The sequence below is a fragment of the Engystomops pustulosus genome, chromosome 4, assembly GCF_040894005.1.
Source record: "Engystomops pustulosus chromosome 4, aEngPut4.maternal, whole genome shotgun sequence".
Taxonomy (NCBI): domain Eukaryota; kingdom Metazoa; phylum Chordata; class Amphibia; order Anura; family Leptodactylidae; genus Engystomops; species Engystomops pustulosus.
Genome location: NC_092414.1, coordinates 45856624 through 46917655, shown reverse-complemented (window position 1 = coordinate 46917655; position 1061032 = coordinate 45856624). Strand labels below are relative to the sequence as shown.

The window sequence follows — 1061032 nt, the reverse complement described above, 5'->3', positions numbered from 1 at the left end:
TGAAGGATTGGTGGGGTGAAAAACCCACTTCATAATCGCTAGCCATAGTTGTGATGCAATTTTCCCCATGAAAGGGGTATTCCCACGAAGACAAATTTCTTATATGTACTCAGGATAACAAAATAACCCACATATTTGATATTGCCGCGTCCATAACAATCTGTACAATAAATCTGAGACAGCTGATTTCCATTAGAATTAGTCCATAGAATAAAGGCAACATGTTGTTTTTATGGTATGGTGAAAGACCCCCTAAAAAAAAGCTAAAAATATGAAAAAAAAATGATAATATATTTCCTCCACACATTAAAGAGGTAATAAAAAAAAACAGTAGATTGGCACTCACCACGTTTCTTCCTTAATTCATTCCGATTTATTAGTGATACTCACGAGATACATGGCGTGAAAATACATGCAGAGGGAGGGATGAACGCAGGGACTCACACATATACAGGGTACGTTGAACGGGCAAGTCAGACGAAGCACTGCTGCGCGAAACAGCTGTCATGTACCCTGTCACGTGGTGGGCGCGCCTACATGCAGGGATGCCGCGGGTAAATGTTAGATGCAGCACTATGTCATCACCTCCTGACGAAGCATTTGTGCGCGTCGGGGTGTATCCTTTGGCTTTCCCCTGATCTGCCCAGCGTCTGTCCACCATGTTTTCGGGTAAGTGTGCAATGGTAATTTGACACTTTTTCAACACTGGACGGTACCTCCAGTGTTGTGCATGGTTTATCCTCACTATTGCCACTTTTCCCCTATTTATTTGAATCAAATATTTTGACCACGTTACTGTCATTATCAATTACATTATTTGGACTCTGGGCTAAATAGGGGTAGCCATTGGTCTCCTGTTGCCCCTTTTTTTCATCTTGGGCTACTTGTGTCCCCCATACATTGCATTTATATTCTTTTCCCATTTGAGGGTTATATATGTTGAATTGATGTATTTACTTCTAAATAAAGAATATTACTTTTTATACATTAGTGTTTTTTGCCGCTCTGGTTCTTTTGGTATTCAACTTCAGAACAAGCCTACAAAACCTATCTTGTACGTAACCCAGGGACTGCCTGTACACCCTAAGCGCTATATAAATGCCCTGGAATAACCCCACAGATTCCAGCACAAAGGGAATTACCACACTGTCAAGGATTTGATCGGGCTTTTGTAGCCTTCCTTTAGGGCTAGAGTGTCTCAATGTTTTACTGGATTAGCATAATGCTGCATCTATCATCAGGTGAATATCCTGTATAGGTCCTGCAGCAGAGTCTAGAAATATCTACAAGTTTTAGAAATTGGTACCAAAAAGACTGACAGCTGAACTAGAACTATTTGGTTTTTTGTAATATGATTTCTATAATATAAGTATTCAGGTATGATTAAGGGTCTGTGTGATTCGCATGACATCATCATTTTTTGTAGGTGTATGGACAGAGTTTTCTTACAACAGGTTTTTCACAAAGTATCCAGGTTAGATTTTATGCATTACTTTTTTAGGGAAACTATGTAAAGGAAAGCTAAGTAAGGAACAATCAGTAGCTACCACAGAGGAAGGAAGAAACATACTTCTGAAAAGAGATTAATGAGCTACTACCAGTTATATCCTGCAGAGAAATGTTAATAAAGTTGGAAAGTTGTTAGAAAACATTTGGCTCTGGCCTCTTAATGTAACTGGCGGGGTCCTGCACAGCACCTATCTTTACGCTGGGCCCTGCAACGCGTAGAAATAAATGCAGCCGCCAAATTTTCACATGTGAAAATTCGCCGGCCGCAGTGAGGGCACAAACGTGGGCACAGTAACACCCCACGCTGGCCCACTCCTGCTGGGTGCACCTGGGTGCTCCCCCTTCACGCCCTTTCATGCCCCATTGATGTGAAGGTGGAGGATTTTGGAAAATAATCGCAAGTGCTAGCAATAACCTAGTATTATAAAACATAGCGTAGAGGCCCTGATAAATATCCCATTAACATTTACTAAAAACATTTAAAAACATCTGCCGTTTTTCTGTAGAGTGTGTAGGGTGTGCCAGATTCAGGAATTGTGCACGTGCTGCATGAATTTGTCACTCCCTGCACTGCTCTGACGTTGAATAGTGCAACCACGACACAAATGAGTTGTGTCCTTAGTTGTTAGCTAGTAAAAAGCATCATAGACCAGATGGTAAGATTAGCATTTATTTATATATGTTTCAAGCATCACAATTTTTGGGAAACTACAGAATATTAGAATAATGTACTAAAGTCTTAATATTGCAATCAGTATTCCATAACATTTATGGAGCAGGAATGTGAAATATGCCTTCTCAAAATAGTAGCTTTCTAGACTTAAATGAATAAAATAGCAAAATGTTTTTTGTTATGGACACAGGGACGAAGTGCTGCTGGCACAGACACAGAGTCCTAGGACTGCTGGCATGGACACAGGGTCCCAGGCCTGCCGGCACAGACACAAGGTCTCAGGGCTGCCGGCAGGAATAAAGGATCCCAGGGCTGACGGCAGGGACACAGGGTCCCAGGGCTGCCGGCTCGGACACAGGGTCCCAGGGCTGCCGACTCGGACACAGGGTCCCAGGGCTGCCGGCTCGGACACATGGTCCCAGGGCTGTCGGCATATACACAGGGTCGCAGAGCTGCCAGCACGGACACAGGGAGGGTTCAAGATCTGCTGGTAAGAAACTTGGTTCTAGCACAACTAACAGGATTCAGAGTACAAGGTTCCAGATCCGCTGGTAGGAAACACTGTTCCAGCATGATTGCACAGGGTGCAAGATACTGAAGGAAAGCTGGATGTGACTCACAAGCCCGCCAGCAGAGGGCCATGTCATCAAGTCAGACATGTTATGAAACCAATGGAGATACTTTGAACAAGAATTTAAGTTGATACTCTGAAATGAACTCTTATCTGTTAGTTGGGCTGTGGGCTAGTACTTTTGAATTTAGTCGTTTTTATATCCATTGCTGTTATTGCATAATTTGCGCAACTTTGTTAACAGTGTAGTATTGTACATTAAATATCAATAAAGGTAATAAATATTACCGAAGTAAAATAGATAAAAACATACAAGTTCTTATTTTCTGGCATATCTATTGAATATATCTCATGTATAGCACGTAGTCTATGCATTTAGATGAAAAAGTGTATTGCACATTAAAGAGAATGTAGCCAGTGCTGGGAGGTTTTAGAAGAGAAAACGCTTCATGGAGAAATGTGACATGATAGATGAGAAACTAGGCTACTGGGTATATTTCAGAGTGCATTTTTAAGACAGTGTGGTCAGTTAATGCACTTGCCATTGACATGTACATTAATCTCTTAAACTGTCCACTCCATTGGACATTATTGCTTTTCTGAAATATTGCTACCCACACTGAATAAATCTATCACTTACCATTGACCTAGAGTTTAAAATTCACTTGGATACATATAGTGAGACAATTTTAATAATAAAACTCCAACCATCTTTATTTGAAAGCCAAAATATTAAAAACATTTAACATTTGGCTTGTTTTACTGCCACAATGAATTCTGCAATATGTCATTTATAAGATTCTTCTATATATATTTTAACATGTGGAAACTTGAAGGAAGTTGAGGAAGTCATAGGTTTCCAAAATATTTTTTCTTTTATTTCTGTATTTGTAAAGTTCTGATTTTAAAAGCAAATGTTGACAAATTCCCAATAAACTATAAACTATGAGTATGTTGACTCTGGTGTCAATGTCACAGCTGTGAAACTGTAATAATGTGAAACTAGTAATAATACTATTTTATCCAAATCCTTCTGAAATGTGTATATTCGGGAACTGTGTATATTTATAACAAAAAAATTGCATATATTGAACGGTGTTATGCAGATAATACTTTATAATCCACTGTGTTATATTCATACTGTTCAGTTACCATAATCAGGGATGAGCAGACCCGATTAAAAATTATGTTATGTATGTTTTTGTTTTTTTATTTTATCTTGTTGACTATATACATACCACTTTCGTGGAAAGAATACTTATATATAAAAAGGACTATCACCATAAGAGAGTCAAGATGGGACTGCAAGCCTATAAGAAAAATGACCACCCTCCAATATCTTTGGTCTATAGAAAGGACTTGTAGCCTTAAGAAACATCAGAAGAATTATATAACCTGGTGAATAGACTATGTAACCCATTTATATGTACTAATTACTTTTTCCATTATTGTAAACCGCAATTATTTAATAAAAACTTTTAAAACTTAAAAAAAAAAAAAGAAAATTATGTTATGCTCCAGGTTGCGGTACCAGACCCGAAACCTCCTAAGGTTGGTGCTGGTACGGATACGCCGGTGTTATCTCTTTAAATGCTCCCAACAAAGTCACCAGGGGAATTCAAATTAATATAGTGGGGTTTCATTGCTCCCAGTGATGATGGTTTTGCCAGGAGCATTTAAAGAGATAATACCCACAATCATTGCCTGTGTTATTGGGTGGAAGGTGTTAAACCAAACCCGGATGCAAACTGACGGCAATCCACTGTAAACATTGTAATTACTGTTGAGTGACTTTCAATTTTACAATATTTAATGTAACAATCAGTTCTATACCAGCATAATTAATTTGCTTGTAAATTAAACAAAACTGTTTTTCTGTTGATCTCCATAAAAAAATACCAACTAAAAATAAATAAAAAATGCTCTTGAACAAATACAAGTAAAAATTATTACATTTTTATGTAGTAAACTTGTATTCCTAATTATCAAATTTCAGAAACCATTTACAATTTGAAAAAGAATCATATATATATCTTGTACCAAAATCAAACCAGTTTAATACAACTTAGAGTCAAGGAGAAATGTATTCACTTAAAGGAAACATGTATAATGTATAAACATGAAAACATGTATAATAATAATTTATTGTCCCCAAAAGAAAATGTCACAACCAGTTTAAAAGTACAGACAGGACTTAAAGGGGTTATGCCACGAAACAATTGACTGCAAATAGCTGTCAAAGAGGTTAAAATATTTCAAAAACCTATTTGTAATGGTTACCTGGAATTAAAGATGCCTTTCTATGTGTTATTATGATGCTTGTTCAGCCTCTATTCTGCTCCACACAGAAGCAGATGTGGGAGGGGCCTAGCCAGGCACATGCACAGCACTGACCGCGGCAGTTATTGCACAACTCAGTGTTACAGAGCGCTCAGCCTTCAGAGTCTCCTTCCACCTGCTGTGCTCAAATAGTCCCTGCATTTGCTGATCCAATAGAAGTCCAATAGAAATGTGTCATACGCCCCATGTTAAAAGTGCACCAAAAAAAATTGGTGCAGTCTGCCAAAGCAGTGCAGGGGGCACCAGATTCATGAAGAACGTGCGCCAGAAATCCTGAAACTGGCGCCCCCTGCACACTACACAGGACACTGCACATAGTACACATGTCCTATGTATTCTCACAGCATCATGGTCGGTCAGGCTGACATGCATGGCGGAAGTCTAGGTGGGTGCAGGGGAGGCAAACCCCATGTGTATCGTCACTCCAAAGGGCCACTTACCCCTGAGGAAGTCACTTTGAAGTTAGGATACGCATGGAGTTTGCCGTCCCTGCATTTTTCTAGACCTCCGACATATTTACACTTTACTGTCCACCTGACGACCATGATGCTGTGAGAATACATTGTTTTGCTCTTCTTGTATGCATTGATTGTACAAAATTGGGTGCATTAACATGGACCTTTTTAGTTGTTTTTATGACTTTTACTAATAAACTTTTGTATTTTTGTATGTTACTTTGGGGCCGTTAATTGCATCTCTTTCTGTGTATTTTGTAAGGAATTGCAACTAAATCACTAGATAGATAGATAGATAGATAGATAGATATTTATGAGACAGATAGATATGAGATGGATAGAAAGATGACAGGTGATAGATAACAGGACTTGAATAGATAAATAGGTGACAGCCTCTCACATGTTGCTGATCTTTAGCTACTTTCCTGCTGGTCAGCGACAGGGACCCCTTTGCAGGAGAGCAGTGTAGCATGGAGGTACAGTGTATGGAGGGAGAGTACAGGAGGAGGACTGCATCAGGAGAGGTCAGAGATCAGCCTGCTACTTGTGTTATCTCTGCAGCCTCCTGTGTGACCTGACTAATGGTGGAGGGAGGAGAGGGCTGCTACATTGCTTTGATCCATGTTAGGGGAGGACTCCTCTGTGCAGCAGATAGCCATGTCTAGCTGCAGTTACCTTGTATCTGCTGCTGGAAGAAACTGTGGAGCAGTGGAAATCACCTCATTCACTGGTGTAGACGGCTGATATCTCTGCCCCCTGTCTCACTTCCTATTGGCTGCAGTGTATCAGCTGATCTCTGTGTGGAGAGGAGCTGTGAGCCCGTGGAGTGATCTGTAGTGTAGAGCAGCTGTGGGAATCCCTGTGCGCCGACTCGGCCAGATCAGCTGTAGCTCAGGACGGGACACAGCTACCACCAGGGGGCGCCAGCAACCAGGACAAAAGGAGTTATCTCAGTAAGCCTGCATATTTTGTAATAAGTGTAAATGGTGAAAGTCACAATGCATTGGACCCAATTACAGCCATTTGGTATAGTGACACAACCCCTTTAATATACAATACCATATAAAAAAACATTAACAATACAATTAATATGGGAAGTAAAATGCCCATGAAGACATTAAAAGATGTTACACCATGGGACAGTACCCTGTCATCATATCTGTCCTAGAAAAGCAATATTAAAACGTTCAATAACCACATGTTAGCTAGACATCACCCACCACTTGACAATGCCTGAAAAACACCCTATTTCGTGTTTCACAAGTGAATAGTGAGTGGCAAGAAAGATTTTTTGTATCTGTCCATCCGGCATTTAATTTCTTTTAATCTACCACTGAAACTACTTCTCTGCCCTTGTATTTGGTTGTGCAGCGGGTGTGTCTGATCCATCATCAGGCTGGCAAATTTTTTGAGTACGCCAATTATGCCCTCTGCATTTTTGATTATTTTTCTGCATTTATATTGATCCTGAGCAAATAGGCATGGGCCCCATGCATGAACCCCACTGATTCATAGAAGTTGATATATATTCCTTAGGAGAAAAATGTTATGATTCAGGTGTCACCTATCTTTTCATTTCTAAATTTTTCAAGACAATTGAAGATGTATTCAGTGATGCCTATTGAGCAATATAGTTTATCTATTGCACGTGTAACAATGATGGATTTCTTCCGCTATGAGCTTTGCAAAGGCTGAAAAAAATCAAACAGCAATTGGCCATATCCATTTTACACTGAAAACTATATATACATATACATGCATGTGTATATATATAATATATTGTAAGGCAGTGGATGGAAAAGTCATCAATGGCATCTATATTCCAGCTAGGTTTTTCTTGGCAAAGGGATGGTCATTAGTAAAGGGGTGGCCATTGATGATTAACCCAAGTTCTGGGGCAGCTCATTAGCCTGCACCTGGACCAGGACTTTATAAACCTTAGCTGCACCATGGGAGGGGTCACCCTGACCAGAGCTAGAGATGATGCTGTGAGTGAAGCAGCCTGGAGGTAAAGACTGCCATTGCCTTTGTTTTGTTTTATATCATTAGCTAGAGAGGGAAAAAGCTAATGTGTTAGCTAGCGCCCGGACGGGCAGGTCTTTTGTTTTGTATTTTGTTTCTGTTAGATATGAACCTGTACATGTTGGGCCTCTAACCACAACTGACAATAAAAACTGGAAGTCAAATCAGTTTTTGGAACTAAAAGTCTGACTCAGCGTCTCTGTGAACTGTCTTGGCTCTCACCAGTGAGCTGAACCCCTACAATATATTACAAATTGCTGTGTTCCTCCATATTCTAAAGGTAACTTGTTGGTCAAATAAAATAAAGTATACATTATGTTATTATTATACAGGAGGGCCCGGAATACAGCTGTCACAGTTTAACATACAGCCATCTAGGCAGATGTTTAACTGTGACAGCCGCAGCCCAGGCCTTACCCTTTCAGGGAGCTTGATTGTTACACCCCTGGTTGTATAAATGTTATCTTCCAAATATGCAAAATGTTATATTAACAAAAATAAAGCATTTTTACCAATATAATTGGTATATAACATTTTGGTCTGCAGAATCCTGTCACACAAACAGCTTCTCTTGCACTACAGGGGAAGTGGCAGGAGGCAGAGAGCACAATGGATGAAGGCACTTCCTGTCTAGCAGCAGCCTGCAGAGGAAACACCAGCTCTACAAACAAGATAAGCTCATTATCTGAGGAGAGGGGTTACACAGCAGTGCTGACTGTGTATTTCATAGGTGAGGTAGCATAGCTGAGTGTGCCATTGTATCTTGTATGCATCCCATGACTCTGATCTGTCTTATCTCTTTTTATATGTGTCTGGTAGTAGAAGATTGTTCAGTAGATAAATGAAAGTGTAGATAAACCCTGCACCCTTATAATCTAAGCACAATGTCAGCACACAGCATCTCATAGCACAGGGGAATCATGACATGTCTGATCTGCTGTATGTGAGTGATAGGAGCAGAAGCAGCAATAAAACTGACTTAAATTGCAAGATAAGGGGTTACACATCATCTTTTTTGTGTAAACATCAATGGGGTATTAAAATTTGAAAACTTTGTTTCATGGGCAAACCCCTTTAACACATTATTTTGACCAATACCACAGTTATCATTCATACTTTACTTTAGACACTAAGGTCCAAGTGTGGAAATGGTAGTGTACAAAGTGGTTTGATTTTGTGATTTCAGAAATACACATTGCTCACATTGGTATAGAATCATAGCCATGAAGAATACAAAACTGGTAGAATTCTATGGTGTAATGTGCACCAAATTTTAAAATAAACAACAAAATAAGTGGTAGGAAAACAAGCAACGTAAAAATCGATTCTGAGCATTGATCATTTTTAGTCTTTATCTGCATTAATATTCCTGCTTAACATATAAGAAACTATAGACAAAGGCATATAAGACAAGAGCTTTTTACAAATATGTTTAACTATAATAGCCCACATTCATCCATTAAATAAAATATCTGCTATTACATTAAACATTTATTTTTTACGAAGGAACAGATTGCTGCCAGTCAGCTATATTTAAACAACTATGTAATTGAATGTACACTAATTGACTCCAGTTAATGGAGGCCATAAGGTAAGCTATAAAAATGAAGTTAAAAAAAAAAGAAGTTTTTATTTTGAAAAATTAATGATCTGGTGCTTGGTATGAATCACTGATCAATGCTGATCTATCATTAAAGATATCTCTTTTTTATTGTACTAGTTTAACTCATGTTCACAAGGGAAAAAATTCTACAGGGGAATAGGTACATTGTTGACTGCGGTGATGTCAGAATCATGTAACTGATCACATGCTTCTTACATCACCACAGGTCTGATACTGCCATGCTGCGCTGGGACAGGGTAAGAAGAAGAGGTATAGGGGAAGTGTGTGTGTGTGGGAGTGGGGTGTCTGTGTGTGTATAGGTGAGCTGTGTGTGTATCTGGATGGATGATGGAGTGTGTAACTATTGGAAAGTATGAATATAGAAATGCAGGTACTATCACTGCACTATAGTACAATATGAGGGTATAGATGAATTTAGTCACTGGCCCTTTATCATAGCAGTATATTAGTATACACATGCAGGTCTTCAGACTTCCCTGAAAAGGGCAATTATTAAATATCAATATTATCTCTACTAAAATCCTCTCCATAGCTTTGTCCTGACCATATGATCATATAGATGTAATTATTATGGTCACATTGCATTTTGGAATAAATCCAAAGAACACGGACACTGCAATTAAGAATGGATGCAGTTAAAAGTTTGCTGTAAATTCTACTAAAACTACTACTGTAAGGTATCACTGTATGAGTAAAAAAAATATATTGCCCAGCTCTGAATACTATAAACTGCTTGGATTCAAGTCCATAAAATTGAAAAACACTGTAATCGATCAGAAAAAAATAGTCACCATAACCAGATTTTGAAACAACCACTCTGATTAAGTAAAAACATGCTATGGACATACAATACAATTCTATGGTTGCATACAAACATAGTTACAGGACATTTTGATACAATACAGGTTAACATGACCACATTATATATGGGGAAACGATTATGGTATGAAATAAATTAGTCACAATAACAAATTGACAGAAGCAAATCAGGCTAGACCAGGGGTGCTGATAGCTCCACTTTTGCCAAGTACTACACTGGAGCCTTGGTAAAGCATTCCGCCTGACTTGTGGTAAGGCACTGGTTGTCATCACGTCATCCGTGCACCTGAAATGCAACTGGTGCTCTTGGCTGCCGAGTTCTGGTTCTGGTGCACCCAGTTCTGCTGCCCAATATCTTCTCAGGGGTGAAGGGTGGTGGAAGGGTGAGAGTACCAAGTTGGTGCATCAGGGTGGAGTGGGGGGGGGCGACGTTAAAGCTGACGTTGCCGTCTGGATAGTGCCACTACAAACCCCAAATATTCGGAGTAGGTAGGCAATGGAGGACAAAGGTAATTGTGTGATTTTGCTTTTCAGATAACATTATGAAAAAGTAAGATTAGTGAGCAGTTGAATCAGACAAGTTCTTAAAGAAAGAGTCCCTTTGTTCCCTTCTGGTTCTCAAGTAAGACCTGTAGACTCCAATTTATACACCCAGGACAAATAGGTTAAAACGACCAGGTGTTGATCAAGAGGGCGGAGAGACAGACAAAAGAGTCAGGCAGTCAGGGAGCAGCAGGGAAGAAGATTCAGACATACCAATAAACAAAAGATGCTGAGAAAAACTATACTGCTAGAAATGCTGGGACTGAATTAATGCTGAATTAAGTAGACATGTCTACTTCATTCTTTGGCTTGGTGCGATCATGGTGATACCAAATTTGTATAGGTTTTATGTATTATTTATGTATTATTTGTATAATGTTTTCATACATTTACAAAAATGAAAACCTCCTGTACAAAAATTTTTGGGGGGATTTTGCCTTCTTCTGGCGCTAATAACTTTTTCATACTTTAGTGTACAGAGCTGTGGGTAGTGTTATTTTTTGCAACTTTTGACGAAGTTTTCAATGCTACAATTCTACAGAGTGTATGACCTTTTGATCACCTTTTATTGAAATTTTAATAATTTTCAAAATGGCAAAAAAGTGCCATTTTCAACTTCAGGCACTATTTTCCATTGCAGGGTAAAACACAGTGAAAAACGGTTATTATATTTCGATAGATCGGCCATTTTTGGATGCGGCAATACCTAATGTGTTTTTGATTTTTAATGTTTATATTTATATCAGTTCTAGGGAAAGGGGGGTGATTTGAATTTTTAGGTTTAATTATAATTTTTTTTTAACTTAACATACTACAGTATGGCAGTATATGGGGATTTTCCTCCTCATTTATTACAATATGCAAATCAATGACGTCCTGATTCCTGGCTTTGCTGGCCTCCTGGCGTGAAGGTGGTGGATTGGGGAAAATAATCTTAAGTGCTAGCTAGCTGAAGTGGCGCAGAAGCCCTGATACATATCCCCCATAGTATATTTACATCATACACTTAAACATACAGTATATGCACTTTATATTACACATAAATACAGTATAAACACACTTTACACACACATACTGCATATACATATAACATATACACACATACATACAGTATATATTAATACACACATACATACAATATATACACACTACACATCATATACACACAGCATATGCACATATACATATGGTTTATACTGCACACACACATAGAGTAAATACTCATATACATATAGTACATTGAGCATGTATACAAAAATATACAGCATATACACACACATGCAGCACATATACAGCAGATACACATAGTATACACATCTACTGATGTATATAAAACTGAGTTATCTCAAAGCCAGGTGACTCCCCGGCTGAGTCTTCTGCATTGCAGGGGCTCCTATAATTCTCTCCTCATTCTTGGGCCAATCTCCTCCTGGCTGCAGGGGCCACATTCCATCCTAATCTTTCACCTAATCTCTGGCTCCAGCACTAGGTCTTTGAATATTTACATCTTTATTATAACTTAAAGTGCTGTTGACCTCCTCGTTTTGCTGGTGCCACATGACTGGAAGGCAACATATGTGGTGGCGGTCGAGGGGCGAGGCTTTCACTCCTGTTTGTGTGAAGCGAGTGACACTTCTTGGAAAACATACATTTAATAAACTAATAACATTTGAGCTTTATCTCTGCCCTGGCAGAAGGCAGGGGTTGAGGATGGGGAGTGGCGTCGGTGGTCTCACTTGCCGAGCTTTTTCAATTAATTATGCTTTGGCCACTTCTCTGCCAGGCAGTGGCACTGGTGTCCCACGGGCCATTAGATGCTATGGCTATAGTTACCCCTCTGTATATATGTATTAATTTACTCAATGTATTATATGATAATTTATTCAGGAGGAATGTAGTATATATTCTAATACAGTTTTGTGGTAGGGCTGTATATGATTTAGGAACACTGTTATTTAGTTGACTTAATTCTGTAAGTGTGTTTCATTATGTGCGGAGTGCCAAGATGTGGTGCTGGGAGCTAATGACATCTGGTGACAAATACAACAGTATTAATCCATGGCCGAAAGAAGTCACAATGAAGTCCTATTCCTCAAGCCACTAATGTCAGTGTCACTGACTGAGGACTAACTCTTAGCATGTGCAGTGCCCGTCACCGAGGGTCACTAACCCTATGCATTCTGAAAGTAATGTGTTTTTGATCATGTTTTTTTTCTTTAATTTGTAATTTAAGTGGGCCGAATATAGCAAGGGATTGGGTTGTCTGGCTGGGTGGGGGACAGCATTTAAATTTTCACCTAAGGCAGCAAAAAGGCTAGAATTGGCCCTGGCCCTGGTTGCCATAGCAACCAGCTGATGCACACCAGTGATGCAACATGGTATTAGACAAGTATGCAGAATACAGGCGTATGGGTGAATCTTTCCCAATAAAACACCATTTCGACTGTAAAACGAGCTATGAGATATGCGTAAAATCATGTACCTGCAAAAAACAATAAGTAGGACAAACCATGCAACCATTGCAAAAGCACCTGAACAACCACAGAACAACAATAATCACCGCAATAGTTTGGATCCAGGACACTGTGTCTGACAACTTCAACAAACTTCCCCTGATGAAGCCCGCTTGCATGGGCGATACGCGTGGGGCATCTGCTCTCCCTTGACAGGAACATATATTAACGGTAATGTAATTTTACTATATTAACTTTGCTTGTAGTGATAGAGGGGTTGTATTGAATCTTTACCGTTATATACCTCTGTAACCAATCTGTACCCTGCACTGCTCTCTTACTCCAGTGATACCCCAGTCTAGTGTTATTGTAACCACCTCTTTCATTTTGTATGTGTAAACTTGTTTACCATTCCCAACCGGCACAAGGGATACTGTTCGAAGTTTTACCCTATATGGGTTTTTAATTGTTTTTAAGTTTTGCCAGTATACTCGATAAAGATTATTGTTCCTTACAAATCTGCTTTTCTTTTTTCTTATGTGTACAATTCCAATTCAGGTGTGGGAACAACACCTTATAACTTATATCTAGATTACCCCAATTCATCTTCGTTCAAACTCAAAAGGCGGGAAGTACTTTGCATCCAAAAATTTGTGACTTTGCTACCCAATGGTCTACATTAATTTTTTAATTAAAAGAAATAGAAGATTTTAATGTTATACATCTTGCACACCCACAACTTTGTACATCATCAGCACATTTTAATCATAGTGAATTTACCACATTCACTATACACTAACATTAGTAAACTCCAATTAAATATACTGTAGGGGCTATAGCCAATATAAAAAAATAACATATTACCATATATTTATAAGTATAAGCCGAGTTTTTCTGCACAAAAAATGTGCTGAAAAACCCTAACTTGGCTTATATTCAAGTCAAGAAAAAAACTGTGTACTTCCCTTCCGATGCCCCTGTGGCGGGTCCTCTTCAATCAATGGTTTGGTATCTTCTCCGTGACTCCGTGCCGTCCATCGCAGGGATCATACATCAGGCCCTCGCTGAAATAGTACTATATATGCCGTAATCGGCACAAAGTATAATGTTAGCGAGCGGCTGACATCACGACCCCTGGGACAGACAGTGCGGGAACACAGAGAAGATACCGGAGCATCGATCCATTGAAGAGAACCTGCTGGGGGGCGTCTGAAGGTGAGTACACTGTTTGAGTACACAGGGGCTGGCGGGCAATATACTACAGGGGTCTGGCTGGCTATATACTAAAGGGTGATGGCAGGCTATATACTAAAGGGTGATGGCAGGCTATATACTACAGGGGGCTGGCAAGCTATATACTGGGGAGGCTGTTACCAATGCATTTCCCACCCTCAGCTTATACTCGAGTCAATAGGTTTTCCCAGTTTTTTGTGTTAAAACTAGAGATCTTGGCTTATACAGGAGTATGTACAGTAAGTTTATTTATGAAAAAAAAAAGCAAGACACATGCGCTCACATGAACAGCTAATAGGACTGACAACATAACAAGGCACAGCCAATAAAACAACCCACTGCAGGTGCGCCTCTGCCTTGGAGAGAGCGTTTGCCACTGTACATCAGTGGAACATGGTAAGCCGTGTGCCCCGCACAAACACTTTAAGTAAGCCATAATGGTACAGGCGCGATCCAGTGCTGCTCCTGTATCCTGCATACTTGTCTAGTACCCATACATTGGCAATGTATCAATATATAGTGGAAACGTATGAACACATAATCCATATCTGTTCTTTTTAGATATTTATTTTACATGCATATATTTCTTCTTTCTCTCTTGGGATTCCCACACATCAATTTACTTGTATTGGTCACTAATTCGGAAATGTATGATCTGTTTAAACATATTATGTGTTTGAGCTAATATGAATAATTTTTTATGTATATATTTCTTCCATTTTTCTGACGGCTCCCATATATTAATTTACTTTTATTGGTCACTAACTCAAAAACATATGATTTCCTCTTCGATTACCACTGCTTTTCAGTCAGAAAAATTCCTCCTCCAACTAGATCACGGAAAGGACAAAAACCAACTTAATACAAATATATGTACATGTACATCATACAACCAATGTCTATTCTGGGGAATGTATGTGATATGTATTCACCAAACTGACAAGTATTAGTGTCCTGCAAGTATACAGCATGTATAGACACTCCTCACACCTCATGCATCGCCATTAGAGTACGGTGATACACAACAGGTCATTGATATTTTTACTGTGAATTTTCAATATAATGGTGTATCTACACTCATCGGCCACTTTATTAGGTACACCATGCTAGTAACGGGTTGGACCCCCTTTTGCCTTCAGAACTGCCTCAATTCTTTCTGGCATGGATTCAACAAGGTGCTGGAAGCATTCCTCAGAGATTTTGGTCCATATTGACATGATGGCATCACACAGTTGCCGCAGATTTGTCGGCTACACATCCATGATGCGAATCTCCCGTTCCACCACATCCCAAAGATGCTCTATTGGATTGAGATCTGGTGACTGTGGAGGCCATTTGAGTACAGTGAACTCATTGTCATGTTCAAGAAACCAGTCTGAGATGATTCCAGCTTTATGACATGGCGCATTATTCTCCTGAAAGTAGCCATCAGATGTTGGGTACATTGTGGTCATAAAGGGATGGACATGGTCAGCAACAATACTCAGGTAGGCTGTGGATCCATCCTTTATGTTGTTGACGCCAAATTCTGACCCTACCATCCGAATGTCGCAGCAGAAATCGAGACTCATCAGACCAGGCAACATTTTTCCAATCTTCTACTGTCCAATTTCAATGAGCTTCTGCAAATTGTAGCCTCAGTTTCCTGTTCTTAGCTGAAAGGAGTGGCACCTGGTGTGGTCTTCTGCTGCTGTAGCCCATCTGCCTCAAAGTTCAACGTACTGTGCTTTCAGAGATGCTCTTCTGCCTACCTTGGTTGTAACGGGTGGCTATTTGAGTCACTGTTGCCTTTCTACCAGTCTGCCCATTCTCCTCTGACCTCTGGCATCAACAAGGCATTTCCGCCCACAGAACTGCCGCTCACTGGATGGTTTTTTTCTTTTTCGGACCATTCTCTGTAAACCCTAGAGATGGTTGTGCGTGAAAATCCCAGTAGATCAGCAGTTTCTGAAATACTCAGACCAACCCTTCTGGCACCAACAACCATGCCACGTTCAAAGGCACTCAAATCACCTTTTTTCCCCATACTGATGCTCGGTTTGAACTGCAGGAGATTGTCTTGACCATGTCAACATGCCTAAATGCACTGAGTTGCCGCCATGTGATTGGCTGATTAGAAATTAAGTGTTAACGAGCAGTTGGACAGGTGTACCTAATAAAGTGGCCGGTGAGTGTATAAGTGTTTATATATCAGATGTCTCTTCGACATTATTGTGTACTTAGTTCAGTCCTAGACACACCACTACCTTATTTCCATTAATTTTTATCAATTTTTACTTTTTATCAGTTTTTATTGCCATTTTCTGCATTTGTAGAATATTTAGGAACCTGACGAAGGGAGCTGTCCTCCTCTGAAACAAGTAGTTCATTATTGGATACTTTGTGAATAAAGTGAATTTGTGATCAAAGATTGGTTGAGCCTGAAATCAATGAGCACACTGAGGAAGCTCCACTTTTTTCCCTTTAATCCACTGCCATTTTCAATATGATCCTTCCAGGAGGAACTGTTAGGAGCACTGAAGGGCTACATTATCTCTTGACACACTCCGCATAGTTCTGCAAATTAACCTAAGCCTGGTACTGCAAGGTAGTACTTTATGATGCAAATAATAATAAGGTTGGTAATGCTCTATGCCCTATGAGTACCAACAAGCCTTAAAACGGGCAATTTCAGATCTAATCCTGTTCCTAAGAATAGCAGCCTCCTCCTATTTTACTTCCTTGAAAAGGTCAATCATTTGTTTCTACAATCATGTATGACTGACCCTATCTTAATAAGTAGCCTGTCCCTAGATCTGTCTCCTCTCTGTAATGGTGCCTCCCTGCGACTGAATGGGAGTCTCCCACCTCCCTAAGCATTATAATTAGAGATGAGCGAACATACTCGTCCGAGCTTGATGCTCGTTCGAGCATTAGCGTACTCGAAACTGCTCGTTGCTCGGACGAATACTTCGCCCGCTCGAGAAAATGGCAGCTCCCGCCGTTTTGCTTTTTGGCGGCCAGAAACAGAGCCAATCACAAGCCAGGAGACTCTGCACTCCACCCAGCATGACGTGGTACCCTTACACGTCAATAGCAGTGGTTGGCTGGCCAGATCAGGTGACCCTGGGATAGACTAGCCGCTGCCCGCGCTGCTCGGATCATTCTGTGTCTGGATGCCGCTAGGGAGAGAGCTGCTGCTGGTCAGGGAAAGCGTTAGGGTGTTTATTAGAATAGTGTTAGGCAGGAGTGATTCAACAAGAACCCAACAGCCCTTCTTAGGGCTACAATAACGTTATACTTTTTTTTTTTTTTTTTTTGCTTGTGGCTGGGCTTGCTGGCACTAGTAGTGCAGCTAGTACCATATTGTGAGGAATTTGCAGGGGGACTTGCTACCGTTGTGTTTAGCTCTTAGTGACACACATATCCACCTCAAACACCAAAGTGGGAAAATTTATTAGGGGTTTGATTTCAATTAGGCACAGTCTGCCATTTACTTTTTATTTTACGTTTATTTTTTCATAACTCAGCGTCATCTCATCTGGCATAGCAGTGTGCTTTCATACTTGGCTAGAAAATAGCCAAAGGAGAATCCAAACGGCTTACTTACGCCTACAATAGCGTTATATATATTTTATTTCTGGTTGATCTGCTGGTGGCTGTCCTTGCTGCAGTGCATATACTAGCCAATTGTGAGGAATTTGTAGTGAGACTTGCGACCGCTGTGTTTAGCGCTTAGTGACGCACATATCCATCGCAAAGACCGAAGTGGGAAAATTTATTAGGGGTTGGATTTCAATTAGGCACAGTCTGGCAGTTTCTTTTTATTTTACGTTTATTTTTTCATAATTTAGCGTCATCTCATCAGTGTGCTTTCATACTTGGCTAGAAAATAGCCAAAGGAGAATCCAAACGGCTTACTTACGCCTACAATAGCGTTATATATATTTTATTTCTGGTTGATCTGCTGGTGGCTGTCCTTTCTGCAGTGCATCTACTAGCAAATTGTGAGGAATTTGGAGTAAGACTTGCGACCGCTGTGTTTAGCGCTTAGTGACGCACATATCCATCGCAAAGACCGAAGTGGGAAAATTTATTAGGGGTTGGATTTCAATTAGGCACAGTCTGGCAGTTTCTTTTTATTTTACGTTTATTTTTTCATAACTCAGCGTCATCTCATCAGTGTGCTTTCATACTTGGCTAGAAAATAGCCAAAGGAGAATCCAAACGGCTTACTTACGCCTACAATAGCGTTATATATATTTTATTTCTGGTTGATCTGCTGGTGGCTGTCCTTGCTGCAGTGCATATACTAGCCAATTGTGAGGAATTTGTAGTGAGACTTGCGACCGCTGTGTTTAGCGCTTAGTGACGCACATATCCATCGCAAAGACCGAAGTGGGAAAATTTATTAGGGGTTGGATTTCAATTAGGCACAGTCTGGCAGTTTCTTTTTATTTTACGTTTATTTTTTCATAACTCAGCGTCATCTCATCAGTGTGCTTTCATACTTGGCTAGAAAATAGCCAAAGGAGAATCCAAACGGCTTACTTACGCCTACAATAGCGTTATATATATTTTATTTCTGGTTGATCTGCTGGTGGCTGTCCTTGCTGCAGTGCATCTACTAGCAAATTGTGAGGAATTTATTTTTTCATAACTCAGCGTCATCTCATCTGGCATAGCAGTGTGCTTTCATACTTGGCTAGAAAATAGCCAAAGGAGAATCCAAACGGCTTACTTACGCCTACAATAGCGTTATATATATTTTATTTCTGGTTGATCTGCTGGTGGCTGTCCTTGCTGCAGTGCATCTACTAGCCAATTGTGAGGAATTTTGAGTGAGACTTGCGACCGTTGTGTTTAGCGCTTAGTGACGCACATATCCATCGCAAAGACCGAAGTGGGAAAATTTATTAGGGGTTGGATTTCAATTAGGCACAGTCTGGCAGTTTCTTTTTATTTTACGTTTATTTTTTCATAACTCAGCGTCATCTCATCAGTGTGCTTTCATACTTGGCTAGAAAATAGCCAAAGGAGAATCCAAACGGCTTACTTACGCCTACAATAGCGTTATATATATTTTATTTCTGGTTGATCTGCTGGTGGCTGTCCTTGCTGCAGTGCATATACTAGCCAATTGTGAGGAATTTGTAGTGAGACTTGCGACCGCTGTGTTTAGCGCTTAGTGACGCACATATCCATCGCAAAGACCGAAGTGCGAAAATTTATTAGGGGTTGGATTTCAATTAGGCACAGTCTGCCATTTCCTTTTTATTTTACGTTTATTTTTTCATAACTCAGCGTCATCTCATCAGTGTGCTTTCATACTTGGCTAGAAAATAGCCAAAGGAGAATCCAAACGGCTTACTTACGCCTACAATAGCGTTATATATATTTTATTTCTGGTTGATCTGCTGGTGGCTGTCCTTGCTGCAGTGCATATACTAGCCAATTGTGAGGAATTTGTAGTGAGACTTGCGACCGCTGTGTTTAGCGCTTAGTGACGCACATATCCATCGCAAAGACCGAAGTGGGAAAATTTATTAGGGGTTGGATTTCAATTAGGCACAGTCTGGCAGTTTCTTTTTATTTTACGTTTATTTTTTCATAACTCAGCGTCATCTCATCAGTGTGCTTTCATACTTGGCTAGAAAATAGCCAAAAGAGAATCCAAACGGCTTACTTACGCCTACAATAGCGTTATATATATTTTATTTCTGGGTGATCTGCTGGTGGCTGTCCTTGCTGCAGTGCATCTACTAGCAAATTGTGAGGAATTTGGAGTGAGACTTGCGACCGCTGTGTTTAGCGCTTAGTGACGCACATATCCATCGCAAAGGCCGAAGTGGGAAAATTGGATTTCAATTAGGCACAGTCTGCCATTTCCTTTTTATTTTACGTTTATTTTTTCATAACTCAGCGTCATCTCATCTGGCATAGCAGTGTGCTTTCATACTTGGCTAGAAAATAGCCATAGCAATAGGATAGCATTGTTTGGTTTTAAAAACTAAAAAACACAAAAAAAAACTAAAAAACACAAAAAAACACAAAAAAAAGTTAAAAAAATTAAAGTTATAACTTTCATTTTCAAAATGTTTAACCCGAGGGCTAGGGGTAGAGGACGAGGGCGGGGACGTGGGCGTCCAACTTCTGCAGGGGTCAGAGGCCGTGGTCCTGGGTGGGGTGAGACACCACCTGCTGATGAGGGAGCAGGGGAACGCCGCAGAGCTACACTCCCTAGGTTCATGTCTGAAGTTACTAGAGCACTGTTGAGGCCAGAACAGTGCGAACAGGTGATGTCGTGGATTGCCGACAATGCTTCGAGCAATTTGTCCACCAGTCAGTCTTCCACGCAGTCCACCCATGTCACCGAAATCGGCACTCCTCCAGCTCCTGCACCTCAGCCTCCTCCCCCCCAGTCTGCCCCCTCCCATGAAAATTTGGCATTTGAACCGGCATACTCTGAGGAACTTTTTTCTGGACCCTTCCCACAGTCACAAACCACTTGTCCGGTTGCTGCTGAGCAATTTTCCGATGCCCAGGTTTTCCACCAGTCGCAGTCTGTGGGTGATGATGACCTTCTTGACGTAGTGGAAGAAGTGTGTAAAGAGGTGTCCGACGATGAGGAGACACGGTTGTCAGACAGTGGTGAAGTTGTTGTCAGGGCTGGAAGTCCGAGGGGGGAGCAGACTGAGGGATCGGAGGATGATGAGGTGACAGACCCAAGCTGGGTTGAGAGGCCGGGTGAACACAGTGCTTCTGAGACGGAGGAGAGTCCTCGACCAGAACAGGTTGGAAGAGGCAGTGGTGGGGCCAGACGGAGAGGCAGGGCCAGAGCAGGTGCATCAGCGCCAAATGTGTCACGTAGTGAAGCTCCCGTGGCGAGGGCTCCCGCGGCGAGGGCTAGATTTTCAGAAGTCTGGAGGTTCTTTAAGGAAACACCGGATGACCGACGGACTGTGGTGTGCAACCTTTGCCAAACCAGGATCAGCAGGGGTTCCACCACTACTAGCTTAACTACCACCAGTATGCGCAGGCATATGAATGCTAAACACCCCACTCAGTGGCACCAAGCCCGTTCACCTCCGGCCGTGCACACCACTGCTCCTTCCCCTGTGTCAGCTGATAGTCAGCCCCCTGCCCAGGACCCTGGCACAAAAACCCCATCGTCGCCTCCACGATCCTCCACAGCATCCACCAGCGTTCAGCTCTCCATACCCCAGACACTGGAGCGGAAACGGAAATATAGTGCAACCCACCCGCACGCCCAAGCCCTTAATGTCCACATCTCCAGATTGCTTAGCCTGGAGATGCTGCCCTATAGGCTAGTAGAGACCGAGGCCTTTCGCAACCTCATGGCGGCGGCCGCCCCTCGGTATTCGGTCCCCAGCCGCCACTACTTTTCCCGATGTGCCGTCCCAGCCCTGCACCAGCACGTGTCCGACAACATCATCCGAGCCCTGACCAACGCAGTTTCTGACAAGGTCCACCTGACCACGGACACGTGGACGAGTGCTGCCGGGCAGGGCCACTATATATCGCTGACGGCACATTGGGTTAACTTGGTGGAGGCTGGGACCGAGTCTGACCCTGCGGCTGGTCATATACTGCCGACGCAGAGGATTGCGGGGCCTACCTCGGTCCAGGTCTTTCAGGCCTACTATGCCTCCTCCTCCTCCCACCCCTCCTCCACCTCCTCCTCCGAACTACCATCCGTGGGCATGGCGCCATCAGTCGGTAGCTCTAGGCACAGCAGCAGTGCCGTCGCTAAGCGACAGCAGGCGGTGCTCAAACTGCTGAGCCTAGGCGACATAAGGCACACCGCCCAAGAGCTATTACAGGGCATCACGGCGCAGACTGATCTGTGGCTGGCACCGCTGAACCTGAAGCCAGGCATGGTTGTGTGTGACAACGGCCGTAACCTGGTGGCGGTTCTGCAACTCGGCAGACTGACACATGTGCCATGCCTGGCCCATGTGTTAAATCTGATAGTTCAGCGTTTCCTCAAGACATACCCCAATCTGTCTGATTTGCTCACGAAGGTGCGCCGCATCTGTGCGCATTTCAGGAAGTCCAGCACAGATGCTGCCACTCTCAGGGCAGCGCAGCGCCGCCTCCAACTGCCCGCTCACCGACTGTTGTGCGACGTGCCCACGAGGTGGAATTCAACATTAACCATGTTATCCAGAGTTTACCAGCAGCGCAGAGCGATTGTAGACTGCCAGATGTCAACTTCCACCAGAACTGGTAGTCAGGTCAGTCAGCTTCCTCAAGTCTACAATGAGGAGTGGACGTGGATGTCTGATATCTGTCAGGTGCTGAGTAACTTTGAGGAGTCAACACAGATGGTCAGTGGCGATGCCGCCCTCATCAGCCTCACCATCCCGCTGCTTGGCCTGTTGAAAAACTCTCTGATCAGCATGAAGTCGGAAGCTTTGCGCTCGTCACAAGAGACGGGGGAAGAAGATTACCTTGTTGATAGCCAAAGCACCCTTAGGTCTGTTTCTCAGCGCATATCGGAGGAGGTGGAGGCGGAGGAGGATGAGGAGGAAGAGGAGGAGAATGTTGGCGAGACAGAAGAGGGGACCATTGTTGAGTCCTTCACTGTTCAGCGTGTATGGGCAGAAGAAGAGGAGTTGGAGGAGTTGGAGGAGGAGGAAATGGACAGTCAGGCCAGTGAGGGGAGTGAATTCTTACGCGTTGGTACTCTGGCGCATATGGCAGATTTCATGCTAGGCTGCCTATCCCGTGACCCTCGCGTTCAAAGAATTTATTCCAGCACCGATTACTGGGTATTCACTCTCCTGGACCCACGGTACAAGCAAAATCTTTCCACTCTCATCCCTGGAGAGGAAAGGAGTGTGAGAATGCATGAATACCAGCAGGCCCTGGTGCACAAGCTGAAACACTATTTCCCTTCTGACAGCGCTAGCGGCAGAGTGCGTAGTTCTGCGGGACAAGTAGCGAGGGAGAGTAGGCGAGCAGGCAGCTTGTCCAGCACTGGCAAGGGTACGCTTTACAAGGCTTTTGCAAGCTTTATGTCACCCCAGCAAGACACTGTCACCTGTCCCCAGTCTCGGCAGAGTAGGGCTGATCTTTACAGAAAGATGGTGAGGGAGTACGTAGCTGACCATACCATCGTCCTAAATGATCACACAGCTCCCTACAACTACTGGGTTTCAAAGCTGGACATGTGGCACGAACTGGCGCTGTACGCCTTGGAGGTTCTTGCCTGCCCTGCCGCTAGCGTGTTATCCGAGCGGGTTTTCAGTGCAGCTGGTGGCATCATCACCGATAAGCGTACACGCCTGTCGACTGACAGCGCTGACAGGCTGACGCTTATTAAGATGAATAAAGCCTGGATTTCTCATAATTTCCAATCTACTAGCTTCATTCTGTCACTCTGTCATGGCCATGCTGTTGCCCATAATTTTGGCATAATGGTGCGATTAAGCAGCCTCAGAGGCATCCATGCATGCTGCCCCTGCTGTTTCCTGTCCATTTCCGTGGTGTTTCCATCCTTTTCTGAGGTTCCCAGGTCTTTGGCCAAGCTTCCCTGTGCAGAGCCTTGGTCCCCTTGAAAAATGCTCGAGTCTCCCATTGACTTCAATGGGGCTCGTTATTCGAGACGAGCACTCGAGCATCGGGAAAAGTTTGTCTCGAATAACGAGTACCCGAGCATTTTAGTGCTCGCTCATCTCTATTTATAATCTGTTGCCAGCATATTGTAGAGAAATGCAGCATTTTAAACCATTTCCATTAGGTTGTTTTTGAGAAATTCCCATTTTAATTAGTATGCTAATTAGATAGTTGGTGCTGTGTACTTAATACCTTAACCCCTTAACACTCTGCGCCGTAGCTCTACGGCGCAGAGGTATAAGGGATGTGTGAAGAGGGCTCACGGGCTGAGTCCTCTTCATACAAAGGTGGGGGTTTTTGCATAATGCATAAAACCCCCACCGCTAATAACCGCGGTCGGTGCCAGTGGCTCATTGTAATGAATGTGCTGCAAAAATGCCATATATTGCAATACAGAAGTATTGCAGTATATGGTAGCAGCGATCTGACCATCTAGGGTTAATGTACCCTAGATGGTCTAAAAGATAGTGAAAAAAAAAAGTTAAAAAAAAAAAAAAAATTAATAAAATATTAAAAGTTCAAATCACCCTCCTTTCTCTAGAACGGATATAAAACATAATAAACAGTAAAAATCACAAACATATTAGGTATCACCGCGTCCCAAAATGCCCGATCTATCAAAATATAAAAACGGTTACAGGCGGCGGTTACCTCCGAGGCGGGAAATGGCGCCCAAATGTCCGAAATGCGACTTTTACACCTTTTTACATAACATAAAAAATGAAATAAAAAATTATCAGAATGTCGCACAGACCTCAAAATGGTAGCAATGAAAACTTCGCCTCATTTCGCAAAAAATGACCCTTCACACATCTCCGTGCGCCAAAGTATGAAAAAGTTATTAGCGTCAGAAGATGGCAAAAAATTTTTTTTCTTTTTTGTACACATTTGTTTAATTTTTGAAAATGTATTAAAACACAATAAAACCTATATAAATTTGGTATCACCGCGATCGCACCGAACCAAAGAATAAAGTAGGCATGTTATTTGGAGCGAAGAGTGAAAGTCGTAAAAACTGAGCCCACAAGAACGTGACGCACGTGCATTTTTTTTTTCAATTTTTCCACATTTGGAAATTTTTTTCAGCTTCGCAGTACACGGCATGTTAAAATAAATAACATTCTGGGAAAGTAAAATTTGTTACGCACAAAATAAGCCCTCACACAGGTCTGTACACGGAAAAATGAAAAAGTTATGGATTTTTGAAGTTGGAGAGTGAGAAATGAGCCGAAAAACCCTCCGTCCTTAAGGGGTTAATACATGCCTACCTGTCTACAATCCTTTCAGCTAGGTAACCAAGAGATTTATCTTGTTAGAAGCCTGGGATGCCAATGATAGAAGTGGGCAGTGATTTTAGGTAGAAATAGTCATAATCCAGGTTCTGAGGATACACACTTGGTACACCAACTGCTTCATTAACATGCAGATTAAACTGGAAATATCTGAGAAATTGCATAATTAAGATATATGGTGGAAATCACATTGCATTTCTCTACAACTTGCTGCCAGCAGATTATAATGCTTGATGGAGTTGAAGAAACCTTCAGTCATTCACGTATGGTTAGCATACCTGGAACACTCCACTCTACTTCGAAACTGAACCTCTGCTTGGTATTCTTATTTGCTACAATCTCAAGAGAGTAAGCAAGCTTTGGAGCTATCAATTATAATTCTAATAATATTAGTAAAAAAAAAATCACAAAATTTAGTTACCTATACAGGCGGTCCCCTACTTAAGGACACCCGACTTACAGACAACCCATAGTTACAGACGGACCCCTCTGCCCCATGTGACCTCTGGTAAAGCTCTCTGGATGCTTTACTATAGTCCCAGACTGCAATGATCAGCTGTAAGATGTCTGTAATGAAGCTTTATTGATAATTCTTGGTCCAATTACACCAAAAATTTTGAAACTCCAATTGTCACTGGGGCAAAAGAAAAAAAATTGTCTAGAACTTCCATTATAAAATATACAGTTTCGACTTGCATACAAATTCAACTTAAGAACAAACCTCCAGACCCTATCTTGTATGTAACCCGGGGACTGCCTGTATTTGTAAATGTTTGAACACAGCTATCCTACATTATATTTACATAATTGAGAAATTATTGATCAGCAGTTGGTTATACCAAGTCTGTATACAAGGACGATCTGCATTATACATTGTGAATATAAAACAGGCAAATGTAGTCTAATGACTGTGCCCAGTTAAAAGTCAGCCAAGGACAGTCGGCAAATGAAACAGTTAATTATTATGTTAATTAAACTTTTCACAATGGAATAATGGCATCACAAATATACCACTGAACTAAAGCATATTTCACTAACATAACGACAGTGAATAGTTCAGCTAATGAATAGCCATCATAATTTATCTTCTCACCGTACTGAAACAATTAAATGTACCACAGAGAATGATTTGAGATAGCTATTAAGTTTATCATTTTGTACTTACACACTGATTCATTGCTTGTACTGGGGTGTTTATATAGCAAGAAATGAAAGTTGTAGGTTACCACCTAACACGTGCAACTGTTTTAGTAATCGATTGGCAACTTCCCTAGTTTTTTGGCATTTTACTGCAACAAACCTCTGGATTAGTTGAAGAATATGCATAGGCCACCTAAGATATTTTTGTCATTGCACCTCTGTAGCAAAAAGATAAGCACTCTAAATACTAACTTGCGGATAGTACAGAGTTTGTTTACCTTCAGTTTTTAACTAATGCAAAAACTTTGGCATTCAGGAGACAAAAGCATTTTATGAAAAGCCATTTTATATGTGTGAAAAAATTACAGCATTTTGTATTCTATAAGCAAACAGTAAAAAACAAGCAATTCATTTTTGCTAAAGTTATCCATGTCTCAACATTTGAAAAATCACAGCAGATGAAAAGATTATAAAATACAAATATGTATAATGATAATAATTATTGCTGTATAATAATTAAAGATGACACCAAACAAGTACCGCTTGTAAGGTTCTGTGTCTGTGCTTGGGAAAAAGCACCAAGCTGCTAGATTTACTGCTGAATCAGCCAATCAAGCAGCTTGCAGGCGCTTAGTAATCACTGTGTCCTCCGTAAGCAGTGGTCAGGGTCAACATGTGAGGAGGAGGAAATATTACAGGTGGAAATATTAAATAATTGCCCTTTTAAACCATAGTGCAAGGATATTCTATAAGACCAGACAGGAATATTAGCATGAACTACTTCATACAGCACAAATCTTGAAGGTCCTGTCTCTGTATAGTTTCCAGCTCCAGAAAAATCATAAAGGTGCTGCTGTCACTGAATACCCTGATTGTAAAGTTCCTCCTTGTTGTGATAGATTTATGAAATTATATGTTTGATGAAGTGTCACCAGTCCACGTTATACCACTCAAACAGGTACTAATCCAGGACAGACAACCTTGGTTCTTTTTCCCGAGACGAAGCTTTATTGGATTAGGTCCCAGAGACCCCAGACATTGATAATGATGTTAATATATATTGTCCATCAGCCCTCATTCCTTTTTCCGTTCTTTCCCATCAAACTTCCTTATACAGTCTTCTCTTCTTATACCATTTTCTTACCATTCATGTGGAGGATATCTTACTGGTTGAAGCTAAGTTTCAAACCCCAGTTCACACAGCTGCAGTTGGCTAATTAGTATGCAAATGAAATCCCAGTGACCAGACCCAGGCAGCTGCTAATAAAGCAAATAAAATTATGGAATGTATCAAGAGAGGAATAGATTCTAATGGTAAAGACATAGGGGCTCATTTACATAAGGGTCGTACTGCTCACTTTCTTCAGACTGTGGGCCTTTTTCGGGGATTACACGGTTTGCACAGGTGTTTAACCTTTATTGTTGCAGCTGCGCAGGGTCGGTGGAAAACCGACTAACAAGGTACCGGTGACGTCACCCTAGGTACGGTCCGTCTGGTGAGACAAAAGGGTTTTCCACCGACGCGTTGTCGATTTATATTTATAAAAAAATATATATATTTATTGTTAACAATAAATATATATATTTTTTTATAAATTAATAAAAATGTTTTGAGAATGGCACCTTATCTGGGTATAGCGATACAACAGAATTATAAAAAGATGCATTTTAAAACTAAACAGAACGAAACTATTTGTCCAGACCAACCACAAGAACTTGATCAGCTCTCTCCCTAATAATGGCACCGTACCTATAAGATTACCCGCATCAGTGAGATTAGGAATTCAACCCTGAGGCAGAGAGCCGGAGCTCTCGACAACGCGTCGGTGGAAAACCCTTTTGTCTCACCAGAAGGACCGTACCTAGGGTGACGTCACCGGTACCTTGTTAGTCAGATCCAGCGAAGCCACCGGCCGGGGCTCGCGTGCTGATCTGCATTTTGTGGATTACTACTTGGCTTGGAAACGAAGTGAAATACACCTCACGAAAAGATTATTGCTCTACATGAGATTTACGAGACCTATGGGACAAAACCTCACTAAACGGAAGGAATCGAACTTCCCACACAGGAGGGGTGCCACTTACAGGTTAGTGCATCGTGCACACTGATGTTTAAATCATTGTAGATCCGTTAGTGGTATAGCGTTTATCCGAACCTAATAGTCCTAATTTTATAGCCAGCGCAGGTATCCTTGTTTTTTACTTAAGTAGTGTTTGTAGCAGTGGAGAGGCACACTGTCCTTACCAGCGAAGGTTTTTTCCTTTCTCTTTTTTTGCTTATTTAAGCACTTTGTCCAACCCATCTACATCTTTGCGCCAGTGTATATCAAAAATACCCCCCATTTATCCACATTAAACCTCATTTGACAAGTGGATGACCAAACATTCAGTTTGTCCAAGTCACCATTGTGAAAAAAGTTTTGCTTGATGGACTTGCGTCTTTTTACAGCCTTATATACCACAATATTATGAAATGGATGAAATGACATCCCAGCTTTCCCCAAGGAACTCATCCTGAAAGGCACCTGTCAATGAAAGCAGCCTTGGGTGGGATTTTCAAATACAGAAGCCTGAAAACAGACTTACTTCAGAGGGTTCTGACAGTAACACTGCTATTTCGAACAAAACAAATGCAGTGAATATGGACTCAGCAATTTAGCATATATGGATTTAGCAAACACTGGCACTACTATTTAGCAAAAAAAACTATATAAAGTGAATGTGGACTTTTCAACCTAGGGATATACTGTATCAGCAAGGAGGCAACTATTTCTCCAATTGATGATGTTGATGATGATGCAGTATGGTTATTTTTTTTTAAATGGCATTGCCATTTTGAACCTGAAGCCCAAACGTCTTACTGATGCTTCAGGGTAAGAGGTGCAGAACCCACCATAGCCAGTGTTGATCCAAATTTGGGTGTTCTGCTTCACTCAACACTAGTCTAAACATTAACAGTAAAGGCTAAATGCCTCCTTTGTCTGAATTGTAATGAGAACATGTGCATATTTAATGGAATGTCACAGACAGACTGCAGACAAAGAGTTTGTATGAATTCTTTTGTTTTACATTCTATGTTATGAGCTTTCAAGTTTATTCCTCCTTTTTAGGATTTCTAAATACTCTGATAAGCATATTTGTAACTTGAAAGGACATGAGTGGCCACCCACTACAGCTTTACTCGACAGGATTCTATGTCCCAATGTCCTTTTCTTCACATTTTAAAATAATAAGGTCAAATCAGACTTTTACCACATGAAATATCACATAAGAGGTTTTAAGGCCACAGATCAGATGGAGTGCCTGCTTTGCTAAGACTATTTGATGAATGAGTATGGCAACAGCTCTCTGAAGAGACATAGAAGGGTAGAAGTAACTCGATTAACTGTACAATATATGACTTGGAAATATCTGGTGAAAAGACATTCTATTATCAAATAATAGTTGTAAAGATTAGAAGGTTATCAGCTTCAAAATGACCAATTTATGTGTATAATTGTGTTGATAAAACATTAGTACCCTCACATATATGGGGACATAATAGCAAACATCTTAATAAAATATGGTAATTAACAAGGCAACACCTATAAAGGAGTAATTCTATAGGTGATGACAGACCATTTCTCTTTTCTCATACTTTTTGGCTGTTGTTTTGGTCCCTTTTACATTTTGTCATTAGGTAGCTGAGGTAGTACAGCTCATCTATGATGGTGCATCAGTGCAAGCTGTAGTAACATGGTTAGCTGTGTCTATTAGCACAGTATCCAGAGATTGGAACAGATACCAAGAGACAGGCCAGGAGACCTGGAGTGGACCATGGGAGGGCAATTCAGCAGCAGGACTGGTCAATGTTGTGCTTACAGCCCAACATTGAGTTGTCTTTAGGTGCTGTGGAGAATGTTCTGCTGCCTGCAACATCCTCCATCATGACCGGTTTGGCAGTGGGTCATCAATGAGTTGAGGCATTTCTTTGGAGTTATGAAAAGCCTTCCATGTGCAAGCCTGAGGTCCCTGTGTCTGCCATTAGGTACCAGGAGATGCTCAGGTGTAGTGTGCCCTACTTGACAATGCTAGAGCTCATGTGACTGCACTGTGTCATCAGTTCCTGCACAATAAAGGCACTGATGCTATGGATTGGCCTGCCACCTCATGTTTCGTTCCACCCACCAATGTTGGATCAAAGACTGTCCAGGAGTTGAATGATGCTTTAATACTTTTTCTGGGAGATGGAGAACAAGCATGCAGATGTAGGGATGTCATACAAGCATACAGAGGCAAAACACTACTGATCCTCATTTCCATGTCTTAAGACATTTTTACTGAAGTTGGGTCAGTCTGAAACTTGATTTTGAGTATCATTCCAAATCCAGACCTCCATGGGATATTAATTAAGATTTGTATTGATTTGCTGAACCAAAGAAAAAAAGGGAAAGTCAAATTTGACCACAAAATGAACATAAAAAAAGTCCAAAAGAAAATGGCAAGATGCGGTTTTTTTTGTCCTATAGCAAATGTTACAGCTTTTGGAATGTGGTGTGTAACAAATGGATTGTAAAGCTTCCTATGGTGGACAGAATCATCATGGAAGGTATAGTGGCAGTTCAGATCAGATATTATTTTTTGCCTGGTATGATGTGTGGTCCAGCTCTTTTTTTTCTCTCCCGATTGTTTTAACCAGCTCTATGTAGAAGTGGAAAGTCTTTTATGGTCACGCAGCAAACTAATCTCTATAGATGAAATACTAATCATATTTTAGAAGTCATTACATAGAAGATGTTGCATTTATGTAGTGAAATGTTTTTAACATTATCAAAACTGACACAATGTTAAGGCACACATACACCAAACTTCAATTTTATTTGTAGAACATTGAATATGAAATTTCATAAAATAACCTAAACCTTAAAACACATATTTTGTATCTTTTTAACATTTCAACTCAAAATACCAGTATGGAAATAATGGAAATAACTGTGCATTTGAACATGACCAATGATGACTTCCTTGGATTGCATTGATAGCATTCTATGAAATTGTTGTGTAATGCTTTGTTCATTTTGTATGTATTTCTATATTTGAGGGTTATGAATAGAGTTAAAAACTCCTTTTGGACTTCTTCTTTGCAGAGACTAAAAGGCCATCTGGGTAAGGGGTACACATATTTTATAGAAGTTTTCCTTGATAAAAAATGGAGAAATGTATATCTGTTGTGCTACCTTAAAGAGGACCTTTTACCCCCTCACACATGTGGAGATTAGCATACCATTCTGTAGGGATGGCTACACAGATTCAGGGACACTTTGAATTTTCTTTCCAGTCCCCATGGATTCTAATCTTCTCATACTGTCCAATTAGTGGCACACAACATATAAACTCTTTATGCTAACCTAGACTCTGTGTTCATACGTTGTTAACATTCTGGAAATATTCAGTTAACATTGTGTTTACAGCTTGTTCACAAAAGCGCAATGTTATAAATTGTGTTATGAATGTTATTCAAACGCAATGGAAATGCTGTGTAAATGTAAACTCAAACAAAATGTATTTATAAATGCAAACACCATGTAAACACCATGTAAATGTGAACGTAAGCACCACGTAAATGCAGATACAACATAAACTCAAAGCAAACGTGATGCAAATGCAACGCAAACAACCTACTAAAGCCACATTAATGCAACACAGTATAAACCACACTCTACATAAACACCATTTAAATGCAAATGCCACGCAAACACCACATCTACACAAATGCTACGCAGACATAATCGCATATGCGATGCAAGCACCACATAAATCCAAACGCGATTCAGATGCCACATGTTCACAAATGCAACACAAACACCACATAAATGCAACAAATGCAAAGCAAGCACCACGTAAATGAAAATGCTATGCAAATACTATTTAAACTTCAGATACATGTAAATGCAATGCAAAAGCCATGCTAATGCCATAGATGCAAACTTCATGTAACTGGAAGTGTAAGCGCCAGGCAAATGCCATATAACCATGTATGCAAATGTAAGCATGATGCATGCACCACGTAAGCATAAATACAATGCAACGGCATGTAAATGCAAGCGGCAGTTAAACACAACGCAGAAACTGTGTAGATGCAAGTGCCCCCAATACACCTTACAAGTGCCATTTTAATGCAAATGACACATAACCACAAATGCAATGTAAGTGCAAACACCGTGTAAACATCACATTTTATGTTTAAATAACTTTTGCCATAACCTTGTGTTTGAGTTGACACTGTGTTTACATTATGTTATCATATTTACTTTAACATTGCCTTTAGCAGTAAAATTGCATTTGCAATTAGTATACTATTCCCCCAAACCTTAGGCTACATTCAGACGACCGTATGGGGGACATATATAGGGCGGCGTATATATGTCGCATATATGTTCCCTTTAAACTTTATAGCCGGCGCAGGGAGGTACGCGCGCGGCGCTTACCATGCGCGCGGCTCTCCTTCACTTCCTATGTAGCGGTGGCTATACAGTTTAAAAAGTGTTTTAAACCGCGATACCGCGGTTTAAAACACTAACAAAAATAAGCTGGTGTTTTCTTCTGAAACCTGCCACTTCAAGTGGTAGGTTTCCTTTAATCCTTGAAATTGGACCTCATTTTGGAAACCAGTGTATGGAACTTTACAAAGGTTATACCTATCATTTTTGTTATTTTGCATTCAATTTTGATGTAGTTTTATGTGCAATTTCTTAATTAATAAACACTTATTTAACAGTTAACAGTTTAACAGTTGAGACATTTATACAATGCCAAAATCCAAAACTGCTTCAAAAGATCAAAACTGAATGCAGAACTTTTTGATGCAGTTGTGGTGAATATAAAAGAAAGCACACCCGTAGGCCCCTTCCACACTTGCGTTGCAGATCACGTCAAAGTCTGATTAGGGTGCGATCAGGGTTTGGTCAGCGAAAAACTGACATTTTTCATTAGAGTTCAATCAGTTTTCTGTCAGAGTTTGTTCAGTGTCTCAGTTTTTCCACACGCGTTTTCAATGCAATTTCAATACGTTTTTCACGCGCAGATAATGCGCGTGAAATGGACTCAGGGCTGAGCGCTATCTTTTCTATGGCAATTGATGCGTGAAAAACACATTGCACTTGCATTGCACTTGCAAGTGTCTCAGAGTGCAATGCGTTTTTGATGCGTCTCCATAGACTTGTATGGTGCGTTTTTCACACGCGTGACTTGCAAAAGTAGAGCATGCCGAGATTAAAAAGCGCGTTAAAAAAAAAACGTGCGTGTGTGCGTGAAAAAAAATGCAAGTCTGAAAAAGCCCATTGATTACAATGGGTCAGAGTGCAATGAAAGTTCTGCACGTCAAAAGCACGCGCAGAAAATGCACGTGAAAAACGCAAGTGTGAAAGGGGCCTAAGAGTCAGTAATCAATTTTAAGCAGTTTTTGGCTTTCTTATGGATAAACACTGTGGAATTTGAATCTGAATGGCAGGAAAATGCCCTTGAAATTTTTTTACTCAAAAAATAAATGAAAAAACTAAAGTAAAGAGATTGCTTATGGCTGATCTCTCTCCATACATGGCGGTTATCTTCTGCATTAATAAATCATGGAATGGGTGATCTGTTGCCATAGCTGTTATAGACCCAGCTGGAGGCAGGGTCTTACACAGGTGCAGTACGTTGCCAATATACTGCAATACAGTAGTATATGGTATTACAATAGCAATAATCTAGGTGGTCTGAAAAATTAAGAGGTTTTAATAGTTTTAAGATGTGATAATAGTCAAAAAAGTATTTCTAACTCCCAACTGGAAAATACAGTTTTTGCATCTTGAGCCCTCAGTACAGTATAGGTTATTAGTTTGGCTAGGTGAAAGGCAGTCAAAGTAGGTCCAGGAAGAAACTAAATTGCTTATGGAGATTTTGCCTTCGCAGGCAACCTTACAGGTCTATGGGGGCATAAAGGGACCACCTGTCAATAAATCAGTCATAAATTACCCTAACTACCCCAATAAATCAGTTTGCTGATATCCATATCACATTCCTTTTAGGAACCTGAGTTGTTGCATTATCCTGCAAAATTACTTTAATGTGAGATGTAGAATGGCTGTATACAGTCAAGGGGGCAGAGAGTTTAGCACTGAAGTCAAGATATCCTTGCTGTAATTGATGTCCTTGCCACATCAGTAAGCTGCTCTCCTGGATTCTGGTTTATGATACTAATGGCGGCAAAGGGAATGTTCTGAGGTGAGGAGAGCTTTACTCTCTGCCTCCCTGACTTTATCAGCCAGTTTAAATGTCACTTCAAAGTTGAAGGTGGTAATCTGCTTTACAACAATCTGTTAGTGGCTAATAGGTCAATTTCTTCTGACAGATATTTACCTCTCATATTTACCTTTTTTTGCACCTATATTTTTATGTTTTGTATAGCTTGTTTTTTCTGTTACTTGATATTAACCATGTTAACATAATAATTTCTTTATTATTATGGTTGATATCAAGCAGTTATTTTCAATATGTGGTTAAGATAAATTCTCTGTACAGTGTCACTGCATAGGTAAAATACTTGAATTACAGATTAATTGACATCTCTCAGTTTCTTTGTTTGCCTCACACTGTCTATGACTTTATACGTGTTATAAATGGTTTTTAAATATGGCTTTTCATGATTTATAGGAAATAAGAATGCATACTGTTTAATAGTATTGGGTTAAAGAGTGGTGGGTGCAAGATCAGAACAATTTGGTAACCAACTGATAGATAAGATCTTCTATACCACAATTCAATACATTATTTCTAAAAACATCAATAAAAAGCATCAACAGCAAAAGTCCTAAATTTACCCCTACAATGGTCTTTGCAAAGATATCAGAGGAAAAAGTATATTTTCTCAAAAGTTTGTTAATAAGACATTTATAATCAAGCCTTACTCTGCTTGACCTGTTTGTATACTTAACACATACAAAACACATTGAGTGAATGTGCAAGTTTCAAAGACAGATTCCTTCTATGTGGGGGATTAAAGGGCTTATGGAGCCTTTTAAGGAGGCACAAACATTTAACAGCAGTAACAGTTAAAACAAAAAAAGCTAAAAAGTGCAGAAAACCTTAATTAGCAGAACTTTACTCATTCCTCCACATCAGATTTATTGAACTTTGCCACCCTGAGACCACAGTCTCAACTTGGTGTATTGGGCACAGCAGAAATTAAATTTAGCAATTACATCATGACCTTGTTCTCTTAATTTTTGAAGAATGGTTTAAAAGTGGAAACTACCATTATGTCAGAATTGACTGAGCCAGGAAAAACTAGATATGCAGACTTGCAATACAAATATACTGCAAAAATTGAAAATGTTGAGTCAAGTTGAATTTTCAGCTAGTCTAACTTTTATTCTAATTTTATATACTGAAAATAATAAATTGTGATATCAAGTTCTTATGATTCAGTGGAAGTTGGAAGTGTGTGGAAATTCTTATGATTGAACCTGTGAAAAATGATTTAAACAGGGGGGCGTGGCTTGGCTGCCGAGAGACATGGCCGCGTGAATCCAGCGCTCCGCTAATCGGCCTCCCTAATAAGCGACCAGAACAAGCAGCACTCACCCGGTCGGGACGACACCATGCCGCAGTCCACTGGAGCCCCGCAGGGTAGGAAAAGAGGGGCAAAAGAGCAAGTGCCCAAGCACATCGGGCAGTTCTTCCACAGCGGAGGAACTCGGAAGAAAGATGGCGCTGAGGAGTTCCCGCGCGCGGCATCAAGTGGAGCATCCCCGGGACTCTGCCTCTCGCAAACAACCGGTAAGCACCGGAGTTCCCCGAACCCACACAGCCCGTTCGAGGTTCCAGAGAGATGGAGCATGGGCTCCACTAAACGGGCAGGAAAGGAGGCAAGGTCCCCCTCCGGATCAGAAGAGCTGCATAGCAGTGACTCTCCCCCCAGACGCAGCAGCTCTGCATATATTACATCCCCATCCTCCAGCACTTCAGATCCGTCAGGATCTCCCTCTGACAGCCCAGCCAAGCAGAAACCTAAAAAACAGGGCGACCTGGCTTCACAGGAACCGAATTTACCTACTACCCAAAGCAATAAGCAAGTAGAGGACATTGATATGCTGAACACCTTTAATGCTTCAGATGATTACATATCAGGAAATATGCTGAAAGCAATGCTGGTAGCATTCAGATCCTCACTCCAGAAGGACATTGCTGCTATTGCCAAGCCCCTGCAAACCACTATGGATGACCTAGGTGACAGGGTCTCACATGTGGAAAACAAAATGGCGGAATTTGCAAATGGCTACAACGATCTAGCAGACTCACATAACAGCCTTGATGATACGGTTGCAAGAATACAAGCAAAATTAATAGACTCCGAAGATCGGGACAGACGCAACAACATAAAAATAAGGGGAATCCCGGAGTCAATCCTGAACTCGCAACTAAGATTATACGTACGACAACTAGCTGAAACCCTCCTGCCTAACCTAGCGGAGTACGAATATAGTATTGATAGAGCCCATAGGGTTCCGAAACCGAATAACTTGCCAGAAACAGTACCTAGAGATGTCCTTGCTAGGTTCTCCTTTTACCACACAAAAGATCAACTACTATTCCAGTCACGGAAGACGTCTAACTTACCGAGCCCTTATGAATCCATAAAGTTATATGCTGACTTATCAGCGGCGACATTACAGGCCAGAAGGGACTTTACTCCGGTCACCGCTCTATTGAGGGATCATGAAATCTCATACAGATGGGGTTTCCCCACTAAAGTTCTGGTGAAGAGGCAAAATTCGATCGTACCAATCCACTCACTAGAAGAAGGTTTTAATCTTATGGAAACATGGGGAATCCCTCAGGAAGATATTGAAAAAGCCAAGAAAAAATCCCAAGCTACGGTCAGAGTGGACCCAGAGTGGCACAAGAAAAGCAAAGGCTGAGTGCACCACTTCACCACTTCACTACGAGTTGAAAGGGAGACTAGAGGCGGACGGACTGGTAATTCACGTATCCACCTAAATTGGTTTACGGTTAACTGTAATCTTTTTTCCCACCTAAGTACTACAATTTAAAAATAGTACTACTGTTTTGGTTTTACTGTGTAATCAACAAAATGCTGAACACAGTAGGTTGTTTTGTTGTTATTATGACCTGGGGAAGGCTGAACTCTGGTATCAGCCTAAAAGTACAAAAAGCTAGAATTGCATACATAAGCACTCAGATGAAACATAGTCATGAGTATTAAGTTGATGTCTTTAAATGTAAAGGGACTAAACAGTCCTTTTAAAAGGTCAATGATGTGGAGGGAAGTAGAGACCAGCAAGGCTGACATAGCATGCTTCCAAGAGACGCACATACATAGCAAAAACCCACCCAAAATAACTCACCCCCGCTTTCCACATATAGTTGTCTCCTCTTACCACAAAAAGAAAAGGGGAGTGATGATAGCTTTTAAAGATTCGTTGGCTGTTTCTATACACAAAACGGTTATCGACCCAAATAGCCGTTTTATAATCATAGTATGCACTATAAACAACCTAGAATATACAATAGGCAGTGTATATGCTCCAAATCGAAAACAAAAACCCTTCCTTATAAAACTTATGAAAACAATTAAGGAAGTCAAAAAAGGGGCTCTACTTATTAGTGGAGACTTTAACTCCATAGGTAATGTGGATATAGATACCACATCTAAGGCTGCCCACAGACATTTTACTCTTAACCCTTTCCTATGGGATCAAAATTTATATGATGTTTGGCGCATTCATCACACAACCGAAAAAGACTTCACATATTTCTCCCCGCGACATAAAACCTACTCCCGCATAGACCTAGTACTAACGGACAAATTTTTATTAGACAAAATGATATCGTCCTATATAGGGACTCCCCACTGGTCGGACCATGCACCTGTAGAGGTAGTCTTCTCAGACGCTTTCTCATGCAACCCAGACTTTATTTGGAAGGCCAATATGTCCCACCTTGCATCTACACAAAACCACCACATCCTAGAACAGAAATTGAAAGAATTCCTTAAAATTAACGATAATGGGCTGGTTAGCCCTTTCTCATTATGGATAATACACAAATTGTTCGCTAAAGAGGAGATGAAAAGATTAAGCAATAAAATAAAAAGAGAAAGGAATAGAGAGGTAATGTCCACACTACTTCACATTCAATTTCTGGAACGTCAGAATAAATCTGACACATCAAACTCAATAATCATAGCCCTTAATGAAGCCCGAACACATCTTCGCAATTTATTATTAGAAAAATACTCCAAATCACTACAACAAATGAAAATTAAATACTATTCCCATGACCAAAGAGCAGGCAAATTACTGGCAAGACGCATCAAGCAACGAGCTCAAAAAACCAGAATCCCGTATATATATCACCCCTCAACAGGTACAAAAGTTATGTCTCCTAGAGACATTGCTAACGCATTTATGGATTATTACGCCAACTTATATAATCTAGAGAGAGGAGAGTCCCTAACAGCTCCCCCGCTTGAATCCATTACAAAATTTCTGGACAAGATTAACTTACCCAGAGTAACTGAACAGCAATTGCTGGATCTCAACTCTCAAATAACGGAAAAAGAAATAATGGCCACAATTAAAACTATACCTCTCAATAAATCCCCGGGCCCTGACGGGCTACCGGGAGCTTATTACAAAAAGTTCGCATCTATCCTAGCCCCGTATTTACAAAAAACGTTCTCCTTAGCAGCACAGAGAGGAGAGTTTCCTAAACCAATGTTGGAAGCTATTATTGTAACACTCCCTAAACCAGGAAAGACACCTGATAGGCCGGCAAATTTTAGACCCATTTCACTTCTCAATGATGACGTTAAACTTTACGCTAAATTGCTGGCCAACAGATTGAAAAAAGTCCTACCTTCCCTAGTTTCCTCAGATCAAGCAGGATTTACCCCTACTAGACAGACAACAGACAATACTAGAAGAATTATTAACCTTTTACAGCACTGTGAACAAAAAAAAATATCAGCAGCCTTTATTACTGTCGACGCCGAAAAGGCGTTCGACAGAGTCAATTGGGACTATGCATTTGCTGCCATGCGTAGCATGGGACTAGAGGGCCATATTTTTATGGCAATAAAAGCCTTATACTCTAACCCTTCAGCTACAGTCTTTGTTAATGGTGTTCGGTCTAAAGAATTCACTCTTACAAATGGTACCAGGCAGGGATGCCCTTTGTCCCCACTGGTTTTTATTTTATCCATAGAACCCTTAGCTGAAGCAATACGCTCCCATCCATTAATTCAAGGAATAAAGGTTGGAGACTCGACACATACCATTGTATTATTTGCTGACGATATTATATTGTTAGCTGCTGACCCTGAACGCTCCTTGCCTCACATATTTGAAGTAATGTCCCAATACAGTGAGATCTCCTTTTACAAGATTAACAACTCAAAATCGCAAGTCTTACCTATCAATATCCCACATACAACACTGGCCTCACTTCAACAGAAATATAGTTTAGATTGGAGAGAACATAGTGTAACATATTTGGGCATAAACCTAACCTACCCTGCAAGCAAATTATACCAAGAAAACTTTCCTCCACTTATATCTAAAGTGGAGAGGGAGCTGGAGGGGTATTCCAAATACATACTTACATGGTGTGGCCGCATAGCCACATATAAGATGACGATCCTGCCAAAATATTTATACTTACTACGCACTCTTCCAATACCTATTCCAACTACTTTCTTCACTAAAACTAAGACACAATTGAGTAAGTTTATTTGGAACGGCAAGAAACCAAGAGTAGCTTGGAAAACTCTAACTAAATCAAGACTTCACGGGGGGTTAGGCCTCCCAGATTTGAAGGACTATCATTATGCTACAGTCCTTGATCAGTCTTTACACTGGTGGAATGAGTCAGGGGATAAAAAATGGTGTAAAATAGAACAAACTTATCAAAAAAACTGTAGTCTTAAAAATAGAATACTTTCTTTATTGTGGAAATTGAACCCTCCAAGTTCGATTCTGTACACGATCAAGGCGCTAGATGAGGCGTGGAATTTCCTTATCTCCCAACAAAAGGAAACAACAACTATTCCATTACAACAGATCCCTTTACAGCTTTTAAACCTACACCTAGACCACTTGAACACAAATCCCTGGTTTTTTAATGGTATTCATTCTATAGCAGATCTTATGGGGAATGACAAAATAGCCACATTCCGCTTTCTCACTAAAAAGTTTCTATTACCAGAGTCAGAATACTACTCCTATCTAAGAATAAGAAATTTTATACAGAATGTACCCATTGCTCTTCCAGCAGTCAATAAAAAACTTTTGGAAACATTACAAGGTAAAAAAAATACCATTAAAGGTATATCCTTTTTTTATAACATGCTAGGGGGTAAGGCAGACTTTCAGAAACTTCCATACATGACAAAATGGGAACAAGAACTTCACACAACATTCTCAGACAAGCAGTGGTTAAAAGCGATTAACTTAGCCAAAACCAAACTTAGATCTGTGGCCCACCAAGAAGCAATTGTGAAGACACACATGAGGTGGTATTTTACACCTACCCGACTTAATACCATATTTCCATCTGTAGAACCATTCTGTTGGCGCCAATGTGGAGGTAGAGGCTCTTTACTCCATATATTATGGTCCTGCTCCTCCATAAAAAACCTTTGGAATGACTCAGCTAAGTTGATAGCCTCTGTAACAAGATCAACAGTGGAGATTTCCGCACCCCTGGCTATTTTGCTTATAGGATTAGAGGAATTTCCCCCGTCCACTAGAACAATTATAGTACATATATTAATGGCCACAAAATTAATTATTACAAGGCATTGGAAAACTAAGGACAGCCCCACAATAAAGGAGATCATAGAATTAATAAATACATGTTGTCTTTACGAAAAATATATATCGTATCAAGAACAAAAATATCAAAAATACAAAAAAGAATGGGGTCTATGGATAGATGGTCCGTACTTTCAAGAATAACAATTAATCTTTAACAGAAACACTCATTTTGCTGATCCCAGGTCATAGTTCACTAAGTGGTGTTATTTGTTAAGTTTGTTGAATTGTCAATGCTTTGTACGTTAATCTGTTAAAAAATGACAGACCTAGACTGCAATCCGGGTTATCAAGAGAACGGTCCAACCAGAGATATTCTAAGGAATGCAGGTCAGACTATACAAGAAAGTACCATAAAATATTACATGGACTATAAAAATTCTGAACCGAACACAACAAACCCTAAGTCGAAAGGGTATGACGCAGGAATTAATTTACCATGCAAACCTAGACACCTTCAACGTTTATTCCGGAAAGTGTACTCTATTGTATAAGAATGCTAATAATTCTAGATATGTAGAAATGTTTGTATACATTTGACAACTTCTATGCTAACATTCTGTCAATATGTTTGGAAACTTAATAAAAATTAAATTTAAAAAAAAAAAAAAAAATGATTTAAATAAAGAAATCTTAAACATCTTTATATCCTATAACATAATCAGAAACCTGGAGAGGTTGCACTGTTGCCTGCAAAATGTTTGGGGAATGCTGCCAATGTCCTAGATCTCCTTAAAAAGGACATGGAACCCCTATAGAGATGATAAAGGGGACAATGTATGTATGAGGGGTTTGCCTAAGGGTGATTAATGACTGCAATAAATATTATTGGCCCTATTGTAGAGGAATTTCTTTGTACTATACATTGCTGTTTTATAAAAACAATTTCTATTATCTAGGAGAAATGTATTCACAACTGGACAGGTGAATTTCACAAAATTTTGATTGACTTGGAGTTGCATTGTGTTTTCAGGTGTGTCCTTTATTTTTTGAGCTGTGCACATATAGATATCTATCTATATAAGTGTAGCTATAGATTTCTCTTATATTTTTATAAAATATATATTCTGCAGTGGCAAAAAATATATTTCTCTTGCCCCATTCAGCAGGTCATTGGTGAATGAAGTAGGTTTCACAGAGGAGAAGCACTGCTGCGGCACTCTGTAAAAATCTAATTTGAAGACATAAATACACTTGATTTTTGCAATGATTGCCTATAGGGCGTGGGCAATGAACCATGCCATGCCAGTAGAGATGAGCGAACATACTCGTCCGAGCTTGATGCTCGTTCGAGCATTAGCGTACTCGAAACTGCTCGTTGCTCGGACGAATACTTCGCCCGCTCGAGAAAATGGCAGCTCCAGCCGTTTTGCTTTTTCGCGGCCAGAAACAGAGCCAATCACAAGCCAGGAGACTCTGCACTCCACCCAGCATGACGTGGTACCCTTACACGTCGATAGCAGTGGTTGGCTGGCCAGATCAGGTGACCCTGGGATAGACTAGCCGCTGCCCGCGCTGCTCGGATCATTCTGTGTCTGGATGCCGCTAGGGAGAGAGCTGCTGCTGGTCAGGGAAAGCGTTAGGGTGTTCTATTAGAATAGTGTTAGGCAGGAGTGATTCAACAAGAACCCAACAGCCCTTCTTAGGGCTACAATAACGTTATACTTTTTTTTTTTTGTTTGCTTGTGGCTGGGCTTGCTGGCACTAGTAGTGCAGCTAGTACCATATTGTGAGGAATTTGCAGGGGGACTTGCTACCGTTGTGTTTAGCTCTTAGTGACACACATATCCACCTCAAACACCAAAGTGGGAAAATTTATTAGGGGTTTGATTTCAATTAGGCACAGTCTGCCATTTCCTTTTTATTTTACGTTTATTTTTTCATAACTCAGCGTCATCTCATCTGGCATAGCAGTGTGCTTTCATACTTGGCTAGAAAATAGCCAAAGGAGAATCCAAACGGCTTACTTACGCCTACAATAGCGTTATATATATTTTATTTCTGGTTGATCTGCTGGTGGCTGTCCTTGCTGCAGTGCATTTACTAGCCAATTGTCAGGAATTTGGAGTGAGACTTGCGACCGCTGTGTTTAGCGCTTAGTGACGCACATATCCATCGCAAAGACTGAAGTGGGAAAATTTATTAGGGGTTGGATTTCAATTAGGCACAGTCTGGCAGTTTCTTTTTATTTTACGTTTATTTTTTCATAACTCAGCGTCATCTCATCAGTGTGCTTTCATACTTGGCTAGAAAATAGCCAAAGGAGAATCCAAACGGCTTACTTACGCCTACAATAGCGTTATATATATTTTATTTCTGGTTGATCTGCTGGTGGCTGTCCTTGCTGCAGTGCATATACTAGCCAATTGTCAGGAATTTGGAGTGAGACTTGCGACCGCTGTGTTTAGCGCTTAGTGACGCACATATCCATCGCAAAGACTGAAGTGGGAAAATTTATTAGGGGTTGGATTTCAATTAGGCACAGTCTGGCAGTTTCTTTTTATTTTACGTTTATTTTTTCATAACTCAGCGTCATCTCATCAGTGTGCTTTCATACTTGGCTAGAAAATAGCCAAAGGAGAATCCAAACGGCTTACTTACGCCTACAATAGCGTTATATATATTTTATTTCTGGTTGATCTGCTGGTGGCTGTCCTTGCTGCAGTGCATCTACTAGCCAATTGTCAGGAATTTGGAGTGAGACTTGCGACCGTTGTGTTTAGCGCTTAGTGACGCACATATCCATCGCAAAGACTGAAGTGGGAAAATTTATTAGGGGTTGGATTTCAATTAGGCACAGTCTGGCAGTTTCTTTTTATTTTACGTTTATTTTCTCATAACTCAGCGTCATCTCATCAGTGTGCTTTCATACTTGGCTAGAAAATAGCCAAAGGAGAATCCAAACGGCTTACTTACGCCTACAATAGCGTTATATATATATATATTATTTCTGGTTGATCTGCTGGTGGCTGTCCTTGCTGCAGTGCATATACTAGCCAATTGTCAGGAATTTGGAGTGAGACTTGCGACCGCTGTGTTTAGAGCTTAGTGACGCACATATCCATCGCAAAGACCGAAGTGGGAAAATTTATTAGGGGTTGGATTTCAATTAGGCACAGTCTGCCATTTCCTTTTTATTTTACGTTTATTTTTTCATAACTCAGCGTCATCTCATCTGGCATAGCAGTGTGCTTTCATACTTGGCTAGAAAATAGCCATAGCAATAGGATAGCATTGTTTGGTTTTAAAAACTAAAAAAACACAAAAAAAAAACAAAAAAACACAAAAAAAAGTTAAAAAAAAATTAAAGTTATAACTTTCATTTTCAAAATGTTTAACCCGAGGGCTAGGGGTAGAGGACGAGGGCGGGGACGTGGGCGTCCAACTACTGCAGGGGTCAGAGGCCGTGGTCCTGGGCGGGGTGAGACACCACCTGCTGATGAGGGAGCAGGGGAACGCCGCAGAGCTACACTCCCTAGGTTCATGTCTCAAGTTACTGGGACTCGTGGTAGAGCACTGTTGAGGCCAGAACAGTGCGAACAGGTGATGTCGTGGATTGCCGACAATGCTTCGAGCAATTTGTCCACCAGTCTTCCACGCAGTCCACCCATGTCACCGAAATCGGCACTCCTCCTGCACCTCAGCCTCCACCCCCCCAGTCTGCCCCCTCCCAGGAAAATTTGCCATTTGAATTGGCATACTCTGAGGAACTGTTTTCTGGACCCTTCCCACAGTCACAAACCACTTGTCCGGTTGCTGCTGAGCAATTTTCCGATGCCCAGGTTTTCCACCAGTCGCAGTCTGTGGGTGATGATGACCTTCTTGACGTAGTGGAAGAAGTGTGTAAAGAGGTGTCCGACGATGAGGAGACACGGTTGTCAGACAGTGGTGAAGTTGTTGTCAGGGCAGGAAGTCCGAGGGGGGAGCAGACTGAGGGATCGGAGGATGATGAGGTGACAGACCCAAGCTGGGTTGAGAGGCCGGGTGAACACAGTGCTTCTGAGACAGAGGAGAGTCCTCGACCAGAACAGGTTGGAAGAGGCAGTGGTGGGGCCAGACGGAGAGGCAGGGCCAGAGCAGGTGCATCAGCGCCAAATGTGTCACGTAGTGAAGCTCCCGTGGCGAGGGCTCCCACGGCGAGGGCTAGATTTTCAGAAGTCTGGAGGTTCTTTAAGGAAACACCGGATGACCAACGGACTGTGGTGTGCAACCTTTGCCAAACCAGGATCAGCAGGGGTTCCACCACTACTAGCTTAACTACCACCAGTATGCGCAGACATATGAATGCTAAACACCCCACTCAGTGGCACCAAGCCCGTTCACCTCCGGCCGTGCACACCACTGCTCCTTCCCCTGTGTCAGCTGATAGTCAGCCCCCTGCCCAGGACCCTGGCACAAAAACCCCATCGTCGCCTCCACGATCCTCCACAGCATCCACCAGCGTTCAGCTCTCTATACCCCAGACGCTGGAGCGGAAACGTAAATATAGTGCAACCCACCCGCACGCCCAAGCCCTTAATGTCCACATCTCCAGATTGCTTAGCCTGGAGATGCTGCCCTATAGGCTAGTAGAGACCGAGGCCTTTCGCAACCACATGGCGGCGGCCGCCCCTCGGTATTCGGTCCCCAGCCGCCACTACTTTTCCCGATGTGCCGTCCCAGCCCTGCACCAGCACGTGTCAGACAACATCATCCGTGCCCTGACCAACGCCGTTTCTGACAAGGTCCACCTGACCACGGACACGTGGACGAGTGATGCCGGGTAGGGCCACTATATATCGCTGACGGCACATTGGGTTAACTTGGTGGAGGCTGGGACCGAGTCTGACCCTGCGGCTGGTCATATACTGCCGACGCCGAGGATTGCGGGGCCTACCTCGGTCCAGGTGTTTCAGGCCTACTATGCCTCCTCCTCCTCCCACCCCTCCTCCACCTCCTCCTCCGAACTACCATCCGTGGGCATGGCGCCATCAGTCGGTAGCTCTAGGCACAGCAGCAGTGCCGTCGCTAAGCGACAGCAGACGGTGCTCAAACTGCTGAGCCTAGGCGATAAAAGGCACACCGCCCAAGAGCTATTACAGGGCATCACGGCGCAGACTGATCTGTGGCTGGCACCGCTGAACCTGAAGCCAGGCATGGTTGTGTGTGACAACGGCCGTAACCTGGTGGCGGCTCTGCAACTCGGCAGACTGACACATGTGCCATGCCTGGCCCATGTGTTAAATCTGATAGTTCAGCGTTTCCTCAAGACATACCCCAATCTGTCTGATTTGCTCACGAAGGTGCGCCGCATCTGTGCGCATTTCAGGAAGTCCAGCACAGATGCTGCCACTCTCAGGGCAGCGCAGCGCCGCCTCCAACTGCCCGCTCACCGACTGTTGTGCGACGTGCCCACGAGGTGGAATTCAACATTAACCATGTTATCCAGAGTTTACCAGCAGCGCAGAGCGATTGTAGACTGCCAGATGTCAACTTCCACCAGAACTGGTAGTCAGGTCAGTCAGCTTCCTCAAGTCTACAATGAGGAGTGGACGTGGATGTCTGATATCCTTCAGGTGCTGAGTAACTTTGAGGAGTCAACACAGATGGTCAGTGTCGATGCCGCCATCATCAGCCTCACCATCCCGCTGCTTGGCCTGTTGAAAAACTCTCTGATCGGCATGAAGTCGGAAGCTTTGCGCTCGTCACAAGAGACGGGGGAAGAAGATTCCCTTGTTGATAGCCAAAGCACCCTTAGGTCTGTTTCTCAGCGCATATCGGAGGAGGTGGAGGTGGAGGAGGATGAGGAGGAAGAGGAGGAGAATGTTGGTGAGACACAAGAGGGGACCATTGTTGAGTCCTTCACTGTTCAGAGGAGGAAATGGAGGAAATGGACAGTCAGGCCAGTGAGGGGAGTGAATTCTTACGTGTTGGTACTCTGGCGCATATGGCAGATTTCATGCTAGGCTGCCTATCCCGTGACCCTCGCGTTCAAAGAATTTATTCCAGCACCGATTACTGGGTATTCACTCTCCTGGACCCACGGTACAAGCAAAATCTTTCCACTCTCATCCCTGGAGAGGAAAGGAGTGTGAGAATGCATGAATACCAGCAGGCCCTGGTGCACAAGCTGAAACACTATTTCCCTTCTGACAGCGCTAGCGGCAGAGTGCGTAGTTCTGCGGGACAAGTAGCGAGGGAGAGTAGGCGAGCAGGCAGCTTGTCCAGCACTGGCAAGGGTACGCTTTACAATGCTTTTGCCAGCTTTATGTCACCCCAGCAAGACACTGTCACCTGTCCCCAGTCTCGGCAGAGTAGGGCTGATCTTTACAGAAAGATGGTGAGGGAGTACGTAGCTGACCATACCATCGTCCTAAATGATCACACAGCTCCCTACAACTACTGGGTTTCAAAGCTGGACATGTGGCACGAACTGGCGCTGTACGCCTTGGAGGTTCTTGCCTGCCCTGCCGCTAGCGTGTTGTCCGAGCGGGTTTTCAGTGCAGCTGGTGGCATCATCACCGATAAGCGTACACGCCTGTCGACTGACAGCGCTGACAGGCTGACGCTTATTAAGATGAATAAAGCCTGGATTTCTCATAATTTCCAATCTCCACCAGGTGAAGGAAGCTCAACCTGAATAATTTATGCACTCCTCCTCCTCCTCATTTTCCTCCTTCTCCTCCTCTTTGTACACTAAAGCAGAGGAAACTGGCTATTTTTTGACAGGGCCCACTGGCTCTAGCTATAGTACTTTATGCATTTAATTTTTCTGGAGGGCCACCTACCCGCTCCTCTGTTTTAAACAATTTTTGGGAGTGCCACATACAGGCACTCAATCTATTCAATTTTTCTGGAGGGCCACCTACCTGCTCCTCTGGTTTGAAAACTTTTTTGGACTGCCACATACAGGCACTCAATCTATTTCATTTTTCTGCAGGGCCACCTACCTGCTCCTCTGGTTTGAAAACTTTTTTGGACTGCCACATACAGGCACTCAATCTATTTCATTTTTCTGGAGGGCGACCTACCCGCTCCTCTGGTTTGAAAACTTTTTTGGACTGCCACATACAGGCACTCAATCTATTTCATTTTTCTGGAGGGCCACCTACCTGCTCCTCTGGTTTGAAAACTTTTTTGGACTGCCACATACAGGCACTATCCAAATTAAATTGTCTCCATAGCAGCCTCCACACGTTGTCTCCATTGCTACCTCCAAAAGTCGTCCATATAGCTGCCTCCATACATCGTCCCCTTATCAAACGAGGTGTGTCAGGCAGAAATTTGGGTTGTTTTCATGGATTCCACATCAAAGTTGTTAACTTTGTCGCCACCCTGCTGTGTTATCCACAAAATATACTGGCAAACTTTTATCATTTACCGATATTATTTCAGCGCTTCTTGCGCATCTGTTTACATTCCCCTCACCCGCCATATCCCAAACTTATAAGAACGCTACTACACTTGATCTTATACAAAAGGTTCTTAGAAGTGCTGTTTGGGGAGTAGCCTAGAGACAGGGGCTTGGATTGGCGAAAGCTCACCTGGCAGCGGAGCGCCAGCTCCATGCGCATCATGCGCTTCTTGCGCATCTGTTTACATTCCCCTCACCCGCCATATCCCAAACTTATAAGAACGCTACTACACTTGATCTTATACAAAAGGTTCTTAGAAGTGCTGTTTGGGGAGTAGCCTAGAGACAGGGGCTTGGATTGGCGAAAGCTCGCCTGGCAGCGGAGCGCCAGCTCCATGCCAAGATCCAACTAACATAGTTTTAACTGCAGCACCTTTAATCTACTACTAGTTCACTGCCTCCATACATGGTCCCCTTATCAAACGAGCTGTGTCAGGCACAATTTTGGGTTGTTTTCATGGCTTCCATGTTAACTTTGTCGCCACCCTGCTGTGTAATCCACAAAATATACTGGCAAACTTTTATCATGTACCGATATTATTTGAGCGCTTCTTGCTCACCTCCTTTGGTTCCTCTCTGCCACCCATTGGTTTGAAGCCTGAGTCCATTTAGGGTATGTCGCCATGCCACTCTCTAGCCTGCCGCTGCTGCCGCTGCCTCTGCATGCCGTCCCCTATAGTGTCAGGGTCAATTATTGGATGTTTTACATGCTATCCAGCTTCATTCTGTCACTCTGTCATGACCATGCTGTTGCCCATAATTTTGGCATAATGGTGCGATTAAGCAGCCTCAGAGGCATCCATGCATGCTGCCCCTGCTGTTTCCTGTCCATTTCCGTGGTGTTTCCATCCTTTTCTGAGGTTCCCAGGTGTTTGGCCAAGCTTCCCTGTGCAGAGCCTTGGTCCCCTTGAAAAATGGTCGAGTCTCCCATTGACTTCAATGGGGCTCGTTATTCGAGACGAGCACTCGAGCATCGGGAAAAGTTTGTCTCGAATAACGAGTACCCGAGCATTTTAGTGCTCGCTCATCTCTACATGCCAGCTATGGTGTTAGATCTTTTAAAGGGGAGCTGTGATTGGTTGCCATGGGCAACTGGAAATATTCTGACTTTCAGACACTTGATAAATCTGCCCTTTTGTATGCAAAGAAAAAGTTTCTTAATTTCAGACTATTCTGACACCAATAACTTTTTTTATGTGTAAGATGCAATTTTTTGTTGGACAAGCTGATGTTTTCATTTCAATCATTTTTGGGAGTGTACAACCTTTTGTTATATATTTATTTTATCATAGTAAAAAAAGACATCAGTCCATCAAGCCCAACCTAAATTCCTTCCCAACCCCTAATATGGCAGCCAGAATAACTCCCAGGATCAACAAAAACTCCTAACAAACAGTTTTATTGCCATACAATGTGATGATATTGCTCTCCAGAAAGGCTACCAGGCCTCTCCTGAATGTGTTCAAATTATCAGTGTTGAAACCATCTTGTGGCAGAGATTTCCATAGTCACTGCTCGCATAGTAAAGAACCCTTATCTACAGCGATGGTAGAACCACCTCTCCTCTAGTGAAGAGGATGCCCCATTGTCCTGGCCACAGGTCTAGTTATGAAAAGATCTTTGGAGATATCCCTGTACTGACCATTCAGGTATGTACATTGTAATGAGATCTCACCTTAGTTGTCTTTTTTCTAAGATGAATAACCCCAAGTTTAGTAATTTCTTATTATATTTAGTCCCACCCCCCCCATCTTGGTTGCTCTCCCATGCACCCGTTCCAGTTCTACTATGTCCTTTACGTACACTGGTGCCCAAAACTATACACAATATTCAATGTGTTGTCATGTTTATGTTTGCTTAATTTTATTTGTGTTCTAGGGAAAAAGGGGAATACTGTATATGACACCATAGGATACTTAAATCCTAGTGGGTCTTACCTCCTATCCAATCTACTGTATTCCTAAAGTATATTGTAAATTCACTGGATCTGTAACAGTGCCTGCCAAGGGTCCTGCTATGAGAACCATGTAACTTTCATTTATGGTCCTGGGTGTCATAGCAACCGACCAATGCCTACTGATGACTTCAATGGGGGAACTGGCTGGATCCTTGATGGTACCTCTTGAGAGTTCACACTCACAATCTGTGACAGCATCTATCAAGGGGGTCAGCTGCATAATGCAGCTAACACCTGCTGTGCAGGGCTGCTGGCCTTTTTTGTTCAGTTTCCATTCTTTGCTCCATAACTTTTTTTATTTATTCATGTACAGAGCTGTGTGAGGGCTTGTTTTCTACGTAGCAAATTGTCCTTCCTAGTGACGTTATTTAATATTCCATGCTGGAAAACTGGAGAAAAATTCCAAATGTGGTGCAATTGGCAAAAAAACACATTTGCATAATTTTCCTGTGTGCTCTGTTTTTACAAATTTAACTGTACGCTCCAAATGACACTTCAAATTTATTCTTAGGTTAAATAATCACAGCAATACCAAATTTATATAGGTTTAATTATGTGTGAGACAGTGATTGGTAAAGTGGTAGGAGATTGCTATATTTCTCCCAGGTTTCTTGCATCTGTCTTTTAATGGACAGGAAGCTTATATCTCAACCAGGGAAAGCTGACTGAGATGTAAAAAGCCCAGAAAAGCTGGATGCCTTTAGCAAGAAATAGCTTGCTATGGGATTTTGGTAAGTCCTGTATTCAGGCCTGGATTTTTGGAATGACTGGGAGGATGGCAGTGGGGCTGGTCATTCCCTTCCTGTCCAGCACAGTTCTTCCCGGTATTTCACAGTTGTTGGAGCTCAGCTCTGTCGTGAGCTACAAATGTCTACAGGGGGGACCATGTGGAGAGACAGAACCTACCTACCTGTCTGGAGTCTCCTGTAGTGAGGCTTGCGAGCCTGTCTATGGACTGTGATTGTGTAAGGTAAAACCTACAACTTTGTTATTTTTTGTATCAGGTAGCTGGTAGCCAGCCATCGGACTAGTCAGGTATTGTTTTGTTTTAGCCTGAAGAATAAGGCTTTAGGTTTTATTTTGGAATTTTTGCTTACAATAAAGGAAACACGGAAAAGCCTGTTTCAAACTAAAACCTTTGTGTCACTGTCATAGTTTGTATGGTTGAAAAAAGACACATGTCCATCAAGTTCAACCAAGGAAGGGAAGGGATTGGATAAGGAAGGAATTTAGTGGAATAATTCTATATAACATAACCATCAATGTTATTTAGGTGTTAAAAGGCATCTAGACCCTTCTTGAAGCTGTCTGCTGTCCCTGCTGTGACCAGCGTCTGAGGCAGGCTATTCCACAGATTGACAGTTCTCACAGTAAATATGGTGATTAAACCTTATTTTCTCCAGACGGAGACTGTGCCCCCTCGTCTTTTATTTTGATTTAATCTAAAACAATTTACCACCATATTTTTTGTATGGACCATTCATATATTTATATCAAGTGCCCTTGTAGTATCTTCCAGACTAAATAAATCTAGTTGTTATAATCTTTCCTCATAACTGAGACCCTCTTCATTGAACACTCTCCAGCTCCAGGGCATGATTTCTATGGACTGGAGCCCAGAACTGGACAGCATATTCCAGGTGAGGCCGAACCAATGCCGTGTACAGAGGCATTATTACATCCCTATCCCAAGAGTCCATACCACTTTTGATACATGACAAGACCTTGCTGGCTTTAGACTGCATCATTGCCTGATTTCTGCTGCGGCTACTGAGCTATCCCCTCACATATGTTTTAACAGATTTTTTAAAAAATTAAAACCCTTTGTACAAGAATACAAATCTTGATTTTGCCCAATTCTGACTGTAAACTTTTTTTCATACTTTTTTTTCATTTTTTTGCGGGACGAGATGACATTTTCATTGCTACCATTTTGGGGACTGTATGACCTTTTGATAGCTTTTTATTCAAAATTTTATATGATGCAAAATGGCAAGCAAGTGGGTGTTATTTTACGTTCTTCATCAGGAATGACTGTTTTTATATTTTGATAGATTCAGTGTTTTGGGTTGCAGCAGTAAGTAACATTTTACTTTCTTTCCCCCTCAGTACTAGTGAAAGGCATGATTTGAACTTTAACCCCTTAAGGACCAGGCCCTTTTTCGTTTTTGCGTTTTTATTTTTCACTCCTCACCTTCAAAAATCTATAACTTTTTTATTTTTCCGTGTACAGAGCTATGTGATGGCTTATTTTCTGCGTAACAAATTGCACTTCATAGTGATGGTATTAAATATTCCATGCCGTGTACTGGGAAGCCCCAAATGACAGGTCTATTTCATTCATTGGGTCAATACGATCACGAGGATACCAAATTTGGATAGGTTTTATAATGTTTTCATACATTTACAAAAATTAAAACCTCCTGTACAGAAAAAAAATTCTTCATTTTGCCGTGTTCTTGCGCTAATAACTTTTTCATACTTTGGTGTATGGAGCTGTGAGTGGTGTCATTTTCTGCGACTTCTGATGACGTTTTCAATGCTTCTATTTTTAGGACTGTGCGACCTTTTGATCACTTTTTATAGAATTTTCTCTATTTTTCAAAATGGTAAAAAAATGCCATTTGCGACTTCGGGCGCTATTTTCCGCTAGGGGGTTAAACGCAGTGAAAAACGGTTATTATATTTTGATAGATCGGGCATTTTCGGACGCGGCGATACCTAATGTGTTTATGATTTTTACGGTTTATTTATATTTATATCAGTTCTAGGGAAAGGGGGGTGATTTGAATTTTTATGTTTTTTTAATATTGATCCTACAGTATGGCAGTATATGGGGATTTTGCATACCATCTATTACAATGTGCAGATCGCACATTGTAATAGATAGCCTCGATCATGACAGCCTCGGATCTTTGTGTGATCCCAGGCTGTCATGTCAACGGATCGCCGCTCCCCGGTGACGTCACGGGGAGTGACGATCGGAGCCAAGATGGCGGCGCCCACGCGCCGCCGGCTCTTTAATGCCGCCGGCAGCTTTGCCGGTGGCGATCAAAGGGTTAACACCCGCGATTGGTGCAAGCACCGATCGCGGGTGTTAGCGACGTGCGTTTGCTTCATTATGAAGCAAATGCCTGGTGAGTATGAAGAGGGCTCAGCCCGTGAGCCCTCTTCATACTCCCCCATGCGCAGTAAGATGTAAGGGTACGTCTTATTGCGCTATGGGGTTAAGGCTCTTTTTCATTTTTTAAAAAAATTTTCTTTACTGTATTTTTAGGCTATTTTTGTGACGCGGCTGACAGGATGACAGAAATCCCTTGCGCCTCTAATGTTATCCCAGGACGGTTGTATGATGACAACAGATTCCATGTTTGGATTCATTCTATTGCCCATCAAAACCAATAACACTATATTTTAGCATGCCCCTTGGGGAAGCTGACCACATAACATGCATCAGGGTTTCTATGGTGGGGATCTGGCTGTCCCCTGTTCCCTACATATATTGGTACAAGGTATTGATGGACATTATGTTGTCTTCACTTGGAGGATTCATATCATTGTTACTTTATTTATTGTATATCTTGTGTGAGTTGTGTAAAAACTTTACATATGTATTGGATACACATATGTATGTGGATTATTGTTACTATATGCTATGACCTCCATTACTGCTGGTTGTATACATTTCAGGTTTTGATAATCGCATGGTTTTGTATCAATGAAGTATTTTCTACTTTGTGAACAAACATTGAAGCTGTCTTGATGTGTTTATTTGATTAATGCATATATCCTCTATTCCATAGTGCTATCTGTGTAGGTATTAACTATTGATTATTTAGAGTAGTGGAATATTGATATAATCATTTTGGTTACAAGTAATTTGTATAGGTATTAATAATTTCATAACGATCCAACCCTGCAGCCCCATATAAACCCATACCAAGCCCGGTTCTTTCACAAAAACACATCTGATTACTCTAATCCAGCTTGGGTCTGGTTTACCCATAAATCATTTTTTCAGTGATAAAATTTTAATTTGCTCAACTTCTCACATTAGAGAGGCGCCTTTTGAATTCTCACCAACATTATGCATTACGTAGTCCCTAAGGCTCCACAACCTCTATTCCACTGCTAGTTATAATTTTTGGACTATTACATGGAGCTCTATGCTAAGACAACCAATGTTTCTAAATCCTTCATCACATCTTTACTTCCTTTGGCCTCTTTCTGTTTCCATTTCCTTGGAGGAGGCCGTCTAGCAGTTGTAGTTGAGTATGGGGCCTGGCATGTTGACCTGACAGCCATATAAGAAATTCCTATACATCTTATTTTAACCATTTCAGTCCTTCTTCCAGGGGTCTTTTTTAACCCCTTAAGGACGCAGGGTTTTTTGGCTCATTTCTCGCTCTCCAACTTCAAAAATCCATAACTTTTTCATTTTTAAGTGTACAGACTTGTGTGAGGGCTTATTTTGTGCGTAACAAATTTTACTTTCCCGTGATGTTATTTATTTTAACATGCCGTGTACTGGGAAGCTGAAAAAAAAATTCCAAATGTGGAAAAATTGAAAAAAAAACGCACGTACGTCAAGTTCTTGTGGGCTCAGTTTTTACGACTTTCACTCTTCGCTCCAAATAACACGCCTACTTTATTCTTTGGTTCGGTGCGATCGCGGTGATACCAAATTTATATAGGTTTTATTGTGTTTTAATACATTTTCAAAAATTAAGCGAATGTGTACAAAAAAGAAAAAAAAATTTTTGCCATCTTCTGACGCTAATAACTTTTTCATACTTTGGCGCACGGAGATGTGTGAGGGGTCATTTTTTGCGAAATGAGGCGACATTTTCATTGCTACAATTTTGAGGTCTGTGCGACATTTTGATCATTTTTAATTTAATTTTTTATGTTATGTAAAAAGGTGTAAAAGTCGCATTTCGGACATTTGGGCGCCATTTCCCGCCTCGGAGGTCACCGCCGCCCGTAACCGTTTTTATATTTTGATAGATCGGGCATTTTGGGACGTGGCGATACCTAATATGTTTGTGATTTTTACTGTTTATTATGTTTTATATCCGTTCTAGGGAAAGGGGGGTGATTTGAACTTTTAATATTTTATAAATTTTTTTTATTTTTGTAACTTTTTTTTTCTTTTTTTTTCACTATTTTTTAGACTGTCTAGGGTGCATTAACCCTAGATGGTCAGATCGCTCCTACCATGTACTGCAATACTACAGTATTGCAATATATGGCATTTTTGCAGGTCATACATTACAATGAGCCACTGGCTCATTGTAACGAACCTGCATAAGCCATGTAGCCTCGTGTCAAAAGAAGACCCGAGGCTACCATGGTAACCGATCGCCGCCCCCCGATGACATTCGGGGGCGCGGCGATCGGAAAAAAGATGGCGGCTCCCTCGCGCCACCGTCTTTTAAACGCCGCCGGCGACTTTGCCGGCGGCGTTGAGAGGGTTAATAGCCGCGATCTGTGCAAGCACCAACCGCGGTTATTAGCGGTGGGGGTTTTGTGCAAAGTGCAAAAACCCCCACCTCTGTATGAAGAGGACTCAGCCCGTGAGCCCTCTTCATACATCCCTTATACCTCTGCGCCGTAGAGCTACGGCACAGAGCGTTAAGGGGTTAATTTCCAAATAACTGTAAGCTACTGATGGCTATTCTTGCTAAAAGCCTAAATTTAATCTTAGCCTCCTTGGTATACAAAGACCAAGTTGGGTTTATTTAGTCACAGCAGCTATAAGTTATATTAGTTATAAACAACTCAAACTAGATTTTTTTGCAGTTGGATGCGCACACCATCTCTTGGGTTTGCTAAATAACTTGTAGCATAATGCATAGATTACTAAATCATCTATGTATATTTCGATGCCTTCATATCCCACTAGATATGAAGGATCTACAGGCATTCCAGGAAGCTGATTTTTTTACTTCATTTGGGCTGGGAAGAGACAGAAGGGTTTAAGTCCAGGTTTGCAGCCAGATCTTGTTGCAGTGAGCTCAGCAGATTTTTGTGGCACATAACCTTTTAAAAAGCATCAGAAAAGCTAGTGTGGGAGCTTGGTGGCGAGTGTGCATTGATCCAAAGTGTGTGCAGTGTCCTAAGTGGGACTTACGTTTAAGGGACTGAAGTTTGAGGGACTTTAGCAGGTAACTGCTGTATTTTGTGTTACTTTTACTGTGAATTCCTCTTTTCTTCCGTATTTCTCTTGTAATCCCCAATAGAACAATGTCATACAGAAAATTGTCCATTAGGACATCTGTACCCATTTGCCACTAAAACTTAACTTTTATTTGTCATAATTAGAAAATGATGACAAAGTTTGAGAGGGTTATTATGGCAAGCAATATACTCGGGGGCATATAATTCTACCACTATGTCCCACAAAAATGTTTGTTTTGATGATGATCGTGCTCATAGATCAGGGGTCTCAAACTCGCGGCCCGCGGGCCAACTGCGGCCCGCGGGACAATATTTTGCGGCCCCCACCTGGTCGCGCTGCATGGAGAGGGCTCACGGGCTGAGCCCTCTCCATAGCCGGTAAGTCTTTGCTGCATATTGCAGCAAAGGCTTACCGGTAACACCCGCGATCGGTGCTAGCACCGATCGCGGGTGCTTTCACAGCGATGGCTGCCAAAAAAGCTGCCGGCAGCCTCAAAAAGATGGGCGCCGCCATCTTACCTGGGATCACCGCTCCCCGTGACGTCATCGGGGGGCGGAGATCCGTCTCCATGGTAGCCTCAGGTCTTCCGAAGACCCGAGGCTATTTCGTTTTAACCCCTTCATTACAATGTGCTGATAGCACATTGTAATGAATGAGGAGGAAAATCTCCATATACTGCCATACTGTAGTATGGCAGTATATGATAGGATCGATCAGACAACCTAGGGTTAAAGTACCCTAGGGAGTCTGAAAAATAGTATAAATAAAAATAAAAAAAAGTTTAAAAAAAAAAAATAATAATAAAAAAACCTAAAATTTCAAATCACCCCCCTTTCCCTAGAACTGACATAAATATAAATAAACAGTAAAAATCATAAACATATCAGGTATCGACGCGTCCGAAAATGCCCGATCTATCAAAATATGATGACGGTTTTTCAGTGCGTTTAACCCCGTTACGGAAAATAGCGCCCAAATTCGAAAATGGCACTTTTTTGCCATTTTGAAAAATATTAAAAAATCTATAAAAAGTGATCAAAAGGTTGTACAGTCCTAAAAATGATATCATTGAACATATTATTTCACAAAAAATGACAGCACCCACAGCTCCGTACACCAAAGTATGAAAAAGTTATTAGCGCCAGAATTTGGCAAAATAAAAAAAAATATTTTTGTACAGTAGGTTTTAATTTTTGTAAATGTATGAAAACATTATAAAACCTATACAAATTTGGTATCCCCTTAATCGTACCGACCCAAAAAATAAAGTAGACATGTCATTTGGGGCGCTCAGTGAAAGACGTAATATCCAAGCCCACAAGAAAATGGCGCAAATGCATTTTCATTGCATTTGGAATTTTTTTCCCGCTTCCGTGTACATGGCATGGAATATTTAATACCATCACTATGAAGTGCAATTTGTTACGCAGAAAACAATCCATCACACAGCTCTTTACGTGTAAAAATAAAAAAGTTATAGTTTTTTGAAGGTGGGGAGTGAAAAATGGACATGAAAAAACAGGAAAGGGCCCGTAACCGGTTAATCCCCTTCCCTCCGGTACTTGAAGAAGATGAAGTCGCCGCTCTGAACGCACTTGGTGCAGGTCAGAGCGGCGACTTCATCTTCTTCGATGGGAGGGACACGGGGAGGCAAGTACCGGGTGGGGTGGGGGGGGGGGGGAATGGAGTGTCCCTGACTGGGCTCAGTGCGGTAGGAGCTTGGGACCCCTCGGTACACAGGACGCGTTCATAGAGAAAACACGTCTCCCAGCTTGGGGCTTTCCTTGCACTGGGAGACGCCGTGACATTTGAATCTGAATAATGATATTTTGTAAGCGCATTTTGTGTGGAAAACTTGATGCGGCCCAGCCTTACCCAGAATCTACCTCCAACGGCCCCCAGGTAAATTGAGTTTGAGACCCCTGTCATAGATAGTGGTTAGCACTCATATTGGTTGAGGTAACCACAGAATTGAATTGCTGCTCTAGAAGTCAGGTAACCCCGTCTCGTATCACCTCAATACCCTTAATATGCGCACTGCACTAAGTCATCTTGAGCGCACATACACTCTAACTTCCAGACTCAGCGTTCTAAGGGGAGGAGGGAGATAGGGGAAGGGAGGATTCCTTTACGTTTTCCCTATAGTCTGAGCATTCAATCAGGACACACAATCACACCACTAGTTTCCTCATTATTTTGCCATTTTCAAACTGCTGAATCTAAAAACATTCACACAGTAGCCCCCCCCCGACATGTTTCGCCACGTGAAGTGGCGTCCTCAGGGGTACCGGGGCTATAATGCGGCACATCGCGCTGGGTCTAGGCTTGACGGGGGCTGTGTCCACTATCCAATCACTGAGGAGGGGGCTTGGTTCTAACTGCCAATCCTCGTCGAGGCATGGAGCAATGTCATCTTGGTAGTTTACAGGGCTACTGCGCATGTCTGGAGACTTAGTGCGATCATGATCGTAATGGTAGACTCTCTGCGCATGCCCAGGGACTTAGGCACCTCATACAGGGTTGCGATGAAGAATATTGTGGAAGGCTAAGTGCGCATGTCTCCGGACTTTGCCAGTATTTTACATAGTAGGTATCCTACATTATCTGATTAATAGTATGTTATCGATCCCCAATAGTCGCGTGCATTAGGGAGTTTGGCGGTGACAGTTTTAATGATGATGGAGGCTATGTGCGCATTGCCAGTATTTTACATGGTGAGTTTCCTACATTATCTAGTGGAAGATTTGATGTTAATCTCCAATAGTAGCGTACATTAGGGGAGGAATTCAGCAAGGATTGTTCTACTTCACTGGCTTATTAATTTATTAGGGGACTCAGAAATGGATCCAAGATCGAAATTTATGTAAAATATCATTATAAATGCATCGTTATTGTTATGTCCTCATTGCCCCATCTTGATTTAGGGACAGCGATATTAGATCTTATAACATCTATTGCCTCCATATGTCTATTGACAGGAATTATAGATCTCTGAAATAAAAGCGAGTGCCTATATTTTGGTCGGGTCCTGGCATGAATATTTTACTTTCTATCAGTATGCTGATTTAATCCTCTATATCTCAAGTCGTATATGGCAGATAGTGACTTATGTGGTCAGATAATGACTTAAATAGCCAAAGTGGGACACATCAAAGGAAAGCCGCAAAATTAAAACCTTCATTTAGACCTTTGGGGCTTAAGGTCCCCAACGTGTAGATCCATTTAGCTTCTAGCTGTAGGAGTCTATGATCCAGGTCTCCCCGCCTAATGCCCGACCGCAGGCAGTCAATGCCCCAAAACCTTAGTTGTTCGAGATCACCCTTGTGCACAGTTCTCATATGTTTAGACAAGGATGTATCCTTGTTGGTTCTAACTGTGCTCAGATGTGAGGAAATCCTTTTCCTCAACTCCTGCACCGTTTTGCCCACGTATAACTTTGGGCATTGGCATTGTGCCATATAGATGACGCCAGATGTTCTACAATTAATGTAGTGTCTGATTTGGTACGAACGATTATCATCTGAGTCCACGAATTCTCTCCTCCTTGGCATATATTTACAAAATGAGCAAGACCCACATGGGTATGAGCCTGTTAAGCGAGGTGGTAACCATGTAGAGGATGCCCCTCTTTTCTCAGTATAATGGCTATGTACGAGTAGATCTTTAATGTTTTTCCCCCTTCGGTATGTTATTGATGGGTGCGTCGTAATAGCCGCTCGTACATCCTCATCCGCAGTTAATAGGGGCCAGTATTTTTGAAGTACCTCCTGTACCTGTTGAGTGTATCCATGAAAGGTTCCTATACACCTTATAGGTCCATGTTTATCAGGTTTGCCATCAGTTCTCAGGAGGTCTTCACGGTTCGTTGTTTTAGCTCTTTTGTAGGCCCTATGTAAGGTCTTTTTTGGATAGCCTCTCATCAGGAAACGTTTGTAGGGGTCCTGGCATTCTCTTTCAAAGTCTGGCTCAGTCGAGCAATTCCTCCTTGCTCGGAGGTACTGTCCGACTGGGATGCCCCTTTTAAGGGGTATTGGATGCCAGCTTTGCCAGCTAAGTAAATTGTTTGTAGAGGTTTCTTTTCTATGGATTGAAGTTTGTATCCGGTCCTCTTTATCAATTATAATGTTTAGGTCCAAAAAGCAAATGTGTTCCTTGTGAATTTCTGAAGTGAAGTGCATGCCTATTACATTATTGTTAAGGTGAGAAACAAATTTTTCAAAAGTGTCTTGGTCACCATCCCACAGGATCAGGACATCATCGATATACCTTCCCCAGAAGATGATGTGCTTAGTGAATTCTACTAAATCGTCTGAGAATACTATAACGGATTCCCACCACCCTAAGAAAATATTCGCATATGTGGGTGCGCATATGGTCCCCATGGCGGTGCCTCTCACCTGATGGTAGAAGGCACCGCCAAAGAGAAAATAATTATGAGTTAGCAAAAACTGCAACAGTGAAATCAAAAAGGTGTTGTGCTTTCTGTACTGTATAGCTTTAGTGCTCGGAAAAAAATCAACTGCTTTTAGTCCCAAAGAGTGCTGTATGTTGCTATAAAGGGCCTCTGGCCAGGTAACTATTTTTGGGTACCGTTATCTCCTGTAGTCTGGTGATGACATCTTAGGTGTCACGTAGGTAGGAAGGTAAGGAGGTGACAAATGGCCGTAATAACTTGTCAATGTATTCACTTATACCTTGAGTGAGGCAGCCTGTACCCGAGACAATTGGTCTGCCGGGTATGGGTTTCACTTGCTTATGCACCTTTGGCAAGGCGTAAAAAGTTGGTATAGTTGGCTTGTTTCTAAAGAGGTATTTGAATTCATCTTTAGAAATCATATTTTCCTCCAGTGCAGTCATTAATAGATTTGACAATTCATGAACAAACCTGTCAGTGGGATCCCTTTCCAGTACCTTATAAGTATTCTTATCGTCCAATAGGCGCCTAACCATATTAACGTAATCGCCTCTGTCCATTAATACTATATTTCCCCCCTTGTCTGAGGGTTTAAAGACCACCTCCTCCAAGGCAACAAGCTAAATGGATCTACAAAGGCCCCAAAGGTCTAAATGAAGGTTTTAATTTTGCGGCTTTCCTTTGATGTGTCCCACTTTGGCTATTTAAGTCATTATCTGACCACATAAGTCACTATCTGCCATATACGACTTGAGATATAGAGGATTAAATCAGCATACTGATAGAAAGTAAAATATTCATGCCAGGACCCGACCAAAATATAGGCACACGCTTTTATTTCAGAGATCTATAATTCCTGTCAATAGACATATGGAGGCAATAGATGTTATAAGATCTAATATCGCTGTCCCTAAATCAAGATGGGGCAATGAGGACATAACAATAACGATGCATTTATAATGATATTTTACATAAATTTCGATCTTGGATCCATTTCTGAGTCCCCTAATAAATTAATAAGCCAGTGAAGTAGAACAATCCTTGCTGAATTCCTCCCCTAATGTACGCTACTATTGGAGATTAACATCAAATCTTCCACTAGATAATGTAGGAAACTCACCATGTAAAATACTGGCAATGCGCACATAGCCTCCATCATCATTAAAACTGTCACCGCCAAACTCCCTAATGCACGCGACTATTGGGGATCGATAACATACTATTAATCAGATAATGTAGGATACCTACTATGTAAAATACTGGCAAAGTCCGGAGACATGCGCACTTAGCCTTCCACAATATTCTTCATCGCAACCCTGTATGAGGTGCCTAAGTCCCTGGGCATGCGCATGCGCAGAGAGTCTACCATTACGATCATGATCGCACTAAGTCTCCAGACATGCGCAGTAGCCCTGTAAACTACCAAGATGACATCGCTCCATGCCTCGACGAGGATTGGCAGTTAGAACCAAGCCCCCTCCTCAGTGATTGGATAGTGGACACAGCCCCCGTCATGACGTCAGACCAGGAAGTTGATAAAAGCCTAGACCCAGCGCGATGTGCCGCATTATAGCCCCGGTACCCCTGAGGACGCCACTTCACGTGGCGAAACATGTCGGGGGGGCTACTGTGTGAATGATTTTAGAGTCAGTAGTTTGAAAATGGCAAAATAATGAGGAAACTAGTGGTGTGATTGTGTGTCCTGATTGAATGCTCAGACTATAGGGAAAACGTAAAGGAATCCTCCCTTCCCCTATCTCCCTCCTCCCCTTAGAACGCTGAGTCTGGAAGTTAGAGTGTATGTGCGCTCAAGATGACTTAGTGCAGTGCGCATATTAAGGGTATTGAGGTGATACGAGACGGGGTTCCCTGACTTCTAGAGCAGCAATTCAATTCTGTGGTTACCTCAACCAATATGAGTGCTAACCACTATCTATGAGCACGATCATCATCAAAACAAACATTTTTGTGGGACATAGTGGTAGAATTATATGCCCCCGATTATATTGCTTGCCATAATAACCCTCTCAAACTGTCTGAGAAATTTTAAACATTAATTTTGGTTGGTTCATTTTCTAATTATGACAAATAAAAGTTAAGTTTTAGTGGCAAATGGGTACAGATGTCCTAATGGACAATTTTCTGTATGATATTATTTAACCCTTTGAGTACCCAGCCACCCAATGGTCAGTACATATAAACCCTAGTTTCCCTGCAATAGAACAATGGACTCCATAAGTGGCATTGCTACACAGTGTACATCCTGTGCCATGTATGCTTTCCTTGAACAGCCGTTCGAGGGGGAATACTGCTGTGTGGGATGTGTGAAAATTGCTCATCTGGAAGCCCAGATTCTGGATCTAAATGAGCAAGTTTCAAGGCTGCGGGCAATTGACAATATGGAGCGAAGTTTGCTGCTCCTGGAGCACAAACTCTCTGGGGAAGATGGGTGTGGGGAGGGAAGTATGGAGGTGCAGAGTGAGGGGGCAGCTAGTTGGGTAACATGTAGAAGGCGGGGTAGAGGGAAGAGTTGTAGGGAGTCTAGTCCTGATCTGGTGCACCCCAATAAGTTTGCCAGGCTGGTGGATGAGGGGGATATCAGCTCTGGGGTAGCAATGCTGCAGCAAGACGTGGCCTCTAGCAACCAGGGGACTGTCTGCTCCAGTAAGAAGGGTAATGGGAGCAAAGGCAAGGTCAGACAGGTGCTGGTAGTGGGAGATTCGATTATGAGGGGAACAGACAGGGCAATCTGTCACAAAGACTGTGCATACCGAACAGTGTGTTGTTTGCCGGGTGCTCAGGTTCGGCATGTTGCGGATCGGGTTGACAGATTACTGGGAGGGGCTGGTGAGGAACTAATGACAAAGTAAGAGGTAGGTGGAAGGTCCTTAAAAATGATTTCAGGGATTTAGGCCATAAGCTTAGGTCAAGGACCTCAAAGGTAGTTTTCTCCGAAATGCTTCCTGTACCACGTGCCACACCAGAAAGGCAGAGGGAGATCAGGGAGGTAAATAAGTGGCTCAAAAGTTGGTGTAGGAAGGAGAGTTTTGGGTTCATGGAGAACTGGGCTGACTTTTCTGTCGGCTACAGGCTCTACAGTAGAGATGGGCTACACCTCAATGGGGAGGGTGCAGCTGTTTTGGGGAAAAAAATGGCTAGAAGGTTGGAGGAGTGTTTAAAGTAGAGACCTGGGGGGAGGGCAACTACACTTGTGCAAGGCAAATAGACAGTGTAGATAGAGAGCTGGGAAGAGTCATAGTCCATGGGGGAGGAAGGGGGGCTGGAATGAGATTGGGGAATAAGAACAAAATGAATACGGACAGGGCAAACCATATAAAGTGTATGTACACAAATGCCAGAAGCCTCACAAACAAAATAGAGGAACTGGAACTCTTGATGTTGGAGCAGAAATATGATATAGTTGGTATCAGCGAGACATGGCTGGACAGTAGCTATGACTGGGCTGTTACTATAGATGGTTATAGTCTTTTTTAGAAAGGATCCTATAAACAAAAAAGGGGGAGGGGTTTGTTTATAGGTGAATTCTTGCCTCAAGCCTGTCTTGCGAGATGACATCAGTAACGCAAATGCAAATGTGGAGTCCCTATGGGTGGAGATAAGAGGAGGGAAAAAGAATAATAAAATATTACTAGGGGTTTGTTATAAGGCTCCAAATATAATGGAGGCAGCAGAGTAAATGCTGATAAGTGAAAATGGATGCGGCTTCAAAGCATGGTGAAGTACTTATCATGGGGGACTTCAATTACCCAGATATTGACTGGGGGGCAGAAACCTGCAGGTCCTTCAAAGGCAGCAGGTTCTTGTCAACAACAAAAGACAATTACCTGTCGCAACTAGTCCTGGAGCCAACAAGAGGGGGGGCACTGCTGGACCTTATCCTAACTAACAGACCTGATAGGGTATCAAAACTACAGGTTGGGGGGAAGCTGGGTAATAGTGATCATAATATCATTGATTTTGTATTACGCTTTACTAAGAGCGTTAGGGAAGGGGCAACCAACACTCTAAACTTCAGGAGGGCAAATTTTCAGCAACTAAGGGAAGACCTTAAAGGCATAGACTGGGATAATGTTCTCAAAGACAAAAGCCCCCCCAACAATGGGACTTTTTCTCATATATTCTGAAAAAGTCCTGTGAGAAACACATACCTTATGGGAAAAAGCATAAGAGGAACAAGAAAAAGCCAATGTTGCTAACTAGTCTTGTAAGGAAAGCAATAAGTGAGAAAGATAAGGCGTTTAAGGTGCTAAAACGTGAAGGTAGTGATAAGGCATTACAGGATTATAGAGAGAAAAATAAATTCTGTAAAAAGCAGATGAAGGCCGCAAAAATAGACACTGAGAGAAATATTGCCAGGGAGAGCAAAAATAATCCCAAATTATTTTTTCAGTATATAAATGATAAGAAACTAAAAACAGAGAGTGTAGGTCCCTTTAGAAATAACATGGGGGTCATGGAGGAAGGAGATGAGGAAAGGGCCAATCTACTGAATGTCGCCTTCTCAACTGTCTTTACCCAGGAAAATCCCCTGGTGGAAGACACAATGAGGAATAACGTAAATTCTTTTTGAAATGTCAACAGTTTAACCCAGGAAGAGGTAAGGCGCCGCCTCGCAACCACTAAGATAGATAAATCACCGGGGCCAGATGGCATACACCCCCGGGTTCTGCATGAACTATGTACCATGATAGACAGACCGTTATTTTTAATATTTGAAGATTCACTGAGGACTGGTTATGTTACACAGGACTGGCGCATAGCAAATGTGGTACCAATATACAAAAAAGGATCAAAAAGCGATCCTGGAAACTACAGACCCGTGAGTCTAACTTCTGTGGTGGGAAAAATATTTGAGGGGTTTGTTTGAGATGCTATCCTGGAGTATCTCACTGTGCACAACCTTATAACCCAACGTCCGCATGTTTATGAGAGATCGGTCCTGTCAGACTAATCTGATTGGTTTCTTTGAGGAGGTAAGTTCAAGACTGGATCTGGGGGACGCTGTGGATGTTGTATATCTGGACTTTTCAAAGGCATTTGACACCGTGCCACATAAAAGGTTGGTATATAAAATGAGACTGCTGGGAATAGGGGAAAATCTGCATATTTGGGTAAGTAATTGGCTTAGTGATAGAAAACAGAGGGTCGTCATTAATGGCATATTCTCAGATTGGGTTGATGTTACCAGTGGAGTGCCACAGGGGTCAGTATTGGGGCCACTTCTTTTTAATATTTTATTAATGACCTTGTAGTGGGTTTACACAGTCAAGTTTCAATATTTGCAGATGATACTAAGCTGTGTAAAGTAATACATACTGAGGTCGATAGTTTAGCATTACAGAGGGATTTGTGGAAGCTTTTAGTGACCAGAGCCAGGCGGCTGCTGCTAAAACAAATAAAATTATGGGATGTATCAAGAGAGGAATAGATTCTCATGATAAAGACATAGTTTTGCCCTTATACAAATCCCTGGTCAGACCACACATGGAATATTGTGTACAGTTTTGGGCACCAGTGTATAAAAAAGGATATAATAGTGCTGGAACAGGTGCAGAGGAGAGCAACCAGGATTATGAGGGGAATGGGGGGATTAGAATACACTGACAGATTACAAAATTTGGGATTATTCAGTTTAGAAAAAAGACGACTGAGGGGAGACCTCATTACAATGTACAAATACCTGAACAGACAGTACAAGGATCTCTCGAAAGATCTTTTTATACCTAGGCCTGTGACCAGGATAAGGGGGCATCCTCTGCACCTGGAGGAGAGGCGATTTTACCATCAACATATCAGAGATTTTTTACTGTAAGAGCAGTGAGACTATGGAACTCTCTGCCGCAGAAGGTTGTTATGGTGGACTCTATGTACATGTTCAAGAGAGGCCTGTATGCCTTTCTGGAGAGAACAAATATCAAGGGTTAGGGGTATAAAACATTTATTTAATTCTTAAAGGTTGGACTTGATGGACTTTTTTTCAGCCTTATATATATACTATGAAGGCCCAATTGATGTATTTTCATTAAAAACTCAGAGACATGTCTGTATTACAGTTGGCTAAATATTATCAAGCTGCAAAACTTGCCTAGCTGACTATTACTAATGGAGGCTCTCTGGTTCCATTGTGTGTTGAGATAGCGTAGACCCTTATTTGTCCCTCCAGCCTGTTGACTGTATTTAAAAACACAGGTTCTCTGCCCCTCAAGTTATGTCCCTTGGCCCCTTACACTTATTATTCACTGAGATTGTGATGCAGACAGCACAGTAAATTTTCATTAGCTAATACACCATCTAAATTACTACCAATTATCTCCCATAGGGGATTTTAATTGAGTATGTACCCTCTCTTTTGAATGGTGAAGAACAAGGGGGCTAACACAACTATTTCATGTTCTGGTTGGCATCAAGGGGGATAACTGCCTCCAATTTTACTGAAAAATATGACCTTGCCTTATATTAACATTTTTTCACTCCTACATATCTTCAACTTACAATTACATGATGATTCTCTCTCCCTGAAGTGACCTGAATACTCTTTTATATGATACTGATACCCATCATACTACTTATATGATTTCATTGCCTTGCCCTCCCTCAAACCTTGTCTTTTGTCCTCCCCTCTACATCTGTATATCTGTCTTATGTGTTTAATATATTAGTTTCTATATAATCCTCGGCATGGGTTGTTTCGGTGTATTGTGCCTTCTCAAAGTTTTGATCTTTAGTGGACCACTGTTCATGCTTGTTATGTAGGCTCCTGCATATCTATTGCCTGTTCCCTTTGTGAGAGTGATGGTCTAAATGTTAAAATTACACAGTGCAGGCAGTAAATCAATGGATATAATGAAGCAGTAAAGCATTCAACGTGTAGTGATATATTCATTTAGTAGGTCATATCATGAGCTGCAGCAAGCCACCTGATATCCTGCGCTATGACAGGTGCCGGAGTGCAGAAATAGGTTCTTTAACAAAAAACAGGCTGGATTTGCGCTGCTCGTGGATAAAAACATTTTATTTTTTAGCTTGATAAAATGAAGAACTATGCGTTTTGAGACAGAACCGCTCCATTCATTAGGTTCCAAAATAGCTTTATTGTGGAACCTGATCTAAAACTAACATACATTAATCTATGAATATATAAAATAGACATAAAAAAAACATTAAAAATTCATATGTAATTTATTTGACATAAAAAAACCTTTTTCCATTAAGCATAAAAACTTTCCTGGGTTATTTATGGATCAGTCTGTTAGGGGTTCTCTGGCATACAATGCCATGTTGCTATCTCTTTGGTTCATATTTTAATGAAAATGTGTTGAAACTAAAAACATGCAAAAATTATTTTGTATGTAAGTACAATGTAAGAGATGACAAATACACTTTAATTCTTTTTAAAGTATTCAATTTTATTTAATTTTTATCAAGTGGTGCAACAAACAGTTCTCAGAGAGAACAAAATTAGAACAAAAACAAATATAAATTACAGTAGATGTCAATAAACATACAAACTCCGGTTCTATTGAGCCAGGCCAGACTCACTTTAGACAGTGGGCTGCGCAAGTACCTAATCATAAGTGATGCCTTTTGGTTCTCCTACTCCAGCGCAGAAGGAGGACCTGGTCTCCTGATGGGGAAGCGACACATGCAAGATATGATATCACTTACATTATGGGATCTCCTTGCTTCACTCTTGATCCGTTTCTATGGAGTCTGGTCATGTGATCATGCTCCCACGTGACACGGTGTGGTCACGTGATCGTGCGTTCATGTGACATAGTACGGCTTGATATGCCACAGAACTGGTGCGCCATGAAAATAAATCAAACAACAGTTTTCCAAACAGAAGGGTTTGCATTATGTATTTGTTATTGAGTGTTTTTTATACATTTATTCTGATGTTCCCTTTGTCTGACTTTTAAGCTTCTATCCTCACCTTTAATTGTGTTAGTTAAGAAGTTTAACTAGCTTGAAAAGAGTTTTCTCTGTTTAGGACAGATACAGCAGGATCCAAGCTGTTCACCTGCTGCATATTGCAGAATGAATTTGCATGTCTCCTTGTGTTAAGCGCTTGTTTTTCAGGATTAGGATGAGCCTGGGGATCTATTCATGTGAAGAGTAATTATGTCCAGTTGCTAGCACAAAATATGGCATTGATTGTAGACAGAGGGCTACATTTATTAAAGTGTTTGCACCAGTTTTTTGTCTGACTTTGCGCTGAACAGAACGTGCACACTGCTTGTACATGTATTTATAAAGAGTAGTGGGTGCACTGTGTCCGACAAGACAGAAAAAAATGTGCAACTAAAGGGGCTTGTTAGTACCTAGTCGGAATTTGCCCCACATTTATTACTGACATGTGCCACAATTCTGAAGCATGAACAAAATTCACCAAAAAATAAAAAATGGCGCACACTTCCCGAATAGTGCAGGGTGCAGCAGATTAATGAAGACAGACTGGCCCAATGTGATCTGGTGAGGCAGGGGAAAGGGAGGGGCCAAATTTTTGGGATCAGCCCATGTCTTATGATCTCCTTAATCTGCCACTGTTTATATACAATAAGTATAATGAAGAAAACAATTCTGTTTTTTACAAACTTAATTTTAACCTACTGTGTTTGTTAACTAAATGTTTTTCCTTTTACCATCACCTTGAGATTTGTATTCCCTTATGTTAAATGACAAAAAAAAATGTTCATCTTCTCCATTAACACTATCCATAGGTTAAATCTAATCTTTGGGACTGATTTATTTAATCCTTGTATGTGTCATTTATTACACATTATTCTTAGCATTCATTCTCAGTACAAACAGATGGCCAACAAAACCAATTAACCTTTTTTACAGTCGCTTTCAGACTCTTCATTTCTTTGGAGTCTATAGACAAATTAATGGAAAACTACCTAGAGACTACATGCCAGTGTGTGATAAATAGTGAGGCTTGTTGGCACATGTGCAAACTGTTCAAACAACTTGTACCTTGGCATCAGGGTTGTGTTTATCAATCAGCAAATTAAATGATTGGTAGTTTACCTGTTAATGTTTTGCAGTAAATCAAGTTATAAATTGCTATATGTTTTTAAATGGTGTCATTTTTCTATACTCTTTAACTAGTCAATAGATGTTGTCAGATTTGTTGATGGCTTGTAGGAACAGATGACTTATTTATTTAATGCACATTTCTCTGTGTTACTTGATGCAAAATGTCATATACCGTAAATACTGGAGTATAAGGCGAGTTTTTCAGCACAAAAAATGTCCTGATTATGCTCAACTCTAGTATGTGCGCCGCCATCGGCATATACTATGATGTCAGCAAGCTGCTGACGTCACAGCTCGAGCGATGGCACCGCATGGAGAGAGGGAGCCAGAGACGAAACATTGATGGACAAAAAAGGACCTCTCTGGGGGCATCGGAAGGTGAGTAGGGGCTGTATACTGAGTTAGGGGCTATATACTAGGGACAGGGGGGTTGCTGGCTGTCTGCTAGGGACAGGGGGATGCTGGCTGTCTAGTAGGGAGAGGGGGCTGCAGGCTGTATGCTGGGGTTTCGTGCCCATCCACCTGCCCGTGACTCGGTAGTAGAGATCAGAGTTGGGCGAATCAATTTGGTCCGAAGTGGAATTCGGTCCGAATTTCACAGAAAATTTAATTCATCACAAATCCAAAGTTTACAGTGATTCATGGGAACAAAGGTTTTTTTTTCTCCTTTATTACCAAAATGGGCATGAGCACAACGTGTTACATGGGGCAGAGAACTCTGGGAAGGAGAAAGGAACACCCTTGATCAAATGTACAGACCTGTAACCCAATCAGCGACCGGCAGGCTTATGTGATGTCATACAGCCCTATGGGATCTGCATACCCCAAATAGCAGTTCTTTTTGATGCTGAAGTGAACAGAAAGAAATCATTGTAAAATCCACAGTTTCTGTAGTAATTTCTGCTTGTATCCCAGGGTGTCTATTTTGGGGAATCTGTATACCCCAAATACCAGTTCTTTTTTGTTGCTGAAGTGAATAGGAACAATTCTGTGTAAAATCCACATATTTTCTGCAGTGATTTCTTCTACTATTCCATGGTGTCTGTTTTTGTGCTTCTGTATATCCCAAATTTCAAGTTTTTTGGTAGATAAAGTAGATCCGTGTCAAATCAACATTGGTTAATCAACATTTCAGTTGATTAACCAATATGTCACACAGAGAGGTGGCAGGTGGAGCAGGCACAGGTCGCAGCACAGTAAGGGGATGTAATGGCAGGGGTGACTCTGTGAGGCCAGAACTGCCGTTGTCATCTGCCGTAGTGGCAGTGTGTTGATAAACTACCCTAAGGTTGTTGATTGGTTGACTCCGTCATCCACTTCCTCCCAAATGACAACTGACAACACCAGTCCGTGGGTTCGTCAGGTACAACACTAGTTGGCATGGCCCAGGAGGCGCTCACCTGTCCTCATCCATCCTCTATCTTGTTCATTTCCCTCAGCCAGAGATCTACTAGGTGGTCTGAGCTCAGTGCCACTATACAGCGAGGACAAACTCCTTGAGGACAGTTAGCAGCTGCTTGGAAGTTAAGAGGTGGGGCAGACATCCGCTTCTTTGTGCAGTAGGCAGGAAAGTAGAGATGTGGAGAGTGGCATGGGAGGTTATATTGCACTTGCAAGTAGTCAGGCTGTGCATACCGAAACCGTTGAGGAGAATAGCAGTGACAGGGAAACAGAAATCGATGATAATGTAGCCGATCGCACTTGGGAGCTGAGTGAAGCCAGGGAATCATCATTATCAGGAGAAGAGGCTGTCGGCTTGCACATGAGGTAGCGAAGCAGGCAGCAAGTCAATCAACTTAAAGAGTTTTTCTTCCACCCACACTGGAGATGCGGAAAGCACATATAATAACTGCAGCAGAACCACCATTTTTAATAGGCCTATTCTGTCTGCCCTAGTAAGGGGCAATTTTACCCATATAGAGATTTTTAATCTAATTTTTGCAATCATTGGCAGAATATTAAAGGACACCTGTCATCAGGTCTCTGCCACTAGTCTTGTCACCTCTACCTGTTGGAGCAGCACACATGGATTCCATCCCAGCCTTTATCTAGTAATTTCATACATTATTCATTGTAAAATCATCTATTCTTTATCATGTAAATTAGGCTGGTCACATGGTCAGAGGCAGTGATGTCACCCCTGTTCCCCCTCCCCTCTCCTCCCCCTGCTCATGTCTGTGTGTAATGTATAGTAAAACATGGCTAGTGTGTGTGCTGCATCTGCTGACATGCTGCATCCTCCTAATATACATGTGAGAGACACTGACATCAGCTACACATGAATCTGACATGTTCTGCTGTAACATGGCTGCCTGGAGCTGCTGTATCTCTCCTAAACACACACACATGCACACACAGGCTGCAGGGGGCGTGGCCACCAGCACCAGGAAGCACATCATTATACAGCCTCACATCATTACACAGGCTGTCAGTCAAGCACTGGGGGTGTGGCTGTGCCTCCCACTCATGAATAGAGTGGACAGATTGAATATGCTAATGCTTCATTGGACATTTCACAGGTCATTTGCATACAGCTTTAGGACCTCATTGCTTAGGTTTACAGGCATGTAGAGGGACAATGAAGGGATAGAGGCAATGCTCTCTAATGGCAGTTTATGAAAATATATTTAGTTTAGGGGGGTTATTTTGCATGACGGGTTCTCTTTAAGCTCAACATATCGCCTTATATCGGCGGAAATCCGAACCCCCAAATAGTCCATAGATGAATGAGGTTCCAGTACCTGAAGATCACCAATGCCCTCAGCGGGAAATTCATCTATTGGGAGCAACACTGTTTTTTGCCAGTTGATTTCTAATACGGAATAATTACCATATTCTTGTATTATTTGAATTGCCTTTGGGATAGAGTTAACCGAGTCACCTACACACAACAGAACGTCGTCCGCATAGAGCAGTATTTTATCTGAATTTCAGTTACATCCGCACCCGATTATGTCTGGGTTTGATCTTATAAATTTCGCCAGAGGCTCGATAAAAATATTAAACAATAATTGTGATAGGGGGCAACCTTGTCTGTTGCCCCTTTTTAAACTAAATTTATTCGATTTGGAATCATTAAGGATGATCCTGGCCGTCGGGTCCCTATATAACAACTTGACCCACAATATATACACTCACCGGCCACTTTATTAGGTACACCATGCTAGTAACGGTTTGGACCCCCTTTTGCCTTCAGAACTGCCTCAATTCTTTCTGGCATAGATTCAACAAGGTGCTGGAAGCATTCCTCAGAGATTTTGGTCCATATTGCCATGATGGCATCACACAGTTGCCACAGATTTGTCGGCTGCACATCTATGATGCGAATCTCCCGTTCCACCACATCCCAAAGATGCTCTATTGGATTGAGATCTGGTGACTGTGGAGGCCATTTGAGTACAGTGAACTCATTGTCATGTTCAAGAAACCAGTCTGAGATGATTCCAGCTTTATGACATGGCGCATTATCCTGCTGAAAGTAGCCATCAGATGTTGGGTACATTGTGGTCATAAAGGGATGGACATGGTCAGCAACAATACTCAGGTACGCTGTGGCGTTGCAACGATGCTCAATTGGTACCAAGAGTGCCAAGAAAATATTCCCCACACCATGACACCACCACCACCAGCCTGAACTGTTGATACAAGGCAGGATGGATCCATGCTTTCATGTTGTTGACGCCAAATTCTGACCCTACCATCCGAATGGTGCTGCAGAAATCGAGACTCATCAGACCAGGCAACGTTTTTCCAATCTTCTACTGTCCAATTTCGATGAGCTTGTGCAAATTGTAGCCTCAGTTTCCTGTTCTTAGCTGAAAGGAGTGGCACCCGGTGTGGTCTTCTGCTGCTGTAGCCCATCTGCCTCAAAGTTTGACGTACTGTGTGTTCAGAGATGCTCTTCTGCCTATCTTGGTTGTAACGGGTGGCGATTTGAGTCACTGTTGCCTTTCTATCAGCTCGAACCAGTCTGCCCATTCTCCTCTGACCTCTGGCATCAACAAGGCATTTCCGCCCACAGAACTGCCGCTCACTGGATGTTTTTTCTTTTTTGGACCATTCTCTGTAAACCCTAGATGGTTGTGCGTGAAAATCCCAGTAGATCAGCAGTTTCTGAAATACTCAGACCAGCCCTTCTGGCACCAACAACCATGCCACGTTCAAAGGCACTCAAATCACCTTTCTTCCCCATACTGATGCTCGGTTTGAACTGCAGGAGATTGTCTTGACCATGTCTACATGCCTAAATGCACTGAGTTACCACCATGTGATTGGCTGATTAGAAATTAAGTGTTAACGAGTTGGACAGGTGTACCTAATAAAGTGGCCGGTGAGTGTATATATTTTGCCAAAACAAATTTCCTCATGGCGGCCCATAGGAAAGGCCACTCCAACTTGTCAAACGCCTTTGCAGTGTCCAAAGACAGGATGGAGCGGCCCCCCACATTAGCACTCAGCTGTATATTAAGAAACAACCTATCCAGGTTATCACTTATAAGGTGCCCTGGGATAAACCCAGCTTGATCTGGATTAATAAGGTTAATAATGATCCCCTGAACCTTAATGCCAGAGATTTCGCCAGGATCTTCACGTCCATAAGGATATGGGTCTATAGGACTCTCTATCTAGAGGATCTTTGCCCTTTTTTGGTTTAAGCACGATTAATGCCTCCGACATTGACTCAGGGAGATCACTTTTCAAAATACTTGCATTAAAGACCTCAAGTAGTAGGGGAAACAGAATTTTACCGTACCTTCTTTATACCTCAAATGGTAATCCCTCGGACCCTGGGCTCGTATTACCCGAGATGGACTTAAGAGTTGCTGAAATCTCTTCCAAAGTTAACAGCTGATTCAGCAACTGTTTCTGAATCTGTGACAGTTGAGGGGGGGGAATTTTTGACATTTAAACTATAAACTTTTAATTCTGTTGAATGTCGCGGGCTCACCCGTGCCTTCTGTCCCCCGCCAGCGTGCCGCAAGCGCCACTTACGTGCCCCGGCTCCTGGCGCATCTGCCTCAGCTCCGGTTGCTGCTGCTCCGTCCTCCTCGGCTGTGTGCACGCGTCCCCGACACCTAGGGCGCGCGGCAGCTTCTGTAAATTTAAAGGGCCAGTGCGCCGCTAATTGGCGCTGGCCTTTCCCCTTAATCTATTTAACCCTGCCTCTTCCTGTTACCCTTGCTGGATCTTTGTGCCTTGCACCCTAGAGAAAGCTGTATTTGATGCCTTGTGCTGTTATTGAGATTTCCCACTGTGACCCTGGTTCCGTTTCTGACTCCTTTGCCGCCTGCCCTAAACTGTTGCTATGACTCTGACTCCGATCCTGTGCTGCCTGTCCTGACCTTCTGCCTGTCCCCGACTATGAGTTTGCCTGCTGTTTCTGTACCTCGACCTTGGCTGCCACTGCGGACAAGTCACACCTGTGGAACGACCTGGTGGTACCACGCCGCAGCAAGTCCAACCCACTGTGCGGCGGGCTCTGGTGAAAACCGGGTGCCACTTAGACTCCGGTCCCAGGTAGTGGCTTGTGCCATCGTCCGCAGTGGTCCAAAGGATCCACAACCTCTAAACCTGACAGTGACCTCCCAACAACCCCTCAAACTGCAACTGCAAAAGGATCCAAGGGGACCAGACCCTAATAACTGTACCTTCTTTTATGAAGGTGGGGTGGATTGGCTTAAAAGGACACAAGGCAGGGACTTTCCTTTTACAAACAGCAATACACTGCCGCACACGACTAGGTACCTGAGCCCCTTTACAGCTGCCCAACAGGAAAAAATATAGTTCTTTTTGAGCAGAAAGAAAAGCTGTACAGGAAGGTATAAGCACGAAGATTATGCTCTGGACAGTTCATCACACCAGCCAGCATGGACAAGTCAGTGTTTTCATAGACACATACACATAGCAATATGGAGTAGCAAAGCGTTTTTTACATTACAGTTCACAGATCAGTGCAAGCCCTTCACAAATGTGTAGAACAAAAGGTGGGCCAGATCTTGAGCTTACCGCTTTGCTCCAAGCCGCACGGCAGTGCAGAAATGGGGAGCTGTAACTACGGTCAGGGCCAGTACATGTCCTTTACGGTCCACTGGGTGAATGTGCTTCCCACCCAGCCACACAAACAACTTGAACAAGAGACGCCGTTTTCTCCTCCACGTTGTCAAACTGCTGCTTATGCGCCAGTGTCCGCCTCCTCTTCTTCCTTCTCCAATACCGCCTCAGCCTCCACAAGTCTAAGCGCTGCTCCATCATACCACATGTGCAGGGCAGAGCGGTGTCATGCAGTTCTATACCTGGTTTGCTTGGGTGAACGAAGTCACACAGGGGAGGAACTGCTCTGCGTCATGCAAGAAAAAATCAATCTGTGGCTTTCTCCGCGTCAACTGAAAAGTGGAACCATGGTGACAGACAATGGGAGGAACGTGGTGTCCGCACTACACCGAGGAGGGATGGCCCATGCGCCCTGCATGGCACACATGTTCAATCTGGTTGTCAAATGGTTCTTCAAGTCTTCCCTCCCATCTGAAAGATATTCTAAAAATGTCCAGGAAACACTGCATGCACTTCAGCCATTCTTTTAAAGCCGAACACACCCTCCTTGAGTTACAGCAGCAGAACGGCCTCCCACAACATAGTCTGATATGCAATGTTTCCACCTGTTGGAATTCCAGCTTCCATATGTTAGACCGCCTGTATGAACAGAGAAAAGCCATTAATGATATTTTGATGATGCAAGTGGACCGGAGTACTACCCAGGGTAACTTTGATGTCAGCCACTGGCACCTGCCACTGGCACCTGCCGTTTACCTGCCTAGCGTGCATGCACCATAAAATTTACAGACAAAGATAAAATCTGATATTGGATTTTTATCTGCAGCTGTCTGTCTCAGCAGTTAATGTAGTTAACAAAAACCCAATCCTTATGAAAGTTAAAATATTATCATCTTTAAAATAACAAAATGGTTCTAGGTAGATCACCAAGATATTGGCAGATATGGAAGTGTCACAACTAAAAATGACTCATCTCCGTCAAAAAAATTACTCTTCTCCGCTCATTTGCGCATATGTATTTGGCTTTTTTTTTTTTTTACTACATTGGCAAGATTTAACATAAAAGAGAATTCTTAAAGGATCTTAATTGAGTATGCTAGCAGTTTAGTGGTTCAAAAGCTGTTGAGATGTTTCCATTAAGTAGGACATCATCATTTCATTATATATCAGATTTAAAATCTATATGATTATTTATTTTTACTAATATCCCTTGTGATGAATTCCCCAATCTCAAGTGACATCATGCTACAAAGCCTGAAATTTGGCATAAAACGCCATGCCCACCTATGCAAGATGGCACCTATACGCTAAACTTTACTCTCCTAGCCCTGGTGTTCACTTAACTGAATCCTCATTGCCAACACCTACTTTTAAATTGATAATTTATATTATTAAGGTAAATAGGTGCCCACATTACAGATTAATGAATAAGTAATCAATAATGCTTGTACTAAACATATATTTTGGGATGATGTCATATTGAAACATAAGTGAACAGCTGTTGTTACAGCCCCACCTGAGAAAACCATATAGTACATGCCATTAAGATTTATGATATGCTAGTCTGGCTAGTATTTCAGTGTCTGTTTTCCTAAACATTAGATAAAAGTCTAAGGCAATACCTGATCGGCATCACATGCTGTAATTTGTTTATGCTCATTTGTTATTTTTGATGTTCTAGTCCTATGTGACCTAAGAGTTATGCTGCTTCACATTACAGCAACAGTATTTAAATAAATGCACATAACAGATGAAGAACTTGTTTTCTTTTGTGTCAGCCCTGATTTAAATTGACACAATCAGGCTAAGTTCAATGGAAACGCACAGCAGAACAGTATTAGGGTTTTTATTCCACAAATGAATAAAGGTTCCTTCAACAAGTAACTTTATGTGTAATTGCAGATTTTCTACGAAGATAAGCATTTGAAGTGTCAGACTTGAAATGGTCCATTCATAACTCTGGAATTAGGACACCTTTTTAATGCAAAATTTTGTGACATAGATGAAAAAGCATGTTTAATGGAAATACCTTGTAATCTCTCAGAGTAAATGAAATCATATCAAAGGAACTTTGTTGTTTATAGATTGAGAGCTGAATTAAATACCTTCTTTTATAGTAAAAGTATAACATACCTTTTGATAAAAAAAATTATGTTTAGCTATGTAATCACAGTAGTATCCAATCATAGGGGTCAGTCATATACATTGCTGATTCTAGTCTTTTTGTAACCTAGCTCCTGCCCCCCCCCCTCCCCCCCCCACAGCAGCATATTCTTGAACCCCAGGTTAATGAATTTATATATAGACAAGTACAAAATGTATGTTTTTAGAAACATGCATCACAAATGGATGTGATGAACTTTCACACAAACTCCATAATTCTTTATGCAAATGAGGACACCTGGAATGTTCCAGGTGGCATCAGTAACAATGGTTTCAGTCCACTTCCCAATAGAACAAATATATGGTAATCATGAAACCTCCATCTGGAATAAAATTGATAGAATTCTCACCTTGAGACCAGCTGTAATGAAACAGCATAAGTACAAATAAACAGCATAAGTATATATAAAAGGGCAGAAACAGCTTTTACTACTTATACCACTTTAATCAATTTGCGGTTTCCAATATATGTTATCTACAAAAACTTACAGAAAATATGTACTGTAAATATGTACTGTAAATATGTACTGTAAATACATGTAAATACATCTTTCTTACTACTGCACCAGGGTTTAGCATTATGGTAGATATGCATGTTTCTTGTGGGAATTACATTTCTAGTCAGTATTTTTCTATGGTATTTTTCTGTTTATATGTAACAACCTTTATGTTATGCTAAGTAGAGGAACATGAGATGGTAGAGAGGCAGCATTTAGCATCATTGAGGAAGTTAGCACAGTTTATAGATTTTAAAATACTACAATAGTACTTCAATAGTTACTTCTACAATACTTCAATAGTTTATATTTCTGAGCACAATAGGTGTTATTATGTAGCTGCAGATAATCAATGGAGTCTGATGACTGCCTAATTTTATGTAGCAGCAGATCCTGTCACATGGAATATGCAGTCAGGTATCAATATTAATACCAGTAAATAGGTTGTTATAAAGAAGAGGTGTTGCGTCAATTCATATAAAGAAAAACGTTTAGTTTAACAAGAATACAGGACAATCACTTAGTAACATCATTGTACCCTAAAGACCCCAATCTAAAAAATATAATTGTCAGGAGTTCACTGTCCTCTTCAGCAATAACGGAAACATCTCCCTGTAACCAGCCAAGATGTAAAACCTGTCTTGACATAAAGACTACTGACAGAATAAAGATACCTAATTGCAATAAGGATTAAATTATTCCAGGAATCTTCACCTGTACCACACACAATGGCGGCGCGTTCTCTGCGGTGGATTCGGGTCTGGCTGGGATTCATCAAGGTAGTTCCTCCGCCGTCCACCAGGTGGCGATGCTGCGCTGAAAAGCATCCGGTTGCCCTGAAATTCACCGACCCGGACCAAGTGAATGTGAGCGCGTCCCAAGCGACACATTTTCCGTTTTTAAATGCGGCGGTTTTTCCGAATACGTCGGGTTTTCATTCGGCCACGCCCACGCGATTCGGCCACAATCCGATCGCGTGCGCAAAAATCCCTGGGCAATACAGGGAAAATCGGAAATATTTGGGTAACACGTCGGGAAACCTCAAATCAGGCCCTTAGTAAATGACCCCCAATGTGGTCTATCTCATTGCATGTGCCAGATGTCGTACTGGGGGCCTTTATGTTGGGGAAACGTGGCAGCTACTAAGAACAAAGATGAACGCTAATTGTCACACCATAAAAGAAAAGGGTATTAATCTTCCTTGGCCAAAACACTTTTACAGCCAAAGATTTAAACCCCTTAAGGATGCAGCCATTTTTGTAGCTTAAGGCTCAGCCCCATTTTTTTTTCTGACTTGCGTCACTTTATATGGTTAGAACTTTTGAACATTTACTTATCAAAACTGTTCTGAAATTGTTCTCACCTCACATGTTGTACTTCATTTTAGTGGTAAATGTTGGCTGATAAGTTTTGCCATTTTCGAAATTCGAAATCATTGCGTTTTCAGACAGATTTACCGCCAAAATAAGTTGCTGAATAAAATTTTCCATGTGTCTACTTTACATTCATAATTTTTGAAATGTCTGGATCATTTATTATGCCACATGGGTTATAAATCGAATATAGATTTTCCGTATTTTCAGAATTTACTATTTTAGGGATAAATACTGTTTTGTTAAAAATTTTACATATTGAACATAAAAAAACCCCTATATAATCAACCCATTTTCAAATCTGCACCCTCAAACTATCAGAAGCAGCTTTTAGGAGGTTGTTAACCCCTTGAGATCTTCATAGTAATTACATCAAAATGGAGGTGAATTCATCGTGTGTGTTCAATAATTATTTACTTTTATTCTACGGGTTGTTACATATGCAATGGTACTATATATGTTGGGTTTGTATTATGATTTAGACTTTTTTTGTGTTATATGTCTCTTTATATGGTATGGGGATTAGGGGCATTTTTATTGATTTTATTGCTTTATTTTTTATTAAATAACTTTTTTTTTTTACTTTTTTAGTTTTTACCCCATGGGACTAATGTATTACAGGGTATTAGCAGTGTTAACCTATGCACGTGCATAGGCTGACACTGTGCTTTTAAGATCACGTCAGAGACTCCAACTTTCAGGCACTGATGGCAGGCAGCCCTGGGGTCCTGATCAGACCTTGGGGCTGCCAGGGAAATGATCGGCGCCCCTGAAGTCAGCGCAGGGGGGCGGATCATGGGGGAAAGACCTCCTGCGCCATTTAACGGGTTAAACATCCGCAAACGGAGCCCACTCAAACCACGGGTGTTACACTGGGGTGGCGGCTGTTAGTTACAGATGCCAGTTCAGCTCAGATCTCGAGCTGCATCAGCAGCATCAGCTCTGTGTCCGATATACCGGATGCTGAGCGTTAAGTCACTGATCTCAGCGTCTGATATATTGGAAGCAGAGCGCTAAGTGGTTAAAGTACTACTGGTTCAAGTGTATTTAAAAAAAATTCAAATTCATAATAACATTTGACATTTTCAGAGCAGGAATGAATGTGCCATGTGGGTTAATGACTGTTTTGACTGTTAAGGAATATGCTCCTGGGACCTGGTGGGGGTCATCACTGCCTCTTACTTAAGGGACAATAAAACCATCTCATTACCCAAATGCTACAATATTTACTTCTAATAGTGTTTATTTTTCACTCCTTAAAGGGGTATTCACGTCTGATTATTCACATTCAGTTTCATTAATGTACTATACAGGCGGTCCCCTACTTAAGAACACTCGACTTACATACAACCCCTAGTTACAAACGGACCTCTGAATATTGGTAATTTATTGTACTTTAGTCCTAGGCTACAATGATCAGCTGTAACAGTTATCACAGGTGTCTGTAATGAAGCTTTAGTGTTAATATTGATTCTTATGACAACACAACATTTTTAAAATCCAATTGTTGCAGAGACCAAAAAAGTTCTGGCTGGGATTACAATGACAAAATATACAGTTCCGACTTACATACAAACTCAACTTAAAAACAAACCTACAGACCCTGTCTTGTACGTAACCCGGGGACTGCCTGTATATAAACATTTCTTTAATAGATGTTATTAAAAAATGTTCCTGTGTGAAGATAATTTCCCACAAATGTAGTAATATGTTCCCTTAGATACAAGACTGTGTCCTTGGATACGACCACCTTTGCTAGAGGGATTGCACAAAGCATCCAAAGGTTTTTGTATATGAAATATCCAGGAGTTACTGCAGCTCCCACAGCCGTCCTGTGGTAATGATTGGTGAAGAGAGGTGCTCAGGCAGGACTCAATGTCTGGCTACTGCTGCCAAAATGTGAGGTGGTCGTATCCAAGGAAGCTATCTCGTTTCTAAGGGACAATATGGCTACGTTTATGAGAAATTATCTTCACACAGGAACATTTTTTTAACAACATCCAATTGAAGAAATGTTTACACATGGCAAATGAATTAAAATAAATGTGAATGCCCAGATGGGAATACTCCTTTAAGGTAATTTGTCTGTTTCTTATCACTGGTCTCTTCAAACATAGCAGTAGTGTGTCCATTTGTGTATAAATTTGTGTTCTATTCAGATGTTGTCTTATACATGCCTGATGAAAAGACCTAAGTAGACTCGAAAGCTTGCAATTGTCATCATCTTTTTTAGCTAGCCAATACAAGTTTTCATCAAGAAAGGACTCCCAACTTTAATAATAATAATTCTTTATTTATATAGCACCTACAAAGTACGCAGTGCTGCACAGAGCTTGATAAATCGGTCCCTGTCCTCATGGGGCTCACAATCTAATCTGCATATTTATTGCTAACTAATTTACTACCCAAATGTGATTACTTCTATCACTATGCCCCTGAAAATAGCACAGTCACTTACAGTATAGTGTCATAAGGGATAACAACTATGTGACTTAACTATCGCTCACAACTAACCACATTAGTGTTCCTCTGAATTGGTAACTAGCATGTGCATACTCTTCCTTTATCATTTTAATAGGTATAAAATAAATAGATAAATGAATGAATGTAACGGATGTGCCTGCGCCAATTACCTAAAGATTTAAAGGGCCAGCGCATTGATAATTTGGGCTGGCCATTTCCCAGAATTCCATATAAACCAGCCTCGCCCTGCACACTCTGCCGGATCTTCTTGCCTTGTGCCCTAGAGAAAGCCGTTGTGACCCCGGTTCTGTTCCCGACTACACTCCTCTGCTGCCTTAACCTGTTGCTACATCTCCGACTCTGATCCCGTGCTGCCTGTCTTGACCTCCTGCCTGTCCCGGACTACGAATTTGCTCAACGTCTGTGTACCTCGCCTTGGCTGCCACCGTGGACAAGTCTGACTGTAGAACGACCTGGTGGTACCACGCGGATCCCAGTCCCAGATGTCGGCTTACATCATTGCCCGAGGTGGTCCAGTAAGTCCACAACCCCTGGAGCCTGACAATGAATAATGCTGTATTTACAGATTCCATGATGCATGGGCCTGCAAATGGTATTGAAAATGTGATTGTTAGACTTCTGTTAAGAGGGAAAATAAAAATGGATCTAGGAATACCAAGAGCAAGAGGAAGAAATGAGAGATCCATCAAAGATTCAAGATAAAGACCAAATCATCTAATTGGGTTAATTTGATACTTGTGATATTTACACAATAAAGATAATTTTTAACCCCTTATTTTACTATTTTACTCAGTTTTATTGCTGTTTCAGCTCCTATACCTCAGTGATAGTCCATGTAAGATTCCAAATGTTGATGGAGACTCTCGATGCAGGCACATCATGATCCCGATAATGCTATGAGATGCTGTGTGATGACAATGTAGTTAGATTATTAGGGCACAGGTTTATATACACTTTCATTTAGCTTCTGAACATTCTATTAGTGTCTGACACATTTAAAGAGAGAGGAGACAGATTGGAGATGAGATAATGAGATCCATGAGATGCATGCAACATGCATGCTCTGCTGCATCTCAGACACAACATACTGTCAGATCTGCTGTGCCTCCCTCCGGATAAATACTTTAGCTTGTAGGACGTCTCTTTATGAGCTCTTGGAATGCAAGGGTGGAGGCTGGAGTGCAGGGAACAGCTCAGTTCAGAGGCAACCGAAACAATACAAACCAAGACTGATAGAGACAGGTTGCAATTAGATCTGTGAAATGCTGTATTTTTATTAATAACAGTGAATTAGAGAATGTGTTATTTTATCATTTTTTTGTTATCCTTTTGTTATCCATGTGTATATTTAAGAATATTGTCTTGTGGGAATATCCCTTTAAGAGCAAGGTCACTGGAGTAGCCGTGGCTGTGGGCAGGATATCCTCCAATTTGGGTCATAGAATTATCTATTTATGACATATCCTGTATCCACACGATATGTCATAAATAGATAATTCTATGACCCAAATTGGAGGATATCCTGCCCACCATATATAGGTATCAGGGAAGGACTTATGGCAATTGGCTTAGGAAAATTTTAAATGGAGTGGGTTATTTCAAATTTGCACAATCTTAAAAAGGGGAGGTGTCGGGGAAGGACTTATTTTCAGGGTGTAGAATTCTTGAAATATATGACAATTGGCATCTTTTGAAGTATCCAGGCAGCTTTTTATGACATCCTGGAGTTTTTACAGCCTGATAAACTCTGACCTGAACACTGACCCAAAGCACACTTGATCACCCCCCTTCCCCTACATCAGGACTTGGAAACAAAGAACAGTTAAAATATTCCTGGACTCTCCTCCTCACTTTATCCAATCCCAAATCACCCTGTGGACTAATTAATCAATGGGCGGTTCTGAAACCTGAACAAAACAGAGAAGATATAAAACAATATGAGATAAAGGAAATAGTGATAACTTTATGGGGGCTGCTTGACAAGCTGGGTGTTCCATATTTCTCCCACCTCCAGGGAATCAGGAATTTATTAAATTTGTAAGTTTCTAAAGTGTGGTTAGCTGTGTGACTGCTAAAGTGCTGAGTGTGCATGTCTAGTGGTGTAACAAGGTGACTGCTTGAGAAGCAAGAGTTGATGTAGAGTGGTATACTTATTGGTCCCAGTATAAATGCTGGCAGTATAAGTGGTGGATAATAATTGGAGTGCTGGAGCTGTATGAGATGTGATTTATGCTCAATTTGTGTCCTTAGTGAAAGGTGAGCACAAGTTTGAGTGCCAAATTAACCTGTACAGTTGCACCCCAAATCACATGATGACGCAGCGGCATCCTCGCCCTGACAATTGGTTTATTAAAGGTGCGTTTCCATCTTGACTAACAGAATTAGACAATGAAAATTGCTGATGCATTTAAAACCTATTTTTGAGTTCCTCAATTTATATTTGATTTAAAACTTTAGTGTTTAATTGATACTAGAAAGAACTGGTGTCTAACATCAAGTATCTTGATAGAATTTGTCTATTCTTATGTGATGGTAATCTGGCTGATATCTACTAAGCACTTAGTTTATGTAATCTATGCATAATTCAGACATGGTAGTGACTAGGTACCATTTAATCTTCATTTGGTCCTTTGTTTTATCTAGGCTCACTAGGCTTACTAATCACATTTTTGCAGTCTGTTCTGTTTATTACACAGTACCAGTTGCTAGCTTTCACACATATATCAACAACTCAATTACTGATGCCAAAATTAACAAACATATTAAAGCCTCCCAACATAAACTGTTGTCCTCAGGGGTACTAGGGCTTACATATAATATTCCCAGACAGTCATCCAAACTATTATAGTCCACAACTGGTAATATGTTGTGTATATGATATAGTCTGGTTATATACATGCTATGTAGTCAACCTCTCAAAAAAGTTCTCCTAGAAAATATCTGTTTTTTATGCTTTTTATAATGTCACTGCCAGGGCTTGAACTTTCCCAGACTCATAAAGGGCAAAGAAAGTTGAGTGTTGTGCTTAATGACCTCCTTTCTGTATGTTATTACAGGTTGCAGAATGATAGTTAACAAAACCTGTGTTTACCAGCTACTTTATTCTGGATAAAAAAAAATACATCAAGAAAGCTTTCAAATGTGATGTGCAGCCTTTGGGAAATAGTAATGGAACTATTTTTAATATAATAGAAAACAATCAGGCAATTGCTAAAAGGAATGAAAAATTTAGTTTTTTAGGCTAATTTAAGAATCATTCTTAAGAAGAAATTAAAACTTAAAGCATTTTATCTGTTTGACATGTCTACAGGTAATAGATTTTTTAGCACTGCTGAGTAAGAAGAAGGAAAATGTTGTTAAAAATAAGGCAGAGGCAAATAGTTGCTTTACATGATATCAAATGCTTAGCTGTACATAAAGATCATTAGTATAGTTATAAAGTAGAATCTGACATCGTTTGTTACTTTATAATGTTAGCATCACATATATTGAGTATCCTCCTGTTCTTTATTCAGAGGTTTCACAATAATCATTGCTTCTTATCCACCACCATGGCCGGAGTTAGGGAGCCGCAAGCTGGTCATTTGCTCAAAGCCCCCTGTCCTAAATGGGCCACCTGCATGTGGACTTTTGTATTGCTCTTTTAATACCCCTTGATTGAATGTCTGGGTGTAGAGGTTTATCATCGATCTTCTGTCTATATATCTATAGACTGATAAGTGAAATGGATGCGGCTTCAAAGCATGGTGAAGTACTTATCATGGGGGACTTCAATTACCCAGATATTGACTGGGGGGCAGAAACCTGCAGGTCCTTCAAAGGTAGCAGGTTCTTGTCAACAACAAAAGACAATTACCTGTCGCAACTAGACCTGGAGCCAACAAGAGGGGGGGCACTGCTGGACCTTATCCTAACTAACAGACCTGATAGGGTATCAAAACTACAGGTTGGGGGGAACCTGGGGAATAGTGATCATAATATCATTGATTTTGTATTACGCTTTACTAAGAACGTTAGGGAAGGGGCAACCAGCACTCTAATCTTCAGGAGGGCAAACTTTCAGCAACTAAGGGAAGACTTTAAAGGCATAGACTGGAATAATGTTCTCAAAGACAAAAGCCCCCCCCCCCAAAAAAATGGGACTTTTTCTCATATATTCTGAAAAAGTCCTGTGAGAAACACATACCTTATGGGAAAAAGCATAAGAGGAACAAGAAAAAGCCTATGTGGCTAACTAGTCTTGTAAAGAAAGCAATAAGCGAGAAAGATAAGGCGTTTAAGGTGCTAAAACGTGAAGGTAGCGATAAGGCATTACAGGATTATAGAGAGAAAAATAAATGGTGTAAAAAGCAGATAAAGGCCGCAAAAATAGAGACTGAGAGAAATATTGCCAGGGAGAGCTAAAATAATCCCAAATTATTTTTCAAGTATATAAATGATAAGAAACTAAAAACAGAGAGTGTGGGTCCCCTTAGAAATAACATGGGGGTTATGATGGAAGGAGATGAGGAAAGGGCCAATCTACTGAATGTCGCCTTCTCAACTGTCTTTACCCAGGAAAATCCCCTGGTGGAAGACACAATGAGGAATAATGTAAATTCTTTTTGGAATGTCAACAGTTTAACCCAGGAAGAGGTATGGCGCCGCCTCGCAACCACTAAGATAGATAAATCACCGGGGCCAGATGGCATACACCCCCGGGTTCTGCATGAACTATGTACGGTGATAGACAGACCGTTATTTTTAATATTTGAAGATTCACTGAGGACTGGTTATGTTCCACAGGACTGGCACATAGCAAATGTGGTATCAATATACAAAAAAGGATCAAATAGTGATCCTGGAAACTACAGACCCGTGAGTCTAACTGCTGTGGTGGGGAAAATATTTGAGGGGTTTGTTAGAGATGCTATCCTGGAGTATCTCACTGTGCACAACCTTATAACCCAGTGTCAGCATGGGTTTATGAGACATCGGTCCTGTCAGACTAATCTGATTGGTTTCTACGAGGAGGTAAGTTCAAGACTGGATCTGGGGGACGCTGTGGATGTTGTATATCTGGACTTTTAAAAGGCATTTGACACCATGCCACATAAAAGGTTGGTATATAAAATGAGACTGCTGGGAATAGGAGAAAATCTGTGTATTTGGGTAAGTAATTGGCTTAGTGATAGAAAACAGAGGGTGGTCATTAATGGCACATTCTCAGATTGGGTTGACGTTACCAGTGGAGTGCCACAGGGGTCAGTATTGGGGCCACTTCTTTTTAATATTTTATTAATGACCTTGTAGTGGGGTCAAGTCAAGTTTCAAGGTTCAAGTTGAAACAGTCAAGTTTCAATATTTGCAGATGATACTAAGCTGTGTAAAGTAATAAATACTGAGGTCGATAGTTTAGCATTTCAGAGGGATTTGTGGAAGCTTGAGGTGTGGGCAGAGAAATGGTTGATGAGGTTTAATGTAGATAAATGTAAAGTTATGCACTTGGGCCATGGAAACAAAAAGTATAATTATGTTCTAAACGGTCAATTACTTAGTAAAACTGGAGCTGAAAAGGACTTGGGGGTATTGGTGGATGGTAAACTTAATTTTAGTGACCAGAGCCAGGCGGCTGCTGCTAAAGCAAATAAAATTATGGGATGTATCAAGAGAGGAATAGATTCTCATGATAAAGACATAGTTTTGCCCTTATACAAATCCCTGGTCAGACCACACATGGAATATTGTGTACAGTTTTGGGCATCAGTGTATAAAAAGGATATAGTAGAGCTAGAACGGGTGCAGAGGAGAGCAACCAGGATTATTGGGGGAATGGGGGGATTAAAATACACTGACAGATTACAAAATTTGGGATTATTCAGTTTAGAAAAAAGACGACTGAGGGGAGACCTCATTACAATGTACAAATACCTGAATGGACAGAACAAGGATCTCTCCAAAGATCTTTTTATACCTTGGCCTGTGACCAGGACAAGGGGGCATCCTCTACGCCTAGAGGAGAGGCGATTTTACCATCAACATAGACAAAGGTTCTTTACTGTAAGAGCAGTGAGACTATGGAACTCTCTGCCGCAGGAGGTTGTTATGGCGGACTCTATGTACATGTTCAAGAGAGGCGTGGATACTTTTCTGGAGAGAAAAAATATCACGGGTTATGGGGATAAAACATTTATTTAATTCTTAAAGATTGGACTTGATGGACTTGCGTCTTTTTCCAGCCTTATTTACTATGATACTATGATCATCTATCTGTTTAGTTATCTATCTATACGAAGCCGTTAATGTCTATCTATCTATTATCAATCAATCGATCTTCTATCTCTACTACTGTATCTATCTCTCATATCTAGCTACCTATATATAAGCTACTTTATATTTATGCAATTATAAATCTATCATCTATCTACAAATCTATATCATTGCTCATATTTATCTTCTATCATCAATCTAGCTTGTGTCAATAATGTGCAGGGCTAAAGGGAGACTCGTACTGAATATGACTTTTCATAAAATAGTTGTATTTTGGGGCCCCAGTTTTTGTTTTGCTGTGGGCCCCACTTCTGAAACCGACCCTGTCCACCACCCAGTCCCTAAAATTCAGTCCCTGGCTAGAATATATTTCAAAATAAACATTGCTAGATTTCTAACAATACCATACAGGTTTTCCTCTGCTTCAATGTGCTTCCAAATTCACTGCAAGTTGAAAAAAGATTAAAAAAAACAGTACCTCCAAATTCATAATCCAAACTGTGGAGTAGAGACAATGAGGCAGATTCATCAAGATGTCTGAAAGTCAGAATATTTCTAGTTGCCCATGGCAACCAATCAAAGCTCAGCTTTCATTTTACCAGTGCTCATGAATTTTAAAGTTGAGCTGTGATTGGTTGCCATGGGCAACTAGAAATATTCTGACTTTCAGACAGCTTGATAAATCTGCCCCAATATCCTTTTGTTCAGGCATTCTCATCAAAGGATATAAGTCCAGATAAAATGGTGACACAATCAGACTATATGGGCTCGAGCATCAGTAAATAGGTCTAAACCACTGCCCACTGTCATTGATTCAGGGAAACCCCTAGCCATTGTAATAAGATGTGGAGGGGTGGGTCATCCCTATGTCCTTATGGGAGTGGAGACGAGGTATGTCTATGTGGGCAAGATTGATACTGCTGGAAGTGTCTAACCTTGCTTTCCGGATTTTCACTTTTAGGGTACCATTTAGCCTTGGTAATTTTCCACTAGCTTGTGTATGTGTGTAGTGCCTCAGCGCCTGGGGCAATGTACACAATCAGGTTTCATGGTTATGTACTGGGGATTCGTATCCACTAAGCCAAAAAAACACCCTTAGTCTGTGGGTTTTTGGATTTAGTATTATGGTTTTGGGTTTAGTATTATATTTTAGGCGTTGGATCCTCTCTGTGTCTATCTTCATACAGTCACTGTATGATTGTTTGAGCATACAGCCTTTCCAACTCAAAGCTGAAGCCATAGCTCCAGCTCTAAATGAACCTCTGTACTCAATTTCTCTGTACTGTACTGTACTAAAAGGACATGCTACAGGATTTTTGGCTCAAAAACATGGTCAGCAAAAGGGTCCAATGGCTTACTACTCAGATCCTGTAAGCAGAGGAACACCATCATGAGTTAGAGCAGTAACTAACTTTTACTAAATAAAATATCAGAAATTGAGTGTGATTACCCTGTCATTATCTACGCTCCCCATGATTTACATAGCATCTTCAAACAAGTGCAACCAAAACATCTCTCCATGACCAGACAACTAAGATTGCAATGTGCGTTACTCATACCACAAAATGCCACCTTAAAATAATGCTTGGCATTAAATCTAGCTACATTAATTCCCTTTAATAAGCAGATGCAATGTCAAAAGGGAAAAACCTTAACTTAAATTCTTTGTTTGAGACAGTACATTTCTTTGACACACAACATGAGCATGATTGTTTGGCGATCATGGCCAAAGAATCTTCAGCTTTTTCACGTGTATTGGATGTACCCCTCACTAATTTAGACATTGATATTTTTGTAGATGGTAATGGAGCATCAGAGAAGATGGATGGTTCTACCCTGGGTATGCAGTGGTCACACAACATAAAGTAGTAAAAGCAGAACCATTCTTTCCTCAAATTTCCGCACAAGAGGCAGTCCTGAAGACACTTGTTGAAAAGCCAAGAGGGTCAGAAGATAAAAGGTACAACATACACACTATCTCTAGATATGTCTTTGGGGTGGCCCATAATTATGTCTCATTTGGAAAGCTAGGAACTTACTTCCATCGACAGGCACCCCAGTTAAACATGGAGACCTCATTAAAAAACTAATAGAGACAACTTTACTCCCAAAAGAAGTAGCCATATGAAAAAGAACACTGATGAGGCGCAAGGCAATGACAGCTACCTAAGTTTGGGACATGTAAGAATGTCCATGTGTATGTTGTTCTTTTCTCAAGATGGGCAGAAGCTTTCCCTGCCTAAAGCCACAACAAAAGCTGCTGCAAGGAACTTAATGTTATAGGTTTTCTGCAGGTTTGGCCTACCGGAAGTGATCAAATCTGATAAAGAAATGTAATTCACTGTAGAGATAATTTAGAATGGCATGTAGATGTTTGGGGTCACACAGGCATATACCAAATAGGAAGACAAGATTGTCCACTTTTGAAGTTTTATTTTGGTCAGCCCCTACTTTGGTCAGCCTGTGCTTTCCACAATCATTACAGTTTCAATGAGACAGTCATACCAACTATGTCCAGATTATTCACAAGAGGCTCTCATTTGAGAAAGAACCCATTGTCTCCAATCAGGTGATGAGGTAATGGTTAAAAGAAACACCAGAATGTCATTAGAGCCAAAATTCTAATAGTCCATTATTTCAAGTCCAAAAATTCAGAATAGTTCATTACAAGTTCGCTTCACAACAGCCACAGCAGTGAAACTCAGCGAAACCCCCATTAGGATCCACAGCAGCCACTGCAAAGCTCTGATATTTGAGAGAAAAAATGATCCTGTTCCTTTTCCAGGAGAAACCCTCATTAGTTGGATGACCATATCTAGAGCCAACCCCAAATGGGATTTTAACCCATCATACTTATATTGTAATCCTCATGTTATAAATATATATCAGCCTTGCCCTGAGGATGAAGGATGTCATAGGATTCTAAATCCCAGAACAACCCAACAGGGGATTTTCTTGTTAAAAGCTATCAATTAACTGGAAAATAAGACAAGAAAATAACAAGATACCCCAGGAAGCAACATTACTTTATTTAAGTGAATTAGAAGACATAAATTATGAGGAAACGATAGCTATAGAAACAGGATACACAGAAAGGAATGAATGTCTCATTTGGATGAGGTATTTTCAAACTGTCCAATGACCCAAATGACCTAAAATTTATTTTAGCCATGTATACTTCTTTCTAGGAACCCACTGGTAATCTATGTGTTTCCCTTTGAAAAATTGTTCCCACTAGTAACACTGATCAAATACCCCCAAGGCTATCAGCTTGCCCAGGAAATTGTACTTTTATTTAGTGAAAAGGACAGCAGACATGAGACTACAACCAAGATTACCAACAAGTTAGATTAGACAAAGCAAAAATAGGGGGCTATCTTGGGGTGCTAGCAATCTAGTATGGGGGAGTATCAACACCAGGGAGGAAAAAACTGATTCTACTCACACCCATACATGACAAGAATTTATTAGTAATAAAAGGAATATCCGAATTAATCCAAATACAATAACACGTTTCCGCTTAACATTCTTAGTCAGGGTGAGGACAAATAGTGTTCAGGTAGAGACCACTGAGGATATAAAGCTCATACAAATGTGTGGTACATATAAATGTGTGGTTGCCCTATGGGTGCAAAGTTCTCTCACTCCCTTGCCAATCTTTATATGATAACAATATGACTTACTGATAACAATCACTTTCTCATCTGTCAAATGGTACGGAAGGTACCTTGACGACTGCCTACTGATTAGGCAAGACTCTGTCGCCAATATCCCCTCCTTTATAAACTATTTAAATGACATTTTTTGTCACTAACTAGTAATATCTTGACACACAAAATTGAAGGATTTTTATATAGAAAACCTACTGCTGGTAACTACACTCTATGCCACCAGCTGTCATAATAACACACTCAGAAACTTACCCATAGGTGAATACATATGCGCTAAACGTTCTTGCACACATTCAGACCACACACTCACAAACGAATTGATGCCAGATTTGCTAAAAGAGGTTACCATACACCCGTATTATACAGAGCCAAGTCAATTTCATCCAGTAAATCTTGTGAGAATTACCTCTTTGACAATTCTAATACTTATTTGACTTCTAAACTCAATATGTACAAAAATGAGGTCACATTTAGCACCACATACAGCATGGAATATAACAAAATAGCTTCCATCGTAAGCAACTATATACCCATCCTTAAACAAGACAACATCACTGGCTATATCTTAAGTAACGATTGTAAATTTGTAGCTAAAAGAGTTACCACACTGGGTAATAGATTGTCTCCTAATGTTTTCGCTTCAGAGTCTGCCCCTGTTCACACTTGGCTGCAACATGGAGGTAAAAGATGCAGTATGTGCCTTTCTTTACATACATGATGGTACCTCTTTCACATTTTGCTGTAATCGTTCTCACGATCATATTATGAAAAAAGAATTATGGAACATATCAATTGTGCCAATACTGATCCCAATTCATTATCTAATGCTAAAATGTCCAGTGTTTTTAAACATTTCCGTGTTCTGCATTCTTCCTCTTTTTGTTCTAAGCATGTTCAAGGTATAGAGAGAGTTAGTCTTCCCTCTTGGGGTGGAGACAGGAGGAAACTCCTTTTGTCTCAGGAAGGTTAATGGATCATGACCCTAAAAACCAGCTTTTCATCTGGTTGAAATTACAAAACAGATTTATTATATTTATATTAATTCCTTACCAATATATTTTTTCCAACATGCTTTTATGATATGTCCATTTTATGCTTTTATGTCCATATTTTGGTTTTGTAATTGAATATTTAATGCTTTCCTTTCCCCTCCCAGTTACTCTTTTCCTTCCCATTTTCCTTCCATTTTCTTCCTTTGTCATATTCTTTTTTGTATAAACATGTGCTGTATTCATTATATATCAGGTAATGACTAAGGATGGTGTTCCATTCCGAAAGGCAACTATTTTGACATTGTGCACACCTTTGTGTTTTTATCTAAATATGGAATAAAACTTCATTTTTTCATCTCTGAAGCAACACATGTTCATCTCCATGTGATACTTCCCTAATCCACAGTTCACAGGATGAGCTGTATCAAAGTTTTTTTTTTCTTTTTCATTATATAAAGCCCAGCACATACTAAAGGGGTGGGTAGGGCTTATACAGTGCACCAATCTTACTTTTAATTTTACTTTGTCTATTTCTACCACACTGGGTCTCTGTTGGGAGCTGCTTGAACAACTAACTGGATTGGGTTTGATTTTGTATTGTGTCAAATGGTATTCAGGTGGAGTAGTTTCACTTACTCACCTGGACACCAACTAATATCAAAAAAGGCACCGCCCTCCCTTGTTCTATTTTTATTTGTGTTAAAAAGTTGGATTGGCAGTTGTACACTTGTGCAGGTACTAATGTAATTTCAGATAATTTTTTCATAAGAAATACAGAGTGGTAAACCTGCGGTGAACAAGAAGGTCATCACCAAGGGATTTTTTTTACCCCAGTATCAACAAAGACATCATAGGATTTCCAAGAAAGGAACCCCCATAAACTTAAAGTCAGATAAACAAGATGCTGCATTTGAATCAGTTCTCTTCTGGTGGGTTGCAATTAATAAAAAATGTAGATTGGACAAATTTTATTTATTACAGCTAGTAAAGATTTAACCATTAAACAAGGGATGCAATTAGGGGGATTTCAGATCCACTTGGTCCTACATCTATAACGACATGACAAAATAGGATTAAGATTCATTTAGATATGTTACTAGAAAAAAACTAGTGGAGTGTAAAATTTTAGTAGTTATTGTTGCCCTTATATCCCAAATAATAGCGCCTCAGATGGAAGCATCAAAAAAGCGTTAGAGGGTCTCACATTTCTGAGGAACTTGCAGGGAACTCTGGCATCAACAACACATTTACAAGCTGATTGGAGTCCTGAATTTGAAAATGGAGCAGTGTGTTGTCCAGTCTGTTCATCTTAATTGCCGTTAGGATAGCTATACTTGTTATGTGTGGATGTTGCTGTATTCCTTGTATTATAGGGCTTATCCAACAACTAATAGACACATCCATCAATAATAAGATGTATATGGAAATGCACACTAAACTCCACCATGGGGGCTGTGATGATCAAGGGAAAAGAATACTATAATTGGGAATAAGATATGATGTTCTCTCATTTCTCATTTAAGTAATCAAAAAGAGGGTATCTATATGTTTTTAAAGTTTTGATGTTTCAATGTATTTTTAACCATTCATTGTATTTTAAAACATATAGATAACTATCCATTAAACATCAGCAAATAGTTTTGAAGTTACCTAATTAGTAACTTAGAAAAACATGTATAAAAATGAAGGATGTATATAATAAAATTAAGCTTTCTCCCACATTCCTCTGGACTCTGTGGTGCTTCAATCTCAAACTCTCCTGATTTGGTTACCCTCCAATATACTGACTGAGCCCTTGAGGTCAGGCATATCAACCATTGAAGCTGGGAAAATGTGTACATTCACCTAGAAGATGCTTTAGGTAGAATCTAACTTGCCTAGATAGCATTGCCTCATCTCCAACCTATGAACTAAAAACATTTTGGTTTTGGTCTGCTCAACACTATTTAGGAGTAAATGATTCTTAATAACATTTATGTCATTAAGTAAATCCAGAGGATTAGGCTTAATATGGCACTTCTATTCAAGTCATAATGAATAAACCCTTTCTATCTGATCATGCAGTCAAATATCTCTTCCCAATTTCTTGCTAATCTACAGTGGTTCAGTGGTTAGCAGTTATCAGGGTACAGATGGAAGGGGATTCAGAAGTGTTGAAAAATGGTGGTGGTTACACCACTGTTAACACCTGTATTAGAAATACATTTTCTAGTTAGATAGTCATCAAATTGGCAATCTACAATTATATATTTTACATGTGTCAAGTATGAGATGATAATTAAACTGCTTTTGCTTTGCATTTACTTTCTTAAAGGAAACCTAACACCATGGATCTACCTATAAAAGGTAGATCGGGTGGTAGGTGCATCCATTGGACGTGAGGACAGCCCTTTTATGAGCTGATCCTCACGTCCCTGCAATCTTTTTATAACTTTTATTTCCCTAATATCCAGATTTTGTAAAGAGGCTACTGGGGCGTGGAGTAGCCAGAGCTGAGGTTACACAGCCCAGCTGCTCCACGCCCCAGTAGCCTCTTTGATCCTCCTACCAGATATCTGTGGTGCGCAGCTATGAGGAGCTGTGCGCCCTCATCTGTGGTGGTAGGTTTCCTTTAAACCTATCCTGAAATGTAATATGTTTAGTGCATATTTAATCAGCAAAGGGATAGGGGATGTATCTTGGAATAAAAAAAAAAATACAATATTACAATATTTTATATAATTTTTGTGTTTTGTAATTAAAGCAATAAAAAGTCTTAAGAACATGTGTAATAAAATATGATATATTTCAAGAGAACATAACATATTAAAACAGATATTTTAAAGAGTTAATTATTCTAACCTTTCCACAAATAGAATAACCTAATCAAACTGAAGAAACCCCACCTTTTTAAATAAATGAATCACATTTCTTTGTAGTTTTAAAAAAACATAAATTGCCAGATAGTTTTTTTTAACCATTTAATGGTGAGGCCTGAAATTGCCTTAAAATCTACCATCAAAGTGCAGCATGATAACCGGGACACTTACTTATAGATTCAGGCACTGTGACTGTGGTAATCTTCTTATATTTTTATCCATTGCCTCCTTACTTCTAAAATCAACTTTTAAGATTATGCTAATGAAGGGCTCGGAGGGATTTACCAGGGCCCCTCCATATTAGAGCTTCATAAGTTGTTAAATTGTGCAGCACACTTACACCTCCCACTGTGTGCATACTTTGTTGCAGTGTGATTACACCAGGCAGGGAGAAAGTTTTAAGAGAGCATGGGGAGGCAATACAACATTCTGTGAAGTTGGAGCACAGAGGGGCTGTGGTAACCTGTGCCAGAGCCCTTCAGCATAATTTTAAAAGTTGACTTTAGAAGGAAGGAGTTCATTAGAGATGAGCGAGCACTAAAATGCTCGGGTACTCGTTATTCGAGACGAACTTTTCCCGATGCTCGAGTGCTCGTCTCGAATAACGAACCCCATTGAAGTCAATGGGAGACTCGAGCATTTTTCAAGGGGACCAAGGCTCTGCACAGGGAAGCTTGGCCAAACACCTGGGAACCTCAGAAAAGGATGGAAACACCACGGAAATGGACAGGAAACAGCAGGGGCAGCATGCATGGATGCCTCTGAGGCTGCTTAATCGCACCATTATGCCAAAATTATGGGCAACAGCATGGCCATGACAGAGTGACAGAATGAAGCTAGATAGCATCTAAAACATGCAATAATTGACCCTGACACTATAGGGGACGGCATGCAGAGGCAGCGGCAGCAGGCTAGAGAGTGGCATGGCGACATACCCTAAATGGACTCAGGCTTCAAACCAATGGGTGGCAGAGAGGAACCAAAGGAGGTGAGCAAGAAGCGCTCAAATAATATCGGTACATGATAAAAGTTTGCCAGTATATTTTGTGGATTACACAGCAGGGTGGCGACAAAGTTAACATGGAAGCCATGAAAACAACCCAAAATTCTGCCTGACACAGCTCGTTTGATAAGGGGACCATGTATGGAGGCAGTGAACTAGTAGTAGATTAAAGGTGCTGCAGTTAAAACTATGTTAGTTGGATCTTGGCATGGAGTTGGCGCTCCGCTGCCAGGCGAGCTTTCGCCAATCCAAGCCCCTGTCTCTAGGCTACTCCCCAAACAGCACTTCTAAGAACCTTTTGTATAAGATCAAGTGTAGTAGCGTTCTTATAAGTTTAGGATATGCCGGGTGAGGGGAATGTAAACAGATGCGCAAGAAGCGCTGAAATAATATCGGTAAATGATAAAAGTTTGCAAGTATATTTTGTGGATTACACAGCAGGGTGGCGACAAAGTTAACAAGTTTGATGTGGAATGCCCTGTAATAGCTCTTGGGCGGTGTGCCTTTTATTGCCTTGGCTCATCAGTTTGAGCACCGCCTGCTGTCGCTTAGCGACGGCACTGCTGCTGTGCCTAGAGCTACCGACTGATGGCGCCATGCCCACGGATGGTAATTCGGAGGAGGAGGAGGTGGAGGAGGGTTGGGAGGAGGTATAGTAGGCCTTTGAGACCTGGACCGAGGTAGGCCCCGCAATTCTCTGCGTCGGCAGTATATGACCAGCCCCAGGGTCAGACTCGGTCCCAGCCTGCACCAAGTTAAGTATAGTAGCGTTCTTATAAGTTTGGGATATGGCGGGTGAGGGGAATGTAAACAGATGCGCAAGAAGCGGCTGATGCGCATGGAGCTGGCGCTCCGCTGCCAGGCGAGCTTTCGCCAATCCAAGCCCCTGTCTCTAGGCTACTCCCCAAACAGCACTTCTAAGAACCTTTTGTATAAGATCAAGTGTAGTAGCGTTCTTATAAGTTTAGGATATGCCGGGTGAGGGGAATGTAAACAGATGCGCAAGAAGCGCTGAAATAATATTGGTAAATGATAAAAGTTTGCCAGTATATTTTGTGGATAACACAGCAGGGTGGCGACAAAGTTAACAACTTTGATGTGGAATCCATGAAAACAACCCAAATTTCTGCCTGACACACCTCGTTTGATAAAGGGACGATGTATGGAGGCAGCTATATGGACGACTTTTGGAGGTAGCAATGGAGACAACGTGTGGAGGCTGCTATGGAGACAATTTAATTTGGATAGTGCCTGTATGTGGCAGTCCCAAAAATTTTTCAAACCAGAGGAGCAGGTAGGTGGCCCTCCAGTAAAATGGAATAGATTGAGTGCCTGTATGTGGCAGTCCAAAAAAATTTTCAAACCAGAGGAGCAGGTAGGTGGCCCTCCAGAAAAATTGAATAGATTGAGTGCCTGTATGTGGCACTCCCAAAAATTGTTTAAAACAGAGGACCGGGTCGGTGGCCCTCCAGAAAAATTAAATGCATAAAGTACTATAGCTAGAGCCAGTGGGCCCTGTCAAAAAATAGCCAGTTTCCTCTGCTTTACTGTACAAAGAGGAGGAGAAGGAGGAAAATGAGGAGGAGGAGGAGTGGATCAATTATTCAGGTTGAGCTTCCTTCACCTGGTGGAGATTGGAAATTATGAGAAATCCAGGCTTTATTCATCTTAATAAGTGTCAGACTGTCAGCGCTGTCAGTCGACAGGCGTGTACGCTTATCGGTGATGATGCCACCAGCTGCACTGAAAACCTGCTCGGACAAGACGCTAGCGGCAGGGCAGGCAAGAACCTCCAAGGCGTACAGCGCCAGTTCGTGCCACATGTCCAGCTTTGAAACCCAGTAGTTGTAGGGAGCTGTGTGATCATTTAGGACGATGGTATGGTCAGCTACGTACTCCCTCACCATCTTTCTGTAAAGATCAGCCCTACTCTGCCGAGACTGGGGACAGGTGACAGTGTCTTGCTGGGGTGACATAAAGCTGGCAAAAGCCTTGTAAAGCGTACCCTTGCCAGTGCTGGACAAGCTGCCTGCTCGCCTACTCTCACTCGCTACTTGTCCCGCAGAACTACGCACTCTGCCGCTAGCGCTGTCAGAAGGAAAATACTGTTTCAGCTTGTGAACCAGGGCCTGCTGGTATTCATGCATTCTCACACTCCTTTCCTCTGCAGGGATGAGAGTGGAAAGATTTTGCTTGTACCGTGGGTCCAGGAGAGTGAACACCCAGTAATCGGTGCTGGAATAAATTCTTTGAACGCGAGGGTCACGGGATAGGCAGCCTAGCATGAAATCTGCCATATGCGCCAGAGTACCAACACGTAAGAATTCACTCCCCTCACTGGCCTGACTGTCCATTTCCTCCTCCTCCAACTCCTCCAACTCCTCTTCTTCTGCCCATACACGCTGAACAGTGAAGGACTCAACAATGGTCCCCTCTTGTGTCTCGCCAACATTCTCCTCCTCTTCCTCCTCATCCTCCTCCACCTCCACCTCCTCCGATATGCGCTGAGAAACAGACCTAAGGGTGCTTTGGCTATCAACAAGGGAATCTTCTTCCCCCGTCTCTTGTGACGAGCGCAAAGCTTCCGACTTCATGCTGATCAGAGAGTTTTTCAACAGGCCAAGCAGCGGGATGGTGAGGCTGATGATGGCGGCATCGCCACTGACCATCTGTGTTGACTCCTCAAAGTTACTCAGCACCTGACAGATATCAGACATCCACGTCCACTCCTCATTGTAGACTTGAGGAAGCTGACTGACCTGACTACCAGTTCTGGTGGAAGTTGACATCTGGCAGTCTACAATGGCTCGGCGCTGCTGGTAAACTCTGGATAACATGGTCAGTGTTGAATTCCACCTCGTGGGCACGTCGCACAACAGTCGGTGAGCGGGCAGTTGGAGGCGGCGCTGCGCTGCCCTGAGAGTGGCAGCATCTGTGCTGGACTTCCTGAAATGCGCACAGATGCGGCGCACCTTCGTGAGCAAATCTGACAGATTGGGGTATGTCTTGAGGAAACGCTGAACTATCAGATTTAACACATGGGCCAGGCATGGCACATGTGTCAGTCTGCCGAGTTGCAGAGCCGCCACCAGGTTACGGCCGTTGTCACACACAACCATGCCTGGCTTCAGGTTCAGCGGTGCCAGCCACAGATCAGTCTGCGCCGTGATGCCCTGTAATAGCTCTTGGGCGGTGTGCCTTTTATCGCCTAGGCTCAGCAGTTTGAGCACCGCCTGCTGTCGCTTAGCAACGGCACTGCTGCTGTGCCTAGAGCTACCGACTGATGGCGCCGTGCCCACGGATGGTAGTTCGGAGGAGGAGGTGGAGGAGGGGTGGGAGGAGGAGGAGGCATAGTAGGCCTGAAACACCTGGACCGAGGTAGGCCCCGCAATCCTCGGCAGTATATGACCAGCCCCAGGGTCAGACTCGGTCCCAGCCTCCACCAAGTTAACCCAATGTGCCGTCAGCGATATATAGTGGCCCTGCCCGGCAGCACTCATCCACGTGTCCGTGGTCAGGTGGACCTTGTCAGAAACGGCGTTGGTCAGGGCACGGGTGATTGTTGTCTGACACGTGCTGGTGCAGGGCTGGGACGGCACATCGGGAAAAGTAGTGGCGGCTGGGGACCGAATACCGAGGGGCGGCCGCCGCCATGAGGTTGCGAAAGGCCTCGGTCTCTACTAGCCTATAGGGCAGCATCTCCAGGCTAAGCAATCTGGAGATGTGCACATTAAGGGCTTGGGCGTGCGGGTGGGTTGCACTATATTTGCGTTTCCGCTCCAGCGTCTGCGGTATGGAGAGCTGAACGCTGGTGGATGCTGTGGAGGATCGTGGAGGCGACGATGGGGTTTTTGTGGCAGGGTCCTGGGCAGGGGGCTGACTATCAGCTGACACAGGGGAAGGAGCAGTGGTGTGCACGGCCGGAGGTGAACGGGCTTGTTGCCACTGAGTGGGGTGTTTAGCATTCATATGCCTGCGCATACTGGTGGTAGTTAAGCTAGTAGTGGTGGAACCCCTGCTGAGCCTGGTTTGGCAAATGTTGCACACCACAGTCCGTCGGTCATCCGGTGTTTCCTTAAAGAACCTCCAGACTTCTGAAGATCTAGCCCTCGCCGCAAGAGCCCTCGCCACGGGAGCTTCACTAGTTGACACATTTGGCGCTGATGCACCAGCTCTGGCCCTGCCTCTCCGTCTGGCCCCACCACTGCCTCTTCCAACCTGTTCTGGTCGAGGACTCTCCTCCGTCTCAGAAGCACTGTGTTCACCCGGCCTCTCAACCCAGCTTGGGTCTGTCACCTCATCATCCTCCGATCCCTCAGTCTGCTCCCCCCTCGGACTTCCTGCCCTGACAACAACTTCCCCACTGTCTGACAACCGTGTCTCCTCATCGTCGGACACCTCTTTACACACTTCCACTACGTCAAGAAGGTCATCATCACCCACAGACTGTGACTGGTGGAAAACCTGGGCATCGGAAAATTGCTCAGCAGCAACCGGACAAGTGGTTTGTGACTGTGGGAAGGGTCCAGAAAACAGTTCCTCAGAGTATGCCGGTTCAAATGGCAAATTTTCCTGGGAGGGGGCAGACTGGGGGGGAGGAGGCTGAGGTGCAGGAGCTGGAGGAGTGGCGATTTCGGTGACATGGGTGGACTGCGTGGAAGACTGACTGGTGGACAAATTGCTCGAAGCATTGTCAGCAATCCACGACATCACCTGTTCGCACTGTTCTGGCCTCAACAGTGCTCTACCACGAGTCCCAGTAACTTCAGACATGAACCTAGGGAGTGTAGCTCTGCGGCGTTCCCCTGCTCCCTCATAAGCAGGTGGTGTCTCACCCCGGCCAGGACCACGGCCTCTGACCCCTGCAGTAGTTGGACGCCCACGTCCCCGCCCTTGTCCTCTACCCCTAGCCCTCGGGTTAAACATTTTTAAAATGAGAGTTATAGCTTTAATTTTTTTTTAACTTTTTTTTGTGTTTTTTTTTTTTTTGTGTTTTTGAGTTTTTAAAACCAAACAATGCTATCCTATTGCTATGGCTATTTTCTAGCCAAGTATGAAAGCACACTACTATGCCAGATGAGATGACACTGAGTTATTAAACAAAATAAACGTAAAATAAAAAAGGACAAATGGCAGACTGTGCCTAATTGAAATCCAACCCCTACTAAATTTTCCCACTTCGGTCTTTGCAATGGATATGTGCGTCACTAAGCGCAAAACACAGCGGTCGCAAGTCTCACTACAAATTGCTCACAATTGGCTAGTAGATGCACTGCAGCAAGTACAGCCACCAGCAGATCAACCAGAAATCAAATATATAACGCTACTGTAGGCGTAAGCCGTTTGGATTCTCCTATGGCTATTTTCTAGCCAAGTATGAAAGCACACTACTATGCCAGATGAGATGACGCTGAGTTATTAAACAAAATAAACGTAAAATAAAAAAGGACAAATGGCAGACTGTGCCTAATTGAAATCCAACCCCTACTAAATTTTCCCACTTCGGTCTTTGCAATGGATATGTGCGTCACTAAGCGCAAAACACAGCGGTCGCAAGTCTCACTACAAATTGCTCACAATTGGCTAGTAGATGCACTGTAGCAAGTACAGCCACCAGCAGATCAACCAGAAATCAAATATATAACGCTACTGTAGGCGTAAGCCGTTTGGATTCTCCTATGGCTATTTTCTAGCCAAGTATGAAAGCACACTACTATGCCAGATGAGATGACGCTGAGTTATTAAACAAAATAAACGTAAAATAAAAAAGGACAAATGGCAGACTGTGCCTAATTGAAATCCAACCCCTACTAAATTTTCCCACTTCGGTCTTTGCAATGGATATGTGCGTCACTAAGCGCAAAACACAGCGGTCGCAAGTCTCACTACAAATTGCTCACAATTGGCTAGTAGATGCACTGCAGCAAGTACAGCCACCAGCAGATCAACCAGAAATCAAATATATAACGCTACTGTAGGCGTAAGCCGTTTGGATTCTCCTATGGCTATTTTCTAGCCAAGTATGAAAGCACACTACTATGCCAGATGAGATGACACTGAGTTATTAAACAAAATAAACGTAAAATAAAAAAGGAAAAATGGCAGACTGTGCCGAATTGAAATCCAACCCCTACTAAATTTTCCCACTTTGGTGTTTGAGGTGGATATGTGTGCCACTAAGAGCTAAACACAACGGTAGCAAGTCCCCCTGCTAATTCCTCACAAAATGGTACTAGATGCAAATAAAAAAAAAAAAAGTAGAACGTTATTGTAGCCCTAAGAAGGGCTGTTGGGTTCTTGGAGAATCACTCCTGCCTAACAGTAAGCTAATAGAACACCCTAACGCTTTCCCTGACCAGCAGCAGCTCTCTCCCTAGCGGCATCCAGACACAGAATGATCCGAGCAGCGCGGGCAGCGGCTAGTCTATCCCAGGGTCACCTGATCTGGCCAGCCAACCACTGCTATCGACGTGTAAGGGTACCACGTCATGCTGGGTGGAGTGCAGAGTCTCCTGGCTTGTGATTGGCTCTGTTTCTGGCCGCCAAAAAGCAAAACGGCGGGAGCTGCCATTTTCTCGAGCGGGCGAAGTATTCGTCCGAGCAACGAGCAGTTTCGAGTACGCTAATGCTCGAACGAGCATCAAGCTCGGACGAGCATGTTCGCTCATCTCTAGAGTTCATGGATAATGTACTATATATAAAAAGATAGAAGCAGTTACTATGTCTACACACTTATTTAAGTGCAATAGGTAAGCAAAAAAGGGAGGCACTCAAGCTACTTTCACCTATCGCCAATTAAATGTTTATTACAAATAAAATAAACTAACATGATGCGTTTTGGGCTTGTTAACCCTTCTGAAATGTAAACCAAATACAAGAACTATAAAACAATATTTGATGAGTTTTCTTTTATTCTGAGTGTTAAAATTAATTGTTAACACTTGTTTTTAATTTATGCACTGAAATCTACTGTGATAGTATCACTGTTGACTATGTGATAGCATGTGAAAATTTTGATTTCCATCTTAGGGAGTACCTTGATTTTTTTTTACTGTAATTAAGTTATACACTGTAAGGTTTTGTTCATACTACTTTAACTGGTTCGCGCCTGCCCGCCGTGTATTCACGGCGGCGGTCGGGTCCCTCTGCATGGAGAGGGCTCACAGGCTGAGCCCTCTCCATAGCCGGTAAGTCTTTGCTGGTTCTTTATTTTTGGTTTGGTAATATGACATGGAAACGGGTTATTTATCAATGCTCTTCCTGGGCTTTTTGGCATATAAAAAGTCTCAAAAAAGAAATATAGAAAATACAGTACACGTATCTATTAGAGTACACAGGCCGTATTTATTTACCACCACCGCTTTTGTGTGTTTGTTGTTGTGTATTTTAGCGATGTTTTTAAATTGTGTTGTCCTTTTTGGTACCTTGTGGGAATAAAATTTGATTATTGTATTTTTGCTGTTTTATGTATTGTGATTTTTTGATGAATATAGTCCTGATTACTATTTTTGGTATAATATTGTATTATATGAGGCATTTTTATGCATTCTTTTAACATTATATATAACTCTTTTTAGTGCTGCTAATGTTAACAAAATTAAATAAATATATCTGTAGCAATCCATTTTTGACATATTAAATATCTAAGTAGGGTTTTACTCTGGAAGACAATATATTAGTATATAACATAACATAATATATAATATATTTTGCTCTGCAATCTCCGTCAGTACCATAGATGTGAATGGAGCAGAAAGGACATGCACGGCAGTCTGTTCCAATAATCTTGGCCACCGTTGGCCCCCACCGTTCTCGTGATATGTGAGTCTCATCAATGATACCCCTACTGATCAACAAGTTAGACCCTATATTGTGGATCTCTGAAAAATTACATCTTACATAGCTCCATACACAAAGGTATGAAAAAGTTACTAGTGACATTAAAAATGTTGTTTTCTACACAAGGTTTTAATTTGTTTTTAATGCATTAACCTGTATACATTTAGTATCCCAAACCAAAGAATAAAGTAAGGTGTTATGTGGAGTGCACTGTGAAAGTCATAAACACCGAGGCCACAAGAAAAAGAAAATTTGAAATTAAATACCATCACTCTGAAGTGCAATTTGTTACACATAAAAAAATGAGGGGTTAATTTAAAGATCTTTATATTCTTTTGAAAAATGTCTGATTGGTCAAAGTGTTATTTTTGGGATACGTATCTTCTGTTTTATTGTAAACAGAAGAATTTTTTAACAATTCACCAGATATAGTCTGATATTACATTTATTACTACATTGAAAAGTAGGAATCAAATCTGCTCCAAATTCTAAAAGCAAAATCTCCCCAAAACCCAAGTAAATTATGTAAAGAAAGGCTGTTGTGCAATGCCAGATAGCATTATGAAGGATAAAACAGGATTTGTCTTCTTTACAGAAAGGTACAATGAGGCTTCATTTTGTTCAGGAGCATCTGCTATTTTTCCCTATGGAACCCTTGCAAATAGCCAGAGATTGGGAAGGAATATGTATTCTGCCTTATGAAAAGGTTCTTGGCAATCCACAGAACTTTATTGCAAGATCTAGTGACAACTCTGCAAATAAATGTCCATGTTTATAGCAGTTTGCTAAATTTATTGTTTGCAGTATGATGTAGTTCATGGATCAAAATAAGGTTATGTCTGAAATGTAAATTATATGCTGCTCTGCTTCCAAAATATACTTTATAATGTTGTTGTTTCAGAAGTCTATCTGATGTATTTCTGTAAGCAAAACTTATTCTCTTTCAGACAAAGGATTAAATTCCCCAGATAAAGAAAACATTAATATCCTTGAACAAAATATGTTTGTATTTAAAATACTAAGAGGTGTAACCTATAAAAAACAGAAAAGATCCATTTGCAATGCAATGTTACAGAATAAAACTTTCAAAATATTTTATAATAACTTTTAATAATAATATTTTATATCTCTTGATTTATATACTCATCACAGTTGTCTAACTAGGATATGGCCAGCAAGATTGGTGGTATGCTCCAGTGCACACTCTGCCTTATGTATACACTGCTGGAGGATGCTCCAGGAGGATGTTGGAAGATACATAGCTCCAGGATGAATACCGCAGTGACAGATGTGCCCATATTTTTCTACTGGAAGCTCGTGTTAGAGATCTGGAGGAAGATATTGCACGGCTGTGAGCAATCGACAGTCTTGAGAGGCGTATGCTGCTCGCTGAGCAAGCAATAAGCGGGGTAGAAGTGGAGGGTGAAGAGGTAAGCCAGCAGGGCCAGGTGGGTAGCTGGGTTATGGAAATAGAGGGGGTAGAAAGGGGTAAAAGAAAAGAAACTTTGTGGGTTGAAATTCAAAGCCAGAAGAGCTTTGATAAAATAATTTTTGGTGGAATTTATAGACCCTCTAACATCTCTGAGAAAATAGAGAATTACTTATATAAACAGATGGAGCAGGCTGTACAGGAGGGGACCATAGTGATAATGGGAGACTTTAACTTTCCAACTATAAATTGGGGTCAAGACTCTTCTTTATCTGTGAAGGGGACACATTTTTTCAACTTTCTGCAGGATAATTTTATGGTTCAGCTTGTAGAAATTCCCACAAGAGGTGGAATTGATGCATTGTTGGACCTTGTGATTTCTAACAATGCAGAGATTGTCCAAAATCACAGTTTCCGTGAACCCCTTGGGAACAGCGATCATAATATAATTTTTTTCCTCTTAAACTGTAAAAAGCAGAAACAGGTGGTAAAATCGAATAGGAAAATCAAACAGGAATATAGACAAATGGTGATACTAATAAATGGGAGAAATTCATATCTATCCTGGGTCATTATACTTCTAAATTTATTCCAATAGGTAACAAGTATAGATGGGCTAGATTACGCACCGCGTGGCTTACAGCTACAGTTAATAGGGCAATACATAAGAAAAAGAGGGCATTCAAAAAATATAAATCTGACGGCTCACCTGAGGCTTTCAATACTTACAAAAAACTTACTAAAATCTGTGAAAAGGAAATCAAATCAGCCAAAATACAAAATGAAAGACAGGTGGCTAAAAATTGCAAAACAAATCCCAAGAAATTTAAGTATATAATTGCAAAACTAATGGGTCAGAACAGGATGGATCCCTTTATTCTGAAAATAGGGCATTGGTCTGGGCATCTGAGTATCGGACTGGAGACCAAGAGAGGGCAGAGATACTTAATAGGTTTTTTAACTCCGTTTATACGATAGAAGAAAGAACTTCTGACGTGGTGGTGCCAGTGCGGGTCATGCATCCTGTAATATACTAGAATGGCTGAATGTAGACATGATCCAATCTAAGCTCAATAAAATCAATGTGTACAAGGCTCCTAGACCAGATTGGTTACACCCCAGAGTTCTTAAAGAACTCAGTTCTGTTATTGCTGTACCGCTGTCTAAAATCTTCAGGGATTCAGTAATGTCTGGTGTGGTGCCAAGTGACTAGCACAAGGCAAATGTGGTGCCAATATATAAAAAGTATTCTAGAACTTCGCCAGGCAATTACAGTCCTGTAAACTTAACTTCCATTGTGGGGAAAATATTGGAAGGGTTAGTAAAAGACTATATACTGGAGTATGTGACATCATACAATATAATAAGTGACAGCCAGCATGGGTTTACTAAGAATAGAAGTTGTCAAACTAACCTGATCTGCTTCTATGAAGAGGTGAGCAGATGTCTGGATGAAGGAGCTGCTGTGGATATTGTGTTCTTGGACTTTGCAAAGGCATTTGACACTGTCCCTCATATATGCCTGATGGTTAAAATAAGGTCTATTGGTTTGGCAGAAATAATTTGCAATTGGATTGAGAACTGGCTGAAGGATCGTATCCAAAGAGTTGTGGTCAATGATTCCTATTTAGAATGGTCACCAGTTATGAGTGGTGTACCCCAGGGTTCTGTGTTTGGCCCCCTAATATTTAATATATTTATTAATGATATAGAGGTAGGAATTATTATCACTGTGTCTGTATTTGCAAACCAAGTTGTGTAGTGTAATACAGTCTATGGAGTATGTTCATAGGCTGCAGGGTGACTTGGACAAACTGAGTGTTTGGTCATCCACTTGGCAAATGAGGTTCAATTTGGATAAATGTAAGGTTATGCACCTGGGGGCTAATAATCCAAAGGCAAAATATGTCCTTGGGGGGTGTAAATCTGGAAGAATCCCTTGTTGAGATTGACCTGGGGGTACTAGTAGATCATACATTGAATAACAGCATGCAATGTCAATCAGCTGCCTCTAAAGCCAGTAGGATCTTGTCATGTATCAAAAGTGGTATGGACTCTCATGATAGGGATGTAATATTAGCACTGTACAAGGCATTAGTTCGGTCTCACCTGGAATATGCTGTCCAGTTCTGGGCACCAGTCCCTAAAAAGGATGCCCTGGAGCTTTAGAGGGTTCAACGTAGAGCCATAAAAATGATAAGGGGTATGGAGGGTCTTAGTTATGAGGAAAGATTAAAACAACTAGATTTATTTAGTCTGGAAAAGAGACAACTACGAGGGGACATGATTAATTTATATAAATACATGAATGGTCCATACAAAAAATTGGTGGCAAGTTGTGTAATCAAATCAAAAGATGAGGGGGCACTGTCTCCATTTGGAGAAATCAAGGTTTAATCGCCAGGGCTTTTTTACTATGAGAACTGTCAATCTGTGGAATAGCCTGCCTCAGGCGCTGTTCACAGTAGGGACAGCAGAGAGCTTCAAGAAGGGTCACGATGCCTTTTTATACCTAAATGACATTGATGGTTATGTTATATAGAATTGTTTCCCCTAAATCCCTTCCTCATGCACTAAAGGTTATACAGACATAGACAGAAAATGACAATGCCAGATTTTTCCATACACTTTTGGGGTAACATTAAGCTTCATATAAAACTTGTAAGCAGGGAGTATTATGTAAAAAAACAGGGTAAAGAAAGAATGGACAGGGTCTGGAGGACAGACATCTTCCAGGAGACTAAAAATCCAGGCCCTTTTTCTGAAATCTGACACATTCTAATTCATGTTGGTTGAGTTATTTAAGCAATAAGTTTAGTATTTATTTATTAAATAAACAGTGATTTGGATTTAGAAAAAAAAATGTTTTCCAAATTCAAAATTGTCTACTTTTTTGTAAAGTTAGTCATATCACCAAAATAACTTAACATTTCCACATGTCTGCTTTAACTTGGCAATCATTTTTCAAACATCCCTTCCTTTTTTTAGGATATTAGGAGGCTTAGAACTTTAGGTGGGATTTTTCAGATTTTCAATAAAATCATCAAAACCTATTTTTGGAGGGACCAATTTAGATAAAATTTACTTTATAAGGCCTATATGATAACACCCACAAATGACACCATTCTAGAAACTTCAGCCCTCAAAATATTCAAAACAACCTTCGGGGAGTTTGTTAGCCCTATGAGCATTTCATGAGGGTGAAAAATTAATGCAAGTGAAATTACAGAAATGCAATTTTAATTAACTTATTATTTGAACACTTATTTTGGAAAGTACACTCCTTGAGGAATTTAGCAAGGTGTAAAATGTGTATTTTCCGCAACAGCTTTGATTCAATTATGAACCAAAAAGAAAACGGTTAAAGTCCCTTTTACCCCAAATTTTTGTAAGCCAGAAGGGATAAAATATGAAACAACCCCCAAAAATGTGTAAAGTGCCCCACACTTGTATATAAAATGTTTAATGCATATGCATATAAATGATGTTAAAGAACAGGTAGCAATAAGTTACTGCTTGAAATTCCATGTTGGCACTTCATGGTAAATTAGTGGATTTTGGTTGTAGTATGGACATTTGGAGGCGTGGTGCAGAGGCCCTGAAATAATCGCAAATGCTAGCTTATTGCTAGCACTTGCGATTATTTGCCCCGATCTGCCACCTTCGCGCACTTGCTGCTGCTGGCAACTTTTCATATGTAAAAGGTTGCCGGCTGCGATTTTTTTTCTACGCCAGGCCTCTTGATGTATGCCGCTGCGAACATGCAGTGGCAGGGCTATGATACACTGGTGCACGAGCGCCAGCGTATGATAAATATGCCCCATAGTCTCTGAAGGGTTCGCCATCACTGCCTTAGAGAATTTAGCAAGGTGTAATATGTGTATTTGCCCATAAAGGTGTTTGATGCCCTAGTGCAGTGATGGCGAACCTTTTAGACGCCGAGTGCCCAAAGCACTACAAGTTACTACAAGCAGTAACTTATTAATCCTTGTTCTGTCACAGGTTTAAATTGTATAGGCACCTGAGGACACCAATACAGTAGAAGGAAGGAGAAGAAGTTTGGATGATCATTGTAGCCTCCTTCTGGGGTCTTGGGCTGCCTGGGACTGCAAGTGGCCTTGAGTCCTGTCTGGCGAACCCTGCCCTGGGGTGATGGCAAGGGTGCCCACATAGAGGGCACTGAGTGCCACCTCTGGCACCTGTGCCATAGGTTTGCCACCACTGCCCTAGTGGCATAAAACAGAGGAGAACCAAAAAAGTGACCCTAATTTTTGAACACACACCTCTTGGAGAATTTAGTAAGGTTAAATATGTGGTGTAGTGTGATACAAGTGGTAAAGTAAGTACAGGCAGTCCCCGGGTTACATACCCGGGTTGAGTTTGTTTGTAAGTCGGAACTGTATATTTTATCATTGTAATCCCAGCCAGAACTTTTTTGGTCTCTGTGACAATTGGATTTTAAAAATGTTGGGTTGTCATAAGAATCAGGATTAACACTAAAGCTTCAATACAGACACCTGTGATAACTGTTACAGCTGTTTATTGTAGCCTAAGACTAAAGTACAAGAAATTACCAATATCCAGAGGTCCGTTTGTAACTATGGGTCGTATGTAAGTCGAGTGTTCTTAAGTAGGGGACCGCCTGTATTTTGAACATACAGGTGGCTTCCAAATATGATGTGCAATGGATGCCCAAGATGGGTATTGTTATTATTTCTGGAAAATTGGGTGCATATTATGTGATGCCCAGTTTGTGCCACAGTGAAATGTCAGCTCTCTGATTAGGAAGCCATGTTTCCTAAAGTGAGAAACAACAGGGCTTTCCAATGATAACTTGGAATATAAATAAACTAAAATCAACAAAAATGTTGTCACTCTGGAGTTCTCGCAGATCTTGTAGTAGTTTCCTTCCTAATCCCCTTTTTGGAACTCTTTTCTGAGTGCTTCCTTTAGAAGCAGACTTGAGTAATCACTTGGAAAATTCTGTCCTGGGAAAACAGGGGGACATCTAATCCAGAGGTACTGGGGCCCTTTCCTTCTTGTCCAAATATTAGTTCCCTAATATCTGCCTCTTGAAAATGATACAGAAATGATACAGCAGAACTTTCACATTGGAACAGTAGATGAGTTGTACAGCTCAGTTGTCTGTAAGAGGATAACTCCTTTGTGAAAACCATCTGTACAATGTACACTGCCACCGATTTGTTCCAAATCTGCGTTTTCCATGTGGCACTGTATTGCTTCAGCACCTCATCTGACAGGTTAAACCCACCCATGTATTTATTGTAAGCCAGGATGACATCAGCAGTGGTGGTACCTTGTACAGAGGTGAGGGTTCTGGAGTCCTCATGAATTGTGGTCAGAACAAGGAAACTTTTTGCCCTATACTTGACCAACACCATGTTCTGATTGCTGAGTGCCTTGATGCCCCCTTTTCTAAGTGCACACTATAGTACCTCTGGAACTGAGGGATTGGAACAGTGGAACATTGGTATTAATGTTATCCACATACAGGTGGTAACCCTTCTCCAGCAGTGGGTGCGCAGATTGGTCGAAGTTCTCTGGAAGATGACATGATGCCACCAGACATACCCCTTCCACTCATGATTGGGGCTGTCCTAGACAGCAACAATTATCCCTTTATGTTGCTCTCATTAACTCCTGTGATACCCATTGTGACATGGATCGGGGGGCAGCGAAGCCTGTCTGCACCACAAGGCAAAATGGATAGCTATCAGGGACAGTCACCATCTTGCCCTGATCACCTTGTCTACAGAAACTGTGATCAGTATTACTGACGTCATAAGTAAAATTACTTCTGTTGGCTGGTCTGCATTGACCAGCCAATAGAAAAAATAATGAACTGGGGGAGGGAACAAAACCCTTTGGTTTTGATGGATGGCCCTCAGGAACAACTTGCCCTGATTACTTTGTCTGAACCGGCTGCACCATTCTATGATGGCAAGCATCGGGAAAGGGATTACGTTTTTGGGGCTTTTTTTTACAGCATTCACTGAGTCCATTTATGAAAATGATGTATTGTACAGATTGTTAGAGACACAGCAATACCAATGGGTTTTTTTTGTGATTTAGTGGTTTTTGTACTTTATGAGATGCTTATAAGGAATAGTGGTCTTAGGGGGATTTTATTTTTCACTTTATTTTATTATTTAACTTTATTCTTAAAAAACTTTATTGTTTTAAAACTTTTTTTTTATTGATAGGTTGGCTTGAACAAGTGATCTTCAAGCTCATATACAGCTTACAAAGTGCAATACAGATGTATTTCACTGTGTAATGTAATACACTGAACATGCTTCACATGCTCAATGGATTACAAGTCATCCCAGGAGGCAGGGACCGGGCCTCCGAAACTCATTGCGCAACCCCAGGGCACTGGCAGACCACAGGGCTGTCAGAGGAGGATTAGACCCCACCAGGTTGGGGGGGGGGGTTCAATCCACTTTAGAATCTCCTTATATGCTGCAGTCATACTTGACTGTGGCATGTAAGGGGTTAACACCTGCGAAGAATCTTAGGTGTTACAGCAGGGTGTCAGCTACAATTTGCTCTTTATGGTGCTACCTCCGAACATAAACCAACATCTACAGCGTGCCATCTTACTGTGCACAAACCTTTTACGGTGCACAACAGGAAGGGGTGTACAAAGTACCCATACAAAAATATAGCTCAAGCAGCAAAAAAGGTAGATACACCTTGTATGAAATAATTAGACCTGGCAAAAGAACATCTCAAAGTATAGAGCTTTGGGACTCTGACATGACGTTTGAGGGAAAATGGAGCCAAGGATTCCAAATATCTAAGTAAGTCTCTGAATGAGAGCAAACATCTTTTCATATTGACGGTGTGGGCTTAGTATCTAAAGCAGTGTATGTTTGGATGGAGGGAAGGAGATTCCCAAGCCCAGGAGTATTGCTGCCTGAAGAAAATGGCAGGCCAGTTTTCTGTGCATAGCGGGGATCTTTTTGATTTGCAATTTGCAATCTCATGCATGCTCAAGAATTTGTTCCAGTTACTAGTGCGGCTGCACAAGGAACGGGTTTTCGAGTATGTGCAAGATTTCTAAACAGCTGGCCCCACGGAAAATCCGAGTGTGATATTGCCATGATTCCTCATCAAGAATCCCCGGTAAACATTTTTCAGGATTAAATGGACAGGGTTGCCTGTTACAGTAGGGAGTCTACCCCCTGCCAGAAGGAATGTATTATTAGGCACATCCACACCATGGTTTGCATATTCTGCTTGACATCTGAGGCACCCAGGAGTTTGTTTATTTCCCATTCCACACAATTGAACCGAGGTTAGGTAACATTAGTTGAGGAAGAGGACGTGGATCAGCTTAGCCGATGGTGATACATGGAGGCTGGACTCTATGGTTCTAAAATTTTACTAAGATGGCAGTGTATACATCATTATCTCATACTTAAAGCGTACCATACATACCAGTGTACAACACAATTTTTTAATGTTACTGTATTAAATGTGTCACAAACTATGACTTAGCACCAACACTCCCCTTCAAGTGCACTTTTTTTTCTGTACAGTGCAGCCCAGACACAAAACTGGCGCAAATAATTAAATTCCTGTTCAGGCTCCAAAAGACATTGCTTACAGTGCAGTCATAGTGACCATGGCATCTATAGTGCATTGGCGCGATGATCGGGAGCAGCCTGTTAGCAGTGCAGCTGTCAGCCTATGCATAATGCATAGACTGACTATGTAATACATTAGTATTGCAGTATATTATAATGGACAACTGATCAAACCCCACCCTGATACAAAATAAAACCGTGAAAAAAAAAGTGCAATTAATAAATTATTAAAAAAGAATAAAAGTGCCCTGAAGTCCCATCCCATGCAATAATCAAATAAAACAAAAAAAAGGCAAAATTCAACAGAAAAACACAACATATTGGGTATCACTATGTCCGTAACAACCCGTACGGTGACCGCCGTAAAAAAGTGCAAAAATACCACACAAAAACTATCACATGATTACACCCTGACCTAAAAAAAAATGCATACAAAGTGATCAAAAAGTAACATTTACCCAACATGATAGCAAGAAAAAGTACAGCTTGTCCCGCAAAAAATAAGCTCTAAAACAGCTCTATAAACAAAAAAATATAAATGTTAAGCCCATTGTTACATGGCAATGCAAAAACAAGCAAATTTCTCAAAAAATTTGTTCTATATTCTGCAAAACAAGTTAACCAAAAAAAGCTATATAAATTGAGAATTGCCATAATCGTGATGACCCATATAATAAAGATAATGGTCCGATTATTATAATAAAGATAAAGGTAAGATTATGGTATGGTGAACATCTGGGAAAAAAATGCTATATACCATAAACAAGAATGAATGATTTTTTTTAACCACCAAGAAAGAGTTAATAAAATCTGATTATTAGCTATTGAACCCCCCTGGAAATTATGTACCTGAAAAGTAGTATATTTTATATCCTGTAAAATATGAAAATGCAGATATACTCTGGATGGCGCTCCTTCCCTTCTATGCCTGGCCCTGTGCCACCACATATGGGGCATCCTCATACTCAAAAAGAAATTGGGCATCAAACATTGTGGAGTTTTTTGTCATTTAATACTTTGTAGCAGTTTAATTTTTGGCCAAAACTAATGCATTGACTAAAAATAAATTACAGCTTATAAATTACACCTCCATTTTGTTTTAACCCCTGTGAAACGTCCAAAGGGTAAACACACTTCCAAAGGTTGCTTTTTCACACATTGAAGAGTGCAGTTTCTAAAATGGTATAATTTATTGGATTTTCTGACTTTTCTCAAAGTCACTTAAAGCTGAGCAGGTGCCTCTAAATAAGGGTTTTCATGATTTTCATGAAAATGAGAAAAACTGTACCCACGATTCTGAACCTCCTAACAACCTAAAAAAGAGAGAGGATGCAAAATAAGCCTATGCCGATATATAAAGCAGGCATTTGGGAAATGTAAGTTATAAAGTTACTTGGGTGCTATGAAAAGCAGAACATTTTTAACTTTGAACATGAATATTTTTACATATCTTTGCCAAATCTATCTCAACTACACCTCTAATGTAATCTAAAAGTGATACCCTGTAAATCAATGCCTAACTTTCAAGAAGCCTTGTGACAATACATGGCATACTAAACCATAAAGTCTTTCCATAAGTCTCTGTAAAGTCTCTCATCAGTACAGTTTAGGGGGCTGTCAATCTCCATAAGAAGATTAGTTCTGGGGCTACATCGTTACAGTTCACCAATCCAAACCAGTTCCCTAAACTATACTGACAAGAAACAATCATTCTGAAATAACACTCTTAAGAGTTTGGTATCTACATCTTTTGGAATGCCTTACTAGTGTGCCATGCATACTATGTTCCAAGGCTTACGGAATGTCAGTCATTAAAAAAAGGGGCTGCTTTCTATGAGGTAGAATTGGGGGTTTAGTTAAAATTTTTTTCGAGGCTGGAAAACTTTTTTGTATATTTCTTTAGAACAAACCTAAAGAACCTAACTTTTACGTAACACGGGGACTCCCTGTATTTCTGTTGCATATTGATTTATTGTGTGACAACTTCTAATACAGAAATATTATAACTAGAGATGAGCGAACATGCTCGTCCGAGCTTGATGCTCGGTCGAGCATTAGGGTACTCGAAACTGCTCGCTGCTCGGACGAATACTTCGCCGGCTCGAGAAAATGGCAGCTCCCGCCGTTTTGCTTTTTGGCGGCCAGAAACAGAGCCAATCAGAAGCCAGGAGACTCTGCACTCCACCCAGCATGACGTGGTACCCTTACACGTCGATAGCAGTGGTTGGCTGGCCAGATCAGGTGACCCTGGGATAGACTAGCCGCTGCCCGCGCTGCTCGGATCATTCTGTGTCTGGATGCCGCTAGGGAGAGAGCTGCTGCTGGTCAGGGAAAGCGTTAGGGTGTTCTATTAGCTTACTGTTAGGCAGGAGTGATTCTCCAAGAACCCAACAGCCCTTCTTAGGGCTACAATAACGTTATACTTTTTTTTTTTTTATTTGCAGCTAGTACCATATTGTGAGGAATTTGCAGGGGGACTTGCTACCGTTGTGTTTAGCTCTTAGTGACACACATATCCACCTCAAACACCAAAGTGGGAAAATTTATTAGGGGTTTGATTTCAATTAGGCACAGTCTGCCATTTACTTTTTATTTTACGTTTATTTTTTTAATAACTCAGTGTCATCTCATCTTGCATAGTAGTGTGCTTTCATACTTGGCTAGAAAATAGCCATAGGAGAATCCAAACGGCTTACTTACGCCTACAGTAGCGTTATATATATTTGATTTCTGGTTGATCTGCTGGTGGCTGTACTTGCTGCAGTGCATCTACTAGCAAATTGTGAGCAATTTGTAGTGAGACTTGCGACCGCTGTGTTTTGCGCTTAGTGACGCACATATCCATTGCAAAGACCGAAGTGGGAAAATTTATTAGGGGTTGGATTTCAATTAGGCACAGTCTGCCATTTCCTTTTTTATTTTACGTTTATTTTGTTTAATAACTCAGCGTCATCTCATCTGGCATAGTAGTGTGCTTTCATACTTGGCTAGAAAATAGCCATAGGAGAATCCAAATGGCTTACTTACGCCTACAGTAGCGTTATATATATTTGATTTCTGGTTGACCTGCTGGTGGCTGTACTTGCTGCAGTGCATCTACAAGCAAATTGTGAGCAATTTGTAGTGAGACTTGCGACCGCTGTGTTTTGCGCTTAGTGACGCACATATCCATTGCAAAGACCGAAGTGGGAAAATTTATTAGGAGTTGGATTTCAATTAGGCACATTCTGCCATTTCCTTTTTTATTTTACGTTTATTTTGTTTAATAACTCAGCATCATCTCATCTGGCATAGTAGTGTACTTTCATACTTGGCTAGAAAATAGCCATAGGAGAATCCAAACGGCTTACTTACGCCTACAGTAGCGTTATATATATTTGATTTCTGGTTGATCTGCTGGTGGCTGTACTTGCTGCAGTGCATCTACTAGCAAATTGTGAGCAATTTGTAGTGAGACTTGTGACCGCTGTGTTTTGCGCTTAGTGACGCACATATCCATTGCAAAGACCGAAGTGGGAAAATTTATTAGGGGTTGGATTTCAATTAGGCACAGTCTGCCATTTCCTTTTTTATTTTACGTTTATTTTGTTTAATAACTCAGCGTCATCTCATCTGGCATAGTAGTGTGCTTTCATACTTGGCTAGAAAATAGCCATAGCAATAGGATAGCATCGTTTGGTTTTAAAAACTAAAAAAAAACAAAAAACACAAAAAAAGTTAAAAAAAAATTAAAGTTATAACTCTCATTTTCAAAATGTTTAACCCAGGGGCTAGGGGTAGAGGACGAGGGCGGGGACGTGGGCGTCCAACTACTGCAGGGGTCAGAGGCCGTGGTCCTGGGCGGGGTGAGACACCACCTGCTTATGAGGTAACAGGGGAACGCCGCAGAGGTACATTCCCTAGGTTCATGTCTGAAGTTACTGGGACTCGTGGTAGAGCACTGTTGAGGCCAGAACAGTGCGAACAGGTGATGTCGTGGATTGCCGACAATGCTTCGAGCAATTTGTCCACCAGTCAGTCTTCCACGCAGTCCACCCATGTCACCGAAATCGGCACTCCTCCAGCTCCTGCACCTCAGCCTCCTCCCCCCCAGTCTGCCCCCTCCCAGGAAAATTTGCCATTTGAACCGGCATACTCTGAGGAACTGTTTTCTGGACCCTTCCCACACTCACAAACCACTTGTCCGGTTGCTGCTGAGCAATTTTCCGATGCACAGGTTTTCCACCAGTCGCAGTCTGTGGGTGATGATGACCTTCTTGACGTAGTGGAAGAAGTGTCTAAAGAGGTGTCCGACGATGAGGAGACACGGTTGTCAGACAGTGGGGAAGTTGTTGTCAGGGCAGGAAGTCCGAGGGGGGAGCAGACTGAGGGATCGGAGGATGATGAGGTGACAGACCCAAGCTGGGTTGATAGGCCGGGTGAACACAGTGCTTCTGAGACAGAGGAGAGTCCTCGACCAGAACAGGTTGGAAGAGGCAGTGGTGGGGCCAGACGGAGAGGCAGGGCCAGAGCTGGTGCATCAGCGCCAAATGTGTCAACTAGTGAAGCTCCCGTGGCGAGGGCTCTTGCGGCGAGGGCTAGATTTTCAGAAGTCTGGAGGTTCTTTAAGGAAACACCAGATGACCGACGGACTGTGGTGTGCAACATTTGCCAAACCAGGCTCAGCAGGGGTTCCACCACTACTAGCTTAACTACCACCAGTATGCGCAGGCATATGAATGCTAAACACCCCACTCAGTGGCAACAAGCCCGTTCACCTCCGGCCGTGCACACCACTGCTCCTTCCCCTGTGTCAGCTGATAGTCAGCCCCCTGCCCAGGACCCTGCCACAAAAACCCCATCGTCGCCTCCACGATCCTCCACAGCATCCACCAGCGTTCAGCTCTCCATACCCCAGACGCTGGAGCGGAAACGCAAATATAGTGCAACCCACCCGCACGCCCAAGCCCTTAATGTCCACATCTCCAGATTGCTTAGCCTGGAGATGCTGCCCTATAGGCTAGTAGAGACCGAGGCCTTTCGCAACCTCATGGCGGCGGCCGCCCCTCGGTATTCGGTCCCCAGCCGCCACTACTTTTCCCGATGTGCCGTCCCAGCCCTGCACCAGCACGTGTCAGACAACATCATCCGTGCCCTGACCAACGCCGTTTCTGACAAGGTCCACCTGACCACGGACATGTGGACGAGTGCTGCCGGGCAGGGCCACTATATATCGCTGACGGCACATTGGATTAACTTGGTGGAGGCTGGGACCGAGTCTGACCCTGCGGCTGGTCATATACTGCCGACGCCGAGGATTGCGGGGCCTACCTCGGTCCAGGTGTTTCAGGCCTACTATGCCTCCTCCTCCTCCCATCCCTCCTCCACCTCCTCCGAATTACCATCCGTGGGCATGGCGCCATCAGTCGGTAGCTCTAGGCACAGCAGCAGTGCCGTCGCTAAGCGACAGCAGGCGGTGCTCAAACTGCTGAGCCTAGGCGATATAAGGCACACCGCCCAAGAGCTATTACAGGGCATCACGGCGCAGACTGATCTGTGGCTGGCACCGCTGAACCTGAAGCCAGGCATGGTTGTGTGTGACAACGGCCGTAACCTGGTGGCGGCTCTGCAACTCGGCAGACTGACACATGTGCCATGCCTGGCCCATGTGTTAAATCTGATAGTTCAGCGTTTCCTCAAGACATACCCCAATCTGTCTGATTTGCTCACGAAGGTGCGCCGCATCTGTGCGCATTTCAGGAAGTCCAGCACAGATGCTGCCACTCTCAGGGCAGCGCAGCGCCGCCTCCAACTGCCCGCTCACCGACTGTTGTGCGACGTGCCCACGAGGTGGAATTCAACACTGACCATGTTATCCAGAGTTTACCAGCAGCGCCGAGCCATTGTAGACTGCCAGATGTCAACTTCCACCAGAACTGGTAGTCAGGTCAGTCAGCTTCCTCAAGTCTACAATGAGGAGTGGACGTGGATGTCTGATATCTGTCAGGTGCTGAGTAACTTTGAGGAGTCAACACAGATGGTCAGTGGCGATGCCGCCATCATCAGCCTCACCATCCCGCTGCTTGGCCTGTTGAAAAACTCTCTGATCAGCATGAAGTCGGAAGCTTTGCGCTCGTCACAAGAGACGGGGGAAGAAGATTCCCTTGTTGATAGCCAAAGCACCCTTAGGTCTGTTTCTCAGCGCATATCGGAGGAGGTGGAGGTGGAGGAGGATGAGGAGGAAGAGGAGGAGAATGTTGGCGAGACACAAGAGGGGACCATTGTTGAGTCCTTCACTGTTCAGCGTGTATGGGCAGAAGAAGAGGAGTTGGAGGAGGAGGAAATGGACAGTGAGGCCAGTGAGGGGAGTGAATTCTTACGCGTTGGTACTCTGGCGCATATGGCAGATTTCATGCTAGGCTGCCTATCCCGTGACCCTCGCGTTCAAAGAATTTATTCCAGCACCGATTACTGGGTGTTCACTCTCCTGGACCCACGGTACAAGCAAAATCTTTCCACTCTCATCCCTGGAGAGGAAAGGAGTGTGAGAATGCATGAATACCAGCAGGCCCTGGTTCACAAGCTGAAACAGTATTTCCCTTCTGACAGCGCTAGCGGCAGAGTGCGTAGTTCTGCGGGACAAGTAGCGAGGGAGAGTAGGCGAGCAGGCAGCTTGTCCAGCACTGGCAAGGGTACGCTTTACAAGGCTTTTGCCAGCTTTATGTCACCCCAGCAAGACACTGTCACCTGTCCCCAGTCTCGGCAGAGTAGGGCTGATCTTTACAGAAAGATGGTGAGGGAATACGTAGCTGACCATACCATCGTCCTAAATGATCACACAGCTCCCTACAGCTACTGGGTTTCAAAGCTGGACATGTGGCACGAACTGGCGCTGTACGCCTTGGAGGTTCTTGCCTGCCCTGCCGCTAGTGTCTTGTCCGAGCGGGTTTTCAGTGCAGCTGGTGGCATCATCACCGATAAGCGTACACGCCTGTCGACTGATAGCACTGACAGGCTGACGCTTATTAAGATGAATAAAGCCTGGATTTCTCATAATTTCCAATCTCCACCAGGTGAAGGAAGCTCAACCTGAATAATTTATCCACTCCTCCTCCTCCTCATTTTCCTCCTTCTCCTCCTCTTTGTACAGTAAAGCAGAGGAAACTGGCTATTTTTTGACAGGGCCCACTGGCTCTAGCTATAGTACTTTATGCATTTAATTTTTCTGGAGGGCCACCTACCCGGTCCTCTGTTTTAAACAATTTTTGGGAGTGCCACATACAGGCACTCAATCTATTCAATTTTTCTGGAGGGCCACCTACCTGCTCCTCTGGTTTGAAAACTTTTTTGGACTGCCACATACAGGCACTCAATCTATTCCATTTTACTGGAGGGCCACCTACCTGCTCCTCTGGTTTGAAAAGTTTTTTGGACTGCCACATACAGGCACTATCCAAATTAAATTGTCTCCATAGCAGCCTCCACACGTTGTCCCCATTGCTACCTCCAAACGAGGTGTGTCAGGCAGAAATTTGGGTTGTTTTCATGGATTCCACATCAAACTTGTTAACTTTGTCGCCACCCTGCTGTGTTATCCACAAAATATACTGGCAAACTTTTATCATTTACCAATATTATTTCAGCGCTTCTTGCGCATCTGTTTACATTCCCCTCACCCGGCATATCCTAAACTTATAAGAACGCTACTACACTTGATCTTATACAAAAGGTTCTTAGAAGTGCTGTTTGGGGAGTAGCCTAGAGACAGAGGCTTGGATTGGCGAAAGCTCACCTGGCAGCGGAGCGCCAGCTCCATGCGCATCATGCGCTTCTTGCGCATCTGTTTACATTCCCCTCACCCGCCATATCCCAAACTTATAAGAACGCTACTACACTTAACTTGGTGCAGGCTGGGACCGAGTCTGACCCTGGGGCTGGTCATATACTGCCGACGCAGAGAATTGCGGGGCCTACCTCGGTCCAGGTCTCAAAGGTCTAGTATACCTCCTCCTCCTCCCACCCCTCCTCCACCTCCTCCTCCTCCGAATTACCATCCGTGGCCATGGCGCCATCAGTCGGTGGCTCTAGGCACAGCAGCAGTGCCGTCGCTAAGCGACAGCAGGCGGTGCTCAAACTGCTGAGCTTAGGCGATAAAAGGCACACCGCCCAAGAGCTATTACAGGGCATTCCACATCAAACTTGTTAACTTTGTCGCCACCCTGCTGTGTAATCCACAAAATATACTTGCAAACTTTTATCATTTACCGATATTATTTCAGCGCTTCTTGCGCATCTGTTTACATTCCCCTCACCCGCCATATCCTAAACTTATAAGAACGCTACTACACTTGATCTTATACAAAAGGTTCTTAGAAGTGCTGTTTGGGGAGTAGCCTAGAGACAGGGGCTTGGATTGGCGAAAGCTCACCTGGCAGCGGAGCGCCAGCTCCATGCGCATCATGCGCTTCTTGCGCATCTGTTTACATTCCCCTCACCCGCCATATCCCAAACTTATAAGAACGCTACTACACTTGATCTTATACAAAAGGTTCTTAGAAGTGCTGTTTGGGGAGTAGCCTAGAGACAGGGGCTTGGATTGGCGAAAGCTCGCCTGGCAGCGGAGCGCCAGCTCCATGCCAAGATCCAACTAACATAGTTTTAACTGCAGCACCTTTAATCTACTACTAGTTCACTGCCTCCATACATGGTCCCCTTATCAAACGAGCTGTGTCAGGCAGAATTTTGGGTTGTTTTCATGGCTTCCATGTTAACTTTGTCGCCACACTGCTGTGTAATCCACAAAATATACTGGCAAACTTTTATCATGTACCGATATTATTTGAGCGCTTCTTGCTCACCTCCTTTGGTTCCTCTCTGCCACCCATTGATTTGAAGCCTGAGTCCATTTAGGGTATGTCGCCATGACACTCTCTAGCCTGCTGCCGCTGCCTCTGCATGCCGTCCCCTATAGTGTCAGGGTCAATTATTGGATGTTTTAGATGCTATCTAGCTTCATTCTGTCACTCTGTCATGGCCATGCTGTTGCCCATAATTTTGCCATAATGGTGCGATTAAGCAGCCTCAGAGGCATCCATGCATGCTGCCCCTGCTGTTTCCTGTCCATTTCCGTGGTGTTTCCATCCTTTTCTGAGGTTCCCAGGTGTTTGGCCAAGCTTCCCTGTGCAGAGCCTTGGTCCCCTTGAAAAATGCTCGAGTCTCCCATTGACTTCAATGGGGCTCGTTATTCGAGACGAGCACTCGAGCATCGGGAAAAGTTCGTCTCGAATAACGAGTACCCGAGCATTTTAGTGCTCGCTCATCTCTAATGATAACTAACTTATAGGTTATCTGAGGACTGGATTTGGAAATTACTGATATAGACCTTAAATCTAATTTTGTCCCTTTGGTACGGGAAGATAAAATGATTTGCCCTATTTCACAAGGAGAACCTACACAGAGGTTTGAACTGAATCTGTCAGCGTAATTTTAAGACATAAATAGAAAAAGTCTTATTTAGACCAGGGGAAAAGTTTTAAGGAGGATGTGACTTATTTAGGATATATATAAAGTGACAAGTCCCTAGTTACAGATGCATCCCAATTAAAGTTATTTTACTTTACAATAAAAATGTGCAGCAATTCCTTGGATTAGACACTACATGGCAGAGAGCTGACAGCCAAATTTGTTACTGAGAATGTGATTGTCAGTTCCAAAAGAAAGATTAATATTTAGTTTGCTCTGTGCATATTTAGCTCAATTTATTCCATCTCTTGAACATTTTTTTCCTCTACAGTATACAGAATTTTGCTGAGAAATTATCACTATTATCATTTTTTCAAACATATTATACATTTTAATTTAGACAATGATGTCCAAAAAGTCTGACAGATTACTATATCCTTATAGAGTTACTGAAATATAACTTATCATAGCTCACTTTACTACACTTATTCTGTACTCTTCTGAGAGTAAAACAACCATCTCTGCTGTTCCTGTAATCTAAGCCACCTCTGTTTGCAGAGCATTGACAGCTACTCCCATCTTAGACAGATGACTACGGTTCTGTCACCGCTAGTACTTGATCTATATCACAAATATACGAAACCTGTCACCATGAAATTGAAGTCTACATTGCAGGCAGCATGTTACAAAGCAGGTTGGGATGGGCAAATTGATACATAGTTAAGTAGAAAATCGATTTATAATGACTTGTGATTGTATCCTTTTGTATCAATGACTTCTCTAATATAAACAGAGATACACATGGATAAGGGCAGTTCTGCAGAACGTTTATCCACAAACTATGTACATCAATCTGCCTGGATATACAGTACTTCCTGCATATCAGACTGTGACAGTTTTCCATAAAGGGGAATTCCCATCTGGGCATTCACATTTAATTTAATTCATTTGCCATATGTAAACATTTCTTCAATTGGATGTTATAAAAAAAAAATGCTCCTGTGTGAAGATAATTTCTCATAAATGTAGCCATGTTGTCCCTTAGAAACGAGATGTCTTCCTTGGTTACGACCACCACACACTCTGGCAGCAGTGGCCAGACATGCACTATTGAGTCCTGCCTGACCTCCTGGATTCAACATTCATTACTACAGGACGGCTGTGGTTCATGCAGCAACTCCCGGACATTTCATATCCAAAAACTTTTTGTTTCTTTGTGCAATCCCTCCAGCAGAGGTGGCCGTATCCAGGGACACAGTCTTTTTTCTAAGGGAACATATCACTACATTATGATAAATTATCTTAACACAGGTACATTTTTGTTAAATAATTTCTAATTGAAGAAATGTTTATTTATGGCAGATTAATGAAACTAAATTTGAATGCCCAGACAAGAAAAACCCTTAAATTATGCTTTTTTTATGTATCTACCATCAAAATTAAGCATGATAATACAGATCGAGGCACCATAACTGTGGTAATTTTCCATTTCTATTTGTTATCCCTGTCTAAAATCGACTTTAAAAATTATGCTAATGTTACCAAAGCCCCTCCATGCTGCTAATTCACAGGCTGTTACAGAGTACAAGGAGCACTTCCCTTTCCCTCTATGTCCCTTTGCTTCATCTGTTGTAGTGAAATTACCTGAAAGCCAGTAAGGGGTCCAGAATAAAATTACATTACAGAGGAAGGAGGGAAGTTCTGAAATAACAGAAGGGAAGGACGTGACATTGAAACAACCTGTCAATGTGCATCATGGAGAGGCTTTGGAAAAAAAAAACAAAGCCCTTCAGACACATTAAAAGTTAATTTTAGAAGGAAGGAGGCCATAGATAACAAATATATTAACCCCTTAAGGACGCAGGGTATTTTCGCTCATTTCTTGCTCTCTATCTTCAAAAATCTATAACTTTTTCATTTTTCCGTGTACAGAGCTGGGTGAAGGCTTATTTTTGCATAACAAGTTTTACTTTCCTGTGATGTTATTTATTATTCCCTGCCATGTAGTGGGAAGCCGGAAAAAAATTCCAAATTCCAAAATTTGCCATCTTCTGACGCTAATAACTTTTTCATACTTTGGTGTACTTTGTGTGAGGTGTAATTTTTTCCAAAATGAGCCAACGTTTTCATTGTTAACATTTTGAAGACTGTGTGACACTTTGATCACTTTTCATTATATTTTTTATGTCATGTAAAAAAGTGTAGAAGTCATGTTTTGGACATTTGGGCGCCACTTTCCGTCTCGGAGGTCACCGACGGCCGTAACTGTTTTAATATTTGGATAGATCGGGCATTTTGGGATGCGGCGATACCTAATGTGTCTGTGATTTTTACTGTTTATTATGTTTTATATCAGTTCTATGGGAAGGGGGGTGATTTGAACTTTTAATATTTTATTAATTTTTTACATTTTTTTAAATTTCACTATTTTTTAGACAATCTAGGGTACATTGACCTGGTATGGTAGTTCCTACCATATACTGCAATACAACTGTATTTCAGTATGTGGCATTTCTGCTTACTATACATCACAATGAGCCACTGGCTCATTGTAATAAATAGGCAGAAGACCTGAGACTACCATGGCAACCGATCGTTCTCCCCCCCCCCCTCAATGACATTCGGTGGAACGACGACGACTAATGACTTTGCAAGCACCGACCGCGGGGGTTATTGATGGGTCTTTGCTGTGATATGCAGCAAAGCCCATCTCTGTATGAAGAGGGCTCAGCCCAGGGTTGGGGTTTTGTGTATAGCATACTGGCTGTGTTGATATCTGTGTGTCTTTATAGTGGTAGGTGTGTTGCTGTGTGTGCACATAACAGTGCTGGGTTTGTTGCTGCATGTGTATAGCAGTACTGGAAGTGTTAAAATGTTTGTGTGTGTATGTTAAAAGCAGTGCTGAATGTGATGCTGTGTGTCTATAGCAAGGGTTGAGTGGGTAAAAATGGGTATATAACAGTGCTGGGTGTGTTGCTGTATGTGTGTATGTATAGTACTGTGTGTATTTGTGTGAGTGAATGTATATAGCAGACCTGAGTGAATAAATGGATGTAGAAAAGCTGAGTGATTAAATGGATGTAGCAGGGCTAAGTGTATGTGAATCAATAGCTGAAGTAATGTGTGTGCTGTGCTTCTGTGTGACCAACAGAATTCTAAATTGATGTAAAATATATTTTCCTTTTTTGGATTACTAAATCTGAGGTGTATCTTCAGGTAAAGTGTATGTTATAACCTGAAAAATACAGTAACTTATTCCATGATGATTTAATTTATACAATGACTCTATAACGAGGCATACTTACATTCAACCTTTTTTTAGCAAAGAAAAAGTATCATATATGAAGTATTTTTATTTATTAGAACTACTTGTATTTCAATTTTGTGATTTTTCAGAATCATGACCCCTGAAATGCAGAATTGATATTTTAAGGATTGCTGCAGGAATCCCAAAGATAAAAATAATTCATAATAGATAACATTGCATATACTTCTCAGTATCATTACAGAAATGCTAGTGGGTTCAGAGCCAAAATAATTAAACTTGGATAAAGCATGTAAGTGCAAATCACTGCTCACCCAAGGCTTTATTCCTTGACTTTTATATGCTTTGAATCCTTTGTGTGATCAAGAAAGAAAATATTAACACAAGAGGTATTACAGCCTTATTTTTGAGATATTAAGATTAGTTCCTTTTATCTAAATACAATCCTTTATTTTGAAAAGTAAGGCTGTAATTCTTAATACAATTTACACTGTCTGCTTCAAAGAGCACATTTGGATCTAAACACCTTTGGATATTAATATCCAGTTTATTTGTGTGTAATTTGAATATTTGAAACATCAATATTCTCTAACCAGTGGTTCTTGGAATCCGAATGTATGTATTTCCATAGATTACACATTACTGAAAGGATTCTCTGTAACAGTGTACTCATGTATTATATCTGTCACAACATAGTAAAAAGAGCCATTTACTTTTCAACACTTACAGTAATTAACTCCTATTCACACCCTGATGTAGGTTGTTGTAGAAACAAGAATGAGGCCCAAATTATTAACAAGGTCAGAGAAAGAAATAAAAAAAAAAAATCACCCTCATCTTTCAAAAACTAGAACTATTTGTTTCTTGGGTTTCGTAAAATTGTTCAGTCACTATTTTGGGTGACATAGACTTATCAATGAACTTTTATTAACTTTTAATATAGGGAAAATTGAAGGAAAAATTTTAATCCCCTAGGTCAGGGGTCAGGAACCTTTTTGGCTGAGAGAGCCATGAACACCACATATTTTAAAATGTAATTCTGTGAGAGCCATACAATATGCACATTCCTTCAAGTAGATAAGTAGCCACGGCACATGCCCTCCAGTAGATAGGTAGTCACAGCACTTCCCCTTTAGTAAATAGGTAGTCCAAGTACATGGCCCCCAGTAGACAGGTAGCCACAGTACATGTCCCCAGTAGATAGGTAGCCACAGAAAATGCCGCCAGTAGATAGGTAGCCCCAGTAGGTACTCCCAGTAGATAGGTAGCCACATCACATGGCCCCCAGTAACTAGGTAGCCACTGCACATACCCCTCAGTAGATAGGTAGCCCCAGTACACGCCCCAGGTAGATAGGTAGCCACATCACATGACCCCCAATAAATAGGTAGCCACAGCACATGCCCCCCAGTAGATAGGTAGCCCCAGTACATGCCCCACCCGGAAGTTAGGTAGCCCCAGTACATGCCCCACCCGGAAGTTAGGTAGCCCCAGTACATGCCCCCCCAGTAGATAGGTAGCCCCAGTACATGCCCCCCCAGTGTATGTAGCCATAGCACATGCACCCAAATAGACAGCTAGTCCCAGCACATGCCCCCAAGTAGACAGGTAGGCACGGAACATTCCCCCCAGTATATTGGTAATCACTGCACATGTCTCCCACTAGATAGGTAGCCACAGCACATGCTCCCCAGTAATTGGGTAGCCACAGCGCATGCCCCTCAATAGATTGGTAGCCACAGCGCATGTCCCCCAGTAGATAGGTAGCCACAGCGCATGCTCCCCAGTAGATAGGTAGCCACAGCGCATGCTCCCCAGTAGATAGGTAGCCACAGCACATGCTCCCCAGTAGATAGGTAGCCACAGCACATGCTCCCCAAATAGATAGGTAGCCACAGCACATGCTCTAGGTAGATAGGTAGTCATAGCACATGCCTCCCAGTAGATGGGTAGTGCCAGCACATACTTGCCCCCAGTAGATAGGTAGCTCCAGCACATGACCCCAGTAGATAGGTAGTCACAGAAAAAAAAAGGGAATACTCACCTATCTGCTCTCCCTTCAGAGGCCTCTCATCACTCCCATGCTCTTCTCTATGACCCAGATGCCACTGCCATCATTGCTTAGGCAATGGCTCCTGGGTAATAGAGAAGAGTGGATGCTGCTCTACTCTATGACACCTAAGCAATGGTGCGGTGATGGCACCCTGGTCACACAAAGGACGCAGGCAGTGGTAACATCTCTGAAAGGATCCAATGATCATTGCTGTGTGTGTCTTAGATGTACACACTGGCGATCACTATTAATCAATGATCTGTCTGAGAGCCAGATGCGGAAATCAAAAGAGCCACATCTGGCTCCCGAGCCATAGGTTCCCTACCCCTGCCCTAGGTGAAAACATTTCCAGGTACACCAAATTTGTATAATTTTTTAAAAGATTTTTTTAATGTTGGGCTCTTTTATATTGGCATTAGTGCTCTGCTTTAGTTGCGCATCAGTTGCATTTGATTTCCGTATAGTCTTAGTTTTTCTTCTGTTTTGTTTCTGTGATGCATTCGTTTAGTCTCCGTGCCTGCAAAAAAACTAAAAGTTTAACATTGCTTTGAGAACATCAGTTTTTCAGTCTCATCAGTGAAAAAAACAGATGTATAATCCATTTTTTTGCAGACCCGTAAACATCTATTGCTTTCTGTGATCTGCATCAGTAAAAATAAGGACATGATTCATAATTTTTTTTCACAGACAACGGATCTGTAAAAATACAAGCCAATGTGAAAATACCCATAGAAATCAATGGATTTGTGAGGCATCAGTAGAAATCACTGAGCCACAGATGTGAAAAACAAAGCAATTGTGAAAAAGCACTTAGTCTAAGTTTTTTATGTGTACTTTTTATGTGTTTTTTAAATCTAAATTTTTTTCATTCAATTTTCTTGTGATGCTCTGTGGACTAAATATTGTGATAGACACAGAGGCCAGGTTGTAATAGACGTGGCTAGTAAGTATATACTGTGATCTTTGACTACAAAAAGACCATGTGCCCCAAGAATAACATTTTTTATGAAAATGCTGATATTTATAAAAGTAAAAATAAAACCTGATCAAGATGGTAAAAATGGACAACTTCTTACTACTTCTGTGATAGTCCAAAAATATCTTTATTTTTTCAGACTATAATAGGAATGTAAACCTTAATTCCTTAAGATAATTAGCGGATCTTGATAGTCCAGCTGTGTTACAAGTGCAGACATGTAACTAGCTACCATATGACTTCCCTATTTCCCTTTTCCGTACCCTACCTGGAAAAAAATTTAAAAATTTAATAAAAATATTGTGTAACAAAAATGTGCAACTTATTAACCTTTTGAGCACAGCAGAAGGTTAAATAGTAACACAATGTAACACATTTGTATCTTTGGAATAAAAAATTGCAATTCCCAGCCTGAAGAGCAGAAAATATATATTTTTTTATTTAGAATCTGTTGTTGACAAGTTGCCTGCACCATAAAAATATAAGAAACATAGTTAGTCTTGATGATAGTGGTGAATTGTGGTTGCTACATTTTGTATTCATTCATAAAATAAATGGAAATTTGTTCAAAACTTGCCATTTAAAAAATTCTAAGTTTACTGCTTCAAAGATATAGTCATAACATCCAAATTAGTTACGGTTTACAAATCTATATTTTCAGTTGGCATTGTTTTTAAATGTTCATTTTTTTCTGTGACACACGAATGCTTACAAATTAAACACCAGTTTTTAAAATTTGTAAATTTAATTATTTGAGGGACCATTATTTTCCTCTAGGAAACTGTAATACAGAATGCTGAATGACAGCAATGTGCTGTCAGAGCTCCCTCTGACATTTAACCCCTTCCCGACATTTGACGTACTATTACTGCATGGCGGGAGGTGCGTTCCCGCAAAATGCGGTAATATTACGTCATGCTCCTGGTGCCGGCTCCAGAACGGAGCCCGCGCCAGAAGCTGCGGGTGTCAGCTATATATTATAGCCGACACCCGCCTCTAACACCCGCGATCGGAGATTTCTCAGATCGCGGGTGTTAACCCCTGACACGCCGCGGTCGCGCTGACCGCGGCGTGCTAGGGGCATTTGAGAAGAATCGGACCCCCCCGCGGCGCTTACCGGGGGGGTCCGCTGCTCCGATCGCAGCCCCGGGACTGCGCGGTGCCCGGGGCTGCGCGATCCTCTTCTGTGAACCGGGTCCGTGCCTTCTGGCAGGACCCGGCTGTAACACACTGAGCATGCGCAGCATGCTCAGTGTGTTACATTACACAGTGTAATACATCTGTATTACACTGTGTAATGTGAAGAAGAGCTTGAACAAGTGATCAGTGGATCACTTGTTCAAGCTAACCTGTAAAAGTTAATAAAAAATGTTAAAAACACTACATAAAATCATTTTTTAATAAAAAGAATTAATTAAATAAAGTTAAAGTCCCCTAAACACAAATATTCCCTATACACATGCAATAAAGTGAAAAAAACACAAAATCGCCAAAAAACCCCACATATTTGGTATCGCCGCGTCCGTAACAATCCGTACAATAACTCAGAAACATTATTGGACCCGCTGGGTGAACGCCGTAAAAACAAAACCCGTAAAACACGCCAAAATTGTACATTTTTCATAAAATCTCTACACAAAAATGTTCTAAAAAGTGATCAAAAAAAGTTATGTGCGCCAAAATGGTACCACTGAAAAGAACAACTCAACTCGTAAAAAATAAGCCCAAAACTAGCTCTGTCAACCAAAAAATATTAAAGTTACGTCTTCGAAAAGATGGCGATGCAAAAACAAATGAGATTTCCTCTATATTAGTTTTTATCCAGTAAAATTGTAAAAATAAATGAAAAACTGTATAAATGAGGTATCACCATAATCGTAATCACCTATAGAATAAAGATAATATAGTATTTTTAGTGTACGGTGTGCGACCCCCAAAAAATACGAAAAAAAAGTAAACCAAAATTGACAATTTTCTTTTCACCCATACATTCAAGAGTTAATAAAATCTCATCAATAAGCTAATGACCCACGAAAATGAATTATTTGTAAAGTGCATCTCATGTCGCAAAAAATAAGCCCTTATATGTCCAAATTGCCAAAAAAATAAAGATTGTATAGCCAATAAAAAGTGACAATGCATAATCTGCTCTGAATGGCGCAGCTTCCCTTCGATGCCCTGGCGTGTGCCCATACAGCAGGTTACTACCACATATGGGGTATTGTTATACGCGGGAGGGATTGGGTATCAAATTTTGTGGAGCGTTTTGGTATTTTATCCACTGAGAATTTGTAAATTTTTTGAAAAACACATTCATTTAGCCAAAAAAGTTTACTTTCAAAATTGTATCCGATTTTGTTTTAACCCCTGTAAAACAAAGGGTTAATAAACTTCATAAAAGTTGTTTTACGTACGTTGAGGGGTGTAGTTTCTATAATGGGGTAATTTATGGGGTTTTACTTTTATTTAGGTCTCTCAAAGTGATTTGAAACCTGAGCAGGTCCCTCAATAGCAGATTTTGCGTTTTTTATGAAAATGTGAAAAATCGCACCTAACGTTCAAAGCCCCATAACGTCCTACAAAAATAAGAGTATGCATAAAAAACCATGTCCACATAAATTAGACATTTAGTGAATGTTAGTTATTACATTTTTTTGCGGTTATGACTATGTATGGAAAAAGTAGAACATTTTGAAGTTCGAAAATCAAGAATTTTTCCAAATTTTCACCAAACGTTTGATTTGCTCATAAATAAATGCAAAACATAACACCAAAATTTTTCAACTAACATGAAGTACAAAGCGTCACGAGAAAACAATTTTAAAATAACTTGTATATGTTAAAGCGTTCCGAAGTTATAACCATTTATAGTGACACAAGGCAGATTTGAAAAAATGGGCTGTGTCAGGAAGGTGAAAAGTGGCTTCAGCGTTAAGGGGTTAAAGATGGTGGCACCCATATGCATACCTGCTATGTGCTGACATTGGATTCAACCACAACACTTAACAGGTTGACCAACATAGCAGTTACCTGCAAGTATCAGCTATATTATAAAGCTCAACTGTGAGCACTCACCATACCTTTTGACTACGACCAGCTCATTAATATATGTATGCTGGTCATCAAGGGGTTAAGAATTTCACCAGATTTTAAGCAAAATTTAGTTTCTGTGTGGAATTTTCAAATCTTACCAATAATGCATTCAGTAACCTATACATTTTTGTGCTCATGCATATTAGAATTAGGGGCACATCTTAAACTGTTGGCACCTTTGGGTGTAAACTACAATGGTGGGTAGTGAAATAGAAGGAGGGCCTTTGAACTTTGGGATGGCAGATGTTAATGAAATTGTTTGCAGGTTCCCTAACTTATTGGCAAAAACTCTGTAGTCCCAAACCAGTGAAAACATCTACTGACACATAAACCCATTGTGGAAACCATAGTACTAAAAGAAATTATTAATGGACTTGGAGAGCAAAGTATCTTTCAGTTTCTCAAAAATGTAAAAGAATATGTTAAATAGAGACAATGCCCCCCAAAGTTTGTTATACAGTTTCTCTTTCTGTGGTCAGAAACTGCTACAGAAACAGAGAATGGTTGAAATGGGATAAAACACTAATAGGCTATTATTGAAAGGAGTATTTGCTGGAATAGAACCCCTGAGATACCAGAAGAATAGGAACCCAGAAAAATATGACCCCAATATGACAACAAGTGTGTTTTTTTTACCTAAAAATAAATGCAGGTAGGAGTTTTTCTGGATATACTTGGTATACATGTAATGCATGAGGGGATAAGGAGATTGGGGGCTGCATGTGAAGGCAGGTTATACTGAGTGGATAAGGAGCTGGGAGAATGTTTTACAGGGGAGATAAAGAACTTATGGGGGTATTCATTTGAAGGTGTTGAGAGCTGATAGGAATTGTTTGGTAGAGGTGGTAAAATGATGGAATATGGAGCTGTTAGGGGGATTTAGTATTGTGAATATTTTACTGCGTATATTAGTCATTATAGGGGGTTCAAAGCTAATGGGATTGGGGTGTCAAGAGCAGTGTGTGCCAGAGTGTAGTAGAATTGTCGGTGCACAAATGTGTCAAACCGGTCAGTGTGTGAATGTAGCAGGTTATTGCACTAATGTTCAATTAGTGTCAAATATATTTTTCCTATACATACAACCCCAGAGGAATCTTAATAATTCAGGTTTGAGCATACCTCCCCCCTTGTGGTCTGTATATTGCTTGTGTTACTTCCATGTATTTGCTGTACTAGCACATTTAGTTTTTTCCTAGTACATCCTGGTACCCTTAACTAATGTAAATACTCTATAATTACATTATAATTACATTATACATTATATTATTACATTATAATTATTACATAATTATTAATAATATTACATAATTATAATTATTACATTATAATTACATTATAATTATAGTTACAAGTCTGTGTTCGCTGGTTGGGCATGTGCAATATGTTAATACACTATTGTATTTCTAATGATTGTTAAACTTAAGGGGGTACCTGGCCCCTCAGCATCTTCAGAAAATGTTTGCGCTTACATCTCCTAAGTGTTTCAGGGGTCATTTACAGGAAGTCTTGATTAGGCATGTGTTTTTAAAGTGTGTACAGGTGAGGAGGTTCTGGATTTGAGTTAATCAGTTTATTTTTTCTCTCTAATGGTGGTTTACTTGTCCCATCCTAGAAAACATGTTTGCATATTTCCTAGAATCCCCTAGTGGCGCACCAGTGCCAATAAGTCTCCACACACCTGCTAGGTGGCGTTAATTGTCAAACTCTGTGTAAGGAGAACTCCTACTTCGAGACCCTCGTCAAAAGCCTCTCACTAAACTAAAACCGTTCCCTTTACTGTACTGAAGAGACACATCACATTAAAACAATGCTTTCAACCGTTGTAAATCTGGGATAGATGTACTGATTTGGCTTTAGTCCCAATCTAATTGTTTTACTGTATATGCAAATATTCAGAACAAGCATTATTACTACTTTTTAGCTTCCAGTCAGTTAAACCCACTTAACATTTGTTTAGGTATATTTTTCTTGCATCAAACTAATGATGAACACATCCCAGATTAGGTTCGGTTAAGGTCAAACTGTTGTGGTTTATGGAAATGAAGAGTACTGTGACATCTTGAATGATATAATGGGGCAGATTTATCAAGCAGTCTGAAAGTCAGAATATTTCCAGTTGCCCATGGCAACCAATCACAGCTCAGCTTTCATTTCACCAGTGCTCATGAATATTTTAAAGGGGAGCTGTGATTGGTTGCCATGGGCAACTGGAAATATTCTGACTTTCAGACTGCTTGATAAATCTGCCCCAATGTCCTTTGAAGTCACATTGGATACATTGATTAAAATTTCAATCAATTTTAGAAACTTCACCCCTTTAAAAAAATTGTTAAAAGCTATAGTGATCACTAGAGATGAGCGAACATGCTCGTCCGAGCTTGATGCTCGTTCGAGCATTAGCGTACTCGAAACTGCTCGTTGCTCGGACGAATACTTCGCCCGCTCGAGAAAATGGCAGCTCCCGCCGTTTTGCTTTTTGGCGGCCAGAAACAGAGCCAATCACAAGCCAGGAGACTCTGCACTCCACCCAGCATGACGTGGTACCCTTACACGTCGATAGCAGTGGTTGGCTGGCCAGATCAGGTGACCCTGGGATAGACTAGCCGCTGCCCGCGCTGCTCGGATCATTCTGTGTCTGGATGCCGCTAGGGAGAGAGCTGCTGCTGGTCAGGGAAAGCGTTAGGGTGTTCTATTAGCTTACTGTTAGGCAGGAGTGATTCTACAAGAACCCAACAGCCCTTCTTAGGGCTACAATAACGTTCTACTTTTTTTTTTTTTTATTTGCATCTAGTACCATTTTGTGAGGAATTAGCAGGGGGACTTGCTACCGTTGTGTTTAGCTCTTAGTGGCACACATATCCACCTCAAACACCAAAGTGGGAAAATTTAGTAGGGGTTGGATTTCAATTAGGCACAGTCTGCCATTTTTCCTTTTTTATTTTACGTTTATTTTGTTTAATAACTCAGTGTCATCTCATCTGGCATAGTAGTGTGCTTTCATACTTGGCTAGAAAATAGCCATAGGAGAATCCAAACGGCTTACGCCTACAGTAGCGTTATATATTTGATTTCTGGTTGATCTGCTGGTGGCTGTACTTGCTGCAGTGCATCTACTAGCCAATTGTGAGCAATTTGTAGTGAGACTTGCGACCGCTGTGTTTTGCGCTTAGTGACGCACATATCCATTGCAAAGACCGAAGTGGGAAAATTTAGTAGGGGTTGGATTTCAATTAGGCACAGTCTGCCATTTGTCCTTTTTTATTTTACGTTTATTTTGTTTAATAACTCAGCGTCATCTCATCTGGCATAGTAGTGTGCTTTCATACTTGGCTAGAAAATAGCCATAGGAGAATCCAAACGGCTTACGCCTACAGTAGCGTTATATATTTGATTTCTGGTTGATCTGCTGGTGGCTGTACTTGCTGCAGTGCATCTACTAGCCAATTGTGAGCAATTTGTAGTGAGACTTGTGACCGCTGTGTTTTGCGCTTAGTGACGCACATATCCATTGCAAAGACCGAAGTGGGAAAATTTAGTAGGGGTTGGATTTCAATTAGGCACAGTCTGCCATTTGTCCTTTTTTATTTTACGTTTATTTTGTTTAATAACTCAGTGTCATCTCATCTGGCATAGTAGTGTGCTTTCATACTTGGCTAGAAAATAGCCATAGGAGAATCCAAACGGCTTACGCCTACAGTAGCGTTATATATTTGATTTCTGGTTGATCTGCTGGTGGCTGTACTTGCTGCAGTGCATCTACTAGCCAATTGTGAGCAATTTGTAGTGAGACTTGCGACCGCTGTGTTTTGCGCTTAGTGACGCACATATCCATTGCAAAGACCGAAGTGGGAAAATTTAGTAGGGGTTGGATTTCAATTAGGCACAGTCTGCCATTTGTCCTTTTTTATTTTACGTTTATTTTGTTTAATAACTCAGCGTCATCTCATCTGGCATAGTAGTGTGCTTTCATACTTGGCTAGAAAATAGCCATAGGAGAATCCAAACGGCTTACGCCTACAGTAGCGTTATATATTTGATTTCTGGTTGATCTGCTGGTGGCTGTACTTGCTGCAGTGCATCTACTAGCCAATTGTGAGCAATTTGTAGTGAGACTTGCGACCGCTGTGTTTTGCGCTTAGTGACGCACATATCCATTGCAAAGACCGAAGTGGGAAAATTTAGTAGGGGTTGGATTTCAATTAGGCACAGTCTGCCATTTGTCCTTTTTTATTTTACGTTTATTTTGTTTAATAACTCAGTGTCATCTCATCTGGCATAGTAGTGTGCTTTCATACTTGGCTAGAAAATAGCCACAGGAGAATCCAAACGGCTTACGCCTACAGTAGCGTTATATATTTGATTTCTGGTTGATCTGCTGGTGGCTGTACTGGCTGCAGTGCATCTACTAGCCAATTGTGAGCAATTTGTAGTGAGACTTGCGACCGCTGTGTTTTGCGCTTAGTGACGCACATATCCATTGCAAAGACCGAAGTGGGAAAATTTAGTAGGGGTTGGATTTCGATTAGGCACAGTCTGCCATTTGTCCTTTTTTATTTTACGTTTATTTTGTTTAATAACTCAGTGTCATCTCATCTGGCATAGTAGTGTGCTTTCATACTTGGCTAGAAAATAGCCATAGCAATAGGATAGCATCGTTTGGTTTTAAAAACTCAAAAACACCAAAAAAAAAAAAAAACACAAAAAAAGTAAAAAAAAAATTAAAGCTATAACTCTCATTTTAAAAATGTTTAACCCGAGGGCTAGGGGTAGAGGACGAGGGCGCGGACGTGGGCGTCCAACTACTGCAGGGGTCAGAGGCCGTGGTCCTGGCCGGGGTGAGACACCACCTGCTTATGAGGGAGCAGGGGAACGCCGCAGAGCTACACTCCCTAGGTTCATGTCTGAAGTTACTGGGACTCGTGGTAGAGCACTGCTGAGGCCAGAACAGTGCGAACAGGTGATGTCGTGGATTGCTGACAATGCTTCGAGCAATTTGTCCACCAGTCAGTCTTCCACGCAGTCCACCCATGTCACCGAAATCGGCACTCCTCCAGCTCCTGCACCTCAGCCTCCTCCCCCCCAGTCTGCCCCCTCCCAGGAAAATTTGCCATTTGAACCGGCATACTCTGAGGAACTGTTTTCTGGACCCTTCCCACAGTCACAAACCACTTGTCCGGTTGCTGCTGAGCAATTTTCCGATGCCCAGGTTTTCCACCAGTCACAGTCTGTGGGTGATGATGACCTTCTTGACGTAGTGGAAGTGTGTAAAGAGGTGTCCGACGATGAGGAGACACGGTTGTCAGACAGTGGGGAAGTTGTTGTCAGGGCAGGAAGTCCGAGGGGGGAGCAGACTGAGGAATCGGAGGATGATGAGGTGACAGACCCAAGCTGGGTTGAGAGGCCGGGTGAACACAGTGCTTCTGAGACGGAGGAGAGTCCTCGACCAGAACAGGTTGGAAGAGGCAGTGGTGGGGCCAGACGGAGAGGCAGGGCCAGAGCTGGTGCATCAGCGCCAAATGTGTCAACTAGTGAAGCTCCCGTGGCGAGGGCTCTTGCGGCGAGGGCTAGATCTTCAGAAGTCTGGAGGTTCTTTAAGGAAACACCGGATGACCGACGGACTGTGGTGTGCAACATTTGCCAAACCAGGCTCAGCAGGGGTTCCACCACTACTAGCTTAACTACCACCAGTATGCGCAGGCATATGAATGCTAAACACCCCACTCAGTGGCAACAAGCCCGTTCACCTCCGGCCGTGCACACCACTGCTCCTTCCCCTGTGTCAGCTGATAGTCAGCCCCCTGCCCAGGACCCTGCCACAAAAACCCCATCGACGCCTCCACGATCCTCCACAGCATCCACCAGCGTTCAGCTCTCCATACCCCAGACGCTGGAGCGGAAACGCAAATATAGTGCAACCCACCCGCACGCCCAAGCCCTTAATGTGCACATCTCCAGATTGCTTAGCCTGGAGATGCTGCCCTATAGGCTAGTAGAGACCGAGGCCTTTCGCAACCTCATGGCGGCGGCCGCCCCTCGGTATTCGGTCCCCAGCCGCCACTACTTTTCCCGATGTGCCGTCCCAGCCCTGCACCAGCACGTGTCAGACAACATCACCCGTGCCCTGACCAACGCCGTTTCTGACAAGGTCCACCTGACCACGGACACGTGGACGAGTGCTGCCGGGCAGGGCCACTATATATCGCTGACGGCACATTGGGTTAACTTGGTGGAGGCTGGGACCGAGTCTGACCCTGGGGCTGGTCATATACTGCCGACGCCGAGGATTGCGGGGCCTACCTCGGTCCAGGTATTTCAGGCCTACTATGCCTCCTCCTCCTCCCACCCCTCCTCCACCTCCTCCTCCGAACTACCATCCGTGGGCACGGCGCCATCAGTCGGTAGCTCTAGGCACAGCAGCAGTGCCGTTGCTAAGCGACAGCAGGCGGTGCTCAAACTGCTGAGCCTAGGCGATAAAAGGCACACTGCCCAAGAGCTATTACAGGGCATCACGGCGCAGACTGATCTGTGGCTGGCACCGCTGAACCTGAAGCCAGGCATGGTTGTGTGTGACAACGGCCGTAACCTGGTGGCGGCTCTGCAACTCGGCAGACTGACACATGTGCCATGCCTGGCCCATGTGTTAAATCTGATAGTTCAGCGTTTCCTCAAGACATACCCCAATCTGTCAGATTTGCTCACGAAGGTGCGCCGCATCTGTGCGCATTTCAGGAAGTCCAGCACAGATGCTGCCACTCTCAGGGCAGCGCAGCGCCGCCTCCAACTGCCCGCTCACCGACTGTTGTGCGACGTGCCCACGAGGTGGAATTCAACACTGACCATGTTATCCAGAGTTTACCAGCAGCGCCGAGCCATTGTAGACTGCCAGATGTCAACTTCCACCAGAACTGGTAGTCAGGTCAGTCAGCTTCCTCAAGTCTACAATGAGGAGTGGACGTGGATGTCTGATATCTGTCAGGTGCTGAGTAACTTTGAGGAGTCAACACAGATGGTCAGTGGCGATGCCGCCATCATCAGCCTCACCATCCCGCTGCTTGGCCTGTTGAAAAACTCTCTGATCAGCATGAAGTCGGAAGCTTTGCGCTCGTCACAAGAGACGGGGGAAGAAGATTCCCTTGTTGATAGCCAAAGCACCCTTAGGTCTGTTTCTCAGCGCATATCGGAGGAGGTGGAGGTGGAGGAGGATGAGGAGGAAGAGGAGGAGAATGTTGGCGAGACACAAGAGGGGACCATTGTTGAGTCCTTCACTGTTCAGCGTGTATGGGCAGAAGAAGAGGACTTGGAGGAGTTGGAGGAGGAGGAAATGGACAGTGAGGCCAGTGAGGGGAGTGAATTCTTACGCGTTGGTACTCTGGCGCATATGGCAGATTTCATGCTAGGCTGCCTATCCCGTGACCCTCGCGTTCAAAGAATTTATTCCAGCACCGATTACTGGGTGTTCACTCTCCTGGACCCACGGTACAAGCAAAATCTTTCCACTCTCATCCCTGCAGAGGAAAGGAGTGTGAGAATGCATGAATACCAGCAGGCCCTGGTTCACAAGCTGAAACAGTATTTCCCTTCTGACAGCGCTAGCGGCAGAGTGCGTAGTTCTGCGGGACAAGTAGTGAGGGAGAGTAGGCGAGCAGGCAGCTTGTCCAGCACTGGCAAGGGTACGCTTTACAAGGCTTTTGCCAGCTTTATGTCACCCCAGCAAGACACTGTCACCTGTCCCCAGTCTCGGCAGAGTAGGGCTGATCTTTACAGAAAGATGGTGAGGGAGTACGTAGCTGACCATACCATCGTCCTAAATGATCACACAGCTCCCTACAACTACTGGGTTTCAAAGCTGGACATGTGGCACGAACTGGCGCTGTACGCCTTGGAGGTTCTTGCCTGCCCTGCCGCTAGCGTCTTGTCCGAGCGGGTTTTCAGTGCAGCTGGTGGCATCATCACCGATAAGCGTACACGCCTGTCGACTGACAGCGCTGACAGGCTGACGCTTATTAAGATGAATAAAGCCTGGATTTCTCATAATTTCCAATCTCCACCAGGTGAAGGAAGCTCAACCTGAATAATTGATCCACTCCTCCTCCTCCTCATTTTCCTCCTTCTCCTCCTCTTTGTACAGTAAAGCAGAGGAAACTGGCTATTTTTTGACAGGGCCCACTGGCTCTAGCTATAGTACTTTATGCATTTAATTTTTCTGGAGGGCCACCGACCCGGTCCTCTGTTTTAAACAATTTTTGGGAGTGCCACATACAGGCACTCAATCTATTCAATTTTTCTGGAGGGCCACCTACCTGCTCCTCTGGTTTGAAAACTTTTTGGGACTGCCACATACAGGCACTCAATCGATTAAATTTTTCTGGAGGGCCACCTACCTGCTCCTCTGGTTTGAAAACTTTTTGGGACTGCCACATACAGGCACTCAATCTATTCTATTTTTCTGGAGGGCCACCTACCTGCTCCTCTGGTTTGAAAACTTTTTGGGACTGCCACATACAGGCACTCAATCGATTCCATTTTTCTGGAGGGCCACCTACCTGCTCCTCTGGTTTGAAAACTTTTTGGGACTGCCACATACAGGCACTCAATCGATTCAATTTTTCTGGAGGGCCACCTACCTGCTCCTCTGGTTTGAAAACTTTTTGGGACTGCCACATACAGGCACTCAATCGATTCAATTTTTCTGGAGGGCCACCTACCTGCTCCTCTGGTTTGAAAACTTTTTGGGACTGCCACATACAGGCACTCAATCTATTCTATTTTTCTGGAGGGCCACCTACCTGCTCCTCTGGTTTGAAAACTTTTTGGGACTGCCACATACAGGCACTCAATCTATTCTATTTTTCTGGAGGGCCACCTACCTGCTCCTCTGGTTTGAAAAATTTTTGGGACTGCCACATACAGGCACTATCCAAATTAAATTGTCTCCATAGCAGCCTCCACACGTTGTCTCCATTGCTACCTCCAAAAGTCGTCCATATAGCTGCCTCCATACATCGTCCCTTTATCAAACGAGGTGTGTCAGGCAGAAATTTGGGTTGTTTTCATGGATTCCACATCAAAGTTGTTAACTTTGTCGCCACCCTGCTGTGTTATCCACAAAATATACTAATAAACTTTTATCATTTACCAATATTATTTCAGCGCTTCTTGCGCATCTGTTTACATTCCCCTCACCCGCCATATCCCAAACTTATAAGAACGCTACTACACTTGATCTTATACAAAAGGTTCTTAGAAGTGCTGTTTGGGAGTAGCCTAGAGACAGGGGCTTGGATTGGCGAAAGCTCGCCTGGCTGCGGAGCGCCAGCTCCATCCCAAGATCCAACTAACATAGTTTTAACTGCAGCACCTTTAATCTACTACTAGTTCACTGCCTCCATAATAATAATAATAATCTTTATTTATATAGCGCCATCATATTCCGTAGCGCTTTACAAATCATAGGAAACAAATACAAATGTAATGTAACAGAGCACAACATTTGTATGGAACAACAGGAGTGAGGTCCCTGCTCGCCAGAGCTTACGGTTTATGAAGATGATGGGGTAACACGAGGTAAAAGAATATTTAATGGTCAAGCCATTCTTCTTAGGGAATAGAACAAAATATAATAAATGGAATTGCTGTCGCTTGAACCACTCAGCCGTCATCTTATATACCAGGTCCAGGGTGAATGGGACTGTAGAGAAGTCTGGTGCCTGTTGGTTGCTGGATAACAGATGGGAGGACGACACAGGACGGGTTAGTAGAAGAGTTAAAACTTCATGCAGTTAATTAGTGTTATAGGCTTGCCTAAAGAAATGGGTTTTAAGAGCACGTTTGAAACTTTGGAGGTTAGGTATTAGTCTGATAGTCCAGGGCAGAGCATTCCATAGAATTGGTGCAGCTCTAGAGAAGTCTTGGAGACGCGAGTGGGAGGTCCGCACTAGGGTAGAGGTTAATCTAAGATCACTGGCGGATCTAAGAGCACGGGTTGGGCAATAGACTGAGATAAGAGAGGAGAGGTAGGGGGGTGCAGCATTATACAGAGCTTTATGGATGAGGGTTATTATTTTAAACTATTCGAAAGGAGACTGGCAGCCAGTGCAGCTACTGGCATGAACTGTAAGCATACATGGTCCCCTTATCAAACGAGCTGTGTCAGGCAGAATTTTGGGTTGTTTTCATGGCTTCCACAACAAACTTGTTAACTTTGTCGCCACCCTGCTGTGTAATCCACAAAAAATACTGGCAAACTTTTATCATTTACCGATATTATTTCAGCGCTTCTTGCGCATCTGTTTACATTCCCCTCACCCGCCATATCCTAAACTTATAAGAACGCTACTACACTTGATCTTATACAAAAGGTTCTTAGAAGTGCTGTTTGGGGAGTAGCCTAGAGACAGGGGCTTGGATTGGCGAAAGCTCGCCTGGCAGCGGAGCGCCAGCTCCATGCCAAGATCCAACTAACATAGTTTTAACTGCAGCACCTTTAATCTACTACTAGTTCACTGCCTCCATACATGGTCCCCTTATCAAACGAGCTGTGTCAGGCAGAATTTTGGGTTGTTTTCATGACTTCCATGTTAACTTTGTCGCCACCCTGCTGTGTAATCCACAAAATATACTGGCAAACTTTTATCATGTACCGATATTATTTGAGCGCTTCTTGCTCACCTCCTTTGGTTCCTCTCTGCCACCCATTGGTTTGAAGCCTGAGTCCATTTAGGGTATGTCGCCATGACACTCTCTAGCCTGCCGCTGCTGCCTCTGCATGCCGTCCCCTATAGTGTCAGGGTCAATTATTGGATGTTTTAGATGCTATCTAGCTTCATTCTGTCACTCTGTCATGGCCATGCTGTTGCCCATAATTTTGGCATAATGGTGCGATTATGCAGCCTCAGAGGCATCCATGCATGCTGCCCCTGCTGTTTCCTGTCCATTTCCGTGGTGTTTCCATCCTTTTCTGAGGTTCCCAGGTGTTTGGCCAAGCTTCCCTGTGCAGAGCCTTGGTCCCCTTGAAAAATGCTCGAGTCTCCCATTGACTTCAATGGGGTTCGTTATTCGAGACGAGCACTCGAGCATCGGGAAAAGTTCGTCTCGAATAACGAGTACCCGAGCATTTTAGTGCTCGCTCATCTCTAGTGATCACCTTTTCTTCTTTCAAAATAGTAATATGAAAAGGGAATATTTTAATTTTTCCCGAAATGCACAATTTCATGGGTAACCATGGCGAAAATGATTGAGGGTGGATCTTAATTGAAACTTGCTGAAACTATTTGGGCACTGAAATTTTTTAAAACATTGCAATATTTTTTCATTTTCAGCTGTGGATTTATTTCTGGAGAATAAATTAGTACAAAACTTAAAAAGACCAAAATGCTAATTTCCTTCTGATAAACTTTTTTAAGGGTGCAGTTTCCAAAATGAAGTCAAATTTTTTTTCTATGCTGACACTTCAAAGAGTTTGGACATGGCATCCAAAAACTAAACTGATACGTGATCTCCTTACTGAGACTTTGACAGTTTGGCCACCTAACAAGCGTGTGGAGACTTATAGCTGCTCCAAAAGGGGATTCCTGGTAATTTGCCAATTTACTTGTCCCATCCTGGGAAGGGTAAAACATGAAATATCTATCCTCCTGTTTTGGCAATTGCTGACTGGGCATTTTCTCTTCAGTTGAATGGTGCCCTGCTACAAATAATTTCATTTACATTTTAACTAAACCACAAAGAATGTGAAATACAAAGAATATGATCATTCATATGATATAAAGTAATTATTTGCAAATGTTAAAGAATAAAATCATCAGCACAGTTTTAAAGCTGCAATTTAAATGCAATTGGCAAGTTCTGTAAATCACTTGGGATTATATTGTTCTCTATTTAGATAAATCTTTAAATATATGCTTAGCATCACTTTTAATTTCTAGAAAAAAATATGATTGAAAAGTAATTTATTTTGATCCATTTCGATTTTGATGATTTGGCAAGCCCTGTGTAGCACTGCAGAATCTGTGTGTGCTGTATAAATGAAAAAAATATTATTAATTATTAATGTATTTATAAAAATGAGCACTAAACGTAAATCATAATAAAATATTTCCTCATAGGGTCAAAGTTCTTTATAATAGGATTTAACCTTTTGCCTTAATTTACAACTTATATTATTCTGTATAGAACCGTTATGGAAGTATAATTATTAATATCTTAAACATATGTGACCTTTTGTTTACAGAGTTGGAACCAATGTGTCATGAAAAGTAAAGAAAAGCTGTACAAATAGTTTTTATATATTGTTTTTATGCTATTTCCAATATTTTTCGGCTCACTAAATCTACTGCCTATTTAGGTATTTGTACATTGTACTGAGGTCTTCACTTAGAAGTCTTTTTTTAAGTTTGGTTGCATTCCTCTGCACCAGTTCCAGTCCTTAATTGTTGTCCAAAATTGTACACAACATTCTGTATTTGGGGTGAGCAGTGACAAGTATAAGGGCAAAATGATGTTCTTATCATGAGCATCCTTTTGTTACATCTCATAATTTTATTCCCTTTTTATTGAAATTCTACTGTATAAACTCTCTTTAAGGTCATAAATACAAATATTAAACCCCATCTAGCAGTTGTACTGATGGCAATTTCCCCAATACATGGAATACACAGTTAAATAAGGGTTTATGTAAATTGTGAAGATTTATGATACAAAACAAAATTGTAGAAATTGTAGCATGCTGTCATAAAGGCAAATAAAGTGACATACCAGCAGTGATAAAGATCATTATTTAGTGACTTGAGCATCTTAACTCTAGCCCTCTGGCCTCTCAGAAAATCAGATTTTTTTTTCCTGGACAACCACCTCTAATTATTGGGTTTTTTTTTTTTCACATTCTTTTATATTTCCTTTTGTATTTTCGATATTGAGTGTCCCTTGTTATTTGCAAAATTGGTAAACCAATGGCTTTTTACCCCAAATACATAATACCGATATAAAAACATATGATTTTTTTCAATATATATCCTTGTGATAATCATTTTACTTACACATTATTCTGCCTTCCAGCAGTTAAGTACAAATCATCAAAAGAACGATCCAAGCCGTAAACTGTAGCATATGTATTTTTAATGACCAGAGGTTTGCTTTACTTCTCTAAATCTGCAGCTTGCTTGCTTCCAGGCAAAATTACTCTTCTATCAGAAAAAGGTGAATTTTATTTTTCTTTTCACTTGAACTTGACCATCTTATACATAAAATAAGAAATTGTTTTGTGGGCTGTTTTTATATCCTGCCCAAGAATTCATTTAATGGAATTTAGTGTAGGAAAGAGGAGTATTGCATAGCTGGAGAACTGCATATGCGGTTATTCCTACTCAGCTTTGACAGTAATCAGGCTGGGCAGATGTCTCTGACATCTGCAGTTAATGGGTTGCCATACTGTGAAGGGACCAGACCTGTAAATTCTTTATGCTCCAAAGCAAATGTCCTGACCTGTGTGTGCAGAAAAATAAAAAGCTTTATTATCAGATTGCCATTTTACTACTCTATAAACATGCAGGTCCCCAATAAACCCAAACAAATATTCTGTCCACAGCTATTTCATATGTTATAGCTGCACATTCACATTATTGACATAACTTTTCCTGTGACTTTTTATAAACAACGCAAAAACAAAAGGTCTCTTTAGAGCAGGGGTCAGGAACCTTTTTGGCCGAGAGAGCCATGAACGCCACATATTTTAAAATGTTATTCCGTAAGAGCCGTACAATATGCACATGCCTCCCGGTAGATAGGTAGTCTCGGATCTCAGGCACACCCGTGCCCCTCTCCGTGGTGGCACCTCAGTGCTCACTCACCTCTCCACATTCCTGCTCCCGTCTCGGCTGGCCAGCGCGCACACCCGCACTCACAGATTTAAAGGGCCAACACGCTGCTGATTGCTGCTACCCACTTCCTGGGTTCCTATAAAGACTGGCGGCTCCCAGCATTCCCACCCGGATCTTAGTGCTTCATGCCTATGAGGAAGCTTTCCACAGTGTTTCCTTCTCAAGTGTTGACCTCCTGTTGTGACCTCGGACCTGTTCCTGATTCTGCTCCTTTGCTGCCAGCCCTGACCTCTTGCTCCGTCCCTGACCTCGCATTATTACCGCCTGCCTTGACCGTCTGCCTGTTCCTGACTACGAGACTGCCTAGTTATCCTGTACCTCGACCTTGGCTGCCACCGTGGACAAGTTGCGCCTGTGGAACGACCTGGTGGTACCACGCTGCAGCAAGACCATCCTGCTTTGCGGCGGGCTCTGGTGAAGACCGGGTGCCACTTAGATTCCTTTCCAGAATCTACTCCCAGTAGATAGATAGCCACAGCACATGCCCCCAAGTAGATAGGTAGTCACAGCAAAAGAAAAATTGAATATTCACTTACCAGCGCTCCCTGCAGTCAACTCCTCATCGCTCCCACACTCTTCTCTTTGACCAGGCTTATGCGATGGCGCCTGGGTCTTACAAAGGACGTAGGCAGCGGCAACATAGATGCCTGTGTCCAGTGATCAGTCTAAGACACACACAGCAGCCATCACTATTTATTAAATAGCCAACAAAAGAGCCATATCTGGCTCCCGAGCCATAGGTTCCCTACCCCTGCTTTAGAGCATATTTTCCTTTATAGCACATGAATAGCAATGAGGAGCTTTCTTTACACTAACACAATAATTATGCAGAGGTGACCCTTCCAAGTTTTCTTGAACGAAAGACATGCTTACCACGTTTAAGTCATTAACTCTTCATGGTTTACATTTTTTGAAAACTGTAAAAACATTTCCCCCTTAAAGGAAACCTACCACTTGTAGTGGCAGGTTTCCGATGGAAATACCGGGCACCAGCTCAGGGTGAGCTGGTGCCGGAGCTTATTTTAGTTAGTGTTTTAAACCGCGGTATCGCGGTTTAAAACACTTTTTAAACTTTATAGCCGGCGTGGGCAGGTACGCGCTCGGCGCTTACCGTGCACGCGGCTACATAGGAAGTGAATGAGAGCCGCGTGCACGGTAAGCGCCGAGCGCGTACCTGCCCGCGCAGGCTATAACGTTTAAAAAGTGTTTTAAACCGCGATACCGCGGTTTAAAACACTAACTAAAATAAGCTCCGGCACCAGCTCACCCTGAGCTGGTGCCCGGTATTTCCATCGGAAACCTGCCACTTCAAGTGGTAGGTTTCCTTTAAACCACATCTGCACCAAGTGGAGTTTGTGCCCTTCCCAAATGCATCAGAAATAGCCATTCATGGTGTGGGTTATAGGTCTATTCTACACCAGACAGGTTCCAAAGTAGAATTGTCCAGCCAAAGAACCTCTTCACCTACTTAATGTCTACTATCACCCACTTAATGTCAAATATGGAAGCATAAAACTGCTGTTTTGACACACAGATGACCTTTTTTTTTTAAACTGTATCCTAAATGGGGTATATCAAGGTGTATTTTGGTACTTGGAAATTCTGAAATTTTCACTTCAGCAGTATCCACTGTGCACTACTTTTTTGAGAAAATCCTTGGGTGGGTGGTCTGGTTGTATCTAGTTGTAACATTTAAAGGTCTCTGCAACTTCCTTCTAGGGTTAGGGCCATATCTAGGGTGATCCTCTAGGCTTTGTTCACATGTTACATTTACATTGTGTTTATGTAAACGCGAAGTACATATGTGCAATCTAAAAGCAATGTGTGAACACAGCCTTAATTGAGCTAAAAATCTTGGCTTATACACGAATATATATAATAGCCTAGTGGATCCCTTGTGATATTGCAACAATGCACATGATGCTACAAAAGTATAATTAAGAAAAAAAATATGCCGTATATATGACTAAACGTAAAATACAAGTTCCATGTATGTGTTATCCCATTCAGCACTACAAAAAAACACAATATGGATATACATAGTATGTATGTGTGTATATATATATATATATATATATATACACTCACTGGCCACTTTATTAAGTACACCATACTAGTAACGGGTTGGACCCCCTTTTGCCTTCAGAACTGCCTCAATTCTTCGTGGCATAGATTCAACAAGGTGCTGGAAGCATTCCTCAGAGATTTTGGTCCATATTGACATGATGGCATCACACAGTTGCGGCAGATTTGTCGGCTGCACATCCATGATGCGAATCTCCAGTTCCACCACATCCCAAAGATGCTCTATTGGATTGAGATCTGGTGACTGTGGAGGCCATTTGAGTACAGTGAACTCATTGTCATGTTCAAGAAACCAGTCTGAGATGATTCCAGCTTTATGACATGGCGCATTATCCTGCTGAAAGTAGCCATCAGATGTTGGGTACATTGTGGTCATAAAGGGATGGACATGGTCAGCAACAATACTCAGGTAGGCTGTGGCGTTGCAACGATGCTCAATTGGTACCAAGGGGCCCAAAGAGTGCCAAGAAAATATTCCCCACACCATGACACCACCACCACCAGCCTGAACCGTTGATACAAGGCAGGATGGATCCATGCTTTCATGTTGTTGACGCCAAATTCTGACCCTACCATCCGAATGTTGCAACAGAAATCGAGACTCATCAGACCAGGCAATGTTTTTCCAATCTTCTACTGTCCAATTTTGATGAGCTTGTGCAAATTGAAGCCTCAGTTTCCTGTTCTTAGCTGAAAGGAGTGGCACCCGGTGTGGTCTTCTGCTGCTGTAGCCCATCTGCCTCAAAGTTCGACGTACTGTGCGTTCAGAGATGCTCTTCTGCCTACCTTGGTTGTAACGGGTGGCTATTTGAGTCACTGTTGCCTTTCTATCAGCTTGAAACAGTCTTCCTATTCTCCTCTGACCACTGGCATCAACAAGGCATTTCCGCCCACAGAACTGCCGCTCACTGGATGTTTTTTCTTTTTCGGCCCATTCTCTGTAAACCCTAGAGATGGTTGTGTGGGAAAATCCCAGTAGATCAGCAGTTTCTGAAATACTCAGACCAGCCCTTCTGGCACCAACAACCATGCCACGTTCAAAGGCACTCAAATCACCTTTCTTCCCTATACTGATGCTCGGTTTGAACTGCAGGAGATTGTCTTGACCATGTCTACATGCCTAAATGCAATGAGTTGCCGCCATGTGATTGGCTGATTAGAAATTAAGTGTTAACGAGCAGTTGGACAGGTGTACCTAATAAAGTGGCCGGTGAGTGTATATACATATATATATATATATATGTTTTTCTTAATATGGTGCACCCATCTCACACTACATAACCTAATAATAATATGTCAAAATTTAATCCATTCTTTAATTCAGCCCCTCTGGCTGACAGATTTCTAGAGTGAACAGTAAGTAAGTCTCCTGATTAAGCTTTACTTTTGAGATCTCCTTCTCCTAATGGGTACAGTCAATGCACCGCTATCTTTTTGAGGCTGCCGGCAGCTTTGCCGGCAGCCATCGCTGTGACAACACCCGGGTGTTACCGGTAAGTCTTTGCTGCAATATGCAGCAAAGACTTATGGGCTATGGAGAGGGCTCAGCCCATGAGCCCTCTCCATGCAGCGGGACCCAACTGCCACCGTGAATACATGGCAGGCGGTCACGAACCAGTTAAACAAAACGTTCAAAGACCGTGTGAAAAAGATGTGGCATGAATGGATGTCATCTGGATAAGCCTGATTGACAAAAGTTGGAAATCTAATGAGGCCTGACATAGAACTAATAGCAAAGTGGGTTCAAGATGCATGGGAAGATATTCCTGAGGACATGGTGCAAAGTTCCTTCAAGAAATGTGGCATTTGTAATGCTATGGATGGCAGAAAAGACAGGGCATTGTATGAGAATGACAGCAATGATGGTGATGACTTTGAACTCAGTGATGATGACACTGTCTATGCAGATATCCTCACACCAGCTAATCCTGAAGCTCTGTTTGCAGATACAGATGAAGAGGAATCCAGTTTTGAAGGACGTGTTTAGCTTGGTTACGGAGTTATTGTTGATAATTGTTTTTGTTGACTAGCTTTTCCACTTACAGAGCTAGTTTACGTTTTTTCTTTGAAATAAATATTTAAAAACACTTATCCTATGGATGTCTTTAATTTTATTCGTATCTATTTTTGTTTTTGAAATTAACAGTAGCTGCAGCTAGAGATGGGCGAATATTTCAAAAATTCAATTCACTGAAATTTCCGAAAAAATTTGTTTCGACCCGAATCACGGTCGGTGGTGAATCACGTTAAAAGAAAAGGTATTTCCTGGCTGCAGAGAGCCTTTGTGGTGTTGTAGAACGTTGTACCATGCTCAAATATGCATAGGGAGCTTGGTTTGGTCTTCAAACAATCCTGTGTGACACGCACTTGACAGCCGCCGCTCTTAGAATCACTTCTCTCTTCAATTCCATGGGCACGTACAGGGGCCAACTTGACCATATAAGTGAAGCGGGAATGCAGCCTGACAAGGTAACGTCTATGCCAGCTCAAAAGGACTGAGCTGGGGCCAAGATCCCACAATAACATCAAAGAGTGCACACTTATTACTGACATCAGATGATTCCATAGATTGACAGATCCTGTTCTGTTAAATGCTCATACATGTAGAAACCCCCCAAAAGAGTGGAGAGGGTGTTGGCAGTAATTTTGCATTGACATGCAACATCCCCCACCGGGGCCTAGCCTTTTCTTGGGGCCTGGAGGCAGCTAGGACCCAGAATACTGGAGTGGCTGGCGGTTGTGGCCTAGGTACAGTTTGGTATGGGGACTGGAGAGCTGTACTACAGCCTGGCAGGCCTCCACCAGGTGGTGTGTGCATGAAAATGTAGAGGGAGAGGCTGATGTACTGGTTCTCCCTGGGGCACCCTCTTTAATGTCCGTAGTATGAGTCCCTGGGTAATGGCTGGGGTGCCCTTGGTGTAACAGCCGCACTTAGGGAACAGACGGAGGCCACGCTGTGCAAAACAACTCCCAGTTCTTTATTCGAACAACTGCGGGAAACCAGCCAAACGATCTGGTTACTGGTGCCGGATTACTGGAGTGGTCATGGAGAGTGATCCTCAGGAGTAGATTCACCAGCCTGGTAGTAGGTGCAGGCTGGGAGGTAGCTGTGTCCAGATATGGAAGCTGCAGCTTTGTCCTTGGAGTCCTGCTTGTGGCACTAGAGTTGTGTCACACTATATCTCTGGTCATTGACAGACTGTGAGATCTGACAGATGAAATGAAGGGGAAAACCAAATATACTGGCAACGTCATAGAGTGATGGAGGGTGAAAACAGGATTTTGGAAATCACAGGGTGTTCCAGGGAGACAGCGGTCAGTTGGTAGCAGCATGAGTAGGCCACAGAGTGGCAAATAAAACTATTTATATATCCGCCACGGAGCTGTGAAAGTTGTATGAAGAAGGCTCACGGGCATATCGCAGCAAAGACCCATCGCTATCACCCGCGATCGGTGTTTGCACCGATTGCGGGTGTTAACCTTTTCTTTGCCGCCGGCACTTTAAACGTGGTGGCGCATGGGCGATCGGCTGCCATGGTACCCTCGGTTCTTCGTTTGACCCGAGGCTACATGGCTTCTGCATATCCATTACAATGAGCCTTGGCTCATTATAATGTATAGTGTGCAGAAATGCCATATACTGCGATACAGTTGTATTGCAGTATATGGCAGGAACGATCAGACCATCTAGGGTTAATGTACCCTAGAGGGTCTAAGAAATAGTGGGGAAAAAAAAGAAAAAAAAGTTTAAAAAATGTAAAAAAAATAATAAAATATTAAAAGTTCAAATCACCCCCCTTTCCCTAGAACTGATATAAAATATAATAAATAGTAAAAATCACAGAATCTATCAAAATATAAAAACGGTTATTGACGACGGTGACCTCAGGAACGGCAAATAGCGCCCAAATGTCCGAAACGCGACTTTTACACCTTTTAAGATGACATAAAAAATGTAATAAAAAATTATAGAAATGTCAGCTCATTTCGCAAAAAATGACACCTCCCCCATCTCCGTGCACCAAAGTATGAAAAAGTTATTAGCGTCAGAAGATGGAAAAAATTTTTTTTTCTTTTTTGTACACATTCGTTTCAGTCGTAAAAACTGAAAGTCGTAAAAACTGAGCCCACAAGAACATGGCGCACATGCAGTTTTTTTTTTAAATTTTTCCACATTTGGAATTTTTTTACGGCTTCCCAGTACACGGCAGGGAATAATAAATAACATCACGGGAAAGTAAAATTTGTTATGCACAAAATAAGCCCTCACACAGCTCTGTACACGGAAAAATGAAAAAGTTATGGATTTTTGAAGATGGAGAGCGAGAAATTAGCGAAAATACCCTGCGTCCTTAAGGGGTTAAGAGTATACTTGTATAATGTATAATGTCATGTGTTTGAATTCTTTGGACAGTTTGCTTCTAATCTCAATACAGCCAGTAAGCTCTAATATTGTAGGCTATTAAAAATAGTAATGTTCGGATAACTTTTAATCCTTCTTTGGTCTGGTGTCATAGTTTCATAGCCAAAAATATATGTTTACATGCTCCACCAAAACTCCCTGTGTGTCTAGCTTATATTGTCCCATTTCCTGAAGAAGCGTCCCCTTTCCTCAAGCATGCCCCCCGCCCATGCCCCCATTCCTTTAGCTGCACCCCCACCCCCTCCCCCGCCATCTTTCCAAGAATCGTTGCTCCCCGTGATGTAATACGTCGCCATAACAGCCTTGGGTCTTCCGAAGACCCCAGGCTGCCTCGGGAAAGACTGGAGGCTTCCTCAGGTCTTCCAAAGATCCGAGGCTGTCTCGGTTTAACCCCTTCATTACAATGTGCAATCAGCAGGGTCTTGGGGGCGTGTGATAACATCATCAAATGCTACCTGGGGCCTCCACATTGTACAGAGTGGGGCTGACAGAGAGGTCTCGTCTGCCCCACTCAGCATATCATTGTGTCAACACAGGTGCCATAAATATGTGTATGGCAGGACTATACTACTGGTGGGTGATTTGAGGTGGCAATTGGGTTTCACTTGCCCTGCTAATTGACTTAAAATGAGTTTATTGTGAAGATCATACATATGTGTCTTTTTATATAGTGTAAGTAAACTTATCATAGTATATAAGGCTGGAAAAAGAGACAAGTCCATCAAGTCCAACCTTTAAGAATTAAATAAATGTTTTATCCCCATAACCCGTGATATTTTTTCTCTCCAGAAAGGCATCCAGGCCTCTCTTGAACATGTACATAGAGTCCCCCATAACAACCTCCTGCGGCAGAGAGTTCCATAGTCTCACTGCTCGTACAGTAAAGAACCTTTGTCTATGGTGATGGTAAAATCGCCTCTCCTCCAGGCGCAGAGGATGCCCCCTTGTCCAGGTCACAGGCCTAGGTATAAAAAGATCTTTCGAGAGATCCTTGTACTGTCTGTTCAGGTATTTGTACATTGTAATGAGGTCTCCCCTCAGTCGTCTTTTTTCTAAACTGAATAATCCCAAATTTTGTAATCTGTCAGTGTATTCTAATCCCCCCATTCCCCTAATAATCCTGGTTGCTCTCCTCTGCACCCGTTCCAGCTCTACTATATCCTTTTTATACACTGGTGCCCAAAACTGTACACAATATTCCAGGGATTGGTATAAGGGCAAAACTATGTCTTTATCATGAGAATCTATTCCTCTCTTGATACATCCCATAATTTTATTTGCTTTAGCAATGGCTCTGGTCACTAAAATTAAGTTTACCATCCACCAATACCCCCAAGTCCTTTTCAGCTCCAGTTTTGATTTCAACTGTACATGAATAAAAGATGTACCACAACAAATAACCAGCTTTAACTAGCAGGCATAAAAGGAAAAAGTAAAGACTGAAAGTACCAGAATGTAATAATACCTGCTGACAAATAAATTCATCTTTACAATCATCATTTGGAAGCAATTTCCTAATACTTTCATTTTATACATGTCTTAATGACATGGGCAATAGTATGTGAGATGGGATCTGGGGGGTTTGCCAACTAAAGAAAATTCTCAAATTTGAATGCCATGTAGATGTTTACACAATAAAGATAATTTTAAAACCTTACTTTACAATTTTACTCAGTTTTTTTGCTGTTTTAGCTGCTATAACTCAGTGATGGTCAGTGTGCAGGAGGGACTCTCTAAGCAGACACCTGAGGATCCCTCTGTGCGGAAAACGTGGTTAGATTATCAGGGTACAAGGAGTATTTACACTTTAATTTACCTTCTGAACATTCTATTAGTATCTGAAACATAGAAAAAGGTATGAGACAGATAAGAGATGTGATGATGAGATTCATGAGATGCATATTACACACAATGAAATTCCTAGCTCTGCTACATCTCTGCTCTGCCACAGCACACTCTCAGATCTGCCACCCTCCCCCTCCCTCGGATGAAGAACTTATCACCCTGTAGCTTGTAGCTCTCCTCACAATGTAGCCCTCCTTTCGTCGGGTTTCCCGAATATTTCCGTTTGCGACGAAGATCCAGGATTTATACAATTATCCCTTAAAGAAATTAATAAATTTGTCTACACTCTCTCTTGCCATAGCTCTACCAATTTTTTTAAAATTAAAAACTGAAAATGGTAAAAGAGCTTTTACCATTTTCCATTTTTTTTAAACCCCATTTTCCAGCTTTTTGACATCAGAAAATTTACATTTGGAGTCTAAAAATCTATTTGATAATTGCTATCACATGATTTGTGTATTGTATTTCTTTCTCAATTCTTCAGTTACATTCATATTCCACAGTTTTTTTTAAATAAATATTCATTTATTAAGTTATTTTCATTTTCAGCTGCATGCAGTGCTATAATTCTGTTTCTTATATGCTCTAATCTATTTCTCAGCTTCTTTTCATACTAAACACTAAAAAATAAAATATTGCATACACATAATAACCGTGGAGAATAGTACATTCTGTTGTTACATCTATTAAAACAGAAAATTGTGTTGTTTAATCCAACAGCTTTATTGCCATAACAAAGTATGGTTAACATTAGGGTCTTCAAGATTTCAAGAGTAAGTTATCAAACCAACATTCTATATAGTCACTTTCACAAACTTAATACGTTTTTCTGAAACTACACAGGGGCACTAGAAATATATAAATTGCTTAAAATTTGACTTGTCCAAAGCTATACACATATGAAAATCAGGAATGACAATTTCTCTTTATTTGCTGTTTTGGCAAGTGAATGGCACTATGTAGAACACCAATGAACGACATCTTTCTGAAGTTATTATGATACAGAATTAGGCCCCATGCACACGAACATATGGGGGACGTATGTATGGCCGCAAGACGGCAATGGCCACACGGAGCAATACATGTCCTATATTTACCTCTGCTACAGCTCGTATGCCGTGGATCTCTATGGATCTCACCCCTCCTTCTCTCCATAGCACCGAACGTATGCCCGCCTGACCTTACTGTGCATGTGGTCTTACTGTGAGTTCTAGTCTAAACACACCTCTGTTCACTTTGTGGCTCATGCAGGATCATGTGACTCGCTAAATTCCATGTAGAATTGGGTAGCACTGGTCAAATATATATTTTCTTAGGGGCCTGCGCTACAGTATTAAGAGGTGTGTCTAATTTAAAATCTTACATATTTTTATTTATTATTTAGTCAGTACAGAGTCCATGGAAGAGATGTGCATTGCAATAAACTATGAAGAGGTTATTTATCATTAGGCTCATTGTAACAGTTCTATGTCTAATTTTGGAACTCCACTGCCCATCAGATTTGTTAAAGTGGCTTTGGCCCTTTAATAAATGTTTTTATGGTCAATTTTCTGTCTGGGATTTTTGTTTTCAAAAAACTCTGAAGTCATGGAAGTCATGGATCTGGCTTTGCACGGTGTTGCACTAGTAGTATTATGTTTCAGCCAGATTAACGAAGACATGTATATAGTGAGACTTTTTAGCAGTGATACGTCTCAAAAACTCTCAATGGGACTTCTTTGGGTTTTGCCAAAAAAGCAAAGAAAAACCAATGATAAGTAACCCCCTTATGTAATATATATTTAATAAAAATACCTTTATTTAAATGCAGCATGGCAATAAAACTGTACCTGATACCCTCACCGCCTATGAGTCAAATAGGACTATAAACTGTCTAAAGTGCAAAAAATGTATAAATATGATTGTAGTGAATGTGACAAAAACTTCCTGCAAAGTGCTAATATGTCACCCTAATACACTAGATAGTAATATTCTATAAATGGCAGAAAGAGCCACAACAATACTTAAAACATAACTTTAAAGTTACTTGGCAAAAAATAGTTTTAGCACACTGGGGGGAGCCTTTGATAGCAATTCTAACTATAGCTGTATAATGCTGCTGGCTTACTCCTAGGTCAGATACATAATTTTCTATCTTTCATTGCTCTCCGTAAAATGCAATTAGCTTTTCCTAAAGGGGGCGGGCGCTTTTTGCTTCTGACCTCAGCTCTGGGCAGTGAAGCAAGAATTACTCCTGGCACCACATAAGCTCAGCCAATCAGGATACAGAATCCCTGCTACAGCTGGTGCACAGAGAGCTAGTGCACTGCAAGCCAAGGAAGACACAGAGCTGCAGCTCTGCACCATAGTAAGGAATCATTCACACTACCGTCAGGGGAACATATGTACATCCGCAAGCTTGCACGGGCTCGGTATGCTGAGCGGAACAAGGACTCACCATTCCGAGCCATAGCATAGCCATGCTCTATCTTTGGGGGTATCTATGGCCGTGTGGCTACAATTTTCTATAGAGAGGGGTGGGGGCAAGCAGCACTCACCCCCTCCTCCTGTGCACCGAGGTGTGCTGTTCATGCTACGAATAGAAAAGTTAGCCACCACAAAGAAAAAGATGTATTCAAACATTTTCAACTACGCTATAAGTCCACCATAGGAATAAAAGAGATGAACACATGTCAACCTCACAAAAAGATGAGCACAAATATGAGCACACACATACTGTCTGTGACTGTAACATACTACAGGAAGCTGTGAATTGCATTTTTACTATATACTACCTTTGGAAAATATTGCATGAGTAATGAGACCCCTTAAGCTGCATTTACACAAATAATGGCCACTCGCAGGAGAGGAGGGTTGAGCGCTTCTCACCCCTCTCCAAAGAGTAGCGAGCGACCGGTGGCGTCAACATGAGGTCACCGCACAAGGATCTGGGTGCCATAGACATCAATGGGAACTGCTACCCGACCACAAATGGTGTGGTTGGATATTGGTCCCCATTATATTTGTGTAAATGAGCCATTAGCATGTTCTATCTTTTTTGCGGGAACGAAAGCCCAGGTGCCAAAACCATCTCTGGGGCAATCTGCGGCAATCTCCCACAACATATACAAATAACTACATACACATGATAAATAAATCACTGGGTAAGTAAATGTGCCCCTTTCTCTTCACATACTACAGTACTTTGCCTGGAATCTATAGCCTGTTTCTCCCATTGCAGGCTATGGATTCATCTTGACAATCACCATACAGGGCTGAAAAAAGAGAGGCTGTGTAACCAATAAAAACAATGTTTGTTTTCAGCTATTACAGCTATAGTCAAAACTTTACAGTTACACTTTAAAAAATATGATCATACTATGAAAAAAATATATAAATAGATGTGAATGGTTACTGAGTGTAAGACCATAATATTTTTATCTGTAATGTAATTATTCTATTTTCTCCAAGAGTTGAATAGAATAAGAAATGTAGAATTAACCTGTAGGAATGCAAATAGTAAAATTATTTGTTCCGTTTCACAGAAGAAAAAAAATGATTGAATGCTCCACATGAAATTAAAACTATATAATTCCATTGATTTAAATGCAGCAAAGGAATAGTTAGAAGAGGAAAAATACTGATATTCTTTAAGAAAACCCAAATGAATTGATTACTTAGCTGCCGAGTCTTTATGTATTTGAGTTTGAAATACAAATTACACCTGAGATTTGGCTTTTTTGAAATGGAATTCTTGGCTTAGAGAAAATTACAGTCCAATAGATTGCATGAGAAAAGAAAGGTCATCTTTTCATGATATATTCCTTAATGATAAGATAAAATACTTGTGAAAAAAATGTGATTGAAACAGATCAGTTAGAAATCAACATTTAAATATGTTTATATGTAAAATAACCTAAAGCAGTACAATATAGTTTCTAATACTTTAAATATTAAACAGACTTCTATAGTTCTATAGAACACACAAGGTACAGCACAATACTGAGTGGGGCCTAATGGTTTAAGCACTGTTAGGTAGCTGTATCATTAAAGTTACCTAATTTTATTTTCTTCAAAATGCCTCACAATTTGCACTTTTTTACAACATTTTGCAACCTAATCCACTCTTCACTTCAGATAACTTAATCCAGATTTATCATGTGATTTCAAATTTTATGTGCAAATCCACACCAGTTCTCTCCAGTAGGAAAAAGAATGGAACTTGAACTGAAAACCTCACATGACAAATTTATCAACGCTCTGAGCCACTATAAATTTGACATGCAAAAGACAATTACAGGCAGTCCCCGGGTTATGTACAAGATAGGGTCCGTAGATTTGTTCTTAAGTTGAATTTGTATGTAAGTCGAAACTGTATAGTTTATAATTGTAGTTCCAGACAATTTTTTTTTTCCCCAGTGACAATTGGAGCTTCAAAATTTTTTGCTGTAATGGGACCAAGGATTATCAATGACGCTTCATTACAGACACTTTTAAGCTGATTATTGCAGCCTGGGACTATAGTAATGCATTCACAGAGCTTCACCAGAGGTCACAGTGGGCAGAGGGGTCCGTCTTTAACTATGGGTCGTCTGTAAGTTGGGTGTCCTTAAGTAGGTGATCGCCTGTAAATGGTTTCTAAGTCACTCCAGAATGCACTTACTAAGCATTCTATTTTTAAATGTATGTATCTATATTTAGCAAGTTTTTATCTAGTAGTTGGAGAAAGATCTTCAAATTCAAATAGTTAGTTTAACACCTTGGCGCACCAGGACGAACTACTATATCATCCTCGTGCTGCAAGGGTTGTATGGAGAGAGCTCACAAGCTGAGCTCTCTCCATACACAGTGGGTGTCAGCTGTATACTACAGCCAGGGGCGGACTGGCCATTGTACCCACAGGGAATTCTCCCAGTGGGCCGGTTGGATACCTTACATGTTTATGATTTTTACTTTTTACTTTTATATCAGTTATAGGGATTGATTTGAATATTTAGAATATTTAGCTTTTTTTAATATATTTTTTTTTCATACCCCTTGATTGGTCCGAACATACACTGCAATACTACAGTGGCACATTGTAACAGGTCTTGGAAATATAACAGAATATAACTCTGTACTGTATGCACAGTATAAATTATTTATTCATTTAGATTGTAATTATTCTAATGTAGTGGGGATCTGTATGTTTTACAGTAAATTAGAAGTATTTGTATGGAAGGATGTATTGTAGTAGTTTTATTTTGTTTATAGAAGGCAGGATAAACTTCTATTTTCTGATTGTGTTCTTGTAGCATTATTCCTGTACATAGTAGGCAGTATCAATCCACTCTTTCATTACATTGTGCATGTTTGGCCGAGATAAAAGGTATTTACAGCTTACCAGCTAGTGTGTTTGTAGCATTTACTGATCTACAGGTCACATTCTTTGCACATTAGACTCACTTATTAGCAAAAGATGTTCTTGTTTTGCATAAAGGCCATCTTCCAACAATTTTTCTGTGCTAACTCCACCCATGTTGTCTGACCACTCCTACTTGCTATGGCTCCACCCACAGAATGGGGCCACTATAAATTCCTAGTCCGCTCCTGAATACAGCTGACGTTCGCCTGTTACTGCTGTAGTCGGTGCTGACACCATTTTCCACAGTTAACCTGTTAAGTGCTTCGGGTGAACCTGACACGGGTGAACCTAACTTACCATTACATGGGTGCCGCTATCTTGGTCTCATTGAGACTCGTAGGCTTGCCATGTGTAATGATCTGTAATTGCCATCAGAAGACAGGCTATTTTAATAGCCTGTCATCTGCTGGCTATTACAGATCATTATCATTAATAATATTGCTGTATACTGCAATGTAGCAGTCATCAAAAGTCACAAAAAATGACACCACCAACAGCTCCATACACTGAAGTATTTCTGTAGTGATTTCTGCTCCAATCCCAGGGTGTCTATTTTGGTGGATCTGCAGACCCCAAATATCAGTTTATTTTGTTGCTGAAGTGAATAGGAAGAAATCTGTGTAAAATCCACATAGTTTCTGTAGTGATTTCTGCTCCAATCCCAGGGTGTCCATTTTGGGGGATCTGTATACCCCTAATAGCAGGTTTTTTTGTTGCTGAAGTGAAAAGGAAGAAATCTGTCTATAAACCACATAGTTTCTGTAGTGATTTCTGCTCCAATACCAGGGTGTCCGTTTGGGGGGGATCTGTATAACCAAATAACATTGTTTTTTTTTATTGCTGAAGTCAATAGGAAGAAATCTGTGTAAAATACACATAGTTTCTGTAGTGATTTCTGCTCCAATCCCAGGGTGTCCGTTTTGAGTTTGTTTGTAAGTTGAAACTGTATATTTATAATTGTAGATCCAGATAAAAAAAATTTTTGGGACCAAATGGTATCAATAAAGCTTCATTACAGACACTTTACAGCTGCTTATTGCAGTATGCGACTATAGTAAAGCATCCAGAGAGCTTCACCAGAGGTCACAGGGGGCAGAGGGGTTCGTCTTTAACTAGGGGTCGTCTGTAAATCGGGTGTCCTTAAGTACGGGACCGCCTGTATATTTTGTGCTTCCATAATGTATTGTATGTGTATGAATTTTGATATTGTGTTGTATATAGATGAATTCTTTTTAAATATTTCATTTGTTCATTGTTTTACTGTTTTATTAAAAAAAAATAAAATGCAAATGAAAGTCAGTATAATAAAAAATCATCACCCATTAGAGTATACATAAAAAACAAACCTTCTAATAATGGTAAATTCTTTAAAATGTTTTTTAAAAAATGCACAGTTACATTTCAACTGCACAGCAGTGTTTCAAAACATTTTATAGGTTGTAAAGAACGGAAAATGGTCATTTGTTGAATTTGCAGCACTGAGAGGTCACATTTACTGAAATCAAAAGCTATTTTAATCCAAAACATCCTAACAGGCCAAGTTACAGGTTAACATAGGAATAATTCTTTGATGTCACCTTCACAACTCTATCATCCATTGAACTTGTAAGTTTTTGGATTTGAATTATTTAGCATGGTGTCGGAATAGCCTCCCAGAGCTGCTATTTTGAACTGTCTCCCACCCTCATAGATCTTTTGCTTGATGATAGGGTTAGAGAGCCCAGACATACATGAAGACTAATTTTCAAACAGTCTTGTTTACCTATGAGTGTCGTGCTACCCTGGATGGTCCAGATGGTGGCTGTAGCCATGTCCCAACAAGGCTGTGACATCAGCAAGAAGATGGTGTCATTATTTGGGCAGATATCATGGGGAGATAGCTGGTAGGCCCCTATAAGGTTCCTGAAGGTGTGAAAATGACATCAGCAAAGTATTTAGCATTTCTGACTAACCACTTTCATCCATGGTACAAACAGTAGAATTGTGCCTTTTGGATGGAAATCATCTTCATACATGACAATGCTCCATCTCATGCTGCAGAGATACCTCTGTGTCATTGACTATGGGCAAAAAAGGAGAGAATGTCATGGTTTGGCTACCATCAACCTTTGGAGTGTCATAAAGCAAAATATGTATGAGGGCAGAAGGTCAAGGAGGATATTCTGACAAAGAAATCCAAGCAGAAACTCTCCAAAAACTCACAGGTACAATGGATGCAAGAATTTTGAAGGTGATATCAAGAAAACATTCCTATGTTACATGTAACTTGGCCTGTTAGGAGGTTTTGGATTAAATTAGATTTTGATTTCAGAGAATTCAACAAATGACCATTTTTAGGTGTACAGCACAGGCTGGAAGTACCCACATACTGTCAGGTCCATAAGCAGAACTTTTCAAGAAAATTTTGGATACTTTTTCAGCTTTTTATTGAATGATATAATTGATGTTTGCTTTTACTGAACTGTTTTTTGTTTGTAAATGAGAAAAAAATGTATAATCCTCCTTGTGTTTTTACCACTCTATTTGGGGCACCCGCCAACTCTAGATGTCAGCAGGCGTTGTTCCCTAGTCTGCAGCAACGTCTTTAGCCGTTGGCACAGGACCTGGTCTAGGGAGACACTAGGGAGATGGGAGATGCGATGTGGGAGATGTGGTTCGTTACCGTTTCTCCCTTTTCTGCTCCTCACAGCATAGTGCTCCATAGACTCAGCGGTTATGTGACCACCGGGTCTAAAGGGGTTAATCAGAGCTGCTGGGTCTAATTAGAAACAGTCCAGCTCTGATCAGATGTGCCTTAGTTACAGGGGAAAACATGTAAAAGAAAAAAAATTAAGTAACATTTTTAAAAAAGGGGGAAATGTCCCCAGGGGTCTTTTATGACCTCATTGGAGGCATATAAAGTAAAGACATACACACAAAAAAAATTAATAAATATTCATAAAGCTATAATGACATTTCCACCTATAATAAAAAAAATCCCCTGCTGCACTACAAAAAGCATCGCCATAGTCGCCCCATTTGTCCGAGAATATATATATTATATATCAAAACAAAATAGGGAATTAATTAATAATGTTCTTTTAATAAAGCCTTTTTTCCACTTTTAACCCAAAATAATAATAAAAAAGAAAAAAAAAAAATGTTTAAACTTTTATTACCTTTTTAACTAGCTATATGTGTCCTGAAAAAAACACCACAAAAAAGTTATGGCCCTTAAATCGGCGGAAACAAAAATTTGCTAAAAACGCCCGGTCACTAGAACCTTTTCAGGCTGCGTCACTAAGGAGTTAATAACTGCAGAAAAGGGGACTCTGACGCAATGCCTCTCTAAGACTTCATGTCAGTAGAAGATTGCAGTACAATAATACAAGCTGCTTGAAAGTCAGAATATTCCTAGTTGCCCATGGCAACCAATTACAGATCAGCTTTCATTTTACCAGTGCTCATGAATGTTTTAAAGGGCAGCTGTGATTGGTTGCCATGGGCAACTAGGAATATTCTGACTTTCAGACGGCTTGATAAATCTGCCCCATTGTGTATTGTGGGTCCTAGAGCTTGGCTGTGTAATCACAATTCAGCCCCAACACTAATTAGAAATGCTCAAACACTAATTAGAACTGCTCAAATCCAGGGTGTTTAACCCCTTAGACACCATGGTCGAAAATGGACTTTAAGATGTAAATTGACAAATGTTGTCACTGTAAGATACAGATATTGGAGGTCATTTACTAAGGGCCCTATTCGCGGTTTCCCGACGTGTTACTAGAATATTTCCGATTTGCGCCAATTTCCCCTGCATTGCCCCGGGATTTTGGCGCACGGGATCGGATTGTGGCGCATCGGCGCTGGCATGCACGTGACGGAAATCGGGGCGGCGTGGCCGAACGAAAACCCGAACGATTCGGAAAAAAATTGAAAAAAAAATAAAATTGGTCGCAATGCACCACGATGCACCTCGGCGGACTTCGGCGCAGCAGAGCCACCTGGTGGACATCGGGCGCAGGACCTTCATGAATCGCCGGAAGTCCCGAACGCTCGTCAGAGAAGCCGCCGCTGGAACGCCAATGGACCGGGTAAGTAAATGTGCCCCATTGACTCGGACACTCCTACTTTGCTCTCTTAACACATTTTGCTAGACAAACCATGGAATGTGTGTGAAATGCTACACTTAGCCTGTAAAGGGGAAAAACCAGGAGATTCAATGTAAGTAAAGACAGGGCTAAGAGACTCTTGAGCACATGCTACGTGTGTGTTTTTTGTGTCTCTTCCTGACCGGTCACTCTCCCTGCTGCCCCTTCCTGATGCGCACCATAACAGCATGGAGGGGCTGAGCCCTCTCCATACCCTTTAAGTCTTTGCTGCATATATTTATTACATTTTACTTTCTGTTCTCAGTGGCAACTTCTATCAGTTTCAATATATAACCATCTATTTCTTATCAACAATATCCAAAATTCTGTCTAGAGAGAACAAACCATCTTTCTTTTATGATAAGGATAGTGATTCTGCTTTTCTGCAATTTCTTTAACTCTGACATACCATTTACTATTTACTCTCTGACTAGATATCATAAATGAATAGTTTCTCATAACTGTTACAGTTTCTTACATGAAATGGAAAGATAAGCTAAGGATTGAAAGAAAACAATACATGGGTGTCTGACTTTTTTGCTTCAGAGAATGGAGCCGTGTTACCTTACATGTCTTGAAGATAATCCTAACTGAAAAAAAATATACAAAAAATATTACAATCATAGGTTGAAATAAAAAATAACCTATTCTAGGAAGTTTTCAACTAGAAGGGCAATTATGAAGGGGACTCAGGATGAATATAAAAACACTTCCATTATTGTGCAATCAGCAATAAAGCTACTGAAGTGAATCGTCAGAAGGGAAAGGACCATAACAGGTAATGACAGCCAAGACTTAAGGTCAGAGAGGAAAAAGAGGTTACATTTTATGGAATTCTCAGGACACCAGAAAATATGTTCTATTTTGATGTTCACTTCTGACATGGAAATGGAAATTGATCACTGAGCAAACATGAACTAAAATGCCAAACTTGATGCATGATGCTAAAGTTTAATATATTGACCTTTTTTTTTTTTTAACTCAAGTGAACAAAAACTAAAAATCTGAAACTGCAACATTTGTATGCCATTCAATGAAACAAAAATTAAAATTACCATGTTGCACATTGAAATAATATCAAAAGGCCATATTTTAAGAACATCTGTTAACTAATGTAGTGCTATGTAATACAGGGTATAGAACCTTTTGTATGTTAACCAGTTTATTAATTTGTCTATGAGAGTTATACATAATAGAAAAACCCCATAAATTACATAAATTAATTTATTTAAAACAATTTTCAAAAAACTTGTTATCCATTTAGGTCTTTCACAGGGGTTAAAGAAAATCTACCATCACAATCAAATATAATAAACCAGGGGTACTTACAGATTCAGGCACTGTAATAATTTACTAATATATAATAAATTATTTATTTAAATATTTTAATAATTTAATAATTTTGGCGTAGTAGTCTTCTTATATTTGTTATCCATGGTCTACGTCCTTCTTAAATCAACTTTAAATATTATGCCATAAGTCTGAAGGGCTCATGGGGGGGGTCTTACCAGAGCTGCTCCATGCTTTAGCTTCACAGGCTGTGTCTCCTCCCCTGCTCCCTCAGAATCCGCACTACCCCTTTCCTCTGGCTGCTGTAATCACTGGAGCAAAGGAAGATTTTCTGCACCGTGTAAGGAATTGCTTCTGCACAGTGTAACAGGCTGTGAATCTTAAACACAGAGGGCCTCTGTTAAAGCCCCCAGAAGACTTTCAGACTCATTAGCATCATTTTAAAAGTTGATTCTAGAAGGAAGGAGTCCATTAACCCCTTCCCGACATTTGACGTAATAATACTGCATGGCGGGAGGTGCGTTCCCGCAAAATGCAGTATTATTACGTCATGCTTCTGGCGCCGGCTCCTGAACGGAGCCGGCGCCAGAAGCTGCGGGTGTCGGCTATATATTATAGCCGACACCTGCCTCTAACACCCGCGATCGGAGATTTCTCCGATCGCGGGTGTTAACCCCTAACACGCCGCGGTCGCGCTGACCGCGGCGTGTCAGAGGCATTTAAATGCAATTTGAAGGGAATCGGACCCCCCCGCGGCGCTTACCGGGGGGGTCCGCTGCTCCGATCGCAGCCCCGGGACTGCCGGTGCCCGGGGCTGCGAGATCTTGATCCGGAAGCCGGGTCCGTGCCTCCTGGCAGGACCCGGCTGTAAGACACTGGGCATGCGCAGCATGCTCAGTGTCTTACATTACACAGTGCAATACTTCTGTATTGCACTGTGTAACCTGTAAAATAGCTTGAACAAGTGATCAGAAGATCACTTTTTCAAGCTTAGATGTCATTACCTGTAAAAAAAAGTTAAAACAATAAATAAAGGTTTTTAAAAATAAAAATAAATAATAAAAGAAAGTGAAAGTCCCCCCAAACACCACATTTCCCTTTACACAAGTAATAAAGTATAAAATACACTAAATCACAAAAAAACCCCACTTATTTGGTATCGCCGCGTCCGTAACAATCTGTACAATAAATCCTAATCATAATTGGACCCGCTCGGTGAACGTGGTAAAAAAAAAACCCAAAAACTTGCCAAAAATTAAAACTTTTTATCAAATTGCTTTACAAAAAATGTTCTAAAAAGTGATCCGAAAAAGTTACAAGCGCCAAAATGATACCACTGAAAAGAACAACTTATCACGCAAAAAATAAGCTCACAACCAGCTCCGTCAACCAAAAAATACTATAGTTATGCTGCTATAAAGATGGCAATACTAAAACAAATTCAATTTTTTCTATTCTAGTTTTCCTTCAATAAAATTGGACAAATATAAATAAAACTATATAAATGAGGTATCACCGTAATCGTAGTGATCCGTAGAATAAAGATAATATATTATTGTTATGCTACAGCGACCCCCCCCCTCAAAAATGCTAAAAATCCAAAACAAGAATTGATGATTTTATTTTCCTCCACACGAAAAAAGTTAATAAAATTGCTTCAATAAGCTAAACACCCTCTAAAATAAAGTTTTTTTTACAGTGCATCGCGTCTCGCAAAAAATAAGCCCTTATTTGTCTAAATTGCTTAAAAAATAAAGATTGTATAGCCTATTCCCAACGCACGTAGTAATAGAACGGTGCGGCGGGTAGTGACTTGCCAACACGGTTCAGACACAGTGATCGGGGCAAGATGGCAGCTGATCCTAACAGCCATCCATCCTGCCCCATGGACCAGAAGGGTTACGTCCCCCCCACACACCCCCAGTTTATTATCGCTGCTATTGGCTCATCAATTCAGACGAGCCAATAGCAGCGAATTTACTTATGACGTCAGTAATACCGTCAGTAATACCGGTCACCATGTCTATAGACACGGTGATCGGGGCAGGATGGCGGCTGTTCCTGACAGCCACCAATTGTGCCTTGTGGTTCAGAGGGGTTTTGTTGCCCCCCTCTGTCCATGTTTGCCGCTATTGGCTGGTCGATTTGGTCCAGCTAAAAGCAGCAATATTCGTCACAATGGGCATCGCTAGGGTGAATAAGAGCAACACTTGGCGATAATTTCCCTTCTAAAACGAAGATATGGTACAAAAGCGCTGGCCGTGTACATTGTACAGATTATGGTGTACAACTCTTACGTGCTGTTCCAATGTGCAGGTCCTGCCATATCATTTCTCCGTTTTCAAGAGGAAGATATTAGGAAACTAATATTGGGACAAGAAGGACGGGGCCCCAGTACCTCTGGTTTAGATGTTCCTGTGTTTTGCCAGGGCAGCATTTTCACGGTAAATTCTGCTGCTTCTAAAGGTAGGACTCAATAAAGAGTCTGTTCCAAAAGAGGAGTTAGGATGGACACTATATACTAAGGATGGACACTATATACTAAGGATGGACACTATATACTACTAAGAGACCAGCGAAAACTCCAAGTGTGACAAAAGTTTAGATGGTCCCCTGTTCTATTCTACCTCCTTATACGCAACACATTCAAAATTCACGCCCAACCTGTTGTGAATTCAGTAAAATGAATAATTGTAACAACTGGTAGGTCACGTTGCTCCCTATACCCCTCCACATTATTTCATAAGGGGCGCCACATAACGGGCACTGAACGTTCCAGAAATAATTGCAATTTCCATCTTGGACTCCATCGCACATCGTATTTGGAAACCACCTGTATGTTCAAATGCTCATTTCACCACGTGTATTACACTACACCACATATTACACCTTGCTATATTCCCCAAGGGGTGTACATTCAACAATTAGGGTCACTTTTCGGGTTTTCCTCCGCTTTGGTACCACTACGGCTCTCCAAATGTATCCTGACACATGTGAAGGATTTCTTGCAAATTTGGCCTCTAAAAGACAAACACCCCTCTTTTCCTCTACTGTGCGCCCATAAAGCATTTTATATGCACATGTGGGGTACTTCTACACTCGGGAGAAATAGTTTTACACCTTTTTCGGGGTTATTTAATATATTATTCCTTGTGGCTTACATAAATTAGGGGTAAAGTGACATTTATAGGAAAATTTTCACCTTTTTAATGTTTAGGGCCTAATTGGATCATTCACCTGTAGGGGCAAATACATATATTACACATTGCAAAATTCTCTAAGGGGTGTGTGTTCAAAAATTAGGGTCACTTTTTGGATTCTTATCTGTTTTATACCACTAGGGCTCTCCAAATGCATGTCAAACATTTCTGTCAAATTTGGCTTCTAAAAGACAAACCTCCCCCTTTCCTTTTACTGTGCGCCCATACAACATTTTATATACACATGTGGGGTACTTCTACACTCAAGAGAAATAGGTTTACACATTTTGGGGGGTTATTACATTTTTTTTATCCCTTGTGGCTATAAAAAATTAGGAGTAAAATGACCTTTATAAGAAAATGTTCACCTTTGTCCTATTTAAGCCCTAATTAAATCAAACACCTATATGGACAAATACTCATATTACACCTTACTAAATTCTCTAAGGGGTGTGCTTTCCAAAATGTTGTCACTTGTTGGGGTTCCGCTCTGTTTTGGTACCACTACGGCTCTCTAAATGCATCCTGACACATGTAAAGGATGTTTGTCAAATTTGGCTTCTAAAAGGCCAACGCCCCTCTTTCCCTTCTGAGCTTCACTGCGTACCCATACAACATTTTATTTGCATGTGTGGGGCAATTTTATACTCGGGAGAAATGCTAGTACACATTTTTTGGGGTTGTTTCATCTTTAATGCCTTATGGGATACAAAAATTAGCCGTAAAAGTGACTTTTTTGGGAAAATGTCCATCTTTTTCCTTTTAGGGACCTAATTAAAGCAAACACCTGTGGGGGAAAATACACATATTACACCTTGCTAAATTCTCCAAAGGGTGCACTTTCCAAAATGGTGACACTTGTTGGGGTTCCCCTCTGTTTTGGTACCACTAGGGCTCTCCAAATGCATCCTGACACATGTAACGGATGATTGTCAAATCTGGCTTCTAAAAGGCCAAAGCTCCTCCTTCCCTTCTGAGCCCTACTGTGTACCCATACAACACTTTATATGCAAAAGTGGTGCAGTTCTGTGCTTAGGAGAAATAGTTTTACACATTTATGGGAGTTGTTTCATCTTTTATCCCTTGTGGCTTACAAAAATTTGGGGTAAAAGTGACTTTTTTGAGAACATTTTCACCTTTTTTCCCTTTTGGGGCCTAATTGAATCAAACACCTGTTTGGGCAAATACACAAATTACACCTTGCTAAACTCTCCAAGGGGTGTACTTTCCAGAATGGTGTCTCTTGTTGGGGCTTTCCTCTGTTTTGGTACCATTATGGCTCTCCAAATGCATCCTGACACATAAAAACTTTTTCAGCCATATTTGCCCTGCAAAAACGAAACAACGCTCTTTCCATTCCAAGTGCCCCCCTGTGCCCGTACAGAAGGGTACAGTGACAAAATGGGCATTGGCATGCTCAGGAGGAATTGCCTTAAACATGGTAAAATGCATTTTCCTTTTTAACCCATTGTGAAGGTGCAAATTTTAGTGTTCAATGAATCTATTGTAAGATAAAATTACATTTCTGTAATTTCACTTTCATTTATCTTTCACCCTCATGAAACGCTCATAGGGTTAACAAAATTCCCAAAGGTTGTTTTGAATATTTTGAGGGGTGTAGTTTCTAAAATGGTGTCATTTGTGGGGGTTTTCTATCATGTAGGCCTTATAAAGTCACTTCTAACTAAACTGACCCTCCAAAAGTAGGTTTTGATGATTTTCGTGAAAATCAAAAAAATTGCACCTAAAGTTATAAGCCTCCTAACATCCTAAAAAAAAGGAAAAGATTTTTGAAAAATGATGCCAAGTTAAAGCAGACATATGGAAAATGTTAGTTATCAAGTTATTTTAGTGATATGACTAACTTTCCAAAAAGTAGAAAATTTTGAATTTTGAAAACATTGTTTTTTTCAAAATTTTTGGCAAATTTCCATTTATTTCATAAATAAATACCAAACATATTGATTAAATTTCTCGACCAACATGAAGTACAATGTGTCACGAAAAAACAATCTCAAAATCAACTGGATATGTTAAAGTGTTCCAAAGTTATAACCACTTAAATAGACACATGTCAGATTTTAAAAAATGGGCCGTGTCAGGAAGGTGAAAAGTGGCTTCAGCGTTAAGGGGTTAATAAAAAAAAAGAAGATTACCCCAGTCACAGTGCCTTGATTTATGAGTAAATGTCCCTGGTTTTCCATGCTTGATTTTGATGGTAGACTTCTTTTAAAATAAAATAGAGGAGCAATTTAGAAATTGTAATTTTTTTTGGAAAAGGAATTCCTTTTGGCCCCGAAATTACACATTCACAATGGATTTAATGACAGAAAGCACTGTATAGTTGGATACACAGTTTATCCTGAGTATGCCAATATGTGGTGGTAAACTACAGTATTGGAAAGCCAAAGGGAAATTATGGCATCTAGTGTAGATCTGTATTGTCACAGATTATAAAATCTTTTTTTGGCAATGTGGATTTAAGAGTTCTTATTTTTTGCAGGATGAGATGCACTTTATAGCTACTTCATTCTCATTGCTTATTATTTGGATTTTATTAACTCTTTTTAACTCTTTTTGATGGAGGAAAAGGAAATGATCAATTTTTGTTTAGGATTGTTCTATGTTTAGGATTGTTCACATTATATGGGTCACTGAGACCACGGTGATACCATATTTATATAGTTTTTTTTTTATTTGTGCCCAATTTTACTGCATGAAATCTAATTTATTTTAGCATCACCATCATAATTACCTAAAGGCAAATTGTGGATGAATGTTTGACTGGGTCCTCATCAATGTCTATAATTCACAAAAAAGACCTGGAAATGTCCTCACTAAGACCCATTGGTCAAGTACTTGGGAGCAATTTATTGTTTCTCAATAAAACTAATAACTTTTATTTATTCTCTTTAAAAATGATAATGAACAATGACACTAGCAAAAAAGAAGTTAAAAATCTACAGACAGGGACTCATATCTGGCAGAGTAATTGTAGGGATAAGTATTTCTTTGTGGCTTAGGTGTTGTGTGTGTGTGTGTGTGTGTTGTATCACCTTAGAATTTCAGGGATTACTAAGTTTGTTGTATCTCTTGTAGGTAATCAGGAGTTGTTCAATCTGTATTATATTTGTGCATCAGGATTTCGGAATCCGAATGAGATGCAAGATACAACTTATTTCCCCTTATCAGGGTGTTTTTTGCCCCAGTCAGAGGTGGTACGCGGAGTAGCCAGTATCTTTACTTGGGCACATAAGATCTCATGCCTCTCTCACACACACAATCACACAAAATTCTGCCACTAATCTGCAACTAATTGTTTCAAATTCATCATTTGGGAGCCGTTCTGCCACTTGTAGGGGTCCTAGTGATCAGACTCCTAGTTTTCCATATCTTATCCTCAATCTTATAAATCATTTACTTTCACTGGAAAACGTCTTAAATGAAGTTGGGGGCACCCCTAGATCACCCTGACCATGTAATATGCAGGCTCTTTTAGCAGGTTTTAAATTGCTAATAAGTTTATCTTATAGTCTGATAATTACTGCATTTATTAAAGATACAGAAAATGGGATTAATTTACTTGTTTCTATTTTTGATATGATAATAGACTGTAGTTCAGGGCAGCCTATGAAAAATGGTAATAAATTAAAAGCTTTCTTAAAGGGGTTTTCCCATGAAGCAAATTAGACCCTATTCACTTGGCAATCTCCATCAGCTCCATAGAGATGAACGGAGCTTCGCGAACAGATGCTCCGTCTATCTCCGTTGTGTGCCGGGGGTACATCGGAAGCCCATTCTAGTGATCTGTGGTGTCTCATCACTGAGACCCCCACCAATTAGCAAGTTAGGCCCTATCTCTTTGTAATAAAACGTCTTTAAATATTATTAGGGCATCCCCATAGCAAATAATTCTGAAGGCCGATAAATGTTTACAAGTTTCTAAGGCAAGCAGGATATTATCACATTTTTGACTTGCAGCTTAGAAATATAACAATTAACAAATATACATATAAAAAATTTTGGACTATATAACAAAGAAAAATACCAAAATAGAAGTAAATGTCTAAGCTCTCCGGCACAGTTTATTATAGTGGCCTAGATTCTGTTTTTGTTATGTTTTATATTGCACAAAAACTGTTTTTTATTACAATTATTATAATACAAGCTCATGAAATATTTTAACATTATTTTGGACTTTTATCCGGCAAAGCCACTGTCTATATTTTTATCAACAATACAAATTGCTTCAGTTTGCCCTGTAACCTCAAACTCTTTTTAAAAATCACCTTAATCTCTTGGTACAAAACCGTCACTAAGTCACTGAGGTAATTATTTCTACATTAGTGCTCCGTGTCAGAAAATCTCAATAAACAAGGTGAGAGGTTAATTGGAAAGAGAATTGAACAACATTTTGCGAATATGGAAACACTAAAGATGTCTAAAAGGTGCACTGTATTGTGAAATGCATGTCCTTCCTGAGCACTTTAAATAGTACAGTCCACACAGACAAAACTTCTTTTCTTTGCTAATTACACATAAACAGAACAAAGTTAAGACCATTTTGGTATTCCAAAAATCTAGAAAAAGAATATAGAACATTTAATGTATACAGTCATTTACGGGGAAAAGTTCAGGCTCCAATTCTGTTTTCCTGTGCATTAAAATAAAAATCAAAAATTAAACCTTTCTGCTTTTATTACTACGTATATTTTCTATATAAGTCTTCTATGTGCAAGTGTGCATCCAAACTGGAGAGTGACAAACTGAATGGAGGTGGTCTGGTCTGTTTAATAACCATTTTATATTCATGTTACGAGTGTGATGCACTAAGCAATGTTTAGCTTCAAAACCTTGGGCCCTGTTATTCATGTGGATGTTACTTTAAAATATACCAATTTAATATAACACTGTTTAAAGTTTGTACAAAAGGGTATATTATGGCTTAGTGTCTATGGAAATATGGTGAGGGAATATGGTAGGATTGCTACTCTCTGCACCTACTATATGATTTACGGTAATAATTTGGATATAAAAGAAAAGTAAGGAATCAGTAGCACTACTTTGATGTGTTTGTCAAAGTGGAGACAAGACCCAAAATAAGTTTGGTTGAACTTTATGGGGTTTCAATTATCTGCCCCAAATTCTAAAAAGACACTTATAACCCTGATAAATATTTATAACTTCTATTTAGGTGACTTATTAGGTTATTACCTATTTATTTTAGTAATATATCAAATAACTGCAGAAGCTTCTGGGGCGTATACTAGCCTTAGCTCCCAGTGCCTGGCCAGGCTAGTACCAATGCCTCTGCAGTTAATTCACAGATTACTAAAATAAAGGTTTTTTTTAACAAGTTAAATTAGATTCAATGATTATTAAATTGCAGATTAGAGCAGAGACAGGCAGGAGGAATCTACCATCAGATCTTTTTCTAATAGTAGATTCACATAGTAGGTTTCTTTAAAAGCGATACAAAGTATTATTCAATCAACATCTGGCTTACAAGGTAACCTACAAGCTAAGGAAGTCAATGAGTGTCAAAAAGGTGCAGTAGGGCTGTTTCAAAAATGTCGGATGGACACAACCTTCAGCTGCAGAAAACATGAATTTATATACAGCATAATAAGCACTGAATGTATTCACCTACATTATTTGACTGATTACAGAATATTGAAAACCTATAATGATACCCCAATATTTATTCAGGATTCTTCTGATCTCTAAGTTTCCTCTATCAAAGATCATAAGTCATCCCAAACGTCTCATAAATCAAGCCTATCAAAGAAATCTAATGAAAACTGATTGCTTAATACCTTGAAACAGGTAAAAGTGATATAATTAAGGGCCCTGCTTTTTCTATGAATTTACTTCTATGAAACTTTCAGATCAGAAGAATCTTGAATAAACACTGACTTATCCATTTGAAGGGCCCATTACTAAGAGATATAATTCCCAAACACCCCAGAATTACATTAAGTAAGTCTATCACCATAGAACATCATAGACCAAAGTAGTGAAATCAAGGAAACAAATGATGAGTATTCGTGGAGTGTACAAATGCTAACACAAGAAATGCACGCACTGAGAAATTATTAGTGATAAAGCCTGCAATTTCATTTTTAACGGTACAGGAGAATCTGTTAAAGTCAAAGACTTACGTGTTCATAAGAATTCATTGTCTATCTTGTTGATTGTACCTGTGGCCTGCAGTACTGTATATAGGGCACACCATTCAAACACTCAGGACTCAGAATATGAATGAAGACAGGCATAAAGCCAAGCTTGGTTACCCAAAACAAAGCTTGCCAAAACACCTACATCTAGAACATGAAGGGTGTTTTCAATCTATAACTGTTACCCCAATAGAACAGATTTCCTCAAGTGTGTCAATGAAATGCTGCTATGAATAAAAGGGAATTATACAGGATTTTTAAGATGAACAGTTTGAGTCTCTATGGTGTTAATGAAGTTAACAGAAAGTAAGGGCCATGTACACATTCCCAGATATCTGTTTACTATGATGTTTACTAAATCTGCTTTACTGTATCCTTTATTTTTAAATGGAGCTTTGTTTCTTTTGATATCAGCGCATATCCAAACTCCAAAGTCAATTCACAACTTTTATTTAAGAGGCTATTTTCATCCTAAAGCCTCTAAGGAGGCTGTATAGTACCATCCACTGACATATATGGTCTTTGCCCCTGCATTTGCAAAAATTAATTCACTGGCCCACATTTACTAAGGTGCTTGCACCAGTTTTCTCACAGATTTTACACCTTCTTTTCAGTGCAAATTGCTTACACAGGTATTTAAGAGGTGTCTGTGCCCCCCTTTTGTGTTATGGCTGCGTTATTCTTTATGCAACACAAATTTCTGCACCGAAATGGGCATTCTTGCTCAGTCGAACTGTGCACCATATTTATCATGCAAAGTCAGAAATGTGTTGAGCGCCCTATGTTAAAGGTGCACCAAAAAAAAAATGGTGCACTCTGCCAAAACAGTGCAGGGAGCACCAAATTCATGAAGAATGTGCGCCAGAAATCATGAATCTGGTGCACTTTGCACACTACACAGTTAAAATGCATATAGAGCAGTTTATACTGTCTTTAGGTAATTTGGGCCACTGTGCTGAAATGATTTGTGCATGATTTATCAAGTGGCAAATGCTTAAATTTCTATCCAAAACAAAAACACCCTAAAACTATGTAGAAGCGACCACATATTTGGGGTATATAACCCCTTTATACCCCACTGTACAAAAAAAAGGAAACAGTCATAATGCAGTGAGCTTGCCTCAATAATAAGTCTGGGCCATTGTGTTTTAAACAATGTGACGTTAATAATATGTAAATGCAACATGTGAAAGCAGCCTAACTTGCAGTTCACATTGGCCCACTTACTAAGCAATCTGTGCCAGTGTTCTGGCATAGACTGCACATAAATACATGTGCAACGGGCTTCAACAACGTATTTCTGTTTCAGCACTATGCATGTTGTGACACAATACTGTGCACATAAATGGAGCATTTGCACCAAGCACCACTTTATGTCGGAAGTCTAACATAATTGTGCTGCATGCCTGTGCATGTAGCACATGCAACTTAGTGCACTAAAAACTGTGCTCCAGTCTTCATGAATCAGGTGCACTCTGCAAGATAATGAGGCAAGCTTCTTGAGAAGGACCTGGGTGTACTAATAGATCATAAATTAAATAACAGCCTGCAATGTCAATCAGCTGCCTCAAAAGCCAGCAATATTTTGTCTTGTATCAAAAGTGGTATGGACTCTCGGGATAGGGATGATATATTACCACTGTACAAGGCACTGGTTCAGCCTTACTTAGAATATGCTGTCCAGTTCTGGACAGGAGTCCATAAAAGGATGCCCTGGAGCTGGAGAGGGTTTTTACAAGAGCCACAAAAATGATAGAGTATGGAGGGTCTTAGCTATAGGGAAAGATTAAAACAATCAGATTTATTTAATCTGGAAAAGAGACAACTAAGAGGGGACATGATTAATATATGTATATATGTTCCAGATTAAATTAAATCAAATCAAAAGACAGGGGGGCACTGTCTCTGTCTGGATAAAACAAGGTTTAACCACCAGAGGTGACAGGGCTTTTTTACTATGAGAACTGTCAATCTGTGGAATAGCCTGCCTCAGACACTGGACACAGTAGGGACAGCAGAGAGCTTCAAGAAGGGTCTAGATGTCTTTGTACACCTAAGTAACATTCATGGTTATGTTATATAGAATTGTTTCCCCTAAATTCCTTCCTCATCCAATTCCTTCCCTTCCTTGGTTGAACTTGATGGACACGTGTCTTTTTTCAACTGTAAAAACTATGATACTAGCATGTAGTGCAGTTTGTCTCACTATTAAAAATGTGGTCCATTTTGTTTATGTAAACCAAGTGTAAACATAATGTTCAAATTGTGTGTAAACGTTGTCTAATTATCATGTTTATGTAAACACAGTGCAGACATAGGGGCAGATTTACTTACCCGGTCCATTCGCGATCCAGCGGTGCGTTCTCTGTGCTGGATTCGTGTCCGGCCGGGATTTTATAAGGCAGTTCCTCCGACGTCCACCAGGTGGCGCTGCTGCACTGAAGTTCCCCGACACGCACTGGAATACATCGAGCCGGACTGAGTGAAGGTAAGTGCAAGCTCCGCGACAGATTTTTTTTTTAAATGTGGCGGATTTTCCGAATCCGCCGGGTTTTCGTTCGTCCACGCCCCCCGGTTTCCGTCGCGTGCACGCCAGCGCCGATGCGCCACAATCCAATCACGTGCGCCTAAATCCCAGGGCAATTCAGGTGAAATCGGCGCAAATCGGAAATATTCGGGTAACAAGTCGGGAAACCGCGAATCGTGCCCTTAGTAGATGACCCCCATAGTGTTCACATTGGGGCACATTTACTTAACCGGTCACTGGAGTGCACTGAAAGTGCATTGTCAGCCTATAATGCTGCATGCGGCTATTCACTAAGAATGTGCGCCTGAAATCATGAATGTGCGACACAATTTAAATGTTAAATACGGCGCTCTGACCGAATCAGTTGGACCCTCCGACGGAATGCCTCCTTGTTTATGTCGCATGGAATCCAGTGCAGGTCAGCCACAATCCCAACGCACACACTTCTTAAATACCTGTGCAAGCTGTTTTAGCCCTGAAAAAGGTGCAAAGTCCGACAATAGTATGCAGCGCAGCCCTTAGTAAATGAGCCACATTGTGTCCTCATTTACATTAACACTGGTTTACATTAAAATTATGTTAATGCATTGGAAACGAGAGACAAATTGGCAACATCAGAGAGTAGTAAGCGTTTCATAGATCTATGATTAAGAGTCGCAAGGACTCGAAACGCTTAAGATGTGTGGATCTACTACTCTCTGATGTTGCCAATTTGTTCTTTGTTACTTTTTCTTCATAAAACAGACAAAGTTCTTTGAAAAATCTGTTTTATTGAGAATTCATCTCTGTGGACTTGCTGGTTCATTTCAACAAGCTTTTCCACTTAAATTTCTTATGGTTTTATCTAAAATTTGCTTGTCAAGGACAACATAGTGATTACATCATTCTCTGAAGCAGCGTATAACTAGTGTAAGAGGAGAAGCACCGAGCAGGTACAAGAGCGCAAGAGCCTCATTATCATAATTTTATAATAGTTTTTTCAGCAAAACCACTCAGTTCAGGGATTAATCAAGATATGGTACTGCATCAGTGTAGCTACAGCAGTCTCAAGGTATGTTTGGTTCATAATACATAAAAGCAAATGGTAGATTTTCTTTAAGCAAATACACATGATTTCGCTGTTGAAAAATTTGTCAATTTGTTTTTTCTTAAGCTGGTGCCTAGATCTGCTAAAACAATATTAAAATTGTTAATTATTGTTAATTTACCCACTTCCAGAAGGTTATCTGCTATGTTAATATTTTTATAAATGCCTGACATTATGCTCTAGATACATTGCAATGCCTTTAATTCGGACCAATTACCAAACTTTTATGAGAGTTGTGTCAACTGCTAAACTTCCACAACACCATTTAGCAGGTGCTCTATCGCTCTATTTAGGAACCTTTACTGTACGTTACATGCTCCATGTCTTTTCTCTTTTCTCTGAGAGTTCTTTATCTCTGAGTTTAGTGAGACTGGGTATGCAATATTAGTTGTTCGTTCATGTACAGACCTTGTCCACAGTATATTTGAAAGAAATAACTAGTAAATTCTTTAGAGTTATTCAATAAATGTACAGTATGTATTTTTTAAATACAATTTAGTTTTTCTTTGGTTCTAAAATAAATTCAAAGGTACACAGCTTGTAATTTTCTGTATCAACAAAATGAACAATAAAACAATTTTCTGTAGAATGTGGGACAATTCATATCAAATTAAAATGTATTACCTGTCTTTTACCAATTTAGTCTTTTCTTCACTGTAACACCTTTCATATGGAATGGTAATTAGGTAATTAGGGTTTGCATGATCAGCCACACACTTGATTGTCTTTTCTTCTGGGAAACATACCAAAAAAACACTGATAGAATAAAACTTTGTTAAATGCACAAAATTTAATCTTATAAGTAGGATATTATTTCATGCTGTAATGAAAATAATATTCTCTAAGACAATTTTAAATTAATTATTGAGCATTTCCTTTTCTCTACTTACTAAATGGTAAATATGTACTTAATGCTAAAATACTTATAGTGTATTTGGTACACATTTTACTGTTAATAGGGTGATACTATTTTTTTTTATGTTTGTGTAGAATATTGTCCAGATTGATTTAAGTGAATATATCTTAATATGACCATGAATTTTCTTCAAAATAAAATATTTGCTGTTTGTAACTTAAAGTAAAATGATTTTGTATACCTTATACTCATCTGTAAATTGAGTCGATGTGGGGCATTTATCATGCCTTGTATGCCAGTTTACTTGTTCTGTATATGCATCATAGGTTCAGGTAGTGAAATTATCCTTTAGAAATAGAATCCTATAATACATATTATTTTAAAGGTTTGAATGTTTTCAGTGTAACTAACTATTTTTCTTTTTGACATTGCTGTCTTTGCTCCTATTTGTTGGAATGACTTTAAATTAAAAAAAAAATATTATTAAATATTCAAATCACCCCCATTTCCCTAGAACTGATATAAAATATAATAAACAGTAAAAATCACAAACACATTAGGTATCTCCGTGTCCCAAAATGCCCGATCTATCAAAATATAAAAACAGTGACCTCCGAGACGGGAAATTGCGCCCAAATGTCCAAAATCCGACTTTTACACCTTTTTACATGACATAAAAAATGTAATGAAACGTGATCAAAATGTGGCACAGTCCTCAAAATGGTAGCAATGAAAACGTTTTCATAAAAAATGACACATCTTACAGCTCCGTGCACCAAAGTATGAAAAAGTTATTAGCGTCAGAAGATGGAAACATTTTTTTTTCTTTTTCGTACACATTCGTTTAATTTTTGAAAATGTATTAAAACACAATAAAACCTGTATCACCGCGATCGTACCAAACCAAAGAATACAGTACCGGTGTTATTTGGAGCAAAGAGTGAAAGTTGTGAAAGAATCACATGCGTTTTTTTTTTTTTTAGTTTTTCCACTTTTGGAATTTTTTTCCTGCTTCCCAGTACACGGCATTGAATAATAAATAAAATCACGGGAAAGTAACGCACAAAATAAGCCCTCACACAGCTCTGTACATGGAAAAATGAAAAAATTGTGGATTTTTGAATGTGGAGAGTGAGAAATGAGCGAAAAACCCTTGCATCCTTAAGGGGTTAACAATCACAAAAACATATGAAGAAATACAAAACACAATATAAAACCAATTAAAATATGCTACAGCTAGCACAATGCTTCCTGATGGGTGAAGGACTGCAGTCCCAAACCCAGGGCTACCCCAAACACCCGCACGTCCCTCCAGCGGACAAAGCCCTAACCAGTGCCAAAGTAAAAAACAATAACTGAATGTTATGGAGGTGGCAAGAAACTCTGGTACACAATACCTAAATGCAAATGAATGCGGGCAAGAGACCTTGCAATTCAGATGGTTGGTGTTAGAAGGCAGATCGGAGAGGGGAGGAGGGAGGCAGGTGGCGGTATGAACCCCACGCGTTACGTCACGTATAAACCCACAGGGGTGAGCTTCCTCGCTTTTCCTTTTTTGCATTCATACATACAGCCCTCTATAATAACTATATACAGCCCCCCTATAACTACTATAATACGTAACTATAACTCTCTATAATATAACTCCCTATAATCAATAATTATACACCCCCCCATTATAAATATAAACAATCCCCCTTTAATAACTATGCAAATTCCTAGATAAAATACTAAAATTGTACTCACCTTTCATCGTGCCCCTGTCCTCATCTTCCCTCGCAGTGTCAGGGTGGATATCAGATGCAAACAAAGATGCCGGTGCCCTGCTACAGGTGGCAGCGCCGTGACATCACACACTGCGACATCACACTCTGCGCCACCAGTCGCAGGGTGCTGCCATCTTTACTTACATGCGATCGTCTTTGGCAGAGCAGGGAACTTATTGCTCCCTCGCTCTGCCATAGACGAAGGTCAGGCACATTGGCGCAATTTAGTGCGGGGTCTTCTGACCGCCCAAATCACCCTCATTTGGTGGGGGCCCCTCTAAGAACAAAGTGGTGGGGGCCCCTTTAAGGGCAAAGTGGTGGGGGCCATGGGGCGCTTGCCCTGGGAGCCCCCCCATGATCCGCCCCTGTACATAATGCTATCATATTGTACTGTACAGAATACCGTATCATTAGAACTTTGCTTAGTTGTTCACAGAACAGCACAGCCTTCATTTTTTCATATACTAAGTACTATATTTTTAGTGTTTTTTTTCATATTTTTTTTAATATACTATATATATGTTTTTCATATACTATATTTTATTGTTTTTCTTGATTTGCAATCTAATATATAAAGCTAAGTATATGTGTGTGTGTTTGTATGTATGTAATTATTTAAGGAGCCACTGGGGCAGATTTATCAAGCTGTCAGAATATTTCTGGTTGCCCATGGCAACCAATCACAGATCCCCTTTAAAATATTCATGAGCACTGGTAAGGTGATTGGCTGCCATGGGCAACTAGAAATGTTCTGACTTCCAGACAGCTTGATAAATCTGCCCCATTGTCTGCTGCTGCTTTGGCAGTTTGAATCTGAGCTATGATTGGTTGCTTTTTTGCTTGGAAAGCAACGTGAATAAAAGTTTTACAATAGACAGGATTTCACATGGGCTCAACATAAAACAGTACAAAACATAAAATATTGCAGATAGGCATACAAAAAATATAAGGGGTGAGAAGAATGAAGTCCAGATTGTATTATCAGCCATAAGAAACTATAAGTCAATCTTTTCCTGACTTTCTGGGAGACTTCACATGTCCAGATGGGAGGAGGTTTGCATTGATGCATTGAACAAACTAAAATTACATAATGTAGCTGTCACGTCTGCACCTGCTGTCTCCTCTAACCGTGCTGGTAGGATTAGGAGACACTGAATTTATCATCTTTCAGCAGTGTGAACTAGGTCCTATGCTGTTTGACATGATGTCTGCCACTCCCCTCACTGAGTCTGTCTTGCAAGAGTTAACACTGTGATCTGTAATTGATTTCTCATTCCACCTGTGGCAGGGCTGAGTTCCCTATAAGTCTCCAGTGTTGCTTTGACTCCTTGCTGGTCAAACTGCTATCTTGCTGTGTGTCTAGATCTCTTGTATTTCTTCTTTCTGACTTCTGGTTTCTGAATTCTTGGGTATCTCTGGTACAGTGTCATTCAACAACGCAATTAATGGATCTTTGGGTGGGGTAACTCCTGTTATGTTTCGCATAAGGTCCCAGACTGCTGTCCAGGAGGTGGCCCCTATCGGACACCACATATGAAAGAACGTGCCCTCCTGTCCACAGCCTCTCAAGCACATACTATCCGTGTTAAGGCCCATTTGTTTGAGTCTAGTCGGGACCATATACCAGCGCATAAGCACCTTGTAGCTGGCCTCTACTATTGATGTTTAGTTCGAGAGTCTAGACGTGGTGCTGCCAAATTCTTCCACTTGGAAGCTCCACCCCTAGGTCCTCCTCTCAACGCAGCATAGGTAATTTACCTGGGAGTGTTGTGATATGGTAATATAGAAGGGAAGTCTTCCCCTCCACTGTCGGCAAAAGACATATATATTGCAGTAGGGTGAGTGTAGATATGTGGAGCTCTGACCTTTGATTGGTTACTATAGCCAATGAACATAAGACAGCTTATGTATGAGATAATATGGATAGGAATACAGAGATAGGGGAAAATTTATCAGAAATGTCTGAGGTAAAACTGTTCTAGTTGACCATGGAAACCAATCAGAGATCAGCTGTAATTTTATAAACAGCTGTGCAAGAATGAAACTTGAGCTCTGATTGGTTGCCATGGCCATGCCATGAAATAGACTGTCAGAGACAGTCACTGAAATAGACGGTCACAGACAGTGACTGAAAGAGACAGTCACTGAAAGAGAAGGTCAGAGAGAGAATGTCAGAGACTGAGATGGTCAGAGACAGTCACTGAAAGAGAAGGTTAAAGACAGAGAGACACAGGGAGAGTCATAAATAGAGACAATCAGAGAGAGAGAGAGATACATATAAAATATCTTTTGTTAACCCATTGTATTTTGTTATAGCTAAGAGCAGTTATTTCCTATCATGGGCAGCGCTGGGATCTATAGCTAGTTTTTAATATAGCAATACATTATATTTTTTGAATTATTTAGTTCTGGTATTGAAAATTCAAGGTCTTCATATCCAAAGGGGTTACAATTTAATTTTCCTGCCATTATCATACACACATGGCATATCCTAGTTATATGGCAACCAATTAACCCAACAGTATGGTCTTTTACCTGCTAATAAGAAATTAAGGAGACCAGAGCCTGAAGGTATCTCACATGTACATAGGGAGAACCTCCACACAGATGGTGAACTGGTTTCCAATGAGCTCGAGCTGACTTTGTGCTACAAGACAATTATGATCATGATGCCACGCATTACTAGGGATAAAATAATAATAATAATACTTAAGAAACATGTATACAGATAATATGCAGTTTAATTGTAATTGTTACACCTTTATCTGAAGCATTTTAATGCAGGTACATTTACTGTCTGGTGAATGTTTAAACATATAGTAACTACCACTGAATTAAGTACAGGTAGTCCTTGGACCTCCATACCCTCTTTGACCTTTGGTGAAGCACTCTTGATGTTGATAATTTACTAAACTTTATCCCTAGGCTGCAATGTTTCTGCAATGAAACTTTACTGTTAATCCTTGTTCTAATGATAACTTAAAATTTAGAAAATTCTTTTGTGATCGGGACAAAAAATCCTTTGGAGTTTAATAAATATACCTACTCAGACTTACATACAATTTCTTTCATCAGATAACCAGATGGTAGAGGCTTAAACTTACCTCCCCGTCCCGATCCCCAGTAACCTTAGGCTACAAAGTAAGAACAATAATAAGGGCTTCTATGAAACCACAAAATTAACAACACAAACATAAAAATAATGTGTAACACATAAGGGTAGCTAGAAATGCGAAAACATTAGAAGGTAACAGGTTGATGATTTACAAACTAGGAAGGAGAGCTGTGTCATTTTCTATGCTCCAAGGAAGATTGGGCTATAGTGAAAGGAGGTAGGAAAGCTAGGGCACAGAGAGAGTGCCAAAATAAGACAAAGCGTTAGTAAGAGGGGAGTTTAAAATATCCATCGAAACCACATCTTACAGATTTTGAGGTAATTTCTGTTGAACTCAATGCGATTTCCTCAAGTCGGCATAATTGGGAAACTTTATTTGCTCACTGTACAGAGGAAGGAGCATGAGTGGAAAGCCAATTTAGGAGCACCAGGGTCTTTGCGGAGGAAGACCAGGGTCTTTGAGAAGTCTCCAGCTCAGTGAAAAGGATATTCAGGTCCTTCTACCAGGCATAGATAGATAAATTGTGGGTATGTAAAAGTTGGCAAGTTGGGGCAGAGGATGCAAACAGTTATTTAAACCGGGTGAGGTCTCTTAATAAATTGCCCTAGTTGAATTATATCTTTAAAATTTGCTATTAGCTGGCCATGTGTAAGAACATTAAGGTAGAGATGTGGGAGCCAGATTGATAGATGCATTAGGGAAAAGAATAATCCATCAACCAATACGTCTCCCAACACCAATCTATTGAGGTGTATTGAGGGAAGTGATTTTAAACCTAGGTGGTCTTCAAATTTCATGAGTGGAGAGGGATGAGGCAACAATTCAGAGGTTTGTGATAGAGAGTACCAGACATTCAAGGGGGAATAAGAGTTTGGGGGGATTCCTCTTTTGTCAGTCCACAATTCAAAAAAGCTAAATGACATCAGGAAACCTTATAGCCCCAATTGTGCGAAAAGCAATAAATAACAAAAAAAATTACTGGCTCAACCACTTTTGTATACAAGTCCTTGGAATTTGCAATGGATACATTGCTCCGGCACCATCTTCAGTGTTGTCTTCATGAAACCAGGCTCATGGCTTTTCTTTATTGATTGCACAAAATATGGCAAAAAAATTAGCAGTCTTAGAGTTACCACCAGTTCCCATAAATATCACATGCAGCAAACCTACGTGCTTTAAATTCTAATTCTCAAAATACGGAAAAACGTAAATTAGACATATGGGAAATGTTATTCAGCAACTCATTTAGCTGGTAAATCTATCCGCCTGAAAACACAATGATTTCGAATTCCGAAAATGGCAATTTTTTTTTTAAAATTGTTTGTAAATAAGTGCAAAACTTATCAGCCAAAATTTACTACTAAAATGAAGCACAACATGTGCACAACAAACTCAGAATCGTTTTGATAAGTAACAGTGTTCAAAAGTTATAACTATATAAACGACACATGTCACAATACAAAAAATGGGGCTGAGCCTTAAGCTGTAAACTGGCTGCCTCCTTAAGTGGTTAATGAAAGCAGATGTTTGATGCACCATTTCCTGAACTTCTATCTCAGAGATTAACTGGTTTTGACTAATTGTTTGGAGGAAAGGAGGGAGATAGTTACATAATATAATTAAAAATAACAATGGAAAAATATTTTTTTGCCCATAATGCGTGCTATTTTTGCTCTCAAGAAAGACATCCAGGCCTCTCTTTTTTATTATTTATATTATTATTTATTTATTTATCTCTTGAACATGTACAAAGTACCACAGTTTCACTGCTCTTACAGTAAAAAATTTCTGGCTATTTTGATGGTAATATTTCCTCCTGTGTAGGCTTAGAGCAGGGGTAGGGAACCTATGGCTCGGGAGCCAGATGTGGCTCTTTTGATTTCCGCATCTGGCTCTCAGACAGATCATTGATTAATAGTGATCGCCAGTGTGTACATCTAAGACACACACAGCAATGATCATTGGATCCTTTCAGAGATGTTACCACTGCCTGCGTCCTTTGTGTGACCAGGGTGCCATCACCGCACCATTGCTTAGGTGTCATAGAGTAGAGCAGCATCCACTCTTCTCTATTACCCAGGAGCCATTGCCTAAGCAATGATGGCAGTGGCATCTGGGTCATAGAGAAGAGCATGGGAGTGATGAGAGGCCTCTGAAGGGAGAGCAGATAGGTGAGTATTCCCTTTTTTTTTCTGTGACTACCTATCTACTGGGGTCATGTGCTGGAGCTACCTATCTACTGGGGGCAAGTATGTGCTGGCACTACCCATCTACTGGGAGGCATGTGCTATGACTACCTATCTACCTAGAGCATGTGCTGTGGCTACCTATCTATTTGGGGAGCATGTGCTGTGGCTACCTATCTACTGGGGAGCATGTGCTGTGGCTACCTATCTACTGGGGAGCATGCGCTGTGGCTACCTATCTACTGGGGAGCATGCGCTGTGGCTACCTATCTACTGGGGGACATGCGCTGTGGCTACCAATCTATTGAGGGGCATGCGCTGTGGCTACCCAATTACTGGGGAGCATGTGCTGTGGCTACCTATCTAGTGGGAGACATGTGCAGTGATTACCAATATACTGGGGGGAATGTTCCGTGCCTACCTGTCTACTTGGGGGCATGTGCTGGGACTAGCTGTCTATTTGGGTGCATGTGCTATGGCTACATACACTGGGGGGGCATGTACTGGGGCTACCTATCTACTGGGGGGGCATGTACTGGGGCTACCTAACTTCCGGGTGGGGCATGTACTGGGGCTACCTAACTTCCGGGTGGGGCATGTACTGGGGCTACCTATCTACTGGGGGGCATGTGCTGTGGCTACCTATTTATTGGGGGTCATGTGATGTGGCTACCTATCTACCTGGGGCGTGTACTGGGGCTACCTATCTACTGAGGGGTATGTGCAGTGGCTACCTAGTTACTGGGGGCCATGTGATGTGGCTACCTATCTACTGGGAGTACCTACTGGGGCTACCTATCTACTGGCGGCATTTTCTGTGGCTACCTATCTACTGGGGACATGTACTGTGGCTACCTGTCTACTGGGGGCCATGTACTTGGACTACCTATTTACTAAAGGGGAAGTGCTGTGACTACCTATCTACTGGAGGGCATGTGCCGTGGCTACTTATCTACTTGAAGGAATGTGCATATTGTATGGCTCTCACAGAATTACATTTTAAAATATGTGGTGTTCATGGCTCTCTCAGCCAAAAAGGTTCCTGACCCCTGGCTTAGAGGATGCCCCCTTGTCGTGGCCACAGGCCTAGGTATAAAACAACCTTTGGTAAGATCTCTGTACTGCTCATTCAGGTATTTGTACATTGTATTGAGGTCTCCCCTCATGATTTTTTTTTTTTCGAAAGTGAATAAATCCAATTTTAGTAATCTATCATTGTATTGTAGTCTGCCCATTCACCTAATAAACTTGGTTGCTCTCTTCTATACACTAGTGTCCAAAACTGTACACAATATTACATGTGTTGTCGGACCAGTGATTTGTATAAGGACAAAACTATGCCCTTGTTAAGAGAATCTATTCCTCTCTTGATGCCTCCCATAATTTTATTTGCTTTATTAGCAGCTGAAGAAACTCTTTTGTGACCGGAGCTCAAAAACGAAAAAGACGATCCATGCACGTTTCCTCCTTATTTGTGCACCAAACACAAGGGATCACTTTCAGGGATAAGTCACCATTCAGACCAGAAATCGTCAATATTTTCACTCCTGTCCTAGTCTCCTCCACTCACTGCATATAAGAGACATATCCAGACATAGTGTAGACAGTTTCAAACTTTTCAAACTTTTATTTCCAGTTCTACTCACATATGTAGATAAAAAATGCGCATATCACAAATAACTCCACGAGGACGCCAATCCTTGCCCGACCCAGGGTTTCGCCTCTGTGCTTCTTCTGGGGCATGATTAGCGTCCGTCCTCTAGCTTTATTTATACAAAACTGTTTCTCCATAAAATACGTTTTCAATTTCATACATAAATCACATACATTTAAAAAACATACATTTAAAAAACAAGGAACACAGAATACATCTGATTTGAACAAGGTATCTAAATAAGGAAAACACTATAAACATACATACACATGAGGCTAAAAAATCCATGTTTGCTAGTTTCTCCAAACCACCTGGAGGGCAATCTCTGTTTTCAAACTATCCTCCAATCACAGGGAGTGCTGAGCCAAGCCCCTCAACCTGTCATTCAAAGTCACGTGGGTATTACCCAATTAACCCAAAAATGTGCTTCACTCATTACATAGGGAGTTGGAGAAAAACAAAACCTCCTTTTGTTTTCATTGTGTCTGGGAGATGTTGAGCTAGAGATGTTGTATAAACTCTAGCGTATTAATAACAGAAAAACATTTTTTACTTTTATATACATATTTTCTTAATACAAAGATTACTACAAATACATTTTGCACATATTCCTATTTTTACAACCTGTGATCACAGACATCCTTAATGTCTAGTGCTACATTATAAAACTAAATTCCTTTCCGTCTACCCATCATGATATTAAGTGAATATTAAAGTGCATTAGATAAAGTGCTTCATTCATTTCTACCTATATTTTTGTAAAAGTGCTTTTTTATCCCTACCTATATCACTGTTGAAGTGTTAAAGTGCTTCAATGTGGACTAGGTCCCTACCTATATCAGTGTGAACTAGGTCCCTACCTATATCTCTATTCAAATGTTGAAGTGCTTCAGTGTGAACTAGGTCCAATTTATATATCACTGACTCTACTTAGACACATTCAAACGATGTGTCACTCAAAACCCATAGATCTTGATGCATATAGTGAAATCTAGTACTTCTACCATATCCCTATACTCCAATAGATATATTGCTAGGCAGAAATATTTATGTGTCTCTCAAAAAACATTTTAATTCAAAGTCTATATTCATACCTCCTGGTGTTAACGTACCCAGCTTATATATCCACTGACTCTCTCTCTTGCTTAGTACAGTGCTTAAATGTTCCCCCCTACAATGTGGAAATATTCTTTCAATTGCCCAAAATTGTAGTTTCTCCGGATTGGATTGATGAAAGAAATCCAAACCAAATATATAAAGCATAGAAAATGAGTTCTGACCGGAGCTCCTGATTCCCTTGCTTCCGTGTGTCCTTCTCTTCCAATATGTCAAAATGGAGCAGTTCACTCTCCTCCAGCACAATTCCTGAATCCTCCGATAAGAATATACCACTATTCAGACCAACACTCCTGCGTTTTTCTTGTGACCTCCTCCGTATGCAACATATGTTGCGGTAGATCGCTGGAAGAAATTCACCCGCAGATAGCGTAGTACAGTTTACACTAAGGATTTATTTAGATTAAAAACATACTCACAAAAGAGCGATAAAAATGCGCATATAAAACTCCATTATGGGACGCCAGCTGCACGTTCTCGCCCGTGAGAGGTGTGCAGCACATAGCTGTTATTGCTGTATTTTTTGCAAATATATAAAGAAATCAAAACCAAAGGAAAAAGGAAGTCATACGGGTTTCTACCATTGTACCATCCTCCTGACGAAGCATTCGTGCGAAACGCGCGTTGGGGTGTATCCTTTGGCTTTCCCCTGAACTGCCCAGTGTCTGTCCATTATGTTTTCGGGTGAGTGTGCAATAGTTTTTTGACATATCTATTACTAACACTGGACGGTACCTCCAGTGTTGTGTATGGTTTACATATTTCCTACTGCACTACTGCCACTTTCTGCCCAATGCATTTGAGTCTAATACTTTGACCATATTATGTCTATTTTTTACTATACTATTTGGACTCTGGACTAACAGGGGTAGCCACTGGTCTCCTGTGCTGCCCTTTTTCCATCTGGGGCTACTTGTGTCCCCTATATACTGTATTTACAAATTTCTTCTTTTCCCATTTGAGGGTTATATATGTTATATCTATGTACTTTCAATAAAGAATATTACATATTTTTATATATTGAAGTCTTTTGCCGCTCTGGTTCTTTTTTGGCATTTTGAGTATATTGTTGGAGAGGCTGAATATAGGGGTATTCTTTGGTTTTGTGAACATGGATTTTTTAGCCTGATGTGTATGTATGCTTAAAGTGTTTTCCTTATTTAGATACCTTGTTCAAATCAGATGTATTCTGTGTTCCTTGTTTTTTAAATGTATGTTTTTTAAATGTATGTGATTTATGTATGAAATTGAAAACGTATTTTATGGAGAAACAGTTTTGTATAAATAAAGCTAGAGGACGGACGCTTATCATGCCCCAGAAGAAGCACAGAGGCGAAACCATGGGTCGGGCAAGGATTGGCGTCCTCGTGGAGTTATTTGTGATATGCGCATTTTTTATCCACATATGTGAGTAGAACTGGAAATAAAAGTTTGAAAAGTTTGAAACTGTCTACACTATGTCTGGATATGTCTCTTATATGCAGTGAGTGGAGGAGACTAGGACAGGAGTGAAAATATTGACGGTTTCTGGTCTGAATGGTGACTTATCCCTGAAAGTGATCCCTTGTGTTTGGTGCACAAATAAGGAGGAAACGTGCATGGATCGTCTTTTTCGTTTTTGAGCTCCGGTCACAAAAGAGTTTCTTCTACTGGATTATTGAATAGTGGATGTTTGCTGGATCCATCTAGGACCGTTAAGGACAGCTCATAAGAGGGAAGGTGCAGCACCACGCAATTTTTTATTAGCAGCTGCCTTGCTCTAAAATTAATCCCCAAGTCTTTTTCTGCTGAAGTTTTACCAAGTAATTGTAGTTTATAACATTATTCTACTTTTTGTTTCCACGGCCCAAATGAACAACCTTACATTTATCTACACTGGACCTCATCAGCCGTTTCTCCAAACTATGTGTGTGAAAAGTCTAGATACACAACATTTTCAGAACCTGTGTCTAATCTAGTGCTTACCTCCTCATAGTAGCTGACCGATTAGTCTGACAGCTCTGATCCCCCATAAGGTTATGTACAGTGAGATACTCTAGGATAGCATCTCTAACAAATGCCTCAAAAATGTCCTGACAACCGATATTAAAGGATTACTTTTTGATCTTTTTTTGAATATTAGCTCTACACTCGCTATGCATAAATCTTGTGGATACAACCTCTCCTTAATGAATCTTTAAATTAAAAGTAATGGTTTGTCTATCACAGTACATAATTACATAAATTCCATCATTCCCACTAATCCTGATTGTGACCAGGTCACAGGCCTTTTCGGCGTCAGTGAAGAGAGAAGTGTTAATGGAATCTTCTTTGACTGGCAGTACTGGACAAGATGAAGAACTCTTAGTGTATTATCTTTCCCCTAGCTTCAAGGAAAAAATTCAACCCACTACTTTTTTGGGGGGAGAAGTTGTTAAAACTTATTGGCTAGTAGTTTGGCAAGGTTTTTGGACAATGAATTGTATGGGTCCGTAGCTACTACACAGAGATGGGTCTTTCCCTTCTTTAGGTAAAACTACAACACTGGCTACAAGGGCTTGGGGAGCAAAGCAGGAGGTGGAGGAAAAGGAATTAAAAGTTTTCAGCATTTGAGGAAGTAAATTTGACTTTGACTTGTAATAAAAGCCAGGGAGACCGAGCAGGCCAGGGCTTTTACCTGAGGGCGACTCAGATATGGCAGATTTCAGTTCTTATTTGTAAAAGGTTTGGTAAAGAACTCACACTAAGATTTGAACAATGTTGCAAGATTTCCAGGAATGAGCATATATGACTATGTCCCTCCTCAGACATAGTTTCTCCTTTTTTCAAATTATATAAAGCGCAGTAAAATTCTGAGATTATAGCAGCTGTGGCCATATTGTCAGAATAAACCTGTCCTGAGGTTGATTCAACCTTTTGACGCTCCATGACATATCTATACATCATGGAGCTGTAAAGGATGTATGAAGATGTATGAACATAGACATTAGTTATATTTGAAGCTCGTAACAAGATGACTTAAATTAGCCTGCTTGAATCTGCCTGATAGACAGTGACCTGTTAAGTCTCAGACTTGTATTGACCCAGATTCTGATTGGTAATTCTCAAGTAACATACAATATTAGTATAAAACAATTATACCAGATGTGTTCCTGACCTAGATCATGTATAGGTAAAACATAAAAACTGACATGGATTTCCTAGATTAAATAACTCAACATGAATGTCCTTATATTAGAGGGTAGACAACTGCTAAAAATAGTTACCGTATTTTTTGGACTATAAGGCGCACTAAAAATCCTTGGATTTTCTCAGAATTCAAAGGTGCACCTTATAGTCCAGTGCGTCTTATATATGAACCGTACTTAAAGACAACAGCTGCCTTGAACTGTGCACAGGTCTGCCACCTGCTGTTCATTCACCCTTATAATCAGGTGTGCCTTATATTCCCGTGCGCCTTATAGTCCAAAAAAATACTGTACAAGTGAAAAAATCTAAAGATTAATCACATATAGTTGATAAATACATTTAGTGGGGAATACAAAAAATATATTTTGTATAAATTGAGTTACATGAGCTTAACTCCTTATCATTTACATTTTAGTATTTCATTTCAACCTGTACAACATTGATCAAGTATTGAATGAGGTTGTCTAGTTAAGGGACAACAAGTGCTGGTAACAATCAGACTTTGTGGAACATCGGCTAGAGCAGTGATTTTCAACCTGTGTGCCGCGACACATGGTTGAGTGTGCCACGGGGAAAGTTCCCCGAACTATGGTGCCCCCTGTGTAGCACTGCCGCCGCGCCCCCATACTTACCTACAAGCCCCGCGTCGGCGATCCGCCCATCTTCTGTAGCTCCTGCACCGCGCGTCCCATGTCACGTGACTGACGTGACGTCAGGTCGCGTAAGTCACGTGACCAGAGGCGCGCGGTGCAGGAGCTACAGAAGGTGGGCGGATCGCCATTAGGAGTGAAGGTATGCGGAAGAAGACATCAAGGGTAAGTATATAAGGTTATTATTTGTATAGGGAAGGCAGCTAGGGTCTTTTTTTTATTAGTAAAGGGAGGCCTCTAGGGCCTTTTAATTAGTAAAGGGGGGGCCTCTAGGGCCTTTTAATTAGTAAAGGGGGGCCTCTAGGGCCTTTTAATTAGTAAAGGGGGGCCTCTAGGGCCTTTTAATTAGTAAAGGGGGGCCTCTAGGGCCTTTTAATTAGTAAAGGGGGGCCTCTAGGGCCTTTTAATTAGTAAAGGGGGGCCTCTAGGGCCGTTTAATTAGTAAAGGGGGGCCTCTAGGGGTTTTTTATTAGTAAAGGGAGGCCGCTAGGGGCTCTTAATTAGTAAAGGGAGGCCGCTAGAGGTTTTTATTAATAAAGGGAGGCCGCTAGGGGCTCTTAATTAGTAAAGGGAGGCCGCTAGAGGTTTTTATTAATAAAGGGAGGCCGCTAGGGGCTCTTAATTAGTAAAGGGAGGCCGCTAGAGGTTTTTATTAACAAAGGGAGGCCGCTAGGGGCTCTTAATTAGTAAAGGGAGGCCGCTAGAGGATTTTATTAGTAAAGGGAGGCCGCTAGGGTTTTTTTTATTAGTAAAGGGAGGCCGCTAGGGGCTCTTAATTAGTAAAGGGGAGGCCGCTAGGGGCTCTTAATTAGTAAAGGGAGGCCGCTAGAGGTTTTTATTAACAAAGGGAGGCCGCTAGGGGCTCTTAATTAGTAAAGGGAGGCCGCTAGAGGATTTTATTAGTAAAGGGAGGCCGCTAGGGGTTTTTATTAGTAAAGGGAGGCCGTTAGGGGCTCTTAATTAGTAAAGGGAGGCCGCTAGAGGTTTTTATTAATAAAGGGAGGCCGCTAGGGGCTCTTAATTAGTAAAGGGAGGCCGCTAGAGGATTTTATTAGTAAAGGGAGGCCGCTAGGGGTTTTTTATTAGTAAAGGGAGGCCGCTAGGGGCTCTTAATTAGTAAAGGGAGGCCGCTAGAGGATTTTATTAGTAAAGGGAGGCCGCTAGGGGTTTTTTATTAGTAAAGGGAGGCCGCTAGGGGTTTTTTTATTAGTAAAGGGAGGCCTTTTATAAGTGTTTTAGTGTCATTTTGTGCTATTTTGGTTGGTGGTGTGCCCCAGGATTTTCTAAGTATAAAAAGTGTGCCGCGGCTCAAAAAAGGTTGAAAATCACTGAGCTAGAGCACCCCATCCTCCATAAAAAACAAAAACGTCCATGTAAAATCTGCTTGGTTTTGGGGTGCCAGTTAATATTAAATTAACAACAATATTCAATGGATCTTTATAGGGGATTTATTAAGGGTACAATACAGGGGAATACACATAGAGGGTAAACTAACTAAGGGACAAAGAGATGGTGGGGAAGGAAGTGCTCTCCCTCTAAAGATCTGTATACCATCTTATATACATACACACGTATCCCACACACACTTGCCCATCATCCCCCCTTCACCACTGTCTTGGCCAATCCAATGATGATGTAGAGTCAATATATTCTTATCACACAACTTGCAGGACAAGTAACTTGAGTCTTTGTTTCCCACAGGATCTGGTAGAATCTCCAGGGGGCAATGGCATGAAGGTGTAATAGCACAGTCCATTGTTATCACATGCAGCTGTCTCTGCAATCTTTATTAGGGGCAATGTAGGCATTTATGGCTTAGTTCTTCCTCTGTCCACAAAGACCCTTAAACTGTCTCAAGCCACATCATGTCATATTTCCAACATTATGCCCCTTTGGGCCTGAAAGGCCCACACACCATTAGATCATGTTTAGAACAGAAAATAAAATCCATTTCTCCTCCATTATCTTCTTTGGGTGTGGAAATTATCTTTCTTCTTCTGGCTTTTCCTCAAGGCAAAGTAGTTGAAGGTTTTATGGGTAAGGAATAGGGCACCAATGTTCATCACACCATTCACTCACATTCATTCTCATATCCATTTCTTGAATAACATTTTTCCATCTATACCAATTATCCAACAAATATAGATCTCCATATATGCTAATAACTGTCATATTTACAATATACATTAAACTAACACTGTATATAATATACAAAGCAAACTGGAAATCATTATAAAGAAGATATGAAATGACATCATAATAAAATAAACAAAAATCATAATAATAGAAACCAATAACAATAGTAAAGCAACAACTGATTCAAACAGATAGTCTATGGGGTAGTCTAGGGGTTTCCAGATTAAGTTTATAACAAGTTTCGTAAGGGTGAACTATCAGTTTTATCACATTTACCCCATTACCAAATTGAATGTCTATTTTTACAAGGTTTTATATTTACACTCCACAAATATTTTTGCATTACATATCATATGTGTCTTCTGTTGTCCAGAGTTGTATAGATTTACTAAAGGTATACCATTGCACATGAATACATATCATGTAAATAAAATATCCGCAGTCATTATATTAGTGGATTCAGAAAATGTCACTAATCACCCTTTAGAGTAGGTGTCCTTCATCTAATCTTACTTGTGTACAATAAAATATAATATACAATGTAGTCATGTAGCTGAGACATTAATTACTATATGTTTAGGCATCCATGGAGACAGACACATATAGATTAAGAAAAATTAAAAAAAAAAAAAAAAAAAAAAAAAAATGCAAACTGAATGCTGCTTTTAATACCCTATGTTCTTCATTTAGATGCTTTACTGGTATAAAGGAGCGTGCAGTTTGTTTTAGAAAATTTAAATTAAGTTGCCAGTGAGACAAATATATCAAAGAAAACCTTAAATAGAAAAATATATGCAAACATCTACATATCAGAATGTATCTGAGATGTGTCTTGTTTACTGACAATCACATTCATAACTAGGTGTGACTGTACACCAAGCATTACAGATCACCACTAATATTTGTCTCACACCAGGAATAACTTGTCTTCTATTCGGCTGGTAGTGCACGTTATTACTCCGCTACCAGTGCAGGTTTTTAGGCAAAGTAAAAACAACCAAAAATTATCACATTGACATTTATTTCACCTGACGGCACATTATTTAATTTTAAAGGCTTCTCCTTAAAAATACAAAAATTTTGTAAGGTCCTCTGGTAAATGCCTAAATGGAAAAAATAAAGCTAAATATCAAATGATCCTCATCCTCCTTATTTATATATATTTTTTTCTTATAAAAAAAAAATGTAAATATTTATGTGAATTCACTATAGTCTGCCCCTTTGGTACTGCATTACTCTCTAAAACCATGCCCCTTTGGTAACACAAAATGGTACCAAACACCATAAAAAAAAATAATACTTGAATCATGAAAAAACTGCTTCATTAAAAAAATAAATAAATAAATTTAAAAAAAAATTAAAAAAAAAAATCCATCATTCCTAAGCACCAGGTACTTAAAAAAAATGTGTATTGACACGGTGTACATACTACATTTAACAGAACACAAAACAGACAACATAAAACAATGAGAGCTAATTCAGCTTCTACACATCATAGGGTGGGACAACAGGCAGTTTCCAATCCATCTTCTGTCAATGATTAAGTGAGGTCATCTATGGGACAAGATAAACAACAAAGACATAGCACAAAACAAAAAAACAACAAATACATTACACACAGGACCTATACATCACAATGGGATGTTACTTCATGTTTTTAATTGTTTGCAAACAATTAACCCTCATAAATTTTGAGCTCATTACACCACGTGGTTTTATTTGTAAAGACATAAAACTTTATACAAACAATATCTTTCACATACTACTTTTTAATGACCTGTAAACAAAAATGGCAATATTAATAACTTGTTTCTTCAGCCAACCACCTTGTTGCCTAAAAGAAAACGTAATGACAGTTATCACACAAACAATACTCAAAACAGATATGTAAAACACAAGATCAAAGCATGGAGCCTGTAGAAACAAAACAAAGTGTTAGTTTCTTTGTCCTGGAGTCATGTGACAAAAGAAATCCAGTCTACAAGAGAAAGAAAACATAGTTAGAAACCAAGAAATTCATACCATTAACACAATTCCAAATCTATTCATTCACAATGTGTATTGGTATATCCACACATTAATAAGCCATGCTGCTGCTGTACTGTGCCGTGTTTATTAGCAGGGGGAGGGCGATCTGTGACCAGCTCCAGAATAGCCAGAATGGCAGCCCTGCCCATGGATTGTACCCTGGGACATTAGCACCCTCCTTGTGCTCCCTGCCATGAGGGGGAGGCTGTTCTTTCTTATCCCTGTGTATATTGGGAATCTTATTTGCATGTGATGTGTTTTCCTCACATGTCTCTGTGTGGCTACTTCCAGGAGGTGTCATGGCCTCCTCACATGTCTCTGTGATCACTGTGTTCTGGTTGGTCTCAGGCTCAATGGCATCAATTTCTTTATACAATGAATTATAATGTGTCTCATGGTTTGCATTATTTACATTGCAGAAACGTTTAATATGTCCTGGCCTCCCACATCCATAGCAATACCGGAAATGTCTCGTCCTCCTAGCTCTGTGCTCTGTAGACAGATATCCTGATGGTTCATCCCTATTGTTAGACTCCTGACACCAGTCCCTGAGTATATTAATAAAGTTCTCTAGAGATGTGGCATTTCTAAGGGCAACCTTTGTGGTGTAATTCACATTACACTGATTTGCTATTGAATAGAGGAAATCAGAGTCATCCTGAGACATATCCGGGCAGTTGTAAACACTCCTAAATAAGGTCAGGTACTTGTTACAGAAGATAAGGGGGTCATCACCTGTCCTGAACCTATATCTTCTCAGGGTATTCTCACCCCTTATGTCTCTCCCTCCCATGATACGCTGCAATTCCTTCCTTCTTAAGTCCGCACCACTATCATCATCTCCCATGTGTGTAGATGACAATTGTGCGGCCAGAGGCCCAGGAAGCCATGCTTGGAGCAGAGACCAGGCATCCTTATTAGACAAGTTGTATTGCCTCACCACAGCTTCAAATTTATTGGATACAATTATTGGTGATTCATTTGTATCCCATTCTCCAATAACCTGACACAGATGTAGTCTATCCTGGATGGTGAGTGTTGGAGACTTATCTGCAGGTATTGGATTGTGTTCATCACTCCAACCCTCGGGTGTGACAATGCAGACATCTGCTGCTTTATGGCAGGTCTGGTTTTGTACTTGGAGGGACCGGATCTGTTCTCCTTGTTTATACAGTTTGGCCATTGTTTCAGACAACTGACCCTTTAGTGATGTAATTAACACGTCCCTCTGATGTATCTCCCTTTCTAAGGAATGTATATGAGTTTCAGTAGAAACAGAACTCAATCTACACTCATCGAGCTGCTTATCCAAATCTCCATTTCTTAAAGTCAGCTCATCCACCTTTGCTTGTAGATTATCCATCTCACTAGTTGTTTTTGCAGAAATTTCAATCACAGAGTCACTGATTCTGTCTATACTTTCCTTACATTGGAGCCTTTGTATGTACCAATTTACTTCCTTTACCTCAGCCAATTCTTTCATCTTAATGAGCATCATAATTTCATTGCCCAACCTTTCTTTCTTCCCTCTCTTACTGAGCACTTTCCTTTCTAACTTCTCATTATGGGCCTTACATTGCATCATCAGCTCCTTATATTGCTCCTCTAGTGAACCATCTGCACATGAATGGTAGCGAGCAGAGGAATACTTTTTCACAAACTTTTGAACAAGTTCCATCTCTGTTACCACAATACACACTGACAAACACACAAATGACAAACTAAGCAAACACAGTTTGTGTAATTATCTACTATACCAGTGGTGGCGAACCTATGGCACTGGTGCCAGAGGCGGCACTCGGAGCCCTCTGTGTGGGCACCCAGGCCATCACCCCAGCATGAAGTTCACCGGACAGGACTCAAAGAATCTTCCTACAGAATCTTCCTACAATGTTAGGCAAATTTTCCCTCCTCCTTTCAACTGCATTGGTGTCTTTAGAAGGCTGAACGATTTAAAGTTGTCAAAGAACAAGGAGAAATAAATTACTGCTTAAATTGCTTTACTGGCACTTTGCAATAAATAAGTGGCTTTTGGTTGAAGTTTGGGCACTCAGGCTCTAAAAGGTTCGCCATCCCTGTACTATACTAACGTTCCGAAAGGCTACTTTACACACTGCTTAAGCCTTTAGACTCATTCAATCTAGGAAAATGTACAGCTATATCAAGGAACACACTTTTTCCTACAACTTTACCTCTGTACACTAAAACACAACCGCTCACACTTAACGTTAACCTACAATCTCAACAGGCGACTTCCTATACATTCACATAAAACAACCTGGCTTATCAAAGATAATAATGTAATATAAAACTTGTTACTTACCAGGATTTTCTTTGTACCAAAGATCCAAATTCCGTTCATAGATTGAAGTAGCGCAGATAATTTGCCGTGGATTCTCTGTAGAATTTAAATTACAGGTCCAGACTGGGGTGCCAAATGTAAAATCTGCTTGGTTTTGGGGTGCCAGTTAATATTAAATTAACAACAATATTCAATGGATCTTTATAGGGGATTTATTAAGGGTACAATACAGGGGAATACACATAGAGGGTAAACTAACTAAGGGACAAAGAGATGGTGGGGAAGGAAGTGCTCTCCCTCTAAAGATCTGTATACCATCTTATATACATACACACGTATCCCACACACACTTGCCCATCATCCCCCCTTCACCACTGTCTTGGCCAATCCAATGATGATGTAGAGTCAATATATTCTTATCACACAACTTGCAGGACAAGTAACTTGAGTCTTTGTTTCCCACAGGATCTGGTAGAATCTCCAGGGGGCAATGGCATGAAGGTGTAATAGCACAGTCCATTGTTATCACATGCAGCTGTCTCTGCAATCTTTATTAGGGGCAATGTAGGCATTTATGGCTTAGTTCTTCCTCTGTCCACAAAGACCCTTAAACTGTCTCAAGCCACATCATGTCATATTTCCAACAGTCCATCTCTGCATTTAACCCTATTGTTACAAGTGATTCTAATTAATAAATTGTCCTATATTCCGCCTGCAAATTTTGACAATGGATTATGGATTTAAATGTTCTCCTATTTTCTGTTTTAATGGTCTATATCTTTCTTCATACATATGTTTTTTTTACGGGAACAGGTTAATAATAGAGATGAGCGAACACTAAAATGCTCGGGTACTCGTTATTCGAGACGAACTTTTCCCGATGCTCGAGTGCTCGTCTCGAATAACGAACCCCATTGAAGTCAATGGGAGACTCGAGCATTTTTCAAGGGGACCAAGGCTCTGCACAGGGAAGCTTGGCCAAACACCTGGGAACCTCAGAAAAGGATGGAAACACCACGGAAATGGACAGGAAACAGCAGGGGCAGCATGCATGGATGCCTCTGAGGCTGCCTAATCGCACCATTATGCCAAAATTATGGGCAACAGCATGGCCATGACAGAGTGACAGAATGAAGCTAGATAGCATCTAAAACATGCAATAATTGACCCTGACACTATAGGGGACGGCATGCAGAGGCAGCGGCAGCAGGCTAGAGAGTGTCATGGCGACATACCCTAAATGGACTCAGGCTTCAAACCAATGGGTGGCAGAGAGGAACCAAAGGAGGTGAGCAAGAAGTGCTCAAATAATATCGGTACATGATAAAAGTTTGCCAGTATATTTTGTGGATTACACAGCAGGGTGGCGACAAAGTTAACATGGAAGCCATGAAAACAACCCAAAATTCTGCCTGACACAGCTCGTTTGATAAGGGGACCATGTATGGAGGCAGTGAACTAGTAGTAGATTAAAGGTGCTGCAGTTAAAACTATGTTAGTTGGATCTTGGCATGGAGCTGGCGCTCCGCTGCCAGGCGAGCTTTCGCCAATCCAAGCCCCTGTCTCTAGGCTACTCCCCAAACAGCACTTCTAAGAACCTTTTGTATAAGATCAAGTGTAGTAGCGTTCTTATAAGTTTAGGATATGCCGGGTGAGGGGAATGTAAACAGATGCGCAAGAAGCGCATGATGCGCATGGAGCTGGCGCTCCGCTGCCAGGCGAGCTTTCGCAAATCCAAGCCCCTGTCTCTAGGCTACTCCCCAAACAGCACTTTTGTATAAGATCAAGTGTAGTAGCGTTCTTATAAGTTTAGGATATGGCGGGTGAGGGGAATGTAAACAGATGCGCAAGAAGCGCTGAAATAATATCCCTAAATGGTAAAAGTTTGCAAGTATATTTTGTGGATTACACAGCAGGGTGGCGACAAAGTTAACAACTTTGATGTGGAATCCATGAAAACAACCCAAATTTCTGCCTGACACACCTCGTTTGATAAAGGGACGATGTATGGAGGCAGCTATATGGACGACTTTTGGAGGTAGGAATGGAGACAACGTGTGGAGGCTGCTATGGAGACAATTTAATTTGGATAGTGCCTGTATGTGGCAGTCCCAAACATTTTTCAAACCAGAGGAGCAGGTAGGTGGCCCTCCAGTAAAATGGGATAGATTGAGTGCCTGTATGTGGCAGTCCCAAAAATTGTTCAAACCAGAGGAGCAGGTAGGTGGCCCTCCAGTAAAATGGAATAGATTGAGTGCCTGTATGTGGCAGTCCCAAAAATTGTTCAAACCAGAGGAGCAGGTAGGTGGCCCTGCAGTAAAATGGAATAGATTGAGTGCCTGTATGTGGCAGTCCCAAAAATGTTTCAAACCAGAGGAGCAGGTAGGTGGCCCTCCAGTAAAATGGGATAGATTGAGTGCCTGTATGTGGCAGTCCCAAAAATGTTTCAAACCAGAGGAGCAGGTAGGTGGCCCTCCAGTAAAATGGGATAGATTGAGTGCCTGTATGTGGCAGTCCCAAAAATGTTTCAAACCAGAGGAGCAGGTAGGTGGCCCTGCAGTAAAATGGAATAGATTGAGTGCCTGTATGTGGCAGTCCCAAAAATTCTTCAAACCAGAGGAGCAGGTAGGTGGCCCTCCAGTAAAATGGAATAGATTGAGTGCCTGTATGTGGCAGTCCCAAAAATTGTTCAAACCAGAGGACCGGGTAGGTGGCCCTCCAGAAAAATGGAATAGATTGAGTGCCTGTATGTGGCACTCACAAAAATTGTTTCAAACAGAGGACCGGGTAGGTGGCCCTCCAGAAAAATTAAATGCATGAAGTATAGCAAGAGCCAGTGGGCCCTGTCAAAAAATAGCCATTTTCCTCTGCTTTACTGTACAAAGAGGAGGAGAAGGAGGAAAATGAGGAGGAGGAGGAGGAGTGGATCAATTATTCAGGTTGAGCTTCCTTCACCTGGTGGAGATTGGAAATTCTGAGAAATCCAGCCTTTATTCATTTTAATAAGCGTCAGCCTGTCAGCGCTGTCAGTCGACAGGCGTGTACGCTTATCGGTGATGATGCCACCAGCTGCACTGAAAACCCGCTCGGACAAGACGCTAGCGGCAGGGCAGGCAAGAACCTCCAAGGCGTACAGCGCCAGTTCGTGCCACATGTCCAGCTTTGAAACCCAGTAGTTGTAGGGAGCTGTGTGATCATTTAGGACGATGGTATGGTCAGCTACGTACTCCCTCACCATCTTTCTGTAAAGATCAGCCCTACTCTGCCGAGACTGGGGACAGGTGACAGTGTCTTGCTGGGGTGACATAAAGCTGGCAAAAGCCTTGTAAAGCGTACCCTTGCCAGTGCTGGACAAGCTGCCTGCTCGCCTACTCTCCCTCGCTACTTGTCCCGCAGAACTACGCACTCTGCCGCTAGCGCTGTCAGAAGGGAAATACTGTTTCAGCTTGTGCACCAGGGCCTGCTGGTATTCATGCATTCTCACACTCCTTTCCTCTGCAGGGATGAGAGTGGCAAGATTTTGCTTGTACCGTGGGTCCAGGAGAGTGAACACCCAGTAATCGGTGCTGGAATAAATTCTTTGAACGCGAGGGTCACGGGATAGGCAGCCTAGCATGAAATCTGCCATATGCGCCAGAGTACCAACGCGTAAGAATTCACTCCCCTCACTGGCCTGACTGTCCATTTCCTCCTCCTCCAACTCCTCCAACTCCTCTTCTTCTGCCCATACACGCTGAACAGTGAAGGACTCAACAATGGTCCCCTCTTGTGTCTCGCCAACATTCTCCTCCTCTTCCTCCTCATCCTCCTCCACCTCCACCTCCTCCGATATGCGCTGAGAAACAGACCTCAGGGTGCTTTGGCTATCAACAAGGGAATATTCTTCCCCCGTCTCTTGTGACGAGCGCAAAGCTTCCGACTTCATGCTGACCAGAGAGTTTTTCAACAGGCCAAGCAGCGGGATGGTGAGGCTGATGATGGCGGCATCGCCACTGACCATCTGTGTTGACTCCTCAAAGTTACTCAGCACCTGACAGATATCAGACATCCACGTCCACTCCTCATTGTAGACTTGAGGAAGCTGACTGACCTGACTACCAGTTCTGGTGGAAGTTGACATCTGGCAGTCTACAATCGCTCTGCGCTGCTGGTAAACTCTGGATAACATGGTCAGTGTTGAATTCCACCTCGTGGGCACGTCGCACAACAGTCGGTGAGCGGGCAGTTGGAGGCGGCGCTGCGCTGCCCTGAGAGTGGCAGCATCTGGGCTGGACTTCCTGAAATGCGCACAGATGCGGCGCACCTTCGTGAGCAAATCAGACAGATTGGGGTATGTCTTGAGGAAACGCTGAACTATCAGATTTAACACATGGGCCAGGCATGGCACATGTGTCAGTCTGCCGAGTTGCAGAGCCGCCACCAGGTTACGGCCGTTGTCACACACAACCATTCCCGGCTTGAGGTTCAGCGGTGCCAGCCACAGATCAGTCTGCGCCGTGATGCCCTGTAATAGCTCTTGGGCGGTGTGCCTTTTGTCGCCTAGGCTCAGCAGTTTGAGCACCGCCTGCTGTCGCTTAGCGACGGCACTGCTGCTGTGCCTAGAGCTACCGACTGATGGCGCCGTGCCCACGGATGGTAGTTCGGAGGAGGAGGTGGAGGAGGGGTGGGAGGAGGAGGAGGCATAGTAGGCCTGAAACACCTGGACCGAGGTAGGCCCCGCAATCCTCGGCGTCGGCAGTATATGAGCAGCCCCAGGGTCAGTCTCGGTCCCAGCCTCCACCAAGTTAACCCAATGTGCCGTCAGCGATATATAGTGGCCCTGCCCGGCAGCACTCGTCCACGTGTCCGTGGTCAGGTGGACCTTGTCAGAAACGGCGTTGGTCAGGGCACGGATGATGTTGTCTGACACGTGCTGGTGCAGGGCTGGGACGGCACATCGGGAAAAGTAGTGGCGGCTGGGGACCGAATACCGAGGGGCGGCCGCCGCCATGAGGTTGCGAAAGGCCTCGGTCTCTACTAGCCTATAGGGCAGCATCTCCAGGCTAAGCAATCTGGAGATGTGCACATTAAGGGCTTGGGCGTGCGGGTGGGTTGCACTATATTTGCGTTTCCGCTCCAGCGTCTGGGGTATGGAGAGCTGAACGCTGGTGGATGCTGTGGAGGATCGTGGAGGCGACGATGGGGTTTTTGGGCCAGGGTCCTGGGCAGGGGGCTGACTAGCAGCTGACACAGGGGAAGGAGCAGTGGTGTGCACGGCCGGAGGTGAACGGGCTTGTTGCCACTGAGTGGGGTGCTTAGCATTCATATGCCTGCGCATACTGGTGGTAGTTAAGCTAGTAGTGGTGGAACCCCTGCTGAGCCTGGTTTGGCAAATGTTGCACACCACAGTCCGTCGGTCATCCGGTGTTTCCTTAAAGAACCTCCACACTTCTGAAGATCTAGCCCTCGCCGCAAGAGCCCTCACCACGGGAGCTTCACTAGTTGACAGTGGCGCTGATGCACCAGCTCTGGCCCTGCCTCTCCGTCTGGCCCCACCACTGCCTCTTCCAACCTGTTCAGGTCGAGGACTCTCCTCCGTCTCAGAAGCACTGTGTTCACCCGGCCTCTCAACCCAGCTTGGGTCTGTCACCTCATCATCCTCCGATCCCTCAGTCTGCTCCCCCCTCGGACTTCCTGCCCTGACAACAACTTCCCCACTGTCTGACAACCGTGTCTCCTCATCGTCGGACACCTCTTTACACACTTCCACTACGTCAAGAAGGTCATCATCACCCACAGACTGTGACTGGTGGAAAACCTGGGCATCGGAAAATTGCTCAGCAGCAACCGGACAAGTGGTTTGTGACTGTGGGAAGGGTCCAGAAAACAGTTCCTCAGAGTATGCCGGTTCAAATGGCAAATTTTCCTGGGAGGGGGCAGACTGGGGGGGAGGAGGCTGAGGTGCAGGAGCTGGAGGAGTGGGGATTTCGGTGACATGGGTGGACTGCGTGGAAGACTGACTGGTGGTGGACAAATTGCTCGAAGCATTGTCAGCAATCCACGACATCACCTGTTCGCACTGTTCTGGCCTCAACAGTGCTCTACCACGAGTCCCAGTAACTTCAGACATGAACCTAGGGAGTGTAGCTCTGCGGCGTTCCCCTGCTCCCTCATCAGCAGGTGGTGTCTCACCCCGCCCAGGACCACGGCCTCTGACCCCTGCAGTAGTTGGACGCCCACGTCCCCGCCCTCGTCCTCTACCCCTAGCCCTGGGGTTAAACATTTTTAAAATGAGAGTTATAACTTTTTTTTTTTTTTTACTTTTTTTTTTTTTTTTTGTGTGTTTTTTTTGTGTTTTTTGTTTTTTTTTGTGTTTTTTGTTTTTTTTTGAGTTTTTAGAACCAAACAATCCTATCCTATTGCTATGGCTATTTTCTAGCCAAGTATCAAAGGAAGCACACTACTATGCCAGATGAGATGACACTGAGTTATTGCCTAATAGAAATCCAACCCCTACTGAATTTTGCCACTTCAGCCTTTGCTATGGATATGTGCGCCACTAAGCGCAGAACACAGCGGTCGCAAGTCTCACTACAAATTGCTCAGAATTGGCAAGTACATGCACTGCAGAAACTACAGCCACCAGCAGATCAACCAGAAATCAAATATATAGAATGCTACTGTAGGCTTCAAGAAGCTATTTGTATTCTCCTATGGCTATTTTCTAGCCAAGTATCAAAGGAAGCACACTACTATGCCAGATGAGATGACACTGAGTTATTGCCTAATAGAAATCCAACCCCTACTGAATTTTGCCACTTCAGCCTTTGCTATGGATATGTGCGCCACTAAGCGCAGAACACAGCGGTCGCAAGTCTCACTACAAATTGCTCAGAATTGGCAAGTACATGCACTGCAGAAACTACAGCCACCAGCAGATCAACCAGAAATCAAATATATAGAACGCTACTGTAGGCTTCAAGAAGCTATTTGTATTCTCCTATGGCTATTTTCTAGCCAAGTATCAAAGGAAGCACACTACTATGCCAGATGAGATGACACTGAGTTATTGCCTAATAGAAATCCAACCCCTACTGAATTTTGCCACTTCAGCCTTTGCTATGGATATGTGCGCCACTAAGCGCAGAACACAGCGGTCGCAAGTCTCACTACAAATTGCTCAGAATTGGCAAGTACATGCACTGCAGAAACTACAGCCACCAGCAGATCAACCAGAAATCAAATATATAGAATGCTACTGTAGGCTTCAAGAAGCTATTTGTATTCTCCTATGGCTATTTTCTAGCCAAGTATCAAAGGAAGCACACTACTATGCCAGATGAGATGACACTGAGTTATTGCCTAATAGAAATCCAACCCCTACTGAATTTTGCCACTTCAGCCTTTGCTATGGATATGTGCGCCACTAAGCGCAGAACACAGCGGTCGCAAGTCTCACTACAAATTGCTCAGAATTGGCAAGTACATGCACTGCAGAAACTACAGCCACCAGCAGATCAACCAGAAATCAAATATATAGAACGCTACTGTAGGCTTCAAGAAGCTATTTGTATTCTCCTATGGCTATTTTCTAGCCAAGTATCAAAGGAAGCACACTACTATGCCAGATGAGATGACACTGAGTTATTGCCTAATAGAAATCCAACCCCTACTGAATTTTCCCACTTCAGCCTTTGCTATGGATATGTGCGCCACTAAGCGCAGAACACAGCGGTCGCAAGTCTCACTACAAATTGCTCAGAATTGGCAAGTACATGCACTGCAGAAACTACAGCCACCAGCAGATCAACCAGAAATCAAATATATAGAATGCTACTGTAGGCTTCAAGAAGCTATTTGTATTCTCCTATGGCTATTTTCTAGCCAAGTATCAAAGGAAGCACACTACTATGCCAGATGAGATGACACTGAGTTATTGCCTAATAGAAATCCAACCCCTACTGAATTTTGCCACTTCAGCCTTTGCTATGGATATGTGCGCCACTAAGCGCAGAACACAGCGGTCGCAAGTCTCACTACAAATTGCTCAGAATTGGCAAGTACATGCACTGCAGAAACTACAGCCACCAGCAGATCAACCAGAAATCAAATATATAGAACGCTACTGTAGGCTTCAAGAAGCTATTTGTATTCTCCTATGGCTATTTTCTAGCCAAGTATCAAAGGAAGCACACTACTATGCCAGATGAGATGACACTGAGTTATTGCCTAATAGAAATCCAACCCCTACTGAATTTTGCCACTTCAGCCTTTGCTATGGATATGTGCGCCACTAAGCGCAGAACACAGCGGTCGCAAGTCTCACTACAAATTGCTCAGAATTGGCAAGTACATGCACTGCAGAAACTACAGCCACCAGCAGATCAACCAGAAATCAAATATATAGAACGCTACTGTAGGCTTCAAGAAGCTATTTGTATTCTCCTATGGCTATTTTCTAGCCAAGTATCAAAGGAAGCACACTACTATGCCAGATGAGATGACACTGAGTTATTGCCTAATAGAAATCCAACCCCTACTGAATTTTCCCACTTCAGCCTTTGCTATGGATATGTGCGCCACTAAGCGCAGAACACAGCGGTCGCAAGTCTCACTACAAATTGCTCAGAATTGGCAAGTACATGCACTGCAGAAACTACAGCCACCAGCAGATCAACCAGAAATCAAATATATAGAACGCTACTGTAGGCTTCAAGAAGCTATTTGTATTCTCCTATGGCTATTTTCTAGCCAAGTATCAAAGGAAGCACACTACTATGCCAGATGAGATGACACTGAGTTATTGCCTAATAGAAATCCAACCCCTACTGAATTTTCCCACTTCGGTCTTTGCTATGGATATGTGTGCCACTAAGAGCTAAACACAACGGTAGCAAGTCCCCCTGCTAATTCCTCACAAAATGGTAAAAGATGCAAATTAAAATAAAAAAAGTAGAACGTTATTGTAGCCCTAAGAAGGGCTGTTGGGTTCTTTGAGAATCACTCCTGCCTAACAGTAAGCTAATAGAACACCCTAACGCTTTCCCTGACCAGCAGCAGCTCTCTCCCTAGCGGCATCCAGAGACAGAATGATCCGAGCAGCGCGGCCAGCGGCTAGTCTATCCCAGGGTCACCTGATCTGGCCAGCCAACCACTGCTATCGACGTGTAAGGGTACCACGTCATGCTGGGTGGAGTGCAGAGTCTCCTGGCTTGTGATTGGCTCTGTTTCTGGCCGCCAAAAAGCAAAACGGCGGGAGCTGCCATTTTCTCGAGCGGGCAAAGTATTCGTCCGAGCAACGAGCAGTTTCGAGTACCCTAATGCTCGACCGAGCATCAAGCTCGGACGAGCATGTTCGCTCATCTCTAGTTAATAACCTTTATTGTAAGTAAATCATTAATTTTATAAGTAACGTTATTAACCATAGAATGTGTAGTAGCTGCCAACCATCTGTGACATCAAAGGGAGGGACTGAAGTGTGTGAGCTGGGAAAAATATCCTGGAGCAGACGTCCATATGATTTTGAATTCCAGCCCCTGCAGCGTGGGAGCTTGGTGGGGAGCCAGGTAAAATACACTTTAGGATTATCGCGAACCTATACTACTGACAGGCATGACAAAAACTATGCAATTGTTTTGTTATTGGCTTTTGGAACATGTGCATGGTGAAAAATGGTGGTTGTGATGACAGGTTTCCATTAAGTCTCATAAATAGTACTAGTCTGTTTGTATAGCAAAGAAAACTTTTTTTCTTGCCCCCATATATGAGTATGAGTCTCTTTGGCCCAGGAGCAACTCTCTGCCCTCCTTCCCTTTCTCAAGTTACACTTCTACAGCCTCCAGTGACCTATCAATGAATGGTGGCAGAGCCTGAAAATGGAATAAGCATAAGAAGGTTGAAATTGCTAAAAACAAGAGACATTGATAACAAGTTATAGAACAAAATTGACAACAGAAATGTGTTGCAGTTGTGGAAAATATTTTTATAGCTTCCATTCCAATATGTTTATTCCATTTTAATACCAATGACATATTACGGTATAGAATACACTAGTTGGCATTCCCAATTGATAGCTAACATTTCCTTATCTATTACATAGTGGGTGGTTTCAAATGAAATGTACACAAAACCTTTTTACTGAAATTCTATTACACGTGTGTAATTTCAAGTGACCTAAGATATAGATCAGAGACATAAAATAGTATTTATTTGTATTTAGTTGGTGGTTATTATTGTAGTATTTTTAAGTGGATATTCAATTATAGCACCGTTTAAACAAAAAGCAATTAGGATAAATGCAAGAAATCCAAAAGTAACAATAAAAGGAAAGTTAAATGCATGTCCAGGAGTTTTAAAGTGGAACTTCTAATTAATTCAATTTAATCAGCAAATTACCTGAAATTATATCTGACAGTACGTCTGACTCAAAAGAATTCCATTGCTAGTTGTAGATTTTTATTATCTACAAATCAATACCAAAGCTTCACAACACTTGTACCATCAAACAATCAAGGCAGCGATAACACTGTAATCAGTTACATTCACAAAGTGTGCGTTATTGACTCCTAATAGCAGGAGCGTTATCTGAGATTCACAGGGCCCAGTCAATTGAAGAGGGCAGTAGTTGCAATCAATACTTTTCTATCATTCAAAAAGTCCAAGAGAATGCATTGATGTAAAATAATATGTAGGCTCTACATTTCATTGCACTCATAAGAAATCTTTAAATTGGTGCAATAAACTTGCAACAAACATAAGATTATACTCTCTATAGGCTTAAATCATTTTAACTATTTTATTTAATATTTAAATATACATGAACATTTGTTTGACCTTATCTGTGGAAAAGCTTGTCATGCTGCTACTCAGATCCTTCAGAAACACTGTCATTTTGAAACATCCATTTTGCTGCATGTCTATTACCTCTCTGAGTCATGTAGTATTGATTTAATTTCTAGCAAAAGATGAAAATTCATTTATTGCAAAATAACATGGAAAGTGGGTTATACAACATCATTCAATATATAAGTATATTCAAAATATAAGTAGTAGCAAATATTTAATGATACCATATATATAAACAAAAAGGACTGTACTGTTTCAAGGTGGTTGCGTCTCTTCAGTACAGTGTAGGGAAATGGTTTAGCTGAGTGAGAGGTGTTTGACTAGGATGGAAAAGTAAGAGATCTCCTTAAGAAGACTTTGCCAATTAAAGACCTCTCATGGGGATGTGGAAACGTAAAGCCATATTTCCCAGCATCCCCTCGTGGAGCATCAATGGTCAGAAGACTCCACATGCCTACAAGGCAGCCTTAATTGGCAAAATTTCCACAAGGAAAGCTCTTATTTCCCAATCCTAATCAAAAGCCTCTCATTTAGTTTAACCAGTCTCTTTAGTTTAACCATTCCCTTGGTAATGAAGAGATGTGACCATGTGAAAACAGTACTGTCTACGATTGGGAATCTGTATGTGAACTGGTTTGGCTTTAATCCCACATCATGTCATTAGGCTTTCTGAAAGTCATGCTTGATGTTAAGGGTGCTGCCTTATAAGCTAGAAAAAAGAGGTGGTGTTTTCCTTTTTTGTATCCTGGAAATTTATTTGTATATTTACCATAAGACCTGACAGTTAAGAGGGCTTGCTTGAAAACCACCAACCATAAATTATGGATGTAGCTTCCAGCTCCATCCTTAGTGAAGCTACATGGTTACACAGCTCACGCATTAGTGGTTGTGCTGAGAGTCACAATCCCACCATTCAACTACTAGTCATCTGAAAAACCCAGTAATGCTGCAAATACATATATACAAAATATACAAAATTTCTAACTTATGCCTTAAATTAAATCATAATAAAATAAGAAGTTCTACTTACTAAGAAATCATGTTATAGGAAAAAAAAGATTAAAGAGTAGGTGTCACCAGAAATTCATATATATTGAATCAAAGACCCCTTTCACATTGCAGCACTCTTGTCAGTATTAAAGGAGTATTCCAGGAATAAGAATAATTCATATACAAATGGGTACTCAGAATATAAGCTAATATGTAATTAGTTGTTATTTAAAATGTTGCTCGCCTTAGCAGAAAATGCTGGTGAGATAGACTGTGATGGAGAATTAAAATGCTACTGACCCTTTAATCAGTCCGTTAATTTCCTCCGTGCGGTCCTTTGTGGAGCAGACACAGGACAAAAGATGGGCGCTGGTCACATGTCCACATCACACGTCCTGCACCTGCCGGGGCAGGTCATGTCATCACCACTACGTTTGGCTGTAGTCGGTTGGTTGCAGTGCATCCAGTATGGCCAGTGTTTTGGTGATGTGCAGGGATGGGAGTTACACATCATTACTATGGTAACAGAGCAAGAAAACCTGTTACATCATTACTGGCAGCAGAGCATAAGAGGGAGGAGGAGTTACTGAGAACTAAAGGATCATGGAACTTGTAGTTTCCAGTGGGAGCCGTCTTATAACTCCACCTACTTTAGAGAGGCCATAAATTTTGTAAATCATAAAATCAAACTATTTAAAGTGTAACCGACATTCTGAGCAAAAAAAAACTAAAATACATAATTCTGCTCCAGGTGTCCCTGGGAATCATTCCTCAAAGTATTTTGCATCTAGGTCCTCATTTAGTACCTTTTTTGGCCCATAGCAACCATGGTTTCCAGCTCTCAAAAAAACTACAATCTGCAAGATGGAGGGGCGGGGCCTGTCTCCTGTCACCTCATCACAAACCAGAGCTATCTTACATCTATCTACTTAGCCCATATCTATCTATCTATCCATCTATGTATCTATCTATCTCTTATCCATGTATCTTTCTATCTATCTATCCCATATCTATCTATCCATATATAATATCTATATCTATATATATATATCCATCTATGTGCATTACCCTCGCCGATGCAAGGCAGAGTGGTTGTTGCGAATACGTCCCACCATGTAGCTTGCAGCCTGCGTAAGGTCTGATCAGCCCCACAGCATGTCACTACATAACACCTACATAACACAGAGGAGCACTGCAGAGGTAGAGCCTGCCTGGTAAGGCAGGAGTTAATTGTTTTCTGTGATGTAATTCCAGCAACCAATAACAGGTGTTATACTTTGTTTCTGTGAGCTGAGATGTAAGCTGAGATGTGGAGGAGTAGCCACCACCTGACCAGTGGGAGTAACAAAACCCCTGGTCAGGAAACTTCTAGAGTTCAGAAGAAGTAGACCAAGGAGACTGAACAGATTAGATTAGAGACTCAGAGGAGTCAGTGCAGCCAGCACACCAGACCAGAGGAGGTGAGCCCAGCTCCCTGCCTTAGTGTAGTGAGTTAGACAGAGAGAGGAAAGGGATATCACCCTACCTTCAAGGGTGATATCTGAAGCAACCCAGTACAAGCTGAAGCATCCTTCCAGGGCACAGCTATCTCCCAGCCTGCCATTGCATCCAGACTGATGATCCATCCTGTGGCTCCCTCCAACTGCATCTCCAGCATTCTACCATTCTGTTAAGGCATGTTGCTTCTGTTGCTGTCGGTTCCAATAAAGAACTGTAAGTTATCTTTGTTCAATGTCTGCCTCCGTCTGGTCCCTGCTACTATGGCTGTCACCATCACGGGCACCCTATCTACTACACTGGGACTCATACTCCAGACCCCAAAGGGTTGCCCCAGGGAGAACCGCTATAGCAGCCTCTCCCTCATCATTTCTTGCCAACACCACCCTGCTGGGGACCTGCCAGGCTGTAGGACAGCCCTTCGGTTCCCCATACCAAGCACCGTGATACTAGCGTGCCTAGGCCGCAACCGCCAGCCACTCAGGTACTGCGGGCCCCGGCTGACTCCAGGCCCCAAGAAAAGTCTAGGCCCCGGTGGGGGATGTTGCATATGTATCTCTCTATCTATCTAATATGTATCTATCTCATATCTATGTATCTATGTATCTATCTATCATCTATGTATCTATCTGTCTATGTATCTATCTATCATCTATGTATCTATGTATATACTCTCTATCTATGTACCTACCTACCTAAGTAACACTCCAGCACAGCACATGAGGGCACATCACATGATAGGACAGCTTGTAGACTTGGAGATTGTCTCCTGCCACTTCCTTGTGTAAGGTGATGGGGGGCTGCAGTTTCTGTCTGTGTGGATTATTTGTTTATACAGTATACATACACAGGTGTAGGGAAAGCTGAGGAGAGACAAGTGTAGGTGTTTGGTTACTACATTATTCATGGCTTCTCCCTGCACATGACTGAGTGCTGGGGCAGTGACACATGAGGTAAGCAATAGAGATGAGCGAACTTACTCGTCCGAGCTTGATGCTCGGTCGAGCATTAGCGTACTCGAAACTGCTCGTTGCTCGGACGAATACTTCGCCCGCTCGAGAAAATGGCAGCTCCCGCCGTTTTGCTTTTTGGCGGCCAGAAACAGAGCCAATCACAAGCCAGGAGACTCTGCACTCCACCCAGCATGACGTGGTACCCTTACACGTCGATAGCAGTGGTTGGCTGGCCAGATCAGGTGACCCTGGGATAGACTAGCCGCTGCCCGCGCTGCTCGGATCATTCTGTGTCTGGATGCCGCTAGGGAGAGAGCTGCTGCTGGTCAGGGAAAGCGTTAGGGTGTTCTATTAGCTTACAGTTAGGCAGGAGTGATTCTCCAAGAACCCAACAGCCCTTCTTAGGGCTACAATAACGTTATACTTTTTTTTTTTTATTTGCAGCTAGTACCATATTGTGAGGAATTTGCAGGGGGACTTGCTACCGTTGTGTTTAGCTCTTAGTGACACACTTATCCACCTCAAACACCAAAGTGGGAAAATTTATTAGGGGTTTGATTTCAATTAGGCACAGTCTGCCATTTACTTTTTATTTTACGTTTATTTTTTTAATAACTCAGTGTCATCTCATCTTGCATAGTAGTGTGCTTTCATACTTGGCTAGAAAATAGCCATAGGAGAATCCAAACGGCTTACTTACGCCTACAGTAGCGTTATATATATTTGATTTCTGGTTGATCTGCTGGTGGCTGTACTTGCTGCAGTGCATCTACTAGCAAATTGTGAGCAATTTGTAGTGAGACTTGCGACCGCTGTGTTTTGCGCTTAGTGACGCACATATCCATCGCAAAGACCGAAGTGGGAAAATTTATTAGGGGTTGGATTTCAATTAGGCACAGTCTGCCATTTCCTTTTTTATTTTACGTTTATTTTTTTAATAACTCAGCGTCATCTCATCTGGCATAGTAGTGTGCTTTCATACTTGGCTAGAAAATAGCCATAGGAGAATCCAAACGGCTTACTTACGCCTACAGTAGCGTTATATATATTTGATTTCTGGTTGATCTGCTGGTGGCTGTACTTGCTGCAGTGCATCTACTAGCAAATTGTGAGCAATTTGTAGTGAGACTTGCGACCACTGTGTTTTGCGCTTAGTGACGCACATATCCATCGCAAAGACCGAAGTGGGAAAATTTATTAGGGGTTGGATTTCAATTAGGCACAGTCTGCCATTTCCTTTTTTATTTTACGTTTATTTTTTTAATAACTCAGCGTCATCTCATCTGGCATAGCAGTGTGCTTTCATACTTGGCTAGAAAATAGCCATAGCAATAGGATAGCATCGTTTGGTTTTAAAAACTAAAAAACACAAAAAAAAACAAAAAACACAAAAAAAAGTTAAAAAAAACATTTAAGTTATAACTCTCTCATTTTCAAAATGTTTAACCCGAGGGCTAGGGGTAGAGGACGAGGGCGGGGACGTGGGCGTCCAACTACTGCAGGGGTCAGAGGCCGTGGTCCTGGGCGGGGTGAGACACCACCTGCTGATGAGGGAGCAGGGGAACGCCGCAGAGCTACACTCCCTAGGTTCATGTCTGAAGTTACTGGGACTCGTGGTAGAGCACTGTTGAGGCCAGAACAGTGCGAACAGGTGATGTCGTGGATTGCTGACAATGCTTCGAGCAATTTGTCCACCACCAGTCAGTCTTCCACGCAGTCCACCCATGTCACCGAAATCCCCACTCCTCCAGCTCCTGCACCTCAGCCTCCTCCCCCCCAGTCTGCCCCCTCCCAGGAAAATTTGGCATTTGAACCGGCATACTCTGAGGAACTGTTTTCTGGACCCTTCCCACAGTCACAAACCACTTGTCCGGTTGCTGCTGAGCAATTTTCCGATGCCCAGGTTTTCCACCAGTCACAGTCTGTGGGTGATGATGACCTTCTTGACGTAGTGGAAGTGTGTAAAGAGGTGTCCGACGATGAGGAGACACGGTTGTCAGACAGTGGGGAAGTTGTTGTCAGGGCAGGAAGTCCGAGGGGGGAGCAGACTGAGGGATCGGAGGATGATGAGGTGACAGACCCAAGCTGGGTTGAGAGGCCGGGTGAACACAGTGCTTCTGAGACGGAGGAGAGTCCTCGACCTGAACAGGTTGGAAGAGGCAGTGGTGGGGCTAGACGGAGAGGCAGGGCCAGAGCTGGTGCATCAGCGCCACTGTCAACTAGTGAAGCTCCCGTGGTGAGGGCTCTTGCGGCGAGGGCTAGATCTTCAGAAGTGTGGAGGTTCTTTAAGGAAACACCGGATGACCGACGGACTGTGGTGTGCAACATTTGCCAAACCAGGCTCAGCAGGGGTTCCACCACTACTAGCTTAACTACCACCAGTATGCGCAGGCATATGAATGCTAAGCACCCCACTCAGTGGCAACAAGCCCGTTCACCTCCGGCCGTGCACACCACTGCTCCTTCCCCTGTGTCAGCTGCTAGTCAGCCCCCTGCCCAGGACCCTGGCACAAAAACCCCATCGTCGCCTCCACGATCCTCCACAGCATCCACCAGCGTTCAGCTCTCCATACCCCAGACGCTGGAGCGGAAACGCAAATATAGTGCAACCCACCCGCACGCCCAAGCCCTTAATGTGCACATCTCCAGATTGCTTAGCCTGGAGATGCTGCCCTATAGGCTAGTAGAGACCGAGGCCTTTCGCAACCTCATGGCGGCGGCCGCCCCTCGGTATTCGGTCCCCAGCCGCCACTACTTTTCCCGATGTGCCGTCCCAGCCCTGCACCAGCACGTGTCAGACAACATCATCCGTGCCCTGACCAACGCCGTTTCTGACAAGGTCCACCTGACCACGGACACGTGGACGAGTGCTGCCGGGCAGGGCCACTATATATCGCTGACGGCACATTGGGTTAACTTGGTGGAGGCTGGGACCGAGTCTGACCCTGGGGCTGCTCATATACTGCCGACGCCGAGGATTGCGGGGCCTACCTCGGTCCAGGTGTTTCAGGCCTACTATGCCTCCTCCTCCTCCCACCCCTCCTCCACCTCCTCCTCCGAACTACCATCCGTGGGCACGGCGCCATCAGTCGGTAGCTCTAGGCACAGCAGCAGTGCCGTCGCTAAGCGACAGCAGGCGGTGCTCAAACTGCTGAGCCTAGGCGACAAAAGGCACACCGCCCAAGAGCTATTACAGGGCTTCACGGCGCAGACTGATCTGTGGCTGGCACCGCCGAACCTCAAGCCGGGAATGGTTGTGTGTGACAACGGCCGTAACCTGGTGGCGGCTCTGCAACTCGGCAGACTGACACATGTGCCATGCCTGGCCCATGTGTTAAATCTGATAGTGCAGCGTTTCCTCAAGACATACCCCAATCTGTCTGATTTGCTCACGAAGGTGCGCCGCATCTGTGCGCATTTCAGGAAGTCCAGCCCAGATGCTGCCACTCTCAGGGCAGCGCAGCGCCGCCTCCAACTGCCCGCTCACCGACTGTTGTGCGACGTGCCCACGAGGTGGAATTCAACACTGACCATGTTATCCAGAGTTTACCAGCAGCGCAGAGCGATTGTAGACTGCCAGATGTCAACTTCCACCAGAACTGGTAGTCAGGTCAGTCAGCTTCCTCAAGTCTACAATGAGGAGTGGACGTGGATGTCTGATATCTGTCAGGTGCTGAGTAACTTTGAGGAGTCAACACAGATGGTCAGTGGCGATGCCGCCATCATCAGCCTCACCATCCCGCTGCTTGGCCTGTTGAAAAACTCTCTGATCAGCATGAAGTCGGAAGCTTTGCGCTCGTCACAAGAGACGGGGGAAGAAGATTCCCTTGTTGATAGCCAAAGCACCCTTAGGTCTGTTTCTCAGCGCATATCGGAGGAGGTGGAGGTGGAGGAGGATGAGGAGGAGAATGTTGGCGAGACACAAGAGGGGACCATTGTTGAGTCCTTCACTGTTCAGCGTGTATGGGCAGAAGAAGAGGAGTTGGAGGAGTTGGAGGAGGAGGAAATGGACAGTCAGGCCAGTGAGGGGAGTGAATTCTTACGCGTTGGTACTCTGGCGCATATGGCAGATTTCATGCTAGGCTGCCTATCCCGTGACCCTCGCGTTCAAAGAATTTATTCCAGCACCAATTACTGGGTGTTCACTCTCCTGGACCCACGGTACAAGCAAAATCTTCCCACTCTCATCCCTGGAGAGGAAAGGAGTGTGAGAATGCATGAATACCAGCAGGCCCTGGTGCACAAGCTGAAACAGTATTTCCCTTCTGACAGCGCTAGCGGCAGAGTGCGTAGTTCTGCGGGACAAGTAGCGAGGGAGAGTAGGCGAGCAGGCAGCTTGTCCAGCACTGGCAAGGGTACGCTTTACAAGGCTTTTGCCAGCTTTATGTCACCCCAGCAAGACACTGTCACCTGTCCCCAGTCTCGGCAGAGTAGGGCTGATCTTTACAGAAAGATGGTGAGGGAGTACGTAGCTGACCATACCATCGTCCTAAATGATCACACAGCTCCCTACAACTACTGGGTTTCAAAGCTGGACATGTGGCACGAACTGGCGCTGTACGCCTTGGAGGTTCTTGCCTGCCCTGCCGCTAGCGTCTTGTCCGAGCGGGTTTTCAGTGCAGCTGGTGGCATCATCACCGATAAGCGTACACGCCTGTCGACTGACAGCGCTGACAGGCTGACGCTTATTAAAATGAATAAAGGCTGGATTTCTCAGAATTTCCAATCTCCACCAGGTGAAGGAAGCTCAACCTGAATAATTGATCCACTCCTCCTCCTCCTCCTCATTTTCCTCCTTCTCCTCCTCTTTGTACAGTAAAGCAGAGGAAAATGGCTATTTTTTGACAGGGCCCACTGGCTCTTGCTATAGTACTTCATGCATTTAATTTTTCTGGAGGGCCACCTACCCGGTCCTCTGTTTTAAAAAATTTTTGGGACTGCCACATACAGGCACTCAATCTATTCCATTTTAGTGCAGGGCCACCTACCTGCTCCTCTGGTTTGAACAATTTTTGGGACTGCCACATACAGGCACTCAATCTATTCCATTTTACTGGAGGGCCACCTACCTGCTCCTCTGGTTTGAAACATTTTTGGGACTGCCACATACAGGCACTCAATCTATTCCATTTTACTGCAGGGCCACCTACCTGCTCCTCTGGTTTGAACAATTTTTGGGACTGCCACATACAGGCACTCAATCTATTCCATTTTACTGCAGGGCCACCTACCTGCTCCTCTGGTTTGAACAATTTTTGGGACTGCCACATACAGGCACTCAATCTATTCCATTTTACTGGAGGGCCACCTACCTGCTCCTCTGGTTTGAAGAATTTTTGGGACTGCCACATACAGGCACTCAATCTATTCCATTTTACTGGAGGGCCACCTACCTGCTCCTCTGGTTTGAAACATTTTTGGGACTGCCACATACAGGCACTCAATCTATCCCATTTTACTGGAGGGCCACCTACCTGCTCCTCTGGTTTGAAAAATGTTTGGGACTGCCACATACAGGCACTATCCAAATTAAATTGTCTCCATAGCAGCCTCCACACGTTGTCTCCATTGCTACCTCCAAAAGTCGTCCATATAGCTGCCTCCATACATCGTCCCTTTATCAAACGAGGTGTGTCAGGCAGAAATTTGGGTTGTTTTCATGGATTCCACATCAAAGTTGTTAACTTTGTCGCCACCCTGCTGTGTTATCCACAAAATATACTGGCAAACTTTTACCATTTAGGGATATTATTTCAGCGCTTCTTGCGCATCTGTTTACATTCCCCTCACCCGGCATATCCTAAACTTATAAGAACGCTACTACACTTGATCTTATACAAAAGGCTCTTAGAAGTGCTGTTTGGGGAGTAGCCTAGAGACAGGGGCTTGGATTGGCGAAAGCTCGCCTGGCAGCGGAACGCCAGCTCCATGCGCATCATGCGCTTCTTGCGCATCTGTTTACATTCCCCTCACCCGCCATATCCCAAACTTATAAGAACGCTACTACACTTAACTTGGTGCAGGCTGGGACCGAGTCTGACCCTGGGGCTGGTCATATACTGCCGACGCAGAGAATTGCGGGGCCTACCTCGGTCCAGGTCTCAAAGGCCTACTATACCTCCTCCCACCCCTCCTCCACCTCCTCCTCCTCCGAATTACCATCCGTGGGCATGGCGCCATCAGTCGGTAGCTCTAGGCACAGCAGCAGTGCCGTCGCTAAGCGACAGCAGGCGGTGCTGAAACTGCTGAGCTTAGGCGATAAAAGGCACACCGCCCAAGAGCTATTACAGGGCATTCCACATCAAAGTTGTTAACTTTGTCGCCACCCTGCTGTGTAATCCACAAAATATACTTGCAAACTTTTACCATTTAGGGATATTATTTCAGCGCTTCTTGCGCATCTGTTTACATTCCCCTCACCCGCCATATCCTAAACTTATAAGAACGCTACTACACTTGATCTTATACAAAAGGTTCTTAGAAGTGCTGTTTGGGGAGTAGCCTATAGACAGGGGCTTGGATTGGCGAAAGCTCGCCTGGCAGCGGAGCGCCAGCTCCATGCCAAGATCCAACTAACATAGTTTTAACTGCAGCACCTTTAATCTACTACTAGTTCACTGCCTCCATACATGGTCCCCTTATCAAACGAGCTGTGTCAGGCAGAATTTTGGGTTGTTTTCATGGCTTCCATGTTAACTTTGTCGCCACCCTGCTGTGTAATCCACAAAATATACTGGCAAACTTTTATCATGTACCGATATTATTTGAGCGCTTCTTGCTCACCTCCTTTGGTTCCTCTCTGCCACCCATTGGTTTGAAGCCTGAGTCCATTTAGGGTATGTCGCCATGCCACTCTCTAGCCTTCCGCTGCTGCCGCTGCCTCTGCATGCCGTCCCCTATAGTGTCAGGGTCAATTATTGGATGTTTTAGATGCTATCTAGCTTCATTCTGTCACTCTGTCATGGCCATGCTGTTGCCCATAATTTTGGCATAATGGTGCGATTAGGCAGCCTCAGAGGCATCCATGCATGCTGCCCCTGCTGTTTCCTGTCCATTTCCGTGGTGTTTCCATCCTTTTCTGAGGTTCCCAGGTGTTTGGCCAAGCTTCCCTGTGCAGAGCCTTGGTCCCCTTGAAAAATGCTCGAGTCTCCCATTGACTTCAATGGGGTTCGTTATTCGAGACGAGCACTCGAGCATCGGGAAAAGTTCGTCTCGAATAACGAGTACCCGAGCATTTTAGTGTTCGCTCATCTCTAGTAGATACTAATGCAAAGACAGTTATAAAACTTGAGGTTATTCTGTTTTGGGAAAAAAAGCTATTTTACAATAATCTTTTTACACCTAAGGATTGACAGCATCAAAGTATAGATCAAAAATTATATATGCAGTTTTATAAACAAGAAAGCACATATTTCAGCCCTCACAACAAAGGCAGAGTTTGGCAAAGGTAATAACCCTGGAAAGTAGAGTGATCATGCATTTGTGTTTAAAGATTGCATTTCAGGATTGTACCTTTACTATACTATTACTAATAAATAGCCAGCCATCTTATGTCCTCTAGTATATCCTCTAATATGTCCTCTTATATAGCCAGCCTCCATATATAACGAGCCTGACCCTGTATATAGCCAGTGCCAGCCTCTATTTATAGCCAGCACCAGCGCCCATATTTAGCCAACACCAGCCCCCATATATAGTCAGCACCTGTCCCTATATGTAGCCAGCCCCCATATATAGCACACCCCCAGTAGGCATAGCAGGGATAGGACCTGCTCTGAGTTATTCAACAGCCTCCTGATGGATACCATATATATTTTAGTATAAGCCAAGTTTTTCAGTACAAAAAAAGTGCTGAAAACCTCAAACTAAACTTCTGCCCAAGTAAAAAGAATTAAAAAAAGTAAAAATTCACCTTTCTGCTGCTCCCAGAAGTAAGAAAAGGGCCAGGAGGGGCATCAGAGGTGAGTTTTGACTTTATTAGCTGGTCATGAAGGCATGTATGGAGAGAGTTCTATACATGTTGGGTGTCATCTGTATTACACAGCTGACAACTGCAGGTAACTTCCCTGGTCATTGTGATCGGTGCTGAATCGAGCAGTGCACCTAACAGTACTGCAAATGGGCACTGCCATCTTGGAAGGCTGCTCAACACCACCCGTGACATCATCTGAAGGTGCCAAACAGTGACTATGACAGTTAGAAACCATTTAAAGGCTTCCATAGCTGTCATTCGGTGTCCTATATCACAGTATTCCATTATGTAAGTTTAACTGCAGATACCTCAGGTCAATGGCAGCTAAAAACAAAAAAATCTGTGTGCTAATGAAGGGGAGGTTATCCTCTTTAAAATCACAATAGAACTTCTAAGTGTTATTGCTGTTTGAAAAGTGTCTGCTCCAGCCAATCAGATGAAGAAAGAGGAGAAGAAACTGGCTGCATGCAGGCTATATTGACTAGAGGTGATTATTTTAAGTCCCATTGAGAAATTGTATCAAATAATTCTAAAGAAATAAAGTCACAAGATTTTCCCAATGGATTTCAGGGTTTGACATTGTTTGAGTTGTGACAATGATACAGAAGATGATAAAATGATTCTATTTGAATAAATATTGATTCTGTGTTTATGGAAAAATTAAGACAGAAGACGATGATAATTGTAATATTATTTAATTGTATAGCACCAGTAATTCCATTATGTTGTACAATCAAAAAGGGGTTCACATATATTAATACATTAAGAGGGTAACAAATGGAAGTGCAAAAGATAGAGAACTACATTTTGCTAGAAAAAGATGAAGGAGTGGCCTACCCTTGAGGGCTCACAATCTATATCAGGGGAGCGGGGGGTAGATGGAGACACAAGGGGAGGAGCATAGCAGTAGGGTTATTGCATGTTAATCGTGAACAAATGTGTTTTTAGATAACAAGGTTTGGAATGTGGTTTATAGCACGGAGAAGTCCTGAAGGAAGTTGTGAGATAGTTGAGTGAAGCTGAAGGTTTTGTGAAGATCAGAGATTTTGTGTAGGACAGTAATAAGTGATTAGGTCATATATGTGGAAGGAACAGGTTGTGGATAGCTTGGTAAATCATGATTAAAATTTTAAACTGAATTCATTGTTCAATCAGTAACCAGTGGATAGACAGGCAGAAAAAGAGGCAAATGAGAAACATGGAAAGGGATGAATAAGTTTAAGGGGATTTCCACAGGATAGGGCCTAACTTTTTTTTATTGGTGGGGTCCCTAGGAATCTGGAGCAGCCAATCTTGCAAGCACCTGAGATGGTGGAGATAGACAAATGTGACATCTCTGTCAGCACCTTTGAGATGAACGTAACAATTGGCGCCTGTGTGTCTGGCTACTCCCATTGGGTGCAACAGGGGTGCACTGATTCGAGGAGATCCCATCAATGAGACCTCCGCCAATGAGCAAGTTAGGTTCTATCCACAAAATTTTCTATGACCAAAGAACCCCTTTAAGAATGGATTGGAGATGTGTTAGCTGGACTAGCATAAAGAAGAATGTTACAGTAATCCAAGTGGGAGATTGGCATGGACTGCAAATATTTACCATTTTAAAAAGAATATAGGAATTTAATTGAATTGAAAATGTGTCTGCATATTAAAAAATTGCACTGGATTGGGTTCTTACAGTCTTGCTATATAAAAAAAATAGGTGTTGATAGATGTTTTTTTTTTATTTATAAGTATATGTATCACAATAATAGTTATAAGTCCATATTTTCTATCCTATAGTACATAACTCCTAATCCTAAACTTTCACCCTAAAAAATTATATAAAATATTTACTCATTTGTCCTTCTATACAAAGACTTTGTATTTGTTTCATCTTTTTGATTCCTGCTATATAAAAATGATTTTACCATATCAGAAACAAAGGCTTTGTTAACTTTTACAATTTAAATATATGATTTTTTTGGCTTAATCATTGACTGCAGAATTATGTGGAAACATGAGAACATCAATTAATCTGGCAGATAACATTCTTAATAATTATGGGGAAGAGATACCTTGATCAATAATACAAGGAAGGTTACAAGGGAGCTTTAGGAGAATGGGGAGAAGTGGTAGATGAAGACATGTTTGTATAAACAAGATAAGGCTCATCAATAAAAATAACCATATTGATCTGTGGAATTTCAATTATCCTGTTATTGACTGTGATGAGAAATGTGAAAATTACAGAAAGAAGTACCTGTTCAATGAGTTAGCGGTGAAAATGTTGCTTAAACAAAACCGAAAAAAAGATCAAAGGCTATTAACGATAAGAATCTTGCAACAGAAGGCATTTAGATGCCAAAGCCAGAATTGCCCTTGAAGAGGATATGATGACTTTTAAAACAAATTCTTACAACTTCTTTTTAGACTCAATCTATATATTTATTAGCAATTACAAGAGAGTGAAATAAATTATATTTTCACAATGTTCTTTTATTAATCATCTTTGGTAAACCTAGATCAAAGGTCACAAGAATATAAGTAGCTCCAAATAAGGCATTTCAAAAGCATATTTTTACCAAGGACTACAAATTATAGTAGGATATCCAGGAATTTACATTTTTTAGGGTAGAAGGTCAATGTTTAATCAGTGGGTCTGTTAGTGTATTACAAATACACTTCCATACATTCTCGGGGTCATTTACTAAGGGCCGATTCGCGTTTTCCCGACGTGTTACCCGAATATTTCCGATTAGCGCCCATTTTTCCTGAATTGCCCCGGGTTTTTGTCGCACGCGATCGGATTGTGGCGCATCAGTGCTGGCATGCACGCAACGGAAATCGGGGGCGTGGCCGAACGAAAACCTGACGGATTCAGAGAAACCGCCACATTTAAAAAAAAAAAAAGTGTAAAAAAAGTGTCAAAGACACGCACTTACCTTCACCAGGAATAGGATTGTGAACTTCGGCGGACTTCTGCGCAGCAGCGACACCTGGTGGACATCGGAGGAACTACCTTAGTAAATCGCAGGAAGACCCGAATCCACCGCAGAGAACACACCGCTGGATCGCGAATGAACTGGGTAAGTAAATCTGCCCCAATGTTTTGTTTGTTGCAATGCTTATTCTCACTACTGAAGTACCAGGTACAGACATATTTGTAAAAGGTCCTGTAACTACAAGTAAACAAGGAGTATACAAATCAATGTAAGTTCTGTTACTAAATTTGTTTTGTTCTTCCTTTTCCAAAAGAACTGACCTATAATTTCAGAATAGTGCAAAGTTTGGACTGTTTAATTACCATCATTAGCGTGGTGTGGTTTGGCCTCTCACTGTAATGGCAGCGTGAAGCTTGAGCTCCGACCTGAGCTAGTTTACTGAGACTCCCATCTCCTGCCCGTGGCTGGCTATTCCGAAATAGGGGTGCCCACCAAACACCTCACAGGTTATGGGCAGAAAAGTAGCTGTATTGCAGCAGCCGAAACAGTGAATCCAGAACTTTTTCTCCCTGGCTCACTCCCAGCATGTGCCTGAACCCAAGTGTTCCAAGATTCTCTATGCCGGAGCCAAATGCCTCTCACTTCTACCTGGGTGAGTCCCTGAAGAGATACTTTAATTAGCAACCTGACATTCGAGGCCTCGGCCAAGTGGTCAGACACCCCATCTCCCAGATCCCCTAAGATGGCCGCACAGACAAAACAGCCTAAACAGGCAGCTAAGCCTATACTACCTACCTCTCAAGTGTCAAAGCTGTGCACAAAGCCTGGCTCTGCCTTACATCGGTCTCCCTCTGGAAGTCCTGCAAAACAATGCCAGAAGCTACAGGCAGAGAGTGCTCCAGGGGACAGAGTATACGACACAGCCTTAACAATGACAGACGATTCTCCAGATGTTTTAATACAAGGCATTATCTAAGAACATTCTGTAATAGATGTTAGAAGCTCTTGTACCACTAATATGCTTAAAATGGTGGCCCTGTTTAAAACCCCTATCACGGAGGTACAAGAAAAAGTCTCCTACATGGAGCACAAAATGGCAGAATATGTATCAGTATCATTATATGTATATTTAATGATTTGGCGGAAAACTAAAATGTTCCATCTCACCAACTATGGGACTTTGTCAGCCAACTTACTAGAGCCCCAATTCCGTCATTAAAATATTTTGATCTTTTGATCAACAGGGCACATAGGGTACCAAAACCCAAAAATTTACCAGACACCAGGTGTTTTGCATGGCTACACCTTTTACCATGTAAAAAATCATCTGCCGGCATTTTCCAGATAGCATCCACAACTGCCAGACCCATATCCCCAGGGCCGGTTCTTGACAAAGTGGGGCCCTGGGCAAAACTAAAAGTGGGGCCCTCTGCAAAACTAAAAGTGGGGCCCAAATATAAAACTATTTTACCATACTAAAGGGGCCTCTTACTGACTGTGATTGGTCATAAAACAAACTGTAATATGGGAGAATCTTATAGGAGATAGAACTATAAAGTAGATTATATATACAGTAGATAGATATGAGAGATAAATACAGTAGAAGAGAAATATAAGACTGATTGATAATTAGATAAAGAAAAAGTGAGATATATAATGGTCAGATTATATTTTGTCGTGTTATTGGCCAGAGCAATTGACATTTGAAAAATAAAATTTAAATTACAGCAAGAAGACTTAAAGTGAACTGCAGCAAACCACATATTTTATGAAAGCAGACACTTGCCCCATTTTCAAAATTGCATTAAAGAGTTTACAGACATAGACGCCTTCATGCAATTTTGATTCAAACTGAAACATTTTATAAAAAATACTTAAAATTTGACTTTGGTGGCAAAAAATCTGCTCCAAACAGAAAATATTTACCTTCACATTTCCTAAATGTAATACATGGACATGTGTAGAGTTCACAAATGCCTCATATTGATATGTTCACATGAATAAATCATCATAATATCACTAAAACGGAAATAAATAAATATCCTCTTCTAGAAATGTTAAGACAGTCACAACCTGCAAAATATATCAATAAAACAGATTTAAAGTAAAGGCACCTGTAAAACCGACATATTTTTGAAAGAAGATAACCAGGCGATGCATTGGGCAATTAATATTTGAACACCCTCATGTAACTTTGTGACAAACATAAATTATTAAACAAAAAGTGCGGAGATTTATATATACCATAATACACAAAATCAAGAATTTACACTCCCTAAAATGCTAAAATAAAACCTTGACAAATTTGGTTGCTATCCACAAATGTATTTAAAAGTATAAAGCGCCAAAAATAAAAAAGCTCCAATTCTGTCAACATCAAATTTTACCAGAAATCACCATGTATACATGATTAACTTTTCTGTTCAATAAACTTTTATTGAAATTGGTAAATAACAAGGTTCAAAATAACAACGGTGAATCGGGTACTCATCATATCAGCATGTATATCTTAGTGTACATAAGACAAATGTCATACAACCGATGGTACAACTAACATAATATGGATAGCCGCTTCATGGAAAGCAAAGACATTGTATGAGTGCCACCAAAGAGGCCATCCCTCTATGAAGATCTATATTTAAGGGTATTGTAAAAGACCAATTTTGATTAACAAAACTAACAACATTAACAAGCAACAAAAAAAAACCTAAAACGAACATATACCGGGAAAACACATTAGGAACAATGGGAAGGGAGATAGGAAAGGGTCAGGGGTGGGAATACAATAGGGAAGAGGGGGTGTAAGGGGTACGAGGATTCGTCCACTTGATCCTAAATTTTACCTGTGCAGTCTATACTCCCTCTATCCAAGAAGCAAATTCCATTGAGCTGCGGAACTCTATCCAAGGAGACCAAACCTTGGTATACCTATCAAATTGTGAGTCCACCAATCCCTCTATGGCTCTCATTTCCTCCATCCTCATTATATTGTTCAGGGCTTCTGCCCACTGGGCTCTTGATGGGCACACACTCGACTTCCAGAGCCTGGGAATTATCTGGCGAGTAGCAGCAATGCAGTGTCTCAGAAAGCCTTTCTTCACCGTTGAGATAGAACTAGGAATCATAGACAATAACCCAAGCTCTGGAAGTGGCGCAATAGTATCCAACCACAATTTGTTGTACAGGTCACAAACTCCCTTCCACAAGTCCCGGACCCCAGGACAAGACCACCAAATATGCAGCATGGAACCCTGCTCCCGATTACATCTCCAGCAGATTTCAGGTACCGAGGGGAACATCCTGTGTAACTTTACTGGGGTTCGGTACCACCTAGCCATGATTTTAAAATTTGTCTCTTGAATTTGTGATGATACAGAGAGTTTGTGAGTCAAGATAGCCGCTTTATCCCAATCCTCCTCAGAGAAGGTTTTGTTAAGAGCTCTCTCCCATGCTTGTCTATATGGGACAGGCGTTTTCTTAGCCCTTTCCCTCAGCAGCCACCCGTAGACCGTAGAGATCAAGTGTCTAGGCGCATCTTTATTTGTGAAAATCTGTTCTATAAATGTCAGTTCTCGAGTGAGGGATTGTGTAGGGCCTAAAGACTGGATAAAACTACCCAACTGTTTAGTCATAAACCATCTACTACCCCTCATATCTGTGGGGAACCACCCCTCTAGGGACTGCATATCCCGATTGACCAGTGCATGTCTTATTTGCACCACCGTGTTCGGTGGGAATCCAAATAATTCCGGTGTCATGTCTCTCAAGGGGCATCTAGGATCTAAGAATATTGGTGACATAGGGCCAGGTATGGATGTCAATGAGTGGCGTTTCCTCATCAAGTCCCAGGTGCTAAGGAGCGATTTATAAAGGGGTGTGTGGACCGTGGGTGGATAACGTGTTGTGGTAGAAAGCCATAAGGACGCCCCCAAAGATGTTGAGTTCAAGGAGGCTTCTAACTTCACCCATAACTTAGATGGTGAGCTTAGAACTGCGTCTACTATACAGGCTAATATAGAGGCTTCGTAATATAGACCCATGTCAGGCAAACCCGCTCCTCCTAGTTCTTTAGGTCTGGTAAGAATATTGTGTGACATCCGGGGTCTGGAAGAGTCCCATACAAAACCTGATATTAGCTTTTTGAGTCTACTAAAAAAGGAAGAAGCTATGCGTAGGGGGATTGTTTGGAAAAAATAAAGTATTTTTGGCAATATGTCCATTTTAATTACACTAATCCTTCCAAACCAGGAAAGCGGAAGATGCTTCCATGCGAGAAGATCCTTTTCAATTGTGGTCAGAAGAGGTTGGTAATTAATTTGAAAAAGGCTAGACAAGTCCGTTGGGATTTGGATCCCTAGGTACGTAATAGATTTCTCGGCCCAACGAAAAGGAAATTCGCCTCTTATGTCTCCCACCAAGGTGTCAGGCAAGTTTACATTAAGGATTTCGGATTTAGTGAGATTCACCTTGAAATTGGAGAGTTTGGAAAAGATTTTAAACTCTGCCATAACCGTTGGGAGTGTTATACGTGGTTGTGTGATGAATAATAATAGGTCGTCTGCAAAGATAGCCATTTTATGATGGTAACCGCCGAGATTTAGACCTTTAATGGATTCATTGGTTCTAATGGCATTTGCCAGGGATTCCATTACTAAAATGTAAAGCAGTGGCGAGAGGGGGCACCCTTGGCGTGTCCCATTACTTATAGTAAACGGTGAGGTAAGGTCCCCATTAACCCTGACCCTCGCCGTCGGGTGGTGATATAGAGCCATTATACGCGCTAGCATGAGCGGGCCAAGACCTATTTGTTTAAGTGTCTGTTCCATGAAATTCCAGCTGACTCTGTCGAATGCCTTTTCGGCATCAACAGAGAGCAAACACATAGGGATCTTGTGTCGGCGGGCAGCATGCATCAGAGAAACTGTTTTAATCGTATTATCTCTGGCTTCTCTATTTGGGACAAAGCCTACCTGTTCTTTATGTATGAGGCCAGGGATCAATTTTTGCAAATGCTGAGCCAACAACTTGGAAAATATTTTTATGTCTATATTTATAAGGGAAATAGGCCTAAAATTGGCGCAATGTGTGGTGTCCTTCCCCGGCTTTGGGATTACAGAGATATGTGCCATTAAGGATTGTTTAGGGAAGGAGGCTCCTTTTGCTATTGCATTGTAGGAGGCTAAGAGGGGTTCTAATAAATCCGATTTCAGTACTTTATAGAAGCGCGCGGAGAAGCCGTCCGGGCCCGGGCTCTTACCCACTTTCAGTTCCTTGATCACTTGGCAAAGTTCCTCTGATGCAAATTCATCTTCTAGTCCCTGCGCTATCTCTTGTGAAATACGTTTAGGGGCATATTTAGACAGATACGCAGCGATTTCCTCTTTCTTGCTTGGGTCTGTATGTGTTGGTATATTATAGAGGGATTCATAGAACTCCCTGAATTCCTCAAGGATTTCTGAGGGACTATGCAATACGCCCTTAGTGGGAGAGTTTATAGACATAACCCTTGAGGAAAGTAACCTAGGGTGTAGGGCCCTAGATAACCATTTTCCGCATTTATTACCGTACTCAAAAAAGCCAAAACGCAACCGATCTCTTGCGCATAACGTTTTCTGATCCAAAATTTGTAGGATTTGTTGTCTGACAGAGGATAACTCTGCTCTAAGGACATCGGTCTTCTACTGCTTGTTCGCAGATTCAAGGGAAGTTAAGGTAGATAATAGGGTTTTGAGTTTAAAGGCATTTTGTTTCTTAAGCCTGGACCCATGAGACATGAATATTCTACGAAGGTCACATTTTAACCCCTCCCACATAATTGGGGCATTGTTGTGGTCAATTGTATTATCTGTCCTAAATCTCTCTATGGCCTCCCTAATCTCTGTCAAACATAAGGCGTCTTTTAGCAAATGATCATTCAGTCGCCAAGAGAATGTCTTCCCCCTCTGAGGAAAAGGCCTGATCGCACCCAGCACTGGCGCATGGTCGGACCATAGAATAGAATCAATGGAACATGTGGGACCGAGATCAAGAAGGGAATGAGAGACCAGAATAAAGTCAATTCGGCTATATGTGTTGTGAACACTAGAGTAATGACTATAATCCCTTAGTGTTGGATGCAGTATTCTCCAAAGGTCCACTAGATTCAGTTTGGCTATTTCTTGCTTTAGTCTACGGGTAGCTGCAAATGAGATCGAGGACTTACCCTCAGAAGTATCAAGGTCCGGGTCAAGTGGTGTATTCAGATCACCGCCAAGTATGATGGCCGAACCCCCAGCAAAGTCTGCTAGATTCTCCAAGAGACGGATGCCATATGCAATTTGCCCTGTATTTGGGAAATACACGTTAGCCAGGGTGTATACAGAACCTGCTACAGATATCTTAAGAAAGAGGAACCTGCCCTCCTGATCCACCCTTGAGTCCAGGACCTGTGGAGAAAAGGAAGAGTGAAATGCCACCGAGACCCCTTTAGACTTCTGTACTGGATTTGGAGCGTGGAACCAGACATTATAGAACTTATTGCGACATACAGGTATACAGGATGTTTTAAAATGAGTTTCTTGAAACATGACCATTTGGACACGCTGTTTATGAAATTTGTATAGAATTTGTCCCCTCTTCCCTGGGCTGTTCAGGCCCCTAGCGTTGAACGTGGCAAAGGATAGGTTGGACATATTAGAGGAAGATCATTCGTACCAAAGGAGGAAGAAGAAGAAGAGAAAAAAAGAAGGGAGGGGGGGGGAGAGGATTGAGACGAACAAAGACCTGACAAAGACTTACTGGGTAAACAAGGACAGACAGGGGATTCCAAATGATAAACTCCCAACCAAGAAAGAAGAGAAAAAACAAAAAAACAAGCAAGCCGTAAACTAGGTTCCTATTTCCCGAGGGAGCCAGGAAGCCAGCACAGACCATGCAAAATAGTATTCTATACTGAGTGCTGTGCACTAAGCAACACTAATTGTTGCTAACCCTACTTGGGAACTGGGCAAACTTGTGGCGTTTGTGCATTAGCACCCACCCCTAAGAGAAAACATGGCCCACCAGGCCGGATATATGGCAGCAGGCGAAACAGTTCCTATATCGAGCACCAATATTACTCTCTAAGGTACCCCAGCTGGACGTTGCAAGCGGAAGATCCACAATAAAACTAGATTAGTGGTTACTTCAGGGGCAGCCTCTAAGCAAATTGTATCTCAGGGTGAACCCGTAGAGGCAGCGCTTCTGGGTCTCTTGGGATCTCTTTGCTGTTTTGGCGGGACCCTATTCCATTGTTCCCTCGGGGGGGACACGGGTAGAGAGATCGGACTTGGCCAATCCGGCAGTGACACCATTGGTAACTCAAAAGTTCCTAGGAACTTAGGTAGATCTCCTAAGCGTCTGAAGGAGGCACTCTTTCCATTCTTTCTGGCCAGCAATTGAAAGGGGTACCCCCAACGGTAGGGGATATCACGGTCCCGTAAGAGCTGTAAAAGAGGTTTAAGAGCTTTCCTGAGGAACAACGTACGTCTGGCTAGGTCTGGAAGGATCAAAATGGATGAATCACCATGCTGTAGGCCCCCAGAGTCTCGAACACGCTGCAAAATACGTTCTTTTTCCTTGTAAAAATGGACACGGCAAATGACATCACGTGTACGTTTGGGATCTGAAGAGCGTGGACCAAGTGTGCGATGAATCCTATCTATCTCTATCTTCTTGTTGGGAGACATTTGCATCAGGTTACCAAAGAATTTCTGAGCCCAGTTCTCTAGTTGCTCTGGCAGAACCTCCTCTGGGAGGCCACGTATTCTCAGATTGTTCCTCCTATGACGGTTCTCAATGTCGTCAATATGATCCATAATATCGGCTATTTGGGATGTGTGCTGCAGAATAACCTCTTTATGAGAATGAATAATATCACGCAGGCCTTCCTGCTGGTCCTCCAGCTCCAGGACCCTGTGTCCCACATGCTTAATCTCTGATTTAATGTCCTCCATATCTTTCCTATGTGAGGCTTCCATCTTTCCCAAAAGGGCCTGGAGATCTTCTCTTGTGGGTAGCGCCATTATATGGGCCTTCCAGTCCCACTGGTCACTTAAATGTGAAGCAGGCGAGGATGCGCCAGGCCAATGCCCCTCATCGCTTGCAGCAGAGGGTTGTACAGGAGGGTTGGGGCTGTGTGGAGATGCCCAGCATGGAGAGGCTCCCAGTGAAGCAGAATGGGCCCCAGGGCTTACTGAATAAGGCCTTGGCTGATCTTCCCCATATATGTTGGTGTGAGCACCCACCTTTACCCCTGTTGATCTTGGGGAGGGGGGGGCATCTTGCTGTGGCCGGGGGCTATAAGCCTGTAAACTCTCTGGGGAGTCATGAGGCTGACTTCCTCCTGATAATGGTGGGGCCGCCATAACTGCCCACGTGGCGCGTGTGCGCTGAGCTGGAGCAGACACTGATGCCGCCTCCGTTCCCTCGCCTACCTGGGCTGTGGTGGCGTGCAGTGCCTCCTTACACTGCCCGGTCTCGGCTACCCCCGCTCCAACTGCCGCTCGACCAAGTGGAGAGGCTGTAGTGGGCGCCTGATGGGACACCTTCTCTCTCCCCTGTGTCTCCGGGAAGGAAGCGCTGTGTCTCACAGTGCCGGCGGCCATCTTGGGTGATGCTGGCCTCTTGCTGACGGAGCCCGCCGGCTCAAAGAAACTTGCCAGGCTCCCGGTTTCTTTCTTCTGGCGGGATCTCCCGGTACTCCTGCCGCCTTTGCCCACCATCATGGCTGGGGTGGTGAGTGTTAAATGCCTGCCGCCTCGTAGATAGCCGGGTTATGGAGCGGAGCACTCAGCCCGTGCGACTTAACCCGCCATTCGTTAGCCACGCCCCCCCTACATGATTAACTTTTAAATTCATACACATTACCACCTTCATGCAATTTTGCAGCAAACGTCAATAAAATACAAAAATTTCATGAAAATTCAAAATTTCCTCTAAAATATGTACAAATCCAGAATACATACTGGAAAACATACTTTCCCAAAACAGCAAGACGTGAGGAGATCATATATACCCCACATGTGTATATTCACCAAAATATGCAGCATAGGGAACATTAAATCCACAGGGGACACCAAGCTATTTTTGCAGAAAATTGCTTTGAGCTTCACACAGATCTATCATTGTAGGCTCCCTTACAAACCCCCTTGTAAACCCCCCAAAAACTCTAAATCCATAAACCAAGCTAATGGGGTAGCAAAAGTTACTTTTAGATATGCGCTATTGTATTAGCCACGCAATAACAGAACCATCTGCGGTTCATAAGAATTTGAGTAAGAGCGTCATGACATAGGTATAAATAATGAAGGATGGTATGAAAGAAAAACTTTATTCCAGAACATGTTTGTGTTTTTGGTGTTACATATAGCTGTATTGACATGTTCTGGGTTGCAGTGTTAGTATTTAGTGAGCTTTAGCTGAGCTTAAATTCTACTCTCCGGAAAACAAGTCAAGCCGTCTCCTAGTGTCTACAGTTAAAAAAATAGCACCAAAGGCTAGATACCCCATGTTATCCACCAATGTCGGGCTAGAAAAAGTTATTCCCGATCGGTAACACCTTCCAAACATATTACAGCAAACTGTGCAATCTAAAACAAGATACCTCTATCCCACAAACTTTGAAATCTCAAATTGATGAGTTCCTTGACTCATTGGCCCTCACTCACACCAGAACAACAATTTCAAGATCTAAACTCCCTGTTAGATCTCCCTGATATTCATAAAGCTACAAAACAACTTCTCCCGCAAAAATCTCCCCAGCCAGATGGATACTCTAATGAGTATTACCACAAAAATGCCCAACTCCTGGCCCCCTACCTCTTAGCAATATTTAATTGTGCTTCTAATGGAGTTATTAAAGATGATCAGGCAGGTTTTATTTTTGGCAGACAGGCTCCAGATAATACCCGTAGGGTTATCTCTTTAATGTAATACTACAAGAAACACAAAATTCTCTCCACGTTCTTAAAGATTGATGCCCAGAAGGTGTTCGATAGAGTTAATTGGTTGTACGCCTTCTCGGCAATTCAGAAATTCGTTTTTTCAGGAGCCATTTACTCAGCCATATAGGTGGTATACTCCAACCCAAATGCGCAAGTATTCTCGAACGAAGCACATACATTAGCTATCACAAATGGAACCCGTTAAGTTTGCCCCTTATCCCCACTTTTTTATTTAACCTTTCAATTGAACCCCTAACTTAGTCTACTAGATCTAACTCTGACATCAGAGGCATCGAGATAGGACCAGAATCGAGATAGGACCACAAAATAGCACTTTTTGCCAACAATATTATCCTTATGCACACACAGCTGGACTCGTCACTTTGGAGATTTGGAGTAATAGCACACTATAAAGTTTGCGCCGCAAAGTTGTAGATACTTCCAAATTGTATCCCCTTACTGGGACTTGAACAATTAAAATCATTGTATGCCTTAGACTGACAGAATGATCATATCTCCTACCTGGTAGTTCAATTGTCTTTACTCTCCTCAGAACTCTACAAAAACAACTTTCCCCCGCTAACAGAAAACAACCATGAAAGAACTGAAAGAATACTACAAGTTCATGGTAGCATGGTTCAGTAGAGTAGCCCTCTTTAAAATGCTAACTCTCCCCAATCACCTATATCTATTCAAGACCCTTCCCATACCAATTCCCCAATCCTTTTTTACCTAAACAAAAAAAAAACAACTCACAAAATATATATGGCAATCTAGAAAAACAGCGTTCTCTAATATGGTTAAACAAAGAGTACCTAACCTTGAGGATTACTATGCAGCATACTGTATGTTTTTTATCTTACCAGTAAAAAAAAAGTGATTAAGTAGTTTGTGAACTATTCCATCTTTCAGCTGTACAGTAGCATCCAGCTGGACAACTAGCAGTGGAACCCACCAGAACCCTCTGGCAGGGATTGCTGAAGCACCTGCAGCATCTGAGAGATGGTGTGCAGATTTTTTCTCTATCCTCTTTGTTAGTTTCTACTCCGAGTTTGAAAACATCACAAAAAGGTGAAGTGTGGCTGTTTTCTCTGACTTTATAGAATATTTGAGCAGAGGTAATACATTTGTTTTACCTTGCCGGCACTTTTGGGCAGGTGCCAAGAAATGCCCTCCAGCTCTTCTTTACAAACTAACAGTGGTATGAGATAGCTTTTTCATAATTTATAGAAATGTATGGCTTCATATTTTTGCCTGTGTGGATTGCATATATTGTTACTGACATCTGGTGAGTATTGATTTGATTAGAAAGTTGATGGTGTGTTCAATTTAATAGTTATTTTACCCTCTATATATTGTATTTAATAATTTTTATCAAATTCATTTTGGGAAATGTTTTCTGATTTTGTATTTATGGTGCACAACTGGTACATCTATTTGATCCCTGCAATAAATACATTAAAAAGAAAAATGCTGCTTTTTTGCTCTCAAAAAATGGAAAAAAATACTTAAAAATATAATGGCACCGGGAACCCCTAACTCAGTGGTGGCGAACCTATGGCACGGGTGCCAGAGGTGGCACTCAGAGCCCTTCCTGTGGGCACTCTGGCCATCACCAGAGAGGACTCCAGGTATCTTCCTGCAGTCCCAGACAGCCCAGGACTTGCTGTGCACAGAGCTATTTTAAAGTGACGGCGCTACCTGGGACTACTGGAGGAGTGGAAAGGTGTGGGCAGATCTGGATTATCATTGTAGGTCCTTCTCCAGCCCTGACAATTCTTCCTGTTTTATGGGACTCTGGAGGGAAGCTACAACGATCATCCAAATTTCTTCTATTTTCTGCTTTATTGGTGTCTTCAGGGTGCTGATATGAATGAAAGCTGTGACAGAGCATAGAATGAAATTTCTGTGTTGGCACTTTGCGATTAATAAGTGGGTCTTGGTTGTAGTTTGAGCACCCGGTCTCTAAAAGGTTCGCCATCACTGCCCTAACTCATCCCACAAAAATACACTCACCGGCCACTTTATTAGGTACACCATGCTAGTAACGGGTTGGACCCCCTTTTGCCTTCAGAACTGCCTCAATTCTTCATGGCATAGATTCAACAAGGTGCTGGAAGCATTCCTCAGAGATTTTGGTCCATATTGACATGATGGCATCACACAGTTGCCGCAGATTTGTCGGCTGCACATCCATTATGCGAATCTCCCATTCCACCACATCCCAAAGATGCTCTATTGGATTGAGATCTGGTGACTGTGGAGGCCATTTGAGTACAGTGAACTCATTGTCATGTTTAAGAAACCAGTCTGAGATGATTCCAGCTTTATGACATCGCGCATTATCCTGCTGAAAGTAGCTATCAGATGTTGGGTACATTGTGGTCATAAAGGGATGGACATGGTCAGCAACAATACTCAGGTAGGCTGTGGCATTGCAACGATGCTCAATTGGTACCAAGGGGCCCAAAGAGTGCCATGAAAATATTCCCCACATGACACCACCACCACCAGCCTGAACCGTTGATACAAGGCAGGATGGTTCCATGCTTTCATGTTGTTGACGCCAAATTCTGACCCTACCATCCGAATGTCGCAGCAGAAATCGAGACTCATCAGACCAGGCAACGTTTTTCCAATTTTCTACTGTCCAATTTTGATGAGCTTGTGCAAATTGTAGCCTCAGTTTCCTGTTCTTAGATGAAAGGAGTGACACCCAGTGTGGTCTTCTGCTGCTGTAGCCCATCTTCCTCAAAGTTTGACGTACTGTGCGTTCAGAAATGCTTTTCTGCCTACCTCGGTTGTAACGGGTGGCGATTTGAGTCACTGTTGCCTTTCTATCAGCTTGAACCAGTCTGTCCATTCTCCTCTGGCATCAACAAGGCATTTCCGCCCACAGAACTGCCGCTCACTGGATGTTTTTTCTTTTTCGGACCATTCTCTGTAAACCCTAGAGATGGTTGTGCGTGAAAATCCCAGTAGATCAGCAGTTTCTGAAATACTCAGACCAGCCCTTCTGGCACCAACAACCATGCCACGTTCAAAGGCACTCAATTCACCTTTCTTCCCCATACTGATGCTCGGTTTGAACTGCAGGAGATTGTCTTGACCATGTCTACATGCCTAAATGCACTGAGTTGCCGCCATGTAATTGGCTGATTAGAAATTAAGTGTTAACGAGCAGTTGGACAGGTGTACCTGAAAAAGGGGCCGGTGAGTGTAGTTAGGATTGAAAATTGGTCCGGATCAACTTTCTAGCCTGTGGTACAGTAACCAGGCCATGTGTGCCACATACACAAGAGAAAAGTATTGTAATTTTTAAATCACTGTAAACACTTCGCTCTCTACAGTAAAGTTTCTTAATGTAAAAAGAACATCTTATAATAAATTGTTTGGATTTTAAGCTTGTGTGCAGTCTTTTTACACCTGGTATCTAGAGAAACTGCAATCCACATCTAGTGGTCAGATTGTCTCGGCTTTACATTAAAAAGTTTACTAATAAATTAAATTCATATTATGAAAACCAATGTAAACTGGTTGAGGATATTTTAATGAAAAAAATATTTACAGTAGTTTCATTCAGTTAATCTCACACCAACGAAACTTCCATGTTTAATGTAATATTTTACAGAAGTATGGCAAGATTATTGGGCATAAAACTAAGAATTTTATAGATGCTAATTGAAATCAAGAGCTATGATTTTGATAATCTATTTATTTAGATTGAGATTAAAGTATTCCGAATAATTGCAATAAACATTCTGTATCATTTGCACTGGTACTGTACAAAATAAATGACTGGCTTTTATTGCAGAACCATAAGAATACATTCAGGATTCAGGAATACATGTGCTAGCTATGCACGTTCACATATTCTTGGCGGGTTCAGAGAAGCCTCATTCTCATACAGATATGTCACATGTTGTTAAGATGTTAAATCATATCAACGCAAGAGATAAAAAGCTTATATAATGGTCCATCCATTCTTCATGAGGAAATATAACAATGTGTAAGATTTTATTTTTTTTTATAAAGGGAATGTGGGGGCATTTGCATGCTTACTTTGTTTTCAATACCACTAGTGTACGTGAACCAGAGGGGTTCTGATCACTTATACAATATACTGCAATAAAACAATATGGATATCATGACTATATATATCATCAATATACTGCCACCTTCTTAACAAAGGATTTTCCCAGATTTACTACCCCAAGGACATATTTTTGCCTTTGGATTATTGGCCCCCAGTTGCATAACCTTACATTTATCCACATTGAACCTCATTTGCCAAGTGGTAGACCAAATAGCAGTGGGCCAAGCACAGAACCCTGGGGTACACCACTCATAACTGGTGCCCATTCCGAGTAGGAATCATTGACCACAACTCTCTGCATACAATCCTTCAGCCAATTCTCAATCCAATTGCAAATGATTTCTCCCCAACCAATAGATTTTACTCACCAGGCGTCTATGAAGGACAATGTCAAATGCCTTTGCAAAGTCCAAGAACACAATATCGACAGCAGCTCCTACATCCAGGCATCTGCTCACCTCCTCATAGAAGCAGATCAGGTTAGTTTGACAACTTCTATTCTTAGTAAACCCATGCTGGCTGTCACTTATTATACTATTTGATGTCACATACTCCAGTATATAGTCTTTTACTAACCCTTCCAATATTTTCCCCACAATGGAAGTTCTAGAGCCCTTTTTATATATTGGCACCACATTTGCTTTGCGCCAATCACTTGGCACCACACCACACATTACGGAATCCCTGAAAATATTAGACAGCGGTACAGCAATAACAGAACTGAGTTCTTTAAGAAATCTGGGGTGTAACCCATCTGGTCCAGGAGCCTTGTACACATTGATTTTATTGAGCTTAGATTGGATCATGTCTACATTCAGCCAATATATATATAGTATGTTACAGGATGCATTACCCGCACTGGCACAACCCACGTCTTTCTTCTATCGTATAAACGGAGCTAAAAAACCTATTAAGAATCTCCACCTTCTCTTGAAAAGGTTAATGACTGAACTAATCTTTTGGATACTTGGCATTTACAATTATTGGTAGATTTAACAGATATGCCATATCTGTACAGATCTGTAGCATATATCAACCTTCTACAGGTTTTCCTGGTCATTGTCTTTGCACATTTACTTTTACAGCTACAGAAAACAAAAACTTGGAGAAGTTAATTTGTTCACATAGGAGACACAATGGCCCACATTAACTATTAGTGAGCAGTCACGTGCAGTTTGCCTCACTGATGTGTAGAGTGTGCACTGTGTCCGCTGCGACACAATATCGTGCTCCTAAAGGGGCATTTCAGTGCGCATTCGCACCGGCTGCCACATTTATGTCGGCAAGTCCAACAGAATTGTGGCGCACGCCCATTAATCTGTTACGACAGTTTATGTTGGTTTATGAAGGTTTGTGTCAGTATTGTGCAAATTTTTAAAAATACTTTATGAAGAAATTCTGCTTAGTTTGTAAAGAAACAGGCTGCAATGATCCTTATTTCATAGATCCATATTCCATCCTTCATAGTGTGTGTCTATGGAGGCAGACTACCTGTGTGTGGACACAGCTCTAGGCAATTTACTTTCAGCCTGATGTTTGAAATAATGCTAATACACGAAGCACAGCCCGGGAGAGAGCAGAAGGTGTAATAACTCACTACTCAGAGTTGTGTAAACAAAAACAGAGCAGAGGGTAGAGGGAGCCCAGTCTTCAATCTGGTAAACAGACAGCCCTTGAGAAGTAAGGCTGTTGCTAAACGGCACTTTATAGCTGGCTTCTTAACAAACCAAGCATTATTTCTTAACCACTTCCCGCACCTGGTTGTAATAGTAGGTCCCTGCAGGAAGATACTTCCCCCACCGGGACTTGCTATTGTGACCAATTTCTGGCACCGGCTCATAAACAGAGCTAGCACCAGAAGCCGTGGGTGTCAGCTGTGTATCACAGCTGACACCACAATCTAACACCCAAAATTCAAGCCATCGCAGATCGTGTTAATCCCTTAACATTCCGCATTCTTCCCATGTTACTGGGGGATCCAATATTCTTCAGCGCAGCCTCTAGGTCTCTTAAGTGTCCCGGGGCTGCCTGATGCCTGCAGCAGTCAGACCCCTTCTGGGTCTGACTATGGACTCTTTATGCATGTGCCTGCATGCCAGACAGTTTACTCTGCACTACAAAACAATATAGTACAATAGTGACTAAATTGTTACTTGGGGAGTAACCTTGGCAAGTCAGGCTCATAGTAAAGTACTTAGTATATATAGATACATAAGTGGCCCTAGAGTAAGGGCTGTTGCATTCTCTTAGCTTCTTTTAGTAGAAACCATGCAGAAGCAAACTTGGCTTTCTGCTTTTGAAACTCAGCACCCAGCAGCCAAGAAAGGAGTCTCAGGAAACTGTTCTTTGACCCTAAGCTCCAAAGGTAGGCCAATGATCCTGATATTATTATACATCATTTATAAAGAATATCCAGGCACAGGAAGTTTATGTTGAAGTTAATGAACAAAGTTTTATTGCGGTAATCCAAAGTATAAAGTTTCGGCTAAAATAAGCCTTTTTCAAATACGTCTGCTGCTGTAAGATGGAAGTAAGAAAGAAGTCCAGCATTTATGTGTCTTTAGCGCTGCATGGTATTGCACATCTGTGCTTGTGGATGGTGCCATTAAACTTGGATTACAGGATTCAAATTTGTTCATTAACTTCAACTTAAGCTTTGTGTGTCTGCATATTCTTTATATATGTAATGGGATAGGAACCCTTCCAGAAGCACCAACCTGGAGTGCATAACAACAACATTGATATATATTATTATACATCGGGCAGTTTTGGAGGTGGTTGGCCTTCTGGTACCACTGCTGTGACTTAGACTCCAGGTCTAAATGGATATGTTTTTTCCATCCGATTACATTATGTTTTAGTCTGTGTGCTGCACACATTCCAGCAGGTTTTACGGAGATTGTTCTACCCTAGCAAGATTTAAAGAGGGGGCAATTGCACTCAAGGAACGTCTATTCAGGACGCTTGATCAAAAGAGCTTATAATGCCGCACTTCATACGGATAGGGAATTCTTATTGAAAGTAAACACTAAAGAGGCAGACTCCCAAATTAGATTCATTACGACACTACATGATAGATGGGGAGAGATGAATCAGATAATGAATCGACATTGGGGGATCCTCTCATTGGACCCTGACCTAGACCAAATAGTAGGTGACAGAGTCCTAAGCGGGTACAGAAAAGGCTCCTCAATAGGTAATATACTGGTAGAAAGCCATTTCTCTAAGGAGAAGAGGGATATGTTCCATAAGTATGAAGGTTTCTTTCCCTGTGGGCTGTGTACAGCATGTCAGATCCTTGTCAAAATGAAATCCTTTGAGGACATGGATGGACATAAATATAAGATCAAAGAACATATTACATGTTCCACTCCTGCAGTAATTTACGTCTTACAATGCCCATGCGGATTAAGGTATGTGGGAAAAACGATCCGTGAAATGAGGATAAGAATAAGAACATCTTAACTCAATAAAGAACTATGACAGAATGCAGACGGAGGCTCTGAGACAGAATAAACCTTTCCAACCAACACCAACATTTTAAAAAACGCCATAATTGCAATCCCAAGGGTCTTAAGGGGAGGGCTATCACCCATATAAGTTTGGGGATACGGGGAGGAGACTTGGATACCGTGCTTCTCCAAATGGAGAGTCGATGGATCAGGATTGGGGAGCCTTAAACCCAATGGCCTTAATGACAACTTTGGCTTTGGATGCTTTTTATAGGAATCCCATTTCCTCTTCTTTTTGAACAATTTGTTGGTCATTGATTTTCCTAAAATGACTGTGCTGTGTAAATAAAAAATAAAAATTAAGTTTATGTTTTTATGATAGACATAATAAAATTGTTATATGTCACTTAGTTCTTAAAGGGACATAAAATTCTTTGTTTGCTTGATCTTTAATAACCTGCCATATGGTTTCTGTTTCATACAAAAATAGGGACTTTACACCAGTCCACTATGAACTCATGAAATCATGACTGACAATGCTTGTCATCTGATTGTAAACAACTGTTATAGCATTAACCCCTTAAGGACGGAGGGTTTTTCGCCTCATTTCTCGCTCTCCAACTTCAAAAATCCATAACTTTTTCATTTTTCCGTGTACAGACCTGTGTGAGGACTTATTTTGTGCGTAACAAATTTTACTTTCCCGTAATGTTATTTATTTTAACATGCCGTGTACTGCGAAGCTGAAAAAAAATTCCAAATGTGGAAAAATTTACGTCACGTTCTTGTGGGCTCAGTTTTTACGACTTTCACTCTTCGCTCCAAATAACACGCCAACTTTATTCTTTGGTTCGGTGCGATCGCGGTGATACCAAATTTATACAGGTTTTATTGTGTTTTAATACATTTTCAAAAATTAAACGAATGTGTACAAAAAAGAAAAAAAATTTTTTGCCATCTTCTGACGCTAATAACTTTTTCATACTTTGGCGCACGGAGATGTGTGAGGGGTCATTTTTTGCGAAATGAGGCAACGTTTTCATTGCTACCATTTTGAGGTCTGTGCGACATTTTGATCATTTTTTATTTCATTTTTTATGTTATGTAAAAAGGTGTAAAAGTCGCATTTCGGACATTTGGGCGCCATTTCCCGCCTCGGAGGTCACCGCCGGCCGTAACCGTTTTTATATTTTGATAGATCGGGCATTTTGGGACGCGGCGATACCTAATATGTCTGTGATTTTTACTGTTTGTTATGTTTTATATCCGTTCTAGGGAAAGGGGGGTGATTTGAACTTTTAATATTTTATTAATTTTTTTTATTTTTTAAACTTTTTTTTTTCACTATCTTTTAGACCATCTAGGGTACATTAACCCTAGATGGTCAGATCGCTGCTACCATATACTGCAATACTTCTGTATTGCAATATATGGCATTTTTGCAGCACATTCATTACAATGAGCCACTGGCTCATTGTAACGAATATGCAGCTGCCAGATAGCCTCGTGTCAAAAGAAGACACGAGGCTACCATGGCAACTGATCGCCGCCCCCCGATGACGTTCGGGGGCGTGGCGATCGAAAAAAAGATGGCGGCGCCCACGCACCGCCGTCTTTTAAACGCCGCCGGCGACTTTGCCGGCGGCGTTTAGGGGGTTAATAGCCGCGATCGGTGCAAGCACCGACCGCGGTTATTAGCGGTGGGGTTTTGTGCAAAATGCAAAAACCCCCACCTCTGTATGAAGAGGACTCAGCCCGTGAGCCCTCTTCATACATCCCTTATACCTCTGCGCCGTAGAGCTACGGCGCAGAGCGTTAAGGGGTTAATAAACAATTGAGATACTCTTGATACATTGTTTCCCAGTACTGAACCAACAGTTACTCTGATTGGCTTGCTAAGCTGTCACTCAGAGTTTACAACATAAGAAGCGGCCAAGGCCGGCCGCCCCTGCCCTTAGAAGAAGCCGGGGTGACCCGGCGAAACACGTGTTGGGACACTATTTGTTATGATAGCCAGAGTTTAGGGACTAGTAAATAAGAGACAGTTTTTATTCACATTATTTCATATCACTGAAGATTGCTTGCCCCACATTACTCCTGCCCCATCAGCCATTAGAAGCGTATGCCAGCACGCTGCAGGACGCCGATCAATTAATAGCAGAAGTTCTGCGATACAATGCGGAACAATGAGAGCATATAAATTCATCCACATCTGCACAGCATAAGGTGCAGATACTGCCGTGCGCAGCTGCTCGTTACAAGCTGGGAGACTGCAGCTGGGAGCACGGCATCTCTATACTCTTCTTACTACGTATTCAGACTGAGTGGCAGTGTGTAGTTGCAGGGGGAGTAACGGCGCTATTGTATACACATAAGAGCAGTGCCATACTGTGTCTCAGAGGCAGCGATTTTGAACTATATAATGAAACCATGCTGCTGCACAAGTAAATTATTGTACTGCTTGCTAAGGTGTTTTGGTGTATATACAATAGCAGCACCTGATTGTATTTACTACTAAGTGAGGGCAGATGTGCAGTGGCATCTCGCTGCTGCATATACAGTGATAATACTCTGTCTCCCAAATATCCCTTTATATAAAAATATTGTAGGGGGATGTTATATATTTTTAAAGGAATATTAACAGAAAGAAATAGGGGATCCACTTCTGTATAGTTGTCCTGGGCTGGCACCTGACAGTCTTTCTGGCTATCATAAAGTATGGTGATACTAGTGAAGCGAGACTTTTTTTTTGCATATACTTCACAAATAAATATATAAACTATTTTATAAGAATTAATAGTTATTAGAAGTTATATTTTATCGTACACACTCACAACTTTTCCCTTCCCTCATCTCTCTCTTTTCCCTAACAAAATAACTTTACAACTCCTGGGGCAATAGGCCCACATGGTTTTTAACCTTTTCCAGCAATCCACGTGTAACTGTAGTCTAAAGCATATGATTCCTGACTTGGTACAAAGGCCTTCAGTTTAAACTTGTGGAGGTGAGAACATGAGACATATACATTGACAGAGGCCCTAGTGTGAACAGACCTTTGAGGTGCAGTTGTGCAGCAGACCCAATCAGTCCTTCTGCTACTTGTTTAAGTGGTGCAATTAGAACAAAGGACATTTATTATAGGTAGAGACAGGGCCGGATTATAGGCGGGGCTCCCGGGGCTCGAGCCCCAGGGCCCCCACCATCTTGCCCCCCCTAGGGGCCCCCACCAGTTCGCACTTCCCGTGCCCCCCCCTCATGAGCCGAACGCCGCCCTCCGCCTCCGGGCATAGGTGAGCGCCTCCCCGGCCATCCAGCCCCTGCATAAACTGCCCGCCCACCCATCCTGCTGCATGGGGAACCGCCCCCCGCCACTCCGCCCCCCCCCCCCTCCGGCACAGGTGACAAGCAACCCCACTCGCTCCCCGCTCCGCTCAATCCCGGCTTAACACCGCCCCCGGCTCCGCTCACTCGCTCCCCGCTCCGCTCAATCCTGGCTTAACATCGCCTCTGGCTCCCCGCCCCGCTCAATCCTGGCTTAACATCGCCTCCGGCTCCCCGCCCCGCTCGCACCCCGCTCAACACCGCCTTCCCTTCCCCTCGCTCCCCGCTCCGCTCGCTCACCCCCCCCCGCTCCCCCCGCTCACCGCTCCTCTCGCTCACCACCCCCCTGCTCCCCTCGCTCACCACCCCCCGATCCGCTCGCTCACCACCCCCCGCTCCTCTCGCTCACCACCCCCCGCTCCTCTCGCTCACCACCGCCCGCTCCCCGCTCCTCTCGCTCACCACCGCCCGCTCCCCGCTCCTCTCGCTCACCACCCCCCGCTCCCCGCTCCTCTCGCTCACCACCCCCCGCTCTGCTCGCTCACCACCCCCCGCTCCACTCGCTCACCACCCCCCGCTCCACTCGCTCACCACCCCCGTCCCCCGCACGAAACATGCACCCGCCAACCCTCCCCCCTTTCCCGGCCAAATAAGCGACCGACCGACTCCCCCCCCCCTGGCGAACAAGCACTGGCAAGACCCCCCAACCCGCCCGAACAAACATGCACCCGGTCAACCCTAACAGGTAAGTATATACATATGTGTTTTTCTGTGTGTATATATATGTATATACAGTGTATATATGTATATACAGTGTATATGTGTATATATGTATATACAGTGTATATGTGTATATATGTATATACAGTGTATATGTGTATATACAGTGTATATGTGTATATACAGTGTATATGTGTATATGTGTATATACAGTGTATATGTGTATATGTGTATATACAGTGTATATGTGTATATGTGTATATACAGTGTATATGTGTATATATGTATATACAGTGTATATGTGTATATACAGTGTATATGTGTATATATGTATATACAGTGTATATGTGTATATATTTATATACAGTGTATATGTGTATATATGTATATACAGTGTATATGTGTATATATGTATATACAGTGTATATGTGTATATATGTATATACAGTGTATATGTGTATATATGTATATACAGTGTATATGTGTATATATGTATATACAGTGTATATGTGTATATATGTATATACAGTGTATATGTGTATATATGTATATACAGTGTATATGTGTATATATGTATATACAGTGTATATGTGTATATATGTATATACAGTGTATATGTGTATATATGTATATACAGTGTATATGTGTATATATGTATATACAGTGTATATGTGTATATATGTATATACAGTGTATATGTGTATATATGTATATACAGTGTATTTATGCATCTACTGTGTATATACTGTGTATAGATGCATATACTGTGTACTGGGGTGAGGCGGCTGTATGTAGCTGTGTTACTGGGGGCGAGGGGGCTGTATGTAGCTGTGTTACTGGGGTGAGGTGGCTGTATGTAGCTGTGTTACTGGGGACGAGGCGGCTGTATGTAGCTGTGTTACTGGGGATGAGGCGGCTGTATGTAGCTGTGTTACTGGGGTGAGGCGGCTGTATGTAGCTGTGTTACTGGGGATGAGGCAGCTGTATGTAGCTGTGTTACTGGGGTGAGGCGGCTGTATGTAGCTGTGTTACTGGGGTGAGGCGGCTGTATGTAGCTGTGTTACTGGGAATGAGGCAGCTGTATGTAGCTGTGTTACTGGGGTGAGGCGGCTGTATGTAGGTGTGTTACTGGGGACGAGGCAGCTGTATGTAGCTGTGTTACTGGGGTGAGGCGGCTGTATGTAGCTGTGTTACTGGGGGCGAGGCGGCTGTATGTAGCTCTGTTACTGGGGGCGAGGTGGCTGTATGTAGCTGTGTTACTGGGGGCGAGGCGGCTGTATGTAGCGGTGTTACTGCTGGGATAGTGGAAAGGAAGCAGGAGGACGTGTGTGTACGCGTGTGTACGCTACACTTAGTGGGGGCCTCCACCAGATTTTGCGCCCAAGGGCCCCCACCAACCTTAATCCGGCCCTGGGTAGAGATGTTGATGTGAATGTGATTAATGTGATCGCTGCTGGTCACAAGGGTTCTATAAAAGCCGTGGCACTTGGATAGTACTCTGTCTATTTATAATACCACCCACCACGAGAAACTTGTAAAGATGGCCGTGAAAAACGTAGCTCCTGAAATGTGCCACAAGCAGTATGTCCAGGTGGGGCTCGGAAAAGTGCAGCAAAGATTCACAATTCACCAGACCTCTAAAATACAAGGGACACAGCAAGGGACAGACAGTAATGTAGACATAGGCCATGGATCCAGCTCTGTTAGCAGTACAGCCACCACTCTCAAAGGAGACACCCTACAGCCAGGTAGGACAAACAGCAGGAGTCCCAGAACAGTATATCCTGCTTGAAGGGCTAAAGTCCAGGGAAAGCATAGGATTAAAATGTTAAGGGTTGTCTATAAAGCTTAAACTAGGTGTGTCCAGTCACTGTGGACAATGGCCATGCCCCACAACATGCAGTTTTTATGTGTACAAATTGGTATAAAGCCCAAAGGCTATGAAGGTATTGCTTAGTACTTTCTTGCTTTGAGTTTATGTAAAGAAACTATTTCTTAAGTGACTTAAATGCTAATTAAAATTATTGCCACTTCTGCTAATTTTCACTTTGACAAAACTGTGAATTTAGACATCTCAGGATACTTATTTTTGTGAAGTGTGATAACACCAAGTCACAAGAACCATATTTTTATTACCTTTCATAAGGTTTCTTCATCTTCTGTTATGCTATCAATTAATTATGCTAATACATTTAAAATGGTTTACTGTATTACTGCTCATTTAAAATATGTTGCATATTTCAAAAATGATTCTGTTTATTTCACTCTTTATCGTTATCCACTTCAGATACAAATTTCCCACCCTAGTTATTACACCTTTTAGTTTAAAAATATTAAAAACTGTGACATTTCATGACAATGTTTTGTGAATGATATTTAAGCTTTCATAGGGATTCTACACATATTTTTAAAGAAATGGATAATAAAAAAAAGTAATAAAAAAGTTTAGTATAATATGTTACATACAGTAAGGTCACCTGTATACAAACATGAGCTGGTCAGATCCCATGGACATCGCACAGTGCAGCAGACGGAAGGCCTTGTATCTACAGTGTTACATTGTTGGCGCTTATGTTGGGCCATTATATTTTGCTATGATTCAAGGACTCCATCCAGACCATTATACTTAGTCCATGGGCCTTACTAGCCAAATTAATTCAATGGAATTCACTGGAAGTACATTCATGCGCAAAGGGCCTAAACTGCTGGTAATAGTAATAATGAAAAACACAGGGCTTTTAATAATTGTGGCTCATTTTAAGAATATCCGTGCATCAGATATAATTGCCAACAAGGAGCATGTGGAACATTTCAATAGTTTACTGGCAAAAATTATAGTTTTTTTTGGGTTGTAGTCACCCCAATCTGACCCATATATTCCACACCCATTTATTTATAAATAAAAGTGAGCTTTACTCTTTCCCTAAGTATGGTGGCACAAGATGCAATACATGTCAGTTTGCAACTAAAACACAAAGAATCCAAAAAGTTGCTGATTACACATATCAACTGTAAAACATACCATGTTTATAATGACATTTATTATGTTTCATGCAGACTTTTTTATGTAGGTTGCATAATTCCCAAACTGTAAATCTAGAATAGCTGAAAATCTTAAGAGTATGCGAGATGGAAAAAAAAAAATCTTGCGTCATTTTGTCGAAATGCACAACAATACCTGTTCTTACTTTAGTACAGTTGTGCAACTGCAACTCCAAGTAAACCTACATCTGTTACTCCTAGAGATGGGCAAATTTGTTGAAATTCGGTTCAACCCGATTCGCTGAATTTTTCTGAAATATTCGATAGGACCCCATTCGAATCATGACGAATCACGTTAAAAAACAGGTATTTCCTGGCTTCAGAGAGCCTGTAGGGTGTTGTAGAATGCTGTGCCATGCTGAATATGCAAAGGGAGCGTGGTTTGGTCTTCAAACAATGCCGTGTTTTAGTATGACACACACATGACGGTCATAGCTCTTAGAATCGCTTCACTCTTCAATTCCATGGGCACTTACAGAGGCCAACTTCACCAAATAAGTGAAGCAGGAATGCAGTCTGACAAGGTAACATCTGTGCCAGCTCGAAAGAACTGAGCTGAGGGCCAAGATCCCACTATAACATCAAAGAGTGCACTCTTTTTTTACACTGACATCAGATGACCCCATAGATTACGACAGAACCTGTTCACGGATACATGTAGAAATCCCCTAAAGGAGTGGAGAGGGTGTCGGCAGTAATTTTGCAATGACCACTGATCATTTTGCATTTCTTTTCATCCGTCATTGTCTGTTTTCAATCGGTGAATAATCCTTAATCAGTAATAATCAGTATCAGTAATAATAATCAGTATTGCTAAAGCCAAAAACAAACAGGAGTGGATCCAAAACAGAGATGACCAGTAATGGGATATTTGAATGTCCTCTCTGTTCTGTATCCACTCCTGCTTCTGGTTATCAACCCTGAGAATTTTCATTCCTTCTGACAGATAAATTGAAGGGGAAAATCAAACATAGTGGGAACGTCATAGAATGGTGGAGGGGGAAAACAACATTATGGAAATCACAGGGTGTTCCACGAAGACAGCGGTAAGTTGGCAGAAGCATGAATAGGCCACAGAGTGGCACGACAAATTATGGAGGTGGCAGAAGCACGGTAGGCCACAGAAGTTGCTAATTAAAGACTCCAGACTTAAGCTGCTGATGGATCCTCTACTACTCATAACCCCCAACTTCACACAGCAGCTGTGGCAGTAGTATGTGAGTAATCACTGCCAGGAATTCCCCAGTCAGACCTGACAGAGGATGGACAATGGCGCACAAAGGCAGCAGCAACTGTCTTTTCAGTATATCTCTATAGTCTGCAAGTTTTTCCTCCCTCTCGGCAGCTGGAAAAAAATCACCCATTTTTGACCAGTAGCTAGGGTCCAAGAGGGTGGAGAGCCAAAACTCATCCCAATACCAGATGTTGACTATTCGCCTGTCACTAGTTAGGCAAAGCAGCATGCTGCGGGACATCTGCGCAAGTGACTCTGAGAGACTCCTGCACTTTATACTGCCATGGTGCTTCTGGGTCATCTGCCTCGTCTTCTACCTCCTCCGGATGCTCCTGCTCCCCCCTCTTGTCACCTGAGTGGAAAAACCACTGATTTCACCAGACTCTGCTTGTCCTCCAATGTCCTCCTCCTCCTCAGGTACAGCCCCCACCAGACTCATGTGGCCATGAGATGTAGTCGCCACTTCTCCAGAGCCCCAACCAGACAGATTTTGCAGCATGAGTTCCAGGATATGACGTTATTCATCCCACAGTCCTGGCGAATGATAAATAACATGGCCTGTTCAAAGGGCCTGAGCAAACGGCAGGTGTTACGCATGGGCTGCAGTGGCTAACATCAAAGTTACACAGGGGAGTACGCCGGTTTACTTGCATCATCAAAAAATCATGAATGGCTTTTCTCTGTTCATACAGGTGGTCTAACATATGGAGGCTGGAATTCCAACGGGTGGAAACATTGCATATCAGAATAAAAATAATGACAATAATAATAATAATTATAATTCTTTATTTATATAGCGCACACAGATTATGCAGTGCTGCACAATGCATGACAAATTGGTCATTGTTCTCAATGGGGCTCACAATCTAAATAACCTACCAGTATGTTTTGGAGTGTGGGAAGAAACCGAGAGTACCCAGAGGAAACCCACTCAAACTCAGAGAGAACATACAAATTCTTTGCAGATGGTGACCTGGGTGGCCTGAGTCCCCAGGACTCCAGTGCTGCAAGGCAGAAGTGCTACCCACTCAACCACCATTCTGCCCTATCAGACTATGTTGGGGGAGGCCATTCTGCCGCTGCAACTCTAGGAGGGTGTGCTTGGCTTTGTGAGAATGGCTGAAGTGCATGCACAGTTTCCTGGCCATTTTTAGAATGTCTTGCAGATGCAGACTTCAGGAACCTGTTGACAACCAGATTGAACATGTGAGCCATGCAGGGCGCATGGGCCATCCCTCCTTGGTGCAGCGCGGACATCATGTTCCTCCCATTGTCTGTCACCATGGTTCCGATTTTCAGTTGTCGCGGAGAAAGCCACAGATTGAAATCTTCAAACATGACAGAGCAGTTTCCAGGTGTAGAACTGCGTGACACTGCTGTGCCCTGCACATGTGGTATGACGTAGCAGCACTTAGACTTCTGGAGGCTATGGTGGTGGCGAAGGAGGAGGAGGCGGCGGACACTGGCGCATTAGCAGCAGTTTGACAATGTGGATGAGAAAGTGGCATCTCTTGTTCAAGTTGTTGGTGTGGCTGAGCGGGAAGCATATTCACCCAGTGGGCTGAAAAGGACATGTACTGGCCCTGACCGATAAGCTCAAGGACTAGCCCACCTTCTGTTCTACATATTTGTGAAGGGCTGGCACTGCCTTTTTGGAAAAAAAAATTTTGGCTTGGAACTCTCCACCTCGGTTCGGCAAAAGACATTAGATCTCTGAAGGGTGCAGAGTCCAAAACTTTGAACTTTGAACAAAACTACAGTACCAACAACTTGGACTGGAGCATGGTAAGCTTCTGCACCTCAGGATGGCTGGATGCATACAGTTGTCTATTTTTAATCGCCTTGTGCAACGACTGCTGCCGCCATGCGTAGTGAGGAGCAGGAGCATTTGGACTCCCTTTGGCAGAGGTGCTGGAACCTTGATTGGCTGAAATGGCATGTGTGCCACTAGGTGCTGCTGCTGTTGCGGCAGGATGGACTTCCACATCTGTTTCATGTTTCTCCCAGGCCATTGGATGGTGACGCTGCATGTGCTGATGCAGGACCATGGTGCCAACATTAGCTTCCTCAACAAGCTTCACTTTATGCCCACAGATTCTACATATATACATGCTCGGCTCCTCTGGTGTCAGAACAATAAACTACCACACCCCCGAGATGGTGATTTTACTGCCAACACTCTGCTCTGAGTTACTTCTATCGCCGCTGGCTCGCTGCGCCCCTGTGCAACTGCTTACTTGGACCTGCAAAGCGGGGTTTGTGCCATTTGGTTCCGTCTTCGCTGCCACCCTGATGACTCAAGGCCATAGTAGCGACTGGCAGCTGAAACCCTCTTCACCTGACAATGATGATGAATCCCTGGCTTCTCCCGGCTCCCAAGTGCGATTGGCTACATCATCATCAATTTGTGTCTCCACATCTCTACTTTCCCGCCTACTGCACAAAGCAGCAGATGTCTGCCCCACCTCTTCATGGCTAAACAGCTGCTATCTGTCCTCAAGGATTTTGTCCTCGCTTTATAGTGGCGCTGAGCCCATACCACCTAGTAGATTTCTGGCTGAGTTAAATGAACAGGACAGAGGCTGGTTGAGGACAGGTGAGCGCCACTGACCTGCTCTTAGGCCATGCAAACTAAGGGTTGTATCTGATGAACCCACTGTCTCTTGACTGGGGTTGTCAGATGTCATCTGGGAGGAAGTGGATGACCTAGTCAACCAATCGACAACCTTTGGGTTGTTTATCAACACACTGCCGCTAGATGACAACGGCAATCCTGGCCGCACAGAGTTACCCCTGCTGAGACGTCATTTTACTGTGCTGCAACCTGTGCCTGCTCCACCTGCCACCTTTCTATCTTTCTATATTGGTTAATCAACTATGTTGATTTGACAGGGATCTACTTTATCTGACAGAAAAACTTGGTGAAATTTGGGGAATACAGAAGCACAAGAACGAAAAACCCTGGAATAGGAGCAGAAAACATTAAAGAAAATATGTGGATTTTACACAGAATTCTTCCTACTCACGTCAGCAACAAAAAAGAACTGCTATTTAGGATATACAGATCTCCCAAAACAGACACCCTGGGATGGATTGGAGCAGAAATGACTACAGACAGTATGTGGAGTTTACACAGAATTCTCCCTATTCAATTCAGCAACAAAAATGAAATGCTATTTGGGGTATACAGATCCCCAAAACGGACACCCTGGGATTGAAGCAGAAATCACTACAGAAAGTATGTGGATTTTACACAGAATTCTACCTATTCACGTCAGCAACAAAAAAAGAACTGCTATTTGGGATATACAGATCCCCCAAAACAGACACCCTGGGATAGATTGGAGCAGAAATTGCTACAAAAAGTATGTGGAGTTCACACAGAATTCTCCCTATTAAATTCAGCAACAAAAATGAACTGATATTTTGGGTATTCAGATCCCCCAAAACGGACACCCTGGGATTGAAGCAGAAATCACTACAGAAAGTATGTGGATTTTACACAGAATTCTACCTATTCACTTCAGCAACAAAAAATAGAACTGCTATTTGGGGTATACAGATCCCCAAAACTGACACCCTGGGATTGAAGCAGAAATCACTACAGAAAGTATGTGGAATTTACACAGATTTCTTCCTACTCACTTTAGCAACAAAATAGCACTGCTATTTGGGGTATACAGATCCCCCAAAACCGACACCCTTGGATTGGATCAGAAATCTCTACAGAAAGTATGTGAATTTTATATAGAATTCTTCCTATTTACTTCAGCAACAAAAATTAACTGCTATTTGGAGTATACAGATTCTGAAAACGGACACCCTGGGATTGAAGCAGAAATTACTACAGACACTATGTGAAGTTTACACAGAATTCTCCCTATTCAATTCAGCAACAAAAATGAGCTCCTATTTGGGGTATACAGATCCCCAAAACGGACACCCTGGGATTGAAGCAGAAATCACTACAGAAAGTATGTGGATTTTACACAGAATTCTACCTATTCACGTCAGCAACAAAAAAAGAACTGCTATTTGGGATATACAGATCCCCCAAAACAGACACCCTGGGATAGATTGGAGCAGAAATTGCTACAAAAAGTATGTGGAGTTCACACAGAATTCTCCCTATTAAATTCAGCAACAAAAATGAACTGATATTTTGGGTATTCAGATCCCCCAAAACGGACACCCTGGGATTGAAGCAGAAATCACTACAGAAAGTATGTGGATTTTACACAGAATTCTACCTATTCACTTCAGCAACAAAAAATAGAACTGCTATTTGGGGTATACAGATCCCCAAAACTGACACCCTGGGATTGAAGCAGAAATCACTACAGAAAGTATGTGGAATTTACACAGATTTCTTCCTACTCACTTTAGCAACAAAATAGCACTGCTATTTGGGGTATACAGATCCCCCAAAACCGACACCCTTGGATTGGATCAGAAATCTCTACAGAAAGTATGTGAATTTTATATAGAATTCTTCCTATTTACTTCAGCAACAAAAATTAACTGCTATTTGGAGTATACAGATTCTGAAAACGGACACCCTGGGATTGAAGCAGAAATTACTACAGACACTATGTGAAGTTTACACAGAATTCTCCCTATTCAATTCAGCAACAAAAATGAGCTCCTATTTGGGGTATACAGATCCCCCAAAACAGACACCCTGGGATTGAAGCACAAATCACTACAGAAAGTATGTGGATTTCACATAGAATTCTTCCTATTCACTTCAGCAACAAAAAAGAACTGCTATTTGGGATATACAGATCCCCCAAAATGCACACCATGGGATTGAAGCAGAAATCACTACAGAAAGTATGTGGATTTTACACAGAATTCTTCCCATTCACGTCAGCAACAAAATAGAACTGCTATTTGGGGTATACAGATCCCCCCAAAATATGCACCCTGAGATTGAAGCAGAAATTACTAAAGAAAATATGTGGATTTTACACAGAATTCTTCCTTTTCACTTCAACAACAAAACAGAACTGCTATTTGGGGTATACAGATCCCCCAAAACGGACACCCTGGCATTGAAGCAGAAATCACTTCAGAAAGTATGTGCATTTTACACAGAATTCTTCCTATTCACTTTAGTATCAAAATAAAACTGCTATTTGGGTTATACAGATCCCCAAAAATGGACAGCCTGGGATTGAAGCAGAAATCGCTACAGCACAGTACAGTACAAATAGTTAGACGCTGGATATACCACATGCAGTGTGAAATGCCACGATTGGAAATGGCTGCCTGTTTTATAGGGCTGTGTGACATCACATAAGCCTGCTGGTTGCAGGCTTACAGTTCTGCACAAGTGCAAGAGAAAAAAAGTTGACCGCTCACCTCAACATGTCAGTCTCTGTGCTGGCTGCTGCTCAGGGACCACGAGCATGGAGCAAATGGAAGACAGAAGAAACGCATGCCGCACCAGATGAAGATAAAACGTGATTCTTTAATTTCGATTCTTCCAATAAAAATAGTAGTAGCAAATAAACATATAGAACAAAGCTGTAGTTTTGCATCCTAGTTGACCAAAAAAAAGTACCAATAAAAAATGGGCAGTATGGCCTACGCGTTTCGGACGCGTTACACGTCCTTACTCATGGCTGGTTTTTGTAATACTGAGGCATGGATATATATGCTCCCACCATCCACCCACCCCCACGCCCATTTCTGCGTGTATGGGAGGGGAGGAGGGGTCAAATCCTAAAACTGAATGATAAAACCTAAAACAGAACTGCCAGTAACACATTGAGTGTTTACATATTCCAAAAATAAAGATACAAGTATGGAAGGAACATCCCTATTTCCCCAAGTTGATGTATAATACATACCCTACCATGTCTACGATCTCCCGGAAGTGTACAACTCCAACCGGAAGTGTCCCGCAGCGTTGCCATGTCAACCGATGGCATCAACGCAGCGGAGGACACCGTGTTAGAGAGAACTGCGGAAGAGACATCCTGGGAAAAATAAAGACAGAAGAAATGTAGACAGCACAAAATAGGTGAATATAAAGTTGTAAAGTTATTTGGTAATATAAATATCCGCATGTAAAGAGAAACGTCCCCCTAGGAGGACCTGCCTCCGGAAATAAGTAGATTCATTCAATAGTGATACATAAGTTCCCTCCTATAATTCATGCCCATAGGATAGCTGGTATTTAAAACCAGCGTCCAATAAGCTTCACGATCCAGTAATATCTTGTGCCTGTCCCCACCCCGTTTGGGGAGATGGACTTGTTCTATAATGAATGTTTCTAAGGTTGATACCTCCCCTCTATGGCGTTCAATAAAATGTCTTGCTGCCCCCGAAAGGGACTTTCTCTTGTCCATCTGTTGGGGGGCAGTAAGTTTGTGCCAATTCCGGATATCCCGCAGATGCTCAAGAAATCTTAGCTTAAATCTTCTTGTAGTGCATCCTACATACATCTGGTCGCACGCTCTACACCCAATGACATAGACAACGTGATCTGAGTTACAGTTAAGATATTGTGTAATATCATACGTTTGTGTGTTTTCTGAGTTGGAAAATTTCTTTGTCAGTTTTGCAAAATTACAGGTTTTACATGGGAAAGATCCACATTTATAAAACCCTTTGTGATGTAACCATGACGATCGTTGCCAATTCCTAGTGCCGAAGTAGCTAGGAGATATTTTATTACCAATTGTAGGTGATTTTTTTGCTATAATATTAACCCCGTTAGATAAAATTTTTGCTAAGTTCTCATCACTTTGTAAGATGGGTAAATATTTCAAAAAAATATTTTTAATGTCTTGGAATTGGTTAGAAAATTGGAGAGTAAGACAGGGTGTGTCAAGGGTTGTATTTCTATGCTTTCGTTTTTCTTTGCGTTTAAGCATATCAGTACGGTTTTTTCGTGCAATCTTGGCCTCGGCTCGATCAAGCATCCATTTAGGATACTTTCTATGAGCGAGTCTGTCCCTGATGTCAAGGAGCTCTTGTTCATAAATCAATGTGTCACTGCAGTTTCTTCGAGACCTTGTCATTTCCCCAATAGGGACCCCTTTAACCACATGTATTGGGTGTGCACTGTGGGCGTGTAAGATGGTATTGCCCGCAGTTTTCTTACGATGAGTGGAGGTAAAAATTGTCCCTGACTCGTCAACCCTTATCTTTAAATCCAGAAATTCTATGTACGTCTTGTCTGTAGAAAATGTAAATTTAAGATTATATAAGTTGTTATTAATATACTCAACGAAAGCTGGCACGGCAGACACACCTCCGCTCCACACTAATAGCAGGTCGTCTATGTATCTGCCGTACCAGCATATCGCGTCATTAAAGGGATTGTGTATTGTGTAAATGAATTCCTCCTCCCACATGGCCATGACCAAATTGGCCAGCGAGGGGGAGAACTTTGCCCCCATGGAGACTCCTTGTATTTGTAAGTAAAAAATGTCATTGAATGTAAAGAAATTGTGGGTCATAAGATACCAGGTGACATCTTTAAGTAGGAGCTGTAAATTATCCTCATAGCTGCTGTATTTAGTAAGATGCATATCTAATGCCTGCATGGCCACTTGGTGAGGTATGGAGGTATACAGGGAAACCACGTCGCATCCAACCTACATGAAGTCTGGCTGCCACGTGATTCCCTGAAGACCCCTGAGCACATCCCCCGTGTCCTGTAGATACCCAGGTATCCGTTTAACTAGGGGTTGCAAAAATGTGTCCAACCATTGACAAAGTCGCTCATTAAGGGACCCTATTCCCGAAATTATGGGTCTCATCGGTGGGGGATCAATGCCCTTATGGACTTTTGGTAATGCATGCATGATTGGCACAATGGGGTGTGTGTTCTTAAGATATTCTGCCTGTTTATTTGTTAAAACCCCTAATGCCATCCCATCATCTATGATGCGGAACATTTCCTGGGAGAATTTCCTAGTTGGATCTGCCTGTAGGGTACGATAAGCTTTCTCATCGGCTAATAAATTCTCTACTTGTGTTTGATAGAGATCGCGACTCATTACCACAACCGTGCCCCCCCTTATCGGCCATTTTAATGACCCTAGTGTCGTCCTCACTCAAGGTTTTAAGGGCCATCCGTTGTTTGTATGTGAGATTTGAGGGGGCACGAGAGGTGTTAGAGTGGAGATTTCTAAGGTCCCGTTCCATAACTTCTTGGAACCTGTCCATAGCTTCCACCCTTGCCTGTATGGGATAAAAGTCTGGATTAGGGACATCAAAAATACATGATTTGGCAGTGATATTACATTTATCATCATTGTTGTCATTTATATTCGCCAATGTGACTATAGTGAGTTGGTCTGAAAAAATCATATCACTATATTTATTAGTAAATTGTGTCTCTTGTTGGGGGTTGACTTCGAATTGTGCTTCTGTAATACTAGGGCACTCAGAGTCTTTGCGGAAATGTTTTTTCACGGTAAGACCTCTAACAAATCGATTAATGTCCTTCAAAGTATTGAAAAGATCAAAGTTGGAAGCTAAGGAGAAATTAAGACCCATCGATAGTATTTCAATTTGGTCTGCGGTAAGGGGAGAGTCAGATAGATTCAGAACATCCGGTATAGTTGAAGTATTTATTATTTCCGTCGTTGGCTCCTGAGATTCCGTTCCTGGGCTTGGGAGCTTTTTTCTATGTCTCCGGCCTCCTCTCCTCGTTCGTTTTTTGATTGTTGTTTTTTGTTTTTGGATTTTTTGTAATACGTGGAGTTTTTTCTCGGCTGTGATAATTCTGCATCGGATACATCCATTTCCACATTCGAGGTCTCCATTTCTGAGGAACTGAAGTTAACTCTCGGGCTATCTTGGAAACGTCTTCTCTGGGATCGTTTCTTAAGAATAGAGCGGGGTGTGGTCCATTGTCTCTCCCACCTTCCCCATTCGTACACCTGATTTTGTGCATAATCATGCAAGTCTCGTTTGAATTTATTTTTATTTTTCTCCATGATATCCTGTTCCATTGTATCAATTTTAGATTGTAGTTGATTCATGAGAGTTTCCATGTTGGTTATATCGGTTTGTTCTGAGAGGTCTTGTTTATTCCTCTCAATTTCCGCCTTTATTTGTATAAATTTTTCATCCTCGTTGGAGATAATTAGCTTCATAAGATCTCTTGAACATGCCGATAAGATATTATTCCACTCCTCAATGAATTTGTTGGAATAGATATAAGTTTGTATTTTCTTCAGCCTTAAGCTGTGGACAGGTTCCAAGAAGTTATGGAACGGGACCTTAGAAATCTCCACTCTAACACCTCTCGTGCCCCCTCAAATCTCACATACAAACAACGGAGGGCCCTTAAAACCTTGAGTGAGGACGACACTAGGGTCATTAAAATGGCCGATAAGGGGGGCACGGTTGTGGTAATGAGTCGCGATCTCTATCAAACACAAGTAGAGAATTTATTAGCCGATGAGAAAGCTTATCGTACCCTACAGGCAGATCCAACAAGGAAATTCTCCCAGGAAATGTTCCGCATCATAGATGATGGGATGGCATTAGGGGTTTTAACAAATAAACAGGCAGAATATCTTAAGAACACACACCCCATTGTGCCAATCATGCATGCATTACCAAAAGTCCATAAGGGCATTGATCCCCCACCGATGAGACCCATAATTTCGGGAATAGGGTCCCTTAATGAGCGACTTTGTCAATGGTTGGACACATTTTTGCAACCCCTAGTTAAACGGATACCTGGGTATCTACAGGACACGGGGGATGTGCTCAGGGGTCTTCAGGGAATCACGTGGCAGCCAGACTTCATGTAGGTCGGATGCGACGTGGTTTCCCTGTATACCTCCATACCTCACCAAGTGGCCATGCAGGCATTAGATATGCATCTTACTAAATACAGCAGCTATGAGGATAATTTACAGCTCCTACTTAAAGATGTCACCTGGTATCTTATGACCCACAATTTCTTTACATTCAATGACATTTTTTACTTACAAATACAAGGAGTCTCCATGGGGGCAAAGTTCTCCCCCTCGCTGGCCAATTTGGTCATGGCCATGTGGGAGGAGGAATTCATTTACACAATACACAATCCCTTTAATGACGCGATATGCTGGTACGGCAGATACATAGACGACCTGCTATTAGTGTGGAGCGGAGGTGTGTCTGCCGTGCCAGCTTTCGTTGAGTATATTAATAACAACTTATATAATCTTAAATTTACATTTTCTACAGACAAGACGTACATAGAATTTCTGGATTTAAAGATAAGGGTTGACGAGTCAGGGACAATTTCTACCTCCACTCATCGTAAGAAAACTGCGGGCAATACCATCTTACACGCCCACAGTGCACACCCAATACATGTGGTTAAAGGGGTCCCTATTGGGGAAATGACAAGGTCTCGAAGAAACTGCAGTGACACATTGATTTATGAACAAGAGCTCCTTGACATCAGGGACAGACTCGGTCATAGAAAGTATCCTAAATGGATGCTTGCTCGAGCCGAGGCCAAGATTACACGAAAAAACCGTACTGATATGCTTAAACGCAAAGAAAAACGAAAGCATAGAAATACAACCCTTGACACACCCTGTCTTACTCTCCAATTTTCTAACCAATTCCAAGACATTAAAAATATTTTTTTGAAATATTTACCCATCTTACAAAGTGATGAGAACTTAGCAAAAATTTTATCTAACGGGGTTAATATTATAGCAAAAAAATCACCTACAATTGGTAATAAAATATCTCCTAGCTACTTCGGCACTAGGAATTGGCAACGATCGTCATGGTTACATCACAAAGGGTTTTATAAATGTGGATCTTTCCCATGTAAAACCTGTAATTTTGCAAAACTGACAAAGAAATTTTCCAACTCAGAAAACACACAAACGTATTGTGAGACACTGAAGGGGTTAACTGTGGATGGGCGGTATGTTTCCCCTAGGTTTTGCTTCTATGCAAGGCCTTAGTGCTGAGGTGGGTTTGTCCAGCACCTTGGACATAGGTGATGGGTGCAGACTAATGAGCCTGGATAAAGTCACTCAGCAGAGTTGAATGTGTGGTCTCTCTCTGGAAGGAGGCTGGGGAGCACGCAGCCTTGTTCTCTGGGCCTGGAGCAACAAAAGTGTTTTGTTAGCGGTGAGTCAGAGAACCAATGTTTAGTTAGCACCCTGACGGGTAGGATATTATTTTGTTTGGATGCCTGAATGTGAAGGCTGTTTTATTTTACTTTTGCTGCAATAAACGCAGGCGAGACCTGTTTTGGACTGTACCTTGGTGTCACTGTCTTGAACTGCATCACAGCACCCCGTTACCACGGTCTCTACTGGGCCAAATCCCCACATATGGTGCTTCGGATTGCGGGCAGTTCAAAGACACACACTTGAAAGGCTCGCTACATCCTGCAACATTGCATGGCCTGGGTGAAAGCAGCAGGCAAATTGCAGGATAAAGCCAAGATGGAGGACGTTATTAAATACCTGCAAGAGGAGGCCAGAGCTAATCGGCAGCAGCAGCAGGAAGAGTCCCAGGCTAATAGGCAACTGCAGCAAGCCATGCTCCAGCAGCAGGAGGAGAGGTCCCGCCAGCAGCAAGCCATGTTCCAGCAGCAGGAGGAGAGGTCCCGCCAGCAGCAGGAGGAGAGGTCCCACCAGCAGCAAGCCATGTTCCAGCAGCAGGAGGAGAGGTCCCGCCAGCAGCAGGAGGAGAGGTCCCGCCAGCAGCAAGCCATGTTCCAGCAGCAGGAGGAGAGGTCCCGCCAGCAGCAGGAAGAGTCCCGGGCTGATCGGCAGCTGCAGCAAGCCATGCTCCAGCAACAGCGGGAAGAGTCCCGAGCCATGTTCCAGCTGATGATGGAAAAGTTTTCTGGCGTTATGGCAGCACCACAAGCGACGACTTCTGAGGGGTCCCATACTGGTTTGCAAGGGTACCCGGTTGTCCAGCACTCCGTACGGGCTGCAGTGCAGAAGGCTTTACAAAAGATGACGGCGACCGACGATGTGGAGTCGTATCTCACTGTGTTCGAGCGAGTAGCTGAGCGAGAGGAGTTACCAGCCGAGCAGTGGGCAGATGTCCTGGCACCGTTCCTGACAGGCGAGTCGCAGAAGGCTTACTACGACCTGAGTGAAACGGAGGCCCGTGAGTACCCCCAGCTAAAGGCGGAGATTCTGGCTCGTCTTGGGGTCACCGTTCAAGTTCGTTCCAGCCGGGTCCACCAGTGGGCTTATTCAGAAAAACTACCCCCACGCTCCCAAATGCATGACCTGATCCATCTTGTCCGGAAGTGGCTACAACCAGAGGACTGCACCCCAGCACAGATGGTGGAGAGAGTGGTTCTCGACAAATTCACCCGTTCTCTGCCCTCTCGGCTCCAGCGGTGGGTTGGACAGGCCGGTCCCACAAAAGCTGAGGAACTCATGTCCCTAGTAGAGAGATATCGGGCTACGGAGGACTTTCTACTTACCTCTCCCACACGAAGCAGTGCCAGTGACAGGGTCACCAAACCGTCTGGTAAGACTACTACTGCGGAAAAGGGGAGACATGTCAGGTTGGGAGGGGGTTCATTGGGGGGCGTGGATACCCAGAAACCCAGTGAGGCTCGTGACCGAGGTCATAGCCGTATCCAGTGCTGGCGATGCCATGAAATGGGCCATATTGCTGCCAACTGTTCCCTGTCAGTGGAGCCAATGGAATGCAACCAGACCCGGCGAGTGTCACTGTTTGCCCGGCCGGTTCTGGCAGCCGAGTCAGTCACGGATGCAGAACCCCAAGTGTGTATGGTCACAATCGGTGGTCACACGGTGAAAGCCTTGCTAGACTCAGGGAGTCTGGTCACCCTGGTGCGGGGAACTTTGGTTGATCCTGGACTGTACAGTGGGCGGAAAGTGGGAGTGCTATGTATACATGGGGACACTCGCGAATATCCCACTGCCATCATCAACCTACATACACCTTGTGGTACTGTCACCCATGAAGTGGGGGTGGTGGGGACCCTGTTTCATGAGGCTATTATCGGCAGAGACTTACCGGTGTTTTGGGACCTCTGGAGACGAAGAGCCACCTCAGGTGCTGTTGCAGATAATGGACGTCACGTGTGTCCGGCCTTGGCCCCTGAACCCTTTGAGGCCAATGTACCCACACCAGCAGTAGGGGTGACCCCATGTGATGAATTCTCTCCCCTAGAGGTCCTAGCTGGTGAGGTCGAGGGCCACGAGGAAGTGGCCGACATGCCGGACCTTGAGATTTCCCGTGAAAATTTTGGGGCTGCACAGCTACAGGACCCTACCTTGGTTAAAGCACGGGAGAATGTTAAGGTTATAAATGGGGTACTCCAAATACCAGGGGCTGATAAAATATACCCCCGAATGGTGATTATTGGGGAACTGTTGTACAGGGTCGACCAGATACGGGGTGAGGAGGTTGAGCAACTTGTAGTACCCCAATCTCACCGTAGGCTGGTGCTAGAGTTGGCACACAAACATGTGCTGGGAGGGCACTTAGGTGCAGAGAAGACCCGAGAGAGGATCCTGCAGAGATTTTTCTGGCCCGGGGTGTGGGAGGAGGTAAACCGGTATTGTAGCTCCTGCCCTGAGTGTCAACTTACTGCCCCGGTGTCCCACTTCAGGAGTCCTTTGGTCCCACTACCAATCATAGAGGTGCCATTTGAACAGATTGCAATGGATCTGGTTGGCCCCATAGTCAAATCCTCAAGGGGGCACCAATACATCCTGGTTATCCTGGACTACGCTACGCGGTATCCCGAGGCGATTCCATTAAGGAACACCTCCTCCAAAAATATTGCTAGGGAGCTGTTCCAGGTATTCTCACGCACCGGCATCCCCAAGGAAATCTTGACTGACCAGGGTACCCCATTCATGTCTAGGGTTATGAAGGAGATGTGTAAGTTACTGCAGGTTAAACAGCTCCGCACCTCTGTGTATCATCCTCAGATAGATGGCCTGGTCGAGAGGTTTAACAAGACCTTGAAGGGGATGCTAAAGAGGGTGGTCAGCAAAGATGGGAAGGACTGGGATTGTTTGTTGCCCTATTTGATGTTTGCCATACGTGAAGTTCCCCAGTCCTCTACGGGTTTTTCACCCTTTGAGCTGTTATATGGCCGTTCCCCACGTGGGCTGTTGGATGTAGCCAAGGAGACCTGGGAACAGGAGAGGACCCCCCACCGTAGTGTGATAGAACACGTCTCCCTTATGCAGGACCGCATAGCGGCAGTAATGCTCCTTGTAAAGGAGCACATGACAAGGGCACAAGAGGCCCAGTCTAGGGTCTACAATAGGTCAGCCAGACTCAGGACCTTTAACCTAAGTGCTAGTTCTGGTGCCCACCGTTGAGAGCAAGTTCTTGGCAAAATGGCAAGGACCATATGAGGTCATGGAGAAAATGGGGGAGGTAACCTACAAGGTATCTCAACCGGGGAGGAGGAAACCCGAACAGATATACCACGTGAACCTCCTAAAGCCATGGAGGGAAAGAGAGTCCCTGATGGCCGTGGGAGTAGAAAAGGCGTCTGTCCCCAAGAAGGGGACACTGGAGGTAGGTGTACCCGATGCCAAGGTGCCTGAAGTACGGATCTCGGAGTCCCTCTCCAGGGCCCAGATTCAGGAAGCGAAGGAGTTTGTGCTCCGAAATGTGGATGTGTTCTCTAAATTACCGGGACGTACTTCAGTCATCAAGCATGACATCATAACCGAACCCCACATCCGGGTACATCAAAAACCCTACCGGGTCCCTGAAGCGCGCCGGCTTGCCATATCCGAAGAAGTCAGGCAGATGTTAGACCTGGGGGTTATCGAGGAATCTAAAAGTGACTGGTCGAGTCCTATTGTGTTGATTCCCAAACCTGATGGTTCCCTACGGTTCTGCAATGATTTTAGGAAGTTGAACGAGGTGTCCAAATTTGATTCTTATCCCATGCCCAGGGATGACGAGTTGATAGAACGACTTGGACAGGCTAGGTTCTTCTCCACCCTTGACCTGACAAAAGGGTATTGGCAGGTACCCCTTACTGACAGGGCTAAAGAGAAGACCGCTTTTGTTACCCCTGATGGGCTTTTCCAGTACGTGGTACTCCCCTTTGGGCTACATGGGGCTCCCGCCACATTCCAGAGGTTAATGGATCTCGTGCTAAAACCTCACCGGAGTTATGCCTCGGCCTACTTGGATGACATCATAGTCTACAGTAACGATTGGGAGAGTCATCTAGCCAAAGTACAAGCAGTGGTAGACTCCCTGAGGGCAGCAGGGCTGACAGCGAACCCCCAAAAATGTGCACTGGGTCTGGAAGAGGCCCGTTACCTGGGGTACCGTATTGGGCGAGGGGTCATCAAACCCCAAGTAAATAAAGTAGAGGCGATCCAGCAGTGGCCGCGACCTTTGAGCAAGAAGCAAGTGAGGGCCTTCCTGGGCATAGTGGGCTATTATCGCCGATTTATCCCCGATTTTGCTACCATAGCGGCACCCCTGACTGACCTGACCAAGGGTAGCAGGGCGGTGATGGTAAAGTGGAGTGAAGAGGCTGAGGGGGCGTTTCAGCGACTTAAGACGATTTTGTGTGAGGGACCGATACTGATCACCCCTAACTTCACCAAGACCTTTGTTGTGCAGACTGACGCTTCTGACGTGGGCTTAGGGGCTGTCCTGTCCCAAGTAGTGGAGGGTGAGGAACATCCCGTGACATTCCTGAGTCGCAAGCTCACACCTCCTGAGAAGAACTATAGTATAGTTGAGAGGGAGTGCTTGGCGATAAAATGGGCTCTGGAATCCCTGCGGTATTATTTGGTAGGGCGACAGTTTACTCTAGTGACTGATCACTCTCCCCTCACCTGGATGAGTCAGGCCAAAGAGAGGAACGCCAGGGTCACAAGGTGGTTCCTAATGCTCCAGAATTTTAAATTCACAGTGGAACATCGAGCAGGAAAGCTGCATGGCAATGCCGATGCCCTATCCCGTACCCACCGTCTGATGGCCAAAAGTGTTCGTCCCCACAGGGTCAAACAGAGGGGGAGGGTATGTGAGACACTGAAGGGGTTAACTGTGGATGGGCGGTATGTTTCCCCTAGGTTTTGCTTCTATGCAAGGCCTTAGTGCTGAGGTGGGTTTGTCCAGCACCTTGGACACAGGTGATGGGTGCAGACTAATGAGCCTGGATAAAGTCACTCAGCAGAGTTGATTGTGTGGTCTCTCTCTGGAAGGAGGCTGGGGAGCACGCAGCCTTGTTCTCTGGGCCTGGAGCAACAAAAGTGTTTTGTTAGCGGTGAGTCAGAGAACCAATGTTTAGTTAGCACCCTGACGGGTAGGATATTATTTTGTTTGGATGCCTGAATGTGAAGGCTGTTTTATTTTACTTTTGCTGCAATAAACGCAGGCGAGACCTGTTTTGGACTGTACCTTGGTGTCACTGTCTTGAACTGCATCACAGCACCCCGTTACCACGGTCTCTACTGGGCCAAATCCCCACAGTATGATATTACACAATATCTTAACTGTAACTCAGATCACGTTGTCTATGTCATTGGGTGTAGAGCGTGCGACCAGATGTATGTAGGATGCACTACAAGAAGATTTAAGCTAAGATTTCTTGAGCATCTGCGGGATATCCGGAATTGGCACAAACTTACTGCCCCCCAACAGATGGACAAGAAAAAGTCCCTTTCGGGGGCAGCAAGACATTTTATTGAACGCCATAGAGGAGAGGTATCAACCTTAGAAACATTCATTATAGAACAAGTCCATCTCCCCAAACGGGGTGGGGACAGGCACAAGATATTACTGTATCGTGAAGCTTATTTTTTTAAATACCAGCTATCCTATGGGCATGAATTATAGGAGGGAACTTATGTATCACTATTGAATGAATCTACTTATTTCCGGAGGCAGGTCCTCCTAGGGGGACGTTTCTCTTTACATGCGGATATTTATATTACCAAATAACTTTACAACTTTATATTCACCTATTTTGTGCTGTCTACATTTCTTCTGTCTCTATTTTTCCCAGGATGTCTCTTCCGCAGTTCTCTCTAACACGGTGTCCTCCGCTGCGTTGATGCCATCGGTTGACATGGCAACGCTGCGGGACACTTCCGGTTGGAGTTGTACACTTCCGGGAGATCGTAGACATGGTAGGGTATGTATTATACATCAACTTGGGGAAATAGGGATGTTCCTTCCATACTTGTATCTTTATTTTTGGAATATGTAAACACTCAATGTGTTACTGGCAGTTCTGTTTTAGGTTTTATCATTCAGTTTTAGGATTTGACCCCTCCTCCCCTCCCATACACGCAGAAATGGGCGTGGGGGTGGGTGGATGGTGGGAGCATATATATCCATGCCTCAGTATTACAAAAACCAGCCATGAGTAAGGACGTGTAACGCGTCCGAAACGCGTAGGCCATACTGCCCATTTTTTATTGGTACTTTTTTTTGGTCAACTAGGATGCAAAACTACAGCTTTGTTCTATATGTTTATTTGCTACTACTATTTTTATTGGAAGAATCGAAATTAAAGAATCACGTTTTATCTTCATCTGGTGCGGCATGCGTTTCTTCTGTCTTCCATTTACAGTTCTGCACATGTGATCAAGGGTGTTCTTTCTTCTTCCCAGAGTTCTCTGCCCTATGTAGCACATTGTGCTCACACCCATTTTGCTAATAAAGGAGGGAAAAAAACTTTGTTCCCACGAATCACCGTAAACTTCGGATTGGTGACAAATCGAAGTTTCCCTGAAATTGTAACCGAATTCCAATTAGAATTAGAATCAATTCGCCCATCTCTACTCCTAATAATTTATATACTGTCTAACTTGCATGTTCATGCTAGCTACCGTAGTAGAGTGGAGTGGAATAGGGCACTGATCACAACTATGTTACTGCTATTTAAAACTGATACACACACACACAGCCCCCCAACATGTTTTGCTGTATATTCAGCTTCATCGGGAAGAATCCTGATTCTCCTAAATCCTGATCCTGCTAAATGCCGGCGTGCTGCATTTAGCACTGCTTAAATAAGCTTAGAGAGGACCCATCTCATCCAAAACTCTCCAATCAGGTCCAAAGAAACATGGAGGTTTAATATTGATGTCATCAGTGATGTAATTAGCTCCTTGTAGATCTCCTCCTAGGTCTGATGACATCATAAGTCATATGATCAAGTCACATGACTAGGTCTGACAACACCATGAGTCTTATGATCAAGTCATATGACTGATGCATCATTCATTCTCATTGCAAAGCTGTCATAGCAGCGATGGGATGTTATTAAGCATGTGTGATAGGGAAATACAGTTATATTCAACAGATTACTATGTTTCAAAATCGGTATATACACTGAAGGAACATTGAATGCTAATAGGTAATTCACATGTGAAGAATCCACACTTTATTAAAGGCCGGCAGAAATTACTTACAGAGAACTCACTTTGTATCATTGAATATCTATGTGTGTATGAAAAGAGTCATCTCACAAAAGTGATTGTCAGGTTACAGAAAGACATTCAGGACAGACAGACCTTCCAGCAACACCCAGACTTTGCTACAGATGAGTGTTGAATCTCTGACCAATGACATAAAGATCAAGAAACACAATGAATATTTATAAGATAGGCAGGATTTTGAGACGGGGCAGTTATACCCTACAAAGAATCTGTCAGGCACTCCAGGACAGACTAGAAATCTGTATACAGACTATTCGAGAACTGACGAGTCAGCGACATTTAAACAGACAGACTACCAAGGGGACATAAAAGGAAAACCTTTAAAAATCGTAGATCCCCAAAATATAAAAGTACAACCACAAATAAGTCTGTGGATCAGACAGACCTGACAACGGAAAGTAATTCATTAAGCACCAAACACTACTTTCACAGACAATAGAGTCATAAATCTTTCCTCTACACAGATTGATCAGGCAACTTTGAGACTCTTAGAAAGGGGACTATCTTTCACCCCCCACACCAAAGTGTGACAAATTCCTTTGAATAAAGGGCATCAACTTATTTCCCAGAAAATTGGCACTTCGCAAGCGTTATAAGGAGGAGGACACTGGAGGGGAGAGGGCGGCACAAAGGGAGACACAAGCTATAGAGACACTAATATTACTGGAGGAAAACAATGCTTCTGGCCCACAACCAATCAAACTACCCTTGGCAAACTTCAAACCACGGTCCAAACGTACCTCTTCTTTTACCAAATATTCTAACTTGGACACTTTGCACAACTTGTAACTAAAGACATAGAGTCCCTTAAGCTTAATATCAATAGCATTCAATCCAATTTGACTCATGCTGAGAGACTTGCTTTAACATCACTTCAAAATAACCTGATTTTGAAACATTCAGATAAAGGAGTAAACATCGTTATTATGGATGTGCCCAAATACAGTGATATGGTGCTGAGACTTTTTGGTGATAGAAGTACTTATGAGATCCTGTCATGTAATCCTACCACCAACTATTTGTCAGAATTAGAGGTGACCTTAGATAGGGCTACTCAGGAGAACTTAATAAGTGAAGATGTACAAAAGTATATTCTGTAGCAATTCCAAAATCGCTGCCAAAGTACATAAACAAAAAAGAGCTATATCGGGTAGACCAATTGTGTCAGGCTTTAACAATCTGACATGGGCATGCATCACCTATCTAGATTTCCTATTACAACCTTTTGTACAATCTTTACCCTCATACAGTAGGGACAATCTCAAAATTGATGGATCTGACTAAACAAACCAGAATAGCGAGTCTTGACGTTGAGTCCCCAAATAGTAACATCATACACCATGAACAGCTAATGTAGTCCATTTTAAAGTACTTGGATATGGTGTGTTAGATTTTTTTATATCAATCCAACTGATTCAGTTCTAATACTACTTGCCAAGTATACATTCCAGTGGTGAATTAATGCACACTGCCAGCAACCACAGTGCCCACCCCTGCCAGCCATAGTTCTTTCTCACAGCAGCCACAGTCCTCTTACAAGCCACATCCAGCCACAGACCCCTTTAGCAGCTACAAAGCCCCTGAGCAGCTATAAAGCCCCCCAGCAGCCAAAAAGTCCCATCAGCAGGACTTTTTCATGCCCCTGAGGAGCCAAATTTCCCCCCAGATTTCCAACCTTGCAGTTACAGTACCCTTCTAAAGGTCCCCCCACATTACCCTTCCATAATGCTTACCCCAAACAGACACAATGATAGCAGTGCCGCTCTCAGCTACTTTAGTACCCCCTCTAAATTATATATATATTTCCCCCCATGCACAGTGCCTCACAGAACCAACAGTGCTCTCACATGACCCCCCCCAAAAGACAGGACCCTCAATGTGCCCCCACAAACACAGTGACTCCAAAATGCCCCTCAGCAGCTACAGTGCTTTTGGCTTCCTGGTAGCCACAGTGCCACCTTCCTCCAGCCAAAGAGTCTCCCAACATTTAGAGTGCCCTCCATCAGCAATAGAGTCCACAACAACAGCTGCATAGCCAACCTAGCAACCCCATTACTGCCCCAGCCACAGTAACACCCCTAGCAGCCATAGTAACCCTCCAGTGGACAAAGTGCACACAAAGTATCTCCCAAACAGCCACAAAGCCCAGCCAGCAGCAACAGAGCTCCCCAGAAGCTACAGAGGCCTACAAGCAGCCTCAGTGTTCAAAGCAGCCAATGTTCCCCCACAGTGCCCCCTCACAGCAGCAAAGTGCCCTTCCAGCATTCTCGATGCCCAATAGCAGCTACATTTTTTCTCTAGCAGCCACCGTGCACCCTCCAACAAGCACAGTGATCCCCATTAGCCAAAGTGCCCCCTCCAGCAGCCAGAGTGCCCTTAGCAGATGTTCCCCCACTGTGCCCAGTTAATCATTTTCACAGTGTTAAAAGAAGCAATGGGAAAACCACAAACCCTTCCTCTCACTGTGGTTAAGGGTGCTCTCGGTGTTCAGACCCACTTATTTGCATTGTAGATTAAAGTGTCAATGGAAAAACAGAAACTTTTCCTCTCACTGTATCTGTAACCAAAAAATGGAAAAATGTTGTTATGGAAAAGCAGAACTTATTTAGACACTGGCAAAACCAAGTTGCATAGGATGCACACCTTGTTCATCTTAATACATATTAGGATGTCCAAGTTGGAGGCAGAGAGGCAGATCCTCTTGTCCTCCAGCAGTGCTGAAAACATGCTCTGAAAGCTCACTAGCTGCAGGGCAGAAGAGCACCTGCAAGGCATAGAGGGCCAGCTCTGTCCACATGTCAAATTTTTCAATCCAGAAATTGAACATGGAAGACCCACCCTTCAGTAACAGGAGATGTGTTGGTGAGCCTATCCACATTGTGGCCATGGTGGACTACCTTTTCCGTTGGTGAATTATTCCTCTGCTTGCTGCCTCTGAGCTCTAAATGTTGCATGGAAAGTCTGCAAGTAGTGGCTGCACCCAAGTCCCCCATTTTAGTCTCACTATCTAGTATTGGAATGAAGAATGCTTCAAAACTGATCCCTGGTTGAACACTGCAGTAGCAGACCACTGGTCTAGGAACCAACCCTGCAAGCCTTCTGGGGAATGGCCTGGTACCTGTTCCTCCTCTTCTTCCTAGTGTGCCACAATAACATCCTCTGGCATGGCCTGAAGAGCTTTTCTAGCAGGTACTGACCATATTAGTGGCATGTTGGAGGTAGTACAGCACTGAACAAATGACCCTCATGGAGGCCCAACCAGTCATTGATGTACTACTGGTAATTAACCCACTTTGACTAACTTTGACCCACCTGGTCGTTCTGGAGCTGGAATTCCACTATTTTCTGCTGCTGTTGACATAACCTTTCCAACATATGTAAAATGAAATTCCACCTAGTTGGCGCAACACATTGAGGAAGTGAGTGGGCAGGTCAAAGTTACTCTACAGTGCAGATAGATGAGCAGCAGGATTTGAACACCAAAAATGTGAACACATGACATGCACTGTAAGCAGCAGCTTTGGCAGGTCTGTATAGTTTGGCCAGGAACCTAGTAACTGGAGGCAAGGGGTTGTCTGGCAATCCTGAATGCTGGAAGGATGTGAGCCACTGCCCTTCCTACCTCAGTCCAGCTGCCAATACATAAACCCAGTGGGCAGTTAAGGAGATCTAATGTCCCTGCGCATGCTTACTGGTCCACATGTCAGTTGTGAGTTGTAGCTTAGGACTAATAGCATTGCACACTGCCAGGTGAAAAAGCCACCACCATCAGATCTTTAAAATTGTCCATCTCCACCAGCCTGAATAGGAGGATTTAAATGTCCAGCAATTTGGGCGTTGCCGCAGCGTTCAAATGACATGTGTTCTGTCTGCATTCTGTGAGAAAATATTCCACAATGCAGACATCCTGTGGGATGGCCTTTATTTCTTGTGTCCCTGTGTGTAGGCAGTAGCAGTCAACCACATGGATATGGGTTGAGCAATACCGTGGCCTCCTTTGGCATGTTCTGCTAGCTGCCTGTGGTTTCCTAGCCACCACCTCCTTGTCCAAAATAACACCGCCTTTAACCCATATCGGGTTCTACCAACGAGCCCTTACCTCTGCATTACTTCTCTGTCTACACACAGCAGAAAGACACAATTGTTGGCAGTTGTATTTCATAATCATCATAGGTCTCTCCTAACAGTTCATCACCCCCACCCTCATCCTATAATAAAAGTTCTTATGCAACTCTATATCTGTGGCAGGGGCAGGCGGATGGGCCACAGATTTTCAGCTTGGTGAGTCATCGTACAGAATGACAAATTAACCGATGGCTTGTGTCCGAAACAGCCTCTCTTCTATGAAGGGGATGAGGTGGAGGGCTCTGCACTTCGAACTTTGGGTGCGATTTTACGTTACGGGGTTAAACGCAGTGAAAAACCATTATCATAATTTGATACATCAGGCATTTTCAGACGCGGTGATACCTAATGTGTTTATGATTTTTACTGTTTATTTATATTTATATCAGTTCTAGGGAAAGGGGGTCATTTGAATTTTTAGGGTTTTTTATTATAATTTTTTTTTTAACTTTTTTTTATTTTTACTATTTTTCAGACTCCCTAGGGTACTTTAACCCTAGGGTGTCTGTACGATCCTATCATATACTGCCATACTACAGTATGGCAGTATATGTATATTTTACTACTCATACATTACAATGTGCCGATAGCACATTGTAATGAATGGGTTAACCCGAAGTAGCTTTGGGTCTTCGTGAGACCCGAAGCTACCATGGTGATGGATCGCCGCTCCCCGGTGACGTCACGGGGCGCCGCCATCTTTTTGAAGCCGCCGGCACCTTTGCCGGTGGTGATCAGCAGCAAAGACTTAGCGGCTATGGAGAGGTCTCGGCCCGCGAGCCCTCTCCATGCACCCGGACCCGACATGTGACGTACTATTACGTCACATGTCGGTAAGGCATTAAAAGACCTGCAGTACCAGACTATATTGTGACAGCATGTTTATGATCAAGGTGTTACTGGATGTGTACTCTGACAACAGCACTTTTATAATATATGTAGTTTGCAATATTAATGGAAAACAGCACTTTCATAATGTATCTATCAGTGCACAATATTAACAGACAACATCCTTTTTATAATGTACATAGGAGTATGCAATATTAATTGACAATATTTTAAAAATGTGTTTTTTTATTTCTAACGCACAATTGCAGAGGCAGTTTTGATGAATTAATAAATAAAATGGTTTTTTTATTATTTTAGATGTGCTATAGCAACCTTCTTATTTATTGAATAAGAGATATTATATTCCTGTAAACCTGTGTAAAAAGGTCATTTTTTACAAATTTAGTGCATCATTATGTTCCTTGACAGTTTGGTCCTGTAAAATATTTTAAACAGTTTGATAAAGGATATTATTCTTTTCTGTTTTTTGTTCTGGGAATTATTTTCCAGATGTAGGAACCAAACAGAACATGAACAGATGTGCATTGCCTCTGGCATTTTTAATAACAGTCTTTAACTAGCTCATACTTATTTTTTCCATGTCAGTGATGTGAGATAAATCACATAATTAAGATCAGAAAGTTGATAAATAATACAAAATTAGAAAAAAAATGTTCATTAAACAACTTTTTTTTTATAACATAAAATTATATTTATCCTGGAGGAAAGATTTATCTTGCAATCCAAAGTTCACTTGATAAACTGAATTGTTATAATAAAAAAAATGTGTTCTAAAGTTCTTTATTTCTTTATTTTTTTCTAATGGGAAATGTAAAAAAGTCAGTGTCAGTGCACTGTTATGCATGTTAGTACAAGGAAGAAATAAAGTTGGATAGAAAAGCAAAAGAGTTCCTATAGCATGGGCTAGGCAAATTGGTCATCTTCAGCATCTGGACCTTCACATTTGTATTTTATATCAAATAATTAAATTTTCAGTTATGTAATGTTTTTTTTACAGGACAAAAAATATAGCAATTTTTGATTTTTAGTAACATTTCCAGAATAGTTGTGACACACACTGTATATTTATATAATAACATTGAGTACAGATAAAACTGTACACTGGTATTCACACCTTAAATCTAGCTCAGTCTGACACACTCAGTCCAAATCATTTGTATAGTCCGACGGCCCTAAATTGTGTCGTATGTAAGCCAGCGCAGCTGTGCCACAAAAATTGTTGTCTGCGACACTATCTCAGCGCACACACTTATTAAATACCTGTGCAAGCCGTCTTAGAACCCAAAATGGTGCACAGTTGGACAAAACTTTGCGCACGACCCATAGTAAATGGGCCCCACTGTATGATGAGCAAATAAATAAAAAGACAAAAACCTCACCTGTCATGCAGCAAGTCCTCTCTATTCTCTAACCATTAGTTACAAGAGGCAGGATACAAAATAAAGCAAAAGGAAACAACCATTTTCACTATCCAATAAGCATCAGCGCATTTAAACATTCACATATATTTATACAAAGTATTTTTTGTAAAATGAACCTATAAAGATAAGAACAGTATTGGAAATAATGAAATCCACTCTTATTATTCTTGTCATGAAGTCCAGGGAGGGACTGGCAAAATGACAGGTTTAAAGTTTTATTTTGTGGTGTACAAGCTTTATCCTGATTTGAAATACAGGAGCAATCCAATACAAAATAGGTTTCACTTAAAGTCACTGACTTTCGAGAGGATTCACCAAAATATTGCTTATTTGTCCAGGGAAATTAGCGGCTATTCAGGCACTTCTACTGCAGTGGTGGTGAAGGCAATATGTAGCCTGATGGCTACCCTAGCCCCTCTGTGATCTGGCATTACAGGATGTTATGGTGCCTCCCCCGCTCTTCCAGCAATGATAGTGAAGGTCAATTTAAATTATCTTATTTTTCTAATAAGAATCGGCTAAAAATGAACTTTATCTTTTAAATATAAAAACATTAATAATTGTTATAATAAGTAGATTAGGCAAAGAAGAGATAACAAGCATTACTTTATCAATCTGATTTATACAGATACAGTGTTTCTGGCATTTAGCATTTCAGAGGTGGCTATTAACTACAGTCTCACTAAATAATGTATTTCAGATGACAGTTAAGCTTTCTGCATTGTTTGCATAAGCAGCAATAGATAGCTTAACTGTGTCATAAAGCAAATGAATCCTTGGAGAACTGGATGTGTGATGTTTGCCAATAAATCAATGTCGTAACTATATCGTACATAAACAATGTTGAATATAAGATAGTAAGCAACATATAATTTGAAATTACTAAAACATATTTTCCACAATCAAAGCAATTTGAGGCCCTTTGCTTTTGACAATCACTGTGATTGCTATGGGCAAGAAAAGGGTGAATGTAATCAAACTTCATGTTATGAAGTGTTTACACAGATCTCAAATGTATAATAGTAGAAGTAATAGTAGTAATCATAATAGTAGATCATGTAAAATATTTATGTTCTACTATGTGGAACGTGATTTTCAGTACCTTGGATTCTTGCATCTTGTAAGATCTTTTACAAAATTTGTAAATTTAGTTAAGTAAATAAAAAATATAAATTTAAAAAATATTTTACCATTTTAATAATCCTCATAAATAAAAAAAAGTTAGACCTTGGAGTAAACTTGCAGTAGTGAGATAAGGTTCTCCTAATCTGGACTTTTAGCAAGGCTGGACATTTTTTAGTTCACCTACACAGATATGTGATATCACCTTGATGCACTACACTCTAGGAACAAAAGAAAGATCCCTTGAAGTCGCAGTCACACAGTGCATTTTGATTGTGTATTTAGATGCTTTCCTCATGATCACATGTAGAGGTAACAATGTGTTTCCATCACATTTAGCAATTAAAATGCATCATGTGAATCAATGCTGTGATCTTCATACCTTGTGAGGGAGGGGGCTCCTTCCCACATGCTATTGTCACCCCACAATGCAATCATGGGGCGCCGTCTTTACAAAAGGACAGCATGGGAGCCAATTAAGGTCCCCAAGTCTGTCCTCGGCATTTGTGTTTCTTAGTTAGTCTCCCAGCACACCTTAAGAATAGCAGTACACAGATAGGGTCCCAACCCCATGCAAAGCATAGAAACAATAATCAGGCACACAATACAAGTAGAGGCTTGCTCAGCTTGCGATTTATTAGTTCAAAACTTTTAATCAGCTTAAATCATATGACATTACGGTCTTAGGTTGCAACCTTCATTAGATTACTTCTAGTAGGAAAAGGAGGGTGAGTATTGTCTGAATGTAAGGCGGCTGCTGGCCCCCCGTAAGAGCATGGGTCCTCATCGGAAGGCCCCCTTTGAAACTCATAAGCATTGTACTTCTTGCATGTGCTGGATTCTTGGTTCTATATTCTGTCCTTGTCATTTGAAACCCCTGGGCAATCATAGCCATGGATAATTGCTAGGGCCATCATTTTTACAGATTTGTTGGACGCCAACAACCAGCAATATATCCGAAACCCAAACCCGAGTACAAACATTGGTTCCCTTTATCTCTATTTAAGACCTTTGTCAAGGCCAGGTTGGAAAAAATTGGAATTCTGGATTGATCCCAAATGTCTATAGATAAATTAGGAAATGTCTTCCAGACTCTATTAGAAATCTCTTCCTCATGGTTAAATAACTTGTTAGAGAGTCATTTTTACTTCAGGGGGCTGTGATCAGTCTCCAGTGCCTGATGATATATTGTGCCCTGGGATAGGAGTTCTAAATATTGAGAGATAGTCATAAAAATCCTACTTCCATCTCAGCTATAAGTGGAAACCATGCTCTCCCTTGACAGTAGAGTTTATTTGCTTGCACAATCATATTTTCATGAGTGCTTAAAGGATAGGGTTCCTATCAAAGTAAATTGCAAAGTAAACTGCATATTTTGTACACAAGAGAAATATCCTGTTGCCTTACAACACCATGCAGTGTACATATAAGATGTATGAAGCTCATATAACCAATGCAGCCAGACCACTGAGGACCTATAAAGAGCAGTTGAAATGTGCCATGAAATAGTATGAAAAGTCTGCTTGCATATGTGCATCATGCGGATTAGGACAGCCATCTGATGCACATTATCAACCAGACCTGTTTCCATTAGTTGAAGTGTACCTGCAATAAACATATTAGACCTCTCGATTCTTCATAGGTGGGAGAATTCCTAAAATTGTCAGGATATGAAATGGTTATTTTTCCCGTTGTATAAGGAAATGTGCACCTGCGCATAACTCCAGCTCAGCATCTGAATATTGCATGCAGTATTTCTGGCTCTAAGACTTTAATAAATGTAGTAGATGGTTTAACGTTTAAAGGTATAATATATAGTATGATGGAAATTAGTCAATATGACATGCAGATAAAATGTGCATAAAATGAAGATCCAAAGTGACATGGGTTGCTTATTATAAGGCTTATTATAACTGATGGGTGGTATCTAGAGATGAGTGAGCACTAAAATGCTCGAGTTCTTGTTACTCGAGTCGAACTTTTGCTCGAGTGCTCGTTTCGAATAACGAACCCCATTGAAGTCAATAGGAGACTCAAGCATTTTTCAAGGGGATGAAGGCTCTGCACAGGGAAGCTTGGCCAAAAACCTGGAAACCTCAGAAAATGATGGAAACACCACGGAAATGGACAGGAAACAGCAGGGGTAGCATGCATGGATACTCCTGAGGCTGCTTAATCGCATCATTATGCCAAAATTATGGGCAACAGCATGGCGATGACAGAGTGACCGAATGAGGCTAGATAGCATCTAAAACATCCAATAATTAACCCTGACACTTTAGGGGACGGGATGCAGAGGCATCGGCAGCAGCGGCAGGCTACAAAGTGGCATGGCAACATAGCCCAAATGGACTCACGCTTCAAACCAATAAAAAATTTCCTTTTGGCGAGGATAACGTGTAGCACTGTATGTATCAGTATTTTGACTGGTTAAGGTTGCAGAGAGGAACCAAAGGAGGTGAGCAAGAAGTGCTGAAATGATTTCCTATGTGAACAAAAGGTTGACGGTATATTTAGTCGATAACACAGCATGGTGGAGACATAGTGACCAAGCTCCATAACATATCTGGTGAAACACCCGAAAAATTAGCCTGACACAGCTCATTTGATAAGGGGATGATGTGCTGTATTTCCTCTCGCGCTCCAGCGTCTGGGGTATAGACAGTTGAAAGTTGCGCATGGAGACATTGGTGGACGCTGTGGAGGATCGAGGAGGTGAAATGAACAGGAAAAAGTTTTCAAACCAGAGGAGCAGGTAGGTGGTCCTCCAGAAAAAATAGATTGAGTGCCTGTATGTGGCAGTCCAAAAAAGTTTTCAATCCAGAGGAGCGGGTAGGTGGCCCTCCAGAAAAATTTAATACATAGAGTACTGTAGCTAGAGACAGTTGGCCCTGGCAAAAAATATCAAGTTTCCTTTGCTTTAGTTTACAAAGAGGAGGAGAATGAGGAGGAGGTGCTGTGGCGGTGGTCAGACCTACTATTTCACAAGTATTGGCTGCTCATTACACCCTGGTGGGTAATATTATTGGTCATAGCCTCATTGTGTATAAATTGGTGTTTGTAGTTTTGGATGTATTTACATGTACTGTATCATTCGTGACCACCGCCACATCTTTTGTGGTTTTTATGTGTGGGTTTTAACTGTGTGTTTCTTTGATGGCCGATTTAATAAAGTTATATTGGAATTTTGAAGTATTTATGTTCAGTTACTGAGGCATCCTATATACTCCCATTGGTATTGCTTGATCATGACCCACAGACTGGGACCAGTGGAAAACCTGGGCATCGGGAAAGAGCTCAGCAGCAACCGGACAAGTGGTTGGTGACTCTGGGAAGGGTCCAGAAAACAGTTCCTCAGAGTATGCCGGTTCAAATGCCAAATTTTCCTGGGAGGGGGCAGACTGGGGGGAAGGAGGCTGAGGCGGAGGAGCTGGAGGAGTGCTGATATGGGTGGACTGTGTGGAAGACTGACTGGTGGACAAATGGCTAGAAGCATTGTCCGCAATCCACGACATCACCTCTTCGCACTGTTCTGGCCTCAACAGTGCTCTACCACGAGTCCCAGTAACTTGAGACATGAAGCTAGGGAGTGTAGCTCTGTGCCGTTCCCCTGCTCCCTCATCAGCAGGTGGTGTCTCACCCCGCCCAGGACCACGGCCTCTGACCCCTTCAGTAGTTGGACGCAGTTTTTTTGCTTTTTTATATTTTTGTGTATTAGTATTTTTTTATAGAACAAAACGTGCAGAAGAAATCATACATTTTTATATTTGGATATATTGGGTATTGAAAAACCCATTGGGTTTCTTTTATCTGTTTTTTGGCTGATTGCTCATGCAATGGGGTAAATTTATCAAGCTTATATACCAATATACAGACTCTATTTGAAGGAAATCACCAATACTTTCATCAAGAAATTATAAGCTTTATTAAATATTGCAAATAACACATTTTTGATCATTATGACTTAAAAACACATAAAAACAATCCATGATGGACAAAGGGTTCAACACCAGTACCAATATAATAATGTTACAATATAATACACAATAATCCAGGTGGCACTGAATCCAACAGTTTACCACATACTTGATGCCTATTTCAATACTAAGTGTTAATCCTGAAAATTATGCAATGTGTAGTACATGCAATAATGAAGAAAGTGCCTAGTGCAAAATACAAATCCTATAGCAAAATTTCATGAAAGTATTAATTAAATTGCCCAATGCATATTTCAAAGATCAAACAACATATAAGCCCTGTATGACAATGTAGGTACAAGAAACTTAAATATAAATATAAAGTGCCAGGGGCAACTAGAAATATTCTGGCTTTCAGACAGCTTAATAAATCTGCCCCTATATTTTGCAAAACTTCAATACTTGAATGCTACTCTGAGAGGCTCCCAACAGTCATAGTGTTACTTAGACAGTTTACAACCACAATTGCTGCCAGCACCAATTGAGGATTTTAGAGGCGAATGCCAGCACCCAAAAATGTATGCCCAACCTGTGAGGCCTCTCCCTACATTCTTATTTATGATGCACAATAATTTTATATTGATCTTTCTTAGGTCCTCTACACAAAGTTAGAGCTCTAAAATACAGCCCTATTGGCCGTTTGTACAATCTGTGTGTCAACAGTTTTTCTTCTGTTTACTTCTGTGTCTCCACCATTTGTTGCAAAGTAGGGCCATGTGTAGATCATGTGTCATCCAATATTTCTTGTGTAGTTCGTGTGTATCTGTCATTATCAAAGTTTCCACCACTTTTTTTCAATGCTCTTAGTGGTTTTAAAGGCACATAGAGCTCAGACAGCCCAAATATTATGTTATTCTAGTTACTTACTGTGTAACTAGACAACCAACCTGGAAAATGGTCTGCAAATGTAGTGAAGGCAAGTGCAAACAGTATTTTTCACAGCCCCGGGAGGCCAGAGCCATAAACACGGCCAATAATAGGACAAGATCTGAGTTTATTCACATGGATACTAAGAGCAGAACATTGCAGAGGGATCCCCAACTGCTTGCATGAATCCATAACAATATATAGAGCATTTAGACCAGACCTGAGGAAAAACCTCAGTAGTCTGTGATGTCATCCTGCTGCCCGGGCAACATGGCTGGGCAAGAAGAACTGGAGATGCTGCACTGCAATGGAGGAGTGGAGAGGAAAAAGTGTTTGGTTACTCCAAATAACCCATACAATCAAATCCAATCTAAGGTATTGGCGGATATAGTTAGACATAACAAATGTCAAAATTCCTTACAATCCTGACAGATCTGAGACTAATCTGAAATACAAAGAAATGAAGTTGTAACACCCCTGCCAATACACAGGCATGTGGGAAGTTGCATATAGTGTCCTCTCCTGGTCAGGAGCTGTTTGAGAGATTGATCACCTCTCTAGGAAGGTTCTGGGACCTAGACATTGTGTAATTGCAGCTATAGATACTGCCTGGAAAGGCAACAGTAACTTGGTGTAAGTAATTATCCAATGATGTGGCTGTATTGTGAGCTGGAGTGTGATTGGAGAGTTGCTACCACCTGACCAGGGGGAGTATAAAAACCTCTGTTGGGTGGAAGCAAGGGTGAGAGACTACATCTTGGAGTCTGTCTGTCTCAGGTGTTGTCTTACCACATGGCCTCAGTGAACATTTTCAGTGCTGTCTCAACCCTTCATCCCAAGAACTTCCAGATCCTTAGGCCTACTGCCTAACACTTAGGCGAGACTCTAGCCCAGAGCTGCAACTTCCACAACTTGGACACAGCTCCACCTCAGCTATCCAGCTGTGTGCTCTATTCCTGCAGACCACTCTCCATGGCCACCACAGCAACCGAAACCTGCTGTTAACCGTTTTTGGCCGTTATCTGCTGTTCAATAAAGAACTGTAAGTGGATTTGCACAATGTTGCCTCCATCTGATCCCTGGAAGCGACTGTTACTGCCACGGGCTCCCCATCCATTACCCAGGGACTCATCCTAGAGACACTTAGGGGTTCCCCCAGGGAGAGCCAGTACATCAGCCTATCCATCCATATTTCGTGCATACACCACCTGGCGGAGACTGCCAGGCTGTAGGACAGCCCTCAAGTCTACATAGCAAGCTCTTTAACCACAGCGTGCCCAAGGCCGCAATAGCTGGTCTGGTTTTCTGGTCCCCGGCTGCCTCCAGGCCAACAAGAAAAGGCTAGGCCCCGGTGAGGGATGTTGCATAGTGAATAAAGAAAAAAATAGGTACTAGCAAAAGTTGTTTATTGTTTCGTTTCACAGGCACATAAAATACAAGTAATTTAAAAGAATTTCTGAAGCTTTTCAGAACTTTTGCAGCATTGCTAATAATTCAAGCCTACAACCAATTAAATGATTCTAAATATATAGATTTTGCAAATGGACTGCTAAAATCAATGTGCTCAGTCAATAACAGAAATGATGTATGGTACAACTTAAGTAAATATTTTGTCAATATATAATACAAACAAACTCTTTATGTCAAGTGTTTTCAGTGTCTGAAATGGAACACAGAAATACTAAGAATTTAAAGAGAACAGTAAAGTAGGCAGAACAAAAGTGATGAATACTTTTATGTTAAAGCATGTGAAAGAGAAAAATTATTAAAGTCCATTCAGCTCACCTACTCAGCTGTTCCAATAAGCCAGTGCACAGAGGATCTGAGAGGAATCAGCAAAGACAATATGGAAGGTAAAAATATCCAGCACGTAGAAAAAACTAAGAAGAATTGTGGTTAAAAACACTGTTTTATTCATAAGGTTAAAAAGTTATGGCGCCATAGCATGTGAAAGAAAAACTGATGCGTTTCAAATCAACAAAGATTCCTAATCATAGTGTGAATTGTGTGCATGGAAAACCCGGCCTAAATAGTTTGGTTTGTGTTAGTTCCACCCCGGAATCAGCGTGAGACAATCACAGGTGAAAAACCTGGAATTCATTATATATCCATTACAATTACAAACAAGGAAGTATACATCATGATCTGTTGGGAATCTGAATTCACTACGAATATTCAATATATACACACATCAGATCATAGTGGTAGTTTAACAGTTTAGGAGCATGTGCTCCTAATGTTAGGATCCAGTAGGCTTCCATTAGGCTTCTCTTGGTCTTAATTTTTTAGTCCAATCTCCTCCTCTCCTAGGGTTATTAACTCTTTCAAGGGGAATTAATAATAAGGACCTCGTGTCCTTTGAATGCAAATCCCTGAAGTGTCTAGATGCACCTGATCAGTTTATGTCAAAGCATACTTATGGTAAAATATTATATTGCAAAACTAACACGTTCTACTAAACCTTCTATGATTAGCCCAACTATAATCAAAAAATCATGCTCATTGAAAGGCATTACATGCTTAAAACACAACTTACCAACATTTGATCCAGCAAATTATTTTTAAAAGATTTTAATCACTTGATATAGGATGATGCCCTTCCTCTTGTGGCTGCGCTTGGTATTGTATTTGTTGCCTTATAACCTGCTCTTGTATCATTTTTCCTGCTTTGCATTATTAAATATCGCTAGATTATTGCTTGACTATATCGCAGTTTGGTCCAGGTCCTACTTGATATATCATTGTATTTCTATTGTCCATGCATTTGATATTAGCTACGTGGCAGATGTTATTGCGTGGTTTAGTAAACATCTTACCTACCGCACATCTTGTTGGTAGAGTCCTGTACAGACTCTTATTTTAGACGTTTTAATGTCCTTTTTTGTGTATGTACAATCTGTTTTTTGTTTTTAAGTTGCAAGTTGTAGCATCTGGACCCAGGGATGATCTGTCCTGTGTCCTTCCATGGGAGTTAATATTTTTTAAGTAAACTTCTAATGTCTGGTCAAGAAGTTTTCTTCTAAGAAAGAGGAGGTTATATAATAAAAATCTAACCTCATTCTTAAAAAAAAAATTCAGAAATACAATATTGTAAGCATCTGATCTGTCTGGACATTTAATTGTCTAAATTAAATAGTTTTGAAGATCAACATTCTTCCACAGCTAATTTATCATACAATGGATTGCATAATTTAATATAGGGCAGGATAAAGAATTGTTTTTTAAAAACACTTAAATAATAACCCTATGTAAATGCTGTTGACCCCTTAGTTCTACTCTCTAATCCATAATTGAACAAATTCACAAACATGTTACAATGGCTTCTGAATCCTGAATTAAGCATGTTTTCCATAAACATAGGATAAAGGTCACTAACTTTTCAGAAGTAAAATTATATCATGTCAGGCTACTAACAATTATGTGAACTGGCCTCAATCTCTATTCAATGCAATTGTAGATAAACTCCCAAATATGTTGGAATCAGAACAGTTGGTAAGTAAGCAGGTAATCATTTCAATTTATTTGCTTTGTAAAGCACATAAGGTATAAATATTATAAAGAGTTATCTTTATAGGACAAAGGTACATCACACATCTGTCATAATCAATGTTTTCAGCAATGTTAGTTAGTTGCAGGTTAAATAATTTGAATGTTTAGGAAATAGAGAATGTATTTAAAAGAGTTAAAGCAGATACAGGATCTTGAAAGCATAAGGCATGAATTTTCTGTTTCATGCATAACATCATGTGTCACGGAGAGGACTAGTATTCTTGAAAGCTCACCATCAAATATACTCAGTTAGCCTCAAAAAGGTATCACCTGATTTCTTCAGTCTTCTAAGGCTCGTATGGACAGTTCAGAGGTCTGTTGAGACAACATAATTAATCATATGCTACAGGATGCTATGACGGTTGGTACACTGGAAAATCTTCAAAATCAAGCAGGATAAACCAGGGACACTTACTCATAGATAGTAACCATGGTAGTTTTCTTATATTTGTTATTCATGCCCTTTTATCAGTTATCTTAAATTTGTTATCCACATCCATTTTAAAAAATAAAAAAAAAAATCAACTTTTACAATCATGCTAATGATTGATGATCTTCATTTAGTACCTTTTTTGTCCCATAGCAACCATGGATTCCAGCTTTCAAAAAAACTACAATCAGCAAGATGGAGGGGCGGGACTTGCTTCCTGTCACCTCATCACAAGCACATGCTGCTGACCAATGACACAATAGCTATCTATAGATATCTACCATCTATCGATCTAATATCTTTATATCTCCTATCTAACTATGTATATCCTATCTATATCATATCTATCTATCTACATATCTATCTATGTATATTCTATCTATGTATATTGCATCTATATATCTATTATTATTGATGCTCGTTCGAGTATTAAGGTACTCGAAACGGCTCGTTGCTCGGACGAGTATTTCCCCTGCTCGAGATCGAGCATTTAATTAAAAATACACAGTGAAGAACAATGAAGAATAGAATAAAAACAGTGAACACAGTGAACACAGGATCATTTAAGTGAAAAACACAGTGAAGAACACAGTGAAGAATAGATTACAAATGTTCGGCACATCTGCTTACTTGTCGGAAGATATGTGCGGAACGGTGCGAACAAAATACTATGTGAAGAACAATTTATATGTGTGAAGAACACATTGAAGAACACAGCAGAGACATTGGGGGAGCAGCACAGAGACATTGGGGGAGCAGCACCATGGAGACATCGGGGGAGCAGTACCATGGAGACATCAGGGGAACGGGCGGAACAGAGACATCGGGGGGAACGGGCAGAACGGAGATATCGGGGGAGCGGGCAGAACGGAGACATCGGGGGAACGGGCAGAATGGAGACATCGGGGGAACGGGCAGAATGGAGACATCGGGGGAACGGGCAGAACGGAGACATCGGGGGAACGGGCAGAACGGAGACATCGGGCTGGGGCAGCGCAGATACATCGGGGTTGGGGCAGCGCGGATACATCGGGGCTGGGGCAGCGCGGATACATCGGGGGAACGGGCAGAACAGATACATCGGGGGAACGGGCAGAACGGAGACATCGGGGGAACGGGCAGAACGGAGACATCGGGGGAACGGGCAGAACGGAGACATCGGGGGAACGGGCAGAACGGAGACATCGGGGCTGGGGCAGCACGGAGACATCGGGGTTGGGGCACCGCGGATACATCGGGGGAATGGGCAGAGCGGATACATCGGGGGAACGGGCAGAACGGAGACATCGGGGGAACGAGCAGAACGGAGACATCGGGGCTGGGGCAGCACGGAGACATCGGGGCTGGGGCAGCACGGAGACATCGGGGCTGGGGCAGCACGGAGACATCGGGGCTGGGGCAGACGGGAGCCCGACGCCACCCCCACATCTAGCAGGAGGCGCGCCGCCTGAGGCGAGAATCTCAACTCGCCTCATGGCAGGTGCGCCCCTGTATCTATCTATATTCTATATATGTATAACCTTTCTTTTTATCTTTCTACATATGTACCTACCTAAGTAAAACTCCAGCACAGCACATGAGGAGACAGCTTGAGTCTCTCCTTCTATCTCCTGCTGTGGAGTTTGAGGTGCTGGGGGAGGGTGGGGTTGCAGTTTGTGTCTGTGTGGATTATTTGTATATATATATATATATGTGTAGGGAAAGCTGAGGGAGAGATAAGAGTGTAGGTGTTTGGTTATTACATTAGTGAGGGCTGCTGGAGCAGTGAGACATGAGGTAAACAGCTGATTGCAGAGAGAGGAAAGGTGGGCGTGTCTCTCCCTCTGTGAAGGCGGAAGCAACAGCCATATGAGAGATCATTTACATCTAGGGGAAGTCTGCAAAATACAAGAGGAAGGAGCAAGATTTGGGTAAGTAATTCAATTGCAAAATGGCTTAAAATTACCCTTGAGGTCTCATTAGTATTGCTTTAAAAGTTGATTTTAGAAGGAAGTAGGCCATGGATAGCAAATATAAGAAGATTACCATAGTCATGGTGCCTGGATCTATAAGTAAGTGTCCCTGCTTTATCATACTCTGCTTTGATGGTAGATTTCCTTTAAGAGAGCTCAATGCATTTTTGAAGCAAACCTATCACATATTAAATGAACTATATACTTTGGAAGAGATGTTGAAATAGGAATCTATTCTGGAATCATGGATCTGGAATCATGGAAGTATAAAATAAAAATTCACTTTATAAATAGAAGAAAATGGTCAACTTGCAATTTTAGTATAAACATAAAAAAAACTATAACCATGCACTTAGCAAATGATCAACAGTCATCAGCTTTTGATTTTTTTTAAATAAAGGAGGGACAAATGTTTAACCCTTCCCCCTTAGTATTATTTTTATGCGCAGTTAACTGTACATCAGAAACTTAACTTCCATTTATTCATACTCATAGGGTAGTTTCCACGAGTATTGTAAGCTCATAGCAAAATTTTAAGCAAACTGACTGAGATTAAAATTGTTTTATTTTGGTTTTTAAAATTGGACTTTGTGTCTTCTGCACACGCTGACTCTGTATTTTTGCTTACAGATGTGTGATTAATACAGCATAATTATTAAACTGTGATTCTTCAAGCTCCTAATTTAAAAATAAGCTGCGAGCAGGTCTTGAATGACATGTCTGCAACCCATAACAAAAAACAAGGTCAAAATGACCTCACAATGTTAAAGGATTTTCTTTTCTATTTGATTAGTGCATTAATAACACGACAGTTAATTTGTTAGACACAATACATCAGAGGAAATCAATTGCAGCAATGAAACACAGATGTTCAAAGAAGCCTTGAATGCAATGCTTTACATAAAGCAGATTTAATTTCTAATATTTGATACAATGCAGTAGTCTTAAAAGGGATATAAATTGTGCCTATCCATAATCCTTGTATTTATTTTGTTCTTCAGTTTGAGTGCTTAAACCATCTAAATGAACACCCTTCTGTTGCTTTTAAATTACTTTACATACTCGAATATAAGCCAACCCGAGTAAGTCAAGGCCCCTAATTTTACCACCAAAAACTGTGAAAACCTATTGACTTGAGTATAAGCCGAGGGTTGGAAATGCATTGGTCACAGCCCCCCTCCCCCAAGTATACAGCCAACCTGCCCCCTGTAGTTTACAGCCTGCCTGCCCCCTGTAGTATACACTCAGCTCCCTATAGTATACAGTCTGCCCAACCCCAGTAGTATACAGCCAGCCCACCCAGCACTTAAAAAAAATAAACTTATATACTCACCCTTCGGCAGCCCCGATGCTCAGCGCGGCTCCCAAATGTCGTCACGGCTCCTCTTCTGTCTTCCTCATGGTTCTTCTTTCTTTGGTCTTCTGTAACAGCTGGCAAAAACGTGGCCATGCGCTCTGCTGGTCGGCGCATACTATGATGCGGCCGCTGATGACATCATAGCATGCGCCCAACGGCAGATAACATGGCAGTATCTCTGCCGGCTGTTTCATAAGACCGAAGAAAGAAGAGCATCCGCGGGGAAGACAGAAGAGGAGCCATGCCAACATTGGAGAGCCGCGCTTAGTATCAGGGCCGCCGGAGGTAGAGTATATAATATTGACTCGTATATAAGCCGAGGTGAGGTTTTTCAGCACATTTTTTGCTGAAAGCTTATACACGAGTATCTAAATTCTATTTAATTCTAAATTTAACATTTAGCCTTTAGCTTCAACATGCATTTTAATATTCAAAAGAAAAAAATAGTTTATTTTGCTAACAGATTTGATTTTAGGCATGTAACTAACAAAATCCCAAGAACTTTTATAGATGTAATGGGGACACTTAACTCAAATACGACAGAGAAGACAGAACAGTGAGCTCTAAGCACCATCCCCCCCCCCCCAAGTTCCCTGTCTGCTTGCCTTTGCATATCCTAAGCGACACAGGGCAACCAGGAAGACTGTCCCATTTCACCAAAGTGTGGGCACAAAACAGGACAAACAGACAAATAATACAAAAGAATAATCAGCGGTCCAGGTGACAATGGAGATAGCATATAAATCACAAAAGGATTGTTAATAGTCAAGAATCGAAAAACCAGTTCAGGAATAATGAACAATAGCACAGACAATAGAGCTAGAGTAAAAGACTTTTCATTAGAAAGGGACATATCACACACAAGATATTTATGTCAACAAGGAGGAACCCTTCTCCAGGTGAAAAGGGAAGAACTCTGATAGTCAGTAAGAGTAAGTTCACTCCTTCTGGTCTATAACCAAACTGCAGAGAGCCAGGCATGGTAGGCACATTAAGTAGCCCAGCACCATAATGCTAGTCAGACTGCAGCAAAACAAGTGAGAAATAATCAGGTTGTGACAATAGAACTTTTCATTAAATTGGTTATTCTGAATGTGTTTATGTACATATTGTATTATGGGGGACTAATATAGTCATAACTTTTCATTTATTTATTACATAGGTTGAATAGGAACAACTATTAGGGGGGATAACCATGGATCAGAACATTTACAATGACAAAAAATATTTGAGCTTTTTTAATTTTTTACTAAATTGTAAACCTATTTAACACCTTAACCCCTTAATGACCTGGCATGAAATAGCTTTAATCTCAAAACATAGAAATATTGAAACTCCTTAAGTTATACAATATTAGAAATAATTTATTGAGAACAGTACAAAACAAAACAATAATTTATAACTCTAATACAAGACCCTACTCAGAAACTAAAAAAGATAACAAAAATAACATAATTTAGAATCCTGTAACCAAAATACAATGTAATGGCCTGAATCATGTAGTCACAGTGCACAGAAAGTAGTACAATATTAAAATCTCAAAAATATTCATATACAGACACGCAGCACATTACAGATACCGTTACATTACAAAATATATGTGATGAAAATGATGTACAGTATAGCACATGAAGGAAAAAGCCTTTATACACAAACAACAATAAGACTGATGAAAAAATGGTTACAGAATCTGGCTAAAGTTAATAAGGTGTATACTTAATGGATTTCTAAGGCACAGTGCTAGGCATGACTGCTATCGTTGTAAGATGAAAATGTCCAACGGCTCACCTCCATCCAAAATTGTTTACACCAAAAAAATGTAGTTCACTCAGGCACTGAGAATCCTTTGCTTCTAATTCTTTATTTTTTAATAATCTAATTGTTACATGATGAAAAGATATAGCATCACTATAGCCATCCATTATAGCATCACTGTGTATCTCAGTAGGATGCAAGCCTACGTGTTTTGAGTGTAATTAACACTCTTAGTCATGGCATCAACCCGTCTCTTTCAATCCTATTTCAGTCCTACACAATTTTGGTTGCCCCTAGACCTGACCCTGTATCTTATGATTTTTAGGGATGGCAAAGATCTTGTCTGAGGCTTCATAACTTATCTCTCCCTCTGCTCCCTGCAGGTGCCTTACCCTTACAGGACCACCTCTTACATAGAGACACAGTCACTGACGTGCTGCCGGCACATGCACATCACATCGTGAGGAGTTTAAAGCTATAAGCTACTGGCAGATAAGTTCTTTATCCTGGCAGAGGGAGGGATGTATATAGAGCTGACAGTATGTGTGAGTAGCTGAGATGTAGAAGTGCTAAGTGTGCTATGTGCACATCATGAATCTCATCATCTCATCTCTCTTTCTATGTGTCAGATACTAGTACAATATTCATAAATGAAAGTGTATATAAACCTTGTACTCTGATAATCTAACCACATTGTCAGCACACAGAAGTAGAGAAATCATACTTCAATCGGTAAAAGATTTTAAAGCTCACAAAACTGCGCTCATGAACCAACTAAAAATCACCCTCCTTCCCTTCAGTGCCTTGCTATGCGCCTATACAACAAGTGGCATCCACATGTGGGGTGTCTTTGTATTCAGGAGAAAGTGCATAACATATTTTGGATGGTGTTTCTCTTTTTATCTTTTCTGAATGCTTAAATTTTCGGGCTAAATAAATGTATTACTGACAAAATCGTAGTTTTCTAAATTTCACCTTCATCTTGTTTTAATTAATATGAACATTTTAAGGGGTCAACAATCTTCCTGAAAGCGGTTTCTGAAAACTTATCAACTGTAAGTTGCTTGGATCCTCGGCGGCGGCCCCGCTTCTCTCTTCTTTCTTCACTAGCCGGCAGTCGCATCCATGCGATTTGCTGGCGGGCGCACAATATGATGCAGCTTATACTCAAGTATATACGGTAATAACGTTTTTTCACTGCATTTAACCCCCTAATGGAAAATAGCACCCAAAGTTGAAAATGGCACTTTTTGCCATTTTAAAAAGAATTCTATAAAAAGTGATGAAAAGGTCGTGCAGTCCTAATAATTATAACATTGAAAATGCATCAAAAGTCGCAAAAAATGACACCTACGAAAGCTCTGTATAGCAAAGTATAAAAAAGTTATTAGCGCCAGAATATGGCAAAATCCCCCAAAAATTTTTGTACAGGAGGTTTTAATTTAAAGTAGACATGTCATTTGGGGCATACAGTGAAATCCATAAAATCCAAGCCTACAAGAATATGGCGCAAATGCATTTTTTCACCAACTTCACTGCATTTGGAATTTTTTTCCTGCTTCCCAGTATACCGCATGAAATATTAAATACCACCATTTTGAAGTTTAATTTGTTACGCAGAAAATAAGCTATAACACAGCTCTGTAAACTGAAAAATAAATAATTTATAGATTTTTGAAGGTGGGGAGTGGTTAAAGCCTTACTTTTTTATTGCTGTATTAGCTCCTCTAACTCCCTAGGCTGATCAGTGTAAGATTCCAGAATGTGGGCATGAGCGTGTGTCTCTCTAAGCAGACACATTATGATTCATCCAGTAATATGAGCTGAAAATGTGGTTAGATGATCAGGGTACAGGTTTATATACACTTTTATTTATCTTCTGAAGAATATACTAGTATCTGACACATAGAAAGAAAGATGAGACAGATCAGAGATGATGAGATGCATATTACACAATGTCAGCTCTGCTACCTATCTGTTCTGCCTCCACAGAACTTTTCTGCCTGTAGATTGCAGCTTCTCTCTCCTCACACTGTGTTATTTGCTGGCATGAAGTGAGTGAGAGTCTGTGAGCTCCATCCTGGACTGCAGGGATAGAGTGCAGGGAGCAGTGTGAGAGAGATGGAAATCTCATCTGCACATCCATCACACAAAAATCCAAGATGGCTGCCCCAACCATAAGTCAGAAGTTACAGGGTCGTGTCTAGGGGCAAGTGAAATTGTGTACACAAAACTGCGCTCATGAACCACCTAGAAATCACCTTTCTTCCCTTCGATGCCTTGCTCTGCGCCTATACAACAAGTGGCATCCACATGTGAGGTGTCTCTGTATTCAGAGGAAAGTGCATAACACATTTTGGACTGTGTTTCTCTTTTTATTTTTTTCTGAATGCATAAATTTTAGGGCTAAATAAACGTATTACTGACAAAAACTGAGCTTTCTAAATTTCACCTTCATCTTGTTTTAATTAATATGAAAATTTTAAGGGGTTAACAATCTTCCTGAAAGCGGTTTCTGATAGATTGTGGGGTGTAGATTTGAAAATGAAGGGACATATAGAGGGTTTCCCATGTTATATATTTCAAATCTCATTAAAATCAATAATGATCCCCAAAAAAGTCAATTCTAAAATCTCCTTGAAAATACTGAAAACTGATGTTCAATTTTTAAGTCGCTTGACATCAAATTAACATTTTATAAATTCTTCTTAAAACTTTGGAAAACATAAATGAGAAATAATATTTAACTAATTTGGGTGGTAAAACCACATCTGAAAATGAGATAATTTAGATAATGTAATTTTTTTCCAAAAATGTGCAATTTTTTAAATTTTGTTTTAGAAATAAACATAAAACTTAGCTGCCAAAATTAACCATTAATAGGAAGAGCAACATGTGATAAAAAAAAGCAATTTCAAAATGACTTAATAACAGCAAAATAGAGAATGCGTTATTTTGTTATCCATGTCTCTGTGGGACTACCCCTTTAATGTTAAAATGTTCAAAAGTCAAAACCATATAAAGTGATGCATGTCACATTGCAAAAAATGAGGCTGAGCCTTAAGCTATAAACTGGTTCTGTCCTTTAAACTGTTTTTTAGTTTAATTTTTAATACCCTTCACACTGCAAGTGCATAATATCTGCTTAGCCAATGACAAAACAATATCCATTTTCTGGGGAAAGTGGTATTTTTTTTAAACAATATAATAGTATCTTATAGAAAAAACTGTGATTTGAGGATGTTTTCTTATTTTATTTTTAATTTTTAGAACTTTAAACTTTGTTTTAACTATCCCACTTGGACTTACACTTAAAATTCCATGAAGTACTTCTATATAAAAAGTAACTCCACAATAAAATGTTAAAATTGAGAGTTACACAGAACGGTCTCACCCAGTTCCTTATAGATCGGAGATTGAAGAAATTTCCTCAGTAATTCCTCCTGTCACGATGTACACTTCTCTATACTGGATCCTGTGGGAGACCACTCTACACTCTTGTGCACGCAATCATAGTCACCCCGGTTTGCCAAAAACTATACATATTATATATCAAAACGACGGAAAAAAATATTGAATTCATGAATAATGTTCATTTTAAGTGAATTTGATCATTAAAAAAAAATATATACTATAAATCACAAGAAATGTGATATGTAATTTTATAGCAATAAACAAAAACATTAGGATTAGAGATGAGCGAGCACTAAAATGCTCGGGTACTCGTTATTCGAGACGAACTTTTCCCGATGCTCGAGTGCTCGTCTCGAATAACGAGCCCCATTGAAGTCAATGGGAGACTCGAGCATTTTTCAAGGGGACCAAGGATCTGCACAGGGAAGCTTGGCCAAGCACCTGGGAACCTCAGAAAAGGATGGAAACACCACGGAAATGGACAGGAAACAGCAGGGGCAGCATGCATGGATGCCTCTGAGGCTGCTTAATCGCACCATTATGCCAAAACTATGGGCAACAGCATGGCAATGACAGAGTGACCGAATGAGGCTAGATAGCATCTAAAACATCCAATAATTGACCCTGACACTATAGGGGACTATGCAGAGGCAGCGGCAGGCTAGAGAGTGTCTTGGCAACACACCCCAAATGGACTCAGGCTTAAAACAAATGGGTGGCAGAGAGGAACCAAAGGAGGTGAGCAAGAAGCGCTCAAATAATATCGGTAAATGATAAAAGTTTGCCAGTGATAAAAGTTAACAAGTTTGATGAGGAAGCCATGAAAACAACCCAAAATTCTGCCTGACACAGCTCGTTTGATAAGGGGACCATGTATGGAGGCAGTGAACTAGTAGTAGATTAAAGGTGCTGCAGTTAAAACTATGTTAGTTGGATCTTGGGATGGAGTTAGCGCTCCGCTGCCAGGCGAGCTTTCGCCAATCCAAGCCCCTGTCTCTAGGCTACTCCCCAAACAGCACTTCTAAGAACCTTTTGTATAAGATCAAGTGTAGTAGCCTTCTTATAAGTTTGGGTTCTGGCGGGTGAGGGGAATGTAAACAGATGCGCAAGAAGCGCTGAAATAATATTGGTAAATGATAAAAGTTTGCCAGTATATTTTGTGGATTACACAGCAGGGTGGCGACAAAGTTAACATGGAAGCCATGAAAACAATCCAAAATTCTGCCTGACACAGCTCGTTTGATAAGGGGACCATGTATGGAGGCAGCTATATGGACTACTTTTGGAGGCAGCTATGGCGATGACGTGTGGAGGTAGCAATGGAGACAATGTGTGAAGGCAGCTAAAAAGACGACGTGTGGAGGCTGCTATGGAGACAATTTAATTTGGATAGTGCCTGTATGTGGCAGTCCAAAAAAATTTTCAAACCAGAGGAGCAGGTAGCTGGTCCTCCAGAAAAATTACATAGGTTGAGTGCCTGTATGTGGCAGTCCAAAAAAGTTTTCAAACCAAAGGAGCAGGTAGCTGGTCCTCCAGAAAAATTACATAGATTGAGTGCCTGTATGTGGCAGTCCAAAAAAGTTTTCAAACCAGAGGAGCAGGTAGCTGGTCCTCCAGAAAAATTACATAGATTGAGTGCCTGTATGTGGCAGTCCAAAAAAGTTTTCAAAGCAGAGGAGCAGGTAGCTGGTCCTCCAAAAAGATTAAATAAATTGAGTGCCTGTATGTGGCAGTCCAAAAAAGTTTTCAAAGCAGAGGAGCAGGTAGCTGGTCCTCCAGAAAAATTACATAGATTGAGTGCCTGTATGTGGCACTCCCAAAAATTGTTTAAAACAGAGGACAGGGTAGTTGGCCCTCCAGAAAAATTAAATACATAGAGTACTATAGCCAGAGCCAGTTGGCCCTGGCAAAAAAATAGCCAGTTTCCTCTGCTTTAGTGTACAAAGAGGAGGAGAAGGAGGACAATGAGGAGGAGGAGTGCATACATTATTCAGGTTCAGCTTCTTTCACCTGGTGGAGAATGGAAATGCGGAGAAATCCAGGCTTTATTCATCTTGAAAAGCGTCAGCCTGTCAGCGCTGTCAGTCGACAGGCGTGTACGCTTATCGGTGATGATGCCACCAGCTGCACTGAAAACCCGCTCGGACAACACGCTAGCGGCAGGGCAGGCAAGAACCTCCAAGGCGTACAGCGCCAGTTCGTGCCACATGTCCAGCTTTGAAACCCAGTAGTTGTAGGGAGCTGTGTGATCATTTAGGATGATGGTATGGTCAGCTACGTACTCCCTCACCATCTTTCTGTAAAGATCAGCCCTACTCTGCCGAGACTGGGGACAGGTGACAGTGTCTTGCTGGGGTGACATAAAACTGGCAAAGGCCTTGTAAAGCGTACCCCTGCCAGTCCTGGACAAGCTGCCTGCTCGCCTACTCTCCCTCGCTACTTGTCCCGCAGAAGTACGCCCTCTGCCGCTAGCGCTGTCAGAAGGGAAATACTGTTTCAGCTTGTGCACCAGGGCCTGCTGGTATTCATGCATTCTCACACTCCTTTCCTCTCCAGGGATGAGAGTGGAAAGATTTTGCTTGTACCGTGGGTCCAGGAGAGTGAATACCCAGTAATCGGTGCTGGAATAAATTCTTTGAACGCGAAGGTCACGGGATAGGCAGCTTAGCATGAAATCTGCCATATGCGCCAGAGTCCCAACACGCAAGAATTCACTCCCCTCACTGGCCTGACTGTCCATTTCCTCCTCCTCCAACTCCTCCAACTCCTCTTCTTCTGCCCATACACGCTGAACAGTGAAGGACTGAACAATGGTCCCCTCTTCTGTCTCGCCAACATTCTCCTCCTCTTCCTCCTCATCCTCCTCCACCTCCACCTCCTCCGATATGCGCTGAGAAACAGACCTAAGGGTGCTTTGGCTATCAACAAGGGAATCTTCTTCCCCCGTCTCTTGTGACGAGCGCAAAGCTTCCGACTTCATGCTGACCAGAGAGTTTTTCAACAGGCCAAGCAGCGGGATGGTGAGGCTGATGATGGCGGCATCACCACTGACCATCTGTGTTGACTCCTCAAAGTTACTCAGCACCTGACAGATATCAGACATCCACGTCCACTCCTCATTGTAGACTTGAGGAAGCTGACTGACCTGACTACCAGTTCTGGTGGAAGTTGACATCTGGCAGTCTACAATCGCTCTGCACTGCTGGTAAACTCTGGATAACATGGTTAGTGTTGAATTCCACCTCGTGGGCACGTCGCACAACAGTCGGTGAGCGGGCAGTTGGAGGCGGCGCTGCGCTGCCCTGAGAGTGGCAGCACCTGTGCTGGACTTCCTGAAATGCGCACAGATGCGGCGCACCTTCGTGAGCAAATCAGACAGATTGGGGTATGTCTTGAGGAAACGCTGAACTATGAGATTTAACACATGGGCCAGGCATGGCTCATGTGTCAGTCTGCCGAGTTGCAGAGCTGCCACCAGGTTATGGCCGTTGTCACACACAACCATGCCTGGCTTCAGGTTCAGCGGTGCCAGCCACAGATCAGTCTGCGCCGTGATGCCCTGTAATAACTCTTGGGCGGTGTGCCTTTTATCGCCTAGGCTCAGCAGTTTGAGCACCGCCTGCTGTCGCTTAGCGATGGCACTGCTGCTGTGCCTAGAGCTACCGACTGATGGGGCCATGCCCACGGATGGTAATTCAGAGGAGGAGGTGGAGGAGGGGTGGGAGGAGGAGGAGGCATAGTAGGCCTTTGAGACCTGGACCGAGGTAGGCCCCGCAATCCTCGGTGTCGGCAGTATATGCCCAGCCCCAGGGTCAGACTCGGTCCCAGCCTCCACCAAGTTAACCCAATGTGCCGTCAGCGATATATAGTGGCCCTGCCCGGCAGCACTCGTCCACGTGTCCGTGGTCAGGTGGACCTTGTCAGAAACGGCGTTGGTCAGGGCACGGAGGATGTTCTCTGACACGTGCTTGTGCAGGGCTGGGACGGCACATCGGGAAAAGTAGTGGCGGCTGGGGACCGAATACCGAGGGGCGGCCGCCGCCATGAGGTTTCGAAAGGCCTCGGTCTCTACCAGCCTATAGGGCAGCATCTCCAGGCTAAGCAACTTGGAGATGTGGACGTTGAGGGCTTGGGCGTGTGGGTGGGTTGCGCTATACCTCCTTTTGCGCTCCAGCGTCTGGGGTATGGAGAGCTTAAAGCTGGTGGATGCTGTGGAGGATCGTGGAGGCGAAGATGGGGTTTTCGCACGGGAGGTGTTTGGGCCGGAGTCCTGGGCAGGGGGCTGACTAGCAGATGACACAGGGGAAGGAGCAGTGGTGTGCCCGGCCGGAGGTGAACGGGCTTGGTGCCATTGAGTGGGGTGTTTAGCATTCAGATGCCTGCGCATACTGGTGGTAGTTAAGCTAGTAGTGGTGGAACCCCTGCTGATCCTGGTTTGGCAAAGGTTGCACACCACAGTCCGTCGGTCATCCGGTGTTTCTTTAAAGAACCTCTAGACTTCTGAAAATCTAGCCCTCGCCACGGGAGCTTGACTACGGACAACATTTGGCGCTGATGCACCAGCTCTGGCCCTGCCTCTCCATCTGGCCCCACCACTGCCTCTTCCAACCTGTTCTGCTATAGGACTCACCTCCGTCTCAGAAGCACTGTGTTCACCCGGCCTATCAACCCAGCTTGGGTCTGTCACCTCATCATCCTCCGATCCCTCAGTCTGCTCCCCCCTCGGACTTCCTGCCCTGACAACAACTTCACCACTGTCTGACAACCGTGTCTCCTCATCGTCCGACACCTCTTTACACACTTCTTCCACTACGTGAATAATGTCATCATCACCCACAGACTGCGACTGGTGGAAAACCTGGGCATCGGAAAATAGCTCAGCAGCAGCAGGACAAGTGGTTTGTGACTGTGGGAAGGGTCCAGAAAACAGTTCCTCAGAGTATGCCGGTTCAAATGCCAAATTTTGGTGGGAGGGGGCAGACTGGGGGGAAGGAGGCTGAGGTGGAGGAGCTGGAGGAGTGCTGATTTCGGTGACATGGGTGGACTGCGTGGAAGACTGACTGGTGGACAAATGGCTAGAAGCATTGTCCGCAATCCACGACATCACCTCTTCGCACTGTTCTGGCCTCAACAGTGCTCTACCACGAGTCCCAGTAACTTGAGACATGATGAACCTAGGGAGTGTACCTCTGCGGCGTTCCCCTGCTCCCCCATCAGCAGGTGGTGTCTCACCCCGCCCAGGACCACGGCCTCTGACCCCTGCAGTAGTTGGACGCCCACGTCCACGCCCTCGTCCTCTACCCCTAGCCCTCGGGTTAAACATTTTCCAAATTAAAGTGTAAACAGTGTAAACCTACACTGACAGCACACAACTGGATTTTGTGCTTTGCAAGAGGAGTTTGAGCTATAAAATGAAATACAGCTAAAAAAAAAAAAAATCAGCAGACTCTGCCTAATTCTACTCAAACCCACTTCGGTGTTTGAGGTGGATGTGCGTGTCACTAAGAGCTAAACACAACGGTCGCAGGTCTCCCAGCAAATTCCTCACAGTATAGTACTAGCTGCACTACTAGTGCCAGCAAGCCCAGCCACAAGCAAATAAAAAAAAAAAAGTATAACGTTATTGTAGCCCTAAGAAGGGCTGTTGGGTTCTTGTAGAATCACTCCTGCCTAACACTATTCTAATAGAACACCCTAACGCTTTCCCTGACCAGCAGCAGCTCTCTCCCTAGCGGCATCCAGACACAGAATGATCCGAGCAGCGCAGGCAGGGGCTAGTCTATTCCAGGGTCACCTGATCTGGCCAGCCAACCACTGCTATCGACGTGTAAGGGTACCACGTCATGCTGGGTGGAGTGCAGAGTCTCTTGGCTTGTGATTGGCTCTGTTTCTGGCCGCCAAAAAGCAAAACGGCGGGAGATGCCATTTTCTCGAGCGGGCAAAGTATTCGTCTGAGCAACGAGCAGTTTCGAGTACGCTAATGCTCGAACGAGCATCAAGCTCGGACGAGTATGTTCGCTCATCTCTAATTAGGATACATACTCAACGAAATACGTTTCCCTAAATCTTTTCTGTAAATGAATGCCACATTGTAACAGAAATCTATGTGAGTCTATGGCTAGTAAAGATTTGACAGCTGGCACCCCTAGCACCAGAGGTACCTCAGATCATGGGTGTTGATCCCCTACATGCCATTGTCAATGATATGGGGAATGTGGCTGCTCAACTTCCCTGGATGAGACCCCCTGTTTTGCTTACTGGGGGTATCTGATCCTTTGATGTGTACCTCTGGGTTGCCCTATGTCCTGGCATTTAAGATCTTGCTTCTGTCAGGATTTGACTACCCAAGTAATACATTTGTATTGCAGGACATTTGCATTGTACCACACAGTGAAAACCATAAAAACTCCTGGAAAACATGCCAAAATATGACTTTTCATCAAATCCCTTCACAAAAAATGTTCTAACAAGCGATTATAAATATTAATTCACCCTAAAATTATTCATCCATAAAGAAAAATTCTTCTGGCAAAAAATAAGCCCTAACCCAGCTGTGTCAAAAAAAAAAAAAAGATAAAGAAGTTATGCTTCTGAAAAGAAGACAATGCTAATATAAATTTGTTTTCATTCAGTAAAAATGGATAGTAAAAAAACTATGTAAAAATGTAAATCAGGTACCCTCATAATCATAGTGTCCCATAGAATAAAGACATCCCAAAAAAGAACTAATAAAGAAGTTATAAAGTAAAGTGAATATAATCCAAAACAAAACAACCCCTCAAAAGTGCACATTACAAAATAATTTTAAAAAAATGTAAATTGTATTGCCTGCACAATGTGGCAAAGCAGATGTGCTCTGAATGGCGCACCTTCCCTTCAGTACCATGTGGTGTGCCCATACAGCAGTTTACCATTGCATATGGGGCATTGCCATACTCAGGACAGATTGAGTTTTAAACTTTGCAGAGCTATTTTTATATTAAATTCATTGTGAATGTGTATTTTTTGGGCCAAAATATTACAATTTCTAAATTGCAAACCTATTTTTGTTAACATCTTTGAAACGATTAAAGGGTTAAAACAAACTTCTTAAAAGTAATTTTATGCACATTTAGGGGAATTTATTCTATAATGGGGTACTTTAGGATTTTTACTATTATTTAGGACTCTCAAAGTCACTTGAAAGCTGACCAGGTCCCTCAAAGCCTTAGACTTGGCAAATTTCATGAAAATGTGAAAAATCACATTCAAAGATTTATGTTGCATAACATCCTAGACAAAAATGAGGGGACTCATAGAAATCATGGTAACAAAGCAGACAAAGTTGGTAAATCCTGGAAAGCAGATATTAACCCCTTACCGAGATGTGACATAATACTACATCAGATGCAGGGTGCAGGGGTGCATGGAGAGGGCTCACGGGCTGAGCCCTCTCCATAGCCGGTAAGTCTTTGCTGCATATTGCCAGCACCGATCGCAGGTGTTTTCTTGCTGATCGCCGCTGGCGGCTTCAATAAGATGGCGGTGCATGGCCGCCGCCATATTGCCGAGGATCGTCGCTCCCCGTGACATCATCAGGGAGCAGCAATCCGTTGCCATGACAGCCTCGGGTCATCCGAAGACCAGAGGCTGCTTTGTGTTAACCCTTTCATTAAAATGAATACAATCTGGGCGGCACAGTGGCTAGCACTTCTGCTTTGAGTGAGTAGCACTTCTGCTTTGCGCCGGGGACCTGAATCCCACCCTGGTCAACGTTTGTATGTTCTCTCCGTGTTTGCGCAGGCGTCCCCCGGGTCCTCCGGTTTCCTCCCACACTCCAAAAACATACTGTTAGGTTGTTTAGATTGTGAGCCCCATGGGGACAGGGACCAATTTGACATACTTTGTGCAGTGCTGCGTAATCTGTGTGCATTATATAAATAAAGAATTATTATATTACAATATGCTATCAGCACATTTTAATGAATGAGGAGTAAAATCCCCATATACTGCCATACTGTAGAAAGGCAGTATATGGTAGGATCGATCAGAAAACCTAGGGTTAACAAACACTAGGGAGTCTGAAAAATAGTAAAAAACATAAAAATTAAAATCACCCGCCTTTCCCTAGAACTGATATAAATAAACAGTAAAAATAATAAATACATTAGGTATCGACGCGTCCTAAAATGTCCGATCTATCAAAATATGATAACGGTTTTTCACTGCGTTTAACCCCGTAACAGAAAATAGCGCCCATTTTACAAAGTATAAAAAATTCTATAAAAAGTGATCAAAAGGTCGTACAATCCTAAAAATATAATTGAAAACATCTTTAAAAGTCATAAAAAATGACACCACCCACAGTTTTAAATTTTGTATATGTATGAAAACATTATAAAACCTTTACAAAGTTGGTATTTGCGTAACCACCTCATAGAATAAAATACACATGTCATTTGGGGCGTACAGTGAAATCCGTAAAATCCAAGCCCACAAGTATTAATGCACTTTTTCACCAATTTCACTGCATTTGGAATTTTTTTCTCGCTTCCCAGTACATGGCATGGAATATTAAATACCATCACTATGAAGTGCAATTTGTTATGCAGAAAATAAGCCATAACACATCTCTGTACATGGAAAATGAAAAAAAGTTATAGATTTTTGAAGGTGGGGAGTGAAAAATGAAAACGCAAAAACAACAAAGGGCATCGGCGGGAAGGGGTTAAAATTTGAGCCAAATTTCTTTGGACAGTGTTGCACTAGCAGTGCTTATATGTTTACGCCAATATATTGAAGTGGCGGAAATAACCCTATGCAATTTCCTTGAATCAGGACTTTTAGAACTCTTTGTCTAAAATAACTCATTCTAAAAGCGATTTTTTTTTCTGCAGTGCCATTTTACCAAAATACATAGCCAATATCAGTAAAGGATATAGCTGTCAAAGCTGCATTCAGGATCAAGTGACTAAAGACTTTAACACCTAATATCAAACCATTTCAATATATAGCACATTTAGAATGTTTGCTATTAGAGATGAGCGAGCACTAAAATGCTCGGGTGCTCGTTATTCGAGACAAACTTTTCCTGATGCTCGAGTGCTCGTCTCGAATAACGAGCCCCATTGAAGTCAATGGGAGACCCAAGCATTTTTCAAAGGGACCATGGTTCGAGAATAGAATGTGTTATTTAATTGAAAAAGAATGTCTTCTCATAAGTTAGCAGATGTATGCAAACATCTGCAATCTATTCTTCACTGTTCCGCGCGTATATTATCTCCCGACAAGTTAGCAGATGTGAAGAACAGTGAAGAATAGAATAAAACAGTGAACACAGGATCATTTAAGTGAAAAACGCAGTGAAAAACACAGTGAAGAATAGATTGCAGATGTTTGGCACATCTGCTTACTTGTCGGGAGATACGCTGTCCCGGGATCCGCTCCTCTTCTTCCACTGAAGTCTCCCCGAACTCTCTGTCTCTCTGACCTTCCCGATGTCTTTGTGCCGCTGGCCCGATGTCTCAGTGCCTGCCGCGGCCCCGATGTCTCCGTGCGTGCCGCTGCCCCGATGTCTCCGTGCATGCCGCTGCCCCGGTGTCTCCGTGTGTGCCGCTGCCCCGGTGTCTCCGTGTCTGCCGCTGCCCCGGTGTCTCCGTGCCTGCCGCTGCCCCGATGTCTCCGTGCCTGACGCTGCCCCGATGTCTCCGTGCCTGACGCTGCCCCGATGTCTCCGTGCCTGCCGCTTCCCCGGTGTCTCCGTGCTGCCGCTGCCCCGGTGTCTACGTGCTGCTGCTGCCCCGCTGTCTCCGTGCCTGCCGCTGCCCCGATGTCTCCGTGCCTGCCGCTGCCCCGGTGTCTCCCTGCCTGCCGCTGCCCCGGTGTCTCCGTGCCTGCCACTGCCCCGGTGTCTCCGTGCCTGCCGCTGCCCCGGTGTCTCCGTGCCTGACGCTGCCCCGATGTCTCCGTGCCTGCCGCTTCCCCGGTGTCTCCGTGCTGCCACTGCCCCCGGTGTCTACGTGCTGCTGCTGCCCCGCTGTCTCCGTGCTGCCGGTGCCCTGGTGTCTCTGTGCTGCTCCCCGTTGTCTCTGTGCTGCTCCCTGGTGTCTCTGTCCTTCTCACCGTGCTCTTCAATGTGTTCTTCACATACGCGCGGAACGGTGCGAACAAAATAGTATCTCCCGACAAGTAAGCAGATGTGCCGAACATCTGTAATCTATTCTTCACTGTGTTTTTCACTTAAATGATCCTGTGTTCACTGTTTTTATTTTATTCTTCATTGTTCTTCACTGTGTTTTTTTAATTAAATGCTCGATCTCGAGCAGGGGAAATACTCGTTCGAGCAACGAGCCATTTCGAGTACCTTAATACTCGAACGAGCATTTACTATGGAATTTTGTGTTACACCTTTTAAGAAGCACATAGTACAAGTTTCAGAAAACAAAAAATAAAACTTTGTTACTTTTCATAAAAAATTTTTGGGAATAATCGGTATTCTTCCTAATTACTGTACAAAGGGTAATATTTAGTTGTGTCTATATTCTGCTATATTCATTCAGTAATTAAAGATGTGCCAGATTTGATACAAAAGTTTTCTACATCCAGAATGTTTTAAAATGTCATTAACCCAATTTAATCTCAGAGAAAAAAAAAGTCAACTAGTTAATGCCAATACATGGAGACATTTATCTTCCTTGTAGACAAAGCCATAAGTAACAGTATGGAAGGCATTAATCATGTGAAGCAGAAATTTTATAATAACTTGTCTAAACCCCAGAAAAAAGCAATGCAGAGAAATAGAACAAATTATTGTGGAGTCACTGAACTTGGAAGTCATTTTCAACTACATACAACAGGTTAATTCCTAATTAAAAATTATCTAAAATCAATGGTTACAGGTGAGCAAATTATTTTTAGGTTTTTATATTAATCAGGATTTTGGGTTTTTACATATTATTTTGTTCAATATTTAGCTTTTCAAACTTTAGGTAAAACCTTTCAAAAGCTAAAACTCTTTATATATGGTCTATTCTGTTAAATACTATGGTTTTAATATTTAACAAAATTACAGTGATACTCCAAAAATTATAATGTAATGGCATGTAGTTAATTTATGTCACAAGCCATAATTTCCTTGTTTAACCCCTTACCAACGTGTGACATAAGGAGAGGATACACAGGCTCCCATAGTAAAAGATGATGTGTAAAATCCCCATATACTGCCATTGTGTAGTATGGCAGTATATGGTATGATCAATCAGATAGCTTAAGGGTAAAGTACCCTAGGGGGTCTGAAAAATAGTAAAAAAAAGTAAAAGATTGTATAAATAAACAGTATAAACCATAATCAAGTTAGGTATCGCCGCCTCTCAAATTGCCAAATCTATCACGCTGTTTAACAGAAAATAGCAACCAAAGTAAAAAAATTCTATAAAAAGTGATCAAAAGACTGTACAGTTTTTAAAATAAAAGCATTGATAATGTCATCATAAGTCGCAAAAAATGACACCACCCACAGCTCCGTATACAGTATGAAAAAGTTATTAGCACCAGTAGATGGCAAAATGAAGAATTTGTTTGTAGAAAAGGTTTTAATTTTTTTAATTGTATGAAATCATACTGAAACCTATATAAATGTGGTATCTCTGTGATTGCACTGACTCAAAATATAAAGGAGACATGTCATTTGGGGTGCACAGTGAAAGACTTAAAATCCAAGGCCCCAAATGCATTTTTTCATCAGTTTGGATTTTTTTTCCCGCTTCCTATTACATGTCATGGAATATTTAATACTGTCAGTATGAAGTCTTATTTGTTACGCAAAATACAGGCCCTTGCACAGCTCTTCACATGAAAAATTTAAAAAGTTATAGATTTTAAGGTGGGGAGTAAAAAATGAAAATGCAAAAACAAAAGAGGGCCTGGTCGTTAAGGGGTTAACTGCTGAAAACTGAAGTAACAAGGACACCAAACAAAAAAAAAAACTTTAACAAGTTCCTGACAGAACTTCCTATATTGCATTTCAAATTCATCTCTTGAAGAGGTTCATTTGAAAATGCAGAACATGCTTATGAAACTATAAAGAATACTCCCTACTAGGACTAAAAAACTATTTATGGAATATGGCTGTATATTATGAAGTAGACATTTTTTCCTAGATCTTTAACCAAATAAAACAATTGCAAAATAAATATTTTATGTAATAGCAATTTCCTATAAATTGTGAAATTATGGCCAGTTCATATTTCCTCTAAGAGAACATTTCTTTCCACTAATTCTTTAGAAATCAACTTGTGTGTTGATTAAGAACCACTGACCTACTGTATTTTGTTGAATACTTTACAAAAAAGGCACCAAGTGGCTTTACAGGAACATGTAATCATGAATTCAGGGATAAGGGATTTTGGTGGCATCCCGTTTTGTTTTTACTTATATGTATTAAAAAGTTTCAAATATATTTCACAAACAGTCAGAAATCCGCAAACAACAGGGAAAAAAGAGTGGGTTTGATGGGAAGTGTGGGGACATCTGTAACATAGTATTAACTTGCGAGCCACATAATTGTACTCAGCTTTTCTTTTTGTGCAACTAAAGTGGGTAGTCAAGAGTCCTCAATTTCTTATTTTCACCCAAAAATATTTAAATCAGGGGCGCAACTAGGAAAGGCAGGACCCCATAACAGACTTCTGAATAGGGCCGCCCTTCTCCCTTATAAAAGTACATATTTGCTCGCACTCACATGTGTGTTACAATCACACAAATTTATACACTTATATATACTCAAACTTATATACATACAGTATATACACAGCATTGGGCATATTTATCAGGGCCTCTGCGCCACATCAGTCATGCTGAAATAATCGCAAATGCTAGCTTATTGCTAGAACTTTCGATTATTTAGCCTAATCCACGACTTTTATCCCAGTGGGGCATGATGGAGCGTGAATGGGGGCGCGGGCAAACCGGAGTAGGCCCTAGTGGGTTGTTACTGTCCTTGCTGCTTTTGTTGCTTGCCTGACATAGAAATAAATGCTGCGCACGACCCCGACACATTAAAAAAAGGCTTCCGACCTCCTGCCTATCCCCGACTACAATCTTGCCTCACGACTTTGTACTACGCCTTGGCTTCTACCGCGGACAAAGTTGCGCCTGTGGAGCTACCTAGTGGTACCACGCACCAGCAAGTCCAACCTGCTTTGCAGCGGGTTCTGGTGAAAAACGGCTGCTACTTAGACTCCGCTCCCAGGTGTCAGCTTACATCATCTTCCGCGGTGGTCCAGTGGGTCCACTACCCCAGGTGCCTTACAACATCATTATGTCCCATTGTAGCCTGATTTTTTTTGTTGTGACACAGTGAATGAGAAGTTATGAAGGTAAGTGTGTCTTTTACAGTTCAAATGTGCAGATATTATTATCTAAAAAATATCAGTATGATCTAGCATTGAAATTTTAGATTAGCTTGGAAGGGTAGAAGGGGAGAAAATTTGTTGGTCAAAATCTTTTAACCTCTATGTGAACTGTAATGTCTTATCAGATATGGCAAACAATGGACTAGTTGTTACCTCTTCTGGCAGGAATGTTTGGGTTTAATGCACAAATGTATTTTACAAAGTGGGGGTTAAAAGTTATTTTGCCATACTATATTCTGTACTGTACTTACTCCATGCAAACCACTCTCAACAAGCATCCAGATCTTAGGAAGGTGGTTTACTGCTATTCAATGTGGATGACCTGCTAAATAGAGTGCATTTATTTTCTGGCATCTGACATGCAGTATACAGAGAAGGATTAAATCAGGTCTAGTTGCCAAGGTAATAGTAAAATTTTTGTATGGTTTTTACCAGAGTGTGATAGCTGAAAGTCCTTGCAGTTTTGAAGGTTGTCTGTCATTTTATAATATTATGTTTATACATGTTTATAATTTCATTATTGTACCTCCAAATATTTTAGGTAGGTCTTGGACACATTAATCTGGACTGTTGTACTTCATATCAGAATCAAAGAGTGGTTGCACAAAGAAATAATTAGGTTTTTCCTATGAAATGTCTTGGAATTATTTCATGTCCAATAAGCTATCCCGTGGTAATGAATGCTGAGTCCATGTGTTCGGGCAATGCTCAATAGTGTGTGTGAGGTCACTGCTACCAGGATTAAAAGGTGGTCATATCCAAGGACAGTTGTCCTCCATTTCTGAATGACCATATGACTACATTTATGGGAAATTATATTCACTTAGGTACTTATTTTTTAATAGCAATTGAAGAAATGTTTATATATGATAGAAGACTTAAATGAATTGTGAATGTCCAGATGGGAACACTCAGGGAATACAAAGGTTTTGTCATTTTTAATAGCCTGTGCCCGTGTGGTATGGCATATGAGTCCTCCTCATAGGTGGAGTTAATTATCCTTTGTGTTTTGTGTGTGTGAACTCTGGCCCAGATTGCTGCTCTGTTGTGATTGATCGAGTCACACCCAATTCTCTGCAGCCCAGCCCTATCCAGCAAGGGTTACTAGAGTGATGGACGGCTACAGGAGGTGGTGTCCAAGAACTCCTTTATAAATCTGCCCAGTCCCATTACACCGTGCTGGTTCTACTAGCCTCCTTATACCTTTCCCTGTTGCTGATTGTTTTTGCTTTTCTAGTCTGTGTATCTGATCTCTGCTATATTTACTCAACCTTTCTCTAGTGATTTGATTCTGTACCGTTGCTGCCGTCTTGGTTTTGACCCGCTTCTGTTTGACTTTGCTTGTTTGTCTGTATTTGTTACTTGTCCCTCTGTGTCTTGTATCTCCCAGCTTTTCCTGTATGTTTTGTCTTATTGCCTTCATGCCTTACTGTGTCCTAGTGTAAATCCTGGTCTGTCTCTGATTTCCTGTTACCTGTCCACTCCATCCAGCAGCTGCAAGACAAAAAAGGATTTTCCCTGTGATCTTGTAGGTTCTCTAAGTGCAGTGAGGTTCCTGATAGTGGGTTCTCCCTTGTCAGGCAGTTGTATCTGCTGTTTGTAGTGAAACATAAAGAGCCACTAACACAAGCAGTACAGTGTGGAAAGAACCTGTGTATTGTTGTGGAACCAACAAACTGGTGATGTACTGAATCATTTATTTAAGTGCTATTTATATCTATGGATTTGCTGCATTTTGAAGTATAGTTGATTGAAATGTGTGACTGGGGCAGGTAGGAGGTATGAAATGTGTGACTGGGGCAGGCTGGGGGCAGAAAATGTGTGACTGGGGCAGGCAGGTGGCATGAAATGTATGAATAGGGCAGGCAGCGGGCATGAAATGTATGACTCTGGCAGGCAGTGGCCATGAAATGTGTTACTGGGGAAGGCAGCGGGCATGAAATGTGTGAGTGGGGTAGGCAGCGGGCATGAAATGTGTGACTGGGGCAGGTAGAGGGCATGAAATGTGTGACTGGGGCAGGTAGCAGGCATGAAAAGTGTGACTGGGGCAGTTAGCGGCATGAAATGGGTGACTGGGGCAGGTAGCAGCATGAAATGGGTGACTGGGGCAGGCTTGGGACATAAAATGGGTGAGTGGGGCAGGTAGCGGCATGAAATGGGTGGCTGGGGCAGGCAGCGGACGTGACATGTGTGACTTGGGCAGGCAAAGGGCATTAATATTACATCACATTTTGAAATGTGTGCGGTTTTTAAATAGCAACATGTGTTTTGCATTTAACAATTGAAACATATGCTGCTAATTAAAAACTGCATGCATGAGTGTGAGTTACCAAAATAATTGGGTTTTATTAGTAATGCGGGAAACAATAAATAAATGTAGGAACCATATAGTGTCCATAGTATTTTGGGGCACAGTATTAGGGTTAGCAGAAGAATAACATTGCCAGGGGACAATGGGAAACTACAGAACATAAGATGCCTGGGTGGTAAACTCTGCTGGGATGACATGTGACTGGAGGAAGAGACAAAGTGATGGTGGACCTAATGGAGAAGATAAAGAACCAGTACAATCCCAAGACATGTCATCTGAGGTCACTGGATGTAATTTGTACGGATCTCTCCTGTGTTTTCTGTAGCTGTACATGATAAATGCTGATTTTTTTTATGTGAGCTGGTGTGTATATATGTAGGGGTCCGGCCACTACTTAGTATTTGATACATAATAATAATTATTCTTTCATATACATAGCGCCTGCAGATACTGCAGCATTGCACAGAGCTTGAATCAGTCACTGTCCCCATGGCACTCACAATCTAATCAACCTACCAGTATGTTGTGGAGTGTGGGAAGAAACTGGAGGAAACCCACGCAAACACAAAGAGAACATATAAACTCTTTGTAGATGTGGGACTTGAACCCAGGACCACAGCACTGCAAGGCTGTAATGCTAACCACGGAGCTGCCGTGCCGCCCTCCAATGTGCACTGGAGCCCATTCCCTAGATCTTTTATGACCCTAGCAACGCCCCTGCTTGTGCATGTGCTAGATTTTTCAAAAAGTGTGTAGTAGCATAGAGCTAGGACTGTAATAAGGGGTATGTAGAGGAGGAAGGATGTTACCAGCCACAGCGGCTGTGAAAATGTGATCTGAGATTAAAATGATGAAGAGTAAAAGTGTTTTTTTGTGCTCAAGCACAGAAAATGCAGAGAACCAATACAGGTTTGTGTTGACAGGTTCTCTCTAAAGAACAATGTTAGGGAGCTATTATTAAAAATGTTGTTATTGTCTGTCACAGGTGCTCCCGCGACACATGTCTCGGGTCGAGGGTCTCACCTGCGCCTCTCCGTGTGCCCACACGCCTCTGACATCCACTTTCCTATCCTGGCTCCTGCTAATGGGTCCACAGCCATGCACACATCGGCTTCAGGAGATTTAAAGGGCCAGTGCGCCCCACAATCCTATTTAACCCAACCTCTCCCTGCACTCCCTGCCGGATCTTTGTGCTATATGCCTTGGAGAAATCTTGTATTGTTGCCCTGTGCTTGTGTATTGATTTCCCATTGTGACTCCGAATCTGTTCCTGTTTATGCACCTCCCCTGCCAGCCCTGACCTTCAGCTTTGCTTTCGATGTTGATCCCGGGCCACCAGTCTGGACCTCCTGGCTGTCCCCGACCACAAACCTACCTTTTGCTTCTGTACCTCACCTTGGCTGCCAATGCAGACAAAGTTGCAACTGTGGAATGACCTGGTGGTACCACGCCACAGCAAATCCAACCCGCTTTGCGGTGGGCTCTGGTGGAGACTGGGTGCCACTTAGACTCCGGTCTTATGTGTTGGCCTACCTCATCGTCCATGGTGGTCCAGTGGGTCCACTATCCCTGGAGCCTGACAGTAAGATGCGGCCAAGGTTCTGTTTCCTGAATTGGCTGAATTGGCTTACCACCATCATGCCACACAAGGTCAACAGCTTGGAGAGTGACCACCATGCTACAGCAGATGTTGGCTACTCAGCAACAGCTCCAGGTTCCTGCGACTTCTTCCGCTACTCCAGTTTGTCTGCTTGCTGTGGAACCCAGGTTGAGACTTTCCATGCCATCAAAGTATGATGGGGACATAGAGATTATGCCTGCGCAGTTCATTTCAGAACGGTATAAGGTAGCATATATCATCAGCCTCCTCCCATGGAAAGCCAAGATATGGGCTACTCCCCTCTGGGACAGAAAAGACCTGGTTACAGCAGACATCACCTTTCTTCTGTGAGTTCCAGTCACATGCACGGGTGTCTTCAACCAAGACTGCACTGCTGAAACCTACATCAAGGGGACTCATCTCTTGGTGACTATGTGGTTTATTTCCCTACTCTGGCATTGGAGCTATCCTGGAACCATGCAGCCCTGATTGCAACCTTTAAAAAAGAACTCTATGGACAAGTTAAAGATGGTCTCTGAGTGGTCTCATCTCTCTGGTCAGATATCTGGTTTTTGGAATGCTTTGAGGACCAGAGTCTTGAACAACTCCAACATCTGCCTGGCTTGGCACCTGTCTTCCAAAGGCTGCTTCATCCCCCAGCCATGACAGCTCCAGAGGAACCTATGCAGGTGGATAGAGTTCGTCTGTCTTCTCAGGAACATTCCAGTTGAGGTCAGGAGAAACTCTGCCTCTACTGTGCCAGCCCATTACATCTTCTTCAGGCCCTTAAACTCAGTCCTCAGCGTCCAGGAAACGCTTGCACCTCTGGTTTTTGGGAGAAGCGGTATGAATTAAGCTTCTCCACGTCTGTACCTTTCCGTGTTGCTCTGCTATGGAACAGGTGCTCAGTTCCAGATTTCTACCTTTCTGGATCCCGGCTCTGTAGGCAACTTTGTGGATGGCTCTCTTGTCTCCCGGCATCACTTCCCTGCAGTCTGCCTTGAGAAGCTTATAGTCATTTCTTCTGTCAGCGGCCAAATTCTCTCTGATCCGGTCGGTACCACACTAAGCCTTTGTCACAGCAAGTCGGGGCTTTACATGAAGAGAGACTATCGTTCTATGTGCTACCTCGGTCTACGTCTTCTCTCCTGTTAGGTCTACCATGGTTGCAGCTCTATGCACCTGTGCTTAATTGGAAGACAGGGGAGATTCTTTGTTTGGGGATCTGACTGCCAGTCTCGCTGCATGGTGGTTCTCCATCCAGTACCAGTCATGTTCTCTTCTGTGGATCCCAAGCCTCTGGAGGGTCTTCCAGCTTACTTTTAGGACTTTGCAGAGGTATTTTCAAAACAGCAAGGAGGGACTTTACCACCGTACCTACGACTGCCCCATTGATCTGCTGCCAGGTACATCTCCTCCTCGCAGTCAGGTGTACCCACTCTCTGTGCCCGAAACTAAAGCTATGTCAGACTATATCAAGGAGAACCTGCAGAGATGGTTCATACATAAATCCTCCTCTCCGTCTGGTGCAGGTTTCTTTTTTTGTGACCAAGAAGGATGGGTCTCTCCTTCAATGTAGACTATCGAGGTCTTAACAAAGTCACCGTTAAGGACTATTATCCCTTGCCATGGATAACTAAGCTGTTTAACTGTCGTGGAGCCAAGGTCTTCTCCAAACTGGATCTTTGTGGGGCCTACAACCTCATCCGTATCGGCAAGGGAGATGAACGGAAGAGTACCGGTGATGCCATTCAGACTCTAAAGCGCCAGCTGTCTTCCAGGAATTTGTTAATGACATCTTTAGAAACTTGCTGTATACCTGTGTCGTGGTTTATCTTGACAACATTCTGGTGTTCTCTCCGGATCTTAAGTCCCACCAGTCACACGTGCGGCAAGTCATTTAAGAGGCAAACTTGCCAATTTAACCAGTGGAGTCTTCCTTTCCTCGGCTATATTATCTCTGACAGAGGCCTCCAGATGGATCCTGCCAAGCTGTCTGCTGTTTTTCAATGGCCTCGTCCTGTAGGATTTTGTGCAATACAGAGGTTTCTGGGCTTTGCAAATTACTACTGGCAGTTCATCCAGCACTTCTCCTCTCTGGTGTCTCCTATTGTGACGCTCACCAAGAAGGGTGCCAAACCTGGACTCTGGCCTTTGGCAGCAGAAGAGGCCTTCACTGAGCTAAAGTCTGCCTTTGCTTCAGCCCCCTTGTATGGCCTGATACAGAAAAGTCTTTCCATCTGGAAGTGGATGCCTCCTCAGTGGGAGCTAGGGCAGTGCTCACACAGAAAAGGCCCTAAAGCCAAACCATCACTTGCGATTTTTTTATCAAAGACTTTCTCTTCAGCAGAGAGGAATTACTCCATAGGGGACTGAGAACTGCTGGCCATTAAACTTGCCTTAGAAGAGTGGCGTTATCTCCTGGTGGGAGCTTGTTTTCCGGTCTGCATATACACAAATCACAAGAATCTCCTCTGTCTCCAGACTGCTCAGCGACGTTAAGCTCACTAGTCACTCTACTTTACCTGCTTCAATTTCCTTATTCACTTCCGTCCGGCTGAAAAGAACATCAAGGCTGATGCCCTCTCTCATGCCTCAGATGTCATTGGGGAGGAACCAGCTCCTAGGCATGTCATCCCTCTTGAGCGACTGGTTGTGGCCGCTCCAGTGGACCTTTGGCAGCTACCTCCTAGCAAGACCTACGTCCGACCTGCTCTACGGAAGAGGATTCTCGGGACATTGCTTACCTGTGGCTGGCCACCCTGGGGTGCAGCACTCAGTCACCCTCATTTTCTGCTTTTATTGGTAGCCACATCTGGTCAAGGGACTTTGTGGGCTCCTGTACTTCCTGTGCCCAAAATAAGCCATCTTGTCTGAAACCTGCTAGTCTCCTTCAGCTGTTGCCAATACCCAGCTGCCCATGGGCTCATGTGGCTATGGATTTCATCATGGACCTTCCGCCCATCACAGGCAATGCCATCATCTGGGTGGTAACCGACCAATTTTCCAAAATGTCCCATTTTGTTCCTCTGCCAGGTCTGCTGTCTGCTCCATGCTTTGCCAGCCTGCTCTTCCAACACATCTTCTGGTTCCATGGACTTCCCCGACTCATTGTTTCTGATGGGGGGGGGGGTCAGTTTGTGTCCAAATTGTTGCAATCCCTCTGTAACCAGCTTCAAATAAAACTGGACTTTCCTCTGCTTATCACCCACAGTCTAATGGTCAAGTGGAAAGAGTTAACCAGACTCTGGGCTGCTATCTGCATCATTTTGTTTCGGCCCGTCAGGACGACTGGTCCAATCTGGTACCATAGGCAGAGTTTTTTTATGACTCCTTGGATTCAGCATCTACTCCATTTTTCATTAACACCCTCCTCTTCCTCTGCCTGCGTCCTCGGACATCCCTGCTGTTGAGGAGTTTGTACGGGATCTGAAGTCTATCTGGGAGCAGACTCTCTTTTCTTTCTGCTTCTGCCCAAACCGAGCTCCCAGCTGACAAGAAAAGCATGCCTCCTCCTGTCTTCTCTCCAAGTGACGAAGTCTGGTTGTCCTCCAGGTATGTCTGGGTAAAGATCCCTTGCTACAAGCTTGGTCCACGATTCCTGGGTCATTTTGAGGTGCTGAGGTGCATCAATTCTGTGGCCTACAAGTTGCGCCTTCTCCCACCATGCAGATCCTGAACTCCTTCCATGTATCACTACTCATGCCATCCATCCTTAACCGCTTCTTCTACAGTGGGTCCACTACCCCTGGAACCTGACCATGTCACTTATTTTACTATAGGTTAGTAAAGGTGGAACTTTTAGAAACTGAGTGCAAAACTAGAACTAAAACCCATGTAGCTTCCCTAGAGTGTCACCCGAACTAAAAGTATTGCTGGGCCCAGAGGAGTGCCAATGAAAATATAGCCCAGTGAAGACCTCTGTGCTCCTTCTGCAGTCCCAGGCAGCCAAGGAGATGTAGCCCTAAAATGGCGAAGAGCATTTTTTGGGTTGCCTTGGTAACAAGGAGGAGGCATTGAGCCTTTTCTTGTAAGCTGGTGTACAGTGGTTACAGCCTGCGTACCATAGGTTCACCACCACTACTACATGTGATTGTTTATTGAAAAAATATAACAAAAATCACACAGAATTGCGGTAAATAGTGACAATGAAGGAAGGGGGAAGTTAGCTGCTTATGTGCACCAAGAATAGTGCACTTCAAATATTATTCAGTTTAGAATTATCTCTTCCTAACTAAATACAAGGGCACTTTCCACACAGTTCTTTAATCTTTATAGCAGTATAACTCAGAAGGGAAACTTTCTTTAAATGTTCTATTTTCTCACAAACTTAATAATGTATTCTGTGAAATAATTCTAATCTCTTAAGATCAGAATCTTAATTGTTTCACCGATGTTGTTTTACAACAACCTTTCAAGATGCATTTTCGTGACAATGAGGGTACGCTTGTTTCCTTATTCAACAGTTTGCGTGCTTTGAGTAGCAATCTACACTCTTAAGGGCATAAACATTATTTACAAAAGGGCCCGGCAGGACATCAGTATCAAATGAATTCACATTTTAGGCTTTATTGTTTGAGTTGGGATTTTAATTGGTGACATCATGGTTTCTTGAGACACCAAGATTAAATATAAAACACTTGCTTTCAAATGTCATGATTTATTTTGTGAACATGTTCTACATGATAATAGCTCATCTATTTTCTAAAAGCCATTTATTTACTCAACATTAAAAGCAAAAAGCTTTAAGCTCTCATTTAAAATGTTAAATTTCATATCCTTTGAAGTGTTACTTGCTAGACAATACAAAAAAATGTGCTAAGGATTTTAGAAGAAGAGTGAAGAAATCAGGCGATACCTTCTTGAGGCTAACTGAGTAAATTTGATTGTGAGCCATCAATTTGAACCATATTTGAACCATCAAATATACTCAGCCTCAAAAGGTATCGCCTGATTTCTTCACTCTTCTTCTGCTCTCCATGGCTAACACGGTACAAATCTACACAACCAGCAACTAAGGATTTTAGGCATTTAGTACCCAGTTAAAAATATATACTGCATATACTAAATACTTCAATGAAAACCATATAGGTATTCAAAATAATTGATCAACAGTATGAGAACTGCTTCAGATTCTTGTTCTCCCATCCTTCTTTTTCGGCATGCATCCTCCTCCCTGTCCTGTTATCTGGTAGTTGATTTAGTTCCTTAGTTACTTCAAGTTAGAACTATGCTTTTACATTATTTGTCACTCATGTTGTGTACCACTTAAATTTAATGTTATATAAAGAGGAGGGAGAGTTATTCCACATTCCCTATGCTCTATAGAATAGTTGCATTGCATTAATTAGCATTGTTCCATAGAGCCCAACTTATTAAATGGGTTGGCCACTTTATCTCATGTATTTTGTAATGTGTGTGTAAGTGTGGGGGCAAGATATAGGTAATTTACTAACATAACACTATTAAAAGTTCATCACAGTTGTATTGGTATGTGAATTGAAGTTACTTGTCTTTTACTTCATCAGCCAAATATTCCTGTCCCTAAAAAAGCTGCAGATGGAGGGTCATGTGATCACTATCTGTCCATATACAATTACCCTGCCAGGACCTAGATCTGATATTCATGGATCCTACCATTCGATCCTGGCAGAGGGATTGTTCATGTATAGTTAGAGATCACGCTGCTCCCCCCACTGGAAGTTTTTTAATGTGTTTTTTGGTCTTCTTATTAGCTGTGGCACATCTCTGTATGAATTCTGCAGACCACCAGCAGCATATCACCGAAAATTGTCTGAGAGTTTTTTATGTTAAACTTTTATTTGGGCAGTACTTTTTATACATGTACTTTTATACTTTATATCTGCATGTGCACATCAGTAATCAATAACACTTGTTCATTTTTGCTGCTTTTTTATTTCGATGAAAAAAAAAGAGAAGTACAGAAAGTATTCAGATCCCTTTTTCACTCTGTTTCATTGCACCCAATTAGAAAAAGCCAATATGTTATTTTTTGCTCATTTATATACACTCGGAACCCCATTTTGACAGGAAAAAACTGAAATATAGATATTTTTGCTAATTTATTCCACAAGAAAATTGAAATATCACATGGTAATATGTACAGACGGTCCCCTACTTAAGGACACCTGACTTACAGACAACCCATAGTTACAGACAGACCCCTCTGACCTCTGGTGAAGCTCTCTGGATGCTTCAGTATAGTCCCAGGCTGCAAAGATCAGCTGTAAGGTGTCTGTAATGAAGATTTATTAATGATCCTTGGTCCCATTACAGCAACAAATGTTTAAACTCCAATTGTCACTGGGGCCAAAAAATTTTTTGTCTGGATCTACAATTATAAAGTATACAGTTTCGACTTACATACAAATTCAACTTAAGAACAAACCTCCGGACCCTATCTTGTACATAACCCGGGGACTGCCTGTATTCAGAGTTTTCTTCTGATCCTCCTTGAGATGTTTCTACACTATGTTGCATTAAACCAATTGGACTTGATTAGCAAAGGCACAAATATATATAACGCCTCATGGCTCACCGGGGTCAGACTGGGAAAATAAAGTGGCCCTGGAAAAAGTTTTAAAAGTGGCCTCTTAGTGTGGGTTGGTCCAAATTCTCAGAAGGTGGAGTGAACATAAGTGGGCGGGGTAAGAATAAAAACTACACCAGTGTTTGTGGTTGGTTACCTCATGCACGAATGCAGTTTTGATATTTTTTCATATAAATAATTATATTTTTCAGCAGCTGAGGTGTGTATTATGAAGTTCTGCAGCAGCTGAGGTGAGTAGTACAAGGTACTGCAGCAGCCAAAGCATGTTACATGACGATCTGCAGCAGCTGAGATGTGTATTATGAGGTTCTGCAGCAGCTGTGGTGTGTATTATGAGGTTCTGCAGCAGCTGTGGTGTGTATTATGAGGTTCTGCAGCAGCTCAGGTGTGTATTATGATGTTCTGCAGCAGGTGAGGTATGCATTTTGATGTTCTGTAGCAGCTTAGGTGTGTATGTTGAGGTTCTGCAGCAACTGATGTGTGTGGTAAATTGTTTGCAGTGACATAACTGATAGTGTGTCAGTGATATAAGGCATGGTAAACAAGTGCACACCCAGGTAACACTACCATACACAGTCTAATTAACGCTACCATTTTATAAATACAGATTAAACACATGTGATCGGTAACCAGCACCTGGTGTCTTGTACAAATGCAGGACACCAGGTGCTGGTTCTGTAACGCATGTGTTTCCACAGAAAGGCATATGTGATCGACTGTCGCCCTCCCCTGTGAACTTTGATTCCATTTCTAAGAGCACTCAAAGCGCGATATGTGACAGCACCCTAAGGGCCATTCTATCTTTTTTTGTGCAATACTTTTAAAGCATTTTTTTCATGACACATAAGGATAGTCAAAAATGAAAAAAAATGTTAAAGGACCTTTTTTTTTAACTTTTGTAGAGTTTAAAGTTACAAAAACTGGAGAAAAATGTACTATCTAATACATAGTATACATTTTATTTCAGTTTAACTTAACTCAAAATGACCATTGTAAATTAGTTCCCTAGTATGGGACGGTCATTTTGATATACTGTATAATATGTTTAGTCTGTGGTAATGTTTTTTTTTTATAGTGTAGTGTATAGAGGGAATTTTTTTTTTAATTAGGAAATAGTAATGTTTATTTCTAAACATCTGTTAATAATTTGTGTTTATGTTTACTTTATATGTCCTCCAGGGGGTCATAAAAGACCATAAAAGTTCCAACCTTTCGGCTTCTTATAGGTTTTCCACTGTAACTGGGGTATCTATAGAGCCCCAAATACAGAGGAAAATGACCCCCTGCTGGGGCAGATGTCTGGGGCAGAGCTGTACTGGGCCTGATTAGACCCTGCTGCTCTGCTTAACCCTTGCAGACCTAGTGATCATACGACCACTGGGTCTACAGAGCCAGAAGCAGCACTGCCTCTGCTATTCACTGCATAGCGCTACTTTACAGCTATGCAGTGAAAAAAGGAAAAGACAGAAGCCGCATTAAACGCTTCTACCTTCTCCCCAACCAGATTTCTGGAGTACCGGTTCCAAGAAACTGCAGCAATGATGAAAGATTATGTTATAGCAATTCATCTCTGGACACAGCTTGCTTCTTTGGTTAAGATTGAGAGATAGAAAGAGAGAGGGAGATATTGAAAAGATAGATGATAGATGGATAGATAGATAGATAGATGATAGAAGATAGATAGAAAATAGATAGAAGATAGATAGAAAATAGATATGATATAGATAAGAGATAGATAGATGATAGATAATATATAGATGGATATGGATATGAGATAGATAGATGAGATGAGAAAGATAGAGATAATATAAGTAGATAGAGCTACAAGATAGCTAGATATGTGTGCACCTTTTATAGACAGCACGCCCAGTCTTGCAGCTTTATGGTGGCACTCACAGGCAGGAAGCATTTGTCAGCTGCACACTGTGCTCAGCTCTTCTGTTCCCACTGTTTTTGTGTTCCCCTCCCCTCAGCCAGATCCCGACTGGCTAGTGTAAGCAGTCTCTGCTTTACATCTCACACAGCAGAGCAGCATCTCCTCCACAGAGCTGCTGTATGCAGGTCACACATCCCTGGTCACCTGAGCCTTCCTGCTGCCAGAACACAGACCCAAGACTGCTGCTCCACCACCAATCAGCCGGGGCTCGGCACAGGGAGCGGGGCTCTTCTCCTCCTGCCATGCTTCCGGACCCATGTGTGTGATTCGGCCCTGGAGGGGCCCGGCCCACCGGGAGCTTCACCAGGAGATTGTATGGCCAGCAGCCCCTATGCCTCACAGTGCTTGTCAGAGCACATGAGAATCATGAGGTCTAAGGAACTGACTGAGGAGCTGCACAGATCTGACCAAGGTTACAAAAGAATTTATGCAGCATTCAAGATTCCTAAAAAGTTTGGGGCGACCACAACTCTTTCTTGGCCATCTAGCCAAACTAAGCAGACACGGGAGAAGAGCCTTGGTGATCACCCCAAGATAACCATGGCTGAGCTCCAGAGATGCAGAAGGAAAATGGGACAAAGTTCCACAAAGTCAACTATTACTACAGCCCTCTACCAGTTGGGACAATTTATTGCAGAATGTGCCGATGGAAGCTTCTCTTTAGTACAAAACATATGAAAGCCTGCATACAATTTGCAAAAAAGCACATGAAAGACTCCCAGGATATGAGAAATAAGATTCTCTGATCTGATAAGATGAAGTTTAAATTTATGCAGCATGTGTGGAGAAAACTAGGCACTGCTCAGCACCTGCCAAATACAATCCCAACAGTGAAACATAGTGGTGGCAGAATCATGTTATGGGGGTGTTTTTAAGCAGCAGGGACAGAACGACTGGTTGCAATTGTAGGAAAGAAAAATGCGGCCAAGTACAGAGATATCCTGGATGACGACCTGTTCCAGAGAGTGCTGGACCTCAGACTGGGCAAAAGGTTCAACTTACAACAAGACAAAGACCCTAAGCACAGAGCTAAAATAACAAAGCAGTGATATTAAAACAACTCTGTAAGCATTCTTGACTGGCCCAGCCAGAACCCTGACCAAAACCCAATTGAGCGTCTTTGGAGAGACTTGAAAATGGCGTCCACCAACGTTCACCATCCATCCTGAGGATCTGCAAGGAAGAATGGCAGAGGATCCACAAATAGACATGCGAAAAATGTGTTGCATCATTCCCAAGAAGACTCATGACTGTACTAGCTCAAAAGGTGCTTCTACTCAATACTGAGCAAAAGAGCTGATCATGTGATATTTCAGTTTTTCAATTTTAATAAATTAGCAAAAATATCTACATTTCAGTTTTTTTCTCTCACGATGGGTGGCAGATTAGCTACCTTGTATTTTTGTTAATAATATTGGATTAGAGAATGTGTTATTTTTTTTAACCTGAGTATAGTTAAAAATCTTGTCTTTGTGGATATACCCCTTTAAATGCGCTCCAAAAATTCTTATTTTTCTTACTGTATACCTGTTTTTATTTTTCTCATAACTGACATTGTATGAGATGTAAATTTCATTACACGTGTACTTTTTTGGCAGTCACATTAATAAAGATTGTATTTGCTACTTAGTTATAGATTTTTCTTCTCCCTGTAGTAAACATAACTATGAATAAAGGGATAATGAGAAAAGAATACAAATCTTTTAAAATTGCTATGTACATGCCATGTGATGCATAATTTGTGCATGCTTGATTCATTTACTTGCATTGTTCTTTTGTAAATGAGAAAATTGCAAATGGTTCACCAGTTGCTTCTTCTCCCTGGCTTCCTGAATATAAATAATGACAACATCATGAAGTATTTAGCATAATTTTCCTTTTAATAAACTGCCAATTACACTAATTTGCTGTCTAGAAATGGAGGACTGGATGGAAAGTGGTGAGTCGCTTTCAAATATTTGTCAGACTTAATTCAGATGTTGCTGTAAAAAAGTATTAAAATAGAAATGGCCACATTACTTAACACTACTAGGCTCTTGTGTGATATCTTTTCTTTACTGATTTTGAGAGTGATAGGTAAAAGGAAGGTCATGTCATCCTGTATTTGCTACTACACATGACTTGAGGTCTATACTGCATGTAATGATTTGGCAGTTTTCAAAACGATTTCTGACTTGAAAAAAGATGAAATGAGTGCATTTATATCTTGTCTCATGCAGAATACTCTTGGCAGATGGTTTTATAATAACGGTTCTACAGATGGGTCCACTGTTTCCTCACATTGCGTCACAGCATTTCATGTTTTTTACTTTTATTTTTTTAAAGAGGACATTATTTTATCCTTTATTTAAGATACTTGCTGATTTTAGGTATTTATTATTTGTAATATGTTACTTTAAAACCTCACATCAGCAGGCTTTCACACTAGAGGGAACTGACATACAGTAAGTGAAGTACAGAGCATTTTGGTCTGTGGTAGTATACAAAGAAACACATCAAGAACCGACCTTAAAGGGGTATTCCCAAGAAGAAAAGATATTACATATACTCAGGATAACACAATAACACATTCTCTAATTCACTGTTATTAACAAAAATACAGCATTTCACAGATATAATTCCAACCCCTGGATTACAAGACCAGCTCAGACACTTCCTGCCGGCAAGATGTTTGCAGAGACATGCTCTACTAGTTACAGGATAGATAAAGTATCTATCTTAGATGGAGGCATTTTCGCAGAGCTTAGTCTGTATGTGCTATTTGTGAGTCAGCAGAGCAGAGAGTTTCATTGGGGCTCTTTTAGTAAGGGCCCGCAGACTGCACTTTCATTGGGTATTCCAACAATTTCAGATTTGCGGCGCATTTAAACGGGATTTCTGTGGCACGTGTCAGTGTCGGCTTTCATGTGGCACAAATCCAGGTGTGGGGGGGGGGGCGTTCCGGTGGACGATCCGACTGATTCGGACTAAGCGCGGGATTTAACTTTTAAATTGTGTCACAGGTGAACTCCAGCAGACCTGAGTGGGGAGCGACACATGCAGGATATTTGGCCCATGATCTACGTGGATCACGGCACAGTGCATCATCATCGGACAGTCCGGATCGGGGATCGCGACTTGGACTGGTAAATAAATGTGCCCCATTGTGGTTTATATCCATCTCATACAGTACATCTCATCATCTCTAATCTATGATCTGCCTCATTCCTTGTTTTCTATGTGTCTGATACTAGTATAATTTTCAGAAGCTAAATAAAAGTGTAGTTAAACCCTGTATCCTGATAATCTAAGCACATTGCCAGCACACAGCATCTCATGGTCAGGGCCGGTTCTAGACAAAGTAGGGCCCTGGGCAAAACTAAAAAAGGGGCCCCAAAATAAAACTATTTTATGACCAGTCACAGTCAGATAGATAGATAGATGATAGGGAGTTTGATGGTCAGCATTGTGGCTTGCAGCGCTGGTCAACATCTGCAAAGAGTTTGCATGTTCTCTCTGTTGGTGCATGGGTTTCCTCCGGGTCATCCGGTTTCAGTGGCGTAACTACCGCCGTAGCAGCCGTAGTGGTTGCTACGGGGCCTGTGAGGTTCAGGGGCCCGGGGTTGCACACTCCCCGCAGTGCTTTGCCACGGCCTGGGGTAAGTGTTCCGGGGCTGCACTGCCGGTTGCCTGCCGGATCGTGCCCCCGGGCCCCTCCCTCTCTGCATCTACACATCTCTCCGTCCTGGCCCACCCACCTCTTTCCGGGATCGCCTACCTGCTCATCTCCTTGACAAGCCCCAAAGCCACCTCTATGACCCACGCGCTCATCTCCCTGACCTGCCCGCTTATCACCCTGCAGGGCGGCACAGTCGACACTCTGCCCCCCCTCCCCCGCTCGGGACCCCCTCGCTCGCGTCCCCCCCCCTCCCGCCGTCTGAATGCCACTGGATACCTGCCTGAACACCCATACAGCCCCCAAACTTCCTAAAAGGTAAGTATAAACAAATGTTTTTATCTATATGTATATATGTATTTATTTGCTTCCGGATATACTTCCCCCATAGGCTTCTATACGCCGGGGCTCGGTACGGTGAGCACAATGAGTACTCACTGTTTAGAGCAAAAGAGATAGAGCCTGCTCTATCTATGGCCGTAAGAATGGCCATGCGGCTCTATTCTCTATGGAGAGGGGAGGGGTGAGCTGCGCTCACCTCTCCTCCTCTCCAGCGCGCTAGACGATTGCCTGTCATGTATATATATTTTAAGGGGAAGGGGGGCCCCATGCAGAATTCAACCAAGGGGTATTAACCCTTTCACTGCCAGACATTTCTGAATATTTTATCGTGTTATTGACCAGAGCAATTTTTGCAAATATGATTAAATTAAATTGAAATTACCGCAAAAAGAATTAAAGTAAACCCAACAAACCACAGATTTTCTGAAAGCAGACGCTTGCCCCATTTTCAAATTTGCATTAAAGACTTCATAGACATAGGCGCCTTCATGCAATTTTGATTCAAACTGAAACATTTTATAAAAAATACTTAAAATTTGACTTTGATGGCAAAAAATGTGGTCCAAACAGAAAATATTTACCTTCACATCTCCTAAATGTGATAGATGGACATGTGTACAGTTCACAAATGTCCCATATTGATATGTTCACATAAATAAATCAACATAATATCACTAAAACTGTAATAACCAGATATCTGCTTTTCAGCTACTGTACAACCTGCAAAATATAGCAATAAAACAGAATAAAAAGTAAAAGCGCCTAAATAAAACCTATAAAATTTTCAAAGCAGACAACCAGGCGATGCATTTGGCAATTAACATTCACAATTTCCTCTAAAATATGTACAAATCCAGAATACTTATATAAAGAAAATATACTTTCCTAAAACGGTAAGATGTGAGGAGATCATACAGACCCAACATGTGTATATTCACCAAAATATGCAGCAAAGGGAACATTAAATCCACAGGGGACACCAAACTATTTTTGCACAGAAAAGTGTCACACAGATCTATCATTGTATGCTCCTTACACAATGGTAACCCAAATAAATAACTATATATCCATAACCCAAGCTAATGAGATAGCAAAAGTCACTTTCAGATGTGCGCCAATGTATTAGCCGCACAATAACAGAACCCTTTGCGTTTCATAAGAATTTGAGTGAGAGCGTGATAACATAGGTGTAAATAATGGAGGATGGTGTATCACAAAATAAAAGGCGATAAGAGAGAAAGTGTGTTCTTAGATAGTTCTGCATATAGAAGGGTTAAAAACATGAAGATTAGTTGATATTATTCCTTCTCAAAATATAGTAACATATAAAGTGAATATTTCCATTATCTGTGAGAAGCAGCAGCTCCTGTGTGCAAGAAATTCTCCCTGTAGCCTCATGACTAAGAATCTGGAGGGGGGACACTTCAGGGGGCTGTATCTCTGCCTCTGTGACACATAGAACCTCACTTCTTTTTCCTCCTCTTTTATATTAATCTAAATTTGTGCTTCTAAGTGTCAGAAAAACGGAGATATTAACTGTTAAACTGCCGTCAGGAGTAATTTTTCTATATAAAAATGGCACCTGATATTATCACTTTAAACATGAATATCTCTGGATCCATGACACATGGAAACACAATTCAAGATTCATTTGAAAGAAGAGATTCCAGGGCTTTCAGGGGGCCCTGGGAAATTGCCCACTTTGCTTACCCATAGCGCCGTCCCTGCTCACGGTACACAGGGAGTTATAGGGACTAAAATAGCAATAAAACTGAGTAAAATTGTATGGGGGTTAAAAATTCTTTATCATATGTTTATTGTGTAAACATCACTAGGGGAGTAAAACATTTTTCATAGGGAAACCCCATCAAAAAAAGAAAACATAATCGTTATGTCAGCATAACTCCATGCCCCTCCCCATGATGCTTGTGAGAGAAAGAGGAAGGGATCATTTTTGTGGTGGCTGTACAAGGAAAAGGTGCCTGTGTAGGTAGCGGTGCAATTTGCAAAAAAATATTACAATGTATTGCAACAATTTTTTTTAAAAATGAAGAGTGTAAAATAATTTCACTTAAACAATATAACCGACATCACACACATGCTGACCCTCCATATTATTGTGGTCAGCATCTCTAGGCAACATACATCTGGGCATGACTCTTTAGGCAGTCAGACTTTTCAGCCAGACACTAATAGATGTCTGATAGATGTTTCTCAGATTTCTCTTCCTCCTGCTTCTGCGGCTTTTAGTTCCCCATTTTTGGTGGAAGCAGGGGGAAAGGCCTATGTTTGGTAATGTTAATCTCTTTTAGGCTAAATTCACACTGCCGTGAGCCCGCCGCACCGTAGTACGGCGGGCACACGGCAGCGCGGGGAGAGGAGGAGGAGGTGAGCGCAGCTCACCCCCGCCCCTCTCCATAGAAACTAATGGCGCACGGCGCCGTAATACGGGGAAAGATAGGACATGTCCTATCTTTCCCCGGGCTACGGAGCGGTACGGTGCCGCACGTGTGCTGCACCGTACCGCTCCCGTACAGGGCCGTGAGCCCATAGGAGTGTATGGGGGACGTATATCGGCCGTATATACGTCGGCCGTATATACGTCCCCCATACTGTAGTGTGAATGCAGCCTAAGGGTAGTAATCAGAGATGTTTGGATGGACTTGCTCCATTGTTTTGCACTCCACTTCCTCTCCCAGCATACAATAACCCTCAGATGTTATCGCCAGCGCCTCATACTGGTTTATCTTCTGCTATAACTTTACTAGAGGGATGATCATGGTATTCATTTTAGTCACATTTATCCATACTGGTTTCTGTCCTTGGATCGGGTTCTCCTGTAGAGATGGTGGGCAGCTGTCTAGGTACTTTACTGACACCACACTTGCATATTTTATTTATAGAATGAGTAATCTTGTCAGTAAATGCTGGTACTTGTGGTGCAGCCTAGTCGAATGGGACATTATTCTTTGTAGCAGGGGATATGGGCACTTTGTTTTAGTACTTGAAGTGTTTCCTGTAATAGTATCCATTGATACACAAGAAACACATGTGTGTTTGTTGGTGCTATGTTAACATAGGTTTTAAAATCTTGTTAACATATGCATTTTGAAAACGCCATGTTGACAGGATGGTATTTCGACAAATCTCTTCTTTGCCTCATATGTCGTTATCTCCATGGGGTTTGACTAGAGTGCTTAAAAATGCAGGCCACAGCTGTGGGTGGATTGAATGGGGCCTACCAGTGCATGCACACCCCGTGGCACCTGCATGCACCAGAGGAACTTGGAGCAGGCAGAGACAGAACACATCCTCTCCCTGCAGCACCTGTCCCTTAATTCCTGCTTTTCTCATTTTAAAAGACCTGCAGTACCAAACTATCCTAAAACAGTACCTTTATGATCAGGTATTATTGTGCACTATTCACTGAGAAGATCACATTTATGACCCATGTACTACTGGTTGCAATTCACTATGAAGAGCACTTCTATGATCCACGTATTACTGGGTGCTATGTACAGTGAAGAGCCCTACAGTGACTGATGATATATGATGTTTCTGGAGCTGAATACTATACAGAGAATGGACCTGCAAGATCTTGCTGGATGATGTAGTATATTATCTGGTCTTTGTAAGTATTGCTGTATAATTCTCAATAATCAGTAAGACTATCCCTGCACTATATCAGCTTATGAGTGGACTAATGCAAATCTTCTTCCAAAGCATGGCAATTATTTCAGACTTCTGTATATCCCTAATAACAGGAGCCTCTTCTATACACCTAAGTATCCTCAACAGGAAAATTGCTGTTTTTTTCAGAAGTCCCGGACTATCTGTCTGACCTTATGAGCAGTATTTTCTCTAACTGTCTCTTGTGTGTCACATGTCGAGCCCAGACAATCACACGCATCACAGGCATGCATACAGAGGACATGCCTACGGTTGCCAAGGAGCTGTGCAGATTGCCACTTTTTAACAAACAGCAGCACTTATTTGGTCTCCGTGTTCGTTGAAACCAAACCTGCTAAATTTCAGGTTTGATCATCACTGCTTGAACTTTATCAATAGTGCATATTCATGGCCAATACTCAAATTAAATGATGTGTTGCAAAGCAGCACCCCCACTTCATTGGTTAATATGATGCATATCAGCAATGCCACTGCTAATGTAGTATTTATGTAGCATGCCACTCCCAACTGCAGTAGCCCTCATGATTAATTAATTTTTAGGATTATAAATTTATCTTAGACATCATGGGTGACTAAAACTCACAGGGTAGTAAGGGCTATCATTTTGTCAGTAGCTGACTAAAACTGTTACACAAACTGCAAGAAAGCCAATGGCTGCTCTTATAGAAAGGTTTGTTCATGGAAAACGCCAAAAAGATTTGATCGGAAATGGAGCCCAGGGAAGATGGGTAGTGTGGTATGGAAGTGACCCACGTTATTGATTTGTTGCTTAAAACATATTCTATTATTTATTCCCTACCTATTTAGAAAGGTGTATATATAGCAGCTCTGACACCTTTCTATAAGAGCAGCCATTAGCTTTCTTAGAGTTTGTCTAACTGTCTGCATAGTCAAAGAGCAGACATTATATACACCCTGACCTCTGTTGACCACCTAAGCACCTGCAATGGGATAACTGAATAATGAAATAGGATCACTGAGTAATGTAAGAAAAGGATCTTGTGTGATTCATTACATGTTTGTTCTCATCACCAGTTCACTTTTGCTTCATGTCATTTTGCCATACTGTATTTATATTGAGGAAAAGAATCTGTTGCAACATTGTGAATAATAGCTATTAATGCCCAGTTTCTGTCTGGAGCTTAAAGGGAGTTTGCCATCTCCACTGAGTGTTATACAGACATTCCCCCGGTTACGTACAAGATAGGTCACAAAGGTTGAATTTGTATGTAAGTTGAAATTGTATATTTTCTAATTGTAGTTCGAGACAATTTTTTTTTTGTCTCAGTGACAATTGGAGTTTCAAAATTTTTTGCTGTCATGGGAACAAGGATTATCAATAAAGCTTCATTACAGACACCTTACAGCTGATTATTGCAGACTGGGGCTATAGAAACATCCAGAGAGCTTCACCAGAGGTCACAGTGGGCAGAGGGGATCGTCTTTAACTAAGGGTCGTCTGTAAGTTGGGTGTCCTTAAGTAGGGGACCGCCTGTAATCTGCTAGCAGCATGTTGCAGAAAAATGCACTGTGATTTCCAACACACTTTTTTTTATGTCTTACCATTCCATTTCCAAGATATTTCCAGTTTAACCTGTATGTGAATAGGGCAGTTAGTGCATCAATATAATCTCCTCAGAACCCAAGGTTGTACACTCTCTAAGGTGCCGCACTTTATGACTGTCAATAACAGTATTGTTGATAGTTCAGCTTAAACGCTAAAGACACACCCAATCAAAATTGACAAATGTGTCGATTACTTTTTCTATGCAGAAAAACTTGAGAAACTTGAAAAAACTAAATTAACATTAGAAAAGGGAAAAATAAAGTCTTTTTGCAGCACAGTGTAAACAAGCCCCAGTGTGTGTGGTGGTGAGGGGGGGTGCAAAATAAGGCTTCAATGTCCAGGTACAAGACTTACATACAAGACTTTTGTTGGATAAATTAACATTTGGCTATTTAGATATTTAATTTATGATTTAAAAAGAGAATTGACATGTATACTGTAGTGAGGTGGCCTAATTAATTTCCATAAATAGAGTGGATTGAATTAAACAAGTTGGTCCTAAAGATCAAGGATTGCTCTAGTAACTGGGGGTCGTGTAAGACACTTGGAAGAAATGTAATTACTTCTTAATTAACATTTACTCTGTAAGGCTCAATTTTGGGAAAGTTTGAATTTGTCTATTCTAACTAGCTTTCTGTGCAATGTCTTATAAAGAGCATGTATGTATCGAAAGTATAATCTAAACAGACTAAGCTAGAAGCATACATAGGAAGATGTGCAACATCCCCCACTGGGGCCTAGCCTTTTCTTCGGGCCTGGAGACAGCCGGGGCCCACAGTACCTGAGTGGCTGGCGGTTGCGGCCTAGGCACGCTAGTGTCATGGTGCTTGGTATAGGGAACCGGAGGGCTGTGCTACAGCCTGGCAGATCTCCAGCAGGGGGGTGTTGGCAAGAAATGATGAGGGAGAGGCTGCTATAGCGGTTCTCCCTGGGGCAACCCTTTGGGGTCTGGAGTATGAGTCCCTATGTAATGGATAGGGTGCCTGTGATGGTGACAGCCGTAGTAGCAGGGACCAGACGGAGGCAGACGTTGAACAAAAATAACTTACAGTTCTTTATTGGAACCGACAGGAACAGTAGCAACGTGCCTTGACAAATGGTAGAATGCTGGAGATGCAGTTGGAGGGAGCCACAGGAGTAGATCACCAGCCTGGATGCAAGGGCAGGCTGGGAGGATGCTTCAGCTTGTCCTGGGTTGCTTCAGATATCACCCTTGAAGGTAGGATGATACCCCTTTCCTCTCACTAACTAACTCACTACACTCTTCAGGCAGGGAGCTGAGCTCTCCTGCTCTGGTCTGTCTTCCTGTCTAACTAGACTAGACTGCTCTCTAGAACTTTCCTGACCAGGGGTTTTGTTACTCCCACTGGTCAGGTGGTGGTTACTCCTCCAATTGCATCCCAGCTCACAGATACAATACATAAACTGCTGTGATTGGTTAACACATATTACATCACATTTAGACTTAACTCCTGCCTTACCAGGCAGACTCTACCGCTGCAGTGCTCATCTGTGTTATGTAGTGACATGCTGTGGGGCTGATCAGACCCCACACAGGCTGCAAGCTACATGGTGGGACGTATTTGCAACAACCTCTCTGCCTTGCATCGGCAGGGGTGTTGCAGATGAATTCGGGAGCATGTAGAATTGAGAACATACAGTTCAAGATGGCAAAGGATGTGTTGAAGGTCATAAAGTGAATTTATTTATTTTTCCTTTTTTTTAAAAAAAAGAAACCTTATTATAATCTTATCTTGGTGATGTAGAGGTTGTTTCTTATAAATTATTCCAAACTTCCCTTTGAATTTTCTGCCACCTAAAACTAAATTTGAAATCATTTATAATCATATACAAAAATCCGCAATACCATCAGTAATTTTTTTTTTAAGAACCTCTCTTACATCTCAATAAACCTAATATGCCACGCCTACCATTTTTCTTTGAATCCTGGTTTTGATAAACCATACTCCCATTTCTCTGCTGTTTCTCTCGCTTAGGGAATGAACTTGCAGTAACCTGGGAGCAATGGGCTTGCTGGGTGTTGTGGGGTCACGTGGCAGTATGCAGCGCAAGAGTTCCCAAGTACCACACGGACCCCTTTAGTTCTTCCGGAACACCTTTGTGCAGTGTGCAGGGTAAATAACTTCTATCACAAAGTTCAGGTGAACCAGGTGCTTTTTACTGAATGTAGTGCCAGAAAACTATCACAGTCATGTGTAATATAACAGTTGCTTAGCAGTGTATAGCTGATAGATTCACCAGTAAACTTCTTCACTCTCTCTCTCTCTCTTGGGATGGGTAGGCAAGGATTAAGGAAACAGTCTCTTGTGCAGATTAGGAAAATGGAGGCTCCTAGCTCAATGACTTTACTGCAATCCAGGGGACTTCCACAGCTTGGCTTACCGTGGATAATGAGGCGGTCCAGCTCGATTAATGGATCCGTCTTCTTAAGCGTATTGCACTGGGGAACCCATTAAAGGCGACAATGCTCGGCAGAGAAGCCATTCACTCAATGTTATCTTCTCTGACAAATAACTGCAGGAATGTCTTGAAGAAAATGGAGCCGGACTCAAAAGTGCATGTAGTATATTTTGAATCAAAATAGCAAACCTGAGTCTTCGACTCTAGCCACCAGGGCAGCGGCTCAAGGTAGGTTATGGATGGAGAGAGCAAAAGCAGGCCTCTCTCCTGGTTGAGGCCCAGCACACACTACCTGGGTAGGCCCAAGGAAAAACTAACTAAACCCATCTCCTAAAGGGGTGTTGACCTTGCACAGGGTCTCCCCAGTCAAACAGCAGGGAGCCCTGTGGAAACACACTATGTAAGGATTTCACATAGGGACTTTTGGAGGGTTCCAGAATATTCTGGGTGAATCCAAGTGTGAGAGAGGAGGAGAGAAGATCCCCACAGCGACCCATCAGCTCTTACATAACTGTAGCAATCACATTTCAATTACAATGTCAAGTATAGGAAGTATAAAACAATATCAATCTGAAAATAGGTGTTTTTGTGCAAACAACACAGTGCAATACATTACCTATATGGTATAGGCAGGTTATGATTAAGACGGTCTCCGTCGAAACGCGTCAACCTATCAGTCCTCGTGTCATGGCGTTTTAAACAATAAAGAAAACACTTTGTCATCGCACCCTGTGACGTCCTTCTTGAAGTGCCGGTATCCTTGCTTTTTCCCTGGATTTCTACTTGACTATGGACTAGTTCCGAGCACCAGAGGACTTCCACGGAGTGTGGACAACTAGGACGGTCCAATGGTTGGGTGAGCCGGCTTATTTTTCTACTTTCTCTTGAAAGTGTTATGCTTTTTCTGTGACATTACCTATATAGTGCAAATATAACACCTGCCATCAAAGGTACAGGAAAACCCTAAAACATACCAAAGTGGCCCCTCTGGGTCACTGCATATTGTCTGGAGTCTCTTTGGGAAGAGTCTGTGGACCCTCTGGCCCAACGCGAGAGGGGATAGAGCTAGCCGTAACCCGGGACCGGAGTCTTAGTGGCACCTGGTCTTCGCCAGAGCCCACTGCAAAGCGGGATGGTCTTGCTGCATCGGGGATGCCACCAGGTCGTTCCATGGGTGCCACTAGGCCCACAGTGGCAGTCAAGGTAGTATGGCAGAAAATGCAGGAAACAGTCCAAACCTGAGATGACAGCAGGAAACACGGAGGAACACTGGTAATGCTGGCACACAGAGGAACACTGGTAATGCTGGCACAGACTGAAGATTCTGCTGGACAGGAACCCTGGAAGGCACAGCAGGACACAGGAATGGCAGGAACACAGAAAAACTCTGAAAATACAGAAACACTGGGAACACTGGAAAGCTTTCACTTAGCAGGAAATGATGCTGAAGATCTGGTGGGGAGTGAAGGGAAGTGCCGGATTATAAGGGCGAGCCGGATTAAGAAGCTCCAATCAGGTGGACGATGGCCCTTTAAATCTTGAAGAGCGGGAGCGTATGGCCTAGTCGATAAGCAAGAGCACAGCCAGGAGCGTGGATAGGTGAGTCAGGGCCGGTGATCGGGACAGCGGCAGCAGGGACCGCAGTACTGAGAGGGGCATGGGTGTGCCTGCGATCCGCGGAATGGATCGCTTGGACACCCGTGACAATAACTCCATTTTCCTTTCCCATTCCAGAGACGTCGGTATGTCATATGACTTCCAATGGGACAGAATTGCCTTTCTAGCCAACATAAATCCCAACATAAAACAAACAAGGGTCATAAGGAATTGAAACATTGAAAATAGATTGCAATCTTTCAACAACATCCAACCAATATCTAAACAGCTCGGGGCAACTCCACAGCTTGTGGATCGAGTCTGCTCCTAGCAGGCTACATCTTGAACATCTTTCAAACCCATTGCCAATATAAACCAATTGTTTTGGAGTATAATACACATCATACATCAAAGGAACTTTTTTGTCATTCTTCCTCAATAAATCATTAAACATTTTTTCCACCTAATGTATCCCAAGTTTATATTTGTTTCCGAATCTGTATCCAACAGTGTATAGCATCTTCACATAGCACGTTTTATCTCCTGTAGTGTCATTGTTATTAGCAATTTAACCTATATCCTCATAGACCAAAGCAGATGGGTACCCCTTACTTGAAGGGGAGATGGACATAAACAAGATTCAAAGTATTCATAAAATTACAAAACTTTATTGGTGCAAAAAAACAAAGACTGTAAGTATGGATAAAAACCCCGGGCCATTGAAAATGGCTCCGGTATAGCAGTGTAGTAATGTACAATACAAAAATATGATAAATACATAGAAACACAGTGGTGTGGCACAGATGCAAAAGCGGGTAAACAGGGCAGGGGAGACAGATTGTATTTAAATCAATTGAATGGATATAGAGCTAAACGCAAAGGTGTTGCTTTAGTGCTGACTCCACAGGATGGTTCACTGTGAGAGATCCGGGACAACTCCTTAAACAATCAGTAAAGGAATTAGTGCTGGTATATGTGTGTATATGCAAGCTCTTACCAGTAAAGAATGGTGCCAAACTCCGCTGCCGAGTTTAAACCGCGTCCCCGACGCGCGTTTCGGCTCAAGGGGGAGCCTTCGTCTGGGGGGTGGCGTCTAATTGGTACCAGGAGAGTATATAAAGGGAGGCTCAACCAATGACAAAACGGGTAAGTGACCATGTGTCCAAAGAGTAGCATTCGCGCGAGAGCGCGGATCACGTGACGCGGTCTGCGAGAACTCGGGTCACGTGTCCCGCTCTCGCGGGAATTCAGAGATGTGATTAACCCGCAATGTGTATGTCGTGTAGTGCAAAAAGAAGTTTGTTTGTATAAGCATTAGAGCGCATGCGTGTGGAATGCCCCGCGTATAGAGACTTTGGGTTTAAACAACAAAGAAATAGTGTGACAGATGTGGACATATATATGATATGCAAATCGATGAATGGTGAGGGTAACACATATTAAATTAGTGCAGGTATCTTCATATAAAATTAGTTATCTTGAGTAGGACGATAAAAGTGCAATCTGTGTTAATGCAGGAGTTCTGTTGAATACAATGGTTATAATACATAAAGTGCTTATACCACTTAGACTTATAACATATGTATAATGAACTTGTAGACCATATATGATTACAAGAATTGCGTACCGTTGGTATATATATTGCAACAGATGTATTTAAATATTGCATCTAAGGGTGAGACAGAAAGAGTCCGAAGTACTATTCATACCAGTACATTGGATGCTGTGCAGTACCTATTTTCATTATACCATAATGGCTTTTTTAAAAAAAACTCCTTAAAACATTGTGGCAGGACTTAAGTTATTAACGGCGTGGTGTACAGTGAAAGTGAGTGAGATGAGGGGTGCAGGGAAGGGCGTGAAGGAAAACGGGTGAGTGAAGGTGAGGGAAAACAAAGTGAGGAACGAAGGGGAAGTGCATTAAATCACATGTTAACAATAGTATATAGTCCAATATGCCACATTGTTGTCATTATAATAAAAAGTTTTTCTTTTTCCTTTTCCCTTAAAAGCAAAGACAAATGTTAGATTGTTAAAACCTTCTAAAGTCTTTATACTGAAACAATATAAAAATCGTGATATAAGTGGAAATACTATATTCAGAGTCATAGGTTGTGTCCTAAAATATTGGTCCCATTGTTTTCTTGCGTCACTTGACGACATGATCCTGATTATTTCATTGTCGTTGTGTATATCAACACTTGTGAAAAGAGAAAAATTCGCTGTAATGAGAAATTGACAAAAATTAGATATGACAAACAGTTAAAAACAATTTAAAACTCTGGAGTATTAAGACACCAGTTTGTGAAAATACAGGCATAACCACAGCGGGGGGTGGGGTGGGTGGAATATGGTGGGTAGGGGAATCCCCGGATGAATGCTTATTGTAGGAAGGGAGCGAAACTGAGGGTCTCATTGAGGCCATTTGGTTTCAAAGTTTTCAGGGTCCAAATCCATCTGGTTTCGTGTTGAGCCAGAACTTTCTGGATTGGCCCTCCTCTAATGCCAAGGTCTACTTTCTCGATGCCGCGGACCCTAAGAAGACTCGGATCAGATTTATGTTTGTCTTTAAAATGGGCTGCAACTGGTTTGCCCTCGACGTCGGCATCACTGTCAAGTGTAGCCTTGATGTCCCGCATGTGTTCAAAGAGTGACAAAACATTGGTTATAAAACAATCCGATAAGGGGGGCAACGTTGTATTGTGGCCCCGAAATATGTATGAAGCAGAAGCATATCGTCAACTAGGGGATAACCAATGTTACAAACGGTTGACATATAACCCTTTGTCAAAATTCTCCAATGATCTTAACACTCTACTTTTACAGGCTGTCAGAAACAAAGTGATTAATCAGGAACTCCATGAATGTCTCAAAAATTCGGATCCAGTGATTCCAACTTTGTACCTACTACCTAAGGTACACAAACATCCTACGGTACCCCCAGGCCGGCCAATTATTTCGGGGAGAGGAAGTTTAACGGAGAACATAAGCAAATTCGTGGATCACTACCTCAAGGTAATGGTAGAGACACTACCTTCTTATACACGAGACACTATGGATCTCCTGCGCAAGATCGATGGACTCCACATCGACAATGACACCTATTTGGTGACGTGTGATGTGGAGTCCCTCTACACCTGCATAAAACACCAAGACGGCCTCAAGGCGGTACAGTTTTTTCTTTCAATGGAAAATATAACGAAAAATTTTGCCATATTCATTCTACAATTACTTGAATTCATACTTTACCACAACTTTTTTGTTTTCGGGGGGTCCTTCTACCTGCAGCTCCAGGGCACAGCTATGGGGGCGTCGTGTGCACCCTCATACGCTAACCTGTTCCTGGGGCTGTGGGAGAGGGACCTCCTGGATGGTGGTGGGGATGTCTCTATGGACCGGGTCCTATTCTGGGCCCGGTACATAGATGACATCCTGATCATCTGGAAGGGGGATCTAACGGAATTACAACAATTCTTTATAAAGCTAAACAATAATCCATACAATATCAAGTTAACCTATACTGCTGACAAAACCCGTGTCTCATTTCTAGATGTTTCCATCAGAAGAGACATGAATGGATACCTACAAACCAATGTCTTCAGAAAAGAAACGGCTGTTAACTCATTACTACATGCCACCTCATCCCATCCATATCAAACCATCAGAGCTATACCCACGGGTCAATTTCTCCGAATCAGGAGAATTTGTTCCACTGAAGAGGACTTTGAATTGCAAGCACTGGACCTGAAAAACAGATTTCTCCAGAGAGGCTACAGCAAAAGATCTCTGAAGCAAGCTTATAGACGGGCAAAATATACCCCTCGCCAAACACTCCTAACACCCAAGGAGAAAACAAAAGCGCCGGATCTGGTAAGATTTATAACCAATTACAATTCCCAATGGCAGGAAATGCGGGCAATCCTGGCACGGTTTTGGCCAATTCTCACAGGGGATCCAATTATAGGGAAATATGTTACCCCACACCCTACAATAACAGCCCGTAGATCCAAGAATTTACGTGACATTCTTGTTAGAAGCCATCATATTTCAGGGAAGCCAGGTACCATCTTTGGAGCCGATCGTCCAACAGGCAAATGCAAACCCTGTGGAAAATGTATAGCATGCCCCAACATAGAACATGCCTTAACCTTCTCTGACTCATCAGGCACGAAGACTTACAGTATCCAACACAATATTTCCTGCACAACCACGGCGGTAATATATTATGCCACGTGCCCGTGCAATCTGATTTATATTGGATTGACAAGTCGTGCCTTAAAAGTGAGAGTCAGAGAACACATGCGGGACATCAAGGCTACACTTGACAGTGATGCCGACGTCGAGGGCAAACCAGTTGCAGCCCATTTTAAAGACAAACATAAATCTGATCCGAGTCTTCTTAGGGTCCGCGGCATCGAGAAAGTAGACCTTGGCATTAGAGGAGGGCCAATCCAGAAAGTTCTGGCTCAACACGAAACCAGATGGATTTGGACCCTGAAAACTTTGAAACCAAATGGCCTCAATGAGACCCTCAGTTTCGCTCCCTTCCTACAATAAGCATTCATCCGGGGATTCCCCTACCCACCATATTCCACCCACCCCACCCCCCGCTGTGGTTATGCCTGTATTTTCACAAACTGGTGTCTTAATACTCCAGAGTTTTAAATTGTTTTTAACTGTTTGTCATATCTAATTTTTGTCAATTTCTCATTACAGCGAATTTTTCTCTTTTCACAAGTGTTGATATACACAACGACAATGAAATAATCAGGATCATGTCGTCAAGTGACGCAAGAAAACAATGGGACCAATATTTTAGGACACAACCTATGACTCTGAATATAGTATTTCCACTTATATCACGATTTTTATATTGTTTCAGTATAAAGACTTTAGAAGGTTTTAACAATCTAACATTTGTCTTTGCTTTTAAGGGAAAAGGAAAAAGAAAAACTTTTTATTATAATGACAACAATGTGGCATATTGGACTATATACTATTGTTAACATGTGATTTAATGCACTTCCCCTTCGTTCCTCACTTTGTTTTCCCTCACCTTCACTCACCCGTTTTCCTTCACGCCCTTCCCTGCACCCCTCATCTCACTCACTTTCACTGTACACCACGCCGTTAATAACTTAAGTCCTGCCACAATGTTTTAAGGAGTTTTTTTAAAAAAAGCCATTATGGTATAATGAAAATAGGTACTGCACAGCATCCAATGTACTGGTATGAATAGTACTTCGGACTCTTTCTGTCTCACCCTTAGATGCAATATTTAAATACATCTGTTGCAATATATATACCAACGGTACGCAATTCTTGTAATCATATATGGTCTACAAGTTCATTATACATATGTTATAAGTCTAAGTGGTATAAGCACTTTATGTATTATAACCATTGTATTCAACAGAACTCCTGCATTAACACAGATTGCACTTTTATCGTCCTACTCAAGATAACTAATTTTATATGAAGATACCTGCACTAATTTAATATGTGTTACCCTCACCATTCATCGATTTGCATATCATATATATGTCCACATCTGTCACACTATTTCTTTGTTGTTTAAACCCAAAGTCTCTATACGCGGGGCATTCCACACGCATGCGCTCTAATGCTTATACAAACAAACTTCTTTTTGCACTACACGACATACACATTGCGGGTTAATCACATCTCTGAATTCCCGCGAGAGCGGGACACGTGACCCGAGTTCTCGCAGACCGCGTCACGTGATCCGCGCTCTCGCGCGAATGCTACTCTTTGGACACATGGTCACTTACCCGTTTTGTCATTGGTTGAGCCTCCCTTTATATACTCTCCTGGTACCAATTAGACGCCACCCCCCAGACGAAGGCTCCCCCTTGAGCCGAAACGCGCGTCGGGGACGCGGTTTAAACTCGGCAGCGGAGTTTGGCACCATTCTTTACTGGTAAGAGCTTGCATATACACACATATACCAGCACTAATTCCTTTACTGATTGTTTAAGGAGTTGTCCCGGATCTCTCACAGTGAACCATCCTGTGGAGTCAGCACTAAAGCAACACCTTTGCGTTTAGCTCTATATCCATTCAATTGATTTAAATACAATCTGTCTCCCCTGCCCTGTTTACCCGCTTTTGCATCTGTGCCACACCACTGTGTTTCTATGTATTTATCATATTTTTGTATTGTACATTACTACACTGCTATACCGGAGCCATTTTCAATGGCCCGGGGTTTTTATCCATACTTACAGTCTTTGTTTTTTTGCACCAATAAAGTTTTGTAATTTTATGAATACTTTGAATCTTGTTTATGTCCATCTCCCCTTCAAGTAAGGGGTACCCATCTGCATTTATCTAGTTCTGGACTATAACAATCTATGTGCGTTACGAGAGTGGCCCACGCCATAAGGAAACCCCTGAGGCATTATTTACTAACATGTTGTAACACTAATCAGTGGGCCCCTGTCTTCTTCTGTATCCATATTGTTTCCTCATAGACCAAAGCAGATGCTTTATAATGAGGAAATGCAAATTAAGGAATAGGGGCTATGGTGCTGATGCTACTTGTGATGGTGATAGAGCTGATGCTGTACAGTCTTAGTACTGTTTGCATCATACAGAGTTCCTTTATATTCCCAGTCTTATTACTATATGCAATTTTTGCATCATGCAGGATTATCTTACAGTTCCCATCTTAGTACTATTTACATTTACAGCATCATACAAAGTTTTATGAGAAAGAGGGTTGCAGTGAATGCTCAGTGCTAAAAGATGCAAGGGGTGATGATGAGATCCTAGACCCAATATGGATTAAAGGCAGTGATAGTTTGGATTTCCATGAATGGCAATTTTTCACCCAATGCAGGAGACAGGATAGGTGTCATTTGCACGCTGTGCCACCAGAGTGTGAAGCAAGGCCAAAGGGTCAACAATCTGAGCACCTTGTATGCGACGCGGCACCTGTAAAGTAAACATGAGCTACAGGGGATGAGACACCAATAACACCAGGAAAAACCTGATGTTCCCTCTGCTGGTTCGGTTGGCTCAGCCTATACCACTGCCTCTCTGGTGACAAGGCCACCTGTCACCCCACAAAGGAAGGGTGTGATGCTGCCATCACTTACATCACTAGCAGCACCACGGTCACCATTACCAAACCTGTCCACACCATCTGTTCAGTTTTCTATCTCCCAAATAATGCAGAAAAAAAGCCAGTTTGGGCCATGTCATGCACTAGCTCTGGTCCTGGAGAAGAGGATTTACAAATTGCTGGCCATGCTACCATTCAGGTTGGCAGAGATGGACAGCTTTGAAAATCTTCCTTGCCTCCCTGTACCTACAGTTGCCTCCCCCTATGCTTCTTCCTCCTCTCCTGCTTCCTTATTCAATTTAATTTCCTCAAGTAGCAGGCCATACTGAAACTCTTCAATCTGGGAGAAAGAGCACAAATCTCCCGGGTCCTGTGGACTGGGATCCAGGAGTAGACAGCTGAGTAGTTTCTGCTGGAGATTGCTTACAAAGACATGCTGGAGCTAAAGTGCGTGGCATGTGCATTCATTTTCATTGTTCACATCCTGCTGCTGTGCTCAACAGATAACTTTGGCCCACACTTGGTGGAATTCAACTTTGCATATGCTGGGAAGAGTGTGGCAATAGTTCCAGCAGGCAATAGTTCCAGCTCCAGAATGCCCAAAGCATTTGCAGTTGTGACCAACAGCGCTTAACCACAAATAACCGGGCCTCAATGAGGGACATTTGTACCATGCTCTACTTCCAATATGTCACCAGTATGGTAAACACTGATAACGCCATTGCCATTTATTAACATCTTATAAAAGCGCTTATGAGCAGATTGATAAGCAGATTGAACAAATTTCGAGTTTATCTGAATTTCTTGACAATTCGATTTGGGACCCAGACTTTGGGCCAAACCTTGACCAGTATACAAATCCTGTTGAAGTCAAATGGCTGTAAAATACTAAAATACTGGTACTAAGGTCCAGAGAGATAAAAAATGGTAGGAATAACAGGACAGTTGCCCAGTCCTAATAAAAAATATAGTTAAAAAAAATTATGCCACAATGGTTAAAGGCACTCTTGGTGTTCAGACAGTTATTTATACAAAGGATTAAAGAAGCAATGGAAAACTAAACACATTTCCTTTCACTGTGGTCCTTTCATTCTGGGTATTTAAGGCTACATTCACACACATGTATGGGGGACGTATATACGGCCGACATATATATGGCCGATATACGTCCCCCATACACTTCTATGGGCTCACAGCCCTGTACTATCTTTTCCCGTGATACGGCGCAGTGCGCTGTATCTTCCTATTGAGAGGGGCGGGGGTGAGCTGCGCTCATCCCCTGCACCTCTCCGCTGTGCCGATGTGAATGTAGCCTTAAGTTAAAGAATTTGAAGTTCTTCCAAAGTGAAACATTTGAATTTAAAGAATACAGAAGGTCCTAGAATACAGAATTTAAGAAATTCCAAGTCCAACCTTTAAGAATTAAATAAATGTTTTTTCCCCATAACCTGTGATATTTTTTCTCTCCAGAAAGTCATCCACGACCCTCTTGAAAATATACATAGAGTCCACCATAACAACTCAGAGCCATGGTCTTACAGTAAAGAACCTTTGTCTATGTTGATGGTAGAATTACCTCTCCTCTAGGCATAGATGAATCCCCCTTGTTCTGGTCACAGGCCTTTGGAGAGATCCTTGTACCACCCATTCAGGTATTTGAGGTATTTGTACATTGTAATGAGGTCTCCCCTTAGTCATCTTTTTTTCTAAATTGAATAATCCCAAATTTTGTAATCTGTCATTGTATTCTAGTCCGCCCATTCCCTTAATAATCTTGGTTGCTCTCCTCTGCACCCGTTCCAGTTCTACTATGTCCTTTTTATACACTGGCACACAAAACTGTACACAATATTCCATGTGTGGTCTGACCAGTAATTTTATATAAGGGCAGAACTATGTCTTTTTCATGAGAATCAATTACTCTCTTGATACATCCCATAATTTTATTTGCTTTAGCAGCAGTGCCTGGCTCTGGTCATTAAAATTAAGTTTACAATCCACCAAAACCCCCAAGTCCTTTTCAGCTCCAGTAAATTATACATAATTATACTTTTTGTTTCCATGGCCCAAGTACATAACTTTATATTTATCTAGATTAAACCTCATAAACCATTTCTCCTCAAGCTTCCACAAATCCCTCTCTAATGCTACACTATCGGCCTCAATATTAATTACCTTACATAGCTTAGTATCATCTGCAAATATTGAAACTTGACTGTGTAAACCCCCTACAAGGTCATTAATAAAAATATTAAAAAGAAGTGACCCCAAAACTGACCCCTGTGGCACTCCACTGGTAACGTCAACCCAATCTGAGAATGTGCCATTAATGACGACCCTCTGTTTTCTATCACTGAACCAATTACTTATCCAACATTTATGAATGTTTAACTTATTCAGACACTGGCAAAATAAAGTTGCGTGGGATCCATTGTAATGAATGTTAGGATGTCCATGTTTGCTGTAAAGATGCAGATACTCTTGTCAGTGATTACACCAACAGCTGTACACCAACAGCACACTAGCCACAGGACTGGATAGCACCTGCAAGGCATAGAGGGCATGTTCTAGCAACGTGTCTAATTTCCCCACCCAGAAGAAAATGTTCAGAGAGAACCCATCTTTCAGTACCAGGAGACTTGACTTGACTTGATTATCCTCCCTGTGCTGCCACTAACCTCTCAATGTCAAATGCTCCAGTATTGGAATGAAGGATGCTGCGCTATACTAAGTTTCGACACCCGGTGTTCAGCCCTGTTGAGTATCCGCACTATTCGGGTTTTAGTGTACAGGCACTAGAGCAGGGGTCAGGAACCTTTTTGGCTGAGAGAGCCATAAGCGCCACATATTTTAAAATATAATTCTGCGAGAGCCGTATAATGGGGCTTATTTACTGAGGGTCCCGCGGCCGCATTTTTGTCGGGGATCACGCCACCCCCCGCAGAACATTATAATACACACGCCACCCCCCACAGAACATTATAATACACACGCCACCCCCCGCAGAACATTATAAAACACACGCCCCCCCCCGCAGAACAGTATAATACACACGCCCCTCCCGCAGAACAGTATAATACACACGCCCCCCCCCCGCAGAACATTATAATACACACGCCACCCCCCGCAGAACATTATAATACACACGCCACCCCCCGCAGAACATTATTATACACACGCCACCCGCCGCAGAACATAATACACACGCCACCCGCCGCAGAAGATAATACACACGCCACCCCCCGCAGAACATAATACACACGCCACCCCCCGCAGAACATAATACACCCCCCCCACAAAGAACATAATACACACGCCACCCCCCGCAGAACATAATACACACGCCACCCCCCGCAGAACATAATACACACGCCACCCGCCGCAGAACATAATACACACACCACCCGCCGCAGAACGTTATTATACACACGCCACCCCCCGCAGAACATTATTATACACACGCCACCCCCCGCAGAACATTATTATACACACGCCCCCCCCCGCAGAACATTATAATACACACGCCACCCCCCGCAGAACATAATACACACGCCACCCCCCGCAGAACATAATACACACACCACCCGCCGCAGAACATAATACAAACGCCACCCCCCGCAGAACATAATACACACACCACCCGCCGCAGAACATAATACACACACCACCCGCCGCAGAACGTTATTATACACACGCCACCCCCCGCAGAACATTATTATACACACGCCACCCCCTGCAGAACATTATTATACACACGCCACCCCCCGCAGAACATTATACACACGCCACCCCCCGCAGAACATTATTATACACCCGCCTTTCCTCCCCGCAGAACATTATTATACACACGCCACCCCCCGCAGAACATCCCAATACACATTTGTTAAAGTGTTTGCGCCAGTTTTATGTGGCGGCTGCTCTGTGTCCCACAAGACTGCTAGACTGCTGTTACTGCTAAGCCGGACCATGTGCCACATTTATTACTGACGTGCACCACAATTTTGTCTTAGGTCCTAGCTATTTTGTATCTCAGCTGCTGCAGAACCTCACATTAATGTAGAAATGCAGTGGTGGGGAATGATATGAGGGGATGATGCAGAGGGGTCTGTAAGGGACACTTAGGAGCTTCATAGCTGCTCCAGCACACAGGACACTAAGGGGTTAGTGCAGAGTGTGAGGAGACACTGGGGGGGAGGGAGCACTTATCTCTGGCTGATCCCCGGTTGCAGACTCCTTCTCCTCAGGTGCTGGATGTCTCCTCAGTATGCAGCTCTGGTCTCCTCTGTCTGAATCTCCCGCGCTGCTACATCCAGCGCTGGGATTGGCTGCAGGCATACAGTCTCCTCCCCTCCCTCTCTCACACACACACACACGGAGGAGACTGCTGCAGGGAAGGAGACGGAGGTGCCGCCCCTGAATTAACCCCGCGTACCCCTGCGCTGCTCTGCCGAATACATCCAGGGGCATTACTACAGCAGCCAGATAAGGGCCCCTGGTCTTGACAGGCAGCGTAGCAGATGCCACGGCTGTAGTAATGCCCCTGGATAGGAGCCCTGGCTGCGAGCCAGATGCGGCCATCAAAAGAGCCATATCTGGCTCGCGAGCCATAGGTTCCCGACCCCTGCACTAGAGCATACAATGGCTCGTGGGGGTCAGGCTGCCCAGATTTAAGGGAAAGATGTACTCTGAGGAAGGTGTCTCCTCCACCTCCTCTGCATTTCCCCAGCCATGCTCCAGTGACACTAGTGATCTGCTTTCGGTGTCACCAAACTCCTCCTCGTCCTCCTGGTCCAAAAATGTTTGCTGGCTAGAGAGTGCAGTAGTAGATCACTTGCCTACCCTGCAAGCCTTGTGTGGACTGGCCTGGCACCTGTTCCTCCTTTCCTTTGCTGTCTGCCACAATTATATCCTCTGTCATGGCCTGTAAAACTTTTTCAAGAAGGCAAAAGATTGGGATGGTAGATCTAACCTCTGTATCATCGGCATATGGTTGGCATATTGGAAGCAGTGCAGCACCAAGCAAATGTTCCTCATGAGGTCCAATCGTTATTAGTGAAGTGTTGCTGGTCACCACTTTGACTCACACGGGTGCTTTGGAGCTGGAATTCCACAATTGCCTGCTGCTGACACACCTTTTCCAGCATTTTCCAGTTGAAACATCACATATGAGGCAGTGGGTGGGCAGGCCACAGTTCCACTGCAGTGCAGGTTTGCAAGGAGCAGTAGGATGTGAACTCCAAAAATGGAAACACATGACACAATGCTTATGTAGCAGCTCCAGCAGGTCTGTATAGTTGGCCAGGAACGGTTACACCACCAAGTTGAGCACATTCGCATTACATTGGATGTGTGCCAACTTGGCTTGGCCCAAAGCTGCTAAAAGGTCCAGGCCATTGTCGTGCATTAATAATCTAATGCACATATTTCATTTATTTCTTGTAGAAACAATTAATGCACACACATTAAAATGTATACAGTATGTGCAGCAGCACTAAAGGCAGTCTTTCAGTCATTAATGTAGAGATTGATAACTATAAACAAGTTCTTCACTTGTAATTACAGATTTAATTAGCAACAAAACAGCCAGGAATTATTAATAACATTTACTTAGTTTATACTTTTGTTTACACTTTTGTTTATCTAAAACATGAAGATCAATGTCTATGGCCAGACAACCCCTTTAATCGTTACAGTGTGCTTTATTTCCAAAACGGCCATTTCTCTGAAGTATTACCCTTTACTTCTTCTACCACAGAGCACTCATTGGTGTACTCCTCCTTTGTCTGCGCACCGCAGAAAGTCACATCTGTTGGCAGTCTGCTTCATTATCATCACAGGTCTCTTCTAATGGTCCCCCACCCATGCACTTATCCTCCAATAAAAGTTCTTGGGAATCTTCCAATCCTTGGGAATCTTCCAATCTCTCTGTTACTGGGGGCATGGGCAGGTGGATGTGCCATGGAATCCCAGCTAGAAGAGTCATCATACAGCAAGACAGAATGTTCCATGACTTGTGGATGAAACAACTTTGCTACTTTGAAAGGGCTAGGGTGGAAGGCTCTATAATTTCAAATGAAGAAGTGCATAAAGATGAGATACAGCCATGGAAGATGATGTACTATGTGTAATGTAACTGATCAATCCCTCAACTTAGTGTGCTCTATTTCGGTAAATGAAGCACTTCCTTTTATTAACCACATATTACTGCATGCTTTTCATTGAGAAAAGCACTTTTATTATCTACATATTACTGTGCACTATTCACTAACTGATCCACTTATTATTGCATACTGTTCACTGACCGGAGCACTTTTATTATCCACGTATTCATGCACACTAATTACTGAAAGGTGCAACTTTACAATCAAGGTATGACTGATGATCTAGAGCTAAATACTATACAGAAATTGGGCCTTCAAGATCTTGCTGGATAATGTCATAAATGCTTATATTCTTGTTTGGTCTTTCCATGTATTTCTGTATAATCCTCTATAATCAGTAAGAGCACAATATTAGCCTATAAGTAACCTAATGCAAATCTTTAGAGTGCCCTAATAAGGGCAATCATAGCAGCCTCAATACATCCAAAAAGGGCAATGTCTGGTTTTCAGGCTCTATGAGTAGCAACTTTCTCCAAGCTGTCCCTTGTGCTTAATGGCATCTGGACACGTGACTCTGCTCAAATACTGCAGAGCCGCATGTCTAATCCGGCCAATCACAGGCATTTCTACCAAAGAGAGTTAGAGGAAGGGTCCATTTAAATAGGAAATAGACACCACTGCTTATTTTTTTATTAGACATTGCTCTCAATGCAGAAGTCTAAGCTCATGAACAATTGCTAAAATTTCTAACTTTATACAGGAGTTATCGGTCTTGCCCACAAGGCACATTCTTTCAGCTTTCAGATGTGCAAGATTCTAGATAATTATTATACATGAAAAGAAAAGATCAATATCAAGCAAACAATTTAAGCTCCAGCACTGTAAATATGATTTCCATGTCCCAGTGTTTTTTTAAATCCTTTTCAAGTATAGAATAAACCACAGCAGGAAATCAATATAGGTGAGCCAACTAAGTCCCCGGAGGCAAAGGTATATTGTAAGGGAAAGCGTTTATGCAAGATTCTTTTATTGTGTGTAGCACTTGGGTTTCATTGATCATTTTGCGGTTAAAAAGTCTTTATGCTCATAGTTAAACTGTCAAGAGTTTCTCAACACTATGACTGCTATGTATTGTTTTCAGTGCTTTTTTATGAAGTCTCTAAAATGTAGTATATAAATGATATGGTTAAATTAAGCAGTAGGTGATTTGGAAACTGTGAAAGTCTGTATTTATTTCTCCATTTAGATAAAATACACCAACCATATAATCTGTAACCTTTAGTTCAATGAAGAATCCTCTGTACTGAATGCCACAATAAAGAGAACATTGCTTTCTTTAAAACTCCACATGGTATGGATATTATTGCAAGTGAGCCATTCACTCACACATGTTTAATGGGGTTTTCCAGGACACGTACACATTCTCTGTGAAGTACATTCTAGGTCAACTTCTAGTAGGTACACCACCACTGCTGTGGTGTACCCACCTCCAGCTTTACACATTTGCAGTGAACCTAAAAAACATTTTGGATGATTTCAAGAGCCTGCATACATTTACTAGAAGCAAAAATATTTCATGTTATGGGATTAGATTCTTGAGTTGGATGTTGTGATTATGGTAACTGCCAAATTTGGAGTCACAAAAGATTATTTTCTGTTAATATTCTCAATGATAAAGTGTCTAAATTCATTGTCCTGGATGAGGGTTTCTAATATATGCCCCAAGGGGGCATAAAAATAAGAAATATGCAATATTCACCACTTTATTGGCACTCCAATTTCAGTGTGAAGTCATGTCAAGGACACATCAACTTCACCTCTGAGACCACTGAGGATGGGCTGTGAGCTGGAGAGTTGAATTTGATATTTAAATCCTACATTAAAAAAACCTGATGCTGTGTAACCTTTATAAGTGTATTTTATTTCTAAAAGAGACTAACTGGTTTAGTGAAAGTTGAGAATTTTTCTAGAGAAATCTGCATTCTTCTAGACTTCTAAGAGGATGCCTGCCACACCTTCAGGAATCTATACTTCTGCAAAAGCAATCTCCTTCAGGACTTTCTTTTCTCTTCTGGACCTACATCCTAAAACATACACATATAGCCAATCAGCGAGCAGATTGGTGGATGGTGTAACTGCTATTTACTCGCCACTGCTTGGAAAAAGCTTTCAATTGTAGAACTGATTAACATGGACTGTGCTGTGTTCACTAAATAGTTGTCTCACAACAGGGTCCATCCTTGTCTTAGCTAACATTACAGACTGAGTTATCATATCCTGTTATAGGTTTGTGCTGGAATCGCAGGTCATCTGTAACGAAATGAATAGAGCTTAGTTACAATAGTTACAATACCATAGAATAACCATGGTTAGATGGGAAGCTGTTTATACTGTAGATTAAAGCAGCCATGTTATATAATAAAGTTTTTAACATTCAATTGATTTGTAGGTAAAGGAGTTGATTCTCGCAGTTCGAGATCATAACTGACAGTAGCCGTTGCTGAAGGTTGTGGTTGTATCTTTGGGAACATGTGGTGATATTTGTTTATGATGATCTCCTTCAATCTATAGAGGCATCTGGTCTTCCATATATGTTTGAGTTTGTGGTATCCCCAATCACGATCTGTGTCCTTTTAATGATTTTTGTCACTATATTTTTGTCTCTTTCTTTAATAATGCCTTCCAAGCACATGACTGAGAATAATGCTGGTAATAGTGAATGAAATGAAACATGTAAATGTAAATGAAATGTAAATAAAACATGTGAATGTAATGAAACATCTTCAGGATATTTTTGCAGATATTGAAAGATTTGAGTTCTTTGAGGAAGTATATACAAGAGCAGACTTTTTTGCATATGTTTTCAGTGATGGCCATCCATTCAAGTTTGTTGTCAATAATTGTGATATTGAGTGGACAGAGCAACTGTCAATTAAATTTGTTCAATAAATAGCACTCAAGCCCTGGCACGTTTACCCCTAGATAAAGCTGAGCATATAGTTTCATTAGGGCAGAGAAATAGTTAAAATTACAAAGAAAAAGAGCAGGGATAAAGCATTCTGCAAGCAGCTTTCCTACAGAAGATATTGCAGGCACCACAGAAAACTATAACCTACCGTAAAGATTGTCAACACAGTATGAATAACAGTGGACAGAACATAACAATAAATATATACACTAAATACAATTAAAATACATCAAAGGAACACATTTTCCATCTACCAATTTCCCTTGCAAAAATGAAAGGGACAGAACACACATCTAAGACAGAATGGGTTGTAGTGTGCACCTTATTTTTAGGTTGAAAATGCAACCTAAATCCTCTGCCCTATAAGTTTCTGTGATAAGTAACAGCGTAGAGTATGCTTTTTAACTTCCCTAAGTATCTATAAGGACCAAGGGTGCTGACACTGTATAGTCCTTAAGTTCTCATGTCAGGAAGAAGTGTTCGTTATTCCCATGCTTAGAAAACTTCTATCTGGAATACAATGACACATTTTGGACTGTATTGCCAGGACTTTGTTCCTAAGTTGTTGCACAATCACAGCCACTGTCCATCCAAGTAAATGGGCTACTAAAACTCCAATACAACAGAGGAAAACCTAATTTGTATCATATGTGATGCTATCACATCACACGTGATTGGTTTTTCTGAGTGTAGACACAAAGAAGATTGATTTCTGCATCAGTCAGAGAGTAGGAAAGAATTTGGTTATGCAGGGGTCTTTAGTAGTCAGGTTTTTCATCGTTGAATTTTGTTTTGTTCAATCGCCAGGGTCCAACCTCCACATCAAGCACCATATACAGAGCCTCACCAAAAAACATGTATGCGAGTACTATGGGGATGGGGTAAAAAGTAAGGTACCTGTTACATGAAAAATTGACCTGCAACAACCTATACACTGCATGGAACCTTATTAAAAAAAAAGCTCCTGAAAGTCTAATACATCCAAATCTTAAGTTATTTTGTTTAACTTTAACACATAAGCACAATACTTGAATGCAGTGATTATTTTTTTTCTATTATTTAGCAGTTTTAATTAAGACAGCTTACTTTATAGTTCTGACTTCTCCATTAGCTCTATGCATATAGTTTTCTCAGTTATCAAACATTTTATTGTGCAAAAATTAAGAATACAGACTAGAATACAGAAAAAGCAAAACATATTCTCTCTGTCTCTCACTCTCTGCCTGTCTCTCATTTACTTTCTTTTCCTGTTTCTCACTCACTCTCCCTGCCTTTCTCTCTGTATCTTACTCACCCTTCCTGCCTGCCTGTCTGTCTCTTACTCACTCTTCCTGCCTGCCTCTCTGTCACTCACTCTCCCTGCCTGCCTGTCTCTTTGTCTCTCACTCACTCAGCCAGTTTGTCTCTATCTCTCACTCAATTCTCCCTGCTTGTCTCTCACTCCCCCTGCCTGTCTCTCACTCACTCACTCACCCTGCCTTTCTCTGTCTCTCACTCAATTCTCTCTGGCCTGACCAAAAAGACATAAAGTCAAAAATCAATTACATAATTTATACTTTTCTACTCCTCCACCCCTCAAAAAGTTAATGGGGCAGATTTACTTACCCGGCCCATTCGCGATCCAGCAGCGCCTTCTCTGCGGTGGATTCGGGTCCGGCCCGGGGTTCACTAAGGTAGTTCCTCTGCCGTCCACCAGGTGGCGCTGCTGCGCTGAAAAGCATCCGGATGCCCTGAAATTCACCGACCCGGACCAAGTAAAGGTAAGCGCGTCCCAAGCGACACATTTTCGTTTTTTAAATGCAGCGGTTTTTCCGAATACGTCGGGTTATCGTTCAGCCACGCCCCTCGATTTCCATCGCGTGCATGCCGGCGCTGATGCGCCACAATCCGATTGCGTGCGCCAAAATCCCGGGGCAATTCAGGGGAAATCGGCGCAAATCGGAAATGTTCGGGTTACACGTCGGGAAAACGCGAATCGGGCCCTTAGTAAATGACAATGTGTTTTTAACAATAAGGCATAGCAACCCCAAAATGGTATTACTGGAAAATACATCACATCCCACAAAAATGTGTTTTCTCTTTTTATCTTTTGGAAATGTGTACATTTTAGGTCTAAATGAATGTATATACTGACAAAATTAGACCAGTCTAAATTTCATCTCCATCTTGTTTTAATCACTCTGCATTGCTCAAAGCCTTAAAACTCCTCCTAAAAGCAGTTTTTCATAGTTTGAAGGATGTAATTTTGAAAAAGGGGGATTCTAATAATTTTATATTACAAACTTATTTAAAGCACAAATGATCTCACAAATCTCAATGTACAAATTTTGTGAAAAAAAATTATAAACTCTGTTCTATTTGAAAGCTGTCTAACATCATATAAGAATAAAATGACTTCTAAAAAAATGATGAAAACATAAAGTTTAAATATTGAAAATGTTAGTAAATAATTAATTTGGGTGGTTAATCTATCCATCTCATAGACAAATGTCTCAAAAAATTCAACAAATTTTAGTTTAAAAAAAAAATAAATGCAAAGCATATCAATAAAAATTTACTACTAATATAAAGTACAATGTATCACAAAAAACATTCTAAAAATCATTTTGGTAAATTAAAGTGTTCAAAACTTATAACAACATAAAGCGACACATGCCAGATTACAAAAAAAGAGGCAGAGCCTTAACAAACTGGCTGCATCTTAAAAGGGTAAAATGTTATGTGGTAAGTATAGAGAAAGTTTGGGTTCAGATGAGATGGAGACCAAACCAACAACACCCTGATTTAACTAAAAAGACTGGCTATTGGAGAGGAACTGGAGAGGAACTGAATTGAAACTGAAAAACTTGGACTTGAAGGGGTATGCTGATTATTTTGAATGGACAATGTTGCTATCATGCCAGCTTGTGCCACTATAAAATTTAATTTCTGGGGCACATGTATCATAGTTTGGTCTCTCTGAGGTGCATTTTATAGACTTTTAGTGGCTAGTTTTTGCACCTTATGTATGATCCTGTCTTTTTACTTGTGGTGCATGTTTAGTTTTTCCTATCTTGGCAGGCACAAATTTTGGCTTCTTTTTGAGACTTTTTGTTGCAAATCCACATGGACACAAGCCACGTGAGGGGGTTATATACAGGAGTGGACACTACTGTTAATTTGGTATGTAACATGTTGCATTTTTAATGCATTTTGAAACCTATTACAACAGCTGAGGAGAGGTGATTCGCCTTATTTCATTACAGTTAACATTTGAATTTACAAAACGCATAGTAAAAGTGATGTTAACAATGTTTTGCAAATGCAAATGTTAACAGTAATGAAATAAAGCAAATCACCTCCCCTCAGCTGTTGTAATTAGTTTCAAAATTCATTATAAACGCAATTAAACTGCTACATGTGACCTCACCCTTAGAAGTAACCAATTTAAAAAAAAAAATGCAAAAATGTAAACATTTTGACAAAAGAGGTTACTGTACAAAATGTTAAACAGTTAAAGCAAGTGAAATAATTCCAATTTACATGTTAAAATCGGGTCCATGAAAAAAAAAATTCCTTTGCACCTGCCCTGGACCAGGTGCAGAATTGCGCCAAAGTTGGCGCAAAAATGGTGCAAAAACGGCAAAAAGTCGCACGAAACATCTGGAAAACTAAGATACACGAGGCACAGACCAAGGCGTACTTGAAAAAGAACCGAGTTAAAAGTCGCAAAAATGGCAAAAGTCGCTAAAATTAGACAATTTGGCTAGCTGACACTATGATACATGTGCCCCATTATGCTCTATTTGTGGATTTAAGAAAAACATTAGTCGCCCTTACCTCCTGACAGAAAATTTGGAGATCAATTTGGAGTGTGTGTCTATAATCGTACAAACAGGAAAAAACATATTGGGCATTACAATAAATAAATACATACCCATTAAGAGGTAGCTTAGGGGTGTAGTTATTAAAATAGTGTCATACCTCATGACCTACAGTTTCAGTGCAATGTAAATGACCATGCTATGTCTAAAATGGGCGTGGTAGGGATTCACTTCTGACCCCTGTATTATTTCTATACATAAGATGATAGAAAAAATAGCAGCACAGCAGGTGATGGTCTGGGTGCTATCCCAAGGAATAATCCAGAAGTCCTATGTAATATTGCAGAAAGCAGGTAGCTCTCCAATAGATATGGTGAAACAATGGAGCTTTATTCACCCATGACGCTACGTTTTGGCTGATCCATACAGCCTTTATCAAGCAATATATTCAAGTGTTACATTACAAGTTTTTACAGGAAGTGGGAAGAGGTAATTCATTAGCTCATTATCCTACATGATACATGCGAAAGCATAGAATATCAAATACATGGTCATTGTAATTTACAAAGGTCCAAGATTACATGTGAAAAAAGTCCATTTATATCAGTTTAAATACAATATAGTAGGTGCATACATAATCAGGTGCATATAAACATATATATCTGCGTGGATCCCAACGCGTGTAAGCGGTAACTGTGCATATCATTAGGATTTAGGAGAGAGAGCCACAATCAGGCATTTAGACTAATAGCAAGCTGGGTAGCTCCCGCAACCCACTTCTCCTGGGGCGCGTGCCGGCTTCAGAAGTTTTACAGGAGGCCCTTTTCAGGAAATAGATAAAGCCTGGCATCTCCCAGCATTCCCTGCCGGATCTTTGTGCCATTGCCAATGAGAAAGCTGTTCCCTGTGACCCCAGACCTGTTCTTGACCTCGCTCTTCCACTGCCAGCCCTTACCTCTTGCTCTGTCCCTGACCTTGATCCATTGCCACCTGCCTTGACCAACCTGGTTTGTGGCGGGCTCTGGTGAAGACCGGGTGCCACTTAGATTCCGGTCCCAGGCATCGGCTTGTGTCATCATACGCTGTGCTCCAAGGTGTTCACTACCCCAGAAGACAGTAAGATACAGCTATGGACCCTGCCGAGATTCCGCTGCCTGTTTTGCCTGATCTTACCACCATCGTAGTCCAGCAGTCCCAGTAGATTGCTGCGCAAGGAGAACAGCTAGGACAAGTCACCGCCATGTTGCAGCAATTGATGGCAACTCAGCAACAGCATCAAGCTCCTGCGGCTCCTCCTGATACTCTGGTTACCCTGCCTGCCGCTGAACCTAGGCTGACACTTTCTATGCTTACGAAGTATGATGGGGACCCCAAACTGTGCAGGGGCTTTATTACCCAGTGCTCCTTGCACATTGAACTCATGCCGTCTCAGTTTGTCACTGAGCGATCCAAGGTGGCATTCATCATCAGCCTCCTCTCTGGGAAGGCCGTGGCCTGGGCTACCTCTCTTTGGGACAGAGGCGATCCGGTCAAGGCTACTCACACCACATTCCTGGCGGATTACTGGCCTGTGTTTGAAGAACCTGTACAGGCATCCTCAGCTGAGACTGTGCTGCTGAACCTGCACCAAGGAGACTCATCCGTGGGAGAGTATGCAGTTCCGCACCCTGTCCTCCAAACTCTCTGAGAATGATGCGGCCCTGTCTGCGGCCTTTAAATAAGGACTCTCATCTCAAGTTAAGGACGCATTGGCTGCTTGTGACCTGCCGTCTACTCTAAGGTCTCATCACTCTGGCCACTCGGATCGCTGTGCGGATTATGGAGCACCGATCTGGACGGTGCTCTGCATAAGGATAGACTTCTACATACTGCCACACTCTCCCTTGTCTCTCCTGCTCAGCCTTCCCTGGCTGCAGCTCCACGCACCTGTCCTTAACTGGAAGACAGGGAAGATCCTGCATTGGGGACCAGAGTATCTGTCTCGCTGCATGGTGGTGCTCCTTCCCGTACCTGTCTTAGCCTCCTCCCAACTCCCAAGCCTTTGGCAGGACTTCCAACCTGTTATTGGGACATTAGTGTTTTTTACTCCAAGAAGCAAGCAGAGACTTTGCCACCACCCTGTCCCTATGACTGCCCTGTGGATCTTCTGCTGGGTGCCTCTTCTCCCCAGGGACAGGTGTATCTTCTCTCCATTCCCGAGACCGCTTCTATGTCAGAGTATATCCAAGAGAGGGGTTTATACATGAGTCCTCCTCTCCGGCTGGAGCAGGCTTCTTTTTCGTTACTAAGAAGGGTGGGTTGCTCCGACCCTGCATTGACTTAACAAGGTCACGATTAAGAACCGCTATGCGTTGCCGTTGATCACTGAGAACTTTGACCACCTGTGTGGACCTCCATGGAGCCTACAACCTCATCCGGATCCACAAGGGTGACGAGTGGAAGACTGCTTTTAACACTCGTGATGGACATTTTGAGTACTTGGTGATGCCGTTCGGACTGTGTAATGCGCCTGTAATATTTCAAGAATTCATCAATGACATCTTCAGGGATCTGCTCTTTACTTGTGTCGTTGTCTATCTTGACGAAATTCTGATATTCTCCCTGGACATTGAGTCCCAAAAGTCCCACGTATGGCAGGTTTTTGGATGTCTCCAGACCAACTGCCTCTACGCCAAACGTGATAAATGTCAATTTCTTAGAGGAGCCTTACTTTTCTCGGCTATATTATCTCTGACAGAAGCCTCCAGATGAATTCTGCCAAGCTTTCTGCTGTTCTTCTGGGCTTTGCAAACTATTATCGGCATTATAACTTGCATTTCTCCACTCTTGTATCCCCCATCATGGCATTCACCAAGAAGGGCACTAACCCCCACCTGTGGTCTTTGGCGGCTGAAGAAGCCTTCTCTACCATTGCTTCAGCCCCAGTTCTCAGTAGGCCTAATTCAGAAAAGCCTTTCCATTTAGAAGTAGATACATCCTCCGTGAGTGCAGGGGCGGTACTCACCCAGAAAGGGCCTAAAGGCTGAACACTCACTTGCAGCTTTTTCTCTAAGACTTTTTACCGCTGCAGGGAGGAATTACTCCATAGGAGATAGAGAACTTCTGGCCATCAAACTTGCCCTGAAAGAATGGCGATATCTTTTGGAGGGAGCTCTCCATCTGGTCTGCATATATACAGACCATAAATATCTCCTGTATCTCCAGACAGCCCAATGTCTCTACCCTAGGCAAGCCCGTTGGTCTCTCTTCTTCTCATGCTTCAATCTCCTAATCCACTTCTGATCTGCTGAGAAGAATATTAAGGCTGATGCCCTTTCCTGTGCCTCTAATGTCAGAGGAGAGGAACCCGCTCCTCGGCACATAATTTCTCCTGAACAGCTAGTTGTTTCTGCTACAGTGGTTCTACCTCCTGGCAAGACCTATGTCAGACCAGCTCTACGGAAGAAAATTCTGACTTGGGGACATTGGTCACGTGTGGCTGGGCACCTTGAGGTGCAGCACTCTGTCGCCCTCGTGTCCCGATTTTAATGGTAGCCAGATCTGGTCAAGGATATTGGGGACTTTGTGACTTCTTGTGCTTCTTGTGCCCTGAATAGGCCTTCGCGTTTCAAGCCTGCTGGTCTCTTTCTGCTGTTGCGATACCCACCTGCCCGTTTTCTCACGTGGCTATGGACTTGTAAAAAAAAAAAATTGCCATTTACCTGAATTCTGTATATGTATATTGCTGTATTGAAGTATATAGTCATTTTACTGCTGATATTTTATAGCCTGCCAGCGGCACTGCACTATTCAGGAATTGTACACCATCTCTTTTAGGCGCATCTTTAAGATTGTGCAACGTAATTCTGATGAGTGGCTGTAAAAAACGTGTGGCAAACTTCAACTAAGCACTAACATATGTCAGACACAGTGGATCAGACTTCATAAATACATTAACAAGCATCTTAATACATATGTAACCAAATCTGCCTTCTAAATAGAAAATAGCTCTCTTTCCTTTCTCTGCTTGTGTGTATATTCACCAGTTTATCTGCACATTTTAGGTATATTCTTACTTGGGAGAAATTTCCTTAAAAATTGGGATGTTGCTCCATTAACACCTTGCAAAAATGAATACTTTGGGGGTCAATGTGACTTTAAAAAGTAGTTATGGGGTACAGGAACCAGATTTCAAGGTAATATCATCCAGCAGACTAGGGAATATACTTCAATATTTGAACTATAAAAGGGGATGTTTCTATATAAATATTAATTAAGTTATAGTGCAATAATATATTTATAGACATCTATATTTTTGTGAGATGCATGCAGTGATGGACTGGAAGACCTGTGTCTCACTGTATAGCAACAAGCAAATATTACTGCTTTGGGCTAGAGTCCATTTATATCCTTGATCACACTTCAGCAAATGTTGCATGATAGCTCACAATCTTTATCACCATATGGGCCCTATGTGACACCCGCATCTTTCCGCTCCATTATGGGCCAATATGAGCCTGGATGTACAAGTGACAAATAGACTCAAGCAAATTTGGGGAGTTTGTCTTCACTATCTACACTTGCAACCACCATCATGTGTGTTTAAAGCAGTAGTGAGTTGGTTGGGGATGCAGTAGTTATTTTCAACAGGAATTCAATGGCTTACTTCAATATTGATTCAGTTAATTGAATCTGAATGAATCTGACAAGGTCGTGAATATTTCTACCCAATAAAATTGAAAAACCTTTTATTAAAGAAATACACAATTTTTAAATACCTTAGTTATTGCATTGACCAGCGATGGTTATGGTTGTAACAAACATATCTATATGTAGATGTTTACTGGTATATTTTCCTTAAACTCTTCATTAAAAAAAATAAAACTGTGATGTCTACATGTAGTAATTGTTCTTTTAGAGTTTAATAGGTGCTCAGAGACTTTTTTTTACTCCCAATCAAAGCATTCCAGTTTTGATTTATCTTTTGCAGTTGTTTAGTCCATTTTAATTAAAAAGGTTAAGTTAATCAATTGTTTCTTTAATGGCATTGACTTCAAATGTGTTTTAAAAAAGCATCTTTCTTTAGCCAAGCTAATGTTAATGAAAACAAATATATGTTGCTTTTCCCAATGATTCTTCTACAGCTTCACGTCAACGTCAACTGTAGACACAAAACACTAGCAAAAAAACAAAAAAAAGGAAGAGAAAGGAACTCATCAATAATGGATGTCTTTGTTCTAGATGTACATGCTTTATATTGAGCAACAAGAACAATGACCCAACACTGATTTTTGCGAGTATAGAAAAACTCCGTCTAGAAACTTGTTTAGTTGAATAGATAGAAATAAAAGTACTTTCTTTATTTCAAACAATTTGATAGTCATTAAAATATTTAGAAACGTGCTAGTTTCAGTAAAATTTCCTGCAGGTAGATTTTATTAATCAGGTAAAATAATGGACACTCCAATAGAAGTCCTAGCAATAACAATTGTAGTTATGTCATGGTTTACAAGGAAGCAGGAAACTATAAAATGAGAGCAACAGGAAAAATACTAGGAAAACTGTTTCTAACTCTAAGGCTCTACTCTTAGGTCCACCAAACACTCACTATTAAATAAATAGAGACAAAGGGGAACAGACAGGAAAGGGGGGAGTGAGTACAAGAGAACAAACAAACTTCACAGAATCTCTCACCACTGTCAAAAAACAACCTACTAGAAGGTATAGATGTTCCAACAGAACAGAGTCAGGAATAAACTGCAGATACAACAATACTTAGAAAATACAGCATGACAAAACCAGCCTTAAATGGAGCCCAGCGACTCCTTATAGGATAATTCAAATTAATACAGTTGAGACCTAAAAACACCAGCAGGTTATGCAAAAACGCAGGTATAAAACAGGCTACATAACACAGTGTAAGAGATGTACAGAACTGACTACAAAGGAGAAAGGACACCGATTTAAATCCTCACAAGTTAACATGGTCTTTTGGGCAATGTGGGTGCCTGCTATGGCATCCATTATGGAGCATCTGATTTATCTGTTCCGATACTTTAATAGAGCAAAATTAAACAAAATCATGGATGGAAGTGTAAACATAAATATATAGAAACTTTGAGAACATAATTCAATATATTTGTAAACAAATTTGTAAGTTTTTTCTAGATTCTTTAGTTATATTAATGAATTGTAAACGATGTGTACAATGCATTCTATATTTAAATTCTGTGTTAGATATCAGGAAAGTTTGAGCATTTCTAAATAATGTCAAATAAAGTTTAGGAAATTGTTTATTTTTCAAAATAGCTACAATGGGGAAATAATTATTTAATACACTGCATATTTTGCAAGTTTTCCCACCTACAAAGAATGCAGAAGTCAGAAATGTTCTATTGTAGGCATAGTTCAGCTGTGAGAGACAGAATGAAATAAAATCCAGAAAATCAGATTTTATGATTTTTTTTAACAATTAATTTGTAAATTTTTGTTTGAAATAAATATTTGATCTCCTTCTAACCAACAAGAATTTTTTCTCTACTGCTAGACCTGAAATAAATATTTGATAATCTTTCAACCAATAAGAATTCTATGTCTCTTGCTAGACCTGCTATCTTTTCTTTAAGAAGCACCTCCTCAGCACTCATTACCTGCATGAATAGCACTTGTTTGAACTTGTTACCTACATAAAAGACAGGTAACAACCTCTTTATCATGGCCAAGACCAAATAGCGGTCTAAGAATACCAGGAACAAATTTGTGGACCTGCACAAGACTGGGATGGGCTAGAGGACAATAGGAAACCATAGCTTTTTGCGATGAGTAAAATTGGCACAATTATTTGAAAATAGAAAAAATATAAGATGACTGTCATTCTTCCTCAGCCTAGAGCTTGTGTAGTAAGGATAATTCTGAGAAAGGTCAGGAATCAGCCACAACTATTCAGGAGGACATGGTCAATGACCTGAAGTGAGCTGGATTAGTATCACAAAATACTGTAATTAATTAAAATCCTGCAGGGAACAGTCCCCATGCACATACCAGCACATGTCCAGCCTATTTGAAGTTTGCCAATTATTGTCTAGATCAGTGGTGGCGAACCTATGGCACGGGTGCCAGAGGTGGCACTCGGAGCCCTCTATATGGGCACCCTTGCCATCTCCCCATGGCAGGGTTCGCCAGACAGGACTCAGGGCCTCCTGCAGTCCCAGGCAGCCCAGGACCCTAGGAGGAAGCTACAATGATAATCCAAACTTGTTCTCCTTCTTTCTACTGTATTGGTGTCCTCAGGTGCCTATACAATTAAAACCTGTGAAAGAGCAGGGAGTAATAAGTTACTGCATAAATTGTCGCATTGGCACTTTGCGAAAAATACGTGGGTTTTGGTGGTAATTTGGGCACTCGGTGTCTAAAAGGTTTGCCATCACTGGTCTAGATGATATTACCGGAGACATGAGAGAGTGTCATGTGATCAAATTAGACCATAATGGAACTTTTTGGTATCAACGTCAACGACAGACTTTGCATGATAATTCTGAGGCGCTGTCCAACTGAGCACCAGAACGCCCCCTCACTTGTGTTGCATGATGCCAAGTGCAGCTGGACCACAAAATGGTTGCGTGTGACACAATTGCGGTGCAGATACTTATTAAATACCTATGCAAGCTGTTTGCACCTCAACACACATGTGAAGTCCACCTGGCGACAGCCCTTAGCAAATGTGCCCCACTGTGTTTGGAAGAAGAAGGAGGAGTACAATCCAACGAAATAATCTTTATTTATAAAGCACCATTAAATTCCATAGCGCTTTACATATATTGGGGAACATGTACAAATAAAATAAGACATAACAGAGTAATTACAGTCATATGAAACAATAGGAATGAGGGCCCTGCCCGCAAGTGCTTATAGTCTATGAGGATGAGGGGGTAACACAATAGGTATAAGAGCAGGTATAATGTTCCAGACATTTTTTTTTATAAGAGAATGGTATAAAAATTGTTTTATAAATAAAAGTGCTGCTGCTTAATGCAGCCATCACTTGCCATCTTATAAAGAAAGTCCAAAGTCAGTGGGACTGCAGAGAAGCATTTTCCAGATAATAGACACTGTTCCAACTGTGAAGCATGGTGGTGGAAACATACCTTGGGGTTACTTTTCTGTAAAGGGGACAGGATGACTACACTGTATTCAAGGGAGGATCAATGGGGCCACGTATCACATGATTTTGGCCAACAACCACCTCCTCTCAGTAAGAATATTTAGAGATGGGCCATGACTGGGTTTTCCAGCATGACAATAACCAGAAACATACAATCAGGGCACTAATGAGTGGCTCCGTAAGCTAGTGGATTGGCCTAGACCGAATCAAAAATCTTTGGAGGGAGCTAAAACTCAATGTTGCCCAGCGACATCTGGTAAACCTGGAATATCTGTAGAAGATTGGAGTGGAGAAGGGGAAAAGATCCCTGCTGGAGTGTGTGCAAATCTGGACCCCTATAATGAACTTGTTCACCCATAAGGGAAAAAATAGATGAACTCTCATCCACTCTTCAACACTTGAATCATCCCAGTGGATAGGTGCTCTTTATTTTAATATACATTCTGTACCTATTTAACAATATATAGATAATGGTATGGGGAAAGAACATATATCAACAAGTTCTATCTACCTCAAAATACTACACCTAACATAACCAGTACATCTAGTACATCATAACTAGTGACCTGGCTGTTGCTATGGGGACCCCCTTTTTCTAAAATGCCCATGGCAGAAATTCTTACAATAAATGAAAATTGAAGCTTCACAAATTGTTCAGAGACACACCAAACCCACATGGTTATAGCAGAAATTATTTTAGAGAGAAGAACATAGAAGAAGATATTAGATATGTGAAGACATAGACAAGGGATGAGTGCTATAATGAATGTCTATTGTTACTGTCATCTTTATTGATCTTCTGTTATTGTGCCCCAGAGAAAACAACCTATATCACAAAACACAAAACAATATGTATTCAACAAATAGTAAATTAAAAAAAGAATATCAATTGGAACCTCAAAAGGAAAAAAAACAAATTTAAATGAGTATTTCATGTAAACTAAAAAAAAACATTTTAATACTTTGTGGCTCTAAACATGTAAAATATATAGAAACTGCATGATGGCCATGTACTGTAGAACGAGAAAATAAAGTGCTTATCAAAAAAGGAGTGACAGTAAAACTGTAATCCTTTTTTTAACTACAGTATTTATTTATTTATTTATATACAGTATAATTTATATTCATAAAGACACAAAGGAGTAGAAATGTTAGTATGGTTTATTGTTATGGAATCTGAGTAAGGGTTATAATATTATTAGTGCAACATTTTTTAAGAATAAATTTATGATGTTACTAAAATGTATGTTATGTCTGTCTTGTTATGTATGAGTTATATGTCATGTTTATTGTATTTGTTTTGTATATAGTATTTGTTGTCTTAAATTTTATATATATATATGAAAATGAATGCCACACATAAAGCTTCAAATTTAAGAGACAACAAATACTATATACAAAACAAACAGGCTATATCCTACAGGGGGCTGAGCAGGCTATATACTACCCCTGTTTGTTTTGTATATAGTATTTGTTGTCTTAAATTTGAAGCTTTATGTGCGGCATTCATTTTCATATATATATATATATATATATATATATATATATAATTTATGCTGGCTATATACTACAGGGGATGGCAGGCTATATACTGGGAGGCTCTGACCAATCCAACTTACATCTGAGTTCAAAGTTGATTTTCTGGACGATACCACCAACCTGGCCATGAAAGAAACATGTTGTAGAATTTATGTCAGCTTCTTGACAACATACTGGTAGTGGTTTATTAGACCAATTTCTGATGACAGGTTCCCTTTAACCACGAGGCCCGTTTTTGCATTTCCATTTTTTACTTCCCACCTTCAAAAAACTTTTTTATTTTTCCATGTAAAGACCTGTATGACCTGCACTTCAAAGTGATGGTAGTTAATATTCCATGGCATGTACTGGAAAAGTAGGAAAAAAATTGAGTGAAAATGCAGTGATGCTTGGATTTTACCGCTTTCACTGTGTGCCCCAAATTACATATCTACTTTATTTTTTGGGTCAGTGCGATCATGGTGATACCAAATTTGTATAGGTTTTATAGTGTTTTCATTCATTTACAAAAATGAAAACCTCCTGTACAAAAAAAAAATCATTATTTTGCCATATTCTGGCTCTAATATCCTTTTCATACTTCAGTGTACAGAACTGAGGGTGGTGTCATTTTTTGATGACATTTTCAATGCTAATTTTAGAATTAATATACACCCTTTTGATCACTTTTTATTTTTTATGGCAAAAAAAAGGGGTAATTTAGACTTTGGGCGCAATTGATTATGCCTTAACCATCACTAAAAAAAGCAAACACTTTCTCCCCTCTACACCATGCCATGTGCTCATACATCAAATTACCTAAAATTTTTGGATTCCATACCTGGGATAAATAGAATAAAATTCTTGAATTTCTTTTTTCCAATTAACATGTTCGGATATTTGGGGTTTTATTTACTTTTTATATAAGGCATAATCAATCAAAATGTAATTTTCCATTATTGCAACCCTATTATGTAATAGAAATTTTAAGTTGGAATGCTGATTCTACCTCTCGATAAATTTCTCACATGGTACAGTTTGCAGAAAATAGTGTCACTTGTTGGGGTTTTTAATATTCTGGGACCTCAGGGCTCCCCTGACGCATCTTACCACCTAGAACACTATCACAGCTAAATCTGCTTTCCTGAAGCCCAATAGCACTTGTACCCCTGTGCCTACATGGCAGTTTATTAAGTGCGGTGTTGACATACTAATGAGAAAATGTGCTAGAATCTGTGGTTTACAGATGCTTATTCATTACCTTTTGAATGTACACATTTTTAGGCTGAATTAATGTATTTACATTTTTAAGATTTCGTCTCAATTTATGTTTAATCACTGTGAAATACTGGAAGGATTAACAAATGTTCTGGAGGGTAAAATCTATATTTAGAGATGTGTAGTTTATGTAAGATTTGAAAAAATAGGACTGTGTCAAGATGGCATTGACTGCTAATAATGTATAGGCCTATTCCCACACATTCCACATAAAACCTTGTTTTTATTTTCCAGGTAACTTTAGAAACATGCAACTGAGGCCCTAGTGTCATGGGGAGTCCTGAATTGCCTGCAAAAGCACTTCGGCCTTATTTGCAAATTTTTAAAGTGAAGTTTTGGCATGTAAGCAGCTGGAAAAAAAACAAAGCTATGCAAAAAAGCAATGGCCTGTGTGGACATAACCTTATAGTTTGGGGAGGTAAAACATGGTTAAACAAGAAAATAAACAATATTGCTCACCATCTTTTCTCCAGAGCCATTCAGTGCTGCAGTGCCTACAGTCACCCTACAGGGTTATGTGACCGTTATAATGAATCATTGACTCCATATTGAAGCAGCCAATGCATTCAGTACACTAAATAGTGTACAACAGGATAATTTGATGTAAAGAATGTGTATGAGATTGTCGTTGCAATGGCTAACAGCAGTTAACTGTGGGTGTGAGACTGAGACAGACAGACTGACAGACATACAGAGAGAGCAGAGCTGATGACAAAGCTAGAATGTGCAACTAAATATAAATATAGTCTTTAGTGAGGAGGATGAGTCTTGAAGAGTCCAGCTATAGCTGTCATTCAAAGAGCTGTACAATGTCTATTCTTGTCAGAGGTCAATGACCAAAGACAGCCTTCACATGGCAATAATTGTGTTCACATAAACTCATTACAATTTATTAATTTATTTGCATTCACAAGATCTTTGCCATGATTTTAAATCATACATGTTTGATATAAACACCATACAAAGTTTAGTCTTATGTTGCAGTTTTAAACTATAATATTTCTTCAAACCTATATTAGGGCTATCTATTATTATCAAATACCATATATACGGTTTAAGCTGAGTTTTTAAGCACAAAAAATGTGCAGAAAAAACATTACTTGGCTTATACTGTAGCCTTCTGTACTTACCTTTTGGACGCCCCCCGCAGGTCTTCTCTTGTCTTCTGAAGCTCCAGCTCCGGCTACGGAGGGGGGCAGGCACTGGCTATATACAAGGGGTCAGGCACTGGCTATATACTTGGTGTATAGGCACTGGCTATATAAAAGGGGGCAGGCATTGGCAATATACAAGGGGGCAGGAACTAGTTATCTACTAGGAGACTGCAGGCTATATACAGTGGGGCATGTTCTGGCTATATACTAGGGGGCTGCTGGCTATATAGGAGGGGGCAAGGGATAGCTATATACTAGCGGCAGGGGCTGGCTATTTACTAGGGGCAGGGGTTTGCTGTATACTAGGGGGCTGCTGGAAATATATGCTAGGGGCTGCTGGCTATATACTGGGGGGAATGTGCTGGCTGGCTGACTGGGTGCAGACCGTAATCACTGCATTTCCCACCCTAGGCTTATACTCGAGTCAATATGTTTTCCTAGTTCTTTGTGTTAAAATTAGGTACCTTGGCTTATACTCGGGTCGGCTTATACTCGAGTGTATACGATAAGTGCTTATCATGTTATTACTATAGAATAAGAGAATAGTATCCAAACTGGAGTCTAAAACTGTAAAAATAAAAAGAAGATCTCTAAATATGTGGAAACTACTTTGAGGGATTTCAAAATTGCAACATCAAAAATGCTAAATGGAAAGTAAACTTACATAAAGATTTAATTTTCGAAAAAGATTTTATTGGAGAAGAAGTCTAAAATAATGTTCATTTACAATGCCATAAATAATTTTCAGAGAAATCAGATCATAGTTTCAGTGGCTTGCCTTATGGAAAGAAATCTGAATATCTTGATTCATAGTGTGTTAATATCAATATTAATTGGCTGTTAATACGTTTGGCCTTGGAAACCTTTGCAGATTTTACAAGATGCGATATGAATGTTAGACACAGTTCTGTGCTCATGCCTAGCACTGCTAGGTTTAATGTTCTGAGAATGGGCATAGGTATCCCATGACTGTTCTCGGCTCATTTCCCAGGCTGTCAAGCTCAGAAGTAAATGATTATTGCTGTTGTATTTTAGGATTTTATGTATTGTGCTTGCCAGAATTATTTATGTGTTAATAATTTAGTGCACTTTAAGCATTTCTAAAGTGAAACATCCAAGAATAATAAAACATACACACACATTTCAAATTGACAGATAACTATTTTTCATTTTGGTTTTGATTTGAATTTTTCAGCTCAGAAAAAAATATAATTATTATAATTATATTTATTATACAACTATAATTTGTCCCAATTCATGAGGAAGTGTTATGCTGTAGAGGTATCCACCAAATTTTATTAAGGACCTTTAACATAATGCAATTATGACTAATATATGGGCTACACATCGACAAATTGAGTTGGCTGAACTTACAGTTACTCTTGAGAGAGGCTGCCATATAAGAATCTTTACAATGCAGGGGTCAGGTCTGTACACAGGTTTCTCTTTTGTGATATACTGCAGTGTAACTTCCACTTTGCTATTATAGGTTTTTTGTCTTCTGGGTATCCTCATGACATTTGTATTAATGCACCATTTTTTGTACTCATTGAGGACCCCAGGCCTATTTTCAGCTTAGAGATATTTAATAGCCCCCCCAATAATTTGTGGGAGTACATTTGGATTTTCATCATATTCTTGTGTCAGTCTGGTTTTTACTGTGAATCTCTTTCCTTTCATTTTTTGTGTTTTTATATTTATTAGATCAATTAAGTATATTTGGCATGAATCTGTATTAGTTTGGTTTTACTTTATGATGTATACACAGTTCTTCTGGATAAAATGGTATCTTATCATCCAAAAAGCTGCGCTATAGATATAGATTTCTTCTTATGAAAAAAAAATTATACAGTTTAAAAAAAACAGTTGATAGCAAAGCTAAATTCCAAGGAATTACTAGATAGTAATAAACATTATCTAAAAATTCTAAAAGATACATACTCTATTGGCTAACTAGGATCAATATAGTAAACAAGGTTGTTCTGTCAATTCTGTGAATCATGGCAGATGTGCAATCCGTTCGGACAATGCACTTTCGGGAATTGCTCAGGATGGGTAAGTAAATGTGCCCCAATATGTACAAGTCAAAAAGAAAATTTCTATTAACTATGACGATGTCCAACTAGAATACTGCATATACCTCCTTCAAGACCTGAACCTGTCGTTATTGTACACTAAAGGCATCATGGGAATAGTGGAAGAAGGAGTCTTAAAAAACTTTTCAAAGATCCAATCTGACTTTATACTTTATACTTTTTCATTTTTCCATGTAAAGAGCTGTGTGAGGGCTTATTTTGAGCGTAACCAATTTTACTTTTCTGTAATGTTATTTATTATTCCATGCCGTGTACTGGAAAAATGGAAAAAAATTCCAAATGTGGAAAAATTTTAAAAAATAACACACATGCATCACGTTCTTATGGGCTCAGTTTTTACGACTTTCACTGTGTGCTCCAAATAACACCTCTGCCTTATTCTTTGGTTTGGTACGATCCGGTGATAGCAACTTTATACAGGTTTTATTGTGTTTTAATACATTTTTGAAAAATAAATGAATGTGTAAATAAAAGAAAAAAAAATGCAATTTTCTGAGGCTAATAACTTTTTCATACTCCGATGTACGGAGCACTTTTTGCGGAATGAGCCAATGTTTTCATTGCTATCATTTTGAGGTCTGTGCAACATTTTGATCACTTTTTATTCCATTTTTATGTGATGTAAAATGGTGTAAAAGTCGCCTTTTGGACATTTGGGTGCCATTTCCCGTTATGGAGGTCACCGCCGGCAATAACCCTTTTTATATTTTGAAAGATCGGGCATTTTGGGACCCGGCGATACCTGATGTGTTCTTGATTTTTAATATTTATTATGTTTTATATCAGTTCTAGGGAAAGGGGGGTGATTTGAATTTTTCTATATTTTATGAATAATCACATATAGAATGCATATATGCCTATTCACCTCTCAGTATTAATTCATGAGTAAGGATGTTCATACACTTTTTGGGGGATATTTATCACTAGGCCAGGTCCTTGGGACAGTTCTATGTCTGTTTTTGGAGCTCCGCTGCTCAACAGATTCATTAAAGTGGCTTTGGCCCTTAAATAAATGTTTTTATGGTCTACTTTCTGTCTTAATTTTTTTTTCAAAAAGTTCCAAAAAGTCTCAAAATGTATAGTCCCAGCAAATACAGCTGTAGGGGACTGGAGTGACAATGAGACTTTCTATGGGACTTTTTGTAAAAGTCTCAAGTCATGAATCTGTCTTTGAATGGTGTTGCACTAGCAGTAGTTCTGGTTTATGCCAGAGTAATGAAAAGGTGGAAATAATCCTGTGAGACTTTTTAGTAGTAAAAAGTAAAAAGTGAAAAGTAACCTAATTGTGACTTTTGTGAAACTTTGTTACATCAAAAAAGCCCAGGAAAACCAATGATAGATAAACACCCTTTGAGTTGACTGAATTTTTGTCTATTTGTATTCCCTTAATACAATGGGAATTTCGTACAAAAACGTACAAAAAGAAAAGCTTTTGATAAACCTTATATCAGTTCAGCCTCTGCTTAACTTCAGAGAAGTTAAATATGTGGTTTTTACAGCATATAACCATAATTTTCTTTGTGGCCAAGAAAAAGAAGAAAATAAGCTGATGTATAAGCCGTGGCATCAGTAACTGATGAATCTGCACATTCTCCTAGGGGGTTTCATGAAGATTGTGCCCAAAAAAAGTGTAAATAAGGTTACAGAGCTTAATGACAGGAAATAAGCCTTGGGACAAGACCACCATATGTGGACTATTATATATAAATAGCTCTTAAATGTATAGTATAGAACCAATAAAAGTTATATGAATACACAAGTCTGAATATTTTCTCACCTACAAGCAGCATTGTAGATACCTCCTTTTTTCTTTCTTTTTTGCACTTAGCAAATAAATGGACTATGTTACACACCACAGGGAAGCCTCTGAACACTTGCATATTTATACCCCTTATGGGTTCTTCAGTGTTAAGCCCAAATCTGTTTCCTATCATTCATAAAGTTGTAATACAATTGCATCCTATTTGTAGGATGAACAAGGCCTGAGAAGATCTGTAAGATGAGAACTTGTGCATGCAGATTAAAACAATACATTTCATATAATGTGATATTGTGTGGAGAATTAGAGTTCCTAGTAAAAAGAGGCAGATAATGTGATCGAGCTGGAGATACCTGAAATGCACTTCAGATAGCATGTTTTGCAAGGACTCCAACATGGACATTCCGTCCAAGGGGAGATGATACAATTTCTGTAGTCCATTATTTGTCCAAGATTGAAAAACACGTGGGGACTCCAGAGCAGGAGAAAATAGTGGAATATGCAAAAAATGGAGTTGCAGTGAAATGAAATCAATGGGCTGTCTGAGAAAATCCCATGCTCATAGAGAGTTTCTGGTGATAACCATATCACCAGAAACTCACTAGGTGGGAAACACATTCGCGTGAAGAAGTCGACTGACTCTTGGACCCAATTTTTTAATTATAAACAATATTTTTCTGTGGTCTTTTTGGCTTTGGCTGACAGTGACTACAAGTTTATAATTATGGATAGTGGGCCTATATAAGGTTCTGCAGATGCAGAAGTCTTCAGGGCTTCCAGAATGGGTGAACAGCTTTGCTCCAACCAGCTCACCCTGCCAGTGCACCATTTGGCATTGTCGCTCCTGAAGGCTTTGGACTTTCCTATCAAGTGTTGCAACCATTCCCTCGGCATAGTTTGGATGAATGGAGGTGCATTTTTTACTACCGGCTCACCCATGAGAGATGTTAAGTGGAATGTGGCTTTGGGATTCTTAGCAGTAAGTGGTGGGTTCTTCCTAGCTCTATTTAGATGGACCCGGACAATGTTAAGAAGGTAGTGCAAGCCTGCGTTATTCTTCACAACTTCATTTGAATCTAAGATGGTGCCTAAGATGGTGAAGTAGAGGGAACACATCCAACAGTGTCTATTCCCCTGGACAACACTCTCCAAGGATGACCTGAAGCAGCAGGACATGAGCAGTTTCCTCCTACTGTGTTTCTTCAGGGGTTGCAGTTCCCTCGCAGATGGATGCTATTAGTGGACTACGATGCTTTGGACTATAAGATTAGCATTTATATTATTTTCTTATCTATTTTTTTGGGTAGTTTGGTGAAGGGACTTGCAAGAGATGAGGCCCATTGTTGAGGGTTGCAAGCTTAAAACTTCATTGACCCATTCTTGCCGGATTCTGCACAACAAGATTAAAAATGAATCAAAGGAGTTAACCAAGGCCTCATCATTTGATGTTGAAAATGGAAAATAAATTATGTCTTGTGTTTTGTTAAGTGGGGGGGGGGGTGAAGAATGAGGGATTATTGCCATTTACACAACACTGTGTGCTGTTTTTATATATAAAATAAAGATCAGCTAGATTTTCACTACATTTCTCAGAAATTTTAACATAAAAATATAACATTAGCTATTGTTTTTTTGAGAAATGTTTATGTTCATAAATGACAACTATATAACGTAAAAAAACAAAAAAAACGTACAACTCAAAAAACTCAGTGGAAAGGTCCCCTTTAAAGCCTGGCTATGTGAGGGCATGGGAGTATGATGCCCTTCATATCCAGGATGGTATCTGCCAGGCGAAGGAGGGCTGGGGGGAGGGGGTGTTTTTCACCAGCTCGCTCCCAGTGCTTGTCTAGGAACAGAGAAATCTCATTTCTGGGCGGATTATTTTGGTTTTGAAATATTTGCAATACAACAAAAGTAGCTGCTTTGCAGTTTCCTCTGTCCTTTGGTGGGACTTTTTTAAATTCAGGCACCTTGGCCTTCGTAAGCGCCCTATGGCATGTCTTCACGCTGCTGAAGCAATTGTTCCACCACCTCCAGTAATGCCACATTTTCCATCGTCCATGGCTGCTGCTGCTTGCGACGCCTACTGTTTAGTGGTTTTGGCAATGGTGGTGGCGGGGGTTTAGTAGGTGCTTCAGGTTGGATTTATGTTCCTGGATCTTTGGACACTACCAGTTCAGTGAGATGCTCCTTAGCTGTGATCAGCTGTTGGAAGTAAAATTGAAATTAGATATCGACATGCATATGCAAGGGATTCCAATCGACCATGCAGAATTAATATTCTCGGCAGAGGGATATCATTCTGCATGTTGGAAAGAAAACTCCTTTGGACATATAGGACATGTTCAACATTTGGGAAAACTTACCAAAAATACTCTGAGTGCGTCCAAGAACCGCAGATATTGGGGGAAATTTATCATACGCTCGCGCTCGTGACTTAAAAGTTGCTGGTGGCAGTGAGTGCGCCAGCACGCGGACAGTAATGCCCTCCGCTTGGCCAGCTGCGCCCCCCTTCATGCCCCTTCACGCCCCACTGGGCTAAATCGGTTCGTCCCGATTCGCCGAATTTTTCAATATAAAATTAGATTCGACCCGAAGTGAATCATGATGAATCACGTTAAAAATCAGGTATTTCCTGGCTGCAGAGAGCCTGTAGGGTGCTGTAGAATGCTGTGCCATGCTTAAAAACTGCAAAGGTGGCACTAGCAGCAGCAGCATGAGGTCACAGGTATGGAGGTGACGGCAGCAGCACCAGGAGCCCACATAGCCCACAGCAGAGGAGGCCACATTGTGGCGCAATGACAAAGTTTGAAATAAATTTGAAGTTGAAATTTTCCATTTAAATTTGAAGATTTGAAATGCCACATCCATAATACATTACAGTTTTCCAGAAAATACCAGGCCTTTGCCAAAAAAAGAACTGCAAATGGGCTGTGTCAGCAGCAGCAGGAGCCCAAAAAGTGGCACAATGATATAGTGTGGAGGTGGGGTCAGTAGCAGCAGGACCCCACAGAGTGGCACAATTATATAGTGTGGAGGTGGCATCATACAGAAGCACAAGAACTGGCACCCTGGGATTGAAGCAGAAATCAGTACAGAAAGTATGTGGATTTCACAATGATTTCCTCCTATTTACTTTAGCAACAAAAAAGAACTGCTATTTGTGGTATACAGAAGCACAAGAACTGACACCCTGGGTGTCAGTACAGGAAGTATGTGGATTTCATAATTATTTCTTCCTATTCACTTCAGCAACAACAAAAAGAACTGCTATTTGGGGTATACAGATCCCCCAAAATGACACCCTTGGAGCAAAAAGTACAGTAGAAGCAGCTGGATGCTACAGGCAGCACATGCAGTGTGAAGTGCCGAGATTAGAAAATGTCTGCCTCTTTTATAGTCTGTGTGACATCACAGAAGCCTGCCAGTCGCTGATAGGCTTCCAGGTCTGCACATGTGATCGAGGGTGTTCCTTTCTCCTTCCTAGAGTTCTTTTTCCCAAGTAACACATAATCGCGCCCATTTTGGTAAAAAAGGAGGAAAAAAAACTTTGTTCCCATGAATCACTGAAAACTTCGGCTTCGTGACGAATCTAATTTTTCCTGAAATTGCAACCGAAGTTAGAATCATTAAAATCGATTTGCCCATCTCTACTAAATAGTTGCAAGTTCTAGCAAAAGGCTAGCATTTGCAATTATTTCAGGTACTGGTCTCGGGCCAAGACCCATCCTTTTGTTATAATTTACACTGTATAAAAATGGGGCGGGCACATCTATATTGCACAATGCTGTAGGGGGTCACATTTATAATGCACAATGCTGCAGGGGTCACATCTATTATGCACATTGCTGCAGGGGCCACATGCACGTAGCTTGAAGAAACACATGCACTCATGCACTTGTAGAATGCACATGGCAGCAAGGGAAACATCTAATGGACACAGTCACTGGAAAGTGGGTGCTGCACATGGCTTTAAGGAACTTGATAGGGATACAGGCAGCCAATCAAACTCACTAAGTGCATACCTTTGCTTTGCAGTTTTTGCTGCGCTCCATTCATCACCCATCAATTGGGAAGTCACCTCTTCCAACACTTTTGCCTTCTCCCCACAGTCAGGGTAGGTGTCCAGGCGCTTATCCTCCAGAATGTGATCAGCCTGCACCAGTGCGAGAAGACGTTCCATTGACACGAAAGGCATTATGCACAGTCACCTACTACTACTATCCTGTCCACTTCTGCCAAAAATCCTGACAGGAAGGTTCTTCCACTGGTTCTGGTTACCCTGGATTCAGCACGTATATACGGCAGCATACTGTGCACAACAGTATGCAGCAAGTATTTAACCTGTATTTATGGCACAGAAATATGGTAAAAAAGGACATGCTCTATATTTTTATATGGCTAGGAAAAGAACATCAGCAATACAAAAGGTTGGGGGTATTGTCCATTGGAATGATGGCCGTATGTAACCCGAAAAAAAAAACGGTACAGTACGGGTAGCATACGGCCATTTTCATAGGTCTTTGGCAAAATACCTCACATGATCTTTTCCTCGCAAAGAAGGCTGCATAGTATTAACTGTAGATATCTACAGGTAAATATAGCAGTCATCTGTCTTGTCTGGAGAGGGCTCAGCTCGTGAGACTTCCACATTCATCCATAACAGCAACATTGCTTCTGTTTGGGTTATGTTGAAGTGTTCAAAATTTACAGCTTGCCCTGCAATACACAAATCCATAGGTATATGTTAATATGCCTATTGAAAAAAAACAATGAAGCAACCGAAAACATTGTTCAGCTTTCTGCAGTGTAAAATCGAGTATTCTGTGAAGAAAAAAAGTGAACTCTCACAATACAGTAACTTCTACTAGTGGGACCAAGAAACTCTAGTTTTACTAATAGCTTAAAGGGGTTGTTCAGAGGTTGAAAAATATTGCTGCCATCTTCTAAAAGCTCTTCTCTCTATAGAGATGAGGTGCAATACAACCATTAAATAGGTCATCGAACCTGTTTAGTCTGTCTTCTCATATAGAACTTTGAAGCATCTTTATTGAACAATAAGTGATGAACGAGGTGATAAGGGTTTCCTAGTTTATATAAATGGTATATAGATTAGTGCCTGTGTGTCACTCATCTCTTACAAAACAATTTTTGCAGCACTATTGTCAGAACGTGCTATACATTCAAGAGGGGCAGAAGTGGACAGCTGAGACTACAGTATAGCAGACATTTTCTTTTTCACTTAGGCTTATTCAAAGTACAGGCAGCCCCTGGGTTACATACTAGATAGGTTCCGTAGGTTTGTTCTTAAGTTTAATTTGTATGTAAGTCGAAACTGTATATTTTATAATTGTAGATCCAGACTAAAAAATTTTTTGCCCCACCTAACAGCTGATCAGTGCAGTCTAGGACTATACTAAAGCATCCAGAGAGCTTCATCAGAGGACACAGTGGGCAGAAGGGTCCGTCTTTAACTGTGGGTCGTCTGTAAGTCGGGTGTCCTTAAGTAGGGAACCACCTGTACTTAAAAAATTAGTAAAGACATGTGTCAATGTTAAAAAATTTAAAAATGGTCCAAAATGCTGTAGAATATATTTTTAATATCTTGAAGCTCAAACACATTTAAAATGCTACACAATTGTGTGCTTGAGAAAGTTTTTAACCCTTTATTAAGAGTCTAAAACATAGTAGTGGTCTGAACGTATATACAATTTAATTCTATTTAACACACATTTCCTTTATTCCTACTGAGTGAAAAGTTTATCTGTTTACCCATCTATTTATTTACTTATTTTTTTCAGATTGTTTGGGATGGGGGCACATTTGAATAGCTGAAGTAGTTAATGAAACATAATGGGGCAAATTTACTTACCCGGTCCATTCGCGTTCCAGCGGCGGCTTCTCCGCTCTGGATTCGGGTCCGGCCGGGATTTAATAAGGTAGTTCTTCCGCCGTCCACCAGGTGGCGCTGCTGCGCTGAAAGTAAACTCATCGCGCCGGAATGCACCGAGCTGGACCAGGTGAAGGTAAGCGGTCCTTATGCGACACATTTTCGGTTTTTAAATGCGGCGGTTTTTCCGAATACGTCGGGTTTTCGTTCGGCCACGCCCCCCGATTTCCGTCGCGCGCATGCCAGCGCCGATGCGCCACAATCCGATCGCGTGCGCCAAAATCCCGGGGCAATTTAAGTACAAGCGGCGCAAAACGGAAATATTCGGGTAACACGTCGGGAAAACGCGAATCGGGCCCTTAATAAATGACCCCCAATATTTTGAGCTACTGAAGTTATCTTTTTTCTGGGAAAGAATCCAAACATAGTTTTTAAAGCTTCTGTTATTACAATTCTTGCTGTATTGCATTTTTCACCCATTTGAAAGCTTGTCCCTGTAATTTAAAGTAAGAAAATGTAGTTGGTAATTTGCTACGTTTAGAGAAAACCTATGAATCCTTTTGAAAATAACAAGCAAGGCAATAAAAGTATTTTATTCTTTTAAGGGTGCACAGCTGAATGTTATAAATTGATTATTGTGAATATTGTTGGCAAGAAAATTGAAGATTTTAGTTTCACTTGTCTTTGGAGTTTATATTTTCGCCTTAAAGAAGCTTTACTCTGTAAACAAGAAGTCAAATGCCAATCCTAGAAAGAAAATTGTCAATTGACATTGTACAGAAGTATGGCCCTAATTAAACAAATGAAGCTACTACTGTATGATAAATATTATAGAATTCTATTTAATTGTCTTGCATAGATAAAAGACAGATATAGTACAAAAAGAATATTACCCGGCATTTAATGTCCACTAAATAGCTATCCAATAAATGAAGTACAAATTAAAACATTTTATATGAGGTAGGGGGAGGATGAATACAAAAGTATACAAAAGCACAGTTCAAATCATAGCAATCCCCTATCCCATTGATGGCAAAGCTTTTAGATACTGAGTGCCCAAACTACAACAAAACTTCTCTTATTGATCGCGAAGTGCCAACATGGCAGAAGTAACTTATTTCAACCTGCTCTGTCACAGCTTTTGGCATTCTGAGGACACCAATACAATAGAAAGAAGGAGGAGGAATTTGAATATTATTGTAGCTTCCATCCTGCGTCCCTTTACCAGGGAAAATTGCAGGCTCAAGAGTAGGAGCTCCAATGATAATCCAGCTCTATCCACACCTTCTCAGGCCTCCTGTAGTCCCAGGCAGCCAATGATGTGTCACTTTAAAATAGCACTGAGCATGGCATGTCTTTTACTACCAACAGAAGGGCTCCTAGTGCCACCTCTGGCACCCATGCCATAGTTTCTCCACCACTTGCCCTATCCCATTAGGGTCACTCTATGTTCCAATCACATCCATAGAGGACCATTACCTATGGTAGATTGGATAACAGCAAAATCAGGCTGCCCAACACACATTTCAGCCCATCATTCTTCTTGTAGCCCTGGTGGTTGTATCCAATGACAACAATCACTTTTTTAATAGCATAAAATTGAAGTATATATCAATGTATATATATATAACAGGTGAATTAAATTATGTCAATACCCAGACAAGAATACTCTTTTAACTTGAACATCAAGGTGGAAAGTTACCATGGGTAAAATAATATTTAGGATGGACTGGGCTCCTCATAACAACTATATATAACTCATAAAAGTTACCTTGTTTACTTGCCCCACAACAGTTTTATAACAGCTGGGCCATACTGCAAATGACTGCTAGGTGGCTGTACATATGGCCTTTCACTTTATGACAAAATATTGAGAACACCAAAGTCCTGAAAAGCTACTTTCTTCAAATACTTACTCTGGCACAACCAGCCAAAACAAAAAGTAGAACTAAAGTCATTAGCAATCGGGATAACAATAAAACTATCAAAGTTAAATGGAGGTTTTAAAAACAAAAGTAAAACATAAATCTATAATCTATAATAAAAGGCTGTACTAAAAATGTAGAATTCACAATGTTACCAAAGGTTTTATTTTCTCTGCAAGTTTAAAATTAGTGGAAATGAATCATTGTAACATAATTCATCTTATACGGTATGTGTTCCGGAACATATTTGCTGATGGAAGCTAAACAATAGCACTCCAATATCATACTCAGCTCCCATGAGCCTATCTTAGTCTCCACCTGCATTAAGTTATAGCTAACATTGAAACATTTAACAGAACAATGGGCTACAGAACGTATTTATTTGGAATTATGCTTATTATATCATCTGTGGTTATACACAGGACTGTACTGTATTATCACTGTGATATGCTATTAAATTGCAATACCTGCACAAAGCTCTGTCAAGTAAGTTCTGTAGACTACATGGAATTTGTCATTACATTTCCTTAAGAACTTGAGATGCTGAAACAGCATACATAGTACATGAAGTTCACCCTGAGACATATCAATGATTACTTTACTTGTAACTAGAGTACTCCTCATGGGTATACAACATATCTAAACTGACAGACAACTTACATACCATGAATAATGTCTTTTGAAATCATAGATCACATCAGTAACCTAATGAAAGTAACTGAAGAAACTAACAACAGGTTTTTTTGTTGCATATAATATCCAGGTTTAGTTGAGGTTTAAATTAAACCTAAGTAATCAGAAAATATTAAATTATTAGAGGTGATCCACTAAAAAATGTCTGTGATCAGTTAAAAATCCTAAAACCGTTGTACTCATTGGGGGTCATTTATTAATACTTTTTGGGGACATTGCAATTTTTGCAACATTTTTGAAGACATTTCAAACTAACAACACTAACTAACCCCTCTGTGTGAAACAGTGTGACCGAATGTTAAAAAGTGGCAAACAAATTTGTGATTTTTTTGGGGTCTTTTCCCGAAATAGTGTTTTAAACACAGAACCACTGTTGTGTTTTGTTATGTAAAACCATATTTATGATAAAAATCACATAATCACTCCACTACACCCCTGGTGTATACATGGCTCAAATTTTTCCTCTTCTTGCAATTATTTTTAATTTCTCTAAAAAATTGCAGACACTGCTGAGAGATTTATTAAAGGGCCAATGCATCTTTGGCAGATGCTGTTTAAAGTAATTAACTTTTAACTGCATTATCTAGTTTCCTAATGTAATGACCACAAGGGGTTCTATACCAAAAGTGAAAATTAACCCTTTCAAAATTTGAAATCCTCAAGATTTTTTTCTTGTCACTTTTTTAGTCCCAGATCATCACAAATATCCCCTTGTTCAGAGACGGAACTTTCAACAATAAAGGTAATTTGAGCAAAAAAAAAACAGCATGTAGACATCTGGTACGTGATGTTTGCTATGATTTCAGTAGTCCCGTCACCACATGTTGTAGCTACAGTATTAAAGACTTTCATTAAGTTCCTTTGGATACATTAAGACTGAATTACATTTACATAACTTTTATCAAATTAATAATGAAAATAATAATAATATTAATAATAATAAAAATTATAATAATAATATTAGCTGATGTAACCAGTCATATTTCTTAAATGATTTTCTAGAAAAGTCAATAAAAATGTAATTCGTTCTTGACAGTATTAAAAATGCACTGAAATATTTTCATACGTTTAGATCAGGGTTTTGGTTTTGTAGGGTTATACAGTATGTTTTAAAATAATTTTTAGAATGCAATTCTAGTGGCATATCTATTTTACAGGCGGCCATTACAATATGAGTATTTATGTATAAGTGTTTGATCTTTCTATTGGTCTAAAAGTGTTAAACAATCATTATCAGTAGAGATGGGCGAATCGATTCTAATGATTCTAAATTTGTTTAGAATTTCAGGAAAAACTTCAATTCGTCATGAATCCGAGGTTTACAGTGATTCGTATGAACTAATTTCGAATTAAAAAAAAAAAAAAAGAAATACTCCCCCCCCCCCCCCCTTATTAGCAAAATGTCAGTGAGCACAATGTGTTACGTGGGGCAGAGAAATCTGGGAAGAAGAAAGGAACATGGAGGTACTGTTCCTCACTGTATGGGGGTAGTCTTCCTCACTCTATGGGATTAGTGTTCCTCACTATATGGAGGAAGTGTTCCTCACTGTATGGGAATAGTGTTCCTCACTGTATGGCGGTAGTTTTCCTCACTGTATGGCAGTAGTATTCCTTACTGTTTGCGGGTAGTGTTCCTCACTGTATGGCAGTAGATTTCCTCACTGTATGGCGGTAATGTTCCTCACTGTATGGGGGTAGTCTTCCTCACTCTATGGGATTAGTGTTCCTCACTATATGGAGGAAGTGTTCCTCACTGTATGGGAATAGTGTTCCTCACTGTATGGCGGTAGTTTTCCTCACTGTATGGCAGTAAAATTCCTTACTGTATGCGGGTAGTGTTCCTCACTGTATGGCAGTAGATTTCCTCACTGTATGGCGGTAATGTTCTTCACTGTATGGGGGTAGTGTTCCTCACTGTATGGCTGTATTGTACCTCACTGTATGGCGGTAGTGTCCCTCACTGTATGGCAGTATTCTTCAGTGTATGACAGTAGTGTTCCTCACTGTATGGCTGTATTCTTCACAGTAAGGGGGTAGTGCTCCTCACCGTATGGTGATAGTGTTCCTCACCGTATGGGGGTAGTGTTCCTCACTGCATGGCTGTTTACTACACTGTATGGTGTTAGCGTCCCTCATTGTATGGTGGTAGCGTCCCTCACTGTATAATGGTAGTGTCTCTCAATGTATGGCTGTAGTGTTCCTCACTGTATGATGGTAGTGTCCCTCATTCTATGGTGGTAGTATCCCTCACTATATGGTGGTAGTGTCACTCACTGTATAGCTGTAGTTGTTCCTCACTGTATGGGGGTAGTGTTCCTCACTGTATGGGGGTAGTATTCATCACTGTATGGGGGTAGTGTTTCTCACTGTATGGCCGTAGTGTTCCTCACTGTATGGCGGTAGTGATCCTCACTCTAGGTTGGTAGTGTTCCTCACTGTATGGGGGTAGTGTCCCTCACTGTATTGCAGTAGTGTTCCTCACTGTATGGTGGTGGTATCCCTCACTGTATGGTTGCATTCTTCACTGTAAGGAATGGTGTTCCTCACAGTATGGGGGTAGTGTTCCCCTCTGTATTGCAGTAGTATTCCTCACTGTATGTCGGTAGAGTTCTTAACTGTATGGTCGTAGTGTTCCTCACTGTATGGCGGTTGTGTCCCTCACTGTATAGGGGAAGTGTCCCTCACTGTATAGCGGTAGTGTTCCTCAATGAATGGCAGTAGTGTTCCTCACAGTATCTGCATATTCTTCACTGTATGGCGGTACTGTCCCTCACTGTATGGTGGTACTGTCCATCACTGTATGGTGGTAGTGTCCCCCGCTGTATGGCGGTAGTGTTGCTCACGTTATGGAGGTAGTGTCCCTCACTGTATGGCGGTAGTATTCCTCATTGTATGGCAGTAGTGTTCCTCACTGTATGGTTGTATTCTTCACTGGAAGGAATAGAGTTCCTCCCTGTATGGGGGTAGTGTTCCTCACTGTATGGCGGTAGTGTTGCTCACTGTATGGCTGCATTCTTCACTGTTTGGTGGTACTGTTCCTCACTGTATGGTGGTAGTGTTGCTCACTGTATGACAGTAGTGTTCCTCACTGTATGGCTGTATTCTTCACTGTATAGCGATAGTGTTCCTCCCTGTATGGGGCTAGTATTCCTCACTGTATGTCGGTAGCATTCCTCACTGTTTGGCGGTATTGTTTCTCACTGTGTGGCGGTAGTGTCACTCACTGTATGGCGGTAGTGTTCCTCCCTGTATGGGGGTAGTATTCCTCATTGTATGACAGTAGTGTTCCTCACTGTATGGTTGTATTCTTCACTGTAAGGAATAGTGCTCCTCACTGTATGGGGGTAGAATTCCTCACTGTATGGCAGTAGTATTCCTCACTGTATGGCGGTAGTGTTCTTCACTGTATGGCGGTAGTGTTCCTCACTGTATGGCGGTTGTGTCCCTCACTGTATGGGGGTAGTGTTCCTCACTGTATGGGGGTAGTCTTCCTCACTCTATGGGATTAGTGTTCCTCACTATATGGAGGAAGTGTTCCTCACTGTATGGGAATAGTGTTCCTCACTGTATGGCGGTAGTTTTCCTCACTGTATGGCAGTAGTATTCCTTACTGTATGCGGGTAGTGTTCCTCACTGTATGGCAGTAGATTTCCTCACTGTATGGCGGTAATGTTCCTCACTGTATGGGGGTAGTCTTCCTCACTCTATGGGATTAGTGTTCCTCACTACATGGAGGTAGTGTTCCTCACTGTATGGGAATAGTGTTCCTCACTGTATGGCGGTAGTTTTCCTCACTGTATGGCAGTAAAATTCCTTACTGTATGCGGGTAGTGTTCCTCACTGTAAGGCAGTAGATTTCCTCACTGTATGGCGGTAATGTTCCTCACTGTATGGGGGTAGTGTTCCTCACTGTATGGCTGTATTGTACCTCACTGTATGGCAGTATTCTTCAGTGTATGACAGTAGTGTTCCTCACTGTATGGCTGTATTCTTCACTGTATGGGGGTAGTGCTCCGCACCGTATGGTGATAGTGTTCCTCCCCGTATGGGGGTAGTGTTCCTCACTGCATGGCTGTTTACTACACTGTATGGTGTTAGCGTCCCTCATTGTATGGTGGTAGCGTCCCTCACTGTATAATGGTAGTGTCTCTCAATGTATGGCTGTAGTGTTCCTCACTGTATGATGGTAATGTCCCTCATTCTATGGTGGTAGTATCCCTCACTATATGGTGGTAGTGTCACTCACTGTATAGCTGTAGTTGTTCCTCACTGTATGGGGGTAGTGTTCCTCACTGTATGGGGGTAGTGTTCCTCACTGTATGGGGGTAGTATTCATCACTGTATGGGGGTAGTGTTTCTCACTGTATGGCCGTAGTGTTCCTCACTGTATGGCGGTAGTGATCCTCACTCTAGGTTGGTAGTGTTCCTCACTGTATGGGGGTAGTGTCCCTCACTGTATTGCAGTAGTGTTCCTCACTGTATGGTGGTGGTATCCCTCACTGTGTGGCGGTAGTATTCCTCATTGTATGGCAGTAGTCTTCCTCACTGTATGGTTGCATTCTTCACTGTAAGGAATGGTGTTCCTCACAGTATGGGGGTAGTGTTCCTCACTGTATTGCAGTAGTATTCCTCACTGTATGTCGGTAGAGTTCTTTACTGTATGGTGGTAGTGTTCCTCACTGTATGGCGGTTGTGTCCCTCACTGTATAGGGGAAGTGTCCCTCACTGTATAGCGGTAGTGTTCCTCAATGAATGGCAGTAATGTTCCTCACAGTATCTGCGTATTCTTCACTGTATGGCGGTACTGTCCCTCACTGTACGGTGGTACTGTCCTTCACTGTATGGTGGTACTGTCCCTCACTGTATGGTGGTAGTGTCCCCCCGCTGTATGGCGGTAGTGTTGCTCACGTTATGGAGGTAGTGTCCCTCACTGTATGGCGGTAGTATTCCTCATTGTATGGCAATAGTGTTCCTCACTATATGGTTGTATTCTTCACTGGAAGGAATAGAGTTCCTCCCTGTATGGGGGTAGTGTTCCTCACTGTATGGCGGTAGTGTTGCTCACTGTATGGCTGCATTCTTCACTGTTTGGTGGTACTGTTCCTCACTGTATGGTGGTAGTGTTGCTCACTGTATGACAGTAGTGTTCCTCACTGTATGGCTGTATTCTTCACTGTATAGCGATAGTGTTCCTCCCTGTATGGGGCTAGTATTCCTCACTGTATGTCGGTAGCATTCCTCACTGTTTGGCGGTATTGTTTCTCACTGTGTGGCGGTAGTGTCACTCACTGTATGGCGGTAGTGTTCCTCACTGTATGGGGGTAGTATTCCTCATTGTATGACAGTAGTGTTCCTCACTGTATGGTTGTATTCTTCACTGTAAGGAATAGTGCTCCTCACTGTATGGGGGTAGAATTCCTCACTGTATGGCAGTAGTATTCCTCACTATATGGCGGTAGTGTTCTTCACTGTATGGCGGTAGTGTTCCTCACTGTATGGCGGTTGTGTCCCTCACTGTATGGGGGTAGTGTTCCTCACTGTATGGCAGTAGTATTCCTCGCTGTATGGTGGTAGTGTTCCTCACAGTATCTGTGTATTCTTCACTGTATGGCGGTACTGTCCCTCACTGTATGTTGGTAGTTTTCCTTACTGTATAGCGGTAGTGTTCCTCACTGTATGTTGTTAGTGTCCCTCCCTGTATGGCTGTATTCTTCACTGTATGGCAGTTGTGTCTCCCACTGTATGGTGGTAATGTTCCTCACTGTATGGTGGTAGTGTTCCTCACTGTATGGCGATAGTGTTCCTCACTGTATGGCGGTATCTGTGTGTTCTTCACTGTATGGGGGTAGTATTCCTCAATGGATGGAAGTAGTGTTCCTCGCTGTATGGCGATAGTGTTCCTCACTGTATGGCGGTAGTGTCACTCACTGTATGGCTGTATTCTTCACTGTTTGGTGGTACTGTATGGTGGCAGTGTTCCTCACTGTATGGCGGTAGTGTTCCTCCATGTATGGCTGTATTCTTCACTGTATGGCAGTAGTGTTCCTCACTGTTTGGCGGTATTGTTTCTCACTGTGTGGCGGTAGTGTCACTCACTGTATGGCGGTAGTGTTCCTCACTGTATGGGGGTAGTATTCCTCATTGTATGACAGTAGTGTTCCTCACTGTATGGTTGTATTCTTCACTGTAAGGAATAGTGCTCCTCACTGTATGGGGGTAGAATTCCTCACTGTATGGCAGTAGTATTCCTCACTATATGGCGGTAGTGTTCTTCACTGTATGGCGGTAGTGTTCCTCACTGTATGGCGGTTGTGCCCCTCACTGTATGGCGGTAGTGCCCCTCACTGTATGGCGGTAGTGCCCCTCACTGTATGGCGGTAGTGCCCTCACTGTATGGCGGTAGTGTCCCTCACTGTATAGCGATAGTGTTCCTCACTGTATGGGGCTAGTGTTCCTCACTATATGGGGGTAGTGTTCCTCATTGTATGGTGGTAGTGTTCCTCACTGTATGGTTGTATTCTTCACTGTAAGGAATAGTGTTCCTCCCTGTATGGGGGTAGTATTCCTCAATGGATGGAAGTAGTATTCCTCACTGTATGGCGGTAGTGTTCTTTACTGTATGGTGGTTGTGTTCCTCACTGTATGGCAGTTGTGTCCCTCACTGTATAGCGGTAGTGTTCCTCACTGTATGGCGGTAGTGTTCCTCACAGTATCTGTGTTTTCTTCACTGTATGGTGGTAGTGTCCCTCACTGTATGGTGGTAGTGTTCCTCACTGTATGGCGATAGTGTTCTTCACTGTATGGTGGTAGTGTCGCTCACTGTATGGTTGTATTATTCAATGTTTGGTGGTAGTGTTCCTCACTGTATGGTGGTAGTGTTCCTCACTTTATGGGGGTAGTATTCCTCATTGTATGGTGGTAGTGTTCCTCACTGAATGGTTGTATTTTTCACTGTAAGGAATAGTGTTCCTCCCTGTATGGGTGTAGTGTTCCTCAATGTATAGCAGTAGTATTCCTCACTGTATGGCGGTAGTGTTCTTTACTGTATGGTGGTAGTGTTCCTCACTGTATGGCAGTTGTGTCCCTTACTGTATAGCAGCAGTGTTCCTCACTGTAAGGCAGTAGTGTTCCTCACAGTATCTGTGTATTCTTCACTGTATGGTGGTAGTGTTCCTCACTGTATGGCGATAGTGTTCCTCACTGTATGGCGGTAGTATCGCTCACTGTATGGCTTTAGTCTTCACTGTTTGGTGGTAGTGTTCCTCACTGTATGGTGGTAGTGTTCCTAACTGTATGGCGGTAGTGTTCCTCACTGTATGGCTGTATTCTTCACTGTATGGCAGTAGTGTTCCTTACTGTATGTCGGTAGTGCCCCTCACTGTATGTCGGTAGTGTCTCTCACTGTATAGCGATAGTGTTCCTCACTGCATGGGGGTAGTATTCCTCATTGTATGTCAGTATTGTTCCTCACTGTATGGTTGTATTCTACAATGTAAGATAGTGTTCCTCCTTGTATGGGGGTAGTGTTCCTCAGTGTATGGCAGTAGTATTCCTCACTGTATGGCGGTAGTGTTCTTCAATGTATGCCGATAGTGTTCCTCACTGTATGGCAGTCGTATTCCTCGCTGTATGGCGGTAGTGTACCTCACAGTATCTGTGTATTCTTCACTGTATGGCGGTACTGTCCCTCACTTTATGGTGTTAGTGTTCCTTACTGTATGGCGGTAGTGTTCCCCACTGTATGGCATTAGTGTCCCTCACTGTATGGCTGTATTCTTCACTGTATGGCAGTATTGTCTCTCACTGTATGGTGGTAGTGTCCCTCACTGTATGGCTGTATTCTTCCATTTATGGCAGTAGTGTTCCTCACTGTATGGTGGTAGTGTCCCTCACTGTATGGCGGTAGTGTCCCTCACTGTATAGCGATAGTGTTCCTCACTTTATGGGGGTAGTGTCCCTCACTGTATGGGGGTAGTGTCCCTCACTGTATGGACGTAGTGTCCCTCACTGTATGGAGGTAGTATTCCTTACTATATGGCGGTAGTGTCCCTCACTGTATAGCGATAGTTTTCCTCACTGTGTAGGGGTATAGTTCATCACTGTATGTGGATAGTGTTCCTCACTACATGGCAGTAGTGTTCCTCACTACATGGTGGTAGTATTCCTCACTGTATGGTTGTAGTGTTTCTCACTGTATGGCGGTTGTGTTTCTCACTGTGTGGCTGTAGTGTCTCGCACTGTATAGGCGTATTGTTCCTCACTGTATGGGGGTAGTGTTCCTCACTACATGGCGGTAGTGTTCCTCTTTGTAGGGGGGTAGTGTTCTTCACTGTATGGTAGTAGGAATATTATTTTGCCATATTCTGGCGCTAATAACTTTTTTTATACTTTGGTGTACAGAGCTGTCGGTGGTGTAATTTTTGTGAGTTTTGTTGACCTTTTCATTGCTATCATATTAACGACTGTACAACCTTTTGATCACTTTTTATTGAATTTTTTTATATTTTTTAAAATGGCAATAAAAATCCATTTTCGAATTTGGGTGCTATTTTCCGTTACGGGGTTAAACGCAGGGAAAAAAACGTTATAATATTTTGATAGATCTGGAAATTTTAGATGCGGTGATAGCTAATGTGTTTATTATTTTTACTGAATTTTTAGGTTTTTTTTTATTATTATTTCTTTTAACTTTTTTTATTTTTACTATTTTTCAGATTCCCTAGGGTACTTTAACCTTATGTTGTCTGATCTATCCTATCATATACTGCCATACTACAGTATGGCAGGAATGGCGATTTGCCTCCTCATTCATTACAATGTGCTGATCCGAAGACCCGTGGCTGTCATGGCAACAACTGTCTATGTCTAGGTTTCCATGTCGTCAAATGCTTGAGGATTGCTTAGATATAGATGAACCACTTGACAGTTATTAGTAGGCTAGGAATATTAATTAAACCAAACATAAATAAAATTAACAACAAATCTCTAATAATTCTCCTACAGGATGAAAGGATTTAAACCGGAGCAGTGAGACTATGGAACAATGTAAGAGCAGTGAGACTATGGAACTCTCTGCCATAGGAGGTTGTTATGGTGGACTATATGTACATGTTCAAGAGAGGCCTGGGTGACTTTCTGGAGAGCAAAAATATCACGGGTTATAGGAAAAAACATTTGTTTAATTCTTAAAGGGTGGACTCGATGGACCTGTGTCTTTTCCTAGCCTTATATACTATGAAAAACTAAAATGAGATATAGTCAAATTATGACTTTATGGTATATGAGGGCTGGCAGTGCAAATGTCCGTTTCTGCTATAGTTTTTTACAGGGGTTTTAACCAGTGAAAACAACAAAATGTCAGCTGAAGTTTCCAATAGAATTGAGAAAGACAATCAGCTTATAATCTATCCTTTGCATTCTCGGCCTCAAAACTTGACATCAAGTTTTAAGTTTTAAAAAACTTTAGAAATTTTTCTTGGCCTCTTACAGATGCTTTGAGATCAGGCTAAATACCAAGCCTGGGAGTCGAGCATAGACTCCCAGCTCTCATAAGCACTGGTACTGGTGTTAGTTTTGGGAAGAAGACTTTACCTGTGAGCCCTCTCCATATAGACTTTCCTACGTTGTGCTGTAATAGTATGTTGGAAATGGGTTAAATTACTGTATTTATAGTATTTACGAAGATCCCAGAACCACAAAAGCCTGATATGATCTAAAAGATGAGATACTGGTCTTTAAAATGACACTGAATTGTCTCTAGGTGCTATAGAACTGAAGATAAAGGGGTGTCTGAAGAGGTGCTCCTCCTCTAGCCTCTAAAAGTGTCTTATCTCAAGCAAAAATGGTTATTCTCAGTTCATTTGCATATGACTTTGGAGGTTGTAAATCAGTGATAACTCAGTCTGTAATGTTCAGGAATAAAGTTAACATAGTTCCAGTGCTACTATAGTGCTACTTTATGTATGTTTCATACCACACCCAAGGATCAGGGCCAGCACTATGGGTAGACAAATTTTCCCAAGGCCCCATGAAAGAGGAGAATATCTTCTTTCAAAATAATCTAGAATTGTGTTTCTAGGTGCCATGGATCCAGAGATATTCAGGTTTAATATGAGAATTTCAGGTGCGATTTTTTAATATATAAAAATCACTCCCAATGGCATATTTCCATTTTCCTGACACTTCGTTTTCCTGACACTTAGAAACACAAATTTAGATTCATATAAAAGAGGAGACTCTCTTCTTTCATAGGAAAAAAGTGAGGTTCTATGTGTCAGAGATACAGCCCTCTGAAGTGTATCTCCAGATCCTTAGCCATCAGGCTGCAGGGAGAATTTACTGCACACAGGAGCTGCTGCACCTCACAGATAATGGAAATAGTCATGTTTTAACCCTCTCCTATATAGAACTATCTAAGAACACACTTGCTATCTTATTGCCTTTTATTTCGTGATAGTTTTTTTTTTTTTTGCCAAAATTGACTGATCCTCTTCGCCTAATGTTGCTATTATATATTAACAACGCAACCCAAAACATATCTATGAAGTTATATGTAACACTAAAAACACGTGTTCTGGAATAAAGTTTTTATTTCACATAATAATTATAATTAATAATTACTTTATATAGTGCACACAGATCAAGCAGCACTGCACAGAGCTTGTCACATCAGTCCGTGTCCCCAAAGGGGCTCACAATCTATTCAACCTACCAGTAAGTATTTGGAGTAAACAAGGAAACTGGAGGACCCAGAGGAAACCCACACAAACACTGAGAGAACATACAAACTCTTTGCAGATGTTGACAAGCTCTGCAAGGCTGTAGTGCTAACCACTGAGCCACCATGCTGCCCATCAATCTCCCTATCATCTATCTCCTATAACAGTGATGGCTAACCTATGGCACTGGTGCCAGAGGTGGCACTCGGAGCCCTTTCTGTGGGCACTCAGGCCATCACCAGAGATGACACCAGGTATCTTCCTGCAGTCTCAGACAGCCCAGGACTTGCTGTGCACAGAGCTATTTTAAAGTGACAGCTCTACCTGGGACTATTTTCAGCTTTTTTGGTGTCCTCGGGGGGCTGGTATGAATGAAAACTGTGACAGAGAAAGGAGTGTAAATCATAAATGAAATTTTTGTGTTGGCACTTTGCGATAAATAAGCGGGTCTTTGTTGTAGTTTGGGCACTCGGTCACTAAAAGGTTCGCCATCACTGTCCTATAAAATTCTCCCATATTACAGTTTGTTTTACCATACTAAAAGGAGCCTCTTACTGACCGTGGCTGGTCATAAAATAGTTTTAATTTGGTGCCCCACTTTTTGTTTTGCCCAGGGCCCCACTTTGTCTAGAACCGGTCCTGCCAAGGATGCTGGTAGTTTAGTGGGATACAATTGGTCATGTAGTCCCTCTAAATATGGCCTGCAATTTACTTAGAAGCTAAGGAAAAATCAATGTGGTGAAAGTTGAAACAAAATTGTATTACTGTTCCTTTTTTTTATGGGTTTATTTTTTTCTATAAGTGACAGTTAAAACACAATTATATAGATTACCTTTTCTTTACTTTTATTACCAACCCCACTGGGAAAATTTGCTTGCATGCAGCTGATTATTTGTTCAAAAAAGGTTGAGGACCACCACCCTAAATTGTTTGAGCCCTACATGGTCTGAGAGTGTTTTAGCTTTTGCTCCCTCATTGATCAACAATAACCCATACAATAAAAATTGGGGATAAAATTTAAAGGGGCTGGGACAATAATCATAACCCATTATGATTAAAGCAGTTTTCCAAGCTTATTTATTACTAATAACATCCAAAATATTTATTTGGTGGCAGAATAGAGATAGAGAGGTGGGAGCAGTGATAGGGTCAATTTGCTGTCAGAATGCCATTGAGACAATTTTTACCAAAAGTCTCATTTAACAGTACAATTATTGTATTTTACACACAATTATTGTATTTTAAACTGCAGTACTGCTGTTATTTTGGATGTGTCCCTTTAATTTACACTTCAATGGGTTTCCTTTCTATAGACTTTCCATACATTACATATTACATTAATGGTCATCAAAAATGCAACATATGAAATATCAAAGCCATATTATGTAAACAAATTAGGCAAAATGGTAAAATGATAGTGAAAAGTTATAGCTAAATTTGACTTATTGCATTACAATGAATCAGTCTCTGCACTTAAAGAGACTCTGAATAAGTGTTTTGATTATATAAGGCTATGATTCCTCGAAAGATTGCACCCAACGTGTCTATGTCAGATGACCTTTAGCAGAGTCATGCAGTCTCTGAGTGCGCGGCCACCAGCTTAGAACAATGTACTGCACACAAAAAGCATCACATTGGGGCACATTTACTAAGAACAGTGCAAACTGCAGTTTACTTGTGTAGTCTACAGGAGGCGCCAAATTCTGGATTTGTGGTGCCCATTCTACATGAATCTAGCTCCCTCTGCACTGCTCTAACAGAGTGCACCACTTTTTTTTGGTGCATCTCTAACAAGGGGATGCGACACATTTCTGTCGGACTTTGTGCGGTCCAACTGAGCACCAAAACGCCCCCTTCAGTGCAAGAATTTGATTCAGGCACAACCGTGATGCAGATACTTCTTAAATATCTGTGCAGGCAGTTTACACTAGGAAGAACGTGCAAAGTCCAACAGAAAACTGGCGCACGGCCTTTAGTAAATGTGCCTCATTGTCTGGTCACATGTGAAAAGTATTCAGACATGAACTACAGGCAGTCCCCGGGTTACATACAAGATAGGGTCTGTAGGTTTGTTCTTAAGTTGAATTTGTATGTAAGTCTGAACTGTATATTTTATCATTGTAATCCCAGCCAGAACTTTTTTGGTCTCTGTGACAATTGGATTTTAAAAATGTTGGGTTGTCATAAGAATCCAAGGAAAACACGAGACTCCGCAACAGTGCTTGGTAAAAATATTCGTCTTCCACTGAAGAACTCTTTATTTTCGGCAAATCCAATAAAACGTGGCAAGCATAATCCCCGCAAGTGCCTATGAGGTCATAAAAGCCTACATGTTTCTGGTGCACAATGCACCCTTAGTCATGGCTAACTTTCCATTGAATGTGTCGGAATAAGAGCCGCTCCCCTGCCCCACCTCCGTCACATGACTAGGTTGTTGCAGAAGAACGGACCGGACTCCGGCACTAGATACCAGTGTATTAGAGGTACAACATATTACCATAATTAAAGGATATAATGGAATTGTTAAAAACAGAAATTCCAGAAAGAACATGTATATATTTTTCATCTACATGTACACAAATGGGTATTTTTGATAATTATGTATCCAATAATGATGGTTGACATATCCTGATATAAAAGATATTCCGGTCCAGAGTTTGGTATATCGCATCGTAATTGTGCTCCAGTAATACTCATATTATGACTTTAGACATGACAAAGTATCAGCGTTCTCAAGACAATCTAATAATGAAACATAATTTCGTGCTTATGATTTAGACCTTTAGGGAACCTTGTATCGAGGCAAAAAATCCAATAGGCCTCTCTATCCCGTAGGACCCTAGCTCTGTCTCCTCCCCTCACCAGGGGTTTTACCTGTTCGATTACAGCCCCATATAGAGATGCTAGAGGTTGCCAAGTGGTCGCTAGGAAAACAAAAACTATAGGCAACCATGTTTCTTCTAGCCTGTTTAGATCTAAGGAGCATAGTAATCGTACCTGGTTGGCACAGAAGGGTTTTTACAAGTGTGGAATTTTGTGTCACCTACTAAGTACTTTTTCAATTCGGATGGAGATCACAGGTTCATCATTAATAGCTATGTAAGCTGTAATAGCGACCATGTAATATATCTGGTGGGCTGCACCTTATGCCGTAAGATATATGTGGGGTGCACGACTCGTAAATTTAAACAAAGATTCCTAGAACACCTTAGAGATATTAACAACTGGTACAAACTAAAGACGCTGGAACAGAGTGAAAAAAAGAAGAGTTTATCGGGAGTAGCACGACATTTTATTGATGTACATAAAGGCAAGGTAGCATCTCTATATGGGGCTGTAATCGAACAGGTAAAACCCCTGGTGAGGGGAGGAGACAGAGCTAGGGTCCTACGGGATAGAGAGGCCTATTGGATTTTTTGCCTCGATACAAGGTTCCCTAAAGGTCTAAATCATAAGCACGAAATTATGTTTCATTATTAGATTGTCTTGAGAACGCTGATACTTTGTCATGTCTAAAGTCATAATATGAGTATTACTGGAGCACAATTACGATGCGATATACCAAACTCTGGACCGGAATATCTTTTATATCAGGATATGTCAACCATCATTATTGGATACATAATTATCAAAAATACCCATTTGTGTACATGTAGATGAAAAATATATACATGTTCTTTCTGGAATTTCTGTTTTTAACAATTCCATTATATCCTTTAATTATGGTAATATGTTGTACCTCTAATACACTGGTATCTAGTGCCGGAGTCCGGTCCGTTCTTCTGCAACAACCTAGTCATGTGACGGAGGTGGGGCAGGGGAGCGGCTCTTATTCCGACACATTCAATGGAAAGTTAGCCATGACTAAGGGTGCATTGTGCACCAGAAACATGTAGGCTTTTATGACCTCATAGGCACTTGCGGGGATTATGCTTGCCACGTTTTATTGGATTTGCCAAAAATAAAGAGTTCTTCAGTGGAAGACGAATATTTTTACCAAGCACTGTTGCAGAGTCTCGTGTTTTCCTTGGATTTATGTGTAGCACCAACACAGGTGTGGATCTCCAGCACGTGCGCAACCAAAGAGTCACGGTGAGCTGTATTTTTTTCCTTTCTTTGTTGATTCGTTGTCATAAGAACCAGGATTAACACTAAAGCTTCAGTGCAGACGCCTGTAATAACTGTTATAGCTGATTATAGTAGCCTGGGAGTAAAGCACAATAAATTACCAATGTCCAGAGGTCCGTTTGTAACTAGGGGTCGTATGTAAGTCGAGTGTTCTTAAGTAGGGGACCGCCTGTACTTTGCAAAACATGAACTTGCAATTGATCTAGCTTTTCATCTTTTTTTTTTTATTACATGGCGTCTTGTGAACAAGCAATGACAGACAAACTGAAAAAATTACTCTGCTACATATTTTTATATACACTACCCATACATTGTACGGACACAATGATATTCTATACAATAGACAACTTCTACAAGCTGCAGAAAAATCCCATACTACTTGGAATGCTGAGGTTTATGCCTCTCTCTACCATATGTTTTGTACAGAATATTATTGACAGGCGGCATTCTTTTTAGAGCATCATGAACTCATTGTTCCGTAGGGCTAAACTATAATAAAATCAAATAGTATAAAACTCAAGAGATCATTCTTTTTAATATAACTTCTAAAAATATATTTCCATTTTATGGAAATATCTAAAATGTTAACAGTACATAAAAACAGCTAATAAAAAAAACATGACAATAAGTATGAGGTTTTTTTTAGATGCTGTATATTTTATAGCTTAGTCATTACATTCTACCATTTTAAAATTACCTAGAAACTTGTTCTACCATGGAAAGCATTTAAATGAAATATTAAATAAAATCTATTTCTTAGATCTTATGTATTTTTTTACAAAGAAATTAATATTTATGTACGATTGTGATGATTATGATGATTATTATTTTATTATTCAGAATTACCTCTAAGGTGTATTCCTGAGCTCTTTACCACTGAATACAAGGAGGTTATGTGACAGTGAATGTAGCAGAGCTGGAAGTGTACAGAACAGTGAATGCAGATGTCTCCTCCACAGAATAGTGAGGTACAAGATCTCCCTGCTCCCTATGAGTCCCTCCATCCCAGTTTGTGATACTACAGAACTTTCTCTGTCTCTTTCCTCTCCTGATGCTGCTAACTTCCCCCACCTTGTCATCGGTAGTATCAATTCTGTTCAGATAAACTATATTAGTAACCTTAACACAGGCTATAGACTTCATGTAGCTGGGTTACTTATGATTTCTTCCACTTATTACATGTTCCCTGCTCCTCCATGTGATGGAAGCTGACAGGCTGTTACTATATAAATCCTGTATGTACACTGTGCAGTGTTCAGTGGATTTACTTATGGGAAACTATATGTATTTATTGCTAAATTACTTTGAGAGAGAACACAAGGCATCATTTTGCAACATCCCCCACCGGGGCCCATCCTTTTCTTGGAGCCTGGAGGCAGCTGGGGCCCAGAATACCAGGGTGGCTGGCGGTTGCGGCCTAGGCACGCTAGTGTCACGGTGCGTGGTATGGGGACCGGAGGGCTGTCCCACAGCCTAGCAGGGCTCCAGTGGGTGGTGTATGCAAGAAATTAGATGAGGGAGAGGCTGTGGTAATGGTTCTCCCTGGGGCAACCCTTAGAGTCTGTGGTATGTGTCCCTGGTAGGTAAATGGGGCGCCTTTGATGGTGATACAGCCATAGCAGGGACCAGACAGAGGCAATGTTGTGCATAAAAGTAACTTAAAGTTCTTTATTCGAACCAACAGCAGAAACAGGCCAAACAATTCTGTACAAAGGCAGATTACTGGAGTGATCTTGGAGAGGTAAACTCAGGAGTTGGGTCACCAGCCTGGATGCAGGGGCAGGGTGGGATGTAGCTGTGTCCAATGCTGGAAGCTGCTTCTTTAATCCTGGGTATTGTTCAGTAACAGCCCTGAAGGTGGACTGATACCAGGTCTCTCACACTAGGCTAGTAGCACGTGTACTCTCTACACAGAGCTCTGCTTCCTGCTCTCAGGAGTTTCTGGAACTCTCTTCTCTCTCACTCAATCTCTTCACCTCTCTCTCAGTTCACTGAGTTCTCTGTGTTAACTCCTCTCCTGACCAAGAGTTTAGTTAATCCCTGGTCAGATGGTCTCACTCTCCAATCACACTCCAGTTAGAATAGTGGAACATCATTGGATGATAACATTAAACAATATTAACCCTTGCCCACTCAGGCAGTATCTAATGCATCACGGGTGTTCCCGGGATCCCTGTCTCGGATCGCGGGCGCATCCTTGCTCCTCCGTGTGCCCCCGCTGGAGCCCGGCCAGTTCACTCACCTCTCCTGGATCCTGCTCTTCCCCGGACTGCCATGCGCGCGTCCCCACCTCCTAGGGCGCGTGCGTGGCTCCTGCTGAGAATTTAAACGGCCAGCGCACAGCTAATTGGTGCACTGGCTGAACACCTAGGCTGAACACCTTAAGAATCCTGCCTCTTCCTGTGTCGCCTGCCACATCTTTGTGCCTCACTGCCTAAGAGAAAGCTTCCTGGTGATTATTCCTGCGTTCCTGTGTATTCCTGCCGCAGCAAGTCCAACCCGCTTTGCGGCGGGCTCTGGTGAAAACCAGGTGCCACTTAGACTCCGGTCCCAGGTGTCGGCTAGTTCCATCTCCCACTGTGGTCCAGAGGATCCACTGATCCTGACATACCGCTGCACAATTACCTCTGTACATGTATAGTGTCCTGCAGGCTTATTCACAACAACTCCTCTGCCTTGCGTTAGCAGGGGTGTTGCAATTGGGTCTGTGGGCAAGCTAACTGGCCTCAGCCTGAGGGCATAGACTGATAGATATCAGTCTCCGTCCACTTCACCACTAGTGAGAGAGAGTTTTTTCACACTTCCAGAACAGAAAATGCAATAACTTTGGAAAGAAAAGGGTGAGCAACACGACATAGGCATTGTTCTGTTTGTTTTCAAAGGGGGAATAATTTGGTAAGATCATCATAGCTTTAAAGTTAAGCTTTAACGTCTCTTCTCCCAGCTTCCCATTGTAGAGAGATGCAGGCTGTCATTTTACCACCTGTTTGTTACATAGAACATATGCAGAGAAGTCGACAATATTATTGATTTTTATTCTAATAGGAGTTGGATGGTAGGCAGTTTAGCGGTATCTGGGGTACTCAGTCTCATGTAGCCATCCAAACTGCCAATAGTATACTTCAGAAGGTTTGGAAACTGCTGAAGAATTGCCTGGTCCCAGGTAGTCCAGATCTGGATGCAACACTTACTGCAACACATGAAATACCTGGATGCAACTACATACATCTTTACAGACCAGAATAGACAAATGGGTGACTGCCATGTGCGCCAGTGTTCTGTCCTACTTTTCACTTTCTTTCGAGTGCACATTCTTTTTAGTCTAAACTGCTTGAACAGCTATTCAATAAGTGTCTGTGCCACATTTATATTGCATGCCACCCTTTTGTGGCACGGCTGCACTAGGCATCATGCAACACAAATTAGGGGGTGTTCCAGTTCTCAGTCAGACCATGAGCCAGATTCAACAAGAAAAGTCTGACAGAAGTGTGTCACACACCCCATGTTAAAGGCGCCCCACAAAAAAAAAAGGTTGATGCACACTGTCTGTGATGTGTAGAGGGCGCCAGATTCATGAAGAAATTCAAAAGACATATTTTCTCAATATGTGTTTCTAGGACAAATTGCCCTCAATGACATTGCAAACAAAGCCAGGAGACATGCACACATTCTCCAAAACTCCTCATCTTAAGGTAAAGCTGAAAATACAGTGTATAATATATACTCTTATTAGTAAATCAATACCAAGTATTTGTCAGCTTTCCAATTCGCTTGATTTGGAATATATAAATGACCTTCACTTTAACACTTTACTTAGCTGAATTATAGCAGAGAATGATTGACGTTAGATCAGGACATTGTAAGGCATGGACACATGAAAGCTATGAAAGTGCAGGCTCATACTAACGTACAGCACATTTGTAAGTGTCTTAGTCATTAATCTTGGAGAAAAAGAACAAAACCCATTAAATGCACTTTTTCAGATAACCTGAGGGTTGCATGGACTCTGTGAAGGTTTTCAGTTCATAGCTATACAATATTTTCTGTCTTGCACCATGTTCAATGCATTGTAGGATGATATTTGAGCAGGTTATTCTGCAACATGCTCCCTCACATTTATCAGGTCTTTGGGAGGTAATACTTATACACAATGGCACCAAGTGAGGTAATGTATGAATTACATGGCAAGTTTTACCATTAGGAAATCTGACAGGTAGTTAGCTGCAAACATCAATCATGTCTGTAAATGCTAATTCACACTTCTCCACAGAGCACATGCATCAATCCTCAGCAGTCATGCTGCATTTTACACTATGATTGTACTGAAGAACACATTAATCTGGTCAGACATTCCATTTAATGTAAGCCACTTATGGAGCCAATGCCGTCAACCCATACTGAAGCATGGAATCATAATATGCCATGTTAAAACCTCAACTTCTTTTTTCTTTTTCATGCAAAATACATTAGCTTCTAATTGATGTAAATGTTTTGTTACATAAAATAAAATAAATATTAATAGTAAACACTTCACCATGAGTGAAAGGAATGATGTATACTATATATCTATTTATATGCATGTCAGTCCATCCATATACATGCATACACTGTGAAACCTGATTGAGCTAAGTACCTAAAAGTCAGAAGATATTGTATATGCATCATTCTGGTTAATGCAGTCCTGCTCTCATAATCAAGAGTAACTGTATTACCTCACCCTAATCCTACCTAAGACTATACCCCACAAGAGGGGAGGGCCAGCTAAACTCTCTAAGTTCTTCCCTTCCACTCTTAAAATTGCGGCGGCACAACACGGGAGTCAGCTCCTGAATAGAAGCTGACTCTCCCACCTCTTCTGGATCATCGGCTGTCAGTTCACTTCTCCTCTAGTAGTCCAGGCAATATATCTGCTTATGAGCCTGCTCAGTCATTTCACACAAGTCGACAAGTATTGCTCCTAGCATGACATCTGAGGGTTCCAACACTAGACAACATGTTAGATTCTAAGGGAGTCAATCAAACAGGAACAATTGTCAGAATTCCTCACTGACTTCTTTGTGTTCCTTCTACCTACACCCCACAGATGGATTTACTAATTTATATGCTACAAAGGCTGTACCGTGAGCCCTGTCCATTCACCTGCAGCCGACCGGTGAGATACTACTATGTTACATTTTGGTAAGGGGTTAATACATTTTGTACTCACTTGACACAGTGGGGCACATTTACTTGGGTAAGTAAATGTGCCCCACTGTGCCACTGTGTCGGACACTCCGGACCTCGTGAACTCAAGTGGAATCTAAATAGTTTACAATATTAATAATAAAAAAAATTACAGATTGAACATTTTATATCAAGAAATTAAAAAATTGAAAAATACTGAAGGACAAAATTCAATGGTGATGCAAAGGTTAACTGAGTTTTCTTGGAATACTATAGATATAGGCAAGTAGAGATAGGCAAATTTGTCAAAATTCGGTTCGACCCGATTCGCTAAATTTTTAAAAAAATTTGATTTGACGCGAATCATGACAAATAACGTTAAAAAACAGGTATTACCTGGCCGCAGAGAGCCTGCAGGTCGTTGTAGAACGTTGTGCCATACTCAAATATGCATTGGTTTGGTCTTCAAACAATGCTGTAATTTAGCAAGACACACACATGACACCCGCGGCTCTTAGAATCGCTTCACTCTTCAATTCCATGGGTACTTACAGAGGCCAACTTCACCAAATAAGTGAAGCGGGAACGCAGCCTGACAAGGTAAAGTCTGTGCCAGCTCGAAAGGACTGAGCTGAGGGCCAAGATCCCACTATCACATCAAAGAGAGCACTCTTTTTTTTTACACTGACATCAGATGATTCCATAGATTATGACAGAACCTGTTCTGTTAAATGCTGAATACATGTAGAAACCCCCCAAAAGAGTGGAGAGGGTTTCAGCAGTGATTTTGCATTGATATCACTGATCATTTTGGCCTTCTTTTGTCAGTGTCCGCTTTCAATCGGTCAATAACCCATGAACAGTATTGCTAAAGCCAAAAACAAACAGAGTTGATCCAGAACAGAGATGACCAGTAACCAATTTACTATATTTGCATGTCCTCTGTGTTCTGTATCCACTCCTGCTTTTGGCTATCAATCTTGAGGCTTTTTATTCCTTCTGACAAATGATATGAAGGGGAAAACCAAACATAGTGACAATGTCATAGAGTGGTGGAGGGTGAAAACAGCATTATGGAAATCACAGGGCGTTCCAGGGAGACAGCAGACAGTTGGCAGCAGCATGAGTAGGCTGCAGAGTGGCACAATGACAAATTATGGAGATGGCGGAGACATGGTAGGCCACAGAGTAACAGAGTGTGGTGGTGGTAGCAGCAGGAGGTTGGAAAGTGGCACAATCACAGAGTGTGGAGATGGCAGCAACCTGGTAGGACACAGAGGGGCACAATGACAAAGTTTGAAACTAATTTGAAGTTTGAATTTGTTTCAAACTTCAAATTAGTTTCAAAGCTTGAAATGAATTTGAAGTTGAAATTTTCAATTTGAATTTGAAGATGACAGAAGCCACATGCATCCTTCATTACAATTTTCCTGAAAATATCATATCTTTGCCAAAAAAGAACTGCAAAGGAGACACCAGCACAGGCAGCATAAGGTCATAGAGTGGTTGGATGATAAATTCTTTAGCTGGCAGCAACATGGGAGGCCACATTGTGGCACAATGACAGAGTTTGGATGTGGCAGCAACCCGGTAGGCCACAAAGTGGCACAATCACAGTATGGAGGTGGCGGTGACATGGTAAGCTACAGAGTGGCATGATGACAAATTCTTTAGGTGGTAGCAACATGGTAGGCCACAGTGTGGCACAATGACGAAATGAATTTGAAGTTTGAAACAAATTCGAATTTGAATTTGAGAGATTAGAGACGCCACATGCATCATACATTACAACTTTCCTGAAAATATCATGTTTTGCCAAAAAAGAACTGGAAAGGTGGAACCAGCAGCCCCAGCATAAGGTCAGAGAATGGTACAATGAGGTGTGGAGGTGGCGTCAGCAGCAGCAGGAGTGGCACAATGACAGATTGTGGAGGTGGCGGACAATTCCAGTACCTGTTAAAGATGGTGGGAGGCAGATGGAGCAACTGGCAGAAGATGTGTGGCATTAAGCTGGTGGCAGCATCAGATTAGTGGAGGAGCAGGTAGTTAGAATCCAGACTCATTTCTCAACATTTAGGGGAGGAGTCATGGCTGATCTAATCTGATGCAAAAGGCATTGGTGTGTTGAAATCCTGGCTGATCCAAGCCTGATTCATCTTGACAAAGGTCAGTCTCTGACTCCCGGCCTCCATCTTCACTGTATACTGTCACAGGGCTTCTGGGTCATCTGCTTCTCTTCTTCTACCCTCCTCCGGATGCTCCTGCTCCTCCTCTCTTGTCACCTGATTGGAAAAACCACACATTCACCAGACTACTGCTTGAAGTCGCCACTCTCCAGTGCACTGACCAGACAGATTTTGCAGCACGAGTTCCAGGACATGAAGCAGTGGAATCCTGGCAACTGACAAATAACATGGCCTCTTCAAAGAACCTGAGCGAACAACAGGTGTCACGCATGAGCTACCAGTGGCTGACATCAAAGTTACATAGGGGAGTACTCCGGTCCACTTGCATCATCAAAAAATCATTAATGTTTTTTCTTTGTTCATACAGGCGGTCTAACATATGGAGGTTGGAATTCCAACAGGTGTAAATATCGCATATCAGACTATGTTGGGGGAGGCCATTCTGCCGCTGCAACTCGAGGAGGGTTAACTTGGCTTTGTAAGACTGGCTGAAGTGCATGCAGAGTTTCCTGGCCATTTTTCGAATGTCTTGCAGATGGGTGGAAGACTTGAGGACCCTGTTGACAACCAGACTGAACATGTGCACCATGCCAGGGTCATCCCTCCTCGGTGCAGCACGGACACCATGTTCCTCCCATTGTCTGCATTGTCAAACATGGTTCCGATTTGCAGTGGTCATGGAGAAAGCCACAGTTTGAATTCTTTTTGCATGACGCGGAGTAGTTCCTTCCCTGTGTGACTTCGTTCACTCAGGCAAACCAGGCATGTGGTATGATGGAGCAGCACTCATGGAGGCTGAGGTGGTGGTGGAGAAGGAGGAGGAGGCAGACACTGGCGCAGGAGCAGTAGTTTGACAACATGGATGAGAAAGCGGCGTCTCTAGTTCAAGTTGTTGTTATGGCTGGGCGGGAAGCACATTCACCCAGTGGGCCGTAAAGGACATGTACTGGCAAAGGACATGTACCCCACATCCGTGTTGCTGTGCACCTTGGAAGAAACCGATAAGCTCAAGGACTGGCCTACCTTCTGTTCTACATATTTGTGAAGGGCTGGCACTGACTTTTTGGAAAAAAATTTGGGCTTGGAACTCTCCACCTCAGTTCAGCACAAGCCATCAGTTCTCTCAAGGGTGCAGAGTCCACGACTTGGAAAGGGAGGGACTGCAGTACCAACAACTTGGACAGGAGCATGTCAGCTTCTGCACCTCAGGATGCCTGGACGCATACAGTTGTCTCTTTGTAATCACCTCGTGCAACGACTGCTGCAACCATGCGTTGTGAGAAGGAGCATCTGGACCCGGAGATGATGTCAAAGACAAAGAGCTCCCTTCTGCAGAGGTGCTGCAGTCTTGACTGGGTGAAATAGCATGTGTACCACTAGGTGCTGCTTCTGTAGCTGTGGCAGGATGGACCTTCACATCTGTACCACATTTCTCCCAGGCCATTGGATGTTGACATTGCATATGTTGACGCAGGGCCGTCTTGCCAATGTTAGCTCCCTGGCCACACTTTACTTTCTGCCCCCAGATTCTACATATACACACGCTCGGCTCCTCTGGTGTCTTAACAAAAAACTGCCACACCGCCGAGGTGGTGTTTTACTGCCAACACTCTGCATTGAGTGACTACTAACCCCACTGTTTATCAACACACTGCCTCTAGATAACAACGGCAGTTCTGGCCTCACAGAGTCATCCCTGCCCTGCGACCTGTGCCTGCTCCACCTGCCAAACTTGAAATTTGGGGTATACAAAAGCACAAGAATTGACACCCTGGGATACGAGCAGAAATCACTACAGAAAGTATGTGGATTTTACACTGATTTCTTCCTATTCACTTCAGCAACAAAAAAGATCTGCTATTTGGATATACAGATCCCCCAAAATGGACACCCTGGGATTGAAGCAGAATCACTATAGAAAGTATATGGATTTTACACAGATTTCTTCCTATTCACTTCAGCAACAAAAAAGATCTGCTATTTGGGGTAAACAGATCCCCCAAAATAGACACCCTGGGATTGAAGCAGAAATCACTACAGAAAGTATGTGGATTTTACACTGATTTCTTCCTATTCACTTCAGCAACAAAATAGAACTGCCTTTGGGGTATACAGATCCCCCAAAATGGACACCCTGGGATTGAAGCAGAAATCACTACAGAAAGTATGTGGCTTTTACACTGTTTCCTTCCTATTCACTTCAGCAACAAAAAAAGGACTGCTATTTGGGGTATACAGTCCCCCAAAACGGACACCCTTTAAAGGAAACCTACCATTTAGAATGGCAGGGGTAAGCTGTAAGTACCGAGCACCAGCTCAGGGTGAGCTGGTGCCGGTACTTACTTTCGTTAGTGTTATAAACCGCGGTATTGCGGTTTTAACACTTTTTAAACTTTAGAGCAGGAGAGGCTTCAGCGCTGCGTGCGCACGATCGTGCGCGCGCCTACATAGGAAATAGCGGAGATGTTGCGCGCGCACGGTCGCGTGGAGCGCCGAAGCCTCTCCTGCTCTAAAGTTTAAAAAGTGTTAAAACCGCGATACCGCGGTTTATAACACTAACGAAAGTAAGTACCGGCACCAGCTCACCCTGAGCTGGTGCTCGGTACTTACAGCTTACCCCTGCCATTCTAAATGGTAGGTTTCCTTTAAGCAAAAATTACTACAGCATAGTACAGTACAAGCAGCTGGATGCTACAGGTAGTTGATGCAGTGTGAAGTGCCGAGATTGAAAATGGCTGCCTGTTTTTATAGGGCTGTGTGACATCATATAAGCCTGCCAGTCGCTGATAGGCTAACAGGTCTGCACATGTAATCGAGGGTGTTCCTTTCTCCTTCCCAGAGTTCTCTGCCCCATGTAACACGCTGTGCTCGTGCCCATTTTGGTAATAAAGGAGGAAAATTAAAAAACTTTGTTCCCACGAATCACCGTAAACTTCAGATTCTTGGCGAATCAAAGTTTTCCTGAAATTCTAACTTAGTTAGAATCGAATTGCCCATCTCTATTGATAACCTATCTACATATTTGATCAGTAATAACGTATACACACCCCAAATCCCTATTATCAGATTCTCGCAGGCTCCTTTTTACTAAAATGAGAGCTTCCATTTCCTACAGTTGTGTTAAAAATGTATATCTCCCAAAATAGGAACATTTTTATTATGTTTCAAAGTTTCAGCTCCTGAGACCTGGAAGCCGAAACATCATTGTGGCCGCTTGGTAAGCAAGGTACTTATTTGTTTTACATTGAAATCTTGGAGTGCCGCCATTATTTCTTTTATATTTCTGGATGATCTGTGTTCTTTTTTTTCAGGGTTCTGCTTTCCTTGTTTATTTTAGAAAAGCAGGTACTATCCTTGGTCTTTTTTTTATCAAAAAGTTCATTTTTTTTCAGCTGGAGATTGATATTATCTCACAGAAGTGAGTACACCCCTCACATTTCTAGAAATACTTTATTATATCTTTTCAGGGAACATCCCTGCCACCTCTTCCCCCTCTATGTGTGACACTTGCTCACTTGCTCAATCATTCCTCTCTCTTATTCTGCAGTGTCAATAGATAAAAGACATGATCTTGTGTTACATCTCTACATTTCTTAGTCTCTGTATATCAAGAGAAAGAGCAACATCTCCTGGCATTAACCAGACATAGAAGCTATGCAGTGTGAATGGAAAAGGGATAGGAAGCTGAGTAGAGCATGTAAAATACAAACAGGCAGCAGATAATGTGATCAGTGCCAAGTGTGATAGAGAATAAGCTACAATTTGGAAATTATGTATTATGAATGTGCATCTTATTTTATAAAGGGAACCTAGAATCATTTGTGTTTATTGATTTACCTTGCACAATGGTGTCTATTGATCTTTAACCACTTGCTAATTTTTCTTTTCAGTTTACACCCCTTCTTTTAGAATCCATAACTTTTATTTTTCCATTTGCAGAACTGTACAATTGTATTTTGTGTAACAAATTATACTCCCCAGTGTCATTACTTAATATCCCACATAGTGATCAGCTTAAAAGTAATTCAAAAAATGCATTTATGCCATTTTCTTGTTTTCTCTGTTAAGGTCTATTACTATATGCTCCAAATGATAGTCCCTAAAGTTTACTCATTCTCTAGCAAAATATGATAAAATATTCTGCTCATTTTCACATAATTTTGGAGCTGATTTGTTGTCTTAGGTAAATGGACAAGATTATTCATGAGCGGGTTGGTTGAGATCTGTGTTCATGGAGTCACTGAACACAAATCAATGGGGACCTGAATTTTAACACCCAAAAATGGCTGTAAAATTAAAGTTAAAGAAGCAATGGGAAAACCACAAACCCTTCCTCTCACTCGGGTAAAAATCCATTTACTGTAGTATTTTACGAATTTAAATTTTGAATGCAGCTAATGCTTCTCTGTGGTTAGGCAAACAAGATGATCTGCCTTACCACAGCCAACGTAGACATCTTTACTTTTATTAATATGAACCAAGCATTCATCTCATGTGACTTGGCTGTGCCAGAACCTGTGTGAGTGATTAGAGAGTTCAATTAAGTCAAATTGAAATTGTTAAATTTCACGTTAGCTGGATTCAAAATTTAAATTGTCAAATTCTGCATTACCTTGATTCTAAATTGAAATTTTCAAGTTCCACATTGACTCGATTCAAAACTGAGATTGTCAAATTCCACATTCGTTTGATTCAAAATTGAAATGGTCAGGTTCCACATTTGCTGGATTCAAAATTAAAATGGACAAATTCGACATCCAAAATTAAAATGGATTCTCTGCATTATCCTTTCCTCTGTTGCAGTTGCCTTTCAGGGGCAACCATCCTTCTTGGGGGACTTGAATGAGTTTGTGATGTAATAATGCAATATTCTAGAAATCACAGACTTGGCACAACCAACTTCTCTTGCTATTTCTGACAGGGTCACCCTTTTGGCCTTCATCTGGACAACCTGCTTCAGGAAGGTTTCAGTCACTTTGGAAGGGCACACCATTTTGAATACAGGCGGTCCCCTACTTAAGAACACCCGACTTACAGACAACCACTAGTTACAAACGGCCCTCTGGATGTTGATAATTTACTGTACTTTAGCTTTGATAACAGCTATAACTGTTATCAAAGGTGTCTGTGATGAAGCTTTATTATTAATCCTGGTTCTAATAACAAAAGACCAACAGCATTTTGTCTGGGGTTACAATTATGAAATATACAGTTCTGACTTACATACAAATTCAACTTAAGAACAAACCTACAGAACCTATCTTGTACGTAACCCGGGGTCTGTCTGTACTGGAAAGTTAGGCTTCTAGTTAAATAAGGTTTGTCAGTCAAATAATAAAATTAGCACCAGGTGCCAGATTAACACCAATAGATTGCAGTTACCTAAAACATTTTTTAATTTGGATCTTTTACAATTTTTTCATTTTCATTTTCATTCTGTGCTTTAGAATATATACAATTTCTGAAATAAGCCTAAAATAAAGCTATTTTACTCATGTTAAGATATCTTTACATAGGACTACACAATGACCTTAACAAATCTGAGTGTATACATGAGTCTGTGAAGGCTCGATAAAGCACTACAACAACATATTTATAATCACAAAATTCTGCACAGACACCTCCCACGACTAGGAGAACATCATAGACCATGTTTATAAAGGAAATTTTCAACTCCAAAATACTTTTAGTAACTGCCAAACTACAGGAGCCATTGTCTGTTGACTCTTGTGGAAGATAGCCTGGATATTCATCAGGCTGCATATGGCAGCCAATCACAGCTCAGCTATTATCTTGCTACAGGTCATTAATAAGAACTTTGATTGGTTGCTATAGATATTCTTATTATAAAACAGCTTATTTGTGAGTTAATATGATTCTGATTGCATTGCTTAGGCAATGTTAATGTTTCTGCTTTGGTTTGTGAGTCTTATGTTCAAAATATTGTTGCTTACTTAGCATTTATTTAATATACCAGGCAATGCTGGGCACCACAGCTGGTTCTTCACATTTGGACACACCTTTTCATTCAAAGAGTTTTCTGTGTTTTCATGACTATAAAAATTGTAGTTTCACATTGAAGGCATCAAAACAACTAATTAACACACGTGGAATTATATACTTAACAAATAAGTGTGAAACAACTGAAAATATTTCATTTATTCTAGGTTCATTCTAGTAGCCACCTTTTGCTGTGATTACTGCTTTGCACACACTTGTCATTCTCTTGATGAGCTTCAAGAGGTAGAGGTAGAGGTTTTCAAACAGTCTTGTAGGATTTCCCAGAGATGCTTAACTTGTTGGCCCTTTTGCCTTCACTCTGTGGTCCAGCTCACCCAAAACCATCTTGATTGGGTTCAGGTCTGGTGACTGTGGAGGCCAGGTCATCTGGGGTAGCATCCGTCACTCTCTTCCTTGGTCAAATAGCCCTTACACAGAGCTTTGATTTTTTTTGCAACTGCACTTGGCGGTAACGCTACTTAGTTGATTTGCTATGTTTGGATACAGGGGATGCGATTTGTTGTCTGTTATTACGTCGAACTTGTGGATGCATCTCTTTTTCCAAACATCTCCAAACTGACACAGGGGTGTGATGACTATGTTCTGGGCCTTCTTAATGATTTTGGAGATCCTACCCTCATCTCTTTTATTGATGGAGCCAACCCAGAAGGTGACAACAAAGAAGATTACTCTTACATTTTTAGGATCTTGTTGTATATATTGAATGATCTGAGTTTCCTAAGGAAATACCTTCTTGATGCTGCTTCCTTAACAGCAAGGTTACCTGGGAACTCTTTAAATTTTTTCCCAATTTTTCCAACTAACTGGCCAGTAGTAATGATGCCCACTTGTTTTTCTTTACTTGGCTGCTTTTATCTAGCCATAATACAAATTCTAACAGTCTATTCAGTAGGACTATCAGCTGTATATCCACAACTGCACAACACAACTGATTGTCCCAACCCCATTTATAAGGCAAGAAATCCCACCTATTAAAACCTGACAGGGCACAGCTTAGATGTGAAAACTAGAGATGAGCGAGCACTAAAATGCTCGGGTACTCGTTATTCGAGATGAACTTTTCCCGATGCTCGAGTGCTCGTCTCGAATAACGAGCCCCATTGAAGTCAATGGGAGACTCGAGCATTTTTCAAGGGGACCAAGGCTCTGCACAGGGAAGCTTGGCCAAACACCTGGGAACCTCAGAAAAGGATGGGACACCACGGAAATGGACAGGAAATAGCAGGGGCAGCATGCATGGATGCCTCTGAGGCTGCTTAATCGCACCATTATGCCAAAATTATGGGCAACAGCATGGCCATGACAGTGTGACCGAATAAGGGTTCATAGCATCTAAAACATCCAATAATTGACCCTGACACTATAGGGGACGGCATGTAGAGGCAGCGGCAGCAGTGGCAGGCTAGAGAGTGTCATGGCGACATACCCTAAATGGACTCAGGTTTCACCAAAGGAGGTGAGGAAGAAGCGCTGAAATGATTTCCTATGTGAACAAAAGGTTGACTGTATATTTAGTCGATAACACAGCATGGTGGCGACATAGTGACCAAGTTCCATAACGTATCTGGTGAAACACCCGAAAAATGAGCCTGACACAGCTCGTTTGATAAAGGGACGACATGTGGAGGCAGCCATGGAGACGACTTCCATGATTAAGAGCGACAGTATGGGGCATTCATATTGCTTCTATGATTGAAACTTCAGGTCTCCAGCATGGTGACAGATGGGCTGAGTTCCACTATGTATCTGGTGAAACACCTGAAAATTCTGCCTGACACAGCTCGTTTGATAAGGGGATGATGTGCTGCATATCCTCTCGTGCTCCAGCGTCTGGGGTATAGAGAGTTGAAATGAGACATTGGTGGACGCTGTGGAGGATCGTGGAGGCATAATGGACAGGAAACAGCAGGGGCAGCATGCATGGATGCCTCTGAGGCTGCCTAATCTTGGGATGGAGCTGGCGGTCCGCTGCCAGGCGAGCTTTGGCCTGTCCAAGCCCCTGTCTCTCGGCTCCTCCCCACCCAAAATGGGCCTGGGGGCCAGAAGCGTTTACTTTGAAAAATTATAATTTTCAAAGCAGGCCGGGTCGCTTGAATATTTCACCTAGGAATAATGGAATAGCATAGTGGTTCTATTTTTAATTGTTTTTTCAGAAATGGTTCCATGATTAAGAGCGACAGTATGGGGCATCCATATTGCGCTGCTTCAACTTCAGGTCTCCAGCATGGCGGCGACAGATGGGCCGAGTTCCACTATGTATCTGGTGAAACACCTGAAAATTCTGCCTGACACAGCTCGTTTGATAAGGGGACCATGTATGGAGGCAGTGAACTAGTAGTAGATTAAAGGTGCTGCAGTTAAAACTATGTTAGTTGGATCTTGGGATGGAGCTGGCGCTCCGCTGCCAGGCGAGCTTTCGCCAATCCAAGCCCCTGTCTCTCGGCTCCTCCCCAAACAGCACCTCTAAGAACCTTTTGTATAAGATCAAGTGTAGTAGTGTTCTTATAAGTTTGGGTTATGGCGGGTGAGGGGAATGTAAACAGATGCGCAAGAAGCGCTGAAATAATATTGGTAAATGATAAAAGTTTGCCAGTATATTTTGTGGATTACACAGCAGGGTGGCGACAAAGTTGACAAGTTTGATGTGGAAGCCATGAAAACAACACAAAATTCTGCCTGACACAGCTCGTTTGATAAGGAGACCATGTATGGAGGCAGCTATATGGACAACTTTTGGAGGCCGCTATGGCAATGACGTGTGGAGGTAGCAATGGAGACAACGTGTGGAGGCAGCTAAAAAGACGATGTGTGGAGGCTGCTATAAAGACAATTTAATTTGGATAGTGCCTGTATGTGGCAGTCCAAAAACGTTTTCAAACCAGAGGAGCAGGTAGGTGGTCCTCCAGAAAAATTAAATAGATTGAGTGCCTGTATGTGGCACTCCCAAAAATTGTTTAAAACAGAGGACCGGGTAGGTTGGCCCTCCAGAAAAATTAAATACGTAGAGTACTATAGCTATAGCCAGTTGGCCCTGGAAAAAAATAGCCAGTTTCCTCTGCTTTAGTGTACAAAGAGGAGGAGAAGGAGGACAATGAGGAGGAGGAGTGCATACATTATTCAGGTTGAGCTTCTTTCACCTGGTGGAGAATGGAAATCCTGAGAAATCCAGGGTTTATTCATCTTGATAAGCATCAGCCTGTCAGCGCTGTCAGTCGACAGGCGTGTACGCTTATCGGTGATGATGCCACCAGCTGCACTGAAAACCCGCTCGGACAACACGCTAGCAGCAGGGCAGGCAAGAACCTCCAAGGCGTACAGCGTCCAGCTTTGAAACCCAGTAGTTGTAGGGAGCTGTGTGATCATTTAGGACGATGGTATGGTCAGCTACATACTCCCTCCCCATCTTTCTGTAAAGATCAGCCCTACTCTGCCGAGACTGGGGACAGGTGACAGTGTCTTGCTGGGGTGACATAAAACTGGCAAAGGCCTTGTAAAGCGTACCCCTGCCAGTGCTGGACAAGCTGCCTACTTGCCTATTCTCCCTCGCTACTTGTCCCGCAGAAGTACGCCCTCTGCCGCTAGCGCTGTCAGAAGGGAAATACTGTTTCAGCTTGTGCACCAGGGCCTGCTGGTATTCATGCATTCTCACACTCCTTTCCTCTCCAGGGATGAGAGTGGAAAGATTTTGCTTGTAAAGTGGGTCCAGGAGAGTGAATACCCAGTAATCGGTGCTGGAATAAATTCTTTGAACATGAGGGTCACGGGATAGGCAGCCTAGCATGAAATCTGCCATATGCGCCAGAGTACCAACGCGCAAGAATTCACTCCCATCACTGGCCTGACTCTCCATTTCCTCCTCCTCCAACTCTTCTTCTTCTGCCCATACACGCTGAACAGTGAAGGTCTGAACAATGGTCCCCTCTTCTGTCTCGCCAACATTCTCCTCCTCTTCCTCCTCATCCTCCTCCACCTCCTCCGATATGCGCTGAGAAACAGACCTGAGGGTGCTTTGGCTATCAACAAGGGAATCTTCTTCCCCCGTCTCTTGTGACGAGCGCAAAGCTTCCGACTTCATGCTGACCAGAGAGTTTTTCAACAGGCCAAGCAGCGGGATGGTGAGGCTGATGATGGCGGCATCGCCACTGACCATCTGTGTTGACTCCTCAAAGTTACTCAGCACCTGACAGATATCAGACATCCACATCCACTCCTCATTGTAGACTTGAGGAAGCTGACTGACCTGACTACCAGTTCTGGTGGAAGTTGACATCTGGCAGTCTACAATCGCTCTGCGCTGCTGGTAAACTCTGGATAACATGGTTAATGTTGAATTCCACCTCGTGGGCACGTCGCACAACAGTCGGTGAGTGGGCAGTTGGAGGCGGCACTGCGCTGTCCTGAGAGTGGCAGCATCTGTGCTGGACTTCCTGAAATGCGCACAGATGCAGCACACCTTCGTGAGCAAATCAGACAGATTGGGGTATGTCTTGAGGAAACGCTGAGATTTAACACATGGGCCAGGCATGGCACATGTGTCAGTCTGCCGAGTTGCAGAGTCGCCACCAGGTTACGGCCGTTGTCACACACAACCATGCCTGGCTTCAGGTTCAGCAGTGCCAGCCACAGATCAGTCTGCACCGTGATGCCCTGTAATAGCTCTTGGGCGGTGTGCTTTTTATCGCCTAGGCTCAGCAGTTTGAGCACCGCCTGCTGTCGCTTAGTGACGGCACTGCTGCTGTGCCTAGAGCTACCGACTGATGGCGCCATGCCCACGGATGGTAATTCGGAGGAGGAGGTGGAGGAGGGGTGGGAGGAGGAGGAGGCATAGTAGGCCTTTGAGACCTGGACCGAGGTAGGCCCCGCAATCCTCGGCGTCGGCAGTATATGACCAGCCCCAGGGTCAGACTTGGTCCCAGCCTCCACCAAGTTAACCCAATGTGCCGTCAGCGATATATAGTGGCCCTGCCCGGCAGCACTTGTCCACGTGTCCGTGGTCAGGTGGACCTTGTCAGAAATGGCGTTGTTCAGGGCACGGATGATGTTGTCTGACACGTGCTTGTGCAGGGCTGGGACGGCACATCGGGAAAAGTAGTGGCGGCTGGGGACCGAATACCGAGGGGCGGCCGCCGCCATGAGGTTTCGAAAGGCCTCGGTCTCTACCAGCCTATAGGGCAGCATCTCCAGGCTAAGCAGTTTGGAGATGTGGACGTTGAGGGCTTGGGCGTGTGGGTGGGTTGCACTATACTTCCTTTTGCGCTCCAGCGTCTGGGGTATGGAGAGCTGAACACTGGTGGATGCTGTGGAGGATCATGGAGGCGAAGATGGGGTTTTCGCACAGGAGGTGTTTGGGCCGGGGTCCTGGGCAGGGGGCTGACTAGCAGATGACACATGGGAAGGAGCAGTGGTGTGCCCGGCCGGAGGTGAACGGGCTTGGTGCCATTGAGTGGGGTGTTTAGCATTCATATGCCTGCGCATACTGGTGGTAGTTAAGCTAGTAGTGGTGGAACCCCTGCTGATCCTGGTTTGGCACCGGTTGCACACCACAGTCCGTCAGTCATCTGGTGTTTCTTTGAAGAACCTCCAGACTTCTGAAAATCTAGCCCACGCCACGGGAGCTTGACTACGGGAAACATTCGGCGCTGATGCACCAGCTCTGGCCCTGCCTCTCCGTCTGGCCCCACCACTGCCTCTTCCAACCTGTTCTGGTATAGGACTCGCCTCCGTCTCAGAAGCACTGTGTTCACCCGGCCTATCAACCCAGCTTGGGTCTGTCATCTCATCATCCTCCAATCCCTCAGTCTGCTCCCCCCTCGGACTTCCTGCCCTGACAACAACTTCACCACTGTCTGACAACCCTGTCTCCTCATCGTCCGACACCTCTTTACACACTTCTTCCACTACGTCAATAATGTCATCATCACCCACAGACTGCGACCGGTGGAAAACCTGGGCATCGGAAAATAGCTCAGCAGCAACCGGACAAGTGGTTTGTGACTGTGGGAAGGGTCCAGAAAACAGTTCCTCAGAGTATGCTGGTTCAAATGCCAAATTTTGCTGGGAGGGAGCAGACTGGGAGGAAGGAGGCTGAGGTGGAGTAGCTGGAGGAGTGCTGATTTCAGTGACATGGGTGGACTGCGTGGAAGACTGACTGGTGGACAAATGGCTAGAAGCATCGTCCGCAATCCATGACATCACCTTTCCGCACTGTTCTGGCCTCAACAGTGCTCTACCATGAGTCCCAGTAACTTGAGACATGATAAACCTAGGGAGTGTAGCTCTGCGGCGTTCCCTGCTCCCCCATCAGCAGGTGGTGTCTCACCCCGCCCAGGACCATGGCCTCTGACCCCTGCAGTAGTTGGACGCCCACGTCCTCTACCCCTATCCATCGGGTTAAACATTTTCCAAATTAAAGTGTAAACTTTAAATTTTTTTTTTTTGTTTTTTTTTTTTAAACAAAACGATGCTATCCTATTGCTATGACTGGTTTCTAACCTACACTGACAGCACACAACTGGATTTTGTGCTGTGCCTAATGACTTTGAGTTATAAAAAGAAATAAACGTTAAAAAAAAAAAATCATCAGACTGTGCCTAATTCAAATCAGACCCCTAATAAATTGTCCCACTTCGGTGTTTGAGGTGGATATGTGTGTCACTAAGAGCTAAACACAGCGGTCGCAAGTCTTCCTGCAAATTACTCACAATATGGTACTAGCTGCACTACTAGTGGCAGCAAGCCCAGCCACAAGCAAGCCAAAAAAAAGGAAAATATAACGCTATTGTAGGCCTAAATAAGCCGTTGGGGTTCTCCTATGGCTATTTTCTAACAGGGGCTAGTCTATTCCAGGGTCACCTGATCAGGCCAGCCAACCACTGCTATCGACGTGTAAGGGTACCACGTCATGCTGGGTGGAGTGCAGAGTCTCCTGGCTTGTGATTGGCTCTGTTTCTGGCCGCCAAAAATCACAACGGCGGGAGATGCCATTTTCTCGAGCTAGCGAAATACTCGTCCGAGCAACAAGCAGTTTTGAATACGCTAATGCTCGAACGAGCATCAAGCTCGGACGAGTATGTTCGCTCATCTCTAGTGAAAACCTTTTCTAGTGACTACCTCTGGAAGCATATCAAGAGAATGCCAAGAGTGTGCAAAGCAGTAATCAAAGGTGGCTACTTTGAAGAAAGACAGGAAGTATAAATCTCACCCAGCTGAGTTAGATGTAGAAAAGTCCAGGAAAGCTGGACGTCTTTAGCAAGACATAGGCCTGTATTTTTGAATAATCTGCAGGCTGGTTAGAGGGGCTAGTCATTCCTGTCCAGCACAGGTTCTCGTAATAGCTTGCAGGTTGGAGATGAGATCCTCCCTGAGCTACAAAGTTCTGCACTGAGTGTATTAAAGGGGGACCATGGGGAGAGACAGATCCTGTCTAATTCTCTCTGAGGCCTTTGAGCCTGTTTATTGACTGGAATTATTTGTATGAGGTAAAACCTACAACTTTGTTTTTCCTTTTGTTTGAGGTGGCTGGTAGTAAGCCATCTGAGTAGTCAGAGAAAAACTTTGTATAGTTAGTTTTCAGACAAGGTGATGTTATTTTTGAGTTTTATGTTTTATTTGCTTTGATTTTATTACTGCAATAAAAAAACCAAGGCAAAGCCCTGTTTATAAACCAAAACCTCTGTCACTGTATCTGATTGCCTTTTGGACTAGTTTTGGCTGCTGTTTCTGATCTAATCTACACAATATACTGTATATATAATTATCAGGGCAATATATGTAATATATATAATAGGGGAGAACATATAACTTTTATATACAATAAGAATATTAATAACTTTTATTGACACTATCTCTGTTTTTGCTATTCTTTTTTTCTGTCTGCTTCTTTGGTAATTTATCAATCTCACTTTTTCCTTGTGTTATTTGTTTTTTTTTTCAGATCTATTTTTGTGTCGCAGAAATGTCGCACACATGTCTTAAGTCACTTCTTTCCATTTTCTAAGTTTTCCTTAAGTATGGTTTAATCTGGAGTTTTTTGCGCCCAAAAATATTGCAAATTTGAGACAATTTAAAATGATAAATGACCTCTTATATATTAGAATATATGTGAGGGGAATTCTCTCCGCTTGTGTGATGCTGGGAGAGGGAGGTAGTGGGGGCGTGCATAATTACACCAGACATCTTTTCCCCTGCACCGCGCTGCTTTTTATAACTTTCTTTTCTAGGTGATTCCAGCATTTCACACTTAGCAGAGGACAATGCCGAGATAGTAATGAAGAGGAGCTGAGGTGAGTATCCTTTCATTGTTTTTTGTTTCTTTAAATGGTTGATTCCCTTTAATCAAATGAATACTGCATAAAATATTTGTCAACATTTGATATATTAAATAATTAATCAAGGCAGCTACTTTTAAGGAAACTGTCTCTTTAAATCAATGAGCATTAAGTTACATTCCAGAAATGAATGCAGTCAGTATGATACTGTGAAGTGTGTTCACAACCACAGGCATAACAGATGTTAAGCTGTAATACAGTCAAACTAATTTACCCCTTATCGACATTATAGTACTTCGGCTGCTCCATACAAGTTGGCACCTCTCCCATCACGGAATACCCCGACACCACTGGCAGTTGGAGAGGCAGCCGGCGTTTTCCCCTGGACCATGCCGGGCCAGCAATGGGACACTGCCTGGGGAGCTGCAGCATGAGAAGGAGATGGAGGATCTGGCTAGAAGTCCTCTTCGGCGAGGTCAAGGGCTCTTCCGGGTTAGGAATCCAGGTGACTCCAGCAGCCATAGGCCCGCAGGCACCCTCTTGGAGATTAAATTCAATCCATTTTCCTGGCTTTAAATTATGAAGCCATTCTGTAAGATCGGGTCATTTCATGGAGCCGTCAGGGAATGAAGTCTACCCGCCCGTATAATACTCTGCATCCAAATTCGCTGCACTCGTCAAAGGAGTGGACCTGCCCAGTGGTGCGCTTATGCAGGACCCAGGCGCCCAGTGGTGCGTTTATGCAGTACCCAGGCACCTTTTGTGGAGTCCTGCCATGAAGCGCTGGGCCTCTCGTTCACTGCTGCGTTGATCCAGGAGGGCCTCCCGGAGATTTTGTTGGGGCAGGTGGAGATTGTTCAGCCGCATGCGTGGGTACAAGCGGGCGGAAGTCACCACTTGTGAGAGTGGTCAAAGGCATCGATGGGCCCAGAGGCTCTGCAGGTGATGGAGTTGAGGCCACAGCTGAGCTTGAGTCTTCCCTTTGCGGTACTCCAATGGGGGCAGCATCCTGACTCCTCAGAACCAGCATGGTAGCCGGGAGGGGTAGAAGGTACCATCCAGGTCTGATGTAGGTGTTTAGGACGAAGGCACGAGTCAGTCACCAATGCAGCAGGTGCACAGCAGACGGCCTCCGGATTGGTTGCACCACCAGCACGATCACCGTCTCAAAAGCTTCCAGAAACTCAGGGTTGTCCTCGTCCTGATACACAATCTTTGAGGAAGGCACATGGTGCACTGGATCTCCTCTCCTATAGTGAGGCAGGGCTGAAAGTCCTCCTACCAGGGGGTAGAGATTGGGTACGTCCTGCTAGGAGCTGTGGAGTCCTAACACAAACCTCATCAAAGTCAAAGGGGACCCAGATTTTAACACCCAAAATACCTTCAAAATGGGGCCAGTAAGGGCTAGTGGGCTGTCTGAAAAATAAAAAAAATAAATGTAATAATATGTTGCTAATGTCACTCGCTAAAAGATGGTAATGAGAGGATCCAACTATCCAACCATCTGTTTGTGGGGAGAAGGCAACAAGAAATATTAAATAATTGCCGTTTTTCAAGGCAGTTTCGAGTACCATTAAGGCATTGGTCAATTACATTGCAAAGAGTTCCTGAAGTTCCATTGGATTGTCTTCAACCCGCTTCGCATTTTTGTGCAAACCCTCCTCCTCAACCCCATTCAAAACAGCAAGAACATCTCAGCTATAGGTCATGGAGCAGTCACTACTGCTCTATGAAAATTCTCATACCTGGGATTTCCTGGGCCATCCACCAGCCCCAGTTGCAATACTCCCAAAAACTTGAAGATGAGAATGTCGACAGCGGACAGCTTTAAAAATGTTATGATGGTAGTTGTCCCACAATACGTCAGTCCCAGCTGCCACTACTTTTTTGGGCAAGCCATCCCACCCAGCACCAACGGGTTGTAGAGAAAATCTCTACAACCTGTGCACTATGTAATTACTTGACAGGTGCACAACTGATATGTGGACATATAAGCATGGGTAGGGGCTGTACTAATATAGTGGCGGCAGGGCCTGAGGCGAGAATCGCTGTGGTGTTTCTGTTTTCCTCCTCCTCCGTTTTCTCTTCTCCAGCTCCTCAGCCAATCAGCATCAACCAGCACTACCAGTTTCAGTAGAGTCATAGGGAAACACAGCAGGTTATGCTGAAACTAATCTGTCTGGACAAAAGACCAAACACCACCCAAAGAAAGGAAAAACTCCACCCTGAGCTGAGGAGATTTTCCAGTATCTTGAAACTATTGGATATAACAATCAAGACATTTATGCTTGTCTTCATTGACATTGTATTAACCCTTCATGGGACCTCAAAGGTAGCGTACCCTCCACACTGAAGAGGATCATTACAAAACACTTCTCCCTTACTGTATTGTAGATACTGCTCGATTGTTTGGCTGTTTAATAACCAAAAGTGATCCATATGATAAATTGATATACACTCACCAGCCACTTTATTGGGTAAACCTGTCCAACTGCTCGTAAACACTTAATTTCTAAGCAGCCAATCACATGACGGCAACTCAGTGCATTTAGGCATGTAGACAAGGTCAAGACAATCTCCTGCAGTTCAAACCGAGCATCAGTATGGGGAAGAAAGGTGATTTGAGTGCCTTTGAACGTGGCATGGTTGTTGGTGCCAGAAGGGCTGGTCTTAGTATTTCAGAAACTGCTGATCTACTGGGATTTTCACGCACAACCATCTCTAGGGTTTACAGAGAATGGTGCGAAAAAGAAAAAACATCCAGTGAGCGGCAGTTCTGTGGGCGGAAATCCCTTGTTGATGCCAGAGGTCAGAGGAGAATGGGCAGACTGGTTCGAAATGATAGAAAGGCACCAGTGACTCAAATCGCCACCCGTTACAACCAAGGTAGGCAGAAGAGCATCTCTGAATGCACAGTACGTTGAACTTTGAGGCAGATGGGCTACAGCAGCAGAAGACCACACCGGGTGCCACTCCTTTCAGCTAAGAACAGGAAACTGAGGCTATAATTTGCACAAGCTCATCGAAATTGGACAGTAGAAGATTGGAAAAACGTTGCCTGGTCTGATGAGTCTCGATTTCTGCTGCGACATTCGGATGGTAGGGTCAGAATTTGGCGTCAACAACATGAAAGCATGGATCCATCCTGCCTTGTATTAACGGTTCAGGCTGGTGGTGGTGGTGTCATGGTGGGGGGAATATTTTCTTGGCACTCTTTGGGCCCCTTGGTACCAATTGAGCATCGTTGCAACGCCACAGCCTACCTGAGTATTGTTGCTGACCATGTCCCTCCCATTATGACCACAATGTACCCAACATCTGATGGCTACTTTCAGCAGGATAATACACCATGTCATAAAGCTGGAATCATCTCAGACTGGTTTCTTGAACATGACAATGAGTTCACTGTACTCAAATGGCCTCCACAGTCACCAGATCTCAATCCAATAGAGCATCTTTGGGATGTGGTGGAACGGGAGATTTGCATCATGGATGTGCAGCCGACAAATCTGCGGCAACTGTGTGATGCCATCATGTCAATGTGGACCAAAATCTCTGAGGAATGCTTCCAGCACCTTGTTGAATCTATGCCACGAAGAATTGAGGCAGTTCTGAAGGCAAAAGGGGGTCCAACCCGTTACTAGCATGGTGTACCTAATAAAGTGGCCGGTGAGTGTATATTGCATGACTTAATGCATATTATTGGTCAGGAAAGAATAAAATTACGATGAAGATATCACTTAACACTTTTACAATGCATGTAACAGTATGCTCTTTTCTTCTACAACAACACTTTTCTGAAGCACGTAATAGTATGTAATTATGCAACTATGAACTATTCATGTTATAGTGTGCACTCTTTACTGACAGGAGCAACTTTGTAAGTAAGATATGATTAATGATGATGATTTTTCTGGAGCTGAATACTATACATAGTCAGGACTTTCAAGATCTTTCTGTCTGATGCAGTAAATGCTAATAAGTACTTCTGTATTATTCTCTATAATCAGTAATAATATCCCTGCATTGATGTTTTAGAATGCCCTTTTAAGGGCAATTATTTCAGCTTTCCACCTGTCCCTAAGAAGAGCCTTTTCTATACACCTGTCAAGAACAATTGTTGTTTTCATAAGCTCTTGTCTAGCCTACTGACCCTTTGACAAGCAGCAAGCTCTCCCTAGCTGTATCTTGTGTGTAATGGGGTAGCATCCTAGGACTAAGAGTCATGTGAAGGCTTGTAACACGCCAGATAAACATGCTAATTCAATTTGAAAAAGACTTTTAATATTTGAAGAATTAAACTTGGAAACTTTAAACATAGTGCTGAATGATCTTCATTTTTCCTGAAAGTTCTTGTCAATAAATTAAGCCTGGCAAACTATGCATTTTCCCACTGTAGCACTTACATCCGCCCAAAAAGCCACATATTGAGAATTATATTTTTTTACTTACAGTAATATATTTTGATATTAGATTTGGCTTTGACTGATCCAGATATTTTATATTACTTGTATTTCTCATTGGCTTTTGATTTTCTGTGACCTGCCTAGGCAACCTCTTGTAGGCCTTGTCTAGACCTTTGTCATTAGCTTTTTACTTATACATTAATTATTTCTTTGCTGCTCCTTGTAGGTTTAGTGCACACTTTGAAGTATCATTATTATCCTATTATCAGCAATTTAATTTTTAACTTTTAATTTGAATATTTTTATAAAAATAATAAGCATTTATAATTCTCAGAATATATAATAAATCTTCGTTCTTCCTATTTATCTATCATGATTGACTTTATATTATGTAATCACATTATTACATGCTCTTCATAATAACATTCTTTGTTCTAAGTCCCAGTTTGTAACTACTTAGACATGTGTTTTCTCTTGCCTTGTTACATCTTATGTGACAGCTGGTGACCTAACTGGCAATCATTTATCATTGATGGCTTCCTTGTAACGAACGGTAGATCTTTGCATTATTTTACATGATTGGGACATTCAATACCTCTTGGTTACCAACCCACAAACAGCCGGGATGTCTTTGCTAAATTGTGAATACTCTAGGCTCCATACAGACACATACAAGTATTTTTACTGTCATCTGTTCCTGTTTTAATGAAACCAATAGGACAGATGAAGAAAAGGGTATTTTATGTGTGTTTTTATCATGAAAATTAAAAAAGAACAATTTAAGTTATTGAAGTTCATGTACATTTCTCCTTTCCATTCAGCTCCATATTTCAAACAGTGAAGTTTATGGGATAGTTATGTCCGCCAGCATATTACATTATCCTTACCTCCGGCTTCCTGATAAATCCAGCAGGCAACAGCGCTAAATTGTACCGGCGGGACAGTTCTTTTCAAGGTCTTCTTTCATGCCCCTCCATGTCCACTTGGCGTGGATGTGGCATAGGTAGAAATAACACGACCAAGAATTGAGCCTATTTCAAGGCTTTTATGCCAGGTTTCAGGTGTATAAGCCCCCCATATTTAGTTTTCTGAAGATGAGTTGTACCCAGGGGCAGAATGGGAATTTAAAATGGCCCTGGAAAAAAATATAAAAGTGGCCCCATTTTATGGGTGGAGTCAAAACAAGTGGGTGTGGTCAGATAATGTGGGTGGATTTATAACAGACAAATTGTTGGTAGATGGCCTTAATGCAAAACAAGAACATCTTTTGCTAGTAAGTGAATCTAATGTGCAAAGAATGTAACCTGTCGATCAGTAAATGATGCAAACACACGACCCGGTAAGCCTTAAATACCTTTCCCCTGCGCCATACATGTACAATTCAGAGAAAGAATATATTGATACTGCCTCCTATGTACAGGAATAATGCTACAATGACACATTTAGGATAACACATTCAATCCAGCCTTCTGTATACAAAATAAATATATATATATAAAACTACTACAATACTTTCTCCCATATACAAGCCAACTATTATAATACTGCCCCCTATGTACAAGGATATAACTACTGTAATACTGCCCCCTATGTACAAGAATATAACTACTATAATACTGCCCCCTATGTACAGGGATATAACTACTATAATACTGCCCCCTATGTACAAGAATATAACTACTATAATACTGCCCCCCGTGTTCAAGAATATAACTACTATAATACTACCCCTATGTACAAGAATATAATTACTATAATACTGCCCCCTACGTACAAGTATATAACTACTATAATACTGGTCCCTACGTACAAGAATATAACTACTATAATACTGCCCCTATGTACAAGAATATAACTACTATAATACTGCCCCCTATGTACGAGAATATAACTACTATAATACTGCCCCCTATGTACAAGAATATAACTACCATAATACTGCCCCCTATGTACAAGAATATAACTACTATAATACTGCCCCCTATGTACAAGAATATAACTACTATAATACTATCCCCTATGTACAAGAATATAACTACTCTAATACTGCCCCCTATGTACAAGAATATAACTACTATAATCAAGAGGAGTAAAAATCTTGAAAGTTTATTAGTATCAAAAAAGAGTGATTAAAATCGAAAACATAGTGAAAAAATAACAAAACATGATAAAAACATGTTTGTACAAACAGGACTGGGTGACGCGTTTCGGACCTTTACATTTTTAGCGGTCCTTACTCATACCTAGCAAGCTTATAGACTGACCGACATTTAAAGCCCAGATCACATGTGAAAGACCTGCCTCCATATCATGTGACAGGAGGAAATGCCCAGAGGTCATGTGACTAGTGAGTGCAATGAGAGACATGAATAATATGAATGTGTAGGTAAATTACTAGATTGGGATGCGTTAGGGTGACACTGATAGAAAGGAAGTATAGATAAGGAAAAGAGGTAGAAATATAAACGAAAATAGAGATGTGGAGCATGAAGTTTGGCCCCGCCTCCTAAGTTGTGACAGAAGGAAAAACGCCCGTCAGTCATGTGACTGTTTAGGGCTTAAGACTTGGCTATATCTTCTGTTCCTAGGTTAGGAGGGAACGCCCATAAGTAATGTGGCCCTTAAGAAGGGGAGTAACAGTTGCCATGATGATGTAAGCTGTAAACATATAAATGTTTACAATATGTTGTAAAGTTAGAAAAAGTGGAATGAAGAAAAAGAGTTCAAATAGGCAGATGATAAACAGTAAATATATGTGTTTTAGTATACATATATAAGAGTAACAGTTGCCCTGGTGATGTAAACTGTAAACATACAAATGTTTACAATATGTTGTAAACTTAGAAAAAGTGGAATGAGGAAAAAGAGTTCGAATGGGCAGGCAAAAAACAGTAGATATATGTGTTAATATACATATGTAAGAGTAGCAATTGCTATAGTGATGTAAACTATAAACATAGAGATGTTTACTATATGTAGTAAAATTAGAAAAAGTGGAATGAGGAAAAAGAGTTATAATGGGCAGGTAATAAACAGTAGATATATGTGTTAGTATACATATGTAAGAATAACAATTGCTGTAGAGATGTAAACTGTAAACATGGAAATGTTTACAAGATGTTGTTAACTTAGAAAAAGTGGGATGAGGAAAAAGAGTTCAGATGAGCAGGTGATAGACAGTAAATATATGTGTTAGTATACATATGTAAGATCGTTTCTATAGTTTAAGCCCTGTGGATGGCGTGTGCCTAAGGTGAGTATCCATTTTGCTTCTTTGAGATACAACAGTTTGTTTCTATCACCTCCTCTTTTATTGGGAAAAACTCAATCTATTCCTGTCACTCTCATGTATTGTGTGTTCCCTGCATGTAGGTCTCGAAAGTGTTTGGATGCGCCCGTGATGCTCCGGGTGCTGGCTAATGTCTTTGGGTTAGCGCCTGTGATGTGCTCTGAGATGCGATCTTTAAGTTTTCTTGCTGTGCATCCTACATACTGGAGACAGCACTGTGTACATTCAATGACATAGATGACCCAACTGGTTTTGCAGTTTATGTAGCTGTGAATGGAAAAACTTTTTTCACTGCTGTAAGATTTGAAGGTATGTGTTTTGGGCATGAGTTTGCATATGTTACAACTTGTACCGCCACAACAGAAACTGCCTTAATGGGTGAGCCAAGGAGTTTGTAATTCTTTGGATACAAAGACATTGGGTGAAAGTAAATTGCCCAAAGTAACAGCTCTGGTGGGGACAAAGTTTATGCCATTGTCTAAGATGTTTTTAAGAGCGTCGTTATGGTGCAAAATGGGTAGATACTTTTTGATAATAGAAATTATTTGCTCGTATTGATTACTGTAACGAGTACTGAAGTATATTTTTGTTTGGTTATTGGAAGTGTCAGGGGTTTTGTCTTTAAGGTAATGCGATCGCGGTTGTGCATCAGCTATCCTTTGCGCTCTTCTACATAGTGCTCTACTGTATCCTCTTACTTTTAAACAAGCTTCAATCTCTTTGCATGTTTTCTAGTAACTTTGTTGAGAGGAGGAAGCCCTTTTCGCTCGAATATATTCACCTATAGGTAGATTCCTTATAGTGTGTTTAATGTGATTGCTGTCTTCCCTGAGTAATGTGTTGCCTGATGTTGGCTTTCTGTAAAGTTCTGTAGTCACTGTATTAGTGTCTGGGTGCCCGGACAGACGGACATCCAAGAAAGCAATAGTGGATTCCTGAAAATCATAAGTAAATTTCAAATTAAATTCGTTATTGTTGAGGTACGCCACAAAATCGACGACTGTCTCCCGGTGCCCAGACCACACCAGGAGACAGTCGTCGATGTAACGCCCATACCATTGAATATCAGACAAAAACGGATTAGATTCGTGGTATAAGACTCGTTCCTCCCACATGGCGACAAAAAGATTTGCCAGGGAGGGGGAAAAACGGGCCCCAATGGGACACCCCACCTGTTGGAGAAAAAACTGGTTGTCAAAGGTAAAAAAGTTATTGGACAATAAGAAATGTAAAACGGAAACAATGTAGTCCTGCAAAGTCTCAGGATACAGACTGTATTTAGCAAGATGATATGCTATTGCACTGCAAGCTAAGCCATGGGGGATTGAAGTATACAGTGCTGTAACATCACATGATAGCCATGTGTAGTTTTGTGACCAAGTAAATTTGTCCATTGCTGCGAGGAATGCTTTACTGTCTCTGATGTAAGCGGGAAGTTGCTTGACAAGGGGCTGCAGAAGGGTGTCTAACCACGAGCCCAGTCTTTCCAGGAGTGAGTTGTTTCCCGACACGATGGGGCGATATGAATAAGGAAAGCTGCCTTTGTGCGTCTTTGGTACTGCGTAAAAATGAGTACATATCGGATGAGAGGGTAGAAGGAAGTCCATGGTGTTTGTATCGAACAACTGTAGATGCGAACCTTCTTGTAAAAGCTTCGTCAATGTTTGGGTAACAGATGGTGTGGGGTCCTTTGATAGCTTTTTGTATGTGACACCATCGTCCAGTAGTTGTAGAACAGATCTACGATATAATTCTTTATCCAGAACCACTATGGTACCCCCCTTATCCGAGGGTCGTACCATAATGTACGGGTTATCTTTGATTTCTTTGATGGCGAGTTGTTCGCCTCTAGTCAGATTATGATCCATAGATAGTGAGGTTGTCATATGTAGTTGAGTGAGGTCTCTTTCTACTGCCTCTTGGAAGAGATCCATTTCTGGGACTCTTGAGTTGATAGGATAGAAATTTGGATTGCTCCTCTGTACTAGAGTAGATGTATCTACATTTTCTATTGTCTGTCTGGGTTTGGGATTTTGGAGTTCTGAAAGTTGAAAAAGGGTATACAAGTCTAAAAAACGCATCTCAAGATTGTTCCTTGTGTCCCCTATGTTTGGGGGCATTGTAGTTGAAGCGTCCATGATATTCATGGTATCTAGGGGCGCTGTAGTTGGAGCTTCCGTACATGATTGTAGTGGAGTGTGAAAATGTTTTTTGACTGTAAGAGCTCGAACAAATTTGTTTACATCACACATGGTGGTGAATAGATCCATGTTCTTCTTAGATGCATAGCTTAGACCTTTAGATAATAGGGATAGTTGATGTTGAGATAAAACGCATGCAGACAGGTTGATCACACTGTTGCCATATATTAATTTTTCTTGTTGTTTCTTGTTTCTTTTTGTTGGTCTGGCGTGTTGTATATTGACTTTCTCCTTTGGAAGTTTCTCCCTGCTCGCCGTGTTTTTTTGGAGGAATATGTGGAGAGGGAGATACACCGTTTTTTGGCTGGCTTGTAGTGGATCTTTCCGAGTCTGATTGCTCCATATTTAAGTCCGACTCATATTCGGACGATGAGAAGGAGACTTTGCTGGATGAACGTCTCCTCTGATAGCGTTTTCTTAGAATTGAGCGAGGTGTTCTAGATTCCCTCACATAGACTCTGTCTGTTAAGTAATCAACATTATCCCGATTAAACTTGGTTTTCTTCACTTCCATAATTTGTTTCTCTTGTTGGTCTAAGCGGGTTTTAGTCTGTTGTAGGAAGGAATCATAGGAATCAGCAGTGATCTGTTGTTTCAGCTGTGTACTTAGAGTTTCAATATTGGTTTGTATATTTTGAATATTCTTCTGTTCTTGTTCTATAATTAGAGACATCAGCTGGAAAGAGCACTCTGAGAGAGATTCTAAGTAATTAGTCAGAGTGGTGGAATCCCACCATAGTTTAAGTCTTGTCGACATTGCTTTTTCGATTTCCCTTTTTATGCCCCAAGTTTGAGTGTCGGCCTCTGGTGTTGCCTCTGATTGAGAAAAAATGGATTTGGCTTTGTGTAGACGTTGGTCATCATCATAAAGATCAGTAGTTTGTTCACGCTGGGATTGTTCCATAATGTCGGAAAAGAGAGTACGTGCTTGCAAAAAAGGAGTCCAAAGCCTTTTGGATTTTATGTTATTGAAAAAAAAAAAATTTACGTTCAGTTCACACTGTCAGATAAGGCGTATATAACGGGCGACCCAAATGGTAGAAAAAGTATTTGTGTTTATAGGTTGCAACAGGGAGCTATACACAAAGATACCGGAGAAAAATACGATAATGCAAAAGGGTGGGATAGAACAAAAGTGTAAGCTCACCTGTAGAAAATGAGTGGGTCGCTCCGAGTAGATGCTGCTCTGCTCGCCAGGACTAACAAGCGTGGTCTCTACAGCAATTGTTATTCTTACATATGTATACTAACACATATATCTACTGTTTATTACCTGCCCATTATAACTCTTTTTCCTCATTCCACTTTTTCTAATTTTACTACATATAGTAAACATCTCTATGTTTATAGTTTACATCACTATAGCAATTGCTACTCTTACATGTGTATATTAACACATATATCTACTGTTTTTTGCCTGCCCATTTGAACTCTTTTACCTCATTCCACTTTTTCTAAGTTTACAACATATTGTAAACATTTGTATGTTTACAGCTTACATCATCATGGCAACTGTTACTCCCCTTCTTAAGGGCCACATTACTTATGGGCGTTCCCTCCTAACCTAGAAACAGAAGATATAGCCAAGTCTTAAGCCCTAAACAGTCACATGACTGACGGGCGTTTTTCCTTCTGTCTCAACATAGGAAGCGGGGCCAAACTTCATGCTCCACATCTCTATTTTCGTTTATATTTCTACCTCTTTTCCTTATCTATACTTCCTTTCTATCAGTGTCGCCCTAACACATCCCAATCTAGTAATTTACCTACACATTCATATTATTCATGTCTCTCTTTGCACTCACTAGTCACATGACCTCTGGGCGTTTCCTCCTGTCACATGATATGGAGGCAGGTCTTTCACATGTGATCTGGGCTTTAAATGTCGGTCAGTCTATAAGCTTGCTAGGTATGAGCAAGGACCGCTAAAAATGTAAAGGTCCGAAACGCATCACCCAGTCCTGTTTGTACAAACATGTTTTTATCATGTTTTGTTATTTTTTCACTATGTTTTCGATTTTAATCACTCTTTTTTGATACTAATAAACTTTCAAGATTTTTACTCAAGCTGGTGCCAAAGGACGTTTTTCTCCTCTTGTTTATTCTTGCATACCCTACCTGGGACTGGACCAGGCTTGTTAGTCCCGGCGAGCACAGCAGCATCTACTCGGAGCGACCCACTCATTTTCTACAGGTGAGCTTACACTTTTGTTCTATCCCACCCTTTTGCATAACTACTATAATACTGTCCCCTATGTACAAGAATATAACTACTCTAATACTGCCCCCTATGTACAAGAATATATCTACTATAATACTGCCCCCTATGTACAAGAATATAACTACTATAATACGACATATATACACAGAAGCGAACATGAAAAAAAATCTGTATTTATCATATACAGCTACAGAAAACACATGAGATCCATACCTATTGCATCCAGTGACGTCTCCTCTGATTGTACTCGTTCCTCATCTTCTCCATTAGTTCCACCATCACCTTGTCTCTTCCTCCCGGTACACGGCATTCCTGCAGAGTTTACCACAAAGACGTCTTATGTTTTGCACTTTCCCACTGTCCCTTCTTCTGCTACCACCAATACTGTGCCCCAAATACTGTAAAAGAGCCCCCTGAAATATTAGCACCACACAAATAGTGCCCCATAATGTAACATACTGAAATGGTAAGGATAATTTATTTCTTCTTTCTCTCCATTAACCCCCTTAAACCCCACCCCAGTATTGATAGAGCTCCTACTATGACCCAGGCATAAAAATAATGGCCCCAGCCTCTACCCAGACATATAATAAATGCTCCCTGCCTGCCCTAGACATAGAATAATGTGCCCAGCCTGCCCCAGACATATAATAAATGCCCCATGCCTGCCCCAGACATATAATTAATGCCCCCTGCCTGCCCCAGACATATAATTAATGCCCCATCCCTGCCCCAGACATATAATTAATGCCCCCTGCCTGCCCCAGAAATAGAATAATGTGCCCAGCCCGCCCCAGACATATAACTAATGCCCCCTGCCTGCCCCAGACATATAATTAATACCCTCTGCCAGCCCTATATATAGAAAAATACCCCCCACCCCAGACATATAATTAATGCCCCCTGCCAGCCCCAGATATAGAATAATGCCTCCAGCCCACCCCAGACATATAATTAATGCCCCCTGCCAGCCCCAGATATAGAATAATGCCCCCCGCCCCAGACATATAATTAATGCCCCCCCCCCCGCCCCGACATAGAATTAATGCCTTCTGCCTGTCCCAGATATACAATAATCCCCCTCACCCCCACCCCAGGCATATAATTAATGCCCCCTGCCAGCCCTAGATATAGAATAATGCCCTCCCCCACCCCAGACATACAATTTATGCCCACTGCCAGCCCCATATATACAATAATCCCCCCCTCACCCCAGACATATAATTCATGCCTGACATTCCCAGATATAGAATAATGCCCCCCCAGACATATAAATAATCCCCCCCCCCTGTTCTGTAATAATAAAAAAAACAACAACATAATACTCACCTCTTTGGCGCAGGTTTCTTCCGGTCTTCCCTCGGTCTTCCGTAGCTTGGTGTAGAGGCGCGGGATAGTCACGTCACTGCTCCGCGCCTCTTACACCAAGTCGCGGAGCTACATGGAGGGCTGGACAGCTGACGTCTGGTAAGTGTCAGCACTCCTCCACGCTACACAGGTCGCGCAAGACGTCAGTTGCGCGACCTGTGTAGCTGAGTGTATACACAGCCGCAGGAGCAGCGGTGCTGCGCTGTGTCTGTGTACTAATCAATAGTACCTGCATCGTAAGATGCAGGTACTATAGATTATGTTAAAAGTTTTAGGGAGTGCGGACCGGCCCCGAATCAGCTCCGGACCGGCCCAGGACTGACCGGCCCACCGGGAAAATTCCCGGTGGGTACAATGGCCAGTCCGCCCCTGGTTGTACCCAACCCGCTGAAACCGTGAAGAGTCAAGACATGAGCCACAGTCTATATGTACCAATTCTCTGTATGGTGTATATGAGGTAGAATTCTGCAGTGATACATCGCAGTCATAAGCATGGTTTATGATGTAGTCTGCCTTACGGAGCACAATCAGCACCACACTTCAAGAGTCACCATATTACAGTGGGTGTTGTGAATGTTAGAAAAAAATGAAATTAGAAGGCACTTATCGCTGGTGTCAACCTGTTAATTTCAACTAGGGTTCTGCCATCTTAAAGAGATTGTCACTCCCTGTGACGTCATTGGGGTGTGACAATCAATTTCTATGACAGCCTAGAGTCTGTAGGTTTTGTAATCTCTGAAGTTCTGTCACAAATTGCTCATTTTAACACATGTTTAGCAAAAATGCAGTGTATTGTAGGAATGAGCAGATCCCCCAAGTTAAAGTACCTAGGAGGTCTGCAAATACAGGAAAAATAAATAAAAATACAGGTGGTCCCCTAATTAAGGACAACGATTTAGAGACAACCTCTAGTTATAGACGACCCCCTCTGCCCCCTGTGACCTCTGGTGAAGTTCTCTGGAGGCTTTTCTTTAGTCCCAGGCTGCAATGATCAGCTGTAAGGTTTCTGTAATGAGGTTTTATTGATAATCCTTAGTCCCATTACAGCAAACAATTTTGAAAATCCAGTTGTCACTGGAACAAAGAAAAATTTTGTCTGGAACTACAGTTATAAAATATACAATTCCGACTTACATACAAATTCAGCTATGGAACAAACCTAAAGAACCTATCTTGTACCTAACCCAGGTACTGACTGTACCTAAAAGTTGAAATCACATTACTTTCCCTAGAACTGATATAAATAATCAACAAAAGTATCATAAACATGTTAGGTATTGAAAACAGTTATTCGACATTTTCCATTTTTTTGTACAGTCTGCAAAAAAATTACACTTTTCACATCTCTGTATGCATACGTGTGAAAACGTCAGGGAATTTTTTCTTTCCAAAACGTTGATTTCGAGAAAAACCTATATAGATGTGTTATCCTGTGATCGTACCAACCCATATAATAAGGAAGAGGTGTCAATCAGAGTGTACAATGAAAGCCTTAAACACAGCACCCACAAGAAACTGCTGCATAAGCTTTTTCGTCAATTTTACAAATCATGGATATTTTTTTACAGCTTCCTGACTGACACACTATGGAACACTATGGAACACTATGGAACACTATGGTACTGACACACTATGGAACATTTCATATCGCCTCTAGGAAATATAATTTGTTAAAAAGAAAACAAGCCCTCATAAAGCTCCATACAAAAAAAAAAGATATGCATTTTTAAAGGAGGGGAGTAAAAAATGGAGAACCAAACCCCAAAAAGGGCATTGGCGGGAAGTGGTTACTCAATCCCTCTTTTATATTAAAACTCACATGCTTACCTTAAATTAAAAATTCCACCCAAATGTGCATGCAAATGAGATGCAAATTAACTTTTCGTCTGAATTGAGGGACTTTTAGGGGCTGGAGGGAGCACATCACATTATATTATAACCCTTGTAACCCTTCATAAATAAACTGCATTATATAACATATCCAGCTTAAAGAGAACCTCTCACCAGGGACCTCATTTTCACTAAAGACAGGTTGCAGAAGCCCGTCACACCTGCAGTGCAAAAATGCCTCTCTGCTCTTTATAAGCATTTGCATTACAATATAATTGTGTGTTATAACTTACCTTGCACCCTGACAAAATCCTGGTGTAGTCACAAGGGCTGGGCTTTGGTTTGGATGCATTTCAAAAAACAACATATGACTTGTCTGTGTTACTAACTCCTCAGATCTTAGCCCCCACCTTTGTGCTCCTGTACAGCTCCTTCCTCCTGCTTCTTCACAGAGCTCACAGCCTGGTGAGCTGACATCAGTGGGGGGAGGGAGGACACAGTGTGGCACAATGACAAATGTGGAGGTGGTGGCAAAAGCAGAAGGTCAGAGAGAGGCACATTGACAAATTCTGGAGGTGGCAGCAACATGATAGGCCACAGAGTGGCACAATGACAAAGTGTGGAGGTGGCGGTAGAAGCAGGAGGTCAGAAAGTGGCACATTCACAGTGTGTGTGTAGGTAGGCGGCAGAAGTAGCAGCAGCATGAGGCCAAAGTGTGGCACAATGACAAATTCTGGTGGTGGCAGCAACATGGTAGGCCACAGCGTGGCACAATGACAGACATCACATAAGCCTTCTGGTCGCTGATTGGCTTACATGTCCACACATGTGATCGAGGGTGTTCCTTTCTTCTTCCCAGAGTTCTCTGCCCTATGTAACACATTGTGCTTGCAGCCATTTTGCTTATGAAGGGGAAAAAAATTTGTTCCCAAGAATCACTGTGAATTCTTGTTCTCCACTTCGTTAGAATTGATTCGCCCATTTCTAGTGAAGATCCTTTTTAGGTTCACATCAGCTGAGATGGCACTGATTGATTGCCATGATCTGGTATGCCATATGGCATTGGTGGCGAACCTATGGCACGGGTGCCAGAGGTGGCACTTGGAGCCATTTCTGTGGGCACTCAGGCCTTTGGTCCTGTTTGGTGAGCTTTGTCTTGGGGTCAAATTCACCAAATCTTCCTGCAGAGCCAGGCAATTTAAGAGATGTTGCTCTCAGTGCTATTTTAAAACGACACTTCATTGCCTGTTTGGAACTGCGGTAAAAGTGAGAAAGTATTGATAGAACTGCAGTATCTTTGTAGGTCATCCAACTGGACCCTACATTCTTACTGTACAGAGAGACCCTGGTGAGAAGCTACAATGAGAGTCTGAATTTGCCCTCCTTCTTTTAACTGTATGAGTGGCCTCAACGGCAGGTAGCAATAAGTTACTGCTTAAAATGTAATGTTGGCACTTCATGGTAAATAAGTGGATTTTGGTTATAGTTTGGGCATTCGGTTTCTAAAAGGTTCACCATCACTGCCATATGGACTTAAACTTGAGCCCTTGGAGGGTTTAATCAAGGCTCCCAAAGAAAGAATATTGTTTCAGTGCACATGAAATAAACTCTAACCAAATCTGTAAATGCTGGGCTAAGAATGCAGATGTGAACAGCGGCTTAATCATAGGAAATGGTTTTAAGGTAATTTCTTGATACACCTCCTTTATGCTTCCTTTGGAAAAAGAGATATTTGATAGAAGATTAGATTTGCAGAAGCTTTGTTGAATTTAAAAAATAGAATGTTTTGGAATAAAATCTATTCAGTCTGAACCAATGATGTCCCAATTGTCCTGGAAATTGTGATTAGTGGATTAGGGGCTTATGTACCAGTTTTTCCATGGAAAGCTCCTTTTTTGTTTTGGTAATTTTCTATGAATTTATTCATTTACCTTGTATGGCCGCCCCTCCCTAACCTCTGTTATGAATGACAACAGTAACTAGCCTTCATTTTAAAAGATCAGAAAATATTCAGATTTAATTCAGTGCCTGAAAAATGCCCACTTGCCATCAAATCTAGATGTTATTTAGTCCCTGATACTTGATGCTTTGTTCCAGCTTGATGATGTTTATGCTGACATCATAGCTCCACAGAACACAAATGCTTACAGTGCCGGGTCAGTATGACTATAACATTAATATTGTGAATGGAGTAAATTTCATTTTTCAAAATGATGTGTAATTTTTATATGAATCCATGTAGGATGCATTGCATATGCTATGCAGTACCCAATAACATTATATAGGTTGGCTATACAGAGGGGGGCTATGTAAAAACTTTCCCCACATACTGGATACAGGATATAGAAGTGATTTACTTTAATTCCATCTGTGGAACGCATGGTTAATAACTTGACTATGATATAATTCACATATAAAGCTTCACTTTAATGTGAATTAAAATATCTTTACACCTTATTCCTGAGAAATATCTAATGAACCACTGCTTGTTTGGTGACATTATATAGTGGGGGATGGGTGGGTATCACAGTAATCTATCAGCAAGGATTAATGTGCAGTAAGCATCCATTGTCTCCTGTGATCAGGAAGCTCTGCTCGAGTCTTTCCCAGTAACATGTCATCTGCAGCACTGGTCCCCCTGCCCTGCACTCCATGCTGCATCCTTGTACTCATCCTGCATTGAACACACAGGTAGCAGCTATTGGGTGGAATATGCAGATCGCACTGTGACGTGCAGGAGCTCAGATCCTGACAGCAGAAATAGGGCAGGCAACAGCAAGCAGCTCTTAGAGCTCTTCTGCTTTGGATTGTGACTCTCCTAAGATCCTTTCTTCTTGGCACAATCTGCTCCCCATCAGCTGGGAGATACATAAGTACATTTCCCACATCCAGCAGATTTTCCTTCTCTTCCTGGGAGATTTCATTCCAACAAAGTAAATAGTTCTCCTTGCAGTGGTTTTACTCCTGATATTCTCACTGGTTCTCTGTGGCACAGCACAGGTAAGTTCCATCTCAATATCTCCAAATGAAGTGCTACCTTCTCAGCTATTGCTATAGAAAGGTACAGCATGCATGTACAGTATGGGAGAAGGGGGGAATGTGAAAGTCAGCAATTGCAGAGGGTTAGCTTGAACTGGGGAACTAGGGATGCTGTGAAATGCAGGGTAAGGGATATGATCATGAGGATGTGTGCTCTCTGGCTGCCTAGAACAGAGGAGAAATGAATGAGATCTCCAGCTGTCTCTCTCCCTGGACCAGAATCCGCAGCGTCCAGCTGAATCCCTATGTGGATGCTCAGAGCACCGACTTTCTAGTTCAATGCAGGGAGCATGCAATGCTATTGATCCTGGCAGTTTGTATTTTGCAATATGAGATAATAGTCACCTTTCTTCTAAGTTAGGACAGAAAGCCTTTTCTAATTCATTTCAAGTATTGTAGTTCTGGAGATGCTGCAGATCTCTGGATAAGTGCAATGTGGGTTTTCTCACTGGGTTTGCAAATATTGCATTTATTAGGAAGTAAAGGGCTGGAGGACATTCTTCACACATTGGCACGATGGAAATAACATTATCACATGGTTTGTGATGGATACCCTAAGGAATTAAAAGATCTCATTATAGAAGTATGTCATGTGTATGGTATAGGGCTGAGAATATATTGTGTAAAGGGAATATGGTGTAGACTATTTCTTGTATATATAGTATATAGTATGTAATATGCATAGGTAATATTGCTGTCATGTGTATAGTATATAGTATAGTATATAGTAAGTATAAGTGAGTATAAGGTATATCATTTATGTAATGTAATAGTATGAAATGTGAATAGTATAGAGTATATCACACACATATATATATATATATATATATATATATATATATATGAGAAATATACTTTATACTCTTTAATAATATATATAATATACTCTAACTTTAATTTTATATATATATAATATTACAGTTAGAGTGCAAAGTATATTTGTCATTTACTGTATATGGTGCAGTTTGTCACATTTATGCAATAAATGGCGTAGAATATTTAGTTGTAGGTTCAGTTCCTATGTATAAAGTACTATAAGTACTATAGATGGTATGTCAGTGTACATGTTATGTCATCGGTATAAAATAAATAGTATGTCATGTGCTTAGAATATAATCTGTGGTGCTGTATGATGTGTGTGTGTGTGTGAGTATACACATTGCAAGTCTCAGTAAATAGTTGTCTGATTCTGATCTATGATTGAATTCAAAAAGGGACTTGGACATTTCAGGATCAATAATCAGTATTAATTCCACTTTTAGCCACATTGCTAATCTACTTTCAATGTCCACTATAAAGTTATGCAACTTGATACATTTTACAATATTTTTAAATAGTTCAAAGAAGCTATTAATACAACTTCCGTAAAGGATTGCAAAATGTTCCCCAATATTAGGAAAGGTAAATATCCTTTGTTAAATAAATCAGTAATAAATTCAGTAATAGATCCTGCATTAATTGCTTAATCCCTAAAGTTTAAGATCATTTACTCAAAAGCCTTATTCTGCAGTTTAATAAAAGAGACAATGATGGCTGATCAGTTGCATTGATCAGCATTGATCTATCACTGTCTCTTTGATGGCATATACTAACAATGAAGCAGTCCAATAAATAAAGAATTTAACATCCCTCATCAATAACATAGGGAAAAGAGTGGGAATATCATGGAAGTGTGGATTACAGAGCTCAGATGATGTACCTCAGACAGGGAAATTATTACCTGGCGTTAGAAATGGAAATATCTGCTTGTTTTATCGTACCTGCACTTACCTGTTTCATGATGGTGACATCTGCTCGGAATTTGTTGCATCTATATAATTACCCTTTACAAGGATTCTGTAGTCTACTGGCCTATATACACCTTCTTATATGCTATAGTTTTCATTTTACATGGAAAACTGTTAAATACAGTGCTTGGATTCCCTATTTCTAATCACTTACATGTGTAAAAGTAGTTTATTTATGCAGTAACTTAGAACATGTCATTACATCATACAGTAAACAAGGACCCTGGATCCACACACCTCTAATGTTGGAACTGTCTAAGGTGCTGATGGCATCCTTAATCAGCGTGCATTCTAAAAGTGACCTCTAGGTGTCGCCTCAAGTGTGATTCTAGTTTTTTTTTTCACTCCTGTGCTCCTTATGATGCCACAAATAAAACTTTAAAAAAGTTCATCAAAGGCAGATAAAGGACTGAAATAGTTTTCGCTTTTCTTCTGCTGTCACACTTCAAGGGATCAGTGCTCTGTAGTGTTAAATAAGCAGAATCACTTTACAAAGACTAGAAACAGAACAGCAGTATACAGCTGTCAGATAGAAATAAAAAATAAATGGATAACAGCTCTAATTAAAGACGAGAATGACAGGGAGGAATGCAGAGCTTCCATATGTCTTCATGAAAAGCCTCTTACTGCATATTCATGAGACACTAGCAACCTGTGATCCAATGCATTATTTGTGCGCTGCAGCTTTAAAGATATATTCCTTTGTGAACATAAGATATATATATATATATATATATATCCTTTAATAAATCATTGTGGTAGAAAGTCACTGATGGGTAAAATAATCTCAATAATCTGCCTGTGATGGCTATTGAGATTTGTAAAATAATACTTTATATATAGTGTTTGTTTTTTAAGTATGATATTTCCAATTATAGTTCATATTGACCATTGTACTAATAGCTTTGTAGCAGACAATAGTATTTAATGAGACACATCCAACGATGTACACAGCAACGGGTAAAGGTAATTATGCGGAGAAGAATGTAGAAGAAGTAAATTTCAAGGTCACAGTCAGGTATCTTATGTGTAGCTATTTATGCATCTGTCTATTGGACTTTGAATGCTTTGCCACATTGGAACCTTCATATTCCCAAAAGACTTCAAAAGAAATTTACCATTTAAAACAAGCATGATAAACCAGGACACTTACTCATAGATCCAGGCACCATGACTGTGGTCATCTTCTTATATTTGTTATGAATTAAAATCAACTATTAAAATGATGCCAATGAGCCAAATGGGCTCTGGAGGTGTTACCAGGGCCCCTCTGTCCACTAGCTCCACAGGCTGTTATACTGTCTCGCCCGACATTGTTTGAAGAGCATTGTCTAATGTCGTAAGGTTTCACTCTACACTACACTATTCTAGTACTTTATTGTTCTGTAGCATTAATATTGGGCAGTATATGGCATCATTAGGGTTCTTTCTCTGGTCATTTTACTCATTTTCTGTATTTGTAGCAGTTTCTTGGGAATTATTTTTGGTCCCAAGGGTCCCTGTACCATATTCTTCATGCAGTGACCTTTATGTCTATAGTACCATTTATATATTCGGCAGATACGTAACATAAATTCTTGCACATTTTATTCTTTATATTGCTCTGTGCTTCTCAACTGTCCATTGTATCATGTGGATATCTGCACTTCTCATTTTTTTTTTGTAGCATTCAGACTGGACAATGTTATTATTCTTTAATATTTTACAACTTTGCATTTTTTATATAGTGACCTAGCTTTAACATTAAAAATCGCAGTATATTACATAATAAAGTTGTTTTTTTTTACTTTGCATTTGTCATACAAATATCTATTACGGTATATGCTGTAATCTAAAATGATTCGTATACTTTGCAACCTTCTCCATGTGACCTGTGTGTGCATGTCAGCAATGCACTGGTTCTTTTATTTTGCATCTTTGCTTCCTTGATCTCACTGCTTGAAGTAACATTGGAAGGGATGTTAGAACTGAACAATTCCTGGACAAGTGCTATATCACAACATTTCTTATACTTGACATTTTTTATTCTTTGACCTTTGTGCGTGCAGCTTTTACAATAGGAAGGGCAGTACAGCACATCACTATGGTATTTATACTTTACATTTTCAGACAGTGACCTCTGTATTTGTAGCATTTACATTTGGCAGCATATTACATCACAAGAGTTTTTATCTTTTGCATTTTTCATACAGTGCCCTTTTTACTTTTAGCGTTTACATGTATTACTTTAATAAGATTCTTATATTATTAAGGTTCTTATTTATCATACCCCAAAGACTACAGCAATTAAATTGAGCCGTATGTTACGTAAGGTTCTGTGTTGCATAAGGTTTTTGTATTTTTCTTTTTTTTTTTAAAGTGACCTCTGTGTTTGTAGCATTTACATTGAGGAGTGTACTACAACACAACTACTCTTCTCCTTTACATTTCTATACAGTGACCTCTCAGCTTGCAGCATTACATTAGGCAGTGCATTACATCACTATAGTTCTTATCCTTTCCATGTTTCATGCAGTGACTTAACATTTATAAAGATAAAGAAAAAAAGATGATATTTCAATTCAACAGAACAGTATAAATATAAGTATTTTCATTGGGACACACAAACAGGAATATAGTTCTATAGCCTGTCATTAAATATCTTGAAAGTGAATATACATCACAAAAGGTTATAGAGATTATAGTAAAAATGCATTGAAGGTAATTAACTATTTATGTAACAATGCAAAATGCTGAGTCTCTGACCATAATTTGCCCAATTTCCAGTCCATGAAATGCCATTGGTAAATGTGTATTAATTCATACGTGTGAATCAATTGAAAATATTTTTTCATGTAGTAAATTGTTCGAATTTCGGAAGGCTTCAATCATTTGTTTATCATTGTCCTCTTCAGCAAAACAAATTTATACCAGATCGAATAAATGTCCTAACCAAGAAAGATGATGGCTTCAATACCATAGAAATAATGATTATCATTAAGGTTCATCATCAAAGGGCAGATTATTATTGATAATGGCTGCCATTAACCACTGATGCACATCACTCCATATTCATTATCGAATGGTTATCATAGGGATTTGTAATGAGCATTTCCAGAGCCCACATTTGAGGCATTGTATTTCAATAAACCGTAAAGGTGTTTGTATACTTTACATAGGTAGTGACATTTCACTATTCTCATATGAGCATGTCAGTTTAGCTGGGATCAGGAAGCAATTTTTATGCTGGGGCTGTTGTTTTGAACCTACTATACAGTAGGTTTTATTTTAATCAGTTGTAGTCACAACTCAGGGCTACACACAGCCATGAGAAGGGAGGGCACTGTTATAAGGTATGCAAGAAAGAGATGTGAAAGGCGTAAAGATTAATGAGGGTTATCAACTGTGTAAAAAATTATCATATAGAAGGATAATCCATATAAGCACGAGTTATGAATCAAATGTTTACGTCAACAATGTACACATCAATAATTGTGTTGATTCCTTTACAGAGCTTAATACCTGCAAATTTTAAAATTATGCTCTGTAAATTTTCTATTGGGTCATTAGTAAAACTATTAAAAATAAGAAGGCCCAATACTGCTGTGACTCAACACTGGTAACTGTGGCCCAGTTTGAGAATGTGCCATTAATGATGAAACTGCTATGACCCTTTTCATCAGTAAGCTAATAGTCAATATAATTATAACCAATTTCTTATATATTATTGTATGTACTGCATGGAAGTCATTCAGTGGTGTTGGAAAAAATGGGTCATAAATATCAAATTGGCACACACATACAATCATAAATATAGTATAATATTGGGCTGGGGGTACTCTAGTCTTATTCTTTCCAAAATATCTCCTAACAAATTATAGAATCTCTACTATACGTAAATGTCTTTGTGACGTGGTATATCACTTTCCACATGCAGCCCATTTAGTCCAATGTGTATATTGAACCATTCTTATGTGTGACATGAGAATACAAGTATGTACAGTTATCTACAGGAAATCTCATTCATTAAAAAACAACCACCTGCCACATCCCCCGACCCAATACTGCAAAGCACAAGGAAATAAGTTAATCAATTTGTCCGTATATAAATGGTTATCTTTCCACTATTGAACCATGTGTAGATATCCTCATGTCTGAAAAGATAGCCTCTGATATGACTTTAAATAGCTGTTAATAGCAGCATGTGTTTTACGGACTCATTGTATGCTATCTATAATGCTACAGCAATTAAGGCAACAGTAATGGAGATTGTTTCTGACATTGTTCATGGACACTTTTCTCTGTAGTAGAGTGGTGACTATTGTTAGTAAGTCAGTCATTCATAATATGTTCAACATGCTACTCCAATATTCATCAATACATTCATTTTCTCCCTATTAGATTTATATTAAGTGTCTGGAAGAATCCATCATAAAGGCATTCAGTTTGATCCTTCCTTACCTCACCTGTTACAGATGTCTACTTTTTTATTAAAGAAATTGGTATCAACTGGATTTTTATCTGCAGCTTGCATTTCCAAAAATGTCTTCAACTCCCTTAATAACCCCCGTAATAGGATTTTATGGTGGCCATTGAAGGCAGTTCTTCTAATGCACATGGTATCTTATGTGCATCAAATGAAGATTTCAGGATATGGCGTTCCGGGGTCAACTGATGGTGGGCTGTGTTATCACAGTGCAGCAGGGAAACTTATACACGGCAAATGCAAACTCTGATCCCAGGTGTTTAGGCCTCCCTCTGTAACCAATCGCCACCCTGCAGAACTGATCTCTGAGTGCTTTACTTTAGTTCCCAGCCTGCGAGGATCACCAGTAAAGTGTCTGTAATGAAGCTCTATTGATAGTCCTTGTTCCCATGACAGCAAATAATTGAATAATTAATGCAGAAAAGTTTTATTGTAAAGAATTACTGCTTGTATCTTCCTACATCTCTAAATCTGTAGCTCAAACAACCACAAGCCTGGTTTGAAAGATTGTCTTTAACCCCTTACCGTATCTGTACGTCACGCGTCTGCTCCAGGTACATGGAGAGGGCTCTCCATAGCCAGCAAGTGTTTTCTGCATATTATGTTAACCCATCGATGGTGCTCCTCGATGATGCCATGCTCTTTAATGCTGCTGGCAATCTGTTGCTATGATAGCCTCGGGTAACACAATGACCTGAGGCTGTCTCTTTCCACTATGTATTACAATGTGCGATTTGCATATTGTAATACATGAGGTGTAAAATCCCCATATACTGCTATACTGTAGTCAGACAACCTAAGCTTAAAGTACCCTAAGGGGTATGAAAAATAGTAAAAAAAAATGATTAAAAAAACCATAAATTTAAATCCCCCTCTTTCCCTAGAACTGATATATATATCAGTAAAAAAACATGTTAGGTGTCCCAAAATGTTCAATCTGTAAAATTATACTGACATCTTTTCCCGGCGTTTCAACCCGTAACAGAAAATACCACCCAAAATCACTTTTTTGCCATTTTGAAAAATATAACAAATTTAAAAAAAAGTTGCAAGAACTGATCCCACAAACAGCTCCATACAACAAAGTATGAAAAAGTTATTAGCACCAGAACATGGCAAAATTAAGAATTTTTTTTGTACAGGTTTTAATTCTTGTAAATGTATGAAGACCGTACCCACCCAAATAATGACATAGACATGTCATTTGGGGCACTCAGTGAAAGTCATACATTCCAAGCCCACAAAAAAATGGCGCAAAATTTCACTACATTTGGAATTTTTTCAGTTTCCCAGTACACGGCATGGAATATTAAATATTCCCTCACTATGAATTGCAATTTGTTCCTTACGTGGTAAAATAAAAAAGTTTATGGATTTATGAAGGTTGAGAGTGAAAAATGAAAACGTGAAAACCAAAAAGGGCCCGGTTGTTAAGAAGTTAATATGATACAAAAATATGGTCCTAGAAACAGGGTCCCTTTAAGAGGCTATTCAGGTTTTCAGGATTTACCTTTCCTCCTAACTGGACATATTTTGATACAGTACTGCATGTTTCTTAAGATCAACAATTCTAGAATGGTTTACAGATATTAAATAGTATTGTATTAGTAATAGTATAGTAACTATATTCAAAGTTCATGTGTAGGGAGGATGTGTACATGCACATATGCAAGGAAGTTGAAGGAAGTTGGTATTAACTGGAATAAAACCTAGAATTGCAGATAGAGAAAGCCAAAATGATTCCAGGTTTTGACATAAATAAATATACTGTAAATTATGAATTGGGATGGGGAAGTGAAGAGAGATTCTGAGAAGAAAGAGCACACGACAGATATTAGGATTCTCTTCAAACTCCTTGTCTAATTTAGGGGGAGATCAAAGCTTTAAAATATATAAAAAGTTCAGCACTTTGTAAGTGTCCTAGCTGGTAGTTACAGTCGGGTCCTGCCAGCGGAGGATCTTACACCACCCAGTAAGTGGCACAGGGGGGTCTGATCCACTTCAGAAAACCCTTACACGCCGCGGTCAAGGATTTACAGCTGGGTATCAGCTGCAATATCCAGCTGACATCTATTCGTTATGGTGCCGCCTCAGTCCATGAGCTGGCATATACCGTATGCCGAAATAGTACAGCGTGCATCGTTAAGTACCTTCTTGCTGAGACATATTATTAGGGCGGGCGTTGGGAAGGGGTTAAATGTAGCCATCTAGCTTGAATTGAACAGTATTTTGCTGAATAAAATCCTGTCTCTGAACAATTTTAGTAGAATAACTATATAAATAGGATAATATCATTCCTACTGTGAATTCTAGGAACAATACTATTCACAGAGGAGTTGCATATGAAAGTTATGCGCAGCTAAGGTAATACCTGATCTTCTAAGAATTTATAGTCTGAAGTCCTCTCGAATAGTTTTCCTTATACAGGCAGTCCCCGGGTTACGTACAAGATAGGGTCTGTAGGTTTGTTCTTAAGTTGAATTTGTATGTAAGTCGGAACTGTATATTTTATTATTGTAATCCCAGCCAGAACTTTTTTGGTCTCTGTGACAATTGGTTTTTAAAAATGTCGGGTTGTCATAAGAATCTACCAGAAAAAAGCCATTCCAACCAAAAAGTACAAAATATATAATTGAATCTTTATTAGAAATTCACATGGTACACTGATTAAAAACAGAAAGACAAGCTGATCACAAGAAAGGGGGAGGACAAGGACACTACATATAATCAGACAAATATTGCAGGGTGATGGGTAAGGATAGGTGCTGCCCTCCTAAGAATTGATTTTAGGGGGATGACCTATGAGTCCAGGGACAGCGGTGTCTATAAAATATATAACTTCCACAGCATAGTGCTTACACATCAACTGGACATATCTTGGACACATAGATCGAAACATTTATCATCAAAATTACATGATAGTAATATTGCACATACCCATTGTAAGAGATTCTCTGCCGTCTGACACAAATTGCCCCGACGCGCGTTTCGGCGCTAGCCTTCGTCTGGGGGTAATGTGTGGCAAAAATACCCGGGTTTTTAAAAGAAGCAGTAACCAATGGTGAAGAGGCCAAAACGCCTCCATACCTGTCAAAAGATGTCATTTCCGGTCCACGTTATTGAGCGCACTCCATCCGGGAGGGACAGCTCCCCCACCCGCATCCCGCCCAGAACACGTGACCCGCTGCGTGATGGTGACGTCACGGCAGGACACGTGATGCGGGCGCTGGATCAGGTGATCGGGGGCGTCCACCACCGAGCGTGTGCGCTGCCGATCGGAATTTTGACAGGTATGGTGATCACCATACTACTAGAAAAGGATCCAATGTATTTACACAAGGGGGGAGAAAAGGGTAGTGACGCTTTACTTTTGAACATATATGCCTATCCTTCTAATCTTAATATAAATAAATATTTCTTATTTTTACCAATAAATTCAATCGAGGGAAATGCCCAAGTTGTCTTAATTCATACGAAATCCATGACATTTCTTTTAAGAGATATAAAGTGCATGATGTTATCCAAAAGTGCATATACTGCATGATATAAAAATATGAATGTGATAAGGTGCAACAGTGACTATGACACACATGTGTATATATTAAATACACCGAATTTAATGTGAGAAAGTGCAGCCCATTGCTCTGCTACTCAGAGCAATGTGCTACACAGAGGTAAGTGTCAGAGAAGGATATATATTACATCATAATGCATATAATCCATGTTGCTGCAAAAAATTAAGAAGTAGTGACACAAATAAAGCAAAAATGGTGAAATAAAACTTATAAAACAATTTATAAAACAAAGTGTACAGAGGCTTATTTTATATGGTGTCTTAAGGTGATGTGAATGTGAGGAATATCCACCAAAATAGTGGATCTTATAAGAAGTCATGTTTACAGTAAGAGGTGAAAAGAAAAAGGGATATATGTGAGGAATATCCACCAAAATAGTGGATTTTGTAAGAAGTCATGTTTACCGTAAGAAGTAAAAAGAAAGAAGACAAAAAGAGAAAAATATCAAAGTGTATGGGATGACCAACAGGGAGAGGAACGATAAAAATATCTAGGGCATTTTTAGACCCAAAATTGGGTCAAGGAAGTTTCTTCCCCTATCTGATGATCGCTGGTCCATATGTCCTTGTTGGAAATTGAGGGTAGAAAATGGTATAATTAATTTCCTTTGGATCCAAACACTCCTATTTTCATAGTATGGTCTCACAATGAACCTGCTAGTGACGGAAAACAATAACATGAAATTAGTGACATACCATTCAACATAGACGTTTAAAAAGAGTTCTTTATATACAATTTAAAAACCCAGTGTGGACCGGGTCGGGGGTCAGAGGAAGGGTGCATAGCTCAGGGTCTCATTCAGGCCAAATGGACTTAAAGTTTTCAAGGTCCAGATCCATCTGGTTTCACATTGCGCCAGTTTTTGCGCTACCGGGCCACCTCTGATATTATTTTTGACATGATCAATGCCACAAACACGGAGGTGTTTTGGATTACACCCATGTTTCTCTCTAAAGTGTTTTGCTATCGGGAGTCCGTCCGTACAAAAATCAGGGTCCTTTGCTGCTGTGATATCACGTACATGTTCCCGAACTCTTACTTTAAGTTCTCTAGTGGTCAGACCCACATAGATTAAATCGCACGGGCATGAGGCATGGTAAATTACAGTTTTGGTATTGCAGGTGATTGTGTGCGTGATCTTAAATGTGCGAGATCCATTTGAATTTTTGAAAGAATCGGTTTGTATAATATTGGGGCATGCCACACACCGACCACATGGTTTGCACCCCCATTTGGGGCCCTTGGTGTTCAGAAAGGTGTGTCCATTCCTTTTTACATAATGGCTTTTAACTAGCAGATCTTTAAGATTTTTAGATCTACGTGCTGCTATGCCCGGATGTTCTGGGATATATTTCTGCAGGACAGGGTCGGATCTCAAAAGGGGCCAAAACCGTTCCAATACTTCTTTCATTTGTTTCCATTGTGAGTGATAATCAGTAATGAATCTTACCTTGCAGTCCTCCTTCTGTTTCTTTTCTGGGTATAGTAATTCCATTCTTGAAGTCTGTTTAGCTCTGTTGTAGGCTTTCCTTAGCGTTCTCTGGCTGTATCCGCGATCTCTAAATCTGCGTCTCAATTCCTGCGCCTGAAGTTCAAAAGATTCGTCAGTCGAGCAAATTCTCCTCATGCGCAGATATTGTCCAGTGGGAACTGCCGTGATGGTTTGTGGTGGGTGGGATGATGAAGCATGCAGCAAAGCGTTCACTGCCGTTTCCTTTCTATATACATCAGAGTGGAGGTATCCAAATTCGTCCTTTTCTAGAAGAACATCCAAAAAGTCCACTTTATTCATGTCATATTTGTAAGTGAGTTTGATGTTCATCTTATTATCATTTAGTTGGTGAATAAATGCATCCAACTCCTGGGCGGTGCCCCTCCAGATGACCAGGATGTCCCCAAAGACAAATGCATTGTGACGAAGGACGAATTCCAACAAACACAGGATGAGTTCCTTCATACCTCCATCTAAAATTGTGGTGTCAAGAAAGAATTGTACGGCTTTTAGGCCATCAGAGTGTTTTATACTTGTGTACAGCGACTCTACATCTAAAGTTACAAGGATCATATCCTCATCCATATGGATACCTTCAATCCTTTGTAATAAATCTGAAGTGTCTCGGACATAGGAAGGTAGACATTCTACTATGTCTTTTAAGTAGTAGTCAACAAATTTACCAATTTTTTCTGTCAGCCCCCCGTTGCCTGAAATAATTGGGCGTCCGGGTGGGTTGACAGAATTCGTCCTTCGTCACAATGCATTTGTCTTTGGGGACTCCTTCTTCCTACAGCTCCAGGGAACGGCTATGGGGGCGGCTTGCGCCCCCTCGTATGCCAATTTGTTCCTGGGGCTGTGGGAGAGGGATCTCCTCATGGGTGACCGGGATGTCGGAATGGACCGTGTCGTTTTTTGGGCACGGTACATTGACGACATCCTGGTCATCTGGAGGGGCACCGCCCAGGAGTTGGATGCATTTATTCACCAACTAAATGATAATAAGATGAACATCAAACTCACTTACAAATATGACATGAATAAAGTGGACTTTTTGGATGTTCTTCTAGAAAAGGACGAATTTGGATACCTCCACTCTGATGTATATAGAAAGGAAACGGCAGTGAACGCTTTGCTGCATGCTTCATCATCCCATCACGGCAGTTCCCACTGGACAATATCTGCGCATGAGGAGAATTTGCTCGACTGACGAATCTTTTGAACTTCAGGCGCAGGAATTGAGACGCAGATTTAGAGATCGCGGATACAGCCAGAGAACGCTAAGGAAAGCCTACAACAGAGCTAAACAGACTTCAAGAATGGAATTACTATACCCAGAAAAGAAACAGAAGGAGGACTGCAAGGTAAGATTCATTACTGATTATCACTCACAATGGAAACAAATGAAAGAAGTATTGGAACGGTTTTGGCCCCTTTTGAGATCCGACCCTGTCCTGCAGAAATATATCCCAGAACATCCGGGCATAGCAGCACGTAGATCTAAAAATCTTAAAGATCTGCTAGTTAAAAGCCATTATGTAAAAAGGAATGGACACACCTTTCTGAACACCAAGGGCCCCAAATGGGGGTGCAAACCATGTGGTCGGTGTGTGGCATGCCCCAATATTATACAAACCGATTCTTTCAAAAATTCAAATGGATCTCGCACATTTAAGATCACGCACACAATCACCTGCAATACCAAAACTGTAATTTACCATGCCTCATGCCCGTGCGATTTAATCTATGTGGGTCTGACCACTAGAGAACTTAAAGTAAGAGTTCGGGAACATGTACGTGATATCACAGCAGCAAAGGACCCTGATTTTTGTACGGACGGACTCCCGATAGCAAAACACTTTAGAGAGAAACATGGGTGTAATCCAAAACACCTCCGTGTTTGTGGCATTGATCATGTCAAAAATAATATCAGAGGTGGCCCGGTAGCGCAAAAACTGGCGCAATGTGAAACCAGATGGATCTGGACCTTGAAAACTTTAAGTCCATTTGGCCTGAATGAGACCCTGAGCTATGCACCCTTCCTCTGACCCCCGACCCGGTCCACACTGGGTTTTTAAATTGTATATAAAGAACTCTTTTTAAACGTCTATGTTGAATGGTATGTCACTAATTTCATGTTATTGTTTTCCGTCACTAGCAGGTTCATTGTGAGACCATACTATGAAAATAGGAGTGTTTGGATCCAAAGGAAATTAATTATACCATTTTCTACCCTCAATTTCCAACAAGGACATATGGACCAGCGATCATCGGATAGGGGAAGAAACTTCCTTGACCCAATTTTGGGTCTAAAAATGCCCTAGATATTTTTATCGTTCCTCTCCCTGTTGGTCATCCCATACACTTTGATATTTTTCTCTTTTTGTCTTCTTTCTTTTTACTTCTTACGGTAAACATGACTTCTTACAAAATCCACTATTTTGGTGGATATTCCTCACATATATCCCTTTTTCTTTTCACCTCTTACTGTAAACATGACTTCTTATAAGATCCACTATTTTGGTGGATATTCCTCACATTCACATCACCTTAAGACACCATATAAAATAAGCCTCTGTACACTTTGTTTTATAAATTGTTTTATAAGTTTTATTTCACCATTTTTGCTTTATTTGTGTCACTACTTCTTAATTTTTTGCAGCAACATGGATTATATGCATTATGATGTAATATATATCCTTCTCTGACACTTACCTCTGTGTAGCACATTGCTCTGAGTAGCAGAGCAATGGGCTGCACTTTCTCACATTAAATTCGGTGTATTTAATATATACACATGTGTGTCATAGTCACTGTTGCACCTTATCACATTCATATTTTTATATCATGCAGTATATGCACTTTTGGATAACATCATGCACTTTATATCTCTTAAAAGAAATGTCATGGATTTCGTATGAATTAAGACAACTTGGGCATTTCCCTCGATTGAATTTATTGGTAAAAATAAGAAATATTTATTTATATTAAGATTAGAAGGATAGGCATATATGTTCAAAAGTAAAGCGTCACTACCCTTTTCTCCCCCCTTGTGTAAATACATTGGATCCTTTTCTAGTAGTATGGTGATCACCATACCTGTCAAAATTCCGATCGGCAGCGCACACGCTCGGTGGTGGACGCCCCCGATCACCTGATCCAGCGCCCGCATCACGTGTCCTGCCGTGACGTCACCATCACGCAGCGGGTCACGTGTTCTGGGCGGGATGCGGGTGGGGGAGCTGTCCCTCCCGGATGGAGTGCGCTCAATAACGTGGACCGGAAATGACATCTTTTGACAGGTATGGAGGCGTTTTGGCCTCTTCACCATTGGTTACTGCTTCTTTTAAAAACCCGGGTATTTTTGCCACACATTACCCCCAGACGAAGGCTAGCGCCGAAACGCGCGTCGGGGCAATTTGTGTCAGACGGCAGAGAATCTCTTACAATGGGTATGTGCAATATTACTATCATGTAATTTTGATGATAAATGTTTCGATCTATGTGTCCAAGATATGTCCAGTTGATGTGTAAGCACTATGCTGTGGAAGTTATATATTTTATAGACACCGCTGTCCCTGGACTCATAGGTCATCCCCCTAAAATCAATTCTTAGGAGGGCAGCACCTATCCTTACCCATCACCCTGCAATATTTGTCTGATTATATGTAGTGTCCTTGTCCTCCCCCTTTCTTGTGATCAGCTTGTCTTTCTGTTTTTAATCAGTGTACCATGTGAATTTCTAATAAAGATTCAATTATATATTTTGTACTTTTTGGTTGGAATGGCTTTTTTCTGGTAGGTTTTTGCATTCATTCAAGCCAACCACATTTTAATTGAGCTAACACTAGAAGTGGGGACTTCAAATATATACATATTGAAGTTATATGTCATTGCACTAGCCCCCTCTCCCACTTCATATTTATGTATGTAGCTGCGCTATCAGTACTAGTTGTCATAAGAATCAAGATTAACAATAAAGCTTCGTTACAGATACCTTTGATAACTGTTATAGTTGTTTATTGTAGCCTAGGACTAAAGTACAATAAATTACCAATATCCAGTGGTCCGTTTGTAACTAGGGGTCGTATGTAAGTCGAGTGTTCTTAAGTAGGGGACCGCCTGTACATGTCATAAAATGTGCCACAGAACCACCATTGTATGTCCAAGTGCTGGACTTCCTTTAAGTAGAGTTAACTCTCATGCATACTACATAGTAATAGCTAACTATTTATTTTCAAAATTAATGCCTGTACAATTTGGTAAGTGTATTTCTGCAAGTGGTTTTTAGCAGCTGGAACATAAAACTGTATAATCAGGTCTATTTTAGAATATTGGTGGTTCTAGTGTAAATAATACAAAAGTAGGCCCTAGAGTCCTATTGAGAGTGTAAGATTAGTAGACGTATTCTTCTGTGCCCATACATACAAAATAGGAATAGTAGAACTGTGCTGATACATGCAGAATAAGAGTAACCATGTTGTTCTGTGCCCACATATTTAGGAAAGGGGAAGCAATACTTTGTCCATTTATGTAACAAAGAAATACTACTGATATACAGGATAAAAGGAGTAGCACTGTGTTATTCTATTCCTGTTAATAATGGTACACCATTATATACAGGAATAGAATTGTGATGGCATTGATCTGAGCGTGGGGTTCGGGCCCAGATTCAGGTCGGAACCCCAACCCAAATTTCTATGGGTCAGCTCATTACTACTTGTCATATCAGCTATAAAAATGTCAATTGATGCGTATTATATTATTGATAACTATACTTATAGACTATGCTTGAGGAATGTGATAGACACAATTTCTATAAAGATCACATCTTTTTGAATTTTGGGCCATTGGAGTTCTGCCCGCTTTTTACAACTTCTACTTGCTTGAAGTCCCTGCCAGGATCTATGGGGGCACTGCACCCTTTATGCTGTGCAGACTTGGACTTTACTGATATTTATACTTGCATACTAACTATAAAGTACAAAGATATTTTAGCTCTTTTTTTTCAACTTTCTAAGGTTTTTTTCTTGAATAAAGTGTTAAACATCTGTTTGATCAGAAAAAAATATAGTAATATTTTCATAGTTTTTAATAGTGTTCTTGTCAAGAATAGAAGTCAGGGTCATACTGCTGGTTTGATATATTTGTTACTGTTAAAAACTCAAAAACTATCAAAAAGAGATTTGAAAAGAAAAGAATTAAGGGTCACATTTGTTTTCTTCGTATGCTTTGCCTCAGGCTTTAAGTGGTGAAAAAGTCATAGGCCAATAAAGTCCAATAATTAAAGAGCCTATGACTTGGTACCAGTTCCATTTCCTTAGAGCGTGTCTTCAGAACATACTTTAGAATGAACCATCAAGCCTATCAAAATGCACATATAGCTGCGAGGTGTTACAGATGACCTGCAGAAGGGAGGCAGCCTGAGCATGTGGTGCATGATCTGTTTAGTGCTCTTAAAATGATAAGGTCTTATGATTCTATATTTGTTCTCAGCAGATTGCCTGTAATGAAGTCAAGAAGCTTGTGGCTGTTTATGCTGCTGCTCTGGGTCTTTCTGTCGGCCACATGGGGATGGATGGATTCAGATGGGAGCAGAAGGTTAAATTCCGCTACGGGGAGGTTGCAACTGGAGGTAAATCATCTATTGAAATGCACTTCACCCCGGGCTCATATAATGCGCCTTCTTTTATTTTCTGTTAACTGAAGTGCTGTTTTTCTCTCTGTGAAGCAAACTTGACTTTTTGAAAGATATTTGTCAGGCAGACACTTGATTAATTCATGTTGACAGCGGATCATGTTTAGAAAAGAATTTGTGATACTTGACAAAACTGTAGTGACATTTACCTGACAGAGAATAACATTGAGGTTATTTACCAAAAGAGCAAGGAAAAAGAGCAAACTTGAAATAGATTAAACCTTAAATTACATTGCAATATAATGTCAATATTATTTATATTATCATCATCATGTTTTTGTGGTTGATATCACTATTATGTGAAATTACATCAAGTGCAGTCCTCACTGGTGCCATGCAAATTTTTTGAAGACGTTAAGTTGAGTGGGCATAGTTGACGCTTTTTTTCCCACTGGGAAAAACAATTTAAGGGAGCTTTGTCCAACCACAAAGTTGATGTAATAAAAGGGAATACATTTCCAGACAAGACATTGCAGTGAAATACAGTAGTCATCAGGTAAGATGATAGGAATGAGATATCTGCTCTTAAGAGCTTTCAGTCTATGAGGAAGAATGGGTGGCACAGAAGGGCAAAGAAGTCTGCAGAGATTGATATCTAAATAGGGCCTCATACACATTACCCTCTGGGTTGGCTTGCCTAGTTTCAGAATAATATGACTGCTTTTTAACTCCGAGTCATGACTTTACAATGCATAACTAATGAGTATGCACTTAACTGTTTTGTGGATGAAGATTTGTTGTTGCTAAGCTGCTAGGCTGTGATCAGAAACAAAAGAGTTAGCTGTGCACATTACAGCAAGTGTTGCAGTAACAGTTCTCCTTCTGTTTTTTAATGCTTGCATGGAGTATTGGGCTGAAGAACTAGTGGAACTTTCATAACTTTAAAACCTTTAGGGTCCTTGAACAAAGGCAAGTTTAATCTGACATACTTGTCTATACGTGTGACAAAAGTACTGTAACTTGTGGCCTTTATCTTAACACCTTAACAACATGTGACATACTAGTATGCCACAGTGCTGTGAAATATATCTAAAAAGTGTCTCATGGCTTAGCCCTCTTGAAACATGCTGGGTGTTTGTTGCATTATGCAGCAAACACCCACCAGAAATACCAGAAATCACTGCTGGCCTTGAACGCTGATGGTAACCTGTTAAATGTTGTGAGTTCCACTGTCATTTTGGAGGCGTTATCACTTCCTGTGTTGTCATCTGGGACTGCCAATCCTGAGACTGTATGAGACTCCAGTTTTTGTCATTTCTGAAGCTGTATTGCAGTCTATGGTAGGAATGTACATATCCCCAAAGGTTAAAGAACCCTAGGGGAGTCGAAAATACAGTAAAAAAAAAAGTTTTTACAAAAGGTTTACATTTTTTTTAAAATCTATTAAAACCTATATAAAGGGGAGATGTAATTTAGAGTGCACAATGAAAGCCATGAAAACTGTCCCCTCAAGAAACTGGTACAAATGCCACTAGGAAGTACAATTTGCTACACAGAAAACAAGCCCCCATAAAGGACAGAAGCAAACAATAGAAACGCAGAACAGTAACAATTTACAATGTATTTAATGTTACCTGCAATATCAAATTGCATGAAATAAGTAGTCAAATAGTCACCTCAGATATACAGTATTTATATGGATTCTATATTGTTATCTATAATTTATATACACCTTCTATTGAAGGAATTCTTTGATATGTGTATATTTAAATTTACATACGGTAATGTTATTTTCTGTTTTGCAGATTTTATATGCTAAATTCCATATTAAATTATTTTCTATAGAAATTGGGTGATGTATAGGCTGACAATTTCTAATAAATGAGCTGGGAATAAACTACAAGGCTGCAGAAAGGTCATGTCTAATCTTGTTGAACCTGTTAGAATATTAACTGATGTAAAGGCAAAACTGGGATATCTCAGAAATAATCTGTGTATTTGTCTATGTGTGAAGTGAGACACTAAATTATGTGACATACATTTTAATAGCGCCAGAAATGTGAAGTGCCAGCCAATTGCAATATTAGAGTTACAGTTTACCTGTCTGCTTATCTGCTTAGATTGCAGCTTCTGGTAATAGACATGTATAATTCAGTGCAAAGTGAGAGACTTACAATTGCCATAATATGGATGTACTGTAAGAAATGTTGCCGTAAAGGTGCATTGTCATAGACTGATGAGATAATCATCTAACCTTAGATTGAAGTTAGAAAAAAGAACACATTTAATGGAAAAATGTTTTTCAATATATTTCACAACTAATTGTCATACTGTATTTCAAGTACATGACCATTTATACATACAGAATTATATTAAAAATTCTATTTTTGGAAAGGTTATCCAGAGATTTCAATGGTGAAACTTTCAGCTGACCTTTTTTAGTTTTTGGGTTTCTTTTTTATTTTTCTGCATACAGCACTGTATGATGTCTTGTTATCTGTGGGACAAATTGTTCTCCATGCAATTCTACCAAGAAACTGTAAATATTTTCCAAATATGGCACAATTAACAAAAAAATTAAGTTTTACCATTTTCTTAGGAACTTTTTGCATTCATGGCTTTCAATGTGCTCTTCAAATGACACATCTCTTTTATTCTTTGAATTGGTATAATCATGGAAAAATTTTAACATGTAGTACGGGGATTCAACACAGAAAAATTGCTTTATTCTGATTGATTGGACATTTAGGATGTGGAGATACGACATGTTAATAATTGTTATGACTTGCTTTCTGGAGAAAGGGGTATGATTTAAACATTTGTTTTTAAACATATTTTAAAGTTTTTTAACACTTCTTTATTTCTTCAGGGGGCCTGATCCCTGATCCAATAAACTATTACTGCATTACTGTATAGTGGAAATTCATAGGATTTATAAAAGACCCAGCTTCCGTCATAGGGGCACCAATCACATTTGAATGTGGCATTTAAATATTTAACCGGGTGTTAGTTACAGGAGTTTGCTTGAGCGTACACCAGCTTCTATTCAGCCTCTGGCCCCTCTCGATACCCTGTTGACAATGCTATGACATATATTTCATCATGGGCTTTAGGGGGATAAACATGCATAATTACACAAGCATCCACTATTTCATCATTTTGTTATTTTTGCTTATGGTAGAATATACAGAAAAGTAACATTATTTAGCAATTTTGGCTTTGTTCCTGAAAATATACATAAGGCCTCACATGCCATCTGGGTGAAGTATATCAATGAGTATAGTTCTCACAACAATGTTATATCTTATCATCTTACCTAAATTGTACATAGCTCCCTTGGTGATGCTGAGGCACCCCAACGCATGTTTTGCATACCCGCTTCTTCAGGGGGCATAAATTCATTATGGAGCCTAAGTTTATAAAGAGGAAATGAGTCTCACATGATAAGCTGAGTAACACCCTGTTTCTACCCTCCAGACAAAAGCCCCCCCAACCCCATGGACCTCATCACGAGATGAACATTGCCCCATATTCTGGAGTCGGTAACAGGAGTGCCACAACTCTCCTTCTATCACTACCCCACTTCTGTTCCCGAACTCACTCCACTCCTGCTCCATCCTTCAGTAAAGTTGCTGTTTATATGGTTCTTATGCACTGCAACCGTCTGGGAGAAGCTGCAGGGATCAATCACTGTGGAAAAGGCGATGTGTGCTTAAAGGGGTGTTCCCATTTCAGCAAATAAATGTTAATGTTTGAATTAAGGAAAATTGTACAATTTTGCAATATACTTTCTGTGTCAATTCCTCGTTGTTTTCTAGATCTCTGCCGCTGTCATTTTATAGGAAGCTTTATTGTTTACTTCCAGCAGACAGAAATCTGACCATGGTCACACAGGTGCACAGCTCGTTATATCACACAGCTCTGATTACTCTCTATGATACTAACAAGCTGTGCACCTGTGTGATCATGGTCAGATTTCTGTCTACTGGAAGTAAACATAGAAGATTTCTATAGAATGACAGCAAGCAGAGATCTAGAAAACCGTGAGGAATTGATACAGAAAGTATATTGAAAATTGTATAACTTTTCACAATACAAACAATAAGATTAATTTGCCAAAATGGGAACACCCTTTTAAGGTTCTTCTATTTAATCTGACTGCAGAGGGGCTTTATGATAATTCTCAATATCGCATAGGCAGTGGTCTAAGAGCCAGCATTAATATAGATAAGCTGTGCTCAGCAGCTGGTAAACATAGAGTGACATAGGAACATAGGAACATAGAGCTCCAGGCTTTGTGTAGTGGCTAGAAATAGTCAATGCAGCTTTGTAGCTTTTATTCAGATGAATAGTCTTGATCTGTGGTAACCTCTTGTGACCTGGTAACAGAGATATCTATTTCTATGTCATTCTTCTTTAATCAGCAGATGAAAACAGCTGATCTGTGGGGGTGCTGTGTTTTTGTCTCCCACCATTCTGATATGGAAAATCAATGGAATATGTTAAATGAATCTGTTATTAGCACAGATAATCAATTAAACCATCACGATCTTTACTACAGGGAACCAAACATTTTGAGGCAAAATGTGATAAATGCCATTTCTATTCACAGACAGCAAGCAAATGACTTGAAATGTAGAACAGATGAGAACTACTTTCATTTGATAATGTTGGAATGGTAGGGTGCCATTTAACTTTTAGTGTCTATCAGCAGAAATAGCTGAATGGCCCCCAACCAAGTAAAATTTCATCATTATCCTCTTGTTTTATGCTAAGTACCACTTAAAAAGCTATAGCCCAGACAATGCTGATCTTTATTCATGAAAATGATGAAAAAATATAGTAAAAAGATTTATTACGTTTCTTTGGAAAGCTGTATTTTATTGTAACTAATAATTTCTGAAATATGTTTTCTGCCTTAAGAATTTATACATGCACAGCGGAAGTGCTCTAAAATAAGAATCCTGATGGAATTGCTTTGAAAACTGTGGTGAATTTAAAGCTTTTTAAATATATTCAGAATGAGGCAAAAATAAACAATGCATAAATGTTGAGTCAGTAGCTAATGCTAAAATGAAAAATGACTGCTGGTGGCTGAGTCCCTGGCTGTTGGATACAGCATTTTGCCAGCTGTATGTTTGCCCTACATATTACAGCGACTTTTGCTAGTTTTTCATCAGTAATGAAACACAGCTTGATCTTTAAACAGGCCGGTGTAATTGCAAACAAATGTTGTAGTAAACATCCCCCTTAACTGTGTGTTATCAATATTTTTCTCTTCCCGTAGAGAATCCAATGATGAGTCCATTCAGGATAAACTGTACTGACAATAAAAAATAAGGGAATGCTATCTGCAATTATTTCTAAAATATTTAGTCCAAATTACATTAGAGACAACATGAAAGTCTTGCACTATTTCCTCACAAGTCAAGCAGTAGCATGACCCTTGTATCTGAACTTGTAATTGTATCTCTCCAGCCGCTCAGCAGTAATTAATTATTCTGTATAAGTCTTTTTTTATGAGACCAACCAGTCTTTCCCAAGTGACTACTACAGTAATCTGTAAGTGATAAAAAAAACAAGACATTGGGAGAAATGTCAATGTCAGAAAAATATTGTACAAATATTCCCATTAACCACATTTACTATAGGGTGAGGCTCAATGGAAAGGGGTATGGTTGTCATAGAAATATATGGCACATGGGCATCAAAATTTTGTAAGAAATTATTGGGGTACACTAAGACAAATCAATAAATTCTATGTTAATAATTCTATGATAAAACTGTCTGTAGAGGTGACCAATTTTTCAGGTCAAGTTGGTTGACCTAAATGTGTAGTGGGAGATTTATTGGGGCTTTTTATCAGAAGTACTGAAATAGCCGAAATTTCTTGCATAGTGCAAGAAATTGTGATTATTCCGGCAACTAAGCTACCTTTACTGAATGTGGGACTAAAGGGAAGGCAAAGGGGTACAGCCACCAGATCAAACTCAGCACAGAAAGGCTGGTGTATACATCTTAAGGTCTAAGCCAAATGATGTATTCTCTGTGGTGGTGAGGGACTGGGCTTAATCATACGCTGGCCTCCATATGATTAATCTACCCCATAGAGTTTAAACAGTATTAGTCAGTGCACTAAAGATAATGGGGAACATTTACTTACCAGGTCACTCGAGTTGACTGAAAGTGCATTGTTTGTCTGTAATGCAGCGTTCGGCGATTCACTAAGATCCTCTGCCAGAAATCACAAATGTGACACTTACCAGGATTATAGCCCTGCAGCTATATATATTTTTTCCTTTTTCTTCCTTTCTCGTCGATATCTGTGATATTTCTTACCAGTAGGATTTTCATTTAGGCATCGGTTATAATGTTAGTTACACTTTTTTCACTTATTCACTTATGTATATAATAACGCTCTTCGTCGGCTGGAGCTTGGTTCATTTATCTATAATGTCTGATGTACATACTCGTTGGATAACCTTTATATATTTCGCTTTAGACCAAACCATGATTATCGCCGCTTTGTTATTTGTTATCTACTTTTTATTATTTTTCATTTTTTGCTCTACTCTGTATTAGGATACCAAAATATACTAACTCATGTAGATGCTACATTCTAATTTGATGGTGATCCCCCTTTTTTGAGACCCTCGCATTATTCCTGCGCCGTTAGAGATGGTGAAACGCAGATCTTACCTGCTACACTGGCCATTTCCGGCCTTTTGGAACGCATTACCTTCTTTCCGGTTCGGGAGGCATAATCCGGAAGGCGCGTCACCGGATGTGACGTTACGATAGGGCGGAAGTGGGCTGTGCCGCGGCGGAGTGTTCAGGGTACATAAGCATATCACTTGCTCAGTGCTGACATCCCCTGACGAAGCCCGCCGAGTCGGGCGATACGCGTGGGGCATCCCTCTCTCCCCAGATCGCACCTTTATAATTGGTAATGTAACTTTGCACTTTATGTATTTATTTGCTGCTATTGGACCTTGGTATACACTGATTGTATAATATATATTTTTTGATATATATTTTTTGATATTTCCAACTATTTTCCTTGGTCCTAGTTTACATCTGTGTGCACTTTTTACAACTTTTTGCTTATGTATTGTATTCTTTACGGTTTGTATACAGTTTATGCATGAGGTTGCTCTGGGGAGCTTTTGTGATATGCACCCAATCCCTTTGTTTTTGGGTTTTTAAGTATGTTTTAAATGTTATACTAATAAAGTTTATATTGTGTCATCTATACGCATCTCGTTTTTCTCTCACATGATTCTAATATTTTCTAGATGTGTGATGAAACCCTCTTATCTTTGAGTATTGTCACCCCACTATTTCCAAAGAAACGAGAAATCACAAATGTGTCACTTCCTCGCTCAGGTCCGTCAGAGTTCACCATCTTTTTTGTGGTGTATCTTTAACATAGGGCATGCAACACGATTTGAAAGTAAAATGCGGTCCGAATCAGACGGACTGTCCAACGGCATGCCCCATAAAGAGGTGTAAAGCCCTTAGTAAATGTTCTCCAATGTTCTTACACTAATAATCTCACACATTGTATTCCTCACCTCATGAATTATGATCCCAAGGACAGAGGAATAAATTGAAGCCTCAGTGAAAAATTTGTAGTAAGCCCCAGCTATAATGTATCATTTATTGGACAGGTCTCTTTGTATGTGAGAAACCTTTTGGGTCTTTAAAGCTTATAGGCCTTCATGTAACCCTACCCCCTGAACCCCTTTTGTCTGCAGAAACTTAATCTTTTATTGGTGGCCTAAATTTCAATACATTGTCAAAAATAGTCATGGGGAGGTATGGGGTGAAATCATTGTTTCAAATATTTCAGCCACAGTTGGATTTCACATTTTTGATGTGATTTCTGAGTTTGAGTTCATCATAATATACAAGTGATGATTGTGACAACCTTTCCTTATCTATATAAAACCAAGAGATTGAGGAAACTGCAGTACAGGCTGGAGGTTCCCTGCCCTATTAAGCAGAATAACATTGAATGCATATTATAATTAGTTAAAGCATATTTTGAATGATGTCTACATAATATTTTAAGACATGAATTAAAACAGTTGTTAAATGGCATCCACAGCATCTAATACTGCTGCAGTTAGTCGCGTGAACCTTTTGATCTTGAGAGCACTGATATGCTGAGCACAGCTGAGACTCCTGAAACGCTTTGATATAATTACCATCACATGAATAAAGATGTTCTGAGTGTAATACTCTGTATGAAATAATGTAAAAGACATCTGATTACTGTAATTTCTAATGAATGTAGATTACTTACACATTAAAGTTCTATGACACAGTTCCATACCATATCATTTATTCTAGCTGTATCTCCGGTCTTTTTAACCAAACAAAAATTGAAAATAATTTGTAATTAAACCTTGGTGATCAAGAAACATAGACAATTTTTCATAAGGAGATGTGGTCTTATAATCTAATCTAAAGACATTTTATACAAATCATGAAGGGTTTGTTATCATTTAGGAGCTCAATCCACCTTACCACCTGAAAATTTGTATGTATTCCTTACATGAGGTTACATTAAGCTATGAGTAAAAAAAAAAAGAGTTAAAATAATAAAAATTAAGTTTTTAAAAAATATAACCATACAATTTAACCTACTTTTATCTAGCAATTAAAATAAAGCTTTCCCTGTATGGTTGCTATTAAATTTAAAATAATTATACCATAAGGTAAGCACCATTACAAACAAAGAAATAATAATATACTAGATTTTACCACCCAAATAAAATTTTTAATAATCGAGATTGACTTGATAAAAATTACCTGTTTCATAGTTTCATAGTTTCTACGGTTGAAAAAAGACACTTGTCCATCAAGTTCAACCAAGGAAGGGAAGGGATTGGATGAGGAAGGGATTTAGGGGAAACAATTCTATATAACATAACCATCAATGTTTCCAAACTTTGGAAATATAAAAAGCTATTACTTTCAGAATACTGGGATACAAAAATATTTTATTCTTCACATGTTTACACAAAACAAAAACTGTATAAATTAGGTATCTCTGTAATTCTTCTAATTAGGAATAAAGGTTATGTGTCGTTTTTGCTCTAAAATGAATGGCATAACAACAATACATAAATGGGGCAACAAAAATTTTACCACATTTGGAATTTTATTTCCACCATTACAATATATTGTACATAATATTACAGGGAACCATTGTTCTCGTCAAGAACAAGTCTTCATACAGCTCATGCAAAAATGGAAAAATAGCTTTGAAAGTTATGCTTTACAATAAGGTGCAAAAAAACATGAAATCTAATTACCATAAATAAGCAGATACAAAAAGGTATTTTCACTTTAAAAGACTGGTTACCACTACCACAGACATTTTACTTCCACTTTTCGTGTAAATACTTTTACCGTACTTCCTACAAAATAATATATGTAGGACTTTGGGTCTCGCATTGGGGTAGTTGGATATGAGGTGCAATTAGAGGTCAATTAGACTATTGGGCCACAAAATTTAATAGAAGGGCCACACAATTTTTCTTCTTTATTCAGTGCAACAGCCTTAAGACAGGGAGAATAAACAGGACATACACTGCTGGTGAGAGACTGTATACAAGGATAAGAAATTAAACTTGAATTCTGAATCAGACATTAAGCAGATTCACACATTCTGGTTTACAATAGAGGCTATGGGGGGAATTTATCATTACAATTTGTCTTTGACTTGTTTGTCTATGTTCAATTTCATTTTTGTTTTATCTGAATTCATCAAGTGAGTCTTTGTATGTTGTTGTATTTGTTTTTTGTCTAATAATACTGGTTTTTATGCGTTTGTCGCAAAATGTTCTTTTTTTTTTGGCACACATGTCCCTTGATGTCTTGATAAATTTGCTAGTGGTTTTTGTCCTATTTCTATGTCAGAAGGTGACTGGAGTCATTTTGCACCAAAACATGCACCTAAACAAACATTTGCACCAAATCGCAAAAAACTTGTCTACGCAAATAATGAATTTGGCACAAGTAGGTAATGACTTTGTTCTGTCCTATGCTCATTTGGCATAATAGAAAGTCGCAAAACAGCATTTGTAGCATAACTGCGCCAAAAGAATGTCATAAATTGCCCCCAATGATTCAGATGATCCTTCTTTTCAATATTGTTCCTCCACAGGGAACTAAAAGATACAATAAACCTCTTTGACTTCAATTGGGTCTTGCTGCTAAGACCTTAATCCTGTTACACTGAGTACCCACACAGCCCTCTTCTCCAGCCCATTGGGTAAATATAGTGTCACCAGTTAGAGAAAATCAGTTCTATTTGCCTGAAAGGACCTTACAAGCATTTAAATGCCTGTATGGGGATTCTCCACACAATCAGGACCCCTTCACAATGCAGGGGTGCCCATCGTGGAGGGAATCCCCATGCAGGCATCTAAATGTTGCTCTGTCATTGACACATTTAACGGGTTAACATGGGTGTTACACAAGGATGTCACCTGTGAGTTGTAGCTGTTCCCTGATGCCGGTTCAGCTTCAATGATGAGCTGAACTGACATCAGCTTTGTGACATACATGTACTACTACGCGTGTAGTACTTGCACATCAATGATCATCAATTGGTTAAACCTAAATGACCTTATCAAAACTGATATGGCAGACCATTTTACAGGAGGTAAACATATTTATTAATAATTTGTGATTTGCATTTTTAATACATTGAGATTAAAATTAGGCTAAATAAATTCAAAATAAATTGTGTTTTGGATAAAGAATACATGCAAAGGGATGATTATTTATATATGTAGATTGCTTCGTTAAATACTTTATGCACCTGCTCATGGAGATGATTTAGTGTTTGCTTGAAAAACATAGCAGAAGTTGACAAAAACTGATAGGGGTACAATTCATATTGTATTGTAAAATATTAGAGAGGTATTTCCAAAATGAGAACAATGTTTTGTTTTCCAGAACAAAGCATCTGGTAAACGGGTTCAGGTATTTAAAGGAAACCTATCATCAGGAATACACTAGCTGAGGTTAGATTCCTTTCTCTCTTTTAAGCCATACAATGTCTTTATATAATCTTTCCGTCCCCACTAACTAAATAAAAAATTCATTTTTCATTTGTGTAAATAAACTCCAAGGACTACTGAGGCATGAAGTAGCCACAGTGCTCTTTGGGTCAGAGCCCATACATGTTGTGAGACACTGAAGGGGTTAACCGTGGATGGGCGGTATGTTTCCTCTGGGTTTTCCTACTATGCTGAGTGCTGAGTTTGTGGAGGTAGCAGCCTAATCAGGCTGCATAAAGCTGCTGAGTAGTGCTGAGAGCATTGTCTCTCTGAAAGGAGGCTGGAGAGCACTCAGCCCTGACCCCTGTGCCTGGAGCAGCGACATCTTTTATGTTTCAGTGGTGAGTTAGAGAAACTCTGTTTAGTTAGCACCCAGACGGGTAGGATATTGTTTGTTTTGATGCCTGAATGTGAAGGCTGTTTTATTTTGTTCCTGCTGTGGAAATAAATGCAGGCAAGACCTGTTTTGGACTGTACCTTGGTGTCACTGTCTTGGACTGCATCACAAAACCCCGCTACCTCAGACTCTACTGGCCCAAATCTCCCATATAGTGAGATAACTTCCAGCTCACTGCTGGAGCTCCAGAGATTATCTGGAAGATATTGCACAAGCCTGGGCAGGGGCTAAGGGTCAAAGAGCGCTGCTGGGACGTCCCGGAAGGTGAGACTTTAGTGGCTACAGGCAAAGCATGGCATAGCCTTGGCTCCCGGCGCTTGGACCTTCTGACCCATGCCCCAGTAACCTCAATGTACATAAACCAAAGACAAAGTTTTTATTTAGTTAGGGGGAGAAGATTAGATAAAGACAAGAGATAAAGGAATATACTATCAGAATACCTCAGTAAGTATCATAGTATATAAGGCTGGAAAAAGACGCAAGTCCATCAAGTCCAACCTTTAAGAATTAAATAAATGTTTTATCCCCATAACCCGTGATATTTTTGCTCTCCAGAAAGGCATCCAGGCCTCTCTTGAACATGTACATAGAGTCCGCCATAACAACCTCCTGCGGCAGAGAACCTTTGTCTATGTTGATGGTAGAATCACCTCTCCTGTAGGTGCAGAGGATGCCCCTTGTCCTGGTCACAGGCCTAGGTATAAAAAGATCTTTGGAGAGATCCTTGTACTGTCCTTTCAGGTATTTGTACATTGTAATGAGGTCTCCCCTCAGTCATCTTTTTTCTAAACTGAATAATCCCAAATTTTGTAATCTGTCATTGTATTCTAATCCCCCCATTCCCCTAATAATCCTGGTTGCTCTCCTCTGCACCCGTTCCAGCTCTACTATATCCTTTTTATACACTGGTTCCCAAAACTGTACACAATATTCCATGTGTGGTCAGACCAGAGATTTGTATAAGGGCAAAACTATGTCTTTATCATGAGAATCTATTCCTCTCTTGATACATCCCATAATTTTATTTGCTTTGGCAGCAGCTGCCTGGCTCTGGTCACTCAAATTAAGTTTACCATCCACCAATACCCCCAAGTCCTTTTCAGCGCCAGTTTTACCAAGTAATTGACCGTTTAGAACATAATTATACTTTTTGTTTCCATGGCCCAAGTGCATAACTTTACATTTATCTACATTAAATCTCATCAGCCATTTCCCTGCCCACTCCTCAAGCTTCCACAAATCCCTCTGTAATGCTAAACTATCGACCTCAGTATTTATTACTTTACACAGCTTAGTATTATCTGCAAATATTGAAACTTGACTGTGTAAACCCACTATAAGGTCATTAATAAAAATATTAAAAAGAAGTGGCCCCAATACTGACCCCTGTGGCACTCCACTAGTAACCTCAACCCAATCTGAGAATCTGCCATTAATGACGACCCTCTGTTTTCTATCACTAAGCCAGTTACTTACCCAAATACACAGATTTTCTCCTATTCCCAGCAGTCTCATTTTATATAGCAACCTTTTATGTGGCACGGTGTCAAATGCCTTTGAAAAGTCCAGATATATAACATCCACAGCATCCCCCAGATCCAGTTTTGAACTTACCTCCTCGTAGAAACCAATCAGATTAGTCTGACAGGACCGATCTCTCATAAACCCATGCTGACGCTGGGTTATAAGGTTGTGCACAGTGAGATACTCCAGGATAGCATCTCTAACAAACCCCTCAAATATTTTCCCCACCACAGCAGTTAGACTCACGGGTCTGTAGTTTCCAGGATCGCTATTTGATCCTTTTTTGTATATTGGTACCACATTTGCTATGTGCCAGTCCTGTGGAACATAACCAGTCCTCAGTGAATCTTCAAATATTAAAAATAACGGTCTGTCTATCACGGTACATAGTTCATGCAGAACCCGGGGGTGTATGCCATCTGGCCCCGGTGATTTATCTATCTTAGTGCTTGCGAGGCGGCGCCGTACCTCTTCCTGGGTTAAACTGTTGACATTCCAAAAAGAATTTACATTATTCCTCATTGTGTCTTCCACCAGGGGATTTTCCTGGGTAAAGACAGTTGAGAAGGCGAGATTCAGTAGACTGGCCCTATCCTCATCTCCTTCCACCATGACCCCCATGTTATTTCTAAGGGGACCCACACTCTCCTCTCTGTTTTTAGTTTCTTATCATTTATATACTTGAAAAATAATTTGGGATTATTTTTGCTCTCTCTGGCAATTTTTCTCTCAGTCTCTATTTTTGCAGCCTTTATCTGCTTTTTACAGGATTTATTTTTCTCTCTATAATCCAGTAATGACTCATCGCTACCTTCACGTTTTAGAACCTTAAACGCCTTATCTTTCTCGCTTATTGCTTTCCTTACAAGACTAGTTAGCCACATAGGCTTTTTCTTGTTCCTCTTATGCTTTTTCCCATAAGGTACCGTATGTGTTTCTTACAGGACTTTTTCAGAATATATGAGAAAAATTCCCATTTTTGGGGGGGGGGGGCTTTTGTCTTTGAGAACATTATCCCAGTCTATGCCTTTAAGGTTTTCCCTTAGTTGCTGAAAATTTGCCCTCCTGAAGTTTAGAGTGTTGGTTGCCTCTTCCCTAACGTTCTTAGTAAGCCGTAGTACAAAATCAATGATATTATGATCACTATTCCCCAGGTTCCCCCCAACCTGTAGTTTTGATACCCTATCAGGTCTGTTGGTTAGGATAAGGTCCAGCAGTGCCCTCCCTCTTGTTGGCTCCAGGACTATTTGCGACAGGTAATTGTCTTTTGTTGTTGACAAGAACCTGCTACCTTTGAAGGATCTGCATTTTTCTGCCCCCAGTCAATATCTGGGTAATTGAAGTCCCCCATGATAAGTGCTTCACCATGCTTTGAAGCCGCATCCATTTCACTTATCAGCATCTCCTCTGTTGCCTCCATTATATTTGGAGCAAGGATGACCTAGCTTAGCCTAGTCAAATTACACCACTGCCGACACACCATAAATATGAATGTACAAACCACGAGCAAAAACCGGTGTGTCACACGGCAAAGTACAAGAAATAAACAATCTTTATTGGATTACCACATATGAATTACAAGACAAACTCACAATTAAAATCAATTAAAACGTACAAAGTACATACAAAAATGCCACGTTGGTTACACAGGTAAGTATATACCAACCACCCCCCTCACATATTGAATGTAATATTCCTGAGGATAACTAGTAAACACCCGACTGTGTGCCAGCTAGTCCCATCAGTGGACCAAAGAATAAGTCAAATTAAAGTGCATGATATGCAAAGGTAACTGAGTTCTGCATGAGGCCTAAATACATTACGCTGCACATGGAACTGGTAATGTTCCAATAGGTGAGGTTGCTGAGTGAGGTCTCGGAATGAGGTGGGGGGGGGGGAGAGGGCTCCCCACGCGTTTCGTCTCCTGCTAGGAGACTTCCTCAGGGGTAGAAGTGCCCCCTAGAATGCCAAACTCCCTTATATGCCTCCCCCCCCCCCCCACCTCATTCCGAGACCTCACTCAGCAACCTCACCTATTGGAACATTACCAGTTCCATGTGCAGCATAATGTATTTAGGCCTCATTCAGAACTCAGTTACCTTTGCATATCATGCACTTTAATTTGACTTATTCTTTGGTCCACTGATGGGACTAGCTGGCACACAGTCGGGTGTTTACTAGTTATCCTCAGGAATATTACATTCAATATGTGAGGGGGGTGGTTGGTATATACTTACCTGTGTAACCAACGTGGCATTTTTGTATGTACTTTGTACGTTTTAATTGATTTTAATTGTGAGTTTGTCTTGTAATTCATATGTGGTAATCCAATAAAGATTGTTTATTTCTTGTACTTTGCCGTGTGACACACCGGTTTTTGCTCGTGGTTTGTACATTATATTTGGAGCCTCATAACAAACCCCTAGTAATATTTTGTTATTCTTTTTCCCTCCCCTTATCTCCACCCATAGGGACTCCACATTTGCATTTGCGTTACTGATGTCATCTCGCAAGACAGGCTTGAGGCAAGAATTCACCTATAAACAAACCCCTTCCCCTTTTTTATTTATACGATCCTTTCTAAAAAGACTATAACCATCTATAGTAACAGCCCAGTCATAGCTACTGTCCAGCCATGTCTCGCTGATACCCAATATATCATATTTCCGCTCCAACATCAAGAGTTCCAGTTCCTCCATTTTGTTTGTGAGGCTTCTGGCATTTGTGTACATACACTTTATATGGTTTTCCCTGTCCGTATTCATTTTGTTCTTGTTCCCCAATCTCATTCCAGCCCCCCTTCCTCCCCCATGGACTATGACTCTTCCCAGCTCTCTATCTACACTGTCTATTTGCCTTGCACAAGTGTAGTTGCCCTCCCCCCAGGTCTCTAGTTTAAACACTCCTCCAACCTTCAAGCCATTTTTTCCCCCAAAACAGCTGCACCCTCCCCATTGAGGTGCAGCCCATCCCTACTGTAGAGCCTGTAGAAAAGTCAGCCCAGTTCTCCATGAACCCAAAACCCTCCTTCCTACACCAACTTTTGAGCCACTTATTTACCTCCCTGATCTCCCGCTGCCTTTCTGGTGTGGCACGTGGTACAGGCAGTATTTCGGAGAAAACTACCTTTGAGGTCCTTGCCCTGAGCTTATGGCCTAAATCCCTGGAATCATTTTTAAGGACCTTCCACCTACCTGTTACTTTGTCATTAGTGCCAATGTGGACCATGACCGCTGGTTCCTCCCCAGCCCCTCCCAGTAATCTGTCAACCTGATCCGCAACATGCCGAACCCGAGCACCCGGCAAACAACACACTGTTCGGTATGCACGGTCTTTGTGACAGATTGCCCTGTGTGTTCCCCTAATAATCGAATCTCCCACTACCAGCACCTGTCTGACCTTGCCTGTGCTCCCATTACCCTTCTTACTGGAGCAGACAGTCCCCTGGTTGCTAGAGGCCATGTCTTGCTGCAGCATTGCTACCCCAGAGCTGATATCCCCCTCATCCGCCAGCCTGGCAAACTTATTGGGGTGCACCAGATCAGGACTAGACTCCCTACAACTCTTCCCTCTACCCCGCCTTCTACATGTTACCTAACTAGCTGCCCTAATTCTCTGCACCTCCATACTTCCCTCCCCACACCAATCTTCCCCAGAGAGTTTGTGCTCCAGGAGCAGCAAACTTCGCTCCATATTGTCAATTGCCCGCAGCCTTGAAACTTGCTAATTTAGATCCAGAATCTGGGCTTCCAGATGAGCAATTTTCACACATCCCACACAGCAGTATTCCCCCTCAAACGGCTGTTCAAGGAAAGCTTACATGGCACAGGATGTACAATGTGTTGCAATGCCACTTATGGAGTCCATTTATCTAATGGGGATTACAATAGAAATATGCACAGAAAGAAGAATTTACAGTCAAAGTAACACAAAATACAGCAGTTACCTGCTAAAGTCCCTCAAACTTAAGTCCTTAGGACTCTGCACACATTTCGGATCAATGCACACTCGCCACCAAGCTCACACACTCACTTATCTGATGCTGTTTTATAGGTAATGTGCCACAAAGTAGTTAGTAAGAATACATGGGTGGGAGTAGAATTTATTAAATTGTGGCACAAGGTTTGTTACTGACTTTAGTATTGTAATGTAATGTGATTTTTGTCATTGTGTCACTGTGTGGCTCTTTAGCAGTTTTAGTATGGATTGTGAAGTTTTTCAGCAGTGGAATGTATCTTATAAGGTTCTGCAGCAGCTGTTGTGTGTTTCATGAGGCTCTGCAGCAGCTTTGCTGTGTATTATGAAGCTGTTCAGTGGCTGAGGTTTTTATTATGAGATTCTGGAACAGCTGTGGTATGTACCATGAGGTTCTGTACCAGCTTACATGTCTATTAGGAGGTTTTATATCCGTGTTTGGTGTATTATGAGGTTATTCAGCAACCGTGATTCACATATGAGGTTCTGCAGTAGCTGCAGTTTGTATTATGAGATTCTGCAGCAGCTTAGATGTGCATCATTGGGGCAGATTTATCAAGCTGTCTGAAAGTCAGAACATTTCTAGTTGCCCGTGGCAACCAATCACACCTCAGCTTTCATTTTACCACTACCCATAAATATTTTAAAGGCGAGCTGTGATTGGTTGCCATGGACAACTAGAAATATTCTGACTTTCAGACAGCTTGATAAATCTGCCCCATTATGTTCTCCAGCTGCTGATGTGTGTATATTGAGATTATACAGCAGCTGATATGTGTTTCATGATATTATTCAGCAGCTGATGTGTATATTTTGAGATTCTGCAGCTGATGTGTGTATCATGATGTTCTGCAGCAGCTGATGTGTGTATATTAAGATTCAGCAGCAGCTGGTGTGTGTATCATGATGTTCTGCAGCAGCTGGTGTGTATATTGAGATTCAGCAGCAGCTGATGTGTGTAGTATGATGTTCAGCAGCAGCTGATGTGTGTATCATGATGTTCTGCAGCAACTGATATGTGTATTTTGTGATTCTGCAGCAGCTAATGAGTGTATCATGATGTTCTGCAGCAGTGAAGTGTGTATTTTGAGATTCTGCAGCTGACGTGTGTATGATTTTATACAGCAGCTGATATGTGTATTTTGTGATTCTGCAGCAGCTGAAGTGTGTACCATGATTGTGTATTATGAGGTTCTGCAGCAGATGAAGTTTGGTATTATGAGATTCTGCTGAAGCTGTCATGTGTATTATAAGATTCCGCAGCAGCTGTGGTGTGAATTATGAGGTTATGTTGTCAATAAGTTGGGATTTTTATTCAGTATCAGTTAAGGGGCAATATTGTTAACTGGGATCTCTAGAGAAACTTGTTATTTCTGAGGTGCTGTGAGAATGGTCCACACCAGATTGCACACAGGGCCTCCAGCAACCTTGTGGGCACTGATCCATTAAAAAGTATTGCATTTAGTGCAGCCATGTGCCGCCCATTATCTTAATATATGTCAGATAGCCAACTTTCACTGTTGTGGACATGAGCCCTAAACATGCTTTTAGCCTTAATGGGTTGTAGAGATCAATTTTAAACTTGTGCTGTGTACACTGGAGGCAGTCAGCAGTCATCACTAACACATACAGGGGCGTAACTACAATGCTGTCAGGGGGCCTCATCATGTGACCTGACACTAAAGAATGGAGGATGTGCACCATTATATACATATAGTGGTGCACATCGTAGATCATAATATGTATATAACATATATATGATGTATATGTGTGGGCATTTGTGATGTGTATATTATGTATATGTGTGGGCATCTGTGATGTGTATATGCTGTATGTGTATATGGTTTATGGTGTATATAATACTGTCAGTGTGTATATTTGCTGTATGTCTGTCTATGGCAGTGTATGTGTGTATATGTAATGTGCATATGCTCTATTTATGTGCGTATGTGTGTACAAATTTGTGTGTACATGTTAAGAACTGTATGTTTATGTATATAGGTATAGAAAAGCGTGTGCATATATGAGTGTAAAATGCATATTTTTAAGCTAGAAGGGGGGTCCCACTCTAAAGTCTGCCTCTCCTAGTTTTGCCCCAGAATACACAGGAATAAAATGTAAAGTAACATAGCTTTTCATAAATCTTGAGTAGATAGGTGGACAACCTAAGCACAACTTTTCCTAACCCTTGCCTTATCTGGGTGAAGTAGATGTAAGTGTGTTTTTTCTAAACTCTACTGTATAACCTAAGGTAATAATTAGAGTAACTTTTCAAGGCTTTCAGCAGAAATTACATGACATGTGCGTTTAGATTTACAGTCAAAAATAAGTTCCACTGGTGAAAACACAATTACTTTCACTTGTGTGCTATTCTCAAGTGTGGCTTGTAAGGAGCACAGCTTTATCTAGTAGCAGATTACCATTAGATTCAAGAAACAGTTAAAGACAAGTGAAGTGCTGGAAGAGTTTTGATTGATGTGTCTAATTTGTAGTGTCTCCATGGCAATATGTGGCTCCTTTTAAAACTACAATTGCAGTAACATTTGTTCTGTTTTGATGTTCCAGCAAAGACTGCAAAAAGGTCACAGTGGTGCCATTAAATAGAAATGCTCCATTTTCTTGCGACAGTCTTGTAATGTTTTACCTACCGGCTTGAAAACATCAGATGTTTTATTTAATCTCCGTTTTATGTCCATTCTAATCAATGGACTGAATAGCCTAGCTAGGGTATTGTTAATCTCTATAGCCTCAGTCAGTAGACTGTTCTTACATATTCAGTGTTTGTAGATCTGTTTGATGTGGTCCATCGCTTCTGCTAAGTTACTGGCAAGAAGTCTCTGCAAATTTATTTTTACAGTATAATTCAGTATTTTATGTCTTCAATTCAATACATATGTAATTTGTTTGCAATTTTTTTTGCAAAATACATATCTTGTTGATTACAGGATCTTACCTACAGAGTCAATTGACTGAGACAAGTCATTAGAATATATGCATTCAGTCATTAAATGTGATGCATATATTCTTATTCCAGAACAATGGAGCAGATGACATTCTATACTAGTGGAGGAAAGTCATTTTAGACATCACATGTATATTCTAGAAAAGCTTTAGTAATGGCAAATGGTTGGACAATTTATTTACTAACCATCTAGATGTTTATTTATGTAAATTACATTGCTTATTATAAACAATCTCAGTAATATCAACTGACTTGATAGACAGACATTTGTCTTCTTCTGGGAATGTGACTCTATACAGAGAAAACTTCTTTCATGTCAGCAGAACCTCTCAATAATCTTAATGATATCTCTGTACTTTCCGAGGGCAGATATTGGCAGACATGAGAAACCTATCATCCAGCTGGGAATAATCCACTATCAATGATGTCTCCTCTGACATTGAAGTAAATATGTATGCTTGGATAAGATGAATAGGTTTAGGAGAAGGTCAGAAAAATATCTGTCGGAAAACTGTGTGTCTGACCGACATCTATATCGGAGTCAGATGTAACATATTACAAAGTGTAACCACAACCTGTTCTCTCTATAAATATTATGTACACAGTACTGGTAAAGCAAAATCTTTATCTTGTTCTATTATGAGCTTATGTAGGCAAAACAAGCTATCACGTTGACACTGCAAAAATGCTTCTCTAAAGGAAGAAACACTTGAAATTGCCACCAAATGAGGTGTGAATATCACACAACCAAATCCTCTCTTAATAGCAGTCAGCTGGGTCACAAAAAAACATGGTGAAAAGAAAAAGTGCAAATTAACTGAAAACACTCACGAAGACTTGAACATGATGCCTTCAGCTGCTCTTAGGACACTAACATCAAAAATCTACCTTGCAGTAATTTTTCCTGATACAAAGTGTCAAGTGCTCAGGTGACAGTCAACAAGGCAGTGCAGTCTCAATAATAGTAATAATAATCTTTATTTGTATAGCAGCATTTTATTCCGTTGAGCAAGTACAATACTCCAAACAGTTATATGTAACAATAGCAGTGAGGGCCCTGCTCACAAGAGCTTACAGTCTATGAGAATGAGGCGGTGACACAAGCGGTTTAAGAGCTTATATAATGGTCCAGCCATTTTTATAAGGTAACAAAATAAAATAATTTAATGAATAAAATGCTGCTTGAACCAGCAATCAGTCGACCATCTTATATATAAAGTGCAAACTCAATGGGACTGCAGAGAAGCCTGGAGTTTGGAAATATGGTGTTTGCTGGATAACAGACAGGAGGAGGACACATGATGGGCTACTAAAAAGAGAGTCTAAATTTCATGCAGATAGGCTTGCATAAAGTGATGGGTTTTAAGAGAACATTTGAAACTTTGGAGGTTGAGTATTAGTCTGAAAGGCATTCAATTGTTGTAACTCAGGAGAAGTATACGTGCATGAGAGGTTCCAGTTTCAAGATCAAGATCGATCTTATATCACTGGCAGACTGAAATCCACAGGTTGGTGATAGACTGAGAAGATGTGAGAAGAGAGGTAGGGAGGTGCAGCATTATGCAGAGCTTTGTAGATAAAGGTTATTATTTTAAATTGGATGTGGGAGAATGGGAACCAGTGCAGAGACAGACAAAAACTGGAGGCATCTGTGTAGCATTTGGTCAGTAGTGTAGATTTTTACAGTGTTAGCCATGGAGAGCATGTCGCTGTTTAGCTGTGCAAACTTTTCATTTCCATTCTAGCACTTGTTCAGAAAGACAAGCCTGGCTGCAGGATTAAGAATAGATTGGAGAGTCTGACAAGTTTAGGTAAATCTAGAGAAGAAGGCCAGAGCCTTTAAAAACCAGTCATTTCCATTGGGGAAAAGGAAATGAGCTCCCAGTTAGTTATTCTAAAAAAATTGCTAAGACTCTTCTACGACACATGGTGAAGTGGTGCAATGCCCTTCTGGTGGGAGTGAGCCCACCTTCGCAAGAACATTCTGCCACTATAGTGGTCCTACCTAAACCGGGTTAAAAAACAGATTGCTGTGGAAACTTTTGCCCAATATCGCCACTAAATGTAGATGCAAAGATTTGAGCTAAGCTCCTAGCCAGAACAAAAAGCACATACTTGCCCAAGCTAATAAGTAAAGAGCAGACAGGGTTTGTCCCAGGAAGGGAGGGGAACCATAACTCCACGAGAGTCGTTCAGGCAATGTGCACAGCTAAAGAACGTAACATAACATTGGTCCTTCTCGGCACAGATGCTGAGAAGGCATTTGATAGAATTAATTGGAGGTAGCTTTCATCCCAGCAATTATGACCTTGTATGCCAAACCAAATGCCAGAATGAGGATCAACGGCACCCTATCGAGCGTGTTTCAAATACGAAACGGCACTCGCCATGGATGTCTCCTTTCACCTTCCCTCTTTATTCTCACTATGGAAACTTTGCTATAAGCCCTTAGAAAACACCCAGATATCCAGGGATTAACAATAGGAGGACGTACACATCTCAGTGCGGCATTTGATGCTTCTGATAATAATCACAAACCTTGCACAAGCCTTTAAGCACATTATGGCTTTACAAGAGGAATTTGGCAGGTTATCAAATTTCAAAATTTATTATAATAAATCTGAGGCTATGAACGTGTCAGCCCCCCAACATGCATTAGCTGAGTTAAAAAGCTCTACATCTTTTAAATGGCAAACTTACTCTATAACTTACCTAGGGAATCAGGTGACTGCAAACCCAAAGGACTTATTCAAGGAAAACTATACACGAGTCCGCAACAAGGTTAACCCACAGCTAACAACATTAGCGTTACCTTATATTTCATGGATGGGGAGGAAGAATTTATTAAAAACCTTTTATTGTTCCTAAATTCCTATATCTTCTGCAGATGGTACCAATAGCTATACCCACGCTGTTCTTCAAAGTTAAGGAATTGTTTATTTCATTCCTGTGGAACAGGAAGAGGGCAAGATTGTCTTATGATAGACTTAAATACACGGGGGGATGGGCTTTATAAAGCACTTACTATAAAGTAATAAACCTAAAGAGACGGGTCCAAATGCTTAATCCAGCTTTCTCCCACTTGGGTTGTGAAATGGAACTAGCATCTTTTTCGCACAACTCTGTAGCCAAGCTGTGGGTTATAGATACACCATCACCTTGCTATAATCCGCTCACTAATGGGGTGTTACAAGTGCTGCACTCGGTCAAAAGTTCACAAACTCTCCTCAATACTCCCCCACCATCAATGCCATGTAAGTGGTTACCATTGCTTCTCAAGCCAAAAAAAAAAAAACATCATTTGGACCTAACTATTAAGCAGTTTCACAGATTCCACAGTATAAATCTGCTTCATGAATTGAAATGCAGACATTCACACTTATATATTATTTGTAGACAGGCAATCTTATTGTGGAATTTGTGTTCCTGGGTCCAAACAAACTACCTACTGTGAACTGCTATGTGAATTGTTCTTTTTCATGGTTTAAAGATTAGTTACGTTATGTAGTAATATAGCTGTATTGCAATCTTACCTAAATGAACCTCTCCGTACCTATCTAGCCCATCCTCCTCTCCTACCTCTCTTTATCCAGCAGTCACTACCCCCTCACCCAACCCCTCCCCACCTCCTTATGATTGTTCCTTCCCCACTACCTTTCCTTATATGCCCCTTCATAAAGAGAATATATGCATGTTCACGGTTACTGCAAATGTACAGGACTCAAGGATATAGGTTGTATAAGCATCTTGTAGAATATTCATTGTATAAGAAGAGTCTAATGTACGCAATAAGGCATTGCATGATTGTACTTGAGATTGTAATTTTTGGCTATGTGTTAATTTTAATTAAGTTTTTAAGAAATTTTATTTAAACAAAAAAATAATAGATTGAGTTTAGTGAGTGGAAGGTCGATTAGTAGGGAGTTATAGTAATCAAGAGTGAATCAGAGTGACAATTAGCAATTTAGAGATTTCAATTGTTAATAATGGGCAGATTCTGGAGATTAAAGAGATTAAATATGTGGTGCAATGGAGAGTGCAGAGTCCAAAACAACCCCAAGACAGCAGGCTGTCTGTATGACATAACTTCTTTCTTTGTCAATATATGCAAACGAGGCTTAGATTCAACAGATTGAGTTGTATTTTTCAAAGTGCTCTTATTGCGGTTAATTTAACATTATAAACAACATTTACTAACTCTCTATTGGTTACAAAAAGGCATTCTGACACTTTTCTTTTTAATTACAAATGGTGGGCTGTTTACCATGTTACATGGTAATGGTAATCTACCATCAAAATCAAGCATGTCACTTACTGATAGATCCAGGCACTAAGACTGTGGAAATATTTTATTTGTATCCAATGGCCTCCTTCCTTCTAAAAGCAACTTATACCATTATGCTAACAAGTCAGAAGTGTTCTGGGGGGTGTTAAAAGAGTCCCCTACGTGCTATAGCTTCACAGGCTGTTGAACTCTGCAGGAGCACTGCCCCCCTCCCACTGTGTGCTAAAACTCACTGCTGCCATAAGATGCCGCAGAAGGCAGCCTGTGAAGCCAGAGGACAGAGGGACTACATTAACGCGCCCCAGAGTCAATCTAGCTTTTAGGCATAATTTTAAAAACCTTCATAATTTAAAATTTTTCTAAACAGTGCCAGCTCTGTTACAAGTTCTGCTTGAAATTGTATTCTATGTGTTTTAGCAGAGCTGAGCTACAATGCAAGACATAACACAATGATTGAAGTGGTGTTGTTTCTGGAGAAAAGCAGAAATCGTGAAAAAAAAAAAAAATTTCACTGCTTTTATGTTACTGTACTTTAGTAAATAAGAATGTACGAGCCAGTGTTATTCACTTTCCTTCTGTATTATTTACATGAAACTCAGATGTAATTATGCAGACAGGGTCATGTTTATAAATAGTTATTTCGAGGAAAGATGAAAATGACATTGGTTGAATGGTAAATCAAATAGTTCTGATAACGTGTTTGTTGATTCAGGTCACATCAGCTATAATTCACTGAAGATAGGCAGAAGATTGCTTTTATTTGCACAAATCTGCTGTCAAGTGTTTAAACTGTTTAGTATGTGAAATAAGGAATAAGACCCTGAACTGAAAACACGTAATCAGCTTTCTAACACAGAGTGGTGAGAATCTGATAGCATCATGTAATGTTTTATTCTTTTCTGTTGATCCATTTTCATATAGACTGTATAATCCCCCTCCCCCACTAAGGGAATCACTGAATACATACAAACATTTTAATATTATTGTAGCTTCTCCATAGTATGAGTAGGATAGCGGGAAAAGCGCACACTTCACAGCACATGTTCTCAGCAGTAGTTTACTAACAAATGGGAATATTCAATTAACATTTAAAATGGTTAAAACACCACAAGGAGATCACTGGTCCGTGCTATAGTGAAATTATTCTGCTTAATTAAAATGACAGGGGATGGCTGCTAAATGTCAAGCTATCTACTCTGATAGTCAAGCTTGTAATGCTTTCAGACAGAGGCAAAAGATCACTTTAGAAAGGTTTCAGACATCACAAAAACACAAGTATGTTTAAGGGGAAGATGGAGGTTAAGAAAGAAATTATAGCTGTGTGTACGAGCATCGAGTCATTGTTTTACAGTGTGCACAGAAGGCAAAGTGTAAGCAAATAATTCAATTACAGGAAACCATATGTTCTAATAAATAATAATAAACTTAGTTTATTTTATAAAAAATGCAGTGCTGATACATTTTTAGATTTTAAAAATGAAGAGTTTATCTGCACAATGTGATTAAGGTTGGGATTTTATAATTTGCTGTTTTTGCTCTTCTTGCTCTTCATTCAACTTTATGAGCCAAAGTTAACAGTGAATCACATGGGTTAAAAAAAACTCCCACATAAATCCACTTAATAATCGAGCCTCGTGGCTGTATTACATAGTCACGGAAATAGGATAATGCTGTAGAATCAGATACAACAGTGTCCTTGAATGTGCCACAAATCAAACCATCATTTGTTTTCCAAGAAAAAAATCTAAGATAAAAAGAACACCCAAACCTATACATCTAGGAAAAATATATATGCTGCACTCTCCCATCTTACACATAAAAAGTGGGCTGATATATTAAAACCTAAGAGACCAAGTTTTTTCGTTCTTTATCGTTTCCGTGTTTTCACTTCTCTCATTTCACAAGCCGTGAATTTTTTTGTTTTCAAAGCTATATATGGGCTTGTTATATGCTTTACAAATTGTACTTTCGAGTGGTAACATTAGCTAGGTGGTTAAATTAGCAAAAAAAAAAAAAAAACACAGTTGTGCCATATTCAGATGGGCTTTATTTTTAGGGCTTTCAATGTGCGTTTGAAATAACACCTCTCCTTTATTCTATAGATCAGTATGATCACAGATACCAAATTTATATAATTTAGTCATGAAAAAAATACCTGTAAATAACTTTAAAAAAAAATTCAAATCCTTGTATAAAAAAAAAAAATACATTGCGTCACCATATTCTGGCACCCATAGCTTTTTCATACTTCAGTGCACGGAGCTATGTAAGCTGTCATTGTTTGTGATATGGGATGATGTTTTCATTGATACCATTTTGATGGACATTTGATGGACGCGGTAATATCTAACATAAAAGATAAAGGTGTAACGGTACACCGAAACGTCGCTTTTTATGGTATAAAGCTTCACCCCTTTCACCACTACAAGGAGTGCTGCCTCTTCACTGAACCTAACATAAAAGGGTAGTGATTTGAATTTCTTTCATGTTTTTTTAAAACATTTTTTGTTTAATTTTTTTACTATTTACTAGAGATGGGCGAATTTGTTAAAATTCGTTTCGTTCCGATTCGCAGAATTTTTTGAAAAAATTTGATTCGACCCGAATGGAATCAAAACGAATCACGTTAAAAAACAGGCATTTCCTGGCTGCAGAGAGCCTGTAGGGTGTTATAGAATGTTGTGCCATGCTTAAATATGCATAGGGAGCGTGGTTTGGTCTTCAAAAAATGCTGTCTTTTAGTATGACATGCACATGACAGCCACGGCTCTTAGAATCGCTTTACTCTTCACTTCCATGTGCACTTACATAGGCCAACTTCCCCAAATAAGCGAAGCGGGAATGCAGCCTGACAAGGTAACGTCTGTGCCAACTCGAAAGGACTGAGCTGAGGGCCAAGATCCCACTATAACATCAAAGAGTGCACTCTTTTTACACTGACATCAGATGATTCCATAGATTACGACAGAACCTGTTCTGTTAAACGCGGATACATGTGGAAAGCTCCCCAAAAGAGTGCAGAGGATGTCGGCAGTAATTTTGCATTGACGTCACGCATCAGTTTCCTCTTTCAATCGGTCAATATTCCATCAGTATTGCTAAAGCCAAAAACAAACAGGAGTTGATCCAGAATAGAGATGAGCAGCAAATGGGATACTTGCATGTCCTCTGTGTTCTGTATCCACTCCTGCTTTTGGCTATCAATCCTGAAGCTTTTCATCCTTCTGACAGATGAAATGAAGGGGAAAACCAAACATAGTGGCAACGTCATAGAGTGATGGAGGGTGAAAACAGCATTATGGAAATCACAGGGTGTTCCAGGGAGACAGCGGTCAGTTGGCAGCAGCATGAGTAGGCTGTAGAGTGGCACAATGACAAATTATGGAGGTGGCGGAAACATGGTAGGCCACAAAGTGGCACAATGATTTAGTGTGGAGGTGGCATCAGCAGCAGGATCCCAGAGGTGGCAGCAACATGGTGGCAGTAACAAGGAAAGCCACATAGTGGCACAATGATATAGTGTGGAGGTGGCATCAGCAACAGGAGGCCACAAAGTGGCACAATGATTAGAGTGTGGAGGTGGCGACAGAAGAAGCAGCAGCAGTCCACAGGTGTCAGCAACATGGTGGCAGCAACAGGGAAAGCCACACAGTGGCACAATGATATAGTGTGAAGGCGGCATCAGAAGCAGCAAGAGCGGCAGAGTGGCACAATGATATAGTGCGTTGGTGGCATCAGTAGCAGCAGCAGGAGCCCGCAGAGTGGCACAATGATAAAGTGTGAAGGTGGCATCAGTAGCAGCAGCAGCAGGAGGAGCCCACAGAGTGGCACAATGATATAGTGTGTTGGTGGCATCAGAAGCAGCAGGAGCCCGCAGAGTGGCACAATGATATAGTGTGAAGGTGGCATCAGAAGCAGCAAGAGCGGCAGAGTGGCACAATAATATAGTGTTGGTGGCATCAAAAGCAGCAGCAGCAGGAGCCCGCAGAGTGACACAATGATATAGTGTGAAGGCGGCAGCAGCAGCAGGAGGAGCCCACAGAGTGGCACAATGATATAGTGCGTTGGTGGCATCAGTAGCAGCAGCAGGAGCCCGCAGAGTGGCACAATTATAAAGTGTGAAGGTGGCATCAGTAGCAGCAGGAGGAGCCCACAGAGTGGCACAATGATATAGTGTGTTGGGGGCATCAGAAGCAGCAGGAGCCCGCAGATTGGCACAAAGATATAGTGTGAAGGTGGCATCAAAAGCAGCAAGAGCGGCAGATTGGCACAATGATATAGTGTGTTGGTGGCATCAAAAGCAGCAGCAGCAGCAGGAGCCCGCAGAGTGGCACAATCATATAGTGTGAAGTAGGCATCAGAAGCAGCAGGAGCCCGCAGAGTGGCACAATGATATAGTGTGAAGGTGGCATCAGAAGCAGCAGCAGCAGGGGCCCGCGGAGTGGCACAATGCTATAGTGTGAAGTTGGCATCAGAAGCAGCAGGAGCCTGCAGAGAGGCACCATGATATACAATCACCGACCACTTTATTAGGTACACCATGCTAGTAACGGGTTGGACTCCCTTTTGCCTTCAGAACTGCCTCAATTCTTCGTGGCATAGATTCAACAAGGTGCTGGAAGCAGATTTTGGTCCATATTGACATGATGGCATCACACAGTTGCCACAGATTTGTCGGCTGCACATCCATGATGCGAATCTCCCGTTCCACCACATCCCAAAGATGCTCTATTGGATTGAGATCTGGTGACTGTGGAGGCCATTTGAGTACAGTGAACTCATTGTCATGTTCAAGAAACCAGTCAGAGATGATTCCAGCTTTATGACATGGCGCATTATCCTGCTGAAAGTAGCCATCAGATGTTGGGTACATTGTGGTCATAAAGGGATGGACATGGTCAGCAACAATACTCAGGTAGGCTGTGGCGTTGCAATGATGCTCAATTGGTACCAAGGGGCCCAAAGAGTGCCAAGAAAATATTCTCCACACCATGACACCACCACCACCAGCCTGAACCGTTGATACAAGGCAGGATGGATCCATGCTTTCATGTTGTTGACGCCAAATTCTGACCCTACCATCCGAATGTCGCAGCAGAAATCGAGACTCATCAGACCAAGCAACGTTTTTCCAATCTTCTACTGTCCAATTTCGATGAGCTTGTGCAAATTGTAGCCTCAGTTTCCTGTTCTTAGCTGAAAGGAGTGGCAGCAGGTGTGGTCTTCTGCTGCTGTAGCCCATCTGCCTCAAAGTTCGACGTACTGTGCGTTCAGAGATGCTCTTCTGCCTACCTTGGTTGTAACGGGTGGCGATTTGAGTCACTGTTGCCTTTCTATCAGCTCGAACCAGTCTGCCCATTCTCCTCTGACCTCTGGCATCAACAAGGCATTTCCGCCCACAGAACTGCCGCTCACTGGATGTTTTTTCTTTTTCGGACCATTCTCTGTAAACCCTAGAGATGGTTGTGCGTGAAAATCCCAGTAGATCAGCAGTTTCTGAAATACTCAGACCAGCCCTTCTGGCACCAACAACCATGCCACGTTCAAAGGCACTCAAATCACCTGATGCTCGGTTTGAACTGCAGGAGATTGTCTTGACCATGTCTACATGCCTAAATGCACTGAGTTGCCGCCATGTGATTGGCTGCTTAGAAATTAAGTGTTAACGAGCAGTTGGACAGGTGTACCTAATAAAGTGGCCGGTTAGTGTAGTGTGGAGGTGGCGGACAATTCCAGTCCCTGGTAAAGATGGTAGGAGGCAGATGGTGCAACTAGCAACAGATGTGTGACATCAGGCAGGTGGCAGCATCAGAATAGTAGCTAAGGCAGGTAGTTAGAACCCCGACTCATTTCACTGTATAAACTACGTGGATTTGACACGTGAATCTGGCTGTAAACTGAAGCCCCCAAAAGGTATGGCAATGTGCTTTATACAGATAACCCACAACTGCCAGCTCACTACTGCAGATGCATGAATGTCAAACAGATTTCTTCCTATTCGATTTTGTCACTAAATAGAACTGCTATTTGGGGTATATAGAACCCCCTTAGAGAACAGCGAGGGATTGGAGCAAGAATCGCACAGTACAATAGCAGCAGCTGGATGCTACAACATGAAGGGTGACATGCTGAGATAGAAAATGACTGGTTTTTATAGGGCTGTGTGACATCACATAAGCCTGCCGGTCGCTGATTGGCTTACAGGTCTGCAGATGTCATCGGGGGTGTTCCTTTCTCCATCCCAGAGTTCGCTGCCCCATGTAACACGTTGTTCTCGCGCCCATTTAGCAGAAACATGAGGGGAAAAACAACTTTGTTCCCGCGAAACAGCATAAACTTCGGCTTCGTGACGAATCAAATTTTTTCTGAAATTCTAACCGAAGTTAGAATCATTAGAATCGATTAGCCCATCTCTACTATTTACTATTATACTATTTTTACTTGAACCCTAGTGGTCTTATCACTAATGCAACATACTACAATACAATTGTATTGCTGTATACCATGGTAAAAGTGCATTCAACTAGTTTATAGTTGCTATCAAGAATCAAAAAATGGCTTCTTACCATAGAATTCTCCACATTTTTGAGGCATTTCAATTATAACAAATCTGATGAAATTCATGCCAATGTTTTTCTTTTGAGGCCAAGTTCACCGACCTGCAGCCACTTTATCAATTTCCCTCAAGTGTTTATCAGAAACAGCAAAGGGAAACTGATGGCTAAAAGGTCGACATTGGGGACATTTTTGGCATTCTGGTCAACAGTTGTGATGCATGGTGTAACTCTTCAACAATAAATACAGCATTCTGTGTTCTCTTATCTGGCTTTAACATCCGTATGGGCATTTGAAGGTTCTATTGTGTTCCAAAATGGTTTCAATTGTGTCAGGAATTGTGTCTTCCTAAACGTGAGTTTTGTTATCCAAGCTTACCAATTAAACAGAGTGTAATGGGGAGGATAGTGAGCCCTAAATTCCAACCCCCCTAATAGCCCTGTCTGCCTGCCTGCCTCTGCAACCATGAAGACAACCTCTTCAAGAAAAAACTTCATATTTGAAAATGTAACTATTATGAACTATAGGTCCTACCAAATTAGAAATGATATTTTACAGTACTGTACACTAAAAATTTAAAAATGATATTATACGGTATAATAAACATTTGCAAAGGTGGTTTTAAAGCCATGTAGATGTTTTTTTCTTAAGAATTAAATATTATTAGTAATATAGTATTAGTATTAGTATATAAGTTATATATTGTTATGAAAATTTAAACATTTTTACAATAATGACACCATCATAGGATCATCATTATTTGTAAAGAAGAAAATTAAACCGAACCCTCTCTGTGGAACAGAAAATGAAAATCTTTACAAATTAAGAATACCAGGGTAATCTTTCAGTGAGTCTAGTGATTATCTGGGCTTTGATGTAAGAAAATTATTTACAGTAGCAGAGAGCTATTACTAAAAATATATGTATATTTTCATATTATTGAATATAATACAGAAATTTTACCACCACACTGCTTTGTTAATCATTTTGCAGAAAAAAACAACATGCAAATGTAATTTCTAAGGCAGATACAGATGGATATTATACATATTTCAGCAAGGACATGTAATATGTTTTTTTTTAATCATCTGCATGCCTAAACCTCTGAATGATATGCTTTTCAGGTAATAATGCCCTCTCCTACTGTTAATATGCATCATTAAGTATTTAACTAGGATATAACTTCATGCATTTATATTTTTCAACAATGCTACAGTAGGGCTTTTTGCAGGGGGTGTAGAGTTGTATTACAAAAGGCAGTATTTAGTTTTTTTTTTGCCATTTAATGTTTAGTATAAATAACGGGATAAATGTATTCACTTGTTCTAAATGATTACATTTATTCCGATATTTATTTTTAGTTTTATTTTTGTCATCAAGTAAGTCATTTACTGTTGCTTCTTTCATAAACTCTGAGCTGAACTGAAAGAAGCAGGGGCATATCGACCACGGTCACAGGGGGTGCAAGTGCGACCAGGTCCCTGGAAGAGAAGGGCCCGGGCCTTGGCAGTCACATCTGCCTAGCATGCGGCAGTATATATACCAGTGACGGTTGTGGCCCGGCCCTCCTGCAGGGAGTATACTGGTGGGTGGGGGCGGCGGTTGTAGGGTGTTCTGGTTTTGTGGGCCAGCGATCTCGGTTCGGGTGTTGCAGGCCGGAGATGTGGTGGGCGGACCGAAGATGTGGTTCAGAGGTTGGGGGCCGGCGATCGAGGTGGGCGGGTTCGGTGGGCGGGTGTTGTGGGCCGGCGATCACGATGGGTGGGACTGTGGCCGGTAGAAAAATAAAAAAACATGTACCCACCCTTCCAACACTCCCCCGAAGCTCTGCTGATGCAGTACGGCTGGCGGTGACTGCTCCGTTTGTGCCGGCGGGCACACAGACTAAGACGTCAGCAAGCGGCTGACGTCATAGTTTTTGAGCCGCCGGCGTGCACGCAGCTGTCACTGCCGGCCAGACTGACAGCATCAAGTAGCAGAGCTTTGGGGGAGCGCCGGAAAGGTGAGTTCAATGTTTATTATTTTTATATGCTTGGGGGGGCAGGCTGGCTGTATACTGGGAGGAAAGCTGGCTGTATATTGGGGGCCCACTGGCTGTATACTGGGGGGAGGCTGGCTGGATGCATACTGGGGGGCATGCTTGCTGGCTTTATACTCAGGGTGAAGGCTGGTTGGCTGTATACTTAGGGGGCAGGCTGGCTGGCTGTATACTCAGGGGGCAGGTTGGCTGTATACTGTGGCGGCAGGCTGGCCACTGTTACGCCACTGGAAGGAGGGCTTAATTTTGCAAGGAAAGTTGGCATCTTGATTGGCACTACATGAAGGTAGGATGGGCAGTAAAAGAAAATTATGGTGTGGTGTTAGTTACAGTTTTTTAATTTTATTATTTTAACACGATGAAAACATTGCAACATTGCAAGACACTCTTTTTTAGAAACAGTGTCAGGGTTTGTTTTTAAAAAAAAATTAGATGTGGTTCTTATGAGATAAAAACTTTGTTTATTTTCTATTATTATTGTAGTGGCAGAAACCTTTTTAGTAGGACTTTAATGGCTACTGTACTTGTCAAACCTGGAGTTCATTGTTAGCCCTGTCAACAGATACCATTGGAACACTACATTAGTTTCATGGGAGCAATGGGGCAAAAAACACTTAGATGACCATCTACACAGCATCTAAGGGAATGAATTGCTGAAAAGGGGTCCCATGCACCACACATTTTTTGTTTCAAAAACCGCTTTATTTAAAGTATATGCTGATAATTACATTGATTTGGGGGAATTATGACTTTTTATGCCTTATACTTCAAAATACTGGGCACATGACAAGACACCTCATAGGAGAATACATGATCAAGTCTGTGCTGCTCCCTGCCACCTGAAACCATGGAAAGATTACTTTGGCCTAAATGCATTGATCACTCTGTGTGTTTTTATCCATTATTTATAAGCCGATTTTAAAATAAATGGAGTATTGAAGAGTTCCACAACTGAAGTGCTGGGTCATTTCTAGTTTGTGTATACTGCTGCAACCTTTGGGAAGCTATGCATAATCTGCAACACTAAGAGCAGAGGTCGGGTGAGATTCATGAATGTCAAAGCAAAAATGTTGATGCTAGTTAACCTGAAGTTTAAGTCTTAATCATATTGTCATATTCCATAACAATTATGCACATGTAGAATAATAGAAAACAATTTAAGACATTTGATATTTCCAATATTTGTGAATTAATGACCAAGTTTGACTTCATTGGCTCTTATATACAATATATTTAATTGTAAACTAGTGTCATTATCAAAATCTCGCTAAAAACTTAATGTGCTTTTTACTGCAAGAGCAAAGCTTCTCTGAACTTATAAGGGGCCCCAAGAGATTGTAAGCTACATTAAACATTTTGAACCACATCAAAAAGGAGTTTTAGGCAATGTAGAATACTTAGCAAACATGGATTTTAAATGCTTGAAATGAGCAATAAAAGCACAATTCCCTATGTGTCTATAATAGCATTTGGTAAATTCAAGAAAACGACCGATTTCTCTGTATATATTGGATATAATTCTAAAAATTCTTAGCAAATAAAATAAACATAGTCATTTATTTGGGGAAAACAGATGCTCTTAGCAGGGTAAAGATTACTTTTCTTTTAATAAGAATGGGTTATAATGCCAAGGTTTACTTCAAAGTTCAGGAACATTAAATTTTTTTTTTCATAAAGAAATATAAAAGTGATTTAGAAAAGTACTTTTCATCAAATGAAGTTGAAAAAAAGGAAACATCAAAATGAAGATTGTGTCTGGAGAAGAAGACAGTTACTTGATTCTTTCTTATGAGACTCTCTTTGAGGATCTCATTAGAATGAAGAGAGAAATTAACTGACTTCCTGCCCAAACATAAGACAGTTAAGGGATTCTTTATGTCTTGTAAGCCTGTTTACTGCCATATGAACCATGGAAAGATCCCTATTCCTGGCATGCAGGAAGAAATTGTGACTCCCTACCCCCTAACAATACCCACATGTCAAGTTGACATAATGGGATGTGGGGATACCGCAGCACATTTAATATAGCCTGTGATAGGCTGTAACCTTTTGGTATATCCAGCACAATGTGAGCCAATGTTGGGAAGATCAAGTACAATGCATGATGTCCCATCTCTTGATAAATTTCACCCTATTTTCCAAGTTGAAGTTATTGCTGGATGGACACAGTTAAGTTGCTGAAGGAAAAGATGATGCACACATGTTTATTTGTTCAAAATTACTTTTACTGCCATTTACATTACATGCAGGGCATGAGTCAAAAGTCCCTGGTCACAATTTTATTTCAGAAATGAAAGTTACATATTTGAATATTGCAGCAAATACTCGGAGATGGAGCCTTTCTTTTTCTAAATCATGGTCATCTTAAAAGCTACCAAATTGGATCAAAGGCAAGTTTTATTTTGTATGTTTTATGAGCTGTCAATAGAACACAAAGCTAAAGTCACTGGATTCAATCTGTATGAACCATAATAAGAATCTCTGCATATTAGATGTGCTGATAAGTCACCCTATACTTTTCCAAAGGGCCAGAAAATATACACTTTGTAAGAGATTACGTTAAAGCAGTTGTTTGGGTCTTTTATATGGCTGGGGGAGCTTTAAAAATAATAAACATCTTATCTTACCACTTTCCTTGCTCACATTCACTTGCTTCTAGTCATGTACTGGGCTGATAAATTAACAAAATTGCTACTTTTTTTTATACATCACACATCTAACTTTGCTAGGCAAATGGAAAAGACACAAATGTGCCAGTAAAAATCTTAAACAAAATCTTAGGATTAGTCACCCATATGTTCATGCAGTAGAATGAATAAAGAGGAATTATAACAATTTCTGATTATCTAGAATACCACTAAGAATTTAAGAACAATACAATTTGTGCCTCAATTTTTTGCTTTATTGTTAACAAGGAATTCAAATTACTATAGAAGCTACCAAAGGAAAGAAAAGCAGTTTTTGGATCATTTTTTGCCATGGTGTTCCAAATTGTAAACTAGCTGTTTTGTAGCCATTTTTAAGTAAGGGGTGCTTGGAATGCAACTTTTGGATTTATCCAAAAGAATGAACCTTTCTGGATAAAGTGTTTCCCTCCAAGTATTCTAATAGGACCTCTCTCCTGGGAATCTGTGGTCCACCTATGTAACAATTCAAGGCTCACTATCATAAGTTGAGTGGCCAATTTACAAATTTTGGAGTGCTATTCCACCGTGTGTTTGTAACTTCACTTAAATTGTCTTTTTCACATTATCATGCTCCTTCACTCTTAGCCCCTTGGATCCTGAGGGGTTGCCCAGTGATTACCCACTGTTAAATAAGGGACATTTTAATGAGAGTTTTTCTTTCTTTTTATCACAAAAGATAACAATAGTGAGTAGCTAAAGGCACAATTGTTCTAATGCCCCTATTACACACCCTAAATCACAACACTTATGATATGGATAAGAAAAACGATTGACAGCCACTTAAACCAATTATATTTTGTTCACTTTGTGTGTCCTTGGCACATTCCATGTAACCCACAGACTGGGTTTCTGCAGGGAACATGTATTACATTACACCTTACTTAACTCAATATCTCACCATATAAGCACATGTGGGCTGAGACTTTCCTTTGTGTTTGTGCACATGGGTATTTGAACAGGGTACGACTGGATAATACAAGTCCAGTTTTTAAAAGTCTGATCACTCCATGTATTATTTTATGCTGAAGTGCCTTGAGTATTCATCTTTTCACCTTTAGCATTATGTTCTTTGATACGTGAGCCCACATCTACATTTATTATTGACATAGCTGTTCTTCTTCAGTTTTATCTGCTCTCTGAATTTGTGCTTCTCCTATAAGCAGATTTTCATCTCTCTTTTGACCTATTTATTTGATCATTTTATCAGCACGATGACTAGAGCAGTTACTAAATCCCAGAGGAATAGATATGAGTCCACTACTCCTCCCTACAGGTTTAAAACCTGAGATTGTGAGCCAGGAATTTTTTCTTATGATTAAAAAAGATTTGATATTGCCTACCATACCATACTCCAGATAAAATTAATTATGTTGACAAATGTAGTGTCACACCGTGTTCTCTCCCAGTCCCAAGATTCCGACTCTAATTAAATTGCCATACCAGTACAAATAGTAAAGCCTAGAGTACAAAAGAAATTGTAGACATTACACACTGCAAAAGTAGTAAGCTCTTCAGGTCAGTGACCTTGTGCATGTACACTGCTAATGTTGGAGGTGTTAGGCCCCACTGATAGGTTAATAATTATCTTTAGCAAATCACATTGGAACTAGTGAGATTCTCACACCTTTATTGCAGACCTTGCAGTAGACGGGGTGTTGTACAGTGTATGGACCTAACTCTACTATCACTGTTCAGCTCCCATACATATGAATTGAAACCAAGATTCAACAGTGCAGCATAATCGTTATATAATCATGTACCAAGCCTTCTGCTACAGGCTTATTATTATGATTATGTGTTGCTTGAGTGTCGGACCACTACCGATCCCTATGGGTACGTCACTAATTGTCACTAAAATTGGCCTCAAATTGTCACAAAAATTGCCACTAAAATTGGCCTCTTAAAATTGGTGACTACATTGGGCAATTAAAACAGATAATAAAGATTATTTTCACGAAAAGGAGGTCAAGTGTTTAAATACCAGGGATGTCTCACACAAGTAGGCAGAAAGTTTCTGAGACCCAACGATGCCAGGCCACAAGTTGCTTGTTCTTAACTCAATACCCTACCATGGCTAGCAGCATGTCTTTTCACAAATACACCTGGAATGTTATTTGGTAGCAATTGAAAAGATAGCTGCCCGATTGATTATATGCATTTGATGTAGCAAAAGATTCCACAGAGAACAATCAATAAACTCACCAATTGCATGCAAAGATGTGTATGTGCAATTATCTCTTTTTGTGGGGCTTTTATACTGAATCCGTTTTCTATTATTAAAGGAAACCTACCACTTCTGAAGGTAGGTATGAGATGTAAATACCGGGCATCAGCTCAGGGTGAGCCGGTGCCGGAGCTTACCTTAGCTAGTGTTTTAAACCGCTATATCGCAGTTTAAACACATTTTGATTTACAGCCCTGAGGTAGATTCGGCGCTGCGCGCGGCCATGCGCACGGCCGTGCGCGTGTGACGCCTCTGGCACTTCCTATGGAGGCGCAGCGCCGAAGCTACCTCGGGGCTGTAAATCAAAATGTGTTTAAACCATGTTGTTCTAAATCATGAACAGCCCCTTTAACCATTGCTCTATCCCCAGAAGTAAATATAATAATGAATAATATAATATATAATAATATAATATATATTTTTTGGACTTTATAACATATATTAATAATTGGATATTAGATATATATAATAATCCCCAACTTTGCCCTCCGACAAAGGTAACAGAAAATTAACTAATAAGTGCATATGTCCCAGTATGGCACCGTGGTTTCTACTCACCGGGTACTCACGGGTTCACTATCCGTGCGTGTCACCAACTCCGACATCTTCCGATGTGTTGCGTTCCAGCAATCATAATGTCTGACGATCATATCTTAAGTATACCACAATGAAGAACCAACAGGATCATATAAAAATGAACTATGTCACCATGAGTACATATACCTATATCTGTAAGTGTATTCTCTGTAAATGTAATTATAATTATACACTCACCGGCCACTTTATTAGGTACACCTGTCCAACTGCTCGTTAACACTTAATTTCTAATCAGCCAATCACATGGTTCAGATGGTAGGGTCAGAATTTGGCATCAACAGCATGGATCCATCCTGCCTTGTATCAACGGTTCAGGCTGGTGGTGGTGGTGTCATGGTGTGGGGAATATTTTCTTGGCACTCTTTGGGCCCCTTGGTACCAATTGAGCATCGTTGCAACGCCACAGCCTACCTGAGTATTGTTGCTGACCATGTCCATCCCTTTATGACCACAATGTACCCAACATCTGATGGCTACTTTCAGCAGGATAATGCGCCATGTCATAAAGCTGGAATCATCTCAGACTGGTTTCTTGAACATGACAATGAGTTCACTGTACTCAAATGGCCTCCACAGTCACCAGATCTCAATCCAATAGAGCATCTTTGGGATGTGGTGGAACGGGAGATTCGCATCATGGATGTGCAGCCCACAAATCTGCGGTAACTGTGTGATGCCATCATGTCAATATAAACCAAAATCTCTGAGGAATGCTTCCAGCACCTTGTTGAATCTATGCCACGAAGAATTGAGGCAGTTCTGAAGGCAAAAGGGGGTTCAACCCGTTACTAGCATGGTGTACCTAATAAAGTGGCCGGTGAGTGTATTTATAGGTATTGCAATGTTTTGAGGACAAGTAACTATTAGCCTTCTCATTTATTTATTTGTTTTAATGTTTACAATAAAAATGGCAAACCCATTGCTTATATTTTGATTCGGGTCGCGCCGAAGCGGTGTCATCTCAACCCCAGATTGATATCTGTAAAAATAGATCCCATGAGAATATGACACAACTGCGTTTTTGTTCGATTCTAGCACATTTGGAATCTTTTTTCCAGTCTCCCAGTATATGGAACTAAATATTAAATGGTGCCACTAGATAGTACAATTTGTATCACAGATAACAACCCCTAATATAACTCTGTAAATGAAAAATTCAAAATATATTGCATGTGGAAGGAGCGGAGTGAAAAACAGATTTGGAAAAGAACAAAGGAAGATTGGTCTTGAATGGGTTAATGACTGTAATTGTCAATGACACATTGGATAGTCCCACTATGTGAATAAAGACAAATCAGTACATAATCATATATTTTAGGCTATAGCTACTTCAGACATCTGGTTTATGGAATGATTTTTTTATATCTGGAAATGTCTGGATAATATTACATATATATTTAAATGAATGCCCATTAGAGAACAATTATAAAGAAAGGTTAAGGCACAGGTTAAATATGGCCTTTCCTTAAAATAAATTGTTCAGCATACTCTGGCTAATCCATCTCGGTGGTATTAAGGTCAGTTCTCAGTTTGACCTTTGCCTGGAAACATTAAAGTGTTTGTGGAGGAGATCAAAAAATCCATATAAAGATAAATCTATCTGTAAATCTATGGCACTGCACAGATATATTGTACCATGGAGAAAGCTCTCTTCAGTGCCAAATGTAGCAGATGAAAGACAAAAACCCAGTCACTCTACTTTTATTCTCTGACAAGTGCAATATATTCTTTCTGTGTGGTACATTATAATACTGCCCACTACAATAGTTTTCAATACAATTCTTTTAAATAGAGAATTATTTACCGTATATTCCGGCGTATAAGACGACCTGGTGTATAAGACGACCCCCCTACGTTCCTGTTAAAATATAGAGTTTAAGATATATTCGCCGAATAAGACTACCCCTTTTCCAACGCATACAAAAAAAACAGATTTAAAATTAACATGGTCATTTTTTTTATTTAAATTCTTATGACATGAAGGTATATAGCAGGAAAACTGTCGCTCATAAACATAAGGCATACAACAACAACATTACCATCGTTCATTTTACTGTAAATGTTACGATACTGTACCTTAAATTTTTACTTTATTAAATATTCCATGCCATGTACTCAGAAGCGGGAAAAAAATTCCAAATGCAATGAAAATGGTGAAAAAACGCATTTGCGCCATTTTCTTGTGGGCTTGGATATTACGTCTTTCACTGAGCGCCCTACTTTATTCTTTGGGTTGGTACGATTAAGGGGATACCAAATTTGTATAGGTTTTATAATGTTTTCATACATTTACAAAAATGAAAACCTCCTGTACAAAAATTATTTTTTTGATTTTGCCAACTTCTGGCGCTAATAACTTTTTTATACTTTGGTGTACAGAGCAGTGGGTGGTGTCATTTTTTGCGAAATTTGATAATATTTTCAATGATATCATTTTTAGGACTGTACGACTTTTTGATCACTTTTTATAGATTTTTTTATATTTTTCAAAATGGCAAAAAAGTGCCATTTTTGACTTTGGGCGCTATTTTCCGTTACGAGGTTAAACGCATTGAAAAACCGTTATCATATTTTGATAGATCGGGCATTTTTGGACGCGTCGATACCTGATGTGTTTATGATTTTTACTGTTTATTTATATTTATGTCAGTTCTAGGGAAAGGGGGGTGATTTGAAATTTTAGCTTTTTTTATTATAATTTTTATTTTTTTTAACTGACGATGACGTCACTGGGAGCGGCGATCCCAGGTAAGATGGTGGCACCCATGCGCCGCTATCTTTTTGAGGCTGCCGGCAGCTTTCCCGGCTAGCACCGATCGCGGGTGTTACCAGTAAGCCTTTGCTGCAATATGCAGCAAAGACTTACCGGCTATGGAGAGGGCTCAGCCCGTGAGCCCTCTCCATGCAGCGTGACCCGACCGCCGCCGTGAATACACGGTGGGCAGTCACGATTACCGGCGTATAAGACGACCCCTGTCTTATACGCCAGAATATACGGTGTATATATATATATATATATATATACAGGCGGTGCCCGGGTTACATACAAGATAGGGTCTGTAGATTTGTTCTTAAGTTGAATTTGTATGTAAGTCGGAACTGTATATTTTATCATTGTAATCCCAGCCAGAACATTTTTGGTCTCTGTGACAATTGGATTTTAAAAATGTTGGGTTGTCATTAGAATCAGGATTAACAATAAAGCTTAATTACAGATACCTCTAATAACTGTTACAGCTGTTTATTGTAGCCTAGGACTAAAGTATAATAAATTATCAATATCCAGTGGTCCGTTTGTAACTATGGGTCGTATGTAAGTTGAGTGTTCTTATGTAGGGGACCGCCTGTATATATATCTCTTCCATTAACAAAATGGACATAGAATACATTCACAAGCTTGCACCATGGAAACATAAAATAAACCCTTGCTGTAAGGATGTACCTGTATTTCCAATAGGCAGGTAGTTGCTGCATATGGATTTACAGTTACACCCATGTAGACAGACAAACTGTGTTGGTTACTCTCACTGCAGGAGCCTGGCAATGGCACACTTCAATGTGTTTAAGATATACAGATTATTATAAAAGCAACCAAGCCCCAGAATTACCATAACTAACTGCATATAAGGGGCATATCCTAGAAGGCTGCCTGTCAGTCACAATAGATTATAATATATTGATTTACTGAATAAGCAAATGCACTGTAGAAGTGATCTAATGATTATATTCTGAAAAGAGAATTGCTGGGAAGGGGTTTGGTACTGTAAACAGTACATTATAGTTGGTGGTCTGTTATAGATTTTTTATTTGGCCTGAGACGCTTCATGATCTACCTCTATTCTAGACTAACATGTGTGGTCTGATATCATTCACAGAAATCACAATATGATTTTTGGAGGGAGGCAGGGGAGGGATGCTATGCCCTTTACTCTACCACTTGCCAGACTGAAAACCAAACAGGAAAAATGGAGTAGTAGCATGCAGTTGTGAATCCAATTTTCTTTTAATAGTACCTTTCTGGGAATATTGTATAGCCAATAAATTATCGCAAAATGTATTAACCAGAATTAAACCCTTCATTTCTTGGACTTTAAGAAGCACCTTACTGACGCCTATTTTTGATACTTTGTTTTCACAAAAACATCTCCCACACAAACAGCTTTTCTACACTCACATACAGACAGTTCTGTTACATTTCCCACACATAGCTCTGCTACATTAACCACCCCCCACTTATAGTTATTAAACCCCTACATACACCTCTCAGTTTACTCCCCAACTGACCCACCCACACACATATATAGCAGAAGCTCTTGACCTATTTTAATTAATAATTCCCCCATCAGATCTTTATCCCTTCTGTAAAACATGACCCCAGAATAACTGCCCTTCCCTTCTCCTGCAGTCCCTCCAAATCTATATGCACTGCAGCTTCAGAGCACAGTCTTGTCAGAAATGCTTTGTCAGCACTTTACCCAATCTCAGGTACAGCGTTCAGGCAGGTCTGGCAATGCTGGATCCTCCTGATATTGCCACTATAAGACGCAGGCACTTTTTAGTAAGATTAATAGTGTAGGAGAATTGTTTAAAAAGGGACCCTAATAATATATCAGCCCATACGAATTGTTCCACAAAAATAGCCACTAAAATGCCTTGCGCCACATTCACGGACTTTAGACCTTGTTTTTATAATTTTCAGACTAGTTTTTCTAAGGGGAAATGGTCTTCAAAATAAATGGATACTAGTCACCAAATAATATAAAGAGGGTGCTCCACATGGTGATACGGTAAATTTTATTGGTTATTATTTGGCTTTGTCATTTCCAATTGAACTGTGATATGCATCTTTATTGGGTTCGCTTCTGAAAGTGTAATTGCCAAATTTTATTGGCTTATTGTGTAAGGTGGGGATTTTATGTTATTAATTTAGTATTCCTTTGGTAATTTAGTCATATACAGCCCTAGATGATAGGGAATAACAAAAAGAATTTATACATTTATACAAATGTAGCATATCTGTTTTTCTTTTCAATGGATATAATTTAGTTATCATTTGTGATAGATATTACTTTTGGTTTTTACAGTATATAGTCAACATAAAATAAAAGATATATGATGAATTTTAATTTTAAACTCTTCTACAACCCCTTCTAAACTTTTTCCTAAGCCTGATTGGTACTGGAATACATTTGCACAAAAGCTGTGACTGTTTCATATATCCACATATGGATTTTAAAGATATATTGGGCTATAAACAATAAAAATATTCTGGCATGGCTAGACTTTCTGACATGACTTTGCAAGTCGAGTGGAAGAGTTTCAAATTATGGAGCAATTTGCAAATGCCCAAAAAGTCCCAAATATACGGGAAAAAAAAAACATTCTAAGATAAATGACCTTCAATGATAGGAGATAGCTTTACTGTAGGTATGGTAGCGGGTCAATGTGATCATAATTAACCCCTTATCACCGACACTAGTTTTCAGCTCAATGACCAGACTCGATTTTTCAAATCTGACATGTCTCACGATAATTGGTTATAACTTCGGAACGCTTTAACATATCCTGGTGATTTTGAGAATGTTTTCTCGTGACACATTGTACTTCATGTTAGTTATAAAATTTAAGTGATAAGTTTTGCGTTTCGTTCTGAAAAAAAGTGAAAATTTGGCAAAAGTTTGTAAAAATTCTTCATTTTCCAAGTTTGAAATGTTCTGGTTTCCAGACAGGAAGTAAAACTACCCAAAAAGTTTGATAATTAACATTTACAGAATATCTGCTTTATGTTGGGATGATATTTTATGCTTCCGGTCATTTTTCTAGGATGTTATGAGGTGCAGAACTTTAGGTGCGATTTTTCTTATTTTCATGAAAATTGCCATAACTCACATTTTGAGGGACAACTCAGCTTTCAAGTGACTTTGAGAGGCCTAAATAATAGTAAAACCCCATAAATTACCCCACTATAGAAAGTTCACCCCTCAACATATGTAAAACAACTTCTATTAAGTCTATTAACCCTTTAAGTGTTTCACATCGGTTAAAAAATATGGACCTGCGATTTAGAAACTATGGAATTTTTTTGGAAATACATTCATTTAGGCCAAAACTGACATTTTCAGAATAAATTAAATGATGAAACGCACTGCAACGCTTGATGCCCAATTCCTCCCGAGTGTACTGATACCACATATGTGGTGGTAAACTGCTGTACGGGCGCACGGCCGAGCATAGAATGAATGGAGGCGCCATTCACAGCAGATTTGTATTGTCACATTGTACGACCTATAAATTTTTATTTTTTTTGGTAATGCGATCATATGAGGGCTTATTTTTTATGGGATGAGATACAATGTATAAATAATTTATTTTGGGAGTCTAAAGCTTATTCATGAGATTTTATTAACTATTTCAAGGGGGACACAAACAAAATCATAAATTTTTATTTTGGATTGTGAGCATTTCCCCCCCCCCCCCGCTCACCGTAACGTAAAAATAATATTTTATATTTATTCTCTGGTTCACTACGATTGCGGTGATACCTCATTTATATAGTTTTTCTTATTTTGCTCAATTTTCCTGAGCAAAACCAATATTGGAGAAAATCGCATTGTTTTTACTATTGACAACTTTTCAGGGCCATAACTTCTGTATTTTTCTGTTGTCAGATCTGGTTGAGGGCTTATTTTTTGCGAAAACAGTTGTTCTTTTCAGTCGTATCATATTAGGTACCGTAACTTTTTTTGATCACTTTTTAGAAGATTTTTTGTGATGGTGTTTGATGAAAAATTGTATATTATGGGAAGTTTTTCGAGTTTTTTTTTTACGTAGTTCACCGAGCGGGTTCAATATTGATTTAGATTTATTGTACAGATTAATACGGACGCGGTGATACCAAATATGTACGTGTTTTGTGTTTTATATACTTTATTTGCATTTTATGTGTTACTGGGGAGATTATGGGACTTTTATTTTATTTATTTATTTAATTATATTATAAAAAGATTTAATTTTTTTTTTTAAACTTTTTTACATTTTCTACTTCTTGGCTTGAATAAGCGATCATCCGATCGCTTATTCAAGCCTTTACACTGCAATACACTTGTATTGCAGTGTATAGTGAAAGTAACTGAGCATGCTGAGCATGCTCAGTTACTTACAGCCGGGTCCTGCCAGGAAGGCAGGACCCGGTGAGAAGAGGAGCCGACAACCCCGGGTCACTCGTCGGAACCCGGGGCAGCGGCAGGGGGGGTCCGATCCACGGGGGACACACTTGCACGCCGCGGTCATGCTTGACCGCGGCGTGCAAGGGGTTAAACACCTGGGATCGGAGTTTTTCCGATCCCGGGTGTTAGTGCCGGGTCTGGGCTGTGATATCACAGCCCGACACCGGCACCAGCGAGACCCGGTGTCCCGAAAACTTCTTCTGATGCGCCGCCGTAGAAAGGCGTCGCATCAGAAGAAGTACCCTTAATGACCGCCGTAAAAACCCGATAGGGCGGTCATTAAGGGGTTAAGACACTTATAATATTTGTTCATGCATACTACAATATATTAGCTCTTTATAACATTTTATACATACAGAGTAGATATATGCATGAATAGAACCACTTATGCCTTGATTATTGTTAATAATACCACTCTAGACATCTTTGAAAATGTTGTTATATGAAAAAACTCTGTAGGGTTCTAGAGTGATTTTCTTAGCTATGTGTAACGTCCATGCCTGAACATCACTCTATCCGCAGTTGGCGGAATATATGGTGTTTATTTGTGTGTGAACTGTGGCTTATTCTTGTGTTTGGATTAACTGAGCCACACCCTGCTCCTTTCATTTCTGTCCTGCCCAGCAAGGGTTACTAGCTTGATGGACAGTTCCTCCAGTGTGCTAGTGGGGGCATGTCCGGGATCGGCTTTATATACCTGCCTGCTCCCATCTTACCTTGCTGGTTATTTTGAGTCTGACCTGTGTATATCTTGCTTGATCTTGATCGTGACTTGACCTGTTAACCAGCAAACCTGAAGGATACAAGTACAGGTGGGATATCCCGCCTGTACCTGTATCCTTCAGGCTTGCTGGTTAATTTGAGTCTTGTTTTCCCTGTGTTTCTAGTTCAGTTTTACCTGTATCTGTACCTGATCTGTATATTACCCGCTTGATCTTGACCTGACCTGTATATAACCTGTTTGATCTTGACCTGACCTGTGATTATCTGCCTGAAGACCTGTATATATCTGTCCCTGTCTTAGTCCTGTGTTTGTATTCTGTGCACCAGTGTGAACACTGGTCTATTCCTGCATTCCGGTTACCAGTTCAGTCTTGTGTTGGTTTCTGTGCGCCAGTGTGAACACTGGTCTATACCTGTATTTCCGTTACCTGTCCGCTCCACCATCCAGCAGCTGCCAGACGAAGTAAGTGTCCCCTGTCCTGTTGTAGGGTCATTCAGGGACCGTCAGTTAGGTTCCTGATAGTGGGATCGCCCTTATCAGGGCGGTTTATCTGCTTTAGGCAGGGCCTTAGCCCGCAGGGACGTCGCAGGGCGAGTTCACCAACACTTACGTAGTCTGACAGCTAGCGCCAAGTCTGGTTGTGGTTGTCCGTTTGCTGGACGGGTGCTGACACTATGATGGTAACCCTACAATTAATTAACTATGTTCATTTATTTCAGAGTGTTGTACTTTGATGGCACTTGCATCTAATTGACAAGTAATGACACTGGCTGGTAATGAAATTAAATTATTCCACACAGTAGAAAATTACTGTTTAATATATACTTTATTTACAAATTTCTAAAAAAACTGTGTTAATTGCATTCAGGGCTGAACTACCGTATATACTCATGTATAAGCCGAGTTTTTCAGCACAAAAAATGTGCTGAAAAACTTCCCCTTGGCTTATACACGAGTCAATAGCGATAGTCAATGGACTTAAAAAATAATAAACTTATATACTCACCCTCCGGTGGCCCGGATGCACAGCGCTGCTCCCCCGATGTCATCGCGGCTCGTCTTCTGGCTTTCTGGCTCCTCTTCTTGCTTCAGCGCCCGTCTTCTGTCTTCTGTAACATCGTGGCAGCGCCCAACACGATGTTAAAGAAGACAGAAGATGGGCGTGGAAGCCAGAAGAGGACCCGTGCGGACATCGGGGGAGCAGCGCTGCACATCTGGGCCACCGGAGGGTGAGTATATATATTTTTTTTTAAAATTCTGGGCTGGCTGTATACTACTGGGGGCAGGCTGAAGTGGCTGTATACTACTGGGGGCAGGCTGTATACTACTGGGGGCAAGCTGGGCTGGCTGTATACTACTGGGGGCAAGCTGGGCAGGCTGTATACTACTGGAGGCAGGCTGTATACTACTGGAGGCAGGCTGTATACTACTGGAGGCAGGCTGTATACTACTGGGGCATGCTGTATACTGATGGGGGAAAGCTGGGCAGGCTGTAAACTACTGGGGGCAAGCAGGGCAGGCTGTATACTACTGGGGGCAGGCTGTATACTACTGGGGGCAAGCTGGGCAGGCTGTATACTACTGGGGGCAGGCTGTATACTACTGGGGGCAGGCTGTATACTACTGGAGGCAGGCTGTATACTACTGGAGGCAGGCTGTATACTACTGGAGGCAGGCTGTATACTACTGGAGGCAGGCTGTATACTACTGTGGACATGCTGTATACTGATGGGGAAAGCTGGGCAGGCTGTAAACTACTGGGGGCAAGCAGGGCAGGCTGTATACTACTGGGGGCAGGCTGTATACTACTGGGGGCAAGCTGGGGTGGCTGTATACTACTGGGGACAAGCTGGGGTGGCTGTATACTACTGGGGGCAGGCTGGGCTGGCTGTATACTACTGGGGGCAGGCTGGGCTGGCTGTATACTACTGGGGGCAAGCTGGGGTGGCTGTATACTACTGGGGGCAGGCTGTATACTACTGGGGGCAGGCTGGGCAGGCTGTATACCATAGGCTGACATAACATGTCAGTTTTTCAGACACAGAGGATTCCCGTAACAGCTCCTCATCTTGCCCTTCGGATGATGCTTCTGATTATTCAACATCCTCCAATAGAAATTCCTCAAAAAACGAGGGAGGAGGAGGGGGGGCAAGAAACACAAGAAACGAGAAAGAACAGACAAAGGAGAAAATGAAAACCCGACAGGGAGCAGTCAAGAAGAAGAACTAGATTCTTCAGTTGTTAACTTATCCAGTTTCATAATTTCTAATCATCAATTAAGAGTTTTGAACAAAGGACTTAATTTTTCGCCTTCTACAGGTTTTGATTTATATAGAACATTATTGGACGTCAATAAATTTGTTAGAAATCTTACAGTCAATTTACACTTTAGAAACCAAACAGAGCAATTTTCACTTGATGTTCCAGCATCTGATAATGAGGGTTCACCACCTGATCCCATTCCACAAGAATCTTTCTGTACCAATTTTTTGGATCAGATGGGGACTCTCAGTCTCAGAAGCTTGGAGGTGGAGTCTCAAACAGTTGATGATAGACCCTTGAAGGGTTTGCGAACCCTTAATCCTACATTTTATCCTATCATGTCCAGAAGGGACTGTATGGATAAATTCCAGGATTTAGTGGAAAGAGAGTTAACTACCTTGAAGTCACAATGCAATAGTACCCATTCTAGATCGAACATCACACATCTAGAAAGGAAAGCTTTACAGGTTTTAAAAAACAACCCTGACTTAGTAATTAGAAGTGCGGATAAGGGAGGAGCTGTGGTACTACTAAATGCTTCCTTATACAAAAAGATTAACGAGGATATGTTGAATAACCCGCTCACCTACCGCAAGCTTTCTTCAGATCCTACTTCCAGCTGCCAAAAGAATCTAATCAAACTTCTGGAAGAAGGTTCAACTATGGGGGTGTTAGATCAAAAAATGAAAGAGTTTTTGTTTAATCAATATCCAGTTATGCCAGTCTTCCATTCTCTCCCCAAGCTGCACAAAGGGGTATTCCCTCCTCCCTGTCGACCCATTGTCGCGGGTATAGGCAGTCTTGGGGAGCGTCTGGGAGAATGGCTAGACAATTTTTTGCAACCACTCACAACCATCACGCCTACCTTTCTCAGAGATACCAAACACCTACTCCAAATTGTTGAAAAGATGAATTGGAGGGTAGATCTAAACTGGTGTTCGTGCGACGTAGTCGCTCTTTATTCCTCTATTCCCCATGATTTAGCTTTGTTGTACCTTTCCAAACATTTAGAGGAGTTTAGTGCTTATTCCCCACAACTGAAGGAATTTATTATTATGACTACTCAATTTTTGCTCCAAAACAATTTTTTTATGTTTGATTCTGCATTTTATTTGCAAGTGGAGGGGGCCCCAATGGGGGCCAAGTTTTCCCCCTCCCTTGCTAACATTTTCATGATACAGTGGGAAATCAAATACATTTTTGCTGACTCCAATCCGTACAGGTCGTCCATACAATGGTTTGGCCGTTTTATCGACGACCTATTATGGATTTGGTCAGGAACTAGAACTGAATTTGATCGATTTGTAGAGTATCTTAATGTGAATAACATGAATCTACGCTTTACCCATCATTTTGGTGGAGACAGCATCGATTATTTAGATGTGTCTTTACAGGGCAAGGGAAATAATATTATCGTATCCCCATTTCGTAAACCTACAGCCGGGAATAGCTTGTTATTGTCAACTTCATGCCATCCCAGGCATGTCGTGGACAATATTCCCTATGGCGAACTTATTCGCCTACGTCGGAATAGTTCTTCTAACCAAGTCTTTGACACTCAGTTGCCTGAATGGGAGAGAAGATTCAAGGCTAGAAATTACAGACCAGAAATTCTGTCCACAGCACGAAAAAGAATAGAAGGTACAAATAGGGACATGCTTCTAATCAATAAGCCAGGCACTAACAGACAACGCATGTCCGGCCCTAAGCCTGTCACATTTGTCACTACCTATAGTCATCAATTTAATGCAGTGAAAAGAGTCATCATGAAATATTTACCTATTTTGGAGCAAAGCAAGGAACTTAAGGAATGTCTATCAGAGGGGGTGAGGTTCATCTCCAAAAGAGCACCCACCATAGGTTCCATAGTTTCTCCCAGTGACTTCACAAGTAATACCTTAGGGGATGGGGAGAAAAAATACACTTGGTTACATTATCCAGGCAACCATAAATGCGGTCATCAAAAATGCATTACTTGTGAACATCTCATTACCACTAACAGTTTTTGTTCTTCTGTCACTAATAATACATACAAAATCAAGTCATATTTAAATTGCAACACAACTTTTACAATATATTTGATAACTTGTATTGCATGCAATATTCAATATGTGGGGTATACCACCAATTCCCTCAAGACACGCATCAGGAAACATCTGTCTGACATAAAAAATATCAATCTCATCAATATGTCAGCAGCCTCCAGGCATTTTAGAGACACCCATAATGGAAATAGTGAAAGTTTTAAGTGGCAAGGGATTGAAAAAGTTAAGAAACCTAGGAGGGGAGGAGATTTAAAGAAGAAAATCATGAACAGGGAAACATACTGGATGTTTGTGCTTAGAACTACTCAGCCTCAAGGGATGAATCTTAGACAGGATTTGTTGTTGTGCTATTAATGTCATTTTCTTACCATTTGCTCCTTTTGGGATTTGATTAGTCTTTTATAATCTTACATATTGTATGCAATCAGTCCTTCCGGTTCTCCTGTCCAACATACCAGACACATGCTTCCATTATCTTTCACATTCCGCTACAATTTATTTCCTTCCTGACACCTTTTACTGTGTCTGTTTTTATGAGAATTGAGTTCTTATTGTTATACGATACCTTGTTACATTCTGGTGGGCGTGTGATTGTCTGATCGCATGATCTTGTGTCACGTGATCATGACGTCACACGCTAACACCGGAGCGGGTCTTATAAATTTGTCAGTATATGTTTTGTAAGTCAACTAGACCATGACTAAGCCCTGAGAGAGGGCGAAACGCGTTGGTCACTGACCTGGGTAACCATTTGATTGCCAACCATGCCTATGGATTTTAATGCTATTTCTACAATAAAAGAATGAATTTTATCTGAATTTCCCTGGAGCGCGGACATCATTTCTTTTGTTTCTGGACTTTCTGCCTTTGATCCGTGGGGCTTATCAGATGTATCACGCGCTGGGAAACAGTGAAGAAAGGAGGTGAGCAGGAACTTTCTTGTTATATTTGCTTCATAGGCTGGCTATATACTGGGGGGGGGGGGGGGTTTGTGACCAATGCATTTCCCACCCTCGGCTTATACTCAAGTCAATAGGTTTTTCCAGTTTTTGGTGGTAAAATTAGGGGTCTCGGCTTATATTCGGGTCGGCTTATACTCGAGTATATACAGTACTAAAAAGAATTTATACAATTTTTTCCATTTACAAATTTAGTAGACTTAGTCTGGTAGTACTGTTTAAAAATGCTTTAAGTTTAACTGCAAAAAATTAAATATTACCCTATTATGGCTAGAATTAGAATATCAATTGAGAGGCAGAATGAAGATGCCTAAGTGCAGTAATTTGTGGCAAAGGCACTGCCCTCAGTGGACTGTTTCCAGCAATGGGACTCTTGAATTGGAATGGGCAATGGTATCAGTATTACTATTCTAGGCATAGTCTGGGTTCTAAGGATACCAATGTTTATTCCCAGAAAAGATTTTTAGGATAAAAACAGACATACATTCACTTCATCTTCATAAAGGGGAATAACACAGTGATAAAGGACAGAGGATAAATAACAAAAGGTGGCAAGGTAGTGAATGGGGTACAGGCCCTAAACTTTGCAAAGCCTTGCAAACCCTAATGGTCAGTGACTTCTAGTTGACAATCATTATACTCAATGGGTGCACAGTAAAGATGACAAAACATAATGGAGCACATTTACTTACCCGTCCTGCGCGTTGTCCGACCAGAATGCACATCTGCCGCGATTCACTAAGATCGTGCGCCTGATATCGTGCATGTGTCGCTTCCCCGCTCAGGTCCACCGGAGTTCAACTTCTTCTTCCTGGTGCATGTAAGTGCATTATCTTGCGACATAAATGGAATCTTAAATCCTGCGCTCAGTCCAAATCAGTTGGATTGTCCAATGGGCCGCCCCCCGATTTCCGTCGCATGAAAGTCAGCACAGATGCACCACAATCTGATTGCGTTTGACACAATCCCCAGTTAAATACCTGTCACAGGGGCGCAAATCCCGAAAATTTTTAAAATACGACGAAAGTGCAATCCGCGGACCCTTAATAAATAAGCCCCATAGTGTGGACAATCAAGCAAAGTCGGCAAGAACAGAATCAAATCAAATCCTAAATGGCTTCAAGGTACACATTTCAGAGGCAAGAGATACATGTAGCAGTGGTGGGATACACAGAATAGCAAAAGCAAGAGATATGGACAACAAGTGTCAGGGGACTGAACCTCTGAACAAACTAGGTGATATGCAAATAGGTTTACCTAGATGGGTCAAGGAAAACTACAACTCTTTTGCTATCCTATAAGACAGCCCTTTACCATTAAGCATGACTTTCAGAAAGCCTAACTACATATTAGGGTGGCTTTAAAAACCTTTTCACAAAAGCAGTACATGTATCTTTACTGTAAGGCCTGTTTCAGAACTCCATGATGGTAACCTGTATTGATACGGGATACAGTAGTATTTCTATAATATTTGAATTAAGCTTTATCAGTGTGTAATTCTTTTAAGACTATGTCAACTTCAGTTTTTGCTCTACATTTACCATTTGCCCTCTATGATTGTGCAGTGTACTGTAGAGCTGGAAGAAAATGTATATAAATTTGTTATGTCTGAATATCTCCTTACAAATACAAATCTCCTTACATCTTGGGAATGGCACAATCTAAAAATAACAAAAAAGATTTGGATATTTGGATGGTTAAAGCATTAATCATATGGGATAAGTATTATATTTGTATATACTTGGCATTTTTGGGTGTAAGGATACCTAACATGTTAATAATTTTGATTATTAATACATTTTGTTACTTATATTTCAGACCCCAGAAGTACAACTGTATTGCTGTATATTGTAAGCCCTCTCCACAGACCCTTAAAGGCATATTGCCATATATATGTGCCATTGTGTGTACAGGAGTTAAATGTTATATCACCTGTATTAAAATTCATATTTTTTTCTTGCTTGGCCCAGTTTAGCCATGATAAGGTGTGGCAGGGGGTGTGGCTCAACTGTTTCTTTACATATGTTGAATTCATTACTCTAGATCTGCAGCAACAATTGGCATGCAGTGAATTCACACTGACTGTAAGATGAAATAATGACCCTCTAGCAATTATTTTGTGGAGATGGCCTTAAAAATATAGCAAAGCGCCTACAGTACAGTGAATGGACAGGTAGACTTTATGCATTGATATTTTTACCCTTTAGTGTTTTTACCCTTATTGTAATATATTATTTATATACCATACATCATATTATACTATATGCTGCAAAATATGTTTCATACAAACAAATCACATAAATGCGGTCACTACATCAGTCTTGCAATCAGAAACTTTCAGTGAGTGGGGAACTGACCTGAACATGATATATAGAAACCCTATATCTGGATAGGGAGCCAACTCTCATATTGATGTGCTGAAGAAGAACTCAAAGCTCATGCACTTGAACACAATTTAGTATTTCCTAGATAAGACCATTTTTTTCTGAGCATTCTGTATAGGGGCCACAGAGACAAGCAATTGAAATAATTGTAAATAAGAAATTGTGCAAAAATGGTTAGCTTGACAGCAATTTTAGCTTCTTCTTCGGCAAATGACATTGAAGTCTGAAACAAACCCTGAGGGAAAAAAGGCTTTCTACAGAAGACCTTTATCTGACTGTTACAAATTATTTTTTCATCCCCATTATTAAACTGGAAGCAACCATAGCAGAAATAAAAATTAAAATTCCAGTAACTGCTAGTTTTTAGGTTTTACAATTATTTCTACATACATTACCTATTATTATACATATTTTTAACTATATATGCTTATCAGCATTCTGACTCATTCTTTTCTATGGGCTTTCTCAGACATTTGTGAAATAATGTGAGAAATAAATTGTCATATGGACAACAGACTTCCATAAAAGACAATTGGTCCACAAAAAAAATGGATAGCACACAAATATCATCAGTATGATTTTTATCAAAATAACAGTTTCTGTCATTGCGCGTCATTGGTACCCATCATATGATGCACCTGGATCTTAATATGGCAGAAGTGTGAACAGTGTCATTAATATGGGAATCACATACAAAAACAACAGGTAAAAATGTGGCGTCAGATTGAATATGATCGGCAGCAGGGGTGTGCAGGAAAATAACAATTGACTTTTTAGTTTACTTTTATGCAGCAGTGGAATGAGCAGTGGTTTTGTCTTGTGAATGTCTTTGTTTTGATTAGACCTGCAGTAGATCTAATAAATAATTATACACAATGAAGAACCATTCCCTGCCATTTAAATTAACCCACCAAAAATAAATATTCAATTAAAAATTATGATTTTAAAGCATTGTACTTATCACTTAATAAAAATAATAAATAAAAACAGAGCTAAAAAATAGGGGGAAAAGGAGCTCAAGGTATGCACAGTGGAGTCTACAGTGATTGTCTTACCCACTGGTATATGTGCATATATATAACCTGAGGAATAGAGTAGTACACTCCAATAGTCCTCTACTTGTAGGGAACAAAGAGATTTTCTATTCAGAGAAATTCCAAAAAATGCAGACTGTTTCTGATATAATGGTCAGGAATAGTGTTGCTCATGTGCACAGTGTACACTTTTAAATTGTATATCATCTTTTTTCATCCTTTCATGATGAATACTTTACACAATATATCAAAAGTACATGGATGAGAGATAATAATCTGTAATAGAAAGAGATTAACTACTGAACTATTTGGCTTCTTTGAGTGGCAATGACATGGATATTGATAACATGTAGAAGCTGTCTTTAGAAATATAATGTGAATGAAGTATGAATAAAAGTATTGCTCAGAGTTTATAGCGGTAGTATTTGTCAGTTTGTTTCAGAATGTATATATTAATTTAATGAATTAAATCTATATTTCATGATGGTGGTTGGCTATGACTTCCACTTGATTGGTTAAAATGTATGTATTGTGGTGTAAATTATTGTAAAATAACAAGCCTGAACAATTCTAAGCTTTTCTCTGCTTTGCATTGAATAGATACTCGTGAATAGCTGCATTCCTCCCTCTGATTGCAAGAAGAATCACATGTAAATTTAGGAGTTCTTTTTCAGAATATTTTAGAGCAAAATCAGATTAATTTTGTCTCATGGGATATATTAAGAAAGGTCTTTAATGTCATATTTCTATGTATCTAAAAAGTCATCCTTATCTTGAAAATCTACCACTTGCATCAGGCTTTTGGACTCTGACCCGTAAAATTTAAAGGGTTTTGTCAGACATGCATATTTTTAGTGCACACATGTAGTTTTTGTTTTTAACATGTATGCAAATCATGTTAATTTTACGCATGTAAAATTCCCCATACAAGTCTAAAGGGACACATCAAAATTGCATGAACTCTGAGATACATGCAAGTGAAAATCAGAAAACTGATTTGAATGTTCAGTGACCGAACTGACCAAACTTGTACAATGATGTCACATAAGCTGTCACAATCGACGTAAGTATTTTGTTTGTAGAAAGTATTCTGTGGGGGGGGCAAGTAGTCAGAGCTCAGTTCTGATTCTCCTCTACAGCAATTTATAAAATGAAAGCTGACCTCTGATTGGTGCTCTTTAACAATTGAGGCCCAATATCATCATCATTCCTGAAGGTTTTAACATATCAGAAAAATACAGACCCTACCTATGGCACATTGTAATGTGAGATCAGTAAAGTACCCATTTCCCCCCATCTCTGCTTATGCCTCCAGGCCTTTCCACCATTGCACGGAACATGTTTTTGGTATTGTTTCATGAGGCCATGGCTGTAGGCAGACATTTATTGGATTTATACTTTGCTAAATGTGTTGATTAGTTTTGGTGTTCATAACCATCACATACTAGTGATTACTTATTTTTGGTGCTCACGGCAGATTGTAGCTGGGGGAATAGGATCCATTTGTTACACTTGGTAGTTATTTACACCATATGGGTGTATTTTTAGGTGGTTTTTTAATATTTTCCTGTATCTTAAATGTATATTTCGATTTTTCCAATAATCTTGTTTAATTTATTTATTGATAGATAGATAGAGGTCAGCAGCAGGTGCTTGTGATGCGGTGACAGGAGGCAGGTCACGCTCCTCCATCTTGCTGATTGTAGTTTTTTTGGGTCAAACAAGGGACTAAATGAGGACCGAGAGGCAAAATACTTTGAGGAAGATTCCCGGGGACACCTGAAGCAGAATTACACGGTTACATTATAAAGGGGTTTTCCCAAAAAAGAAAATTCTTACATTTATATCCCTTAATGATTTTAACACAATAAAGATCCTTTTAAAACTTTATTTTACAATTTTACTCCTAACACTCTCTATACTACTCAGGGAAAAATCCCAGGCTGTGGGCGGGGACTCTGTAAGCAGACACATTACTGTATTATCCATCTAGTTCTGTGGGGTGACAATGTGGTTAGATTATCAGAGTACAGGTGTAAATACAATTTCATCTGACATTGTACTAACACACTGATGCATAGAGAGAGATGAGACGGATCAGAGATGAGAGATGAATGAGATTAACCCCTAGGGGACACAGCCTATTTTGGCCTTAAGGACGCGGCCCCATTCTTCAAATCTGACCTGTGTCACTATAAGTGGTTATAGTTTTGGAACGCTATGAGATATCCAGGGGATTTTGAGATTGTTTTCTCGTGACACATTGTACTTCAAATTAGTTTAAAAATTTGGATGATATCTTTTGTGTTTAGTTATGAAAAAAAACTAAATTTGGCAAAAATTTGGAAAAATTCTTTATTTTCAACGTTCTAAATTCTCTTCTTTTGATGCAGATAGTCATAGCTCCCAAATAAATTCATAACTTACATTTCCCAAATGTCTGCTTTATGTTGGCATGGTTTTTTAAGATTCCACATATTTTACTAGAATGTTATGAGGCTCAGAATTTAGGTATCATTTTTCAAATTTTTTGTAAAATCACCAAAACCTGTATTTAGATGGACCTGCTCTACTTCTAATTGACACTGAGAGGCCTAAATAATAGTGAGACTCGTAAAATACCCCATTGTGGAAACTACACACCTCAACGTATGGAAAACCACTTTTAAGAAGTTTGTTAACGCTTTACGTGTTTTATAGGGGTTAAAACAAAATGGAGGTGCAGTCTGCAAATTGTAATATTTTTTCACAATACACTCATTTTGGGTGGAAAATTAAACATTTACAATGGATTAAATGAATAAAGGCTCCACAAAGTTTGTTACCCAATTTCTCCCGAGTACACGGATACTCTATATGTGGTGGTAACCTGCTGTATGGGCGCACGGCCGGGCATAGAAGGGAAAGAGGCGCCATCCAGATCAGATTTGCTATGTCACATTATACAGGATATAATTTTTTTCTTTTTTTAATGTGGACCTATAAGGGCTTATTTCTTTTGCCACATGAGATGCACTTTTCTGGTATGTAATTTGGGGGAATCTATAGGCTAATTGGTGAGATTTTATTAACTCTTTGTTGGTGGAGGAAATGAAAATCATCACTTTTCAGGAAGATTTTTATGGGTTTTTTTTTTTTGGCTGTTTACCATACCATAAAAATAGTATATTATTTTTATTCTATGGGTCACCACGATTACAAAAAGACCTCATTTATATAGATTTTTTATTTTTTTCCCATTTTTAGTGCATAAAAAGTAATTTGGCAAAAATGTTGTTACTTTTAGCATCACCGTCTTTCATATGCATAACTTTTTTATTTTTCGCCTCACAAATCTGTTTAAGGGCTTATTTTTTGCGAGAAGGATTTTAGTGGTCTTATTTTAGAGTGCGTAACATTTTTTAAATCCCTTTTTAGAGCATTTTTATAGGGTATTAATTGAAAATGATCTTTTTTCTGGAGCTTTTTTTTGTTTTGTTTTTTACGGGGTTCACTTTGCGGATCTAATAACGATTCTGTTTTATTATGCAGATTATTACGGACGCAGGGATACCAAATATGTGGGGGTTTTGTGTATTTTATTCAATTGTACTGAATAAAAACCAATTTGGAGAAAATCTTGTTCATTTTAGCATCATCATCTTTTCATATGCATAACTTTTTTATTTTTCGGCTGACAAATCTAGTTAGGGGCTTATTTTTTGCGAGAAGAGTTGTTCTTTTTAGTGGGATTATTTTGGAGTGCATAACATTTTTTAAATTACTTTTTAGAGCATTTTTTTATAGGGTATTAATTAAAAATTATCTTTTTTCGGAACGTTTTTGCGTTTTTTTTCTACGGCGTGTACCGTGCGGGTCCAGTAACGATTCTGTTTTATTATACAGATTGTTACGGACGCGGCAATACCAAATATGCGGGGTTTTTTGTGTTTTTTATACTTTATTAAGTGTTTTTATGGGAAAGTGACATTTTAGGGGCTTATATTTTTATGTATTTATTTTTTATTTATTATAATGTGTAGTGTTAACTGTTTTTGCATAATTTTACTTCTACATACTTGAACTTAAACCAGTGATGCTCTGATCTCTGGTTTAAGTCCAATACACTGCTCTACAATACTATTTTATTGTAGAGCAGTGTTAACTGTCTGAGCAAGCTTGCGCATGCTCAGACAGTTTACAGTCAGACCCGGAAGGGGTCTGACTGCCATGGAGACCGGGCAGCTCCGGGGCACATGCCAGTCCTCGGAGCTGCCCAGAAGTGGATCGGATCCCCCGGTAAGCGGCACGGGGGATCCGATCCACAGCGCAAGCACCCTTACACGCCGCGGTCATGTTTGACCGCGGCGTGTAAGGGGTTAACACCCGCGATCGGAGCCGGCTCCGATCGCGGGTGTTAGCGCAGGCTGTCAGCTGTACTAGACAGCTGACAGCCGCTGCTTCTGGTACCGGCTCCGTTCGTGAGCCGGTGCCAGAAGCAGGACGTTATAGAACGTCCCCGTGCGCTAAGCATCTAGCCCCGGGGACGTACTATAACGTCCTGGTGCGCCTAGGGGTTAATCAAAACATTATTCAGACCATCCATGTGTTTAATTCTTATTTTATATATAAATTCGTTCAAAGACATAAAGGCAAAAGTACATCCCCAATCTTCGGCTTGATATGCCGTGTGTAAGTCCACACTAAACATCCATGGCTTCCACTGAGACGCCGAATGCCCGGTGTGTTCGGCGTCTCAGTGGAAGCCATGGATGTTTAGTGTGGACTTACCCATGGACTTTGGCATATCAAGCCGAAGATTGGTGATGTAACACATTTATATATAAAATAAGAATTAAACACTTGGATGGTCTGAATAATGTTTTGATTGCTATGGAATAACTGGGTACTGAGAGCTTTGTGTATCAGACCTGTGTGAACACTAAGCAGAAAAGACGGAGCATGTATATTGTATTTTTGGTCAGATGAATCAGATTACACAAGGTTGACAGACAGAGGCTGCCAGACTTTTACACTGTGAGCCTGCTACATCTCACAGATATGTGCCTGCATTCCCCATCCCCCAGATCACTTATCTCCTTGTAGTCAGCTCAAGATCTCCTGGCAGGAATTAATCAGTGAATGTCTCTGAGCTTCCTGCAGGGGGCATGGCTACAGGCACAGAGCAGAGAGACAGAAATGTAATCTGCACAATCTCACATAGAAATCCAAGATAACGCCTGACCCTAATTTCGAAGTTACTGGGTCGTGTCAAGGGGTAACTGAAATTGTGTACAGCAGGACTGATAGAGACAGGTTGGACTTACATCTGTGAAATGCTGCATTTTTGTTAATAACAATGAATTAGGGAAAGTTTTATTTTGTTATCCTGAGTACATATAAGAAACTTGTCTTCATCAGAATGCCCCTTTAACAGCTTAACACCTTGTATACCTTAAAATAGCAATAGTAATGCTTCAATGAACACTTGGGTGAATACTTGTTTGAATTACTAAACAATCTTGGCCTTAGTTTAGTCACTTCAGTCTTGGGTTGTAACATTGTTTCTAACCTATGCCATTTTGTGGCCAAGACAGATAAATGTTTGGTGATTTGAATATAAAACTAGTAGCACTTCCACCTAGTATGACAATGTTTGAGTGCCTATAATATTACAGATGTTGCTTTTATGGTCGCTTTCTTTCATGGAAGACAAATCTTGCTATAGTACATATTTTGTTTGCGTGTGAAATATATGGTTCACTTCTTACAGTCTGTCATCTCTGTCATTGTTATGCCATTAAAGGAGAAAACATTGATGAGTTAAAGAATAAACTGCAATTTCCTATAGAAAATCTGACAGACAAAATTGATGTCAGGGATCTTACACTAATGATTCCATTCACAGTGATTTGAAGGTAATTTTACCTTATTGATGTTGGAAATTTACCATGTTCCTGGGCTTTGCCTTGTCTTTTTTGTGAAGCTACAATAAAAAATATATTGAAATACAATGTAAGACATTGGTTTTTAAACCAAATTTACCAGGTAGATTAATCCGTGGGTGGTTGTAACATTTTTTAAAAAGTCACTCAAAAGTTGCAAATTCTTCTGCTACCCCTTCTAAACTTTTTCCTACACCTGCTCTGGCGTGGCATTTTTTGCACCAAAGTTGCAACTTTTTTATGCATCCACACCTAGATTCTAAAGAGATAGACACGTACAACACTGAAGAACTCTGTCACAGCGAACATTGTTAGATGAGTGGAAAAGTAGAAAAATTGTCACATATGGGCAAATTCTCCAAAAAAGGTCACAAGTATAAAAACAAAAATATACCATTCTGGGGTGGGGGTGGCATAACCTCCGGGAATGAGATGTCTGACATTTCAAAATTAATCAAAAAGGGACAAAAATTGCAGTGCGCCGAAGAAAGTCTCCAAAAATACTGAAAAAAACAGGAATTAAAATACTATAATGAATAACACCCTGAAACTACCTCATTATGCCCAGGCTACATCAGGATGGAAATTATTCTCCTTATACGAATGGCCATTACAGGACACCTCTACCAGTGTAAGGAGTTCTGAAGATCAGAAAATGCATCACTAAAAAGAGAGAAAATGGTTTCAAACCCATGAATTTGGCACACAAAGCAGGAACAAATGGGAAATAACATGCAGTATATCAGGTACTGGAGATCTCCAGTGATCACCCAAGGGGACATAGACATTTTAACCCCTTACCGACATGTGACGTAGTATTACCTCACATGCCGGGTCCCGATGCATGGAGAGGGCTCACGGGCTGAGCCCTCTCCATTGCCGGTAAGTCTTTGCTGCATGTTGCAGCAAAGACTTACCGGTAACACCCGCGACCGGTGCCAGCACCGATCGCGGGTGTTTTCGGGCTGATTGCCACCGGCAAAGCGATCTGAGGATCGTCTTTCCCCATGACGTCATCGTCTTTCCCCGTGACGTCGATCCGTCGCCAAGGTAGCCTCGGTTCTCACGAAGACCCCAGGATACTTCGTTTTAACTCATTCATTACAATGTGCTATCAGCACATTGTAATGTATGAGGAGTAAAATCCCCATATACTGCTATACAGTAGTATAGCAGTATATGATAGGATCTTACAGACAACCTAGGGTTAATGTACCCTTGGGAGTCTGAAATATAGTAAAAATAAAAATTAAAAAAATATATAATAAAAAAAACTAAAAACTCAAATCACCCCCCTTTCCCTAGAACTGATATAAATATAAATAAACAGTATCAATCATAAACACATTAGGTATCGACGCATCCGAAAATGCCCGATTTATCAAAATATGATAACGGTTTTTGACTGCGTTTAACCCCGTAACAGAAAATGGCACTTTTTTGCCATTAAAAAAAAAAAATTCTATAAAAAGTGATCAAAAGGTCGCACAGTCCTAAAAATGATAACATTGTAAACATCATCAAAATTCGCAAAAAACAACACCACCCACAGCTCCATACACCAAAGTATAAAAAAGTTATTAGCCCCAGAAGATGGCAAAATCCCCCCAAAAAATTCCACGGCATGGAATATTAAATACCACCATTTTGAAGTATAATTTGTTGTGCAGAAAATAAGCCGTCACACAGCTCTGTACATGGAAATAATAAAAAAGTTACAGATTTTTGAAGGTGGGGAGTGAAAAATGAAAACACAAAAATTAACGGCTGCGGCATTAAGGGGTTAAAACAATAATTTTTCCATGTGTTGGATACTCTGACAAAGTTAGACCACATAAGTCTTTTGCTATGCCAGATTCATCATTTTGATAAATTCTAGCACACTTTAAGACTGTTGACTTTGGGCCTCATTAATCAAAACTGTTCTGTTTGCTCAGGGCAACCAATCAGCACTCAGCTTTCACTTTATAATCTACAATAAAAAAATAAAAGCTGATCTTAGATTGGTTTCCAGAATGGAAATGAACAATGGAAACCATAACGCATATCGTTTCTTAGTGTTATTATTAATGTTATTAATAGAGATGAGCGAACATACTCGTCCGAGCTTGATGCTCGTTCGAGCATTAGCGTACTCGAAACTGCTCGTTGCTCGGACGAATACTTCGCCCGCTCGAGAAAATTGCAGCTCCCGCCGTTTTGCTTTTTGGCGGCCAGAAACAGAGCCAATCACAAGCACTCCACCCAGCATGACGTGGTACCCTTACAAGTCGATAGCAGTGGTTGGCTGGCCAGATCAGGTGACCCTGGGATAGACTAGCCGCTGCCCGCGCTGCTCGGATCATTCTGTGTCTGGATGCCGCTAGGGAGAGAGCTGCTGCTGGTCAGGGAAAGCGTTAGGGTGTTCTATTAGCTTACTGTTAGGCAGGAGTGATTCTCCAAGAACCCAACAGCCCTTCTTAGGGCTACAATAACGTTATACTTTTTTTTTTTTTTTATTTGCAGCTAGTACCATATTGTGAGGAATTTGCAGGGGGACTTGCTACCGTTGTGTTTAGCTCTTAGTGACACACTTATCCACCTCAAACACCAAAGTGGGAAAATTTATTAGGGGTTGGATTTCAATTAGGCACAGTCTGCCATTTCCTTTATTTATTTTACGTTTATTTTGTTTAATAACTCAGCGTCATCTCATCTGGCATAGTGGTGTGCTTTCATACTTGGCTAGAAAATAGCCATAGGAGAATCCAAACGGCTTACTTACGCCTACAGTAGCGTTATATATATTTGATTTCTGGTTGATCTGCTGGTGGCTGTACTTGCTGCAGTGCATCTACTAGCAAATTGTGAGCAATTTGTAGTGAGACTTGCGACCGCTGTGTTTTGCGCTTAGTGACGCACATATCCATTGCAAAGACCGAAGTGGGAAAATTTATTAAGGGTTGGATTTCAATTAGGCACAGTCTGCCATTTCCTTTTTTATTTTACGTTTATTTTTTTAATAACTCAGCGTCATCTCATCTGGCATAGTAGTGTGCTTTCATACTTGGCTAGAAAATAGCCATAGGAGAATCCAAACGGCTTACTTACGTCTACAGTAGCGTTATATATATTTGATTTCTGGTTGATCTGCTGGTGGCTGTACTTGCTGCAGTGCATCTACTAGCAAATTGTGAGCAATTTGTAGTGAGACTTGCGACCGCTGTGTTTTGCGCTTAGTGACGCACATATCCATCGCAAAGACCGAAGTGGGAAAATTTATTAGGGGTTGGATTTCAATTAGGCACAGTCTGCCATTTCCTTTTTTATTTTACGTTTATTTTTTTAATAACTCAGCGTCATCTCATCTGGCATAGTAGTGTGCTTTCATACTTGGCTAGAAAATAGCCATAGCAATAGGATAGCATCGTTTGGTTTTAAAAACTAAAAAACACAAAAGAAAAACAAAAAACACAAAAAAAAGGTAAAAAAAAAATTAAAGTTATAACTCTCATTTTCAAAATGTTTAACCCGAGGGCTAGGGGTAGAGGACGAGGGCGGGGACGTGGGCGTCCAACTACTGCAGGGGTCAGAGGCCGTGGTCCTGGGCGGGGTGAGACACCACCTGCTTATGAGGGAGCAGGGGAACGCCGCAGAGCTACACTCCCTAGGTTCATGTCTGAAGTTACTGGGACTCGTGGTAGAGCACTGTTGAGGCCAGAACAGTGCGAACAGGTGATGTCGTGGATTGCCAACAATGCTTCGAGCAATTTGTCCACCAGTCAGTCTTCCACGCAGTCCACCCATGTCACCGAAATCGGCACTCCTCCAGCTCCTGCACCTCAGCCTCCTCCCCCCCAGTCTGCCCCCTCCCAGGAAAATTTGGCCTTTGAACCGGCATACTCTGAGGAACTGTTTTCTGGACCCTTGCCACACTCACAAACCACTTGTCCGGTTGCTGCTGAGCAATTTTCCGATGCCCAGGTTTTCCACCAGTCACAGTCTGTGGGTGATGATGACCTTCTTGACGTAGTGGAAGAAGTGTGTAAAGAGGTGTCCGACGATGAGGAGACACGGTTGTCAGACAGTGGGGAAGTTGTTGTCAGGGCACGAAGTCCGAGGGGGGAGCAGACTGAGGGATTGGAGGATGATGAGGTGACAGACCCAAGCTGGGTTGATAGGCCGGGTGAACACAGTGCTTCTGAGACGGAGGAGAGTCCTCGACCAGAACAGGTTGGAAGAGGCAGTGGTGGGGCCAGACGGAGAGGCAGGGCCAGAGCTGGTGCATCAGCGCCAAATGTGTCAACTAGTGAAGCTCCCGTGGCGAGGGCTCTTGCGGCGAGGGCTAGATTTTCAGAAGTCTGGAGGTTCTTTAAGGAAACACCGGATGACCGACGGACTGTGGTGTGCAACATTTGCCAAACCAGGCTCAGCAGGGGTTCCACCACTACTAGCTTAACTACCACCAGTATGCGCAGGCATATGAATGCTAAACACCCCACTCAGTGGCAACAAGCCCGTTCACCTCCGGCCGTGCACACCACTGCTCCTTCCCCTGTGTCAGCTGATAGTCAGCCCCCTGCCCAGGACCCTGCCACAAAAACCCCATCGTCGCTTCCACGATTCTCCACAGCATCCACCAGCGTTCAGCTCTCCATACCCCAGACGCTGGAGCGGAAACGCAAATATAGTGCAACCCACCCGCACGCCCAAGCCCTTAATGTCCACATCTCCAGATTGCTTAGCCTGGAGATGCTGCCCTATAGGCTAGTAGAGACCGAGGCCTTTCGCAACCTCATGGCGGCGGCCGCCCCTCGTTATTCGGTCCCCAGCCGCCACTACTTTTCCCAATGTGCCGTCCCAGCCCTGCACCAGCACGTGTCAGACAACATCATCCGTGCCCTGACCAACGCCGTTTCTGACAAGGTCCACCTGACCACGGACACGTGGACGAGTGCTGCCGGGCAGGGCCACTATATATCGCTGACGGCACATTGGGTTAACTTGGTGGAGGCTGGGACCGAGTCTGACCCTGCGGCTGGTCATATACTGCCGACGCCGAGGATTGCGGGGCCTACCTCGGTCCAGGTGTTTCAGGCCTACTATGCCTCCTCCTCCTCCCACCCCTCCTCCACCTCCTCCTCCGAACTACCATCCGTGGGCATGGCGCCATCAGTCGGTAGCTCTAGGCACAGCAGCAGTCCGGTCGCTAAGCGACAGCAGGCGGTGCTCAAACTGCTGAGCCTAGGCGATAAAAGGCACACCGCCCAAGAGCTATTACAGGGCATCACGGCGCAGACTGATCTGTGGCTGGCACTGCTGAACCTGAAGCCAGGCATGGTTGTGACAACGGCCGTAACCTGGTGGCGGCTCTGCAACTCGGCAGACTGACACATGTGCCATGCCTGGCCCATGTGTTAAATCTGATAGTTCAGCGTTTCCTCAAGACGTACCCCAATCTGTCTGATTTGCTCACGAAGGTGCGCCGCATCTGTGCGCATTTCAGGAAGTCCAGCACAGATGCTGCCACTCTCAGGGCAGCGCAGCGCCGCCTCCAACTGCCCGCTCACCGACTGTTGTGCGACGTGCCCACGAGGTGGAATTCAACACTGACCATGTTATCCAGAGTTTACCAGCAGCGCCGAGCCATTGTAGACTGCCAGATGTCAACTTCCACCAGAACTGGTAGTCAGGTCAGTCAGCTTCCTCAAGTCTACAATGAGGAGTGGACGTGGATGTCTGATATCTGTCAGGTGCTGAGTAACTTTGAGGAGTCAACACAGATGGTCAGTGGCGATGCCGCCATCATCAGCCTCACCATCCCGCTGCTTGGCCTGTTGAAAAACTCTCTGATCAGCATGAAGTCGGAAGCTTTGCGCTCATCACAAGAGACGGGGGAAGAAGATTCCCTTGTTGATAGCCAAAGCACCCTTAGGTCTGTTTCTCAGCGCAAATCGGAGGAGGTGGAGGAGGATGAGGAGGAAGAGGAGGAGAATGTTGGCGAGACACAAGAGGGGACCATTGTTGAGTCCTTCACTGTTGAGCGTGTATGGGCAGAAGAAGAGGAGTTGGAGGAGGAGGAAATGGACAGTCAGGCCAGTGAGGGGAGTGAATTCTTACGCGTTGGTACTCTGGCGCATATGGCAGATTTCATGCTAGGCTGCCTATCCCGTGACCCTCGCGTTCAAAGAATTTATTCCAGCACCGATTACTGGGTGTTCACTCTCCTGGACCCACGGTACAAGCAAAATCTTTCCACTCTCATCCCTGGAGAGGAAAGGAGTGTGAGAATGCATGAATACCAGCAGGCCCTGGTGCACAAGCTGAAACAGTATTTCCCTTCTGACAGCGCTAGCGGCAGAGTGCGTAGTTCTGCGGGACAAGTAGCGAGGGAGAGTAGGCGAGCAGGCAACAAACAAAAAAAGGGGATAAATGGTAAAAAACAGCTCACCCCAAAGCAGAACTGCAAAACCTCACAGCGACAGTGTGCACGGAGTCCAAGGGTCCGATCCGGTATCAGTCCCGCCAAGAAGGCTATGATCCAAAAACAAGAGAAAGTGGTGGTAGGGCTCCAGCAGAAGAAAAATAGATGCAGTGTATTCCAAATGGCTAAAAGGTATATCAAAAAACATTTATTGGTTCCACGTTAAAAAATTCATGTGCAAAAGGAATGACCATGGATACATTGAAGACATGACACAAAAACAGACGACAGAGCTTGCGGTAACGCGTTTCGGACTATCAGATCCTAGTCCTTACTCATACCTGGCTCAAATGGCCTGAAACAGGGTTTTAAGTATAACCAAATGGTAACCCCGGTCAGGTTTCCGGTGAGGTCATGGGTCCCACCCCCTATGTCAGCTGGACAAGGATAATTACATACAGGGAAAAGGCCAAATGGGGAAATACATGCAAAGAAATATACAAGAAAAAATATGCAAACAATAATCAAGTGCATAAACATAGGTAATTTTAAGTAATTCTAGTAAATTAATAGAAATACATGAGATCCTGTTTAAAATTTAGCCCTTTTGGCGAGCGTGTTTCTAGGTTAAGTATCCAGAAGGCTTCCCTAGAGAACATTGCCTTCTTCCAATCAGCAGGCAGCTTGTCCAGCACTGGCAAGGGTACGCTTTACAAGGCTTTTGCCAGCTTTATGTCACCCCAGCAAGACACTGTCACCTGTCCCCAGTCTCGGCAGAGTAGGGCTGATCTTTACAGAAAGATGGTGAGGGAGTACGTAGCTGACCATACCATCGTCCTAAATGATCACACAGCTCCCTACAACTACTGGGTTTCAAAGCTGGACATGTGGCACGAACTGGCGCTGTACGCCTTGGAGGTTCTTGCCTGCCCTGCCGCTAGCGTCTTGTCCGAGCGGGTTTTCAGTGCAGCTGGTGGCATCATCACCGATAAGCGTACACGCCTGTCGACTGACAGCGCTGACAGGCTGACCCTTATTAAGATGAATAAAGCCTGGATTTCTCATAATTTCCAATCTCCACCAGGTGAAAGAAGCTCAACCTGAATAATTTATCCACTCCTCCTCCTCCTCATTTTCTTCCTTCTCCTCCTCTTTGTACAGTAAAGCAGAGGAAACTGGCTATTTTTTGACAGGGCCCACTGGCTCTAGCTATAGTACTTTATGCATTTAATTTTTCTGGAGGGCCACCGACCCGGTCCTCTGTTTTAAACAATTTTTGGGAGTGCCACATACAGGCACTCAATCTATTCAATTTTTCTGGAGGGCCACCTACCTGCTCCTCTGGTTTGAAAACTTTTTTGGACTGCCACATACAGGCACTCAATCTATTCCATTTTCTGGAGGGCCACCTACCTGCTCCTCTGGTTTGAAAACTTTTTTGGACTGCCACATACAGGCACTCAATCTATTCCATTTTTCTGGAGGGCCACCTACCTGCTCCTCTGGTTTGAAAACTTTTTTGGACTGCCACATACAGGCACTATCCAAATTAAATTGTCTCCATAGCAGCCTCCACACGTTGTCTCCATTGCTACCTCCAAAAGTCGTCCATATAGCTGCCTCCATACATCGTCCCTTTATCAAACGAGGTGTGTCAGGCAGAAATTTGGGTTGTTTTCATGGATTCCACATCAAAGTTGTTAACTTTGTCGCCACCCAGCTGTGTTATCCACAAAATATACTGGCAAACTTTTATCATTTACCAATATTATTTCAGCGCTTCTTGCGCTTCTGTTTACATTCCCCCTCACCCGCCATATCCTAAACTTATAAGAACGCTACTACACTTGATCTTATACAAAAGGTTCTTAGAAGTGCTGTTTGGGGAGTAGCCTAGAGACAGGTGCTTGGATTGGCGAAAGCTCGCCTGGCAGCGGAGCGCCAGCTCCATGCCAAGATCCAACTAACATAGTTTTAACTGCAGCACCTTTAATCTACTACTAGTTCACTGCCTCCATACATGGTCCCCTTATCAAACGAGCTGTGTCAGGCAGAATTTTGGGTTGTTTTCATGGCTTCCATGTTAACTTTGTCGCCACCCTGCTGTGTAATCCACAAAATATACTGGCAAACTTTTATCATGTACCGATATTATTTGAGCGCTTCTTGCTCACCTCCTTTGGTTCCACTCTGCCACCCATTGGTTTGAAGCCTGACTCCATTTAGGGTATGTCGCCATGCCACTCTCTAGCCTGCCGCTGCTGCCGCTGCCTCTGCATGCCGTCCTCTATAGTGTCAGGGTCAATTATTGGATGTTTTAGATGCTATCTAGCTTCATTCTGTCACTCTGTCATGGCAATGCTGTTGCCCATAATTTTGGCATAATGGTGCGATTAAGCAGCCTCAGAGGCATCCATGCATGCTGCCCCTGCTGTTTCCTGTCCATTTCCGTGGTGTTTCCATCCTTTTCTGAGGTTCCCAGGTGTTTGGCCAAGCTTCCCTGTGCAGAGCCTTGGTCCCCTTGAAAAATGCTCGAGTCTCCCATTGACTTCAATGGGGCTCGTTATTCGAGACGAGCACTCGAGCATCGGGAAAAGTTCGTCTCGAATAACGAGTACCCGAGCATTTTAGTGCTCGCTCATCTCTAGTTATTAACAAATGAAATTAACCTATTTAATTATCATAGGGAAATATTATGCAAAACCTATTCAATCTATAAAAATACTGCCATATCTTTCTTATCATTGAGCCCTGTTGTTTCTTCTGTTTCTGTCCTTAAAATCCACCTTGCTTTGCAATGGAGCAACTCCCTATCTCTATCTACTCCTTTTCTCCGGGGGGAACTCTCTCGATACCAGAAAATGTGAAAACATTAGGGATACATGCATGATCAGTGTGTATGCGTTGTCTGAGATGAGGGGAACCTCATGTAGTGGCCTTACCAATATAAAATTGGTTGCAAACAAATACATATACCACATAGTTTGCTCTATAACTAATAAAATGGTAAACGTTCCAGGCTCTATTAACATCTTTGGAACCCAGAGTCCCTCAGGCTTATTTTCATTATTTTAAAAACCTCTTTAGAAAAACTGTGCATAAAAAGCTAAAATAATAGAGGGGGGACCAGAGGGGGGAACACACAAGCATGTAAGTGTGCTAGATTTACAATCCTTTATCCTGGTGGTAGATAAGCAAACATTTACAGATGTCTAGATGGTTTAGGCATGTTTTAGAAGCAAGTAGAAGAGCTATATAACATTAGTAGTATTATTTTGATGGATTTTCAGTTTGTGTAAATGTTATGTTAGTCTTTACCAGAAAAACTGAAAAATCAATTAAAAACTAAAAATAAAACATCTTTATATAACTGCATTACAAGCCATATAAAAGCATGTTATAGACAAATGTTATATGTCTAGGTTAAACTGTTATCTGTCCAATAATACATTTCTTCTAAACAACATCTTTGCCTCCAGCTATACAACAGTCTTTAGTTGTAACGCTCCACGAAGGGCACACTATATTTATGATTTATTCATAATCCATGCTAATATATTAAGCAAGGATCTTGAGAGGAAACCAAACCAGCATCACTCTAGCACCAGATGTTCAGCATTGATAACAGAATTCAATTTTACATGAAAGTTTTAGATTAAAATGATCCACTTATCTAATAGCCCATGTAGAAGACAGTCATAAATTACGTCATGAAAATATGAAAGAAGAAAAATGCACAATGTTGAACATGGCAGCACACGGAGAAAGAACCCATAAAGCCTAGGTGACACACAGTAATTCACCTCAAAGTTAATTTTTATGGAGGTTTCTCATTTTCTTCTGTGCTTTAATATTCATACATCAAATTATGCTTTTACTGCTCTATTAAGTTCCAACAAGTTAGACACATAAAGCCAGACTTCCATATAGGTGTATTTTACAGTCCAGAACATGAACATGGCTCCATCTCCTCATACATATTAGATCTTTGTGTGAGTGAACGCTATGTGTATAAATACATTTACACTCACCGGCCACTTTATTAGGTACATCATGCTAGTAACGGGTTGGACCCCCTTTTGCCTTCAGAACTGCCTCAATTCAACTGCCTCTAGATTCAACAAGGTGCTGGAAGCATTCCTCAGAGATTTTGGTCCATATTGACATGATGGCATCACACAGTTGCCGCAGATTTGTTGGCTGCACATCCATGATGCGAATCTCCCGTTCCACCACACCCCAAAGATGCTCTATTGGATTGAGATCTGGTGACTGTGGAGGCCATTTGAGTACAGTGAACTCATTGTCATGTTCAAGAAACCAGTTTGAGATGATTCCAGCTTTATGACATGGCGCATTATCCTGCTGAAAGTAGCCATCAAATGTTGGGTACATTGTGGTCATAAAGGGATGGACATGGTCAGCAACAATACTCAGGTAGGCTGTGGCGTTGCAACGATGCTCAATTGGTACCAAGGGGCCCAAAGAGTGCCAAGAAAATATTCCCCACACTATGACACCACCACCACCAGCCTGAACCGTTGATACAAGGCAGGATGGATCCATAATTTCATGTTGTTGACGCCAAATTCTGACCCTACCATCCGAATGTCGCAGCAGAAATCGAGACTCATCAGACCAGGCAACATTTTTCCAATCTTCTACTGTCCAATTTCGATGAGCTTGTGCAAATTGTAGCCTCAGTTTCCTGTTCTTAGCTGAAAGGAGTGGCACCCGGTGTGGTCTTCTGCTGCTGTAGCCCATCTGCCTCAAAGTTCGACATACTGTGCGTTCAGAGATGCTCTTTTGCCTACCTTGGTTGTAATGGGTGGTGATTTGAGTCACTGTTGCCTTTCTATCAGCTCGAACCAGTCTGCCCATTCTCCTCTGACCTCTGGCACCAACAAGGCATTTCCGCCCACAGAACTGCCGCTCACTGGATGTTTTTTCTTCTTTGGACCATTCTCTGTAAACCCTAGAGATGGTTGTGCGTGAAAATCCCAGTAGATCAGCAGTTTCTGAAATACTCAGACCAGCCCTTCTGGCACCAACAACCATGCCACGTTCAAAGGCACTCAAGTCACCTTTCTTCCCAATACTGATGCTCGGTTTGAACTGCAGGAGATTGTCTTGACCATGTCTACATGCCTAAATGCACTGAGTTGCCGCCATGTGATTGGCTGATTAGAAATTAAGTGTTAACGAGCAGTTGGACAGGTGTACCTAATAAAGTGGCCGGTGAGTGTATAATTATAATTACATTTACAGAGAATACACTTACAGACATAGGTATATGTACGCATGGTGACATAGTTCATTTTTATATGATCCTGTTGGTTCTTCATTGTGGTATACTTGGGATATGATCGTCAGACATTATGATTGCTGGAACGCAACACACCGGAAGAATGTAAAATGTGTACAATTGTTATAATGTATTATCTGTAATATTAGTTTTCTCCTTTTAGGTGGAACTTAGGTTCCCTTTATAGTGATAGATCTGCTACTTAGTAGTTATCATGTTACTGTTTTTTTATTGTCCATAATTGCATAATATGTTATCATATTCGCTTAAATACTTGTGGCTTTTTCACCCATAGATAATGACTCAGTATCCTCAGGTTCCTTCCAAAGGTCAGTCATCATAATCTGTAAACATCCATTGGCATTTTTTTGACAGGAGACATTGATAAAGCAACAAAATTCCACATCAGTGCTTTTATTGCTATGTTTTAATAGATTTGATATGACACCAATAGCCTTATGTGCTTTCCTTTTGTGCTGTCTACCATAAACTGTTAATTTGCTATGACATCGAAATGTCAATAAGTTGACTAAAGAGCATGTTTACTAGTTTTAGACCCAATAAAAATGCTTTTATTCAAGACTTTTCTGGCTCTTCAGCCTAGGAGAAATTGTATCGCTATATCTGGCTATGGCATCATGTAAGATGCTAAGCATTTTCACTAGGTAACTACAGTTTTAAGTGGCATCAAATTAAATTGCTGTCTCAAAAGACTAGACTGCATTTTGTGATATTGCCTTATTTGTATGTTCTCTCCGTGTTTATGTGGGTTTCCTCTGGGTCCACCAGTTTCCTCCCACACTCCAGAAAATACTGGTAGGTTGATTAGATTGTGAACCCCATTGGGGACAGGGACCGATTTGGCAAACTCTGTGTAGTGCTGCGTAATCTGTGTGTGCTATATAAAGAAAAGAATTATTATTATATTAAAACAACAAGGTATGCATGTAGTCTATTGTAACCAATGATAAAATGAAGGCTTCCTTTTACCATCATTATTTGATTTCCATTATAGAGAAGAATAACAGAAACCCATTTTTGGCTTAGACTCAAAAGCTTCAGCAAATTACAGAATGCTGCTTACTTAGAACAATATTACATTAAACAGGATTAATTATAAAATTCTTAAAGGAAACTCTCAGCAGAAATTGACCTAATAAACCATTGCCAGTAAACCAGTGTGTTAACAAGCAACATAATTCCTGATTGTATAAAGTCACTGTGGCAGAGGGTTTAGCACTATCCAGTCAAGCTCACAATGTCCCATTTGCTGAATTTAATGCCCTGTCTAGGACAGTGGTGGAGAACCTATGGCGTGGGTGCCAAGAGGTGCCACTCAGAGCCCTCTCTGTGGGCACCCAGGCCATCACCAGAGAGGACTCCAGGTATCTTTCTGCAGTGCCAGACAGCCCAGGACTTGCTGTGTACATAGCTATTTTAAAGTGACAGTGCTATCTGGGACTACTGGAGGAGTGGGAAGGTGTGGACAGATCTGGATTTTCATTGTAGGTCCTGCTCCAGCCCTGACAATTCTTCCTGTTTATGGGACCCTGGAGGGAAGCTACAATGATCATCCAAATTTCTTCTATTTTCTGCTTTATTGGTGTCCTCAGGGTGCTGATATGAATGAAAACTGTGACAGAGCAGGGAGTGTAAATCACTAATTACATTTGTGTTGACACTTTGCGATAAATAAGTGGGTCTTGGTTGTAGCTTGGGCAGGTGCAATAACTGAAAACATTGTCCCACATTTATTAAAGTGTTTGCACCAGTTTTCTGACCAACTTTGCATAGAACATGCAAACTGCTTGCACATGTGTTTATAAAGTTTGTGGTGACTCTACTGTGTCTGAAAAGACAGAAACAATGTGCACCTAAAGTGGCATATTAGTGCTTAGTGAGAGTTAGGGCCACATTAATTATTGCAGCATAAACAAACTGCTCCAAACCATACATGTCCATAATTTGAATCGAATTACACTAGAGCCTAATTGAAGTGGGAAAGCTGATGTTCACTGTACCTATGTGGGAAAGCTGATGTTCACTGTACCTATGTTTAATTTGTTGTATATTGCATACAATTCAAATATTATGGATCACAGTCACTAAAAAAGTAGAAAAACGAGCTTGATAAGGAAAAGGGGAGGGGGAGAGAGAGAGAGGGGGGAGACATGTATAGAAGAACAGTACCTTAAAGAGAGGGTAGGGGGTAGGGGGCCTGGGAGAGATTGATGTGCCTCAGTGTGGCTTCCAGCTCTATTCTCACGACCCTCCAACCTCATGGAGGAGCTCTCAGCCGACAGCTCCTCTATGCGATGAAGAAGCATCATTTCCTGTGCCCACTCCATTATAGAGGGAACTGTAGGAGAACGCCAGTGTTGCGGAATCATATATCTCACAGCTATTAGACAAAATATCTACAGGCTCTGTTTTTAGAGCCAATAGAACCTGGAAGGATAGATAGTAATACTATCTCAGGGGAGCTGTCAGCCGGTGCACCTGCAACAGTGTGATAGGCTTTGAAGACCTGATCCCAGAAAGATGAATTCTAGTACAACTTCACCAAATGTTAGGCATGTTGCCCCGGGGCCTTCATAACGCCAACAGGTGTCTGGAACGGATGGATAGAATTTGTGCAACCCATACCTATACCATAGTGATAAGATCTTATAATTCCGCTCCTGGGCAGAGCAGGCAATTAAGACTTTATGTGTGTATGTGATTACCTTACCCCAGTCTACAGGGTGTTGTCAAAGTTTCCATGTCCCGCTCCCATCCCGCTACAAAGGGCAAGGCCAAGGTGTCTGATTCCTGGATCAGTAGGGAGTATATCTGTAATATCACATGTTCAGGGGGAGTAGCAGAACAGAACAAGCCCTCGAATGCCGTGAGGGTCTTCTCGAAGGACGCATCTAGCCCCCTGGTTCTGACAAAGGATTTTAATTGTGAGTGTTCCAGCCAAGAGATATTGGCTGTACATATAGGGCTCATTTATTAATAATTTTGCTGCATCTTGTTTAGTCCATCTGAAATTAATTTACTAATTATTGTAACTGATACTAATCTGCTGGTCTTCAATTTAATTTCAGTATAAACTTTCCGTTCTTCTGTTCAATAACATAAGAGAACAATGGAAAGCAATAGTGTTCAGTAAACTTGCCTGAAGCTGGTATCTTATTTTCAAGTTTAACATACTGTCTCGATTTATAAAAAGCAGAGCTACATTTCTATATGTATATTTATTACAGCCGTATGTAGCCTTAGGTGTTTAATATGTTTATTTTCCAAAATTCTTCAAGCAAACAATAATTCTGTTAGAAACATTTGATTCTTATCAATGTCATTTCATGCTATTTCTCACTGTTCTGTAAGAACATCTCAAAGACCCCTAAGGCTTCTTATATTTTTACCCTTAGGAGGAAAGAAGAAAGAATGATTCAGAATGGTAAACTTAATCCAATCAGATCCATTGGGGATCTGAGTCAATAGTGATGAAAATGTGATTTCACAGTAAGCCACTGGACAGAACACTAGTTAAGGTTACCACTTGTGATTAACATATAAATGTAATAAATTAATTTACACGGAAGAAAAACAAAGCAGTGTGTAGCTTATTGGTTTCAATAAAACCTAAATAAACTCATGTCCTGTCACATTTGCACGTTTCATAAATGTAACTTTTAAAGCCAAAACTAGAAATAGATTAATAACTCCTGTAATGGCAGCAATCTCTGCTCTGTGTTACCTGCCATAATCATTATCCTGTCGCTGTTCCTGATGCCTGCTCTGCTCTTCTTCATTCCTTGGTCACCCCATACCATCCTGCTCCTGGCTGCAAGCTTAAGGGTGCTAAGGCGCAGGTCCTTCTCTGACTTTTCATAGCAAAAATAAAGCAAAAAATATGCGGCACACAACAAAAATTTTCTTTATTGAACTTCAGCCATAGGACAGGGAGATACAAAGCCGGACACTCAGTAAAAGCAATGGACCGTTTCACACACTCCTGCACTTATTCAAGCCGTGCATGAAACACCACAGCGGGGGAATAGTTGAGACACAGGCAAGAAATCATAATCCAGAACCTACTTGGTTGTACGGTTGTTGGTTATACGGTGGCTGAGTGAGTAGCACTTCTGCCTTGCAGCACTGGTGTCCTGGGTTTGGTTCCCACCCAGGTCAACATCTGCAAAGAGTTAGTATGTTCTCTCCGTGTTTGCGTGGGTTTCCTCCGGGTCCTCCGGCTTCCTCACACGCTACAAAACATACTGGTAGGTTGTTTGGCATGCTTTGTGCAGCGCTGCATAATCTGTAGGCACTATATAAATAAATAATTATTTATTTATTTGGTCCTTTATTTGACAAAATGTTTCGCACCTACAAGGGTGCTTTATCAGGTCTAAAACAATGCAAAAGAAAAAAGATAGTAATGATAATGAGGCTTAAATGAGTTATTTTAAAAGAGAAAATTAATGTCATAACAGTGACATAGTTTGTATATAAATAGATGATTAATAAAAAAGGTTCAAATGTTAAAATTCATCTGGCTAAAGTTAATCAATACATAAAAAAAAGTTTCTTAATTGCTAAATTAGTTGATATATAACACCAATGAATCTCAAGGTGAATGAAACTCTTATAAATGAACTCTAGGTGGAGCTATATAGTCTAGAGCAGTGGTGGCGAACCTATGGCACGGGTGCCAGAGGTGGCACTCGGAGCCGTTTCTGTGGGCACCCAAGCTTTCACCCCAACACAGAGTTTGCCAGCTAGGACTCAAGGCTTTCTCCTGTGATCCAATACAGTCCAGGATGTGCCATGCTCAGCGCTATTTGGCTGCCAGGACTACAGGAGGAGCAAGGAGGTGTGGATAGAGATGGATTGTCTTTGGATCTCCTGCTCTAGGTCCCCCGATCCTTTCTCTTGTGAACTCAGGACGCCAATACGATTAAAACCTGTGATCCAGCAGGGTTCAATAAGTTACTGCTTAAATTGTCATGTTGGCACTTTGTGACATGCAAGTAGATTTTGGTCGTAGCTTTGGCACTCTGTCGCCAAAAGGTTCGCCATCACTGGTCTAGAGGTAGAGCTCATGCATATTGGATACGGGTCCAGGAGTTAAGAGCACAAATTCAGGAGTTATAATAAAGATGGGCTTGTCGGGTCCTTAAATCGACAATGGTCTCTTCTCTCAGACTCCAAATTAGTGGAGCATGCGTGCTCATAGTAAGAAAAGACAGACTCAAGTTCTGTTTTAGTCTTAGCTCATGCTCTTAACTCGCCATGCAGAAAAGAGAACTGAACTTTATTTCCTGATACATAACTTTTTATATTCATACAAAGAAGCATGGTTACATACATTAAAATCATTACAATTGGTGATAGCAAAGCATATATGTCTGGCCTCTGACCCCTTCTGATTGGTCCTCAAAACTAGGCCTTGGTTGATATGCCTGGGGAATTTCCAATCATCGTTGTCTACTGGAAAACGATGGTCCGGATGCCAGTGCTATTCTTAAGTAACATCTGCTTTTTGATTATAAAACTTGAGTTTCGCTGACAAAGCTATATATCTGATTAAAACTGGTTTAAGGGAAAAGCTCTGTATTTCATAACAGAGTACAAAAATATAGGGCAAAGGGCACATGTATACAATCATAAAGCATGTAATTATCATAGACATATAATCATTATCTTAACCCTCACAGGCTTAACTAATATGTTGCATCCGTGAGTTGTGGATTATAGCGATGTGTGATGTCCAGACTTATCTATTTATTGGCTGGTAAATGGAAACTAGAAATTGTTCCTGGAGCGCATGTGGGACGCTAGTCAAACGCATATACAGTGCGTGGGCGGATGCGGATTTAGAAAGTACTTGTAATATGTATGAGGGGGCGTGCTCAAGCCTACTGGGGATGGATGAGGTGTTGAATAGATATGTAAACGCAGTATGGCGATGGGAACCCGAGTGGCCCTTTCTTATGCCAACTTATTCATGGGGATCTTTGAATCCCAATTTATTCTATCTGAACATCCCTTTCAGCATTATATATACACATACCGCAGGCATATAGATGACCTGTTCTTCATCTGCAGCCAACCTATTCCTGGATCATCTGAACCAAAATCTTTGGGGAATCACTTTCACTATGGATCATAACCACTCCCAGATCACCTTTTTGGATTTCAAAATTGGAAATACAAAAATGACTGATTATTACTTCTACATTTTTTAAAGATGTAAAAAATTTCTCACCTCAAGAAATGGAAGAAAAATATTCCTTATAGTCAATATAGGAGAATCTGGAAAAACTGCACTGACACATCCATTTTTCAGGTGAGTGAGTGCGGCGCTTGGCAATTTCTGTCAGCTACATAGAGATTAATGGAGCAGAACGGTCATGCGCAGCCATCTGCTCCATTAGTCTGAGGAGCAATGAGGGCTCAGTCAGAACCCTAGTTTTCGCAATCTGTGGGGATCTCAGCACTGGGACCCCAACTGATCAGCAAGTTAGTATCCTAACTTGCCTTCGTGGGAAAACCCCTTTAAGTTTCATTACACAATGTAATGGCAGGACACAAACAAGGACAGTGAGCTCTGACACTGAGACCCCCAATCTGTCCCTACCTACTTTTTGGGTCCCCCCTAAACGGAGGCCAATAACTGGGCGACGTTCCCTCCCTGGTTAATGTGTGAACATGTAACAATACAGACAAATAAACACAATAAGGCGAGGTATACAATCCGAGGCGGCAACAGTAGGTGAATAACAATAACCAAATCACAATCCAAATAGAGTAGTTGAGACTCAGGCAAGAAATCTGAATCCAGAACTAGAGAATGCAAGAGAAGCTAGAAACACATGAAGATAGCAGTTTGACCAGCAAGGTCTGATGGGAGTAGGCACGTATAAATGCAGTTCCCAGACACGCCTCCAGCAGCACACTGGAGGAACTGTCAATCAGGCTAGTAACCCTTGCTGGTCAGGGCTGAAATGCAAGGAGCAGGGTGTGGCTTACTAAATCTAAGCCACAGTTCACACACAAATCAACGTCACCTATTCTGCCAACTGCGGATAGTGCAATGTTTTGGCACAGACGTACAACAATATAATGATAAACACAAACTAATCAAAGCTATCATTAAAAAACACTGGCATATTTTTGAGGAAGTCCTTAAAGAAATAATCCCCAAAACCCCCTAGGTAACCTTCAGAAGGGTGTCCACCCTTAAAAGCATCTCAGCTCCAAGCCAGATCAAACAACATCGGGTCAAAAGAAAGGAAACCTACTCAGAAAATGCAAACAACCGCTCTGCCTAAGTTGTCTAAATATTTGTCATAATACCAACACCTTCCTATCCAACACCACAACAGAACTTTTTTCTGTTAAACATCAGATGGATTGCCCGACGCAATATGTAATATACCTCTTAGAATGTCTCTGTGGACTTCAATATATAGGCAGAACAACACAAGCCCTACATAAATGTATCAACAGACACCAAGCCAATATCAGAAAGTGATTTTCATTTCATTTTTTCTTGAGACATGAGAAAAATGAGAACTTATTAAACAATGATGCCGATTGATCATATAACAGAGGAAGTCCATAACAGATATGAAATATTTTGCAAAAGAGAGGTATTTTGGATATATAGACTCAATATTCTGAGCCCTGCGGGTCTCAATGAAATTATTGAAACTATTATCCTTTAGAACATAAAACTTTCCATCCAACCACCTACTCACATTTTGATCCAGGCTCACAGTTTTTATCCCCACCCTCAAACTCCCTGTGTATTGCAACTCATCCTGCCAAGTTCATAATATATGCACAATTGCCCTATCGAATAGCTTTCCCATTTTATGTGCTTTATGAATTTAACTGTTTATTTATATTTATATCAGTTCTAGGGAAAAGGGGGTGATTTTAATTTTTAGTTTTTTTTATTAAGAGTTTTTTTTCAAACTTTTTCTTATTTTTATTTTTACTATTTTTTTCAGACTCCCTAGGGTACTTTAACCCTAGGTTGTCTGATCAATCCTATCGTTTACTGCCATACTACAGTATGGCAGTACATGGGGATTTTCCTCCTCATTCATGACAATGTGCTGATCGCACATTGTAATGAAATGGTTAAGACGAGACCGCCTCGAGTCTTCGGAAGACCTGAGGCTGTCATGGCGATGGATTGCCATTCCCCGATGACGTCATGGGGAGCGACTATCCTCGCCAACATTTTTTTGAAGCCACTGCCAGCTTTGCCTGCAATCGGCAATATGCAGCAAAGGCTTACCGGCTATGGAGAAGGATCAGCCCGTGAGCCCTCTCCATGCACCTGCACCCGGCATGTGATGTACTATTACGTCACCTGTCGATAAGGGGTTAAGTTTGGGGGGTTTTCAATGAATCTGTTGATTTGTTTTTTGTGACTTTTTTTGTAATGGGCACAAAAGTCGCTGATTCTAATCTCTGTTCATGTTTGCAATCGTCATGCAAAAATTTGAAACTTTTTAAAACATCAACATCCAGTCAATGTGCCCAAGAAGAATTTCAAAAAAAAAAAGGGAAAAAAGAATGTGATAACGTTCTTTCATAGTATTACTCAAACTGATAGTAAACAGATTGTCAACAATACATTTACATCTGTTCCAGTTACTATACACAGGACACATTGTACCAGTATTACTGTAAGGCCCGTTCCACGCTTGCGAGTGTGATGCGATGAATTTGCATCACACTCGCAACGTATGCTGCCGGGAATGCATGGCCCGAGAGCTGCACATCGGGAGTGAACTGACATGTTGAGTTCAGTCCTGGTGTACAGCGTTCGGGCCGTGCGTTCCCAGCAGCACGCGTTGCGAGTGTGATGCGAGTTCATCGCATCACACTCGCAAGTGTGGAACGGCCCTAAGTCAAATCCTTTTGCCACATAAACAAATCAGCTCCACAGTAGCCAATTACTGATAATCATCAGCAATAATTTGTTTGGAAATGCATCTGGTTAAGAGCTTCTCAAACATATTTCTTTGATTCTAGTTGCTAGAATCTAGTTTCTCTTTCACCATACTAATATCTGGAAAGACCTAAAGAAAATGCTAAAATATGCTGAAGAATTCATTGTGATTATCCAACCTTTCTCTAAACTACTAAAACCCCAAACTTTAATTTTATGCAAGACAAACCTGACTCAATCTTCTGAAAAGAAATTGCACTCATTGGGGATACTATACAGTCTTAATATTCATTTTTACCAATTAGTAACAGACGGCCTGCAATAAACCACAGCAACATCTGTGGGCTTAAAAACTGAAAGTTAATTTAATTACATTCCAAGAACATAAGAACAGGAAGGTACTTCTATGCTTGGGAATGACAATTGTACTTTACTGCTAATAGGGAACCATGGGCTCTGCCAGGTTTTGCACCAGTGAAAAATTCATAATTGTATATAACTGAATCACTGAATAATAATTTATTATATTGAGATCACATATTATATTGTTTATGCATATTCTACAGCACATTAGAGATATGATGCTCATGGCTCATTCACACAAGTTGCTTTCTGTTGAGAACGTTATATTTTCTCCCTCTGGTGGGACACATTCCTGCTTTGGTTATGGCTATGCTAAAAAAATATAATAATACATAAATCACTTAGTAACATTTTTTCTATTTCCAGTCTGCTAAAAATCACAATGAATGTTACTATGAAAGTGGTATTGTGGTGGCCATGCTGACATCTGGGTGCAAGTGTATGCCTTCAGAGTTAATTGCCATTTTCCTGGCAATTTTGGAATTTGGGTTTATTTGTGATAGGCAATAACATTAATTCCTTATTCTGTTTCTGCATTAGAAAGTTTGGGGGAGACTTATCTTTTCTCATTGGAGTTATTCAGTCAGTCTAGTTTCTGTTTTGGCTTTTTTCTAATATGTCTTAGTGTTTTTTCCTTGTGCTAATTAGTGCTTGTACTTGTTATCCTAACATGTTTCTCTGGTTTGTTGTCAAGTTCGGCAGCTGAGACTAGGCGTGCTTTTGCACATTTTTTACGACTTTTGTAAAAGTCAATACAACTAACTTAAATCTAAAAGCTGGATTTGTTAGATAAATATTGCAAATCTATCCTAAACCTGTGCAGCAAGTTTTGGTGTAAATAAGGAAATATCGTAGAAAAATGTGCAAGAGTTGTCAAAAACTGATCTTGACAACTGGACTATTGTATTTTGTATGGAGAAAACTTCTAGTTAATAAAGTCTTTTGATAACAATAGCCCCTATACTCTGAAGAAAAGAGAGATAAATGAACAATAATATATTAAAAGTTTTGCACCGATATCTAGAAAGGTAAGATAAAGCCTCCTGGTTCAAAATGTCTTTTACCTCATTGGCTGGCATTCCTGTCTATAAAATGTCTGCAGATGGAGGGGGGGGGGGGTGACATGTGATACTAAATGTCTATAACCAAACTCTCTTCCAGTATCTTGAGCTTGGATTCATGAATACTCTCAAAAGGTCCTGGAAGGGACAGTTAGAAGTAACATGAGCCTCTATGACAGGAATGGAAGCTGAAGAGGAGCAGTGCAGAACTTTTAATAAATGTATATTGCCTTATATCCTGCCCCCTACACTTACAAATTTCAAAATGATGAGGTAAAGTGGCCATTTTTACATATCCTTTCCAACTGGCAACTCTTAAGGTCTGCAGTTTACATAAGCATGTTGGAAGTAAATCAAGTCTCCCCCTATTCTTTTTTTTTTTTTTTTTTTTTTTTTTTGGTGTTTAAGAATTTTATTTGCCCTTCTTACATTCCAACATTTTTTTCTTTTTTTCCATAGTCTCTTTTTTTTTTTTTTTTTCCTTTTTTTTTCTTTTATTGAAAATATTCTAATATACATGTACAATACCATTCCTCAAAAATACATATGTACAAACAAATAAATACCATATAAGTTATACAATATTGCACATAGTACCAAAGTGCAGTCTAAACTTATGAAGCCCATAACACCCCCCCTACCCTCCCACCCCCTCCCCCTCCCACCCTACCAGAAGGATGATGGGGAGACTCGAGACTGACCATCTAGACCAGAACTAAGCAAGAGGAAAAAAAAAAAAAAAAAAAAAGGAAAAGAAAAAAAAAAAAATATATATATATAAAAAGTAAATAAAAAGAATAAAACATAAAAGTAAGATAAAAAAAATAATAATGATAGTAATAATAACAAAAAAACCTGTCTTATATACCCACACACCAGATCTTCTTCCATTTATTTATAAATCCACCTCTTTCTGCGGTAAGTTTCTCGTAGCTTTTACATTTTTGTACCTCTGCCATAAATTCTCCGCAAGACGGGGTTACTGCACTACCCCACTTCCTGGCGATAATCAATCTAGCCAGGAACAGAAGTTTATGGACTATCAGCCTTTTCCTAGACTCATCTCTCCCCAAGTCTATAAGACCTAGGAGCAGAACCCGGGCTGAAAAAGTAAGTCTCAAATTATAAGTACCATTTATAAAGTCCAGTATCTCACTCCAATAGTCCCACAACTTCTGACAACCGAAAGCTACATGAAGAAAGTCCGCATTCTCCAGGGCACACCTTCGGCATCTAGAATCGGCCCTAAGTTTCATTTTAAATAAACCCCTGGGCGTATAATATAACTATTCAGCGCATTCTGTTAAAAAATGGATTGTGCATTGCTAGAAAGTTTGTATATTGTTTGAATATCATGGTGCCTATACTAAGAGATTTTTGAATGGATCAGCAGAGGTATGCCTCAAGTCCAGGAAAATTGAAAAATTACATCTTTAAACTTATTGTGAGTTAATAAAACCATTCTAATGTTGTCTTCACTTACAGTGAACTGATTTACGGGTCCTTTTCCTTAGTTGCAATGAATAGAGGTAACGGCTTCAGTGAAATTCAATTATATTTAATTGTACACAACATTTTATCTTGCACAATTCATAAAAAAATAATTATGGTTTTCTTTTAATTTTGGGAGTCAGCTGCTGCATACAAATTTATAATTAAGTGCTTTTATGGGCACTGAATAATCAGCTCAGTAGATAGACTGTTACAAGAAAGTTTATGTTACATGTTAAACATTCACCAATTTATTGAGTTTGAGGACAATTGTGAATTTTATATGCTGAAACAAAAACCATTTTGCCCGCAGTTTAGGCTACAATGACAGAACCAGATGGACAATTAACCCAGTCTGTTTAGTCTGTGAATTGTTGATTCACGTATACAGCAGTTGATTGTTTTTTGAAGACTAATGCACCCTTTTTATACTCTGAAAATTTTAAACAATTTAAATGGAGCACTGGTAGTTTGCAATAAACATGGAAATGATTGGTGTTTTACAGCACTGATGACTGCCAACTGTTAGTACACGGGTGGATCATGGTGCTTTTAAATTGCATAACAGTTGTTTCATTTATGAATGTGAAATGTCTTTGGAAGAGAACAACCAAGTAACTGAAAATGTAATCAAATTGGGTACAGTTATTTTTAAGAACATAATTCTTGATGCATCTTTTCCTTACCATAATTTTTTTTATGAAGTATTTTTTGTGCACAATAACATAATGACCTTGTAGTGGGTTTGCACAGTCAATTTTCAATATTTGCAGATGATATTAAGCTGTGTAAATTAATTAATACTGAGGTAGAGACTATGGAGTTATAGAGGAATTTGTGGAAGCTGGAGGAATGGACAGAGAAGTGGTTGATGAGTTTTAATGTAGATAAATGTAAAGTTATGCACTTGTGCCATGGAAACAAGCACAATTCTGTTCTAAACTGTCATTTACTTAGTAAAACTGCAGCTGAAAAGGACTTGGGGGTATTGGTGGATGGTAAACTTAATTTTAGTTACCAAAGACAAGCATCTGATGCTAAAGCAAATAAAATTATGGGATGTATTAAGAAAGGAATAGATTCTCACAATAAAAACATATTTGATTACTAAAACATCTTCTCGTACTGTGTTAGTACTGAGACCTTCCAATGGATGAATTTTTCAAATAATCCTTACTTAATTGGTAAAAGTATATTCAGGCCTCATGCAAAGGACCATGTGTTTGCAACCCATTTGGGCTGCTGTACATCAACAGTGAAAGGGAAATGCACAGCTCCTCACAGCATCAACTGAAAACTATTGGGACTGTGAGCTAGCTGCTCATGGCCAAAAATTGCAGTCATGTGCCTCACACTGTTAATTTCTGTGCAGTTCTTTACTGAGGGCCGAATGGCATTTGGGGCACATGGCAGTCAAAATGAGTTATAGACTAGTAACACATGGGAAGCACTGAAATTAAATGTAAGTTGATGTAAAATGATGTAAAAGAACAAAGGAAATACTTCATCATCAAATCAGACCATAAATAAGAACTGTATTTGTTATAAAATACAATAAAAAATACAGGTAAAAATACATGGGTTCAAATTATATTCTTCCATCGATAATACATGCAATTGATGATCAAGACTAAACTTCATGGATTATTGTTGAAGCAGTACTTCATCACACTATAGAAAACTCATATATTCCCAACAGCATCTGGAACTTTAATATATTTACAATTTGGTAATTTAATAGTTCATTTTTGTATAACACTTGAATTTTTCTATTGCATGTAAAACTGATTCCCAGTTTTATCATCCATATGAAATCATCATGCAGGAGTGAATCACCATTACCTTTGGAAAGTAAAAGAAAAAATGGCTGGATAAATTAAGCCACAAATGAATAGCTTTCTCTATTAAATCGTAAAAGATTTTTACTCCTTTTTCCACTTTTATATACAGTAGTATTTTACTTGTCTTCTTCCCTTTGCTAAATGCTTCATAAACCAGTGAGGATGATCCCGCTGAGCAATGAAGTGATGCATACATGTAGAAACACATTTGGAGGGGAAAAAAAAAATAAATGACTTCAATGATTTCATCTGTTGAAATGGAATAAAATAAAATAGATTTTACACTTGACCTTGAGTTTCTTGCTCTTGTTATAAAATAATCTGTCATGTTATCTGGAATAAGTGTGAGTCACATCTGTATGCGTCCCTTAACTTCAATAATACATTGGTAAGAAAAAAAGTAATACCTTCATATAATAATAAAGGAAATCTACTGTCAGGAATTTACTGATTTTATAGATCATGACAGTAGATTCCCCAAATATGTTCCCTAAACATGTTTTATTCATTTTTAAAATGTACCCTGTGTGGTTTTAATTATTCTAATTACCTGTAGATGCTACTCTGGGTGTGGAATAGCCTCTCTGAGTTCTGGAGCTAAGGTTACTCCACTCCCCTGTGCCTCCATGCTGCTTGCGCATGCATCCCTACAGGTATTTAGCATAAAATTTAAACACACTTATGGACGCTTTATGTATTATTAAAAACTGTTTAGGCAAGAGGCATATTTGGGGAATCAACTGTCAAGATGTACTAAGTAAGAAGATTCCTGATGGTAGATTTCCTTTAATCAAACTGATTGTTGGGCTACAAAACAATGATTGCTATTTAATAAATAAAATTTTTACAGCAATTTTTATTTTAAGTTAGTCACAGAAAATTAAAACAATTTTTTTTCAATGCACTGAACTTAAATATATCACTAAAATTGATTTTACAGTTATGTAAATGCGGGATAAGTACTTAGAGGGCATTATAAGAGCCCATTTGGCCTCCGGCTTTACGTCCCCTATAGCACTACTATGATTTCTTCATTCTGTGCTATGCTTGTTTGCTTTGGGCAACATTGAAAATTTTGTTTGAAAAAAATCTTCTTTGTGTTATTATCAATAAAAATAAAATAAGAGCTGTATAATATTTATTGGTAAATAATTCTAGAGCTGGAAATTAGAACAGAATGGGATACTTAACAGATAAAGCATTTTCTCTTCATTTAGAGGAGACCTACAAAGGACATTGCCATGATTTCAGCACATCAGTGGCGTGATAGTATGAAATTAATTACATATTTGAGGTGTGATAGGAAAAGAACAAGGACATGAAGTAAAATGCAAGTTCCTGGCAGTGTGTGCAGTAGAAACAGTAGAAATAGTATACCAGAACATACTTATCATCAAGAGGATGCAATTTCATTATATATACAGTTTATCACTGGACAGATAATTTTACATTCCGTGTACACTGTATTCAAAAAAATTGCATTACATTCTTATCACTAGACTTGAAATTTCTAATATATTACAATGTTGCTTTACTTTATACCAAAGCCACTAAATAATTTATCAAAATTAAGATTTACCAGAGATTTTTGACTGCTTTCTTATATGCAAATTTAACTCCAATGAAGCAATTGTAAATAGACAACGGTAGTTGTTCAAACTTGAAGTCATTTCTCTGGTAAAAGCCTGCTGTAAAAAGGTTTAGGCATTCAAACTAACCACTAACCTATTAAGGGCCGGGACAGATTTATAATGATGACTTTCTATATTCTATGAGACTAAGCAGATGATGAACTCTGAACACTGCATTGAAACTATATGTTCGGAGCCACTGGGATAGGGAAGAGAGCACTTCCAAGGTTGTGTGGGTTTCAGAAAATGACCCCCTATCACATAATGATAACAATATTAATAATTTACATACTATGCTTAATATACAGGCGGTCCCCTACTTAAGAATACTCGACTTACATACGACCCCTAGTTACAAACGGACCTCTGGATTTTGGTAATTTATTGTACATTAGTCCCAGGCTACAATAATCAGCTATAAACAGTTATCATAGGTGTCTGTAATGAAGCTTTATTATTAATATTGATTCTTATGACAACCCAACATTTTTAAAATCCAATTGTCACAGAGACCAAAAAAGTTCTGTCTGGGATTACAATGATAAAGTATACAGTTCCGACTTACATACAAATTCAACTTAAGAACAAACCTACAGACCCTATCTTGTATGTAACCCGGGGACTGCCTGTATACTTAAGCTGCTGAACATGCTATTATACACATCAGCTGCTGCATAACATCATAAAGCAAACTGCTGTAGAACCTCATGATACATACTTCTACTGTACTGTACTGTATTTATGAAAAGGATATGTCATAAACAACCGCTAGGTATAGGTCCCACATCTTGAACATGCAGCTATAATGATAATGAGAATTGGTCTCCTCATTCCGATCTTCTTGAATAAAGCAGGAGTGGGTCAATAAAATCAATCTATTTTCAAAATAGGTGTGAGACCCACCCCATGACACCCTCTGCATGGCTATGTCCTAAATACCTAGACGAAAGATCCCCTTTAACCTAATGGTAGGGATTTAATTTATGAGGAACATGCAACTGGCCACATTGAAAAAGCTCTTCAGGAATTGATTAAGGAACATGAGATAGTATTGAGCATTGAGTGTTGAGTTGATCCCTGAAAGCTAAGATTTGTCATGTTTGTCATGTTTGGGATGTACTGAATGTACTGAAATCATTTTGTGTTTGTGTCTTGGTGTCATATAGCTCAGATCATCTTAGGGCCATAGAGGGTAAATGCCCTGATGAGTCAAAGTTGTCACAAAGTGGAACCACACAATATTAGGAGTCTTAATGACATATTTGTAAGACTTTTTTAAGTCTGTGATAAGGAGCATTACAACAGTATAAAACAGTATATAGTCTTTGCAAACTGAAGGGAATGACCGTAAAAAAAGCTACAGTTCTCTTATATGTTAATATTGTCATCTAACATATTAGCTAAACATTTTTAAAAAATCTATCTTCAATCTTTATATTTAGTATGCATCACTTCACTTTTCCTTGAGCATTACATGTCGGCACTCCAGCAGGGTGCAGATTCTTGTGCGATGAATGACAAACGCTCACAGGGATGTTAAGTCACATTAGGATCGTGCCAGAGGATGTGTCATGGTGTTGCATAGAGTATGTAAAAGAAATTAAAGATATTGAAGCCTTTCTCCAAGTTAAACCTTTTGTGAATTTACTTTTTTAACAACTAAGTGTAATTCAATAATAATGAAAAGAAAACACAGAGACAAAAATTGCATCCCTTGTCATTTTTGTCTTGTCTTTTCCATTTCTAATTCAAAGAAAGTGAGCTAGTACTCTACCAAATACATGGACAAAGCAGTAGAGAGGCATGTATATTACAAATATAACTACTTTAGACCCCAGAATTGAAATAGGTAGCTATATAAATGTCTATTCATTTTTAATGCTTTTCTATATAACAAAGCTTTGACCACTATAACAATTTATTTATAAACCACTACTGAAGCTGTTGCATTAAACGTTAATAATTATTATGATATCTAAGCCATATGGAAAATAGTTTTAAAAATGACTCTGCATATTTTCATTTATTGAATTGTGTTTTCTAAGTAATTGCTGTTGGCTGGAGATGTGTAGGAGGTGGAGATTGAGAACGCTACAGTGCATGGAATGATTTTGCTGACAAGTCATTTTTCACCTTTGCCATATTCTCCAAGCACTCATTTACTCATTATGGTCAGTGAGCTGTAGTAATGTAGTTCCTCCCGATGTCCAATCAACTCTGGATGCAAGAAAAGAATTATGTCTGTGTACAAAGGTTAAATGATCAGATTACTGTCAGTAGTTATCTCAACATATTCTCCACAACATATACACATAAATATACAAAAGAGAAGGTGAGAGTGAAATGTCAGTACATGAGAATGCCATGTCCTACATAATTCTATCATATTAGAATTACTCATAGATCCAGGCATCACAAGGGCAGTTATCTTTGTATATTTGTCATTCATGGCCTGGATCTATGAGTAAGAGCCCCTGGTTTATCATGCTTGATTTTGAATGTATTATACGTTAAAGACTTTGCACAACTTGGTTTTGATGCAACAAAATGTATTGTTTTAGCATTTAGTAGCGACCCTTCCTGTGCACCCTCCATGATGCCAGATCCAACCACAACCCAGAGGGCTGAAACATCCTTTAAACACTGAAACAATAAATTGTGTTGCATCACAATCCAGTTGTGCAAAGTCTTTAACATATAATAAATGGTGGGGCTGGATCCCCAGACTCAAGACTATCAATAGGGTTGCAGACCGCACTCTTACCAAATCGATTTTTTATGGTAGATTTCCTGTTATATCTAGGCACAGCCTTTGTTTCCTTGAATGAAAGAAACAAGCGAACTAGTGTTTACCTAATCTGTTATCATACTATGTATGGGAACCCTTATCCTATATACAGTGGTACTTTTAAAACTAAAAATGGCAATATAAAATGATCTGAAAAGCAGCTATAAGTCACATTGGGAAATAAATAGAAAGGCACAAGAAATTAATTTTCTGTTATAAACATGCTAAAATGTCTTATACTATGGTTATTAAAGGGGTTATCCATTTTCAGCAAATAACTGATATTGCCTTTGTTGACTTTCATTTTATAGGAAACATTGTGGTTTACTTCCTGTGGATTGAAAATGGTCTCTGGTCATGTGATGTCACAGAGATGCATCAATTGTTATATCTTGCAGCTCTAATTACTCTCTGTTACTCTAACTGTGCAACTGTGTGATATCACATGACCATGGGCAGGAAGTAAACATCAAACCTTCCTGTGAAATGACAGGAAGCAGAGATCTAGAAAACTAGGCACACGAAGTATATGGGAAAATTGTATAACTCTTTATACAAACAGTACAGATTAGTTGCAGAAAGTGGAGAACCCTCTAAGGCTATATTCACACTGCCGTTGCCCGCCCGTACCGTACCGTAGCGGGCAACGGCAGTGTACGGGGAGAGGAGGAGGAGGTGAGCGCAGCTCACCCCCGCCCCTCTCCATAGCAACCTATGGCGCACGGCGCCGTATTACGGGGAAAGATAGGACAGGTCCTATCTTTCTCCCGGGTACGGAACGGTACGGTGCCGCACGTGTGCGGCACCGTACCGCTCCCGTAGGGTGCCGTGCGCCCATAGGAGTGTATGGGGGACGTATATCGGCCGTATATACGTCGGCCGTATATACGTCCCCCATACGTTCGTGTGAATGTAGCCTAACAGTTTTGGAGCACAGAGCACAGGCTCTTATTGTATCTTTTTCTGTCTTTAAGCTACTTGATTAGATCTGCTTCAGCCATTGATGTGCAGTAAATTTTATGCTTGTTTCCGTGGTAAAGTACTTTAAATCTGTCTGGTCACTTGCCACCTCTTACTAGGTTCTTGTCATATTTTAGAAAAGTTGGTGGTAATTGGTGGTAAAAACAGGCAAATGAGGAAAATGAGGCCTGTACCAAATTTTCAGCTTAAACTAGATAAAAAAAAAGCTCTAAGATGCCATATGATCTTTTTGGCACTGTGCATGGCCAGGAGGACATTGTGATCTTTATACTTCATTATAATTTTTAAGATAATCTTATTTCACACTAGTCTACCAAATGTGGGTGATAGTAAACTTGGTGTATTTTAATGTATAAGTCGGTTTTAGAAAAATCCACTGTAATATGCTTAGTATGAACAATCATGTGCCCACTCTCGACCTGTTAGCTGCAATTAAATCTACCTTTGTATTTCCATGTTATATACAGTAAAGCAATCTCTTCAATGCACCATGCCTATATTAATTGCATCATACAGGTCTCTCCCTTGCTTTATATGGGTTAGGCTGCTGTGTGGTTGTTGTTCACATATGATTTAACAGCTGCACACTGTCTCTTCTCAGGTAATGCAGCTGGGATACTGCTGTGCTGACATTAGACAGCTGTAATAAGTGCTATACCCATATGATGCAGTTAAGCTTTAGCACTGTCAGCAATGGGCATCTGTGCCTTATGACCACATGCTATATCTATATATCTTTCCCTTTCTGCCTCATTATCATGTTGCGAGAGACAAAGAGAAAAAGAAGGAAGCTAACAACATTTCCCTAATAGTATCCTTGCTTTGTACCGTTACCTTCTGCTGTTGTATGGAGCTGAAGGTCATTTCACATATTGTCCTCAGTGCATGTACATGGAATATAAAGCCCGTGGGTCCTTGTAAAGCACCTTTACACATGGAAGTTCTTCATTATGTGTTTTCAGCATAAAGAGAAATTTTATTACTGCTATTTTTATCCAGTGTGTATGCTTTTATGCTTAGTTTTACTGAAACCCTATAAATTATTTTAAAAACACCACAACTTTACAGGTGATATACATTTACATGCAGCCATTAAACTGCATTGACTATTGTTTAAGACCTGATGCAGCCCATTTAATAAAGCTTATAAATACATGATGACCAACAATGTATGGCAACAGCTCTATTCACAACAACTACAAAATATGTTCCCACTGAGCAGGGGGGTAGATTAAAGCCTTCTTTTAGCTTCAACTCAAGGTAACAAAGATAATGGATTTGTCTGTAGAGATGCCCTTTGACAGAACATGCTTGCAATGCTGGTTCTTGATAGTTGCTTATAATTCATATATATGTAACTTGTAGCTTAGCCACAACTTAAAAAGACAATGTAAATTCCAGTTAGAAAGGCAAATTATCTTGATTGTATATATTCCCTATGAATGGAATGCTATGCTCAAAGTGTTCACAAATCAGCATCACTTATGTAAATGAGCAAGAAGTGCCTCGGGGGCGTCACCAGAGCCCCTCCAGGCTACAGCTTCACAGTCTATTGCACACTCCTCACTGTCTCCTCCTGCCATTTCATCAAAAATATTGAGGCACATCTGCTGAGAACAGGGCAAACTGCACTAAATGCACTAAACTATAGTGCAGGGTGCACCAGATTCAGGATTTCTGGTGCTCATCTATCATTAATCTGGCGCTCCCTGCACTGCCCGACAGGGTGCACCAACATAGGTATTGCATAGGTATTTAAGAAATGCCTGTGGCACAATTGTTTCACGTGCGACCTTTTCCTGGCACAGCTGCACTTGTCTTAGGGGGCGTTTAAGTGCTCAGTTGGACCGTGATTAAACATGCAAATCCTGCCAGAATTGTTTTGCAAGCCCTATGTACAGGTGTACAAAAAAAAAGTTGGTACACTCTGTCGCGGTAGGTCAATGAGCACCAGATTCATGAAAAACGTGCACCAGAAATCCTGAATCTGGCGCACCCTGCACACTACACAGGCAGTCTGCATTTAGTGCAGTTTGCACTGTTCTTAGTAAATGTGCCCCAATGTCGCTCATGAATGGTTGGATCTCTGTTGCTAATTAACAGTCGGTTGACTCTCAAACGACTGTTGATTTACATTAGTTCAAGCTTGATAGACACAATTACTACTTGCTGAAGGCAACTTACACAGTTCCTACAACTTTAACTGTGAGATTTTACAATAAGTTGTCAAAATAATGTGTCAAGGTCTAAAAAGAAAATTATTTTAGCTGCATTAGCAGTTTCATTTAACTGCAGATCAAAAGTTATGAGAGTTTAGCAATAACATTGACAACTACATCAATAGTGGTAGACATAAACTCAGATGAAATCAAATATTCAGTGACCCTGCCAGGGTAAGTCTGTTACATTTGTCAAATTGCCTTGATTTCATGACCTTTGGTAGGTTATGTTTCTATGTAACTTTTATTTTCTTTCGTGTTTGAGTGTTTTCTCCTTCTAAGCTTCCTTTCTTAAATGCATGGATATATGATTTAAATGTGTTACATTTACAATATTAACATTTGGAAAGATTTGTCATATATCTAAATTTACTTTTCTCTTTTAACCCTCCAGGCACATAGGCACTTTCAACTGACAAGGAGACAAGGTAGGCAATGCTATGTACTTTATGCTAAAAACAATATGGTCTTCAAAACACACTGTTTTGTCTTCTAAAAGTGGCTTTAGCATGTATGTCAGCTTTGCAATTGAAAGAAAAGTGAGACATTTCTTGAATGCTATTTTTCTCAATAATTTGACAAAACTCTTTTGACTGTAACTTTTTATCCATAAAAGCTTGTTTTGTAATGATTACTGTTCAAAAAGCTCGTAAATATTGCTAGGATTCCAAGTGCAGACTATAAATCCATTTCTACTGAAAAAGATTTGCTTTATATTAATCCTGCTATGCTTGTGATGTATAGAGTAGTGGTACACAGTATTCCAAGACGTTATTATACATATCTTTGTAGATATGCAGACAGTGCCCAGGTTATGTACAAGATTGGTTCTGTGGGTTTGTAGTTAATTTGAATTTGTATGTTAACCAGTAAAGGTATATTTAGTAAGTATAACCACAGCCAAATTAGTTTTTGACCCCTTACAGTTGATTATTGCGGACTTGAATTCAAGTTCAGTAAATTACCAGACGTCCAAAAATCATCACCACTAGTCACAATGAGCAGAGAGGTTCTTATGTAACCATGAGTGGTCTGTGAGTCAGGTGTTCTTAAAGGAAACCTACCACTTGAAGTGGCAGGTATAAGGGGGAACTACCGAGCACCAGCTCAGGGTGAGCTGGTGCCGGAGCTTAGTTTTGTTAGTGTTTTAAACCGCAGTATCGCGGTTTAAAACACTTTTTAAACTTTATGGCCGAAGCTGCTTCGGCGCAGGGAGGTACGCGCTCGGCGCACCATGCGCGCGACCGTGCACACGGCAACATAGGAAGTGAATGAGACACTAACAAAACTAAACTCCGGCACCAGCTCACCCTGAGCTGGTGCTCGGTAGTTCCCCCTTATACCTGCCACTTCAAGTGGTAGGTTTCCTTTAAGTTGGGGATTGCCTGTATATTGGTTTTTAGAAGTATTTCATGTTTTAATGGTACATTATGAGTATACCTGTGGTTTAAATTGAGTTTAGGGCACCATAGAACCCTAGGTTTAGTTTCTTACAGCAAAGAGACTTTGAGGTAGAAACAGCATTTTGGATGCTAAAAAATATTGGTAACATGGTAATGAAAAGCCATTGTTCGCTTTGCAATTCAGCTACATATTTGTGGACCTCATCTATTGTTTTACAGATCATACAAAGGGTAATTTTCCTTTTGTTGTCCCATTTAATGTTTAAAACATCAAGATAACTGTAATGGTATCAATATTATACTATACCATTTATTACAATTCAACATCTTAACACTTTTTTTTTCTCAACATTTTTTTTCATTAGTTCAAATAATTAAACTTTTTAAAAAGTGACTTATTTGGGCTTTAGATTCCATCAAACACAGCGAATAGAGCCATCTGCCTCCTGTTCCTTTCTTTATTCATTAGCTGCTGAGCTAACAGCTACTAACATCAGCTAACAGCTTACATCAACTGGGATGCCTGGAGTGTGCACCCCCTCAATCAAATATTGAGGACCTAATCAGTGGATATCTCAAAGCTCAATATCCCAAATGAGCTGAATTACTCCTTTTCATGTCGGACAGCACCATGACTTTGTCTGCTTAGAATAACTTTCCAGATATTCTAAATGAAGAAAATATGGTTTCTATGTCTGTGGTACACATTTCACGGAAGGAAAGTGTAAGAGATGATTTTTTTAAGCATGAAGCAACTAATGGTGCCTCAACAAAGAAGTGTTCCATGTGATAACCATGCCATTGAAGAGGTTGATCCTGGCCAAAAAGGATTATCCAGAGTAATAATATCCATCCTAGACAAGAGCAGGAGCATTGCAATATCTCATGCAAACTTCAGAGAATGGAAGGCCTTCTAAGACTTTAACCAAGAAACTGATGTAGACCTTGATCCTCCTGACATTGATATGATCTTAGATTTATTGCATTAGAGATTAGAAAGAGAACTATGTATTAATTCTTAAGGTGTTATGGGTAAACTGATGGGTTTTTTTGCGAATAGAAATGGGTAGGGAAAAGCTACTGCTACTGCCATTTCCAGAAGGATCTGGCTCGTGATTTATACACTTCCTGGTATGTTTAGGGTTAAAAGCCCAGAATTCAGAGAGGTCTCTGTAGACCAGATCTGCTGAGCTGTTACCTGGTCCTCTCCATATACTTTCTTTTAGCACTGTAGGCTGGATCCTCTGCACAGGATCTTTCTTGGTAAATGAGTTTTCTACTCTATTATTCCTCCCCAAGCGTGTTGTCATCCTTTTCTTGTTATTCAGATGGATTATTACCCATACTTACTGGTGTTGTTTCAGGATAAGGCATATAAAAAATAGTATAACTCAGTGAATAAAATAAACTTATAGATCTCTCTGTCTCAGAAACACTGTTGCAGGTGGTGAGGGTTTGCCTGTACCTAGACGCAGACCATCTCTTTCTATTTGTGGTTAATGCCTGACACAAAATTCTGCCTGACACAGCTCGTTTGATAAGGGGACCACAAAATTCTGCCTGACACAGCTCGTTTGATAAGGGGACCATGTATGGAGGCAGTGAACTAGTAGTAGATTAAAGGTGCTGCAGTTAAAACTATGTTAGTTGGATCTTGGCATGGAGCTGGCGCTCTGCTGCCAGGCGAGCTTTCGCCAATCCAAGCCCCTGTCTCTAGGCTACTCCCCAAACAGCACTTCTAAGAACCTTTTGTATAAGATCAAGTGTAGTAGCGTTCTTATAAGTTTAGGATATGGCGGGTGAGGGGAATGTAAACAGATGCGCAAGAAGCGCTGAAATAATATCGGTAAATGATAAAAGTTTGCCAGTATTTTTTGTGGATTACACAGCAGGGTGGCGACAAAGTTAACAAGTTTGTTGTGGAAGCCATGAAAACAACCCAAAATTCTGCCTGACACAGCTCGTTTGATAAGGGGACGATGTATGCTTACAGTTCATGCCAGTAGCTGCACTGGCTGCCAGTCTCCTTTCGAATAGTTTAAAATAATAACCCTCATCCATAAAGCTCTGTATAATGCTGCACCCCCCTACCTCTCCTCTCTTATCTCAGTCTATCGCCCAACCCGTGCTCTTAGATCCGCCAGTGATCTTAGATTAACCTCTACCCTAGTGCGGACCTCCCACTCGCGTCTCCAAGACTTCTCTAGAGCTGCACCAATTCTATGGAATGCTCTGCCCTGGACTATCAGACTAATACCTAACCTCCAAAGTTTCAAACGTGCTCTTAAAACCCATTTCTTTAGGCAAGCCTATAACACTCATTAACTGCATGAAGTTTTAACTCTTCTACTAACCCGTCCTGTGTCGTCCTCCCATCTGTTATCCAGCAACCAACTGGCACCAGACTTCTCTACAGTCCCATTCACCCTGGACCTGGTATATAAGATGACGGCTGAGTGGTTCAAGCAACAGCAATTCCATTTATTATATTTTGTTCTATTCCCTAAGAAGAATGGCTTGACCATTAAATATTCTTTTACCTCGTGTTACCCCATCATCTTCATAAACCGTAAGCTCTGGCGAGCAGGGACCTCACTCCTGTTGTTCCATACAAATGTTGTGCTCTGTTACATTACATTTGTATTTGTTTCCTATGATTTGTAAAGCGCTACGGAATATGATGGCGCTATATAAATAAAGATTATTATTATTATTATGGAGGCAGTGAACTAGTAGTAGATTAAAGGTGCTGCAGTTAAAACTATGTTAGTTGGATCTTGGGATGGAGCTGGCGCTCCGCAGCCAGGCGAGCTTTCGCCAATCCAAGCCCCTGTCTCTAGGCTACTCCCCAAACAGCACTTCTAAGAACCTTTTGTATAAGATCAAGTGTAGTAGCGTTCTTATAAGTTTGGGATATGGCGGATGAGGGGAATGTAAACAGATGCGCAAGAAGCGCTGAAATAATATTGGTAAATGATAAAAGTTTATTAGTATATTTTGTGGATAACACAGCTGGGTGGCGACAAAGTTAACAACTTTGATGTGGAATCCATGAAAACAACCCAAATTTCTGCCTGACACACCTCGTTTGATAAAGGGACGATGTATGGAGGCAGCTATATGGACGACTTTTGGAGGTAGCAATGGAGACAACGTGTGGAGGCTGCTATGGAGACAATTTAATTTGGATAGTGCCTGTATGTGGCAGTCCCAAAAATTTTTCAAACCAGAGGAGCAGGTAGGTGGCCCTCCAGAAAAATTGAATAGATTGAGTGCCTGTATGTGGCACTCCCAAAAATTGTTTAAAACAGAGGACCGGGTCGGTGGCCCTCCAGAAAAATTAAATGCATAAAGTACTATAGCTAGAGCCAGTGGGCCCTGTCAAAAAATAGCCAGTTTCCTCTGCTTTACTGTACAAAGAGGAGGAGAAGGAAGAAAATGAGGAGGAGGAGGAGTGGATAAATTATTCAGGTTGAGCTTCCTTCACCTGGTGGAGATTGGAAATTATGAGAAATCCAGGCTTTATTCATCTTAATAAGCGTCAGCCTGTCAGCGCTGTCAGTCGACAGGCGTGTACGCTTATCGGTGATGATGCCACCAGCTGCACTGAAAACCCGCTCGGACAAGACGCTAGCGGCAGGGCAGGCAAGAACCTCCAAGGCGTACAGCGCCAGTTCGTGCCACATGTCCAGCTTTGAAACCCAGTAGTTGTAGGGAGCTGTGTGATCATTTAGGACGATGGTATGGTCAGCTACGTACTCCCTCACCATCTTTCTGTAAAGATCAGCCCTACTCTGCCGAGACTGGGGACAGGTGACAGTGTCTTGCTGGGGTGACATAAAGCTGGCAAAAGCCTTGTAAAGCGTACCCTTGCCAGTGCTGGACAAGCTGCCTGCTCGCCTACTCTCCCTCGCTACTTGTCCCGCAGAACTACGCACTCTGCCGCTAGCGCTGTCAGAAGGGAAATACTGTTTCAGCTTGTGAACCAGGGCCTGCTGGTATTCATGCATTCTCACACTCCTTTCCTCTGCAGGGATGAGAGTGGAAAGATTTTGCTTGTACCGTGGGTCCAGGAGAGTGAACACCCAGTAATCGGTGCTGGAATAAATTCTTTGAACGCGAGGGTCACGGGATAGGCAGCCTAGCATGAAATCTGCCATATGCGCCAGAGTACCAACGCGTAAGAATTCACTCCCCTCACTGGCCTGACTGTCCATTTCCTCCTCCTCCAACTCCTCCAACTCCTCTTCTTCTGCCCATACACGCTGAACAGTGAAGGACTCAACAATGGTCCCCTCTTGTGTCTCGCCAACATTCTCCTCCTCTTCCTCCTCATCCTCCTCCACCTCCTCCGATATGCGCTGAGAAACAGACCTAAGGGTGCTTTGGCTATCAACAAGGGAATCTTCTTCCCCCGTCTCTTGTGACGAGCGCAAAGCTTCCGACTTCATGCTGATCAGAGAGTTTTTCAACAGGCCAAGCAGCGGGATGGTGAGGCTGATGATGGCGGCATCGCCACTGACCATCTGTGTTGACTCCTCAAAGTTACTCAGCACCTGACAGATATCAGACATCCACGTCCACTCCTCATTGTAGACTTGAGGAAGCTGACTGACCTGACTACGAGTTCTGGTGGAAGTTGACATCTGGCAGTCTACAATGGCTCGGCGCTGCTGGTAAACTCTGGATAACATGGTCAGTGTTGAATTCCACCTCGTGGGCACGTCGCACAACAGTCGGTGAGCGGGCAGTTGGAGGCGGCGCTGCGCTGCCCTGAGAGTGGCAGCATCTTTGCTGGACTTCCTGAAATGCGCACAGATGCGGCGCACCTTCGTGAGCAAATCTGACAGATTGGGGTATGTCTTGAGGAAACGCTGAACTATCAGATTTAACACATGGGCCAGGCATGGCGCATGTGTCAGTCTGCCGAGTTGCAGAGCCGCCACCAGGTTACGGCCGTTGTCACACACAACCATGCCTGGCTTCAGGTTCAGCGGTGCCAGCCACAGATCAGTCTGCGCCGTGATGCCCTGTAATAGCTCTTGGGCGGTGTGCCTTTTATCGCCTAGGCTCAGCAGTTTCAGCACCGCCTGCTGTCGCTTAGCAACGGCACTGCTGCTGTGCCTAGAGCTACCGACTGATGGCGCCGTGCCCACGGATGGTAGTTCGGAGGAGGAGGTGGAGGAGGGGTGGGAGGAGGAGGAGGCATAGTAGGCCTGAAACACCTGGACCGAGGTAGGCCCCGCAATCCTCGGCGTCGGCAGTATATGACCAGCCCCAGGGTCAGACTCGGTCCCAGCCTCCACCAAGTTAACCCAATGTGCCGTCAGCGATATATAGTGGCCCTGCCCGGCAGCACTCATCCACGTGTCCGTGGTCAGGTGGACCTTGTCAGAAACGGCGTTGGTCAGGGCACGGGTGATGTTGTCTGACACGTGCTGGTGCAGGGCTGGGACGGCACATCGGGAAAAGTAGTGGCGGCTGGGGACCGAATACCGAGGGGTGGCCGCCGCCATGAGGTTGCGAAAGGCCTCGGTCTCTACTAGCCTATAGGGCAGCATCTCCAGGCTAAGCAATCTGGAGATGTGCACATTAAGGGCTTGGGCGTGCGGGTGGGTTGCACTATATTTGCGTTTCCGCTCCAGCGTCTGGGGTATGGAGAGCTGAACGCTGGTGGATGCTGTGGAGGATCGTGGAGGCGACGATGGGGTTTTTGTGGCAGGGTCCTGGGCAGGGGGCTGACTATCAGCTGACACAGGGGAAGGAGCAGTGGTGTGCACGGCCGGAGGTGAACGGGCTTGTTGCCACTGAGTGGGGTGTTTAGCATTCATATGCCTGCGCATACTGGTGGTAGTTAAGCTAGTAGTGGTGGAACCCCTGCTGATCCTGGTTTGGCAAATGTGGCACACCACAGTCCGTCGGTCATCCGGTGTTTCCTTAAAGAACCTCCAGACTTCTGAAGATCTAGCCCTCGCCGCAAGAGCCCTCGCCACGGGAGCTTCACTAGTTGACACATTTGGCGCTGATGCACCAGCTCTGGCCCTGCCTCTCCGTCTGGCCCCACCACTGCCTCTTCCAACCTGTTCTGGTCGAGGACTCTCCTCCGTCTCAGAAGCACTGTGTTCACCCGGCCTCTCAACCCAGCTTGGGTCTGTCACCTCATCATCCTCCGATCCCTCAGTCTGCTCCCACCTCGGACTTCCTGCCCTGACAACAACTTCCCCACTGTCTGACAACCGTGTCTCCTCATCGTCGGACACCTCTTTACACACTTCCACTACGTCAAGAAGGTCATCATCACCCACAGACTGTGACTGGTGGAAAACCTGGGCATCGGAAAATTGCTCAGCAGCAACCGGACAAGTGGTTTGTGACTGTGGGAAGGGTCCAGAAAACAGTTCCTCAGAGTATGCCGGTTCAAATGCCAAATTTTCCTGGGAGGGGGCAGACTGGGGGGGAGGAGGCTGAGGTGCAGGAGCTGGAGGAGTGGCGATTTCGGTGACATGGGTGGACTGCGTGGAAGACTGACTGGTGGACAAATTGCTCGAAGCATTGTCAGCAATCCACGACATCACCTGTTCGCACTGTTCTGGCCTCAACAGTGCTCTACCACGAGTCCCAGTAACTTCAGACATGAACCTAGGGAGTGTAGCTCTGCGGCGTTCCCCTGCTCCCTCATAAGCAGGTGGTGTCTCACCCCGGCCAGGACCACGGCCTCTGACCCCTGCAGTAGTTGGACGCCCACGTCCCCGCCCTCGTCCTCTACCCCTAGCCCTCGGGTTAAACATTTTTAAAATGAGAGTTATAGCTTTAATTTTTTTTTAACTTTTTTTTGTGTTTTTTTTTTTTTTTTGTGTTTTTGAGTTTTTAAAACCAAACAATGCTATCCTATTGCTATGGCTATTTTCTAGCCAAGTATGAAAGCACACTACTATGCCAGATGAGATGACACTGAGTTATTAAACAAAATAAACGTAAAATAAAAAAGGACAAATGGCAGACTGTGCCTAATTGAAATCCAACCCCTACTAAATTTTCCCACTTCGGTCTTTGCAATGGATATGTGCGTCACTAAGCGCAAAACACAGCGGTCGCAAGTCTCACTACAAATTGCTCACAATTGGCTAGTAGATGCACTGCAGCAAGTACAGCCACCAGCAGATCAACCAGAAATCAAATATATAACGCTACTGTAGGCGTAAGCCGTTTGGATTCTCCTATGGCTATTTTCTAGCCAAGTATGAAAGCACACTACTATGCCAGATGAGATGACGCTGAGTTATTAAACAAAATAAACGTAAAATAAAAAAGGAAAAATGGCAGACTGTGCCTAATTGAAATCCAACCCCTACTAAATTTTCCCACTTTGGTGTTTGAGGTGGATATGTGTGCCAAGTCCGGTAGCAAGTCCCCCTGCTAATTCCTCACAAAATGGTACTAGATGCAAATAAAAAAAAAAAAAGTAGAACGTTATTGTAGCCCTAAGAAGGGCTGTTGGGTTCTTGGAGAATCACTCCTGCCTAACAGTAAGCTAATAGAACACCCTAACGCTTTCCCTGACCAGCAGCAGCTCTCTCCCTAGCGGCATCCAGACACAGAATGATCCGAGCAGCGCGGGCAGCGGCTAGTCTATCCCAGGGTCACCTGATCTGGCCAGCCAACCACTGCTATCGACGTGTAAGGGTACCACGTCATGCTGGGTGGAGTGCAGAGTCTCCTGGCTTGTGATTGGCTCTGTTTCTGGCCGCCAAAAAGCAAAATGGCGGGAGCTGCCATTTTCTCGAGCGGGCGAAGTATTCGTCCGAGCAACGAGCAGTTTCGAGTACGCTAATGCTCGAACGAGCATCAAGCTCGGACGAGCATGTTCGCTCATCTCTAATAAGGACTTAACCATTCATGAGTGGACAGAAGATGTGGTTGGCTTATGTAGAGAACATATAGTGCTGGGGGATAAATCTGATTTCTTGAAGCTCTACATAATCTAGTAAGCAAAACATATACAAATATTGTTGTCTTTGATACTTTAACTAAGATTCAGCATGCATTGAAAAAAATCAATGAAAGTATGTGTTTGTAAGGGAAATGTAACTTTTTATATATTGATATAGAGGCTGTTGTATTATTTTGGGTCTCTCATGCAATGTACAGTAGCTACAGTAGCTAGAAAATCAGTGCTTGATATGGCTTCTAAAATACTTGATTTCATACTCTACACATAGGGTTTGCTAGTGGTTTGCTTCATATTTGCGAGTGGAGTAGAATACTATTAATAAGAAAAGAGACATATTCTACAGTCTTTCCTACTCTACACTGAGAACTTTTCTTCAAATTCAGACATACTGGGGCACATTTACTTACCCGGTCCAGTCGCGATTCAGTGGCGGGTTCTCCGACGGTGATTCGGGTTCTGCCGGGATTCACTAAGGTCCGTGCGCCGATATTCACAAGGTGTCGCTGCTGCGCCGAGGTCCGCCGAAGTTCACCTGCTTTTTTCTGGTGTATGTGAGTGCTTGATCTTGCGACACAAATGGCTTTTTAAATTCTGTGGTTATTCCGAATCCTTCGGGTTATCCGGTGGCCACGCCCCCCGATTTCTGTCTCGCGAAAGTCGGCGCGATTGCGCCAAAAATCGATCGCGTGCGCCACAATCCAGTGAAATACAGCGCAAAGCGGAAATATTCGGGAAAAACCCGACGGATTCGCGGCTGCGGACCCTTAGTAAATGTGCCCCACTGTGTTTCCAATATGGTTTTCAATTTTGATGAAAACTCTAAAGGCTCTATCATGTAGGGCTATCTTATTAAGTTTTATAGAATAGAAGCAACACTGGATTTATTCAGAACTCATTGAAATCAGACTATTTTGCAGTACAATGAAAGTCTACAAGACGTATTATACTATAAATCACAAAAGTCATGAAGGATGCATTGATATGAGAACAATTTGAAATGAATAACTATCCTAACAACTTATTGCACCACTATCACAAAATATCCTATACCAGTGATGGCGAACCTTTTAGCGACCGAGTGCCCAAACTGCAATCCTAAACCCTCATTATTCGCGAGGTGCCAACCAAAAATTAAAGCAGTAACTTATTGCTCCATGTTCTCCAACAATGTTCCATCATACTGGCCTCCTGAGGACACCAACACAGTAGAAAGGAGGGAAACTTTGCATCATTGTAGCTTCTTTCCAGTGTCATTCTGTACACAGAGAATCATGGGGCCAGCAGGAGGTCCTCCAAAGATAATTAGGGCCTGTCTACACATTCCCCCTCTTACTACATTCCCAAGAAGCCAAGTAATTCACTTTAAAATATCAATGAAAGCAGCATATTTGCATCCAAGTTGCTTGGAACTGCAGGAAAATTCTTTGAGTCCAGTCTGGTGTGCTGGGGAGATGGCCGGGTGTCCACACCTGTGCCATAGGTTCGCCACCACTGTCCTATACCATACACATTTTGTTCTACAAGTCCAAAATATGCAAAACAGAGTCAGAATTTATTAGCCTTTGGTATGGAAAAATAGTTTAATGTGCTTTTTTTGGAGTTCTTCAGTAAACCTATAACACGGAATCAGCATGGCTTTATGAGGATTTGTCATGACAATTTAGTCATTAACTTTAAAAAAAAAGAGGAATGTGAGGCAATCTATTTATATGTACAAATACTTGAATGAATGATATAGAGATCTTTCTAATATTTTTTTAGATCTAGAAGTGCAACAATGACAGGAGAATCATTGTCACCAAGAGGAAAGACCAAGAGGTGTCTGTTATCACACCCCACTGGCGTGAAGGTGGCGGATCGGGGCAAATAATCGTAAAAGCTAGCAATAAGCCTGATAAATATGCCCCAATGTAACCATTGTAATAGACGAGGATTCTTACAATGGATGAGTGGTTCAGGTTCCACCAGGCTCAAACCTGAAAGTTCTGGTCAGTTCTGGTACCCCCAACAGTCATGCCTGCAATAACCTCTATACACCTATCCATCTGGTTCAGCCAACAACATATGCCTACATTTTCAACAGGAACATTGCTTCTTGTTGTAATAAACAAGTGCATCCATTCCCTACCAGCTAAAATTCAGAATTGGGTCAGCCAAGTACACCCTAAAGGTGCTAAACAACTGCAATGGAGTTGTTTAGCAATGGAGGACCTACCAACTAAACAAAGGGAGAGCAGGCACCACCACACTATAAATTAATACCATATCCACGCATCCCAACAAGTAATGCAACAACCAAAAACAGAAAAAGTTGGATGTGTACAAGGGATCACATTAAATAAACAAAATTCATTTATTAGTACAATTACAGACAATAGAAATAACAAGACATCAAGGAGATAAGTCTTGTGCTCGGTGTGCACGCGACTGTACTACGGGAATACAGTTTATTTTATGTAGTCGTCGTCTCATGCATACTTCATACCCCTTGTACGCTTATTGCATTTAGCTTCATTGTCAGGCAAGAGATTCTTGCTCCCATTGACTTCTAAGCATACCGGTGCTTTATGATATAACTTGTGATTATGGTACTTGTAAAGTGCTTTTGCCATAGAAACCTTATTTTTCCACACCTTATTTCTTTCTATTTTCACCGCCGTCCCCGGTGATATATTTTCTTGATTGGAAGCAAACCCAGAAGAAGCAAACCCACATTGTATCATCATCTGTATCACCAACAAATCTTCGAGTAGATAACTCGATCTGATGTGGATCTGATGAAGTTATCGGCATGGGCTTATGCTTTATGTATTGCAGCAGGGAGTTTCACATTGATGAGAACCTGGTCATAAGACGCAAGGTCTAAAATCTAATTGGTGGAAGTACTGTGCAAAGGGGATGAGCTTGGCATAGAGATGGAATCAGAAAAAAGCTTTAGAGAAGAAGAAACAAAAGGAAATGACAGACAGGGAGTCTGACTGGAAAAGCTCCTCAACTTGTGGAAAAAGTTATTTCATCTCCTATCATGGATTTAATAAATCAGGGATATTGACATGAGTTCAAATCCCTCCTCCTCCAGACTATTTTTGTACAGTTCAACTGCTGGCTATGGAACAAGTGATTTCCATTCTCTTGGAAAAGAACTTGCTTGACCAGATTCCACTTATCCAATGTAAGCAACATTTTTTTCTCATTATCAAATCAAACAAGTCATAAGAAATCAATTTCTCCTATACAAAAGATATAAAAAGGAGACTGTGAAAAAGTCCAGCAACTTTTTTTTGGCAACAGTGGATCAGGAGGTTATTATCCAATGCGAATTACTAATAGAAATACAGGGGGACCCTACTTAAGGACACCCAACTTACAGATGACCCCTTGTTAAAGATAGACCCCTCTGCCCACTGTGACCTTTGGTGAAGCTCTCTGAATGCTTTACTATAGACCCAAACTGCAATGATCAGCTGTAAATTGTCTGTAATGAAGGTTTATTGATAATCCTTGATTATCAAGGATTTTCAGCAAATAATTTTGAAACTCCACTTGTCATTGGGGCAAAAACTAATTTTGTCTGGAACTACAGTTTCGACATACAAATTCAACATAAGATCAAACCTATGGAACCTATCTTGTACATAACCCGGGGACTGCCTGTAATATTCTTTTGGTAGCCCTTTATGAAGGAATTGTTTAGCACTTTTTGCCCCCGCAGCTCCAGCAGCCACTATTGGTCCCTAGTGCTTCTCATCCTGTCAAAGTGGAATTGCTGACATCACATTTATTATGCAAATGACTGACTGTTGAGCATATTCCTGGTCTCAGCAGACATGTCTGGATGAATAGTAAGTGACCGTTGAGGTCAGCGTCGCTTGGAAACCTTACAGATGATTCCATACAGGAGAAACTAACTTTAAAAATACATTTGAAGGATTCTGAATTCAACACAAAACTAACTAAAAAATTGTCAATTTGAGCACTGTGTCTTCTAATGAAATTAGCTAGTATGTCAATATCAGCCCTGGGAGATGGACGAGACAAGAAGAGGTAGGAGAAAAAAAAGACTCACAAAGAGATAGCAAATCAGTTGGTTCACATAATCATTGTCAGACATAGAAGATACAGCTATAGGGAGAAATAGTGAGACTAATGATCTCATCTTAGTTGAGTAGCTGTAGCAGGCAGCTATTACACTAGGCACACTATAAAATGTATTGTGTTGCTAGTTTCTCTATTGATGAAATTGAAAATACCAGACACAATGATTTCATCAAAAATGCCACATTGCACTTTTAAGAAAAACACAAATGGGAAAACTTACTATGAAAAAGGACATAGCTTTTTTCTGTCTGTGTCTCCAATTGTATATGTCTCAGAACCACAATCCTGATGCAATCTGAAAGATGCAATTCTTATCTTTAACTAGATTCTGCAAAGATAGGTGCCATAGAACCAAAGATAGGAGCCCCTGAAGTGATACTCATCTGAATTATCTAAACCTGACTTATCTCATCTTTTGTATCACATTACATTTTTGAAGACATTTTTGAGAACATTATTTCTTTCATCCAAAAAAATGGAGTCAAAATGTATCTTTTGTGTTTAATTGAAAGCAGTTTTGATAATAATCAGAATCCACAGCTTTGTGGATTATGGGGCACATATACTTACCCGGTCTCCGGAGCTCACAGTCCAACAATCATGCACTGTGCTATGGTTCACTAAGATCGTGCACCCGATATCCTGGATGTGTCGCTTCCCTGCTCAGGTCCGCCAGAGTTCAACTTCTTCTTCTTGGTACATGTAAGTGCTTGGGCTGGCAACACAATTTTAAAGTTAAATCCCATGCTCAGTCCGAATCAGTCGGATCGTCACAAGGCACGCCCCCTATTTCTGTAGCATGAAAGCCAGCGCAGCTGTTCTACAATCTGATTGCGTGCAACACAATCCCCAGTTAAATACCTGTCCCAGCGGTGCTAAACCCGAAAACCTCTGAAAATCGGATGAAAGTGCTGCCGCGGACCTTAGTAAATAAGCCCTTATATCTGGTTGTACTTAAAGGGGTATTCCGGGAATATGAACGTCTGACACAAAAACCCATGATGATATAAATAAATGAATACAACAATACTCAATGTCATTAGTCACAAAACGGAGCTAAAATAATGTAATTTTATGATTTACAAAATTTATGGCCTCTCTAAAGTAGGTGGAGTTATCACTAAGATGGCCGCCACTGGAAACTACAAGTTCCATGATCCTTTAGTTCTCAGTAACTCCTCCTCCCTCTTTTGCTCTGCTTCCAGTGATGATGTAACAGGTTTTCTTGCTCTGTTACCATAGTGATGATGTGTAACTGCCATCAGTGCACATTACCTCACTGAGATGACGTCTCACAACAACACTGGCCATACTGGATGCACTGCAACCAACCGACTACAGCCAAACGTAGTGGTGATCACATGACCCTGCCCAGGCAGGTACAGGACATGTGATGTGGACATGTGACCAGCGGCCATCTTCTTTTCTGCGACGGACCGCGCGGAGGAAATTAACGGACTGATTAAAGGGCCGGTAGCATTTTAATTCTTCATTACAGTCTATGTCACCAGCATTTTCTGCTAAGGGGAGCAAATTTTTTAATATCAGCTAATTACACATTAGCTTATATTTTGACTGCCCACTTGTATATGAATTATGCTGATTCCTGGAATACCCCTTTAAACACTACTCAAGGATTACAAATATTATGTATTATAACAATTGGCAAACTTCTCTGCACAATAAAAATGCAATTTCTTTTAGTTCTTTAAACTGTTTAGGTATACAGTATAACGGGAGCAAATATAAAATTAAATGGTTTTAATTCCCTAAATGTCTATTGAGCTTTAACACCTTAAGGGAACACTATTCTAACCTTCTCCTCATTGAATATTGAAAGCTATCTGCTACAAATAGTTTTATTCATTTTTTTTTATTCTATAGCTTTGTTTAGAAAGTGTTTTTCCCTGTATGCCAGGAGATGCTTTAAGCTTTAAACAAAAGTACTAAAGTTTAATTCCAGAACAATCTCTGCTTCCCTTTCAATACTATTTTAATTGGTAGCGGCCCGTAATAGCATTTTTATGGTTGTATACAGCTGTATCAAAATCAGCCATTAAAGGAAGTCATTCTGCTTATCATTAATTTTGATTTTCTCGAGCAGATGTTATTTGGTGGCACATAATCCTACTCCATTTGTCTTTTTGAGAGGGAAATTCAATCAATGGGATTAATAAATGCAACATCTTGTTAGTTATTTTAATGACATAGGTATATTTTCAGCACACTGTTGTGTTTTTCTTTTTTCAGTATAATCAAAAATTTATACATTGTGGCTACAGGGGGAGGTGGGGGATCCAGTATGGTTACAGGGTGAGGGGGGGGGGGGATCCAGTATGACTAAAGGGGGAGGGGGGAGATCCAGTATGGCTACAGTGGTAGGGGGAGATCCAGTATGGCTACAGTGGTAGGGGGAGATCCAGTATGCCTACAGGGGAAGGGGAGATCCAGTATGCCTACAGGGGTAGGGGAGATCCAGTGTGGCTACAAGGGGAGGGGGGATCCAGTGTGGCTACAGGGGGAGGGGGGATCCAGGGTGGCTACAGGGGGCGGGGGATCCAATGTGACTACAAGGGGAGGGGGGGTCCAGTGTGGCTACAGGGGGAGGGGGGATCCCGTGTGGCTACAGGAGGAGAGGGGGATCCAGTGTGACTACAGAGGTAGAGGGATCCAGTCTGACTACAGGGGGAGGGGGATCCAGTCTGACTACAGGGGGAGGGGCGCTATATTGTGGCTATGTGGGGTAGGAAAGTGTGGCTACTAGAGCGAGGCCCACAAAGGGGCCCACTAAGGCTCTGTCGCCCAGGGGCCTACTAAAACCCGGAGCCGGCTCTGAGTAGAATCTTAGGGTAACCTTGATGTCAAATACTAAAAATAAAGCCCTTAAAGGGAGTGTGTCACCAGAAAATACATATATTTTGTCAAACATTTTGTTAGAAACTTCTGAGGGAATTTTTAATATTTTTTAAAAATATATGCACATCACTATCTTTTTTGATGCAACAATACTTTATACTGCAATTATCACTGGGGAAAAAGGCTTAATAATAGGGATATCACTTGCTACTTCTGTACAGTATTTTATGCTGCAGTCAAATTATTTACACAAAAAATATAATTAATAGCATTTCAATAGAAAATGCCATACTTGCATTTAGTAGTGACGTTGGATATCCTCCCAACCTCCTATCTGCCCAGAGCATACCTCAATGAGTGAATGAATGAGTTCTACACTAATGGATGCTATAAAGCATGTCACTATGCTGTTCAGGAAAGACAATAGCCCCTATAATTATAGAAAAAATAGTAAAAATATTTTGACAGTATATAAAAACATATGAAATTGCAAAACAAAAATTGATGACGTATACCGTATTTTTTGGACTATAAGATGCACTTTTTTTCCCCAGAAAATGGGGAAAAAACAGTGGTGCGTCTTATAGTCCGGATGTAGCTGCAGGAGGGAAGGAGGGCTGGTAGAGCGCAGCCCTTCAGAGTAAAGCGCAGGGGCTGTAGCAAGTGCCGCTGCGCTCCTCTCCTCCTCTCTTGTATGTGTGCAGCCCGCGGCTCCCATGTAGTGGGGCCGTGTACATCGCTCCCTGAGAATGGGACAGTCGCTGGCAGTGAGATGGCTGGCTGCACAGCGCTGCCCTGAGTCTTGTACAGTCAGCTGTGAGGTGAGTGTCTCTGGCTGGAGCAATGCTCTGTAGAGCTGCTGCAGAGCATTGCTCCACATCGGAGATGCTCAGCTCACAGCATAAACACAAGAGACACAGACCTCTCACAGATCCTTCGGTGTGTGGAGATCACCTGACCCCGTGATGTCACGGAAAGGGGCGTGGCCTCCCGAAAAAGCAGGAAGTAAGTGAGCTTCCATGTGTGACTGCAAGTGGAGAACAGAAACCTCCCAGGAGCAGCGTTATACATGTGTGTGTAGGTGAGAGCCTGACAGGACAGAAGAACATAATGATTGCTTAGTATCAGGGGAGCTCAACTGGAACAAGATATGTATGTTTTGTGCGTCTGCATGGCTGATGTGGCTGAGGCTTATGCTGCATGGGACTGCATGGCTGGTGGGAGACTGAAGTGTATATAGATGTATTACTGGGAGGTTGGCGGCTGTATGCGGATGTATTACTGGGAGGTTGGCGGCTGTATGCGGATGTATTACTGGGGGGTTGGCGGCTTTATGCGGATGTATTACTGGGGGGTTGGCGGCTGTATGCGGATGTATTACTGGGGGGTTGGCGGCTGTATGCGGATGTATTACTGGGGGGTTGGCGGCTGTATACGGATGTATTACTGGGGGGTTGGCGGCTGTATGCGGATATATTACTGGGGGGTTGGCGGCTGTATGCGGATGTATTACTGGGGGGTTGGCGGCTGTATGCGGATGTATTACTGGGGGGTTGGCGGCTGTATGCGGATGTTTTACTGGTCAGAAAGTAGATTGAGGATGTGTATGTATGCTACATTCAGTGGGTTCCTCCACGAGATTTTGTGCCCGGGGGCCCCCAACAACCTTAATCTGGCCCTGGCCCTGCCAGTGAAAGCTATTGGCAGTAAGCGCAGCTCGTGAAAACTTAAGGCAGCATGCAGTGCATGCTGACTGGACTATTCTGCCCCCAACACTGGTTGGCTGAGTTTGCTGCTAGCCAAGCCCTAGCCAATCAGTGTTGGGTCAAAGACACAACACTCCCCTGACCACCAAGTGTTCTGTATAGTGCTGTATCTGACAGAACACTTGTAGTGTCGGCACGGGAGTCATCATTCAGCACCAGGTAACAGTGTCCCATAAAATGTCCCCTAATAAAGTCTCCCCATTAACTCTCCCTGAACACAGTACACTATTAAAACTTCACCATATGTCACACAATGACACCTAATAAAAGTATCCCCTACACAGCCCCCTTAGGCTACATTCACAGCGGGCACACGTCGGTGCCCAGGAGAGGAAGTGGTGAGCGTTTGGCTGCATAGCACGACTCTGTATGATGCCGTTACTTTACTGTTACTTTATTAAATATTTTAGCACACTATTTGGGGAAAAAAATTATTTTTTCTTATTTTTCCTCCTCTAAAACCTAGGTGCGTCTTATGGTCCAGTGCGTCTTATAGTCCGAAAAATACGGTACCTTTTATAATTATAATATAATTTGGAGGAGCAGGTCAACCTTTTCCCACAGACAGCATCCCTATTTTCCGACTTTTGCTCTACTACACAGAGCCCATAGGCAAATGTAGATCTGTTGTAAGATAAAAAAGCAGACTCTTTATTTTTTCTTAAACAACTTCTTAAAGGAGTTAAGTTTCATTCTAAAAATGCTGAGATTCGGTTTCAGAAATATATGTTAAATCCTGAGTGGCAACTACAGTTTGATTTTATTCAGTGCAATAGCTTTATAATCTGTTATAATCTTACTCCCGCTATTTGTTATCCGCATAATGTGCATGATTAACTCTTTGGTGTGGCTTTTTTTCAACCAAGCTAACTGCCACTTACGGAATTAAATGACCATTAAAAGACATTTCCCTGTTTGTTCAAATTCTATTAACTTTCCCTTCATACAGAGGAAGGTGAAGAGATTACCTCAGCACCAGAAATCACAGTAATTAATGCCAGCTCCAAGCTGCTAATTGAAATATGCTTTATCCTATTCATTCCACAGCAGCACTCCATGGAGGGTGCTAATGATTGTGCTAGCTCATGATAATTTGACTTTATAGAACAAAACTTTTTTTTTTTTTTTGGAATCTCCGAAAATATTTTATCAGGCTTTTAAAGTCAATGTTGTATGAATTATAAAAATCCATGAATAAAAATGACTTCTTATTTTATTACTTTGCACTATTTAGTATTAGCTTTCTTTACAATGCATAGTAATTGTGTCCTGCAAATTATGTTTTAATCATTATAATAAGCATGTCCGGTTTTAAAATACTAATTTAACAACATATAATCCATTGTTATGCTCAAGCTGGGCTAAAGAATATATGCCTGAACCTTGTCAAAATGTAACCTAATAGGCTTATGTAGTCATTTTGGCTAATAGTGTGGTTCATATAGGGGCAAATATTATTAAGTTTTAGATCTTTTCAGGCTTTGTTTTTACCAATGCTAGATTTTGCTATTTAATTATGCTATTAACATATCTACCTATATACATTGATCAGCCATAACATAAAAACCACTGACAAGAGAAGTGATTTCAGGGACATATGCAAATAGGATTTTCAGGATGTGTGAGGGAATTATTGCCTCTTGGCTCTTTTCCTAATGTAGGAAAATAGCTAAATCAATATATATATTCCATAAGGAAAAGACTCCCAATTGTGTGGTTACATCTTGTCAGTACAATGTAGAGATCTGGTTTACCAAAATGAGAGGCTGGAGACAAAGTCATGGAAATAGAAAGAGACCTTATGGAAACCTTGACATTTAAAGCTGCCTTAAAGAGAACCTGTCACCAGGAAATATATATTTTAGCTGGTGATAGGTTCCAATAGCATTTGTTAGAATTCTGAATTATTTTAGTAGTTTATAAAGTCTGTTTCACTTTGCCTGGCTCTCTGCCAGCTGTGTGTAGTGAGTCCTCCCTGAAGGAGGGGGAGTTGGGGTCACAGCTGAATCAGCCTGTGTGCCACTGCTCTGTTCTGCTTTCACACTGATCTGGTACATCTTCGACCACAAGACTTCACTAGGTATTACACTGCTCTAGTGGGATTTTTGGACCACTCTTCGTCTAGTCTCTTCCATGGCTCTGTGACTGTTGTTGGCTTTTGTCCATAACTTTAAAACCAATAGAAAACCTCTGTAAAATCTTTGGTGACAGATTGGGAGATTTTCAATGAAAATAAGGAACCATGTGTTGTTGAAGAAGATTCTGATACATATTTGTATTTAATCTGGCATTCCCCAAACCATTACTCTTCTTCACCAGCTTTCACTTACTTCTTTGCATACTTCAGGTTCAGTCTTTCCCTAGTTTGTAAACAAAAAAAATGGTTTGCCTGATGGCCTTGGCATTTAGTAAATTGTGTTTTTCCTCTAAATTCGATATCCAATGTGTATCATGCTGCCTTAGACCATGGAACAGACCTGAAAATTTCGGACAACAGTGTATTGCGACCACAAATATAGTATTACTGTATCCCTTGAGGGGTCTAGTTTTCAGAAAGGGTCCACTCCTTGGAGGTTTTTACTGCCCTACTATCTTAGAAACATAGCAAATGTGACATGGCACCTGAAATCTGTTCCAGCAAAATTTGCCCTCCAAAAGCCAATAGACACAAAAGCCTTTCTGAGCCGTACTGTACACCCATACAGCAGTTTGTGATCAGGCGTGGGATATTACTGCATTATAGATAAACCCTCGATACATTCTCTGAGTGGTGTCGTTTCTAAAATACAATCATATGTGGGGGGTTTACTGCTCTGCTACCTCAGAAACTTTTCAAATGTGTAATGTAACCTAAAGACAACATTATCAAAATCTGCCCTTTAAAAGCTCAATGGTGTTCCTTCTGTTCTGTGCCCTGCTGTGTGCCCCTAAAGTGGGTTACATTCACACGTGGGGCATTTCCATACTTGTGAGAAACTACACCACAAAATCTGAGCTGTGTTTTCTCATTTTATCCTTCGGGATACAGTTTAAGCCTTCTAAAGTTAAAACTGCACAACATAACATATGGCATATTTAAAATAGGGCTATGTCCTAAAGGGGAAAATGGCATATGACATATGGCACATGGTATATTTAAAATAGGGCTATGCCGTAATAGGGAAAATGAGCTGTGTCCTTAAGGGGTGAATGTTATAGCTGATAAGTAGCTAAATAGAATCATAGAACTACATTTCACTGTATGGTCCTTCTATGTGACCCCAAACTACAGAGATAGTTAGGCCTAGGAGTAATACTTCGGGGGAAGAATACCACTGTCGTTTAGTTGGAGCAAAGTTACCAAATAAAGCACTTTTTGTTTCAAATTGTGTTAGTATATGAAATGCTTTATTCATTTACTCCAGAACATTTTTGGAGTTTGGAGTCAATCACAGAGTCCAGAGAAAATTTTTTGTCAGTATTGTCAGCTTAAGGATCAGGTTTTTATCAGATTTATGTAGTTGTTTTTCATTTTTCTTTTCTTGCTTCATACACTTAATACATCTACTTTAGCCTAGTGCAATGCAAAACAAAATCAATTGTCTTTGCTATCTGGAAGAAGATCCCGTGACAAAGGTGTAATGTATTTTCATAAGCTTTAAAATGATAAGCAGTTGTGTTTGCTTTACATAGTAATGTAGAGAATATGTGAAATTGCTTTGCATTTGTATCCAGAACAATGACATTAAACAGAAATATTAATTTGTTTCTGATGTACTTTTTCTCTACTTAGCTAATCCTTCATAATATATTTTAAAATTAGAATAGGAACTGAGAAGTTTTCTCTTTGTTGTTAACAGAAAATACAAGTATCCACTTTATCTTCTCCAAATAACCACTTAAACTATTGGCAAGTGTTTGTATAAATGAATAGGGGTTTATTGTTCAGATTGAATGGATTATATATGAGTGCTTAGTGTAAATCATGCACACAGCCAAATAGAGGAGCTATTTGTGACTAATGATACTAGACTATCTATTCATTTAATAGAAAATCTATTCACAAAATAAACTAAATCTGCTCAGGTTTGTTATTCTGGTAAATTCTTAAATGCTATGTTCATCTGTTCCTAAAGTGACTGCCCTTAACAGCCAAACTACATACTCTTCATATGCAATGATCTATTTACATCAAGTGCCTGCATTATTGAGAAGGTTTTCCATTGAAGCTAAGCCATTAAATTCATAAGTTGATAGAATTAGTGGTGAGAAATAAAACACGGTACATATTGAAGATGGGCTAAAGTCAACAGTGGGGTTCCCCAAATCTCTGCTGGGGACCATATTCTTTCATCTCTTTATAAATGTTGTGTGGAAGAAAAGGAATAAACTTAGAGTTAGAGTTAGAAAGCAAGAGGCTCAGTAACTAAATTGGACAGATTCAAAGACTAGAAATGTTGGGATTATTATTTCATATTCATTATTTCTTTTTTTTGCAGTGTGTTTTTTGCGTGTTTTTTGACCCAACACATGGTGCGACACTAGGCCACTCTTCCATAATATCCTATAACTGCTTTAGTGCAATGATTTTAACAATAAATTAGGACATTTATCTGCAAAGAATGTTACAATAAATTGTTGAACTATAAATAGATATTAAAAGTTGACATTTAATTGAAGGAACAGAATTAAGAGCAAATATAAATATAGCTTTCTTCTTTGGCACTTTTTAAAGTATTTTCCTTTCCGTTACAACCACCCAGAAATTTATGATCAGATTGTTTCTGTTGTATTTGAATAAACCACTTCTATTTACTATCTACAACACAGCATATATCTCAGCACATTTGATAGGAGCAAAATTGAGGCATCTTATCGTTGATATTTTATATAATTCAAGCTGTTTGTATACAGGGAGTATATAGAGAACTGATAACACAAATGGGAAAAGATGAGGTACAAAAAAGCAATAAATGAAAGAAATGATTTCATTTTGAAAACCAATAAGTGATTATAAATGGTACCAACTTTTCTGCAACACATCTGACACTGAGGTTTCAAGTAACAAAGTTTATCATTAAAGAAAAGGAGTGAAGTTTTTAGACTCAAATAGAAAAACAGGCAATTTAAAGAACAATATGGAATACAGTGATATGCTTAAAGTGTACCTTAACCTTTATTCATTTCAGCAATTTAAAAATTGCTCTAGTGTCATTAACAAAGGTAAAGTTTGCGATATAATTAATTTGCCTAAACTGTTTTTTTTGCTCCTTCTTTCTCCTGTAGTGAGCTGTGTTTCTCTAAAACTTTTCAGGTCCAGTAGGTAGTTTATAGAGGGAGGCTAAAAATTAACTCTCTGTTAAGAATTCGGTCATTATAAACATTATCAGGTTCCTTTATCTCTAAGCTGTCAGTAAAGTACAGGACAGAAAATTGATTTCCAAGAAAAAGGTTTACTTTTATGAACTGCACTATTAATTTATATAATTTTGTAAAACTTCTAGCTATGCTTTAACACCTTCATGACTGTCATATGGCTACATACTTTCTACATCTTTGCACATGGCCCATGCAGATAGCACATATATACAGTTGTGACAGTGTCAAACTTTAAACATTCATATCTACTGAACCAGACTATCTTGGAGTCCCATTAAGGAGGAGTATCTCCCCTGCAATAAAATGGATAATATATACAGAAGTATTTACATAAAGGATATAAGTGGCAATTGGAAATTCATTAGATTTCCTTTTCTAGCGGTCGTTTTTTTATTTTTTGTTGCTGCACTATGAGCAACTTATTTCTTATGTGCCAGTGAAGCAAAATAGCTTCTATTTTGATACTCATTCTGTTTTTATTTGTCCCTCAATTTGTAACTTGTGAATCTTCTAGTTTCTCCAACATCAATTTGGTGCAATTGTTGTTGCAAAATGAGAACAACCAAAAGCAAGTCTCCCAAGAGTTATTTCATACAGTTTTAGCCAAGGGCCAATTTATTTAAAGGGAACCTGTCATCAGGAGACCCATTTTTAGCACTCCCCCAGTCCCCACAGAGCATAGTACATACACTACCAAAGTGTTTTTGTATAAAAAATTGGTTTTACAGAAAAAAAGATATGTTATATTGTACCTTTCATTAGCATGTGCTGTGTGACTAGGCAGTTGCCTAATAGGAGGGGCTGGAAAGGAGCCGTTCCCCCCCCCCACCCTTAGGAAACATGTGACCTTTTCAAATATATGAATAACTCCCCACACTCGGGATTGGCTGTAGAGGAGCAGGGGGCGTCGCTAAGCCAAGTGATTTCATATGTTTTGTTGTTGTTATGTTTTGGGTGTTTTCATATATTTGAAAAGGTCACATGGAGTAGCTGTTCCCCAAGGGTGGGGGGGAACTGCTCCTTTCCAGCCCCTCCCATTTGGCAACTGCCTAGTCACACAGCACATGCTAATGAAAGGTACAACATAACATATCTTTTTTTCTGTAAAACCAATTTTTAATACAACACTTTGGCAACATATGTACTATGCTCTGTGGGGATTGGGAGAGTGCTAAAAATGGGTCTCCTGGTGACAGGTTCCCTTTAACTTTTGCAACACAATAAAAATCACAGTCTAATAAACCACATATTTTTTTGTGCCAAAAAACAGACCTTTCAAAACAAATAATAAATATTGGCCACTGATTTTAAAATTCTGGTAGTGTGGAAAGTTAACATTTTAAGTTTCAAGTTCCTGGAATACAGAAAGTCAAAATTTGAAGTTCAAATTCCGGGAATGTGAAATTGAAATATTTGAAGTTGACATCCCCTCCTGGAGATTACAAACGCCACATGCAAATGTTGGTGTGTTGAGCCTTTGCCTGTTTTCTTTGATGGATTATATTCAGTGTACGATTGATAAGACCTCAATGGAGTATGACCACTATTTCATAAGCCAAACCTGTTTTACTAAAAATGAAGAAACCTGCAAGCTGTCCCATTGATTTACTGAAAATCTCTAGCACTGAAATCATCTCTGTAGCTCGGGGATTGTTGTAGACATGGGAAAGCAAGATGCAGGCTGAAGAGCTTTGCCTGTATCTTAAAACCTTTGGATACTGCAACCAAGACATTAATGCTTGTCCTCTTGGGCATAATACCATTATTGGATTTTCAAAATGGAGTTGCTATGAACACTGTTTTTATTGTGCTATTCAAATGACACCTCTAAAGTGTTCCTTGGTATGGTGCAATTATGAGGATAATACATTTATGTAGGTTTTTAATAGATTTTAAAAATGAAAACCTTTTGTACAAAAGTTTATTTCATTTTCCCTATTATGAGAGCTGTATTTTTTTTTCATTATTCTTCATTTTTTATACTACAGTGCAAGGAGCTGTGTAAGGTGTCATTATTTGCTGGATGAGCTGAAGTTTTCATTGATATCATTTTGTTCACTTTGTATGACCTTTTGATCACTTTTAATTGCATTTTTATGTGTTGGATAAAAGATGCTGTCCCTGGAATTTGAGAACTATTTTCTATTACAGGGTTTGCCCAGAATAAACATTTTTATATTTTGACATCAGTTATTTATTTTAATATCAGTTCTAAGAAAGGGGGGGGGGTGATTCAAATTTGTTTTTTTTTGTATTTATACAAAATAATTTATGTATTCATATTAAATAATTTTGTCATTTTTGTTTACAACTATTTTTAGGCTCTTGGTACTATGGTACTTTAACCCTATGTGGTCTGATCCCTCCCACCGGCTAATCATGCCAATTAATTGGCCTTGAAGTCCAGGCTGCCATGGGAATAGACTACAGGGAGCAATTTAATAGCGTTTGATGAATTCACTAAAAGTCACATCAAAATTTTGCTCATCCTTTGCTGGATACTGCCCGAACATATAAGTATTATCTTTATTCCAGTGTTTTGGATGTAAGGCTACAATTCCTATCAAAACCCTTAAATGTCCACACATAAACTTTATTGGATAAGCATCCTGTGGTCGTAATTCAATATCCTGCCGCTTTGAATGGACAATCACTTTGTGACTCAACTCGATATGCATGGGCAATAAAAAAAGATTAGGAAGGTTAATATATATACACATTTTATATACAGTCATGGCCGTAAGTTTTGATATCACTTTTTATCACATACAGAAATACAAGTGCAATCATATTATGAACAAAAGCTTTTATTAACAGTTAGAATGGGTTAATGCTGCAAGTCAATATTTGCAGTGTTGACCCTTCTTATTCAGGACCTCTGCAATTCTCCCTGGTATGCTCTCAACCAACTTCTGGACCAAATCCTGACCCAAAATCTGTTTTGTTCCCTGAGCCATTTAGTTATCACCTTTGCTTTATGGCAAGGTGCTATATCATGCTAGAAAAGGCATTGTTGATTGTTGACTGAGGTGCAATCTTTCTAGCTGTGATACTCTTCCCTGTTAAGCCAGTTTTTTGTAGTGCAATGATGACTGCAAGTGTTTCTTTAGAGATAACCATGGTTAACAGAAGAGAAACAATAATGTCAAGACCCAGCCTCCTTTTAAAGTGTCCAGTGGTATGATTCTTACCTAATCATGACAGATTCATCTCCAGCCCTGTCCTCATCAACACCCACACCTGTGTTAATGGAGCAATCACTGAAATGATGTTAGCTGCTCCTTTTAAGGCAGGCCTGCAATGAAGATGAAATGTGTTTTGGGGGGAAAAGTTCATTTTCTTGGGAAATATTGACTTTGCAATGAATTGCTGTTAAGCTGATCACTCTTTATAACATTCTGGAGTATATGCAAATTGCCATTATAAAACCTGATGCAGTATACTTAGTAAAAATTAACATTTGTATCAATCACAAAACTTTTGGCCATGACTGTACACATTTCATATACACATTTATATATAAATTTATATACAGACAAGCTCCTGGTTATGTACACGATTGGTTCTGTGGGTTTGCTCTTAAGTTGATTATGTATGTAAATTTTATAACTGTAGCCACAACCAAATTTTTTTGGTGTCTGTCACAATTGGATTTAAAAAATTTTGGATTCTCACAAGAACCAAGATTAACAATAAAGCGTCATTGCAGATACCTTTAATAACAAATACATTATTACTGCATGCTTTTTTTGTAAGATAAAACTCTGCTACATGTTATAAGAAATTAGACACTGCTAAATTTGTACATGTGGAAAATAAGGTTCCCATTGTGTCTATTTTAGGATAATATATAGGGTCTTGTGATTAAAAAAAGAAAATCATCTTTGAAAATCAAACTTGGATGAACAAATAATGTATTTAAGAGTCCTGCGTGCTGTTCCTTATATTACTACCGGGCCCTGCCAGGAGAATTAAGGGCTTCTAAATGAAGTTCTAAATTAAGAATGTGAAACAACAGCTTTTTTAATCCACAGATGAAGTTGCACTTTTGAATTGAATCCATCGACACTAGAAATAATGTTTGCAGCAACATTGCTTTGTGCCAGCTGGCTCCATGTAAAGTATAATTGACTCATTTCTTCTTTAACCCTGCTGAATATTGTAAGCAGTCATTCTTAATTTACTTCTCAGCATTGGCAGCTTGCTAATATTTTGCTACTGTATAGGTTTTTATAGTATTGCTATCAACATGAAGTACATACTGTATAAGTGTAGATACTGAGGTCCTTGTGTAAATTACATTTTTTAAACTTAGTTTAAATTATGCTGCTTCATAGGACATGTTTTTTATTTGTATACTGTATATACTATTACCTAATCTGAAGGGGTTTATACTTTTTATATTGTGCAGTCTTATTAGTTCATATTTCTCATATTTTACCAGATATAAAGATCCATCATGGAAAGAGGTCCATCTGACACAGTCACATGAATCACATTAGTGCCATGACTGTTCTATATTCTAGCATGTGGGTTATGACATGTTTAAATTACTTTTCAATTACTGCATCCCCACAATACCTCCACAGCAAAAAAAAAATGCTCAATGCAACACAGCAAAAATAATTGATGAACATCAAATACCAAACTTTTCCTGGTGTGAATATGACCTACCGTATTTTTCGCATTATAAGGTGCACCGGATTATAAGGCGCAACATCAGTAAATGCCCGCTTAAACATCTAGGTTCATATATAAGGAGTACAGGATTATAAGGTGCACCTGATTATAAGGATGAATGACCAGCAGGTGGCAGACCTGTGCACAGTGCAAGGCAGCTGATGTCTGTAAGTATGGTTTATATATAAGGCGCACCGAACTATAAGGCGCACCGGATTTTTTGGTGTGCCTTATAGTCCAAAAAATACAGTGCTAATTACTCAGATTTTAATATGATAAAGACCTGAACTACAGGTATGATTTTATAGCCAGTCTATCAGCTTACAAAGAGTAAATGATCTCCATCTTGATGACAGATACCATTAAAGTTCTTTGTAGATATTGTGGAATTCTTGCCTTGATGTGTCCAAGCTCTTTGAGTGGTAGGAGGGAATACTATGCAGTATTAGACATGTGATGTACATTTGATGTCACTGTCGATTGGTATTATTTAAGAGCTAGATCTAGGTATTTACATAAATGTACAACCATAATTTAAGTATTCTGTTTCAGTTTTTATTTTTTCAATGTTCCAAGGTAATGAATGAGGGCAATTTAGATGATGGTAATACATATTTATTTCCTTTGATTTAAATCTTTACATTTTTAATATTAATATATATATATTTTTTTTTGCTATTTTCTATATCAATTGATGGATGACTTAATTCCAAACGCACTGAATTTTTCTAATGCACCAATACATTGCTAATATAGATTTAGAATTCTGAAGACAAACTAAGCTTCACTTGTGTCCAATTGTAAATAGTCGACTGGCACAATGTTTTGCTTGTTAGAAAAAATCATTTTGTGTTATGGCTTAATAAGCCTGGAACAGTTCTCATGACTGCCTGCAGCACTACAATTTTCAGTTCATGCTAATGGACTTGGAATAGTTTTATATTTTAGTACCTGCGTGACACAATGTTTTCCATCATGTCAAATGAACATCTCATTTTTTCGCAGCCAGTATTGAGTCGGAGCCAGTGTTAACATGTGCATATACAGTGGCAAAGGCTGTCCAATAAGTATGAATTAAATAATATCTTAAGGATAAAAAGTGAGGGGCCTTAACATTGTTTGTTTATGAAAGTTATAAACAGAAAGATACAATGCCAAATTCTTGATGCAGACATCACATGCCAAAATTCTGATGGCCAAAATTCTCTTGGTGGGCCACACCGGCACCTGTATTAATCAATCTGTAGCCACTAGAGATGAGCGAACATGCTCGTCCGAGCTTGATGCTCGGTCGAGCATTAGGGTACTCGAAACTGCTCGTTGCTCGGACGAATACTTTGCCCGCTCGAGAAAATGGCAGCTCCCGCCGTTTTGCTTTTTGGCGGCCAGAAACAGAGCCAATCACAAGCCAGGAGACTCTGCACTCCACCCAGCATGACGTGGTACCCTTACACGTCGATAGCAGTGGTTGGCTGGCCAGATCAGGTGACCCTGGGATAGACTAGCCGCTGGCCGCGCTGCTCGGATCATTCTGTCTCTGGATGCCGCTAGGGAGAGAGCTGCTGCTGGTCAGGGAAAGCGTTAGGGTGTTCTATTAGCTTACTGTTAGGCAGGAGTGATTCTCAAAGAACCCAACAGCCCTTCTTAGGGCTACAATAACGTTCTACTTTTTTTATTTTAATTTGCATCTTTTACCATTTTGTGAGGAATTAGCAGGGGGACTTGCTACCGTTGTGTTTAGCTCTTAGTGGCACACATATCCATAGCAAAGACCGAAGTGGGAAAATTCAGTAGGGGTTGGATTTCTATTAGGCAATAACTCAGTGTCATCTCATCTGGCATAGTAGTGTGCTTCCTTTGATACTTGGCTAGAAAATAGCCATAGGAGAATACAAACAGCTTCTTGAAGCCTACAGTAGCGTTCTATATATTTGATTTCTGGTTGATCTGCTGGTGGCTTTAGTTTCTGCAGTGCATGTACTTGCCAATTCTGAGCAATTTGTAGTGAGACTTGCGACCGCTGTGTTCTGCGCTTAGTGGCGCACATATCCATAGCAAAGGCTGAAGTGGGAAAATTCAGTAGGGGTTGGATTTCTATTAGGCAATAACTCAGTGTCATCTCATCTGGCATAGTAGTGTGCTTCCTTTGATACTTGGCTAGAAAATAGCCATAGGAGAATACAAACAGCTTCTTGAAGCCTACAGTAGCGTTCTATATATTTGATTTCTGGTTGATCTGCTGGTGGCTTTAGTTTCTGCAGTGCATGTACTTGCCAATTCTGAGCAATTTGTAGTGAGACTTGCGACCGCTGTGTTCTGCGCTTAGTGGCGCACATATCCATAGCAAAGGCTGAAGTGGGAAAATTCAGTAGGGGTTGGATTTCTATTAGGCAATAACTCAGTGTCATCTCATCTGGCATAGTAGTGTGCTTCCTTTGATACTTGGCTAGAAAATAGCCATAGGAGAATACAAATAGCTTCTTGAAGCCTACAGTAGCGTTCTATATATTTGATTTCTGGTTGATCTGCTGGTGGCTGTAGTTTCTGCAGTGCATGTACTTGCCAATTCTGAGCAATTTGTAGTGAGACTTGCGACCGCTGTGTTCTGCGCTTAGTGGCGCACATATCCATAGCAAAGGCTGAAGTGGCAAAATTCAGTAGGGGTTGGATTTCTATTAGGCAATAACTCAGTGTCATCTCATCTGGCATAGTAGTGTGCTTCCTTTGATACTTGGCTAGAAAATAGCCATAGGAGAATACAAATAGCTTCTTGAAGCCTACAGTAGCGTTCTATATATTTGATTTCTGGTTGATCTGCTGGTGGCTGTAGTTTCTGCAGTGCATGTACTTGCCAATTCTGAGCAATTTGTAGTGAGACTTGCGACCGCTGTGTTCTGCGCTTAGTGGCGCACATATCCATAGCAAAGGCTGAAGTGGCAAAATTCAGTAGGGGTTGGATTTCTATTAGGCAATAACTCAGTGTCATCTCATCTGGCATAGTAGTGTGCTTCCTTTGATACTTGGCTAGAAAATAGCCATAGGAGAATACAAATAGCTTCTTGAAGCCTACAGTAGCGTTCTATATATTTGATTTCTGGTTGATCTGCTGGTGGCTGTAGTTTCTGCAGTGCATGTACTTGCCAATTCTGAGCAATTTGTAGTGAGACTTGCGACCGCTGTGTTCTGCGCTTAGTGGCGCACATATCCATAGCAAAGGCTGAAGTGGGAAAATTCAGTAGGGGTTGGATTTCTATTAGGCAATAACTCAGTGTCATCTCATCTGGCATAGTAGTGTGCTTCCTTTGATACTTGGCTAGAAAATAGCCATAGCAATAGGATAGGATTGTTTGGTTCTAAAAACTCAAAAAAAAACAAAAAACACAAAAAAAAACAAAAAACACAAAAAAACACACAAAAAAAAAAAAAAAAAGTAAAAAAAAAAAAAAAGTTATAACTCTCATTTTAAAAATGTTTAACCCCAGGGCTAGGGGTAGAGGACGAGGGCGGGGACGTGGGCGTCCAACTACTGCAGGGGTCAGAGGCCGTGGTCCTGGGCGGGGTGAGACACCACCTGCTGATGAGGGAGCAGGGGAACGCCGCAGAGCTACACTCCCTAGGTTCATGTCTGAAGTTACTGGGACTCGTGGTAGAGCACTGTTGAGGCCAGAACAGTGCGAACAGGTGATGTCGTGGATTGCTGACAATGCTTCGAGCAATTTGTCCACCACCAGTCAGTCTTCCACGCAGTCCACCCATGTCACCGAAATCCCCACTCCTCCAGCTCCTGCACCTCAGCCTCCTCCCCCCCAGTCTGCCCCCTCCCAGGAAAATTTGCCATTTGAACCGGCATACTCTGAGGAACTGTTTTCTGGACCCTTCCCACAGTCACAAACCACTTGTCCGGTTGCTGCTGAGCAATTTTCCGATGCCCAGGTTTTCCACCAGTCACAGTCTGTGGGTGATGATGACCTTCTTGACGTAGTGGAAGTGTGTAAAGAGGTGTCCGACGATGAGGAGACACGGTTGTCAGACAGTGGGGAAGTTGTTGTCAGGGCAGGAAGTCCGAGGGGGGAGCAGACTGAGGGATCGGAGGATGATGAGGTGACAGACCCAAGCTGGGTTGAGAGGCCGGGTGAACACAGTGCTTCTGAGACGGAGGAGAGTCCTCGACCTGAACAGGTTGGAAGAGGCAGTGGTGGGGCCAGACGGAGAGGCAGGGCCAGAGCTGGTGCATCAGCGCCACTGTCAACTAGTGAAGCTCCCGTGGTGAGGGCTCTTGCGGCGAGGGCTAGATCTTCAGAAGTGTGGAGGTTCTTTAAGGAAACACCGGATGACCGACGGACTGTGGTGTGCAACATTTGCCAAACCAGGCTCAGCAGGGGTTCCACCACTACTAGCTTAACTACCACCAGTATGCGCAGGCATATGAATGCTAAGCACCCCACTCAGTGGCAACAAGCCCGTTCACCTCCGGCCGTGCACACCACTGCTCCTTCCCCTGTGTCAGCTGCTAGTCAGCCCCCTGCCCAGGACCCTGGCCCAAAAACCCCATCGTCGCCTCCACGATCCTCCACAGCATCCACCAGCGTTCAGCTCTCCATACCCCAGACGCTGGAGCGGAAACGCAAATATAGTGCAACCCACCCGCACGCCCAAGCCCTTAATGTGCACATCTCCAGATTGCTTAGCCTGGAGATGCTGCCCTATAGGCTAGTAGAGACCGAGGCCTTTCGCAACCTCATGGCGGCGGCCGCCCCTCGGTATTCGGTCCCCAGCCGCCACTACTTTTCCCGATGTGCCGTCCCAGCCCTGCACCAGCACGTGTCAGACAACATCATCCGTGCCCTGACCAACGCCGTTTCTGACAAGGTCCACCTGACCACGGACACGTGGACGAGTGCTGCCGGGCAGGGCCACTATATATCGCTGACGGCACATTGGGTTAACTTGGTGGAGGCTGGGACCGAGACTGACCCTGGGGCTGCTCATATACTGCCGACGCCGAGGATTGCGGGGCCTACCTCGGTCCAGGTGTTTCAGGCCTACTATGCCTCCTCCTCCTCCCACCCCTCCTCCACCTCCTCCTCCGAACTACCATCCGTGGGCACGGCGCCATCAGTCGGTAGCTCTAGGCACAGCAGCAGTGCCGTCGCTAAGCGACAGCAGGCGGTGCTCAAACTGCTGAGCCTAGGCGACAAAAGGCACACCGCCCAAGAGCTATTACAGGGCATCACGGCGCAGACTGATCTGTGGCTGGCACCGCTGAACCTCAAGCCGGGAATGGTTGTGTGTGACAACGGCCGTAACCTGGTGGCGGCTCTGCAACTCGGCAGACTGACACATGTGCCATGCCTGGCCCATGTGTTAAATCTGATAGTGCAGCGTTTCCTCAAGACATACCCCAATCTGTCTGATTTGCTCACGAAGGTGCGCCGCATCTGTGCGCATTTCAGGAAGTCCAGCCCAGATGCTGCCACTCTCAGGGCAGCGCAGCGCCGCCTCCAACTGCCCGCTCACCGACTGTTGTGCGACGTGCCCACGAGGTGGAATTCAACACTGACCATGTTATCCAGAGTTTACCAGCAGCGCAGAGCGATTGTAGACTGCCAGATGTCAACTTCCACCAGAACTGGTAGTCAGGTCAGTCAGCTTCCTCAAGTCTACAATGAGGAGTGGACGTGGATGTCTGATATCTGTCAGGTGCTGAGTAACTTTGAGGAGTCAACACAGATGGTCAGTGGCGATGCCGCCATCATCAGCCTCACCATCCCGCTGCTTGGCCTGTTGAAAAACTCTCTGGTCAGCATGAAGTCGGAAGCTTTGCGCTCGTCACAAGAGACGGGGGAAGAATATTCCCTTGTTGATAGCCAAAGCACCCTGAGGTCTGTTTCTCAGCGCATATCGGAGGAGGTGGAGGTGGAGGAGGATGAGGAGGAAGAGGAGGAGAATGTTGGCGAGACACAAGAGGGGACCATTGTTGAGTCCTTCACTGTTCAGCGTGTATGGGCAGAAGAAGAGGAGTTGGAGGAGTTGGAGGAGGAGGAAATGGACAGTCAGGCCAGTGAGGGGAGTGAATTCTTACGCGTTGGTACTCTGGCGCATATGGCAGATTTCATGCTAGGCTGCCTATCCCGTGACCCTCGCGTTCAAAGAATTTATTCCAGCACCGATTACTGGGTGTTCACTCTCCTGGACCCACGGTACAAGCAAAATCTTGCCACTCTCATCCCTGCAGAGGAAAGGAGTGTGAGAATGCATGAATACCAGCAGGCCCTGGTGCACAAGCTGAAACAGTATTTCCCTTCTGACAGCGCTAGCGGCAGAGTGCGTAGTTCTGCGGGACAAGTAGCGAGGGAGAGTAGGCGAGCAGGCAGCTTGTCCAGCACTGGCAAGGGTACGCTTTACAAGGCTTTTGCCAGCTTTATGTCACCCCAGCAAGACACTGTCACCTGTCCCCAGTCTCGGCAGAGTAGGGCTGATCTTTACAGAAAGATGGTGAGGGAGTACGTAGCTGACCATACCATCGTCCTAAATGATCACACAGCTCCCTACAACTACTGGGTTTCAAAGCTGGACATGTGGCACGAACTGGCGCTGTACGCCTTGGAGGTTCTTGCCTGCCCTGCCGCTAGCGTCTTGTCCGAGCGGGTTTTCAGTGCAGCTGGTGGCATCATCACCGATAAGCGTACACGCCTGTCGACTGACAGCGCTGACAGGCTGACGCTTATTAAAATGAATAAAGGCTGGATTTCTCAGAATTTCCAATCTCCACCAGGTGAAGGAAGCTCAACCTGAATAATTGATCCACTCCTCCTCCTCCTCCTCATTTTCCTCCTTCTCCTCCTCTTTGTACAGTAAAGCAGAGGAAAATGGCTATTTTTTGACAGGGCCCACTGGCTCTTGCTATACTTCATGCATTTAATTTTTCTGGAGGGCCACCTACCCGGTCCTCTGTTTGAAACAATTTTTGTGAGTGCCACATACAGGCACTCAATCTATTCCATTTTTCTGGAGGGCCACCTACCCGGTCCTCTGGTTTGAACAATTTTTGGGACTGCCACATACAGGCACTCAATCTATTCCATTTTACTGGAGGGCCACCTACCTGCTCCTCTGGTTTGAAGAATTTTTGGGACTGCCACATACAGGCACTCAATCTATTCCATTTTACTGGAGGGCCACCTACCTGCTCCTCTGGTTTGAAACATTTTTGGGACTGCCACATACAGGCACTCAATCTATTCCATTTTACTGCAGGGCCACCTACCTGCTCCTCTGGTTTGAAGAATTTTTGGGACTGCCACATACAGGCACTCAATCTATTCCATTTTACTGGAGGGCCACCTACCTGCTCCTCTGGTTTGAAACATTTTTGGGACTGCCACATACAGGCACTCAATCTATTCCATTTTACTGCAGGGCCACCTACCTGCTCCTCTGGTTTGAACAATTTTTGGGACTGCCACATACAGGCACTCAATCTATTCCATTTTACTGGAGGGCCACCTACCTGCTCCTCTGGTTTGAACAATTTTTGGGACTGCCACATACAGGCACTCAATCTATCCCATTTTACTGGAGGGCCACCTACCTGCTCCTCTGGTTTGAAAAATGTTTGGGACTGCCACATACAGGCACTATCCAAATTAAATTGTCTCCATAGCAGCCTCCACACGTTGTCTCCATTGCTACCTCCAAAAGTCGTCCATATAGCTGCCTCCATACATCGTCCCTTTATCAAACGAGGTGTGTCAGGCAGAAATTTGGGTTGTTTTCATGGATTCCACATCAAAGTTGTTAACTTTGTCGCCACCCAGCTGTGTTATCCACAAAATATACTTGCAAACTTTTACCATTTAGGGATATTATTTCAGCGCTTCTTGCGCATCTGTTTACATTCCCCTCACCCGCCATATCCTAAACTTATAAGAACGCTACTACACTTGATCTTATACAAAAGTGCTGTTTGGGGAGTAGCCTAGAGACAGGGGCTTGGATTTGCGAAAGCTCGCCTGGCAGCGGAGCGCCAGCTCCATGCGCATCATGCGCTTCTTGCGCATCTGTTTACATTCCCCTCACCCGGCATATCCTAAACTTATAAGAACGCTACTACACTTGATCTTATACAAAAGTGCTGTTTGGGGAGTAGCCTAGAGACAGGGGCTTGGATTTGCGAAAGCTCGCCTGGCAGCGGAGCGCCAGCTCCATGCGCATCATGCGCTTCTTGCGCATCTGTTTACATTCCCCTCACCCGGCATATCCTAAACTTATAAGAACGCTACTACACTTGATCTTATACAAAAGTGCTGTTTGGGGAGTAGCCTAGAGACAGGGGCTTGGATTGGCGAAAGCTCGCCTTGCAGCGGAGCGCCAGCTCCATGCGCATCATGCGCTTCTTGCGTATCTGTTTACATTCCCCTCACCCGGCATATCCTAAACTTATAAGAACGCTACTACACTTGATCTTATACAAAAGTGCTGTTTGGGGAGTAGCCTAGAGACAGGGGCTTGGATTGGCGAAAGCTCGCCTGGCAGCGGAGCGCCAGCTCCATGCCAAGATCCAACTAACATAGTTTTAACTGCAGCACCTTTAATCTACTACTAGTTCACTGCCTCCATACATGGTCCCCTTATCAAACGAGCTGTGTCAGGCAGAATTTTGGGTTGTTTTCATGGCTTCCATGTTAACTTTGTCGCCACCCTGCTGTGTAATCCACAAAATATACTGGCAAACTTTTATCATGTACCGATATTATTTGAGCACTTCTTGCTCACCTCCTTTGGTTCCTCTCTGCCACCCATTGGTTTGAAGCCTGAGTCCATTTAGGGTATGTCGCCATGACACTCTCTAGCCTGCTGCCGCTGCCTCTGCATGCCGTCCCCTATAGTGTCAGGGTCAATTATTGCATGTTTTAGATGCTATCTAGCTTCATTCTGTCACTCTGTCATGGCCATGCTGTTGCCCATAATTTTGGCATAATGGTGCGTTTAAGCAGCCTCAGAGGCATCCATGCATGCTGCCCCTGCTGTTTCCTGTCCATTTCCGTGGTGTTTCCATCCTTTTCTGAGGTTCCCAGGTGTTTGGCCAAGCTTCCCTGTGCAGAGCCTTGGTCCCCTTGAAAAATGCTCGAGTCTCCCATTGACTTCAATGGGGTTCGTTATTCGAGACGAGCACTCGAGCATCGGGAAAAGTTCGTCTCGAATAACGAGTACCCGAGCATTTTAGTGTTCGCTCATCTCTAGTAGCCACCAATACATTAGAGTCAGACAATGCACTTTCTGTGAACTCCAGTGACTGGCTAAGTAAATGTGCCCCATTATGTTCACTATTGGCCCTCTTTTAAAATGATTATGACAAAATAATATTCCAATAGATTACTTATTTATTGCCATATAATCATTATTAATGATTACTTATTGTAATTAAAAATACCAAAGAATTAGGGATAAAATATTGGTTAGATGTTAGTTTTTAACTTACTAATGATAAGACCTATGTAAGTTTTGGCTGAAATAGTCTTTTAAAAGAAAAGCCAACAGCATTTTCTACAATTCACTCTTTCAGTAATTTTGGATCAACTCCTATTAAAATTTTCTTTCTGCAGCAATAATTGGATTGTGGGATTCCAAATGCAAAATGGTTTAAAACTAGGCCCGGAATGATAAACTTCAAACACTGAGAAAATGTGCTTTTACCCAGATGATTTGTTTTATTTCAGCTCAAACATAGTCATATTTGAACAGTTAAATCGAATATTTTGTGTCATGGTTTAGTAGCAAGGATCTTGTTTTTGAACTTGGTGAGGTTTGAAATGAAAGGAATTGTTTAGTATTTAAGCATATTTTTAATTGAATATACAATATATACACATTTTGTACAATAATGTTTTTGAGATCACTAGAAATCTAATTTAAAATACATGTAAATCTACACATTGAGCTAGAACATAAGATAGGTTGTTCAAATATGTTGTTAACAGCTGATCATGTAGGTAGGTAATAGATGTAGGTAATAGAACACTTTGCTTCCAACTCTTAAAAAAATAGCCTCTTTGAGATTTGCCTCAGTGTCTGCTAAATCATTTTAATTGACAACCCCTTTAAGCTCTTCTAACAAATGGAGGTGACTGTACAAATGGGAACTCAGTTATTGCAAATAGACATACAGTAAGTTTAAGGTGTTCTGGAAGATTGTGTCTGGCTTTACTTCACAATGATTCTTAAATCTTGTAAGGTGTGGGTTTCCTCTACACACGTCAATGCTATTGTATTTTTATGGAAATTGTATCGGTAAAAGTTTTACAAAAATTATTGAAACTATATTTTAGGTTAGGTAATTCCAGGTTAAACATATGATTTCAAAATAATTTTGAAAATGTGAATGGTGATTACTAATGTTGATTACATTTATCCCCTCTCCACAGAGCCTTATCAGTCATGGGCAAGTTGGACCTCCTGTGATCCAAAATCTTTTCCCTTTCTTGTGGATAGAGGATGATCATTGTTAATGGGAAATTCCCTTGAACCATTCTGTATGGAACTAACCATGTTAGAAGTTTCAGTTTCAACAAAACAATTTGCTACCATGGATAATTATAATAGTAGAGTATTTAACAAAGCTATGGAAATTGAATTGTGATTTTTGTATTTCTAGTATTTTTGGAAGAATACTAAGCACTACTATTTAATGTTGCCTTTGTATTTGAGGGACATGAACAGGTATTATATATGGGCCTATTGTTGTCTAACAACTATTAAGGTTAGAGTATATTGCTCCACAGGATGGTAGACTTGACACACATGCACTTGTGCATTCTGTAGACTGCAATCCGGGGAACATCTGTAGAATATTGGGGGTTGATTCTACACAGGGCCAGTGATGGCTATTACCATATTATTCCCGTAAGTATGCCTACAATATGGTAAAATCTAGTAAGCAGAAGTTTGAAATTTGCATGTAAGGTGAACACAGGTCGCATTACCAATAAGACCCCTCTACAAATACAAAGTGTACAAATTAGTTATGTTTGCCTCTGTAATGATATATAAAACTTAAAGGGGTATTAACTAACCACTTGGTTGGGTTTTTCATGAACAGCTGTCCTTCACCCTAGCTGTAAACAACTGAGATAGGAATAACTCTTTAAGTGTCCTTTAAGAGTTTTGTCTTGTAATAGTTTGCATCATTAGCATTCCTCCACTGCATATGTTATTATAGTTAAGCTAACAAATCTCTCCACTGGGAAATCAGCAAAAACAGACAACTTCTAAAAGTCGCCTTTGGCGTTGAAAAGGCACATTGTACTGGCTATTTAATGCCCTTGCCATTTTTCAAATGGAAAATGGTTGGGCCTTGGGTATTCTTTCATTATAGCCTTAATACATGCCCCAATGCTTAGTTGTGTAATTTCACAACTTATCTGTTGTAACTATAGAAATAATATGATTCCTGTGCATTTGGCAAATTTCTAAGACTTTCTTTAAGAACCTTCTGAATTTAATTGTACTGTTTTATCTACAAATTGAGCAATGAAATAACCACACTGACAATTTCTCATTAAGGCAGGGGGCTGCGTCAATAGCTTGTACATTCAGGAGTTGGTGTATTTAGCTTGATATTTCTATAGTTATTAGTCTAAATCGCTTCCAAGACAGCAGGTTGTGATATGAATAGATTGCATCATCGGGCTAATGCAAAACTGAGCAAAGTAATACATAAATGGATGCGACCATTACTGTGTGTAATGATGTTTAAATATGGGCTGATGGGAGTAAAAGTGCTGGGAGATGTTTAATTACATGGGAATGGGATGCTGTAAAGACATGCTTTGACTGGAAGAAAAGAAAGATAGGAACTTCCACTGTCTGAACTTTCTTTTTTTTTAAAGAAGAAGTCGTCCTACACATATCTATGTCCGCTGTGATAAATGCCTCAATACCCAGAGGAACAGTGCAGGCCACTGTCAAGGACAATGTAACTTTCATTGTCTCAATCCTTCCATAGTTAATAATGTCAGGCATTTTATTTTCAGTATATAGAACAGAAAGATAAGTTCTTTCATTAACATAAAATTATTCTGAATCAGAAACTGTGTGGGCAGCCGTTGCCAAAGGGGGAAAGGACTTATGTGTTTGCTTTAGTTAAAATATAATCGAGAATGAGGAAAGGTGCATTAAACTGGAATGTCTATGACAACGAAGCACCATAAAAGTGATATATTCTATTGTTTCGCTCAACATTATTTTTTTCTTTCTTATTAATTCTTTTTAGATGTTGTCTTTCACCAAACACATTTGTCTGTGTAACGGCTAGATCAATACTGTACGCTAGAACACGGAGCATTTTCAGAAAACACTGCCACATTTTCATGGAAATAAATGATAACAAATTTTGGTGATAAAGGATGTTTATTAGCCGTGTGCATAGCTTCATACTTATAACCGTTGTCACCACCTGAAAAATGTGTAACAAAAAAAGGAGCTCTATAAATACGAAAAAAAAATGTTAATAAACTTAGTTGTTTAAAAGTATTTGAGACAAATACTTGTTATATATAAATTTGCGGTAAAGTTGTAAAGTCTATATTCCTTAAAGGGGTTTACTGTAAGCAGGAATATTGTACTATTTGGATAGATCCAAGGAAAACACGAAACTCCGCAACAGTGCTGGTTAAAAATATTTGTCTTCCATCGAAAAAGCTCTTTATTTCTGGTTAAATCCAATAAAATTGGCAAGCATAATCCCCGCTAGTGCAAGCAAGGTCACAAAAGCCTACGCGTTTCTGGTGCTCAATGCACCCTTAGTCATGGCTAAACTTCCATTGAGTGTACCGGAATAAGAGCCGCTACTGTTTGGATAGATTCATGTGGGAGCATTTATCATCGTAGATACATAGAAAGGCTAAAAGTAAGAGTGCTGATAGAACACCTCTGTTAGGTACATAAAGGAAATAAAGCTCCCCAGATAAGGTTGTGTTGTTACTCTTATAAGTTTATGTAGGCTTTAAGGTGTGTCAGCAGGGTAATCCTTAGAACTAAGCTGCCACACTGGTCGGGATTACTTGAACAGGATGTAAAAGCACAGGAACTGGTTGCACAAAAATTTGTGTCATTTTGCTGATTTTTGTTCAAAAAAATCACAAATACACGGCAGACCTAAACACTTCATAAGCCAGATGTATCACGCATTCTAAGCCAGTCTAACTCTAAGATGCAGAAGAGCTCCTAACAACTGGCATGCAAAGTGTACTTAACGATAAAGTAGGTTTCTCCTCTCGCTCCTTTCAGAACACTTGCACTGGCTTGGTTGTGTACAGGTAGTTAAGAGGAATACAGAAGCTTTTGGTCAAAAAACATCTGGACATATTTAGCTTAACCTGCTCAAGATGCTCAGCTGTCAGCGCAAGATATAGGAGACTATTGTATTGCATTATACAGACAGGGGCTTGCATGTGTATAAAGTCATGCCTAACATATTCCTGTTTAACCCCTTCCCGACGAGCGCCATACTAGTACGCCGCGCCCCGGGTCCCGGTGCATGGAGAGGGCTCGCGGGCCAAGCCCTCTTCATAGCCGGTAGGTCTTTGCTGCATATTGCAGCAAAGGCTTACCGGTAACACCCGCGATCGGTGCCAGAAGATGGCAAAATCCCCCCAAAAAATTTTGTACAGGAGGTTTTCATTTTTTTAAATGTATGAAAACATTATAAAACCTATACAAATTTGGTATCCACATAATCGTACCGACCCAAAGAATAAAGTAGACATGCCATTTGGGGCGTACAGTGAAAGCTGTAAAATCCAAGCCCACAAGAAAACATCGCAAATGTGTTTTTTCACCATTTTCACTGCATTTGGAATTTTTTTCCCGCTTCCCAGTACACGCCATGGAATATTAAATACCATCACTATGGAGTGCAATTTGTTACACAGAATAAGCCCTCACACAGCTCTTTATATGGAAAAATAAAAAAGTTATAGATTTTTGAAGGTGGTGAGTGAAAAATGGAAGTGAAAAAACTAAAAAAGGCCAATTCGTTAAGGGGTTAAAACAGTTATGAGGTTGGCACTAATATTTTGAGTTAAACAAAAAGGCAGGATGCTCATGGAAATTGACAAAATGTGCACTTTTACTACTCGTGTGCTGGCATATGATAATGTTGCTGCCCCTCCACCACAGCCCAATACATCAAGAGACAGTGCTTATTTCTACACCAGATCCTACCTGCATAGAAATATTCATCAGCCTGCAAATTTTCACCTCTGAAAGTTTGCTCACTGCAAGTTGTATGCATGTTCGTGGAAGGAAAGCCCCGGATCGGCCCACTCTGCCGTTTTATATTTTATAATAATATATCATGCTCACTGATTCCATAGTACTACACAGTGCTTGCCAAATCTGTCCCTGTCCCCAATGGGGCTCACAATCTAACCAACCTACCAGTAGGTTTTGAATTGTGGGAGGAAACTAGAGAACCCGGAGGAAACCCACACAAACATTGAGAGAACATACAGACTCTTTGCAGATGTTGGCCCTGGGACTTAAACCCAGGTCCCCAGCACTGCAAGGCTGCTTTGCTCCATTTCAAGTCCCCCCATACCTGGTATAAAGGGCTAAATAATCACAGATTCTGGAAGTTCGCTAGCATTTGCCACTATTGCAGGGCTTCTATGCCAGTTTCCTGGCATAGAAGCCCTGATATATAGACTCAATGTTATTTGACTTTTACAACTAAATGTGCAACTCTGTAGTGGACACACTAATAAATATATTTTCAAGTGTTACTGTAACATTTAATACACACATTTGTGGCAATTATAAAGCATCAAAAATGTGGCACCGCTGCCTAGATTTTACTGTATATGGGCAATGTATACTTAGAGAAGAAGGTACAGAAGAAGTTGGATTTATATTCCATTTTCCACACGATTTGTATACAAAATAAATAAATAAAAAATTCTATTTTTAACATTCTACACCTATTCAATTATTTCTCAGCAAAGAAATGCATTTAGTTAAGCTTTAGAGGATTATATCCTTTCAAGCTTTGTGAACAGAGAGAAATCAACATGAAGTTCTTTATCAATAAGTAATTGGACATCTCATGTCTCTCGACCTTTTAATACACTAATGAGAGTGATTTTGTGATTTTTGCAACATTTTACTCTTGTAATGGCCTCATTCTCATATTAAATAAGAATACCTTTGAAGTATATAGAAGAAAATGAAGAGTGTGCAGAAGTGACAGGCTTCAAAACACCAGCCTACTTCACAATGAGTGAGCCATGAAGTGCATTGTGGGTATTGTACAAATGTACTTCCTATGGTAATTAGTATAATTAAAACCATCTTAGTGGTTTTAGTTTTGCATTTTATCCATACACCAAATATCCAGTAGTTTCCAGCCACAGTAAAGATCATCAAGAGCGTTATTACATCTTTGAAGCTGAGCCTCATGCGGAATATAGTTTATTGCTGAATGGATGCTACACTGGTGCTGCACCACAGTTAGTAATAGCTATTGCAGCTGTCTGAGTACTGGTACTCTAATGTCTGATGTTACTTGTTCTTGGACTCAATACAACACTGTGCATTTAAAATTAGCATAGTTTTTTAGAATAAGGGTAAAACTATAATTAAGCCTTGTAACTGCTGATGCAATATCTGCAAGCTCTGCATATTTGTGGAAGAAATATAAATTGTTGCTCATATCTTAAACTATTGATTCACATTTTGATTTGAGGACAATGTCCTTGGCAAAATTACATAGAAATATTTATACATATGTTGACCAACATAATTATATTATAATTACAAGTCCATTACCATTTAAGTAAATTGTCTGCTCACCCTATTATTGGGCTTACACCATTCACCCACAAAATCCAATTTCATAAGGTTTGCTAGAGGCAGATTACTTTTATATATACAGAGAGATTGCTTAAACCAATTTCCTGTTATTATGACCTTTGCACAATAAATGGATAATATTGCTGTTACTAAAGTTCTAACAACTGAATTCAGTAATTTGTTTAAATTGAGATCACACTGAACTTTTAATTTATATAACATCTGAATATTCAATGAATGAACTGCTAAATGTTTTAATGTTTATAAAAACGTATAGCATTATAATGGTATAACATTACCAAAAAGCTTGTAAGGTTTTGGAATTAATAAATATAAATGAGTGCAAACTGATAAGTGTCAATATAAGTAGTATAAGGCAGAGAGGTGGATCCATTTGGTAATTCAAGTTCAAGCTGTAAGCATGATAATCTGGGAAAGAGATCAATGTAAGGCATGAATACATCTAAGGTCGCTTTTACACGAAGTTGTGAAAACAGCTTGTGTATCCTGTACCTTACTGTTGTGGTACAGGTTATATATGTTACCATTACTTTCAATGGTAACTCCTGATTAATGCCTAACTCCTGATTAAGATTTTCTGTATACTAGGTGGTACACTTTGCTATTCTTTTGTGTACACAGCTAAATGTCATAAAGATAAGATAAGATAACATTTATTTTCAGCTGAGGAAAATAGTATGTCTTCACCATTAAACACATACAAAAAAACACACATAATAGACATACATGGTAATAAATACATAGCATTCACATGACATTTTGTATAACTATGCCCACCAAGGGTAATATATCATTCTGGACACTGACATGGGATCCGTTAACATTCTCAGTCCCCTACCATGTTAATCTCATGTATGGTCATTAAGTAAAAGTCCTTCTTACAGAGGCTGACAATTAAGGCCACTATGTAGGAGTGTGAAGTCTTAAAACCATGGATGATCCACTAGGGGGATTCTTGGAAAATATGCAAAGTTTTCCAGGATGAGATAAGGAAAACAAGGTCTCTTTTAGCTACCTTGTAAGGCAGCTTCCTTGACATCAAGCATGACCTTCAGGAAGCCAAACCATAGTATCTATTCCAGAAGGAACAGACTCCAAACTGTAGACAGCACTGTTTCAACCTGGTTGGGTCTCTTCAGCACATCATAGGGAACTGGTTTGCCTGAGTGAGGTGCTTTTCACTAGGGTCAGTTCTAGAGATGAGCGAGCACTAAAATGCTCGGGTACTCGTTATTCGAGACGAACTTTTCCCGATGCTCGAGTGCTCGTTTCGAGTAACGAGCCCCATTGAAGTCAATGGGAGACTCGAGCATTTTTCAAGGGGACCAAGGCTCTGCACAGGGAAGCTTGGCCAAACACCTGGGAACCTCAGAAAAGGATGGAAACACCACGGAAATGGACAGGAAACAGCAGGGGCAGCATGCATGGATGCCTCTGAGGCTGCTTAATCGCACCATTATGCCAAAATTATGGGCAACAGCATGGCCATGACAGAGTGACAGAATGAAGCTAGATAGCATGTAAAACATCCAATAATTGACCCTGACACTATAGGGGACGGCATGCAGAGGCAGCGGCAGCAGCGGCAGGCTAGAGAGTGGCATGGCGACATACCCTAAATGGACTCAGGCTTCAAACCAATGGGTGGCAGAGAGGAACCAAAGGAGGTGAGCAAGAAGCGCTCAAATAATATCGGTACATGATAAAAGTTTGCCAGTATATTTTGTGGATTACACAGCAGGGTGGCGACAAAGTTAACATGGAAGCCATGAAAACAACCCAAAATTCTGCCTGACACAGCTCGTTTGATAAGGGGACCATGTATGGAGGCAGTGAACTAGTAGTAGATTAAAGGTGCTGCAGTTAAAACTATGTTAGTTGGATCTTGGAATGGAGCTGGCGCTCCGCTGCCAGGCGAGCTTTCGCCAATCCAAGCCCCTGTCTCTAGGCTACTCCCCAAACAGCACTTCTAAGAACCTTTTGTATAAGATCAAGTGTAGTAGCGTTCTTATAAGTTTGGGATATGGCGGGTGAGGGGAATGTAAACATCTGCGCAAGAAGCGCTGAAATAATATCCGTAAATGAAAAAAGTTTTCCAGTATATTTTGTGGCTTACACAGCACGGTGGCGACAAAGTTAACAAGTTTGATGTGGAATGCCCTGTAATAGCTCTTGGGCGGTGTGCCTTTTATCACCTAGGCTCAGCAGTTTGAGCACCGCCTGCTGTCGCTTAGCGACGGCACTGCTGCTGTGCCTAGAGCTACCGACTGATGGCGCCATGCCCACGGATGGTAATTCGGAGGAGGAGGAGGTGGAGGAGGGGTGGGAGGAGGAGGAGGCATAGTAGGCCTGAAATACCTGGACCGAGGTAGGCCCCGCAATCCTCTGCGTCGGCAGTATATGACCAGCCCCAGGGTCAGACTCGGTCCCAGCCTGCACCAAGTTAAGTGTAGTAGCGTTCTTATAAGTTTGGAATATGGCGGGTGAGGGGAATGTAAACAGATGCGCAAGAAGCGCTAAAATAATATCCGTAAATGGTAAAAGTTTGCCAGTATATTTTGAGGATTACACAGCAGGGTGGCGACAAAGTTAACAAGTTTGTTGTGGAAGCCATGAAAACAACCCAAAATTCTGCCTGACACAGCACGTTTGATAAGGCGGCCATGTATGGAGGCAGTGAACTAGTAGTAGATTAAAGGTGCTGCAGTTAAAACTATGTTAGTTGGTTCTTGGCATGGAGCTGGCGCTCCGCTGCCAGGCGAGCTTTCGCCAATCCAAGCCCCTGTCTCTAGGCTACTCCCCAAACAGCACTTCTAAGAACCTTTTGTATAAGATCAAGTGTAGTAGCGTTCTTATAAGTTTAGGATATGGCGGGTGAGGGGAATGTAAACAGATGCGCAAGAAGCGCTGAAATAATATCCGTAAATGGTAAAAGTTTGCCAGTGTATTTTGTGGATAACACAGCAGGGTGGCGACAAAGTTAACAACTTAGATGTGGAATCCATGAAAACAACCCAAATTTCGGCCTGACACACCTCGTTTGATAAAGGGACGATGTATGGAGGCAGCTATATGGACGACTTTTAGAGGTAGCAATGGAGACAACGTGTGGAGGCTGCTATGGAGACAATTTAATTTGGATAGTGCCTGTATGTGGCAGTCCAAAAAAGTTTTCAAACCAGAGGAGCAGGTAGGTGGCCCTCCATAAAAATGGAATAGATTGAGTGCCTGTATGTGGCAGTCCAAAAAAGTTTTCAAACCAGAGGAGCAGGTAGGTGGCCCTCCATAAAAATGGAATAGATTGAGTGCCTGTATGTGGCACTCCCAAAAATTGTTTAAAACAGAGGACCGGGTCGGTGGCCCTCCATAAAAATTAAATGCATAAAGTACTATAGCTAGAGCCAGTGGGCCCTGTAAAAAAAAATAGCCAGTTTCCTCTGCTTTACTGTACAAAGAGGAGGAGAAGGAGGAAAATGAGGAGGAGGAGGAGTGGATAAATTATTCAGGTTGAGCTTCCTTCACCTGGTGGAGATTGGAAATTATGAGAAATCCAGGCTTTATTCATCTTGATAAGCGTCAGCCTGTCAGCGCTGTCAGTCGACAGGCGTGTACGCTTATCGGTGATGATGCCACCAGCTGCACTGAAAACCCGCTCGGACAAGACGCTAGCGGCAGGGCAGGCAAGAACCTCCAAGGCGTACAGCGCCAGTTCGTGCCACATGTCCAGCTTTGAAACCCAGTAGTTGTAGGGAGCTGTGTGATCATTTAGGACGATGGTACGGTCAGCTACGTACTCCCTCACCATCTTTCTGTAAAGATCAGCCCTACTCTGCCGAGACTGGGGACAGGTGACAGTGTCTTGCTGGGGTGACATAAAGCTGGCAAAAGCCTTGTAAAGCGTACCCTTGCCAGTGCTGGACAAGCTGCCTGCTCGCCTACTCTCCCTCGCTACTTGTCCCGCAGAACTACGCACTCTGCCGCTAGCGCTGTCAGAAGGGAAATACTGTTTCAGCTTGTGCACCAGGGCCTGCTGGTATTCATGCATTCTCACACTCCTTTCCTCTCCAGGGATGAGAGTGGAAAGATTTTGCTTGTACCGTGGGTCCAGGAGAGTGAACACCCAGTAATCGGTGCTGGAATAAATTCTTTGAACGCGAGGGTCACGGGATAGGCAGCCTAGCATGAAATCTGCCATATGCGCCAGAGTACCAACGCGTAAGAATTCACTCCCCTCACTGGCCTGACTGTCCATTTCCTCCTCCTCCAACTCCTCCAACTCCTCTTCTTCTGCCCATACACGCTCAACAGTGAAGGACTCAACAATGGTCCCCTCTTGTCTCGCCAACATTCTCCTCCTCTTCCTCCTCATCCTCCTCCACCTCCTCCGATATGCGCTGAGAAACAGACCTAAGGGTGCTTTGGCTATCAACAAGGGAATCTTCTTCCCCCGTCTCTTGTGAGGAGCGCAAAGCTTCCGACTTCATGCTGACCAGAGAGTTTTTCAACAGGCCAAGCAGCGGGATGGTGAGGCTGATGATGGCGGCATCGCCACTGACCATCTGTGTTGACTCCTCAAAGTTACTCAGCACCTGACAGATATCAGACATCCACGTCCACTCCTCATTGTAGACTTGAGGAAGCTGACTGACCTGACTACCAGTTCTGGCAGTCTACAATCGCTCGGCGCTGCTGGTAAACTCTGGATAACATGGTCAGTGTTGAATTCCACCTCGTGGGCACGTCGCACAACAGTCGTTGAGCGGGCAGTTGGAGGCGGCGCTGCGCTGCCCTGAGAGTGGCAGCATCTGTGCTGGACTTCCTGAAATGCGCACAGATGCGGCGCACCTTCGTGAGCAAATCAGACAGATTGGGGTATGTCTTGAGGAAACGCTGAACTATCAGATTTAACACATGGGCCAGGCATGGCACATGTGTCAGTCTGCCGAGTTGCAGAGCCGCCACCAGGTTACGGCCGTTGTCACACACAACCATGCCTGGCTTCAGGTTCAGCGGTGCCAGCCACAGATCAGTCTGCGCCGTGATGCCCTGTAATAGTTCTTGGGCGGTGTGCCTTTTATCGCCTAGGCTCAGCAGTTTCAGCACCGCCTGCTGTCGCTTAGCGACTGCACTGCTGCTGTGCCTAGAGCTACCGACTGATGGCGCCATGCCCACGGATGGTCGTTCGGAGGAGGAGGTGGAGGAGGGGTGGGAGGAGGAGGAGGCATAGTAGGCCTGAAACACCTGGACCGAGGTAGGCCCCGCAATCCTCGGCGTCGGCAGTATATGACCAGCCGCAGGGTCAGACTCGGTCCCAGCCTCCACCAAGTTAACCCAATGTGCCGTCAGCGATATATAGTGGCCCTGCCCGGCAGCACTCGTCCACGTGTCCGTGGTCAGGTGGACCTTGTCAGAAACGGCGTTGGTCAGGGCACGGATTATGTTGTCTGACACGTGCTGGTGCAGGGCTGGGACGGCACATCGGGAAAAGTAGTGGCGGCTGGGGACCGAATACCGAGGGGCGGCCGCCGCCATGAGGCTGCGAAAGGCCTCGGTCTCTACTAGCCTATAGGGCAGCATCTCCAGGCTTAGCAATCTGGAGATGTGCACATTAAGGGCTTGGGCGTGCGGGTGGGTTGCACTATATTTGCGTTTCCGCTCCAGCGTCTGGGGTATGGAGAGCTGAACGCTGGTGGATGCTGTGGAGGATCGTGGAGGCGACGATGGGGTTTTTGTGGCAGGGTCCTGGGCAGGGGGCTGACTATCAGCTGACACAGGGGAAGGAGCAGTGGTGTGCCCGGCCGGAGGTGAACGCGCTTGTTGCCACTGAGTGGGGTGTTTAGCATTCATATGCCTGCGCATACTGGTGGTAGTTAAGCTAGTAGTGGTGGAACCCCTGCTGATCCTGGTTTGGCAAATGTGGCACACCACAGTCCGTCGGTCATCCGGTGTTTCCTTAAAGAACCTCCAGACTTCTGAAAATCTAGCCCTCGCCGCAGGAGCCCTCGCCACGGGAGCTTCACTAGTTGACACATTTGGCGCTGATGCACCAGCTCTGGCCCTGCCTCTCCGTCTGGCCCCACCACTGCCTCTTCCAACCTGTTCTGGTCGAGGACTCTCCTCCGTCTCAGAAGCACTGTGTTCACCCGGCCTCTCAACCCAGCTTGGGTCTGTCACCTCATCATCCTCCGATCCCTCAGTCTGCTCCCCCCTCGGACTTCCTGCCCTGACAACAACTTCCCCACTGTCTGACAACCGTGTCTCCTCATCGTCGGACACCTCTTTACACACTTCTTCCACTACGTCAAGAAGGTCATCATCACCCACAGACTGCGACTGGTGGAAAACCTGGGCATCGGAAAATTGCTCATCAGCAACCGGACAAGTGGTTTGTGACTGTGGGAAGGGTCCAGAAAACAGTTCCTCAGAGTATGCCGGTTCAAATGCCAAATTTTGCTGGGAGGGGGCAGACTAGGGGGGAGGAGGCTGAGGTGCAGGAGCTGGAGGAGTGCCGATTTCGGTGACATGGGTGGACTGCGTGGAAGACTGACTGGTGGACAAATTGCTCGAAGCATTGTCGGCAATCCACGACATCACCTGTTCGCACTGTTCTGGCCTCAACAGTGCTCTACCACGAGTCCCAGTAACTTGAGACATGAACCTAGGGAGTGTAGCTCTGCGGCGTTCCCCTGCTCCCTCATCAGCAGGTGGTGTCTCACCCCGCCCAGGACCACGGCCTCTGACCCCTGCAGTAGTTGGACGCCCACGTCCCCGCCCTCGTCCTCTACCCCTAGCCCTCGGGTTAAACATTTTGAAAATGAGAGTTATAACTTTAATTTTTTTTTTACCTTTTTTTTGTGTTTTTTAGTTTTTAAAACCAAACGATGCTATCCTATTGCTATGGCTATTTTCTAGCTAAGTATGAAAGCACACTGCTATGCCAGATGAGATGACGCTGAGTTATGAAAAAAATAAACGTAAAATAAAAAAGGAAATGGCAGACTGTGCCTAATTGAAATCCAACCCCGGGCCCTAATAAATTTTCCCACTTCGGTCTTTGCGATGGATATGTGCGTCACTAAGCGCAAAACACAGTGGTCGCAAGTCTCACTCCAAATTGCTCACAATTTGCTAGTAGATGCACTGCAACAACTACAGCCACCAGCAGATCAACCAGAAATCAAATATATATAACGCTACTGTAGGCGTAAGTAAGCCGTTTGGATTCTCCTATGGCTATTTTCTAGCCAAGTATTAAAGCACACTACTATGCCAGATGAGATGACGCTGAGTTATGAAAAAAATAAACGTAAAATAAAAAGAAACTGGCAGACTGTGCCTAATTGAAATCAAACCCCTAATAAATTTTCCCACTTTGGTGTTTGAGGTGGATATGTGTGTCACTAAGAGCTAAACACAACGGTAGCAAGTCCCCCTGCTAATTCCTCACAATATGGTACTACTACCACACTACTAGTGCCAGCAAGCCCAGCCACAAGCAAATAAAAAAAAAAGGATAACGTTATTGTAGCCCTAAGAAGGGCTGTTGGGTTCTTGTAGAATCACTCCTGCCTAACAGTAAGCTAATAGAACACCCTAACGCTTTCCCTGACCAGCAGCAGCTCTCTCCCTAGCGGCATCCAGACAGAGAATGATCCGAGCAGCGCGGGCAGCGGCTAGTCTATCCCAGGGTCACCTGATCTGGCCAGCCAACCACTGCTATCGACGTGTAAGGGTACCACGTCATGCTGGGTGGAGTGCAGAGTCTCCTGGCTTGTGATTGGCTCTGTTTCTGGCCGCCAAAAAGCAAAACGGCGGGAGCTGCCATTTTCTCGAGCGGGCGAAATACTCGTCCGAGCAACGAGCAGTTACGAGTACGCTAATGCTCGAACGAGCATCAAGCTCGGACGAGTATGTTCGCTCATCTCTAGTCAGTTCTACAGACTACAGTCTGTTCCTTCTGGAATAGATATACTGGTTTGGCTTTAATGCTATATCATTAATGCTATTAATGCTATGCTTTGTCATATAGCACATTTGGTCATATTTGGTGTCAAGGGAGGTGTGGTTTTCCTTGTCCCATCCTGGAAAACGTTGCATATTTTCCGAGAATCTCATGTAGAAAGCATATAACTTTCTGATTTTTTCAGTTTAGCACCTGAGCTGGATAAATCGCCCACTAAGCTTACTATGCTGTGCCCATAGAATAGTGTTCATTGGATTGTGTTCACTCCTATAAATACAGGACTATGGTCCATGATCTAGAGATACACATAGTCCTTGTCTTTCTTATCACTTTACAATATTAATTGGCCTCATTTGCAGAAACAAAATATCCCCAAGCATCCACAGCATAGAATAAGTAGCTCATAATCACAATCAAAATTTACCATAATATTCCTGAACGTCTATGTCACAATATTGTGGTCTCATAAAGCAAATAGAAATCCCCAAGAATTGTTTAATTGTATTTTTCTTATCTACATTTCTTATTCCGTAATTTGCTCAATCTTCTTCTTGCATTTTAACTAAAAAAATGTTACAGATTGAAGATATTGTAGTAAATAGTTTAATTAAATTAAAGATTTAAGGTTAAGGCTGTGGAATGAATTCACAAGCAGAGGCAGACACGTCTGCTTCCCATTAGTATACAAGATTAAAATTTCTTTTACTAGGAGCTATAAATATGGTGAGGAAGAAGATAATTGAAAAAACAACATGTATGCATAATGCCCAGCTTAAGTCTGCTCATGCTTAACACATTTAAGGAATGCATTGTTCCATTTACCAATGACCTCTGATATGTTTTCAAGGGCGACCAATCCTTCAGCTTCTTCTTTTTAATATTGTTTAAAAATAAATCTACCTTACTTATATGGTTTGACATCTTTTCTCCTCATGTTAAAGAAAGTGTTTATCATAAGCCTTTTATTGTCCACAACTGTACACGTCATTCTCAACACTACAAATCTGTTTAATAATCTTGTGGTGGGAAGTGAGAGGGCAAATATTTTTTTGCATAGATTTTTATACAATATTTTTGGAAGTACAGTTTAATTTTAGCTGCTTCAAGACTGAACAGGAAGATGGTCATAAAAGGTAATGCATTCAGAGGAATTAGTTTTGAATTTTCATCTCCAGATGTCAGTCCTAAAAACTCTGTTGCTAGAATATTTTATGTAGCAGTATGTAATATTGCAGGATTCTTCTATAATCATGAAGAAGCTGGCAAAAAATATTCCAAATAAATTCTGAAAAATTCTGGAAAACTATATTTTTCTATATTGACACTGCTACATACTTAATTTTACATCTACTTTAAATTGCTTTGTGATGTTATCTGCATTCATCTCTATACTATGGTCGCATTGAAATACTTTAGATTTTTGCTTCCTCCTTGATGTGAGAAGTTAAAAGGACCTCCTATATAGCTAAAGAAAGGAGTTCATCATCGTCATAGACAGTATCACATGTTCCATTGGGGCCAACCAATCACTGCAGCCTGGGAATAAAGTACAGTAAATTCTTTTCATCCAGTGGGCTTTACTAGAGGTCAATGTGGTCAGAGAGCTTCACTAGAGGTCACAAAAGGCGAAAAGATGTAAAAGTGTCCATTTGTATCTGGTAACATTTGTGACATTTGTAAATTGCACATTTTTATGTTGGGGACTGCCTATATTGGGAATAGGAAGTTGATTCAGGGATAATTTGTATCTGAGTCTGATGTACTTATGGCTAATTTTCAGTAGCTTCTATTTTTTTGCTCTTTATCCTTGGGTCTGTATCAGTTCTGTTGAATTGTAGGTTGGACCTGGGTCTTTATTCAAGCTAATCTCTTATAACAATATGAATCATATAAATCTTTTAAATTGCGTATGAGTGTTTCTTTACAAAGTAAGCAGGATTTCTTAGTAAAGTCTATTAGAAAAATATTCACAAGACGAAAATATTAACAACAAGATATGTATTGGTATCAAGCTGAGTGATTGTTAAAACAATGGGGCAATAAATAGGTTGCTGACTCGCTCTTTTGTGTCCTATCCATACTGAGGCAACATTATCTAGAACATCTGATGACTTCAACTTGACACTTCATCTGTTTATGTGACAGTGGTTACTCTTTTCTGTACATTTTCAATGTCTCCAATGTTCCAGGTGTACTGGAGATAACAGATCTGTGCAATGTAATACAAGTAAAGTCTCCAAAGGGTCTCATAAAATGGAGGTTTATTACTGACATGTACGAACTGCTGCTATTTCTCTCCTGATATAACAATATTGTCTTGCCAGGTGATAGAAACAGTTCAGCAGTCACAGTAGAATTTAAGATCGACATATCTAGTTCTGTACAATAGTCAAAATGAGTCCAAATGTAGGATGACATCATTCCTTAATTAAGATCACTAGACAATGTCAATGTTAGTAATTATTTAACAAATTTAAGTAGTATGTGCTAAATACAGTTCTATAACTTTGCAAGGAATTCTGAAAAACACGAAAAAATCACATTGTGATTTCACAATTGGGTATAGCAATATTAGACCTAAAGTTGATTAAAATGATATAAATTGCTTTATTATTCTCCATTAGTATATCACCTTCATATCAGAAGTAAATCTTAACAATTTTCTCATACTTTTTAATTACATCTCAAACATTTCTAACCTCACTCATTGATGCCATGTTATTGGAGATGCTCTCTGCTGGGAGTATTTAGGTAACAGAAAAGGTCCCATCCCTCTAGAATTTCATGTACAACACTGCATGTACAATGCCTAAAGGATATGAGAAAAGAGAATGTCTAAGCACTTCACCCTATTCTGAAATATTGGTGATCATAATCCATTGTTCTAACTGGGTACTTGCAGCGCTGTAAGGCTAAAGAACCTTATTATTGATTTTCAGTGTTGCTTTATTTCTTTGGTAACATGATATTTTTTTCTGTACCGTTTTTCTTTCTTAATTCAAGGCAAATATCCATTGCATCAAAAACCAGAAGTACATCTTACATAATCCTTACAGATCATCTGTTTTTTAGAAAGTGATTTGCTTGCATGAGCATCAGGGGATTATTCTTTGAAATATCCAGTGTGTGTAGAAAAAAATCAGCTTCTAGAAAATCAAATTGTTAAAGAGCTATGTAAGAATCATAGCATAGGGGACCTGCAGCTGTGATATGAGTCTCCAATATAAATAAAGAAGATACTGTGGCTAATGTACATAGAAATTACACAGCAGGCCAAAGACTGCATCACAGGAATATTTCCTAAGTGAGAAATATAATGACAATTTTTCTTACTTACACAAATATATTACTATCCTATTTGACTTGATATAAGTACAGCACATTTTTCACTAGTTTTTTTTGGCATTTTTAATGCTGGCTCATACAAATACATAAAAAAGCTTGCTTGTGACTGCGGTAAAAATAACTATACATGAGGAAATTCATTTTTGGAAGGAAGTAAAAGATGACAGATATATCCCTGAATTACTATCAAAATGTTAAATTATTTTAAAGCTTTCTAATGAGTTCATGTTAATGTTTCTAGAATAAATAAGTACAGATAACAAGGAATTTACTGAGCCTGGGGTTTCATAGAATGAAACTGGAGTCAGATGCAACATATTCATTTAAATTCATTACATCCTATTGCATGTGTCAAGAAATCATATTTAAAGAAAATATCAGCAAATTAAGGAAATTAAAGGGGTTTGCCCATGAAAGAAAATTCTCAAATTTCAATCCCCTAGACACTACTGTGGGCTTCTGCATTCAGATAATTAACTCCAAATATAACTAAATAATTGAGGGGTGCAAATCCTTTGAAGTGCTCCCTTAAAAGGAGTTTAGGTGTAATAGCACTCTATATTGTTATCGGTTATTATGCAGTATAATATCTAATATCACTTACTTCCTTTCTGTACTGTTTACAATATTCTATCTCTTCTGTTTCTAATTGCCCTGTGTTGTACACTACCCACACTCAATGCTGATAACATAAATCTGTATTAACAAACTAAAAGTATATAATGCTAAATACAGTACCCACAAAACCCACAGAATCCCCCCCCCCACAACAATGCATACAAGCATGCACACACAGTGCAGGGGGCACCAAATTAATGAAGACCATGCACCAGTTTTGATTAATCTGGCACATTGTGCACACTCCACATGAAAACTACAAATAGTTTTGATAAATGTAGGTTACTGCATTTTATTTTTCATATTGCAAATTCTAAAATAGCATGGATCACAAAGCTGTGTGTAGCCTTGCATGATTCAGGCCACAGGGTTGATCCATGACTTGAAACCGAACACCAAACCAATTGAAACAAAAATGCCTGCAAAATGGGAATAAAAATGGTCTAGTTAAAGTACCTAAATTAATAATATAACATAAAAATGTAAAGAACAAAGAAATAATTATAATTTTCAAAAATAATTTAAAAAATTGCTGTAATGTCACTTTGATGAAGGACAGTATGGGAAGTGATCAGTGGACCTAACACACTGTTTATGGGAGAAAAGGCAACTAGAATGACATTGAGGGGTAGCTGGAAATTTTGCATAGTTGGCCTTAGTGAAGTGTAAAGTAGTTCTGTTTTTATTCATATGTATGGAAATAGACTCTGCAGTTTAGGATTTAGTGTTCCAGTAAGTGTGCTGCTATTTCTCTATTTTGATGATCATGAAGCAGTAGTCTATTCTTTCCCTCACTGTCCCTCCAGCTGCAGTCTCTCTGGCTATGATGGTGCTGGGACTTGTGACTGTGCTCTTATAACCCAGAGTGACATGTCCCGCCTGGCCAATCACAGTCATGATCATCCTGGCCATGACATTGGCTGCCATGTGGCTGAAAGCTGATTGATTGGCTTCTCAGCAGTCAATAACCGGCTCTCCGTGTTTTCCTACAGGCTTTCTACAATATTTGGATTAATAATAACAACAATAATAATAAATTCCTTTATTTATATAGTGCACACAGATTACGCAGCGCTGCACAGAGCTTGACAGATCTCTAAAACTTCCAGTATAATGGATAGAGAGAAAGTTTTATGATTTATAGTCTTTAAATATTATCTCATTCTCTTAATTTATATGCAAGACAAGGCATTACCACATAAACTATACATCTCTGGTCACAATAATTTTAGCATGGAAGCATGAAAATTGTAAATTGTTTGTCTTGTCATGCTCTAGTTGGTAATTCATATGTTGTTACTTTTGTAAATTCCATATCCTGTAATTACAACTTTATAGTCACCTTCAACCTGCAGAAGAAAACCCAATGCTCTACCAAGCATGATGTACATTATTTGCTTCAGAATGAGTATTCCGATTTAATTATGTATTACCTTAAGGTTGGAATACTGTAAATAACACATATAATACACATATGAGAAAAGAGCACAGGAAACATATAGTGACATCTTCCGTTGCGGGCATGCCACTGTCAAACTGATTTGTACTGTGCGCTTTCTGTGGCTGAGATGTAGTGATTGTCCTGCGGAGTTTAATTCCCCTCCAGAACTTCTTACATATAGGAAACAGAATGAGAAGCAGAAGGGGATTTTGTAGTGCCTGGTGACATCTCCACTGTGTAGGGAATTAGGTTCTGCAAGATCACAACCTTATCACCAGTGATAAATATTATCTTGCTGTTCTGTACTATACTGTGGAAGTTTGTAATGTGATGTACTGATATTTTACATTTCTAAGAAACCAAAGTACATTCCAGCAGAAAAACGTTATTCTACTTACTACAGCTTGTAAAACCTCCATTACCATATAAACAAAACATCTCTGTATCATCCATTATATTTACAATAGGTTCTATTGGCGGCCATGTTTAAACTTCCAATCCACTACTTCTTTTTACCCACTGCGCATGCGCAAGCGGCCATATTGGCCTGCTGCGCGCCTTCACCCCGGCTTCTCCCACCCTAGGTGCCCTGAACGCCGTAACGCGCGTAAGCGCGCCTCAACAGGCCTCAACAGGATCTACTACTGTAAGTTGTAAGTCATATCCCAAATATTTCACCATTTAATATTTTCATATTTTGATTCCATACATTCCTGGCATTATTTACATCAGATAATGGTTAATATGTGACTACTTGTGATTGGTCTATTGTTAGGTTATTTCTTATTTGTTAGTGATTAGTCACAACTGTTTGTGATTGGCCCATTGTCAAGCTCTCTCTATATTGGTTGTTTTGCCTCAATTGGCCCTTTTTGCATATATAGCAATGGTGTATGCTGTCTCTACTTACTCTTGTCCTACACTTTGAGAAAGGGCTCTGCCCGAAACGCGTCAGTAAGGACTTCAATCTATTCATTTATGTTTTAACTATTTGGTCTACCGTGTATAAAAATAAAATTGTTATAATTACTATCATCCCCGTTTTTGAGAGTTGGTAAATATCCCGGACAATTAGCGCCACAATTTCTGCCAATATATTTTTTCTACGTTTCTGTGCAATTTATCCCGAGCTCCCTATTTTTGGGACCTTTGGGAAACCTATCTTTGGCTAGTGGCTGCTTTCCTCCACTCTGGGATCCAACTTGTATAGACAAGAGGAACACCATCCACCTCCAGGACCCCAACATTGGGGCATTTTGCCTGAAACAAGACTTCCGACAGGTGAGCACCCCACATAGGGGTTGGGTTTACTCCTCTTCTTTGCTGGAAGATATCACTCGAGGCGCCGTCCTCTGTTTTTCTGTTTTTTTTCTTTTCACTGTTTGCACTATATGACAATTGTCATTCAATATAATGAAGGTTTCAATACAACACATTTTTGGTTCATTGGAATTATAACTGATGATATCACAAGAAATAGAAAAATTATGGAAGACAATATTCAATACTAAAATTAAAAAAAAAATTATGATAACTAGTAGACTGTTGGAATACAGGGCAGGTAGGACATGTGCTGTACTAGTACCTTATATTTGAAGTATCATTGTTATGTTCCAATTTCCCTGTCCCATTTGTTCTCCATTATTTGATGTATTGCTTTACTCTGTCTTATTCATAAACTATATAGAATGCATAAAATCTGAATTGGGGAACATTCTGTAGGAAATATGTTCACATGGGGTAGGAGTACAATGGGTGGTAAAAAGACCTGATGGCTGCTGCAACTGTCCTGGGTTGGGCAATATGGATTCCCAAATTCCCCAAGGATTCACAGTATTCTTATTTTGCACCACAAATTGCGTAAAAAAGGTGTTGAGAAACTTGATAAAACAGGATAAAAAAAACTGATTCCAAATTTAGTAACAAAGAAAAAAAACTTTTTTGAGTGTCGACAAACACGTAATAAATAGTGCATGAAAAAAAATTTGCACCAGAAAAGACATGTACGACAGATAGTAAATGCATCTACTTGCACTATACACTGCACAGGAATAAAACTTATTGTTTGTCATAATATAAAAGTATTTCCAATAATTATCCTTAAGCAGCTATTGTTGGTCTTTTGATTTCCTGTTTCCAGATTTCTGTTCATCATTATCTGTATATAAGAAAACATTTATATGGTTAAACAAGGATTGCATTTTTTCTACTGTTAGATTTTTGATTTCTCTGTTAACTAGGCTGAATGTGTAATATTGCTTACGTATATATTTTGTGAACTGATAATGCTCATTATTCATGTCAGAGTAGGTTTACTGATCCATCGTGATACTTATCAATAACTACTAAGCTAATTTGCAAAGCAATTACAATCATTTTAGCCCTCTAGACCTCACTAGGGAATTCAACATAAATTATTCATCTAAAATAGGACTTGTGTTGTCCAATTCAGTTAACATTCCATATTGTATATACATGATGCCGGAATGACTGTATGCATCACCTGAAATCATTGCTCTTCAGTACAGATTTCAATTGACACAATCAACTTGTCTCCTCTACAACAGAGATAATTGCCTTATTCTGACATGTAATGATGAAATAGGTTACAATCTGCTCTTCTAATATAGATTTTCTCATAAATAGAACCCAATTATATGGATGGAAAATGCAACCCTGGGGAGTTATTAAAACAATTACAGATGACCCCTTATGGAATTTGACTAAAGACAGTTGAAATATCACAAAGAACTATATTATCATACTACAATAACAGCTAAAAATAAGTTTGCCAAGCTGGCGGATGAGGAGGATGTGAGAACAGGGGTAGCGATGCTGCAGCAAGACATGGCCTCTAGCAACCAGGGGACTGTCTGCTCCAGTAAGAAGGGGAATGGGAGCACAGGCAAGGTCAGACAGGTACTGGCAGTTGAAGATTCCATTATAAGGGGAACAAACAAGGGAGGGGCTGGTGAGGGGGTTGTGAGGAACCAGTAGTCATCGTCCACATTAGCAGCAATGACAAAGTAAGAAGTAGGTGGAAGGTCCTTAAAATGAATTCAGGGACTTAGGCCATAAACTCAGGGCTAGGACCTCAAATGCAGTTTTCTATGAAATACCTGTACCACGTGCCACACCAGAAAGGCAGTGGGAGATTAGGGAGCCTAATAAGCAGCACATAAGTTGGTGCAGGAAAGAGGGGTTTGGGTTCATGGAGAACTGGGCTGACTTTACTGTTGGCTACAGGCTCTACAGGAGGGATGGACTGCAAATCAACAGGGAAGGTGCAGCTGTTTCTGGGGAAAAAATGGCCAGGAGGTTGAAGGAGTTTTTAAACTAGAGACCTGGGGGAGGGCAACTACACTTGTGCAGAGCAAGACAGTGTAAATAGAGAGCTGGTAAGAATCATAGTGCATGGAGGGTGGAAGGGATCAGGGAGTGAGAACCCAAGGAATAGGGAAAGGGAAACCCATATAAAGTGTACAGTATGTACTCTAATGCCAAAAGCCTCACAAACAAAATGGAGGAACTGAAACTCTTAGTGGGTCATTTATCTTTAATTTTATTCCTTGTTTCTGTATTTTTTGGCGCCGGGCTGGGATCTAATGTACATTTCACATGTTGCTCACTTGGGACCATGCGGCTACTCCTCTTCTGCCTGTGACATCACTTATGCCCATCCCCTCTGCCTCACATCAGCCTGCTTCTCTCATGCTGACATAAAACAACCATCAGACACACCCATCTGCACAGCTATTGGCTAGCCAAACTCTCACTGTGATTGGTGCCTGCAAACACCCACAACTCTAATATTTCCCTGTGATTGGCTAGTGATCCTGTCACATATCTGGAGTGATAGTCCAGGCTACTGTCTTCAGGAGTGGCCAAGGGAGACAGTATCGGGATTAAGGGGGCTACAGTGGCCCCCAGATAACAGGTATTGAGAGGGAGTCACAACTCTCGCTCTTATGGAGGACTTGCTGAGAATTGTAGTCCTGCAGAAAACAGTCCTTGCTTCCAGGAAATGCTGGGAGTTGTAACCCTCCAGCCCCCCCTGCACACCTCCTTTCCTTTATAACATGCTTGCAGTTTTAGTCCAGCATGGGGACTGTTTGCACTAACACTAGCATTCTATTACATAATAGTATGTTATGGAGTGCAAAGGGTGTTACACCCTTTACTCTCTGTCATGGGGACAGTTGCTATTTATAGTTGCTATATTTATATATAACTATAAGGGACCCACTGAGGCTCTGTTGCCAGAGGCCTACTGAAACCTGGATCCGGCCCTGGATAAGGTGTTTAAGGTGCTAAAACATGTGGCATTAAAGGATTATTTAAAAAAATAAACTGTAAAAAAATAGATAAAGGCAGCATGAATTATCAACTTACTGCATGAACTATATACCATTATACACAAACTATTAGTTTTAATACTGAAGATTCCTTAAGGACAGGTTCTGTTCCACAGGACTGGCACATTGAAAGTGTAGTACCAATATACAAAAAAGAATCAAAAAGCGATCCTGGAAACTACAGACCGGCGAGTCTGACTTCTGTTCTGGGGAAAATACTTGAGGGGTTTGTTAGAGATTTTATCCATTTCTCTATACATAACCTTATAACCCAGCATCAGCATCGGTTTATCAGGGATCGATCCTGTCAAACTAATCTTATTAGCTTCTTTGAGGAGTTGAGTTCCATACTGGACCTGGGGAAGGCTGTGGATGTTGTATATCTGGACTTTTCCAAGGCATTGGGAAGCCATAGGGGAAAATCTGTTTATTTGGGTAAGCAATTGGCTAAGTGATAAAAAACAGTGGGTTGTCATGAATTGCACATTCTCAGATTGGGTTGATGTTACCAGTGGAGTGCCACAGGGGTCAGTATTGGGCCCCCTTCTTTTTAATAATTTTGTTAATGACCTTATAGTGGGTTTACACAGTCAAGTTTCAATATTTGCAGATGAAACCAAGTTGTGTAAAGTAATTAATACTGAGGCCGATAGTATAACATTATGGGGGGATTTGTGGAAGCTGGAGGAATGGGTGGATAAATGGTTGATAAGGTTTAATGTAGATAAATGTAAAGTTATGCACTTGGGCCATGGAAATTACTTGGCAAAACTGCAGCTGAAAAAGACGGGGTATTGGTGAAGGGTAAACTTAATTTTAGTGATCAGAGCCAAGCAACTGCTAATAAAGCATATAAAATTATGAGATGTATCAAGGGAGGAATAGATTCTAATGATAAAGATGTCATTTTGCCCTTATAGAAATCACAGGTCAGAAAACACATGGAATATTGCGTACAGTTTTGGGCACTAGTGTATAAAAAGGAAATAGTAGAACTGATGCAGAGGAGAGCAACCAAGATTATAAGGGGAATGGGGGACTAGAATACAATGATAGATCACTAAACTTGGGCTTATTCCGTTTGGACAAAAGACGATGAGAGAAGACCGCATTACAATGTATAAATACCTGAATGGACAGTACAAGGATCTCTCCAAAGATCTTTTTATACCTATACCTGTGGTAGGGACAAGGGGACGCCTAGTGGCTGTTCCACCATCGCCATAGACAAGGATTCTTTACTGTAAGATTGTGGAACTCACTGCTGCAGGAGGTTGTACATTTGTACATGTTCAAGCGAGTCCTGAATGCCCTTCTGCAAACCAAAAATATCAGGGGTCAAGGGGAAAAAGCACTTGTTTAATGGATTTGCATCTTTTGGATTTTAACCCCTTCCCGACATTTGACGTAATAGTACTGCATCGCGGGAGGTGCGTTCCCGCAAAATGCAGTACTATTACGTCAAGCTTCTGGCGCCGGCGCCAGAAGCTGCGGGTGTCGGCTATATGTTATAGCTGACACCCGCCTCTAACACCCGCGATCGGAGATTTCTCCGATCGCGGGTGTTAACCGCTAACACGCCGCGGTCGTGCTGACCGCGGTGTGTTAGAGGCATTTAAAGATATTTAAAGCTGAATCGGACCCCCCCGCGGCGCTTACCGGGGGGGGGGGGGGGTCCGCTGCTCCGATCGCAGCCCCGGGACTGCCAGTGCCGGGTCTTTGCCTTCTGGCAGGACCCGGCTGTAAGACACTGGGCATGCGCAGCATCTGTATTGCACTGTGTAACCTGTAAAAAAGCTTGAACAAGTGATCAGAAGATCACTTGTTCAAGCTTAGATGTCAGTTACTGTAAAAAAAGGAAAAATAAATAAAGGTTTTTTACAATAAAAATAAATAATAAAAGAAAGTGAAAGTCCCCCCAAACACCACATTTCCCTTTACACAAGTAATAAAGTATAAAAAACACTAAATCACGAAAAAACCCCACTTATTTGGTATCGCCGCAATCTGTACAATAAATCCTAATCATAATTGGACCCGCTCGGTGAACGTGGTAAAAAAAAAAAACCAAAAACTTGCCAAAAACTGAAACTTTTTATCAAATTGCTTTACAAAAAATGTTCTAAAAAGTGATCCGAAAAAGTTACAAGCACCAAAATGATAACAATAAAAAGAGCAACTTGTCACGTAAAAAATAAGCTTACAACCAGCTCCGTAAATCAAAAAATACTATAATTATGCCGCTATAAAAATGGCAATACTAAAACAAATGCAATTTTTTCTATTCTAGTTTTCCTTCAATAAAATTGGACAAATAAACATAAAAATATATAAATGAGGTATCACCGTAATCGTAGTGATCCGAAGAATAAAGATAATATATTATTGTTATGCTACAGTGAACACCCCCCCCCCCAAAAATGCTAAAAATCCAAAACAAAAATTGATGATTTTATTTTCCTCCACACGTAAAAAGTTAATAAAATTGCTTCAATAAACTAAAAACCCACTAAAATGAAGTTTTTTTTACAGTGCATCTCGTCTCGCAAAAAATAAGCCCTTATTTGTCTAAATTGCTTAAAAAATAAATAAAGATTGTATAGCCTATTCCCAACGAGCGTTGTTATAGAACGGTGCGGCGGGTAGTGACTTTCCAACACCGGTCAGGGTAAGACGGCGGCTGTTCACTGATCGGGGTAAGACGGCGGCTGTTCCTCACAGCCATCCATCCTGCCCCATGGACCAGAAGGGTTACGTCCCCCCCACACACACCCAGTTTATTATCGCTGCTATTGGCTCATCAATTCAGACGAGCCAATAGCAGCGAATTTACTTATGACGTCAGTAATACCGGTCACCATGTCTGTAGACACGGTGATCGGGGCAGGGTGGCGGCTGTTCCTGACAGCCACCAATTTTGCCTTGTGGTCCAGAGGGGTTTTGTTGTCCCCCTCTGTCCATGTTTGCAGCTATTGGCTGGTCGATTTGCTCCAGCCAAAAGCATATTCGTCACAATGGGCATCGCTAGGGTGAATAAGAGCAACACTTGGCGATAATTTCCCTACTAAAACGAAGATATGGTACAAAAGTGCTGGCTGTGCACATTGTTCAGATGATGCTGTACAATGTGCATGTCCTGCCATATCATTTCTCCGTTTTCAAGAGGAAGATATTAGGAAACTAATATTGGTACAAGAAGGATGGGGCCCCAGTACCTCTGATTTAGATGTTCCTGTGTTTTGCCAGGACAACATTTTCCCGGTGAATTCTGCTGCTTCTAAAGGTAGGACTCAATAAAGAGTCTGTTCCAAAAGAGAAGTTAGGATGGACACTACATACTACTAAGATACCTGCGACACCTCCAGAGTGACAAAAGTTTAGTTGGTCCCTTGATATATACTACCTCCTTATACACTAGACATTCACAATTCACGCCCAACCTATTGTGAATTAATTTCGGTAAAATGAATAATTGTAACAACTGTTATGTCCCGTTGCTCCCTATACCCCTCCATTATTTCATAAGGGGCGCCACATAACGGGCACTGAACTTTCCAGAAATAATTGAAATTTCCATCTTGGACTCCATTGCACATCATATTTGGAAACCACCTATATGTTCAAAATGCTCATTTCACCACGTGTATTACACTACACCACATATTACACCTTGCTATATTCCCCAAGGGGTGTACATTCAACAATTAGGGTCACTTTTTGGGTTTTCCTCTGTTTTGGTACCACTACGGCTCTCCAAATGTATCCTGACACGTGAAGGATTTCTTACAAATTTGGCCTCTAAAAGACAAACATCCCTCTTTTCCTCTACTGTGCGCCCATAAAGCATTTTATGTGCACATGTGGGGTACTTCTACACTCGGGAGAAATAGTTTTACACCTTTTTTGGGGTTATTTAATATATTATCCCTTGTGGCTTACATAAATTAGGGGTAAAGTGACATTTATAGGAAAATTTTCACCTTTTTAATGATTCGGGCCTAATTGGATCATTCACCTGTAGGGGCAAATACATATATTACACATTGCAAAATTCTCTAAGGGGTGTGCATTCAAAGATTAGGGTCACTTTTCGGATTCTTATCTGTTTTATACCACTAGGGTTCTCCAAATGCATGTCAAACATTTCTGTCAAATTTGGCTTCTAAAAGGCAAACATCCCCCTTTCCTTTTACTGTGCACCCATACAACATTTTATATACACATGTGGGGTACTTCTACACTTGAGAAAAATAGGTTTACACATTTTGAGGGGTTATTACATTTTTTTTTATCCCTTGTGGCTATATAAAATTAGGAGTAAAATGACCTTTATAAGAAAAGTTTCACCTTTTATCTATTTAAGTCCTAATTAAATCAAACATCTTTACAGACAAATACACATATTACACCTTGCTAAATTCTCTAAGGGGTGTGGTTTCCAAAATGGTGACAGTTGTTGGGGTTCCCCTCTGTTTTGGTACCGCTATGGCTCTCTAAATGCATCCTGACATATGTAAAGGATGTCTGTCAAATTTGGATTCTAAAAGGCCAACGCCCCTCTTTCCCTTCTGAGCTTCACTGCATACCCATACAACATTTTATTTGCATGTGTGGGGCAATTTTATACTCGGGAGAAATGCTAGTACACATTTTTTGGGGTTGTTTCATCTTTAATGCCTTATGGGATACAAAAATTAGCCGTAAAAGTGACTTTTTTGGGAAAATGTTCACCTTTTTCCTTTTAGGGACCTAATTGAAGCAAACATCTGTAGGGGAAAATACACATATTACACCTTGCTGAATTCTCCAAAGGGTGCACTTTCCAAAATGGTGACACTTGTTGGGGTTCCCCTCTGTTTTGGTACCACTAGGGCTCTCCAAATGCATCCTGACACATGTAAAGGATGATTGTCAAATCTGGCTTCTAAAAGGCCAAAGCCCCTCTTTCCCTTCTGAGCCCTACTGTGCACCCATACAACACTTTATATGCAAAAGTGGTGCAGTTCTGTGCTTAGGAGAAATAGTTTTACACATTTATGGGGTTGTTTCATCTTTTATCCCTTGTGGCTTACAAAAATTTGGGGTAAAAGTGACCTTTTTTGAGAAAATTTTCACCTTTTTTCCCTTTTGGGGCCTAATTGAATCAAACACCTGTTGGGGAAAATACACAATTTACACGTTGCTAAACTCTCCAAGGGGTGTACTTTCCAAAATGGTGTCTCATGTTGGGGCTTTCCTCTGTTTTGGTACCATTATGGCTCTCCAAATGCATCCTGACACATGAAAACTTTTTCAGCCATATTTGCCCTGCAAAAACGAAACAACGCTCTTTCCATTCCAAGTGCCCCCATGTGCCCGTACAGCAGGGTACAGTGACAAAATGGGTATTGGCATGCTCAGGAGGAATTGCCCTAAACATTGTAAAATGCATTTTCCTTTTTAACCCATTGTGAAGGTGCAAATTTTAGTGTTCAATGAATCTGTAGTAAGATAAAATTACATTTCTCTAATTTCACTTTCATTTATCTTTCACGCTCATGAAATGCTCAAAGGGTTAACAAAATTCCCAAAGGTTGTTTTGAATATTTTGAGGGGTGTAGTTTCTAAAATGGTGTCATTTGTGGGGGGTTTTCTGTCATGTAGGCCTTATAAAGTCACTTCTAACTAAATTGACCCTCCAAAAGTAGGTTTTGATGATTTTCGTGGAAATCTGAAAAATTGCACCTAAAGTTATAAGCCTCCTAACATCCTAAATAAAGGAAAAGATGTTTGAAAAATGATGCCAAGTTAAAGCAGACATATGGAAAATGTTAGTTATCAAGTTATTTTAGTGATATGACCAACTTTCCAAAAAGTAGAAAATTTAGAATTTGGAAAACATTGTTTTTTAAACATTTTTTGCCAAATTTCCATTTATTTCATAAATAAATACTAAATATATTGATTAAATTTCTCAACCAGCATGAAGTACAATGTGTCAGAAAAAACAATCTCAAAATCAACTGGATATGTTAAAGCGTTCCAAAGTTATAACCACTTAAATAGACACATGTCAGATTTTAAAAAATGGGCCGTGTTAGGAAGGTGAAAAGTGGCTTCAGCGTTAAGGGGTTAAGGACTTGCATCTTTTTCCAGCCTTCTATACTATGATACTATGATAATAAGTCGGCTTAGTGTTTTTAAAACTTGAAGGCAAATTGTCTTTGAAAATTAATTTAACTACTAAATTATGCCAGAAAAATATATTCCATTCAATTTGCTTATGACCACAAAAGCCTTATGAAGCTTTCTTAGATGAGGTTACATTTATTCCTCACATTACTTCATTGCACAATGTTGCCTTCTAGCAGTTAAGTGTATGGCCATCATTGCTGAACAAGTAAAGGGACTTATATTGTGCAGACAAAGAAACCTTAGACAAATGCATTTGGATTGACTATGAAAACATTTGTATGCCAACCTTGACACAGAGCCTCCTTAGATATTGGCCATCTGTTTTGTAATGGCTGGTTGGTGCTTACACTAACCATTCATTTCGAATGTGTAAGTTACTGTATCTGAAGTAAGAAAAAAAAGTGTCTTTAAATGAGAACAACCTTCTCAACCTTCTTGTATTGTGAAGAATCTTGCTTATGAAGGATTATTTTTGGCTGATCCTTCTTACCACGGCTTGATTGCACAGGTAGTTGGTAATATGTAATTGCAGATGTGTTTCTTCAGGGGCACAGAGAAACCTCAACATGTGTTTTGATCAGAAAGCTTTATCAGGAGTCACTGAATAAAAATGTGCGTCAAGGTGTCACTTTGTGTGCATGCCCTGTAGTCTTTCAGCCATTGGTCTCCCCTGCGTATGGTGCAATGGCAGCTAGTCAGTAACAAACTGTCTCCTCCCCCTCGTTGTTTTGGTGGATAAGATTTCCTTTGGATTTTCAGTTATAAATTTGCCATATGCATCTGCTCCTCGTGCAAGGACATTTATCGGTCAATTTATGTAGTTTTAATACAGCTCTCATTGTGTTTAACCCCTTAGTGCTCAGCGGCATACTAGTATGGTGCAGGCTCCCACAATTAGCGCTTAGCACAGTACTAGTATGGTGCAGGCACCCACAATTAGCGCTTAGCGCAGTACTAGTATGGTGCTGAGCCGATGTCGGTTCGAGCCGAACCAGCATGGAGAGTCACGGGGTGTCAGTGGTAATCTACCACTGACATGACCAAGTAACACCCGCAGTCGGAGTGGGCTCTGATCGCGGGTGTCTGACCTGTTAAATGCCATGGTCAGCGCGACCGCAGCATTTAACGTGCCTTTGGGGGGGGCTTTCCCCAATGATACTGTCTTTGGGGGCCGCCGATCATTGCTATGGCAGCCATATTGTCCAATTGGGACCCCAGGGCTGCTTGAAGGCAGTGCCATTAAGATGGCGTCTTTGGCGATGCAAAAACAAATGAGATTTCCTCTTATAGGTTTTTTTTCCAGTAAAATTGTAAAAATAAATGAAAAACTATATAAATGAGGTATCACTGTAATCGTAGTGATCTATAGAATAAAGATAATATAGAATTTTTTGTGTACGGTGTATGACTCCAAAAAGATACTAAAAGAAAGGAAACCAAACCAACCGTACATTAATTTAATAAAATCTCATCAATAAGCTAATGACCCACTAAAATGAAAGTGCGTCTCATGTCACAAAAAATAAGCCCTTATATGTCCAAATTGCCAAAAAAATAAAGATTATACAGCAATAAAAAGTGACAATGCATAATCTGCTCTGAATGGCACAGCTACCCTCCGATGCCCTGGCGTGTGCCCATACAGCAGGTTACCACCACATATGGGGTATTGTTATGCACGGGAGAGATTGGGTATCAAATTTTGTGGAGTATTTTGGTATTTTATCCCCTGAGAATTTGTACATTTTTTCAAAAACACATTCATTCAGCCAAAAAAATTTTACTTTCAAAATTGCATCCGATTTTTTTTTAACCCCTGTAAAACAATTAAAGGCTTAACTAACTTTATAAAAGTTTTTTTATGTACGTTGAGGGGTGTAGTTTCTATAAAGGGGCAATTTATGGGTTTTTTCTTTTTATTTAGGCCTCTCAAAGTGACTTGAAACCTGAGCAGGACCCTCAATAGCAGGATTTTGCATTTTTTTATGAAAATGTGAAAAATCGCACCTAATGTTCAAAGCCCCATAACCTCCTAGAAAAATGAGAGTATGCAGAAAAAAAACATATTAACATAAAGAAGACATTCGCTGAATGTTAGTTATTACGTTTTTTTGCAGTTGTGACTGTGTGGAAAAAGTAGAACATTTTGAAGTTCGAAAATTTTCACCAAATATCTGATTTTCTGATAAATGCAAAACCTACCACCAAAATTTTTCAACAAAAGTGTCATGAGAAAACAATTTCAAAATCACTTGGGTATGTTAAAGTGTTTCAAAGTTATAACCATTTATAGTGACACAGGGCAGATATGAAAAAATGGGCCGTGTCAGGAAGGTGAAAAGTGGCTTCAGCGTTAAGGGGTTAATAAATCAATAAAAATGCCCAAACAAAAACAAAAAAGTCTAAATCATAACACAAACCCCACATATATGGTATCACCGCATCCGCAAAAAAACAAGCCATCAACTAGCTCTGTAGCCAAAAAAGTAAAAGTGTTATGCCACTTGGAAGACGGCAATGCAAAAATGATAGATTTTTCTCCACATTAAGGTTTTATTTGGTAAATTTAATATAACATAAGAAAAAATATTCATGTATTTTAATTGTACCCATGGAATAAAGATAACATGATTATTAGGCTAAACGGTGAACACAAAAACAAAAGGAAAAAATACAAATAAAACAAGTAGTGCCCACATGTGCAGGGTCTCTGTACTCGGGAGAAATTGTATAACAAATTTTAAGATGTGTTTTCTTTTTTTATCTTTTGGAAATGTATATATTTTAGGGCTAAATAAACGTATAACAAACAAAATTTGACCATTGCTAATTGCACCCCCATTTTGATTTGATTCCTCTGAAGATCTCAAGGGGTTAACAATCTTCCTAAAAGCTGTTTCTGAGGGTGCAGAAAATGGGTTGATTATTTAGGGGGTTTTGCTGTTACACATGTAAAATTTCATTTAAAACATTTAGTCAATTCTGAAAATACGGAAAATTGATATTCGATTTGTAAGCCGCGTTACATCAAAATAAATTATCCAAACATTTCAAAAATTATGAAAATGTAAAGTAGACATGTGGGAAATGTTATTCAGCAATTTATTTAGGTGGTAAATCTATCTGCCTGAAAACGCAATGATTTAGAAAATTAAAATTAAGGCAACTGTCAGGTTCGCTGGGGAGAATAATGGGACTTCTGGTTCTTCTGGTGGTGCTAGCAGCGTTCTCCGACCTCCGGCGCATATCCGCGCAGACTCCACCTCTAGTCTGCTACCAGCGGTCTCTGGCGTGCGTCCCGGGCAACGGCTGCTAAAACCTCGGGCTGTCTAGGAGTTGTGTTCTGAACTGCTGAGACTTGTGGTACATGCATGGTGCCTGCTATTGTGCTTGGTTATTCTGCACCATTAAGGGTTAATTCCCAGAAGTTGTCCAGCTCCTATCATGTTCTGGAGGTGGGGTTTTGGCTGCATAAATTGCAGCTTCACTAGTCACCTGTGCCAGTGTTTGAAATCCCTTTCTTCGCTTGCTCTCTGCATTTGGTTTGATTTACTCTGTGTCTGAATTGTTGTAATCTCAGCTAGTTTTTGACTTTGACTCTTTGCTTACTGATTTTGTTTTTGACGTACCCTCTCGTTGTGACTCCGGCTATTTTACCACTCTTTTGTGTTTTATGTTTGTCAGTCTGTTTGTGTTTTCCCTTCCCACACTTATCCAGTGTATTTCGAGTCTTTAAGTAGTCGCCGCACAGTTTAGCGTGGGGGGATATAGGAAGGGACAGAGGTTGGGGCAAGCTCAGGGCACACTATCCCCTGTCTTCTGTGTTACCCAACGCTAACAAAAACTTATCATCCAACATTTACCACTAAAATGAAGTTCAACATGTGAGTAAAAAACTATCTCAGAATTGCTTTGATAAGTAACAGTGTTCAAAAGTTTAACCACATAAAGCGATGCATGTCAGAATACAAAAAATGGAGCCTTAAGCTATATACTGCCTGCGTCCTTAAGGAGTAAATAAAGATATAAAGATACTGACAGTTAACCCAAGACAGTATATGTGCCCTTTCCAAGACAGTATATATTCCAACTGATCTTTCACTAAAGTCACAAACAACCATATATCTGAATATGAATAATGATAAGGGGACACAAACCACAAACGAGGTTCAGCTAAACCCCAGGGTTAATGCTACCAATCACGGGTGTTACTGGTTGGGGTCCGTGTTTGCTACAGGTAAAGATAAGATGCAAAACAGGTTATAGTAGGCTCTCATTGATGGGGTGTAGATTAATCAATAAATGTTTAATGAAGTGAAAACTCTCCACTCACTACTGGCTGTCCGATAAATCTCAATTATATAATATTAAAATAGAAAAATTTGTACTAACTAGTGCTACTGTATAATCTGAAGGTGGTGGGGGTTATGGCTGTTTATTATAGTTTGAGTTAGGACCTTTATTTCCTATTAAGTTAAAGGGGTATTCCCATCATGGGCATTAACATTTAATGTAATCCATCTGCCACATATGACCATTTTTTCAATTGGATTGTATTTAAAAATTCCTGTGTGAAGATCATTTCCCATAAATAGAGCCATGTTGTTCTCAAATACAAGATATGACCACCCCTGCACCATGGCAGTGATGGCCAGGGACGCACTATTGAGCCCTGACTGACCACCTGGTTTCAGCTCGCATTACCACAGGAAGGCTGTGGGACATGCAGTCACTCCCGGCCATTACATATACCAAAACAATGGGGCACATTTACTTACCTGGTCCTGTCACGATCCTGTGGTGCGTTGTCTGACGAGGATTCAGGTCCGGCGCGATTCACTAAGATTGTGCGCCGAGTTCCTGCAAGTGTCGCTGCTGCGCCAAGGTCCGCCGGAGTTCACCTTCTTCGTCCTGGTGCATGTAAGTGCGTTATCTTGCGACACAATTCATTTTTTAAATCCCATGGTTTTTCCGCAAGCCGGTGCTGATGCGCCACAATCCGATCGTGTGCGCCAAAAACCCGGGGCAATTCAGCGCAAAACTGAAATATTCGGGAAAACCTGGCGGAATTGCGGTCCGTGGACCCTTAGTAAATGTGCCCCAATGTATTTCTTTGTGCAACCACTCCAACAAAGGTGGTTGTATCAAGGACAACAATCTTGTTTCTAAGAGACAACATGGCTACATTTATGAGAAATTATCTTAACACAGGTACATTCTTTAATAAAAATTCAATTGAAGAATTGAATTTGGCCAATTTAGCAGGTGAATAAAATGTAATGTCTATGCCGAAATGAAAATACCCCTTTAACCTAAGAGTATTGTTATAATGACAATTTTGAGGCAACAATGTAGGGAAACCCATCTCTTATACCAGAATGACTGTGCCCCAGGTTCTTTGAATATCTGTCCAACCAGTGAATTGTATCATATGTTCTTCCTTTTAATTGAAGCTCAGGAAAGTTTTATCCTTCTGCCTGAAATAGTTTCTGTGTTCTGTGATGCAGTTTTAACTAGAAAGTACAAAAGATAAGAGTGTTAAATGTGGAAGTGAATGCTGAATAAGTTTAACCTTGGCACAAGTTCAAGAATTTGTGAGGTTCAACAGTTCACAATGAACTTTTGCAATTCTAAGATATTAATCCTCATTATGTTCTTTTTATTAGCGCCTTCACATTGTGGTTTTGGAAATATCAATGATTTTTGATGCAGGTCATTGCCTCGATTGATAGCAACTGATGGCATTTACATAACTATGCAAATTGGAGACACACACTTCAGAATATCATAAAAATGTCAAAAAATGTATTTTTTGTGAAATATAGAGGAATTTTGCAGAACCTAAGGGTTACTCTTTAAGGCTAAAACAGCATCTTATTTGAAGGCTAATCACAGTTAGAACATTGTAATAAGTTTTGCTATGTGAAAAGATGGAGGGAATGGAGGATGTAGTGTAATTTTGCAGTGTAATTTTAAAAAAGAGGCCTGATTTTCATTTTCCCATCCTGGAAAACGTTTTTGCACATTTTTTTGTTTAATCATAATAACTAAAAACGGCACCAAAAAAATCTTGTGAGTTGGAGTGCCCCAGGGCAGAAAAAAAATTACCGCAACAATGGAAGCCAGTTTAAATATGCCTAATAATGCCTTTGGTTAAACAACCATGCTGGATTACCAGTAAGTCAATAAAGGCTGGAGCAGAGGATCTATGGAGTGTAGATGCTGTCCCTCAGAGTCCCCAACAATTCCCCTCCGTTCCAAGAGGATCCCCATGACTGACCCTATTCAAAAATTCCCCCAACACACACACCTCCATTGATGCACTTCCTTCTTGGTCGGTTTCATAAGGGGGACTCTAGTGTTGAAGCAACAAAATTTAATGTATGAGGGTAAAATATTTGAACCCATTATCCAGACTCCCAGTTGCAACACTGTAGCCACTACCAAGAGGACAAGTGACTAGCAACTTATTCCAGGCCATAGTCAACAGCATACCTTTCTATTTTTATAGTTTAAGGGCTTCCTGTCCATGGGGGAATGACATCAAAAAATTTGTATTCCTTTCACAAGAAATGATCCTTTAAGAAAAGATATTTCATGAAAATGAAATCAAAATAATGCTGCTTAATAGCCTGATAAGTTTTATGATACACAGTAATAATCAGATTCTCCTCTTTTTCATCTCTTGTTTTGTATAATCCCTTTTTTGTGCTAATGGGAGCAGTAATCCATTTGCTTTGAATAGAATACAGTTCTGTGCTGCAAAAAATAGTTTAATGTTTCTGAGATTCATAGTATCAAAATTATAAGCAAGAAAATAAACCTAATTATTTTTTTTTCCGAATTCTTTTAACACCTATAAAACCTACTTTCCCATTTACATTTTATGTGTGATCACATGAGAACACAAAGCAGAATCATTATAATATCAAACATTTTTTCTAAAAAAGAAGAAGCAGACCAATAATCTTTTCTTTTTTATTCATGTGTACAGAATAATAATACAGGAGTATGGAGATTAGCTCCGAGCACAATGGGTTGCATTTTATCATTAGTGGCATTTAAAGTTTTAAGAATGTTTTGATCTACTGTATATACTTGGGTATAAGCCAAGTTTTTCTGCACAATTTTTGTGGCGAAAACCTCCCACTGGGCTTAGACTCAAGTATATTAAAAAAAATTAACTTAGTAGTTACCTCCGTTGCTCCCTGCTGCTTCTCTTACCTCAGGGCATCCAGTGTAGCAGGTAAAGATAGGACATAACCCATGAACCTGTCTCTAGTACTAAGTACCAAGTCTATTTTTATATAACAGGGGGCTGCTGCTGGACATTTCCTTACTGGAGAAGGTTGGTGGGCATTTCATTAGTTGGGAAGATTGATGGACATTTCATTAGTGGGTAAGCTGCTGGACATTTCCTAATGGGGGAGGTTGCTGGACATTTCATTAGTGGGGAAAGTTGCTGGACATTTAACTAGTGGGGAAAGTTGCTGGACATTTCACTAGTGGGGAAAGTTTCTGGACATTTCATTAGTGGGGAGGCTGCTGGGCATTTCATTAGTGAGGGGAGGCTGTGACCAAAGCGTTTCCTACTCTAGGCTTTTACTAGAGTCAATGAGTTTTCCCAGTTTTTCTTGGTAAAATTAAGTGCCTCTGCCTCAGCTTTTATAGTTTATCATCTTAAGGTTATTGTTAGAATATTGCAGTCATTATATAGGAGCATATGCATTTAAACTATCATCAGCATCATTAATCTAGTTTAGCTTAAAACAACAATATAATTCATACAAACTTCCCACCCTTTTTTGTTGTGTAAAATATTCATGTTCACAGTGCACGGCAAAATATAAAGCAACTCCCTTGCCTACCTGGATTTGCAGTGCCACCAATCATTTCCTATGGACATCTGCGGCCCAGAAAATGCACATGGTTGTGTACATGAGGTAAAACATGAAAAAAGGGACAAAGGCATCTTTGGAATGCAGATGTAATGGGCTTTATGGACCTGCCTTTAATGAGAATGTGGCCCCTGGTGACTGGTTCCCTTCAAGCGGAGTATACAGCCTCCCAACTCCCACATGTAACTATAGCATTGTATTGAGTGTTTTGAAATTCTTTCAAGACCTTCTCTGATTTCCAGACATCTTTAATTTTAAAGAAAGTTAATTCAGTTATCTTTACACAGATGAACTTCTATGTTCATTGGGGCAGGGCCGTGGCAGTTGGTACACCTCTTTAATTATTTATATTTTTTGCATGAATTTTCTTACCCAGATTGTTTCTAGCATTAGTTAAGGGGAATCTACAGCCTCCCAACTCAACCACATGTAAATATGGCATTGTTTAGAGTGCTTCTAAATTACAACTGCAAAAAAATGACAAATAATTTAGAGAAGCACTTGCAGCAAACAATGGGTGCAGGGCATATAACGGTTTGACCAAACCATCTTGTCATCCAGATCAATAAAACACAAAGAAGCCGCACTCCTCAACCAATGTGTTTTTTATTGCACCAGTATTTAGACGGACAATTCCGCTTCTTAATGAAGGCATTATCAACCTTCTTTGAGAAGGTGAAAGGTTCTAAACAGTGGTGGAATAAAAAAGACATTGCTTGTGGAGTGCTGCTTCATCGTATTTTATTAATTTAGATTCTTTCCAGATTCTTTTCTGCATCCTAAAGATCTGTAGTTTTAAAGGAAGTTCAATTCAGTTATCTTTATATAGATAAACTTCTGGGTGCACCAGGGGGAGGGGTGGTTGGTACACCTTTTTAAATCTTTTCCAGCATCCACTAGAACAAAGATTAACTGATTTTGCAAATAAAGTAGTTTTAGAAAGAAGAAAGCTGGTGCATCTGCAAACATAATAGCATAAAACGGTATATAAAAAGTATATGGAAAACTTTGTTACACAATGCTGTGTGTTAGTTGTTGTATTTAGTTGTGGGTAAGTTGGGAGACTGGAGACAGCAAGGACTTTATCTCTTTATCTGAGCTTGGAAACACCTGTTCCTCTGGTTCTTCTTGTTTCAGAAGATACATACGCTAATAGAAGTATGCATTGTCAGGATGTGTTGTCTACTCAGCTGGTCTAGATTTTATAGTTTGTAAAAATTTTTAATCAAATAATGACAGTGGTAAATCATGAAAGATAAATATGGATTCTTCTAATTGAAAACCTAAGTTTCTGGGGCAGCAATGTTCAAGGAAAAGAAATCATTAAAATGTTCCCTTGCTGTATGCAATTTACAAAAGTGGTATAATTATTCCCAGATTCATATTTCATTAATTGGTTAATTTAATAAAATATTACTCAGTATATACTAGGTTCCTATTCCCAGCCCCGAGTACTTTTTTTAAATTTAATGAAATAAATATAGTACATTCTCTGAATTCTATTAAGACCATTAATAATTGAAAATCTCTAATGAATACCTTTCAATTTTTTATCTACACCACTCCATTAAATCAGGTCAGTATTACCCTGTATAATGATAATTATAGAGCATTGTCACAGCTCCTCTTGTAGGTTACAGTGTTATTTTAAGTATAATAATGGTTTGTTTTACAGTGCAAAACTCATTAAAAAGTTCCATTGTTGTAGGTTGTATGTAAAATAGTTTCACTACATGTATTAATTATATATGCAAATTTATTTTATGTGAAACAAAATAGAGATACACAGATAATAGATGATTTAAAATGGCTGCTACATTTCACATCTAGCATTTTTTATGAAACACATTGATTTAGAATCTAATCCTGGAAAGCAATTAGTAGGTTGAACAGTAGGTTGGTGAGTAGGTTCGTTTTCATAACACAAAACTTACACATTATTGTCATAAATGAATGTATTTAGTGAAAAATTCTGATAATGTAATGTAATTAAAAAGTTAGAAAAGTTATCAGAAATGGTAAAGTTCAGAAAGTTTGTATTTGTATAAAGTTTGTTATTTATATAAACTTGACTTTAAATGTGTCCACTTTATATGTAAATGCCCTAAAATATTTAAATATTGTGCAGATATTAATAAAGTTTCTAAAATTCCAAATATAATATAGAATTAATATTGAACCTAAAATATCAAATTTAAAAAAATGTGTGTATTACAAAAAGCAATGGCCAGCTTGCTCAGTAAATAAGTTATATTACAAAAGTTATAGAGAAACGGATCATCTAGATTTACTGTATGGCAGCATTATGCATACAAGGCTCAATAAATATAATTTCACAAATTAATATATAGTGTTAAAGGAAACCTACCACTTGAAGTGGTAGGTGTAAGATGGAAATACAGAGCACCAGCTTTGGGTGAGCTGGTGCCGGAGCTTATTTTTGTTAGTGTTTTAAACCGCTGTATGGTGGTTTTAAAAACACTTTTTAAACTTTATAGCCGAAGCTGCTTCGGCGCACCATGCGCGCGACCATGCGCGCGACTACATAGGAAGTGAAGGAGAACCGCGCACACGGTCGCGCACATGGTGCGGCGAAGCAGCTTCACCTATAAAATTTAAAAAGTGTTTTAAACCGCGATACAGCGGTTTAAAACACTAACAAAAATAAGCTCCAGCACTAGCTCACTCCAAACTGGTGCTCGGTATTTCCATCTTACACCTACCACTTGAAGTGGTAGGTTTCCTTTACACCCAAAAATAAAATTATAACTAATTGCATATTTCTGCTATTTTTATTTATTCTTTTCCCCTCATTTTGCGTGCGAGGTGAGGGACTGTTTATGTGTTGCTTTTTATGTTGGATGTATGTAAATCATATAACTATATTTTGGTTAATGAAAAATCTAAGGAAGCAGCACTTCAATAAAGTGTAATTGATTTATCCACCAACAGTAAAAAATCATATAATGTTTCAGCCGCTTCTTGGTGCCATTTTCAAGTTACCTATGCTCTAAGTAAATTAGGAATTTATAAGCTGAAAAGTGGTTAAGTGTTAAGCGACCATAATGTTCAATCCTGTAAGTGTTATGTTCCATGGATTCAACAATGGGCCCGACTCCTGCGCCGACATGGCGCCATAGCTAGGGGTCTCTGTAACCCATTAGAAGCCCCTGCTCATAATAGTACTCGATGCAGCCCAGTATCGGCCACTCAAGTAGTAGATAGTACTTAATAGACTACTATCTGTCTACTAGATAGACAGATAATGGCTTTTGTGCATATGTCATCGTCAAAGGGAGTGTGATGTTGTTGGGAGACTTCCCCCTGCATATCACTCTCTGACCTCAGATGCAAATAGCATATAGCTCCCAAAGTTAAAATTGACACTTTTTTGCCACTTTGAAAAATATAAAAAAATCTATAAAAAGTGATCAAAAGGTCGTATAGTCCTAAAAATGACAGCAATGAAAACATCATCAAAAGTCACAAAAAATTGCACTACCCACAGCTCCGTAAACTAAAGTATGATAAAATTATTGGCGTCAGAAGATGACACAATAAAAAAAAATTGTACAGGAGGTTTTCATTTTTGTAAATGTATGAAAACCTATACAAATTTGGTATCCCCGTAATTGTACTGACCCAAAGAGTAAAGTAGACATGTCATTTGGGGCACACAGTGAAAGCTGTAAATTCCAAGCCCACAAGAAAACGGTGCAAATGCGTTTTTTCAACATTTTCACTACATTTGAAGCTTTTTTCCTGCTTCCCAGTACACGCCATGTAATATTCAATACCATCTCTATGAAATAAAATTTGTTACACAGAAAATAAGCCATCACAGAGCTCTTTACTTTTAAAAAATAAAAAAGTTATAGATTTTTGAAGGTGGGGAGTGAAAAATGGAAATGAAAAAACAAAAAAGGCCAGGCTGTTAAAGGGTTAAGCAGGATGAAAGTGCTTTCAGGTTACAATACAGTCAGTTTTGCTACCAGCCTCAAAGATATGTGATACTCACAATACATGTTACTTTGGTCTCAGTGTAGTACTTTCTCTAATCCTTACACTAGTTGGGTCAAATGTTGCTGCTTACTCTCAACTTAGTGATGGATGCTTTATACAGTAGACATTCACTGCTAATATTTAATCATTAATAACTAACTATTAACCTTTAAGATTTTGATTTTCAAAATGGCAGACACTTTGTACATGTTCATAGAGAGGACTAGATGTCTTTCTGGAGAAAAGAAAATATCATATTTTGGGAACAAAACATTTTAATTTCATTTTGATCCAAGAAATTATTCTGAATGCCATATTGGAATTGGGAAACAATTTAATCTAAACAAACTGACACAACTAATAAGGATGTTCTTTCATCTTTATGTATGAGAGGAGCACAAGTTAACAAGAAGCTAAACTTACTTTTATTTAAAGAAAATTTTGAAAATAGAAAACAGAAAGATAATGCACTTACTAATGCGTGCTAGTATGTAGAAACACACTATTATACAAAACTATACAGGTCGAATAGGTGCACATACACAATTACTGAGGTGAGTAACTTCGTAGACATGTACAGAAGACATATACTGTCCCATCGATGAAAAGCATGGCCTCCAACTGGTGGACCTGGGAAACCTGGAGATACATCAATATGCATTAACCTATAAACCTGTAAGGGTGGAGGACAACGTTACCTACCAAAAATGTTACTGTAGGAACAGATGTGGATAAAGTTCGACAGCAGGGTCTCAGAAAAAAATGAAAAGAACTGTAAAAGGACCACAGCAGGAAAGTTAATATTTTATGGAACAAAATATACTGTTATCGACATAATACTCGACCATAGGAGTAATTTCTTTTGATGCTATTACAAGAGGGTATTTCATATTTTGTTTAGATCTTAATGTATTTCCAGCTTCGTGTTTGCTCCTATGTATATTAAAGCATTAAATTACTCAATGATAAATTTGAGCCATGAATGGTACCTGGCAGAGTTAGCCTGTACTGCCATCATATATAAGTTTTTTACTCAATAAGTCTGAATTAGACAACAAAAGTGCATTGCTTTCACTATATTCAGCTATGAAGAAAGCAGAAGAAGGAAAATGGTCTCAATGATTACAGCCTTCCCAGTACTATAAATCCGTCTTGATATGTAATTGCCTGTTCAGGCTGTAAAGGAGAGAACCAAAGTCAAGCAGTATTTTTGATCTCTTATAGCACATGCTTAGATTTACTACCTTACCTTTTCATAGGTGCAGGAAGATATTTGTTCACCCACAATGCAGTTTTATTGTTCACCCTTACCTCTATTTCTGAATACCACTATGAAATTGAAAAGAACTGAATGGTTTGAAGATGTCAAACTATTAGAGCTCTTTTTAAAATTTGCTCTTACACTATGTTGTTTTATGAAGTGGGTTTTCAGTTTTTTTTTCCCCAAAAGTCATCCATGTTGAAAAAGTAATGAAAGGGGTATTCCCATCTCTCTCTTTTAAGAATACATTTTCCTCTGTGCCCTGCTGGTTACTTGTTAACCTACAGTACGTGGGCAGTGTTCCAGCCTTAGTAGTCTATGGGTTACAACTCAGCTTTTATGCCCTGATTTTTCTGTTTCCAATGCATGTTTTGAAGCACTAGAATAAAAAATAATTTTTGTTGAAAATAAAAGTGCCACTTTAGTGCTTTCAATTTAACTGCCTTTCTTATATTTTTACATGTAAGGATAATCCTGGTAAGAAACTGACAATGGATCTATGCTTCACTCATCAGTTTCTCCATAGACAGTGCTGACAACAGCTTGCCTGTAGTTGAGTGCAATAAGCTCCTATCAAGGCTGTCATTATATTTCTATTATATATAATATCAGTTTTTTCAGATATGTCACCATTGTTGTTTCTGGGTTGTGTATGACATAGAAACATATCCATTCAAATGTGTTTTTCTATGCACTTTAAATATTCTCTGCAATAATTACCCCCACCACACCTCTCTCATGTATAGCCCTTCACATATAAGGGTGTTTTCTTTCATTTCTATTAACAAATCATAAAATCTAAGCATCTACATATACTATCGTCCTTTATTGACTGACATTTGGATCATGAGGATATATTTATCAATAAGCTTTGTATCTGAATTAGGCCAAGGTTACATTTCCATCAGTTATTTTAAGATGTTGTGAGCCAAAACCAGGATAGCTTTGTCTGTGTTTTTACACAGAACCGGTGCAAAACTTTTTCGGTAACTCTTTATAGGTAGGATATAATGGAAAGACTTGAACCTGCTCTGTTTGTTTGACCACCCCTGGCTCAAAATAGCTGAAGGAAATAACTGAAGACATAACACAGATAAGTTAATGCATAAGTGCCATGTGTAAACCAGGCATATTTTAGTTATTTTGCATCTAAGACTGCTTGGATCAGTCTTTTAGTGTCAAACATGTTTTTTCTTGTTTTGCACATGATGTAAAATCTCATTAAGGCGCCATTGATTTTAAAACACTTACCAAACAATTTTGGTAAAATGGATACAATGTAAAGACATGTCCGTGAGATGTTATGTTGTTCTATGAGTCAGGACTCCACTAACTATTAAAATAATAAAGGTGTGAGGCCATAGGTGGCAAAGCTAATACAGCTCAAGCATAACTATATTCAGCATGCTTTTTATCTTAATATATTTACAGTTTGAAAAATGAATGTTCGCATATATACTGTACACATTCTTATTTGGCAGGATTGCCAATACACTGTTCATTTAAAGGTAGGAATTGCCTATAACAATATGTATCCATGCATGTAACATACTGTAGATGTTGCCAAGAAACAGCCTATGCATGAACATACTGGGGACATTTTGGGGACAGCTTCTACTTGACAACTCATATAGCTATTGGCTGAATTTTTGCCAGTACCCAACAATGTTGGTGTAGGACTCATTTTATAAATAAAGAGCTCTGTGCCTCATTTATCAAAAAATAAAAAATTAGTTTTATGAGTTGCTCTCTAAATTCAAGATCATAAAAAATGCCTCCCCCCCCCCCAAAAAAAAAAAAAAAAAAGTTGTGCTTACCCTGCTTCGGCTCCTGCTTCCAGCATCACCTCTGTCTTGTCTTTGTAGGTTCTGGAGGTCACAGACAACAGGATAACACTTCCTCTAAGGCCACATCCCATAATAATTTTACAGTTAACATTGTTTAACATTTACAGGACATTGAATGTTGCTGCCTATGGTTAAAAGATCCTTTGTTTTAACCTACAATGCTACAGGTTTTGTTTTAAATGGAACAATGTTTTATTGAACTCTTTTAAAAAATATTACTATATAAATCCAAAAATAAATATGTGATTACATTATAATAAAAAAAGAAAAAAAATATTCATTTGTGTATACTGTATTCTTGATTTTGAAAGTGCTTCTGTTGACAATATGTGATATATAGATTTTTTTTTAAATTGTGAAATAGCTTGAGAATCATAACAATATAAAACATGCATGAATAATGTTAAATTAAGAAAACAACCAACTCCTTAATCTTAAAGGGGTTGACTGGGAATAAGTGAGGGTTTTAAAAGGAAAAAATAACTTTTCATTACCTTTCTTCCAGCTCCCATTCTCCCACGACACCACTTGTCAGTGCCGGCTTCTGTTTGTATGTAGCGGCTGGTGGCCACAGCTGCACTTCTACTGCAATGACACTCATGCAGTGGACGCAGTCTTCTCCACCCTCACCCAGCCATATATTAGAAGAAAATCATATTCCCGGATAACCCCTTTAGGGTATATTACTACCTCTTACTGTTATTTTCTATGTTTTAAATTTAAAAAAAAAACCTATTAGCATTACTGTTTGTTTTTTGACTTGTATTTTGCATTGTTTAAGTGTGATTTTTTTTAATCCTAATATTTGGTGACATTCTTTTGGATGCCAACAGAGGGAGGGCTCTTTCATATTGGCTTTGTTTTTCAAATCCATAGTTCAGTGATTTTCATTGATGCCTCACAAAGCCCATGGGGCTTATTTACTAAGGGACAGTGGATCAAATTTTTGTCAGACTTCCTGACATTTTCGGGATTTGAGCCTCTGGGACATGTATTTAACAGGGGATTGTGTCACACACAATTGGATTTTGACGTCATACAGCAGAAATGGGGGGGGGGGCATCAGAAGATCCGACGGATTCCGACTGAGCGCTGGATTTAACATTTAAATTGTGTTTCAAGATCAAGCACTTACATGCACCGGGAAGAAGAAGGTGAACTATGTCGGACCTGAGCGGGGAAGCAGCACATGCAGGATATCGGGCTCACGATCGCAGTGAATTGCGGCAGAGTGCATTCCAGTCTGACAATGCACTTTGGCTGAACTCCGTCAGCTGGATAAGTAAATGTGCCCCAATGTTTTCAATGGTTGTTTTCACATTGGCTTGTTTTCTCACTGATCCATTGTCCACAGAAAAAATTATTAAACCTGACCTATTTTTTTAACAAGTGCAGATCATGGAAGCCCATAGAAGTCTAGGGGTGTGCAAGAAAAAGCTAACATGCTCTTACTGATGAGGATGTGAACCTAGCCTAACAAGAACATAATCTAATTAACAACACAAAAACAGCTAAGATAAATGAGTCACTTAAACAAGGCAAAAAAGAAACTAGACTGACAAGAAACAGAGGTTAGTTTTTTGAATGTCTGTATTGTTAACCCTAAATAGGCTGTAATTACAGTTTTTTTTTCACCTGCAACTGCCTCAACTGTCTGATAAACTAATAGTCACAAAATATTTGTGCATCATCCTCAAATTCAAGGAACAATAAATATGATAATATAGCCATGTGTTTGTAGTACAGATAATAGTTAATGGATATGATATTTACAGTATTTACAGTGTTTAAATTGAATAGAAGTTCATGAAAAATAGGACACATGAATCATCAGATGATAGAATGAAAAATTGTGTCACAAGGATATGAAACCTTTTGATGTATTTCTAGTGGAGCCTCTGAATAACATGTCTATTATCTCTATTCCATTCCATTCCCACATCTCCTTGATAACTGTTTAATTTTACATGCAACATCTTTCTGGTCAATTGTTCCATAAAATTTTCCCTGTTTTCCCTTCATGTTCCAGCCATTTGACTGATGAGTTTTGAAAAGCCATTGGTAAAATCTTGCATTAAGTCAGCTGTTAGTGAAGTGACTCTGACAGGTGTGATGTGTTCCTGAAGACACTGGAGTAGGGAAAGTATTACTTTGTGCAGTAATGGAGCTAATGGTATTACATTCAGGACAGCTGCGGGTACATCTGGTGTTAAACTACCGTTATTTAAACTTTATGATGCAAGAGACTGCCGACTCTCCCAAAAGCAGCATATAAATTATGTCAATTGCTCATGCACTTTTTTTAACCCTGATTTCTATTGAATTATGAATGATACACAGGGACAGAATTTGCTTTTAGTGTTCCCCTGTGCCCATCTGTGCACTGAGTGCAGTGAAGAGTCATAATCTCAGTGTGTGCAGTCAAGGGATGCATAATATAATGTAGGCTATGACCATATAACTTGTATCTGAACCATTAAGGAGCTTGTGCTTCAAAGACTCCAGGCTATTTTTTGTTAAGCTTGGCTGCTCCATTGGATGTAGGACTGACAAGTTCACGCTAGATGTGCTCAACTAACTTCAAGGCCAATATTTACAATGATATAATGCTGCGTCATGACAAGAGCAAATAAAAGGTTATCTTTGGTAATGTATTTGTTAGGACTTGGGACAGGGTTAAGTTAAAATGAGGCAACATGATATTAAACAAATGACTAAAGATATAATTCATAAAGCCTAGCCATTCAGAATCATGCTTATAAAAATAATATGAAGCTTCCTAAGAATATAGGTACTAATTATTTAGCAGATTTGCTCCAATATTATATTATATGGCTTTGTTCACATTGATGTTTTTCATGTTCTGTTGAGTTTGAGTTACTGTGTTATGCTAAATAAGCATAGATGGCAACACTTTTCATGATGATATTTAGGTAAATGGAAGAATCCATCAAGATTCAATGAATAAATGTTGAAAACAGATTCATTATAACTTTCATGGCTGTGAATAGTTGTTGTAGATGTTCTGTAAAAGGAAACCAGGAAAAAAGGAAAATGTATTACGCATACAGATAGTATTAGTATGGCTATAGGCCACAGGTTTAGCATTTATGGGGATACAGATATTTGACTTTCCCAAATTGCACCCCCAGCCAACCTAGAGGTTAGTAGAAGGAAATCCAGGATTTGGTGCACTCAATGTACGCTGCACAACCTATAGATCTTCCCCTTACCATCCTTATCTATAGAGAATAAATTAATTCCACATTTGTGACCAAAAATGCTCACCATACCCATTGATAAATTCCTAGAGGGATTACATTTCCAAAATGTCTGTCCTTGAGGGTTCCTACTGTTTTAGAATCTGAGGTTTTGCAAATGTGTCAAAACACTTGAAATCCATTCCAGGAAACTCCAAAAGCCAACTGGCGCTCCATCCATTCTTAGCCCCATTGTACACCTATACAGCAGTTTACAACCACATATTAGTCTTTTTCTGTATTTAGAATAAATAATGTAACAAACTTCATATTGTATTTTCTTCTTAAACCGTGGGCAAAAATAAATATTTTTGGGCTAATGCCATATTCTCTGGAAAAAAATACATTTTTCACTTATAAGAATTTGTGAAATTAAATTCCAAAGTTAATTACGTTCCATGAAAAACCTGTAGTGTTAGAATACTCACTGTATCTCTTGATTCACTGTATCTTTTGATTCTATGAGATGTTTAGCTTCCAAAATAGTGTCATTGGAGGAGGTTTTGACTGTTCTGGTAACTCAGGAACTTTTCATATATGGCAAGGCACCTGAGAAATATTAAAATCTGCTCTCCAAAATCTCAGTGACACCTCTTTCCTGCTTTCCTGGCCCATAAAACAGGTAACATCCACATTTGGGGGATGGCCATACTTGAGAGAAATTTCAACATTCCAAATAGACCCGCCATTTTGTTTTAAAAAGCTTAAAGCAGTGTCCATGTTCAACAAATGTATGATATGGTTTGTGTAATGAAAAGTTATAGTATTTTCCCTTATACTTTCTGTATCAATTTCTGAAGTTTTTTCTAGATCTCTGCTTGCCAGCAAAGGATACTTTCTTTTGTTTAAAATAAGTTTGAAAGCATAAAAATGCATTTTACATCATCTAGGAGTCTCTTTGTCAGGTTATGACAAATAGCATATACAGTACTGTATGTACGTGAAATGCTGGTAAGATGCACATCCCTTTTAGGTAGTATCAAGATAAGCATTGTGTAACAAATAAAATATAGAGAATAATAAAAACAAATAGTTCTGATAAACAGGTAAACACACAAGAGAAAGTTGATAGTTCTTAACGCCACAGACATATAGTATGGATTTCCTAAAAAAACTGCTTATATTAATCATATTAATATATTAATAAGTATATTTATGACAAAAACACAAAACAATTCCTAATCATTTGAAATCAATGTTACTTTCCTCCAATATTGCGTACAAATTATTCTTCCTCACTATGATAGCCATTGCTATCCCTGGTGACATCTAATGTCAAGTTGTCATAGTCACAACACAAGGCTATGTATCTTCATCCCTGGGGTAGAATATAAAATGAGTTTTCAACAATATGATGTTGTTTTAAGCTAAGAAGTACTTGTCAGTAGTGTCTATATTATTTGGACACAAATGGAAGTGAAGTTGTTGACCTTCTATAATTATTATCTTAAATTTATTTTAATTTAGTACTTTTACTGCATAGTGTAAGTTTATACACACATGTTAATGTGAAGTGACTAATGATTTTTATAAAAGCAAAACAATGACCTTTAAGTTCTCAACAATACCTCTTTAAATATATCACATCGTTGTATTACCTTGGGTGCATCTGACTGGCAATGGCTGGTAAAGCAAAGTTTACTGTTCACAAATTGCTCTAAGTCTTTGTTTGTGTTTTTTTTTTACTTTTTCATTCACTACCAAACTACTATGATACCCCACTAGTCACGTTTGCCTAATTTGAGGATATACTAATAATATCCCTGCAACTTTTCATTGTTACATCTTTAGGTGACCCAAATACACATATTTTCCCCGTAGTCCCAGAATGTATGTACTAACATTGTGGAACAATTCTCAACACCTTAAAAGGGTTTTCCCATGAAAGAAAATTTGCTAATTTCTATCCCCTAGTGATGTTTACACAATAAAGATAATTTTTAAACCTTTACTTTGCAATTTTACTCAGTTTTATAGCTGTTTTAGCTCCTTTCTATCAGTGATGGTGAGTGCAAAATTCCAGGGTGTCCGCTGGGGCTCTCTAAAAATACACATTGGAGCACATTCAGTTTTCTGAAAGATGCTCTTTTAGGTGAAAACAGCTTGCACAGGTATTTATGAAGTGTCCACACCACTTTTATGTTACACGCAATGTTTTTGTGGTTCTGCTGTGCTAGCCTACATGCAACACAAATTAGGGGGCGTTCTGGAGCTCAATCGGACCGAGTGCCATATTTAACATGCAAAGTCTGTTGCACACCCTTTGTTAAAGGTGCACCACAAAAAAGTTGGTGAACTCTTTGGGGCCAGTGCAGGTAAGTGACAGATCCAAGTTTTCTTAATGAATAGGTCGCACCCAGAATTAGAGCACTTTTAGTGAAGTTTCCCGCTTTCATAGTAAATGTGCCCCAATATGATCCATCTAGTTCTATGAGCTGAAAATGTGGTTGGATTATTAGGGTTCAAGGCTTATATACACTTTCATTTAGCTTCTGAACATTGTACTTTTATCTGACAACACAGAAGGAGAGATGAGACAGATCAGAGATAATGAGATCCATGAGATGCAGTTAGCTCTCCTACGTCTCTGCTATTCCACAACACACTTCTATACCTGCTGTGCCTTCCCCTCCCCAGATAAAGAACTTATCTGTCAGTAGCTTTACACTCCTCAAATGGCTGCCGGCAGGAAGTCGGTGTATGTCTACCAGTGCGAGCTCTGTCCCGGAATGCAAGGGGAGGGGCTAGAGTGCAGGGAGCAGAGAGAGAGACAGAAATTTTAGCTCCATGACTGTCAGCCAGAATACCAAGATGGCTTCCCCAACCCTAAATCGAAAGTTACAGGCTTCTGTCTAGGAGCAAATGAAATTGTGTACACCAGGACTGATAGAGACAGGTTGGACTTATATCTGTGAAATGCTGTATTTTTGTTAATAACAGTGAATTAAAGAATATGTTCTTTTGTTATCCTAAGAAACTTGTCTTCGTGGGAATAGCCCTTTAAAGATTGAGATACTGAACATCATTGACATCATTGTCATTTTGAGAATGCTGTTGTTTTGGGGTTTTTTAATATAATATATTAGGACTAGAGATGAGCAAGCACTAAGATGCTTGAGTGCTCGTTATTCGAGACAAACTTTTCCAGATGCTCGAGTGCTCGTCTCGAATAACGAGCCCCATTGAAGTCATCATTTTTCAAAGGGACCATGGTTCGGGAATAATATGTGTTATTTAATTGAAAAAGAATGTCTTCTCATAAGTTAGCAGATGTATGCAAACATCTGCAATCTATTCTTCACTGTTCCGCGCGTATATTATCTCCCGACAAGTTAGCAGATGTGAAGAACAGTGAAGAATAGAATAAAAACAGTAAACACTGTGAACACAGTGAACACAGGATCATTTAAGTGAAAAACGCTGTGAAAAACACAGTGAAGAATAGATTGCAGATGTTCGGCACATCTGCTTACTTATCGGGAGATACGCTGTCCCGGGATCCGCTCCTCTTCTTCCACTGAAGTCTCCCCGATCTCTCTGCCGCTGCCCCGATGTCCCCGTGCTGCCCCGATGTCTCCGTGCTGCCGCTGCCCCGATGTCTCCGTGCTGCCGCTGCCCCGATGTCTCCATGCTGCCGCTGCCCCAATGTCTCTGTGCTGCTCCCCGGTGTCTCTGTCCTGCTCCCCGGTGTCTCTGTCCTGCTCCCCGTGTTCTTCAATGTGTTCTTCACACATATATATTGTTCTTCACCTACTATTTTGTTTGCACCGTTTCGTGTGTATCTTCCGACAAGTAAGCAGATGTGCCGAACATCTGTAAACTATTATTCACTGTGTTTTTCACTTAAATGATCCTGTGTTCACTGTGTTCACTGTTTTTATTCTATTCTTCATTGTTCTTCACTGTGTTTTTTTAATTAAATGCTCGATCTCGAGCAGGGGAAATACTCGTCCAAGCAATGAGCCGTTTTGAGTACCTTAATACTCGAACGAGCATCAAGCTCGGACGAGTATACTCGCTCATCTCTAATTAGGACCCTTCAGTAGAGAAATTTCAGTACATGGGAATCTAATGCATGAGGATAAAGTGCTTGTGGTCTTGTGCCCAAGCACAACTGCGGATCAGGAAAAATCTGTGAATTTGCTTCTTCTTCCACAAAGCTTTGTGGAATTTATCAACCTGTCACTGAATAGGAAAGGGGCTCTGAATTTCATGTTTTGTTGGAAAACCACTTTAAAAAATAAATGTTAGTAGAATTTGCATAGCCTATTTTAAAAGGAGCAAGGAAAAATGCATGATTGATTTCTATGTTAGATCACCCTGGAACATACATTAGTTGGCAAGCATATGGTATTTATTTATAGAGTTATTGTAAACATGCCCCCCCCTTCCCCCGGGTGCCTCCTGTAGCATAGAAAGGGTATGAATTATATGTGCAGGAGGCGTGAAGTGGGTGTGTACAGGAGGACAGAGGAGGGAGGGGGTGTTGAAGCCTGACTCAGGACAGCTCAAGAACACCCACCTGACTCAATTTACAGGATTACAATGTAAAGTAGAGGATTCATTTTATAATTCACTGGGGCCACTGACTCATTTCTATATCATCAATATCATCATGCAGAGCAACTCACTAAAGAAAATTAGGTAGGATATTTGGTTTGGTGGGTTGGATGTGCCTGACGGGTTCCCTTTAAGTACAAACCCGAGTCTTCCATGCATGTATATCAGTACCTTTCATAGGGATTTACTGCCAGGTAACCAATCAGGTGTATCAGAAAATACTCTACAATACAATGCATTATTTTGAATTCACCTTATGTTTTGTATGGATGCACAGGTCTGTTCTGTTCATTGACCTGTAAAATAAACTTGATTCTTACATCTCCACAGAGAACATTTGAGGACAATGTTCACATTAGCATTTTATTTTGTATTCTTTGTGAGCTGTATGGATAGCTATGGCCATTTTATTACAGCTGTTAATACCGTCTTTCAGGTAATACAATTGACACTGCAAGTTTTACTGTTATTTTAACTACTTGCTGAGAACAAGAGAAATATAGAAAAATTCTCATATGATGTCTATTTGTTGCTCTTCTGCCCTTATGGGATTATCCTGCTACACAGAAAATGATCTTATTACAGTATTTCTGGCCATAGTCATAGTATTTTATGTGCTGCCTATTATCTCAATTCTACATATTTTGCAAAATTTATATTTATGTATATTCTCTGTGAAGTTGCTCCAAGATCCTGCATTTGCTTCTCTAAAATCCCACACAGAAATGTATTTATAGATAAGGAAGAACTGCTTTTTTCATCATGCTTTTCCGTTGTGAAGTATCTGCCGAATGCAATAATCTTTACATGTAAAATACACAATTTCAAAGAAGATATGCCTAAAATAAAAAAAATAATAATATCTTTGCCTTGCAACACAAAGGGCAAAACGTGACCTGTGACAAATGTTATAGTACAAGTTATAGTAAGGCAAGGTTCACATCACAGTTTTTTTTAATACGCAGTATATACACCAGGAAAGCTTGTGACATATATGCTAGGTGTATACATAGACTTATGCTGGCAGAAGGAGGCATCCTTTTTGCCATGGTCTGGACAGTATGAGTCATAAACTGTTGAAAACACAGGATAGAAAGATGCAACAAGCTGCATCTTTCCATCCTGCTCACTCCTGCTGAGCTACATACTATATGTTCAGTGGAGGCCATTGCAGACAATGGGAGACAGATGATATTTATTACCTCTATCCCCTGGCCTCCAAAGAGCATACTGTCTGGGACTAGACAAAAATCTATGTATTTGGGTAAGTAATTGGTTTAGTGATAGAAAACAGAGGGTCGTCATTTATGGCACATTCTCAGATTGGGTTGACGTTACCAGTGGAGTGCTGCAGGGGTCAATCGAGGCCACTTCTTTTTAATATTTTTATTAATGACCTTGTAGTGGGTTTACACAGTCAAGTTTCAATATTTGCAAATGATACTAAGTTGTGTAAAGTAATAAATACTGGGGTAGATAGTTTAGCATTACAGAGGAATTTTGTGGAAGCTTGAGGAGTGGGCAGAAAAATGGATAATGAGATTTAATGTAGATAAATGTAAAGTTATGCACTTTGGCCATGGAAACAAAAAGTATCATTATGTTCTATACAGTCAATTACTTGAGTAAAACTGGAGCTGAAAAGGAATTTGGGGTAAACTTAATTTTAGTGACCAGAGCCAGACGACTGCTACTAAAGCAAATAAAGTCATGGGATGTATTAAGAGAGGAATTGCTTCTTATGATAAAAAGGACAATGTAGAACGGGTTCAGAGGAGAGCAACCAAGATTATTAGGGGAAATGGGGGCACTGGAATACAATGACAGATTACAAAATTTGTGATTATTCAGTTTAGAAAAAAGACGACTGAGGGGAGACCTCATTACAATGTACAAATACCTGAATGGACAGTACAAGGATCTCTCCAAAGATCTTTTTATACCTAGGCCTGTGACCAGGACAAGGGGGAATCCTCTATGCCTAGAGGAGAGGTGATTCTACCATCAACATAGGCAAAGGTCCTTTACTGTAAGAGCAGGGAGACTATGGAACTCTCTGCCACAGGAAGTTGTTATGGCGGACTCTATGTACATGTTCAAGAGAGGCCTGGATGCCTTTCTGGAGAGAAAAAATATCACGGGTTATGGGGATAAAACATTTATTTAATTCTTAAAGGTTGAACTTGTGTCTTTTTCCGGCCTTATTTACTATGTTAGTCCCCCAGTGATGTCACTGTCCATATAAAAACAGTGACATCTCTTGGGGAAACACCCTTAACACCCCTCTACCTGCTTTCATATGCATACAGTGGGATACATCTTTGCCCCTTTCATTTAAGGCCAAGGTGAACACATCACAATCAATCATGATTTCTTCTTTATAAACTTTTGGAGACCAACGCACAAGAAACCAAAATGTTGCAGTTTTTATGGTGTACAGTAAAAATATATTTTGTTTATGATCATTGTGAGATGGGCTAGTTCAATGAAAGAAATTTGTGTTGAAGAACATTTCATTTTAGATAAGAAAGAGTCATGTGGAGATTTATCACAGTCTTTTTTCTTCTATAAATTTTTGAGCCTTTTTAGATCACATTTAGATCATGCTTACACTGAGCACCCTCTTTTAACAATGTTTCAATGTTTATATAATCTTATTATATTAGATATACCATAAATTATCTCAAGGTTGTCAGACTGGAAATCATAATATTTTGGATCTTAAGTCATGTAGACATAACAGAAAGCTATGCTCTACAAGAATCTGCTACTTTGCTGATGAACGCAATGGTTCCACTTTGTTATGTACTCTGATCTAATTGAGGTTTAATGCATTCTGTTTTGTCCCTTCAATGAACCTTTATGTGTGTTCTCTGTGGACTATGTTCTGTAGAAGTTCAGAGCCATCTTTTCTTTTTGACATATTCTACTCCCAGCGAACAAAAATCTTGGCAGATCCCTCTTTGAGTAGGATCAGCTTATAAAAACTTTAAGTTATATTAAAATAAAATAGCAGGATAGTTCTATTGATAATAACAGAGGAGTACAATTCATTTTATCTTATATGATGGCAATTGTTTAAAGGTGCAATTAATTACTATTTATAAAATCCTCAAAATATTGAACCACATCGGGAAAAATTTTGTGTGTAGTACTGTTATTTATTTTCACAAAAAGACTACAAATGCCCACTATGGAAAGAGGTATTAAGCATGACTTAGCTAGACACCTTTGAAGACATCTTAAAGAACAGGACAATGACTTTTAAATGTGCTATAATAGGGTTAGGGTTGCTAAAGGAGCAGTTTTAATTGATTTAATCAAGGAGAGCTCAACAGCATACTTTCTCCTAGAATTTGTACAACCTTCAAAAATGTCTTTGATAAGCTTTCCCTTCACTCCAAGTAGACAAAAAATAGAAAGAGACACGCATGCATGATGGAATAAAAATGTCAAGTTCTGTGTATATAATTGTATATTATTTATAGTCTTCCTTATAGCTTTTCCCTATTCTCAGCATGCTGCTCTCTGCATATATACATAACTTCCTGATTCTCACTGCTCCAGTCCATTCCTATGGCATCAACCATTGTGTCCCTCTCTCTCACACATACATGAAGTTGGGAGGGAGCAGGATGAGTCATATCTGCTGCTGCAGGCCCTTCATATTCACCAGTACCCAGGCATGTAAACAAAGAATCATAGAGAGTCTGCACACAGAACAAAAGTAACAATCAAGGTATAGGCCTGAAATGCTTTTTACCAGTATTTTAATAATTTTACTAAAAAAATAAAAGGAGGGTATTTTAAATTGTAATGAGGGATTGGCACCGATTAAAGAAGGAGAGAACTGCATTAATCACAATTGATCATCTGATTGAATCATTGACATGTCAAGAAACCTTTGCATGTGCAGCTGTACCATCACATACTGAACCGCAACCTGATACAGAGTTGTACAATTTGTTCAACCTTAAAAGGTGAGTTTAAACTTGAATCTGAAACCAATCACCCTTTTGAAATAAGTTTTTACCATACAAGTGCTTTTGCCATCTCTTTCTTTTTTTGTAACACTATTGTTTCAAAAGTAAGTTGGGAGTGCTGAATCACTTTATGAACATTCAGGGATTATTATTAAGGCACTTAAGGCACATAGACAACTTATGTAAAAGAGTGGCCACCCCCTATAATAACCAAGAAGAAGAAGAATTAGATTCTTACAATTAAATTACTTATTTAATAAAATATTTTAAAATCTATATTAAAAATCCTTAAATGTTTTTGTCTGGAAAAGAGATATAATTTTGCCTATGGTAAGAGAAGATTCCTGTGTGGAGTGAGTTTAACAAATCAAATTTGTGCATTAAGGTTTGAACAGGACTCCAACTATGAATCTGACTTCAAGAACTCTATTAAATTTAATGTGAAATGTAGGCCGGACTACCATTAATAGTATGCAAAATAGTATGTCACAAAAAGTATAGAAAAATTTCATTTAGTGAAATAGACTTTTTGAATGTGTGCATTTATTAGATGTCATAGATTTCTTTGCTTGCTATATTTGTTTGTAGAGATGACTAGGCTGACTCATACAAATATGCCCATCTATTTTGTCTACCGAGTGTTGCAGGAGAAATTTATGGCTTTGCTGCATTATTTAAAACATTAATGTAGCATTGTTAAATGATTTCCAGGCAGTGACTGCCCATTCACAGGTCTGGTCCCAATAGATTACCTCATACATCTGTCAATGTGCTCAACTATGTTTCTTTATGCATTTTCACTTTATCTGGTTAAGATATGTGCCTCCACTCCCTGCTTCAATTATTACATAAAAGCCGGTCGGTGTTGCAGCCAGTGATTTAAGGTAGATTGAACGGTATCTTGCTCTGTATCCTAATTTGAAAATAAAATAGATATATCTCATGCCGCTTTGCCTCAGAAGGATTTGTGTATGTTTTGTCCTGAACATAAAGTAAAATAGCAATTTCAAAGAGCCAGGGCTCTAAATTTTAATTATAAAAGAGCAAAAAATAGAAAAATTGCATACATGTACTTTAAAGTTTGCATATGTTTTTAACATTAATTCGATACCAAATGAAGTTATATTTTTTATCTGCTTAAGGATCAGATAAGTTTAAGCATGAATAATCATAGCTCTTGCAAGAAGTTATGAAACATGCCTTCTACCAAGTTCTCAGGTGTTACTCTCTAACATTTGGAAAAATGGTTACCGGCTTACGTCGAGATGCATTAAGTTCTAATTTTACTGAAGCAGAACACAATGACCCTTTAGAAAAGTAAAGTGCTATCAAACCATGAACAGTAAATGAAGCTCCTGCTTGTATTTAATGCAGAAAAATGGCACCTATTCATACTAACATCATACTTCTGTTTGGTTATGGCATGTTATAACATGGAGAAGTCATATTAATGCTTGTTGGATATTTTACCAAACACTTTAACCTTGTCAAGGCAGAGAAAAAGGTGCGAGCCCTAAGCTAACTCACCACCCCTGTCCCCCCTTACTTGTCTGTACTGCACAGAATAGAAGACAAGCAAACAGAGTAAGAAAGAAGGACAAAGGGAGAGTCAGAATTACCAAGTCAAAACCAAGATGGCAGCAAAGTACAGACTTGCAATGGCTGAACTGAGAAGGTGGGACCAAAATTATCAAGAGACTAGATGAAGGGAGGAGCAGGTATATGGGGTATTGCTGCATGCCTCCCCAGCAGGTGATTGGTTTGTCTCTCCATCACTAAATCCACATTTGATAAACAAAAAAGGCTCCAAGATAAAACCAGTAAGCTTTCAACAGAACACAAAACCAGCTCAGGCAAGGGAAAGAAATTCTGCAGAGCAAATAAATCTTGAAAATGAATCCGTTGACTGACAATTGTAACACTTACACTATAATGAGCTTAACGTGTTACTCAGTCTCTAGTGTTATGTCATACAAGGGACATCCCCTTTTATGTGTTATTTTGTTACTATTATTGCTGCTATTAGAATTGAATGGATATAAACAGCCCCCCCCAACAATCGGCACACCCTGCAGTGTACTCGGGGAGTGGCGATCATTGCCCTGCCAACCCTGGGGACCTTAAGCCTAGTCTGACATTGACAATAACCTAATATAACATAAATATACAGGGTATTATAATGAACAAGCAATCAAATTATTGTTTGTTCATGTTTCATAGAGAAACTAGTTAAAAAAAGTAAATAAAAAAGTTTTTAAAAAAAACCCAATTGAATAAAAATGCCCCAATGCCTTGTTACAAATTAAAGTTAAAAAAAGTTATAAAGTTAAAACGTTATAAAAAATATTCTACAAATTCACTAAAAAATATTTTTTTTATCTATTTTGTCCCCACAAAAAAAAAATGTTATAAAAATGTATGCACTCATGAATGGTACTTGTGTAAAGTATAACATGTCCCACAAAAAACAAGTCCTCAACCAGCTCCGTAGACAAGAGAAAGAAACGTGTTACACCTCTTGGAAGATATAAGAGGAAGCAAAAACTATACTATTTTCCCCATATTAGGTTTTATTCTATACATTTTGTGTAGCATAAGAAAAAATACCTAAATACAGTGTTGTCATAATTGTACTAACCCGTAGAATTAAGTTAACATTTTAAATGTTATGGTGAACAACAAAACAAAATATGTAAAAATAAATTACATCCTTAAGGCAGACACTCCCAAAAATGATATCTCTAGAAATTGTATCTCCTACCATAAAAATAAGCCCTCACATGACCACATTAACTGATAAACAAATATTTTATAGTTTATATAAGTGCCACATTAAAAAAAAAAAATAACCACTTGATCCTGTAGGGCAAAACAGTCTGCTATATGGCCCTCCTTCCCTTCTGTGCTTTGCAGTGCGCCCATACAATAAGCAACATCCACATGTGGGGTGTCTTTATGATTGGCAATTCAGAAAATCAGTGTTTGATTTGTCATGTGGCATTGTAATAAAATATAAAAACATTTTAAAAATTCTGAAAACGTAAAGCTGACAAATGGGAAATAACGGTTCATTTAGAATTTTGAAAATTTTCAAATTTTGAAATTTACCACTTACATGAAGTGCAACTCAAGTGTCACTCAGTACTTCTTTAAAACATCTTAAAAATCATTGAATACTTGTAACATGGGGTGACAACTCACCTCCTGATTTATAGAATAGACCTCAGGGGGACAAGATATGTTCCAAATGCTTTATCTCTTGGGGAGATGAAAAAACTGTTTCTCAATTGTTAGTAGTGCCTCTGTGGTGAGCAGAGCTTCTAATTGCATTTGTCATCCTGCTGCCAGGCAGAGATCAATGAGCCGTCCATAACTGATGGAAGTACTCATTGTTGCAGGAGGCAGGTAGCAGTGAGTATCTTTAACAAGTACTCACCACTTCTGTGTATGTGGCAGAATCAGGACCCATGAAGAGCAGGAGAAAACCTAATATGGGCAGTGCTCTACCTTGGTCTTAACTGGATTCTCCATTTTTATTACCGTATTTTTCGGACTATAAAGTGCATAAAAAATCCATTTGATTTTCTCAGAAATCAAAGGTGTGCCTTATGCACTCACCAGCCAATTTATTAGGTACACCATGCTAGTAACGGGTTGGACCCCCTTTTGCCTTCAGAACTGCCTCAATTCTTTGTGGCATAGATTCAACAAGGTGCTGGAAGCATTCCTCAGAGATTTTGGTCCATATTGACATGATGGCATCACACAGTTGCCGCAGATTTGTCAGCTGCACATCCATGATGCGAATCTCCCGTTCCACCACATCCCAAAGATGCTCTATTGGATTGAGATCTGGTGACTGTGGAGGCCATTTGAGTACAGTGAACTCATTGTCATGTTCAAGAAACCAGTCTGAGATGATTCCACCTTTATGACATGGCGCATTATCCTGCTGAAAGTAGCCATCAGATGTTGGGTACATTGTGGTCATAAAGGGATGGACATGGTCAGCAACAATACTCAGGTAGGCTGTGGCGTTGCAACGATGCTCAATTGGTACCAAGGGGCCCAAAGAGTGCCAAGAAAATATTCCCCACACCATGACACCACCACCACCAGCCTGAACCGTTGATACAAGGCAGGATGGATTCATGCTTTCATGTTGTTGACGCCAAATTCTGACCCTACCATCCGAATGTTGCAGCAGAAATCGAGACTCATCCGACCAGGCAACGTTTTTCCAATCTTCTACTGTCCAATTTCGATGAGCTTGTGCAAATTGTAGCCTCAGTTTCCTGTTCTTAGCTGAAAGGAGTGGCACCCGGTGTGGTCTTCTGCTGCTGTAGCCCATCTGCCTCAAAGTTCGACGTACTGTGCATTCAGAGATGCTCTTCTGCCTACCTTGGTTGTAACGGGTGGCGATTTGAGTCACTGTTGCCTTTCTATCAGCTCAAACCAGTCTGCCCATTCTCCTCTGACCTCAGAACTGCCGCTCACTGGATGTTTTTTCTTTTTTGGACCATTCTCTGAAAACCCTAGAGATGGTTGTGCGTGAAAATCCCAGTAGATCAACAGTTTCTGAAATACTCAGACCAGCCCTTCTGGCACCAACAACCATGCCACATTTAAAGGCACTCAAATCCCCTTTCTTCCCCATACTGATGCTCGGTTTGAACTGCAGGAGATTGTCTTGACCAAGTGTACATGCCTAAATGCACTGAGTTGCCGCCATGTGATTGGCTCATTAGAAATTAAGTGTTAACGAGCAGTTGGACAGGTGTACCTAATAAAGTGGCCGGTGAGTGTATATGAACCATACTGACAGACAACACGTACTGTATAACATTTTAAGAGTGTCTAAGAAGTATTTGATTGTAATATTATTATGATATGAAACTGTACTTTATTCTGTGGTAAATGCACCAATAGAGAGTTGATTTAAAAAAAAAAAAGAATGTCTAAGAACTCTGCGCCAGCAATATCCTGCACCAGCCCACACTGTACACCAGGCACAAAACCCCACACTGGCAAGGCTGACAGGACCACCAGCACCATAGTGCCAGCCATGCAGCAATCCTCATCGGCCGCCTGAGTAAGCAATTTTACCTCTATACCTGCCAGCCCTGTAACAGGGGAAAGAGAGGGAGCCACTAGGAACCCCACAGGACTAACACCCTGCCCGAGGAGGGAAAGAAAGGGGGCAAAGGGACACAGCTTAACTCCTGCAGCATCACCCTTGCAACATTAACCCCTATAACAGCCCATAACTCTGAGATCTGAGCTCTTTACACTGAAGATACATTTGCCTGGAACTGCAGCTGCCTTGAACTGTGCACAGGTCTGCACCTGCTGGTCATTCATCCTTATAATCAATTGTGCCTTATAATCCGGTGCACCCTATAGTCCGAAAAATTGGATTTGGATTCTCAATTTGTATTTTTGGACTGATCTGGGCTTTTCATTGGTGGAAATTGTCTGATCTTTGGTCACCATTTGTTGTATCAGTCTTATTGGGGGTCTCTATTGGTGGAATTGGTTTATTCTAGGGCCTTCATTGGTATTATTGGTCCAATCCAGGGCCTCTATCGATGGTATTATTGGTCTGAACTGCAGTCTCCATTGGTATTAATGCTCTGATCTGAGGGTTTTAATTGACATTATTGGTCGGATCTGAGATCTCAATTAGTAGTAGTATTATTGATTTGTTCATGGGTCTCCACAGGTGGCATTATAGTTCTGATCTTGGGTCTCTATCATATCCATTGGTGGTAATATTGGTCTAATTTGGAGTTAGAATAATTCAATGTCATTGGGTTCTAAGGGTGTAAAATGAGAGAATCTCATGGTGTGGCCACCAACCTCCCCTGACCTCAACCCTACAGAGAACCTTTAGAGTATCATCAAGCAAAAGATCTATGAGGGTGGGAGGCAGGTCACATTAAAACAGCAGCTCTGGGAGGCTATTCTAACATCATGCAAAGAAATTTAAGAAGAAACTCACAAATTCAATGGATATAAAAATTGTGAAGGTGACATCACAGAATTATTCCTAAGGGGGACATGTATCATTATTTCTGCTAGTCAAATTGCCTAATTTTTGCTACTTTTGTCATATTTGCAACTTTTTTGCGACTTTTCACCTGTCGTTTTTCAAGTACGCCTTGGTCTGCACCTTGTGCAGTGTGTCTTATGTATCTTAGTTTCCCAGATGTTCCGTGCGACTTTTCACTTATGTATCACTTTTTTGCTTATTTTTGCGACTTTTTAGGCGCCAGTCTGCACCTGGTCCAGGGGAGGTACAAAGGAAGCTTTTTTTCATGGAAATTGGAATTATTTCACATGCTTTAAATGTTTAACATTGTGCACAGTAACCTCTTTTGTCAAAATTCTTAATTTTTTTCCTTTTTTTATTGGTTACTTCTAAGGGTGAGCTCAAACATAGCGGTTTAATTGCGTTTTTAATGCATTTTGAAACTAATTGCAACAGCTTAGGAGGGGTGTTTACAAAACGCAATATAAACACTGCGTTAGCGCATGTGTTAACATTGGTTTACTATGCATTTTGGATGCGGATTTGAGACATTTGCAACAAAAAGTCTCAAAAAGAAGCCAAAATTTGCGCCTGCCCGGATAGGAAAAACTGAACATGTATCACAAGTAAAAAGACAGGATCATACATAAGGTGCAAAAACTATCCGCCAAAAGTCTCTAAAATTCACCTCAGAGAGACCAAACTATGATACATGTGCCCCACAGAGTCCCTCAGAGTCACTGATGCCTCTAATAGTCATAAATTAAATTCCTTCAAGCATCAAAAGATGATAGATACAGAAGCACTTGTAAAAATGTTATTGTTAAACTCTACAACACCTACATGGATTCCTATAAAAAATTAGAATCTATAATTATAATAATAATAATCTTTATTTATATAGCGCCATCAAATTCCGTAGAGCTTTACAACTCATAAGGGACATATACAAATATAATATTACATTACACAGAACAAACAGTCATATGGAACAATAGGAGTGAGGACCCTGCTCACAAGAGCTTATAGACTATGAGGATGTTGACACAAGAGGTGTAAGAGATTGTATAATGGTCCAGTCATTCTTTATAAGGGAACAATAAAAAATTATTTAATAAATAAAAATTCTGCTGCTTGAACCATCTTATTTACAGGGTCCTAGGTGAAAAAGACTGCAGAGAAGCTTGGAGCTTGGTATATAACTGCTGTTTGCCAGATAACATATGGGAGATAGGACATAGGATGGATTAGTAAAGAGAGAGTTGATGTTTCATGCAGTTAACGAGTGTGATAGATCTGCCTAAAGAGGGTTTTAAGAGCACATTTGAAACTTTGGAGGGTGGGTATTAGTCTGAGAGTCCGGGGGAGGGCATTCCAGAGAATTGGAGCGACTCTTGGGAAGTCCTAATTAATTCATTGTTATGGGGAGGACGGATGCCAAGTAAAAAAAGAAAAAACTGCTTGATTTAACAAATTTTGGGTTGTATTTCTTGGCATTCTAGGTAGAGTATTTAGTATTTTGGGGTAAGGCAGGTTACCATGTCAATACTTATTCATTGAAGAATAAGGCACAGTTTATAATTCCATGAGTAATCTGGTAATCTAAGACAATGTTATACTTTCACAGGTACCAGGATATTTAGGTATTGGGAAAAAATAATAAGTATACTTGAAAGGGAAATCTCCCAGAAGCAACAAAGGAATTAGATTAGAGAAATGGACTGAAATGCTTTTTTTTAGTTCTTTAAATTGGGGGAGGGGGTGAGACTTTGGGGAAGGTGTTGAGTCAGGAGCATGGGAGGGAATAACTGTGGTTGGTCATTTGATTTGTAATTTGTAAGTTAAATATTAAAATACAGTGGGTATAAATGTATAGTTTAAAATAATCCATAGTTTATACTTCAAACTACATTATGTATTATATACAGCTTTGTTCTTAAAATGCCGATATGAGTACTTTGACTTTTTTCATTTCACAATTCAGATAAGTTTTCCTTGTTTCCTTTATCCTTTGTTCATTTATGATACATGATAAGCAGTAGCTAAATATAAATATTTTGAAGGTAAGATATGCATTTACATACTCGTAACACTTGGGATATGAGGCAATGAAAAGCAAATCTATCATAAAATGTAATTCAGTAAGTGTCACCCTGACCATATGGGTAAGGACACTATGGATGAAGACAGGAGAGAATGTTCGTGACCTCTTAGTCTGATGTCTCCAAGGCATGGTGATGCACTGGTCATCCCCTCAGGGATTTGATCTTGTTTTCTGTTTACATTTTAAGGCTCATTTTTTTTACTCCGACATTGTTTTTGTGTGTGTTGATCTAAAGCACAGCAGGTTGCAGCAGTCATGTCAAATTATCTCACTCTGCATTACTGGCTCAATGGAATGTGACGTGTTGACTAGTATATCCAGAAACACCTAGTTTTCACCTAGAATCTTGTGTGAGTTTATTAATTTTTCATCCCATCCTAGGGTTACATTTTCTAGCACTAAATAGAAGTCAAATCTATTTCTATCTTCTATTCTAAGTAGTGAAATCTTATGTTTAACCTCAAGGTTTTAGTATTTCTTAGTATATTTAGATACTTATGAGATAGATAAACAGATAATTGTGAGATACATTGATAGATACTAAGTAAAGAGATAAAGAGTTAGACTGAAATAAATATTGTGCTTTTTTTTCCTGATAGATTTCCTGATGAGTATTTCAATTGATCGCTAATTTGGAGAGTTCGGAGATTTTTTTCTCTAGAGCCTGTAAAAAGAAGCTAAATTTGGAAGGACACAGGAAATCAGAATATTTCTAGTATTTATAAAATTGGTTGAAGTTCATGTTCATGTTTTGACTGTCCCAGTTTGTTATCTTAATGGAAGCTGTCTCTATAGAAGCTGTGGAGAGAATAGTTGAATATTCTTAAGTGCAACATAAAATTGATGGAAACTAAAAATGTTTAAATCCATTTTATCACTGTAATTTACAAGCACAGAAAAATTGTATGGTGTAGCTGGAAAATAATATTTCAAGAGACTGGAAATGTCTAACCAAGTTAATATTTTTCATCATCAACATTCAATTGTCAAGAGGCTTAAAAGCAGTGATGTGAATAAATATAATGTCCTGTGATTATATATGATCATATGATCAGTTTCCAGAGTAACCTGGAATTATTTTTACAGACATTTATGAACATTTGCTTCCATATAGTTTAGCAAAGTCCATTTTAAAATCTATATTTTAATTAAAACATTGCTTTTTATTCCAGAGGTAGTGTAGTCATGATTAAAGCTTTCCTTTTATTTCAGGCATGAATAGCGGATGTCATAATATTAAACTTTGTAATATAGTATATTATACTTCTCTGTCCATTTTCACCTTTAGTCAGCAGTGTTTCTGAAATAGTTGTCAGGTCTGTACACTGCAGATAGTCAGGATGATAAAGAACTCTTCACATACCTAGAACACTTGATTCAGTTGTCATTTGAAACTTTATCAGCTTCTCCTTATCGATATGCTCTCCATGTAGTACAGGAGAATAAAGATGATTTGGACACAATGCTAAAAAAAAGGCAGAAAGAATCTTTATTAAGTATATATTAAAAAGTTTAGTATTATCATCTGTGTTTTTGATTTATAACATTTTGTCAAACATTTAGTTATTCATTAAGTGTCTAACACATTTAAGGGAGAGCTATCATGTTAAAGGGAACCTGTTATCAGGAAAGCCATTTTAATTGATGACATATTCCAATAGCTTTTTGCCATGGTGATTTCAACGTACACATTCAGAGTGGAGACGGTGCTACTGTCTTCGCTGCTGAGTGCACATGACAAATAGAGATAGCTCGCCCTACAAGGGCAAGAATTACTTGTGGTGATGAGCTGGGGTACGGAGCATGGGAGAGGCTGAGGGAGGGAGAGTGAGAAGGATGAGTGAGGAGGAGGGGAAGAGGCATCAAGCAGATGGGGACTTTTGAAATCAACATGACTAAAGCTATTGAAATCCTTCATCAGGTTAAACTGACCTTCTTGATGACTGGTTCCCTTTAAGCATACAGGCTTTTCAGCAAGCATCATGTTATACAGCTGGCAAAGATGACTTGATGTTCTACTTCTGGGGAAACTCTAGAGCAGTCAGTGCTCATTGTGCTGTACATAGCATGCAATCTCCCATCAGTACCTCAATTCTATCTTACATGTTTCTCATATATTAGACATCATGTGCACTTTGCCAAGTTTATTTCATATATTGATGATTTTTAAGTGAGAAAGGAGCATACATAATGAACACTGCCACTGTGATCATAGGCTTGCGCTATAAAGGAACAACACTGATCATGGCATTCAGAGTGATAGTTCTGGGGGAGGGAGTTTGATTGTCAGGCCTGGGAGCCTTCTGATGGCTTCTGGCTGCAGTAGCAATGGAAAGGCAAAAGAAAATGTTCCGACTGCGCTGCTTTTCACAATGCACTTATGCTATTCACTTAAAGTAACTTTTAGCTGCATAACCATATGTCAGAGATGCTGGCTAACACTCTTCCGATTAAGATTTAAAAAAAATTAAAAACGACAAGTAGACCACAAAAAGTTAGGGTACATAATGTAGGGTACGTAATGGTTTTAGTAATTTGTTTGTTTTCTTTTCATTAAATAGAATTTTTGTAGCTTTTTCATAACCTGTACATGTACTGCTTTGTAATTGTGATTAGAAATTAGAGGGAAAAACTAATTGTCCATTATAAAGTAAATATTAAACTCTAATAACATCTTATGGCGAATAATAAAGAACATAATTGTACAAATATCACTAGATGGCAGGCACAAGCATGTGCCACCACTCTTCTACTAATGTTACAGATGGACTATGGATATATTTTATATTTTGGATATATTTTATATATATAAACCATTACTAAGAAGTTATGACTTTTTTGTTTGAAATGGTACATAATGGGGCACATTTACTTACCCATCCTGACGTGTTCCCTTAAAATGTATTGTCTGACCGGAACGCGATTCACTAAGATTGTGCGCCCAATATCCTGCATGTGTTGCTTCCCCGCTCAGTTCCACCAGAGTTCACCTTCTTCTTCCTGGTGCATGTAAGTGCTTGATCTTGTGACACAATTTAAATGTTAAATCCAGCAGACAGTCCGAATCAGTCAGATCGTCTGACGTCACGCTGCCCGATTTCTGTTGCATGAAAGCAGGGCAGCCGTGTCACAATTCGATTGTGTGCGACACAATCCCCAGTTGAATACCTGTCAAGGCCATGCAAAACCCGAAAACTTGGAGAGTGCATCTGCAGACCTTTCGTACATAACCCTTAATGTCTCTTTGATCTGGCTATAATATTGCTTTTCCAAATATTGACCATATTACAGCCACAATATATAGCTGAAATCGGGGCAACAAATTTTCAGTGAATGAATTAACCATATGAACTATTTTTCTGTAGAACTAATAAATGCAAGTTAAACACAATCACTTTCTTCTACTGTTTCAATAGAAAAACACAAGAAAAATCTCAAACTCAACAACTAAAAGTGCTGATGTTCATAGCTTCCAATTCTCTGGAGATTTTAATGTTGTTGAAACGGAGAAAATTAGTAGGAAAATGAAACATCTCCCTGATTCAATGTGAAGTGCCATCTGGAGCAGACATATGTAAAGTGTAATTTATAAGACTGATATAAACAGATGAGTATAATATTAAACATAATACAGTAAGTTTTTTGTATGAATGACACATGTGGAGTGAAGATTGTAACACACACACAAATACCAAATTCTTTACTTTTTACAGAATTATACAGTGATGTATTTAGTTTTTCTAATTTGCCTACAGGATTATTTCTCTCAAATTATGGTTCAATCAAGATTTATTAGACATAGATAAAGACAAAGTTTGCAAACATGCATAGAAACACGTACAATAAAAATAGTATGAATAAAGATAACAATTAAAACAAGGACACTATTAACCTTTTCTCTAAAATTATTATAAGGTAATGCAGAGAATCCAGTGATTTTTTTTTTTTTTAATTCTACTTTTGCTTGTATTAAATGATTATACACACATATAAATAAGTACATTCAGAATAGATCCCCAGTATCATTTCGCTGGGGGTCCAACAATCAGAATTCTCATAGGTCAGCAGTTCTTAGCAGCAAAAAATTTTTGAATAAAACAGGATTCTGTTTTGTTCTCTGGTATGGTCAGTATAGACTACAATCTTTAAAGGAACATTAGACTTGAAATGAATGATTAAAACAACAAATATAATGCCATTACTTTTGATCGAAAAGTTTTTCATGATCCTAACATAATTTTCATGACATCATTAATATAACCCAGGAGTAGTGATGAGTAGACCGATTAGTATTCAGGCAGATTCAGCCTAACCATTCAAATGGGTTAGCTCGCTCACAGGTAACATCCACGATCATTGCTGTCACCAATTGCAGGGGTGATCCTCTATATGCTGTGGGCAAAGCCACCTGCAGCATGTAATTGCTGCCACCAATTTGGCAGCTATCTTTTCACTCCTTCTGATGACACAGGGGGTGACTATCCTTGGGAACATGAATAAATAGATAACATGAAGTCCAGGTTTGTGTTCTGCAGACCCACAATCTTTGGTATGAACCAGAACAATGTCGTTCAAGTCTGCTCATCAATACCCAGGAGTAATCTTTTACAGTTCATCTTTGATGTCAGGGGCTTGGTTTAGACAAAGGACATGAATTGCTAATTCTTGTCCTTTAGTCCCATCCAATTGTTTTACAGCTTAACCAAGAGAGCAAGAAAGAAGAGGGGGAGGGGGGTATACCGGGAATGCTGTCCCTCAGTTTTAACTGTAATTTATGAACACACTTGACCAAATTAATGGGAGTGGCATGTAGCTACATTCATTACAATACAAGAGTCTTTTGTAGGTGGCATGACAATTTAATCACAGTAGTCCAAATAAGCTGTGAAAATTCTCAAGGCATTAAGCAATGGATTCTGATGTCTATTGTTGTACAAATAGCACCCAAAATTGAAGCTACACTCATATGTAGGGTGACTCGAGACAGAATATTTAGAAATCTTGTAACCAAAAATGATAATATTTACTGTTATAATGACCTTTATGAACAGCTCAATACTTACTACTTACTAGGACTTAATGCTGTGCATCAGCGTAACACTAAATCTTTTGGTTCACAAGGGAACATGACATATTCATTGATCTGATGGTCACCACAAAGTTCATATATTTACTGCATGTTAAGGAAATTAAAATGTACTTGAAAACAGTGGGTGAAAAAATCTAGCAAAGCTACTCACAGACGGCTCTTGTCACCAATTCTTGTTTCCAAATGATAAACGATTGATTGGAACATCTTTGGAATGGTATGGAACTTGACAAAAGGTATACTGTACAAGATTTTAATTTAATATCTATTTTTTTTTTGTGTATCAGGTACTGTAAACAATCTCACCATCTAACTTCATACACAGCCTAACAGAATGGATGATGCTTCCACATCATTCCTTCTCCGAACAGAGCACACACACTGTACTGTATTATTCCAAACTTTTTTTAACCCCTTACATATATGTCACACAATGGCTGTGGGTGTATGGACAGGGCTCACGGGCTGATCCCTCTTTATAAATGGTGAGTGTTTGCTACATATTGGGGCAAATTTACATACCCGGTCCTGCCGCGATCCCTGAGGTGCGTTCTCCGACGAGGATGAAGTCCGACGCGATTCTTCAAGATCGTGCGTCCCCGCTGAGGTCCGCCGGAGTTCACCTTCTTCTTCCCGGTGTATGTGAGTGCATTGTCTTGTGACACAATTTGAATTGTAAGTCCCTCGCTTAGTCCGAATCAGTCGGGTTGTCGATCTGCCATGCACGCGATTTGTGTTGCATGCAAATCGGCGCGATTGCACCAAAATCCGATCATGTGGTGGCAAAACCCCCACTTAAATGCGGCTCAAATCGGAAATAGTCGGGTAAACTGACGAAAATGCGCCTTGCGGACCCTTAGTGCTTAGTGCCCCATTGTGGTCTCCGCAGGCAAAGATGCCGGTGATGGTAAAAAGCCAGCGGCGCCATTTTAGCTTCCATCGTTGCTCGCTGTGACATCATTGGGGAGCGACAATCTGGTGCTGTGAGAACCTTGGGGGCTTTGTTAGACCCAAAGCTGTATAGCTTCTGATCATTTGTTACAATGTGCCACTGGCACATTGTAATACATGATCAATAAAATCCCTATATACTGCCATACCATAAGGTAGGATCAATTAGACAACCTAGGGTTAAACTACTAAAGGGGGGGGTCTTAAAAATGGAAAAAATAATAATAAAAAAAGTTACAAAATAAAGAGCTATAAAAATTCAAATCACCCATCCCATTTTCCCGATATTAAAATAAACAGTAAAAATCATAAATATGTTAGGTATTGCCATGTCCTGAAATGTCCAATCTATTAAAATATAATTACAGTTACTCTCGGGGCTTGACCCCCCCCCCCCCCCAAATGCTAAATAACACCCAAAGTTGAAAATTAAATTTTTTTGCCATTTTGCAGCATATACAAAAATGTAAATAAAATTGGTAGCATTAAAATATCATCTCATCTTGCAAAAAAGTGACAGCCTACATTTTTTTTGTATATGCATAAAAACATTTTAAAACCTATAAAAATGTAGTACCCCTGTGATCACACAGACCCAGAGAATAAAGAAGCCATGTAATTTCAGATACACAGTAAAAGCTGTAAAAACCAAGCCCACAAGAAAATGGTGCATTTGGTATCAGGTACTGTAAACAATCTCACCATCTAACTTCATACACAGCCTAACAGAATGGATGATGCTTCCACATCATTCCTTCTCCGAACAGAGCACACACACTGTACTGTATTATTCCAAACTTTTTTTAACCCCTTACATATATGTCACACAATGGCTGTGGGTGTATGGACAGGGCTCACGGGCTGATCCCTCTTTATAAATGGTGAGTGTTTGCTACATATTGGGGCAAATTTACATACCCGGTCCTGCCGCGATCCCTGAGGTGCGTTCTCCGACGAGGATGAAGTCCGACGCGATTCTTCAAGATCGTGCGTCCCCGCTGAGGTCCGCCGGAGTTCACCTTCTTCTTCCCGGTGTATGTGAGTGCATTGTCTTGTGACACAATTTGAATTGTAAGTCCCTCGCTTAGTCCGAATCAGTCGGGTTGTCGATCTGCCATGCACGCGATTTGTGTTGCATGCAAATTGGCGCGATTGCACCAAAATCCGATCATGTGGTGGCAAAACCCCCACTTAAATGCGGCTCAAATCGGAAATAGTCGGGTAAACTGACGAAAATGCGCCTTGCGGACCCTTAGTGCTTAGTGCCCCATTGTGGTCTCCGCAGGCAAAGATGCCGGTGATGGTAAAAAGCCAGCGGCGCCATTTTAGCTTCCATCGTTGCTCGCTGTGACATCATTGGGGAGCGACAATCTGGTGCTGTGAGAACCTTGGGGGCTTTGTTAGACCCAAAGCTGTATAGCTTCTGATCATTTGTTACAATGTGCCACTGGCACATTGTAATACATGATCAATAAAATCCCTATATACTGCCATACCATAAGGTAGGATCAATTAGACAACCTAGGGTTAAACTACTAAAGGGGGGGGTCTGAAAAATGGAAAAAATAATAATAAAAAAAGTTACAAAATAAAGAGCTATAAAAATTCAAATCACCCATCCCATTTTCCCGATATTAAAATAAACAGTAAAAATCATAAATATGTTAGGTATTGCCATGTCCTGAAATGTCCAATCTATTAAAATATAATTACAGTTACTCTCGGGGCTTGACCCCCCCCCCCCCCCCAAATGCTAAATAACACCCAAAGTTGAAAATTAAATTTTTTTGCCATTTTGCAGCATATACAAAAATGTAAATAAAATTGGTAGCATTAAAATATCATCTCATCTTGCAAAAAAGTGACAGCCTACATTTTTTTTGTATATGCATAAAAACATTTTAAAACCTATAAAAATTTAGTACCCCTGTGATCACACAGACCCAGAGAATAAAGAAGCCATGTAATTTCAGATACACAGTAAAAGCTGTAAAAACCAAGCCCACAAGAAAATGGTGCATTTGCACCATTTTCTTGTGGGCTTGGTTTTTTCATCAATATTGTTTCATCAATATCACTGCTTTTGGAAATTTTTCCAGCTTCCCAGTACTGGACATGGAATATTAAAATACCATTGTCACAGGTGCTCCCGCGATCCCTGTCTCAGATCGCGGGCGCATCCGTGCTCCTCCGTGTGCCCCCGCTGCTGCCTGGTCTCACTCACCTCTCCCGGCTCCTGCTCTTGCCCGGACTGCCGTGCGCGCGCGTTCCCGCCTCCTAGGGCGCGCGCGCGGCTCCTTCCGAAAATTTAAAGGGCCAGCGCACCGCTAATTGGTGCACTGGCTGAACACCTCACCTTTAAAGGAAACCTACCATTTAGAATGGTAGGGGTAAGCTGTAAGTACCAAGCACCAGCTCAGGGTGAGCTGGTGCAGGTACTTACTTTTGTTAGTGTTATAAACCGCGGTATCGCGGTTTTAACACTTTTTAAACTTTAGAGCAGGAGAGGCTTCGGCGCTGCGCGCGACCGTGCGCGCGCAACATCTCTGCTATTTCCTATGTAGGCGCGCGCACGATCGTGCGCACGCAGCGCCGAAGCCTGTTCTGGTCTACAGTTTAAAAAGTGTTAAAACCGCGATACCGCGGTTTATAACACTAACGAAAGTAAGTACCGGCACCAGCTCACCCTGAGCTGGTGCTCGGTACTTACAGATTACCCCTGCCATTCTAAATGGTAGGTTTCCTTTAAGAATACTGCCTCTTCCTGTGTTCCCTGACAGATCTTTGTGCCTCACAGCCTAAGAGAAAGCTTCCTGGTGATTATCTGCGTTCCTGTGTATTCCTGCGTTCCTGTGTATTCCTGCGTTCCTGTGTGTCTACGCTCCCGAGTCCTGTGTTCCCGTGTTACCCGAATTCCTCTGTGTTGCTGTGTTCCGTGTGTCTGTGTTCCCGCTCCCACCTGCCTGGACCTCCCGTTGCTGACCTCGGATTTGGATTTGACCTCGCATCTCTGCTGCCTGCCCTGACCCCGAGCCTGGACCTGACTACGAGACTGTCTTCTGCTAAGGTACCTCGACCTCGGCTGCCACCGCGGGCTGGTCACGCCTGGGAACGACCTGGTGGTATCCTGCCGCAGCAAGTCCAACTCGCTTTGCGGCGGGCTCTGGTGAAAACCAGGTGCCACTTGGATTCCGGTTCCAGGTGTCGGCTAGTTCCATCTCCCGTGGTGGTCCAGAGGATCCACTGATCCTGACAACCATCACTATGAAGTGTAATTTGTTACTTAGAACCCATGCCCTCACTCAGCTATTTATTTTGAAAAATAAAAAAGGTAGAGATTTTTGAAGATGGGGAGTTAAAAATGCAAAAACAAAAAAGGTTTATGGTCTTTATATGGATGGGTCAAATGTGAAATAGTAGTGTCATGGTATTCTGGCTTCAGCACATGCTATTCTGCAACTACTCCACGCCTCGGTGGCCGTGGATGATAATATGCATAAGTAAAGGATAGGTGTTTCTAAGCTTCTACAAAAAATACCTTAAATTAGACAAGGACTGCATGGGGATAAGTTAGATTGTATTTACCTGCCATGGAATCTACCTTATTAAAGGGGTTTGCCCATGAGAGAAAGTTCTCAATTTATAACCCCCTAGGGATTTTTACACATTAAAGATAATTTTTAATCCCCTTACTTTACAATTTTACTCAGTTTTGTTGATTTTTTAGCTCCTATAACTCAGTGATGGTCAGTGTAAGATTCTAGAGTTTGGGTACACTTTCATTCAGCTACTGAACATTTACAAGTATTTGACACATAGAAAAAGAGAGATGAGACCGATCAGAGATGATGAGATCCATGTGATGAATATAACACACTATGACCCCTGCTTACCCTGCTTTAATACACACTTTCAACTCTGCTATTCCCCTGCTATAAAGACTTCATCTTGCTTGTAGCTTGGAGATAAAGTCTGTGCACGCTGCTGGGCAGAGATCACACTGCAATGTGCAGACAAGAGAAGCTATTCATGAGAAGAATCTGCCCTGCCCAACAATAAAAGATAGAAGGTTTACAATTGGATCCCGGGGCAACCAATATTGAATACATCAGGACTGATAGAGACAGGTTGGCATTACATGTGTGAAATATTGGTTAATAACAGTGAATTAGAAAATGTGTTATTTTGTTATCCTGAGTTTATTTAAGAATCTTGTATTGTGGGATTACCCCTTTAAGTAGATCGCTGACGGTTGGTTTCCTTTTAATCTTACAAATTTCTAGCATCTACGGATTATACCAACGTGACCCTTTCAGTTACAGGACTTTCAGACAAAGATTTTGAGTAAAGTACAAAAAAAATTGTCTTATTTAATAAATAATGGTTGTAGTAGATAGTAAAACATGAGCAGAACAATTCATTTGAGGCCTCTGCACACATGAACATTCCAGCCTAATTAGGCTATTAAATTCAACAATCACTCCCCAAAACAATTTATTGCCAACTGCAACACAAATTATGTTGCTACATAGTTCAAAAATAAATTCTTGAAATGTTATGGTCTGTGTATATTTTGTGAGTTATAAAATAATAGGCAGCAATGGGGCTTATTTAATGCTTTATTAAGCAGTCTCAAAATAGACTTAGTCATGCACACTCAATGGTACTTGTCTGGCTTCTTAAAGGGCTTATACTCAAGGTATTTCAATTGCTTACAACTTAGAGCAAGAAACAGCATATAAATATATAGTGCAGACACAAACAAGCTGTCTAGCATAAGGGTATTGATTTATTGAACAGAATGACACGTATTTGAATGCATATTGCACAGTACTATCATTACTGTTCTGTGTATAAACAGTGAATTTGCTGATAAAGAAGACATCTTAGAGTAAATCTACCTTCAAAATCAAGCATGGATAAACCTGGGACACTTATTTATAGATCCAGGTATCATAAATGGGGTAATCTTCTTATATTTGTAATCTATGGCCTCCTTACTTTAAAAATCAACATAAAAGTATGCTAATGAGCCTAAAGGGTTAACTTTGCAAAGTTTTAAGTCTTATTTTTAGTTTCATCCCTAACTTTAGAGATGACCAAATATTATGGTGCTCATTTACTTACATTCCCCCTGTAGTTCACTGAAAGTACATTGTCCAACGATAACGCACTGTGCCCCGATTCACCAAGATTGTGTGCACAATATTATACATGTGTCACTTCCCCACTCAGGTCCCACAGAGTTCACCATATTTTTATTTGTGTATGTAAGTGTTTTGTCTTGTGACACTATTTGAAAGTTAAATCCTGCACTCAGTACCAATCAGTCGTATTGTCCAACGGCACTCCACCCGATTTATGTCGCATGGAGCCAGTGCAACTGCGCCAAAAAATGATTGCATGTGACACAATCCCAGTGCAGACACCTGTTAAATACCTGTCCAAGCCTTGCAATCCGCGAAAAAGGCGAACAGTCCAGCGAAAGTGTGATCCGCGACCCTTAGTAAATGAGCCCCTATGTTTTTGTTTTTTTCTTATTTTTTTTTCTACGAATTATTAATTATGAGAAAATCTTGCTATAACTACTTGCAATAAATTCTTAGTTTCTCCTATGAAGCAGAGAATGACGTGCATTTGATTCTGGCACTGTATCAGTTCTTGTAGGGTGCATTATATTACTGACTCCCGTTCTGTGCAGTGTGTGCAGTCTGCATGTTCATGTGCAGCTGTCCTAAAATTGTAGGCAGTTGGTCCAGGTTCTGCGTTCCATCTGAGAACCAAATAATTAATATTAAAGGAAGTGCAATTTCATTACATAGTTTAGAAATATAAGTTTATGGTCTACAGTCTAATTGAATGGAACATGCTTCCACAGAATTTTATAATGGCAAAAGTTTGACAGACAGATTTTTTGACAGAAAAGGTATCAAACCTATCAATGTGTTGGTGTCTTGTATTGAATGTTAGTGCACATGAAGCCAACCTTAGATTCTATAGATATTTCGATTTTGCTATCAGTCAGAGTTATGAAGCTTTTGCTTTCTACCTTTCTTGTAGTAGCCAACATAGGCAATGACTTGCTGACACTTAACAGTTTTGCAAGTTTGTTAGACTTTGCATGCTTCCATTACAACTAGTTTTAAAAAGTCTTCTATGTATAGCGTACAGTAACACACTCTGTCCTCCAGAGAGCAGCCACATGATCCTTGAGTCCTTCAGAGAGAAGAGTATGTTTTAGGGGTTTCTTTTAAAATGAAAATCTGCCTGTGAGTATCTTCTAATATTGAAAAAAAGAAATAGATATATAGGTAATAGGTAATATGTTAAATTAAAAGTAATGCTGTCACCTCTGATTTGACCATAGCAATGCATTATTTATGCTTAGGTTATATGATCACCTCAAGGGGTTTGTAAAATCTGTGTCAGCTTAGGCATCAGTGCCATCCTCTGCATGTAACGTATGTCAGAAGATACGCTGCTGACTGTGATTTTGCACTAGTTTGAACACTGTTTTATTTCCCTCCTGGTGAATTTCCTTCTACTACACACATACTGTTGACTATGTTTTGGGTTGCAGACAGCTAAGTTAACCCTGATGGACATAACACCTCCTCCAATTCTAATATCGTGTGTCTGGATGTCAGGGCACTGGTCCAATCACTTTTTTGACAAAAACTCTGATATGTCATGGGATGATTTTCTTCCCACTTCTCATTGCTTGCTATAAGATTTTTTTGGGAACTTGCTAGAATTTTTTAGAATTTCTGTATTTTTGACCTTCTGACCTTATATTGTCTACTAACAATCTCTTTGTCTCTTGATTCTGTACCTTATTGTCCTTTTTGTTTTAACCCATTTTGTACAACCATTCTTTTGTGTGTGTTTGTCCTGTTTTTGCTCTGCTTTTAATTTGGTGCAGGCATAATACATCAACCACCTACCATTTAGGTAACTGGGTCTAGCTTTAGTGCTCAGTGTCTTTTCCCTTTTCATCTTATTATCTGTTCCCAAACATTATCATTACAGATATTATGATATCTACTAGGCATTATGTTTAACTTTCTGTTGATCTGCCACCAGCAATTGAAACACCAACCTATGACTTTGCACTAAAGGAAAGAAAGTTTGGGGAAAACATTTTGTAAATTATAATAATTACCTGTTTGTCATTTGGAATCATGTACTAATAATGATGCTGAGTGATAGAATATTAGCACAATGAACCTTTTTTCATAGTGATAGAATTTGGGTTTATTCAACAATACAATGTTAAGAATTAAATTAATTATGAAAAAATTACATCAAACTAGAACAAAAAAAAAGCAAAAACTAGAAAGGTAATCATATAGTGTTCTTTTCTGTACACAATAAAACCTCATAGTGAAAGTAGAACAGTCCTTAACTGCCATGTGCTTCAGAACAGGAACACTTTGTCTCTATTCTTTCATGTTATCTTGGCAAACATTTAACCTAGCTGCAAAATATTTTATTGTGAAGCTAAACAAAGAGGCATCCAAAACATCTTATTATAGAGTGTTCTGCCAGCTCATAGGAAGCCTCACTAATAAGCAATGTGTTGTACAATTAATTCTTAATTAAGACATCCTTAATAAGGTAAAGCAGTAAAAGGAATATCTACTAGATTATGGCGCAGAACATATATTGGATGCGTTTCAACAATGTCAGCCAAATATCATGATTTTCTGGATCATTACATAAAAATTCTCCTATAGATCTGAAACACATACTGCAGTAATTCCAAAAATGAAGGATATTAACGCCTATAATCTGCAATTAAAATAGTGTTCAGCATGTTTATTTGTTATCACTGCATGTTTATGGAATTTATAGTTTCTTAGTTTAGTGGTAGATAAGGTTAGCAAAAGATGCAGGTTCATCAAGTCCAACCTAGAAATCATGAAAGTGTTGATCCAGAGGAAGGCAAAAAAAAAAAAAAAAATAAGAAAACTCTACAGTGCTGATTCCAATTTTCCTAAATAAGGCAAAAATGAATTCCCAAACTCCATATGGCAGTCATAAATACTACCCTGAATCAACATCAAATTAATGTTTTGCTCCCATAACTTTTGATAATGAATAAATCTCAACCACTAGTCTGCAAATGCAGCTGAAACCCGTACTGCCCAACTTAGTTGATGGCCACTTATTGAGGGAGTATTTACCCTGACAATGTTGTGCCCATAAGTAGCACTTAAAACTTTTTTTTTTCCAGAGAAGCTATTTTGTTTTGCAATCTTAAAATGATCAAAATTCATTATTTGAAAGCTCCAGATTTATTACAAGAACATAAAGCAGATAAGACCACCAGCAGGCAGGGTGTGTACTTTCATTGTCTTTTCATGCCTTTTCAATTCTATGCCTTGAATGAGCCATGTAATCCCAAGGCTGGTCCTATTAGTGGTTTACAGTTTTTTCTGTATGTCATCCCCTTTGCAGAGAAATAACACAGAAATAAATGCACAAACAACGTGTTGTACTTCATTATTTCCCAATTTTTTGTACTTTAAGACACACAAAAAAGTGTGTCTTAAAGTACAAAAAATTGGGAAATAATGAAAAGGTCTTGCTAAAAAGTGCCTGTGTCTTATTGTCGAATGGTCAGCAGGCCCAAGTTCTGCCAAATCTCCTGACCACTGTACTGGAGAGAGGGTGAAGCATTTCACCCAGTCTATGAGTGACCTCTTTTGGTAATATGACAGTTTCATGACACATGATGCAGAGCAGAAGACTCTGATTACATAGGAGGAGCTGTTTGCGCTTTTCAACAACAGAGCATAGAGACTATGAAAAGCTGCTGGGGGGATGTATTACAGAGAGGATAAAGAGCTGATGGGGGAGTTATTAATTATAAAGGGTTCAGAACTTATGACATGCTTGTATATATTTGTGAGTGTGTATGTGTTAATGTGTGGGAAGGTGGGGGTTAAACCGAGGAGATGGGGAGCTGAGGGTATTTTAGGGGCTTAGTAATTCTAGGTGGTTGAGAGCTTATGGTGTGTGTGTGGGGATGTTTAATGTAGCAGTGTTGTGTGTGGATGTGATGTAACAAAGATGTGTATGTAGCAGGGCTGCCTGTGTGGTTGTAGCAGAGTTGTCTGTCCTATTGTAATAAAGCTTCCTGTTAGCGTATGTAGCAGAGCTGTCTCTGTGAGCGAATTTAGCAGAGCTGTCTCTGTGTGATTTGTTGCTATTACAGAGATTGTGTCATATATATATATATATATATACACACATATATATATATATATATATATATATATATATATATATATATATATATATATATACACAAATCTGGGGTGCATCTTATAGTATGGTACGTCTTATAGTCCTAAAAATATGGTGCTTGGTTTCTACCCATGGCTTCTGGACCCATTTCAAAATACAAAAAATATCTACTGCACCACTTTCTTATGGCTGCGGGACAAATAATTCCCAGACTCTGGAGATCGACTGAGGCACCTACCAGATTGCAGTGGATAGAGGCGCTAGACTCAATCAGGCACATGGAGGAATTAAATGCAAGCGATGAGGGCAGATATGAACAATTTAATAACATATGGTCTGCTTGGATTGATCACCGAAATACCCCCGCCCTATGTGATTGGCTGACCGTAGGCGGCGGCCAACATGAATCACGAGTGTAGGTGCGTTGTTCACCCCCCGCCTCTCACTCCTCCTTACCCTCCCCCACTCCTTTCAAAACCCCACTACCCTTCCGTGTCCTGTCTTGTCTTATGTCTGTAAACCACAAGTTTTTTCAGCCAACCGGTCATACTGTCATTTTGCTATTTGTTACTGTTACAAAATCTACTTCTTTTTCCAATTGTGATGTATACCACTTCATGATTTATACATATATTCTGATATTCTGAGTGTATACACATATCTGAATGTTGCAAAATAGATAATGATTTACCATATGCTGTAATGTTATGCAACAATCAATAAAGATTGATGTTGAACTATAAAAATATGGTACTTGGTTCCCCTGCTTTCTGCACATAATTCTGCATTTTTTATTTGATGTGATCCCTTTAATTCCCATTGTTTACATTTTTATAAATTTGATAAATTTTTATAAATTTGTTCTTGCTTAAAGACATTATCCAATAAGACAAATATATCCCTTGTTATATATCCATTGTTATAGTCATTACATTAAAATAACAGGTTGTGGCCTTGTTCTGTAAAATTCATTTGTACCAAAAAATGGCTTGATGATCAGTTTTTAACCTGGCTAAATGACTTCCTTTATGACTATTAAATTAAATGCATTATATCTTTTTCATGTAGTATAGTTGGCCTCATAAATACTGCAAACGCTTAGCTGCTTGTTACACTTGATTACCTCTTTCATTACCGTTTTTTTATAATCCTTGTAGGAGTGGAGAATTCATTTAGTTTTAATAACATGAAGCAAATGTTGACAAGGGGATCATTTAATTAGTGAGATATATCCCAGTTCTGTTCTTAATCTTGGGAGCTAAAAATGACCCAGTGATTTTAATGTGAAAGCTCTTCCAAGGATATTTTGCCCCTTACTCAACTAATTTTTACATTTGATACACATGAATTGCACTCATAACAAATTTCTAAAACAAAGTTTTTTTTTTTCATGGAATCGTATTAGGTTTTTAAATCCAGCAACTTCCAATTCAGAAGCAAAGTTGTCACGTTGTACATGAACATGTTTTTCCTTTCTGTGGAGAGCAAATTAAGCATTAAAGTGAGCATTAAAGAGTTAAGTGATAAAAATATACAGTGGTTGAAATGAGTCAGTAAAACTTGGATTTCATTTATTTAAACAAGAAATGTCACCAAGTACAAAATGCCAAATGACACAACTCTGACCACAAGCAATTTAGTCTTTTTATTTATTTAGTGTTTTTACTAAATTCAACCATCTACAGTATATAAAAGATATGGCTCCCAGAATCTTATGTATAATTTGGCTCATACAAGTCAATGTGATGGCAATCTTGGCAACTCTGAGTTAATTCATAACTTAAAGTGGTATTCTCATTTAAGCAAGTCATGGATATTGTTTGAATAATGAAAAGTTATACAATTTTCCAATATACTTTCTACAACAATTTCATGCTGTTTTCTCGCAGATCTCTGCTTACTGTCATTCTATAGAAAGCTTCATTGTTTACTTCCAGAGGACATAAATCTGACCATGGTCACACAGATGCACGGCTCATTATAACACACAGCTCTGATTACTTTCTGTGATATAATGAGCCGTGCACCTATGTGGAAGTAAACAATGAAGCTTTCTATAGTATGACAGCAAGCAGAGATCTAGAAAACCGTGAAGAATTGATACAATTTTCCAATATACTTTCTGTGTTATTTTTCATCATACAAACAAAAACATTAATTTGCCGAAATGGGAATACCCCTTTAACTTTTGGACACCATATGACTTAAATAGATATGCAGATTAATAAAAAAAACAAATCAGCAGGGGCACAACAACTACTAAATTGTCGATGGCATAATGTGTATGGTGACAGCTCTGGTTCCTGGACAGCCATGTTTATGAGTCCAATAACCAGACCTAATGGGCTCATGAGCATAGAAAGAGCTGTAAGTGCAATAAAATAAGAACATGCTACAGTTAAGATTTCCAGTTCCCTTTAAATCCAATTAAGGACAGAGAAGCAACCAAATTTCTAAGAAGCTCATATTTATGTGTAGTCCGTTAGATTGTAAAGCCCAAACATAGTCTTTCATTTATTAACCCCTTGACAGCCAGTCCATGTTAGGCCCCTTTTACACTTGTGTTGCATATCACGTCACAGTCTGATCAGGGTGCGGTCAGTGAAAAACTAGCATTTTTCATCAAAGTTTAATCAGTTTTCAGACAGAGTTTGTTCAATGTCTCAATTTTTTTCACACACTTTTTTTGTGTTTTCAATGCATTTTTATGCACAGACAACACGCATGAAAAAGACTCATAACCGTGGTCTGTCTGTCTATGGCAATTAATCAGTGAAAAACGCATTGCACTTGCATGCGTCTCAGAGTAAAATGCGTTTTTGGTGCGTCTCCATAGACTTGTATTGTGCGATTTTCACTCACGTAGAGAATGCTGAGATTTTAATGTGTGTTAAAAAAAAAGTGTTCTCAGTGTAATGCAAGTTCTGCGCATCAAAAACATGTACAAACCAGATGCATGAAAAACGCAAGTGTGAAAGCAGCCTTAATTCACCGGCTAGTAGTTCTTAAGGGACTATGGAGAGGGTTCGCGGGCTGAGTCCTCTCCATACGCGGCGAGTTCAGGTGTGTCACACAGCTAAATGCCTTGGTTGATTCTGGTATAAAGGGAATGTGTCATCTCGACTGCACAGTGAAAGTTATAAAAACAAAGCCCATCAAAAATAACGCAACTGTGTTTTTTTTCTTCTTCTCAGTACAAGGAACAGAATATTAAATGGTTACAACTTGTCCCAATTTGTTCCAGTTTTTTAATTTGCAAGATGCTTCATCCAAGTTGTTCCTCTAGTTGACTTGTGGAAAAATTATTTCAGCATGTAGATTCTATCTGACATAATCTACTCATACACTTTTGATGCAACTACAAAGCTCTGTTTTGTCTAAGGAATTTGAGAAACTAGAAACGATCAAGAATACTTTAATAAATATGTTGTTAAGCTTGCATTCGTAGCATAAATTTGGATGCGTAAATGTACATATTTGCAAAGCCATGTCAACAATGCCATAAGAAAATAAGGTGAAAATAAAAAAAATGCATATTTGGAATATTGGACTTAAAATATTTGGAATTGTCATATTAATACTTATTAATGTAGTAATTTTAAGAGAATGGAATACATGCCATCTCTACACTAAGTCACAGATCAGAGTCAGCAGAACACCTGTGAACTAGGCAGAAGGTAAGAAACAAAAGTCTTCCCTTGAGTTATTATATATTTAACAAAGCCAAACCAAATAGGCCTAAAATATGCTAATGGATTTAGAAGCAGCGCAGACCAATGAGCCATACACATTGTTCCAATCCCAGAGCCAATAGCTCTGCTGTACCAAGATTCATTTCCATCTCTGTCGACCCCAAGTGAAACCATTTTACACTTGCTGCTTTCCTGCTGTGGCTTTGGCGATTATCCGATTTAAGGTATTTCTTTGCCAGATTCATCCCTCACCTCTGTCTCTGAGATTACTCTGCCTTGCACCTGTTTTGGCAGTGTCATTAATTTGGCTCATATCTGTTGACATCAGGTTTCTCCAAAGCCAAGATCTTATATCATTTGGCACGTTTTGACATTTACCTTACAATTATAACACCAGTAGTTTTACAATTTATATCCACTTTTAGCTAAAGTTTATTACTGGTTATTAGGTGATTTTTTTTCATAATGTTTCATATAGTACATTGATATATATATATTTAATGTGTTTATGTTTTCCTCATATTATTTTCTCCCCAGATTGTACCTTACTATAAAGAAATGAAAAATAAAAGTTTTGATTTCATGTATAGTACAATCTACCATAGTATGCAAAGAGTAACTTTGTAAATAAATATCATCAGTAAAAAGGACACACCTGTCATGCGCCAAACTGTTAGTATCAGTTTACACTGCAAATCTGCATTTGTTGATTTTTTCCACTAGCAGATAATTCCCCTAAAAACTCCAATACAATACCTTTCTTCAGCTAAGATCTGCATGGAACTCCAATTGTAAACAATAGAAGCAATAATTTCACTGCTGATAACCACATACAAAATGAGAACTGTGCAGAAAAATTCTCAAGCTGACTTTTGCTCTTCTCAAGTACATATTCTAAAAGTAAAGTACGAAGTGCTAGCCCAGAACCTGAACCACTGAGACTCTGTCAGCAGTTTTGATAATTTAGTTTAACCCCTTAAGGATGCAGGTTTTTTTTCGCTCATTTCTCGCTCTCCACCTTCAAAAATCCATAACTTTTTCATTTTTACGTGTACAGACCTGTGTGAGGGCTTATTTTGTGCGTAACAAATTTTAATTTCCCGTAATGTTATTTATTTTAACATGCCATGTACTGCAAAGCTGAAAAAAAATTCCAAATGTGGAAAAATTGAAAAAAAAAATGCATGTGCGTCACGTTCTTGTGGGCTCAGTTTTTACGACTTTGACTGTGCACTCAAAATAATACCTCATATTTATTCTTTGGTTTGGTGCGATCGCGGTAATACCAAATTTATATAGGTTTTATTGTGTATTAATTAGAGATGAGCGAGTATACTCGTCCGAGTATACTGCTCGGTCGAATATTAGCATACTCGGACCGGCTCGTTACTCGGACGAGTATCTCGCCGGCTCGAGATCGAGCAGTAAATTAATAAAATAAATTGAATAAAAGTATTTTTATTGTAAAAAAAAAATATTACACATGTTTGCAGATGTTTTACTTGTAAGAACACATTGAAATAACACTATTCTTCACTTTCCAGATGTTCGCGTGTGTCTCCCGCTAGGTTCGGAGATGTTCGGAACATCTGGAATGTGAAGAATAGTGTTCTTTCAATGTGTTCTGCACTGAAATGGTCCTTTATTCACCGTTTTTAATGTTTTAATTCTATTCTTCACTTTGCAGCTGTGCGCGCGTATCTCCGAACCTATCGGGAGACACGCGCGCGCACCTGCAATGTGAAGAATAGAATTAAAACATTAAAAACAGTGAACACAGGAGCATTTAAGTGCAGAACACATTGAAAGAACACTATTCTTCACATTCCAGATGTTCGTGCACATCTCCTAACTTAGCGGGAGACACGCGCGAACACCTGCAAAGTGAAGAATAGTGTTATTTCAATGTGTTCTTACAAGTAAAACATCTGCAAACATCTGGAATTTTTTTTTTGCACTGTTCTTTTACTGTTCAGTTTTATTTAAAAAATGCTTGGGTCTCCCATTGACTTCAGTGGGGCTCGTTATTCGAGACGAGCACTCGAGCATCTGGAAAAGTTAGTCTCGAATAACGAGCACACCTCGCTCATCTCTAGTATTAATACATTTTCAAAAATTAAACGAATGTGTACAAAAAAGAAAAAAATGTTTTTGCCATCTTCTGAAGCTAATAACTTTTTAATACTTTGGCGCACGGAGCTGTATGAGGTGTCATTTTTTGTGAAATGAGCTGATGTTTTCATTGCTACCATTTTGAGGTCTGTGCAACATATTGATAATTTTTTATTCCATTTTTTATGTGATGTAAAAAGGTGTAAAAGTCGCATTTTGGACATTTGGGCGCCATTTCCCGTCTCGCAGGTCACCGCCGGCCGTAACCGTTTTTATATTTTGATAGATCGGGCATTTTGGGACGCGGCGATACCTAATATGTTTGTGATTTTTACTGTTTATTATGTTTTATATCAGTTCTAGGGAAAGGGGGGTGATTTGAATTTTTAATATTTTATTAATTTTTTTTATTTTTTAAACTTTTTTTTTTTCTTTTTTTTTTCTATTTTTTAGACCTTCTAGGGTACATTAACCCTAGATGGTCAGATCTCTGCTACCATATACTGCAATACTTCTGTATTGCAATATATGGCATTTTTGCAGCACATTCATTACAATGAGACACTGGCTCATTGTAACGAATCTGTAGATGCCAGATAGTCCCCCCACCTTTGTATGAAGAGGACTCAGCCCGTGAGCCCTCTTCATGCACTCCTCATACCTCTGCGCAGTAGAGCTACAGCGCAGAGCGATAAGGGGTTGAGAAAGAAAATTTACAAATTTCTCTAGCCTAGTGATGTTTACACAATTTTACTGTTTTATTGCTGTTTTAGCTTCTATCACTTTGATCAACGTAAAAGTGTGGGTGGGGACTCTAACCCAACACTGCATGATTTCTCTTGTTCTGGATACTGACAATGTGGTTAAATTATCAGGGTACAAGGTTTATGTACACTTTCATTTAGGTACCGAACATTCTACAAGTATCTGACACTTGGAAAGAGAGATGAGACAGATCAAAGATGAGATGATGATGACATCTATGAGATGCATATTACACCTGACATTCTCCCCTCTCCTATCACAGCCATAACATACTGTCAGATCTGATGTACTTCCCTCCCTCTCCCCTGGATAAAGATATTATCTGCCAGTAGCTTGTAGCTTTACTCTCCTCACGCACCGACATGAAGTCTGTGTATGTGTGTGTGTTTGTGTGTGTGCTTGATCTGGAAGGCAATGGTTGGGGCTAGAGGGAGAGAGCAGCTCAGCTTTTAAAATATCTGGTTATATATCAGTTTGAGAGGCTAACCATTCCCACTTTACCATCCACATTTGAGTAAGAGGTACAACATACAGAAGTTGCCAAATGTTTCTGTGTATATAAACGAAAGATTTTAAATCTCTACTTTTCTAAATTTTGCCCTTCTAATTCTATAGTGCGTAGGTGGGATTTATGGCAGGAATATATGCAGGCCCAGGAATTACTATTTCACATTTAATGTCAGCTCAACACCAAACTGGGCAGAACGGTGCTAGTGAGCCTCACTAGCTATAGCCTGCACCAGTTCGTTGATATTGAACTAGAGCCTCCTGATCTAGTTCTAGTTCCTGATCTTTGCACTAGCAAAGGGCAATGGAACATCAAACATCAGTAAAGATATGCCAACACTTGGCAAATCCCCCTCCAAAAATACATACATGCTACTTTTATTATCATTACACTGTAGTAATGATAACATTTTATTTGCAAATTATTATGGGTTTTTGCTTTTCATCTGTGTCATTTGTCACTTTCTACAAGTTTCCAATGATCTTGATAGATCTCATTGACTGTATTCTTGTTTCTGCTGAAGTCCCAGTGCTGTAACGATAGCATTGAGCTTCCAGTAAACTTTGGAACTGTGGCAAAGGACTTTTTCTAAGTTCAAAAGGAGAAATGTTCCAGAACAATTGCTTTATGTGTAATACAAGACCTGATAGAAGAACTGGCAATTCCTATTTAAAACAGTGTCATGTTGAGCTGGCACATACCACACATTACAAAAAAATGAAGTGTTCGAAATACTCTATCATCTGTATTTTTATAACTGCATCTCATCAAGCTGTTTTCTGTCCAATTCAGTAGTTTTCTTTTTATAACATAACAGTCTTTAGAATCCTTTCAGATATATCCACCACATATGTTTCCAATTTGGGAAGCTTTGTTTATTAGTTTGAAGTATGACAGCAATTTAACATGAGCTGTAAATACAGATATTAAATAAACGGCAACTCATAAGAGCCCAGATTGAGCATATTTAACTTTATTGATGAGCAGATGTTTGAAGGATACCTGGAGTTAATGATAAGAAGCAAATCATGCAGGTTGTTACAAAGCAGAAATGCATTGTGTGGGTATGATGAGATGTATTGCAGTATCTGTCCTCTAATGTCTGAAAACATTTTTTGTATTAAAAATAGATCTATAGCTTCATATTATTCTCAGACCCAATTTTACATGGAAACAAATTTTTTTCCACATTTATATTGATATTTATAGGCATCAAGTGTGAATATTACCTGATAAAAGGAAAATTTCCACATGAAAATTGTCATTATTTTGTTTCTAAATAGTCTAAATTTGTTCATTGTTTACAAAGGAGAGGAACTATAAAACTAAAACCTAGTGATATGAATCTCTCTAGAGGCAGTAAATAACTGCTATTAACCCCTCAACGCCAAAGCCACTTTTCACCTTCCTGACACTGCCCATTTTTTCAAATCTGCCCTGTGTCACTATAAATGGTTATAACTTTGAAACGCTTTAACATATCCAAGTGATTTTAATATTGTTTTCTCATGACACATTGTGTTACATGTTAGTTGAAAAATTTTAGTGGTATGTTTTGCATTTATTTATGAGAAAATCAGATATTTGGTGAAATTTTGGAAAAATTCTTGCTTTTCGAACTTCAAATTGTTCCACTTTTTCCACACATAGTCATAACCGCAAAAAAACTTAATAACTAACATTCACCGAATGTCTACTTTATGTGGACATGGTTTTTTATGCATACTCTTATTTTTGTAGGATGTTATGGGTCTTTGAACGTTAGGTGAGATTTTTCACATTTTCATAAAAAACGCAAAATCCTGCTATTGAGGGACCTGCTCAGGTTTCAAGTCACTTTGAGAGGCCTAAATAAAAGTAAAACCCCATAAATTACCCCATTATAGAAACTACACCCCTCAACGTACGTAAAACAACTTTTATGAAGTTTGTTAACGCTTTAATTGTTTTACAGGGGTTAAAACAAAACGGGATGCAATTTTGAAAGTAAATTTTTTTTTTGGCTAAATTAATGTATTTTTCAAAAAATGTAAAAAATTCTCAGTGGATAAAATACCAAAACGCTCCACAAAATTTGATACCCAATCCCTCCCACGTATAACAATACCCCATATGTGATGGTAACCTGCTGTATGGGCACATGCCAGGGCATCGAAGCGAAGCTGCGCCATTCAGAGCAGATTATGCATTGTCACTTTTTATTGCAGTACAATCTTTATTTTTTTGACAATTTGGACATATAATGGCTTATTTTTTGAGACATGAGATGCACTTTACTAATATTTCATTTTAGTCGGTCATTAGCTTATTGATGAGATTTTATTAACTCTTTTTGTATGTTTTGGGGGTCGTACACCGTACACTAAAAATACTATATTATCTGTATTTTAAAGATCACTATGATTGTAGTGATACCTCATTTATATAGTTTTTCATTTATTTTTACAATTTTACTGGAAAAAACTAATATAGAGGAAACCTCATTCATTTTTGCATTGCCATCTTTTTGGAGACATAACTTTAATATTTTTTGGTAGACAGAGCTAGTTAGGGTTTATTTTTTACGTGTTGAGTTGTCCTTTCAAGTGGTACCATATTGGCACACAACTTTTTTTTATCACTTTTTAGAACATTTTTGTGAATAGATTTTATGAAAAATTTACATTTGTGGTGATTTTTTTGTCTTTTGTCTTTACGGCGTTCACCGAGCGGGCCCAATAATGTTTCTGAGTTATTGTACGGATTGTTAAGGATGCGGCAAATATGTGGGGGGTTTTCGCGATTTTTGTGAAAAATCAAAACACCAAAAAACTAAAAAACTTGGCCTTGAAGGGGTTAAATAGCCTGCTATATTATTCTGAGTTAAAGGGTTGGCCACTTTTCAATAAATCGGTTCCAACAGCTCTGTATGTGTGTATATATGTATATATATATATATATATATATATATATATATATATATATATATATATATATATATATATAGTGAGACACTGAAGGGGTTAACTGTGGATGGGCGGTATGTTTCCCCTAGGTTTTGCTATTATGCAAGGCCTTAGTGCTGAGGTTGGGTGTCCAGCACCTTGGACACAGGTGGTGGGAACAGCCCAATTAGCCTCATAAAGCCGCTCAGCAGAGTTGAGAGTGTTGTCTCTCTGGAAGGAGGCTGGAGAGTACGCAGCCTTGACCTCTGTGCCTGGAACAGCGAAAGTGTTTTTGTTAGTGGTGAGTCAGAGAACCATTGTTTAGTTAGCACCCTGACGGGTAGGATATTATTTTGTTTTTGATGCCTGAATGTGAAGGCTGTTATTTTGTTCCTGCTGAAATAAACACAGGCGAGATCTGTTTTGGACTGTACTTTGGTGTCACTGTCGTGAACTGCATCACAGCACCCCGCTACCACGGTCTCTACTGGGCCAAATCTCCCACATATGGTGCTTTGGATTGCGGGCAGTTCAAAAGACACACACCTGAAAGGCTCGCTACATCCTGCAACATTGCATGGCCTGGGTGAAAGCAGCAGGCAAATTGCAGGATAAAGCTAAGATGGAGGACTTTATTAAGGCCATGCTCCAGCAGCAGGAGGAGAGGTTCCGCCAGCAGCAGGAGGAGTCCCAGGCTAATCGACAGTTGCAGCAAGCCATGTTCCAGCAGCAGGAGGAGAGGTCCCGCCAGCAGCAGGAGGAGAGGTCCCGCCAGCAGCAAGCCATGTTTCAGCAACAGGAGGAGAGGTCCCGCCAGCAGCAGGAAGAGTCCCGGGCTGATCGGCAGCTGCAGCAAGCCATGCTCCAGCAGCAGCGGGAAGAGTCCAGAGCCATGTTCCAGCTGATGATGGAAAAGTTTTCTGGCGTTATGGCAGCACCGCAAGCGACGACTACTGAGGGGTCCATACTGGTTTGCAAGGGTACCCGGTTGTCCAGTGTTCCGCACGGGCTGCAGTGCAGAAGGCTTTACAAAAGATGACGGCGACCGACGACGTGGAGGCGTATCTCACTGTGTTCGAGCGAGTAGCTGAGCGAGAGGAGTTACCAGCTGAGCAGTGGGCAGATGTCCTGGCACCGTTCCTGACAGACGAGTCGCAGAAGGCTTACTACGACCTGAGTGAAACGGAGGCCCGTGAGTATCCCCAGCTAAAGGCGGAGATTCTGGCTCGTCTTGGGGTCACCGTTCAAGTTCGCTCCAGCCGGGTCCACCAGTGGGCTTACTCAGAAAAACTACCCCCACGCTCCCAAATGCATGACCTGATCCATCTTGTCCGGAAGTGGCTACAACCAGAGGACTGCACCCCAGCACAGATCATAGTATCATAGTATCATAGTATATAAGGCTGGAAGGAGACGCAAGTCCATCAAGTCCAACCTTCAAGAATTAAATAAATGTTTTATCCCCATAACCCGTGATATTTTTTCTCTCCAGAAAGGCATCCAGGCCTCTCTTGAACATGTACATAGAGTCCGCCATAACAACCTCCTGCGGCAGAGAGTTCCATAGTCTCACTGCTCTTACAGTAAAGAACCTTTGTCTATGGTGATGGTAGAATCGCCTCTCCTCTAGGCGTAGAGGATGTCCCCTTGTCCTGGTCACAGGCCTAGGTATAAAAAGATCTTTGGAGAGATCCTTGTACTGTCCGTTCAGGTATTTGTACATTGTAATGAGGTCTCCCCTCAGTCGTCTTTTTTCTAAACTGAATAATCCCAAATTTTGTAATCTGTCAGTGTATTCTAATCCCCCCATTCCCCTAATAATCCTGGTTGCTCTCCTTTGCACCCGTTCCAGCTCTACTATATCCTTTTTATACACTGGTGCCCAAAACTGTACACAATATTCCATGTGTGGTCTGACCAGGGATTTGTATAAGGGCAAAACTATGTCTTTATCATGAGAATCTATTCCTCTCTTGATACATCCCATTATTTTATTTGCTTTAGCAGCAGCCGCCTGGCTCTGGTCACTAAAATTAAGTTTACCATCCACCAATACGCCCAAGTCCTTTTCAGCTTCAGTTTTACTAAGTAATTGACCGTTTAGAACATAATTATACTTTTTGTTTCCATGGCCCAAGTGCATAACTTTACATTTATCTACATTAAACCTCATCAACCATTTCTCTGCCCATCCCTCAAGCTTCCACAAATCCCTCTGTAATGCTAAACTATCGACCTCAGTATTTATTACTTTACACAGCTTAGTATCATCTGCAAATATTGAAACTTGACTGTGTAAACCCACAGTGCCTGAAGTACGGATCTCGGAGTCCCTCTCCAGGGCCCAGGTTCAGGAAGCGAAGGAGTTTGTGCTCTGAAATGTGGATGTGTTCTCTAAGTTACTGGGACGTACTTCAGTCATCAAGCATGACATCATAACCGAACCCCACATCCGGGTACACCAAAAACCCTACCGGGTCCCTGAAGCGCGCCGGCTTGCCATATCCGAAGAAGTCAGGCAGATGTTAGACCTGGGGGTTATCGAGGAGTCTAAAAGTTACTGGTCGAGTCCTATTGTGTTGATTCCCAAACCTGATGGTTCCCTACGGTTCTGCAATGACTTTAGGAAGTTGTTCGAGGTGTCCAAATTTGATTCTTATCCCATGCCCAGGGTTGACGAGTTGATAGAACGACTTGGACAGGCTAGGTTCTTCTCCACCCTTGACCTGACGAAAGGGTATTGGCAGGTACCCCTTACTGACAGGGCCAAAGAGAAGACCGCTTTTGTTACTCCTGACGGGCTTTTTCAGTATGTGGTACTTCCCTTTGGGCTACATGGGGCTCCCGCCACATTCCAGAGATTAATGGATCTCGTGGTAAAACCTCACCGGAGATATGCCTCGGCCTACCTGGATGACATCATAGTCTATAGTAACGATTGGGAGAGTCATCTGGCCAAGGTTCAAGCAGTGGTAGACTCCCTGAGGGCAGCAGGGTTGACAGCGAACCCCCAAAAATGTGCACTGGGTCTGGAAGAGGCCCGTTACCTAGGGTACCGTATTGGGCGAGGTGTCATCAAACCCCAAGTAAATAAAGTGGAGGTGATCCAGCAGTGGCCACGACCTATGAGCAAGAAGCAAGTGAGGGCTTTCCTAGGCATAGTGGGCTATTATCGCCGATTTATCCCCGACTTTGCTACCATAGCGGCACCCCTGACTGACCTGACCAAGGGTAGCAGGGCGGTGATGGTAAAGTGGATTGAAGAGGCTTAGGGGGAGTTTCAGCGACTTAAGACGGTTTTGTGCGAGGGACCGGTACTGATCACCCCTAACTTCACCAAGACCTTTATTGTGCAGACTGACGCTTCTGACGTGGGTTTAGGGGCTGTCCTGTCCCAAGTAGTGGAGGGTGAGGAACATCCCGTGCCATTCCTGAGCCGCAAGCTCACACCTCCTGAGAAGAACTATAGTATAGTTGAGAGGGAGTGCTTGGCGATAAAATGGGCTCTGGAATCCCTGAGGTATTACTTGGTAGGGCGACAGTTTACACTAGTAACCGATCACTCTCCCCTCACCTGGATGAGTCAGGCTAAAGAGAGGAACGCCAGGGTCACAAGGTGGTTCCTAATGTTGCAGAATTTTAAATTCACGGTAGAACATCGAGCAGGAAAGCTGCATGGGAATGCCGATGCCCTGTCTCGTACCCACTGTCTGATGGCCAAAAGTGTTCGCCCCACAGGGTCAAACAGAGGGGGAGGGTATGTGAGACACTGAAGGGGTTAACTGTGGATGGGCGGTATGTTTCCCCTAGGTTTTGCTATTATGCAAGGCCTTAGTGCTGAGGTTGGGTGTCCAGCACCTTGGACACAGGTGGTGGGAACAGCCCAATTAGCCTCATAAAGCCGCTCAGCAGAGTTGAGAGTGTTGTCTCTCTGGAAGGAGGCTGGAGAGTACGTAGCCTTGACCTCTGTGCCTGGAACAGCGAAAGTGTTTTTGTTAGTGGTGAGTCAGAGAACCATTGTTTAGTTAGCACCCTGACGGGTAGGATATTATTTTGGTTTTGATGCCTGAATGTGAAGGCTGTTATTTTGTTCCTGCTGAAATAAACACAGGCGAGACCTGTTTTGGACTGTACTTTGGTGTCACTGTCGTGAACTGCATCACAGCACCCCGCTACCACGGTCTCTACTGAGCCAAATCTCCCACAATATATATATAGACTCACCGGCCACTTTATTAGGTACACCATGCTAGTAACGGGTTGGACCCCCTTTTGCCTTCAGAACTGCCTCAATTCTTCGTGGCATAGATTCAACAAGGTGCTGGAAGCATTCCTCAGAGATTTTGGTCCATATTGACATGATGGCATCACACAGTTGCCGCAGATTTGTCGGCTGCACATCCATGATATGAATCTCCCTTTCCACCACATCCCAAAGATGCTCTATTGGATTGAGATCTGGTGACAGTGGAGGCCATTTGAGTACAGTGAACTCATTGTCATGTTCAAGAAACCAGTCTGAGATGATCCCAGCTTTATGACATTATCCTGCTGAAAGTAGCCATCAGATGTTGGGTACATTGTGGTCATAAAGGGATGGACATGGTCAGCAACAATACTCAGGTAGGCTGTGGCATTGCAACGATGCTCAATTGGTACCAAGGGGCCCAAAGAATGCCAAGAAAATATTCCCCACACCATGACACCACCACCACCAGCCTGAACCGTTGATACAAGGCAGGATGGATCCATGCTTTCATGTTGTTGACGCCAAATTCTGACCTTACCATCCGAATGTCGCAGCAGAAATCGAGACTCATCAGACCAGGCAACGTTTTTCCAATCTTCTACTGTCCAATTTCGATGAGCTTGTGCAAATTGTAGCCTCAGTTTCCTGTTCTTAGCTGAAAGGAGTGGCACCCAGTGTGGTCTTCTGCTGCTGTAGCCCATCTGCCTCAAAGTTCGACGAACTGTGTGTTCAGATATGCTCTTCTGCCTACCTTGGTTGTAACGGGCGGTGATTTGAGTCACTGTTGCCTTTCTATCAGCTCGAACCAGTCTGCCCATTCTCCTCTGACCTCTGGCATCAACAAGGCATTTCCGCCCACAGAACTGCCGCTCACTGGATGTTTTTTCTATTTCGAACCATTCTCTGTAAACCCTAAAGATGGTTGTGCGTGAAAATCCCAGTAGATCAGCAGTTTCTGAAATACTCAGACCAGCCGTTCTGGCACCAACAACCATGCCACGTTCAAAGGCACTCAAATCACCTTTCTTCCCCATACTGATGCTCGGTTTGAACTGCAGGAGATTGTCTTGACCATGTCTACATGCCTAAATGCACTGAGTTGCCGCCATGTGATTGGCTGATTAGAAATTAAGTGTTAACGAGCATTTGGACAGGTGTACCTAATAAAGTGGCCGGTGAGTGTGTATATATATATATATATATATATATATATATATATATATATATATATATATATATATATATATATGTACCTGTGTCTTTGCCTCCTTTGAGAATTTCTGCCTTTCACTGTTATCACCATGCTTCCCCATTGTATATATACAGAACTTCTTCAAGTTCTTCTCAATCCTTTTGTCTGAGCTAATGGTGAGAGGGGACACTGAGAGTGTGCTGACAGCACTAAAGTTAGTAGCAGAACTACTAAATGACTAGATGAACATCCAGGAATTTTATTATTAAGGAATTAAAGCATGTGTGAATCGAAAAACATAAAAAGCATAAAAGTCATATTCATGTGTAATGCTTCATTTACCTATAGTTAAGTACAGGGAAACTCAACTTATAAGACAATGTTAATTATATTCTTGTCATTGTTAGTTCTATATTATAACTTTGGGCACAGATGATCTTCCCTTACAATGTGCATTAAACTTGCTAATCGTGCAAAGAATTGATTTCTGATGCACATTCCTAAAAGTACAGAAAGTCCTAATAGTTTAATTTTCTTATTTTCTCCAAAGTATTTTAGAAGACTACATGAAATATAAACATTAGAGATGAGCGAACATGCTCGTCCGAGCTTGATGCTCGGTCGAGCATTAGCGTGCTCGAAACTGCTCGTTGCTCGGACGAATACTTCGCCCGCTCGAGAAAATGGCAGCTCCCGCCGTTTTGCTTTTTTGGTGGCCAGAAACAGCCAATCACAAGCCAGGAGACTCTGCACTCCACCCAGCATGACGTGGTACCCTTACACGTCGATAGCAGTGGTTGGCTGGCCAGATCAGGTGACCCTGGGATAGACTAGCCGCTGCCCGCGCTGCTCGGATCATTCTGTGTCTGGATGCCGCTAGGGAGAGAGCTGCTGCTGGTCAGGGAAAGCGTTAGGGTGTTCTATTAGCTTACTGTTAGGCAGGAGTGATTCTCCAAGAACCCAACAGCCCTTCTTAGGGCTACAATAACGTTCTAATTTTTTTTTTTATTTGCAGCTAGTACCATATTGTGAGGAATTTGCAGGGGGACTTGCTACCGTTGTGTTTAGCTCTTAGTGACACACATATCCACCTCAAACACCGAAGTGGGAATATTTATTAGGGGTTTGATTTCAATTAGGCACAGTCTGCCATTTACTTTTTATTTTACGTTTATTTTTTTAATAACTCAGTGTCATCTCATCTGGCATAGTAGTGTGCTTTCATACTTGGCTAGAAAATAGCCATAGGAGAATCTAAACGGCTTACTTATGCCTACAGTAGCGTTATATATATTTGATTTCTGGTTGATCTGCTGGTGGCTGTACTTGCTGCAGTGCATCTACTAGCCAATTGTGAGCAATTTGTAGTGAGACTTGCGACCGGTGTGTTTTGCGCTTAGTGACGCACATATCCATTGCAAAGACCGAAGTGGGAAAATTTAGTAGGGGTTGGATTTCAATTAGGCACAGTCTGCCATTTTTCCTTTTTTATTTTACGTTTATTTTGTTTCATAACTCTGCGTCATCTCATCTGGCATAGTAGTGTGCTTTCATACTTGGCTAGAAAATAGCCATAGGAGAATCTAAACGGCTTACTTACGCCTACAGTAGCGTTATATATATTTGATTTCTGGTTGATCTGCTGGTGGCTGTACTTGCTGCAGTGCATCTACTAGCCAATTGTGAGCAATTTGTAGTGAGACTTGCGACCGGTGTGTTTTGCGCTTAGTGACGCACATATCCATTGCAAAGACCGAAGTGGGAAAATTTAGTAGGGGTTGGATTTCAATTAGGCACAGTCTGCCATTTTTCCTTTTTTATTTTACGTTTATTTTGTTTCATAACTCTGCGTCATCTCATCTGGCATAGTAGTGTGCTTTCATACTTGGCTAGAAAATAGCCATAGCAATAGGATAGCATCGTTTGGTTTTAAAAACTCAAAAACACAAAAAAAAACAAAAAACACAAAAAAAAGTTAAAAAAAAATTAAAGTTATAACTCTCATTTTAAAAATGTTTAACCCGAGGGCTAGGGGTAGAGGACGAGAGCGGGGACGTGGGCGTCCAACTACTGCAGGGGTCAGAGGCCGTGGTCCTGGCCGGGGTGAGACACTACCTGCTTATGAGGGAGCAGGGGAACGCCGCAGAGCTACACTCCCTAGGTTCATGTCTGAAGTTACTGGGACTCGTGGTAGAGCACTGTTGAGGCCACAACAGTGCGAACAGGTGATGTCGTGGATTGCCGACAATGCTTCGAGCAATTTGTCCACCAGTCAGTCTTCCACGCAGTCCACCCATGTCACCGAAATCGCCACTCCTCCAGCTCCTGCACCTCAGCCTCCTCACCCCCAGTCTGCCCCCTCCCAGGAAAATTTGGCATTTGAACCGGCATACTCTGAAGAATTGTTTTCTGGACCCTTCCCACAGTCACAAACCACTTGTCCGGTTGCTGCTGAGCAATTTTCCGATGCCCAGGTTTTCCACCAGTCACAGTCTGTGGGTGATGATGACCTTCTTGACGTAGTGGAAGTGTGTAAAGAGGTGTCCGACGATGAGGAGACACGGTTGTCAGACAGTGGGGAAGTTGTTGTCAGGGCAGGAAGTCCGAGGGGGGAGCAGACTGAGGGATCGGAGGATGATGAGGTGACAGACCCAAGCTGGGTTGATAGGCCGGGTGAACACAGTGCTTCTGAGACGGAGGAGAGTCCTCGACCAGAACAGGTTGGAAGAGGCAGTGGTGGGGCCAGACGGAGAGGCAGGGCCAGAGCTGGTGCATCAGCACCAAATGTGTCAACTAGTGAAGCTCCCGTGGCGAGGGCTCTTGCGGCGAGGGCTAGATTTTCAGAAGTCTGGAAGTTCTTTAAGGAAACACCGGATGACCGACGGACTGTGGTGTGCAACATTTGCCAAACCAGGATCAGCAGGGGTTCCACCACTACTAGCTTAACTACCACCAGTATGCGCAGGCATATGAATGCTAAACACCCCACTCAGTGGCAACAAGCCCGTTCACCTCCGGCCGTGCACACCACTGCTCCTTCCCCTGTGTCAGCTGATAGTCAGCCCCCTGCCCAGGACCCTGCCACAAAAACCCCATCGTCGCCTCCACGATCCTCCACAGCATCCACCAGCGTTCAGCTCTCCATACCCCAGACGCTGGAGCGGAAACGCAAATATAGTGCAACCCACCCGCACGCCCAAGCCCTTAATGTCCACATCTCCAGATTGCTTAGCCTGGAGATGCTGCCCTATAGGCTAGTAGAGACCGAGGCCTTTCGCAACCTCATGGCGGCGGCCGCCCCTCGGTATTCGGTCCCCAGCCGCCACTACTTTTCCCGGTGTGCCGTCCCAGCCCTGCACCATCACGTGTCAGACAACATCACCCGTGCCCTGACCAACGCCGTTTCTGACAAGGTCCACCTGACCACGGACACGTGGACGAGTGCTGCCGGGCAGGGCCACTATATATCGCTGACGGCACATTGGGTTAACTTGGTGGAGGCTGGGACCGAGTCTGACCCTGGGGCTGGTCATATACTGCCGACGCCGAGGATTGCGGGGCCTACCTCGGTCCAGGTGTTTCGGGCCTACTATGCCTCCTCCTCCTCCCACCCCTCCTCCACCTCCTCCTCCGAACTACCATCCGTGGGCACGGCGCCATCAGTCGGTAGCTCTAGGCACAGCAGCAGTGCCGTCGCTAAGCGACAGCAGGCGGTGCTCAAACTGCTGAGCCTAGGCGATAAAAGGCACACCGCCCAAGAGCTATTACAGGGCATCACGGCGCAGACTGATCTGTGGCTGGCACCGCTGAACCTGAAGCCAGGCATGGTTGTGTGTGACAACGGCCGTAACCTGGTGGCGGCTCTGCAACTCGGCAGACTGACACATGTGCCATGCCTGGCCCATGTGTTAAATCTGATAGTTCAGCGTTTCCTCAAGACATACCCCAATCTGTCTGATTTGCTCACGAAGGTGCGCCGCATCTGTGCGCATTTCAGGAAGTCCAGCACAGATGCTGCCACTCTCAGGGCAGCGCAGCGCCGCCTCCAACTGCCCGCTCACCGACTGTTGTGCGACGTGCCCACGAGGTGGAATTCAACACTGACCATGTTATCCAGAGTTTACCAGCAGCGCCGAGCCATTGTAGACTGCCAGATGTCAACTTCCACCAGAACTGGTAGTCAGGTCAGTCAGCTTCCTCAAGTCTACAATGAGGAGTGGACGTGGATGTCTGATATCTGTCAGGTGCTGAGTAACTTTGAGGAGTCAACACAGATGGTCAGTGGCGATGCCGCCATCATCAGCCTCACCATCCCGCTGCTTGGCCTGTTGAAAAACTCTCTGATCAGCATGAAGTCGGAAGCTTTGCGCTCGTCACAAGAGACGGGGGAAGAAGATTCCCTTGTTGATAGCCAAAGCACCCTTAGGTCTGTTTCTCAGCGCATATCGGAGGAGGTGGAGGTGGAGGAGGATGAGGAGGAAGAGGAGGAGAATGTTGGCGAGACACAAGAGGGGACCATTGTTGAGTCCTTTACTGTTCAGCGTCAGGCCAGTGAGGGGAGTGAATTCTTACGCGTTGGTACTCTGGCGCATATGGCAGATTTCATGCTAGGCTGCCTATCCCGTGACCCTCGCGTTCAAAGAATTTATTCCAGCACCGATTACTGGGTGTTCACTCTCCTGGACCCACGGTACAAGCAAAATCTTTCCACTCTCATCCCTGCAGAGGAAAGGAGTGTGAGAATGCATGAATACCAGCAGGCCCTGGTGCACAAGCTGAAACAGTATTTCCCTTCTGACAGCGCTAGCGGCAGAGTGCGTAGTTCTGCGGGACAAGTAGCGAGGGAGAGTAGGCGAGCAGGCAGCTTGTCCAGCACTGGCAAGGGTACGCTTTACAAGGCTTTTGCCAGCTTTATGTCACCCCAGCAAGACACTGTCACCTGTCCCCAGTCTCGGCAGAGTAGGGCTGATCTTTACAGAAAGATGGTGAGGGAGTACGTAGCTGACCATACCATCGTCCTAAATGATCACACAGCTCCCTACAACTACTGGGTTTCAAAGCTGGACATGTGGCACGAACTGGCGCTGTACGCCTTGGAGGTTCTTGCCTGCCCTGCCGCTAGCGTCTTGTCCGAGCGGGTTTTCAGTGCAGCTGGTGGCATCATCACCGATAAGCGTACACGCCTGTCGACTGACAGCGCTGACAGGCTGACGCTTATTAAGATGAATAAAGCCTGGATTTCTCATAATTTCCAATCTCCACCAGGTGAAGGAAGCTCAACCTGAATAATTGATCCACTCCTCCTCCTCCTCATTTTCCTCCTTCTCCTCCTCTTTGTACAGTAAAGCAGAGGAAACTGGCTATTTTTTGACAGGGCCCACTGGCTCTTGCTATAGTACTTTATGCATTTAATTTTTCTGGAGGGCCACCGACCCGGTCCTCTGTTTTAAACAATTTTTGGGAGTGCCACATACAGGCACTCAATCTATTCTATTTTTCTGGAGGGCCACCTATCTGCTCCTCTGGTTTGAAAACTTTTTGGGACTGCCACATACAGGCACTCAATCTATTCTATTTTTCTGGAGGGCCACCTACCTGCTCCTCTGGTTTGAAAACTTTTTGGGACTGCCACATACAGGCACTCAATCTATTCAATTTTTCTGGAGGGCCACCTACCTGCTCCTCTGGTTTGAAAACTTTTTGGGGCTGCCACATACAGGCACTATCCAAATTAAATTGTCTCCATAGCAGCCTCCACACGTTGTCTCCATTGCTACCTCCAAAAGTCGTCCATATAGCTGCCTCCATACATCGTCCCTTTATCAAACAAGGTGTGTCAGGCAGAAATTTGGGTTGTTTTCATGGATTCCACATGAAAGTTGTTAACTTTGTCGCCACCCAGCTGTGTTATCCACAAAATATACTAATAAACTTTTATCATTTACCAATATTATTTCAGCGCTTCTTGCGCATCTGTTTACATTCCCCTCACCCGCCATATCCCAAACTTATAAGAACGCTACTACACTTGATCTTATACAAAAGGTTCTTAGAAGTGCTGTTTGGGGAGTAGCCTAGAGACAGGGGCTTGGATTGGCGAAAGCTCGCCTGGCAGCGGAGCGCCAGCTCCATGCCAAGATCCAACTAACATAGTTTTAACTGCAGCACCTTTAATCTACTACTAGTTCACTGCCTCCATACATGGTCCCCTTATCAAACGAGCTGTGTCAGGCAGAATTTTGGGTTGTTTTCATGGCTTCCATGTTAACTTTGTCGCCACCCTGCTGTGTAATCCACAAAATATACTGGCAAACTTTTATCATGTACCGATATTATTTGAGCGCTTCTTGCTCACCTCCTTTGGTTCCTCTCTGCCACCCATTGATTTGAAGCCTGAGTCCATTTAGGGTATGTCGCCATGACACTCTCTAGCCTTCTGCCGCTGCCTCTGCATGCCGTCCCCTATAGTGTCAGGGTCAATTATTGGATGTTTTAGATGCTATCTAGCTTCATTCTGTCACTCTGTCATGGCCATGCTGTTGCCCATAATTTTGGCATAATGGTGCGATTAAGCAGCCTCAGAGGCATCCATGCATGCTGCCCCTGCTGTTTCCTGTCCATTTCCGTGGTGTTTCCATCCTTTTCTGAGGTTCCCAGGTGTTTGGCCAAGCTTCCCTGTGCAGAGCCTTGGTCCCCTTGAAAAATGCTCGAGTCTCCCATTGACTTCAATGGGGCTCGTTATTCGAGACGAGCGCTCGAGCATCGGGAAAAGTTCGTCTCGAATAACGAGTACCCGAGCATTTTAGTGCTCGCTCATCTCTAATAAACATGTATTCTATATAATAATTATCCCTTTCTAACTGTTAGAGTTGAGCAGATCCAAATCGGAAAGTTAGAAGTTCAGGCCTGGGTTCTGCTGTTAACTACTGTGATCAGTGCTGTTACCCAGACCCCAAAAAATTTTTTAATTTATGTTTGGCCGAACTCGGCCAAAACCAAATTTTAACGAATTATGCTTATCACTACTAACTGTATGAAGATTTCGGTTCAAGGGCACAAGTATCTTGACCAGTTCTATTATGATCATTTACTAACTGTATTATGAAAGTGACCTTATTACAAACAAGCGGCTATGCAACATTTCTATACTTTTAAAAAGAACTTAGCCTTTCACAATCTCAGCAGGCTATAACTTTTTGCAAGCCGCTTTATGGTCATATGAATGTTTTTTTGATACATATGAATTTCTGTGTGTAAAATTGTGTACATTTCTTTTATATGACGATTTGCGAAAATATTTCAAAAGGGCATTATTTGTTAACATTGCTATGTAACTCCATCTGATAACTGTTTTATTAACCTACATTAATAATGCTTTTAAAAAAAAAAAAAAATTTAGTGCACAAATTATTGGTTGTGTTTTATTTAAAAAATAACATTGTGATCCTAATGAAAATGAAAAACTAAGTAGATAATGATGGTTATAATACTTTTGTCTCTTTTTATGTTCTTAGTGAATGATAACGAAGAGAAAATTTCCTCTCCATGTAAAATGAAATACTGTGGACAAGGAAGAAGATGCATTGTTAGTCTGGAGTCTGGACATCCGGAATGTGTATGTGTAGATAAATGCAAACCTAGGTACATGCCAGTTTGTGGATCTGATGGCAAATTTTATGAAAACCATTGTGAACTTCATCGGGCTTCCTGCTTACATGGGAGGAAAATTTACGTTGTTCACAGTAAAGACTGTTTCTTCAAAGGTAGGTTGTAAGCATGCATGATGGATTTTTATACACCTTTTATAAACCAAATGTTAATTGTTTTTCACTATCATTAGAAGCAAGACTACACCACTAACCATTAGAATAAAAGTGAACTTAAATCATAACTGTACACTAACATGAAGTCTTTACATTTTGAATTCCTTTGCAGCTACCAGCAAATTTATTTCTGCCTTATAGCAGAGCATTGAAAGCAGAAACTCCAGGAATGATCTTTGTAAATTATGCTGGAAGATAATAGGTCTTGAAACAATGGTTGCTACTAGTTGGCAACAGTTTGTGAAATATCATACATACTCCTCTGCTTACTCCTCTGGTCCTACTTCCTCCTTCTCCGTAGAATTAACTTGTAATCTGGCACATCTATGAGCTTCTGTCAGTGAAGATGAAATTAAGAGTGATACAAATCACTTGCTATTGCAAAATGTATGAAATTCATTTGGAAAAATGAAGTGAAACTATAACACAATAAAAGAATCAGAATGAAAAAAATTACTTACTACTAATTACTAAAGTACTTACTACAAATAATTTAAAGTGCAACAAAACTTTGAATAAAATTGCATAAATCAATACAGATGCAGATGACGATATTAGTAAAATTCATAATATACTATTGGAAAAAATAAGCCTCCATCAAAACAACTTGCTTCAAATGTTTAGCTGCACTTTGAATACTTTTGACAAGGAGGCTTTTTTATTAGAATAACTAAAAAGTTCTGTAATTTGCTTCTTTTCCTCATTGTTGATAATTTAGTCCATGGCTTGAATAATATTTCCACTGCCCAAGTAATTCTGACAAAGTCGATTTGGCAGTTAGGCAAAAATCTGCTTTGGATGTCACCTAAAACCAAAATGCATGTCTGATGAGTCCAACCCACCCACAATGAGTTTAGCTAAGTTCCAAGTTTTACGGCTATGTTTATTTCAGGCATACGCTATTGAAAGTCATTAGCTGATTTAATGAAGATTGATGTCAGATGCTTTTTGGATACATTGGTTGTTCACTGATACTTAAATATGATAAATAATATTATAAATATGATGCAGATGCTGAGTACATTGTTATTGCAGGCAAATAACTCTATCCTGCTGTTAATATTGCAAGAACATGACCCTTTATAGTTATCACATGACCTACAGTCCACTTTAATAAATCTCACATGAAGGCAATCCACAAACTGGAGAAAATGGAGAATGAGCCTTGATATAAAGCCCCTCACTTGCCCTGCCTACGTGATAATGACCTTAGGTGACAGCCCCCACTGGTTGATGTTCCCTATACTAAATAATGTGAGAGGTAGGGAGAAGGAAAAACAAAACACATGAAAGGTCAGCAAGCTGAATCAAACCAAGTGGTTACATCAAAGACAATAATTAGAAGTATGAGCAAAGGTCAAAACATTAGAAGATGTAAGGAACAAAAGGTTGGCCAGGATACAATAGTTAATGTAAAAATAGTTCAGTCTAGGGAACAAATGCAGAAAAGTGTTGGAAACAACCAAAACTAATGGCAGAGAAATCCTGTCAGTAGGATAGTTTTATAGGTACTAATAAGATGATTGGAAGGCAATTGAGCAAACCACTCAAATTTTAATCTTTGCCTTCCTCCCATAAAAGATAATCTTGATAAAGCAAAATAAAAGAAATAATTTCAACATTTACCACCACTTCATATAAATCTAGAATGTTTGATCTTTTTTGAAAAGCAGTAGATGGGGGTTCCCAGGATGTTCTTGGCACCAATAACTCAAAGTAGCAAGTTTGTATCAATTAAACCTCTTTATTGGTTTGCTCAGTAAAATGAGTTTCAAGCACGGTCTGGACTCTTTATCAGTTACATAAAGCCATAAAGGCTTTATCCACTGCTTATCATTTCCCTGACAAATACTGTCAGGAAATTCAGGAGAGGCTGCCTAAACCGCTCTGACTACTGCTGAAACCTAAAAACGGGTTGTACTGATTGTACAACCAAACAAGCTGAGCAAAGTTGCCATTTAAATAAGTGCAAGCAATCTATCCAGAATTTACATAAGTGGCCCCGTATCATTTCTCTTATCTTTTTTTCTGAGATCTTTTTTGAGAAATAAATGCACTCTCAAACCTTTTAGCTGAATCTTTACCCCAGTAAACTATCAATAATCTCAGGTAGGGTAAAATATATACATTTTAGAATTGCCTTTGGCCAACATCTCCCCTTTAACTACAAAATAATCTTTTCCAAGGTCATAAAAATGAATAGAAAACATGTGAGTTAGGAAGTGGAGTTTCCCGTTAAACGTCAATATCTTGGGTTCTTGTATCAGTTTTTTTTCTGATAATTTTCACTTTCAAATATCATCAGGCTTGTGGTACTGTAAGCTTCCCTATATATGTGATTTCAAAGATGATATATTCTTCTTGATATGATATGATACCAGAACTATGGTTTTAACTGCTATAGAGACCAATTATTCTTGTTGCCAACTAGTCAATGTTTAAAGTATAGTGGAAAAAAACAAAAATACATAAGGTAAATCATTCAACTACAAATATCTTCCTTTTATGTCATGTATCTTTCATGTAATAGAATATATACCGTATATACTTGAGAATAAGCTGACCCAAGTATAAGCCGAGGCCCCTAATTTTACCACAAAAACCTGGTAAAACCTATATTTTTATAGGTTTATACGAGTCTGGGTATTCAGTATATATATATAGCAAGCAGAAGTAATTCCAACCAAGTTGGCAAATGATGATATAGATGTCCTTAATCTATCCGACCAACCATTGACATCAGAACAAATAGAGGTTTTAAAATTAGGACTTAATTTCGTGCCAGAAAAAACGTTTGATTTATTTTCGACTCTGTTGGATATAAACAAATTTATACGGGGTCTCACACTGAGAAGACACTTCATGACACAAGAAGAACATGAAATACAAGCACCAAACGAAGAAACAGAGAAAAACATTTTCCAGGGATTCAACTTTATGGAACAAAGGACATCAATTAATATGTTGGAACTGGACACAGAACAAACTTTAAATGTAGACATGGAAACATCCAACCTAAGGATAAAAAAACCCAGGGTTTTATCCCATAAAATCCAGAACCGATTCTATGACTACCTTTCAGGAAGTCATGGAAAGGGAGTTGAAGCAGCTAGCAGACCAAAGTAGGAACCTCAAGCCTAGAAACATCTCTTACAAACATAATAAAGCATTAAAGGAATTGAAAAATAATCAAAATCTAACGATAAAAAGGGCTGATAAGGGGGGATCCATAGTAGTAATGGAAACACAACAATACAACATGTGGATATGGATATACAACCCCTGGGTATCTCAAAGACACGGGAGACGTCATTAAAGCCCTACAAAACATCACATGGGATAACACGTACACGTGGCTTAGCTGTGATGTCACAGCATTATATACATCTATTCCACACCATATAGCTGTAGAGGCCATTGACCATCATATAAAGAAACACAGTGCTTTCAGTCAAAATTTGCAAAACTTCATGAGAGAAGCACTATGGTATCTTATGACGCACAATTTTTTTTCTCTTTGACAACACATTTTACCTTCAACTCACAGGAGTCCCGATGGGAGCCAAATATTCTCCCTCCTTGGCGAACTTAGTTATGGCATACTGGGAGGAATGTCATTTGTATGACGACAGCAATCCATTTCTTGACTCGGTTTTCTGGTATGGCAGATACATCGACGACCTGCTGTTTATATGGTCGGGCGATGTGTCTGCCATACCAGAATTCGTGGGTTACATGAATAATAATCAATTCAACATACAGTTCACCCACTCTTATCATAATTCATATATGGTGTTCCTAGACCTAAATATATATGTCACTAACAATCAAATACAAACTAAGACGTACCGCAAACCGATCTCAGGAAACACCATCCTACGCGCCAACAGTTCACATCCAAATCATACAAAAAAAGCGATACCAGTAGGAGAATTCACCCGTGCAAAAAGGAACTGTAGTTCACAAGACGAATACAATAGGGAAATCAATTACATCAAAAATAGGTTACACAAAAGAGGCTATACCACATGGCAATTGAAAAGGGCAGAACTAATCACAAGGAACAAAGATAGAAATGTATTGCTACATAATACCAAATTTAAAAAAGCTAACCCCAAGAGGGACAACAAGCCCACGTTGGTACTAAGATTTAGTCCACAATTTGATCAAATCAAAAAGATTGTTAATAACTGTCTCCCAATTTTGTTCCAAGATAGCAAGGTGGCTGAAATTTTGAAAAGTGGATGTAACATAGTATCTCGTAAGGCCACGTCCATAGGTAACCTCATAGCCCCCAGTTTCCCCAAAAGCGATAACAAGAAGAATTGGCTACATCATAAGGGCTTTTTTAAATGTGGCACTAATCCATGTAAGACATGCAATTACGTGCTACCCACAAAAACATTCTATAATCAAGACAATACACAATAGCACAACATAATGTCATACATGAATTGTAACAGTGAGGGCCTAATTTACATCATCGAATGTACACAATGCAATAAGGAATATGTTTGAGTCACAACAAGGAAACTAAAAGTGAGATTCCTGGAACACCTAAGAGATATGGGAAATACTACGCAACAAAAACAAATAATATCAGGGGCATCAAAACACTTTAATCAATTCCATGGTGGACAAACACAAAATTGTAGGGTATATGGAATAGAAAAGATAACATTAGGAAAAAGAGGAGGCGACATACAAAGGCGCCTATTTGACAGAGAGGCGTTTTGGATGTTCCATTTACAAACCAGATACCCTCAGGGTTTAAATTACAGAAACGAATTGATGTTCCACTATTAGGAACATAATGGGGACAACATAATAGAATAAATAACAACTCCCCTTAAAATTGCGTTTTACTCCCCTCCTTTAAGTTTCTTCGTGCACCATAAATGTTTACAAGAATGTTTACAATAATGTTTACAAGAATGTTTACAAGAATGTTTACACGGATGTTTACATGAATGTTTACAAAACGTTTACAGTATAATACCTTAGACCCTAATATTATATAAACGCCCTCCTTGCCCTCCCATAATCATAGCATGTAACCCCACATGAAGATATTCTCATCTTGGGTCGTTCGAATGATAGTTAAAGCCAATATAATAGATTAGAACTGATTAATAACCATCACCACATTGTGCTGGACCATAGAATAAACTTACCCAAACGGAGTTGAAAATAAGTAGAACACAAGTTATAGAGGTAATGTCTCCCTGTTTAAAAACGAATAGCACCGAAGCGGTGCCGTTTAGAAAACATAGTAACCTGCACTTGTTTTTAATTGTCTGTTTCCTGCACGCACCCGCCAAAGAATAGTTTATATATGACATCACACTTAATTATAGGTGCTTTCATTTTTAGAACCATACAAATCGGACAATATTTAGCACCACGCATGCCAAGGAATCCATGCCGGATTTTCTCTTTCTTTACAAGGAATCCATGCCAGATTTTCTTTCTCTCTCTGTTGTCTCAGAGAGAGGTTTCTGGTCCACTTGCATTTATTGCCTCCTTGGCGTCCGTGACACTAGAATAAGAGTGTCTGCGGACACTAGAAACGCGTAGGCGAAGCCAGGTTACCACCATCTGTCATAGCTCGCTGATGACTCAAGATACAGGCGGTTCGTGCATTTTAAGCTGTATTGCCACAAGCATTATTTCAATAAAAGAAGAAGTTTTACTATTTACCTGGGTCAAGCGCTGGATTCATTTCCTGTTTTACAAGTGATATATATTATGTACCTGACAGCTAGGAGCAGAGATCATTTTACCCATAATCCCCTTCTGTGCTTTGTCAGTTCTCACAGATTGACAAAGGTTAATAGTAGTATTTCATGGTACTGTAAGAAAGTGTTTCTACTATTGTTTGCACACCTATTAGATCTATATAGAAATTACTGACTTTAAGAAATGCTTGGTACAGCAAACCATTGTGATAAAAGTGGTAAAAGTAGCAAAATGCAAGCTTAAATATTGATAGGTAACTGAAATCTGGATTCCGGAAGAATTAGGAGCTTTAGAAAAGTGTTGGCATCAAAATAGTCTTGTCAAACAAATTTTCTTTCTCTGGAGATTTGGGAGTGCCCTTTGGTTCATTTCTAAGACTTTGTTATTGCTTTTTGGCATCTTAACTGAAGGACTGCTGACTTGGCATCCGAAATTACTTTCAAAATTTTTAAAGAATCAGTTTTCATTGAGCAAAACATTTGGAATATATTTCAAAAAATAGCAAATGAGTTATGGTTTTGCTTGTCCCATCTAGGAATATTTATTTTCTTATTTTCTATAAACCTTTTGTGGAGCATCAATGGCTATAAGCCTCCACATGCCTGCAAGGTGGCCTTAATTGGCAATCTCTCAGTAAAGAGAACTCTTACTCCCTAACATTACTCAAAAGCCTCTTATTCAGCTAAACAAGTTCCCTACACTGTACTTAAAAGTTGCAACCATATGGAAACAGCACTGTCTACAGTTGGGGATCTGCTCTTTCTGGAATAGATATACTGGTTTATCTTTAATGCCACATCATATCATTAAGTTTCCTGAAAGTCATGCTTGATGGTAATAGGGCTGCCTTAAGAGGTAGCAAAAGAGGTGTGGTAGTCTTTGTGCTATCTAGGAAAACATATTGGCATATTTCCCAGAATACCCTAGTTTAGCTTATTAATGGCTATAAGTCTCTACCTGCCTGCATAAGGTGAACTGTTACTGCCTGACCCATGCATCACATTGCAAAGACAACCATTTGGTTGTCAATGTTTTTGGTACTGTTCTTGGTCATTACTACAGGCAGTTAGCCCCAAAACATTTGGACTTACATGTACATTGGTAAATGCATTCCATATCCGCATCTGCCTTGCATGTTCGTTCTAGCAATCGCCTGGGTTCAGAAGCAAAGCTTGTGTGATCACTGTGAGAGCTCAGCTGTGTGTGGCAACCTGGGCTACCGCATTAACGGCTATTAGTTATCCCGGCTGTTTAACCTTATAGAAGCCACAGTCCTATGGTGACTGCAGGGCTGTACCAGGTACTTACCTGGCCAATCGGAGCCAGTGCCAGCCACTTCCACGGAGGTCCTCTGGGCCAAATGATCACTTGTTCATGTACCATACTAGGAGAAAAAAAAAGTTTAAAAAAAAAGTTTAAAAAGGGTAAATAAAAAAAGAATAAAGCTCCCCTATATGCCCATCAGGTATAAAAATAACATTTCTCATTTAAAAAATTGAAAATAACCACAAAAACACTAGTTATTCACTATCACCATGTCTGGAAAATGCTGTAAAAACTTTTTTTAAAACATTCAAAAATTCGAATATTTTCACATTTAACCCCATAAAAACAGGATAAAAGTGATCAAAAAGTAACATTTACCCCAACACTATCAATATAGATAGATAGTGATTTTCCTTGATTTTTCTACCGGTCCTTGAAGACAAGAGTCTTCTAAAGCAGAAAGAGTAGTGCGATCTTGTTTGGGAAGCATCACAATATTAAATATACTTCATTGTGTGTGAGGAACATGGCTTCCCACTAGACCATCATCCAGTTAATAGAACTCTCTAACCATGAACATCTGCTATAATGATATATTTACTCACTGACGCATTTCAACATAGTAAAATATGCAATATTCTTTCAGTTCCCATGCCAGCCCATTGATTAATATGTTGCTTGTGCTTCTGTGTACTGTTTTTTCTAACCTTGTGTGTGTTAGGAGGTTTTGTATTCATCTTATGTAGCAACTTGCTATAGAAAATGAGTTCTAGTTTCAGGAGTCAGCCATGCAATAGCTGTATCATACCTAATGATACAATGTCATACTTGAATAGGTTTTTAAACAAACCATGAAATAATATTAAAACAGATCACCTCATTCATTGTGTACTATGACCATATTCACGGATTTCTTTTTACTATACATGCAGCCAAATAATGATTGGATTGCTGCTTGTTTTTTTGTTCATACACCACCAAGTAAACAAAAGATTCCCTAAGATAGCTAAGATTAGAATAACTATACAATTTATTGGTTCAACAAATATGTTCACGTACATTTTTCGTACATTTTTACCATACATTAAAATATCCGTATACACTATATACTAGTACAGCATATGTCAATATATCCATACAAATACTTTATTAGAAATTGTAGCTTTTGTTTCCATTTCATTCTTCTCTTTTTCCTAGTAATGAACCAAAACACTTGTGCTTTATGTAAAATATATGTGTTTTATGAAGATATTTCATCTTTATTTCATCTTCATCTTTATTCTTAAACACTGAAAATGTTTTAATTTAACATATATATTCATGTCCAAAGAAAAATTAATAACCTCATAGCTAACAAATAAACAAAATCATTTAACATTCTCTCAGAATTTCATCTTTAAGCGGTAGCATTTAAATAAATAAAAGCTCTGTCTGAAATGATTTTACATAAGAGACAAACCATTGCATTCAATTATGACACTGTATTTGCAGGACATGCATGTTTAGCTGAGTATTCTGGGTAAGGAATATGCAAATAAGTTTTCAAGGATAGGAAAAGATAGGCAATATCCTTCTAGTGTTGCCTTACAGAAGGCCCTATACTTCAATGCTTATTGGTCAGGTAACCTTGTTATATTGGACATTGGATAATTGCCAAGCCACTAAGTCTCTTCCAGAATGAAAAGAAACAAAATTGTTGACAATGCTTTCAGCTTCTTGAAAATTGGCATTGATTTACACAGAGCCACCATCTTTAAAGTACATACAAACATAATTACGCATTCCATAATTTTACTAATATAAAACAGAATTTTGGAAATTACGTTTCATTTCTTTAGATAATTATTAATAAGGAATTATTTGGCTCTGTATGTTTTTGAACTGAACTATACTGTAAGTAATTCTAATTTAATTAGCCTAGAAATACCTAATAATTTAATAACTTGTGGTGTCTACAGATCTTTTAACTGGTCATAAAAATTATAAATTTAAATGATGAAGCCCAAACTCTCTAGGAATGTGCAAATGCCTTAAATAAAACCTTGAATATGATATTTTAGATGGTTATAGGTTCCCATAGCCTAAGCTATGCTGATTTTAAAAATGACGTTGAATAATTAGAAATGTTTATATAAGTTTAATTTACATTAATTGGCTCCCTGCCAGTTCCTGGGGAGGGGTCAGCTGCAGCACATGTGTACCAGTGTCTCCTCATGCATTATTTCTCTTCTCTACACCATCCCACTCTTTTCCTTGTCTGCTTAATGCACATAAATATTTTGCAACAAAGGTCTAGCCCACCAGTATTTTGGGGGCATTTACTGTTGCAGTTTGTGCTGTAGATCCCTCCTGTAACCAGAGTAAGTTGTGCATCAAAATATCAGATTGATCCAGAACCAAAATGCTCCAGTTATTTAAAATGTTATGACTTCAGACTTTATCTGCAAAATTCCAATTGTTCCATAAACCATATCCAGAACAGGTACAGAGTACAGGCGGCCCTCGGGTTACATACAAGATAGGGTCCGGAGGTTTGTTCTTAAGTTGAATTTGTATAAAAGTTGAAACTGTATATTTTATAATTGTAGATCCAGACAAAAAATTTTTTGTCCCCAGTGACATTTGGAGTTTAAACATTTTTTGCTGTAATTGGACCAAGGATTATCAATAAAGCTTCATTACAGACACCTTACAGCTGATTATTGCAGCCTGTGGCTATAGTAAAGCATTCAGAAAGCTTCATTACAGACACCTTACAGCTGATTATTGCAGCCTGGGTAAAGCTTTCAGATAGCTTCACCAGAGGTCAGAGGGGTCTGTCTAACTATGGGTTGTCTGCAAGTCGGGTGTCCTTAAGTAGGGGACCGCCTGTACAGGTAACATATCATATTGGTAATAAGATATATTTTGAAATTATTCAAAATGCTGACAAAGGCATTTTAAAAATCAGCATAGCATAGTCTATTGGAACCTGTCATCAGCTGAAAATCACATTCCTGGTGACAAGTTCCCTTTAAAATGTAGTTCCCTTTAAAAGCATAGTGCAGTATGCTGAAGGTAAAGCTTTAGTTATACAAACATACAAAATACAGAAGGAAAATGCTTTGTGCCGATAGCATGGTTTAAGCTATCGACAGTAGACCGCCTGTAATAGCTGTACATTATAAGTCAGTAACATGCTTCTTCTGACACTTTTCTCACATAACAACTAGCAAATGTTGTAAATCCTTCCTCAACTTTAAACCATCAGGCTGCAAATTGCAGATAATTCTGACCTTGCTATTCAGCTGTCAAACCTGAATGTGTAGCTTGCAAGACTGAGCAGCTAGTACAATATGTACTGAATATACTTGAAGATGTTTGAGGAAAGAAATTTTATTTTAGTTTTGGATTTTTACATATTATCCAATTTTCAAGTTCTTTATTTCTGCTAAAACACTCTCATTATTCACAATAACAATGAATTGATTTCAGAATACTCTATTTACAGTAGATGGTAACAATGTATTCAAACCTCTGATTTCATTTTCCTGTAACGCTGCATTTTTTATTTTCACCGCCACAAATATTTCTGTTATGGAAAAAATAAGGTATATAAACTTGAAAACTGTTGAAAACTGAAAAATTCAACAGTCACTTACAGTAAAGTGTCCCCTTGACTTTGCTCCTAAATAATACGAAGCAGGGTGCGAAGCGTACATCGGGGTATTTATGATGTGTTACCAGGACTTTGCTAACATGAAGTCTTAATAGTAAGTACTAGGAGTTATATTTCACTAGTGGAGGTTTTCAGTACTCTTAATGAATCATTAATTGTTGAAAATAATTTTTCTATAGATTTTTTCATATTTAAAATCTGATTATTTTGTATGGGAATTGAGATTTTTATGTAGATTTTACATAATGTTTCATTAGCATTGTTCTGTTACAATTTCATGAGCTCAGTATGAACAATGGTGCTTATTTTGGGTTCTGTAAATTTACTTAGTTTTTATAGTAAAGGTTTTTTTCAATTGAACCATAGACTTATTGTGAAGGTACGTCCTGTGTTACTAGCATGCACTTACAAAATGATATAATACATGTTCTAATAACTTAACAAAGCTGAGGGCCTGTCATTTTCCTATACAAAACTTGGGAAAATTGTTCATTAATTTTTTGGAAGGAGGAGCAAAAATGTAATAGTGGCATTACAGTGGTACTCTATATAACACTTATTTAAAGTACAATCCCCCCTTAAAAATCCTTCCAAACTAATAAAGCTTTGAATTATGTGCCAGCAAAGAATACTGAATTAGTTTATAAGGGTACTACCATAATAAGCATCATATATAGTGCTTTAGTTTAAACAACCTCTTTCAGGATGTAGCCCTCAGATATAGTCTATGTTTCTCCCATTTCCTTCAACTAGTACCTCTAATATACAGAGGACAATATTACATGGTTATTTCAAGTCCACAAGAACAGAGGATCTTGCAAAGAGCTGTTTTCTTTTGTGACTCATAAAGGAAGGTCCATGTTAGAGCTCCCTCTATATGACTCCTGTGCGAGCAAGGTACAGGCAGTCCCAGGTTACATACAAGATAGGTTCCGTAGGTTTGTGCTTAAGTTCAATTTGTATGCAAGTCGTAACTGTATATTTTATTATTGTAACCCCAGAGCCAATTTGTCTCTGTGACAATTGAATTTAAAAAATGTTGGATTGTCATAAGAACCAGGATTAACAATAAAGCTTAAAATTGCAGACACCTTTAATAACTATTATAACTGTTTATGTATCCTTGGGCTAAAGTACAGTTAAGTATCAACATCCAGAGGTCCGTTTGTAACAAGGGGTTGTCTGTAAGTCAGGTGTTCTTAAGTAGGGGACTGTCTGTATATGAAAAGGTTTTGTATTTCTGAGAAACAATGATTGTGCAACATTTTTCTAGTTTTTAGAACCTTAGAGTAATTTAAAAGTAGGGCTTTGAACTATTTTTGTCCCCTCACAATGAATTTAAAAACAGTTTCCTCTTTCTATACAGCTCCTCCCTATCTATTTATACATAACACCCATTTTAAAATAAAAGCTTCTGTACAAAAGATGCCATGCCATCCTCTACAGTCAGGCTCTTCTGCTGTGACTCTACTGTGCTAGTGACTCAATGTCATCATGATTACAGTCAGAAGAAAAATGTTTGCTTTTCACCCTGTTTGTTCATATGACAGCAGCAGTTTGGCTATGTGAGTAAGTACTGTAACAAAACATCATTATTGGTTACTACTGTAACACTGCCGGAGAAAATCAATATATATGGAACAGCAATGTATAAAATGTAGATACTATAGAAGATAACTGTAGTTCTAAAATATTAGATCTTACTTTCACTGGCATGTTTGATATATTAGAAAGGCTGCTGTTCAATATTCATTACCATTATTTTTCCTATATTGTGACAACATATGTATCATACATCTTCCATTCATCACCCACCTCCATCATGCAAGAAAAATGCAGAAAGGCCAAATATTTTAAATCATAGAAAATCTATTTAAAACAAAAAAGATTTTGGAGCTTATTTTGAATAGCCAAAGAAAATAAATATATACAAGTAAAACTTTATTCAGTTAATTATTTGTGGTACATACAAAATATGGCTCGTTGTCACAGCCGCTTGGTTGCATTTGGTTCAATCCATTTTTTTGGAACTTTTTCATAAATCTACCACACTGTACTTATTACCAAAGAGCAAGAATTGTAATGGATAGTAATTTGAATAGTATTTTACATAATTAATTTTATTGTGTACGTACTATATGGATAAATACAGTTTTTGGCTTGGACTCCATTTAATGAACAAATTGACAGCAATGTATTTTAGGTATAGTTTCATATAGTCTATTTTGCCATTTGACAATTTTTTTTTAAATGCCAGTAGCCCACATTCAATATGACCTCTTCCTATAAGTAACACAAAATATAATATGCTCTGTAGATAATTTTGCCTTAGTTGGCCCTGCCCTCACTATTTTCTTAAATATTTAAACCCCTTAATGACATGTGACATGCTGTTGTTAATGGCGTATGGAGAGGGCTGAGGGCATATACATGAAATGCTTGGATTGTCATTACCCTTTGACATTATCTGTCACCATGAAAGCCGAGAGACTATTAAGACTCCAGGGATTGTCATTTCTGGAGATCTGTTACAGTGTGCTGGTGGAATAATGTAACAGTTCATAAACAAAATGTTTAGTGCAATATATGGTAGGAACAGTCAGACTTCTTTATTATTTCACAGAAAATAATCACTCCCATTTCCCTAGAACTGACAAAAATATATAAGCATATAAGCAAAAAATCATAAGCATTTTAGGGATCATCATGTCCCAAATGTCGTTATCTAGAGCTATTAAAATATAAAACTGAACCCTGTAATGGAAAATAACCCCTAAATGACTGAATCACCATGGCATCACCATTTTGCAATGGTGCAATACAGATTGAAAAAAAAATTAAACACAAAACCAAAAATGTGCGTTGGTAGGAATTTCTGGATATTACTGTGGAAGGGACCACAAAAGTCTGTTTATCACATTATATGAAACAATAGCTACTAATAGTGTACTTGAAGCAACATGATGCCACCCACTCCATGTTATCAAAAATATCCAGGTTGGTGAGCTTATAAGAAATAAAAGGAACTGCTCAGATGGTTTTAAATTTGAAGGACAAAGTAGGAGTACAAAATTAGTTATACAAAATAATATAGTATACATTGTAACAAAATAAATAAATAATATTCCAAGACAGGAGTTACTACAAGATAATACCCAGATATTAATTATGAATAATAGTAAGCGTTCAATTTGGTTCATTACTCAATATAAAAATGTAGTTTGTATAATAAAGAAAAACTTCTCTGATTTTATCAATTGAAAATGTTAAGTTTGTAAAACAGAACCTACTTTAGGATATGGCTAAGTTTATTTGTATCAGAGAAACAATAAAGTTCAAGTTGGTTACAACATGTACTTGCGGTGATCATGTTTTATCTACATAACATAACATTGAATAATAATAATTATTCATTTATAAAATGCACACAGACTACGCAGCTCTGCACAGAGCTTGCAAAATCAGCCGGATGTCCCGGATGGGGCTCACAATCTAATCACCAGTTATGGTAAGAGTATGGGTCCATGAAGATCAACCTACAATTTAAATCAAAAGAATGGCAAAAAAACAATAAGGCCAATTATCCCATAGTGGAGAAAAAAATTCTCCAAAGTGGAGTCCATATGCAGGAACCTATGAGGGCCTCCAAAAATAGACATAAAAGTGATCAATATGCAGCAAAGACTTACCGGCTATGGAGAGGGCTCAGCCCGTGAGCCCTCTCCATGCAGTGCGACCCGACCGCCGCCGTGAATACCGGCGTATAAGACGACCCCAGACAAGACAGAAGATTTTTCTGTCTTCAAAAGTCGTCTTATACGCCGGAATATACGGTAAATATTTTCTGTCCACAATTACGGGAGCTACCATGTTGCCTACGCTCTGATTATAGCATTAATTAATATACTTTACAACAGTTTCATTGTCATCGATAGCAATAGTTTGGAGCTGACTCATTATGGTCTATGAGGATCTGTTCTGTACAGATTGGAGGTCTAGATAATCTGTGACATCATCTACCGTTGGTAGTGAAAACAAAGATCATATTTTCTGTAGAGGTGATATAATGTTAATGAGAAGACTCCTGCATGAGAACCCATAGTCAATTAACTATTGATTATTTCATGATATTTATTTGTATTCATATTGTAATTTAATATAGATGGTGACCTGAATTATTAAAAAAAAATTATCAAACATTCCTAAAAATTAGGTTTAACATAAAAACTAGTTTAAGGTAAATTGGTAATTCTGTAAAAAGTCCTTTCCTTTAACCCTTTTTAATGCTGTTAATATTAAAATAGAAGATTCTATCATTATGTTGGCATTTCACAATTCAAAATTTTCATTAACATGATTCATAAATTATACAAAACACTCTGCTGATTTCTAGATCAGCATATCTGCAGTTGTAAATAAGCTTCTGCATATCACATATTATAAAACTGCACATTATCTAAGAATAGGGAAGCTGCATATTTTAAAGCGATATATTTGTGAAGCTCATGAAAAAAGGCTGGATGCTCTCAAATGTGATTAAACTATGTGATTTATCTTAACTGAAAAGACAAATTCCCAGCAGTGTGATGGCTTCTGGGCTAAATATATGTTTAGAGTGAATGTAGTATAAATTTCACAGAGGCTTAATAGAACCATTATACTGTGTTCATTATTTTCATAGGCATTCCACATATAATGGAAGCAATACCCTCAGTGGGCATTTGTCAAATGATGCAGAACCCATGCATGCCGTTATATAAGTGAGGCCTATTACAGAACAGAGTGTGACAAATAACGGCAAAGGCAATTAGAATGATTTTGTATTGTGTATTTTATCAGCTGATGTATTTAGCATTGATTATATTAATATCTATGTGTTTGCTCTAAATAGCAAAGCCATTCAAAAGCCAACCTTTATTATTACGTATGAAGCAGAGAATTCTGTAAACACAGATTACCTGATTTCCCTCATTATTTTAATGATCTACATTATGGAATAAACAAGGTAGAATTATTCCATAGGTTAAAATGATCAAGTTATTCTTATCATGGTAGAGTTTTTTTTAATTAGAATATGTCTGCAGAAATTAACCTAATCAACCACTACTGTTTGGTTGTCAAGCAGATTAACACCTTCCACATCCTATCTCTTTCATGATCCTGTGTGGTGGTATAATCCAGATTATAATCCATATATATAGAGAGAGAAAAAGAAAGAAAAAACTGGCTCAATTATCCAAGGTTATCCAATGAAGGGGAGAATATGTAGCACATCCAATAAAATAGACTTTATTCTTCTTACATTAAAAAGGACATACGGTGTGAATGTAGGTAAGCCACCTACGCGTTTCAGCTTGTTCCTAAGACTTACTCATGGTGAATATAATTCTTAAGGCTTAAATATAAGAAGAATAAAGTCAATTTTATTGGGTGTGCTACATATTCTCCCCTTCATTGGATTATCTCAGATTATGATCCAGTCAATCCAGTGAGTTGTGAAATGGTTCTATAAAGTCTCGGTAGTGAAGAGTTTAGGACTGAAGTCAAGTTCTCCCGACCTCAAAATGTTCCATCAGATATGTTTGACATCATGCTTCAAACTTTGGGGGAGCTGGCAAGTGATTTCCCTGGATGCAGCGCCAGCATTCACTGTGAAGGGGATTTCTTAGGTAAGTAAAACTTAAGTTTAGATCTTAACTCTCTGCTTCCATGATTTTACACATCTATTTTACACTTTACTTCAAAGTTGATTTTCTTGATGATACCATTACACTGGGATGTTGCCACCATGATGACCAGTGAAAGACATCTGATCTGGAAAGTGTTTAGCTATTTAACAACATACTGACATGTTTAACTGTTTTGTTTTATGGTGGTTCTTTTCAATTCAGAGCCAAGGCATGTACCAGTGTCAGAGGAAATCATATAAATGTGTGCTTTACATGTAGTATCATGTAAATAAAACATAATTTTAATAGTATTTAGAATAGAAGTAAAAACTAAAATGTACTTTATCGATGCAGCAATACTAAACAATCATCCCCATTCACTCCCATTCAATATATTCTTTATTCATAGTTTATCAAAAGTTTGACTTAATTAAATCAACTAGCTGTAGCTCCCGGCGTTCCCCGGGATAGTAAATAACTGCTCATAGCTATAACAAAATAGAATGGGCTTACAAAAATATTTTATTTGTATCTCTCTCTCTGACTGTCTTTGAACGTTTCTGTCTCTGTCTGCCTCCGATGGTCTCTGGCATGGACTGTCTCTGTCTGTCTAACCGCCCCTTCTCTGACTGTCCCTATTTCTTTCTCTGTCTGTCTCTGACATGAGCTGTCTTATATTCATTTCCTAAAGTATCCAATCAAAGCTCACAGCTCATTTTAATAAACTATAGCAAACAGAAACCAATAATGGCTCAGTTTCTGACTGCCACAGCAGCAGCAGACAATGGCTCCTGTATATGGTGGCTAATAAGTGGATTTTGGAAAGCGTGGGATTAAAATTTTGGCTCTAAACCTGGTCTATGACATTCCCTGAATCACAAAATTTGGTGATTGTAAATGAAACGGTGCAGATTCCTTTAGCGGACATACACTCAACTTTATATATAATATTTGTAATCGATGAACTGTAGCAACCTATTATTTTCTTTCAAATATTACTAGTAATATAAAAAACAACAAATAATTACTGTATATGTGAATCAGATCAATAGGAATTAGGGCCTTGTTTATAAGAGCTTAAAGAAGAAGGATACATGAGTTGACTGTGCTTGTATGATAGTCCAGCCATTCTTATAAGGTTTCTAAATAAATAACTAAATAAATATTGCTGCTTATGTCAGTCACCAGCCACTATCTATATTTACAGAAGTGATGGTGCATGGTGCCACAATAGTAACCAATATAATAGTACAATACAATAGTAGTAATACAATAGTGCTATGGAATTACAACGAGGGGTGTTGTAAGCAGTGGGGATTAGAATAAAGAAAATGAAAATAATATGTCAGTAGGGAATGTGTATGTATTATAAATATTAGTCTTTTAGACTGCGGACAGATAGAAGAGCATGTGCTGGACAGTAGACTTAGACGAGAGATGGGGACCTAGAGCACTGTGGAGAGCTTTGTAGATTGCTCTAGTGCCAGTGGCAGAGCCGACACACATATTGTGTTAGCCATCGGCATTGAAGAAAGCTACTGCGCATGTGCAGAGTGCATAAAGTCGGCGGTGTGAATACAGCTTGTGCTGAAGCACAACTAGGACACGCTTGGAAGCCGAAGCCTCCCTCACGCAGCATGGAGAGGCTACTTTACACCCCAGTAGCCCCTGCCAATAATTTGCAATTTTGTGGAATGAAGTTTAGATAAAGTTAGGAAATATTAAAGGATTAGAAAAAGATGGTATGAGATTGAAAACGTAAGGAGGGATCTACCATTGGAAGAACCTTTATAGGTAGATTGCTGATGATAGGTTTCCTTTAAATTGAATACAAAAGATGACAGGCAACCAGTGCATTTACTTGCATAGACTGGAAACTTGTTGTGTGTGTGAATTGAAAGTACAGAATGATAGAAGGATAGAATGTAAAGGAGGCAGTTTAGTAATAGGAAAATACAGAGACAAGGGGAACACCGTGCCCCTGTTAGTTCTTTTAGAGGTTTCCATAGTATGTAAAGGGTGGATTATGGAAATTTTTCTGAGCTACATATGAGTGCAAGTTATTAAGTGTAAGGTGCAAAGGAGTTACGCACCACCCCAAGACAATTGGCCTGCTGCTTCAGATTTATGATGAGACCACAGATGAGATTGGTTATGTTAAGATTAGGTTGGCATTTCCAGCATTTTACACTCAATAGTTACAGTGGGATTTTGTGGGATTTCTTTGAGAAATAAGAAAAGCAGTTAGCTTGGGGAAAAACTCCTGATTACACAAAATGAGATTCAGTCCGGTCTTAAAAGGTTCTCAGAAATGAGAAAAAACCTTTGGTATGTGTATAAAGAGAGGAAAAAAATGTATACTTGCCTCTCCAGGTTACCCCTTGCTTTCACCAGTGGCTTTCCACTTTCTGCTGCTTCAATTTCTAAATGAGCGGCATGTGACCTCATCACTTCTACTCTGATGTGATAACATCTTCTGGAACTCAACACTGTTCCTGGTGCACGTAACAGCACAATTCTGCACCAGGCAGGGCCGTACCGCCTTATTATATCGGTGCAACCTACAGGGCTCTAGGGACTTGCATTTTTGTGTTCAGTACAGCTCATAGTATACGCTCCTTTAGCATACACGTGAATAGTTGTTTGTGCATGAGCGAACTTCTTTCTGTTAAGTGATGCATCTACACAAGCTATCAAACTCAGCTCTGAGTAACTTCGTATATAAATGCATTACAATTTTTTTAGACTTAAAAATATATATTATTACATCAGTGGCACAGAATGTTCTCATATTTTTAAAAGAAATAAATAAGTAAACTAATTCCTTTTAAATCTATAAATATCTGTTTTGTATATAATTTTATTTTAACATAAACATTTACATAAAAATTAAATATTAACACATGTCCATAATGCATTCAAATATATATAGTGAAAAAAACCTGCATTTTTCATGAATTATTTTATTTATTTATATATTCTTTGCATCTCAATGCCTAAATGGAAGAAAGCATTTGTTTTGAAAGTAAAATGTTGATACAAGGACAATAAGTAGAGGAAACCTATGCTATACTATCAAACAGCCTGTCTTCTGGGAACAATTAGAGCAAAATGGCAACTTTTTTACAGTCCTATGAATTTTAATTTACCCTCTGGAACCACATTTCCTTCCATAAAACTACACATCCGTATTTCATTTTTGTTGAAGCCACTAGAGATGCAGAGAGATATGCTTACATATGCACACCTTATAAATGTCCTTTAAAACTTGACAGTCTATTGCCAGATTTTCAGTGTGTCATAAATTTGTAAGTTGACTTTTACTCTTGCTGCTCTTTCATTTTTTTAAATGGAAAATGTCCTATTATATTAGTTTAATCTTTTACGCACTTTTCAGTGATGGAAGAATGACTCATGTTAATGTACACCCAGTTTTTTTGGCATCTTAACACAATAAAATGTGGTCTGTATTCTACATCAAATGTATTTACATTTTTTTGTCGTGACCCATTTAAGATATAAAAGAGAACAAATTGTGGCAGTTACTTATTTTTGTTAAATTTCAAGTTTGGAATTACAAATATTCCACTAATATATGAAATATAGAAATTCTTTTTAATACAAACTTTGATGGAGGACTTATCTTTACAAGCTATACAAGCCACCTGAGAATGTATTAATAAGCAGCAATGATTTGTGTTATAATGGACCTCCGCTTTTCATAATCACTGCCATAATGTGCAGACATTTCAGTAACATACCAGCAAGGTGAAAATATGTTCCCCACTGATTTACTGAGATAATATTTGCACCTTTCGTCATTAACACTTTAAGGACACAGCCTAAAAAGGCCTTCAGGACATTCAGGACACAAACCTTTTTTACATTTTATTCTTACTCAAATACATGGGCAGATGAGGGCTTGTTTATTGCCTCAAGATTTTTATTTTCCAATGGGCTAATTTTTATGGCACAAATAGCTTGATGATGCTACTCTTTCCTGCATCCGTACAGAATAAAAAAGGTCATTGGGGCTTGTTTATTGCAGGAAAAGGTAATGGTTAGATTGGTGCTATTATAGGGTACATCTGACATTTTGATTGTTGATTTTTGATTGTCTTCTATTACATATTTTTGGGAGGTAGGAAGCACTAAAATTTCAATTTTTTATTTGTTTTTATTTAAAATTTTTATACCCCTGACAATAAAGGTATAATTATGTAATGGATGGCCAAGGCTATACGTTGTGTTACTGAAGCCATTTGCACTCTGGTTTCAGATGCTGTTGTTATACTGCAGCAGCACATCTCAGTCTCACCCTCCCAATGCACTTCCTGTAATCTCATAGAGAGAGGGGAAAGTGTGGTTTTAGAATGTCTGATAACACCCCCATAGCCTTTGAGGCTCTTTAGCATTATTTTAAAAGTTATTTTATAAGGAGGGAGGTCATGGATAACAAATATAAGAAGATTGCCACAGTCACAATGCCTGGGTCTATCAGCGACTGCCCCCGATTTATCATGCTTTATTTTGATGGTAGATTGTCATTCAGCAGAACTGCAGCAATTTTTATCTTTGTCCTTCTAAGTAAGGGACTCTGATGATGTGTAATGGTGTGTAATCTTCTAATCTTCAGTAATTTCCTTAATATGATCCTGGTCTCTGCTGTTCTGCTGTACCTTGTGACTACATTCTTCAAAGCTTGGAATTTATATAAAAGCTTAAAACTGACTGATCTGAGTGATTTTTTTTTCTCTAATGGATACTGGCCTTAGTAATTTACTTAAAAAGGATCTTTTATTAACTTCACAAATTCTGTGCTACTCTTTTATTCCTTCATAGTTATTGCTATTGGTTGTTTCTATTGGACTTGGCTGTTGAAGGAGCATATTAGACCCACACTAACAGATAACTGATATGCATGTAAAAGTAGTTTCCTCATCTGTCCCAAAAAAAAAAAAAAACTGGTATGCTTCTGGAACTTTGTTTATTTCTTTTAAAACTTTTTACTATGAAATGTATTGCCTTTTAAATTTTCTATAGTAAGTAAAACCATTCCCTTATCAGGAGCAGAGGTAAGGGGTTTTTTTTGTTTGAGGGATCCTAGCAGCTAAACCACTACTGGACACTTTTCTAGGGCATAACCTGTTAATATACCATTAAAGTATAAAACATTCTAAAACCTCTAAAACATTATTTTTTTAGCCAACAGAGAGAGATCTATCACTTGTATAGCAGTAGCCAACTATCAAATGGGGAAATTTTCTTACTACATACTTTTAAAGTACAGCACACAGCAGCTGCTGCAAAGATAATTCAGTTGGAGTCCAGAATCTGCTAAGCAAAGTGACTCCACTGATTCATTCAAATACCTTGAAAAGAAACTCTAAATACGAACAGAATTTATCATGCTGTTTTACAGCTCAAAATGTGTTTCACAGATTTCTTTTCTTGTGAAGGACCTCTGGGTATAGATAACATGATTCTCCATCGCTTTATACTTCTTCTAGTAATTCTGATCAAAGTGTTTACTTTTAGTAGTTAAAGTTGATACTTCAGCATGTGGCAGTCTTATTGTTCTCAACTATAAATTATTCTGTGAAAATAATATCTGTACTCAAATTGCTTTTACCATTTTTTGTCCTGTATATTATGAAATGCCAGCTAGTGAGGTTCCTGTTCTGAGGTGAGGAGAGCTTGACTGCAGTGCTTATCTCTCTACCTTCTAGACACTTCAGTATGTGGCATTCTGATTGTTCTCAACTATAAATTATTCTGAGAAAATAATATCTGTACCCACATTTCTTTTACCATCCTCTTTCCTATATGTTATGAAATGCCAGCCTGTGATGTCCCTGATCTGAGTCAGGGAGAGCTTGACTGCAGTGATGAACTCTCTTTATTTAGGCAAATAAATTTCCTCCACAAATTTGGATTTTCTGGATGGTAACACCATGACAGTAGAAAGATGATCTTAAAGTTGAACAAATATACATGGATTCTGAATGATCATTAAAAAATTGCTGTTTCATTGCAATAAACAATTGTATTAGTATAATGGGTTTTATAGTTTTTTTTAAGTCATATTTTGATAATTGCTCAATTTCAACAATCCAAGAAGATGCCAGCTAGTGAATAAACAGGTTTTTTTAATTGAATGCACAAATCAAACAGAAAAGAATGCATCACAGATTTTCTAAATTATTTAAACCAGATCAATGAACCAGTGAAATGTAGCACTTTTTTATGATCTACTTGTGTATGTATTTTTTCTATGTTTGTCCGTGATTATGGAGGATACCATCTTGCCAGAGCTCTGTTTAACAGTATTGTCTTATATACTTTCCTGCAGCCTCATGGCCGTAGACAACAGTAGATCGGAGCTAACTTATCGAGGTCTATGAGAGAATTTGATTGTCATGCTTTGTGCAGGTATTTTGAAGTGTTATCAGTTGTTTTGTCATGTCTGTCATGTTTGTGATGAAAATGTCGTGGCTGCTACAAAGAAAACCATTATAGTAACACTATTTTTGGGTTTAGTGACCATAGTAAACATTGGCAGTACTTTTTATTAGTTACACATGCTATGTATCAGTGATGAAACTATATTTTGTCTTGCTTGATTGTGATTCATTTTTGGTTTTGTCTTTGTGTCTGTGTTTTCTATTAGAACAGATTACATATATGAAGTGGTTTAGGAGTGTTAGAGTATGTCTCCCTAAATGTTCAGTAACTAATAAATCAATAACAATATAATACAATTTAGGTAAACAATAAAGTCTAAAAATAATTTTGAATTATCCATTTAAAAACTAAAGAGAAATTTATGCTTTCAGAGCCAAAACTGCTATTAGTTAAGAGTGGGTATAAATTATATGTTGGATTGATCGAAGGTTGAAACAAACATATGTATAATTCTTATTGTTTTCTCTAATTTAATTTCAGTTGAAGAGTAGGCACAAAAATTGTTTTCTGGAACATAGAACTCACAGAAAAATCAGAAACACCTTAAAAAACTTAACTTTTATTAATTCCCTTTAAAAATATGGGGGACAATTTGTCCCATGTAGATATTGACATGGTGTACTTTAATGTCCTGACAAAGACACACTAACCCTACGTGTTTCGCCATTAGAGTAGTACTGCTCCTCAGGGGTCTCACTGTGGGAAGACAAAACTGATATTCTCACAGAGCTAACACAATATTTGCAACAATAATAATGATAGTGTATTAATCCCTTATGGACGCAGGGTTTTTTCGCTCATTTCGCTCTCCACCTTAACTTTTTAATTTTTTCTTGTACAGAGCTGTTTTAGAGCTTATTTTGTGTGTAACAAATTTAATTTCCCGTGATGTTATTTATTATTCCATGTCATGTACTGGGATGCAGAAAAAAAATTCCAAATGTGGAAAATGTGGAAAAATGAAATACATTTTCAAAAATTAAACTAATGTGTACGAAAAAGAAATAAAAAATCTCCTGACGCTAAAAACTTTTTCATACTTTGCTTTACGGAGCTGGGAGGGGTTTCATTTTTTGCAAAATGAGCGGATGTTTTCATTGCTACCTTATTCAGGACTATGCGACATTTTGATAGCTTTTTATTACATTTTTTATGTCATGTAAAAAGGTGTAAAAGTCACATTTCGTATATTTGGGTGCCATTTCCCGTTTGCCATTTCCCGGCAATAATCATTTTATTTTTTGATAGATCAGGCATTTTGGGATGCAGTGATGCCTAATGTCTTTGTGATTTTTACTGTTTATTATTAGAGATGAGCGAGCACTAAAATGCTCGGGTGCTCGTTATTGGAGACGAACTTTTCCCGATGCTCGAGTGCTCGTCTCGAATAACGAACCCCATTGAAGTCAATGGGAGACTTGAGCATTTTTTAAGGAGACCAAGGGTCTGCACAGGGAAGCTTGGCCAAACACCTGGAAACCTCAGAAAATGATGGAAACAGCACGGAAATGGACAGGAAACAGCAGGGGCAGCATGCATGGATGCCTCTGAGGCTGCTTAATTGCACCATTATGCCAAAATTATGGGCAACAGCATGGCGATGACAGAGTGACCGAATGAGGCTAGATAGCATCTAAAACATCCAATAATTGACCCTGACACTATAGAAGACGGCATGCAGCGGCAGGCTAGAGAGTGGCATGGCGACATACCCTAAATGGACTCAGGCTTCAAACCAATTTAAAAAATTCCTTTAGGCGAGGATAACATGTAGCACTGTATGTATCAGTATTTTGCCTGGTTAAGGCGGCAGAGAGGAACCAAATGAGGTGAGCAAGAAGCGCTGAAATGATTTCCTATGTGAACAAAAGGTTGATGGTATATTTAGTCGATAACACAGCATGGTGGCGACATATTGACTAAGTTCCATAACGTATCTGGTGAAACACCCGAAAAAGGAGCCTGACACAACTTGTTTGATAAGGGGACGACATGTGGAGGCAGCCATGGAGACGACTTCCATGATTAAGAGCGACAGTATGGGCCATCCATATTGTGCTGCTATGATTGAAACTTCAGGTCTCCAGCATGGCGGCGACAGATGGGCCGAGTTCCACTACGTATCTGGTGAAACACCTGAAAATTCTGCCTGACACAGCTCGTTTGATAAGGGGATGATGTGCTGTATATCCTCATGCGCTCCAGCATCTGGGGTATAGACAGTTGAAAGTTGCGCATGAAGACATTGGTGGACGCTGTGGAGGATCATGGAGGCGAAATGGACAAGAAACAGCAGGAGTAGTATGCATGGATGCCTCTGAGGCTGCCTAATCTTGGGATGGAGCTGGCAGTCCGCTGCCAGGCGAGCTTTCGCCTGTCCAAGCCCCTGTCTCTCGACTGCTCCCCACCCAAAATGGGCATGGGGGCCAGAAGCGTTTACTTTGAAAAAAGTATCATTTTCAAAGCAGTCGGGGGCTACAAACAGCACTTCTAAGAACCTTTTGTATAAGATCAAGTGTAGTACTCTTCTTATAAGTAATTGGCTTGGTTAAAGTGGGTGATGGAAATGTAAACAGATGCGCAAGAAGCGCTGAAATAATATCGGTAAATGATAAAAGTTTGCCAGTATATTTTGTGGATAACACAGCAGGGTGGCGACAAAGTTAACAACTTTGATGTGGAATCCATGAAAACAACCCAAAATTCTGCCTGACACAGTTCGTTTGCTAAGGGGACGATGTATGAAGGCAGCTATATGAACGACTTTGGGAGGCAGCTATAAAGACGACGTGTGGAGGCTGCTATGGAGACAATTAAATTTGGATAGTGCCTGTATGTGGCAGTTCAAAAAAGTTTTCAAGTCAGAGGACCGGGTGGGTGGCCCTCCAGAAAAATTAAATACATAGAGTACTATAACTAGAGCCAGTTGGCCCTGGCAAAAAATAGCCAGTTTCCTCTGCTTTGGTGTACAAAGAGGAGGAGAAGGAGGAAAATGAGGAGGAGGAGTGCATACATTATTGAGGTTGAGCTTCTTTCACCTGGTGGAGATTGGAAATTATGAGAAATCCAGGCTTTATTCATCTTGCCTGTCAGCGCTGTCAGTCGACAGGCGTGTACGCTTATCGGTGATGATGCCACCAGCTGCACTGAAAACCCGCTCAGACAACACGCTAGCGGCAGGGCAGGCAAGAACCTCCAAGATGTACAACGCCAGTTCGTGCCACATGTCCAGCTTTGAAACCCAGTAGTTGTAGGGAGCTGTGTGATAATTTAGGACGATGGTATGGTCAGCTACGTACTCCCTCACCATCTTTCTGTAAAGATCAGCCCTACTCTGCCGAGACTGGGGACAGGTGACAATGTCTTGCTGGGGTGACATAAAACTGGCAAAGGCCTTGTAAAGCGTACCCCTGCCAGTGCTGGACAAGCTGCCTGCTCGCCTACTCTCCCTCGCTACTTGTCCCACAGAAGTACGCCCTCTGCCGCTAGCGCTGTCAGAAGGGAAATACTGTTTCAGCTTGTGCACCAGGGCCTGCTGGTATTCATGCATTCTCACACTCCTTTCCTCTCCAGGGATGAGAGTGGAAAGATTTTTCTTGTACCCTGAGTCCAGGAGAGTGAATACCCAGTAATCGGTGCTGGAATAGATTCTTTGAATGCAAAGGTCACGGGATAGGCAGCCTAGCATGAAATCTGCCATATGCGCCAGAGTCCCACCGCGCAAGAATTCACTCCCCTCACTGGCCTGTCCATTTCCTCCTTCTCCAACTCCTCCAACTCCTCTTCTTCTGCCCATACACGCTGAACAGTGAAGGACTGAAGAATGGTCCCCTCTTCTGTCTCGCCAACATTCTCCTCCTCTTACTCCTCATCCTCCTCCACCTCCTCCGATATGCGCTGAGAAACAGACCTGAGGGTGCTTTGGCTATCAACAAGGGAATCTTCTTCCCCCGTCTCTTGTGACGAGCGCAAAGCTTCAGACTTCATGCTAACCAGAGAGTTTTTCAACAGGCCAAGCAGCAGGATGGTGAGGCTGATGATGGCGGCATCACAGCTGACCATCTGTGTTGACTCCTCAAAGTTACATAGCACCTGACAGATATCAGACTTACACGTCCACTCCTCATTGTAGACTTGAGGAAGCTGACTGACCTGACTACCAGTTCTGGTGGAAGTTGACATCTGGCAGTCTACAATCGCTCTGCGTTGCTGGTAAACTCTGGATAACATGGTTAATATTGAATTCCACCTCGTGGGCACGTCGCACAACAGTCGGTGAGCAGGCAGTTGGAGGTGGCGCTGCACTGCCCTGAGAGTGGCAGCATCTGTGTTGGACTTCCTGAAATGCGCACAGATGCGGCGCACCTTCGTGAGCAAATCAGACAGATTGGGGTATGTCTTGAGGAAACGCTGAGCTATGGGCCAGGCATGGCACATGTGTCAGTCTGCCGAGTTGCAGAGCCGCCACCAGGTTACGGCCGTTTTCACACACAACCATGCCTGGCTTCAGGTTCAGCGGTGCCAGCCACAGATCAGTCTGCGCCATGATGCCCTGTAATAGCTCTTGGGCGGTGTGCCTTTTATCGCCTAGGCTCAGCAGTTTGAGCACCGCCTGCTGTCGCTTAGTGACGGCACTGCTGCTGTGCCTAGAGCTACCGACTGATGGCGGCATGCCCACGGATGGTAATTCGGAGGTGGAGGAGGGGTGGGAGGAGGCATAGTAGGCCTGAGAGACCTGGACCGAGGTAGGCCCCGCAATCTTCGGCTTCAGCAGTATATGACCAGCCCCAGGGTCAGACTCGGTCCCAGCCTCCACCAAGTTAACCCAATGTGCCGTCGGCGATACATAGTGGCCCTACCCAGCAGCACTCGTCCACGCGTCCGTGGTCAGGTGGACCTTGTCAGAAACGGCGTTGGTCAGGGCATGGATGATGTTGTCTGACACGTGCTGGTGCAGGGCTGGGACGACACATCGGGAAAAGTAGTGACGGCTGGGGACCGAATACCGAGGGGCGGCCACTGCCATGAGGTTGCGGAAGGCCTCGTCCTCTACCAGCCTACAGGGCAGCATCTCCAGGCTAAGTAGTTTGGAGATGTGGAGATTGCACTGTACTTCCTCTTGCGCTCCAGCGTCTGTGGTATGGAGAGCTGAACGCTGCGCATGGAGACATTGGTGGATGCTGTGGAGGATCGTGGAGGCGAAGGTGTGGTTTTCGCACGGGAGGTGTTTGGGCCCGGGTCCTGGGCAGGGGGCTGACTAGCAGAGGCAGCAGGTGACACAGGGAAAGGAGCAGTGGGGTTTTCCCGGCCGGAGTTGAACGGCCTTGGTTCTGTTGAGTGGGGTGTTTAGCATTCATATGCCTGTGCATACTGGTGGTGGTTAAGCTGGTAGTGGTGGAACCCCTGCTGATCCTGGTGTAGAACAGGTTGCACATCACAGTCCGTCGGTCATCCGGTGTTTCTTTAAAGAACCTCCAGACTTCTGAAAATCTAGCCCTCACCACAGGAGCTTCATTACATGAAACATTTGGCGCTGATGCACCAGGATGATGAGGTGACAAACCCAAGCTGGGTTGATAGGCCGGGTGAACACAGTGCTTCTGAGACGGAGGCGAGTCCTCGACGAGAACAGGTTGGAAGAGGCAGTGGTGGGGCCAGACGGAGAGCAGGGCAAGAGCAAGAGCCCTGCCTCTCCGTCTGGCCCCACCACTGCCTCTTCCAACCTGTTCTCATCGAGGACTCTCCTCCGTCTCAGAAGCACTGTGTTCACCCGGCCTATCAACCCAGCTTGGGTTTGTCACCTCATCATCCTCCGATCCCTCAGTCTGCTCCCCCCTTGGACTTCCTGCCCTGATAACAACTTCACCACTGTCTGACAACCGTGTCTCCTCATCGTCCGACACCTCTTTACACACTTCTTCCACTACGTCAACAATGTCATCATCCCCCACAGACTGCGACCGGTGGAAAACCTGGGCATCGGAAAAGTTCAGCAGCAACTGGACAAGTGGTTTGTGACTCTGGGAAGGGTCCAGAAAACAGTTCCTCAGAGTATGCCACTTCAAATGCCAATTTTTCCTGGGAGGGGGCAGACTGGGGGGAAGGAGGCTGAGGTGGAGGAGCTGGAGGAGTGCTGATTTCGGTGACATGGGTGGACTGCGTGGAAGACTGACTGGTGGACATATGGCTAGAAGCATTGTCCACAATCCACGACATCACCTGTTCGCACTGTTCTGGCCTCAACAGTGCTCTACCACGAGTCCCAGTAACTTCAGACATGAACCTAGGGAGAGTAGCTCTGCGGCGTTCCCCTGCTCCCTCATCAGCAGGTGGTGTCTCACCCCGCCCAGGACCATGGCCTCTGACCCCTGCAGTAATTGGACGTCCACCCCTCGTCCTCTACTCCTAGCCCTCTGGTTCAACATTTTCAAAATTAAAGTGTAAACTGTAAATTTTTCGTTTTGTTTTTTTTTTTGGTGTATTTTTTGTTTTTGTTTTTTTTAACAAAACGATGCTATCCTATTGCTATGGCTAGTTTCTAGCCTACACTGACAGCACACAACTGGATTTTTTGCTGTGCCTGATGATTGTAAGTCATATATATATAATGCTATTGTAGGCCTAAGAAAGCCGGTTGGGTTCTTGTATGCCTAGTTTCTAACCTACACTGATGGCACACAACAACTGGATTTTAAGTCACTTTAAGTTTTGAAAAATTCGTCACAATATGGTCCTAGCTGCACTACTAGTGCCAGCAAGGCCAGCCACAAGCAAACAAAAAAAAATAAAGTATAACGCTGTTCTAGCCCTAACAAGGGCTGTTGGGTTCTTGTAGACTCACTCCTGCCTAACAGTAAGCTAATATAACAGCCTAACGCTATCCCTGCAGCAGCAGCAGCTCTCTCCCTAGCGGCATCCAGACAGAGAATGATGCAAGCAGCATGGGCAGGGGCTAGTCTATTCCAGGGTCACCTGATCAGGCCAGCCAACCACTGCTAGCGACGTGTAAGGGTACCACGTCATGCTGGGTGGAGTGCAGAGTCTCCTGGCTTGTGATTGGCTCTGTTTCTGGCTGCCAAAAATCAAAACGGCGGGAGGTGCCATTTTCTCGAGCTGGCGAAGTATTCGTCCGAGCAACGAGAAGTTACGAGTACGCTAATGCTCGAACGAGCATCAAGCTCGGACGAGTGTGTTCGTTCATCTCTATTTATTATTTTTTATATCAGTTCTAGGGAAAGGGGGTAATTGGAATTTTTAATATTTTATTAATATCAAATTAATATCAAACTTTTTTTCTTTTCTTCCCCCTATTTCTTAGACCCTTTAGGGTACATTGACCCTAGATGGTCAGATCACTCCTACCATATACTGTAATACTACTGTATTGCAATATATGGCGTTTTTGCATATGATTCATTACAATGAGCCACTGGTTTATTGTAATGAATCTCCTGAAACCATGCAGCCTCAGGTCTGAAGAAAAACCGAGGCTGTCATGGCAACTGATCAGAGGAGCGGTGACGTTCGGGGGAGCGACGATCTGCCTCGGTTCAACCCCTTCATTACAATGTGCGATCAGCACATTGTAATAAATGAGGAGGAAAATCCCCATATGGAAGGTAAAGATGTATAAATCAGCACTCTGTACCACACTCAGAGATGTTACAATATCAAAATACTTCCTTTATTCAATAAAATTCATGTAGACAAATACAGCCGTTGTAAGGATCAACGCGTTTCGACACGATGTGTCTTAATCATGATCTCCTGTACTGTACTATACTGTAGTATGGCAGTATATGAAAGGACCGATCAGATCATCATTAAATTACCCTATGGAGTCTGAAAAATAGTAAAAAATTAAAAAAAAGTTTATAAAAATTATAATAAAAAACGTAAAAAATTAAAATCACCCCCTTTCCCTAGAACTGATATAAAAATAAACTGTAAAAATCATAAACACATTAGCTATTGCTGTGTGTGAAAATGCCATATAACGAAAATGTCAAAATACAGCCATACAGTGAGGAACACTACTGCCATACATTGAGGAACACTACTGCCATACAGTGAGGAACACTACTGCCATACAGTGAGGAACACTACCGCCATACAGTGAGGAACACTACCACCATACAGTGAGGAACACTACCACCATACAGTGAGGGACACTACCGCCATACAGTGAGGGACACTACCGCCATACAGTGAGGGACACTACCACCATACAGTGAGGGACACTACCGCCATACAGTGAGGGACACTACCGCCATACATTGAGAAACACTAGTCCCATACAGTGAGGAATACTACCCCCATACAGTGAGGAATACTACTACCAATCAGTGAGGAACACTACCTCCATAAAGTGAAGAATACAGCCATACAGTGAGGAACCCTTCCGCCATACAGTGAGGAACCCTTCCGCCATACAGTGAGGAACACTACCGCCATACAGTGAGGTACACTACAGCCGTACAGTACCGCCATGTTCCTTTCTTCTTTCCTGAGTTCTCTGCACCATGTAACACATTTTGCTCACGGCCATAAAGGGGAAAATGTCATAATTCATTCCCACGAATCCCCATAAACTTCGGATTTGTGACGAATCAAAATTTTTCTGAAATTCTAAACGAATTCTGATTCGTTAGAATTGATTCGCCCATCTCTAGTTGTAATCTCCGACTTACCACGAACATGTCCCTGTAGTTGTTTATTTTTTTGTCCTGTCGACACAGGGCAGCCATGAAATATAATTGGCGCAAAAATTTCTCAAATACATGTGGAAGCACCAAAGACGTTCTTTTCAATGCAAAATCAGACAGTAAACTGGCGCAGCAGTTTAATAGATATGGTCCACTGTTGTGTGTGTACCATTATAAGAATTCTCTGTATTGCAGTTAATAAAATAAAGGAATAATGATGATAATATAATAATAATTATGATAATAATAATGATAATAAAGGAACTTCAAATGATTCTGATCCAAGTAAAAAAAGTAATTGAGTAGCCCAATGCAAGTAACATTCAGGGCTGTTGCATATGGCACATATGTTGACCAAATTTACTGGTCTGAACCCAGAAAATCTTAACTGAGTTGACATGCTGCATACTGTTCAGTGCTACAGTTCCATAAATCCAGCTGGAACATGGCCAGACCAAACTACCCCATGTGCAACAGCTTTTGGTTTTTAAAATATGATCTAATATTGCGTTGGTATTGTTAGATACCCTAGCCTATATTACACTACCCTTCTTACGCTATTATAAAAGGTATAGATACACTACACCTAAGTAATGACAATAAAATTGTTAACCACTTTAAATGTAAAAATAAGCTAAGCCGAAAAATGTTCAACTCAATGGCGTGGAACATGTACTAGAAAAGATATATAAGTGTGGTTACACTCCCTAATGTAATTCTACACAGAAGTCGGAGCTTGTAATATTAAATTACAGCAGTAACTGTGTAATAGGAATTTCCATTCTTGTGAATTTTGGTGAGAATCAAAGTGCTGTTTAAGTATAGGATTTTTCCAGCCATTGAAATAAAAAGCCTCCTGGTTTATATATTCCATTGGTTTTTATTTAAAAAGAAAAAGGTCTTGTCATGTATTTGTTAGAAAATCATATTAGGGCAAATGCTGGAAGAGGCTTCTAAACTTAGCATTTCCAATATCCACTAGATATTATTATTTAACATTGGTCTCTTCAATATTTATTATTCAATTGTGAATTTGTATAATTTTGTAGATCAAACAATGTATTTGAATATTATTTCTAATGCAGGTTGATAATATAGTCCAGTATACTTAATTACTGTGCCTGCTTCTGTATACCCTAAACCTTCTCTATTAACAGCTCATAATAGCCATATAAACCAACCTCAACATATCTAAAGAATTTATCCAGTTATGCCAGATGCAGATGAATGATGATTTACATAAATATATATTATGGTTAGCTGGAAACCTACATTTGCATATAGCAGTAATCAACCCCAAGGGTGCAACTAAACTGAGCGGCTGTGATGCCACTGTGTTGCGGCGGGCCACATGAATAAAGAAATTGTGCCCATAATTGAAAATTGAATAATGAAATTATTATTTAGTAACAGTTTACTTTAACCTGTTACCAAATAATAATTTTCTTATGAATTATGGTCACAATTACTTGTTTAGTTGCACCCTGACTACTAAAAGATATGGGTCATGTAAAATGCTACATGTCTGTAGAAGCCTACCCGCACATGATGTGTGTAGTTCCACAATGGTCCTGCAGAGCATCATGGGCCGGTGAGTGTTGCTAATGCACTGATGAAATAGAAAAAGACTGTACACCCATACTCGTGGCCCTGAAAGCAATGGCTAAGAGCATAATACTATACAATGTAATGTGGCTGTGTGGGAGCTGTAAAATTAAAAAAATGGTTGTGTGTAGGAATTCTTCATATGTATTGAAAACAGTCAGTTGAACACATGGATTTCAGCAATATCTGATTGGTTCCTCCTGGAAGATTAGCATTAAACATTACATGATATATTTGCTCTCCTTTGAAGCAAGCAGCTGTCAGAGGTGTGCAATAGTAACTTACTCTGCTATCTCCTTTGGTCAACACCTGTATTTAGGGACATAAGGAGAAGCATACTTAAACTGAATAGGCATTTGTCAATAGTTATTGAAGCCATAAACTAACAAAAACTAACAAAAGACATTCAATACTTTTTGCTTGATGGATAGGAAATGAAGATTATATAAATCCAATGTAGGTTTTTGTCTTAGCAGTATGGTAGTCCTTGGCAGACTCCATGACTCGATGAAATGACCATGGGATTTTAGTTTATGGCTTGTGTGGTGTTTGGTTTATACTGTACAAGTATATGTAGGGCTTGGATTTTAATATGTACTGTATAATCTAATTTTGTAAAGCAAAACAACACATTTTTACATTGGAATCATATCGTCTTGAGGTAAAAAAAAACAGGCACTGTTGAGTGGTTGAGCAAGTATAACTGATCCTTGATACCTGTTTCTCATCAATTAGAAGGATCTTAAAATTATACTTGTTCATCTACTGAAGAATACTGCTTCTTATTTATCTAAATAAAAAGTTAAGCTTATTTTGTGAACATCCTTCTGCACTGGGGCAAAACACTCAATTTCCCATGGGTTTTTTCTTCCTATCACAAAAGCATCTCCAAAGTATGAAGATTCCGCCCTGCCATGGTGAAGAGGTTGGAATGTGATGTATGAACCTTTGTTTTTAACCCCTAGGCACACCAGGACGTTATAGTACGTCCCCGTGGCTACATGTTAAGCGCACGGGGACGTGCTATAACGTCCTGCTTCTGGCACCGGCTCACAAACTGAGCCGGCACCAGAAGCAGCGGCTGTCAGCTGTCTATCACAGCTGACAGCCTGCGCTAACACCGGTGATCGGAGTAAGTATAAGTAAAAAAAGTGAAAAACACTACACATTATAATAAATAAAAAATAAATACATTAAAATATAAACACTTAAAGTATAAAAACCACAAAAACGCAAAAAAACCCCGCATATTTGGTATTGCCGCGTCCGTAACAATCTGTATAATAAAACAGAATCATTACACGGTAAACGCCGGAGAAAAAAAACGCAAAAACGTTCCGAAAAAAGATCATTTTTAATTAATAACCTATAAAAAATGCTCTAATAAGTAATTTTAAAAATGTTATGCACTCTAAAATAAGCCCACTAACAAGAACAACTCTTCTCGCAAAGAATAAGCCCCAAACCAGATTAGTCAGCCGAAAAATAAAAAAGTTGTGCATATGAAAAGATGGTGATGCTAAATTGAACAAGATTTTCTCCAAATTAGTTTTTATTCAGTACAAGTGAATAAAATGCACAAAACCCCCACATATTTGGTATCACTGCGTCCGTAACAATCTGCAAAGTGAACCCTGTAAAAAAAAAAAAAAAAAAAGCTCCAAAAAAAAACAAACATTTAATTAATACCCTATAAAAATGCTATAAAAAGTAATTTAAAAAATATTATGCACTCTAAAATAAGACCACTAAAAAGAACAATCCTTCTTGCAAAAAATAAGCCCTTAACCAGATTTGTGAGGCGAAAAATAAAAAAGTTATGCATATGAAAGCCGGTGATGCTAAAATTAACAACATTTTGCCAAATTACTTTTTATTCAGTAAAAATGGAAAAAAATGTAAAAATCTATATAAATGAGGTCTTTTCGTAATCATGGTGACCCATAGAATAAAAATAATATACAATTTTTATGGTATGGTTAACGGCCAAAAAAAAAACACATAAAAATTTTCCCAAAAATTTATGATTTTCATTTCTTCCATCAACAAAGAGTTAATAAAATCTCACCAATTAGCTATAAATTCCCCAAAATTACGTACCAGAAAAGTGCATCTCATGTGGCAAAAGAAATAAGCCCCTATAAAAAAAGAAAAAAATTATAGCCTGTACAATGTGACATAGCAAATCTGATCTAGATGACGCCTCCTTCCCTTCTATGCCCGACCCTGCGGCCATACAGCAGGTTACCACCACATATGGGGTATCATTGTACTCGGGAGAAATTGGGTATCAAACTTTGTGGAGCCTTTTTTCATTTAATCCATTGTAAATGTTTAATTTTCCACCCAAAATGAGTGTATTGTGAAAAAACATTACAATTTGCAGACTGCGACTCCATTTTGTTTTAACCCCTATAAAACAAACAAACTTCTTAAGAAAGGTTTTTCATATGTTGAGGGGTGTAGTTTCTGTAATGGGGTAAGTCTCGCTATTATTTAGGCCTCGCACAGTCAATTAGAAGATGAGCAGGTCCATCTAAATACAGGTTTTGGTGATTTTACAAAAAAATGTGAAAAATGATACCTAAATTCTGAGCCTCATAACATCCTAGTAAAATATGTGGAATCTTAAAAAACCATGCCAACATAAAGCAGACATTTGGGAAATGTAAGTTATGAATTAATTTGGGTGCTATGACTATCTGCATCAAAAGAATTTAGAACGTTAAAAATAAAGAATTGTTCAAAAATTTTTTCCAAATTTTGTTTTTTTTCATAACTAAATGCAAAAGATTTCATCCAAATTTTTAAACTAATTTGAAGTACAATGTGCCACGAGAAAACAATGTCAAAATCCCCTGGATATCTCATGGCATTCCAAAGCTATAACCACTTATAGTGACACAGGCCAGATTTGAAAAATGGGAGCGCGTCCTTAAAGCCAAAAGAGGCTGAGTCCCATAGGGGTTAATACACGCAACAAGTTAAAGGAAAACTTCCATCACAAATTGAAAAATTAAGGTAGAAGTGATCGTAGGTTTTTAAACCCTAATCTATATTTATCTAATTATAAAATCCTTTCTAAACTAAGCTATACTTTATCTAACTAATATGTTGATTATAGGGCTACTGGAGCATGGAGTAGCCTCTCCTGGCAGTATGAGCAAAAGCTACTCCACACCTCTGTAGACTAGGTAAATATAGATAAGAGTGTAGCACATTACTAGAAACCTACCATCACATCTACCTTAATAGGTGGATTTCTGTTGGAAAGTTTCCTTTTAAAATAGATACAATTAATACAGATATTTAATGCACAGAAGGGGGAGCTTCGGAAAGAAAAACAGTAACAATTTTGGAACTCTCAGACCTTTTGAGAGTGCCAAAATTGTTGCTGTTCGCTTGGTGATCATATACGTATTTCTTACCATAAAAGTCTAAGTTATTATTTAAAAACAATACATTGTGATGTTCTTGGTTTTTTTTTACATTCTGTTTCTAAGAGTTGAAGTGTACTAAAATAAAAATTAGACTTCTTCAATCTTTGTAGGTGGGAAGTCTTACAAAATCGATGTGTATCAAATACTTCTTGTCCCCCACTCTATGACTCTTTGACTAGGTTTGTCATGAATCATTTTTAAGGTCCCATACAGGAAACTTTTGAGGCCCCCTTCCTTCCCAGAGAATTATACAGATTAGCATTGTGCAGCATATGACATAAATATGCCACTCAGTAGAGGGTTTATTACTGACTACAAAACTTAATGCATACAAAATGCATACAAATACCACAGTCACCTATGTATTAATTTAGTGAATTTTAAATAGATTTTAATAAATTGAGACTCCCATTATAAATTATAAAATTTATACTTTGAAAAGCTCCCTGTGCTGGATTATCCATCCCACGCTGGTTTATTATAAACAGACTAGAAAAACATAGAGCACTGGTGGGGCGCTCAAATCCATTCCAAACAAAGTCACATGTATAAGTAAAATCCAAGACATGCAAAATATAGTTTGTTATATTGAGGGAAAGGGTCATACCACCTGAAACCTGTTAATAGGACACTGTTTATAGGGCACTGATATTTTATATTGCATGTTTTGGATTTTAATTGGTTTTATTCCATTCCATTTACTTTTATGCTGAACCAAATAAAAAACCTTTTAAAATTTTACTTAAACACGTGGCTTTGTTTGGAATTAATTTGAGAGCCCCATTATTGCTCTATTTTTTACTCTAGTCTATTTATGTTACCCCGCGGCACTTTGTAGTTTAAAGCTTCTTTTGAGTAGTAAAAGATTAAACAGTGTCAGATAACTCTGGCAGACGCACCTTAGAAATGTGACTGTATGTCTGGTGCATCTGCAATATCTATCCCTGTTCAGTGTTGTAAGCCTCTGATGACGTACTGTTAGGCAGTGTAGAAATGCGTCAGGGGGTATATAGAGGGGTATATGGCAGAGAACCTATATCTACACCCGAGATACAATGTGGTGTAATATGCTGTATGTGTGGAGCTAATTGAACTTAAGGCCCCACCGATGAGTGACGCGTTTGTATGTATGTATGTATGTATGTATGTATGTATAAGGGGTGTGGAGCAAATGTGAATATCGCACCGGAATGCTTGATACATACAGTGCACACAATATATGCACCTTATCTAGGGAAAAAAGACCTCACATATAGAAATTGAGGAGCTCCCTAAGAGAAATATATATTTTCCAGTAACATTATAATATAAGATATAATAAAAAGGAGAGAGTGTGAAGACGATATTTATACCCACTCTTTTGTGTTTCTACTGAATTTATGAGTCTGTAGGTGCTTATGAATGGCCAAAATTTTAAGGAAGGAATAATAAATTATATTTTAAGCATTCTTATTTCAGGCAGAATCCAGTATACACGAGTGAATGTAAATCTTACTACGTTTTTTTGAGTATAGTAGAATTTTTACATTCTAAAGCCTGTGTGCACGTGTAAAACCCATAGGCCAATATCCTGTTTGGACCTGAAGAAAATCCTAGACCCCAGAGTGGGTTCGTAAGGCTAAGTGAGCACCTACAGTGAATACCCCTTTGCAGCACCTCATCCAAACAATATTACCTGAGGAGCCATCCTCTGTTGTATTTTTTGTTTTGTTTTAATATGCTGCTTTAATAATCATTTGTACATGTATCCCCAGCACATGGTCCCATTTCTTGGTGTTGAGTCTAGGCATCTCATGATAGTACCACAACGATACCTAATAATTGTATATCTATAGTGTTTCCTATTATTACTGCAGATCCCATCTGTCAGAAAGGAATCCATGATCAGTGGGAAAGAGAATATGCACCTTATACCCAGTAATGAGGTTAATGAAGTCAATCTTACTCAGGCTCCACTGATTCTCTGACTGTGCATAGTTAAGCATATACTATATTCCATATTCTAGACTTAAAAGAAAAACTAGCATGTCAGAGAACACAGCATAAAAAATATTGCAGAATCATAAAAAGTAGTACGTTTTAAGCCATGGTTACGTTGTGCGCCATCTTTAGTTCAGAAAATAAGATGGAATTATTCATAATTTAGGAAATTCAACCTTTGAAAAACATGTTTTTTTAACCATGTTACTAGTTTTGTAGAATGGAGGATATGACAAAAGCCTTGTGCCTTGATAAAATAATGCCAGTGTTTATTTCTTTGTTTTCCTCTTTTCTTGTCTCTGTCTTATGTACTTAAACTACAGCAAAAGACTTGGACTGAGACCTGGGGCAGATCCTACTGCGATCAGGCGCTGACATAATAATGTTCCTTGTGATCCTTATGAAAACACTGCTGATTACTTTTCAACTGCACAAAATGGGCTTTCAACCAGCAGATTCACATTTTAATCTTCAAACTCCTGTAATTCTATTTTCCTCATAGGAATCTTGAGAGCTCTATAGGAAAGATCTGATATAGTACTTTTTTATCACTTGTAAGCTACTGACAGGTAAAGAATTAGAAATTCTTATCAAGTAGAAAATAAATTGTTGTGAGAATATACATTGATAGAAGAAATGGATAGAAACCTGTGGAGCCTAGAATATAAGTGGCCGTGTTGTATATTTCCTATACCAATATCATTACCCATCTATTCTAAATGTATATTACATAAATATGGCATACTTCCCAGAGTGAAACTTGCTCTTTACAATGGCCAGATTTACAGGTCCTAATCCCAATAACCTGAACCAAATTGGCATGTTGGGTTCACTTCAGCTGGATGTACTTTGAGCCAGTTTATTTCACTGCCTCCAAGCTAACCGTTGTCCCTTGAAGTTAGCAGTGTAAAATGGTCTTAAAGGGAACCAGAGGCCCTTTCTAGTATTGCCATTGTCCCTACAGACAATGAACATTATATTATACATTATTAATGTCATAACATTATAACAGTTTTTATAAAATTTCTGCTATTTTTGGTTTAAATGGTAAATTAGATCATAGTTTACCTGGCTCCCTTCCAGGTTGCATCCTGAGACCCTAGGCCCTGTGAAGCAGGGAGCGGGGTACCCCACTCTGGAAAATCTAGCCATCCTGTACTTAAAAAAAAATCCCTCCCTCCTTTCTTTCACTCCTTGCCCATTTCTCACCTTTGCTTCTGGTTTTTGATGACCGCAGCAAGCAAATCTTGGACATACACATGGCTTTGGTTTGGATGCATTTCAAAAAACAACATGGGACTAGAGATGAGCGAGTATACTCGTCCGAGTATACTGCTCGGTCGAATATTAGCATACTCGGACCGGCTCGTTACTCGGACGAGTATCTCGCCGGCTCGCGATCGAGCAGTAAATTAATAAAATAAATTGAATAAAAGTATTTTTATTGTAAAAAATAAATATTACACATGTTTGCAGATGTTTTACTTGTAAGAACACATTGAAATAACACTATTCTTCACTTTCCAGATGTTCGCGTGTGTCTCCCGCTAGGTTCGGAGATGTTCGGAACATCTGGAATGTGAAGAATATTGTTCTTTCAATGTGTTCTGCACTTAAATGGTCCTGTATTCACTGTTTTTAATGTTTTACTTCTATTCTTCACTTTGCAGCTGTGCGCGCGTATCTCCGAACCTATCGGGAGATACGCGCGCACACCTGCAATGTGAAGAATAGAATTAAAACATTAAAAACAGTGAACACAGGAGCATTTAAGTGCAGAACACATTGAAAGAACACTATTCTTCACAATCCAGATGTTCGTGCACATCTTCTAACTTAGCGGGAGACACGCGCGAACACCTGCAAAGTGAAGAATAGTGTTATTTCAATGTGTTCTTACAAGTAAAACATCTGCAAACATCTGGAATTTTTTTTTTGCACTGTTCTTTTACTGTTCAGTTTTATTAAAAAAATGCTCGGGTCTCCCATTGACTTCAATGGGGCTCGTTATTCGAGACGAGCACTCGAGCATCTGGAAAAGTTTGTCTCGAATAACGAGCACCCGAGCATTTTAGTGCTCGCTCATCTCTACATGCTGACTGCTCAGCTCTTGGCCCCCACCTTTTTGCTCCTCCTGTATAGCTCCTCCCTCCCTAATTAATGTCAGCTCACCAGGCTGTGAGCTCTGTGAAGGAGCAGGAGGAGGGAGCTGTACAGAAGCACAAAGGTGGGGTCTGGGGGCTGAGCAGTCTGCAGCACAGACAAGTCACGTGCTGTTTTTTGAAATGCATCCAGACCAAAGCCCAACCCCTGGGACTACACAGAGGATTTTGTCAGGGTGCAAGGTAAGTTATAACACACAATTATATTGTAGTGCAAATGCTCAGAGAAAGCAGAAAGGCATATTTGCAATGCAGCTGTAAGGGGCTTCTGTAACCTGTCTTTAGTGAAAATGAGGTCCTTGGTGACAGGTTCCCTTTAAGATACTTAAAAAAATATCAGCCTATGATAATGCATTGACAAATCATATTTCTTTGAACAGATTTGCACAATACAATTTGCACAAAATACAATGTTAAGCTTGAAACTAATGGTTGCTGTTAATATCAATAGACATGTGTGGACCCCAGAAACAGTATTCTATTTTTAATATTTGGAATCGCAAAATGTCACCTCCAATTCACACTTTTTAAAAAATATCTTATACTTTCAATAAAGCTTAAAAAGCATAAAATCATTGCCCCCATTGTAGAGATGTATATTTAACTGTTGCAGTCTTCCCACAGATGTACAGATGTAGAACATCTGGAGTAGAAATTACATTATGTGTGATTGTGTTGAGAAGTCTCTGAATTCATTATGCATCCTTGGTGCCTATTGACAATTCATAGCACCTGCTTTTCATGCAAAGCTGGTGTCCTATAACATTAAGTTACATCTCACTGGCAAGCTGTTATCTCAATCAATATTATATAGAGAATCTCAAAAATGCTATACTAAATGAATCATTTGCTGAGTTTAGAATTTTTTTTTTTTTTTTTTACATTGACTATAGTTTGCTGCCTGTATATTTTATTAGGTTGTGTAATGTTACTCTATGCTAGAGTTTTATGTTTGGTGCACTACTGCTATTACAGGATACTTTACTAAATCTCCCTCCTCAGCCACAAATGAAAGCAGCTCCTGATAGCTTAGCATAATGAGAAGAACTTGCGGACAGTGTTCATTACATTCCCTGCACTAATAGAAATTGCACTGCTCAATCTCAATCTTTTCATACATTTTTTAGTCTGTGGGACACCCAGACCATTGCTAAATGCACAACCCAAGGATTTCGAGTCAATAAACTATCAGATGTGCTCAACCAAACCTTGTTTATTGATTAAAATCCCACAGAAAACACAGTTTAATGTCCTCATATTTTCTCCACTTGTATTTGTAAAAAGGTGGCAAACAAAATACTTGACAGGTCCCATTTTCTGAGTGGCTACACACATACTCATATAGACATCTTATGAAAGAACATTGGGAATCCTGTTCTCTTGAAAAGCTTGATACTAAGATACTTTTGTATCTAATCTTGATTTATGCATCCAACCAGTTTATAAGGTTGAGAAACATGATATAAAAAATATACATTTCCATTTAAACATGTGGGTGGGTGCCAGTTGTCCAATATTAAAGGAGGCAGGGAATTCTTTCCAAATTATAATCCTGGTTATACAAATACATCACATCTCTTTTTATCATTACTATTTTCTAGATATGCCTTCAGACCCCCTAAAAGTATCCATAGTACCTAAGTGAAGCTGAGTTTCAGCAGAACCTTACTCATTTTCGACATTTAGGTCCCTTGTCTTGGGGTAGTGATCAGACATAAAAATGTTTACATGAAGGTTTGTCTATAATCATTGCCATATGCATACAACACAGAAGCCAGCTCACAGATGAGCCAACACAGATTATTTCTGCCTTCCTAAAAATTAATATTGTTGGCAGCAATTCTCCCTGTGAAAACAAGTAATGTGCCACTACAATTATTTCCAATTAACTGTATGGGGTTGAATTATCAAGTTTGCCAGTTAAGTGTCAATGGTTTTTAAGAACCTTTTTTGCTGTTGTTTGACACCATGGAAATAATATGAGTTTAGGAATCCTTTAAAGACGAGGCATTTTTCGGGTTTTATTCAAAACAAATTTGTGAACATTAACCTCAAATATTTCTAAGTAATTCTTTTCAGATGAGCAATATGCAAATAACTCAATACAAGCAGTAGATACAGCAATCTCTATTCCATTTATTAAATTGCTTGTCTGCGCACTTGAAGGAGGAAGTTCTATATTTTATCCCATTTACACATGAGCATGTAATCTGGAAGCCCATTAGGATTATTTGCTCCTGTAAACATTTCACTTTCTATGAGTCCTAAATTCAACAGACAAGCTGTATTCATGAAACCCAATCCTCAAAAATAATAAATCTGTATATTCTTACAAATAACAGTTTCCAGTAGTGCATTCAACCCTAAACAAGTCTTGAATGCACAACTATGTGGAATAGAATCCATTAAGAAGAAAACACAGTAGAAAACAAGGTTTTATATTTATAGTATATGAATTGACTTTCATGAATTAACAATTCATAAAGATGCATAAAGCATAAAAAAGGCATTTATGTAAAAGAATACCCCTGGTAGACTATAGACTGTTCAATGTGCGTTTCAGGGTTTGAGAAAGATGTGTATTATCATTGATTCTTGAATTGATGTAAGGGATTCCAATGCAGACACTTCCTTTTTATAAACACTGTGGGGCACATTTTGTTATACTGTTTAAAATTTACTAAACTAAGAAAAAATGGTAAAAATAAAAAAAAATTAAAAAGCACATTGAGCATTGCCACATCTGTTTCAACCTAGCCATTATATGTAGCATGCTATATAGTTCCAGACCATAGTAAAAGTTTTGAAAACATTTCAAAATTAATTGTTGATTGTTGTTGACCAAAGAACTAAATAAAAATATGAAACTCATAATGCAACTCATCACACAAACACAACTTCTTAGGTAGAATTATTGAAATGTGGAGACATAAATAATAAATAATAATAAATAAATACTTTATTTTATCCATGTTATCACAATGGGGAGATATATTTTTTATTTATTTATAATTTTAGTGGGAATAAAAAGTCCCATATTTATCTGCTACTTTTACATATTTGCACAAAACTCATGGTACACATGAATTTGGATGGATTTGTTGTATTTATATAATGAATCCAGCTATTTAGACTACAGTTAGTTGCATGGGCCATCTGTGACTTTTGAGTTACAGAAAATTAATAAAAAGCTCTCAGGTGGTGAACTTGACAGGAAGAAACAGGACAACCAACTTTTTGACTTTTTAAAATAAAATCACAACCTCCACACAAAGCAGCGATGTTAGCCTAACAGGCACAGGTGCAATTTAACAAAAGGAAAACAAACCTAAAACAAATTGGACTACGAAACAAGACAATAAAAGGAACTAGACTGACATAAAAAACACAAAAGAGAAAAAATAAACTTGGGGTTAAACTGATGATTCATTTCTCAGGATATATCCCCATGATCATATTGATTTTGGCCATGAAAAATGGATGAATTTGTCAGTTTGTCTCAGCTGAGTTGCATCTATGTGATCAGTTTTTTATTGATCCTAATAGACTGACAAGAGAAACAGATCAAATTAGGACAAGGACAATTTTTTGTAATGGATTGGAAACTCAAGCGATAAATGTCTGTATAAATAGATCAGGAAATGTGTGTGTGGGGAGGGGGGTAAATTTAGTAAGAACCAATCTTAACATGCCCACCTGTCGGCTCTAGTCTTTTGAAATCTCCACCAAGTCTACCTGGCTGAAAACCCTCAAAGATGCAATTCCTGACCATGTGTCTGAAATTGCAACTTTTTTATGTTTCATGTACAGGGTATGATAAATATGCCCCATACCCTTGTATTGATTTTAATGTATCCATTTATTTAGCAGACCATACACAGTAATGTTTTGATATTGTTTTGATATTTATGTGATGAGATACTGAGTAAGGCTACATTCACACTACTGTATGGAGGACGTATATACGGCCGACGTATATACGGCGGATATACGTCCTCCATTGACAGCAATGGGCGCACGGCGCCCTACGGGAGCGGTACGGTGCAGCACACGTGCGGCACCGTACCGCTCCGTACCCGGGAAAAAGATAGGACCTGTCCGATCTTTTCCCGTAATACGGCGCTGTGTGCCATGTATCTCTATGGAGTGGGGCGGAGGTGATCTGCGCTCACCTCCTCCTCCTCTCCCCGTGCACTGCCGTTGCCCACTATGGTACGGGTGGGCAACGGCAGTGTGAATATAGCCTAACCTCAATAGAAATAAATAAGGGGAAAAAGAGAGTGATGGGACATGCTTTGTAAATGTAGCAATTTAATGTTATATCACATTTGCTTAAAGAAAATCAAAACCAAGCATGATAAACCAGAGACATATATTCATTGATGCAGCTACCACAATGATCTTATGTTTGTTGTCTATGGCCTCCTACCTTAAAAATCGACCTATAGAATGATGCTAATGAGACTGACGGCCTCCTTGAGGTGTAATCAGAGCTCCTCCATATAGCAGCTTTACAGGCTGTTACACTGTCTCATCCTCCTCTTCTGCTCCCTTAGCACTTCACTCCCTTAGCACTTCCCTCTGTCTGATGTAATCTCACTACAGTACATGAAGTTTCAGCTCTCAGTGTGAGGGGAAATGCTCCTTGCACACTGTAACTATACAGCCCTGAGGGGCTTTGGAAACTCCCCCCAGGAGCCCCTGAAAGAAGTCCTCGAATAACAAATATAAGAGCCTTGATCAATGAGTAAGTGGGTCTATGAGTGGTTTATCATGCTTGATATTGATGGCTGGTTTCCTTTAAATTATGTTTAACCATTATTAGTTGCGAATGCCAGAAAATGATGAATACAGTAAGTATAAAGAAAACTTAATTGGTAATTTATAGTTATAACAACTCTGTCAAATTGTTATATTCCAAATCCACATTAAATCACCTTTATTTTGACAGCTAGAACCCCTAAAGGATGTTCAGTAGAATTAATATGATTCAAACTGAATGAAAAAAGAAAATCACTTTAATAATATACAGCTATTCTTAGCAAGTATTGAAATACTGTACAAGATGTTCCAGGTTGTGGAAATTAACTGTCTTGCGTGAGACAGGCACATTGAGCAGCACTTAAAATAAGCTGAACCTCACTTTCTCTTCAGATATCCTAATGACAATCAATTCAAATGATATGAACAACATTCCTTAAGATTTTAAAGCCACTGAATATAAAGTACAAATATTTCAGTATTTGGTCATGGACTCAATGTCAAGGAACTTACTAGACAAGAACAGTGTTGACAATTTTGTCAGTGTTGACATAATTGTTTGGATGCAGTAAAAAAAATGTTTTCAGTAATATACCTGGCCATTAACACCAGGGCAAAAAATAATCTTATACATTAATATAGACATATAGAATTTATAACAAAAAGTTATCCAATTTTATAAAAATATTGTATGTATTTTAATTTGAAATACTTATATAGTAAGTCAATGATTAAGGGTTGTCACTTTTATTAGAAATGGCTGCATGACTGGAGTAACCTGAGTGGTGCACTAGTGTGATGATTCACATGACCAGAACAGATGTTCAGCCTTTGGCCTTCATAAATAAGGGTTGTTATTTATGGAAGAGGAAGCTGTGAGGAACTTATACAGAAGGGATATTAAGAAATGTACTACACAGCGTATTCATACATGTATATTCGATTGGAAAACATATGGGGGCTTTACATAAATCAGTTGTGTGCAGTGGGCTAGAATCATACAGCAAAACTACTACACAGCGTATTCATACATGTATATTCGATGTGATTTTGGTGGAAGAGCTTCTTACACTTACACTGAATCATGCTTTACCTGTTCTACAGACACTAAACAGATTGCAATGCCATGTTTTATGTAAAGGATATAGTATGATATAGTATGGAAGGTTAGAAAAAGATGCAAGTCCATCTAGTCCAACCTTTAAGAATTAAATGTTTTTCCCCCATAACTCATGCTATTATTTCTCTCCAGAAAGGCATCTTTTGGACAAAGAGTCCGCCATAACAACCTTCTGTGGCAGAGAGTTCTATAGTCTCACCGCTCTTACAGTAGTAATCTCTGTCTATGGTAAAACCGCCTCTCTTTTAGGCACAGAGGATGCCCCCATTGTGCTGGCCACAGGTCTAGTTATAAAGGGATCTCTGTAATGGCTGTTCAGGTATTTGTACATGTAATGAGTTCTACTATGTCCTTTTTATACACTGATGCCCAAAACTGTACACAATATTCCATGTGTGGTCTGACCTGTGATTTGTATAAGGGCAAAACTATGTCTTTATCGTGAGAATCTATTCCTCTCTTAAAACATCTCATCATTTTACTTTATTTGCATTATTAGCAGCTGTCTGACTCTGATCACTAAAATTAAGCTCCAGTTTTACCAAGTAATTGACTGTTTAAAATGCAATTGTACTTTTTATTTCCATGGCCCAGGTGCATAACTTTATGATTATCAACATTAAACCTCATCAGCCATTTCTCCGCCCACTCCTTCAGCTTCCACAAATCCCTCTGTAATGCTATACTATTGGCCTCAGTATCAATTACTTTACACAGCTTAGTATCATCTGCAAATATTGAAACTTGACTGTGAAAACCCTTTATAAGGTCATTAATAATAATAAAAAGAAGGGGCCCCAATACTGATTACTGTGGCACTCCACTGGTAACGTCAACCCAATCTGAGAATGTGCCATTAAGATAACCCTCTTTTTTTTCTATCACTAAACCAATTGCTTCCCCAAATACACAGATTTTCCCATTTTACGTACCAACCTTTAGAGGAAATAAAACATTGACAAAGCCCAAGTAATCTAATTAAGCACCTTCTATCTCAACCTTATTAATGTTAAGGGTCTGTTTTGGGGGACTTTTTTGCATCACTAATCTGATCCTTTGTGTATAAATTTTTTTTTTCCATAAAACTTCAGATGGTTTGTTATATCATGCCTGATAAAGGGGCCATATCAGTCCCAAAAGTGAAACAGAAGTGTTGCTCTATGTAGGATTCTCAATCCAATTCCATCCAATCAGAAGACATGGCACACACAGAATCATTTCTTTCTTCTATTTTATTTTAGTGATGATTTCACATAATATAGTCTTCACCATAAAGTACAAAATATGTACAAGTAAATGTAACAGATCAAAATGATGACGTTTCGGTCATCCCAACCTTTGTCAAGTTAGATCTGCTCTGTTAGATAAAATATATAGGGGCACATTTACTTACCCAGTACAGAGGTTTTCCCGAAAGTGCATTGTCCAACGACAAAGCACTGTGCCACGATTCAACAAGATTGTGCACCAGATTTCCTGAATGTGGCGCAAATCTGAAAACGTTGGGATATCTGAATAAAGAGCGGTCCGCGGGACCCTTAGTAAATAAGCCCCATAGTGTTACTAGTCAGACTAAAGTTAAGTTGGTGAGTAGATACTACTATACACAAATATAATACTTAAATATAATCATGACTCATTTGTCAGTGAATGATATACAAGACATAAAATATATATATATATATATATATATATATATATATATATATATATATATATATATATACAGTCCTTAGCAACAAGATATGGCGGGTGCTATCCTTCCACTCACACCAGCCTGAGTGGGTTAGGTATCCAATAAAAAGAAAAACGGCAGCACTCCAATGTTGTGAACAAACAAACGTGTTTATTCCACCTCCAGCAACGTTTCGGCTGTTAACTCGGCTTGACAAATCTGCGGCAACTCTGTGATGCCATCATGTCAATATGGACCAAAATCTCTGAGGAATGCTTCCAGCACCTTGTTGAATCTATGCCACAAAGAATTGAGGCAGTTCTGAAGGCAAAAGGGGGTCCAACCCGTTACTAGCATGGTGTACCTAATAAAGTGGCCGGTGAGTGTATAAAGTAAGCAATCTAGAAAATTTCTAGGGTGTCACAGCTCAAGTAATAAACAATGGTTACTCATAAGATTTACAGTCAATTGCTCCAAGTAATCTATGTGTTACATTTAGAAAATAAGGTAGTATAAGACACTGTACAAATAATAATAATAATAATAATAATTCTTTATTTATATAGCGCACACAGATTACGCAGCGCTGCACAAGCATATCATATTGGTCCCTGTCCCCATGGGGCTCACAATCTAAACAACCTAACAGTATGTTTTTGAAGTGTGGGAGGAAACCGGAGTACCCGGAGGAAACCCACGCAAACACGGAGAGAACATACAAACTCTTTGCAGATGTTGACCTGGGTGGGATTCGAACCCAGGACCCCAGTGCTGCAAGGCAGAAGTGCTACACACTCAGCCACCGTGCCGCCCTAACAGTATGTTTTTGAAGTGTGGGAGGAAACCGGAGTACCCGGAGGAAACCCACGCAAACACGGAGAGAACATACAAACTCTTTGCAGATGTTGACCTGGGTGGGATTCGAACCCAGGACCCCAGTGCTGCAAGGCAGAAGTGCTACACACTCAGCCACCTACAAAGAATGAGGTACTACAGGACTCAGCAGGTTAGGTAGGTGGCGATGATACAAGTTGTATTCAAAAAAGAGACGCAGTTTTTCTTTTTTTTTTCAGTTGGAATATTAACATTGTGTTATCTTTACCCCTTGTACCGTGCAGTAAGGTGCCACACTGGCCTGATATATGTTACTCTGACAGTTGTTTGAATGTGGCCTTAGCCTTGTTTTTCAAGATTCAAAGCCATAAGAGCTTTGAGAAAATTATTTTTGGTGTAATCTATAGACCCTCCAAATATTACTGACAACCTAGCAGATCGCCTACATAAACAGACGGAGTGGGCTGCACGGGGGGAGTCTGTAGTAATCATGGGAGAAAATAGCTTCCTAAATATTATTTGGGTCAGTCTACTTCCTTATTTTAAAGGCGAGATATTTTATAAATTTTATAGGGCACCTAGTAGACAATCTCACAAGGGGTAATGCTTCGTTGGATCTTGTGATTTCTAACATTGTGGAAATTATCCAAATTGTCATTGTCTGGGAAACCCTCATGAGTGGTGATCATAGCAATTATTTTTCTCCTAAACTGTACAAAGCAAATAAGTGCTTTAAAAGCAAAAACATTACATTTTAAAAGCCCAATATTCCAGAAATGTACTACAGCCTGCACTACAGGATATAGTCTGGGAGCAGATACTGTCACATAGTGATACTTACAGTATGTTAAATGGAAGACATTCAAATCTATGCTGGGTCATTATGCTTCTTAATTTATTCCTATAGGTAACAAGTATAGACAGGCTAGATTACACCCCTTACAGCTATACAGTTAAAAGATCTATAAATAAAAAGGGCATTCAAATAATATAAATTTAACAGGTCCCCTGAAGCCTTTAATAATTAAAAAACACTTTCCAAAATCTATATGAAGGAAATAAAATCCACCAAAATACAAAATGAAAGACAGGTGGCCAAAGAAAGAAAAAAAAATCCCAAGAAATCCCTTTAGTTCATCAATGTGGAAAAAAAGTCATAGCAAATGGAACCCTTATATACTGAAAACTGAGGTTTGATAATTAGTGACCAAAGGAGGGCGGAGATAGTTAATAGGTTTTTTAGCTCCTTTTATATGATACTACTTTTATACGATAGCTACTTTTATACGATATTGAACTTCTGACGTGGGTGGTGCCAGTGCGGGTCATGCATATACTAGACTGCCTGAATGTAGACATGATCCAATCTGAGCTCAATAAAATTAAATGTGTAAAAGGTTACTAGACCAGATGGGTTACAACCCAAAGTTCTTAATTAATTTCTGTTATTGCTGTCTTAAATCTTGTTACATCCCCTAATTACTGGTACAGGGTCAAGTGACTGGCACAAGCAATTATAGGCCTATTGTGGGGAAAATATTGAAGGGACACCAAAAAAACTACATACAGGAGTATGTGACATCACATAGTCTAATATGTGACAGCCAGCATGGAACTTGTCAGACTAACTTATCTAATATTATGAATAGGTGAGCAGATACCTGGACAGAGGTGCTACTGTGGATATTATATTCTTAGACTTCGCAAATATATACACTGTAAGGTTATGAACCTGGGGGCTTAAAATCCACATGCAACATATGTCCATGGTGGAGCAAACCTGGGAGAGTCCCTCGTTGAGAAGGACCTGGGTGACTAGTAGATCATAGATTAAAGGGATTTTCCCACAGATTTCCCACAAAATTCTCACATTTCAATCTCCAAGTGCTGTTAGCATGATAAAGATGATTTTAACCCCTTACTTTACAATGTTACTCAGTGTTTTTGCTGTTTTAGCTCCTATCACTCTCTAAGCTGTTAAGTGCAAAATCCCAGGGTGTGGGCGAGGCCACTTTAAGCAGACACATTATCACCTTTCTAGTTCTGTGGGGTGGCAATGTGGTTACATTATCAGGGTACAAGTGTATCTACACTTTCATGTGGCTTCTGACATTGTACTAACACACTGACACACAGAAAGAGAGATGAGACAGATCAGAGATAAGATGCATGACATTACACAGAGGCTGACAGACAGAGGCTGACAGACTTTTACACTTTGAGCTCTGCTACATCTCACAGATATGTGCCTGCCTCCCCCTTCCCCCGGATCACTTATCTCTTTGTAGTTTTCTGGCAGGAAGTGAGGGAGTGTCTGTTTACCAGTGTGAGCTCACTGTACGCACTGTAGGGAGGAGGGCGGCTACAGGCTCAGAGCAGAAAGACAGAAATCTCAGCAGCATTGTCTCACACAGATATCCAAGATGGCATCCATCCGACCCCAAGTCAATAGTTACAGGGTCATGTCTAGGGGCAACTGAAATTGTGTACACTAGGACTGATAAATACAGGTTGGACTTATATCTGTAAAATGCTGCATTTTAGTTAATAAAAGTGAAGAGAGAATGTGTGTTATTTTTTTATCCTGAGTACATATAAGAAATTTTAGAAACTACACCCCTCAATGTATGCAAAATCAACTTTAAGAAGTGTGTTGAGCCATTCACAGGGGTTAAAACAAAATGGAGGTATAATTCACAAACTGTAATTTATTTAAACAAAACATTGATTTTGGCCAAATGTAAATGATGAAAAACTCCATAAAGTTTGATACTCAACTTCTCCCGAGTTTGCCAATATACCATATGTGTTGGTAAACTGCTGTACAGGCACATGGCGGAACATAGAAGGGAAGCAGCGCCATTTACTGCAGATTTACATTGTCAAATTTTACAGGCTACAAAATGTTAATTTTTGTAATTTGGACAAATGGCGGATTTACTCTTTTTTTTAATGGATTTTTTTATTTGCACTTTAACGCTTTTTAATGACTGTTTTATTTTGTCTCACACTGGGACTTGAAATTTTATTAAATGTATTGCAGAATATTACAAAGTCAGCATTTAGCACAATCTAACAGGCATTAACTGCCGGCAGCCTTGGGGTCCTTCACGGGTGCCCTTCATGGAGGCTGCCAATAGTGCCTGTAATGCCCTACAGACTACACAGTCACCATGACCACAGTGTCTATAGGGTTAAACAGCTGGATCCTGGCTATTGACTACTGGGGATCCTGTGGTGATCTCTCGGGCTCAGTTTGGTGATCACCATAAGTAACTCTATGTCAAAGTGAGGAACTACCCGCATCATTACGACAAAGTGCCAGAAGGGGTTAAAGGGAAGAAATTGACCTAATAAGGTCAATAAGAAATTGACCTAATAAGACAATATCAGTATGTTTTCAAGCAGCTTAACACCTTCCAGAACATGTTTCTTTCATGACCCAATGTGGAGGCATCAACCAGAAAATCAACTTTGAAGTGAAATGTAAATTGGTTGTCTAAAGTCAAGGATGCGTAGATTTTAAAACTGAAGTCATGCTGTTTCTTCCACAAAAATTCCCTCCTTCACTGTTATTGATGGTCCTGCATCCAGAGATGTCACTAACCAGTTGTCCTGAAGTCCTATGAATGACATTAGTCACAGAGGAGGAGGTGTTCAGAGCTCCCCACTTTGACTTCAGTGTTAATCTATCTTCCTCCTTGACTTTATACCCAGTTCTCCTGAAGTCCGATGCATGACATCATTCACAGAGGAGGAGGTGTTCATAGCTTGACCTTGACCTCAGTATGAAACTCTCTACCTTGACTTTATACAACTGATTTCCATCTCACTTCAAAGTTGATTTTCTGGATGACCAAGAAAGAAAAAAAAACTAGAAGATTGTATGCTGTTTGACAGTATACTGGTGGTGGTTAATAACAACATTGATGGTTATGTGATAATATATAATTGTTTCCTTTACGTACCTACTTCATCCAATCCCTTCGCTTTCTTGGTTAAACTTGATGGAACTATGTAACTATGGAACTATTTGTTGGGTAATAAACCAACCACATTTTATTGCAGTGCTACTTCCTTTGATTCTTCATTTCTGGTTTACGTGCATGCTACAGTTCTGTTCTTTTGAACTGTGCACCCCCCTCTGTTGTTGTCACAGTGGTGCCCCTTCCCTATTATTACCAATAAACTGTATACAGAATGTGTCTCAAAAAAGAAAAACAATGACCTTGGCTTTATTTAGTGGCAATAATCAGCTGGACAATCCACTATTAATCACACATACTATGTTACAGGACACATTTCCCCCAGCAAGCACATGCAGATTTCAATATGCAAATAAGCTGCAAGTACAGTTTGTTACAGATGTATCATAGAGCTTGAAACAGCTTCTGTTATCACATTATGGACATAATAGTGCAATTGCTCTTAGTTAAAGGGGTTTTGCAGGCTTAAAATATTGATGACCTATTTTCAGGATGGTGTATAATTAGTGGGGGCTCAACATCAAGCACCCAAACAGAACAGCTGAGCACTGAAACTAATAGAAATATTAGAACAGAAAGCAGACAGGGCTGTTCTCTCTGTAGTGGCTGGACTGAGGCACTACAGCGAGAATCCTATTTAAATAAATGGAAGTTGATTCATGGTAACATTATCTAAAAATGCTACACAGAGAATAGACCGATCTGATTTCTATTCTGTCTTCTCTTGAAAAAAAGCTGACTTACAGGAGTGCTGGGTATTGCAGCTCCACCAATTTGCTATTGATCTACCGGTATATCTATTTTTTAAATCAATTGTCACTTAGATTTTCTTTCTTTAATGTTGTATCCTGTGCTGGAGGGGGAATGTGTTTTTATATGTTGTTTTTTCAATAATAGTTGATTGCGGCACTTAGCAATTGCAATGTACAGTTTGCCTTACTAATGTGCAGATTGCGCTAGATTATTGAAGACCGACGTATGGTCTTCAATAATCTGGCTCACCCTGCATTCACCGATACTGGTTAAACTGAGTGCACCAGTTTAATGGTTCAATTACAGATGCTGCACTGGATAACATGACGATTTATAGACATTTCATTTTGTCTATCCATCTGCATATCTATCTTTCTGTATTTTGGCTTTCAAAGTCAATGGCCCAGATTTATCACCCGTTAACCAGACATGATAACTCAGTCTGTAGTTTAAGTGAATGGTTGGAACCGCCCAATTTTCTGTGATAACTAAATGAGTTATCTTAAGTCATGGTAACCAGCTGTATGTCAGGGCAATTATGTCAAGATTAGGAGCACAGTTTTGTGTCTCCGCAGACACGGTGCAGCCATGAAACAAAATAGATGAAAACACTACATAAATATATGTGCAAGCAGATTGCACATGGATTTATGTGCAAAACGCCCCAGGAAACTGGCCCAGCCAGTTTGATAAATCTGGACCATTGACCTTGAAAGCCAAAATACAGAAAGATAGGTATTTAGATACATAGATGGATAGACAACGTGAAACGTCTAGTACTCGCTTACAAACCTTTATGGGTTCCCTTGCATCATGATTTATTGGACATTGTACATTTAGTGTTCTGTCAAATAGATGACTGGACTCTTGGAGATTTTATGTAATGAGCAGAGCTATGCTATCATTTATTAACACCAAGACAGCAGATGACTAAATACCATAGTGGCTCTCTCTGCTTTGTATGAAGCTGAAAAAATATTATTTAGATGAATGTTTATGTCCCTGGGAGGCAATGAACATTGGTTTTTGCCAAACCATTATAAAAGTATGTGATGTGAAACCTAAGACACTCAGGAGAAGCCAGTGGACATACACTGTACCTGCTATGCTATTGCATTTAACTCGCTTATGCTTTAAGGCTGTCATAGAAGAGAAAAGGAAATTTTATTTGCAAAATAAAATATAATGTGATAAATTGCATTTTTTCCCAGGCTACATATCATTTGTTTATATAGTTGATAAATGTTTGCCTGTACCAATATCTCATTGCAATATATCTTCCTTCTGTCATCTTACATCATTAAGAATCCCCCTAAGCTGTCAGATAGATCCAGACTAATATTGGACATGCTGTAATTATTCTTTGTGATTTCAAATAATGATGCATGAATCATTGTGAATCAATGTGTCAAAGCCAGCAGATGTTTACAAAGAGTCAAAAGACAACACCTGTGATCCGGATCACAGCATAGACCGCCCAACTGCTAAGCCAACTCAAAAGCATAAGGTAAAATCTTATAAAATATAAACTGGAACAACTTAGAAATAAGTGTTAATAAATAAAAAACAATTAGTGTCTTTTTGCTGCTTTGTATACTCTGGATCTCTATAGTAACAGAACCAAACAAAAAAGGGAGGAATCTATCAAGAGCTGGTGCATTGTGCATCAGTCTTGATGTTCCCACCACTGATGCAGGTCGGTCTGGAAATACAAAGAGATCCTTCTTGCCTGGTATAGAATTATGCTATGACCATCATCAGGAACCTATAGTTAATGCCCTGGATCGTCCACATTTTTTTTCATGGCTTCTATGCCAAATAACTGGTGTACAATCCATGATATGCCCCCCCCAACAATCTGTGTCGTATTTTACATAAAAAAAACTAAGCCTGCTGTTGGACCCTTACTGAACATATTTTTATCCTGTGAATAGGGCATTACATGAAGACTTTAAAGACCTGGAACAATCCATTTAGCTGCCTGTATCTCCAGTTTTGCACCTCACAGAACTCACAGAAGCTTGCCGTGGTCCAATAGAAGACATTTTTATCTTTAATATGATATCAAGCATGGTTTTAGGTAATATAGAGGCCAAAAAAGGGGCATCTGAAGTGATACCCCCCTGCAGTCTCTAAAGAGATTCATCTCAGGCAACACACAACTTTTCTCTAGTCATTTGCATATGATTTTGGACATAAATTTTTTTCGTAGGCAAATGGGTGAGAAATTTACATAAGAGGCACTGCTAGAAATTATATTTCTTACTCTTGAGGGTGCTACTAGTTCAATGGGGGTAAAGTCTTAGAATTCCTTTAAAGGGGTTATAACAGAAAATTCTCAAATTTTAATACCCTAGTGATTTTTACACTATAAAGATCATTTTTAACTTTACAATTAAACTTTACAAATAATACTCAGTTTTATTGCTGTATTAGCTCCTATAAATCAGTGATGGCCATTGTAAAGTTCTAGAGTGTGGGTGGGGACTCCAAGTAAACACTGATGATTCCTCGGTGCTATGAGATGCTGTGTGCTGACAATGTGCTTATATTATCAGGGTACAGGGTTTATCTACACTTTTATGTGGCTTCTGAACATTCTACTATTATCTGACACATAGATAAACAGCAATGAGACAGATCAGAGGCAAGATGATGAGATCCATGAGATGGATATAAGGCACAATTAAATTCTACAGCTATGCTATCTAACCTATAACACACACAGAGTCAGCTCTGCTATATGCCTCCCACTTTAGATAAAGACCTTAAATTGTCTATAGCTAAAAGAGTAAGTCTTTGCAAGCTACTTGCAGTGTTTGTGTCTGAGCGGGTCTAGTAATGCAGGGGGGAGGGGCAGGATGCAGAGAGCAATGCAACATGCAGACAAAAAACAGAAGCTGTTCATGAGAAGAATCTGACCATAGTCTGAAGATTTACAGTTGGTATAAACCAAAATTGTAACTACCAGCAATATTATAGCTGTGAAATGCTGCATTTTTATTAACAATAGAGAATATATTTAAGAATCTTGTCTTCATGGAAATACCCCTTTAAATAGGATAAGAATATAAAGGGTGTCAACAGTTTTCATCTAGTATGTAGTCAGAGCCAGCAGTTATTTATAGAGTAAGTTAGACAAGTTTTTTCACATATAGAATATCTCTACATTACTTCACCCAGAAAAGTACCAATGAATATTTTATTATGTCACAAGCTATTATTACAACTACTGTTACAGCACATGTATAGATGTATCTATTTTCATCAATAGATTTTTTTGGTTATTCTCCCTCCTGCCAACAAAGAACCTAGGAAAAGTTGGAATATTTGGAACGAATGACTTTATCATTGGTATGATTTGAACAGCTCACCTTTGGCAAAGATACAATGTATATTTTATGTAGTAAATCTATTTAGATTTACTACATAAAATATACATTGTGCTACCTTATGCTACCTTATTAATAAAGAGTCTTAGTAGTTCTAGATTCTGTTTGTGAGTCACCCATCGTAGGCTACTCTTTATGAAATATCTGCTGATTTTTAAAGCAATAGTGAGGTCATTTATAAGATGACAATTTCAACATGCTGTAATGTAATATCAAAGTAAGGGCAATGCAATGACTTGATGTCAGTTCCCACTTAGACAGAAAGGAAACCCTATCAGAAACTGAATTACACAGGGCTAGCTTCCACTTTACCATGGAGGACTTACTTTTGAACTAGATGAAAGTCCTGTGTACTTCAAATCTGCTTAATACTTAGCAATCTTTGGCTTGGTTACATTTCGAAACTTTATATTATTTTATCAGTATCAGGACATCTTTCTGACATGTTTTAATTCAATTTCTGACAATTGCATTACTTTATTTATGGATGACTCTTTGGGTTATCAATCGCTTATATAGCTATTAAGCATGACCTTGCAATTATCCTTTTTTTCTGCAGAAAATTGCCCTGCAATTCAGTGAGAAGTCAAGTTACCATGAGAGTGTAGTGCTCTTTATTATGTTATATCCACAGGATCTGTACTGTCATAAAAGAGAGTCAATTTGAAGTCACATTCCCTGCAGTCCTCTTTGACTTCCAGTGTCGAGCTGTCACTAGGGAGCACATTGGGCTCCTTACATCTCATGTAAGGACCAAAGTTCATTGTATTTTAGTAAACTATTTCAGTTTCTGCTGAAGAATATCAACCAAGATTACTTTACAGTAACTTCTGTACTTAAAAAGCCTTTACAGTTTATTAAAGAAAAACCCTTTCACATGTGAGATTTTTGTTTTTATGATATAGTTTTTTTTACAACACTTTTTTACAACTGAATCAACAGTCTACAGAATCTCCAGATTTTAATAGCATTTAAAAAGCATTTATAAAGCATATTACTGTTTCATGTTAACTACTACTAGGAAGGGAAGGGATTTAGGAGAAACAATTCTATATAACATAACCATCAATGTTATTTTGATGTAAAAATTAGAGATGAGCGAACATACTCGTCCGAGCTTGATGCTCGGTCGAGCATTAGCGTACTCGAAACTGCTCGTTGCTCGGACGAATATTTCGCCCGCTCGAGAAAATGGCAGCTCCCGCCGTTTTGCTTTTTGGCGGCCAGAAACAGAGCCAATCACAAGCCAGGAGACTCTGCACTCCACCCAGCATGACGTGGTACCCTTACACGTCGATAGCAGTGGTTGGCTGGCCAGATCAGGTGACCCTGGGATAGACTAGCCGCTGCCCGCGCTGCTCGGATCATTCTGTGTCTGGATGCCGCTAGGGAGAGAGCTGCTGCTGGTCAGGGAAAGCGTTAGGGTGTTCTATTAGCTTACTGTTAGGCAGGAGTGATTCTACAAGAACCCAACAGCCCTTCTTAGGGCTACAATAACGTTATACTTTTTTTTTTTTTTATTTGCAGCTAGTACCATATTGTGAGGAATTTGCAGGGGGACTTGCTACCGTTGTGTTTAGCTCTTAGTGACACACATATCCACCTCAAACACCAAAGTGGGAAAATTTATTAGGGGTTGGATTTCAATTAGGCACAGTCTGCCATTTACTTTTTATTTTACGTTTATTTTTTTAATAACTCAGTGTCATCTCATCTTGCATAGTAGTGTGCTTTCATACTTGGCTAGAAAATAGCCATAGGAGAATCCAAACGGCTTACTTACGCCTACAGTAGCGTTATATATTTGATTTCTGGTTGATCTGCTGGTGGCTGTACTTGCTGCAGTGCATCTACTAGCAAATTGTGAGCAATTTGTAGTGAGACTTGCGACCGCTGTGTTTTGCGCTTAGTGACGCACATATCCATCGCAAAGACCGAAGTGGGGAAATTTATTAGGGGTTGGATTTCAATTAGGCACAGTCTGCCATTTCCTTTTTTATTTTACGTTTATTTTTTTAATAACTCAGCGTCATCTCATCTGGCATAGTAGTGTGCTTTCATACTTGGCTAGAAAATAGCCATAGGAGAATCCAAACGGCTTACTTACGCCTACAGTAGCGTTATATATATTTGATTTCTGGTTGATCTGCTGGTGGCTGTACTTGCTGCAGTGCATCTACTAGCAAATTGTGAGCAATTTGTAGTGAGACTTGCGACCGCTGTGTTTTGCGCTTAGTGACGCACATATCCATCGCAAAGACCGAAGTGGGGAAATTTATTAGGGGTTGGATTTCAATTAGGCACAGTCTGCCATTTCCTTTTTTATTTTACGTTTATTTTTTTAATAACTCAGCGTCATCTCATCTGGCATAGTAGTGTGCTTTCATACTTGGCTAGAAAATAGCCATAGGAGAATCCAAACGGCTTACTTACGCCTACAGTAGCGTTATATATATTTGATTTCTGGTTGATCTGCTGGTGGCTGTACTTGCTGCAGTGCAATGCTTCGAGCAATTTGTCCACCAGTCAGTCTTCCACGCAGTCCACCCATGTCACCGAAATCGCCACTCCTCCAGCTCCTGCACCTCAGCCTCCTCCCCCCCAGTCTGCCCCCTCCCAGGAAAATTTGGCATTTGAACCGGCATACTCTGAGGAACTGTTTTCTGGACCCTTCCCACACTCACAAACCACTTGTCCGGTTGCTGCTGAGCAATTTTCCGATGCCCAGGTTTTCCACCAGTCACAGTCTGTGGGTGATGATGACCTTCTTGACGTAGTGGATAAAGTGTGTAAAGAGGTGTCCGACGATGAGGAGACACGGTTGTCAGACAGTGGGGAAGTTGTTGTCAGGGCAGGAAGTCAGAGGGGGGAGCAGACTGAGGGATCGGAGGATGATGAGGTGACAGACCCAAGCTGGGTTGATAGGCCGGGTGAACACAGTGCTTCTGAGACGGAGGAGAGTCCTCGACCAGAACAGGTTGGAAGAGGCAGTGGTGGGGCCAGACGGAGAGGCAGGGCCAGAGCTGGTGCATCAGCGCCAAATGTGTCAACTAGTGAAGCTCCCGTGGCGAGGGCTCCTGCGGCGAGGGCTAGATTTTCAGAAGTCTGGAGGTTCTTTAAGGAAACACCGGATGACCGACGGACTGTGGTGTGCAACATTTGCCAAACCAGGATCAGCAGGGGTTCCACCACTAATAGCTTAACTACCACCAGTATTCGCAGGCATATGAATGCTAAACACCCCACTCAGTGGCAACAAGCCCGTTCACCTCCGGCCGTGCACACCACTGCTCCTTCCCCTGTGTCAGCTGATAGTCAGCCCCCTGCCCAGGACCCTGCCACAAAAACCCCATCGTCGCCTCCACGATCCTCCACAGCATCCACCAGCGTTCAGCTCTCCATATCCCAGACGCTGGAGCGGAAACGCAAATATAGTGCAACCCACCCGCACGCCCAAGCCCTTAATGTCCACATCTCCAGATTGCTTAGCCTGGAGATGCTGCCCTATAGGCTAGTAGAGACCGAGGCCTTTCGCAACCTCATGGCGGCGGCCGCCCCTCGGTATTCGGTCCCCAGCCGCCACTACTTTTCCCAATGTGCTGTCCCAGCCCTGCACCAGCACGTGTCAGACAACATCATCCGTGCCCTGACCAACGCCGTTTCTGACAAGGTCCACCTGACCACGGACACGTGGACGAGTGCTGCCGGGCAGGGCCACTATATATCGCTGACGGCACATTGGGTTAACTTGGTGGAGGCTGGGACCGAGTCTGACCCTGCGGCTGGTCATATACTGCCGACGCCGAGGATTGCGGGGCCTACCTCGGTCCAGGTGTTTCAGGCCTACTATGCCTCCTCCTCCTCCCACCCCTCCTCCACCTCCTCCTCCGAACTACCATCCGTGGGCATGGCGCCATCAGTCGGTAGCTCTAGGCACAGCAGCAGTGCCGTCGCTAAGCGACAGCAGGCGGTGCTCAAACTGCTGAGCCTAGGCGATAAAAGGCACACCGCCCAAGAGCTATTACAGGGCATCACGGCGCAGACTGATCTGTGGCTGGCACCGCTGAACCTGAAGCCAGGCATGGTTGTGTGTGACAACGGCCGTAACCTGGTGGCGGCTCTGCAACTCGGCAGACTGACACATGTGCCATGCCTGGCCCATGTGTTAAATCTGATAGTTCAGCGTTTCCTCAAGACATACCCCAATCTGTCTGATTTGCTCACGAAGGTGCGCCGCATCTGTGCGCATTTCAGGAAGTCCAGCACAGATGCTGCCACTCTCAGGGCAGCGCAGCGCCGCCTCCAACTGCCCGCTCACCGACTGTTGTGCGACGTGCCCACGAGGTGGAATTCAACACTGACCATGTTATCCAGAGTTTACCAGCAGCGCCGAGCGATTGTAGACTGCCAGATGTCAACTTCCACCAGAACTGGTAGTCAGGTCAGTCAGCTTCCTCAAGTCTACAATGAGGAGTGGACGTGGATGTCTGATATCTGTCAGGTGCTGAGTAACTTTGAGGAGTCAACACAGATGGTCAGTGGCGATGCCGCCATCATCAGCCTCACCATCCCGCTGCTTGGCCTGTTGAAAAACTCTCTGATCAGCATGAAGTCGGAAGCTTTGCGCTCGTCACAAGAGACGGGGGAAGAAGATTCCCTTGTTGATAGCCAAAGCACCCTTAGGTCTGTTTCTCAGCGCATATCGGAGGAGGTGGAGGTGGAGGAGGATGAGGAAGAAGAGGAGGAGAATGTTGGCGAGACACAAGAGGGGACCATTGTTGAGTCCTTCACTGTTCAGCGTGTATGGGCAGAAGAAGAAGAGTTGGAGGAGGAGGAAATGGACAGTCAGGCCAGTGAGGGGAGTGAATTCTTACGCGTTGGTACTCTGGCGCATATGGCAGATTTCATGCTAGGCTGCCTATCCCGTGACCCTCGCGTTCAAAGAATTTATTCCAGCACCGATTACTGGGTGTTCACTCTCCTGGACCCACTGTACGAGCAAAATCTTTCCACTCTCATCCCTGGAGAGGAAAGGAGTGTGAGAATGCATGAATACCAGCAGGCCCTGGTGCACAAGCTGAAACAGTATTTCCCTTCTGACAGCGCTAGCGGCAGAGTGCGTAGTTCTGCGGGACAAGTAGCGAGGGAGAGTAGGCGAGCAGGCAGCTTGTCCAGCACTGGCAAGGGTACGCTTTACAAGGCTTTTGCCAGCTTTATGTCACCCCAGCAAGACACTGTCACCTGTCCCCAGTCTCGGCAGAGTAGGGCTGATCTTTACAGAAAGATGGTGAGGGAGTACGTAGCTGACCATACCATCGTCCTAAATGATCACACAGCTCCCTACAACTACTGGGTTTCAAAGCTGGACATGTGGCACGAACTGGCGCTGTACGCCTTGGAGGTTCTTGCCTGCCCTGCCGCTAGCGTCTTGTCCGAGCGGGTTTTCAGTGCAGCTGGTGGCATCATCACCGATAAGCGTACACGCCTGTCGACTGACAGCGCTGACAGGCTGACCCTTATTAAGATGAATAAAGCCTGGATTTCTCATAATTTCCAATCTCCACCAGGTGAAGGAAGCTCAACCTGAATAATTTATACACTCCTCCTCCTCCTCATTTTCCTCCTTCTCCTCCTCTTTGTACAGTAAAGCAGAGGAAATTGGCTATTTTTTGACAGGGCCCACTGGCTCTAGCTATAGTACTTTATGCATTTAATTTTTCTGGAGGGCCACCGACCCGGTCCTCTGTTTTAAACAATTTTTGGGAGTGCCACATACAGGCACTCAATCTATTCAATTTTTCTGGAGGGCCACCTACCTGCTCCTCTGGTTTGAAAACTTTTTTGGACTGCCACATACAGGCACTCAATCTATTTCATTTTTCTGGAGGGCCACCTACCTGCTCCTCTGGTTTGAAAACTTTTTTGGACTGCCACATACAGGCACTCAATCTATTCCATTTTTCTGGAGGGCCACATACCTGCTCCTCTGGTTTGAAAACTTTTTTGGACTGCCACATACAGGCACTCAATCTATTCAATTTTTCTGGAGGGCCACCTACCTGCTCCTCTGGTTTGAAAACTTTTTTGGACTGCCACATACAGGCACTCAATCTATTCCATTTTCTGGAGGGCCACCTACCTGCTCCTCTGGTTTGAAAACTTTTTTGGACTGCCACATACAGGTACTCAATCTATTCCATTTTTCTGGAGGGCCACCTACCTGCTTCTCTGGTTTGAAAACTTTTTTGGACTGCCACATACAGGCACTCAATCTATTTCATTTTTCTGGAGGGCCACCTACCTGCTCCTCTGGTTTGAAAACTTTTTTGGACTGCCACATACAGGCACTCAATCTATTCCATTTTTCTGGAGGGCCACCTACCTGCTCCTCTGGTTTGAAAACTTTTTTGGACTGCCACATACAGGCACTCAATCTATTCCATTTTTCTGGAGGGCCACCTACCTGCTCCTCTGGTTTGAAAACTTTTTTGGACTGCCACATACAGGCACTATCCAAATTAAATTGTCTCCATAGCAGCCTCCACACGTTGTCTCCATTGCTACCTCCAAAAGTCGTCCATATAGCTGCCTCCATACATCGTCCCTTTATCAAACGAGGTGTGTCAGGCAGAAATTTGGGTTGTTTTCATGGATTCCACATCAAAGTTGTTAACTTTGTCGCCACCCAGCTGTGTTATCCACAAAATATACTGGCAAACTTTTATCATTTACCAATATTATTTCAGCGCTTCTTGCGCTTCTGTTTACATTCCCCTCACCCGCCATATCCTAAACTTATAAGAACGCTACTACACTTGATCTTATACAAAAGGTTCTTAGAAGTGCTGTTTGGGGAGTAGCCTAGAGACACGGGCTTGGATTGGCGAAAGCTCGCCTGGCAGCGGAACGCCAGCTCCATGCCAAGATCCAACTAACATAGTTTTAACTGCAGCACCTTTAATCTACTACTAGTTCACTGCCTCCATACATGGTCCCCTTATCAAACGAGCTGTGTCAGGCAGAATTTTGGGTTGTTTTCATGGCTTCCATGTTAACTTTAAATACCTATGAATCAGAGCACAAAAATACTTGTGCAAAAACCTATCAACCTATGAAAATATACTACCTATATGTAGGAAAATGCAGTTATAAACCAAACACTCAAAACAATCTTTGAGGGTACAAAAACAACAGTATTCTTTATTCAATTCTTAAACTAAAAAATCACAGACTACACAGGGACAGTTTAAAATCATTTAAAAAACATACATGCACAAAATCTTAAACAGGTGGACATGTGGCCGAGGGAATCACAATGAGTATAGCACACAAATGGTCAATCTGTGTGTAAGGTGTGAAAAGCCTAATATTGTATAATCACAGCTAGCAAAACAACATATTGTAACTTAATAGTACAAATGTGTAAACATCATTTGTAAACATCTACACAGGATACCAGCTAGCAGAGCATATATTACAACTTAGTATTATCAAAGAGTAAACAAAACTATATAGGCATACACACCCGGCTGCATCATGGAACCAAGTCAACGGCAGCCTCCAGATAAGGATGTTAATTAGTATATCCCGGTCCACATGGCCACCAAAACCCCGACGCGCGTTTCGCCTCTTCTTCAAGGGGTGTTAACTTTGTCGCCACCCTGCTGTGTAATCCACAAAATATACTAGCAAACTTTTATCATGTACCGATATTATTTGAGCGCTTCTTGCTCACCTCCTTTGGTTCCTCTCTGCCACCCATTGGTTTGAAGCCTGAGTCCATTTAGGGTATGTCGCCATGCCACTCTCTAGCCTGCCGCTGCTGCCGCTGCCTCTGCATGCCGTCCCCTATAGTGTCAGGGTCAATTATTGGATGTTTTAGATGCTATCTAGCTTCATTCTGTCACTCTGTCATGGCCATGCTGTTGCCCATAGTTTTGGCATAATGGTGCGATTAAGCAGCCTCAGAGGCATCCATGCATGCTGCCCCTGCTGTTTCCTGTCCATTTCCGTGGTGTTTCCATCCTTTTCTGAGGTTCCCAGGTGTTTGGCCAAGCTTCCCTGTGCAGAGCCTTGGTCCCCTTGAAAAATGCTCGAGTCTCCCATTGACTTCAATGGGGCTCGTTATTCGAGACGAGCACTCGAGCATCGGGAAAAGTTCGTCTCGAATAACGAGTACCCGAGCATTTTAGTGCTCGCTCATCTCTAGTAAAAATGCATCTAAGTCCTTTTGAAACTCTCTGCTGTTCCTACTGAGACCAGCGCCTGAGGCAGGCTATTCCACATATTGACAGTTCTCAAAGTAAAAAAGCCATGTCGCCTCTTTGTGGTTAAACCTTGCTTTCTCCAAGCGCTGACAGTGCCCCTTTTCTTTTGATTTGATTTAACCTGGAACAACTTTTGACAATATTTTTTGTATGGACCATTCATATATTCTTTATAAATTAATCATGTCCCCTCTTAATTATCTTTTTTCCAGACTAAATATATCTAGTTGTTTTAATCTTCATTTATTTTTTGGATTAGTTGAACAAATGCTTGCAACGGACCCTAAAAACTTTGTAGGTTTTTTTCTTTCTGAAGGAAAATGGATCCAACCAGTATAGACTTTCAAAATCAAAGCAGTTCCTCTGTGTCTTGAACTACCGACATACTGGGGGATATTTATCAGGGCCTCTACATCGGTTTTCTGGTGTACATGCTCTGAAGTGTGTGAAAGAGTCATAGTTGGCTGCAGAGTGGTCCAGCATGGGTCATTCCTGCCCCAAGCCTTTGCACTTGGTGTATCCCACAGCCGTTGAAGCTTGAAAAGGCACAGGGTGAATTGCCAACAAGCGCAACCACTTTGCTAGATACACAAGGAGGTCAGAAACTCCATATATATCCAGCATGCCGATAGGGTGGGGATTACTTAATATGCTAGTGTTTCTAGTACCAGCGTATGATAAATAACCCTCACTTTCTGGGTATGTGATAGAACTTTATCCAGCCTCTTCTTCATCCAAGAAAGTTAATTGCCTTTTCTCTGCATCTAAATCAATAAAAGAGATGTGTTCTTGATACTTTTAGTACTATCAATGTTTTACATATACAGCCACTTATGTAGTTGATTTAAAGAGGTTTTCCCACAAACTAAAGTTAGGCCCTATCCTAACTTGCTCATCACTGGGGTTCTCAGTGCTGAGACCCCCACAGATCATGAAAACGAGGAGTCGGTTGAACCCTTCGCCGTTCCTCAGCACTGAGACCCCCACTGATCAGCAAGTTAGGGCCTAACTTTAGTTTATGGGAAAACCCCTTTAACACAGTATATATATATATATACTGAAGGGTTCAACCGACTCCTCGTTTTCATGATCTGTGGGGGTCTCAGCACTGAGAACCCCAGGATATGTACTGTGTATATACTGGCACAATTCACCCTGTGCCAGTATATACACAGTACACAGTATATAACACATACATACATACATACATACATACATATACAGTATATGCAACAATGGTTTCAATAGAACTGTGATATAAGTGTCCGTTGTATAAGAGCATTGTGGCCTTTTTTTTAAATCCATGCTCCCCTCTCCTGAGAGCAGTGTACATATTAGTAGTAAAGAGTGTGTGTAAAATTCATTTACCTAAAGCTATATGTTCTGGCTGCCCTGATCAGATATCATGCTGAGGTTCAGATTTCTGTCTCTGCTTTATTATGAATCCAATGATGTCTCAGCACAACATCACATGGACAACTACAGATAATACCATCTCTTTCTACTGGGAAACATGTCATTATTGTTCTCAAGATGTAAGGTATATAATATGAATACAGTCAGGTGCTGCAATGTCATATTTTATTGTATAGCTGTATGAAACAATTTCAATACAGTAATGTAGCATGCTGGTAAAATAAATCTGACAGACAAAAAACCACAACAATCACTAAGTGGCCACCAATAAACACAGATACCATAGGTAACTAGGTGTCACAGAATCATGATTCTTTTTAAAAGTCAATAAACATGTTCCCTATGTCTTGGGGTATATTGAGCCTAAGGAAAGAGAGATATTTCTGGCTATCATTAGCAATAAATGTGATGGAATACATGTGGCTCTTAAAAGGAGCCTATGTGGTACAGTCCATGCAGCGACATCACTACTATACGGGATCATGCAACAGTATCTAATGTAAATATGTGGAGGGAAGCCTGTTTTTAAAAAAAATAAAATGTATAATAGTGAAATGCAATACAGAGTCAGATGAAGCATTCAATGTTGAATCAATTTATAATATTGTCTCCTATGACCGTCACACATTGATGTTGATCCGTATTACTTTCATCCCTGATTAAAGCTTCTGAATGGAACACCTGGGGCTACTGACAATTTGGCACCATCTTTTGTTTTGCATGCATTGAAAAGGGACCCAGTGGTAATTGCTAAATAATAAACCCAACAGTTTGTATCTGAAACTAATGTAGAGAATTCATGCTGACGCTGAATCCAGTATATTTCTAAAGTGGAGTTTAATATCTTAAGTCTCAATTATTAATGAGTTTTGTCATTAATTAATATATTCCAAGATCAATTACAACTGCAAATAATTGCCAGGTTTGTCTATTAGTATTACGCACAGCTTAAGTGAAGCAGCAATTTTCGCTCATTATTTGGAGTATAGGTATTATCACGATGAGATGTAAAGATGTGAAGCCAGCAGCTTATCTTGAATAATTAATTACTGATGACAAGGATAAACATTCTGTGATCAGCCTCTGGGCAAGCTTTAGTATACAGAATAACGTTCACTGAATGTGATAGAAGGGAAAGGCATGCCGATATTTTATTATGTGTATCTGCCTAGATCAGGCAATTCAGCTCAAAGGCCTTATCACAGCGGATGATAAAATAACAATTATTACCAGTTATTACAGGTTATGTGAAAAGAAAAAGGCCAACAATAACAGTATATACGTTTTTACTGCATAGTTTCTTGACCCATCTGCATCGGTATATATATTAGAAATATCTCTCTTTCCTTAGGCTCAATATACCCCAAGACATAGGGAACATGTTTATTGACTTTTAAAAAGAATCATGATTCTGTGTCACCTAGTTACCTATGGTATCTGTGTTTATTGGTGGCCACTTGTTGGTGATTTATTGGTGATTGTTGTGGTTTTTTGTCTGTCAGATTTATTTTACCAGCATGCTACATTACTGTATTGAAATTGTTTCATGAGAAATTAAAGTTCTTAGGCAAGTTTGAGCAAAAATACAGTAAATGCAGACGCATCTGTACATGTTAAAACATAATTAATAAAATTCATGTTCATCATGCCCATTAAAGGACCGAAGTCTTTTCTAGTTGGTCTGGATTCTGACATTATAACTTGGTACAGTTGCAATAGGTACCACGACTCACAGTACTTGAGCGGAAACATACTTAAGTTTTAGTAGTTTTGTGGTTATTTCATTTATATTTAGTGGCAGAATGGCCAGGTAATATTCTGTCCATATTTTTTTGCCCCTCAGCTTACCCAACAATGCATCACTAATCTATAGCACTTATATAGTTTGGGAGTACAAGGTTTAGTGGGGTGGATGCTATATGTTAACTTATAATATATTGTAATACCTTATCAATGCATACTATTGTAAATAATAATTAAGCATCCATGGATATATGGCTTGGTTCGTTCTTTCTGTCTCTTCTGAAATAATCAATTATATTGTTGTTTTTACTGAACTTTTGCATTGAATAAAGACTATTATTTTATAAATTTCCATATGGCCATTGGCAACTTTCCTCTCTGTCCTTTTCTTTTGGTTAGTTGTATTTCATGTATAGCCTACTTACCAACTCTAAAGTCAACTATGTTGCCAAACTCCCATATACACGTTTCCAAGAGGACAGCAGCAGTTGAAATCCTACAATCCTTACATATATACTCAATGGCCCACATTTATTAAAAACTGTGCAAACTGCACTAGGTATGCAGGGTACGCCAGGATCATTAATTGTGGCACACATTCTTCATGAATCTGGTGCCCCCTGCAACATAGTGCCCCAACTTTTATATGGTGTACCTTTCACATAGAGCGTGTGACGGAATTTTGTCAGACACTGTGGTGCACTGGAGCGCCCCTTTCAGTGCACAATTTTGTGTCGGGTATAGTGCAGCCGTGACACATTTGCACTGACTTACACAGACAAGAACTTACAAAGTCAGATAAATAACTGGTGCACAGGCTTTAATAAATGTGGGCCATTATCGGATACAGTTTCAGTGTAGGCTTCTGTACAGAAAAGAACGTTTTTTGTACTGACAAAATCATTGGATTTGGATCATGTAGATAGTTCATCCTGTAACTGACCTGCACTTGTTCCATGTACACAGTATTTAGCGTGTACTCAGGCATAGGAAGCAATTTGAGATGACAGTACTGTGACATAAGCTTTGTTCTTATGTTTCTCCTGGGACATTATTTAAGCTTTTCAGTATATGCTCCCAAAAGTGGCATTTTGTAGTGGGGCCCCATTCTAAGCTTTGCTATGGGACCACATTGTTACTAGTTATGTCCGTGCTGGGCTGTGTCCATGTGATAACTCATAATAAATCTTTGAAAATACATTACATTTCATCTTTTTTTATAACAGTAAGGGCCCAATCAGACAGGAAAAAAGGAACATTTGATGTCTGTGTTCAGTCGAGATTGTATCCACATCCATTTTTTTCATGTTCGTATGTCATATTTTTTTTTCTAACATCCACAAAAACAATAAATGGTTTCTAATCTACTTTCTACCATGCCCAGTTTGTTGCCTAGCCACATTTGATAAAAAACAGATCGCATATGGGTGTTATCCATCTGTTTTTTTTTTGCGGATCCATTAACTTCTATGGAGGTCCGTGGTCTGCATGCTGAAATTTGTTTTTCACATCCGTGAAATGAAACAAAGGTGTGAACAGACCAAATGGAATCAATGAGTCCCTATGCCATCCGCAAAAAAACTGATAGCATACAGACCTCAGAAACGTCCATCTGAATGAGCCCTTAGGCAATATAAAGGAGCCAAAATGTTTGTTTTGTTGTCATTTAAATACAAAAAATTCAATATCTGCCTTTTGACAAAATAATGCAGATTATTTAGATAATCCAAAATAGTATGCTAAACCTATCTTAGTCATCTGCTTATACAGCACTCTATAAATTGTTGACATTTTTGCTGTATATGACTGTATATGACTAACAAATGACTGTAGGAGGTTAATGTTACTGTATGTCAATAATTAATCTGATCAAGACCTCTTAATTTAATATAATCATTATCTATTTTAAGTATGTTTATGGCCATGATGTCACTATGGGTAAAATTTACAGTAACAGTTTTGAAAGATTTAGGAAAAGCCTATAGAGTACAGTACAATATATCTTTTGACTTACTATTGCATTCTAATGTGTAATAGTTTATGTTCATACTTCTGACTTCTGGGCAGAATATCAATTCTAAAGATGCTCATAACTTTTGATAGCTGTAATATTTCCTACCTTCAGACATAATGAAGTGATGTGCCAATTGTAAGAAATATTGGGGTAATAAATTTCTATTCTGATAACTAAGTAAGTAAAAACAGCATATTGAAAAAGATAGAATACATATTGTCAAGAATCCCTGGCAGGTTAAAATAATTATATCATTAATCAATGTAACGCTGTCTCAGAGTAACACACACCCATCATTTTAATGGAACCTAACATAAAGGCCATGCAGTCTTCAATCACTGAGCATGAGTTTTGTGGCACTTAAGAATTTTACTGAAAGCGGCACAAAGCTGGAAAATGGAAGATAAAACAGATTTCTTTGAATAGCAATAAAAAGTTTATATTACAGCACAGATATAAACTCTGCATTATGTATTCATACGTACTTCCAAACTGTTGTTTAGCTCCTACTCTGCTAATAGGTGCATTACACTGAAGTCATAAATAGAAATGGCTCTAAAAGACATTTTATAAATAAAAAAAATAAAAAAACCCCAACCATTTTACTACAATAGCTTGCATGGAGCTACATTTATGTTGGATTGGTTTGGATTAAGATATGAGAGTTAAGAATTACATTTAATAAAAGCTCGTGTGGTTATCATTTGCTGTTTGGGCCAATACTATTGATTTTATTTGCAAAAAAAAAATAGGTTATGTGTGACACATTCTTTCTAGCATAGCCTATTTTATGTTAGAACTCACTTGTTTACCTATAGAAAAAAATGATCCGAGAAGAGTCACTTTTTGCTTGAAATAACTCCCTTTTAGAGGCGTGAGAGGAATCTTCAAGTCAGATCTTGGGTTTCTAGAACCATGATTTTGGTGACATTGGTAAAAAGTGTGTCTTCCAAAATGATATTCTATTTCTTATTATGTATTTTCTTTTCCTTCCTTCTGTTCTGTATCTTAACTGTATCTATAATTCCATATTGCACAGAACCACAACCATGATGCATTTAAAAGTTTTCATTTTCTTCTTTACAGTGTCACCATGGTTGTAGCTGCTATAGAGCCCAAGATCAAGTCTCAAAAAGTGACTCATCTTGGGTAAAAATATACTCAAGTTATACTTTACAGCTTATTTTCAAATAACAGCTGAGTTTTAACATTAAAGGTGAATGCTAAAAAGGATATTTTACAACCTTACCAAGTGGGGCAGATATTTTAATGGCATAAATTATCTGACTACAGAAGTCACGTGCCAAGTTCATACGCCAAGACCAGTGATTGGCTAAGTGTTGCTGTGGGTACATGGACATCACCTTGGTGCCGGTATGTAAACAGAACTTGGTGCTTTGGAATAAAGTAGAGGTAGTGGGGCAGGGAGGATTTGGAAGTATATAGCGTATACAATCCCTTTTATAATATCTGATCTGTGTGTGGTATAAAAATCACACTATGGAGAATGTAATTAACCCCTAGGCACACCTGGACATTATAGTACATCCCCGCGGTAGATGCTAAGCGCACCGGGAGGTGCTATAATATTCTGCTTCTGGCACCGGCTTACGAACTGAGCCGGCAGCAGAAGGAGCGGCTGTCAGCTGTCTATAACAGCTAACACGGCTCCGATTGCAGGTGTTAACCCCTTACACACCGTGGTCAAGCATGACCGCAGCGTGTAAGGGTGTTTCCGCTATGGATCGGATCCCACGTGTCACTTACGATCCTCCGATCCACTTCTGGGCAGCCCCGAGGACTGCCGACTGCTCACCGACTGCCCGATCTTCTGTGCAGTCAGACACCTTCCAGGTCTGACTGCAATTTTACACTGCTCTACAATAAAATAGTATTGTAGAGCAGTGTATTGGACTTGAAACAGAATCAAGTTATGGAAAAGTAAAAACATGTAAAAACACTAAACACTACACATTAGAAAAAACAAATACATACAAACATGAGCCCCTAAAATGTCACTTTCCCATAAAAACACTTAATAAAGTATAAAAAACACAAAAACACAACCCCTTCCCCCACATATTTCATATTGCCGCGTCCGTAAAAATCTGTATAATAAAACAGAGTTGTTACTGGACCCACACGGTAAACGCTGGAGAAAAAAGAAAGCAAAAAACATTCTGAAAAAAGATAATTTTTAATTAATATCTCTTGCTCTAAAAAGTGATAAGAAAATGTTCCGCACTCTAAAATAATCCAACTAAAAAGAACAACTATCTTAACCAAAAATAAGCCCCTAACCAGATTTGTCAGACAAAAATAAAAAAGTTATGCATATGAAAAGATGGTGATGCTAAAATGAACAAGATTTTCTCCAAATTAGTTTTTATTCAGTACAATCTGGATAATAAAACAGAATCATTATTAGAACTGCAAAGTGAACCCCGTAAAAAAAAAAAAAAAAAACGCTCAAAAAAAGATAATTTTTAATTAATACCCTATAAAAAATGCTCTAAAAAGTGATTTAAAAAATGTTATGCACTCCAAAATAAGACCACTGAAAAGAACAATCCTATATAAGCCTTTAACCAGATTTGTGAGGCGAAAAATAAAAAAGTTATGCCTATGAAAGACGGTGATGCTAAAATTAACAACATTTTTGCCAAATTACTTTTTATTCAGTAAAAATGGGGGGGGGAAATCTATATAAATGAGGTATTTTTGTAATCATGGCGACCCATAGAATAACAATAATATACTATTTTTAAGGTATGGTTAATGGCCAAAAAAAAAACACATAAAAATTTTCCTAAAAATTGATGATTTTCATTTCCTCCACCAACAAAGAGTTAATAAAATTTCACCAATTAGCTATAGATGCCCCAAAAATACGTACCAGAAAAGTACATCTCACGTGGCAAAAGAAATAAGCCCCAACAGGCCCACATTAAAAAAAGAAAAAATATATAGCCTGTACAATGTGACATAGCAAATCTGATCTGCATGGCGCCTCCTTCCCTTCTATGCCCGGCCGTGCACCAGCAGGTTGCCACCACATATAGGGTATCGGTGCACTCGAGAGAAATTGGGTATCGAACTTTGTTGAGCCTTTTTTCATTTAATCCATTGTAAATGTTTAATTTTCCACCCAAAATGAGTGTATTGTGAAAAAATATTACAATTTGTAGACTGCACCTCCATTTTGTTTTAACCCCTATAAAACACCTAAAGGGTTAACAAACTTTGTAAAGGTGGTTTTTCATACATTGAGGGGTGTAGTTTCCATAATGGGGTAATTTATAAGTCTAGCTATTATTTAGGCCTGTCAATTAGAAGTTGAGCAGGTCCATCTAAATACGGGTTTTGTGAAAAATGATACCTAAATTCTGAGCCTCATAACCATCCAACATAAAGCAGACATAAAGCATAAATGTAAGTTATGAATTTATTTGGGTGCTATGACTAACTGCATCAAAAGTAGAGAATTTAGAAAGTTGAAAATAAAGAATTTTTCCACATTTTTGCCAAATGTTGTTTTTTTCATAACTAAACACAAAAGATTTCATCCAAATATTAAACTAATTTGAAGTACAATGTGTCTTGAGAAAACAATCTCAAAATCCCCTGGATATCTCATAGCGTTCCAAAGCTATAACCACTTATAGTGACACAGGCCAGATGTCAAAAATGGGGCCGCGGCCTTAAGGCCAAAAGAGGCTGGAAGTGCTTTGTTTAGATTGGTAATAACTACAGACGTGTCTCCGCTGTGAAATGCAAAATTGAGCATGGGGCACATTAAAAGCACAACTACAGAGAATACAGTCCAATAGTGCAGATACTGAACACATATTTTAGGCATGGTTTCATATTAAATGTAAAAAGAAGCTTTTGTGCATAAAGTGTATTTCATATAAATGTTAAATACATTCTGATAAGCAATTATGTAAATGACCTTGTGTATATAAACATGGGGTTTAAGGATGTATTTCATGGCTAAAGTAAATTATAATGTGTTTCGTGTGTAATGGATATTGTCCTTCAAAAATGTGTTCAGGTGTTAAAAACATTATTGATTAGTTGCAACACCTTCCTATTCCTCCTGACAGTCTCCACATTTGACATTGAGAAACTATGCACTGTGAAACTGGAAACAGAGTTTCCTTGAAGTTTATATCAATTAGTGCCTCAAGCTAAAATGTCATCAGGGAAAACAAGTAGGTCACAAAAAAACAGACCTCTTGGCAAGATCACCTCTTCTGGGTCTGACAAGTCCTAATGACATTTAAATTACTCAAAATAAGTGGCATTGATATGCCTTTAAGTGTGTGTGCTCAGCATCATTGGGATGAGTAGACATTCCGGATTGTGTTGGATTCTTTCAATAACTGTTAGCAGTGAGATAAATATGTTCTGACAAACAGTAAAAGGTGCAGACATCTCATCTAATAATAACAGCAAACATTGTACAAGTGTTGAAAAACAGACTCTGAATTAATCAAGCGCACAGGAGAAAACAAGGAATGGATATGGGAAATCATGTCTTCATTGTCAGAGAAATCAGCCATCACCAATATATTCTGCATATCGACTTTTTTGATAACTTTTACCAAAATAACTTCTTTATTAACCCTAGCTGTCAGGATTTTAAGATACACATTTGAAATCTACAGAAATAGGTTATTATAATGTTAAGAGAAAATGTTCATTACACAAGTATACCACATCAAGAATCACTTTTAAGGTTCTTTAAAGGAAACCTACCATTTCAGATCGTCGGTGTAAGCTGTAAACACCGAGCACCAGCTCAGGGTGAGCTGGTGCCCGTGCTTAGTTTCGTTAGTGTTATAAACCGCGGTATCGCGGTTTTAACACTTTTTAAACTTTATAGCAGAAACTGCTTCTACGCTGCGTGCGCACGATCGTGCGCGCGCCTACAAAGGAAATGCCGCAGGCGTTGCGCGCGCACGGTCGCATGCAGCGCCGAAGCGGCTTCTGCTATAAAGTTTAAAAAGTGTTAAAACCGCGATACCGCGGTTTATAACACTAACGAAACTAAGCACCAGCGCCAGCTCACCCTGAGCTGGTGCTCGGTGTTTACAGCTTACACCGACGATCTGAAATGGTAGGTTTCCTTTAAAGAGGTTTGCCCATAAAAGAAAATTCTCAAATTTCAATCCCCTAGTGATGTTTACACAATAAAGATCATTTTTAACCTCTTACTTTAGAATTTAAATTCCACAGTATTGGCGAGGACTCAATAAGCAGACACATTATGATCCCTGTAGTGCTATGAGATACTGTGTACTGACAATGTGGTTAGATGATCAGGGTAAAAGGTTTATATTCACTTTCATTTACCTTCTGAACATTGTATAAGTATCTGACACATAGAAAGAGAGATGAGATAGATCAGAGATGAGATGATGAGATCCATGAGATGCATATAACACGGAATGACACAGTTAGCACCGCTACATCTTTGCTCTCACTCTATCATATCTGATGTGCCTCCCCTTCCCCTGGATAAGAGCATATCTGCATGTAGCTTGTATCTCTCCTTTCACTGCTGTTGTTTACTGGCAGGAAGGCAGTGTGTGTATCAGTGTGAGCTCATCCTGGAATGCAGGGGGAGGGGCCACTGCAGGGAGCTGAGAGCAGAGAAGAGGTCGGAAACAAGGGGCAACTGAAATTGTGTACATCAGGACTGATCGAGACAGGTTGGAATTATATGTTAATAACAGTGAATTAAAGAATGTGTTGTTTTGTTATCCTGGGTATATTCTTCGTGTGAATACCCCTTTGAGGGTTTTCCCGCCCAAGCACAAAAAAAAATCATTTGTGTTTATTCAAAAAATGTGTTGATAAAAATAAACTATTTAAACTGGCCCAGTTTTCATGCCATTCCAATGGACTGGAAAGCTACATTTCCACAATTGTTCTAATACATAGGTCTTTTCCTTATTGTGTCAATGAAATGCTTGAAAAGGTTTTGATTAAACATGAATATGATCACACACTATGGGATTAAAACAACAAAGTACATTTTCGGCAGATGTTTGAACAACTAATATTTATTAGTAATAATAATTTTAAAATAATGAAACTTTTTACACAGTTTTACAGCTAATGATTTGGATTCTTATTTTCATATTTCATATTGAGCCCCGATGATTTCACATAGAATCACATTTTATTAAACTTTTCTTTACCCTTCCTCAAAAATAATTTCATTGTAAAATATGAGACAGATATCTGAGGTAGAGATTTTCCCAATATTCCTGGCCATTAGGGAAGGGGAATGAGAAAAGTCCCAATTTCTCATGTATTTTCCCCAAAAATCTGCATAACTTGGAAGAGATTTCATCCTAGCTGGGGAGCCTACCTCAATATTTACTAGAAGGTTGAAGCCTCTCGGTAAAATCATTTTTACGTGTACAGACCTGTGTGAGGGCTTTTTTTTGTGCGTAACAAATTTTACTTTCCCGTAATGTTATTTATATTAACATGCTGCGTACTGCGAAGTTGAAAAAAAATTCCAAATGTGGAAAAATTGAAAAAAACCTGCACGTGCGTCACTTTCACTCTTCGCTCCAAATAACACACCTACTTTATTCTTTGGTTCGGTGTGATTGCGGTGATACCAAATTTATATAGGTTTTATTGTGTTTTAATACATTTTCCAAAATTAAACGAATGTGTACAAAAAAAAAATTTTTGCCATCTTCTGACGCTAATAACTTTTTCATACTTTGGCGCACGGAGATGTGTGAGGGGTCATTTTTTGCAAAATGAGGCGACGTTTTCATTGCTACCATTTTGAGGTCAGTGCGACATTTTGATAATTTTTTATTTCCTCTTTTATGTTATGTAAAAAGGTGTAAGTCGCATTTCGGACATTTGGGCGCCATTTCCCGCCTCGGAGGTCACCGCCGCCCGTAACTGTTTTTATATTTTGATTGGGCATTTTGGGACGCGGCGATACCTAATATGTTTGTGATTTTTACTGTTTATTATGTTTTATATCCGTTCTAGGGAAAGGGGGGTGATTTGAACTTTTAATATTTTATTAATTTTTTTTATTTTTTAAACTTTTTTTTAAATTTTTTTTTCACTATTTCTTAGACCATCTAGGGTACATTAACTCTAGATAGTCAGATCGCTCCTACCATATGCTGCAATACTTCTGTATTGCAATATATGACATTTTTGCAGGTCATACATTACAATGAGCCACTGGCTCATTGTAACGAACCTGCATAAGCCATGTAGCCTCGTGTCAAAAGAAGACCCGAGGCTACCATGGTAACCGATCGCCGCCCACCGATGACGTTCAGGGGCGCGGCGATCGTAATAAAGATGGCGGCGCCCGCGACTTTGCCGGCGGCGTTGAGAGGGTTAATAGCCACGATCGGTGCAAGTACCGACCGCGGTTATTAGCGGTGGGGGTTTTCTGCAAAATGCAAAAACCCCCACCTTTGTATGAAGAGGACTCAGCCCGTGAGCCCTCTTCATACAACCCTTATACCTTATACCAGTGTTTAAGGGGTTAAACACTGAACAAACTCCAAAAACTGAATGAACTGAATGAAAAATGTTAGTTTTTCATTGCCCAAACTCTGATTGCTCTCCGATCAGACTCTAACATGTTCTGCAACACAAGTGTGAAAGAGGCCTTAGTAAATGCCCCTTTAAGTACTACTAGAAGTTCTATTTTATAAACCGGGTTAGGGATCTTCCTTACTGTTAAGAAATGTCACTTAACAGATATCAGTTCCCTGTAGGAAGCATCCTGCAAATTTCACTTCAATATTTTTAGTGCTTGAAGCTAATGAATGACAGTCCTAGAACGGTGTTATGACAATCCATTAATGAAGTGTCTATTTTTTATGTTCACTATATCGCTTAAAATATTTCTCAATATAGATCTGATGTGATAAGCGAGAGGCAGAACAGCATCTTAATAAGGAAAATGAAAGTTAATGATTATAAAAATAGCTATCCACCAACCCCATCATAAGCATGCAATCTGCTTCTAGAAAGTGCATTTTTTAAGAGAGAGTAGGAAATATACATCTATATACAATATATTATTATATATAATATTTACATATATAAAATATAATAAAACTTCCTATTATACAGTAATAGATTACTTTGTTGCAATGTTAAACTTTCAGGGGAATGTTATTTGTTATTACTGAATGTAATTGGTTTAATACTTAGCCACATTAAAGCCTGATTTTAAGTAATATAGCCATTTGTTCAGCTATTAAAAAAGCTAAAAAAAAAAATCCCAAATCACTCTAATCCTGAATTACGAAAAATCTGTTACAAAATATTATTTGAAAGTTTTCTTAGACCATATTCACATGACTATTGATAAAATGGCCCCCATTGAGGTCCATGGCACTCAAAATATAGGTTGTATCACTTTTCAATATAGCGGGGAGGGGTCCAGGTACTAATATTGATAGCCTTTATTGACCTTTAAACCTCTTTTTAATGTTAAAATATTTTTGATAGTTTTCTAAAATATTCTATTTCAATATTTAACATTTTTTAAAAGACTAATACCTGCAATTTGCACTCTGGACCTATTGGTAATAAAAGACTGATGCTTGACAAATATTTAACTCTTCAAGATTACAATAGAAGATACCATCTCTATATAGAGAACACCACTGACTCATCATTTAACTGTTGGCAAAAGATTATGTCACAGCTCATCCACTCCACCTTACTTTGAGGGCATGTCTACAAAACATAGACATAAACATGAGTTGGGCCCTGACTATTGCTTTTTATAGAAATTAACATTTATGAATAAGCTTTACACAAATTTAAAGGGGTTGTCCGAGTTTAAAAAAAAAAATATATGTGGCCGGGAGCGGGGTTACTAAAACAATAAAGCTGTACTTACCTCCCGGTGCCCTCCCGTATCCAGCGCTGCATTCAGCTTCCGGCCGGATGCGACAACCTTCCGGTCCCCATACACAATGCTGTGTATAGGGACGGATAGGCGTACCCGGTCACGGCCGGCCGGAAGCTGAGTCCAGCGCTGCTCCGGCGGCCATGTTTGTTTACATGGCCCCCGGACCGGAGCGACAGCAGCGCTGGATACGGGAGGGCACCGGGAGGTAAGTACAGCTTTATTGTTTTAGTAACCCCGCTCCCGGCCACATATATTTTTTTTTTTTAAACTCGGACAACCCCTTTAACAGAGCACAGAATAGAAGCCAAACAATTGGAAACATTTCCTTTATACGTAAATAGTTCTGGTGTTTAACCCCTTCACACTCTGCGATGGATATATTCGCTGCAAAGCTATGAAGGGTGTATGAAGAGGGCTCACGGGCTGAGCCCTCTTCATATAGAGATGGACTTTGCTGCATATTGCACATCGTTAACACCCGCGGTTGGTTTAGAGACGCCGGCGCTGCCATCTTTCTTGAGATCTTGGGGGGTCGTTGGGGGGGGGTGGCAATCGGTTGCCATGACAGCCTCGGGTCTTTGTCAGTCTTTGTAGAGCGAGAAATGAGTGAAAAAAACACTGCATCCTTAAGGAGTTTTTAAAGAGGTTTTTCCATCTTGAGTATTAAGACATATCAATATGCTTGGCTATTTTTATGGGCTAATGGCTACACATGCTTGGCAAACCCTATGTTCCATGCATTTATAATCTGTGGATAAGCAATAAAAGCACAAGATGAAAAAACCCCTTCAGAAACATAATAGCTAGCAAATAGGACTAAATATTATTTTAAAAAGTAATTCTATAACAGAGCTATTTAATATCTAAATAATACTACCATAAAGTGAGTGAATAATACCAAAATATTGTAAGCAAATAATACCAGCATACCTTGAATGACTAATATTGCCATTCAGGCACATATATTAGTGATATTGAATTTAAGGTTCACATTTTATCATACAAAATTTGGTTATAATGCTCAAAATAAGGTTAGGAAAACTTTAAAGGGGTAATACAGAGATGTTAATATTTAGCAGCATATTTACTGATGTCCTTATCTCACATTCTTCCTCACCCCTTTAAAAAGCCATACACTTGCTTTAAGTTAAATTACCAATTGGAATCTTGTACTTGATAATATTGATTTATAATAAAATTGACCCTCTTAAGTAGTGTTAAGTGGATCCTTAAAATAGGGGTTCAAGTTCGTGTCAACTGCCCCAAGCTCCCGCCATTAATGCCTGCAATCAGTGTTGTTACCAATCACAGGCATTAGTTCCCCCCTAAGACCCAAGCAGATTTTTAAAACTGAATGTTAACAGGTCAACTTGTCACTACTCTTAAGTATAGATAGATTGATAGATAAATAGATAAAACAAAATGGTAGGTGCACGCACAAAATGGTACGAGCTTCAGGTCCTCCTGGTGCTTCCAGTTCTTTGAATCTATATTCAAAGAACTGGAAGCACACCAAGAGTTGTGATAAAAAAAGGTGAACTTAATGTCCATCATCTTGATAGCAACGTTTTGGCTCTACTATGTGAGCCTTTTTCAAGCTTATAGAGGATCTGTCACCCTAAAAAAGTAAAGTAAAGTATAAGCTTTATTGGAAACTTCTGCAAGCCTCTGACCTTGAGAAAGCGCTTTGTAGCGCGAAACGGCCCGTTGCCTTGCCGCATGTCGGCGTCCTGTACCTGTACCTGCACTAAATAAAGAAAATATTGACGTACCGTACTGGAGAGTGCCGCACCTTCTTCTCTGCAACTACAAGTTCACCTTAGTTTGCTGCCGTTTCTATTAATCTGAATAGATAGATAGGCAGTACAAAACATAGCAACACTGCGGGCAAAAGGCACTCCATGTAGGTTTCATGAGTAAAACATAAAACAAGAACTTGGGTAAATACAGAGTGGCACATGTATCCTTTATTTCTATAAAACAGGAAGCCTTTAAGGTATCTGCTGCTTTATTTTAACAGAATACGGATGGTTGTTTCAGCTAATATCACCTTAAATTTGCAAAACTTTGTGTGTGGTGTTCACGGGTCATTCCAGAATCTAATGAAAAATGGATTAAGCTAATAAAGGAAAGCTAGTGTCGCCACGATGACAGGATGATACATGAAGCTGGCTAGTAGTGGTAACATATTTCCCAGCTCTAAATTAATTTATTTGACAGCCAGATATACATGTTCAACTTGATTGACTGCATCACAAAATATTTATGCCATAAGATAAAAGGGCCCCATGGTGTTGGGAGAAATTAAGGTTGGAAAGTGAACCTTTGTCATAGCGACAGACTTACACTGGTGCAGACGAAAGAACAGATAATCATTTTGACATAAATTTAGCATATTGTCTTATTTGGCCATGAGATTGCAGGCTGCTATAGTAAATAAAGGCATTCGAAGTTGAACTGTAAGTACAATCACAGGTGTCTGTAATTAAGATTTATAGTTTATCCTGGTTCTTATGACAATCCAACAGTTTTAAAATCTAATTGTCACAGAGACCAAAATAAAATTTGGCTGGGGTTACAATGATAAAGTATACAGTTCCGACTTACATACAAATTCAACTTAAGAACAAACCTACAGACGCTATCTTGTATGTAACCCGGGGACTGCCTGTACAGTATAGTAAGCATTGTACAGTTACTGTACAGCTTTGTCTCTAAGGGTGAGTTCACATGTACTGTATATGTTTTTCAAGTCACTTTTTTGATGAAAGAAAACAAAAGTAGATTTTTGGTATCTACTTTTCTGTATTAGTTTAGTAAATTTTGTCCTAGGGTATATTCTTAGTATATATATATATATATATATATATATATATATATATATATATATATGTATATATATAGTGTATTAAATATACTGATACTGATATGAGGAAAAATATTTTTTTTCATTTGTCGCACTATTTTACAGAGGATATCTTATTATGACAATCCATGTCTATGTGCCCTATTCCGAAACATGAACAGCATTTAATAGAACTCTTTATTCAGCAGTGCAATCTACATGCCAGGACAAAGAGATACTTTAGCTGAATAGTTGACGCTGAATAGGGGTTAACAGAGAATGACTACTGAAATCAGCCTGCTTTTTTGTCCTCATGAAACAAGTCCTATTATTTTTTTTAGTGCATTTAAAGAGAACTTGTCTGAGCTTGAGCCAGTATTGAGATGAAAGCTATGAGTAGAATTACATGTAGTTTTGTGAGAGAAGATTCACTGATCAGACCCCAGGTTAGCCATAGCAATAAGACAGAATGGAAGGGACTACCGTTGGAAAGAGAGCCCCAGAACGGCATTTAAATGCCACGGTCACACTCACTGTGGCATTTAACAGGTTAAACACCCATGATCAAAGCTCCCTCTGACAGTGGCGTTACACTGGGGTATCAGCTGCTTGCTACAGCTGACACCCCGTGTGTATTTATCCCGCCTCAACTAAACCGTCATCAGTGCAGCTAAGGATATTGGGCTCGTTCTGGCACCCCTCAAACTGCACACTACGACGGTAATATCCTCTGCTTTATTTAGCAAGCACTTTCCAGCGCCACTTCTTCATTAGCAGGCTATTTGGCTGTGCTCTATGCATTTATTCTTAGGCTTCGGCTTCATATAGTCATATCTTGTTTTGTGCACACCCATTGTCCTGCTTGCTTATACATATATCATTGGTTGCTGGTCTGATTTATTCTTCTCATCTGTAGTGTTGCACTGAGGGGTTCCTACAGTGGGTACACTGGCTTTTATCAGGTGCCAGGTACCCACTGTGTTTTCTTGCATATGGGAACATACATATGTTTCCCTTTTTAATTGTTTTTATTTTTTGTCCGTCTGATTTTATTTCCGATTCTTGTAATTATATTTATGTGGTTTTCTATTGTGTATAAATAAAAATTGGATTTTTTTGTTGGCTACTTAACACGTGTCATTTTGATTTAGTTACAGGAGTTTTTCATGTGTGTAGCGTTATTTTGAGTTTTGGACTCCTCAGGATTCTACCTCTTTAGCTAAGGATATATCTGTCACTGAGCATCAATCAGCAGAGCTCAGTGACAGATATATACATTGCTGAGCATGAGGCTAAGAGTATGTGTACAAAGAAAGCTGTTAATAGTGTAATCTAATGGATTCCTAAGCATAGAAACAGCAAAGTCTTAGAAAAAAGAAGTCCTTTAGTGGAAACAAAGATTTCCTTTCCTGTACCCCGGCATGATTGCATATCACATTCATCATACCACATAATGCACTTCATTTTTGCAGCACAGCCACTCCTATGCTTAAGGCGGTCCCTACTTACAGATGATCAAAGATGTCTGTGATTAAGCTATATTGTTAATCCTGGTTATTAAAACAGTCCAACATTTTTTAAATCAAATTTTCAGAGACCAAAAAAAAATTGTCTGAAGTTACAATTATAAAATATACAGTTCTGATTTACATATATATTCAACTTAAAAATAGCTACAGAACCAATCCTGTACGTATCAAGCGGACTGCCTGTAATCAATATTTTTAGATTTTTCCTGCTTTATTTTCATCTCTACACATGATCAGCTACTGATGTATATGTGGTTAACATGACTAAAAGTGTGTTATCGTAGTAATTGGGTGGATCCCGGTATTCACTGACACTACAGCCTATCTTATCATGTCTGGGTAATGGGTTTAGCCAATCTGGTTAACCAGTACAGGCAGTCCCCAGGTTACATACTAGATAGGGTCTGTAGGTTTGTTCTTAAGTTGAATTTGTATGTAAGTCGGAACTGTATACTTTATCATTGTAATCCCAGACAGACCTTTTTTGGTCTCTATGACAATTGGATTTTAAAAATGTTGGGTTGTCATAAGAATCAATATTAACACTTAAGCTTCATTACAGACACCATAACTGTTATAGCTGATCATTGTAGCCTAGGACTAAAGTACAATAAATTACCAATATCCAGAGGTCCGTTTGTAACTAGGGGTCGTATGTAAGTCGAGTGTTCTTAAGTAGGGGACCGCCTGTACTTCATTTGTAGAGATAGAATCATCTTATATATCCTACATTGTATTTATTATCTCTGTATGTATTCTCTATGCTATTTCTCTTTTCTTCTCCATACTATTTCTCCAAGTAATAGTCAAGAGCTGTGAGCTACTTATTTATAAACAGCATATTATTAGTAACTTAGTGTCCCATTAATAAAAGCTGTACTGAATCTCCCTTTCCCCAAAACACAATGTCAATCTGCTTAGCTGCTTTTTCTCTGCACTACAATACATTATAATACCCAGAAAACTGCCAGTACAATAATGGGAGTGATGTGGCACCTGACTTAAATTTAATGGTTAAACTTCTGTATATGTATCTGTAAGAAATAAGCGCAGAACTTTGTATACAGTACATATACGTATTTTAATCCTGTCTACATAACAGAGAGGTTGTTCAAACTAAGAAAATGTTGAAAAAGTATTTTATAAATCTTTGAAGACTTATTGTCATTGTGGTTCCTACATGAGGAAGGAAGAAAATATATCCTTGATATCTTACGGTCCTTTATGGGAAGCTCATCCAATCCCGGTGATGTCTTCTTGGAAAAGAAAAAATTGCCACTTCTGTCACTTTAGAAGAGATATCCCTTTTCTGTTGTATTTTATCACTCTCAAAGAACGGCTGAAATTGGATCTTGGATAAGTAGTTATCTAACACCTCACTTGAAACGGAAGTAGTATACAAGTCCTGATAGAATTTGGCAGATCTGTCATTAATCAGCCTTTGCAACACCCGCATTTCATCTGTATTGCTTTTAATCTCTTACATTACATCATGGCATAAGCTATGTTTAAGGGCAATAGCAGCTGAGCTGCTCACTTTTGCTATAGATACAGATCCTATTTTCATTTTAAAGTAACATTTCTTACAAGTAATTAATAAAAGGCTTTTAAATATAAAGGACTAAATAAAATAATAGTCAAATACATACAGTACAATGAAGAACAATAGCTACATATATATTAGAAATAAAGTGATTCATGACAATTGGATAAGTCAATGGAACCTGAAAGGGAACTACATTTAAGTTTTGTTGCCTATTAGCGTGACTAATATATTAGTGGCCTATTTTGTAATGGCACAAAGTAGGTGCAATGCTTATTGTGAAAAACAAGCATTGCAATAGTTTTTTCAGTCATCTATTTCACACTGTACCTATTATTTTAGTTCCGCTAATACTTTCTTTCTTCAAATAAGTTATTTAAAGTAGATTTAAAAGAACCTGTCACCAGCAACCCCCCCCCCCTAAACTTCATGCAGTGCATTTTAATTATTTTTATACATGTTCTACTGATGCCTCTATCCATGGCATCATAACTACAGTTCTTCGTTAAAAGACTTTTATTGATGTCCTCTGTTTCATTCAGGGAGGCAAGGAGCTGCAGTATACAATCAATTACCTCATCTCCTTGCTGACACTGATCCAGACCCAGAATGAGAGAGAAATATGTGACTCTCTGAATAAGATTACTGAGGGCAGCATGTGGTTGATTTTTTTCATATAGTCAAGTCTCTCTTAGCCCCCACCTTTCTGAGAGAGTGGATAATGATGTAGAAGTGCTGTGCCACACACAACCCCTACCTGTCTCTCTCTCGACATTCCAGCATGGGATTGTGTAGAGTGTCTTACAGCACCTGCAGTGCAAGGCAATGGGAGTTGTATATGTCTGTAGTTACATATTGGCAGGGGGACCTAAGTAATAGTTCTGTACAGCAGCATGTTGGAAGCAGTGAGACCTGTCAATCAGGAACAGGAAAGCACCGCAGTACCGTGAACAAAGGCAGGACTTGCTGTGATTGATCTCACATCAGGGGAATTGCATATAAGTTTACAAACTGATATTTTTAACATTGTATCAGTAGAAATAGAAAACCGTTTAGGGATAATGCATTTTAATAATAGTTTTTAATGGAGTATTTATTTGGGAGGTTTGGAAGACCCACAGCAATAATTATCATTCTGAGGGTATACAAATCACAGCCCAGGTCACTTTAAACAGCATGTGGATAGGATCATTAATATCACAAATATTGCATGTAATAGAAAGTGCACCTTATGCATAATGAATTGTGATACACATGCCTTTATATATCACACCTTTACATTGTACCCCACATTCACTATTGTCTTCTTGTTTTCATATTTTGTGTACTACTTTTAAGGGAAAGGTTTATGGCTCAGTTACCAAAGATACTTTAGTGTCTCCTAAATGTGCATGCTTCAAAATATGTGCCAGGGAAGTCACCAGTTCATTACCATTACACTGGCAGATTTATCCACACATACATGGCTCTTTAGATTTGATCACACATCCTCGATGGAATTGATGTTTCCAATTTTCTGATGTTTCCTTATGCATCACACATATCTCTCTATTTTAATAAAATATTTCATGACTTTCAAGACTTTTACATCTTTCAATCATTTTAATTATACTTTAAATTGTTCATAGAAATATATAATAAGACAAAATCACACTACTCTATTTTCTTATCTACCTGTTCATTTGAGGTCTAGTGGTCCTATGACATGCTTTATTGTATGGATGTACAACAGGTTGATAACGACTGGAAATATCTCCACTGTGCCCACATAACATGCTTTTTCCACTTGCTTTAAAACTTTAAAAGAAATCCGTTCAGCTGAACGCATTATTTAAGTTAACCAAGCAAGTGGTATTTTATCACTTTAAGAAATCCAAACAAGATGGTTTGATTTATTGAAAGTGTTTAGAAAGTAATTTCTGACAAAATACAACACTATCCCATTTTCCTGCACAATGTATTTCTCTGCATTTTCTTAGCTTTTACTCTGCCAAAATAATCCAGTTCATTTGTGAAACAAATTATACCATCATTTTCAAATGAGTCTTTTGCAATAAAAGGATACAATAATCAAAATGCATTTTCTCATCCTATTTCTTGCACTTTTACACACTTTGATTTTAGCCTGGGGTCTTTTCATTTGGTATTTCAAAACAGTTTTATTATTTTCTTGACATTAATTTACTAGCGGTATAATTTTTTTTTTTATTCTGAATCAAAGTTCTTTGGAAATGTAATTAAAATAAAACAGCTCCTGAAATGTGTCTATTTTCCAAAGCTTCAGTCTTGTGGTGTGAACAGAACATGAAAACATGAACGCTACAATATTTGGAGAATGCTATTTATAGAACATATATCTAAAAAAGTAGTTTAGAAAATCCATAAATAAAATCAGTAAAATGAGAATGTAAATACTTTCATGTTTCAGGGGTGTCTTATTAGTTTTTCTTTCTCAGAATTAGTCCTTTAGGTCCACTTTCATGAAGCCCTGGTGATCAGCTGTTATCATAGAGGAAACCATTTAGCAGTTCTAGGAAAAATGCAATGGGGGGATTAATGAATGCACTTGCTCCTAAATTCTGGCAGACGTGTACTTTTTTCGACTCGTCCGGCTAAGGGGTGGTGGCCTTTGGAAAATGGGAATGGTTTCACTGGAAATGGAAGTGGCCAATGGAAATTAGTTTATGCACTACAAATTCTGGCGAACAGTTTAGACCAACTAAAACTCGTTCTAAGGCTGGATTCACACGACTGCAAGGGGGACGTATATACGGCCGACGTATATATACGGCCGATATACGTCCCCCATAGTCGGCAATGGGCGCGCGGCGCCCTACGGGAGTGGTACCGTACCGCCCCGTACCCTGTGAAAAAATAGGACATGTCCTAGTTTTTCAGGGCATACAGCGCCGTGACTATGTATCCCTGTGGAGAGGGGGTGAGCAGCGCTCTCCCCATCCTCCCCGCGCGCTGCCGTGTGCCCACCGTGCTACGGTACGGCGGGCACCGGTCGTGTGAATCCAGCCTAAAATAGGAAACGTATGTGGTTAGGAAGATAGGGTAAAGTTGGGAAAATAATAAACGCATCAAAATCTACTTTACATAGGGTATGGTCAACAGAGTAGTTGAAATGGGTAAAAGCATTAAATGTCCTTTATTTAGAAATAAATGCAATACTTTCAATACTGTATCAGTGTCTCAATAAGGCCACAAAAGGTGTGCTACAGAAGTACACGAACTAGAGGACATCTATGTGGCAACATTATACATAACAAGAGACCTTTCTTATTTTTATTAACTTACATGGGAATAAAGGCACAGCAAAATCAAACTTGTCAGGCAACGGTAATGACACATCTAAAAAAAGTTTAACAAACATTTTCATGCTACTTCTAAAATAAATAAGGAATATAACTATATAGCTGTGCAGACTATAAAACTAATATTTTTATCCTTCATGTTAACAATACAAGGATAATGTACACAAAAAAATTTAAGTTTTTATGTTGTCATAACACTGTTTTGTGTAGTGAAACATTAAAATAAAACTATACACATTTTTAATCATGGTAAGAGAACTGACCAGCATAATTAAATATAATTGGTACTATAGAATATAGTATGTACAAACAAAAAACAATGCAGCTATCCTCTCACAATCCCAACTGAGATTAAAATATTAGAATCATGAAAAGACTAAAACAAACTACCCCTATTATTCTACATATTTCCCTGGTTTGACTTAGCCTCTATTGCTGGTTGTTCTCCTTCAGAAACATTTATCTGTTCTTCAACTTTACACCTATATTTATTTATTCATGATTAACTGGCAGAATGTACAATGTGGAAAAACATAATTGCATTTATCAGACCAGACTGGATGCCATTTGCAGTTTTTCAAGGTCTAAAGAGACAGTGTCATAGGAACCTTGTTCATATGCCTTATAGCTCAGGAACATCAGAAACTCAAGAGCAGAAGAATGTCAGGTCTTCTGTCTCTGATCTTAAAGTCAAAAAGACAGGATCCTCCAAAACACAGGGGCAGATCAAAACCAGTGGCCCTGAAAGTAATCTCAATGCTGCTGGTTTAACCATTTCTTTATAATGGACTTTTTTATCTCCATAAAATGATCTCCCTTCCCTGCTGTGAATGTAAACCATTTATCCATTTCCTCCCAACCCAATTTCTATCCAAATACTATTAATACATATCAGGTTACTAGCCGTCTATCCCATAGAACCAAACTCTGAGCTAGACAGAGGTGAACCTCTGTCTAGCTCAGAGTTTGGAACACTGAGTGTAAAATAAGATGTTTTTGGTCAGTGAAATTAATCTAATTTTGATGTTATTTATGTAATATTTCAATACAAGTGCTTTCCTGGACCTTTCTGGCCCATTATTGTAGTCCCAGAGTCATCCAAGTTGTCATCAGATTTTCACAGTTCTAAGCTTCTATCTGTATTTTACAGCATATCCTATCATGATGTGTCAAAATCTGACCATACTAGAATGACATATAAATGCTGTCTGGTTTCTTATGCACTCATAGACTTCAACTGATAAATTTTACTCACATCTCAGATAAGAACAAATGAATTGTGACCAAGTACTGTTCCAGCTCCATTAAGATGAGAAAATTGTTTATGGGAAAGGGACCTTTTGGCTATCATGCATGTGTTAGGTACCCAGGTCAACATCTGCAAAGAGTTTGTATGTTCTCTCCATGTTTTGGTGGGTTTCCTCCGGGTCCTCCAATTTCCTCCCACACACCAAAACATACTGATAGGCTGATAAGATTGGGAGCCCCATGGTGACAGGGACCGATTTGGCAAGCTCTGTGAAGCACTGCGTAATCTGTAGGCGCTATATAAAGAATTATTATTATTAAGTAGAGATTTATACACTTTACAAATCCCAATTACACTGTATTTCAGAGTAATAAAATGCTTTGGCAAGTAGTACAAGCTGATGAAGAATGAAAATCCAGAAGCCTGTAAGAGACATTTTCTTTTTTAACGCAGAATAAGTCAATTATTTACAGTTCACTATTTGTAACATAAGTTTAATCTACCTATTAGATGGAATTCTTTTGGTTTCATCATAAGAAGCACACACAGTCTAACTGTTACCTGGAGTTAATGACCTGAAGCTCCGCCGAACTAAACTGACATATTGCAATTGATATAAAGACATTGATATAAAAACCTTATTTTGTCTGTAGCTTGTAGAGTAAGTCTGTGTATGCCGGCAGAAAGTGTCTGTGTGTGAGCTCCTCTTGTAATAGAAGGTGGAGGGGCAGACATCACATTGCATTGTGCAGACAGGAGAAGCTATTCATAAGAAGAATCCTCAGTGCCCAACCATAGAAGATAGTATAATTATGGTCTGATCCCAGGGCAACCGAAATTGTAACCACGACTGATAGAGACAGGTTAGAATTATATCTGTGGAATGCTGTGAATAAGAGAATATGTTATTTTGTTATCCTGAGTATATTTAAGAATCTTGTCTTTGTGGGAATACTCCTTTAAAATGCTAGTTTATGATTATGGTTAACTCCATTTAGTGCTGCTTAAGCTTTACAGGCCTGTGATAACAGGATCCCTTGGTCATATGGCTTATTTGAATAGTTTTTGTGTTTGGTGCTGAACGGGGCCTACAATGTAGAGTAAAAGAAAGAGATCAGCGTGAAGAAAATCTATCCTTTATTATTAAAAGCTTAGCACCGCATACAAGGTAGAATGTACAGGCAGATAGATGCATTTCTAAAATGTTATTTCTTAGTCATAATCCCAATGTACAGTACTCAGCTTGGTAGAATGTAAAGAAGCCAAAGTCTGTGCAGCAGGTCAGACAACTGCTGATCAATTATTAATCAAATATCCTGATAGGAAATCAATATAAAAATAGTGGAATATCCTATTAAGCTTCTCTGTATTTATGCCTAAGACTGTAAATAACAGTGGTGTAGAATTTTGGTAACTAAGAACTATGACTACTGTTACACTGTGACACAGATTTAATACTTTGGTATCTTCTCAGAGATTATTGTAATTATTGAGACTATTATTATTATGGAGATTATTATTATTATTATTATTATTATTGAGATGATTAGTATTATTTTTACTATTATTAATAATCGTCTCCATAATAATAAAAATAATAAAATTTATAATAATAATAATAATTGTTTCAATAATTAACATAAATAATCTGAGAAGATCCCTCTCTATATATCAGTGCATTAGTCTGTGTCACAATGTAACAGTGTAACACTTCTTAGTTACCAGAAATCCTCAGCTCTGTATCACTGGGCTTATAGCTCAGTTAGTTAAGGCTCTTGTCTATGGTGTAGAGGGTCTCAGGTTTGAATCTCAGCCTGGGCAAAACTTTATTTAATTTAATTAAATAAAGAGCTTGTGTCTGGGGAAGCCCTGGAGACCATATATGGACAGATACTGATCTGAGCCTGATGACGTGGTCCCTGCTCTCTCCGCTAAGCCGACACTTCTCTGAAAAGGATTCCCTGCCCGATGTCTGCTCTGGGGAACCCTAGGAGATGTAGTGACCATATATGGACAGATGCTGATCTGAAGCTGATAACGTGGTCCCTGCTCTCTCCGCTAATCCCGACACTTCTCTGAAAAGGATTCCCTCCCGATGTCTGTAGAAGCCATTCTGTACTGTGAGTTCAGGCTTTCAAAGTATTTACTATGTGGACACAGCGCTGGGACACAGCGTGACCTGGGGGGAAAATCTGTGACAATCTCAAAGTTGCCCATGACGCGGGGCAGAGGTAAGAAAAACTGGACTTTCCCGGCAAAATTGGGACGGTTGGGAGCTATGATAATCCCTACTGGGTGAGTGAGTCGGCACTTACACAAGCCAGGAACAACTTATTAATTTCATATATAAAACATATCAACTACGACCGTAACATCAGCACTTGCTTATATTTTCAATCTTTATAGAGCAGTGTTATTATTTATATCAAATTTCTAAGCGACATTCACTGTAAAACTGTTAAATATCTCTATCATACAATGGACAGTATACAGTAGTATACAGCATATGTTTATGTCTTCGTGCAAATATTGATGAATCATTTTCAGTCTTTCTGCTTTTCGGCACAGCACATTTAATGTGCAATGTTGTAGTCTAATTAAATTAGTAAAACACGTCACACTATACTGAAAAGATGCCTTCCAGCATAATGCTTTCTATAGAAAGTGCACCACCTGCAGGCTAAGCGCACTGAAATAACAGCTCTTGGAATTACCTTCAACATAACATGTGCAGTTCTGGTTCAATTTTTCTATTTCTTTCGATAAATTATTGCAAGTCAGACATAGTGAGCAGAGCACTAGAATGAACTTGAATGTGAGAATATACTTTCTTTATTGAGGAGTATTTGTGGAGAGCACTTTTCCAGATTAGGAAGACTAAATTTTCATGCAAGAAAAATGCAACAAAGTTTTTCTTTACCTTGAAGTACCACCTTCTGCAAAAACAACCCCTTTAAGTCTTGGGTGGACAAATAGCAGTCAAGTTTAATGTGAATAATTGAATAAGATTATGCTCCAAGTTCAAAGAAACAAAAGTTGGGAGACGCTGAAGCATTGTGCTCCAAGGTATAATTAAACCTCCTGCCGCACCAGATATATCAGGAGCCTCCTGCCTTGTGATATATCCAGCGGCTGCCCAGCATGACCCCCTTTACACCTCTCCCTAAGATGTCAGAGTTGAGGAGGTGTTTCTTTCAAATGTGAGTGCCGAATCACTCACTAGGGAATGTGCCCACAGTCAAAAAGTCTCAAGGTTTGCCAATAAAGATCCAAGCAGGCTTTCCCAGGTTGCAGTTCACAGCAGGGTGGAAACTGTTACACTGAGACTAATTTACAACCCATTATATCCCCTAAACGACTCCAAAATCTGTAATTTTTTAAATAAAAATCTTTAACTTTTTTTTATCTATGTACAGGGCTGTGTGTGGACTCGTTGTTGTGGAGCCATGTATTGAGAAGTGGAAAAAAATCCAAATTCAGTGAAATTGGGGAAAAAGCACATTTGCACCACTTATTTGTGGGGTTGGTTTTACAGCTTTTCCAAATGACAAATCTCATTTATTCAGTTGGTATGATTACAGGAATGCTAAATTGTATACCGTACATTTTAAAAAATTAAAACCTTCTTACAAAAAAAAAAATATTTATTTCGCCATCCTCTGCTGTTAATAAGTATTTAACATTAAAAGTGGCATTTTGTACATTTGGGCGCTATTTTCCGTTATGTGGTTCAACGTCAGGAATAACAGTTATTATATTTTGATAGATTGGACATTTTGGGATGTGGTGATCCCGAGCATGTTTATAATAATAATAATAATAATAATTATTATTATTATTATTAACTTTATATAGTGCCATCAAATTCTGTAGCGCTTTACAAATCATAGGGGACATATGCCTATATAATATTACATTACAAAGAACAAACAGTCATATGGAACAATAGGAGTGATGGCCCTGCTCACAAGAGTTTACAGACTAAGAAGATGAGGGTGTGGATACAAGAGGTTGTAGAATGGTCCAGTCATTCTTTATAAGAGAACAATATAAAATAATTTAATAAATCAATAAATAAAAATTCTGCTGCTTGCACCAGCCATCAGCCGCCATCTTTTTTACAGGGTCCAATGTGAAAAAGACTGCAGAGAAGCCTGGAGCCTGGTATATATCTGCTGTTTGCTAAATAATAGACGGGAGATAGGACATAGGATGGATTAGTAAAGGGAGAGTTGACATTTCATACAATTAGCGAGTGTAATAGGCTTGCCTAAAGAGATGGGTTTTAAGAGCATGTTTGAAGCTTTGGAGGGTGGGTATTAGTCTCAGAGTCCAGGGGAAGGGCATTCCAGAGAATTAGAGTAAGTTGGGAGAAGTCCTGGAGGCGTGCATGAGAGGTTCAAATAGAGGTAGAGATTAATTTAATATCACTGGCAGATTGAAGAGCATGAGAAGGGTGATAGACTGAGAAAGAAGAAGAGAGATAGGAAGGTGCAGCATTATTCAGAGCTTTGTGGATGAGGGTTATTATTTTAAAGTGAATACGGAAGGAGACGGGCAGCCAGTGCAGTGATTGGCACAAACTGGAGGAATCTGTGTAGCGTTTGGTCTGAAAGACGAGGCTGGCTGCTGCATTAAGAATAGATTGTAGAGGAGAGAGTTTAGTGAGTGGAAGACCGATTAGTAGGGAGTTACAGTAGTCAAGTTGAGAGTGAATAAGTGCAACAATTAGCATTTTAGAAGTTTCAATTGTCAGAAAAGGTCGGATTCTGGAGATATTTCTGAGATGCATCTGGCAAGAGTGAGCAAGAGATTGAATATATGGTGGAAAGCAGAGGTCAGAGTCCAGCACAACCCCAAGACAGCAGGCCTTCTGCCTCAGTGCTATATTGATCCCACAGACAGAGATGAAGATGGTTAGGTAAGTTAGTAGATGGGGGAAAGACAAGAAGTTTAGTCTTAGAAAGATTTCAAGAAGAGAGAGGACATGATGTTAGAGACAGCAGAGAGACATTCACTTGTGTTATGGATTAAGGCAGGGTTGATGTTACATGCAGAAGTATATTATGATTTTTATTGTTTATTTAAATGGGGAATTATTTAAACTTTTTTTTTTTTACAATTTTTTCAACCCTAGGTTCTCTTAATGAACCTACCATATATTGCTGTACTACAGCATACAAATATCATGTAATACATACATATGGGGATTTTTAACATCATCTGTAACAGATCTTCAGAAATTTGTGAGCCTTGGGTGCTATAAAGACCCAAAGATGTCATAGCAATGCAATGACGTCATTAGGAGCAACAATAATTTGCTGGCGCTAATCAAAGGGTTAAAATCACAGTTGTTACTGGTAGGTGTTTGCTGCAATATGCATGTATTAGTATGTTAATACGTACATCACACATGAGCTAAGGGTATATGGAGAGGGTCCACAGGCTGTGTTTTGTGGCTCTTTCACACCATCATCTCAATAGAAGTCTTTGGAAGATTCCTCCCAAAGGCCTGGAAGGTTACTTCCAGTAACTTCCTAGTCTGACCAGAATTTACTAGAATGCTACTTACGTCTCTCTTCTACTGGTGGCATAAAGGGAAAAATAATATTCAGACAGCTTTGGACTTGCACAAGAAATAGCAAGTAACTCAAGTCTTCTTGTCAGAGAGCAGTAGAATTGTTTAAGTGAATTACTTGATAAAACTACAAAGGAAAAAAAGAAAAAATCCTCATGGTGCAGAACACATTGGGGCAGATTTATCAAGCTGTCTGAAAGTCAGAATATTTCTAGTTGCCCATGGCAACCAATCACAGCTCCCCTTTGAAATATTCATGAGCATTGGCAAAATGAAAGCTGAGCTGTGATTGGTTGCCATGGGCAACTAGAAATATTCTGACTTTCAGACAGCTTGATAAATCTGCCCCATTGTATAGAAATACTAGTAAAGTAGTCGTGGCGGAAATGTGTTCACCTATTATGGCTATCAAGCTAGAAGTATAGATCTATGTTGGTTCCTGCTACTTTGGGTGATGTTGAAGTACTTTAAAGAAACTAAAATCTTATAACTTTATTTAAGACACACAGAGGCACATGTTCCTTAGTTTTGTTGACTACTTTTTTACTAACCCAACTTCCCTGGATCCTTTTATCTACTAACTACCGGCAACGTACGAGGCAGTGACCTATGTGATTTGTCAGTGTTGTGCTTGCCCGTACAGCCCCACAAGGTGAGCGTAACACCTACATTTATTTTAATTGTATCCATCTACCATTACTTTTATTTGCACCAGGGAGCGCTTTTTCTTCGTTTTTTTTATATTTATTGTCAAAGTTTGCAGTGTTCCATGTTGAAAAGGAGTAACATTTGCATATCTGCTGCTGTCAGGTGACTTTATTCAGATGTATTAAAAAGGCAAAACTCCAAGACACATCTAACCTGCAGAAAAAGATTTTAAAAAGTCAGTAGTACAAAAGTCCACATGCCCCATGGAACAAATGGGCAACTTGGATTTAAACTTCTAAGTGTATAATATGATCATGCTAAAGCACGGCATAGGCTTTAAATATGCAAATATATAAAAACCAAGGCTTGGCACTCAAGGATTGGATTGATTGAAAAGAAAAAAATTTCTTTTATTTGTAGTCCTCAAAGTTTTAAACAATCCAAAGTTTTGCACCCAGACCTTCCTCAAGTAGGGATTGCCATAAAGGGAAGCAAGACTAGATGAAGTGAGCATGGCCAATAAGGTTGTAGCATCATGTGGAAAAACAGTGCTGCCACATGTGTCCTATACACATGCAGCACCAATCCGTAACTGAGGAAGGCCTGAGAGCAAACCGAAACGGGTTTGGATTGTTTAAAACTTTGAGGACTTTACAAATAAAAGAAACATCATTTTTTTCAAGCAATCAAATCCTTGAGTGCCAAGTCTTACACCATATATGCAATAATTCTCACAAGGAGTGACATGCATTAACTACTACTTAAATATACAAACAGGTTTAAATACATTTAGTATAGTGCTAAGTGCCTTTTTTGTATCTCTGTCTTTGGCAGATTTTACCTAGCCCCATGAAAGGTATGAAATTCCCGTTTTAGATTTATGTCTTTTATGTGAAATCTAGTCTGTAAAAATCATGTGAAAATGAGCAGAAAGTAGTTATCTTTTGACTGAGATGAGTCCTGTTTAGTGGCTGAAGGTGAAGTGTCACTTCAGATGCCCCTAACTTAGGTCCTATAGTAATTAGAAGCATGCTTTCTTGATATTAAAGATAAGAACCTCCTCTTTCAGATCATCATGCTTGTAGGTTTGCGAGCTGGAGTTACAGACAGCCTAATAAAGGTGAGAACTGGTTCTTTATCTGTAGCTCGTATTTCCAACTATTTATTTAGCTGCAGTATCATTGGTTCTGTAGATCATTATTGCATAGAATATATTGTTAATTGCATTAACCTTAACGACTTGGCCTTTTTTAGTTTTTTCACTTCCATTTTTCACTCCCCACCTTAAAAAATCTATAACTTTTTTATTTTTCCACATAAAGAGCTCTGTTATGGCTTATTTTCTGCGTAACAAATTGCACTTCGTAGTGACGGTATTCAATATTCCATGGCGCGTACTGGGAAGCGGGAAAAAAATTCCAAATGCAGTGAAAATGGTGAAAAAACACATTTGCAACACGTTCTTGTGGGCTTGGATTTTACAGCTTTCACTTTGTGCCACAAATGACATGTCTAATTTATTCTTTGGGTTGGTACGATCACGTGGATACCAAATTTGTATAGGTTTTATAATGTTTTCATACATTTAAAAAAATTAAAACCTCCTGTACAAATTTTTTTTTTTGATTTTGCCATCTTCTGGCGGCAATAACTTTTTTATACTTTGGTGTACGGAGCTGTGGGTGGTGTCATTTTTTGCGACTTTTGATTGCGTTTTCATTGCTATCATTTTTAGGACTGTGCGATCTTTTGATCACTTTTTATAAATTTTTTTATATTTTCCAAAATGGCAAAAAAATGTAATTTTTGACTTTGGACGCTATTTTCCGTTACGAGGTTAAATGCAGTGAAAAACCGATATTAGATTTTGATAGATCGGACATTTTCGGACGCGGCGATACCTAATGTGTTTATGATTTTTACTGTTTATTAATATTAATATCAGTTCTAGGGACAGGGGGGTGATTTGAATGTTTAGGTTTTTTTATTATAATTTTTTTTTTTTTAAACTTTTGTTTACTTTTACTTTTACTATTAACCCTAGGTTAATAGTAAACCTAGGTTGTCTGATCGATCCTACCATATACTGCCATACTGCAATATGGCAGTATATGGGGATTTTACTCCTCATTCATTACAATGTGCTGATAGCACATTGTAATGAATGGGTTAAAACGAGACTGCTTCGGGCCTACGTGAGACCCGAAGCTGTCATGGCAACGGATCACCGCTCCCCGTGACGTCATCGGGGAGCGGCGATCCGCGGCAAGATGGCGGCGCCCATGCGGCGCGATCTTTTTGGAGCAGCATTGCCGGCGGCGATCGCCGTGAAAGCACCCGCGAAGGGGTTAAAATCAAAGAAAATTTCACCAATGTATTGGTAGCCGTCTGAGTTCTTGACACTATACAGTTGGATCTCAGTAGTAACATTGATCTGTTGCTATAGGGAAAAATCAAGGCAATCCCATGCTGTCTTCTACAATGTTTTTAAAGCATGTACACTTTGCTAGCAATGTTAAGTAATTCCAGTGGTTTTTATGGATTGTTGCCACTATATCCAATTGAATTAATATGAATTGTAGCTGTACCTTCGGCTTATATTATAGAGTTTATTTTACATTAGATAAAAATCAGTATATGAATTTCATTTACAAAGCTGAATAAAGACATTTTAGAGTTTTAGTTGCAGAAATGCTATTTTCTGAAAGCTTCTATTTAGATTTTTAGCCTCTTGTAATAGTTTAAGGAAATCTACTTTCAAGTCAAGCATGATAAACCATGGACTCTTATGGTATGCGATTTATTACATATCGATGAATGCTACCATCTACCCATTACAGGGAGTCTAAGAAAAAGCAAGAAGCTCAGAACCTGCAAAACTAGGGTACATGATCGATTTAAAAAATCATTGTTAAATCCATCCCAGAAAAAAAGTATTTTTCACTCAGAGGCCAAAAATCCTTTCTCCTGGAAAAAAATAGAAAAAAAGGATTGCAATGTCGGGATCAATACTCAATCAAGACCCCACAATAAGAAAGCTTATGTCAGTTCTGGGTCTTTTGACAGTGGCCATCCCAGCAGTACTTTGGGCAAATTTACATACAACAGACCTCCTGTTTATGCGGAGTGTATTGGACAGAACTCTGAGAAACTTGGATGAGAGTATTCAAGAATCCCTTAACTGACAGTAAATGAGAGGAAATTTACAAAGACGGGTAACAAAACAATCCAGTTGAAAAGTCTTGTGTACCTTTTTGTGACCTCTCATTAGTCCTAAAGTCCTTGTCTAGGGATCCATTTGAACCTAATGGGGGAGATTTATTATACGCCGGAGTTGCCGGGTACATCAAGATGTATCCGGCGGATGTCTGTACCAGAGGCAAAAAATACACCAGCTGCTGTCTGCGCAAAAACATGCAAACATTCAAGGTGAACGCTCACATGACCAAGGTTCACATGGCGACCACACCCCTTTGGCATGCAGCTGGTGTAAAAGGGATAATAATGGCTTATAATGGATAATAATGGTTACCAAGGCATTTAGATTGTTTCATGACTTCTATTCGAGAGATGGCTTGGGATAGGGTTATCTGTGGTCTTTTGTAAGCCTCTCTTCACCTATAGAGCATTCCAGAGTTGGATCATTTCCATCCGACCACATAACAACGACATTCACAACTTTAAAATTTGAGCGTTATATTTGGATATTTTTAGGAAACCTGTATTATGATCGAAGATGTACTGTTGTCTGTGTCTCCCTAACAAGTGATACCCATGTTTTTACTGGCAGAATGAATGTGTATGCCATTGCTGTAGTGAAATAAGTTTGATGTTGTGATGGAGATGTTTCTGTGGTTACATGAAAATTTCTTTCATGCATAGGATAATATTTTGTCAGATGTAAAATTAAGCAGAAAGCAAGGTTCAGGATGAAAGGATTTTCATTGTATTTCAGCCAATAGAATTGTTTAGCTTTTTACACTCACATCTTTATGATTGGATCATGGGTAATTTTCAATATTTATCTTCTCTAAAATATTTTCCGATCATGAATATATTTTAAAACTGCAAGTCTCATTGTCAATCCTTTTTTACATATCTCTTGGTTTTATTAGAAACAAAGTAATTGTTGACTTTTCATCCAGCTAAATGACTTTTGTAGTTGGAAATTTTTCAAAGGACACATCAATATCACTGAAACTCCAATGCCAGAGGGCTTTAACATTTATTAAAGTTTTCAAATATTACATTTGCTACCCAGCAGTGTATGATATATATTGCCAGTCATCCAGAAAAAAACTGAGCACTAGATACCTCTCATAGGAATCTAACCAATTTCCCTTCATCTAATAGGTATAAAATAGAGGATTGCAAATGTCATAGAGGAGAATGTATACTAAGAGCAATAGAGTCAGGTCTTCAAAACAAACATAGCGTTTCTCTAACAAAAGGTCTCCTCCGCTTCTGTTAATGTAAATGACAGTACATGATTCTTTGGTTAAACTGCTGATGAGATCTGCTCCCACAAATTACACTGTAAATAGAAAACTACAATCAAAACACAGCGCAATGAAACAAATCACATCTATTTGAGCTCACCAGATACGGCTATCTGTGCAGATAAAGAAATTGCAAAATTACAGTATATTGTTAGGTACATCGTTTCTCATTTGCTTGGCCAAAATGGTTCAGCAAGTTTCCAATAGTCAGCACTTTCTTATTATTTTCTTAAGGTCACTATTATCTTGCACTGTCTGTTTGCTGGAGAATGGGAAGATTTGATGTGAAGCGAAGGAAATAGGGAGAAATGGGGCTATTAAATCACATCCACAGTGCAAAGATTCTATATAGTACAGTACAAAGCTGCAGAGAAATCTTTGCATTTAAAAGTTCCATTTTCCCACACAGAGATAAATATTAGGAATCCGTTATCATGTGAGATTTTCACCTGTATGTATATTTATAATCATAGGCAAACCAGGCTTTCCTAATGTATGGAGAATTGTTGTCCTTGTTATACATAGAAATAGACTAATAATAAAGCGTTGTATGATTGGTGGACTCATTCCTTGGCATTTGCAATACCCAGGGATTTATTAAAAACCTGCACAAAACAGATATCTATACATATAAGCAGTTTGGGATTATTAACCTTTAAAAATACATGGAGGCTAGATATTCCTTCTACAGGCAGTCCCCGGGTTAAGTACAAGATAGGGTTCGGAGGTTTGTTCTTAAGTTGAATTTGTATGTAAGTCGAAACTGTATATTTTATAATTGTAGATCCAGAAAGCTTCACCAGAGGTCAGAGGAGTCTGTCTGTAACTATGGGTTGTCTGTAAGTCGGGTGTCCTTAAGTAGCGGACTGCCTGTATTGGAAACTAAAAAACTGAAATGAGTAAGGGTTTTTTTAGACTTGCATTTTTTTCACGCACACACATGTTTTTTTTTAACATGCATTTAAATCTCAGCATGCTCTACTTTTGCAAGCCATACGTGTGAAAAACATACAAGTCTCAAAACATACAAGTCTAAAAACATACATAAGTCTATGGAGATGCATCAAAAACGCATTGCATCAAAGATTGAGAAACATGCAAGTCCAAAGTTTTCACTGATCAATTGCCAAAGAAAAGATAGACCTCAGTCATGAGTTTTGTTCATGTGTGTTATCTGTGCATGAAAAAGGTATTGAAAACACAATAAAAAAACAAGCGTGAAATACTCTGACTGAAAACTGATTTCTGATGAAAAATGTCAGTTTTTCATTGACCAAACCCTGATTGCTCCCTGATCAGACTCTGACGTGATCTGTTAGTGTGAAAGAGGCCTAACAGTTGTCTTAAAGGGGTTTTTCCACAATACAAGTTAGGCCCTATCTTGCTGATTGGGGGGGGGGTCAGTGATGAGACCCCCACAGATCATAAGAACGGGGGGTTTGTTGGGGTCCAAGGTACCTCCGTTGGACCTGTCTTCACTCCCCAAGATGAGTGTAGGTGAGGGAGATTGGCGGTTGGATAAGATGCTAAGGATAATATTTTGTCAGATGTAAAATAATCAGAAAGCAAAGGATTTTCATTGTATTTCAATGTCCATCAGCTCCACAAAAATCCCATCAATGAGACTTTCACCAATCAGAAAGTTAGGCCCCATCCGGTGGGCCTAGCATTAAAAAGGAATAAACCATATTCTATTGGATATGCCTAGTAAAAGACAAACCCATAACCTCTGTTTCAAAAAGGCCTGAAAAGAAGAAAGGGAAGGAATGTTTTGGTGATATTTGTATTTAATGCTTACATGGATTTAATTTTTACACACATTAGATTCATTATTATTATTATTAGATTTATTATTAGATAAGATATTTGATGGATGAAAGTCTGTAGAAAAAACATGCTGAGGTGCCCATTTATTTGTAGGAAATTAATTGATTGTAATGTCATAATACAACTATTATATCTACATATCTACATATACAAAACTGTTTTGCGACTTTCCATTGCACCAAATGAATATAGGACAGTTCAAAGTCCCTTTGACGTAGACCCTACTTGCGCCAAATTCATTATATGCATGGAGTAGCTTTCACAATACAACTGAATATATGAATATATGATTTTGTGCAAATCTACACCAGCCCCCACCCTGGTCTATGTTGCGACTTTTAATATTTTTTTTGTCTTTTCATGCGACTGTCGCAAAAAACTTATACAGCAAAAAATGCTGCCAGCAGATGTATTATAGCCAAAGCCACGTTAATGAATCTGAGCTGCAAAGACAGACACAGATTTGTCATAAGGAGTCACTTTAAGGTTAAATTACACCCAATGGGGGATATTTATCGTGCACAAAAGGCGGCGTATGGTAACCCTGCTGCTGCATTTTCGCAGAGCGATACATCAAAAGGCTTCAGTGGCTATATACCATTACTTCAGCTCAGTTCACACTGAAGTTGCAGCCATGCACCAGTGTACTTTGAGCCACCTGCATCTGTTTCCATACACTGTTTAGTGGCGCATCAAAAAGATGCCCTTAAAAGCTGATGAATGTGGCCCTTTCTTATATTGATGATTTTTTCATCAACATTTAACTGATGATTGCAATTAAACTGCAGCTGAATAAATATATATACACTCACCAGCCACTTTATTAGGTTGTCAAGTTCTGCCCTTGTTCACACAACCTCAGGTTCTCTAATGACTGATAACATTCACAGAGTTGAGCTCAGGAGAGATCAAACCAAGACAATCGCATGGTATAATATCTCAGTCTCTGCGTACTGTTGCCATCAAAGGTAAGGCAGATGTGTGTTGCTTTATTTGTGTCACCAAGTATTATACAGAAACCTGCAGTGGGGCAGGACAAAGGATAAAGAAGTAATGTCCATAGTCCATTGGTTGGTAAATTATTACATGGGCATCGGAGACACTTCCCTGAAGTGGATATACAGTCGTAAATCCCTGTTGATAGATGTAAACATTGACTAAGAGAGATGCAAACAGCAGCTGTGGGGGGTCTTTCAGTCCTTTGGTGGACAGCAGTGGACTTTGATCAGCTTCAGCCATAGTCAAACATCTTCTTAGTTTCAACACTCAGCAAGTATATGAAAAATAAGAAAAATTTTCATTAAACATAAAACAATACTTCACAAGGTACACCTGTCCAACTGCTCGTTAACACTTAATTTCTAATGAGCCAATCACATGGCGGCAATTCAGTGCATTTAGGCATATAGACATGGTCAAGACAATCTCCTGCAGTTCAAACCGAGCATCAGTATGGGGAAGAAAGGTGATTTGAGTGCCTTTGAACGTGGCATGGTTGTTGGTGCCAGAAGGGCTGGTCTGAGTATTTAAGAAACTGCTGATCTACTGGGATTTTCACGCACAACCATCTCTAGGGTTTACAGAGAATGGTCCGAAAAAGAAAAAACATCCAGTGAGCGGCAGTTCTGTGGGCGGAAATGCCATGTTGATGCCAGAGGTCAGAGGAGAATGGGCAGACTGGTTTGAGCTGATAGAAAGGCAACAGTGACTCAAATCGCCACCCGTTACAACCAAGGTAGGCAGAAGAGCATCTCTGAATGCACAGTACGTCGAAATTTGAGGCAGATGGGCTACAGCAGCAGAAGATCACACCGGGTGCCACTCCTTTCAGCTAAGAACAGGAAACTGAGGCTACAATTTGCACAAGCTCATCGAAATTGGACAGTAGAAGATTGGAAAAACGTTGCCTGGTCTGATGAGTCTCGATTTCTGCTGCGACATTCGGATGGTAGGGTCAGAATTTGGCGTCAACAACATGAAAGCATGGATCCATCCTGCCTTGTATCAACGGTTCAGGCTGGTGGTGGTGGTGTCATGGTGTGGGGAATATTTTCTTGGCACTCTTTGGGCCCCTTGGTACCAATTGAGCATCGTTGCAACGCCACAGCCTACCTGAGTATTGTTGCTGACCATGTCAATCCCTTTATGACCACAATGTACCCAACATCTGATGGCTACTTTCAGCAGGATAATGCGCCATGTCATAAAGCTGGAATCATCTCAGACTGGTTTCTTGAACATGACAATGAGTTCACTGTACTCAAATGGCCTCCACAGTCACCAGATCTTAATCCAATAGAGCATCTTTGGGATGTGGTGGAACGGGAGATTCGCATCATGGATGTGCAGCCGACAAATCTGCGGCAACTGTGTGATGCCATCATGTCAATATGGACATCTCTGAGGAATGCTTCCAACACCTTGTTGAATCTATGCCACGAAGAACTGAGGCAGTTCTGATGGAAAAAGAGGGTCCAACCCGTTACTAGAATGGTGTACCTAATAAAGTGGCCGGTGAGTGTGTATATACCACTGGCTCCTTTGAAAATAATTTGATATTTTTCATTTTTTTATGCTGATTCTAAAGCTTTTTTATACTAGCATTGGCACGGAGCAGCTCAGTGCAAAAAGGTAGCTCCATATATTTAGGCAGCTGTAGAGAATTTGTTTTCTTCTCCAGGAAAGTTAATTATCCTTTTGCGATCATTTTTAAATGGAATCATATTTAATATATTGTACCCTACATATCTGTAGATGGAGCCATCATCTGTACTGTGCTGATCTTGTCACCAAATGATCCAATTAATTCCAGACTTTATGTTTGTTTGTGAATCCGCTGCATCACATGTTATTTCCCTTTATCCGCATGTAATTAAAAATAAATGTGGAAAAATAAGTTTGTCCTTAACCTGCTCTTCAGTCTCAGTATATATGCCAACAACAGATATGTTTTAGAGCTATCAAGAAATCTAAAAGGGTGTTAGATTGAGAAACATTCATTAAGACTTTTGAAGACAATAAAGAAAACCTTGGACTTGAAGGACGGGATGTTCAGCAAAAGACCAAGCAATATATTAGTTGTTAACAATTGGCAATTATAATATTGTTTTCTCATCCATGTAACAACATTGAATTACCCTGAATTTCTTTGTTAGACACAACCTATAAAATCATACTTCTATTAAAATTAATTTACTTCTATTAAACAAATATTTGGTTTAATCGCCTGTACACTTGTCATAAGTATTCTCTGTTAGAAGGCCTGTTACCAGGGGCGGACTGACCATTGTACCCACCGGGAATTTTCCTGGTGGGCCGGTCGGTCCTGGGCCGGTGTGGGGCCGGTCCGGAGCTTGTCCGGGCCGGTCCGTACTCCCTACAACTTTTGATCTAATCTGTAGTACCTGCATCATACGATGCAGGTACTATTGATTAGTATACAGACGCAGCGCAGCACTGCTGCTTCTGCGTCTGTGTATACCCGCAGCTACACAGGTCGCGCAATTGACGTCATTGCGCGACCTGTTTAGCAAGGAGGAGGCTGACACTTACTAGACGTCAGCTGTCCGGCCCTCCCTGCAGCTCCGCGGCTTGGTGTAAGAGGCGCGGAGCAGTGACATCACTATCCCGCACCTCTTACACCAAGCCACCGAAGACCGAGGGAAGAAACCTGGTGAGTATTATGTATTGTTGTTTGTTTTTTTTTAAATGATAGAATGGGGACAATAATTTTGTCTGGGGCGGGGGGGTGTATTAGGGCTGGCAGGTGGGAATTATTGTATATCTGGAGCTAGCAGGGGGCATTAATTATATATCTGGGGAGGCATTATTCTATATCTTGGGCTGGCGGGGGCATTAATTATATATCTGGGGCAGGCATGGGGCATTATTCTATGTCTGGGGTAGGCTTGGGGTATAAATTCTATGTCTGGGGTAGGTTGGGGGCATAAATTCTATGTCTGGGGCAGGCTGGGGCCATTAATTTTATGTCTGGGACAGGCTGGGGCCATTAACTCTATGTCTATTATTCTATTAATTCCATTAATTCTATATTTATATATGATAAATATAGATTTTTTTGCATGTTCGCTTCTGTGTATATATATAGTATTATAGTAGTTATATTCTTGTACATAGGGGCAGTATTATAGTAGTTATATTCTTGTACATAGGGGGCAGTATTATAGTAGTTATATTCTTGTATATAGGGGGCAGTATTATAGCAGTTATATTCTTGTACATAGGGGGGGGCAGTATTATAGTAGTTATATTCCTGTACATAGGGGATAGTATTATTGTAGTTATATTCTTGTACATAGAGGGCAGTATTATAGTAGTTATATTCTTGTACATAGGAGCAGTATTATAGTAGTTATATTCTTGTACAGAGGGGCAGTATAATAGTAGTTATATTCTTGTACATAGGGAGCAGTATTATAGTAGTTATATCCTTGTACATAGGGGGCAGTATTCTAGCAGTTATTTCCTTGTACATAGGGGGCAGTATTATAGTAGTGATATTCTTGTACATAGGGGCAGTATTATTGTAGTTATATTCCTGTACATAGGGGGCAGTATTATAGTAGTGATATTCTTGTACATTGGGGGCAGTATTATTGTAGTGATATTCTTGTACATAGGGGACAGTATTATAGTAGTTATATTCCTGTACATAGGGGGCAGTATTATAGTAGTTATATTCTTGTACATAGGGGGCAGTATTATAGTAGTGATATTCTTGTACATAGGGGCAGTATTATTGTAGTTATATTCCTGTACATAGGGGGCAGTATTATAGTAGTGATATTCTTGTACATAGGGGGCAGTATTATAGTAGTGATATTCTTGTACATAGGGGGCAGTATTATAGTAGATATATTCTTGTACATTGGGGACAGTATTATAGTAGTTATATTCTTGTACATTGGGGGCAGTATTATAGTAGTTATATTCTTGTACATAGGGGGCAGTATTATAGTAGTTATATTCTTGTACATAGGGGGCAGTATTATAGTAGTTATATTCTTGTACATAGGGGGCAGTATTATAGTAGTTATATTCTTGTACATAGGGGGTAGTATTATAGTAGTTATATTCTTGTACATAGGGGGCAGTATTATAGTAGTTATATTCTTGTACATAGGAGCAGTAATATAGTAGTGATATTCTTGTACATCATTTACTGATCGACAGGTCACATTCTTTGCACATTAGATTCACTTACTAGAAAAACATGTTCTTGTTTTGCATTAAGGCCATCTACCAACAATTTGTCTGTTATAACCCCATCCACATTATCTGACCACACCCACTTGTTTTGACTTCGCCCATAAAATAGGGCCACTTTTATAGTTTTTCTCAGGGCCTTTTTTAAATTCCCAGTCCGCGCCTGCCTGTTACTCCTTCATGTCTACTTAAAATACCGTATTTTTTGGACTATAAGACGCACTTTTTCCCCCCAGAAAATGGGGAAAAAACAGTGGTTTGTCTTATAGTCCGAATACAGACAAAGTGTGACGGCGTCTCAGCCCTCCACTGCAGGAGGGAATGGAGGACGGGACCTCGCTGTGCTCTGCCAGTTAAAGCTGGCAGTAAGCACAGCACTTTATAGCAAATCTCCTAATTATAGAAAATCTCCTGATGCGTATAAATCTGCATCTCAGATCTCTCTTCTTCATGTCACTGCTGTAGCTCCCGGCCCATTAGAAGACCCAAAGCAGAGTAGACAGGCGGGAGGAAGCCTGCACTTGGAGGACAGAGGCATCCGCACTCGGCAGCATTGGGCTAGGGAGAAGCTTCCTGCTCTGTGCTGCCCTCTGTGTGTTACAGTAGTAGCTCCTCCCGCACATGTGAATCTGCTAAACTCTGCTACATCAGTCAGAACAGGAGGGGGAGGGGCAGGGAAACATGTGAGCCAGGACAAGCTACTCAGGGTTCAGTATTCAGGCTTCAGATCATGTATATGATCTTCATCAGAAACACTGTGACAGGTATGTATGTTTCTGATGTGTATGTTTTTTTTGTGTACTGTGCTGTGTGTGTATGTAGGTGTGACGTCTGATCTGTATGTCAACATTGTGTACTTGTTTATTTACATGTATAATGTATGAATGTATGTGTCAGTGTGTTTGCTTGTAGTATGGTTTGTGTTAACACCCCCCCCCCGCGCACTGTATAGCTGCACATCCCCCCTGCACTGTATAACCGCCCCACCGCACTGTATAACCACCCGCCCCCCGCACTGTATAATGCCCCCCGCACTGTATAACACCCACCCCCCCCCCCCCGCACTGTATATTGCCCCCCCCCCACACGGTATAATTCCCACCCCCTCACTGTATAATGCCACTGGCACTGTATAATGCCACTGGCACTGTACAACGGCCACCCTCTCACACTGTATAACCCCCCATGCTGTATACTGTCCCCCGCACTGTGTAATGCCCATACCCCTTGCACCGTATAATGCCCCCCACACTGTATAATGCCCATCCCCCCTTGCACTGTATAATGGCACCCACACTGTAAAATGCCCTGCACTGTATATTGCCCATCCCCCCCCCCTCACTATATTACCGTTACTTTACCGTTACTTTGTTAAATATTTTAGCACACTATTTGGGGAAAAAAGAGATTTTCTTATTTTTCCTCCTCTATAATCTAGGTGTGTCTTATGGTCCAGTGTGTCTTATGATCTAAAAAATATGGTACTTCAAACACCCCCTATCAAGTCATTGCATTTGTGCTGTTTATTTACTATACTTACTGGAAATGTATCAAGAAAAGGACAACTGAGTGTAACCATTACTCTAGTCCTATCCATAGACGCTCTGATAGTACCTAGTTAATAATTGATAAATACATGTCCAGGAAAAATAACAAAAGAACAGAACAATAAATCAATGCATTTTTTAAAGGAAAGTGTCAGTGAGAATTGTTCTAGTATGGGGAACATAAGTATATACAAAATCAGGAGCATACTAAAATAACAACTATTACTTTTAGTTTTCCAGTTGTGGGGGTCAGACTAACACTAACAATGAAAAAAAATCAATGCATTGCTAAAATATTCCTTCATTTACAAACAGCTCAAACAGATCAAACAGCTAGAATTTCCAATTGTTGTGTTTCTATTATATTATATAGGGTCTATTTGAATGGTTGATATATTTTTTTCCATATTAAGTCTGGTGGATGCATTTTTACGTAAGAGTAAACTTCTGAAATATATTTCTTGGGAATGCTTGCCTAAGAACATTATTACACCAATAAGCAGTATTGATTCCCTGCAGGAAAGTAAGTCTCTGTACAGATGAAACATTTATTTCCTTTATGGAACAAAGAATCTTCTTGTACCCACAGCACTAGGCATAAAAAAATACAAAGCCATCATCCACCAAAGTCAGAAGACCTGGACCCAAAGGATGCGACTTTGCTGTCAGAGGTCAACAAAAATTATTTACTTTATTTCATTCTTGTTCTCTTGATATACAGGAAGCTGGGTTGTAGATTGACATACATTTTTTTGTTATGGTATAAATTAATAAATAGATCCCCAACTGTACAATCAAAGAAAAATGAACCTTGCACAGCAAAGTGTAACGCCAAGTAAAAGTAATGGTCGACACACTCAAAACAAGTAATCAAAAAGCCAGAAAAAGCAGTGTGTCACTGACATAATGGGTTCAGAAAAACATAACAAATTTTATTTGTATCAAACACTGAACACAAACACATATCTAAAATCAATTAAAATTGTACCGAAGTACATACAATTATCTACCATGTTGTGCACTGTAGTTGGTGCAGAAACAAGACACCTCCTGAATGGGCAAAATATACCCAAGCCACCCCTAAGTATTGAAAAAACAGGTATAAAGTGCAAATGCATATATCAAGCTGCCATAAAGGTAAATGCGAGGTAAATGGATGCCTACAATGCAATCATAGTATACATTCAATACAGGTAATGGAGGCAAACCCTAGTGCAAAATACAGATAACCTGGCAATAAACCAGTAAAATAGCAGCATACAAACGGGGTGGTAAAGTGGTCAGGAGGTGGAGGGCTCCCCACGCGTTACGTCTCCAACTGGAGACTTCCTCAGGGGTAAAAGATGCCCCCTGTGTTGCTGGGCTCCCCTTATATACCCCCTACGTTTCACTCACCCTCAGCTGTAGAAACATGTGTTCAACATTATGTCCCTGAAAACCGGAAGTAGCATGTCACATGATCGCTGAAACCGGAAGTAGCATGTCACATGATCGCGAAAACCGGAAGTAGCATGTCAAAACCGGAAGTAGCATGTCACATGATCGCGAAAACCGGAAGTAGCATGTCACATGATCGCGATAGGTCACATGATCAAGGTAAATATGGTTACTAGGTGACCGAATGATACCATACAGTGTTAGGTTGGTCGCTTGACGATAGTAGCGCAAGAAGGCGCTATTGCGTAGGATACCATGAGAATAGTATTATTGGAAGTGTGAAAGAGATTTTTTACAATGATTGCCTTTAGTATGTAAAAAGTGTGCAAAAAAAAGGGAGCACCCCCTGTGGACAGCGTGTTTGTGAGAAAGGATACTGACATTTAAAAGTAGTGAGAGTAGCAACCAAACGTTATTATGCGGCACTAAATAGTTTACATGAGACGAACGGCGAAGCATCGGCCATCAAGCAGAATATGTGGTCAATATACATTATTATTATGAATAATAGATATATGGAATCCAAAGATGTAAATACCGATGAGTCTATCTAGACACAATGAAAAAAAAAAAGGGTATTTTAAGAAAATAAATGGTGTATATTATAATCATTTATTGTGAACAAATAATAATAGTATGTGCGATAATAGAACAAGTGATTACAAGTGATAGAATCTGTAGATGACAGAAAAAATATTTGTTAGCAGGTAAATATCATTGTCTAAGGGCAGTAGACAAAAACAGCCCTTGAAAATCAATGGATTCCTAAAAAAAGTAGAAAAGCTCAGAACAACGGAAACACCAAAGTGCCAACATGTTAAGAGGTAAGTAATCACACGTAGGTGAGTATAAGATATTATCATGGTATATAATGCAAATTTTCCAAGCGTATGGATTCAAAAATGATCACATATTCTTGCCCTACTTGAGAGGTATAGTATATTGTTGTTAATACATGACGCTTATCAAAGTATAGTATCCATCGGAGATGGTTTGCAAAATATTGGTCTATTGAAGATATACATAGAGACCAAAGAATAATGGATGAAAAATATAGGGTTGAAAAGAGAGGATGAAGGGATACCAACAGGGTAAAGAAGGGGGTATGTAGGGGAGCCACAGCAAACCACGATATAGTTATCACACGAATGAACAAACCTGTGTTCAGTGGGTATGAACATTAATTGTAAAACAATTGTAGTAGGTTAAGTATGGTAAAAAGTCCTGAAGGGTATAGGTCATAGGTCCATGATGAAGAAGGGATGGATGAAAGTAACAACAGTCCATGTGGGTCAGAGACCCCTTTGTCGTCCTCCTGTTGTTATAATTTGTCTTCTTTTTATAGTTCTGAGAAGGTTGCTTCCAAACAGTAGATCCTTCTCATTGACAGGAGGAGGGGCTTTGTCGGTCACTGCGAGGCACATCGGGTTGAATGGTCACATGGTAATGGTTAGTACTAAATTCGAGAAAATGTGGACAAAAATTAATTCAGTGTACAACAAATGAGTGGGGAAAAAGTGACAAGGGAAAGTGACAGTGTAAGTGATAGGGGGGCCATAAGAGTCCCAAGCTACAAGGGGTGAATAACCCAAAGGAAAAAGGTGTAAGACCCGTGAAAATAAAAAGTGTAAGGGTACTATATGTACCGATGGTGAAAGAAGAAAAGAGAGGTGAGGGATGGAAAAAGCGGATAAGGGAGTGAATAGTGAATGGTGTGTGGGGTGCATGGGGTAGGTATTTAAACTTACCACGGAGTATCACATTGATCGTGGATGCTTTTCGGTGTCCTTCGTCTGGAGAGGATAACGTAAATGTCCTCGTTAACGTTTGTAGTAGCCTGTAAACAACAAATCCTCATTGATGCCCTCGGGTGCTCGGGTGCCCAATTGGTATATCCAACGGGCCTCCCGCCTCAAAAGCTCAGAAGTTATGTCTCCTCCTCTCACATTGGTATGTACCATGTCTAGGCCAAATACCTTGATCCCCCTGGTTTTGCTAGCGTGAAAGTTGCGGAAGTGGGCTGCAACAGTAGAAAGGGTCTTACCTGACAGAAAATGTGAGCCAGCATTCGTGATGGTTGATAGATGTTGTTGGATTCTCTTCCGAAGCTCCTGTGTGGTCTGACCCACGTAAATTTTCTGACAGGGGCAAATCAGGGCATATATTACATTTCTGGTACGGCAGTTCACATAGTTACGTAGAGAGAAACTCTGGGAAGAGATTGGTTGTACAAATGTCTGGGTAGCAGGCATCAGAGGACAAATCGAACAGTTGCCACAGGCATATGAGCCTCTCAATTTTCTGCCTCTGCCAGTGGCCTGTGTCGGACGTTGAAAGTGACTATTGGATAAGTTATCCTATTATATTATATAGGGTCTATTTGAATGGTTGATATATTTTTTTCCATATTAAGTCTGGTGGATGCATTTTTACGTAAGAGTAAACTTCTGAAATATATTTCTTGGGAATGCTTGCCTAAGAACATTATTACACCAATAAGCAGTATTGATTCCCTGCAGGAAAGTAAGTCTCTGTACAGATGAAACATTTATTTCCTTTATGGAACAAAGAATCTTCTTGTACCCACAGCACTAGGCATAAAAAAATACAAAGCCATCATCCACCAAAGTCAGAAGACCTGGACCCAAAGGATGCGACTTTGCTGTCAGAGGTCAACAAAAATTATTTACTTTATTTCATTCTTGTTCTCTTGATATACAGGAAGCTGGGTTGTAGATTGACATACATTTTTTTGTTATGGTATAAATTAATAAATAGATCCCCAACTGTAACATGCATCAGATTGTTTCGATTTTTTAAGAACAGTGATTGTACATAAAGGATCTTCTTACAATGTTTAGATAAAATTATTCTAGTGAGGTCAAGGATCACAAGGAAACAAAAGAGAAAACATAAAAACAACTACTAGTAAATGTAAAGCTATCATGAACTAAACACTGTGGATATTCGAGTCAAAGTCACCAGTGATTTGCTATTATGAAACTGCTGGTGGTAATTACAATGGCAGCGAAATGGATAGAATTAGAATCGGGGCCAGGCTTGATCATGGCTCTTAACAAGTTTACTACTGCAATCCACGCCACCACTGATTGCGGCAGTCACCTGGCAGGCATCAGGGGGGCTCATCTCAACCAATGTCATTTTACATTAACCAGTTGTGAAAGGGTTAAATCGTCCTCATTAAATAACTTGCTTGTTGTTGTTGGAACTAATTCTGTGCATGATACAATTATTGTGTACTAAGTAATATGTAGCAACTATTTAACCTTGATATTATTGTTCACATTTCTGAAAACAATCAATATTTCTTAGTTGTATCTGTAAATAACTGTATATCACCCTAAGTGAAAATAAGATGATGGTAACCTTACAAAATCGCAAAAGAAAAATGATAGCAAGTGATGCAATCTTTAAACAGTAACATTTAGAGGTTTATTAGATTTTATGTTGTCTACAGTTTGACACAATTAAATGCAGGGTGCAATATCAAAGTAGTTACTGTATAAATATAATGGTCTCAGTAAATGAACATTCTGATTTAGATAACAGGCTCTGGTGATACATGTTTAAAAATAAAATAATTATGTCACTGTAAACAGGATGGTGCATACACTAATACTATCTCCAAGTTATACAATGTAAAGTTAGACTAGACAATCTTAGGGTGCATACACACAACTGTCTATGGGGATGTATATGCGGCCGCATACATGCCCCCATGGATGGCAATGGCGGCACGGCGCCATACACTGGGAAAAGATAGAGCCTGCTCTATCTTTTCCCTAGTGTGCGGACGTGCCCCGCTGTTTTCTTTGGAGGAGGGAGGCGCCACCTCCTCCTCTCCTGCGCACGGCGGTATGCCACCGTGTGAATGCACCCTTATGCTGCTAGAGTCCCAAAAGTATAAATCTCTTGCACTATTAGGGCTCATGCACACAGGGCCTTATTTAGGATATAACATTCAGGACCTTGGGAAAGCTGGGTCCGGCTGGCTGACTAGAAAAATACATTGCATGGAGCTTGTAATTACAAATGGAGGTTAGTCAAGACATGACTAATCAACCTTAGCTGGATCAATCTTATACAGCAGCTGGGGGATGGTGCAGCAATTGATTATTCTGCCTTCAGGCACAACCCAGGGATTACATAATCCTCTCCTGCAATGAATAACTTATGTGCTAGGAGAAGCGCTGAAACAGCCATAGAAAAGACAGAGCATCATCATAATGTTACAGCAAAACCACTCAGCACAGGGATTAAACAAGATATGATACTACATTAGTGTATAGTATAGCATTCTCAAGGTATGTTTGCTTCATAATCCATCAAATCAAATGTTAGGTTTCCTTTAAACACATAAATTGCAATTTAAACTGAACAACATGTAAGTGCTGCCTTGTAACAAAATGTTGGCTCATGTTATTTAATGAACCAAAATTCGGCAAATTTATATTTCAGATGGTTTATGATGCTTGCAGAGTAACTGTGGAATTACAGCTGGGGTGAATCCTGCAGCCATTCCACAGCATGTGCAGATACCCCTTCAGAAGTGTGCATAAACAAATGCCCTAAAACCTCATTAAACGCCAGCCACATTAGAAGGTCAAATTGTTTTGTTAAATCATAAATATAGAGCTCTAAATTATCCAAACTTTTTGTTTTGCTCATGGCATATCCATAGATTAAACAATGTATCTGACACCTTGAACATTAAAAATTAATAATTTTAAACAAAGCACATAGACACTTTGCTACGTGCACTCTGGCAGGATTCACTTTTTGTTAAGCTTCTTATGCCTTTGTTTTTAAGAATAAAAGGCTTTTTAAAATTATGCAATTGAGTCCAAGGAGTCTCCAGGCTCCATTAAAACCCATGGAGTCCAGAGCCCCTCAGGTTCATTTGCATAATTGTTAAAGCTATTAGACTTAAAAACAAGGGCTTAACATTAAGTGCATCCTGCCAGAGAAGACACACACCAGCATGTAAGTGGGCATGGTTTACAATCCTTGATCCTGGAGTTATTTTGCTCCAAAAAATGTCCCAAGTATTAGACAATTTGAAAAGATGTTATTTGACATTTTAGCACATCTGGAATAAAAGATAAATGTGTCTTACTGATGAAAAACAAATGCCGGCAAACATTTCAAAATGTCCACAAAAAGGCACAAACATTACAATGCCCCAAAAAGTGTCTCAAAAAAGAAAGAAAAAACAGGAAGAAAAATGACCCCCAATGACACTTTCAGCTCTGCAAACTCACCTATAACACACAGAGTCAGCTCTGCAATATGCCTTCCTCCCAGATAAAGACCTTATCTTTCTTGTAGCTAGTAGAGTAAGGCCCGTTCCACACTTGCAATGCATGCTGCCTGGAACTCCCGGCCCAAATGTTGCAAACCAGGGGGTGAACTGACATGCTGAGTTCAGTCCCGGTTTGTAGCATTCAGGCCGGGAGATCCCGGCAGCACGCGGTGCGAGTTCATCGCATCACACTCGCCAGTGTGGAACAGTCCTAAGTCTCTTCATACTGCTTCTTGCCGACTTGAAATGCCTGCTTCTGAGCTGGTGTTGTAATGCAGGTGGGAGGCACAGGAGGCAGAGAGCACTGCAGCATGCAGACAAGAGAAGCTATTCATGAGAAGAATTTGACTATAGTGGGAGTTATGGTCAAACCATGGGTACCAAAATTGTAAGCACAAGGACTAATAGAGACCAGTTGGAATTATATCTGTGAAATACTGTATTTTTGTTGATAACAATGAATTAGAGTATGTGTTGTTTTGTTATCCTGAGTATAAAGGTTCATGTTTACAAAAAGATCAGGCTGACTATAAATATCCAGGTGTAGACTGAGGTCAAGACCACTATACTAATCCAGGTCTAGATAATGCTCAAGGCCACTTTAAAGTTAATCTTTAGATATAGTTCAGGGCAATCATAAAGTTTAGATAAAGTCCTGGTCTATATAAATGTTATCATGACTTTAGAAGGTCCAGGCAATGATCCATTATGATGGTCTAACTCTAGGTAAAACTCCAGGCCACTTTAAAGTCAATTTGGGGAATTTTTAAAGAGCTGCCCATCACCTTGCTGGATATACTAAGTGGCTCTGCATTAATTCTGCTTGCAATAGAATTGCACTATAACTTGCACTGATATTTTAGTATAACTTTATACAAAGAGCCATCGATTTCTAAAGCAAATGGACTCAAGGTGCTGCCAAACTCACTTAATAACCCCACACCTACTCCCACTAGCAATCTCCCCAAAGCCATATTGTAGCCCTATTTCCTGTGTTACGTCTATGTTCCTGACTGTCTATGATGTTTCTTATGTGTACTCTAAATTCTGCAGCCATGTATATCACAATTTCCTCAGGGATGATTGAACTTTTATTGTATTGTTCTTGTGCAGCAGTGCAGAGATTCCCAGTCCCCTCTCCCCAACTTAGCATGGGTTTAGGGAAAACTAAGAATTCCTGGCCATGTTCCAGGAATTGAGACTTTTACCTTCCTTATACACCAGTACAGGCTATGATAAATATTCCCCAATGTCTACAAACAGGCTAGGTCCACAGTCAATGAAGTGCAATTCTAGTCAGAATTACTATAAAATTTATGGTTGTGATGAAACTCTAGAGGTCTTATAAAGGTGACTGGTCCATCATCTTATAGGAGCCTGCTATCCACTGTTGGGTTTTCTTCCCTACTGGAACTGGGAGTTGAAACTGCAAGTGGGTGTAAACTGTAAAGTTGCAATTCCTTAGTTATAGAAGGCTTTGTAACAACCATAGTTAGATCTCGCAGCAGGCATTCGGGTTATCATCCAGCTTTTCTAAGCACAGATGCTAAATTAAGTTTTGCTATGGAATAAGGAATACTCTAAATCTCTTTATCTTTGTAAATGCCTACCCATCAGGTTGATTATGCTGAAGAATGATTATTGATTTAAGATTACAATGAATAATAATCCTATTTCCTTCCATGAACCTCAAGTCTAAAAATAGGCTTTAAAAATTTTTTCAACTGGTGCATTGAAAACAACGGAAATGTTAAAAAAAAAAACAAAGAAAAGACTGCTTCACTAAGGCTTCTGTCAAAATCACTAAAGAATTAAAGTGAAAAAAAAAACAGATGTGTGAATGAGCCCTAACATTGCAACTTTATATAACAAATATACCTCTAAAGATAAAATAGAACCTGTGTTCATTATTTCATATTTGGAAGTCCTTTACATAACAACCATCACGGCACAGGATCTGTAGAATGAACAATAATTGAATGTCCTAGATTAATCAGGTGTCATAAAAATTTAGCAAGATTCAACACTGACCTTTCTTGGAAATGATAGATTTGATAAATGCTGTTCATTACCAAGTTCTGATTTGAAAACAGAATAAAAATCTATATGGCTTAGTGAGACAAAATCAATAATTTATTTCGTTTTAAAGCATAGATGAAGATGATCTATGAAGAAAAGGATAGGAAATGAGGCCATGTTTTATAAATAATGCTCCAAATTTACATGAAACAATTTAAATTTGCGCCACAAAACCTCCAAAACAGTTTGTGCCATATTTATTAAGGATTTTAGACGTTCATAGATAATTTTCCAACTAAAACAGCAAAAGAGTCTTGGAATCTGAAAAGGGAGTGTGGGTGTGCCAGGAAATTACTGTAATTGTAGAATTATGCGCCAACTTCACCAACTAAGTGGTGGTGCACAGTACGACTGTACCAGATTTATCATCCAGCATCTGACACTGTGATAAATCTGGTGCACCAAAAGTCTGTGTAGTATCACATTGCACTGGTTTATATTGTGACACTCCTGATAAATCTCCGTCTATGTGATGTTGCAAAGTTAATCATCTAATGTGTCCTTGGACCTCCTTGACAATCAGGAACAGAGTGTCCTCTATCTGGGTATGAAATTCTGACATATTAAAATGACTTTAAATGGCAACCAACCTCCCTAGAAAGTAGAGTATGAGCAAGTCATTTTAGAATGTGTCACAAACCGATATTACATTTCAGGCTCAAAGACATGTTTCTTGGTCTCAATTATATATATCTGAAAAGTTTTCTACAAATACTTCATCTTCATTCTAAAATGGAGCTGACGGCACCAAATGGATCTTCACCACTTGTGTATCTCTCATGGAATATCTAATCGCTATGGACAACATATCATTAGGTATACAGAGAACCCGAAGAATGGCAGTGTCCAAACAACTTTATGTAAATTATTATATTAAGGATTAATGTTTAGCATGGAAAGAAGAGTAATCTGTTTTATTTATTGGTGCAAAACAAACCTCTTTAATTGAACCCCAAGATTAGATCAAAGAATGATGCCACAGAAATCCAACGCAGATCACCTTCCTTTTCTCCTTCAATCCTGTTTTATGTGGTGTTTGAGTGGGCTCAGAGCTCCCATAATGGAGTTTTAAGTTAGATAGTTTGTGCTACTGTAGCTCACACAAAAATTCAATGTTGTTCTAGATTGCTGAATGGAGAAAACCTCTACATTTTTGTTACCTATTGTATTCTTCGTAATGGATATTGGATTTTAGCTATTTCTAAAGTTGCTGAAGTGTGTAAATGTCAAAAATCACACTGGCAGCTTTTCCTGCAGCTGGTGTTGCTTCCTGCGGCTTGCTGTATTTATTTAGATTTAACATCTCACATAAGCATCTCACAGCGCAATATAGGGGCATGCTCTATCACTAAGGTCCGAAATACAGTGCTGCTGTTTATCACACTGTAGGTAGGATTTCATTGGGATGCACCTCTAGGTGTTGTGGTGCAGCGTTAAAAGCATGGGAATTTTAACTAGTTAATAGACTGCACCAGTGCTTGCTATCCGTGCTGTAACAAAACTCCATTGGGTCTAAGTGAAAACTTTAACTTAAGTGTCATATGCCTCAATAGATATTTAAACTATGCAAAAAAACACATATAAACAGTGTTTTTTTCAGTGTTTTGGATTGCACAATCAAACCGATAATTTATTGATGAACCGTTCCAAAACTATATAAGCTATACCCGGTGTGTTACCTTATTATGACTGCTGTAGCCTAATACCGCCAGTGGCATCTAAACTGTTAGGAAAAGGGGTTGATTTCTCCTGCACCATCAGCAGCCCATACTGAGAATCAATGTCAATGAATGCACAATAAAAAGCTATTAAACCATCTCAATGTATTTTCCGTAAGTGGGACAAAAAAAATCACAAAGGACAAAAAAAACACAGAGAAAATTTTTTTTAAAAAAAATTAAAAAACTATTATTAAAAAAAATTTGTAAATTGTGAAAGTGTTTACACAAGCCCATATATGTGGTAGTGCCAAAAAACTATAATGACCGTAAGAGCATAACATGGATACCATAAAAGAAACACACAAAAACATATTAAAGTTTTATTTTTCTTCAATTACCCCTCCTAAAAATGTTAATTATAGATGATCAATAAGTCCCATGTTCCTTAAAATTGTCCTTCTGAAAACTGCATCTCATCCTGCACAAAATAAACTACTATATACTCTGATCAAGTAATAACCCTTCACTCAAATAATTTTCTTCAAAAATTATTTTTATTTACCAAAAGTTGTTAAAGATAAAGAAAACTATACATATTTGGTATCACTGCAATTTTAGAAGAAAATCAATTAAAACTAGATAAATGACTGCTGAAGATAAATTGAACTCTTCCATTACCATAGACACTTGAGATTGACACTAAAACTGTTATTGACACTAGAATAAATGCAGGTAGGGCATTTTGTACATATTAAATGCAACTTACAATTGCCTAAAGATATCATATAGTTTGCATACATTTGCAGTTAACTTTTTGCAGTTTTAGGAGTGTGATACACAAAGTATCATTTACCTGAAGTATTAAATACACATTAAACATTAAAAGAGGGGGAATAAATAATTCATAAGCAGAAAACTATCTAAGTACTATAATATACATAGTTCAAAGCCAGAATGTAGTCTTGTATGAGTACAGAGTCCAGACCAGATGAGAGATGTCCAGCTGTGATGGAAGGATTTTGCTTCTAAATCTGAAATGCCTTCTTGTTTATTTATCTCTCAGTATAACATCTTATCGGTATTAGCTAAATCCTAACTGCCCAACTAACTTTTAGAAAGTTTATATCTTAGCTTTTCGGGCTTTGGAAGAAAGAATGTGCAAAGTGATTTTAATATATAGAATATTGAACATGTGACCAATTTTCAATGTAAATATATTTCTAAAGGTGCCATTAATATAAAGTTCCATAAATTACATAATGTTCATAAATCACTGTACAGGAAGTCCCCGGGTTACATACAAGAAAGGGTCCGGAGGTTTGTTCTTAAGTTGAATTTGTATGTATGTCGAAACTGTATATTTTATAATTGAAGTTCTAGACAAATTTTTTTCTTTTGTCCCAGTGACAATCGGAGTTTTAAAATTTTTGCTGTAATTGGACCAAGGATTATCAATAAAGCTTCATTACAGACACCTTATAGCTGATCATTGCAGTCTGGGACTATAGTAAAGCATCCAAAGAGCTTCACCAGAGCTCACAGTGGGCAGAGGGGTCCGTCTGTAACTATGGGTTGTCTGTAAGTCGGGTGTCCTTAAGTAGGGGACCGCCTGTATATACTAGAGTAAAAGCTGAGTTTTTAAGCGCAAAAAATGTGCTGAAAAACCCTAACTCAGCTTATACTCGAGTAAAAAAAAGAAAGTCAATATTAACCTTTCCAACGCCCCCCACAGGTCTTCTCCGTGATCCGTCCGGCAGGTCCATGTGATGCTCCAGCACACAAGCTGTGATGTCAGCTGTCGCACACAACATTATGGCAGTGGCAGTGCTGGCTATCTGGCTATATACTGGGACAGGGGACTGGCTATATACATTGGCAGATGGCTTGCTGTATTATGGGGCTAGCTATATACTGGAGCAGGGGACTGGCTATATACTGGGAAAATGCTGGCTATATACTGGGGAAAGGGGCTTAATAGCTATATACTGGGAAGAGGCTGTAACTAATGCATTTCCCACCCTAGGCTTATACTCAAGTCAATAGGTTTTTCCAGTTTTTTGTGGTAAAAGTAGGAGCCTTGGCTTATATTTGGCTCTGCTTTTATTCGGCTTATAATGTGTAGTTAACTTGAAATTCTGCATGAGTCTGAGTGCAGGTACGGAACCCAAACCACATGACCACACCCCAGCAAAGATGGTGTTGGCAAAGTTGCTGAGGCTTTTAAATTGATACAGTGAGCAAAGTTGGGGTAGATTGGCGCTTTCCATTTTGTCACTGGGGATCCTCCCCAAAATGTTGCTGTGCCGCCGGATCAATTTAAATGGCACCCACGATTTTGCCAGTGGCATTTAAAATGTAAATGCCTGTTTTTGGCGGCTGCATCATTTGTGGGCATTGCAGGAAGTGAGTTATGCCAGACCCAAACCACCATCAGAACTGATGAAGTTTAGGATTGTGGTTCACAACAGCTTTGTGTAAAATTTATCGATAAATTGAATACGCTGTGAAAAAGCATCCTGTATGTGATCATGATGTATGTGATCATGACGCATGTGTTTCATGTATTGCACAGGTCTGATTTTTGCCCATTCTTCCATACAAACACTCCTGAAGGTTCTGTGGGCTCCTTTTAAAAAACTCCAAGCTTTAGTTCTTCCATAAATGTAATATTAGATTCATCTCAGGTGATTGGCTGGGTCATTTTGGCAGCTTTATATTTTTCCCTGAAACCAATTGAGATTTTTAGTGCAAACAGTCCAAGACACATTTCTGGAGCACGCAACACAATTGTGGTGCACGCAACACTTTGTGCAGCACGCTGCACTATACCCAAGGTGACCCAAAATTCTGCACTGAAATGGCATTACGGTGCTCAGAAGGACCGTGCTCCACATTTATCATGCAGAGTCCAACCGAATTGTCACACATTCCCTATGTTAAAGGTGCACCAAAAAAAAAAAAAAGTTTGCCAGAGAAGTGCAGAGGGCGTTAGATTTAAGAAGAACATGCACCACAATTCATGAATATGTTGAACTCGGCACACTACATAGGAAAACTGCATATAGTGCAGTTTACACTAGTTTTGGTAAATGTGGGCCAGAATGAGTATGTATAATGGCATCTAAAGTCTTCAATTTTCTCAACTGACCAGACTACATTCTCCCAATATTTCAAAGGCTGTAAACCAAACACCCACACCTACTAGCGTGTACCCCTCCTCCCCCCAGCAGGATCCACTCTTTTTGAACTTCTTATGCCCCTTTTTTTTCAAAAAGAGGCTTTTAAAATTATGCAAATGAGCCCGAGGGGCTGGGGACTCCATAGATGTTAATGGAATCTGGAGCACCTTGGGCCCATTTACATAATTCTTGAAGACTTTTTTCTTAAAAACAAGGGCGTAAGAAGCTTAAATAAGAAAAGATCCTGCCAGAGGGGGCACACACTAGTATGTCACTGTGCTTGGTTTACAATCCTTCATCCTGGTGGAAGATGTCCTTTAAACATAATTGAACATGCTTTTTGTTGAATGCATTTCTAATAGATTTTTTGTAGTTTTTTTCTGTAGCTCTCCACTTGTGGTACTTGGCTCTTGGACAACTCTACAGTTTATTCTTTACACTCATCCTTATGTCTCAAGTTCTCATTTGCTATGTCATTTCTTTCCATTTTCTAAGTTTTCCTTAAGTATGGTTTTGTCTGGAGTATTTTGCACCAAAAAATGTTGCATATTTTAGATAATTTGAAATGATAAATTTCATTTCCACATTTAGCACATCTGGAATAAAAGCTAAATATGTCTTACTGTTAAATCACAAATGTGCCGCAGACATTTCAAAATGTCTCCAAAAAGTCTCAAAAAAGACAGAAAAAAACAGGAAGATAAATAAAGATAAATCACACCCCATTGAACAGTTCTGCTGCTCTTAGATACTTCTGTTAAATCCCCCAAAGCATCTATTTGATAAATTGGTGAGCAGCTGTGAATGAGTTTGATAGTCTTAGGTTGTTCAAGCTCATAAACTCCATATAATTGTATATGATATTCGGACTTAGTATATATCTTTGAAAGTTAATTTCTTTAATTGTGCAAGCACCCAGTTCACTGTCCTTACCCAGTCTATCAGCACCATGAACCTACCCTGTTTATTGTGACTATAGTTTTATACAATGATATTTCTACTAATATTAAGATGACTGTAACAATTTGTAATTACAGAACTAATTTTCAGCACTCTTTCACAGAATTTCACAGTCTTTAATGCTCCATATAGTTCCTGTACTCATTATTTCACTTTATACAAATACATGCTCTGCTGCAACTTCTCTGGTATTCATTTCCTTGTAAATTGTTCCTACCATGACCAATATATCCATTTACACGTCATTTAAGGTGTACAGTACTGCAGCTGAGATGAAATACTCACTGTCACCGTCTATGCCATGGCTCATTTAGTAGAACACTGTTGACTTAAATGTAATCTGCAGAGAAAGACTGCAGAGAATGAAAGCAAGATTTTCTTTTATCAAGAATAATAATAGTTCTGGAGACAAAACAAATATCTGTGGCTTAGTGCAGTGATCACTCTGTAACAGTAAATAGAGAATATATGACTAGATTTTAATAAACCTATCCATATCACTATAAAATGGGAATACATTATTTTTAAATAAGTTCTTATGCAGCAAAGTACTGCAGAAATCAGGCTTTTATATTTCCATTGTCCTTTGTTTTATCTCCTTATCTGTTTTATATGGCTGAAATACTGTAGAACTATTCTATTTTTTGAGTTATGGCGATTCCATGTCACCCAGAAATGACAAAATGTTATCATCTTTTATTTGAATGCCATGGAAATGTGCAAATGAGCTGACATACATCACTTATAATAAACCCAAAATGACTTTGTAATAAGGACATTAAAAAAGCAATAAAATTCTATTAAACTGGTGCAAACTGGATTCATAGATTTTTTTTGTAAATGAAACAGGGTACTGAAGTCAGAGCCATGCCTGGGGCCTTCTGCCACATAAGAATACAACAATATTATAAATGGCATATGCCTAATGGACACAGGATCCAGTGAAGTTTTTCATCACAATTTTTACAACCCTGTTTGTAAGCTTGTTGTGCAACTTAACAGACGGTTTGAAACTTCTTGGAAAAAAATAGCTGTTTGAGTCATTTGGTCTACTGTACTTAAATTAATTTAGACCAAATCTCTCCTTGATGTTCCAGCAAGATTTTCACCCATCAATCTTCAGAGTTGTAGTATGTCGAATATGCCACATTCTTTTTGGAATTTGTAGTAACAATATTAGAACCCCAATAAACCCCAAGAAATCTTGAGCCTCGATGTGGGTCTCCAGTAGGACCACTACCACTAAGTTGTCATTTTGCCAGATTTTAAACGCTTATATGGAGATTGTGGTAACCTTGACTTTCCATATAATTAGCTTCATAGTCTACTGTTGAGTAGCTAAGTTTGTGTAAAAACTAAGCATCACAAAATCCATGGTGGAAGTACAGGTATCTGCACCCCTATTTGCAGGTGTTGGAGATTGGGCAGCAAACACAAAGGAATGAGAAATGATCAGTATTTAAAAAAATATATATATCAGAATATACATTAGGGCTTGGGTAACAATATGCCAAGTAAAGTAATTATGTTAGCAAAGTATGTGGGAAATGGCAATATGCCAGGGTGGGAAAATGTAGGTTAAATCTTATGATCAGAGTTAATGGCCCAGTGGAAATAAGGAAATCACAAAATAACGAAGCAAGTAAACAGCAGTCTTGAAAATATGTTTTGATGAGTGGCAACAGTGACCTCTGTTACTCTCCAGAAAAGAAGGAGGTAGCGATCACTTTAGGGTGATCTGGGTGATGGTTGTCTTTGGGGGGAGGCCTGGGGGTAGGGGCATTGCTAGGTCAAATGATCCTGGGCTCATGCCCCGGATCTTTTGGACAGAGCCTCAGATCTCCCCGGGTCAGTAGGACATTTGTTCAGCTACCTGGGCATTCCTCCCCTCTCTCATCACGATCTGTGTCCTCAGGGCACAGATCATGATGAGAATGTGTGCACACTGCTTTCCCCTGCAGCTCCTAGCCTCCGTGAGAAATTAGAATAATACTCTTGAGGTTGCAGGACCTGTGATGATGTCATGATCACATGACCGGCAGGGGAAAGTAATGCACAGAGCTCCACGAATGAGGTGAGGAGGAAACCTAAAAGCAACTAAGGGAAGGGGAAGAACATGGGGGTCTGTGAGGGCACATTACTTACTGGGGAGCTGTGTGGGACTTGGCACTAGGAAAGGCCTCGGTTTGATCTCACATGTTTTCCAGTGAAACACATGTGGTCAGTAATGACCACGTGATTTTGTTTCATATGCCTCACCTAAGTAATTATCAAACAATAGCTGATCAGAGTGCCATTACAGCAGGGAAAGGCTGGTGAAATGCCTTTATGGTGTCCACTTTATCACTACATGGTGACTTTATGCAGATCATGAAGATTAAACAAAAGCTGATGTGTAGTATGGCATAAAATATTCATCAATACTAGCAAAAAAGACTTTATTGTGAACACTTGAAGACAAACAGATTAAAATCATTTAAAAAGAACATGACAAATGAACGCCAAAAATTAACCAACCCCCATTCTCCCAACCAAAACGCCTAATGCTATTGTGGTAGATCGTACACAACACATAAAATATTTTATGCACCCCAGCTGTGCTTATGTGCCTTGCCAGCCTCGCCTTCACAGTGCACACGCCATGCCAAAGTTTGGGGACCAGAAGTTATGGCTCTGATGCGTGGCCCCATTACCAATTATTGTTGTATATTTTCTGCCATACAATACATCAGCTCATAAGAATAATTTTAAAAGTTGATTTTAGAAGGAATAAGTCTATGGGCAACAAATATAAAAAATTACCACAGTTACAGTGTCGGGATCTATGAGTAATTGTCCCTGGTTTTGTTGATTTCCTTCAAAGAACTTGTCTGCTATCTGATGACATTTCAGTCAAAAGAAAAGTTAAAATGTCTCATTGGTTCTCAAAGCATGCAAGTATACTCTTTTCCCATGTATAAGCAGGCTACTGTGGCCTCCATAACTGTACTCTGCACTGTGCAAGTGTTGAAAGGATCTAGAACAGGAAAAGATACCTACATCTGCACCATCATAGACATTTTTCATATACCAGTCTGTTTATACACAGTACACATAGTAAGGAGCAGAGCCATTATATTGTGTCATACAAATGCATTCCCGAGACCTATCTTCTGATAACATCAGAGTTAGGCATTCACAATGGAAAAGCTTGCCACTTTTCTCCTTTTCTGTGTCAGATGGATTTTTTGTGGACTGAAAGGTGAGAAAGTGACCCTCCAGTAATGGTTTATAAAAGATCAGCTTCTCACTAGACTTCAGGCCTGCCCTACCAGTTACTAGGCTTACAATTTGAGGTAAATAAATAAATAGGCTTTCATCATCTGCTGGTACATACTTTAACTATTTATAAAGTCTGAGCTCCAGACAATGGGATTTCTTTATGTCCAGAGCTGGTCTTTGCTGTTGCAGTAACATAGACACAAGGCATAAAATAAGAGCCATTATTTTACCCATCCCACTTTACTCTTATAGCAGAAAAGCACCCTAAAAGCATTCTAAAATTACTTGATGTCAAACCTAAATAAGTCTCTTTCTTTCAGGGGACACCTGTACTATGGCCGACTACAACCGTCTCAAGAATATTCTTCTTGATCTTCAGGCTAATCGTAAGAAGCAGGAAAGTAGCCCTGTGGGAGATACAATTTCTCAAAAGCGAGCACTAGTAGAAGATATGTTTAACTATTTGGATATAAACATTGATGGTCATCTAGACAGTCTTGAATTGGCTCAGGTGGGTATAAAGTTGGTTGAAAATTGAATTATGAAATGAACCATATTTTTCATTCAATGTGTAAGTTCAATATAACACAGTAGAAGTCCTGTGAGGGAAAAAAAAGTGTTCAATTGCCTTTCTAACTAGAGAAATAAAGGAAGCTTTATGTCTTAGAATGAGGACACTACTTTTTGAAATGCTTTGGGAGTGGAAATATTGTATCTAAGAAGATGTTAATCTGCTCGGCACTAAGAAGTGCATTTTCTTTCCCAGCTATATTGATTAATACGTCTCCAAGTCTCCATGCTCTCTGAACATACATATTTAGCAAACATATTTTGCATTAAAATTATACAAGGCGATATGACCAGTATCCCAACAAATCATTTTAATATTCAGGCTACAGCTAAAGAAGCTTTCTGTTTTATTCTGTTTTTGTTCTTCAATTCCCAACTCAGCGATTCAAGCTAGAGATTTCTGAAAATGTTGTAATCATAGGAGAACGGGCCTATTTTGATTTTGTACCTGCTGTTTCTATTAAATTAATGTATAAGTATGCAAAACATGCATTTTTAGCCTAGAACTGTTTCGACTTATTGTAAGACTTCACTTAAATATTGTGCTCAGAATTCCTGCAAAACAAAATATAATTCATACTTCATTTCATCATGACCTTGTTGAAGGTCATTTACAAAAACAAAGACTTTTACCTACCTTACTTGTTTTACTCACTTTTTTTTGTAATTGTCATCATTTTAAAGAAGAAAAAACAGAGATGTTTTTGTTGGATTCAGTAGAAATGTAAAAGGACAGTGGCAAAAATATGTTCATGAACCCATGCGTTAGGGATACCTATATATGTTGCCTGAAAGGAATAATGTTGTAAACGTATAGTTTACTAGAAGTGATGCCTCTACGGGAGAATGATCTGTTTAAAAAAACTTGTAAATGTAGGGAAATAGCTGTGATTGGTATTGGTCTTTTATTTTACTAATCTATGGGATATACCTAACATAGAATTTTATACAAGTGACTAAGCCCACTACACTTTGGACAAAGCTTTTTGCTCTGTCTCTGTAGAGTGAAACAACTCATTGGCAACGGCGCTGTGGGTTGCACCTAATTATGCAGTCATTATGCAGAGAATATGGCAATAATAGATTTTGCAATGTAAACTCTGTTTATTGTTTTGAAGCATCTAACTACAATGTTTTCAAAGACTAAGACTAGCATACTTCATACCAAGTGTAATAAACCACTACTTTCATTTTCATAAGCAATATTTACTCACCAGCATACAACTAGAAAGCTTAACGTATAAAAATGTATAGAAACAGCATTTGCAACTAAATTCTGAATATTTTACTAAAGACTCTTGGGGGAATTTATCATTCATTGTCTGCATATTCCCTTTTGCAAATGACATGAAAAAGTCACAGGGGGAATTTATTAATGTGTCACATGGTCTGAAAGTGCAGACCTCAACAATACTGATCTAGTGCTGCACCAGATTCATTATTGTAATGATGAATCTGTGTAAGTACAAGACTGCAGGGTTCTATTTTAGACCTGCTTTTAGCTGGTCTAAACAGGTTTTTTTGGTGTGTGGACTAATGTCCATAAGACCACCACCCCCCTTTTCCGAAAGCCATGCCACGTTTCTCGAGGCAAAGTAGGAAAAGTCGGAGAAGAGCAAAAAAAAACTTGATAAATGTGGCACAAGACATTTTAGACTCTTTTGTTTGAATTTGTCAGAATTTTGGCATGAGTACATTCATAAATTACTCCCACAGTTCCTGGCCATGAGCCTCTTTTCCCCTCTCATCACTTTTTTGAAAAGTGTTCAAGGTGGGCGAGGGTGGGCTTCAATCTCATTAATTCCAATGTGATGTGCACTGCGTCAGAGTATTAATACCGGTGCAGTAGTGGCGAACCTATGGCACTGGTGCCAGAGCTGGCACTCGGAGGCATCTCTGTGGGCACACGGGCAGTCTCCCAGGCACAGAGTTTGCCAGACATTGCATCTTCCTGCAGTCTCAGGCAGTCCAAGTAGTGCCCTGCTATTGTAAAGTGACCCATCCTGTGCTGCTTGGTCCTGTCTGAAGAGTGAAAAGCTGTTGGATTGGCGCTCAAAGATTCTGGTAGCAATAAGTGTTTTACTGCCTAAATTGCTGTGTTGGCACTTTGGGAAAAGCTAGTGGTTTTTGGGTCTCATTTTGGGCACTCGATCTCTAAAAGGTTTGCCACTACTGCTCTAGTGTATTGATCTAAGCAGTTCCAAATATTTTATTCACAGGTTTATAGGTTTTAGACATGTATTGCATATTTCACCAGATAACTTGTATGTAACAAAGAGACTGTCTGTCTGGATCCTTCCATAAGCCAAAGTTTTATTATGAATTGTAATAAAAATAAAATTCCTTAATCTTATTTGGAACTAACAGTAAAATATCCTGTATCTTTTCATTGGGGACCTCACAAGCAACCAATTTTTATTATTCTGAAAGTGGCAAATCTTGGTATTGTTTTCTCTTTAGAAATCCGAGCATTTTTTAAAGAACTATAAAACTTGTTCCAAACAATTAGAATCCCTTGTATTTACCATAAAATGTAAAACCAGATTACTAAGTACCATTAACATAAAATGCTGATTGTATGATGTAAAAATTGACTTACAAGCATTATATTATTAATAATAAAAATTTTTACAAATTACATGTATCAATTTTTCACAGGATATATTCTAAATGTTTTATAACTGGAGCCCTGCCATTCTAGAAATAATCATGTGTATTGTTGCTCCTGTCAAAGTCTATAAAACTCATGCAGTGCATAGTGGCTTACTGTTTCCTCCAGCCCCAACAATATTGAATTTTGCAATAGACCATATGCTTAAAGGGATTCTGTCAGCAATTTTGACCATACAAAGCAGCAGACAATTATATGTATCAGCTCTATAAATATGTTTAATTATTATTTTATGTGTGTTGCTAGCAACAGCAAGACCGTGAAAATTATATTTATATTCCAAGACTGTATATTGATGTGCAGCAATCTAGCACACTGTTATCTATGACCTCTTCACTGTATTGCTGCAATGCCCCACCCCCTTGCTGTTTGAGATCTCTCACACCAGTGCACACTAGTGCTTATAGGAAATATATAAATATATCAAAAGCAAGCATGATAAATCAGGGACACTTGCTCAAAAATTCAGACACTGCGACTGTGGTATTGTTTTTTTGTTAATCTTAAACTTCTTGTATTTGTTAACCATGGCATTCCTTCTACAGAAAATATGCTAATGATCTGGCCCCTCTGTGATCTGGCTGTATAGACTGGCTGTATAGACTTGCCTCACCACCAGCCTCCCCCTGCTCCCACAGCACTTCTACAGTGAGCCAGACAAGCAGGATGTGCTCACTATAGCGAGTGCCGAGAAAGCAGGGAGAGGGTGAGACAGTGTAACAGTCCGTAAAGCTAGATAACAGAAGTGCTAGGGTAGCCCCTCAAGCTAAATAGCAAGATTTTAAGAGTTGATTTTAGAGTCACAGTTGACTTTACAGTCACAGTGCGTAGATCTATGAGTAAGAGTCCCTGGTTTGTTATGCTTGGTTTTAATGGTAGATTTCCTTTAAAGTCCAGCAACGACCCTGGAATGTAATTACATTTTTCTCAGTGCTGGGCTGACACTTTTTTGGTCGTAATTGCTGATAGATTTCCTTTAACTACAGTATTATTACATATTTTCCTCACTACAGTCACCCAGATGTAGGGCCCTGCAATTATATCTTTATCATCTATCTTGCCAATAGGTAATAATAGTCAATTGGAATATTACCTCTTATTTTTATTAAATGAATAACATCTACACAATATACAGGTGGTCCCCTACTTAAGAACTCCCGACTTACAGATGACCCCTAGTCACAAACGGACCTCTGGATGTTGGCAATTTACTATACTTTAGCCCTAGGATACAATGATCAGCTACAACAGTTATCACAGGTGTCTGCAATTAAGCTTTATTGTTAATCCTGGTTCTTATGATAATCCAACATTTTTACAATTATAAAATATACAGTTCCAACTTAGATACAAATTCAACTTAGGAACAAACCCACAGAACCTATCTTGTGCATAATCCCTGGACTGCCTGTAGATACTTTTAGAAATCTACTTTATGCCATGCTTGTTTCATTAATTAACAGAAGTAGGTTCAAACACAGAATAGGTACGAACAGTACTAGTAAGACAGTATGGCTTCCTTGTCTCCTGGTGTTTGAAGGGTTAAGCACCCAAGAAAATTCTGTAAATAAATGTATAGGAGGAAAAAAAAATCAACAAAATCAACTGGATCAACAAGCTGTCTCAGATGAACACAGTCTTGATATGTAATTAGGAGATTCTTTATTTGGGTATATACATGAAGGACATATGTACATGTTACGGCAGCGGACTGCTCCCTTCTTCAGGTCCAGAAAATGGGGATAGTTAGAGATTATAAGTGGGGATATATTAAAATATATGACATTAGATATATATACAGGACAGAAGATACAGAGTGGAATTATATGGAATTATATATAAATGTAAAAATGTACATACTAACAACTAAAAATAAAGAGACAAAATACATACATAATTCATAATTATAAATTGTGGAAGTCATACAAAAATATACAAGAGTAAATGCATATATGTATTCATTATATACATTTATACATATATATTTTATCCATTATATATGTGCTTATTTCATGGTTGCAGGTAGATATAATGATCTTAGCTTCAGTAGACGGGACAAAGAGACATTCAGAATTTCAGTTTTTCAAAAGTAAAATCATAAAAACTTAAATTCTGACAGCAGTATCTTCAATTTGGAGGTTTCTTTTAAGCCATTTCTCTTTAGGTGTGGGCTGGATGTGTTGCAGAATAAAGGATGACTTCTTATAAGTTTTTTATAATTCCTTACACAAAGAATTTGAAGTGTTCATCATTTCAATATGTTCCCCGGGCAACTCTGCAGTAATTCTTATCCCAAAGGCAAACTTGAAAAGGAGACTTACCAATCAGCATGTTGACAAGTGGGTTGTTTCTGATGATGGCACTGCTACAGAAAAGTTCACTGATAACTGCCAAAGAATCAAGTTAATCCTGAATTGACACAGACAAAATAAAATCAGAAAAGGACAATGAAAATCAAATATGTAATCTCTGAAACTCATAACAAACCAGGAATCCTAACCTGTATAAAAATCAAGGTGTTTAGTATGAATATGCACTATTGTGTTTCTGGCGTTTTCTAAAGCTGGCCATACACATCCTGTGACCCAATTATCAATCGCTGAATCAGTAACAGGTAACTAATGAAGAAGAAAGGTTAAGGAACACAAAGGCAAAAGGAGGCAGAGAGGATCAGATGATGTATTACTTTGTCAGAATAGTGTCTAAAGAATTACAAAGTTTTCTGCTGCTAACGGAGATTGCAAGACAAATCTGAGTTAGTATGGCATAACATGCAAATGCTGCTTTATATCTATTTTTTAATGTTTAAAATATAACCATAAATTAGTCAACAGTTATTTTAATGACTTTGCTCAACTATGCAAAAAAGGGAATAGACCAAACAAATCTGTATTTTGGACATGAAACTTTTCAACAAGATCATAACAGATTGACCTTGTCTAGTATATCAACAGTAACTTCACAGAATGACTAATAGGACCTGTATACATGTCAACTGTATACACGACATTAACCCCTTAACGCTGAAGCCACTTTTCACCTTCCTGCCACGGCCCATTTTTTCAAATCTGCCCTGTGTCACTATAAGTGGTTATAACTTCGGAACGCTTTAACATATTCAAGTGATTTTGAAATTGTTTTCTCGTGACACTTTGTACTTCATGTTAGTTGAAAAATTTTTTGCATTTATTTATGAGAAAATCAGATATTTGGTGAAAATTTGGAAAAATTCTTGATTTTCGAACTTCAAAATGTTCTACTTTTTCTATACATAGTCATAACTGCAAAATACTTAATAACTAACATTCACCGAATGTCTTCTTTATGCCTCCATGGTGTTTTATGCATACTCTTATTTTTGTAGGATGTTATGGGGCTTTGAACATTTTCATTTGTTTTTGCATTGCCATCTTTTTGGAGACGTAACTTTAAAATTTTTTGGTTGACAGAGCTAGTTTAGGGCTTATTTTTTACATATTGAGTTGTTCTTTTCAGTGGTACCATTTTGACGCACATAACTTTTTTTGATCACTTTTTAGAACATTTTTGTGCAGAGATTTTATGAAAAATGTACATTTTTGGCGTGTTTTTTGGGTTTTGTTTTTATGGCGTTCTCCGAGCAGGTCCAATAATGTTTCTGAGTTATTGTACGGATTGTTACGGACGCGACAATACCAAATATGTGGGGGGTTTTGGCGATTTTGTGTTTTTCTCACTTTATTGCTGTGTATAGGGAATATTTGTGTTTAGGGGACTTTAACTTTACTTAATTAATTCTTTTTATTAAAAAATGTTTTTATTTAATGTTTTTAACTTTTTTAATTTACTTTTACAGGTAAGCTTGAACAAGCTTACTGCGCATGCTCAGTGTGTTACAGCCAGGTCCTGCCAGTAGGCACGGACCCGGCTTCCGGAAGGAGGATCGCGCAGCCCTGGGCACTGCCAGTCCCCCCCCCTCGGTAAGCGCGGTAAGGGCGGGGGTCCGATTCACTTTAAATGCCCTTAACATGCCGCGGTCAATCGCGGGTGTTAGAGGCAGGTGTCGGCTATAACATATTTTCAGGAGCCGGGGCCAGAGGTTTGACGTAATAGTACTGCATTTTGCGGGAACGCACCTCTCGCTATGCAGTACTATTACTTCAAATGTCAGGAAGGGGTTAAGGATGTAAGTAGAGGGCTCATGGCTCACCCTTCTTCATACATGGTGGGTGTTTTCTGTATAAACACCAGTAATGCAACACCATCTTGAATGAGATGATCACATTTGGAATTTTTTCCTGCTTTCCACTACACCATTTTTTTTTTTGGGGGGGGGGGGGTTATTTACAAACTGTCCTAAGACAGAAAAAAACTTATTGATCAGGCCTTAAACTTAACCTTTATTGGTTTTCAAAATTTAAAATAACCAATTGTTGATTACACTAAAAACTTTTTTTTTAAAGATTACTTGTTGAGGCTGCTATTGTCCTATATAAAGTATATCTTTGGGGATAATTCTCTTCTGAAAATATCAGGTTCTAATAGTGGATCTCTGCAGTGATGTTTCGCCGGAGCACCAACGGCATCAGGGGATGATCCGTGAAACATGTTGGCTGGGGGCTTGTGTGTGTGTTTTAAGGGTCTTGTTTAAGGTTGTCTACTAGTGACATCGCTATTAGAACATAATATTTTAAGGAGAGAATTATCCCCAAAGATATACGCTATATAGGACAATAGCAGCCTCAACAAGTAATCTTCAAAAAACAGTTTGAGTGTAATCAACAGTTGGTTATTCTATATTTTGAATAGCAATAAAGGTTAAGTTTTAGGCCTGTAAGGTTTTTTCTCTCTTAGGACAGTTTGTAAATAAAGGTATAGTTGCCTTGGCAGTCCTAAAAGGGCTATTCAGTATGTAAATGTTCCACTACACAGCACGCAATATTAAATACCGGAATTACAATTTGTTACACAGAAAACAAGCCCCTTTACAGGAGACACAAAAAGGAAAAGGGGCTGTTTCATTAAAGTGGTTAAACTGAGAATGGCTCTTTTCATTATTAAATGTTTAGTTTATTATGAAATAGTATCACATTTTAAATATCTGCACATTAATTTCATATTCTAAGGGCTGTTATATTTCTGAAATAAAAAAATCAGATTTTGAACAATATAATTGAATCTAGTAAAAAACGTTTGTACTAGAAAATGTGTTATTGAGAATGGTAGCAAATATGCCACATATTCTACTGCAAATTCCTGCGTAGGCACTAAGGAAACAAACTTAATTCACAAAATGTGACATAGTGCAAGATTCCCAGCTGTGCCTCTGAGTCTTCCTGGAATTATATTTTCACATTATGCCAATGCACAGCTAGAGACAATCAGGAGTTTCCATAAACAATATAGAACCATAGACAATATATTGTCTGTTTTTCAGACAATAGTCGTATTAGGTAAATGTCAATATAAATTACCCAATGACAGCATAAACCTGAAATGAAAATAATAAAAAAAGTTGTGGACATTAGGAAAAGGCTAATAATTGACAAATGTGCAACTTAGAAAATAGAGTTTGCTTAACCAGATGTTCATTAAATGTGAAACAAATTCTGCAAATAGATTAATAAATGGAATCCTACACAGCTATGAATTATAGTAACACTTGTGATCTATTAGCACATTTTAACTATTCTTTGACATACTGCACATATTGTTGCAATAATTGGTGTATGATCCCAGTGTTGCCTTTTTGAACCCCAATTTGCCTTTTGTAACCAAATGATTTCTTTTAAAAAGCAGTACAGCACATAAAGAGTTATAAGCAAGAGAATATAGGTCACTAAGTAATTTATATCATATATATAAATGATATACAGATCATTTTGGTTTCCTTATATCTGGCTTCAAATAGTGTATTTGTTAACCAATGCAGACTTTCTCAACACACATGCACATAATTGATATGTATAAATGCATAAAGGGATAGAGGAAGAAGATACATTTCTAGCAGTGTCCTGTCTCCCGAGAATAAAAGGGTTCTTACCTACACCAGGCATCTGTTCAAGGGGAGAGTCAGGAGTGATCAACTTTTTAAAAATACAAGTGTCACAACTGCCTGATTTACGTTGCAGTATTCTGAATGGGACTGAAACCACACCTTGGGCTGCCTTTGATTGACAGCTGCCTTTCAGGATTTTTTTTAGGGAAAGCTGGTTGTGTTTCTTTTGTGTGCAGATGCGGTTTGAGTGATGGGTAGCTGAGCCAGTCAGCTGATTGGGGCAGCATCCATTACTCCCTCTATATTCTGCTGTGTTCCATCAGAGGAGAACTGGTTAATTCCCATTCTTCTGACACTTGTGTAAGTGCTATTTTGACTATTACTGCTACTTGCATTGCTTTTCTGTATATATTACCTCTGCTTATTCACTCAATATTATCTTGCCTCTCATTTCTGTGCTGTGCCCCCTCTTGGTTTTGATTCTGTTTTGGCAGACATTTCTTGCTTTTCTTCTATGTTGTTTTGTTCCTCTGTGTTTGTCAACTTTTCTGTGCACTCATAAAGTGTAGGGGACATTAACAAGACGTCCCTAACCACTAAGCTTTCAGAGGCTTGCTAGGTAGGTGATGGGTTGCGGTTCAGTTTTGGGCGTGCACCCCTTCTCCACCATGACAATAAGAAAGCATTTCTCCCTAACCCTCATCTTAGCCTTCAGCTAAAATCAAATGCAGCATGTTTTCTTATAAGTGATCAAAAAAACTATTGAGTAGGATGGAGAACCACAGGATAGTAGATCATAAGCTTAAAGGCACCCAGTCAGGTGACCAGCAGTTGCCACATTAAGGCTGGAAATCAAGTAGTTTGATTGCCCAAGTTGCAGTGGTCTAGAATTTGCATTGCATTAAGTCACAGTTCATTTGTATCCATCTCTCACTATTATTTATCACTTGCCTCCATTTGCCACTCTTAAGGCAAGACATTTGTGAATATTTTTTTCAAATTTGTTTGGATGTCTCTGCTTGCATCATGTGAAAACTTTGCTGGTTATAGTCTAAAGAATTATCTTTTGTGCTTTAGTTTATTACTTTCTATATTGTTTTCGTAGAACCATATGAGGGCTTGTTTTCTGCGGGACAATTTGTACTTCCTAGTTACACCATTTAATATTTTGTGCAGAATACTGGGAAGCTGGGGTTTCTGCATTTTCTTACAGGTTTGATTTTTGTATTTCACTGTGTGACCAAAATAACATGTTTATACTGTTTTAAAAACATAAATCTTGGGACTAATTGTTTTTGTATCACCATTTTCTGACACCACTAACTTTTTTATACACAACTATTTGGTTACTTTGTATTATAATTTTTATGGGTGAAGAAATGGCAATAAAGACACAATTTGGAGACTTGGATGTTCTTTTTCATACATCTTACAGCTTTTTAGTTTTTTTTTTTGTCTCTTAGGATGTCTAAACCCTAAGGGGTCTTTTTGCTCATACAATGTGCATCAATACTTCAATTGCAATATATTGGTGAAATGTGTAGGTCTGAATGCTCTGCTTCCTACTGCAATAAAGAAAAATTGTTTTATACTTACCCTGAGGTGCTGGAGATTCTTTTTACTATGTATCTTGCCAGACTTTTTTTGTGTGCAGGACAGGGCATTAAATTGTAATAGGAGGTAAGTTGTTCTAGGAGTTTGTATGTATTTTGTGGATTTATTGCATTATTTTCATACCTTGTCCAGGCATGGTATATATGACCATACAGGAAGACAAGCCTGAGACTGAGAGGCTGTCACTTCAACCAGCGTACTTAGATGCCCATGCACCCAGCTTTTTAGGTGCTGCAGTAGCATTCCTCATAACATCAAATAGGTTATAAGTGCCATACACCAAAAAGCTACTGAGTTGGGGCCAGCAACGGCATTGCAATACATGGAGCTCAAGTCTGCTCTACTTATTTCAGATTAAAACAACATACCAATACGGAAGAGAGACAAGGAAAACATGTATGGGTATTTAGATATCCAGCTAACACCTTTAAAAACAATTAAAAATGGGAGTCACTAAGTGATTTCCAAGTTATATTACAAAAAACGTCTGGTCACAATACTTGTCACATGGCCAGTTCACTAACAATACACTTAATAAATATCAAATAGTTACCCAATACACATGTAAATCCCATTCACTATAATGACAAGGACTTGCATTTTCAAAATGGAATATATAGTACCCACTAATGATCCCCTACACTAAGTAGATATCTTAGTAGTGAGGATAAGGTAAGTTATTCAATGTATGCCAGATACCAGTCAGTATATAGTTTCATAAATAATAGTGGTATACATTACCAGGATACAAAAGTGCAAGGTGTAGATAGGGTGAAAGAGGGAGATTACCCACGTGTATTGCTGCTGCTCCGGCAGCTTCCTTAGAGGTATGCAGGGTTATGAATTTCCCAGCTCTAAATCCAAATGCTGGGCGGAAGTCCCACCCTTGGCATGCATGTGAAGACAGGGTGTGATAATAGGTACTACTGTGTCTATAAGCTACTACAAAATGGTGTCACAAATCCCTATTGCGCCATTTTATTTAAGGTAGGTACACTAATTCATATTAATGCCACATAAACCACATAAAACAAAACCTTATTTAAAGTACCAGTCTTGTCAGTTGTGCAAAAATTACACATATCCATCATTCTCTTGGCACCATTTTTTGTGAGGACCATTGTGCAACAATATATGCTGCCATTTCTTAAAAGATTAGCGTTATCAAGTTACCAATTACTGCAACGAGTATAGAACAGGAAAACACAGGTTGAAAAAGTTACAGAAAATAAAGAACAAAACCTATCTCCGTCTGTAGTCTGAATCTCAAAAATGCAGATTACACTTCAACATTAAAAAATGGTGCATTATAAAGAAACCACATTATGTTCTATATAATCAAAATATGTAACTGCGAGTAAATTTACAGAGGCGGGTGAGCATGGTGCTCGGCAATTTCCATCAGCTTCATAGAGATTAATGGAGCAGAGCGGTCATGTGCCGCTGCCAGCTCCATTATTCTGACGGAGCGACCCTTCGTTTTAGCGATCTGCGGGGGTCTCAACACTGAGACCCCACTGATCAGCAAGTTAAGCTTATCCAGTGGACAGGGCCTAACTTTCAGGCCGGGTAAATGTCCCTCAATGTTTTAACTAATAAAACTATATCAATTTTAATGTTGGATTATCCTCTATTTGTACTTTTTGGTCATATTAGCATTGCTAAATAGTATGTCATGTTGTCAGGAAGAGGTTAATTAGATTGACCTTTATATCCCATTAACATGATTTAGAGACTTGCCATATAATAAAAATTAAACAGAACTCTTATGACATTATTGTGACATCTTCTGTAGAATACAACTCCCATATCATTTATAGCTCTTCTCTGGTCCAGCAATAGTTAACCCGCTGTAACTGACAAAGCTCTGCTCCAATCATGTGGGGCAGAGATACTGGTTGAGTTCTGCTTCAGTCATATGGGGCAGAGGTTCTGGCTAAGCTCTGCTCCAGTCATTCTGGTTCTGTTCAAACCAATCTTCCATTCTGTGATTCTATTCTTCATTGCTATCTCGGTTGTGACTCAGCTAGTCGACTATCCTATCTGTCGGTGTTTGTTTGCACTATGGTGCAGGGAGGGACAGGCTCCTATTTGTCCCGCATTGTTTAGGTTGTGTGGGGGAGGGGGCTAGAGTTTTGAGCTCACTGGTCCACATCTATCAAAAACAATGCAGTATGCCTGTGATCTGCAGTGTGGGCCAGATTCATGAATTGTGGTGCATGGTTTTCAGCAATCTGTAGAATGTGTTGTGCAGACACAATTGTGGCATAACATTGGACATATTTGTGGCGCACGATCTGACTAAGCACTAACATGCCCCCTTTGGTGGACATTTTAGATGTCGGACATAGTGCTGCCACGGCACAAAACTGGCAAAGGCTGCCTCTTAAAAAACTGCAGTAAAAAAAATCTTTCTGTGAAATCAGTCAGGCCAAGTTCCCACATGTTTCATTGGAAACCTACAGTCACCGGCCACTTTATTAGGTACACCATGCTAGTAACGGGTTGGACCTCCTTTTGCCTTCAGAACTGCCTCAATTCTTCGTGGCATAGATTCAACAAGGTGCTGGAAGCATTCCTCAGAGATTTTGGTCCATATTGACATGATGGCTTCACACAGTTGCCGCAGATTTGTCGGCTGCACATCCATGATGCAAATCTCCCGTTCCACCACATCCCAAAGATGCTCTATTGGATTGAGATCTGGTGACTGTGGAGGCCATTTGAGTACAGTGAACTCATTGTCATGTTCAAGAAACCAGTCTGAGATGATTCCAGCTTTATGACATGGCGCATTATCCTGCTGAAAGTAGCCATCAGATGTTGGGTACATTGTGGTCATAAAGGGATGGACATGGTCAGCAACAATACTCAGGTAGGCTGTGGCGTTGCAACGATGCTCAATTGGTACCAAGGGGCCCAAAGAGTGCCAAGAAAATATTCCCCACACCATGACACCACCACCAGCAGCCTGAACCGTTGATACAAGGCAGGATGGATCCATGCTTTCATGTTGTTGACGCCAAATTCTGACCCTACCATTCAAATGTCGCATCAGAAATCGAGACTCATCAGACCAGGCAATGTTTTTCCAATCTTCTATTGTCCAATTTCGATGAGCTTGTGCAAATTGTAGCCTCAGTTTCCTGTTCTTAGCTGAAAGGAGTGGCACCCGGTGGGGTCTTCTGCTGCTGTAGCCCACCTGCCTCAAAGTTCGACGTACTGTGCGTTCAGAGATGCTCTTCTGCCTACCTTGGTTGTAACGGGTGGCGATTTGAGTCACTGTTGCCTTTCTATCAGCTCGAACCAGTCTGCCCATTCTCCTCTGGCATCAACAAGGCATTTCTGCCCACAGAACTGCCGCTCACTGGATTTTTTTTCTTTTTTGGACCATTCTCTGTAAACCCTAGAGATGGTTGTGCGTGAAAATCCCAGTAGATCAGCAGTTTCTGAAATACTCATCTCTTCTGGCACCAACAACCATGCCACGTTCAAAGGCACTCAAATCACCTTTCTTCCCCATACTGATGCTCGGTTTGAACTGCAGGAGATTGTCTTGACCATGTCTACGTGCCTAAATGCACTGAGTTGCCTCCATGTGATTGGCTGATTAGAAATTAAGTGTTAACGAGCAGTTGGACAGGTGTACCTAATAAAGTGGCCAGTGAGTGTATATGTGTTTGGCCAAAATACCACAGCATGTGTTTAAATGTTTTAACCCTATATACACCTAAGTGTACACCTAAATCTGAAAACCATTATGAGCCAAATATTATCTCCACACATAATTGTGAGAATATTACTTTTATCCTTGTAAACAGAGAAATATGATGTTTGTCATCAAATCCTTTTTTGTCTTTCCAAAATATACAGTTCAGTCTCAAACTTTCACCAAAAGTATATTACCGTATATTGTCGAGTATAAGCCGAACGGAGTATAAGCCGAGGCCTCAATTTTACCACAAAACCTGGGAAAACCCATTGACTCGAGTATAAGCCGAGGGTGGGAAATGCATTGGTCACAGCCTCCCCAGTATATAGCTTACCGGACCCTGCCCCATAATATATAGCCAGCACCTGCCCCCCAGTATATAGCCTGCCAGTCCATATCCCCCAGTATATAGCCAGCCCCCTGCCCCAGTATATAGCCAGCAGCGGGGGAAACTGGAAAGGTGAGTTTTGTTATATATTTTTTTTACTCATATATAAGCCGAGTTTGATTTTTCAGCACATTTTTTGTGCTGAAAAACTAGGCTTATACTCGAGTATATATGGTACATATATAGATGACAGATTTCAACTTTTTGTATTATATTTCAAGAAAAAGTATGGTTTTTCTCTCGGTTGTACCATTTTCCTCCAAGAAAATTCTATTTTAATGATCTTTTGCTGGTGTAAATCTTTGTATCTGCTTAAATCTACCATCAATATCAAGAATGGTTAAACAACGGTTTATGTTAGTCAGAGCACAGAGAGCTTCTGTCACAAACCCATAGCCCTTTAAGCTTTTTAGCATAATTGAAAAGTTGATTTTAGAAGGTAGGAATCCATGGATAACAAATGTTAGAAGATTACCACAGTCACAGTTGATCTGGATCTATGAATAAGAGCCCCTGGTTTGTCATGCTTGACTTTGATGATAGATTTCCTTTGAGTCTGAAAATGATATTCCAGGCTGGGTTAATGGAATATGATTGAAACTGTCTATTGGCACATTAGACAAGTCTATTAGACAACCCACTTTCACCATTCTGGTCTTCCCACCCCACAGGAGTCATTATACCTACTTTTACAAAGATGAGAGGGTCTGAATGACTGTATGCTTAATTTTAAAAGCCAACATTCAAGACTGTCAATAGTTTTCTGATCCTGAAAGAGTGTTTAGCGCTTAGCACTGCAACACAGTAGTGGATGCAGGAACTTTTGCCACTTTTCTACATCCAGTCTTGTGTTAAACATGCTGTTTCTAGTTTTATGTCTTGATAAAGGTTTCATGACATGCACCTATCTGCTTCTTCTGAAAAACACTTTCAATTTTATTCCAGTGAGATTTTTACAAACAAGTGTTTTATAGCCTCAGTGACACTCAATACATTCTGATAGCCCCTTGGATTACAGAGTAGTTTAGACCTTTAACTCACAAACCTCTACTTGCACGTAGAACACAAAATGCCTTAGTTTCTTTAGAAATATTGGTTCTTATTTTTCTACTTCTGAAAATATATTCTGAGCTTGTGAAGTTGATCTTTCATGTTTCTCATTTTTCTGAGCTATTTAATTGTAAAATAAAAGTATTCTGAAAATATTCACTACTTGTAGATGTTGAGTTTGAGAAAAAATAACAAAAATCAGGTTTACCGTATATACTCGAGTATCAGCTGACCCAAATATATGCCAAGGCGCCTAATTTTGCCACAAGAAATGGGAAAACCTACTGACTTGAGTATAAACCTAGGGTGGCAAATGCATTGGTCACAGCCAGTGTATAATTAGCTAGTCCCCTTCCCCAGCAGTCAGTCAGCCCCCTGCCCCTGTAGTCAGCCAGCCCATGTTTGCCCAATTCCTAAAAAAAATAAAGTCAAAGCTCACCTTTCCGATGCCGCCCGCAGATCTCTTATTCGGCAGGTCCATGTCACACTCTGGTGCACAAGCCGCTGATGACCTCAGAGTGTGCTGGCCAGCACATATGGTAACTCATACATAGATTACAATGCATAAATCATAGACTTTATTATAATAATAATTCTTTATATAGCACCTACAGATTAAGCAGCGCTGCACAAAGCATGCCAAATTGGTCCCTGTCCCCATGGGGCTCACAATCAAAACAACCTACCAGTATGTTTTTGAGTGTGGGAGGAAACCGGAGGACCTGGAGGAAACCCACACAAACACGGAGAGAACATACAAACTCTTTTCAGATGTTGACCTGGGTGGAATAGAACCCAGGACCCCAGCACTGCAAGGCAGAAGTGCTACTCAGCCACCGTGCCCCCCAAATCTATAACATCCAATCTGAAAAAATACATTTTGCCATTTTGCACCTCATGTTGAATAATGTGGTTGATATGTTTTTTGTTTATTTATGCAAAATTAAAAATTCATTATTTTCAAAATGTTATTTTTTTCCTACAGTCATACAACCAAAATAACCCGATAACTAACATTTCCTGAATGTCAGCTTTATGTTGCCATTGTTTTTTTTTTGTTTAAAATTTTTATTTATTTTGTATTTTATACAAACATTCACTGTACATAGATACGGCTCGCAGGCCATTAATTACATATAACACAAAAGATCCATCTGGTAAGTATCTGACTTGCAGATTATAATAAAAAGGGGGAAAGAAAAAAACAATAACAGGTATAATTTCCATACACAAAAAATTTGTTTACAGTATTCCTTTTTTGGTCTGGGGTCTTCCCAGAGCCCCCTCTGGCCACTTATCTAATCTGTTGGCTCTTCCTACTAGGCTTTTCCCCTAGAGGTGGGCCTACCTATTACCTTCGCCCTATAATGAATACATCTATCCTGGTCTCCTGTGTCCAGGCGTCCAGACTCTTCTCCACCTTTTCCACAGTGTCATCCACCCTTACCTCCTCCGGCCCCCTAAACCAGTAAGCCCCAATTTCCAAGTGTACCCTTAAGCTGTTCCAGCAAGTACCACTGTGTCAGAGTGAACGGCTGGAAGATATTATCCCAATCCTGGGGGGAGACATGATGTGCCCTTCCATCTCCTAAACAACTTCCCTGTTAGTTTAGATTTGGCCTTTTCTGCTTCCAGCCTTTCCAGATGAAAGAGTTGGGTCATTTGTTCCATCACCTTTGATAACGGGGGGATCCCGGGTTCCAACCAGTGCTGTAATAAACATCTCTTTGCCACTAAACTAACCACATGAAACAGTTTTGGCAGTACCCCCGATGTGGGTTGGATTTCATCTTCCTGTCTAATGTCGTAATGAAATAAGTACGTAATGGGATCCAAGCGTACCTCTTTTCCCCACAAGGAAGTACCTAGGCCCTGCACCTCTGTCCAAAACGCCTTTGACTGTGGGCATTCCCAGATCCCATGGTACAAATCAGTACCTGGTTCTTGACACTTGGGACATTACACTTTTCGCTCTGGGAATGCTGGGGATGGGGGTAGGTTAAAGGCGAAGATTGCTCTGTGCATAATGCGGAATTGAGTATCCCTCCATCTTTAGTTCAGAACACTGTTCCTGACCGCCTGCCAGCCCTTAAGAATTCTTTCCCCTATGTCCTCCACCCCAAGTTGTCTGCCCCAACTGTTAAAGGTGAGTTCCTTACTTCCTAATTTTTTACGAAGAAAGCGATATAGGATGGAAATCCCCCCCGTTTGAATAGGGAATTTCATCATGCGGTCAAAATCATTGTCTGTCCCTTCCAACGTCATGTCCCTGTTTTTTTCTACATAACAATTTTTTTATCTGTGCAAATTGTATTGTTTGATCTCCCCTCAGCTCATATTTTTGTATGATCTCCTGTTTCGTCATCCATCTGTGTTCCTGCATATGTAATAGCTCCTTCACTGTATGTACTCCCTTCTCCCTCCATTCTACAAAAAGTCTACTTTGGCGACCTTGGGGGAACCCAGGATGGTTCCACAATGGCAGGTATTTGGAAACCCTCCACGGGAGATGAAAGGCCTTTCTGATCGCCTTCCAAGACGCTAAGGTGTCTCTGAGGATAACTAGGGATTTAATCTCAGGTGATAGTGAGCCTATCGGGGCATGCAGCAAGGTACGGAGGTCCCAGGGGGCGCAACAGTCTGATTCTAACTTTGTGTCGGAATAATGGCTACTGTCTTTCAGCCAGTCTAGTATATGCCACATCATGCAGGCCAAGTTGTAACATCTTATGTCTGGCAAGTTCATTCCTCCCTGTTCCTTAGTCACGGTGAGTTTTGCAAACCCGATCCGCGGTCTTTTGCCCCGCCATAAAAAATGAGAAATCTCCTTATTTAGGCTAAGGACATCCTTATGTTTAAGTAACAACGGAATTGTTTGCATGGGATATAGTAATTTGGAGATGCTCATCATCTTGACCAGATGATTCCTCCCCACTGCTGCAGTTCCTGCGTTATCTTACTGGAAAGAGGGGGGTAGTTTAGGCGGTACAAGGAGTCCAGGGTTTTGCCTATCTTTATTCCTAGGTAGGTGATCCAAGAGGCTGCTACCGGTATTCCCCCAATGTCAGACTTTTATTGTTTTTTATGCTAATTTTAAATCAACGTTTATCAATGATATTGGTCGGTATGATGCCGGATCTTCTGGATTTTTCCCCTCCTTTGGTATTAGTTTGATGTACACCGTGTTAAGGTGTCTTGAGAGGGGTGTTCCCTGTTCCAACTTGGTAAATAAGCTGGCAAGTACCAGAGTCACTTGCTCTTGCATGACTTTATAAAATTCATCCGGGTAGCCGTCCGGACCCGGCGTTTTATCATTCGGTAATTTTTTGATTGTACGCTGGATCTCCTCCGCAGAAATAGGGGCGTGTAGCACCAGCAGCTGATCTGGAGTTATTTTGGGCGGTTCTACATGTTGTAAAAATTGTATCCCACTCGCCTCTTCTCCTGGTGCGTCGGTGTAGAGATCTGCATAAAATTCCCCCAATAAGGAGGTGATCTTTGCTAGGTCAGTGTGTATGCAACCCCTGTTGTCTTTGAGCTTCAGAATATGGGATCTCGGTGTCCTGCCTTTCGCCAAATTTGCCAGCAACTTCCCTGATTTGTCCCCGAACTTGTGCAAATCCAGCTGTAGCTGGGATCTGACAAAGCTTCCCTTTCTTTCTGCCCATATCATGTATTCCCACTGAGCTCTTAACCATGTTTCCTTATTGGCTGGCGCCGAGTCTCCCAAGAAGGTTGTGTAGGCTTTGCGTACCACCTCACTGGTTTTTTTAAACTGTTCTGTGGTCTTTCTTTTCAACCCCTTGATATAGTCCATTATACGGCCCCTCAAATACATTTTGCCCGCTTCCCAGTACAGTGAGGAATCAGTTGCATGAACTCCATTTCCCTCTATGAACTCGAGCCACCAACCCTTCATTAGGACCACAAAGGCCTCATCACGGGCGAGAAACGTTGGAAACCGCCATAGATAATCGGTGCCCTTAGGGCAGACCTCTGCCACCTGAACCGGAGAGTGATCCAAGATCACCATATCCTCTATCTGGGTCGCTTGAACATAATCTTTTCTAGACCATGTGTTGTGTGGATGTGAATAGTGAGTATATTCTCGTTCCTGAGGATGATGTAATCTCCAAATATCCTCGAGTGCTACTGCTTTTTGAAAATCAGAGAGCGGGGTCGCCCTGCTCATATCCCCCCTCCACGGCCTGCCCCCTCTGTCCCTGTCTTCCTGTGAGTTCACATTACGTCATTACGTCATTAAAATCTCCCCCCACTATTTTCCAGGAGGTGAGGTCAGCATTTAAGGAATCTCTCAGTGTATGAAAAAAAGAGTTTTGATCTGTGTTCGGGGCATAGACACTAGTTATGCTTAGGACTTCTGTGGCTACCTGGATTTGTGCTGTAACCATTCTCCCCTCCCCATCGCTTGTCACCCTCACCAGTTATGCGCCAGGGACTTATTAATCAGGATGAGAACTCCCGCCTTCCTGTCTACTGAAGGGGATCCGTACACTTCCCCCACCCAAAGTTTACACATTCTAGAAAAATCTTCTGCCCCCAAATGTGTTTCCTGTAACAGAGCGATGTCTACTTTCAACCTTTGGAGATGACCAAGTACCATAATCCTTTTCTGCGGGGCCCGCAGCCCCTTCACATTCCACGACACCACCTTCATTCTGAATGAGATACTCTTGCTGTGTTCTACCTGCTTTCTAGGGGTGAAGTATACCTCTCTTGAGCCCTATTGGCTGCAGCCCTTGCCAAAGAACTCTATCTTCTCTTCTGCATGTTTTACCGTGTATGTAACAACTTCTTTTTTTTTTTCTCCTCTCACCCCCTTGGTTAAAAGAAAAAAAAAACAAAACAACAACAATATTAACAGTACAAGGAATACAATGCCCGCTCCAAATTAACTCTTCACCCTAGCTTTGTTCCTTCAACTATGCTTTCAAGCCAATGACTTCCTTTTTTCTGATGTCTTCCTTTTTTCGCCTGTGATACATTCTACTATTAACTGCGCCATATCCCCTCTACCCTGCTTCCTTCAGGATTGTCGTTCTTACCGTTCCTTATCCCACTATTTCTTCGTATCTTGTAGACCCCACCCCCTTTTTTTTTTTTATTTTAAGTTTTTTTTTTTTAGGGGGGGTACCCCTCCCCCTTCCCCTTCCCCTTCCCTCTCCCTCCCATCTTAATGCGATGTCTACCCCCCCTCTGTCCTAGTAGTATTCTAAAGCCCCTCTTCTTCCTTTCCATGAAGTACCTTTCCAGGTTACAGACCTAATTGCAGTAACCCCTGGTACCTGCTGTTAGTCCTCAATGGTCTTTTCTGGTGCGACCCTTTTTCGGGGTCCCATATTCCTGCCTTGTCCCCCTTCTCTGTCTTGAAGGAGAGCCCCAGTCCTGTCTTGGTGTTCGCTGGGGGGCTTCTTCCTTTTCTCCTCCCGAACTGCTTGGCTGTCCCTCTCGGAAAGGTCTCATGTAGCTCAAGAAATCTTCGTCAGGCATCTGTTCTACAAAGGCAGCCGCCATCTGTGGGTCCGTGAACTCGTGCTGGACCCCGTCTCTCGTTCTGAAGCGAAGAATCGCCGGGTAGGCAAGCTGGAAGCGTGAATTATGTGTTGCTAACATTGAGCAGACAGGGCTGAACTGCTTGCGCTTCCTTGTGACTTCAATAGAAAAGTCCTGAAAAAGCAGCACCTTAGAACCCTTTATATAAAACAGGGAGCGCAGATTTCTATAGGCCCGGAGTATGTTCTCCTTGTCCATGTGGTCCAGGTATTTGGCTATTAGCCGCCGCGGTCTTCGTTCTGGCTGCACTCCGCTCTGGGCCTTTGGTGGTGGTCCCACCCGATGGGCCCGTTCCACTATGCGGCGTCCCCCCAGTTTTAGGGCTTGTGGCAGATCCTCCTCGTATATTTCATATAGTTTGGCCGCTGGTATGGTTTCCGGGAGACCTACCAGTCTCAGGTTACTGCGTCGAGACCTATTTTCGAGGTCTTCAATCCGTTCATACAGCATGTGCAGGTGCTGATCCGTGCTTTGTTGTCTCTCTGACATCTCAGCTGTCGTCTGCCTAAGATCTGTTAATTTCTCCTCCACCTCCCCTATGCGTATCTCTTGTTTCCCCACTTGATCTTTCACTTCTGCTACTGTGGCCTGTATGGCTGCAGTCAGGGTATTTATTAAGTCTGGCGCCAAGCATTTACTCACTTCGCTCGCCAATAGCTGATAGTTTATATCTCTTAGGGCCCCTTCGTTCTTTTCTGCTGCTTTGCTACTATTCCAATCGCCTATTAATGTGGGCTGTTGCATGTCTTGTACCTGGATTTCTGGCACCGGGTCTTTTGGTGCGTGGCTGGGTTCCGTCGGCGCCATCTTGGGTGCAGGGCTGTCTGTTCTTCCCAGGGTTTGAAGGGGCTTCTGGCCGCTATGGAGCAGGTAACGCTGTCGGGCTTAGTGGCGCTGGGCGGGAGCTGACGTGCGGCGGAGGCTTTCGGGAGCTGCGAACTACGCTGCCGCTTTCATCAGCGCCGGAACCGGAAGCCGTTGCCATTGTTTTTATGCATCCTCTATTTTTCGTAAGGCTTTTTATAAGGGTTCTAACTTTTCACATTTTAATGGGAACTGCTCAGGTTTAAGAGGCCTAAATAATAATAAAGTGCCATAAATAGTCCTATAATAGAAACTTCACCCCTGAATGTATGTTAAAAACTTTGGTAATCTCTCAACTATTTCACGGGGGCTAAAAAAATTGGTAAGGGCCATTTTGAAATTCACAATTTTTTGGCTTAATAAATGTATTTAAAAAAAAAAATTGTGGTGGTAAACTTCTCGTAAAGCACACGACATGCCACTGACAGGAAGTAGTAGCATTCATAGGAGATCATTGCCACTTTGTGCAGGCTACAAAATCTTTTTTTTGAACATATGAGCGTTTATTTTTTGCAGAATCAGATGCATTTTACAAATCCTTTATTTTGATGCAGCTTATTGATGAGCTTTTCTTACATCTTTCCCGGTGGAAAAAATAAAATCACCAATACTATTTCACCACTTACCGCACCATGAAAATAAGTTATTGTTATTCCATTATCTATTGCTTCTTGGGTCGGTTGAGGTGTTTGGAGATTGCCCTTTAGGTTATATAGAGATGAATAATAATCTCTAAACAAGTTAGCGATTTTCATAGGATGAATTTCTCTCTGCTGCTTGTCTTGGGAGGTAAATAGAAAGGGAATTGCCGATTTTATTTTTCTCGGTTTCACCTTATTAGCCATCATCTTACTTGGCTTATTATATGCCGTATAATAAGAGGCCCTAATAGACATTAGTTCTTTTTCGTAGTCGGACAGAAGAGTAGCGCTTAGTGCTTGTCTAATTTCTGTGAGTTTATTATTTGTAGGGCTTCGGTCTATTTTCAGATCATCTTCTACTTTTTGTAGTTTGATTAATAAATCTTTTACTTTTTTATTCTTATTTTTTTGGAATTGGAATTTCATTTGCATGAGGGCTCCTCTCACCGCTACTTTATGGGCTAACCACAGGTTGTATAAATCCACATTCAGTTCTACATTATGCTGGAAGTATTCCAGTATGGTCTGGTTAATTTTTTCCCTGTATGTAGGTAAAGTATAAATAAATGGAGTGTTTCTCCAGTACCACTGAGAAGGGATGTTGCTAGAGAATGTCAAACTTACAAATATAGGAGAATGATCTGACCATGTGAATAAAATGAGAATTCTCTGGCGTTTGCGTTTAGACATCTATATGTATCAAAAAGAGACTCCCTATGTAGCCATTTAGTGAGCGAAATGGGGGGTACTCTGCCTCTTGTAGTTGTGTCCAGATTTGGATCTGGGGTAATATTAAAGTTGCCAAATAATAGTGGTTACCTTTTTGGATTTTTCTAATTTTTTTGATTGTTTTGTTCAAGAATCTTATTTGAGATTTATTTGGCCCATAAATATTTGCCAGGGTAAATAGGATGGAATTGATGTTGCATGTCACGACCAAGTATCTCCCCATTTCATCACACAAGGTCTCTAAAACCTTTACTTCTAAGTCTTCTCTAAAAGCTATTAAAACCCCTGCTTTTTTGACCTCGCCATTTGCCATAAAGATCTGTGGGAATTTTTTATTTTTGAACGATGGACATTTGCTTTTCCTGTCTCCTGGAGACATATAATATCTGCCCTCTCAGCCTTTGCATCTTTCCATACAGATGCCCTTTTAAATGGGGAGTTTAACCCTTTGACATTCATACTCATTACTTTAACTGTCATCTTTCTATTTTTTACGTAGCTCCACCATCCTCACGTTAATTCTTATAATTACACATATATAAGCATTAGCCTGAATAACTTTAAAACAGTTATAACTTGTCAAAGAAAAACACAAATTAACCGTTTTGGTGGAAGCCGGGAAATATGGCTCCTGCTGCTTCCACCATTTTGTAAATCTACAAGTTATGTAAATTTGTAGAGTCAACATCAGAATAAACCTTGCAGGAGATGTTCTAGCCTGCATCATTTGGGGGTAACAAAGTTCACCTGGATCGCCTCTTGGCCTATAGATGTATCTTAGATAGATAGTCCCGGTCACCTTAAGCTTGTTGCCATTCTTTCTCAACTGGAGATGTGCGTTTTGGACTCACAGCTTGTAGGGATTCTTCTGTATTTAGGCCCCATGAGGCCAGTAATTGTGAACCCTCTTCTGGGCTATTTAGCACATGCGTAACTCCTTCTCTGCAGATAAGGAGTTTAGTGGGGAAACCCCATTTATACAAGATCCTCTTATTACGTAGTTATAGGGGTGAATTTCTTTCTTGCTTGAAGAGTTGCTTGGGACAGGTCAGTTAATATCTTCAAATTTGCATATGGCTCTTGAAGTTGCGCGGTTTTCCTTGTTTGTAACATTGGTGCCTCTTTTACATGAAAGTAATGAATGAGTGTAATGACATCTCTTGGAAGACCCTTTTGGTTTGGGGAGCCTGTGTACTCTATCAAGAAGGCAATGTGTCGCTGGAACGGTGGGGAGAATGGTTTGGATAAAGGTTGTAACATACTCTCTCAGCTCTGGAGGACTAATCGATTCAGGGATCCCTCTTATCTTAATATTGTTATGGCATCCTCTATCCTCTATGTCTGCTAATTTACTCCTTATGGCTTGAACTTCCTCTTCCAGTGTATAGTGAGCTTCAATAAGTTCATTATGTGAACTGGCCACCTCTCCCATCTTATTCTCTAGGTGATCTACTCTGTCACCTAGGTCTTCAATATTGGCTTGAGTGCTTGCTAGCGTGGAAGAAAAGTCCTTTTGTAATGAATTTCTAAATGCCTAAATCATTTGTTTAATAAAGATTTCAGAAGTTGTCTGTTCTGAAGAGGGAAATTCCATTAATGGATCTAGATCTTCTTCTATTTCCCCTTCAGCTTCTGGCTCATTTAATTCAGATACTTGCGACATACGTGGCCTCTGCTTATCTGGGCTACTGCGTGGTGACTCACCATGCCATGCGGTTTCAGCCGCCATCTTGTGGGATCTTCCCGCTGTATCCCTCTGCTTCTGATCCTTCCTCTGTGAGACCGAGTCCTCTCTGGCTTGCGGATCAGCGACGGGTGAGTGCAGTGCCCTCTCAAAAGGAGTCGGTGAGGAATCTCCGGGTTCTCTCCCCGGAGTTGTAGTTGTTGCGCCGCGCTGCTCTGCGGCGCCATTTTGTAGGGCATCTTGTCTGATCGCTCGAGCCAAAAAGAAGTCCGTTAATCTTTTCGGACCTCCTTTAGCTGACCTATTTCTGGTCATCATGGCAGAGAGTGATGCTGTAACCGATTTTGGTTCAATTTCGGTGCTCCGGTGCCTTTGCTTTACTCGTTGCTTTAGGCCCTCGGGACGGAGCTCAGCACAGAACGTCTGTCCTGAAGCACATCCAAGCCATGCCCCCCATGGGGCCCATAACTTTTGATAGCTTTTTAGAAATAATTTTTTAAGGAATTTGTTGAAAAATTACCATTTTTGAATTTATTTTTCAGTTTTCACCAAGCTGGTCCAATTTTTATAGTTTTGTTGTTTTTTTTTTGTACTTGGAGACTTTCTCTTTATTCATTCATTTTTATTTAAAAATACTTTTTATTCATCTGTTTTGTTTGTTTTTGTTTTTTTTATGAGGGTACAAACAATGCACAATGCTCTTAAAGATGGCATTATTTTTCTTCTTTTTACATTTTAATTTCTACAGTTTGGCTTGCACAAACAATCCACTTATACATTCTCAGTAAGATATAGTAAAGTACTGTCCAGAAGCAGGACCTGACATGCAGAGCCGCAGGAAGAATCAGACCCGTACCTTTTAAGCTCTAGCATGGCGTATAAGGGGTAACACCCACATGCATAGTTATCTCCAGTTCTGGACATTAGAGACAGGTGTTAAAGGTGACTCTTGCAGCTTGATGTTACAGTACTGCATAGATCCAGTAGTAACCCCCTGCCATGCAATAATAAAAGGGTTGGCGATAATATGTGTATTCCCTTAGGGCAGCGATGGCGAAGCTTTTGGCGGCCGAGTGCCCAAACTGCACATGAAGATTTGTGACAAATTCCTATAGAGCTCTATTAACTTACTGACACCCTTTTAGCTAAAATAATTTCCCTTACACCCCCATAAATAAACTTTATCTTATATTAATTGGCATCAGAGGGGACCCGATGGAAGGCAGATTTCCAAAAAATGTATTTGCAGTTTAAATTCTTTAATGTTTAGTATTGATACTAATAGAAACGGAATTATGTCAAGGGAAAAAGTTCACATCCAAATACTGAATGATATATGTGTCATATTCCTCTGTGCCCAGTTATATATGGCAGTGTTATGTACATTTTTTCCATGAGTATTTGGTAGCTAAAAACTAGGATTGGAAGCTACAGATAGCAAGTATAATGGAAAGATTTACACACACCTGTGTTTTAACCACTTGCCGCCAAAACCACTTTTCTCGACACTGACCTTCCTGACATGTCCCATTTTTTAAAATTTAACATGTATCACTATAAGTGGTTATAACTTCGGAACGCTTTAACATATCCAAGTGATTTTGAAATAGTTTTCCCGTGACATTTTGTACTTCATTTTGGTGGTATGTAGACAAGGAAAGAAAAAAGGTACAGGGTCAAATGGATTGACATGCTACATCCAGAATAAGGTCATGAGAGTTTTATTAATATTTTTCACAACGCCTTTCAACACCGTATTAGTGTCTGCATCAGGTCAGAGACTGCAGGAGGGGGGAGAGTCCTGCAGGAGGAGTGGCAGAGGTAAATCTCTAGCCGGCAACCAAACCGTTGTATTCCCGGGTGCAGGGAGACGGCTGCGTGCTGGCAGTGGCGTGGTTTGGACCTCTCCGTGCTGCGCTGCCCCAGTCCCCGACTCACTCTTACCTCTCAGTGATCCTGCTCTTCTCCCAGGTAGGCCGCAAGCGCGTTGCACTCCCGAGTTTCCTTAAAGGGGTTATGCCACAAAACTATTTACTACAAAAAGCTGTCAAAGAGGTTAAAATATTTCAAAAATCTATTTGTAATGGTTACCTGGAAGTAAAAGTACCTTTCTATTTGTTTGTATGATGCTTGTTCATTCTCTATTCTGCTCCACACAGAAGCAGATGTGGGCCTAGCAATCAGCCTTCAGAGTCTCCTTCCACCTGCTGTGCTCAAATAGTCCCTGCATTTACTGATCCCCAGCACAGCAGGAATCTGCTATTGGTGCTGTGTGTCACCTACCAAAGCCCTGACACTGTTTCCTCTCCTTTTAATCATTGTCAATATATACTTGAATAAGAAAATACATGACAAATTGGGGGGCATTCCGGTGCTCAATCTGACCGTGCGCCAGATTTAACATGCAAAGTCCAATAGAAATGTGTCACTTGCCCCATGTTAAAAGTGCAAAAAAAGTTGGTGCACTATGTCGGGGCAGTGCAGGGGGCACCAAATTCATGAAGAACGTGCGCCAAAAATCCTGAATCTGGCGGGCCCTGCACACTACACAGGTCACTGCACATAGTACACACTGCACTGTTTTTAGTAAATGTGCATCTATGTATTCTCACAGCATGATGGTCGGTCAGGCTGACATGCATGGCGGAAGTCTAGGTGGGTGCAGGGGAGGCAAAACCAACGTGTATTGTCACTCCAAAGTGACTTCGAAGTGAGGATACGCATGGAGTTTGCCGTCCCTGAATTTTTCTAGACCTCCCACATATTTACACTTTACTGTCCGCCTGACCGACCATGATGCTGTGAGAATACACTGTTTTGCTCTACTTGTATGCATTGGTTGTACAAAATTAGGTGCATTAACATGGACCTTTTCAGTTGTTTTTATGACTTTTACTAATAAACTTTTGTATTTTTGTATATTACTTTGGGGCCGTTAATTGCATCTCTTTCTGTGTATTTTGTAAGGAATCGCAACTAATTCACTAGATAGATGGATGGATGGATGGATAGACATGAGATGGATATGAGAGAGATAGATATGAGAGATAGATAGATATATATGAGATAGATAGATGACAGGTGATAGATAATAGGACTTGGATAGATAAATAGGTGACCGCTTCTCACATGTTACTGATCTTTAGCTACTTCCCTGCTAGTCAGGGGCCCTTTGCAGGACAGCAGGGTATGGAGGGACAGTGAATGGTGGAGAGTACAGGAGGAGGACTGGAGGACAGCAGGGTAACATGGAGGGACAGTGCATGGTGGAGAGTACAGGAGGAGGACTGCATACCTCCCAACTTTTGGACAAGAGAAAGATGGACAAAACCCCCTCCCCTTTTTCTAAACCCCGCCCATTGTCCCACCCACAAGCATAGTATAATATCAACATTGACGGTCCCCACATAGTACAGTGCCCCTTACTTTGGCCACCCCTATGGACCCGTATAATATCCCCTAAAGCAAATCTGCAACCTATAAAACCCCTCTTTAATTTTATCCTCCCTTTACATTTCGTTTTCCACTTTTATTTATCTCCCCAAACTTACACATAATATTATCTGTACTCCTACCCCTTCCCCTCCTCACATGGTGTGGTCCCTGTTCTCTATCCTCCTCATTCTGTGGCCTCCTGTCCTCCAGCCTCCTGTCCTCCAGCCTTCTCCTTCAGTATCCTCCACCTGTCCTCCAGTCCCACAGTCCCCTCCAGAATCCTCCTGTCCTCCAACCTCCCCCTCAAGCATCCTCCTGTCCTCCAGCCTCCTCCTCCTGTCCCCCAGCCTCCTCCTGTAGCCCCCTGTCCTCCAGCCTCCTCCTCCTCCTGTCCTCCTGTAGCCTCCTCCTCCTGAAGCCTCCTCCTCCTGTCCTCCTGCAGCCTCCTCCTCCTGTCCTCCTGTCATCCAGCCTCCACCTGTCCCCCAGCAGCCTCCAACTGTCCCCAGCCTCCTCCTCCTGCCCTCCAGCCTCCTTCTGTCCCCCAGCCTACTCAAGCATCCTCCTGTCCTCAGCCTCCACCTGTCCTCCAGCATCCTCCTCCTGTCCCCAGCCTCCACCTGTCCTCCAGCATCCTCCTCCTGTCCTCCAGCCTCCTCTTGTTCCCTGCCTCCTCCTCCTGTCCTCCAGCATCCTCCTCCTGTCCTCAGTCTCAACCTGTTCCGCAGCAGCCTCCTCCTGTTCCCCAGCAGCCTCCTCCCAGCAGGAGGAGGCTGCTGGGGGACAGGAGGAGGCTGCTGGGGGACAGGAGGAGGCTGCTGGGGGACAGGAGAAGGTTGCAGGGGGACAGGCGGAGGCTGCTGGGGGACAGGAGGAGGCTGCTGAGGCACAGGAGGAGGCTGCTGAGTGCGTGAGTGCGGCGTGTAAGGGATTAACATCTGCAATCGGGGGAGCTCCAATTGCCGGTGTTAGAGATGGGTGTCGGCTATAATAAACAGTAGACACCCGCAGATTCTGGTCCCGGCTCCATTCAGGAACCAGTGCCAGAAGCTTGACGTAATAGTACTGCAAAATGAGGGAACGTATCTCCCACCATGAAGTGCTACTACTTCAAATGTTGGAAATTATACCCATTCCAGGTTTTCCAAATACTTACCAGGATATAGATGCGTGATTACTGTATTTCCACTATTTATGTTCATAAAAAAATTTTTTGTCAACAGGACAATTAACTAAAAATGTAACTCTACATTTTAACCCTTCTGTTCCTTTTGAATATAGTGTTTCACTATCTTATGCATGTATTTCTTCCAGTTCACAAAAAATGAAGAGCTGAATGAACATTTTTTGGATTGCAGCATGGGAGATCTTCTTCGATTTGATGACTACAATATGGATGGCTATCTGACTCTTCCAGAGCTCTACACTGCATTTCGTAAGTCCTTTTAGATATACATTAAACATAGATGCTAATGTTTTTCACATATGGCAAAAAATGAAGTGCCATCTCGTATTGTGTCAGCAGTAGTGTGCCTATCAATATATCAGTAAACATATTGGTTGGACTAGATAAACCTTAGTCTATTTTCAGACAAATAAACTGTGAGGCTATGATGATTTAAAAAAATAGTCAGTGAGCATAGACAGAGTATATGGTATACTGCAGTGGTCCCCAACCATATTTGCCCATGGAGCAGTGGTATATGTGTTAATTTTTCCATTGACCTTGCAAAATGTTTCTGTAGGCAGTGGGACATGTGAATTACATGACTGATGGCATCTGGACAAGGCCACGATGGTTATGGAACAGTGGTCCATAGTACAGCGTCCCTGTTTCCTGAAAATAATACATGGGCAAACAGTTTACATGGCCTGATGAGTGAATTCATACAGAATTTATGTATATCACAGAAAGAACTTGTCTATCCGACAGGAAAACTGTGATGTAAAAATTGACCAATTAATCACCAACTTGCTTTAAGTTATGATTCATTCCATTCCCTTTATTTATGTGAATGTCCAAATGGCACCAGTGTTTAGAACCACCCACTGGAATGCTGAAGCACTTCTAAAATCCTCTTAGAGGGTTTGTCCTGGATCTGCTAAAATACAACTATGTATGTGACATAGGGTGGTTTCACACTTGCGTGTGATCTATGTGACGTGGCACATTCATTGCGTTTTGTCTCCATTGCATCTCCGTTTTGATTCTCAGCCAAACAGCAGAAGACCACAACAGTGATGTATCAGTACTTCAAAAAGAAAGCACCTCCCTTTGCTCAGTAAACAACTTGTAGTATCTGAAGTTTGATGTTCAGAACTTGTGAATGTCTATGGATCTCTTTCAACATATCACTATTGCATTATTACTGCATCCTGCAAAATTATTTTGGTATTTTCTGTGGCTCAAGTCTACAGTATTCTAAAACCTATAGGATGAACACCATGACTGACTAAATAATCATTTACAAACTACAAAAGAAATCTATTAATGTTTTTCTTTATTTCAGTTATTTGAACAATATATTAATTTATGTAGAAATTTTACAGACTGGACTTTAGTTGGAATCCTGTTTCATGAGATGTTTATGTGCCACTGGTAACCCTTAGTTTACCTCTCAAAACATCCACCTATTGTTGAAAAAGAAGCAAAATAAACCATTTCTAATGAGCCATTTTTTATTTGCTGGCTGAGGCAAGAACTACTCTTCTACTCATGTGCATAAGAACCTTGTAGGTGGAACCAAATGACACCAAGTGACACTATTACAAGGTTCCCTCAACTGGGGACCATTCAAGATTCCCTATGCCTGTAAAGGAGTCCTGCAAAATTACTCTCCATATGGATAATAATTTCCTTCTTTACCCAATTCTATGACCTCTCCTATAGCCACACCAGTTCCCTACACTGTACTCATGAGTAACAATGACTGTGAAAGAGTGCTGCCTACAGTTGTTCACTGGAACACATATTTTCATATTCTTTAAGCAGAATCCTCAGTTGAGCATGTATGGCCTTTAAGCACATTTATTATACTCTGGTGCTAAGTGCGCCAATGTATGATGGTGTCCCCAGCTCCCAGCGCCAGATGGATTTATCAGAGGTTCCAGCCTCCTGATAAATTCGCCGGGCAGCAGCACTATCCTACAGAACTCTTTTTCTACATACATATAATTATAAAATTAACAAGAAAAAAAAATTCATCCTCTTTCATATCTTACAAGAAAAATTTTATTATATGTAATAAGAAATTAACAAGAGTTATATCACAGATGCCCAAAACCAGATATCCTACAATAATTTTTCCCACAGCATAACTCTTGATATCTGTGACTTTTTAAAGATTATAAAGAAAAAAATTGCCCTTAATATTAATTTTAGCAGGCATCTGCACAATTTTCTTATATGAAGTTAAACACTCTGCTTAGGTAAAAAAAAACAGGACACAAATTTAATTACTTTGCAAAATATATTAAATATGTCTTGCAAGATTCATAACGTAGAAATAATTCAAGTGAACAGTATCTCACCTCCAGGCTGAAAATCTTCGGTGGGAATAATTGTGATGTATTCAAAGTGAAGAACATCTGCTAAGGTAGAAACCGATCACTGTTTTCATCTGGGGCTTTTGTTTAATGGATATTATGTACTTTGAACAAATGCACAACGTGATTTTCATTTGGGCAAAGTCACCTAAATGTAATAATCAGAGATTATAACTTTAGGCATTCTACACTTGCTATAAGAGGAGCTTAAGTATCGCTGACACAAGAAGATCATTTAGAACAAAAAGTATATATAAATATATAAGTATTAGCTATTGACATTTTACGCACCATGGCATGCCCTTGGCCATTTTATATCACGGCATGTGGTCTTCTTTCATGTAGTTGCCGCTATCAGAACAAAGCAGGAAATAATTTATTAGCTTACTGCCATTGATTTCTGTCTCCTTTGAGCAATCCTGTCTTCAGACTTCAAAATGAAACATACATCCTTCCAAAAAGGGGCAACAAGTGTCCCTGTAGTGTAGTACATTTTGGGGTATAATTATTACGACACTGCAAGTGTTTTGTGATATGTTTCTTTTTCTCTTTCATTGTGATTTCCTTGTGTGTTTTTTCCCATTGGCATGTTTTTGAAGATTCTCCAGATTTTTATGTTTGAAGCAAAAAATGTAAAATTGCAATCATTGCATTGTGCAAGTGCTGATATAGAATATCCCATTATATTTTATCTCTGTATTGCTCCTTATATCTTATTGGATATTAGAATGTAAATATTAAAATAATATATGTCAATTCTAGTGATACCTATAACAAGGCCATGGTATTTCCCATAAGACAATTCACAAGTATATTTTCTTAGAACTATGTCTTGGGCCATTCCTGTTTCCCCTCCTTGAAACGGATGAATACATTAATAATCTCTATCTATCTGTCTAAACAAACAAGGGAGAGTCCTGAGCAGTACAGCTGAAGCAGTGAGTGCAGTAGCCAGGAGAATCCCAAATATATAAGTGAATCCCCAATATATAAGTGAAGAGGCAGCACTCCAAGTAGTGTTAAAAGGGGGTAAATCCCCTTTCAACACTACTTGGAGTGCTGCCTCTTCACATTGATATCTATCTGTCTATCTATCTCATATCTATCTATATATCTATCTATTATCTACTCATATCTATCCTCTATCTAATATCTTTCTATCTCCTAGCCATCTATGTATATCCTATCTATATCATATCTATCTATCTCCTATCCATTTATCTATCTATCTCTCTATCTATCTATCTATGTGTCTATATCTATCTATCTCCTATCCATATATCTAACTATCTCATATATATTTGTGTATATCCTATCTCTCGTATCTATCTATCTCCTATCTATCCAACACTCCAGCATAGCACATGAGGACACAGCTTGCAGACTTGGAGATTGTCTCCTGCCACTTTCTTGTGTGAGGTGATGGGGGAGGGGGGGCTTCTGTCTATGGATTATGTGTTTATACACAACTGTAGGGAAAGCTGAGGAAGAGATATATGTAGATGTTTGGTCACTACATTAGTGAGGGCTTCTCCCTGCACATGACTGAGTGCTGGGGCAGTGAGACATGAGGTAATCAGCTGATTGGAGGGAGAGAGATGGGGGCGTGTCTCCTGCTTCGTAGTCTCTGCTTCTTTCTGAAGATGGGATGAGCTTAGCAACAGACATATGTGAGATTGCTGACATCTAGGTGAAGTCTGCAGAATACAAGAGAAAGGAGCAAGATTCGGGTATCTAATCCAATTGCAAAAGTGCTTAAAATTACCTGCCCTACAACATATCAAAAGTTTTTTTAAATGACGGTTACACTTTAAAGGGGTATTCCCATCTGGGCATTCACATTTAATTTAATTAATTGCCATATGTAATCCAATCTTCAATTGGATATTATTAAAAAAAATTCCTCTGTGAAGATAATTACTCATAAATGTGGCCATGTTGTCCATTAGCAACAAGATGGCTTCCTCGGATACGACCAGCTCAGGCAGTGGTGGCCAGACATGCGCTATTGAGCCCGGCCTGATCACCTGCCTTCATTACCACAGGACGGCCATAACTCCCAGATATTTCATATACAAAAAAAACTTTTGTTTCTTTGTGCAATTCCTCCAGCAGTGGTGGTCATATCCAAGGACACCGTCTTTTTTTTCTAAGGGACCATATGACTACATTTATGAGAAATTATCTTCACACAGGTACATTTTTTAATACCATCTATTTGAAGAAATGTATAAATATGGCAGATTAATGAAATTGAATGTGATTACCCAAATGAGAATACCCCTTTAACTTTGTGTGCGGCCCTGCTATGTAGGGGAAGATCAACATAGTCCAGTTACACCTCTACTTTACAACACTGATTTTGCTCTTGGATTAGCTCGGGGGATGTTCCTTGGTCAGTGGGTTGAAGATGAAACGCATGTATGATATTTTAGTGGGCTCACCTCTGCTGTCTTATGATCTCTCAACCTGATGCAGGCAATCTATCTTGGTTGAAAATGTTGCATATGTTACAAATAGAGGTATTATTGGTAAAACTTGCTGGTTCTCAAAAGAAAGTCCTGAAACTTTGGCAGCCGTGGCTGCTGTTTCAGGACACTTCTGCATTCAGGGAACTTCTTCACAGGGAAAGCATAAATGGATTAATTAATCCTTTTGTAAGGCTTTCATTTAAGTTAAATCTTAGGTCTTAGTACTTTCATACATAGCTACACAACATTGATGAAAATGCACGTGGAACATTGCTAATTACATTTTCAGAGATTATGTGCAACTCTTTTTCATTGCATTTAATAATATACTAAAGCAAATTTAAATTGAACAAAATTAATAAACCAAATTATATGTTTCAATTATACACAATAATTACATATAATTACATGTATATGATACTGCTGGGTTCTTAGCAATTGCAATCAATAGAGCTGTAACTATTATGTATATAACAAAGCAATTCTGTCACATATTCCTTTATAGCATGTATTTTGCCATAGAATCAAGTTAATTGCAGCTTTTATGTGGTTAACAGTATCAATCATGTTAATATACCTTTGACTTTGCATTGTTAAATGTGTTATAATTGGGATAGTCATTTACATATTAACCCCTAAAGGTCTTACCTAAACTCAACAAATGACCTTTCAGGATAAAACACATTTATTAAAGCTTTTGTACCAGTTTTACATTTATCTTTGCACTAGAAAGAATGTGTAAAGCACTTGAGCATGTATTTATAAAGTATCTGCGCCCAGTTCTAGGGTTGGTTTCTCTGACTCTGACGATAGCTCTTCTGCGGGGCTAGCAGAGGATTCCACCCTTTCAGGCATATCCAACAGTATAACCAATGTGGGAAAGGGCACTTCCACATCCACTCCATGAAGAGTTTACTCTTCATAAAGCGAGGGAGACAGGCTGGTAGAAAGCACAGCCAAACAAGAAAACAAAAAGATGACCACCCGGCAAGAAAAAAAAGAGTTGAAAATGACTGTTATTAACATCTCGAGTGAGGACGAAATTTCCTTAGCTGGCTTTGCTCTGATTCAGGACTCTGATCTTTTTAATACGATTTTGGATGTTAACAAATTTGCGCCGGACCTAACTATAAAAAACATTTTGCAGATAATGATTTTGTTTGTGGTGATAAGGACATGGTGGGTGTTCAGCATAGCTGTGATAATGAAGGTAATATCTTTCCAGATAACAATTTATGTGTGAACCATAACGAACAAGAATTGATGTACTGGCAAGGATTGGATCTCTGGGCGAGTGGCTTGATTCTTTCTTACAGCCACTGCAAATCAGGGTAAACTGTACCAGAATAAAAATGTTGCAAGGGGCATCAGATTCATGAGGAATATGTGACACATTTCATTAATCTGTTGCACACTGCCCTCTCTACATGCACATAGTTCAGTTTGCGGACCCGAACCACAAAGTTTAGGTCCTTTCTAAACTTTCAATGCTGGTGGCAGCATTTAAATTGATACAGCACACGGGGATGCTGCACAAAGCCATTTTGGGAGGATCATTGTTGGGTAGCGCAAATTAAAATTTTACATACCATCCAAAGTTTCAGGAGCATTTTAAATTTTCTTTCTAACCCCCACAGTTGTGGAGATATCAGTCCCAGTATCTGAGCATTGTAATCCTTTCTTCTGTCAGAGATGAGGGGTTGTGTGCTATCATATCTTCTCAGATACTGTCCAATCAGCATCAGGCAAATACAGAGAAGCTACTGCGGAATACACATTGTGATCTCTTTATGCTTGCATAGATCCTGTATTTGCATTTCTTTAAAATTCCACTCATATTCTGTATACATTGCATTTACACATAGTTTACAGAAATGCAATGTTATAGCAAACGCTAATGCAAAGCTACAGAAAGCGCAATGTTACAGCAAGTGCAATGTTACTGCAAACTCAATGTTACAACAAATGTGATAAGTAAACCCAATGTAAACGCAACCAGAATATGAATGTGCTGACAACCCAAGTAAAGTGTAAACGCAATCACAAAGAAAAGAAAATGTTAGCTCAAATGTGATGGAAACATGATGTGCATACAAATTCAAAGTATCTGCAATGTACGTAAACGCAATGTAAATTACATTTGTGCAAACATGACGTTTACATGGCATTTGCATTCATATAACTTTTACATGCCATTTGTGTTTACTTTAAATTTGTGTTTGCGTTGTGTTTTTTGTCTACATTCCATTAATATCACATTTGACTTTACATCACATTTGCATAATGTTTATATTTAAGTTGCATTTATGTTTACTTCGCATTTGTGGTAACATTGCTTTTGTTTGTTTGTGTTCACTTCACGTTTTCATTGCTGTTACATTGGGGGGGATTTACTAAATGTGCCGCAAGGACGACTGTCGGCATCGGAGATCAGTCTCCGCAAAGCACAGCCCAATGACTGCGCCTTAATTTTGCTCTCAGACCAATTTTTTCCTGGTCAATTGTGCCCCAAAAATTGTGCCTAAAAATGCCGACAAAATAAACATAAATGTGGAGGATAATGTGGAAATGTTAGGCCACACCCACTTGCGCCAAAAAAGATGGAGGTGGCGGGATAGTCGGAAACATCTGTTCTTTCTGTCGCAAACTCATTATAAATGGTCCGCAACAGTTCTGCGCCAAAAAAACATTGAAATACCGGCATTTTTTTTGTGCAGATGCGATAATACATGTGCCCAATGTGTTTGCCCTCAAATTGCATTTACATCACATTTACTTAGCATTTTTACTTACTTGGCACTTACATCTAATTTGTGCAAACATTGCCTTTACAATGCATTCACATCATGTTTACATCATAATTGCACTAACATTGCATTTATTTCACAATTGCGTGTAGATTGTGTTTGATTTTGCATGTGTGCAACCAAGGCATTTACATTGCGGTCATGTTTGCATTCACATCAAGTTTACATTGCATTTGCACTAACATCCCCTTTACATCTCTTCTAAGTTCACATTACATTTACATTGCATTTACATTTGCGTTTACATTACATTTAATATAGGGTTTATATTGCGTTTACATTGCAATTATGTAACATTGTGTTTATGTACCGTATTTTTCGGACTATAAGGCGCATTAAAAATCCTTTGATTTTCTCAGAAATCAAAGGTGCGCTTTTTATTCCAGTGCGCCTTATATATGAACAGACTTACAGACAATAGCTGCCTTGAACAGTGCACAGGTCTGCCACCTGCTGTTCATTCATCCTTATAATCAGGTGTGCCTTATACTCCGGTGCGCCTTATATATGAACCTAGACGTTTTAGCAGGCATTTATTGATGGTGCGCCTTATACTCCAGTGCACCTTATAGGCCGAAAAATACTGTAAATGCAATGTTAACTGAATATTAGCAGAATGTAAACACAACATCTACAAGAGAAACATAAATCTACAATCTACAAACATATGCATAGATAACAATGCATAGTTTATATGTATATGACTTATCTGAAATTGCCTGCTGCTGATTAGTTAGTAACAGTGAGGATTATCATAACACACACCCATCCTCTCCACCAGCAACTCTAACAGTGGAGAGGATTTTGCCAGATACTGGGACTGATATCTCCACAACACAATCCTGGGGGCTAGAAAGAAAATATTGTATGCTACCTGTGGGTGTGGTTCAGGGTTCAGATTTTCATGTTTGTGTCTGTCTGAACTGTTGTAGGTCAGCTCCTCACTATTCAGAAGCATACCTCTAACAAATGTTGCCTAAAGGAGGAGAAATCCTTGTTCATACCTATTTAAAGTATTTATTTCTTGAAGACCACCTAAAATAAGGCGGTGGTCTGGATTCAGATGGATTTTGGCATGTTTGCTCTAGGGAATGGAAGAAACTGCAATTCTGCCATGGGGGTTATTGTACTAATCTTCAACTGAGACAAAAAAGTCTCAAACTATAGTTAAAGAAACCAGACAATGTGGTGATAAATAATCCCCCATGGGTTTAAATGTGTTGACTTCATACTTAGGAAAAGTACAATTAGTTGCTCACTAAAAATACCTATGCTTTTCTGATTTACTAGATTTTAAAATAAAACACTTTTTTAATGACTTGCTTCTGGTTTCGTCACATTTAAGGAGCTCCCCCTTTGCCATGCACTTAGTAAAACCATTTCCTTGTACTCCACTCAATTGTTCAGGTGCCGACCCAGCACATGTTGTAGCAATGTATCAGACCTGTCTATCAATGATCACTGAATTATTCTGAACATTTACAATCAGTGATAGTAAGGAAGTTGACGGACTGGTCTGTCGCAAGCCCCTCCTCCCTCCAACTCCATTAGCACATTAGTAACAGTAATAAAAAAAAAGGGCAACAATAAAGCAAGCAGTAGGATTGGAACAACGGTATTCTAGGAAATGGAACAAATGTTTTATTATGTATTACGTCATCCTTGAGCTTGAAAACACGTTAAATCTTAGGACAGGTTTCCAGGCAGAGTTACATTTACTTTTGATTGCATCTAACAATAATCAATGTGTAAGTGAAACATATTGACAATTTTCAATTAATAATAATTGCTGCCTTCTTAATTAAAAGTAAATCTGACATGTTAAGTGTTCCCTAATGTCTGACTAAGATTAATGTTATGAGGGAATCATTGAAAAGCTCTGTGAAAACGCTCAGTACACTAAGTATTCTCTACACTGGAGCATGAAAACCCAGCTTTACTGTAATCAGATATTAGCCTATCAACCTCATTTTCTAATTTGAGAAGATATAATCACAAATGTGGAAGCCATTATATGATTGCTGACAAGATGACAAATGCATACTGATAGAGTGTAAACAGGCTTTAATGATGTACAATAAGTGTCAATAGCAAAGTAATGGAGATTTTTCAAGCAACATTGATTCCAAAACATATAGGCCTGGAAATGTCAATGTTTTTTACATATTAGGTTTGAAGGAGATAAGACAAACTAATTACTACGTGCTATTGAAAATCCATGTTTTGTACAAATTGCTGAGAAAACTCATTAAGCGAAATTGGGATGTTTGTTATATAATAAATCTGTCTAGAAAATATCTCAAGGTAAGTGAAATTGGTATGCGTCTGTCTGTAGGCTTAGATTAATCCCTCAAAAATGTATTTAGAATTAACTACTTAGAGCCACTTCATGTTATGAGGGTTGTTGGGAACATTGCAAAACTCAATTTCTAAAGTATAATGCTTTTTTCCTCTCCTATGGTTGATTGTATAATGTCAACATAATAGAAGGAGATTGCTGTCCCTTGTGACTGGGTAATTTCCCTATATTAGTCACATACACACTAATTCCAACAATATAGCATGAGCAGCTATATAATGGTGGAGTCACATCCCATATCATTTTGTGTTTTACTAACAAGGATAACTTTATTATCATTTGCCTGAAAGTAATATTACAAATGGTGTAAGGCATGCAGATTTTATATGAGATTATGCCACATGTGAATTCAACTTTGCACTGTCACTGTCAAGTGACCCTACCGGAACAGTTTCACTTGGTCAACTAGAACTCTACCCATAATGAGGAGGATCAAGTTTACATTAATGTATGGGAATATAATTATTGGTTCATGAAGCTTACTAATTCCAAAATACTTTATCTGGGGTTGGGGCTGCTGGCAATGACTTTGCCAGCCGCATTCAAAAAGTTAACGCCAGCTAGCACTAATAGCAGTGCTAGCTGGCGTTAACTCTTTGAATGTGACTGGTAAAGTCATTAAATCCTTATCTTTGACAGAGCCATTCCTATCACATACTATTGATTTCACATAGTCCAGATCTTACAAGAGCCGCACTCACTAAACATATTTTTGAAAACTGCTATTGTACAGCAGTACAACTATCCCTATATTATTTATCTCCATGCCTTAAAGTTCCACAGTCCATTTGTAAAGTTGACTAAACATCCATGCAAATTACCCCATTTGAGTCTGATTATTGTCTTTTATGTTCTTCCAGCTCACGGTTGATAGATAAGTGGTTGTTAAAGTTACTAGAGACTTAATTCCTTACAGATACTTGATAACCTCATCTCCTTACAGAGAAAGTCAGATATTATGCAGGTGTGTAATTAGATAACTTTTATTCTTCTCTTCTTAGATGCTGTCCACAAACTTCAGAACAGCTTTTCAGATACACTGCTCACTGCAGATAAGAAAGAAGAATGATTTTTCTTTATTAACTTAAATAAAAACATTCTGAGAAAATTGGCTTAAAAGTTTAGTTACCCCTGAGTTTCTGACATGGGACCAGAAAACTATAGACAATAGATGACAATGGACATGCATTTAACTCATTAATATTAAATAATATTAAAAAAAATATTTACTTATTTACTCAACTTATATAGATTATTATTTCTATGGACAATGCAGGTTTCCAAAAGTTATTTAAAATAAAAATTAGTATACATGAGGAGGCATTGTACTGATACACATCAGTAGTAAACCTCTCACAAACTAATCTCTTATGGGCCTTGATATTGTGAATTTGAAGCATATGGAAAAAGGCAACAGTAAAGTTTTCCAAACATGTCGCCAGACTAGTTCTTAGTAGAGATGGGTGAATTTTTCAAAAATTCGATTCGCCGAATTCTCTGACAAAATTCAATCCGACCAAATCAAATCATGGCGAATCACGTTAAAAAAACAGGTATTTCCTGGCTGCTTAGAGCCGTGTGGTGTTGTACAACGTTGTGCCATGCTAAAAAATGCATAGAGAGCGTGGTTTGGTCTTCAAACAATGCTGTGTTTTAGTATGACACGCACATGACAGCCGCCGCTCTTAGAATCACTTCTCTCTTCAATTTCTTGGGGACTTACAGAGGCCAACTTCACCAAATAAGTGAAGCGGGAACGCAGCCTGACAACGTAACGTCTGTGCCAGTTCGAAAGGACCAAGCTGAGGGCCAAGATCCCACTATAACATTAAAGAGTGCACTCTCATTACAATGACATCAGATGATTCCACAAATTATGACAGAATCTGTTCTGTTAAATACGGATACATGTAGAAACCCCCAAAAAGAGTGGTGAGGGTGTCGGCAGTAATTTAGCATTGACATCACTTATCAATTTGCCCTTTTTTTCATCAGCCAGTGTCCGCTTTCAATTGGTCAATGATCCATCATTATTGCTAAAGCCAAAAACAAACAGGAGTTGATCCAAAACAGTTGGCCAGTAAATGGAATATTTGCATGTCCTCTGTGTTCTGTATCCACTCCGGCTTTTCGCTATCAATCCTGAAGCTTTTCATTCCTTCTGACAGATGAAATGAAGTGGAAAACCAAACAAAGTAGCAACGTCATAGAGTGGTGGATGGTGAAAGCAGCATCATGGAAATCACAGGGTGTTCCAGGGAGACAGCAGTCAGTTAGCAGCAGCAGGAGTGTGAGAGTGGCACAATGACAAATTATGGAGGTGGCAGCAATATGGTAGGCCACAGAGTGGCATAATGACAAAGTGTGGAGGCGGTGGCAGCAGCAGCAGGAGGTCAGAGAGTGGCACAATCACAGTGTGTGTACTGTAGGTGGGCTGCAGCAGCAGCATGAGGCTAGAGAGTGGCACAATGAAAAATTCTTCAAGTGGCAGCAACATGGTAGGCCACAGTTAATGACAAATTCTGGTGGTGGCAGCAACGTGGTAGGCCACAGTGTGGCATAATGAGTGTGGAGGTGAGTGACAACTTAAGTCCCTGGTAAATATGGTGGGAGGCAGATGGAGCAACTGGCATCAGATGTGTGGCATCAGGCGGGAGGTTGCAAGCGGGTTCTCCTTGGGGTAACAATGGCCCTTGCCACACTGAACACCCGCTCTGATGCCACACTACTGGCTGGGCAGGACAGCTTCTCTACTGCAACCTTCACAAGTTGCGGCCACACATCAAGTTTGGCTGCCCTGTAGTTCAGGGGATCCTCTACTTTGAGTTCCTCATTGCTGTATAGTAGCGCTGAACCTAGACCACCTTGTAGATCTCTGGCTGAGGGAAATGAACAGGACAGGGGCTGGTTGAGGACAAGTGAGGGCTGCTGACCTGCCCCTGGGCCATGTCAACTACGGAATGTATCTGATGAACCCACAAACTGTTAGCTGGGGTTGTCAGATGGCATTTGAGAGGAAGTGCATGACCTAGTCAACCAATCAAGAACCTTTGGGTTGTTCATCAACACACTGCCTCTAGATGACACCGGCACAGAGATACCCCTGTTGCGACATCCCCTTACTGTTCTATGGCCTGTGCCTGCTCCATCTGCCACCTCGCTGTCTGACATATTGGTTAATCAATTATGTTGATTTGACACAGATTTCTTGATTTCTACTTTAGCAACAAAAAAGAATTGAAATTTGGGGAATACAGAACCCCAAAAACTGACACCCTGGACTTTGAGAAAAAATCACTCCAATGTTGATTTGACACAGATTTTCGTATATATCAACTTTAGCAACAAAAAAAAATTGAAATTTGGGGTATACAGATCACCCAAAACGGACACCCTGGACTTTGAGCAAAAATCACTCCATCAGCTACTGAGTACAAGCAGCTAGATGCTAGAGACAGCACATGCAGTGTGAAATGACGGGATTGCAAATGGCCGTCTGTTTTTATAGGGCTGTGACATCACATAAGCCTGCCAGTCGCTGATTGGCTTACATGTCTGCACATGTGGTCAAGGGGGGTTCCTTTCTTCTTCCCAGAGTTCTCTGCCCCATGTAACACATTGTGCTCATGGCCATTTTGCTAATAAAGGGGGAAAAAAATTAGTTAGCACGAATCACCATAAACTTCAGATTCGTGCAGAGCCGAAGTTTCCTGAAATTCAAAACGAATCCCACTTCGTTAGAATCGATTCTCCCATCTCTAGTTCTTAGTTTAAGTGCACAAGTGAGCATCGGGACTACCCAACCCATTGAAACCTCCAACTGTGCACATCCCCAGTCATAGTACATTGAGCGTGGAAGGATCCAAGGTAACGCATCATCTTATGACCAAGACAGGATATGAATATTCACAAGGTTTACTGTAGTACATGATCCACTTTTAATGACAGTTTAGAACTGTGCAATATAGATATATTATAGCTTTGTCATGCAAAATAATTTTATTTAAATGTGATGTTCATTTTCAAAACTTGAAGCATCTTTGTAATTTTTCTTCCTATTGTTACTTTTAACCCATTTATGAATGTATAAACTTGGATTGAAAGGATTTTATTCCCCAAACAATAAAAGTCCCCCTTGCCAATAAAAATTGGCAAGATATTGGGGCACATTTACTTACCTGTCCATGTCGCAATCCCCGATCCAGAATTTCCGTCGATCATGGATTGGGCTACGTTACACGGTGCACTGATATCCTGCATGTGGGCTACCCGCTCAGGTCTGCCGAAGTTCACGTTCTTCTTCCCATGGCCTGCGACACAATTTAAATGTTAAATCCCACACTTAGTCCGAATCAGTCAAATTGTCAGACGGCCCGCGCCCCAATTTGTGTCCCTTGAAAGCCGCAGCCATTGAGCCAAAATCCGATCGCGTGTGCCAAAAACCCCTGCTAAAGGCGACGCAAAACGGAAATCTTTGGAATAGTGCAGTCCGCGGACTCTTAGTAAATAAGCCCCATTGAGTTTATTGAAGTATAAACAAGTAGACCAGCTCACCTCCCGTTCAGGACACGCCGAGCGAGGCACGGGCCTCCCCTCTGCCAGGGTCAGAAATCCAAATGAACGAAAATAACGGCTCAGCCAGGCTCCAGGCAATGCATTTAACGTCCTTTATTTATGCATAAAGATGCAACATCCACTGTGTGGGGAAACAGCAGCAGCTGACGCGTTTCGGGCAGGGTTAACCGTCCTTAGTCATAGCTATGACTAAGGACGGTTAACCCGCCCGAAACGCATCTTTATGCATCTTTATGCATAAATAAAGGACGTTAAATGCATTGCCTGGAGCCTGGCTGAGCCGTTATTTTCGTCCATTGAGTTTATACATTGATAAATCAGGGAGACCCAAAAACTGGTAGTTGCTAGAAAATTATAGCTCACAGAATATATGATAAATATGTATTCATTAAATCTTCCCAAAGAAATTGTTATAGCATGATATTAAAGCAAAATTTTACAATGAAAACTGTTAATTCCTAATATATTTCTTAACACTTATGGAACTAGCCCCTTTTTCATTTTTGTAATTCATTCTTTGGCTCTTTTTGATCATGGAGATGCTAAATTTAAAAAGGCTTTTTTATGCATTTGTAGATTTTAAATATTTTGTACAAAAAAAGACTTTGCTATTTTGCCAAATGTTAATGCCCATGACTTTTTGATACATTGGTGTACAAAGCTGTGTAAAGTGTCATTTTTTTGTGAAACCAGCCATCATTTTTAATTGCATCTGGGGCTAGCCTTTGATAACTTTTTATTCAAATATTTATGAATGAAAATATTTTGAAAAAGTGGTGATTCAGACATTTGGATGTTATGTATTCTAGGCAAAGGGTGGTGATTTAAACTTTTACCTTTTTTATTTTTTTACTATTAATTCAGGTACCCTAGGGGTTTGATCATTCATACAATATACTGCAATACTACTGCATTGCAGTATAATGCAAATCTACTACTGATCAGGCTTTATGACCTATGGGGATTGATGGGGGTATTGATTGGCCACATTGATGACAGCACTCACTGACGCGATCGGTGCCAGCAACAATCATGGCACTTGAAGTATGGTGTCAGCTGAGTAATAAAGTTTCTGTATTTATTAATAAAGCTGCCCTATATGGAAAGAATTTAGCCCACTCTCTATACAGCTCCTATTGCATCACAGGTGTGGTGCATGAAGGGAGTAAAAGTAAACTCTTAATGCTTGTCCCTTATCTGCAAATGTTAAATGATTTTTACAGTCATAAACACTGAAATACTGCACTTCTAAGGGGGGAGTCACACCCTATGAGTGGTGTGTCTTAGGTCCCCTCAGGCAGACATGATTCATACAGCCACCTTGATGCAAATAATGTAGCAAATCTGGCTGTTAAAGGAATGTACATAAACACTATCCCAACCTCTTTCCTATATGTCCAATAAATACTCAAGTTACAGCAATAGTACAGCATTTCAATCAGCAATCCTCAACATTTGCCCTGTTATTTAATACATCCATTCGTTTCCTGATTCATTCAGCTTAACATGTTTTTGGCATTTTATTGAATGGAGTTTCGTCATTACTGATGAATGATAAATAAGTGTTCATTTTGTCTATGCTCGAATAAGAAAGAAGTGCGCTTAACACAGCATTTTATAGTCCTCCTGAGTTCAAAGTCTGGTGGAAAAATTCCAACTAAATCAAAATACTTTGGAATTGCAGCCAAGGGCACTGCTTAAAAAGACATATAGACCCTCTCCTGCTCAGGAAAAAAACAATGTTTGCTCATTTTGTTGTTATATACTGTAAGCACAGTGTAAATAAAATGTCAGTTTCAGCAGAAGTTCGCCGTGAGTTGTGGATGATTGCTGCTCAGCAAACCATGCAGTGAAACTTTGCTGCTGTGATTGCAGAGCTGGGAAAAAATAGCATTTCTAAGATAAACTATTTTCTTAAGGATGGCAATAGATGGATTTCTAGCAAGTCAACAATGCACAACAAATGAGGCAGGTTCCTGCAACCTCATTCCACCATATTAATGATCTGAAAATTTTAGGCTCCATATATCATAATTCACTACAGCTCTCAACGTGAGACTACCATAATTTTATAGACAATCATCTTGGCTTTATACATAAATTTCACTTGCAACCATTTAGGATATGCTTAGGTATGCAGTATCTTACCATGGAACTACATTGTTACTGTTTTGTTCCTTAACATCGAATTAAAATTTTTATTATTTTTTAAATCAACCTTTGACTTTCAATACTGCCTACATCTTTCCAGCCACTCTCTGCTTATAAGTAGTAGCTAAGTATTCCTCAGCTATATGAGCAGTTCTAGTTTTCGTATGAATCTGGCATTTTTCAGGTCCAGGGCAAATCTGAATATTTTCGGATTTGCTTTGGATAAAGCTTGTATATATGAAATCATTGAAAGTCTAATGGACGTTTGATAGTTACCATTATTGTTTGTTTGAATCATGCCCATTAAGCTTTTGTTATTATCATTTTAGTGGAGACTAAAAATGGAAATAATTTGTAAAAATTTACAAAAAACCCTGTGTAATAGAAAAATAGAGGGTTTATGTGTATTAGGTGAAGCTTCATCAAATAGAATCTTAATTGACTCTCTAAACTCAAGTGAAATCTGATTTCAGATCTCTTCTACATCTTTTCAGTGTTGGTTCATAGTAGTCAACTACTGTATGCTTTAAGTAGTTTTCATTTGGGGACACTATGCGGCCCTTTTCATACCATATTACTCGAGTATTGTAGGATCATTCAACTTCATCAAACTTCTGCCAAAATGTGTCAGCTGTAACCTTACTGTTCAGTGTAATTTTAAAGATGACTAAATAAAGAAAAGTGTTTTAACCACAGGTTCCAGGAGATCATCTCTGTAATTGAACAAATCTTATACAATACTAACATTTACTGTAGATCACTGTAACCACCATTGAACCTATTAAATGTTCATTTTCTTCCAGAGCCATTTGCAACCATCAGAGCCCAATCTATTGAGTTTTATCCGATGTCTCCAATTAATATTAATAATAATCTTTATTTATATAGCGCCCTCAAATTCTGCAGTGCTTTATAGATTAGTTTTATGTTTTATCTCATATCTCATGGTTGCAAATTCCAATCTTCTACTGAATTGTCTATAAAACTATTGAATACTCATGTTGAAAGTTGTAGTGGATGGTTAGATATGGAGCCTGAAAGTCAAAAGTTCAATACATAGTTACCCTTTTGCTTGTCATTGTAAGTATTTTCCCACATGGTTTTGGTCAACCATTGTTTTTCACACATACTAAAGCAAGACTGGCAAATATATGCATACACAATTTAACAACATCATGGAAATGTTGTGATTTGCTCCAACAGTAATTTCCTATAAATAAATAACATTATGACACTTTATAAGCTTACCGGGATGAGAAAAAAATGTCTTTATCATGACATTAAATGGGTAGTACCAAGTAACAACATCATATATCCACAGTCTAAATGATGAGAGGGGGTCTCAGTGCCTGGTGCATCGGGCATATGGCAGTCCAGTTAAGCATAATCTAGGCATAATAGGAGATTAGAAATCATCCCTTATATAGTTTATTGCAAAGAGATATTAAGAAATTAATTCTTAATGTTTAACCTTCTATAATCTATAAGAAATGATACATGACATCTCTAATGTGATAGAGAGAGAAGTATGCTATTATTAAAAAAAAAGTCATAATTTACCATTGGTTAATATTGTATCAAACAATAACTTTTTGGTCCCCTAGGATTCAGCTGCACAACCTTCTTTATACCTTTAGTTCCCACTCCTTAGGATATTGATTTTAGATGCAGAATGCTGGGTGGAAAAGGATTACTTGTGCCATGATAATACAAGAACTGTATGTGTGGAGTCTTTACCTGACAACACAGAGTGGCCTGCCCAGAACTAATAATGGTTACGGTTTCAGCTTTCTAATCTTTTGCAGTTTAGCAGCAACCAAATGAAATTTAAAAGTCAAAGAAAGAGATTTCCTTTTAGTTCTTACAGCTTCTAAAAAAAAATATTTCAATCCTCTAAACTGTTGTATGTATTATTTCTGTTATCTTAGCTATTGAATAAATATACACTACAGTAATTCTTACATTAGCAATGTTATATAACCGTGCTGTGGTGTAACTTCCACTGTAGCAGCCATGGCAGGGTGCGCAATGTTAATTGGCCACATTGCCGAGTCAAAATATATTGATCCTGTGGGCCCATGAGCCTATATTTGCAATGCTGTTGCCCCAACTGCTACACCCAGCCAGTCCTGAACCAACCACTTCTGTGTCCAGTCCGTCCGCTCTTCCTCCTGGCCGAGGTCATGTGACCAACCTCCCGATGAGGAGGAGCTAAGGGCCATTTTCCAGCTCAACGCAGAGAATATTTTTCTTTCTTTTGAGTGTAAATGGTGTGTACATGCTGTATATGTATGAATATTCTGTATTTACTGTATGTATGTGTATATCTGCTGTATGTGTAAGATGGCTATATACAATATATGTGTGTATGAGGTCTATATACTGTATATGTGTTAATCTGCTATATGTGTGTTTATGGTGTGTATGTGTGTGTATCTTTGATGTTTATATACTTTGTGTGCATATGACATATGATATATGATAAAACTATATATAGTTTTATATGTGTGTAAAACTTGTGTGCTTATGTGTGTATATATGAGTTTGTAAATGTGTTGGATTATTTTTAAAATATTTAAAAAGACTGTGGGAAGGCATGTTTAAGATGTGAACTCCACTAGTATACCAACTTGTTAATGGTTGCGTTTCCTAAATCCTAGAGAACTGTTTCCTACAATAATAATATAATGATTAATCATCTTTATTTATAAAGCGCTCTCATATTCTGTAGCACTTTACTGATTATGGGCAACATATACAAGTAAAATAAGACAATTACAAAGCATTAACATTGTCATATGGAACTAAACGAATGACGGCCCTGCTCGTAAGACCTTACAGTCTATGAATTTACATGTTTTTTCTAAATTTTAAAGGCAAAAACATCAAAAATAATGATTATTTATTAACAATACCAGATGAGAGCAGTTCAGACAATTTATGTTCAAATTAAGTTGAAGTAATGAGAACAATTATGGATCTGTCCTATCTATGAACCCTCTGCAGACCTTTGTATAAATGGGGATGATTAATCTCAGCACAGTTTTGTTTCATGCATGAGCATTCCTTCCTTATACATTACATGCTTACATACTCAAGAAAGTTCTCAGAATAATTTTTTTTTTGTTTAAAAGAAAAAAGGATATACCTTTTACTTGAAAAAACATTTTAATTTATCAATGCACATGATCAGGGACAATACGCCTGTTCCAGAAAAAAGTCAAATGTCCTAGTTTGAATCATTTCTTTACTGATCAATCATAGAGTAAACGCAGCTTGTAGTTAAAAACTGATGAAAATAATTTTTCACTACCGAGCTTTGCTTTGGTGATGTGAATATAGTCTGTATGAACTCTAATGGGTTTTCCCATAGAAGTAATATTTTTGCTATTTACACAACAACCCTTTTAAGGTCCATGGTCCAGATCTCACCACAGCTTCTCTGCCCCCTTGTCATGCATCAAGATCCAAACATTGTCAATGTGACCTATCAGATTTAAAGTGGGATATTTTTTTAACTGAATTTATTTTTCAGAACTGAATAGTGAACACTTCACAAAATAATTTATTAAGAAAAAAATCTGTATCATGTTTTGCTCCTTTCTTCTCCATTACAGATCTTTGTGTGTAAAAGCTTTCTCAGGTCTGTATACAGACGACAGATAAAGACAGGAGGCTGAAGATTATCTTTTCATACCTAGCACATATTTTACTGAATGATTCAGCTCTGTAAAGAGATTATTCAATCCACTGACTGCTTGTCTAAGGCTACATTCACATAAATGTATGGGAACTTATATATACGGCCGACATATATACGGCATATATGCGTCCCCCATACATGACAATGGGCACACAGTGCCTTACGGGAACAGTATGGTGAAGCACACGTGCAGAATCATACCATTTTGGAGTCGGGAGAAAGATAGGACATGTCCTATCTTCCCCCGGAATATGGCGCAGTGCGCATATATTACTATGGAGGGGGGCAAGGGTGAGCGGCACTCAACTCCTCCTCCTCTGCCTGGCACCGATGTATGCCCGCCGTACTACGGTACAGCCGGCATACATTGCGTGAATGTAGCCTAAATCAGATTTCTCTACCATACTCACACAGATAGCTGATAGATAAAGCATAGAAAGTTTCTAATCACTGAATTCTTTACAAAATACAAACTATGCTGAAAGAAAAGCAGAATACAAAGGACACAGGGACTTTTTTCTTTGATGAAGTACATTACAAAGTTTACTGTTATCATCTACACTAGGGATTAATGCGATTTTGTTTTGTCTAGTAATGCTTTAGGTTTCCTGAGATATTTTTTGTAGTTTATCAATCTTTTTCCTAGTTCCTCATCTGTGATATAGATAGGGAGCAAATAAGGAAGGAATGTCAGATTTTCCTGATAGATGCAGGTAAGTTCACCTTAGTAGGCTCGCTAAGAATCACAAATGAGCTGAGTGTGTGGAAACAAAACTTTATGTTGGTTAGTTTCCATGCACCAAGCACAGTAAAGAGGATGGAAGTCCTTTCATCATAGTAAAATATGATGTAATATTTTACGTCATATTTTTAATCAGGGACACAATTCATCATATTTCATTATGTTGCAAGGATTCCTGTCCTCTTCACTGTGGTTGGTCCATGGAATTTGACTTACACATAGCAGCGTTTCCACTGACTGACCATGTGTATATGCAGCTAGTCTAAAGCAATATAATAGACCCATTATCTTAATATTGAACAGCTCTACAATAGTAGACACAGCCAAAAGATAGCAATAACACTATTTCTAAAACCGTAAATAAATATATATATAGCTTTAACAAATAGGCAAGATAGGCAAGCTGAACTTTTTAACATTGTTGACAATGACTTTCAGCTTTCAGTTTATGGCCAGTGCACTATTGTTCTAGAGGCTTATTTATCTTCCTAAATGAAAAGTCATGTTTGGTGTTGAACACATAGCTTACAAAATCCTCTTCACCGAGATATCGAAGGCACCACAGTCTGGGAAGTTATGTAGCTGTTAAAATTGTCCTAACTTTTGCAATAAATTGTAGTCTAAAGATTATACTGCCTCTTTAAAGCGGATGCACACCATGAAATTAAATGAGAAATAAAAAGGTAGTTTATATATAAACGATCCTTGTCTGGAAGTTACTGGTTAGGACAGTGGAGAGTTCAAGGTCATCTCTTTTTCATTGAAGTCATTTTTCGCAAATTTACCAAATACTTTTTTTTTTATTTAACCAGAAAGAAAGAAGAACATTGATGTTACTCAGCTAATTTGCTTTCCAATCATTTGTGTATTCCGTTTTAAAGTAAGTTCACCCAGAGTTACACAAGAGCATCTAAAGCATCCAATTTCCTCTCTTTTATTGCCCTATTGGTTCCACTGATGGTTTTAAAGATGAGTTTTTCAGTCTTAGACCCAAATATATTTTTCACCCAAACAGCACCCATAATTATTCTTCAATCTAGATGTCACTAAATGCAGCTTTAAAATCCACTACTATCTTCCATTTAATTATCCACTTAACATGAAGCTACCATTAACATGTGTCTAGGTTAGAAATCTTTACTACATTGTTTAACCACTGCATTGCTGGAAGTGCACCTACACCGTTAAGGGGCCATAATAAGTCCGCAGACCACCAACACAAGCCAGTATATTAAACAGAATGTCAAGCATTTTGCTTGTTTTAGCTATTTTTTGTAGCCAGACAACACAATAGTGATTACCAAATATTGTTTTACTTTAAATGTGTGTTCACACATGGCAGTAATGCATGCATTTTCAAATGCATCAGAACAGCTGAGAAGAGGATATTTGCCTTATTACATAGCTGTTAACATTGCATATACAAAACGCATGTGTTAACGCAATGTTAACACACATTGTGTATGTGTTTTTTAACACTTTGTCAACATGTGCCTTAATATTTAGTTAACACATGGGTTTAATAAACACATCTCCTCTTCTTAGCTGTTCTGATGCTTTTGAAAACCCATGCGTTACTGCTCCGTGTGAACGCACCCTCAAGCTGGTGCTGTAGTTTTTACCTCTTGGGGCAAACATTTATTCTGCTACTATAGAACTATACCGTTTTCTTTTGTGCTTTTTCTTGCCACTCTCTTAGCCCATCCCTACCCACTATGCACCTCTTAAATTCTAGTCCATTCATTTGTGCATCAAATTACATATTTATTTGAATATGTGTATATATGTAACATAGAAGATTGACATTTGTTTATCTTGTCAGAAGTCATGTGGTTTACATTCAGGATCAACTTTTGCCTTTTATATTCAAATCTTGGAAAGATTGACTTGTTTTTGGATTTTACTTTTTACTCATTGCTCCTTTCCTCTTTAGATCTTCTTTTTCTCATTGTACACAAACAACTGGTGGAAACTGGTGGAGAAGGTATTAAAAATCTTCCCAAATATGAGCTTGCTTGAGTCATTCCAGAGTTATAGCATTTTTCTGTTTCAAAGCTACTTTTCCGAAATTTTCCACAGCTGCAGTGAAGTGGGTGTACATTAACCTGTTCCTTTCTTTTTTCCTGATCACATAGTTCCATGACGCATGGTGTTCTCCCATAAAGTAATTGAACAGTAAATCTAGGGAGATTCGAACAAGTAAAACCACTGAGATCATCATATTGTGCACATACAAGATCTATATAGTGTGTAGCCTGGCAGCTTTGATCAAGTGGAGGAGTTTGGAGCATAATAATAAAGTAGTGGAATAAAGTAGTAGAAACCAGCAGTGGAATAGCTACAGGCAGTGTATAGTCTGTTCTGTGTGAGTAATAAGGGTTAGTAGCCTCCCTGCTGTGTAGTGACCAGATTTTAGATGATTCTATGACACATGCAGGGGAGACCTACCTCACTTTTCTTTACAGGAGACTTCTGCTCTTAAACAGATGCAAAGACACAATGGTCTCCTAATAGCTACACAGAGCATTACATGATGGCCCAGTAGGAAGAAGAAAGCAGTAGGAGTAGGAAGCAGAAGCCCTTCTCATCCTGTATCTTTTGTGTAACCTCTTTATGGACAGAAATAATCAGCATGGAGAGAGGAAATAATCCTCTGCTAAACTAAACTACGATAGTGAAGAAACTTCTGAACATAGGTAATTAAAGCAATAGTCAAAATTGTCTCTCATGAAAAGAGGTAATGATTTGTTAAATATATATATACAGTATAATTGGGGGTAAAAACTGCTGTATGGGATTTGTACACCATCAAAAAAAGATTGCAAGACTTCTGATCCTGCTGCTACCATTACTTGGGAGTGTTATCACAGCCTAGCACTGGCACTAACATCTGGGATAAGAAAGGTGGGCTCCCCATGTCACTCAGTGCTTATTATAATGCTTTACTGTATGATGCATACCCCATAAAAGTCATTGTACAGTACTGCAATGCTGTACATGTATATAGTTTATTGTATTCTGAACTCTGAAATAATCCTTCACTTTGTAAAATAGAGATGTCTAAAGTTTTATTTTGTATTATCTGAGAAGTAATGGAGCCTTTAGGGCTTGGAGCACAGAGTAGTTTCAATATCCCAGTGTGTGTCTGTGTGTGCGGAGTTTAGTCTTTCTATTTCTTCAGTTTGATAAACAACCGAGGAGATACTATATCAGTCAAAGGAATGTGAACTTTTTCATAGATTTCCCATTTTCACATTCATATCCTCTAATATGCAGTAATGAATCAATATGCAAGTGTTGTGTGCATGTTTACTAATCCTAATGGAATTTCTGTGTAGCTTGCAGCACTAGGAACTCACAGAGCTACCTCACAAATGAACTGCTCTGGTCTGCAGTTTACAGCATCATTTTTCATTGTGACTGCTTTTCTCTAGTACGGATAAAACATTTTAACAAGCAATAATGTATTTTAGATTCATACTTCAGATGGTGATGTTGCTATTGAATAAAAATAAAGTTTCTGCAAGATTGTGCTTAATTGTTTTAACTGTTGTCAATATTAATAAAATTAGAGAAATAGCTTACATTGTTGAAATCAGTGAATTAGAATATTGTTGTGTATCAACAAAATTAGCCATTAATTATAAGCCCAATGTCATGGATTGAAAAAAGCTGGGAGATTGTATATCTTATTGGTAGAGGTAGTTTGATCTAAAAAGGCCCATGGGGCTGGTGTACCACCATTTCTCTCATGTTTAGCATAATTGTTGTTCAATATCATATTTTTGGGGATATAAGAAAAACCTTACTATAATCATCCAAAAAAAGATATTTCACACCCTTTTGGTTACACACATTTACATGAACACACTCAGCTCTGCTACATACATTCCCATGAACACATTATGCATTCATATCTCTTCTTCATACACAGTCATGTAGTTACTTCTTCTCTGGCTCCAAATTGATGTATAACTGGCAGAAATGAAAGGGTTAGAGTGATGCAGGAACTATGTGAAAAGTCACATGCTTTTGACATCTCTCCAGGTCCTGTGCTCCCTCACCCCGTGTCTCCATCTGTACTCCCATGTAGATTGTGAACCCTCATGGGAAGCGTCCACTCAATGCAAATCACTGTAGTTTGTGTATTTGTACTGCATTTGTTCTTGTCTTAATGTAATGTACATGAATCGCTTACTGAATGTACAGCACCATGGAATTAATGGTGCTCCATAAATAATACTAAATAGGTGATAACCATGTCGGGTCAGTCTGGAGATGGAGAGAGCAGTGCAAAGTTTTGCTTTCTCAGAGATTAGGTGGAATGCTATTTCAGCAATTCATCCAATCTCCATTAAAGCTACATTTCGGCTCCTTACACCCGGAGCCATTTTGTCGAGTTTTTGTATGTGGATGGACCCTGGTTTAGGTCCTGGGATGTGCACCTGAGTTGTTCTCAGCCGTATCTTGAGTGCTGCCACACTCCGTGAGATATATATATATATATATATATATATATATATATATATATATATATATATATATATATATATATATATATATACATACATACGCACATATACATGTAATATACATTCCAAAAAAAACCTTTTTTATAATTTTTTATAATTTTAACACTTTTAAAATCTTTTGACATTTGTTAATGATTTGTAAAGCGCTACGTAATTTGATGGCGCTATATAAATAAAGATTATTATTATATTATTATTATTAATCAATAACTAGCCCCATGTGTCATAAAAAAAATGCTACAAAATGTTTCAGGTAGCACACAAAAAAAGAAGTTATGGCCCTTAAACAACTACGCTAAAAAATTCTCTTAAAAGTCCTTGTCATTTAAGTTTTTTTGGGCCTTGTCATTAAGTGGTAAGTGAAGTACAAAGGGAGTAGAGGTCAAACCTTACCAGTCATAATGTTATCCTATAACCCATAGGCTATAATATTAGATGATGGGGAAATGTGAGCAGAGCTTTATGTTAAAAGTCATTTTATTTTTATTTTTTTTCTAATTTACAATGCATTAATGCATTACATGCAACAAACAAATGGTAGATGACAGATTAGATAATGTATGTCCCAAACAAATCAGATTTTCATTCTGCTTAAGAATAACAATGTTTATTTTGTTATTTGATAATAGTAACAAATAATAGTAACACATGTAAGCCCAAAGATTAACTTCTAGATCTCTAAAGCACAGTAGGTTTACCAGAATTATTTTTATTTCTATGGTAACCTACAGTAACTACTACACTTTTGAGACATCAGCCTTGAAACTACACAAGTTAGATTATTTTTTCCTTTTTCCAAGTTAAAAAGATGAAAGAAAATCACTTAAATCAATAGTTCTTGCATTCGACAGCCTTCCAATAAGATCAAAACTACTTTATAAAAAGGCCTGAGGAGATATTTGAAATGAGCATAGTAGAGGTGAATGCAATGTCCAAGAATTGCCTTGTGAACATACCACATTTCATAGTTTTAATGTTTTCAAGTTTCATTGATTAGAGCTTTTTATTTATATAGTAACTTTTAAGTACTAATTTAAAATTAATTAGTTATTTTGATTAAATATTTCATAAAGCAAGTATTTAGCAGACCCAAACCTATAAATGGATGCTGCTGTAGCATATAGCCAGCAAGGCCCCTGTAGTATATAGCCTTCCAGTCCCCTGTAGTATATAGCCTGCCAGCCCCTGTAGTAGAAAACTACTCAACAGATATTTATTGTTTGCTTTATGGAGTGGATTTCAACTGGACAGTTTCTAGGTATTTGTTGTACAGGGTGAATCTCAAATAATCAACCCCTTCATCCCTGAAGTTATTAATATATATACAATACAATGCACAATTTTTAGCATAAACAGCCTCCCACAAAATAAAAATATTAGAGACATTTATGCATTTATGTATGGTTTATAGTTTATGAAGCACTTTGCCACTAAGTTAGCTTACACATTGTCCCCCCCCCCCGAATTAATTCACATAGAGTGCCCCCCTTCAATTAAAGTATCTTTCACATAATAATATCATGCCTGTCATGAATTATTATAATAGTGATTTACCTATATACTTTACCAGAACAAAGCTTAGTAAATAAACTTAAATGAGATTTAATTATTTGCAAAATTGCCTCAAATTGGATTACAATAAAAAATATTTAAAAACAAACAAACATTGTTTGATTACAGTGTTCCCTGATTTCAAACATAATATTTTTGCTAACCTAGTGCTTCTTTAAAAGGAACCTTAAATTTTGTTTTGTTTTGGGATATCTTATATAGTAACAGACAACAATGAATGGCCTAATTTGGTAGCAAATTGGGTGGTAGAGGACAAATGCAAAGAAGTATTGAATAAAACTTGAAGAAGTAATGAATCAAACTATTTAAAAAATAGAAAAAATGGCTTTAGAAATTATATTTTTAATTGAGACCTATTGGAAAGTTGTTTTATCATTTTGGTTGCAATTTATTTTTATTTGGTTGTGATGAAGGACATGCTGTTGCCATTGAGCGCATATGACCTCTATCTAAGCATTCAGGTTAAACCAAGGTAGAAGGTTGCAATAAATATAAACAATCACATTTCTTCTCAGGCTGAAGATGTTATGCATTCTTACTTATCAGTGCTTATAAACCAATACTCAAAGGAAAACCCTGTATAGCTCGACTACAGACTCCTAATTAGCGGAGCTTCGAGAAATCTTATTTATATTCCTCTATGTGCTCACTGTCCTTTAGGAGATTGACTCATTACAATAAAATATTGTTTTGTACAAAGAGAGGTCCCAAATGAAATTGTATTATTTCATAGTTACTAATTATAGTAAACTCTATTGTCAGCAACAAACATGTTATTCTAGTGGGCAGTACATTTTACTGGCAAATATAAGGGTTTTCTGCCGTACCATGTATTTAATTTTATTAATGTGTTTAACTTTTAAATCTTTCAAAGAAATCTTACCATCAAAACTAAGCATGATAACCAGGGACACTTACTCATAAATCCAGGCACTATGACTGTGGTAATCTTCTTATATTTGTTATCCATGACCTCCTTACTTATAAAATCAACTTGGACATTTCTAAACATCAACATTCAATATTAACCCCTTCAGGACATAGCTTATTTAAAGTTAATGTCTCAGCCCCATTCTTTGTACTCTGACGTGCGGTGCTTTATATAGTTATAACTTTTGAATAGTTACTTATCAAAGCGTTTATGAAAATGTTTCTTTGTCACATGTTGTACTTAATTTTAGTGGCAAATTTTGGCTAATAAGTTTTGTGTTTATATATTAAAAGGAAAACAAATGAATTTTTAAATAACCATATATACTCAAGTATAAACGACCCGAGTATAAGCCGAGACCCCTAATTTAACACAAAAAAATAAAAAAACCTATTGACACGAGTATAAGCTGAGGGTAGGAAATGCATTGGTCACAGCCTACCAGTATATAGCCTGTCTGCCCCTGTAGTATATAGTCAGCCAGCCCCTGCCCCCAGTATATAGCCTGCCAGCCCCTGTAGCATATAGCCTGCCAGCCCCTGTAGTATATAGTCAGCCAGCCCCTGCCCCCAGTATATAGCCTGCCAGCCCCTGTAGCATATAGCCTGCCAGCCCCTGTAGTATATAGTCAGCCAGCCCCTGTAGTATATAGCCAGCCAGGCCCCTATAGTATAATAGCCAGCAAGCCCCCTGTAGTATATAGCCTGCCAGCCCCTGTAATATATAGTCAGACAGCCCATGCCCCCCAGTATATAGCCAGCCCGCCCAGTGTAGCATATAGCCTGCCAGCACCTTTAGTATATAGCCTGCCAGCTCCTGTAGTATATAGCCAGCCAGCCCCTGTGGTATATAGCCAGCCAGCACCCTTTAGTATATAGCCAGTCAACCCCTCTAGTATATAGCCTGCAGCCCCTGCCTCCCAGTATATAGCCCGCAGCTCTGCCCCCAACAGAATGCCTGTAAGCAAAAATCAAAAAGTGTACTCACCCTCCGACAACCCCCCGGCAGGTCCTCTTCAATCCATCGTGACTCCAGCATTGGCTGTTTGTTCCCATGCGGTCCGTCGTAGGCATCATGACATCAGCCTCACACTGACATCATAATGTGTGCCGATGCACATAGTTGAATGTCAGTGTGTGGCTGACCTCATGATGCCTGCGACGGACCGTGCGGTAACAGGGAGCGGATGCTAGAGTCACGATGGATTGAATAGGACCTTCCGGGGGGGGGTGTCGGAATGTGAGTACACATTTTTTTTTTACTTGAGTATAAGCCGAGTTAGGGTTTTTCAGCACATTTTTTAAGCTGAAAAACCCGGCATATACTCGAGTATAAATGGTATATCATTTTCAGGCGGACAGTTTTACCACCTAAATTACTTGCTTAATAACATTTTCCATACGTCTGCTTTATGTTTTCATAATTTTGAAATGTTTGGATAATTAGTTTTGAACTCAACACATCTCACAAATCAGTATCGGTTTATAGTATTTTCAAGTAGATTTCAGAATTGACTTTTTTGAGTATCATTACTGTTTTTAATGAAATTTGCAAAAAATATTAATAGAAACCCCCTATATATGTACCCATTTTTAAGTAGTCCAAACAATTTGTATTTGAGCGGCACCGTGCATATATCAAAAATCGGGTGCAGGTCCTCTTAAGAGGTCTGGCATCAACCCCAATGCATATAAGAATACGATTGAGAAGCAGCACTCCGGTAACTCTGAAGAAAGAAGTTTATTCCACCAAAAAAGTACCCATTTTTAAATATTCACCCCTAAAGCTATCAGAAACATATTTTATGAAGACAATTGAGATCTTTATAGTAATTAAATCAAAATGGAGGTTAAATTTAGAAAGGGCTGATTTTGTCTGTTATACATTCACAAAAGATATAAAGAGTAAACCCATCTTAAAATTTGTCTTACAATTCCTCCCGAGTATTTAGACCCTTCACATGTGGACGTTAATTGTTGTAAGCCCCCACAGTGAGGGCTTATTATTTACAAGATGAGACGCATTTTTCAGTGGTAATTTTTTGGGGAGGCTATGCCCTACTGCTGAAAATGTATTTACTCTTTTTTTGGAGGGGGGGGGGGGGTTGTTGAAAAAACATAAATTCTGTAATTGATTTTTGACTTTTTTTTTGGTGTTTACCATATACACTAAGTAATATGTCAGATTTATTTAACGGGTCTTTACAATTACCATGGTACCAAATATATATATGTATATATTTTTGCTTATGTTTTACTAATTTTGTACAATAAAACCTAGTAAACCTATAAATTTTTTTAACTACATAATTGTATATGAATATGATACTACGTAATTATACGTAGTAATAATATGTAGTATAATACATATTATACTGATGATTGAGTTTTATTGTATGGGTCTTTACGGACATGGTGATAGCATATTTCTGTGGGGATTTTCACTCTTTTTATTGTATATGTGTAATGTGTAATAGGGCTTTGGAGCGTTTTGATTAATTTATTAGTTTATTTTTAATTAAAACTTTTTTTTTTACTTTTTATTTGTCCTGCTATGTGAAATGAACAAGCCATCGTTTGATTGCTTGTGCATAATAATACCCTGCAATACTTATGTATATCAGGGTTTTAGCACCGTCAGCCTATGCTGATGCGTAGGCTGGCTCACTGCCTCTAAGGTCCCATTTGTAACAGAACTTTACAGGAATTTACTATGGACAACCCTGGGGTCTTAACTCAGACCCCAGGGTTACCATAGTAACAATCTGCTGCCCCTGACAACACTGTGGGGGCACCAATTGAGCAGGAAATCCCCCTGCTAGTGACATTTAAAGGGTTAATACCTGCGATCGGTGGTTAATTTGACCGCAGGTGTCACACGCGGACGTCAGTGGTAGATGACTGATGACACCCTGCGATTCCCAATTCTGGCTCAGCGGGAAGCAGTTAATCTGATTTTGGTGTGTCATTTTTGTATATACGGTACATTGTATTACATTGTATACATTGTATACATGGCAGTATAAGGGTAAATGCAGAGTCAGAATTTCAGGGCAGATCTGCATGTGAAAAATGTACATTGTAAATAAAGTATTTTGAATTAACTGTAATATCATCCACATGGTGTGGAAATTCTCTGCTAACCATCTAGTTCTGATTACATTCATATCATTCAACTGAATGACATGTCTACTTTATTATTGGGGTTGATACGATTACGTGGATACCAAATTTGTATAGGTTTTATAATGTTTTCATACATTTGCAAAAATGAAAACCTCCTGTACAAAAATAATTTTTTGGATTTCGCCAACTTCTGGCGCTAATTACTTTTTTATACTTTGGTGTACGGAGCTGTGGGTGGTGTCATTTTTTGTGAAATTTGATAATATTTTCAATGATATCATTTTTAGGACTGTACGACCTTTTGATCACTTTTTATAGATTTTTTAATATTTTTCAAAATGGCGAAAAAGTGCCATTTTCGACTTTGGGCGCTATTTTCCGTTACGGGGTTAAACGCATTGGAAAACCGTTATCATATTTTGATAGATCGGGCATTTTTGGACGCGTCGATACCTGATGTGTTTATGATTTTTACTGTTTATTTATATTTATGTCAGTTCTAGGGAAAGGGGGGTGATTTGAAATTTTAGGTTTTTTTTATTATAATTTTTTTTTAAACTTTTTTTTATTTTTATTTATACTATTTTTCAGACTCCCTAGGGTACTTTAACCCTAGGTTGTCTGATCGATCCTACCATATACTGCCATACTACAGTATGGCAGTATATGGGGATTTTCCTCATTCATTACAATGTGCTATCAGCACATTGTAATGAAGGGGTTAAAACGAAATAGCCTCGGGTCTTCGGAAGACCCGAGGCTACCATGGAGACGGATCGCCGCCCCCGATGACGTCACAGGGAGAGGCTGATCCCAGGTAAGATGGCGGCGCCCATGCGCCTATATCTTTTTGACGCTGCCGGCAGCTTTGCCGGCAGCCCACGCTGCTAGCACCGATCGCGGGTGTTACCGGTAATCCTTTGCTGCAATATGCTATGGAGAGGGCTCAGCCCGTGAGCCCTCTCCATGCAGCGCGACCCGACCGCCGCCGTGAATACGCGGCGGGCGGTCGGGATTACCGGCGTATAAGACGACCCCAGAGAAGACAGAAGATTTTTCTGTCTTCAAAAGTCGTCTTATACGCCGGAATATACGGTAAGTCAGATTTTTGCCTCATTATTTGTAAGCCAAAATCATAAGTGGATCGGGTGAAAAAGTGTAATTGGAAGGTCTTAGTACTCATAATGAGCAAAATACTGTGAAATTGGCCTCCAACATATTTTTAAAATGTTTTGGTGATCAATCTTTGATTTTCTTAATTTCTAAATTGCTTTGCAGCCTCAACATTATAGGCTAATTACATATAGGCAACATTACAATGACAGATAACACCTGAATTTAAAGAATCCAGGATCCGCAATCAGAATCACGAGCTCTACCTTTACTGCACATTGACTTCTGTGTTGTGTGTCAAAAACAAACTCCTATCATTTTCAGTCTTCAGTTTCCAATGATCAATGGTTAATAAGCTATGAATTATGTTAGCTGCTCAGGCAGGATGACAGCCCACCTCCCCAAAAAATGATTACATAACATGATAGTCAGTATCTTGTTCAAATAAGTAACAAATTAAGGTGATGTTTTCTGTTTAAGTGGAAATAGTCCAGTATTTTATTTTAAAAAAATTAAGACATAACTGATTCATGTATTTTTTATCATTTTGTAACACCAAAATAACACTTACTGTTGCAGTAATCTTAACAAACCTATTTCTGTGGTGTGTATCAACCTCTTATGCTATATGAATACCTACAGATGCAAGGATAGCATGTTTGAGTTACGATGACCTTTATGGCCATGGAATTCTTTTCTTAGGATATAGACTTTGCTTATCCTTCACATTAATGAAGGAGTTTTTGTTTGCATTGTGTCAGCCATGTTCATGTTCTATTCATGCTTTGTTACTATGTGGTAAGGTTGGGGTTAGTGAAACTTTGTATGACATATGTAGATATAGTACTACACTGTAGGGTCTGTTTTTCATGTTTAATTTATTGAATTTATTTCCTGGTTAAAACAAACATGGATTTACTCTTATTTTTATAGTAAAACTACATTTACTTACCATAAATATAGTTTTTGTTTATATATAGGTGAAAACTTAATTTTGACATTTTACCTTATTACATAATATACTACACAAAATAAATTGACTGTATTTTTAACAGTGCGTGGTCTACACTGTCCTGCTACATTTCTTCATGTTTTTCAAGTGGGAATACCAATGTAAAGGATCATTACTGACATCTCTCTATGTTTTCTAAAGCATGAAATACAAGAATACAGAAGTATGCTTTGTGTAAGTGCTCATACATTTTTATTAGAATAAAGAATTTGAATACATATAGAAATAAATATATATGGTTATATTGCTTAAATAATTCCTCAAGTAAGTCAATCTAGGGGATCCAGGGTTACTGAATGCACCTTTCTTTATGGACGGAGTGCTAAAGATAGGTGCATGCAAGTGGAGGTCCACGGATGTGCACCAGTTTTGCCACAGAGAAGAGGGGAGACAAATAGCGCGGGAGATTCAAGTGTATTTTTCTGAAAGTGAGCTGTATGAAAAAGAGAGATTCTCACCTTGTCCAGTAGAAAATCGAGCATATCATGAGTGAGTTAGAGGAGAGAAGCTTCTGCCGGCGGGGCTCCTAGTCCGGACATCTAGCACATGATGGACTTGGCAAAAAATGCGGAGATCCACGAGGTACTCAAGGTACTGTCCCGCTCCTGTGGACGCTGCTGCTTACAGTGAGTGCATACACTCGTCGCTGCGTATCCGCTTCTTTATCCGCAGTAAACAAGTGCACATACCATATCGATGGTCCGATATGGTATGTGCACTTGTTTACTGCGGATAAAGAAGCGAATACGCAGCGATGAGTGTATGCACTCACTGTAATCAGCAGCGCCCACAGGAGCGGGACCATGAGTACCTCGTGGATCTCCGCACCTTTCTTTATGGATAATGTAATATACTGCCTAGACCTCTTTACAAGAAATAAAGACATCATAATGAACTTTTTTATGTTAAAGGAAACCTACCACTCAGAAGAAAATACCGAGCACCAGCTCAGTGTGAGCTGGTGCGGAGCTTATTTTTGTTAGTGTTTTAAGCCACTGTATCGCGGTTTAAAACACTTTTTAAACTTTATAGCCGGCGCAGGGAGGTACGCGCTCGGCGCTTACCATGCGCGCGGCTCTCCTTCACTTCCTATGTAGCCGCGCGCACGGTCGCGCGCATGGTAAGCGCCGAGCGCGTACCTCCCTGCGCCGGCTATAAAGTTTAAAAAGTGTTTTAAACCGCAATACAGCGGTTTAAAACACTAACAAAAATAAGCTCCGGCACCAGCTCACCCTGAGCTGGTGCTCGGTATTTCCATCTGAAACCTGCCACTTCAAGTGGTAGGTTTCCTTTAATTTGGGTTTGATGGGTTCAAACGAATATCGGGCAAAAATTTGGTTTTGATCCTGAATTTAATCCCATACACAAACTCCATTTAATGAAATGGGACTTTCAACACCAAAAATGGCTGTAAAATTGGGGTCGTAAGTGATAGAGGGCAGCAAAATGGGGGTAATAACAGGGATAGGAAAAGTACTTAAAATAATAACATCATAAAAAAAATTAAATAAACAAAGAGATAATAATACAAAAAAAGTATTAAAAAAATTAAGACAGTCAGTAAAAGAAGTAATAGGAAAACCACAAACCCTTCCTCTCACCGCGGTTCAAGGCCCTCTTTGTGTACATACCGAGTAATTGTCATAGTGGTGAAAGAAGCAATGGTATATATTAAGGGATATGTAGCTTAGCACTTTTCCAGTTGGGTTGTCTGTTTTATTCTATCTATGATGTTAAAACTGTATATAATATTTGTAAACAATCATAATATACAACACAATAAAAAGAAAATTCAAATGGATACAGATTTGAAAGCTGGAACTGTGGGCCTTTGTTCACGCTGTTAAAAAAATCTGTCCAAATGACCAAATATTGGGTTACCCGAATATTGGCGCACGCGATCGGATTGTGGCGCATCGGCGTCAGTGTGCACGTGACGGAAATTGGGGGAACGGCCGAACGAAAACCCGACCGATTCGGAGAAGCAGCCGCATTTAAAAAAAAAAAGTGTTGCTGGACATGCGCTTACCTGCATCCAGTAACGGATCGTGAACTCCGGCGGACCTCGGCGGACTTCAGCGCAGCAGCGACACCAGGTGGACGTCGGAGGAACTGCCTTAGTGAATCGCCATAAGACCCGAATCCACCGCAAAGAACGCGCCGCTGGATCGCGAATGGACCGGGTAAGTAAATCTGCCCCATTGTGTTTTGTTTTAGATAGCCACTGACGCTGTACTCGTATTCGTTTTTTAGCAAATGGAGGAAAAGAGCCATTATTTGTACTCCAAGTGATTGTCCTTATATGTGGAGGTAGACAGTACTTTAGGGCTCAAGCATTTGTCCGATCTCTAGTAGTAAGTTTATGTGGCAGACGCATGTTGATGAGATGCATCTCACTATGTGACCGTGGTAGTCTTCTTACATTTGTTATGTATAACCGCCTTCCTTCTCAAATCAATCTTTTAACTATGCTAATGAGCCTTAAGTGCTATGGGGAGATACTAGAGCTGCTACACTATGCAGAAGCACTTCCCCTTCTTGCTGTATGCTACTTGGAGATTACAGAAAGGCGGACAAGGGGAGACCAGATAGCGCTCATAGAGTAGTAAGGTTGTGAATTGCGGTGATGGTTAGGACAATTAGAGAGAGGCTCACCCGGTTTGGTTGTGCTCTGTTATGCACAACTCTAATGTAGGTATGATGAATTGGATATATAGTGTTTTATGTATATTTTATAATTTTTTTAAATATTTTAAATATTTACATAATTATTGAATACCCATCTACTCATGCATTGACATGGTTTACATAGTTTTACCGTCTTGTACCACTGGGACATTATATGTTGTCACTTTTATGATGTGATTGTAACACATGATTTTAACAACCCCCCCCCCCCTTTTTTTGATGCATTTGAGTATATATGTTTATGTCCTTTTAGTATCTACCCACTTAATAAAGGAGTAATATTGGGCTCCAAAACGCGCTGTGTACCCAAAATACCGAATAAAAAATCCTTCTCCTAATACTCTGTGTATGTGAGAATTCCGTGTGCGCCGACCATGACAAGTACCATTCCTGCTATACCATCTTGGAGATTACAGGCATAAGGAGGGGGTAGTGCTGAGGGAGCAGAATGCAATGCTGAGACCTGCTCTTGAACACTGTAATAGCCCGCGAAGCAAAAGCATAGAGGGGCTCTGGTAACACCCCCAGCCATAAATAACAAATATAAGCATATTACCCCAGCCTCGTTTCCTGGGTCCCTGTTTTATCACACTTGATTTCATGGTTGATTTCTGATTCTACTTGTACAGCATGTACATCACAAAGCATTTTATGCTTGAAAAACAATTGTACCTGCCAGCAAATTGTTTGATTGTTGCCCAGTTTTGTCAGGTTCAAGAAAAAGAAAGTTTTTCAGTGGTAAAAGCTGAACATTTCCTTTATACGTTTAATGAAAGAGAGTTACAAAGTGTCCATAAAGCAAATAAAAGCATAGAAAATGAATTATTTCTTTTTCAATATTCAGCACATCAGTCATAACAAAGATCCAAGTTGGGGGAGGGGGGAGTTAAAATGGTTAAAACATATGTCTTGGTTAAAACTTTTTTCACCTGAAATATAATACTGTATATACTGGCGTATAAGACTACTTTTTAACCCCTTAAAATAATGGCTACAGTGGGGGGTCGTCTTATACGCCGGATATACGGGGGCCACACTGTGTGAGGTTTTTTTTTCCCCGTCAGCGCCCTGTCACAGCGGTCGGCGTCACAGAGCTGGGGGTCACAGGCGGCACTTACAGAAGCATGTCGGATCTTCATTAATATCGCAGCTTACAGTTATGATCACCAGGCACTTGCTCTCTTGTTTGTTTTGCAAAGTTTTAAGCAGACTTTTTTTCATTTGGGAGAGGGGTAGTCTTATACAGTGAGTATATACCAAATTCTATATTTTTAGGGCAGAAGTTGGGGGTCGTCTTATACGCCGGCATATACGGTACTTTCTTTTTAAACAATTACATTTTTTACAACATTGTCCTCACCTATCCATGAGGTACGAGGACATGGAACACTTTCTTCTGACACTTGTAACCATGAAGCAAGGTCCAGACTACAACTACAATAGCTCCCAAGTCTAAGATAGCACATTTATATCACACTATTCAATGAGTGTCAACAGCTGCCTGCTTTGAAATATGTGAATTGAGAGATATGCTACATCAAATTCTGCTTTTATCTTTTATAAAACAAATTACTGAATCTACAGGGAAATCGCTAATGTTTTTTTACTGAGGGAATCAATACAAATTATTTTAAACCAAGGTGGTCTTAAAGGATTTGAGTACAAAGCACAAAGTGGCTCCAAAGTCTTTATTGAAGAGTAAAATAATAGTGCTTTTCATATGGATTTTTAGTTAAACTCTAAAACTACAAAACTATATTGTAATATTAATAATAACTTTGCACAACTTCCATGATTTCAGTTTTTTGCTTTTATATTTCTAAGGTTTCTATAACTTTAAACTATATTGCAATCTTAAATTGTCATTTTGTCCTTCAGTACCTTTTTTGTTACATTTATATTGTCAAATTGTCCTTCATAACCTTTGTTACATTTATATTGTCATTAGTCATTATGATAGCATAATGAAGAGGAACATATTTTGTCATTTTGACCACATACTGTATGTGTCTCATTTTATGCGCATATAGAGGAGCAAAATTTTTCCAGTGGTATCAATTGCAGAAGCATAGTTATGTATTATATGGTAAAAAAAACACTGGGTAAAACTTCTGCAGGAAAAAGTTTGGGGTGTTGATTGACAGAAAATATAATATTAACCCCTTAGCGCTCTGCGGCGTAGCTGTATTGCGCTGAGTCCTGGTAATAGCGCTCAGCGCAATACAGCTACTGTGCAGAGACAATGCCGGTTCAGCTCTGCACAGGAGCCGAACCGGCATCGGAGGTCGCGAGATGTCAGCAGTAATCTACCGCTGACATCCCCGGCTAACACCTGTGGTCAGAGTGGGCTCCGATCATGGGTGTTTCACCCATTAAATGCCGCGGTCGACGCAACCTCGGTATTTAACCTGCCTTCTGGGGGTCTTTCCCCCACGATCGGCCACCAACCCCCCCCCCCCGCGCGCCGTTTTCGGGGGGCGCCGATCAAACTGTGTAGTGTAATACAGTCTATGGAGGATGTTCATAGGCTGCAGGGTGACTTGGACAGACTGAATGTTTGGTCATCCACTTGGCAAATGAGGTTTAATGTGGATAATGTGGACCTGGGGGCCAATAATCCAAAGGCAAAATATGTCCTTGGGGGAGTAAATCTGGGAGAGTCCCTTGTTGAGAGGGACCTGGGGGTACTAGTAGATCATAAATTGAATAACAGCATGCAATGTCAATCAGCTGCCTCTAAAGCTAGTAGGATCTTGTCATGTATCAAAAGTGGAATGGACTCTCGTGATAGGGATGTAATATTACCACTATACAAAGCATTGGTTCGGCCACATCTGGAATATGCTGTTCAGTTCTGGGCACCGGTCCATAAAAAGGATGCCCTGGAGCTGGAGAGGGTTCAACGTAGAGCCACAAAAATGATAAGGGGTATGGAGGGTCTTAGTTATGAGGAAAGATTAAAACAACTAGATTTATTTAGTATGGAAAAGAGACGACTACGAGGGGACATGATTAATTTATTTAAATATATGAATGGTCCATACAAAAAATATGGTGGTAAGTTGTTTCAGATTAGATCAAATCAAAAGACGAGGGGGCACTGTCTCCGTTTGGAGAAAACAAGGTTTAATCACCAGAAGCGACAGGGCTTTTTTACTATGAGAACTGTCAATCTGTGGAATAGCCTGCCTCAGGCGCTGGTCACAGCAGGGACAGCAGAGAGCTTCAAGAAGGGTCTAGATGCCTTTTTACACCTAAATAACATTGATGGGTATGTTATATAGGATTGTTTCCCCTAAATCCCTTCCTCATCCAATCCCTTCCCTTCCTTGGTTGAACTTGATGGACAAGTGTCTTTTTTCAACCGTATAAACTATGAAACTATGAAATGAAACTACTATGGCATCTCTGGGGTCCGATCGGGTCCGAGATGCCTGAACGCAGTGTCTTTAAGATGGCGTCTGTGACGACATTGCTGATACCCTACAATACAGAAATATTGCAGAATATTACCATGAACAAGCAATCAGATGATTTTGTGTTCATGTCCCATGGTGGATCAAGTAAAAAAATGTAAAAAAAAAATGTTTTTCAATAAAAAAAATAACTTTATAAATCACTAAAAATGCCCATAAGCCCCAAAACATATAAAGAGACAAAGAACGCTCAAAAAAGTCTAAATCATTACACATACCCCAAATATATAGTATCACCACATCCGTAACAATCCGTAGAATAAAACTAAATAACTAGTGAAACCGTACGATTAACGCCGTAAAAAAAACGTTAAAAACCTGACAAAAATTTAGATTTTTACCTATTGAATCCCACTAAAAATGCAATAAAAATTGATCAACAAAACATATGTACTCCGGAATGATACTGTTGCAAAGTACCATATGTCCTGCAAAAAACAAGCCATCAACCAGCTCTGTAGCCAAAAACGTAACAATTTTGGAAAACACTTGGAAAACGGCGATGCACAAATGATAGATTTTCCCCCACATTAGGGTTTTATTTGGCAAATTTAGTAAAACTCTTTTCTACTCCCATAAAACAAGTAACGGCCACATGTGGGGGGTCTCTGCACTCGGGAGAAATTTCATAACAAATTTTATGGTGGGTTTTCTCTTTTTAGCTTTTGGGAATGTGTAAATTTTAGGGCTAAATGAAAGTATAACTAGCACAATTTGACCATTCTAAATTTCACCTCCATTTTGATTCAATTACTATGAAGATCTATGAAGCGTTAACAATCTTCGTAAAAGCTGTTTCTGATAGCTTGAGGGGTGCAGATTTGAAAATGAGTTGATTATATAGGAGGGTTTTAATGCTAAATATGTAAAATTTAATTTCAAAGAGTATTTATCCCCAGAATAGTCAATTCTGAAAATACCGAAAATCGCTATTCGATTTGTTAGCCACGTGACGCCAAAATAAATTACCCAGACATTTCAAACATTATGAAAATATAAAGTAGACATATGGAAAATGTAATTTGGCAAGTTATTTAGGTGGTCAATCTATCTGCCTGAAAACGCAATGATTTCGAATTTCGAAAAATTTTTCAAAAAATAATGCACTTTTGCCGCCATCTTTAATGCGATCGCCGCGCCCCCGAACATCATCGGGGGGCGGCGATTGGTTGCCATGGTAACCTCGGGTCTTCTTTTGACCCGAGGCTTAATAGCTTCTGCAGATTTGTTACAATGAGCCAGTGGCTCATTGTAATGAATGTGCTGCAAAAATGCCATATATTGCAATACAGAAGTATTGCAGTATATGGTAGGAGCGATCTGACCATCTAGGGTTAATGTACCCTAGATGGTCTAAAAAATAGTGAAAATATATATATAATAAACAGTAAAAATCACAAACATATTAGGTATCACCGCATCCCAAAATGCCTGATCTATCAAAATATAAAAACGCTTACAGGCGGCGGTGACCTCCAAGGCGGAAAATGGCGCCCAAACATCCGAAATGCGACTTTTACACCTTTTTACATAACATAAAAAATGAAATAAAAAATGATCAAAATGTCGCACAGACCTTAAAATGGTAGCAATGAAAACGTCGCCTCATTTCGCAAAAAATGACCCCTCACACATCTCCGTGCGCCAAAGTATGTAAAAGTTATTAGCGTCATAAGATGGCAAAAAATTTTTTTTCTTTTTTGTACACATTCGTTTAATTTTTGAAAATGTATTAAAACACAATAAAACCTATATAAATTTGGTATCACCGCGATCGCACCGAACCAAAGAATAAAGTAGGTGTGTTATTTGGAGCGAAGAGTGAAAGTCGTAAAAACTGAGCCCACAAAAACGTGACACATGCGGTCTTTTTTTCAATTTTTCCACATTTGGAATTTTTTTTCAGCTTCGCAGTACACAGCATGTTAAAATAAATAACATTATGGGAAAGTAAAATTTGTTACGCACAAAATAAGCCCTCACACAGGTCTGTACACGTAAAAATGAAACAGTTATGGATTTTTGAAGTTGGAGAGCGAGAACTGAGCCGAAAAACACTGCGTCCTTAAGGGGTTAAAGACCATGTGTAGTTGTACTGTGTACAATTTTGAGAACCAGTGTTTAACCCCTTATCACCGACACTAGTTTTCAGCTCAATGACCAGACTCGATTTTTCAAATCTGACAAGTCTCACGATAATTGGTTATAACTTCGGAACGTTTTAACATATCCCGGTGATTTTGAGAATGTTTTCTCGTGACACATTGTACTTCATGTTAGTTATAAAATTTAAGTGATAAGTTTTGCATTTCGTTCTGAAAAAAAGTGAAAATTTGGCAAAAGTTTGTAAAAATTCTACATTTTCCAAGTTTGAAATGTTCTGGTTTCCAGACAAGATGTAAAACTACCCAAAAAGTTTGATAATTAACATTTATAGAATATCTGCTTTATGTTGGGATGATATTTTATGCTTCCGGTCATTTTTCTAGGATGTTATGAGGTGCAGAACTTTAGGTGCGATTTTTCTTATTTTCATGAAAATTGCCAAAACTCACATTTTGAGGGACAACTCAGCTTTCAAGTGACTTTGAGAGGCCTAAATAATAGTAAAACCCCATAAATTACCTCACTATAGAAACTTCACCCCTCAACGTATGTAAAACAACTTCTATTAAGTCCATTAACCCTTTAAGTGTTTCACATGGGTTAAAAAATATGGATCTGTGATTTAGAAACTATTGAATTTTTTTGGAAAATACATTCATTTAGGCCAAAACTGATATTTTCAGAATAAATTAAATGATGAAACGCACTGCAACGCTTGATGCCCAATTCCTCCCGAGTGTACTGATGTGGTGGTAAACTTCTGTACAGGCGCACGGCCGAGTATAGAATGAATGGAGGCGCCATTCACAGCAGATTTGTATTGTCACATTGTACGACCTATACATTTTTATTTTTTTTGGTAATACAAACATATGAGGGCTTATTTTTTATGGGATGAGATACAATGTATATATAATTCATTTTGGGGGTCTAAAGCTTATTCTTGAGATTTTATTAACTATTTCAAGGGGGACACAAACAAAATCATCAATTTTTATTTTGGATTGTTAGCATTTTTTTCCCCCCGCTCACCGTAATGTAAAAATAATATTTTATCTTTATTCTCTGGTTCACTACGATTGCGGTGATACCTCATTAATATAGTTTTTCTTATTTTTGCTTAATTTTCCTGAGCAAAACCAATATTGGAGAAAATCGCATTGTTTTTACTATTGACAACTTTTCAGGGCCATAACTTCTGTATTTTTCTGTATTTTTTTTATGTCCCGAAATCTTCTTCTGACGCGGCGCCGTAGAAAGGCGTCGCGTCAGAAGAAGTACCCTTAATGACCGCTGTAGAATCCCGATAGGGCGGTCATTAAGGGGTTAAGAAGGATATTGGAGGTTTTTCAATTTGGAACAAAAATACATTTCAAGGACGATTTATGTTCAATATCTTTAATCTCTATCTGATATCTCTTATCAATGTTCAGAGCACAAATCTTTTGAATGATTCTTTTTACAAGTAGGCTTGTAAGAAGGATATCTTCTTTGTCTAGAATAAACATGGTGTTGTTATGGTCATAGACAGGGATTCTTTACTATAAGTTCAGTAATAGTGTAGAACAGACTTACACAAGACAAGTTCAAAAGTCTTTGGGATGTTGATATTGCTACTTTGTGTGATGTCACAGCCAAAGAACAATGCATGGCAGCAAATGTTGATGATCAGACATACTTTTCCCATGTGACATTTCATCGTATCTTAATAAAGGTTAGAAAAATATATCAGTTCTTCAAGTCCAACGTATAAATTATATTGTGTTGATCCAGAAGAAGGTAATGGCTCATACCAATTGGCCCAAAGCAGGAAGAAATTCCTTCCTGACTCCTAATATAGAGGTCAGAATGACTCCACATCATCTGCTAACAAAAAGTTTTATTCCCATACAATGTGATATATTTCCTCTCCAGAAAGGCATCCAGGCTCCTCTTGAACATGTTTAAATTATCAGCCATTACAACATCTTGTGGCAGAGAGTTCCACAGTTTCACTTCTCACACAGTAAAGAACCTTTGTCTATGGTGATAGTAGAACTGGCTCTTCTCTAAGCGTAGAGGATACCCCCTAGTCCTGACCATAGGTATTTGTACATTGTAATGAGGTCTCACCTCAGTCATTTTTTTTTCTAATCTGAATAACCCCAAGTTTAGTAATCTAGCACTCTATTCTAGTTCCCCATCTTGGTTATCTTCCTCTGCACCCATTGCAGTTCTACTATGTCCTTTTTATACACTGGCACCCAAACCTGTACACAATATTCAATGTGTGGTCTGACCAGTGAATTGTATAAGGGAAAAACTTATCCTTATCCTGAGAATCTATTCCTCTCTTGATAAATTTACCTTACCTAAATTTTCCCCTACATAATTTCACCCTTTGCCTTCTAACATTGAACTTCATGTACATATACCTTTTTTAACTATACTAATTATCAAACCTGTGACTCATATAGCTCTGCCCTGAAGATGGAGGTTTAGAGGAAATATCTTTTGTTTAGCTTTATTTCCGCAAAAAGATCTATTCAGATTATTTTAGCATGAGTAGATCATTAGATTTTCTATTCATTATCAAAAACATTGTGATTAATCCCGGAACTTAACTTGTGCAGGCATACATTTGCAAATGGGATCTGATAACTAAGAGATTTACCATGAAGGCCATTTCATTACTATCTTTTGTTCTTTGTCTATCACAGCTAGTTAAACCATTTGTTCCGACAGCAATGGTACGGATTCTCTAAATATTCTATGATTCTATTTTGCCATGCATGAATAGATTGGTGTTACTAGAGGTAGATGCGGCTCTAGAAAAAAAGAATAATTTATGAGCAGAACACAGGAAATTTACAAATTCTAATAACAATACTTCTCTGTTCTCAGGTCAAGAATAACAATCTAATGATTGACTTTTCTTTGTGCAGTAAGTTACTCAGATGCATTGAAAGTGATTTGAAGCGCTCATGGCAGGAAGACACAGCAGGGGATTCAAATTAAACTAAAACTTTAATTAAACAGATGTTAAGAGAAATTCATGGATACTATTAAAGAAAATCATGGAAGGTGTGAAGCGAAGGGAACTAGGCATGCAATAATTGAAATGGAAAGTCAGCTATTTTTTGATAAAAGAGCAGAGATAAGCCAGTTAACACAATTACTGTTTATGTAAATTAAAAGTAATGTTTTATTGAAAGGCTTGTCCCTTAGGTGACAACCCCTGGCCTCTTAGGACATATGGGTTTCACAGTGTGGGGTCCTTCTCTCATTTTGCACAAATTCATTCACTAAGTATCTATATCTGAATCATAAAATACCATGCATCTGCTTCAGGGAAAATTGCTGGTTGTGACTTCCCCAAGAAGGATCAGACTTAGGCTACCCGCACACAATTGTGCAATGGCTGTTTGTGGGCTGTGTCTAATCCATATTTTATCCGTGTGAAAGCTCCTCATAGTTGGTCCTTGTGTGATCTGTGTGTGATCCGTGTTTCCATAATTGAGGTTGGCCAATTAGGCCTGGTAGGCCAGTCACAAAATCAACCAGATGACCTAGTACAACCTTGTGCAATCTGTTTTTTTACAGCCCCATTGACTTCTATGTATCTGTGTGAGACACAAACACTGATAAGAATAGGACATGCTCTGAGTTTGTCCTCACAGGCACTAGGCTCAGACACAGGCACTAGGCTCACTGTGGATCATCATCAGTGAGCATAAGCATAAGTAGCAATTCATGGAGTTGTGAGACAGCCACAAAAATCTCCCATAGCACCTGAGAAGACCTGATTTACCAGATGAGCATTTCATGCAGTACTGGAGAAGTTATAAAAGTTTTAGATAGTAGTTATGGCCATTTTTATCAAGTAAACTGAGGGGTTATAATTAGAGATGAGCAAGCACTAAAATGCTCGGGTACTCGTTATTCGAGACGAACTTTTCCCGATGCTCGAGTGCTCGTCTCGAATAACGAACCCCATTGAAGTCAATGGGAGACTCGAGCATTTTTCAAGGGGACCAAGGCTCTGCACAGGGAAGCTTGGCCAAACACCTGGGAACCTCAGAAAAGGATGGAAACACCACGGAAATGGACAGGAAACAGCAGGGGCAGCATGCATGGATGCCTCTGAGGCTGCTTAATCGCACCATTATGCCAAAATTATGGGCAACAGCATGGCCATAACAGAGTGACAGAATGAAGCTAGATAGCATCTAAAACATGCAATAATTGACCCTGACACTATAGGGGACGGCATGCAGAGGCAGCGGCAGCAGGCTAGAGAGTGGCATGGCGACATACCCTAAATGGACTAAGGCTTCAAACCAATGGGTGGCAGAGAGGAACCAAAGGAGGTGAGCAAGAAGCGCTCAAATAATATCGGTACATGATAAAAGTTTGCCAGTATATTTTGTGGATTACACAGCAGGGTGGCGACAAAGTTAACATGAAAGCCATGAAAACAACCCAAAATTCTGCCTGACACAGCTCGTTTGATAAGGGGACCATGTATGGAGGCAGTGAACTAGTAGTAGATTAAAGGTGCTGCAGTTAAAACTATGTTAGTTGGATCTTGGCATGGAGCTGGCGCTCCGCTGCCAGGCGAGCTTTCGCCAATCCAAGCCCCTGTCTCTAGGCTACTCCCCAAACAGCACTTCTAAGAACCTTTTGTATAAGATCAAGTGTAGTAGCGTTCTTATAAGTTTAGGATATGCCGGGTGAGGGGAATGTAAACAGATGCGCAAGAAGCGCTGAAATAATATTGGTAAATGATAAAAGTTTGCCAGTATATTTTGTGGATAACACAGCAGGGTGGCGACAAAGTTAACAACTTTGATGTGGAATCCATGAAAACAACCCAAATTTCTGCCTGACACACCTCGTTTGATAAAGGGACGATGTATGGAGGCAGCTATATGGACGACTTTTGGAGGTAGCAATGGAGACAACGTGTGGAGGCTGCTATGGAGACAATTTAATTTGGATAGTGCCTGTATGTGGCAGTCCCAAAATTTTTCAAACCAGAAGAGCAGGTAGGTGGCCCTCCAGTAAAATGGAATAGATTGAGTGCCTGTATGTGGCACTCCCAAAAATTGTTTAAAACAGAGGACCGGGTAGGTGGCCCTCCAGAAAAATTGAATAGATTGAGTGCCTGTATGTGGCACTCCCAAAAATTGTTTAAAACAGAGGACCGGGTAGGTGGCCCTCCAGAAAAATTAAATGCATAAAGTACTATAGCTAGAGCCAGTGGGCCCTGTCAAAAAATAGCCAGTTTCCTCTGCTTTACTGTACAAAGAGGAGGAGAAGGAGGAAAATGAGGAGGAGGAGGAGTGGATCAATTATTCAGGTTGAGCTTCCTTCACCTGGTGGAGATTGGAAATTCTGAGAAATCCAGGCTTTATTCATCTTAATAAGCGTCAGCCTGTCAGCGCTGTCAGTCGACAGGCGTGTACGCTTATCGGTGATGATGCCACCAGCTGCACTGAAAACCCGCTCGGACAAGACGCTAGCGGCAGGGCAGGCAAGAACCTCCAAGGCGTACAGCGCCAGTTCATGCCACATGTCCAGCTTTGAAACCCAGTAGTTGTAGGGAGCTGTGTGATCATTTAGGACAATGGTATGGTCAGCTACGTACTCCCTCACCATCTTTCTGTAAAGATCAGCCCTACTCTGCCGAGACTGGGGACAGGTGACAGTGTCTTGCTGGGGTGACATAAAGCTGGCAAAAGCCTTGTAAAGCGTACCCTTGCCAGTGCTGGACAAGCTGCCTGCTCGCCTACTCTCCCTCGCTACTTGTCCCGCTGAACTACGCACTCTGCCGCTAGCGCTGTCAGAAGGGAAATACTGTTTCAGCTTGTGCACCAGGGCCTGCTGGTATTCATGCATTCTCACACTCCTTTCCTCTGCAGGGATGAGAGTGGAAAGATTTTGCTTGTACCGTGGGTCCAGGAGAGTGAACACCCAGTAATCGGTGCTGGAATAAATTCTTTGAACGCGAGGGTCACGGGATAGGCAGCCTAGCATGAAATCTGCCATATGCGCCAGAGTACCAACGCGTAAGAATTCACTCCCCTCACTGGCCTGACTGTCCATTTCCTCCTCCTCCAACTCCTCCAACTCCTCTTCTTCTGCCCATACACGCTGAACAGTGAAGGACTCAACAATGGTCCCCTCTTGTGTCTCGCCAACATTCTCCTCCTCTTCCTCCTCATCCTCCTCCACCTCCACCTCCTCCGATATGCGCTGAGAAACAGACCTGAGGGTGCTTTGGCTATCAACAAGGGAATCTTCTTCCCCCGTCTCTTGTGACGAGCGCAAAGCTTCCGACTTCATGCTGATCAGAGAGTTTTTCAACAGGCCAAGCAGCGGGATGGTGAGGCTGATGATGGCGGCATCGCCACTGACCATCTGTGTTGACTCCTCAAAGTTACTCAGCACCTGACAGATATCAGACATCCACGTCCACTCCTCATTGTAGACTTGAGGAAGCTGACTGACCTGACTACCAGTTCTGGTGGAAGTTGACATCTGGCAGTCTACAATCGCTCGGCGCTGGTGGTAAACTCTGGATAACATGGTCAGTGTTGAATTCCACCTCGTGGGCAAGTCGCACAACAGTCGGTGAGCGGGCAGTTGGAGGCGGCGCTGCGCTGCCCTGAGAGTGGCAGCATCTGTGCTGGACTTCCTGAAATGCGCACAGATGCGGCGCACCTTCGTGAGCAAATCAGACAGATTGGGGTATGTCTTGAGGAAATGCTGAACTATCAGATTTAACACATGGGCCAGGCATGGCACATGTGTCAGTCTGCCGAGTTGCAGAGCCGCCACCAGGTTACGGCCGTTGTCACACACAACCATGCCTGGCTTCAGGTTCAGCGGTGCCAGCCACAGATCAGTCTGCGCCGTGATGCCCTGTAATAGCTCTTGGGCGGTGTGCCTTTTATCGCCTAGGCTCAGCAGTTTGAGCACCGCCTGCTGTCGCTTAGCGACGGCACTGCTGCTGTGCCTAGAGCTACCGACTGATGGCGCCATGCCCACGGATGGTAGTTCGGAGGAGGAGGTGGAGGAGGGGTGGGAGGAGGAGGAGGCATAGTAGGCCTGAAACACCTGGACCGAGGTAGGCCCCGCAATCCTCGGCGTCGGCAGTATATGACCAGCCGCAGGGTCAGACTCGCTCCCAGCCTCCACCAAGTTAACCCAATGTGCCGTCAGCGATATATAGTGGCCCTGCCCGGCAGCACTCGTCCACGTGTCCGTGATCAGGTGGACCTTGTCAGAAACGGCGTTGGTCAGGGCACGGATGATGTTGTCTGACACGTGCTGGTGCAGGGCTGGGACGGCACATCGGGAAAAGTAGTGGCGGCTGGGGACCGAATACCGAGGGGCGGCCGCCGCCATGAGGTTGCGAAAGGCCTCGGTCTCTACTAGCCTATAGGGCAGCATCTCCAGGCTAAGCAATCTGGAGATGTGCACATTAAGGGCTTGGGCGTGCGGGTGGGTTGCACTATATTTGCGTTTCCGCTCTAGCGTCTGGGGTATGGAGAGCTGAACGCTGGTGGATGCTGTGGAGGATCGTGGAGGCGACGATCGGGTTTTTGTGGCAGGGTCCTGGGCAGGGGGCTGACTATCAGCTGACACAGGGGAAGGAGCAGTGGTGTGCACGGCCGGAGGTGAACGGGCTTGTTGCCACTGAGTGGGGTGTTTAGCATTCATATGCCTGCGCATATTGGTGGTAGTTAAGCTAGTAGTGGTGGAACCCCTGCTGAGCCTGGTTTGGCAAATGTTGCACACCACAGTCCGGTGTTTCCTTAAAGAACCTCCAGACTTCTGAAGATCTAGCCCTCGCCGCAACAGCCCTCGCCACGGGAGCTTCACTAGTTGACACATTTGGCGCTGATGCACCAGCTCTGGCCCTGCCTCTCCGTCTGGCCCCACCACTGCCTCTTCCAACCTGTTCTGGTCGAGGACTCTCCTCCGTCTCAGAAGCACTGTGTTCACCCGGCCTCTCAACCCAGCTTGGGTCTGTCACCTCATCATCCTCCGATCCCTCAGTCTGCTCCCCCCTCGGACTTCCTGCCCTGACAACAACTTCCCCACTGTCTGACAACCGTGTCTCCTCATCGTCGGACACCTCTTTACACACTTCTTCCACTACGTCAAGAAGGTCATCATCACCCACAGACTGTGACTGGTGGAAAACCTGGGCATCGGAAAATTGCTCAGCAGCAACCGGACAAGTGGTTTGTGACTGTGGGAAGGGTCCAGAAAACAGTTCCTCAGAGTATGCCGGTTCAAATGCCAAATTTTCCTGGGAGGGGGCAGACTGGGGGGGAGGAGGCTGAGGTGCAGGAGCTGGAGGAGTGGCGATTTCGGTGACATGGGTGGACTGCGTGGAAGACTGACTGATGGACAAATTGCTCGAAGCATTGTCAGCAATCCACGACATCACCTGTTCGCACTGTTCTGGCCTCAACAGTGCTCTACCACGAGTCCCAGTAACTTCAGACATGAACCTAGGGAGTGTAGCTCTGCGGCGTTCCCCTGCTCCCTCATAAGCAGGTGGTGTCTCACCCCGGCCAGGACCACGGCCTCTGACCCCTGCAGTAGTTGGACGCCCACGTCCCCGCCCTCGTCCTCTACCCCTAGCCCTCGGGTTAAACATTTTTAAAATGAGAGTTATAGCTTTAATTTTTTTTTAACTTTTTTTTGTGTTTTTTTTTTTTTTTTGTGTTTTTGAGTTTTTAAAACCAAACGATGCTATCCTATTGCTATGGCTATTTTCTAGCCAAGTATGAAAGCACACTACTATGCCAGATGAGATGACACTGAGTTATTAAACAAAATAAACGTAAAATAAAAAAGGACAAATGGCAGACTGTGCCTAATTGAAATCCAACCCCTACTAAATTTTCCCACTTCGGTCTTTGCAATGGATATGTGCGTCACTAAGCGCAAAACACAGCGGTCGCAAGTCTCACTACAAATTGCTCACAATTGGCTAGTAGATGCACTGCAGCAAGTACAGCCACCAGCAGATCAACCAGAAATCAAATATATAACCCTACTGTAGGCGTAAGTAAGCCGTTTGGATTCTCCTATGGCTATTTTCTAGCCAAGCATGAAAGCACACTACTATGCCAGATGAGATGACGCTGAGTTATTAAACAAAATAAACGTAAAATAAAAAAGGACAAATGGCAGACTGTGCCTAATTGAAATCCAACCCCTACTAAATTTTCCCACTTCGGTCTTTGCAATGGATATGTGCGTCACTAAGCGCAAAACACAGCGGTCGCAAGTCTCACTACAAATTGCTCACAATTGGCTAGTAGATGCACTGCAGCAAGTACAGCCACCAGCAGATCAACCAGAAATCAAATATATAACGCTACTGTAGGCGTAAGTAAGCCGTTTGGATTCTCCTATGGCTATTTTCTAGCCAAGCATGAAAGCACACTACTATGCCAGATGAGATGACGCTGAGTTATTAAACGAAATAAACGTAAAATAAAAAAGGACAAATGGCAGACTGTGCCTAATTGAAATCCAACCCCTACTAAATTTTCCCACTTCGGTCTTTGCAATGGATATGTGCGTCACTAAGCGCAAAACACAGCGGTCGGAAGTCTCACTACAAATTGCTCACAATTGGCTAGTAGATGCACTGCAGCAAGTACAGCCACCAGCAGATCAACCAGAAATCAAATATATAACGCTACTGTAGGCGTAAGTAAGCCGTTTGGATTCTCCTATGGCTATTTTCTAGCGAAGTATGAAAGCACACTACTATGCCAGATGAGATGACGCTGAGTTATTAAACAAAATAAACGTAAAATAAAAAAGGACAAATGGCAGACTGTGCCTAATTGAAATCCAACCCCTACTAAATTTTCCCACTTCGGTCTTTGCAATGGATATGTGCGTCACTAAGCGCGAAACACAGCGGTCGCAAGTCTCACTACAAATTGCTCACAATTGGCTAGTAGATGCACTGCAGCAAGTACAGCCACCAGCAGATCAACCAGAAATCAAATATATAACGCTACTGTAGGCGTAAGTAAGCCGTTTGGATTCTCCTATGGCTATTTTCTAGCCAAGTATGAAAGCACACTACTATGCCAGATGAGATGACGCTGAGTTATTAAACAAAATAAACGTAAAATAAAAAAGGACAAATGGCAGACTGTGCCTAATTAAAATCCAACCACTACTAAATTTTCCCACTTCGGTCTTTGCAATGGATATGTGCGTCACTAAGCGCAAAACACAGCGGTCGCAAGTCTCACTACAAATTGCTCACAATTGGCTAGTAGATGCACTGCAGCAAGTACAGCCACCAGCAGATCAACCAGAAATCAAATATATAACGCTACTGTAGGCGTAAGTAAGCCGTTTGGATTCTCCTATGGCTATTTTCTAGCCAAGTATGAAAGCACACTACTATGCCAGATGAGATGACGCTGAGTTATTAAACAAAATAAACGTAAAATAAAAAAGGACAAATGGCAGACTGTGCCTAATTGAAATCCAACCCCTACTAAATTTTCCCACTTCGGTCTTTGCAATGGATATGTGCGTCACTAAGCGCAAAACACAGCGGTCGCAAGTCTCACTACAAATTGCTCACAATTGGCTAGTAGATGCACTGCAGCAAGTACAGCCACCAGCAGATCAACCAGAAATCAAATATATAACGCTACTGTAGGCGTAAGTAAGCCGTTTGGATTCTCCTATGGCTATTTTCTAGCCAAGTATGAAAGCACACTACTATGCCAGATGAGATGACGCTGAGTTATTAAACAAAATAAACGTAAAATAAAAAAGGACAAATGGCAGACTGTGCCTAATTGAAATCCAACCCCTACTAAATTTTCCCACTTCGGTCTTTGCAATGGATATGTGCGTCACTAAGCGCAAAACACAGCGGTCGCAAGTCTCACTACAAATTGCTCACAATTGGCTAGTAGATGCACTGCAGCAAGTACAGCCACCAGCAGATCAACCAGAAATCAAATATATAACGCTACTGTAGGCGTAAGTAAGCCGTTTGGATTCTCCTATGGCTATTTTCTAGCCAAGTATGAAAGCACACTACTATGCCAGATGAGATGACGCTGAGTTATTAAACAAAATAAACGTAAAATAAAAAAGGACAAATGGCAGACTGTGCCTAATTGAAATCCAACCCCTACTAAATTTTCCCACTTCGGTCTTTGCAATGGATATGTGCGTCACTAAGCGCAAAACACAGCGGTCGCAAGTCTCACTACAAATTGCTCACAATTGGCTAGTAGATGCACTGCAGCAAGTACAGCCACCAGCAGATCAACCAGAAATCAAATATATAACGCTACTGTAGGCGTAAGTAAGCCGTTTGGATTCTCCTATGGCTATTTTCTAGCCAAGTATGAAAGCACACTACTATGCCAGATGAGATGACGCTGAGTTATTAAACAAAATAAACGTAAAATAAAAAAGGACAAATGGCAGACTGTGCCTAATTGAAATCCAACCCCTACTAAATTTTCCCACTTCGGTCTTTGCAATGGATATGTGCGTCACTAAGCGCAAAACACAGCGGTCGCAAGTCTCACTACAAATTGCTCACAATTGGCTAGTAGATGCACTGCAGCAAGTACAGCCACCAGCAGATCAACCAGAAATCAAATATATAACGCTACTGTAGGCGTAAATAAGCCGTTTGGATTCTCCTATGGCTATTTTCTAGCCAAGTATGAAAGCACACTACTATGCCAGATGAGATTGCACTGAGTTATTAAACAAAATAAACGTAAAATAAAAAAGGAAAAATGGCAGACTGTGCCTAATTGAAATCCAACCCCTACTAAATTTTCCCACTTTGGTGTTTGAGGTGGATATGTGTGCCACTAAGAGCTAAACACAACGGTAGCAAGTCCCCCTGCTAATTCCTCACAAAATGGTACTAGATGCAAATAAAAAAAAAAAAAGTAGAACGTTATTGTAGCCCTAAGAAGGGCTGTTGGGTTCTTGGAGAATCACTCCTGCCTAACACTATTCTAATAGAACAGCCTAACGCTTTCCCTGACCAGCAGCAGCTCTCTCCCTAGCGGCATCCAGACACAGAATGATCCGAGCAGCGCGGGCAGCGGCTAGTCTATCCCAGGGTCACCTGATCTGGCCAGCCAACCACTGCTATCGACGTGTAAGGGTACCACGTCATGCTGTGTGGAGTGCAGAGTCTCCTGGCTTGTGATTGGCTCTGTTTCTGGCCGCCAAAAAGCAAAACGGCGGGAGCTGCCATTTTCTCGAGCGGGCGAAGTATTCGTCCGAGCAACGAGCAGTTTCGAGTACGCTAATGCTCGAACGAGCATCAAGCTCGGACGAGCATGTTCGCTCATCTCTAGTTATAATGCTTTACACGTAACCTTGTTTTTATTTATTTATTTTTATTTTATTTCTTAGTTTGGACTCTACATCTTTGCAGGCAATTCCAGGATAGGGAAGTTATAACACACAATAGCAAATGGCGATCAGTACTAGCACCGATTGCATAGCATGATTTCAATGCTCAGAAAGAATAAAGTTGTCTAAGGTGGCATATCATGACAGGGGCATTATGGTATCTCTAACAGATCCAGAACAAAAGACAGACAAGTTATCTAAGAACAGCAACTTTGTTCTAAAAAACTGTTCTGCCAATATGAAGCTTGGCAAGTCAATGTTTAAAGGAGCAACATAATTATTGAAACGGCATATGGAGCACTGCTAAGCCTGAGGAAACACATAAAGACTTTCAGTTAATATTCTAATTTATATTTTAAAAGTGCATATTTTAAAATGCCGTCGACTTTGCCAACTTTGTTGATAATGATTACATAGTCTATATTCATTAAATGGATTTTCAATTGACATAACAAGTCATGAAAAAACAATTAGTCTAGAGCTTATGTTAATTTGCTTGTTTGCAATTTTGCAGGCAGTGGTTAGCACTCACAAGCAACAGAATTATATAGACTGTGTAAAAGGAGGATGGAGTGAACATTGCTGGTACATCTTGGGAGATGTTATATCTCTGTGAATTTTAGCTTTAATGGATAGCTGCAGTCATGAAATTAAATAATACAAATTAAATAATCTGCTTTAAATGCAATAAATAATGAATGAATGATGATTATAATAATAATAATAGCAAAAAGCATTTTCGGGCAATTTATCAAATGCTACAAATTAAATTTAGTTTAGGGTCCAAAATCAAGCTGTATGAAAAAAACCCCTTTTATTCTTATCTGGATGTGAGTTCAAAAGCACCTTCTGTCGCGATGTGGTAAGTGAAGCTGGCATAATTAGCATATACACCATATGTCTGGTGCTTGCGCAGTGAAGTTGCGATGTACCCGACTACACACAGGCGCAGCAAGGAATGAGGAAGGAGTTGAATGAAAAGTTGTTGTTTTTTAACGCCTTTTGCTAATCGAGTCTTTTGCTAATCTGAATTTGCTGCTAATCTGAGTTTGTTATTAATTTGTGAATCTGCAGCTAATTTGGGAATTTGCTGTTAATCTGAATCTGCTGCTAATCTGAATCTGCTGCTAATCCAAGTCTGCTGCTAATTCGAGTAACCTGATTCTGCTAACCTGAGTCCTTCCCAGTTCTGGGTTTTGGGGCCTGTTGGTCTGGTGTTGGTTGGTTGAGGCTTGCCGACCAGGGTCTGCTGACACTGGTTTGCCGACTGGGGTTTGCCATTCAGGGTCTGCCATTGGGGGTTTGCCGTCCGGACCTGCCATCGTGGATGTGCTGACTAGACCAGGCCGGTTTTACTCTATCGGCTAGGCCCTGTTGGCGTGTCTCTGCCGACTTGACTGATCTGGTTGGCTTGGCTTGATTGGTTGACCTCACTGATTGGCATCTTTTCCACGGTGCCATAAATTTGGTGGACTGGTTTCGGCTGGTTGCCCTTCTCTTCAATAGGTACAGGTATAAGGGAGTGATCATTTGATAGGTCACAATTGCTCTCCGGTTAAATGGACATCTTTATCTGCGGACTGGAGTACTCTTTGCCATCCTGTTCATTTATTTGGATTTGGGAATTGTCTTGCGTTTGTGTTTTTTTAATCTTTGATGTAATTTACTTTTGCATTCAGTGTCGGCAAAAATGTTTAGCTTTGAAGGTGATTTATAAGAAGCTGTTTTAAAATGCTGGCTAAGAATCAGGGTCACAAATCAAGGGGAGATGGCCCATCCCCAAAGGAAGAAACAGAACAGAAAATGTATCAGTTTTATATGTACTATATATATATAAACATTACATAGTGTAACCCCTTAGGGACGTGGCCCTTTTTGGTTTTTGCATTTTAATTTTTCACTCCCCACCTTCAAAAATCTGTAACTTTTTTATTTCTCCATGTAAAGAGCTCTGTTGTGGCTTGTTTTCTGCGTAACAAATTGCACTTCATAGTGATGGTATTTATTATTCCATGCCGTGTACTGGGAAACGGGAAAAAAATTCAGAATGCAGTGAAAATGATGAAAAAACGCATTTGCACCGTTTTCTTGTGGGCTTGGATTTTACAGCTTTCACTGAGTGCCCCAAATCACATGTCTATTTTATTCTTTGGTTCGGTACAATCACGAGGATACCAAATTTGTACAGGTTTTATAATGTTTTCATACATTTAAAAAAATTAAAACCTTCTGTACAAAAAAAAAATTCTTCATTTTGCCATGTTCTTGCACTAATAACTTTTTCATACTTCAGTGCACGGAGCTGTGGGTGGTGTCATTTTTTGCGATTTTTGATGACGTTTTTAAAGCTATCATTTTGAGGACTGTATGGGCTTTTGATCACTTTTTATAGAATTTTTGATATTTTTCAAAATGGCAAAAATGTGACATTTTTGACTTTGGGCACCAATTTCCGTTACGGGGTTAAACGCTGGAAAAATTCGCTAATATATTTTGATAGATCGGACATTTTGGGACGCGTTGATACCTAAATTGTTTATGATTTTTACTGTTTATTTATATTTATATCAGTTCTAGGGAAAGGGGGGTGATTTAAACTTTTACTTTTTTTACTATTTTTTCATATTTTAAAAAAAAAATTTAATTTTTTTTTTACCATTATTTAAGATCCTCCAGGGTAATTTAACCCTGCAGGGTCCGATTGCTAATACTATATACTGCAATACTACTGTATTGCAGTATATAGCAATTTTACAATGATTTTTAATAGCCTGCCCTCTGCTGGCTATTATAAATCATTGCACATGGCAAGCCTACGAGTCTCAATGAGACTCTAGGCTGCCCTAGCAACCGATTGCCGCCCTCCGATGACATTCCCGGGGGCGGCGATCGTCCATCCAAGATGGCGGCGCCCATATAACGGTATGTTATGTGCCGCAGTCGGGTTCGACCGCGGCGCTTAACAGGTTAACTGCTGTGATCGGTGCCAGCACCAACCGCGGCAGTGACAGGCGGGTGTTGGCTGTTTTATACAGCCGTTACCCGCTGTGTATGGAGAGAGCTCAGCTCTTGAGCTCTCTCCATACACTCCTTGCCGCGCGAGGACGATATAGTTCGTCCTCGGTCGGCAAGGTGTTAAAATTCACAGGGTGTCTAAGCAATGCATAGACACTCCATTGCTCCAGATTGAATTTTATGAATTCATAATTCCATAATGTACTAAAAAGTATATTTGTTGAAATACAAAGTTTATTTAAAGGGAACCTGTCACAAAATTTTGCTTACATATAATGAGTGATAGGTTCCCATAGAACCCTCTTAACTAAATGACACCATTCTGCTAAAAAAATATTTCCCTTACATCCCCATAACTCAACTTTATGTTATATTATCTGGCATCTGAGAGGCTATTTTCTGGTTGGCCGGTTTCCACCATCTACTCCTTCCCATGTTGTATGACTCTTCTCAACATGTCATGTGAACAGAGTGATGTTATTTAAGGTCATTTAAGTATTTCAATTTGTAACTTCTAGACCATGTATTTATCTGATCACATGAGATCACATGGACTTCTACTTCTTTTCCTGTGATTTCATGTGATCAAATACATACATGTGGTAGATGTTGCTAATGTAACTGGGTAAAGGACCTTAGATTACATCACCCTGGTCACATGACAAAGTGCCCAATGATGTAACAGAGCTCTCTCTCAATGTTCCACACAGGAGCATGTCCTAGCAGTGAGACATTTCAATCAAGAACAAAGAGGAAGGGCAAGTAACATTTAATATACAGAACATACTTTGTGTGATTGAACTCACATTAGGAGATTTGCATACAAGTTTACAAAATAATTTTTTACCATTGCAGCCATGGTAAGCCATAAAGGCAATGCTTTTTAATAATAGTTTTTAATTAAGTATTTATTTTGGGTATATTAATTTCAATGGCAGGTTCTCTTTAAAGAAAAAATACTCTACTAGGGTTGAGTTGCACAGTAGAGGGTTTAAAAGGGTTGTTATCCAACCTCACTTCATCTAGCAACTATCTTCTGCTCGCCTACTGGTTTACTCTGGTCTTCCCACTGATAACTGGTAAGATCCAAACATTTTTAACCTTACCTGATTTTTAATTTATGGTATTCAAGACATCAGGTTCAACTTGGTGTCTTGACATGACAGGTTTTTAACATTTATGGTTCTAATTAAAAGTTATGTTTTATTTATGACAGCACCCTTTTGTATTTGTTTAGCCGGTGCCTACAGCTATATAGTTCTGTGAGGAATATTCCCAAATTTGGGAGTTCTTGTTTAGCTACCACCCCATTGGTGTATTGTTAAAAAAATAACTGCATACATTTGAAAGCAGTCCATTATGGTTACCGTAACCTGCCATGTGTTAATAAGTAACGAGATTCCTCAAATACCCAATCATTATTTGTTGATAAGTAATGCTCGACACACAATTTTCTCAAGTCTGGATAATAACTAGTTTGCCTACCTCACATCTGGACTATTCTGCTCATAAAAAGCCCAATACCTTACATCTAATTGCGCATGGGGGACTATGAAGAGAGCTCACGGGCTGAGCCCTCTTCATACTCACCGGGCGCTTACTTCAGAATAAGGCAAACGCCTGTCGCTAACACCCACGATCGGCGTTAGCACCGATTGCGGGTGTTAACCCTTTGATCGCCGCCGGCAAAGCTGCAGGCAGCATTAAAGAGCAGGCGCTGCCATCTTGGCTCCAATCGTCACTCCCCGTGACGTCATCGGGGAGCGGTGATCTGTTGTCATGACAGCCTCGGGTCACACAAAGACTCGAGGCTATCATATGTTAGTCTTTCTATTACAATGTGCGATTTGCACATTGTAATAGATGGTGTGCAAAATCCCCATATACTGCCATACTGTAGTAGAATCAATCAGAAACAATCAGGTCGAATCAATCAGACAACCTAGGGTTAAAGTACCATAGAAAGTCTGAAAAATAGTTAAAAAATAAATAAATAAATTAAAAAAGGGAAAAAAAAATTATATTAAAAAACCATAAAAATTCAAACCACCCCCCTTTCCCTAGAACTGATATAAATATAAATAAACAGTAGAAATCATAAACACATTAGGTATCACCGTGTCCAAAAATGCCCGATCTATCAAAATACAATAACGGTTTTCCACCGCGTTTATCCCCGTAACGGAAAATTGCGGCCGAAGTCGCAAATCGTATTTTTGAAATTTTTTTGGAAGAATAGAAAAAATTCTATAAATAGTGATCAAAAACATAGAAGCATCAAAACCGCCATCAAAAGTCTCAAAAAAGGACACCACCCACATCACTGTACACCAAAGTATGAAAAAGTTATTAGCACAAGAAGACGGCAAAATGAAGATTTTTTTTTTGTACAGGAGGTTTTAATTTTTGTAAATGTATGAAAACATTATAAAACCTATACAAATTTGGTATCCCCGTGATTGCATTGACCCAATGAATAAAGTAGACCTGTCATTTGGGGCACACAGTGAAAGCTGTAAAAACCAAGCCCACTAGAAATGGCGCAAATGTGTTTTTTTTCCTCATTTTCACTGCATTTAGATTTTTTTTCCTGCTTCCCAGTACATGGCATAGAATATTGAATACTACCACTACGAAGTGCAATTTGTTACGCAGAAAATAAGCCCATACACGGCTCTTTACATGAAAAATAAAAAAGATATAGATTTTTGAAGGTGGGGAGTGAAAAAAGGCCTGGTCCTTAAGGGGTTAATGATAGCCAATACCTTTAAAAAAATTCAAACATAATAGGGTTTTCCAAATTGCACAACACCATCAAGGAATGGTTACTGTTGGTGGACATCAGTTAAACTTAGTGGCTAATCGTTCTTATACATATTAAATTCTATTAAATGGGAGCTCTGATGCCATTCTTGGTGAGAAGAACACTTAATGACTGCTTGTTAATGGTGATGAGATTTCAGATTCTTTTCTCCAAACACAAGATTAAGCTGGTATCTACAGTGCATAACAAATTTCCATGCATCCATTTTCAATATTTGGTTACATCATTAATCCATCAGTAGAGTAGAGTTGTTGCCTTCATGCCTTCATTTGCCAGCCCAGAAATAACTCTGATTATTTTTGTGTAAATCACTAAATGATTTTGCTTAGATGATTGGTCTTTTTAACCCCAACTGTGGTGTCTGTGAAAGCTATAATAGGATTAATAAGAATTCCATATGGTGAGTTGAGGGACATGAAAGCTAGTGAGCTTTGACAGCTTATCTGATACTTTGATTGAGGCGCTAGTGCAGAAGTGATAAGATCTCGTTGCATATTCAAAATTGAGACCATAAATACACTGAGATTTATCATGACTTTATATTGTACAATGCTTTATTTGTGCCCCAAGTTTAGAAGCGGATTGAATTTAATGGCCCAGTTTTTTATTGTGTGTATTACTTTTCATAGTCTTATTTTTGAATTCTATTCCTTAAGTACTGAAAAGTACCATAACGAAAGCAAAGCTGGACACACATTTTGTATGTTCTATTATCCAAACTTTATTTAGTATTTAGCACAATATCTTGTTCATCATTAAAATAAACCTGTCAATTGTACTCATACAAACAGAAGTTAAATGTTTTTAGTGCAAAACACAGAGAGAAAAAGAGAAAATAGAGAAGAAAAGAGACCAAAGACAAGTAAATGCAAGAATAGAGGGGATATATGTGGAGAAATGGAACATAGAGAAGGAATTCATGAGCATCAGGCAAAGTAGTCATAAAAGGTGAAAAAATTATTTATAAGAACATAAAAAATTCCATGGAAAAGAGAAGGTGCACCTGCATTTATTTTTCTAAATACATTTTCACCTTTGATGACTACTTTGCTTGATGCCAATGGATTCCTTTTCTATGTTCCATTAATTTTGTGTCCCCAAGACCAGATCAACCAGTGTGGCATGGCGTGCACTTGAGCTGCAGGACTGGTGGGGGAACTGCCACTTTTCCATTTTTTTAATTTTTTTTCCATATATGGAGAAATCTTGCCCTTTTCCATCAGGGAAGGCTGATGGAAAGGTTGAAGTCCTCGTCTTGGTAATGCTACACCCCTAAAAGAGTTATAGAACATTTTTGTGCACATAAAGCAGAAATAACATAATTCCGTTTGGATTTCTGCCTCAGAACCTGTGATGAATTGGTCTAAATAGACCCTTAACACAGCAGATATTTCTGATCGTCATCAAAAATACAAAAAATGCCCACTTCGCATGGGAAACTGAATGTACCTTGGGAGATGGATAAGAAAATTCTTCTGTCTCCTGTTTCTTTTCATTACAAAGCATATTACATTCTGGGTGGAAATAGCTATATGAAAAACTACAACTGAAAGGATTAATATCTTGCACTTATAGCCCAAAGATATTTGAGAGGCTTGTTTGGTCTATGAAGAATCAACCTGTCATTTTATTTCTGATGGTACAAGCATCATAACCATTATTAACATTACCATCAACATCCTGGGCAAGATCTGGTTTATGTCACAGTTAAAATAGCATCACCGCCTGAAAGACCTCTTCAAAAATGCTAATTTATGCAACAGCAACTTTATTTTATTTTCCCTTAATACTTTTTATATGACATTTCACAGTCCTCTGGCCTCAATAGAATTTTCTGCGTCATAAAAATGACAATCCGATGATTTAAAGAGATTGGTCAGTCTGAATGAGGCAGATGGAGTGCTTCAGTATTGTCAATTTAGCATCCATTACATAGGGTCAACACTCATCTTCGGTATATCATTAATGCATCTTGCTAAATCATTTGGAAAATGCTCACATTGCTATGCTGTGCAGCCATGTTAAATTGCATAGATAATGAAGTGTAACTGCACATAAAATTCTCTATTGCATGAGAATATTTTATTGTTTTCTGGTTTCACTTCTGTGGTACCACTAATATAACGTCATAAAACCTCATTGCTCATCGTGCCATCCAGGAGACTTCTGAAAGGTGATAACTTTTCTGTATTACATTGGGGCATTGGATTGTCACTAAGCCTGATAACTGCTAAACACATTTCCTTGTGATCTCCACTATATAGGAATATAGTATGTACGTTTCCAACATGAAATCAGCTACATAAACACCAAATTTGTTTCTAAGTAGAGTCATCAAATACATGAATAGATGAATTTGTGCTGGGATAGAAGTATTTTTTTTTACATTTTATTTTCTTATAAAGGTCACATAAAGTGCATGGTGCTTAGTGTAAATCCAATATTCTCCAGGGATTGAGAACGGCACTGGAAGTCATACATACAAATAACATGATCAGGATAACTCGAGATAATGTTCTTGTTCTTAACATTCTGGTCTTGTAGCAGAAACTTAAAGGGTCTGTGTTTGGTAATGCAGCTCAAATCCTTTCACCTCAGCTAGAGTATCAAAGCTGAAATGCAACAGTTTATTATGCTTGCAATCCATTTCATTTGGTAATATAAACAATATTTTCTGAATATTTAACTGACCCAAAAATTACCATTTTTATTTTTCATTTTTATACCTGTCTAGATTTACTAGATACAGTTTAGTTTCCTTATTAACCCCTTAACGACTTGGCCTTTTTTTTAGTTTTTTCACTTCCATTTTTCACTCACCAACTTCAAAAATCTAACTTTTTTATTTTTCCACATAAAGAGCGGTGTTATGGCTTATATTCTGCGTAACAAATTGCACTTCATAGTGACGGTATTTAATATTCTATGTCGTGTACTGGGAAGCGGGAAAAAAATTCCAAATGCAGTGAAAATGGTGGAAAACCACATTTGTGACGTTTTCTTGTGAGCTTGGATTTTACAGCTTTCACTCTGCGTCCCAAATGACATGTCTACTTTATTCTTTGGGTCGGTATGATCATGTGGATACCAAATTTGTATAGGTTTTATAATATTTTCATACATTTAAAAAAATTAAAACCTCCTGTACAAAATATATTTTTTTTATTTTGCCATCTTCTGGGGCCAATAACTTTTTCATACTTTGGTGTACGGAGCTGTGGATAGTGTCATTTTTTGCAAATTTTGATGGCGTTTTCATTACTATAATTTTTGGGACTGTGCGACCTTTTGATCACTTTTTATTAATTTTTTTATATTTTTCAAAATGGCAAAAAATGCCATTTTCAACTTTGGACGCTATTTTCCGTAAACGTAGTGAAAAAACATTATCATATTTTGATAGATCGGGCATTTTCGGACGTGGCGATACCTAATGTGTTTATGATTTTTACTGTTTATTTATTTTTATATCAGTTCTAGGGAAAGGGGGGTGATTTGAATTTTTAGTTTTTTTTTTATTATAATTTTTATTTTTTTAACTTTTTTTTATTTTTACTTTTACTATTTTTCAGACTCCCTAGGGTACTCTAACCCTAGGTAGTCTGATCGATCCTATCATATACTGCCATACTACAGTATGGCAGTATATGTGGATTTTACTCCCCATGCATTACAATGTGCAATTAGCACATTGTAATGCATGGGTTAAAACGAAGTAGCCTCAGGTATTCGGAACACCCGAGGTTACCATGGCGACGAATTGCCGCTCCCCGTGACGTCATCGGGGAGCAGCGATCCACGACAAGATGGCGGCGCCCATGTGGCGCCATCTCTTTGAAGCCGCCGGCAGCATTGCCGGCGGCGATCGAGGTGAGAACACCCGCGATCGGTGCAATATGCACCGGGACCCGGTCGGGAAGGGGTTAATTTTAGTAATAAAGAACTAATAAAGACATATCAGGGACAGGGATGTAACTACAGTGGTAGCAGCCATAGCAGCTGCTATGAAGCCCCCAGTGTCAAGGGGCCCCAGCATCCAATCTGACACACTAAAGAATGGAGGATGTGCACCATTATAAACATATTATGCTGCACATCTTAGAGCAAATGTGTATATAACAGAGCAAATTTTCCACAGTATTTATCACAGCATTTATCGGCAACCCAGAAAAGAAATGTCAGGGGAGAGGCAGGAGACAGCAGAATCTCATCTCTAGTTCATCTCAGATCTCTATAAGTGTATAAATGTATGAATAGAATATAAATATATAACTGCATAAATGTGTGCATATATGTGTTTAAATGTGTAGGGGTAGGGAGGCCCGATTCAGACGTGTGCTATGGAGCCCTGCTTTTCCTAGTTACACCCCTGATCGGGGAAGCTAAACAAAAAATCATAGCAGTAAATATCCATCTAGTCTAGATTTGAACTCTTAGGCAATTTCCTCTGATTTTCAAATGATTCAATGTGGGAAAAGAGTTTAAATAGTTGGTTATCCCTAAATAAGTATATTGAATGCATCATGCTGCGTTTTATTTATGATGTTTTGTGACCACTGACTTTGGGATGCACCTGATTCAGGATTTCTGTCGCCCTTTCTTCATGAATCTGGTGCTCCCTGCACTGCCCCGACAGAATTCACCAACTTGTTTCTAGTGCACCTATAAATAGGGCGTGCGACACAATTCTGACGGACTTTGCATGATAAATCTGGCGCATGGTACGACCGAGCACCAGAACGCCCACTAATTTGTGGTGCAGACACTTCTTAAATACCCTCACAAGCAGTTTGTACCTAAAATAATGTGCATAATGAGCCAGAAAACTGGCCCAAAGCCCTTAGTAAATATGTGCCATTATTCATATGTGTAGAATGGATTAGTAGCATAGATTTCTTAAATCAATCTTTTTCATTCAAACATATCCTAAGAGAACTTACGGTATTTGGATCATAGCCTCTAATACCTATTTATCAGGGCAGAATTTGACATGAATACCAATGGTTTTGCTCTTTAAATCTGTAACACATTATAAACATGATAATATATATATTATATATAAACAATATATTGATTTATTGCAGTATCTAAGTCATTCATGATTTTTCCAAAAACAAAGAAAATAACACTGCATTGTAAAATATAGGCATATTAGAGGTCAGTAAAAGGCTCTATCTACAGAATAGTGGTTGCCGCAGGCCCATTTTATACAGGTCATGAAAGTCATCACATTCCTAAGGATTGAAGGCGAAATAAAAGGTCACATGCTCTCAATCCATGCATTATATTTATACAAGTAATATACTACAACTAGGCTCAGTGTTAGAGGGTACATGATAAAGCTATTTTCTTGTGGCCTTGTATCTTTGGATTATTTAGTAAAGCTAAGACAAGCACCTGAAGGTATTGAGAAACTGCTAGGTATTTTTAAATGAAGAGTTCAGTGAAAGGTGAATGTGGGAATATAGCACTAATAGGTCATTTTAAAAGAGCATAACGCACTCCTGCACCAAGAGCTCTTCTAATCAGGTTTACTTATAGTGTGCAGCTCCCAACGTGCTCAGAAAATACGGCTGATACAGGCGCTGGATAAAAGGAACAATATTTGTCTTACTAAGCATAAACAATCTTCCAATTCATTCAGCCTATGATTCATTTAACCTTTCATGATCTGTTTGAACTGCTGAGCAATTCAAAGTCTGAGTCTACAGTCAACAAACAGATTGCTCAAAAGATTATGTTGGAAATATAAAGTAAAGAGTCAGCACCGCCATCTTCTTTTATTACTATATTCAGCTATTTAACCGTTCAGGGAAATAGATTCCATGGGCAAATTTATTACTGTTATTACTACTTTAATTGCGAAAATTAGAAGCGTAAAACTTAACAAAATCAAGGTAGCCTGTATAATACATTACCATACTCTATTACAAAATAACATTTTTATGTATAATAAAATAACAATGAATCCGTGAGTTAATGTTATTCTTGAATACCAACATAAAACTTTGAAATGATATTATAATTTTCATGAAAAATCATTATTGTTTATAACAAGCTTTTATGACTAAATTACCAATTGTTATTAATAATTATACCATCATTTTTTTTAATTATTTATTTAACATTCAGTTCATTCCTTTATACAAAAATGTTGTGTTACAACAATATATATTACACTATAATATACCAAGTATCTACTAGAATATATCAGGTAAAATGTCATGTAAAATATCATGTTATTATTGTTGTTAGGGGTAAAAGAGGTACATGTTATCATTGTTAGGGGTACAAGAGGTACATGTTATCATTGTTAGGGGTACAAGAGGTACATGTTATCATTGTTAGGGGTACAAGAGGCACATGTTATCATTGTTAGGGGTACAAGAGGTACATGTTATCATTGTTAAGGGTACAAGAAGTACATGTTATCTTTGTTGTTGGTGGTAAAAGAAGTACATGGTATCAGTGTTTTTGGTGGTAAAAGAGGTATATGTTATCATTTTTGTTAGGGGTACAAGGGGTACATGTTATCATTGTTGTTAGGGGTATAAAAGGTACATGTTATCATCATTGTTAGGGGTACAAGAGTCACATGTTATCATTGTTGTTAGGAGTGCAAGGGGTAAATGTTATCATTGTTGTTAGAGGTACAAAAGGTACATGTTATCATTGTTGTAGGGGTACAAGAGGTACATGTTATCATTGTTGTAAGGGTACAAGAGGTACATGTTATTATTGTTGTAGGGGTGCAGAAGGTACATGTTATCATTGTTGTAGGGATACAAGAGGTACATGTTATCATTGTTGTTAGGTGTACAAGAGGCACATGTTATCATTGTTGTAGGGATACAAGAGGTACATGTTATCTTTGTTGTAGGGGTAAAGGAGGGGTACAAGAGGTACATGTTATTATTGTTGTTGGTGGTAAAGAAGTACATGGTATCAGTGTTTTTGGTGGTAAAAGAGGTACATGTTGTCATTGTTGTTAGGTGTACAAGAGGTACATGTTGTCATTGTTGTTAGGTGTTCAAGAGGTACATGTTGTCATTGTTGTTAGGGATACAAGAGCTACATGTTGTCATTGTTGTCGCTGGTAAAAGAGGTACATGTTATCATTGTTGTTAGTGGTACAATATGTACCTGTTATCATTGTTGTTAGGGGGTACAAGGGGTAAATGTTATCATTGTTGTAGGGGTACAAGAGGTACATGTTATCTGCGTTGTTAGAGGTACAAGAGGTACATGTTATCTGCGTTGTAAGAGGTACATGTTATCTGCGTTGTTAGAGGTACAAGAGGTACATGTTATCTGCGTTGTTAGAGGTACAAGAGGTACATGTTATCATTGTTGTAGGGGTACAAGAGGTACATGTTATCATTGTTTTTGGTGGTAAAAGTGGTACATGGTATCATTGTTGTTAGTGGTACAAGAGGTACATGTTATCATTGTTTTTGGTGGTAAAAGTGGTACATGGTATCATTGTTGTTAGTGGTACAAGATGTACATGTTATCATTGTTGTTAATACAAGTATTTAAAAGTAGGGATTTTAAATGAAAAATATCAACATTTACATCATGATGACAACAATAAAGATGAATTAAATTGCTATAGTGATAGCAGCGACAGTAGCAGTTGTTTCGTATATTAAATGTTATTATTATAGGAAATATCTACCCTTCATTAATAACGTTATATAGTGCATCATGTATTGTAACATGGCATGTTATAAACCTTTATTTTTTTTTTAATACCTGCTGGTGCACATATTTTATAATCTTATAATAATCCTACAATTTACATCTTATTCTACCCTATTTCTATAAAGAATGTCACATTGTGTGAAGGCAAGGCTATTCCCCTGGAGCAACAAGAAGCCAATTTGCAAAAAGATAAAAAATTATTTCTGACTATTTGGGAATCGGACTGGAAAATTTAGTGACCTACACAATACTAATCAAACTTAACCCCTTTTTAATTTTTGCGTTTTCATTTTTCACTCCCCAACTTCAAAAATCTATAACTTTTTTTTGTACAGAATTGTGTGAAGGCTTGTTTTCTACGTAACAAATTCCTACTGATGGTGTTCAATATTCCATGCCATGGACTGAGAAGCGGGAAAAAATCCAAATGCAGTGAAATTGGTGATAAAACGAATTTTCATTTTCTTGTGGGCTTGGTTTTTCTTTGCACCCCAAATGACATTCCTACTGATGGTGTTCAATATTCCATGCAATAGACTGAGAAGCGGGAAAAAATCCAAATGCAGTGAAATTGGTGATAAAACGAATTTTCATTTTCTTGTGGGCTTGGTTTTTCTTTGCACCCCAAATGACATTCCTACTGATGGTGTTCAATATTCCATGCAATAGACTGAGAAGTGGGAAAAAATCCAAATGCAGTGAAATTGGTGATAAAACGAATTTTCATTTTCTTGTGGGCTTGGTTTTTCTTTGCACCCCAAATGACATTTCTCTTATATTCTTTGGGTCGGTATGATCACGGGGATACTAAATTTATATAGGTTAAATAATGTTTTATACATTTGCAAAAATGAAAACCTACTATACAAAAAAATATTCTTTTTCATAATAACTTTTTCATACTTCAGTATATGGAGATGTGTGAGGTGTCATTTTTTGCAAGCTCAGATTCTGTTTTCAATGCTACCATTTTGAGGACTGTACGGCCTTTTGATCACTTTTTATTAGATTTTTTTATACGTTGCAAATCAGCAAAAATGGTGCTTCTCTATTTTGAAGACTATTTTCAGTTACATGCCAGGTTTACCGTATATACTCGTATATAAGCCGAGTTTTTCAGCACAAAAAATGTGCTGAAAAACGTCCCCTCGGCTTATACACAAGTCATATACGAGTTAAACACGAGTTAAAAATAATAAACTTATATACTCACCCTCCGGTGGCCCCGATGTGCAGCGCTGCTCCCCCGATGTCCGCGCGGCTCGTCTTCAAGCTTCCGCTCCTGTCTTCTTTCTTCCCCCGGGCGGCGCCTAGTATGACGTCAGCAGTGGCGCATCATACTAGGCGCCGGCCGAGAGAGAGCAATGGTGGCGCCCAGCAGAAGAAAGAAGACGGCGCGGAAGCCTGAAGACGAGCCGCGCGGACATTGGGGGAGCAGAGCTGCACACCGGGGCCACCGGAGGGTGAGTATATACGTTTTTTATTTTTTTTTAATGCTGGGGCAAGCTGTATACTACTGGAGGCAGGCGTATACTACCGGGGGAAGGCTGGGCTGTATACTACTGGGGGCAGACTGTATACTACCCGGGGCAGGCTAGGGTGCTGTATACTACTGGAGGCAGGCTGTATACTACTAGGGGCAAACTGTATACTACTGGGGGCAGGCTGTATACTACTGGGGCATTGCTGTATACTACTTGGGGCAGTGCTGTATACTACTGGGGGCAGGCTGTATACTACTGGGGGCAGTGCTGTATACTACTGGGGGCAGTGCTGTATACTACTGGGGGCAGGCTGTATACTACTGGGGACGTGCTGTATACTACTGGGGGCAGTGCTGTATACTACTGGGGACTGGCTGTATACTACTGGGGGCAGGCTGTATACTACTGGGGGCAGTGCTGTATACTACTGGGGGCAGTGCTGTATACTACTGGGAGCAGGCTGGCTGTATACTACTGGGGCAAGCTGGGCTGGCTGTATACTACTGGGGGCAGGCTGGGCTGGCTGTATACTATAGGAGGCTGGTTTGCTATATACTGGGGGGTCTGTGACCAATGCATTTCCCACCCTCGGCTTATACTCGCGTCAATATGTTTTCCCAGTTTTTGGTGGTAAAATTAGGGGTCTCGGCTTATACTCGGGTCGGCTTATATTCGAGTATATACGGTAATGCCAGGAATAACCATCATTATATTTTGATGGATCGGACATTCTGGGACGGGATTATACCTATCATGTTTATGATTTTAACAGTTCATTTATTTTTATTTTTGTTCTGAGGAAAGGGGGTGATTATAATTTTTCAGTTTTTACTATTTATTTATTTTTGAACCAACATTTTTAAGACCCCCTATGGCACTTTAACCCTAGGTTGTCGGTTTGATCCTACCATATATAGCTATGCTATAGTATGGCAGTATACTGAGTGTTTTACACATCATAAATTACAATGTGCAAATCGTACATTGTAATAGGCTAAAACGAGACAGCTTCGGGTCTTTGTATGACCCAAGGGTGTCATGGTAACAGATCCCCGCTACCCGATGACATCATGGGGAGCAACGACTTAAGCCAATATGGAGGCGCCAATGCGCTTCTGACTTTTTACAATCGCTGGCACCTTTTCCAGCGGCGATCATAGGGCGATTGGTGCTACCATCGTGAGAGGAACCTTTATACTGTATTATTACTTTTTAGGACAATAATATTTTCCACAGCCAATAGATAAAAATCCTAAATGCAGGACTCTCCTTATTTGACTATAAATAAAAGGTCTCTTTTTAAAATATATCAACAAATTTACTTATACCTTTGTTTTGATGCAGCACTTTATACAGAGGCATAATGAACAGTGGGAAACAATGGGCCTCCTATATTTTACATTAGAAAAATCAAAACAAAACAAAAAATCATTCCAAGAATTTATGTTTTTTGAATTATCATACTTTAACCTTGCAGGTTTTCATACACCATTTATCTGCAAAAAGTAAATCTAATTATAAGCCAAGCTGGAAGTAATCAATAGTTAGAACATGTTTTGGTGATGCATAAGCAGAACTCAAATTAATTAAAATTATATATTCATTAAAAAGTTCCATCAAATCTTAACAAGTTGCTTTCAAAAATGCAAGCTATCAGCAAAATCTCCCTTACAGTGCAAAGCATTTTTCTTTTAATTAAAATGTTAGGCCACATTGTAATTCCAAACTAAGACACAATTAAATGGGTTTGGAGATAAGAATCCGAAAACAATAATCAGTTCTTTATGATCAAGATCCAGTTTACTACTTTAAATTGCATAAATAGCTGCATCCAATATTACCCAAGGGAATTTGTATGAGAATTTTTCAATTATAAAAAATTTATCAAAAACACAAACTTCTTCATGAATCTGGCACTTCCTGCACTGCTCCTATAGAATGCACCAACTTTTTAGTGCACCTTTAACATAGGGCGTGCAACACAATTCTGTTGGACACTGCATGATAAATGAGGCGCATGGGAAAGGAATTACAGAATTTTGTGTCGTGTCGAGCATAGTACAGCAGCGACACAAATGTGTTCCGGGCACTTTATAAATACATGGGCAAGCAGTTTGCTCTGCAAACAACGTGCAGTCAGACAAAGAAACCGGTGCAGAGGCTTTAATAAATGTGGCCATAGTTGTAGGACACAAACAACAAATAGCTGGCCTGCATTCCTATTATAGTATCTATAACTCATACTACTATACTATGAATATCAAACACACAGATTTCTTAGGATAATGTACTGTAGTATCTCAATTCACCTCTGCTTTCAGGCTGAGCTTCTTTCTGTTTCACATGATAAGAATCAAAACACACAAGATTGTGTTTCTGTGTGCTACAGAACGGAGCTGGGAATTTCATCTTTTTATGCTGGTCTCATTTCCAACTATGACTTTTAATGTCTGTATCTGTTACTCATTATCATACAAAGCCACATTGCTGCTGCATATTTAAATATTGGGTCAGCATGTTTGGAATGACACTGATGCATAATTCTTAAAGATATAAAGCCCAAGATTGGGGCATCTGAAGTGAAGGTCAGCCGTCTCAGTGTGACTCATCTCACAAAATTTGATTCTTTACAACTAATTTGCTTATTTTTATAGTAAATTTATGATAGGTAAACAAGTGAGTTGTAACATGATAGACGGAATGTAGTGTAATAGCCGATGATGTTTTTAAAAAATTAACCCTTCCTGTCACTTATGTTTTTACTTTATAAAAAGTTTTTTTGTAGCGGCTTGTCTTTACAGACTTAATACTACTATGTAAGTTATTATGTAAGTGGCTATGACGCATATTAACCCCTTAAGGACGGAGGGTTTTTCGGCTAATTTCTCGCTCTCCAACTTCAAAAATCCATAACTTTTTCATTTTTACGTGTACAGACCTGTGTGAGGGCTTATTTTGTGCGTAACAAATTTTACTTTCCCGTAATGTTATTTATTTTAACATGCCGTGTACTGCGAAGCTGAAAAAAAATTCCAAATGTGGAAAAATTGAAAAAAACCCGCACGTGCGTCACGTTCTTGTGGGCTCAGTTTTTACGACTTTCACTCTTCGCTCCAAATAACACGCCTACTTTATTCTTTGGTTCGGTGCGATCGCGGTGATACCAAATTTATATAGGTTTTATTGTGTTTTAATACATTTTCAAAAATTAAACGAATGTGTACAAAAAAGAAAAAAAAATTTTTGCCATCTTCTGACGCTAATAACTTTTTCATACTTTGGCGCACGGAAATGTGTGAGGGGTCATTTTTTGCGAAATGAGGCGACGTTTTCATTGCTACCATTTTGAGGTCTGTGCGACATTTTGATCATTTTTTATTTCATTTTTTATGTTATGTAAAAAGGTGTAAAAGTCGCATTTCGGACATTTGGGCGCCATTTCCCGCCTCGGAGGTCACCGCCGGCCGTAACCGTTTTTATATTTTGATAGATCAGGCATTTTGGGACGCGGCGATACCTAATATGTCTGTGATTTTTACTGTTTGTTATGTTTTATATCCGTTCTAGGGAAAGGGGGGTGATTTGAACTTTTAATATTTTATTAATTTTTTTTATTTTTTAAACTTTTTTTTTTCTTTTTTTTTCACTATTTTTTAGACCATCTAGGGTACATTAACCCTAGATGGTCAGATCGCTCCTACCATATACTGCAATACTACAGTATTGCAATATATGGCGTTTTTGCAGGTCTTACATTACAATGAGCCACTGGCTCATTGTAACGAACCTGCATAAACCATGTAGCCTCGTGTCAAAAGAAGACCCGAGGCTACCATGGTAACCGATCGCCGCCCCCCGATGACGTTAGGGGGCGTGGCGATCGAAAAAAAGATGGCGGCGCCCGCGCGCCGCCGTCTTTTAAACGCCGCTCGCGACTTTGCGGGCGGCGTTTAGAGGGTTAATAGCCGCGATCGGTGCAAGCACCGACCGCGGTTATTAGCGGTGGGGGTTTTGTGCAAAATGCAAAAACCCCCACCTCTGTATGAAGAGGACTCAGCCCGTGAGCCCTCTTCATACATCCCTTATACCTCTGCGCCGTAGAGCTACGGCGCAGAGCGTTAAGGGGTTAATGAACATCACCAGAAGCTCCATTAACGACTACTACCCAGAATAAAACTATGCCCGTGCTAATGTTGCATAGGATATAACATTAAATAATATTTTTTTTTTATAAACAATGCTTCATTGGATAAGAAGGGGACAGCAGACAATATTTGGGACAGATTCATCATTCAGCAGCAATTTTGCTCTATATTTTGAGTGGGTTTAAGAGCTCTCTGTCATTTGCATTTTAGATTTCTAATAGTGAATAAGACAGCTTTATAAAATTTGCTTAATTTGGCACATGAGGTGTTAATGTTTTATTGTCTTTACAACCATATAACTAAAATAGAGTTGTTATAAACATGATTGGATCAAGATATAGGCCTGATACATATCCTGGACTCACACCCTTGCATTAATTAATTATGCAGGTCAAATAGAGTATCATGCTTTGGGAAGTTGAAAATCATAACATATGAAAATATTCTGATTTATTAAATCGCACAGCTGTGATTAATATTCTCTCCAAAATTATTTTATTATGAACATCGCTCTTTCTAAGAATCTTTAGCTTGGGTTAATATTTCAGACAGTTTTATGTTTTCAGCTAATCATGCAATTGATTGTTAGGAATATGTCATTAAGCTTTACGGAAATGCTTAGGAACAATTTTTTAGTTTGACAGTAAGGAGTTCAGCATTGTCAGATACTTGAATCCTTTATCTTATTTTCTAATTTAAAATGTAGTAAAAAATGCATGAATGTCTTCATTTCAATATTTGGCGAAAAGAGTAGGCTGAGCATTTTGTCTTTCAAAATGTTTACTTTTATAAAGAAAATCTGCTTGCTTTTAGAATTTTGTACAATTGGGCCTTTCTTAATAAGACTTGAAGAGCAACTGTCACCAAGTACAAGAGGCTGAATGGCAATACCATGTGAATGAGCTCATAATACAACATTGTTTGACCATGTGGTTCTTCCATGAAAGATAGAGCAGAACTTCAAGGACATAGAACAGGCAGAGTTAATTTATTTACAGAATATTGCAAAGTGATATCACTCATATCCAGATACATGAAAGATAGTAACACATTTATAGAAGACCAAATAGCTATTAAGTAGGCAGAATGAATATAAATATGTCAGGCTAAACTTGTCAGAAGTGCAAATATGAGCATATTTCACACTTAAAGCATGTTTCTAGGTAATATAGAACTGCAGATAGGGGCATCTGAAGTGACAATACCATCCCACACATAATCCCTGTTCGGCACAAGACCTTCTGCTTCACTCTATTACCAACTGCTCTTCTCCCAACCATCTCCAAAACCTCTCCAGTGCATCTCCTATACTCTCTTTAAAAGTGTGTCTGGCTGTCCCCATCTTCCATACCTCATCTGTTTTGGATTGCCTACATTATTGTAGGCACTGCTCTGCTCCCTCATCTTGTGCCTCCATCTACTCTCCCATATAGATTTTTAGCATTGGGGCCAGGGTCCTCCTCCCACTTGTTTCGTGATCTGTGTAGTTTTTGTATTTGTTATTAATTGAATTAATGGTGCTCTGCTAAAAAATAATAATATGACTAATTTTTGAGTCAATTTTAGAGGAGATTTTAGAAGGGTGAGATTTCAGATAAAATAGGAATTCTAGAAAGGATATTTTATACCTTTACTGAGGTGCCTAGTAGTTTAATGTGGTAAAATCTGGTGACAGGTTGCTTTACTTTGAATATTGGAAGTTGCCTGTATCATGGTCTTCCACAATGTGAGAGGCAGCACTATTGAAATAAAAGAATATGAGGGAAGATTGAGTATACATTAATTCTAGCATCATGACATATAGCATTTATGGGAGAGCCTCCTGACATATACTGCGCAGTGGAAGGGGTAGCGAGAACATCATGCCCTGGCGCACAATGCACTACGATTTGGGGAATGTACAGAGTATTAAAAGTCTATTTTATTATCTATTGAATTAGTAATACTTGGTGACAGAGTATGACTACAAGAAATGAAATATACCTAGCACACTCTTTTAACAGGGTCATCAAGGACAATAAGACATATCTCAGTGGAATATGCACTCCAGTGTGTAAATGGAAATTCACCTGCCACTTCTATATCCATCTATCAGGCAGAGAAATACATTAAATACCAACTGAAAGGTTAATGGAGTATTGTACATGCAAGATGTGCTCCGATACTGTTCTGATTATAGTGGCCAGCAAGTTTTAAAGACATATAGTGTATTCATAGAGACTGTGTGTAAAATGTGTATGTAGTGTAGAAAGGCACAAGGTGTTGTGGTGGATGGTAGATACGTGTCACCGTGGTGCCTGGCCTCGGTGAAGTAAAAACCAGTATTGCTGGTGTCGGCGGCGTTCGGCCACTGACACACTTTTGTTATTTTAGCATAGCTGCAATGCAGCTGATCCGGGACGGGATGGCTGCTCCCACGTTCCAGGCCAGGGCTTGCAGCCCTATGTAAAGCCACCTGTGTCAGGAGAAGGGTGGGTGGTTCCCTACCTGTGTGTAGCTGAGTGGAACACAGGGAATAGCAGAGCCAGAGCTGAGCCTTGCTGTTTGGGGAAGTCTGAGGACTGAAAAGGTGCTCCTAACCCAGGAGGGTGAAGTACGGTACTGTGTCTGTGAATGTGAACTGTGCTTGACAACATGGACTGAGATTTATCATATGGACTATGCATTTTGTTTTGACGGATGGAGCAAGCCCTTTTCCCTGTTATTTTTATGTCTAAATAAAGACACCTGTTTTGTTCACCTGAAAGACTGCTGTCTGGCGCTTCTCTAAAGGCTACCATTTGAGTGAATCCCTACAATTGGTGGAGGATGCGGGCACGATTCCCCTTTAAAAGACTGCATGTCCTGGGTTAAGGCTGCTGCTGACATAAAAGTCCACAAAGAGAAAATGGAGGACCTTGTAAAGCATTTGGTGCAGGCCAGCGCTCAGCAGCAAGAGACAAACCAGCTGCTCATTAAACAGATGGCCATGATGGCAGAAGCAATCAGCGTCAAGGAGACCACAGCGCCACCTAGCCAGGTGGATGGGCAGCGTTTGAGAAAGGCAGTACGTGAGGCATTGCAGAAAATGACTCCAGAAGATGACGTGGAAGCCTTCCTTACAGTCTTTGAGAGGGTCGCTGAACGTGAGAGACTGCCAGCTGAGCAATGGGCTGAAGTCTTGGCCCCGTTTCTCACAGGTGAGCCACAAAAGGCCTACTATGATTTGTCTCTGCAAGATGCCCGGGAATATGAAAAGTTGAAAGCTGAAATTCTGGCACGACTTGGTGTAACTGTTACGGTTCGAGCTCAGAGAGTGCATCATTGGGGATTCAAGAGGGACAAGCCACCAAGGTCCCAAATGTTCGACCTTCTGCACCTTGTCCAGAAATGGCTACAGCCGGATGTCTGTTCCCCAGCAAAAATGGTGGAGCGTGTGGTGATGGATCGCTATGTTCATGCACTCCCCAAGCCAGTGCAATGCTGGGTTGCACAGGGAAATCCCCAGACCGCAGATGACTTAGTGGGTCTGGTGGAGAGATATCAGGCGGTTGAGAACTCTATTGCGGACCCAGCACCCCTGACCTCTCCTTACTGGTGTGCCCGAAGTGACTCTGGAGGCCAAAGGAAGAGAGCCAAGCCCTCTCGTGAAGGACATTCCAAGGCCAAGAATGTACTTGAGACAACATCTAGACCCACCGTGAGAGAAATCATCTGCTGGAGATGCCATGCTCTGGGTCATATGGCGGCTCAGTGCCTTCTCAATGCGGAACCCATGGACTGTTCCGTTGGGAGGCGGAGCTCTATGTTTGCGCATCTTGTGTGCAGTGCTGTGCCAAATATGGAGAAGGGACCACTTTGTGCAATCAGGGTGAATGGTACCCCCATCATCGGACTCCTTGACTCAGGGAGTCTGGTAACACTTGTGACAGCCCGTATATCTCATGAGTTGGTCCCTGGGAAGACTTTGGGGGTCACTTGTATACATGGGGATACCAAGGTGTACCCAGTGGCCCAGGTTACCTTAAAAACAGATGGGGGTACAATATCCCACCAGGTGGGAATAGTGCAAGGACTGATGCATGACATAATTGTTGGTCGGGACTGTCCTTTGTTCTGGGGTCTTTGGGATAAGGTGGTACAGCCGAGACTCCCAGAGGAAAAGGACAGCCCCTTGAGCACAGACCCTGAGGTAGTCGCTGAATTTCCATTCTCTGTCATGTTGGGGGACAGGGAGCAAGAGTTGACTGTTGAAGATACTGTCCCAGACCTGGAGGTGTCTAGGGGTAACTTTGGGACGGCGCAACTTCAAGATGAAGCTCTAAAAGGTGCTTTGACTAATGTAATGGTAATTAATGGGGTTCCTCAAGAGCTAGGGGCAGACAAAAGATTTCCTCATTTTGCCATGAATGAAAATTTGTTGTACCGAGTGACTAAAATCCGTGAGGACATAGTGGAACAGCTCCTGGTTCCCAAACAGTATCGGTGCCTGGTCATGGACCTGGCACATAACCATGTGTTAGGAGGGCATTTGGGGGCAGATAAGACAGTAGAGAGGATTCTACGCAGATTCTACTGGCCGGGATGTTACCGGGAGGTCAGAGATTATTGTCAGTCATGTCCTACGTGCCAAGTAACTTCCCCGGTGGCAAACTTTCGCAGCCCCCTAATACCATTGCCGATTATCGAAGTACCCTTTGAGAGGGTTGCCATGGATTTGGTAGGGCCTCTGGTAAAATTGGCTAGGGGTCACCAGTATATACTAGTGCTAGTGGATTATGCTACAAGGTATCCAGAGGCCGTTCCCCTGAGAAAGGCCTCATCCAAGGTTATCGCCAGGGAATTGTTTCAGATATTTTCTAGAACAGGGCTGCCTAAGGAGATTCTGACTGACCAAGGGACTCCATTCATGTCCAGGGTCATGCAGGATCTCTGTAAGGTACTGAAGGTTACTCAACTACGCACCTCTGTTTACCACCCACAAACAGATGGGTTGGTGGAACGTTTCAACAAGACCTTGAAGGCTATGTTAAAGAAGGTAGTTCAGAAAGATGGTAGGGACTGGGATTACCTTTTGCCTTACCTGTTGTTTTCCATTAGGGAGGTACCCCAAGCCTCCACAGGGTTCTCCCCATTTGAACTGTTGTATGCCCGACACCCACGAGGTCTGTTAGACATAGCAAAAGAGACATGGGAGAGCGAAGTTGCACCCTACAGAAGTGTCATTGAACATGTTGCCCAATTACAGGATCGGATAGCTCAGGTCACTCCTATTGTCAAAGAGCATCTCCTGCAGGCTCAAGAAGCACAGGCTAGAGTCTATAACAGATCGGCTCGTCTTAGACAGTTTAGCCCGGGGGATCGAGTTTTGGTGTTAGTACCTACGGTGGAGAGCAAATTCTTGGCGAGGTGGCAAGGGCCTTATGAGGTTGTCGAGAGGGTGGGCGAAGTTAACTATCGAGTACATCAGCCAGGCAGAAGAAAACCCTATCAGTTCTATCATATTAACTTGCTTAAGCCCTGGAAACATAGAGATGCCCCAGAGGCCTCTTGCCTTGTGACCCAATCAGAGGTCAATACAGAGAATGTGAAGATAGCAGAGACCCTGTCCTCCTCTCAAAAACACCAGTGCAGACAATTGTTGGAGAAAAATAGAAATCTGTTCACAGAAGCACCAGGGCTAACTAATGTAATTGAACACGAGATAGTTACTGAGCCTCATGTGAGAGTGAACCTAAAACCATATCGGATTCCAGAGGCCAGGAGGGCAGTCATCACCAAGGAAGTGCACAGAATGCTGAAACTAGGGGTCATTGAGGAATCTAAAAGTGGGTGGTCCAGTCCCATAGTGCTAGTCCCAAAGCCCAATGGAGAGTGGCGATTCTGTAATGATTATCGCAAATTAAATGAGGTGTCAAAGGTAGATGCATACCCCATGCCCCGGGTAGATGAGCTTATTGAGAGGCTAGGACCAGCCCGGTATATCACTACCTTAGACCTCACCAAGGGGTATTGGCAAATTCCCTTATCTAAGGAAGCCAGGGAGAAGACAGCCTTTTCCACACCTGAGGGATCCTTCCAGTATGTCAGGATGCCATTTGGTTTACAGGGGGCCCCAGCCACCTTCCAAAGGGCTATGGATCAGGTCTTAAGACCTCACAGAGAATATTCAGCCGCTTACTTGGATGACATAGTGATCTTTAGCCGGGATTGGGAGAGTCATCTTGGAAAAATCCAAGCAGTCCTGAATGCGCTTAGAAAGGCCGGTTTTACTATAAATCCAAGTAAGTGTGCCGTTGGGATGGAAGAAGCCAGATACTTGGGCTATGTCGTGGGGAGAGGTGAGATTAAGCCCCAGATAAATAAGGTAGAAGCCATCCAGGACTGGCCCCGCCCCCTTACAAAGAAACAAGTGAGGGCATTTCTCGCTATTGTGGGATATTATAGGAGATTTATCCCAAACTTTGCTGAAATAGTAGTACCCCTTACCGACCTTACAAAGGGAAAAAAAATGTCCATGATCAAGTGGTCCCCAGAGGCTGAGGGGGCTTTCCAGAAGCTTAAGGTTGCTCTCTGTAGAAAGCCAGTGTTGATAGCCCCTGATTTTTCTTGTGAGTTTGTGGTGCAAACAGACGCATCAGAGGTGGGCCTAGGGGCTGTAATGTCGCAGGTGGTAAATGGGGAGGAACATCCGGTGTGCTATCTCAGTAGAAAGCTGTCCCCAGCGGAACGTAACTATTCAATAATCGAGAGAGAATGCTTGGCCATCAAGTGGGCCCTAGATTCATTCCAGCTAGAGATGAGCGAACATGCTCGTCCGAGCTTGATGCTCGGTCGAGCATTAGGGTACTCGAAACTGCTCGTTGCTCGGACGAATACTTCGCCCGCTCGAGAAAATGGCAGCTCCCGCCGTTTTGCTTTTTGGCGGCCAGAAACAGAGCCAATCACAAGCCAGGAGACTCTGCACTCCACCCAGCATGACGTGGTACCCTTACACATCGATAGCAGTGGTTGGCTGGCCAGATCAGGTGACCCTGGAATAGACTAGCCCCTGCCTGCGCTGCTCGGATCATTCTGTGTCTGGATGCCGCTAGGGAGAGAGCTGCTGCTGGTCAGGGAAAGCGTTAGGGTGTTCTATTAGCTTACTGTTAGGCAGGAGTGATTCTACAAGAACCCAACAGCCCTTCTTAGGGCTACAATAACGTTATACTTTTTTTTTTTTATTTGCAGCTAGTACCATATTGTGAGGAATTTGCAGGGGGACTTGCTACCGTTGTGTTTAGCTCTTAGTGACACACATATCCACCTCAAACACCAAAGTGGGAAAATTTATTAGGGGTTTGATTTCAATTAGGCACAGTCTGCCATTTACTTTTTATTTTACGTTTATTTTTTTAATAACTCAGTGTCATCTCATCTTGCATAGTAGTGTGCTTTCATACTTGGCTAGAAAATAGCCATAGGAGAATCCAAACGGCTTACTTACGCCTACAGTAGCGTTATATATATTTGATTTCTGGTTGATCTGCTGGTGGCTGTACTTGCTGCAGTGCATCTACTAGCAAATTGTGAGCAATTTGTAGTGAGACTTGCGACCGCTGTGTTTTGCGCTTAGTGACGCACATATCCATTGCAAAGACCGAAGTGGGAAAATTTATTAGGGGTTGGATTTCAATTAGGCACAGTCTGCCGTTTGTCCTTTTTTATTTTACGTTTATTTTGTTTAATAACTCAGTGTCATCTCATCTGGCATAGTAGTGTGCTTTCATACTTGGCTAGAAAATAGCCATAGGAGAATCCAAACGGCTTACTTACGCCTACAGTAGCGTTATATATATTTGATTTCTGGTTGATCTGCTGGTGGCTGTACTTGCTGCAGTGCATCTACTAGCAAATTGTGAGCAATTTGTAGTGAGACTTGCGACCGCTGTGTTTTGCGCTTAGTGACGCACATATCCATCGCAAAGACCGAAGTGGGAAAATTTATTAGGGGTTGGATTTCAATTAGGCACAGTCTGCCATTTCCTTTTTTATTTTACGTTTATTTTGTTTAATAACTCAGTGTCATCTCATCTGGCATAGTAGTGTGCTTTCATACTTGGCTAGAAAATAGCCATAGCAATAGGATAGCATCGTTTGGTTTTAAAAACTAAAAAACACAAAAAAAAACAAAAAAAACACAAAAAAAAGTTAAAAAAAAATTAAAGCTATAACTCTCATTTTCAAAATGTTTAACCCGAGGGCTAGGGGTAGAGGACGAGGGCGGGGACGTGGGCGTCCAACTACTGCAGGGGTCAGAGGCCGTGGTCCTGGGCGGGGTGAGACACCACCTGCTTATGAGGGAGCAGGGGAACGCCGCAGAGCTACTCTCCCTAGGTTCATGTCTGAAGTTACTGGGACTCGTGGTAGAGCACTGTTGAGGCCAGAACAGTGCGAACAGGTGATGTCGTGGATTGCCGACAATGCTTCGAGCAATTTGTCCACCAGTCAGTCTTCCACGCAGTCCACCCATGTCACCGAAATCGGCACTCCTCCAGCTCCTGCACCTCAGCCTCCTCCCCCCCAGTCTGCCCCCTCCCAGGAAAATTTGCCATTTGAACCGGCATACTCTGAGGAACTGTTTTCTGGACCCTTCCCACACTCACAAACCACTTGTCCGCTGCTGAGCAATTTTCCGATGCCCAGGTTTTCCACCAGTCGCAGTCTGTGGGTGATGATGACCTTCTTGACGTAGTGGAAGAAGTGTGTAAAGAGGTGTCCGACAATGAGGAGACACGGTTGTCAGACAGTGGGGAAGTTGTTGTCAGGGCAGGAAGTCCGAGGGGGGAGCAGACTGAGGGATCGGAGGATGATGAGGTGACAGACTCAAGCTGGGTTGATAGGCCGGGTGAACACAGTGCTTCTGAGACAGAGGAGAGTCCTCGACCAGAACAGGTTGGAAGAGGCAGTGGTGGGGCCAGACGGAGAGGCAGGGCCAGAGCTGGTGCATCAGCGCCAAATGTGTCAACTAGTGAAGCTCCCGTGGCGAGGGCTCTTGCGGCGAGGGCTAGATTTTCAGAAGTCTGGAGGTTCTTTAAGGAAACACCGGATGACCGACGGACTGTGGTGTGCAACATTTGCCAAACCAGGCTCAGCAGGGGTTCCACCACTACTAGCTTAACTACCACCAGTATGCGCAGGCATATGAATGCTAAACACCCCACTCAGTGGCAACAAGCCCGTTCACCTCCGGCCGTGCACACCACTGCTCCTTCCCCTGTGTCAGCTGATAGTCAGCCCCCTGCCCAGGACCCTGCCACAAAAACCCCATCGTCGCCTCCACGATCCTCCACAGCATCCACCAGCGTTCAGCTCTCCATACCCCAGACGCTGGAGCGGAAACGCAAATATAGTGCAACCCACCCGCACGCCCAAGCCCTTAATGTCCACATCTCCAGATTGCTTAGCCTGGAGATGCTGCCCTATAGGCTAGTAGAGACCGAGGCCTTTCGCAACCTCATGGCGGCGGCCGCCCCTCGGTATTCGGTCCCCAGCCGCCACTACTTTTCCCGATGTGCCGTCCCAGCCCTGCACCAGCACGTGTCAGACAACATCATCCGTGCCCTGACCAACGCCGTTTCTGACAAGGTCCACCTGACCACGGACACGTGGACGAGTGCTGCCGGGCAGGGCCACTATATATCGCTGACGGCACATTGGGTTAACTTGGTGGAGGCTGGGACCGAGTTTGACCCTGCGGCTGGTCATATACTGCCGACGCCGAGGATTGCGGGGCCTACCTCGGTCCAGGTGTTTCAGGCCTACTATGCCTCCTCCTCCTCCCACCCCTCCTCCACCTCCTCCTCCTCCGAATTACCATCCGTGGGCATGGCGCCATCAGTCGGTAGCTCTAGGCACAGCCGCTGTGCCGTCGCTAAGCGACAGCAGGCGGTGCTCAAACTGCTGAGCCTAGGCGATAAAAGGCACACCGCCCAAGAGCTATTACAGGGCATCACGGCGCAGACTGATCTGTGGCTGGCACCGCTGAACCTGAAGCCAGGCATGGTTGTGTGTGACACTGGCCGTAACCTGGTGGCGGCTCTGCAACTCGGCAGACTGACACATGTGCTATGCCTGGCCCATGTGTTAAATCTGATAGTTCAGCGTTTCCTCAAGACATACCCCAATCTGTCTGATTTGCTCACGAAGGTGCGTCGCATCTGTGCGCATTTCAGGAAGTCCAGCACAGATGCTGCCACTCTCAGGGCAGCGCAGCGCCGCCTCCAACTGCCCGCTCACCGACTGTTGTGCGACGTGCCCACGAGGTGGAATTCAACACTGACCATGTTATCCAGAGTTTACCAGCAGCGCCGAGCGATTGTAGACTGCCAGATGTCAACTTCCACCAGAACTGGTAGTCAGGTCAGTCAGCTTCCTCAAGTCTACAATGAGGAGTGGACGTGGATGTCTGATATCTGTCAGGTGCTGAGTAACTTTGAGGAGTCAACACAGATGGTCAGTGGCGATGCCGCCATCATCAGCCTCACCATCCCGCTGCTTGGCCTGTTGAAAAACTCTCTGATCAGCATGAAGTCGGAAGCTTTGCGCTCGTCACAAGAGACGGGGGAAGAAGATTCCCTTGTTGATAGCCAAAGCACCCTTAGGTCTGTTTCTCAGCGCATATCGGAGGAGGTGGAGGTGGAGGAGGATGAGGAGGAAGAGGAGGAGAATGTTGGCGAGACACAAGAGGGGACCATTGTTGAGTCCTTCACTGTTCAGCGTGTATGGGCAGAAGAAGAGGAGTTGGAGGAGGAGGAAATGGACAGTCAGGCCAGTGAGGGGAGTGAATTCTTACGCGTTGGGACTCTGGCGCATATGGCAGATTTCATGCTAGGCTGCCTATCCCGTGACCCTCGCGTTCAAAGAATTTATTCCAGCACCGATTACTGGGTGTTCACTCTCCTGGACCCACGGTACAAGCAAAATCTTTCCACTCTCATCCCTGGAGAGGAAAGGAGTGTGAGAATGCATGAATACCAGCAGGCCCTGGTTCACAAGCAGAAACAGTATTTACCTTCTGACAGCGCTAGCGGCAGAGTGCGTAGTTCTGCGGGACAAGTAGCGAGGGAGAGTAGGCGAGCAGGCAGCTTGTCCAGCACTGGCAAGGGTACGCTTTACAAGGCTTTTGCCAGCTTTATGTCACCCCAGCAAGACACTGTCACCTGTCCCCAGTCTCGGCACAGTAGGGCTGATCTTTACAGAAAGATGGTGAGGGAGTACGTAGCTGACCATACCATCGTCCTAAATGATCACACAGCTCCCTACAACTACTGGGTTTCAAAGCTGGACATGTGGCACGAACTGGCGCTGTACGCCTTGGAGGTTCTTGCCTGCCCTGCCGCTAGCGTCTTGTCCGAGCGGGTTTTCAGTGCAGCTGGTGGCATCATTACCGATAAGCGTACACGCCTGTCGACTGACAGCGCTGACAGGCTGACGCTTATTAAGATGAATAAAGCATGGATTTCTCATAATTTCCAATCTCCACCAGGTGAAGGAAGCTCAACCTGAATAATTGATCCACTCCTCCTCCTCCTCCTCATTTTCCTCCTTCTCCTCCTCTTTGTACAGTAAAGCAGAGGAAACTGGCTATTTTTTGACAGGGCCCACTGGCTCTAGCTATAGTACTTTATGCATTTAATTTTTCTGGAGGGCCACCTACCCGGTCCTCTGTTTTAAAAAATTTTTGGGAGTGCCACATACAGGCACTCAATCTATTCAATTTTTCTGGAGGGCCACCTACCCACTCCTCTGTTTTAAACAATTTTTGGGAGTGCCACATACAGGCACTCAATCTATTCCATTTTACTGGAGGGCCACCTACCTGCTCCTCTGGTTTGAAAACTTTTTTGGACTGCCACATACAGGCACTCAATCTATTCCATTTTACTGGAGGGCCACCTACCTGCTCCTCTGGTTTGAAAACTTTTTTGGACTGCCACATACAGGCACTCAATCTATTCCATTTTACTGGAGGGCCACCTACCTGCTCCTCTGGTTTGAAAACTTTTTTGGACTGCCACATACAGGCACTATCCAAATTAAATTGTCTCCATAGCAGCCTCCACACGTTGTCTCCATTGCTACCTCCAAACGAGGTGTGTCAGGCAGAAATTTGGGTTGTTTTCATGGATTCCACATCAAAGTTGTTAACTTTGTCGCCACCCTGCTGTGTTATCCACAAAATATACTGGCAAACTTTTATCATTTACCAATATTATTTCAGCGCTTCTTGCGCATCTGTTTACATTCCCCTCACCCGGCATATCCTAAACTTATGAGAACGCTACTACACTTGATCTTATACAAAAGGTTCCTAGAAGTGCTGTTTGGGGAGTAGCCTAGAGACAGGGGCTTGGATTGGCGAAAGCTCACCTGGCAGCGGAGCGCCAGCTCCATGCGCATCATGCGCTTCTTGTGCATCTGTTTACATTCCCCTCACCCGCCATATCCCAAACTTATAAGAACGCTACTACACTTGATCTTATACAAAAGGTTCTTAGAAGTGCTGTTTGGGGATTAGCCTAGAGACAGGGGCTTGGATTGGCGAAAGCTCGCCTGGTAGCGGAGCGCCAGCTCCATGCCAAGATCCAACTAACATAGTTTTAACTGCAGCACCTTTAATCTACTACTAGTTCACTGCCTCCATACATGGTCCCCTTATCAAACGAGCTGTGTCAGGCAGAATTTTGGGTTGTTTTCATGGCTTCCATGTTAACTTTGTCGCCACCCTGCTGTGTAATCCACAAAATATACTGGCAAACTTTTATCATGTACCGATATTATTTGAGCGCTTCTTGCTCACCTCCTTTGGTTCTTCTCTGCCACCCATTGGTTTGAAGCCTGAGTCCATTTAGAGTATGTCGCCATGCCACTCTCTAGCCTGCCGCTGCTGCCGCTGCCTCTGCATGCCGTCCCCTATAGTGTCAGGGTCAATTATTGGATGTTTTACATGCTATCTAGCTTCATTCTGTCACTCTGTCATGGCCATGCTGTTGCCCATAGTTTTGGCATAATGGTGCGATTAAGCAGCCTCAGAGGCATCCATGCATGCTGCCCCTGCTGTTTCCTGTCCATTTCCGTGGTGTTTCCATCCTTTTCTGAGGTTCCCAGGTGTTTGGCCAAGCTTCCCTGTGCAGAGCCTTGGTCCCCTTGAAAAATGCTCGAGTCTCCCATTGACTTCAATGGGGCTCGTTATTCGAGACGAGCACTCGAGCATCGGGAAAAGTTCGTCTCGAATAACGAGTACCCGAGCATTTTAGTGCTCGCTCATCTCTAATTCCAGCACTACCTCCTGGGTCGAAAGTTCAGGCTGGTATCAGACCACGCTCCTCTGAAATGGCTAAGGGAGAAAAAGGGTAACAATGCCCGTGTGACCCGTTGGTTCTTGGCTTTGCAAGACTTTAATTTTACAGTGGAGCATAGGCCTGGAAAATTACAAGGTAACGCAGATGCGCTGTCTAGGGTTTATTGCATGCTGGCTGAAGGTGCCCAGACCCCCTGTGTTGGGCAGAGGGGGGGGGTATGTAGAAAGGCACAAGGTGTTGTGGTGGATGGTAGATACGTGTCACCGTGGTGCCTGGCCTCGGTGAAGTAAAAACCAGTATTGCTGGTGTCGGCGGCGTTCGGCCACTGACACACTTTTGTTATTTTAGCATAGCTGCAATACAGCTGATCCGGGATGGGTTTTTTCTGAAGCAGTCACAGTGCTGGGTGGGATGGCTGCTCCCACGTTCCAGGCCAGGGCTTGCAGCCCTATGTAAAGCCACCTGTGTCAGGAGAAGGGTGGGTGGTTCCCTACCTGTGTGTAGCTGAGTGGAACACAGGGAATAGCAGAGCCAGAGCTGAGCCTTGCTGTTTGGGGAAGTCTGAGGACTGAAAAGGTGCTCCTAACCCAGGAGGGTGAAGTACGGTACTGTGTCTGTGAATGTGAACTGTGCTTGACAACATGGACTGAGATTTATCATATGGACTATGCATTTTGTTTTGACGGATGGAGCAAGCCCTTTTCCCTGTTATTTTTATGTCTAAATAAAGACACCTGTTTTGTTCACCTGAAAGACTGCTGTCTGGCGCTTCTCTAAAGGCTACCATTTGAGTGAATCCCTACAGTAGTTAATATAGGTTTCTCTTTTTAATCAAAATTTTATTGAGGAAGAATACATACAGTGAAAATTAGACTTCTGGTAAAGTTGTATCGTTACAAAAGAAAACGTGTTCATCCTATACCTCCACAGAGTAAAGCGGCACATCACATTCCTCATCATTTTTCCATTTTCTCCCCAAAAAGTAATGAGTAATACTCAGCGCCCATCCAGCATAAATGTGCTGTACGGATATAAATACATCTTAACATTGGCATCTCAGATACCTCTTTTTCCTTGGCAGGCAGCATTTTTCTGTCATCGGAATTATATTTACTTAAAGGGGGTACAACGCTCTAAGGAGCATCTGAATGATCTGTGGCCGCAAGGGAATGAAGCAACAGAAGAAATGGCACCACTTGTAAAGGACAATCCCACATCTAATGTATATATCAGTTACGGCTTGTTTCGGGTTTAAAGAAAATCTACTGCTTTAATTTCATGTATTAGGCTACATTCACATGAACGTATGGGGGGCGTATATACGGCCGACGTATTTATATATTTATATATATGTATTTATATATTTATATTTATAAGGCATATATACGTCCCCCATACACTTCTATGGGCTCACGGCGCCGTAAGGGTCAGTACGGTGCTGCACACGTGCGGCGCCATACCGTTCCATAGCCTGTAGAAAGATAGGACATGTCCTATCTTTCTATGGAATATGGCGCCGTGCGCTCTGTATTCCTATGGAGGGGGGGGGGGGGGTGAGCAGTGCTCATCCCCTGCCCCTCTTCCCCTGTTGCCGATGTATACCCGCCGTACTACGGTGTGACGGGCATACATCGTGTGAATGTAGCCTTATGAAGCAAACATACCTTTAGAATGCTGTAGCTACACTGATGCAGGTACATATCATGTTTAATCTCTGAGCTGAAAAAGTGGTTTTGCTGAAAAAACTATTATAAAAATCAGGACCTTGCATCAAATCAAATGGTAGGTTTCCTTTAATGAGATTTTGTCGTACATTGAGCTTATACTGTAAATGGACACATGCTTCAATTACATTTCTTGCCAGACTTCACTTCACATGTTTCCTCACTAGTTTTTTATCATCTAGTAAATGTTTTCTGAAGTTTGGTACCTAAAGAACTCCCCACCATATGGGAATTTGAATCTGGATTAACATATCTGTCCCTCAGTATGGACAATGAGAAATTGGGATGAGAGTGAGATTTGGCTTTTGGAGTGGCTATCAAGTTGGAGAATTTGAGGTTTTCTTAGTTACTTCACAAAGCCTTTATCATTTGTAGGTGAAGGAAATACATTACAATGGAGTTCCAGCTTCAAATTATGGATACTAATAACATCAACAAATTCCACTGACTTAAAATGAAGTTGGCCGTTTTTACAGGAATAATACTGCTTCATGCTGCCCCATTTTTCATGACATATTTTCCTCTTTAAATTTACATCTGATTATTTTGAGGAGCTCTGCCTGGGTAAATACCTCCATCCCATTTAAACATAAATCTCATTAATACACAGAATTTTAATAATATCACTACAGGCATGTAGTTGATATTTCATTAACATGATTCTTCAAGAATATAATTATAAGGTGGTGTCAGTTTGACATATTGATAATTTATTGAATAGTAGCCATAGAAATGCATACAGCTAACATAGCAGAAATGACAGGCTTGAGAATTACAGTATGAGGTGTCTCTGCAGAGAGAATTATTTGTAGCACATTCACAATCCATGTGGTTAGATCTGTATGTACTCATTTATACCTGCTCCCTCCAATGACCTCAATTATAGATGTCTTATTGTTAAATTATGATTGCCATTGGCAGTCTGCAGATGACACTAGGAAGAAGACTCCTGTGATAAATCAACACCACATGTAACACCTTGCAAGATGTGATTAGAAGAAACGTTGAGGAGGCAGCCGAACATTCATTTAGCAGAAAATAAACCCCCAGACAGGATTAAAGATGAAAAAGAAATATGTTAAGCAGATGTAAAAGTGTGAATTTACATGTCATTGAAGCAGTGCAGTCCTGTCTCTGTTATAATGGCAAAATCTATTTTGTTTTAAGTAAATGTTTGAGAACCTGTAACCCACAGCATACTATAGAAGATATTGACACCTTGTAAATCACATATTTTCTGTATGCTTTCGTTTCTTTTAAACCACCCTTGTATTTTTCAGTAATTACTGATAACATATTACAATATATAACATTACCTTATTTCTTTCTATTGTAAGAGTGTGAACCTAGTGGGCGCTGGAGAGCGACCCACAACCAGGGTTAAAAAGGACCTTGACCACTCCCTTCCCTGACCAACTCCAGAGGGAGAGCTCACTGCAAGCCAGTGCTTTGTGTCCTGCAGTCATCAGGAGGACTTGGGACCAGTTGGAGACAGACAGGTGGTCTGTCCCAAGAGGACTGGAATCCAGTAAGGACAATGTTTGGTTGAGCTAACCAAGAGCCAGAGCGCTGAGGAGGAACCCCAGTAGTGTTCCTTGAACCTAGAAGGGAGGTAGTGCCTTAAGTAGAGGCTAAGCTGTTTGTTATTTTTGTTCCTGTAAATGTTTTAAAGCTGAATAAAGCTGTTTTCTTTTGGATTGCTACAAGCTCCTACGTTACTGTTTTTGGCGCTCAGCACCACAAAAGTCGCCTGTGTGGTCCGGAAGCTTCTACCTTTGATGCTAAGAAATTCTTGATATCCCTCTGTTCTGTTGGCCCATGTGAGCCTAGATAGAGCCCATAATAATTACACCCCCAGAAGTAATATATTAGATGTATATGTAATTATTATGTAATGTTTGATTATATGTAAGATGTAATTGTATGTACCACAAAGGCTGAGGTACATACAGTATACAGTACTTGTGGTCTCTTCGATTTTCAGGAGAATATTGAGGATGATATTTACATTGTCTCTTATCAGGTAGAGTTGGTAATGTCTCCAGATGCCCATGGGATTTTAAGGTTAAAGGGCAAGGAAAGGGCAAAACAAAAATACAAAGTACTTTGCATGTTTTACAATATTTCCTTTGAAACTTTTGGAAGGTTTGTATTAACTGATGTGAAGTGTATGTTAAGTAAGCATTAGCCATGCTATCTATAAGTGCTACAGGAGTTGATCCATTGGATAGGGAATATGTCAAAGGGGTGTTCCCATTTCAGCAAGGAATTGATATTGTTTGAATAATGAAAAGCTATAAAATTTTCCAATACACTTTCTGTATCAAGTCTCGACAGTTTTCTAGATATGTGCTTGTTGTCATTATATTGGAAGCTTCATTGTTTATTTGCAGTGGACATAAATCTTTCCATGGTTACAAAGGTGCGCGGCTCATTATATCACATTATATCAGGATCAGACTTGTTGATAAATCTTGTGCAGAATATGACTGCCTAGATTTTGCACTTATTGTAACATCTTTTGGCATACTTTTGATAAATCCCCTGCCCCCTGTTTTGATCATAAAGATATACACTCAAGATATAACCATGGACTTCATTTAAAATGTTTGTTCTTTATCCCTTCTTCTCTTTCCAGAGGTGGTCCAGCTGACCCTTGACCAGAATAAGGAGGTCAGTGTGACGACTGTAACCGTTGGATTAAGTACTGTACTTACCTGTGCAATTCATGGAACACTACGTCCTCCCATCATTTGGAAGCGCAACGGAGTAATATTAAATTTCTTAGATTTGGAAGATATAAATGTAAGTGACAATATTGGATAAAAGGAGCTTTACAGATTTTTTTTTTTTTTTAAGAAGTCAATTTAGGTCTCATGCACACAACCGTAAATTGTAGCCCTGAGTTAGGCACAAAAATGGTAGGTAGCTCACAGCGCTATAGACTTCTATTATGCAGGATCACAATGTGGTGAACACTAGAGATGAGCGAACATACTCGTCCGAGCTTGATGCTCGTTCGAGCATTAGCGTACTCGAAACTGCTCGTTGCTCGGATGAATACTTCGCCCGCTCGAGAAAATGGCATCTCCCGCCGTTTTGCTTTTTGGCGGCCAGAAACAGAGCCAATCACAAGCCAGGAGACTCTGCACTCCACCCAGCATGACGTGGTACCCTTACACATCGATAGCAGTGGTTGGCTGGCCAGATCAGGTGACCCTGGAATAGACTAGCCCCTGCCTGCGCTGCTCGGATCATTCTGTGTCTGGATGCCGCTAGGGAGAGAGCTGCTGCTGGTCAGGGAAAGCGTTAGGCTGTTCTATTAGAATAGTGTTAGGCAGGAGTGATTCTACAAGAACCCAACAGCCCTTCTTAGGGCTACAATAACGTTATACATTTTTTTTTATTATTTGCAGCTAGTACCATATTGTGAGGAATTTGCAGGGGGACTTGCTACCGTTGTGTTTAGCTCTTAGTGACACACATATCCACCTCAAACACCAAAGTGGGAAAATTTATTAGGGGTTTGATTTCAATTAGGCACAGTCTGCCAGTTTCTTTTTATTTTACGTTTATTTTTTCATAACTCAGCGTCATCTCATCTGGCATAGCAGTGTGCTTTCATACTTGGCTAGAAAATAGCCATAGGAGAATCCAAACGGCTTACTTAGGCCTACAATAGCGTTATATATTTTATTTCTGGTTGATCTGCTGGTGGCTGGCCTTGCTGTAGTGCATCTACTACCATATTGTGAGGAATTTGCAGTGAGACTTGCGACCGTTGTGTTTAGCGCTTAGTGACGCACATATCCATCGCAAAGACCGAAGTGGGACAATTTATTAGGGGTTGGATTTCAATTAGGCACAGTCTGCCATTTACTTTTTATTTTACGTTTATTTTTTCATAACTCAGCGTCATCTCATCTGGCATAGCAGTGTGCTTTCATACTTGGCTAGAAAATAGCCATTAGGCCTACAATAGCGTTATATATTTTATTTCTGGTTGAGCTGCTGGTGGCTGGCCTTGCTGTAGTGCATCTACTACCATATTGTGAGGAATTTGCAGTGAGACTTGCGACCGTTGTGTTTAGCGCTTAGTGACGCACATATCCATCGCAAAGACCGAAGTGGGACAATTTATTAGGGGTTGGATTGAAATTAGGCACAGTCTGCCATTTGCTTTTTATTTTACGTTTATTTTTTCATAACTCAGCGTCATCTCATCTGGCATAGCAGTGTGCTTTCATAGTTGGCTAGAAAATAGCCATAGAAATAGGATAGCATCGTTTGGTTTTAAAAACTAAAAAACACACAAAAAAAAAAAAGTAAAAAAAAAATTAAAGTTATAACTTTCATTTTCAAAATGTTTAACCCGAGGGCTAGGGGTAGAGGACGAGGGCGGGGACGTGGGCGTCCAACTACTGCAGGGGTCAGAGGCCGTGGTCCTGGGCGGGGTGAGACACCACCTGCTGATGAGGGAGCAGGGGAACGCCGCAGAGCTACACTCCCTAGGTTCATGTCTCAAGTTACTGGGACTCGTGGTAGAGCACTGTTGAGGCCAGAACAGTGCGAACAGGTGATGTCGTGGATTGCCGACAATGCTTCGAGCAATTTGTCCACCAGTCAGTCTTCCACGCAGTCCACCCATGTCACCGAAATCGGCACTCCTCCAGCTCCTGCACCTCAGCCTCCTCCCCCCCAGTCTGCCCCCTCCCAGGAAAATTTGGCATTTGAACCGGCATACTCTGAGGAACTGTTTTCCCACGGTCACAAACCACTTGTCCGGTTGCTGCTGAGCAATTTTCCGATGCCCAGGTTTTCCACCAGTCGCAGTCTGTGGGTGATGATGACCTTCTTGACGTAGTGGAAGAAGTGTGTAAAGAGGTGTCCGACGATGAGGAGACACGGTTGTCAGACAGTGGTGAAGTTGTTGTCAGGGCAGGAAGTCCGAGGGGGGAGCAGACTGAGGGATCGGAGGATGATGAGGTGACAGACCCAAGCTGGGTTAAGAGGCCGGGTGAACACAGTGCTTCTGAGACGGAGGAGAGTCCTCGACCAGAACAGGTTGGAAGAGGCAGTGGTGGGGCCAGACGGAGAGGCAGGGCCAGAGCTGGTGCATCAGCGCCAAATGTGTCACGTAGTGAAGCTCCCGTGGCGAGGGCTCCCGCGGCGAGGGCTAGATTTTCAGAAGTCTGGAGGTTCTTTAAGGAAACACCGGATGACCGACGGACTGTGGTGTGCAACCTTTGCCAAACCAGGATCAGCAGGGGCTCCACCACTACTAGCTTAACTACCACCAGTATGCGCAGGCATATGAATGCTAAACACCCCACTCAGTGGCACCAAGCCCGTTCACCTCCGGCCGTGCACACCACTGCTCCTTCCCCTGTGTCAGCTGATAGTCAGCCCCCTGCCCAGGACCCTGGCACAAAAACCCCATCGTCGCCTCCACGATCCTCCACAGCATCCACCGGCGTTCAGCTCTCCATACCCCAGACGCTGGAGCGGAAAAGGAAATATAGTGCAACCCACCCGCACGCCCAAGCCCTTAATGTCCACATCTCCAGATTGCTTAGCCTGGAGATGCTGCCCTATAGGCTAGTAGAGACCGAGGCCTTTCGCAACCTCATGGCGGCGGCCGCCCCTCGGTATTCGGTCCCCAGCCGCCACTACTTTTCCCGATGTGCCGTCCCAGCCCTGCACCATCACGTGTCAGACAACATCATCCATGCACTGACCAACGCCGTTTCTGACAAGGTCCACCTGACCACGGACATGTGGACGAGTGCTGCCGGGCAGGGCCACTATATATCCCTGACGGCACATTGGGTTAACTTGGTGGAGGCTGGGACCGAGTCTGACCCTGCGGCTGGTCATATACTGCCGACGCCGAGGATTGCGGGGCCTACCTCGGTCCAGGTGTTTCAGGCCTACTATGCCTCCTCCTCCTCCCACCCCTCCTCCACCTCCTCCTCCGAACTACCATCCGTGGGCATGGCGCCATCAGTCGCTAGCTCTAGGCACAGCAACAGTGCCGTCGCTAAGCGACAGCAGGCGGTGCTAAAATTGCTGAGCCTAGGCGATAAAAGGCACACCGCCCAAGAACTATTACAGGGCATCAAGGCGCAGACTGATCCGTGGCTGGCACCGCTGAACCTGAAGCCAGGCATGGTTGTGTGTGACAACGGCCGTAACCTGGTGGCGGCTCTGCAACTCGGCAGATTGACACATGTGCCATGCCTGGCCCATGTGTTAAATCTGATAGTTCAGCGTTTCCTCAAGACATACCCCAATCTGTCTGATTTGCTCACGAAGGTGCGCCGCATCTGTGCGCATTTCAGGAAGTCCAGCACAGATGCTGGCACTCTCAGGGCAGCGCAGCGCCGCCTCCAACTGCCCGCTCACCGACTGTTGTGCGACGTGCCCACGAGGTGGAATTCAACATTAACCATGTTATCCAGAGTTTACCAGCAGCGCAGAGCGATTGTAGACTGCCAGATGTCAACTTCCACCAGAACTGGTAGTCACGTCAGTCAGCTTCCTCAAGTCTACAATGAGGAGTGGACGTGGATATCTGATATCTGTCAGGTGCTGAGTAACTTTGAGGAGTCAACACAGATGGTCAGTGGCGATGCCGCCATCATCAGCCTCACCATCCCGCTGCTTGGCCTGTTGAAAAACTCTGATCAGCATGAAGTCGGAAGCTTTGCGCTCGTCACAAGAGACGGGGGAAGAAGATTCCCTTGTTGATAGCCAAAGCACCCTCGGGTCTGTTTCTCAGCGCATATCGGAGGAGGTGGAGGAAGATGAGGAGGAAGAGGAGGAGAATGTTGGCGAGACACAAGAGGGGACCATTGTTCAGTCCTTCACTGTTCAGCGTGTATGGGCAGAAGAAGAGGAGTTGGAGGAGGAGGAAATGGGCAGTCAGGCCAGTGAGGGGAGTGAATTCTTGCGCGTTGGGACCCTGGCGCATATGGCAGATTTCATGCTAGGCTGCCTATCCCGTGACCCTCGCGTTCAAAGAATTTATTCCAGCACCGATTACTGGGTATTCACTCTCCTGGACCCACGGTACAAGCAAAATCTTTCCACTCTCATCCCTGGAGAGGAAAGGAGTGTGAGAATGCATGAATACCAGCAGGCCCTGGTGCACAAGCTGAAACAGTATTTCCCTTCTGACAGCGCTAGCGGCAGAGTGCGTAGTTCTGCGGGACAAGTAGCAAAGGGAGAGCAGGCGAGCAGGCAGCTTGTCTAGCACTGGCAAGGGTACGCTTTACAAGGCTTTTGCCAGCTTTATGTCACCCCAGCAAGACACTGTCACCTGTCCCCAGTCTCGGCACAGTAGGGCTGATCTTTACAGAAAGATGGTGAGGGAGTACGTAGCTGACCATACCATCGTCCTAAATGATCACACAGCTCCCTACAACTACTGGGTTTCAAAGCTGGACATGTGGCACGAACTGGCGCTGTACGCCTTGGAGGTTCTTGCCTGCCCTGCCGCTAGCGTGTTGTCCGAGCGGGTTTTCAGTGCAGCTGGTGGCATTATCACCGATAAGCGTACACGCCTGTCGACTGACAGCGCTGACAGGCTGACGCTTATTAAGATGAATAAAGCCTGGATTTCTCATAATTTCCAATCTCCACCAGGTGAAGGAAGCTCAACCTGAATAATTTATGCACTCCTCCTCCTCATTTTCCTCCTTCTCCTCCTCTTTGTACACTAAAGCAGAGGAAACTGGCTATTTTTTGACAGGGCCCACTGGCTCTAGCTATAGTACTTTATGCATTTAATTTTTCTGGAGGGCCACCTACCCGGTCCTCTGTTTTAAACAATTTTTGGGACTGCCACATACAGGCACTCAATCTATTCAATTTTTCTGGAGGGCCACCTACCTGCTCCTCTGGTTTGAAAACTTTTTTGGACTGCCACATACAGGCACTCAATCTATTTCATTTTTCTGGAGGGCCACCTACCTGCTCCTCTGGTTTGAAAACTTTTTTGGACTGCCACATACAGGCACTCAATCTATTTCATTTTTCTGGAGGGCCACATACCTGCTCCTCTGGTTTGAAAACTTTTTTGGACTGCCACATACAGGCACTATCCAAATTAAATTGTCTCCATAGCAGCCTCCACACGTTGTCTCCATTGCTACCTCCAAAAGTCGTCCATATAGCTGCCTCCATACATCGTCCCCTTATCAAACGACGTGTGTCAGGCAGAAATTTGGGTTGTTTTCATGGATTCCACATCAAAGTTGTTAACTTTGTCGCCACCCTGCTGTGTTATCCACAAAATATACTGGCAAACTTTAACGATTAACCGATATTATTTCAGCGCTTCTTGCGCATCTGTTGATTACACTGCTGTGTAATCCACAAAATATACTGCCAAACTTTTACCATTTACGGATATTATTTCAGCGCTTCTTGCGCATCTGTTTACATTCCCCTCACCCGCCATATCCCAAACTTATAAGAAAGCTACTACACTTAACTTGGTGGAGGCTGGGACCGAGTCTGACCCTGGGGCTGGTCATATACTGCCGACGCAGAGGATTGCGGGGCCTACCTCGGTCCAGGTCTCAAAGGCCTACTATACCTCCTCCTCCTCCCACCCCTCCTCCACCTCCTCCTCCTCCGAATTACAATCCGTGGGCATGGCGCCATCAATCGGTAGCTCTAGGCACAGCAGCAGTGCCGTCGCTAAGCGACAGCAGGCGGTGCTCAAACTGCTGAGCCTAGGCGATAAAAGGCACACTGCCCAAGAGCTATTACAGGGCATTCCACATAAAACTTGTTAACTTTGTCGCCACCCTGCTGTGTAATCCACAAAATATACTGGCAAACTTTTACCATTTACGGATATTATTTCAGCGTCGGGCAGAATTTTGGGTTGTTTTCATGGCTTCCACATCAAACTTGTTAACTTTGTCGCCACCCTGCTGTGTAATCCACAAAATATACTGGCAAACTTTTATCATTTACCGATATTATTTCAGCGCTTCTTGCGCATCTGTTTACATTCCCCTCACCCGCCATATCCCAAACTTATAAGAACGCTACTACACTTGATCTTATACAAAAGGTTCTTAGAAGTGCTGTTTGGGGAGTAGCCTAGAGACAGGGGCTTGGATTGGCGAAAGCTCACCTGGCAGCGGAGCGCCAGTTCCATCTCAAGATCCGACTAACATAGTTTTAACTGCAGCACCTTTAATCTACTACTAGTTCACTGCCTCCATACATCGTCCCCTTATCAAACGAGCTGTGTCAGGCAGAATTTTCAGGTGTTTCACCAGATACATAGTGGAACGCGGCCCATCTGTCGCCGCCATGCTGGAGACCTGAAGTTGCAATCATAGCAGCGCAATATGGATGCCCCATACTGTCGCTCTTAATCATGGAACCATTTCCGTAAAAACAATTAAAAATAGAACCACTATGCTATTCCATTATTCCTAGGTGAAATATTCAAACGACCCGGCCTGCTTTGAAAATTATAATTTTTTCAAAGTAAACGCTTCTGGCCCCCAGGCCCATTTTGGGTGGGGAGGAGCCGAGAGACAGGGGCTTGGACAGGCGAAATCTCGCCTGGCAGTGGACCGCCAGCTCCATCCCAAGATTAGGCAGCCTCAGAGGCATCCATGCATGCTGCCCCTGCTGTTTTCTGTCCATTTTGCCTCCACGATCCTCCACAGCGTCCACCAATGTCTCATTTCAACTCTCTATACCCCAGACGCTGGAGCACGAGAGGATATGCAGCACATCATCCCCTTATCAAACGAGCTGTGTCAGGCAGAATTTTCAGGTGTTTCACCAGATACATAGTGGAACTCGGCCCATCTGTCGCCACCATGCTGGAGACCTGAAGTTGCAATCATAGCAGCGCAATATGAATGCCCCATACTGTCGCTCTTAATCATGGAAGTCGTCTCCATGGCTGCCTCCACATGTTGTCCCCTTATCAAAAGAGCTGTGTCAGGCTCATTTTTAGGGTGTTTCACCAGATACGTTATGGAACTTGGTCACTATGTCGCCAACATGCTGTGTTATCGACTAAATATACCGTCAACCTTTTGTTCACATAGGAAATCATTTCACCTCCTTTGGTGAAACCTGAGTCCATTTAGGGTATGTCGCCATGAGACTCTCTAGCCTGCCACTGCTGCCGCTGCCTCTGCATGCCGTCCCCTATAGTGTCAGGGTCAATTATTGCATGTTTTAGATGCTATCTAGCCTCATTCGGTCACTCTGTCATGGCCATGCTGTTGCCCATAATTTTGGCATAATGCTGCCCCTGCTGTTTCCTGTCCATTTCCGTGGTGTTTCCATCCTTTTCTGAGGTTCCCAGGTGTTTGGCCAAGCTTCCCTGTGCAGAGCCTTGGTCCCCTTGAAAAATGCTCGAGTCTCCCATTGACTTCAATGGGGCTCGTTATTCGAGACGAGCACTCGAGCATCGGGAAAAGTTCGTCTCGAATAATGAGTACCCGAGCATTTTAGTGCTCGCTCATCTCTAGTGAACACACATTTACCTACCTGGCCACGTCGCAATCCCCAATCCAGAATGTCCGAGGATCATGGATTGTGTCGCTTTCCTGCATATGTCGTTTCCTCGCTCAGTATCCCCGGATCTTCCTGGTGCATGTAAGTGTATGTCTTGCGACACAATTTAATTGTTAATTCACACGAATCCATCAGATCGTCTGATGGCCCGCCCTCCGATTTCTGTTGCATGAAAGCCGGCGCCGAGGCGCCAAATTCAATCCCCATCTAAATGCCTGTCCTCAAAAGGTCGGAAACCCGATGGAAATGCGACCGCGGGACCCTTAGTAAATAAGCCCCATTGTGTCCCACGGCACAGTGACGCATCACAATTAGAGAGTAGGTCCTTTTTCTGCCACAATTTATGTTGCAGGCTTTTAGCTTGTAAGGGGATGGGAGGGGTGAGGAGCACTCACCAGTTCCATCACCACCCAGTTGAAGCAGACTGCAAACTACCCTATTTGTAACCCATTTTAAGCACTAGGTCATGTGCATTCAGCCCTTTTCCTTAAAAATATGAAGATTATTAGTAAAACGTTTGAATAAACATGTATTTGATCCTACTGCTTCATCTGTCATTAAAAGGTTTTATAGGTCATGATACAGGCATGCCTGGGCAATGCACTTGTGTGTTTGACAAAGCCATTTTTGCAGTTTAATTGAAGCCGATTTACTTTGTTTGCACAAAATGGAACATATCTGCATCACATGTTCAAAGGGCACTTCCTAAAGGGTCATTTCCTAAAAGACTTGTGCAAATATTTTGGTGAGTTTTGTGCATTTCGGTAGTTTTGTTATGTATATGCCTCAAATATAACTACTTGTACCTTTTGTAAGAAGTATATATGCTGACTTCATTGGTTTTCTTTTTTGGGAAGTTAACCAACAACATTATACATACCGTATATACTCGAGTTAAAGTTGAGTTTTTCAGCACAATTTTTGTGCAAATGTTTTTTTGTCCCTTTTTTGGCAAATCTTTTTCTGCCACTGGGAGTATTAACCCCTTAAGGACGCAGGGTTTTTTCGCTCATTTCTCGCTCTCCACCTTCAAAAATCCATAACTTTTTCATTTTTACGTGGACAGACCTATGTGAGGGCTTATTTTGTGCGTTACAAATTTTACTTTCCTGTAATGTTATTTATTTTAACATGCCGTGTACTGCGAAGCTGAAAAAAAATTCCAAATGTGGAAAAATTGAAAAAAAAAAAACGTTCTTGTGGGCTCAGTTTTTACGACTTTGACTGTGCACTCAAAATAACCCCTCAGCTTTATTCTTTGGTTCGGTGCAATCGCGGTGATACCAAATTTATATAGGTTTTATTGTGTTTTAATACATTTTCAAAAATTAAACGAATGTGTACAAAAAAGAAAAAAAAATGTTTGCCATCTTCTGAAGCTAATAACTTTTTCATACTTTGGCGCACGGAGCTGTATGAGGTGTCATTTTTTGCGAAAAGATCCGACGTCTTCATTGATACCACGTTGAGGTCTGTGTGACATATTGATCATTTTTTATTCCATTTTTTATGTGATGTAAAAAGGTGTAAAAGTCGCATTTCGGACATTTGGGCGCCATTTCCCGTCTCGGAGGTCACCGCCGGCCGTAACCGTTTTTATATTTTGATAGATCGGGCATTTTGGGACGCGGCGATACCTAATAAGTTTGTGATTTTTACTGTTTATTATGTTTTATATCAGTTCTAGGGAAAGGGGGGTGATTTGAATTTTTAATATTTTATTATTTTTTTTAATTTTTTAAACTTTTTTTTTTTCACTATTTTTTAGACCATCTAGGGTACATTAACTCTAGATGGTCAGATCGCTGCTACCATATACTGCAATACTTCTGTATTGCAATATGTGGCATTTTTGCAGCACATTCATTACAATGAGCCACTGGCTCATTGTAACGAATCTGCAGATGCCAGATAGTCTCGGGTCAAACGAAGGCCTGAGGCTACCATGGCAACCGATCGCCACCCCACCAATGGCGTTCGGGGACGCGGCGATCGTAACAAAGATGGCGGCGGCAACGGAGGGGTTAATAAATGCCGGCAGCAACGGAGGGGTTAATAGCCGCAAGTTATTAGCGCAAGCAACGACCGCGGTTATTAGTGGTGGGGGTTTTCTGCAATATGCAAAAACCCCCAGCCCGTGAGCCTCTTGATACATTCCTTATACCTCTGCGCCGTAGAAAGGAAATCAACCATTTAAAAAAAAAAGACATCCAAGGATCCTCACCTACACCCCTCTTCAGTCCTATCCCTGAGCCGTCCTCCGCTAAGCTTGACACGCCGGGATCACCTAAAAAATAAAGTTATAAAAAGCAGGCCATAGCCAGGGGACAAGATGTCAGTGCTCAGGGCTTCTAGTTAAGCACACCCTCGCCACCTCCCTGCTATGCTATGGCCGTGCTATGGCCTGCTATTTATAACTTTATTTTGTATGTGATCCTGGCATGTCAAGACTATTGGAGGACAGCACTGGGATCGCGATAAAGAGAAACGTACGTGAGTATTCTTAGATTTTTTTTGTTTTTTTTTTAAATGGTTGATTTCCTTTAAAATATTTACACTCGATGCCCCAGTCTGAATATATTACCCCTGCTATATTTTGCTTCCATCACTGTTTGCCTAGTTATTATCCTATATGGAGAAAGTACTGTAAACAGTTCTATAGCTATTCACAGAGCAGTGTATACGATACAATTAAACTTTAATCCACTTTTTGTAATGATGGCTCGGGGATACAGGGACAACAAACCAGACAGTGAGCCCTAAGTCTGAGCCCCCCAATGCTGTCACCTGCCTACTTGCCTCCGGTATCCTATTGATACGGGACAACCACGAAGACGATCCCTTCCTAGGCCACAGTGCAGACAAAGAACACGACAAACAAACAATACACAAAGGTAGCGAAGTCAGGTAAACCGGGTCACAACGGAGAGAGCAATATATAAGCAGAATCAGAAAGCGAGAGCCGAGGTCAGTAACGAAAGCCAAAGTCAGAATGCCAGAGAAGTCAATATAAGAACAAAACACTGAAAGGACTGGGGAGCTGAAAATACGAGTATTACCAGCGCTGGGAAACCTGTGCTGGGAAGTAATATAGGTGACTGGGGAACCTCCCCTCAAGGTGACTGGAGGAGGGATCTGTCATTCACAGCAGGTTAACTGTTGCTAGACTGCAGGGAAGCGGGTGTGGTGCAACAATCAACCCTGCAGCAATCTCAGTCTCAGTTCACACACAGGAACACTGAACAACCTCAACGCCTTCTAAGCCGCATACCGCGGACAGAAGACGATACAGGCAAAGACGTAACACTTTTATTCATTATAAAACAACAAACTAACCGTTACTGGCCAAAGGACTTCAAGCATTCACTTCTTATTATGAACATTTTTCTTTGGTCCTCTGTGGTAAAAAAAACTGACAACAATGATCAACCCACTAAAAAGCATTGGCTTTTGTAGCCCGGTAATTTAATTATCTCAATTTTCATCCTGAGGTTGCCTGAAGCGGTTACACAATTGCATTTCTACTTTGCACAACAAGGTTAGCAATTAAGTTAATTGGAAATACATGAGAAGATTAATTGCAGAATTTAACTTCAAGGAAATGATGTTGCACATTGCTACAGCTGTCCCTGCAAACAAAATGTCTGTGTTACTCCTCCTCTGGGAATGAGAGAGAAGAAATCCACATTTCAAATTCCATTTCATCATTTTGGGCTGCTAAGTGATATTTTATTTGCAATTAATTAGCTTGAAATGAATGAAAGAAAAAGAGAAATATGACATTCAAAAGAGCTTTCTATGGTATAAGTGGCAGCAGAATATTTTTATGTCAGAGATATTCCAATACGAATGTATCAGCAACAGGTAGCTGATTGTTCTGTTACTGGATTTCATCTCAGCCTTCATCTGAATGACTAAGAAGATGAATCTACGTTTTGTCTTACTTGTCATTCTATTTTTTTAACTAAAAGAATCGTCAAACTAAATTTATGTGAAAATGAATAACAATCAATAATCAAAGACGTGTATTCCATGACTGAGCCCCTCACCTCATAGTTTGTTCTAACTCTTAGCCCTTTAGTGAAACTTTTTCAGTGATGCTTATCAGACATTTTAACTATGTATCAGCAGAGCATCATATAGGCAGCTAATGACAATAAATAATCTTCCCTCTTTATTAATATTTGCCCAAATTATGGAAATTGTGTGATGACTGTTAATGAACTGTTTAATAGAGGTTTATGTCCCTATGAGTCTGTGTGGTTCAGACTATCACAAAATTAAATTGGAAGACTTTCCTGTGGTGTGCTCCCACATTCTAACGTCTTTGGTGTCCCAGGTGATCTTCCACACAAGACGCATGCACCCGGCGTCATGGAGAGGAGGACGGGGTGCATCTCCTTAGAAATGCATTGTGTACGGGCTGTACTACAGGGAAAGATAGGACATATCGGAGCGGTGCGGTACGATATGTCCGCACCATATTGCTATGTGCGACACAGAAGGTGACCAGTAAAGTGATCCAGTGTCTCTTACTGTTGGGTAGTGACTTTACTGCTGGAGTTCCAAATGGATTGCCAAAGTATTCATACCTCTTGAACTTTTTTTATTCATTTTTAAATTTTACAGCCACAAACTTATATGTGTTTCTTTGACATTTTATTTCTCATAGAAATTGATTGCTGCTTTTCTAAATTTGTATATAATGAAAATGAAAAACTAGAAGTGGGGCATGCATTTGTATTCAGCCCCCTGTAGTCTGGTAACCCTAATGAGGAAATGGCGTCCTATAGCCTTTAAAAGTCACCATATTATTAAATAGAGAACATCTGTATTAATTTATTCTCAATATAACTACAACTTTTTTGTAAAGTTCTAAGAAGTTTGTTAGAAGAAATAAGTGAAAAAACACCATTTTGAAAATCATGGAAACACCAGACATTTCAGGGATAAAGCGGTGGCAAAGGATAATGCAAGGTTAGGTTTAAAAAAATAGCCCGTACTCTGAACATCTCACAGAGCGATGTCCAATCCATCATCCATCCATCATGGTGGCTAAAGGTGGTACTACATAGTATTGGCTCAGGGGGCTGAATACAATTGCAGACCACACATTTAAATTTTTAATATGCAGAAATTTGCAAAAGGAGGTATCATTTTCTTTTCAATTCACAAATACTTGATACTTTTTGTTGATCTATAAAATAAATTATCAATGAAATACATTTAATTTTGTGGCTGGAATGTTTTAAAATAAGAAAAAATATTTTGTACAACACACTGTGCACCGAATTTATTCTCAGTTCAGGCTACATAGGCCTCTTGATGTATCTGGCCAGGCACAGGGGGCGCTAGTGGTGTATAATAAATCTTCCCTCCATGTTCTCGTGCTTAATTGCTCGCCTGGGTAAGCTGTTGGATAACAATATTGTATTGGATAAAATAAAAACATTTTGATACATAAAATAGACACAAATAATCACAAGATACAAATTAAAGTGGTTTCCAAATCACAAACAATACAATCTTATAAAATATCCTACCATCATATTCATATTCATTCCCTATTTCAAATTAATTCCATTGTCAAACCTACATTATAAATCCATAAACCACTGGGGATTCCTGTGTACGTCTTGTACATGCGTACTGATTCAGTGATCGCAACCAACACATGAGCAGCAGTTGCATTGGAACCACGTAACTTGACCAATGGAAAATGCTAAAAACTGGAGCTGGACCAAGTCCACCAAAAGATATAATTTAAAGGTGATATCCTTACGTGTATCATTATATGTTCTAATATGGTATTTGCACTGTTTTAAATATGGGAAAATTCAGAATCATAAATTATTAAGACACTTTGTTTAAAAGTACATGTTTAACAATAATTGAGCTTAGCCACACACCCCCTTAATCACTATACACACTTATTGGTCCTAAACAACTAGTAGAATATAGTTTTTCCAGTAACCAATTTTTCATTTACAGTACCTACTATATGTGTAGTGTGTCAATTGTTGCAATTAATTGTAGCAATTAATATCACCATAGCAGATATCATACAAAATGTACTCTATGTTCACATGTACTGTAGTAAAAATGGATCTCATTCTTATAATTTATATCCTGGGAATTTTACTGTTCAAGTGAAAGACTCAAAAACCTTTGAGCTTGCAGCAAGTCCAACTATTGTATATGCAAAGTTCCCATTTAATTATGGTTCTGAATATGCCCAATGACTAAAATTACCACAGTAGAACATATAATGGTAGTCTAAGGTTAAGGTTGTCATCTTTGATTTAATACCTTGTGGTGAAGTTGGTTCAGCTGGAGTCAGTTCATATTCACTGAACATGTTGTGGTTGCAATCACTGGTTGCATCTGATGCAGCTACTGCGCAAGATAGAGTCCCTAGAGGTTTGTAGGTTTATAATGTGAGTTGTGTCTTAGGAAAATAGAATGAATATGAATTTTATGGTAAAATAGTACTTGACAGTTATGTTTGTGTTTGGGCACCCACTCCAGTGCTTTATCTAGGGGAGCAATTGAGTACACAAATTTTTTTACTACATGTTCTGACCTATGGCTTGACTCTTAACCTTGTTGGAACTTTACCAGGACTTGGACCAAAAGGGTAGGAGGCCTTGCAATCAAAATATATGTACAAGTTGAAGGGTGAATACCAGGGAGGTTCCTGGAATGATACCTACCATACTCCTTGTTGCAATGAGGTCAGACTGAGAACATGTGATTTCATTTCATTGTGCAAGATGTCATTCCAGGTCATGTTTTGCTCAGATTTAAGATTCCAAAAGAAAATTTGTACAAGGCTACAAACATCTAAATAACTATTTCTATGTAGTAATTCAGTGTTATCTGTCTTAAAAGAGAGAAGCCAGACTAAAATCACAGTTTTCTTTGTTGTAAAGCTGGTGATGCTGAATTTGCAAAGACCAATGTTAACTGCTCCTGATTCTAATATAATTTCTATGGAAATGCATGCTAATGTATAGAGCAAGCAAGTGACCTAGTGTTCCCTATAAATGAAGATGAAATAGTTGACAGATAAGCAGGCTGATAATTTTGAATGAACATGCTTATGCAGGCTTTCATGATATTATGCAGACTAAACCTTATTGCCATCTTCTACTTTTTATAGTCTGAATAAAAATTCAAGAAAAGGTCAACCCAGGGTCTAAGTCATTGAATTGCCTCATGATTCCATAAACAGTGAGGGCTATAGGATGTGATATAAAAATTCAAAAACCTTTAAAACCCATAAAAGTAGGTGTCAGATCTGTGAGAAAGACGATGTGAGAAAGGTGTCACCCCTTAAGGATTGAATACTTACATTTTTTTACATTTTTTATGTAGATCTATTTTCACCTTGCTAGAGTTACATTTTTTTTTATTTTTCCATCAACGTAACAGATCAGGAATGTTATTTTTGAAATGAGTTGTACTTATCATTGGAAATGGTATTCCATTTTTCTATTCCACATGAATTTGTAATAGCTCTGAAGAACCTCCAAAAGTTCACCCGACATACAGACGACCCCTAGTTACAAACGGACCTCTGGATGTTAGTAATTTACTGCACTTTAGCCCCAGGCTACAATAAACAGCTGTAACAGTTATTAAAGGTGTCTGCAATTTAGTTTTATCGTTAATCCTGGTTCTTATGACAATCCAACAATTTAAAATACAATTGTCACAAAGACCAAAAGAAATTTGTCTGGGTTTATAATTATAAAATATACAGTAGCGACTTACATACAAATTCAACTTAAGAACAAACTTACAGAACCTATCTTGTATGTAACCCTCCCGGGTTACATACAAGATAGGTTCTGTAAGTTTGTTCAGGTAGTACTACTGTAGTACTACCTGTACATACCTCTTATTCTATCTGGATTTTGTTTGATGATTAAACTGTTCTATGATTTAGGGCAAGGAAGAGCTGCTGCCTGTTGTACTAGGACTAAATGATAAGCATGAGATCTTGTACTAAACCTGAGAACGACTTGCTTCACTTTCCTGTAGTGGGTGTAGATATTGCATTCATACCCTGGACATGAATACTTCGGTTACTGAAAAGAGGAATGATACCATAAATCTGGGGAGAAAAATCAGCCAAAATCAATACTTATATAATTCCATAAGTTTTTAATGCAATGTGTAACAGTAAAACAGTGGTTGCACAATGTAAAAGGCTGGCAGCTGCCTGATATAACTGTGGGCGACAGGTGATTACGTTGTTTTTACTGCAGATGACAATAAAGAAACAATGAAAATTAAACTTGTAGCAATTCAGTTCTAATCTGCTCAACCGAGAGAGAATCATTAATAGTTTACATGGAGACGTCCTGCACTTTGTACAGAGAAGATCATTAACTATTTATTAAACTTTGATATTTCCTCAGTAAAATTGCCTGTGTAATTATGGGCAGTTGATTTAATAAAAGATTTTTCATGACATTAATTATTATGGAAATACGGCACTGCATTATTTTTTATTTAGAGAAGGATTCTCTTCTCTGGGGCTTAGGTTCAGCCATGAATTAGTATAGTGAAATGCTAATGAAGATGACATCGCTCTTGTCTTATGAAAATGAATTATTAAAACAGTTATAAGATGTGATTTAAAAGCCCGTGACTCATTTAATTTTTATTGTTCTTAAATGAATCACTCCTGGATGAATTGTACGCAGATCCATATTATTAGCTACGAACAGACAAATCATGTTTTACAGCATCTTCGATCATCACACCTGAATCATTCTACTACATGAGGGATGGGTTTGGAGAGAAACATCCATCATTAACCTGATCTGAATGGTGTATACACTGCTGAGGAAATGCCTAATACAGTCCCACAGTCATGAAAATATGTATAAAACTGTTTTCTGGCATGAACAAGTCCAAAGTTTTTGTGCAACTGTGTGAAGTTATTATTGTACAAAACTGGACTGGCATCACAGAATTTTCTGCTGAGCCGTAGTCCAAAATTGTATCAGCTCTTTGGTTTCTACCATCAGTAAATATACTTCCAACATACCATGAAGTTAGGACAAACACAAATATTTCTACTATTACAGAATTTCATTGTATGAAAACTGAAAAACTGTGATCGACACTTTGTGCATACATAAGTATGCACAAAGTGTCGATCACAGTTTTTCAGTTTTCATACAATGAAATTCTGTAATAGTAGATAAAATTATAGATTTTATCACTCTATCATCTATTGAGGTGAAACTTAGAGTGGTCATCTTTGTCTCAAAAGGGGCTATATTTAGCACTCAAAGCGAATCCATAAACCTTGTTATGGTAAGAGACACACAATGAATAAATATAGTTATCTTTGGTTCATGAATTGTAGTAGTGATGAGGTTAACCCCTTTGTGCCACATCTTGTATGCCTAGATGTCTACATCATATCTTAATTTTAAGTTCGGCATACAAAAAAAGCCAAAAACTGTAAATGTCTCTGATATTTATAATTCAATATAATAAATCATATCAAATCATTTTAAACTAAAAAAATTACTTCTGGGGTTCATTTATCTTATCTCTGTTTGTTTTTGTTTTGTCCTTTTTCTATCTGCTACTTTATCAATCTCACTTTTTCCTTAGGTTATTCATGTTTTTTTTTTCAGATCTCTTTTTGCGACATGTTACAAATGTCTCAAAAATGTTGCACAAATGTTTTAAGTCGGTTCTTAGCATTAGAACATCTGGAAAAGAATATAAATGTGTCTTACTGATGATAAACAAATGTGACTTTAGTGCACATTTCAAAAAGTCTCCAAAAAGGCAGACAAATTGCAATGCACCAAAGGCTTAAAAAAAAAGAAAAAAAAACAGAAAAAAGGAAGAAAAAAAATAAATGACCCCCACTGACATTGTAATCTATATTTAAAATTTTCAAATGTCATTCTAGATTTTCACCACCATTACCACTAAAAAAAACACAGTAGCATTGATTCAAATAATGAAAGAGCATAATTGGCACCACTACTGGTGAGAAATTAGATATTTCATTACAGAAAGGTAAAGGTGTGAGCAGAAAGCACCTTTAACTATTTCTGCTACAGGTTGGAGGTTAGCCAGAGCATGATTCTGTTAGATTAACAACTGCCCCCTATGTAGGGAAAGAGAACTTTCATAATATTTTGTTTCTATATTTGAAAGCCAAAACCAAGAGTAGATGTAAAACACAGAAGAGGTATGCAAACATAGATAGGGAAAACATTTTTAAAAAACATCTGCACGGGCAACTGTTTTAAAATTATATATTTAAAAAAGTGACATCACAAAAATAAGGGAAGGGTGAAAAAGCTGGTGACGCGTTTCGGACATTAAATATCCTTAGTCATACCTATTGGCAAAAGAATCTTAAGAAGCATTTATGGAGAAGAACACCACCGGAAACCTTGGAGTAGGCGGGAGAAGAAGGGACGCGTATACAATGAGAAGTCCGGGATAGATCACATGACTAACAATCAGTAATGGAAAATAGGAGAAGCATAGCAACATAACAAACTATACAAATACGAAAAACGCATACATAGTAAGTATAGACATGAAGATGAGCATGGCAGCATAAATAGAAAACATTTTAGTAAAAAAACATGAGATCGCTCCTAAAGTACCTGGATCATGCTACTTGAGACAGGTGCACCTAAGGGTATGAACCCTTAGGTGAGCCTGTCTCAAGTAGCATGATCCAATAAGCTTCACGCATATGGAGTTTCTTTTTTCGGTCCCCTCCTCGTTTTAAGGGGAAACTATGCTCAGTAGCTATAACTGACATATATTTAACGGACCCTTTGTGGTGATCCCGGAAATGTTTGGATACACCTGAAACATTGTGAGAGCTAGTCAGATTAAATGGATTGGCTCCAGTTATGTGTTCCGCTATGCTGATTTTTAATTTTCTTGTGGAGCAGCCTGCGTATTGCAACTTACATTGTTTGCACATTACAAGATAAACTATGTATATGGACTCACAGTTTAAGTGTCTCTTCATGGAAAAAGTATGACCAGTGACATAAGATGTAAAGGTGGAGGTTTTATGCCTTTAAAACCCAACCAGGTGGTGTGATGTTGTCTTTTAATAAACAGAAGAGGTATACATTTTTTGTTACTCTTTTTCTTTGTCAGATACATTACTGGTATGTCGAGTTTACTGTATATAATTGACTAATTTTGTTGCTCCCACAGACAAGAATGGAGAGTGGTAGTGCATGCCTTCCTAATGCTCTTATCGGCCTGTTGCCAATTAATGTGCGAGTCCCATAGTTAGGACCAATGCATGAATACATGACTTCTCCTGTGGGTATGTGATAAAGAATACCCTTTAAGTTTCCTTAATAAGTTTTTTACCTACAATTCTTGCTAAAGTATCAAAAGTTGTTATTAAATTAATTGTTAGAACTAGAGCAGACAAACCATGGTACTGAAAGGGTATTGTAATTATATACAACAAATAGTATATGATTTATTGAGCATCTTAGCACTTGTCCATGCTGTTTTGTTTCATATCCTCACACATATGTCAGCGTGCTGCATGTAATTAATAGCCATTAGAAGCGAGCTAGGTTTAGAAAGGCAACAATTAATCATACACAATGAATATTTTTCTGTCTTGCTGACTCTATCTCATGCACTTTTCTTGGCCTTTTCATATAGTGATGATAAATGAGAGTATATTTTTAAAAGTTTTTGTACCACAATAGGAAAATCAATTTTTTTTTGTTTTATGGTTTCTTTTGTTTTGTTTTTTATTAATTGCCACGCTCTAACATTGCGCCCAATAATAATATTAAGGCAAAGTATATACATCTGAGTCCTACACAGCTGTAGATCTCGGGCCGACTATAGCAAATGTTTCCACTGTGACCATGGATATTAGAAGTCAGTTCCGGCCATGAGCTAGCCGCAATTTGTGAAGATAGCTCACTGCCACAGTATATGGTTGTGTGCATGAGGGTTTAATGTGTTTGTGCTATGCTTCATTGATTTCTCTGTGACTTAAAAGAAAACTTATTGCATTGTAAAATTCCTATTTAGGATAAGAACAGAAATGTATTCAGTATCCCGTGGATAGGGGAAACATGTCTTTAAAGGTTAGGGGCACACTTAGGCTACAGAAATGATTAAGCACATACAGTATGTTCTCAAGTGTAGTAAACTAAGTTGTACTTTGCTGTTTTTTGCACTGAGCATTCTAGTAATACATTCATAAATCATCAGTACCAAATTGCAGCCTCTTCTACATTAACAGTTTTGGCTGTGGCATGCTCCTAAGCATTTGTCACATGTTTGTTCTGTCTAGCACACCTTTAGCTTTGCTCTGCTCCCCATTCCTTCTCCATTAGCACTGCATACCTACTATGTCAACAAATGCTGCCAGGAGATTCGGCCCAATCCCTTGTGTTAAACTGATCTACATAAACAGATGTAGAACAAATACTGATACACTTAGAAATTTCATTTTACATAGAGGTAGAGTAGGGGGGAGGGGTGTTTATCATACGCCAGACTTACATAGCCTTAGACCAGCCTCAGACCATTGATGAAATCATGGAGCTGCTGCGCCACCAGGCAAAACCACACCAGGCCTGATCTGGCGTATTTTTGTATAAAAAACTGAACATTCAGCAAAAATGTTTGTAGGCTTTAGTGAGTGTGCAGGCATGGTACATGAGCTCACTCTGCCAGTGGCCATGCCCCCTCCATGCCCACATCGTGTGAAGGTGGCTCAGTCGCAAGAAAATAGTTATTTCAGTTCTTCTATGCTAGAAAATTGATGTAAAAGCACTCAGCACTCTACCCCAGTGAGTCTTATACAAGGAGGGGAGCAGCAGGACTTGTTTTATTAGACTGAGCTATCTGTGAGACAAAAGAGGTCTTGGCTGAGGGAAGAGATGAAGCAAAACTTTTTGTAGCAGACTGAGCTGTCTCTTGTGAGACAGGGTGCGAGTGTGGCTGAAGGAGCTCAGCTCTAGGACTTGCTGGAGCTTGTAATAGAGGCATTAGAAGGTATTAGAAGGGAGTGGACCATCTGAATTTAAATTAGCCATGAATGTTAGCTGCCCTGTAGATTTGTAAAAAATATTTTAGTCTTTAGAAATAGGCTAAAAAAGAGAAAAGTTGTCAAAGGTTAACATAGAATTTAATGAGTAAACACTTTTAAAACAGCTTGAACATCAGATGTTTTTCAGACGGAATAAATACAAATTAGAGGTATATGGGGGCGAATTTAGGGAATTTTAAAAATCTTCAGGTGCCCTAATGCAGCTCTGTACTACTTGTGTGCAGATATCCTTGGTTTCTGTAAACTATACACAGCAGAGGTTCCTACAAAGGTTGAGGAAAGAGAGGGAAAAATAATATTTAGCCTAGCAACAGAACTTTAGAAAGCATAAAAATGTATTTAGATGAAATTTGATAAGAAAGGCATCAGACTGTTACAAGCACTTACTGTAGTAATGGATGGTAGTGTGACTGTAGTTCTCCTTTCATCATCCACAGGTCAGTTGATATATTTGGCTTGGTCAGCAATTATTACAGCTATTCCTCTGTACCAAATCTACGGCAGTGACATTTCAAGGCTGAATTTGAGAAACACCACATTAGAGTATCTTTTGCAGCTGACGTTGATGTATTGCCATAAATGGTGCATATATGCTTATCTGCATGCTGCAGCAAAAAGCCCATTTACTATTAAAACAATACTAATTTTTTTTCACTGCCATGTCTAATGTAGTATTAATGATAAATATTATTGACTTCACAAAGTTTTGAATATTATGGAAGATTATTACATGACCACAAATTTTATTGCACCTTTGTGTTTCTTTAAAAGAGAAAAAACAAAAATAAAGTCCATCATTTTTTAAATGCCTCAAGCCTTCCAAAATCCATAGCTCATATTCTATTGTAGCGCAACCTGACTGAGATAAACTTATTGGGGGAGATTTATTAAGACTGGTATTTATAACGCCAGTCTTAAAACTCCCCCGCCGGTGGTCCTGCATGCATATACACTAAAAGAAAGGCTCTGGTCTACGGGTGCAAACTCTTTACACCAGATCAGAACTGGAAAACTTTGTTGCTATAGTTTGTATTGCTTTAGTAAATGTCACAGGCCGGGTGCTCCCCATTCTGTCTCCACCTTGACATGCCCATAGTGGTGTGCAGATCCAGCCGGCAGCAGAAGATTCATATGCTTTCTCGGTCATGATTAATCTCCCCCATTGTGCAGCAAGTAAATGTGCAAATATGTATGGTAAAGTACGTTTCTTTTTTCTGCAGCAGCATACTCTTACAAAGGACCTCCATCTTTCAAAGCTCTTCAGACATGTGTGAATGTGTAATGTTGCAGGGGAGACGACAGACAACGTGCTGGATATAACAATAAACTTTACTGAACTAGTAATAAATACAGAAAATGTCCATATGATAATAATGCAGATGGATTTCCTTTAGTCTCACTGCAGGAATGGGGGTCTTTCTTCAGCCGCAGGCCCTAAGACCTCACCTGCAGACTGTCCTTTTCTGGTGCTCACCACCAGAGTTCTGGGCACAGTACTTTCTCTCCTTAGTACCAAGTAGGGGCTTATATCTTAGCCAGGAGCACACAGGCACAGCAACACTTCTGCCTCTTATCTGTTCCTCTGACCTCTCACACTGAATCACTTCCTTTTCCTGCTCCTTGCAGAATCTCCTCTTCTGTAACCTGGTGCCATCTACTGGACAATGATCCACACTGCAGCCCCTTGTTACAAATGTATTACATTTGTGTATTCCCTATAAAATAGTAAAACTTCTAGGTGCTAATACATAATGACCTATCACTGTGCTAATTTGCAGTAACCACATGGTAAAGGGGTTTTCCAGCTCTTGTACAGGCGGTCCCCTACTTAAGAACAGCTGACTTACAGATGACCCCTAGTTACAAACGGACCTCTGGATATTGGTAATTTACTGTACTTTAGCCCTAGGCTTCAATGATTAGCTGTAACAGTGATCAAGGGTGTCTGCAATTAAGATTTATTGTTAATCCTGGTTCTTATGACAACCCAACATTTTTTTTAATCCAATTGTCACAAAGACCAAATAATTCTGTCTGGGGTTACAATTATAAAATATACAGTTCCAACTTACATACAAATTCTATTTAAGCACATACCTACATAACCTATCTTGTACGTATCCCGGGCACATACCTACATAACCTATCTTGTACGTATCCCGGGAACTGCCTGTATATTGATGGACTATCCATAGACTATGGGTCAGATCTCTGTGTTAAATTTGGCACTGAAGGCAGACAATCAGCTGATCAAACATTTAACGTCTTTCATATGTTACTACCTTGTTTTACAGGATTTTGGAGAAGATAATTCACTGTACATCACCAAGGTAACAACCATTCATATGGGCAATTATACATGCCATGCTTATGGCTACGAGGATCTCTACCAGACACACATCCTTCAGGTGAATGGTTAGTAAATGGCACGTATGAAAATTCACAAATACAGCTGTTAAAATATTGCAAATGTTACATTTAATTTAGAAGTCATATGTAATGTTCATGATTGTGTCTTATATCATTGTCCCTGTCCAGGGCCGATTCTAGCATATTTGCTGCCTGAGGCGAATATTAAAATGCTGCCCCCCCCCCCACGCTCCCTGTTAAGTAAATGCTGAAAACTTTACTAACAATTAACAACCCTACAGGCAGCTCCCTGACACTGTGTGACTGACTACAGGATCTGAGAGACATTAGTGGCATCTAGTACCTTATAGATGACAATCTCTTCCATCAGGACGACTTTATTCCGGGTTCTCCAATCCATGACGTATCACTGCTGAATTCACGGGCAGATATCTTCAGCTCCATGCAGCATCTCCACCCGGCGTCCCTAAAAATACCACAGTCACTTACAGTATGAAGTCTCCTGGAAAACAACACTGCGCTCCTAAATAATATATACCCCTCACAACACAACTGACCGCACGCTACCCCACATATAACACATCCCTTCATTATATAGGGATAAAATCTATATACATATAATATACTGTATCCCATATACAGCCCCTGCAGCTAAGTAATATACTGTACCCGATATACAGCCCCCCCCAGCATAGTAATATACTGTATCCCATATACATCCCCCAAGCTTAGTAATATACTGTATCCCATATACATCCCCCCAGCTTAGTGATATAGTGATATATAATATATACAGCACCCCCCAGTATAAAATGATTCTGGCCCCATATAATATATACTGAATCCCCCCAGTATAAAATAAGTATAGCCCCAAATAATATATATATAGCATCCCCCCAGTATAAAATAATTATAGCCCCAAATAATATCTATAGCATCCCCCCCAGTATAAAATAATTATAGCCCCAAATAATATCTATAGCATCCCCCCCAGTATAAAATAATTATAGCCCCAAATAATATATATATAGCATCCCCCCCCAGTATAAAATAATTATAGCCCCAAATAATATCTATAGCATCCCCCCCCCAGTATAAAATAATTATAGCCCCAAATAATATATATATAGCATCCCCCCAGTATAAAATAATTATAGCCCCAAATAATACATATAGCATCCCCCCCCAGTATAAAATAATTATAGCCCCAAATAATACATATAGCATCCCCCCCCCAGTATAAAATAATTATAGCCCCAAATAATATCTATAGCATCCCCCCCCAGTATAAAATAATTATAGCCCCAAATAATATATATATAGCATCCCCCCCAGTATAAAATAATTATAGCCCCAAATAATATCTATAGCATCCCCCCCAGTATAAAATAATTATGGCCCCAAATAATATCTATAGCATCCCCCCCAGTATAAAATAATTATAGCTCCAAATCCCCAAATAAAATATACAGAACCCCCACCCCCACCCCCACCCCTAGTATAAAATAATTCTGGCCCCATATAATATCTATAGCATCCCCCTAGTATTAAACAATCATAGCCCCAAATAATATATATAGCATTCCCCCCAGTATAAAATAATTACAGTATAGCCCCAAATAATATAAATATATATTGCATCCCCCCCAGTAATAAAGAAATAATTATAGCCCCAAATAAAATAGCATTCCATGATCCCCCCCCCCCAGTTTAAAATAATTCTGGCCCCATATGATATATATAGCCCCCCCCCCCCCAGTATTAATTATTAGCCACAATTAATTAAATACATGAAAAATAATAAAATCATACTCACAGCAGCTGCTCCCTCGGCGCGGCTCCGGTGTTCACGCGGCTCTCCTGTGAGACGCGGCTCCGCACAGTGACACAGGCGCCGCGCCATGGCGTCATGGCGCCTGTGTCACTGCTTAGAACGGAGCGACGCAGCTGCCGGAAAGGCGCTGCGTCGCTCCGCATATAAATCGTGCCTGTGTCTTAAAGAGACAGGCGCGATTTATTTAGCTGGTGGGCGATTCGGGCGTTAATGGACGCCCGAATCGCCCACTTTAGAGCGGCGAATTTCGCCGCCCTTTACAGGGACCCGCATTCTGCCGTCTGAAGCGAGATTTTCATCTCGCCTCATGGCAGATGCGGCCCTGTCCCTGTCCCTGTATAGATCTCAGTGTGGATTTACCCCTTCTGATAGTTGTAGTCTTCTATGAGCATCACTGTCCAAGTATTGCTTGGTTATTCAACCAAATTTGGATTTGAATCAATTATATGCCTATAACATAATCATTTTAATTGCCTATAACATAATCAGCAATAATATGTCACAAAAGACATAGACCTGAGATTACAAGCTTCACGGTAATAAAATCAGATAGACTTGTTATGATAATCATTGAACTTTAAAATGGTATTCATATAAAAAATTCTTCATGAATCAAATTTGGTTTCTTACTGCTAATTTGATAAAAGAGAAATGAGAAAGCAGTTTATTTAATGAATGGCTATAAACATATCATCATGGATTTACTGTATATCCTGGAAGCCAGGTCTTTATCACACGTCTGCTCTCATGATAAGGCAATCTTGTTTGGCAATGCCCTTTTCCAACAGTCTATGAGCAAAACTGCATTATAAGGGCTATTGTGTTTCCTACAATAAATGTCATGCAAGTTAGAAATCTCCATTAAACAAGGGAATGAAATATATTAAAAGTGAACATGTCCAACAAAAATATACTGTTCTTTTCAGGCAAAAGATTAATGGGGTATTCCTGGAATAATTAAATGGGTTATTGAAATATTAGCTAATATGTAATTAATTGTTTAAAATTTTGTGGACCTTCATTATAATGTAGAATTAAAATGCTACTGGCCTTAATCAGTCCATTGATTTTTCCCTGTGGAGGAGAAACAGGACTAACTTGGCAACACATGTGCCATGGTGTAAATGTTTGAGGTTTATTGCCACTTCCAGGGAGCGCAAGGCACAACATAAAATAATGGCCACAATACCACTACATCCACATGCTGCTTAAATATAATCATAGTAGGAAAGGTTTTAAACTACATTGCTTTACAATGCTGATGCTGATAGTAGGGAATAACCCTTACCCAAATGCAAATATTCCCTTTAAAAATTAATTTCCCATAATGTGACATGTTTCTTAAAGGAATTCTACCAGCAAAATCAAGCATGATAAACCAGGGACACTTACTCATAGACCAGGCACTGTGACTGTGGTAATCTTCTTATAATTGTTATCCATGGCCTCCTTCCTTCTAAAATAAACTTTTAAAAGTTTTGCTAATTAGTTTGTGGGGCTACCAGTTTGTTACACTGTCTCACCCTAAACCCTGATCCCTCTGCGCTTGTACAGTGAACAGGAAGTGCTGAGGAAGCAAAGTGGTAGTTTTGCTCTTCCAAATTTGGGAACAGAAATCTAGGCGAGTTTATTTTCTATATGTAGAACATCCCATGCCTATTTTTCATTCACTCCCCAAGGTGCACAAAAATGTCCCCGGAGGAATGGCTGGACTTTTATCTCCAGCCACTGGCAAGTATAACTCCCAGTTTTACAAAGCACCTGCTTCAAATCATTAAAAATATTAATTGGAAGGAAGGTTATGGGATGGCTATATGCACATGTATAGCATATATAGTGCAGAACTATATGACTCAGTGGGAGGAGCAATATATTTTTCTCCCATTAACCCCTTCTCGCTCTGCGTCCGATATATATATAGTCACATATATATAATGACTTAGTGCTCAGCCTCCGATATATCGGACGCAGAGCTGTTGCCAGTTCAGCTCAAGATCTGAGCCAAACCGGCATCGGGATACATAGGGTGCCGGCTGTAAATAATACCCAACACCTCAGTTTAACCCATTAAATACTGTGGTCGGTGCAACCGCTGCATTTAAATTGCCTTTGGGGGGGGTCTTTCCCCCACAACCCCCCCCCCCGCGGGCCATTTTCAGGGGCGCCGATCATTGCTATGGCAGCCCTGAGGTCCGATCACGACCCCAAAGCTGCCTGTTGGCACAGCCTGAAAGATGGCATCTGTGAGGTCAGTCACTGCTAATACCCTGCAATACATCAGTATTGCAGAGTATCATCATGAACAAGCAATCAGATGATTGCTTATTCATGTCCCATGGTGGAAATACCAAAAAGTAAAAAAATAAAATAATAATCAATGAAAATGCCTATAAGCTCCATAACATATAAAGAGACATATAAGTCTCTTATATGTCTTATAAGACATAAAATTCTAAATCATAACAAAACCCCCACATATATAGTATCACCGCATCCCTAACAACCCGTAGAATAAAAGTAAATAATTATTGAACCCGCACAATGAACACCGTTAAAAAAAAACAGTTAAAAACCTGACAAAAATTATGATTTTACCTATTCAATCCCACAAAAAATGCAATAAAAAGTGATCAAAAAACATATGTACTCCAGAATGTGACTGTTGCAAAGTAAAACATGTCCCACAAAAATCAACCAGTTCCAAAGCCAAAAAATTCTAAATGTTATGGAAGATGGCAATGCAAAATTGATTGATTTTACCCACATTAGGGTTTTATTTGACAAATTTAGTAAAACGTAAGAAAAAATATTCATGTATGGTATCCTCGCAATCCAATAGATTCCAATAGAATAAAGATAACATGATTATTAGGCTGTACAGTGAACACCAAAAAAAACCAAAAGTTAAAAATCCAGTACAGAATAGATGCTTTTCTACTCCTGCCCTCAAAAAAAAGTTCCTAAATTTTCTACAATATTAAAATGGTAACACTTGAAAAACCATCTCATCCCGCAAAAAAAATGCCAAATGAAAAAGCGAAAATTTTATAGCCTAAAATCCTGGCAGCTGCAGGGCGCTCCTTCCCTTCTGCGCCTCGCTGTGCCCCCATAAAACAAGTAACAGCCACAAGTGGGGGGGGGGGGGTCTCCTTTCTTGGAAGAAATCGTGTAACTAGTTTTTAGATGGGTTTTCGCTTTTTGGAAATGTGTAAATTTTAGGGCCAAATGAACGTATAACCAACAAAAGTTGACCATTTCACCTCCATTTTGATTTGATTCCTATGAAGATCTCAATGTGTTAACAATCTTCCTAAAAGCTGTTTCTGATAGGCTGAGGGATACAGATTTGAAAATGGGGTGATAATATATGGGGTTTTGATGTTAAATATGTAAAATTTTATTCAAAACAGTATTTATCCCCTAAATAGTCAATTCTAAAAAAATACGGAAAATTGATATTCAATTTGTAAGCCATGTGACATCAAAATCATTATCTAGATATTTCAAATATGAAAATGCAAAGTATAAATATGGGAAATGTTATTCAGCAAATTTATCAGGTAAATCTATCTGCCTGAAAATGCAATGATTTAAAATTTCGAAAATGGTAAATTTTTCCTTTTTTTTGTAAATAAACGCAAATTTATCATCCAACATTTACCACTAAAATGAAGTACAACATGTGGTGAAAATACACTCTCAGAATTGCTTTGATAAGCAGCAGTGTTCCAAAGTTATAGAAAGCGACGCATGTCAGAATACAAAAAAATGGGGCTGAGCCTCAAGTTATAAACTGTCTGTGTCCTTAAGGGGTTAAAGAACAAATAGTGTGGGTAGGAAGATTCATAGATAACCTGCTTTGGATTTGGCCTGGATCAGAGGAATGTTTTGGACAACTACTGACTAACTGTAACAATAACCATATGAATCTGAAATTTACATATACATATGGCAATACGGAAATAGAATTTCTAGATGTGAAACTATTTTGGTCTAGAGCAGGGGTAGGGAACCTATGGCTCGGGAGCCAGATATGGCTCTTTTGTTGGCTGCATCTGGCTCTCAGACAGATCTTTAATAAATAGTGATGGCTGCTGTGTGTCTCTTAGACTAGGTCCGGGGTCACAACAGGAGGTCAACACTTGGGAAGGAAACACTGTGAAAAGCTTCCGGCGGGGAATGCTGGGAGCCGCCGGTCTTTATAGGAACCTGGAAAGTGGGTAGCGACAATCAGCGGCACACTGGCCCTTTAAATCTGCAAGTGCCGGCACACGCGCTGGCCAGCCGGGACGGTAGAAGGAACATGGAGAGGTGAGTGAGCTCGGAAAGGGGGCTTTGCCACAGAGAGGGGCAGTGTAGGGCCTTTGATCCGAGACGTAGATTGCAGGGGCACCCATGACTCTAAGACTGCCTATCTACTGGGGGGCATGTGCATATTGTATGGCTCTTACAGAATAACATTTTACAATATGTGGCGTTCATGGCTCTCTTAGCAAAAAAGGTTCCTGACCCCTGGACTAGAGGTTACCCCCTATAGAAAGAAAAGCGCAGGCAATTCTATCTTGATGCCCACATCTTGCAATCCTGACCACATTACCAAGAATATCCCTTATGGGAAAATGTTCAAGATTCGCAGAAATTGCACAAATGACACTAGATTTGTAGAGGAAGCTAAAAAAAAGTCAAGGAGAGACAATATAAGGAAAAAACAGTGGATATGGCCATAGAAAGAGTAAGAGGGTCAGCAAGAGAAGAACTGTAACAGGATAAAAGGAAGAATACCAGTAGATGTATAATACATAAGCAAGAAGGGGTAAAAAATCAAACACCATTTACATTTGTGACATCATTTAGCAACCAGTTTATGGATATTAAACTCTACTACTGGATCTTACTGGATGTTTGTTTTAAAAACTAGGAAACTAGGAGTCCAGAAGCTTTGAACGTACGGCAGGATGTCATTTTATGTTATTAACCCCTTAAGGACGCAGGGTATTTTCGCTAATTTCTCATTCTCCATTTTCAAAAATCCATAACTTTTTCATTTTTCCGTGTACAGAGCTGTGTGAGGGCTTATTTTGTGCGTAACAAATTTTAATTTCCCGTGATGTTATTTATTATTCCCTGCCATGTAGTGGGAAGCCATAAAAAAAATTCCAAATGTGGAAAAATTGAAAAAAAACTGCATGTGCGTCACGTTCTTGTGGACTCAGTTTTTACGACTTTCACTCTGCGCTCCAAATAACACCTCTACTTTATTCTTTGGTTCGGTGCGATCACGGTGATACTAAATTTATATAGGTTTTATTGTGTTTTAAAAAATTAAACGAATGTGTACTAATGCTACAAAATGATGCTAAAATGATGCTAATAACTTTTTCATACTTAGGTGCACGGAGATGTGTGAGGTGTCATTTTTTGCAAAATGAGGCGTCGTTTTCATTGCTATCATTTTGAGGTCTGTGCGATATTTTGATCATTTTTTATTACATTTTTTATGTCATCTAAAAATGTGTAAAAGTCGCGTTTCGGACATTTGGGCACCATTTGCCGTTCCGGGGGGTCACCGCCGTCAATAACCGTTTTTATATTTTGATAGATCGGGCATTTTGAGATGTGGCGATACCAAATGTGTCGGCGATACCAAATGTGATTTTTACTATTTATTAAATGTTATATCAGTTCTAGGGAAAGGGGGGTGATTTGAACTTTTAATATTTTATTATTTTTTTTACATTTTTTTAACTTTTCTTTTTCTTTTTTTTCCCCACTATTTCTTAGACCCTCTAGGGTACATTAACCCTAGATGGTCTGATCGCCCCTGCCATATACTGCAATACAACTGTATCGCAGTATATGGCATTTCTGCACTGTATACATTACAATGAGCCATGTATCCTCGGGTCAAACGAAGACCCGAGGGTACCATGGCAACCGATCGCCGCCCCCCCAATGACGTTCGGGGGAGAGGCGATCGGAGGTAAGATGGCGCCATGCGCCGCCACGTTTGAAGTGCCGCCGGAGGCTTTGCCGGCGGCAAAGAAATGGTTAACACCCGCGATCGGTGCAAGCACCAACCAAGGCTGATAGCGATGGGTCTTTGCTGCGATATGCAGCAAAGTCCATCTCTGTATGAAGAAGGCTCAGCCCGTCAGCCCTCTTCATACAACCTTCACAGCTCCGTGGCGGATATATCCGCCACGGAGCGTGAAGGGGTTAAAAATACTCTTCTTCAGGTTATTTGTATGTCCGAGATTAACAATACAAGTTCACGTAAAGTTGTGACTCTGATCCAACTAAAGGTTGATACTATGTATATTTAACCAGCTGTTAAAGATATGAATTTGTTATTTTGCTATGGAATGAGGTTTTTAACCCCTAGGTGCACCACAACGTTATACTATGTCCCTGCGGCTAGATGCTAAGCGCACCAGGACATAGTATAACGTCCAGCTTCTGGGACCAGCTCACGATCGGAGCCGGCACCAGAAGCTGTGATCATGGGTGTTAACCACTTACATGCTTGACCGCGGCGCGTAAGGGTGTTTCTGCTATGGATCAGATCCCCCGTGCCACTTACCTCGGGATCCGATCCACTTCTGGGCAGCCCCGAGGACTGCCATGTGCCCCAGAGCTGCCTGCTCTCCTTGGCAGTCAGACCTCTTCCGGGTCTGACTGTAAACTGTCTGCGCATGCTCTGCGCAGCATCGCTGGTTCAAGTTCATGTATGAATAAGTAAAAAAAAGTTAAAAACACTAAAGTTAACACATTAGAATAAATAAAAAGTAAATACATAAAAATATAAGTCCCTAAAATGACACTTTCCCATAAAAACACTTAATAAAGTATAAAACACACAAAAAAAGCCACATATTTGGTATTTCCGCGTCCGTAACAATCTGTATAATAAAACAGAATCGTTACTGGACCTGCACGGTGTCACGGGTGGTCCCGCGACCCATATCTCAGGTTGCGGGCTCACCCGTGCTCCCCGGGGCAGCTCACCTCTCCCCGTTCCTAACTTGCACCTGAGTTCCGGCCACGTGCGTCCCCGTCTCCTAGGGCGTGCGGTACCTTTAGGAAATTTAAAGGGCCAGCACACCGCTAATTGGTGCACTGGCTGATCACTTCCCCTTTAAAAATCCAACACCCTTATTACTGCTTTGCCGGATCTTTGTGCTTAACAGCCGGAGAGAAAGCTCTTCTGCAAGTTATCTGCGTACCAGTGTTTCCTGCGATTTACCTGCATTCCTGTGTCTACTCCGTTCCTGTGTCTCCTGCGTTCCTATGCCTCTTGTGTCTCCAGCGTTCCTAAGTCCCTCCGTCTTCCTATGTTACCTGAGCTGCTCCGTGTTCCTGTGTACCAGTGTTCCTCCGTGCTGCTGTCCTGTGTGCTGTGTTCCCATACCCATCTGCTTGGACCTTGCTGACCTCAGATCGGACTCTGACATTGCATCTCTGCCGCCTGCCTTGACCCTGTGCCTGGACTTTGACCTCGAGATTGTCTGCCGTCTCTGTACCTCGATCTTGGCTGCCATTGCAGACAAGTCACACCTGAGGAAGGACCTGGTGGTACCACGCCACAGCTTGTCTAACCCACTTTGCAACGGGCTCTGGTGAAAACTGGGTACCACTTAGACTCAGGTCCCAGGTAGTGGCTTGTGTCATTGTCTGCAGTGGTCCAGAGGATCCACACCCACTAGACTGACACACGGTAAACGCCAGGGAAAAAAACACAAAAAACTTTCTGAAAAAAGATAATTTTTAATTAATACCTTTAAAAAATGCTCTAAAAAGTGATAAAAAATGTTACGCACTCTAAAAAAAGACCACTAAAATCACAACTCTTCTCGAAAAAAATAAGCCCCTAACCAGATTTGTCAGCCGAAAAATAAAAAAGTTATGCATATGAAAAGATGGTGATGCTAAAATGAATAAAATTGTCTCCAAATTTGTTTTTATTCAGTAAAATTTAATAAAATACTCAAACCCCCCCCCCCCCACATATTTGGTATCGCTAAGTCTGTGGCAATCTGCATAATAAAACAGAATCGTTATTGGACCCGCAAAATGAACCCCGTAAAAAATAACCGAAAAAACGCTCCGAAAAAAAGATAATTTTTAATTAATACCCTTTAAAAAATGGTCAAAAAGTGATTTTAAAAAGTTGCGCACTCTAAAATAAGACCACTAAAAAGAACAATACTTCTCGCAAAAAATAAGCCCCTATCCAGATTTGTAAGCTGAAAAATAAAAAAGTTATGCATATGAAAGTCGGTGATGCTAAAATTTACATTTTTGCCTAATTTTTCAGTAAAATGGGAACATTTTTAAAAAAATAACTATGAGGTCTTTTCGTAATCGTGGATACCCATAGAATAAAAGTAATATACTATATTTACGGTATGGTAAACGGCCCAAAAAAAAAAAACCACAAAAAAAGTTCCTAAAAATTGATGATTTTCATTTCCTCCACCAACAAAGAGTTAATAAAATCTCACCAATTAGCTATAGATGCCCTAAAATTATGTAACATAAAAGTGCATCTCATGTGGCAAAAAAATAAGCATGCCAACATTCATCTGCATCAAAAGTAGAGAATTTTGAACTTAAACTTGAAAATAAAGAATTTTTCCAAATTTTTTCCAAATTTTGTTTTTTTCATAACTAAACACAAAAGAAATCATCCAAATTTTTAAACTAATTTAAATTACAGTGTGTCACGAGAAAACAATTTCAAAATCCCCTGGATATCTTATATCGTTCTAAAGCTATAACCACTTATAGTTACACAGGGCAGATTTGAAAAATGGGACCGCGTCCTAAAGGCCAAAAGAGGCTGAGTCCCGTAGGGGTTAATCTAAGGTGTTGATTATATGGCAAACTTGCCCCATGAGTTCAGGGGAGCAAGGGGGTGGAGTGTGCCTTACTTTTCTTTTTTAATGAGATGAGGGGGAAAGCACAATAGATCATGATTAAGGCCATATAGGCTGAAACGTGTAGATTTTACCTGTTTTTCCACTTGCACGTTATGCCAAGGAAGATGTGAGCCCATTATGATGAAATTTTAAAGAGAAATATGGATAAAGTCAAGTAGGACAAGTTTACCTTTTAACCCTTTCACGACCCGTGACGTAATAGCACGTCACGGGTCGGCCGCGGGTGCCATGGTAACCTCGGGTCTCACGAAGACCCGAGGCTGCTTCAGGTTAACCCATGCATTACAATGTGCTATCAGCACATTGTAATGTATGAGTAGTAAAATCCCCATATACTGCCATACTGTAGTATGGCAGTATATGATAAGATCGTGCAGACCCCCTAGGGTTAAAGTACCCTAGGGAGTCTGAAAAGCACTAAAAATAAAAATAAAAAAAATTATAATAAAAAACCCTAAAAACTCAAATCACCCCCCTTTCCCTAGAACTGATATAAATATAAATAAACAGTAAAAATCATAAACACATTAGGTATCGCCGCGTCTGAAAATGCCCGATCTATCAAAATATGATAACGGTTTTTCACTGCGTTTAATCCCGTAACGGAAAATCGCACCCAAAGTCGAAAATGGCACTTTTTTTGTCATTTAAAAAAATTAAAAAATTCTATAAAAAGTGATCACAAGGTCGAACAGTCCTAAAATTGATAACATTGTAAATGTCATCAAAATCCGCAAAAAATGACACCACCAACAGCTCAGTACACCAAAGTATAAAAAAGTTATTAGCGCCAGAAGATGGCAAAATCCCCCAAAAAATTTTTGTACAGGAGGTTTTAATTTTTTTAAATGTATGAAAACATTATAAAACCTATACAAATTTGGTATCCCCGTAATCGTACCGACCCAAAGAATAAAGTAGACATGTCATTTGGGGCGCACAGTGAAATCCGTAAGATCCAAGCCCACAAGAAGGCGGCACAAATGCGTTTTTTTACCAATTTCACTGCATTTGGAATTTTTTTCCCGCTTCCTAGTACACGGCATGGAATATTCAATACCATCTCTATGAAGTGCAATTTGTTACGCAGAAAATAAGCCATCACACATCTCTGTACATGGAAAAATAAAAAAGTTATGGATTTTTGATCATGGGGAGTAAAAAATGAAAATGAAAAAACAAAAAAGGGCCAGGTCCTGAAAGGGTTAAATACAACAGAGAGTGCTAGACGTTTTACTCATAAGTTTGTGTGACTGTCTTGCCCTATGCCCTGCTCCCTTAGCACTGAAGCAAGGTGGTAGCGTTGCTCTTCCAAATGGGGGAATAGAAATCTAGGTGGCTTTACATTTTTTACAAGTTTGCATTTATTATTTGTGGTTAGGATATGTAAACTTTTAGCTAATACATAGGCACCTGTATTTCTGTTTTCCCATTTCAAGCACTGCACCACCAAGGTCCATTTCAGTCTTCCCTCTTCCACCCTCTATAATTTGGTCCACCAATGTCATTCTTTTATGAATTAGATCATTTATGAGAAATATGCAAATACATTTTCCAGGATGGGTCAAGGAAAACCTTGCCTCTTGACTTTCTTGTAAGGCTGCCCCCTTAACATCACGCATTACATATTTGGATATATTCCAGAATCCCCCAGCATACGATTCATGGCTATAAGTCTCCACACCCTGCAGAGGCGGCCCGAAGAAGTCTTCCTAATCTTAGATTATTGCTGTAACAAATAAAGAAAAAACATGTAGAATCAAACTTCTTTGAAATCCATGAATTAACTCTACAGATGGTCCCACTATAAAAACTAAATATTAAGGTAATTTTATAGCCATATAACATGTTTCAATACGATGTGTAAAGTCAGACAAATGCCTAACTTGTAGCTAACTGTTGGCATATTAAATTGAATGCCATATAAAAGGCATACTGCAATAGCAGACATATGCTGTGTAGTTAATAAATGAAATGTACCATGTTCACCAAGCTGTAAAATTATTTTCCTGCTGAGAGAAATTATTTTTTATCATCACAATAAGGCCATTTTGCCAAAACCAATCATTGGATAACATATGGATATATGCATAGATTTCTTACACAAGAACCAAAACTGCAAACTACTTTATTTTACACACTTCATTACTTTTATGTCAGCACAAAGAAACCAACACTCTTCACCTGGAGCTTTTCATGCCAGTGCAGGATCACAATTTGATGGATGGAATTGGAAACCATTAAATAGAAGAAATAAGAAACATTTCCAAAAATGGTGCATTGTATTGTAGAAATGACACGTTGGGGCACATTTACTAAAACAGTGCAAACTGCTGAGTAGTGTACAGAGGGCCCCAGATTCATGAATTGTGGCGCACATTCTTTATGAATCTGGTGCTTCCTGCAATGCCCCAAATTTTTTTTGGTGCACCTTTAACATGGGGCGTTTAACACAGTTCTGCCAGATTTTGCATGTTAAATGTGGTGCACAGTTTGACCGTTCCCCTTGAAGATATAGTAGGAGGATCAAAAGAGGCTACTAGGGCGTGGAGTAGCCGTGCCGTGTAGCTTCAGCTCCAGCTACTCCACACCCTAGTAGCTTCTTTCAGATATGTGCATATTAGGTGATAAAATATTTATAACGTTACAGGCCACTCAAGGTTTAGTCCTAAAGAGGGCTCTCATGTCATTCATTAGTTTAACCTGCTACCGGATGTACATTAAAAGGTAGATCTGACATGGTAGGTTTCCTTTAAATCCGGGACTGCTACAGATTACGCAGCACTGCACAGAGCTTGCCAAACCGGTCCCTGGCCCCATGGGGCTCACAATCTAATCAACCTACTAGTACATTTTGGAGGGTAGGCGGAAACCGGAGGACCCGGGGGAAACCTACGCAAACATGGAGAGAATATACAAACTCACTATACATTAAACAAAACAAATTAATAGAGTTGTCCACTGTCAGCAAAAAATAGGTATTGTTTGCGTAATTAAAAGTACAATTTTCCAATATACTTTCTGCATCAATCCCTCACTGTTTTCTAGGTATAATTGTGTTTGTATATGTTTTCTTATGCCTCTTAGGAGTAAAGATTGATGTTTCTTAATAAAAATTATGTTTTTGTTACCATAGAAATAATTTTCACACTTCATAAAAGAAATGTAAAACGCCTGACGATAAAATGTGAATGTGTCACAGGACAATTACTACTTCTGGTCCTGGTGCATGGAATAAAACATACTGTTATTAAATGGGGTATACTCCACTAAGTCTCTAATAAGCCAAGGCTGAACAAAAACACTTAGAGTAATTACTGTGTTAACACGTTTAATAAGATCAAGAGGCTATTTCTTTTATGATTAGTACAGAAAAGTCTTGTGAATTTAACATTAGCTTGACCTAATAGCTACAGTATACCTCTTAACCTTAGAAGCCTAAGAAGGACATGTAAGCCCTCCTAATTCTTCTCATGATCCAAATTTCTAAACTGTTGCATATGTATAAATGTTCTAGGATAAAAGTAAAATTCTGAGAAAGAATGATATGATTTGTCATTATGAAGTTTCTGAACATGCTGTGTATGATCCAAATGCGACCTAAAATATGGTGTCATCGTGGCGGAATTCCCATTGTAAATACTTGACCCATTTGACTCATAAGATAAAAATGCCCTGTGTGTTCTTTGTGACATGTTCAGCCTCTCCCCTCTGGCTACATACAGTATGGTTGGACCTGCACTATGTGATTCCCATTGGAAGTATGGAATTTAAATTCCCAAAAAGTTTAGTATAGCATAATAATAATACACATAAACATACAATGGAGCCTATTGTCCGGGGTGAGGGACCATCCCTTTAAATCTTAATTGCCAAGTGGCATGTAAAGCACAAATGAATTGTAAATACCCCTAGGATATGTGTACACCAAAATTCGGCTCAAGATACTAATACATATGACCTATTGTGTCTCCAAAGGGAGATCAAGCCAAATTATGCACGACTAAATTGATTGAAAAAACAATAATCTTTATTAATCTTGGTTAAAAGCATTGACAAAAATTTCTAAAATTGATTACAGCGGTGGATGGGATACACAGAAAAGAGTTCTGAACGTACAGTCACGACAGGATATTGCACATGTATATAGATAACAAGGGAATGCCTGTAGTCTGAGAAATATCTTATTAAAGTATATATATGGTTGTGTTCTTACCCATGTGGATAATCTCAGTCAGCGTGACCCGGATAGCTCCTGCCCCACATAATAATAATAATAATTCTTTATTTATATAGTGGCTACAGATTACGCAGCACTGCACAGAGCTTGCCAAATCGGTCCCTGGCCCCCTGGGGCTCACAATCTAATCAACCTACTAGTACGTTTTGGGAAACCAGAGGACCCGGGGGAAACCTACGCAAACATGGAGAGAACATACAAACTCACTATACATTAAACAAAACAAATGAATAGGGTTGTCCACTGTCAGCAAAAAATAGGTATTGTTTGCGTAATTAAAAGTACAATTTTCCAATATACTTTCTGCATCAATCCCTCACTGTTTTCTAGGTATTTGCTTGCTGTAATTCAGCAAAAAGCTTCATTGTTTACTTCTTTTGGAGTGAAATCTGTCCATGGTCATGAGCGAAACAGAGAGAAATCAGTGCTGTGCACCTGTGTGACATCAATATCAATCATTCTAATCTTATCGTATTTAATCTTATTATTAGAATTTTAAAATACAGTTATAAGAAAAACAATCTATACTAGAAATCTGTAAGGGGAATTGTTTGGAAAGACAGAGAATAAACAAAGTGCTGACAATTCATCATCAGCTGTGGTCCATCCAAAGGCAAAGGGCTATAAGGAAGAAGTGTGTTATATGTCCTGGGCTCTTCAAAGACCTTAGTCCACCACTTTTCTACCCAAATAAGTAAACTCTCAGAATTATTTTTTAAAGGTGCAAATAAGATCAGGGTTAGACTATATGTAGAAATAAACACAAGTGCCAGCTCATCTTCTAGATGCATGATTTTCCATTTTATTCTTCTGTACATGTAATACGTAATAAATAAATCTTTACTTACGGTATAAATTGCCAAGATAATCTGCAGTGCTTAACGGATCATGGGCTACATATAGAGACAAGATCAATGATGTGGCCGTAAGTGAGGGGGAGCTGTGCTGAGTGATGTTTCGCCTGTAAAAGGGAGATGCCTACAGATCTTGGCAGTCACTATTTTAAACATAATTTTATGGTCATCTAAGCAATGGAACCTGTCATGGGTTTTAATGTGAAAACCTAATGATAGGTTCCCTTTGAAATCTTATTCAGAAAATGTAAAAATGGTAATGGATAGGATCATATTCTTCACTTTTTTAACACAATAGAAATGTGCTGAATAAATACTATGTACAGTAGTATGCAGACCATGTATTTCCCAGACTTTTAATCATTTCATGAAAATAAAACTGTTTTGCTTTCCAGAATAGAAAATGACTATAAATCAATTTGTTAATTTCAGGCTGCAACATAATTATTACTGTGTTTCTGCTACACTAAGCAAAATGAATGTACTGTGCACTGTCTGTATAGTATTCTGATACTTTACAATAATAGTACTTCATTTGTACATGGTTTGGTAGCCAGGACAAGAGTGAAACATATCCATATAAAACCTTAATTTTAAAATTGCCATTTTAAGTGTCACTCGACGCATTATACCCAAAAGGCACCATCGTGCAATTCTGCATCATTTTGAAATTTATAATAAAATGCAAACCATTTCTGAACTGAAAATACCATCTCTAAAAATAAAACTCAACCTGTATAAAATTCATGCTAACCACTTATGCCTGTATAGATATATAATAGTATCAAGAGAAACATTTTGGAAAATGAAAAATAATTGTTCTCCAAGAACCCAAAAATACAATTTCATAGTTATTTTTGTAAGCTTATTTTGATAAGCTATTACTCACTATGTCCCTTTTCCTGTAAAAAATAAAGAGAGCCTGTCACCATTAAAATTCAATCCTACAATATCTTCAAGCAGCATGTTTTAGTGCAGATCATCTTATATATAGATTTATGGGAAATAATCTCTATGCTTTGATTGTCCAGATGCCTTGGGCGTATGGGGAAGTCACTGAAAGCACTACCCCCGTAACTCTATTGTGTAGATGCAGAGATGTTAGTAAATAAACTAAAAGGCATACTGAATTTACTACTTAACTCAAAACTATATGCAGGGGGTCCACAATTAAAGATTTGCAACTTACAGACGACCCCAAGTTACAGATGAACCTCTCTGCCCAATGTAACCTCTGGTGAAGCTCTCTGGGTGCTCTACTTTCGTCCCTGGCTTCAATGATCATCTGTAAGGTGTCTGTATTGAAGTTTTAGTGATAATCCTTTTTCCCATAACAGCAAAAAGTTTTGAAATTTTAACTGTTACTGGGACAAAAAAAGTCCTCTAACTTACATACAAATTCAACTTAAGAACAAACCTAAAGTACCTATCTTTTAGGTAACCTGGGGACTGCCTGTATTTATCTACTCAGCTCCTCCTATACTGTAATGGGCTTCCTGCACATCACATGACTTTTTCTATATGTGTGCAAAGTTATCTTATACCACAAGTGTCTGCATCAACAGAAGCTATTTAATTAACCCCTAAGTGACCACCCATACAGGTTTTTACATCAGTCAATAAGGGGCCTTAGGCTAGGCTGAAGGGTTTCTCTGTGCCGAGCAGTGACTGTCTTTTATCCTAGTATGAATAATTTCTATGACAACTATAGGCAATGCTCCTGGACAGCTATGTAGGAAAGTCTATTAAGCCTCCTATACTGATGAGGGGTATAATAGGCTGCCTATTAGTGTATAATACACTGCTATGCAGTATTATCCCGTTTATAAAGTTTAATATGGAAATTTTCATATTTTCCACAATGGCACCATTAAAATCTATAATTTGTCCTGCAAATAATAAACCAAAATATACCTACATTCATTAAAAAAATGTAAAAAAATACATTCAACAAGGGAAAATTTGCATAAAATTACTTTTGGAGATAATGGAAATGGGTTTAAGAAGAACACGGTGCACACTTCATAGGTTGTGGTTGAAATTTGGCTTTATTTACTTTCTCTAGAAACAACGCATTTCGGGGCTCGAAGGTCTCTTCTTCAAGTGTTATTAGAGACTTCAGCTCTACTTTATGACTATTGTTATGTAGGAAAGTTTACTGTACCATTGTGTTAGTATGCACTTTATGTAGCTGATTCCTTTTGGAGCTCTTATTGTATTTACCCATTGACACCAGATACGATTTATTACAGTCAGGGTGGTTTCCTTGGGATGATTCTACCACTTTCATCCCATTGAGTCCTTTTGTGTTTGTGTACTTGTTACACGTTTTAAGTGTTTTTAAACTGGTCAGTGTTTGTCAAAATATTTAATATGTGTAAATAAAATTTGATACTTTGCTTATAGTTTGGTTGTCTTGACACACTCTTTTCTTGTACATAATTGTTGGCATTTTGGGTCTATAATGCAACCGGTATACATTTGCTGTGCAGGGCCCACACCTCTTTGTCGATTATTTCTTATTAGTTTACATGTGTTGGTACACTTTATTTTCCTCTGTTTTCAATGGGAAAACATGAATAAAAACATGCTTTTTTACAAAAGAAATTAACAGTAAAATACATTAGAGAGGACCTGTTACCACTAAAACTGATCGGGAATCACAAATATTTACTGATATAGAAATGTCAGGAAAGGTGGCAGGTTCTCATTTACCAAAATTACAACTTTGTATTTTTTCCTTACACACTTACACCATAATAAATTACTATTGATATACCACACAACAATCAATATAAAACATGTTTAAATTGGCTTTAAAAAGATAACAAATTGCATTTGTAAATGCTTTGTTAGTAATTGGAAGTATTTTATTACATTATAACATCCTTTTGATATCTTTTTCAGTTCCTCCAGTAATAAGAGTATATCCAGAAACACAGGCTCAGGAACCTGGGGTGTCTGCTAGCCTGAAGTGTCATGCAGAAGGGATTCCTAACCCCAAAATAACATGGCTGAAGAATGGCATTGATATAATGCCAAAATTATCCAAGCAGCTTACATTAATTGGTAAGTGTTAATTTACAAACATGTTTACCCAGTATAAGTTTCACACCGCTCCACGACACCCATGGCATGGAGGTGGCAGAAATTACATATAATAGCAAGTGCTAGCAATAAGCTATAATTTACATTTGAATTCAGGGCTTCTACACCACTGGCATGGCGCAGAAGCCCAGGTAAATACCCCACATAGACTTTACTAGCACAACTTGTGTCAAGTGGCATACATCAAGATCCCACTTCATTAAGCTGATCTAACAATCTGGTGGCTTTTCCAAGGACAGGACCAGAAAAGGGATAATGAGCCCTAGTACTAAACCCAAATAGTAGAATAAAATCAGCTCACCTGCTGTGGTTTCAACATGTGCATGGATCCCCTCTCTGCTTGAGACACTGAATTTCCAGGAAAAAAAAAACCCTGAAGGGAACCCGAGTCAGCTGATCAAGGATTGACAGCTGCTGCGATCATAGTATCATATCATAGTATCATAGTATATAAGGCTGGAAAAAGACGCAAGTCCATCAAGTCCAACCTTTAAGAATTAAATAAATGTTTTATCCCCATAACCTGTGATATTTTTGCTCTACAGAAAGGCATCCAGGCCTCTCTTGAACATGTACATAGAGTCCGCCATAACAACCTCCTGCGGCAGAGAGTTCCATAGTCTCACTGCTCTTACAGTAAAGAACCTTTGTCTATGTTGATGGTAAAATCGCCTCTCCTCCAGGCGCAGAGGATGCCCCCTTGTCCTGGTCACAGGCCTAGGTATAAAAAGATCTTTGGAGAGATCCTTGTACTGTCCGTTCAGGTATTTGTACATTGTAATGAGGTCTCCCCTCAGTCGTCTTTTTTCTAAACTGAATAATCCCAAATTTTGTAATCTGTCATTGTTTTCTAATCCGCCCATTCCCCTAATAATCCTCCTCTGCACCCGTTCCAGCCCTACTATATCCTATATCCGGTCTGACAGGACCGATCTCTCATAAATCCATGCTGACGCTGGGTTATAAGGTTGTGCACAGTGAGATACGATAGGATAGCATCTCTAACAAACCCCTCAAATATTTTCCCCACCACAGCAGTTAGACTCACGGGTGTGTAGTTTCCAGAATCGCTATTTGATCCTTTTTTGTATATTTGTACCACATTTGCTATGCGCCAGTCCAGTGGAACATAACCAGTCCTCAGTGAATCTTCAAATATTAAAAATAACGGTCTGTCTATCACGGTACATAGTTCATGCAGAACTCGGGGGTGTATGCCATCTGGCCCCGGTGATTTATCTATCTTAGTGCTTGCGAGGTGGCGCCGTACCTCTTCCTGGGTTAAACTGTTGACATTCCAAAAAGAATTTACATTATTCCTCGTTGTGTCTTCCACCAGGGGATTTTCCTGGGTAAAGACAGTTGAGAAGGCGACATTCAGTAGACTGGCCCTTTCCTCATCTCCTTCCACCATGACCCCCATGTTATTTCTAAGAGGACCCACACTTTCTGTTTTTAGTTTCTTATCATTTATATACTTGAAAAATAATTTGGGATTATTTTTGCTCTCTCTGGCAATTTTTCTCTCAGTCTCTATTTTTGCAGCCTTTATCTGCTTTATACAGGATTTATTTTTCTCTCTATTATCCTGTAATGCCTCATCGCTACCTTCACGTTTTAGCACCTTAAACGCCTTATCTTTCTCGCTTATTGCTTTCCTTACAAGACTAGTTAGCCACATTGGCTGTTTTTTGTTCCTCTTATGCTTTTTCCCATAAGGTATGTGTTTCTCACAGGACTTTTTCAGAATATATGAGAAAAATTCCCATTTTTTTTGGGGGGGGGGCTTTTGTCTTTGAGAACATTATCCCAGTCTAATGTGTGTTATTGAAAACCAATGGAAGTATCCTGAACGATCTTAAAAAGGGACTCTGTTATCCTGAACCCGCTAGGCTAGTACATTATGTAGATTGTGCCTGGAAGAGAAGGCAGAAGAGACAAAATAAAAACAAGTTATAAATAAAAACAAAAAGTAACTGTGGGAAGTAAGAAATAAAATAAGGTAGGTACTAATCATTCTGAAATAAAACATGGCCTTATCTATGAATATATGTATACAGAAAAACAAATGTAGACATGCCTAACAGCTTTCCTTTATATTTTACAATACCTAATAATGGATCATCAGTTCGCGTTTTAGATTGAGACCCTAAGGGAAACGTGTCCCAAGATTAAAAATGCAAAATGCCTCTCTCGATTGTAGTAGATTAATGATATCATCTCCTCTTAAACGGTTTTTAATTTCCTCTATAGCAAAAACATGAAAAGAGTTGGTGCCTCCTGCATGTAAAAAATGTTTGGAGGCATTAGAAAGGTTGCGACCAGTAGGATTGGCAATATCGTTTATATGTTTCAAAATGCTTATAGCTTAAAGTGTTATTTTTCATATTAAATTGACAGATAACAAACTGAGACCAACTCACATCCTTATATCTTATATATTAGTGTATAGCTTTGCATTCATTATTTATTTATTTTTTGTTCTACTGACAGAAGATAAAATAAAAAAAAAAAACTGCCTGAAATGTGAATAGAGCCTTATTAATCTCCCATATTTCTAAAAGACAGTTGTTACATATGAAAATGGCTGGGGACAAATAGCTCAAATGTCTTTATTTCAGCTAATGGAAGTGAACTTCATATTTCTAATGTCCGCTATGAAGACACTGGGGCTTATACGTGCATTGCAAAGAATGAAGTTGGTGTGGATGAAGACATATCCTCCCTTTTCATTGAGGACTCAGCAAGAAAAACCCGTAAGCATTGTAGAGTGACTATTTTGTAAAATCTTTTTGGATTATGGATGATGCTGCCAACCCGTCCAGATTATGACTGATGCTGTTGACTTTACCCCAGACCAGACTATGGCTAACACTGCTGACATTCCCAGACCATGTTATGGCTGCTGACCCCCTAAAACCAGTCTGTGGATGACACTGCTGTTCTTTTATATACACTTACCGGCCACTTTATTAGGTACACCTGTCCAACTGCTCTTTAACACTTAATTTCTAATCAGCCAATCACATGGCGGCAACTCAGTGCATTTAGGAATGCAGAGATGGTCAAGACAATCTCCTGCAGTTCAAACCGAGCATCAGTATGGGGAAGAAAGGTGATTTGAGTGCCTTTGAATGTGACATGGTGGTTGGTGCCAGAAGGGCTGGTCTGAGTATTTCAGAAACTGCTGATCTACTGGGATTTTCACGCACAACCATCTCTAGGGTTTACAGAGAATGGTCCGAAAAAGAAAAAACATCCAGTGACCGGCAGTTCTGTGGGCGGAAATGCCTTGTTGATGCCAGAGGTCAGAGGAGAATGGGCAGACTGGTTCAAGCTGATAGAAAGGCAACAGTGACTCAAATCGCCACCCGTTACAACCAAGGTAGGCAGAAGAGCATGTCTGAACGCACAGTACGTCGAACTTTGAGGCAGATGGGCTACAGCAGCAGAAGACCACACACCGGGTGCCACTCCTTTCAGCTAAGAACAGGAAACTGAGGCTACAATTTGCACAAGCTCATCGAAATTGGACAGTAGAAGATTGGAAAAACGTTGCCTGGTCTGATGAGTCTCGATTTCTGCTGCGACATTCGGATGGTAGGGTCAGAATTTGGCGTCAACAACATGAAAGCATGGATCCATCCTGCCTTGTATCAACGGTTCAGGCTGGTGGTGGTGGTGTCATGGTGTGGGGAATATTTTCTTGGCACTCTTTGGGCCCCTTGGTACCAATTGAGCATTGTTGCAACGCCACAACCTACCTGAGTATTGTTGCTGAGTATTGTTGCTGAGTCCATCCCTTTATGACCACAATGTACCAAACATCTGATGGCTACTTTCAGCAGGATAATGCGCCATGTCATAAAGCTGGAATCATCTCAGACTGGTTTCTTGAACATGACAACAAGTTCACTGTACTCAAATTGCCTCCACAGTCACCAGATCTCAATCCAATAGAGCATCTTTGGGATGTGGTGGAACGGGAGATTCGCATCATGGATGTGCAGCCAACAAATCTGCGGCAACTGTGTGATGCCATCATGTCAATATGGACCAAAATCTCTGAGGAATGCTTCCAGCACCTTGTTGTATCTATGCCACGAAGAATTGAGGCAGTTCTGAAGGCAAAAGGGGGTCCAACCCGTTACTAGCATGGTGTACCTAATAAAGTGGCCGGTGAGTGTAGATCACAGTGATCAACAGTGATCTTATGATAACAGCCTATAGGATTACTTACCAGTTAGCTGTAGACACAGACATGCAGAGAGGATGCACATGCTTCTCACCCTCTCAGTATGAGCAGTGTACATTGGGGCTGATGTGACGGGGACAGAGTATATCGGCCCCTTGTTGCAGTAAAGGATTCAGCTGTTAGCTTAACAGCCCAATCGTGCTGATGGTGCACGCAGTGTAATGTAGACAAGCATAGTTCCTTTTTGCCAAATCTCCTAGCTCAGTGGTTCTCAAACTGTGGGTTGAACGACCAAAACACAGGGGTCGCGATTCTATTACGTTTTTGCCCCGATTTGCGGCAAAAACGGAATAAAGCGTGTGTAATAAGCACTCACTGCTTGAGGACCTGTCGGCTGCTGTATACAGGGGAAGCTTGAGGACCTGTGGTGATGTCATCATCACATGACCCTCTGGCTTCTCCTCAATAGACTCCTGTGGAACAGGACTGCTCTGCTCAGTGAGTAGAAACTGCAACTTGAAGCAGCAGGGGGAGGGGGACACCAAAACTGGGGGCAGGAAGGGGGGGGACACCAAAACTCGGGGCAGGAACTGGGGCAACAAATGGAGGAACCAAAACTGGGGGAATGAAAACTGGGGGAAGGAGGGGGAACTAAAACTGGGGGCAGCAGGGGGGACCAGAACTGAGGCAACAGGGGAGGGACAGAACTGGGGGCAGCAGGGGAGGGCCAGAACTGGGGGCAGCAGGGGGGGACCAGAACTGGGGGCAGCAGGGGGGGGCAGAACTGGGGGCAGCAGGGGGGGATCAGAACTGGGGGTAGCAGGGGAGGGCTAGAACTTGGGGGCAGTATTATAGTAGTTATATTCTTGTACATAGGGGGCAGTATTATAGTAGTTATATCCTTGTACAAAGGGGGGCAGTATTATAGTAGTTATATCCTTGTACGTAGGGGGCAGTATTATAGTAGTTATATCCTTGTACGTAGGGGGCAGTATTATGGTAGTTATATCCTTGTACATAGGGGGAAGTATTATAGTAGTTATATCCTTGTACGTAGAGGGCAGTATTATAGTAGTTATATCCTTGTACATAGGGGGCAGTATTATAGTAGTTATATCCTTGTACGTAGGGGGCAGTATTATGGTAGTTATATCCTTGTACATAGGGGGAAGTATTATAGTAGTTATATCCTTGTACGTAGAGGGCAGTATTATAGTAGTTATATCCTTGTACATAGGGGGCAGTATTATAGTCGTTATATTCTTGAACATGGTTTGGGGTCACCGCAACATGAGGAATTGTATTGCATTGGAAAGGTTGAGAACCACTGTCCTAGCTGATTTAAGGGGTTATGTGAACATGACCGGAACACTAAATGACTATGCTGCGGTCACATGACCTTACATTGAGCCGTGAGTAAAGGGAGTAAAGGGACATAAAGAGGCTGCAGCTGGCAGCCCAATAAAGGGGAGAAAAGTCCAGTGCAGATCTATCCACAAAGGCTTTTTTGAAGGAGTAAAATTGCACAATTATCTATGATGTTTGTATAGGCGTTTACGCAACCTCTAATGACCATAATGACCAAAAATGTGTATTTTATTTGACCTGGAGGAGGCAAAGTTCCTTTGAAAATTGAAGTTGAGAGGCACTGAAAAAAATGTTCCCTGGTGTTACACCGACATGTAACTGCTTTAATCTTACCTTACATTAGTAAATGTGATCAGTAAATGTGGGCTCATATTACATACCCTTAATTTCTTTATACTGATGTTGATGTTACTTACCTGTATGTTTGATTTCACATCAGAATCGTAAAGCAAGACCATGTAAACTTTTTATCTAACCAGCTGTACCTAACAAATAATAAGGTCAGATTAAATCCAGAATAATGACCAGCTGTAGATATGACCTTGGGTACAGTTTGTAAGGTGCACAGTTGGATGCATGTCACATCAAAAAATAATTGTACCCCTGTACGACTTGTGTTAACCTTTATTGTCTAACCTTAGCTAGATTGATGATGCATAATTGCTGTCTGGATAGTGTAGACCTTTGTAGGCAATTTGCAAGTTGTGATAGACTCTGGAATATTTAATCAAGTCAACTGTCCGTTAATGTTTTTGAGAGCTTACTTAAATTAGAGTTGTCTAATAATGCACTCAATTTGTCAAGTTCATTAGCCAGTTTGACCTGATGTTAGCATGTAATGGAAATCCATCAACAGATGCAATTTTAACTTTCCTAACATTATCCATTACTGCCTCCAACTTTGATGAGCTCTGATACAAGGTTTGTGTTACAAAACAAATGACAGCAATGAGAGATGATGTTCAGTTGATCAGATGTTAATGATCAGGCAGGATGACAGGAGGGTGTCACCTTCGACTTAAATAGCAGAAAATCACCAATTCAATTATTTCAAAGCAGTGAGAACGATAAAGACATGACAATTTTATGTCTTCATTAGCTTGTCAAACATAGACCTTAAATCATTAGCCTGGCAGAGAACACTAATCTCTTTAACTGTTTCATATTCCTTTGGTTTTTAATTTTCTGTTCAATTTAGGTTTTGGTTTTTTTTTAAATTCCCACTAAATTTACATGATTTCAATGACTTATTAGATGCATTATGTGTATGCTTTAGTGTTTTATATATAACTACTTAGTAACTCATTTTACACATACATAGCATAAAAATCATTAATTTTTTTTCTTTTCTTTTTATGCACCTGGATACCTTACTAAATAAAACTTCATCCATACAGTTGCAAACATTCTGTGGAGAGAAGAAGGTAGAGTATGACCCGTACTGTTTTATGACTGCCTATTAATTTCATTTGAAATTAAACACTTGAAGGAAATAATATTTCACCTAATTAAGATTTTTTGTTATTATAAATTTTAAATGTGTTTTTTAATAAAAAATTGAAAAATGTATTAATAATTCTCATCACTTACAGGCTTTGATATATAGACTGTAACCGATAACACTGCAAATACTGTTCCCTGGTTATTTCCTAATCTTTCAGATTGCTTTCGTTTATGGACACATTTTTTAAATATACAAAAATTAGAATCAAAAACGTTTTTAAAAAATAATGACTTGTGTACATATTTATTGAGATCAGGAACAGATGTATGAGGATTTCTTGGGTGAAGGTCCTTCTCAGTATTGAATTAGAGGGGTGATTGGGTGGCCATGGGCACCCTACAAGGCTCCAAAATGCCTATATTATAAGCCACTAATGATCTGAACAATACAAGAGAGAAGTGTGGTACCAATGGCAATCATTAAAAAGTGAGAGATTTATCAAGATTTGTGTTTCATAAATCAAGGTTAATTAAGATGCCTGATTTATTAAACTTTCTTAATAAATTAGGCCTCTTGTGCTAAAAATCTTTGTTAATTTAAGCACCAATTTTTGCCAAATTCGTATGAAATTATGCTTACAATTTAAAGTTGTGGGAGGCCATTCCTACCTTTGGGAAGCAATGCTCACTTTTTGAGAAATTGGATCCCATTAACTCCTTAAGGACTAAGGTATTTTAGGGCTTCAGTACCAAACCCAATTTTTTTTCCATGTGTCACTATAAATGGTTATATCTTTGAAACACTTTAACATAGCCAGCTGGTTTTGATATTATTTCTCGTGACACATTGGCCCAGATCTATCATTAGTACAGTTTGCTAGATTATTAAATACTGGTGCACAGTCTTCAATAATCTGGTGTTTATGCCACAATTATGTCAGACTTCCAACATAAATTAGGTGCCCGGTGTGAATCTGCAGCAGAACGCCCCTTTAGGTGTAGAGTTCCGTGTCACCACGGACACAGTGCAGCTTCAACACAAAACTAGAGCAAACACTATATAAATACATGTGGAACCAGTTTGCACATGCATTTATGTGCAAAGTGCCCTAGAAAACTGGCACATCCAGTTTAATAATCTGGGCCATTAAATCTTCAAATAAGTAGAAAAATATTTAGCATTTAGTTTAAAAAAAAACAACAACATAAATTTGTAAAAAATGTTTAAAAATTCCCAATTTTCAAAGCTCTAAATTCTCTGCTTTTCAGGCAGATAGTGTTTTGTTTTAAAACTTTCTTAATTGAAAAATTTTAACATAAGAAGTAACAGAGAAACCACATATTGTCTACCCAAAAAGACTTCATAACTAACATTTCCCATATCTCTGCTTTATGTTAGCATGTTTTTTTAATATTCCACATTTTTACTAATGGTATGAGGCTCAGCATTTGGGTGCCTTTTTCCACATTTTTTGGAAAATTGACAAAACCTATATTTATAGGGACCTGCTCAGCTTTCAGATGCCAAAATAATAGAAAGACTTGTAAATTACCCCATTATGGAAACTACATCCCTCTTTATATGAAAAAAGCACTTTTAAGAATTTTGTAAACCCTTCTGGTGTTTTATAGGGGTTAAAACAAAATGGAGGTGTGGCCTACAAATTGTAATATTTTGGACAATAAATTCATTTTGGGTGTGAAATAAAATATTCAGAATGGATTACATGAAAAAAGGCTCCACAAAGTTTGATACCCAATTTCTCCTAAGTACACTGATTCCCCATATGTGGTGGTAAACGCCTTATGGGCACAAGGCCAGGCATTTAAGGGAACAGATTTGCATTGTCAAATTGTACAGGCTTAATTTTTTTTTCTTTTTTAATGTGACTTTATGGTGGCTTATTTCTTGCCACTTGAGATACACTATTCTGGTAAATAATTTTGGGGCTTCTGTAGCTAATTGATGAGAATTTATTAACTTTTGGTGGAGGAAATGACAATCATAAATTTTTGCTAAGATTGTTTTGTTTTTTTGGTCATTCACCATATTCTATGAGTCACCCCAATTATGACGATACCTCATTTATATTGATCTTTTATTTTTTTCCCAATTTTACTGAATAAAAACTAATTTGGAGAAAATCTTTTTCATTTTAGCATCACCATCTTTTCAGATGCTTCAGACCTTTTCCTGAGGTTTTTTACGGCGTTCACCTTGCAAGCCCAATAATGATTTTGTTTTATTAAACAAATTGTTACGAATGCAGCAATACCAAATATGTGGGGCTGGTTTGTGTATTTTATTCAATTTCGCTGAATAAAAACTAATTTGGAGAAAATCTTATTTATTTTAGCATCACCATCTTTTCAGATGTATAACTTTTAAAATTTTTGGCTGACAAATCTGGTTAAGGGCTTCTTTTTTGCAAGTTGGTTTTTTTATTAGTCTTATTTCAGGGTGTGTAACATTTTTTAATCATTTTCTAGAGAGTTTTTTTAAGGGTGTTTTTTTTTTTTGCGGCATTCACCCTGCAGGTCTAATAACAACTCTGTTTAATTATACAGATTATTACGGATGTTTCAATACCAAATATGTGGAAGGTTTTTGGGTTATTTGTGGGGTTTTTTTTATACTTTATTACATGTTTGTGTGGAAAAGTGACATTTTAAGGGCTTGTATTTTATTTTTTATTTTTTTGTTTATTTTAATGTTTTAAACTTTTTTTTTACTTTATAAAAAACCTGAACTGGTCCAATACACTGCAATACTAATGCTAGAGCAGTGTAAACTTAGGCATGCGCAGACAGTTTACAGTCAGAAGGGAGCTGACTGCCAGGAACATAGGGCAGTCCCAGGGACCTCAACGCTGCCCAGAAGAGGTTCGGATACCTCCGCTAGCAGCACGGTGGGTCCAATTCTTAGGTATAGGGAGGAGTAGATAGGAGGGACCGGTAAAGACACGCCCCCTCTGATTCCAGGTAATATAAGATAAAATTGATTTATGGGGATGTGAAATGTAGAAACATTTTTTAGCCTAAAGAAGGGTCTCAGTTAGTTAATAGGGACCTTTCACTAGCTGTATATGTGCAAATGTGGTGACAGGTTCCCTTTAAGCATATTTTACTATGTGTTCCTCATCCACACATAAAACAATAAATATAACAGCAGATACTATGATTCTTACAGAAGTGACAAAATCCAACCATTTTTAAATATACCTCAATTGAAACACTTAGCAGCTATCACATTGCATTGTGTCGCTTGCTTGCTTGCTTGCATGGCAAACACAAGCTTTTTACTGAATTAATGTTTCTCTTTTTCAGACCAATAAATAATGTTGAACTTTCCTGCTGTGTTATTGAGCATTGGATGAAAAGAGAAAAAAACCTTAGATTTATAATTTTGCTACTGCTTTCTTTTGATTTCCCTATAGGTTTGAGTGTGGGGAACATGTTTTATGTCTTTTCTGATGATGGAATCACAATAATTCAACCACGAGAATGTGAGATTCGGAGACAGATCAAGCCCAGTGAGAGGATTCTTACAAGCTATGTATGTTTCAATAAGTCTTTGTAAAACTGTTAGATAAGACTCAGCTTGTTTACACTGTTATCGATATTTTATGTAACTGCGGCGCTACAATCAGTCAGTTATTTGTCTGAACTGACTTGACCCTTCTATTCTTCCACTCATGATATAATCTTTATTTTTCCATGTAAAAATTATAATCTGCACTATGCAGATTAATCCTTCATTCACTATGATTTAAAAGTATTTTACTACTCTACATATGCCAGTATGTCATGGTTGCTGCCACCTATACAAATAGAGAGACATATTGGAGCGATTCTAATTCATTTCCTAGGCAGCATAATGATTAAGGGTTGTCCACGTACATATAATTTTCTCAGACATGCACAGCTGATGGCACACTTAAAGACTGTCTTGACATATTGCCAGCTATACTTTTAATTGATATTATACGCCAATATATCAAGGCAATCTGTGAAGGAAATCTACCACTGGATTTTTAACTTTATTAACCATTTACGCTGCTGGGTAGCTCCCCGCAGTTTGAATACTGGCATATCCTATTAGGACATTTCCTTCAGGAATTAACTCATAAAATTTTGTAAAAATGTTATATTTACTTAAATGAAGGCCACCTGCTTCAGGGGCATCCCTAAAGCCCATGTGGGCTGTGAACTCTGGTCAATAAAGGGAACTTTTCAGCAGAAATTGACCCAATAAACCATTACCAGTAGGTTGTCAAGCAGCTAACACATCTTCCAGATCATGTTTCTGTCATTGCCCAGTATGGTGGCATCAACCAGAAAATCCACTCTGAAGTGAGATTGTTTGCATAAATTGTTTGCATAAAGTCAAAGAGGCGTAGATTTTAACACTAGTGAGTCAAGCTACCTCTTCATCTGAAAGTCCCCTTCTCTGTAATTGATGGTCCTACATCCAGAGACATCACTAACCAGATCTCTATGATTTCTATGACAGAGAAGTAGGCATTCAGAGCTCCCCATCTTGACTTCAGTGTTCACTTCAAAGTTGATTTTCTGGATGATGTCACCACACTGGATCATGAAAGAAACAAAAACTAGATGATGTTATGCTTCTTTATAGTATTCTGGTAGTCATTTAATTAGGCGAACTGCTGATGATAGGTTCCCTTTAATCACAGCTACCAAAGAACTTTCAACCACCTCCTTGCCCCCTCAGAACTTAACCCCCTTCCCCCGCCCTGCCTGCTTTGTGCCAAAATCATGTGGTTTGACAGAGTTCATACTTCCAGTTGCCATATAGTGGGAGGGAGAAAGTGCCAAAGGAGGAGGAAGGATATCACAAGTGCTTTGGGAATGTGTTATAATAGCCAGATCACCAAAACCCAGAGGGGCTTGCGATTCCCCCTCCTCATTTTTAATGCTCTGCCAGGTTTTTACTGTTTGTGGATCTTTCTGTTATTGCTTTTATCAATTGAAATTTATGCGCTATAATTTTTTGGGCTGCTTTGTCTTTGTGTTTAAGGTCCTGGTCATGTCTTTTGTGAAACGCTGACCAATCAGTTTAAATGCATTCGGCTTTATTTGAGCACACAGTGGGGGACATTTATAAAAGTGTTGTTCCCTCTGTTGGTTTCTGACTTGCTGTCAGTAGTGATGTACATATTAAATTTTGTGGCACTTAGCAGTTAATATTTCCGGATCTTGGACCACTTTCTGTCTGGAATGCCACAAATGTGTGTATCAGTCGGGGAATTTTCTTGGGAAGCCGGCAAGGAGAGCTGCAATGGCAATTTTAGCAAATCCAGCTGTGGCTTTTCCAGTCAAAATTTGATGCAAGAATGAAGGGCAGCAGTAATGTAAATGTGTGGAGTCAATCGTTTACTGAAATCCCCCAGCTATCTACGAGCGGTGGGCTCAATACCCATAGGAATATGAATCTTAAATTTTATCTAATCCTCTAATTTATAACTATCTTGCTATATAGATTTGTAAAAATCTAGGTATAATTATATAGATTTGTACAGTCATGGCCATAAGTTTTGAGAATGACACAAATATTATATTTTCACGTGATCTGTTGCCTTCTGGGTTTTATGTATGTTTGTCAGATGTTTTTATCACATACAGAAATACAAGTGCAATCATATTATGAGTAACAAAAGCTTTTATAGACAGAATGAGTTAATGCAGCAAGTCAATATTTGCAGTGTTGACCCTTCTTCAGGAAGAAGTCCACCCGTCTCTTGATGATTGACAGCAAGTTCTCAATGGGATTAAGATCTGCGGAGTTTCCAGGCCATGGACCCAAAATCTCAATGTTTTGTTCCCTGAGCCATTTAGTTATCACTTTTGCTTTATGGCAAGGTGCTCCATCATGCTGGAAAAGGCATTGTTGATCACCAAACTGCTCTTGGACAGTTGAGAGAAGTTGCTCTTGGAGGACATTCTGGTACCATTCTTTATTCATGGATGTGTTTTTAGGCAAGACTGTGAGAGAGCCGATTCCCTTGGCAGAGAAGCAACCCCACACCTGAATGGTTGCAGGACGCTTTAGAGTTGGCATGAGACAAGACTGGTGGTATCGCTCACCTTGTCTTCTCCGAACAAGCTGTTTTACAGATGTTCCAAACAATCGGAAAGGGGATTCATCAGAGAAAATGACTTTACCTCAGTCCTCAGCAGTCAACTACCTGTACTTTCTGGAGAGAAGTGGCTTCTTTGCTGCTCTCCTTGACACCAGGCCTTCCTCCAAGAGTGTCTGCCTCACAGTGCGTGCAGATGCCATTCCTGAGCAAGCTCTGCACTGCTGGTAGCCTGATCCTGAAGCTGAAACACTTTTAAGAGAAAGTCTGGAATTTATGTCCCAGTCCATTATATAGCTATAACTTGAAAAAAAAAATACATTTGTGACAGTATCCAAATATTTGTGGACATACCTGTAGTTTCTGATGCTTTCAAATTATGGAAACATTGTAGCTTGGAGTACCCATAGCTCACATTTACTGCTTGAATTCTAATTCCATCTTTTAATTCCAGGGATTAGAACACCTCTTTGTACAAACTCTTTGTACAAACTCTTCATACTGGGTAGTCACTTTAGACTGAATTAGTTATAAATTATGTTTTGTTTCTAGACTACAGCCACCTCATGGGTTTCAGAGCTGTTAAATTTCTTCTTGGAAAGTTTTCTGAGGCATTAGTCATAGCTAAAGGATGTCAGCAGCTAACCATAAGCAACTTGTTTCGCAATTATTGGCCATAGACCTCATTACTATTGCCCTCACACAGGGCATGAAATGTCCTTTATATAATACGCTCTCTTAAGTGCAATTTCTCCTGTTTACCAGTACCAAAAGCTACTCAAAAGTCATGTGAAAATAAGCTGAGAAGAGTCATATTTTCCTGAGATGAGTTTTGAGGCTGCAAGCAGAGAGTCACTGCAGATGGCTCTATCTTTGGTAATATGGTACATTGAAACATTTTTTTGTTGTCTTATTAAAGATAAGCATTTCATCTTTAACCCCTTAGTGCTCCGCGCCGTACTAGTACGGCGCTGGCTCCCACGCGAGTGCACCCGGGCTCTTCCATGTCACGTGATGTGGTGACATCGCAATGGGACGCGTGTAACGGAGGCAGGAGAACCTCCTGCTGATGTCAATCCTGACTGGACAATTGCAGTGTTTTTAAGCTGCAAACGCGTTTTAGCTCCCTCCTCTTCTTCCAGCAGCATCATTTTGGTTTGGTATCTCTGGAAAGAGGAGCATAGCATTACTGTTTGCACCAAAACACTATTTTCCTATCTGATCCTTAGGATGCAGGAGGGAACAGATAGGGATCAATGTGTGTTCCCTGTGTGATCACCTTGCATGATCACACTTGTCTTACGTTTTTCCCATCTCCTGTGCCTGACCTTCGTTGTGTTAGCGTTGTTCTGCACTGGTCACATTTTTCAGTGCGCTCCAGTGTAGCTCCTTTTTAGACGGTGCACATAGGTTTTTTTGGTGTCTGGTATTATCTTTCTCAGGAGCGCCGTAGATGTACCCATAGTTGGGTGCACGTATCTATTTTTTGTGTGTGCCATCTGTGTAGTGTAGTTTGGTGTGCATTATCAATTTTTTTTGTGTGTGTGCCATCTGTGCAGCTTGTCCGTGTAGTTTGGTGCGCATTATCAATTTTTTTCTGTGTGCCATCTGTGTGGCTAGTCCATGTGGTTTGGTGCACCATTTTTTTGTGTGCCATCTGTGCGGCTTGTCAGTGTAGGTTATCTAGTTTTTTTTTCTGGTGCGCATTCTTATTTTTTGTGTTCAATGTCTCTGAAGATGTAAACCTTGTTAGAGGCATACAACATGCTTGCCTCTGACACCGAGTCAGCTAGTGGGGATGATGTCCCGTTTTACCTATCATCATCCTCCTGCTCAACTTCCAGTGACCTGGAAAGACCCCTGAGAAGGCGCCGTAGGGTTCCTGTGCCTGGGATTTCTGTGATTGAAGTGCCTGAGACTTCTGCTATTGAAGTGTCTGGGGCTTCCACTGACCCCACATGGGTAGCCCCAGATATTTATACCTCTCAGGTCCCCGACTTTTTAGGCCATCCTGGAATTAAATTTGACACTGCAGGGCTCATAGCTGTGGACTTTTTTAAGTTTTTTTTTTTATGAAGAGCTGTATGAGGTACCAATAAAGAAACCCCCAAGCTGGGCTGTATTTTAGATTATAACATGTACATGGGAGGGTTGGACTTGTCGGACCAGGTGCCATACAACCCCAAGTGGAAGTCGAGGGTGTGGTACAAGTAGCTGGTCGAGCGCATCATGCAGATAGCACTATATAATGCTTATATGCTACATCGATATGCCAGCCAGAGGGGAGCTTTCCTGGAAGTACTTTCTTTTTGGAGACCAGGAAGGGGGTAGTGCCAGCACGTCTGGAAGCAAGGCCACATCACGCATTGTACCAGGGCAGCACTTTCCAGGAGAAGTTCCCCAAACTGCCAAGAACTGAAGGACATAGAAGAGGTGCTCCAAAAAAGGCATTTGGAAGGACACCATTTATCATTGTGAGGAATGCCCAGAAAAACCAGGGTTATGTATGAAAGATTGCTTCCGAATTTATCATACATCCCTGGATTTTTAGATTACCATGTTTTTACCCTGATGTACTATGCACAGCTTATACATCATTCCGCATACTGCACCTTCCCTTTCAAATCCTGCCATGTTCCCAGCCTGTAGATCATTGCCCCATATGGGGTATTGCTGTACCTGGGAAAACATACATCGTGATTTTTGGGGTGTTTGTCTCCCTTGGCAGGAGCTAGGCACAAGATGACATAAGATATCCACTACCCACTATCCATTATGCATTTTTTTGGGGTCCACCTGTGGGGTTAAAATGCCCCTAGATTGATTCATGGAGGGGTGTAGTTTCCAAAATATGGTCAGTTCTTAGGGGTTTCAATTCTACTGGTCCCTATTGGCATCTACAAATGCTTCATGATGCCAAAAACAAAATAATTTGTACAATGTCTGTGCTCCAAATGCAAGTTATTTCCTTTTCAGCCCTGCCGTGTCTTCATCCTGCAGATTATTGCCACCTATGGGGTTTTGCCCTAACTGGGGTAACTCTCAGAATGGTTTTTGATGTGTTTTTCCCCAGTGGCATGAGTTGGGCAGAATGCTTTTGTCACCACAATGGCATATTCGATAAATTGCAATACAATTTTTACTCTAAACTACTCAATTTGTATTACATTTGAGCCAGCATCTTAGGGGTTAAAATGCTCATACAACTCTGCATATATTCTTTGAGGGGTGCCCTTTCCAAAATGGGGTCACTACTTGGGGTTTTCTATTGTACTGGTACCTCGGGGGCTACCCCAACACCAATCTAGTGAAAACGGAGCTCCAAAACCTAAATTTTGCTCCTTTCCCCCTTAGCCCTGTGTCTCCATCCTGCAGATTATTGGGGTATGGCTATAACCGGGGTAACTCGCAGAAGTTGGTACTAAAACTTGAAACCTTCTCACATCCGTAAAAGAAATGGAAATTATGGAAATAAAAAGTAGACCAATGGCAAAAGGTTTCTATTAAAAAAATTGTGGATTGACTGTTTTTTCCAAAAAGTAGAACATTTGAAACTTTGCAAATTGTCATTTTTTAAAATTTTCCCTAAATTATGCAATTTTACCCTCCAAAAAATAAACTGATCACTGAAATGGCACTATTAACAGCAATCTCAAAATCACAGGGATATCTCAAAGCATTGACAAGTTATTACTACAGGAAGAGACACTAGTCAAATTTAAAGGGGCTATCCGGGTGTTAAAAATTACTGAGGGCCGGGCTGTGGCGGGCTATTTAAACATAATAAACATCTACTTACCTCGCCCGGTGCTGCTGATGTCCGGCGCCGCGGTCAGTCTACTCTGTGCGCCAGTTTGATCACAAGGGCGTACAGGGAGCTTCCGGCCGGCTAGAAGCTTCCATCCGACACCATCTCCCAGCGCTTACAACACTGAAAGATAGGGAAGGATGGGAGCTTCTGTGACACCTTTTGTGTCACAGTTGTACTATTCTGAATGCGACACAAATTTAGTCACTGAAGGAGGCATACCAGTACACAGTCGGGGCACATGACACTAGTTAAAAGTGCACCAAAATAAGTTTTATCAGAGCAGTGCAGAGGGCACCAGATTCATGAAGAACCTGCAGATAAAAATGGTGCACAAGAAAGACTACATGTTTCGCTCACAATGTAAAACCATTTTTATCTTCCCAATAACACCATTTTGGAAATATATTGGAATAGCGCCATTTCTAATACGTCCATTTTTCACTCCTTGGGGTACGTCAATAACCTACCCTGGGTTTATACACACAACTGGGTGCCTTTTTATTAAGCACAACTTGAGATGGTTAGTATACGTTTATTTCTAACTCCATCAAATTCTGAAAGGTAATCATGTGCTAGGTAGTGCTATTTTCTCTGTCTTTTTTTATTTTTGAGCATACTCTTGTCATCAACTCATAAATAGATGTTCACCATAGCTAGTGGAAATTTTTGTTAGTTTAAAGACCTGTATGGGGGCTTGTTTTCTGAAGGACAAATTGTATTTTAAAGCAGTACCATTTAATGTTTTGCAATATATAATATTCCAAATTTGGTATATTAAAAAAGGCTCATTGGTATATTCTGACACCCATAACTTATTCATGCTTCAGCATACAGAACTATTTAAGTTGTAATTTTTTGAAGCTATAGATAATGGGGCACATTTACTTACCCATTCCAGTCGTGATCCCGCGGCGCGTTATCTGATGCTGATTCGGGTCTGCCGGGATTCACTAAGGTCACTGGTGTGCCGAGGTCCTCCAGAGTTCACCTTCTTCGTCCCAGTGCATGTAAGTGCTGATCTTGCGACACAAATTCTTTTTTAAATTCTGCGTTTTTTTCGAATCCATCGGGTTGTCCAATGGCCGCGCCCCCCAATTTCTGTCGCGTGAAAGCCGGCGCCGATGTGCCAAAATCCGATCGTGTGCGCCAAAATCCCAGGGCAATTTGGCGCAAATTGGAAATCATCGGTACCTTTAGTAAATGAGCCCCAATGTGTTAATTGAGACCATCTTGGGAACTGTTTTAACTTCTTTACTTGCCACTATTTATGGAGGTGAAGCTGCCTTGAAGAGTAACTTACCGTATTTTTCGGACTGTAAGGCACACTATAAATCCTTTGATTTTCTCAGAAATCAAAGGTGCGCCTTATAGTCCAGTGCGCTTTACATATGAACTGTACTTACAGACAACAGCTGCCTTGAACTGTGCACAGGTCTGCCACCTGCTGGTCATGCACCCTTATAATCAGGTGCGCCTTATACTCCGGTGCGCCTTATATATGAACCTAGACGTTTTAGTAGGTATTTATTGATGGAGCGCCTCATACTCCGGTGTGCCTTATAGTCCCAAAAATACGTATACAAACTTGGATCTACAGGAAAAACACACCAAACTGAAACTCTTTATAACATGCTTTTTATGTTTCTTACTTAGGAAGAGATGTGTCGGCAAACTGAAGGAGACCCTGATCAATTGTGTTTATGGTCTTCTGCCATCAACGTCAGGGAGAAATACATATTTGTGTCTCAGCCGAACCAGAACAGGGTTTTAATCATTGACATCCCGATGCAGAAAGTTAAACAGGTACTTATACATAAAATATTAATTTTGGGGCATGTAGACTAAAGCTGTCTAAAAGTTAGACTAAACAGCAATTATCTATTAGATCAATAGACTGTCTAGTTTAAATGCACTGCAAAAAATAGTGTTATATATTTGGCACATTTTTCATGCAGACGCAATACCCACTCCCCCATTTTGTTTTCTAAGCCATGACACTTTACCCACCTAACTTACTTTTTTAATAGCCTTTTTAAGTTGCATAACTGTTTAAAACATGTCTGCAAAATGTGTTAGACAGCTTTTTGTGAATTGTATATTCCACCCAATGTATTTATTAACAATGATATTTTGGCCGACCATGAAATTTATAACATGTACACCTTTTAATGAACCAAGTGCATATGAAATTTAGAATTTTGTTTTGAATTTGTAATTCAATTTATGTATATGACCTTATTCCAACACTTTCTTATTGCACTGACTTGGAGCAGCATTACTGACTCACATGAAATAAGTGAAAAAGTGAGAATTACTTAATTGAATCAATATTTGAATGCCATTCTTTTTTATGGTAAAAAGATAACTTTTTCTGTTGATTCCTGTCACAGTCCCTTTTCTTACTGGATCTTAGTGTTGTTGAAGGATGTGCTGTTGTCACATGTATTCAGTAGTGAACTATATTCTAATTATTGTGATTTCCTCCTGTTTTTAAGACAATACAAGTTGACCCATATCCGGCTAAATTACTTTATGACAAATCCCATGACCAAGTCTGGATACTTAGCTGGGGAGATATAAATAAATCCCATCCATCATTACAGGTATGTACATTTGTATGGACATAAAATGAGAAAGATTTCATCATTATTAATTACTGTAACTTTTGTAAACCATCTATTGTAAATGAAAACTTATATGAGCTTCACAGCTTTCGTTGTATTCACTTTTTATTTAACTTTATTGTTATGGATGTAAATTAAAATTCAACACTGGTCTGTTCTATATCAATTATTTATTTTTGTAGTTGTCATAATTCCAGTTGTATTCTTGGGCTTTGTTCCCATCAATTTCATAGGTTTTCTCCGGATTGTCACTATGAGAACTATGACAGATCTGTTTTCAAATAAAGGAAAGCTCATCATGACAGATACTTTAGATTTATAATTATGTCTGTTATATTTCAGTCAGAGAACCAGCATGAAAACACAATTGTGAACAGAACCTTAATAAAAATTGACTGTCACACTTACCAACATAATTTCTTCTGCGGTCAAAAATTTTTAAGAGGTTGTGTGTTTAATTCAACATGCTAATTAGATTTTTTTTCCCAATAAAAATTGATTTTGTGATACTTTTAATCAGATATATAAAAGTTTTTAGGGACATTAAAACAGATAAAACAGATATATATTTTTGATTCGTATATATTTTTGATTGAGTGCATTTAAGTGTTCCTCTTCATGCAACTGTATAAGAAGTTTACTGCTACCCTGTCTCCCCAAAAATAAAAATAAGACAAAAATAAGAAAATAAAAACTAGTACAATTTTTATCAATCTTAGAAATATAAGTTCACCCCTGAAAGTAAGACCTAGCAGCAGTAATTACTACGGCCTCCCACCCCCTCCCCCAGCCTAAAACATGAGTATTATTAGATCATTTTGATGTTTACTGCAAGAGGTTAAGAAATGAGTGAAGAATTCACATCACCAAATGTGGTACAAGCAGCTACCCGGACAAGAAGTTGGGAAAGTGCTATTGCTAAACTTGAGAGATTGGGGCCATTGATTCCAATAGAGATAAAGTCAGCATGAAATTGAGAGTTTAGATGTTGATTTTTTTGGTCAACAATAAATGTAAATTATTTTTCTTGGTTAAATAAGACATATTATAAAGCACAGTATGCTGAATGAAAGAAGTGAATACAAGAACTCATAGGGCAATCTCTCTGAGCTGGTGTGAGGCACCTTTAATAATAATTCCTTTATTTATATAGTGCACACAGATTATGCAGTGCTGCACAAAGCTTGTCAAATTGGTCCCTGTGCCCAATGGGGCTCACGATCTAATCAGCGATCTAATCACCTGTTTTTGATGTATGGGAGAAAACCAGAGGACCCGGAGAAAACCCATGCAAACATGGAGAGAACATACAAACTCTTTGCAGATTTTGACACTGAGACTCGAAACCAGGTCTCTAGCGCTGCAAGGTTTTAATGCTAACCACTAAGCCACTGTGCCTTTATGAGTGATGCTCTCACCTTATGGCATTCTGCTGAATGCATAACAGCTATCATGCTGCAGCTTCACACGCTGGTACAATGAGAAGAAGATATCTCACCCAACCAATCTCTTCATCTTCCTCTCTGTATCAGCTAAAGACATGGCATTGGTTCTGGAATGATATATTTGTAAATAGATTCTGTAGGATTGCAGTTGATCTCTTCGATTTTGTGGGGTTCAGATGAACATTTTAAGGAAATGACCTGTTTTTTTTTTTCAAATTCTTTTATTAAGAGCGAATTGGTTTACATGCATAGAATCAGAGCGTCAATGCATATAACTGTATGCATATAAGAACAAAGCAGGTGGATTTAGAAGGCGGAATATTTGTACATTGGGGAGGTTTTAGTAAGCCTTGTTGGGACAATATCTGTATCCAAAAACCAATACTCGTTTGAACAAACAAAATCAAACTAATGAGTAGGGGAGGAAAGAGGGTGAGGAGAAAGGGGGCGGGAGAGAGTTGGGGAAGGGACTCCTAGTCTGCTAGCGTGGTGTAGTCGAGAGAGCTTACCAAGTCCGTCCAGGGGCCCCACTTCTGGCCGTGGCTTTCCCCTGAGCAGTGGAGTTCTGCAGAGAATTCCTCCATCCTCTGTAATTGTAGGATCGCTGTGAACCAGTCAGACATGGACGGTACCCGGGTGGATTTCCTCATTCTAGGGATCAGAGAGCGAGCTGGGATAAGGAAGAAATCAACCAGGGACCTTTTTGTCTTAGGGATGGACATTGGAGTTGGGCCAGTTTGTTACTCAGTGTGTGACCTGACACTGTTTGTCAGGTTGACAACGTGAGTCCAGAAAGGTTGTAGTACTGGACATTCCCACCATATATGAAGCATATTGCCTACACTCTGTCGGCACCTCCAACACTCCGTGAGGCATGAGGGATAAATAGAGTTTAGCTTAGCCATGGGTCCAGTACCACCTAGAAATCATTTTAAAGCTGATTTCCTGTGCCTTGCCCGAGGCGGACACTTTATGGAAGAGTGTCTTAATGATGGACAAGTGAGGCATAAGAGTCAGACCAGGGCAGGGTGGTTAGAGGCACAGGTGAGAGATTATCCTCGAGTTGTACCCACAACTTACTCTTCCTGCCATGAAACCAATCCAATATGCAAGGGCATATAAGGCAGCAAGGAAATAGCTTTTGCAGTCAGGAAGTCCCAGACCGCCCTGCAGTTTTTTTAAAATCAACTTGGCCCTTGCCAAGAGGAGAGGCGGATCGGAGGAACTTGTTAAGGAGACTCAACAGTTTATGGAAGAATAACTTGGGTACAGCTAACAGGATGGTCTGGAAAAGGTATAAGAGCCTTGGTAATGTGGTCATCTTGATACAGTTAACTCTCCCCACCCAGGAGATCTGTTTGGATGCCCAGTTTGCTAGTTCCCTCTTTGTACTTTGTAGTTTAGTGCATATGTGGATTTGAGATCTGAGGGGATAGCTTTTGGTTATATTAATTTTGTGGTTGCTGAAATAGCCAAATGCTTCAAGGACCTTCATGAGTGGGGGCAAGGAGATGCTTGGATTAGTTAAGTATAAGAGAATATCGCCCACAAAGGCGGCGCATTTATATTTGTGGTCTCCTACTGTGATTCCCGTGATATCTGGGTGTGCTTGAATGGCATACATAACCCTGGTTTTTCTGGGCATTCCTCACAATGATAAATGGTGTCCTTCCAAATGCCTTTTTTGGAGCACCTCTTCTATGTCCTTCAGTTCTTGGCAGTTTGGGGAACTTCTCCTGGAAAGTGCTGCCCTGGTACAATGCGTGATGTGGCCTTGCTTCCAGACGTGCTGGCACTACCCCCTTCCTGGTCTCCAAAAAGATTAGTGGTCAGGATAGATTAGGGAACACCAAATATGTACTTGTTTTTTTTTTAAATTTTTTTTACAAATACGCCCTTTTAAGAAAAATAATTTGTTCTTGTATTGTTTATGGATACAATATGTATGTATTCTAATGTTTATGTATTATGTATGAAAAGAGCATTTGTTTTTATGTAATTAGATAACATTTTAATTGATGCCGTTTTCAGCTGCATCTGATTTGTTGCCAATTTTGTGTTGACACAAATCACAAAAATGGCAATTTTGGTATGTTGTAGTACAGTTGTAATAGCATAAAATCCATAAAAGTTTTACATAATATTTTTTGCAAATATTAATTTGATTTTCTAAAAAACATGTAGCCCACAAGACGAAATCTGTTAATTCACACGTTCTTTTCCTTGAACAACATAGATGCTGTTTCTCTTAAGTGAAGAGAGATGCTAGACTGTGATTTTCCATGTGAACTGCAAATATTTTATTTCATAGCCTTAAAACGTGTTATTTTGTGGATGCACTTAATTTGTTCTGAAATCACATAAAATACACCACATTGGAGTAAGCTGCAAACAGAAAACAAATTTGTTGCAGAGTTGGAGCTTTTGGCAAAGAACTTGAAGACAAAGGAAATATAATTAATTCAGCAAAACATTTCTAGTTACCCCATAATATAATTTATATGCTATGTTCCGGGCTTCTAATATACAATTTCATATTGTGATTTGTAGGTATGACTTTTCACATGTCCAGGTATTATAATCTTAAAAATTGGCTGATTTATAGAAGTTTGGGTTAAAAAATATGTAAGCTATGCACAGCCCAGAGCCTCAATACTGAGGGCCTGGGCTGTGCATAGCTTATATATCTGAATTGGTTAGGGTCCAATACCTAGAACCTCCAAATATCAGTTTTTCTCAGAAGCCAACACCAAGAACTAGTGCAGTTATTAGATCCACTTACTGCAGTTATACTCCCTTCAATTGAGAGTGAGCTAGGCTGCAATGCCTTCGCATGCTCAGTGTGTTACAGCCGGGTCCAGCCAGAAAGCAGGGACCCGGCACCAGGAAGCAGATCGCGCAGCCCCGGGGCTGCGATCAGTAAGCGCCGCGGGGTCCGATTCACTTTAAATGCCCCTAACACGCCACGGTCAGCGTCTCCGATCGCGGGTGTTAGAGGCAGGTGTCGGCTATAATATATAAGCTTGACGTAATAGTACTGCATTTTGCGGGAACGTACCTCCCACGATTCAGTACTATTACGTCAAATGTCGGTAAGGGGTTAATGGAAGGTTCTGCCACCTAACAGCAGTTTTCAATGCACTGCTTGAAGCAAATAATTCTGTAGTGGCCCTGGACACTCCAGGCTACAACAAACTGAATGGAGCCATGTATACAACACCATACTCTCTGTTTTATATACTAAATGTAAAGGTATCCGGATGGTCTGGACGGACCTGTTTACATATATATTTTTGTTTTTATGAGCAAAAGTGGCTAAGCTAACAAAAAATTATTTTTTAAGTTATTCCTTATCTCTGAGTAGCCTACACTCCTGTGTTGGCTCAAATAACTGATGCAAAAAACCTGATGCAATAAGTAAATTGTGCACTGGTCTTTAGCCTGGGTTCACAACAGCAATAATGATTTGTGTTTTATTTCACTATGGAGGAAAAAATGTAAATTAAATAGTGGAACAATATAAAATGATGAAATAAGGATGAATGAGAAGTTTTGAGGCTCAAGAGAGTGTGTTGTCTATCAAGCAGGCACAACTCCATCGGACAATCATCGGACAGGCATGAAATTTATGTTGCCTCCAGGATCGCATCCTTGATCAAATTGGAGATTAGCAAGAAGGTGTTGACAAACAAGATGCACAATGTCTGATTAATTCCGATTGGTAGAGGTTAATTAATTCAATTTATTATAACAATAATAATAATTCTTTATTTATATAGTACACACAGATAACGCAGCTCTGCACAGAGTTTGCCAAATTGGTCCCTGTCCCCATGGGGCTCACAATCTAAACAACCTAACATTATGTTTTGGAGTGTGGGAGGAAACAAGAGGAAACCCACGCAAACACGGAGAGAATATACAAACTGTTTGCAGATGTTCACATGGGTGGGACTTGAACCCAGGACTCCAGCTCTGCAAGGCAGAAGCGCTACTCACTCAGCCAGCGTGCTGCCCTACTTATTTATAGCCAGCCTATTAATTTGATGGTGCTGTACAATCAATGAGAGGTTCACATAAAGAACATTAAGACAAAAACATATACAAGAACAAATCACAAAAGTACAGGGATCAGGAAACAAGTGGAAGAAGGTTCCTGCCCATGAGGTCTCACAGGGTTGATAGAGACAAAAGGTGCTCAAAATGTCAGATATATATAATAATGATAATATTCTTATATAATTGATGAGATGGCCATATATTCAAATCGTTCAGGGGGACTTAAAAATGTGATAGAGAAAATCTCTAAAGTTTCACAACAAAACAAGTTTTTTCATTACAAAACGCATGAAACCCACAATAACCACAGCATAACTGATTCAGAATTGGTAATGTTGCACTCTTAGCAAAATAAACTACTAAATAATCAAGGCTCTTCTCAGAAAGAATGAAAGCTGCAACAAATAAAACTAAAAAAAATTATGTTTTTGTTCATCTGCCTTAGAAATAGCTGAAAAAGCTCAGGGAACCCCAAAATTGTACTTGCAAATGTAAAGCAAGGATTTCTTATAGAATCCAATCCTAGGTTTGGCAGCACTTTACGGGTATGTAATGTTACAGTGCAAAATCAAATTATTATTATTTTTAAAATATTTTCATTGCGTGGTAAAATTGATGTCATTGCAAGGCCCAGAATGGAAAGGGTTAACATCAATATTTGTTTTGTTTATATTGTTTATGTTCTTTTTGCAAGTATAAAGGATGAACTCTCAACTGGAATGCACTAAGAACATTGACTTAGCCCTTGGCAATAAATTTGTGTCGTTGTTTCTGATCTCAGATGCCCCTATGGTGCTACTAGCGTTAACTGGCTACCATTTGACTAGTGAAGTGAGAAAATATGATCTGCTAATTTAAAAGCTGTCATAAGTGAAGCATCTGACTGCTATTAAGGAGCAGTACAGTAGTTATTTTTGCCTGACCTCCAGCATAGAGATGATAGGTTTTCGGGTCATACTTGCTTTCACAACCAGATGGACTGAGCCTTTCTGGGCCACCCCTGGTATCTAATGGGCCAGGAACAACCTGTGAAGACCTAATCAACAGAAAAAAACAGTACCATTTAAGATACAATCTTTATACATATTACACAAAATGTTCTCAATTGGCAAAGCATTTATGCTGTGCAAGGTTGTCAGCTCCTAATTAAAGCAATCTAATCTAACTGTAATGAACCAGGAGTAATGCATACAGTGAAGGTTAACGTAGTACGCCGCTAATGCTAGAATTCCTAGTTAAATGTTTTACAAATGTAGCAGAAGTAATGTTAATGGAGCAGATAGCAAGTATGGTGTAACAACATCATGCAGATCTAATGTGTAGCCAAATCAGGCAAAGCAAGAAACTACAGTGCATTGAAGAGGGTAAAAAATGTTATACTTTTATCAAAGATAGCCCTCTGATTCTTTGTAAAATAGATTTTAATCTATATGTAAATTAGGCTGAAGGACTCGGAGGGGCAATTACTGAAGTCCCTCCATCCCTACACATACCCCCGAGCACCTCCAACCAGCTCGACACCTCCTAATCGCCCGTCTACATCTTGCCATCTGCTTGAAGAGCCGGCTGACGTCATTAGGAGTGCCAGAGGAGGCAGCACGTGGGTTAGAAGCTCTCTAGGGGTATGCAGCAGGAGCACGGAGTGGCTCTGGTAACGCACCCCAGCCTAATTTACAAAAAGATTATTTTGTAAAAGTATTTTACAAAGAATCAGCCAATTATTATCTTTGATAAGAGTATGCTGGCGTGAAGCTTTATAGAGGTTAAATCAAGCTGTCACTAAGAACAAAATGCAGTATGACAAACTTCTTTCAATAAATTAGCACATATTAGCCAAAGCATTGGTAACTTTTTTCATGCAGCACATGTATATACTGGGAGAATATAGTATAATAATAATTTTATGCATATATTGTTTTTGGTCAGAATGGAACAAAGACAATCACAACAGGGCTAGAGCAGCAAACCAAATCAATGCTGCTAAAAAAAACTTCAGTTAGTAAAGCAACTTCCCTGTTCCTTTTTTAGCACCTTTTTTCTCCTGCAGTGAGCTGGTGATACACAACTTAGAGATAAGAAAGTAGACCATATTTCACTTGATGAGTCAGATCTCTATGGAGATAAGACTATCTATGGACTGTATAGAGAGTTAAAGGGGTTGTCCACTTTCAGCAAATAATTGATATTTTTTGTGAAATGAAAAGTTATACAATTTTCCAATATACTTTCTGTATCAATTCCTCGTGGTTTTCTACATCTCTCCTTGCTGCCCTGCTATAAAATCAATGTTTATTTCCAGTGGATAGAAATTTGTCCATAATCATGTGATGTTACACAGGTCCACGGCTTGCTATATCACTCAGCTCTGATTACTCTCTGTGATATATAATGAGCTGTGCACCTGTGTGACATCACATGACCATGGACAGATTTCTATCCACTGGAAGTAAACATAGAAGCTTTTAATAGAAGGACAGCAAGCAGAGATCTAGAAAACCATTTTGAATTGATACAGAAAGTATATTGGAAACTTTTATAACTTTACATTTCACAACACAATATCAATTAAATATCAATATCAATTATTTGCTGAAATTGGACAACCCCTTTAAAGGAAACCTACCACTTCAAAATGACCTTTCTGACCCACAAATACCTTTAGCTTGCTCATGATGAACTGATGCCGGACCATATTTTCATTTAACCCAGAAACCGCTGTATTCGAACATATTTTATTTCTTTCCTTGGCTAAAATCTTCCTTTGGCGCTTCTGTGTGCGTCACACAGTGCGCACCACGGATCCTGCTCCTCCATGAAGCTCGCAACCGTCGATCGCGCCGGCGCCGCGCCAGTGCGAAATTTTGTCGTGCCCGAGAGCCAGTGACGTCACCGAGCTCTCGGGCACACTAGCGCATGCGCACCAACTCGCCAACTCGCGTCTAGGCCGGCTTTTCACTGCACATGCGCAAAGTCCCGAAGCCTCGCAGTATCGCGAGGCTTCGGGGAGAAGACCGTGGGGGTGAGTAATGTTAAAAAAAAAACTATGCTCTCCTCTCCCACCAACGAGAGGGGGGTTCCCTCCACTGCCACCAATGATAAATAAAAGTTTTAATGCACTTCAAGCCCCCTGACACCAATGTTTATTAAGGTGCATATCTATTCATAAAAAAATATATATATATATATAAATATATATGTGTATTTATTTATATAAATAAATAAATACACATATATATTTATTTATATATACCGTATATACTCGAGTATAAGCCGACCCAAGTATAAGCCGAGGCCCCTAATTTTACCACAAAAACCTGGTAAAACCTATATATTTTTTACTCGAGTATAAGCCGAGTTTGGGTTTTCAGCACAATTTTTTGTGCTGAATAACTAGGCTTATACTCGAGTATATAAGGTACATGCACATATATTTATTTAAATAAATAAATATATACATATATATTTGTGTATATATATATATATATATATAAATATATATATATATTATATATTTATGTATATATTTATATATCGGTGGCCCCTAATACATATATGTGTGTATATATTTATTTATATAAAGAAATATATAAATGTATATAAATATATATACACACACACACACATCTATATTTACTTATATAAATAAATATATACATATATGTGTGTGTATATAAAATATATATTATATACATACACATATATGTGTATATATTTATTTATATAAGTAAATATAGATGTGTGTGTATATATGTATATACATTAATATACGGTGGCCCCTAATACATATATGTGTGTACGGACCACCGACAACAATGATATATATATATATGAGAGATATAAGATTGTTGTCAGGGGTCTTTGTTATGTATATATATATATATATATATATATATATATACATAACAAAAATCAGGTATGTGTGCATATATAAATTTGGAACATGGTGTTGTTGGGCTGGTTTATGTTTTAATATTTCTTTGTCTTGCAACAAGTCATATATATTCAGATACTCATATACTCATGTGATTTTTTTTTTTTAATAAATAAATAATAGAAAAAAAAATCATATGAGTCCCCCCCCTATTTTCTGCAACCAGCTAGATACAATACAGCAGCTACAGCCTGGCATTACTGTGGTGGAATAGAACACTTTTTTTGGCCTTTTCCAGCCCAATAATACCAGCCTGTGGCCGCCCCATTACCCAACCATCCCTTGATGGTTAGGTACTGGATTGTACCCGGCTCTTCCCGGCACCCCTGGTGGCAATGGGTACCGGGGTAATGGATAAGGGGGTTAGCCTTTACGCCTAACACTAAGCCCCTTCCTTAGTAATAAGCTCCGTCTATTAGACAGCGCCATTACTAACATGACATTGCAACTTGTCTAAAAAAAAAACACACTGTTTTGGAAAAATTATTTTTATTTGAAATAAAAACTCCCCAGACACACCCTGGTTAACCATTTTATTTCAAAGTGAAAATCCACCGGTCGTCGTCGTAGTCCACTGCATGAACGACTCTAGGAGACATAATGGGGAAAAAAGATTAATATCTGTATAAACAATATACTATAATTGCAAGTCTGAATATATATGACTTGTTGCAAGACAAAGAAATATTAAAACATAAACCAGCCCAACAACACCATGTTCCAAATTTATATATGCACACATACCAGATTTTATATAATAATATATATATATACACATATATATATATATATATATATATACATAACAAAGACCACTGACAACAATCTTATCTCTCATATATATATATATCATTGTTGTCGGTGGTCCGTACACACATATATGTATTAGGGGCCACCGATAGATATCTATATATAATGTATGTATACATATATACATACATACATACATATATACATACATATATATAAAAATAATATATATTCTTTAGAAAAAATAAATATATTTATATGTGTGTATATATTTAGTTATATAAAGAAATATATTAATGTATATACACACACACACACATCTATATTTACTAAATAAATATATACACATATATGTGTGTGTATATAATATATATTTTATATACACACACATATATGTATATATTTATTTATATAAGTAAATATAGATGTGTGTGTGTATATATTTATATACATTTATATATTTCTTTATATAACTAAATATATACACACATATAAATATATTTATTTTTTCTAAAGAATATATATTATTATTTTTATATATATGTATATATATTAGGGGCCACCGATATATAAATATATACATAAATATATATAATATATATATATATATATATATATATATATATATATACACACAAATATGTATGTATATATTTATTTATTTAAATAAATATATGTGCATGTATATATAAATAAATATATATGTGTATTTATTTATTTATTTATATAAATAAATAAATACACATATATATATTTTTTTATGAATAGATATGCACCTTAATAAACATTGGTGTCAGGGGGCTTGAAGTGCATTAAAACTTTTATTTATCATTGGTGGCAGTGGAGGGAACCCCCCTCTCGTTGGTGGGAGAGGCGAGCATAGTTTTTTTTTTAACATTACTCACCCCCACGGGGGGTGTGAAAAGCCGGCCGAGACGCGAGTTGGCGCGCATGCGCTAGTGTGCCCGAGAGCTCGGTGACGTCACTGGCTCTCGGGCACGACAAAATTTCGCACTGGCGCGGCGCCGGCGCGATCGACGGTCGCGAGCTTCATGGAGGAGCAGGATCCGTGGTGCGCACTGTGTGACGCACACAGAAGCGCCAAAGGAAGATTTTAGTCAAGGAAAGAAATAAAATATGTTCGAATACAGCGGTTTCTGGGTTAAATGAAAATATGGTCCGGCATCAGTTCATCATGAGCAAGCTAAAGGTATTTGTGGGTCAGAAGGGTCATTTTGAAGTGGTAGGTTTCCTTTAAGTAAATAGAAACATTAACAGGTTCCTTTATTTGTCTGTGGATTACTGTACACTGCTTATTAAAGAAGAAAAGCAGGGGAGAATATTTTTACAGTTTTTTTTCAGCGATTCCAAGGATCTCCAGTACTGTACCCGCTACTTGTCCCGACTTCTGACATATTATTATGTATTGTCATTTTTTTTTTGTTGAGGGACAATTTACAGTATATGTCTCAAGATATTGTTTGTTATATATACAATCAGTGCCAATTTATCGCTAGGGTGTCTGCGATGTGTGTCTGGAAAGTGTTTTAATTTGGTAATAGTTAGAGATGAGCGAGCACTAAAATGCTCAGGTACTCGTTATTCGAGACGAACTTTTCCCGATGCTCGAGTGCTCGTCTCGAATAACGAGCCCCATTGAAGTCAATGGGAGACTCGAGCATTTTTCAAGGGGACCAAGGCTCTGCACAGGGAAGCTTGGCCAAACACCTGGGAACCTCAGAAAAGGATGGAAACACCACGGAAATGGACAGGAAACAGCAGGGGCAGCATGCATGGATGCCTCTGAGGCTGCTTAATCGCACCATTATGCCAAAATTATGGGCAACAGCATGGCCATGACAGAGTGACAGAATGAAGCTAGATAGCATGTAAAACATCCAATAATTGACCCTGACACTATAGGGGACGGCATGCAGAGGCAGCGGCAGCAGCGGCAGGCTAGAGAGTGGCATGGCGACATACCCTAAATGGACTCAGGCTTCAAACCAATGGGTGGCAGAGAGGAACCAAAGGAGGTGAGCAAGAAGCGCTCAAATAATATCGGTACATGATAAAAGTTTGCCAGTATATTTTGTGGATTACACAGCAGGGTGGCGACAAAGTTAACATGGAAGCCATGAAAACAACCCAAAATTCTGCCTGACACAGCTCGTTTGATAAGGGGACCATGTATGGAGGCAGTGAACTAGTAGTAGATTAAAGGTGCTGCAGTTAAAACTATGTTAGTTGGATCTTGGCATGGAGCTGGTGCTCCGCTGCCAGGCGAGCTTTCGCCAATCCAAGCCCCTGTCTCTAGGCTACTCCCCAAACAGCACTTCTAAGAACCTTTTGTATAAGATCAAGTGTAGTAGCGTTCTTATAAGTTTGGGATATGGCGGGTGAGGGGAATGTAAACAGATGCACAAGAAGCGCATGATGCGCATGGAGCTGGCGCTCCACTGCCAGGTGAGCTTTCGCCAATCCAAGCCCCTGTCTCTAGGCTACTCCCCAAACAGCACTTCTAAGAACCTTTTGTATAAGATCAAGTGTAGTAGCGTTCTTATAAGTTTGGGATATGGCGGGTGAGGGGAATGTAAACAGATGCGCAAGAAGCGCTGAAATAATATCGGTAAATGATAAGTTTGCCAGTATATTTTGTGGATTACACAGCAGGGTGGCGACAAAGTTAACAAGTTTGATGTGGAATGCCCTGTAATAGCTTTTGGGCGGTGTGCCTTTTATCGCCTAGGCTCAGCAGTTTGAGCACCGCCTGCTGTCGCTTAGCGACGGCACTGCTGCTGTGCCTAGAGCTACCGACTGATGGCGCCATGGCCACGGATGGTAATTCGGAGGAGGAGGAGGTGGAGGAGGGGTGGGAGGAGGAGGAGGTATACTAGGCCTTTGAGACCTGGACCGAGGTAGGCCCCGCAATTCTCTGCGTCGGCAGTATATGACCAGCCCCAGGGTCAGACTCGGTCCCAGCCTGCAACAAGTTAAGTGTAGTAGCGTTCTTATAAGTTTGGGATATGGCGGGTAAGGGGAATGTAAACAGATGCGCAAGAAGCGCATGATGCGCATGGAGCTGGCGCTCCGCTGCCAGGCGAGCTTTCGCCAATCCAAGCCCCTGTCTCTAGGCTACTCCCCAAACAGCACTTCTAAGAACCTTTTGTATAAGATCAAGTGTAGTAGCGTTCTTATAAGTTTAGGATATGGCGGGTGAGGGGAATGTAAACAGATGCGCAAGAAGCGCTGAAATAATATTGGTAAATGATAAAAGTTTGCCAGTATATTTTGTGGATAACACAGCAGGGTGGCGACAAAGTTAACAACTTTGATGTGGAATCCATGAAAACAACCCAAATTTCTGCCTGACACACCTCGTTTGATAAGGGGACGATGTATGGAGGCAGCTATATGGACGACTTTTGGAGGTAGCAATGGAGACAACGTGTGGAGGCTGCTATGGAGACAATTTAATTTGGATAGTGCCTGTATGTGGCAGTCCAAAAAAGTTTTCAAACCAGAGGAGCAGGTAGGTGGCCCTCCAGAAAAATGAAATAGATTGAGTGCCTGTATGTGGGAGTCCAAAAAAGTTTTCAAACCAGAGGAGCAGGTAGGTGGCCCTCCAGTAAAATGGAATAGATTGAGTGCCTGTATGTGGCAGTCCAAAAAAGTTTTCAAACCAGAGGAGCAGGTAGGTGGCCCTCCAGAAAAACGGAATAGATTGAGTGCCTGTATGTGGCAGTCCAAAAAAGTTTTCAAACCAGAGGAGCAGGTAGGTGGCCCTCCAGAAAAATGAAATAGATTGAGTGCCTGTATGTGGCAGTCCAAAAAAGTTTTCAAACCAGAGGAGCAGGTAGGTGGCCCTCCAGAAAAATTGAATAGATTGAGTGCCAGTATGTGGCACTCCTAAAAATTGTTTAAAACAGAGGACCGGGTAGGTGGCCCTCCAGAAAAATTAAATGCATAAAGTACTATAGCTAGAGCCAGTGGGCCCTGTCAAAAAATAGCCAGTTTCCTCTGCTTTAGTGTACAAAGAGGAGGAGAAGGAGGAAAATGAGGAGGAGGAGGAGTGCATAAATTATTCAGGTTGAGCTTCCTTCACCTGGCGGAGATTGGACATTATGAGAAATCCAGGCTTTATTCATCTTAATAAGCGTCAGCCTGTCAGCGCTGTCAGTCGACAGGCGTGTACGCTTATCGGTGATGATGCCACCAGCTGCACTGAAAACCCGCTCGGACAACACGCTAGCGGCAGGGCAGGCAAGAACCTCCAAGGCGTACAGCGCCAGTTCGTGCCACATGTCCAGCTTTGAAACCCAGTAGTTGTAGGGAGCTGTGTGATCATTTAGGACATATGGTCATATGGACATATGGTCAGCTACGTACTCCCTCACCATCTTTCTGTAAAGATCAGCCCTACTCTGCCGAGACTGGGGACAGGTGACAGTGTCTTGCTGGGGTGACATAAAGCTGGCAAAAGCCTTGTAAAGCGTACCCTTGCCAGTGCTGGACAAGCTGCCTGCTCGCCTACTCTCCTTCGCTACTTGTCCCGCAGAACTACGCACTCTGCCGCTAGCGCTGTCAGAAGGGAAATACTGTTTCAGCTTGTGCACCAGGGCCTGCTGGTATTCATGCATTCTCACACTCCTTTCCTCTCCAGGGATGAGAGTGGAAAGATTTTGCTTGTACCGTGGGTCCAGGAGAGTGAACACCCAGTAATCGGTGCTGGAATAAATTCTTTGAACGCGAGGGTCACGGGATAGGCAGCCTAGCATGAAATCTGCCATATGCGCCAGAGTACCAACACGTAAGAATTCACTCCCCTCACTGGCCTGACTGTCCATTTCCTCCTCCTCCAACTCCTCTTCTTCTGCCCATACACGCTGAACAGTGAAGGACTCAACAATGGTCCCCTCTTGTGTCTCACCAACATTCTCCTCCTCTTCCTCCTCATCCACGTCCACTCCTCATTGTAGACTTGAGGAAGCTGACTGACCTGACTACCAGTTCTGGTGGAAGTTGACATCTGGCAGTCTACAATCGCTCTGCGCTGCTGGTAAACTCTGGATAACATGGTTAATGTTGAATTCCACCTCGTGGGCACGTCGCACAACAGTCGGTGAGCGGGCAGTTGGAGGCGGCGCTGCGCTGCCCTGAGAGTGGCAGCATCTGTGCTGGACTTCCTGAAATGCGCACAGATGCGGCGCACCTTCGTGAGCAAATCAGACAGATTGGGGTATGTCTTGAGGAAACGCTGAACTATCAGATTTAACACATGGGCCAGGCATGGCACATGTGTCAGTCTGCCGAGTTGCAGAACCGCCACCAGGTTACGGCCGTTGTCACACACAACCATGCCTGGCTTCAGGTTCAGCGGTGCCAGCCACAGATCAGTCTGCGCCGTGATGCCCTGTAATAGCTCTTGGGCGGTGTGCCTTTTATCGCCTAGGCTCAGCAGTTTGAGCACCGCCTGCTGTCGCTTAGCGACGGCACTGCTGCTGTGCCTAGAGCTACCGACTGATGGCGGCATGCCCACGGATGGTAGTTCGGAGGTGGAGGAGGGGTGGGAGGAGGAGGAGGCATAGTAGGCCTGAAAGACCTGGACCGAGGTAGGCCCCGCAATCCTCGGCGTCGGCAGTATATGACCAGCCGCAGGGTCAGACTCGGTCCCAGCCTCCACCAAGTTAACCCAATGTGCCGTCAGCGATATATAGTGGCCCTGCCCGGCAGCACTCGTCCACGTGTCCGTGGTCAGGTGGACCTTGTCAGAAACGGCGTTGGTCAGGGCATGGATGATGTTGTCTGACACGTGCTGGTGCAGGGCTGGGACGGCACATCGGGAAAAGTAGTGGCGGCTGGGGACCGAATACCGAGGGGCGGCCGCCGCCATGAGGTTGCGAAAGGCCTCGGTCTCTACTAGCCTATAGGGCAGCATCTCCAGGCTAAGCAATCTGGAGATGTGGACATTAAGGGCTTGGGCGTGCGGGTGGGTTGCACTATATTTACGTTTCCGCTCCAGCGTCTGGGGTATAGAGAGCTGAACGCTGGTGGATGCTGTGGAGGATCGTGGAGGCGACGATGGGGTTTTTGTGCCAGGGTCCTGGGCAGGGGGCTGACTATCAGCTGACACAGGGGAAGGAGCAGTGGTGTGCACGGCTGGAGGTGAACGAGCTTGGTGCCACTGAGTGGGGTGTTTAGCATTCATATGCCTGCGCATGCTGGTGGTAGTTAAGCTAGTAGTGGTGGAACCCCTGCTGATCCTGGTTTGGCCCAGGTTGCACACCACAGTCCGTCGGTCATCCGGTGTTTCCTTAAAGAACCTCCAGACTTCTGAAAATCTAGCCCTCGCCGCGGGAGCCCTCGCCACGGGAGCTTCACTACGTGACACATTTGGCGCTGATGCACCTGCTCTGGCCCTGCCTCTCCGTCTGGCCCCACCACTGCCTCTTCCAACCTGTTCTGGTCGAGGACTCTCCTCCGTCTCAGAAGCACTGTGTTCACCCGGCCTCTCAACCCAGCTTGGGTCTGTCACCTCATCATCCTCCGATCCCTCAGTCTGCTCCCCCCTCGGACTTCCTGCCCTGACAACAACTTCACCACTGTCTGACAACCGTGTCTCCTCATCGTCCGACACCTCTTTACACACTTCTTCCACTACGTCAAGAAGGTCATCATCACCCACAGACTGCGACTGGTGGAAAACCTGGGCATCGGAAAATTGCTCAGCAGCAACCGGACAAGTGGTTTGTGACTGTGGGAAGGGTCCAGAAAACAGTTCCTCAGAGTATGCCAGTTCAAATGCCAAATTTTCCTGGGAGGGGGCAGACTTGGGGGGAAGGAGGCTGAGGTGCAGGAGCTGGAGGAGTGCCGATTTCGGTGACATGGGTGGACTGCGTGGAAGACTGACTGGTGGACAAATTGCTCGAAGCATTGTCGGCAATCCACGACATCACCTGTTCGCACTGTTCTGGCCTCAACAGTGCTCTACCACGAGTCCCAGTAACTTGAGACATGAACCTAGGGAGTGTAGCTCTGCGGCGTTCCCCTGCTCCCTCATCAGCAGGTGGTGTCTCACCCCGCCAAGGACCACGGCCTCTGACCCCTGCAGTAGTTGGACGCCCACGTCCCCGCCCTCGTCCTCTACCCCTAGCCCTCGGGTTAAACATTTTGAAAATGAGAGTTATAACTTTATTTTTTTTTTAACTTTTTTTGTGTTTTTTAGTTTTTAAAACCAAACAATGCTATCCTATTGCTATGGCTATTTTCTAGCCAAGTATGAAAGCACACTGCTATGCCAGATGAGATGACGCTGAGTTATGAAAAAATAAACGTAAAATAAAAAGGAAATGGCAGACTGTGCCTAATTGAAATCCAACCCCTAATAAATTTTCCCACTTCGGTCTTTGCGATGGATATGTGCGTCACTAAGCGCTAAACACAGCGGTCGCAAGTCTCACTCCAAATTCCTGACAATTGGCTAGTAGATGCACTGCAGCAAGGACAGCCACCAGCAGATCAACCAGAAATAAAATATATATAACGCTATTGTAGGCGTAAGTAAGCCGTTTGGATTCTACTTTGGCTATTTTCTAGCCAAGTATGAAAGCACACTGATGAGATGACGCTGAGTTATGAAAAAATAAACGTAAAATAAAAAGAAACTGCCAGACTGTGCCTAATTGAAATCCAACCCCTAATACATTTTCCCACTTCGGTCTTTGCGATGGATATGTGCGTCACTAAGCGCTAAACACAGCGGTCGCAAGTCTCACTCCAAATTCCTGACAATTGGCTAGTAGATGCACTGCAGCAAGGACAGCCACCAGTAGATCAACCAGAAATAAAATATATATAACGCTATTGTAGGCTTAAGTAAGCCGTTTGGATTCTCCTTTGGCTATTTTCTAGCCAAGTATGAAAGCACACTGATGAGATGACGCTGAGTTATGAAAAAATAAACGTAAAATAAAAAGAAACTGCCAGACTGTGCCTAATTGAAATCCAACCCCTAATAAATTTTCCCACTTCGGTCTTTGCGATGGATATGTGCGTCACTAAGCGCTAAACACAGCGGTCGCAAGTCTCACTCCAAATTCCTGACAATTGGCTAGTATATGTACTGCAGCAAGGACAGCCACCAGCAGATCAACCAGAAATAAAATATATATAACGCTATTGTAGGCGTAAGTAAGCCGTTTGGATTCTCCTTTGGCTATTTTCTAGCCAAGTATGAAAGCACACTGATGAGATGACGCTGAGTTATGAAAAAATAAACGTAAAATAAAAAGGAAATGGCAGACTGTGCCTAATTGAAATCAAACCCCTAATAAATTTTCCCACTTTGGTGTTTGAGGTGGATATGTGTGTCACTAAGAGCTAAACACAACGGTAGCAAGTCCCCCTGCAAATTCCTCACAATATGGTACTAGCTGCACTACTAGTGCCAGCAAGCCCAGTCAAAAGCAAACAAAAAAAAAAAAGTATAACGTTATTGTAGCCCTAAGAAGGGCTGTTGGGTTCTTGTTGAATCACTCCTGCCTAACACTATTCTAATAGAACACCCTAACGCTTTCCCTGACCAGCAGCAGCTCTCTCCCTAGCGGCATCCAGACAGAGAATGATGCGAGCAGCGCGGGCAGCGGCTAGTCTATCCCAGGGTCACCTGATCTGGCCAGCCAACCACTGCTATCGACGTGTAAGGGTACCACGTTATGCTGGGTGGAGTGCAGAGTCTCCTGGCTTGTGATTGGCTCTGTTTCTGGCCGCCAAAAAGCAAAACGGCGGGAGCTGCCATTTTCTCGAGCGGGAGAAGTATTCGTCCGAGCAACGAGCAGTTTCGAGTACGCTAATGCTCGAACGAGCATCAAGCTCGGACGAGTATGTTCGCTCATCTCTAGTAATAGTACATGAGCGCCCGGTGCAGGACAGATTGTGTACTATTAATAGAACTGACAGAGGCCTTCAATGGGGACAGGACCCCTGCAACAGAGCCAGGTGTCAGTACTACAGATTGATTGGCAAGTTATTTTAGGGGGAGATGTTTCTTTGCAATATTCTGCAGCTGACGTGTGCATGATGAGGTTCTGCAGCAGCTAGTGTGTAAATGATGAGTTTCTGTAGCAGCTGAGGGGAGTATTATTTTATTAGGTAGTAGCTGAGGTGTGTATTTTGATATCAGGTAGTAGCTGAGGTGTGTATTATGGTATTAAGTAATAGCTGAGGTGTGTATTATAATTTGCAGCAGTTGAGGTATGATGAGGTTCTGCAGCAGATGAGGTGTGTATTATGGGGTCCATTAGTAGCTGAGTGGTGTATTATGGTTCAGTATGTTGGTACTTCTTCCTGAGGTATCACTGATCGGCTCTCCAGAATGGTACTTAAAGGGGTTGTCCGAGTTTAAAAAAAAAAAAAATATGTGGCCGGGAGCGGGGTTACTAAAACAATAAAGCTGTACTTACCTCCCGGTGCCCTCCCGTATCCAGCGCTGCTGTCGCTCCGGTCCGGGGGCCATGTAAACAAACATGGCCGCCGGAGCAGCGCTGGATTCAGCTTCCGGCCGGCCGTGGCTGGGTACGCCTATCCGTCCCTATACACAGCATTGTGTATGGGGACCGGAAGGTTGTCGCATCCGGCCGGAAGCTGAATGCAGCGCTGCTCCGGCGGCCATGTTTGTTTACATGGCCCCCGGACTGGAGCGACAGCAGCGCTGGATACGGGAGGGCACCGGGAGGTAAGTACAGCTTTATTGTTTTAGTAACCCCGCTCCCGGCCACATATATTTTTTTTTTTTAAACTCGGACAACCCCTTTAATGTCAATCACAGCAGAGGGATTGTTGTAGCAGAGAGCTTAATTTTAGTGCTGAGTTCTCTAGCTACATGATGATTTTATACAACTACTTCCCATCTTACTTCAAAGCTGATTTTCTGGATGATGCCAGCTCACTGGTCCATTAAAGCATACCCCAAGAAAAATGTTTTTTTCTGAATAGGGCATATTCAGATCATAATGAAAAGAATGATGGGGACCAGTGGTATATGGAAGACAGTCAAAAGAGCACTGTTAGTCAGTGTCAGTGCTCAACTCTTGTCAAGGAATAGTAGTTCAAACAGAATGAGTGGTCTCAGCACCTGTTCACAGGTTAGAAATAGAAGATCGCCCAGGCACGCAGCTTTAATTTCCGTCTCCCTCCTATGGATCCAAAGCCAGTCCTTGTATTACCCCTGTAAACGTGGGGTACTGTAGATCCTATACCAGGGAGCAAATGGAAAGATAGTGCAGACCTCCAGGGTAAAGAAATGATTTTAATTTGTTTATACTCACAAAGTATCAGTAAAAGCGTGCGTATCAGTAAAAGCATGTAGCGTCAAACACCTCGCCCGACCCAGGTTTCGCCTCTTCAGGCTTCTTCTGGGGCATGTTGCCTTTTCAATCTACTGCTTGATAATGTTCTCTGCACCCTCCTACGTGTATCTTCTTTAAGGGGTTTTCCCACCAAGCAAGTTAGGCCCCATCTACAGGATAGGGCCTACCTTGCTGATTGGTAGGGTTCTGAGTACCTCCATCTGACACTTCATCGCTTCATGAGATGACTGCAGCAGACAGGTGCGCATGTCTGTTCAGCTCCAGTCATCTCTATGGAGCTGATGGAGATTGCCTAGGACAGTGGTGGCGAACCTATGGCACGGGTGCCAGAGGCGGCACTCGGAGCCCTTTATGTGGGCACCCGTGCCATCGCCCCAACAGACCAGACAGGACTCTAAGAATCTTCCTGCAGTTCCAAGCAACTTAAAAGATACTGTTTTCAGTGATATTTTGATACCTTTTTAGCTACTTGGGACTGTAGGGAGAGGGAGAATGTGTAGAAAGGGCCGAATTATCTTTGGAGGACCTTCTTCTGGTCCCACAGTTCTCTGTGTACAGAGGGACACTAGAAAGAAGCTAAAATGATGAAAATTTTCCATCTTTCTACTGTTTTGCTTTCCTCAGGAGGCCAATATGATTGAAAGTTGTTGAACAGGGAGCAACAAGTTACGGCTTTAACTTTTGGATGGCACCTCGCGATAAATAAGGGGGGTTTTGGGTTGCAGTTTGAGCACTCGGCCGCTAAAAGGTTCGCCATCACTGGCCTAGGAGGTACCTCATACCCCCGTTCTCGTGATCTGTAGAAGTCTTTTGACTGAAACCCCCACCTATCCTGTGGATAGGGCCTATCTTGTTTGGTTGGAAAACCCCTTCAAGTTTCACTCTATTTCGTAGCTGAAAACTCAAATTGAATATCAACGGTCAAAAACAGTGATATTGACTGTCCACAACTTTGTGACTTTTTGTGAGATTTGTGTGCACATTAACTTTTATTTCAAAAATACTTTAAAATTTAGATTCTGTGTTCAGGAATATTTCATGCAGCTGGAAAATGTCTTTATTAACAATGTATCTTCTACCACTATGGTATGATGGGATATTAGATGAATAAGTACAATACAATAAGGAATTAGTATTTCTGAAAGTTGGTGCGACGTGCACCGCAGAGATTGCCTTTTGCAAGTTGCTATCTATTTCATATGATGAAACATAACACTTAATTTAAAATACAAGATTCACATTAGGTTTTCAGAAATTGAAGAATGCATTTTCCTTATCTACCCAAATGACACTAATTTCAACATATTTATGAATAACACTAAAACAGGCCTTCCCAATTTACTAAACATACAAACAAATGTATAAGATATTACAAAACAGAAGCTGGCCTTTAACTTATTTATTTTCCTATCTAGGGTATTTCATGCACAAATCCTTCCTGTGTAAGTCATTTACTATCATTTATAGCAGCAACGGTTTTTCTGTTTTATAGGTTACTCACAACAAGAATTTTTACAAAGTTTGTTGAGTATACCACCTTTCCTAAGCATTATAATATCCTGCTTTAAGCATGTTGTAAATAAATGGTTTCCAACATTTTTCTGTACATTGGGGTTTATTTTTTATTAGACAAGCCCCTTGAGACCGTTCTATGTTTATTTTTGGAGTTCTGGTTATTGCCCATCAGATTCATTAAAGTGGCTTTGGTCCTTTAATAAATGTTCTTATGGTCTATTTTCTGCCTGGGATTATTTTTTTCAAAAAGATCTAAATAAATTCTTAAAATGCATAAAAAGTCTAAGCACATACATCAGCAGGCGACTAGAATGACTATGAGACATTTTTTTGCGACATTTGCTAAAGTCAGGCTTTGCACGCTGTTGCACTAGCAGCATTCCTATGTTTAGACCAGATTAATGAAGAGGTGTATATAGTCGTGCAAGACTTTTTAGCTATGAAAAGTCTCAAAAAACCTTCATGCGACTACTTTGAGACTTTTTTGTTCGCCAAAAAGCCCAGGAAAATCAATGATAAATAACCTCCAATGTGCCCTGAAAATGTCCTGTTTTAATCTGGCAGAAATAGGAAAAATGGTTCAATCTGTCTTGGTGCTAAAGTGCCCCTTGCACCAGATACTCCATTAATGGTACATGCTCTTAGTAAATCTGGTCTGTTTTCAGGATGTGCACACAGTTACACTTTTTCTTTTGGTGCACTTTTCTTTATGCTGCAGAATTATGGCACAGACAGAATGTGGCATAGCTCAGTAATAAATATGGCAAAAAGTCTGACTAAGCACTACTACACCTGCACAGTGATAAATACAATGTGCAAGCTCAAAACACATTCTTTTTAGTGTATAAATAGACACAAAACCGGCACAGACACAATGATATATCTGGGTCATAATATAGGAGCACTGTATTCCCTGGACAATTTCCATTTCCTCCTGGTGCCAGTCTGTGCTCATGTCCTGCTCAACTGATGGAGAGTTGAGTGGTCCTGGCAAGAATACTATTACTCCAATTAGCTTTGGGAAACTTCAGTGACCTGCACCTAAAGCATAACTAAAGAAAGTGTTATGACTTAATAGTGCAGATGATAATAGTAAACTTTGTAACATGCTTCAATTTAAGAAATATGCTTCTGTGTTTGCCTCTGCTTTTTTTCCTCATCCAAGCAGTTTGTTTAAATCAGGTTCTTGTACTAGTCGATGGCTGAACAACAAGAAAGCATACTGGCACTGCCTTGTAGCAGGGAATTAGCAAGACCTGGTGGATTTGTGTAGTGGGAAGGCTCAACCAACAACCGGTGGTTCTCAGCGATAGACAGCGATGTATGGGAAAGTAGAAGAACCATTGTCCTTATTGTTTTCAAAACTAGTGTGTACGCTATATTTCATTATGTTAATTACATAAATTTTATTTTATTATTTTGTACTTCAGGTCATATCTGAAGCAAGTACAGGAGAAGGTCTGCACATTATCCGCACTGATTTTAAGGATGTAGATGATCTGTTTATTCCTCCAACAAATCTTATCATCAACCATATTCGGTAAGGAGTGGATTAATGTAAATTATAACTCAAAGCATTCCTATATCTATGAAAACATGTTACAACTTTTGAAAATTTCCTTCCTGTGTATCATTACAAGTCCTTATATTTACTTTAAAAACTGTATGAATTTCGCCTGACAATTCATCATGGTATGATACTTCATGAGTATCAAGCTACTCCTTATGGGCCAGGTAAATTTATGATGTTTTAAATATTAGATGTCCCCGACACCCATTGCCATTTTCTATATTAATAATATACACACACATAAACAAGGACACTTCATTTTTCTATTACTGAAATCCCCCAAAACGTTCCATTTATTCATTTCATTCAGATGAATAAAACCATTTGGAAACTGCTGAGGGTGAATCTACACTTAAAGCATTTTATTTACACTGTTCATATATTGCCTCTTTTCTACTGTAATTTAAGAGCAAACATCTTTCAACATCATATATTCATTGTACTATCTACAGGACCAGATCGAAATTGAAGGGAGCAAGCTATTCTTGCTCCTCTGAGTTTGTTCTTTGACATAGTGCATGTATAGTCCGGAGACAACTATAGTTCTTATGTAAAATAGCCCATATGTTGTAGAGCAGTGCACAGAGTCCGTATAGCTTTCTATAAGGGGGGATTTATCAGGGCTTGGACTAGTGCATCTAGATCCAGCCTTCTGCCACTTCTACGTTGAGTACTGTACTGTACTGTTCTGTACTGTTAAAACCAGATAACAAACCATATAAACTTATGTAGACTGCACATTAACCTGAGTTATGTTAACAGTTTTGTTAAGCTTTTGTGTCTTGTGTGACATTACCTTAAATATGGCAGAATAGAAAAAGAGCCTTAATACATATGCCAGAAAAATGTGTACACAAACATTTCTATCCTTGGAAATCAACTCACTTGCTGGTTGAATGCCATGGACTGTCGCGGTCAGGAGTCTTTGCATCATAGTGAATTATAATGCATGGAGTCCCTCTCTGCTGGCCGAACAGTAGTGTTCATGTCTAGGTGGCCCAAAACCCTTTACAGTAATATCAGTTAAAACCATTTATTCCTTTTTTTCAGATTTGGCTTCATCTTCAATAAATCTAAACCTTTGATTCATAAAATCGACCTTGAAACTGTGACAGAAATAAAGACCATCAGCCTCAAAAACACCAGCTGTATCCCGATGAACATGGCTTATTCTCATCTTGGTGGCTACTATTTTGTACAATGCAAAGCAAACAATTCTTTAACTACACTATCTCAGGTAATAATTGATAGTGTCACAGACACGATCATTGGCGTAAATGGTGATATAACCGGGACACCCTACGTTTCTTCAGATGGACGTTTTTTGGTCAGCACAGATGCAGTCAATGGCCAAATCAGAGTTCAAACAATTACCTTCCAAGGGGAAATTAAATTGATTTATGACTTACAAACAAACTTACAAATATCTGATGTGACTTTTCAATCATCTTTCACAGAGAGCAATCAGTATTATATCTATGCTGCATCACATCTACAAACTGATGTTCTCTTTGTAGAACTGTCCTCAGGAAGGGTGGACATGCTGAAAAATCTAAAAGACCCAGTAGCACAAAAAAACTGGCCCTGGAATGAGAAAAATAGAATAATAAAAGACAGTGGCCTATTTGGACAGTATATCTTAACACCAGCTAAGGATTCTCTGTTTCTAATCAATGGGAGACAAAGCGTTCTACATTGTGAGGTTTCAGGAATCAGACGAGGAAACGCAGTAGTTTGGGTCGGAGAAGTATGAAAGAACAAGACATCACGCCTCCATGAAATGACTAGCTATTGGACCTTTCTGCTGTCTGTGGGAACAGCGAACTTGTATATTTTTACACTGAGGAAAAATCCTGTATGAGCTTCATGGTGCAATACCGGTGTACAGCTTGCAAGTTTTATAGTAACTTCTAATAGGAGGATTTTTTTTAGTATTATTTTAAAGTATTTATTTTGCCTTTGGTTGTTTTAAAAAATAAACTATATCACATACACAACTATTTTGGATAATGGGTTGACACTTCTTGTACAGTTACTCTGTAGAACAATTCAATGCTTTTTGTTGCATTTTTCTTTGGATTAGTTAAGGATAGCCTATAGGAAAAACTAAACTGAAATACATAAACTTATGCAAAGAACTCATGTTCATTTTAGTATTCAAAATGTTGTATACATAGAGAATTACTAGTATTTTCCTAGAAGGAAAATGTGTTGAGCCTCATGTATAGAAATTAACGTAGAGAAAAAATTGGAGATATTGTCCTTAGCAGCCATTCACTGTTCACTGTTCACTGTTCACTGTACATTTTAAGCTGCGTTCAACCACATAAAATTATAAATCTGGTTGGCTGATATGGACAATACCTCTATTGTACTGTAATTCATATAAATGGATTGCTATTAGAAAGAACTGCAATTATACTTGTCTACACATTACTTGTCATTGATTATCTATTACTGTACTGTATATCAATAAGTCATTATTAGGCAATGCATACAGTTATTTCCAGGGGTCAGCCATCAGAGGTACTCCAGCTCTTGTTAAAATACGAAACAACAAGCTGTGGCTGTAATGGCTTGCTGGAACTTGTAGTCTCACAACAGCTGAAGTGCTTCAGATAGTGGACCCTGTTGTAGTCAAGCAGTTGTATTAGTATGTTTAAAACTGTTATCATGAATCAACGTTATATTAACATAATTAACTTTTTGTAACAATTAAGGCACAAAAAGGGGAGACTGCCTATAGCAACCTGATGTCAGATTTTTTTAAGAGAAAATCGCCCAGTTTCTAAGGGCAGCTGCCCCACTTTTTGGCTGCTAATAACGTTTTGCACACTGTCCAATCCATATCCTGCTATGGGTTTTGGATAAGATTGTGTTGCTTTATCACAGTCTGTAATGTGAATGGTATTATTTAAAGCAGTCATTATACTATATGTACTGGTGTGGCTCCATGGTTGCGGGTAGAAAGGGCTATAACTATCACATTAGTTTTTTCAGGCACATTTAATGCATATATTTGTACTCACTCATTTTACATTGAATAGGATGACAATACATAAGCCACAATATCACTGGGAATAGTAAAAGTTTAATTATTTTAAAGGGCACAGGATGAAACTCATACTGTAATTACTAAGTGAAAATGTTCTTCTCTGCCCTCTGTATGACAACCGCTATCTGTTTTCCCAATAGATGCAGACTGTTTCATAGCTCCTGTTCAGGTTAATAGGTGCAAAAACTAATCTCTGTTTATCTTGGATATGAATAGAGACAGTCAGGAGGCATTGTAGGATGTTTCCACATATACAGCCATCAGCAACAAAGGAATGGTACAATATTTTAATGCTGAGCACCAAGGGTCTATCAAGATTTTCACATAATTGTAAGCACTACGTTATAAATGTGTTGATACAGAAAGGATTTTTAAGGAAATCTACCATCATGATCATGGATTCAGGTTCAAGCACACTTACAAACTGGTGTGTGCCCCCTTTATCGCGATATGCTCTGCTCTTCCTTTAACTTCTTATGTCCTTGATTTTTAAGAAAAAAGGATTTAAAAACTGGAGGGGCTGCAGGCTCCATTAACTTCTATAGGCTCTTTGCACAATTTTTGAAGCATTTTTTCTTAAAAAAGGGGGCACACACCAACATGTAAGTGTACTTGGTTTATAATTCATGATCCTGATGGTAGATGCCCTTTAAAGTGAATTTCCATCTCTAGTCCATTTTAAGGTCGGGTTCAAAGATATTCTGAGCTATTATGTGGGGCAGTACAAAAAACATTAAATAAAAAGACAAAAGAAATATAAAGGACCCATGGAAGAAAACAATTATTCTTGCTTCTCTTCCCAGCCCCTCACCAATGGAAAGTGACTGCGACTGTTATACAGTGGCTGCTATTCTGTATTTAGCAAAAACAAGTTCTCACAGTCACCTCATCAAGGCTTATACAGTAGCTGTCATGATTCAGTTGAGAGGCAGGGGAATAGTGAACTTGGGAATATAGTGGACTCATAAGCAAAAAACCTTAGTATTCATAAAGGAAAAGTGTCTGACAACCGCTGTATACAGCTTTACGTAGTGTCTGCTGAGAAAAGCAAAAATGTATATATTCTAAACTTATATATTGGACCTTGATTTTTGTGCAGTTTCTACGGCTTTATTTTTATGAAATCAAAAGCCAGACTTGATCAAAAAGAAAGCAATGGTTCAAGATCTTCTTGTGTTTAAGACCTACAAAATATATATAAAAATAAAAAAATAGAAATTCTTATGGTTTCATAAATTAGGATAAAATCACTCCCTGTATCCAGGTTCATATAATATGGGTATGAGGGCTACGCTCACAGGTGGCTGCCTTGCAGATTTGTGGAGTGGAGTGTATGGCAGGCAGTAATCTGAGAACAGATTGGAGCAGATTACTTACCCGGTCCATTCGCGATCCAGCGGCGCGTTCTCTGCGCTGGATTCGGGTCCGGCCGGGATTCATTAAGGTAGTTCCTCCGCCGTCCACCAGGTGGCGCTGCTGCTCTGAAAAGCATCGATACGCACTGGAGTTCACCGAGCCGGGCTGAGTGAAGGTAAGTGCAAGCTCCGCGACAGATTTGTTTTTTTAAATGCAGCAGTTTTTCCGAATCCGTCGGGTTTTCGTTCAGACATGACCCCCGATTTCCGTTGCGTGCATGCCAGCGCCGATGCGCCACAATCCGATCGCGTGCGCCAACATGTTACCCGAATATTTCCGATTTGCGCCGATTTCCCCTGAATTGCCCCGATTCAGGGGAAATCGGCGCAAATCGGAAATATTCGGGTAACACGTTGGGAAAACGCGAATCGGGCCCTTAGTAAATGACCCCCATTGTCTTAATCGGTCATGTCAGGCCAGCAAGGAAGGAATTGGATGTGAGGCCCTCATAACCTTATCTCTGTATTATACTAGAATAGCTAGAAGGACTGATTCCAATAATAATAACTTTACCAGTAATTGTTTAACTCCTAAATATATACTTGAAAATGGCTCCAAAGGTGAAGCTTCACATAAACTTCATTGGAATATATAACAATGTAATGTTTTCTTGTCATTGTTTGGGAAGATATGCATCTGTAAAATAACTCACTGACTTGTAATGGCTTTGTTACATAATATTGTTTGATGTTTGATTTACATTGATTGATACTTGTTTACATTGTAAAATACAATGTATTGCCTTTTAAAGGTAATTCAGATTTACAGTTTACACACAGATACTCATATGCAAATTTGACTTTGTAAATACACCAATTGACAATATTGTCTTCAAACCTTTCAGTGCATATTGGCTTACATTTATTAATGCGTTTGCGCCAGTTTTCTATCTGACTTTGCACTGAAAAGAATGTGCAAACTGCTTGCACATTTATTTATAAAGTGTCTGCGCCTGTTTTGTGTCATGGCTGCACGGTGTACAACAAAACAGAAAAAAGCCCTAAAGGGGTTTGTTATTGCATAATGGGAGTTTGGGCCACATTTATTACTGACATGCAGCACAATTCTGCAGCATAAACGAACTGCAACAAAAAATGGTGCACATTTCCCGAGCAGTGCAGATGGCGCACTCCACAGGCAAACTGCACATAGTACAGACTGCTCTGGTTTTGATAATTGTAGCCAATGTCTCTGCTTCTAAACTGAGCTCATATAAAGCAAAGGGTCAATGTATTATTCATATATCGGATTACGGACAGTCTCTCACATAAACCTGGTCAAACACATGAGAAAACTGTCTAAGATTGCAGAGGTAGCTAATAAAATAATGTTTGTGAGGGCTTCCAGATGGCAGATGGTGGGAGAAAGAAGGAACAGACATGTTAGATTGTTGTCAAAATGATTATGTGACTGTCTCTTCACTTGAGAAAGATTCCAAAAGTTTGGAAACATATAAAACCCAGGTGACTAGTCAACTGAAGAAGATAGCAGCTATTGCATGTGATTAGCAAGCTCAAAGGTGATTTCACACTTTGTACACTTATTCCTCCTGGGAATCCAACCACAGGAACCAACTTGTTATTGGAAGAACAAGTGTTACATAAGTGTCCAAACTGACTGGAGCACTGGTGTGAATGCACAATCATAACTGTTTTCACTTATATGGAACCACAGGAAATGTTCTCCTGGAAGTCCACCAGAAGTGAATGTCGCAGTTTACAAGAATAAAGAAACATTTACAGTGGGTAAATTAAGATTTAGCATGTGTTCCCACCAACAAAGAATGAATAGGTCTGTAATTTTTATCAACTGTGAGAAACAGAATCTAAAAGAAAAAGTTAGAAGATTACTTTTCAGAAGTTAATTCAATAAAATACAATAAAAAACAGAACTAAATATTGAAACCGTACAGAAACCTTTGTAAACCTTTGGGGTTTCTCCTTACAAAACCTTCCGACCTGGGTTCACATCTGGAAACTGGCTAAGCCACTCCAGGACCTTCAATTGTTTTTACAGAGCCACAGAGATGCACTGGCTAGGTTTTTCAAATCATTGCCATATAGGAATGCCATGACCCATCCATGACATGATGCCCAATCTATTGTCTCTTCAATGCAGTGCGGTGATGCTGCTCCTTTACAGAAAGCACCGCCCCACAGTATGTTTTCACTCCCATGCTTGACGGTTGGGATGATGCTCTTTAGGTTGTGCTCATCCTCCATCTTCCTCCAAAATCGGCAAATGCAATTGATAACAAAGGATTCTATTTGGGTTTCAACTAACCATTTGGCCTTCTCCTATGCCAACAGTGCTGTGTTACTAACAGTCATCTTTGTGACTGTGGTAACAGCTCACTTCAGGACATTGAGCAGATCTTCTCATGTAATGTTTGACTTATTCATGACCTTTCACAGTATCATCTATAACCCATGAGTAGAGATCACGATTGAAGAGAATTTACATCTTGCGTTTCTTCCATTTACTAATAGTTGAGGCAACAGTTGTTGCCTTCCCCCCAAGCTGCTTATTGTCCTGTAGCCCATTCCTGACTTGTGCAGGTCTACAATTTTGCCCCCGGTGTCCTTAGATCTTAGCTTAGCTCTTAGCTCTTTGGTCTTGGCCTTGGCAGAGAGACTGTAGTGTGATTTACTGAGAGTGTGTACAGGTGTCTTTTATGCAGTAATGATTTCAAACAGGTGCAATTAAAACACGTAACAAGCGCAGAGTAGGAGGAGCTTCTTTAAGAAAAAACAAAAGGTGTGAGGTAGATTTTTACTGGAGGGAGAGGATCAAATACTTATTTCATTAGATAAATGCAAATTCATGATTTAAAAACCACATAATGTGAGTTTCTGGATTTATTTGATAATTTATTTATTTATATAAATATATGATAATAATTTATTTCATAATCACGGATGAACCTAAATTCTCTGCTGCCTGAGGCAAGCTATAGAATGGCCCCCACTCCACTCCATCCAGTAGTAACATATCAGGTTATTATTTTAGTATGTGGGTCCTCCATGCAGTATGTCACACCCATGCTGACATCGTGTGTTACGAAACGCTATTTTTACATGTCAAGTTCTGCTTTGCAGCCCCCCCTAGCACCCCTAATGCTACCCCATCTTGCTATAGTTGGCAATGCCCAAGTCAAGAGGCTTAACTCACCTGGTGCAGCTCTGCTCACAATTGAAGTGCATGTATAATAGAAATTACAGATCTTTCCATTCTTTGAAAGTGGAAAAATATGCAAAATCAACATTCTATCAAATACTTCCCCCACTGCATATTTTTGAGAATTCATGAGTGCTTCAGAAGTCAGGCCCATAGGATTAAACCCCTTTTTTCTATCATGGGGAAACCAAATTTTAAGTCTATAGTTGTAGAGAAGAAAGTTTTAGTTACAGATGCTGCAGCATTGGTAATACTTCTCTATAATACATACTTTAGAATGCAAGTACTAGATAATGCAATGTATTTCCAAATTTACTCAGCTCCTTTATTCTGTAATAAACTGTAAACTACTGTAACCTTTTGTTCAAGGGTTATAAACCTACATTTTTAAGATTTTATTTTACAGGAAACCAGTTATATCAATTGGAAAGTGTACAGTATTTGTACTTGTGTTTTTACTTTGCATTCGTGATAATGCTAAATATTTCAAACCGACAATAAAACTTTCTGCACTAAAGGATGATATTAACACGACATCGATATCTAGTCACTGAAGGCAATGAATGTTTACAAAAGAGGAATGACTGTATGAATGATTTTAAAGGTTTTACACTATTATACGTGTATCTAAGCAGCTCTGACCCCCTCAAAACCACGCGCAGCACTTTATAGAGGATCGGGAAAATAATGTAAACCTAAATAAGGGAAAGGTTATGGAGATTCCATGAGAAAGAAATTAACTTCCGAATTCCCCAGTTGAATTCACCTCCTTAACCTTTGTGTAATTTATGTTTATTCAATATAAAGAACACAATTTCTACCCTGGGAAAATGAAATATCTGAGTCATTCTTGATGTTTCTATCTCAATTACCATAGTATAAATGGGGTATAGGGGAGAAGATTGGAAACAGTGACATGTCCATCATGTGTGAACCATATCCCTACATACTCCACAAGATGGTGAAACACCCTATGAAGTTGATGTGAATCAGTCCATAGTTGGAATAACTCCCTCAATCAATGCCCCATTGTACATTAAGGCTCGGGCTACTCAGTCAAAGTAGTATAAATCACTTCAAACTCATTGGTGGTCATCATAATGTATAGTAACAGTATAGTTAATAAGGTTACTGCAAAAGTCATCCAGCTGCAGAACCATGTTATTTCAGAAATTCAGCAGCATATGCATTGTTTGTTCCCAGCCTTTTAAAGTCTTTGACCAGAACTTTAAAATAGATGTGTTACTTTGTAAAAACACTGGCTCCTGAAAATAGCAATGGATTCTTAAACATCAGTTTTCTATCCATATGATAAGCCATTTATGTATGATCTACGGGTAAACCACTGATCCCCACAGGGAATGTGGCAGCGGGAGGTGTTTACTTATTACTTGCATGAGAACGAGCCACAGTCCCCACCTTCCCACATAAATTCCTGCCCTTCCTGTGACCGTTACGGATCTTCAAGTCATCCCCTGAGGAGAAAGCCCCAGTGTGTGTCTTGCATTCCTGTGTATCCTGAGTTCCTGTGTATCCTACGTTCCTGTGTATCCTGATCCGTGTGCCAGTCCGTTGCTGTGTTCCTGATTCGAGTGCCAGTCCATTGCTGTGTTCCTGATCGGTGTGCCAGCCCGCTGCTGTGTTTCTGATCTGCATGTCAGCTCCAGCGATTCTTGACGTCCTAGTGTGCCTTTCTGTGCTGTTGTACTGCTGTCTCCCCAGATACAGTCTCCTGCATTACTACCTTGGCTGCCACCGCAAGCAAGTCGCACCAGTGGAACGACCTGGTGGAACGACCTGGTGCAGCAAGACCATCCCGCTTTGCGGCTGGCTCTTGTGAAGACTAGGTGCCACTTAGACTCCGGTCTCAGGTGTTGGCTAGTACCATCTCCCACGGTGGTCCAGAGGGTCCACAGACTCACAGCCTTGACACTTGTAAAGCTGCCTGTTTTTAAACTTTATTTTATGTGTATGCAAATAACCTGCAAGATGATGCTTCATTCCTTGAATCTATTCTGCAGAGTTGCCCCTCTTTGCGTGTTCACAAAATGAACAGGCGACAGTGACAGTGTCATCTTGTAGGATATTCAAATATAGCTCAGAACTGAGACTACCATTAATCCTGGGCAAATATCCAATGCCTCTGGCTGTAAACATCACCCTATGATTAGGTTTCCTTCAATGAACTTGACAGTTTCTTCAATTTCTGGATCTATTAGCCCCTTATTTCTTTGATTCTTGCACACCTATTGTACATGCATCCAGTGTACTGGCCGTTTTCAATCATTTGATTTTTGATTATAGCGGTGGCCGCAAACCGGGGAGCGTTGAACCCTTAGGCTGAACGGATGGGATGTTCCAGGATATGGTAGCCTTTTTTACATCTTTGGTCACGAGCTGCGGTCGAACATAACGCTGGAAGAAAGAACTGGTAAGAAGAACGCGAGGACCACCCGCGACAGGGGATCCTGTGGTGTCCTTGGCTGCTAGGAGATGGTGATCACCGGCGTCTGATCGGATGTTCGAGGGTCACCTGAATCCCGCCTTCTTGGTCCATCTGGATCTCCACAGGGTCAGGTTTCTGGACTCTGTTCCACTTCTTTGGAGCCTCGCTTCTCAAAACAGGTCGTATGCTTTCCCTTCAGCGTTGTAAAGCTTCTGCTGTGAAACTGCCCCATGATCTGCTTGCTTCTCTCTGTTAACCTACCTTTTCCCTGCGGCTTGTGCATAATTTTACTAACTGTTTGGCTACCCCTGCTTTGACAAAGAGGACTAACTGCATCTACTAACTCTTTATTCTGCATGAAAATCCTAATTGCAGGTCATAAACTACCATCTGGGACTTGATGCTCTTTAATTCCATCTTAACCATTGGGCACTATAATAACTTTCTGCGGCAACGATACTGCAAATCTAGTTGAGACGGCATCCTCAACTCTATGTTTCCCAGTGTATTATAACTATAATGTCAGTTTTTTGATGTGCGTGTTCTGGGACTAAAAGCGTAAGGCTGTCCTTGTAGCAGCTGTGCTACTAACTACATTGTTCTTGAACTGTTCCCTTACTAACTGTCTAGCTTTAACAACTGTACTTGGCATCTCTGGAGTTTGTTGCGGCTTTTACTACCTTTGGTTGGGCTAATTTTTGACACATTTGTTATTGATTGCAATCCTATATTTGTATGCTAGCTTTGCTACATATGTAACCACCTGTTGAAATTTGGAGGTGACCATTTTAAATTTGTGTCCTTGTAGTCAGCCCCTGTTTGTATGAAAATGACTAGACCGGCAACAAAAAAAAAGGGGACGAATGTTACCCCAAGTTCCTCCCCAAATAAAACACCAAAAAGAACAGCCGAGAAAATTAGGGAAAATACTCAAAAAAAACTAGACAAGTGGTGGTATCCCCCAAAGTTACTGGGAAACACTTGAGCACTGCCGGCAACGATAAGAATGATAAGAATGGGTTGCATATAAACACCAGTACGCCCAACGAGGGGGAACCACTGCAATTAGAAGTGGCTGCTTCAGAGAACATACCCAAGGTTCAACCAGATAAAGTAAATGGGGAAGCAGCAAGTAATTTTGACTCAGAGATCTCGTTAGAGTATGAACCCCAGCAGTCTTTAAATCCTATAGGGGCGCCTCAATTGCAAGAGGAAAGGGCAGGGGGACAAGGGGATCCCACCCTCACTGAGATTTACGAAGCCATTCTGCAGTGCAATAATTCTATAACAGCCCTCACCACTGAGGTTGGTCAATTCAAACAAGAATTGGCAACGATCAGATCCACTATCCATAAACATGGGGAGCGGTTGGGAGAGGTAGAAATTAGAACCTCTGAGCTAGAGGATGACATGAGTAAACTGCGGGCGAAAGTAAAAACTCTCAAATTAGGGTATGAGGAACAGAAAAGGAAAACCGTCGACCTAGAAAATAGATCACGCAGGTCCAACCTGAGATGTCTGGGCTTCCCAGAGGGGGCAGAGGGGGGCGACCCCATCAAATTGATGCAAGATTGGTTTAACAGGTCCCTCGGAGAAGGCATTGCGTCTTTCCCCTCATTCATTGAAAGGGCCCATAGGATTCCTAGTAAACCTCCAATCCCTGGTGGACCCCCCCCCCCCCCGTCCCATAATTATCAAATTGGTATTATCAAAGGACAGAGACCAGATTCTGAGGAAGATGAGACAGCTTGGCTTTTTTTTTTTTACGGATACTCTCTCTCTCTTACCCCTATGCCGATGCAGCTGTCGGGATGTGTATGTAAATGCAATAAAAGGCCAAGGGAAGTAGTCACATGAAAGTATTGTCTTGGAACGTAAGAGGTCTGGGATCTCCGTCTAAGAGAGTGGCTGTATTTGATCTTATATATAAACATCGACCTGACTTAATTGCCCTCCAGGAAACCCACCTAGTGAGGGAGAAGAGTGATGTGGTGAAAAAACCCTGGATAGGCAAGATATTCCATTCATATGGATCTTCATTTTCTAGGGGGTATCAATATTGATACATCGTAACTGCGGCTTCATAGAGGACAGGGCCCAAATAGACTCTGAGGGTAGGTTTATATTCCTTGCAGGGATCCTTGAAGGGAAGAGGTGGGCGATAGCAAATATATATCTACCGCCACCCTATTCCCCAGAGGTAATTATTAAGTTCTATACCTTTTGCGCCACTATTGAGAACCCATGCATACTCCTGTTAGGGGACCTTAACACGGTTATGGATTATCACATTGACACGCAACAAATAAAGATGGGGAGGGTGTCTACACACAAAAATTCGTCACTTCTTCAACTGATTAGTGGGTTTAATTGGTTTGACACTTGGCGTATCTTAAACCCAGGAAAAAGGGAATATTCATGCTACTCTGCAACACATCAGGTCTTTTCTAGGTTGGATATGGCGATAACTAATAGCAAGGCCCTAAATTTAATTGAAAAAATTACATTTGGACTTAGAGGGGTCTCGGACCATTCACCACTGATAGTCTTTATTAAACTAGGGACACATAAAAAATCCTATGAGATAAGAATCTCGCCCACGTGGTTAGGGGTATTGGGTCGACAGGATCGATTTATTAATAATTTGAAACTTTTTTTCTCACGTAATGCGGATTCCGCAGGGAAAGATATAGTATGGGACACGGCAAAAGCTTTCATTAGGGGGGAATATAAAGCACAATTATGTTATTACAAATCACAATTAAATAAGGAGTTACAGGAATTGGAAAGTAAGGTTAAGGAATTAGAAGAGGTTTTCCTTAGACAGCCAGTAGAAGCTAATAGACAGGCGTGGGAGGAAACCTCGCAGTGCTATACTGAGGTGCTAAAAAATCAGGCAGACAGGAAAATCTCGGCTCAGGCTAGAAAAAGTGGCCTGCAGGCAAATGTCTCAGGGAAAATGTTGGCCAATTTAATTAGGGATAATAGGGAGAAAGCACATATTTCATGTATCGAAACACACGATGGTGGTTACACGACTAAACCGGAGGAGATTATGGAGGTGGTCACTAAATATTACGAGGAACTATATACCTCTCGCAACTTTCCCCCTCTGGAGGAAATAATGGAATTTTTGGAAGCAGAATCTATTCCTCAAATAACTGAGATAAGTAAGAACATGCTAGATAAAGATATAGGGGTTGAAGAGGTCCGACAGGCGCTTTCACAGGGGGCGGGGGTAGCATTCCTTTTGAATTCTATAGGATGTATGGGGAAGAGCTATTGGGGCACCTAGTAGAAACATGGAATTTCTCACTTAATAAAGGCATGTTAACACCTTCTATGAGGGAAGCATTAATTATTTTAATACCCAAACCAGATAAGGATATCCGAAAGGTAGACGCTTATCGTCCCATTTCTTTGATTAATGTTGACAATAAACTCCTTGCCAAGGTACTGGCGGATAGATTAAAAAAGGTGATTAGAGAGGTAGTTCACACAGATCAAAATGGCTTTATGCCAGGCGGATCAACTCTCGATAATCTCCGTAGACTTTTCCTCAACATGCAGCTCATGCCGTCCAGTCCTGGGCAGCGCTCTCTGCTTCTCCTGGACGCCTCTAGGGCCTTTGACACTCTGGAGTGGAGGTTCTTGTGGCACACGATGTCCCAGATGGGGTTCGGGAAGAGATTCATCTCCTGGGTGAGACTCCTATATGCCGACCCGTCGTCCAGGGTAATGATTAATGGCGTTGTATCTAGATCACTTAAACTGAATAGGGGTACCCGCCAGGGGTGTCCACTATCACCACTCTTGTTTGCTATCGCAACGGAACCCCTGGCCTGTAGGATTAGACGGGATCGTGATATAGTTGGTTTTAGACAGGGGGAAGCCCACGAGAAGATCTCTTTGTATGCCGACGATGTTCTGTTATTTCTCGGTCAATATGGGTCTATGTCCAGAGTGTTTCAGATTTTTGAGGAGTATGAGAAGCTATCCGGCCTGTGTATAAACTGGCACAAGTCTGCATTGTTGTCCCTCGATGAATCTGATGATCCTGCCCCACAGGCACTTATTACCATTCCCAAGGGTGGAGTAGTAAAATACCTCGGTATTAACATCTCAGCCAATATCTTAGACTTTGTGGAGTATAATATTCTACCAAAGGTGGCGGAAATTAGGAAGAAGGTAAAAACATGGAAAAGTCTGCCCCTTAATATGATGGGTAGGGTTGCAGTTATCAAGATGTTAATTCTTCCCAAGTTGCTATATGCACTTGCGGCTTCCCCAATTATGATCCCCCAGCGGGTATTTAAAATTATCGAAAGCCTCCTTGCAGAATTGGTTTGGCGGGGAAAACAACCCAGAATTAAGAAGGAGATCCTGCAACAGCGGTATGAGAGAGGGGGATTTGGATTACCAGATCTGAAAAAGTATTTCCTTATCTCTCAGGCAAAGTATATCTCGATCTGGGACAAAACCCCCTTCTCATTTGTATGCAGTCCCCAATTAAAGATCTATGGATATAATGTCCTGGAAATTCTGGAGACAGAAATCTGGAGAGTACCCAAAATAGAGACCATCTCCCCTACCCTACATTTGATGTTGGAAATATGGAAAGAGCTTAAGCTCCAATCTAATAATATAGGTATCCTATCAATATCCCCTATGTGGGGTAATAGGAGGTGGAAGGTGCCAGATACAAATGCAAAACCATGGCTAAAACATGATGTAAAATATATTAAACAATTCTTTGACAATGGGGCATTTAAATACTTTCAGCAACTGCAACAGGAGTATGGGATCGGTTCCTTACAAATCAAACATTGGTGGAAAACATTGGATGAGTCAGTGAGTGCCCCGGAGGAACTACACCCACTCATGGAATGTCTTAATGCCCTGTTAGGCACCAAATTTAAAAGCCATAAGTTGCTAAGATGTTGGCCTGCAAATGAGAAAGATAATAATTCAAAGAGAATAATAAATAGGTGGGGATCTTGGAGGACAAGGTTTGGGAAAGGGTGTTCCTAGATGTGAGGAGGGTTTTTTCTATTCCCGCCCATCGCCAGACCCAGTTGTTTATTTTAAACCGAATTTATTATACACCAAAAACATTGTCAAGATTTGGGACCAAGATCTTTAGCTGCACTAGGTGCGGTATGGAAAAGATCAGGGCCTTTTGGCGGGGGGTATTGGCGGAGATAAAAGAGATCTTTAATATCACTATCCACGATACAATACAGACTTGTGTCTTGGGTATTCTAGACGCAGGCTGTTACAAGACACCTATAAGAAAGATAAGTGACATGCATGGTAAAGAGAATATAACGACACAATGAGCTATTGTATCGTAAGACCGGTTGTGAAATCCACATTGGAAAGAATCATAGTATGGATTGTTGTTACGGTTATATAGAATTACATTGTAGGAGGTCGTGGTTAGGTTATTTTTTGTATAAGCGGATTTCCTGAAAAACTGCATGTATTGTTATGGAAGACATCAGATATACACGGTAAAGTGAATACATAGAGTTTTTATTTTTTGGGAGACCGGGCTTTGGGAGCACGCCGGATAGCCCATCAGATACAGATGGTCACATGCTGTCTCATATTGTGAAAGAGGTTCTCCACAATTTGTTTTGTATATGCTTGTCCCTAATCGGGGGGTTGGGGGTGGAAAGGGGTGGTTCTGGGGGGGGGGGGGGTTGGGGTTGGTGGGGGACACCAGAGTAAAAATTTGGATCTTGGGTTTAACAGGGATTGTATGGTCAAACACATGTATATGTTAGAAAGACGTTAGATAAGTATAGTAATGAGAACATAATTAGATACTGCACCGGAACGCTAGCTGAAAAACCCATATTGGAAAGTCTTCTCAGCATCAATTGTAGAAATTTACACGCGGGATGATATATGGAAAGAGCTGCCCGTATGTTTTTTGTGTATAAAAGCGTTACCATGGACAAAACACTTTCCTGGCTAAAAGAAGACGTTAGACACTCACGGTATAGAAAACACAATGGGTTGATGTTTTAGAATTTGATGGTTACATGTATATTGGAATGTTTTATTTATTGCTGTCAACTTTGGGTTGTTCCACATTATGAAAGACACTTTTATTGTCCCTATTGTTCTTCTTTTTGTATATACCTTTTCCCAATAAAAATATAAAAAAGGAAAGAAGAAAAAGATTGTTCCACCACCAAGAACAAAACAGTAACAAAGCAGTTGAATGACAATAATCTGCATTACTAAGCATATGCTAAAAAGTTGCTAGTCAAATGTATGTATAAGACGATTATCGATAAAATGATGGTGGTCTCACATTCAAAGTTGTAGAGGTTGGTGAGTTATGAAGCCGGAAATTCAAAAGTTCTAAATATTTCTATGCTTTTACTCCTTAGTGTAAAATTAACGCATGTAAGCATTTATCCTGGCCCCATGCCTTAAAAATTCATTGTGACCTCCTGACAGATATATTAATTTGTTTATTTTACCTGAAGTCCCTCTCTCTCACTTCCTGATGATGAACTACACCATACAGATTTTCAACAGAAGGGAGCCCACTACTAATTTAGCAACTGCTGATGAAGAGAGGGGCTTCTGCCATATCTTAGTCTGTACAGGTTCAATATATTTCCATCAATATGTGTTAACATCGTGAAACCAGTAAGTTAGTATTAGCATGGTAAGGCAATTTGATTCCACCTATCCTGTCTCACTCCATAAACTCTCTCCATAAATTGTGCAGTGCTCTGCAATTTCCGTCAGTGATAGCACCATATGCCATATGCTTCTTTAGTCTTATGGAGCGACGAGGGGTCGGTCGGACCCCTCGTTCTCGCTATATGCGGGGTCTCAGCAATGAGACCCCCACTAATCAGTAAGTTATGCCCTATCCTGTGGATAGGGCCTAACTTTGCTTCGTGGGAAAACTCCTTTAATACTTCTATATGCCACATTTACTCTTTATTAAACACTAAGCTGGGTCTTTCTTCCTGCCCCCAAATTAGCAGATAAGAGGCACCTACCCTCAACTTTGCTAGTGAGGGGTTACATTTCAAGTTTTATTACAGATGAGGCCTAGATACAATAGGATAAGTCAGATTCAGATCAATGTTGTAAGGTCCTAATTATTGTCGATGGAGTATACTATGCATTGTTTTTCTCCACTAATGAACAGTGAAAATATCAATGCAGATGGTAACAAAGTCTAACAACTCTAAACACATGGAAAGGCTCTGTATACGGCTCCCATGTCACTCTATGGTATCTGGGAGAGGGCAGAATTTTTGCTATTACTGGAGACTTTATTGGTCTGTGATCACATTTTAGCTTGTTTTGTATGAATTGCAGTTGCGATCCAGCATGTTTTTCTTTTAAACAATTGTACCTGCTGATGAGTGTTTTTTTTCACTAAGTGGCAGGTTTTTTTCTTATTACTGATAGATTTCAGCTAGTGGTATAATTTGCGATGGCTTGTTACACCTCTCTATAATATTTTTTACCTGTGTAATTTCTCATTGTTACAAATAACTTAATTTGTGAACATCTATGGATTGTTTTCTTAGCTAGTGGGGATTGGATGCATTGCTCTTGACTTTTGGTTAGAATGCCATGTCAATAACACCTTTAGAAATATATTTACTTAGAAAATTGTTGACATGTTCTAGAATTGCTTTACCTGCTATAATTGTACTTTTTGTTTTCTCGGCCCAAGTGCATAAGGTACTTATAGTTTAGTACAGACATCAACAGGAAATCAACCAGTTGAAACAACACACCTAAAAATACTCACCTCCACTCCTTTCATCCTGATCCTGGCAGTGTTCTTAAAATTAGCAGCATTGAGCAAGGGGATAAGATGTCTGGCGCTCCGTGCTGCTCATTATACATGCCCTCGCCACCTCCCTCTCCAATGCTCCCAACATGGGAGATGGAGGTGGCGAGGGCGTGCATAACCAGCAGCCAAGAGCACCAGACATAGGTTTCTTTTCTAGGTGATCCTGACGTGTCCAGACTATCAAAGAACACCGCCAGGATCAAGATGTAGAGGATTTCTAGATGATTTTTGCTGTTGATTTCCCTTAAATACTGGGAAATGGGTTTTCTTAACCAGACAACCCTTTTGAGACAAGAACAATTACTTATGTCAAAAAGGTGGTCCAGAATAAGAATACAAATTGCTGCATTCTTCAAAAACCGGTGGCAGAGATTTCCATTATATACAGCTCATGAACAAGGTGTGGTGCTGGTTATAGAAGAAGGCACCCATAAAGTCAATTCATTCAATAACCACAAGTTTAAAGGAATTCTACCATTAAAATCAAGCACGATAAAGCAGGGACACTAACTCATAGATCCAGGCACTGTGATGTTGGTAATCTTCTTATATGGCCTCCTTGAACCAATGGCCTCCTTGGATATATTAGCTTAGAACATCTGCACCATCTATTCTTTATAATTTACTTTTTCTGGGTTCCGACCCTGGAACTTTTCTTCCATCTCTTATCAGTGTCTAGCATGAATGATTTTTCACAGAACATGCTTTGTAGCTATTGATATAAATATTTGGGCACTGATGCTTGGCATTTGGAAAATTTTGCTGTAAAGAAACCATGCAGTCAATGTTGCTCTCTATGCAGTTGAAACAAGCCATCCATAAGCTGTAAAACAGAAAAAGCCCATCTAAGAAATGGCTACAATATTAGGAGCTGCTAAATCTGCAGTTTGGTACATCCTGAGAAAACACTGGTAAACTCATCAATGCAAAAAGACCTGGACGCCCACAGAAGACAACAGTAGTGGATGATCACCATCCAAGGTGAATAATTTTCATGGTAAAGAGAAACCTCTTCACAACAGGCAACCAAGTGAACACTCTCCAGGTTGTAGGCACATCAATATCCAATCCTATCCAATCCTAGAGAGAAGACTCTGTAAAATTAAATAGAGAGGGTTCGCTACGTGTTGGAAGCCTCAGAAACCTAATAAGCAAATTCATTGTGGTAATGTACTGAACAAAAATTTGAAAAATATTGCTCTGTCCAAATATTTATGGACCTTATATATATCAATAATGTGATATGAAAAAAACAGAGCCATAATGCTTGTCATTTCAGAGCCATGTCATGCTGGCATCTGTGTTCTGTACCAGTCTCATTTTTTATTTAAAGTTTGATAACAATATGAATTCAATTTCCAATTAAAATGAATACATTAAAGGTTGATTGGACTTGGAAGTTAATGGAGCCCTTCGGTTATATCTGAATCAGTTGTATGCATCATAAATTATTATTACACATGTTAAATTTCACTATTTCATAGCAGCCAAGTAATTTATTCACGTGAATATCAAGTATCCTGTAATTTAATATGTATGTGATCAAATATTGAATTATAATTCACTTTTATTATCATGTAGCACTTTGTACATCTTATATTCTTCATAACATTATATTGCAAACAATTGTAACTTTTTCTCCAAATAAATCAAATATACTATAAGCTGTGATGTATAATGTATATGTGTAAGGCTGCATTCACACGACCGTATGGGGGACATATTTGCGGCTGCAAGCTTGGGGCCATACATACGTCCACCATAAATGGCAATGGCCGCACAGAGCCATATACGTATGGCAACATACCGCTCCCCTACACGGGGTAAATAAAGAATATGTCCTATATTTCCCTTGTGCACGGTCTGTATCCCCTCCTCCTCTCCATCGTGACGGACGTATGCCTGCCCAGTGGACATACATTCGGGTGAATCCAGCCTAAGTAAAAATGGTGTCTTTAAACCCATAATATTGCAATTTCCCATTAAGTTTGTACACCGATGTGTTATAATTTGTACCTGGTAATCATTTTACACTACTTTTTGTATACCTTTATCTACAATAATAAAGACCCTAACTCTAATTTGAATCAGCAAGAGTTTTAAGGATGGACAATCATGGGAATTATGTCATTTCGTTTTAGGGTTTTTTAAAACAATTTACTGTGTGCTTTAAATGACACATGATACATATAGTTCTTATTAATATGTAAATTTCTGGAACAGAAAAATAGCTTTGTTTACACCAATAACTGTGTAGGTTGAATAATGTGATGATTTATATTTTTTAAAAACCCCAAGGGGACAAGGGCAGGGGTGGAAAAAAAAACATACTTACTCTAATGCAGTTACTGCATTACTCCAGTACTTTCTGTTTTCAGCAGAAGTTCCTGAGGGTTGTGGGACCTACTTTGGTCAACTATAATAAATCATTATTTAAATCTTAAAGGGGTTCTCTGAGACTTTTCAAAAGTCAGAAGGGGGCTCCTTAAAAATATAAACCTATAATTACCTTTGCGGTTCCTCCCAGTGTCCCGCACCGCCGTCTATCTGGTCCATGCTACTGTTTCTTACTGAGTGCACCTTCCGGCCGGCCACGCCCCATCCTGTCCCCATTCCCTGCACTGTATCATGCGCTGAGATATAGGGACGGTGTTAGTGATATATTCCTCTACAGCTACAGGTCATGCTGGCCACTTTCCAGCTAATGTTATGATTTTTGTCTAACCTGCCTGTAAAAGTTTCTCCCTGACACATGTGAGAGATAGTTGTCCTTCAGACTGTTTTTCTTCTCCTTATCTTGTTTTGGTTAACAAGAAGCTATAGGAGTCATTCTCCGTAAATTCTGTTGCTGGGATAACATGTCTGTGAGCAATGCCACTGAGAAAACAGTGCACAATTTATTAACCTTTTCGGAGAATGTCCTGGTAAATTCATTATAGCCAATAGCATTGCAGTATTTTATCTCCTTGTCAAGCCCCCCTGTGCTGATGACTCTTTATTTGATATATGTGGCTGAGCGCTAATAAAGATTGGAGATTCCACATTTACTAGGAGACTGGTGTGTCTTAGTTTTGTGCTCTCATCCTGGTACGGGGCCACCATGAAAGAGTTAATTTGAAAGTCACCTTTACAACTGATAAGGGTGATTTAAGCCCTAGATACAAATCTCTGACAATGGGTAGGCGTGGCTGGCCACCACGGCCATAAGCCAAACATAGTGCTAAACAAAACAGGGTTGTTTAGCGCAGAACACTAGGAGGGACCGCGGAGGTCAGTACAGTATTCCTTTCAAGCAGCCCCATCCTGACCAAATAGAATTATTTTAAAAATCTTGGAAAACCCCTTTAACACTCGTTGACTGATCTGGCCAGAAACAATGATAAAAACTCTAAGTATTGGGAGCTGGAGAAGGATAAGTATGTCTTCTTTTTTTCCCCATCACTGCCCCAACCCCTAGGGGTTTTCAAGATAACCCCTTTAATTTAGTTTTTTTTAGACGAATTAGAGGACATCAAAATGCATATTGTGATTGCTAATATAATCTTGTGTGCTCTTTATAGCAGAGTATTTCTGTCAGTAATAAACTGACAAGAAATCTTTACTCTAAGAATATAGCAAGAGTGCATGAAGAGGCATATGTACAAAAGCTGCTGGAAAGAAGCCTGGTAATGTAAACTATACACTATCATAAAGTACTGAAATGATTCACAATTCTGACAAAGGCATTTTTAAAATTAGCATAGAATAGACTATTAGAACTGGTCACCTGCTACAAATGGCATTCATAGTGACAAGTTTGCTTTAAAATGCTCCTTATTCTCCATACAGGAATTGTGGCCCTGGAGGCAGCCAAAAGTTATGGGGTTTTGATAAAAACCCAGACCCAAAAAGTACCTCACTGATGGGAGGGGGATAGAAAAAATTCCCCCTCACAGTGACATCACAGCCAGGGGTGGGGGTCAAAATTCCCCTGGGTTTAAATTAGTGAGACAGCCACATGGGGTTGTTCAGTCTTGGAGACTATGACAATAGAAGGCTGGATCAATGTCTATGCCCTGTCCTCAGGGCAAAGAATTTCTTCCCATTTCACTAGCAAGAATTTTTTGTTTCCTTCTTCCCTAACTGTTTTACGTATGTGTATTGTTTTAATCTTTTTTTCATTTTATCTGACAATTTAATTCTTTGACTGTACTGCATTTTTATGTAAATTAAAAAAACTTTTAATAAGCCTCTGCTTGTAGCCTTAAAGAATCTGGGTCTCTGAAGGGAATTACGTTACCAGAGGTCATTGTTAGCATAGTCTCTGTAGTAAGCGATTGCATGTTCTGTGTGAATTTATCCTTTTAATAGCATATGTGAGTGCATGTGCTGAGTTATCATCAGGGTGCATTGTCTGTGTGGTCAAGGTGCCTACGGCCTTCTTTGCGTAAGTAACTCGTGGGTGGTGGCATTGCGGATTGGCTGGGGCTGAGATTCTGTGGAGTTAATTTAGCGTAAGGAAGCCATTTTGAGGAAGTGGGCGGAGCTTAAGGGCTAAATTCTGGGACTCCATAGAGTAGGTATCCCCGTGTGTGGACGTGAGTCGGGTTCGTGACACATACCTATATACCTACATTTCTCATGCAGCATTGTACCACCTGTCACAACTGGCCTCAGTATAGGCTGCTGGCATAGGCTCTAGTGGGAGCTCAGTGCAATGTGACCGCTGATCACTTTACATCCTTAGAGTGCTGCTATCTTTTCTTTTTACTATATTTGGGGGATTTTTTGCCTGGGCCTGAATAGCATGCACACACAACTTTTTTTGCAACTATTGTGCTGTTAAAGATTTTCCTTTTGAGGACAGATAGATAGAAGATAGCATAGATACATACATAATGTCCTCAAAAGGAAAATCTTTAACAGCACAATAGTTGCAAAAAAAGTTGTGTGTGCATGCTATTCAGGCCCAGGCTTACTGGCAGCCTGGTGAGGAGTCAGTGGCCCATTTACAAGATAGTAGTGGAGGGGGATTCAGTATTCTTGAGATATAGGACTATATCTGTGTCCCATTAACGACTTAAAATTAATGGTACACAGGGAAATCAACTGCTTCCTATAACTTATAACTTTCACTGTACATTCCAAATGGACATCTGTAATATATTCTTTGGTTCGGTACAATCACAGGGATACCTATAGGTTTTATCAGGTGTTAATAGATTTTACCAAAAATTAAAAGCTTATGCACCCCAGCAAAAAATATTACCTTTACCATATTCTAACTCCAATAACTTTTTCATACTTAGAAGTAGTGAGTTAGCTAAGGTAGCATTTTTTCCTGGACAAGCTGATCATCTCATTGCTACCATTTTGGCGACTGTGCGACCTTTAGATCACTTTTAAATATGTTTTTTATGTGTTGCATGACGGCAGAAAAGTGTCATTTTTCATTTACCGGGTTCACCACCAGGAATAACTGTTTTTATATCTTTATAGATTGGATATTTTAGGATGCAGGCAGGTTTTTTATTTTTTCCTCTTTTTTTAATTATTTATTATTTTATAATTGTTAGGGGCTTTTGGGACATTTTTATGAATTTTATCATATGAACTAGTGATTACTGTAGTGTTTTGAGTCTATGAAGGATGTTCATACGCTGCAGGGTGACATGGACAAACTGAGTGTTTGGTCGTCCACTTGGCAAATGAGGTTCAACGTGGATAAATGTAAGGCTATGCACCTGGGGGATAATACTCTAAGGCCAGCAAGATTTGTCATGTATCAAAAGTGGTATGGATTCTCGGGATAGGGATGTAATATTACCACTGCACAAGGCATTGGTTGGGCCTCACCTGGAATATGCTGTCCGTCCAGTTCTGGGCACCGGTCCATAAAAAGGATGCCCTGGAGCTGGAGAGGATTCAACGTAGAGCCACAAAAATGATAAGTGGTATGGAAGGTCTCAGTTATGAGGAAAGATTAAAACAACTAGATTTATTTAGTCTGGAAAAAAGATGACTAAGAGGGGACATGATTAATTTATATAATAATATGAATGGTCCATACAAAAAATATGGTGGTAAGTTGTTCCAGATAAAATCAAATCAAAAAGACGAGGGGGCACTATCTCCATCTGGAGAAATCAACGTTTAATTAGCAGAGGCGACAGGGCTTTTATACTACTGTCAATCTGTGGAATAGCCTTCCTGGTGGTCATAGCAGGGACAACAGAGAGCTTCAAGAAGGGTTTAGATGCCTTTTGTACAGCTAAATAATATTGATGCTTATTAGAGATGACCGAACACACTCGTCCGAGCTTGATGCTCGTTCGAGCATTAGCGTACTCGAAACTGCGCGTTGCTCGGACGAATATTTCGCCAGCTCGAGAAAATGGCATCTCCCGCCGTTTTGATTTTTCGCGGCCAGAAACAGAGCCAATCACAAGCCAGGAGACTGCACTCCACCCAGCATGACGTGGTACACTTACATGTCGATAGCAGTGGTTGGCTGGCATGATCAGGTGACCCTGGAATAGACTAGTCCCTGCCCGCGCTGCTCGCATTAATTCTCTGTCTGGATGCCGTTAGGGAGAGAGCTGCTGCAGGGTTAGCTTACTGCAGGAGTGAGTCTACAAGAACCCAACAGCCCTTGTTAGGGCTAGAATATATATTTTTTTCTTTGCTTGTGGCTGGGCTTGCTGGCACCAGTAGTGCAGCTAGTACCATAGGGAGACTTGCGAACGTTGTATTTAGCTCTTAGTGACACACATATCCATCTCAAACACCTAAGTGGGACAATTTATTAGGGGTTTGATTGAATTATGCACAGTCTGACGATTTTTTTTTCTTTTTCAAAACTTAAAGTGACAGGCACACCACAAAATCCAGTTGTGTGCTGTCAGTGTAGGTTAGAAACTAGGCATTCAAGAAGCCAACCGGTTTTCTTAGGGTTATATATATATATTTTGTTGATTTGGTTGTGGCTGGCTTTGCTGGCACTAGTAGTGCAGCTAGTACCATTTTGTAACGAATTTGCAGTGAGACTTGCGAACGTTCTGTTTAGCTCTTAGTGACACACATATCCATCTCAAACACCTAAGTGGGACAAATTATTAGGGTTTTTTTTTTTCAAAACTAAAAGTCATCAGGCAAAGCACAAAATCCTGTTGTGTGCTGTCAGTGTAGTTTAGAAACTAGCCATAGCAATAGGATAGCATCATTTTGTTAAAAAAACAAAAACACAAAAAAACACAAAACAAACACAAAAAAACACAAATAAAATTTACAGTTTACACTTTAATTTTAAAAATGTTGAACCCGAGGGCAAGGGGTAGAGGACGAGGGCGTGGGCGTCCAACTACTGCAGGGGTCAGAGGCCGTGGTCCTGGACGGGGTGAGACACCACCTGCTGATGAGGGAGCAGGGGAACACCGCAGAGCTACACTCCCTAGGTTCATGTCTCAAGTTACTGGGACTCATGGTAGAGCACTGTTGAGGCCAGAACAGTGCGAAGAGGTGATGTCGTGGATTGCGGACAATGCTTCTAGCCATTTGTCCACCAGTCAGTCTTCCACGCAGTCCACCCATGTCACCGAAATCAGCACTCCTCCAGCTCCTCCACCTCAGCCTCCTTCCCCCCAGTCTGCCCCCTCCCAGGAAAATTTGGCATTTGAACCTGCATACTCTGAGGAACTGTTTTCTGGACCCTTCCCAGAGTCACAAGCCAATTGTCCGGTTGCTGCTGAGCTCTTTTCCGATGCCCAGGTTTTCCATTGGTCGCAGTCTGTGGGTGATGATGACATTGTTGACGTAGTGGAAGAAGTGTGTAAAGAGGTGTCGGACAATGAGGAGACACAACCAGACAGTGGTGAAGTTGTTGTCAGGGCAGGAAGTCCGAGGGGGGAGCAGACTGAGGGATCGGAGGATGATGAGGTGACAAACCCAAGCTGGGTTGATAGGCCGGGTGAACACAGTGCTTCTGAGACGGAGGCGAGTCCTCGACGAGAACAGGTTGGAAGTGGGGCCAGTGGTGGGGCCAGTGGTGGTGACGGACTGTGGTGTGCAACCTGTGCCACACCAGGATCAGCAGGGGTTCCACCACTACCAGCTTAACCACCAGCAGTATGCGCAGGCATATGAATGCTAAACACCCCACTCAATGGAACCAAGGCCGTTCACCTCCGGCAGGGAAAACACCACTGCTCCTTCCCCCGTGTCATCTGCTGCCTCTGCTAGTCAGCCCCCTGCCCAGGACCCCGGCCCAAACACCTCCCGTGCGAAAACCACACCTTCGCCTCCACGATCCTCCACAGCTTCCACCAATGTCTCCATGCGCAGCGTTCAGCTCTGCATACCCCGGATGCAGGAGCGCAAGAGGAAGTACAGTGCAACCCACCCACACGCCCAAACCCTCAACGTCCACATCTCCAAATTACTGAGCCTAGAGATGCTGCCCTATAGGCTGGTAGAGACCGAGGCCTTTTGCAACCTCATGGCGGCGGCCGCCCCTCGGTATTCGGTCCCCAGCCACCACTACTTTTCCCGATGTGCCGTCCCAGCCCTGCACCAGCACGTGTCAGACAACATCATCCGTGCCCTGACCAACGCCGTTTCTGATAAGGTCCACCTGATCACGGACGCGTGGACGAGTGCTGCCGGGCAGGGCCACTATATGTCGCTGACGGCACATTGGGTTAACTTGGTGAAGGCTGGGTCCGAGTCTGACCCTGGGGCAGCTCATATACGGCAGACGCCGAGGATTGCGGGGCCTACCTTGGTCCAGGTCTTTCAGGCCTACTATGCCTCCTCCTCCTCCCACCCCTCCTCCACCTCCTCCTCCGAATTACCATCCGTGTGCATGGTGTCATCAGTCGATAGCTCTAGGCACAGCAGTAGTGCCGTCGCTAAGCGACAGCAGGCGGTGCTCACACTGCTGAGCCTAGGCGATAAAAGGCACACCGCCCAAGAGCTATTACAGGGCATCACGGCGCAGACTGATCTGTGACTGGCACCGCTGAACCTGAAGCCAGGCTAGTTGTGTGTGACAATGGCCGTAACCTGGTGGCGACTCTGCAACTCGGCAGACTGACACATGTGCCATGCCTGGCCCATGTGTTAAATCTCATAGTTCAGCGGTTCCTCAAGACATACCCCAATCTGTCTAATTTGCTCACGAAGGTGCGCCTCCAACTGCCCGCTCACCGACTGTTGTGCGACGTGCCCACAAGGTGGAATTCAACATTAACCATGTTATTCAGAGTTTACCAGCAGCGCAGAGCGATTGTAGACTGCCAGATGTCAACTTCCACCAGAATTGGTAGTCAGGTCAGTCAGCTTCCTCAAGTCTACAATGAGGAGTGGACGTGGATGTCTGATATCTGTCAGGTGCTGAGTAACTTTGAGGAGTCAACACAGATGGTGAGTGGCGATGCCTCCGTAATCAGCCTCACCATCCCGCTGCTAGGCCTGTTGAAAAACTCTCTGGTCAGCATGAAGTCAGAAGCCTTGCGCTCGTCACAAGAGACAGGGGAAGAAGATTCCCTTGTTGATAGCCAAAGCACCCTCAGGTCTGTTTCTCAGCGCATATCGGAGGAGGTGGAGGAGGATGAGGAGGAAGAGGAGGAGAATGTTGGCGAGACAGAAGAGGGGAGCATTGCTCAGTCCTTCACTGTTCAGCGTGTATGGGCAGAAGAAGAGGAGTTGGAAGAGTTGGAGGAGGAGGAAATGGACAGTCAGGCCAGCGAGGGGAGTGAATTCTTGCAAGTTGGGACTCTGGCGCATATGGCAGATTTCATGCTAGGCTGCCTATCCCGTGACCCTAGCATTCAAAGAATTTATTCCAGCAGCAATTACTGGGTATTCACTCTCCTGGACCCACGGTACAAGCAAAATCTTTCCACTCTCATCCCTGGAGAGGAAAGGAGTGTGAGAATGCATGAATACCAGCAGGCCCTGGTGCACAAGCTGAAACAGTATTTCCCTTCTGACAGCGCTAGCGGCAGAGGGCGTACCTCTGCGGGACAAGTAGCGAGGGAGAGTAGGCGAGCAGGCAGTTTGTCCAGCACTGGCAGGGGTACGCTTTACAAGGCCTTTGCCAGTTTTATGTAACCTCAGCAAGACACTGTCACCTGTCCCCAGTCTCGGCAGAGTAGGGCTGATCTTTACAGAAAGATGGTGAGGGAGTACATAGCTGACCATACCATCGTTCTAAATGATCACACAGCTCCCTACAACTACTGGCTTTCAAAGCTGGACATGTGGCACGAACTGGCACTGTACACCTTGGAGGTTCTTGCCTGCCCTGCCGCTAGCATGTTGTCTGAGCGGGTTTTCAGTGCAGCTGGTTGCATCATCACCGATAAGCGTACACTGACAGCGCTGACAGGCTAACGCTTAACAATATGAATAAAGCCTGGATTTCTCAGGATTTCCATTCTCCACCAGGTGAAAGAACCTCAACCTGAATAATATATGCACTCCTCCTCCTCATTTTCCTCCTTCTCCTCCTCTTTGTACACTAAAGCAGAGGAAACTGGCTATTTTTTGTCAGGGTCAACTGGCTCCAGCTATAGTACTCTATGTATTTAATTTTTCTGGAGGACCACCTACTTGCTCCTCTGGTTTGAAAACTTTTTTGGACTGCCATATACAGGCACTATCCAAATTTAATTGTCTTCATAGCAGCCTCCACACGTTGTCTTTTTAGCTGCCTCCACACATTGTCTCCATTGCTACCTCCACACGTCATCTCCATAGCTGCCTCCAAAAGTCGTCCATATAGCTGCCTCCATACATCGTCCCCTTATCTAACGAGTTGTGTCAGGCAGGATTTTGGGTTGTTTCCATGGCTTTCGCATCAAACTTGTTAACGGTGTCCCCCCAAAATATACTGCCAAACTTTTATCACTTACCGATATTATTTCAGCGCTTCTTGCACATCTGTTTACATTCCCCTCACCCGCCATAACCAAGCCAATTACTTATAAGAACATTACTACACTTGATCTTATCCAAAAGTTCTTAGAAGTGCTGTTTGTAGCCCCCGTCTGCTTTGAAAATTATAATTTTTTCAAAGTAAACGCTTCTGACCCCCAGGCCCATTTTGGGTGGGGAGGAGGCGAGAGGCAGGGGCTTGGACAGGCGAAAGCTCAACCAAAGATTAGGCAGCCTCAGAGGCATCCATGCATGCTGCCCCTGCTGTTACCTGTCCATTTCACCTCCACAATCCTCCACAGCGTCCACCAATGTCTCCATGCGCAACTTTCAACTGTCTATACCCCAGACGCTGGAGCGCGAGAGGAAATACAGCACATCATCCCCTTATCAAACGATCTGTGTCAGGCAGAATTTTCAGGTGTTTCACCAGATACATAATGGAACTCGGCCCATCTCGGCCCATCGCCGCCATGCTGGAGACCTGAAGTTGCAATCATGGATGCCCCATACTGTCGCTCTTAATCATGGAAGTCGTCTCCATGGCTGCCGCCATACATCGTCCCCTTACCAAACGAGCTGTGTCAGGCAGAATTTTCGGGTGTTTCACCAGATACATAATGGAACTCGGCCCATCTGTCGCCGCCATGCTGGAGACCTGAAGTTTCAATCATAGCAGCACAATATGGATGCCCCATACTGTCACTCTTAATCATGGAAGTCGTCTCCATGGCTGCCTCCACATGTCGTCCCCTTATCAAACGAGCTGTGTCAGGCTCATTTTTCGTGTGTTTCACCAGATACGTTATGGAACTTGGTCACTATGTCGCCACCATGCTGTGTTATTGACTAAAAGTACCGTCAACCTTTTCTTCACATAGGAAATAATTTTAGCGCTTCTTGCTCACCACCTTTGGTTCCTCTCTGCCACCCATTGGTTTGAAGCCTGAGTCCATTTGGAGTATGTCGCCATGCCACTCTCTAGCCTGCCGCTGCTGCCGCTGCCTCTGCATGCCATCTTCTATAGTGTCAGGGTCAATTATTGGATGTTTTAGATGCTATCTAGCCTCATTCAGTCACTCTGTCATCGCCATGCTGTTGCTCATAATTTTGGCATAATGGTGCGATTAAGCAGCCTCAGAGGCATCCATGCATGCTGCCCCTGCTGTTTCCTGTCCATTTCCGTGGTGTTTCCATCATTTTCTGAGGTTCCCAGGTGTTTGGCCAAGCTTCCCTGTGCAGACCCTTGGTCCCCTTGAAAAATGCTTGAGTCTCCCATTGACTTCAATGGGGTTCGTTATTCGAGACGAGCACTCGAGCATCGGGAAAAGTTTGTCTGGAATAACGAGCACCCAAGCATTTTTAGTGCATTTTTTCCTATAAATCTCTGCCTCGTCCAATCCCTTTCTTGGTTGAACTTGACAGACATGTGTCTTTTTTCCAATATATACAATAAAAATCAGTTGATTAGAAGCCATAAAAACAAATAAAAAAACTGTGGTAGCCGGAGCACATGTTATAAAATCAAAACATCGCTTTATTAAATATCCATTAAAAAGCACACATTGAGTGCATTGACGGTGCAGGTTACAGGGGCAAAAAAACCTACGCGTTTCAGCTCACTGCGGAGCCTTAATCATGGTATGCACTGCAACATTAAAAACAAACCTTTAAACCCTAAGGTACACCTGAACAATTAGTGGCTGCCGACATCACATCCGGCAACATAGGCGTCGACACAACAGTTAGCTTGTGTAAAGTTTGTGTGAAGTTTACAAAAAGTTAACTTGTATAAAGTTTACATAAGAAATGTAGACATAAATGTATAGAAGATATATCTAAGATACATACACTTGTCCTCATAAGAGTTGTTAGTAAATATATGACAGGTCATTCTTAAAATTCATGCCATGAGGACACCTGGAATTTAGTGCGAAGATCCAAAAAGCCTCCCTCCTAAGGAGGAGTTTTCTCCAATTGCCTCCCCTTAAGGGTCGATTAACATGTTCAATGCCAAAGAAGGAAAAACCACAAAGGTTCTTATTGTGTGTCTCTATGAAGTGTTTGGCAGCTCCTGAGGCATTAACATCTCCATTCTTTATGCTAGTTAAATGTTGAGCTATCCTTGTTTTTAACTTCTGTATTGTGCATCCAACATAAACAATAGAACAACATGTGCAACGAATAATGTACACCACGTATTGTGTGTTGCAGTTGATGAAGGTTTTTATCTTTCTACTGGCACCCGTGTCAGTTGTAAATTCTACTGTTTTGTTGGCTGCAAAAACACAAACATTACATCTAATGCCTCCACATTTAAAAAAACCTGTCATCGACAGCCAACTATGGGGTTTAACATTCATATTGGGGACACTAGGCGACAAAATGTTGCCAAGCGTTATACCACGCTTGGCGACACTTCTGTGGCCATTCCTCATGATCTCACACAAAACATTATCTTGATTCAATACCGGAACATATTTCCGAATAATGTTTTTAATGCTGTTGAATTGTGCACTGTACGGGGTACTAAAGGTAGGTATAAATGTAGCAACCGACTCAGAAATAGGATTATTCTTTCTCTCCAGTAAATTTTTCCTATTTATTTTTCCAGCTTTTTCCCTGGCATTCTCTAACAAGGATGGGGAGTACCCTCTCTTTCTAAGTTTGTTGTTGATGTTGAATGATTGTGCACGAAATTCCGCATCGGTGGAGCAAATGCGCCGTGCTCGTAAAAATTCACCGTACGGAATCGCGTGCACAGTATGTGGTGGGTGACTGCTAGATGCCGACAAAATGGAGTTGCCTGCTAATGGTTTGGAAAACATAGTGGTAACTACAGTTCCCTTGTTTGGTATGCCCCTCAAATTTATATCCAAAAAGTGTATAGCTGTAGAGGGATTTTCAGATGTAAATTTTAGATTGAAGTCATTCTCATTAATGTACATGACAAAATCCGAAAAAGATGTTGGACTGTTTGTATCGAAGCACTGGCAGCTTCTGTTTCCTCACTATCCCATACATACATTGGGCGGTCTACTTAAAGTTTTCATGTTCTTTGTGTTTTATACTGTCTCCTATATGGGCCCACAGTCATTGACATCCAGTTAAAATTAGACTATTGTATGCCCGTAAATAGGATTCGAACACAACGGTGGCTCTCCATTTTTTGGATAATTCCTACATATTTTATCCATTTTTTTCATTATTTCAATTTGCTCTCCTGTCACATCTGCAACTAACGCAGCTATGGCTTATGAACAAAGGCTACAGAAACTAGCCTCTATTTTTGGACAGAATCCAGACAACACAACCTCCCTTCCAACTAACTATAAAGAACATTTGCATCAATGCGAGAAATTATCAAAACAAGAACTCCGCGTATGGTGGGACCATAACACCCTTAGATCCTACCTTGAAAAGGACCTCGTCCCCAGAGGTTTAAGGATCTACAAAACTCCCACCACTGTTTTTTGTGATGAATTTCAGCAAAAATGGAATGGCATCCTATCCAAATGTTCAAATGAATTAATGCAACTTATTGGGGCAGATTTATCAAGCTGTCTGAAAGTCAGAATATTTCTAGTTGCCCATGGCAACCAATCACAGCTCAGCTTTCATTTCATTAGTGCTCATGAATATTTTAAAGGGATGCTGTCATTGGTTGCCATGGGCAACTAGAAATGTTCTGACTTTCAGACAGCTTGATAAATATGCCCCATTGTCTCTTATGAAGAGAAAAAATTAATAGATCTAAAGGAACAAATCTCAGCTGTGGAGGAACAACTTATAGTGTTTAAAGATGATCTGGATTATATACAACTACGTTCCAAGATACAGAAAGATCTGGACACGACAGAAGAAGATATAACTACAACAAAGAAAAGGAAATATGCAAGGGACGTGGAAGATTATGCCAAAAATCTAATTTATGATTGGAAAATAAACCGTCCCAAAAATTATAAAAATATCAAATCCATCTTGAAAAAAAGATACGACTCACAAACTTCAGATGCTTCGGATACCCAAAGAAAAGTAAATTTTACGTCTTCGGAAGGCGAAACGTCTGACACTCAAGCGAATAATGCCAAAAATCCACCGGGTAACAAAAGAAGATATACTAAGAGTAAAACTCTTCCCAATAATCCATCAAAAAACGGGGCAAGCGAAACAGCCGAAGAGGCAACAGAAAGGAGATATATAACTCGCAAAACCAAGAAATAGATAATAAACTTGAATCATTTGACAATGTCATTATACTGTCTCCCACGATTCTATCAGAAGACCAACTATCTGTTTTGGCAAAAGGTCTGAATTATGTGCCATCTCAGAATTTTGATATTTTTCAAACCTTACTTGATGTGAATCGATTTGTAAGGTCGCTCACTGTCAAAAGACATTTTTTTGTCGATGATCCTGTTTCTGAAATGTATGCTTGCTCCATGACTAATGCTCTTTCTACTTCCCAGGTGGACAATGAATTCACTGACCTCCTGTTTCACGAACAGAATGCCATTCTGGACCTACATGAGCTCAGTGAATTTACAGACATTCCAACGGTTGACATTTCCAATGTCAAGTATGCCATGACTAATAATGAGTTTTACCCCATAAAATCTAGGGTACCTGCGCTTGATGTGTTCCAAACACTTGTAGAAAGAGAATTGCATACTTTAAAAAAAACTACACAGTCTGCCAGAAACAAGAATAAATATAACCTCAATGGTGCACAATTTAAAGCTATGCATACACTCAAAGATAACACTCATCTCATAGTTCGTAAGTCAGATAAGGGGGCTCGGTTGTGGTATTCGATTCTGGATTATACATACAATTGGCAAGAGACATTTTATATGACCCGACTACATATGTCAGATTACGGTCAGACCCCACGCCCTCTACCCTGGTTACTTTAAACCAACTTGTTAATGATGGCTTAGCTTTGGGAGTTTTGGATGCCAAAACAGCCAAGTATCTGGTCATTGAGAATTTCAGCATGCATGTATTTCCTGGCCTCCGCAAAACCCATAAAAACATTTTTCCGCCTCCCCTTCGTCCAATCATCTCAGGCATTGGGTCTCTCAACGAGCGGCTCAGTGCCTGGGTTGATTCGCACCTACAACCTCTTGTAGTGAGAACTCCAGGGTTTCTTAAGGACAGTTCAGATGTATTACGCATGTTTGATAATTTCAAATGGAAGAAGTCATTTTTATTTGGTACCTGCGATGTTGTCAACTTATATTCATGTATCCCCCATACCCTGGCCATCAAGGCCGTCCATTACCACCTCAACAGATACAGTCTATTTGATTCTGATTTAAAAATGTTTTTACTTTCCTGTGTTGAATATTTACTTAACAACAATTTTTTTATGTTTAATGGAGAGTATTTTTTACAAATTTGTGGTGCCCCAATGGGCTCAAAATTCTCCCCATCACTAGCCATACTTTTTGTGGCATGGTGGGAAGAGAGAACCATTTTTTCCACTTATAACCCTTTTTTACGAAACAAATTTACATCTGAAAATCCCTCTACAGCTATACACTTTTTGGATATAAATTTAAGGGGCATACCAAACAAGGGAACTGTAGTTACCACTATGTTTTCCAAACCATTAGCAGGCAACTCCATTTTGTCGGCATCTAGCAGTCACCCACCACATACTGTGCACGCGATTCCGTACGGTGAATTTTTACGAGCACGGCGCATTTGCTCCACCGATGCGGAATTTCGTGCACAATCATTCAACATCAACAACAAACTTAGAAAGAGAGGGTACTCCCCATCCTTGTTAGAGAATGCCAGGGAAAAAGCTGGAAAAATAAATAGGAAAAATTTACTGGAGAGAAAGAATAATCCTATTTCTGAGTCGGTTGCTACATTTATACCTACCTTTAGTACCCCGTACAGTGCACAATTCAACAGCATTAAAAACATTATTCGGAAATATGTTCCGGTATTGAATCAAGATAATGTTTTGTGTGAGATCATGAGTAATGGCCACAGAAGTGTCGCCAAGCGTGGTATAACGCTTGGCAACATTTTGTCGCCTAGTGTCCCCAATATGAATGTTAAACCCCATAGTTGGCTGTCGATGACAGGTTTTTTTAAATGTGGAGGCAATAGATGTAATGTTTGTGTTTTTGCAGCCAACAAAACAGTAGAATTTACAACTGACACGGGTGCCAGTAGAAAGATAAAAACCTTCATCAACTGCAACACACAATACGTGGTGTACATTATTCGTTGCACATGTTGTTCTATTGTTTATGTTGGATGCACAATACAGAAGTTAAAAACAAGGATAGCTCAACATTTAACTAGCATAAAGAATGGAGATGTTAATGCCTCAGGAGCTGCCAAACACTTCATAGAGACACACAATAAGAACCTTTGTGGTTTTTCCTTCTTTGGCATTGAACATGTTAATCGACCCTTAAGGGGAGGCAATTGGAGAAAACTCCTCCTTAGGAGGGAGGCTTTTTGGATCTTCGCACTAAATTCCAGGTGTCCTCATGGCATGAATTTTAAGAATGACCTGTCATATATTTACTAACAACTCTTATGAGGACAAGTGTATGTATCTTAGATATATCTTCTATACATTTATGTCTACATTTCTTATGTAAACTTTATACAAGTTAACTTTTTGTAAACTTTACACAAACTTTACACAAGCTAACTGTTGTGTCGACGCCTATGTTGCCGGATGTGATGTCGGCAGCCACTAATTGTTCAGGTGTACCTTAGGGTTTAAAGGTTTGTTTTTAATGTTGCAGTGCATACCATGATTAAGGCTCCGCAGTGAGCTGAAACGCGTAGGTTTTTTTGCCCCTGTAACCTGCACCGTCCATGCACTCAATGTGTGCTTTTTAATGGATATTTAATAAAGCGATGTTTTGATTTTATAACATGTGCTCCGGCTACCACAGTTTTTTCCTTGGATTACTCTATTTGCCAGACGCCGTTGCAGCACCTGCTTTGGAGAACCCCGACATCTAGACCTGCCAAGGGAAATGTGAGTGTACTCTTTTTTTGGACTGTTCATAAAAACAAATAGTGGCACCGTGGTAAAGGTGTCCACAGGATATAGTACAATAAAGGATGGTGAAATCAAGGAGAAAAAAGCAGTCTTAACCTGGACAGTATGGAGACCAAGCATAAATAGAGATAATGTTAGGGTTGGGTAACACAGAAGACAGGGGATAGTGTGCCCTGAGCTTGCCCCAACCTCTGTCCCTTCCTATAGCCCCCCCACGCTGAACCGTGGGGCGACTACTTGAAGACTCGAAATACACTGGATAAGTGAGGGAAGGGAAACATAAACAGACTGACAAACATAAAACACAAAAGAGTGGTAAACTAGCCGGAGTCACAACGAGAGGGTACGTCAAGAACAAAGTCAGAAGGCAAAACGTCAATGTCAAAAACTAGCTGAGGTCACAACAATACAGATACAGATACTAAGCAAGACAACCTAATGCAGCAAGCGAGTGATGAAGGGATTTCAAACACTGGCACAGGTGACTAGTGAAGCTGCAATTTATGCAGTTAGAACTCTACCTCCAGAAACTGATAGGAGCTGGACAGCTTCTGGGAATTAACCCCTCATGGTGAAGAAACCAGGCAGCATGCACAATTCCCAGCAGTTCCGAACACAACTCCTAGACAGCACGAGATCTTAGCAGCCACGGCCCGGGACAAGAGGTGGAGTCTGTGCGGATACGAGCCGGGGCTCGGAGAACGCTGCTAGCACCACCAGAAGAACCAAAAGTCCCAGCATTCTTCCTAGCGAACCTGACAGTACCCCCCTTCGGACCCCTAGAACGTAAAGATGGCTTCTGAGGATAGGCCTGATGAAATAACCTGAGTAACCGCGGAGCATGAACATCTCTAGCCGGAACCCAAGACCTATCCTCAGGACCAAAACCTTTCCAATGGACCAGGTACTGCAGGGAGTTACCTACCCATCTGGAATTCACAACTTTTTCCACCTCAAATTCTAGATTCCCCTCCACAATAGATGGAGAAGGAGGGTCAGGAAGAAGCAAAACAGGCTCAACATAGCGATTCAGAAGACTCTTATGGAAGGTGTTATGAACCCGCCACCCTGCTGGAAGAGTAATCTTGAAGGAAACCGGGTTAACAATTTGAGTAACAACAAACGGACCTACAAACCTGGGTGCAAACTTCAAAGAGGGGACCTTCAATTTAAGGTTTTTTGTTGATAACCACACTTTATCCCCCACCACAAACGTATCGGAGTTAGTGCGCCTTCTTTCAGTCTGTTGGACCATAGAATTTTGTGCCCTCTGAATATTCTCCTGAACTTGTGACCAGAGCAGGCGCAACTTGGATGTAATAGCTTCCGCCCGAGGAATATTAGAGACAGGCACAGATGAAAAGGAGAAACGAGGATGAAAACCATAATTGCAGAAAAACGTAGAAACCTGAGTGGAAGAACTACAGTGATTATTAATAGCAAATTCTGCCAACAGAAGGAATTTCACCCACTGGTCCTGACTGTCCGAGACAAAGAGTCGCTGATATTGAATCATCTCCTGATTCATTCTCTCGGACTGACCATTAGACTCAGGGTGAAACACCGACGAGAACGTCAAGTTAACTTCCAGTCTAGAACAAAATGCTCGCCAAAATTTGGAAACAAATTGTACCCCCCTATCTGACACAATATCATCTGGTATACCATGGAGCCGTACAATATTCCATATAAACAAATCAGTCAATTCTTCAGCTGAAGGTAACTTTTTTAATGGAACAAAGTGTCCCATTTTAGAGAAACGGTCCACTACCACCCAAATCACTGTATAGCCTCGAGATGCTCGCAGATCAGTGACAAAATCCATAGACACTTTAGACCATGGCCTGGTGGGAACTGGAAGCGGAAGAAAAGGCCCCTCAGGACGTCTCCTGGGAGTCTTTCCTCGCGCACAGACCTGACAGGCTTGGACAAATGCATGCACATCATTAGTCATGTGAGGCCATCAGTAACTTCTCTTTAAGAGATCCAAGGTACTCCTCATTCCCGGATGACCTGCCAATACCGAGCAATGCGTCTCCTCCAACACTCTCAAACGACAAGAAAGAGGAACAAATAATTTGCCTTCCGGAAGGTCTTTAGGTGCAGATCTTTGTCCTGCTAAAATTTGAGAGGAGAGGTGGGAGGAGACAGCTGCCGACACAACACCTGGAGACAAAATATTACTGTCAGTAGCCTCTGGAAGCTCAGGAGTCCCGAAGCTACGGGCAAGGCATCAGCCTTCACATTTTTTGACCCAGGTCGGTAGGTGACCACAAAATTAAAGCGAGAGAAAAACAAGGCCTACCTAGCCTGACGTGAGTTCAAGCGCATAGCAGTATCCAAATATACTAAGTTCTTATGATCCGTGAGCACAGTTATCGGATGAAGAGCTCCCTCCAAAAAGTATCTCCAGACTTCAAATGCCCACTTAATGGCAAGGAGCTCTCGATTACCAATATCATAATTCCTCTCACAAGAAGAAAACTTTCTAGAGAAATATGCACAGGGCCTAAGTTTGGTGAGAGTGGAGGACCCCTGAGACAACACTGCACCTACTCCAACCTCGGAGGCAGCTACCTCCACAACAAACGGAAGAGAGAGAGGTCAGGCTGAACCAAAACTGGGGCTAACGAGAATGCCGCTTTTAGAGTTTCAAACGCAGAGCAAGCGGCAGGGGACCAATTGTTCGGATCAGCACCCTTACTGGTTAGATCCGTGAGGGATTTGGTGATCACGGAAAAGTTCTTAATAAAGTTTCTATAATAGTTAGCAAAACCTAAAAAACGTTGTAAGGCCATCTGTACATCAGAGGGAGTAACAACATAACCTAAGAAGGAAACCTTCTGGACGCAAAAAACACACTTTTCCAGCTTAGCGAAGAGGTGGTTTTTGCGCAACCTGGTAAGTACTTAGCAGAGATGTTGCTGGTGAGAAACCATATCAGGAGAGAAAATCAAAATATCGTCTAGATAAACACACCGATGTAATCATGAAAGATGGAGTTCATAAACCCTTGAAAAACCGCTGGGGCATTACTCAAACCAAAGGGCAGAACCAGGTATTCGAAGTGTCCCAAAGGTGTATTAAATGCGGTCTTCCACTCATCTCCTTCCCGAATCCGAATCAGGTTATAAGCCCCTCTGAGAACTAAATTTGAGAAAACTTGGGCCCCAGAAACCTGATTTAAGAGATCAAGGGGAGAGGACCTGAGCTTTTTACCGTTATCTTATTTAATTCTCGATAATCAATGCACGGCCGTAAACCACCATCTTTTTTCCCAACAAAAAAAACCCCGGCCCCAGTGGGCGGCTCAGAGGGACAGATATGTCCGATTGCCAAATTCTCATCAATATAACTCTTCAGTGACTCCCGTTCTGGTACCGACAGGTTATATATACGACCCTTTGGCAATCTAGCATCAGGAAGAAGGTCAATTTTACAATCAAACTCCCTGTGAGGAGGAAGGACTTGGGACAAGGGTTTTGAAAACACATCTGAGTAGTCAGAGAGAAAACCTGGAAGACTCTGATCTCCCGCCACTACTGTACATAATGAAACTCTGGTCAGGTGATCCTTACAGTGAGGACCCCAATGAACCAGCTCCAGAGTTTCCCAATTAATTACCGGATTATGGATCCGGAGCCAGGGTAAACCAAGAATGACATTTTCAGAAAATTTTCCATAACTAGGAAACACCATTCTTCATGCATAGCTCCTACCATAAGCTTTATCTGCGCGGTTCGGAATTTAATCAACCCTGCCTGTAGAGGGGTCAAATCCGCACCTGACATCTGGATAGGAGTGGACAATGGAATCAATGACATACAAAACTGAGAGACAAAATTATAATCAATTAAATTAGTTGCAGCACCTGAATCCAAGAAGGCGCGACCAGTACAGGAAACAGATTGAAACTTAACCGTACAAGGTAAATACATTCTAGACACAACTGGGAGTACCTGAGCTCCTAAGCAGTCCCCTTGATTACTGCTTAGGAGCGGAAGTTTTTCCTGCTGCTGCCTCTTGGAACAGGTGTGTATCTGATGATCAGGACTTCCACAGCAGAAACAAAGATGGCGTCTTATTCGATGTTGCTTCCGCTGTGCAGGAGAGATGCTATCCAGCTCCATGGATTCCAATTCTTGACGGCCTGGAGACAGACTGGCCGCTGGCTGACAGTCAGTGGACACCCGAGGTGATTGCCTGGATCTTAGGCGACGATCAACTCGGACGACCAGAGTCATAGCTTCATCTAATGTCTGAGGCTCAGCATAAGCTAAGACTAAGTCTTGTACTTGGTCTGACAGTCCGAACATAAATTGGTCTTTTAGGGCACAGTCGTTCCATTGCGAGTCAGTCACATACTGTCTGAATTGGGCACAATCTTCCGCCGTCAGTTTTCCCTGACACAGAGATCTAAGGTGGGAAACTGCCAGTGCGGTCAGGTTCGTCATAAATCTGGCCTAAAGCAGAAAACAAAGCGTCAAGAGAAGAGCGGGATGGAGAGTCAGGTGGGAGAGAAAAGTCCCAATTTTGCAGATCATCGCGCAAAAGAGAAATGACCACGCCCACCCTTTGTGTCTCGGTGCCCGATGAGTGAGGGCATAAAGAAAAATAAAGTTTACATCCCTCCCTAAATGAAAAAAATTTCTTACGGTCACCAAAAAACAAGTCAGGGAGAGGAACCTTAGGTTCTGGTGCAAGTGACGGTGCAGCCTGCGGTGTTGTCTTCTCCTGAACCTGCATTTGAAGACAGGCTGACAGACTCTGAACATGTTTAGTTAAGGTCTGGACCTGAGTGACCACAGCTGACAAAGGCTCCATGGAAGGAGTGAATGTAGAAGGTCGGATACAGGATGCAGACCTATGTGTGGCCAGTGTTTCTGTTAGGGTTGGGTAACACAGAAGACAGGGGATAGTGTGCCCTGAGCTTGCGCCAACCTCTGTCCCTTCCTATAGCCCCCCCACGCTAAACCGTGGGGCGACTACTTAAAGACTCGAAATATACTGGATAAGTGAGGGAAGGGAAACACAAACAGACTGACAAACATAAACTAGCCGGAGTCACAATGAGAGGGTACGTCAAGAACAAAGTCAGAAGGCAAAACGTCAATGTCAAAAACTAGCCGAGGTCACAACAATACAGATACAGATACTGAGCAAGACAACCTAATGCAGCAACGAGTGATGAAGGGATTTCAAACACTGGCACAGGTGACTAGTGAAGCTGCAATTTATGCAGTCAGAACTCCATCTCCAGAACCTGATAGGAGCTGGACAGCTTCTGGGAATTAACCCCTCATGGTGCAGAAACCAGGCAGCATGCAGAGGTACCACAATTCCCAGCAGTTCCAAACACAACTCCTAGACAGCGCGAGATCTTAGCAGCCGCTGCTCGGGACGAGAGGTGGAGTCTGGGGTCGGAGAACGTTGCTGGCCCCACCAGAAGAACCAGAAGTCCCAGCATTCTCCCTAGCGAACCTGACAGATATAGAACTGGACAATAGGTAACATGAGACCTGTTGGATGCTGTCTAACAAATACATATATTTTGACAGCTTGAGAGGGTGTGCAGTAGCATAAAGGGACCTCTCAATTGTTTTATGGCTTGCAACCAACAATTTTTATTGTCTATATTGTACCAATAAAGATCTATTTTCTTTTACAAGTGCTTTATAATCTTAGTCTTGTCCTCCTTCCTCTTGTTCCGTGGGGTACTCTTAGTTTACGTATTTAGCACTTTTGAGGCAATAGACTAGGTGCTATTATGAGTAAGGGGGCAACACTATGGTACTAGGCTGTGACTTCGATGTATGATAAGCAGTAACCCATACCGGCAGGGCCGATTCTAGCATATTTGATGCCTGACGCGAATATTAAAATGCTGCAACCCCCCTCCCGCTCTTGTGCTATTGCCCGCTCCCTGTTCAGTAAACGCTGAAAACTTTACTAACAATTAACATCCCCACAGGCAGGCTCACTGACACTGTGTGACTGACTACAGGTTCTGGGAGTCATTAGTGGCATCTAGTACCTTATAGATGACAATCTCTTCCATCAGTAGGACTTTATTCCGAGTTCTCCAATCCATGACTTATCGCTGCTTAGTTCACGGCCGGATATCTTCAGCTCTGTGCAGCATCTCCACCCGGCAT

The 1061032-nt window shown here is 40.6% G+C and overlaps 2 protein-coding genes across 3 annotated transcripts; one reads left to right on the top strand and one right to left on the bottom strand.

The window, feature by feature from the left end:
* Nucleotides 1-197687: 197687 nt before the first annotated feature.
* On the bottom strand, nucleotides 197688-199579 carry LOC140128446 (posterior protein-like). Its single transcript, XM_072150151.1, has 2 exons — nucleotides 198214-199579; nucleotides 197688-197707 (listed from the first exon to the last, which is right to left on the bottom strand). The coding sequence occupies exons 1-2, from the start codon at nucleotides 199577-199579 to the stop codon at nucleotides 197688-197690; spliced, it is 1386 nt and encodes a 461-aa protein (XP_072006252.1).
* A 232868-nt stretch (nucleotides 199580-432447) lies between these two features.
* On the top strand, nucleotides 432448-1022722 carry FSTL4 (follistatin like 4). 2 transcript variants are annotated; one of them, XM_072145816.1, is made up of 16 exons: nucleotides 432448-432726; nucleotides 449584-449719; nucleotides 544039-544072; nucleotides 684717-684965; nucleotides 812639-812829; nucleotides 842542-842662; nucleotides 933431-933597; nucleotides 956755-956875; nucleotides 975605-975766; nucleotides 978427-978561; nucleotides 982766-982792; nucleotides 986249-986367; nucleotides 994377-994526; nucleotides 995219-995326; nucleotides 1018845-1018954; nucleotides 1020035-1022722. In XM_072145816.1, the coding sequence occupies exons 2-16, from the start codon at nucleotides 449594-449596 to the stop codon at nucleotides 1020735-1020737; spliced, it is 2523 nt and encodes an 840-aa protein (XP_072001917.1). In that variant the 5' UTR covers nucleotides 432448-432726; nucleotides 449584-449593; the 3' UTR covers nucleotides 1020738-1022722. The 2 variants fall into 2 exon arrangements, with proteins under 2 accessions (XP_072001917.1, XP_072001916.1); XM_072145815.1 differs by having other exon boundaries at nucleotides 449581-449719.
* The last annotated feature ends 38310 nt before the right edge of the window (nucleotides 1022723-1061032 follow it).

Bases quoted from the DNA above. Each gene is read 5' to 3' on its own strand.
- LOC140128446 (XM_072150151.1), bottom strand. From the start codon at position 199,579: ATGGAACTTGTTCAAAAGTTTGTGAAAAAGTATTCCTCTGCTCGCTAC. The intron at 197,708-198,213 runs GTGAGGAGGCCA...GTTTTCTTTTAG, and splicing joins CACAGTGATCACAGAGACAT to GCAACAAGGTGGTTGGCTGA.
- FSTL4 (XM_072145816.1), top strand. From the start codon at position 449,594: ATGAAGTCAAGAAGCTTGTGGCTGTTTATGCTGCTGCTCTGGGTCTTT. The intron at 933,598-956,754 runs GTAAGTGACAAT...CTTGTTTTACAG, and splicing joins TAGATTTGGAAGATATAAAT to GATTTTGGAGAAGATAATTC. The intron at 1,018,955-1,020,034 runs GTAAGGAGTGGA...CCTTTTTTTCAG, and splicing joins CTTATCATCAACCATATTCG to ATTTGGCTTCATCTTCAATA.